The sequence below is a fragment of the Schistocerca nitens genome, chromosome 6, assembly GCF_023898315.1.
Source record: "Schistocerca nitens isolate TAMUIC-IGC-003100 chromosome 6, iqSchNite1.1, whole genome shotgun sequence".
NCBI lineage: Eukaryota > Metazoa > Arthropoda > Insecta > Orthoptera > Acrididae > Schistocerca > Schistocerca nitens.
The window spans coordinates 286,081,626-287,134,720 of NC_064619.1; the positions used below are offsets into that span (position 1 = coordinate 286,081,626).

General features: G+C 42.7%; 1 protein-coding gene, 1 non-coding gene and 1 pseudogene across 2 annotated transcripts; 2 read left to right on the forward strand and 1 right to left on the reverse strand.

Annotated features, from left to right (window-relative positions):
• The first annotated feature begins 395,592 nt into the window (after positions 1–395,592).
• On the forward strand, positions 395,593–946,148 carry LOC126263323 (serine/arginine repetitive matrix protein 1-like). The gene is made up of 17 exons (XM_049960412.1): positions 395,593–395,727; positions 562,906–563,094; positions 750,850–751,220; positions 767,403–767,748; positions 787,006–787,468; positions 813,725–813,815; positions 815,118–815,417; positions 817,850–818,091; positions 838,419–838,681; positions 845,681–845,953; positions 846,065–846,280; positions 851,650–851,911; positions 872,690–872,783; positions 872,856–872,990; positions 877,585–877,738; positions 928,218–928,350; positions 943,917–946,148. The coding sequence occupies exons 2-17, from the start codon at positions 562,917–562,919 to the stop codon at positions 943,951–943,953; spliced, it is 3,558 nt and encodes a 1,185-aa protein (XP_049816369.1). The 5' UTR covers positions 395,593–395,727; positions 562,906–562,916; the 3' UTR covers positions 943,954–946,148.
• Positions 684,652–684,769, forward strand: LOC126191776 (5S ribosomal RNA; annotated as a pseudogene).
• Positions 946,149–1,019,953: 73,805 nt separating the features above from the next.
• Positions 1,019,954–1,020,028, reverse strand: Trnal-caa (transfer RNA leucine (anticodon CAA)). Its single transcript has one exon. It is a non-coding gene; the product is annotated as a tRNA-Leu (tRNA).
• Between the last annotated feature and the right edge of the window lie 33,067 nt (positions 1,020,029–1,053,095).

Below are 1,053,095 nucleotides of genomic sequence, written 5' to 3' on the forward strand. Positions count from 1 at the left end.
ATTTGAACCAGTAATGTACCACAATAGCTCGCAGACGGAGTGGGACACATCAGTTTACTGGATCAACTTTGACTGTAACATGACAGTTCATAAGAGCCATAGATCCACTGCTGCAGACTGATATTTGCCTTCCGGTTCGTCGAACGTTTGGTCGAAGATTGATTTGCCTCTGTAAGATAGTTACACAGAAATTATTAAAAATAACTGTTGGGCTGCGAGGAAGAATACCAAGTGACAACACTGAAAGGATGGTTCATGACGTTGTGGACCTAAAGAGGTTTTGGACTCAGAGTGAAAGTAGCCATAAAATTACAGGAAGAGTAAAGGTAGTCAGAAAATTACAGGGAAGATGCTTCCAAAGTTTCCGGGGTCTTATGATATGGTGAAGGTACTTTCCGTGGTAAGCTGCATTATCCAAGACTGCGCCACTAAGAAGCAATTAAGAGCCCACCTTTGTCAGTTGCAAATATATTTTGAAAACCAACATGTATCCTTGGACTCCCTCCCCTCCTTGGAATGGTTTAATGGAGGAACATGTTGTGACGGAGTGGAGTGCATGGATTCGGTCGTTGTAAAAGTAAACTTTGATCGGTAAGTGACAGGGTGGTGGCGCTACAGTCAAGACAGACGACGAGTCAAGCGTGCTTGAAGAGTGTACATGCCTGCTCTCAGGCAGTGCAGTCAAGTAAGTGCGCTGCCGTGGGCAGTGGACACATGGCCACTTGTGTATGTGGCAGTTGGCTCGGTGACGTAGAGCGAGTGTAAGGAAATTTGAGACAGATAGATAGGGAGAAAGGCAAAGAGAGCGCGAAGTTGTTGCAGACTCAGCAAGGAGCGCGCGGTTCGTTGGTTCGTCAAAGACAACTGATTCCGGATCCCTGAAGGGGTCAGCCAGCCTTGCTTCTGGAAGTAGCCACGTGTATTGACTGGGATGTGGTACCTGGGGAGTAGAGGTTTCTGTTCCTTAGACCGGAAAGTGGCAATGTACTGAATCGTACTCTGATTTCGCTGAAGGCGGCGAAAGCTTGTAAGTCCGCCATAAATGTAGTGGAGGCGGTGCAGATTTATTTGATGTGGTAAGCACTTACTTTTTACTGATTAGATATGAAGTAGTGAACTTGGTCTGCAAGTGTAAAACGTTCGCTCTCCATCATCCAGGTTTTCTAGTGGCTAAATTGTGCCTCACAATTTTCGTGTATGGTGTGGCGTAATACAAAGGTCATACTCCTGTCGTTTAATGCTATGTACAAAGTGTAGAAGTGTGTAATTAAAATATAATTGTTTTTGGTAATAGTTATCAGTGGTGTTGAGGATCAAGAAATGAACTACTATCTAGCAGATTTTTTAATGTTTGTATGCCTGGTATGGCTGCCATTGGCAAGTTTGGATACTGTTAAGTGATTTGCCGTTAAGTGGTGTCAAATGGTAGTTGTCCAAACCCGGGTTGTTTCGATGTTGACAGTTGTGTTGCCTGAATTGTGATCACAGCCAAATTATATGTTAAACTCTTGTGTCGTTACAAGCATCCTAAGTAGTAACAATTAATCTTGGGGGTCCTTCCATGTTTGTTAATAGCATAATTTATCGTGTTGTTTTGGTTTAAAATTTTGAAACCAAGTACCGTCAATTTTAATTCATCTGTTCTTTTAATACTGTACTGCTTAAGGAGTTTGACGTGTTGCAGGATGTCTTACTGCACTTTTGTCATTTGTTATTGACTTGATGGTATGGAGAGCCTGTTGCCATGCAGGGACGTGGCTAGCTGTCGGTTGTGTAGGACCGCAATCTAACCGGTCCTTCACACGTGAAGTAGCGCCCGTCTGGGCTCAGGGCGCTGATTATAATTTGCAGAACGATTTAAAAAGTGTTTGTCTGTGGAAGGTGTTTGTATATCAGTGTACTGTAGCATGTGTCTTTTGGAGGAATGTAAGAAACTTACGCAGAAGAAATTTTAAGAACTTAATTGACGTTTGTATACCATCGTATTATATTTATGTTTTGGAAGCTCAAAAGACGTCTTGGGTACTTTATGCTATTTAAATCGGTATAAACTTTTTTAACAATTCGGTGTATCTTAAAGTGTTAAAGAAATTTTCTTCAGAATTGTAGCTCGCCGCTGTGGCCAAGCGGTTCTAGGCGCTTCAGTCCGGAACCACGCGACTGCTACGGTCGCAGGTTCGCATCCTGCCTCGAGCATGGATGTGTGTGCTGCATTTGGTTAGTTTGGTTTAAGCAGTTCTAAGTCAAGGGGACTGATGATCTCCCATAGTGCTCAGAGCCATTTGATTTAAGAGTTGTAGCTGGTTAATATTAGTTATTAGGGAGTTTCCAGAAAATAGTCTGAGCTTTTAATGTTCAATAAAGATTCAAGTGAATGTCGTTACATATTAATCATTTTCTAGCACCTTTCCTACTCCACAAATCTATCTCTACTTACAACGGTCGATAAATCCTTAAAAAAAAGCGAGTATTGACCGTATGAGAAACACGATCAACTTGAGCTATTTTAAGGAAATGAAAATACACTTGTAGGATATCAGCCCCAGTAATCGACGCCACGCGAAAATTTGCATAGTGCGCAGTTACGACCTTCTGAAAGGACAGCTTTTAAATTTCACGCGCACCAGTTGTCATTTGCTCTGCCCCACCGCAGCCACCTAATGCCTAATTGCGAAGTACCGTAGTGTGGAGAGACTAGCACAGCCCTCCTATTCGCGGGACGTTGAAGGCGAGGGATAGGAACGGGGGAGGTGGAAACGTCTGCCCAAAATGTTGTAAAATCTTGTTCGAGAACACATGTTACTCTGCGTGAAATATTGATATTCAATGTGAGTACAGAATACGTCAAACTGACACATACACTTTGAATATTATATAAAATATTCTCGTACTGATATTCTGCAGATATTCAGGTTATTCAAATAACTGTCGAATACTCTGAGAAGTGTTAGTACTCACCGAAACAAGAAAAATAAGTCCAATAAACATGGATGCTGAATGCGTACTTTCCGAGATAAACACGTTTTTATAGCAAGGGCTTCGCGATGCTTCGTTGCGGTTATTAGCACATTCGTTACATTGACGCTCTTTCAAATGGATCGACAGGTTATTATGATTTGTTACTCACAGTACTTTACCTATCATTAGATGGTCTGCAGCCAGTTGTGTGTTTGGAATCGTGTTGTAGGCTATGTTAGTTTTTGTCATTTCTGTGCATTATTATACAGTACTGACTGGTTTAAACTAATACCGGTACTTTAGTTCTGAATAATCGGTATCTTATCGATATTTGTTTCTTCTCAGTTATAACAGATTTTTTCATTTTTTATTAATAACCGGATCAAGAACCGAAATACCAATTATTCATGGCAGCAGTGCTAGAATTTTTCAATAAATTACTTCAATGAATTATTTTTACACGTAAAATTTAGCATTACATTGAAGCCTTGCTTTATTATAGAAAATGGGAAAAGTGATCAGTGCTATTTTAATAACAATGCCGACAGAAACGAGTAACAAACAAAAAAATGGTTCAAATGTCTCTGAGCACTATGGGACTTAACTTCTGACGTCATCAGTCCCCTAGAACTTAGAACTACTTAAACCTAACTAACCTAAGGACATCACACACACCCATGCCCGAGGCAGGATTCGAACCTGCAACCGTAGCGGTCGCGCGGTTCCAGATTGTAGCGCCTAGAACCGCTCGGCCACCCCGGCCGGTAGTAACAAACACATTTCATAAGAATAGGTACTGCATTGCTGAGACAATAGTGTACCTATTCTATTGGCTGGTTCGCAAGTACACGCAGTATTTAAGACTTGCCGTATCTGGTCTATATGGTAATTTCTCGCTGTTGTTGTCGGACATTAGTTGTATTACAGAATGGCACCACCCTGCCTCTGGGAATATTTTACGAATCACAATGCCAATGAAATACAGTGCTTCATTTGCTTTGAACGATTAGGAACGGTAAGAGTCACAACAAATCTGGGACATCATATAAGGAGAAAACTTGAAATTTAACAGTTCATCCATAGTTTGCAATAAAAACAGGAAGAAGCTGATCTGTTGCCTGTTTCAACATAAGATGTTTTTGTCTGCTTGTGGCCATTGAAAAGGGAAATTAACTCAAAAAATAGACTCCTCCAATCTCAGTTTTCAACCCTTAGCACTGACTCTTCGTGTACCCAAATAGTGATATGATCCTCGCTTACATGATTTTTGAGCAGAGTTTCAAAAAATTAGAATCAACAGGACAATAGTGGTGACTCTTTGTAGTATTCAAACCCTTATCACTGAACAAGGAAAGCAGCGAACTTAGGGTCGGCTAAGTTTCCTTTCTTTGTCTATTTAATTTAATATTTTGATTCCATATATCTTTGAGGGCGTCAGAGAGTCAAATCTTTTTCAGTTTTTGGTCAATTTTTATATTGATTAAAGAAAATAATAGGAATAAAAAACCAAAAATCAATTTCAGAAATCAGTTATTGAAACCGGTTTAACACTCCGTTTGAGTTGTCCATGAAAAATACCGATGTAATCGAAAACTGCTTGCTTCAGTGATAACCGCCATCCATACTTAGCGTTCCGGCATTAACTGGCTGCAAAGGGATATAGGGATGCCTCCAGCGCTGAAAAACTTATATGATGTCGCAGGTTTGTTGCAGCTCGTCCCGTTCTTTATCTTTTAAAGGAAATGTAGCACTTCATTCGTAGTGCACTTCATAAAATACTTCCAACCTAGGGATGGTGCCATTCTGTAGTACAACTCATGTCCGACAACGACAGTGCAGGACAACCATGCAGACCAGATGGGGCAAAACTCGCACACTGCTTGTACACACGTACCATGCAATAGACAATAATGTAGCAGGTATCTCATTGTCTCAGCAATGCTGTACCAGATCTTATGCCATGTGTTTGTTGCTCGTTCCTGTCGGCGTTCTTACTGAAATAGCACTGATCACAGTAATACCACATTTTTAAAAAAATTAACTGTTGCTGTAGATAATTGATATTTCGGTTTTTTACCCGGTTATTAGAAAAAATAAAAACACCTATTATAACCGCGACCAAACAAATACCGAAATGTATGGTTACTTGGAACTGAAATACTGGTATCTGTTTTAATATTTTAACACTCCTGCTAAGACTAATTGATATTTCGTATTTTTCAGCCAGTTATTAGTCAGAAATAAAAACACCTGTTATATCTGAGTCCAAACAAATACAGAAAATTATCGGTTATTCAGAACTAAAATATCGGTATCTGTTTTAACTGGTCTGCTTTTCCCATCCCTAATGGAAAGGACAAACTGACATGCATCTGGCGTAGGTGAAATATTAAAGCTGTATATTCAGAAGGACATAACTGCGTGCTATACTAATTCTGGCCCAAATTTTTGCTCGGGGTCGATTGCTGTGACTGATATCTAGCAAGTGTGCTTTTTTCTCCTTAAAATATGAGGTAAAGCTGGTGATGTTTCCTTGTTAGTCTGCAAGGAGAATTTCCGAGCAGCCTGTGCACCGCACTGCTCTACGAGAGACTCAGCGTCCAGTGAGAAACGAACACCGCCTGTGAAGCTAGACGCCACAGCTGTTGCGCAAGGCAGACGGTGCTGCGGTCGAAAGCTTAGCATAGGACGGCCGGCGGACGGCCCGTTCCAGTTCCGCTTCTGTTCGGTTCGCAAACTGAGGAATTTAATAAGCGACCGTAGGCGGCGCAGCGGGGGCGACTCGCCGGAATTTTAATCAAGCGGAATCTGCGAAGCGTCTCTGTGACGTGGCTGGCGCCGGCCGCTGCTGACGTCACCGGCACCACTGTGCGGCGACGGCTGGTGCTGCGTCTTTGCGTCGACCTTCACCTCCAAAGTAAAGTCTGCAGACCATACGGTACCGACGTCTGAACTTTTGCAACAGTCAAGACTGCATAAATATTTCTTTTCTTTCCAGTTTCGACAGGCTTTGTCATCTTCAGGTCTTAAAAAGACTTTTTGTTGTGAGGCGGCAAAGAGCGTCACGAAGTGCTACTAATGGCTTTGACCTTGACCTTGATTTTCAAGGTGATTTTAAAGTTATTTTTTAAATTGTAACCCAAATATTTGATTTAATATTTGAAAAGAGCGGCAAATTTTACGTATAACATTATGCATTATTCAAAATCGTGCAAAAGGTTCAACGAACGTCAAATAAGCAAATATGTTTTTAGTTCTAATAAAGATTAACTCCGAACAGAGAAGGGACGCAGCGGCTGTAAATGGCATCCAGAGTAATGAAAGGCGAGGGGACTCACTCAGCGACTAGTAAATCAATAATCTGCGTTTTATTTACGTTCGCTCTACGTTGCAGACGTCAAAATAGCATTTGTACGTCATGATGGCTTTAATTTTGCCAATAATCATGTTAATTAAAACGTTAAAATCTCTCTTCGCTCTTTCTAAATTCGATGGCACAAATAGGGTTTCCATGAAATAAAACTCAACTTTCGACTGACTTGATAAGTAAGTTCATGGTTATTGACAATGATATGTGATCCCTTTTGCCCCCTCCAGTTTTTATCTAAAACTGTATTTAGCTTTATCCCTCCTCTACTCCAAATTAATCCCCACTAGAAAAAAAAAATTGTTTAGTCGATCGTCATTGAACCTTTCCACGAGGTTGAATAACGTGTTATTTTATACGCAATCTTTTCGCTCTTTTCAAATCTTAAATCAAATGCTAGTGTCCCCATTCTAAAGTAATCACTGTAACTTCCAAATCATCTTGAAAACCACGTTCAAGGTCGCAGCCATTAGTAGCAACTTTTATCTAATCTATTTTACTGTATCTCGCCTCTATCCCGAGTTATTCCTCATTATGGACTAAAGTAGTCCACCTTGTATATATCGCTCACAGATGCTTATTAAATCACAAAATCACCGTATATGGTCATGACGGGACAAGGTGCTTCATGTTTGTAAATATCTTTGTTATGGTAAACCTTTTATAATGTTCTGCTTTTTACCCACATGAGACAATCTGGCCTGAGGCCTAACGTAAAGTGAACACGTTTCACAACAAAAAGATTTTTTGAGACCTGATGATGACGGCAAGGTCTGTCCAAGTCTGTTGTTTTCAATAAAGAAACGTTTAGGCTTTTGAATGTTTTTAGCAAGCAAACAAGATCGTTTCTTCACTCTTTTCAAAATAAGAAAATTTGATTTATTTTTGTTGTTGAAACTGCAGAAATGCGATTCTTTGTCCAGCACCTTTTCAGGATTCCATGCCTTACTCTGTAAAAATGGAACGCTTATAGGTCCGCTTTGTTGTCTGTCTCTCTATCTCTCCAGATGTTGGTAACCCCTTTTCTCAAAAACGAATAGACACTGCAAGCTCAGATTCAAGTCACATGTTAAGGTCTTTGGTCCTCTGGCGCTGTAAAAAATATTTAACTCGTGAGTCAGTTCGGTAAAGGTTGCGGCCATATTTTGATACTCGAAACCCACTCAAGCCCTCATCTCGTGGTCGTGTGGTAGCGTTCTCGCTTCCCACACCCGGGTTCCCGGGTTCGATTCCCGGCGGGGTCAGGAATTTTCTCTGCCTCGTGATGGATGGGTGTTGTGTGCTGTCCTTAGGTTAGTTAGGTTTAAGTAGTACTAAGTTCTAGGGGACTTATGACCACAGCAGTTGAGTCCCATAGTGCTCAGAGCCATTTGAACCATTTGAAACCCACTCATCAAAACTTATAGGGTACTTCCCGCTGACCTATAACCATGAAACTTGCGAAGAAGCAAGGTTTCACAGCACAAGTAAAAGGAAAAATTCCAGATAGATAATTCGTAATTATATCTCACTAAAAAATATTTCTTTTGGCATTTGTTATCCGACTTCAAACTTGAAATTAAAACATTCTCGAAAGTCTTGGAATCACTGTCATTTACTTGTCTATTTCATTTGTTTTAAGTGACATATTGTCACCAAACTCAACATTCATATAGAAAAACTCGAAAACTTTTGCACTGTTGCAGCAGCACTTCAGATTTCTGCCAGGGGAGTGAAGCTGTGAGCAGTTTGGCAAGATCGCAACAGGGGCCGAGAAGAATATTGTGCTTGGTATGCATTCAAGTCAGTCTGCAGTAGCAGTGCAACGGCACATTAGAACGAAGTTGAACAAAGGTTTACCAACTGCCAACTCCATCCGGCGACGGTATGCGAAGTTTAAAGCTCCAGGATGCCTCTACAAGAGGAAACCAACATGTCGGCCAGCAGTGACTGATGAAACAGTTGGTCGATTTTAGCACGTAGTCCACAGAAGTCGAAGAACAAACCAAGCAGAGAACTGACCATACCACACCCGACAGTCTGGAAGACGTTAAGGAAACGACTGAAGCTGAAGCCTTACCGCTTGCAGTTGCTACAAGCCCTGACTCGCGATGAGCCGAGTAGACGCCCTGAATTTTCGGCGCAGTTGCAACAGCTTACGGAAGGGGATGGGTTTTGTGAGAAACCCATATTCAGTAAGGAAACATACTAAAAGTACCACATCTGAACAGGAATGTCACTGGGACGGTCTTTCACGAAACCTTGTTAGTTCCTAGAGTCATTTCCATCACAGCAAGTAGTGAGATTGTGATGCAAGCTACAAATTTTGTCAGCACTGTATGGGATCTCCCATAACATTCCACTGAAAAAGCAGTTCTGCGGATGGCGTGTGGCAGAGAAACGAGTCCGCCATATTGTATTTACTTCATTTCGCCGTATTCTCTTCATTCTACTCAATGGCAGCTAAGTTATCAGCAAATCTTATCATTTAGATTTCCACTCCATTGAACTGTATCACTTCCATATCCTCTTCACGCCAACGCTTTTCCGAATACACAGGTTGGACAACGCTTATGTTTCTGATGTACTCATTTCCGTATGTAAGCCTCTCGTATTACACCATTTTTGTGCCCGATGCCTCTTCGATTTTGACAAAACTGAAATAGACTTCGACTGCCTCTGAAGTTTGGACCAATACTTTATTGACATAATCCGGTGGAATTTTCGAAGATTCTTTTGCAGATGTATAAGTACAAAAAAACAAAATGGTTTCATGCCGATCCCTAAGTCAATAACCTGCTGTACGACAGCTCATGTTCCATTTCATGGGAAAGATTGTGCCCCATAACTCTATAATCCAGGACAGAAAGAAGATCAGCATCGGTTTGTAAGTAAGATACACAGATCATCTTCGCCTGAAGATGATAGCGACGCATTCCATCGAAACGTTGCCACGTGACGACGACGCTACTCGGCTGACAACCCGTGAAGACATCATATATGAAATTCGCCGAGAAAGCCTGCATTCACATACGAGATAAAAAGATGTTTTGCATCACCCTGGTTCCCAGGAGTCATGAAGACAGACGTTGACTGTGGATATTGTATCACAGACACGGTCCCTTTGACCGAGATGTCACTAAACCCGCTCAAAGATGTAAACAACCATGCATGAGCAGTGCCCATTAGACAGAGGGGATCCGACAGCCGATCAGTTCCAGTCATTCCACCAGGAAGGAGGTACACGGCTCGTGTTGTTGTCTGCAATTCAACCATGCCTAGACTGTCAATAGCGAGGTTCTATCGCGTCCGCATTGTTACTGTGTGTCAGGAAGGGCTGTCAATAAGGGAAATGTCCAGGCGTCTCGGAGTGAGCCAAAGCGATGTTGTTCGAACATGGAGGGGATACACAGAGACAGGAACTGTCGATGAGATGCCTCTCTCAGGCTGCCCAAGGACTACTACTGCAGTGGATGACTGCTACCTAAGGATTTTGGCTCGGAAAACACTGACAACAGTGCCACTATGTTGAATAATGTTTTCCGTCGTGTTAAGACTCAAACTGTATGCAATAGGTTGCATGATGCGAAACTTCACGCCCGTCGTCAATGGCGAGATACATCTTTGCAACCACGACACCACGTAGTGTAGTACAGATGGGCCCAACAACAGGACGTATGGAGCGCTTAGGATTGGCATAAAATGCTCTTCACCGATGGGTGTTGCATTTGCCTTCAACCAGACACGCGTCGCAGACGTGTTTGGAGGCAACCCAGCCAGGCTGAAAGCCTTAGACACAGTGTCCAGCGAGTGTAGCCAGGTGCAGGTTTCTTGCTGTTTTGGGGCGGCAATAAGTGGGGCCGACGTACACCGCTGGTGGTCATGGAAGGTGCCGTAACGGCTGTGCGATACGTGAATGCCATCCTCCGACAGATAGTGCAACCATATCGGCAGCATATTGGCGAGGCATTCGTCTTCATGGACAACAATTAGTGCCCTCATCGTGCACATCTTGTGATTGACTTCCTTCAGGAAAACGGCATCGCTCGACTAGAGTGGCCAGCACGTTCTCCAGACATGAACCCTATCGAACATGCTAAAAAGGGCCGTTATGGACGACGTGACCCACCAACCACTCTGAGGGATCTACGCCGAATCACCGTTGAGGTTTGGGACAATCTGGACCAACAGTGCCTTGATGGACTTGTGGATTGTATGCCACGACGAATACAGGCTTGCAGCAATGCAAGAGGACGTGCTACCGGGTATTATAGGTACCGGTGTCTACACCTGAAGGTCTCACTGTATGGTGGTACAACATGCATTATGTGGTTTTCATGAGCAATAAAAAGGGCGAAAATGATGTTTATGTTGATTTCTATTCCAATTTTCTGTACAGGTTCCGCAACTCTCGGAACAGAGGTGACGTAAAACTTTTTTTGATGAGTGTAGCTTCATGTGTACTATACTAATCTCCAGTTAAATTTAATTCAATTTAATTTAATTTCTTCCAGTAGAAATGACTTCCATGTTACACATCACTAAGTGAGTTGGGAAGTATATATTGGACTGTGCATTTATCAAGCAGGATATCGAGTACGATTATCATTACTTCCGCTACGTGGTGGTTGTTTTACACTGAAATAGCTAATAAATTTGTTCTTTGGAAATGAGACTATTTTCCCAAACTGTAAGTTCGACGTTACAAGGGACAGTAATAATTAACTGAAATTTAATTCTGTAAGAAATCATGAACTGCGTAGCTCATTAAAGCTACCCTTGAGCCTTTTAAGCATATACACATCAATATCCCGTTAAATGTGATTTATCTTGGAATGAAGTATCAGAATTTTATGCAATCAGGGACGCTTACAGAATAAATTACTTTCGTTTTACATATATTTGTCACTGAACACACGTTTTACAGTACTTGGACTTGCAATGTTAGCATGGCGATCGCTCTCTCCAATTATCAATTAAAATATCCTCATCAATGAAATATACAGACATACAAGACGTGAGCTATAAAGTCCGATCTAAAGTTAGCATCCTTTTCAGCTGTCTCATAGTACAATTTTTTTCTACGATGATGACGGCGAGCAGCAAGGAACAGTGCACGGAACTCTAAATTACTGCACCTAAATAATGTCTTAGCGTAACTGACCAGCCGATGCAAAACTTGCGCAAATTAAGCGCTCTAACGCTAAAACACTACAAGCATTCGAATGGCTCAATGACTCAACTGTCTATGTTTTCGCCTGCTAAGGTAGCCTTACTTTTGTTTCAGCAGTGGGAAACATGTCTTTGAGCATTATTTTGAACATTGAGTCTAGCGTTGCTCGGACACTTTCTCTTTATTCTACCTCTGGTCTTGGTCTCCACCTAAGACTGTTGACATTGTACTGCCTGGCGACCACTTGTAATGTTCAGATACTTGTCTTGTGTTTTATTAATATGGGCATTTCGAAGCTATAGAGTCCAGGATAAGAGGTGATATCATTGTCTCCTTGCACTTCATTGGTGTCATTCTATATTACATGATTTTTCAGATGCATCTGAGTGACTTGCTTTTTCCATTGTATATTCGTTTGAGCAACTTTAGGTCCTTGTTTGGTTCGAGTCTTTGAACATGCAAGGACCAATATCTAATTTTCACTGAGTCATCCGGGAATCTCGGCCCATCTTTTGCATTACCGTCTCATCCTCCAAATACGAGGGCTGTCCAGAAAGTAAGTTCCGATCGGTCGCGAAATGGAAATCACTGGGAAAATCCGCTAAAGCTTTGCACAGATGTGTTGGCCAGCGTCTATAGCATGCCCATCGATAGTGTCGCGTGTCTCTTTTCAGTTCTGAGTGAACAGCGAGCACGTAAAGATGCATAGGGAATAGCGTCTCCCGCCAAGTATGAAGGCCTGGTTAGAGATTTCACCTGTGTCATGCAGCCCACATAACACAACTGTAAAGCAGTTCCTTCTTCATGCCAATTCTCGGCCACACACTGCAGGAGCAATGAAGACGCTCCTGAAGCGTTTCCGATGAGAAGTGTTTGATCACCCACAATACAGTCTGTCCCTGAGTCTCATCGCTGCTCACAAGAACCGCTGGCTATGAAGACAAATTTTTTTCACATACAGCGAACTGCAGACCAGGGCAGATAACGGGCCGAAAGCACAGGCGGCAGCTTTCTATGACGAGGATATTGGAAAGTTGATACAACACTATGACAAAACTCGAAGTTAGAGCGGCGATTATGTTGAGAAGTAGGTGAAAGGTGTACCTAACTGTTACAAATAAAAGGTTTCTGGTTTTCACTGAGGTTTCCATTTCGTGAACTTACTTTCTGGACAACCCACGTATTATTATTGTGTTTGTATAGCATATCTGATTACTTTTCTTTTTGCGGATGTGTGGTGTTGTACACTCATATGGTGCATTAAAAGATATTTGTATATATGGCTCAGGAATTATTGTGTCCACTTTCCGAATAATAAGTGAATTCAGTATCTCTCACGAATTAAAAAGGGTTTTCAGAAAAATGTCGAATACTTCGTGAGGTGGTAGTACTCATTGAAACAAGAAAAATAACTCCAATAAACATGGGATATTTCATGAACAGCTGCTGTGCCCACTTCATCTACAGTGCACTCAGGCCCTGTGGCCTACACAGGATCATCAAGGCAGACGGCTGTTCTGTCACTGGCTGTTGCAGAAGTGTGCCGCAGATCCACTGTTCACACCCAAGATTTTATTTACCGATGAGACAGGGTTCACAAGAGATTGTATTATGAGTTTCCATAACCATCATGTATGGACAGATGTAAATACACAAGCAATTCAGGAAAGAGGGCATCAGCACCGATTGTCAATCAACGTATGGGCAGGGGTACTTGATGATACATCAGTAGGGTAATACGTGCAACCATAAAGGTTACTGGGGTGCATTATTTGGACTTTCTTATTAATGGGTTGCCTACGTTGCTCGAAGCTGTGCCATTGCAGCAACGAATACAAATGTGGTTCATGCATGATGGCGCACCGACATACTTTCGTCACTATGTGTACGACATCTGGCGCAGACATTTCAGGACTGCTGAATTGGTCGGGGGGTCCCACACCTCCTCGTTCCCCAGACCTTAATCCCCTAAACTTGCTTTACGCCACACCAATCAACGACGTGCGGACACTATACGATCGCTTCTTGAATGCATACCAAAAGTAACAGGGCACACTAAAAAGAGTGCGTTCATTCCTTACGTCGGAGTGCAGAAGGGAGCATAGTAATGAATGGGCGCCACATTGAACACCTCCGTAAACACGTGTTTATCCCAGGAAGCATGCATTTCCGGACCCATGTTTATTGGACTATCATTTGCCTACGAACTCATTCAACCGTTGTTCAGACATGTGCCCCGTGAGAGTGAAACCTATTTAACATGACCTGCCTTTAGCAGAACTAATATCTCTTAAATTACCTACAGCATTTGTATTATTTCACGACGTAATGTGTGATTTGAAGCCAGTTAATGTGAGTACAAGTGATAATGAACTCTGAGACATGTGCTGCAGTAATAAAAGATTCGAGATCTTGGTTTCAATTGTCAGTGCGCAGCTACGTCTGTATTTCAAACGTTTCTCCTAGAAGGGGGGATGCATTTACATTGAGAGAGTTTAAAATCTTGGCAACGATTTATCATCATTTACTTTATTTTCAAGGCCCGTTTATTGTTCTGTTGGGCTATGAAACTTTTCTCACTTCCTCGTATTTCATTACCAAGTAGTCAAATCGCTTTTCTGTTCATTCGTGGGTGAAATTTCATACTTCTGGGAGTATTATCAGGCCATTAATACCTGAGCAATAACTGCTTATGCACTCACAAATGAAAGATTAAGCGGTAGGGCGGCTTTCCTATTGCTTATACGATTACGTCTTATTCGTGTCAATATTTTCGACTTAGGTGACTGTAGACTCACTGTGCGATATTCTTAATATTTTGAGGTGCCAAACGCTTTTTGGTAATGCGACTGAGGCACTTTTAAAAATTATTCTGTAATTTTCACGGTTTCATGTATTTCTATTATTAGTGTGAAGTTATAGTCGTCTGTTGCCTCATGAAAATCAATTCCTGCATCATTCTCAACTCAGTTCATCGCCTCATAGTACTTTATTAATGTTCGGTTAATTTAGAGCCATTGAAATACTCTTACACCCTGAAACGTAGAAAGTCTCATTTAGTCCGTACAACTGAGATGGCGGAGCGTGCGCTACATGTAGAACATGAAAATGCTGGAACCAGTGGACGACGAAATGCAGCAGCGGAAGGCATCTCAGTGTACTTGATTTCGCATCTCTCTAGCGTTTTGTCGTACACGGATCCAGCTTCTGTAGGTTCATTCAGTAGTATACGTGGATCTGCCTGCAAAATGTGTTGCAAATAGTCAGTAATAGAGAAGTAATAAAATGAAACGTTATGCCGGGTGCTGAAGTTCTACTGTGAATATAGCGGGAATTTAGAAAGCGATAAACTTTTTTTTTCCCTTTCATCATATTGTGGAGGGTGTCAGTTAGTACACGTCGGACCCGCGTGTCGCCACTATCAGTGATTGCAGACCGAGCGCCGCCACACTGCAGGTCTAGAGAAACTTCCTAGCACTCGCCCCAGTTGTACAGCCGACTTTGCTAGCAATGGTTCACTGACAAATTACGCTCTCATTTGCCGAGACGATAGTTAGCATAGCCTTCAGCTACGTCATTTGCTACGACCTAGCAAGGCGCCATTATCATTTGTTATTTATCTTGGGATGCATGTACAGTCAGACCGATGTTCACCAATTGTGGATTAAAGTTAAGTATTCCATCAGCTACGTACTTTTCTTGATAGTATAATTACTTTACCTGTTCCAGACCTCACGCCAGCCTGCGTGAGCTTTAATGCGCGCCTCTCGGCTTCCTCCAAACCCCGTGGATTGGCTCCTGCCAATTCATAATATATGGCGACGAGGATGGGATCTCATTCTGGATTTCATATTATTGTCTGAATAACAGAGCCAGTTTTACTGACTTGAGCAAAATTAAATACCAGAATACGTACCAAACCAAACAGCCATGTGCTCCAAGCTATATGTAAAATAAATACAACTTCCGCCCTCTTAATTTGTGCATTTCTTTAGATTTCGATTTTTTCCAGTGATCGATTCTCAAACTCTAAAAATGAAATTGCTTTACTTTAGTCATGTACTGAAGCCTCTATTGTACAACTGTTAATTGAAAGTAGACTGAGGCTAAAATTCTTAAAAGAGAAATTATTCATTAATAAACTGGCTGTAACTATTGAATTTGTTTCTTATGACACTCAGTTAGCATATTAGGAAAAAAGGAACAAGGATCCTGCATCGTAACAATGTCTGGGGGCAATGAGGACACAATCGCCCTGAGTTTAACTGATTATTACTTAAATAAATCTTATCAATCAAATCACATTCAGTTGTGCTGCTGGGTTAGCCATTAATACTTTATGCCAGTGAACAGTCTTACTTCAGTGCTGTGCATACGACGAAACTCGGAGCCGACGACGAAACTGTGTTGCTGAAACTGGTGCTGTTGTTGAAGACGGTAGCACATTGTGGAACCATAGCTAATTACAGGTACAGGCAATCGTTATTAACACAGTCTCTTCCCCCCGTCCACTGTCCTTACTCCTGCTACTAGACATCTGGCCGGAGCGCGTACATGATGCGTCCGAAATGCTAGACTCTACTGCGAGAGCGTTAAGATCACCCTTCTGCACACTACAAGCGCTGGAACCCGTCTCTCCCTCTCCCGCGCGCTCTGCGCTACAACCCCATACCCAAAGATTCTACAACACACAAGCACTGATATTATCGTCGCTAGTCGATGCAAGTAACAATTCCTTTGGCTTTTTCCTAGAGCTTATAAGTTTCACAGTAAAGTACAGATAAATACAATGAAACGTCAACAGACTCCTACCTAGATATACACATACAGTAAACCAATGTCCTTACTTATTAAAAGAACGCATTTAAATTATTAATATTTACATACAATTTAAAAAAAGTTATATATCGGTAGCAGGTGCCATGCATCCTGCATTTTCGGTGTTACAATACGTTGTGATGTTACTCGTCTTACCACCTTAATTAATGTAAGCAAACATGCGACCACGTAACTTTAGGTGACTTTAAGCCTACAATGAAGCGGATTTCATTCGATATTCTTCCCGTGTTATGCAAAGGTATTGGGTTGGTGCATGGGTTCGTAGCGTTTTCCACAAGTTCGTTAAACACAATAGACACAAATAACAGAGGCTTTAGTTATCAATAATATGGTCTCTTTCACTATTTACAACGGTCAGTCAAAGCTGGGGTTTCGATTCCGCGACTGTAGAAATCACGTGGTTTTGAGGAAAAGAGCCTCTCGAGCCACGGTCGGAAAGCATTTTCATCCGGAAAGGAGGTTTTTTTGAAAACTGTTCGATAGAGAGCGGGGAAGGTGAAAGTGTGAGGATATAAGATAGGGTGAATGAGGTTGGTGCGGAATGACCTCCCAACCCAACTGCTGTATAGTGTCTTTTATCAGACTAGCAAACTGCGCCGGCCGCTATGGCCGAGCGGTTCTAGGCTCTTCAGTCCGGGACCGCGCTGCTGCTACGGTCGCAGGTTCGAATCCTGCCTCGGGCATGGATATCTGTGATGTCCTTAAGTTAGTTAGGTTTAAGTAGTTCTAAGTCTAGGGGCTAAAGACCTCAAATGTTAAGTCCCATAGTGCTCAGAGGCATTTGAACCATTTTTGAGCAAACTGCGGACAAGTGTTATCGTCGCGTTGCTTTACCTCAAGCAGTGTTCCTAGTCGTTGTCCTTGGACTGCGTCTGCAAGGCTTCTCAGTTGTTGACAGTAATTTTCACCAGTGAGGATTACACCTCGGGGAAGCAATTCGCAGTACACTACAACGTCGCTGTTTCACCAGATGCGTAACGTTATCTTTTGTGGACGCGCACGTCTTTGTACGGGGAGTTACTGCTTTGTTTGGGCTCAACCATTCTTTTCTTTTCCCTGCGATAGCATAAAGACTCCAGGAACGTTACAGGATTGGAATAGTAGGTGTTGTTCACGAGCCAGTTGACGAGCAAGTAGAGATACACAAATGGCCATCCGCTCAGTTTTGTGATTTTTGCTTAGAACATGCGGTACCAATACCGATTTTTGAACCTTCCCTATTGCATCCAAATGTCACACGACGGTGGAATGATCACGGTTCATCGCATTTGCCATTTCTCGAGTACACCAACTTGGATTATTGTGTATTAATCCGTCTAAAAGATCTTGATCAAAGGCTGAAGGTTTTCTTACAAAGGGAGAGTCACTAATGTCAAAATGATCCTCATTAAAACGAGAAAACCATTTTCTTGGCGTGGACTGTTCAGTGACATTATCCCCATAAACAGCGCAAATGTTTCTGGCTGCTTCAGCTCCTTTCACGCGTCTGTTGAACCCAAACAGAAGAATATATTGGAAATGTTACGAGTTCACCACTTGGCACTCCATTTTATAGCTTCCGCGACTTCATTCACTATCTCTAAATGGAAAAATGTAAATGCATAAACTCAAGCCACAACAGTGAGCTCCAAATAAAAAAATGGCAGTCGATCAATAAACCCGTAGCAAGCGAAATACCAAAATGTCCAAAACAAGGCTACGAACGTATGCACCAACCTAGTGCAACGGCGCCTGAACACGGTCCGTCACACGTTATGGGACAAGATAGTCTTCTTCCACCACAGGAGGTGACGTGATCGCTGTCCCTGGTGTAGGTGGGAATGGAGGCCAGCGCCGCTGTGACCCATATCGCCACTCGGTTGCGCGCCACGCCGAGCGTAATCCCATCATCGCGACTGGACGCTTCGCGCGGAGAGCAAAGCGCCGCTCGGTTGGTTCTCAAGCGCAGCGTGCAGGATGCCGGCGCGGCGAGTCACGCCACACTGGCTGGTCGCAACGTACCGCCCAGAGCTGGAAATGCAACGGAATCCACAGGCTTCACGCCCACGTCTGTCCTTATCCTGTCTTCGTGGTTCACATCTGAGATGGAGTGCTGCTTGTACAATTGCGAAGGCTACCGCAGCCAGAGTCAGTTTCTGAGTAGGGTACCGCGTCGTTTTGTGTAAAACTAAACTGGAGAAACCAATGTTTCGGCCACGTTTCAGTGGCATTGTTTTGGGTCTACTGATATGATTTAGCTTGTGGAGTCGCTTATACAGAGTGCTCCATTGATCGTGACCGGGCCAAATATCTCACGAAATAAGCGTCAAACGAAAAAACTACAAAGAACTTGAAGGAGTAATCCAGATGGCGATATGGTTCGCCCGCTAGATGTCGCTGCCATAGGTCAAACGGATATCAACCGCGTTTTTTTAAAGTGGAGCCCCAATTTTTATTACAAATTCGTGTAGTACGTAAAGAAATGTGAATGTTTTAGTTGGACCACTTTTTTCACTTTGTGATAGATGGCGCTGTAATATCACAAACATATGGTTCACAATTTTAGACGAACAGTTGGTAACAGGTAGGTTTTTTAAATTAAAATACAGAACGTAGGTACGTTTGAACATTTCATTTCGGTTGTTCGAATGTGAGACATATACCTTTGTGGACTTATATTTCTGAGAACGCATGCTGCTACAGCGTGATTACCTGTAAATACCACATTAATGCAATAAATGCTCAAAATTATGTCCTCAACCTCAATGCATTGGCAATACGTGTAACGACATTCCTCTCAACAGCGGGTTGTTCGCCTTCCGTAATATTCGCACATGCATTGACAATGCGCTGACGGATGTTGTCATGCGTTGTCGGTGGATCACGATAGCAAATATCCTTCAACTTTCCCCACAGAAAGAAATCCGATGACGTCAGATCCGGCGAACGTGCGGTGCTTCGACGACAATCCACCTGTCATGAAATATGCTATTAAATACCGCTTCAACCACACTCGAGCTATGTGCCGGACATCCGTCATGTTGGAAGTACATCGCCATTCTGTCATGCAGTGAAACATCTTGTAGTAACATCGGTAGAGCATTACGTAGGAATTCACCATACATTGCACCACTTTTGATTTCCTTTGATAAAATGGGGGCCAATTATCCTTCCTTCTATAATGCCGTACCAAACATTAACCCGCCAAGGTCGCTGATGTTCCACTTGTCGCAGCCATCGTGGATTTTCCGTTGCCCAATAGTGTATATTATGCCGATTTACGTTACCGCTGTTGGTGAATGACGCTTCGTCGCTAAATAGAACGCGTGCAAAAAATCTGTCATCGTCCCGTAATTTCTCTTGTGCCCCGTGGCAGAACTGTACACGACGTTCAAAATCGTCGCCATGCAGTTCCTGGTGCATAGAAATATGGTACGGGTGTAATCGATGTTGATGTAGCATTCTCAAAACCGACGTTTTTGAGATTCCCGATTCTCGCGCAATTTGTCTGCTACTGATGTGCGGATTAGCCGCGACAGCAGCTAAAACACCTACCTGTTCATCATCATTTGTTGCAGGTCGTGGTTGACGTTTCACCTGTGGCTGAACACTTCCTGTTTCCTTAAGTAACGTAATATTGGGCGAACGGTCCGGACACTTGAATGATGTCCTCCAGGATACCCAGCAACATACATAGCACAGGCCCGTTGGGCATTTTAATCACAATAGACATACGTCTACACGATATGGACCTTTTCCGCAATTGGTAAACGGTCCATTGTAACATGGGTAATGTATCACGAAGCAAATACCGTCCGCACTGCGGAATGTTACGTGATACCATGTACTTAAACTTTTGTGACTATTAGAGCGCCACCTGTCACAAAGCGAAAAAAGTGGTCCAAATAAAACATTCCAATTTCTTTACGTACTACACGAATGTGTAGTAAAAAATGGTGGTTTCTATTTAAACGTAGTTGATATCCGTTTGACCTATGGCAGCGCCATCTAGCAGGCCAACGATAGCGTCATCTGGTTTCCCCCTTCAAGCTAGAAGAGTTTCGTTCTTTGTAGTTTTTTCGTTTGATGCTTATTTCGTGAGATATTTGCCCCGGTCACTATCAATGGACCACCCTGTATTTTGTCATTGCTGCTTTCTGAGCATGACATTACGCTACAATTTTAAAAGGTGGAACGAGCGGAAACGTTATTGCAATGGGTTTCTGCGGTAGAGGGAGAGGGAAGCTGCTTTTTATCGCTTGATGTATTGCTCGTTACGATTGGTGCCCATCGGCGAATGAGGAGTCGCCTCCTGTTTTCCTCCTGCTGAATGCAGGCTGCGCGACGGTGGTTACTGATCAGTAGCGTTCGCGTCGCGTGTTGTTGTTGCGGCTTGCTGGACTCTGAGGGCTGGTAGCCTCTATCCATTGTCTCGGTTCATGTTGTTTGTTTTATTATTTCTATGGCTTCTCTGACCTTACGTTTTGTCGAAGCCGGCTGCTTAGCTAGTACGCGGGTTTCGTTAAATTTGATTTCTTTGCCACAGTCTGGCCGGAATTCAGCCACTGCAGACTTGCTGTGGTGACCCAGCAAATATAGCGCTCGTGTCCTGAAACGCGGGTTGCTTTTGGCCGTCCGGCCGCACCGATGCATAGTCCTCCACACTGGCATTCAACCTTGTACGCAACTACAGTGTTTAGAGCATCTGTCTTGTCCATTCCGGGGCCTACACATCGTTAATCTTGCAGCTGCTGCGGTAGTCAGGCTGGACACTAACGCGGCGGAAGAGTTTACTAATTCGGTCAGCGACATTTTCCACGTAAGGTAGGCGCGTTGCAGGCTGCAGTTTGTCGATTTCTTGCCTATCTGCCTTCCTTTTGTTTCTTAGAATTGCTGTTCGGATCGATTTATAGTTGTAGGCATTGGCCACGAACGCTGTAAGCAGCTTTTTAGCTTACGTGTTACGTCGGGTGAATCGCTTTGGCGCTGCACATGGATGGCCGTAGAATGGATAACTGAGTTGTTCTGCGCTGGCTAATGGTTGCGCTGGGTGTGCAAAAACTTGTCCGTATTTGTAGGCATTCAGTATACTCTGCCTCCTAGTGTGCTGTGCTGTCCGGTGTCCTGCGTACTTCAGAAGTCCAGGAGCGTTAGCGGCGAGTACCTGCCGCCGCGAGGTCTTTGTCCAGCAGGATGAAAACACGAGCCCACTTCCCATTCACCGATGAGCACCAATCATAGCGAAAGATGCAACAAGGAACATGCAAGAGCTGATCCCCACTCCCTCCACAGTTGCAACACGTTATAACATAGTTTCCGCTCCTTCCGCCTCAAGTGACCAATCGTAACTACCTTTTAAAATTATGACGTAATGTCATGTTCAGTGAGTAACAATTGCAAAATATAAGCGACTTCACACTGCTGAAGCACACCAGAAGAAGGCCACTGTAACCGGGGATGAAACGTTACTTTCTTCAGTATAGTTTTTTACATTATGACGGTACTCGGAAAACTTTTATATAAAGGTGCTTGTATGTTTATTTCCTCAGCTGCCGTTGGATCCTGTGAACCGAAGCTGCTCGGTCAAAAGTAGGAAGCATTTTATAATGCTCAGAACGTGGACAAAATTTGAATAAACGTAAGATGATTTCCGTACGGAAAAGTAGAACGAAAACTAACCCATTACAAGATTAGTGGTTTTCAAAAGGAGCTCGTGACACGGCGTAAGAACCTAGGGATAATACTCGTAAGCGATATGAAAGGGGATAAATAGTAGCAGGGAAGGCGAATGGAAGATTTATATTCATTGAAAGGATCAGGGGAAGTGAGACGCAGCTGTAGCAAAAAAATGCGTAGAAAGCATTAATGCGACTATTTCTAGTGTACACCCATTTTCCTCAGGGTTCTCTTCAAATAGGCTCAACAGCAGACATCCATTGAGTTCCGGTAGGAACAGATGAGACCGAAACTGGACGCTACAGTCCATATGGAAGTTTGACACTGAGGCTCTCGGAACTTTAATGGGATTCTTTGGAAGAAGAGGAACATCTTGCAAGTCAGACTCTGTAAGATGAATTCAGGCAACAGAGATTCGAGCAATTCAGTTGATACCAACGCATATCTCGCGTAGAGTATGTCTCACATTGGGATTGTCAGAATAAGATGAGAGACGTGAAGCGTCGTACACAGACATATACATAGTGATTTGTCGTCTAAAAGCCTGCATCTCGAATATTTTCCTTTTCTAAACTTTCTGTCGTTGGCTGTCTTCAGGTGACGAGCCAAACCGTCTGCCACAAAGTATCTCATCGTTCACACTATGGTTAAGTTTCATGAGGCGTTAGATAAGCGCTATAGCTGTTAGTTCGTCGCTAATAAATTACAATATAGGTAATGAATTTGTAGTGACTGATAGAAATTTATCCCAAATAGTGAGTTTAACTTGCTTACTGTGAGTATCTCTCTCAATCGCAGAGGTATCTGAGCTCGCCTCCCATACTACAATTTTCAATGTCACGTTTCCACAAATGATTTCTGAACACTACTACACTCCTGGAAATGGAAAAAAGAACACATTGACACCGGTGTGTCAGACCCACCATACTTGCTCCGGACACTGCGAGAGGGCTGTACAAGCAATGATCACACGCACGGCACAGCGGACACACCAGGAACCGCGGTGTTGGCCGTCGAATGGCGCTAGCTGCGCAGCATTTGTGCACCGCCGCCGTCAGTGTCAGCCAGTTTGCCGTGGCATACGGAGCTCCATCGCAGTCTTTAACACTGGTAGCATGCCGCGACAGCGTGGACGTGCACCGTATGTGCAGTTGACGGACTTCGAGCGAGGGCGTATAGTGGGCATGCGGGAGGCCGGGTGGACGTACCGCGGAATTGCTCAACACGTGGGGCGTGAGGTCTCCACAGTACATCGATGTTGTCGCCAGTGGTCGGCGGAAGGTGCACGTGCCCGTCGACCTGGGACCGGACCGCAGCGACGCACGGATGCACGCCAAGACCGTAGGATCCTACGCAGTGCCGTAGGGGACCGCACCGCCACTTCCCAGCAAATTAGGGACACTGTTGCTCCTGGGGTATCGGCGAGGACCATTCGCAACCGTCTCCATGAAGCTGGGCTACGGTCCCGCACACCGTTAGGCCGTCTTCCGCTCACGCCCCAACATCGTGCAGCCCGCCTCCAGTGGTGTCGCGACAGGCGTGAATGGAGGGACGAATGGAGACGTGTCGTCTTCAGCGATGAGAGTCGCTTCTGCCTTGGTGCCAATGATGGTCGTATGCGTGTTTGGCGCCGTGCAGGTGAGCGCCACAATCAGGACTGCATACGACCGAGGCACACAGGGCCAACACCCGGCATCATGGTGTGGGGAGCGATCTCCTACACTGGCCGTACACCACTGGTGATCGTCGAGGGGACACTGAATAGTGCACGGTACATCCAAACTGTCATCGAACCCATCGTTCTACCATTCCTAGACCGGCAAGGGAACTTGCTGTTCCAACAGGACAATGCACGTCCGCATGTATCCCGTGCCACCCAACGTGCTCTAGAAGGTGTAAGTCAACTACCCTGGCCAGCAAGATCTCCGGATCTGTCCCCCATTGAGCATTTTTGGGACTGGATGAAGCGTCGTCTCACGCGGTCTGCACGTCCAGCACGAACGCTGGTCCAACTGAGGCGCCAGGTGGAAATGGCATGGCAAGCCGTTCCACAGGACTACATCCAGCATCTCTACGATCGTCTCCATGGGAGAATAGCAGCCTGCATTGCTGCGAAAGGTGGATATACACTGTACTAGTGCCGACATTGTGCATGCTCTGTTGCCTGTGTCTATGGGCCTGTGGTTCTGTCAGTGTGATCATGTGATGTATCTGACCCCAGGAATGTGTCAATAAAGTTTCCCCTTCCTGGGACAATGAATTCACGGTGTTCTTATTTCAATTTCCAGGAGTGTAGTTCTCCCATCGTGGACAGCACAACTATGGAAGGAGATTCGGGGGAGGATCTCGATCGTGCTCACAGGACCACAGCGCTATTCATAAATTTATATAATTCGTCTTCTGCCGTAACAGACTATCCGATCAAAAGTATCCAAAAATTCCTATGTAATGCGGAATAGAGCACTACATTCACGAGAGGGTATACTCGACATTAAAAGGAGGAGTGGAGTATAGTGTTGTCAATAGAGAAGCAGTAACAGGAGAATCGATGCGTCAGGAGAGGTCAGTGACTTCGAACGTAGGCTAGTCACTGCATGGCACCAGAAAAACAAATCCATCAGGACATTCCACCCCCGCCTAAAACTGCCCAAGTCAGTTGTTGGTGAAGTGATTGTGAAATGGAAAGGCGAAAGAACAACCACAGATTAGCAAGGACCAGTTAGACCTCATGAACAGACGTCAGGGACCGTCGACAATTGTGGAAGATGGCTACAAGAAAAATCGCTTCAAATCAGCGGAAGGAATATCTCGTGAGTTCCAAAGTGCTACCAGCAGCAGTATGGCTAGCACAATGACAGTGCGTAGCGGTTAAAAAGAGTAAGGCGCAATGATGGAACATCTCCGCGTAGGGCAAAGATTTTTGTAGTCAGTGGTAACCGACGCTTGAGTTGGTGTTAAGAAAAACGCCATTCGAAAACGGGTGTCTGGAAACGAGCGATATGGAGTGATCAATCACACTATACTTGTGACATTCCGATAGAATGGTTTGTTTGACGAATGCTTGCAGAATGTTACCTGCCATCATGTGTCCTGACAACAGTGAAATACGGACAAGATGGTGTTAAAGCGTAGGTTTATTTTTTTTTCCCCGTGATGTTCCGCGTACAGTACAGCAGCGGTTCCCAACCTTTCTGAGACCATTACCCTGAATGCAATCACATATTAAGTACTCCACCCCCCCACGACCAGTGACATTAGTGCCTAAATAAAATTTGAAACGAAAAATAACTTTATTTGAACATTTTAATTTTCAAAACAGCAAAAGATAAATGATATTGGGTGTATTATTAAACCACGAACTAGTGAGTCAGTGATAGTTGGCACTGCATATCTCAGATAACCTTTTTGATGTAATGATCCAGCACTTCTCAGTGCCTCGTGAGTGCTACCTACAGTTCCTTCTCGGCCAAGAAAGTTAACACAGAAGGTAGACACTTGTTACAAAACATGCTTCCTCTGCACCACTCCTCTTTCTCTGGTATCATTTTCTCCAAACATAAATACACACACACACACACACACACACACACACACACACACACACACACACACACACACACACACACACAACACAAATACACACCCACGCACATAAAACGCTACGCCCCCATTTAAAATTATCCCGGTCAATATACGTGCGCTACATTTAGGCCTTCTGTTTGTAAAGCGCTTGATTGGTGGGCACATTACTTCGAAACTGTCAAAGACTGGAAACTTCAGGCTACCAGTGCCTTATAGCTGACCACTGCTACTAACAACAGTAATATAGAGTTAGCCGCTACTATGAAGAATAAGATAGGGCAGTGTAAAGTATTCCAAAAGGAAATATGAAATTAACCTAGGAGATGTTAATGGAAAAATAGGGAAAGAGAATATGTACACCCCCACAATAGGAAAACAAAACAAGCACTCCACCACGAACGAAAATGGATTAAAAATGATCAACTTAACATTGTCAAAGAATATAAGAATTTGCTCCACGATGTTCTCTCACAAAGAAATTCAAGAAGATACGTGGTGTTCTCCAGATGGCAAACTGTTAATCAGATTGACCACGTTATGGCAGACCAAAGATGCAGTTCGTTCATAAGAGATGTACAGAGGAGCGGATTATAACTCAGATCGCTTCCTAATGGTAGGAAAGGTGAAAATCAAGATGATTTGGAATCAACATCAAAAATCCACGCCAACACCTAAGTTCGATGTAAAACGACTGAAGGAATTGTCTGCTAAAGAAACCTACGTGATTGAAATTAACAGCCGGTTTACAGCATTGCAAGAGGCTGGGGAGGAAAACAGCGTTGGGAAGGCTTGGGAAAGAATAACGACATTAATGACATACACAGCAAAGAAAACATTGGACAAGAAAAAGAAACTGAAGAAACGGAAATGTTTCAACGAAAAGTGGTAGAGAGCAGTGAAAAAGAGGAAACAATCCAGGATGCTGTGGCTGCATAATATGGAGTGAGGACAGGAGAGAGATCTTCAACACAGTGACAAAAGAGGCAGAGAGAACTCTATGTTAAGAGAAAATGAAATATATAACTGGAGTCTTGGAGTGTATAGAAGTGGAAAGCAGAAACAGAGACTCACTGAAGCTAGTTCAGCATACAAAGAACAGTAAGGGAGATTATCTAAGTGAAAATCTAGTCATAAAAGACTGAAATCAAAACATGCTAACACAGCTGGAAGATATTCAAGAAAGATGTAAAGATTATTTCTCAGAAATGCTGAATTACACTTCCACTCACATAATCTTCAACTACGCAATGATCGAGAGTAACAGTAGCAACACTGATGAATACAGCAACACAGAACAGGAAGTGGTACACGCCATTCAAAAGCTGAAAAACAACTAGGCTGTAGGCGAGAACCAGATACCAGCACAGATGTTAAAAGAGGGTGGAAACAAACTACAGAAAGAAATTTGAAACCTTATCACAACGATCTGGAATACTGAAACACTTTCTGTAGACTGGGAAACTGCAATAATTTGCCCCATACACATGAAAAGAAACAAAATGGAAGGCGGAAATTAGAAGAATCAGTTTTCTGAACATAACACACAAAGTTCTGTCAATGATCATTCTCGACTAAATTAAGCCTTACACAGAAAAAATTTCTCAAGAGTACCAGGGTGGATTTCGAATAAATCGTATAACAAATACTAATCTGTTTACTCTACAGCAGACCTTTGAGAAATACTGGGAATTTAACAAAAACTTTCACTAGCTGTTCATTGATTTTCAGCAAGCCTATGAAAGCATATACAGAAGCATCCTCTATAACACGCTAAGAGAATTTAGGATATCCAGTAAAATCATTAGAATGATACAGCTGTGTATGGATGGCTCTCAGGCAGTACTAAAGTTCAGTGGATCCGTATCCTCCAACTTCTCAATCAAAACAGGCTTATGGCAGGGAGATGCTCTTTCATGTGTTCTCTTCAACCTTGCATTAGAGAAAGTGTTTCGAGAGAGTAATTTACAGCTATACAGTGGTCTCCTATTCAAACACAGTGAAGTAAAACTCCTGACATCGTCTTACGCAGCGAAACAGAGGATGAGCTTAAGGCCATGCATAGATCTCTCAGGTACAGTGACAGAAACACTGGATTGTACATAAACCAAGGAAAAATAGAATACATCGAAACAGGTCGTGTCATAAAACCAAATCCATATTTTGAAATCGACCACCATTGTAGATTCAGAACAGTTCATCAGTTTAAATACCTTGGATCGCGCTTCATCAGCAATAATATCATCGCACATAAATGAGAGAATAGCCTCTTGATCAAGACGTCTGTATGCTCTAGCCAGCCCACACGAAAGTTACTTTCTCAATCACCACTGAGATGAAGATATATAACACCGTCTACTGCCCAGTAGTACTGTATGGTTCGGGAAGCTGGACGCTTACCAAGAAAGAAAGAGAGAAACTGAATATTTTAGAAAGAAAAGTGATGAGAAAAATCTGGCGACCTGTGTTGGAGAATGACACAGGGAGAGTTCTAAAGAACACTGAAATTTATCAGTTAATGAAGCAACCCACTTTCGTCAACAACTTAAAAAGTGGGAGACTGCAATGGGCTGCACATGTGGCTAGAATGGAAACCAACAGAATTCCGAAGAAGGCATTTGAGGGCACTCTCCAAGCATCAAGACCATTGGGCCGACCTGACACACCGTGGAAAGATGACATAGACAAAGACGTCGCAACATTAGGAATCCTCGCAGGCTGGAGAGATACACTGAGAGATGGAAGACGATAGAAGCAGATCTTTGATGCAGCGCGTAGTATACAAGGCCTGTAAACGTCGAAAAGAAGGAGAGGAAGAAGAGGCCGCTGCAGAAATGTAGTAGTTACTGTTGTTCTGCCCTGTCAATTAGTTCTTTTATTGCTACGAAGTGAATAATGAACCAATTTCCATTGTAGGAACTAGCTACAACTCAGACAAGGTTTTTTTCTTGACATATTGAAGCGTATGTGATGTATATGTCTCAGTTTTACTGTTATCGATGCAGTGTACAAAGTACACAATATGTGTGTAGCAGATGGACTATATGAGGAAGGTGATGGTCGTACATGCGACTGACAAGTTATTAACATCCATCACATTCTGTCATGCGTTAATGATAGTATCTGGAAAAATTAATTATTGGTAATTCAGGTAATCACCATTCATCTTACGAAATAGTGATAACAGTAATGCCCTTCAAATATAATTCAGTTTCATGAGCGAAAGGAAGTTGAACCCATTTGCTTTCACCCCTCAGAAAGTTACATTTAACCCTTCAGGGGGTAGTTACCCTCAGGTTGAGAACTGCTGCTGAGCAGAGGAACAGATCGGAGCCGTTGATTCTTTGTATTACTATGAAAATGCACTTTGTCATAAAGCAGCACTTGTAAGGCAACAGTTGGTGGACGTTAACATTTCTGTAATGGGCTGACCTGCCCAGTGCAACAGCTTTGCGATGAGCGGGAACGTCGACTTCGCTCTAGAGTACCGTGTCCAAAGTTATATCTTCTCTGGTTTCGGATCATAAGGAAGAATGGGTGTCATTCCTCCGTAGACACTGAGACACCATCATAGTTCAGCCCATCATGAAGACGAAATGTGAAACCCCCATATTAATACCCACTAATAAGTGTACGTGTAACCCCATAGCTCTAATACTCTGATGATTTACTTTGTTTTCTGTTTTGTTCAATAGTCCATCGTTGAGTTCTGCAATTATTTTATGGTTAATTCGACACCATAAGAGTGTTTACTTTTTTCTTTGTACAAACTTTGATGTCCTGGTAAAAACATATGCAATGTATTGTCTTTATTAGTTAAACACTTTGCCTCACTTGGAGGGAAACAAAACTTATTATATATAACTGAAAGTCTGTTCAAATAATTTTATGTTGAACTGTCAATATGTGCAAATCACATGTTTTGTTCAAAATGCCTTCTTACTCTGTATTTGCTGATCCTTACTTAGGGTTATTAGTTCTTTATATGTATAAAACGTGGTGTAGTTCCCTCCGGAACGGAGCTTTGTAAAGCGCGCAAAATGTGGTTGGCGTGGATAGAAAGGTGCAACCAAGAGTTAGTCATAGCCGAGCTATCAAACTGCCAAAAGTTTATGTAAAAGTCGTCTATGGTGCTGGTGCCGAGAGAGGCTTTTCGTGCCGTTTTCCGATGTCCCAAAGCCTCGGATGGATGGATAAATAACTGGCTCTATTCTGAAAATGATACTTACTAATCTGAGGATCGTCGCTACCAAGAAATGAAGATAAATCCACCCTCCAAGATGTACTCACCACCACATTGCGCAATCACTCTAAAGGAAGGAGGACATGTAGATATGTAAAGTGAAGGATCAGCTCATTGGATGTTTCAGTGTGCTCAAATATAAGGTAACTTATACCTGAATTTATGTACCTACCTTGATTTTTTCCTTATCACAACTCATTTCAGGATCCTCTCCGTTCGACCTATAACTTGCGAGAGTCCCAATCTTGAAAAATGATACTCAAAAGGAAAGGCTATTACCTTATTAAATTTCTTTAAAATTCAGTGAAGTGAATTGTCTAATATTATTGCGGATTTTGGTGAAGTCGAGGGAGGAAGTAAGTGTAGCTTTTGTGAGAGCCTCCCGGTATCTGAACTTTTTCATCATTTTTTTTTTTTTTTTTGTTTTGTGACCTTTCAAAATTTCTCACTTCTGGTTTACAAAGGTAAAGAACTATGAAACAGTTTTCTTAAGTTGGCATTTTCTAAATTGTTTATGAAAGTGTATTTAGTTTGCTTTACTACAGTAGTCAAAATTACCCCCCCCCCCCCCCCCCCAATTGAAAGTTGCCAAGATGCACAATGTCATTAATGTTAAGTTGCTATGAATATCATTATCCAGGCGAGCAATTACTCCTTTGACCTTAAAGAATAGGGTGAATCTTACTGCATGTGAATATTATTTGAATTTGTACCGTGCAGAAAATTTCTAATGAAGGAAGACTAGGCCCATGCCCAATTTCCATTTTAACAATGATTTACATGTGTAGTGTGGATGAAGTTATTCGGTTTGGCAAAGTATTTAATATTGATGAATGTAACAGTGTATTTTGTGATTGTGAGAACGTGAACATCTTACTGCTACTACTTTTACCCACTATAGCATTTTCGTATGTTTGTGACTGGGTTCATTTCACTTTCGTACCTGAAAAGTATAGGCTGTGTCTTTCCATTGAAGTTGCGTGTATTTTATTCTTTGAAAGGAGATGTTACACATTTCTATGCCTAATTAGGCTGTCGACCGTACTTTTTATCATTAGAGTAGTTTGGATAATTAAAACAGATTCCAAACAGTATCTGTTACTAGTTGTATATTTACGTAATTCTGACTTTCACGTCCGATAGGCAACCTTCTTTAGGTACATCACGGTCAATACAACAAAATTCCTTTCTGAGGGTAACACTGCTTTGCTTCTTTATACTATAATTGCCCTTACAAAAATAATTTAATTATACGAACTGCCTCCAGCTTTGAGGTTATGGTGTAACAGTAGTAGGAGTGGTAGTGTTATATACGTATACTTTTCATGTGTCATTTATGTACATTTCATCGCATTTCTGAAGGATTTAGTTACTATTCTATTGTTTAATGTCACTGTATTTTGACTGATTACATCACACTTGCCTGCGTTAATTCCATCGTAATGAACTAAATTCAACAAATACTTAGCGCTTACGGCATTATAAACCACGGTCCTCCACGGAATATTTCCTCCAATTTTCCTGTTCCACCTTAATCCGAAGGGAAACTTACCGTTGTTCGTTCAAAAGTAACAGGAGGAAACGTCAGTGACTATGGAATCTTTAGTCAGGCGTGCACACGTACTCAGACAGCATACTGATTCGTAATTGGTATTCTTGCTTTATGAAATGAGGAGGAAGTAGCTACAAAGTGTTTACAAATAGGTTAATGGCAGTGCTAATGTCAATAATATTTAACGGTGCATTAGTTGCAGTAGTTTATTTGTTAATATTATTTGAATTTCATTGTGTTTTCTGAATCTTTCCTGCCAAAGATCAAGGTAAATTATGCTATAAATGGAACTGCTTTTATTTTGTTGCTATAGTCTTTGAGTTAGCTACAACACGATTGTCTTGCTGTCTGTTTCGGAATGTTAATCCATCAGAGGAATTTACTGCTTTTCTCAGAAACACATGTAATGGTGAAAACTATTGTCTTAATTTCTTTTAACTAGGCAAAGCAAAACAGGTCAATACCTGGAACATATTACAGTGATTTTTTCGAAGAAACCCTACTCAAAACGTATCTCTTCATAATTTATGTGCCGACGAGAGTTAACCACTGAAAGTGGAACGGCAAACGCTTATGAGTCTCAGAAATAAAGTATTAGTTAGTACTACAAGAGGAATAAGTGAAACTAAGGGGGTACGAAGATTATGAAATGTTAATATAATGAAGATCGTCTTGTAAAGAATCATCTGTGCACATTTTTATGCAGTTTGTATAATCTGATTCAACTCGGAACCTTACTCAACTACAAAACTGTTCCTTTTAACAAAAAACGAGCTTTTGTCTGACAATTTGGTGATAACTGATCAGTAGTATGTGCTGCCTGCGGTGTTACATTTACCATAAGCTGTTGTACGAGTACTTACTTATAACGATGAAAAATTACGTCATGTATAATAATAGTGGTGGCGGTGAGAAATGTGCAAGATGTTTGTGAGTGGCAGTGCATCTAAAAATGTTGTGGATTTACAATATGGCCGGCTGCAGACCTTGAGCACTTCGTTGAGGAAAGGAAACAAAGGAAGATTCAAAAACGGGCACATAGATACAGTATTTGTTCATAACTTGTCCAATTATAGAAAGACTCCTTTCACAGAATACACAGACATACATCATCAACTTTCAAGCTGAGCACAAAAGAAATATACAGTAGTAGTCCAATAATTATATCAAAGAACTGAAATGGCTTGTTGTTGAATGAGAGGAGGTTTTAGTATCTAGTATGATCATGAATGGCGGTAGAATCCATGTATACTGCGTTCCGCAGGGACACACGACACAAATCCATTCACAAAGAATTAACTTCCATTTGCTATAGGAATCTAAGAGCAAATTTTTACCGTGCATAGCCATGGCACTGGAAAATAACTTTGTCGTACATGATAGCAACCACTTACATTTGCGATGTGGTGCTTAAGTCAATAGCATGTAGCCATCTCACCAATAGATTTGCAGCAGTATGTTGTAAAGCAGCAGTCTGCGACCACCAAACTACAGAGGGTAGCCAAACAAGTAGAATGATTTACATATTCAGTAAACGAGATAAAGAAGCGGTAGAGCTATTTCTCAGTGAGGAACTTGAGACTGTTAACTCAAGACAGGAGGATGTAGAGGAACTATTTCTCAAGTTTAAAAGAACAGTTCGCAGTGTACTGGACAGATATGTATCTAGCAGAACAGTACATAAAGAAAGTGACTCTCCATGGTATACATTCACTGTAAAGAAACATCTAAAGAAACAGAGACTACGCACAATACGTGTAAAAACTGTGTATGGCTATAGACAGATACTGAATGAAACGCGCTTCACTGTCAAGAGAGGAATGCGTGAAGCTTTCAATGATTGCTGCAGCAGAACATTGTCGAAAGGTCTTTTAGAAAACCTAAAGAAATTCTGTCGTATGTAAAGGCTGTTAGTGGCACCAGAGTTAGTTTACAGCCACTCATGGAAGAGACAGGAAAAGAAATTGTGGGTAACAAAGCAAAAGCAGAAATGCGTAAATCTGCTTTCAAAAGTTCGCTTACAAACTAAACGCAAGAGTATTGCCGCAATGTAATTGTCGTATCACTGAAGAGATGACTGAAATAGATGTTAGTGCCAGTGGTGTTAAGAAATCACTAAAAACTGAACGAAGATTCAGGGCCTGATGGGATACCTGTCTAATTCTACAACGAATTTGCGGAAGAATCAGTCTTCTCTCATGACCGAATCATGAACTGTTGCCGGAAAAAAGAGAGAAATCATATAAATGTGAATATTAGCTATAAGTCTTGTAATTTAAGAAGAGACGTACTGTGCAATCCACTTTCGTCAGCCCCTTAAGAGGTCACCCGCATTGAGAAAACGCTGATTTCACGCTCACTGATTGAGGACTGGAGAGAAAAAGCGAGGCAGTCACGTATCATCTACACGCAAACAACCTCAAACGCCGTATATAGAGGCCTTCAAACGCCACGCGAGCTAGAGTTCGGGAGTTCGGAAGAGTTCGATAGTTCCAGCGAACGACAGCAGCCTCGGATGAACGGGCATATAGCAGATACAACGTAAGCAAGCAGTCAGACTCACTAAGAAGGAGCTGAAAAGCTTGCCTACACATACCTCTGGGCTAGGGTTATTGGGTTCCATCGTACATATGTCCTGCGTCTGTGCCTGTACCTGTGTCTGTATATCATATTGTGAAGAGTACTTGAACCCAAAGGTTAGATTAAAGAGATAGAACCTGACATTTTCATGGTTAATGGTCTGTAGTACCATACATCACTGTGTATACCTTAATCTTAGCAAAGTAATAAACCGGGTTGGCCGCTAGTTCTAGTAACTAACTGGAGAATCTAGTAAGCGTCGTCTATGTTTTTATGAACCAGTGTCTAAGCTCTCCAGCTTGTTCATTACTAATAGGTGAAGAAGCAATAAAAGCAGAACAGTAAGCCAATCCAGGTTCACAACTTACTATCATCAGCATTTCTACCTCCTTCAGCGTTATATCAAAGTCTTCCTGTACTCTCTCCAACCACAGAGACCTGAAAAATCTCGGCTTGACCTTGTCTTCATTTCATTCCTATACAAAGATGCTCGTGTACCAAAAAACGAATGACCGCAAAATTCCGAGTCACTTCTGAGCTGAGAGTGAGCTGCTTAAGTAATTATGTAGCGACCTACGACAGGTTACAACAGCCACTTTCAACTAAAGATCTACCATAGATCACTTTAACAAATAACTGTCCCCAATAATTGGAAGAACGCACATTTCTCACCCATTTATAAGAAGTGAACCACAAAGCTACCGCCTAATATCATATACAAATATTTATTGCAGAATCTTAGAACATTTTATGATCTCGAACGTAATGAACTGTCTCGAACAGAATGATCTCCTCCGTGTAAACCAATATGGATCCCGAAAAACATCGATCATGTAAAAGCAAACTCGCAATTTTCTCACATGACGTACTGAAAGCCATGGATCAAGGCAGGCAGATAGTTGCAGTATCTCTCGATTTGCGAATAGCATTTGACTCAGTACCACATCTACGCTTGTTACCTAAATTACGACTGTATGGGGTATGAAGAGATATTTGTGATGGGGTTGATCATTTTTGGTAGGGAGGACGCGGCAAGTTCCTTTGGATGGAGAGTCATCGACAGATGTGTAAGTAGCTTTTGGTGTGCCCAGGGAAGTGTGTTGGGATCCTTGATGTTTATGTTGTATATTAATAATCTCACGGACAGTAGTAATAGTAATCTCAGAATTTTCGCAGACGATTTAGTTATCTACAATGAAATACTTTATGGAAGAAGCTGCAGAAATATTCAGTCAGATATTGATAATCTTTCTGAGTTGGGCAAAAATTGGTAATTTGCTTTAAATGTACAGAAAAGTAAACTTGTGTATTTCACGGAACAAAATATCATAGCATCCATTGATTAAATATGCGTGAGTCACAGTTGGAGCCTGTCTACTCACACAAACACCTGGGTGTAACACTTTGTAGGGATATGAAATGGAACGATCACGAGACTCAGTAGTAGGTAAAGCAGAAGGCAGACTGAGACTCACTGCTAGAATACTAGGGAAGAGTAAACAGTGAACAAAGGACACAGCATACAAAGCACTCGGCGGTCCTAGAATACTGTTCAGGTGTGTGGTACCTGTGCCAAATAGGGCCAGCAGATGACACTGAGTGGATACGAAGGAGGACAGCACAAATGGTCGTAGGTCCGTTCTACCCACGGGAGAGTGTCACGAAGATGCTGAAAGAAATGAATAGGCAGATGCTTGAAGGTAGACGGAAGCTGCTCCATGAGAAGGCACTTCGAGAGTTTCTAGAACCGCTTGAAGTAATGAATCTAGAAATATACTAAAGCCCACTACATACCACCCCCATAAGGGTTGTGAATACAAGATTAATGTAATTACAGCAAGTACGCAGGCATTTAAACAGTCACTCTTCCCGCGCTACGTCGTGAATGGAACAGGAAGGAGGTCTAATAACTGCTACAGTGGAAAGTACCCTCTGCCATGCACTTAAGATTGGTCTGCAGAATATAGACGTAGATGTAGATGTGGAAATAAGACAAGAAAAAAAGCTAACTCACGGGTACCTGGGACCGCACTAACGTTCCGAGTTCGAAGCAAAGTCTCGCTGCCACGTGGTTGGCCACTGCAATCGTAAGAGCCTTCTGTGACGCATACCACACATCTGGCTAGGCTAAGGAGCTATGCAAGATAGCACGCCATTTATACCAATGTGTCAGTTGTGTCTGTCTTCAAAATGTAGGATAGCATCATGTTAACGTATCAGTGACACCAATAGATCCAAAAAGCAAACGCGTTTCAATATTTATGTTTGTATTTATAATATCTTTTTTATGGTTTACCACATTAAATCCAAACTTTGTAGGTACATAATTCATTTCTGGGATAATGAATTAGTGAATCTTTATTCTTACTTAAACGATTAAGGAAACTTATCGCAGTATGCAAGAGTTTGAGTCATGGTCTGGTAAAAAGTTTCATTAGTCACGACATTTTCATTGCACTACTGATACTGCGTATCTGATCCATTTTTACTACAGCGTTTCATGTCATTGGATCTTAATTAAGTGTACCCCAATCAATTAGTTCATTTAATTTCAATGAATGTAATTCAGTCGATATTGGAAAGTCTTTATTGTATTTTCAAAGCTACAAATATCATAGACCCATAGCGTGCCAACTGCAGCATTTAGAGCACCCTGTCCGTAATATATGATTATATTATGTCGAGATATACCGAACGGTTGACGCTGAGACATGTAACTAGTCAGCTGCGAAGTGTATAAAACAAAAACATGCTCTAGCCTGAGCATTGTAATAAAGGTGCCAAAAAATTACAGCTTCTTTTTAATCGATCTTCAGGTTTACTTTAGAGAAAGAAGGAATGCTCTTTCCAACTTACGGTTCTTAGAGATGCGCTAATTGGGTTAGATGAGCACAGAAGGTCTGATAACGAGCTCTATCCTCTCCAGTCTTGAGCTAACGTTTTCATCTTTATGAAACTATTGTGTAATATGTTTTGCGTGTTCCAGTCTTCGTCTGTTCCTATTGTTGTTCGTTTCTATTGCTCCCATCTGCGCCAAATTAACTACTCCTGATGCCTTAACAGATGAAAATGTAACCTGCCCCCTTCTAATAAGGGTCTTCCACCGGCTTTTCCTCACCTTCAAAGGCGTCTGCTGTATGAGTCGACTCCTTCCTTAAGCCCAAGCTCGCCGAGCAGCAGTCTGTCTTGCCAAAGTATAGTCGTTCTCACAGGCAGTACTGTCTGACTGCGTGCGGCATTCATCTCTGAGTAGCCGCATATGTAATGTCTCGCAGAATCCACATACTCGACACAGCTAGAGCCGATCAGAGGCTCCACCCAAAAATTTTGTTTTGGGACAACATCATCGAAAAGGAAACCTGTAATAGCCCAGCTTCTCTGTGGTTTGGGCATATTGGCTCTCGTTTTCGGACAAGCGATATACACTCCTGGAAATTGAAATAAGAACACCGTGAATTCATTGTCCCAGGAAGGGGAAACTTTATTGACACATTCCTGGGGTCAGATACATCACATGATCACACTGACAGAACCACAGGCACATAGACACAGGCAACAGAACATGCACAATGTCGGCACTAGTACAGTGTATATCCACCTTTCGCAGCAATGCAGGCTGCTATTCTCCCATGGAGACGATCGTAGAGATGCTGGATGTAGTCCTGTGGAACGGCATGCCATGCCATTTCCACCTGGCGCCTCAGTTGGACCAGCGTTCGTGCTGGACGTGCAAACCGCGTGAGACGACGCTTCATCCAGTCCCAAACATGCTCAATGGGGGACAGATCCGGAGATCTTGCTGGCCAGGGTAGTTGACTTACACCTTCTAGAGCACGTTGGGTGGCACGGGATACATGCGGACGTGCATTGTCCTGTTGGAACAGCAAGTTCCCTTGCCGGTCTAGGAATGGTAGAACGATGGGTTCGATGACGGTTTGGATGTACCGTGCACTATTCAGTGTCCCCTCGACGATCACCAGTGGTGTACGGCCAGTGTAGGAGATCGCTCCCCACACCATGATGCCGGGTGTTGGCCCTGTGTGCCTCGGTCGTATGCAGTCCTGATTGTGGCGCTCACCTGCACGGCGCCAAACACGCATACGACCATCATTGGCACCAAGGCAGAAGCGACTCTCATCGCTGAAGACGACACGTCTCCATTCGTCCCTCCATTCACGCCTGTCGCGACACCACTGGAGGCGGGCTGCACGATGTTGGGGCGTGAGCGGAAGACGGCCTAACGGTGTGCGGGACCGTAGCCCAGCTTCATGGAGACGGTTGCGAATGGTCCTCGCCGATACCCCAGGAGCAACAGTGTCCCTAATTTGCTGGGAAGTGGCGGTGCGGTCCCCTACGGCACTGCGTAGGATCCTACGGTCTTGGCGTGCATCCGTGCGTCGCTGCGGTCCGGTCCCAGGTCGACGGGCACGTGCACCTTCCGCCGACCACTGGCGACAACATCGATGTACTGTGGAGACCTCACGCCCCACGTGTTGAGCAATTCGGCGGTACGTCTACCCGGCCTCCCGCATGCCCACTATACGCCCTCGCTCAAAGTCCGTCAACTGCACATACGGTTCACGTCCACGCTGTCGCGGCATGCTACCAGTGTTACAGACTGCGATGGAGCTCCGTATGCCACGGCAAACTGGCTGACACTGACGGCGGCGGTGCACGAATGCTGCGCAGCTAGCGCCATTCGACGGCCAACACCGCGGTTCCTGGTGTGTCCACTGTGCCGTGCGTGTGATCATTGCTTGTACAGCCCTCTCGCAGTGTCCGGAGCAAGTATGGTGGGTGTGATACACCGGTGTCAATGTGTTCTTTTTTCCATTTCCAGGAGTGTATGTATGTGGTTTTAACATGCTGTTTCATGAACGTGGCTGACGTCATTTTTGTTTCTTGTAGATCGTATTGCCTTCGAGGTACGTTTATACAGCGTGTGGCAAATAAAAGTCGACCATGCAGGTGGGTACGATTGGACATGAATTTGTGGCAACATAAACGGAGGAGGAAGATACCTACAGTTACAGAGTATGGTGCAACTGCCTGTACAGCCGAACAAACCTTAGAGCAGATTATACGTACATACTTCACGCCTGACGGATTGTTAGCAGAGGTCAGTCTGGTCGCGGCCCTAGCTGGCCACCCAGGTCGACTGATCTGTCAGAGTGCGGTTATTTTGTGTGGGAAGACCTCAAGTGTAGGGTGTGTCACCACAACCTTCATAGTCTTCAAGAGCTGCAGCAAAACATTTCAGATGAGACAGCAGCAGTTCCAGCAGTGCATCTTCGATCTGCCTTCAGCAATTGCTGACCGGAGCCCGGAAGGTCGACTGACAACCCACAGGTGCCTGAGAAAGCATCGTCCTGGCCTATTGGCAAGGAGCAAACGAGGCGACTCCTCGGTGCCAGGCCACGGTGACACGACGATGGACACAGAATTGACTTGTAGAAAGGACAGGTTAATAAAATCGCTGGGCGAAAGATGACTGAGGGACCTGAAAACGACCGTGTAGCCTCGTGTCAAGAGCGTTGACCTACGACAGGATGAGAAATTTCACAAACGAAAGGGAGTCATTGGCACAGAGTTAGTGACGTCAATGTTTTCAGTGCAGGCGCTCTTAGTTTTGGTAGTGGGAAACAATATAATTGTACCACTGTATTTGAGTAGAGCCGTGCGTTGTTTGGTGGGAAGTTTTGTCAAAGGGAAAACTCCTCACTGGCTGGAATGACGCTCTTATTACTGTTATTGGTTAGTGAACTGCGGCGCGATAATATTGTGAAGAGAGAAGAAAAGGCCGATTTTTCAGCGCATTGCTGGGGGAGATACAGTTGACGACCAGGCTGGAGTGGTTGAGACAAGTGATTCCGTGCAGTACATGAGGTGCGCAAATTTTTTGAGGGCGATTATTGGTTTTTTGATACAAGTGGTTCGATTTCTGAAGGAACACCGCAGTTAGTACATTGTGGGTGTATTTGACAGCTGAATTTAAACTAGTGGCGTTGTGCCACACTGCTCACACGCAAGGTAGAAGCATAGCTTTGTGTCGCGATCACGCACTCTTATTTCAAGGCCTGCACTCAAGTACATCATTTCAGTCAGACGCGATTCACCGTATTTTCGGCACCTATCGCCAGAGATGGAGCTGTTGCAGCGGCATACCTTTGGCAGCATCTTAAATCCAACAGATCACGGTGAAGTGTCAGCTCCATGCCAAATACTTAACGTACGAAGTTCCAGCACAATCACCTGCATATCATTTTCACCAGCTGTGGCGCTATGGCGTGACAGAGAGTGTGTTAGTTCATCTATTGTGTTCAGTCACTGATCCAAACTGTGGTTTACTTCACGGTTGGCTGATAGGTGGTCATTTTAGTGATGTAGCAGTTCACATAAACCAGCTGTAATGTAGTTATGGGCTATTTTGTTTATACTGATATTGAATACAAATGGATCTGTGTGATTTCGTTGAAAATTGTGTCAAATAAATGTGTTAGTTAAAATTCAGCTTTCTATTTTGCATTCGTATCCAGTCATTACTAGAGATAGCTATAGACAAGGAGTTCCGTTACCTTATATTTTTAAATACTTTGTACAGATATTCAAATGAGCCAAGAAACGTACAAGCAACAGCAAATGTTCAGTCTGACGCATTTCTGATAGTTATTCTGGAAGTATATCAAGCTGGTGTAATTTTTTCACCTGATAGATAATTTGGTAATCCTTTTTTCAGTATAATCTGAACCATAGATTCGAGTTCGACGCCCTGTCTGGTAAGGATTTTTACTCAGTGGGAACACTGGAACGGGGTCCACTCAACATTGTGATGCCAGCTGAGGCACTGCTTGAAAAGTAGTAGTGTCTCTAAAGGTACGTTCCCATTAAGGCAACAACAAGCAAACACGTGTGTTATTTGTTGTTAGACGTTGCTGTGCCTCTTCATCGGTCGCAAGTCGAATGTCACACAAGAATCTGTTGCTACTTGTTACCGTTGCTGGTAGCGTGAGGCAAAAGCTTCTCAAGTTGCTCAGCACCTGTTCACTAGTAGTGTGCGTCATGTTATCAGAAGCAATAGACAGCTGCTGCTTATTTGATCGTCGCAAATGCCAGTAAAAGAAGATAACGGGAGAAGCCTAGGTGGATCAGATATTTATTTGTTAAAAGTAGTGGAAACTGAAAGGAAGATTTAGAAAAACTTATATCAAAAAATGATAGTCTGTTCAAAAATTCTACACATGTGAGCAGGCAGGGTTTTGACTATCGAGTAGAAAAAGCAGACAGCAACTGTTGTTACGCGACACTATTTCCAGTGCGAGTGTGGTTGACTGAGATACCTAGCTACTGGAGACAGTTATGGTCCAGATGGCTCTGAGCACTATGGGACTTTACATCTGAGGTCATCAGTCCCCTAGAACTTAGAACTACTTAAACCTAACTAACCTAAGGACATCACACACATCCATGCCCGAGGTAGGATTCGAACCTGCGACCGTAGCAGCTGCGCGGTTCCGGACTGAGCGCCTAGAACCGATCGGCCACCACGGGCGGCGGAGACAGTTATGCATCAGTTACGTATGTCTTCAGAATTTCAATCTCAAACATTCGTCGCATAACACCAGAACTATGCTGTTTTATCAGCGTCCAGCGATATTTTGTAAAGGTGAGTTGACGAAACTTGGATCTTCATAAATAATGTTTGTACTCGTATATTTATAGAACTGAAGTAGGGTTAACGAACAGAATATAGTAATTGGTTATTTATGTATTCAAGGTAAACTTTATTTTACAAGTACACAGCCACATAGTAAACCTATGATTTGTTTATTAAAGTGTCAAATCCGCTGTAGGTGCTGTAAATTCAGAACCATTTGGTTGTTCTTCGCTGTCACTGGTAGCTCTGGAATAGAGAGAGACTGAATCTAAGGAAGACGAGATAAGTAAATGCTTGCACTTTACATCTACATAATACTCCGCAAGCCACCTAATGGTGTGTGGCGGAGGACACTTTTGTACCACTGAGCCCTTCAACCTTGTTCCACTCGCGAATCGCGCGTGGGAAGTACGATCGTCGGTAAGCATCTTTATTGACTCTAATTTCTAGAATTTTCTCAAAAATGGTTCAAATGGCTCTGAGCACTATGGGACTTAACTGCTGTGGTCATCAGTCCGCTAGAACTTAGAACTACTGAAACCTAACTAACCTAAGGACATCACACACATCCATGCCCGAGGCAGGATTCGAACCTGCGACCGTAGCGGTCACGCGGTTCCAGACTGTAGCGCCTATAACCGCACGGCCACTCCGGCCGGCTAGAATTTTCTCCTCGTTGTCATTACGCGAGACGTATGTGGGTGTTAATAATATGTTGTCCAACTCTTTTCGGGGAGTCCTCTCTCTAAATTTCAACAGTAAATCTCTCGGTGATGTACAATGCTTCTATTGTAGCGTCTGCCAATGAACACCTCCATAACGCTCTCATGTCGGCTAAACCATACCGAGACGATACTCGGCGCTCTTCGTTTGATCTTCTCTATCTCTTCCATGAGTCCTGCCTGGTAGGGATCCCAGACAGATGAACAGTTCTCAAGAATCAGTCGAACAAGCGCCTTATAAGCCACTTCCTTCGTGGATGACATATTTCTTTAACATTCTGAAAGTGGCATCTGCTTTTACCACCGTTTGGTTTATATGGTCATTGCACTTAAGGTCACTCTGGGTAGTTACTCTTGGATGTTTTACGGTAGATACTGTTTCCAAGGGTTTGTCGTCAATAGTGTAGCTGTACAGTAGTGGGTCTCTTTTCCTACGCATGAGCAATATATTATATTTATTTACGTTCAGCATCAACTGCCAGAGCCTGCACCATTCACCAATTCTCCGGAAGTCATTCTGCAAATCGTTCCTATCTTCTGACCTTGCAACTTTGTTATAGACTACCGTATCGTCTGCGAACAACATTAAAGTGCACCCGACGTTTTTTACTAGTTCATTTATATATACTGTAAACAATAACGCTCCTATCACTCTTTCTTAGTACTCCGGAAATTACCTTGAGTTCTATCTGCAAGGAAGTCTAGGATCCAGTCGCAAATCTGCTTCGATACTCGACAAGCTCTTAATGTTTTTTTTTTTTCACTACACGGCAGTGCGCGACAGGGTCAAATGCCTTCCTGAAGTCAATGAACACGCCAACAACCTGGGAGCCGTTGTGTACAGCGCTATGGACCTAATGGAGGAAGAGAGCGGGCTGAGTTCATAGGACCTCTGTTGGCGGAATCCATGTTGATTTTTATAGAGGACATTTTTATTCTGCAAAAACGTTATAATTATTGAACATGAAACATGTTCCATAATTCTACAACAGATTGACGTCAACGATATAGATCTACAATTGTGTGCATCTGTTCTACGGCCCTTCTTAAAAACTGGAATGACCTGCGCTTTCTTCCAGTCACTAGGTACTCTTCATTGCTCAAACGATCTAGATAAATTAATTCTAGAAGTGGAGCATGTTCTTTCGCTCATCTTTTCCATTACTAAGAGACTGTAATTTTTCTATACCACCATCAGTTATCTCAATATCTACCGTTTCGACGTTCTTAAGACAATTGAAAGGAGGGTCCGTGTTACGATATCTGAGGTGAAATAGTTTCGGAAGACCGAATTCAGTATTTCCGCTTTCGTTATCTTCCATTTCGATGCCAGTGTAGTCACTGAGTGAATGAATTGATGACTTTGACCTCTTACTGATTTTATATGCAGCCAAAACCTCTTAGGGTTTTTACTCAGATCGGTTGACAAAGTTTTACTTTCACTTTCATTGAATGCTTCTCTCATTGCTCTCCTTATGCTCATTTTCACTTCGTTCGGTTTTTGTTTGTAAGCTAGGTTTTTACTTTTCTTGAATCTGAGAAAAAGTTCTCTTTGTTTACGTAGCAGTTTTCTAAGACGGCTATTAAACCATGGCTGATCTTTACCATCCCTTAAGACCTTACTCGGAACATACTTGTGTAGGACATATTTCACCGATGCCTTTGAATTTTCTCCATTTCTTCTCCACATTTTGGCCCTCCTCACCGAATATTTAATGCTGACTGCTAACATATTCTGAAATTTGTTTATTGTCACTCTTGTGAGACCCGTTCTCATAGATGCTTTCACAGCTTTAGGATCACTGATATCTTCGTTAACTGATTCGATAAATTCAGGTCTGAAACTTCCTGGCAGATTAAAACTGTGTGCGCCGACCGAGACTCGAACTCGTGACCTTTGCCTTTCGCGGGCAAGTGCTCTACCATCTCATTCTGGAATTCAGGTCTGTTTGTTGCCAGGAAGTCCAAGACGTTACTCTCACGAGTCGGTTATCTAACTGTCTCCTCAATGTAATTTTCGGACAAAATATCCAAAACTATGTCACACGAATCCCTGTCTCTGGCACAAGTTTTGATAGCGTGATTCTCCCAGACTATACCATGCAAGTTGCAGTCAAACTCTATTTTAACGGCATGATTACGAACGTTGTTAACGATATTCTGCGAGTTCCGTCTGAAGCTCTCTACCACTAGAGCTGCTGATCCCGGCGGTCTATAGAAGCATCCAATTGTAATTTTTGACCGATCTTTGATACTTAACTTCACCCAGATTAATTCACAATCGGAATCCGTGCTAAGCCCACTAGATTCAATCGAATACGTTACTGCAATAAATACACCGTCACCATTGGCGACTACCGTATCCTTACGATAAATATTCCAATTTGAACTTAGGATTTTGTTGTCATTAACGTCACTTTCAATAAACTTTCTGTTCCTAATGCTGTCTGTGCATCAAAACCTTCAGCAAGCGATACTAATTCTGGAAGCTTTCCTTGGATACCCCTGCAGTTTACTAAAATTATATTAATCTTTTCTATTTCTGATCTGCGACGACTAACATTCTCTGAGGACATTGTGGCTAATTTATCAGGCAAGTCGTCTTTGATTCCAAGGGATGGGTTCTCTAACCTAAAACAGCCCCATGTGCACGCCACACGCACTCCGCTACCCTAGTAGCCGCTTCCTGCGTATAGTGCACGCCTGACCCATTAATGGGAACGCGACAATTCTGCACCTGATAACGGTGGTCGAGAAATTCGCATCTGATACCGTCGCAGAGTCGTCTGACCCTCTGATTTAGACCTTCTACTCTGCTGCAAACCAGAGGACCGCAATCAACCCTGATTACGATGCTACAAATAGACAGCTTAGCCTGCACCCCGCGTGCGATGTTAGTTGCCTTCACCAAGTCAGCCATCCACCGAAATAATCTGACAATGCCCTGAGAACCCAATCGGCAGGCGTCTTTCATGCCGACATGTGCCATTATATACAAGCCGGTTGCGCCCAGTGTAGCCGCCGCCACGGCCTCCACCACATCGCGGACGAGGCTCCCCACCAAATAATACCGAGACCACAATGGCATTCATTCCTGCCTTTTCTACTCTTTCCCTGAGGGGATCAATCCCCCGCCTAACATTGGAGCTCCCGACAACAAGCATACTGACCCTCCGCATTTGACAGCCGGCAGCGGTGGCCGTGCAGTTCTAGGCGCTGCAGTCCGGAACCGCGGGACTGCTATGGTCGGAGGTTCGAATCCTGCCTCGGGAATGGATGTGTGTGATGTCCTTAGGCTAGTTAGGTTGAAGTAGTTCTAAGTTCTAGGGGACTGATGACCTAAGATGTTAAGTCCCATAGTGCTCAGAGCCATTTGAACCTCCGCATTTGACAGGTATGGGCAGGAAAATCGGTCGCTCGCCCAACAGGAGAGCCATCCCATGCTGGCACAGAGTTACACTGGGAAGCACCTCGTACCTGTTGTTAAGGCGTAGGGAGCAAGCCGCGCAACCTGCTCCATCTTTCCCCTTCCACCCAGCGACAGGCGAACCCACCACCCACTCTCGAATGAGGACGGACCGGTCGGATGTTGCGTATCAGAAGACGCAGCGGCACCCGTGTCACCAGGTATTCTACCGGCACCAAAGGAGGTAGTCATCATATTCCCATGATATGAAGTGGATGATAAATCGCTATTGTACTTTCCCATACCTACTACCACCAGTATGTTGTTGACAAGGTGTTCCACAAAAGTCCTTGTTCTAGGCTAAAGATCACGCAGTACACTAGTGACATGTTCACCATTAAGTCGTTCATCCATCCGTCTTCATTGTTTGTTGTAATACAGCATATGCTACTTCTTCACGTTTTCAAGGTAGTGATGCTGTTGTATATCTTTAGCTCTGTTCTTGGGTAAAAGGAATCGCTTTATACATCCTTCACCACTTGATAGATTTGTAACATCATCAGGTTGTATTTCTTTTCTGGGAGTTGATGGGGTGGTAAGCTGACTCTCAGATGTATCAGACGCCGAACCGTCTTTATCCTAAAGTAAGGAAGAAATATTGTAACTCTTTTGATCTCTTTAAGCATTTATTTCTCAATAATTAGGACAAATATGCTTAATTCTCAATAATATTTTAATTCTCAATAATTAAGACAAGGATATTTAATCTGAATTACTTTTTATAAAGGTCTCCTGTGGCAACATCTCGGTAAAGCAACTTGTGAGAACGCAAATCTGTTAATCTGACATGGGGATCAACGAAGACTGATAATAAATCGCATAAGCACTGATTGATCGTATTGAAATGAATTAGTGGAGAATAGAACTTCTGAAGGCAACACATGGAATCACAAAAGATACTATCCAACACCTGTTGTGGAATTTGGAAGCAAACGATTCATGACTTGCAAGATAACGTTAGAGCGACGTTCTAAGATATCAAAGTTGTAAACTGAAATGACTCTCCCTACGTCTGAGGCAGAAGCAGCTCAAATTCAACATTGGTGGCTGCTTCAAATTGCGGTAGCGCCAGCGGCATTGCTTCTCACTTGGTGTCATAAGTTGAAGAGATCCAGGGCAGTGCGGCCGAGGCGACCATAGGAGAGGAGTGTCACAAGAAGTCTCTGGTTAAGTGTCTTATTGAACTCTCTGATGAAGCCTGACTTATGGTATGACGGCGTCCATCGCCGGAATATCGCTTTAACGCGTTTTTCGTAGCGATTAGCCCTGGTTGACTGGACTCTATTTCTAGTCAGCTCCGAAAACAAAAACTGCGCCTCTGACAGGACAATTCCCCTTCGCCCTGGACTATGTTTGACTTGGTTAAGCAGCGAAATTTTTCCTAACAGTTTCCTCGGAAAAACTCATTACTCACTCTTTGTGTCTCTTTCATCAGTCAATAAACGAGCTTGCCTCGCTTGTAGTCACTGTGGGAGAAAGTTCAATGTCAACCAATGTCCGTTCTCCTTACATTCTTGAACAAAGTCTTTACGTAAGAGCTGCTCACACAGCAATGTCCCACAGTTTCAAGGAGTCCGGGCTTTTCATCTGCACGGCCCAAATTCTAAAATTCGTTTCTACTTTCGGCAGACAGTAACGCCTTTCGCTAAGATTACTCCTCGCTCCATTTCATAAACCGTTCACAGACGGTTGCTCCAGGAAGTTCTCTCTGTAACGGAATCCTTCGAGTCACTGGCCATGTCGTCCAATTTACTTCCAAAGCTCTTTGTTACTCCCCAACAGCATGCAAATCCATTTTTATACTGCTGCAAAAAACCATCATTGGCATGTTTAAGACCAATTACTTACGCATGTTGAGGGTGGATCTCTAAATCGAAAATTGTGAATTTGCATATGTTAGGGGTTTCTTCCGCAAACCAGTCTCACAGGGACACAAACTAGAGCTAATTCGTTTTCATAAAATAAGAATGTGCTGTCTTTATGTTCGGATTCCACCAAATGAAGGTGAGTGAAAGGGTACAGCTGCTGATTTTGAGAAAAGCTGGAATCATCCACACTGAATCGAAGCCGTGGATGGAAAACACACAGCACTTCAGACCTCAAAGAAAGGTGGCAGCTTGTTCTTTAATTACAAGGGGTCCTGCAGATGATAACTGATGTCTGTTGTATGCCATTACTGGTTGTCAAGAGAGGATTTCTGACGGAGGAGGGTTTCATTAACTTATTTGTTCTTGCTCCATATACACACATCCATCCAGCAGGGTGAAACAGACCTCTACCGATAAACTTTCAAAGGTATTTGGGTACGATGGACTCTTAGTCTCCAATGGCTCTTTCAAGAGTTAATGTGTTTTGTTTTGTTTCTTGTCCCAAATAGCTTTGAATCCGTATTGCACTGAAAACTGTACACAACACTGCAAATATCGGCGGTATTCACTGCGTACAAACTTATTCCATTCACGCGTTTTCCACTTCATGTTAGGAACCACGCATACGTCCAACAGCGACGACGATGGATTGGTCGTGGGTGGCTCTATTCCATTCCTAGTTTACGACAACCCTCTTGATACTCGCATTTCTAATTTTCTGTATTGTACACTGACATACGCATTGAACACACTGTGATAAAGAGTACGTGTTTTGCTGAGTATTGTTGCGCTACTCTTTGTATTGTGTTGTCAATTTTGTTTATTGCATATTACAGGTTTCTTCTCTGTTCTGAAAGTATTTTCACAGAAACAAGGGTGACTGAGGCAACAAATCGAACAAATTCTAATTGCATTTATACTCCGAAACGAGCATCTGGAGACCATGGGTCCCCTAAACAAAATACTATGGAGGTACCCCGAACAGCTTATGCAAGTTTGTCGTTGGAATTTTGGTCCAAACTCTATATCATGGCTAGTACCGGAGTTGCCAGGCACGCCCACTGTGACGTAACAAAGTAACACCTAGAAGCGTTGTAACCTTCAGTTTACTCGCTGAAAATATAGTTCCCCACTACGAAACCCTGTCCCGAAAACTGGAAGAAAATCCAAAGAAATTCTGATCGGATGTAAAATACACCAGCGATTCATTGACAAACTACCAAGACGGATTTAGCAAATATCGATCTTGTGAAACATAACTGGCTCTTTATCTTCACGAAGTAGCGCAGACTATCGGCAGGGTATGTCAAGTTGATTCCATGTTTCTAGATTTAGAGAAGACTTTTGACACCATTCCTCACAAGCTACATCTAATCAAATTGCTTGCCTATGAAGTATTGTCTCACAACCAGTTGTGCGACTGAATTCGTGATTTTCTGTCAGAAAGTAATAACTGGCGGAAAGTCATCGAGTGAAACGGAAGCAATATCTGACGTTCCTGAAGGAAGCGTTGTAGGCCCTCTGCTGTTTTTGATATGCATGAAGAATTTAGGAGACAATCTCAGCAGCCCTCTTAGATTGTTTGCAGATGATGCTGTCGTTCACCGTCTTTTAAATCCATCACGTGGTTAGAATCAACTGAAAAATGATTTAGATAATATAAATGTATGGCGAAAAAACTACCAATGGACTCTAAATAACAAAAAATGTGAAGTTTTTCACGTTATTGCTAAAAGGAATATGGTAAATTTCGTACAAATCTAAATAAAGACTAAATTCAACTAAACACTTACGGGTTATAATTACGAATAACTTAAATTGAAACCATCACATACGAAAGCAAACCACAGACTTAGAAAATGTAACAGATTTATTAAAGAGAATGCTTATGCCACTCTTGTCCGCCCGCTTCTGGGGTACTACTGTGCGGTGTGGAATCCGCATAGTATAGGATTGACGGAGGACATCGAAAAGGTTCAGAGAAGGGCAGCTCGTTTTGTATTATCGTGAAAAAGGAGAGAGAGTACCATGGATTTGCACACGAATTGGGATGCCTGTCATTGAAACAGAGGCTTTTTTGCTGTAGCAGGACCTTCTCATGAAATTTCAGTCACAAACTTTCTCCTCAGAGTGTGAAAATATTTTGCTGGAACCCATCTACACAGGGAGAAATGATCATCATAATAAAATACGAGAAATCGTAGCTCGCACGAGAAGAATTAAGTGTTCGTTTTTCCCGCACGCTGTTCGAGAGTGGAAAGGTAGAGAAATAGCTTGTTGGTGGTTGGATGAACCCTCTGCCAGGCAGTCAATTGTGAATTTCTGGGTAATTATGTAGATGTAGATGACTAACTTTCCTTAACATTTACCTCCTGACATGACCCAGTGCAATAACAATTTACAAAAGAAGAATTGCAAAGGTTGTTCAAAATCGTTCTTCAATGTGCGTATCAAATGAGAAAAGGAAATAAATTTATTTTTCTCACAAGTGGAATTCCGAAGTTACAGGAAAACAAATACTTTTATTTGTACAAAATCAGAGGATGTTATAGAAAAGTACTGAAAAAAAGCCTAACAGATAAGTGTCATAATATTACAAAATGCTACGACGTCTACGAAACTTCTAATTCCTTTCCCGCAAATTCTTTCACGCCTTTCAGTGCTTCTTCGGCATTCAATACAGACTACAGCGGTGATGTTGACTGCAAGCTCACAACAGGCTACTTTATGCCCGTCGGGAGATGGCCATCCAGTACCAAATCCTTCTGGGTGTATCGTGACTGTTTAGTATGCGCCGGCGCACACATTAGCTTCCCACAGCAACACCGGTCGCCCTATATGAAGGCCACCGAGGACCGTGGCGGTGTGATGAGCCGCAGACAGGTAGTGAAAGCGGGCGTGAGGCCCAAGTATGTCAAGGCCGGCGACCGGACGCTGAACCCAGCGACAAGTGGGCCGCAACCGCAGCTATACAGGCCAGAAAGGCGTCACCTCCCATCTCATCTCCCTCAGGCGTGGCTGGCAAGAAATTCACGTTCTCAGCCGATTGTGGGCCGCGCCTGCTCTAGGTGGACGCAGTACGCTGGCTGCGTCTCTCTTCTTACCCGAGGCACTGTAGTACTAGAATCCCAACATATGAACAACTGGGCAACTGCCTGATTTCTTAGCAGCTCTTGCGCTTTCGGTTCTTTTCCTCCTCAGACTCACATAAAATACCTACTAACTTTATCATTTCGCAGAAACATACCGCCTTTTCTCAACAAAAATGTAAAAAGAATGACACATTGCTTACATCATTACACACACACACACACACACACACACACACACACACACACACACACACACACACACACACCTGAAACTGACGAGAAGATATAACATGCTCTAGAATTTGTTGGCAACCTCTGATATAAAGTAGATAACACTTTCAAACTCTCCCTGTTAACTTTTCTCCCGTAGTAAGTACTCTATTTTTTTCTTGTTTGGGCAATTGCTTTTCTCTTTTTGTCCGAATGTCCTTCCCGTCGTCAGTTAAACTAAGGAAAGGAAGTCATATGTACCATCTGTCTAAGATTCATGTAAACTTTGTTCTGTGTGTTATAGCATTTCAGATGTTTTTGTATCGCATTTCCTGAGCCGAAGACTGGGGGACAAGCCTACATTTGCCTAAACAAGCATAGAAAACCGCCTAAGAACACATTCACAATGGCCCTGGTGGCAATCGCATTTTTGTATGTGAAGTTCCGAATTCAAGCACCTTTCACAGAAGCAATTCGATGCGGCTCCCAAGCATTCTCGATAAAATAGAGTCACATATATTCAAAGCAAGATAGATTTTACTATCAACAGATCGTGTCGTTATGTGGCAAGATACTCACCTACCACGTGCCTTGTGTAGGTTTGATTCCCAGTGATGTGCAAAATTTTAAATAAAGGGGTTTATTCCTTGAATATTTCCCTGAAGCGTAAAATGTATAAGGATGACAAAGAATTTAATTTGTAATGTTTCTCCTAATTTAAAATATCTTTTACAAAAGGCCAGCACTTAAGAATATATGTTTCCAATGAAAACTTCGTTTTAATGTGCAATATGTAATTAGAAATAAGAAGACGTGCATTTTTTATAAAAATAGCCATCATGCATCTGTTAATTATAGTATATTTGATGAATTTTGTAGTTTGATGAGGTAGCTAATCGGACAGAACGGGAAAAATGACTAACACGAGACACAAATCAATGTGAAATAAAATCATACTTACGTTTTATAATGTGTAAATGAGAACGTTTCATGGAGACATAAACGTAAAACCTGCAAAGACGTCAACGCTACCTTCTGACGATGGAATCAGGCCCAAAACTAGTAGCGGTATAGTAAAACCATTAAAAAAACTTGCCGTGGTTGCAGCATTTTCTACAGTGTAATATTCACCTCTGTTTAAAAATTTGCTTCAGAAGGGAATCGAACCTAAAAACTCCATGAGCAAACTACAATACAGCCATAAGACCTCTCTAGAAGAACCGACCTTGCTTCAGCAAAGAAAGACGACCGGGAAACTTCAAAGTCGATCTACTCGAGGATTTTTGAGAATTGCATTGAAATGTTTAGGCGGATTAATATTTGAGTTCTGCAGTTCATGTACCATAAATTAAAAATATATATATATATATACAAAACTTCTTCCGATGTTGAACTGGCAGCTATACCAGCCCAACAGTCGTAAATCCACCGCGTGGATTTTGTACGGGTCCACCTACCTCCTTGTTAAGCAATCTAGTTCGCTGCACATTAACCCATGCATCGGGATCAACTAAATTATTCAAACAGTTCTCTATCTATGTTAGTTTGTGTACATAAATTGTCACTGTAAATACTATACAATCCAAATAACACAGACAAAATATCACTTTCTGTAGTATATATGACCCACTGTCAAAATTGGAACCATTTCTACATAGCTCAGAGTAGCAAAAGCCTTACGATCACGTTTAATGAACAAGTTGTAACTGTACTCCTTCAACAACCAACTAAATCAGCGGTAGCTGCCAGTTTTCTTGAAATTCCAACACTGTTCATAACGCTGAAACCGACCGAAGTATCCTACATAAGCAAAACAAAAACCGAAAACTGGACATCCTAGAATATTAAGAAATTTTCAGGCTAAAAGTTATGCAACCACATCGCACACTCAGTGAAAAGACGAACGGCAGATACACAGGAGTACTCATTACTTTTAACAATGTTGGCTAAAATGTATCCTACGCGCTGTAAACTTTCATTTTATTTTCTGCTCTTTCTTCATAAATCAGCTCAAATGTAAATTTTTTATTTCACTGGTAGGGATTCCATCGCTTTGTTCTATTTTTGCGATATCAGGTGCTTCTTAGCATTATTGACACGAATATACATACCACTCATCTTTACATTGGTAAGAGAATTCAACTAGAACACTACTCCTGCTACTTCCGCTGGAAGGAATAATCTGAAATGATTTGAACTGTACTGCTTTTATTTTATAATCATCAGTTTCACTTTCTGTGTCATCTATGAGTGCCCGGGCAATAATACTGACGCCTTCATATATGCCCAGAATTTCTTTTGGTTTTGCGAGAAGTCTTTCTGCCATAATAGTCACTGAAGACTTCATACATTCCCCTTTACAAAGCCAGATGTATTTACTTTACATCTTTCCATCCACAACGGAATACTTTTACACCAATTGCGTATAAGTAGCTGTTCTCCTACAAGTTTCTTTTTAGATACTCTATACCATGGAAGTCCCTCCGTCACGAAATATTCAACTATCAATATATCTCTCCATTGGCTGGTCAATTATTTTTCTAAACTTAAACCACAGTTCTTCTACGTGCACCTGCCCCGAGTTAAATGTTTCATATTCGTCCTTGGGATGCGAACTGCTGCCTCTTTAGCTAGTTTACTGAAAATTTTAATCTTTCTACTTCTGAGCATGAAACTCAGTGATATATGGACTGTGGGGCTACAGAAGCGATGAGAAGTTTCATGAAACTCAGTGCTATATGGACTGTGGTGCTGTAGAATCTATGAGAAGATTTTATCTTCGACGTACTGTAATTGATAGTTAAAAAATATTGTTTTTGCCAAGGTTTATCTCTGCCATCACGTGAAATCCAGACCACGCCCACTTTCCACAGTATTCAGGCCGCTCTTCGACGTCGACTCGTCAGTCGCTAAGACTCAGTTCAACCAGGAGCATCTCCGAAGATGTCCAACGTAGCCTTGGACGAAGTGTCAGGGATTGAAGAGTTCCATGGACCACGGCCATACAACCCGGAAACAGCTGAAACATGCGGTCGTGAGAGCCTTCATTGTACGAAGATAGCTTGCGGCTACGATGTAGAGCTGGTGGGCTCTGCCTCGTAGAGTGCATTTGTCCGAGATGCAGTAGCCCCAACCCATGCATTATAGTCTGCGGTGGTTCAAAAAAAAAAAAAAAAAAAAAACATGGTTCATATTGTGTCTAGACAAGACAGCCTAGACACAATGAGAGGAAGCCGAAAGGCACGCGCTTAAACTCACGCAGGCTGGCGTGAGATCTGAAACAGGATACGTAATGAATGCTATAAAGAAAAGTACGTAGCTTCTGGAATACTTAACTTTAATCCACATTTGTAGAACATCGCTCTTGATGATACATTAATAGAATCTCAATATCAATTGAATACGGCGCCTTGCTAGGTCGTAGTAAATGTAGCTGAAGGCTATGCTAACTATCGTCTCGGCAAATGAGAGCGTATTTGTCAGTGAACCATTGCTATGAACGTCGGCTGTACAACTGGAGCGAGTGCTAGTAAGTCTCTCTAGACCTGCCGTGTGGTGGCGCTCGGTCTGCTATCACTGACAGTGGCGACATGCGGGTCCGACGTATACTACCGGACCGCGGCCGATTTAAAGGCTACCACCTAGCAAGTGTGGTGTCTGGCGGTGACACCACAGTTCAAACGGCTGTAAGCACCATGGGTCTTAACATCTGAGGTCATCAGTCCCCTAGACTTAGAACTACTCAAACCTAACTAACCTAAGGACATCACACACATCCATGCCCGAGGCATGATTCGAACTTGCGACCGTAGCAGCAGCGTGGTTCCGGACTGAAGTGAGTCTGGGGTGCCATAAGCTGCAACTCTCGCTCACCTTTGGTGTTTCTGGAGTGGACGTTAATCAGCGCTCGGTACCTGCAGAGTGTTGTTAGACCTGTTCTTTTGGTGTTCTTGCAACAGGAAGGTGATGTGTTGTTCCAATAGAATAAGGCTCGCCCACACCCAGCCCATGAAACTCAACATGATTTGTAAGATGTGCAGCAATATCCCTGGCTAGCATGATCACCGGACTAGGCTCCAAACGACCACATATGGGATATGATGGAACTAGAAGCTACTCGCGCGACTCGACAGCCAAAATCTCTTACAGAACTACGTAAACATGTCGAGTAAGCATGGCATATCATGTCCTAGGACAGTATTCGCCATCTGCAGGATCGACTGGCTGCCAGCGTCAGAACTTGCACTACCGCTATGGAGGCTCCACCATGTACTAAGATGGGTGTTTCAGCAAGGGTCGATACCTGGTACCTCAGAACCACTTGTGATATCTATTTGTAAATGCTATCATTTCATGTGCTCCACATGCACTGTTGTAACACTAAACCTTGAATGAAGTGTGTGCTAATTCTTTTCCCGCAGTGTACGTTTTCAGGTTAATTATCTGTGACGGACGCTGGGGTCTTTAGGCTTCAATGTGAAGCGATTGATGTCGCATTGTGGCATGTGGGATTTTGCTACATTTAAGTGCTGTTAAACTGGTTTTGGAATGAGGAATCATATTGGTTATAAATCGCACCATGTGTGATCTACCATTAAGCTTTATCAGTCGGATCTTTCATTGTGCTTCAGTTAAAACTTAGCAGCCCTCTGAGACTGCTGATGTGTGTGCAAGTTGCGTTTATGTGTGTGCGTGTGTGTATGTGTGTCTACTGCTGACAAAGACCTTAATGGCCGAAAGCTTTAATTGTGTGAATCTTTTTATTGTGCCTATCGCGACTCAGCATCTCCGCTGTGTGGTGAGTAGCAACTTTCCTTCTCTGGTATTGTTACATTCCATCCGGGATTTTCCATTGTTTGATTAAAATAAATAATTTATTTTTTGAGCTAAGGATGAGAGGGTCAGCATCTATTAATATGACCCCCTTGGCGGTCGTGTTACAGTGACTGTACGTGAATGTTTTACTTAGCTGGTTTCGTAACAGTTTCTCCACTAACGTACAATAGATGGACATCGTAATGTTGGTATATCACACTAACAACGAAACTCATTGATAATAACAATTCACAACTTTTGCAAGGGGAAGTTAACTGTGATTATGGTTCCAGATGTTTCTGCAATATTGAGTGGGGGTCAGTAGTGCTACGTTTACTGTTGTCTTTGGTGTGATGACTTGCATTTGTGAAAATACTGCATCTTATTCAATAAAATGGTTCAAATGGCTCTGAGCACTATGCGACTTAACTTCTGAGGTCATCAGTCGCCTAGAACTTAGAACTAATTAAGCCTTACTAACCTAAGGACATCACACACATCCATGCCCGAGGCAGGATTCGAACCTGCGACCGTAGCGATCGCTCGGTTCCAGACTGTAGCGCCTAGAACCGCACGGCCACTCCGGCCGGCTGCATCTTATTCCAACGTTGCTATCGGTACACATCCTCAGTATCTGTTAGCACCCTACCATCTTTAACAAACTGATTTAGGATGGTGGATGTCATACTTCCTCGTGTCCTCTCTCTGGGTTTCTTTCATGTCTGTTTTCATCCAGTTAATAAGGGAAGATGTGTAAGCACTGGAGCTTTAATAATGGCACTGAAGATAATTTTTTTTTCCATTTCACTTCGACTTCACAATTGAGGAAACTCTGTTGATACAGGTACTTGTGAACATTGTTTTATTAATCAGTCGTCTTCATTGAATGAGGGTCTTCATCATCTGACTGAGGATGACGATCCGTCATAGGTCTAATTATGTTATGACCCCTCATCTCAAAGCAGATGCTTGGAACTTGCTGCCCCTTCTCGTGCATTTTCGCAGGCCAGGTCACACGCTCATGTTTCTAGGAAAATTTTCTAATGCTTTTAGGAAATGGGCCCTCCGTGTTTGTGTTGAGGCACATCCATATGTATATATGGTTTAACGTACACCTTAAGCCTTTGCTACTTCTGATGGTGAACTAAAACCTGATTTAACTGAACACGGATGAAAGGTAGTCGAATGCCAAACAGAATCATGAAGATGTCGTCAGCCTGAAATATTTCTCTATTAATCCTAATTTGCCCCTTTCTAACCAGAGCTTCAAAATCAATGAGGTGGTGCTGTTAATTTTTAGTCTTATAAATCTGCAGAATTTCAACATGCGATATGTATGGGACATAATCAAATGCTTTTTTGTCATTGTAGGTCGTATGTACTGATGGCTAGCTTCACAGAAGTGAAGGAACTGTCCACTGTAACCTTGATTATCCGATACCAAAATATTCGGAAAATATCGCTGAACCATTTTCAAAATTTTGTCAGTGGGATTCAGGTTCACGGTGTATGTATCGAATCTTGATCCGTAATAAGAGAAGACTGAATGCCATAAGCTGATCATATTACATAAATAATTAAACAAACACTGAAATAAAAGCGGCTAGTCACGAGGCATGCGCACGAGACGTGCTGCTAAACTTTGGAGCATTTTCACAAATGCAATTAATATTTTATACAAGATATTGTCAGTGAAATTAGACCAAACTAAAATTTGTTCATGGAGTAATGTGTTGCGGTAGTATGCACACACGTATCATAGTGCCTTTATTAACATTACTAAGTTCGGTAGCTTGTCGAAGGCTGTGTTATCATGTATTAGAGAGCCTGTAAACATTTCGAATAAATTATGCAGCCTGTAACATGTCATAGCACTGTGTTTAGAAAGCAGATGCTCCCGAAGAAATCACATGAAGTGTGCAGACGCAGAACAGAAAATTTGTGTGCAGGGTATTTTTTTCCACCGTGTACACACTCTAGCGGTTGATCGATGAAAGGATACGGAACAAAAAAGGTCTAATGAAGTTATGTCCGGAAAGGAATGGTTTCCATACTAGAGACCATTTATTCAATCATACTTTGCTACATAGATTGCAGTCTAATACGCGCTGTACCATGCAGCCACAGTTACAGTATGTGTTGAAAGTGGTTTCCATGTGCCTCAATGCTTGCGCCGTAGCATGTTCTGTCTCACAAGTTCATAGCCGGCATCCGAACAGTATCAAAGGCAGCATGAATACGCTGCTCTAGTGTCTCCACATCTGGAATGGGCTCTGCAAACACGATACCAGAAATGGCACGGGTTGAGGTCCGATGAACGAGCAGGCCACGCAACTGGACCTCCTCGTCCGATTTATCGATCAGGGAAGACACGATTAAGATGCGACCGGACGTTAACGGCGAAGTGGGCTGGAGCAACATAATGTAGCAGCTAGATAACCATCGAATCATCAACGGACTTTTTCCAGCGAGGAGGCCAAGTCATCCGCAAGAAACGCCGATAGTTACGGCCTGTTGGGCGAGTAGGAGGAATATTGGTCCCACAATACAGTAGCCAATTATCCCGGGCTACAAATCCCGGTTGCACCGATGCTGATAATTCGCTGTCAACCATACCATTGGGGTTCTGCATACTGTACCACAGATGACTGTTATGGAAGTTGAAGATACCATTCCACAAAAAGGTGGCCTCATCTGTAAATAAGATGGATGACACAAATCCCGAAATCGTGATTCTCTGGTGAAGAAACCAGTGACAAATCTGCTACCGATGTGGAAAGTCGTCACTAGTAAGCCCTGCACACGCTGTAGGCGATGAGGGTAGTAAAAATTGCCAAGGAGAATGTTCCATGCGGTCGTCTGGCTTAACCGGAACTGGCGGGCCAAGTGCCTGGTACTGACTCGGCGATCGCCTTCCCCAGTGTTAATCGCATTTTCCTCCAAGTCTACTGTACGAAATTTCGAGTACGTCCTTCATGATTTCCTGCTCCCTAAAACGAATCTATCTCAGACAAATGGCGAAACACTGTTGCAAATGCTGAATTCTGTGGTTGTTGTCGGGGATAGGTCTCCTGACACAACCTTGCTGCCCGCCGCCCGTTGCCATTTGCCTTTCCGTAAGTAAACACCTTGTCAGTAAGGTCTCGATTCGAATACAAAACCATTGTATACAACACTGTAGCACATCCACTACAAGGCGAGTCAGCAAGACAAGTGAATCGGACACAACAATACCAATTGCTGTGGCAGGAGAGGGCGCTGGGGCTTGGCGTATGAGGACAGTACAACCCTTTAGGACGGAACCATGCATACTGTACCTGTGGCTACGAGGTACAGAGCATATAGGACCGCAATCTCTGTAACCAAGTATGATTGAACAAATCGTCTCTAGAAAGGACACTATGCATTTTCAGACATAAGTTCACTAAACATTTTTGTTCCATATACTCTCAGTGATCAGTCCCTAGAGTTTGTGCACGGTGGAAAAAAAATCACCCTGTAGATGTGTATCGGAGTAACTATACCTAATTCTCCGATGTCTGAGCCGTGAACATAAACATTATTTATCAATAATACAGTGTCTGCAAATGATTCGTTTTCTACAAAAGCCAGTGCTGCTTACTCAGATTTAAGGTGCTTCATTTTCAGCTGTTATTCGTACCATGGAAACATTGAACTACTGGAGTTAGTTTGTGACTATAAGTCACACAGCATCTCCTGTGATACTTCTTTACTTCGTTTCAGGTATTGAAACATGTAACACGGTTTTTATACGAAAGTGCGGAAAGACAGGCTTGCTAATTAGAGAACTGTCACTGAAAGTTAAATTTTCTGCCTCCAGTACGTAACTTTTTCCGAGCACGTTTTCTACATTCACGTTTCTGTTTTCCACACACATTTTCAATGAGAATTAGAACAGAGGTTACTACAAATTTAAATAACATTAATAAAAATGTTTGCAATTTTGATTAAATTTATTTATAATTTCGTAGGAAGAATACAGTTTGTAGCATATTTGCGTGATGTGGCATTGCTAAGATTGTACTATAAATTTCACATTATGTTAGCACTTTTATTACAATATGCGGTTTCCTTGAGCCCAGTAAAAGTTCAAAACAACGCATTACTAGACACTGCTTTACTATTAAAAATGTTAAATTTCTTGCCTCCTATTATTTCAGAAAACTAGAAACAGTTATTGTGACACACATTTTACAATGTTCTACTACATTCAGAATCATTTGGACCGTAGTAAAACAAAAAACAGTCGTAAACAATGTTTCCAGTTTCCCACTCCGGATTTGAAAGGACCAACACATCATTCGGATTTTCGTATCAATCATGAATGAATATGCGAAGGTTACATATACAAGATGTTGAGGGTGTAAGAGCAGATATTTTGTTGCTCACTGAGGAATGTATTGAACAACATTGCATCAGTATTTACCTCATTTTGAGACTAATAATTATAGCTATTAGGACTAGTATATTTTTATGATAGTACTGCCAAATACATGCGGTAAGACCAAGCTATTAAAGCGTATTTTCCGTTGGGCAGCAGGTTACGTGGTGAAGTGTGGATGTTTGGACGCAAGACGGGTAGTCTATATTGGAAGCGGTAGTCCATTTAGTGGTGCAATTACGACTATGCAGTAAACAGCAAGTAGTAAGTTACGTGACCTTTTTGTGGGAAGCTTGTTTGACAAACAGAGAAAACAAAAAACACACTTAAGTGTGTATATTTTAAAGTGCCAATGATCACAATATCTGCACTTATACCCCTGGCACACTGTATTTGAAAAAAGTCGGCAATGTGACCGAGCGGTTCTAGGCGCTTCAGTCCGGAAACACGCTGCTGCTACGGTCGCAAATTGGAATCCTGCCTCGGGCATGGATGTGTGTGATGTCCTTAGGTTAGTTAGGCTTAATTAGTTCTAAGTCTAGAAGACTGATGACCTCAGATGTTAAGTTACATAGTGCTTAGAGCCATTTGAACCATGTGAAGAAAGAATACTAGCGCCATGATGCTTCCATGAAGTAGGAGACTGAGAAAACGGCAATTTTTTTGTCGTCAGTGTACTGACTGGTTTGATGCGGCCCGCCACAAATTCCTCTCCTGTGCTGATCTCATCATCTCAGAGTAGCACTTGCAACCTACGTCCTCAATTATTTGCTGGATGTATTCCAGTCTCTGTCTTCCTCTACAACTTTTGCCCTCTACAGCTCCCTTTGGTACCATGGAAGTCATTCCCTAGTGTCTTAACAGATGTCCAATCATTCTGTCCCTTCTCCTTATCAGTGTTTTCCACATATTCCTTTGGTTCAAATGGTTCAAATTGCTTTGAGCACTACGGGACTTGACTTCTGAGGTCATCAGTCCACTAGAACTTAGAACTACTTAAACCTAACCAGCCTAAGGATATCACACACATCAATGCCCGAGGCAGGATTCGAAACTGCGACCGTAGCGGTCGCGCGGTTCCAGACTGTAGCGCCTAGAACCGCTCGACTACCCCAGCTGGCCATATTCATTTCTTCTCCGATTCTGCGCAGAACCTCCTCATTCCTTTCCTTATCAGTCCACCTAATTTTGAACATTCGTCTGTAGCACCACATCTTAAATGCTTCGATTCTCTTCTTTTTCCAGGTCGAGAAATCCTATGAACGTGTCTTGATTTTTCTTTAGTCTTGCTTCCATTATTAACCACAACGTCCGAATTGCCTCTCTCGTGCCTTTACCTTTCCTAAAACCAAATTGACCGCCATCTAGCACTTCCTCAATTTTCTTTTCCATTCTTCTGTAAATTATTCATGTCAGCAACTTTGATGCATGAGCTGTTAAGCTGATTGTGCGGTGATTCTCGCACTTGACATTTGTTGCCGTCTTCGGAATTGTGTGGATGATGCTTTTCCGAAAGTCAGATGGTATGTCGCCAGAGTCTAATATTCTACAAACCAACGTGAATAGTCGTTTTGTTGGCGCTTCCCTCAATGATTTTAGAAATTCTGATGGAATGTTATCCATCTGTGCATCTTTATTGGTCCTTAAGTCATCCAGATCCCTGTTAAATTCTAATTCTAGTACTGGATTCTGTTTCTCTTCTAAACAAATTCCTGTTCTTCTTGTATCACATCACACAAATCTTCCCCCTCATACAGGCTTTCAATGTATTCTTTCCACCTTCCCGCTCTCTACTCTGCATTTAATAGGGGAATTCCCGTTGCACTCTTAATGTTACCACCCTCGCTTTTAATGTCATCGAAGGCTGTTTTGACTTTCCTCTATGCTGAATCTACACTTCCGAGAATCATTTCTTTTTCGATGTCTTCACATTTTTCCTGCAGCCATTTCGCCTTAGCTTTTCTGCACTTTATATTTAATTCATTCTTCAGCGGCTTGTTTTTCTGTATTCCTGAATTTCCCAGAACATGTTTGTACTTCCTCCTTTCATCGATCAATTCAAGTCGTTCTTCTGTTACCCATGGTTTCTTCGCAGTTACCGTTTTTTATTCATGTTTTCCTTCCCAACATCTGTGATGGCCCTTTTTAGAGATGTCCATTCCTCTTCAACTGCTCTGCCTACTTAGCTATTCCTTATTGCTGTATCTATAGCTTGGGGTGGGTTGTTTGGGGGAAGAGACCAAACAGCGAGGTCATTGGCCTCATCGGATTAGGGAAGGACGGGGAAGGAAGTCGGCCGTGCTCTTTCAAAGGAACCATCCAGGCATTTGCCTGGAGCGATTTAGGGAAATCACGGAAAACCTAAATCAGGATGCCGGACGCGGGATTGAACCGTCGTCCTCTCGAATGCGAGTCCAGTGTGCTAACCACTGCGCCACCTCGCTCGGTCTGTATCTATAGCCTTAGAGAACTTTATCCGCATCTCGTCACTCCTTACTACCACGGTATCCCACCCACTGCTTTGCATATTGGTTCTTCCTGACTAATTTCTTAAACTTCATCCTGCTCTTCATCACTACTACATTGTGAGTTGAGTCTGTGTCTGCTCCTGGGTACGCCTTACAATCCAGTATCTGATTTAGGAATCTCTGTCTGACCATGATGTAATCTAACTGAAATCATCCCTTATCACCTGGCCTTTTCCAAGTGTACCTCCTCCTCTTGTGATTCTCGAACAAAATATTTGCTATTACTAACCGAAACTTGTTCCAGAACTCAATTTGTCTTTCTCCTCTCTCATTCCTTTTCCCAAGCCCATATTCTCTTGTAACCTTTTCTTCTACTCCTTCCCCTGCAACTGCATCCCCGTCTCTCATGAGTATTAGATTTTAATATCCCTTTACATACTGTATTACCCTTTCAATATCCTCATATACTTTTTCTATCTCTTCATCTTCAGCTTGCAACGTCGGCGTGTATCTTGAACTATCGTTGTCGGTTTTGGTTTGCTGTCGATTCTGAGAAGAACAACGCTATCGCTGAACTGTTCACAGTAACACACTCTCTGCCCTACCTTCCTATTCATAACAAATCCTACTCTCGCTATACCAGTTTCTGCTGATTTTGATATTATCCTATACTCGTTTGATTAGAAATCCTTGTCTTCTTTCCACATCACTTCACTGACCCCTACTTCATCTAGACTGAGCCTTTACATTTCCCTTTTCAGATTTTCTAGTTTCCCTACCACGTTAAATCTTCAGATATTCCACGCCCCGAGTCGTAGAACGTTATCCTTCTATTGATTATTCAATCTTTTACTCCTTGTAACCTCCCCCTTGTTAGTCCCTCCCAGAGATCCGAATGGTGGACTATTCCGGAGAGATCATCATGACACTTCTTCCCCATATGTCCTGTGGATGCAAGTTACGTGTCGTTAATGCAGTGGTTTCGATTGCCCTCTGCGTCCTCATGCCGTTGATCATTGCTGATTCTTCCGCCTTTAGGGCCAGTTTCCCACTCCATGGACAAGAGAGTGCCCTGAACCTCTGTCCGCTCCTCCACCCTCTTTGACAAGGCTGTTGACAGAATGAGGGATGACCTCCTTCGCCGGAAGTCTTCCGCCGCCCATACAGATTATTAATCAAAGTTTAAGCAGCAGCGGGATTTGAACCAAGGGCCGAAGACGTTTTGATGAATCAAAGACGCTACCCCTAGACCACGGGTGCAAGCTAGAACAGTAATATTGGTTCTAAAAGTAGTGGTGAAGACACTTCGCAGGAACCCAAGACCACCAAAAATAGGGAATCTGATGATGGCTTTAATCGAAACAACAGTACAAGAGAGTGAACTAATGCGACTAAGTGACAAGTTCGACTTCAAATGCTTCTCAGTAATAAATTACTGTAAAATGTGCAAACACTCCATTTAATTTTTTTTAAAGGTTTAATTTACTTTCACTTCAACTTAACTTATTATACTGATTTCCAGGTTGATGAAATCTCTGGTGCCGGTAGCACTGTGATAAGGGGTATTCTGTCCCTCCTCGTTCCCTGGTTTGCCCACACAATTCAGTTAAAAGATACCGGTGCACTCGCGTATCAAGCGCAGTGAATTGTGCGACGGACAGAATATTATAACCATGACAGTGGCGCTTTGCGAGCCTTTCGTTCAGCAAATGTTTGCATCACAGCAGCAAAGTCTAGTTGCCTTGTCATATTCTGTTCAGCTGCAAAAATCCCCAAATCGATTGACGTTGTTGATGCAAGCTGATCCGAGACAATTTTTAACAAGAGCCAGAGTGCTGGATGACCTTTCTGCTTCAGCTACACTCACTTGAAAAGTGTAAAAGGTTAGCTTTAAATGCGCATGCGCCTTTTTCAAGAAGTCTAATGGTTCCAGACTAATGATTCAAAGTTTTAAGTATGATTTTTTCAAATATTTAATCTCTTCTTCTAAACCTATTGTGATATAATTATGTTAAATAACATGATAATAAATAACTTGCATGTCTCAGTGTCCTGATTAGCTGTCATCTTTAAGTATTACCGCACAAACCCAAATGTTTCATTTAAAATGTTCACTGTTTCCTATCGGGTTTTCAGGTTATCCTAGATCGTCAATAATGACATACTAACATTTCATAAGCAAATAATGTTCTCCTCTTAGTGCGCTCCTCTGGAAATTCTGGATCGATATTAATTGCATTGGAAACAATTTTAGATTCAGGGAGAATGATTTCTCCTTTTTCATGAGGACATAAGTCCTTTAACAAACTCTCAAAATGTGTTATCTGAACATCAATAATACCATAGTATTTAGAGCTCGTAGTAATTTGCTCGTGTAGCCAATTCTCACCAATAACTTCAACCAAGGCGATTCGGCACTTACGCAGTTTAGGGTGTACATGCGCTGATCACGAGAAAGGTACCTATTTTTGAAGGAAACGCGTATTTTCGAAGATATAAGCATGTATATGCACGGAATACAAAAAAATTTATTTAAAAAATCGTGTGTTACAGTCATATCTGATGCGCTCGTTACCAAAAAAATACTTATTTTCATATGGATGAAAAAAAGATCAATTAACTGTCTCAAAACTTTTTTATCAAAAATGATGTATTGCATATGTATGCACGGAATTTCAAAAACTTTTTTTTACGAAAAAGATGGAATTAATAACAATTTTCTCGAAAAATCATATTTGTTTATTTTGCACAGATACGCATTAAAGCTCGAATCACAGATGAGATAAAAACAGCTACCTCAAGTTAATTTGCAGCGTTAGGATAGATTTTTCGAACATGCTCAATGAAATTGTGGAATGTATTTTCCCCAAAACGTTGTTGCCAGAGAAATTCCGCCAGGTAGTTATTCAGCATAGCACGGTGAGTTCCGAAATGCTTTTCAGTTTTTTTCTTTAGCTTTTTGCCAAACTGACTCCACGTGATTTGTGGTTGCGTTTGTAAAGGGATCGACAAAATAAAGCGAATGATTAACAGTCAGATGATTGTAGCCCTAGTTACCTATGGTGTTGTAAGCTTGCCACAAATCAGAAACTACTGTGGTTCCAGGCAAAACATACTGTTGCAAAATTGGCAGAAAATGGGAGCATCACTTCGTGGCACAGCAACCATAAAGCTTTGCTTTGTCCCAACGTCATAACCACCAAAGACCCATTGCTCTCGCACCGTATGACCTCGATGGTACTTTCACTTGACGAAGCAGCTGTCGTCTATTTCAACAGTATGGCCAGGACCGCCCAAAACTATTGGCTCAATTAAGAAATATTCATTGCAGATATCCCTACAAAATTGGCACCAATCGACCACGGTGTTCCCACTACCAATTTTGAGCTCCCTCATTAAAAACTTCTGCTTATTGAGTTCGAAAGCCCACATGTAAGACAGTCGCTAAATTTTAGAAATGTGTAAATGACTGCCAGCAAAAAATGACATTTTCCTGATTGAACATTTCTTTCTACAGTCCCTACCAACGGAGCAGCGCCAAATTTCGCCATCTTTCCCTGTAGTTTTCTCCAGCTTCATATCGTTGTATCCAACACAATTCCCATTTTCACACACCATATCGTTCTTCAAAATACCTTGTTGCCTAGCCCATTGTATAGAGGTTTGGGTGTTCTCCGTAACATGGTATAAATCATTCATTACAATGTTACTCAGATCTGGAAAATTTCTCTCCATTTTGGCACACACAATAATATACGATACTTCAAAACAGACAGCGTCAACAGAAAAATATAGGTTGTTGAAACCGTAAGCATTACCTATGGATAATGAACTCTGTGAAGAAATATATTAAAGTGTCTGCAGCATATTGGCATAGCAACATGAATAAGTTGATGAAAGCAGACAGTTAATTGATCATTTTTTGCATCCATATGAATATAAGTACTTTTTGGTATTCCGTGCATATGTATGCTTATATCTTCAGAAATAAGCGTTTCCTTCAAAAATAAGTACTCTTCTCGTGATCAGCGCATGTACCCCATAAACTGCATAAGTGCCGGCGATTCCACGTTTAAACCCTTGAAAAAACTGACATTATCATAAATACGAAGTGTTTCAGTTGAAAAATTTTACTTACTGAGAGTTTCAACAGAAATGGCAATCCTGTCCAGGTGGGCTGTTGTCTGATATACAGCGTCATCCCAAGCTCTCCAACAAATAACAGTCAAGGAATATAAAAAAAAACTTCCAACACGCTGACTGATAATTTTATATAGTTGTGGACTGCATCTGACGTGTTTGAAAAGAACCTGAATCACTCCCAAAAAAAAATCTGCTTCATGAAAACCCTCGGCTCCATGTAATCAACATAAGGTTATGACACGCACTCAGAAAATTTTGGAAGAATCCACTGAAAAAATTTTTGAAAACATAGCGTTCTTAAAAGTTGTTAAACTGTCAAGACTGTTTTAAATTTTAATCCACTGAAGAAAATGTGTCTCCGCTCCTACATAAGAACCTCTCAAATTACTTCCGTTACCGTAACATTGTATGTAGCATTCATTGATAGCAACTGAGTGTTTCACAAGCACTGATCGAATTAAATGTGCAATAGGAACCTCTGTTTCCTGATTACTATTTATGAATTCTAGAAGTATTTGAAATTTTTCTGTTTATCAATTTTCTTATTGAACTAAGTACTTATAAGGCAGGATGAATGTTGTCTGGTCAACGAGATTTAAATCAGTAGTAGTATCAACAATAACTAGAAAATACTTTTAATGTTAATATGAGAAAATAAAACGAAACAAAAAGCAGACTGCGTACCGACAATATACTTGGGACAAATATTGAATAAAATACACCAATCTTAACAAAACAACCATAAAACTAGCTTTCTGAGAAAAGAACAAACTAAAAACGAGAAACCAAAATCTGTATTTTTCCAACTCAAAAATATACTAACTTTTATGTAATGACGGCGCAGAATTCTGCATCAGTCAGACAGGAAGAAATTTTAATATTAGATTCCAAGAATACATAAGAAATGGCGACAGCAATCAATCAATCTTTTACAAGCATCACGAAAACCAAAACCACAAAGAAGAAATATCTAAAATATATTACAGTTTCTGTACAAAATAGCAAAGGGACGTACCATGGACACCTTGGAAGAGTTATAAATATACACTCCTGGAAATTGAAATAAGAACACCGTGAATTCATTGTCCCAGGAAGGGGAAACTTTATTGACACATTCCTGGGGTCAGATACATCACATGATCACACTGACAGAACCACAGGCACATAGACACAGGCAACAGAGCATGCACAATGTCGGCACTAGTACAGTGTATATCCACCTTTCGCAGCAATGCAGGCTGCTATTCTCCCATGGAGACGATCGTAGAGATGCTGGATGTAGTCCTGTGGAACGGCTTGCCATGCCATTTCCACCTGGCGCCTCAGTTGGACCAGCGTTCGTGCTGGACGTGCAGACCGCGTGAGACGACGCTTCATCCAGTCCCAAACATGCTCAATGGGGGACAGATCCGGAGATCTTGCTGGCCAGGGTAGTTGACTTACACCTTCTAGAGCACGTTGGGTGGCACGGGATACATGCGGACGTGCATTGTCCTGTTGGAACAGCAAGTTCCCTTGCCGGTCTAGGAATGGTAGAACGATGGGTTCGATGACGGTTTGGATTTACCGTGCACTATTCAGTGTCCCCTCGACGATCACCAGTGGTGTACGGCCAGTGTAGGAGATCGCTCCCCACACCATGATGCCGGGTGTTGGCCCTGTGTGCCTCGGTCGTATGCAGTCCTGATTGTGGCGCTCACCTGCACGGCGCCAAACACGCATACGACCATCATTGGCACCAAGGCAGAAGCGACTCTCATCGCTGAAGACGACACGTCTCCATTCGTCCCTCCATTCACGCCTGTCGCGACACCACTGGAGGCGGGCTGCACGATGTTGGGGCGTGAGCGGAAGACGGCCTAACGGTGTGTGGGACCGTAGCCCAGCTTCATGGAGACGGTTGCGAATGGTCCTCGCCGATACCCCAGGAGCAACAGTGTCCCTAATTTGCTGGGAAGTGGCGGTGCGGTCCCCTACGGCACTGCGTAGGATCCTACGGTCTTGGCGTGCATCCGTGCGTCGCTGCGGTCCGGTCCCAGGTCGACGGGCACGTGCACCTTCCGCCGACCACTGGCGACAACATCGATGTACTGTGGCGACCTCACGCCCCACGTGTTGAGCAATTCGGCGGTACGTCCACCCGGCCTCCCGCATGCCCACTATACGCCCTCGCTCAAAGTCCGTCAACTGCACATACGGTTCACGTCCACGCTGTCGCGGCATGCTACCAGTGTTAAAGACTGCGATGGAGCTCCGTATGCCACGGCAAACTGGCTGACACTGACGGCGACGGTGCACAAATGCTGCGCAGCTAGCGCCATTCGACGGCCAACACCGCGGTTCCTGGTGTGTCCGCTGTGCCGTGCGTGTGATCATTGCTTGTACAGCCCTCTCGCAGTGTCCGGAGCAAGTATGGTGGGTCTGACACACCGGTGTCAATGTGTTCTTTTTTCCATTTCCAGGAGTGTATATCCATATAGAAAATTATCCAAACGGTATCCTTAATGAACAAATCGACCTCAGACGCAAAAATTATTTAGAATATTTTGACCTTCACTGTAAACATAAAGCATCAATTACAATAAACTGCCATTCCAACTGTCAAAGGTATTTCGAGAAAATATTCTATACAAACAAAACTTCTGTGATTATTGTGATCTAGCAACAAATACACAATTGGCAGTTTACTCACTGATGCATTATGGGTATCTGTTCCAAGCAGACGTATATATGGATGAGCATTGTCCTGCTCAAAAACAGTAGCACAACACTGTCGTATGAATGAGAACACAACACATCAGTGAGGCCCCCCTGCGGGTCCGGGGATTAGAATAGGCCTGAGGTATTCCTGCCTGTCGTAAGAGGCGACTAAAAGGAGTCCCTCCCCCTCAAGGGGGTAGTTAGCGCCTGCGTCCGGAGACGGACGGTTCCACGACCTCTATTTGCGGTCATTTTGCTTTTTCACTTCTCGTTTCTTCCTTCCTTTGGTTGGTTCCTTTCTTTGCTCTTCTCCACCTCACTCTTTCCCCTGCCAAATCTCCTTGCCCTCTCATTGCCTTCTTCTCCTTGCCTTCTCATTGCCTTCTTCTCCTTGCCTTCTCATTGCCTTCTTCTCCTTGCCTTCTCTGGTCTCCGCCTCGGCGTTTGAGACAGTCTGTCCTCTCTCTCTCTCTCTCTCTCTCTCTCTCTCTCTCTCTCTCTCTCCTTTTTCCTCTTCTTCCTTCCTCCCTGTGCGCGCCTGAAGGCCGACCCACGCGTTCGCACGCGTAGCCGGTGACGGGGTAACGCGTAATTCCCCGCCCTGGGTAGACATGCAAGGCACGCGCGTACCCCCTGGTAAAGGCCAGGCCCGGGGAGGGGTGATTGCCTGAGCTGATACCTTCTGACCATGCCGATTGGTCCCTCCGTCTGTTTCTCGGGAGGTGTGACCTGAGGTGTAAACATTCACCTAAGGCGGGAGTGCCCTCTGAGAGGGTCCCCACAAGGAAGGAGCGCGCCATCGGAGACGCTGGCAATCATGGAGGATTCCTCCGCAATGGATTCCACTCCATCTCTCTCGACTTCTGCCCAAAAACGGAAACGTGACCAGCTACCAGTGACAAAAGTACTACCGCCTGCCCCACAGTTCCCCGTCGTTTCTCGATCTGAGGACGGAAAGGATTTTTCCTCTGTCAACCCTTTCGTTATCCAGAAGGGCGTAGATGCCATAGCCGGATCTGTTAAATCTTGTACCAGGTTGCGTAACGGTACCTTATTACTCGAAACTGAGAGCGCCTTTCAGGCACAAAAACTGCTTCGGGCCACACTCCTGTACACGTTCCCTGTCCGGGTGGAGGCTCACCGAACTTTGAATTCGTCTCGTGGTGTGGTCTATACAAGATCCCTCGACGGCTTGACTGACGAGGAGATTCAATCTTTCCTCGCTGAGCAGGGCGTGACGGCTGTCCATAGGGTCATGAAAAAGGTCAACAATGACCTTGTACCGACCCGGACACTTTTCTTGACCTTTGATAGTGTTAAGCTGCCATCGCGCATCAAGGCGGGCTACGAGGTTATTTCTGTTCGCCCCTATGTCCCGACACCTACGCGCTGCTACCAGTGTCACCGTTTCAATCACACTCGACAGTCTTGTTCCAATGCGGCTAAATGTGTCACTTGTGGCAGGGATGCCCATGAGGGTGACTGTCCACCTCCGTCTCCTCGTTGTGTGAACTGTCAGGGTGACCATGCCGCATCCTCCCGCGACTGTCCTGTCTATAAGGAAGAACGCTGTATCCAAGAAATTCGGGTCAAAGAGAAAGTATCTACCTCGGCTGCTCGCAAGCTATTGGCTAGTAGGAAGCCCACGCTGCTCCCAGCGGGGAAATACAGTACTGTCCTCGCCTCTCCTCGGACTACCAGGGAGGTGGCAACCCAGACATGCGATCTGACCTTCAGCACCACGGTCGTCCGTTCGGCCAGTGCTAAGATCGCGCGGTCGACGTCTCCTCTTCCTCCCATCACCCCACAGGCACCAGCCCCTTCATCAGCTTCTGCTAAGACGAAGACCCAGAAGTCAGATGCACGGGCCTTCAAGAAGGAACCGTCCCGTGCAGACTTCCTACGTACCTCGACCTCCCAGCCTTCGACCGGTACTTCCACCAAACGACCTTCCAAGAAGGCAAATAGGAAGCATAGTTCTCCTTCTCCGCCACGGCGCATTTCTTCTCCTGCGCCACCCAGCGGTTGCCGCCCCAGGCCGTCATCCGTTTCGCCTGGCCGCACCGCTGGTAGCCGAACATCTGGCCGTTCACCGGCGGAGGAAGCTCCCCCTCCCGGCCATCTTTCCAAGATGGCCGATGAACCTATAGACCCAATGGACGATGACTGTCCGCCTACTGATAGCGGCGGCAGTGCTCGCTCGAAGCCAGGCCCTCAGCGGCCTTCGAGGTGACCCATTCTTTCATCTTCCTTTTTCTTTTCTTACGATGGCACTTATTCACTGGAATATTCGCAGCATTCGCTCCAACCGAGAGGACTTGAAGTTGCTGCTCCGCTTGCACCGTCCGCTCGTCGTCGCCCTCCAGGAAACGAAGCTACGCCCTTGCGATCAAATTGCCTTGGTACACTACACCTCTGTGCGTTTTGACCTACCCCCTGTGGTAGGTATCCCAGCTCATGGAGGGGTTATGTTGCTGGTCCGGGATGATATTTACTACGATCCCATCACGTTGCACACCGGCCTGCAGGCAGTTGCCATCCACATTACTCTCCCCACTTTTACATTTTCCATTTGTACCGTTTACACTCCATCGTCGTCTGCCGTTACTAGGGCAGACATGATGCAACTTATTGCTCAGCTACCTGCACCATTTTTGTTAACTGGAGACTTCAATGCCCACCATCCCCTTTGGGGCTCTCCAGCATCCTGCCCGAGGGGCTCCCTGTTAGCAGACCTTTTCAACCAGCTCAATCTTGTCTGCCTCAATACTGGCGCCCCTACTTTTCTTTCGGACACATCTCACACCTATTCCCATTTAGACCTCTCTATATGTACTCCCCAACTTGCACGCCGGTTCGAGTGGTATGCACTTTCTGATACATATTCGAGCGACCACTTCCCGTGTGTTATCCATCTCCTGCAGCATACCCCCTCTCCGTGCTCATCTAGTTGGAACATCTCCAAAGCAGACTGGGGGCTCTTCTCTTCCAGGGCGACCTTTCAGGATCAAACATTCACAAGCTGCGATAGTCAGGTCGCACACCTCACGGAAGTCATTCTCACTGCTGCTGAATATTCCATCCCTCACCCTACTTCTTCTCCACGTCACGTACCGGTCCCCTGGTGGACCGCGGCATGTAGAGACGCTTTACGTGCTCGTCGACGTGCTTTACGCACCTTTAAACGCCAGCCTACAGTGGCGAATTGTATCAATTATAAGCGATTACGTGCACAGTGTCGTCGTATTATTAAAGAAAGCAAGAAAGCCAGCTGGGCTGCTTTCACAAGCACCTTCAACAGTTTTACCCCTTCTTCTGTTGTCTGGGGTAGTCTGCGCCGGCTATCTGGCACTAAGGTCCACTCACCAGTTTCTGGCTTGACGGTGGCGAATGGCGTCCTTGTGGCCCCTGAGGCTGTCTCCAATGCCTTCGGCCGCTTTTTCGCAGAGGTTTCGAGCTCCGCTCATTACCACCCTGCCTTCCTCCCCCGCAAACAGGCAGAGGAGGCTAGGCCACCTAACTTCCGCTCCTCGAATCGTGAAAGTTATAATGCCCCATTCACCATGCGGGAACTCGAAAACGCACTTGGCCGATCACGGTCCTCCGCTCCAGGGCCTGATTCTATTCATATTCAGATGCTGAAGAACCTTTCTCCTGCGGGTAAAGATTTTCTTCTTCGTACTTACAATCGCATCTGGATTGAGGGACATGTTCCCGCATGCTGGCGCGAGTCTATTGTTGTCCCGATTCCTAAGCCGGGGAAGGACGAGCACTTGCCTTCCAGTTATCGACCCATCTCGCTTACCAGCTGTGTCTGTAAAGTGATGGAGCGAATGGTTAACTCTCGATTGGTTTGGCTGCTCGAGTCTCGACGACTACTTACCAATGTACAATGTGGATTTCGTAGGCGCCGCTCTGCTGTTGACCATCTGGTTACCTTGTCGACCTTCATTATGAATAACTTCTTGCGGAAGCGCCCGACCGCGGCTGTGTTCTTTGATTTGGAGAAGGCTTACGATACCTGTTGGAGGGCGGGCATTCTCCGCACCATGCATACATGGGGCCTTCGCGGTCGCCTCCCTGTTTTTATTCGTTCCTTTTTAATGGATCGACAGTTCAGGGTACGTGTGGGTTCTGTCCTGTCAGACACCTTTCGCCAGGAGAATGGGGTGCCACAGGGCTCAGTTTTGAGCGTCGCTCTCTTCGCCATAGCGATCAATCCAATAATGGATTGCCTCCCAGCTGATGTCTCAGGCTCGCTTTTCGTGGACGATTTTACCATCTATTGCAGCGCGCAGCGTACCTGTGTCCTGGAGCGCTGTCTTCAGCGTTCTCTTGACCGTCTTTACTCCTGGAGTGTCGCCAATGGCTTCCGTTTTTCTGCCGAGAAGACGGTCTGTATTAACTTCTGGCGCTACAAAGAGTTTCTCCCACCGTCCTTACGACTCGGTCCCGTTGCTCTCCCATTCGTGGAGACAACAAAATTTTTAGGTCTTACATTTGACAGGAAACTTAGTTGGTCTCCACATGTGTCATATTTGGCTGCCCGTTGTACCCGTTCTCTAAATGTCCTCCGTGTTCTCAGTGGTATGTCGTGGGGAGCGGATCGAACCGTCCTACTTCGCCTATATCGGTCGATCGTCCGCTCCAAGCTGGATTATGGGAGCTTCGTATACTCCTCTGCACGGCCATCCATCTTACGCCGCCTCAACTCCATACAACATCGGGGTTTACGACTTGCGATCGGAGCGTTTTATACTAGTCCCGTCGAGAGTCTTCATGCTGACGCTGGTGAGTTGCCACTCACCTACCGGCGCGATATACTGCTTTGTCGGTATGCCTGTCAGCTACTGGCAATGCCCGACCACCCGTCTTATCGTTCCTTTTTTGATGACTCTCTCGACAGTCAATACGGGTTGTATGTCTCTGCCCTGCTACCCCCTGGAGTTCACTTTCGTCGCCTCCTTCAACACCTTAATTTTTCACTCCCTGCAACCTTTCGAGTGGGCGAGAGCCACACGCCACCTTGGCTCCAGGCTCAGGTTCGCGTCCACCTTGACCTCTGCTCGCTCCCGAAGGAGGTTACCCCCGGTTAGGTCTACCACTCCCGTTTTGTCGAACTTCGTTCGAAGTTCATTAATATGACCTTCATTTATACAGATGGCTCTCAGACCAATGACGGGGTCGGGTGTTCTTTTATTGTCGGGGCACAAAGTTTCAAATACCGGCTCCATGGCCATTGTTCGGTCTTCACAGCTGAGCTCTTTGCCCTCTACCAGGCTGTTCTTTACATCTGCCGCCACCGACATTCTGGATATATCATCTGCTCCGATTCCCTGAGCGCTATCCAGAGCCTCAGTGATCCGTACCCGGTTCACCCTTTCGTGCACCGGATCCAACGCTCTCTTCAGCAGCTGGTGGACGTCGGTTCTCCGGTTAGCTTTATGTGGGTTCCTGGCCATGTCGGTATCCCCGGGAACGAAGCTGCAGATGCCGCGGCCAAGGCTGCGGTCCTCCAGCCTCGGGCAGCTTCTTGTTGTGTCCCTTCGTCAGATTGTAGCAGGGTAATTTGTCGGCGCATTTTATCGTTGTGGCATGCCGATTGGGCTGCACTTACAGACAACAAGCTTCGGGCCTTAAAACCTCTTCCCGTGGCTTGGACGTCCTCCTCACGCCCTTCTCGGCGGGAGGAGGTAGTTTTGGCCCGGTTACGAATTGGACACTGCCGGTTCAGCCATCGCCATCTGCTGACGGCTGCGCCGGCGCCGTTCTGCCCATGTGGGCAATTGCTGACGGTCCGCCACATTTTAACGTCCTGTCCGGATTTTAACACCCTGCGTCTTGATCTTGGCCTGCCCTGTACTGTAGAAGCCATTTTAGCGGATGACCCACGAGCAGCTGCTCGCGTTCTTCATTTTATCAATTTGACAACCCTCTCAAAGGACATTTGATTATGCTGTTTTCTTTTTTAATCCTATGCCTGTCTTTTATCGTGTTTTCCGTTTCGTTGCTGTTTTAAACTTGTGACTCGCGGTGCATTCCTAACGTAGTCTGGGCGCTAATGACCGTTGAAGTTGAGCGCCCTAAAACCACAAAAAAAAACATCAGTGAGGCACCGTTGTGCCGTTAGTTCTAACAATCACTAGCAGTCGTGACATGAAGTCATAAAGGATATCTCCCGACACCATGACACACTGTCTCACTCCGCTAAGGGACATCGTGTTCTGCTCCATGATCACTCAATATCTGACACTGTTCTAGCCGCTTATACACCTGCCGGCTGGATAACAACACTAACGCAATCTGGTGGCGATTCTACCTGTCAGAGATAATTGCAACTCTAACAAGGGAAACACCCCATCGCACCTCCCTCGGATTTAGTGGTAAGATGGCCTAATAGATAGCTCGTCAAAAACTGAACACAGATCAAGCATGAAAAGAGAAAGAAAGTGTACTTAACTGTGGACAAGGAAGCAAAACAGAAGCAGTGACCGTTCAAGCTCACGATATGTGTCATCGAATGAATCTTAGTAGTCATGGCGTCTTGGTTGTGTGGTCATGGTGTTGGACGACGGTGGGGGAGATCAGTCCTCTAATCTCCCTTGGGTTCCATGGTTTTTCAAATGGTTCAAATGGCTCTGAGCACTATGGGATTTAACATCTGAGGTCATCACTCCCCTAGAACTTAGAACTACTTAAACCTAGCTAACCTAAGGACATCACACACATCCGTGGCCGAGGCAGGATTCGAACCTGCGACCGTAGCAGCCACGTGGTTCCGGACTGAAGCGCCTAGAACCGCTCTGCCACAGCAGCCGGTTCCAAGTTTTTTAACTTATGAAGTGTCCGTCCGGCCATTGACATGTCTGTTCGCTGTGTTCACATTTGGTTTTTAATTTATGAATTGTCCGTCCGGTCATTCACATGTTTGTTCTCTGTGTTCACATTTGTGTTTGTGTCGTGGTGTAACATCCGTTTGCAACAGCGAGGTTTTAGGAAGGGACCTCCAGACGTACGTACCTACTATTTGTTCTACACAAGTACCACATGTTATGACTCTTGCCTTCCATTTTGTAAGTTCTGACTCTTGAATTCCTTTGTTATAACATAGTTCACACCCGTTTAGAACTTTTCATTTCTGTGAGAAATCTATGCAACATCTCGCCTCTTCTAACTATTCAGCAAACTTACTTGAGACGGTAATCTATTCTTACCACATGAGTCATATTCTATAACCAATGCATAGTACGACAATTGCCAAGACTAAAGAAGAAGACCAGAGACGTCAATCACCGGACGTAAAGATTATAACTGTGCGATAGAAAAAAATTGGGTGTGAGGGAGATTGGAACAGATCTCCCGCATTGCAGTCCAACACCGTGACCACAGAATCGCGTCGCCGTCGTTCTTGCAGTTCGCTCGATGTTCCACACCTGGGGCTGGGACCGTCCACTGTTTGTAATTCGGTTCCTTTTTCACCGTTCAGTACACCTTCGACCTGTTTTCATGGTTTGCGTTCACTGGGACATTTTACAACTAAATCTGAAGTGGAGGCAATGGTGAGTTTCCCTTGTAAGCATTTACACAACCGCCGATGATGTGTTCGTGTACGAATTTAGTTTGAAAACCGACAATATTTCCCGAGTGGTTAACTTTTCTACCAGGCAGTGTAGTACACTACTGGCCATTAAAATTGCTACACCAAGAAGAAAGGCAGATGATAAACGGGTATTCACTGGACAAATATATTATACTAGAACTGACATGTGATTACATTTTCATGCAATTTGGGAGCATAGATCCTGAGAAATCAGTACCCAGAACAACCACCTCTGGCCGTAATAACGGCCTTGATACGCCTGGGCATTGAGTAAAACAGAGCTTGGATGGCGTGTTCAGGTACAGCTGCCCATGCAGCTTCAACACGATACCACAGTTCATCAAGAGTAGTGACTGGCGTATTGTGACGAGTCAGTTGCTCGGCCACCATTGACCAGACGTTTTCAATTGGTGAGAGATCTGGAGAATGTGCTGGCCAGGGCAGCAGTCGAACATTTTCTGTATCCAGAAAGGCCCGTACAGGACCTGCAACATGTGGTCGTGCATTATCCTGCTGAAATGAAGGTTTTCGCAGGGATCGAATGAAGGGTAGAGCCACGGGTCGTAACACATCTGAAATGTAACGTCCACTGTTCAGAGTGCCGTCAATGCGAACTAGAGGTGACCAAGACGTGTAACCAATGGCACCCCATACCATCATGCCGGGTGATACGCTAGTATGGCGATGACGAATACACACTTCGAATGTGCGTTCACCGCGATGTCGCCAAACACGGATGCGACCATCATGATGATGTAAACAGAACCTGGATTCATCGGAAAAACTGACGTTTTGCCATTCGTGCACCCAGGTTCGTCGTTGAGTACACCATCGCAGGCGCTCCTGTCTGTGATGCAGCGTCAAGGGTAACCGCAGCCATGGTCTCCGAGCTGATAGTCCATGCTGCTGCAAACGTCGTCGAACTGTTCGTGCAGATGGTTGTTGTCTTGCAAACGTCCCCATCTGTTGACTCAGGGTTCGAGACGTGGCTGCACGATCCGTTACAGCCATGCGGATAAGATGCCTGTCATCTCGACTGCTAGTGATACGAGGCCTTTGGGATCCAGCACGGCGTTCCGTATTACCCTCCTGAAGCCACCGATTCCGTATTCTGCTAACAGTCATTGGATCTCGACCAACGCGAGCAGCAATGTGGCGATACGATAAACCGCAATCGCGATAGGCTACAATCCGACCTTTATCAAAGTCGGAAACGTGATGGTACGCATTTCTCCTCCTTACACGAGGCATCACAACAACGTTTCACCAGGCAACGCCAGTCAACTGCTATTTGTGTATCAGAAATCGGTTGGAAACTTTCCTCATGTCAGCAAGTTGTAGGTGTCGCCACCGGCGCCAACCTTGTGTGAATGGTCTGAAAAAACTAATCATTTCCATATCACAGTATCTTCTTCCTGTCGGTTAAATTTTGCGTCTGCAGCACGTCATCTTCGTGGTGTAGCAATTTCAATGGCCAGTAGTGTACAAACCGAGCCTACGCAGTTTTTTGCAAAACACGCATGATCTAGTCAGCTAAGCAGTCGGGCAGTGTACGGCACTAGTAGTCGCCGGCTTTCGTTAGTGAGACCAGAGCACCGCCGCCCTACATGGCTACCTAACATAACAGCTGCAGCTCCAGTCGCGTGCCCGCAGCTTTGAGGGCAGAGCCGGGCCGTCGCCCCACCCAGCGCGGCCGCACTCTGGCTGGCATTCCATTCCGCTCAGCTCCGCTCCGCAGCCGCACCAGGTGCGACCTCTGACCCTGACCCTGACCCGCGGCCGCTGCGTGGGCGGCCCCGACTCTCCAAATGGAGCGCAGCGGCACGCGCACCGAGTGCGGCCGCCGCTACTTGCCGACTGGAAGAGGGCGCGCTTCACGGTGCCAAAGAGCCACAGTGTGCCTATAAAGCTACGCCGTGCGTACAACAGGTGACGGGAACGTTCGCTAATCTATGACTTTGTTCCACTGCTGCCACTTCTGTCACGATACTCAGCATCCGTAAGCGTCGTAATATTTCCGCCACAGTGCGTGTAATTTCCTGTAAGTACGAGGGGTGAATGTAAAGTAATGCCTCCACCTTCGTTTCTTGGGTTTGGATGATAATATTTTAATAAATAAAACGCAGAAATAATCCTTCGAATGTGATCTTTAATTACCAATGTTAACTTCTCCACATAATTATCAGCCAATTGGATACATTTCTGCCAACGATAAACAAGTTTCCTGAAGCCGTCACCGAAGAAGTCGACACTCTGTTTCAGCAACCACAGTTCTCACGTCTGCATCAGAACCATAAAGATGTCCCGCAGATCGACTTTCATTATCGGGAACAGATGGAAGTCAAGTGGTGCTGAATCTGGTATGTATGGAGAATGCCGTACGGTGCTGAGATTCAGTCTCTGAAGCTCTGCTGTGGTGGCCCGTGAAGTGTGTGGTTTGGCATTATCATGCTACAGGAAAACATTTCCTTTTTCCTTTCGGAGCCTTGTTAGCCATCGTTTCAGAGTTGACAGCGTTGAGATGTAACGCACTAAATTTATTGTTGTTTCACGATCAAGGAAAAAAACATGGATAACACCATCTGCGTCCCAGAACATTGCGGCCATGATTTTCCCAGCTGAGGGCTGCGTCTTGAATTTCTTTTTCTGGGGCGAGTCTTTGTGTCGATATTCCATAGACTGAAGTTTCGTCTACGGGTCGTAATGGTGTACCCACCTTTCGCCTCCTGTCACAATTGAATGGAGAAAGATGTCACCTTCACTCTCGTAACGCGAGAGGAGTTCCTGGCAAATTTCAAGTCTCTGCGCTTTCATGTCAGGAGTCAGAATCCGGGGTACTCATCGTGCACAGATCTTCCGATAGCCAAGCAGAGCAATAATGTGACCCACACGTTCTTGTGTAATGCCGATTGTGCTTGCAGTGATAGGAAGATCGTCCTGAATCAATCTGTCAACAGTTTACTTGTGAAGCTTGGTGGTTGCTGTCAGAGGACGTCCAACTCTTTGTTTGTCACGCAGGTCAGATGTTCCGTCCTCAACATCTTTAAACTTACTCGTCCAACGTCGCACAGTACTTACATCAACACAATCACCTTAAACTGCTTTCATTCTCCGATGAATCTCCTGTCGGGTGACACCTTCTGCTATCAAGAATTCAATGACTGCACTTTGCTTAAATCGCAATGACCGACCGTCTACGCAGGGTTCCATTCTTTACTCTGAAACAACACAACCGTTCAATGCTAAGGCTGACCGCCAACTGGAACTGTACAGAGGGGGCTACGGAACAAGCCAGTACCTGCCGCATATCAATGCTGCCAACTGTTGAAGAGTTACGAAGGTGGAGGCATTACTTTTCGTCAACCCTCGTAGCTGCGCCTACAGGGTATATCATGCCCAATTTGTCTATTCTCCGATTAAAATTACTCTGCAGGCGACGTTTCAGTTACGGATGGGAAACGACATCCCATTAAAACCGATACCGTTAGTTTAGTTCTGCATAGCTGGGTTTTTTTCAGTGTTATAACAGGTTTTTTCGTATTTTACTTATAATCCGGTAAAAATAACCGGGACTATCAATTTGCCATAGCAGCAGTCCTAAAATTTTCAGTTTTTAAATAAAACTTTGTTAAAGCTAGCAATGTTTATTCATATATTTTCCATTGCTTTGAAGTATAGGGTTACTATACACACATCAAAAAAGTTTTGCATCACCCCCGTCCCCAGGACTACTGAAGGTAGACGTTGGCTGTGGATAATGTATCACAGTCACTGTCCCTTTGACTGTTCAGAGATGTCACTGAACCCACCAAAATGTGTAAACAACCATGCATGAGCAGTGCCTATTAGATGGAGGGGTCCAACAACTGATCAATTCCAGTCATTCCACCAGGAAGGAAGCAAACGGTCCGTATAGTCTGTAGTTCAACCATACCTAGATTGTCAATACCGCGGTTCGGTCGCGTCCGCATTGTTACTTTGTTTCAGGAAGGTCTCTCGACAAGGGAAGCGCCCAGGTGTCTCGGAGTTCAAATGGCTCTGAGCACTATGGGACTCAACTGCTCAGGTCATTAGTCCCCTAGAACTTAGAACTAGTTAAACCTAACTAACCTAAGGACATCACAAACATCCATGCCCGAGGCAGGATTCGAACCTGCGACCGTAGCGGTCTTGCGGTTCCAGACTGCAGCGCCTTTAACCGCACGGCCACTTCGGCCGGCTGTCTCGGAGTGAACAAAAGTAATGTTGTTCGGACATGGAGGAGATAGAGAGAGGTAGGAACTGTCGATGACATGCCTCGCTCAGGCCGTCCAAGGGCTACTACTGCAGTGGATGACCGCTACCTACGAATTATGGTTCGGAGAACCCTGACAGCAATGCCACCATGTTGAATAATGCTTTTCGTGCAGCCACAGGACGTCGCGTTACGACTCAAACTGTACACAATAGGCTACTTGATGCGCAACTTCACCCCGACGTCCGTGGCGAGGTCCATCTTTGCAACCACGACACCATGCAGCGGGGTACAGTTGGGCTCAACAACATGCCGCATGGGCCGCTCACGATTGGCATCACATTCTCTTCACCAATGCGTGTCGCATATGCTTTCAAACAGACAATCGTCGGAGAAGTGTCTGGAGGCAATCCGGTCAGGCTGAACGCCTTAGACACACTGTTCAGTGAGTGCAGCAAGGTGGAGATTCCCCGCTGTTTTGGGGTGCTATTACGTGGGGCCGATGTACGCCGCTGGTAGTCATGGTAGGCGCCGTAACGGCTGTACGATTCGTGAATGCCATCCTCCGACCTATAGTGCAACCATATAGACAGCATATTGGCAAGGCATTCGTCTTCATGGACGACAATTCACACCCCCATTGTGCACATCTTGTGCATGACTTCCTTCAGGATAAGACATCGTTCGACTAGAGTAGCCAACATGTTCTCCAGACATGAACACTATCGAACATACATGAGATAGACTGAAAAAGGCTGTTTATGGACGACGTGACTCACCAACCACTCAGAGGACCTACGCCAAATCTCCACTGAGGAGTGGGACAATCTGGACCAACAGTGCCTTGGTGAACTGGTGGATAGTATGCCACGACGAATACAGGCATGTATCAATTCAAAAGAATGTGCTACCGGGCATTAGAGGTACCGGTGTTTACAGAAATCTGGACCGCCACCTCTGAAGGTCTTGCTGCGTGGTGGTACAACATGCAATGTGTGGTTTTCATGAGCAGTAAACAGTGTGGAAGTGATGTTTATGCTGATCACTATTCCAATTTTCTGTGCGGGTTCCGGAACTCTCGGAACCGAGGTGATGCAAAATTGTTTTCGGTGTGTGTATAAATCAATACTAACTTAGCGACAACGCCTACAATTAGAAACTAGCAACAAACACATGGCATAAGAATCGGTACAGCGTTGCTGCGACAATATACCCGTTCTCGTGTGGCGTGGCCTTTAGACAGTACGGCAGTATCTGTAGTGCGCAAGACCTGCTCCCACCTGGTCTGCACGGTAGTTTTTCGCTGTCGTGCTCGGACAATGCCCCATTTGCTTTAAAAGGTTGAAAACCAGAGAAGACTTGCGACATGACATAAGGAGAGTACTCTCCAACGTTCTTCGGAAGTGATGATAAATTTGATCGATATACCTATAATTTTACTGGCGAATTGCCAACTTGCGATAATGTGGAAAACTGATACCATCCAAAAGTGACGATTCAGAGAAATCATAGACTTGTAACCTTCCATTATTGCCGTGGGCACGCCCGTTCCCTTCATTATCAGTCTTCCGCTGGAGATAGTGAGACCGATTTTTGCCATCGCCTCAATCCCATATCGATCACGACTCCTTCACCTTCCTTATAATTTTTCAGTCTTTATTTCAAACCTACGTTTATTACTTCAAGTAATAGTAATAAAAACAGAAAATAGGGTTTTCAGAAACTTGTTAGTTTGAGCAGTTTTAATGGTCAGGTTAAATTGGAGACGAAAAGCGGTTGTTTCAGTGATAATAGCCACCCTAGTTACAGTGAGTCGAAGAAAAGAGTCGTGGCGTCAGCCAGTCGCAACTGTTTCTCCTGCTATGCGTAGTTGCAATTTTGCTTGTTCTGTGGGCACGAAAAGCATAACAGTGCATGGCCAGCTTCCAGAGAGGGCTCGGAGGAGATCAGGCGTTGCAGGACGCAAGGGCGGGACAGGAGGGGAATGAGGGCCCAATATACAGTGATTTTTGATTTGTGCAACTATAAAAATATTTTATGAAAATAAGGTAAAGTATATCTGCTGCAGAAGTTAGTTTTTGGTAAACAGGGTCAGTTTCTGTACAAAATATTGAAAAGAAAAACGTCAGACACACAATCCTTATCACACGGTCATTAAATAAACTGTTTGGTTAGAAGCTTCGGTTCTTTCGCAAATTATAGTCTCAGATCACAGCTTTCCTTTCGCCGTCTTAGTGATTCAGATGTTTTAAAATCAAGGGACCTAAAGCAGTTAATTCAGATAGCTTGCTGTGAAAATTGTGGTAGATATACGTTCAAGGGACTTTAAAAACAAATTCGTCCGAACAGGTCTTCAATGTAGAGTAAATATCAGCTTACTGTTATTTTTCTCTAAGAAAACTATGTTCTCGTAGTAATGTGCACATAAAATGTAATGAAAAACGAAAGTAATGTCAGTGGGAAAGAAATATAAACGGATTGAGTGCCAAATAGGAGGAACAAAGTTAGAACAGGTGGACGGCTTCAAGTACTTAGGATGCATAGTCTCACAGGATGGCAACATAGTGAAAGAACTGGAAGCGAGGTGTAGCAAAGCTAATGCAGTGAGCGCTCAGCTACGATCTACTCTCTTCTGCAAGATGGAAGTCAGTACCAAGACTAAGTTATCTGTGCACCGTTCAATCTTTCGACCAACTTTGTTGTATGGGAGCGAAAGCTGGGTGGATTCAGGTTACCTTATCAACAAGGTTGAGGTTACGGATATCAAAGTAGCTAGGATGATGGCAGGTACTACTAGATGGGAACAATGGCAGGAGGGTGTCCACAATGAGGAAATCAAAGAAAAACTGGGAATAAACTCTATAGATGTAGCAGTCAGGGCGAACAGGCTTAGATGGTGGGGTCATATTACACGCATGGGAGAAGCAAGGTTACCCAAGAGACTCATGAGTTCAGCAGTAGAGGGTAGGAGGAGTCGGGGCAGACCAAGGAGAAGGTACCTGGATTCGGTTAAGAATGATTTTTAAGTAATAGGTTTAACATCAGAGGAGGCACCAATGTTAGCACTGAATAGGGGATCATGGGGAATTTTATAAGGGGGCTATGCTCCAGACTGAACGCTGAAAGGCATAATCAGTCTTAAATGATGATGATGATGACCAAACAATTTTAAAGAGGATTAATTACTGGATCTCGTGGCTCAGAACAAATTACGATAACTCTACGTGTTGTATATGAAATGGCGCCGCGTGGAGTGGCAGAGTGGTTTCAGGCGCCATGTCACGGACTGCGCGGCCTCCCCACCCGGAGGTCCGAGTCCTCCCTCGGGCATGTGTGTGTGTGTGTGTGTGTGTGTGTGTGTGTGTGTGTGTGTGTGTGTGTGTGTGGTTTTTTGCATAAGTGAGTTTGACTTGGTTTAAGTAGTGTGTAAAAATAGGGACCTATGACCTCATTAGTTTGGTCCCTTAGGAATTCACACACATTTGAACATTTTGAAATGGCAGTTAAATTTGGCCATAGGATCCTCAGACTGCCATAAATTCACTGCAGTTTCAAGTCAAATGGACTCAATTTAGGGTTATGGGGGAAGGAACAATAAAAAATGTTCGCTGACAGAATTGGGACGACTGACGAAGGATGCTACAAACCAAACATCTTTGTGGGATTGACATAATGTTGTAACACACACGAAGGAAGTAGTAATGAAAACACGGAAGAATAAATGTGTAGCAGAAAATACTACAGACCAGCTCATAATTTCAGTAAATTCTAACAGAAGTTCTAGTGACTACACAGACAATAACGTGAGTGATCCAGATGTAACTGCCATGCATCCGTTGGTGGTGTAGAGCGCTATCAAAAATTTATTTGCGATCACCTCTTAAGAGTTTCCCAGCTTATTTAAATAATTTTTTGTTCTGGAATATGTGTCTAACTTAACGCACGCCTTATTGCTGTATTTTCCTGTAGCGTGTGATTACGGTATCTTAACACATCAGCTTCGCTACAGCAGCAACGCCCCCCACCACGGCCCTCCCCATTATCTACAAAGTCGTCAACAACAGTCTGCAAGTAGACATGTAGTTTCCTTTTTGGTGCAGGTGCAACTATCGATGGCATGAGCACATACGTTACGTGATCAAAAGTATCCGGACACCCCCAAAAACATACTTTTTTTTCTTATTAAGCACATTGTGCTGCCGCCTACTGCCAGGTACTCCATATTAGCGAACTCAGTAGTCATTAGACACCGTGAGAGAGCAGAATGGGACGCTCCGCGGAAACGTGATCATGTGATTGGGCGTCACTTGTGTCACGCGTCAGTAGGCGAGATTTCCACACTCCTACACATCCCTAGGTTCACTGTTTCCTATGTGATAGTGAAATGGAAACGTGAAATGACACGTACAGCACAAAAGCGAACAGGCCGACCTCGTCTTTTGACTGACAGAGACCGCCGGCAGTTGAAGAGGGTTGTAATGTGTAATGGGCAGACATCTACCCAGACCATCATACAGGAATTCTAAACTGCATCAGGATCTACTGCAAGTACTATGACATTTAGGCGGGAGGTGAGAAAACATGGTTTTCATCGTGGAGCAGCTGCTCATAAGCCACACATCACACAGATAAATGCTAAACGAAGCCTCGCTTCGTTTAAGGAGCGTAAACATTGGACGACTTAACAGTGGAAAAATGTTGTAAGGAGCGACGAATCACGGTACACTATTTGGCGATCCGATGGCAGGGTGTGGGTATGGCGTATGCCCGGTGAACGTCATCTGCCAGAGTGTATAGTGCCAACAGAAAAATTCGGAGACGGTGGTGTTTTGGTGTGGTCGTGTTTTTCATGGATGGGGCTTGCACCTTTTGTTGTTTTCAGTGGCACTATCACAAAACAGGCCTAAATTGATGTTATAAGTACCTACTTGCTCCCCACTGTTGAAGAGCAATTCGGGGATGGCGGTTGCATCTTTCAACACGATCGAGCACCTGTTCATAATGCACGGCCTGTGGCGGAGTTGTTACACGACAATAACATCCCTGTAATGGACCTGCCTGCACAGAGTCCTGACCTGAATCCTACAGAACACCTTTGGAATGTTTTGGAGCGCCGACTTCGTGCCAGGCCTCACCGACCGACATCAATACCTCTCCTCACTGCAGCACTCTGTGAAGAATGGGCCCCGAATCCCCAAGAAACCTTCCAGCACCTGATTGAAGCTATGCCTGCTAAAGTGGAAGCTGTCATCAAGGCTAACAGTGGACCAACACCATATTGAGTTCCAGCATTACCGATGGACGCCGCCACGAACTTGTAAGTCATTTTCAGCCAGGTGTCCGGATACTTTTTATCACATAGTTTAGCTCCTCATCACTACCTTCTGTCATTCACAAAGCAATTTTAATCAGAGTATAGTGAAAATATTTAAAGAAATTCGCTTACTCTGCCATCACGATGGATTGGTTTTGGAGCACTTAATATTGCTGACGCTGGATTGTGGACTATGTACGTTTGCAGACGACACAAATTCTAGAGGTTCACAACTGGTTAACCTCTGGGGCCCGTCACATACTTGAAAGCCCTAAGTAGGGAAAGCGAATAGCGGCTCCTAAAAAAACGCACAGCCTCTCTAAAGGAAATGGCTTACAAGAACTACCAGTTGTAGAGTTCTGCGTGCAGCATTTACAGTTCTTCTCAAGTAAGCACGGCAGCAGATATCAAAGGATTTCCGAGAAGCACTGCTAAGATCGTTAACATTTCGGTATAGTTCATACGAAAGTGTAACAAGGCATCTCAATGGGAATTTTTCGAAGATATGCCGCATTGCTGTTGCGTAGATTCAGATACGACTCTGTGATAACTGCTGCCACGGTCGTAATGTCATGCAGAGTATACGGAAATACATCAAAGAGGTAATGCAAATACCGATAAACGTAGTCGGTTTCTTATTATTATTGCTATTTAAGTCAAAGAGGCTACGATATACAGCAAGGTGACTAGAAATATCGGGAAGTACTATCCACATTTCCTGTAATTCGTCCGTGTGATCCACAGCACCGTAGACAAATACGCACGGTGCATGCCGTGTTCCTCAACTTCCGGAAGCCATTCCATACAGTTCTCCATTGTCGTTCAGTTTTCGGCGGAGGGCGGGGACGGAGCAGTGGGCTGGAATGTGCTATCTAAATTTTATAATGACACAATGTTCACTATTTATTTCCAACCCAAAAATTTGACTGTATTAATCAAACAGTCAAATGCATAACACCTCTTATCACTTATCTTCCGCAATTACACTGCCTGTCAATAAAAATGAAGCACCCAGATGACTTGGTCGAATGTCAATGAAACTTCGTATACGTGCACACCATCGGCAGTTACGTAAATTAGTACAGTTGCAATTCTCTGTGGCATGTAGACCAGCCAGCAGAGTGCATTAGTATTAACGTGTTTAGTGATGTTACTAGGCTTGTTAGGTTACATCAGGGGCGTGAACAGCGTCAGATGTTATCACTGTGAGGAACACGAACATCCTGAGCATTCATGTGACGCAGTGCTATCAAAACCTGATTCATTATGAAATGGGGACTGACCGAGGGTCTCCATTTGGCCAGCTGGTCGAATTGAGCAGTATCCATATTTGAGGGGGCATTCAGAGTTGTGCACCCGGAACATGAGAGCTAGCAAACACTCCATTAACGTGCCGCTCGACCAGGTCTGCCCAGTATAATGAAGGATCGCCGTATGGTGCACAAAGCGCGTCGTAACCCCTTCAGACTTGCTTCTATTACAATGATTTTTAAATTAAATAAAGCATCTTAATAAAATACCTAAAATAATTATAAAATCAAATTTTAAAATAATTTTGGTAGGACGAAATTGTGTGGGTTTCCTAGAAGATAATGTAATTAGTAATGATGTTATTAATTCAAGTGTAATACAACCAGCAGGCCGATGTGGCCGTGCAGTCTAGGCGCTTCAGTCTGGAACCGCGTGACCGCTCCGGTCGCAGGTTCGAATCCTGCCTCGGGCATGGATGTGTGTGATGTCCTTAAGTTAGTTAGGATTAAGTAGTTCTAAGTTCTAGGGGACTGATGACCACAGCATTTAAGTCCCATAGTGCTCAGAGCCCCCGTTGTAATACAACTGCCGGCCGGAATGGCCGAGCGATACTAGGCGCTACAGTCTGGAACCACGCGACTTCTACGGTCGCAGGTTCGAATCCTGCCTCGGGCATGGATGTGTCTGATGTCCTTAGGTTAGTTAGGTTTAAGTAGTTCTAAGTAACAGATGACCCCAGAAGTTAAGTCCCATAGTGCTCAGAGCCATTTGAACCTTTTTTTTTATTTAATACAACCCAGTAATTGGGGCACCAAATATAGCATTTCCTAGAATTAATAATATAAGTTTTGGATTGCTACCACCCTCATTAAACCTCCTTCTTACATCTTCTCCAGGAACAAGTAATGCACCCCCTGCAACATTATGTGTCACATTGCTCCATTTGTTGTAGACTAGACGCAGACCAGACTAGAGAATTGTCGTCCTATTCGTAGGCTGCCGTCAACACCACACATGACTGCTTTTGGAGTGGTTTCGTGACCGCGAGAATGAACAGCTGCTGAATGGGGTTGCATTGTGTTCGGCGGTGTATCGCCGTTCTGCACTACCACGGATGACCGCCATCGTTGAGTACAGCACCAACCTGAGGAAAGCTCCCATCATTCTACCAATGTTTGGACTGATATATCTGTATTACTCCTGACGACATGGTACGGCGAGTCATTGGGTATGATTTCAGAACACCGCTGGTAGCGACTGAGGGAAACCTGATGGCGCGACGGCATGTCAACGTATATGTTACTTCTTTTTGTGCGACCTCCCGTGTGACAGTATCGCTGTGTGGTGTCATTTTTCAACAGGACAATTCTCGTCCACAATTCTCTCCATAAAATGTCTTCATGAGACTAAGGTACTCCTGAGGCCACCTAGATCCCCGAACCTGTCCCACATGAGTCGGACAAACTCGGTCGTCAGCTCCATCCCAGTGCCAGTACCCAGTACATCAGGAACCATATGGCCGCGGCGGAGGACACAAGAGCTTTGACACCATTCCCAACAGAATCAGTGCATGAATCGTGGCCAGAGCGGTGCAACGTCATACTGATCAGTGGGCTCTTACTGGCAAGCTCTTTGTAAATTCGACTCTATTTTGAAATCACTGATATAACGTCACATACGCTCTCAATCCGTGAAATTTCATTTCGTTTCCTCCTCCCGTTCTGGATGCTTCTCTTTTGTGTCAGTGTATTTATCTGTCGTCGCAGTTTATAAAAGTCATTGTTACATCATAGATTAAGGGTCGACCTGCGAGAGCAATCGCACAACTTACGTACGGGCCGCTAAAAGCCGCCGCGAGCGCTAAGAGAGCATTGCGATCGCAGGCGCGCGTGTTGCGTACGGGCCGCGACGTGCCGCCACGAGCGCAACCGTATATAAGTGCCGACGGAGTTCGGCCAGCTCTCAATTTTTTGGCACCTCATGTTTGCCTATTCTCTTATTTGCTTAGTTGCTTAGCTCTTATTCATTTATTGCTCATGTTATTGTGCTCTCTTTCAGCCATTCTGATTGTTTTGATTTACTCCTAACTGAGAAGTGCTCATTTTTGCCATTTCACTATTGCATATTTCTCATTTTGCTAATAATATGCTCCTTAGCTTTTTACAGTTGAATTGGTTAACATAGTTTGTTCATTTCAGCCTGTTCGTATTTTGATGTTCTTTACTTACTGTGATAATTATCAGAAGCATTTCTTACCTTAAACTTGTGTAAAGTATTCTCGATGTAGGATTTTTTCTGTGACACAGAAAAATATAAATTATATACGAAGCTGTGCTTTAAAAGGAATTTATTTTTTGAGTTTGTACTCCATCAGACGACAATTTTGTGATATGAGGCAGAAATTTGAGGGGCGAACCCATGGAAATAGGCTTAAGTGATCCCCTTTAAAAATAAAAATTTGTGTGACACTGAAAAACGTGACACTTTAGGCAGCGAAAATTTATAAGGATCATTTGATGAGAGCGAGCCCACTCAGTCTATTTTGATCTGTACTCTTCTTTAACAATGAAATAAAATAGGAATAGCAGGGATTACAAGGCTTAATTGATGTAGCGAAAATGTGTAGAAATCGAAAACGGAATGGTTGTCAGGAGGACTGATTCAAAAAGCATAAAAATCAAAACAGCCTCCGGTCAAATTGAAGGCAAGGAGGTCAACATCAAAATTACATATGGAACGCCAAGGTTAAACGCAGAAGAGAGAACGGATAGGAGGAAAGAGTACATACGAGGCACCTACGAGAGTGAGACTTGTATGATGTGACAGATGAAGAAATGGTAGTCGATAAGGATGACATAGGGGATCCTGTAGTACCGTCAGTTTAACATAGCTTTGGAAGACATGCTACCAAATATGACAATTTAAACTCGTCGCATAAAGCTTTCATGAAATGGCGGCAGGTAAATGAACAACGGTGTATCACAGAATCGATCTGTTCGGTTTACATGAAAATAACTGAGTGAATTCGATCTTAAAAAAGAACGTTAATCAGCATTAAGTAATTTCATGACTCTTTCTTTTTTGTCTGCGGGCCGAGTAAGATGCTCTACAATAGGTCTTATGTGGATATAGATACGTATCATAGACATGTCCTTTCACGATACCAGGTTCATCTGCAAATACTGCAGGGTATTTAAATAATAGCTCTGTCAATTGTTCAGCTTGAAATTACTTAATGTATGTTGCTTCATTTACCTTCTCCTTGATAGTGTCACTGATAGTCTTGGACTTTAGTGCATCATTATCCTGATGGGTTAGCAGAATTTCATTTGTCCATTTTCCAAGATGAGCATTTTTGGAACACCGACGGAAAAAATCAAATTCCTTATTGGCGAATGGGCTGCATCAAATTCATGGTTGAGCTCCATAGTCATCTGCTGCTGACAGTATTTAAAGGTGAAGGTCGCACGAGCAAGGTCAATTATTGCCTCCTGGGAGAAATCTAGTCCTAGTACGACCGGTACAAAAACATTCTCTGCTAAAAGGAATGTGCATGCTATGGCTCCTATTTCAGTCTGAATCTCGGCTTGAGTCTGGAACTTGATTGTTTGGGCCTTCTGTCCTAGTGCACCAACAACTTTGCAGTTTGAAACGGTTAAAACCGGTAATTTTATAATCTGCGAGACCCTTTTATAGAACTGCATGTTCATAACTGACACACTCGCTCCGGTATCAAGAAGTATAGTGGTGGTCACACCACTTACAATTGCAGTTATTCTTGCTTGAATTATTTCTTGCTTCTCTTTGTCCAAAATGGTGGGCCATTCAAATAATTCTTCACAAATGTCACTACAATTCTGGTATCTAATAATATATATTTTGTTCAGCCTATTGCCTTCATTTCCATCCTCGGTCACCTGTCAAAGGTATACAGGGACTGATTTTAGTTTGACAGTTTCTGATTATTCGGTTCCTGCTCAGGTGGCATCTCCACTATCTTTGCAATTTGTTGGTATTGGGAGATGGTGTTACTGATTGATTCCAATGTTGTGGGTAAGGATTATCCTGCATGGGTATAGCTTGCATAAAATTTATTGGCTGTGAATGCGATTCCAACCACTAGGATCTGGCTGTTGCCAGTATCTTTGCGCTGACCGCATGTTTTTCGGGTTGTCCTTATGTGAACTATTCTGAACGTCTTCGGTTCTCCTTTTACGATTAAAACGGTTATTTACATTTTCGTTATTACCCTGTCGATGACTATTATGCGATACAGATTGGTTTTGATTGCTGTTGTTACTGCTGTTTTCTACCTTTGATCCATAATTCACTTTATTATTCTTATTATAACCTCTATTATTGAACTGTTTACTTTTATTTTTTCTAGGACTGTTATCGCCCTTGTTCGATGTGTTCTCATTCCATGGCGGTTTTCTGTTATTATTATTATTATTATTATTATTATTATTATTATTATTATTATTATTATTTCTATTGGCTATTTTTCAGTAGATTTTCTTACATCCTTCTGTACTAAATTTAACGAGTCATTTATGTTAAGAAACTTTTGTATCAGTATCAGGGATGTTAAATAATTGTTGTCGAATAGTGACTGGTAGTCTTTCTTTCAGAACTCTCAACAAATCTCTAGATGCTACCAGGTCATCCCAGTGATGGGCCGTATTTATATATTTTACAAAGTATTTCCTTAGCGTACCCACTTTGGTTTGTACGTTTCGGAACTGTACACTGTTTTGCGTAATCTTTCTTGGAAAGACGCAGACCAAGATTGCTCTAAAAATTCCTTTTCTGATTCGGCAAAATTCTTGCATGTTGCAGCGGCATAAAGTACCTACAGAGAAGCATCTCCAGTAATATGAGAGACTATATGCTGTATCTTTTGTTGTTCTGTCCAGATTTTTGGTAGTATACTCTTAAAGTTTCGAATGAAACTACTGGGTAGACATTCCGTTTATTGTCTTCATTGAATACATGACATGGTTGGTATTTCATAAGGCTTTCGTCATTCATCAATGCGTTTAACTGCGCTGTACTATTATTGTTAACTTGCGCTTTACCCTCATGATAGAACGTAAAGTCGGTTTCCGAATTCGGCTTATGTTGTGGCATAACCTGTTGCATTTGTAACGCCGGAAATGCATATCCTCCTATTTCCATCTATTGCACTGCAATTTTTTTTCCTTATTTTGTTACCTGAAGATATAACATTGCTGTGTCTTTGTATATTGTAATTGTTTTACTATTTGTATATATACGCATTTATGTCGATGTATAATTGGTTTGTTTTGTGAATATTATTTTTATTTATACGCTGGGTCTGGCCTAGGGAAAACTATGCTATCGAACGAATACATCGATAGGTCGTGTGGAGAACCAAAGTGTTTAGGATCTTTGGTAGTGTTAGCTCTGTCGCGTGGAGCGCGGAGAGCAGAGAGAGTCTGGCTGGAGTAGTGCAGTGGAGCAGGTGTGTTGTGTGACGCTCCCGCGAGTTGCCGCGCTTTCGGGGTTTGGCAGCATCTAATTGCTCTCGACTTGCTATGATAGTTTCGGACACGGTGTCGCGGACGGGAAGCATTAGCTGGCGCACATTAAGAGCCCGTTTCGCCTGGTGACCGTGTCGAGAAGAAGGCGCGCCAACATCCAGCTTCTGCAACAGCGACGGCCGACAATGAGTGACTGTCACCACCTCCTCGATCGACGGCTTCAAACCTTCAATCAAGCAACAAGGAAAACTGGAAGCACGTAAAGTTCTAGAACTGTATGGCAGACCTCAGCTTTTCAAACTGTTCCATTTTCATAACTAAATTACAGCAACGTAGCATGAACCTTTGTTGCTCATTGTCCCCATTGCATTACCAAGCAGGGTCCCTTCCTTTTCCGGAATGAAACCGAATGTTGTCGAAATTCAAACGCCAGCATCATTCGATTTCACTGCTTTAATTTCAAAGTTCAGTTAAGGTATTCATAGCTGGCTACAATATTTAGATTACACAAGCACAAATTGAGAGTGCGAGTTTTGTTACCGTATTTTAGCTCACCTGTGACTGCAGCCCAGCTTGGTACGTACTAAATTTTACCATTGTTAATTGTTCAGAATCATTTAATTCAAGTTCAAAGTTAAATCTCTTATTTCTAAATTGCGTAAATTCAAGTAGCTTTTGAAATGATTGTTGAGGTAGTCCAAGACTAACCGTATTTTACTGAATTTCGATGTGCTTCAGAAAGAAAGCTCACTATTAACTTCAGTCACTAAATTAACTTTCGATTTTCGGGTTTTATTAATTCATTTGCTAAATTAAGTCAGAGTGTAGCGAAATTTATTACTTCTGACAAACTTTCAGTTTTCACACTAAACGTGTCAACCTTCAGTTGCCACGCTTCTAGTGCTAATTATATGTGTAATAACCTTTCTTTTTCAGTTACTATAGTAATTGTCCTTAGGACTGGCGACCATAATTTCCCCCAAATCTCAAATATCTAATTACCGCTGGTTAATTGTTAACGTAACGGCCGCACATTTACTTTCTTTTTAAAATTAATTTCCACCAGTTTCATTTGCATTTTTCCTTTCATTTGGATGTAACCCTTTCCTCCCTCTTTACCGACAGATTAACTTCGGTGACGATTGCTTTACCCAAATTTCCATTAGGTACACGCGGTTTAATTTTTCACTGTCATTAAGGTCGATAAGTGAGGGGGAGGTTACACATTAGAACACATTGGTTGCCGTAGCTTAATGCCTGTTGCATTACAACACATTGGTTGCCGTAGCTCCGTTCCGTAGGTGTCTCTAAATAGCTCTCAGGGGACTTTGATACACTGAATAGCTCATCAATGAGTGTTGTTTCATTACATCGCATTGCTGGCCTTTCGATATTCTAGTTTTCTAAACATAACGGTTGAGCCACTTACGAATTTGGGATTCGATATCTTTTTGCATATTGCCCTATATAGGATTCACAGTAATGGCCAAGCCCTTAAACATATCTAAGTTACTAACTTCCTGTTGCATAGTATCAATCCGCACTGGAACATCTTCCATATGTTTAATAGTGTTTTTGACAATATCAATTTCTTTGTTGAACTGTTCGACAATAGCCTTGTCCCATTCACCCAAGATTTGACTGAATTTCTCTACTAGATATTTGTCTCTCTCAACAAATGTTTTATTTATTAGATGTAGAAATATTCTTTTTTGTTCTTGCTCTTTGAGCTGACGTTGTTGTTCCGTTAGAATCTCTTCCTCCTTTCGCTTTAGCTATTTTAGGGTCCTAGCGTCCCTACGTTCTTGTTCCATAGCATGAAGTCTTTGGAACAGAAGTTTTGTTAAGTTACTATCAGACAGGGTTGGAGTTGACAAAGTAACTAGGTCTGCCCCCTGCTCTGTTACACTACTCTCAGTCATCTAGTTAACTTTGGTCTGAGGATTGTCTGTTATTTCAGACTGATCCTCGACTTCATTTTCGTTTGGCAATTCTGTTAAAATTTCGTGATTAATTCCTTACATATGTGCTAATAATTGTACTGAAGTGTGCTCTATGTGTTCGCTTTGATTCTCTGATAATCCATCAGTATCTACATTAACATCAATAAGTTCAGTTGGCTTAATCTGTTTCTTTGGCCTAACCATTTCAACAAAATTTCTTTACTCACAAGGGCAATGAGAATAAACATCGATAAAAACTTATAACCTATATATACATAAATAATGTTAGGTATAGACACTGTGTGATGCAAAGTACTTTGTGAAATTGAGAACACTAACTACTAACACACATAGGTAACTAATATCAAGTCCATTTACTCTGTGGTAAAAATTCTACTTTATGATATTGACAGTTCTGGTTTAATTATCATTTTATCTCGCTGCCGCAATGTAATGGTAGCTATTCATAAGGCTGTAGCACATACCGAATCAAGTTTTGAAAACTAAAACGCAACACGTGTTGATCACAAATTACGTGTACCATATGATGTACAAACACGCAAAAATGTCTTCACCTTAACGCTCATGCTCGTGATGATCCAATGCATGTTAAAATTTATTTTTACATTCCTGTTTGTGGCTCTCTTCCAGATAACTGCTTTCATCATTTGCACTCCAATCACTATACACGAAATAAAATAAGAAAATACATTAATATATTGCAATGGTATGATATACCTGGAAACATTTAATACATATAGCAGTTAAATATGGTCATGTTACATATTCTTTATACATATATGTTTTATATCCCGCGACGCGTTGGGCGCCAGTGTGCTGTTTTTTAAACCATGTTGTGAATACGTAAAGTATTTGAATATGTCCAGTTATTGCATTGCGGAATATGGCATGAGCATGAAAGTGAACTAAACTGAGGCATAGAACCTTTTTCATATATTGTCTGTAAAGAAGTGTGTTTGTTTAAAATTATTCCATTAGATTCGTTGACCACTTTCTTACAAACTTAGCTCACTCCTGAATATCACTTCACTTTTACAACACGGAGACACATGACACTGGAATCGGGGAATTTTACTGCAAAGATTTCTGAGATTTAGCAGAGAAAGTTTTATGCACAGACACCAGCTAAGAATGGTAGAAGTTAAAATAGTTTCTCATAGCATAGATTTTGATATACAATCAAGTTTCATTTAGGTGGATTCTTTTTGCAGTGGAAAATATATATGCCTGAATTATTCGGCAATTTAAACTCGCCGCGTAAAACTTTCATGGAACTGCGGCAGATAAATGAACGTCGGTGTATCACAGAATCTATCTGTTTCGATTACTTGAAAATAATTGACTGAATTCTATTTAAAAGAAACATTAATCAGCATTAAATAATTGTTCTCAGCATTTTCAATCTGAAATAAAATTATAACTCTAGCCAATAAAATCATACAAATATATCACCGCTAATGGCGGGGTTGCAGCTCGAATGCAGCGAAGCAAAGATGAATGCAGAGGATCGAGATTAGCAACGTTCTTACAGAAAATATGAGATCATCTTGAATAACATTATTCTCCATTTTTCTCCAATAATTTACAATAGGCATTTTACATTATAGTAATAATACCAGATCTAACCATAGGCGGCAGTTTAAAGTGCGTCTCGCTAGCATCATAGTTTCTTGAACAAGAAGAAAGAATGTAAAAAAATCAGTGATGACAATAGTTGTTCTTATAATTAAAAGATATCATTGTTTCGGTCTATTTTCTGTTGCTTCTGAAGATACAGTTACACCGTCTCTGCACTAGAAAAACCAAACTGTTTCTCTGACAACACACTTGTCTCTCACGATATCACCCATTAAAATAATAATAATAATAATAATAAACTTTTTATCGACTGTAAAATAGGGGCGTGGAAGCTGTACTGTGTAACTTGTGCCAGTGGTTGGATGAAGCGTATATAATTGTGTATGTGGCGGTCAGTCATCTGAAGATGCCAAATGTGTGTTTATTGTTGACTCTCTTTATTGTCGTATCCAAAAAATGTATTTGATTGTGTGTTTCTTTTTCCATGGTGAATTGAATATTTTCATGTGTGTTGTTTATGAAGTTTAGCAATTTTCTCTGTTGGTTCATCTACCATACAGATTATGACATCCACATATCTGTAACAGTAAACAATTTTTTACTTTCTTTGTGATGACTGTATCAAAGAGCGTGTTTTATGTGTGGTTGCTGAATATGTTTGCCAATGTTCCTGGTATTGCGATAAAATTGGTTGCCCATCTCCTTTCGAGGAAAATTCCTTTTCAAATGAGAAGTAATTTTGGGATGTGACTGCTCTGAGAGATTTCATTAATATTGTCCGCAGGTAGTTTCTTGTATGTTCTTCAATTAGTTTCATTGTGTCTATGGTGGGTATTAAGGTGTACATGTTCTCTGTGTCGAAGAGATGAGTAATGCTGTTTGTGGGATGTGTAAGCCTTTTATTTGTGTTATGAGTTAAATTGTAGTTCTCACTGTTCTGCTGTTCTTCATTTCGTAATGTTGCATTATGGTTTTGTTATGTGTTATAGCACAGGGTGTACCAGCTATAGTGCCAAGAATGTAAATCAGGGTATGACGGGTAGCAGTACGAAACTAGATATAAAGAACATATAAGGATTTGGGAATAAGAAAATAGCCATTCTGCCTTCGCCAAACACATGATAAAACATGGACATGAACCATCCAACATGGAACGTGACATGTCAATTATTGGAGTGAATAACCACAACAAACAGCTTCTGACATCGCAAGCAAACTTTCATATACAAAGAGAAATTTCAACGGAGAAGAAGGTACTCAATGACCAAATCCATATAAGCAATAATTCTCTGATCGTGTTAACCACCAAAACAATAACAAACAGAGATCTGAAATGTGGCCACAATAAATAATTAATGAATCTTCCTCCCTCCCCCCTCCCTCTCTTCGTTTCTCTCTCTCTCTCTCTCTCTCTCTCTCTCTCTCTCTCACACACACACACACACACACAGAAAATGAAAATATCAGACAACATGTAGAACATAAACAAAAGACGAAAGATAAGCACATAGCGTCAGTTGGCAACACCACATGCCGGAAACACGCACATGTTGAAGGCAGAATGCAAAGTGCAAGTGATGCATGCGATGTGTTGAATCAAATGTGGGTGAAACAACGCCAGAAACCGGCAAACTGGAGTATGGAGACTAATGAACACATGCTATTCGCATGAGGTAACTGCAGTGGAAACCGTAAGTAACACCGAACGATAATTTCTTATCACGAAATTTGTGATACAAAAGCTGATTCTAACGTAAGAAACAAGAGATAAACACGACAAAGGGTAACATAGTTCCACATGACCCCTACCACATAATACGTCTATTATATTTACAAAACGAAACATGTATTACAGGCCACTAAGTATGCTTCACAAATAAAAGAAGTGAAACGCCTATAGCACATAACAAACTGACTTCACTTCGTTGCATAGACGGAGTATACATCCACGAAGACAGAAACGTGTTGTATGCTAAGGAATACTAGTGAGATTTTGAACAAACTTCTTATTTCTTAGATCAGTCCGTACGTTTAAACTAATGTCAAGATGTTTCATTTTACGTGTAATTTTCCATTTCTTCCAAAATATTTAGTAAACTGTTGTTTCCGTTGTATGTAGACTGGCAGGCATTGTGTCATGTCATTGGCTGTGTAGTTTTGTTCTTTTATAAGAAAGCCAAATTACAAGTAATATTACACATTTTTCGTTGTTGTAAGGCTGATTGATGGCCGTTCTGATGGCATTTAACCTCTGGAGGTGTGACTAAAGGTGGATTTATTTGTCAAAACAGTCATTAAGAGGTGACATTAGTGTCTTCCAATTGTTTTAATGGTCGCTGGGCTGACTGATGATAGTTTTAAAAAGAAATTCACCAATAGGGGCGCGGTGGAGGTCTGTAGAATGTGTAGTGTAATCTCAGTTTAACTTTGTAATTTGTATAGTACAAAATATGTAAATAAACTGATGGTGGTTTTGCATCTTTACTTCATTTCTTTTTCTTTGTAACATAAGATTGGGATAAAAATTATCTGGGCAACACTGAGTGACCAAATTGGTATTAATTAATAATAAAATTTCATTCTGTGACCATTTTTATAAACATTTGCACGTCCACTGTTCGATACTGAAGACTAGTGGGGAAGGTTATCGAACGTTTTAGGTTACCAACGTAAGTCGAAAATGTGCTTTATATAAAGATCTATCGAAATACACAAGAGCGTCGAGTGGAAACGCTCGCTACCCGCACGTTCGACGCCCATCTACCTCCACCGCTTTGCCGACTGCGAGGCTTATACGTCGCCAGAGATGCAACCCTTTCGTTACACGTGGCAACGTCGTTAGGGAAGTTTGGCCAGGTCTCTCGCGAGGGACCGGAGTTCCAAGGCAGCGCCTCTGTGGGGACAATATCCTATTAGCGCTCATCGTGCAGCTGGAGTGGATGAAACCATTAGCGCAACTCGGGGTCCAGAGACTGGCGATGAGGCAGTGTGGCGCAGCCATTGTACAGCGGACGCGTTCGCCCACAATTGATGCACCACGCGACATACAAAGCCGTCATTCCCTGCAACTGACAAGGGAACCTCCCCATCGCACCCCCCTCAGATTTAGTTATAAGTTGGCACAGTGGATAGGCCTTGAAAAACTAAACACAGATCAATCGAGAAAACAGGAAGAAGTTGTGTGGAACTATGAAAAAAATTAGTAAAATATACAAACTGAGTAGTCCATGCGAAGATATGCAACATCAATGAGTATAGGACTCAAGGAGCGCCGTGGTCCCGTGGTTAGCGTGAGTAGCTGCGAAATGAGAGGTCGTAGGTTCAAGTCTTCCCTCGACTGAAAATTTTAGTACCTTTATTTTCGCAAAGTTATGATCTGTCCGTTCGTTCATTGATGTCTCTGTTCACTGTAATAAGTTTAGTGTCTGTGTTTTGCGACCGTACCGCAAAACCATGCGATTAGTAGACGAAAGGAGGTGTCTCTCCAATGGGAACAGAAAACATTTGATCGCAAGGTTATAGGTCAACCGATTCCTCCACAAGAAAACACGTCTGATATATTCTATACGACACTGGTGACGGCATGTGTGTCACATGACAGGAATATGTTGTCTACCCACCTAACTTGTACACTTGGCGAATGGCTAAAAAGATTCTTCTACCTTGCCCGATTTAGATTTTCTTGTGGATTTGATAATCACTCCCAAAAATTGATGAAAATATAAGCGTTTGTTACATAAACTGAAAATAATAAGTTAAACTTTTCACCCAAGGGTAGGTTTGAACGAAGGACCTCTCGGTCCGCAGCTGCTTACGCTAACCACGGGACCACGGCGCTCCTGGGCTCACGTGAGCCTTGTTGTTGTATATCATACGTATGGACTACTCAGTTGGTATATTTTGCTTATTTTTTCATAGTTCCACACAATTTCTTCCTGTTTTCTCGATTGATCTGTGTTCAGTTTTTCAAGGCCTATCCACTGTGCCAACTTATAACTAAATCTGAGGGGGGTGCGATGGGGAGGTTCTCTTGTGAGTAACGGAAAGGCGAGCACTCCACTGCCAGATGTCTCTGTAGTAGCTCCTATATCTGCATCCATATTTTGCAAACAAGAGCACCAGCAGTACACGACAGAGGGTATTTCCCATTTTACTATGTATTAGGGTTTTACCCGTTTCATTCGCGTGTCGTTTGCTGAGTCTGTAAACCCTGTATATTTTCGTAGGTTACTTGGCTTCTTTTTTCATATTTCTGTCAGCTCATATTTCTAGTCATTCTGTAATACTTTCCTGTAACTGAGACAAACCTGTCGCCATTCGTACTGTCCTTCTCTGTATATGTCAAATATTTGCTGTTAGCTCTATTTGTTATGCAACTTCTACACTTTAGCAGTATTCTAGGATTGGTGGTACTAGTGTTTAGTAAGCAACCTCATCTTCAGATAGGTATCATTTTCGTAGTAGGCTATCTATAAGCCAAAGTATGCCACTTATTTTACCTTCGTCTGAGCCTACAATTACATTTGAAAACCCCACGATTATATACCTTGATATGTTCGTATGAATTAACATATTCCAGTTACGACTCATTGCTATTGTAGTGATATAATGTTCTTGAATTTTATGAGTTGGTAAAGTTTACATTTCTGATTTGAAGGAGCTAGCTAATTTTTGCACCAGACTGCAGTTTTATCATGGTCAGAATTAATATTTGTATAGCTTTCTTTCATATAGTACCTCATTACAGATAACTGCAGAGGTTCCAGACTACTACTGTTATTGTCTATAAGGCCATTAATACCCAACATGAACATAAACAGAAAGGGCTCCAACACAGTTCCCTCAGAAGCCTGAAATTACTTCTATATTTCGATGACTCTTCAACACCGGTCAAATGATCATTAATCACATCTTAAATTTCCTTTGATACCACACATGATCATACTTTCGTTAATCTGAGGTGTAGTACTGCTTTTCTGAAGTCAAGAGATCACTATCCCTCTACACCTTCCACCTGACTCAAGCATCTTCTTCTGCTCTCCTATCTCTATACATTTCCACCTCCCTCAACCTGTCCTCAGCCATTCCTCATCAGTACATGTAGCCCCCAAAGTACAGTCCAATAAAGCAGGCTGTTACTACTACCACAACACCAGTCATGAAGTGCATGCTACACATCAGAGGTCTGAAAATTGTCATGTACAGACCGTTATGTAAAGCAGGTTGATGAAACAGGCTGATATTACTCAAACACAACACATCTGCAATGCAGGGCAGCCTTTATGTCAGCACGCAGATAACCATTTCATACCCCTAAGCGTAGGTTACAAAACAAAGCAGGTTCATTTGGCAAACCAATAGCCTTCCCGCAAATGTCTGTTTTGTAGAGTAATCTATACATCAGGGGCTGGTAAGCACACTTTTTTGCACATATCTCCACTCCGATTGAAGCTAGGAGGTTATGAATCCCACAATTCTGATATGAGGCCTACTTTTATGTGACAAATTTGGTTGAAATCGATTCAGGGATTTGGGAGGAGGTCAAAAATATACATTTACACACTTTGCTTTACACATACAACAGAGCGCAGCAAGCAGCTCGATCTATGTGGTGGCGACTGAAAGGTTCTCAAACAAGGAGGCTTGTTCAAGAACAACCCAAGGGGACCATTGTGTACAACAGAAAAGCTTTTCTCAGGAGTTGGGGTACCTTGTGGTATTTTCAAGGACCTGCTTGACGTATTCTGAAGTTCAAGTGAGTTAATCCCTAACGTGCAGCATTAATGGTGTCTCAGACACCAAGTACCCACTTGAGAGGTACCAGGTACCTACTGGGCGTGAAAGTCAACAAGGCTGTCCTTCTGTTCGTACGAAAGGTGAGAAATATCTTGAAATCTAACAGTATTTCTGTTCAACCCTCCTGTGAGCTACTTCTCATTCTAGACACAATGTATGCTTCGTCAAGCAATAGGAAAAGACAGTCTGAACTTGGTACCGACACAGACAGTTGTGAATATTCCTTTGTACAGCATGTCAGGGGAAACTTTTGCAGCTTTTATTTTCATGTCACACTGGTTACAAGCTTGCTGCCACCCCTCCAGAGAGAGTGGTGTGGGCTAAGAACAGAGACCTTTATAAATGATTCATTTCCTGGGTATCATTCGCATCTTGGCTGTCATTCTGTGCTGATTGTGTAGTTTGAAGACGTAAGTGTCACTCTTTGCTGTGGCATTAGGTGTTAGATTCATATCACATAGTCTGTACTCTGAGCAGTTCGCATTTATCTGGTTGACTGTGCATCTTGAATGCGAACTCATTGGATTATTTCCTTGTTTAGTTAAACTAAGTTGCGCAGATGAAGAACCCTGCTTTGTTTTCCTTTCAGTCTTCCTAAAATGTCAATCAAACGTCCACAGTGTTAGCTTCTGTTTTTCATGTTAATTTCCTAAGATTTTGTTTCCCAAGAGTAACACTGGAGTAAGATCCCTGTGACGTTTAAAGTTGACTAAGAGTACAGCAATTTACCAAATCTACTTCCATTTATGAAACCTACTTCCTGCAACTTGTCCCACGATTAGCAACACTTGTTTGCCAAATATAATCAGGAATACACTAAGGTGTTCTTTGAGTGTGATGGTGTTTCCATTGGGTGTAGCCGCCAAATTACTAATGAAGTGCTGCAGAACATGATAAGCTCTTTATAATGGTGACGAGTGGGTAGGAGTCGCACTTTTTTATTTTGGAGGTCAAATTGTTACTATTGTAGTGAGCGTCCAATTTGATTTATTCTTTCCTCCTCAATTAATGTCCTCATTTCTTACTTTATCATTTCGTATTTTATGTTTACATTTCATTTTTAACATTCTTCGATAGCAACATTTCAGATGCTTCCAGTTTCTTTTTTGAATTTGCAATAGTCCACATTTCTCCTCGATACTACTCTGCGCGCCAGACGTATACTTTCGGTAACTTTTTCTTCATTTCCGCATCATTATCTGATACGATCATACCTTTCAGGGAATCAAGCTTTCTTAAACTGTGTTAGTGTCTTTCTGATGTCTTCTTTGTTTCAGCCATCCCATGTAACCTTGCTTCTTGGATAGGATAACCCTTTAACTTTTACCACTACAGTATCGTTCACAAATTCTCTGTTAAACAAATCGTTATTCTACTTTCTTCAACTCTTCATCCCTTGGTATTTGCCCCATTTATTATTAAGCCGTACTCTGTGCTGAGTGTGCTGCCTGGTTGTCTCAGCAAGTCCTCTAAGTGTTCGTTACTTCTGGTCAGAAGAGTGAGGCTTCTAACATGGAAAAGTAAACTGAATTACATACATGAATAATCATTATCATCAAATGAACACTTAGAAGATGGAGATGATTAGCAGGTACATTCACTATCACACAAATGTACCACAGTAACTGTTTAAGATAAATCACAATGCTTGAAGATTCATGTTGACATTAATTTATGTGTGTCTAGCAAACTTGAAGTTACATTGGTTCTGTTAATTTCTGCCGGGTTTAGGTACAGCGTAAAAAACAGCTTACGTACATGGACAATATCTTGGCAGAAAACTGCTTGGAGACTGTAATATAAATAAAGATTTCGCCTGATGTATTTTGGGATAAAACAAAGGTACTCGTATAACTCACACCAAAGATGATTACATTGTCTGTAGGTCGATTATGCAGAAATGTCAATTCTGCTTTAATAATCAATATAGGAAAATAGCTGTAAATGAAATGTAAATGCCCAAGAGAAATATGCACCAAAGACTGGTGGTAGCATTATTCTTCATGCAAATGAACGATTCGCAAAAATGAACACTCTTCTCATCTACGATAAAAGTTTAGTTTCAACACGGATATTCATGTATTACTGTTTTATGAGATAATGAATCTTGGCACACATACAATGGTTCTGACTATATTTGAAACTGTGAAGCGTAGCTTATTTATGTCTGTATTTTTGTAAGTGGTTATGGCTTACTTTCGATGATATCGATTATTCTGACATATCTTTTAGTTTTCAGACCTTCGTTTTGATACAGGAACCTGAAAGTAAACACAACAACTGAAAGTTGCAAAGATTTACACAACAAACAGCTAACTAATTAAATTATGACCTTCAGGAAAACTTAACAACTGTTGATCATCGTCTACGTGACCTATTAACTTACCCTTCATTTTCATGTGAAACAAACACAAAGTGTTTCAAAACATTACCCTTTACGAGCTACACAGAACTGAAACGGAACAAAGAGAAATAAAAAGAAAGTATATTATATTTTACCATATCTGTATATATAGAAATAAATAAATAATAAGATACTTTTTCGTACAGTTAAAATGAAAGCATCAATGACACACAACGGTTTATCATACGGAATAGAGCGCAAAGGTGAAGGCCTCATTGTGCCAATTTTTCCTTCCCTACTGAGGTGATTCCACGTATCATCTAAACTCATAGTTGACAAAATTTACAGTACAAAATTGTTGAGGCTTTCGTGGCCACTTGTTGACAAACTGCCTATTGGCTTCTGTCTCGGGTTCTTCGGCCGACGTTCATCTAATGATTTTTCTGACGTTTCGCCAGCACGAATGGAGGGTGAAGCTTTGACAATGCCAGCCACTCGTGCTGGCGAAACGTCAGAAAAATCATTAGATGAACGTCGGCCGAAGAACCCGAGACAGAAGCCAATAGGCAGTTTGTCAAAATTTACAGTATTGATTATTACTCATACATTATAATCTTTAAAAATTAAATGGTATCATTAAATACCTTAAGGGGAGTCAGAACAATGAAAATGACAAAATTAACATTTTTTAGTTTTTTTCATTATAAAATTATTTGGAGTTTTCGGAATAAAACAAATCAAGTTTCACCTTTCTAAGTAAATTCTAAGTGTGTTTTTTATCGCTGCAAAGTTGGCGCACCGCGTAAACGGTTGTAGCGACATGGTGTGTCACCTCTGACAGTGCCGCTCGCTGGCTGCAAGCAGGGTATCTTTGCGGAATTAGAGAATGTTTTGTTTTCCAACGTTGTATGGCTTTATCTCTGTGACAAGTGACTGTACATATCGGTAAACATAAACGCTATTCCGTGTGTGTTGGCTTGTGGAGTTGGCTTTGTGTAGTTTAGCTGTTCAATTTTGCGTATTTGACGAATTTTGCTCGTACCTGTTTTGCGTGTTTGTTTTGTGGATATCAATATGCTCCATTTCAGGAATCTAGTGTTTAAGAAAAGGCACAATGAGTGGAAGATGAAATCTTTTGTTTTTTCGAAGGGAGATGCAGCTCAGACTGCTTCACCGACTACTCCAGATGAAAGTGACAGAACTTCTTCCAGAAAGAAAACTTTGATAACAATGAAAATTACAGTAATTATGTGAATGAAATAATTAACTTTTTATTGCTCTCTAATATTTAGAAACGTTACATATTATGCCAAGTTTGCAAAGAAAAAGAACTGGAATTGAAAATAACTTCACACATTCGTTTGGCATGTAAAATGTTATTGAAGTGTAACAAATGTGCTGCAGAAGTTTCGTCTTCTAATTCTAACAGTATTCCTCGTAGTGGTAATAGTGGAAAGAAGGTGTATGATGTAAATGTTAGGCTAGTGTATGGCTTGCGTTGTATCTTCTGCCGAAGATATTTGCTCAAGCAACAATGAAGAAAGCAGTTGAAGAAGCTGTGACAGATAATTGGAATTGTAGATATTTAACTGTTGCTTTAGATGGATCATGGCACGTAGAGGTCATAAATCTCTAAATGGAGTTCTGACAGCTACCAGTGGAAACAATAGCAACGTAATTTATGTTGCTACTCTCTCAAAACATTGTCGATGTAAGGGCAATATCAAGGACTAACATAGTGAAAGTTGTGAAGCAAATTTTCAGGCACGAGTGGAGTGATGGAAGTAGTGGGAGTGAAAGCAATTTTTTTCCAGATCACAGGAGTGGTATAATGTATGATACACTAATTATCTAGGAGATGGTGATTCTAATGGATATAAAGCTGTACAGGGACTCAAACCTTATGGAAATCAAATTCACATAAAAAACAGGAGTGCATTGGACATGTGCAGAAGCGCATGGGGGCTCGCTTGCGCAAACTAAAGCAGTTGTTAGGATCCCAGAAGCTTAGTGATGGTAAGACCCTTGGAGAAAGAGGGAGATTGACAGATGAAGCAATTGATAGATTGCAGAGGTATTGTGTGTGTGCAATTAGGCAAAATACAGGAAGCATTGAGCATATGAGAAGAGCAGTATGGGCATTATTTATTTTTATACTGCATCAACAAATTAGCACCCACAACATGCACTGTGCCCCACAGGTGATGACCCATGGTGTAAGTACCTATCAGGAAAGGAATATGCCCATAAAAATAGGTTGCCAAATTCTGTAATTGATGTAATTGAGCCCATATTCAGAGATTTAGCACAGTCAAGTTTATTTACATTAACATGGGAAAACACAAAATCCAAATCAAAGTGTAAATAAGTTAGTTTGAATTAGGATTCCCAATAGAGTGTTTGTACAGATTTAAAAAAATGCATTTTGGAGTGTATGATGCAGTGGCAACCTACAACGAAGCAAACATTATCAAATTTGATGTGATGAACCGTTTAAGTTTCCAACCAGGACACAACACTATTTCCAATGCGCCTAATTGATGAAGAAAGACTAAGAGGTGTAGGAAGAAGAGACAGAAGCCTACAAAATGCAACAAAAAGGAAGAAAAGACCAGTGAAAAGGAAACTAACACTGGAAAAAGAAGAGGATGCTGGTAATCCATCATATGGGGCAGGAACGTATTAAAAAACTTCGGAAGCTATTTCCCGTAACTTTAAAATGCTCATTTTTGAGGAACATTATCTCAAAAACCGCTAACAGTATATCAGTTAAATTTATACACAATATTGTTTACCTCTTTTCCTTCATTTTTGTAACAAATTGTAAAATAATATTGTATAATTCAAGAGTTACAGCATAAAAAATGCAAAATTTTAGAGAATAAATATGCATCTGTTTAAAAAAAATTCAAAACAAAAACCAATAAATATTTCTTAACATGGCATTATAACTGTGTAGTGAAATTTTTCATTGAACATGTAGTCCAAATTTTAGAGCAGTATGTTTAATGGCTTTAGACAAAATATTCCTTCTATTTGCTAAAATTGACATGGAGGAGATAGAACGTTCCGGCTCCCCTTAAAAATTTTCAATCATAATGTAATAGAGCTGTTACCTGAACAATTTAGAATACAAAAATACTGTCTTATGGATATGTGACTACTTTACAAAGACGATAAAAGGCTTATAATAAAAGCTTTCCATTTACAAGAAACGAACTATTTTATTGTGTGAAGAAATGTTATTTGCGGTACAGACATACAACGAAAAAGACTGCAGTATGTGTTGTATACATTCCAATCTTTTTCTACCCTTACAGTTTTTGCCCATTGTTGCTCTCTCTAGTAGTAAAACCAAGTGTGTTAACGCATGTCCTATCATTTGTCCCTGTTTCTAGTTAGTGATTTCCACTTATTTCTTTCCTTGTCTTTTGTTGCATCTATGTCTCTCCGGCCTGGCAGGCCAACTGCTGACTAAAGAATCATGCACCATCGACATTATTACATTACAGGGTGATTTGAAATTCCTGTAACAGGCTTCTGGGAGCTGAAGAGCGGATTTAGTAGATGAAGTCTTGGTTCTAGGCGCCACAGTCTGGAACCGCGCGACCGCTACGGTCGCAGGTTCGAACCCTGCCTCGGGCATGGATGTCTGTGCTGTCCTTAGGTTAGTTAGGTTTAAGTAGTTCTAAGTTCTAGGGGACTGACGACCTTAGAAGTTGAGTCCCATAGCCATTTGAACCATCTTGGTAAGGAACCCATGTCCGGAAATGTAGCGTTTGAACGTAAAATCAGTTGGAGTATTGGATAGCTTTCGAGTCCCCCACTTCACGGCCCGCACACATGCTGAGACAGTGAGCTCTGAACTGCATGCTGTAGAACTCGCGGCATGCGTAATATTTCCAGCACTTGACATGGAGTTCTCTTTTACACGTCGAAGGAGATCCTCTTCAAAGTACGAGATTGCAGCACGTCCGTGGGATACCACAGACAACCATCCTAGTTTCGAACGTATTTTGTAGCAGTCGGACGAAGATGCGATGAGGTGTCATATAGTGAGGTGACACAATTCATGTGATACCTCTTAATATAGTGTCGTACCTCCTTTTGCCCGGCGTAGTGCAGCAACTCGACGTGGCACAGACTCAATGAACTGATGGAAGTTCACTGCAGAAATATGGAGCCATGCTGCTACTATAGCCGTCCATAATAGCGATAGAGCTGCCGGTGCCGCATTTTGTGCACTAACTGATCTCTCGATTTTCTAAAACAAAAAAAAAGTCCACCAATGGCTGGAAATGGTCTCCGAGTAGCCAAACAGACCAGAACACTCAGTCCATTCCATATAACCACAGCCATTATGGAGCCACCAACAGCTTGCGCGGTGCCCTGTTGACAACTTACACTACTGGCCATTAAAATTGCTACACCACGAAGAAGACGTGCTACAGACGCGAAATTTAACCGACAGGAAGAAGATGTTGTGATATTCAAATGATTAGCTTTTCAGAGCATTCACACAAGGTTGGCGTCGGTGGCGACACCTACAACGTGCTGACATGAGGAAACTTTCCAACCGGATTCTCATACACAAACAGCAGTTGACCGGCTTTGCCTGGTGAAACGTTGTTGTGATGCCTCATGTAAGGAGGAGAAATGCGTACCATCACGTTTCCGACTTTCATAAAGGTCGAATTGTAGCCTGCTGCTCGCGTTGGTCGGGATCCAATGACTTTTACCAGAATATGGAATCGGTGGGTTCAGGAGGGTAATACGGAACGCCGTGCTGAATCCCAACTGCCTCGTATCACTAGCAGTCGAGATGACAGGCATCTTATCCGCATGGCTGTAACGGATCGTGCAGCCACGTCTCGATCCGTGAGTCATCAGATGGGGACGTTTGCAAGACAATAACCATGTGCACGAACAGTTCGACGACGCTTGCAGCAGCATGGACTATCAGCTCGGAGACCATGGCTTCGGTTACCCTTGACGCTGCATCACTGACAGGAGCGCCTGCGATGGAGTACTCAACGACGAACCTGGGTGCGCGAATGGCAAAACGTCATTTTATCGGATGAATCCAGGTTCTGTTTACAGCATCATAATGGTCGCATCCGTGTTTGGCGACATCGCTGTGAACGCACATTGGGAGCGTGTATTCGTCATCACCATTAAGGCGTATCACCCGGCCTGATGATATGGGGTGCCGGCACTTTGAACAGTGGACGTTACATTTCAGATGTGTTACGACCCGTGGCTCTACCCTTCATTCGATTCCTGCGAAACCCTACATTTCAGCAGGATAATGCACGACTGCATTTTGCAGATCCTGTACGGGCCTTCTTGGATACAGAAAATGTTCGACTGCTGCCCTGGCCAGCACATTCTCCAGATGTCTCACCAATTGAAAACGTCTGGTCAATGGTGGCCGAGCAACTCGCTCGTCACAATACGCCAGTCACTACTCTTGATGAACTGTGGTATCGTGTTGAAGCTGCATGGGCAGCTGTACCTGTACACGCCATCAAAGCTCTTTTTGACTCCATGCCCAGGCGTATCAAGGCCATTATTAGAGCCAGAGGTGGTTGTTCTGGGTACTGATTTCTCAGGATCTATGCACCCAAACTGCATAATATATTTGTCCAATGAATACCCGTTTCTTCTTGGTATAGCAATTTTAATTGCCAGTAGTGTAGGTCCATGGCTTCGAGGTGTCTACACCGCAGCCGAATCCTAGCATCAGCTCTTACCAATTGATATCGGGACACATCAGATCAGGCAACCTTTTTCCAGTCGTCTAGGATCCAATCGATATGGTCACAAACCAAGGAAGGCGCTGCAGGCTATGGCACGCTGTTGGCAAAGGCAGCCGCGTTGGTCGTCTGCTGCTACAGCTCATTAACGGCAGATTTCCCCGCATTGCCGTATCGTATACGGTCGTCGTACTTCCCACATTGATTTCTGCTGTTGTTTTGCGCAGTTTTGCTTGTCTGTTAGCATTGACAACGCTAGGCAAACGCTGTTGCTGTCGGCCGCTCCTGAAATTTGGCATTCTCGGCAAACTCTTGATTCAGTGGATCTAGGAATATTGAATTCTCTAACGTTTGCCCAAACGGAATGACCCATGCGTCTAGCTCCAAGTAGCATTCCGCGTTCGAAGACTGTTAATTCCCGTTGAGCGGCCATAATCACATCACAGCCCTTTTATACCTTGTGTACGCGATACTACCCCCATCTGTAAAAATGCATATCACTATCCCATTACGTTTGTCACCTTAGTATAATTACAATAGGGACTGACGACGGCTCCCTCTTCTCAGCTCGTTTGCGTACCGTGAAGAGGGAAATTTTAAAGTGATCCGATCTCCAAACTTATTTCATAGCAAAACGCTACATTTCCTTATTAAAATTTCTTCTACTAAATAAATCTACAATCCATAGAAGCCTCCAATAGTAATTTTGATTGCGGAGATCCTCCTTATTTGGTACTCACTAAAATCATATTTGAAACGCATGTCTCCTTTTGCACTTCTCCCACATATCAGTTCCATACAAAGCTGTGCTCCCGACGTACGAGTAAACTGTCAGATATTTCTTTCTTAATTCTGGTACTAGCAGAGTTATTTTGGCGAGGATAGCTCTCTTTGGCTGTGACAGCTCTTTTATTATGTAGTTCTTGCTTTTTCCGCGACTATTTTGTTCTGAAGGTGGCAGAGTACCTTCACTTCATCTAGTACGTGGCCCCAAGTGTTTAAACTAAGTTCATTGCTAATTTCACTTCAATTAGTCCACAATATTTCCGGCTTTCTTTCATTTACCCTCAATCCACATCGTTCTGGATAGACTGTTAATTCAATTTAACTGGTTTTGTAAATCTTCCTCACATTGAAGCTTTTAACATGGCTGCGTTGTCAGAGACCGTTACAAGGTAAAATTAAAGCAATTTCAGCCCTCGGTCGCGGAAATGAAGTCTTTTTGACCTAGGTTTCGGCCACTTTTATGAGTTACATCATCAGAAATAAAACATTTAAAACTAGCATGTCACGTATAAAATAAATATTAAGCGAAAGCGCTTTAGTCACAAAGTATTAAAATAGAAAAGATAGAGGCACGCCAGTAAGGGCTGCACCACATGTGGAGCTGCGGTAGCATCAGACTAAGAGTTTTCAAGTTAATACTTTGTGACTAAAGCGTTATCGCTTCATATTTATTTTATATGTGACATGCCAGTTTTAAATGTTTTACTTCTGATGGAGTCACTGTTAGAAGTGGCCGAAACCTAGGTCAAAAAGACTTCATTTTCGCGTCCGAGGGTTGCAATTGTTTTACTCTTCCTCACATTCACTGAAGATAGCAATGTCACAAGCTAATTTAACATCTACTTCTTTCTTTTAACTGCGAATTGGAATCTTACTTATGAATCCTCATTTAATATCCACTATTGCTTCTTCCTTTTCAATCCGGTATCTTCTCTCGCAGTATCATTCTTATTCTGCATTGTGAGTCGACAGTCATAAATTTCCAAAATGAACGCTGTATTTTCGTACTTATTTATTTAAACTTTTTCTTCGTTTCACAAAGAGTTTTGGCATTTTTAAGCATTTATACGATGTTTTGCTTCAAACAAAAAGCACGTTACGTTACCGATAATAAATAGTGTGACTGTAAATTAAAAGAGCGGTGCTTACCTAGAAAAAGATGCCATACGTATAAATTTGCGGCATATTCGCACTGTGTGTTTCCTGTCGTTTTCGTTTGTACATTTAACTGTTCATGATGTCTTCAGATTGTTTACTAAATGCGGGAAATGTGCAACGCTATACCATTGACCAAAGAATGAAAGGGCGATCGATCTAGCAAATTTCAAATGTTTACTTATGTATCTTGCCAAGGATAAGTAATACTAATAATAATAATAATAATAATAATAATAATAATAATAATAATAATAATAATGATAATAATAAAATTAGAATAATATTGCTATAAAGATATATCGACATGTAGGGCTAAATTCGATTTTTTTTAAAATTTCGCATAGTGTATGTAAAAATAGTTTCTTCTTGTGTCGATCAACAGCCTCGATGTAGTTTCTGAATGATGAATTCATTGTAAAAAATCATCAAAGGCTATCAAGTTCTAGAATGGAAGATGATCTTCATTGAACCATTTAGGAAAGAGCTGACTGTATTGTACTTGCTTCTAGGTGTACCACAGCTATAAAACTCGTAACTCTTGCGCTAACAGACATTCAGTAAGGTCACCGTGAATAATGTGCGCCTTGGAGCCATATTGTGAGCCGTCAGTCTGTGTGTTGGGGAACAGATCGTTTGAAGACAGCGTTGATTTTGTCGTAGTTTTCATCTAACTTGAGTGTACGTTGCGAAGAGGACCACTGTTACAAGATAAATGGTGACATAATTATTAGTATGTGGGTGAATTTATGCAGAGATAGTGATGAATATGTATTGGTTGAGATTCTTTTGTACGAAACTGGCAGAGAAAAAATGGCGACGATGCCTATAACGTACCGCTTTAAGTTTACGACATTTTCACATCTACATCTACATGACTACTCTGCAATTCACATTTAAGTGCTTGGCAGAGGGTTCGTCGAACCAAAATCATACTATCTCTCTACCATTCCACTCCCGAACAGCGCGCAGGAAAAACGAACACCTAAACCTTTCTGTTCGAGCTCTGATTTCTCTTATTTTATTTTGATGATCATTCCTACCTATGTAGGTTGGGCTCAACAAAATATTTGCGCATCCGGAAGAGAAAGTTGGTGACTGAAATTTCGTAAATAGATCTCGCCGCGACGAAAAACGTCTTTGCTGTAATGACTTCCATCCCATTTCGCGAATCATATCTGCCACACTCTCTCCCCTACTACGTGATAATACAAAACGAGCTGCCCTTTTTTGCACCCTTTCGATGTCCTCCGCCAATCCCACCTGGTAAGGATCCCACACCGCGCAGCAATATTCTAACAGAGGACGAACGAGTGTAATGTAAGCTGTCTCTTTAGTGGACTTGTTGCATCTTCTAAGTGTCCTGCCAATGAAACGCAACCTTTGGCTCGCCTTCCCCACAATATTATCTATGTGGTCTTTCCAACTGAAGTTGCTCGTAATTTTAACACCCAGGTACTTAGTTGAATTGACAGCCTTGAGAATTGTACTACTTATCGAGTAATCGAACTCGAACGGATTTCTTTTGGAACTCACGTGGATCACCTCACATTTTTCGTTATTTAGCGTCAACTGCCACCTGCCACACCATACAGCAATCTTTTCTAAATCGCTTTGCAACTGATACTGGTCTTAGGATTACCTTACTAGACGGTAAATTACAGCATCATCGGCGAACAACCTAAGAGGACTGCTCAGATTGTCACCCAGGTCATTTATACAGATCAGGAACATCAGGGGTCCCAGGACGCTTCCCTGGAGAACACCTGATATCACTTCAGTTTTATTAGATGATTTGCCGTCTATTACTACGAACTGCGACCTTCCTGACAGAAAATCACGAATTCAGTCGCACAACTGAGACGATACGCCATAGGCCCGCAGCTTGATTAGAAGTCGCTTGTGAGGAACGGTGACAAAAGCTTTCCGGAAATCTAGAAATACGGAATCAACTTGAGATCCCCTGTCGATAGCGGCCATTACTTATTTTAATGGTAAAATAAGAGAAACTTGCTCGTACAGTCAGCTTTAAAACATTATTAGTGCGACGTAATGTTTAGAAATAATGTGTGAATGTTCTAATATGTTACTTATACTTAGTTATTAATTAAACAACTGCTTTGTACTACGATATGCCAACAGGAAGGCTTTACAATATGGGAAGTGAAACACAGATGAATTGCATTTAGTTGTAACAGTATATCTGAATGGCTATCCTGACTTAAATGTATGTCCACATACATTTAATGTCAACAACTGAGAGGTATACTGAAGATAAAAAGTAAAATGCAACATGGATGCGAAAAATTTTGGAAGGGGGCAAAATGTTCTCTAGCGAAATGTAAAACAAGTTAGAGAACCATTTTCTTACATTTTAAGGGATGACGTTCATTTTAAAGATATCGGCGGTAAAAAAAACTTGCGTTCGACATTGCAGAAGGAAACAGACAACATTATAATTTCAATTCAGAAGAAGCCATGGCACATAGAAGGTGGAATGAAGCTGTCCATCCAAGAAATATCGGTGACGGAAATGATGAAAGCTAAAATTGAAAAGCCTCTGAGCTGAGAAGCGGTCTTCCCTTTAAAAAAAAGAAAAAGAATAAGAGAAGATAGTCGAAGCAAAAGAAAAGAAATCTAAAACTGCAGCTCCACCCGTCAACAGAAGGTCTTTTGAGGACTTTGGGTGGGAGCCATCGCAGAACCTCATTCTCACTTACTGTTTAGGCTATAATCAATAAAATCTCAGAAGTGGTACAATTTAGCTTTCCTTATATTTGTAACATTACTGCTCAGTTTCGGCCTGTGGACATTTTTCACTGAATTTGCGTCGGTGACGTGTGTGTCATGTCACTGACGCAAATAATTTGAAAATGGCCACAAGCCGAAACTGGGCAGTAATGTCACAATATACGTAGCAATAAGGATGTTTAAAATATGTTTCGTTCAGAAGGATGTAGGTTGAAGTAGGTACTGGGAGATGAAAAAGCTTGCACAGGATAGAGTAGCATGGAGAGCTGCATCAAACCAGTCTCAGGACTGAAGTCCACAACAACAACAACAACAAATATGTTTCGCACACATCACTGTCGCAAATGCATTTCAAAAATGGCCAGGAATGTCACATACATGGTACAATAAAGATCATCGTACATTATAGAATTTGATAGCTTAGGAAGGTTTCTTAGAAAGATCCTCCTTTCAGAAATATGAATAATGCTACCCACCCGTGTGGAAACTAAGAATGGAACTGCTGCTTTGATTCTGATAAGCTGTGGAACAGTAACATTTTCAAGATATCTTCTACTTTGTAGTTCAGTCTATTCGTTGGCAAGTGTATCTGGTTGATTTTTAAACGAAATAAGAACGCAATTTCTTCGCACATTTTCCCTCTTTTGTGCACCAACTAACTTCGAAACATCTAAAGCAGCTGTATTTGCAAACCAAAACGATTGAAAACACGTGTCAATATGCTGCCATTCCTTAGGTACGGCACCTTTTTGGAGGCACACAGTAACACCGTTTATCAGACCCTCATTAAAGCGGATTTTCGGTTTACCCGTATTCATTTTTTGTTCCCATTTCCTTTTTTTAAAGTGAAAATTTGCGATATATATTTGGAACGACACGGTATATGTAGAGTCGTGTATACTGACACAGCAGGTCGCATAGAGCGTACCTGCCCTAAGCTTCCAGCTGCCATTATTACAGTCAGTGTGAATCAGTTCCTTACAGAGCTAAGAAGATGTACTGGAGCTGTACTTTTCTTGTCGTGTTTTGAGTGTACGTGGGTGAAATAGCTTCGAGGCAAATGAAAGGGCTGTTGCGATGGACAAAAAGTTGGAGTCATTGAACAAATAAACATAGGATGTCCGCTTAAAAACATAGCTGCAGTATATCGTGCAGGTACAGAAACTGTGTCAGACTGAAAGTAGAATCGAAAATGAAGACTTCTGCTTTAAAATTATGACTAAAGACAGTGTGCAGAACCGTACTAAAATAAAGAAAATAAGAAAGGAAACACTGTATGAAGCGTTAATCATGTGGAACGGTATAAGAAGAGAGATTGCTGTTCCGATATCCAGTCCAATCCTGCAGGAAAACTTAAACAGAAAGATAGCTGGTGGCAATCCTAACTTTTACAGCCAGTCAAGGATAGTTGGAAAGGTGGAAAGCTCGTCATGGCATACGCCGGCTTTCAGTGAAGGGTGAAAGTTTTCCGGCGAATACAAAGACTGCAGGAAACTTAAGAAGAAAACTTGAAGTTATTTCCTCTGAGAACTTAATCCCACACCAAATTCCTAATGCAGATAGAGTAGCAGCACATTCAGATGACACAAATTCCGTTGCCTGTTGATAGGAAAATCCAAACATCCTCGTGAATTGAAACTTTTTAATTCGGACTGTTTGCCTGTTGTACACAAATCACAAAATAGTGCATAGATAGACAGAGACATTTTTAAAGAGTAGTTTTATGACGATTTTTTGCCAAATGTAAGAAGATACCTGGAGGAAAAGGGACTTCTGCAGAAGGTCATATTGGCTTGTCGCAAGGCGCTGTCTCAAAAAACCAAACCGACAAATGTTTAACACGTCGTTATCTTAGAAAATTAATTTGGGATGTGAATGTAAAATGATTCGTTCAGCATCATTGACGTTTATAGTGCAAATGATCCATGGAATATAAAACTGACCAACATCCAGGAATGGAGTAGCTCGTCGCAGTTGGCATCACAGTGAAATTCTTCGCTCTCATCGTAATGGCTGTTCTACAACCAAGGAATGGAGAAGTTCAAATATGCATACAGAAGAAAACTGCTTGTAACACCATAGCTCTAATACTCTACTGATTTATTTTGCTTTTGTTTTATTTAAAATTACATCGTTGAGCTTCTGTAAATGTGTTTGAATAGATAACACAAAATTGTATACTGCTTTCTTTATACAAACTTTGATGTCATGGTTTGGTTCTATGCAATTTAGTGTATCTGTCATTTAAATTCTTTGTCCCATTTGGAGGGAACAAAACTTACTATATATAATTGTAATTTCTGTGTGAATAATTTTTTGTAGAAATGTCAATATGTGCAAAGGTTCTGTTTTATTGAAAATGTTTGTTTACTGTTATGTAAACTGCTGATCCTCACTTAGGGCTCTTAGTTATTCTGTATGTAAAAGTTGTTGTGGTTCCCCTCGGGAACGGAACTGTGTAGCGCGCGCAAATTGTGGTTGGCCTAGGACGAAAAGGTGGAACTGATAGTCAGTTGGGGACGAGCTACGAGTCGGGGACGAGCTACCAAACTGTGCACTGCCATGTAAAAGATGCAGATTGTGCTGGTTCCGAGAGAGGCTTTTTCTGCTACTTTGCAACGCCTCGGATGGATGGATAAATAGCTGGAAATATTCTGGGATTGGTATCAATCATCGCCACCAAGAAATGACAGAGTCCAGCAATTCTACCTGCAATTCCACCTAACAACATGCAGTTGCCACCACCTTGCGCAATCATTGCATCGGAATACTACAATGATGTACAGTGAAGGATCAGCTTAATGGATGTGTTAGTGTGCTCAAATATAAGGTAATTTGTATCTGAATTTATGTACCTACCCTGATTTTTCTCCTCATCATAACACCTCTCAGGTTCCTCTCCGTTTGAACTAAAGTGATTACCGAGTGTCCTTACTGAAAGAACATTAAAGACCAGTTTTTTTTCTAATTAATGCCTCTTGATCATAGTAAAGAGAAAGTTAAAGTTAATGATGCTTGCTGAAAATAATTTTCCTAGTAAAACTGCTTATTCATGTGTTGTTGCCAACTTCAAATTAAAAATTATTAAGACTGAGGCTTATAAAGTTTTGCTTAGTAAATGATCACATTACTGCCTGTCGTAAATCGCAGAAGGTGAGTCAGTATCTTACATATATGTTAATTTTGTGTCTCACTGTAGTAAAAGTGGAAAGCTGCAGTTGTGAAACGTTATATACACATGTTTGCTAAGTGTTTGTCTCTCTTGTGTATTAGAAGTGCATATTAATAGTATAAAAGGATCCACAGTTTGTCTATTGTGCTAATGCTCGGTAACAATTAACGGAAAGACCACTAATTATAAAAACCATAATTTCTTTAAAGCCTGAAAGTAATAGGGTGTTTCGGTATCTCTTATAATTTTGCAAATAGTTTGTGCTGCACCAGTTGTTAGCTTCAATCTTAAAACATATGTATGTGTCAGAGTTCATTGCACTCGCGTGTGGCCATGTCTAGGTTGTGTTTGTCCGTTATAGTTACTTATACCTACTTTCTTAAACGAGAATGTTAATCATTCTCTTGCCTAGTTAGGCTGGCGACCGTTTTCTTTATCAGTTAAACAGTGCAGATAGGCAAAATTTTGTTCGTACTGATATTTACGTAATTGTGACTTTCATTTCCGATAAGCCACCCCCGTTAGGTACAACACGATCAACATAACAAAATTCCTCTCAGAGGGTAACACTGCTCTGTTGCTTTATACCATTATCACTCTAACAAAATAATTCTGATTTGCAAATTGCCTCCAGTTTTGAGGTTATGGTATAGCAGTAGCAGACGGAAGTGTTATATACTGGTTAATTAATCGAGTAAGAGGTGTGATTTCTGTATTGTAATTGGTAATGATCAATGATTTAGTTAACATTTCTGCATCTTCTTAAGATCGAGTTACTGAACTATCGACTCTGAAGTCTTGCAAAACAGTATAGCCTGCTGTTTGTGATTCCACCGTTGAAGTCCGTCAAGTTGTCAACAACTCTGAATTCCTAGCGAACATTCCGGTTTGTTACGATGGATACAATAATGGCGTAGATGCCTGGTTCCACAATGACAGTGATGCTGGTTACGGAATGATGATTGATAGCAAAATTTGTTTGCCATCTCTTGTACTACAGTGATGGTGAAGTGGACAGGGAAACTGGTGTTTCAGTGGACGAAGTTATGTCAGGCACGGAGGCAACGGAAAAGCGGGAAAAACTAATGGTTTACCTAGAACATCAGCCCGAAACAACTCCAGCCACTTTATGTCAGAGACACGTCTACACGATCCTGCTGCTCTCAAAAGACACACGACATTGAAATAAAAGAAATTTACACACTATTTCAGTAAATAAACATGAGTCGAGTACAGTAACGATAGAGATGAAGAGCAAAAAAAATATTTATTGTTAGTGACAAAATAAAAGTTTTTTATATTGTAGTATGAGGAGCTTTCAATAGGGAATGCAACACATTCTTCCTGCAAGGGGCTCGGTTTTTATTTAAGATTCAAATACACAATATTATTCCCCACTGTTTTGGCTATAAGACCATATTTCTCAATAAGATATCCGTTCATTGCGACGGCATTACCCGCCTTACTAGGAGGGTCTGCATGCCCGTACGGTACCACTACACTAGCCGACGTCGGAGCCAACATCTTGCTGCCTCAGTAACCTCCCAGTCATCTATGCACTTTTTCCCACGGAGAGCATCCTTCATTGGGCGCCGCGCGGAGTGGTTGCGCGGTTAGAGGCGCCATGTCACGGATTGCGCGGCCCCTCCCTCCGGAGGTTCGAGTCCTCCCTCGGGCATGGGTGTGTGTGTTGCTCTTAGAATAAGTTAGTTTAAGTATTGTGTAAGTCTATGGATCGATGACGCAGCATCTTGGTCCCTTAGGTATCCACACAAATTTGAACTTCATTGGGCCAAACACATGCTCTTTTGGTCTTCTGTTAGGCTCTGAGGAACCCAACGGGCACACACCTGTGCGTACCCCAACTGGTGGACGAATGAGCCAGCACTACCAACAGAGACGTCCAGTTGAACAGCGAGGTGTTTGATTGTGATTCGTCGAACACCTCGAACGAGAGTTCCCGCACGTTCGAACATTTTCGGAGTCACAGCGGGAGATTGGACAGGTTTGCGCGACCTTGTTGCAGGGATGACAGACGTCTAGCCCAAAGACTCAACGTGCTTTTGTTCACTGGCAGGTCTCCGTAGACATTCTGTATGCACCTATGAGTGTCTACACTCATGCTCATAAATTAAGGATAATTGCAGAATGTGGTGCCACACAAGATAGCACTACACAAGACATGCTAATAGCATAGACACATGGGGAACACACATGACAACGATCTGTAAGTCCACGGTACTAATAAGTTGAGAAAACAGTCCCGAAACACATGTGCTACAAAACGCCACTGTTTTCTGCTCGTGTTCCCCGACATCAATATGGGATATGATCACAATGCACACGTACAAAAGCCGCACAACGGCTTGGCATACTCTGGATCAGGTGGTCGAGCAGCTGCTGGGGTATAGCCTCCCGTTCTTGCACCAGTGCCTGTCTGAGCTGCTGAAGTGAGGCCGTGCGTTATCATCCATCAGGAGGAAGGTGGGACCCACTGCACCCCTGAAAAGGCGGACATACTGGTGCAAAATGGCGTCCTGAAACACCTGACCTGTTACAGTTCCTCCGTCAAAGGCATGCAGTGGTGTACGTGCACCAATCATAATCCCACCCCCACACCATCAAACCACGACCTCCATACAGGTCCCTTTCAAGGACATTAAGAAGTTGGTATCTGGTTCCTGGTTCACGCCAGATGAAAACCCGGCGAGAATCACTTTCAAACTATACCTGGACTCGTCCGTGAACATAGTCTAGGACCACTGTTTTAATGACCATATACTGTGTCCTTGACACGAGGCTTTACGGGCTCTCCTGTGAACAGGGGTCAGTGGAATGCACCTTGCAGGTTTGGGACGAATAAACCATGTCTGTTCAGTCGTCTGTCGGCTGTGTGTCTGGAGACAACTGTTCCAGTGGCTGCGGTAAGGTCCCGAGCAAGACTACCTGCAGTACTCCGTGGCCGTCTGCGGGCACTGATGGTGATATATCGGTCTTCTTGTGGTGTTGTACACCGTGGACATCCGTACTGTAGTGCCTGGACACGTTTTCTGTCTACTGGAATCGTTTCCATAATCTTGAGATCACACTTTGTTGCACACGGAGGGCATGTGCTACGACATGCGGTGTCTGACCAGCCTCCAGTCGCCCTAGCCCTCTACCCCTCATAACGTCATCAGTATGTGTTCTTTGAGCCATTTTCAACACAGTCACCATTAGCACGTCTGAAAGCGTCTGCACACTTACTCGCTGCACCGTACGCTGGCATGCAGCATCACACCTCTGTGTACGTGGACTGCTGCCAGCGCCACAACGCGACAACCTCAGGTCAAATGCACCGCATGGTCATACCCCGACGTGATTTAAGCCCGCAAACCTCCCACCAGAGCGTTATTTCACCATGTATCAGCATTATCCTTAATTTATGAGCATGAGTGTAGTTTTCCGCCTGAAGCAACTCGGTGACAGATCTCTGCTTGGAACGCACCTCCGTAACAGACGCCATTTTAAAGGTTACGTATAGCGCCGCCACTTGTCAGAACTTTATGAAACTATAAGGGCTGAAGCTGGATTATTGCACGATGTCCTACAACAAATTCCGATTTTTTTTCAATCGAAACTGACAGAGAAACGCCTTGCATTAGTTATTGAATGCTTCTCGTATACATTAGCGTTTTTACATTTAGTAGAATTTTTCCGGATTATTAGAATTTTCGGTAATCCGAATTACATCCGGTCCCACATAGCTCGGATAAGTGAGGATCTTGTGTAACTTGAAAAATGGTTCAAATGGTTCTGAGCACTATGGAACTTAACATCTGATGTCATCATTCCCCTAGAACTTAGAACTACTTAAACCTAACTAACCTACGGACATCACACACATCCATGCCCGAGGCAGGATTCGAACCTGTAACCGTAGCGGTCACGCGGTTCCAGACTGAAGCGCCTAGAACCGCTCGGCTACTCCGCCCGGCCTTGTGTAACTATATCACCATTAATTCACTTTCTCAGCAGTCTCTCCCATTTACGTATCAGTAATGTTGTGTGCTTTTTTGCCGGCCGGTGTGGCCAAACGGTTCTAGGCGCTTCAGTCTGGAACCGCGCGATCGCTACGGTCGCAGGTTCGAATCCTGCCTCGTTCATAGATGTGTGTGTTGTCTTTAGGTTAGTTAGGTTTAAGTCGTTCTAAGTTCTATGGGACTGATAACCTCAGATGTTAAGTCCCATAGTGCTCAAAGCCCTTTTAACCATTTTTGTGTGATTTTTGCACTGCTAAACACTGGATAATGGCTTGAAAAAGACTAAATTAATTACAAAACGCAGAAAAACTTTAATTGAATAACAACCGAAGTGGAAAAATGTCGCATTCATTTAACAACTCTTGTGTTCATACTCAGATACTATGCATAATGTATATTACGAAATTTTGGATAGTGTGTGGATTTATTTTCCTGAGGTTCTCAAAAATATGTTCAGATGAGTGTGAAACCTTATGGGACTCAACTGCTAAGGTCTCAGTCTCTAAGCTTTCACACTACTTAACCTAAATTATCCTAAGGACAAACACACACACACCCATGCCCGAGGGAGGACTCGAACCTCCGCCGGGACCAGTTGCACAGTCCTTGACTTCAGCGCCTCAGACCGCTCGGCTCATTCCGCGTGGCCGTGAGGTTTTCAAACATGATGTACCACCATAAAAGGTCAGGACGTAATGGTGAATAACAAAAGTAATGTCTGCAGAGAACGAGTGTTTGTGTCGGTGCGTTGCGCCATTTCGAGGCTGCTTCAGGCGGGCAAGTTGCCAGTGGGAGAGAGAAGAACCCCGCGCCACTCGTCACCGCCAAATCCCGCGGCGAGGAGCCGCTGTGGGCTGTAAGTACAAGGCGCCGTACACCGCGCCAACATACCGCTTACCTTACCTTACCTTACCTTACCTTACACCGCACCGTAGCGCCGTAATTGCCTTGGCTGGCCGTCCATTTATGGCGACGCCGCGTGCCAGACGCAGGCGCCGCCGCTCATTTGTCACCAGCACAGACCACGCGGCGCCGACTACAGCGCTTGCCTACTGGCTGGCATCACTGCCTACTAATGTCAACACGCGTATTTCCAATCTTCAGCTCACTCTTCATACCCTGCTGGTGATTGGAACTGCGATACGAGAAAGGATAACAAATAACGAAGTTTTATTTGTTGTTTTTATACAGGGTGATTCACGAAGATAAGCAAATATTTTAATATGTTATTCTACAAGTAAAACTAAGGAAAAAAGTTCATTTAAACATAGGCCTGCAAATGTTTAGTCACGGAGTTACGGCTAATAAAAGAAAAATGTTCAAATGTGTGTGAAATCTAACGGGACTTAACTGCTAAGGTCATCAGTCCCTAAGCTTACACACTGCTTAACCTAAATTATCCTAAGGACAAACACACACACACACCCATGCCCGAGGAAGGACTCGAACCTCCGCCGGGACCAGCCGCACAGGGCTAATAAAATATTTTGCCTGAAATTTAGCAAGTTCGCTAATATGAAGCCATCGCAAAACTGTACAAGGTTAAAGTAAAGCGGCACAATTTTCATTTATTTTGTTCTTATTGACATGGTGAATCTAATAAAACATGTCCCAGACGTGTATCTGCAGTAGTTTTCCAGAACATCCAGAGAAGAGAAGATTATTATACAACTAAATTTGTTTACTTTCCATTAAGAATGTAGAAACGTTGATGTCATTGTTGGCAACCGTTAGTGAGTTGTTTCAGTTGTTTCCTAACCTTGAAACGAGTTAGTTTTCTGTATTTTTCAGTGAAAGAACATAATAACAACAGTGTATTTTAGTGAAATCACTTAGTAACTGTAGTAATAGTAGTAGTAGTTGTTGTTGTTGTAGTAGAAACAGAGTAGGTAGTAGAAATAGGGATGCCTTTCAAATTTACGACAGAGGAATACACCAATATGGTGTTTATATATGGCAGGAATGGGGAAAGAAATACAGTAGAAGAGGAATGGGTAGCTTTAAGGGATGAAGTAGTAAAGGCAGCAGAGGATCAAGTAGGTAAAAAGACGAGGGCTGGTAGAAATCCTTGGGCAACAGAAGAAATATTGAATTTAATTGATGAAAGGAGAAAACATAAAAATGCAATAAATGAAGCAGGCAAAAAGGATTACAAGCGTCTCAAAAATGAGATCGACAGGAAGTGCAAAATGGCTCAGCAGGGATGGCTAGAGGACAAATGTAAGGACGTAGAGGCTTATCTCACTAGGGGTAAGATAGATACTGCCTACAGGAAAATTAAAGAGACCTTTGGAAAAAGGAGAACCACTTGTATGAATATCAAGAGCTCAGATGGAAACCCAGTTCTAAGCAAAGAAGGGAGAGCCGAAAGGTGGAAGGAGTATACAGAGGGTCTATCCAAGGGCGATGTACTTGAGGACAATATTATGGAAATGGAAGAGGATGTAGATGAAGATGAAATGGGAGATACGATACTGCGTGAAGAGTTTCACAGAGCACTGAAAGACCTGAGTCGAAACAAGGCCCCGGGAGTAGACAACACTCCATTAGAACTACTGACAGCATTGGGAGAGCCAGTCGTGACAAAACTCTACCATCTGGTGAGCAAGATGTATGAAACAGGCGAAATACCCTCAGACTTAAAGAAGAATATAATAATTCCAATCCCAAAGAAAGCAGGTGTTGACGGATGTGAAAATTACCGAACTATCAGTTTAATAAGCCACAGTTGCAAAATACTAACACGAATTCCGTACAGACGAATGGAAAAACTAGTAGAAGCCGACCTCGGGGAAGATCAGTTTGGATTCCGTAGAAATACTGCAACACGTGAGGAAATACTAACCTTACGACTTATCTTAGAAGAAAGATTAAGGAAAGGCAAACCTACGTTTCTAGCATTTGTAGACTTAGAGAAAGCTTTTGACAATGTTGACTGGAATACTCTCTTTCAAATTCTAAAGGTGGCAGGGGTAAAATACACGGAGCGAAACGCTATTTACAATTTGTACAGAAACCAGATGGCAGTTATAAGAGTCGAGGGACATGAAAGGGAAGCAGTGGTTGGGAAGGGAGTAAGACAGGGTTGTAGCCTCTCCCCGATGTTATTCAATCTGTATATTGAGCAAGCAGTAAGGGAAACAAAAGAAAAATTCGGAGTAGGTATTAAAACCCATGGAGAAGAAATAAAAACTTTGAGGTTCGCCGATGACATTGTAATTGTGTCAGAGACAGCAAAGGACTTGGAAGAGCAGTTGAATGGAATGGACAGTGTCTTGAGAGGAGTATATAAGATGAACATCAACAAAAGCAAAACGAAGATAATGGAATGAAGTAGAATTAAATCGGGTGATGCTGAGGGAATTAGATTAGGAAATGAGACACTTAAAGTAGTAACGGAGTTTTGCTATTTGGGGAGCAAAATAACTGATGTGGTCGAAGTAGAGAGGATATAAAATGTAGACTGGCAATGGCAAGGAAAGCGTTTCTGAAGAAGAGAAATTTGTTAACATCTAATATAGATTTAAGTATCAGGAAGTCGTTTCTGAAATTATTTGTATTTAGTGTAGCCATGTGTGGAAGTGAAACATGGACGATAAATAGTTTGGACAAGAAGAGAATAGAAGCTTTCGAAATGTGGTGCTACACAAGAATGCTGAAGATTATATGGGTAGATCACATAACTAATGAGGAAGTATTGAATAGGACTGGGGAGAAGAGAAGTTTGTGGTTCAACTTGACCAGAAGAAGGGATCGGTAGGTAGGACATGTTCTGAGGCATCAAGGGATCACCAATTTAGTATTGGAGGGCAGCGTGGAGGGTAAAAATCGTAGAGGGAGACCAAGAGATGAATACACTAAGCAGATTCAGAAGGATGTAGGTCGCAGTAGGTACTGGGAGATGAAGAACCTTGCACAGGATAGAGTAGCATGGAGAGCTGCATCAAACCAGTCTCAGGACTGAAGACGACAACAACATACGGCAAATGTGATGGTAATACTACGGCCGTAGTTATCGCGTACGTTATTCAACTCGGAGGATTCCGAAAGCACGACCCCTTTGTGGAGTATTTCGAATGTTACCGGAGACAGGTTCTCTACCTAGTGTTCATAATAAGAACGAGCGCTCGATACGTGAAGACGATGACGACGACATTATGGATGCTGTTCATTTTAGCCCGGCTTCCAGTACACTACGTATCTCTCAAACATTAGGCATTTCACAATCTAAGATATGGCGTAACTGAAGTGCAACAATCTGTATCCTTAACATAAACAGAAAGTGCATCATTTATCGTGGAGTTCCTGCCCTTCGCTTGGAGCTGTGCAACTAGTTAAATACTAATCGGCAGTTGCACAAACACATTTTGTTTACTGAAGAGGCATAGTTTACTCGAGATGGTATAAACAATTTACATAACGTGTATGTATGGTCTGAAGCTAACCCACATGCAACAGTGCAACGTAATTTCCAGCAGCGATTTAGCCTAAATGTGTGGTGTGGTACAATCAACACACAGTTTATTGAACCATTCATTTTCGCAGGACGTCTAACTGGAGAGACGTACTTCAAGAAGAAATGCTCCGCTTGCTCGAAGATGCTCCACTTGCTATGCGATTGCAAATGTATTTTCAACATGACGGCGCGCTTCCAAATTTCACCAACGCCGTTACTACTCATTTAAATGAACATTTTCCCCAGAAATGGATTGGTCGTGGTGCTACACGTCTGTGGCCATTCAGATTATCCGATTTAATACCAATAGATTTTTGTGTATGGGGACGGATGAAAGACATAGTTTATGAGGACAAAGACAATACGAGTACAACTGAAACGAGCTACAAAATCTATTTATACACGTGCACCTAAATGCATTGAACTTGGTGGAGACATTTTTGAACATTCATTGTGAATATATTGTGAAAATGTATGTACACAGTACAAAACTTGTCTGTAATTTAAAAAAACACAAATTATGCTAACTAGTTCATAAATTAAAAATTTTACGAAATTATTTCTTTGCTTCTCTGAATATTCTGGAAAACTACAGCAGATACACGTCTCGGACATGTTTTATTAGATTCACCACATCAATAGCAACGAAATAAATGGAAATCATGCTTTACTTTAACCTCGTATAGTTTTGCGATGCCTTCATATAAGCGAAGTTGTTAAATTTCCTGAAAAGTCTTTTATTAGCCGTAACTAAACATTTTCGGACCTATGTTTATATGAAGTTTTTTCTTTAATTTTACTTGTAGAATAACATATTAAAATATTTGCATATCTTCGTGAATCACCCTGTATAGTACAGTGTAAGACATACACGATAACTTTGTAGGTGACTTGGACGGATACAGGGCGGGAAATTTAGGACACAGAGTTAATACTCTGACTCTAATCTGGGGCCGTATAGTGTCAAACAGACCTTTTATGACAGACACATTCACGTCGTTCCACACTGGTTCAACTCTATCATCAACACTGGCGGTTTGTGCTGTGGCAGTTTCTGGGCAACCTACGACGAGATGTTATGGCCAGGGCTTTAGTCGAACAACCTCCATATCGCAGTAGATCTGGGGAGCATGTTGTTGTTGTTATTGTTGTTGTAGTCTTCAGTCCTGAGACTGCTTCGATGGAGCTCTCCATGCTACTCTATCACGTGCAAGCTTCTTCATCTCCCAGTACCTACTGCAACCTACATCCTTCTGAATCTGCTTAGTGTATTCAAAAATGGTTCAAATGGCTCTGAGCACTATGGGACTTAACATTTATGGTCATCAGTCCCCTAGAACTTAGAACTACTTAAACCTAACTAACCTAAGGACATCACACACATCCATACCCGAGGCAGGATTCGAACCTGCGACCGTAGCAGTCGCGCGGTTCCGGACTGAGCGCCTTTTAACTGTTAGACCACCGCGGCCGGCTTAGTGTATTCATCTCTTGGTCTCCCTCTACGATTTTTACCCTCCACGCTGCCCTCCAATACTAAATTGGTGATCCCTTGATGCCTCAGAACTTGTCCTACCAACCGATCGCTTCTTCTGGTCAAGTTGAACCACAAACTTCTCTTCTCCCCAATCCTATTCAATACTTTCTCATTAGTTATGTGATCTACCCATCTAATCTTCAGCATTCTTCTGTAGCACCACATGTCGAAAGCTTCTATTCTCTTCTTGTCCAAACTATTTATCGTCCATGTTTCACTTCCACACATGGCTACACTAAATACAAATAATTTCAGAAACGACTTCCTGACACTTAAATCTATATTAGATGTTAACAAATTTCTCTTCTTCAGAAACGCTTTCCTTGCCATTGCCAGTCTACATTTTATATCCTCTCTACTTCGACCATCATCAGTTATTTTGCTCCCCAAATAGCAAAACGCCTTTACTCCTTTAAGGGTCTCATTTCCTAATCTAATTCGCTCAGCATCACCCTACTTAATTCTACTACATGCCATTATCCCCTTTTTGCTTTTGTTGATGTTCATCTTATATACTCCTCTCAAGACACTGTCCATTCCATTCAACTGCTCTTCCAAGTCCTTTGCTGTCTCTGACAGAATTACAATGTCATCGGCGAACCTCAAAGTTTTTATTTCTTCTCCATGGATTTTAATACCTACTCCTAACGATTCTTTTTTTCCTTTACTGCTTGCTCAAAATACAGATTAAGAGGCATCGGGGAGAGGCTACAGCCCTGTCTCACTCCCTTCCCAACAACTACTTGCCTTTCCCCTGTCCCTCGACTCTTATAACTTGTAACACCGGAAATGCATATCCTCCTATTTCCTTATTTTGTTACATGAAGATATGACATTTCTGTGTCTTTATATATTGTAATTGATCTACTATTTGTATAATTGGTTTGTTTTGTAAATATTATTTGTATTTTTACGCTGAGTCTGGCCTAGGGAAAAATATGCTATCGAACGATTACATCGATAGGTCGTGTGGAGAACCAAAGTGTTTAGGATCTTTGGTAGTGTAAACTCTGCCGCATGGAGCGCGGGCAGAGGGAGTCTGGCGGGAGTAAGGCGGTGGAGCAGGTGTGTTGTATGACGCTCCCGCGAGTTGCCACGCTTTGGGGTTTGGCAGCATGTAATTGCGCTCGACAATCAACCAACAAGGACGACTAAAACCACGTAAAGTCTTAGAACTGTATGGCAGACATCAGCTTTTCAGCTGTTGCATCACAAAAATACAGCAGCTTAGCATGAACCTTTGTTGCTCATTCTCCCAATTGCATTACCAGGCAGGGTCCCTTCCTTTTCTGGAATGAACCCAAGTGTCGTTGAAATTCATACGCCAGCATTTAAGTAATATCATTCCATTTCACTGCTTTAATTTCAAAGTTCGGTTAAAGTATTCATATCTGGCTACAATATTTAGATTACACAAGCAGAAATTAAGAGTGAGAGTTTTGTTACCATATTTTAGCTTACCTGTGACTGCAGCTCAGCTTGGTACGTACTAAATTTTACTATTGTTAATTGTTCAGATTCATTTAATTCAAGTTCAAAGTGAAACTCTTATTTCTAAATTGCGTAGATTCAAGTAGCTTTCGAAATGATTGTTGAGGTAGCCCAAGACTATCCTTATTTTATTGAATTTCGTAGCGCTTCAGAAACAAAGTTCACTACTAATTTCAGTCACTAAATTAACTTTCAGTTTTCCGGTTTTATTAATTCTTTTGCTAAATTAAGACAGAGTGTAGCGAAATTTATTACTTCTGACAAACATTCTGTTTTCACACAACACGTGAAAACCTTCAGTTGCCACACTTTTAGTGCTAATTATATGTGCAATAACTTTTCTTTTTCAGTTATTATAGTAGCTGTCCATAGGACTGGCGACCGTAATTTTCCCCATATCTCAGATATCTAATTAAGGCCAGTTAATTGTTAACGTAACGATCGCACATTTACTTTCTTTATTTACATTACCCCTTTCCAAAATTAATTTCCACCAGTTTCATTTGCATTTTTCCTTTCATTTAGATGTAACCCTTTCCACCCTCTTTACCGACAGATTAACTTCGGTGACGATTGCTTTACCCAAATTTCCATTAGGTACACGCGGTTCACTTTTTCACTGTCATTGCGGTCGATAAGTGAGGGGGAGGTTATAAACTACCATCTGGTCTCTGTACAAATTGTAAATAGCCTTTCGCTCACTGTATTTTACCCATGCCATTTTCAGAATTTGAAAGAGAGTATTCCAGTCAACATTGTCAAAAGCATTTTCTAAGTCTACAAATGCTAGGAACGTAGGTTTGCCTTTCCTTAATCTTTCTTCTAAGATAAGTCGTAGGGTCAGTATTGCCTCACGTGTTCCAACATTTCTACGGAATCCAAACTGATCTTCCCCGAGGTCGGCTTCTACCAGTTTTTCCATTCGTCTGTAAAGAATTCGCGTTAGTATTTTGCACCTGTGACTTATTAAACTGATAGTTCGGTAATTTTCACATCTGTCAACACATGCTTTCTTTGGGATTGGAATTATTATATTCTTCTTGAAGTCTGAAGGTATTTCGCCTGTTTCATACATCTTGCTCACCAGATGGTAGAGTTTTGTCACGACTGGCTCTCACCAAGGCTGTCAGTAGTCCTAATGGAATGTTGTCTACTGCCGGGGCCTTGTTTCGACTCAGATCTTTCAGTGCTCTGTCAGACTGTTCACGCAATATCATATCTACTACTGCATCTTCATCTACATCCTCTTCCATTTCTATAATTTTGTCCTCAAGTACATTGCCCTTGTATAGACCCTCTATATACTCCTTCCACCTTTCTGCTTTCCCTTCTTTGCTTATAACTGGGTTCCCATCTGTGCTCTTGATATTCATACAAGTGGCTCTCTATTCTCCAAAGGTCTCTTTAATTTTCCTGTAAGCAGTATCTATCTTACCCCTAGTGAGATAAGCCTCTACATCCTTACACTTGTCCTCTATCCATCACTGCTTAACCATTTTGCACTTCCTGTCGATCTCATTTTTCAGACGTTTGTATTCCTTTTAGCCTGCTTCATTTAGTGCATTTTTATATTTTCTCCTTTCATCAATTAAATTCAATATTTCTTCTGTTGCCCAAGGATTTCTACCAGCCCTCGTCTTTTTACCTACTTGATCCTCTGCTGCCTTCACTACTTCATCCCTCAGAGCTACCCATTCTTCTTCTGCTGTATTTCTTTCCCACATTCCTGTCAATTGTTCCCTTATGCTCTCCCTGAAACTCTGTGCAACCTCTGGTTTAGTCAGTTTATCCAGGTCCCATCTCCTTAAATTCCCACCTTTTTGCAGTTTCTTCTGTTTCAATGTACAGCTCATAACCACTAGATTGTGGTCAGAGTCCACATCTGCCCCTGGAAATGTCTTACAATTTAAAACCTAGTTCCTAAATCTCTGTCTTACCATTATATAATCTATCTGATACCTTTTAGTATCTCCAGGATTCTTCCATGTATACAACTTCTTTTATGATTCTTGAACCAAGTTGTTAGCTATGATTAAGTTATCCTCTGTGCAAAATTCTACCAGACGGCTTCCTCTTTCATATCTTACCCCCAATCCATATTCACCTACTATGTTTCCTTCTCTCCCTTTTTCTACTCTCGAATTCCAGTCACACATAACCTTTAATTTTCGTCTCCCTTTTACTACCTGAATAATTTTATCTCATCATATATTTCATTAATTTCTACATCATCTGCAGAGCTAGTTGGCATATAAACTTGTACTACTGTAGTAGGCATGGGCTTCGTGTCTACCTTGGCCACAATAATGCGTTCACTATGTTGTTTGTAGTAGCTTACCCGTATTCCTATTTTTTATTCATTATTAAACCTACTCCTGCATTACCCCTATTTGATTTTGTATTTATAACCCTGTATTCGCCTGACCAAAAGTATTGTTCCTCCTGACACCGAACTTCACTAATTCCCACTATATCTAACTTTAACCTATCCATTTCCCTTTTTAAACTTTCTAACCTACCTGCCCGATTAAGGGATCTGACATCCCACGCTTCGATCCGTAGAACGCCAGTTTCCTTTCTCCGGATAACGACGTCCTCTTGAGTAGTTCCCGCCCGGAGATCCGAATGGGGGACTATTTTACCTCCGGAATATTTTACCCAAGAGGACGCCACGCCATACAGTAAAGCTGCATGCCCTCGGGAAAAATTACGGCTGTAGTTTCCCCTTGCTTTCAGTTCGGGAGCTGGGGAGCATAAGGAGCATTAAATCTTGCATTATCTTGTTGAAAGGTAACGTCAGAGACATCAAAAAATGGCGCAACCTCCAACCATAACAAATAACAAATATAACAACTGGCGTCCAAAGTTCTACACATTGGCACCCATACTTACACGATTGGTCCTAGGCCATATGACAATGAGGAATGCAATGTGCCAACATTTTTTGACCATGGAGACCCCAGTTACAGATACGTCCATCGTGATTCTCCTCATAGAGGAGACTCGTATGATAAGATGATGTGTTGTCGCTCTCGTAAACAGTGTTACTTTTTGACGCACTACTGTCAGCGGCTTTTCTGTGCGGCAGCACGCGGGAAACTACAACAGTAGCGGATGTGACAGTTTCTGGTGCTCTACAAGTAGTCACACTACCCGTATGAGCGCTTTTCTGGCTGCAAGTAAGGCGATTTAATGACCCAAGGTACTTGGCAATACTGTATGAACCTGCACAGCCGAGGGAACCTAATTTCTGTCAGGCCCTAGGAGCGTGGGGCCGTTCAGATCCTGCATGGGGCTGAGTATGACCTTCCCAACGCATCGGTTCCAGGGGGCTACCAACCAAAAGGTACAGCATTATAGCCGAACCTTAAACCTTAGTGCCGTGGTGCCTTAGACATCAAAAGCTGACAGCACCATTCAGAACTTATATATTGTGCAGGATGCAGCAAGGTCAGCCCCTACAGCTCAGAAGATGCGCGACGTCGCAACCCCAGTACTAGGCTGCCAGGCCAGCAGAGGGCATCAACAGCACTCTAGCTACTCGGCATACACTAAGACTGTAGGGTCGTTGACAAATCGCACCGTTTCGTGCATCCGCCGTACTCACCTGTGAGATGGCTATTTAGGCCAGCGTACGAGCTCTGGACGCCAGTTTCGTCGCAACCAGTAGCCTTTAGATCTTCACTACGCCGCGTCAGGAACTGGGCCATTGATATATGGTCATTTCGCCGCCTCCTTAGCTGGGATGTGCTCATTCAGAGTTGGTATAATTGTACTGTTGTCCCTCTAGAAAACAAGGTAGTGTCATACTGGAAGTTTCTATCCTCGTCTGACTTCATTATTATTGGCTCTCAATGCTTCTTCAGCAACGTACGTCATAAGAGATCTTAGGTGTTTATTCTTCTTGACCGTAGCTTGGATTTGGATTTTGGTTTTCGTGAGATGACAAACTTGTTTTCAGTTTTAACCTTAAATTATTAGGACTTCAAGACACTGCTCATTGAAGAGGGTGACTACAGAAATTTAACTAACGGTTTGAAAGTAAAGCTCATAAGACTTTAAGATTGTGTTCGCTGAAGCATGTATAACTCTTTTAAGTATCGCAGAACCCATTTATTTACTATGTGATTTTGGAAATCTAAGTGGTTCCGCTATTTCCCAATCATCATTTATTTTGTTCCCCTTACTGAAGGCGTAAGGTACATTACGCGTCACTTAAAGAATCATCCTTGTTGTTTTTTCATTGTGAGGAATACTTCAGTGAAAATTCTATTCAATAAATTTTTGTTTGCACCCTATACTTTGGCTGTTTACCTGTGCCCGCCAGCGGTGGACACAGTCCTTCTAAGCCACGATTTTGACGCTGTCGGTTTGCTACACGTGCTAGTGAACATTTTTCCTTGTTACATGAGTATTAATACTACTGCCTCACAATCAACGTTCAGATGCGATACGTGAGTGAGCAACACATTGAGTAATCGATCTAACATACAGAATGTAGATGATTTCTTGTGATTGTGCTTGCATATACAAGCATATAGTACACTTCATACCATTTTGACGTTCCTTGTATACCACCCTAATGGTGCCGCAGTGTCATTTTAGGGTTCATAGTGTACGTCACACAAGTTAGCAGGCTTGTACTATTTAATGTAGATTTGAGTCGCTCCCCATTTCCTTCATAGTTGACTTGATAGAACACGATCTTGAATGAACCAATGAATGAATGAACGATACGAATATTGTTCTGTATGATACATTTCAGAGTATCGACGGTTGGTTTTGTGGCCTGAAACATGTACCCGATCAGCAGTTTATATGGAGTACAAATAAATAAATAAAATAAAAAAATGTATACAGTGTCTTGCGCTAAAGGCTTATTTACTTATTAATTTTTTAATCTTTAGAGTAAGTATTTTCTTAGAACTGTAAGCCTGTTAACGTACAACGGGAACGGAGGCGAAGTCGTGGGATGAAGTTGGAAGAGAAATTCAATTAATATTTGTGACACCAAAATTATTTTGTAACAGTAGTGTTTGCTGTTGTTGAACAGACATAACGCAGACTGTTGAACACTAGAGCATCGTATTTCCACTAGCATTAACATTTGAAAAACCCTTAACTCGAAAGTTTAACATATTTCGCATTAAAATAAGCGCATATTAAATTGTTCATCGTGACTTCATTCCGCAATATAATCTATCTAGCTCGGAGGCTCGTTGGGAACTTAGTACAGACCTACTTCCAAACCTAATTCATTGTGTCCTGTTCTAGAAATTGTATTGGTGTCTGCTAAGATCCCACTCACCGTCGACAAGGGGTAAAAGTCAATTTCCGATTCAGAAGGATGAAACGTCGTATAACAAGTTTCGTTGAAATAACAGTGAAGAAGAGGATCATTGACAGGGAAGGTTGTGCCTGGGTCCTTTATTTTTCTTTCACAATTGGAGAGCTAGTATCTATTTCAATTATCCTATTGATAACCCCTCCCTGAGTTTAAGAAGAGAACTTTCTACTTCACCAAGATTTCATATTACTAGAAAATTTTACAGTGACAAAACAGTTGAGGTTGCGGGAAAGTTAGTAATCTCCAAGACGACTTTTGGTTTCCATAAATATTTGGTTGCAAAGAACATTTCTTTTCTAGGGACGTTTGATCCAGAAGAGGTTTTCTTCTCACAAAACTGTATTTTTTTTGTTTCATAATTTCAGTTTCTAGGAAAAATTTAATTACAACGAAAAATTTTAGTTTGCAAGCACACAACCATTAAGCATGCTTCGCTTCGTGCGTCAGACGATTAAGTTATGGTTATTCTGAATTCATAATGTAATCTTGCTACAAGCTGTTCGTGAACTCTTTTGAGTAAACCACTATCTCTCGACACGCTCACAAGCGAAAACTGTAGGTGGACTCTGTGAACAGGTGACTCTGTGAAAAATTTACAAGTACACTTTATACCTAACCATTCCCTTCCAAGAAACTCGATACAGCGCGAGCACAAGTTGATGTTGTATAGGGAAATCTCCGCTTATGATCGCAGGAGTATAAATTGAAGTTACTTCCCAAATACTGCAGCCTCTGACTAAGTAGCGAAGTCGAGCAGTATGGCGTAAGAGTCTGAAAGACTGACGGATGTCCTGGAAACATGAAAACCAAGCCAGAGGGAGAACTCGAACCTCCGACGGGCGAAGCCGCGCTGGCCGTGACAAGGTGCCCTAGACCACGCATTACCCCCCCCCCCCCCAAAAAAAAAAAAAAAAAGGAGAAGAAAGGGATTTAGCGTCCCATCGGCCACTTGAACGGCGCATCAGTAAGCTTTGAGTGGGGAGGTGTAATGAAAGGGAATCGCCTGTGATCTTTTGAAAGGAATGATTCTGGCCTTCTGCTAAATATCCAAGAGTAGAGGTATCTGTATCTAAAGGATTCGTATAACCATTGCAGAAATTATGGAGGACACTGAATGTTATCCACTGCAAAACCAGGTGCTACAGTCAGCATTTTTTTTATTGTTTTGAGTCATCACAAACTCCCTGGATACCTCTGTAAAATGATGGACAGGACTCTCTCTCTCTCTCTCTCTCTCTCTCACTCACACACACACACACACACACACACACACACCAGTGTAGATGTTGATGTAATTTATTTGAATGTCTGATAGAAATGAAAATACGCCGACCAGACGTTGCGGAGTGCAGTGTTTCGAGTGGATCTTGCAGGACCTACGCTCGAGTGAGCTTAATGTCTTAACAGAAACAGAATTTTCTGTCGCTGCTTGGCAGAAAATCGTAACAGTATTAAATAGGAAACACTTACTAATGCAAAATTATATTTATTTGACCAAGAACCAGCTTTCGACTCCTTGGGCTTTCGTCACACGAAATCTACTAGAAACGGCAACTAGCAAATAGTGAAATTTTGCTGGGAATTGTGCAGAAATACTCGAACAATTCTATTCCGGACACATGAATTAGTTTTCTGGTAACAACTTTTAAATCGTAATAAAACAACCGCGTTGAATAAAATGTTATAAAGAAGCGGGCAAGTTGTATAAATCATTACGTCACAGTTTTTTAGAGGAAACTTCTGTGGTCTTTAATGTACGGTAATTACCATAAAAACATGTAAAGGAAACAGGTTTCCTTTATTACACTCAGTGGACGTACGCAGGAGACAGCATAAACGCACTTGCCGTTTGTGGCTCCCTTAAATCAGCCGACACGCTTGGAAAAGATGCTTCTAACAGCGGCGTGTACCAGGGAGTTGACAACGACTTATCTCCTCTTCGAAATGCGGAGGAATGTGTAAGGATGGGCCGTAAGTCGATCTTTCTCTCACACCAGTAGTCTACTTGATCGAACAAGATGGTTACTTAGTTGTTCAAATGTGCGTGAATTCCTAAGGGACCAAACTGCAGAGGTCATCGGTCCCTAGACTTACACACTACTTAAATTTATTTATGATAAGGACAATACACACACACACACACACACACGCGCACCCGTGCCCGAGGGAGGACTCGAAACTCCGGCGGGAGCGGCCGCGCAATCCGTGACATGGCACCTCAAACCACGCGACCACTCCGCGCGGCTGTTGTGTGTGAACGATAAGGAAAGAGAATTCATTTTAATTGTTGAAACGTAACTCCGCTATTAGGTGCAGGGATTATTGTGATACTTCTGAGCACTTCATCTCTGACTTAAGAAGGCATTCGACAACAGCACTGAAACACCACACATTTTCAACATTTTTTACTCAAAGCTGCAAACAAAAATACTGTGATATATGAACGTCAAATAACATCTGAAGGAAATAGGTGTACCTCCGGATGACACACAAAACCGAGACATCGTCAGAACAGCTCTAATGATGTTCGCGACTTTCCGAAGTGATAAAAGAATAACCAGAGCCAATTGAACAGATGAAAGCCAAACACTCAGTGCACTGATGAAAACCATCTCGCTTAAGCGAGAAAATAGAAGAACAAATGAGAACAACTTATCAAAAGTAGAAATTCTGACATCCGTTTTCAAATGACCCCGCCCCCTTACAAATGAAAATCGCGCTGTAATGCCCCAATTTAATTCTCGCTCTACTGCAAAGATGAGCGACATACATATTGGTGACATTGGTGTTGAGAAAAAGCTGAAATCACAGAAACTGAACAAAACTTTAGGACTCGGCGATATTCCTGTCAAATTCTATACCGAATTAACTCCTGTTACCATTTTAGCCTCTCTTTCAACAATAACATACTGTATATCACTCGAAGAAAAAAGGTGTCCAGTAATTGGAAGGAGCACATGCCTCAGCCGACTACAATAAGCTATGGATCAAAGAAATCAGTTAGATGCAACGTCTCTCGATTTCCGAAAAGCATTTGACTTTCAAAAGCATGATCCTATCGAGAATGAAGCAAAACTGTGCACTCAGTTGAGAATTTCCTGGTAGGCAGGACACAGCAAGTTACTGTGCGTGGAGAGTCATCGATAGATGTAGGAGTATCTTAGGATGTGATCCAGCAAAGTATATTGGAACATCTGCTGTTCATGTTGTATATTAATGACCTCACGGACAACATTAGTAGTAATCTCAGACATTTCACAATAGATGCAGTTGTCTGCTACCAAATACTTTCTAAAAGACTTTGATAAGGTTTAAGAGCTGTGCAAAGATTCACAACTTCCTTTAATTGTTCAGAAAATTAGAACTGTGCACTTCATACAATAGAAGAACACGTAGTATCCCACGACTTCAGTACCAAGGTCTCAGTAGGAACCGCCTAAATCACTGGGTTTGTGGGGATATGAAATGGAAAGATCACATAGGATCAGTCACAAGTAAAGCAAGTGGCAGACTTCAGTTTATTGGTAGAATATTGAGCAAATTCATCATTCTACAGAGAAGGTTGCTCACAAATTCCACATGTGATCCTTTCCTGAATATTGCTTAACTGTGTGGGACCTGTACCAGATGAGACTAACAAGAGATATTGAACAAGCAGAGAGTAGGGTGGCACGAATGCTCACAGCAGTAGTAGGACAAAGTATGTACCACCCCACTCTCCATTGTTTCCAAATTTATTAAAGATGGCGGATCCAAGATGGCGGCGATAGATATGGCAATGTCACAATGATGTCATGGAGGAAAGTTCAAATTTTGGTGGGAAGATAGGTCAACTAACCTAACCCCCCCCCCCCATAAAATGGTGGGAAGTTCTAATTCCAGCAGAACAATGCAACACACCTTGGATACCTCCACTAACCTAAGAAAATGGCGGGAAAAAAGGTCAGTTGGGCTACCTCCTGTAATCTAAGTCATCCGAGGGACACCTCTTCCTAGGAACTGGCTGAGAAAGGACACAGCCTGTGCTGGATAGGATGGACATAAGTCTACTTTCAGTCTTCATTTAAACAATTAGAGGCAGCACCTCCATTTAGTGTGTTCACCACGAGGTCCAGAGTCTAACTGACCTAGTACACAGTACTGCCATCAGAGGGCGCTGTCATACCTCCCATGAAATAATCCAAGATGGCGGGAAAATGACTCAGCCCGCACTGGCTGCTGAACAGAGGAAGGAATGTACATTATTTACGTTTGGGGAAATTTATTTAGGGATGAATTTCACGAGGTTCATTTATTACAATCATACAAAACACTCGCTCTGAAGTGCTTGGGTTCGCGTTGCACACCCTACAGAGCTGCAAAGTACTTGTGAATCACCGAAATAATACAGTACACTGATGTACATACATGCAAACCACTTGTAAATTACAAAAATGGTTCAAATGGCTCTGAGCACTATGGGACTCAACTGCTGAGGTTATTAGTCCCCTAGAACTTAGAACTAGTTAAACCTAACTAACCTAAGGACATCACAAACATCCATGCCCGAGGCAGGATTCGAACCTGCGACCGTAGCGGCCTTGCGGTTCCAGACTGCAGCGCCTTTAACCGCACGGCCACTTCGGCCGGCCTGTAAATTACAGAAATAACGCATTGCACACCCTACAGAGCTGCAGACTACTTGTAGATCACCGAAATAATGAATGTATAAAGCTCTGCAGACATGCTCACTAATTCTAAACAGTCAAAATAATGCACTGCACAGCCCACAGATTTGCAACTACTCGTAAATCACATAAATAATGCAGTTCACTGATGTGCAGACATGCTCACTAATTACAAACTGTCGAGATAATGCATAAAATTTATTTAGGGACAGATTTCACCTACTTTATCTGTTACACTGATACAAAACACTCACCCTGGGGTGCTTGAGATCGCTGTAAATAGTCTACAGACCTTCAAACTACTCATAAATAACCGAAATAATGTAGTACACTGATACAAACGCAAACAACTCGAAAATTGTAAAATTAAAAGGCTCTGCCGACACGATTGTGCAGCCTGCACATCTGTCCACAAAAAAATGCAACAGGCATGAAAACAACTAGTAAATTGTCAAAAGATAATGAACGTGTAACGCCATGCAAACACAATCACAATGCTTAAACAGCCGAAAATAACGCAGTGCACAAACACTCATTGCACGTAAAAGCCACATTTGAACTATCGTCAACCGCAACATTTCAGCAAACTGCTCTCCTACAGAACTTCAAGGCACACATGCTGGGTGGCAGGTTCATGCCTGGTCCCATATGTGTGACGCATCTGGGCTGTGCAGACGTGTTTACTTATGCTGGCGCGATACCTCTCAACCCATGGATGCTGACGTCACAGGTCGCGCTATAGAAATCTGTTCCAATGCTTCCCAGAATAGCACAGGGTAAATTGTTCCTAGTGGTCCTAACGGGAGATCTGAAACTCCTCTAGAGGTCTAAGTGCATACCTGCCGTTCCAGTGCAGACCTAATTGCCAAGCGTGATATGTTCACAAGCAAAATTAAATGCCCTCAGTGTCATACTGATGTCTCATGTCTATTTTGTACAGATGCCATATTGCAGTGACAGTTAAACCCTGCAAAAGTGCCTTACATATCGTCAAATACAGAAAGAATCCTGCTCAATTACACTGCTCTGCCATGGAGGACTGTAGCTTGAATATTGGGGCATGAAACTCATCTCCAGTCTGGCAATATATCACTGTGTACTGTGTCGACGTGGGAAACACACAATTCGTATCCTGAACTACACAAAATCGACAATTTTGCATCATGCATATAGCTATCGACCACCAGACACTCGTACATAAACCGTGAAGACAGACAGCATAAGCACTAGATACTTCCCACAGCTAATGGTCACAAGTCATCAGCTTGCAACGAGTGACCCGAAGTCTCTCTCCAAACCGTTGTACGGGTTTATTTCCACCTGGCACACAGATGTCTCAGTTTCTGGTCCCGACCTGCTTGCTTGCTTGTTTCCTACACAACTCTCCAGACTCTGGGATTACAATAACATATGTAATTCCATATGGTTTGCCAGAATATCACGCCATTTTAGCGATACTTGTCGATATCAAGCACAAAGCAATATCGCTTGCTTAGCAGTATAATTTTGAAGATATAGACTGGAAATTATTTCTCTAGAAACCTGAAATTCTATCGAGGCGGAGAGTGATATAAACCACTAATTAGCTAGAAACTTATCCCATCTGCGAAGACCTTTACTTGATAACTCGAAACAAAATAGAGGAAACTGATATTTCCAGGCACAAATACTGCTGTTGGTGATGTTAGAGATTCCAAATCATTCTTATAATTTACAAAGTCAACTAAGGTGTATCTCATGTCTAAAGTGCCAGCAAACCGCAGGACAGGACATTTAGAATTAATTGTGGAAAGGGGCCAGAATGAGCGGCTGTCAGTTACATTCCAAACATAGCACTTTATTTAGTTGTCCAAATATTACAGCGCAACTTCTAAGCTTGACTATCGACAGAAAACGTCTTTAATTCTAAAACAGCTGAAGGCCCATGAATAAACACAATTGCTATAAATATTTTTTTTTTTAGACAGAAAGATCTAGGCTTTAACCTTAAATAGTATTTAAGGCCAAACGATGTTAGACTTGACAAGTCAGATAGATTAAGTTTTTTAAAAGTAGCTGAAGGCCGATAAATTTAAAACAACATAACTACAATAACATTTGAAAAGGCAGAAGGCCCGAGCTTTATGACCAATAAGAAACCTTACTCCAAAACGGCTGAAGGCCTTTGTTTAAAGAAAATTGCAATCACTTATCCAAGGCAGGAGTCCCAGAGCTATTAACCATAAATAGTATTTAAGCCCAAGTGATGTAAGACTTGGTAAGGAAGAATCCAAAATTTTAAAGCGCCTGAAGGCCCATTATTTTAAGAACAATACAACTACAATAAATTTTCAACAGGCAGAAGGCCTACAGTTTTATCTTGAAAGAATGTAATACTTGATAAGTAAGAACCTTAAAACTTAAAGCAGCTGAGGATCCATGCTTTTAAAAAACAATACAATTACAATAAATTTTCAACAGGCAGAAAGCCCACAGCTTTATCTTTCAAAAGGTGGTACTTGATAAGTAAGATCGTTAAAACTTAAAACGGCTAAAGGCCCATACTTTAAAAGAATACAATAAATTTTCAAGAGGCAGAAGGCCCAAGCTTTATCTTCAGACAATGTAAGACTTGCCCAATTGAGAAAAACTTACTTTTAAAACGGCTGAAGGCCTTTTATTTTAAAAACACAATTACAAGCACACAAATTCCAACCACCGGTTATGAGCCATTAAAAATACACAATTAAACGCCAACAAGAATGGCAGAGTAGTCAATGGCACTCAAAAGTTTCCAGGGGACTCGGTCTGCCTTTGAAATCTTAGTTCACATAGATGAGACTAGAAATCGGCCCAACTGTACTCTATCTGCCGGCATCACAACCAAGAGAGAGTCAGGGACCCACTGGCAAGACGAATTGCTAACGCGAATTCCAAAGCCAAAATGTTACAGACATAGCCGCCCACAACCTAAGGTACATTAAGCTGTCAAAAACTACACACCATGTTGGACAGCGACAACAGGTGAGGAAAGGACACTGCCTGAATTTACGTCAGCGAACAGGGCAGGTAACTGGAACACTAACGGCCAGAAGACAGAAAATTCCACTGGTGCACTTGAATTTAAAACCGACAAATATAGTTAATTCCACCACACAGCGGCTAAATATTCACCAACTCGAACACTCGCTGTTGCTCCCAGGAATACCGCCAACAGCGAACCACCAACCAAGGGGACAACGTGAACAGATATGACTTTCGTAATTAAATCACTATTCAACTTTCATGTCCTGGGCCGGTGAGGAACGAACCTTGTAGCACTCGGAACAGCCCCACACGCTCCGACACTGCTTAGAGACCGCCAGCGGCCCCGGCCGACTGCGCTGCATGGAGACTTGCTGATCCACTCCAAACGACCGACTCACTGCCAGTACACTGACAACATTTAAAACAAGTTTTCAGTGGAAATGACACTAACTACACACACAGTTTGACAAACACTTCCACGAAGACTTGAACAACACTCAGCAGTGGCTGTGCAATCACGAAGACAAATCGGGAGTCGGTACAAACACACAGCTTCCCCATAAACGATCGGCGCGCCAATTCACGTCGTCCAGTAGGACGACCGACCGACGATCCACAAAGACCATCCCCAGCTCAAGTGATGCATGGTGGTAATGGTCAGGCAAGGCATGGACATCCAGGCCTCACTGCTGCTCCAACCTGACTGAACAAGTGCCGCATTCCAACTCCATGAATGGCAGGTCCGAACTGCCCTCCTGGCATGTTCCAACTGGCTCCATGACAGACGACAACTGGGAAGTAATAGCAGTGGAGCAAAGATAACATGTGAGGGATATATCGATAGGCGCTGCAGCTGCCACTGATGGGCAGTTCAGTGCCAACAGAAATTGAAACTAGCGTAACGACGTGGCAACACGAAAAAATACAGGAAATAAAATAAGAGATGGCATGAGTGTGAGCCTTGCACGGTTCTGGAATAATGGTCCAGCACGAACACTTGTCTATATTGAATCTTATCAATTTCCGCGTGATCATGAAGACTGTCAAACACATACTAAATATTAGTTCCCTATTCAGCCGTCTAGAGGACGCCATGGATAAGTCAGCTACATTCATGCATCCAAACAGGCCTCTCCATTTGGACAGCTTCTACCGTTAGCCGGAAACGTGAATCATTCCTGCCACAGGCCACCACCAGTGCGCCAAGCACTGCTTGACAAAATCGTCCTACATATTTGATAGCTATACTTACAATTAAATGTTACGATTGCGGTCCCAATTGGACATTCGACATTGAGCGAAGTATTTGAATTACACCCTGCTGACGGCTGCACTCCTGGAAATAGAACTCCTCTTACCTTTGCTATAACACTATTCCACGTCAAATCCATACCTTCCTTACGACTGGACATAGTCATTTCCTTTGCACATGTCGAAACACACACACACACACACACACACACACACACACACACACACACACACATACTTTATAAGCCTGATGCTCATGACGAACCTACACACATCCCTTACTACTAAGTATAATGCTGCGCCAATAACTGATTACGGCGATAGGAAACAATACTGAGAGAAAATCAGCGATGGGTGGACGTGTCTCATTAGCTTCTCCCGTGAGTGCTACCACTGGGTGATTCATGCACGGCTCCGGTTGATGCCATTTATTGTTCGTCATTATTCCATTTACTGGCATCATTAATTTTCTGCCATACTTGTGCGTTAGCGGCAGCAGCAGCAGCAGCAGCAGCGCGTATCCATAAGGGTACTGTCATACCTTACCGAGCGAGGTGGCGCAGTGGTTAGCACACTGGACTCGCATTCGGGAGGACGACGGTTCAATCCCGTCTCCAGCCATCCTGATTTAGGTTTTCCGTGATTTCCCTAAATCGTTTCAGGCAAATGCCTTTGAAAGGGCACGGCCGATTTCCTTCTCAATCCTTCCCTAAGCCGAGCTTGCGCTCCGTCTCTAATGACCTCGTTGTCGATGGGACGTTAAACACTAACCACCACCACTGTCATACCGTCTGTGGAGCGACCGATAGTATTTCCGGGTTGTTGTGTGTCTGGCAGTCAGTTCGGGACGGACCAGCAGTGCAGTCGGGACGCAGCAGCAGTGAAATCTGGGTATGGAGCGCCGATGAGACGCCGAGAGCCAGTGCTCGCAGACCGCTGGCGACACACATCAACTGTCCGACGGAGGGAGATTGGAGCGGGACGACCGTTGGTTGGTCATTCGGTTTGTTGTCTAATCGGCCGACGTATACTTGGTCCTTTCACCGTGTCCGGGCCTGGGAGTTAGTCGGTTGGCGTGGAGCAGCAAGGAAATCTCCACAGCTCGTAGTTTGCCTGGGCCCGCTGGTGGCCTCTATGTGGTGTCAGAGTGTGTGGTGCTCTTCCCATTGCTACGAGGTTCGTAGCTCACCAATCCTCGACATGAAACTTGAGTTCTGACTTAATCTACCAGCAAGTCACGACTGTTCACATTGTGTCGTTTGGAGTTCGTGGTCGGTTGTTGGGATATTCCCACGAGCAACAACGTGTGTTTTCAAGTTGGCAAATTTTAGCCACCCTCCGGTGGAGTTTAACTGTACTTGGTTATTTGAATTGAAGTGCATCAGCGGAATCTTCTGCCTTGTGTCCGTTAACGTTCTGGTTACCTGCCCTGGCCGTTGATGTAAATTCAGGCAATGTATTTTCCTCATCGTGTTGTCACTGTTCAGCACGGTGTGTAGTCTGACAGCTCAATGTATAATTGGTTGTGGACGCCAATACCTTCCACGTTGTTCCATTGAACTCCTTGTTTTGTGTTGTTCGGGTGAAGCGGAGGTTATCTTGTCGGTGGGTCCGTTGACTGTCTGGCGGTTGGGTTGTCATCAGATCGACAATGATTGGGCCGACTACCTGTCTCACCTAAGCGAGCGTTTGTGTTTAAATTCCAGGCCGACCCTCGGAACTTATGAGCGCCCCTGGGTGTACTGCCTTTTCTTGTTTGTTCTTGATGTTTGTACTTGTATGGCTTTAGATTAAGGTTGCTTTGCCCCTAAGGCGTCAGATAGTTTGGGCCTGCAGCCTAATTTAAGAACTGTTTTATGTAAAGCCTTTGGCATTTTTAAAATTAATCTTATTGAGTCTTAAGTGTTGGGCTTTCAGCCGATTTTGAATTTAAGTTGTTTGCTCTTAGAGTGTCAGATTCTTTGGGCTTTCAGCCTATTAAGGAACTGTTTTAAGATAAGGCTTTGCCTTTCAAATTTCTGATTTTGATTGAGCTTTAAGTTATTGGCTTTGAGCCATTTTTAAATTGAAGTGGCCTTACCCGTAAGGCATGAGATTGTAAGGCGCATTTAGCCGCTAATTAAGTTCCAAAACTAAAGCTGTGTTTCTTTTAAAAAAATTCTTGGCTCTTTTAATGTTTGATCAAATATATGTTCGAGTGTCATTGACCGTCACTTATTTTGGACCATTTCCACAACTTAAACTACCTGTCCTGTCCTGCGGGTTTAGCAGGGCGTCTCACTGGGTCTCAGAATTAAAGGCGCCAGATGTAAAAGAAAACGATCGCAACGACCATATTACTATTGGAATCGGTCTTGGTTCTACAGGTGCACACAAGTATTCATGTTAAAAGCTATACTGGCTTTATAAATCGATGTATGGCATTAACTTCGACTTAATTGCTTTTCCGCAGGAGTGTATATTATCAGACCAGCAGTGTGGTTACACGTCGCCGACGGCGCAACCTTGTCATAAAACTACCGAATTTAGAAAGTGGTTCAAATGGCTCTGAGCACTATGGGACTTAACATCTGTGGTCATCAGTCCCCTAGAACTTAGAACTACTTAAACCTAACTAACCTAAGGACATCACACACAACCATGCCCGAGGCAGGATTCGAACCTGCGACCGCAGCAGTCGCGCGGTTCCGGACTGAGCGCCTAGGAATTTAGAAAGTGATTTGGCTAAGGAACGTGGTATGAAATCGGTATTTGCAACTCCCTCACTTCGCCACTAGATTTTTCTCCAGTATTTGTAATGCATTCTGTCTCAATGCCACGTCAGAATTTCGGTGATATGTCGACTGGGCTATAGGCGGTAGTTGATTGAGAAGGATCTCAAACAGTAGAGGGTGTGCTGATGGGGGCTGTAAGAAATTTACACTAGCTTTCCAGATCTCTAGTGCTACGCTTTCCGGTAGAAATGATGTCTATGATATGGAATCAAGCCTTTCCATTCAACCACGTACCTGTGTTGTATCTGATGGAGAAGTCCTTTAATGATTACAACCACTAGTGAATCATATTTATGGCACTCTCATATAGAAACGAGTCACCTTTCTCGGACCTATCTGCTACAGTAAAATTCTAGATAGGCCCTATGCCTCTTGCATCTGCTGCCATTTCTGCAGCTTTGTGCATGTGATTGTTCCAATGTAAGTCGGAACTGAATATAAGTCAGAGAAAACGATATCTACCACCTTCTTCAAGCTGAGTTAGTGCGACAGGACCGTGTTTTGACCATTCGGTGGAAATGAGAGCAAGCTGTCGTAGCTCCACCAACTATGCACAATGTGTAAGGTCAGCGCCAATCGAAGCCTGCTACTGCAACACGATTTTGTATAAAAGGCAGTATTGGAACTGGGAGAAGGACGAGGATTTTGCTACTCCATTGTGGTGCTTCTCTGAACTACATTCAGGTACTACAAATCCACGTCCCTCAGGGCTCATTCACGTCTGTCACCCCAACATTCTATCATCGTTATTCTGTACCAACCAACAGAAAAAAATTGCGAACTATAAAAGCTCCACTAACTTCATCCGATATAGAAGACGATAATATTTTTACCGCATCTCTCTCCTCCCATACATCAGAAACAAATACCACATGTGTGCCAGGATAGAGCACATGTGATGATGCTGTTAAATATACAGGTATTGGTCCACTGCACAGACCGATCTCCAGTTTCATCACCTGTACTGTAGTAGGATGGCCGTATCCCACGGACTATATTGTAAGTTACAAGAAACGCTCCGTGTGACCCTGTGTCGTCGTTTGAAACATTGTTTTTTCCTGCTGTAACACGCTTTGTACACTTCCTTACATTTTGTTTTTTGGCCACGACTTCGAGGTCTGTGTCAAGTTCTAAACTGACATTAACTCGTTCTGATCCATTGCGTCTCACAGAAAACTGGATGTCGCATGGTGTAAAGCACGTTGTTACTGCAGCTACCATAACATACCACACACACTGGATGATTTTAAATAAAAGACAGTTACAACATAAGGGAATTGGAAGAGTTTGGCAGCGTTGTGGAGAGTCTCCAAACTGCAGTCTGAAGCTGACTGACGACCTGTACATTTAAACTAATCTGTCACAGTGACGGAATAGCTGATGGCTCTGCGTTCCGTTTTGACTGATTCCTCATATTGCATTCATGTACGTGATCACTGTCTTGGTGCTATCCATCCCCAGAAGGTGTTGCCCCTCGACCAAAACTCTTTCTCCAACTCAAATAAGCGATGTCAGTCAATCAATATGTGGTAACCAACAGCGTACCAGTGTACGGTTGTGATGGAAAAGACACCGTCGATGTACTGTAATAATAAGCATCACAGTTGTCAGTGAGAACAATTTTAGCAATTTTACAGTAATTTAAACACCGAATAATGATGCGACAGTTGTTTTCCAATTTTTGAGTATCATTGCGGATGTAGATAGATGACTGTGTAGTACGTCAATTCATTATTAATTCTCAAACACATACATCATGTGTATACCAGGCAGCGCTCTACATATTTCTAGCACCTCGAGCATATTTTACTATATATCTCTATGCAGATGGGAGTCACAGCGCATTCTCGATGTCTTAGGATAAAATTTGAGTCTGCAAGCCCCCCCCTCGCACAATCTTTGACCAGCCCACCCTGCAGCACCATAAACGATTTAATCTGCAGCTGACCAGAAGTGGACCGCTACATTCCGCGTCTCGTGAATGAATGCTTAGAATATACACCAAAATGCGGGGAAATTGGGGAAATACTTGCTTGTCTTCTGGTTGGCGCAGAGCAATTTGTGCATGGGAAGAAGTATGCAACAGACAGAGGAATTCGAGAAAACGTCGACTTGGAAGCGAAGGGTCCCTGAGAAACAGCCGCTTTTTTTTCCACCGAGGCAGCATTCTACTGTATGTCTATTATACACGTGTTTTGACTATTTGACGCTCTTCAGGAAGACAGAGAACCATCTGCCACTAAACTTACTTGCATCTGAGTTAAAGGATGATATAGAGTGGACGGAGTGGTCGGTTGAGATGGGAGTTGTAATGAGGTACGATTTAATGGTACACTGATGATGCATTCTAGAGAGAGATAGGGAGAAGTTGATGCAGGTCAGGCCGCGGTGGTCTCGCGGTTCTGGGCGCGCAGTCCGGAACCGAATCCTGCCTCGGGCATGGATGTGTGTGATGTCCTTAGGTTAGTTACGTTTAAGTAGTTCTAAGTTCTAGGGGACTAATGACCACAGCAGTTGAGTCCCATAGTGCTCAGAGCCATTGATGCAGGTCATTAGACCATTTTGTCCGGATGTTTTGTCAGGGTGCTTCAGTTGTGTGACATAGCCTGCGTTCGACTCGTATACTGAGTGACACTAGTGTGATGACTTTGATTCTGTTCATCTTTGTACAGTTCTCTTTGTTCCTTCCATGTAGTCGGCAGTACTCTTGAGTTTTTCACGATTGTAAGTTTCTTGCAAGAGTGTACAGTAAATTGCTTTTATTCGCCGTATCAATATAAGCGCTGTTTTTACTGTGGTTACTTCAAATGGCTCTGAGCACTATGGGACTTAACTGCTGAGGTCATCAGTCCCCTAGAACTCAGAACTACTTAAACCTAACTAACCTAAGGACATCACACACATCCATGCCCGAAGCAGGATTCGAACCTGCGATCGTAGCGGTCGCGCGGTTCCAGACTGTAGCGCCTAGAACCTCTCGGCCACACCGGCCGGCACTGTGGTTACTAATTTCACAGACAAAACGTAAGTAAACCAAAATTATTCGAAGTGCCTGTTCGTTATTTAGACAGGTAAAAGGTCATCTCAAACATACGTATAAAGCTGTGGACTTACTTTCTGGACAACAAACGACTATAAGCTAACTACGTAACACGAATTGTGTATTTAGTTTTCTAAATTACTTGTGCTGTCCAGAGTTAATGACAATTGTAATTAATAACAAATATATCTCAACCTTCTAACGTGTAAACAGTAGTAAAGTTAGTAAAATGACAGAGAGGTTATTACTTTCGAGAAAGAACTGAGTTGTAACAGCGTAGTGAATCTGAAAAATTCGCTGAATCACCTCACAAAATAATGGAAACAAGAGTTACAAACAAAATACCTTTACTGGTTGTCAAAGTAATCACTATTAGCTACAACACACTTCCAACATCAGTTGTAAAGCTGTTGAAAACTCTCACCAAACGCGTCTTATACAGTCGCTCGAAGCACCATGATCTCGCGTTGTTGAATATCCGCAACGTCTGCAAATGTCCGTGAACAATAATGGTTACACTATCTATTTTTATTTTCAACTCTTTTACTCTCATGCTCAATGACAGCTGGCGATCATCCGCAAGCATTCTTCTGTTAACGACGACAGACAGTGGTCTTACCGTTGATTTTCATACGGTTAGTCTTTCGAAGGTTCTCACCACCATTCATGTGCCTACTGTTATACTGGCCTGTGGTTTTGAACAGCAGCATTGTCCTAAAGCAAAGGAGACGAAAAAGGCTGCGATTGGATGACAGCTTGCAAATTAGTCTGAAAATGATGACAAACAGTCGCATGTGTCTGCTGCAGAGTCTGCGAAGTTTATGATTTCATGCTGAGAATGTCTCTGGTACCAGAACCCTTCATAACGAACGGGGTAGTGCGAAAACGTATTACCAGCACGGGCTGTAAAAAAACTCACTTGATAAATGTAATGGCGTCGCAGATGAGGAATGCACCAGGTAATCTCAGCGTGTTGAGAGTTTGTCGACCACAGCTAACACGCCATTCGTCTCCACGCCGGTCGGCAGCCCGTGTTGCACCTTTGCGCAGGCGGCAGTCACATTTCTCCCGCCCCCCCCCCCCCCCCCGACCCATCCTCCAGTCTTCCTGAGAATTACTTTAAGACCTTTACTGGAAGAAAATATGCGGATTTCTCCTTACGTTCCAGGGAAAATTACACGACATACGTAAACCTGTGCGAACACTAACATCCGCTAATCACTTTTGCGTTCGTACAACAGCGATAGTCGGCCATTGTGGCTGAGCGGTTCTAGGCGCTTCAGTCTGGAACCGCGCTGCTGCTACGGTCGCAGGTTCGAATCCTGCCTCGGGCATGGGTGTGTGTGATGTCCTTAGGTTAGTTAGGATTTATTAGTTCTAAATTCTAGGGGACTGATGACCTCCAATGTTAAGTCCCATAGTGCTCAGAGCCATTTGAACAACAGCGATAAGTCTCAGCAGTCTTTTAAATGTTTGTCTGTGTGACCGAAATCTTTAGATTCCTCAACTGAATGTCCGAACAAATAGGCTAACCAACAAAAGCGAGTCAAATCCATCAACGCGTTTTATGTAAGAATCAACCAATAGAGAAAATTCAGTTAGAACGTTTGAAAACACTAACGCTATGGCACATTTTTTTAAAATTTTCTTTTATATCAAATACATTTTTTAAAAACTTTATTTTACGGTGGGGTCATTAAAGAAACGAGACGGAGGTTGTAAATTGAAAATCACTAAAGGCACAGTAACGGCATCGTCTACGGAAAAACGTGTGGTCCCTACAACAGCGCCAGGCCCCAAACTCGCCGCTAGAGGGACACGGGCGCACACCCACGCGGCGACAGAGCGAGCACGTGTACGCATCGACCGTCCACTGCACTCAACAGTGTTGAAAACAGTGAAATGGAGGCTTCGAAAGAATAGCAAAGGGGTGTACTGCGTTTCTTTACAGGGGAAAGACAGCGGAGTATGTAAATTCATCAAAGAATGGAAGTGTTGGGAGAGAATTAAATGTCCATTGCAGTTCCGGCGCTCAGTCCGACCTCTGGGAAAATGACTGCCAGTGAAACTCGCCACTCTTCAATAATGATGAAGTCCACCTGCTGGTCAATGAAATCGGTAATGTGGTGAGGCGTTACAGATCTTGGGTAATACGCCAACGACATCCCTTCTTTCTTCAGTCGCTTGTGTGGCCTTGCCCCTTGCATTGTGTAGATAAAAGCATTGTATTGTGAAGTTACACATACTGTACAAATGTAGACGTTGTAACCATCAGTGATGAGTCCACGTCTCGACGGGCTAAAATGACGTGGTAATGTTTGTCTCTCTGTTCGGGAATCACGAAATGTGCGAGCATAAGGGTTATAACTACCTGATATATGGAAGTTTCCCGGTTCTGGAGGCATGCTCGGATAACCGAAGTGGTTAAGGGAACCACTTGCTATAAGCGGGAAATCCGGGTTCGAGTCTCAGTCCGGGACAAATTTTCATGTGTCGCAAAGATATGACGTCAATTCAAAGTCGAAATATGCGAATCTATTCGTAATGTTTACTACAGTTGTAAAAGTAAGTGGAAATGTATTGTATTGAGAAGATACAGAGATTCTATAAATACAAACACAGTAACCAGGTGTCTTAAAAAGATCAGAGGTCCACTTGTGACAAGAAAGGCAGGACGCCATGAAAAACTGGATGCGTCAACAATCCAGGAGTTTTTTAAGCTGAAGCCCTACTCTCTCTTCCTACGCGCTGGTAATGGTGTACCGGTGCCAATGGCGGTTATGTATATTTGTACTGTTCCACATGAACTGTAATTATAATATTGTTATTAAAATTTCTTTACAAATAAGTGTGGTCTCATTTTCATTATAGAAACAGAACCATCTTCAAGTAGCCTCAACAGATACCTATCATTGTATACAGGGTGTTTCAAAAGTGACTATCAATAATTCACACATGGAAAGTAGGGCTAAAGACCAAAAGTACCTAAAAAGCTCCAAAAGTTTACCCACGTTCGTAACTGATTGTGAGGCAAGTACGGCACTGTGCACAGAGAGGGAAAGGGAAGTAGTTGCGCAAACAGATACTCGATCCCAAACCTAGAGACCAGCGTTAATACCGTGATCTCCAAGGCGTTTACAGTTGGTTTCCAACTCGAATTAATGCGGTTCATCGGCAACGGTTGATTTTCCGACCCCTATATATTGGAGCTTTTTAGTTACCTTTGGCCTGTACTTTCGTTTGTGAATTATTGCCCATCACTTCTGAGACACACTGTATATTATAACATTTATTGTAAAACAGGTTTAAAGTTCATGAACTTTGTATTATTACTTTATTTTTATATCAATTCTGTCAGTAGACTTTAGTGAGAGAATTGTCTAAAAGAGTGTTTGTAAAAATTTTTATATACATATGTAAACATATAGCCAGGGTAAAACTGACAATTGTTACCACAAGCATAATTTAAAACCGTGGAGTACGAACAACTATGGAGTAGCCCGTCAGATGTGCAGACAAGAAGTTTTCTCGCTGAGAGATATTGGTTCGAAAAGTCGAGTGCCTGTTCAAATGGCTCTGAGCACTATGGGACTCAACTGCTGAGGTCATTAGTCCCCTAGAACTTAGAACTAGTTAAACCTAACTAACCTAAGGACATCACAAACATCCATGCCCGAGGCAGGATTCGAACCTGCGACCGTAGCGGTCTTGCGGTTCCAGACTGCAGCGCCTTTAACCGCACGGCCACTTCGGCCGGCTGAGTGCCTGTTCAAATGGTTCAAATGGCTCTGAGTACTATGCGACTTAACTTCTGAGGTCACCAGTCGCCTAGAACTTAGAACTAATTAAACCTAACTAACCTAAGGACATCACACACATCCATGCCCGAGGCAGGATTCGAACCTGCGACCGTAGCGGTCACGCGGTTCCAGACTGAAGCGCCTTTAACCGCACGGCCACTCGGCCGGCCGAGTGCCTGTGGAAGGTCATAAAGTTTCTCCGTAAGCCCTCTACAGCTTTGGAATGCAATTACATCGCTAGCATAGATTGATCTCTTTCATGCGGCTCATAAGCATATTAACAAACTACATTCCATAGCAGTACTGACTTTGGATTAAAGTTGTGGAGAGGATAGTTCACATCTTTGCCACAAACGTCTCATGTCAGAAGCCGCTATTTTTCTTTTTTTTTCCTTTCAGGAAAAGAAACGGATGTATACGCTATTGTTTAGGTACTGTATGAGCTTTGTCGCATTACCGAACCTTTGATTTAAGGAACTATGCTGCGACGGCGTTTCAGAATATTTTCCAAGTACGCCAGTTTGAAAGTTCTTCGAAAGTATGAATTTGGAATTATGAAATGAAACAAATTAACAATTAACGCCACTTTGATATATTTTTAGGAATGAAACTGGATTCCATGTTTTTTTGACATCTTTGTAATCTTTTTTCGTCCTCATGAAAACTGATATGTTAATCGCTCATAATCTTTGACCATATTGTAGGAACTTTATGATTACTGGAAATAAACACAGTTGTTTTGAAAACTGAATAATATGAAGGAATGACTTAGACAGTCATAAATAAATCTTATCTTCAGATGAACATTGCTAGGACAGTGAAGCCCCAGCGAAACTGATGTAGGCATGCGTATTCAAATACAGAGATATGTAAATAGGCAGAATAAGCCGCTGTGGTCGTCAACGCCTACATAAGACAACCAAGAGTCAGGCGCAGTTCCTAGATCGGTTATTGCTGCTACAATGGCAGGTTATCTAGATTTAAGTGAGCTTGAATGTGGTGCTATAGTTGGCGCGCGAGCGATGTGACACAACATCTCCGAAGCAGCAAAGAAGTAGCAATTTTCCTGTATGACAATTTCACGAGTGGACCGCGAATATCAGGAATCCGGTAAAACATCAAATCTGCGACATTGCTGCGGCTGGAAAATGATCCTGCAAGAACGGGACCAACGACGACTGAAGAGAATCGTTCAACGTGACAGAAGTGCGACACTTCTGCAACTTGCTGCAGTTTTCAATGCTGGGTCATCAAAAAGTGTCAGCGTGCGAACCTTTCAAGGAAACAATCGATATGCGCTTTCGGAGCCGAAGGTCCACTCATATACCGATGATGACTGCACGACGCACAGCTTTACGCCATGCCTGGGCCTGTCAACAGCGACAAGGGAAACTGGAAACATGTTGTCTGGTTTGACGAGTCTCGTTTCAAATTGTATCGAGCGGATAGACATGTACGGGTACGGACACAACCTCATGAATCCATGGACCCTGCATGTCGGCAGGGAAATGTTCAAGCTGGTGGAGGCTTTGTAATGGTGTGGGGCGTGTGCAGTTGGAGTGATATTGGATCCGTGATACGTCAGATAAGACTCTGACAGGTGACACGTGCATCAGCATCCTGTTTGGTCATCCGTTCATGTCCATTTTGCATTCCGTCGGACTTGAGCAATTTCAGCAGGACAGTGGGATACCCCACATGTCCAGAATTGACACAGAATGGCTCCATGAACATTCTTCTGCGTTTAAACACTTTCGCTGACCACCAAACTCCCCAGATACGAACATTATTCACCATATCTGGGATGCCTTGCAACGTGATGTTCACAAGACATCTCCATTCCGTCGCACTCTCACGGATTTATGGAAGCCCTGCAGGATTCATGGTGTCAGTTCCCTCCAGCACTACTTCACACATTAGTTGGGTCCATGCCACGTCTTGTTGCGGCAGTTCTGCGTGCTCGCGGGGACCCTACACGATATTAACCATGTGTACCATTTTCTCTGGCTCTTCATCGTATATTAAACGGATTTCTAAACGGCTTCGCTGGAGAAATGACGGCGGTGTATGGGGAAGAGAATTTACGTTTTGCGACCGTATGCCTTTCCTCATTTGCCTGCAATTCCTGCACTGGTTACCCCTTTCCTCTGTAACACTGTGACTGTATGTATGCTGAAACGTTTCATTTTGTAGACGATTCAATCTGAAGGGAATGTGTGCATGCTTAAATACCAATTAAGTTGATAAAGTTCCAGTGAAATTTTCACGGTATACGCATATAGTTGCCTCTCAATGATATACTGTGGGAACGCTGCGTTTACATACAAACCTGTCACTTTCACTGACACATGCAAGGCGCAGGATCGATGGTTATTTACTTAACGCGCGGGGACGTTTTTCCTTAAGGACGTCCGCAGCTCGTGGTCTCGTGGTAGCGTTCTCGCTTCCCGAGCACGGGGTTCCGGGTTCGATTCTCGGCGGGGTCAGAGATTTTCTCTGCCTCGTGATGACTGGGTGTTGTGTGATGTCCTTAGGTTAGTTAGGTTTAAGTAGTTCTAAGTTCTAGGGGACTGATGACCATAGATGTTAAGTCCCATAGTGCTCAGAGCCAGCCTTAAGGACGCAAAGGGGCAGCCGGCGTGGCGCCTCGTCGACCTAAGTGGGTCGATCACCATCCTCAGTGAATCGTGTGCTAAAATTACATGGGGCATTTACACCAGTGATGGGATGGGGGCACTATACTGCCGTAAGATTCCAACGTCGGGTCGAGTGGGTAAGTTTGAAGTGGCGCCTCTCACTTCTGGACGGTTCCTTTAGTCCAAGCCTGGCTGTTAACTTGGAAAAGCGCTTGAAAAAAGAAGCGAACCTAAGTGGCTCGATTATTGACACACGATATCGAGCAGTGTGAAACCGCTACTCCAGGACGGACGCAGAGAAAAACATTGCTTGGACTGAACGCTAAAGCTGTCTCTACAGATCTCACTGGAAAATTCCCACTGATCATTCACTTATTGCTGCTTGCCACGGTTAATATTTCATGTGTGTGTTTATGGATTTTATTTATTGTGAATGAAGACATTTTCCTTACCTCTCTGCGTTGAGTGATATCCGTTGAATACTATATTAAATCTGTTACCCTAGCATAACTTACATCGGCCCCTCCCGCCGGAGGTTCGAGTCCTCCCTCGGGCATGGGTGTGTGTGTTGTTCTTAGCATAAGTTAGTTTAAGTAGTGTGAAAGTCTAGGGACTGATGACCTAAGCAGTTTGGTCCATTAGAAATTCACACACACACACATAACTTAGCTGGAGTCCTTTTTTTTTCTCAAGTTATGTGATAATTGCGGGAGTGCCGATGTGTAATTTAGGTTACTGCACACATAACCATAACTCTTTTGTGTATATTTGCTGTAATATTTGACATTTTTAACGTATATAATTGAGCTTTCCCGTGTTTTAGTAGCCACATTTTGTTACTTGTTTAAACTGGTGTTTTAACGTTCTAAGTGCTCGTTTTAACGATTTTTCTTTCTGTTTGTTATTAAGTCAGCATTATTTGTTATTCTAATTACAAGACTCGAATGGGCTATCTTTTTCTCTGCCAATGAGACAGAAGTATCTCTTGACTTCTGGAAGCAATAGTTGTATCATTTATTTACATACAAAGTAAAAGGTTCCTTTACGATTAAATGTGGATGTATATTCTTTAAGATACTGTATGTTTGTTATTTTGGATCGAAGACTAATCTAATAAAACTTTGTTCTAATTTCATGGTCAAAATTTATTCCTGGCACCTTATCACTTCGACACATGATGGCAAAAATCATGCTTTCCTTTGATCATCCCAAATCTCTGGCAGTAAGCCTTTCTTTAAACTGGTCACGGATATATACTGAGTGCCACCTTTCGTTTGTACTAAACATTGTGAAATTTACTAAATTAATGAATACTCTTTCACCTTTTAATCCCACTATGCGGTATCCAGCTATGCCGTTCACATCTTTGCCACCATCACGTAACTATGATGTCATTTTGCTCTCTATTTGTTTTCCTACTTCTTGTCTCACTGTTCCCAAACTACACATAAAGCGTCTATACTTTGCATGCATGTTTTCTGCTAAAAATAAAGTTACGAAACAACATCATTCAGTTTCTTCAAGTCTTTGGCATTGAAGTCAATCTGGTTGGTCAGGTCTGTTTGCACGATTCTGGCTTCTGCAAATCGTCTGTCTCTCTGTCTCCATCTTCTGTTTGCCGATCTAGATGTATTATCAGCTCTCCTATAGAGCTGTGTGCGGCTCGCGTTGATGCCGTTCATAGCTTGGCATCTTGTAATAGTGATAGTGGCGTCTCGTTTTCTTAGTGTCTTCACTGGTGCCACTACGTTTGCTCGCGTTGTCTGTCCGTGAGTGGCAGCAGCAGCGCTTATGAAGACCGCGTATTGGGGTATCATCTTTGGAGCGGTCTCTAGTATTTCCGGGTCGTCGTGTGTCGAGTGAGGGGATCTGGGACGGAGCAGCTGTGAGGTCCGGCCAGCCAATACTAGCCCGACCGCTGGCTACACACATGCACTGTCCGACGGATGGAGGTGTCGCGAGAGTGCACGACCACGTAAAGGACCGGATTCAGTGAGTTTTAGTTGAATGGACCATGATATTCGAGTAGTGCAACTTTCAGCTGTGTGTGTGTGTGTGTGTGTGTGTGTGTGTGTGTGTGTATGTGTGTGTCCGCCCGTCGAAATGACTCCATGGCAATAAGTTGTCAATCGACGATTTATACTGGGATCTTCCCCATGCCTGACTTGAGTGGGGACGGCCGTTGGTTGGTCATTCGGTCGGTCGTCGCAGAGGACGACGTGCATTTAGTCTTCCGACCACTTCTGGCTTCTCTGTGTTTGTGCCGACAAATAATTCATCCGTGAAACTTCCTGGCAGATTAAAACTGTGTGTCCGACCGAGACTCGAACTCGGGACCTTTGCCTTTAGCGGGCAAGTGCTCTACCATCTGAGCTACCGAAGCACGACTCACGCCCGGTCTCACAGCTTTACTTCTGCCAGTATCTCGTCCCCTACCTTCCACACTCGCAGAAGAGCTTCGGTAGCTCAGATGGTAGAGCACTTGCCCGCGAAAGGCAAAGGTCCCGAGTTCGAGTCTCGGTCGGGCACACAGTTTTAATCTGCCAGGAAGTTTCATATCAGCGCACACTCCGCTGCAGAGTGAAAATCTCATTCTGGAATTCATCCGTGTTCTTTCACAACGACTGGTTTTAGTATTGTGAGTTGTTGCTGGAATTGTTTTCCCGTATCTATGTATCTGCCTTTAATGCTGTCAGCGTACGGGATTTGGTTGTGAACGGACACCACGTGTCAGTTGGGGGGGGGGGGGGGGGGGTGCAGCAGCGAGCTGGTAGGTGCAGCGCGAGGCCAAGCTGGGGCCGCTGGTGGCGTGCTGCCACTGCCGGATGCCGGATCGAGGAGGGTTAGCTGCGGAGAGCAGCGACTTTGTTGCACACCATCGCCTTTGGTAGGCGGGTTGTTGCTCGCTCCCAGGGCCGCTGAACCTGGCGGCAACGAGTGAAGTGTTTCGAGGTGGTGAAATATTGCAGGCATCTTTCTCTATTTGTTATTCACCATTGAATTTAGTATTATTCTTATTAGTGAAGTGTAACCAGAGGTATTTTCTGCCTTGTGGCCGCTAACGCCCCAGTTACCTGCCCTGGAGGTTAGCGTACTTTTCCAGCAGTGTACCTTTCCTCGTCATGTTGATGCTATCCAACACGGCGTTTTGTTAAACAGCCTCTCATATTGTACGGTGCATATTTTTTTGTTTTTTTTTTTGGGGGGGGGGGAGAGCGGGGGGTGATCTACCTTAGTTCTAGTGTTTCCTTCGTCCTTGGGTGTTTTCTGAAGACGTAGTGCTGTCTGTCTCTTCGCCTGTGCCTAAAAATATTCCATCGTTGTACTAGTGATCAGACGTTAGGCGGACTGGTTAGTCGGTCGGTCGGTGCTTAAGCTGCCCCTGGTTTGAGTTACCATTCTGTTACGTGAGTACAGCTCTTGGCTGCCTTTCTCACCTAACCTTATGTTTGAGTTACCTTCCCAGGCCGACCCTTGGGACACTTGCTGAGAACCGCTTGTCCTAAATCGTTATATTGTGACGTTTATTTTAAGAATATTATTGTTGGTGTGGCATTCAGCCAAGCAATAATTTCATTCTTTGGTGATAAGGCCTTCAGCTGTGTTACAATAAGATTTTTTAACAAACTTGTTTTAAAAGCAAGGGATTTATTTTAAAGGTGCTATTTGGAATTGTTCTTCTGACTTCTAATTCAGGCCTTCAGCCGTTTGTTGTTTCAGCTTATTGTTGGTCGCCATCGACTCTAAAATTGTGGAATTTTTTTTCTGTAATAAGGCCTTCAGCCGTCACACAGTCAGTTGTGTTTCTTCAAAGAGATTGTTTTAAAACTTTAATTTCTTTAAATAAAGTTTACGTATTTGTTGTGCAACCGAGAGTAACTGATTACGGCCCAATCTACAATCGTAACCTTATCCTGCCCCATCTTGAGAAAGCAGCTCTCACCTATATCCTTCATTCATTCTTTGTCTTTTGCTTTTGCTTCGCATGCTCCAGTTTGTCATCTTGTTTTCGGTGTTTTCCGCTAAACCCTTTAAGACCTACAATGAGAGCGTCATGGATTTTCTGAACCTTTTATGCTAGTCTTGCCTAACTTTTGCTACTTTGATTAAAATCTTCCCTAGTTTGTTTAATTTCGTCTGCTAATTTTTTCTCAAGCCTTGGCTCATTCAATTATGCTTGTTTCAATTGGCCTCATTTGTACTCTTTTAAATATCTGCCCTACTGTAATTGGTATCTTCCCTGATTTGTTATCTTCCCTGCTCTGGGTGCTACATACAAAAAGCCGCTTCGTCTATTAAATGATTCTACACCCTACCCATGAAGTTCTCGTTTGACTATTCCAAAGTTGGGGAAAAAACCTGCATCCGAACATCCCATGTCATATACCACATTAGCATCACCGATACGAGTTCCAGTGAAATTTTCACTTTACTCTCGATTATTTCCTTCTGCAGACTGCGTTGTTCACATACTGCTTTCACACAGGTATCTGAGGTACTTCCACAATCAACCAATCAAGTCACTTCATAGTCTATGCAAGAGCATAATTACGTTACTGGCTACTTACACACTGATGTATGCTTATATCATGCACGATTCGTCTCAAATTTCGTGTTACACGTACTGTCAGTATCATTACGCAACATACATGCGTACACGCACTATCATTAACAATTATTTAACACAAAATCAACCTTTCTGGCGTCATGGTGCTCTCCTTGGATCAGATGAGGGGGCCAGCCACCTATGCTCTCTAACAGTGCATCCTATCTCTTCTTCTTTGCACGCCAAGACAACTACAATGGTTACGACGGCATCGCTAGCATAGGCGCGATGCACTGATCAGCCAGAGCATTATGAACACCGAATTACTATCGGTAGCAGCGTCATCTGGTGAGAAATGATTGCTAGTCAAACACACGCACGGTGCATTTAGTATCAGCATGCTGTCCATGTGTACTATGGGTAAGGCTTGCGATTTATCTGAGTTTGACCTAGGGCAGCTTGTGATGTCCAGGAGGCTCGGCACGAGCATTTCAGAAACCTCAGAAATTGTCCGGTGTTCGACGAGTACTGTGGTGAGTTTCTTGTAACATGGCGAAACTAAGGTGAAACCACGTCCAGACACTGTGGGGCTGGGTGGCTACAGTACATCGTAGACTGGGCACACTGGTAAAACAGGACAGGCAGCGAAGATTGGTGGAACTAACATCAAACATTAACGCTGGGCAGGGCACAAGTGTTCTGAACGCACAGTGCACCAAACAACGGGCCTCCGCAGCTGACGACCTACGCATGTGCCAATTTTAACTCGATGATACAGGGTGTTTCAAAAATGACCGGTATATTTGAAACGGCAATAAAAACTAAACGAGCAGCGATAGAAATACACCGTTTGTTGCAATATGCTTGCGACAACAGTACATTTTCAGGCAGACAAACTTTCGAAATTACAGTAGTTACAATTTTCAACAACAGATGGCGCTGCGGTCTGGGAAACTCTATAGTACGATATTTTCCACATATCCACCATGCGTAGCAATAATATGGCGTAGTCTCTGAATGAAATTACCAGAAACCTTTGACAACGTGTCTGGCGGAATGGCTTCACATGCAGATGAGATGTACTGCTTCAGCTGTTCAATTGTTTCTGGATTCTGGCGGTACACCTGGTCTTTCAAGTGTCCCCACAGAAAGAAGTCACAGGGGTTCATGTCTGGCGAATAGGGAGGCCAATCCACGCCGCCTCCTGTATGTTTCGGATAGCCCAAAGCAATCACACGATCATTAAAATATTCATTCAGGAAATTAAAGACGTCGGCCGTGTGATGTGGCCGGGCACCATCTTTCATAAACCACGAGGTGTTCGCAGTGTCGTCTAAGGCAGTTTGTACCGCCACAAATTCACGAAGAATGTCCAGATAGCGTGATGCAGTAATCGTTTCGGATCTGAAAAATGGGCCAATGATTACTTTGGAAGAAATGGCGGCCCAGACCGGTACTTTTTGAGGATTCAGGGACGATGGGACTGCAACGTGGGGCTTTTCGGTTACCCATATGCGCCGGTTCTGTTTATTGACGAAGCCGTCCAGGTAAAAATAAGCTTCGTCAGTAAACCAAATGCTGCCCACATGCATATCGCCGTCATCAATCCTGTGCACTATATCGTTAGCGAATGTCTCTCGTGCAGCAATGGTAGCGGCGCTGAGGGGTTGCCGCGTTTGAATTTTGTATGGATAGAGGTGTAAACTCTGGCGCATGAGACGATACGTGAACGTTGGCGTCATTTGGACCGCAGCTACAACACGGCGAACGGAAACCCGAGGCCGCTGTTGGATCACCTGCTGCACTAGCTGCGCGTTGCCCTCTGTGGTTGCCATACGCGGTCGCCCTACCTTTCCAACACGTTCATCCGTCACGTTCCCAGTCCGTTGGAATTTTTCAAACAGATCCTTTATTGTATCGCTTTTCGGTCCTTTGGTTACATTAAACCTCCGTTGAAAACTTCGTCTTGTTGCAACAACACTGTGTTCTAGGCGGTGGAATTCCAACACCAGAAAAATCCTCTGTTCTAAGGAATAAGCCATGTTGTCTACAGCACACTTGCACGTTGTGAACAGCACACGCTTACAGCAGAAAGACGACGTACAGAATGGCGCACCCACAGACTGCGTTATCTTCTATATCTTTCACATCACTTGCAGTGCCATCTGTTGTTGAAAATTGTAACTACTGTAATTTCGAAAGTTTGTCCGCCTGAAAATGTACTGTTGTCGCAAGCATATTGCAACAAACGGTGTATTTCTATCGCTGCTCGTTTAGTTTTTATTGCCGTTTCAAATATACCGGTCATTTTTGAAACACCCTGTATCAGCAAGTACAACAGAAATGGGCATGTGAGCATCAGCACTGGACGCTGGCGCAATGACACAGGGTCTGATTAAGTCCGATACCTTCATCATGTCGATGGAAAGGGGGGGGGAGGGGGGAAGAGGCGAATCCGTCGCCTTCCGAGGGAGCAGCCCCATGAAACCTGTACTACGGGACAGAGACAAGCTGGCACTGGCCCCATTATGCTCTGGGAAACATTCACGTGGGCATCCGTAGTTCCAGTAGAGCTCGTGCAAGGCACCATTACGGCCAAGGAGTATCGTAAACTGGTTGCAGACCACATGCACCACCTCATGACGATCATGTTCCCCGACGGAAGTGGCATTTTTCAACAAGATAGTTCACCGTGTCACAAGGCCAGGAGTGTGGTGGAGAGCATCGAGGAACAAAGTGGCGAGTTCCAGTTGATGTGCTGGACCCCAGCTCGACCGATCTTATCCTGATGGAACACATCTGAGGTGTGATCAAATGTGGCGTCATCGCCCCCCTCCGGGGAATTTACGGGAATTATATGACTTGTGTGTGCAGATGTGCTGCCAACTCCCTGCAGCGACCTAACAGGGCCTCACTGCTTCCATGCCACGATGCGTCGCCACTGTTAACCGTGCCAAAGCCGGCTTTTCGTTAGGTGGTCATAATGTTCTGGCTGATCAGTGTATGCAGCTTACAGGTTGACTGGCAGCTAACTCTCACGCTACGGTCTTAATCCAAAACGTATCTCACAAAACTTCTCACAAACACACAGTCGTACAAATAAGCTCCTCAGTTTTATGCTTTCAATGAAGTGTGTTCCGATATTAGTCAACATATACAACGCCTGTTACTAACATGACAACTATAATTAGATCTATGTGGAGGTACTTACCTTAGCAGTGTAACTTTTGGAACTTTTCCTCCTTCGATCAGTTTCAATTTACGCCTATAGCAGAAACAATTCGATATCGTTGCTGTTACTGAAATATAGATGTTTAAAAACAGGACGATTATATCTAAGTTTTGATCTTACGATTATCGCAAATGTAAACAGTATCATTTAGTCCGTCTGCAAACTGAAGAGCGAGCAGACCAGTCCCCACTCTGTCTACCCATTTACACTACAAGGAACAGATGTACGCTTTTCAACCAGTTTATACCGATCCTTCTGCACCTCACCTTCCGAACCAGTGGCGACACAATATGTACATGGAGTGCTTATTTTCCACTAACACTATTTTTAATGCAGAAATTAGTAATATTGTAACGCAAAAATATTCATGTACAGATTCTATGAAAATCAAATCACACTGCACTCCACGATACACTTCTAGACTAGAAACTGATTCTTAGTCATCCTGTACAGCTGTTGGAGCGTTCTTCCGAGAAGGCCGCTTCCCTCTTTACGAGCGCTGCTCGCTCATCAGTTTACGGACTGACTATTCCAACATCACGTGTCTATTTCAATGTTGGCGATATGTGCAGTATGCTGTGCTCACCCCATAGACATTCGTACTCCATGGTTGAAATCAAAGATGATCCATCGTGGCTAAGGCATATATACTAGAGCAATGACATCATTGTTGATGAGGTCTTAGTTGTTAATTGTGGCCCAGGGCAGATGGTTTTTCTAGAGTGCTCCTGGGTGAACATGGGATTTATTTTTATGGAGTAATGTTGTCCAATTCTACGAGTAGTGTGCTAATGAAGTTATTATTCTGACGTGGTCTACATCTACAGGGAGAGTCACTAATTATTGCCATCTAGAATAACTCCGAAAGTATGATAGTAGATGAAAAGTTTGTGAGACAACTGTTGCATGGGATAACGGGGCTCATAATATGACGTCGGTTTTCTGTTGCTGGGTAGGGTCGCTTCAGAGATATGAAGATCAACTTTGTTGTTTTAAATGGGATCCTATAGTTTGGTACTTATTTTCTGATAGCGGCTATCGAGACGAATCCAATGATGTGCAAGAGTAAGGTCTTTGAAGGTCAACGAAGGTCACAAAGGTGGCATGAACGTCCGTTTACAGAAGGTGTTCTAAGTGATGACCATTGGTATTAGTGCAGTGCTGCAATCTTCTTATCATGGATTGAGTGGTATTCCTTATCACTTCGGCACTTGTCGAAGCACATGCTCTGACAATTCTCAGAAAATAAGTACCAAACTATAGCATCCCATTAAAAAAAAATAACATAATTGACCTTCATATCTCTGACGCGACCCCTCCCAGCAAAAAAAAAAAAAAAAAACCAACGGCATATTATGGCCTCCGTTGTGCCATGCAACATTTGTCCCATAAATGTTTCAGCTACCATCATACTTTCGGAGTTATTCTTGCTGGCAATACTTAGTGAGTCACCCTGTGTATTCATGCGATAGTTGAAAGGGATCTAATCCGTTTACTGATTTAATATAAGACCAAAACTACTTAGGATTTTTTGTAAGATCGTTAGCTACAACTTTACTTTCGAATTCGCTGAATGTTACAAGTGCTCTCTTTACTCTCCTTTTAGCTTCGTTCAGTTTTTGTTTCACAGTAGTATTTCAGCTACATTTAAACCTGTGGTGAAGTTCTTTGAGTTTGAAGCACCTTTCCAAAATGACTGTTGAAACAGTTACCTTCCATCCCTCACCTTTTCTCTCAGCAAATGTCTAAGGCGTATTGTACAATAGTTTTGATTTTCTTAAACTGAAATAGAAACTATCAGTCTCAAACATGAATGTTAGATCATGACTGCTCAGAAAATTTAACAGTTTTCTTGTCTCACTTACTAAGAAGAACTATCTTTCTACCGTTTCTTAACACTCATATTGACACCTGTAGTCAGCTGTGCTTGAGTGGGCAATGATAATCAACTTCCTTTTCTATGTTAACTAAATCAAAACTTTCGGGCAGCCCTGATCATTTGAGTCACCCACTCTATATCTGGCAAATTATTATTACACAAAAGGACCAAGAAATTAATACACTATCTTTTCTAAGTATTCCTTGGAATATTCCACCGCTACGGATCCTGAGCCACTTGGTCTTTAATAACCCTCTCATAGTATGTTAGATCCAAATTAGTTTGAATTCAGAGTCTACACCAACCTCACTAGACATTATCATATAGTAGAATGCTATAAACACACCTCACCCGCTGCCATCCACCCATCCTTTGCGGTACACTTTCCAATCGAAATTTTATTCCTATTCACTTCTGGTTTGTCAGCTTTCTGTTACAGATTGTAAGTAAGACTGCTTCTTACTCTAATCTTAAAAGACAAATGCTACTTTCTGTATTTGATGGGGCTGGTTTTCTCTATTTTCCAAGTTTAATAGCTAATTTTTTACCCGGTCTGTAGGGGGGTTTTGTCCTTGATAAAGAATTTCATATGTGGTGCCATAGTAGTCTCTCATACATGTAATGTATGCTTGACCTGTTAAGGTAGATCCTACAACTCTCCCATAGCGGAGATCGAGAAATCCGTATCGAAGATAGTCACCGAATCAATTATTTGAATGGGTGGTGTCTGTTCCTTTGAAAGAACTGTCACCACTCCGATCCCGCAGCTGTGAAACACTATATACAAATTGAAGGGAGATCATTGCTGTCAGCTGCAGCGGGACATTAAGCGAAATCAGGGGCGATGAGCGATCTGCCTGGCGTCCGTCCTTTCAGAGGAACAGACACCACTCATTCAAATAACTGATAAGCCAGGCTGGGCAATGGATCCACTTTCTTCAGTGCGGAAGCACAAATTACTTCCGATCACCTATGGGAATCTCTAAGTAGCGAATGGGAGTACAATGGACAGGGTCTGCGGATAAGTGGCGCTCCGTGGGTGCATAGATCGGCCTTGATGTGTGCCGAGATAGTCTGTGCAGGTGGGATAACACTGTGTCCCTTCATGGTGCAGTGGTTACTGCATCTGCATAGCAAGCAGGAGATTCCGGTTTCGAACGGGGCGGCCGAGCGGTTCTAGGCTCTACAGTCTGGAACCGCGCGACCGCTACAGTCGTAGGTTCAAATCTTGCCTCGGGCATGGATGTGTGTGATGCACTTAGGTTAGTTAGGTTTAAGTAGTTCTAAGTTCTAGGGGACTGATGACATCAGAAGTTGAGTCCCATAGTGCTCAGAGCCATTTGAACCATTTGAACCGGTTTCGAATCCCTGTCCAGTACACGTTTTGTATCGTTGCCGTTGATTCCGCTTTATGTCCCGCTACAGCTGACAGCAGTGATCCCCCTTCAATTTACATACAGTCACAGAATCGTCTGAGCCTCTGGTTTAAGCTTGCCATTCGATTCCAGACCAGAGGAACCCGATCAGTTCGCTAGGTCGGGTTGCACCCTGCGTTCTAGGATAGCTGAATCTACCAAGGTAGCCACCCACCTGCAGAAATCAGGAATGGCCTCTGAGCCCAGGTGGCAGGTGTCATTTGTGCTGACTTGCAGCTGGGTGCAGCCAATGCGCTCACTGGTGGCAGAGCCTCCAAACCTCGGAGGTGACCCCTAGCTGGAGTGTACTACCTGCTACATCCATGAGGGTCTCCTACAGCTGCCTAATGTTGGCATCCCCAATGACCAGCGAACTCACACGCTTCACGTACCCACAGCTTTGAGAGACACCGGCTTCAGTCCCAACTAACGATGCGTTCCGACCTGGCTCTAACATGTTCGCAGCACTGGGAAAGACCTCAAATCTGTTTTTGATTCGTAATCGGAGAGCCATGCGACCTGTACCCACATTCGCCTTCTGTACAGAGAGGCTCCTCTTGTGAAGATAACTGATCAGAGGGTATCACAAAATGTAGCTGTATCGTCCGAAACAGCGATTTGTCAAATAACAATTGACTAGAACCTACGGTGTTCAACTATTCGGACTGAGAATTCCCCGATGTGTCTCCTCTTAATTCCTCGCGCCCGGAAATTTTAAGATCACTGAAACGAGGAATACTCTACTCTTTCCTCAATTTAACTGGACATTACAATCATGCGTGCAAGTAATTATCCAAAAACTATAACACTACAAGTGATGAACTACTAGTCCAAATTAAAAAGAATATCATTGACAAGATATTCTCCTAATCGGACTGAATGACTCGTGGCGTGCTACATCCTACTAATGTAATGGCATAGCGTACATTCTTCATCGGCAACGCACAATAATTGGCACGAGATTAAATGCAAAACAATAAAACATGCAAACGCAAAGACTGCATAAATGAAGAAACATTGGCAGTTAAGAAGCGAATCATAAGGGAACTTTAACTTTTACTTCTAGTACTAAAAGCAATTGTATGCAATAATAAAAACCGCAAATTAATGAGTTTGTAAAATTACTATGATTAAAGGGACGAATAATTCAATGAAAAACTAAGTTTTAACTACTACGCTGAATGTTATAAAAATACATCAGAATGACCAAGAAAAGTTCCTTTTTTCTCTATATAAAGAGTTTTTACATCACCGAATAGAACAATGTAATTCGTTGTGTCTCCCAACCATGCTCCTTCAAAACAGTTTCCGCTTAGCTTATGCTGCCTAGAAGTCGTAGACGTCTTGGTCGTTAGTCGAGAATCCTTGAGCGTGCTTTCTAATAATTGGTGTGGTCTTGCTGGTCTCCTAGATTGAGAGTGCCTGTTGCGAATGTAACAGCAACGCTCGATGTTTGGAGGGATATTTCCCAATTGCGCACCTGAAAGCAATGACGAAGATGAAACACTTTTCATTCCATTAACAAATGGCGTAACCTGACGTTATAATGCTGGTTACGTAGCTTAGCAACAGTTTTCAGATTTATGCTTTACTGTTCGATCGTGACGCGACATTTTTCACAGTATGTCCATCCCCACTACGAAAGTAAATCGCGTTACCTGTACGATGAATCATTAGTCCGCGGTTTATATCGAACAGTCCGTACCGCGCACGATAGCCTACGTAATCACTTCAGTCACGTAGCAGTCAGCACACCGTACATTCACTGTCAGAATTCTTCGCAACAGTGTACGATAAAAAAATGTGTTTCTATATTTTCTGTTTGATTGCACAGTCCGTGGTACGCACTAAGCACCCTGTGCTGTATGCAGTCCATAAACAGTATCATTACGGCGTTCACACAGCTTGCCGGTCTGCACATCAAAGTTTAAGCTTAAAGACTCAAACTGCAGTTCCGGCTAATAAGTAACGCGATACGTAAAGTTACTAGTTTAGTCGAGGTACACGTCGAAATCATAAAATGTGGCACATTTTTCACCGGCCACGAACACAAACTGCAGCTGTACACGAATAGCACGACAATCAGCTCCATTCTCTAAGTTCTTCTGGCTCCCATGTCCTTATTGGTGCCGCCCTCTGACGAGTTATCGATATAGTCCCGCACCACTCATACATCTTGCTTCACATAGCACTTTCCAAGATTCTAATTAAACGCATTTATAGTTTTATACAATACCTCATTTTATATTATTCTGTTCGTAGAAACTGAATTCAAACTACATTTTAGTAAACGAGAAAAAATGCAGCATCAAAACAAATGAAAATAGCAAATAAATTTATAGTAAGCACATTACATAAACAGAAACGTAACAAAATTGTAGCCAGAATTAAATTTACAGAACTATTCTGAAGTAACTTTCCAATATATGACGAAAATAAAAGGTAAAATAAACATAATAAAATATTGTGAAAAAGAAAAAAATGTTCTATATCGTTCTATAGTGTTATCTTCAGAGGCTCCACTGCTCGATGTTCTCTGCAGTTTTAATGTGAGCCGGTCAGCTCTGGTGTATCTTCACTATTCTCGATTGATCTTGACTATTCTGATTTAAATATGACTTTGGCAGAGAAAGAGGTGAATTATGCTGCCACAAAAGGATGTTGTCATTTTCCAAATAGCATTAGCAGTCTGACAGGTAGCCAACAAGTATTTAAAAACAAATTAAAAGGATTTGTGAATAACAACACATTCTACTAGTTAGATCAATTTTTAGATATGAAGTAGTAATTGAAACAAATAAATAAATAATACTAATATTCAATTATATGGTGAAAAGAAACCTTATGTTAAATTACACGTTGCTCATCATTACCAAATGTCGTACTCATATCCTAAAGTACAATTATTAAGGTGTAATGTAGAATAAGGTGCTGCGACATCATGGACACCAAGTTTCTCAAGAGGCATTCGCTAGAGGTGCCTCGGCGTCACCCCAGCCGAGGGCAGCAGCCTTAAGTTCGACGACCGCCACCGACGCAACTTCCAATAATTTAATGGACAGTGCCCAGTTCCCTCCACAGCCGTACACAATTGGTACCTACAAGCTAGGTTTCACCTGTTTTCAACTACACGAAACGAAACAATTACTAAAACAAGAATTCGCTTGACACAAAGTGATTACTGTTTCTACGATGCTCCTGGTTACCATTCATTCGTCAAACGGATCGCTAGTGATTCAGGCAACTAAGGGCACTGACAACTTGAATCTACACTAGAAAGTCGGATAACCTTTAACTCTCACAGAATACGCAGTCAGTTAGAGAAATGAAAAAGCGTTACTCAGCATAGACAGTTAATAAACAGCATTTGATCACTTCCAAGTAGAAGCACGTAATAAAACGATTAAACTTGGCGGATTGGGCAATCTGGTTACTGCTCCCGCTCCCGGTACTGTTGCTTCTGACGCAGCTAACGTCAAGGTCTAGAGCACAGCACTACAAGGTCAGCTCACACGACACACACACACACACACACACACACACACACGCACACAGACACACAGGATAAAAGTAATGTGGCCATTTTCAACACAGCCAAACACGCAGTCACTGTTCAGATCTTCAGAGAAACATGTAAGAAAACAACTAAGCGGAACACTGGGAGAGCTTCATATAGTTGCTGCTGCTAGACGTAAGGACCACTGGTTCGTCGGATTTGCCCGTGCTACTTATAGGAAATTTATATAAGCCTGTTAAATTTGTAGACGACATGGAGTTAACAGCAGAAAAAGACAAAAACTCTGTGAACCATCAGGTGCAAAATTCTATATGAACATAAAACATATCCGCACGGAAAATGAGTAGACTGTTGAAATCTGGTAGGATAGGAAAGCATAAGCTAAAGTAAACGATTTCTGATATTTGGGATTCTTCGGTTCTCCTGATGAGGGACATAGATGGCCGCAGCAGAACAGTTCACGCGTAAGAACCATTCTGTAGTATGCCTACATCTCATTAAAACACGAAAAAAATGTCGTTGCGAACTCTGTTTAGAACATGGTAACATACACTATGTGATCACAAGTGTCCGGACAAATGGCTGAAAATGACTTAAAAGTTCGTGGTGCCCTCCATCGGTAATGCTGGAATTCAATATGGTGTTTGCCCAACCTTAGCCTTGATGACAGCTTCCACTCTCGCAGCCGGCCGGGTTGGCCGAGCGGTTATAGTCGCTATAGTCGGGAACCGCGCGACTGCTACGGTCGCAGGTTCGAATCCTGCCTCGGGCATGGTTGTGTGTGATGTCCTTAGGTTAGATAGGTTTAAGTAGTTCTAGTTCTAGGGGACTGATGACCTCAGAAGTTAAGTCCCATAGTGCTCAGAGCCATTTTTGAACCACTCTCGCAGGCATACGTTCAATCAGCTGCGGGAAGGTTTCTTGGGGAATGGCTGCCCATTCTTCACGGAGTGCTCCACTGAGGAGAGGTATCGATGTCGGTCGGTGAGCTCTGGCACGAAGTCGGCGTTCCGAAACATCCCAAAGATGTTCTATAGGATTCAGGTCAGGACTCTGTGCAGGCCACTCCATTACAGGGATGTTATTGTCGTGTAACCACTCCTCCACAGTCCGTGCATTAGGAACAGGTGCTCGATCTTGTTGAAAGATGCAATACCTTTCCCCGAATTGCTCTTCAACAGTGGGGCAAGAAGGTGCTTGAAACATCAATGTAGGCCTGTGCTTTGTTAGTGCCACGTAAAACAACAAGGGGTGCAAGCCCCCTCCATGAAAAACACGACTACACCGTAACACCACCTCCGAATTTTGCCGTTGGCACAAGCTGGCAGTTTACGTTCACCGGGCGTTCGCCATACACCCACACCCTGCCATCGGATCGCCACATCATGTACCGTGATTTGTCAGTCCACACAACGTTTTTCCACTGTTCACTCGTTTACACTCCCTACACCAAGCGAAGCGTCGTTTGGCTTTTACCGGCGTGATGTGTGGCTTATCAGCAACCGCTCGATCATGAAGTCTTGTCGCCTCCCGGCTAACTGTCATAGTACTTGCAGTGGATCCTGATGCATTTTGGAATTCCTGTGTGACGGTCTGGATAGATGTCTGCCTGTTACGACCCTCTTCAACTCTCGGCAGTCTCTGTAAGTCGACAGACGAGGTCGGCTGTACGCTTTTGTGCTGTACGTGTCCCTTCACGTATCCACTTCACTATCACATCGGAAACAGTGAAATCTCGCGTACAGGCGAATGACACAAGTGACACCGAGTCACCTGATCACGTTCGACGTCCGTGAGTTCCGCGCAGCGCCCCATTCTGCTCTCTCACGATGTCTAATGACTATTGAAGTCACCGGTATGGAGTACCTGGCAGTAGGTGGCATCACAATACACCTAATATGAAAAACGTATGTTTTTTTGGCGTGTGTCTGGATATTTTTGATCACATAGTGTATGAATTAGGAGGAGGGGGGAGAGGGGAAAAAAGCACCCTGGAAGATGTAGTATTACAGTCTGACGTACCGACGGCGACCATGTTAATAGAGACTGAACACGAGCCAAAATTGAAGAAGGAAGAGGAGGGAAGCGAAGAATATTGGCCGTGTACTCTTCAAATGGGCCACCACAGCATTCGCTATAAGTGATATAAAGGAACTACGGAAAACATAGAGCTATATGATTGGATAGGGGTTTGAACCTCCGTCCTCCCGAATGCGGGTCCGGCACTTCGCTCGCTAGAAGCATTCGAGACCTGAGGCTAACGATGATTGCTGTGAGACCGACGATGAAGAAGAGGACGAATGAGCAGGAACAAAAAAGAGAAAATACTTTAATGAGAATAATTTAAAAAGGCGTAATATTTGCGTCTGATATTAGCTAAGTCACCCGTGTTGGTGGGTTGCTGAAGTATAAAGAAGACAAAACGGGAAAGGCGAAGATGACAGTTCTTAGATTCCATCAGAAGACGTCGGTCGTAACTGTGCGCATAAAAATGTCTGTATCTGCGTGTTCAGTCTCTAACGACCTCGTTGTCGACGAGACGTTAAACCCTAATCTTCATCCCTTCCTTTTGTATGTGCGTGCTTCGAGAAGTTTTAGCCAAAGTTGGTAAACACCTAACTTAGTAGCACAAGACAATTACCGTGATGGTAATACCAATGGCGTAACTGCGTCCTGGCAAACTTCGACTTCCTGCCGGCGTCCCTTCCCTCGCCACCCTCTCCCTCTACTCCGGTACCTTCTCATTTTCAATTAATCCACATCGCCATTTAATTTTTAATTATTATTTGAGATCAGCGTTACAGTGTAGTAAAGGTACACATTTCAGTAATATTTTTTGTATGATGTAATTGAAAACGTGATCGACTCTATGTTCAGAGTCAAATTTCTTTCAACAATAATGCAATTGCTTTCTCTTTGTTTCATTTCCGCTTAATGCAAGGCTGTAACATCCCATCAGCCCAACAAGTTAGAAGACCGTATTACTAACAAAAATAGATAAAAGTTAAGATGATGATTTAAGTGCTTCAGGTGTTCCGCATAGCCTCCTCCACTCACGCACCCTCACTCGTGAACAACGGAAAGAATTTTCATACAGATATGTGAAATCGTCAGAAAAGTCCTTCCTTGTTCAGTTCACTCGTCACAGCTCGGTTGCAGCACGAAAGTGTTCACCCTTCGAGTGTATTTCTGTCTTTGTCCTTTTGTGGTAGGTACATATTGATAACACTGAGTTGCTGAAATATTCTAAAGCCCAGATCGCATAAATTTCTTTACTTAAAAAACCGGTTTCGATTTTGCTGTCATCTTCAGGTCTTAAAAAATCTTTTTTGTTACGAAACGTGTTCATCTTAATTTGGACCTCAAGTCAAGCTGATATATGGATAAAAAGCAGCACAACATGAAAGGTTTTTCATAACTAGAATATTTAAAAACGAATGCAGATGTCAATGTCTATTTATACACCGCTGAAAGATGATTGTCACGTCTCAAAACCACAGCACACGTAGCACATCTGTTTACCTTAGCTGGACATACTCTGAACATTGAAAATCCACTTTGAAAGGCGTATAAGGTAAATTCGATAACAAGTCTCAAACACTTGATTTAAAGACGTTGCCCATTGTGATTTGTGACTTAGCAGCGTTGACACACCATTGTCGCACGTCCACTACTTAACACTGCCTGCTCACAATTGACTGGTCAAATGAACATTTCTTGTTTACGGTTGTAAGTTCAAGATACCTTGATGTTCTTACATTCCAGGATAAAATCAGTCTCGGAACTTTCGTTGTGTTAGCTTACGTTGAGTTCCACTGCAAAAAATGGTTCAAATGGCTCTGAGCACTATGGGACTTGAATTCTGAGGTCATCAGTCCCCTAGAACTTAGAACTACTTAAACCTAACTAACCTGAGGACATCACAGACATCCATGCCCGAAGCACGATTCGAACCTGCGACCGTAGCGGTCGCGAGGTTCCAGACTGTAGCGTCTAGAACCGCTCGGCCACCCCGGCCGGCAGTTCCTCTGCACACTTGATGAATTTGTACGAGGAACGCGGGTTGAACATCATTCGTTACAAGAACAGCACTATACGCCATTTATTTTAATATGCAGATTCACTTAAATCACAGAAACATAAATTTCAAGAAAATAATTTTTTACCTAAAGAGAACAGCAACTACTCTAATTAAAACATAACCAGTTGCATTTAAATTAAACAGTAAATCTCAAGAGCGGAAAAGGCTGAGTAGTAAACTAGTTAATCTCGGGAAGACGCACAACTGTCAAACAGGAATTGGTAATAAATACTTTGAGTAAGGCATAAAATCTCGAGAAGAGTAAATGCTTTAAGTAAGGCATCAAATCACGAGCACAGTAGATGTCGTAAAATCGGACATTAAATTCCCGAGTAACTCCGCAACTGGCGAATCTAAAGAACACAGAGACTGTTATCACCGCTAACCGGTACCCTTCATAATAGACAGGTTTGCTGCCTCTGATGCACACATAAAACACAGTTCTAAAAAAAATAAAAGATTCAGTCATGCAGCGGTTGTATGCCAACTCCAGTTCACCGCAGGTTAAGTAACAGAAATTCTCTCCCAATGATAATTCAATAAAACTGAACCGGTATGTATACAAAATAGCAGTCACAAGTAGAATACGTCACAAGTAGAATACGTCCCGTACGCGTGGCAAGTGATGACTGTTGGTAATTACTCAGTAACCCGTTCCTAAGAGAGCGGTTACAAGCAAGGAGTGAAATTCAAATGCTAGGCGCGAAGACCGTCAGTAAAACAGCTTAAATTTGTAAACTGCATTAAATAAACACACCGGAAGGACTTTCGCCATGGGAGATTGAGCATAGCCAGTAAGATGAGGACAGATTAGTCACAAAGTGAGTTTCGCACCGGGAAAGCTCACTCGGCAAATGCGGACAAGCTAGCAGACGCGCTCTAGGAAAAACCACAGCCGGAGAGGCACAGATGGAATTGCACGGTGTGAAAACAGTATTTGGAAAGACACCACATGACAGCTGAATTCTAGCGAACTATCCCTAAACTTGCTCATCCACTGCTCACTCACTGGCCAAAGATATGCTACTCGCAAGCCGGATGCGGCCTATCGACTCGCGCCACAGCTCGGCTCATTTGGCATAACGAGAGTGGCTCTATCTATTCGCCGTAAATTTAAAACACTTTCCAGTCACATTAACGTAACCAACTGACAAAGCCTGAATAACCACGTTTTGTGGCGTGGACCGCTGCGAGATGCGCACGAAGAGTTAATGACATTCTGAAATGTACCGGCAGGGATGTGGAGCAACGCTGACTCCAGTGCTCTGGCCAGCTGCGATTCGTTTTCTCGGTTGACGATCCATTGGGCGAACAGCACGACCGAGGTGGTCCCACAAATCCTCGATTGGGTTTAAATTCAGAGATTTTGGTGGCCAGGGGAGTTGAGTAAACTGATCCTGGTGCTCTTCGTACTACGCACATACATCCGCGTGACACGTTGTATTCTCCTGCAGGTTGATGCTATTGTGTCGAGGTAAAACAAACAGCATGTAGGGGTTGACATGATCCTCGGGAATAGAAACATATTTTTGCCTGTCCATTGTTCCTTCTAGAACGACGAGATCGCCCAGACGAGGCCGTGAAAACACCTTACAGACCTTAACGCTCTTTCTTCCGCCCTGGAACTTTTGATTTTAGACGGGTTCATAACATACACGTTAACAGCAATCTGTCCATTGGAGCATAACTCATGATTCATCTGAAAAGACCATCTGTCCTCACTCGGTGGACATCTAGTTGCCGTATTTACATGGAATTCCAGCCTTCGTCTGCATGACTGCATGAATCAGGAGCCTGCTGCGGAGGCCCATACACAGCAACGTTTCTGAACGGTCGTTGAGAAGATACTGTTGGTAGCCCCTTGGTTCATCTGGATGGTCAGTTGTTATGACAGTTGCACCTCTATTCACCCGTACAAATTTCCGCTGCTGTCTTCCACTCCTATCATCTATGGCTTGTTATGCACCACGGCGCTGGTTTTGGCCATGCAAACTAGCTGTTTCGGAAATTTTTTTACGTTGGTCCGAAAGCCAGTGATCATGCCATTTTGGACATCAGATAAATCGCTCCGTTTCCGAGTTATGAGAAGAACAGCACTGTTTTCCACGTTCCCCCTACACACTTCATTACCCTCCACTGCTAGTGCTGCCACCTGCCGTATATGAGTGGTTATTGCACGTTGACGTCGAACATAGGCAGTGTCACATTAGTCTGACTGGGCTGTGTATCTCCTTTCATACAGCTCAGCCGCACCCCTCACCCCCCACCCCCCGCCCATCCAATTTTAGTTCCCTCCAAGCCACTAGCCACTCATCTCATTCTCATTCTTCTTCTTCTTCATCTTGAATCTCCTTTCTTTGCCCTCATTGTCTCCTTTTCATTTACCCTTCCTCACTTTTTTCATCTATTACAAGACTGCGTCCACACAGAAACAAAGTCCAGGTTACATAATCCTACTGCCGTACCATGGTAATGCCACAGGATAAGACACTACGTTCACGGGAGTTGGGAGTTCGAAAGCGTGCACTGTGCCGAGATTACTGCCTGGGAACGTCCCCGTAATTTGCCCTGTTTAAGACGCTTAGTCACAACCTCGTCCGAACACAGGAGAAAATCGACGAAAAAAAAATTAAATAAAAAATAACTAACTTTCCTAAATACTAGTGGAGAAACGCAACAGAAACGTATCTGTTTCATCAGAAGTACTGAATTAATATAGACGTAAACAACATGTTCAGGGTGACAATTGTGGTACTATATGAAATAAAATCGTCATGACTTCGGAACGGTTTGCGTTAGGACTTTCAAACTGCTTAGGTGGCCGCGGGCATGATGCTTTGGTTTAGTGACGAAGGCCATTTTCTCTTATCTGGGTTCGTCAATAAGCAAAACTGCGGCATTTTGGGGACTGATGATTCGTATTTCGCGATCTAGAAGTCTGGTGTGCAATGTTCAGTTACGGAATAATCGGTACCGGTACGATATTTCTTGATGGCACAGTGACTAACACACCGTATGTGAAGGTTTTGGAAGATTATTTCATCCTCATTATCCAAAGTGACCCTGAGTTCGACAAGATGTGGTTCATGCAAGACGGAGCTCGTCGATGCAGGAGAGTGTTTGATGTACTGGAGGAGCACTTTCGGGACCGCAGTCTGGAATGGGCCTCGATTGGCCGCCATATTCTTCGGATCTGAACACATGAGTCTCGATTTTTTGGGGCTATATTAAAGATAAGGTGTACTGCAATAACGTCAAAACCATTTCTCAGCGCAAACAGTGATTCAGGAGGTCATCGACAACATCAATGTAGCGACACTTCAGCGGGTCATGCAGAATTTCGCTATTCGTTTGCGCCACATCGTTGCCAATGATGGCAGGCATATCGAACATGTCATAACCTAAATCCGAATATCTGTAGTAACGTATACATGTTTAATAAAGTGTGTTCACGCCTTAGTTTGTAACTAATTTACGTTTATTCTTATAGTTCAATAATTGTCACCCTATACAAGAGATGTTATCTAAAATGGCAATTGTTCCTCCCAGTACTACTGTAGACCTCCGGGTTAAATCTATGTCCACGCTTTTAATAATTAATTTTCTCTTAATCATGAACTTAAGTATTCCGAGTACCAATCAACCCGTTGGTGTGGAGAAAGCTTCGTATGCGTAGGACTCGCTAATCGTTCCAGAAAATATTTCCAAATACTTTGGCGATGTATTTATCGTACTACTAGGAATAAATGTACTCTAATGTAAATTATCTTGAACCGAGAACCTGCCCTTTTGCTTCCAGTATAATTACCAAAAATAAGTACACGATACGTAATACAACTGGCTGAGTTAATCTCCAATAAGCTGACAACAGCATCCCTAGCACCAGTCTGTACTTCAGAATACTTTTGTCATCGAAAATATCACGAATTATTAATATGAAATATTGATTTGCTTCAAAAAACAGATATTGACGGTTAATCCCGATATTATAATATGTTGTCAAGTAAGTGATAACGAACTTCGCTAAACGCAATCTCTGGTATTCAATTATCTATTTCTCCCTTACTTATTACTGTTTTAGACAGAAAAATAAGTTCAGTCCTTCTGAAAATTGTCTGAAACGTTCTCAAATAATATCTACCTTTCATTTTAACTCAAAACTTCATTGAAATCTCTTTTGGCTGGTTTAATGGCTTGTAGCGTATTAAGCTATTCTTCGCACATTAACTTCTCTCTGTAAACAACTCTCAGTTCGCAGCCTATATGTCACCCCTGACTCAACGATTTTCCGTTACATGTAAAATTGTATTTTATTAAAATCTCTCCCTTTTAAATTAGTTGCAAAATAATTCATATATTTGAATGGAAGAGAAAAGTCGTGGGACTTTAGATTTTATGTCCGATAATTTATTTTATCTTTTTTCTTGCCGTTATTTACAATAAATAAACGTTTTAATGTGAACAAGTGACGACAAAACTCTGTCCCCAGCAGAAGCGGGATGAATAATCAAAAGAAATTAACAAAAAGACAAAGAAAAACCCACACTCCACCGCTACTTCAGTTCTAAACTTATAAGCAGATGTTCAAAATTCAGCCTCTTGGCTTATCGCGTTCCCACTTAAAATACTAATTTAGTGTCACTCGTCTTGCTGAACTACTAAAATAACAGTAACAGCTTGGACTTCCGTGTCAATATTGTTCAACTATGGTACCGCTACCTCAATCGTCACGTCACTGTTACTCCGTACAGGCGAAGTACGCTAAGCATGAACTTCGATCGGTTTGTTTCTGTGCGTGGTTCACTGATCAGTTAGAACTCGAGACTATAGCTCTATTAGGCACCACTCTATAGACAACAGACGTTCCTACTGAGTAGTAAGTATCTATATAAAAATACACGTTTGGCTAACACTCAGCTACCTTATTGTGCCTTCTTCCATCATCAATAACCATTTGCAGCATCCATTCTATTGGCGTGTGCAACAAGTAAGAACACAGCAACCACAAACAGACCCCCCAGATAGCACAGTAAGCCGGTTTCAAACTTGTTTCCAGATGTAAAGTTCAAGTATATAAGCTTGATCAAAGCTGGAATATTCAGGCCTGTTAGTTGGATTCAAGCTTGAAACAAACATCAAAGTTGGCAGAGTTCAAGCTATATTTCAAGCTTGACTTATCAAGTTTGGCTCCAGCTGTATCTACACACGTGGAATACAGACTGGTATTTACAGCTTGTTTTAAGCTATATAATTATTAATCTGAATTTATTGAACCTAATTAATTAATTAAATAAATATCAGAATGGAAATGGTGCGAAAAAATTATCAAGACATTTATGTTTAAAATTTTTTATTTTCAAAGTGTTTAAAATTGTTTTATTTCAAAATTTAATTATTCTGACGCCCCTCCGGCCCCAGCACACAGACCAGAGCAGGATCAAATTACGCTGACTTCTGCTGGTATAATGATCCTGTAACAGGTAAAAGAAAATGTTAGCCACACCTAAACATAACAAATGTAAAAAGTTGAAACTGACCAACCTAAATATGAAAAGTAATATTACGCTTATTATGAATATGCTTAACTTTTGCCAAGCATGAGTCACAAGAAATTTTGTGTCCATCACCACAGAAAGAATTAACAGCTTCAACAAAATCTCTCAAGACTGATGGCGTAATAACAGACTGCAACTCTGATTTTACTGTTGCCCCAACTTTAAGTCTTCTTTGACTTGAATTTTTTGAGCATGTTTACTTTGTGCAAGAGTGTCATACTAACGGGAAGAAATTTCATATTATCGCAATTGAAGAGCAGTCAAAGCTACGTAAATATAAAAGACTGACACCTATGTAGTGACTGGTTCTTGATGTACTTTTTCCCATTCATCATGTCATTACTATTTGTATTCACAAAGAAACTTTTCGCACTTCACGATTATTCATTCATGGCGTGACAGACGCGAGTACTTTCAAGTAAACAAATGTAATAGGGCGATGTATATAAAAAGGCGAGATTATAAAAATAACATTAAGTTTTAATTTATTGGTGCCACGTACTAGAGAGCTAGTTTAAAATGATCTCTTTTTGCTGATCACTGTAATATGTATTCTTAGCTGGTAATCCATTTCACTCTCATCCAGGCTCAATTTTTCTATGTAAAAGAATATGATATTTCTTTATGTTACGTGATAGTATTTAACATTTGTGATATTAACGTACCACTAGAGAAAAATGCACCAACATACCTGTAATACAATATATATCCTCTTCAGACCCGGTGTAGCAGTAAGGCACGAGACGCCACACACTTACCGAACTATTTTCCAGTATAAAACAAACTTCACAACAGTCAACAATCATTAACGCGTGTCACAAAGGTAAAATGGCCGTAAACCTAGCAGAGTCAGTGCAAGGCTTATAAACGCTTGTGGCGCTTCCCGTGGACATCTATGGAAGCTGTGCTGCACGCGCATCTGCTGTACAGCCTTCCAGGGAAATTACAGTTTATTTCAAGTTTGGGAAAATTATTTTAATTCAAGCTAAATTTTTACAGCTTGATGTAAACTGTGTAACAGGTTGGTTTTTCAATCTTGAATTTTCAACTGAGCCTAAACTCAATATCCACCCTGAAATAAGCTGTGTAACAGGTTGATTTTTCAATCTTGAATTTTCAACTGAACCTAAACTCAATATCCACCTTGAAATAAGCTTGAGTGCTAGCTGGGCCACTTTGAAAAAATACTGAATTCAGTATTCAAAACTGTCGTACCTCACGACTCATTAAAATTCCTACCAGGTGCCAAAATCAGTGTACCAGACTCACTTGACAATGCCCGTGCACAATCTCATGTCATACAAAAAACAAAATACGAGAAACCCAACTCTGGATTAAATTTGGAATATAAATTCACTCGTAGTACCCAAAATAAGTTACTGCAACATTTCAACTCTTTCGTTTCTGAACTTTTCATCCAAGAACAACGTAAAAATTCGTGGAAATTCTCAAACCCACGAAATAATCGATACGCTTCCCATCAATTAGGTATCGATTCCGACACTTGCACATGTGTCCCAAATATCATGCAATAAAAAACATGTCGGCTTACGGACCTTAGCTACCTCTGTCTTCGACTCTCAATTGAGACTGACTCTAATCACACAGAAAACCGTAAGTGACCCATTCGTTTAGGCAAATAGAGCGCTGCCGTAATTTCTAACAATTACCATTGAACATTTCATGGCAGTCGCTTGTTCTTCTAGCAGCCATCTTGCTCAGGATGATCTCTGGCGTGCCCAATCGCTGCGGGGGCCGACGACGCAAAGATGATGCTCGGCGCCTCTTTTCGAGTACTTGCGCTGCTCGACGTTGTACTGGCTTTCGGCAACACAGATATTAACATCGATATTAGTTTCAATCGTTCATCACACTCTCCAACTTAACTTAGCACCTGGCTGCTATCACAATAGTTTGAAAACACAAAATACATCGTGACAAAACTAAAGGCGATAAAATTAATTTGGCACGTCACAGAGACTCCTCCTCGTTTCAACCTACTGCAGAGCAGCTAACAATAGAACATCTTTCTTAATTGAACAAACTGTAATTTATGACATCATCTAAAATTCGCTTAAACAATGGTTAGTTATACAATATTCTCAATGCCTTTTAAGTTGTTCTGCTTACTGTCTTCTCCCAAGCTTCATCAATTCTCATAAACGGAGTTACTATCCTAGCTTATATTTTGAAGTTCATGCTTTTCAATGATGTTTCCACCATACATGTCACATATAGACAAATAAATCCTGCACCTTTAAATAATTAAATAATTGTGTGCTAGCACTGACTCAAACAAAAACATTGTTAACTAGAGGAACAACATTATATTACCTGAAAATATGAGTATTTTCAAAATTCTATTAACTGTGACATATTAAACTAAAATAGGCAATTTCTATTTATGGTGGTGCCTTGAAGCTTCAATAAGGAACTTAATACCTCAAAGAACTATCAGAAATTTCTAACAGTTCCTTCTGGCTCTTGGCCTTCTAGCCTCTATTGAAAAGTCAGTTAAGCCAAACCTCCAGAAGTTTACGTCCATTCCAATATTTATCGTACGTCCAATTTCTTTTAATTTTACTGCCGTTATGTCTTATGATTTTTCTCCTAAATTATTTGAAATGCAGTCTTAGTTCTTGTTATTGTATTTATATGGTTATTAATGATAGTACTCGTTTCTTTTCCTTGTGACTAAAGTCATTTCCTTTTTATCTTCTTTGACATTCTTCATAGTTTCTATCGTTATGTATACAATAAATTCTCAAACCTCCTGGCAGATTAAAACTGTGTGCTGGATCGAGACTTGAACTCGGTACCTTTGCCTTTCGCGGGCAAGTGCTCTACCAACTTTTTTTTTTTTTCTTCTTAAATCTCATTTTGTTCGCTTTTGTTCGTTGCGGCTGCTCGGGGCGGACGTCGTAAGATGTCCGTTTAAGTTCGTTGATGATCGATTAACTCAGTATTTTTATTACAGAGGACACGTAATCCTCTGACCAAACACGCTGAGCTACCGTGCCGGCGCCAACTGAGCTACCCAAGCACGACTCACGCCCCGTCCTCACAGCCTTACTTCTGGCAGTACCCCGTCTCCTACCTTCCAAAACTTTACAGAAGCTCTCCTGCGAACCTTGCAGAACTAGCACTCGTGAAAGAAAGGATATTGCGCAGACGTGGCTAAAAGTTATTAGCTTTTCCCATTCCTGCTGAAAATAATTCAGGAAATTGTTTAAGCAAGCCAGCGGCACTGTAAGTTAGTGCAAAAGCTGATATGGAAAGTACATTGCCCTAGGAAGGGCCAAACAAATCAAACGCACCTAAACCGAAAATGTTCTCACTTTCTCTGGATTTAAACACAGTAAAATTCACTGTCCTAATGTGAGATTTGTAAGTGGCAGTAAAATCCATGCACTGGTATTTCCTATCCGTTGTAAGCAGTGAAATACTGTTCGTACGTGGCTCGATTGAGCAAAGTTACCGAGGCACCTGTGTCTAGTGGATAGTTCGCACGACGGCCAGCAATTCGTAATGAAACAAATACTTTATTAGAACGTCGTTGCACAGCACTAGGCCGAGAGCGAGGCACAACCTTAATCTTACTCTTGTTAGAACCTGTTGTAGGTTTACACAACGTTCACTGCATGTGCAGGAGCCTGTGTTTTTTCTGGGAACGGGCTTAATTGGCGTTTTTGTGCCGTTGAAAACAAACTGCTTGGACACGGCCTTTTTTTTTCCACACGTGTAGCACAATGCGTTACGTGAAGCGCAATCCGGTCTTTTATGGCGAGCAAATTTGTGGCTGCTTGGGGCGCTAGCGAGCAAGGGGCGACTCTCGACCCGACAAATCGGGGCCTGGTCAAACTTATTGGCCGTTAAGACATCCGAATCGCATTTCTCCAAGATTTAAAATACTTGAGGAAGCGATGGATCAGAGTACTTCAAGATCTGTTCCCATATTCTGCTACCTGGGGCACTGAATGCTACTGCATCACTAATCATTAAATCACTGCAAAAGTTGCCACAACTACATTTAAATTTACACTTCCTAGCCATGCCCGTTAATTTTATGTACCATTGGCGGTACGTCTGTTCTGGCTTTCTCTACAAGCGAAAAATCTGATATCTGGCTGCAGCTACTTGGACTTACTGGTCATAGTACTTCGTTAACACCGTCACAATATTATTAAATGAGTATGCAACAAATTACTTCTCATTAAAAACCTTAGTGCTTTATAGTCCGAATAAATTACCATTTTGTGAGCGTACAGTAAATACTTGTGCTTTTTTATTATCCATACCACTGCTAACGTTTCTTTTTCTGTGATATAACAGTTCCTTTGAAAAACAGTTAACATCCTACTAGCAAATGCTGAAGTTACATGACGTTTCAAGCCATTTCCTTCCTCATATTCCTGAAATACTTCGCATCCAAAGCCATACCCACAAGCACCAAAAGCCACACCGAATTCCTGGCTCCAGTCAGGAAGTCCCAGACTTTCGAGTTACATAATTTGTTCTTAAGAGCTTCCCACTCACTCTGGCACTTTTTATCCCTGAGCCTTCAGTTTCAGTAATGCATTAAGGTTAACACAATTCATAATATTACTAGCTATATACCTTCTATAAAATCCAATTAAATCGAGAAAAGACTTTAATTGCTTTTTATTTTCTGCCACTGGACTGTTCTGAATAGCATCTACCTTTTTCTTGTCTGCCAGAATGCCATCAGGGCATACATGTCCCAATAACATTGTTTCACTGCATCTGAAATGTGGCTGGGCAAATTTAATTGCTACTCCTCGAAAAACAAACCTCTGAATATCTGTCCTATTAGCCTGATATGTTCCTTCCATGTTATGGAGACTATTAATGTATCATCTATATAAACAAACATCCTTTGAAGCATCCCGATTCTGTCGAATAGTTAATCTCATTTTCTTCCTTACCATCTTCTTTCCTTACGTTTAAGCTTTTATGGTCCTGGACATTCCAACTATTATGACTTCCTTTACGCTAGTTCTCCTCCTTACTTTTCTTTAGTTTTAGCCACTTTAGCTCATTGCTAGCTTTTATAAATTTTTTTCTGCTTCCAAATATTAAATTGCCCTACGTGTCATTGATAAAGCCATTGCTACCAATACTGGTGCGCTAATACCAGCCACTACAAGCACTGATTGTTAGAGCACTATTCCTGAAACATTAAATTACAATTACACTTCTTGCTCAACCTTCCTTCCTTTTGTTCCTGTTAATCCTATGACCCAGATATTTGTTACCGGTAGTGATGGACATTGCCAACAAAGTTTATTCCTCTGCCAAATCTTTTTCGATAACAAACTAATTTCGCTTCCAGTCTTAATCAGAAAGTCCACCGTCTGATTTTCGACCAAGCCTTGTGCTACTAGTACAGATGTCTTCTGTAACTGACCGTCTTCGTTTTCTAAAAGTAGCGGTTCATTTAAAAGTTGTCAGTCTCTGCCCCAAAGAAAAGCACTTCTAATATCACCGTTGTTGGTTAACAGTCCTGGCACTGGAATTGCTTGGTGATAGTCAGTGACATCCTCAACTATTACACCATATGTGACTGTGTAGTGGCCACATTATTTGACTGACCATGACTAATTGCCATAGTATTTCCAACATTACCAGTATTACTTGAGTGATCCCTACCACCATTGGCATTGCAATTTCTGTTATTATCAATTGAATTTTCATTACTATTATTAAAATTCCTATTCTGGTGACAGTAATTATTATTATTAAATCCAATCCTTTCCCATCTGTTTACTGATCTTACTCCTTTCATTCGTATGCATGGATGACCTTTGGCACCTCTTTTCCAGTGCTTGTGTGGCTCGACATTGTGCTGGTCTTCCACAACATTGGTTATTAACATGAGCCCTGGTGTGGAGTTCGCAGTTTCCGTGCTTGCTGGGTTGATTATGATAGTCACAATAACATACAACCACCAGAGTTTTGTGGTGGCAGTAGGAAGGCTATACTTGTAATCATAGTTTTTGAATGGGCTGAGCAAGTTCAAACTAACTGGTTACATACATAATTCAATATCTGGAAATTATACAGTGGGATAAAGTTAATTTCAACATTCCTCTTCCTCTCTAATATTGTGATAAATAACTGATATTGTGATAACTAAATGACCAGCAAGTTGACATATTAATGGACTAGCTCAGGGAAAATTTTCATTAAACCCTGGTGCAGAACACTAACAGTAAGGCTGAGGAGGACGAGAAAGGGGGGAGGAGGAGGAGGAGGAGGAGGAGGAGGAGGAGGAGGAGGAGAAAATGAGAATATATGTACCTGCGTAATAACAGGGAGCTACAGACCAAGTATAGTGCAGATTTTCATAGGTTGTACTGTCCAAATGAACCACTATTGGGTGTTAAATTGTGTGAGCATAAATGGCATATAAGCGTTTAGAGAAAGACAAATATTGCCAAGATAGTCGTCTGAATTAATTAGTGGCATTTGTGCACTCAACGCTCGGTGAAGCGCGTCTTTAAATATACAAGAGGAACGTCCAAGGCACTCCCAGAGGGAGGCCCAAGTCACTCTCAGAGGAACGCCCTCACTATGCCGTGGGAGACGGAAAGGACTGGGTAGGACAGGAAGGGGGGACGGGGGTACGGCGTTGAAGGAGAATCAGAACCGCACGAGGACCGCCGAAATTAATTTGCAGAATTAACGATCTTAGCGAGCTGCCCGCGAGCTGTCGGGCCGAGCGCCATTTGCATAATTAGCGTGGAGAGTGAGGGAGGGGGTGTGAGCGACATCGCCCTGTGGAGGCGCGAATGGTGTGTTGGTACCGCGCCCAGCTACAGCTCGGAAGGCGCCGCCTACATGTTTACGTGCACTGAGCGTAACGGAGGTCGCTCCATACCAAAGTTATTCTGTCCCTTTTCTGTTCCATTCTCATATGGAATGAGGCAAAAGTAAAAACTACTCAGTCAGAACAGTATAACAACCTTCCTAATAGCTGATATGTCCACGTTTGTCACAGGTAACAGCCGAGGTGCGTCTTGATATGTAAGCAATGAGGTCCCGATAGATCGCTGTAAGGAGTTAGCACCACATCTACACAATTCCGGGGGGGGGGGGGGAGGGGGGGTCGGCAATGAGCTCTCAGGCCACTTTCAATCACAATCCAGATGTGTTCGATTGGGTTCAGATCTGGCAGTATGGGGGACCAGAAAATCAGTTACACTCAGCACTGTGCATCTCTAACCAGCTCATCACACTTCTTCCCTCGTGACATGACGCATTATCTTGTCGAAAAACGCCACTGACGCCGAGAAACATGATCATCATGTGGTGGTGTATCTGGTCTGCAATCAGTGTACAACACTCCTTGACCATCATGGTGCCTTTCACTAGTTCCACTGGATGTATAGTGCTTCCCAGAACATACTGGGGCCAGCACCAGCTTGACCCTGTCCCGCAGTACAGGTGTCAAGGAGCTGTTCTCCTGGAAGACTAAAGATAAGTAAATCATCCATGTAATGATAAACAAAACTTAACTTCAAATAAGAAAAAAACATAATTTAAAATTCGGGAGAGTGTGCAGCTCCGAGTGAGAGCACAAGGGAACACGATTTTATACAGCTTACAATCAGTCGTAAAGGCAGTAACTGTTTTTGACTCTTCTGATCACGGCGGTAGGGACCAGAAAAATGGGAGATGAGTATGGACACTTAGATGATTTAATTACTCATTTACTCAGAATTTCATCTGCGGCGGCCTGTAAAAGCTTCATGTACGGTGGGGATAGACAAAATCGAGGGTGCCTAACCGGAACAATCCGATGTAATTTTTTTTTCTATGCTCCCTGCAATTTAATACCCTTAGCCATTCATCGTGAACTTCCTACAAATTTTCACACAAACCTTCCAGCTGTTCCCACTGGGTAGACCCAGCTCTACCATCACTATTACTAATCGCTGTGTATGCCCCGACTTGTGCAACACGCTTACAAAATTCAATGATAGTGTGAGGCTCAAAATCAAAAGAAAATTTTACTCGCGCCAGCCAGGGACTAACCCAACAAACCGAAAAAGTCTGTGCCCAAATCATCAGTGTGGATAGTCTTTTCGTGTCCAAAATTATCGATACTGATAGACGTACAGCGACCTTGACCTTAAATGGCCATGCAGATTTATTAATACGTAACCTAACCACCAGATCCCTGGCCATACCACTTCACGTATATTAGCTACCCTACGTGATGCCCTTTTCCCAGACAGAGATTCAGATTTACAGATGCCATTATCGGCGTTAATAAAGTCCTGAAAAGTCGATGTTAAGGAACTGCCTGTATCGAGCGATGCACACACAGGTCCTTCATTAATCCCTACGGATTCAAAAGGAACCCGAGATAATGTTTGTCGCAGCGCTCGGTTTCTCTGGCGTCATCCATAGGCATCCACAACCTTGTTGGGACAGCTCCTGGCCGAGTGACCCGGGCACGTACACCCAAGACATCTTATTTTACCTTTATTATATTCCCTAATCGAAGACTGCCTATCCTCTCCCGTACCAACCTTACATTATTCTCATCCAGCTCCCTTCTAGACCAGAATTTGCGACGCAACCTTACTCCAGTTGCATAAAACTTCTTGGTCGGATACGGGACATGATTCACATCCCATACGCAGGACACATACTTTCCAATATATTATTAACTATTTCCTCCTTAGAAATGGATATACATCGAGCGCTCATTTGAATTCCATTAATTTAACCCTCGCTAATTGTTCGTGCTAATTTCTGCTACAGATCATTTCACGAAATTATGTAAATCGTAATTTTTCGCTCTATAGCTTCCCTTGACGCCTGTTGTACCAACAACTCATAAAACTTAAAGTCCTTTAATCATAACACCTCTCCCTGACCCTGTAATTCGAGAAGGAAGTGAAATGTGTGTTCAATATCCTTGCTACTTTCAACTGATAGGACCACTCGTTCACTCAGAGGATTAGGCAGATTTATAAATAATTCAGAAATAAGTGACCAGATGCTACTTCTTCTCTATTGCTGTGCCATTTCCGTAATATCTTTCACCGTCCACCAAATCTTCCGGTCTTACTCAACAGTGCTTGAATGCGACCTCGCAAACACTTCACTTGATTCTGTAACGTAGTGATAGTTTCCTTAAATTTTTCTACCTCGTTAACGATACACAGATCCTCGGTCTGTTCACATAATACAACACAATGATACCAACCTGAGAACATGACTGTTCACTGACTTTTTATATGCCTGTTACTGAAACTACATCAGCCAATGTCAACTGAATAAGGGAGACGGCCGCACTCACCTCCGCCAGCTCCAGGTCTGGTGGGACCAATGGAAGGTCGATCTCCCAAGGACGTTGCGCCATTTCGGCTGCGCTTTATGCTTCACAAACAACATAGATTCAAAGGCGGAGTCAGCTAAATACCTAGGAATTGCAAACATTGAAATTAAAACCACCACGGACCAAAGACAGTGTTTTATTGGCAGAACACTTAGATGATGCTAAAATCTACTAGAGAGATTATGAGAGGTGTCATGCCACTGTCTCACTTTAACTACACTGCGTCGTTGTGATGCTAACAGCGTTTTCCAAGCCTTTCTGGAGCAAATTTGTTTATAGGGACGTGTACGACATTTTACAGTAGGTTCCGTTTCATGGTCTTAGGCATAAATGTGTGCATTATTTGAAAAGGGTCAGATTGGAGTTGTGGCTCGTGATGAATTAGAGTCGGAATCTTTCGGAAACAGCAACTGACATGAATGCTTACGAGAAGCAAAGCTTGTGTATGTAGTGAGAAAGGCTGCGCGCAAATGTCGTCCAAAATGGAAAACGATCCAGTCATTGATGCAGAACAATATAGGGCAAAAATGTCAAATGCAGAATACTCCGATGATGAGGCTTCAGTTCACTCAGAAATAAAAGTGAAAAAGATGCCGAAGTGACAGGTAGCTTAGGTTACTGGAAGTACACAGTTACATACGATCATTCAGTAAGAGGCAGAGAAGAAACGACAACAGGAAGAAGACCAGAGACAGGAGATCCTCATTAATGAAATTAGGGAAATTCGGAAGGGACAAGACAACGAGCAAAAGAGACAGGACGAAGAAAAGTAAGAAATTAAGGAAATTCAAAGGAGGCCTGATGAGTTTGTCGAAAATGTAAATCACGTCAGGAATGAAGTTATGGGTGTAAAAACAGAGGTTGAACACATCAGGACAACGTCAGATGAGACGCAAGACGTAGCGGTAAATTCCTGACGTAAGGCTAGGACAGCCAGATTAGTAGCACAAAATGCGCTGGCGAAGGTCGAAGTGAACGCAGCCAAGAAGGTTATTTCTGCTCTTAAAAAACAGTGACAGAGAGTAGCTGAAAAGACAAAGGAAGAAATGTTAAAAATGAAAGACGAGCAAATACGTCTCACTACCCAGTTAAATGAGCTGGCGGATGAGATGAGACAAATGTGCGAACAGGTCGCAATTGTATAAATTCAGCCAGAAGCAACAGCACGTCGCCGTGAGCTCATTGGTCACCATGAATGTCAAAGACAAATTTGTGAAACCAATTCGCAGCCATATCCACGGCCGATATACGGCAGGAGGGGTCGCTTAATGGGGTACGACGCTCGGCGGAGCGCACAGTCTGACGCATAGTACACAAAGTACCGTTCCGAACACAATTGCGTGCGACCTAGACGTACGGAAACATTGCTACATGACTCTGATGACACGACACGAGGCTACAACAGCATTCAGGGATCGGTCGACCATGTAACCTCGGTCGCAATCGAGCCAGGATTTTGAGACATACCAAAGGCGCTTAACTGCGAATGTTTCGACTTAAAACATTTTCTCTCTATTCAAAATTTTCAGATTTACAAAGAGAACCACACACAATTCATTACACCTCAAGTCATGGATTGCTCAGTATGATAGGATACTTCCAAAGTCACGGCCGCTAATACACTCCTGGAAATGGAAAAAAGAACACACTGACACCGGTGTGTCAGACCCACCATACTTGCTCCGGACACTGCGAGAGGGCTGTACAAGCAATGATCACACGCACGGCACAGCGGACACACCAGGAACCGCGGTGTTGGCCGTCGAATGGTGCTAGCTGCGCAGCATTTGTGCACCGCCGCCATCAGTGTCAGCCAGTTTGCCGTGGCATACGGAGCTCCATCGCAGTCTTTAACACTGGTAGCATGCCGCGACAGCGTGGACGTGAACCGTATGTGCAGTTGACGGACTTTGAGCGAGGGCGTATAGTGGGCATGCGGGAGGCCGGGTGGACGTACCGCCGAATTGCTCAACACGTGGGGCGTGAGGTCTCCACAGTACATCGATGTTGTCGCCAGTGGTCGGCGGAAGGTGCACGTGCCCGTCGACCTGGGACCGGACCGCAGCGACGCACGGATGCACGCCAAGACCGTAGGATCCTACGCAGTGCCGTAGGGGACCGCACCGCCACTTCCCAGCAAATTAGGGACACTGTTGCTCCTGGGGTATCGGCGAGGACCATTCGCAACCGTCTCCATGAAGCTGGGCTACGGTCCCGCACACCGTTAGGCCGTCTTCCGCTCACGCCCCAACATCGTGCAGCCCGCCTCCAGTGGTGTCGCGACAGGCGTGAATGGAGGGACGAATGGAGACGTGTCGTCTTCAGCGATGAGAGTCGCTTCTGCCTTGGTGCCAATGATGGTCGTATGCGTGTTTGGCGCCGTGCAGGTGAGCGCCACAATCAGGACTGCATACGACCGAGGCACACAGGGCCAACACCCGGCATCATGGTGTGGGGAGCGATCTCCTACACTGGCCGTACACCACTGGTGATCGTCGAGGGGACACTGAATAGTGCACGGTACATCCAAACCGTCATCGAACCCATCGTTCTACCATTCCTAGACCGGCAAGGGAACTTGCTGTTCCAACAGGACAATGCACGTCCTCATGTATCCCGTGCCACCCAACGTGCTCTAGAAGGTGTAAGTCAACTACCCTGGCCAGCATGATCTCCGGATCTGTCCCCCATTGTGCATGTGACTGGATGAAGCGTCGTCTCACGCGGTCTGCACGTCCAGCACGAACGCTGGTCCAACTGAGGCGCCAGGTGGAAATGGCATGGCAAGCCGTTCCACAGGACTACATCCAGCATCTCTACGATCGTCTCCATGGGAGAATAGCAGCCTGCATTGCTGCGAAAGGTGGATATACACTGTACTAGTGCCGACATTGTGCATGCTCTGTTGCCTGTGTCTATGTGCCTGTGGTTCTGTCAGTGTGATCATGTGATGTATCTGACCCCAGGAATGTGTCAATAAAGTTTCCCCTTCCTGGGACAATGAATTCACGGTGTTCTTATTTCAATTTCCAGGAGTGTATATAAATTGGAATTTGTCTGTGAAACGTGGAAGGTTCAATATCACAGCACATGCATACCGTTGCAGCATATTGCCGCAGTTACGACGAATTCAGAAAGGGTTTCCTAAATACGTACTGGTTACAGGACACCCAAGAAAGTATTAAACAGGAGATAATGTTAGGGAAAGATTACGAAGCATCCGGCTGCCGCAGTCCGGAAAGGATTTTCGAGACGCTTGTCAACAAGACCCTATACCTGGACCAACCGTATAGTGATAACGGGATAAAGCGACACTCATACATGAAACTGCCAATGAGGTACCAGAAACTGCTCATCGACAAATGTAATAACACAACAGAGTGATTCAAAAGCGCTCAACGAGAGCTAGACTTTGTCAAGGAAGCACAGAATGCGAGGGACCGAATGAGACTTAATGAACGAAAATCGCAAGATGTATCTGGAGGAAATCATGACAGGCAAATACAAATAGAAACAGGCCAACAAGAAATCGGCATCAAGGCCAAAGATTTAATAATGAGCCTCAGTGGGATGGTAGAAGCAGACGTGGGATGTACGGCAGTAACTTTCACGTAAACGGAAGAAGCAACAGAGGGGAAATGCAAAACTCTAAACACTTCTTGCAGCCGGCGTGTAGCTCAGGGCAAACAAGGAATATTGGAGGGATTGGTAGACGAAGTCCGCAACGTGATCCCCAGAATGGTGCATTGGGAATTAGATCACCTAACCCTTCAAACAGGAACAGTAGCAAAAGTCGCCGTAGAAACTGACAGTCTGCCACTGCGGCCACGGCCTAAAACAAAGAATAAAACTTATTCTGTTAGAACACTAAATTGGCGGTGAGAATCTATTGTTCCCTATTCATTTATGTAGTCACTTAGTGTATTGTTCTTTATTTGTTTTCATTTACACTTTTTGGATGATTTGTGACTATATTTAACGGATAAGATCTTCTCCTGCGACATCTGACATCTTTTCGCTGGTGGTTTTCACTTTGATAATTTACCGGAGGTTTGGGACGTATGGGTATCCTCTCAAGTTTCATTGACAGAAACTGTTTTCGGGGAAAGGAATGTGCAGGTTTCTCGGAGAGAACGTCTCGGGTTTATGACAAAAGTGGTTGGCTCAACACTTTGCTGTATTAGTAGCCTGTCACGCCACAGCAAAGGTATGTGTTGAAAAAACTTGACAATTTTTTGGTTCAGAAATAATTGCCCAAGTGTTGGAGGCACAATTCTTTACAGTATTCAACTTGGAATGGAGTAATGGCTAGGTGTCTTCTGTTGATATTGCCGGTGGGGCGTATGCACGCTCTGTTCCACCATCCGGAGTGAGGAGGCGATAGTCGTGCCATAGAAGTTGATTTGTGATCCGATAGTGGATCTTGGCGTGATTTGGATAATGCCACAGCTACCGGTTGGCTTATCTTCGAAGAGGGACATGGGTTGCCCACGCCAGAGGCGTTTTGACGTACGAGTTTGATTATTTTTCTCGCTGTGGTGCTATTAGGGTTATCGCCAGTGGAGCAACGTATTCTTGTTAGTGGTTCTCGAGTGTCGTTACACTGATGAACCGTCGCCTATGGTGCGGTATTTTTCGCTGGTGGTACTTTTTCGTCCTTGATTATCATCACGTATGATAATCCCATTGTGGTCCATGAGCGGTGTTGGAAAACTAAAATAACACTGATGTACAGAACAGTAATGGCTTCACAACTAGCAAATGATCTGTTTAGGCACTTTTTCTTAGATAAGAGATTAGTGCGATGACGTTTGTCTTGAGATATCGACTGTGGATCGCCTGCGCCAGAGGTGCGTCATCGGTATTGTTTTGTGCGAGTCATAGTAGTACTTTTTTAGGTGGATAGGAAGGAAATGGCGAATGAGACCAGGTGAAAACGGAAGATACAAATCGTTCTGCACTAAAAAATTATTTATAGGACCTAGTATTTTTATGTCATTGCAGCAGCTGTTAAATGATATCTGTATGTTGATTTTTGAGAGTTATTGGTCAGTTTCGGAGGGGAAGGTGAATTCTTTCCGATGTCTGACCTATGCTCACAGAACAGAGAGGAATTTACAGATGACTAAGAAGTATTCGACACAGGTTCTGTGCCAATTACCCATATTAGGGTCACCATCTAATACGTTGGTATCAGGAGAAGTATCAAAGTGCAGAGTAGCCTACAGTAGAAAACTTTAAAGGTAGCTAAACTTCGTGATGGGTAGAATAATTACAAGTAGGTGTTGCATGGTGCGAGAGTGCTTGAAGTATGAATATGCAGGTCGTGCCGGCTTAGCCCATTGCGGTGCATGAGTGGTGTTGGGAAACTAACAGAAGACTGACGTACACAACAACAATGGCTTCACAACTAGGAAATGAGCTCTTTAGGTGTTTTTTTTAGAGGCTAATTATCAATGTTTAGTTCTTTATTTAAATGAAAAATAGCAGAAGCCACTTTTTCCTCCATTAATAATATTGTAAAGTTTAATGTCCATCAGTTCATATATTTGTTATTTCTATTTATGTGTTTTTGTATACATTTACTGTAAAGACATAGCACTGAAAATGTGCTAAGGATAGTGCAGAGGACTACAATGTTCCAAAAGACGACCAAGTAGAAGGCCGTGGCTGGAAGTGCCTCAGCACAGTGCAGGCAATTGTATTTCAATGCTGCTAGTGGGTCTCGGCTGCCAGCATGACATCACAGCACACACTGTCAGTCACATTAATATCCATATTTTACTTCATGATCTCTGTGTTCCCCAGTAGTATATGTGGTATATGTGGGTTATCACTTTTTTGCATGATGAAATTGTGAACAGAATGTTCATATAACTGCATATGTAGCCTGCAGAGAACTTTACCCTAGGGGCTGTAACGGAGGTGACAGAGAGCGGGAGGAAGATGAATTGAGGGTGTAAGAGGTCCGAGAAGATGTAATTTTATGTAAGAGGTCCGAGCAGATGTAATTTCGATGTATTGCTCGTGCGCTGCCTGCGATATGCAAGGTATAAGAGAATCGCTGACCAGAGAGCAGTGTTGACTGAGTAGGAACTGTGTAGCTGTAGCAGTAAGTTGTTGCTTGTCTGCGCTAGTCTGCAGTCTGCTCTGGTCTGGAATAGTGTATCGTGTTGGCTGGGCCGGTCGCGGTGCAGCGATGCCGGACCCTGAGTATTATTGTAGAAGGTAAAAAGCAGCCTCGCGCATATCTAGTAATGTATCTGAACTCCCATGTAAATGTTTTAAGAAATGTCCTAATACTAATCTGTGTGATATAAAGTAATTTTTAACAAGCATTCATTTCTATTTAAAGAATTTACTAATTTCTCCAATCCATGATCATTCCGATTGTTGCAAAAGAAAAATCAGTTGCTTCCTTTCATAAATGACAAATCTATCGGCCAGCATTGCACAGAGCTGTGTGTAAGAGCTGTGTGTAAGAGCAGATATTTGGCGACTTTATTGAGATAAGAAATTTTCCTTTTTTTTTTTCAGAATGGTCTTACAGGGCCATGACGCAGCACTGCTGTCGTCCAAAATTTACCGGGTTACTGAATTTATTTTTTTATGAGGTTTAAGAATTTTTCTGTTTCGAGCTTACATTAAATGAGAAAAGAAATTTATGGGTACATTAAATGTGAATGCATTTGTGTACGGAGATTATAAATGGGAACCAATTTTGTTCTGAGGTTACACACAAAAAAATAATTAGAATCATATTATTATTATTATTATTATTATTATTATTTATACTATTTTTGTGGGGAGGTTACACTTGGCGACAACCGGCCAGGATCGTATTTCTTTGTGAATCTCTGAGAAGTAGTCATATATCTGCTCTTATTTACTTAAATGTAGTTTGCATCTGGCGCAACGCATTTACTAATTTGTTACTCTTTCTTTCATAGATCATCGGCAATTTATTGCTCTTTGTTGTAATTGTGTTTGTTCCATTTTTGCTTCGTCTTTGTTTCATTTTGTGCTTAATTTAGATTTGTGAAAAATGCCGCGAAAAACTGTTAACAGTACATCGCGATGTGCAATGAATGAAATAGTCGACTCGAATAATTTGTCCGATAATACTTGCGACACTCAGTGTAATAATGATAATCCTCCATTTACAGACAATCAGTGCGAACCGATCACTAATATTGATTTTAATCCTAATGATGAGCAAACAAATGCAGTTATGTCCAGAGTAAATGTAACAATTGATGACGCGGCACGTTCCGTTACAATGAACGCTGTCCAGTTTGACACGCCTAATTTGCAAAATTTACGTAGTGAACAGATAATTGTTTCTAACGAAGGTGAACAATATTCACAAAACACGTCAGATTTATTTGATTCCGGTGTAGTGACCAACAGTGCACATCCGATTGGCAAACCTTTTTGTGAATCGGAGAATGACCAAATGGTTACAGAAAACGTGAGAAATGCAGATACGCCATCAAACAGCACAGAGAATAGAGTAGGTAATATTGGCATGGATCAAGTTATGGCATTATTGCTACAACTTAATGAAAATTTCGAACAACAAATTAATGAATCGAACAAATAATTAATGAAAAACTAGACAACAATTCCAAACAGTCGAAGAAAGAACAAGACAACAATTTCAAACAACTTAATGAACAGAACAAACAACTTAGTGAACAGATTACAGCCGTTGCCGCGCAATGTCATGATACTAAAGAACAATTACGTGAGGAAATTAAGGCTTGTGCTAGCATCAGTAGTGAAGAAATTAGATCTGTGGCTCAACAATTAAGTAATACATATGCAGCCACTACTAAATTACTTAGAGATGAAATTAGTGCAGTCGCTAAACAATGCTCTGAAAACGCAACACAGTTGCGCGACGAGTTTAAATCAATGTCAGCAGAATTTTCGCGCACACTGGATGCAAAAGTAGACGCGAATTTGACCAACAGAACTGCCAAATTGACGAACGTTTTGATCACCACCTACAAAAAAGTGAAACGCGTTACCGTAAATTTATACAGAAACAGAATAAAGTAAAGCAACAAGTCATGGAAACAATTACCGCACAGAGACAGGAAGATAAGCGTAAATTGTATACGAAAGCTAAAATATACGTAGACAACAATATTGCTACAGTATCAGACGAAATTAATACTATCAAACAGTTGAACACCAAATTGCATGATGAAATCTCCGATCTTAAAGCAAAAACAGACACACACACAGTAGACTTTCAGACAGTGACCGACAAACTTGAACAATTAGAACTAATTCAGGATCCCGATGCCATCAAAGCAGACGTTAAAAAGTTGAACAAAACCACACGTAAAATACAAGAACAAATTAATGCTTGCGATACTAAAAACGATGATCAGGTAAAAGTACTGACTGAAAAAGATGATGAATTGGCCAGTCGTATTGATGTTATCGAAAGTAATAATGACACCAAATCAGACGATACGTCACCAGTTTCGTTTAATCAAACACCCGAATTCCAAAATTTACAGCAGACAGTCAGTGAGATAGGTTCGTCCAATAATACATTACGTAGAAAATTGTCAACTTTACAGCAAGGAGTGACAGAGATGAAAAATGTTTCAGCCTTTAACACATCACAGCATACGCCACTTTCCGAACATTTCTCACACTCACACAGCCTGTATAATTTAGGTAATTTACAGAGAGTACGTGAGTTAGATTCCGAACAGTCACAGACAAACAGATTATCATACAATCCTGAACCTGCTCAGACATACAGAGACGATAATTTTGATTTCAAGCACTTTCTCTATGTAACAAAATTTAAAGTATTTAAAAATGACAGAACACAGATTCACGCTTTGGACAGGATACGACAATTTGCTTTTGTATTTTCATCAGTTTGGCCTGTAATGCAGAAACTAGAATTGGACTGGATACGACAATTTGTTTTTGAATTTTCACCGCCATTGCCTGTAACGCAGAAACTAAAATGTATTTGCAGCGCGTAATAGACCTCAGGTGATTCATTACGCTTCGATGAAAATGTGCCGTAACGTGCACAGAGCCCCGAGCCGTAGTAGTGCTATTTCATTTTTAGTTTTCTGCACTGCTGCCTTCTACTATCCTTTATATCTATCAAAACAGCTCTTCAACTATCGCTCTGTCTAGGATTAAGGATGAGTAAAGAAGACCTGATACTACAAGTTTTACCGAAAGTGACAGTTTTCATTAGACACTCCAGAGCTACCAGCGTAATTTTAATGAAAGATAGAAGTGTAATCATCAGTATGTACAAAATTTTCAGCTATCGCAGACGCATTTTGGCAACAATAGAGGGTTTTCCCCGCAACAGCATCAAAGATCCGGTTAGCATACCTAACCAACAATGTGGTTTGCAAGGTCAACCAAGCTTTAATGTTTCGCCGCCTACACGTATAGCGTCGGCTCCACCAAATAGTAATCGACAGCAACAAGGAAATCACTACGTACAGGAAACACACCATTTCAACTCACATCGCAATGCGCCGTATAGAAATGACTATCATGACAGACGTAAAAGTAATGAGCACAATTTTCAGCGTACGTTTAATAAAATGGTTCAAATGGCTCTGAGCACTATGAGACTTAACATCAGTGGTCATCAGTCCCCTAGAACTTAGAACTACTTAAACCTAACTAGTCTAAGGACATCACACACATCCATGTCCCAGGCAGAATTCGAACCTGCGACCGTAGCAGTCGCACGGTTCCGGACTGAGCGCCTAGAACCGCTAGACCACCGCGGCCGGCGTACGTTTAATAACAGTCGGTCTTACCAACAACAAAATCATCCGCAACAACAGATTATCATGAATGAACGAGACAGTAGATATCATCCCGAACGTAATACGTCAGGAAGAAATAACAGAACAGTACAAATAGTGGAAATGCCACAGCATACTCTCGAAAATAATAGCACGTCAGATAGAATTTGACTAGATACAGTACAGGTTGCATCTTCCAGCAACGCAAGCAATACTTTTGACACACAGAATTTTTTTCACGAAAATTTTATTACTTTTGACGACATCCGTGACACTCTTTTGCAGGAAAGACCAGTTATTCAAAAAACCATTTCACACCCTGTCACTGAAGTAAAGATTGGATCATCCAAATTTTCAGCAGTAGTAGATTCTGGATCACCTATGTCAGTTATAAATGAGGAAACTTTCAACGAATGTAACAAAGAGAATACCTATCCTACGTTACCATTAGGCAAAACCAAAGTAAAAGGAGCAGTATCTGGTAAAGGAGTAGATGTAAAATTACAGACACATTTATCATTTTGTATTGCAGGTCATACATTTCACTCAAATTTTTGGATTGTTCCATTATTGACAACAGACGTTATTTTAGGTACGAATTTTCTGGTATAACATGACGCAGTTATTGACTTTCAAAACTCCTATTTAATGTTAAAGGACGAAAATGTGCAACTGGCTTTAGAATTTCAGCACTCTTTATCTTCAGAAGAACAAACAATTAATCGTACAGAGGTCATTTCTGCACCACGTAAAATAGACTGTCATTCCACATTGTTCGCAGATACGTACGTACACAACTATAATACTCCAGACGAAGCCGACTATGACGTTATACAGATGATTTCTGATAAACAGGGCAGTACAAATACAGACGACGAACGTTCAGAGCTACGCAAAATTCTTTTACAGCAAGCTCCAGTTTTTGACAACGTCCCTGGTACTATGTCCGGTTTTATGTATGAATTTCAAGTTAAACAGCACGACACGTTTAAAGCCAAACATTATCCCATTCCGTATATTCACAGAGAACAAGTTAAGAAAGAATTGCAAGCTATGCTTGACCAAGGAATTATTGAACCGGCAGTTAGTCCGTACATAAACCCACTCCATATTGTTAAGAAAAAGGATGGTTCACTTCGCCTCGTACTTGATTCGCGTCACATCAATGACATTATTATTAATGAAACAGATCGCCCACAGACACTAGAAGAACTTCTACAGAAATTTCATGGTACTGCTATTTATTCCACATTAGATTTGAAATCTGGATTTTGGCAAATTCAGCTCCATCCGGACTGCAGAAAGTACACGGCTTTTCTCTGTTTTGGTGACTGTTATCAATTTTGTAAATTACCGTTCGGTTTAACTATTTCTTCAGCAGCATTTATTCGTGGATTGAATACTATACTTCCGACAGAACTAAAAGACAGAATCACAACGTATGTAGACGACATTCTTATTGCAGATGCTAACTGGTCTGAACACAATCTGATTCTTGAACAACTGTTACGAAGTTTTCGTGCATAAGGACTCACAGTTAATCTCAACAAATCGCACTTTGGCAAAACTTCTATAAAATTTCTTGGCCATGTAATTTCAGCAGAAGGCATTGCGCCTGACCCGGAAAAACTTCAAGCTTTACGTGACATTACTGTTCCTACGACGAAGAAACAACTACGTAGCTTTTTGGGTTTAATTAACTTTTTTCGTAAATTTATTCATTACTCTGCATTAGACACCCCTAGATTATGTCAATCGACTGGTAAAAACACTATTTGGTCCTGGGATAGCCTAGCACATTCTGAATTTGTCAATCTGAAACAAGCTTTGTTGAATGCACCACTTTTATCACATCCAGAACTTACCAGAAATTTTTCCATTGCCACCGACAGTTCTAACACCGCTTTGGGCGTACACATTTTTCAGGAAATTGAAGAAGATGGTACTACAGTAATTAAAAAAATCGCCTTTGCGAGTCGCATTCTGTCACCTGCTGAACGCAATTATTCTGTCACAGAACTTGAAGCATTATGTGTTGTATGGGCATTTACGAGATTTCGGCATTTTCTTTATGGAAGACATACGACCGTTTACACAGATCATAGAGCTATACAGTTTTTACTTTCCGCTAAATTTACACACGACAGATTAAGCAGATGGAAACTTTATTTACAGGAATTTAATTTTACAATTGTTCACATTCCCGGTACACAAAATATTGTAGCAGACGCACTATCCCGTTCTCTCAGCAACAATCAGTAAGACATCGCAACCAACTTCTGCCAAGCAAATTTTACCGTCATGTATATTCAACAAGTTGCATTTGAAAATTTCATTTCGTCGTCATTACGAGACATAGCACAAGAGCAGAGTAAAGACAACGTGTGGAAAGAAATTAAACACCTTTGGCAAGATAGGAATAATGTTACCATTAGAAACCATTACACTATACGCAATAATATTCTATTTCGCCGCTCTCACCCTGACAGCAACAATTGGTTATTATGCATTCCTGACGAGCTTGTTAACAAATTAATTTGGTATACTCATTTAAGTTACGCACATAATGGAGCCAGAAAATGTTTTCTTACACTGAGACAGAACTGTTATTTTGCCAATATGGAGAAACGTATTCGACGAGTTTTAGCGTCATGTAAAATCTGCCAGAAAGCTAAGTCAGACACGACTTCACATATTCCTCCGTTACATCCCATTGTACCTGTTAAATTGAGACACATGGCCGCTGTAGACATTTTTGGTCCGATTCCCAGAACTAATAGCGGTTTTTGCTACATCTTTGTCGTTGTTGAACTCACTTCAAAATTTGTTACCTTCACTCCGTTACGCAAAGCTACTGCTAAATCTGTTTCGAAAGCATTTATAAAACATTTTCTATTCCATGTAGGGCATGTATTGAAAGTAATTTCCGACAGTGGATCACAGTTTCGATCTGCTATATGGACACGTATGTTACGAGCTAGAAACATTTCTCCGATCTATATATCCAAGTATCATGCTTCTTCGAACCCTTGTGAACGACTAATGAAAGAAATTGGTAAACTATGTAGAATATATTGCCATAAAAGACATATTGATTGGGACACACACATACTCTCATTCCAGGATATAATTAATTCCATATCAAATGAATCTACTATGCTATCTCCGACTGTTATATTAAAAAATGTTGAACCACCTAACAAAATTAAAGAATTCGTAACCTTTCCTACGTCTCGTCGACTGCGACACCATGAAATAATTGACATTGCGCTGAACAACATCAAACGTGCCGCAGAGCGCCGGAGAAGACAGCAAAAACAGGTTTGTACACGCCGTGACTTTCACATTGGACAGAAGATATTAGTACGCACACATTATTTATCCAACAGAGGAAAGAGTAGATGTAGTAAATTTGAGCTTCTATACGCAGGTCCATATCGAATTCGCAGTATTCCTCACCCCAATGTAGTACACATCGAAACTTTGAGAACCAGAAAAAGCAAGGGCAATCACCATGTCTCCAATATTAAACCCTTTATTGAATGAACATACTTGATGATTTATCACACTGTAATGCATTTTTCTGATTTTTATATGACCAATGATGCAATTATATTTATGTGACTACTTACTGATGATTATTATATTTTTTCTTGGCAAGTGCCCGGCAAGTGCCCGGCAAGGTAAGGTTAGCAGGTCGCTTTTCTTGTCGTTACACATCAGACCGTGCACATTTTTCCAGATAAACTTACATATTTTATGACCAATTATGTAATTCTATCTAGTGACATATTAATTTTATCAAATTCTTTCTCCATTAAAGTCTTCAACTCTCGCCTCTATCAGCTACACAACATACAAGCTGAACACAAAGAAAGTCATTTCGTGTCGTTATATATCAGACCGTGCACATTTTCCATTTTTCATGTATGCATGATTGTTTTCCTGTTTTGTTTGTATGCACTACAAAATCTTTAAGATATAACAAACACCAGTTGACTTTGACATTTTGCCTTATGATATCTCAACATCATGACTATTTTACATTTTTTTGCTACCACATTATGATACTCTGTGTACATTTTTGCACCTGAACACTGTCTATGTTTTTGACATAATACGTTTTCTGTCATGCTATGCTGTATGCTTAATTATATCACTAGAAACCAGTTTTTATTTAATGGGTATATGATTTAAATGCAAGATATTAATCCTTATTCATCATTTTCAGAAAGCAATAACGTGTAAAAGAAATAAATTAAACAAACCACAGTGGATTACTATGAAATGGGAATTTCACCTTCGGAATGAACGAAAGAAGATTCAAAACCTCGTCACGAAGAGTAAATGGATCAGAATTAACAAACATTAACAAGAATATACTGTACACATCGTATGATAGCAGTCTTAACTAATTATTTTTCTTTCAGAGTACGAGGCGATTGATGCAGGCTGTCAGACAGAACTACACATCTTAGTTTTAGTGATGAAATATGCTAGAAATAAGAAACTCTGTACTATGAATAGTTGTGTGAAGTAAATGGTATTATGAATAATGAAGTGTCTATTTTTTTGCAGATGATAATGAATGATTATGAATAGTTATATGAAGAATATGATAATATGAATAATGATGTTTTTCTTTGCAGGTGATGATAGTGATGAATTTTATATGGCCACTTAACGCACCACTTTTAGGTTTTCCTTTGCAGATGAGAATAATGATGAAGTTTATATATTTACTGTTATTTAAGAAATGCTATGTAGTTATTTAAGTATTTGTTGCAGTTCGTTTTGACAGTATGTCTTATGTCGCATGGTATAATGACTGAATGTTTTGGAAAGGACAGCTAGAGTACATACATATTGAGTACACATTTCATTACCTGTTAATTCGAAGTTCACCACTTTTCAGCATACTGTGCGTTTCTCCTTTCAGCTTAATAATTCATTTTGTATTTTTTCCAGGAGAAGCTATTCATGAAATTAATGTTCTATAAGCAGTTAGTTATTAAACCTGTTCTAGTACTTGCATTTTGTTACCATTTGTGTGTGTCATTCATGAATGTGAATAGATATACTCTACTTGTTTCATATCCTTGCTACAGCTGACTCATGACGAATGACGTTACTAATCCTTATTTGCAGCAATAAGTCAAAAGCAAATATTTTTATGTACCAGCAATTAATTATCGATCCCAACGCAATGCATTGCTAGCAAAAACAAATGTATTACCAGTCCCAAATAATGCTACCAGTTTAAGAGAGTTCTGAGTAATACTGAATGATGTTTTCTAACCACAGACCTTGAGTAATAGTTACAGTGTGTTACATTTTAAATATGTCCTATATCACTTGAATGATGAGTTCTGAGTAATACTGAATGATGTTTTTGTAACAATGTATAAATGCTATGCCGATAATTTCTGTAAATATTATTTTTGTTATACTCTATAAATGCTATGCCAATAATTAACTCTCATTTTGAGTGATGACTTCTGAATAATACTGAATAATGTTTTATAAAACTATATGAATACCTTATAACTGGCCAATGAACGCCACTGTTTCTTATATTTTAAATTTGTTTTATGTCACTTACATGCTATTATATATGAATACCAGTAGCTTGATGCTACACTCATTAGCTCCTGTTTTGAATGATGACTTCTGATGGTTTGTACCTGGCCAATGAGTGCCAATGATTACTATAACTAGATGAATTATGTAAATGGTATGCCATTAATTAACTCTTGCTTTGAATGATCACTTTTGAATAATGCATAAAAATGGTTTGTAGCTGGCCAATGAGTGCCAATGTTCACTGTAATCAGATAACTTATGAATAATATTCTGTAATACTCCATACATAGTACTGAAATATTTAGTAACTAGGCAATGAGTGCCACCAATTACTCAAATTGGTTGATAGACTAGTGTAATTCTCAATGATGACTAGCATACGACTTAATGTCCTTCACCTTCTGACCTAATTACCAGAAATTACTGCAATATCCGTTTGTCCTGTCCATTCCCATGATCATGGAGCACTATACTTGGTTTTTGCACTAATTCTACGTGGGTGAAAGAGTATGGATTCTGCAAGAGTGTGGTGTTGACACATCATGCTGTCCACCACCTTGAGCGATGGAGATGTTATTATGGTCCCACTGTTTGGTGTACCTAATGTACTACCAAAATGATAACATTGAATATTAATACGACATTTCAGTGTCTTCGCTACACTGATTAATACATCAGGAAAGAGAACTTCAGATTGTCTCACTTGGTGTTGTGCTTCTGTAGAAAGAAATGGACTTTCAGTGCAGCAACGTGCAATCTGCTGTGCTACAACCATGACGCAATCCTTCCCTTTCCTATCCTAGTTCTTGTAAAATGGTAAAAAATATATACAGTGCGTGTGCACGTTATGTCATTTGTTAATATGATTTGTACTCATTGCGTATACATTTTGTCATTGCTTGATATGTTCTGTACTACAGTGTGTATGCAATTTATGTCATTTGTTAATATGATCTGTACTCATAGCGTATACATTTTGTCATTGCTTGATATATTCTGTACTACAGTGTGTATGCACTTTATATCACTTGTTAATATGTCGTACTCATTGCGTGTACATTTGTCATTGCTTGATATGTTCTGTACTCAGTGCATGTGCACTATATTTTATTTCATGTTCTGCACTTATATATATGTATATATTCTGTGACTGTAAACTTAGTTAATTAAGAAAAATTTGTTGCTCATGGCAAGTCCAATTGACTCACCATCGCTGCCAAATTTTTGCCACCCCCCCCCCCCTACCCCAGTGGAGGGTTATGTAAGAGGTCCGAGCAGATCTAATTTCATGTAAGAGGTCCGAGCAGATGTAATTTCGTTGTATTGCTCGTGCGCTGCCTCCGATATGCAAGGTATAAGAGAATCGCTGACCAGAGACCAGTGTTGACTGAGTAGGAACTGTGTAGCTGTAGCAGTAAGTTGTTGCTTGTCTGCGCTAGTCTGCAGTCTGCTCTGGTCTGGAATAGTGTATCGTGTTGGCTGGGCCGGTCGCGGTGCAGCGATGCCGGACCCTGAGTATTATTGTAGAAGGTAAAAAGCAGCCTCGCGCATATCTAGTAATGTATCTGAACTCCCATGTAAATGTTTTAAAAAATGTCCTAATACTAATCTGTGTGATATAAAGTAATTTTTAACAAGCATTCATTTCTATTTAAAGAATTTACTAATTTCTCCAATCCATGATCATTCCGATTGTTGCAAAAGAAAAATCAATTGCTTCCTTTCATAAATGACAAATCTATCGGCCAGCATTGCACAGAGCTGTGTCGGAAAAATTTATTGTAAGAGCAGATACTTGGCGACTTTATTGAGGTAAGAATTTTTCCTTTTTTTTTTTTCAGAATGGTCTTACAGGGCCATGACGCAGCACTGCTGTCGTCCAAAATTTACCGGGTTACTGAATTTATTTTTTTTATGAGGTTTAAGAATTTTTCTGTTTCGAGCTTACATTAAATGAGAAAAGAAATTTGTGGGTACATTAAACGCGAATGCATTTGTGTACGGAGATTATAAATGGGAACCGATTTTGTTCTGGGGTTGCACTAAAATTAGAATCATACTCATTATTATTATTATTATTATTATTATTATTATTTATTTTGTGGGGAGGTTACGTATTAAAAATTTGTGTGGGGAGGTTACAAGGGCCATAAATTTTGTGCCCAGCGACCTGGCTGTGCGAGTGAGTTAGAGAAGCAGCACTCTGTGAATTGTACCTACAGAGGGACGTCGGGCCATGGTACTCTTCCCACTTACGTTCAAAGTAGGAGGGCTCCAGTTCACAAAACATTTTACTTGGTCCAGGCGACATGTCACCGTGAAGGCAGCCAGGTGGTGGAAAGTGGATTGAGGAAGCCATTTAAGAGAGGCTGCTATTATCTGAGCTTCTGAGAAAATGGTGGACGGTCATAAAACTACAAGTATTCTCATGTTAGAAGCTGGGACGATATGAACAGAGCGAGTGGTGCACGTGTTTAGTAGAGGCAAGACTATGACTCCCCTGATGCCAGGACGTCGCCAGGTTCTTTTAGCGAGCAGAAAAAAAAAACATATATTTCACGGGAACGACGGCCTGGGATGCTTAAAAGGCTTCTTTCAGAAATCGGAAGTGGTCAACCTAGAAAGATTAGATCTCTACGTGAATGAGAGATTGCGGTCCTGTCTAGGCAGACGTTTTTGCCGAAACATGTACACGCTTACCATGAGAATGACGGCTCCCTAGTCTAAAATCTTTTTTCAGACAAGAGAGATTCTGAGTCATTGATTGGGTCTTCTAAGGATATGCAAAGCAGAGGTTGCTCCCCAGCGTGGGAATCTTGGTGCTGTGTCTGGATTGGCTTCCAGGCCAGCAGAACAGTCAAGAGCGGAGATTCGATGAGTAGAGGATAGTTCGATCGGTTTGTAGAATGTAGAGTCACGTTTTTTCTGCTAATTCGGCTCCCGTACCAAAGCTTGGTGGAAAGTGATTGTGATTCTTTGCCTGTTTCGTCTTCTGGTCCTCTCATCATGGAGAACTTAGGTTTCTCCCCCCAATTGGTGAGACTTGTGGTAGACTAAGAGCCTGTGGCAGTTTCCTACTCTACCGACGCTGGAACTGCATATCTTTTCAGACATACTGTGTGTCACGAGGGTGAACTTATTTGTCCTGAGTCGGCCGTCTGACGTTTGACAGTTGCAACACACACCGTCGTGCCTGTGGGTGAAGTTGGTTTGGCCAGGCCAGCAAATGGGTGCACCTCATCTGCCAGGATTTCAGGGCTCTCAGAGGGAGGGTTGCCACGTTATAATAATCAAATTTACAGACTGCGCAGTTTTCAAATTTTCATGGGGGTGTCAGAATATTATAGCTACCACAGGGCATCGCTCCTCGCCCACAGCGTGCCATTTGCTGCTGCCCCCTGAATCAAGGTGAAAGGGTAAAGTATTGATGCACCGGCGTAGGCTTGTTAAATGACATTCACAGCTCTCTGTTCTCCATTAACCATAGTTTGTGCTGTACCTGGTCGTAGTTGATTCTGTTTGAACACATTTGGGCCTCACAGTGGTTTCATGTAAACAGTCAGATTGCGTTGTAAAAGGGACAATTCGGGGAGAATTTGTATAGTTTTCACCCCAATGAATGCTTTGACTATAAAACACCATCATTTTGCTTATTTATGCTTGTCATTTTTTTGTAAGATTCATCAGCTTATTGTAAGTATAAAAGTATTAATAAAAACTTGTCATTATTTTTGAAAACTTAAATACGCTACTGTTCTCATTCATACTCCCTCAACTATCAACACGCACATACCAGAAATTCAAAATTTAAACATATTAAATTAATTTGATTATTAATTTGAGTTCTGAAAGTGACTGTAGACATAGACTACAAAAGTGCCATGAGTAAATTCACTAATTTCACATAAAAAAATTTAAGGGTGTAGCTCACGATTTCAAGATTGTTGAGAAGATAATACTTTTCTTTGTGTAAAAATAATAACATTCAGAGCCGGCCGGTGTGGCCGTGTCGTCTAGGCGCTTCAGTCTGGAACCGCGTGACCGCTCTGGTCGCAGGTTCGAATCCTGCCTCGGGCATGGATGTGTGTGATGTCCTTAGGTTAGTTAGGTTTAAGTAGTTCTAAGTTCTAGGGGACTGATGACCACAGCAGTTGAGTCCCATTGTGCTCAGAGCCAATAACATTCAGCATCATTTGGACATATAATTATGACTAAAGCAAGCGACGGCTTGCAATTTCCTGCACTAAGTATGTTCGACGACACACAATTGATTTAAGAGCACAGGCAAGCCATCTCAGCGTGTTCGATCAGAGGGCTAGCTGACCTCGGTAATAAAAGAACTCAGTGGAATACTTGAAGGGGTGTCATGTGACGTCAGTCAGGATCAATAACGAAGAAAATGAAGAGAGAAAGAAAAGGGGTTTTGTCTTTGATTAGTAACAAAAGAAGGTCCTCAACTCTGGGGTCCGAACTTCGACACTGCTTAAATTTTGACAGTGACTGAAGAGTTTGCCAGCAGCCTTCTCAAAGGGAAAAGAGGAGTGGACAGAGGTTCAGGGGTGGAAAACTGCCCCTAAAAGGCGTAAGAATCAGTAATTATCAACGGCTTGAGGATGCAGAAGGCAATGGAAACCAGTGTATTAAAGACATAACCTGTATCCACAGGAACATGGCCTGTCATTGAAAGAAGTGTCGTAATGCTTTCTGTAATGGTGAAAGATTCCGGCCTAGTTGGCCATTCTAATCGCCGGGAGGAGACTTCCAATGGGGAGGTGACCATAATAAAAAGAACAAAAAACCGACGAAACCATAACGTTCTACGACACGGGGTGTGCAATTTCAGAAGTTTGAACGTGGTAGGGAAGCTAGAAAATCTGAAAAGGGAAGTGCTAAGGCGCAACCTACATGCAGTGGTGGTCATTTAACAGAAGTGTAAATAGATAAGGGTTTCTGATGAGATGAGTATGGAATAATATCAAAAGCATCAGAAAATGGTATAACGGGAGTAGGATTCGTTACGAATAGGAAGGTAGTGCAGAAAGTGAGTTGCTGTTAACAGTTCAGTGATAGGGTTGTTCTGATCAGAATCGACAGCAAACCAACACCGACAACGATAGTCAGATGTACATGCCGATGCCACAAGCCGAAGATGAAGAGATAGAGAACGTATATCAGGATACTGAACAGGTAATTCAGTACTTACAAGAGAGATGAAAATCTAAGAGTCGTGCGGGATTGGAATGTGGTTGTAGGGAAAGGAGTAGAAGAAAACGTTATGGGAGAATGTGGGCTTGGAACAAGGAATGAGAGAGGAAAAAGACTAATTGAGTTCTGTAGTAAATTTCAGCTGGTGACAGTGAATACACTGTGTTCAAGAATCACAAGTGGAGGAGATATACTTGTAAAAGGCAGGGAGATAAGGGAAGATTCTAGTTAGATTGTAGCATGGTCAGACAGATGTTCCAAAATCAAATACTGGATTTTAAGACATATCCAAGAACAGATACCAACTCAGATGACACTTCAGTAATAACAAAGGGTATTCTGAATTTTTAGAGAATAGTCAGGAAGAATCAATGTGTAAAAAAATGAGGTACAGATGTCCTAAGAAATGAGGAGATACGCTTAAGTTCTCGGTATAGATAGTGCGATAGTGAATACCTCAATAGGCAGTCCAAAACTGGCAAGCACAGATGTTGGAAAGCAAAACGTAGGTACAAAGGAGTCAACTACGGAGAACTCGTAATAGACGAAATACTTCAGTTGATCGACAAAAGAAAAAGTACAAAAATGTTCAGGGCAGTTTAGGAATACAGATATATAAGCCACTTAAAAATGAAATAAATAGGAAGTGCAGGAATCTAAGGCGAAATGGCTGCATTAAAAATGTGAAGAAATCGAAAAGGAAATGATTGTCGGAAGGACTGACTCAGCATATATAAAAGTGAAAACAAACATCACAGTAATTAAAAACAAGGGTGGTAGCATTAGGAGTGCAATAGGGATTCCACTGTTAAATGAATAGGAGAGAGCGGATAGGTGGAAAGCGTACACTGAAGGCCTCTATGAGGGGGAGAACTTGTCTGATGACGTGATAAAAGAAGAAAAAGAAGACGACATGGAAGAGATAGAGGATTCACCATTAGAATCAGAGTTTAAAAGAACTTTAGGAAATCTAAGGTCGAATAAAGTGGAAGGGGTAGAAAATATTGCGTCGGAATTTTTAAAATCGTTGAAGGACGTGGGAGACTATTATGATGGTGTGTGTAAAATATGAGATGGGCGATATAACATCAGACTATCAGAAAAATTATTTACGCAATTCCAATGATAGCAAGTGCCTACAAATGAGCGAATTATCGCACAGTCATCTTAACAGCTCATATAACTAAGTTCCTGACAAGAATAATATACGGAAGAATGAAAAATTCAGAATCTCTTAGAATATCAGATTGGTTTTAGAAAAGATAAAGGCGCCAGAGAGGCAGCTCTCATGTTGCGGTTGATAATGGAAACAAGAATGAAATATTAAGGCACTTTTATAGTATTTGCCGAGCTGTAAAAAAGTTCAACAATTTAAAATGGGCGTAAGACGTTCGGCATTCTGAGAAAAATAGGCGTAACTTATAGGGAAAGACGGGTAATACACAATGTGTACAAGAACGAAGAAGGAACAGTAAGACTGGAAGACCAGGCGCGAAGTGCTTGGATTAAAAAGGGTGCAACACAGGAATGTACTCTTTCGCCAGTACTGTGCAATCTGTATACCAAAGAAGCAATGACGGAAATAAAAGAAAGGTGCAGAAGTGGATTTACAATTCAGGGTGAAAGGATATCGATGAGAAGTTTCGCTGTCGATATTGTTATCCTGAGCGAAAGTGAAGAAGAATTACAGGATCAGCTGAATGGAATGAACAGTATAGAGAGTACAAAATATAAAATGAGAGTAAATCCAAGAAAGACTAAAGTAATGCGACGTAGCAGAAATGAAAACAGTTAGAAACGTAATATCCAAATAGGTGATCAGGAAGTAAATGAAGTTAAGGAATTTTAATATCTAGGCAGCAAAGTAACCCATGATGGACGGAGCAGGGATGACGTAAAAAACAGCCATCACTGCCAAAAAGGGCACTTCTGGCCAAGAGAGTTCGACCAGTATCAAACATAGGTCTTCATTTGAGGAAAAAATTTCTAAGAATGTAAGTCTGGAGCACAGTGTTGTTTGGTAGTGAAATATCTACATCTTCCTTTACATCTACGTACACACTCCGTAAGCCGCAATACGGTGCGTGGCGGAGGGTACTCTGTAGCACTAGTAGTCATTTGCTGTTCTGTTGCACTCGCAAGTACAGCGAGGCAAATCGACTTTCTATGTCTCCGAACCAGCCCTAATCCCTGTAATCTTAAGTTCGTGGTCTTTATGGGAGATGTACGTTGGAAGGAGCTTACAGCTTGCATTTGGTGACAGTAGAATAGTTCTGCAGTCAGCCGCAAACGCCGGTTCTCTAAATTTCTTCAGCAGTTCTCCGCGAAATGAACGTCGCCTTCCCTAGAGGGATTCCCATTTTGAGTTGCCGAAGCATCTCCATAATACTTGGGTGTTGTTCGAACCTACCGGTAACAAAATGTAGCAGCACACCTCTGACTTACTTTGATATCTTTCTTTAAATCGACCTGGTGCGGATTCCAAACACTAGAACTCTCCTCAACAATAGGTCACGCTAGTGATCTAAATGAGATCGCCATTACAAATGAAACACACTTTCCTGAAATTCTCCCAATAAACCAAAGACGACCATTCGCCTTCCTTATGACAATCCTTACATGCTCATTCCATTTCATATTGCTTTTAAACTTTACGCCTAGATATATAATCAAGTGACTGTGTGAAACAGCACACTACTAATATAGTATTAGAATACATGGACTGAGAGAAAACCGGAGCAGAAGACAATGGAAGCATTTGAGATATGGTGTTACAGAAGAATGTTGAACATTAGCTGGACTGATGAGGTAAAGAATGAGGACGTTCTCCATAGACTCGGTGAGGAAACGAATGTATGAAAAACACTGACAAGAAGAAGGAACAGAACGTTTGTTCGTCCTGTTCTGGAGTACTGCAGCGTCGTATGCGATCATTACCAGATGAATTTGATAGAGGACATTGAAAAATTTCAAAGAAAGGCCATCCGTATTTTATTATCGTGAAATAGGGGAGAGACTATCACAGATTTTATTAGTGAGATGGAGTAGCATTCATTAAAACAAAGGCTTTTTTTGTAACGACGAGATATTTTCACGAAATTTCAATAACCAACTTTTTCGTTTTTATGCCAAAATATTTTCTTAACTCGCACCTATTTTAGCATAAATGCCCGTCATAACCAAATAAAGGAAATCAGGCCTGACATGGAAAGACTTAGGTGTTCATTTCTCCCACGTGCTATTCAAGAATGGAATGATCGAGAAATAGTCTGAAAGTTTTCCATCGTAATTATGAGTTGTAGAGTAATCATGCAGAGGTAGATGGACAGTAAACTCGTTCTTTGGAGTTTGTTACAGCTGTTTCTCCTATATTCTTTTCCTAATATCTTCCTTTACTTCCTCACTTTCTTTTCTTCCTCACTTGTTTTGTACTTATTTTTCTTGATCTCTTTATTTTTCTTGACTCTTTGGGCTGCCATTCCTGTACTCTATTTATCCTACTTTCCTCATGTGGCCACACCATTTCAGTCTGTTTTCCTCTATTTATTCAGCCGCATCCTTTTGTATACGCGGCATTATCTCATTATTCATTAGTATTCCATTGTAGTTACGATGACAATTTCTCCTCACATATTTGTTTTCCGCCATTACCAATCTTCCACGTTCCGTAGAGTAGTACACTGTGAATATTTGTTTCCATACTATCTTTCTCACCTTTGCAATTATTTCTGACTATACCTGATTATGCTTGAGATATCCTTCTTTTAATTTCTCTCTTAATTAACGCTTCTCTAGATGTTGACAAACCTAAATACCTACGTTCCTCACAAGAACTGACAGCTCCTCCGTTTACCTCAATGCCTTTGTTCTTCCACCATTCTCAGATACTTTGTTTCGTTGAAGTACTATTTATGTCCTGCCGTTTACATATTTCCAATAACTTTTTGCGTAGTTCATGCAAAAGACATGAATGGCTAAGATGCTTGATCGCCTGCAAAAAATAAAGTATGTAACATACATCATCTATTCTCTAAAAAGTCATCCAGAGTTAGCAAATTGGATGAATGATGATCTGACCGTCGGCAGAATACAGCCCGTCACTGTTGGACAGAAAGTAAGCTGCGCACTTCTCTATTCCCTGCCTCTCCGCGATGCACATTCTCATAAATCACGTATAATGGACTGGATTACTGTTGCAGAACGCTTTACTTTAACAGCCTGCAGAATACTACGAAATTTCCTAGAAGTCTACGTAGTAGCAGTTAATGTTTCTTGATTGCAATGCCTTCCTGTGTCTGTGGCACATGATCATGGAACAAGACCTTATACTGTGTTCCAGAAAACAATCTGTTCCTTTGGAGAATTGAATTGTCAATGGGCGGAAGGTAGTTCATTAACAAGAAACTTACGCTTAAAACATACTGTTCCACACCTACATATTAACAGTCTGCTACAGGGAGCAGGAAAATTTTAATGGTGAATCAGAATTTCTCCTTTTCCGTGATACTCACTCAGTATACAATTTAACACATACTTGGGTCATTCAATAATTAAAGAGACAAATTGATCTGTGGAAAAATCTGTTAGTAGGGCAAGTTTGCTACTTTTATGGCTATACGTTGTCATCACAGGGTGAGCCCTGATCATCTGACATATCAATATTGATTTGTTTATAACCTCAAAAATACATTGCAAGATGGCGAGTCCGCTTGAAACGTCCGCATTAGTTGTACAATATTCTATTATTGGTTTTTTTACTTGCTGAAAGCGTGGAACCAGTGAATATATACTGTAGAATGCCTAAAGCTTATGGTGAAGGTAGTATAAATCGTGCAAATTTTTACAAGCTGATAGAGTAGTTCAAAGATGGTCGCGACTAGTGACTGAGGAAAAACGTTGTGGCCAACCAGTTGCAGTTTCAACTCCCTCACTTTAAAGTCGAATTGATGACATTATTCGTGCCGACCGCCGTGTGACTGTGGAAATAATAGATGATAAGGTTCATAACACTATATGTAACAAGCTGAAGAACCGCAAAACATACGCAAACGGATCCCAAAGGAGTTGACGTGGCTACGCAAGGAAACAAGGTTGAGAGTGTGCACAGAGCTAAAGAAACGTTATGAAAGAGAAGGTGAGCACTTCCTCAACAAAATTTTTACTTGTGATGAAACTTAGGTTCATTGTTATGAGCCAGAATCAAAAAGACAGAGCATAGAGTGGAATCACACCAACTCACCTGTCAAGAAAAAATTCAAAAGCGTCAGCAAAAATGGTTCAAATGGCTCTGAGCACTATGCGACTTAACTTCTGAGGTCATCAGTCGCCTAGAACTTATAACTACTTAAACCTAACTAACCTAAGGACATCACAAACATCCATGCCCGAGGCAGGATTCGAACCTGCGACCGTAGCGGTCTTGCGGTTCCAGACTGCAGCGCCTTTAACCGCACGGCCACTTCGGCCGGCTTTAATATTCCATCTGAAGATAGAAAAACATTAGAGGGTGGGGCAAATAAGTGACCGAGATGAGTGGGTACGATTGGACTTGAACTTGTGGCAGCATTAACGGTGGAGAAAAAGACCTGTAGTTACTCCCAACAGGATGGAGCAACCATCCATGCAGCCGACCGGAACTTGGAGCACATTTACACGATTTTCACACGTGAAAGAACCATTAGCAGAGGTCACTCTGGTAGTGGCCCTAGCTGGCCAGACATCTCAGCTGATCGGTCAGTGTGAGATTACTTTGTGTGGAGAGCCCTCAAGTCTAAGGTGCATTGCAACAACCCTCACAGTCTTCACGAACTGGAGCAGAACACTTCGGATGACACTGCCGCACTTCCAGCAGTCCAGCTTTTATCCGCATTCATCAACTTTCTGATCAGGGCCAAAAAGCGCCAAGAAAATGATGATCACTTTGAAAGGTGGCTACACTGAGTCACAGCGCCAGAGATTGCGCCAAAGAGTATTATTTCCGCCGCCTCCACTGGCAGTGCTTGTTGAGAAGTCGTAGTGGAGAGTTCTTGTCGTGAAGGCGTCGTGGAGAGTGCTTATTGAGGAGTGGGCAGTAGGAGTTCCGATGTAGCCGTGACTAGTTGTGAGCATGTTGTATGCAGTTGTTCTGATGGGCTAGACAGCCGATGCTGTTCGATTGCGGATGTTGTGATGATCAGAGTGTATGTTGTCAATATATATGAAGGTAATAATTTTTTTTATTTTTATTTCAAATGTCTTAAACAATAAAGCCTCTTGGTCACAGGTTCAGTCAACAAAGCATCTGGCTTGTGTTCATGTATTAGAGCGTGATTCTGGTTTTTATGTGCAATTATAGTATTTTTTTTAATTACTTCATTTTAGATGGCGTTTAAAGCACCTTGTCTTATTGAGGAAGAACCGTGCCAGATGTGTACGTTGAATCACACTTCCACACACAGAACAGTTACACTTGTGTTTTGTTGTTTCGTAGGTTTTATAGTTGCTGGGGACTTAATTAATTAATTGTGTTAACGCAAGTTTTCTTTCATTCTTTGTTGTTATTCTATGCAGTCAGATTGCGTACTAATACCAGACAGGGCCAACCGGTTACGAGACTGCGTAACCGTACAGTCAGCTACGAAAATTAAAATTATTTACATATTATATAATGAAGCCCCCATGCAACTTTTAACCTCTGCTACAGTCAAGATAGTTCCGTATTTTCTTTCCTCAGCTGTGTTTCTTTGCACCCCGGAACTCTGTTCTCCATGCCACTTTAATTTGCCACACCTTTTTCAAGTATGTTACTGCTTTCCCATAAAAACTTCTTAAGAGTGCCGACTACTGGATTTTTCACCACAAATAACACACACATCGAATAATCTTGCACTATACTGATTAGACCAAGATACTTTCCAGTTCCTGATTTGGATATGTTGCGGCCAAATTTTTAATTACACTTCAGTTAAAACTTCCGGGCTGAGAGGCCGTGGTCGATGTATAAAATTTCCACCTGACGTTTCGTCTCCATCTGCGGGAGACATCTTCTGAGGTCGTCCGGCTACTGCCACTGAGGCTCCAGGTACTCTCTCATTTATAGAGCGCATAGAGGGCACCACCATTCGTCACGTGATGCCGACGGTATGGATGTCGACGTTGCGCCAGCAGAACGATAATCGATTACTCTTAATCGAGAATGATAACGCCTTCCAAAGATAGGCATACTGTGGGCATCACGTGACGAATGGTGGTGCCCTCTATGCGCTCTATAAATGCGAGAGTACCTGGAGCCTCAGTGGCAGTAGCCGGACGACCTCAGAATATGTCTCCCGCAGATGGAGACGAAACGCCAAGTGGAAATTTCATACATCGACCACGGTCTCTCAGCCCGGAAGTTTTCACTGAAGATAACACTGGCCGTGAAAGCCTACATAGTATGATTTTAATTACACTGTTAGCCATTAAATATGCAACAACATCAATGTGGTATGTAACATATATTAAATTGTCATGAAATGTTCTAAATACTTGGGTATGAAAATGATTATCATTTCAGTGTAGCCACACGAAAATCGATTCCCCTGAAGTAAGAAAGCCATCGGACTGGGGTCATGCTTGCACTAGACTTTGTTTTCTTTGATGAAGTGGGTCAGGAGACATGACGTCAGCTTCTGTCAGAGGGAACGCAGGTAAAAGCTTTACAGTGTTCGTACGAGGTAAGGAGCTTTCTCGCGCATGTTAGATGAGCTGTAAACTTCAGAGCTGGTGAGAAGACCTTTCATTATACTTAAATACTTTGGTAGAGGCCTTCAGTTTACTTCAGTTTAAGAGGAGAGCGTTAATTTTGCATTTTCCTACGATACAACATCACTCAAGATTTATTCTGGAATCTTCCCAAAAAGCACACGGGGCTACACTGTGAAATTACTGTATGTTTCAAAAAGAAAGCACACCTGCTTGCAAAATATTGATTTTTTTAATAACTGCGTTTCACCCTTTGGAGGTGTCATCAGATTATCTACAAAGAGAGGATAAGAAGAAAAGTATTAATACGAGAAGGGGCATGTCCTATCATGCAACTCTAGAAAGAGTAAATAAGTAATTTGGAAACGTCGTAAGGAAAAACGTACGTAGCATTCTGCAAAGAAGCATTCATCAAAACATGCGCGACACAGGGCATGTACCTATAAGGCAGTTTATTTTTTCTTTACTGTTAGTTCTTTCCCTCACCCTGTATGGCCGGGGGGTGGGCTGACAGTGAAACAATATCCTGCTCTTCAGTGTAGAGCATTTATAACAGTTAATGAAGAAATAACAAAACTTATAAATGAATGAAAATGTTTAAAAGATTTTAAAATATAATGTAGGGGTGGTTACAAATATGCAGAGTAATTTTCTTTGTTTAAAGTTTAAAAAGGAAAATATAGAGCCTGACAGGTAAAGATAAAAAGACAAAAATGGGTATTTAAAACTTTAAAATGAAAATGAAACGGCAACGCCCGTTAAAATGAACCACTCTCACTAAAGAGCTGAAGAACCTGCGCTGAATGAAGAAGCTGCGGGGAAATTAAACGTTTCGATGATGGTGGGTATAAATGTACAAGCAGTTGCGTGGTATCTGTAGAAACAGGGTGGGTACGAAGGTTGGTCTTGAGGAAGAAAGAAAGGAACGATGACTCTGGTGGTTCGGCAGGACCATGGTATCAGGACTAGAAGGGAGACAATGCAGTGGAGAGGGACGAGAGAGGAGCCCTGATGTGAAGTGGAAATAGGTGGCAAAAACTATAGCTGATATCCAAAATTATTTTATCGAAAATGACACTGGCGATGGAAGCCTACGAACTTAAGTAGCTGATAGGATCGACAAATATCGGAGCGGATATCATGGAATTTAAAAGAGCTTTGGAGGACTTAAGATCAAATAAGACATAGGGGATGGATAACATTCCATCAGAATTCATAAAATCACTGGGGAAAGTCGCAACAAAACGACTATTCACGTTGGTGTGTAGAATGTATGAATCTGGCGACAAACCATCTGACTTCCGGAAGAATATCATCCTCACAATTCCGAAGACTGCAAGAGCAGACAAGTGCGAGAATTATAACACCATCAGCTTAACAGCTCATGCATCCAAGTTGCTGATAAGAGTAATATACAGAAGAATTGAAAAGAGAATTGAGGATGTGTTAGATGACGATCAGTTTGGCATTAGGAAAGGCAAAGACGCCGAAGAGGCAATTCTGACGTTGCTGTTCATAAAGGAAGCAAGACTAAAGAAAAATCAAAACTAGAATTTGTCGACCCATAAAACGCGTTCGACAATGTAAAATGGTGCAAGATGTTCGAAATTCAGAGAAAAATAGGGGTAAGCTATAGGAAGAGACGGGTAATACACATCTACGAGAGCCAAGAGGGAATAATAAAGCGTGGACGGCCAAGAATGAAGTGCTCGGATTAATAAGGGTGTAAGACAGGGTGTAGTCTGTAGCCTCTACTGATCAGTCTGTACATCGAAGAAGTAATGGTGGAAATAAAAGAAAGATCCGGTACTGGGATTGAAATGAAGGTGAACATCATTGGTACGATTCGCTGACGACATTGCTATCGTAAGTGAATATAAAGAAGAATTATATGATCTGAAACTTCCTGGCAGATTAAAACTGTGTGCCGGACCGAGACTCCAACTGGGGACCTTTGCTTTACGCGGGCAAGTGCTCTACTTACTGAGCTACCCAAGCACGACTCACGCCCCGTCCTCACAGCTTTAATTCCGCCAGTACCTCGTCTTCTACCTTACAAACTTCACAGAAGCTCTCCTGCGAACCTCCATAACTAGCACTCCTGGAAGAAAGGATATGGCGGAGACATGGCTTAGCCACAGCCTGGAGTATGTTTCTAGTCTCGGTCCGGCACACAGTTTTAATCTGCCAGGTGAAAATTTCATTCTAATTATATGATCTGCTGAACGGAATGAACACTAATGAGTACAGAATATGGATTGAGGGTAACTCGAAGAAAGACGAAAGTAATGAGAAGTAGCAGGATGAGAACAGATGGAAAGTAATATCAGGATTGATTGTCACGAAATAGATTAAATTAAAGAATTATAATAATTATGTAGCAAAATAACCAATGGTGGACGGAGCAAGGACGACATCAAAACCAGACTAGCATTGGTAATGGGGGCATTCCTGGCCAAGAGAAGTCTACGAGTATGAAACGTAGGCCTTAATTTGAGGTGGAAATTTCTGTGAATGTACATTTGGAGCACAGCGTTCTATGGTAGTGAAACATGGACTGTGGAAAAACCGGAAGAGGAGAAGAATCGAAGCATCTGAGAGGCTGCCCTGCAGACGAATGTTGAAAATTAGATGGCCTGATAAGGTAAAGAATGAGGAGGTTCTGCGCATAATCGGAGAGGAAAGGAATACGTGGAAAGCACTGACAAGGGACAGGATGATAGCACATATGTTAAGACATGAGACGAGGCCTTCCGTGGTACTGGAGGGAGCTCTAGAGGTCAAAAATGTAGAGGAAGACAGAGATTAAAATACATCCAGCAAATAATTGTGGACGTAGGTTTCAAGTGTTACTCTGAGATGAAAATGTCAGAAGACTAAAAAGGTCGTGGTCTGAGAGAGAGAGAGTTTATTTAAGTACATTTTTTTATAGGATATGTGGTGTGTGTAGGGACAGAGCGACATGTTTGTGAAGGCGCAACAGTATACCACGGTTGTTGATCAGAAGGGAAACAGTATGATCATTGGAAACTAGTTTCTTTATAGTATAGGAGATGTGGGGTTGTTCGATGTTGGTGAGGAGGGGTGTCAGTGTGATGAGATAGTAGAAGATCCATGTGAGGGAAGGTAAACGGGTGTGGAAAGCGATGCGGAGTGCATGGCGTTCGAGAATTTCGACGGGCTAATATATCTCTGATGTGAGCTAAAATCTGTGCAACATTTGCTTAGCAGAGGATGGGTCGGATGAAGCTTTCGTTGGTGCAGAGAACAGTGCGGGTGTGTAATCTTCAAGTTCGGTCTGTTAGTAGTCTTAGTCTGTTATGGGTCTTTTGTTGGATGGTTAGTAGGTGAGGTTTTCACGTTAGTTTCGGGTCGAGAGTTAGTCAAAGACATTTTATCGTGTCAGTTAATTGGATAAGTCGGTCATAAATGGAAAGGTAGGCGTCATGGAGACGGAAGATGCACGTGGTTCAACCAGTTATCATAATCATGGAGGGATTGATCTTGCGGAGCCATTCGCTACACCAGGAGGTGAACTGATTAAGATAGATTTGAAGCGATCGTCGGGATTTCTGCAGTGCAGGATAGAGAGCGAGGAAAGCGGTGTCATCAGCATACTGAAGGATGTGTACTGTTGGGGTGTTTTGTGTGTATCAGCAGTTGAGACTTCTGTAGTGCGATGGAATGTACGGGAGGTGGTACTGTCAATAGTGACAAAGGATACAAGGTAAATATAGCGATAAGAAGTCTTGAAGCAACAGACAAAGGAATAAAGGGCGCAAAGAAGCCACAGCGGAAACCGAAAACTTTAACACACGAGCAACCTCAAACCTAGAAGTGCAGAAATAGGACCATACTTATAAAACTGTAGAAATGTGGCTTCATCTGTATACACACAGCAGTAGTTTTTCCAAAGCAGACATGTAAACATATATACTTGAAATGGAGGAAAACTGTACGCCACGTGAAGTTTAGCAAGGGAAACTTCACATAGGTGGCGTGGGTGGAATTAACATAGCAATTACAGCATTTAAGATATGATAAACAGTTATAATATAGAAGAACAATAAAACTACAACGTTTAAAAGCAATTACAAATAAAGGCAGAAAAGATGAGTAAATACAAAACATACTGAATTGTAGTTTTAATGTATGGAAAGAGTCCTGCTGTGTAATTAGTAGCGGACAGCGTATGTACTAACATAAACTCCAGATAAGATAAAAATATAATTTTCTGGTAGGAAAAACCTGTAAGGAGGATTACAAGCAAATAAATATATATGCTCTAAGTCCAGAATTGAAATACATAGCTCTCCAACATACTCAATCAAGTATGAATACAAAAGAAGAAACTGAAACAAAACAACCGTAGAAAACAGAACCTCATCAAAAAGTAATCGAAAGCCATGAAATGAAATGAAGAAAAATTTGGAAAGGTACAGGTAAGAGAAAATGTTACAAAAACTGATAATAATGAGTCACAGCAGGACTGACTTTAACTGATCAGCTATTATTAAGAAGCAGTTCTTTAATGGCACGCGAAATTTCCATTTCTTCAAGGAGGTTTAAGTTTCCACTTTCTGAGCATAATGTTACGGTCCGCAGATTGTTAAGCATAGTTGGTTGGTGCCCACTAACCTCAAGATGTTCAGTAAAAGCAGAGTACCGTGTAGCCAGGCATGTCTTTGTTATCAAATGCTCGTAAAATCTAGTTCGGAACACACTCCGGTTGTTCCCATGTAAATAGTCTGAGAATCATTACATTCTCGTTCACAGACACCAGAACGAGAGTATTTATCCTTATGGGGCTGCTCATTACGAAAGTTACTATGTTGGGTTCTATTTTTGGACGTGAAAGCAATTCGAATGCTTATTTGTAGAATATGGCGTTTTTAAAATACTTATTTGCTCTTTGTAGAGGTGCATGATAGGATCATGCCCCTTTTCCATTTCTTTGTAGATAATCTGATGGCCCAAAGGGATGAAACGTGTTATTAAATGATCATTATTTTGCAACCAAGAATGCTCTCTTTTTTAAATAATTCGAAACGGTTGCCGCACCAGCCAGCCAATAGAGTGGAAAGATTTAAGTGCATTTTCGTAGACTCAGAATCTTCCTTCCCATCTTTATTCTTTGCGCTAATGTTCGAGTACATCTAAAGCCAAATTTTGTCTGAATTATAACTGTATGTTTGTACTTAGTTAGTGATCGTGAAACCTGGACTTAAATCGTAATTTGAATAGTGTCCGATTGGTAACTGAATGCGTGCTCAGGACTACTTGCACATCCTTGCTTCTCGTATTCTTTTCTTAGCATCGCTTACACCATCCTATCGCTTGCCCAGTGATTTCTCCTTTCTTATTGTAACTACTTTTAATCTACAGTTTTGTGTAGTTGTCAGACATTGTATACTTTCAGCTATTGGCCATGTATATTCACGTTGTCTAGAAAAGGACAGCAGCTGATTTAGGAATTCTTTTTCGCTTTAACACACATATTCAATCAGTGTGTTGGGTAATATTACTTGCACACCCCGAACATAATTTTCTGCAACTCCTGAACGGCTTCTTGTCCTTCTTGCAATTTATTAAACCACGAACATCGAACGCACTGGGGCATACATATATTTTATTACAGTGTACGAAGTAAGTCTATTGCTGTACAAATTGTCCAGATACAGGACGTATGCGATGAAAATCCGTTGCACATAATTCGGGGACAAGAACGTGTTTCATTTTTACGGCATAAATCGCAGTTACTAGGGTCATGTCAAAACCTTTATCAATGCAATAAACTAAGTGCATTTAATCATTTTGAGTTAGAAGCTCTTCTGTCCATATTTGCTTGCAAATAGATTTCTTTTTGGAGAGGCATTAAAAAGTAGCGATCGTTATTCTACATTTGCTGAACACCTTATGTACATGAAACACAGTCCATCAGACATCAATACTGATTTGAAATTCTCAAATGCAGCAACAGCCACCGACAAAAACTTAGGATTGAAGAAAAATATGAAATACAAATAGACTTTTTGAAGGAAAACAAATGAATACACAGCTTTCTGCAACGGAACTCTGTTCTCTGATCTCAAAGAATTGTCAGACAGTATCACCCCATAAACACACCCACCCAATTACCAACTCCCTTCCCCCCCCCCCCCCCACCACACACACACAACTAAATTAATTAAACTAAACTTACAAATCGTCATCTGCTTACGTATAGAAACCCACATACATACTATTTTTTTAAAAAATAGCAACTAAATAAATAAAAGCCACGCCTGTTTACCTACTTACACACACGCACGCAAGCACGCGTACACTTTCACTCATTCACGCTCTCAAAATAACAGATAAACCTCAAAAAGATTAACAACCCCCGCCCACAACATATTCAACTGTTCAACTGTCGGCCATCTTGTTTCTGTAGTTTGTAAACAGTGACAGTGAAAGTTACTTATTGCAGTTTTAGATAGTAAAGATAATGCGGAAACCAATATAAGTAAGTGAAAAATTTTGCAAACACGTACACGCACAGACCCACCCACTCACCCCCCCCCTCCCCCCCCCCCCCCCGCCACACACACACTGAAACACACAAGCGCGCGCGCACACACACAAACACACACTCTTACACGTAGAATTAGTTAATTTTTGGCCTAACCACAACGTTCCCAGTCGTAAAATTTCTGAGGGAATAACTTTACTACATTAAGTTGTGTATGGCTGCAGATGACAAACTTTGAAAGAAACCAAGTGTAATAAAAAATTAAAGAAATAGGAAAATTGCAGCATGTTGTAATATTTTGTGTACAAAATTTTGTCTGTTCTTCAAATTTGTAAATACTGTCTTAAAAACTTAAATTTGTTCGTATGTTCAAATGTGTGTGAATTCCGAAGTGACCAAACTGATGAGGTCATCGGTCCCTAGACTTACACACCACTTAAACTGACTTATGGTAAGAACAACACAAACACCGATGCCCGAGGGAGGACTCGAACCTCCTCCGGGAGGGGCCAGGCAATCCATGACATGGCGCCACTAACCGCGCGGTCACTCCGCGCGGCACTTGGCTTCATATGTGTACAAATACTAAATAGCATTTTTCCTGTTTAACTGAAAGAAAATGAAAGTCCACTGAGCCGGCCGCTGGTGGCCGAGCGGTTCTGGCGCTACAGTCTGGAACCGCGCGACCGCTACGGTCGCAGGTTCGAATCCTGCCTCGGGCATGGATGTGTGTGTTATCCTTATGTTAGTTAGGTTTATGTAGTTCTAAGTTCTAGGGGACTTATGATCTCAGCAGTTGAGTCCCATAGTGCTCAGAGCCATTTGAACCATTTGATTTTTGAAAGTCCACTGATGATGCTGAAACTTGAGCGAAACATTTCTGGGAAGCAGAAGAAATAGTGTTTTGCTCAGGGTGAGTCCCCCTCCAAAAACAAATCTATCCTTAAATTTAGTTCAACTCAGATTGGGATTTAACTTACAAGCATTATCTTTAAGTTTCATTTGAAAGAGGGCAAGTCGATTTCACATTCTGCATGGAAGGAAAGGCCAAGCAGCGGGTTTCTCATACATAAATCACATTTCAGTGTTGATTGGTTGTGAGAATATCGCAAAATACTTCGTGTAAGATGGAGAAATGTCTATCAGCGTACTTCGAAATTCAAGAGCTGCAGAATAGTGGTCTATCAAGACTTCGATTTATCGTTCAGCGATATCACTATTCGCAATGGTCGGGATATTACGACCGTCATAAAACTGATGCGCTGAGGGAAGTTGTACTTGCCGCCGTGCAGGATATGAACGGCCTCACGCGATCACCGTCCGACAAGGAACATGGTGCACTCGCCCTTGCAGGATCCTACATGCCGTGTTGCGTATCCCCAGTCAGGAGTCAGAAGATGTTACTTTTTGCATCCACGCGGACGGTGCAACGATTTTAAGGAACACCAGGGTCGAGGCTCGTGAGAAAGACAGACCATGTCACGTGCATCACAGCGGGTCGCACTACTGGTCTTACGAGTCCCAGCCTGTGCATTTAGAATTTTCGGGAAATTCCCATAACAAATGGCGGAGCAAATGGCCAAAATTCATGAATGCCTGGGAAATTATGTATTTTAAACATTAACTGATAATCGGCATTTACAAAAAATTTAAGCTGATATTTTATATTGGAAAAGGTGGTTAGCAACACAGTTTATGTAGTGGTTGCGTAATCAAGTTGAGAAAGCTGCTTCAGAGTTAGAGGAGAGCTATTGGGGAAATAAATTGGACTGTATGCATAACTTTTTAAATCTTTAATGATGCCAATTGTTGGGGCAGTACATAATAAAATAAGAAAACAACATACAAGTTTAAAAGTAATGATTGAAACAAAGTATAGTTTATATCAAGTGGGTAGCCTGTATGTAGTATTTTTAATTATTCTATACTACTGCAAACAATTAGAGTAAAAAAGTTCATCCATAATAATTTTATTTAAGGATGTATCGTATTCCGATTCCATGATTCCTAGAATCGGCGATTCTATGGGAATCGACTAGTATCGGAATCGAACGACTCCAGCGTATTCGGCATCAATTCTTTGCTATTAAACAACTTTTTTGTTAGTGCTCTCATTTTATCTTCACGGCAGCTCAGTCATACAAAAGAAGATATAAAAAGGGGCAGAACAGAAAACTACAGTTTGTCTCAAACATCGCTGCATCTAACAATACAGCACTTTTTTTATTTTTTTTAAATTGAAAACAGTTTAACTATTAAGAATACATTAGTCATCGAGAAACACATTCCAGCTGCTTAATACATTCAATAAAAATTATGTTGTCAGTAATAATTCTTCAATAATATTCAGGGATTTAACATGAATTATAAAGCGTGTTACATTACATGGCGATGACCTAAGGACAATGACTTTTTTCTCATACCAGCGTATAATTACACAGCTGTTCAATGTTATGTATGTGTGTGTGTGTGTGTGTGTGTGTGTGTGTGTGTGTGTGTGTGAGAGAGAGAGAGAGAGAGAGAGAGAGAGACAGACAGACAGACAGATAGAAAATGAAGAGTAGAACTGGTAAAAAGAAAAAGGACATTGTAAATGATAAGCAGCTCTCATCACTCGCCCTTCCTTGGTTCAGAAAGATGGAATGCAAGTAAAAAAAATGCTTCTCTCTTCTTTTGAGCGATTTTAATTGTTTTTCTATCCCTCTGTCGTCCGTTTCGATATCTACAATTTTGTCATCTGTGCGACAATCTGGCGAAGTAACTACAGTGCAGTCTTCCTCTGTGAAACAGCTTTGGAAAAAGACATTTAGTATTTCGGCCTTTATTCTGTCATCCTCTCTTTCAGTACCATTTTGGTCACAGAGTGTCTGGACATTTTGTTTTGATCCACCTACCGCTTTGACATAAGACCAAAATTTCTTACGATTTTCTGCCAAGTCAGTACATAGAACTTTATTTTCGAATTCATCGAACGCCTCTCACATAGCCCTCCTCACACTACATTTCGCTTCGTATAAGTTTTGTTTGTCTGCAAGACTTTGTCTATGTCTGTGAAGTTCCCTTTGCTTCCGTAGCAGTTTTCTAACTCGATTGTTGTACCACGGTGGCTCTTTTCCATCTCTTACGCTGTTTCTTGGCACATACTCATCTAATGCATATTGTACGATGGTTTTGAACTTTGTCCACTGATCCTCAGCACTATCTGTACTTGAGATAAAACATTTGTGTTAAGCCGTCAAGTATTTTTAAATCTGCTTTTGATAAAAAGAAAAATCTTCCTACCTTTTTTAATATTTCTATTTACGGCTGAAATCACCGATGCTGTAACCGCTTATGATCGCTATGCCCTGTTCTGCTTTAAATGTTTCAAATACGTCGGGTGTTCGGGTCTGTTTGTCACCAGAAGATCTAATATGTTATCGCCACGAGTCGGTTCTCTGTTTAACTGCTCAAGGTAGTTGTCAGATAATGCACTTAAAAAAACTTCACTGGATTATTTGTCCCTGCCACCGGCTATAAACGTTTGACTCTCCCAGTCTATATCTGGTCAATTAAAAGCTCCACCCAAAACTATATCATGGTCGGGAAATCTAATCGAAATATTTTCCAAATTTTCCTTCAGGTGTCCTGCCAAAACAGCTGCTGAGCCAGGGGGCCTATAGAGACATCGAATTGCCATGTTTGAGCCTACTTTAATCATGACCTTCATCCAAATTATTTCACTTTTCGGATCTCCGTTAATTTCCTTCGATATTATTGCTTTATTTTCGCTATAAACACGCCTCCCCCTGCACTGTCCAGCCTGTCTCTGTTGTTGTTGTTGTTGTTGTGGTCTTCAGTCCTGAGACTGGTTTGATGCAACTCTCCATGCTACCCTATCCTGTGACCCCTTGGCGCCTCAGAACATGTCCTACCAACCGGTCCCTTCTTCTCGTCAAGTTGTGTCACAAACTCCTCCCCAATTCCATTCAATACCTCCTCATTAGTTATGTGATCTACGCATCTAACCTTCAGCATTCTTCTGTAGCACCACATTTCGAAAGCTTCTATTCTCTTCTTGTCCAAACTAGTTATCGTCCAAGTTTCACTTCCATACATGGCTACACTCCATACAAATACTTTCAGAAACGACTTCCTGACACTTAAATCTATACTCGATGTTAACAAATTTCTCTTCTTCAGAAACGCTTTCCTTGCCATTGCCAGTCTACATTTTATATCCTCTCTACTTCGAACATCATCAGTTATTTTGCTCCCCAAATAGCAAAACTCCTTTACTACTTTAAGTGTCTCATTTCCTAATCTAATCCCCTCAGCATCACCCGACTTAATTCGACAACATTCCATTATACTCGTTTTGCTTTTGTTGATTTTCATCTTATATCCTCCTTTCAAGACACTGTCCATTCCGATCAACTGCTCTTCCAAGTCCTTTTGCTCTGACAGAATTACAATGTCATCGGCGAACCTCAAAGTTTTTATTTCTTCTCCATGGATTTTAATACCTACTCCGAATTTTTCTTTTGTTTCCTTTACTTCTTGCTCAGTATACAGATTGAGTAACATCGGGGATAGGCTACAACCCTGTCTCACTCCCTTCCTAACCATTGCTTCCCTTTCATGTCCCTCGACTCTTATAACTGCTATCTGCTTTCTGTACGAATTGTAAATAGCCTGTCGCTCCCTTTATTTTGCCCCTGCCACCTTAGAATTTGAAAGAGAGTATTCCAGTCAACATTGTCAAAAGCTTTCTCTAAGTTTTCAAATGCTAGAAACGTAGGTTTGCCTTTCCTTAATCTTTCTTCTAAGATAAGTCGTAAAGTCAGTATTGCCTCACGTGTTCCAATATTTCTACGGAATCCAAACTGATCTTCCCCGAGGTCGGCTTCTACCAGTTTTTCCATTCGTCTGTAAAGAATTCGCATTAGTATTTTTCAGCTGTGACTTATTAAACTGATAGTTCGGTAATTCTCACATCCGTCAACACCTGCTTTCTTTGGGATTGGAATTATTATATTCTCCTTCCAATCTGAGTTTAGAATTTCATTACTTTTTACATCTGGTTTCAATCAGCTTTCCGTCCCTAGTACTATGTGGGCACTGTGACCGTTTATTAATGAGAGCAGTTCTCTATTTCATGGCTTAAAACCCTAACAAAAGACGGGTAGGTCGGACTTTTACACATTATTCCGGAGACGACTGTAAAAAGCCGGACGCATCCGGCTAAAGCCTCCGTGTGAGGGCGACCTGCGAGCCGCCCGCCGCCGCCGCGGTTCAGCGTCCTCCGGCCGCAGGTGCCGCCCGCGCTCGCGGCCGGTCGCGTGCGCCGCAGGTAACCCGAGCCCCCGCCAGCGAGGCTCGCGCCCGCCGCCGCCGCCGCCTCGAGGTCGCACCGTTTCGGCCGTGCCAATGCGGCTCGGCGTCGCTCAGCGTCGCTTTCCAGCGTGTGGACCAGTGCGGGCGACCTGCCGAGCTGTCGCCCGCATTAGCATGCGGCGCCGTCCGGCTGTCCCAGCGGCCGCGTGGGTGGTCGCCGGCCGGACCCCTGCTGCGCCAGCCGCGTCACATTCCGCGGCTGCGGGCCGGGAACGCCTTTAAACCACTGCCAGGTGTCACCGCGACCACGCGGCTGGGCAACGACCTGAACTTAGCATGCTCAAGAGGCACCATTAATACAAGGTGATTCAAAGAAAAAGGGAACTGAAAAATAAGGGCTGAGGAGAGAGGCATGCTCAGCTGGTCCGTGCAATTTTGCAAAGTCACTGTGCCACGATGACGTAGTGTGGTAGTGTTTAGCGCATTTGCCAAATACACTACTGGCCATTAAAATTGCTATACCAAGAAGAAATGCAGATGATAAACGGGTATTCGTTGGACAAATACAGTATATTATACTAGATCTGACATGTGATTACATTTTCACGCAATTTGGGTGCATAGATCCTGAGAAATCAGTACCCAGAACAACCACCTCTGGCCGTAATAACGGCCTTGATACGCCTGGGCATTGAGTCAAACAGAGCTTGGATGGCGTGTACAGGTATAGCTGACCATGCAGCTTCAACACGATACCACAGTTCATCAAGGGTAGTGACTAGCCTATTGAGACGAGCCAGTTGCTCGGCCACCAGTGACCAGACGTTTTCAATTGGTGAGAGATCTGGAGATTGTGCTGGCCAGGACAGCAGTCGAACATTTTCAGTATCAAGAAAGGCCCGTACAGGACCTGCAACATGCGGTCGTGCATTATCCTGCTGAAATTTAGATTTTCGCAGGGATCGGATGGAGGGTAGACCTGCGGCTCGTAACACATCTGAAATGTAACTTCCACTGTTCAAAGTGCCGTCAATGCGAACAAGAGGTGACCGAGACGTGTAACCAATGGCACCCCATACCACCACGCCCCGTGATACGCCAGTATGGCGATGACGAATACACGCTTCCAATGTGCGTTCACCGCGATCTCGCCAAACACGGATGCGACCATCATGATGCTGTAAACAGAACTTGGATTCATCCGAAAAAATGACGTTTTGCATTCGTGCAAAAACTAAGTAAAATTAAACTAAAAGAAAAATAATCAATACCAAAATAATATCTAATCATATTAAAATCTGGATATGAATAAACACAAACCATAAAAACAAAACTAGACAAAAACATTAAAGAATGAACCAACCCAGGGTCGTCTTTGCTTACACCATCGAAGGCGCTCATCTCTGATGCAGCGTCAAGGGTAACCGTAGCCATGGTCTCCGAGCTGATAGTCCATGATGCTGCAAGAGTCGTCGAACTGTTTGTACAAATTGTTGTTGTCTTGCCAACGTCGCCATCTGTTGACTCAGGGATCGAGACGTGGCTGCACGATCCGTTCCACCATGCGGATGCCTGTCATCTCGACCGCTAGTGATACGAGGCCGTTGGGATCCATCACGGCGTTCCGTATTACCCTCCTGAACCCATCGATTCCATATTGTGCTAACAGTCATTGTATCTCGACCAACGCGAGCAGCAGTGTCGCGGTACGATAAACCGCTACAATCCGACCTTTATCAAAGTCGGAAACATGATGGTACGCAATTCTCCTCCTTACACGAGGCATCACAACAACATTTCACCAGGCAACGCCGGTTAACTGCTGTTTGTGTATAAGAAATCAGTTGGAAACTGCCCGCATCTCGTGGTCGTGCGGTAGCGTTCTCGCTTCCCACGCCCAGGTTCCCGGGTTCGATTCCCGGCAGGGTCATGGATTTTCTCTGCCTCGTGATGGCTGGGTGTTGTGTGATGTCCTTAGTTAGGTTTGAGTAGTTCTAAGTTCTAGGGGACTGATGACCATAACTGTTAAGTCCCATAGTGCTCAGAGCCATTTGAACCATTTTTTTTGAAGTTGGAAACTTTCCTCATGTCAGCACGTTGTAGGTGTCGCTACCGGCGCCAACCTTGTGTGAATGCTCTGAAAAGCTAATCATTTGCATATCACAGCATCTTCTTCCTGTCGGTTAAATTTCTCGTCTGTAGCACGTCATCTTCGTGATGCAGCAATTTTAATGGGAAGTAGTGTAAACAAGAGGTCTGTGTTCAGATCCTGACGTTGGTACAAATTTTCATTTGCCGCCTCAGTCTGCACGTATACATTGTGGTTCCGGCCTGACCAAACAGTGCTACGCGTGCGCTGCCCCTCCGGCCGCACTCCTGTCTAGCGCTCGGAGCGCAGCAGCGGGCGGGTCTGAGAAACGAGGAGTGACACTAAAAGGCTGCTGCCGGACGCCGCTAGACTGACGCAGTCTGCTTGTAACATTCAGCTTACAATACCAACTGTGTCAAGTTACATTTACGTTCGGTATTAGGAACATCACGACGTCTACGCAGTTGTGAAAAAAAGGGAGAGAAAGTGAAGAAGCCGCATTATTCAATGCCGAATTTGCATTACTTCACTTTTTGTACAGTTTGAAGGCCATGCAAAGTGCTTGGTACGCCATCGCACCATTATCGGCTGGAAAAACGTTCGTTGAAACATCATTACAAAGACACCCACAATGACAATATGATGGACTTCTCTTATGTCGAACGAGTGTGTATGCTGTCTCAACTTAAAGCGGCTATTAAGGAAAAGAACTGAATTAAGAGTACTCAGAGTAGTGGGAAAGTCGTTTATGGTCGACATCACAAATTATTTCATTTCATTGTCCGCCCTTGGCAGCTGAGTGGTCAGCGCGACGGAATATCATGCTTAACGGCCCTGGTTCAATTCCCGGCTGGGTCGGAGATTTTCTCCGTTCAGAGACTGAGTGTTATGTTGTCCTTATCATCATCATTTCATCCCCATCGACACGTAAGTTCCCGAAGTGCCGTCAACTCGACAGACTTGCGATAGGCTCCACCCACACAGCATTTACTTTTCATTAATTATTTTAATGCAAGGAGAGAATAATTTCCTAACGGGCATGGCAGACGAAATTGACTGTATCAAACAAAAATTAATGCTATGGAAAAATTAGCTTTAAGTTCGTGCCGTGTGACGTTTCCCAGTGAGGCAGTCATATTGTGGACCACAGATGACTGGTTACCTTTCAATAACTGAAACATTTCATCACGAGTTCTCAAACAGGTTCCAAGACTTTGTCTGTCGAAGACCTATTTGTCAGGTAGTCCTCACTTTTGGCTGATGATGTGCCTTCTCATCACCTCCAACTTCAGTTGACAGACGTTCGGCGTAGCACCCACCTCAGTGACCTGTTTGTCCATTTCAGGAATTTGCAAGGTCTTATAAAATGTTACCCCAACAGCGATATCCTGGATTGCACAAACAAGTCACTAATGTTATTTCATTGTCTGCTTCAACTAGTGTGTGTGAAGGGTTTTTATACTAATTTTAGATTGAGAAAGTCTCGCCAAAGTTCGCGTTCAACGCCATGTTTTTGTATCACGAACCATATTTCCAGAGATATTTCACACGCCAAAATCGTAAAGTGTATAAATTTACAAACGTCATAACTTAATGTTAAAAGCATGTTTTTGTAATGTTACCCAGTATATTACATCTGTCTAATCCGCTTGTTCAATTAAGCAGTAAAGTTATTCTTTTGGAGGAAAAACGGAAAGCTGAAAATAAACTGCAGTACTGAAAGTTTCCACATTGCAGGGGGCCGGAAAATGGTAGATTATTAAAATATTGTTTTAACAGTATAAAGTTAATGTTTATATTTAAATGAATCTCTGGAACAATACAGTTTCATTTGATTAAGGCACTTATGCCTGGCCGGGCTTTGTGGCCGAGCGGTTCTAGGCGCTTCAGTCCGGAACCGCGCGACCGCTACGGACGCAGGTTCGAATCCTGCCTCGGGCATGGATGTGTGTGATGTCCTTACGTTAGTTAGGTTTAAGTAGTTCTAAGTTCTAGGGGACTGATGATCTCAGATGTTAAGTCCCATAGTCCTCAGAGCCCATTTGAACCATTTTGAACCTATGCCTGGCTTTCAGACAGGACCCCGTTTCGTTCGATGCTGAAGTGCCATTACAATACATCTGGTGAGAGTCTGCAATGCTGTTCGAGTTTAGAGAGAATGCCAGTGAGCTGTAGTGTGAATAGGAATTTGGATTGAGGTTGATAGGGTAGTCAGTGCAGTTGAGCGAAGACACTGTGCCAGGGTGGCGTAGTGGTTATCGCATATGCCAAGTGATCAGGAGATTCGGTTTCGAAACCATAGCACAAATTGTTATTCGTCACTCTAATCTGCATATACAGGGTGTGCCCACCCCTCGCAAAAAAAGGACATACTTCAGGCACAGGTTCCTTATACAGAAATAGGCAAAAAATAACTAGTGAACGTTGGCTCCAAAATGCCTTGTCGAAGAGATATGAGCACTTCTTCATCTTCAATAGTGTGGAGCAGATCTCGTCTACTGCAAGGTCTTTGCTTCTAATGCTTTCCATATTTTGGGGGAGGAAGAAACAAGGAAAAAATATCCCGTAATCATCGGGTCAAAAATGCTTGCCTTAAGGGCAATGAGCACTTGTTCATCTTCGCTAGTGTGTGGCACGTCTGTTCTACTGAACAAGCACTAACAGCTTTTAAGGTACGCATTTTGGAGCACATGCTTACTCGACATTTTCTTCTTGTTTTGGTCCATACGACATCCTCCCAAAATATGGAAAGCAGAGAGCTTGCACAAGAAGCGACGTGTATCATAGTATCGAAGATGAACTAGTGCTCATATCTCTTAAGCTAAGCACTTTAGATCCCTTGTTTACTAGACACCTTTTTTTTCTTGTTAATGTGTAATTAACCTGCCCATAAAGTTTGTCGGTGTTTCTCTTTTTTACAGCCTATATAATACGTCAGTAATATTTCAGGCTGGAAATGGTCTCTGGTACGATACTGCTTCATTTGATTAAAAACTGTTAATTAAAGAAAAGAAAATTTTAATGCAACACCTTTTTAGAACGGACTGAAAAACATAAATCAATTTTATTTTTTTCAGTTTTGACAGTTTGTTGATGCAGAACCAGCAATTATTTTTAACATTTCATGAAGTGCTTATTACCAAACCTGACACACATGCAGTAGTTTTGGTGACTAGTTTTTTGTAGCATATGTAGGTTAGGCTTGAAAATGAACCAGTTTTCAAGCCTAACCTATATATGCTACAAAAAACTGCATAGTTTTCACTGAACACTGACTACACGTGTGGAAATACAATATAAACAGTTCAAATTTAACAGAAATTAATTCTTTTATTTCAGACATACCTGCACTGAAAGTGCCTGATCTCAAGAACAAATATCAAAATGGCAATACATGCTTTATTAAAGTGATCACAATGACTGATAAAATCAATATGTGCCTACATAGCTAGTCAGAATCAAACTGGAGGCCGACACGGCCGACAGTAAAAGGAAATTTTTTATGACACTAGTGTCACGCCTCATGCACAAGCCCACATCCGTAGCCCGTGAGCGTGTCGCATTTTACGTGTGGATGCATCGAAGCACCTTTATGAATATTTTCACATTGTAGTGAATCACAATAGCAAATGTACGAGTATTGCACAAAAGCAAATAATAGTGCCATGCACACACATTTACCTACTCGAACATAAGTCAAGTGTTCCTTGTTCATGTGCCAATCCACAGCCAATTGGATCTTCGAATTAGATAGAAGGCATCGCAGCATCTTTATTAAACAGTCGCTGTTGTATCCTCCCTACTCGTGAAATATGGGGTACCTAGGAAACCTGATTTCTCGGATCGCTAGACAACAGTTAAGAAAATCGTATTAATGAAGTTTTTATTACAGAAAATAAATGACAGTACTTTGAGAAATACAGATGTGTCGCGAGTAAAGGGCGAGACACAAACAATAAATCTCTTCAGTAAATACGATTCGTAATACAAGAGAAGTAGTGTTTCTATCCAGGTCCCTGATCTTGACGCTTCCCGTAGAACTCGCAGAACTCTCCCGCGGCCAGTCGGGTGCAGCGCTTATGTTCTCTTCACGTAGAGGGCGCTGCCGTCGAGTTGTCGTTCTAGAGAGAGGCCAGTCCGCGTGCTATTGGCTGACGTCCTCTTCACAACTCTCTCTGCTCTAACGTTCCCGACTGGCGTCCCCTCGCTTGACTTTACGTCGTAATATTCCTCCCCTCCCCCCCCCCCCACCCCCACCCCAATAGCGTCGGACCGTCGTCATATAGGGAGCTCGAAAACGGGAGGGGAGGCAGGATCGTGGACTCTGCGCTGGCCTCGAAGATATGGCTGCAGGGGACGTCAGGCTCCCGGTCGTACCCCGCCATCTGGTCTTCGCTCTGGGGAAAACGTCCACCTCCCGAGGCCCATAACCAGACGTACAAGGCATCGGCTGCTGCGGCGTGGGCTCGTCCAGCTCCATCGATAGGACGAAAGGAGGTGGAGGAGGCGAGGGCTCCATCTACATGGGGTCGTCCCGCGGTGTCGTGAGGACACCCTCTGGTGGCTGCTGTGGCCTCGCTGTCCTCGAGAACCGCGAATCTGAGGGAAGAGACACAGAACGATCACCGTGCACATGACAGTGGAAAATTTGATTGTTCTGTTGGCACTGCAATCCGTATGGGCCTGAAAAGAAATACATGCATGCGCCAAGTCGACGAAGGATCTCACCTCGGGCCCACCGTCTGCTGCCGCTAAAAATCTTGTAAAAGACAATATCATGCGGCGCGAAGCGATACTTGCGGCCTTCCTTCGGCGCCGGATGCTGAGGAGGGTGGAGCAAGTGGAGCGTCTGATGGCGGCGGCCGTGAAGCAGTTCCGCCCGCGATGGTCCCTCTGTGGATGCGAACGATAGGAGGCGAGAAACAGTTGCAATGTTTGATCCCTGGTGTGTGTGGTGTGAAGTTGGCCAACTGCTGCTTGAATGTTCTGACAAAACGTTCCGCTTCGCCGTTTGATTGTGGATGGAACGGTGCACTAGTCAGATGCTGTATGCCATTGGGTTCACAGAATGTTTCAAATTCGTTTGACGTGAACTGAGGGCCGTTGTCCGACACTATGACTTCAGGCAAACCTTCGAGGCAAAAAAAAAGGACAACGCCTGAATTGTGCTACGTGACGTTGTCGAGTTCACCGGTACAGCAAAAAAACTTGCTATAAAAATCCACCACAATCAACCAACGAGTTTTCCAAAATTGTCCCGTAGTGTCGATGTGCACACGTTGCCATGGTGATTGCGACAGGCCAAGCAGAGAATTATCGTGGCAGAGCAGACTGATTTTCCGCACATGCGAGACACTTTGACGTCATCTGTTCTGTTCGGGTGTCCATACCCTGCCAAGTACAGTGTCGAAACGGTAACTGTTTCCTACGAACAATCCCTCAGTGCCCTTGGTGAAGTAACTGCAACACTTCTTTGTGCAAAGTTTTGGGGATCAACACATGTGACTGTCCATTGTCATTTTGAACAGGAATCAAACCTTTCTGTATAGTGAGGCTATGTCAACGTGCAAAGTATCGGCGCACTGCAGAGTTCTTCATGCTATGCAATGAGCGACGCCAAGATGTATTTTAGCAAAATGTTCAAATGTGAATCAGCTTCTGTGGCCTGTGCAATTTCAGAGGTAAGGATTGATGCAATTCAAAATCCTGAGCATCGATGTGACAACAAGATGCAGCCGAAGCGTCGAAGTCTGTATCAGGGCCAATCGGAAGACGTGAAAGAGCGTCAGCACTACCATCTAGAAGTGTCGGACGATACACAATCTCGTACTGGTATTGAGACAACAACAAAGCGCATCTTTGCAATTTTTCGGCAGTTCGTACGAAAACCAGCTTCGTCGAATGAAACAAGGGCTGCAATGGCTTCTGATACGTTACTAAGTAGAATTTTCGGCCATAGAAATAGTGGTGGAATTTGGTGACTCCATACACAATAGCCAATGCCTCTTTCTCTCTTTCTGAATAGGTACACTGAGCTTTTGGTAACACTTTGATGCGGAAGCAGTAATCATGTCTTTATCACCAAATCTGTGCGGAAGCACTGCACCCATTCCGTAAGAGGAAGCGTCAACTTGCAACATATCTGGGTTTTTTAGATCAAAATGAACCAAGCATCGATCACTGGGCAATGCTTCTTGGCACTCATTTGTCCAAACAAAGGTGACATTCTTGCGAGCCGGCCGCGGTGGTCTCGCGGTTCTAGGCGCGCAGTCCGGAACCGTGCGACTGCTACGGTCGCAGGTTCGAATCCTGCCTCGGGCATCGATGTGTGTGATGTCCTTAGGTTAGTTAGGTTTAAGTAGTTCTAAGTTCTAGGGGACTGATGACCACAGCAGTTGAGTCCCATAGTGCTCAGAGCCATTTGAACCATTTGACATTCTTGCGATGCAAGCGATGCAGTGGAACTTCGATTTGTTCTGCATTCGGTATGAACCGAATACAATAGTTCATTTTTCATACGATTTACTGCAATTCTGTGACATTGTGAGGAACAGGCAAGTTACATACGGCTAGCTAACGTGTCTGAAGAGGATGTACCCCTGACGGTTTATGACATGACCGGGATATTGAAACTCAGGTTTAAAAAATTACACTTGTTCAGTCTACACTTTAGTCCTGCATCAGATAATACACGAAACAAAGCACGCAAATTTGCAATGTGTTCTTCAAGTGTACGCCCGGATACGGCAATATCGTCCAAATACACTCCCGGAAATTGAAATAAGAACACCGTGAATTCATTGTCCCAGGAAGGGGAAACTTTATTCACACATTCCTGGGGTCAGATAAATCACATGATCACACTGACAGAACCACAGGCACATAGACACAGGCAACAGAGCATGCACAATGTCGGCACTAGTACAGTGTATATCCACCTTTCGCAGCAATGCAGGCTGCTATTCTCCCATGGAGACGATCGTAGAGATGCTGGATGTAGTCCTGTGGAACGGCTTGCCATGCCATTTCCACCTGGCGCCTCAGTTGGACCAGCGTTCGTGCTGGACGTGCAGACCGCGTGAGACGACGCTTCATCCAGTCCCAAACATGCTCAATGGGGGACAGATCCGGAGATCTTGCTGGCCAGGGTAGTTGACTTACACCTTCTAGAGCACGTTGGGTGGCACGGGATACATGCGGACGTGCATTGTCCTGTTGGAACAGCAAGTTCCCTTGCCGGTCTAGGAATGGTAGAACGATGGGTTCGATGACGGTTTGGATGTACCGTGCACTATTCAGTGTCCCCTCGACTATCACCAGTGGTGTACGGCCAGTGTAGGAGATCGCTCCCCACACCATGATGCCGGGTGTTGGCCCTGTGTGCCTCGGTCGTATGCAGTCCTGATTGTGGCGCTCACCTGCACGGCGCCAAACACGCATACGACCATCATTGGCACCAAGGCAGAAGCGACTCTCATCGCTGAAGACGACACGTCTCCATTCGTCCCTCCATTCACGCCTGTCGCGACACCACTGGAGGCGGGCTGCACGATGTTGGGGCGTGAGCGGAAGACGGCCTAACGGTGTGCGGGACCGTAGCCCAGCTTCATGGAGAGGGTTGCGAATGGTCCTCGCCGATACCCCAGGAGCAACAGTGTCCCTAATTTGCTGGGAAGTGGCGGTGCGGTCCCCTACGGCACTGCGTAGGCTCCTACGGTCTTGGCGTGCATCCGTGCGTCGCTGCGGTCCGGTCCCAGATCGACGGGCACGTGCACCTTCCGCCGACCACTGGCGACAACATCGATGTACTGTGGAGACCTCACGCCCCACGTGTTGAGCAATTCGGCGGTACGTCCACCCGGCCTCCCGCATGCCCACTATACGCCCTCGCTCAAAGTCCGTCAACTGCACATACGGTTCACGTCCACGCTGTCGCGGCATGCTACCAGTGTTAAAGACTGCGATGGAGCTCCGTATGCCACGGGAAACTGGCTGACACTGACGGCGGCGGTGCACAAATGCTGCGCAGCTAGCGCCATTCGACGGCCAACACCGCGGTTCCTGATGTGTCCGCTGTGCCGTGCGTGTGATCATTGCTTGTACAGCCCTCTCGCAGTGTCTGGAGCAAGTATGGTGGGTCTGACACACCGGTGTCAATGTGTTCTTTTTTCCATTTCCAGGAGTGTAGTTCGAACAGTTTGGTACTTCAGCAGTCAGCTTTCAAATACCTTTAGAAAATTTCGGGTGCGGAAGCACTGCTAAGTGGCAAAATCAAATATTTAAAGAAGCCCGCATGAGTGTTCACAACACACACTTTTTGAGGTTCTTCATCGAGTGGTATTTGAAGATATGCGTCGCGCAAATCAATTTTTGAAAAGTAGCGACCAGCACCAAATCTGTCCATGAGATCCTCTGGGCGTGGCAATGGATGAGAATCGATCACAGTTTGTATGTTGACTGTAGACTTAAAGTCAACACAGAGGATAATGCGATACGAAGGTTTGGGGAGCAAAACCAGTGGACTTGCCCACTGACTAACTCGTACTGGCGCAATAGCTGCACTATCTTGCAATTCATTAAGTTCAGCAGTGACTTTATCCCGTAATGCAATGGGAACAGTTCTGGTCTGGTAAAATTTAGGCTGAGCATTGTCTCTCGTAGTAATACGTGCAAAAAAATTGTTAGCCTTGCCTAAAACTTAAGAAAATAATTCAGGAAATTCTATCAGCAAGCTAGCTACACTGTCTTTAGCACTGAATGCAGTCACTGACAACACATGGCCCTGAATGTGAAAGCCAAACAAATCAAATGAATCAAGGTCCAATAGGTTTTCAAAATCGCGTGAGTGTAGCATAGTGAAAGTTACAGTTCGTATATGATAGTGATACATGACAGGCAAAGTACATTTTCTGAGAATGGGAATGTCTTTTCCATTATAAGCCGTAGGTGCGTGCTAGTTTTAGACAGGCGTGGGGAGCCTAGCAGTTCACATCTGTTACGATTCAGCAATGTAACAGAGGCACCTGTGTGACAACTGAAATACCACACGTTTTCCACTAATATGCAAATGTAAAAAAGCCTTGTTGGACTGACGTAGCTCTGAAGAAACTGTTTGCTTGCTAGTTTTGCTAATGCCTGCAGCAGGCTTTGAATACACTGCATTGGTCACATGGGCCTTGTGGCGAGAACTATGTGAGTGGGCAGAATTCTTATTTTAGTTCCGTAGCAAACATACGAATTGTGCATGACCTTTCTTGCCAAAAGCGTAACACTGTGCTTGTCTGGACGGGCAGTCTTGGCGTTTGAGCCATGAATTTTTCATTTTATGCAAGGTTCGGCAGACCAGCAAATGGGTCCACCTGCGCACTGGAACCCACCAGCACTTCAGAGGCTCATAGGGAAGTACCTGCATTCCGAATTAGCCGAACTCGAGACCGCATACTTGCTTATGTCGGAGCGCGCCGTTAATAACAGATTGCTGCCGTCCATGACTTCAGTCGCCGAACGCATCGCGGTGTGCCACCCTGACCAGCAGGAGGTTAAAGCATTCGCTGCTCTGCCCATTGCATCGGCGACTCCTCGGAGCTAGTCAGCCTACCTGGACCGCCGATCGACCGGTGCCATCCAATGCGTCTGCACAATGAGACCGCATAACTGGACAGTTCACAAAAGTTTTCACCCAGGTTCCGCAGAAAAAAACGCTCCCCTCAGCCCTCAGCAGCCATACACTTTTACTGCAGTCGTTTAAATTGGCACCCTATTCCATTGAACACAGATAAAGCTTACCACTATTCCTTCACTAGAGCACACAAGGGAGAGTGTTAACTACTGCCCCCCATTTCATCATAATGTATGAAATCAGATTGTATCAAGGTATTTGTTGTTGTTGTGGTCTTCAGTCCTGAGACTGGTTTGATGCAGCTCTCCATTCTACCCTATCCTGTGCAAGCTTCTTCATCTCCCAGTACCTACTGCAACCCAAATCCTTCTGAATCTGCTTAGTGTATTCATCTCTTGGTCTCCCTCTACGATTTTTACCCTCCACGCTGCCCTCCAAAGCTAAATTTGTAATCCCTTGATGCCTCAGAACATGTCCTACTAACCGATCCTTCCTTTTTGTCAAGTTGTGCCACATACTCCTCTTCTCCCCAATTCTATTCAATACTTCATCATTAGTTGTGTGATCTACCCATCTATTCTTCAGCATTCTTCTGTAGCACCACATTTCGAAAGCTTCTATTCTCTTCTTGTCCAAACTATTTATCGTCCACGTTTCACTTCCATACATGGATACACTCCATACAAATAGTTTCAGAAACGACTTCCTGACACTTAAATCTATACTCGATGTTAACAAATTTCTCTTCTTCAGAAACGCTTTCCTTGCCATTGCCAGTCTACATTTTATATCTTCTCTACTTCGACCATCATCAGTTATTTTGCTCCCCAAATAGCAAAACTCCTTTACTACTGTAAGTGTCTCATTTTCTAATCTAATTCCTTCAGCATCACCCGACTTAATTCGACCACATTCCATAATCCTCGTTTTGCTTTTGTTGATGTTCATCTTATATCCTCCTTTCAAGACACTGTCCATTCCGTTCAACTGCTCTTCCAAGTCCTTTGCTGTCTCTGATACAATTACAATGTCATCGGCGAACCTCAAAATTTTTATTTCTTCTCCATGGATTTTAATACCTACTCCGAATTTTTCTTTTGTTTCCTTTACTTCTAGCTCAGTATACAGATTGAGTAACATCGGGGATAGGCTACAACGCTGTCTCACTCTCTTCCCAACCACTGCTTCCCTTTCATGCCCCTCGACTCTTATAACTGCTATCTGGTTTCTGTACGAATTGTAAATAGCCTTTCGCTCCATGTATTTTGCCCCTACCACCTTAGAATTTGAAAGACAGTATTCCAGTCAACATTGTCAAAAGCTTTCTCTAAGTATTCAAATGCTAGAAACGTAGGTTTGCCTTTCCTTAATCTTTCTTCTAAGATAAATCGTAAAGTCAGTACTCCCTCACGTGTTCCAACATTTCTACGGAATCCTAACTGATCTTCCCCGAGGTCGGCTTCTACCAGTTTTTCCATTCGTCTGTAAAGAATTCGCGTTAGTATTTTGCGGCTGTGACTTATTAATCTGATAGTTCGGTAATTCTCACATCTGTCAACACCTGCTTTCTTTGGGATTGGAATTATGATATTCTTCTTGAAGTCTGAGGTTATTTCGCCTGTCTCATACAATTTGCTCCCCAGATGGTAGAGTTTTGTGAGGACTGGCTCTCCCAGGGCCATCAGTAGTTCTAATGGAATGTTGTCTACTCCGGGGGCCTTGTTTCGACTCAGGTCTTCCAGTCCTCTGTCAAACTCTTCACGCAGTATCAAACTCTTCACGCAGTATCGTCTCTCCCATTTCATCTTCATCTACATCCTCTACCATTTCCATAATATTGTCCTCAAGTACATCGCCCTTGTATAGACCCTCTATATACTCCTTCCGCCTTTCTGCTTTCCCTTCTTTGCCTAGAACTGGGTTTCCATTTGAGCTCTTGATATTCATACAAGTGGTTCTCTTTTCTCCAAAGGTCTCTTTAATTTTCCTGTGGGCAGTATCTATCTTACTCCTAGTGAGATAAGCCTCTACATCCTTACATTTGTCCTCTAGCCATCCCTGCTTAGCCATTTTGCACTTCCTGTCGATCTCATTTTTGAACGTCTCTATTCCTTTTTGCCTGCTTTATTTACTGCATTTTTATATTTTCTCCTTTCATCAATCAAGTTCAATATTTCTTCTGTTACCCAAGGAGTTCTACTAGCCCTCGTCTTTTTACCTACTCGATCTTCTGTTGCCTTCACTACTTCATCCCTCAGAGCTACCCATTCTTCTTCTACTGTACTTCTTTCCCCCATTCCTGTCAATTGTTCCCATATGCTCTCCCTGAATCTCTGTACAACCTCTGGTTCTTTCAGTTTATCCAGGTCCCATCTTCTTAAATTCCCACCTTTTTGCAGTTTCTTCAGTTTTAATCTACAGTTCATAACCAATAGATTGTGGTCAGAGTCCACATCTGCCCCTGGAAATGTCTTACACTTTAAAACCTGGTTCCTAAATCTCTGTCTTACCATTATATAATCTATCTGATACCTTCTAGTATCTCCAGGGTTCTTCCATGTATACAACCTTCTTTCATGGTTCTTGAACCAAGTGTTAGCTATGATTAAGTTATGCTCTGTGCAAAACTCTACCAGGCGGCTTCCTCTTTCATTTCTTAGCCCCAATCCATATTCACCTACTATGTTTCCTTCTCTCCCTTTTCCTACTCTTGAATTCTAGTCACCCATGACTACTAAATTTTCGTCTCCCTTCACTACCTGAATAATTTCTTTTATCTCATCACACATTTCTTCAATTTCCTCATCATCTGCAGAGCTAGTTGGCATATAAACTTGTACTACTGTAGTAGGCATGGGCTTCGTGTCTATCTTGGCCACAATAATGCGTTCACTATGCTGTTTGTAGTAGCTTACCCGCACTCCTATTTTTTTATTCATTATTAAACCTACTCCTGCAGTACCCCTAATTGATTTTGTATTTATAACCCTGTATTCGCTTGCTGACAAAAAGTTTTGTTCCTCCTGCCATTGAACTTTACTAATTCCCACTATATCTAACTTTAACCTATTCATTTCCCTCTTCAAATTTTCTAATCTACCTGCCCGTTTAAGGGATCTGACATTCCACGCTCCGATCCGTAGAACGCCAGTTTTCTTTTTCCTTATAACGATGTCCGCTTAAGTAGTCCCCGCCCGGAGATCCGAATGGGGGACTATTTTACCTCCGGAATATTTTACCCAATAGGACGCCATCATCATTTATCCATACAGTAAAGCTGCATGCCCTCGGGAAAAATTACGGCCGTAGTTTCCCCTTGCTTTCAGCCGTTCGCAGTACCAGCACAGCAAGGCCGTTTTGGTTAGTGTTGCAAGGCCATGTCAGTCAATCATCCAGACTGTTGCCCCTGCAACTACTGAAAAGGCTGCTGCCCCCCTTCAGGAACCACACGTTTGTCTGGCCTCTCAACAGATACCTCCCCGTTGTGGTTGCACCTACGGAACGGCCATCTGTATCGTTGAGGCACTCAAGCCTCCCCACCAACGGCAAGGTCCAGGGTTCATGGGGAAGGATCCAGGTATAGCACAGCAACGAAGTAATAAAGATCAACTTCCCTAAGAACATTATGCAGCATAACACTGTATTAGAAGCGAGAGTGCCCTGCAACCTCTCAACCGTTTCTCGAAATTAAATGTTTGTCAAACGACTGACGTCCAACAGATAATCATATTCGTGCTGTGAAGGCGTTGATAGCTGAGACTGAAACCAGCCTTTGTCAATAAGTTGTGCAGCTGTCTGTAGTTTTTGGGTAACAAATGTTTCGAGCATGTTGATGTACCGATCAGATGTGACTGTAGTCGAATCCCCATTCTTATCCTCGAAATAATGAATATTATGCCATAAGGTGACACAGCGCATCACATGGTAAATTTTCTGCTGTTCAGTGAACGCTAGTGTAGCTGATTAGAATCTTCTTGTTTCTAATAACGAAAATTTTATTAATTAACAAATTCATTAACTTGGAAACGGGCTTAAATGATATCCACAACTTCTAAACAAACTAATAATCGTCGTTTATCTTTTCAAGCAGAATTTTCGTCGCATTGAGTGAGGGTTGGGCTTCACATCCTTGACGATCTGCAAATTGTATGTGTGGTACTGCAAGTCCTATACCAGTAGATTCCATATACTTGAATTAGGAAAATGTAAAGGTGATGCATGACGACCTATTGGATAATCGAACAGTTTCCACATTATCTAGTGTACGATCGGTTTGCACAAGGTCTGGAGGTTAATTTTTCATTACTGAACCTCTTTCCTCAAAATTACATATCCACATGTTAGAGCATGTGCTGATGAAACAAAAGTGTGGTGTGTAATCCTGCCTAGTCGTGGAATATGGGGTGTCTAGGAAACGCTTTCTATGATCGCTAGACAATAATTCGAGCAAACCGTATTAATGAGTTTTATTACAAAAAAGTAAATGACAATACTTAACTTTGAGAATTACATAGATGTGCCACATGCAAAGGGCGACATGCAAAACAAGAAATCTCTTCAGTAAATACAATTCCTAAGTTTGAGCTACATAGAATGTACAAGCAAGTGATTGGTGTCGATGCTGATGCAGAACTGGGCCGCGACCAGTCGAGCGCGGCACTTATGTCCTCTTCATATAGAGGCCGCTGCTGTAGCCTTGTCGTTCTGGAGAGGGGACGGTCAACGTGCAATTGGCTGACATCTTCTTGACAGCTCTCTCTGTTCTCTCGTTGCCAAACGGGATGCCGGCGCTTGACTTACCGCCATAACATGTGGTGTCTTGAAGTGATGGCTAAAGTCCCTGCATACAGCTTCCATAGTGTCGCTGTCTTTGCAAAAAGCTTCCATGGAGAAAGCATGTGCTGATGGTCGGCATCTCAACTTGACATGATGGCAAAATTCTCTAGGTATAGCATCGATACTGTCGTTGTCTTTGCATAAAGCTTCCATCGAAAAAGCGTGTGTTGATGGAACTTAAATGTGGCGTCTTAAACTGAAGTGATGGAGAAATTCTCTAGGTACAGTCTCCATACTATTGTTGTATTTGCGAAAAGCTTTCTTAGAAAAAGCATGTGCTGATGAAACTTACCTTAGAAACTTCACAGAAGTTTTCCTGCGACACTTCGGGACAGCTTCTGGAGAAAAGGATATTGCGGATATATGGCTTAGCAACAGCCTGGGTGATGTTTCCAGAAAGAAGTAAATGTAAAAGGACAGGTAGTGGGTCGTTCTTTGGTAGCTCAATCGGTTCCCAGTACGTTAGCTCAGCTTGTTCGGTCAGAGGGTTGGCTGCCTTCTTAATAAAAAAAAACTGAGCGAAATCTACATCTACATCCCCACGGAAACTCTGCAAATCAAGTTTAAGTGCCTGGCAGAGGGTTCATCGAACCACTACAGCTTTCTATTATTCCAATATCGTAAAGAGCGCGGAAAGAACGAACGCCTACACCTTTCCGTACGACCTCTGATTTCTCTTATTTTATCGTGGTGATGGCTTCTCCATATGTAAGTCGATGTGAACTAAATATATTCGCTTCCGGAGGAGAAAGTTGGTGAGTGGAATTTCGTGAGAAGATTCCGTCGCAAGTAAAAACGCCTTTCTTTTAATGATGTCCAACCCAAATCCTGTATCATTTCCGTGACACTCTTTCCCATATTTCGCGACAATACAAAACGTGCTGCCCTTCTTTGAACTTTTTCGATATACTCCGTCATTCCTATCTGGTAAGGATCCCACATCGCGCAGCAGTATTCTAAAAGAGGACGGACAAGCGTGGTGTAGACAGTCTCCTTAGTAGATCTGTTGCATTTTCCAAGTGTCCTGCCAATAAAACGCAGTCTTTGGTGAACCTTCCCCACAATATTTTCTATGTGTTCCTTCCAGTTTAAGTTGTTCATAATTGTAATACTTAGTTGAATTGTAATATTTAGTTGAATTTACGGCCTTTAGATTTGACTGATTTATCGTGTAACAGAAGTTTAACGAATTCCTTTTAGCACTCATTTATGGTCGACTGCCAGCTTTCGCGCCATTCAGATATGCTTTTCTAAATTGTTTTGATCTTCTGACGACTTTATTAGTCGATAAACGACAACGTAATCTGCAAACAACCGAAGACGGCTGCTCAGATTGTCTCCCAAATCGTTTATATAGATAAGGAACAGCAAAGGGTCTATAATACTACCTTGGGGAACGCCAGAAATCACTTCTGACAGGAAGTCACAAATCCAGTCACATATTCCATAAACACGCAATTTCACTTCAAGCCACTTGTGTGGTACAGTGTCAAAAGCCTTCTGGAAATGCAAAAGTACAGGATCGATCTGAAATCCCTTGACAACAGCACTCAAGAATGATGTTTTCTAAACCCATGTTGATTGCGTGTCAATAGACCGTTTCCTTCGAGGTAATTCATAATGTTCGAACACAATATATATTCCAGAACCCTTCTGCATATCGACGTTAATGATATGCGCCTGTAATTAAGTGAATTACTCCTACTACCTTTCTTGAATACTGGTGTGATCTGTGCAACGTTCCAGTCTTTGGGTATCTTTCGTTAAGCGAACCGTTGTATATGATTGTTAAGTATGAAGCTAATGCATCAGCATACTCTGAAAGGAACCTAGTTGGTATACAGTCTGGACCAGAGGACTTGCTTTTATTAAGTGATTTATTAAGTTGCTTCACTAGTCCGAGGAAATTTACTTCTACGTTACTCATGTAGGCAACTGTTCTTGATTCGAATTCTGGAATATTTACTTAGTCTTCTTTTGTGAAGGCATTTCGGAAGGCTGTGTTTAATAACTATGCTTTGGAAACACTATCTTCGATAGTATCTCATTTGCTACCGCACAGAGAAGGCATTGATTATTTCTTGCAGCTAAGATATTTCACATACGACCAGAATCTCTTTGGATTTTCTGCCAGGTTTAGAGACAAAGTTTCGTTGTGGAAACTGTTATAAGCATCTCGCATTGAAATACGCGCTAAATTTCGAGCTTCTGTAAAAGATCGCCAATCTTGGGGATTTTGCGTCAGTTTAAATTTGGTATGTTTGTTTCGTTGTTTCTGCAATAGTGTTCTGACCTGTTTTGTGTTCCAAGGATGATCAGCTCCGTCATTTCGTATAAATCTCTCAATTGCTGCCGATATTATTTCTTTGAATTCAAACCACATCTGGTCTTATATTATTAATTTGGAGGGAACGGAGATTGTCTCTCAGGAAGGCGTGAAGTGAATTTTTATCTGCTTTTTGAATATTTATATTTTTTGTTCATTTTTGGAGTATTTGGGGGTTACAATATTCAATCTCGCTACGACAACCCTGTGTTCAGTAATCCCTGTATCCGTTTTGATGCTCGTTATTAACTCAGGATTATTTAAATGTTTTTTATTCCAGTCTCTGATCACAATATCAATTCTTTAGACGATCGTCACCACCACCAACTATAGTCTTATGAGTCGGGTACGTATTTGAAATAAAACTCAAGGTTTCTTTGAATCTTTCAGCAACTATATCATCTGAACTGGGAGGTCGGTAAGAGGATACAATTATTATTTTATTCCGGTTGCCAACAATGACCTCTGCCCATACTAACTCACAGGAACTACTTATTTCAATTTCGCGACAGGATAAACTACTTCTAACAGCAACAAACACGCCACCGCCAACCGTGTTTAGCTTATCCTTTCGTAACATCGTTAGGTTCTTCTCAAAAATTTCGTCTGAGCTTATCTCCGGCTTTAGCCAGCTTTCAGTGCCTACAACGATTTGAGCATCAGTGCTTTCTATTAGCGCATGGAGCTCTGGTACTTTCCCAACATAGCTACGACAATTTACAACTGTTACACCGATGGTTCCTGTATCTTCGTTCTTCCTGTGCTCGGCCTGCACCCTTTGTGACTGAAGCCCTTCTTGTGTTTTCCCGAGACCCTCTAACCTAAAAAACCGTCCATTCCACGCCACACAGCCCCTGCTACCCGTGTAGCCGCCTCCTGCGTATAGTGGGCACCTGACCTATTCAGCGGAACGCGAAACACACCCACCCTTTGGCGCAAGTCGAGGAATATGCAGGCTACACGGTCACAGAACCCTCTGAGCCTCTGATTCAGACCCTCCACTCGGCTCTGTACCAGAGGTCCGCAATCAGTCCTGTCGACTATGCTGGAAATGGTCAGCTTTGCTTTCGTCCTGCAAGCAAGACTGGCAGCCTGTACCTCTTCTGTTAGCCGCTCGAAACAAGAGAGAATATCTTCTGATCCAAAGTGACACACAGCATTGCTACCGACGTGAGCAACCCCCTGCAGCTGGCTGTACCCTGTGCTCCTCGTGGCATCCGGGAGGACCCGTTCCACATCTGGAATGACTCCACCCGGTATGCACACAGAGTGCACATTGGTTTTCTTTCCCTTCTTGCCATCCATGTCCCCATAACGCGCCTAACGTTGAAGCTCCCAGCTATCAACAATCCCACCCTCTCTGATTGTCCGGATCTTGCAGGCTGGCGATGAATTTAAAGGGGTGTCACGTGACGCCAGCCCAGACCAAATGGCCGGCCGGGGTGGCCGAGCGGTTCTAGGCGCTACAGCCTGGAACCGCGCGACCGCTACCGTCGCAGGTTCGAATCCTGCCTCGGGCATGGATGTGTGTGATGTCCTTAGGTTAGTTAGGTTTAAGTAGTTCTAAGTTCTAGGGAACTGATGACCTCAGAAGTTAAGTCCCATAGTGCTCAGAGCCAGACCAAATGCCCAGAACAATGACGAACAAACAGAGAAAAAGGAAAATATCCCAAGTCCGAGAGTCGATCCCTACACAATTTTAATCTATCAGGTAGTTTCATATCAGCGCACAGTCAGCTGCAGGGAAAAAATTTCATTCTGGAGACTTGCCCCCTGGCTGAGGCTAAGCCGTATCTTCGCAATATCCTTTCTTCCGGAAGGACAAGTCTTGCAAGTTTCGCCGAAGAGAATTTGTGAAATTTCGAATGCAGGAGATGAATTAATGGCAAAAGTAACGTTGTAAGACGGGTCCTGAGTCGTGCTTGAGTAGCCCAGTCGGCAGAGCACTTACCGCGAAAGGCACAGGCCCCGAATTCAAGTATTGATCCGGAACAGAGTTTCAATCCACAAGGAGGTTTCATGTCAGCGTACACTCCACTGCAGAGTGAAAATTGCATTCTGGATACTTTAATTATATTTTATAGTGAGTTTTAAGGCTTAGAATATGAGGAGAAAATTTACATTATTCATTTTGAGTATAATTTTGGACGTTCGCAAGTGTTTCTGATTGTTACTTGAGTTGTACTCTTTGTATAAATCGTTTGGCTGTCACGTGGGGTGATACGACAAAGGAAAAAATGTATTTAGTTATCATGTCGTTTCATCCTCAGTTCTTTAGATAAATAAATTGGGTTTATTTGGGCGTGACGCGGTTTTGGAATCCAAAATTTCGCGATTTTTAATGAACTGTGTAGTTTTAGCCACATTTTCCTGCGGTATTGTAATAGGATCGATGTACTTTACTTTTTTAGTCTTTCGTAAGTGCTTATACCTTCGGTGGCGGTCTGGAAAGTGGGTGCTTTTTCATTAAGATGTGGTTTTTGTAGCTAGTAGTCTGATTTTGTACCTCAGGTGTTAGTGTTCTGCTACATGTTCATGTTGAGGTAACTATTCGTATTCACCGTTGAATTCTTCCTTCTTAAAATGAATATCTATTGTTGTAGTTAAAGTCTATTTTACCGATTACCGATTTAATGTCTTTTGTGATTTTCTTACATGATTGGTTCCGTCTGCCAATATGCTCATCAGATTATGCTGGGGTGTGCCACAGCTATCTGTAATAGATTCCTCTCTTTATTTAACGCGTAATGATTTCCTACATGTATAGCAGTACTTTATTAATTTTTATTTTTCTCAGTGTAGCGAAATTTCTCTATTTTCTTACCTATTCTTTGTGACGACTTGCTTGTCTGGCCAGTCTGCAGCAGTTTCAGTAAATACGATAGTGTGGTAGGGTCTTTCTTGCTAAATCCAGTTTCGCATGACTGATCGAATGTGTGGCTCTACATTTAGTAATTTTCCTTATGAAACAACGTGTTTCCTTCCGTGACCTCACGTTACGACACAGTGACCTAAGCTTATATTTTCAATTAACGAGAGTTGATTCCCTCTAATTCTTTGCTGACAGTTAATCTATTATGGGCGCATAGTATTACATTATGAAATGTATTGACTGCCTTATGGCGATTTTGGTTTCGAGTGGACTTGAAAATTGATTTAATTTGTCAAATCTTAAAGAAGTCCTAGGTCCTCTGCTTTACAAATCAGGTCCCATTTCAGATCCATTCGGATGCTGTTAGTGAATAAGGTACTTGACCTTTGATGAAATAGAAAATATTGCGTTTGTGTTGCCCAAATTGATTTTATATGTTGATGAAGCTTGATTTACGGCCAGAATTAGTGAATCAAATTAAGGAACAGTTAGGGCAACTGTCATTGCGTTAGCTTGACCATGTTTCTCTTCACATAGCCTCCAATGTAAAACAACAAACAGGAATCTTTCAACCTAAGGTGTACAAAATTGTTGAGGCTATCACGACTAGTTGTTATCGCATTACGTGTTGGTTTCTGTTTTTGGAATTTTCGGCCGACGTTTGTTTGACGAATTTAATGACGTTTCCCCAGTAACAGTAGCTGGGATTGTCATATATTCATCCTGCGTTGCTGGTGACGGAATGTAGTCGATCTCTCGGCTCATGATTATACTATGTGTTCTCAGCCACTTCTTTCAAGTCGGAGCGCCTTCCAGCGTTGTTGACCAAAGCATTGCGTTCAGAGCGCAGGTGATTGTGGAGTAGTGGTATCTAATGTAACAAGTTTTGCTTTGCGACAGTCATTTTCGTCCGCTACGAAGAAATTTGAGGAAGAGCCGGAGAGACTGAAGAGAGTAGAAATGATGATGATTGAAGCTCTCCGTTTTGCGAGAAGCAGAGTTTTATTTATTTATTTATTTATTTATTTTATTTATTTTTTTTTTATTTTTTTTTTTTTTTTTTTTTTTTTTTTTTTTTTTTTTTTTTTTTTTTTTGCGGGGACGGAGAAATCCAGCTGGCTACTTACAATGCGCTCTTCTGTCATCAGTAACTTTTGCTTTGACCTTGCAAATATTATAATCCGAATCAGAATGAATACCATAGCTAAACTGGTTAGCTGAAAAGCAGTGGAAAACTGACGGCAAAGGTAGCTTTTGTGACAACTGGAGCTTGGTGCATTATAGGTCACAAACTAAATATCCCAATCTTTAGCGAACATCACATCTTACTTAAATTTTTTATATCATTTCGTTCCTTTTATTAACTTCAGCAGAGTTTTGTTTGTATGTGCTGATCATTTATCACCTGCTTGTTTTCTGCCATCGATGTGGTAAATTTCCTGCTCTGGGTTTAGGCATTTGTTCCGATTATTTCTCCTGGTTTTCATGTCTTTTTCTATGTTGATCGGTTGTGTTGTTTTAAGTGCTCTGCGACTGTGGAATGTTTCGTTACCCACTTCCATCATCTGATGTGTTCCTGCTAATGTGTTCTATACGTCATTCCTATCTATGTTGTGTCACAAATTTAGCATTCAAGTCAGTATATTCTTGGTCTTTGGAATACTTCCCTCTTAATTATTGGTTGGCTTCAGTCTGTTGTGATTAAAAAAAGTAAAGATGAAATGCGAATGGACATGATAACATTGGTTCTACGTAGACGGAAGTAATGTGCAAATTATCAACATAATACTTCACGCAACCGAAGTCGAAAGGACAGTAAAAATTTAACGATGTCTTCCGAGAATTTTTTTTTAAATCTTTATTTTTTCACTGGCTACGGATCTGTTTGTTTTGAGTTCCTTCTCAGGCACTGAAAAATCTTTGGAAACGTGAGAAGGGGTCCAGCAGTGGCAGAATCAGCTGACGGCGCGAGTCGGCCAGCGGCCCGAAAGAGAGAGTGCGCACTTGTTGCGTAACAGGTGTCCCGGGGCCCGGGCGGGAACCTGTTCCGAGGCAGGGAAGGGCAGGTTGAATGGATCGGAGCGAAGTGTCGCTGCCCCGCTGATCCACATCGCGGCCCGGAGCGCCGTCACGGTCAGCGGCAGCCGCTTCCGCCGTGCTTTCTCCGCGGCAAGTGGGTTACCCAGTCCGAGGCGGCCGAGACTGTCGCACCGACTCGCAGCCTGCCAAAATGCGGTCGGCACCGACGACAATGTCTTCTGTCCTTTATCCGGAGTTTGAAGTGCTACATTGGTGTTGCCTTCCGGTAAATATCGTCTCCATACCGACGATCTCCCTCTCTGCTCAAGTGCATGACCTCAAGATATCAATGCTGCAGTCGTAGAAACGAATTTACCGCCTGTTTTCAATCCTCTGAAAACGAAAAATCTAAGACTTGATCTAAATGTGAAGAACTTTAGGCATAGACATAACATGTATGGAGGGATATACGTAGCAACATTTCGAAACGTGTAACGGATTATTTATTTCAGTCATCCATTATCCTCCCTCTTCAGATGTACAACAAACGAAACAAAAATGTCCGTTAGGTAGAAGATGCCAAGCCATGTCGGGTGTTTATCCTATGGGTCGTCAGGCGAAATTTCTCCAGCGTTTCCTGTTCAACACGTCTCACATATGACAACCAGCGTCGACAGGAAGCTTCAGCTTGTTTCCAGCTGCAAATAAAGTGATTTTTAATGAGTAATTTCGTGCACATTGGATAGAGCGGTCTCAAATTAGTGTAGTGCATTATTCTTTTTTTGTTAATATGTATTAACAGGACCACTCTATAGAACGTGCACCTAAAATTCCAATTTAAAAATCATTTTGTTTGTAACAAAAAAGAATCCGACCCTCTACACCGACGCTGGGCGTCGTATGAAAGTCTTTGTCTGGACTGACTCCAGATACAAGTTGCAAAAACGAAATTGCAAATATCTACCGAAACAACAGACAAAATGTACCTGACGACTCCCACACCATACCGTACATAATATGGTGTGGGAAATACGATGGCATTCAGAAAATCTTTTAATCCTCTAGTCTTCTGGGTATGGATAAATACAATCCGTGCACAGTTTCCAGGGGAATATTATACCATTCTTTCTGCAAAATAGCCGGCCGCGGTGGTCTCGCGGTTCTAGGTGCGCAGTCCGGAACCGTGCGACCGCTACGGTCGCAGGTTCGAATCCTGCCCCGGGCATGGATGTGTGTGATGTCCTTAGGTTAGTTAGGTTTAAGTAGTTCTGAGTTCTAGGGGACTTATGACCACAGCAGTTGAGTCCCATAGTGCTCAGAGCCATTTGAACCATTTTTTTCTGCAAAATAGTTGTCAATTTAGGTAGGCTAACGATAAAGGAGATGGATGGCAGTCATGGGCGCTTCTCTCCAAAGTAGTCCACAAAGAATGTGTAACAGTTATTAATTGTGGGCGAGGGAAGATTTGACAATTCATCTTCGTGCTCACAAATTTTACGTTATAATCCTTGTCAAAAATGTGATTATGAACAGCAACCATTGGCTCATGTAATACGACGATATGGCTGCCCAAACCATTACTGAAGCTCCGCCATGTTTCATACTTAGCAGTAAAACAGTCTGCATCGTAAGCTTGGGTCGACTTACATCAGAGGTAAACTCGAAGTTGGAAACAGTGTGACACAAGACTCATCCGACCAAATAACTTTCTTCCATAGCTCTGCAGTCCAAGCTTCATGGCTTCGGCACCACGATTTCATATTACTGGCATTTGCATGAGTGATGAGTGGTCCTGAAGTTGCAGCTCGCCCTGCAATTTCCTGCTTAAGAGCACCTATATTCATTTCTGAAATGACTTCTGGTGCTGTTACTCTTTTATTTTTGGTCACAGTCCTCTTCGGTGACCGTCCGTCACTGTCACCCATCACACTCAACACACTTTAGTGCACGCTGTGACTTAACGGATGATGGTTTTCCATTTCGCTGTATGCGGTAGAAATCTTCGATACGGTGCCTCTGAAAACACCAAACACTTCAGCTATCTTCTACAGAGGCACCCACCATAGCAGCATCAACAATTTGCTGACTTTCGAATTCAGCTGGCTCCGACATAACGCACTCGAAACTACGCGGAACACTGTTCTGATCACAGTGGATACTTGCAACGTCTAGGATTTTCTGCGTTTATGTTTGCCGTTTTGGCCTGGTGGTAGTTTAGTATAAACTATTACATCCACATCATTGTTTCATGCTACAAGTAGTTTCAAACCATTGAACTGTACCATCAAATTTACAGTGCAAAAGTCTACATGTACATCGTACATGAAATATAGAAACAAATGCGTTGGTTCGTAATCGCAAAAACAGGCACACTTGGTATTTGTCGATTACGGCGCCAAAACAATGGTTTGAGTAATCCGCACGTATATTTTAGTGTACAGTCCGAACACGCCATGAAATGGTGCGGGAGTTCTTGTTTGAAAATATAAATTTGACCTTGTCCAAGCAGGAGATATGGTTAGGAGATAATCAGTTCTAGCACAGACAGATGTCTGCTTTACAAACGTTAGCTTTCCACCTAGAACAATTTTTCTTCGTACGATGAGTTGTTTTCACGGTATTTAATTGTCTCAGGTTAAAGCATACACCCTACATATAAGTTCGTATGTTTGTCTGACATGTCAGCTCATAAGGAACTCAAAAAACCATACTTAATGGAACGAAATCATCAGATGCAGAAATAACTTCGTTACTACTGCAACTTGAAAAAAAACGAATGATCTTATAAAATTTGCTGTAGAAAAAACAGCTGTCCGGCTGAGATTCACTGAGAGAATCCAAAGGAAACGTAACTTAAAGAAGTGGTTTACGAAATATTCGTCACTGTTTGCGGGTGAGAGCCTCTTACCAGGTAGAATTGACAGAATGAATTCAAACAAGAGCGGCGTTTTCAATAAATGGTTCACGTAACAAACATGAGATCGGTACGAAGATGCTCATGAGACTGCGGTTGCAGACGCTAAATGTGAGACGTCTCGCGCTGCGAGGAATTTCACCTTTAAATTCGGAGCTCAGATCGTGGTTCTTCCCGCACAACTTCCACGGATGGAACAGTAAAGAAGGGAAACGGCAGAAGTGACAGAAATACTTTCCATTACAGAGCTTATGATGGCCAACCGGTTGCAGAGATAGACGAAGATGTTGCAGACGTACCACCAGTCCGTCACTCAGCGGACGACGCTGAACGTTCGACGCAGACTGATTCACAAGCCCTGCATTGTTGCAGCACGGAGCCAGCACAGTGGAAGGAGATGGAATGGTCTGTTAAGGGAAATGGGGGAAACGCTGCCGTCATAACTTGCTATCGGCCACCACTATCTCATCACTCAGTTTATGTCCTTCAGTCCAACAGTTACTCACACATTCTCGTCTGTCATGAACGACCCGAGGTTACAGTTCGAGAAAGACCAATCACTCCACCCAATTCAACTCGCTCACGTAGTGATATTGCACTATCGGACATTCGCGAGCGTTTCGGTATTCGTTTTCAGGTTTCCACTTCGTACGACAAGTTTGTACTGAAGTAGACTTGGCGTAACTTTGACAATTCTGGGGTAAAAGAGAAGTCGCTGTGGCCCTGCGGTGGTTCCTTTTCCCGACAATCTTCTTAACTTACTGATCTTGGTAAATTCTTTTGTGCTGCAATATTTGTAACCTTAAAGTAAAGTGCATCCAAAAAATTTACATGTTTAAATTTTGTATTATGTCACGAGCATTTAACAAATATTCTTGTGATCTTCATCCTGAATTATTGTTTGGTGCGCCGGCCGCGGTGGTCTAGCGGTTCTGGCGCTGCAGTCCGGAACCGCGGGACTGCTACGGTCGCAGGTTCGAATCCTGCCTCGGGCATGGGTGTGTGTGATGTCCTTAGGTTAGTTAGGTTTAAGTAGTTCTAAGTTCTAGGGGACTTATGACCTAAGATGTTGAGTCCCATAGTGCTCAGAGCCATTTTATTGTTTGGTGCAGCTTTCGACGCTAGTCTGTTCAGTGCAAGTCTACGTAACTACTGCGTCCTACATCAATTTAAACCTATTTACTGCACCCAAGCATTGGTCTCTCTTTCAGTTTTAACGCTCCACACGTTCCTCCCTTGCCAAACTGACGCTTCCTTGATACCTCAGGATGGATCCTGTTAGCTGATTCCTTATTTCAGTCAAGTAGTGTCATAAATTTCTTTTTTTTTTCCTCTTTTCGATACAGGGCGTCTAAAGAGTGGTCGATTCTATTTCTGTATTTACACCCAGTCGATCGGAGTGAAGATTAAAATTTATCCCTTCTATTGACCCGGTTGCACGTGGTGTGGATTAAATTGATTACAGCTGGTTCTGAGAGAATTAGATTAGGAAATGAGTCACTTAAAGTAGTAGATGAGTTTTGCTATTTGGGCAGCAAAATAACTAATGATGGACGAAATAGAGAGGATACAAATTAAAGATTGACAATGGTAAGAAAAGCGCTTCTGAAGAACAGAAATTTGTTAACATAAGGTATACATCATCTAAGTGTCAGGAGTCTTTTCTGAAGTAATTGAGTGGAATGTAGCCATGTATGGAAGTGAAACAAAGTGAAACATGGACGACAAACAGTTTAACCCAGAGAATAGAAGCTTTTGAAATGTGATATTACAGGAGGATGCTGAATATTAGATGGATCGATCACGGAACTAATGAGGTAGTACTGAACAGAATTGGGGAAAAAAGAAATTTGTAGCACAACATAACTAGAAGAAGGGATCGCCGGCCGTTGTGGCCGAGCGATTCTAGGCGCTTCAGTCTGGAACCGCGCGACCGCTACGGTCGCAGGTTCGAATCCTGCCTCGGGCGTGGATGTGTGTGATGTCCTTAGGTTAGTTAGGTTTAAGTAGTTCTAAGTTCTAGGTGACTGATAACCACAGCAGTTGAGTCCCATAGTGCTCAGAGCCATTTGAACCATTTGAGGTGAAATTATTTTCTTTAGTCGAGTTTGATTATAGATTTCTCTGTGACGCAACCCATCTTCAAATAAAACAGATATTACGGACATGAAATAAAAAGCTAATATCTCAATGTAATGTTTTACGGAGATAGCAGTTAATCGTAAGGAAAGCAGCACATGAATAATGTGCTGGGATGAAAGAAGGGGAAGCGTTACTTGGATACGCAGTCAAGCACCTCCTGGATACATAAAAGCTTACATTCTTCAACCAAGGCGTCTGCAAGTCCGAGAGAAGAACCACTAACGGCAGGTGGCAGCACGTCTCCACTCGTGATCCTCTTCCAATCCAAAAATACATTCCGGAATTGCACAAAATAATTTTAGTAACGGTATCACTGTTCTCAGGGATTGTCGACTTCGCCGGCCGGAGTGGCCGTGCGGTTCCGGGCGCTACAGTCTGGAACCGAGCGACCGCTACGGTTGCAGGTTCGAATAATGCCTCGGACATGGATGTGTGTGATGTCCTTAGGTTAGTTAGGTATAATTAGTTCTAAGTTCTAGGCGACTGATGACCTCAGAAGTTAAGTCGTATAGTGCTCAGAGCCATTTGAACCATTTTTGATTGTCGACTACTCTCTAATGATTGCTCATGGCAGTGAATTTTAAGGACGGACAAACATAAGTTGTAATGCTTCACACCACACACACACACACACACACACACACACACACACATACCAGGTGAAATTTGTACACGATTAGGAAGTTCAAATGGCTCTGAGCACTATGGGACTTAACATCTGTGGTCATCAGTCCCCTAGAACTTAGAACTACTTATACCTAACTAAGCTAAGGACATCACACACATCCATGCCCGAGGCAGGATTCGAACCTGCGACCGTAGCAGTCGCGCGGTTCCGGACTGAGCGCCTAGAGCCGCTAGACCACCGCGGCCGGCCCGATTAGGAAGTAAATCGGAAAGAAGACATAGCTTTTGTCAGAAGTAACGTCATTTAAGGAAATGCAGCATCGGGTTGTTCAAATAAGATACCACTGATGATTGCAAGGGGTCGTCACCAAGTCGAACAAACCGAAGTAATTATCTGCATCATTAACTCGTAAGAATTAACCAAACTTGTTTCATCAAAAGTTAACATAGACTCTCGGAAACAATTAGTATACCCTTTTAGAACATATGGAGTGCAGGAAATGATTACATTTACAGATCAATAACACAAGCGATTCTAAGTTTCCACATATCGACCCATGCTGAAACACCCTTATCCATACGTGGTGTAGCCTCGATGGGTGGCAATGTAGGCGATCGTACAGGTGGCGAATAATGTCCTGGGATACCTTATTCCACGTCTGTAGGATCTGTTCAGTAATACTATAACCGTGTTGATTGAATACTCACATGAGTCACTTCTCGTCCCATCACATCCCACACGTGTTCGATTGGCGACAAGTCCGCAGATTAAGCTTGCCAGAGAAGTTGCTCCATGTCCTGCAGAACATGTTGAGTTTCCCTGGCAGTGTGTGGGCGAGCGTTATCCTGTTGGAACAGCACGTCACCTTCCTGTTCCGAGAACAGCAAAAGAACAGTTCTAACAACATTCGAGTACCGAGCGCTGGTTAGAGTCACTCCAGAAACGCCAAATGTGAACGAGACTTTTAGCTTATCGCACTCTAGATCATAAGGCCTAGGGAGGTCAGTGTGTGTTGGGCGGATGCACTCTACGAGACGCACTGACCTACGTCGTAGGCACAAGCGACTTGCATGCAGGCAGAATCTACTCTCATCGCTGAAGACCACGGAGCGCCTTTCTGTCTTCCAAACTGATGTGAAGGTCGATGGCAGCATGTCATGACCTCGTACAAATGCAGGATGGTTTTCGATCGGTACCCCTGGGATTTGTAGTGGGATGATAGGGGCTAGCACGAGTGGGGTAGTGTAGGAATCTGGAACATTCTATAATAATTAGCCGACCGGAGTGGCCGTGCGGTTATAGGCGCTACAGTCTAGAGCCGAGCGACCGCTACGGTCGCAGGTTCGAATCCTGCCTCGGATATGGATGTGTGTGATGTCCTTAGGTTAGTTTGATTTAATTAGTTCTAAGTTCCTGGCGACTGATGACCTCAGAAGTTAAGACACATAATGCTCAGAGCCATTTGAACCAGCCATATAATAATTAGTACGGGAATACTTTAGTAAATAACTTTTACTTAACTTTGTCCTGCTACTGCTCTCCAAGAACATAACTAATAACAACTATATTTCTTGAATACAAATAACTCATTAACAAACATTAACTGGATTACACAACAAGCAAGAGAACACAATTCTGGTATTACATGCGTAATACATGCACGAACTAGAGGCTATGAACCTAGCGATCTGAAGGCTATTCTGATCTGACTCCGCTCACGACCTGTAGCTGACTGGGGCGGTGCAATCTGCAAGTTCAAAATGGTTCAAATGGCTCTAAGCACTATGGGACTCAACATCTGAGGTCATCAGTCCCCTGGACGTAGAACTACTTAAACCTAAGGACATCACACACATCCATGCCCGAGGTAGGATTCGAACCTGCGACCATAGCAGCAGCGCGGCTCCGGACTGAGCGCCTAGAACCGCTCGACCACCTTGGCCGGCGCAATCTGCAAGTCTCTGTTCGTGTCGTAAGGCGGAGCTGCAAGAGACAGCGAGTCCAGAGAGGTTGCAAGTACTGGGCCGCTATCGATTATCGCAACCTCTAGCGTGGTGTCTAACGACCCTCTGACGGCCGTGCACGTCGATGATGTGGTGTGAGTGGAGGACGGGCTAGAAGCGCGCGTGCCTGAAGTCCCACTGCTAATAACCGGTTCGCAACAGTTTGTGTCGGCAAATTTGAGCTCACAATCCTTCTTATCTGTGCTGTGGAAGCTGTAAGATCTGCCACTGCTGCCCTTCAAATACGCTGATCCCGAGGCGCGTCTGTGCTGCGTGTACGTCCAGACTTTGGCTACAGAAGTGAGAATGTTCACGTGACTACTGATAGCAGTATCGTAGTACAACTGACGCAACACTTCGAACCTGTGTAGTAATTTTTCCAGAGAATCATCCCGCCATTCGGAAGGGCACAATTTGACCCCGTTCAAACTCGCTTAGTTGGCTGTAGGAAACATGAGTGCTTCTCCGTGACATGGTTGCTATACCACTACGCTAAGTGTTGGCGGACAGCGTTGAAACCCTTATCGGTACATTTACTATCGCCCAGGTGGCATACGCAATCATCAGATCAAAGTAGACGTCGTCTTTCCAGATGTAATAATTTTTGCCGGCAGTGCAACACTCTCGAACTTTATTGAAACTAATGGCAATGACTTTCATCCACTCAACTATCATTTGACCGCCCTAACTGAAATCAGCTCATCTTAAATTATGTTCCGAAGGAACAGCGCATCTTACCCATACTGCACCTCGCCCACGGCTTCGAGCTACATTAAGACGATACTGCCTCCTCTCTCAACTCCATTGATTAAAAACATGTAACGTAGCGACTGATCATTTAAGGAAGAGCATAAAAAATGGTTCAAATGGCTCTGAGCACTATGGGACTTAACATCTATGGTCATCAGTCCCCTAGAACTTAGAACTACTTAAACCTAACTAACCTAAGGACAGCACACAACACCCAGTCAAAGGAAGAGCATAATGTCGGTTCGAGTGAGAACAGTTATTGTTAGCGGATCACGAATTTTACGGTTTGTTATTCACAACACTATTCGTCTCAAACACTTTTAAATATTCACAGCTTAGTAACATTCCGCATGCCACCATACGACATGAAACTTTTCTCACTGAAACTCTAAAGCCGACAATCGCGGCGCTTGTAATCATATTCCAAAGAAATTAGGAATTTCATCCGAACAGTGCCGACCTGCGAATCGTCTCAACCCAGCTTCTAGACTCGGACCCACGAACTGTCCTCTGGTAAGATTGCCAGGCTAAGTGCTCGGTCACAGCAACAAATCGGACACACATTATTCTGAACACTGTCAACGGGCAGCTATTACTTTGGAATGCTGGCTCGCAACACCAAAGGTACCAACAACACAATCATGCGATAAAGCATACCAACAAATTTACTCTCGAATGTTACACAAAACGACAAATATCTTGACATTTGACTATGTAGGATCCTCAGGAACTGCCTAGTTCTAAAGATTGTCAGACTCGACTTTAAGCTTCTCAGATCGTTTTTCACTAGCGCTGGGAGGAGGACAATTAATAAGCTCGTTGCTAGAGAGCGACAACCTTCCTGACTGGCCGAAAGAGAACTCGGCGGAACGTTCCAGAAAAAAATGCCAATATCGACAGGCGGGAAGCGCCCTAATTTGTCGAAAAGAAAACGAGCTGGATCCCCGGCAAGAAGCTACAAAAGACTACAAAAGAACAACTCTGTTTCCTCCACCAATCGACAGAGACGCACAAAGTCTCAGACATTATCTAGCCTAAGAATTACCTGTAGAAGTGGAGAGGAGGTGGAGAAAGAGGTAGCCAGCAAAAACATGAAATAACTTTCAGACACACACATACAAGGCAGCATTCTGCTCACGAGATATTAGGACACAGGGTACGGTCCTAAGTTTGTGTCGGAATATTGATTGAAGAGGATTAATTAATAATGAAAGATGGCTTACATGGTGGCCTTTCATTTCTTATAGGTTGTCCGATCTACCCATCTAATCATCTGCATTTTCATGTAGAAGCACATTTCAAAACCTTCTATTCACTTCTTGTGTCAACTCTTTATCTTCCATGATACACTTCCGTACAAGACTACACTATAAGCAAATACCTTCGGAAATGGCACCCTAACATTTACATTTATATTCTTTATTAACAATTTCTTCTTTTTCAGAAATGATTTGCTCGCTATTGCGAATTTTTATTTTATACCTATTTTAATTCGGCTATCGTCCCTTATTTTGCTGCCGAAATAACAAAACTCGTATTCTGCTATTAGTGTCCCATTAGCCAATCAAATGCCATTAACTTCGCCTGATTAAATTCGACTACATCCCATTAACCTTATTTTGCATCTATTGATGTTAATTTTACATCCGCTTTCCTTCATGCGATACATTTAGTTCAGTTGATATTCCAAGTTTTTCGCCGTTCCTGGCAGAATTACAAAGTCATCATGAAATCCAAAATGTTAGTACTCCTAACTTTTGAACCTTAATTTCCTTTAGAAATTTCTCCTTTGATTCATTTCGCTTTGCTCAGTGTATAGACTGATTGGCATTAGGGATACGATTAGAGATAGGCTGTATCTACATCTACGTTCGCAACCTTATCTCACTTCATTTTCAACTAGTGCTTCCCTCTCACACCCCTCAATTCATACTCCTTTAATCTGGTTTTTGTACAAGTTGTGGATTCCCTTCCTCTCCCTGTATTTTATCCATGCTTCCTACAGAATTTTGAAGTGTTTATCCAGTCAAAAACTTTCTCGAAATCTGCAAAACCTTATCGTGGGTTTACCGTTCTTCACTCTATCTTCTAAGTTTAGTTGCAGTCAATGTTGCCTCCATTTTTATATGTTACCAAGAATCCAAATCGATTTGCTCTGAGGTAATATGGATTACAAGGTTACTCATGGTATGGTGCAGGATAGCGATACATCCTTGACCTGGCACATCTCTGCTTCCTAGTGTCTTTGCATGCGACGGTGGCGCCACCGAAAGGCTGTGCGGAGCCGAGTTGGCAGTCCGGGTTGAGAGGGGAGACACCAGGGATCGGTTGGTGCGCCATCAGTGTTGCCAATTTAGTGGAGTTTCCACTACAACTGGTGGCGAAATATTGCTTCTGGTGGCTGGTGGATTTTATAGTTCTTTAGGAGAATTCAGTTTCAGTTACTGAAACTGCGATCTCTCAACCACTAAGCTATTTATATATTTCGAAATATGTTTATCTTCTTTATTTGATTTCCGGAGTATTTAGATATTACTGGGAAGAGAACACTAGTGCATTATAATGTTGCATCAAGAGAACCATCACATTTGATAGACTACATTCGGGGATCCCTGTAGAATGAACAGTATTTAGTAGCACCTACTTATAGTTCATTTCACGAGTGAAGGCGGGCTTGTTGTGTAACCGATTGTTGTGCAACTGGTTGTTGTGCTACCGGTTGTTGTTTGAAGCTAGAACCCTGCTGAATGGGCGTTCTCTCTCTGCTAATATGGATGGAATGTGTAACACTTATATCGATTAGAAGTAGGTTTATATTATGTAACTGTATACCTGTAATTGCTAAGTGTGTATTCTTTATTAATTAAGGTCATGGATTTGTGACAGGAAATTTAAAGTATTGTAATTTTCATATGGAAAAAGCCAAATGATGTTTAAAATAATGACATTTTATAATATGGGTATATTTAGAAGAAAAACGTTGTATATTGGAAGCTGGTTCATGGTTAGGGCACTTCTGTTGTAAAATGTAAAACATGTAGAGAAGTCCCTCTGCAACGGAAGTGGCTAGGCGCGATGTAAAAGGTGGTTCTGACGGTCGAACTTGTCGGCTACTTCGTGGAAACGGTACGCAGTCAGTGGCTAGCAGTTGCACAGTACACATCGACGGTACCAAGGAGGCAATAGGAAGCCACTTTGCAAGGAATTTTGCCTCGGATGTGGATTTCGCTGTTGCATGATACTCTCGGCAATAAGTAATGGCTCTAACACATTAAAAATCTGTAGCCAAGAAGAAATTGTATACAGCATACAAACATCAAAAGCTGTGAGTTCAGTTAGCCGCCACGTCGCTTGCCACCATTACTTCGCCACTGCTCCACCAACTTCATGCATACAGGTATGTATCAGAGCATGGACCAGTTAATTTGTGTGAGTGATTTTAATAACAATCCAAGTGCTGTAAACCTGTGTTTAGAACCATAGCTTTCATCCTGATCATAAACCTATGCAGGATCCCCTCCTAAGTATTTTTAAAACAGAGTATCCTGTTTCAGATGCACTATTATTGCTTAATTATGTTTGTCAGTTTTTCAAGAATTATTAAAAGTGAAGCTAGTTAGAATTTTACTAAAATACTCTCAACTTATTGCAAGGCATCGTTTAGCAAAAATTCACTACCAGACTGTGTAAACGTTACTGTCTAAAATACCTGCTTCACAGGTGATGAAAGAAAGGCAAATAAGTTATACTCATTTGAAATTTAATTTAGCTTTGATTACTATCATGAACGAATTTTTGATGTTAATTGAGCTCAGTGTTGAATAATTTTCCTTGAAAAGAGTAAAAACATAAATTATTCCAAGTGAAGCTAAGAACTAAATTTAGTTGAATTGAATTTTGCTACTGAAATAATTATAGAGTTTGACTAGTGATACAATATCAGTTTATGGGTCCCAACCATATTCTTCTCATATTATAAAGATAGTAGGAATATTATTGCTACTAAGGAAATCTGATACAATTTCATAATTGGGTGTAAAAACAGTGTAATTATGGTATCATTTAATTTTATTTGTGTCAGTTAAGTTAGAACCTCCTCCTGGCCAATTATAGTTCTGCACTCCTTGCAGTAACTTTTCAGTACTGATCCAAGTAACAACCTTGAGTGTAGCTCTTATTAGAGTGAGTTTGGTACAAATTTTGCTTTCTATAATTACTAATACGTGCAGTATTGGTGACTGCTGCTACACACGGCTCAGAGTGTCCTGTGTCCGTTTACATCCTGTGTATTATTCAAAGGGAAATATTAATGAAAGTATCATCAATAACTAATATTTAGTTTTCTTAAACATATATTTCCAAATTCATGTGCATAATTGGGCTGGAGACGGTTCATTTTTTCATTCGTATACGAAACGTACTGCTTTCTTTAAACCCCAAAGTTTAAAGCCTGCTTAGTTTTTCTGTTGAATTCAGCATATTCAAAATAACTGTCCGATACCTTTATCCGTTAGACATACATGCACTGCCAAATTTATAAATCCTCTCAGAGGGTACTGTAACATTAATTTGTGTCACGACACGCTAGCGTTATAAATGGAAAACGAGTACCAGGCAGTAGTGCATGAATTCTGCAGGAAATGAAGTTGTGTTAAATTAAATCATTGTCTGAGTCGAGTTTCTGCCCTTAAACATTGCTGAATTTGCATTATACTGCAGAAGTAATTCAAATACGTCCACAGGTAGGTTTAATTGTTATGGGTAGCCACTAATTACCATTTAAGCTTTACATTAATGCGATTCTGCAATTTTAACTATCTGTTGCGGGTATTCAGTGGAGTACCATCTGTATTGTGGCTCTATTAAATTCAATGGCCGTTAAATGGCTAAATCTTGAACTGACTTTCATTATTTATCGTTTATTATTATGAATCTGTTGTAAATACTTGTGTGTTTTTACCTTTTCTACAGAAGACTGAATGTGGTATGGAAGCTAGAAAATATGAAAAGGGGAATGTAATGGCTTAATCTGCATAGGATTTGTGGTTAAGTGAGTTTACGATAACATCAACAACAGCAGAAAATGCTAAAACGGGAGTAGGGTTCGTTATAAATAGAAAGGTAGTGGAGAGAGTGTGTTACTGTGAACAGTTCAATGATAGGGCTGTTGTGATCAGAATCGACAGCAAACCGAGGCAGGTAACGATAGTTCAGGTATTTGCTCCGACATCGCAAACTGAAGACGAAAAACTAGAGAAAGTATATAAGGTTACTCAACGGGTAATGCAGTACGTATAGGAAACTGAAAATCTATTAGTCATGGGGGACAGGAAAGAGGCTGTAGTGGAAGAAATAGAAGAAAGGGTTACAAGATAGTATGGGCTTTGTACTAGGAATGAGAGAGAAGGAAGACTAATTGAGTTCTGTAATATATTTCCGCTAGTAATTACCAATACTCTGTTCAAGAATCACAATAGGAGGAGGTGTACTTGGAAAAGGTTAGAAAATATAGGAAGATTTAAATCATGGTCAGACAGAGATTATGGAATCAGATACTGGGGTAAAGCGTACCCAGGAGTTTCTTACCACATTATCTGATTTCGTAATCTCTGTCTGACCATGAAGTTTAAGAGATTAGTCAGGAAGAATCATTGCACAAAGAGGTAGGATACAGAAGTGCTAAAGAATGAAGAGTTACGTTTATACTTCTCTAAGGCTATAGATACTGCATTAATGAATAGCTTAGTAGGCAGTACAGTTGAAGAGGAGTGGACATCCCTAAAAAGCTAATTGTACTGAAATGCAGGAGGATCTGCAACGAATTGACGCATGGTGTAGGGAATGGCAATTGCATCTCAATGTAGACAAGTGTAATGTGCTGCGAATACATAGAAAGAAAGATCCTTTATCATTTAGCTACAATACAGCAGGTCAGCAACTGGAAGCAGTTAATTCCATAAATTATCTGGGAGTTGGCATGAGGAGTGATTTAAAATGGAATGACCATATAAAATTAATCGTCGGTAAAGCAGATGCCAGACAGAGATTTATTGGAAGAATCGTAAGGAAATGCAGTCCGAAAACAAAGGAAGTAGGTTACAGTACACTTGTTCGCCCACTGCTTGAATACTGCTCATCGGAGTGGGATCCGTACCAGATAGGGTTGATAGAAGAGACAGAGAAGATCTAACGGAGAGCAGGATCATTTAGTAATCGCGAAAGCGTTAAGGAGATGATAGATAAACTCCAGTGGAAGACTTTGCAGGAGAGACGCTCAGTAGCTCGGTACGGGCTTTTGTTGAAGTTTCGAGAACATACCTTCACCGAGGAGGCAAGCAGTATATTGCTCCCTCCTACTTATATCTCGCGAAGAGACCATGAGGATAAAATCAGAGAGATTAGAACCCACACAGAGGCATACCGACAATCCTTCTTTCCACGAACAATACGAGACTGGAATAGAAGGGAGAACCGATAGAGGTACTCATAGTACCCTCCGCCACACACCGTCAGGTAGCTTGCGGGGTATGGTTGTAGATGTAGAAAGCGCAATCGCAGAAGTTAGAGAGAAATAGGTGCAAAGAAGGTAATTGCGAAGAAACTATGTGTAGCAGAGGAAATACTTCAGTTGAACGATAAAAGAAGGAAGTACAAAAACGTTGAGGGAAATTCAGGAATACAAGAATACAAGTCGCTGGGGAATGAAATAAATAGGAAGTGCAGGGAAGCTAAGACGAAATGGCTGCATAGAAATTGTGAAGAAATTGAAAAAGACATGATTTTCGGAAGGAAACGCTAAGCATATAGAAAGGTCCATACAATCTTCGGTCAAATTAAAACCAAGGATGGTAACATTAAGAGTGCAACGGGAATTCCTCTGTTAAAAGCAGAGAAGAGAAAAGATAGGTGGAAAAAGTACACTGAAGGCCTCTATGAGGGGCAAGATTTATCTGATATGATAGAAGAAGAAACAAGAGTCGAGTTAGAAGAGATAGGGGATACAATATTAGAATCAGAATTTAAAAGACCTTTAGAAGATTTAAGATCAAATAAGGCAGAAGACTTACTTGACTTAATTCCTTTGGCCCCTATGAGGGCATAGGGCATCCAGGAGAACTCGCCATCCGTCTCTGTCTTTGGCCATTTGCCTCAATTCTGCCCAGGTCTTGCCAACTCTTTTTGCTTCCCCTTCCACTGTCCTCTTCCATGTGCCCCTTGGTCTTCCTCTCTTCCTTGTTCCCTGTGGATTTCATTCCAATGCTTTTTTCTCGATGGCTCCATCTGGTTTTCTCAAGGTGTGCCCCAACCAGCCCCACGTTCTCTCTCGCATCTGGTCTTCTATAGGTATCTGGTTTGTTATTCGCCAGAGCTCCTCATTACATATTTTTTCTGGCCACCAGATATTCATGATGCGTCGAAGACATCTATTTATGAAGCTTTGTAACTGGGTTGTTATCTTTTTGTCCATTTTCCAGCTTTCACTGGCGTACAGGACAGCCTTCACATTTGTATTAAAAATACGGATTTTTGTTTTGTATGTGATATTTCTATTTTTCCATATTGGATGCAATTGTATGAAGGCAGCATTTGCCTTTTTAATGCGGTTTTTCACGTCGTCATCAGCTCCACCATCTTCCGCCACTATACTACCCAGATACAGGAATGAGTTGACAGTCTCCACTCGCTGCTTGCCTATTAACAGGGGCACCTCCATGTTACCTGAATTTACTCTCATTTCCTTCGTTTTGCCTGTATTTATCTTGAGGCCAGCAGTCTCTGCTTCTTCTTTCAGCAAGCTTAATTTAGCTTGCATATCAGTCAGCCTTGGAAATAAGGCAGAAGGGACAGTTAATATTCCATCCGATTCTAAAATCATTGGGGGACGTGGTAACAAAACGACTATTTATGATGGTGTGCAGAATGTACGAGTCTGGCGATATACCATCTGACTTTTGTAAAAATATCATTCACATAATTTCGAAAACTGCAAGAGCTGACAAGTGCGGAAATTATCGCACAATGTACTTAATAGCTCATGTATCCAAGTCGCTAACAAGATCAACCTACTAAAGACTGGAAAAGAAAATTGAAGATGTGTTAGATGACGATCAGTTTGGCGTTAGGAAAGGTAAAGGCACCAGCGAGGCAATTCTGACGGTTCGGTTGATAATGGAAGCAAGACTAAAGGAAAATCAACGCACGGTCAGAGTATTTGTCGACCTGGAAAAAGCATTCGGCACTGTCAAATGGTGCAAAGTGTTCGTAATTCTGAGGAAGATAAGGATAAGCCATAGAGAGGGACGGGTAATATACAACATGTAGAAGAGCCAAGAGGGAATACTAAAAGTGGGTGAGCAAGAACGAAGTGCTCGGATTAAAAATAGTGTAAGACAGGCACACACTCTTTCGCCCCTACTGTTCAATCTATACATCGAAGAAGCAATGATGGACATAAAGGTTCAGGTGTGGAATTATAATTCAAGGTGAAAGGATATCAACGACATGATGCGCTGATGACATTGCTATCCTGAATGAAAGTGAAGAACGAGATATGCTGAATGGAATGAACAGCCTAATGGGTATAGAATATGGATTGAGAGTATTTAATAGAAGAAAGATGAGAGTGATAAGAAGCAGCGGAAATAATAAAATCGAGAAACCTAACAACAGGATTGATGGTCAAGAAGTAGATGAAGGAATTCTACTACCTAGGCAGGATAATAACCGATGGCAAACAGAGTAAGGAGAACATCAAAGCAGACTATCACTGGCAAAAATGGCATTCCTGGCCAAAAGAAGTCCACTAGTACGGAACAAAGGCTTTAATCTGAGGAAGAAATTTCTGAGAACGTACGTTCGGAGCACACCATTGTATGGTAGTGAAATTTGAGCTTTGTGAAAACCGGAACAGAAGAGAATCGAAGTATTTTATATATAGTTCTATACACGAATGTTCAAAATTAGGCGAACTGGTAAGGTAAGGAATAAGGAGATTCTGCGCAGAAACTGAGAGCAAAGGAATATGTTGAAAACACTCACAAGAAGAATGGACAGGATGATAGGACATCTGTCAAGACATCACGGAATAACTTCCGTGGTACTAGAGGGAGTTTTAGGCAGTAAAAACTGTAGATGAATACAGAGATTGAAATACATCTATCAGATAACTGAGGATGTAGGTTGTAAGTTCTACTCCGAGATGAAAGGGCTGCACAAGAGAGGAATTGTGGCAGGCTGCATCAAACCAGTCAGATTACCGATGACGAAAGAAAGATTCAGTAATGCTTTCAGCTGCACGGCCCCTCTGTATAAATTAGCTCTTTGAGATTTAATGATAAAAGATTTTGAATATTTTTAAAGAGTTGCTTTGATATATTAACAAGTCTTGACCAAGGGAGAGAATATGTAATGTTAGGTGTCGTCAGTAATGTAATGTACATTTCAGATACCTTGTTTGAAACAAAATTTGTCATAGTGTTATTCTGTACCTCATCCACTCAACCCTTGCTCCACACTCCTACGTGATACAGTACCTCCACTGTACATTCCTGAATCATCAGTCTGAGTGGGATTTGTAATTTTTGGTAACTTGCCAAAATCGCTAAAAAACGCATTGTGTTGGATGGCCGGCTTCAGCAGACCTATGCTGTCATCGTAAGATCCGATAATAACGGCATAGTTCTGTCGGAAACGGTCATCTAATAAAATGCTTTTTTGGTGATCTTGGCAACTGAAGTTTTCTTCATTTACCGTATCTCCAATGTTTCAGAAGACGAATGTGCAAAAACTACAGAATATAAAGGATAATGACACATATCAGTATCATCATCATGTCCTCCTCGCTGAGTCCGGCGACAGCGACTCCATCAGTCGTTTAGTACGTATTGTGGGAGGTTTGGATGTGGCTTTCAAAACGGAGCTTTGCTTTGAAGACCCGGTCGCACGAAGTACAATACAGTTGCCAGTGGAGTAATACGATAGATGTAATTAGGCTTGGGCTTAGATTTGCGGAGCTTTCGTGTATCGTCCAGTTTCTTTAGGCGGATATGCTCGAATTGTTCCACGCTCTTGTGTACAGTTGAGCGCCACTCTGATCGTTGCAATGCAAGCTCCTCCCAACGTTTGCTCGGAATGCCACAGGTTGTGAGGTGGCGTTTGATGGTGTCTTTATATCGCAGATGCTGGCCACCTTGCCGCCGCTTTCCACACGAGAGCTCTGAGTAGAACACCGCTTTGGGAAGTCTACTGTCGCCCATGCATATGACATGGCCACTCCATCTCAGCTGGTGTTTCTTCAAGGGAATTTCAATGCCAGGCAGTTTCACGCGACGCAAAATCTCTGTGTTTGGAACACGGTCTTCCCATTTCATGTGGAGAATTGATCCCAGACATCGATGATGGAAGGTGTCTAGCCACCTAATGTCAGCTTTATAACAGCACCAGGTTACCGAGGCGTAGAGTAAAGTTGGTAATGTTTTTGCAGTGTAGACCGCAATTTTAGATTGTAGTCTGAGATCAAGTGATTTCCATACTCGGTGACTCAGTTTACCGAAAACTGAGGCTGCATTGGCTATACAAGCTGCAATTTCTGTTGTGAAGCTGTTGTCGCCTCTAATTTGGCTACCTAGATATTTAAAGTGTGACACGTTTCCCAAATGTTTGTTGTTCAACTTAATACTGCAGTCGTCTGTATTGGAACCCCTAAGTGATTGGTGATGCTTATGACTAAACCAAATTTTCTGCAAGAGTCATTTAGCAGGTTCATGTATGTTTGGAGAGATTCAGGAGAATTAGCCATAATGCATACGTCGTCTGCGTAAAGAATTTCTAAGACAGAAATTTCATTTACGCGACTTTTGTTCTGAGGCGAGTGATGTTGAAGATACTTTTGTCTGTTCTCCAATCAAGACCCATTTGACTACTGCAGGTTTTGGTCGCGTCTCTCATAGCAGCTGCGAAATAAAGTGAGAAGAGTGTGAGCGCCAGCCTTGTTTTACACCGCATGTAACGGGAAACTGGTCTGACAGCTCGTTTTCATGGCGGATTTTTGCCATCATGTTGTCATGAAACTGTCTAATCAAGTTAATAGTTTTGTCTGGGCAGCCGTTTTTCTTTAGTATAATCCAGAGAGCTTCCCGTGGGACTCGGTCGAATGCTTTTCCCAGGTCTACAACGCACATGAACAGAGGCCGATGTTGCTCTAAGCTTTTCTCTTGACAACAAATATGGCAGCCACTGTGCCTGAGTTCGGGCGAGAGCCACACTGGGTCTCTGGTACCACGTATCAGTGTGTCTCCACGTGCCGATTCGTAATACGCGCCGTGGTTTTAGCTGCACCACGGAAAGGCCTGTCAGACCATATACACAAAGTCACATCAAATTTGTTCGCTCGTGCAAGAAGGCATTCCGATGAACAAATCTCCAACGTGCGCTGCTGTGGGCAATTCGTAGTAGCAAAGTACTGATGTTTAATACATCACAAATAGTGCGTGTATTGAGTTAAAAACTTGGCGAGGTACTCTATTCATTGATACTGTGATGAGCCAACACATGATCATCTGCTTATTAGCTTGTTTGTCCGTCTTTGGAACGCAGTTTGTCATTGATCCTGTGTATCAGGTTCAAAAATGGCTCTGAGCACTATGGGACTCAACTTCTGAGGTCATTAGTCCCCTAGAACTTAGAACTAGTTAAACCTAACTAACCTAAGGACATCACACACATCCATGCCCGAGGCAGGATTCGAACCTGCGACCGTAGCGGTCTCGCGGTTCCAGACTGCAGCGCCCAGAACCGCACGGCCACTTCGGCCGGCTGTGTATCAGGGATCAGACACTTCGTTGCCAGTTTTGAGGAGGTATGGGGCATTATATGTCTAAGCACAGGTCATATAATTCGGGTAAATAATGGGTCTCTATTTGCGTATGCGATGATGGCGCCTGATTACGACACAGGTGGGTTCCATAGGACCTACATCAGGTGAATTTGGTCGCAGAGACGTCAACATGAGTTCATTGTAATTCTCCTCAAACCACTGTAGCATGGTTCTGGCTCTGAGACATGGACGATTATACCACTGAAAGATGACACCGCCGTCGGGGAAGACATCAAGCATGTAGAGATGCAGGTGGTTCGCAGCTGTCACCGTGTCTTCGATTACTACCATAGGTCACATGCAAGCGCAGGAGAATGTCTCCCATAGCATAATACTGTTCCCACCAGACTGCCTACGCGACGCGCTGTACGTTTCAAGCCGCCGTTTACCTCAACAACGACGTTTGTGGAGACGACCATCGACTTAGTGTAGCAAAAATGTGGTCGATTCGAAGAGCCGACATTTTCCTATTCGTAGACGGTCGAATCCCGGTGGTCTTGTGCTTACTCCAAACTGTAATATTTCTGGCTTAGTCAGCCATCATATTAGGCTCCAAGAAGCTGTTCCCAGAGCGGTGGATATCCAAGAAGTATATAGATGACGAAATGTGGTGTGAGGTACCTGTGACAGATGTTAGATTCGGTACCATTCCCGTGATAAAGTCCACCTGCATAATGCTACTGCTCTGTGATTGGCTGTTGTGTTCGGAGCAAGGGCGCCAAAACGTTAAAGTACCGGTATAATTGTTATTAATAGTTAAACTACTCATTGGAATGACTTCACTTTTTAATATAAATACCTCTCAACAGCTGACTATCAATCAATCATTTTAGAATTATTAAAAAGAATTTAAATTAAAAACAAAAGACTGACGAAATTGCAGGCGAAGCGTTCGGGTCACGCCTTTTCTGGTATGGCGCGCGAAGTTTTTCGGGCTGTTCGTCACTCTGGATTAGGCAGTCGAGAAAAACAGACATGTTGTCTGTCGTAGGATGTATTTCCAATTTTTATTTAAGTTCCTGTTCGTCACTCTGGTTTAGGCAGTCGAGATGTACAGTCATGTCATCTGTGGCAGGATGTGTTTGCCAGTATTCAGTATTAAAAGATTCACTCCCGTTGTCATGAGGCACAGACACGTGCCACAAATAGTGTAAAGATACATTTTCGTAAACATTGTGTTTGATCATGTACTTTGCTGTATCAGAAGGTGTTGTATTAAGATCATGTAGTATTGTCGTGTGGCTATATTAAGATAGGCGAGTAACATCCCAAAGAAAAGATACATTATTTCAGAACAGAACCTCGCCTGAAGTCAGTTTCAGCCTCAAGATACAGAACCTACGACCTGCGTGCTGTTTTCTGCGCTGGGGATATCGACTTGAAGACAGCAGGTTAGTGAACTATAACAGAACCTTCGTATTCCACACAGTGCAGTGCAAACAACTAGGCGCCTCACGTGTACTGCATGCACAGGACAAACGTGCTCAGTGACACGTCATCTGCAGTAATGCAGAGGAGGTAAGGGAGGATGATCGTTATTAACACCAACAATCAATTCATTCTTCCTTTCTTCCCGTAAAACACAGTTCACGATCTCGTTGGGCCAACATGTGTTCATAGGAATGGTCTGCTACGGAGTTCTATGTTCAACAATATGCGATGAACGTTGTACTCCGAAACACTTGTTCGTGCAGCAACGTTGTGCTCTTTTGGCAGAGACGGTTCACAGAGCAGCCAAGTCTCCTTACCCCACGTTCTGTGAAGTGTCGGGGAGTCCAACCATCAAGCACCTAGTGGTAGCTTCACTGTTCTTCTACCTTTTTCTATAGATGCTCATGACAGTAGCACGTGAATATTCGATCAGCTTCCCAGTTTCCGAAATATCCGTTCACACGCTCTACGTAATAATAATCTACCCTTTGTCAAAGTCACTTATCTCGCTGGAAATGCGAAGTCCACATAGGCGCTGAGCGACGTGTTCATACGAAGGGCGTTCATTGAGTAATGCAACACATTTTTCTTGACCCATTTTGTTTTAAAAAACTCTGCATTGGTTGGGGAATATTTCCACTTCAGCCCCTATAGTTTCCCTAAGTTCCGATAGCTGACTGCGCTATGCGTGAGCTTCATAGTGGTGTCTGTCCTGACGTGCGTTCCGGGCACAGAGTTGTCATTGAGTTTCTTTCGACGGTAAACCAGAGCATTGCAGGTATTCATAGCCGCTTGCAGAATGTCTACGAAGACTTGGCAGTGAACGAAAGCACGGTGAATCATTGGGCGAAGAGTTTGTCATTATTGCAACAAGATCGGTAAAACTGTCCGATCTTCGTGCCGACTGGCCACACACACAGCTTTGACTCCTGAAATGTAGGACCGTGCGGACAGTGCCATTCGAGGTGATCGACGGGTCGCAATCAGACTTCTCACTGCATGACTGGACGTCTCTGTTTGCAGTGCTGACACGCTCGTCCACAGTCAAAGGTGTGTGCTCGCTGGTTTCCTATCCAGAACACCATAAGGAGCAACAAAATACCACCTGTGTAGAATAGCTTGCACGTTATGAGGCTAATCGTCGCAATACTTTTTGTCGAACATTGTCACAGGTGATGAAACATTACTTCGAACTGGAAACAAACGGGCAATCCATGGAGTGACGTCATATCCCTTCTATTCCAAAGAAAAAGTTTAAAGCCACTCCCTCAGTTTGTAAAGTCATGGCGACGGACTTCTGGGACTCTGAAAGGGTTATTCTGCTTGACTTCATACCTCACGGTGCAACGATCTACTCTGAAGTGTAATGTGCTACCCACAGGAAATTGAAGAAACTATTTCTGAGTGTTCGTCGCCATAATTTTCCATGACAACGCGAGGCCTCACGAAAGTCTGCGCACTCAGAGGAGCTCATAAAAAATCTTCCTCATCCAACCTACAGCCCGGATCTCTCACCTTACGACTTCCATCTGTTTGGCCCATTGAAGGATGCACTCCGCGAGAAACAGTACTCTGACGGAGGCGAGGTGATTTATGCAACGAGACGTTGGCTCCGATGTGAGCATTAGAGTGGTACCACATCAGCATGTTGGACTACCAGTAAGGTGAAGTAAGGCCGTCGAAATGAATGGAGATTACGTCGAAAAATAAGGTCTTGTGACCAAAAGAGTGGGGAAGAATGAGATGTTTTGAAATGCTGAAAGAAAAAGCAACCTTGCTATGAGAAAACGTGACGTTCCTTAATGAACGTCCCTCGTGTAGAACGAGAAATTTATTTTAGCCTAATGGACACAGGCGTTCTACATACGTCATTAATACGTTTCTCTGTGCACGCTGATTTAACTTGTATAAGAGATGTAAATAAAGATAGCGGACATATGTTTCTCTTTATATAAATTATGTCGTTGGGCGAAATGCAACACTTGTATTCAACCCACAATTTTTTGCAACCGTGTAGTTTAGTAGTTAGGTTCAAAAATGGTTCAAATGGCTCTGAGCACTATGGGACTTAACATCTTAGGTCATCAGTCCCCTAGAACTTAGAACTACTTAAACCTAACTAACCTAAGGACATCACACACATCCATGCTCGAGGCAGGATTCGAACCTGCGACCGTAGCAGTCCCGCGGTTCCGGACTGCAGCGCCTAGAACCGCACGGCCACCGCGGCCGGCCAGTAGTTAGGTATTAATATGGATACATTAAGTATGTTACACAGTCTTCCGTAATAAAGGACAGTGTACTCTTTTCCAAGCAAGACACTGTTCTTAAAATTTGCTCTATATTTCGATGTACTACTTAGATTTACATCATTCCCGGTATAAATCCTAAGTGCAAGTCAACATCAGTTTTAAGGTTTCTATTTTTGTAAGATAATTCATCATAAGTACCGCTCAGTTCACGTCTGCACTGAGTAACCTAGACATCGGGAGACGTATTCGATGATGTAGATAAACATCGTATTGACATGGTTAAAATTATATAAGTTTGTTACTGTTTCTTAAAGTCTATCTCGTCAGTATGGTGCGTATGGCACTGCTTTTTTAAATAAAAAAGCAAACACATTGTCTAGCTCTTATGATGAGAAAATAGAAACATAAAAATGAGCATTCTGATGTAATGACACAGATTACACTATAATATTGATATCCTTCCTTGAAGATAACTTTCTTTTAAAGTTCTTGCCCATATTAAACACACTGCGAGCGTAAGAATTTTCCCTGATGTATGTCATAAACAATTTTATGTTGCAAAATTTATAAACGTTATGTACTTTAATTATATATAAAATTTCCATATTTGTCTGATTAAAAATTACCATATTTGTCTGATTTGTATTATATATTTATGTAAATAAAAATAGTTCTTAATAATGTATTAACATTTATATAGAACTATGCACTTATGTTCTGTGCTGTATACTAGATGATAATGCAGTCAGGCGCCACAGTGCTAACTGATGAACCTAATGTGGTGGTCGTTGTGTTTACACCAAAATTTATTCTACATTTGACATAGCGATTTGTAGTGATCTTCATGTTAGTGGGACGTGTATATGCAATGCGAAAAGACAATATATCGTAACATTTTAAAGCACAAGATGTGTAACGGATCCATAGTTTGTGTTAAAACACGATTTATCGTGTTATGATATCATGATTGTAAAATATTTTTCCTGCCAATTCCTCTTCACCCTTTTGCAGATCCGACGATGACAGCATAGCTCTGTCGAAACCGGTCATCCAGTGAAATCATTTTTTACTGATCTTGGTTTGAGAAGTTTTCTTCAGCTGCCATACACTGCATACCTGCCCAGACTGGCAATGTCTGAAATATGTGAAGAATTTTATAAAAAATGTTACGATATTAATTACAAACAAGCAGGAAATATGTGATACAGGAGCTCATGAAGCTGCTAGTGATCGAAATGAAGGGTGTTCTACAGACTGAAGAAATATCGCAAGTGTGTGTCTGCAAGGCAGACCATTCTAGTGGCCGTACGGAGTGTCTGTATTGCATTGCTTCCTGTGACATCCCGTCTGGACAGCTTCTCTGTTGCCATCGCACGCTGATGGGACAACAAATGTAGAACCTTGAAAAATAACGGTCTAGTCTTTGTCGTTCGCCGTAGCTTGCAAGTGAAGGACTTGACATTGTATCCAAGCATGGCTCAAGATACACTCAGGAATCAGAATAAAATCAAGCAATAGCCATGAATGCATAAGCGATTATGTTAATAGCCTTTTCCCTGAACCAGCTTTCTCATGGTCAGGGTGGCATGTTAAAAGGATGCAAAATAAAACCAGTTTAATATGCGATCCCAAGAAATCAGTCAGAGGAGAAGGTCTCTTCTTCTCATGCAAGGAGCATCGTGTGTCTAGAACGTGATCTGTAATTGCTCAACTGAGGTTACAACGATACGTGTATGTGAAGTGTTGAGATATATCCTTGATGCTGTAATTCCAGAAACAATATGTTCCTGTGTGACTATTATTCGATTTATTAGTAACACAACCACGATTTCGGCATTTGTTCCATTATCTAGTCGGTTTACTGCAGAATTCTTCAGCATATTCTAGATTCGAATGCAATAAGTTTCCTTGAGAGAGAAAAGTTTATATCCCCAAATCAATACGGATTTAGATAACATCGAAACTCAACTTGTGTTTTTCTGGCACGATATGCTACGAGCAGTGGATGAAGGGCGACAGAAAGATTCCATAACTCTAGATTTCTGAAAAGTGTTTGATACAGTGCTACACTTTGTTGACGAAGGTCCGAGCATACATAACAGGTTTTCTATTATACGAATGAATCGAAAACATTTTATATAATAGAACCTACTACGTTTCCTGATAAACGAATGTTCATCGGAGACAAACTTATGGTCATAAATATCTCAGGAAGGTGTGACAGGAACGTTCTTGTTCTCTGTGTACGTAAATTATCTGGCGGAAAGGGAGAGCAAAAGTCCGCGACTGTGTACTGATGACTCTGTGGTGGACCAGAAAGCATCGTCTCTGAGAGAACGTAGGGCACAAAATGGCTTACACTGTCTGGATGGACAAACTTGTGGTTCCTGAAGAGGGTCAGTAATCTTTTCAGTACTTGTAGCAGCAGATGGCTGTCTGATCTGGCCTTGTAACATAAACCAAAACGGCCTTGCTGTGCTGGTACCGCGAAAGTCTGAAAGCAAGGGGAAACTACAGCTGTAATTTTCCCCGAGTTCATGCATCTCTACTCTATGGATAATTGATGATGCCACCCTCTTTGGTAAAATATTCTGGAAGTGAAACAGTCCCTCATTCGGATCTCTGGGCAGGGACTACTCAGGTGGATGTCGTTTCTGAAGAAACAAAACTGGCGTTCTACGGATCGGAGTGTGGAATGTCAGATCCCTTAGTAGGGCAGGTTGGTTAGAAAACTTAAAAAGGTAAATGGATAGGCTAAGGTTAGTTAAAGTGGGAGTTAGTGAAGTTCGGTGTCAGGAGGAACAGGACTTCTGATCAGGTGAATACAACGTTGTAAATACAGAATTAAATAGGGGTAATGCAGTAGTACATATGATATTAAATAAAAAAAACTGGAACGTGGATAACACGAAGGTGAACTCATTATTGTAGCCAAGATAGACAGGAAGCCTGTACACACCACTATAGTACACGTTTATACGCCAACTATCTCCGCAGACGATCATGAGGTTGAAGAAATGTATGATCAGATAAAATAAATTATTCAGATAGTTAAGGAAGACGAAACTTCAATAGTCAAGGGGGGCTGCAAATGGATCGTAGGAAAAGGAAGAGAAGGAAAAATAGTAGGTGAATATGGACTGAGGGAAGGAATGAAAGAGAAAGCCACCTGGTAGAATTTTGCACAGAACATAATTTAATATCAGCTAACACTTGATCGAGATGTGGAGACACTGGAAGTTTTCAGATTGATTATATAATGATTTCAGAACCACATTTTAAATTGTAAGACATTTCCAGGAGCGGATGTGGACTCTGACCACAATTTATTGGTTTTGAACTGCAGATTAAAACTGAAGAAACTCCTAAAAGGATGGAATTTAAGGAGATGGGACCTGGGTAAACTGAAGGAACCAGAGGCTGTAGAGAGATTCAGAGGCAGCATTTGGAAACGATTGACAAGAACAGCAGAAAGGAATACAGTAGAAGAAGAGTGGGTAGCTTTGGGAGAGGAAATAGTAAAAGCAGCAGAGAATCAAGTAGATAAAAAGACGAGGGCTAGTAGATATCCTTGGGTGACACAAGAGATATCTAATTTAATTGATGAAACCAGTAAATAAAAATTGTAGTAAATGAAGCAGGCGAAAGGGTATACACACGTCTAAAAAACGAGATTGACAGGAAGTGTAAAATTGCTAAGCAAGAATGGCTACAGATCAAATGTAAGTGTTTAGAATCGTTTATAACTACAGGAGAATTAAAAAGACCTTTGGCTCAAAGAGAACCACTTGTATGAATATCAAGACTTCAGATGGGAAACCAGTCCCAAGCAAAGAAGGGAAAGCAGAAAGGTGGTAGGAGTATATAGAAGGCCTGTAGAAGGGAGATGTACTTGAGGGCAAAATTATGGAAATGGAAGGCGACGTAGATGAAGAGGATATGGAAGCTATGATTTTGCGTGAAGAATTTGACAGAGCACTGAAAGACCTAAGCCGAGACAAAGTCCCAGGAGTGGACAACAATCCGCTGGAACTACTGACAGCGTTGGCAAAACTCTTCCATCTGGTGAGCAAGATGTATGAGACAGGCGAAACACCGCCAGACTTCAAGAAGAAAACAATAATTTCAGTTCCAAGGAATTCAGGTGCCAACAGGTGTGCAAATTACCGAACTCGCAGTTTAATAGGTCACGGTAGCAAAATACTAAAACGAATTCGTTACAGCAGAATAGAAAAACTGGTGGAAGCTGACCTCGCGGAACATCGGTTTGGATACCGGAGAAATGTAGGAACACGCGAGGCAATACCGACCGTGCTTCTTCTATTAGAAGACAGGTTAAAGAAAGGCATTCCTACGTTTATAGCCTTTGTATACCTCGAGAAAGCTTTTGAGAGCGTTGACTGGAACTCTCTTTCAAATTCTAAACGTGGCAGGGGTTAAATACAGGGAGCGGAAGGCGATTTACAATTTGTACGGAAACCAGACGGCAGTTATACAAGTCGAGAGGCATGACAGGGAACCAATGGTTGAGAAGGGAGTGCGACAGGTTTGCAGCCTGTCCCTGATTTTATTGAACCTGTGCATTGAACAAGCAGTAAAGAAAACCAAACAAAAGTTTAGAGTAGAAATTAAAGCCCAGAAAGAAGAAATGAAGACTTTGAGTATTGCCGATGACATTGAAATTCTGTCAGAGGCAGCAAAGGACTTGGAAGAGAGCTTAAACTGAATGACAGTGTGCCGACCGGTGTGGCCGAGCGGTTCTGGGCGCTTCAGTCTGGAGCCGCGTTACCGCTACGGTCGCAGATTCGAGTCCTGCCTCGGGCATGGATGAGTGTGATGTCCTTGGGTTAGTGAGGTTTAAGTATGTCTCAGTTCTAGGGGACCGATGACATTAGATGTTAAGTCCCATAGTGCTCAGAGCCATTTTGAATGACAGTGTCCTGAAAGAAGGATATAACATGAACAACAATAAAAGTAAAACAAAGGTAATGGAAAGTTACCTAATTAAATCAGATGATGCTGAGGGGATTAGATTAAGAAATGAGACACTTAAAGTAGCAGTTGAGTTTTGGTCTTTGAGCAGCAAAATAACTGGTGGTAGTAGCAGTAGGGAGAATACAAAATATAGACTGACAATGGCAAGAAAAGCGTTTCTGAAGAAGAGAAATTTGTTGACAGTGAATATAGATTTAAGTGTCAGGAAGTCTTTTCTGTAGGTATGGAGTGTAGCCACGAGTGAAACTGAAACATGGACGTTGCTGAAGATTAGGTGGGTAGATCACATAATTAATGAGGTGGCACTGAACAGAAATCGCGAGAAAATAAATTTGTGACATACCCTGACTGGAAGAAGGGATCGGCTGGTAGGATTAATCCTTGAGACAGCAAGGGTCCACCAGTTTAGTATTGGTGGGAAGCGTGAGGAGTAAAAATCGTGGAGTGAGACCAAGAGATAAATAGAATAAGCAGTTTCAGAGGGATGTAGGTTGCAGTAATACTCGGAGATGAATAGGCTTGCACAGGGTAGAGTAGTGTGGAGAACTGAATTAAAGGAGTCTTCGGACTGAAGACCACAACAACAACATACTGAATTACTGGTTTACTCTAAATGGGAGAAAATCTAAGTTAATCAAGATGAGTAGGAAAAACAATCTTTTTACGGTTCGAATATATTATAAGTGGTGTGCTTCTAGATACTGTCACGTCGATTAAGTTTCTAGGCGTTACGTTGCAAAGTGACATGAAATGGAACGAGCACATAAGATGTGTCGTAGGGAAGAGGAATGGTTTATTAGGAAAATTCTACGGAAATGTAGCTTATCTACAGAGGAGACGGTGTACAGACGATTTTTGCGACGCATTCTTGAGTACTGCTCGAGTGTTTGGGATCCGAACCAGGTCGAGTTAAGGGCAGACACGGAAGAGTTTGGAGGCGTACTGCTAGACTCGGTACGGTAGTTTCGTCAACACTCAAAGATTACGAAACGGCTACGTGAACTCAACTGGGAACCCCTGGAGGGATGAAGATGTTATTTTTGCAGAACATTATTGATAAAGTTTAGAGAACCGGCATTTGGGACAAATGCAGAACGATTCTACAGTCACCAACATACATCTCGCACAAGGGCCACAAAGAGAAGAGAAATTAAGGCTAATACGAAAGCATGTAGAAAATTATTTTTCCCTCGCTCCGTTCCCAAGGGGAAGAGAAAATGACTAATAATGGTATAGAGTGCCCCTCTCCATGCACCGTACCGAGTATGTATGTAGATGTAGAAGTAGACTACACATTTTATTCCACCTGGAGCACATTGTCTACGTAGGCGACAGCCGCGCTGTGTGTAGCCATCTGACGGATAGAATACCACCAACAATGAGCGTCACTTGCCTGCAATCCACAAGACACTGCAGGGACGCTCGAATTAACCAAGGCAATGGCCCAAATTCTGGTAAACGTTTAAGTCACTACGTGTCCTCCTCTCGCCGCCCAAATTAAAGGCACTGAAAATTTCCTTTACCACTAGGAGTCGAACCGGCTACGTCCGAGAGCCACTGTTAAGGCGTGAGTTAGTGTCTTCGTCCAACAAGGCGGTTTTGAAATAATAATAAAAAGAAGGAATAAACAATAAACTATCAATACATTTGGTTGCCTTGTTGACTACGGTTAGTAGTTGAAACAAAGCGACAGTTGCGATTTACTTTAAAATTAGAGTGTTTCTCTAAGCACGTCCGACGTTACCTTAATGACACCATTCCAGGACGTTATACTAGGAGAGGAGGAGCGAAAATGAACTTCATCGCCGGTGACTTATCTTTGGGATTACATAAAATACAGCGATTTCATCCCTCCTATGTCTGACGCTCTATAAAGTCTGCAGAATCACCTTGCTGAAGCTGTGAATTCGATAATGAAAGACCAGCTAGCTGCTTCGTGTGTGGCAGGAAATTAGCCACCGTTTTGATTATTTTTTCTTCGTACATCCTTAGTTGAAATGGACAGAGGGACGTCAGCCGGTATAAATTTATATTAAAAATGAAGAAATTCCTTCAGCTGTATTTAAGGTGTCGATTTTATTTTGGCAACTAGTTTCAACGTTGTAACAACGTCAACCAGTCTAAGGGCCTGAAGATGACGTTGTTATAACGTTGAAACTAGATGCCAAAATAAAATCAACACCTTAAATACAGCTGGAGGAATTTCTTCGTTTTTTAATACAAGTTTTGATATTTGTCGTGTAACACATGATGCTAATATTAAATGCATAAAAATTTGAACTTTACTTTTCTCTTTCAAGGAACGTTATTTCTACCTTGTGTAAATTGGAAGCAATAAATGTCTGAAATCTGTTCCTCCTTTTTGAATAGCCCTGTACTACTTCCACCCACTATATCTCTCAAATTAACCACGACGAGCTCTTATGCAAGCTTAACGACTACCACTCTTCCCACCCGTCATTTGAACAGGCCAAGAAGAGTAGAAAACAAGAGTGGTAGCAGGAGTAGTCTCCACCACGCGTATTAAGACGGATCACAGTGGCATACTGGATGGATCATGTGTGTGGAACCACCCTCGTAAGAAACAAGCGGATCAACAGAAATTTCAAATAAAGTAGTGCCAAATGGAAAGGGGTTCATGTGACATATTAAACAGATAGAGAACAACCTAGAAATACAGTTGCGTGTATCATTTAAGCACAGCTTCATTCATTCTCGAATTCCGCCGCATTTTGTTAATAATAACGCAACTGCTGTTGATAAACCATTAAGGCTACAGAACGTGTTTCACGTGTTGTACAGCACATATTTGTCATCCGCTTTAACAGTTCCCCATGGAATTCAATCTACACCTGTACCGGAATGCGAAGACAAGCGTAAACACTGCTCATTATTGATGTACGGCTGACCCCTGCGAGATGCGGTGAGTATTGGGCTCTGGATTCTCACTGGATAAAGCCAGAAAAACCGCTGATTTTGCTTCATCCGTAGCTGGTTTCAGTCGTCCAGCTTTCTGTTGCTCGGCGACAGAGCCAGTTTCACGGAATTCTGCGAGAACCTTCAAAACAGCGCTGTGGGTAATGGGTGGTCTGTCTGTGTGGCGTTTGTTGAGATCATCAGCGATAACACGATATCAGGAAGATCTCAGTGCATTCGTCTTGTGTAAACGTGATCAGCTGTCACATGGGAGATAGTAATCTGCTGGCTGATTTCTTGGAAGGTACGCTCAGATTAAATCTCTCCTCAATATACAACGACTGTCTTACAGTGTACGTCACCACTGTTTGATAGGACGCCTGTAAGGAATAAACGTCACTCATAACACTTGAATGATAAAAAGCTACCCTCAAATGAAAGGCGGCATTGTTTTGTTCCATCAGTTTAATATGTCATTTGACTCCCCTCCCATATGAAAATTGCGTGGTTCATTCAAGATGGAAGCTTCCAATAAATGGATGCCAAGTTGGTAACACAGCTTCACACGTTCTCCCCTCTCTCTGACCAAATACTACTTTAAATTGCTATTCATCCACCTGATTTGGTTTAGAAGAATCACCCAGCAGACATATATATATAGATTTAAAAGTAAAATTTATAGTATTACCGTACTGTTCAACGGTTTAATACTGAAGGAACTCTCCCCCTGCAAATGTTAAAACTGTGTCCACGGTACTGGTCTCATTTCTACCGAGAATTCAGTCGTTAATGAGGTCGCAGCTGGATGTTAGCGCGTCGGAAAAGACCCTAAAGTTCTCTTAACTACATTGACAAGGCATCTTCGTTCCTAGTAGTTTGTAACAGTGCAGTTAAAGGCGAGGCGATGGAACTAGCACAGGTACCATTAGCTTAAATCGATTGCTACAGTACTTCAAGAGTATTCAAGCTTACGGACATAGTTAAATGGTATAAAAATTTCACAACCGATTCTAGATACAGTAAATTTTCTACGTTGGTGATGGTCCATACGCAAAATAATCCATATCTAATACATAATACACACAATGAACAACAAATAACTTTCCTACCTCGGAACTGGTCTGCGTTGCTCACAGACTCAGCCGAAACACAAACTCACCGCTGCCGGCAAGGCGAGAACACCACGGCTAACTGCCAGTGCGTATCACTTGTTGGGGCATTATTCGTGACTATGCGACATATCACAAAGTGATTCAGGCTGTTCCTGTCTTTTATTGCACAAATATTAATCAGATTATTTTAATAAATACATCTTAAACAGTACACAAAGGAGAGACTCTTTGCTCTTTTGCCAATTCCTGTTTGACGTCTTGTTTAATTAAGAAATAGCATTGAAGTTATAGGTTGTGGCAAGCAAGTTGTACCCTACTAGCCAGTCAGGAGGTAACAGGTTCCGCTGTTTCCACGTCTGTAAGAGTTAAACAAACTGTAGTTAAAACTAAGGCTTAGTTTGTGCGGAAACAGACGCGTGGGAACTTTCCTTGGCCTCAAACACGCATCAATATCTTTTTTCTGAAGTCATTTGCCTGCTTTGGATGACAATAAACTAATCGTAGTTGGAAGAGCCAGAAATTTTATAACTAGGAACAAATGGTATTTTCCTTTTTACGAGCTGCCACATAATCGCCTTCAGATCTGCGAAAAAGCGGAAAACTTAACTTTTTTTCCACCAGTCTTCTGACTGGTTTAGTGCGGCCCGCCACGAATTCCTCTCTTGTGCCAACCTTTTCATCTCAGAGTAGCACTTGCAACATATGTCCTCAATTACTTGCTGGATGTATTCGAATCTTTGTCCTCCCCTACAGGTTTTTACCCTCTATAGCTCCCTCTGGAACTATTCCCTAATGACGTGACACATGTTCTATCATCCTGTCCATTCTTCTTGTCGGTATTTTTCATATATTCCTTTCCTCACCAATTCTGCGGAAAACCTCCTCATTCCTTACCTTATCAGTTCACCTAATTTTCGAGTTTCTTCCGCAAAACACTTCATATCAAATGCTTCCATTCTCTTCCGTTTCGGTTTTTCCCGAGTCCATGTTTCACTACCATTCATTGATGTGCTCCAAACGTACATCCTCAGAAATGTCTGTCGCAAATTAAGACCTAGGTTTGATACTAGTAGACTTCTCTTGGCCAGAAATGCCCTTTCTGCCTGTGATAGTCTGCTTTCAGTATCCTCTTTGCCCCGTAAGTCAGGGGTTATATTGGTGCCTAGGTAGCAGAATTCGTTAACTTCATCTACTTCGTGACCATCAATTCTGATGTTACGTTTCTTGCTGCTTTCATTTCTGTTACTACTCATCACTTTCGTCTTCCTTCGATTTACTCTCAAGTCACTTTTTGTACCCATCAGACTATTCATTCCAATCAACAGATCTTGTAATTATCCTTCACTTACAACGAGGATAGCAATGTCATCAGCAAATATTATCATCAATACCATTTCACCTTGAATTTTAATCCCATTCTGGAATCTTCCTTTTATTTTCGTCATTGCCTCTTCGATGTATGGATTGCACAATAGGAGCGAAAGACTACGTCCGTGTCTTACACCCTATTTAATAATATATCAGATATAATAAAATAGCGCTTCATTCTTGATCTTCCACTCTTACCGTTCACTCTTTGTTCTTATACATATTGTGTATCACCCACCTTTCCCTACGGGTTATCCCTATTTCTCTAGGAATTTCGAACATCTTGCACCATTTTACATTATAGAACGCCTTTTCCAAGTCAAAAGATCCTATGAACGAGTCAGGAATTTTCTTGTAACTCTTCAGGCTTTCCCGGCGATCTAATGACATCTTGGGTTGTCGGGTGTTCTGCCGGATATCAGCGTCGTACTTGCACGATATTTCGGTCACGTAGCTCGTAACCTTCATCAGGTGCGACCTGAGACTGCTCCTCGAGTGGACCTGGTCCAGTATTTATGCCTAAGGCCTTCCCCCCATAGGCATAAATACTGGACCAGGTCCACTCGAGGAGCAGTCTCAGGCCGCACCTGATGAAGGTTACGAGCTACGTGACCGAAATATCGTGCAAGTACGACACTGATATCCGGCAGAACACCCGACAACCCAAGATGTCAGGATTTTTCTTGTCTTGCTTCCATTATCAACAGCAACGCCAGAACTTCTTCTGTGGTGCCTTTACCTTTCCTAAAGTCAAACTGATCGCCATCTAACAGATGCTCAGTCTTCTTCTCCGTTCTTTTGTATATTATTCTTGTCAGCTACTTGGATGCATAAGCTATTAGCTGATTGTACGATAATTTTTGCACTTGTCGGCTCTTGCAATCTGTGTGAATGAAGTTTTTTCCGCAAATATGATTGTACGAGGGCTGTTCAATAAAGAATGATCATAATTTTTATGGTCATAATTTCTCGCGCTAAAATTTAATCTCATTACATTCTGTTAGCTTAGATGTGCAACAAACACGCAGTAGTAGTTTCATTGTTGAGACTCCTGGTTCCCGACTGTGAGAGGCAGGCGAGGTCAGATATGTTCAGCACCGCCTACCGCTGGAATGGAGGTAACTCGCGAGGAACAATATGCGGCTTTGAAATTCTGCTTTCGTCTCAACAGATCTTCAGCTGACCCGTATACAATGTTACAGGAGGCCTATGGAGAGTCTCTTCTTCCCTGCAGCACAGCTCGAAGGTGGTTTAAAATGTTTGAAGAGGAGAGTCAAACAATTTCAAAGGAAGGTGAACCAGTTATAGCTCTTACGGAAGAAAACATCAACACTGCTGCTGTCATTGTGAGAGAGGATCGGCGAATTACCTTCAGATCACTTTCTGAAATACTGAACATTTCATTAGGCGCCACCCACACGTTGGTGACAGAAAAATTACACATGACAAGTGTTTGTGCACAATGGGTTCCAAGACTGTCGATTCCCAAACGAAAGGACATTCGCGTACAGCCCTGCATGCAGTTAAAGTTGATGTTAGAGGATGATCCGGAGTTTCTTTCAAATGTAACCACTGCTGATGAAACTTGGCTACATCGTTTTGATTCCGAGAGCAAACAGCAAAGCTCAGTGTGGAAATCTCCTTCATCACCAATCCCCCAAAAAGCAAAAGTGGTTGCTTCTGCTGGGAAAGTTATGGTCATCTCGTTCTTTGATATTCATGGATTGGTTTATCAGCATGCTGTGCATGCACACACATCAGTAACAGGAAACTACCACAGGGATGTCCTGAAAACATTGCAAGTCCTTATCAAGCGCAAAAGACCACATTTCCGTGAAGCAGGCTGGATGCTGCACTACGATAAAGCGCGGCCGTATATTGCCAATGTTGTTGCTGAATATCTTGCAAAAATCAACGTGAAGTGCTTCCCTCACCCTTCCTATAGTCCGGATTTAGCCCCATGTGACTATTTTTTATTCCCTAAAATGAAGAAACGCCTTCGCGGAAGGCATTATCAATCATCAGAAGCGGTGGTGAAGGCTGCGGAGGCAATTTTGAAGGATCTCTGAAAAATTGGTTTCCAGCATGTATGTGAAGACTGACAGAAACGCTGAGACAAATGTATCGCATTCATTGGAGACTACTTTGAGAAGGACCATCAGAATTATGACGATGAGTAAAGGTATGTTGTCAAAAAAAATTATGACCATTCTTTATTCAACAGCCCTCGAATATCGCCAGTCTCATTCATACTACATACTAACGTGAATAGTTGTTTTGTTGACAATGCCTCAATGATTTTATAAATTCCCTTCTACTTTATTTAGTCTTAACTTTTCCAAAGCTCTTTTAAATTGTGATCCTAACACTGGGTTTCCTTTCTCTTCTGTCTCAGCTCCTGCTTCTTCTTCTTCTGTCACGTCATCAGACAAGTCCTCTCCATCATAGAAGCCCTCAGTACACTCCTTTTCTCCTCTACATTTAACAGTGACATAACCACTCCACTCTTAATGTTGCCACCCTTGCTTTTAATTTCACCGAATGTTGCTCTGAGTTTTCTGTACTGAGTCAGTCGTTTCGACCAACATTACTTTTTTCGATTTCTTCACATTTTTCGTGCAGCCATTTTGCCTCAGTCTTCCTACACTTCCTATTCAATTTATTTCTGAGTTGCTCAAATATCTGTATTCCCGAGTCTCCCTCGACATTTATGTGCTTCCAGCTCTCGTCGATCAACTGAAGTATTTCTTCTGTTATTCTTGGTTTCTTCACAGTTACCTTACCAGCACCTAAAGAGAGAATTCAGTCATGATTGCAAAAAAGATTGTTTTATTAGTTCTTTATTTGCGACGCGTGTCGCCTGTATTTAAATGCACGTTCAGACAGTCGAACTATGGGTAAATAATCATCTCAAGAAATTGGGAGTCATACTTATCATATTACATCCAAACAAAAATGTGCCAAGTGCATCCCTTTAAATACATGCGAAAAGCGTCGCAAATGACATGCTAATAAAACCAATTTTTTTGCAGCCGCGACTGAATTCTCTCTGTAACACTACCACGGTTGTTGTACCAGCGCCAAAGAATTTGAGAATGGAGTGGAAGGACTTTTGTCCTAGTACCTATTTTTTTCTTTCAAACTTCAGTTACTGCTTTGTTTAGAGATATCCATTCCTCTTCAACTGAACCGCTTACTGAGCTGTTCAGTAACATACTATCTTCATTCCTTAGGGCTTCCGTATAAAATTCCTTTGCGCAATGATTCTTCCTGCCTAGTCTCTTAACTTCAGCCTACTCTTCATCATTACTAAATTGTGATTTGAGTCTACATCTGCTCCTAGTTAAGCCTTACTACCCAGTGTGTGATTTCGGACTATCAATAACAGCCAGCTACACTGCTATGTAAATTGTTAATATGTCATCTCATTCACGATGAGTCCATTTCGGCAAATTGTCATCGTCAGGTGCTTTTTAAATACATAAATAAGCGATGGCCTAAATATAATGGTCTTGTAACTATGATCTGAAAAGCTGTAATATATCATTAGGTGTTTTATCATACATGTAACATCGTTTCTGTCATATCCTGTCTCTTTTGGAATTATTACTTTCTCCCAGATGTACACTGGAGATGTATATCGGATATTACTTGTTTTCCATATATGCTACTTTTCTGACAGCTTGGATGACAGTGGGTCAGCGATGAAATGAAATGATCGTATGGCATGTATTGGCCGGAATATCCTCTTCGAAGTTCGGCCGCCGTATTGCAAGTCTTTTTAGGTGCCACCACTTCGCCGACTTGCGTGTCAATGATAATAAAAGACACACAAAACCCAGTCTCCTGCCGGGAATCGAACCCGGGCCCCATAGCGTGGTAGGCGGTAACGCTAACGCTGCGATACGGAGGCGCAGTGGGTCAGTGATATTACATGTTTACATAGTTACCATAGTAAATAAGTCATGTGTGATATTCAGTTGTTTTTATTATTTTTTATATATGTTTTTACTTAATTATGTTTTTGCATAAAGTTTGTTTTAGTTTTATTTGAGGTTATTATTTTACGTTTTTAATTTTTTCGTAATAATTGTTGTTGTCTATGATTTATGTTGGTGTTCTGCCTCTGTTTAATACTACTCATGTTGCTATCGCTGTTACAATTCATATGTGTTTCTTATAATCTCTGATTTTATTATTTTACCGATTTTCCCGATTTATGATGTGAATAAAGTTTTCTATATACTTTTTGTGCTTTAGGTATGTTTGTTCTCTCAGTAAATTCATTGGGTTGCTGTATGCATGTGAATACATCTCTCTTTCCTCAAAGATGTTCATGAATGTTTCCTTCTGTGTAATATGGAGTATTTCTAGTGCTTTGTTTATGGGTTTTATGTCGTGTCTCTCTGAATGTAAATGTTGGAAAAATGTGTATGGGTTGTATTCACTTTCTCTGGTGTGCCCTTTATATCTAATTTTGAAGTTTCTGGCAGTTTGCCCTATATAGAATTTGTGGCATGTGTTACAAGAAATTTAGAAAACGCCGTTATTGTTGTGTATTGGAATTTTTGAGCTCCCTTTGTGAATTTTGTGTTGGAGGTTGTGTGTGTTTCGAATTGCAAATGCGATGTCAGTTTTGTTGGATAATTTTTTGATTTTATTCAAGATGTTTCCTTGATAAACAGTAGTTACGTATTTTGTTTTCTTCTTTTTCGTTGTGTGTATGTTTAGTGTTATTTCTTATGTACATTGTGCCATTCGGGTTGTATTTTATTGCGGTATAATTGTGAGACAATTTTGGGGTCATAATCGTTTTGATGGGCTATGTATTCTAAGATTTTTATTTGCCCCTGGATTGCTTCGTCTTCCAATGTTAAATTTATTAATCTGTTCAGCATCGTGTGAAACAACCCGAGTTTGCGGGCTTTCGGATGACATGACTGTGCATTGATAATACAGTCTGTTGTGGTAGGCTTTCTGTAAATTTCGAATCATAGTTTGTTGTTAGTGTTCTTAATAGTTAGATCGAGGAAGTTAATTGTTTTGTTAGTTTCGTGTTCTATGGTAAATTTCATTTTGAGGTGTAATTGATTCAGTGCTTTATGTATTTCGTCTATGCCAGTTAGGTTACCTTCTATAACCATTAAAGTGTCCTCTACATATCTGTAATAGTATATGAGTTTTTGATTAGTTGTGTTTTTTTTGCAAAAACATTTTCTTTAAAACCATTAAGGAATATGCCAGCTATGGTTCCAGCAATACTACATCCCATTGCGACTCCATCTTTTTGTGGATATATTTTTCCATCGAACTCGAAATAATTTTGGTGTAAGACAAATTTGTTAGTTGCAAAATTTATGTAGTGCCTTGTACGGAGATTTTTCTGTATTTGAGTAAGTTTTGTTCTATGATGTCCATTGTTTCCTGGATTGGGATGTTCGTGTATAGTCCAGTAGTGTCAGAAGATACAAGTCTAACATTTGGGGGTATTTTTATGTTTTTGATTGTTTTATCTAATGTATATTTGTATATTTGTTGTTGTATGTGTAAAACTTATTAAGGAGTTTGTTTACTTTGTTGCTTATGTAATATGTAAGCTGTCCCCCAAACAACAAATGTTATGAACTTAAATGTCGTACATCGATATGGGGAACTTGCTTAAATACGTGAAGATAAGAATAAAATGGTTAAAGTCATACAAAGTATGAAATTCAATTAGGGTTTGCTCAAAGAAGAAACTCATCCCAGCCTACATCAACATCAAGATTCCAGCAGAACCAGTGCTGTCACCGAGCATCAGACAGTATGGAGCAAGATGCTGAAAAGATTAATGAATTTACCATTAGAAGACGAAGCAATCCAGGGGGAAATAAAAATCTTAGAATTAATGGCCCAGCAAAACGATTATGACCCCAAAATGGTAACACAATTATACCACAATGAAACACAATCTGAAAGGCACAATTTACATATAGAAATAACACTAAACATACGCACAACGAAAAAGAAGAAAACAAAATACGTAACTACGGCTTATCAGTAGGACATCTCGAACAAAATAAACAAATTATTCAACAAAATCGACATCGCATTTGCATTTCAAAACACACACAGCCTCAAACACAAAATCCACAAAGGCAGCTCGAAAATTCCGGAAAAATTCTAGTGTCCGATTCCACTCGTCGGCTTTGAGCAATGACGTCATACGAAAGGCAAAGATGCTACGTATAGGTAATTTATGATAGCGACGGATCATACTCGGAAACAAACGAATGTAGCAGACGATAAAATTACAATCACAGACACGTAGTTATTTACCCAGTCATAAATTATATCGAGATGAACCGAAGCTAACGAAAATAATTAAGAAAAAGAATTAAAAACAAATTTTCATGTTTGGTAAGAAGTATTCCCGCAATTTATAAGACTAGAAAAGCACAGAGAACCTTTACTTTGCATTACTGTAAAGCGCAGGTTGAATTCATATTGTTATAAGTTAGCGTTAATTTTATATTAATTATTGACTTTAAAGGGAGAAACGTAGGAAAGTGAGATTTTTGGGCGGGGATAAATTAAATGTATCAGAAAAACGGGAAAATTAAATGAACGACAACAAATACGAAAAACAGCATAAAATTCTAAAAGAAAAGCCAGTGGATGACAAACAGATATTTACAAAAGTAAAGAATAGTGGAACCGATAACCAGAATTAACCAGATAACCAGATATGTAGGTAAATCCCAGTTACAGATTCCAACCGCTCCCTGATTCTTATGTAAATTATATTTTTAGTTGTAAGCACTGAAACGTAATACCATTTCTACATTTTTAATTGCTCTCTAAAACTAATGCAGTGTATAACAAAAATTGGAATCCGTTACAAGAACTGACCTTCTATATAGGTCAATTCTAGTCACCGGTTCCAATATTATTTCTGGAGTAGCTCAAAGAGCAATTACAAATGCGGAAATCATATTATCCTACATCTTAGTGCACACATGTGCCGGAAAAAGGATCTAATTAATGAATCATCGCGTGTCTGAAATCGATAACAAGAATTGCTCTATGTAGGTAAATTCTAGTTACTGATTCCAACTTTTCGATGGTTCATAATTTTGGATATAGTGGCAGTAAATCTGTAGGTTACGTTTTTGTAGGATTTCTAGATTCCTTATTGATCTCAGAGCTACCATGAAAAGCTACTAAATATTTTAGGTACAGCTTCCAAATTCTTCTCTTTTTCATAATAATGAAGATAGTAATACGACGTGTAGAAATCCTGTAACACTTCAGTGCACACACTTGCTGTAAAAACGATCTAAATGACGAACCGTTGAATGGCTGAAATAGGTAACTGGAATTAACCTATACAGGTCAGTTCCAGATACCGATTCCAGTATTTCTTAGATCCCACTTTCTGTCAATTTTCATTACTTGTTTATACGTCCCGTTAGATTCAACAATTAGTGTTGAAAGTTAACAATTATTCACAATATTGTGAATTCATCATGCGCTGTACTGTACTGTGTTGAATTTAAAGGTTCTCTGTGCTTTTCTTACACGAATAAATTACGATCATAATTTATTTCGAACATGTCTACTTCTCTCTTGCTGTTCTTATTTATTTTCGTTGCCTTTAATTCTTGTCGGTATAATTTGTGGCTAAGTAATTAATCACGTGAAGTGCGTTTGTAATTTTATTGTATGCTACATTCGTTTGTTTACGGATATATCAGTTGTTTCCGAAGACTGCATTTATGTAGCGTCTCTGCCTTAGGAATGACGTCATTGCTCACAGCCGTCGAGTGGAATCGGACCTAGAATTGACCCAAAATTCCCGTACACAACAATACCGGCGTTTTCTAAATTTCGTGTAACACATGCCACAAATTCTACATAGGGCAAACTGGCAGAAACTTCAAAATTAGATGTAAAGAGCACACCAGACAAATTGAAAACAACCCATCCACATTTCTTTCAACATTTACAAGCAGAGAAACAAGACGTACAACCCATAAACGAAGCACCAGAAATCCTCCATATTACGCAGAATGGAACATTTATGAACATCCTTGAGGAAATAGAAATATATTCACATGCATACATAACCCAACAAATTTATTGAACGAACAAACCAACCTAAAGCACAAAAAGTATGTACAAAAACTTTATTCACATTATAAATCGGGAAAATAATAAAATCACACATATGCATAGTAACAGTGATAACAACATGATCAGTATAAAACAGAGACATAACACCAACATAAATCACAGGGAACAACAATTATTACGAAAAATTAAAAACGTAAAATAAAAATCTCAAATAAAACTAAAACAAACTTTAGGCAAAAACATAATTAGAAGGAGGAGGAGGAGGAGGAGATTAGTTTTTAACGTCCCGTCGACAACGAGGTCATTAGAGACGGAGCGCAAGCTCGGGTGAGGGAAGGACGGGGGAGGAAATCGGCCGTGCCCTTTCAAAGGAACCATCCCGGCATTTGTCTGAAGCGATTTAGGGAAATCACGGAAAACCTAAATCAGAATGGCCGGAGACGGGATTGAACCGTCGTCCTCCCGAATGCGAGTCCAGTGTGCTAACCACTGCGCCACCTCGCTCGGTAACATAATTAGAAACAAACCTAAATAAAAAATAATAATATAAAATAACTGAATTTCACACATCAATTATTTATAATGGTAACTATGGGCCGGCCGGTTTGGCCGTGCGGTTCTAGGCGCTTCAGTCTGGAACCGCGTGACCGCTACGGTCGCAGGTTCCAATCCTGCTTCGGGCATGGATGTGTGTGATGTCCTTAGGTTAGTTAGGTTTAAGTAGTTCTAAGTTCTAGGGGACTGATGACCACAGATGTTAAGTCCCATAGTGCTCAGAGTCATTTGAACCATTTTTGATAACTATGTAAACATATAATATCTCTCACTCACTGTCATCCAAGCAGTCAGGGAAGCAGCATACATGGAAATCAAGTAACATCCGGTATACATCTCCAGTGTAGACCTGGCATTTATGTATTTACAGAGCACGTGACGATGGCAAATTGCCGAAATGGTCTCATTGTGAATGAGATAAAATATAAACAATGTACAAAGCAGTGTAGCTGGCGATTATTGGTAATAACGATGTAGTCTATTTGGAATCTTCTCGTATCTCTCAGCCTTTTCCGCGTATACCTCCTCTACTTGTGATTCTTCAAAGGAGTATTCGCTATTACGCTGAAATGTATTGCAGAACTAAATTAGCCTTTTCATTCTCTCTCATTCCTACAACCAACCAGTATTCTCCGTTAAGGCTTTCCTCTTTTCCTTCTCTTAAAATTCGATTTCAGTTGCCCATTAGTATTAGATTTTCATCTCCCTTTACATACTAAATTACCCATTCAGTATCTTCACATATGCTCTCTTTCTCTTCAGCTTCAGCCTGCGATATCGGCGTGTATGCCTGAAATATCGTTGTCGATGTAGGTTTGCGCCGATGCTGATGAGAAGAATCCTATCACTGAACTGTTCACAGTAACTCACTCTCTGCCCCACCTTCCTATTCATAACGAATCCAGGTCGTTATATTATTTTGTGCTGTTGTTGATATCACTATGCTCATCTGGTAATAAATCCTTGTCTTCTTCCCATTTCACTTCACTGACCGCCACTATATCCAGAGTGTGCCTTAGAATTTCCATTTCAGATTTTCTACCTTCCCTACCACATTCAGACTCCTTACATCCCACGCCCCTGCTCGTAGAACTTTACCCTTTTGTTCTGCATTTATTCTTTTCCTCATGGTCTTCTCCCCTTTGGCAGCCTCTCTAGAAGATCCGAATGGGGGACTAGTTCGGAATCTTTTGCCAATGGAGAGATAACCACGTCGCTTATTTTTCAATTAAGGCCATTAATCCTTTGTATAGACATTATGCTTTTTTATGCTGTGGTTTCCATTGCCTTCTGCATCCTTATCCAGATGATCATAGCTGATTCTGACGCCTTTTGGTGGTAATTTCCCACCCCATGGGTAAGACAGTGCCCTGAACCTCTGTCCGTTCCTCCGTCCTCTTTCACAAGGCCTCTGGCAGACACGGGTGACTGCCTACGCCGGAAGACTTTGGCCGCCACTTCTGATGATTTGTATTCAAAATTTAGGTGGTGGTGGGTCAAGTCGTTTTGATTACTAATAGAAGACGTCACCCCTAGACCACTGAAATAAAATGTAGTTCTATAAAATTTTGTTTGAGGTATTCGCGTAGCAAACACACTTTTTTGCTTAGAACTTTACCCCAGTTTGCTACGAACAGTAATGTAGTTGACATTAAGGCTTTAGATGAACTATGGCCTATTCGGACAACATTTTTAGTTCCGTTAGAAGATGCTTATGCCAGTTTGCTTAATATCAGTTGACGATGCCATTCTGGCGTTATTTTATCAAGACATGTTTTAAATAGATTGCTAAACATATGTTATAATTGCGTATACACTATGTGATCAAAAGTATCCGGACACATGGTAGAAAATGACTTAGAAGTTCGTGGCGCCCTCCGTTGGTAATGCTGGAATTCAATATGGTGTTGGCCCACCCCTAACCTTGATGGCAGTTTCCACTCTCGCAGGCATACGTTCAATCGGGTGCTGGAAGGTTTCTTGGGGAATGGCAGCCCATTCTTCATGGAGTGCTGAGCTGATGAGAGGTATCTATGTTGGCCGATGTGGCCTGGCACGAAGTCGGCGCTCCAAAACATCCCAAAGATGATCTATAGGATTCAGGTGAGGACTCTGCTCAGGCCACTCCATTGTAGGGATATTACTGTCGTGTAACCGCTCCGCCACAAGTCGTGCATTATGAATAGGTGCTCGATCGTGTTGAAAGATGCAATCGCCATCCCCGAGTTGCTCTTCAACAGTGGGAAGCAAAAAGGGGCTTAAGACATCAATGTACGTCTCTGCTGTCATAGTGCCACGCAAAACAACAAGGGGTGTAAGTCCCCTCCATGGAAAACACAACCACACCATAACACCACCGCCTTCGAATTTTACTATTGGCACTAGACACGCTGGGAGATGACGTTCGCCGGGCATTCGCCATGCCCACACCCTACCATCGGATCGCCACATTGTGTACCGTGATTCGTCACTCCACAGAACGTTTTTCCACTGTTCAATCGTCGAATGTTATACGCTCCTTACAACAAGCGAGGCGTCGCTTGGCATTTACCGGCGTGATGTTTGGATTATGAGCAGCCGCTCGACCATGATATCCAAGTTTTGTCACCTCCCGCCTGAGTGTCATAGTATTTGCAGTGGATCCTGATGCAGTCTGGAATTCCTGTGTGATGGTCTGTAGATGTCTGCTTATTACATATTACGACTCTCTTCAACTGTCGGCGGACCCTGTCAGTCAACAGACGATGTCGGCCCGTACGCTTTTGTGCTGTACGTGTCCCTTCACGTTTTCACTTCAGTAACACGTCGGCAACAGTGGACCTAGGGATGTTTAGTAGTGTGGAAATCTCGCGTACAGACGTATGACGCAAGTGACGCCCAATCACCTGACCACGTTCGAAGTCCGTGAGTTCCACGGAGCACCCCGTTCTGCTCTCTCACGAAGTCTAATGACTAATGAGGTCGCTTATATGGAGTATCTGGCGGCAGCACAATGAATCTAATATGAAAACCGTGTGTTTTGGGGGAGTCCGGATACTTTTGTTTACATAGTGTACGTACTAATCTCCTTCCCTTCCTCTGTCCCCTCTTCCTTCCCCCCTCTTTGTCTCTCCTTCCCTAAAACAACCCAACCCCCGTCTTTGTCCATCTCCTCCTCTCCACCCTGTCTTTATACATCTCCTCCTCCTCCTCCTCCTCCTCCTCCTCATCTCACAGTCCACTTCCTGCTGCCCAACAACCTTTCTCCATCTCCCCCTTACCGTTCTCTCTGTCCATCTCCTACTTCCCCCTTCTCTTTGACCATTTTTCCCCTCCCCTCTCTGTCCATGTCCTCCCACGTCTGTCCTTGAGACTCATTTGTTGTTGTTGCAAACGAAACCTCGATTGGAAGATGTTATTTAAAATGAGTGGTAAATTTGTTGCGATTATTAATATAAGGAGTATAGGAAAGACCTCTCCAGCTGCTGGATCTGTGAGGATAGTAGCTTCAATAAGAGTATTTCTCATAGTTTTAATCTGTGAATGGGTATGACTGCAAAGTTTCGGTTGATTCAGATTCCATAGCAGTATTCTAAACTTAAGATGATAAGCCATAAATACAAAATTCCTCTTTCCTCTTAAAACTCACTGCAACGAAAGGAACTAGACAGCACACTGTTTTGCATATAAGGAGAAAGAATATATGTGGAAGGAACAATCGGTCTAAAGGTTTAAATGCCCTAATATCTGAATAAAAACTGACTGTGAGAAAGATAACGAAACACCACAGTTTCAGAGAACAGCATTTTCTTTCCCGCATTCGGTTTTAACAGAAAATCTGTACATTGTTTCAAAAAAATTATAGCCTAATTCCCTCTGAAATTTAATAGAGTATCATGAAAAAATTTTAAGTAAAACGGTCAAGAACTTTTCGAGGTTTTGCTAATTGTGTTTCCCTTTTGTATTCTCATATGTCTTTGTGTATTATATATATATATAAAAAGTACAGAGCCTGTGTCTGTCCAAATGTTCATAAAAGCATTGTGCATAAATCTGAAATAGACTGGTCAAGAACTTTTCGAGATTTTTTGCTAACAACTTTTCCCCTTTGCATATTTCATATATATTTATTTACCACATACATTTTTAAAAAATCTAAACCTATGTCATTTGGAAATTTTATTAGAGTACCCTGTGAAAATTGGAAATATATCGCCCAAGAACTTTTCGAAATCTCTAATTACAACGTTTACCGTTTGTGTATTACAAACACATTTATGCACCTTATATATTTTTTAAAATGTAACCTATATCTGTCTAAACGTTTATCAGAGTATCGTGTAAAAATCTGAAGTAAATCACTCAAGAACTTTGCGAGATATTTACCAAAAAACCATTCCCCTTTGTATAGTATGCATAGAGTTATACACCATTTATAATACAAAACGTGTAGCGTATGTCAGTCCGAACTTTTTTGTGGTATCGTGTAAAAATTTGAATCAAATCGTTCAATAAAACTTCGAGAATTATGGTAACAACGTTAAACAATCACGTACTTTTATATGTAGTATAGACAGATTTTATGTTACACATATAAAGCCGTGTAGTAAGTAACCGTCTGAACGTTTATTAGAGTGTCATGTAAAAATTTGAAGTAAATCTGTCAGGAATATTTCGAGTTTTTTTGCTAACTAGCTTTCCCTTTTTATGTAGTTTATATTTATATATCGGAGATGCTGAGTCGCATTCTTTACATTCCTTCCAGATTTTCCATTGTTTGATATAGTTATATACCATGTACATTAAAAAATTATGTCGCTAGCACTCGGAAGAGCCGCAACACGACGTGGAATGGACTTGACTAATGTCGGAAGTAATGCTGGAGGGAATTTACACCTAGAATCCTGAAGACTGTTCATAAATCCGTAAGTTCTCTTCTGAACAGCAGGTTGCAAGGCATCCCAGGGGAGTTTCGAGACCAACGTAAGTTCCTAGGGCCATTCTGTAGCAATTCTGGACGTGTATGGTGTCTCATCGTCATCCTGGAATTGCCCAAGTCCGTCGGAATGCACAATGGACATGAATGGATGCAGGTGATCAGAGGATGCTTACGTGCGTGTCACCTGTCATAGTCGCATCTAGGGGTCCAACTGCACATGGCCCACTTCGTTACAGAGCCTCCACCAGCTTGAATAGTCCCCTGCTGACATGCAAGGTCGATGGAGTCATGAGGTTGTCTCCATACCCATACACGTCCATCCGCTCGGTGCAATTAGAAGCGTAACTCGTCCGACCAGTCAACTTGTTTCCAGTCATCAACAGTCCAATGTCGGTGTTGATGGACCCGGGCGAGGCGTAAAGCTTTGTGTCGTGCAGTCATCAATGGTACACCCGTGGGTCTTTGGCTCCGAAAGCCTTCAGCTCCAAAAGGCCCTATCGTTGATGTTTCGGTGAATCGTTCGCACTCTGACACTTTTTGATGGCCCAGCATTGAAATATGCAGCAGTCTGCAGAAGAGTTCCATTTCTGTCATTGTGAACGATTCTCTTCAGTCGTCGTTGGTCCGTTTTTGCAGGGTCTTTTCCCGTCGGCAGCGATGTCAGAGATTTGATGTTTTACCGGATTCCTGATATTCACGATACACTCGTGAAATGTCCTACGGGAAAATCCCCACTTCATCGCTAACTCGGAGATGCTATGTGCCGACTATAACATCACGTTCAAACCCACTTAAATCTTGATATACTGCCATTGTAGTAGCAGTAACCAGTCTAACAACTTCGACCGCAGTGCCGTATTCTGCCTGTTTACATATCTCTGGATTTGAATGTGCATGCCTATACCAGTTTTTTTGGCGCTTCAGTATATACAGGGTGTAAACGGTATAAGGCGCCAAAATTATACAGATGGCACATATCGCAATGCTTGACAAAAAAGTCTAGTAACATGTTTGCCTATTTCCTACGGTTGTACCAGAAAAAAAAAACAGTTCGTCTCAGGATAATGGTTTTGGAAAAGTAGATACTTGGCAGTGCACGTACGTAAGCAATCGGTTCCTGTTATTGCCCACTGCGCGTATTGACATCCCGAGCGTAAATCGTAAACACATAGGCAACTGCGGCTTGTGTGGCTGCGTCATTGTAAAACACCGAGCGACGACAGTAGGCGAGTAACCTGTGCAGATGTTATTGCAACTCTGTTAACTGTTAGGATGGAAAGGAGATTTACTATAGCTGAACTATGCGATATGCATTTAATTTATGGCGAGGAAATAGGTGTTGCGAGGGCAGCTGTGCGAATTTATCGAGAACGCTTCCCACAACGACGACTTCCTGCACGAAAGACATTTGCTGCTGTGCACCAAAGGTTTGTGACATTGTAATTCTCTACTTGTATGCGATTATTATGCATTTACATCTTAATAAAATACAGTAGTTATCTGCACCTTTGCAAATTTTCGTCCGTATCTTCTGCTATGCTTTCCGTTTTTGTTACATCATGACAGAATACAACTGACAAGTAGGTATTTAATTTCTGTAGATTGAGAGATACTGGCTCTTTACTGCCCCGCGCAGAAGGCAGATGCCCACAACGCACCGATCGTACATTGGAAGCTGAGGAAAGAATTCTGAACCGCATCCAGGAGGATCCTTCTCAGAGTACTAGAAGCATCGCCCACCACGTGGGTATATCGCACACTGCCGTTCATCGCACTTTGCAAGAGGAGCGTCTGCGGCCTTACCACATTCAACGCGTAAAAGCATTGGAAGAACAAGATTTCCCCCCACGACGTGAATTCTCAGAGTGGTTTTTGTTACACAGTGCACATGATTTTGTCAACAAAATACTCGTCACAGATGAAGCGTGTTTCACTCGCGACGGAATAACTAATTTCCTTAACATGCACACGTGGAGTGTACACATTTTCAGGGATGATTTTCCGTAAATGTGTGGGCGAATATGCTCGATAATTACATTATTGGGTCCTATGTTTTACCTGCACGTTTGATTGGTAACTATTACCGAACGTTTCTAGAGGAAACATTGCTACCAACGTTGTTAGAAGACATTCCGTTAGGCATACGTCATAACATATGGCTCCTTCACGATGGTGCTCCACCCCACATTGGTCATAGAGTACGCAGATTTTTGGGTAGTCGATTTCCAGGACGATGGCTCGGGCGTTCGGGTCCACGTCGATGGCCAACACGCAGCCCTGATTTAAATACACTGGATTTTTACTTTTGGGGCCATATGAAGGAACTTGTTTATGCTGAGCCAGTAAATATTGTGGACGAATTGACGCAGAAGATTTTAGATGCTGCCAATACCATAAAGGCCAATGTGCATGTGTGTGAACGAGTGCGACGAAACTGGGTTCGCCGTAATGAAGCACGTGTAGAAGCGAATGATGGTCACTTCGAACATTTATGGTAGTATTGGTGTAAGAGGAAACGAAGTAATGGGTTTTCTTTTCGTTACAATGTTGTTGTACAGAAGGAAAATAATGTGAATTTAGTATTCGTTATGGCATTGCCGTAAAAAGGTGAAACTGTTGACTGTAATTAATGCACAACTATCTACTTGGTGATTGACTGAATTTGTGCTAATGGAAATACATTGTGTTTGATATTAGCTTGTCATTACTACTACGACCTTCGTTACCGACTTGTTGAGAAACAGACGGGTTGTATTTAATTCACGTAAAGCGAATTACACATTCTTGACAACCCAAAAACAGTTTACATTCCTTCTTACGGTACCACCTGATTATCACACCACGTCGTTGTACACGTCTAATGATTTCAATCCTCTGGTCGGCTCGTTGCCTTTCTCTGGCCGCCCCGTCATTGTTGGCAATAAGCTCGGTACGCCGTGTACTGTCGGTTGACTAAGTAAACAGAAATGCGTATACTATCTATCCTACGAACATTAGGTTTTAATAATACAAAAATAAAGTACATGATACAAGAAAATGTCAGTAGACCTTTTTGTCAAGCACACCGAGATGTACCATCTGTATAATTTTGGTGCCTTATGCCGTTTACACCCTGTATATATTAGCATACCACACGTATTTAAAAAAGGTAGCATATGTTCGTCTATATGTTTATTGGATTATCGTATAATAATTTGAAGTAATTTCGACAAGAACTTTTCGAGATTGTTGCTAACGACATTAAACTACAATTTGTCTTTATATAATATAGCTATGCCTGATGTTAGTACTCTTTACTACAGCATAATTTATTGATTTACAAAACGCTGATTGATTTTCCCCTTTCTCTGCAGTTCTGAAGATGGTCACTACAGTGCTAAATCGATAGTCCGACGACAACTATAATGATCATTGACTGGAATTACAGATTTAAATGATCTTACCATTACATTGCATCACTATTTTTTATTGATTAAGCATGCTTGAGTTGTGGCAGTGACAGGTACACTAATTGAACCCACTAATTGTCGATGTGCTTGGTTTTGGAAGCATAAGAATTTATTAATAGGAGAATGAGGCTAGAACAGAAGGTGTATGGTTGCGGTCTTTTATTTACGACCGTTTGATGAACACTACGTGGCGATCGTAGTTATGGATCACGAGATATTTCAGTCTTAAGTATTGATATCGGAATTCCTGGCAGCGCACGGAGGGCAGAAGCAACCACTGTCGCCAGATACGGCTACAGGAAGTCCAAGGACGGCAAGTCAAGGCGGCGATGTTAGAGCGTCGCGTTGGAAAGTTTTAGGGAAGGCGGAGTCAGGATATGAAGGGAAAAACTTGAAGTTAGGTGCAACATTGGTAACAAACAGGTAGATGAGTCCAAGGCGTGAACGAATAGGGAATGAAAAACAGTCCGTCCGAAAAATACATTTTATATGAGTGAGAATTAAGAGAGGATTATTTCAGATAGTATTCTAGAAGAGTTGCCATTGAAGGAACCAGTATATGGTTCAAATGGCTCTGAGCACTATGGGACTTAACATCTGAGGTCATCACTCCCCTAGAACTTAGAACTACTTGAACCTAACTAACCTAAGGACATCACACACATCCATGACCGAGGCAGGATTCGAACTTGCGACCGTAGCAGTCGCGCGGTTGCAGACTGAAGCGCGAACCAGTCTAGGTCAGTACAATTTTCACAGAAAAGTATTACTAAAAGGGTTTGTGTGACGTCACAGAAGTTGAAAAAAGTTGTTGCTAGTTCGTAGTTCTCAATGGCGCTGTGTGTTTACAAAGGGATTATAGCTCGTTATTGGTGTTGTTTGAAATACAAATTTTTTTATGTAATCTTTGGTTGCTTATTTTTTATCCATTATCAAGTTCCAGAATATTGTGCAGGGAAGAACACATCGGGGCGTGACTGAGGTAGGAGCTATGCCAGGTGGCACTCCGCCTTAGTTACAGCGTAAGCTTTGTTGACTAATGTGTTGTTGACTAATGGTCAAGTCCCATAGTGCTCAGAGCCATTTTGTTGACTAAGTGTGTATACAGGGTGTTACAAAAAGTTACTGCTAAACTTTCAGGAAACATTTCTCACACACAAATAAAGAAAAGGTGTTATGTGGACATGTGTCCGGAAACGCTTAATTTCCATGTTAGAGCTCATTTTAGTTTCGTCAGTATGTACTGTACTTCTTCGATTCACCGCCATGATTTCATACGGGATACTCTACCTGTGCTGATAGAACATGTGCCTTTACAAGTACGACACAACATGTGGTTCATGCACGATGGAGCTCCTGCACATTTCAGTCGAAGTGTTCGTACGCTTCTCAACAACAGACTCGGTGACCGATGGATTGGTAGAGGCGGACCAATTCCATGGCCTCCGCGCTCTCCTGACCTCAATCCTCTTGACTTTCATTTATGGGGGCATTTGAAAGCTCTTGTCTACGCAACCCCGGTATCAAATGTAGAGACTCTTCGTGCTCGTATTGTGGACGGCTGTGATACAATACGCCATTCTCCAGGGCTGCATCAGCGCATCAGGGATTCCGTGCGACGAAGGGTGGATGCATGTATCCTCGCTAACGGAGGACATTTTGAACATTTCCTGTAACAAAGTGTTTGAAGTCACGCTGGTACGTTCTGTTGCTGTGTGTTTCCATTCCATGATTAACGTGGTTAGAAGAGAAGTAATAAAATGAGCTCTAACATGGAAAGTAAGCGTTTCCGGATACATGTCCACATAACATATTTTCTTTCTTTGTGTGTGAGGAATGTTTCCTGAAAGTTTGGCCGTACCTTTTTGTAACACCCTTTATGTACAGTCGCATAGCAGTGCTTTAACTAGTGCTTCAATGTATATTTTGATGGTGACAGTATCTACAGACTTAGAATAATTGAACAAATCTTTTGGCGTGGCATAAGTCATGGCTCAACCATATGTGGGCGAGTTTGACGATTTTCATTATCTAGCTGCGTATTGCCTCAGTTTTATGATGGGTTGACGCTGTTGGCTATCTGGTCACCCGGACTGTAGGATTAGCGTATTCTGTGTCTTTGATAAATCTTGTGACTTATTGCCGGCAAACCCAAAACTATTCTGGCCATTCGTGCCAAAGCCAGCGTGACAGGGGTACATGGTGATTGTAACGGTATGTACAGGTGGCTAATTCGGTAGGGTATAATTTGCTTGTCAGTTGGAGGTAGTCCCTGTCTCGGAATCTTGTTGAAATCTAATTAGTGCTACTGTAAGCTCTGCGCAAATGTCATAAAGTATGTATACCAAATTAATTGGATGACAAAGGGCGTCAATAATATATTTCCTTTTGTGCTTTCTTTAACGCCTTCTGTAACGGTGTACCGACTCCTTCAGGAGTGTTGTCGTATTCATGAAAAGTTCAATTTGATTTCATGTATGGGAGCGCAGTAGAAGAACAACGCATCACAGGCAAGGGCAGGCAGGTTAACAGGTCGTGAACTTATCGCTGGACGTCGGGATCAGAAAATATGTCTGTGTTAGTCTCCTGCTTACCGTGCCCGGGAGCTTGTAATTACATTGCAGAAGTGAGTTTTTGTGCCTGGTTCTACCATTGTACCGTATAATGCTTGAATAATTTATCTGTGCAGTTTTGCGTAGCGCAGGTTTTATTTATACTAGCATCAAATTGCTAAACTATATATTAATTTCACATTCTTCAGGGAGTAAACCACGTTCCAAGCTGTTGGCTGGACATTACTTTACGCAAGCGCAGATTGAATAGCCGGGAGATAGGGGGGGGGGGGGGGGGGGGGGAGGAATGGAGAAGGAGAGACGTAGCTGGACGCCGGCGGCGGATCACCTGGTCCGGACTGCGGTCGGATAGAATGTCCGCCGGGTCACGTTTCTCGGTTTTTCTTGGTCCGCAGCCCCGTTTCACGCATCGCTTGTCGCTATGCGAAGCTGCTAAAGGACACCTGGCCGCCAAAACTCGTCGCTTCCGTCTGTCGACCGCGCTATAAATATCGCCACATCGACGCCACGCGGTGTATCCAGTGCGGACGCTATTCTCCTTGCATCACGCACTAAAAACGCGAACACGTTTGTCAAACGTATTTCCTTCGGATCTGACACGTAAATTACCGAATTAGGCAGGAGCAACAGAATGTGGCCACACCGGCTGACGTTATGCTTCTACGAAGGTGGTGGAGCTACAATGCTAGGAACAGACGTTCTTCATAAAAACAAGAAAAAAAACTACTGATTCTTGTTCACCACCAGTTTTTGAACCGAAGGAACACAGCCGGCCGAAGTGGCCGTGCGGTTAAAGGCGCTGCAGTCTGGAACCGCAAGACCGCTACGGTCGCAGGTTCGAATCCTGCCTCGGGCATGGATGTTTGTGATGTCCTTAGGTTAGTTAGGTTTAACTAGTTCTAAGTTCTAGGGGACTAATGACCTCAGCAGTTGAGTCCCATAGTGCTCAGAGCCATTTGAACCGAAGGAACACAATACAGCCTATACCGCTGGTTACTGGCTGTATGCCGATGTACGATGTTGTTGTTGTGGTTTGGTTTGATGCAGCTCTCCAAGCTAATCTATCCTGTGCTGGTCTTGTCATTCAAGTAACTACAGTACTTAAACCTACACCCATTAGAATCTGCATACAGCATTCGAAGCTCCGTCTGTTCACAGTTTTAGATTTGTGTGATTTATTGTGTGTCCGAATTTAGCGGATTCTTTTTATTGATTATGTGGTTATTTCACACTTTTAATGATCTAGAATCAACTGCCACTTTTTGAACCATACAGATATTTTGTCTAAATCATATTGCAATTCGTTTTGATCATCGTATGACTTTACATGGTGGTAACACCATAATCTCCAAACAATCTAAGAGGACTGCTCAGATTGTCTTCTAAATCGTTTATGAAAATCAGGAACAACAGAGGGGCTATTAAACTTCTCTGGAGATCGCCATTGTCCATGATGTTGCATATGTGGCCCATGGACTACTCAGTTTGTATATTTTGCTTATTTTTTCACAGTTCCACATAGCTTCTTCCCGTTTTCTCAATTGATCTGTGTTCAGTTTATCAAGGCCTATCCACTGTGCCAACTTATAAATAAATCTGAGGGGGGGTGCGATGGGGAGGTTCCCCTGTCAGTAGGTGAAGACGTGGGTGACTGGAAACTAGCGGAGTTTACTAGTGTATAAGCAGTTCTGTCCACTATTTTATCAACAGTCATGGAGATATTTTTTAAAGTCCTTGATATTTTCAGTGCTTTCTCTTATAATTCATACGAATGCAGCTGCAGTGTCTGCAGTCGGTATTCGTACTGACCACTGTAACAATCACGATATAGATAATGGTAATGGTTTTTTTTTTTGAGGTTGTAGTGGTTATGACAGAACCTTGTTTCTCGTTATGATGCTAGCGTGTTTTCTGTACAGAAACAGATGGCAGTGCCGGCAATAAAAGGTGGCGACTTTATTATGACACCAAGGAAACAATAAAACGACAGCTATACGTATCACACAATGTGCGTTAGTGTTCTGTAAATTTCACCATGAAGACTGAATATTTCTTAGATTTACTCAGCCTTCAAAACTCTCTAGCTGCTCAGTGTTGTCTTTAAAATACTGCACCACGCTAGATCGCATTTCTAGTTACTGAATAGCACTTTTAATCTTCTTAGTCTTTTCAAAATATCACAAAGAATTTGTAAAGAGTACATCCCAGTCTGCTCCTGAAGGGATACTCGACCTTCTTTCCCAACTGGAACATCCCATAACTGCTTTTCACTTCCTGAAGTGAAAGCCCGCCCTTCACCGCACTGGCGAAGTTATTCCGTAAATTCCCTGATACTGCGCCTTGCGCAATGCTGGGATACGCTACATTACGGTTGAGCAATGTGAATGTGGTGGATCAAGAAACCTCAGATCACGGTCTTTCCTTGGTTGCGTTTGCAAGGCGCCTTGTGGAAACCCATACGAGGCTTGTAGCCCCCTAGCCCACACCCCCACCCCCATCCCCAAAAGAGAGAAAGTTATATCGGCATGCACAGCGCAGATACAAACACATTGAATTGCTATTGTATGTATTAACTGGCGTAGAACGTAACCTTGGAGTAATGCTTAAAACTAACAAACCACTGAACGAAACATGAAGAGTGTAGGGAAACAACTGAATTATCCACGTATGAGTACGAATTACCGCAATTTTAAGCCTAGTTAGTACACATACGACCTGCTGTTTGTAGGAAGCATCCCTAGTAACACACAGTGTGTTACTAGCTGTCGATGTGGACTTGCTTCTTGACGAAAATTATGGTTCACAGTTATTACTGTGAGAATTTTATTTACGTACTATGGTGGTCTTAAAAGAGAAAATTACTTTTGTTGAAATCATGGTTTAACTTTGCTGTTGTTTATACCAGCTAAGTTTGATAATGTTCATTGAACGAAACTAGTAGCGAATTCTGCAAAGTAAATGGCAGCTGAAGGTTTCATCATGAATTTTAACAATTACTTGGCGGCTGAATATCCCCATCAGTAAACATACATAAATATAATTCTGGAACTCTTGATACAGTTTCAAACAAACCTGGTAGACTTCTTTTATAAAGTGGCCTTTCCATGTAAACTGTTTATACTCTTTCTACATGTTAAAATCTTGGCACGGAAGTAATGTAAACGTCACCTTCTGCTGGATTTCTCAATGCATTTTAAGTACTAATTTTTAAATTTTTACTTGCACAACAGAGTTTTATATCTGTTTATATGATGCAATCTGACTGCAATGCAGTGTTCATGAAAAAATCTGGTACATGCAAACTTCAATCTGGATCACTGAAATTCTCAAGGCTGGAATCAGTTTTCTACCCACACGCATATAATGTGCTCCGTGTTACTTTAAGGTGTTGATGAACTCAATCTTGTTGATGTCGATTCGTAGATAAGTGAGTAATACACCTATATTCATTCTTTTCGGGCAACTCAATCATTTAATCTCTACACGTAAATAAACATAGGCTGCTTAACTAAGTGACTTTTCTGAACTCTTTCCAATGGTGCTTTTAGTATTTCCAGTTATTTACGCATGTTGCACCATATTTGAATTGTTGTTGTGGTCTTCAGTCCTGAGACTGGTTTGATGCAGCTCTCCATGCTACTCTATCCTGTGCAAGCTTCTTCATCTCCCAGTACCTACTGCAACCTACAATCTTCTGAATCTGCTCAGTGTATTCATCTCTTGGTCTCCCTCTACGATTTTTACCTTCCATGCTGCCCTCCAATGCTAAATTTGTGATCCCTTGATGCCTAAAAACATGTCCTACCAACCGATCCCTTCTTCTAGTCAAGTTGTGCCACAAACTTCTCTTCTCCCCAGTCCTATTCAATACCTCCTCATTAGTTACGTGATCTACCCACCTTATCTTCAGCATTCTTCTGTAGCACCACATTTCTAAAGCTTCTACACTCCTGGTCTCCCGTGCAGTGTCAATGGGAGTACAACGACAAGGGATGCCTTTGTTTTAGAGAAAGTAGGAGCTATTCTTTCCTGACCAGACGCATCAAGTGCCCTACATCGCAATGTCTTAAACTTCAATGCCAATAAGGTGAAGGATGTTAAAGATATAGCTTCGAAATACACTCCTGGAAATTGAAATAAGAACACCGTGAATTCATTGTCCCAGGAAGGGGAAACTTTATTGACACATTCCTGGGGTCAGATACATCACATGATCACACTGACAGAACCACAGGCACATAGACACAGGCAACAGAGCATGCACAATGTCGGCACTAGTACAGTGTATATCCACCTTTCGCAGCAATGCAGGCTGCTATTCTCCCATGGAGACGAGCGTAGAGATGCTGGATGTAGTCCTGTGGAACGGCTTGCCATGCCATTTCCACCTGGCGCCTCAGTTGGACCAGCGTTCGTGCTGGACGTGCAGACCGCGTGAGACGACGCTTCATCCAGTCCCAAACATGCTCAATGGGGGACAGATCCGGAGATCTTGCTGGCCAGGGTAGTTGACTTACACCTTCTAGAGCACGTTGGGTGGCACGGGATACATGCGGACGTGCATTGTCCTGTTGGAACAGCAAGTTCCCTTGCCGGTCTAGGAATGGTAGAACGATGGGTTCGATGACGGTTTGGATGTACCGTGCACTATTCAGTGTCCCCTCGACGATCACCAGTGGTGTACGGCAAGTGTAGCAGATCGCTCCCCACACCATGATGCCGGGTGTTGGCCCTGTGTGCCTCGGTCGTATGCAGTCCTGATTGTGGCGCTCACCTGCACGGCGCCAAACACGCATACGACCATCATTGGCACCAAGGCAGAAGCGACTCTCATCGCTGAAGACGACACGTCTCCATTCGTCCCTCCATTCACGCCTGTCGCGACACCACTGGAGGCGGGCTGCACGATGTTGGGGCGTGAGCGGAAGACGGCCTAACGGTGTGCGGGACCGTAGCCCAGCTTCATGGAGACGGTTGCGAATGGTCCTCGCCGATACCCCAGGAGCAACAGTGTCCCTAATTTGCTGGGAAGTGGCGGTGCGGTCCCCTACGGCACTGCGTAGGATCCTACGGTCTTGGCGTGCATCCGTGCGTCGCTGCGGTCCGGTCCCAGGTCGACGGGCACGTGCACCTTCCGCCGACCACTGGCGACAACATCGATGTACTGTGGAGACCTCACGCCCCACGTGTTGAGCAATTCGGCGGTACGTCCACGCGGCCTCCCGCATGCCCACTATACGCCCTCGCTCAAAGTCCGTCAACTGCACTTACGGTTCACGTCCACACTGTCGCGGCATGCTACCAGTGTTAAAGACTGCGATGGAGCTCCGTATGCCACGGTAAACTGGCTGACACTGACGGCGGCGGTGCACAAATGCTGCGCAGCTAGCGCCATTCGACGGCCAACACCGCGGTTCCTGGTGTGTCCGCTGTGCCGTGCGTGTGATCATTGCTTGTACAGCCCTCTGGCAGTGTCCGGAGCAAGTATGGTGGGTCTGACACACCGGTGTCAATGTTTTCTTTTTTCCATTTCCAGGAGTGTATTCTCTTGTTGTCCAAACTAGTTATCGACCATGTTTCACTTCCATACATGGCTACACTCCATACAAATACTTCCAGACATATTTGAATGCCAGTGCAATACTACTTGTACATGTTGGCGGTTCTGAGCTATGTCATATCTGCATAATTAAATTTAATCAAAACCTTCTGCAACATTAAAGAAAACATTCTGTATCCTGATCCAATTTCGTCAGTGCTAAAAAACTGACGCACTCAGCAATCATTTGTATCTCTGTTGCGACTATGGCTATATGCATCTATATGCAGTTAATTTTTAAAAGTATATTGAAAAATCATTAATTTATGTAAACTGGTTTAAGTATCTTACTGATCTTAATAGAGTCATACGGTAAACTCAGTGCTTTGGAATCCATGACGCAATCATTTTGGTGTATTTGGAGTTCTGTAGGGATAATGTGGAAATTGATTTTTGTTTTGTTGACAAAGCATTCTTTTCTTAAGAAGGTACGAGGCCTGCCATTGTGACTTCTTGTGTGCACACATATAATATGGTAGTTACCACTTTGACACTGTGGCCGGGATAGTTTGAAATCCGTCGCTTGCTTTAATCATAACTACATCTCCGAATGACGCTAAAAGTTATTGTCTTTACATAAAGAAAAGTATTATCTTCTGAATAACCTTCAAAACGTGAGCTCCAACCTTACTTTTTATGTATGATATTAGTGATTTTACTCATAGCCATTTTGTTGCCTGTGTCTGCGGTCGCATTGAGAACCCACATTAATAATCAATTAACTAATTTAATATGACTGAATTTTGAATTGCTAGCTTATCTGTTATCACCACAATAAAACAAAGACAGTGAATAGTTGAAGGAGTAGGAATGAGAAGAGTAGCGTAATTAAATTTACAAAAATAATGACAAGTTTTTATTAATCCTTTTATAACTACAACGAGATAGTAAATCTTGCGGAAAATATAACAAACACAAATCAGAAACGGGATGATGGTTGTTTGGCAAAGCATGCATTTGGGAGGAAACTACAAACTCTCTTCGAATTAATTCCTTTTACAATGCAATCTGACTTTGTTTACATGAAACCATTGTGAGGCCCAGTTCTATTCAAATGGTATCAACTACCACCAAGTACTCCACAAACTATGGTTCACTGAAGAACAGGGAGTTGTGAATATCATTTAACAACCCTACGCCAGTGCAGCAATACTTTACCCTTTCACCTTGCTTCAGGCTGCTGCAGAAAACGGCACGCTGTGGGCGAGTAGTGGCGCTCTGCAGTAGCTGTAATGTGCTGAGGTTTGCTGCTCTGCCCAAACAAATTTGACCCACAGGCACTTATGGTGTGAGCTGGAATTGTCAAATATCAGATGGCGGACTCAGGATGAATAAGTTCACCCTCATGACAAACGACATCTCCAAAATGATATGCAGTTCTACTGTTGGTACAGCTGGGAACTGCCACTGCTTCTTAGTCCACCACAAGACGCAGAGCGCAAGTCTTACCCACTAGGAAACGACATGAAGGTCTCCACCAGGGGAGGACCAAATCACAACCACTTACCACCAAGCCTCGGCACAGGAGCTGAATCATCAAAAGAAAAGCGCTGCCACATTGCACAAACTGATCAAACTATCCACTACTCATTGGGTCTCCCCTCTTGACAGTTCTGTTGGCCTGATAGCCAATCCAGACACACCACTGGGGTTCCCACACTGGGGAAGCAAGCCTCCACTTTCCATATCCTGAGAGGAGCCAGTCAGTGACTCAAAATATCTCTTGTCAGAAGAAAGAAACTTTTAGACTAGGAAGCCGTCGTTCTCACAGTAAGCATGCTCATGTTTTGGCCAATAACATCTACCTAGATGGAACCATAATCCCTCATTTACAAAGAGACCTAGATGGAACCATAGTCTCTCATTCACAATGAGATCTAATCTTTCCGTGCAGATCACTTCTAATTTCTGAAACAAGATTGCTAAGCTTCTGAGATGATCGTGTGCATGAAACATAAGTTTTTGTCGTTCTCTAAAAGAACCTGGTGACTTCCTGGCATGAGGGGGGTTACAGTCTTGCTTCCACTAAACATGTGTACCAGCTACTCTGTCCGTATTGTCCCAGCTTCTAACATGAGAATGCATGGAGTCTTAGGCCTTCCCACTATTTGCGCAAAGGCTCAGTTTACAGCAGTCTCTCTTAAATGACTTCCGCTGCCCACATCCCACCAACTGGGTGCCCTCATGATGGACTGCTGCCTGTCTCACGTAAAATGTTTTGCAAACCAGAGCCTTTCTCTCCAATACTAAGCAGAAGGAGCAGAGGGCTTCAGCCAGTAGTCCCTCTCCATGTACGATCCACTGATTGTTACTTCCCAGTATCACTCTCACAGCCAGGTCGTTTCACTCAGCATTTATGGCCCCCAGTTCGTCCCTCTCCTTGTTCTCTGTCTCCCCACTACAGCTTCTCGGGCACAAGTTCTCTACAGGTTACACATACAGTTATAATAACATTCTGCCCACAATTTCCTCATGTAAAGAAGTCTTAAACCACATCTACAACTTGTAGTACTGGGGAACGCTGAGATCATGACCTAAAATACGAATATTAATTTGGCTGACAGTGGTGTTAAAGTGAGAGAGTGGCATTCCACCTCTCAAGTTCAGGCCAATGTCTTTTTCCTTCGATAAGAAAAACTCAGACATCGTCATAGTGTTTATCGACCTAGAAAATAGTTTATATAACTCAAGAGGGTGTAAGATGTTTGGAGTACTCAGGTAAACAGGTGTAAGCTATAGAGAAACAACAGGGATACACCATATGTACAAGAACCAAGCAGGAACATTCAGAATCAAGCGCCAAGAGAGAATTACTTGGATTAAAACTGGCATAAGGCAGAGATACAGTCTTTCTCCCCTGTTGTTCAGTCTGTTCATTGAAGAAGAGATTACAAAAATAAAGGAATGTTCCAGGAGAGGGATTAAAGTTCAGAGAGAGGATGTCGATTAAATTCGCTGATGACATTGCTATCCTCTTTGGAAGTAAGGTAGTATTATAAGACCTTCTGAATGTCGTGAGCAGTGTAAATAACACAGAATTTAGATTTACAGCAAATGGATGAAAGACGAAAGTAATTAGGAGTAACAGAAATGACATTAGCGACCAATTTTACATCAGAACTGGGGTCCATGAAGCAGTCACAGAGAAGGAATTCTACTACTCTGAAACGAAGCAAGTAGGATATGAGAAGCAGACTAGCACATACAAAGAGGGCATTCTTCACTAAGAAAGGTCTGAAAGTATCAAACATAATTCTTAATTTGAAGATGAAATATTTGAGGCTGTACGTTTATGGCATGCAAGTGGATCATGAACTGTGGGAAAACAAAACAAAAAAAAATGAGACGTTTGAAATGTGGTGCTGCAGGAGCTTACTGAAGATCATGTTGACTGACAGATTCTCCGAAAAATCAGTTAGGAAAGGAATATGCAGGAAACATCGACAATCAGAAGCGATAGAGAGATAGGACTTGCATAAGACATCAGGGTGTAACTTCATTCGTACTATAGGGAACTGTAGAGATTAAAAACTACAGGAGAAGACAAAAATAATCGAGGTCGTTGGGTTTAAGCGCTGCTTTGAGATGAAGCGGTTGCCACAGGAGAAGAAGTCTTGGCAAGCGGCATCAGACAACCAGAATAATGATCATCCATAAAAAGAAATAATGAGAATCAGATGTGACCTTTAGTAGTATGAATGGTCTTATAAAACTAAACGAAACTCCTCCCGAACAGACCAAGAAGGCGCGGTATCGACCGGCCGCGGTGTCATCCTCACACAGAGGCGTCACTGGATGCGGATATGGAGGGGATGCGGTCAGCACACCGCTCTCCCGGCCGTATATCAGTTTCCGAGACCGATGAATGCTCTTATACCATATGTGAATAAAAACAGGCGCAGGATCACTTTGTAAGTGAAAATAAATGAAACGACTGGTTAAGCTTTCGGTATCCATTAATAACCGATTCTGTGTTTTCACAGAACGTAAGCCAAACGGCACCCTGTCGAATCGGAGACTTCAACGCTTCATCAGAGCAGCGACTCTTACGAGATAGACGGCAGAGTGACGGGACACTCGGTAGGCTCTCGCAACGCGATATAAATAGCTGGAGTTGTGCCGGAGCCACTGGTAAGTGGCCCCCGACTTGGGACGCAAGAGGGTGACAGATGACCCGTGTTGCGACACGCGAGGCGCTGTCCGCTGATGGAGGAGCCGGTCGCAGCCGCGCCTCGCTGACGGCGGGCTGCTCGGCACCTGCGCGCGGCCGCACGGCGGCGTGTCACGGGCTCCGTGTCCGAAGTGCGCACAGCCACACGCACCCGGCAGCCCCGAATGATACTGTGTGACGCCATTCGAGTTTGAGTCGAAGAGGAGTTTTCTCCGTCTGTGTAAACTCCTCCACCGCTATCTGTGCATTTTCTGCCACATCGTGCACAGGCTAGATTTGCTGCACTTCGTTTCTGTTTTTCCATTTCCGTCAGGAACAACTAAGGAACCCGTCTCAAGAACCAGACAACTCCAACTTTTGATCAGTTTGGTTCTTTTTGCTGTAAGCTACCACAAGTGCTCTAATGTCGGAGCAAGAACAGTAGGCACAACTCAGACAGCTCTTGGAGCTGTCTGCTTCTTGCAGCGGCAATGCTATACCAGTCATAGACGGTGTTCATCTTCAAATTGTGATAACATCCAGGCAGATCTAGGACCGTCAAATGATAGCCCGAACAAGAACACCACGCCTACTGCTAAAAGAAGGAAGTGCCACAGAAGGGAAGCACCATGGAAGAGGAGGAGGAGGAGGAGGAGAAGATTAGGATTCAAAAATGGTTCAAATGGCTCTGAGCACTATGGGACTTAACTTCTGAGGTCATCAGTCCCCTAGAAGTTAGAAATACTTAAACCTAACTAACCTAAGGACACCACACACATACATGCCCGAGGCAGGATTCGAACCTGTGACCGTAGCGGTCGCGCGGTTCCAGACTGAAGCGCCTAGAACCGCTCGGCCACTCCGGCCGGCCGAAGATTAGGGTCTAATGTCTCGTCGACAACGAGGTCATTAGAGACGGATCAGAAGCTCGGATTAGGGAAGGATGGAGAAAAATAACTTCATCTTGCAACTCTTCCATCTGGTCCGTGTTTGCGTAGAAAGAACCATTGTTATTTGTTTACTTGTTTATTTTCCCAAACTAGTTTTGACGACAAATATCACCATAATATGTGGGGTTTTTAATCTAAAACATATAGAAAATAGCATTGTTTTACAAACACCGTGACACATTATTACATTTTTACTATTCATTTTCTGAAATATAGTTTTCTATGGATTGTATTGTATTTTATTGTATGTTAACCGGGGACCTAGAAACGACGGAGAGGCTCCGTCCCTTCCGCAGCCGCAGTAGACCACAACCCCACGGCGACTACCGCAGTCCACTATACCCCTCCTCCGCCCCAAACCGAACCACTCTTTCAGTTTTACTGTGCGGTTCGGCCTCCGGCGGACCTCACCCCCGCTCCCCCTCAGGGAACGTCTCACACCAGACGAGTGTAACCCCTATGTTTGCGTGGTGTACGAGTACGTAGAGAACTTGGTTGCGCAGCAGTCGCCGACATAGCGTAGGTGAGGCGGAATAAGGGGAATCAGCCCGCATTCGCCGAGGCAGATGGAAAACCGCATAAAACCATCCACAGACTGGCCGGCTCACCGGACCTCGACACAGGTCCGCCGGGTGGATTCGTGTCGGGGACCAGGCGCTCCTGCATTAGACCGCACGGCTAACCGGACGGGATTTCTATGGATACTTTCGTATTACCTTAGATATTGTATGTTACAGCATGTTTTGGAGAAGGAAATCGGCTGGGCCCTTCTAAAGGGACCAAACCGCCATTTGCCTTAAGCGGTTTAGGGAAACAACGGAAAACCTAAATCAGGACCGCCGGACACGGGTTTGAACTGTCATACTCCCGAATGCGAGTCCAGAGTCATGGAAGAGGAATGTATTAAAAAGGCCAAGTGGTGGTCAACACATAAGTCCAGCTGGTGTTGTTATAGTTGCAGGTACTACAGATCCTGACTGTAAGTGCTAAGCGAAATGTTTTATCAAGGTGGCGGCTAATACTAAAACGTAGTTAATACAACACTTCAGTTCAGTAGGGGACAGAAACAAACAAGTTACATATTTAGGCGAACTTAAAAGTATTACTCTTATACAAAGACGCACGCCTAAAACCGGCAACGGACCAAATCGAGCTTACGCATGCAAGTATAAAATAAAGCAAGGTGACTTTAAGGCTAAGGTGTGTAAATGGGCTTTCTTTCCTTTGGGCGGTGCGGGTTAAGGGAGGACTGAACGAATAACCAAAAACCTACAAGGCATCGGCCCGTCTGCTGTGGACAACTGTGAAAAGCACAATAATAGGCCAAGCAAAATACCTGGCAATGTTTACAGACTATTGATGACAATATAACTAGCTTCACGAAACAAAGTTCTCAATACAGTCCCGAAAGAACCGAAGAGAAATGCAATATCTCACCGAAATACAATTTGGCAAAAATGCGTAGGGTGTACTTGAAAAGATATAAAGCGACCGTCTATGAAAATAGGTTAGGTTAGGTCAGGTTAGTTTAGTCATTTCTCTGAGTACCACAACGTATCCTTTGGAGTGCCAAGAAATGACAAACGCCGTTTGGACAATCAGATCAAGGGGGGAAAACGATTCTGCTACTGTCAAGAAACTCAAGACTGAACTAGAGTTGCATACGCGGAAAAGTGAGGAATTTTACTCAGATTTTCAAGATAATACAAAGCAGGCTAAGGAAATGAAAACATTGAAGCGCTCTCTTTTGGTTTTGAGCAAAATCTGCCACTGCCGGTAACACCGAGGGAGATATAGTTTATAAAAGACAGTTGTGGTTATGTAACTATTGTATACTGTCTGGAAAGACAGGTAAATTAATCGTTTTATCTACGATGAAACTAGTGGTAGGAAGAGTCAAAATGAGGTAATTAGCATACTTAATCATTTTATACAAGGTGAGGTAAGTGATAAAGTATTGTATCTAATACAGTATTGTATCTGTTCTCTGATAACTGTTCGGCACAGAATAAGAAGTATTTACTCGTCAAAAGACTTGGGAGATTCGAGCAAATAATACACCGGTATCCTCAGCTCGAACACAGTTTCCCCCCTGCGACCGGAGCTTTGATATAATCTAGAAGGAAAAATGAAAGCGAGAGAGTATATATTTGGCACAAGATTACAGATTGCGAGCAGTAAGTTCATTGCTCATGATGTAACTCGAACACACTACACAACTCACTTATAACTCATCCTCAAATCGAAGGAAGGTCAGTCTTCGTAAAGGTTCAACGTTGACTGTTTCAAAATGTGAATACGTTGAGTGTAACAGTAATGGTCTGTCGTGCAGTGTCAATGGGAGTACAACGATAAGGGATGCCTTTGTTTTAGAGAAAGCAGGAGCTATTCTTTCCTGACCAGACGCATCAAGTGCCCTACATCGCAATGTCTTAAACTTCAATGCCAATAAGGTGAAGGATGTTAAAGATATAGCTTCGAAATATTTTCAACCTGAATGTTTGTGGTTGTGCAACCACATAGTATCAATGGTGATGATGTTGGTGCTGAATAATGTCAGACTTCCTATGAACGCCGGCCGGTGTAGCCGAGCGGTTCTAGGCGCTTCAGTCTGGAACCGCGCGACCACTACGGTCGCAGGTTCGAATCCTGTCTCGGGCCTGGATGTGTGTGACGTCCTTAGGTTAGTTAGGTTTAAATAGTTCTAAGTTCTAGGGGACTGATGACCTTCGATGTTAAGTCCCATAGCGCTCAGAGCCATTTGAACCATTTTTCCTAGCCGGCCGGTGTGGCCGTGCGGTTAAAGGCGCTTCAGTCTGGAACCGCGTGACCGCTACGGTCGCAGGTTCGAATCCTGCCTCGGGCATGGGTGTGTGTGATGTCCTTAGGTTAGTTAGGTTTAATTAGTTCTAAGTTCTAGGCGACTGATGCCCTCAGAAGTTAAGTCGCATAGTGCTCAGAGCCATTTTTGAACCATTTTTCCTATGAACGTCGTTTCCTTGATTTATATATATCTTATTGCACTGTAACGATATTTAGTCTCACTGTAAGTCTGCTGTTTAATAACCTATCTCACTTTGATAACTCAGGTAAATAGTGCTGGTTATTGCCTTCTACACCGTAAACAAAACTTACTGGGGCATCAAATAGGACTGCTCTAGCGGATGTGCGAATAAACTGAGAGAAGTCCAGTAACACAACCCGTACCACTTCCACTTCAGTGTGTACGTTACTACCACTTCTAGATAGTTCACGTAGAAAATCCTTACTTTTTCAACATATAATTATTTTAGAGGCTTTTACTGCCTCCTGAAATTTTTATACTCTGGAGCTGTCTGGCTCTCCAATTGTAGTACTTTAATTTGGTCATACAACGAAAGAGACTTCCAGATCGCGTTATTTTTTAATTAATTTACTTCACTGGGATTAGAGACAATTCCCATTCTTGAGATGCCGTGCTGCCTTAAATTCCAGGCGCTTAGGTCTTGTGTGCTCGATATCCTTAAACCCTGGATGAAGGGCAACGGGAAGATTCAAAATTCCTAGATTTCCAGAAAGCCACACGGCAGTCTGTTAACAAAGGTTCGAGCACACGGAATAGGTCCTCAGATATGTGAGTGGCTCGAAGACTTGTTACATAACAGAACCCAGAAAGTTGGCGTGTGCGGTGAGCGTTCATCGGAGACAAAGGTAGAGACAATAGTGCCCCAGCAAACTATGACTGGACCACTGTTGTTCTCTACAAACACTAACGGCATGCCAGATAGAGTGAGAAGCAGCCTGCGACTGTTTGCTGGTGACGCTGCAGTGTACGGAACAGTACGTTTTAAGTGATTGAAGGTGGATACAGGATAAATTTGACAGAATTTCTGTCAGTACGATGAATGACAAATTGCTCTAAATGTGGAAACATATAAATTAATGCAGACGAATAGAATAAATAATACTATAATATTCAAATACAATATTAGTATTCCGCTTCTTGCTACAGTCGCGTCGATTAAGTGAGCTCACTGTATACCGATGCCTCTTCTTTAGTTTTTTCCTTTTTCTTGTTTACCCCGGCTTCTTGAGATCTCTTGTGAAGAGAAACGATACAACAAGTTCCGTATGGCGTAGGACAATCAATGAAGTTACACAACAGTTAATAATTTAACTTTTGAAACTGCCGGTTTATTGGCATTTATGGAAAGAAAAACACTCTCATACTCTCATGCTATCAGCAAACTTCGTGTGAAAATGGCTCTGAGCACTATGGGACTTAACAGCTATGGTCATCAGTCCCCTAGAACTTAGAACTACTTAAACCTAACTAACCTAAGGACATCACACAACACCCAGCCATCACGAGGCAGAGAAAATCCCTGACCCCGCCGGGAATCGAACCCGGGAACCCGGGCGTGGGAAGCGAGAACGCTACCGCACGACCACGAGATGCGGGCACTTCGTGTGACATTTTGTGTGGGTAATGGGCCTTATTACGTCTCAAATCGTTCTAATGAATTAATTAAGCTGCTTTATAGTGTTGCTAGGCAACTTAATTAACAAGATGATACTAGTCTCAATTAAAACTAGACCTCGATATTTTGAATAAACTTTCGGTGCATTTTTTTTGTCAATATCAGCACTTGTCTCAAAATTAATTTCCAACTTCGTACAATAAATCCAAACGCATTTGCGATTATTATACGCAATTTAATGGACAGCTCGATCACGCACTGGCGTGTAACGTATTCAAATCGAGCACGCAGATTTCGGTTTTCCCTAATGGGCTTAACGACTCTTTTGTTATAATGTGATGTGTCTATGTCACGTAAAGTGTAAATGAAATTGGATTTACTGTCCACTCGGGTCAAGATTACAAAATAAAATTCACCACACAGGTCAGCGAACTGTACACGCGCACTTTTAACACTCTAAGTGATAACTCGTCTCAGAGTAAAAATCGCACATAAATTCACACTTTTTTCTTATGCATACAAAATTCAAAACAGCTTTATATTAAACAAATAAAACATGGCATGTAGTTACTAATTAAACATTTCCGATTCTGAATAAACCCTTTTCTTCCTTTTTTTTTGTGATATGTTACAATACAGCATCACCGGTCTATTGCGGTCTAACTCTGTTGGTGAGGCAGTAAATTTATCCACAGGGCAGTGACTGCGTCACTGCAATCCACTTTGGAGGTGTGGCGGTGGGACTTGTAATCCCGTACCACCCTTTGACGGTGACAGTACTACATGAGTGAGGCAGAAAAATTTAGCCGAACGTGGGCAGGTGTGGTTGGAAAGTATTGGACGTAGAATGGGGCGCTAGTCCCGCCAAAGGATGCGTCCGTGGTGGGCGTGCCAGGCCTATCGTTAGCCATGGTCGGAATCCGATTCCTCTAGGATGGTTAGGGGAGCCGGATGTCGATGCCAGCGACGTGGAAGTGTGGTCCCAAAGTGGCGTAACCCATGGACAGTGTCCCGCAAGGCTGAGAGAAATTATTAGTTTGCTAAAACAGATTCAGATTACAGTAAACTCGTGTCTGGACGATGACGTCACGAATCGGCACTTGCTTGGAATGAACGAAATACCTATACTGAAAAATACTGTATGTTGAGTAATTTACTGAATTTTATAACAAATTTGATGCCCTTTGCATCGCCACAACTGAAAAAAAGTAATCATCCCTAGAGGAAACATGCAGGCGTCATTTAATACTGTGTAATTCCGCCTCTGGACTTAATAACCGCCTGGATTCATTTAGGAAGCGAGTCCACAAGACTGTTCGGGTACGTCGCATCTAAGTTAAGCCACTCGGTGAGGGTTTAATCGCGAAATCCACCAACTTTGCGGGTATGCTGATGTCGGCGATGTACCTGCTGCTCCAACATGTGCCACAGACTTTCTATGGGTTTTAAGTCGTGTAAAAGGGAAGGGCAAAGCCAGTCGTTATGTAAAAGGGCAGGGAAGTATTCAGAAAACCGTTCACATATTCTTCCAGGCGTATGAACTTCGCTGTTGTCTTCGTGTGCCTGTATGGGCAATGGCCTCTAACTAGGTGACCGAATCCAAATGTTCCTTGCAAGCAGCTCCCGTCGCTAGCATGCTGAAATGCACCTACATTCACTGCCCGCCAGTGAATCCTGTTGGGTGTGTAAGGGATTTTGATTCACAGGCCGTGAAACACGTCTGCAGTGCCTCTGTCAAGATCTTTTTCCGATCACATTTCTGACGTCTTTTTTTGTGACCACGCCTGTTGCACCACTGCGTGTAGTACCTCTGAACAGTCGGCCGCGAGACATCAGCAAATCCACCAACTTCACACAGCGTATGGCTATGGGCACAGCCGAACACGATTGCTCCTCTTGGCTACTCTGTCGCTTCCTTATGTATACCCATTTTTACGAACAATGTCTGCTTGAAACTAAATTGTCTGACTGATCGCTACTGCCTTACATTTACGTGCAAGCGTGAGCACGCGGTTCAGCACGTTACTCGATCGTTGCGTCACCTATAAAGACTCGGTGATTAATCTGTGCGTATGCACTGAGTTGACTAATCTTTTATTAATTAATGCTTCAGGGCTAAGAGGTGGTGTTCGAACAGTAGAAATTCTTCCTCCTGACGTTTCGTTGCCAACCGCTGACAACATCCTACTAAGTGAGCCAACGACTGGCGGCTAAGCCGTGGAGATCCCGTTTATATACAGCGGATAGAGGGCGCTACTACTCGTCACGTGCTGTCGACAGCGAAACTATCTCTGACTAACGTCATTACTCTCGATCAAAGGTAATCGATTGTCACATCATTGGTACAATGTCGACCAAAATATCTCATGTAACTTTAAGCCTTCTTGTTTCCTGTTGAAATTATTGTGTTGTTTATAAATCTCTACGGCACATATGTGCATAAAATTCGACGTCTTAGCTAGTACGCTCGTTTCTCTGAATTTTATTTCATGGTTACCGTCTTGAAAAACATGTTCTGCTGCAGCCAATTTTTCGGTGTGTCTCAGACGGCAGTTCCTTTTGTGTTCGGTTAGACGGTATTAACACTTCTTTTCGTTGTTCCAATATAAACCCTCCCACAACTACACGGAATGTTATACAAGCCAGGTTTTGCAAAATAGTGCCATACACCTTTCGCTATTCGCTAATCTTCTCGGTGGGTCTGAAGATTGTTTCAGCAAGAAACTTGGCCGGAACTTTGGCAATATGATCCGTAATATTGTGGATAGATGGAAGGAAAACTTTCCCAGCCGACGCTTACTGACTATTTTTTTTCCGGTGAGCTTATCTAGGCGTAACGTTGCAAAGCAATTTGTGTAACGATCACGTGTGGCCGGTAGTAGGGAAAGCGTGTGGTCGATTCGGTTTATCGGGAGAATTGTAGGAAAAACCTATAAAGAGGATCGCGCACAGAACATTTCAGTGACCCATTCTTGAGTACTGTTTGTCTGGGACGATTAAAAGAATACATCGAAGAAATCCACACGCCCGTTGCTAGATTTGAAACCAGTATGTCCGATGAAAGTGCGAGTATTGCTACATTCTAATTGAAGTCAAGTAGCAATTTCCGGAGGGAAGATGTTCCTTTCGCAAAACGCTATTGAGAAAGTATAGAGGACCGGCATTTGCGATGGACTGCGGAATGATACTACTGGCACCAACTACACATCTCCCGTAAGGACCGCGAAGACAAGAGAAATCAGGACTCGTACTGGTGCATATAGACAGTCGTCCTTCCTCCGCTCCATTTGCTAGTGTAACAGCAAAGGGAATTACTTGCGGTAGCACTATAAGGTGCCTTGTGCGGCGTGTGAGTGCGTAAGTATACGAGGTGTGCGGGAAAAGTAATGAGATTGACAACACTGCCAGCGATCTGACAACGCTGAGTTGTTCTACTTGTGTAGAAGATTGTGTTCATTCCTCCCAGATGCTCAGTCCGAGTTTCACCTCCGTACAGCCATCACGTGATTTTTGAGATCATCTGTTTAGTTGTGTTTTTATTGTGTGTTACGGAAAATGGAACAATGTCAAACTTGCGGAATCCACTGAAATCAGACCTACGTCAACAGTAAGGATGATAGATGACCTGTTAAATACTTCAACCCTACCTCACATTTTGGCCAAAGGTTTGCCATGCTAAATGTTTGTTGTTAAATAGTGCTGATAATCCTCACAATTGGTCAGAAGGACAATCGAAGAAATGTGTACGTTGATCTTCTTGAGAGGATTGCCACAAATGGTTCTGCTGTGTGATCACAGGTGATGAATCCTGGATTTTTGAGTATAATTCTGAGACAAAGCGAAGAAGTGAGGAGTGCCACACTGCGATGTCTCCTAGACTGATGAAAGCTCGAGTGAGCAAATCAAAGAACGAAATAGTGCTGATTTCCTTTTTCACAGTAGGTGTAAACGTACATAAAGAATTTTTTCCTCCAGGACAAACCGTCAACCAAGTGTTTTACAAAGATGTCCTTGAAAGGCGCCCTTGAAAGGCTCAGGAAAAGGATGAAACGTGCGAGACCGGACACTGCATACAAGAGGATTGTGTTTATTGTGCATTGAACCGGGGACCTAGAAACGATGAAGAGGCTTCGTCCCGCCGTAGCCAGCAGTCGTCCACAACCCCACAACAGGCTACAGCAGTCCACCCACCCCATACACCAGAGGATGCTTCTTCACGACCGTGCCCCATATCACACGCCCATTTCCACCACGGAATTTTGACCTTATAGGCATTCCTGTTGTTCCACAGACCCCTTTTTATCTGATCTGAGTCCTTGTCGCTTCTTTCTTTTCCCGAAACTGAAAAACATCTTGAAAGGACGTCATTTTCGGACATTGTAGAACATTCAAAAGAATATGACCTACATATTAAATGCCCTATCAGTTGAAGCCTTTCAGTGCTGCTACCAAGACTGGGAACGACTCCACCAGTGTATAGCTGTAGAAGGGAACAGCTTTGAAGGAGAAAAATGGTTATTTGGTAGATAAGAAAATCAGTCTCATTACATTTCTCGCACACCTTGTGTATTTAAGCTGTTTTCCTTTCTGGCATCCCAAACAAGCCTATGAGTTCGTGAGCTCTGATGCCGGTTGAAAACACAGTTGCGAAACATCGTTCAGAGTCCTCATTATAATAACCGCCTTATGCCAGTTCAGGACAAGTCCGTTACCCACAAGCAATGATGCACAGCACTAAAGGTTTCGGCTGCTGGTAGCCTTATGTGGCGAGAAATGTTCAGCGTACCACCTTCTCGCATTACATCCCGCTGCTTCTTCAGCAATGTAAATGTCGGCTGGCTTGTTGTTGGTGTACGTGTTCACTGAGGCTCCGGCGTGGTACTCCACACGACAGCAAGTGCAGATGAGCACAACAATTACAGCATTCCAGGGCAATAGCTTACCTGCACAAAACTGCGCTGCTATATACCCCCCATCATCTTCACTTACTGTACAAACTTCCGAGTACTCATCACTGATTGCTGTCTCATGGCTGTAGCTGCGCAACGGTACATTTTCGACGAAAGGTTCTTCGAAAAATTTTGCTGAATTATCAATAAAGTCCATTACCCTGCTCTGGCCTTATTATCAGGTTCTTTTTTTCTCCATCATGTATATTATGTCAAACTTTGAAAATACACTGTAAGACAAAAAAACTACGCATCATGAAGGAATTACCCGAATGGGACGCCGGCCGGTGTGGCCGAGCGGTTCTAGGCGCTTCAGTCTAGAGCCGCGCGACCGCTACGGTCGCAGGTTCGAATCCTGCCTCAGACATGGATGTGTGTGACGTCATTAGGTCAGTTAGGTTTAAGTAGTTCTAAGTTCTAGGGGACTGATGACCTGAGATGTTAAGTCCCATAATGCTCAGAGCCATTTTCAACCGGAATGGGACGGAAAATCGGTAGATGATTAAAATTTCAGAAAAATTGGATCATTTATCCAAGAGAACGAGCTTTACAAACTGGGCAAGTCAAAACGTAATGCTCCGCTTCCGGCCCTTATGGAAGCAATTTGCCCGCATCTCGTGGTCGTGCGGTAGCGTTCTCGCTTCCCACGCCCGGGTTCCCGGGTTCGATTCCCGGCGGGGTCAGGGATTTTCTCTGCCTCGTGATGACTGGGTGTTGTGTGATGTCCTTAGGTTAGTTAGGTTTAAGTAGTTCTAAGTTCTAGGGGACTGATGACCATATATGTTAAGTCCCATAGTGCTCAGAGCCATTTGAACCATTTGGAAGCAATTTTCGGTTTGGACAGAGTTGTTGTGTGTCCTCCTGAGGGATATCGTACCAAATTCTCTCCAACTGGTGCGTTTCATCGTCATAATCCCGCGCTGGTTGGAAGGACACGTCCATAATGCTCCAAACGATCTCAGCTGGGAGAGATCCGGCGCACTTGCCCGCCAGGGTAGGTTGTGGCAATCACGAAGAGAAGCACTACAAGTACATTAAATGTATTGGCTATCGAATGATTTTTATTCCAGTCTTTGATCACAACATAAAGTCCTTCGACGATGGCCGGTTTCACTCAGTAATGACCATCTGCAGATCTACAATATATATAAAAAAAAAAAAATACACCTAGTGGGAAGTCTATCTTTCAAAACAATACAGCATGTCATATCACGATATACTCTCATACAAACTGGGAAATGAACAGATAAAATAAGTAGTACTAGTTTTACACCATGTCCTAACGTCATAATGCTGTAATGGCATTGTGAAAAAACATAAATACACTCAGAAAAGCATCGTCACATAGAACTAAAATATGACACATCGTCCACACAGTCATTTTGCAACAGGCGTTACTGTACAAAACCTACTGAAGTGCAGTAGCTACCAGAAATACTTTTGCCTATATGCTTCACAGATGTCGCTACTGTGGGCTTGGATGTATTCTTCATTTACGTAAGAACCATAATCTGATAAAAACACATTAGGTAAAATACATGCAGCAGACTTTTAAATTTTCATGACTTTTATAGAAACCAGAAGTGATAAATCAAAGACAAATACAGTTAACCATATAAATTTATTAAAAGGAACTATATAAAGGTAATAGGTCTGACACGTTTATGGTGAATTTACGGTCAAAAATAAAATATACGTAATACACTGCCTATAGCAACCTATAAATTACCTGTGAAAGATAAAATGTCTGTATGACAAAATAACTGAAGAAAAGCTAGATCAATTATCAGCACCCTCTGTTGGCTCGGCCGCCCAGCTGTTACGTAGGCGTGCAGCGATCATAAGAACTTAACCACTAGAGCACTTTTCATACATCGTGATATGTCTCTTACAGAAAACGTTTATACAACATACTAACAGTCAAAATAATATTTATATAATCAGGTCGTACAATCCATGAATAGGTAGGATATAATCAGTTATAGCATTAGAGCGATGAACGTATGGAAGTAAGGCAAATGCATACTATTCTCAACATAAATCAGTAAGAAGGCTAGACATAAAAAAGCGAGGCATTAAGTGTCTTGCCTTCTGTATCCACCTTCCTTCCCCCACAAGGCTCCTGTACGACCTCATCCCCTTTCCCCTCCTCCCCCTTTCCCTCCAACATCTCTGCATCCTTTACACTGTCCGCAGGCTTGATCCCCTCCACCACCTGGTTTCCTCCTTCACTCCCCGCCCATTTCCGCGCCTCTATCGCTGTGTCCCTCCCTATCTCCACCTCCACACCCTCCATCTCCTTCATCAGGGCAATTTCCAGCACCTCCCCCTCCCGGATGTTGAACTTTGCCATGACATCTACCCATCCTTGCCACTGTAACATAACCTTGTTCCCTCCCCTCCCCAGGGTGCACCTTTTCCACTCCCCTTCTTCTCCCAGGGCGGATTTTCCTCCTTTCCCCCCGTGAGTCCCAGCACCCCCTCATCAACTGTGTCCCTCCCACGTCCTTCCCTCCCCAGCCCTCTTCGTCGCACCCCTACCCATCTTCCCCCCTCTACCCCCCTCCCTCCCTTCTTCCCTTCTCCCCCATCTCCATGGCCCTGGCAGGTCCTGTGGTTTGCTCATCGTCATCAGTGTGCTACGTCAGTGTTGTGTTCGGTACTGTTCTCCTGTGCATCGAGAGCTGTGATTTTAATTGTGTGCTGGACTTGTACATAGTGTTATGTGCTACGCCACCCATCGATACTTTTATGCTGCAGCCATACTTCGCCTTGTGTTCTTTTAATTGTCCCAGTCTGTGGTTTTTTGTGCTCAATACTTTTTAAGATTTTTGTCCCCATTTTACTGTCGCCCCCTTTTTGTCTGTTCTCGTCCATTATGTTCCACCTTTTTTTTTTATTTTTGTCCTCCATATCTTCTCCTTTGTAATTTTAAATGTCTTCTGTTGTATCATTATTGTCTTTAGGCTGAAGAGCAGTGCACATGCTGCTGCCAGCCCGCCTGGGATAGGGAACTGAAATTCAATAAAGAAAAAGAAAAAAAGAAATAGTGATTATCGTTCTACTGTCAGCCCACCCCAGAGGGGGAATAGAAATACAATAAAGGGAAAAAACTGATTATCGTAGCATTTTATCAAACAAAGTAGATGTTGGGCATAAAATCGCTTTGTCTATTGAGTGTCCTTGTGGACTCATGCTTTTCAGCTTTGTAAATCTCCAACAACTCGATAGTGCGGCCCTTCCCTGCCCTGTGTAGAATAAGCATACAAATCTCAATATTCCCTATAGTATGGCCAGTTTCTGCTAAATGCATTTCCAATGCAGTTTTGTTATGTGCCTGCAAATGCTCCCTGAATCTTATTTAAAAGAACGACGAGTTTGACCAGTTTGAAATTTGTCGCATCTGCTACAAACGCTCTTGTAAACCCTAGAACCATCAAATTAATCAAATGTTATTAACTTGAAAACCACATCTAACCTTAGAGTTCCTGAAACACTTTTCTGTTTGCTGCGACATTTTTCCGTAAAATTTCATTAGAATAGTTTTCAGTTTTTCTTTATTTCTCCTTTTTTCTGGATAATTGTGCGTCTGCTTACTATTTACTTTCTGTTCTTTTATCCTTCTGTACGGGCGCATAACATCATTTGCAGAAAAACCGTTAGCTACTGCAATTTTCTTTAATATACCAAGTTATTGGCGTATTTCATTGTTGGCCAAGGGTAATCGAAAGAGTCGGTGGATCATAGAGGTGAAAAAGGCCCTTTTATATTGTTGCAGATGGCGTGAACTGGCACCGAAAACAGTATCTGTACATGTAGGCTTTCTGAAAATCGAAAGCCGGCCGGTGTGGCCGTGCGGTTAAAGGCGCTTCAGTCTGGAACCGCGTGACCGCTGCGGTCGCAGGTTCGAATCCTGCCTCGGGCATGGATGTGTGTGATGTCCTTAGGTTAGTTCGGTTTAATTAGTTCTAAGTTCTAGGCGACTAATGACCTCAGAAGTTAAGTCGCATAGTGCTCAGAGCCATTTGAAAATCGAAAATTTATGTCTGTTATCAACCTTCTTAATAGTAAGGTCTAAATAGTTACTAGAGACCACTTCTTCTACTTCTGTAGTAAAAGCTATTGGTGCATGCTGCCCATGGCTCGAGCAAATGCGGTAACCTCATTCTCGTTACCCTCTAACAGTAGCAATATGACATCGACGTAACGTTTATAATTTATAGTCTTGTCTTTTAGTTGTGAGAACTTAGCAAAGAACGTACATTCTAAGTCGTTCATAAAAGTGTCTGCTAACGTACCAGCCAAACTGTTACCCATAGTAAGACCATCTTCTTGTTGATATATTTTGTCAATGAAGGTAAAAAAGTTTTAAGTTAACGCGTATTGTAAAAGTTCTATTAATTCTATGTATTCAGCAGTACTAATCTTGTTATTAATTTGCAGATTACGTTTAATGATATGAATCGTTTCCTTTATCGGGACACAAGTGTAGGGGTTTTTTTCATCTAGGGAAGACAGTGTCGCATTATTTGGAATATCTACATCCTTAATCGCATTAGCAAGGTCAGAAGTGTTTTTCACCCCAAAAATGGTAGTGAACGTGTACACTGCTTTAAGTTAGTTGTTAAGAAACTTATTTGGTTTACAACATGGCGATGACAAATTGCCGGCTGGTGTAGCCGAGCGGTTCTAGGCGCTTCAGTCTGGAACCGCACAACCACTACGGACGCAGGTTCGAATCCTGCCACAGGCATGGATGTGTGTGATGTCCTTAGGTTAGTTACATTTAAGTAGTTCTAAGTCTAGGGGACTGATGGCCTCAGATCTTAAGTCCCATAGTGCTCAGAGCCATTTGAACCATTTTTGAAGACAAATTGTTAACAACTGGGCTGACTGGGTTTCCCTTCTTATGTCTCTTAACTTGCGATCTCAATTGGGGGAGCTTAGGATTCATCATTTTTAGCGATTTCTTTTTGTAATCGTTAAGCAAAACTTAGGAGCTGTCTAACTTTTTCCGTAGATTTATCTGGAACATCTGCGTTGGGTCTTTGTGAACTTCTGTTATCTCATTTTCAGAAAAGAATTTCTCGGTTTTCCTAATGTAGTCGTCTTCATATGTAAGGACCGCTGTATTACCCTTATCTACGCGAATAACCATTGCTTTCTCTTTTTCTAACTTTGTATTAAGATGTTTCAAGATACGACTCTCGTGATTGACGGCAGTATAAGAGTTACACTGACTGGATAATGGTTTATTAACTTTAACGGCTGTGTCCGAAAATTCTAGTTTCGTCATCGTAGCAGCTTCACACATCCATTTTAGTTTCAACTATGACTCTTGTAAACGTCCGTTTATTAGGATTTGGAGTGACATTATGTTGTAAACCTTTATCCAGCAAAGTATTTTCATGCTCATTCAAATTCGATATGTGTCAAGTTAGCTACCCTATCATAAAAGCGATGTCGTCCAACGCCACCCTTACTTTTTACAACCTTCTGACGCTTTAGCAGTATGCCTAACTTTTTGTTATGCCCCTTTTCTATTCTTTCAACATTAATCCTTACTCCGTTAGAATTTTCTTGGCAAACAAACTGAAACTGAGTACTAGACAGTTCGTCACTTAATTGAAAATGTAAATCGAAAACTTCTTTACTTAGCAAGTCTTTATGTTTATACGATTCACGTAACTGGGTCCTAATCCAGTTAATCTCACTTTTGGGTTTAACTGACAAGGTGAGGGCTGACCGCAGTTTAATTTTCACTTTCGAATAGTTCGTTGTGACACCTGCTGCAAGACACTGTTTATTGAATCTAATATTCATTACCTCAGTACTGATTTTCTGCTTGAATTCTATCGATTACCGTCCCGTCCAGATAATTCTTCCGTGGTGTGTCGTATCTAGTGGCCTTATAATAGCTGAGACCTTCAATCCCATCTTTCTTCTTCGTTTGTAGCTTTCCATTTGAGTCATAAGCGTTTCAAATTTTCTTCCCCAAATTTCTCACGTCTTTCAGTCGGTAACCACGAAGTACTCGTAGAGAATAAGCAAAGATCAGATATAACATTAGAGGATTACTATAGATTATGTTTCAAAAGAATTTGCTAAAGGTTATCATTTTCGTGTCACATCCCAGGTGTGGGTTCCTGTAGTCATGTCCTAGTTCATGGACCACGGGCAACGTATGAGTGTCCAAGTAAGTGGTCCCGACAGTCGGGATACCAGTTACTTTGGAATAAGGCTGGGCATCTCGGACATATTCTGAGTCATGGTCACCTTTGTGCTCATACGGCAAAGACTACCAAATCCACTGGTTAGTCCCTCAACCGTTAGGGGTAAAACCCAATGGTACTCGGGGCAAGTAAGGCTAGCAACGTGCTTCCCTGGTACTTTAAATATGATGCTGGCAACAATCAGAACAAAATGCCTCGGACCTTTGGAGGTGACGGAGTCCCACCTCTAACTGACAAACCAGGGACTCCTAAGATACGACTTGGCAAACAAATGATAATGAGATGGGGGGCTGTTAATGTCAATGGGGGCTACTCTGGGAAGAAGGTAGAGTTGGCAGAGGCTGCAAGTAAGATGGGGCTGGACGTTTTAGCAGTTAGTGACATTCGAGTAAGGGGTGAGAAAGAAGAGGAAGTGGGAGAATACAAGATCTACCTGTCAGGAGTCAAAGCAGGAATAGCACAATGGGGTGTAGGGCTTTACATCAGGAAAGAAATGGAACCCAGCGTAGTTGCAACAAGGTATGAAAACGAACGACTGATGTGGATACATTTGACAGTGTCTCGCAAGAAAATTAGGATTGTGTCAGTATATTCGCATTGTGAAGGGACAGATCAAGATAAGATGGATAGTTTTTATGAAGCACTCAGTGATGTAGTTGTTAGAATAAAGGACAAGGACAGTGTTCTGCTCATGGGTGACTTTAATGCCAGGATTGGAAATCGAGCAGAAGGGTATGAAAAGGTTATGGGTGAATTTGGAGAGGATATGGAGGCCAACAGGAACGGGAAACAACTCTTGGATTTCTGTGCCAGTATGGGCTTAGTAATCACAAACTCCTTTTTTAAACATAAGAACATTCACCGGTATACTTGGGAAGGCAGGGGAACCAGATCTGCCATTGACTATATAATAACAGATCAGGAATTCAGGAAGGCTGTGAGGGACACACGTGTATTCAGGGGATTCTTTGATGATCATTGATCATTATTTAATCTGCAGTGAAATTGGGATTGTGAGGCCGAAAGTGCAGGAGGTCAGGTCCATATGTAGGAGGATAAGAGTGGAGAAACTTCAGGATAAGGAAATCAGGCACAAGTACATAACAGCGATCTCAGAAAGGTACCAGTTAGTTGAATGTAGTCAACTACAGTAATTGGAAAAGGAATGGACAAGGTACAGGGACACAGTACTAGAAGTGGCTAAAGAATGTCTTGGAACAGTAGTGTGTAAAGGTAGGATGAAGCAAACAGCTTGGTGGAATGACACAGTCAAGGCAGCCTGTAAAAGGAAAACGAAGGCGTATCAAAAATGGCTACATACTAGAACTCAGGTAGACAGAGAAAGTAATGTTGAAGAAAGAAACAAAGCCAAAAAGATAATTGCAGCATCCAAGAAGAAATCATGGGAAGACTTTGGAAACGGGTTGGAGACTATGGGTCAAGCTGCTGGAAAACCATTCTGGAGTGTAATTAGCAGTCTTAGAAAGGGAGGTAAGAAGGAAATGACAAGTATTTAGGACAGGTCAGGAAAACTGCTGGTGAATCCTGTGGATGCCTTGGGCAGATGGAGGGAATATTTTGAAGAGTTGCTCAATGTAGGTGAAAATACGATCAGTAATGTTTCAGATTTCGAGGTAGAATGGGATAGGAATGATGATGGAAATAGGATCACATTTGAGGAAGTGGAGAAAATGGTCATTAGATTGCAGTGCAATAAAGCAGCTGGGGTGGATGAAATTAAGTCGGAACTCATCAAATACAGTGGAATGTCAGGTGTTAAATGACTACACAGTATAATAGAAATGGCCTGGGAGTCGGGGCAGGTTCCATCAGACTGGACAAAAGCAGTAATCACACCAATCTTTAAACATGGAAACAGAAAAGATTGTAACAACTACAGAGGTATCTCTTTAATCAGCGTTGTGGGTAAAATCTTCTCACAAGGGAACCTCCTCATCGCACCCCCCTCAGATTTAGTTGCAACTTGGCATAGTGGATAGGCCTTGATAAACTGAACACAGATCAATTGAGAAAACAGGAAGAAGTTGTGTGGAACTGTGAAAAAATAAGCAAAATATACAAACTGAGTAGTCCATGGGACACATAGGCAACATCAAGGAGGACGTGAGCTCAGCAGTGCCGTGGTACCGTGGTAGCGTGAGCAGCTGCAGAAAGAGAGGTCCTTGGTTCAAGTCTTCCCACGAGTGAAAATTTTACTTTCTTTATTTTTGCATGGTTATTATCTGTCCGTTCGTTCATTGACGTCTCTGTTCACTGTAATAAGTTTAGTGTCTGTGTTTTGCGACCGCATCGCAAAACCGTGCGATTAGTAGACGAAAGGACGTGCCTCTCCAATCGGAACCGAAAACATTTGAGCCGGCCGAAGTGGCCATGCGGTTCTAGGCGCTGCAGTCTGGAGCCGCGAGACCGCTACGGTCGCAGGTTCGAATCCTGCCTCGGGCATGGATGTGCGTGATGTCCTTAGGTTGGTTAGGTTTAACTAGTTCTAAGTTCTAGGGGACTAATGACCTCAGAAGTTGAGTCCCATAGTGCTCAGAGCCATTTTTTTGAAAACATTTGATCGCAAGGTCATAGGTCAACCGATTCCTCCACAGGAAAACGCATCTGATATATTCTATACGACACTGGTGACGGCATGTGCGTCACATGACAGGAATATGTTGTCGACCCACCTAACTTGTACACTTGGCGAATGGGTAAAAAGATTCTTCTACCTTGCCCGATTTAGGTTTTCTTGTGGATGTGATAATCACTCCCAAAAAAGTGATGAAAACATAAGAGTTTGTCACATACTCTGAAAATAAAAAATTAAAGTTTTCACTCGATGTAAGGTTTGAACCAAGGACCTTTCGCTCCGCAACTGCTCACGTTACCACGAGACCACGGCGCTCCTGTGGTCTCTGTGTCCTTGATATTGCCTATCTTCCCGTGAACTACTCAGTTTGTATATTTTGCTTATTTTTTCACAGTTCCACACAACTTCTTCCTGTTTTCTCAATTGATCTGTGTTCGGTTTTTCAGGGCCTATCCACTGTGCCAACTTATAACTAAATCTGAGGGGGGTGCGATGGGGAGGTTCCCCTGTCAGGTATTGTTGAAAGGAAAGTGCGGGTATTAGTTGAGGACCAATTGGATGAAAATCAGTGTGGGTTTAGGCCTCTTAGAGGTTGTCAGGACCAGATCTTTAGCTTACGGCAAATAACGGATAAGTGTTGTGAATGGAACAGGGAATTGTATCTATGCTTTATAGATCTAGAAAATGCATATGACCGGGTTCCTAGGAGGAAGTTATTGTCTGTTCTACGAGATTATGGAATAGGAGGAAAACTTTTGCAAGCAATTAAAGGTCTTTACATGGATAGTCAGGCAGCAGTTAGAGTTGACGGTAAATTGAGTTCATAGTTTAGAGTAGTTTCAGGGGTAAGACAAGGCTGCAACCTGTCTCCACTGTTGTTCATATTATTTATGGATCATATGTTGAAAACAATAGACTGGCTGGGTGAGATTAAGATATATGAACACAAAATAAGCAGTCTCGCATACGCAGATGACTTAGTTGTGATGGCAGATTCGATTGAAAGTTTGCAAAGTAATATTTCAGAGCTAGATCAGAAATGTAAGGACTATGGTATGAAGATTAGCATCTCCAAAACGAAAGTAATGTCAGTGGGAAAGAGATATAAACGGATTGAGTGCCAAATAGGAGGAACAAAGTTAGAACAGGTGGACGGTTTCAAGTACTTAGGATGCATATTCTCACAGGATGGCAACATAGTGAAAGAACTGGAATCGAGGTGTACCCAAGCTAATGCAGTGAGCGCTCAGCTACGATCTACTCTCTTCTGCAAGAAAGAAGTCAGTACCAAGACTAAGTTATCTGTGCACCGTTCAATCTTTCGACCAACTTTGTTGTATGGGAGCGAAAGCTGGGTGGATTCAGGTTACCTTATCAACAAGGTTGAGGTTACGGATATTAAAGTAGCTAGGATGATTGCAGGTACTAGTAGATGGGAACAATGGCAGGAGGGTGTCCACAATGAGGAAATCAAAGAAAAACTGGGAATGAACTCTATAGATGTAGCAGTCAGGGCGAACAGGCTTAGATGGTGGGGTCATGTTACACGCATGGGAGAAGCAAGGTTACCCAAGTGTCTCATGGCTTCAGCAGTAGAGGGTAGGAGGAGTCGGGGCAGACCAAGGAGAAGGTACCTGGATTCGGTTAAGAATGATTTTGAAGTAATAGGTTTAACATCAGAAGAGGCACCAATGTTAGCACTGAATAGGGGATCGTGGAGGAATTTTATAAGGGGGCTATGCTCCAGACTGAACGCTGAAATGCATAATCAGTCTTAAATGATGATGATGATGATGATGATGATGATGATGATGATGATTATCCCAGCGATATCCCCTCGAACCTTTTATGAGATTCATGAAAAATCTGATCAATAACAAATAAATGTGGTCGTTGTCTAATACATTCAGCAAATTATCTCTCAACGCAGACATTCCTAAAAAAAGCAATAAATTGAAACGTCTCGTCTGATGCTGAAGTTCTGTCTGTTCATTTGAGCAAATTCCCCTCTTCTCATAGTGAGGAGATAGTTGATGACGTGTTATGTCCTGGTCTACTCCATTTTGCTTTAGCCACTAGAAACAGCTCATGAAGTTCCATTGCTGGCCAATACACTGCTGGCCGTTGTGCTCGCTGTCCATACTGAATGCTGTCAAATCAGCAATTAATATTCATTATGGCGCCAGTCAAATTGACAAGCGCAGAAATCTCTGCTAATTTTAATCACTTTATGCTTGCAAACCGCTATGTTTTGTTGAGAGTGCCGGGTTTGCGCATGGTAATTCAGTTTTAGATCTCTTTAACTCGTCACGTGTTGAGACATATTTGACAAGTTACTCTACATCGCATATTACCGGCACAGTAAACTGATTCTGTATATCGTAAAGAACTACTTAACGGACCATGAACAATTCTACCCATTGAAAAACAAATTTATTGGGTAAATGAAGTGTGCACCTTACTTTGATATAGGTAGTCAGCTTTTTTGACGAATATTTATCAAAATTTTCTCAAAATATACTTAAAATCAACCTCTAGGGGCAGAGAGCTGCAAATATATAGGCGTGAAGAATAATGATGTAGACTACAAATAACGTTCGTTGTATTTAAAAAGCCCTTAAAGTTTTCACTTAAAAAATTCGGTGGCATTACTTTTCAGCATGTCCTCGTATTTCTTCGACGTTGTGGACTTCTTCATCCCACTCACAGCAGACATGACCCACTGCCACCGTAGCATCAGGTGACCAGAACCATGGCAGACAGAAACAACAAGCACTTTTATTATTTCCACAGTTGTAGCTCTCTTTACAGATGGCACGAATATCACCATTCCTTTTGTTTTTTGACTTTTGTTATCCCTTAGACACTGGTTTAACTGTGCTACAATGGTTATGGATTACTCGGTTAACTTTCAGGTCGAACCTTGTTCCCCGCATTCATACTATGAAATTAACTAACTTCCAGTTCACTCTTAAGGGCAAACGATCTACCCATTTCCCAACTGTCACATTGTCTTTTCCACCATCACTGCAGTCTAGATAGTGTTTTAAAGTATTGTGTGAAGCTTTGTATATCTATCACTTTTCTTCCAAAACCTTCTGAAGTGCTCCACGAATATCATCGGTGGAATGGGATTATCTTATCTTGCCCACATAACCCATTTTTGGCTTGTTATTCGCACATTTGGTTAGAGATGGAGACATTGTTTCTGAAATGAGCAGAAAATTTGAAGGGTTGTTCTCGTTTTCCTAAGCTAATGATTCAGTAATAAGGCATTTAAATCTATCATGATGACTATGATTATAATTATGTTCCATTGGTAACACAGATGTATATTTCTGACTAATTACTTGAACAGCTTACCTTAATGAATTTGTATTGCAGGATCAGCGCAGCAAACGACGTATTTACTTCCACACAACAAACGATAAACTACCTGTACCGCGCACAGCATTTGGTCCCACCCAGAATGTATTTCCTGTGTGAAGACACTTCTATCATTTCTTGAGAACAGTTGCAACTGTGTGCAGTAGGCCGACCTTACTTAAGGACGAAGACTGTGTCTGCTATTACGAAATAAAGTATATCACAGAGTTACGTAGGTTTACCCTGTTACTGCCTACCACATGCATTTCTCGGCAAGACCACATCGATATAAATCAGAGGAACTCGATATCATACTCAGTCTTTCCGAAAGTTGTTCTTCATGCTCATCATTCGTAAAAGGTGGAGATAAAACTGTCATTAGCCAGAAGTTTGATCTGAACGCCAGACTGCTTTAGATGGCATAAGGAGTTTGTATGCTATTGGCCTCCTCCGAACTTTCAACTGAGGCGCCTGTCTCTAATAAGGAAACCCACGATATTTTTCACACTGGTGAGTGTGGCCATAAGGGAAATGAGTAAGTGGTGACAGATAAAAATTGTAGGGCTGATTCGAGACTGAACTCCAGACTTTTGGCGGTAAGCCGCTTTGCAACCGAGCACACTCTATTAGCAAAAAGAAAGCGGGGGAATGATAATATTCAAACAATAAGTCAAAAAATGCACACACAGAAATTACCCGAGTAGGAAGGAAATCAGTAGATGAATTTACATGTCCAGACAAACAAATAATTACAATTTCAGTAAAATTTGGATGATTTACTTAAGAGAGAGAGAGCTTCATAAACTGAGCATGTCCATAACGTTTTGGTCCACATACAGCCTTTAAACAAGCATTTATTTGTCTTGGCACTAATTAATATATTTGTTGGATGTCTTCCTGTGGGATATTGTGCCAAATTCTGTTCAACTGGCGCACAAGATCGTCAAAACCCGGAGATGATTGAAGAGACCTGCACATAATTCTCCAAAATTTCTCAATTGTGGAGAGATCCAATGATCTTAGTGGCCAAAGTAGGCTTTGCCAAGCACGAAGGCAAGCAGTAGAAACTGTCACCCTCTGCAGGTGGACATTATCTTGCTGGAAGCTGAGCTCAGGTTGGCTTCCCATGAAGGGCAACAGAACTGGTTGCAGCATATCGTCGGTGTACCGGTGAGCTGTAAGGGTGCCGCAGATGACGACCAGATTGGTCCTGACCATAACGTCTCCAGACAAGTCTTCGGTCGGTAATCTCTCAGACTGGGGGAGAACTGTCATCAGGAATGAGACCAGCTTCGAGCTGGTCCCCGATAATCGGCAGAGACGTGTCTGGAGACGCCACAGACAGCGCTGAAATACCAACCTGACTGTCACCCACCATAAGACCTGAAAACCAGGAGTGAAGGTCTGGAGTGCCACTTCTTTTCATCGAAGGACCCCTCTGGTTGTCATCCACGGCACCGTTACAGCACTGCGGTACTTCGACGATATTGTACACACCGTTTTGTTGCCCTACATGGCAGTTCATCTTGTGCTTATATTTCAGCAAGATTATGTCCGTCCGCACATGGCGAGAGTTTCTGATGCTTGTCTTCGTGGTTGCAATACCCAGCCTTGGCCAGCAATTGAGAATGTTTGGAATATTACAGACAGGGCCGCTCTGCCGTCTCGGGACTCTGACCGTCCAACGCGTCAATTGGACAGAATTTGGCACTGTATCCCTCGGGAGGAGATTCAACACATCAATCGGTCCCTAGCCGAATAACTGCCTTCGTAAGAGCCGGAGGTGGTCCAATTTGTGAAGCTCTTTCTCTTGAATAAAACACCCAGTTTTTATGAAATTGTAATCATTTGTTTGTCCGTACATGTACATCACATCTCCCGATTCCAGGCCCATTCCTTAGTGGAGAGTCGCATTTTTCGTTGTTTTTTTTTTTTTGTGTTAGTGTATTAATTCTGAAACATCCCCATAGAAAAATTCGTGAACTACTGTGCTGGTTAACCCCTTACGTTATTTGATTTTCAAACATCTGAGCAAAACTGAACGTACTCAGACATTTCTCTCTTTACTTATTCTGATCATCACTAAACTGACACCAAATATATATATATATACTCCTGGAAATTGAAATAAGAACACCGTGAATTCATTGTCCCAGGAAGGGGAAACTTTATTGACACATTCCTGGGGTCAGATACATCACATGATCACACTGACAGAACCACAGGCACATAGACACAGGCAACAGAGCATGCACAATGTCGGCACTAGTACAGTGTATATCCACCTTTCGCAGCAATGCAGGCTGCTATTCTCCCATGGAGACGATCGTAGAGATGCTGGATGTAGTCCTGTGGAACGTCTTGCCATGCCATTTCCACCTGGCGCCTCAGTTGGACCAGCGTTCGTGCTGGACGTGCAGACCGCGTGACACAACGCTTCATCCAGTCCCAAACATGCTCAATGGGGGACAGATCCGGAGATCTTGCTGGCCAGGGTAGTTGACTTACACCTTCTAGAGCACGTTGGGTGGCACAGGACACATGCGGACGTGCATTGTCCTGTTGGAACAGCAAGTTCCCTTGCCGGTCTAGGAATGGTAGAACGATGGGTTCGATGACGGTTTGGATGTACCGTGCACTATTCAGTGTCCCCTCGACGATCACCAGTGGTGTACGGCCAGTGTAGGAGATCGCTCCCCACACCATGATGCCGGATGTTGGCCCTGTGTGCCTCGGTCGTATGCAGTCCTGATTGTGGCGCTCACCTGCACGGCGCCAAACACGCATACGACCATCATTGGCACTAAGGCAGAAGCGACTCTCATCGCTGAAGACGACACGTCTCCATTCGTCCCTCCATTCACGCCTGTCGCGACACCACTGGAGGCGGGCTGCACGATGTTGGGGCGTGAGCGGAAGACGGCCTAACAGTGTGCGGGACCGTAGCCCAGCTTCATGGAGACGGTTGCGAATGGTCCTCGCCGATACCCCAGGAGCAACAGTGTCCCTAATTTGCTGGGAAGTGGCGGTGCGGTCCCCTACGGCACTGCGTAGGATCCTACGGTTTTGGCGTGCATCCGTGCGTCGCTGCGGTCCGGTCCCAGGTCGACGGGCACGTGCACCTTCCGCCGACCACTGGCGACAACATCGATGTACTGTGAAGACCTCACGCCCCACGTGTTGAGCAATTCGGCGGTACGTCCACCCGGCCTCCCGCATGCCCACTATACGCCCTCGCTCAAAGTCCGTCAACTGCACATACGGTTCACGTCCACGCTGTCGCGGCATGCTACCAGTGTTAAAGACTGCGATGGAGCTCCGTATGCCACGGCAAACTGGCTGACACTGACGGCGTCGGTGCACAAATACTGCGCAGCTAGCGCCATTCGACGGCCAACACCGCGGTTCCTGGTGTGTCCGCTGTGCCGTGCGTGTGATCATTGCTTGTACAGCCCTCTCGCAGTGTCCGGAGCAAGTATGGTGGATCTGACACACCGCTGTCAATGTGTTCTTTTTTCCATTTCCAGGAGTATATATATATATATATATATATATATATATATATATATATATATATATATATATATTAGCGCAACGCAATCTGACTTTCAATAATCCCTACAAAAGAATGGCCCTGACTAACAGTAACCTATACCTTTCATGAATCACACTTACCTCACAAAAATCTTCATTACTCAAACTACTGCAATACAGCGTGCGCCAATACTGCCAGCTGAATAAACGATTCTAACTACTGAAGGCACTAACTATTGATAGGCATAGTTAGCAAATGAAAGATTTTGATAGAGAACAAACAATGTATTTACCTTAATCATGTTCAAAAGTCATCATATATATATATATATATATATATATATATATATATATATATATATATATATTCATGATATCCAGTATTACAAATTTACTCTTTCTGATGGACACACGTCCAGATTGTCCGCTCTCAAAATTCTGCCATCTCTCTCCCCACATCCACCACTGCTGGCGGCTCACCTCCAACTGCGCAACGCTACGCGCTGTTCACATCCAACTGCCCAACACTACAATAGCGAATATTCTAACAATGCAAACCAGCCACATACTGCACCCAGCACAGTCAGTGATTTTCATACAGAGCACTACGTGGCGTTACCAACATAAAAACCTAAACAGCCTACTTACAATTCTACCAAAAATATCTTCCGTCACACACCGTTTACGTGCGAAGTGTAATTGTAGATGTGAGTACTGACAGATTCGTAACGGTAGCAGATTAAGTGGCTCCATCAGAAACTGATAGTCTATACAACTTCCGATCCACAGCAACAGGGGAGCAGTTCTCTTGTTGCGCATCCAGTTGGTCAGTACTACGCCACCGACACACTGAGTGCCCAGCCTCGCAATTACACAGGCCTCCTATAAGAGTTTATCGTTGTATTTATGCATTCTAAAACAGGTAGCCACAATAGCGAAGCACTGCCTATTTTGCTAGACACCGTTATCTCCTTTGAGGCATTGCTTCTCCGGCAGGACGGACGGGAGCATAACTTTCGCGTTATCGCAAATATCCAGTACTTTCCAAAAGAGGCCTGCTATCGAGTAGCACGCTAATGCGCCGTACACAGCAAAGCCTCGAAGCCTGCCTGGGCTGCGCTTCTGCATTCCTGGCGCCGTCTCATTACCGCCACGAACCTGTCTCTTTATACTCTTCCAGCGACGAACGTCGGCAGGCGGCTCTCCGCGAAGAACTATCAATATTCTCTTCATAACCGCTCCTGCAAGACTAGTTTTCCGCCTCATTATAAGGCTCGTTTGCACGCTTATTACAAGCTGAGGCTGCTTGAAATTGCCCGGTCTTCGGAGTGGCTGTATTCCCCTCGGTTCACTATCGATTTCGGATGGTTAACCGCGATACGATACACCGCATTAATTGTGGTAAGAGGACCAGCATATTAGGGATGGCATTACCACCTCATTACCGTCCATCTCAATAGAGAATTTATTGCATTCCTGGCGTCAGTGAAGAGCTTTAGCATCCCTGAAGAATAATCTCCACTATTCGTCGCTCATGTTTGCTAAGGGAAATCACTGCTTGTTAGCTTCTTCCTTTATTGTCATTTGAAAGAGTCTTTCACTGCTAGTACGTCGAAGGGGTCGATATTCTTATAGGTGTTGAGTGTGAGTGCTTAAATGATTTGACTTTTTTGAAACTCTACCTGTTAACCTGCATGTATTGCAGTCGAATCTAGATAAGAGAGACTTCAAGGAAACAGACATTTTTCATTATTCCCAATTTCACAGCTGTCATGGAACTTCACCCTCACGCAAGGCAGACTGAAGTAGTGTAGCGCAGGAATGGAAAGCTTAACTAGCACAGAACGTCCCTTAACAATAAACACAGCAAAAACTAAGGTGATAAAGGATAGCAGAAAGGAGACCAGCGATTTGCTCAACCTGAAAATTGCGACCGATACTGTATAGAAAAATGTGAAAGTATTCTTCTGTCTGAAAAGTAGGACGTGAAACAACGGCCGACGGGAGAAAGACATCAGAAGCTTATTAGAACAGGCGAAGGAAAACTTTTTCAATAAACGTACATTGTCTCAGAAACAACACGAAACACTTACAAGGGGATAAGGAAAAGAAATGGAACTTCACGGGTTGAGAGGGTATGTGTGGTTATTATAAAATCGAGTCAAGTTAATGAATCTGGCATTAGAATCCCACTTACCAGTATGACGTTGTACAGTTCTTGCCTGGGTTCATGCACTAATTCCTTTGGGGAGGGTGTCATAAAGCCACTTTATCTTTTCGTAGGACAAGTTGGCTCACAACTGTTGTAACTGGTTCTTCATGTCCTTCATACGGTCACTGGGATGGAGTTGACATCCAGCTGACCCCACACATATTCTGTCGGGGAAGATCTGCCGGACTTGCTGGCCACGGGGTGCCTCATAACCACGCAGCCACTCACAGTCCCATGCGACGTGTATGGACGAGAACTTGTAACCTCCCCCTCTCTTATCGACCTTAATGACAGTGAAAAATTAAACCGCGTGTACCTAATGGAAATTTGGGAAAAGCAATCGTCACCGAAGTTAATCTGTCGGTAAAGAGGGAGGAAAGGGTTACATCCAAATGAAAGGAAAAATGCTAATGAAACTGGTGGAAATTAATTTTGAAATAGGGGTAAAGTTAATAAAGAAAGTAAATGTGCGGCCGTTACGTTAACAATCAACTAGCGGTAATTAGACATTTGAGATTTGGGGGAAATTACGGTCGCCAGTCCTAAGGACAATTACTATAGTAACTGAAAAAGAAAGATTATTACACATATAATTAGCACTAGAAGCGTGGCACGTGTAGTGTGAAAAACTGAAAGTTTGTCAGAAGTAATAAATTTCGCTACACTCTGACTTAATTTAGCAAAAGAATTAATAAAACCGGAAAATCGGAAGTTAATTTAGTGACTGAAGTTAATAGTGAGCTTTCTTTCTGAAGCACATTGAAATTGAGTAAAATACGGTTAGTCTTGGACTACCTCAACAATCATTTCAAAAGCTACTTGAATCTACGCAATTTAGGAATAAGAGATTTAACTTTGAACTTGAATTAAATGATTCTGAACAATTAACAATAGTAAAATTTAGTACGTACCAAGCTGAGCTGCAGCCACAGGTAAGCTAAAATATGGTAACAAAACTCGCACTCTTAATTTGTGCTTGCGTAATCTAAATATTGTAGCCAGCTATGAATACCTTAACTGAACTTTGAAATTAAAGCAGTGACATCGAATGATTGTACTTTAATGCTGGCGTCTGAATTTCAACGACACTCGGGTTCATTTCGGAAAAGGAAGGAACCCTGCTTGGTAATGCAATTAGGGACAATGAGCAACAAAGGTTCATGCTAAGTTGCTGTAATTTTGCGAGGCAAATGGAACAATTTGAAAAGCTGAGGTCTGCCATACAGTTCTGAAACTTGACGTGCTTTTAGTCTTCCTTGTTGGTTGATTGAAGGTTTGAAGTCGTCGATCGAGGAGGTGGCGACAGTCACTCATTGTCGGCCGTCGCTGTTGCAGAAGCTGGATGCTGGCGCGCCTTCTTCTCGACACGGTCACCAGACGAAACGGGCTCTTGATGTGCGCCAGCTAATGCTTCCCGTCCGCGACAACATGTCGGAAACTATCATCGCAAGTCGAGCGCAATTACATGCTGCCAAACCCCGAAAGCGCGGCAACTCGCGGGAGCTTCACACCACACACCTGCTCCACTCGCTACTCCAGCCAGACTCTCCTTCGCTGCCCGCGCTCCACGCGGCAGAGTTAACACTACCAAAGATCCTACACACTTTCGTTCTTCACACGACCTATCGATGTATTCGTTCGATAGCAGTTTTCCCTAGGCAAGACCCAGCGTAAAAATACAAATAATATTTACGAAACAAACCAATTATACATCGACATAAATGAATAAATATATATATACAAATAGTAAAACAAGTACAATATGTAAAGCGTTCTCGCTTCCCGAGCACGGGGTCTCGGGTTCGATTCCCGGCGGGGTCAGGGATTTTCTCTGCCTCGTGATGACTGGGTGTTGTGTGTTGTCCTTAGGTTAGTTAGGTTTAAGTAGATCTACGTTCTAGGGGACTGATGACCATAGCTGTTAAGTCCCATAGTGCTCAGAGCCATTTGAATTTTTGAACATTATAAGAAAGGGACCCCTTTCCAAGTCGCCATGATGCCTGTCAACATACGTATCGACCATGGTCACCCGAGATAGTGCAGAACTACGATCCATTTCTGAACACAATGCGACACCATTCATCAGCAGTCCACATTTCCTAGTCACGGCACCACTCCAAAAGCAACTTCCTTTGTGTGGCGTTCACGCCAGACTACACAAGGGACAATAATTTCCTATTTCGGCTGCTGCTAGTCTAATGGTGAAGGATGACACGGAATATTTCAGGGCGTCCGTTACATGCTCTCGAATGGCAGGCTCAGATGTGAAGCAGTTACAATACGAGGGGCGCTTGAAAAGTCTGTGCAAAGTCCGAGAGATTGCACCACCGGCGCGTATCGTGGTGATGTTTAATTAGTAGCATCTTTGGAAAGAACGCACACCAGGTTTCATCCATATTGGTCTATTTCTTTGTGTTTGACATTAGTGTGAATCAACGAAGTCGAGTGATTGTCAAAAAATGGACGAAAAAGAATTTTGTGTGGTGATTAAACATTACTTTATGAAATGCAAAACGCCTCAGGAGGCTAAAGAGAAGCTTGATAAACACTATGGTGACTTTGCACCTTCGATTAGAACAGTTTATAAGTGGTTTCAAAATTTTCAGAGTGGCCATATGGGCACAAATGTTGCTGAACGTTCTGGACGCCCTGCAGAGGTTACGACTCCATAAATCATTGATAAAATCCATGAAATGGTGATGGATAGAGTTAAGGTGCGTGACATTGCTCGTGCTGTGGGCATCTCGAATGAACGGGTACATAATATTTTGCGTAAACATATGGACATGAGAAAGCTATCCGCATGATGGGATCCACGATTGCTCACGCTTGACCAAAAACGGAATCGTGTGAAGTGTTGCAAGGATTATTTGTAGCTGCTCAGGAAGAATCTGCAGGACTTTAAGCTTCGTTTTGTCCCTGTGTATGAAACACGGGTACATTACTATACTGCTGAGACCAAACAACAATCTAAACAATCGGTTACCGAGGGAGAATCTGCACCAAAAAAGGCGAAGTCCATTCCTTCGGCCGGAAAGATTACGGCGACTGTCTTTTGGGATTCGCAAGGGGTAGTCCTCATCGACTATCTGGAAAAGGGTGAAACTATTACAGGTGCATATTATTCATCGTTATTGGACCTTTTGAAAACCGAGCTGAAAGAAGAATGCCGGCGATTGGACAGCAAAAAAGTCCTTTTCCATCACGACAATGCACCAGCAGACACCTCAGCAGTTGTGGTCGCAAAATTAATGGAAATAGGATTCCAACTCGTTTCGTATCCACCTATTCGCCAGGCTTCGCTAACTCGGACTACTATTTGTTCCCCAATTTGAAGAAACGGCTGGCGGGACAAAGATTTTATTCAAACGAGGGGGTGACTGCAGCAACTAATAGCTATTTTGCAGACTTGGACAATTCCTATTATTCGGAAGAGGTCGACCAATTAGATCAGCGTTGGAAAAAGTGTATAAGTCTAAAAGGAGACTGTCGAAAAATAAAAACTAGGTTTACCCCAAACACGTAAGCAGTTTTTTTCTTATTTTTGCACGGACTTTTCAAACGCCCCACGTATGCTTGGTGCACAATACAACAGTTTTCCGTTGTGATGGTAAGACGTGGCCGACTGGAACCTGCGAACTCATTTTTATGTCCTGCAGTATAGACTACGAGGGAGTATGAACTTGCAGGTATCGAAAAGTTAAAAGTTGGTCACTAGATCAATTTTCAAGTTGATTTCATTCGAAAGAGAATGTTGGATTTTTACATGATATCGGAGTTAAATACAATTAGGTGACAAAGTCATGGGATGGCGATACGCACATATACAGATGGTGATATTATCGCGTACACAAGGTATAAAAGGGCAGTGCATTGGCAGAGCTGTCATTTGTACTGAGATGATTCATGAGAAAAGATTTTCGACGTGATTATGGCCGCACGACGGGCATTAACAGACTTTGGACGTGAAATGTTAGTTTGAGATAGACGCTTTTGACATTCCGTTTCGAAAAGCGCTAAGGAATTCAATGTTCCAACAACCACAGTATCAAGAATGTGCCGAGAACATCAAATTTCAAGCATTACATCTCACCACCTACAATGCAGTAACACTTGGCCTTCACGCAACGACCCAGAGCAGCGGCGTTGTCAGTGCTAACAGACAAGCAACAGAGCGTGAAATAAGAGCAGAAACCAATGCAGGACCTACGACGAATTTGGCGTTAATGGGCTATGGCAGCAGACGAGTGTCTTTACTCAAGGCACGACATCGCCTACAGCACCTCCCCTGGGCTTATGGCCACATCAGCTGGAACGTAGACTACTTGTTGGTAGGGTTCGAGTGTGGCACAGACCTCACGAAGCCATGGACTTAAGTTGTCAGCAAGGCACTGTGCAAGCTGGTGGTGGCTCCATAATGGTGTGGCCTGCGTTTACATGGAATGGATTGGGTCCTCTGGTCCAACTGAACCGATCAATGACTGGAAATGATTAAGTGCGGCTACTTTCAGACCATTTGTAACTTTTCATGGGCTTCATGTTCCCACACAACGACGAAATTTTTGTGGACGACAATGCGCCATGTCACCAGGTCACATCTGTTCGTGATTAGTTTGAGAAGCTTTCTGGACAATTCGAGCGAATGATGTGGCCACCGCGATCGCCCGAAATGAATCCCATCGGAAATTTATGGGACATAATCGAGACGTCAGTTCGTGCACAAAATCCTACACCCGCAACACTTCCGCAATTGTGGACGGTTATAGAGGCGCTACGGCTCAATATTTCTGCAGGGGACTTCCAAACACCTTGTTGAGCCCATGACACGTCGAATTGCTGCACTACGCTTGGAAAAATGAGGACCGACACGATATTAGGAGTTATCGGATGACTTTTCTCTCCTTGGTGTATGATTACAATTCTCAGTTTGGAACTGTAATTTTGTACTTGCAGTATGTTGAAGAACATATTGATTGTAAATGACCTGGTGAACAGTCATTTCTAATCCTTTCACCTCGTTCATTAACATTTTGCTTGAATACCAAGTACACAGGCTGCTGCCATCCTGCCAAACTTAGTTTGGAGAAATAGAGCCAGAACTAAATCAATCCGATTATTAGAACAATTTGCTATGAAATAAGGAAGGGCGCAGATAGTGTGATATGGCACAAACCTTACACTTGGTAATTAGTCAGACATCAGACAAGGTAAGGCTACATTGGCTACTCTTGGTGAACATTGGATTCCTAAATGCGATAGCATTGACTCACATTGTGGTATTTATTTTACGTACGAGCAGCGTGGTATGAGGCTGAATGATTCCTATGGATGTGCTTAATTATTTCAGTTACTGCGAAATGATGAACACAGACTACGGGAGGCGATCCCATTTAAGCGTTGGTTGCTGTTGGCGTGAAGCTAACACAGACTAGTAGCACCTACTGGTCTCATGAAGCTGTTTGCCTTCTTCATTATATTTTATAGTGAGGTCCGCTGGCCATTAATCAAACATTGTGCTTAATTGTATGAAAATGTGTGCTGTTTATTTGCTTTTAAAGTTTTTTTTTCGAATGAGACAGCCTTAATAACCTTTTCATGGTCATTATAATTTTCTTTATGCACATCTGTGTAATAACAGCTCTTCTTCTCAGAGTAATTGACGCTTAATAACAAAGACACGCACCTATTACTCTTCCCAATGGGAAGACTTCGTACACGTACATATCATTGATGGGAATGTAAATGATAAAAGCTGCAGTGCTCTGTAATAGGTAGAACAGCCACCAAAGCATATTAGTGCTGCTCGTGTTGAGTGTTGTTACCAAGTCTGGTAGGATATACAGGGGCCGCGGACAACGTCTGACGTTGAGTGATCACTGTGAAGACCACGGAGATACTGTGCACTTGTATGAGACAGCACTATCAGTATATTGTGCCTCACTATGGCCTCCTTTTGGGGGGCTGGTCGAATGGTGGAATATCCAGATTTGTGGGGTATTCAGACGTGACAATTCCCTAATGCTGGACTGCAAGGAAGCGTGAGGCCAGTCGCTCTGTCATTTACTTCACAAGGTAACACAGAATTCGTCACAGTAAATTAACTTGGAAATGTCTTAATTGTAATCTGACACGTCGTTCTGTAATTTTTCCTCATAACACTCCTTATAGTAAAGTAATGTCATCAAAGCAGTCCGTTGTTCAAATATGATTCCAGTACAAAGCAAGTCCCATGACTCCAAGATACCAATACTTCTTGAAACAGATGAATAAATAATGAGAAAGTAAAAAAGCTAACAACAGGAACATAAAACTTCAGATGTAAATAAAGGAAAATATTGTGGCTGGGTCCGACAGCACATGCTTCTCTTTCCTTCGTTTCATAATAAGACAGTACCCCACAGATCTATCTCTACAATCACTCGGATCAGACTGAGTCACGGCAGCTTCCCTTCTCATTTGTAGCACCTGGAACCAAGAAATTCGCTCTTGTGACTCCAATAATTCAGACATTGGAAAAATTAATCATTTAATCTTCTCTTGTTCCAAGTTTTCCAGCGTAATGGAGACCAATTCCTCGCAGAACTAAGAAATGGTTGCATTCTCTTTAAATATTACTCGCGCTTTGCTAAAGAAAGATGAGGCAGTTCTTAGATGTCTGATAAGATTTATTTTGGTTAGCATTTTTAAAATCTGAGCACGAACTATAGAGAAGATATAATGAGCATTTTGTTTAGTAGTCAATTATATACTTGTTTGTATGTCAAAGAGTAGTGACTGTACAAACGTAACTGCAAACGTTTTTTGTAAAGAAACATTTAATTATTACTTCTGTGCTTAGAAATTGAGAACCTTTCTTTTGCTAATAGAGAAGAAATATGTTGCAGTTTTAAAGACATATGTTTTTAAAACAGCCGCTTTTTGTTATTGTTGGTAGCTAAATATTGTAATTGTTGAAGGCTGAATGGTCTAACTATTGATGGCGACCAAAGTAACAAAAAAATCGCAGCGCCATCTCGCGTCAGTCCAAAACAGTTTCGATCCTGGATTAATAAAAAACAAATAGAGCAAAATTAAGATGGTGGTTTTAATTCTTCTCGTGTTCTACTTATTTTCCCCCCTCCCCAAAAAAAAAACAAAAATGAGTGTTCGTACAACCATATAAAACTGTCCGAAAAGTCCAATGCAGATCATGTCGTCAAACCGTTTACCAGCTACGTGAATTTCTGCATTTTGTAGTTTTGTGGTAGGTTCGCATTGACAACTCCACTTCTCGTCACCTGTGACGCTTTTTCTAGAAAAGAGTGAGTCGACGTGTATGTGACAAACTTTGCACTTAAAAACATCCTGGAGAATGTCTTGAACACTCGATTTAGAGATGTTGCTCCACTGCGATGCATGACACAACAACGTTGACACACTAAGGACGCACGTCCACTACGGGTAATTAAGACAGCCTGCTCACAACTGAGTGGCCGAATGCACATCTGTTCTTTACAGTTGCTCGTTGAAGCCTCCACCGCGGTACTATGCCACGAGTAAAACCAGTCTCGGAACTTTTTGCCAGATGGTGTAAGCAGGAGACTGCTCCTGATTACCATGCTCTCTGTTCTCTCTTCGCATTTCAACCTAAAGCCGACGGTACACTTAATGTGCTTTCGAAAGTAAACGCTGAGCGTACCGAGTTTTTGACCTGAAATGGAAAAATCATACTGGGGAGTCTTCCGAATGTGCAAAGCAATATCTGACATCAGATGGTCTGAACGCTCGTTTTAACATAGACCAATGAGATGGAAGAACGCCACCTACGTCACACAACGCCATCTCTCTTAGCAACAGAGTCGAACGATGCTTTCAGTTGAAGCCCATATTTGGTGGCTTTTATATGAATATACGCCGTTTCAAAGCACCAGAAAATTGAGGATCTCTCGAAAAACAGTCGTTAATTACACGATTTGTTGCAGAATAATTGTGGGAATCGTCATATTGGCAGGTAAAGAACGTTCGATTTGTAACCTGCGTGTTGAATTGAATTGAATTGGATTGGATTTGTTTGCCTGTGGACAACTGATGTGCTGTATAAGGCATCGTCATTTGTTACATAATTATGCAGTTGGTTATACAAATTATACAAAAGGTAGATACATAATTCTACAGATGGTTATACAAATGATTACATAACAGGTTAACATATATAGATATTATTACATAAGTACTGCATATCATGTACTTACCCATAATTAGTTTTGTTACACCAGTTGCACAGACAAATTTTGTTGTATGTCATGTTACAGTTTTGTTAGTTCACAATCACGTTTATAATAGAAGAGCATCATTTTTCGTTACATAAAAGAGTATCATATTTTTCATTATATAAAAGAACATCGTATTTTTCATCATGTATAAATTCATTTGTACTATAGAATACTTTCTCTTGCAGCCATGTCTCTCCCATCATTTTAAATTTATTTCCATGCAATTCCTTTGTTCCATATGATATAGTGTTGAAAATGTTTTGTCAGCATGTACAAAATTATTTTGGACTTCACTCAAACACATCCAAGGAATGTCTAATAAGTTCCTGTTTCTGGTTTCATATGAGTGCACATCTGACCTGCTTTCATACATGTGGGCATTCTATTTGGCTTGCATAAGTGCTTTGAGTGCGTATAATACTTTGAGTAATGTCTGCAAGAGGTTAATTAGCTCAAACCAAAAATACATCTAACGACTTTCTTCTGCCAGAGGATGACATCTATTGCCCCAAAGAAGTGTTCCATAATGGAAATGTGTATGGAAAAGGGCATAGGATGCCATAAGCATGCACTCCTTAGTGCCACAATCCTTAAGTTTCCTAAGGAGATATAAAATTATTGCCAACTTAGTTCACAGCTCTTCTGCGTGGTTATTCCAGCATAATTTAGTATCCAGATACGTGCCCAAAAATTTTAATGAATGTCTGGGTTCACTATGTGATGTGATAAAAGTTGTGTCATCAGCATACATTACAGATTTAAATGGTAACAAGTTGGACAGTTCATTCACATACACAATAAATAAACAAAGTTCCAGTACAGATACTTGTGGGATTCCCTATTTCATATTTAGGAGGCCATATTTGTTATTTGAATTTAAAACTACCATTTGGTTTCTGTTTGTCAAATATGTTTTCAGCAATAATAATTCTACATCAGTTATTCCATATTTTTCAAGTTTTTCAATTAAAATGCTATGTGGGACAGTGTCAAATGTCTTGGCTAAATCTGCCGAAGTTGCATAGGTGTGTTTTCTATTTTCAAAACCATGTAATATTGATAATACAACTTCCTGAATTGCCTTTATCATATGCCATCCCACTTTGGAGTCCATATTGGGCCCTGTTTAGGAGATTGTAAGACTAAACAAAATCATTTAATTGGTCTTTCATTAACGTTTTAATAATTTTGGATATTATCAGTACTATTGTAATGGGTCTATAATTTTGGAGTGAATTTCTGTCTTCTTTTTTGAATATGGGCAAGACAATTGTCAGTTTAAGGCAGTCTGAAAATGTTCCTTCTGTAAACATCCTATTGATGGTAAGACAGTGGATTCATATAGTGTCTCTTATTTTCTTTATGATAAAATTAGAAAAATCATCGATGCCCTCAGTTCTGGAGATGTTCAATGATTTGACTACATTCAGTATATCCCTAGGATAAATAGTCTGCTGGAAACTCTGTTTCAGACAAACTCGGAAGTCTATCTTCATTGTTCTTTAAATTTCTTTCATCTGTCATAGCTAATTCCCAAGAATTTATGAAACTATTATTTAGTTCATCTGCACTTAAAGGGACACATAAATTTTCTTCAATTAACCCTGTTTCTGCTTTAATGATTTTCCAAGCTGCTTTACATTTGTTACCGGCCCGTGAAATATAGTTGTCATTTGCTTTTTTCTTTGCTTTCTGTACAGCGTTTTTAATTTGGCATATGCATTTCTATACTCATTATTCGAGCATGATTTTTCATAGTAAATTCTTAACGGAATTCCTAAATTATTTAAGTAAGGTGTATATCAGTCAGTTACATTACTTTTCTGTTTTCTCCTTGCATTGAGTCTATTGTGTTTAATGATGAGCGGACAATATTCATTAAAGATAGTGGTAATGGATCTAAGAAATAATCAAAGGGATCACTTAAAGACTTATTCTCCATTACAAAATTCCATCAATCAATGGTCCAGTGTCTTTGTGTGAGATTTGTTACATTTGATGGATTTTTCTGCCTCACTGTCCAGGGCTCTATTTATTGAGCATGATTTTTTTCTGAACCCCATTAATTTTAGGAAAATTCTATCATGGTCAGAGAGTATTGGTTTAACAAAGATTTAAGACTACATCATCTTTGCCAATGTTTGATATAACTTTATTTAGACAGGTGTTCTGCCTTGTAGGCTTATATTTAAGGCAATTGTAACTGTATGACTCGAGGGTATCTAACAGTAATCTACTTTTAGAATTTTGCACCATCACATTTATATTAATTGCACCAAATATTAAAATTTTATGATTCTTATATCTAAATAAGTACATTAAGAGACTATCTACATATTGGACAATAACTTTGGCACCAGTTTTGGGCACACAGTACATAGATGCTACAACAATCTTGCTTTCAGGGAAGTGAATGGCAGCAATTTCAATTTCTCCTTCATGCACTAAATCCTTGAGATCTATAATCTTAACTATATGTTTGAGATCACTTTTCATTAGTATTGATAATCCTCCATTTTCCATAACTGATCTAAAATAGCCAGTTAAACATTTAAAACGAACAAGAGAATACATCTTGTATTCATGTTCTTTAAGCCAGTGCTCATTTAGGCACAGAACAATACAGTGCAAGTGTTCTAAGACAAGTTCAATCTCATATAGTATATTTCTCTTTGTGTGTATGTTTATGTGAAAGAAGGATGGATGATCACAGTTTTCTTTTGATTGTAGCACAAGTTCTCACAATCTAACTTTGTAGTTAATAGTACTGGCTGAAGGTTAATAGGCATAGACCAAGACATCTAAGAACAAGTCTTGGGCATCACTGCAAGTTTCCCTGTTGGAGATATTTATGTTCAAGACTGTGGATTGTTTTCTGGAATTTTAACTTATCACTTATAACTTTTTCAAAAGCCTGGCATAAAGTTATTTTACCAGAGTAATGAAAGTTCTGTGTATGTTTTGTCTAATAGTCCCTTTTAAAAGTGCTTGCATTTATTACTGTCGCATTATTAAAATGATCACAGATTTAGTTGTATCTAATATTAGTTTTTGATAATTCTTTGTTTACTCATGAAACTTCAATCAAGTCATGTCGATGTGGTATGTTCACCATGATGCTCTTTGTGTGTGTGTGTGCGTCTAGCTAGTGTTCTCTTGAGGGCAGAGGTTGCATCAGATGCTTGATTTTTGCTAACATCATCTGATCCTCCAATTACAACAACAAAATCTTTAGTAGACAATTGAGGGAAGTCAGTTTTATCCACAACATTGCACAGAGAGACTCTAGGTTTCGTAAAATCCTCAACTTCAAACTTGGGTGAGTCATTCAACACTGAACTTAGTATATTGGACACACCATCACCGTGGCTGTCTGAGAGAATATTTATTTTGTGTTTGTTTACATACTTTGACACACTAGTTTTTAAATTCAGCGAACTGGATTCTTTCTTTTCGTTTGTTTTGCAGTTGTTTCCATTGTCTGTTGATACTTTTGATTCGTTGTTTTCAGATTTAGTTAACGCTTCAAATCTGTTTGTTAAAGGGGGAAAGTTGCTTTCATAATCTTTTATCTTCCTTGCGAATGTTATTTTCTCAAAACATATTCCCATGGCATAACATCGTCGCATGTTTGAGCAGCTGTTTCACTGTTAAAAGTAAGTTTGTTATGCCTGATATTACAATTAGCAACATTAACCTGTTCCTTAAGTTTCGCGTTCTCTAACTGGAGAGCCTTAATATCCTCTTGTAACAATGAAAGTACGCCGTTTCAGTGGGACAGTTCAAATGTTCAAATGTATGTGAAATCTTATGGGACTTAACTGCTAAGGTCATCGGTCCCTAAGCTTACACACTACTTAACCTAAATTATCCTAAGGACAAACACACACACCCATGCCCGAGGGAGGACTGAAACCTCCGCCTGGACCAGTCGCAGTGGGACATTGAGAATGTGTCAAAAACGCGTTGTTCTTGGTAGAAGTTGTTATAATGAAATGTCAATTAATATCAGATCTACGGTTAAAGCTATCAGGAGACAGTAAGATGCAAATTATGATTGCAAATCATTCGTAGTCGGTCTACTGTAGTGGGCAGAGACGGAGAATTATAAGTTAACAAGTGATTTGTTTCTGGTTCGCATCTCAGTAGAGCCATTTTTTTTCTCTCCTTCACTTTCTGTAATAGGTTCTGATACCTTCTTATTAACTTAATAAAAGTGAATTCTGTAATATATGAATATTATGTAAATATAAAGAGTGAGTTTGTTCAGTTGGCTACATCTGCAAGACATCTTACACTACCTGCAATAAAATATTTTGTACTTTATTGTATCAAGTGTTGTATTTCACTTCTTGTAAAGATTCTGCTACGGAACTGGAAGAGTGGTCAAGTGAGACTGACGAAATTCTTATCTTACAGAAAGCACTATTATAAATTTATATCGTACTATTGGTAATGGAATTTTTGTAAACCGATGTCCTTATTGACTTAACATGGTACTTTTCTTTTTTACTTATAACTTTTACATGGATTAAAATACAGAGGAATTATAGACATTGGCAGCGAGCGGGCATTGATTTAAATCAATGGGCAAATTTGTACTGGACTGGGATTCGAATTCGGGTATCCTGCTTATTAGGCAGATGCGCTGGCCATTGCACCATCCAGACACAGGGGCCAGCGCAACTGCACGGTCTATCCTTAGATGCCACCATCAGACCCAAATCCTCAAATTATCCACACACTACTGATGTAGTGCCCCTTGCTCATTATTCTCATTAATCGTGACATTTCGCCAATTTCCGCAAGAGTTCGAGCCTGGCGTGCATCTACATTTTTCCTTTTTCTATTAGGCATATGCTTTGATCTTTTTTTTCTATTTATTTATTTTTTAGTACTGAGTACGGAAGGAAGGAACAAACACAAACAAAGACTTCTAGAACTCGTCACATGTGGCGTCGATATTCCACTAGCGCTGCAGCCTACTAACATTTTTTTTTCTTTTTTTTATGAAGGAGCACAGTCAGCGGCAGAAGGGAGGAGGCAAGACGGGCAGGGGTCGAATTCTGAGGCCTGGCCACGATGACTCACCCCTCTCACCACCATGGATGCACCGTCACAATATTTTGTTTTTATGACTGTAAAATCAACAATATAACGAAGTCATACGCCAAAAATTATGACATCATGTGAACTAAAGTAGCCGCCTTGCCTGCTGGGAACACCTTATCGAAGCAGGAACCAATAAGAGGCGGTCGTCATTTCAACTGTCATGACCAGGTGTCAGTCGTCGAAGTGTCCGGGACCGCAGCAAAAAGTCATAGACTGTTTCTGTCACCGTGTGGGGATCTTGGAAACATGACGTTTGCAATTCAGCTTGTCCTCATACCCGGCACACCCGAGATTAGCGGTGGGTCCAAGAACGACGACCCCAAATAGTTAGCAAAAAGGTTCCGGTATTGGGTTTCGTTTGTTAAGACCCTGTACTCGTTCATCATGTATTGCCACAAATCGAGCACATTCTTTTCGCCGTCGAGGTACATATAATGTATCGCCCTTCCCTTTACCTAACTGACCGCATGCATCCCGGTCATCGGGAAATAGACGGCGGCGGTATGAAGGAGGTCCATGGGCACAATCGAAACAAACGGGCGGCGTAGGAGGAAAGCCGACATCTGGAGGATGAGCCTCCAGCAATCGCGTGCAAGGCCACAGTTCAACCTTTGTTCGTCAGTGTCTATCGTCGCGCATGGGATCATCATTGAGGTGAATGGCATGGAGCCTTCGTCGGGTCGGAAATTCGCCGATCGCACAATAGTGGACAGGAAACCCGCGTCCAGTCGACTCTGGGGTATCGTCGTACAATGTCGTAGCCGGATTCCAGCGTTGGAGGACACTACAATAAAACTTTGCTGTAGGAAGCCGTGTCTCCGGTATAACTGCCAACATGTAGCTGTGATCCACGAAGAACGTTCTAATATGAGATAGCGGGGGCGACAAATGTCCATTACATACCTGTGTGGGACCATCTCTGCTATCAGGGTAACATTAAGATTACCTGTTAGTGAAAGCCGTAGTCGCCGCACTGAGCGAAGGTAGAGTGCCAGCGCTCTGTGCTTGACGTGACTGAGTCCAACATCTCCTTTGTGGAAGGGTAAAGTAGAGGAACAAAACGGATCATGAAAAAGGCACCAGCGTTCACCACGTGTCTGAACACTGCCTGTATCCTGGAAGCCATCGTGTTTGTCATGCATAATACGCGGGCGTAATGGTTAAACTGAGAAGCCATGTACACACTGACGTACCGAGCTCGTCGCATGAGATCCAACGATCTAAGTTTGTTGAGGTGAGCCTGTGTTCGGATACGTAAAATCCGCCGTTGGTTGTATTTGTTGATGGAACGATACCCCTAAATATTGGTCATTGGGATCTTTGTCAAGGGTACATCCAGTTCCGCAGGCATACTTTGTCTCACCTCCATGTAGCGTGGTTTCCGTTAGTTGATCATTCTACCCACCACTGACCCATACTGTTGGAGCCAGGAAAGTGCCGTACGCATTTCGTCATCAGTCTGTGCTAAGAACATCACATCATCGGTGCACGCCACATCGAAAGGTCACGGAGCGGAGGTTAAATCTTTTCAAGCGTCGCCGCAGTCCGTGAAGAGCTGGTTCGAGGGCAATGGCGAATAGTATGGCTGGGGCGGACCGATAGCCATTTACCACAATCCTCGCGAGCGCCCCATGCATCAAACGAAGCACAACAGATCTCATTACGTGTGAGATACCGATGTGTTCCATAACTGCACGCAGGAATCCATGATCGACGCGATCGAAAGCATGGTCAAAATCCATCACAACAAGAGCGCCTTGGTGTCGGCATGTTTGCATCAGTGCCACTACGTCTCTTTATGTGCTCTAAGTCGTAAACACATAGCATTGCCTCCGAGGCAGATTTGACAAGTGTGAATGGCCGCCGTTGCCGTAAATTTGAACCTCTCGCGGAGGATGCGTGTCAACAGGTTGTAGTCGGTGTTTAGCATAGTCAATGGGAGAAAATCAAACGGGCGACGGCCTCCGTCGGATTTGGGCACCGGAATCAAGAGGCCCTCAGAAAATTCAAATGTTCCTTGAAAAGCGGGGTTCAGGAGGTCTGTACACCCTGACCCACGTTTGGTCCATAAGATCAAAAAATCTTCTGTAAAATTGGCCTGGCGTCTCGTTGGCAGCACCACGCAGTACAACCTCTCATAGTTCTTCGAAAGTCACCTTCGACAAGAGCGTAGCATCATCTTGTGGATTCTGAGAGGCGGGAAGGTCGGATAGGACTTCCCGAACTCCATCATCCTTGTTGTAAAAAAAGAATGGTTCAAATGGCTCTGAGCACTATGGGACTTAACATCTGTGGTCATCAGTCCCCTGGAACTTAGAACTACTTAAACCTAACTAACCTAAGGACATCACACACATCCATGCCCGAGGCAGGATTCGAACCTGCGACCGTAGCGGTCGCGCGGCTCCGGACTGAGCGCCTAGAACCGCGGGACCACCGCGGCCGGCTCGGACGATATCCATTTGCGTTTCGGCGCGTCGTCAGTCCTCCGTCTCGACCTCTGTAATGAGGTGCCTCATGCGTCGTCTCCTGTCTTCAATGAATGATGGAAGGAAGGTCGTTTTTCAATGATATCATCACTTGTCCTGGCCCGTACCCGCGTACACAGGAGTCGTGCCGTGGTGATACGTAGCACGTGTGCTTTGACGTAGTCTTCTGCCGATTATCGCACCGGCGAGGACGGTTGCACAGCCATATTACGGAGCGCAATGTATTAGAAATCAGTGGTCGCGGTATACCAGCGCGTTCTATCACCTCCATAGCTTGGTAACGTTTGGCAGAAGGACAGTTTGACATACCAGTACCCACGCTGATAGCCCCGTGGTCTAGGGGCGCCGGTACGGTAGCTCAGCGCGTTAGGACAGAGTGCTAGTTGGCCTCTGTAATAAAAACTGAGTGCAAAGATCAACAAACGAACTTTAACTGATTTCATGTGACGTCCGCAACGGAAACACGACGATCAACGACGAACAAGAAAAAAAATGGGGGGGGGGGGTAGCGTCTTTGACTCATAATCAAAACGCCCTCGGTCCTAGGTTCGAAACCCACCACCGCATAAATTTTGACTAGCATTGGCGGCCGAAGACTTGCAGCATAAGAAGTCGCCCTCATTCTGCCAAGGGGGAGGTGACAGTGAGAAAAAGCATGAATAATCAACGAAAGGATAAAGTTTTACGAGTCGGGGCGTGGAATGTCAGAAGCTTGAATGTGGTAGGGAAGCTAGAAAATCTGAAAAGGAAAACGCAAAGGCTCAATCTAGGTATAGAAGGAGTTAGTGAAGTGAAATGGAAAGTAGACAAGGATTTCTAGTCAGATATCAAGAGCAGCGGAAAATGTTATAACAGGAGTAGGATTCGTTATGAACAGGAAAGTAGCAGAGAGTGTGTTACTGTGAACAGTTCAGTAATAAGGTTATTGTTATCAGAAGCGACAGCAAACCAACACGGACAACGATAGTACAGGTGTACATGCCGACGTCGCAAGAAGAATATGAAGAGATAGAGAAACTATAGGAGGACATTGAAATGGTGATACAATATTCAAAGGGAGATGAAAATCTAATAGTCATGGGGGACGGGAATGCAGTTGTAGGGGAAGGAGTAGAGGAAAAGTTTTCAGAAGAATAGGGGCTTAGGGCAAGGAATGAGAGAGCAGAAAGACTAATTGAGTTCTGTAGTAATAAAGTAGTAATAACGAATACTCTGTTCGAGAATAACAAGAGGAGGAGGTATACTTGGAAAAGGCCGGGTAATACGGGAAGATTTGATTTAGATTACATCATGGTAAGACAGAGATTCCGAAATCAGATTCTGGATTGTAAGGCGTACCCCGGAGCAGATACAGACTCAGATAACAATGCAGTAGTGATCAGGCTGCAGTTTAAGTCAATAGTGAGGAAGAATGCATACGCAAAAAAGTGGGATACGAAAGTACTAAGGAAAGACGAGATACACTTGAAGTTCTCTAAGGCTGTAGATATAGCAATAAAGAATAGTCCACTAGGCAGTACAGTTGAAGAGGGATGGCCATCTCTAAAAAGCGAAATCACAGAAGCTGGAAAGAAAAACAGGTACAAAGAAGATAACTGTAAAGAAACCATGGGTAACAGAAGAAATACTTCATCCGATCGATGAAAGAAGGAAGGGAAATTCAGGAATACAAAAATACAAGTCGCTGAGGAATGAAATAAATAGGATGTGCAGGGAAGCTAAGAAGAGAAATGGCTTCATGAAAAATGTGAAGAAATCTAAAAAGAAATGATTTTCGGAAGGACTGACTCAGCATATAGGATGTATCGTGCAAGATGTTCGAAATTCTGAGAAAAATGGGGGTAAGCTATAGGGAGGTTAAAGTACAACATGTACAAGAGTCAAGAGGGAATAATAACAATGTATGACCAAGGATGAAGTGTTTGGATTAAAGACGGAGAAAGATAGGGATGTAATCTTTCACCCCTACTGTTTAATCTAGATAGAAATAAAAGGAAGATTCAGGTGTGGAATTACAATTCATTGTGAAAGGGTATCAATGATACGGTTCATTGATGACATTGATATCCTGAGTGGAAGAATTACATGATCTACTGAACGGAATGAACGCTCTAATGCGTACATAGTATGGATTGAGAGTAAATCGAAGAAAGATGAAGGTAATGAGAAGTAGCAGAAATGAGAACTGCGAGAAACGTAACAGCACGATGGATGGTCACGAAGTAATTGAGGTTAAGGAATTCTGCTACCTAGGCAACAAAATAACCCATGACGGACGGAGCGAGAAGGACATCAAAAGCAGACTAGCACTGGCAAAAAGAGAATCCCTGGACAAGAGAAGTCGACTAGCATCAAACATAGGCTTTAGTTTGGGGAAGAAATTTCTAAGAATATACGTTTATAGCACAGCATTGTATGGCAGTTAAACATTGACTGTGAGAAAACCGGAACAGAAGAGAATCGAAGTATTTGAGATGTGGTGCTACGGATTAATGTTGAAAATTAGGTGGACTGATAAGGTAAGGAATGAGGAGGTTCTGCGTAGATTCGGAGAAAAGTAATATGTGGAAAACATTGTCAAAGAGAAGGGACAGGATGATAGGACATCTGTTAAGACATCAGGGACTGACTTCCATGGTAGTAGAAGGAGCTGTAGAGGGTAAAAACTGTAGAGGAAGACAGAGACTGGAATACATCCAGCAGGTAATTGAGAACGTAGGTTGCAAGTGCTACTCTGAGATGAAGAGGCTGGCACAGGAGAGAAATTCGTGGCGGGTCGCATCAAACCAGTCGGAAGACTGATGACCCAAAAAAAAAAAAAAAAATCACTCTGAAGTGTGGAACTGTAGGCGGGTAAACCCCGTTGGCATCTGCCCCACGTGACTCAGCTTCGCATCTGCAATTTAACTCATCAAGAAGGTCCCCATTGAGACACCACGGACCACTACCGAATGTGACGCGTTGGCAGGGAAGGGTGAAAGGACACACATACGCTAGGTAAGCCAGGTGGTCCGTGAAGGCTGTCGACCACATCACAGCGTCGACAACTGCCGACGCCAGGTCGCGTGTGACGTAAACTCCATCCGAACGGCTCGCGGTTTGGTTAGTAAAGTAGGTGTATTCATGTCGATTGCCGTGTTGTATGACCTATGTATCCAACAAAACCAAGTGCTCTACAAGCGCCTGAAGTGCCGGGCCGGTGATATAGTGCGGCATCTGGTCGGATTGTCAAGAACGCAATTGAAAAAAGGAATACAACATTCAGATCCGCAGCTCGTAACGTATCCTGCAGCAAATGGGTTTTGAGAGCAAAAGCAATGCTGTTGACAATGACCGTGACCAGGCGGTATGCTTGTTCCCTCAAGTCGCGGGGACTGGCCTTCGTAATACAGGCGGACAGTATTCGCAGTGTGGAGCACCTAGAAGGCGAAGAGATAGGAAGCGACTGGTGTAGGTTATGCCGGCCTAGGCGTCTGTCGCCGTCAACGCAGACGCGGCCAACGGCACCGGTGTATCGTCCGGGACATGAAACGCATCCTGCATCTCCATCTCCTGCGCCCAGTCCTCCAGGGAGGTCGACAACACTGGATCTCGAGAGTCAGACGTAGTCGTGAGAGAATCCCCAGGGCGAGGTTTCCTCATCCTGCATCTCCATCTCCTGCTCCCAGTCTCCCAGGGAGGTCGACAACACTGGATCTCGAGAGGCATACGTAGTCGTGAGAGTATCCCCAGGGCGAGGTTTCCTCATCCTGCATCTCCATCTCCTGCTCCCAGTCTTCCAGGGAGGTCGACAACACTGGATCTCGAGAGGCAGATGTAGTGAGAGTATTCCCAGGGCGAGATTTCCGCGCCCCGACAAGGCGCAGTCACACCGGTAGCGGTGGAAGACATCGACCCGTACGATACGTTAGAATCGGTGGATCGGCTGACACACATTATCACCATCGTCGCTTCCTCGGGCTGGTCTTCTGCCTCGGTCGTTATACTCCCTTTCGTGCGTCGCTTCGCCTCTGTGTCCAGCGCAGGGTACGGGGTGAATGCGGCGTCCTCTTCGTCAACTGCTACCTGAACGTCATCTTGTCGTTGCAGCAGTGCATGCGTGCCTCCTGGGATCGATGAGAACATAGGCATCGGCGCTAGAAGACCTGTAAGCGTACAGGTTCACCAGACGAATTGTGAATGCGACCCCAAGGGCCGAGCAGGATACATCGGTTGCAATAATCCTTTTTCTGGGCAGAATAGCCGTACCTCCTCCGCCCACATCTCAAAGTAGGGACTGTTGCACCGTCTCCAAGCCTTGTACTATCATGAAAGGGTCGTCATAGATACCTGGCGTTTCCCGTCTCGCCGCCGCAACATAGGCATAGAAGTCATTATTGATGGTCAAATCCGATTGTCAGAGGGCGTCTGCACAGGACGGTATTGCTGGCACTCCGTAAGTACATTGAAGTACATGGCCTTCCTGTACACATCCGGAGCAGGTCCTTGGTTGTCCGTCGTAAATAATTATCGCCCGGCAACCAGCCATCGTGAGATATGAAGGTTTATGGCGCTGCAGCTCAATGCTGACCAGTCGCATCCCGTTAAGGACAAGGCTAAGTTTCGATGTTCTTCCATTTTTCGGCCTTATGGCCGAGGACTGTGCCGTAGGGTGGAAGAGCATGGGTGACCAAATCCGCTGAAACTTCAAATGGTAGCTCAAACAAGCGCACATTTTGTATTCCCGGTCCCGTGCCTTCAAGTGTTACCACATCCACGTTTCCGTCAGAAAGGCAGAATCCGTAACCTGCGGCGGAGAAGTTTGTCGCAGACCTTATCGTCAGCGAACTTGAGATATGTAATGCTGTTGCGATCAATGTTTCACGTCTCGTAAAAATCTCTCAAATTCGTGGGTCTTGAGTCTGGAGTACGTTGCGTCAAACTGCGTTCCGACACGAAACAACCATCGGATGTCAGAAACGTAGCTATGACACTCGGCACTAGCGCAGTGGCACGGTAAACAACAACAGACCCGGGAGCGCGACAGGGAGCGGCCGAGACACACCGCACCGCCCTACAGCCTAAGACCGATTGAAGAAATCACTGACTGTCCAAGCCTTAATTATGTACGTGTGATATCTGTTCTTTCGGTCATGTCCGAGAGAACAGACACCATTTTCATGGATATTGAAGCTTTTATATATGCATGCGTTTCAGTAGAGCTAATGTAGGGATTAGACGCCCGTCCGTTACGTAAACAATGTGATTTGTGAGACATACGTAGCCGATAACTGCCGCTGGAGTGCGCTACGACCGCATATACCACGTTGAGGCACAAGTACCGTACGTACAAGCCCCTTCGTTTCTGAGCCGTCAGCATCCTGGCGAACTCGGCACATTCAGCGTCGACGTTCGTATACACGGTCCTTGGGCCGACGTCTTAAGCCGTGTGAAAACCTAGTACTGGTTGCCGTCCATCCTACAGTTTCTCAGAAACTATACGAAAGGTTCGTTTTCTCTGTTTAATCTCAGTGCCTATTTTAAGCTTCTCTTATGGAGTTTTTTTTTTTTCAGTACATCGAATAAGAGAATTTTAATAATTTTTAATTGCTATTGTGTAGGCATAACATAAAATTCGTGCAAAATACCGAGCACTTTGCCCTTTATCTCAGCTTAGAGTCAGAATTTCAAAATTTACTCTTGAGCCAATGGTTGGGTTTACAGAAATAAGTGAACGAAATTCATAATTCTTGTCCTCATAGATTCTGAGGAAGAAGTAAATAAACTTTATTTTCAGGAAACTCAATTTCAAGGTGAACCTAACGTTTTTTCTTATGTCACCCACCCAGAAGGACCCAGATTTGAACTCAGGGTCCGCTTTCCCTTCAAGGCGTCTCTTCTGGTTTCTTGTTACCTGTCTTCTTTGCTTTTCCAGGTCTTCAACTGACGTTTCAGCCGTAGAGGCATGAGATGTCTAGGAAGAAATTTCCTATCTTAAAGGTCTCTAATACCTTCACCCTCTCAACGTTCGTATCACTGTATACAAGAAGTGCATCCTTACTTGTTTCACAAACAAATAAGCTGGTCTGTTATTGTATCTAAGATACGGAGGAGAGTCACAAATGATCTGTAAAACCAAAGAGTATATATCACGACCTTCTAGATGCACCCCGTGCAGCCGGCCGGGGTGGCCTAGCGGTTCTAGGCGCTTCAGCCTGGAACCGCGCGACCTCTACGGTCGCAGGTTCGAATCCTGCCTCGGGCTTGGATGTGTGTGATGTCCTTAGGTTAGTTAGGTTTAAGTAGTTCTTAGTTGTAGGGGACTGATGACCTAAGATGTTAATTCGCATAGTGCTCAGAGCCGTTTGAACCACTTGAACCGCTACGGTCGCAGGTTCGATTCCTGCCTCGGGCATGGATGTGTGTGATGTCCTTAGGTTAGTTAGGTTTAAGTAGTTCTAAGTTCTAGCGGACTGATGACCTGAGCAGTTAAGTCCCGTAGTGCTCAGAGCCATTTGCCGGCCACCCCGTGCAAGTTTGCTTGAAAGTAATCCAAGGGATCGTCGCTCACCGAGCTAGTAATGTTGCTTCAAAATATGGGCGCGTAACGCATTTAATTATTTTTCAGGCACTTCGGATCCAATTTCATCATTGAAAAAAATTTTTGTGGTATGGTCTTATGGGCCAAATTGCTGAGGTCATCGGTCTCTAAGCTTACACACTAGTTAATCTAAGTTGAACTAACTTACGCTAAGGGCAACACAGACATTGCAGCTGCTCGGCTTTCTCGCCGTTAGCGTCCGCTCCCGTAAGGCGGCGTGGAGCGCCGCGTAATTGTGGGGGCCGTGTGTGGCAGCGCTACCGCCGCTGCAGCCGCTTCCTTTCACCGCCTCCGAGCGCAGGCAGCGCTCTTTTTACGAATATGGCCGTAATGCGTCACCTTAATGGAGAATATCTGTCCGTAGCGGCTGCCCGGCTGCGTGGGCCTAATGATTATTTAAAAGGGCCACCACAAGGCACGGCGTGGCGTATACTCCGGGCAGAGCGTTGCTCCCTAGCAGGGCCACACTTGGTCCAGGTGCTGGCCTGCAACTCGCAGTCTGACAAGTCGACTGCCTCCACCCCTCCCTGCCCCTCCCCGGCCACACACACACACTCTCTCTCTCTCTCAGACACACACACACACACACACACACACACACACTCAGGACGCGGGATACGGGACGGACTCACGAATCCTTAGTTTGTCTTCAGGGAAGGCAAAGCCAACGTAGGGGCGAAAAGTTCGTAATGGTTGGAAAAAGGCACACTTCACTCCCCTTTGCAAGAAGAACTGTAGAACAAAAACTCAAAACTATAACACTAGATCTCTCACGTCGGTCAGTTGTAGAATTTTGGAACATGATTTCTGCATACGTATTGTGACAGTTTTAGAGACCGAAAATCTCCACTGTAGGCTTCCGAAGATTACGATCGTGTGACACCATCTCGCTCTGTCGACAACGAGACCCAGGAAACAGCCCAGGTTGCTGCCGTGTTCCTTGGCTTCCGGAAGGCGTTCGATATGCTTCCGCACTGCCGCCTAATGAACAATGCATGCGAGCGTTCATAACGTCAGATCAACTGTGGACTGGATTTTAAGAGTTTCTAGGAAACACAAGACAGCATGAGAGAAATTTTCAGACATGAAAGTAGCTTCGGGCATACCCCAATGTAGTGTTATTGAACTATTACTTTCCACAGTATACATAAATAACCTAGTGGATAACTTTGGAAGTTCCATGAGGCTTTCCGCAGATGATGCTTTTATGTAAACACAAGTCGCAACGATATGAAATAGAAGCCAAGAAGATCTACATAGGTTGGACGCTTGCTGCTGGGATTGGCAGCTGACCCTCAGTATAAGCAAATGTAACTTTTCGCGTATAAATAAGCAGAAAGACCTATTATTGTGCGACTCTACAGTTACAGAAGAATCACTCAAAACACGCTTTCATAAAATATCTACGAGCACGCGCATGTAGCGGCTTAAAGTGTAGCAACCATATAAAACCATTCTCAAGTAACGCAGATGCCAGACTGAGATTCATTGGAAGAATCCTCATGAAATGTAATCAACCTAAGAAGGACGTACCTTACAAAACACTCGTTCGACAAATATTTAAATATTGCTCATCAGTCTGTCATACGTACCATTTACGATTGATTAGAAAACAGAGAAGACCCAAAGAAGAGCAACTAGTTTCGTTAAAGGTTCATTTGGTAAGCACGAAACTGTCACGGGCATGCCGAAATCAACATCAATGGCAGAAGCTGCAGGCGTGGCGTTGTGCATCATGGAGTGGTTACCTGTTCGAGTTTCGAGAGCATACCTTCCTACAATATCAAGAAATATATTCAAATAACTAACGGGTTTACTGTCGGGTGACTTCGTCGAACACCGCCGATATTTCGACAGGAGCACACCCCGCCATTCTCAAGGCACAAATGCGAGGAAGAAGAAATGTGCAAGCAAATTTAATACCTCGGTTCACAGAGGAGAAACAAGGAAGACACCGCACGCAGAACAAGTGTCAACACAAACAAAGATAACCAACATCAGAAATATCGATATTTACTATTAATCAACCGGTGAGGTAGCACTAATTCTGTCCCTCTGTTTTTTATGAGAGACGGAGCCGGATTCCAAGCAGCATTTAAACAAAATTCCACCACCTCTGTTAATAAGATTGCTTGATGGTCTGATTTCAACAGCTTCTGGACGTGCAAGCCAGAATCTCCGTGTTGTTGTATTCCATTGGATGACCGGTGTCAAGGCAATGTTTTGCAATAGCGGATTTGCTCGGCTGTTGTAAGCGTGTGTGACGCTTATGTTCAATACACCTGTCTTGCACAGTGCTGATTGTCTAACAACAGGACATGCCACAACTACAAGGAATACGATAGACCCCATCCTTACGCAAACCAAGATCATCTTTTACGGACGCCAACAGGGCCTTAATCTTAGAAGGTGGTCGAAAAACACATTTCACATCATATTTCCGCAAAATACGGCCAATCCTGTTGGAAATGCTTCCTGCGTAAGGCAAAAAAGCCGTAGACTTAGGTGCCACTTCGTTGCTATCGTTACTCACCCGTTGCACACAAGTCTGATGGCGCACATCTCACTATAACCATTCTGACGAAAGGTGACTTCGAGATGTGATAGCTCAGCTGCCAAACTTTCAGGGTCTGAGATAACGTGGGCCCTGTGAACCAAGGTGGGAAGTACTTCTCCACGCTGAGCTGGATAGTGACAACCATCAGCTCGCAGATACAAGTGTTCGACGACGTCACCCGGCAGCAAACCTGTAAGTTATGTGATCATTCAATTCGCCGGGAAAAGTTAAGGTCTGACAAATATATTGTTTTCTCGAACATATACCTTGCGGAGAGACAATGGAGACAAATTTAGAGACATTCGAGCGCTCACGGAGGGACATTATCAGTCGTTCTTATCGCGAACCATACGCGACTGCGACAGGAAAAGTGGAAGTGATAGTGCCACATAAAGCATCATCCTCCACACGCCGTAAGGTGGTTTCTGGAGTACAGATGTAGATGTAGTCATAGAGAGCCAGCTACGACTAGGGACAAGGTGAAAGTATGAAAACCTCTTGGTATCTATTACACTACAGGCCATTGAAATTGGTACACCCAGAAGAAATGCAGATGATAAACGGGTATTCACTGGACAAATATATTATACTAGAACTGACATGTGATTACATTTTCATGCAATTTGCGTGCATAGATCCTGAGATATCAGTACCCAGAACAACCACATAAGGCCGTAAAAACGGCCTTGATACACCTGGGCATTGAGTCAAACAGAGCTTGGATGGCGTGTACAGGTACAGCTGCCCATGCAGCTTCAACACGATACCACAGTTCATCAAGAGTAGTGACTGGCATATTGTGACGAGTCCGTTGCTCGGCCACCATTGACCAGACGTTTCCAATTGGTGAGAGATCTGGAGAATGTGCTGGCCAGGGCAGCAGTCGAACATTTTCTGTATCCGGAAAGCCTCGAACAGGACCTGCAACATGCGGTCGTGCATTATCCTGTTGAAATGTAGGGATTCGTAGGAATCGAATAAAGGGTGGAGCCACGGGTCGTAACACATCTGAAACGTAACGTCCACTGTTCAAAGTGCCGTCAATGCGAACAAGAGGTGACCGAGACGAGTAATCAATGGTACCCCATACCATCACGCCGGGTGATACGCCAGTATGGCGATGACGAATACACGCTTCCAATGTGCGTTCACCGCGATGTCGTCAAACACGGATGCGACCATCATGATGCTGTAAACAGAACCTGGATTCATCCGAAATAATGACGTTTTGCCATTCGTACACCCAGGTTCGTCGGTGAGTGCACCATCGCAGGCGCTCCTGTCTTTAATAAGGCGTCAAGGGTAACCGCAGCCGTGGTCTCCGAGCTGATAGTCCATGCTGCTGCAAACGTCGTCGAACTGTTCGTGCAGATGGTTGTTGTCTTGCAAACGTCCCCATCTGTTGACTGAGCGATCGGGACGTGGCTGCACGATCCGTTACAGCCATGCGGATAAGATGCCTGTCATCTCGACTGCTAGTGATCCGAGGTCGTTGGGATCCAACACGGCGTTCCGTATTACCCTCCTGAACCCACCGATTCCATATTCTGCTAACAGTCATTCGATCTCGACCAACGCGATCAGCAATGTCGCGATACGATAAACCGCAATCGCGATAGGCTACAATCCGACCTTTATCAAAATCGGAAACGTGGTGGTACGCATTTCTCTTCCTTACACGAGGCATCACACCAACGTTTGACCAGGCAACGCCGGTCAACTGCTGTTTGTGTATGAGAAATCGGTTGGAAACTTTCCTCATGTCAGCACGTTGTAGGTGTCGCCACCGACGCCAACGTTGTGTGAATGCTCTGAAAAGCTAATCATTTGCATATCACAGCATCTTCTTCCTGTCGGTTAAATTTCACTTCTGTAGCACGTCATCTTCGTTGTGTAGCTATTTTAATGGTCAGTAGTGTAGGTGCCTTTCTATTTCTTCCTGCAAGGTTGTAAGGCTAGTGCGACGAAGTAAAAATATTGACTGAGCCATGGAATTAAAGCAGCATGTTGGGAATTATCTTTGTATTATATTGCTTGAAAATTGCCACACCGTCCTGTTATTCAGCCAGGCAGGGAATGGAGAACCTGTTGTAAGGCCGTCAGCACACGGACCGTGCAGTCGAACGTTAACGTTGAGCACGCCGAGTTTCTGATGTCATAGCGTGGAAAAACCCCGCTGGGGAGTCTTTCTGAATGTATAGAGCAATTCACGCGTGACAGAGATTCCGAACATGCGTCTAAACGTACACCAATAAGATGGAAGGAAGCTACCTACTTCACAGGCACACCATCTCTTTTCAGCGAAAAGTCGGTAAATGCCACACTGGTATTTGGTGTGTTTCACATTATAATTTATCTCCAACGAAAATATGCCGTTTCTAAACAGTAGAGAATTGAACTCCGGAAAACCTGTGTGTTATTGGTACGATTTGTTGTGATAAAAGGAGATAAAATGGCTCTGACGCCTATGGGACTAAATATCTGTGGTCATCAGTCCCCTAGAACTTAGAAATACTTAAACCTAACTAACCCAAGGACATTACACACATCCATGCACGAGGCAGGATTCGAACCTGCGACCGTAGCGGTCGCGCGGTTCCAGACTGAAGCGCCTTGAATGTGATAAAAGGAGAGGGAACCTCGTATTGGTGTTTAAATAATTTCCGAATTGTAACTTGTGTGTTATGTAACTATCGCGCTTCAAGGCAAAGGCACAATGAAGTCCCATCAAAAACACTTTTTTCTTTGTGCAATTTGTTATAATTAAAGTCAAGATAATATGATAGAAGCCAAGGTCACATTTTGCGAAAGTTCAGTGTAGCGTCAAGAACAGACACTCAGAGTAACAAGATGTGGATGGTGTGTTGCAGGTTGCTGTCTCACTACTTCCAAATTTTCTTTACTCCGCTTTGCGTTTTCTGATGGGCTCTGAAAGTTTCTTATTAATAATACAAGTACATTTTATAGTGTATGTGTGTGTGTGTGTGTTTGTGTGATGTTTTGCATTTTTTTGTTTAGTCTTGTATTGCACATATTCTAAAGTTTCTGCTATTGAATAAAAACAGCTATCAAATAAGAATGACATTAGGATTTTGCTAAAAAGTGAGAATGATTACCTCGTGCGGAAGACTATTGTAAATTTGTTTCGTAGTTTTTGCAATGGAATTTTTGTAAGCTGATGACCTTACTCACTGCATATGGAACTTTCCTTCTTCCTTATAACATATTCATGGAAAATGAAATTTTTGTTTATGTATACTACAGAAAGAGCAACAGACTAGCACATAGACAAGGGAGGAACTGTACTTTTCAATAGACCAGAAGAAGCTGTTCTACATCTATCCATTTAATAAATAAACTCTGTGATTTGCGAACCAGATACAGCTGATCACTGCCGCTGGAAAGCGCTGTGGTCGTGTGTACCACGCTGAGATACGCGTACGATAATCACCAGTCGCATCGTTTCTTTGTGTTCAGTAGCATGATGAACCTATCACGCTCAACTTTGACGTTCGAATGCATGGTCCGTGTATCGATGACTTATGCGGCGTGAGTAGTTACGGCAATCTGACAATCAGCCGACCAGCAAATAACGTCCGGAAATCATGGCAGATTAATTGTTGACCAGTCTGATGTGGCAATAAATGATATCAAAAGAAAAGCCAAGGTTTTAAATTTCCGCATTTAAGAAGTCGTTCACACACAGCAATACAAGCCCAGGATAGCTTGTCGTGAAGGGCAACAAAACGGGGCACACAATATCGTCGGCGTACCGCTGTACTGCAAGAGTGCGGCGAATGACAACCGCCGGCCGGAGTGACCGAGTGGTTCTAGGCACTACAGTCTGGAACCGCGCGACCGCTACGGTCACAGGCTCGAATCCTGCCTCGGGCATGGATGTGTGTGACGTCCTTAAGTTAGTTAGGTTTAAATATTTCTAAGTTCTAGGGGACTGATGACCTCAGAAGTTAAGTCCCATAGTGCAACCAAAGATGGTCCGGCTACGAAATGAAATGTCAGCGCAGACAGTCGTCCTGGCAGTTGGGCTGTATGGTAGGCGACAGATAAAGTAGTATCTCACCGCTATCTACAGGTCTCCAGACGCGTTTTCCGCCTGGAATCTCACTGACTGGAGTCTAATTGTTTATGTGATGAGTCCCGCTTCGGACGGAAATGAGATAGCACCCTGACTGTCACCCACCACAAGGCCCAAAAAACAAGAGGTGATGGTCTGGAGTGCCGTTTCATTTCATTTGATAGCAGGACCTCTTTGGTTATCATCTGCACCAACCTTACGGTCCTTTTGGTGCCCTTCGTGGCAAGCCATCCAGCGCTTACATTTCATCAAGAGGCTGTAGCTTCTATTGGTTGTCTTTGTGCTTGCCAAACCCTACCTGGGCCAGCAAGGTCGCCGGATCTCTCTGTAACTGAGAATTTTTGGAGCATTATGGGCAGGGCCCTCCAACCAGCTCGGGATTTTGACGATCTGGAGCGCTAATTGGACAAAAGTTTGCACGATACCCCTCAGGAGGACATCCAACAATTCTGTCAATCAATTCCAAGCCGACTAATAGCTTGCATATGTCAGCACGAGCATTTCGGCAACTGCATGACTTGCAGGGTGTTCGAGGAGTGCTGGGGTGATTGTCTTCAACACATGGCGAAATCAAGGCGAAACTGCATCCTGACGTCGTGAGGCTGTGCAGCCACCCCTCATTAGAGATGCTGGACGACATAGACTGGGCACACTGGTAAAACTAATATCAGACTTGAATGATGGGCAGAGGACAAGTGTGCCTGAACACACAGTACACCGCTCACTCCTAACGACGGGCTTCCGCAGCTGAAGACCCAATCATGTGCCAATTTTAACATCATGACATCGGCAGCTATGACTGACGAAACATTAATACATGGTACAGTTGTGAGGTGTACTACTATCGATAGTGGTGCGCAACCCTCACGTTTTGTTGGTTCTCTGGAACTTTGGGAGCTGGACGCGCCTTTGCCTGGAAGAGAATCCAGATTGGGGATCTATTGCTCAATTTTGGGGAAGAATATTTTTTTGGGAGGACATCTGGGGAAAGGGACATGTCGATTAAATTTTTGGGGAAGAAAGATTCGGTACTGGTGATATCCGGGATGTATTTTACCTGCCTAACCTTACGATTAACGTCATCTCTGATATTTTAGTTCAAACAACACATACGTAGTTTTTTTAGATATTTACTAGATGTCACTCTCTCTTCTCATCAATCGATTTCCCATTCCCTTTGTGGGAGACGTTAGGCTCACCGCAGTCATACTTCCCCGTGACATCACTGTGACGTGTACATGCCTAGTTTCGATCATTTGGGATATCTATCGACATTCATTCTCGTATCTTGTTCTTAGGAGACGCCATATTGCATTTAGTCATTTTATTTGAAGCTTGTATTTGATGGGTTTTATATTAAAAGGTATGTCCTGTGAATATACGCTGTTTCCTGTATTGAGGATATCTCGTAAAAGCGTCGCTATTTGTATGATTTGTTATAATTAAATGTAAGGTAATGAGAGATCGGCTTTTATGAGACCTTCAGGCGTGTAACTGAAAAACACGATCACGTATTTTACGTGTTTGCAATAGGACAGAGGATAGAGATGTTGAGTTGCGAAGTGGTGTATACGAAAAGGTGGTGCGCTAATCGTGAATCAAAAGAATCAAAATGGGACGAAGAAAGAAAATGTGGCACCTCTAAAGCAAGGTTTTATTTTTATTTTTCTGATCAGGTTACATGTTTTTGTTTACAAATTAGAAATTTCAGTTTATGCACTATAACTTTTTGATATGTACGATAATTTTACGGGGCTGAACACATAATTCCACCTCTTCAAACTGACAGTTCTGGTAATAAATAGTAGTCCCTTGAAATGGTAGATTTAAAATATCTGTGTGAAAGTTGCCGAAATGGTCTCTTTTCGGGGAGTATTTCTTGTTGGTATGGGGGGTTTCAAAAACTAAATCTCGAAACGCTGATTCACAGGTCTTTCGAGCGAGGCTACATCAGTCTCTGTTCTGGTTGCTCGTGAGACGTTAGCATACGGTCGAGTCACACCAAAAAATATATGAACAGTTGGCAGATGTTGATAAAATATGAATCTGGAAGTTTTCCGTCGAATCGTAAGGCAACAGCTATTCGTTATTGGTTTCTTTCGCGGAGGGAGTGCGTAATTACATACGAAATCAGTGAAGAAATTATCCAAACAATTTTTAGGGGTACCGTGAATTGCTGTAGCGTGGTAGTTTAATTTTCAAGAGCAGTACAGCAATAGCAAACTTCGGTGTGAATGTGGAACGAAATTAAACGGCTAATATGAGCATGGTTGGGTCTAAAAATTGTTTGGAAGTGTGTTACAAACTCAATAAATGAAGCAAAAGGTATGGAGGGCTTTTAGAAGGTATGGAGTGTTTCCTTTTTAAAGCAAAGACAAGAAATGCTTTTTCTCTGTGTTAATCATCCCTTACCAATCTCCGATTGTCGCTAAGAAAACTGTTTCAATTAACAATCAGCAAAATACTGTGGAGGAAAGTTACACAATACTCGTAAATAGTTATATCCGTTGGGCATGTCAAAGTGATTCACGGGGTATAGGTTTAGATGTATATTAACGAAATGAAATGTTGAAATGTATGTGAACTCCTAAGGTACTAAACTGCTAAGGTCATCGGTCCCTAGACTTACGCACTACTTAAACTAACTTATGCTAAGAACAACACACACGCCCATGCCCGAGCAAGGACTCGAACCTCCGGCGGGAGAGGCCGCACAATCAGTGACATGACGACTCTAACCGCGCGGCCACTCCGCGCAGCGTAGATTAACGTTCAGATCGATAAAGACCATAGGTGCCTGAAGCTGCTCATGGTCGACATAGCTGTGTAAAGACAGATCACAACATTATAACCTAATTTGAAATGCTGGAAGACCGGCAAAATCGGAATTTTTAGTCATTGCCGAAATCAATCATAAACCTTTTAGTGCCTGTCCTTAGCGGCATATGGTGGAATTAAAATAGAAATCTTGTTTTGTGGAAGTGAGTAGCCAGACTGATTAACTAAAAGACTCACGTAGCAGATTAATTCATCCACGAAGGAGATCGCTTATAAAACTACTGATGACACATACCGACTTCTCATGGGAGACGATTTGTCTGGCGTTGCGGTAATTTTGTTTACTGGTAATTGCATAAAGTAAAATTCAGAACACAATATTAGGTAACTGAATACAATTACATTCATAAAACTTAGCAGTACCCCAACCGACGAAGTTCTCAGGAGACACGGATGTTATATGTTCCCTATTTAATTCGCTTTCAGAGTGAAATCGTATGTCTGTGGCGGGAGCTGCAAGCTACCATGCTGCCCAATCCACCTGACTGCAGTCGTACGTCCTACATTGGTTTCTATGGTTATTTCGCGCATTGTTGCTTGTATATCAGCAACGACAATTCTACGGTTACGTCGCTGCTCTCAGTCATTAAGAGAAGGCTGGTGGTCAGTGTGTGTCCCCTGGTGAGAGACAATACCTGATATTTAGTATTCTCGGCACACTCCTTGCACTGGAACTAGGAATACTGAATTTCCTACGTGGAATGTCCCACGTGTCTAGCTCAAATTACCATCCCGCGACCAGAGTCTGTTGATTGCCGTCGTGCGCCCACAACCATGTCGGAATCCTTTTCACGTGAATCACCTGAGTACAAAAGACATCTCTGCCAAGGCACTGTCCTTTTATACCTTGTCTATGTGATAACATCACCGCCTGTATATGCCTATATTATGTGCATATCGCTATCCCATGACTTTTGTCTTCCTCAGTGTATTTGTAATAGATAGAAGAAGACTGCTCAACTGCCTGTTAATTACTGTTAGTCAGTCTAGGATACCTGCCAGGTTGGTTAAATGAGAAGATTCAGAGATATGTGCACTTCATTGCAGATTTATTTGTCAGCTTGAGAGCGTCACAGAAGATCTGAACAATCACTACTGAAAGACATTTCGGAAAGACCTTGTGCATCAGAAACTTACGATTAAAGTTACTAGAGCGGAAACTCCCAATTGTATTCAAACACTGTGATATACAGGTGGTACAAAACGTGTTTTCAGTGTCGGTAAAGCTACGTTCCCTATCACCCCAGTATTCTACAGGAGTTTCTTCATTTGACTGACGAAATATAATGCTCTCTGAGACCTGATAAGTATTTAGTATTGTGTGCTGATCTGTATTCTTGTGACCGAGCGAGGTGGCGTGTGGTGCAAGTACTGAACGTATATTCGCAACGAGTGGACTTCAAGTTCGGGGTCGGTCATCCATATGTAGGTTTCCGTTGATTTAGAAGGTGAAATACGGTGGATGGCAGGAGGGTCACTATGGAAAGGACACGGTTCTCGTTCTCCCTATTCTTGTCCTATTTCAGCTTGTGCTCTCTCTCTATATATACACTCCTGGAAATTGAAATAAGAACACCGTGAATTCATTGTCCCAGGAAGGGGAAACTTTATTGACACATTCCTGGGGTCAGATACATCACATGATCACACTGACAGAACCACAGGCACATAGACACAGGCAACAGAGCATGCACAATGTCGGCACTAGTACAGTGTATATCCACCTTTCGCAGCAATGCAGGCTGCTATTCTCCCATGGAGACGATCGTAGAGATGCTGGATGTAGTCCTGTGGAACGGCTTGCCATGCCATTTCCACCTGGCGCCTCAGCTGGACCAGCGTTCGTGCTGGACGTGCAGACCGCGTGAGACGACGCTTCATCCAGTCCCAAACATGCTCAATGGGGGACAGATCCGGAGATCTTGCTGGCCAGGGTAGTTGACTTACACCTTCTAGAGCACGTTGCGTGGCACGGGATACATGCGGACGTGCATTGTCCTGTTGGAACAGCAAGTTCCCTTGCCGGTCTAGGAATGGTAGAACGATGGGTTCGATGACGGTTTGGATGTACCGTGCACTATTCAGTGTCCCCTCGACGATCACCAGTGGTGTACGGCCAGTGTAGGAGATCGCTCCCCACACCATGATGCCGGGTGTTGGCCCTGTGTGCCTCGGTCGTATGCAGTCCTGATTGTGGCGCTCACCTGCACGGCGCCAAACACGCATACGACCATCATTGACACCAAGGCAGAAGCGACTCTCATCGCTGAAGACGACACGTCTCCATTCGTCCCTCCATTCACGCCTGTCGCGACACCACTGGAGGCGGGCTGCACGATGTTGGGGCGTGAGCGGAAGACGGCCTAACGGTGTGCGGGACCGTAGCCCAGCTTCATGGAGACGGTTGCGAATGGTCCTCGCCGATACCCCAGGAGCAACAGTGTCCCTAATTTGCTGGGAAGTGGCGGTGCGGTCCCCTACGGCACTGCGTAGGATCCTACGGTCTTGGCATGCATCCGTGCGTCGCTGCGGTCCGGTCCCAGGTCGACGGGCACGTGCACCTTCCGCCGACCACTGGCGACAACATCGATGTACTGTGGAGATCTCACGCCCCACGTGTTGAGCAATTCGGCGGTACGGCCACCCGGCCTCCCGCATGCCCACTATACGCCCTCGCTCAAAGTCCGTCAACTGCACATACGGTTCACGTCCACGCTGTCGCGGCATGCTACCAGTGTTAAAGACTGCGATGGAGCTCCGTATGCCACGGCAAACTGGCTGACACTGACGGCGGCGGTGCACAAATGCTGCGCAGCTAGCGCCATTCGACGGCCAACACCGCGGTTCCTGGTGTGTCCGCTGTGCCGTGCGTGTGATCATTGCTTGTACAGCCCTCTCGCAGTGTCCGGAGCAAGTATGGTGGGTCTGACACACCGGTGTCAATGTGTTCTTTTTTCCATTTCCAGGAGTGTATATATATACAAACTGACCACGTCGTCGACTGGAAGTTTAGCCAGACACATCCTTCTCTCCACCCTTTTTCGCTTTTCTGACACGTCCTATTATATACATCTCTGTTAAATTCATCGAAATTTTTTTAGGGGGTTGCTCAAAGCCCTTTCTTCTCTGTTGCATATGTTGTTGCTGTTTCATTTCTTTTTTATTTTTTATTTCATAGTGAAATTTTAGAGAATTTTGTCCAAATATTTGCTGAAACTACCAGCACTGTGATATGAAAGATCTATCGTGAGTCTGACCAGGCTAAGCAGCATCCAAATCAAACCAAATACAACAGGCTCTCCACAGGGTTGAAATGTTCCCTCATTCAGCTCATGGAAAATATTCACATATTTTGCCCACATAAATAACAGGTCGCCCCCTGTCGATTTGTTTGATAGGTGCTACAATCGTATTGAGTGCACGTTTCATCTTCATCTCGTTGATATGTTGACTAGTGGGCAGCAGGTATTGGCTCAGCCTCGTCAAACGAAGTGCCTTTCCTCGCTTTCTGAGTGTCACATTTTCACGCATTCCTACACCTTTTCGGTGCGTTCCACCAAGCACAGATGTTTCCATAGCACACGCCTAAACTTTTTTCATTAGCTTTTTCACCAGATATATTTCTCTCCCTTTTTTCTAGGATACTTCGACTGAAAGCGTAAGAAAAGGGAGTATCATAAATGTTAAACATATTACGGTATGATTTGTTTGCCTTCTGTAACCGTCAGTAATTACGGTACAGCAAACAAAAGCGTTACTAAAATGGTAAAGAAAAAGATTAATTTCCAGAAATTTACATAACGATAAGGCTAAACAGATTACAGCCGACGTAAAGAAAACAGTAAGACGATGAAGCAGATAAGCGACTCATCTGGAATTCTGACTTTAAGGACAACTCTGTTTTTCTATTTGTGTGTTGCCTGACTACAACTACTAAACTAAAACGACGTATTATTAAATAATCTTCGCTGTTTTTCTGCTTCCACTTCCTTGAAAATTGACGTCTTCCCAGCAATTATTTCTTGACTATCTTATTCAGACACTGGCCGCTGTGGCCGAGCGGTTCTAGGCGCTTCAGTCTGGAACCGCGCGACCGCTACGGTCACAGGTTCGAATCCTGCTCCGGCATGGATGTGTGTGATGTCCTTAGGTTAGTTAGGTTTAAGTAGTTCTCAGTTCTAGGGGACTGATGACCTCAGATGTTAAGTCCCATAGTGCTCAGAGCCATTTTAAACATTTCTTATTCAGGCATTTCGCTACTGATGATATGGTAGTTTTCCTTTGGTTATCATCGAATACTAGAAACGTAAATCCCCTTCAAAATACGAGGTCTATTCGGAAAGTAAAGGCCGATCGGTCGAGAAATGGAAACCACACTGAAAATCAAAAATGTTGTATTTGCAACAGTTTGGTACAGATTCCAGATGCTGCTCCATACAGTCGCTGCTCCGATTTTGAAATTTGTCGTAGCCTTATACCATCTTTCCAATACCCTCGTCATAGAAGTCAACCGCCTGTGGTTCAAAATTGTTCAAATGGCTCTGAGCATTATGGGACTCAACTGCTGTGGTCATCAGTCCCCTAGAACTTAGGCCTACTTAAACCTAACTAACCTAAGGACATCACACACACCCATGCCCGAGGCAGGATTCGAACCTGCGACCGTAGCAGCAGCGCGGTTCCGGACTGGAGTGCCTAGAACCGCACGGCCACCGCGGCCGGCAACCGCCTGTGCTTTCCGCCACTTTTCTAAGTTGGCCTGCAGTTCGTTGTCTGGGCCAAAATGTTGTCTTCATAGCCACAGTTTCATGTGAGCCGAAATTAACATCAAAGGAAACCCAGTCCGCTCTGGTTTTTATCTCTGCACAGCTTAAAAAAAATTTAATCTCTATCACGAAATTGATACACAAACTAAACTGTCATCTATGTATTACTGTATTATGTTTGATCTACTATGTGAAGTTCACAAGCAATTCGCGCTTGGAAACAACTGCATGGTATGAAACTTCCTTGCAGGTTAAAACTGTGTGCCGGACCGACACTCGAACTCTGGACCTGTCTTTCGCGGACAAATGCTCTCCAGACTGAGCTGCCCAAGCACGACTCAAGACCCGGCCTCAGACCTTCACTTCCACCAGTACCTCGTCTCCTACCTTCGAAACTTCATAGAAGCCCTCTTACTTACCTTGCAAGACAACCAGAAAGAAAGGATATTGCGGCGAGATGGCTTAGCAACAGCATGGGTGATGTTTACAGAATTAAATTATTCACTCTGCAAGGGAGTACGCACTGATATGAAACTTCTTGGTAGATTGAAACCTTTATTCGAGGACTGCAAGTCTTCCAAGGTTTCGCAGGAGAGCTTCTGTGAAGTTAGGAAGGTACGAGACGAGGTGCTGGCGGAGGTGAAGCCCTGAGGACGGAGCTTGCACTTTCCCGCGTAAGGCACAAGTCTCGAGTTCGAGTGTCGGTCAAGCACGCAATTTTAATCTGTCAGGAAGTTTCACATCAGTGCACACTCGGCTGCAGACTGAAAATTTCATTCTAGAACTGCATGGCATGTGTTGCTCCCCTCCCCTCCCCCCATCCACAATCATTACATGTTTTATTTTTCCTTTTCATGTTGGATTTGTACAGTTTTATTGCTAGTGCATACACATTTATTCAAGTAAATTATGTCTTATTTTACTATTCAGATGGATTTGTTTTTCGGAGACAAATATAATCTGCTCAATCAGGTGCGAAATAGTGTCACGTAACCGAGACTCCGGCCCAGCGGCGTGGCGTTAGAAATGAGGGGCAACCGCGAAAAGGTCTTCAGAAAACCAAGATCAAGTTTTAGCGTCTGTTGTCTAGGAAGCTGTATTTCCTTGTCCAGGCGACAACCAATCAGTGAAGGAGATGTAAATTCAGCTCAAAAACTGTAACGCAGCTAACTGGCAGCAGACGGAAGAACGCTGAGTAACTGAACGGTCCGCTGCTCGTTCGCGGTTCGTCAGGGTCGAATGGCCTTTCGGTGCGCGGTTCTTCGCACGGAGGCGCATCTCAGTTAGCTATGCGAGTGAAGGGAAGGCGGTTTTGTAGGTCGCGTGCAGATGGGCGGGAACCGGAGGAGTCGTCCTGTTGTTTCGTCCGTAAGAAACGACGCAACCATGACGAAGCCCGAACGCTGCTAGGCGACCAGTAGTCTTAACCAAAGTAGACCCGTTAAGCGAAATACGCTCTTGAGAGCAGTCGCTCGTAGTACTTAAATGTTGAAGTGCTCGCACATGAAATCGACTTTTCTTTGTGCACTGTATGATCAAAATTATCCGGACACCTGGCTGAAAATATCTCACAAGTTCGTGGTGCCCTCCATCGTTAGCCTTGATGACAGCTTCCACTTTAGCAGGCACACATTCAGTCAGGTGCTGGAAGGTTTCTCGGGGAACAGCAACCCATTCTGCACGGAGTGCTACACTGAGGAGAGGTATCGATGTCGGTCGGTGAGGCCTGCCACGAAGTCTCAGTTCCAAAACATACCAATGGTGTTCGGTAGGATTCAGGTCAGGAATTGGTGTTGTCCAGTCGATTACAGGGATGTTATTGTCGTCTAACCACTGCGCCACAGGCCGTGCATTACGAACAGGCAGCCGGCCGCGGTGGTCTCGCGGTTCTAGGCGCGCAGTCCGGAACCGTGCGACTGCTACGGTCGCAGGTTCGAATCCTGCCTCGGGCATGGATGTGTGTGATGTCCTTAGGTTAGTTAGGTTTAAGTAGTTCTAAGTTCTAGGGGACTGATGACCACAGCAGTTGAGTCCCATAGTGCTCAGAGCCATTTGAACGAACAGGCACTCGATCGTGTTGAAAGATGCAATTGCCATTCCCGAATTGCTCTTCAACAGTGGGAAGAAAGAAGGTGCTTAAAACATCAATGTAGCCTGTGCTTTGATAGCGCCATGCAAAACAACAAGGGATGCAAGACCCCACCATGGAAAACACGACTACACCATAACACCACCGCCTCCTAATTTAACTGTTGGCACTACACACGCTGGCACATGACGATTACCGGGCATTCGTCATACCTACACCCCGCCATCGGTTCGCCACTTTGTGTACCGTGATTCGTCACTCTACACAACATTTTCCCACTGTTCAATCGTCCAATGTTTACGCTCCTTACACCAAGCGAGGCGTCGCTTGGTATTTATCGGCGTGATGTGTAGCTTATGAGCAACCGCTCGACCATGAAATGCAAGTTTTCTCACCTTCTACCTAACTTCCACAGTACTTGGAGTGGATCCTGATGCAGTTTGGAATTCCAGTGTGGTGGTGTGGATAGATGTCTGCCTATTACACATTACGACCCTCTTCAACTGTCAGCGGTCTCTGTCAGTCAACAGACGAGGTCGGCCTGTACGCTTTTGTGCTGTACGTGTCCCTTCACGTTTCCACTTCACTATTACAGCGGAAACAATGGACCTAGGGATGTTTAGGAGTGTGGAAATCTCGCGTACAGACATATGACACAAGTGACTCCCAATCACCTGCCCACGTTGGAAGTCCGTGAGTTCCGCGGAGCGTCCCATTCTGCTCTCTGACGATGCCTAATGGCTACTGAGGTCCCTGATACGGAGTACCTAGCAGTAGGTGGCAGCACAATGCACCTACTATGAAAAACGTATATTTTTGTGGGTGTCCGGATACTTATGATCACACAATGTATACACGCAGATATATTTTCGTACACGAAAGGCTGAATTTATTTCTTCTGGAGCACATGGCCCCAAACACGGTAGTTTAAAACTGTGTGCCGGACCTAGGCTTGAACCTAGGAACTTTGCCTTTCGCGGCAAGTGCTCTACTGACTGAACTATCCAAGCACGACTCACGATTCACCCTCACAACCTTACTTCCGGCAGTACTTTATCTCTTACTGTCCAAACTACGCAGAATTTCTTCTATACCTTGCGGGACTAGCACTCCTGAGTGAAAAGATACTGCATAAACATGGCGTAGCTACAACCTAGGAGACAGTTTCTGGAATGATTCATGCGTGGGTAGCTCAGTCGGTGAAGCACTTGCCCGCAAAAGGGCAGATCGTAGGTTCGAGTCGCGGCCAAGCTTACAGATTGAATCCCCCAGGAAGTTTCAAATCATCGCTCGCTACGCTGCAGATTGCAAGTTCATTCCTGAAATTAAAAATAGTTCGTGTATCCAGCATTAACCAAGGTTTTCGGTTCAAATGGTTCAAATGGCTCTGAGCACTATGGGACTTAACATCTGTGGTCATCAGTCCCCTAGAACTTAGAACTACTTAAACCTAACGAACCTAAGGACATCACACACATCCATGCCCGAGGCAGGATTCGAACCTGCGACCGTAGCAGTCGCGCGGTTCCGGACTGAGCGCCTAGAACCGCATGACCACCGAGGCCGGCACCAAGGTTTTCGGGACGTTTCCGTTGTTTTTAAAATAAATGCCGTAGTTCGAAATCACCTCACAACTTTTCAGAACTAAGACTCTGCTCCCGCGCCAGGTTGCTGATATTTGGCTGAATGGCCGTGTTATAAAAGCGCTATTTAAACGTAGAGCACTTCATCTCAGATTCAAGAGAAGTAAAAACCTAGCTGACAAACAAAAGCTGAACGAAGAGAAAATGAGCTTAAGAAGAGCAATGAGAGAATCGTTCAATGTTTTTGAAAGTAAGACGTTTTCAACTGACCTGAGTAAAAACCCTAAGAGATTTTTGGTCGTATGTAAAAAGCAGTAAGTGGATCAAAATCATCTATTCATTCTCTCAGAGACCACATCGACACCGAAAGGGAAGATTACAGAGAGAAGGCCGAAATACTGAATTCGGTCTTCCGAAGTTGTTTCACCGCTGAAGATCGTAACACTGTCCGTCCTTTCAATCGTCGTACGTATATCGGAATGGGACAGTTATTGAGATAACTGATCGCCGAATTGAAAAGCAGCTGCAATCGCTTAGTAGCGGAAAGGTTTCAGGACCAGTTGAGATACCTATAAGATTCCATAAGGATAATGCGAAAGAACTTGCTCCCCTTCTAGCAGTAATTTATCGTCGACCGCTTGAGCAGCGACAGGTACCTAACGAGTGGAAAAAAGCGCAGGTCATTCCCTTTTTTAAGAAAGGCCGTATGACAAATCCACGCAATTACAGAGCCATACCGCTGACATCAGTCTGTTTTAGAATTATGGAACATGTTTTATGCTCAACAATTATGACGTTTTTGGAAAATGAACGTTTCTCCTATAAAAATCAACATGTATTCCGCAAACAGAGATCCTGCGAAACACAGATCGATCTGTACCTTCATGAGATCCACAGTGCAGTGGACAACGGCGCTCAGGTTGATGCCGTGTTCCTTGATTTGAGTGAGGCATTTGACACCGCCCCGCATTGCCGTTTAATGAAAAAAATACGACCTTACCAAGTATCGGAGCAGACCTGAGATTGGATTCAAGACTTTCTTGAAAACAGAACTCAACACGTCATTCTTAACGGAACTAAATCGACAGATGTAAAGGTAGTAGCCGGACTACCATAGGCAAGTGTGATAAGACCGTTACTGCTTACAATACATATAAATGATCTTGTAGAAAGCGTCGGATGCTGTTTAAGGCTATTCGCAGATGATGCAGTTGTCTATACCAGAGTAGCAACGTCAGATGATAGTAAGAATTTGCAGAACGACCTGCAGAGAACTGATGAATGGTGCAGACTCTGGCAGTTGATCCTGAACGTAAATAAATGTAATATATTGCGCATACATAGGAAAAGAAATACCCTACTGTACATCTACACTATTGATGACAAACAGCTGGAGACAGCGTCAACCGTAAAATATCTAAGTGTAACTATCCAGAGCGACCTTAAGTGGGATGACCGTATAGAACATATAGTGGGAGAAGCAGACACTAGAATCAGATTCATCGGAAGAATCTTAAAGAAATGTAGCTCATCCACGAAAGAAGGGGCTTATAAGGAACTTGTTCGCTCGATTCTTGAGTATTGTTCACCTATCTGGGATCGCTATCAGGCAGAACTGATAGAGGACATAGAGAAGATCCAACGAAGAGCGGCGCGTTTCGTCATGAGATCGTTTAGCTGGGGAGAGAGGGTTACGGAGGTGCTAAACAAACTCCATTGTCAGACGTTACAGGAGAGGCGTTATGTATCATGGAGAGATTTAGTATTGATATTTAAGGACAGCACTCTTCAGGAGGAGTTGGACAACGTATTACTTCCCCCCAAATACATCTCGCGTATTGACCACGAGGAGAAATTTCGAGAAATCAGAGCGAATACAGACGCTTACCGACAACCATTCTTCCCACGCACTAATCGCGAGTGGAACAGGGATGGAGGGATCAGAGAGTAGTATCGAAAGTACCCTCCAACACACACCATTAGGCGGCTTGCGGAGTATGATGTAGATGAATGGTCCCAGACCTTACAAAGCCTCATTACTAGAACAGCTCACTCGTCCAAGAATGAAAAGAAAAAAATGAGACCTAGAGACAGCTAGTACTCTCGTGGATGTACGGGGCCCGGACAAAAATATGGAAACACAGAGGGAAATGCATGTTTGAACATAAACGCAGATGCTATCCAAGCCTGCCGGTCGCACTGTTGTATTTGGTCACGAACGGCAAGTGTCAGTCGCTGTCAGAAGTGTGTCGTCTGTAGCTGATACTGCGTTATGTCGTAGCGAAGTGAATTCGAACGATGGCAAATTGTTGGTGCTCTTACGGTAGGTATTTCTGTGACCAAAGTATCCGAAGTGTTTAATGTTACAAGAGGCACTGTATCGAAGATTTATACGGCATATGGGGAAAGCGGTAAAACACTATCCGTTAAGTCACAACGCACACGAATGTTGCTGAATGATCGTGATAGACGGTCATTGAAGAGAACGGTGACTAAAAATTAAGAGGACGACAGCTGGAAAAGTCACTGCAGAACTGAATGTAGCAGACGCAAACACTGTCAGCAACGAAGCAACGCGAAGGGAGTTCCCTAAGCTGGGAATTGCAGGGTGATCAGTCACGCAAATGTCTTTAAGAGGAAAAAGTGGTGCCGAAGCCATAAAACTAGAGTTAAGGAGCAATACAGGAAAATCATTTGGTCTGATGAGTCTTGCTTCACACTATTCCTGCCGAGTTTACCTCTGGCGTAGGCCGTTCCATGCCTACGATGCAGACTGATTGCTGCCAAGAATGAAACACGGCGGGCGTTTCGTGATGATATGGGCAGAAAAAATTGGTTAAATACTCAGTGTACGGGACTAATTCAAAACGTTGAAGACGCTATATCAGCAGCAACTGGAAGCGGAGGATACGATCATCGGCTGATTATAGCTCACGTCGAACAAATGAAGCCTATCACATGGTTTGTCGTATTTGCTGTCAGTGTTCCGATGGGCACTGTCTCGCTGGTACTAGAGACGACCGTGGGCGTTTGTTGTTGAGCCGAGGGGAAGGACTATACCAGTGACTTCAGTAATTCTATGACCACTTTACTACTTAGCAATGTTTCATCAAAGGGTTGCGGGTTGTAGAATCCCCCTAAATGGATCAGGGGTACACTGCACACCAGGGGCGACCATCAGTGTACTTGACTGTGTATGGAGCGCATAGAAGATATTTTTCAACAACTTATTTTTCATCCAATTTGTATAAACTTTGTTCCAGAGGGCTTCAAAATATTAATTTATCCATTTTACTGTATAGTCCTGAAAAAATATAATATTAATTACGGATGAAAGGCAATACCTGCCTGTTCTCCATTCTAACGTGAGTCCATCCGATATATGTAGTAACTCTCTAACATTTAAGTAATTTGTTCCACCTATAATCACTGTAAATCCAAGTCCAGTATGTCAGTAACTCTGACTAAATCACGTAATTCTGTTTTTATGTAAATTGCGCTGTATTATTTTTAATCATTGACTACTGCACTTGCCTGCTAACCATGCATGTCAGTAGCTAAACTAACATTTTTTAGGAAATGGGTCTGTAAAAGAACCTAGAATGACTGAGTATATTGCATGTTAAGAAATTTTATTTTTAATCAAATGGTTCAAATGGCTCTGAACACTATGGGACTTAACATCTGAGGTCATCAGTCCCCTAGAACTTAGAACTACTTAAACCTAACTAACCTAAGGACATCACACAGATCCACGCACGAGGCAGGACGGTCGCACGGTTCCAGAATGAAGCGCCTGGAACAGCTCGGTCACACCGACCAGCTATTTTTAATCGCACAGAAGCTTACATCAAATTTTGAGATCAACAATATTTAAAGTGTACACCCAATTGAATTCATCAGTGCCTTCAGAACTTGGAAAGAGGTGTAGCTTTGACGTTAGACGTAATGTCCGATGCAAACAAACATATCAGCCACCAAGACAGAGAACGCTGCTCTATTTATGTGCACTGGTCACAGAAAACTAACAGCCGAGGTTCCACAGTTATACACTCTGAAGAGCCGAATAGGACGGAAACCTGTAGATATATGTACATGTACAGGCAAACAAACAAATTACAGTTTCAGAAACACTGGATGTAAGGGTGTCACGTATGACAATCAAAAGGGTCCTGCTATGACAAGAAATGGCACTCCAAACCATCACTCATGTTTGTCGGCCAGTACAGCGGGCGACAGTCAGGTGTCTCCAGATACATCTTCGACCTGGAATCTCATTGGGGCAGAATCGTCTTCAGTGATGAGTCCCGCTTCGAACTGAGCACCGATGATCGACAAACAAGCGTCTGGAGACAGCTTGGACAGCGGTGGCTACCAATGCAGCAGACACATGCGATAACAGAACAAAGTAAGTGCAGAACGGAAAGTAAGTGTGTCTAACGAGTATTAAATTGTAAATATACAACTCGCGAAGTATAACAGCTAAACAAATGACTACTTTGCACAGGGGAGCTGCAGCATCCAAAATACAGTCGATGTGTTAATAATGTGCTAATGAAGACTGTAATATGTATTACGCCAACTGAAGATAGGCGAAAGCCCGAACCGCCTACTGGTGTACGTAAATATATATAAAAAGTGATTGGTTGCCGTATTTCTTCAAGTATTAGGCTTAAAAATCCTTATATCAGACCTTAATAGTTACTCCAGATAGCTGAGAATTTCGAGAAATTAATGATAAATGGCAGAAGCGTTAGCGAAAAAGTGCTTCAGTTTGAAGCAGTGCTGAAAATCTGTGGGATTTACGAAATAGAAAGTCAGCTAAATCTATAAATTAATAACAGTGAGAGCTTCGACGCAAACCTAAGTGATTACCGGAAATACAAGATAAGCGGGATGGTAGATAGCGTATTTGCAGCTGTAAACAAGAATCTTAAATCAAATGAGGCACAAACTGAGTCTCAGATTCAGCTACAAAGCTAACTGCTAACTTTAGAAAAAAGCTTCGTTCCCTGGTACGTATGTTTCCCAAGTACACAATAGTAACTGGAGGAAATCTTAATCACTTCACTATAGTTCTGGAGGGTTTGACAACTTAGTAAATGATGTAATCTAAAAAATCCCTCAATATTTATAAAACCCTTTCTCTTTTATATTTTTAATCAAATGTAAAGTTTCTTGCCCACTCCCTGCGCTATGATGGTTCCATTAAAAACGATGTAGTGATTTCATCAGCTACACTTCGTCTTTTAAGGAGAAGAAAGCACGCTTTTAAGATATCATCCCCAGTAATCTATTCCACACGACAATGTTGGTCATAATTCTGGCACCACTAATTTGTTACCTGAATGTACAGCTTTTTAACTTCGCGCGCATCTTTTGTTCATCACTCAATCAGTTCCATTGCAGCCGCTTAACGCCCGAGAGCAAAGCAGTTTTCAGTGAGAGTGAGTAAGAGGTTTGTGTTAACAGAGTGGGCGAACCAACAAGTGATAGGTCACACATCCAGGAGTGGTATGGCATGACGATCAAATTGCAAAGTTTAAAAGTCACAGAACGAGGGCACCAGAAAGTCGTGACTGGTAAGCATCATTACTCGTTGCTATTTGACTGTATTTTATACATTATTGATGGTTACAATGTCTATGGTTGTGTAGTGTGTGTGTCTTCTGTAAGGTTAAGACACTGTATAAACACAGACATTTTAACCATGCTTCGACGGGCAAAAATGACGATAAAATATTTGTGTGCGAGAATCACGAAATGTATGAGCATAAATACTGTGGACTCCGTCACATGTGGAAGCTCGGATCTGTCCTGGAGGCGTGCTAGGATAGCGGATGTGGCTAAGGTGAGCACTCGCGATTAGAGGAAAATATGGGTTCGAGTCCCGGTACAGCTCAAATTTTCATGTATAGCAAACAGCTAAGTCAGTCCGGATTCGCAAAATGTGAATCCTTTTGGTATAACTTTTATACAAGACAAACGAAAGCGTATAGGGTTTTCTTTGTCCTATTGTTTAAGTAATTTAATTTCTTTCCTGCTATTATATACAGTTTCAAGAATGAAAACGTGTCAGACGTGTCAGATATAGAGCAAAAAAATTCGATACTTGTTTACGTGACATTGACAACGATGATGATGAGGCTACCCTTTCATCCCAGTCAAGTTGGTCGATTAGCTTCGGTGGTACTACGGGGCACAGATGTAAAAACGAAGAAGTAAGTTATGGTGAAGCCTGCCATGAAGATGTAACATTGAATACGACTTTGCCCCTGTCCGTAAGAGGGGAGTGTAGGAAACAAGCTGTCATCTTTTGGAAATGTGAAAAGAAGAGAAAATTTTGTTTCAGGACCGTCAAGGAGAACGTTAAATTATCAAAACACGGAAAAGAAAAATCGGAGGTTCTGTAATGCCGAAACCATCAGATGGAACAAGACACTGTCAACCAGAGAATGTTTCTCGCTTCCGCATTTTCAATGGTGTTGTCAACAGGTTTGCTACTCGGCAAGACTTCCCGGCGTCGCTGTAAACTCCGCCCAGCGTGACAACATACCTGAGCTGCACTTTGTTCTTTACAGGCAGTTACATGTGCCAGTATTTCAGCGCAGCGGGTCTTCCACCACGCAGGTATCGAAGCTTCTGCACCAGTGACTGGCTAGATAACTTCCAAGAGCCAGTTAAATACTGTTTTGAAATTGGCATCGTGCTTTGTTCAGACGGGCAAATTGCGAGGTATCTAAACCGCAGCTGGTGACAGAGATGTCTTTGAATTGAACAGTTTTATGTAGCGATTCACAAATGCAATGAAAAATGAATGAAATGGATGAGTGTGTCATTAAAGAAGTAGCACAGGCCATTTAATTATTAACATCTCTGTTGTGTTTTTTTATTGTAAAGCTGACACTGTTAAACTGAAGTATATTGCAAAAGTTTCTTTTACAGAGAGTGATTCAGCATATTAAGTACTCATATCACTTACCTTTTTTCACGTAAAATAACAAGTGTTCTCGATCAAGATTTCAAAAACTTCTAGCAAAAGTGGCCTCCTGCCCCTCTACTCTTCCCTTGCCTTCATTATTCCTCGAATAGGAGAGCTCTGGCTGCCAGTCCGCTGCACAGTACTTCGCGCCCGGTCACGAGACAGCTGCACCGGGAAGAGCGAGTGAAAAAACAAAAAAAAGAAACGGTGCTCGCGAAAATTGCGTACTATCGAAACTGTGGCCCAAGCTTTCTCACGGGACTGTTTACAGGGCCGATATTCTTGCATACATATTTTTTTCTTCTTAAAATATAAGTTCAGATTGGTGATGCTTCCCTGTGAGAAGTATTCGGTCCAGTTACGTAAATGACAATATAAACAGATGATTTAGTCTAACGATTAACGTCATGAGACTCTTTGCAGACGATGTTGTTCTGTATGGCAAAGCTGCAACACTAAAAGACTGTAGAAATATACAGAATTCTCTGCCAAGGGACGGTAATTGGTGGATTTGATCCTCAACGTAATTAAACGTAACATATTTCACGTAGACAAGTGAAGAGATCCATTATTGTTCGATTTTGCTATTGGAGAAAAATCATAGGAAACATTAACAACCGGAAAATATATAGGAATAATCGTTTCGAGCTATCTGAAGTTGAATGAACTCTTACAACTACCTGCAGGAAAAGTAGATGCCAGGTTGAGGTTTACTGGATGAATCTTGAGGAAATATAATTCACGGAAGCGGTGGCTTATAAAGACTTGTTCGGCCGTTTTTGAGTACTGTTCATCAGTCTGATCAGTCTTGATCACAATTTATTTATTACGGTGACCGGTTTCGACCACTACTGTGGTCATCTTCAGACCAATGAGTAAGAACCTCCTTCTGGTGGTAAATCGGTACTGAGTAGCGATTTACCACCAGAAGGAGGTTCTTAATCATTGGTCTGAAGATGACCACAGTAGTGGTCGAAACCGGTCACCGTAATAAATAAATTGTGATCAAGACTGTTTTGATAGTAAATATTTGTAACACATTGATAACTGTTCACTCCCACAAAGTATTCAAAAGTAATTAATAAATAGTGAATATACAACAAAGTGCTGCACGGTTCTTCAAGGAATCGTTCAGTAAGCATCATAGCGTTACGAATAAGCTAGACAAACCCCAGGGGCGGTCGCTACTAGAAAGTCTTTCTGTAAGGTTACTGCTGAATCTCCGACAGCGTGCATCCGAAGAACAGTTGTGCAACATATCCGTTTATCCCACAAATCTCTCGTGAACTGACTAAAACGAAGAAATAAGAGAAATTTGAGGTCATACGGAAGTTTGTCAACAATCCAATCGTTCCTCCCACTCTCCCACGCACAGTTCGTGAAGGAAAGAACTGGGGGGGGGGGGGGGGGGGTAAGGAATGACCATAAAGTAGAGTGCGGGAATATAGACGTGGACGTACGTTGTATGTCATTGCACGAGCACGTAACAATAGAGAGGTAGATGTATCCAAGAGAAATCAAACGCATAAGATCAAAAGAACAACACAGTGATGAAAGAAAAGTGTGATTTCAAAAGATGGAGGAACATAACAAGTGAGTAGAAGCGTAAGACAATAGATTTTAGTCAATTGTCACGATTTTCTTTTCCTTTTCTTTTTACTGTATCGAGCGAACTCGAACTGAAATAAAACTGTCGAAACGATTTACTCTGATCGTCTCGTACTAGAACGCGTCTCTGTTTTGCGTTCTCCCTCGTCTTCTCCTCAACATCGTAATAAGCACAAACTCCTGCTACCATGACCCACCACCTGCGACGCTCCAGCGTCGAATGCAAGTCTCCAGCGGCACGCGGCGCTCTCGCGAGCTGAAGACGACGGCGGCGGCCGAATGGTGCCGAGATGTGCCGACGCGGGCCGAGCGGCCGGCGCCGCGGCTTCAGGCCACTTTCCCGAGCAGATCTGCGCGCTGCGCCACCGGTGCAGGACGTGTCGCCCACAGCCACTGTGCGTCGGCTGCTGCGTGTGACGTGCCGCGAAGTGACGCGACGCGCCGCGCCGCGACTTGACAGTGCCGACCGTCGGATCACAACCCAGGGGTCGCCACAGCCGCAGCTTAAAGCATTTGGTGCTTAGGGTGAGTACATCGCAGCGACTTCTCAGTTCGCCCGCCTGACCGCTTTGTTTACCTTAACGCTCTCTTAAGTGCAACGCACTTTCTCCCTCACTTAAGTGAGGTACTCAAGTTTCCCGCTGAGTTACAACAAATATCAGTGTTTCTGATGCCAGGAAGAAGTAAAACTGCGAATCATTTTTCCAGTGTAGTAGAACTACTTTCTTATTTTGACATGTGGAAGCTGTTTTGCACCTTAAGTGATGGGTTATTTAATAGGAAAGGCAGATCTAAGGACTGATTGTTTGTAAATCTGATAACTGTAATGTGCGAAAAAAATGATTGTTGATAGAAACTGTTATGGAACTACTTTCTTCCTGTGTTTTAATTATTACATTTTATCATTTACTCCCTTTCCGCAGTCTTGTTTTTGTGTTGCCTCCATCTGAAGGACAGTGATCGAACTCGAGTGAAAGTCGAGCTGTAAAAGACACCGGTATGAAAAATTTTGTTATGGTCCAGGAAGATTGAAGTGAATCAAGACTGAAACAATCCCTGCCTCCACCTGTAAGAAACTATAGAATATATTTCCGAATGTAACCAAATAAAAAGCAATGAGACAAAAATTTTCATTACTACTATTACAATTTTTAGTTGTAAACCCAATAACCAATTTTTCCCCGACGTCTTTCCATCTTCTTTCAACTCTACAGCTATCTGTATTACTTCACCACAGCTTAGAGTCACAACATTGAATACTAGATCCGCATCGCTACTTTATTTTTAACCTCTCTACTTTGCTTTTAGCATAGTGTCAAAAATGTTCAAATGTGTGTGAAATCTTATGGGACTTAACTGCTAAGGTCATCAGTCCCTAAGCTTACACACTACTTAACCTAAATTATCCTAAGGACAAACACGCACACACAGGACTCGAACCTCCGCCGGGACCAGCTGCGCAGTCTATGACTGCAGCGCCTAAGACCGCTCGGCTAATCCCACGCGGCTAGCATAGTGTCCACTGATTTACCGCACCATTACCCACACTTTCGTCTCATTAAACGCGGACAATACACTGATATAATGGCCTTATTTCTCGTTTCCTTGAGTGCGTAATTCGTGACACGCGTCATCAATTGTTACGACAGACTGCATCTTATACTACGCCATCCTACAGCAGTATGTTCTGCCGCTCAGTGCTACAGCTACTAGAGGACATTCAACGACATTCTGCTTCAGTCTGGAACAGCGCGACTGCTACGATCGCAGGTTCGAATCCTGCCTCGGGCATGGATGTGTTTCATGTCCTTAGGTTAGTTACGTTTAAGTAGTTCCAAGTTCTAGGGGACTGATGACCTCAGAAGTGAAGTCCCTTAGTGCTCAGAGCCATTTTTGAACTCTGCTTCAAAATTAATTGCTGTCATAGTTCTTCCAGTGACAAAAGAAAAACCGCAGTGTACCAGAAAGTGTTTACTCTTGGTGTCAGCCGAATTGTATTGCGCTGTTCCCATTCCGTTGTCACCCTGTGTATGCCATAGTGATGTAGCAATATCGGATCAGGATTCGGTGTACGAGTGGACTAAATGTTTCACCTGATGTCCTTTTCTGCGATACTGTCTGCTGTAATTGATAATGTGTCTGATATATTTCCCTCATTTAGTCCGTATTGTAATAGTTAACCGTCTATGCATCGCCCTTAATCGTCCTCTCATATCGTGATTTCTCCAGAACTACAAATAATTTTTAACATGGATGACAGTAAAGAACTCTAAGAAAGTGTTTTAGAATTTGTGTGTGTGATACAAGAGATCAAATATTGTGTTGAGGAATCGTAGTTCACGTCTTCGATTGTATAGTTATGTAATATGCTGCCTTGGGCAGTCAAAATGTTGCCTCTCCTCACTAGCAGAGCAGTAACGATTTAAAGAAAGAGTAAAATAACATGGGTTCTATGACGAGACCCAACTGAACGGGGACTGTGTGAAACAACGGCGACTGGTAGGAGGATTTGAGTAGGTCGCTATGAATACTAGTTTTTTTTTTGTGCTACAGGACATCTTAATATCTACTTAGAATTCACAGACATCTTTCTCCATCTTGTTGCTCATCCGATTTCAGCGCCTCTAAAAATTTCACCCTCGATCTCTGTCAACAGCGAGTAGTACAGGAAGCTGGCAGCGCTATTATTGCACATTGAGGGCAATGTTTTCGCATAAGTAACTAAATGCCAGCTTGCCACCTGGCGGTGGAACAGTTGTGGTACAGTACAAGAAGAGCGACAGGAAGCGAATATGTACCTGTTCCAATTATGAGACTTGATATCTAAGAGCTTGCGGAATCAGATGCTTCGAAAGGTGAACGACCTCATTTCGTTTCCATGATCCAGACTTACAGTCCAGTACAGTGCAGTATTCACATGTAAACAGCTCTCGCTGGACTAAGAATGCATCTTGCATTGGCTTTAGAATAGTTGCTGTACACGAAACTAATGGGGCTCACGCTGTCAAAGCGCTGTCGAAGTGTCATTGTGCTGTGGTACTGACATCATTTCAAGAGACTTCATTATTGTACGTGCCTGTGTACGTGTGATTCAAACTTTTTGACAAATTGTGTATATAAATTCCAAATACGATTAAAGGTAAACTGCATTAAAAATAGAAAAAAAGTGAGAAATGAAGCTGATATCAAGTTGCTTTATCTTCTTCAGTTTTAATGCTGATTGTGCTAACAACGAGAGGAAAAATCAGTGGTGATCAAAGTATGTGATAAGAGGTAATAAACGAGAACCATCACAAGTACTCGTTTACAAATAAAACGAAACCCATCAAGTGAAAAACTTTCTTAACTTTCAGTACGCTTAAATTTTGAAAAACCAAACGATACTGCCTAATTTATCAACTTCTGTAATTTTAGCCATTCCAGCTGAATTGCAAATGTGCGCGTGTGGTATAGCCGTTACTGCGGGTATATCGAATGATTGGAAAAACGAACTGCTCAAAGCCGTGACAACTGCTGTTAACTTAGGGCATTGTGCAGTTTAGCATGCTGAAACGTCACAACGCAGGTGGATGCCGACGAAATGATTGTCAAGCAAAAAAAAGGAATAAAATACAGTCTGTAAGTGTTGCTATTTTTGTACAAACTGATTGTGCTTTTATTCGTTGAGGTATTCTGATTCTCGCACAGATATATGTTTGTCTGTAAATGGAAACTAGTTCTGGAGAGACGCGACAGTTTTAATATGGTTGTATTTTAATGTTTTTAAATAGTATATAAATTTTGTTGAAAATTACTGTCTTAAATTATTAGCCCCTCAAAGGCTCTGTCATAGTGAAATTGCCACATCGGTACAAAATGAAAAGAAAAATGACGGAAATTATAGAATTTGTGGTGTACGTCCCGTTAGCGTACATGAAGGGTGCTGTCAAGTATCACGTCGGAGAGCTGTCATCAGCATCAGCTGCGCTGCAGTTAAGGAACAGGAAGGCGGGGCTGGAGTTGTGCGTAGTGCACGCCCACCACTGCGAGTCCGTTCCCCAACCTCCCTCCCCCGTCTGCAGTGGGTGTCGGCCGCGACTGATCGCAGCGTCGGAGACGGCTTGTGGCCGGGCGACACTGACCTAGGGCAAGCCGCCGGCGACCCGCGACAGCAGCAGCAGGGGGCGCGGCGCAGAGCGGAGCGGCTGCGAGGAGCCGGCACACCGGTGCAGAGGCAGCGGCACTACAGGCTGGTCGGAAAGTCACACGCATCAGACGTAATCAGGTGTACACAAGAATCTCGTTTATAGTGGCTACGTGAGACCGCTTGTAATCCGGATTATCGAAAATCTGGATAATCTTGAAATATTTTATGAAACGCTAAAACTCTTATATGTAGCGAAGCATATGGTTGGTTAAAACTCAGCTGAAAGCTCCCGAAAACGAATCACATACGGAAAACATACACCACTGGCCACTAAAATTGCTACACCACGAAGATGACGTGCTACAGACGCGAAATTTAACCGACAGGAATAACATGCTGTGATATGCAAATGGTTAGCTTTTCAGAGCATTCACACAAGGTTGGCGCCGGTGCCGACACCTACAACGTGCTGACATGAGGAAAGTTTCTGACCGATTTCTCATACACAAACAGCAGTTGACCGGCGTTGCCTGGTGGAACGTTGTTGTGATGCCTCGTGAAAGGAGGAGAAACGCGTACCATCACGTTTCCGACTTTGATAAAGGTCGGATTGTAGCCTATCGCGATTGCGATTTATCGTATCGCGACATTGCTGCTCGCGCTGGTCGAGATCCAAAGACTGTTAGCAGAATATCGAATTGGTGGGTTCAGGAGGGTAATACGGACGCCGTGCTGGATCGCAACGGCCTCGGAACACTAGCAGTCGAGATGACAGGCATCTTATCCGCATGGTTGTAACGGATCGTGCAGCCACGTCTCGATCCCTCAGTCAACAGATGCGGACGTTTGCAAGACAACAACCATCTGCACGAACAGTTCGACGATGTTTGCAGCAGCATGGACTATCAGCTCGGAGACCATGGCTGCGGTTACCCTTGACGCTACATCACAGACAGGAGCGCCTGCGATGGTGTACTCAACGACGAACCTGGGTGCACGAATGGCAAAACGTCATTTTTTCGGATGAATCCAGGTACTGTTTACAGCATCATGATGGTCGCATCCGTGTTTGGCGACATCGCGGTGAACGCACTATGGAAGCGTGTATTCGTCATCGCAATACTGGCGTATCACCCGGCGTGATGGTATGGGGTGCCATTGATTACTCGTCTCGGTCACCTCTTGTTCGCATTGACCGCACTTTGATCAGTGGATGTTACATTTCAGATGTGTTACGACCCGTGGCTCTACCCTTCATTCTAACTCTGTGAAACCCTAGATTTCAGCAGGATAATGCACAACCGCATGTTGCAGGTCCTTTACGGGCCTTTCTGGATACAGAAAATGTTCGACTGCTGCCCTGGCCAGCACATTCTCCAGATCTCTCACCAATTGAAAACGTCTGGTCAGTGGTGGCCGCGCACAATACGCCAGTCTCTACTCTTGATGAACTGTGGTATCGTGTTGAAACTGATTGGCAGCTGTACCTGTACACGCCATCCAAGCTCTGTTTGACTCAATGCCCAGTCGCACCAAGACCGTTTTTACGGCGAGAGGTGGTTGCTCTGGGTACTGATTTCTCAGGATCTGTGTACCCAAATTGCGTGAAAATGTAATCACATGTCAGTTCTAGTATAATATATTTGTCCAATGAATACTCGTTTATCACCTGCATTTCTTCTTGGTGTAGCAATTTTAATGGCCAGTAGTGTATGTAGCGTAAGGTACACTATTTTCGAAATCGAAGTGTATTGTTGGTTGAAACTCAGCTGAAACCTCCTGAAAACGGGTCACATACGAAAACATAATAGATTTTGGTTATATATAACTTTTTATAGCGAAAATCAACAGATGACGATTAATAATACATGTCAAAGAAACTTCTGAATTTTGGAGAGTGTACAAAAATTGTGCACAGTTTCATATAGTATGGTTCTGAATTTCGGACAGGATTATATCACAAGGAAAATTCAAGATTTCATTTGTATAGGAATTTTGTTTTATTAGAAAAAGTAATGTTGGGATATTCCATTTTGATTACAGTAATGACAACTTATGAATACATTGCGACTATCATTTGTAGTTTTCATATTTTTACGCCTTCCAGTCATGTTTCTCGGTCTCAGCACACAGTTCGCGTACCCACCGCAAACGCCTTACACACATAATAGACACATTCCTCATCTGCACTGTCTTCATCATCCGTCGAGACAAGGGAAACAGAACTTTGGAATCCTCAGTAGGAGATAACTCCCAAGTCGATTTCTTTGTCCCCTATTCATTGTAGCCATCTTTGTATTCTTCTGTCTGGCCTTTTGGGTACTTGATGTTTTCCTCTTTTTGAAGAATCTCCAAGTTCTTCATAAACTGACCTCTTGCATTTTAGCTTGTCTTGAGCTGAAGGCTCTTTCTAAAGCACATTTCTTGCTACCCTACAGCTCAGTTTCTCTTCCAAGTTTCCTGCCTTTACACAATCTGAAAGTGTAAGGCTTCCTCGTATTTGCCTCTGTCGAACATTTTTTTTCCTTCCAGCCATCTCCTGAAACGAAATAAAAAGGGGAATTTTTACGTGGGCCTATTAGTTAGATAGTCGAAATCAGGCACCCTAGGCAGTATCCGAAATTAGGCACCTGTACGACATGAGAAACGTGGCTGAACTACCGAAGCATGTAATGAATTATTGCATTTAAAAACTACTCACAAGTTTCATTAAATATGATATATCACTAATAAATAGGACTAAATCAAACAATGGAAACTTCAGGTAGAAATATCAACAAAGTATGAAAAGACACATTTTTACTTACGGTAAAGAAGACACTTTAAGTTGTAGACAGGCAAAATTAAAAGACACTTGCATAAAGCTTTTGGCCACAACCTTCATCAGCAAAAGAAAACACGCAACATTCATACACACAAGAAAGCTTACTTCATGCCCACAAGATCGCCACCTCCAACACCTTGTGTTTCACCTGCCTCGAGATGACTGGGTGTTTGTGTTGTCCTCATCATTTCATCCTCATTCATGAAAGTGGCGAGATTCGACTGAGCAAAGGTTGGGAATTTGTACGGGCGCTGATAACTGCGCAGTTGAGCGCATCACAAACCAATCACCATCACCATCATCCAACATCTTAACATCTTTTCCCTGAATGCAACTATCAAGTGGGATGCAAGCAGCAATCTAAAGGGGTTGGGGAAGGGAACCGATAATAGTGTACGACGGGGGGGGGGGGGGGGGGAGGAACGCTGTCTGGCGGAATGTGCAGGAGCTAGAATGCCCGGAAGGTGCAGCGACAGGAGGTTGTGCTTCAGGGAGGTGGGAGGGAGGAGCGAAAAGGAGAGGAGCGGGGAAAGATGGGTGGGTGCCTTGACAGAGGGCGGCAAACAAAGAGGGTGGGAGACGAGAATAGGAAGGAGATGATAGGACAGAGGGGGTGTAAACTGTTGATTGGAAGGTGTGGGGACAGTATGCCACCGTAGGTTGAGGCCGGGATAATTACGGGAAAGGATAACTCCCATCTGCGCACTTCAGAAAAGCTGGTGGTGGAGGGGAATGTCGGAGGATAGGAGGATCGGAGGATTTGATTTCAATAGCTACTTCACTGCCCCAACCATCTGGATCTGTAACTTATTCTGCAGCCACGCATGTAGACCATCATATATCGGTACAGTTAACTGAATGTACTGGAGGCTGGCTTTGGAGCTTTTGAAATAGGACGCTTTTTAAATTATTTGGATGAATGTACTGTATTCTATTTCCCCTCTCTTTAAACGAACTAAACCTCATTTTTTTCACGTTTCTTTCGCTGTAACTATGCTCAAACACGCGGAAGGAAGAAAATGACGACAGTTACCTTGCCGTGCACTGCATAACAGCTGCCGGATTAATGTGAAACAGCGGCAGCGGCGTGACGTGAACACGGTGCCGTTTAGACGGCTGCTGGACATGTGTGCTGAGCTTGGATGGCGTGATGGAGATTTAACCCACACTCCTCTCTCAGTTCAAGCTTTTGTTACTCCTTACATATCCATCCTTTTAAACGTCTAGACGAGTCCATTTACAATATTCTGAAGGGAAAGAGCATGGAAAATCCTGTAGTACTACAGCTAGAAAAGAACTGGCCACTGCCATTAGGACAGGTTCCTCTCCGATTTGGTAACTGTTCTGATATCGGAGTCATAAAATTCCATCTTTAGGCACTTGTATTGGACGCTCGGAATAGTCCAGAAGTAACAAGCTAAAATTTTATGAAGAAATCAGAAAAGATGAAGGCATCCAATTATTTGGAACAACACGCGGCATGTACCAGGACCACCACCAGTTTCTGTAATTAGTAGTTACCTTAATACCGCTGCGATCACAAGTGCTCTCTTTTCTGACGAGTGTAGCAACAAGTCTAATGATTCCGAAATCGGTACAGTTTGAGCACAGGAATAAATAACGTACTTGAGCGGAAAATATATTTCGCATAATACATATATTGGAAGCTGTCAACCCCAGAGCTTTCTCCGTAGTTGCTGGAGCAACAAAATTCAAATATAAATTCCCACGCCCGGGTTCCCGGGTTCGATTCCCGGCGGGGTCAGGGATTTTCTCTGCCTCGTGATGGCTGGGTGTTGTGTGCTGTCCTTAGGTTAGTTAGGTTTAAGTAGTTCTAAGTTCTAGGGGACTTATGACCACAGCAGTTGAGTCCCATATTGCTCAGAGCCATTTTTTTTTTTTCAAATATATTATTCTACTTGGATTTTACCAGAAAATTTCAGGCTAGTAAGTGCTAAAATGAATCTGTCAATAGTTTGAACAACGTTGACGTATCTCAACCACCAATAGTGCCTACATGTTGCATTCGGCATCCCTCGTCCTCGAAGGGTGAGCAGTGCCCGCTCATACGACTATTTTTGGAAATTTGTGGTAAGAACTATGGGACCAAACTGCTGGCTTACGCACAACTTAACCTAACTTTAACTAACTTACGCTAAGGACAGCACACACACCCATGCCCGAGGGAGGACTCGAACCTCCGACGGGGGAAGCCGCGCGAACCGTGACAAGACGCCTAAGACCGCACGGATTCCCCGTGCGGCCGTACGACTATTATAGACTGGTTCAGCCATCCCTTGTCAACCAATCAGTTGAACCGATAGCGTCGTAAAAGTTTCCAGTCTCGTAAGATCGAAAGTAATAAGTTTCTTGAATTCGACTTGAAATGTTCTCTCCCGGAAATTTAGCAGTAAGTCTTTGCATGAAGCGCAGTGTCTTTTTCTGTGGCCGTTTGTGCACGATATTGTTGAGCATTTGTGTCAGGCTCTAGTACTGATTAGATATTCCCGTCACGACTCGTTCAATTATACTTTTTACACATCCAGTCAAAGAAGTGGAGCACCCTGAAAGGGAAGAAGGAAACGTGAACTCCCGAATTGAGATGTTACATGATGTCGTTTCAGTGGCTACAAAATCGAGTCAAATTTACGAAGAACTTGGCAGTAGAGCCCACTAATCAGTATGATGTTGCACACCCTCAGACTTCCATGCTTGCTCTAACTAGGTAGAGAAGGATGCCATGAAGCCATCACATCCTCTCTTGAGAGACGAGACAAACTCGCCCACAGGTGTTCTAGCTGGTCTTCGATAACCATGGGACTGGCGCTGGGACGAAATTGACGTCCGAGCTAGTTCCACACATGTTCCATCAGGGACAAATCTGGGAAACTCGCCTGATCACGTGCGTCCCTCAACATCATGCAGACAGTTCAAATAAGCACCTGCATTTTCCTGTTGAAAAAGCTCATGATGATGCTATCACATGAGAGATAACACTTGAGGACGCAGGTGTCCGTGACGTACTGTTGTGACGTCATAGTTCCCTCAATCACCGCCAGTCGTGTCGTGATGGCATACCCGATGCCTGGCCTCACCGTGACGCCAGTCGTAATACTGCTGAGCTTCTCCAAAACTTTGGAAGAATGGGCCTCTCCCAAGGTCGCCAAAGACGGTCATCTGGGGTACTGCTGAAACTGCATAGTGCGACGACTTAGCACCACTACAAACAGAGATGTTTGTATTATGGTGTTAACGGAAACCTAAGCACTGGACGGTAATTCCTTAATCTGGCTGTTGCTACCCTCCGACCAAAGGGGGGGGGGGGGGGGGGGACGCCGCAGAATGTTGCAATGTTGCAGATGTTCGATAGCAGGCGCAAATGCGGAGGGGTTTATGACGTGCTTGGTCGGTAGAACAGTGATACTACCTTGTTTTTAGGCGTCGGCCACTGGGAGCTTGATGAGTATGTCTGTGCTCACGTTACCATGTAGTCCAACATCGCGCCGCTGTCAGGTCCGAATGCCCCATAAATCTGGGTATTGCGTGATTCGACCAATCGACCGAACGGAGACCGACAATGAGGCCCCTTTCCAACTCCGTCAATTGCTTATAACACAACTGCATATCCTTCACAGTACTCACTCAACATATCTTTCTCATGCCTTATGTCCGCTACCTGGTCTGGTAACAACAGTAAAATCTAGCAACACTATTGCAGTCTGGTGACCGTCCTACCTCTCACAGAGAACTACAACTCTGTTGATTTACATAACATCCGGTAGTTTTTAAGTGTACGAAGCTAGATTGGCATCCGACTATGCCTTGTGGTTGCTTTACTTTTTTGTGACATCTTCCAGTAATCCATTTTCGTAATGGTCACTCACTGATTAACAATAACTGTTGAATGCTTGGCTCATAATTTGAAGCACTAAATGTAGTATGCTGTACTCATTCACCCAGGCAACATGTGCCGAAAATCCATCATCCAGCAGAGCCTTCAGAGATGTGGAACGAGTTACATAATAGCACCCATTGCCGACCGCTTGGCCAAGATATACTGACAGAGAAAGCTGCTACTAGTGGAAGTCTATTCACACAAATAATTACGCAAATTTCTTATGCTTTATATTATGTATACAGAACGAGTTGCGCAACGCAACACCCTTGTTGTCTCGTCTATGTTTCTAGTGGTTCGGCAAATACGCAGAGTTCGTGTAATTTTATTATCCACAGTCAGTCACACACAAAACGCGACTGAATTTATATTCCGTAACTACCAATGACATCTGTGAACGGATGCATGAAATGATTAACGTGATATTTCGACTACCTTCCGTTTTAAATTTAACAGTGCTGGAGCACATTGCTCTTAATAACCGAAACTTTAATATTATATTTTGAACTTCGGTCGCGAAAGAAGCAATAAAGCAACGCTCGCTGTTTTGTTTTAAATAGCAACGCTCGCTGTTTTGTTTTAAATAGCGTAAAAGTGCCACAGACACTTTCGAAATGATACAATATGTTCACGGTAGTCAAGCAGTGAGTGGTGAAGACGTTTTTAAATGGTAGGCAAGGTTTTGTGATGATAGAGAGACCGTCGAAGATGATGTACCTCCAGGAACATTATTGATAGTTCGAGTCGAAGGTAATGTTCAAAAAGTGGCTGAAATTCTGGAAGTAGTCGTTGTGCATCTACCGAGCTAACTGGAATTTCTAAAACAACTGAGCATCACATTTAATTTCGGCAAAAAAATGTCGCTTTGTACATCGCTCACTCACTGATGATCAGGAAGATTGCTGTGTGGAACACATGTTATGTGAATGTATATTATTAGTTTCTAACATATACAAGAGTTAGATAGTTGTTCTTCTTTGATATTTGTTTTATGGCAGGACGTGATATATGAAATCGTTACATATGAATGTTGTCCATCCTGAATAGGTTCTTGTGGGAATTTTTCGTATATTCTGCACATGTTATCCTGATTTCCCATATGCTAGAGTAGAAGCTCGTTATGATATTCTACATACAATTCTATGTTAGGTACGTGACAATGCATCTGTTGGTTTTATCAAATGATTACTGCAAATTCACTTGTCTAGAATTGACCTTGACTCTTACTCTGTTTTTAATCTGTCTTTTGTATTTGATGATTGGTAAGTTGATGATAATCTCGTTATTGTTTATGCATTCAGGCATGAAGGTGCTGTATTGAAACACCGAAACTGACAGCTATATAATAAATAACATCGAAAGGGCGGCTGCATGTTTCCCATTTTATTACACACACGAAAAGGTCGGCCACTAGGGACTAAGGCTTCGTGCCTTCCATGGTAACAGGTGATGAAACAATGTGTTTTCAGTTCGAGACTATTACAAAGCGCTAAAGCTGTGAATGGAAAGCACCGGAATTTTTTCAGTGAGATTTCTACTTGCCGAAATATCCACGGCTGTTACTAAATATAAAGACGTCAGAAGAAAATACTTAAAACAGGTAAGGCTATCAATTTTAATAAACGATGCGAAGAAATGGGATTACTACGAAACTGCGAAAATCCTTACTCAATGTCAAGCAGTGTATGAAAGAACCAAGGAAATTTGGAAGTTCGGTTCAAAAAATTATTTCCGATAGACTCGTACATTACATAAAAAGAAAGACACATTGACTGAGGAGACAAATTGATCGTATTTAGAACTAACGGCAGTATTTTACCTGCATTTCAATTTTCAAGTAGATATGGTATGGGACTTACTACATGAATTGTTAAGTAAGTGTAAAGACGTAATTTATGAAAGGTATGAAAAGAAATTAGTTAAACTCAGGAGCATTATTCCAGTAGCAATTCATTTAAGGAGGTTGGCTTTCAAAATCTGGTCACAAATGTTAAATATAACACAGATGTTAAATAAAACACAGATATATTGTATATATTTTAGATGTTTATTTCATAACATGTTTGAATCATTATAGGTGAAATTAGCTCCAAAGAAGATACTGTCATTGGTACAGAAACCTGGTCAACATTATTATAATAAACTTGCGCAAGCGGTTCACTGTGTATTTTACTTATTGATAATGCTTTCTTCTTGTTTTTTATCCATTATAAATAGTTGGTGATATCCTACAGCTGTAAAAATGTCTTGGTTGTTTAGAAAATAACTTTTGCTGCTGCTAATCACGATTTATTTCTTGCATGATGTGTTTCGGGAAATAGTTCCCATTATCAAGTGTATTTTCCGGCCAATGGAACCTAATACTAGTATAACCTCTGTTAATTATGTTGAAGAAATATCTTCGTGACAGTCTTTTCTTATGCGTTTGCTGTTTCTAATAATTACTGTGCACGGTAAATTATGTGAGAGCTGTATAATATGTTGAGTTCCTTCGTCAGTGGCCTTCAAGAGACCATAAGTAAAATTTTTCAAAATTTATTGTGAACTATATACACTTCCTGATCAAAGGTTAGCGGATACCCCTATGTAATGCGGAGTTGACAACTAGATATCACAAGAGGTGAACTCGCCAGTACAAAAGGAGACGGAGAGCATTATGTTGCCAGTAGAGAAGCACTAACAGTCGGTCGGGGGAGCTCAAAGACTTCGAACTGGAATAGTCATTCAGTGGCACCTGAGTAACGAATCCATCAAAATTCCCCTAAAGCTGTCCAAGTTGACTGTTGGTGATGTGACTGAAGTAGAAACGCTAAGGAGCAAAAACAGCTAAAACAAATCAGGCAGATCTCATGTACTGACGGACAGGGAGCCGGCCGCTGTGGCCGAGCAGTTCTAGGCGCTTCAGTATGGAACAGCGCTGCTACTACGGTCGCAGGTTCGAATCCTGCCTCCGACATGGATGTGTGTGATGTCCTTAGGTTAGTTAGGTTTAAGTAGTTCTAAGTGTAGGGCACTGATGACCACAGATGTTAAGTTCCATAGCCCCTAGAGCCATCTGAACCATTTTTGAACCGACAGGGGCCGCCGAGCATTGCAGTCACATGGAATCAGCTGGGGGAATCACTTGCGAGATCCAAAGTGCTACCAGCAGTCCAGGTAACCCAGTGTGGGTGGGGATTTAGAAAGAATGTTCAGTGGTCAAGCAGCTCCTGACATTTCTCCAGTCAGTGCTCGGCGACGCTTCAAGTGGTGTAAATAGCGACGTCACTGGAAATTGAACGACTGAAAACGAATGATTTGAAGTGATGAATCACGTTGTACCCCGTCAGTCCAATAGATGGTCTTGGGATTAGCGAATGCCTGTAGACCTTTACCTGCCATTATGTGTAGTGTCCACAGTGAAGTATGGAAGAGGTGGTGCTAAGGTATGGGGCAAGTGTGCGGTCCCATTATTGCGCATACAAAACCGCGAACTGCGGAAGGTTTAAGAACTGTGAACTGGGAACAGCTTGTGGATAGTGGTTGAATCATTATGACAGTGCAGTCTCTTATAATGTAATATTTGTTAGGCAATGTTATGTGGATAGTAGCATTCTTGAAATGGCCTGGCCTGCCCGGAGCCCGACTTGAACCCAATGGAACACCTATTGGATGAGTCAGAACTTCGACTTTGATCCATACCGCAACGTCCAACAGCGGCTCTTGAGGATGAATCTACTACCATTCCTCCACAAGACATTGGAAGTATTCCCAGCAGAGTTGAAATCGTCACAAAGAAAAGGAGCCGTCAGGCGCATTTTCTCTAGTCTTTCGGCAGATATTTTCAATTTCATTTTTGCATTGTGCAGCTGGAGCCATCTCAAACAGTTACTGATCGTCACATCATTCCTGCGACGCCCAGTGTCAACACGAAGCGTCGGATTCTTTCCCATTACAAATAAAATTATTTTTGAATCAGAATTATACGTGCCCATTGGATAGAGTGCTCCAAAATTAGTCTTATCCAATATTCGTTTTGTCGATATGTATTACCAGGGACACCAAAATACGAAGAATAAATAACAGTCCAGCAGCGGCGCTGTAGCCCTGCTGCATGACAATAGCAGTCAGCGTGGGCCAGGATAGTGCTCACGCTTCTCGAGTACTGGCTATTCTTTCTGTTAACACATATCGATAAAATGAATATATTGCATTACACTAATTTGGGACGGCTATATCGAATGGTCAGGTAACATTCCGATTTAAAAATCATTTTTCTTGTAACTGTAAACAAATAAACACTTTCCTTCGGCACTAGGCGTCGCATGTAAGATGTAATAAGAACTTTCTTCTGCGCTGACTGCAGCTACACAATGCAAAACTAAGTTGCAGATATCTGCCGAAACAGCAGAGAAGGTGCTCCTGACGACTCTTCTGAGAGACACCATGTACCCTACTGGCCATTAAAATTACTACACCAAGAAGAAATGCAGATGATAAACGGGTATTCACTGGACATATATATTATACGAGAACTGACATGTGATTACATTTTCACGCAATTTGGGCGCAGAGATCCTCAGAAATCAATACCCACAACAACCAACTCTGGCCGTAATAACGGCCTTGATACGCCTGGGCATTGAGTCAAACAGAGCTTGGATGGCGTGTACAGGTACAGCTGCCCATGCAGCTTCAACACGATACCACAGTTCATCAAGAGTAGTGACTGGCGTAATGTGACGAGCCAGTTGCTCGGCCACCATTGACCAAACGTTTTCAGTTGGTGAGAGATCTGGATAATGTGCTGGCCAGGGCAGCAGTCGAACATTTTCTGTACCCAGAAAGGCCCGTACAGTACCTGCAACATGCGGTCGTGCATTATCCTGCTGAAATGTAGGGTTTCACAGGGATGAAATGAAGGGTAGAGCCACGGGTCGTAACACATCTGAAATGTAACGTCCACTGATCAAAGTGCCGTCAATGCGAACAAGAGGTGACCGAGACGAGTAATCAATGGTACCCCATACCATCACGCCGGGTGATACGCCAGTATGGCGATGACGAATACACGCTTCCAATGTACGTTCACTGCGATGTCGCCAAACACGGATGCGACCATCATGATACTGTAAACAGAACCTGGATTCATCCGAAAAAATTACTTTTTGCCATTCGTGCACCCAGGTTCGCCGTTGAGTACACCATCGCAGGCGCTCCTGTCTGTGATGCAGCGTCAAGGGTAACCGCAGCCATGGTCTCCGAGCTGATAGCCCATGCTGCTGCAAACGACGTTGAACTGTTCGTGCAGATGGTTGTTGTCTTGCAAACGTCCCCATTTGTTGACTCAGGGATCGAGACGTGGCTGTACGATACGATCCGTTACAGCCATGCGGATAAGATGGCTGTCATCTCGACTGCTAGTGATACGAGGCCGTTGGGACCCGGCACGGCGTTCCGTATCACCCTCCTGAACCCACCGATTCCATATTCTGCTAACAGACATTGGATCTCGACCAACGCGAGGGGCAATGTCGCGATACGATAAACCGCAATCGCGATAGGCTACAATCCGACCTTTATCAAAGTCGGAAACGTGATGGTACTCATTTCTCCTCCTTACACGAGGCATCACAAGAACGCCGGTCAACTGCTGTGTGTGTATGAGAAATCGGTCGGAAACTTTCCTCATGTCAGCACGTTGTAGGTGTCGCCACCGGCGCCAACCTTGTGTGAATGCTCTGAAAAGCTAATCATTTGCGTATCACAACATCTTCTTCCTGTCGGTTAAATTTCGCGTCTGTAGCACATCATCTTCGTGGTGTAGCAATTTTAATGGCCAGTAGTGTATATTAAAATAAAGGCAACAGAATAATTCAGCCCATCATACATCGAAAAAAAATCACACATTAATACCACAATACACGAAAAACCGGACTCGTACCGTAATACACGAAAAAACGCACTAATTTCCCGGAAAACGCCGTACAACGCTGTAACTGGGAGCAGTAAGTTATTTTATAAATAAACCCGTTTGCCATTCCAAAAATGGCATTCACTACTGCGAAATTAACGACACTGGTAGAGACGCGATCGCTAAATAACCCCGACTCAGAAATTCAACTTTGGCGCCTTCCTTTACGTGGTCCACCTCTGTTGTGGGGAAGCAACGTGCAGGTAATGAGTTTCCGGTACCCTAGGGTAATTACCTGTCGTTTGTAAGTGGAGGGCGCTTAGCCGTGTCCCGTAAGCAGTTCCGGGAATCCGCGGTCCGAAAAAGCTACAGCAACATTCCCTCCCCTCCTCTCACCCCTCCCATCACCTCCCCTAAGTACGTGGTGTCCCAACGGAAAAACTGCAGTCCCACATTACCTTGTAATTTATTCGGGCCTTAATGGTCTTGCAGCTGTGTAAAAAAGTCATTTATTCTAGAAATAAACGGGCGAGTGCGAGAGTGTTTTTCACCTGTAAGTTAGTGTAGTGACACGCACTGCGGGACAGGATTAGCTAACGCAGGCGCTCGCCCGCGGGTCTGGTTTCCTTTTATTGCCGGCCTACTGCACCGTAATACTAGCCGATGAGCGAGTGGGCACAGCGCAACGCAACTTTCTCCCGACGGCGCGGCGCGCGCACGACGTCTTCCTCACTATCCGCCGAGAAATTACATCCCAGGCAACGACGGCGGCCGAGCAGCTGTTTCCCCCTAAAGCCTCGCCTAACGCCGCTGTAATGTTGTATTCCCTCGCCGGCGCAGAACAATAAAACTTGTCAAAGGACGGGCGGGCTTTTCAGCTCGTCGCGTACAACCGCACGCTGAACGCCTCTCCGCTTAAATGCGGTGAAACCGCGTTTCTGTACTAACGGCCGAGGCAGCTCTTCTTCTAAGAGCCGTACCGTGCTGTAACTTAGTACCCCATCCTCATATTTTCAATGGACGGTGATTCACAACTGCCATAAGGAACGAGCTCTTCTATTACGTCGTCGTGGAAATGGTTTCTGCTTTGCACAAGTATTCGCATACGCGAGCTGGACACATGGGTTGTGGATGTGGTAGGAGGGCCCTAGAAGGCGAGGGAGGTAAGTGCAGTTTCTTGCGTCTTGTGAAAACGAAGTGCGCAATTTTGCGTCTGCCAGTCTCTTTGGCTGCATTTAATATGACACGTAATGGGGCTTCCACTTCACCTATACATCCAGGTCCACTGAATATTTGCCATCTAGTCCATACTTAGAGACTTCTTAAAAGAGCAGTTCACTTATACCGACGAACCAAACCATTACGACAGCTGCCTACCTCACGATGAATGCGTTCCGTTGGCACTGCGGGCACGCGACTTGGTAAGGGAAGTATAAAAGCGGAACAGAGTTGAACGGGGGATCATTCTAGCGACTATATGTCCCCCGCAAAACGGGGAAGACCAATGACGTAAGCCGCTCTCACAAAGGCAGACGCCTGAGAACGGACAACTCAGAAACGACGAAGTTAGTCGGCATTTCGTGTGCTACTATCGTCAGCATCTGTGGTAAGTGGTTGAAGGACTGTGAAACCACGAGTACCTAACAAGCTGCTGCATATCTAGGCCTCATCACAGCTTGCCTGCTCTGTATAGTAGGACAAGTGGTGATAAGTGGCTGACCTGTCGACAGAGTACGTAAGATTAATTTAATTTTAAGTTTGTGACCGGATGCCTTGTCTGTCACCACAGTCATCATTTAAACCAAGTGATCGAAATCTTGTGCTCCTTATCTCTGTGAATCGAGTAAACATTTTCTGTGTATCATCGTTTTTTAACTGTTTAAGTCTTTTATGAAGCAGGGACGTGACCATTCGCCCAAACGAGAGTGGTAAACAGTCTAAAACCCTACTCGGGCTGACCAGAACACCAGATCGTGGGTCAGTAGCACTCGCTCTGGTCGATCTGTGGCTGGTTAACCTCCCCATCTCGTTAGCTAATGAACTGTATGCAAAGCTACACGAGCTGGTGACAGTGAGCTTACATTCCAGTGGTATAATGGTCACAGGGCATGTTGCCCGTAATTGAAAAAATCTCATGACGATCTCTCAACTGGCAAAAGATTCCGAAATAATCCCCCATTCGGATCTCCTGAAGAGGACTGCCCAGGGGTAAGTGAGCATGAGAAATAAATGAACTAACCAACGAAAGGATAAAGCTCTACGAGTCGGGGCGTGGAATGTGAGAAGCTTGAGTGTGCTAGGGAAGCTAGAAAATCTCAAAAAGTGAAATGCAATGGCTCAGTCTAGATTTGGTAGGAGACAGTAACGTGAAATGCAAAGAAAACAAGGATGGTAATACCAACAGCAGAAAAAAATGGTATAAAGGGAGTAGGATTCGTTATGAATAGGAAGAGAGGACAAGTAATGTGTTACTGTGAACGGTTCACTGATAGGGTTGTTCTTATCAGAATCGACAGCAAACCAACACCGACAACGATAGTTCAGGTATGCATGCCGTCGTCGCAAGCTGAAGACATGGAAAAAGTATACGAGGATACTGAAAGAGTAATACAGTACGTAAACGGAGATGAAAATCTAATAGTCATGGGGAACTGGATTGCAGTTGTAGGGGAAAGAGTAGAAGAAAAGGTTACAGAAGAATATGGGCTTGGGACAAGGAATGAGAGAGGAGAAAGACTAATTGAGTTCTGTAATAAATTTCAGCTAGCAATAGCGAATACTCTGTTGGAGAATTACAGAAGGCGAAAGTATACTTGGAAAAGGCCGGGTGATATTGGGAGATTTCAGTTAGATTACATCTTGGTCAGACAGAGATTCCGAAATCAAATACTGGATTGTAAGGCGTATCCAGGTGCAGATATAGACTCAGGTCACAATGTAGTGGTGATGAAGAGTAGTCTGACGTTTAAAAGACTAGTCAGGAAGAATCAATACCTAAAGAAGTGGGATACGGAAGTACTAAGGAATGACGAGATACGCTTGAAGTTCTCTAAGGCTATCGATGCAGCAATAAGGAGTAGCTGAGTAGGCAGTACAGTTGAAGAGGAATCGACATTTCTAAAAAGGGCGGAATTTAAGACAGCTTTGAAGGACTTAAGATCAAATAAGGTAGAAGGGATAAATTCCACCAGAATTTCTATAATCATTGGAGGAACTGGCAATAAAACGATTACACACTTTGGTGCGCAGAATGCATGTGTCTGGCAATATACCATCTCACTTTCGAAAAGATATCCGCACAATTCCGAAGAATGGAAGTGCTGAAAAGTGCGAGAATTATCGCACAATCAGTTTAATGGTCCATGCATCCAAGTTACTGACAATAATATACAGAAGAATGGAAAAGAAAACTGAGGAGGTGTTAGATGAACATCAGTTTGGCTTTAGGGAAGGTAGAGGCACCAGAGAGGCTATTCTGAAGGTGAAGTTGATAATGGAAGCAAGGCTACAGAAAAATCAAGACACAGTCATAGGATTTGTCGACCTGGAAAAAGCATTCGACAACGTTAAATGCTGCAAGATGTTCGAAATTCTGAGAAAAATAGGGGTAAACTATAGGGAGAGAGCCGGCCGGTGTGGCCGAGCGGTTCTAGGCGCTTCAGTCTGGAACCGCGCGACCGCTACGGCCGCAGGTTTGAATCCTGCCTCGGGCATGGATGTGTGTGATGTCTTTAGGTTAGTTAGGTTTAAGTAGTTCTAAGTTCTAGGGGACTGATGACCTTAGAAGTTAAGTGCCATAGTGCTCAGAGCCATTTGAACCATAGGGAGAGAAGGGTAATACACAATATGTGCAAGAGCCAAAAGGAAATAATAAAAGTGGACGACCAAGAACGAAGAGCCCGTATTAAAAAGGGTGTAACACAGTGATGGTCCGCAGCTCGTGGTCTTGTACTAGCGTTCTCGCTTCCCGCGCTAGGGGTCCCGGGTTCGATACCCGGCGGGGCAGGGATTTTCCCTCCCTCGGGATGACTGGGTGTTGTGGTGTTGCCTTCATCATCATCATTCATCCCACAAATCCCATTCAATCACCAGTTTTCTCCTCCGAATGTGAAAATATTCTTTTGTCAACCACCTACATAAGGATAAATGATCATCAGAAAGATTTAAGTGCTCGTTTTTCATGCGTGCCATTCGAGAATGGAACGGTAGAGGGACAGCTTGAAGGTGGTTCATTGATCCTTCTGGCAGGCACTTTATTGTGAATAGTGGAGTAATAACGTAGGCGTAGATATATATGAAGAAGAATTACATGATCTGCTAAATGGAATGAACCATCTAATGAGTACAGAATAAGCACTGAGAGTAAATTAAAGCAAGGCGAAACTAACGAGAAGAAGCAGAAATGAGAACAGCAAGAAAGTTAACATCAGGATTAATGTTCACGAAGTAGATGAAGTTAAGGAAGCCTACTATCTAGGCAGTGAAATAACCAATGAAGGACGGAGGAAGGAGGACATCAGAAGCAGACTAGCTCTGGCAAAAAGGGCATTCCTGGTCAAGAGAAGTCTACTAGTATCAAACATAGGCCTTAATCTGAGGAAGAAATTTCTGAGAATGTACGTTTGGAGCACAGCATTGTATAGTAGAGAAACATGGACTGTGGGAAAACCGGAACAGAAGGGAATTGAAGCATTTGAAATGTGGTGCTATAGACGAATGTTGAGAATTAGGTGGACTGATAAGGAATGCCGAAGTTGTGTGCAGAACCTGAGAGGAAGGGAATGAGTGGAAAACTCCGACAAGGAGAAGGGCCAGGATTATAGGACATATGTTAAGACATCAGTGAATGACTCAGATGGTACTAGAGGGAGTTGTAGCGGGCAAAAACTATAGAGCAAGACAGAGATTGGAATTGAGGACGTAGGTAGTAAGAGCTACTCACGGGTGAAGAGGTTTGGCACAGAAGAGGAATTCGTAGCGTGCCGCATCAAACCAATCAGAAGACTGATGACTCAAAAAAAAAAAAAAAAAAAAAAAAAGAAAGATTAGTACTTCGTTAAGCCATCTGAATTTAAGAGTTTCCTGCAATGTCTATAAATCACGTTTTCAGGATGCGGAAACAGTTTCTTCAGTGTTCCTCCTCAGACTGAACTAGCGGTCAGCTCTGAATACCATAAATTAAATACTGATTTTTCCCAGTATTATTATAAATCATTCAGTACAGTTTCGCTTGTGGTTGCATCTGTAGTGGAAATGTGATAGCGTCATTACAGCCAAGAAACTGTCTTACCTGTACAGGTTCTCCACGTTTGATGATTCCTTCGATGACGGAGTAAGTATCGTGGTTATAGGCTCATTTACTAACCCAAATACACGAGGCTGATCAGAAGGTAAGGTAGAAAAGGGCTATCCAGGAATTCAAAGGGATACACAAAGTTACTAAGACGCTGGTACGCGTCACATTTTCACTTTGTCACCATCATTATCAAGGCATTTTTTACATCGGTACACAAATCTATCGAAATTGGCGTGGCAAAAATTATGTAAATAGAAGTTCGTCGTGAGGCCAGTTGAGGAGCTACCTGACCGAGAAGTAGCGTCACCGGTCACGAAAACTGAAAATGGCCGGGAGAACGGTGTGCTGACCAGATGCCCCTCCGTATTCGCATCCGGTGACGCCTAGGGGCTTAGGATGACAGGGCGACTAGTCGGTACCATTGGGACTTCAAGGCTTGTTCGGACGGTGTTGGTTTGTTTTATACAGACTACGAGAGGCTGGTCTAGGAGCTACTTAACAACTGCCTCTAAATCATGTAAATGTTTGACCCATGCCACGATACACCTGAATCAGTCCTTGTCATTCGAGGTGGACATGAGTGGCTGCTCTGACGTTTGCACATCTCGTTCATCTGCCCTATTTTTCCTGGTACCAAACCACACCTTGTTTTAAATAATGTTTGCTGCTATAGTCACGTTTTATTAATATTTTTTAGTAAAATGCGTTGCGGTAGCATGCTGTCGTCATCAGCTGCATTAGAATTACATGTTCGTTAATGAGAAGTGCATCAGCATTATTTGGTATGTGTGCTTGTGAGACTATGTACCAAAATTTAATCACTTTTGTTCGTAATTCATTTGTCTGGTCCACAGAACATGGTAATAAACACATCACTTATATGTTTACATTCCAAACACAACCATTTACACGAACGCTACATAAAAAAGAAATATTCAGGTAATTGTCGTAGAAACTAAAACAACCTCAGTCAGAGACGAAACTACGTTGGCCACTATACGGCAGACAACTGCAGGTACTGCATGCCCGAGATACGTGGACTACATAGAAATTAAGCCTGTTCACGGGACACAACTTTGGAAATTTGTATCAGATTGTATTTCGCAAACAAATGAAATAGCCGTCTCAACAGCCCGAATATACAATGATCTTTGTGGTTCGCAACCTATAACTACTTGGGCCCCTGCTTGTAGCTCGGTTTGTAACTAATCAGTGTCTTGACAAATAAATTGTCTGATATGCTATAAGCCACAACCTGAACAGCCTATATTATCTAAGAGTGAACAAAAAGAGTGTGACAACGCTGCTATGATTGCGCCTAACGTTCGATTGAAATCAATGGACTTGAATGAGAACCGGAAACGACCTAAAGTACATATAAAAACATAATTAAAGCTGAAATACTACTGCGAGGCGCAAGAAATGATCCAACATTTGGTTCTGTAAAAAGGATGTTTACTTCAGCCAAAATAAATAAATGTAAAATACAACGTGTTAACAATATACCTGAAGATTATGTTCTGCTTTTTACTCGTTCAGTATGTATGACCACCATTACGTCAGGTAACTTCTTCCACATGAACTCCTATGTTCTGAATTATTCGCCGATACATATCCAAGGTTATCTCGTTTCACGCCTCATTTATCAGCAATAGCAGTTCCATCACTGTGCCAGGATGTTTAGCGAAAGTCATTTATTTCCCATAGAAGAAAATCACTTGTATTAAAATCAGGACTGTTCGGGGGCCAGTTTTTTTCCACACGCAAAACTACACTACTGGAAATTGAAATAAGAACACCGTGAATTCATTGTCCCAGGAAGGGGAAACTTTATTGACACATTCCTGGGGTCAGATACATCACATGATCACACTGACAGAACCACAGGCACATAGACACAGGCAACAGAGCATGCACAATGTCGGCACTAGTGCAGTGTATATCCACCTTTCGCAGCAATGCAGGCTGCTATTCTCCCATGGAGACGATCGTAGAGATGCTGGATGTAGTCCTGTGGAACGGCTTGCCATGCCATTTCCACCTGGCGCCTCAGTTGGACCAGCGTTCGTGCTGGACGTGCAGACCGCGTGAGACGACGCTTCATCCAGTCCCAAACATGCTCAATGGGGGACAGATCCGGAGATCTTGCTGGCCAGGGTAGTTGACTTACACCTTCTAGAGCACGTTGGGTGGCACGGGATACATGCGGACGTGCATTGTCCTGTTGGAACAGCAAGTTCCCTTGCCGGTCTAGGAATGGTAGAACGATGGGTTCGATGACGGTTTGGATGTACCGTGCACTATTCAGTGTCCCCTCGACGATCACCAGTGGTGTACGGCCAGTGTAGGAGATCGCTCCCCACACCATGATGCCGGGTGTTGGCCCTGTGTGCCTCGGTCGTATGCAGTCCTGATTGTGGCGCTCACCTGCACGGCGCCAAACACGCATACGACCATCATTGGCACCAAGGCACAAGCGACTCTCATCGCTGAAGACGACACGTCTCCATTCGTCCCTCCATTCACGCCTGTCGCGACACCACTGGAGGCGGGCTGCACGATGTTGGGGCGTGAGCGGAAGACGGCCTAACGGTGTGCGGGACCGTAGCCCAGCTTCATGGAGACGGTTGCGAATGGTCCTCGCCGATACCCCAGGAGCAACAGTGTCCCTAATTTGCTGGGAAGTGGCGGTGCGGTCCCCTACGGCACTGCGTAGGATCCTACGGTCTTGGCGTGCATCCGTGCGTCGCTGCGGTCCGGTCCCAGGTCGACGGGCACGTGCACCTTCCGCCGACCACTGGCGACAACATCGATGTACTGTGGAGACCTCACGCCCCACGTGTTGAGCAGTTCGGCGGTACGTCCACCCGGCCTCCTGCATGCCCACTATACGCCCTCGCTCAAAGTCCGTCAACTGCACATACGGTTCACGTCCACGCTGTCGCGGCATGCTACCAGTGTTAAAGACTGCGATGGAGCTCCGTATGCCACGGCAAACTGGCTGACACTGACGGCGGCGGTGCACAAATGCTGCGCAGCTAGCGCCATTCGACGGCCAACACCGCGGTTCCTGGTGTGTCCGCTGTGCCGTGCGTGTGATCATTGCTTGTACAGCCCTCTCGCAGTGTCCGGAGCAAGTATGGTGGGTCTGACACACCGGTGTCAATGTGTTCTTTTTTCCATTTCCAGGAGTGTATTAGGAAATCTCTGTGATAAGACATTTGTCTTAGAAGTTTAACGCAGGAAGTCAAAGACAACATTATCTGTGTGGTTTAACTCCATCCTGCATAGTGATTTTCTAACTGAAACCCTTTTGCAATAACCCGAGGAACAAAACTATTACGCAGCATATTGAGATCGCGCTCACTATGTTAAAAAGAAAAAAAGAATGGCTCTGTTACCCGTTACTTGAGATAGCGTAACGTTCTTGGAGCGTGATGCATCTTTTCACGAAGAACTTCTGAATTCTCGAAAGCCCAATAGCGAACATTTTGCTTATTAACAACTACACCAATGTTAAAATATGCCTCATCTGAAAACCAAGCACTACTCAATAATACGCCTTGATTCACAGCCCATTCAACGAATGTCATTCCTCGATATTTTTGTCCGTCGTTAATTCAGGCAACATTTTTATTTTGTACGGATACAATTGCAAATCATTTCTTAAAAATTCGCTGTACACGTTGTCTAGAAATCCCCAGCTGTGCTGCTGTTCTCCTTGTTGATTTGCCTGAGCTTCTCAGTAAAGCTGCTCTGAAAGCTTCGCCATTCTGTGGAGGACGAACATTGGCAGGCCGTTCGCGCTTTGTCTCAAGCACTGAACCATCACTACTAAACGTTTCATGAAGTCTACACATTTTGATTTTAAATGAGGGCGGCCATCGAGTTTTAAAATATGCCCGAATCCGTCTGTGTGAAAGGCTGCGCTTTTCAGTTCATGAAAAAAATAACAGTTTTTACGCGCTGTTCAATAGCCATTCTTCTTTTGTCATCCACCTTGGAACAATACACAAACAGTGCACTCGCAAAAAAGAAAGTAATCTCCATGAGATACTCCCACTTCTGACAACATAACACACACAACCGATAACATAAAAAATGTATGCCAAAACAAATGTTTGATCATTGCGTGCACCACCCTGTACATCCCAATGACTCTTCGCGCTACTGGATTTGTATAATGACCACATTCCCCTTTTATGAGGCAGTCAAACTACTATGGTACGCAAAAGAGAACATTCGCACTTTTTTCGCTCCGAGCATGAACTGTGGAAAGCGAGAATCGGCACGTAGATTTAGACGCCGCTCTACGTACGCTGCCCGGTAAGCATATCAGTACTGCAGTTTACCTCTCATAAGGCGCTCATTTGAACTCGTCGAGTGTTTAACCCACACGGCGTTTCCGCTCTTCGATCGTAAGGACGACCAAACTTTTTTTTTTTTTTTTTTTTTTTTGCTGGCTTCAGGGGCAGCGTTCTCAAAACAGACCCTAGTTGTTACTGTTTGACTGTATACATCAGACACTTATGCTCACTTTTCATTCTGCCTCATCTATTTACCGAACGCGATGATGAAGTAGTTAAGTCACTGAAATCGCACTCTCCTGGACGGGGTTTTCTTTCCCCTATAGCTATAAAGATTTAGACTTTCTGTGGTTTTCCCTAAGTAGGTGAAGGCAAATGCCATAATGATCCGTTTGATAAGCTCATGGTTGATTCCCTTCCTCATTCCGAGCTTGTACTCCGTCTCTAATGACTTCATCGTCGGGTGTGCGTTAAAAATTTTCCTTCCTTTTTCTTCAAATTTAAATGTGAACTTCATTGTCATCTTTTTGTGGGGAAGTTGCTGATACGGTCTCGGCCACTTAGCGGAATCAGACATGGTGGACATTTCCCGGTGACTTTCTTTTCATTTAGCCATCGTTCTCATATTCTTTGTTATATGTCACACTTTTATCACACCTATCTTCTCTGCTGGCCATTATAACAAGTGAATGTCTGGGGTCTTTTTCTGTCGTAGTGGCTTCTATGAAGCGTAAAAATACAAAAATATTTAATCTGGTGGTCGTAAACCAATACTGCATTTTACGTTATCTCAGTTCTTATTTTTCAAAGAATAAACTCATATTGCTGGAAGTTTATCATTCTCTTTGTACGTAACATTACGTTGGACGTATCATCATATCACATTACTCGTTGTAAGTGGCAAAAATGAGCTCGTTTATTTCATGAGTCGGGGTTCGACGATATATGTAGACGCCAACCCTAGGTTCTGATTGTTCACTTAATATCTTTCTTCCAATAAAATTGAAATTATTTTTCAAATGGCTACTTGTCAACGTACTCGGATAGTGTACTCTGGTACGGACGAAATAAATGGAAATTATTAGAATCTTTTGAAATAAACATTTAAACTTTTGTCAAAGTAAGGAAATTCGGCAGTTGTCTTCTGATAACAACGGCTGCTCTGGCCGTATTCAAGCAAATTCCTACTGAATACCTTAATGGCGGGCAACAATCCAATAATGCGAATATGCTAAAGGCGTTATTCTTTATAACAAACAGCGTACAGCAATACAGGGCGCGAGTTGCTCTTCCACATGAATGAAAAACATTTGCGTTTAACAGAACTCAATTTATTTTCATATCAAGCTAAAGATAATATACTTTACAGACCTGTGCAGATAATAGGGACCGAGTGCGTCGCACAGTGCTCAATAGAAAAATAATGAAGCTCATACTAGACAATTAATATCGCCGTTCTTTTCTTTATAGCGTATTTGCATACTGATATTCTCTGTTAGACTGTTCGTTACCACCATTTGTCATTCGGTCTTTGACCTTGCGACACTTTGCGCTTGACGCCTTCCGACAGTCGTTTTTTTGTTGTTGTTGTTGTTGTCATTTATGGCATTCCAGGATACGGTACACCGTGGCAGAGGCGTTTAACCCCACAAAAATTTTTCCCACGTTTTAAACCACATGTGTACTGAGTGTGGTTGAAATTGTTCCAGTCGTTCCTAGGTTATCCTGTACATATCCCTTCTTCTGGCCACCACATCCATCACTAGATATTAAATGTCATCGGGACAGTCATCAATCACCCCAACAATTCCAATAACTATGGATTCCACATGAGCGCAGTCTATCGACAAGACTTTAAAAACAAATCTTCCTTCCTTCCTACATTCAAGTGTAGTTCGTTCTTAATTATTTTTGTATTGATCACCTTCACGTCCCAAACACATCTATGGGATTCTAGGAGTATCTTACTTCGATAGTGCCTTATTTCAGACGGGAAGATATGTAAGACATCTACTAAATGAGGTTTAAATTGCTCCTGACATTCAGAGCTGTTGAATCCAGGGGTGTAGCATGAGAAACCTGCACGAGATATTATTCACCCAGGTCTCCGGGCTCTAAGCGTAAGCTGTTGACGTATGTTGGTGGTTTCCGTCCAGTCACACAAAGCTATATCTTGGGCTTTCTCGGCGTTGTTAATTAATGGTGTGCTTCCGGACGTTCTGCCTCGTCGTTGTTTACATTTGTGTACAATACTTCGACAACTCACCAATCCTTTGCTCTTTAGGTACTGAGAGTTGTGCTGCTACTATACTCGCTGTCTAGTCGTCGACTAGACTGTGAACTACTGCTGGCCTCGCTTCGCTATTTATATCCGACTTCGGCTCCTGATGGTCGCTAGGCCCTCTGATGCTCTTTCGTTTTTCAGTCCGCACTGATATTCCGTAAAACGCGCATTGCTGCGACTTCTGGAACCACTCTCCATAGTTGCTGAATACCTCCTGAAACACCGGTCTGATAAGCATGGAATTCACACGAGCAGTATTCCAATACGAGCAATACATTTATTTTGTTGACAACTATAAATAATCTGCGATTTCACGGTTTCCACTTCTTTTAGGTACAGCTCCGTACCTCTACACATACTTTACATCCTTAAATGGGATACTTCCGTCTCAGAAAGCTACCGATGCATGATCCTTCTTTCTCAAGTCTTTACACAGTTGTGTAGATTGCTTTTTTGTTCATCTCATTGTGTATATTCTTTTTTGCTCATCTCATCCCTTCATTTCATTTGAAGGTGATAATTTTCTACATTTTCGTGGCCCATAACATAGTTTAGTTCTGGAACATTATTTCTTTTCAACTGCAAATTCCTTAACCTCTACTATAAAGGGAGTGGAAGGACTTGACCCATACAGTGACCATTTCATTTCAGCACATTTATGTGCATCATAGATAAACCATTAAGATAATTACAATCATGAATCAGTTAATAATTTCTTTACGAAACGCCACTAAGGCAAAATTTACAAACTGCTTATTATAAAACCACAAATGAATAAAATTGACATTAATAAAACTAATTTCATTCCTTTAAGCAGAACCACGTACTCTAATGATGCAAACGAAACTGGCTCATTAAAACCTAAGCACCACATGGGCACCTTATGTGGGCCTGTAAGGTACCACACGGCAATCTTTAGACACAGAATATAGATCGCTCGATAGGCTGCGTACATGTATCAGTTTATTTATTTATTTATCTTTTTATTTATTTATTTATTTATTTATTTATTTTTATTTATTTTTATTTTATTTTTTATTTATTTATTTATTTATTTATTTATTTATTTTTTTGCACTTGCCAGCTGAAGTAAGAACAGTACTATTAAGAAGCGAAGTACACACTTAATAAGAGGCATGAAATATCACATCACAGTCCTTGCAACACTTTGCTGCCTCAAGAGCAATCATCCTTATATTTCACTAATCGTTGGTAGGGGACTTGAATTACTTAACTTGATGCCAGCTGCTGGATCGATGTGGCGAAGACGCCAGACGTTGCTTAGTCCGATAGTAACAGCGTGTTCCTTCACGGAAGCGAGCACGTTCATAGCTTCACAAGGTTTCCAAGAAGCCACAGAGCAGGCCTGCTGTTACCGACCCCAGTACGATCGAGCGCTAACTGCCGCCCGTACTCAGGCACTCCGTGCTCGCTGCCGCCTATCCGACGTCTCGCTAATACGCGCCGTGCCCAACGTTGTTCTCCCCCCTCCACTCGGTACTGCCCGCTACATTCTGAGCCGGCCCAGGCTCCAAAGACATACTTCTGCCAGAGGGAATCGATAGTGCCTAAGCCAAAGATATCCCTGGCGCCAGTCCCGCCACGGCTCAAGTTCCTTATGACCTACACGTGTTTAGGCGTTGCTGTGGTGTCACCAATGGCTGCGCAATTTATTCTTTTGTTTTATGGTATGGAGCGTGAGACATATTGCAGAGCTGTAGATCACTAGGGTATCTGTACCAAAGGCGACAGTATTAACATAGTGTCAAACACAGGAATAATTTTATTAAGATTGTATAGCAACTCCTATACTGTATATCTTAACGATCTAGGATCAAAATTGTACATATTAACCGTGTGGAAGAGAACTTATAACAAGCTTCCAAAGATGTCTAGAACAAACTATAGAAAAAGAAAGGGAGATTTGGGCGTGACTTCCCACAGCCGATGAGATCACTAGGGAATGAGCACTGACGGTTTGCGGAAGGATAGGGAACGAAGTCGACTGTGTCTGTTTGTTCGTTTCTTTTTTTTTGGTAAGGAATTATCCCTACATTCGCCTTAAGCAATTTAGAGAAATCATAGAACCCTAAATCTGGGTGGCTGGACGGGAATATGCCAATAATAATCCATTGTCTTACCACAGCGCCACCGCGTTCAACAACAGACGATAGAGATAATACGGAAAACATTTTTATCCTCAAATGATGTCCTACTATGTAACAAAGCCTTCCACGTCATACTATTATGCAATAAAAAAACGTTAACCACTCATCTTACCGCAGCGGTATCGAATTATGTTCGGGGTAACAAGAAACCAAACTGTTTTCCGCATAAGGCCAGACTTCTCTCCAGGTACTGAGGGTGTGTCAGAAAACAAAGTTTAGGGTCACACCGTTATAACCGCAAGTAAATAATCCGTATTACTTATAGCCGGAAATCATCCGTTCTTTAATTGTCAATGGAAGACTTCTTCAACTTTTCGAGATCAAAAGCCAACAACTGTTATTTCTAAATAATAATTTAAATTAATTATATTATATAATCTACTGATACCATCGACACAGTAACCTGCTCAATGTAACCTCTGTAGCGATATGCTACTATGTAAATGGGCTCACATTTGATATTCGTGTACATCTGTGGATTTTGTGTGCTATCGTGCGAATGGTAACGCATAAAAGGCTCCACACCCGTATCATAACACTTTTCGTGAGCTATCCAGCCTTTGATGCTGCTTGCCAAGTCGTTGCTAAAATAGGATTAAATGGATCAGCTGAAGAAGCAAGAGAAAATATTAAAAACATCAATCCACAAAACTTTTAAGCAACTAGAAATAGCAGTAACATTCTGTTCTGACATTAACAGAATTCTAAAAATTCTAAAAAACAAAAGCTCATATGGTGATTATGGAATTTCAAGCATAATTCTGAAAATGTGTTCTATCTTAATAAGTAATTATCAACGCATCGTTTGCACAGGGAATTTTTCCTGGCACATGAAGATATGCAATTGTTAAACCTTTTTATAAGAAAGATGATAAGAGGGACCGAAATGACTATCGGCCAATTTCCTAAATGACTTTTTTTTTTTCAAACCATTCGAAAAAGAAATGTACTAATCCTCAAGAGTAATCTCACATTCAAGCAGAAGTAATTTAACTAGTGCATCACAGTTTGGATTCCAGAAGGCTGGTTCAGCTGAGAATATTGTTTATATCTTCAGTCACCAACAATCACAAGCGTTAAATAAGAAAATAGCGCCAATTAGTATTTTTGCGTTATTTTCGAGGTCTTTGAGTAAATCATGTTGAAAGGAAGAAGTGAGGAAGACTGTGTTTAACGCCTTGTCGACATCGAGGGCATAAGAGGGGGAGCACAAGCTCGGGTAGTGTCAAGGATGGGGAAGGAAGTCGGTCGTGTGCTATCAAAGGAACCCTCGCGGCATTTACCTGGAGCGATGTAGGGAAATCGTGAAAAAACTGAATTTGGATGGCTGAACGCCGGTTTGAACAGTCGCTCTCCCTAGAGCGAGTTGAATGTGCTAACCACTGCGCCACCTCATTCGGTATAGATCACGTTACTCTCCTAGAAAAATTTAACTTTCATGGAACTGATGACTTCATGCATGTCTGGTTTGAATCACATGGAACAAACAGAATACAAAAAGTTGGGCTGAATGATTCCATGTCGGTAGGACACTAAATTTTAGTGACATGATAGAAATCACGAGGCAAGTGATCACACGCGGCCGTCGTGTAGAACCCTTTTGAAAGTCTGAGACGTTTTAACTGGGCCAAGACAACACATGTGCTGGATAACGATGTTCCTCACACATTATGCATAAAATTTGAGAAGAATAGTCATATCCATACCTACAATACTAGATGGGAAAATTATTGCCCATTATTGAAGGTGTCAGTGCTGCAGGAGGGAGTTTGATACGAAGCAACATTATTATTATTATTATTATTATTATTATTATTATTATTATGTGCCAAATAACATAAAATGTGTGCAGATAACCAAACAAGTTTTAAATCAAACATAAAATAATTTCTCCTGGACGGCTCCGTCTATTCCATAGACGAATATTTACTTAAAAACGTCGACTTGCAGTAGGAGTTTGCAGCACATACTGTGTTCGAACTTCATAAAGTACCTAGAAGTGAGCGAATTACTGACAAACATTCAGCACGGATTCAGAAAATATCGTTCTTGTGAAACACAACTATCTCTTTATTCTCACGAAGTTATGAGTGCTATCGACGTGTGATGTCAAATTGATTCCATATTTTTAGATTTCCAGAAGGCTTTCGACACCGTTCCTCACAAGCGTCTTCCACTCAAATTGCGTGCCTTTGGAGTATCCCGCCAGCTGTGTGACTGGCTTCGTGATTTCCTGTCAAAAAGGTTACAGTTCATAGTAACTGATGGAAAGTCATCGAGTGAAACAGAAGTAGAGTTTAGCGTTCCCCAAGGAAGTGTTGTAGGTCTCTGCTGTTTCTCATCTACGTAAACGACATAGGAGACATTATGAGCAGCTCTCCTAGATTGTTTGCAGATGATGCAATGATTTACTGTCTTGCAAAGGCATTAGATGATCAAAACCAACTGCAAAATGATTTCGACAAGATAACTGTATGGTGAGGAAAGTGGCAATTGACTCTAAATAAGGAAAAATGTGAAGTAATCCACATGAGTACTGAAAGAAATCCTTTAAATTCGGTTACACAATAAATCACACAACTCTGAGGGCGGCAAATTCAACTAAATACTTAGGAATTATAAGTACGAATAACGTAAATCGGAACGATCACATAGATAATATATGTAACGCAAACCAAAAATTGCGACTTATTGGCAGAGCACTTAGAAAGGTCTACTAAAGAGATACAGGTTGCATGGGGGCTTAATTAAATATAATGCAAATAATTTTAATTTTAATAGCTGACTGTCCGGTTACGCAGTCTCGTAACCGGTTGGCCCCGACTAGTATTACTCCGCAATCTGACTGCATAGAATAACAACAAAGAATGAAACGAAATTTCCGTTAACACAATTAATTAATTAAGTCCCCAGCAACTATAAAAGCTACGAAACAACAAAGCACAAGTGTAACTGTTCTGTGTGTGGAAGTGTGATTCAACGTACACATCTGGCACGGTTCTTCCTCAATAAGACAAGATATTTTAAATACCATTTACACAGAAGTAAATAAAAAAAACTGAAATACTACAATTGCACATATAAACCCGAATTACAGTCTAATACATGAACACAAGCCAGATGCTTTGTTGACTGAACCTGTGACCAAGAGGCATTCTTAGTTAGGAAATTTAAAAAAAAATAAAAAAATGTTTTTTTACCTTCATATACACTCCTAGAAATGGAAAAAAGAACACATTGACACCGGTGTGTCAGACCCACCATACTTGCTCCGGACACTGCGAGAGGGCTGTACAAGCAATGATCACACGCACGGCACAGCGGACACACCAGGAACCGCGGTGTTGGCCGTCGAATGGCGCTAGCTGCGCAGCATTTGTGCACCGCCGCCGTCAGTGTCAGCCAGTTTGCCGTGGCATACGGAGCTCCATCGCAGTCTTTAACACTGGTAGCATGCCGCGACAGCGTGGACGTGAACCGTATGTGCAGTTGACGGACTTTGAGCGAGGGCGTATAGTGGGCATGCAGGAGGCCGGGTGGACGTACCGCCGAATTGCTCTACACGTGGGGCGTGAGGTCTCCACAGTACATCGATGTTGTCGCCAGTGGTCGGCGGAAGGTGCACGTGCCCGTCGACCTGGGACCGGACCGCAGCGACGCACGGATGCACGCCAAGACCGTAGGATCCTACGCAGTGCCGTAGGGGACCGCACCGCCACTTCCCAGCAAATTAGGGACACTGTTGCTCCTGGGGTATCGGCGAGGACCATTCGCAACCGTCTCCATGAAGCTGGGCTACGGTCCCGCACACCGTTAGGCCGTCTTCCGCTCACGCCCCAACATCGTGCAGCCCGCCTCCAGTGGTGTCGCGACAGGCGTGAATGGAGGGACGAATGGAGACGTGTCGTCTTCAGCGATGAGAGTCGCTTCTGCCTTGGTGCCAATGATGGTCGTATGCGTGTTTGGCGCCGTGCAGGTGAGCGCCACAATCAGGACTGCATACGACCGAGGCACACAGGGCCAACACCCGGTATCATGGTGTGGGGAGCGATCTCCTACACTGGCCGTACACCACTGGTGATCGTCGAGGGGACACTGAATAGTGCACGGTACATCCAAACCGTCATCGAACCCATCGTTCTACCATTCCTAGACCGGCAAGGGAACTTGCTGTTCCAACAGGACAATGCACGTCCGCATGTATCCCGTGCCACCCAACGTGCTCTAGAAGGTGTAAGTCAACTACCCTGGCCAGCAAGATCTCCGGATCTGTCCCCCATTGAGCATGTTTGGGACTGGATGAAGCGTCGTCTCACGCGGTCTGCACGTCCAGCACGAACGCTGGTCCAACTGAGGCGCCAGGTGGAGATGGCATGGCAAGCCGTTCCACAGGACTACATCCAGCATCTCTACGATCGTCTCCATGGGAGAATAGCAGCCTGCATTGCTGCGAAAGGTGGATATACACTGTACTAGTGCCGACATTGTGCATGCTCTGTTGCCTGTGTCTATGTGCCTGTGGTTCTGTCAGTGTGATCATGTGATGTATCTGACCCCAGGAATGTGTCAATAAAGTTTCCCCTTCCTGGGACAATGAATTCACGGTGTTCTTATTTCAATTTCCAGGAGTGTATATTCATAAATGGTAATATCAGTCATATATAATTACCTACACTTTTCTTCTAAAATGAATTGTTCTTCGTTATTTAGATAATAGTTCAAATTATCTATGAAACACCTAATTAACTGACAAAGATATATCGCCGTAGCGCCTGGTTTACGTCACAGAACAACGTGGACGATGCTTGGCCGTCATTTCCTGTAGCTATATCATCTTCAAAGGGTGCAAGATGTGTCACCTCCATATCAGTGGCCATGGAAGCATTTTGCCGGTGTTGTAATGAACAGACAGTAAACGCTTTAATGGTGTGCTTCCGGGTGAAGCGCCGAATTTCTGCTTCCATTTACGTGCACGAAATTTCGATGCCCGACCACGTCATCTTCTTCAGCTGCATGCTATGTTGTTATCGCACATTCTCTGGGCGTTTTACAACTCTGATCATGAAGGAAACGACCGACGAGATCATTCTGAATTCCTTCAAATAATGGCAAGTATGCAGTTTATTCGTGAGGGGACCCCATCATATTCCAGTCACACTGTTCGTGTTTGTCTCGATGATATCTATCATGACTGGAGTAAGACTTAGGTAAGTAGATAGGGAAAACAAAGTTCCATATTCAGCTCGATCCCCCGACTTCATTATTATAGTTATTATCATCATCTGCGCGGCCACCTGAAATATTAGGGTGCCGGAAAGTAATGTTTTTTATATTAAATTCAAATAGATAAATTGTTACCAAGTTTTAATTTTTTAACCAGTGATGTAATCATCCCCGTTATCAACAATCTTTTTCCCTCTAGTATGCAAATCAATAAAAGTCTGTTGGCTTTTAAGAAAAATATCAGGAGATGGCGTTTTAGACATCAACCATATTTTCACACTTTTTGCCACGCTCGAAATGTAGCGGCAAAAGTAGGATTAAATGGTTTAGCTGAAGAAGCAAGAGAAGATATCTAAATCGCCAATTCACAAAACTTCAAGCAACTAGAAGTAGCACTAATCTCCGAAATGAATAGAATTCGAAAAATTCCAAAAAACAAAAGCTCATATGGTGTTGATAGAATTTCAAGCATAGTTTTGAAAATTTGTTATAGTTTAATAGGTAATTTTCTTAGTGATACACGAAATGCATCACTGGCACAGGGAATTTTTCCTGGTACATTAAAATATGTAGTCGTCAAACATCTTTGTAAGAAAGGTGACAAGAAGGACAAATGATTAACTGCCAGTTTCCTTACTGAAAGTTTTTTTTTCCAAAACAGTCTAAAAATGAATGTACTCATACTCAAGAGCAATCTCACATTTAAATAGAATAACTTACGTACTACGTTCTAGTTTGGATTCTAAAAGGACTGCTCGAGTGAGAATTCTGTTTACAATTACTCGATCCACGTTAAGAGCGACGCGTTGGGTTACACACGCAAATAAATTCTGAATCATTGATGGACATTGCAGAACTATATCAAATGCCTGGCCACCGGTGTGTACGGCGCTCTGTATCTCAAGAACGAACAGAAGAAGCTGAGGTCCGCAAGGACTTTGTTAGCAGGATCCATGTTGATTTTTGCGAAGGAGATTTTCTTTCTCCAAAGACGTTTTAATGCTACAGGAAAAAAACACGATCCATAATTTTACAATTGACGTCAGCGATACAGGCCCCTACATTAGGCCGCTCTGGCTTAAGTCTTTTGTTTACTCTCGTTCCTGTTACGAATTTTTCAAGGACACAGTTGAATAGTAACAGGGATAGGTCATTCCTTTGTCGTACTCTTATAGCTATTTTAAATTATTTGCTCAGTTCTTCCACAAATTTTGCTTTTATTATTTTTGTGAGTGTTATCACTGTGAAGTTTGTTGTCTTCTCATGTACTCCAAATTCAGATTGTCTTTCGAATTTTCGCATATATACGTTTAAATTTTTTCTCGGACTTTATGCCACGTCTTGTCTGAGTGAAAACTCTATCTTTCGAAAATGTCCGCCATGATCTTCGTCTGGAGATGACTTACCGTCGGGCCTTGTGAACTTGGATCTGGAATGACATCATGTGGGAGCGGCATTTGCATGAACAAATTTTATACATGGATACCACTGCAAAAAAACGCAGCGGCTACGTATTTCTATTTGTTTTCTTTTTTTGTGTGAGGATACCGTACTCCAAATTTATAAACTTGTTTCTGATACATCCTGTATTCACACGCAAAAACGGCAAAAACTGAGTCTATGAGTACAACTACTGAAGATTGTTATAGATGTCGATAGTTTGAAGTTACCAGCAAACTGCGCTTTGCTCTTGACCTCTAACTATCTCCTCATCTTGTTTCTTTCCTTTCTCCGCAGTCTTGCTTTCACATGGTACATTTCTGATAAGCGACAGCGCTACCTTAATGCCAAGTTAACGCGAGCATTAACCAGGAGCGGAAAAGCTACTCTCGGAGCAAGTTCTACTCCCGCTAAGGAGTCGCCTGACGCTGAAATGCTGAAGCTGTCTGAGAAGCTGCGGCGACCTCATCCTTTACTTCTGTCGTGGGCTGCGAAAGCCAATCAGTGACGTACGAGCTCTGCGCTGCGCTGCGATAGCGCCTATCCGGGGCCATTAGCGAAGGCCATTGTATGAACAGCACCTGTTTCACGCCCCTACAAGGGCCGTAATGCAGTCGATTAGCGATTACCAGGTGTGCGCATCCGGTGACGTAATAAATGAACCAGAGGTCAGACTGCTGAACCCGGCCGGATCTAACAGCAAGAATTGAGTTGTGTGGGCTCTTAGGTAGCCTGTTCGACATCTGTTGTAGCGACGCCAGACAATAGGGCTAATTGTTGAGCGTACTAGCTGCTGATAGCTGCGTACGTGAAACATACGAAACATTTTTCGAGCGAAAATCATCGTCTTCTCTGTCTGTATTCCACTACTCTCGCCGTAGTGTGCCTACTGGACGGGACAGTCTACAGAAATCCTTAGTTCAGGACATTTCGAATGTCTTCTATCTTCCGCATTCGACTGATCGACTGCACGTACGAGGTAGGGAACTGTCTGACTGCTCCAGGTTTTATGTCATAATCTAAATTTATGTAATATTTCAGTTGGATTTCTGTGACACAGAAGTTACACTACTGGCCGTTGAAATTGCTACACCACGAAGATGACGTGCTACAGACGCGAAATTTAACCGACAGGAAGAAGATGCTGTGATATGCAAGTGATTAGCTTCTCAGAGCATTCACACAAGGTCGGCGCCGGTGGCAACACCTACAACGTGCTGAAATGAGCAAAGTTTCCAACAGATTTCTCATACACAAACAGCAGTTAACCGGCGTTGCCTGGTTGTTGTGATGTCTCGTGTAAGGAGGAGCAATGCGTACCATCACGTTTCCCACTTTGATAAAGGTAGGATTGTAGCCTATTGCGATTGCAGTTTATCGTATCGTGACATTGCTGCTCCCGTTGGTCGAGATCCAATGACTGTTAGCAGAATATGGAATCGGTGGGTTCAGGAGGGTAATACGGAACGCCGTGCCGGATCCCAACGGCCTCGTATCACTAGCAGTCGAGATGACCGTAACGGATCGTGCAGCCACGTCTCGATCCCTGAGTCAACAAATGGGGACCTTCGCAAGACATCAACCATCTGCAGGAACAGTTCGGTGACGTTTGCAGCAACATGGCCTATCAGCTCGGAGACCATGGCTGCGGTTACCCTTGACGCTGCATCACAGACAGAAGCGCCTGCGATGGTGTTCTCAGCGACGAACCTGGATGCACAGATGGCAAAACGCCATTTTTCGGATGAATACAGGTTATGTTTACAGCATCATGATGGTCACATCCGTGTTTGGCGACATCGCGGTGAACGCACATTGGAAGCGTGTATTCGTGATCGCCATACTAATGTATCACCCGGCGTGATGGTATGGGGTGCCATTGGTTACACGTCTCTGTCACCTCTTCGTCCCATTGACGGCACTTCGAACAGTGGACGTTACATTTCAGATGTGTCATGACCTGTGGCTCTACCCTTCATTCGATCCCTGCGGAACCCTACATTTCAGCAGGATAATGCACAACCGCATGTTGCAGGTCCTGTACGGGCCTTTCTGGATACAGAAAATGTTCGACTGCTGCCCTGGCCAGCAGATTCTCCAGATCTCTCACCAATTGTAAACGTCTGGTCAATGGTGGCCGAGCAACTGGCTCATCACAATACGCCAGTCACTACTCTTGATGAACTGTGGTAACGTGTTGAAGTTGCATGGACAGCTGTACCTGTACACGCCATCCAAGCTCTGTTTGACTCAATGCCCAGGCGTATCAAGCCCGTTATTACGTCCAGAGGTGGTTTTTCTGGGTACTGATTTCTGAGGATCTCTGCACCCAAATTGCGTGAAAATGTAATTACATGTCAGTTCTAGTATAATATATTTGTCCAATGAATACCCGTTTATCATCTGCATTCCTTCTTGGTGTAGCAATTTTAATGGCCAGTAGTGTACTTCTGTCGACACCTTAATTTTACTCATAATTTCTGATTAATTTAATACCAGTTAAATAAATTTACTCGTGTGGTTATTTGGATGTGAATCCAGTTACGAGTGACTGTTCAACAAATAGAGATTAATTTTAAAACTTGATGAAAAGCCCAGTGCACTTTTTCCTACAGGCTGCCTCATGTACTACTAAGTATCCTCGATTGCCATCAGGCGCCACCCTTGCGTAATCTCAATCCTTCTCCGGAAAGAATGTCTAAAATGTAGTTGTAGCTTGAGCCGTCTCTAAAATTTACAATGAGAAGTAGCTGAAGCAACGTTATGCAATTAAGTTTATTGTTTTGCTGAAGATCACTGCTTCAGAAACGCTTCAAGATCTTCGTAGAACTTATGGTGAGTCTAAAATGTCTCGTGATGCTTGTTTCAGATGCCATAAAGCTTTCAAAGAGGTAAAATAGGGCTGTGAGCTGGAAGGAAGGGCAGGAACCTTCACCACTCTCCTAACTGACATCGCAAACAACTTTGCAGCAACAATGACGCTTGAGAATTCTCGTGTAACTGTTAGACAACCCGCAAAAACGCCGGAAATTTCGGCGGGAAGTGCCCAAACCATTTTGAAGATCACTGAAGCATTCCATGAGCGTGAGCTCGTTGGACTCTCAGACTAGTTCAAAATGGGTCTGAGCACTATGCGACTTAACTTCTGAGGTCATCAGTCGCCTAGAATTTAGAACTAATTAAACCTAACTAACCTACGGACATCACACACATCCATGCCCGAGGCAGGATTCGAACCTGCGACCGTAGCGGTCGCTCGGCTCCAGACTGTAGCGCCTAGAACCGCACGGCCACTCCGGCCGGCCTCTCAGACTAGTGGTTCCTTCTCAAAAACAGAGTTGACGGTTTCAGCTTATGAAGTCAACGTGTCCAGCATGAAGGGGACAATTGATGGAAAACAATCATCAATGCCGACAAATCTTGGGTCTGTTGTTATGACCCTGAAATGTAAAGTTGGTTCAAAAGGGACGGCCTCACTCGAAAAAGTATGCGTCCAGAAACGAGCCAATAAGATCTTAGTGATCATATGTCTTGATTATCGCGGTATGGTACACACACATCAAGTTCTCAGACGTCGTACTGTAAATGCAGAGTACTACAAGAATGTCCTTCAATAACTAATGAAAGGTTATGTTTCAATGAAACGGAAGTAGCTCCGCGGAAAGTGGAAACGCACAGCCTCTTGTTGAAGCCTCTGTTAGACGCTTTTAGCCAAGTATGGAATTCCGTAAATGACGCAGTGAAGGATTCAGAGGCGATTTTGAGGCCATTGTCAAGAAATTAATTTGATGATGTCTTTCAAAAGTGGTTGAGAAGATGGGACAGGTACATTGCTGTCAATGGTGACTATTCTGAAGGGGAAAATGTTGATTTCTGATTAATTATTTCGTAAAACATTGTTTTAGTAGCATCAGTCTAAGACTTTGTTGAACGAGTCTCGCACACGTCTATCCATCGGTTTCGTGTACACGCCAAATAATAGGAATTTCGCAACAGAATGTGATTTCAGTGGATAATTTCCGCAGAATGTGTTACGAATAGAGTTAGTAGTAAAGAAGTTAAAACGCCTTGCTAGATGCTGCCGTTGTACAGCACGAACAGCGAAAATGTAGCAAGCGGTAAACTTTTTTTGCTTTCACAATTTTGTGTGTGTGTGTGTGTGTGTGTGTGTGTGTGTGTGTGTGTTGCGGGGAGGGAGGGGTGGAGAAAGATGGTGACAGCGCAGCGAGCGAGGAAGAGTTTCGTAAAGGTTTGTAATTACGTGTAAAGTTCGTTGGAAGTCTCAAAGAGCTCTCATTCCCAAATACTGGAGTAACATAGTCTGGATAATTTGCGCGCCGTGAGTTACTCTGTCTGAAGATAGTTTTCAACTGTAATATTTGGCTTATTGTGTTAAACTTTTAACGTAAGATTTAGTTCCTAATGAATATATTATATGAGAGCCTTTCATATTTTTAAATTTGGTCAAAGTAACTGTATGAAGTATTGAAAATCAAATTTTTATTGCCTCTGGAAACCGTTAGATAGGCAACCTGCAACTGAAGCTGTGCCTAGGGTTAGCCGTTTAGTAATATAGACTCTATCCTTATGATTGGATCACAACAACGAAATGGCTGACAGCTATTTATTTACAGTACAGCTGCTAAAGTAAACAACCTGAATGAGTGATCATTAACAGGGTGAAAAGCTCTTAAGGGTATTGTAGTGTAGGTTGTGCTGAAAATTAATTGTTAAAAAAAATCGATAAGGTGTGCCGTTTCCGACTTAACTGGCATTGGTGTTAGCCAATCAGCTCGTTACGCGCGCCCTAATTCAAGCAGCCTGCCAGAGACAGTGTCGCCCAACGTGTTGTTCGAATGGTTTCCTCAAATAGAAAAAAACTTAGCTTTTGCTAACCTAGCCTAAATTTACCACTTACGAAAAAGACACATTTTACTTGGTAATGACCAAGTGCTAACTCACTGACGCACTCTGTGTACTGTCGAACGCGTGCAGTTGCTTGAATTCTGCACACGCAACGACCTGTCTGGCTAACTTTAATGTAAATTTAATCGAAAACGGCGAAACGTTCCAATTTTTTTCTGAACTATTGCTTCTCAGCACAATATACACTGGAGCACCCTTACATGCTTTTCAGATTGTTTCTGACCACCCTGCATGTGATTACACCTTCTCTCCCGTGCACAGTTGTCATATCGCAGGCGTCCACCAGCAGGCCGCGGGCGACGATTACTTCCTGTAGCATATTTGTTGTGATTTGTTCTTATTTTCTGCTTTTCTCCTCTGTGCTCTATGGTTATTTTATGGAATGAACCTAACAGTGATACTGTTTAGGTAACTGGTGACACTGTTAAGATGCTGTGAAGCTGACTGTGTAGTACACGTTATCGGAGAAACTATGATTCCGTGCTCAGCTCTCAAATACTTTGTTATTCTGATCCAGGTTGCGGGACCAGGGGAGTCGCCGGGAGCGCCGCCTATCTTGAGTTTCTGTACCCTGCAACCTCTTTGACTCGGTAACGTTAATATCTTATGTGGCAGAATCTACGTCGTTATCCGTGCGGGATACCAGGACACAGGGGGTGGAAAATGGATTTTCCTTTTAATAAATTCGTTACTTTGACATCAAGAATAAAAAAACTTTAACTAGGCGTTGTTGGTTGGCACATACTATGGTCCTAATAGCAGAGGGACAAGCTCCGACCCATCATGTTCAGGGTCTGTTCAGTCAGATTCGTCCGCAGCTCGGGGTCGTGCGGTAGCGTTCTCGCTTCCCACGCCCGGGTTCCCGGGTTCCATTCCCGGCGGGCTCAGTGATTTTCTCTGCCTCGTGATGACTGGGTGTTGTGTGATGTCCTTAGGTTAGTTAGGTTTAAGTAGTTCTAAGTTCTAGGGGACTGTTGACCATAGATGTTAAGTCCCATAGTGCTCAGAGCCAGTCAGATTCCAGACAAAGCGGCTGTCAGACAGAAGAAGTCCTAGTTGGAAATAATTTGGAAGGGGACTTCCCATTCTAGTTGGCTTACTTTTCTCGTAGCGTTGACACTTCCTTATGACTGATAACATTTTAAATTTTTTCTTTGAACGTGTACAGCTAAGTGTACACCACCAGTTATTTGTACTTAATAGTTTGCAGGCTCGTCTTCTTTAGACAGAATACACACGACAGTGTTTAATCACTTCTTATTAGAGTCACTGTAGTATAGCTGATTGCCGTGTTGCTTGGACAACAAGCTGTTATGATTAATAGAGCACTCACATAATACACTGACTCTCTGGATTTTGAGCTGTTATCACAATATAAACTTTTATATATTCTACTTTTCACCCATGTAGTTATTTTAAATAAGTGAAAATGAATTAACTTTCTGTTACCTCCCTGTAGTAGATTACACTGTTCTTTACAAAGATTTATTACTCAGTTAAAATGAATTTCATTGACTTATTTCAAAACCAAAGATATCGTTTCTTGCTTTTTGTATACTTCCCCATTCAAATCCTTTTTCTTTTCAAAGTCAACAATCGTTACATTAAATATTCGTGAAGGCACAAATTCAAATAATGTTACTCATAGCACTTTCAGAAATATTCACAACTCCAGGAATATTTTCCCTTTGCAAACACTTCAACCCGATGTATTTATTGGCAAGTATTTAAAACCGTTCAGTAGTGTAAAACATATTCATATTCCAAGGTCGACCGCGACGTGCAAAACTCCACGCGAGCATGATATGCTGGCCGTGTGGGGGCTGAGGCTCAGTGTGTTTCCGCTTTGCTCTGCTCGGTCCTCCTCGCCATATTCGTTACAGCGAGCCATTTCACTTAGCGTCGCGGTGCGGCGTTTCTCGGTCGGCAACACATTCCTCAATCAAGCAGATTCGTGGTGTCAACGCTGCTTACCCTTTGCAATTTGTTGATGGAGTAAAGGAAGTTGGCAGGTCTAGTGGCTGTTTGCACAAGAAGAGGCAGTCTAGTGAACTATCGTCACATGCCTTTGAAAATGAGTAGGAATGACAGAAATGTCGGTTGTCTCTTTGTTGTGATATGATCACTTTATTAATGTCTTTACTTTTTATTTGAGTGATATTGTAAAGTTATTTTTAGACAGCTTTTTATTAATCATCTCATACATCACAGGGCGATTTTAATGTCAGAAGCAGCCTATACGCACAAAATTAAAGTGTACGACATAGCGAAAATTATTTTTACAATTTCATATTTTAGGGAAAAGGTATGTATTTTTACTTTTAAGTGTCACTGCCATTGCCTTCGTCTTAGAAATTCAGTTTAGTCAAATAACTATGAATCGTACACAAACCAAAAAACTGGCATCCTAGGGAGGAAACTTCTTAAAACTGAACTCCGTTAATATATATTTGTGGTCTTCAGTTATAAATACTATTACTCGAAATTACTTTTTTATTCTTGACTTATTATGCGGACATCGGTGTCGTTAATCAGAACCGCCTCAAGAAGACGTGGCAGTTGTTGTTGAGCTCACGTGAGAATTAGACGAGTATGTCAATAAAAGTGAATAAAATTGACAATATCTCTTTGCTTTAGTAACACAAAACCCAATAATCGAGTAACACTCCAGCGCACCTGATTATATTTGATTATGGGTAACGCTATATACCAAGTGATGAGTTCATTTACGCGCAAATGGACATAACTGCAGTGTGGCGTTACGAGATTCATCTAAACATGAAAAGGTGTCAGCCGTAAATGTCATACTCCTCTCTTCCCCACAACACACACACACACACACACACACACACACACACACACACACACACACACACACACACACACACACACATACACACCAATCCACAGATTTTACACTTTTCTTTTTCGTTCGTGTATGGAGCAGGGGAAGGAAGATTCTCCATACCCTCCTCTAGTAGTCCAGATTACGTTAGATTTACAGTCGAGCTCATTACGTGAAATGTAAGATAGAGGTTGTATTAGAAAGGGAGGAAGGAAGAGAAGAGTTTAACGTCCCGTCGACAGTGCGATTATTAGAGACGACGAACACGCTCGGGTCCGCAGCTCGTGGTCGTGCGGTAGCGTTCTCGCTTCCCACGCCCGGGTCCCCGGGTTCGATTCCCGGCGGGGTCAGGGATTTTCTCTGCCTCGTGATGACTGGGTGTTGTCTGCTGTCCTTAGGTTAGTTAGGTTTAAGTAGTTCTAAGTTCTAGGGGACTGATGACCATAGATGTTAAGTCCCATAGTGCTCAGAGCCATTTGAACCATTTGAACACGCTCGGATTACTATGGGATGGGGAAGGAAATCAGGCGTGTCCTTTCAGAAGGAACCATCCCGGAATTTTCCCCGAGTGATGTAGGAAAATCACGGAAAACTTAAATCTGTACTGCCGGACGGGCACTTGAACCATCGTCCTCCCGAATGCGAATCCAATGTAATCACCACTGCGAGAGCTCGCTCGGTACAAGCAGTATTCAGTGTCTTCACCCGCAAAAGAACGTGTATGCTAGGTATCTCGACATTGAGGCGGTGCCCTTCTAGTACCATATTCCATTGAAAATAGAGAGTCAACATTAACGGCTCATGTCGCAATATCGTTACTTTATTGATAACCGGTTTCGCTATCATAATGACAACGTCTTCAAAATCGTGTAACTGCACGTAGGAAAATACTAATTCATATCAATGAGAGTAACATGGTGTACCCTTTACAATGCATTTATACAAATGGTAACTTACTCCAGTTTCAAGTGAACGGTGGACCTTGACGCAGTGTTGTGGCTTGCGTGTATGGTGATACAAATAGACGTACCGTATGTAATATTTTGGTAATGAAATACAGAGAAAAGCAAACGAAATTGCAAAACAGACAAAATAAAGTGGGTATTAGATCTGGATAACAAGAAGCAGTTACAGATCCCGTGTATCAAAGATAGCGTTACGTAACGAATAACTGAAACAGGGGAGAGATATACAGTCTACAAGAAATGGGTAGCGAGATGAAGTAACGAAGGCAGAGGCGAGAAAATGAAATATATACAGTCAACACCATACCTTGTAAGACAAAGGAGATTATTATTTGTTGGTGGAAGGAAAAAACACAAAATGCAGAAAATCAAGCAAACATATCTGTAACACGTACAACATTTTTGAAGTGACAGTGTAAACATAACGTTCAGTAGAGAAGTACAATTAACTGTTACAAATACGTGCTCTTTAACTTTAAAAGTGCCTTTTCGTAAAATAAAAAATAAAAAATTATCATCAGCTAAAGCCGTAACATAACCTGGTGCTGTGGAAAGGCGTATGTGCTTTTGACTAACACCAGCTATGTAACTAAACAGTTCTTCACTTGAAGGTGATGATGTGATTCATCGAAACGTATAGTTGCAAAATAAATAAGTGACTGACGCTGAAAGCAGTTTTATTTGTATTTATCATATTTATCAACAGTCACAGCCCTCACGATATGAACGGACGAAATATTCGATAAAGTGATGTTTATACATAATGTAGACATACAATAGCAAGATAAGCATTTCTAAACAAAAAAAATATGTTAGCATCATAAGTTATTCGTTGGAGTTATTTTCAGAACGCATTTGTCTGGAGTGTAGTTTTATACGTAAGTGAGTCATGCACAATAAAAATTAGAGATAAAGAGAATAGAAGAAAGTGAAATGTGATGCCTGGAAAGGATTTTGAAGATTGGATGGGAAATTCTAGTACCTAATAAAGAGGTATTGAATCGAATTGGGGAGAAAAGAAATTTCCGACACAAATAGAATAACAGAAGGGATAGATTTATAGCACCCATCCTGATGTATCAAGGTATAGTCAGTTTGGTAATGAAGGTCAGTAGTGTAAGGGTTGGCGTTTGTGGAGGTAGATCAAAGTTTGACTGTATTAAGCGTGTGCAAATTAATGTTAGTTGTAGTAGTTACACCAATATGAAGAGAGTTGCACTGGAGAGACCAGCGTGGAGACGTGGTTCTGTCTTCCAACAGAAGACCACAACACAAATGACGGCCACCGGTACCTACTTATGCCTAGTCAGCTGTCCTCCAAGCCGTCAAGATGACCAATACGAGGCGTTTAGCACTGCGGCCTGAAAGCAGAAAGGTGCTGCAATTATCGGGTTTAGCACCGTGTGAACCAACGGGGCCCTGCCTATGTATGAGGAGCGGCGTAGCACAGTTCGGTCACGCGTGGGAGTCCGTTAGAGGCAGCCCGCCTGTCAGCACGTCCCCGAGACAACGGGGGCTGCCGGGCCGCTCAGCATCCTAACACACACACTAGCTTTACTTCCAGAAATCTTTCCAAATGTTATCTTCCTGTACGTGAGCGAGGTTATAACATTTGTCGTTAAGCCTCCGTTCTCTATCTTTTTCGTTGTTAGCAAAATGTTGTAGATCCTGACAATACAGGACTTGGAAGAAATAAAATCTTTTACCTTCATCATTTTGGCGACAGAAAATGGAAGCTGTGTGATCAAAGTATGGTTAATAAGTTTTGAGCGGCTGTAAGGTTAATTGACATGCAAGAAGAATTCCGGTAGAACTTACAGTGAGATTCACCAATTGTATTGTTATATGGCTGTGAATTGCGGACTGTCGAAGAGAAAGAGGAAAAATTCCTGGATAGTTTTGAAATGTGGTCGAGGATAAGAATGTTACACGTGAAATGCCCTGAAAGTATGAGGAATGAATAGGTACGTCTAAGCATAGAAGAGGAATGTTGTGGAAACCTTAAGGATGCAGAAATCATCTTGTCTGGGACAAGAAGCCTGCAACGAAGAGTCACCAAAGAAAGATTACAAGGAAGAAGACGGCTTAGGACTGTTTGATGACATTAAAAATGGACGATGGTGTCAGAAAAAGGGAGACCTACATGACACAGGAAGAGGAGAGCGTCCATCCATACCTGTCGTAAGACCGATATACCAAACAAAAAAGATTGTTCTGCATAATTGGATATGGACCCAAATTCTACAACGGACATCTTATACCAAAATGGATTCCTTAACGTGATACAATTCCATTCAGTTCCATAGCAATTTTGTATAATAATTTGCGCGACGGTACTGGTTTATACGCCAGTCCACACGCCGGCATGAATTTTAAGTACAATTTTCGAATCCAGTTGCCTTTTCGCGAAAGCAGCTACAAGTCATTGATTGGCATACCATTTCAAATTTCCATGAGTACACGCCTTGTGATTTTTCCGCCACAATTAGTACTTTAAGTATTTTACAGTTTTCATTATAGATTTTTATCTTTAGAAAAATAAACTTTTGAGAGCGGAATGGTAGGAATGTTGTTTTCAAGTGATGTCATGTAGGCCAACGAGGTGTTAATAACCTTGGAATCCGTTTGGAAGCTCTTTGGATCATATGTATGTTGTTTTTTTTTTCCTGTCAGACAGAGTAATACGTTTCAAACAAAACGTCTCCAGCTATCACACGCGAATGAACGCTATTTTTAGAGTTCGGTATATCAATCGGTAAAAATGGAACCCTTATAGGATTGCTCTGTTGTCTGTCGTCTGTCTGTCTGACCGATTGTTACGCCCCCTTTCTCTCAGGAACGGGTGGAGGCATCGGGTTGAAATTTTTGTCACATACTAAGGTACACAATCTCTCGGCGGAGTAAAACATTAAGCTTTTAAGTCAATAAAATAAAAAGATACGGCCATTTTTGGTACTCGCGGACACATTCATCAAAACCTATAGGGTAGTTCCCGTTGACCTACAGTCATGAAAGTTGGCCACACGTAAGATTTCACAGTGCAAGTAAAGCAAAAATTCGAAAATTACTAATTTGTAACTACACTCCTGGAAATAGAAAAAAGAACACATTGACACCGGTGTGTCAGACCCACCATCCTTGCTCCGGACACTGCGAGAGGGCTCTACAAGCAATGATCACACGCACGGCACAGCGGACACACCAGGAACCGCGGTGTTGGCCGTCGAATGGCGCTAGCTGCGCAGCATTTGTGCACCGCCGCCGTCAGTGTCAGCCAGTTTGCCGTGGCATACGGAGCTCCATCGCAGTCTTTAACACTGGTAGCATGCCGCGACAACGTGGACGTGAACCGTATGTGCAGTTGACGGACTTTGAGCGAGGGCGTATAGTGGGCATGCGGGAGGCCGGGTGGACGTACCGCCGAATTGCTCTACACGTGGGGCGTCAGGTCTCCACAGTACATCGATGTTGTCGCCAGTGGTCGGCGGAAGGTGCACGTGCCCGTCGACCTGGGACCGGACCGCAGCGACGCACGGATGCACGCCAAGACCGTAGGATCCTACGCAGTGCCGTAGGGGACCGCACCGCCACTTCCCAGCAAATTAGGGACACTGTTGCTCCTGGGGTATCGGCGAGGACCATTCGCAACCGTCTCCATGAAGCTGGGCTACGGTCCCGCACACCGTTAGGCCGTCTTCCGCTCACGCCCCAACATCGTGCAGCCCGCCTCCAGTGGTGTCGCGACAGGCGTGAATGGAGGGACGAATGGAGACGTGTCGTCTTCAGCGATGAGAGTCGCTTCTGCCTTGGTGCCAATGATGGTCGTATGCGTGTTTGGCGCCGTGCAGGTGAGCGCCACAATCAGGACTGCATACGACCGAGGCACACGGGGCCAACACCCGGCATCATGGTGTGGGGAGCGATCTCCTACACTGGCCGTACACCACTGGTGATCGTCGAGGGGACACTGAATAGTGCACGGTACATCCAAACCGTCATCGAACCCATCGTTCTACCATTCCTAGACCGGCAAGGGAACTTGCTGTTCCAACAGGACAATGCACCTCCGCATGTATCCCGTGCCACCCAACGTGCTCTAGAAGGTGTAAGTCAACTACCCTGGCCAGCAAGATCTCCGGATCTGTCCCCCATTGAGCATGTTTGGGACTGGATGAAGCGTCGTCTCACGCGGTCTGCACGTCCAGCACGAACGCTGGTCCAACTGAGGCGCCAGGTGGAAATGGCATGGCAAGCCGTTCCACAGGACTACATCCAGCATCTCTACGATCGTCTCCATGGGAGAATAGCAGCCTGCATTGCTGCGATAGGTGGATATACACTGTACTAGTGCCGACATTGTGCATGCTCTGTTGCCTGTGTCTATGTGCCTGTGGTTCTGTCGGTGTGATCATGTGATGTATCTGACCCCAGGAATGTGTCAATAAAGTTTCCCCTTCCTGGGACAATGAATTCACGGTGTTCTTATTTCAATTTCCAGGAGTGTATATCACATAAAGAAATGCTTTTTGCCACTACAAACTTACATTGCATTCGTAAACTGTCAAAAAACTCATGAATTGTTGTAGTGATTTTGATTGGTTTTCAGTAATAGGTAGAGAGATTCACGAGGCACGTTTGTGTATATGATTTACTGATATTTCCTGCTAGTTGGCTGATTTACGATGAAGTGCAGCCACATGCCTCTATGAAAATGATGCCTTTGCCATCCAGCAGTGATTGTCATAAAGCCAACCGATTATCGCGCCACGCCTGTGCTAACATCGCAGGTCCTTTACGACCTGCTCAATCTACACACAAACATTCATTCCCTGACAGTCTATTCCTACGATACGTATAGTATCTGTAATGTTTAAAAACAATAATAATACAGGTAATTCATGAAAGATTGTACATCCATTATTTGGGATGAAATTCCGACATCGCATAAAGTATCCGTTGAAGCAGTCTGCAGAATAAATCGACATTCGCGTAACAACAATGACCGGCTACATCATTTTCTCTTCTGGAGGTTTCTGTCAAATGTTACCACTAATCGCAACAGCGATGAGAGCAGACGACTCCAATGCATTTACAATTGTCAATTCCTCACCATAGCGCGTTAATATATCCCCAGAATTAATCAAATGAATGAGAAATTACAATAGCGATTGCAAAATTACACTAACATTTTAAACGTAAAATTAAAACTTTCTCGAAAGTATCGGAACTCCTGTGATCGATCTCTTGCCAGTTTCGATATCGACAACAGGCAAAAGTCATTGATATTCAGGATTCCCTGGATTAATGAACTGTCTACATACATAATTTTGTACTTAACCCTCGGAGTGTGAGCCTTCGTCTCACTTGCCCGGTTTTTTTCTTATAGGTTGTCAGGAGAGGTATCACTCTCATGTTTTCATTACAGAATTGACGTTTATTATTATCAATCATTATCATTTAGTTGCTCACTTTATTCTACATTACTACGTTCAGTTAAGCTGTATTTGTTACGTTATATTGCGCAGCGCTGCAGTATCTGCATGTACAGTTGTCAGGACTGCGCAGCCTGTCCATTGTTGCGGAATCAGCTTTCTTGGAGCTAACTCCGGATTCTTTTTTAATACCATTTACCACTTGCCTGGCAGAACTATGACCTTTTTCACAATCATTAGGTTTTTTGTGGCTCACTTTTTCTGGGCTATAGGAAAGCATTAAAAAACATGTTGCTTGAAGGTAAGTTATTTTCATTGACTAAGATTTCAAAACACACTAGAGTGTCCAGTGAAAATATATTATTAGACTGAACTAAAATTCACAACAAAGCAAACTAAAGCTGTGTTGGTGTGCGTTCTGTGGTCGTCAGAATACACGTGCACGAGAACGAAAAAAACATAATTACCACATATAAAAGTTTGATAGCGTTGCTGGAATCGTTGTTGCAGAATAGCTGGCGTCAGGAAAGTATAGAAACTTCACAATAATGAAGGAAGCCGTTCTAAGCAAATCTGACTTTGATTTACCCAGGATGAATCACAAGTGGTATGCTTTACTGTACTTTCGCAACGAACGGTATGCCAGCAACTGAACTGAGGACAGGATCAGCGAACTTCTATTCAGTGCAGTAGTTTGAAAAGGTGTCAACCTCACTACAGTGTACTGACGATTTGAATTAAGCAATACCAAATATAGGTTCCATGGATACAAATTAATGTTTAAATTAACACGTATAATGATGAATATCATCCGTTTTGAATTTATAAAATGCAGGTCTGTTTTTCCTTATTATCAGGCACATGAAATTCAAATGGTGTTATAGATTCACAGTTGTTTGTGTTACTGTACGTCCAGCAAATTAATAAAATAAATATCGATTGATGCTAGACTGTTACAAAGTATAATTATTGCAAAAATAAAACTGCACTTAATACACCTTATTTTATTTGAGTTTTTTTCTGGCTTCTTCTTGTAGACACATTTAGCTTCTTTCGTTTTGGAGAATTGGCAACACTGACAAACACACTCTAGCTTCCGTGTCGGTAAGACGCATGCGCACCAGTGCGCCCGTCACGGACATCGGTTATGCTCAAATTGAAATGGCAGAGGACAAAGTATTAACAGAGTCACTGCGATAACACATAGTCTATTCTGTAAAATATTTCAATAATCCGTGAAAAGTTTATGTTATTAAGTGTTGTTGTTGTTGTTGTGATCTTCAGTCCAGAGACTGGTTTGATGCAGCTCTCCATTCTACTCTATCCTGTGCAAGCTTCTTCATCTCCGAGTAAATACTGCAACCTATATCCCTCTGAATCTGTTTAGTGTATTCATCTCTTGGTCTCTAATACTAAATTTGTGATCCCTTGATGCCCCAGAATATGTCCTACCAACCGATCCCTTCTTCTAGTCAAGTTGTGCCACAAATTCCTCTTCTCCCAATTCTATTCAGTACCTGCACATTAGTTACGTGATCTACCCATCTAATCTTTAGCATCCTTCTGTAGCACCACGTTTCGAAAATTTATGTTCTCTTCGTCTCTATAGTATTTATCGTCCATGTTTCACTTACATACATAGCTACATTCCATACAAATAACTTCAGAAGGGACTTCCCTATGCTTAAGTCTATACCCGATGTTAAAAGATCTCTTCTTCAGAAACGCTTTCCTTACAATAGCCGGTCTACATTTTATATCCTCTTTACTTCTACCATCATCAGTAATTTATCTTCCCAGTATCCTCGTTTTTCTTTTGTTAATGTTCGTCTTATATTTGAAGACACTGTCCACTCCGTTCAAAGGGCTCTTCCAGGTCCTTTGCTGTCTCTGGCAGAATTACAATGTCGTCGGCAAACCTCAAAGTTTTTATTTCTTTGCTACGGTCGCAGGTTCGAATCCTGCCTCGGGCATGGATGTGTGTGATGTCCTTAGGTTAGTTAGGTTTAAGTAGATCTAAGTTCTAGGGGACTGATAACCACAGCAGTTGAGTCCCATAGTGCTCAGAGCCATTTGAACCATTTTTTTTTATTTCTTTTCCATGGATTTTAATTCCTGCTCCAAATTTTTCTTTTGTTTACTTTACTGCTTGCTCAGTATATAGATTTAATAACATCTGTGATAAGCTACAACCCTGTCTGACTCCCTTCCCAACCATTATTTCCGTTTCATGCCCCTCGACTCTTATAACTGCAATCTGGTTTCTGTACAAATTGTAAATAGCCTTTCGCTCCCTGTGTTTTACCCCTGCTACCTTCAGAATTTGATAGAGAGTATTCCAGTCAACATTGTCAAAAGCTTTCTCCAAGTCTACAAATGCTATAACCGTACGTTTCCCTTTCCTTAACCAATCCACTAAGATAAGTCGTAGGGTCAATTTTGCCTCGCGTGTTCCAACATTTCTACGGAATCCAAACTGATCTTCCCCGAGGTGGGCTTCTACCAGTTTTTCCATTCGTCTGTAAAGAATTCATGTTAGTCTTTTGCAAACGTGACTTATTAAACTGATAGTTCGATCATTTTCACTGGTGTCAGCATCTGCTTTCTTTGGGATTGGTATTCTTTCTTTGTGATTAAGTGTTATGTAACAATAAATTGAAATATATATTAGTTAATATATCTGTCATTGTCAATGGTCTTTGTACTGCATTATGGCTGCTGCCAGTCCCTGTAACCAGACGACAGAGTTCCTTTCTGCCCTGGAATACATTAACTGGATCATGTGAGTTTACCTACAGCGAACTGAGGAGAACTAACGACGAGAAAGAGGTAGCTGTATGTAGGACACCTATTACTTGATCGCTTTCTCTGATAGGAAGATTCCGATTTAACGTCCGCCGACAACGAGGTTATTAGAAATGGAGAATGTACCTAAAGGAAATGTCTCATTTTTCCACCGACATCAACAGGGTTACTTGCATAGTAAGGAGTCCAGTGTAATGCACCTTATGATGGTGAAATGCAGGAAGACCTGCACAGGATCGACAGTTGGTCCGAGGGCTGATATTCGACCCTCAACGTAAATAAATGTAACATATTCAGCATAACTATGCAGGAAGATCCATTACTGATCGATTGGTGATAAATCATTAAATGGTCAACATCGAAAAACAACTAAGAGTAACCTTTCTGAAGGACCTAAAATAGGGTAACCACATAAAACAACTTATAGGAAAAGCTAACGCCGGTCTGAGGTTCAATGGAAGAATCCTGAGATTGGAAATATAATTCATCCGTGAAATAAATGTCCTACAGAATGCACACACAACCGACTGCTAAGAATTTTTATATGGCGTCTGTTCTTTCGGACATGTCATCTCCATGACTTTCACAGCTACGTCTACAGTCCGCAAGCCACCTTGTGATATACGGTGGACGAAGCTATCATTTCGCCCCCTCCCCCCTTTCCCGTTTCCTTTCACGAAAAGGACACTGTCTGTAAACCTCCGTCTAAGCTCTAAGTTATCTGATTTTCACATCGTGCTCATAGGAAATGCCATGTTTCCTGACTCAGTCTGGAACGTACACTCACGGAATTTTAACAGCAAACTTCTCTGTGATGCACGGCGCCTTTTCTCAAACGTCTGCCAGTGGAGGTTTATGGGTATCTCCGTGACGCCCTCGCGCTTACTAAACGAAACCGTGAGGAAGGGGCCACTCTTCATCAGATCTAATATCTTCTACTAATCTTACCTGTTAAGGATCCCAGTCTGACGAGCAATACTTAATAACCGAGACACAAAGAAATTAAAGACATTAGCTGCGAGTGAGCACTGATTTATGTCATTGTCCTAATGAACAGACAGCACATATATACTTAAGGGGCCGGCCAGTGTGGCCGAGCGGTTCTAGGCTGCTGTACTTTACATGTTTACTCCATATTTATAGTGTTTCTTTAAGGCGAGGAGTTCACGTCAAACACATACTATTTAAAAGATGAAGCAAATCCATAATTATGGAGATACAGCAATGAAATTTTGTACCGTTCTTTACATGAAACTAACACATTTACTGTTAAGTTTATTGGCATACGTATATGTAACTTTTTATACAATTTAAGAATGTTGTTTTCAAAACTAGTATATCTTCCTTTTTCTCAGAAACTATTCAAGAGATTTCTACAAAATTTTCTCTGTTTAATCTGTTTGCTTTTTGCAAGATTTTCCTGTGAGGTTTTTTTGAACATATCGAAAAGCATTAACATATTTGAAATTTTATAAGTATAATATAAAATTCAAACAAATTTCCTAGCACTTTGCCCCATATGTCAGCCTATAGAGCATTTTAGGATTTACTCTTGAGGCAACATTTATTAGGTTTATGGAACAAGTGTATAAAATGTCATAATTCTAGCGTTCATAGATTCAGAAAAAAGGGTACGTAAACTCTAAAAAACGATATCCAAGAAATGCAATTTAAAGTTCAACATAACATTCTTTCTTATGTCACCTCCTCAAAAGACTCCAGATTTGTACTCAGAGTTCTCTTTCCCTTCAAGGCTTCTCTTCGCATTTCTTGTCTTCTGCCTTCTTTCGTCTATCAGGTCTTCAACTGACTTCTCAGCTGCAGAGAGGCGCTGCAAATTTATTTTTCTCAAGATTTTTTCACTGAAATTTCCTATCTTAAAGCTCATTCTCTCTAATACCGTCATCCTCCCTACTTTCGATTTTAAGTTCAAGAACTGCATCATAAGTTGCAATTCTGAGAATGCAGCAGATGAAAATGTGTTTTTAGGGCGTCGTTTCCATGTGAGTGAACTTACAGACTTATTTGGCTTCTGGGTTTTGCCTTGAACACACTTATCTAGAAGTTCAGGATTCACAGCATTCTAGATGTATTCCGTGCAAATTTCCTTGAAAGAAATCCACGGAATCGTTGTTCACGGAGCTAATATTGAAGTGTTGCTTTAAAAAGTGGGGGTGGCGGAAAGGTCGCGTCAAACATTTAATTATTTTTCTTGCATTTCGGATGTGATTTCATCATTGAAACTTTGAGAACTTATTGTCCATGAGTTCTACTAATAATTAAATAAAAATTGATATTTTCGGTCAATTTCATGAAAGACCCCACTTAGTTTCGTTGAGAATAGATATTTCGAGACTTTGCAAGTATGTACTTAATCATTCTTGAAGTTATCCTGGGTAATAGGACGATCCATCAGTTTTTATTAGAATGATCCAGCAGTGTTTCATACTGAGGCAGGGCCATCATTATCTCTGCTTCCCTATTTCAATCGTCATTCCAGATATTATAAAGGCGAGTCGGTGACTGATGCTTCAGTATCAGTCACATACTTTCTTCGGCTCTTCAAGACGTTATCTATGTTGCATTACACCAAGTATTGTATTCCCCCTTCAACTGTTCCACTATACGAAAGTTTTTCTGCCAATACAAACTTCATCTATTTCTTGTCCGAATGCTGCTGCATACTCTGTTCTACACAGATAACAACTATTCTTTATCATAACGTTTCCTAACGTTCCATCCCAACATGACGTAAGATCAACTCAGTACTTTTACGTGAGCCTACAAATCCTGTATTTAGCAAACCTGAATTCTCAATAAAGCTTTTGATTAGTCATGTAAGCTACAGCCGGCCGGGGTGATCGAGCGGTTCTAGGAGCTACAGTCTGGAGCCGCGCGACCGCTACGGTCGCAGGTTCGAATCCTGCCTGCTTAACAGACGTGGGAAAACGGCTACTACGTTTCATGACTGACACGCTGCCCCGAATCCACATTCAGTCAGAGCTCTGCATTGTAGAAGCACTTTTTTTTCAAGCATCTGGGTTATCACTTAACAGTTAACAGGAACCGAAGTTGCTCCTTCATGTGGAAGGTCAGAACAGAGAGGTCGTCAGAAGGAAGCTGTGGCGTTCAGAGGCGTCAAAGGTCAGATCAATATCCAAGTCCTCATATAATTAGTCTCCTAAACCCATATCTGGCGGTACTGAAGGGAACTAGAGCAAAGGGACGTTTCCTTCGCTGGTCGTAACTAACTGCGAGTTCTCCAATCTATTGGCAGAGCAGCCTGTGAAGCTCCACTCAGCCGGCCGCGGTGGTCTCGCGGTTCTAGGCGCGCAGTCCGGAACCGTGCGACTGCTACGGTCGCAGGTTCGAATCCTGCCTGGGGCATGGATGTGTGTGATGTCCTTAGGTTAGGTAGCTTTAAGTAGCTCTAAGTTCTAGGGGACTGATGACCTCAGAAGTTAAATCCCATAGTGCTCAGAGCCATTTGAACCATTTGTAAGCTACAGCCCCTGCGTATCGCTCCAGTACGCTATACGAAAACAAATATTTAATACAGCACGTACAGAGGAATTTATGCAGTCATTATTCCCGTACTCCATACACGAATGGAAAGAAAAGAAACTCTGATATGTGGTGCAATGGAAAGGACCGTCTGCCATATACTTCAAAGTTGTTTGGAGTGTAACGTTGTAAATGAGGACGTAAAAATCCTCTAACATTGTTAAAGAGCTATTTTTCTGCCGGATTATAGCTTCCACAGTCGATAAGCTCTCTCAATTATTGCATTTACATCGTGATTTGGTTCTCAGGTTGCTACATGCGTTCCAAAAGCATACTGGGTATTATGATTTTGTTTGTGTTAGAATCCTAATGTTGCTCTGATGTGGATCTGCGGTCCTATCACTGGTAAGCTATCTTTTTCGTTTGAGCACAACTATTGCAGACAACCTTCTTGCTCAGATTACTAGCCAGTGTTGCCAAATTAGTGGATTTTCCACTAAAACTGGTGGTTTTTACCCTCCTTTTAGTGGCGGAATATTTCTTCTAGTGGCTAGTGGATTTTATAGTTGTTTAGTACAATTCAGTTTCAGTTACTGAAAATGAAATCTCTCAACCACTAAGCTATTTATATGTTTCGAAATTTGTTATTTCTACTTTATTTTTTTGATTTCAGGAATATTTAACTTTTACTGCGAAGACAACACTGATGCATTACAATGTGACATCAAACGAACCATCACACTCGATAGTCTATATGCGGGGATTCCCTGTAGAATGGAGAGTATTTAGTAGCACCTAATTATAGTTCATTGCAAGAGCGAAGGCTACTTGCCCAGATGCAGAGAGTGCAGCAACCGGTTTCAAACAACGGGTGCTCGCTTATTTCATTCGAAAAACCACTGAGGGCTCGTTGGCTCACGCAGGGTGCGTTATGTCAGATGCGCAGAAAAAGTAACTCGACTGTTGTTCAAGGTGTGCACTATACAACTGTGATTCTCAGTGTATGGTATTATTTCACGACTTCATACGTGTATAACTATACCGAAACCACAATATACGCGAAAGTTATGGGATTCTTGGCTTCAAGACTCATATTTAAAAGATTGGCTTCAAATTATTGAAAGTACTACGGGCCAGGTAGCAAAGTTCAAATTTTGTGGCGCAGTTTTAAGGAGTCAATATGGAAGCAACCTTTTTTTGATTGATTAGTCATTCATTGATCGGTTTTACATCTATGAGCACTTTCCAAGTAAATTGTTGCAGGTTGCAGCTATGCAGCCTAAAATTGTTATTAACTCAGAGTCCATTGGGAATAAAACAAAGGAAGAAGCAAGACTTGCATTATTCACAGCCATGCCTACTAGCATATGTGCAGTTGACCATTTGGGAGAGGTAATTAATCACAGTCATGAAAAAGATATCGTAAAATTTCATATGCACCGAATTAAGTGCACTTCAGTTATAAAAACGTGTTAGCTCCGCCTTTCACTGACGTTCTAATACAAGATTGCAAAGATCACCCATTTAGCTTGTTAACTGATGAATCTACTGATATTGTTGTACATAAATACTTGGGATTGATTATAGTTTATTACAGTGAATTACACCAAGAAATAGTATCTACATACCTTGGACTTGCTGAACAGCACGAGTGCAATGCTGAGGCTACTGTCTCTGTTATAAAGAAGACTCTTCAACGATTCTATTTGCGACTTGAAAATTTACTGGGCATTGGTACAGATAATGCCTCTGTCATGGTTGGAGTAAATAACGGAGTATTTACGAAATTGAAAGAAGAGGTACCACATCCGAATTTAGTACATTGCTTGAGCCATTCCTTGCAACTGGCTGTTTCAGCTGCTGCAAAAGAATTTTTACCTAGAAATTTGGAGTTTTTCATTAAAGAGACATATGATTGGTTTAGTCGCTCCTCATCCAGACAATCTCTTTATAAGGAGCTATACAAAACCATAAACTACGGACAGAAACCCGTAAAAATAGTTCAGGCGTGCCAGACAAGGTGGTTATCGATGGAATCCACTGTATCAAGAATATACTCGCAAGGGTCAGAGCTAGAAACACGTTTTCCCGTAGCTAAAGTGCGCGAAAGGTGTCACATGGCAGAGTTATTGCACACTATGTACGTGAACGAGATTAGTTATGCATGTATTTCATTTTTATATCCAATATTGCTTGAAATAAACGGAGTCAATAACATGTTCTAGTCGAAAGGCCGGCCGCGGTGGTCTCGCGGTTCTAGGCGCGCAGTCCGGAACCGTGCGACTGCTACGGTCGCAGGTTCGAATCCTGCCTCGGGCATGGATGTTTGTGATGTCCTTAGGTTAGTTAGGTTTAAGTAGTTCTAAGTTCTAGGGGACTAATGACCACAGCAGTTGAGTCCCATAGTGCTCAGAGCCATTTGAACCATTTGAAGCCATCTAGTCGAAAGATACAGGTCACACTAAACTCTTTGATGAGTTAACCAACCTGACAGATATGCTTGTTAGCAAAGTTGCGTTACCTGCAAATAAAAATGTTATCTGGGATTCCGCTTGAAATAAGAGAACAAGGATTACCACGAGAAGAAGAGTAAATGTTGCGTAATCGGTGCATAACATTTATAGTAAGTCTGATTGAAGAAATAAAAAACAGGTTACCAGAAGATTTGAACTTGATGAAAAAAATTCCAGAATAAGTGTTGAACAAGCACTTATTCACAAAAAGGAAAATCTAACTGATATAATGGCTCAGTTCAATAAAAGTCTAGAATTTATAGCAACAGACTATGATTACTGGCGACGAATTCATTTGTTGAACTGTAACGACACCAAAGATACAAAAAAAATTTTGGAATGAAGGATTGCATTTCAAAGTTGCTCAAGGGAAATCCAGATTTGAGGAATTAGTGACTTTTGCGATTACTTTCCTAACACTGCCTCATTCCAGTGTCGATGTTGAGAGACTATTTAGCAATATGAATGTAATAAAAATCAATCAGAGGAACAGAATGAAGTTAAATCTCTTAACTGTCATATTAAGAATATGCTGTGGTTTGGTGTTGGAAGGAAAATGCTGCAACGAATATTAATTCCTAATAAATGTTGTGAAACGAATCGGTACCAAAGAATCGTATCAATCTGAAACCAACGATATTAATGATGATGACAAAAATGATTCATCTGAAGAAGACGAATTCAGTTAAATAATTAGCTGTTGTTATAGAACTTTTTGTATGTTCCTAACTTTGACTTGCTGATTTATTTATTGTATCTTCAGTTAATGATGGTGAATATTTTATTACTTATTAATAAAGAAAACTCCTTACAAATATACTTATTGTTTCCTTAAATAATAATTTTAAAAAAACTTGGTGGAAATTTTAACGATTATGAGAGTAGGGGCATTTTTGTTAGTGGTTTTCTGGTGTTTTTTTGCACTTGAAATTGGTGGAGAGCTCACAATAATTGTTGGCAACACTGTTGGTAGCTCCTATTGACATTTTTCTGTGTTTTCGATTTAAAATTTGTTTTCAAATCCGTCTTGTACAAAACACAATTTATTTCTGTTTATTCACCCAGACATGTTTTGAACCTATGTATCGTCTTCTATGAGTAAAAATTTATTACTGTAGAGTATAATACAAAATTACTGATCGTTTATCTATTGTATGCTTAAAAATTCTAACACCTATATTTTGTTTGGATTGCTACGTTTACGTTTCTAGTTAACATGTATTTGAACAGATCGATTCTTTGGAACCTTTCTTGTTGTCTTGACCACATGTCATCTGCAAATTAGTCACAAAGAAAATTTGTGCATTTCTAAGTACTTTCTCTGAGTAACAGTTGGGTATGACACTGTTCTTACATTTTGCGTCCTGTTCTGTACCTCTAATGGACATCTCTTTCTACTGATACTGTGTACACTTTCCACACCGTTTTTTTTTTTTTCATTTCGCTCTCACCTTTCCTTCACACGTATTTTCCACAAAACGTATTTGAGTAAACACTTATGCCTCCATACATATTGGGAGGTGCTATGTTATCGTCACAGCTCGCTTGTTCAACGTTTGGCTTATGTTTAGTCTCACCCTAATTTTCAGTGTTTCATGAGAATTATTGTGGTGTCTGTTTTGGAAGAGAACTGATGTGTAAATGAGTGTGTGAGTGGCTGGCTCTGAGCACTATGGGACTTAACATCTGAGGTCATCAGTCCCCTAAAACTTAGAACTACTCAAACCTACCTAACCTAACGACATCACACACATCCATGCCCGAGGCAGGATTCGAACCTGCGACCGTAGCAATCGCGCGGTTCCGGACTGAAGCGCCTAGAACCGCTCTACCAACGCGGCCGGCAGTGTGTGTCTGTGTGTGTGTGTGTGTGTGTGTGTGTGTGTCTCTGAGAGATAAAGAGAGAGAGAGAGAGAGAGAGAGAGAGAGAGAGAGATCTTCAGGATACTCTCTTATTATGTTTTATGTGGGGAGGTGTCTTTGTATAGTTCATTGAGTGATCGAAACAGTGTTTTGTTGCACAGTGGTGTTTTTTATTTTATTTTTTTTTTCAAGCCGTTCCTTCCATGATAGTTACCCTCTATTGTGAGGTTTTGATAGAGCCTACATGTTTCTCTCAGGATCTTAAGATCAGTCAGTGCTGCTTAGATGGTGGTTTCCTGGTGGAAGATGAACTGCGAAAGTCCAGTATGTACTGTCACTTCTCAATCTGAGGTGGCCAGAACATTTCCTATTGAAATATCAGGTTTGAACTATGTAAACAGAGTAACGTTAACTGTTGGTTAACATATGGCATCTTTGGAGAATTTATCTCTGGCGGTGCTCTTAGTGTTTAGATTCTTCTCTACAGTGTCGTCTGTACAGAGCGATATCTGTAGTCCTTCTTTCTTCAGCATATTCCCCATCCTGTAGACGTTTTTGTTACTGTATATTAGTATGGTAACTATTGCATTTCAGATTATCAAAAGTGCCTCTTACATACCTAGGCCTGTTCTATCGATTCTTTGTCTCTGCCACCCCTTCAACTACAGGTTTCAGCCAACCGTTCTGTCTCTTCGATTCAGTAATGTTCTTTAATAGGAATTTCATTTATCGGCGGATTGCATTCCACCCTCAATCAATCCGTCAGATTTTCAACAGTCTCTAGCATCATCACATTTCAAAGCCTTCTAATGCCTGAAATTCAATCTTACCCACTGACAGTGCTTCACATCCACATTGGGAGTGCGGCCCACATCGATCATTTTCTCCTGTGAATGTGTTAGCAACTGTTCCTTTTTCCGAAAAGCCTTTTCACCTTGTGATATCCCTGCTACTATGCCTTTTCCGCCCCACCCCCTTACGATCCAGTCGTGTTATGTATGTGTCCAGACAGCCGGCGCCGGCTGTGGCGACGCACATAATCCCTGTCTAGCGGCTCGGCGCCAGGGCTTTCACGGGCTCGTGGCTCTTATCCTTGTCTAGTCGCGGCAGGGGGTGGAGGGAGGCGGCAGTCCTGGAAACCCGCGCAAGGCGTGCCAGAGCGCTCACCTTTACACCCCCGCTGTGGCCACTTCCTGACTCGTATACCCCACGAAACCGTTTGTTTTTCAGAAAAATTAGGTCCTCAAATAGAATCCGAGCGTGGTGTAAAACCCAATGACAACACTCTGGACTCGCTTTATATGCTTGGGGTCGGTAAAAATAAAGTCTGAGCCCCCTTTCAATACACCATGCCACAAATCCAACTTGCGGATTTCATTAATGTTATGTGACGATTTAATGCCCGCAGCTGAATACAGATGTCTGGACCCAAAGTTCATATGTGCAATCGGTTTTTTGTTAATAATTATAAGTCAAAACATATACCCACAGCTCAGTATTTATTTCTTACGCAATTCACAAAGGACGGTCGTAGTCACAACTGACATCGGACATGTTTGTGTGCTGTTGCCAACCGACATTTGATTAGCATTCACGAAACTTGTAGATCACCGTGATCTACCACAGTGTTGACTCACCTTCAAGTGTCTTTTCGCATCTAGCAAAAACATATTTAAAGACGCTCTCCTCACCTGTTTAAGGGCTGTCATGTCACAAAGCGAACTACGGGGTGGTTATAATAAAACTTTCGTTACTAGAGCTACTGTTGAGATAAAACTATTTATTGTGAGGGTATCTAATTTTATGGGAATAATGTTCGGACTCTGCACTGCAGGATTTGCGTTGTTAGTAGTGGTAGTGTCATGATTTCCCGTTCGAAGTCAGTACTTGTACTTCGACCTAGGGTTGAAAAACAAGTGTCAGTGCGCATTACGTTTGATGACAGTCAAGGGCCAGCCGGGGTGGCGGAGCGGTTCTAGGCGCTACAGTCTGAAACCGCGCGACCGTTACGGTCGCAGGTTCGAATCCTGCCTCGGGCATGAATGTGTGTGATGTCCTTAGGTTAGTTAGGTTTAAGTAGTTCGAAGTTCTAGGGGACTGATGGCCTCAGATGTTAAGTCCCATAGTGCTTAGAGCCATTGAAACCAACCATGCCTTTAATAACAGAATTCAGCTTCCTGATTATATATTCCTGTTTTTATTTCATTTTAAATTTGTTTGATGTACAGGTATATTAACATGGTAGCAACCATATTTGATTCCGCTATTAGTTTCATGTCTGCCATCTTAGAAAAATAAAATGAATGAATGAAATTTAAAACGATTGGGAATTAAAACGACTGGGAACTAGTAAATTGTCTCATCTTAAAGGAATGTTCCTGCTGACACTTAAATTGTCCTTAGGGTTTCCGACTCCGCAATATTTCCGGCGTTAGGCAAAATTTAATATTGTGATTTACATTTTAGTAACATTAATTCACCTGATGCGTTTAATTTACATTTGTTTGTGTTTGTGTTCTCAGCATCTGAGAATTAATGTTACTTCCCAAAATACTCTTGAGATTGAATTTTAATAATACACAACAGCTTCCTCTGTTAAGACATGCTACAATTTTGGAAATAGTCAAATGATATGGTCCCTCATCAAACCTGTTATCTTACTGTGTTCTCATTTCGTGGCAGCAAAATATGACGTAACGTATTAAAGCCATTTCGTATTCGAAATAAGCTTTCCTTAAAGGAATCCTAAAATACAATATCAGATGGATTGTATTATATCTATGGAATAATCGGACAATCAGCAATGTTATGCTGTTGTCATTATTAAGTGTTACGTTAAGAAAAAATATAACTCACTTGGTATAAATTCAGCCTGGGGTCAAAAACATTGGTGTTATGTGCCACGATCATGTTTCCTTCGGTAATAGATTGTGAAATCATGTCACACATTTAGGTTCTGAATGGTTTCCCTAAGTCACTAAAGGGATGTGGCTGAATGGTTTCTTTGTAAAGGTCACGACCGGTAATATTCCGCCACTCCACCGATATGAAGACAGCCTCGGAGAGTGGCAGAGATAATATTTGTGTGGCCCGGAGTTCCGATTTCGGCTGCCGCAAGTCCAGAGCTCGCTCAAACACGCCGTTGGCACGCTGCAGAAAATAAATGGCCGTCGCGACGGGAGGTTCGTCAGCTTGTATAATGCCACTGAAGCCTTCGATGCGCAGATATCTCAATACAACTGTTACCTCACTTTCCTGGACTTTTTTCATGTATCTCTTACTTCTACTGTGTCAAAATATAACAAGTCATTTCCATGAACATGTTTGCATAATGTGATCTCCAAACACTCAGAACAAATAAGAAATAAAATTAGAACTGCTCATCAAATATGTTATAAATGAGTCTGGCAGTTTTTAACTTAGCGTACGTTCTTCATCTGACGCTTCAGGACGACTCTGCTGTTGTCTCTGTAAATTCAGCGGCGTGAGATATCCTCCCTGCAGGATGATTTCCAAGCTTTAGATTACAATATGAACGTGATACTTCGAAGAATATGTTACAAACGAGGTTTTCTTTCACACAGCACTTCTAATTAATATACTCCTTACAAATTTTTGACACTTCACATGTTACAATTTTCCAGTTCGTTCCAACATGTCAGAACTTCCAAACACGACTCGACATACACTGTAAAGTGTTTTCCCGCCAACTTCGAGGGAGTGAGGAGCAACAATGATAATATATACAACAAAGAGAATACTTCGATGAAAATAGAGAGAATACACCAAAGAGAAAAGTACCTGTTCTTTCGGACATGTCCGAACATGTGGGTCTCACGGGAGGCGTGCAAGGGATAAATCCCTGCAGTCACTCTATCCGCTGTGCCCTCTCTGACTCAGATTGATAGAGCGTCTGCCATGTAACCAAGAGATCCCGGGCTCGAGTCCCGGTCGGGGCACACATTTTCAACTCTACCCACTGATGTATCAACGCCTGTCTTTAGCGTAGGGTCTTAATTATCAAAGAGAAATGTAGTTACTTTACGCCAATCTTTTCTTCAGTTAATTTGAAAGTTTTAACTAACAATCGTAATGACAATATCTTCGATTGTAATTACGTACTAGAAAAATTTCGATAAGACTATGAAAAATAATTTTTTTCGAAAAATGACCAAATTAATATTATCCACATTTAGTTTCTGTTGAAATGCACATTATTTACGTAAATACACATAAACATTGTATTTGCGTGATGTACACTACAAATAACTTGTATAAACATAAACTGCAAATTGATTCTTGTTGGATTGTATGGTGAATTTATAGCATGCATCGCGTTGTTTACTAAGTGCTAACAGTGTACCACTGACTAGTTTCATTAGAACATGGACTTCAATTTGGAGTTCTGTGTGATTCTATATTGCAGTTTAAGACGAGACTAGCTTCGTTCACTGGTACTGATGCGATCTCAGCAGTAGTAACGTTCGGTCTCTAATGCGTTTTTGGCCACCGACGTAGGGTCGATCTTGGTTTGCACATAAAATGAGCGTAACTTGTGTCAGGCTGCGACATAGAGGTCCGATTTCCTTTCCATGCTTCCCAATCCGAGATTGTGCTCCGTTCTGAATGACCTCTGTGTCGATCTAATCTCCTTCCTTCTTTGAATGTTCCTGACTAATTTAAAACATCTCCTTCCATCTACAAAATGTCTGGATGTTCCTGACTAACCTAAAACATATATTCGGTAGGAGATTCTTCACAGCGGTAACAAATTTTATGAAAGCCATGTTATAAAACACACCTAGAATGTATTTTCTAACATATTTATTAGAGTATCAATTTCAGTGGCCATAAAGCATCACTTATCAACAGAAAGTCACGTGATACCTCCTAATATCGTGTCGTACCTCCTTTTGCATGGCTTACTGCAGCAACTCGACGTGGCATGGGCTTAACAAGTCGCTGGATTCTCCTGCAGAAATACTGAGCCATGCTGCCTCTATAGCCATCCATAATTACGAAAATGTTGCCAGTGCAGGATTTTGTGCACAAACTCTCTCGATTATAGCTCATAAATATTCGATCGGATTCATGTCAAGCGATATGGGTGGCCCAGTCATTCGCAAGAACTGACCAGAATGTTCCTCAAATCAGTCGCGAACAGTTGTCGCCCAGTGACATAGAGCATTGTCATCCATAAAAATTCCATCCTTATTTGGGACTTTTAAGTCCATGAATGGCCGCAAGTGGTCTTAAAATGGTCAATATAACCATTTCCAGTCAATGATCGGTTCAACTGGACCAGAGGACCCAGTCTACTCCACGTAAACAAAGCCCACGGCAACATGGAGCCACCACCAACTTGCGCAGTGTCTTCTTGACAACTTGGATCCATGGCTTCATGAGGTCTGTGTCACACTCGAACGCTACCATCAGCTCATAACAACTGAAATTGGGACTCTTCTGATCAGGCTATGTTTTTCAGTCGTCTAGGGTCCAGCCGGTAATGTCATGAGCCCAACAGAGGAGCTGAATGCAATGTCCTGTTAGCAAAGACACTCGCGTCGGTCATCTGCTGCCATAGCCCATTAACGCCAAATGTCGTAGCTCTGTCCTGACGGATACGTTCGTCGTACGTCCCACATTGATTTCTGTAGTTATTTCACGCAGTGTTGCTTGTCTGTTGGCACTGACAACTCTACGCAAACGCCGGTGCTCTCGGTCGTTAAGTGAAGGTCGCCAACCACTGCGATGTCCATCGTGAGAGGTAATGCCTGACATTCGAAATTCTCGGCACATTCTTGACTCTGTGGATCTCAGAATGTTGAATTGCCTAATGATTTCTGAAAATGAGTGGTCAATGCGTGCAGCTCCAACTCAAACTCTGTTAATTCTCGTCGTGCTGCCATAATCACGTCAGAAACGGTTTCACGTGAATCACTTGAGTACAAAGGAGAGCTCCGCCAATGCACTGTCCTTGTGTACCTTTTGTACGCGGTTCTACGACCATCTGTATATGTGCATATCGCTATCGCGTGACTTTTGTGACCTTATTATGTAGTACACCATGATTTTGATGCGACAAATATCTCTCAAGTTTACAAATGTAGGCTTAATGTCAAATTTACTTTTAAATTTCTATCTTTGAAATGATGATACAAATAAAATTAAGGGTTGAACGAATTTGATGGATTTCATTAGACAGCTTAGTTTGGAAAGACAGTACCTTCTCAAACACTGCTCTATTGCACTTATTCACTACCAGATGTAATTAACATGTTATTTGTCATCTCAAGCACAGTAAAGGAATGGGAGAACGTAAGTGTTACAGGTCCTCATCCGCTATGTTAGTAAATGCTGAATTGAACATAAATTTTAAGTATGATTTGACGTCTCATTTTTGAATTCTAAAGTGTTGAGGATACGAGAGTATGTTGCTTTCTGATCCATTTTTAAATTCAGTTTCGGCTTCCGAAAGTCAAGCTGGCTGCTGTGGCCGAGCGGTTCTAGGCGCTTCAGTCCGGAACCGCGCTGCTGCTACGGTCGCAGGTTCGAATCCTGCCTCGGGCATGGATGTGTGTGATGTCCTTAGGTTAGGTTTAAGTAGTTCTAAGTAGTTAGATTTAAGTAGTTCTAAGGCTATGGGACTGATGACCTCAGATGTTAAGTCCCATAGTGCTTAGAGCCATTTGAACCATCCAAACCATCCAAAAGTCAACACTCCACATTTTAAATGATTTTCCTTTCTCAGAATTTCTGGGCACATGAAATTAGACTGTGAAGTTAAATTGTGACTGCTTAATTCTAATCAAACGATTCCCAGCTGAAATATAAACAGACAGATATTACGTGTAGTGATCAGTATCACGCGCTACTCGTAATGCACACACACACACACACACTCTAATTCTACATACATGAAACTGATTACAACTATCGGTCCTATACACTATAATTACACTTTTGTATTTTGATGAACAGCTTTGTGTGTACTGCAACTCATCAATAACGCGTACGTAACAGTCATTTTTAGCATCGGTGCTACTTCAGTGCACCCACTGCGAGTCGCGAAGAACATGCTACAATCTTCAAACAAACTACTACGTGCTTTACATATGAAGTCGCCCTTACGGCAAGGGGATGCTGTGTGTTACTGACAGTCAGCGACATGATCAGAATTCAAGTGTATCGTGTGACGCTAATGCTAAAATACTAGCATTAAATACAGCACTGACATTTACTGCATTAAAACCGCATGTAGGTATTTCGTATCTACAAAACTGCTTACGCTCTTCAGTGTAAAGGTCAGACTGGACGGTGAAAGTTCAATGAAGACGTCAGCGCTTACTGCTGCAGCACACTCGTCTGTTCACATGACGCAAAGCTGATACAGTTGAAAGGACGTGATACTAGAGAGAACAGCATTTCAGAAGTCATGCTTTCCGAAAATGATGTTGTTCTTCTTCTTCCACTGTGTCTTTTCCCGTTTCACTACGGGGTCGCATTGTTATTTCGGTCCTGGCAGTGTCAGTGGTAGCTGGAAGCTGGATACCCTTCATGACGCCACCATCTCCCCTGCCTGCGGGGAAGGGATCTGTCTACCCTGACTCTATGTGTCTAATATAGAGATCATATTGGAACTTCTCTGAGTGTTTCGCATAGTGTAACTAAGGCAGGAAGTGGATACCAGCATGGAATTTACCTAGTTTCATGTGGAAAACAGCCCAAAAACCACAGCTACTCGAGCAGGCTCGCCATCCCTCTTAGTTAATTAGCAACGCGGATTCGATGCGGGTCTGATTCGTCTGCCTGTGTGCCGGAAGCTGCGCGTTAGCGTGCTTGGCTATCCGGACGGGTCCCAAAATAATGTAATTGGAAATTTATTGTTGCCAGCTCCTGAATATTTTGGTAGTTCCGTTGCTTTTAATTAACAATGAATGTAAACGTTCTTTGATATGTTGCAGTAATATGTGCCTACAGTCATATTTCGAAGCAGAACAAAAATTATGGTCTTTATTATTAATGGTCATTATTATTTATCAACATTTTCATTATTATTTTGCTCAAACTGTACTGCATTTGTAGTTTGTATGACTAATTTATAAAATTATCTTAGGAACGTATTTTTGGGTAACTCTGGTCTTTTCATTTTGGATATCATCCGAGGATGTACAATTGAGTGAATAAAACTGTATTTCTTCGAGCAGTTTCGTTCTCTTGCTATGTTGGCCAGGTGTAATATTTGTGGGTTTAGTGCTACGTCTGTCCGTTGATCTCCATCTAGAGCAAGATATAGGGCAAAGATGGATTTGTTAATATGCTAGACTGGTGTAGATAAGTGTGATTGTCGAAGTGATAGTGTGGTCGACACGTGACACACACTGAAGAGAAATGCTGTAAAAATACGTCTGACGATGGATGACAGACCGTCATGAGAGATGCTGTGACAATATAATGGCTGACTCAGCTGCCCCTACCTATCGGTTTTATGCAACCTGCGACGCCTTCTAAAACCACACGTGAGATTTTCATATTCTCTCGCTTACCACGTGCACTGCAGAAGCAATGAGCAGTACCTTTTTGTGGGCAATTTAATGTAATCAGATGTTATAATGGGATACTTTTTTGCTGGGGGCCACGATTTCCAAGTTATTTAAGAAAAACACATTTGAAGGTCACTTTTGTATGTTTCTCTTGAGTAATTCGAAAAGTACAGCCTCTAGCGAAAACTTATCTCAGTACGAAATTCAATCACACTAAATTTCCTGCAAAAGGAACCTGATCAGTTTTTTTTTTGTAGTTTTAGTTTGTACGTAGTACGTGAGAGGATACAAGATTCCGTGACTTACCAAACGGGAAAGCGCTGGTAGACAGACACAATAAAAAAAACACACACACAAAATTTCAAGCTTTCGCAACCCACGGTTGCTTCATCAGGAAAGAGGGAAGGAGAGGGAAAGACGAAAGGCTATGGGTTTTAAGGGAGAGGGCGAGGAGTCATTCCAGTCCCAGGAGCGGAAAGACTTACCTTAGGGGGAAAAAAGGACGGGTATACACTCGCACACACACACACACACACACACACACACACACACACACACACGCATATCCATCCACACATATACAGACACAAGCAGACATATTTAAAGGCCAAATATGTCTGCTTGTGTCTGTATATGTGTGGATGGATATGTGTGTGTGTGTGTGTTTGTGTGTGTATGCGAGAGTGTATACCTGTCCTTTTTTCGCCCTAAGGTAAGTCTTTCCGCTCCTGGGACTGGAATGACTCCTCGCCCTCTCCCTTAAAACCCATAGCCTTTCGTCTTTCCCTCTCCTTCCCTCTTTCCTGATGAAGCAACCGTGGGTTGCGAAAGCTAGAAATTTTGTGTGTGTGTTTTTTTATTGTGTCTATCTGCCAGCGCTTTCCCGTTTGGTAAGTCAGGGAATCTTTGTTTTTAATATATTTTTCCCATGTGGAATGTTTCATATATTGGTAATACCAGTTCCCATCAGATCACTGCAGTTACGCGCCGTCGGGCTGGCTTGGGTGGGTGACCATCCCATCGGCCGAGCGCTTTTGGCAAGCGGGGTGCACTCAGCCCTTGTGAGGCCAACTGAGGAGTAGCTTGATTTAGAAGTAACGTCTCCGGTCTCGTAAACTGACATACGGCCGGGAGAGCGGTGTGCTAACCACGTGCCCCTCCATATCCGCATCCAGTGACGCCTGTGAGCTAAGGATGACACGACGGTCGCACAGTACCGTTGAGCCTTCATGACCTGTTCGGGCGGAATATATATATATATATATATATATATATATATATATATATATATATATATATATTAAAACAATCTCAGTTGCAGTTCGACACAATTGATAACTCGTTTGATCATATTTAATGATCATGTTAAGATCTAGTTAATCGGAAGTTGTGAAAAATCAAATTTCTTTAAAAACTGCATGTTCATAAGTTGTAAAATGAAAGGAACAGTAGTATAGTACACTGTTGACCATAATCAATCTTTTTTTTTCTGTTGTCTTCAGCCCGTATGTATACGTGGTCGGAATGGTTGTTACCGGGTTTGACCTTGTTAGTGTTGGAGGATGACCGGATGCCGTTCCTGCTGCCACCCTTCAACGCCTGGGACGGAGTTAGCGAACCTCGAACAGTCTGCGTATAGTGGCATGCATTTGAAAATGGCGAACGTTGCCTAAATGTTTGCGAATCGTGCAACAGGCCGTACGTGTGTATCACCGCGGTATTCATCTGGATGTAGGTGGCCGTCTAAAGACCACAACCAGACTGGCTGGTACATCTGCACTCGTCGTTAAGAGGGTAAGATAGAGTATAAATTTTTTAGCCTAATATCCCTTAGAGAGTCTATTTTTAAGATTCTTTCATATAAAGTGTGTATAAATGTTGAAAATATTTTGAAACCGCAATTTACTGCATGGTGGTATGACGCATCGAAGCACTAGAATGCAGCCGGTGTAATTCTGGAATAGTTATGGGCGGAATAGTAGCCCTTTTAGTTTCGGATAGTATCAGAGAGGGTGTTAGTATCAAGTAAAATGCTATTCTCAACAAGCTGTCTCGTCTTAACAAGATTCGATTATGGTTAACAGTCTGAAATCATGTGCTTGTCTAGCGTCTGCTTAACTTGTCATTTCGATTGTTTTTTGTATGAAGTAAAATACGAGTCCTAGAAAATGACAAATAAACTTCTTTATACTGATAGAAAAGGTTCGATTGGTAAGCGGAAGTGACTTAATCGATATAATTTCGTCAAAATGAGAGTGTTTCGGCATCGGCGAAAAATTTTCACTGCAAGGTGCTCGCATTGCCATTAAAGGTTTGTTCAATTTCAGTGTTAGAAAACACAGATTGAAATTTTAAACTTTTTTTTTTCAAGACAACGTTTTTTTCGAATTGTCAGTAGCTATAAGACTTGAAATATACAAGCAGTTCCTTGTGAGTCGGCGTCTCTTCTATTGTAGTGCGGAGTATTTTTGCGAGTAATTTAATTTAGAATTTGGTGCACGTATTTATAACGAGCTTTTGTCGAAAAACGGACTTTTATCTCATAGTGCCGCCACTCTGTTGAAAGCCATTTTTAAAGTATCCATCCATTATACAATATCATCAGTTTGAAAGCAGTTTTCGAAATTTTGTTCTAAACTGAAAATTGTGACCTTCAGAGTTCCCACCAACCCTCACTCCGCGAAGGCCTTCCGTCGATTAGTGTCCTCTAGGTGCAATTCTTTTGCTCAAAATTTTAAGGCTGTGCAATAAAAGTATAAAGCTGATTTTATTTTATTGAAAAAAAATCATGAATATTGCTTCCAAAATCGACCTTCACTCAGGTCTATCCCTTTAATGCGCTGGTGCGCTAGCTCTAATTCGGCAGCGGCGTGCTAATACGCGCTACTGTCGGAGAGGGTTGTGATTATATTCAGTGGTATCTGGAAAAATAACGGATACCACGATGTGGTCACAAGTACACTATAGTGCTGTTCCTTTCATTTTACAGCTTATGACTGTCGCTTTTTAAAGAAATTTGACTTTTCACCACTCGTAATAAATCAGATCTGAAGATGACCAGCAAATGTGGTTGTAGCTAATTATCAAGTGAGAGAGATACAGTAAATATTAGGGGCTGGGAGACGAGTTGTGAGGACGGCAAGGTGGCGCCGCTGAAACGTGTAACAAAAGCAGACGGCGGGGGCGCCTCGCACTGAGGGGAGCGCCGAGACAAAAGCCGAGCGCCGGGCCACTCCAGCGGCCGCGTGTTGTAGCCGTCGCCGCAGCGCGCGGCGCGCGCCTAATTGTAGCGGCAGAGCCAGCGGCCTCGGCGGGCCTTTTAAAACAGGTCCGCCCCGCCCTGCCAGCAAGTGTTTGGCAGGCTGTCGCGCCCTAGCGGTCTGCGGCAGACCGCAGCTATGCAGACGGCCGGCTGGCGCCCCACCGATAACGGGCCGGCCAGACCCCTGCCTAGCCCCGTGTGTGTCCCACGTCTGCCTGCCTGGACGAGGCAAGCCTCTCGCCCGCTACCCTGCGCCGCTGGCTGTGGGCGTTCCAAGAGGGGCATCATTCAAAACTTGCCAGTTTTGATGTAATTGATTCGCAGAATTTAAAAGCTGATCATGCCCAAGAACTACATTTGAAAAGGTTTTCCGATACCCCCTACCAGCCGCAATTTTTTTTACTACTAAACTATTTATTTACCGACATGTGAGACCTCATCATCAGGCTATACTGACATTACAAAAACCTTTAACGTAACAATGGAAAATTGTACTGAAATGCAGGGAATCTGCAACAAATTGACGCATGGTGCAGGGAATGGCAATTGAACCTCAAAGTAGACAAGTGTAATGTGCTGCAAATACATAGAAAGAAAGAACCTTTATCATTTAGCTACAATATAGCAGGTCAGCAACTGGAAGCAGTTAATTCCATAAATTATCTGGGAACAGGCATTAGGAGTGATTTAAAATGGAATTACCATATAAAATTAATCGTCGTTAAAGAAGATGCCAGACTGAATGGTTCAAATGGCTCTGAGCACTATGGGCCTTAACATCTGAGGTCATAGTCTCCTAGGCCGGCCGGTGTGGCCGTACGGTTCTAGGCGCTTCAGTCCGGAACCGCGTGACCGCTACGGTCGCAGGTTCGAATCCTGCCTCAGGCATGGATGTGTGTGATTAGGTTCGTTAGGTTTAAGTAGTTCTAAGTTCTAGGGGACTGATGACCACAGATGTTAAGTCCCATAGTGCTCAGAGCCATTTGAACCATCAGTCTCCTAGAACTTAGAACTACTTAACCCTGACTAACCTAAGGACATTACACACATCCATGCCCGAGGCAGGATTCGAACCTGCGACCGTAGCGGTCGCGCGGTTCCAGACTGAAGCGCCTAGAACCGCTCGGCCACTACGGCCGGATGCCAGACTGAGATTCATAGGAAGAATCCTAAGGAAATGCAGTCCGGAAACAAAGGAAGTAGGTTACAGTACACTTGTTCGCCCACTGCTTGAATACTGCTCATCGGTGTGGTATCCGTATCAGATAGGGTTGATATAAGAGATAGAGAAGATCCAACGGAGAGCAGCGCGCTTCGTTACAGCATCATTTAGTAATCGCGAAAACGTTACGGAGATGATAGATAAACTCCAGTGGAAGACCCTGCAAGAGAGACGCTCAGTAGCTCGGTACAGGCTTTTCTTGAAGTGTCCAGAACATACCTTCACCGAGGAGTCAAGAGAACATGAGAATAAAATCGATTAGAGCCCACACAGATGCATACCGACAATCTTTCTTTCCACGAACAACACGAGACTGGAATAGAAGGGAGAGCCGATAGAGGTATTCAAGGTAACCTTCGCCACACACTGTCAGGTGGCTTGCGGAGTATGGATGTAGATGTAGCGTATACATATATTAGTTTCCTTACATGACTGCTGTGATAATCCTGTGGAGAAGGATACCCTAGATCTGACCAAACAGTCAGTCACCTTGCTCTTGTGGCGTGGCATTCTTCTTGTGATGTACTGAGGTATCGCTATTCCTAAGCTTTCTTGGATTTCTTCACCATTATTCACAATCTTCACAAGATTGACTTTATGACACGATAACACAAAACATATCAGCTATGCAGGAAACAAGATGGCGGTCAAAACAAGGCTAGTTTCGATTTGACTATCGATATGTCGATCCTGGTGTTGTCAGTAACAATATCTTCCGCATGACATGCTGTCGTATTACTTATGTTGGCTGGCATAATATAATACAAAATGAACTTCAGTGACAGTTTTATAATACAAATGACAGTGTACAAACATTTTTTTTAGAATTATGTAGATATTTCTAGTGTCTCTACTAATATATAACCTTAATGTCATGCACATACTGTCATTAGTGTACTGTACCGAAATTCGTAAAGAGGCACACCTCAAGAAGAATGTCACGCCACAAGAACAGAGTGAGTGACTGTTTCACAAACATTTTCATGTGAGCAACGGACCAATATACAAATACAAAGTGATATCGTCTCATAGTAGGTTAGCCTTCTCTCTCTCTCTCCACAGAATGATCACAACAGTCATATAGTGAAACTGTAATATCTGTATACGCTTATGTTAAAGACTTTTTTCAATGCCAATGTAGCTTGATGGTGAGGTATAATCTCGAAACATGTCACTAAATAAATAATTTAGCAGTCAACAAATTTTGTGACTGCTAGCGGTATCCTAAAAACTCATATTTTTTAAGCAGTGTGGCTTCAAATTGTAACAACGTTTGACGCTAAATACATAAAACTTTATCTCGAAAAGCTACCTAGTGTTTTTAACATTAACGTTGCTGGTCTCGCAGGTAGCAGCCGCTACCTTTGAACTGGCTAAAATATTTAGTTTTTAAATTAATACGTAGCTATATATTCAAAACGTTTTTAGGTTTATTACACTTTCTACTTCAAATCCACTCATATATGTATTCCTAGTATTAAATCTTGAATCATGAAGCTTCAGGTTAACACTAATCATTACAGAAAAAAATTGTAAACGAATCCAGTATTGGAGTATGTAAGCAAGCACGTGATCTTACTGCTGAAATTCCTTTTACAGCCAATGTAATCTAAAGAAACGCATCATACAGGATCAGAGCAAAATATTACATTAATAGTGGAGTACAGTGTGATGCAAACTGAAACATGGAGAGATACAACAACATTATGTTCACTGGGCTGTTACGAGGGTGGTTTGATAGATCTGGTAAATTTCCATGAAAGAATGGAATACCTTTGTTGCGCCTTCGTGGTTGGTAAATTTGATTATTCCAAGGTTCTTATAAAGAATTTCAACAATTTACAGCGTCTGAATTAGTCAGAGTGTCGACTGCGATTGAAAACGGACAAAATCGAGTTTCGTGCTGTTATTAAACATCTTCAATTGAAGGGTTGGACTGCCACACAAATTAAAACAGAATAGGATGAAGTTCACGCGGACTGATTAAGATTGAAGACCATTCACTTTTGGATAAATGAACTAAAGCATGGTCGGACAAGTACCGAAGACGAAGTGCGCTCCGGTCGTCCAACTGAGATCGCCACAAAGAAAACCACTGGCAAAATCAGCGATATGTTAATGCATGACCGCCGAATAAAAATTCGTGAGGTTGATGAGGCTGTGGCTATCTCTGCTGAGCGAGTGCATAATATCCTGCACAGAAGATTGGCTATGAAGAAGCTATGTGCGATGTTGATAGCGTGTTTGCTCACAATAGATCAGGATCGCATCCGGCACAGCATTTCAGAACAATATCTGGCGATGTTTAATCGCTGTACGCAAGACTTTTTGCGCAGATTTGTGACTGCTGATGAAACCTGGATCTATCATCACACACCAGAGACAAAAAAAAAATGGTTCAAATGGCTCTGAGCACTATGGGACTTAACATCTATGGTCATCAGTCCCCTAGAACTTGGAACTACTTAAACCTAACTAACCTAAGGACAGCACACAACACCCAGCCATCACGAGGCAGAGAAAATCCCTGACCCCGCCGGGAATCGAACCCGGGAACCCGGGCAGAGACAAATAGTAGTGAAAACAATGTACAAAGTCTGGTGAAAGTGCACTGAAGGAGTCAACGACCATTTTGTCAGCTGGTAATGTGATGGCCCCAGGTTTTTGGGATTCCCAAGGAATAATCCTTATGGGTTGTTTGGAAAAGGGCAGAATCACAATTGGACTCTGATATGCTTCGTTGTTGGATCGTTTGAAACTCGCGTGAGATGAAAAAAGACCAAAGTTGGCATACAGAGAAGTGCTCGTTCATCAGGACAATGCACCATACAACACATAAGCAATAACAATAGCGAAATTGTATGAACGGGGCTTTGAATTGGTTCCTCGTCCACCCTATTAACCAGACGTAGCCCCAAAAGACTTCTTCCGGTCCCTTAACTTAAAACTTTAGCTCACTGGGAAGAAATTTTCATCCAATGGCGAAGTGATGATTGGAGTTAACTAGTATTTTGCAGAATTTCACAGAACCTGTTTTTCCGATGTGATAGTAAAACTGGACGATCACTAGGCCAAGTATATATCCCTCAATTGAGACTACGTCGAGAAGTAAGGTGAGTTGTTGACGAAACAAAAACTTTTTTTTGCTTTTTTACGAGACGTTTCAAATCACTGTCGTATTCTCACATTCATTTCCTAATTCATCTGAAGAAGAATCCTTCATAAATGTGCAGCAACAAATCTTCAAAAAAGTATAAAATTACTACAATTTTCAGACGACGTGTAATCTGAATCATCATCAAATATTTAGTGTTCATCGTCCAGAGACTCGTCAAGGACCTCGTAAGTCATTTTCTCCAAAAGTTTCTCTTCACTGCATATTTTGAACATAACATCAACAAAAAAAAAACATGTAAAACCTACGAAACCGAGAGGAGACAATAACAAAGCTTTCAAAAGCGTTGAAATGTTCAAGTGAAACCGCTACTGTCATCTACGAAGCCTACAGACCTCACAAAGAATTCTGGAAGGCTTGGAAGTACTTTCGAAACCGCGAAAAATCATCGTAAGTGGCGTCACGTAATATTACGTCCACCGCAAATTTTCATTTCCTGCAAGCACCCTACTATTACGTCAGCCACACGTTACATGTTAAGGCAGATTACTTTGCTACATAAACGCTAAGCATATTTCAGTAGTGTATGCAAAGCTTAGCTTCTTATGTTAGTAATATGAATTTAGATATGAATGTCATATTTTTGGTTCAACGAAATTACATCCTCATACGATTAAATGTAGGGCATCGAACGAGTTGTGAAATAAAGCAAAAAATATACATAAAAATAAAAAGTAATTTACTTATATTCCCGTATTGTTACATTGAAACCGAAACTTAAAAGCCTGAAATAAGAAACAAAAGTAAGAACGGCTGAGAAAATCTCACTGGGTAGCAACAAAAAAAAAATGCCATATTAATACTCCTCGAAGTGGATAAAACCGGGAATGATCTTTTAAGAAAGGCTTATTCAATTACGATGTCATCCACAACACTTTGCCACCAGAACTTCACAGCTGTTCACGTTAATTGATTTATTGCATTACATTCATGATTTCTGTTTTTAAGTGTATACTGTCAAAATCTAAGTTCAATAAAACGTGTTTGGAAAGCTACATATATGTGGGTTGGTTAAATATAGTGTGGTCCAGGACCAGTAAACGATTAGATGAATGTTGGAATCCTCCTTAAACCATCCTCAAATTCGCTAGTAGAATCAATTTTTAGCAGCCACGACTGCACCAATATAATCATCGTCTCTCGGGTTTGTCTCATTATTGTGCTGCATGCCGACTGGAACGCAGAATTCGTAGCTTTCTGACTGCATTTGGTGCTGTATTGTACCCATAGACTTTGAGAAGTTCCCAATACTGGAAATCATACACTTTTCCTCGAAATTTCACACTTTTTCCCCTCCTTCTGGCGTAGAAGGTGGTGTTTTCTTTTTCCGGTCGACGTGTTTTGAATTAAATATACATATACACACCTGCAATATAGCTTGGCTGTGTTCTTCCGAGTGTACTTATGGTACTAATACATTAGCTCTGTCGCCTAGAACTGGATGCAAAATCTGCAAGACACCACGGGTACACCTTCTCCTCAGACAGATGGTAAGGTACTTTTGTGATTCCATTATGCATAAGGGGGAGGGGGTGTCCTTATGGGAACTGTGGTCTGATGACTGCCACGTATACATGGCTGCATGTTTGTGTGTTGGGAGTCGGCGCCCAAATCCGCGAGCCAGTGTGTCATTCCGGCTCCCTTCTCCCCGCAAAGATCTTAATGAGAAAGCGACAGAGCAGGGATTCAAATCACTATTTCGCCACGGTTCTAAAAAGGTTCACATCAATCTTGACTGCAGATCAGCGGCGAAATCGGAACCTTACCAAGATATCAGCACAATTTCCCGTGGACAGAGTGACAATTAAGAAAACCCAAGAGACCTAGTGATCTCTAATGTTGCAGTAACTCTCGTCGTGTTCGGCAATGTTAAACCCACGATTTAGTCGAGTCACAGACAGCGATTGCCAGAAATTCGATAGAATTTTGTAATCAATAAAAGCTACTGTCCAGAGACCAGCAGGGGCTCGTGCTACCCTCCCTTCCACGCACACCCCCCTTGTGAACGCCTATGATGCTGACCCGAACCGTCGTGCATACCAAAGTTCTGTCCACTCTTCGTGGTCTAGTCCTTAGCGTTGCAACGTCTAGATCCTGGGGGCCCGTATTCGATACCTGGCCGGGTCGGGGATTTTCTCCGCTAGGGGACTGGGAGTCTGTGTTATCCTCATTATTACTCATCATCATCAGCACCGTCGCGCGAGTCGCCAAAGTGGCTTCGAACAGAAAGAATTGCACTAAGTGATGAAACTATCCCACACCCTGGCCATTAATGCTGTAAGATCATCTCATCAATAAAATAACAAATATGCTGACTTTTGTGGACTTTTAAGCGCCCAGAATAGCGACAATGGATGCAACCTCGAAAGATACGTGCAACAATATAGTTCTGCAACGATGTGCAAGTAAGTAGGCGGGCGCTTGATGCCTTCCGCACACAGAGGGATAGAGGGATGGAGCACACCTTGCGGTGTCGCCATGCTCTCTGTCTTTGCCTCATGCCACAAGCCCCAGCTGATTTCCGTTCTTGTGACTGGCAACGCTGCGCTAAGCGCCACAATTGCCAACTGTTTCTGATTCTGACTAGCGCTAGATATATTTAAACGCCCAGAAAACTATCGCTGTCGCTTGTTGACGTACTACCTGTCGTGTTTGCTTTGTACAGTGGATAAGTGCCTTCACCATATCTAAACTAGGATGAATGTCAATGCTACTACGCCCATCCGTTAGTGCCTGCTGCAAAAAAAAAAAAAAAAAAAAAAAAAAAGGCTCTGAGCACTACGGGACTTAACATCTATGATCATCAGTCCACTAGAACTTAGAACTACTTAAACCTAACTAACCTAAGGACGTCACACAACACCCAGTCATCACGAGGCAGAGAAAATCCCTGACCCCGCTGGGAATCGAACACGGGAACCCGGGCGCGGGAAGCGAGAACGCTGCCACACGACCACGAGCTGCGGACAGTGCCTACTGCAGTCAAACATTATTGGCTGAGTGTCTCGTGGTGCTCTGCTCCTTAGGCCCGTATTATAATACACTGTTAGAGTTGTTACACAAATGTTTTACAAAAGCTCTAACATTGTAGAAGACTAGTTGATTACCTGAGATTTTCCAGGTAAGTGTTTATTCCAATCTTCTGTTAGTCCATCTCCTCCTTCCCCCTCTCTCTGTCCATCTCCACCACCCCTCTCTCTGTCCATCTCCTCATTCCCCTCTGTCAAAATTCTTCTCACCCCCCCCCCCCCCCCCACCTCTCACAGTCAATGTGCTCCTGCTCAATGTCCTTTTGTGCCTCCCCCTCTGTCTATCTTCTGCTCAATACTCCCCTCAGTCCAACCGCTATTTCCCTTTCTGTCCTTTTACTTCTCCCCCACTCTAATTCCATTACCACCTCCCCTCTTTAAGTCTCCACCTCCATCTCTCTCAGTCCATCTCCCTCCCCATCTGTGTACATCCTCTCCGACGTCTCTCCTTGTTCACCGCCTCCCCTTTCCTCTCTCTGCCCACTTCCTCCTCTACTCTCTCCATCCATCTTCTCCTTTTACCTTTCTGTGTCCATTTACTCCTAACCCTGTGTCTGTTCATCTCCTTCTCCCCCACATTGTCTTTTCCTCCCCTTTCCCTTCATTTCCAGTTACAGAGGAGTGCCGCGCGGGGTATCCGTTCGGTCTATGGCGTCTTGTCACGGTTCGCGCGGCTTCCCCCGTTGGAAGTTCGAGTCCTCCCTCGGGAATGGGTGTGTGTGTGTGTGTGTGTGTTAGCATCATTCAAGTGCCTGTGTGATGTTTTGTGACCCATTTTATTTATTATTTTTAGTCACACATTACACAAAATAATCGGCAGTATTTTTTTTCAAATCCTTGTTATTTCCAAGTTTTATTCAGAAAGAATTAATGTCAATCCTTATCTAATGTCATTAATAAGTATATAGATCAAGAGGAAGCAGAGAAAATTCCATTTATGCTGTGATTTGATATTTATTTTATTTTTTCTAACATGACCAAAAGAATTTCTAAGACTTTCAGGGCAATTTGTCATCATCTCGTAGAAGCGGGTGTACTACCGGTGGTCCGCATCTTCCCATCACGATATTTCGACGTCGTAGCTCGGCGTCTTCCACAGGTGTTCCCTGAGACTGGTTGACGAGCTGACCTTGTCCCATACGAGAGGCGGTGTGTGGCGCTCCCATGCCGTCCGCGCCCACTGTGGCCATTTCTGGTGGTCAGCTCGTCAACCAGTCTCAGGGAACAGCTGATGAAGACGCCCAGTTACGAAATCGAAATATCGTGATGGGAAGACGCGGACCACCACCTGATTCTACGAGATGACATGACCAAAAGAATTTTCCCTCAAACCACTAATTAAGTTTTTCTTTATTAACGCAATTGCTTTCAAGCAATTAGACCGTTTGAAAAAGTAGAGCTGTTCTCGGCCGGCCGGGTTGGCCGAGCGGTTCTAGGCGCTACAGTCTGGAACCGCGAAAACCGATACGGTCGCAGGTTCGAATTTTGCCTCGGGCATGGATGTGTGTGATGTCCTTCGGTTACTTAGGTTTAAGTAGTTCTAAGTTCTAGAGGACTGATGACCTCAGAAGTTAAGTCCCATAGTGCTCAGAGCCATTTGAACCTGTTCTGGTCTATTTCAGACTCCATCTGATATTTTCCACACTCCATTTGGCTGCGAAAATTCAGACGAAAATTTTCCATTAAATCACTCTTCTGCTTCAATCACTATCGCAAATTAAGTTTTTCTTAATCACCCTGATTTCTTTCGAGCAATTACATCTTTTCTTACAAAACTAGACTTCACGTTGGTCACTTCAGTGCCCCATTTGCCCATTTCCCACTCTTCGTTTGGCTATGAAAATTCGGAGAAAAACCAGCTGCGTAATTTCTAGGGAGTTTTGTTTTCATTCCTCTCAAACATTCCACCTCAAAAGGTGTCTACTTCACTTAAAAATACGCCTCGTATTGCACGCAATAGAATATTATTAACGATAGTGACTTACAGAAACAACGTGCAAGGTGGGAGTTTAATTAAGCAAGAGAACTGCGTACGTTACACAGAGATACAAAACTCGGTCCGTCGGATGCGAGGATAGAAGGTGGCGCGCTGTTCTCTTGGTCGTCCGGTGCCCATTGAGGCGGTCGCCGAGCTGGCAGTCGCCGCGTTCTTTCAGCCGCCGAGGACGCAGTGAGCGCTGAAGGAAATGCGAGAGCCCATTCCAGGATGCTGAAAGCGCGTCCCGCCGCGCCGCACGGACTAATGAATAGAGACAGGCATCCGAACCCGGGCGGCCGCGGTTCCGCGGGGGCGCCCCGGCGCTGAAAGAAGTGCAAACAAGATTACCGCCGCGCGGGACTGCACTATCTCTCTCTCTCTTCTCTCTCTCTCTCCCTCTCCCTCCTTCCCTCCCTCCCTCCCTCTTTGCCACTCTCTCCGGAGGGAATCTCCGCTGCGATGTCAGACCGCGCCTTGAAGCTGAGCTCTAGCTCTAACTGGAACTTTTCCTTAAAATCCAGTTCAACGGACCAGCTACCACTTCAGAATTCCTTTTCTTTCAGCTACTCACTGAGTGGAAATTCCGTCTGCTGCTGGCCTGAGAGAACTCCTCACTGCTCCGAAGTCAATTATTAATAGCCCTGCGCTATCTAAATAAAAAGTGACACATAAAGAAAGTAATTTTTAAATTGAGTTCGTCTTTTAGTTTGTTAAGTTGCTGGACCCGAAATTCAAGCGACTGTCATCTGCTGATATTGCGATTACCGATCGTCACTGTCACTTGGAATTTGTGCACATTGTTATCAGCTAAAATGGAACGATACACGAAGGATCAACGCATCCACATTTTGAAAGTGCATTTCAAGCACGATGAATGCTGTGCAGAGACCATCCGAAGACTTCGTGTAATTTTTGGTAGGCAAAATGCGCCTAATGTGTCAGTGCAGAGACTGGTAACGAAATCTGAAGAAACGGTATCGACAGAGAATATCAAATCAGCTGGACGTCCTCGTCGATCGCTAGAGTGTCGCCTTCATCAGTGAGAGCGTCACTAAGAGTCCAGTGAAGTCGATTCCCCACCGTCCTCAACGGTCAGCCGTTCCTAGAAGCAGTTCGCATCGAATTTTAACAAAAGATCTGCAGTTCCATCCTTTTACGATCCAACTAACAGATTGAAGAGCTGAGGCCGATGGATCATTTGAAGCATCGAACATTTGCCGATTGCATATTCACAAAACAAGAACTGACAGTGATTTTGGTAAGAAAATAATCTTCAGTAGCGGGGAACACTTCCAGCTTAATGGTTATGGGTGTGAATTCCTAAGGAACCGAACTGCTGAGGTCATCGGTCCCTTGACTTGCACACTTCTTAAACTAACTTATGCTAAGAACAACACAAACACCCAAGCCCGAGGGAGGACTCGAACCTCCGGCGGGAGAGCTTAATGGTTGTGCAAATAAACAAAACTGCCGTATTTGGGGCGCAGAAAATCTTGAGAAGTGTCCTTATCCAGAACGAGTCACTGTTTGGTGCGGGTTGTGGCCTGGAGGACTAACTGGGCCACGTTTCTGAAGACGAGACTGGAAAAGCAGTGACAGTGAGTGCTGATCGTTATCGCCACTTGACAACATAGCTTTTATGACCGCAGTTGCAAGAATAGGCTGTGGAACACGTTTGTTTCTAACGGTATGGGGCAAACTGCTACACTGCCGTTGAAATAATAAGGTTGCAGAGAGAAAGACTCTCTGCTCGACTCATCTCTCGTAATGGTGATCAGAACTGGCCACCGAGATCGCGTGACTTTTTTGTGGGGGTATGTTAAATCTTGTGTTTTTGCGAACAATTCACGAATCACCTCTCGACTCAAGGTAGAAATCGCACGTATCATGGCTCTAATTCAAGCAGAACTTTGCACTGGAGTCGTTGAAAATTTTGTCCACAGAGTGGATGTGTGCAGACGAGGCCGTGGAGGACATTTGATCAATATTTTGTTTCGTTTTGATCGTAGTCTTTGTGTTTCATATTGACATTATAATACAAGCAGTTTTCAAATAAATTACGGGTTTCATTATTGAATCAAAAACTGCGTTCTTTATGGTACACCTTGTACGGCGTAGGAAGATTCGGAGGTCCGAATCTAGAACTGTAACATATACTCCGCTAACAGTTCACAAGGCTTCTAATTGGTTGCTAGCGACTTACACCGATAATCTCCACAACAAGAGAATACATCAAAACAACAGGGGAAAAATCACACGAGAACACCACACACAAATTTCCACGGAAACAAATGTAATTTATTGGCTTCCTCCGCAAGTCTGTCTCGTTCATTGAACACCACCGTCTTACCTTCTTGGCTCCACAACCTAATTTGAGGTCTCTGCCCACTATACAAGCAACACTCCCCTAGGAAACTAGAATGACTCAGCCAGAAATTCACGTCCAACCAAATTCCATTGATTTTCAGTACTGCAAAACATAACACGGATAATCACGAAGCTCCTCCCGCTCTACGCAAATAGTCCCCCTACCCCCTCCCTCTCGACTTCTTCACGGCTGTCGGCCGATCCCTCGATTTCATTAGCTACAAACCACTCCACGAAACTGTTATAAAATCTAGCCCTTTCAGTCAGTCATAATCAGGAGGAGAATGTAGGCATCTTCACTGGCCAATTCTTGCTCCCACTTTCCCACCTACAGCACTTCTGAAATAGATGAGAGCGCATGATGTTACTCTGAAATTAAGAGGATGGAGCAGGAGAAGAATTCATGGCTCGCGCCGCATCAAACCAATCAGAAGGCGGATAACAAAAAGAAAGGTATTGCTTCCTGCGAGTATTTTTAAAAGTTTCCCTGCGATGTTTGTTGGCTAACACTGTTAGGGAGGTTATCTGTTGTAGTGTATTTTTACCTGTGAAGCAGACTATTCTGCATCCTAAAATTAATAAAAAGAATGCAGTAAGTATTTCTTTCAACATATTCTAGAGGCTCTAAATCGTGCAATGTACAGCTGGAACGATATCGATAGATACGTTTGCATTTCCAGATCCATTCACGTTTTCCTCTTCGAACTTCCCTATCGTTCTGTTGTCAGTACGTGAGTGGAGCTTCACAGGCTGCTCTGCCAATAGATTGGAGAACTCGCAGTTAATTACGACCAGCGAAGGAAACGTCCCTTTGCTCTAGTTCCCTTCAGTACCGCCAGATATGGGTTTAGGAGACTAATTATATGAGGACTTGGATATTGATCTGACCTTTGACGCCTCTGAACGCCACAGCTTCCTTCTGGCGACCTCTCTCTGTTCTGACCTTCCACATGAAGGAGCAACTTCGGTTCCTGTTAACTGTTAAGTGATAACCCAGATGCTTGAAAAAAAGTGCTTCTACAATGCAGAGCTCTGACTGAATGTGGATTCGCGACAGCGTGTCAGTCATGAAACGTAGTAGCCGTTTTCCCACTTCTGTTAAGCAGGCGAATTCCAACATTATAGCAATATACTGGACTCGCATTCGATGGGAGCGGGATCGAAATTCCCCTGCGACATCCATGTTACCTAAATCATATCAGACGAATTTCGAGACAGTTTCCTTGAAAAAAACACAGCCTATTTCTTACCTCCATCCTTATCCACTTGTATTCCGTCACTAATGATCTACCTACCTACCTTCCTTCCTTTCTTACTTGTTGTTACAGCACCTCAATTCGTAACACCAAATTCATGTATCGTACTTAATTACAGTGCTCATAAGTGCGGTACTTTGTAATAGGTTTACAAAGAAAATTGAGACGAGTGTTAGCTAAACCATTATATTATAAACTGGTATTTGATCTACAATGCATTCCGTATTTAGATTGGGTACGGTGGCTACTTTTGGATGTAGAAGAAAGTACGGCATTTAGGTCGTGTGGTCATGCACGGAAATAATCTTTAGTTTCGTATCACTGATACTCTGAGTCTGAATATCCGCCTAGAATAATTTCAAACCACTCTTCCACCTAGAAGAGCGAACACTTAAGAATATTGATGTTTTCGTTGCTTAGATTTCCATAAATAAAAACTTTCGAAGTTACGATATTAACTTAGCAGATATTTTCTGTGTGTTTAAAATATTTCATTTACACTACACTACTGGCCATTAAAATTGCTACACCACGAAGATGACATGCTACAGACGCGAAATTTAACCGACAGAAAGAAGATGCTGTGATATGCAAATGCCGGCCGAAGTGGCCGTGCGGTTAAAGGCGCTGCAGTCTGGAACCGCAAGACGGCTACGGTCGCAGGTTCGAATCCTGCCTCGGGCATGGATGTTTGTGATGTCCTTAGGTTAGTTAGGTTTAATTAGTTCTAAGTTCTAGGGGACTAATGACCTCAGCAGTTGAGTCCCATAGTGCTCAGAGCCATTTGAACCATTGATATGCAAATGATTAGCTTTTCAGAGCATTCACACAAGGTTGGCGCCGGTGGCGACACCTACAACGTGCTGACATGAGGAAAGTTTCCAACCGATTTCCCATACACAAACAGCAGTTGACCGACGTTGCTTGCTGAAACGTTGCTGTGATGCCTCGTGTAAGGAGGAGAAATGCGTACCATCACGTTTCCGACTTTGATAAAGATCGGATTGTAGCCTATCGCGATTGCGGTTTATCGTATCGCGATATTACTGCTCACGTTGGTCGAGATCCAATGACTGTTAGCAGAATATGGAATCGGTGGGTTCAGGAGGGTAATACGGCACGCCGTGCAGGATCCCAAAGGCCTAGTATCACTACCAGTCGAGATGACAGGCATCTTATTCGCATGGCTTTAACGGATCGTGCAGCCACGTCTCGATCCCTCAGTCAACAGATGGGGACGTTTCCAAGACAACAACCATCTGCACGAACAGCTCGACGACGTTTGCAGCAGGATGGACTATCAGCTCGGAGACCATGGTTGTGGTTACCCTTGACGCTGCATCACAGACAGGAGCGCCTGCGATGGTGTACTCAAAGACGAACGTGGTTGCACGAATGGCAAAACGTCATTTTTTCGGATGAATCCAGGTTCTGTTTACAGCATCATGATGGTCGCATCCGTGTTTGGCGACATCGCGGTGAACGCACATTGGAAGCCTGTATTCGTCATCGCCATACTGGCGTATCACCCGGCGTGATGGTATGGGGTGCCATTGGTTACACGTCTCGGTCACCTCTTGTTCGCATTGACGGCACTTTGAACAGTGGACGTTACATTTCAGATGTGTTACGACCCGTGGCTCTATCCTTCATTCCATCCCAGCGAAATCCTACATTTCAGCAGTATAATGCACGACCGCATGTTGCAGGTCCTGTACGGTCCTTTCTGGATACAGAAAATGTTCGACTGCTGCCTGGCCAGCACATTCTCCAGATCTCTCTCCAATTGAAAACGTCTGGTCAATGGTGGCCGAGCAACTGGCTCGGCACAATACGCCAGTCACTACTCTTGATGAACTGTGGTATCGTGTTAAAGCTGCATGGGCAGTGTACCTGTACACGCCATCCAAGCTCTGTTTGACTCAATACCCAGGCGTATCAAGGCCGTAATTACGGCCAGAGGAGATTGTTCTGGGTACTGATTTCTCAGGATCCATACGCCAAAATTGCATGTAAATGTAATCACATGTCAGTTCTAGTATAACACATTTGTCCACTGAATACCCGTTTATCAAATGGTTCAAATGGCTCTGAGCACTATGGGACTTAACATCTGTGGTCCTCAGACCCCTAGAACTTAGAACTACTTAAACCTAACTAACCTAGGAACATCACACACATCCATGCCAGAGGCAGGATTCGAACTTGATACCGTAGCGGTCACGCGGTTGCAGTTTGAAGCGCCTAGAACCGCACGGCCACACCGGCCGGCCCCGTTTATCATCTGCATTTCTTCTTGGTATAGTAATTTTACTGGCCTGTAGTGTATATTGATATTCTCTCCATGATTCATTTATTTTACTGTTTTTTCTGTTTGTCCCTCGCAGTATATAATCTAGTCCGGAAGATAGAACTCTCAAATCACTTTTTAGTTCCAATTTTTTCATATGCGGCCATGGGTGCGATCTTTTCAATGTTGCCTTGACTTCGTCTCTCGTCCCTCTTGAGAATACTGGAAAGATCTGACGGAGGTCTTTAGAGAATTCATATTGTTGTTATGCAAATCTCGCATTGTTTCGTATAATACTTCAACGGATGATTTATGGGACATGTAAACCTCGTCCCAAACAATCAACATGCAAATATGTATCACTTTACCAGTATTACTTGCTTAGAAGCAGTACAGGCATTGTAGGTGTCGTCATCATAAAATTTAAGGAAAGTTTGAGAGTAGAACGAGCAATTCGGCCGGCTTTTAAAAGTGTGACCAGCAGTGCCAGACGTAGCCACAGGAAGGGAAACTTTTACACTAAATTTTACTTTTTCAGGAGTTAGACCAATTTGTAATGTCCTGTCGGGGCCTCTAGACGCATCTAAAAATATAATAATTCCCTTTCGTTCTTGTTGATTGATGACATTATCAGCCGGCCCTTGTGATCGAGCGGTTCTCAGCGCTTCAGTCTAGAACCGCGCTACCGCTACCGTCGCAGGTTCGAATCCTGCCACGGTCATGGATGTGTGTGATGTCCTTAGGTTAGTTAGGTTTAAGTAGTTCTACGTTCTAGGGGACTGATGACCTCAGATGTTAAGTCCCATAGTGCTCAGTGCCATTTGACATTATCTAGTAGCCACCATTTTTTTTTCTTCTCGTGATTCAAACGACAGTCATTTTGAGCGGTGTGCAAATTTCGGTAATCATCGTATATTGTTTCTCGCAAATACTCCTTATCGGTTGATGTATTTTTATTGGAATTTATTGATAAAGGAATTCCAAAATGCGTTCCAGTATTACCTGATAGATATAGGTCTATAGCCTTAGGGATTTAACCTCTTCACTCTGCTCAATTGAAGCTTCATCAAACCTATTGCGATTGTTATCAGTATCATGTGATGACAGTTTTTGTCGTTGCAGTACGCTTTGAGATATGCTCTCGTGATGATATTGTCAAAGAATCATCGCGTCAGTAATTGCACAAAACGAAGTGGTGATACCACATAGATGTGTGAGTGATTTTACAGTCGGTATATCGCAGCCTCGGATAATGTTGTTTTCTTTTCTTTTCAGTGAGAATCGTCTTCTAGTACACCCATGGCATTACACTGTCCTTGGAAGGTATATGTAAGTTGCCTATCACAGCTAGATGGCAATTTTCATAAACTGTGGTAATAGTAATACCGTGTGGATCAATGTCCAAGTCTTTCAACTAGATGCCGCTTCAAGGACTTGGGTCTCCCTAGCTAGGAATCTAACTGGGAATAGGAACCTGTGGTTCAAAGCGGTATCTGAAACATATTTCGTTTCTGGTGAATGTCCACATCTTTCAGAAATCAATGTTAGGTTAAAGAAAAAGAGTGAAAAATTAATAGCCCGACCAGGTTTCGATTCTACAACCTTTCGGTTTTCAGGTACGCGCTTTACAGCTCCGCCACCAGGCCCGACTCGAGTTCCAGTCAAGATTCGCTCGTCTCTAGTGATGTGGCAGCTGTACCGCTAGATGGCAATTCCATCGTTTGCACAACGTTGATAGACTGAAGTTTCTCATAGTTCAGTCAATTTCCATGAAATATTTACGTAAATAATATGCACAACCTTTCTTGTGAATCAATCTTTCTATTAGTCAAAACCAGATCAAAAGCTCTGCAGTAGTTCCTGAGATTATTCCGAACATACTGACAGAAGCGAGCATGGAATTTCTATTTATGAAATCGCTAAGGCAAAAGACAAACAACGTACCATGAAGAAATTATCCTAATGGGACGGAAATCGATTGACGTGATGCACTTGTACATGTATAGACAAATAAATGATTACAATTTCAGAAAAATTGGATGATTTATTCAAGACGAAGAGCTTCACAAACTGAGAAAGTCAGTAAGCATTGGTGCACCTCTGGATCTTACGTAAGCACTTATTCGACTTGCATTAACTGATTGACTCACATAGTTGTAGGATGTCCTCCTGAGCGATATCGTGCCAAATTCTGCTCAATTGGCGAGTTAGTTCGTCAAAATCCCGAGCTCGTTGGAGTCCCGGCCGCATAATGCTCCAAACGTTCTCAATTGGGGAGAGATCAGGTGACCTTGCTGGCCAAGGTAGGGTTTGGTAAGCACGAAGACAAGCAGTCGAAGCTCTTGCCGTGTGTGGAAGGAAAGTATCTTGCTGAAATGTAAACCCAGGATGGCTTGCCACGAAGGGCAACAAAATGGGGCGTTGAATATCTTCGGCGTACCGCTATGACGCAAGAGTGCCTCAGAGGACAACCAAATAGGTCTTGTTATGAAGTGAAATAACGCCTCAGACCATCGCTCCTGGTTGTCGGACTGTATGGCGGGCAGCACTCAGATCAGATCCCTACGCTGTCCGGGGCGCACTGAAGCACCAGCTGCACGTCGTATCGATGATAACCACGAATCCGGTGCTCTGAGAGCCTCTGACGACTGCTCGGTCCCCAGATTCTGTCGTCTCTCTAGGTGGACCACTTCCTTGCGATGTGTTCTGCCATGGTTCACACATTCCTTCCAGCAGCGTCGAATTGTGTCATTGCTCCTATTCATATATTAAGCGACTCACCGATTACACCAACCGGCTTCTTTGAGCCCAACTACGCGTCCTCTCTCAAATGCTGACATCTGCGTGCGAGGCATAGTTACTGCCAGCCGAGTACACGGAATGAAATTCGCAATGACTTTATGCCCTGGTATCGACATGTCCCCTGTTTACCATCCTTGCCAGCGGCGAGGTGAAACTCCGCTACAGCGTCACACATTCAGCTATATGCCGCCAAAGCTTACTGTTTCCGCTTTCCTTCAATGCCTGTGTGAATATCATTCTGTGACAAATTTTTGTAAGTCAATAGTGGTGTTTTATTGTTTTTGCCTTAGGGTGTAGATATAGAAGAGAAGAGGACTGCATTCAAAACAGCTGTGTTCAAATCAATTTAAATCGAATTACTATCAGTGTCAGTTATGCAGCTAGAAACGCCGTACTTGTTATGGATTGATGCAACCTAGTATACGTAATTAACTTTGGTTATATGGTTGTTCTGGTAGCGAAATATTAATTTAAGTAAGGAATTCAACCGAGTAACTGTTTTTCTGCATACACAGCTCAACCCGTCTGCTAAACGACTAAGGACGAGATGTAAAGCTGCTGGTGTCACAGAGTGACAAGCTTCCTCGATGCCCTGTCGTAAGCCCTGTTTTGTTAGATGTCTTCACACTGCCGCACACAAGGCAGGTCGGTATGCACAAACAAACAAGATCCTGATTGCTATGTGTATTGACGTGAGATAAACTTAGCTTAAACGTCCAACGAGTACAATAACATGTCGCTGATGCTCGGTAAATGTCGACATGATGCCTGTAAAGTAGCCATGGCTTGTGCACTGGAATACCCTGGCCCACACGGCGTTTAGAAGGCTCATTCGGTTGCGTATTCAGGGAAATGTGCTCCCGTTCGAACATCTCAGTTAAATGAACATTCTGCCACCATAAAATCCATCTGAACACAGCAAATTATGTAGAAGACGTTTTGTAGTCGTCAGTGTTCTGAATGATTTGATGCGGTCCGCCATGAATTCCCCTCCTGCGCTATCCTCTTCATCTTAGAGTAGCATCTTCTCCTCAGTTATTTCTGGCGTGTAGTCCTATCTCCTCTTTCACCATCTGCAGATCCCTCTAGTACCGTGGAAGCTATCCCCTGATGTCTAACAAATGTCATATATTCATATTGCTTCTTCTTGCCAGTGTTTTCTATATGTTCCTTTCTTCGCCGATTATGCGGAGAACATCCTCATTCCTCACCTTGTCAATCCACATAATTTTTAACGTTCTTCTGTAGCACCACACCTCAAACGCTTCGATTCTCTATTGTTCCGGTTTTCCTACAACCCATGTCTCACTGCCGTACAAAGGTGTACTCCAAATGTACATTCTCAGGAACTTATTCCTCAAATTAAGACCTACGTTTGATACTAGTATACTTCTCTTGGCCAGGAATGGGCTCTTTGCCTGTGCTGGTCTGCTTTTTATGTCCTCCTTGCTTCTTCTGTCAAGTGTTATTTTGCTTCCAAGGTAGCAGAACTGCCTAACTTCATCTTCTTCGTGATCATCAATGTTGAAAATTTTTTTATTATGCTCATTTCAGCTACTTCTCATTACTTTCGTCTTTGTTTGGTCTATTCTGCATTAATTTTCCTCTTCGTTCTATTCAACAGATCCCGCAATTGTTTTTCATCTTCAATGAGGGTAGCAATGTCACCAGGAAATCGTGTCATTAATATCATTTCACCCTGAATCGCACTCTTGAACCTTTCTTTTATTCCCGCCATTGCTTCTTAGTTGTGTGGATTGAACAATAGGCGCAAAAGTCTGCATCCCTGTTTTATACCCTTCCAAATCGGAGTACTTCGTTCGTTGTCTTACAGTCTTATTATTCCCTCTTGATTCTTGTTCATATTGTATATTACCCATTTTTTCCTATAGCTTACTCCTATTCTCTCAGAATTTCGAATATCTGACACCATTTTCCAGGTCGACAAATCCTATGAACGTGTCTTGTTTTTTCTTCACTCTTGCTTCTAATTGCAAGCGCAACGTCAGGATTGCCTCTCCATTGCCTCTTCATGCGCTACTTGATACAAGAATATAATGTTCCATTCAAAAAGTTATGAATCGTTGCTTACCTCTATCGAAAATAAATGGACTATTTTCGAAACTCTCCAGAAACACTAACGTCTCTTACGTTTATCTGTCAACACAAATATTCATTTCCCTTATTATTTTGCAAGTTATAGAGACAAACATCTCATCTGAAGCACCTTATATATGACAGAGAGCATGAAGCCCAACAATCTTGCCCGCTGAAATAAAACCATGAACAAATAATGGCTTGATAACACGTTTCGCATCATATCGCAACAGAGGTGAGCATATCAGCCGTGATATGTGAAACGTCAGCAGTCCCATACGATGGGGATGTCGCGTCACAACCGACCCTTATTTTTCTGGTGGAGGCTACATGTTCGCGTCGCATGTCTGGCCGAGTGTGCTGAGGCGGATGCGAGCCGATCGCAGCTCGTGTGCATGCTCAGCCGGGCCAAAGAGCGAACGCATACACGCAGAAACGCTTGGTCGCTACGTGTAGCGCGCGGACATACATCAATTACGCTGCATTACAAACACTATAAAGTACAAACGCACGAAATGCTAACCACTTTTGATATCGGTATCTGACAGCAAACATATAACTGGCTTTGTTAACTCCTAAAGGTCACGCGATTTTAAACGAAAGTTTGTGGAACATTAACACAGCGTTACTGCTGAGCTCGGATTTCTGCATTTCATAAACATAACAAATTCAGCCGATGCGAGGACATCTCACTCCCAGAAGAAAGTAGTGGTGGAAGCGTTGGTTCGAAGCCAGTCGACAAAAGCGGTGATGAACTCAAGACCTTCCACAGCAGTGTTTTGGTCGAAAGGGGGAGGAAAGTTCTAATTGCCAGATCATGATACGTTGTCCAGTCAGAAATGTGATTTATGGAGGGCGTGCTAAACGTGCTGTTGGTGGCTGTTCGTCATACAGCCGGCCGCTGTGGCCGACGGTTCTAGGCGCTTCAGTCTGCAACCGCGCGACCGCTACGGTCGCAGGTTCGAATCCTGCCTCGGACATAGATGTGTGTGATGTCCTTAGGTTAGTTAGGTTTATGTAGTTCTAAGTTCTAGTGGACTGATGACCTCAGATGTTAAGTCCCATAGTACTCAGAGATATTTGAACTATTTTTTGTTCGTCATACAGATTTTTGTGTCAATTGTTATTTACTTCTCGTGTCAGAAACACTACATTACGTAGAAGAAACAAGTTATGTACGGTTTTGAGACCATTATAACTATATATTCCAAGTTCTTTTTAATACTTGTTGCTGCCATCAGCATACATGATCTGTTCTCTAGTTCGCTACAACTCGTCATACAGTAAGAACATAACTTCTGTTTACAAAGGGTGACAGCAGTCCTGTATTCAGAAATTTACTGTCTTCTTTATCGTAATACAATATCAGTAATAATGATAATAAGAAAAAACACCATGAATATTTTTTAAAAGAGGAAAGTACCGTACGTTAACAAGATAAAGATTATGCCCAAAAATAATGGTTATATAAACCTACACCAGATCACAACCAACTCTGAACTGAAACTAAACTTAGTTCTATACATATATTTCGGAGTACTGTTCAACATATGAAGCCCACTGGTTTTGTGTAACTCAATAGGAGTCGAGTTGCCGCGCCCCATGTGTGCTGCGAGTTTTCTGTTTTGTGATATGCAGTATGAACGGAAATTATTATGTACACTCAACTTATTGGGCACCCACTGAGTCTGCCTGTTGTTGTGGTCTTCAGTCGTGAGACTGGTTTGATGCAGCTCTCCATGCTACTCTATCCTGTGCAAGCTTCTTTATCTCCCAGTACTTACTGCCACCTACATCCTTCTGAATCTGTTTAGTGTATTCATCTCTTGGTCTCCCTCTACGATTTTTGCCCTCCACGCTGCCCTCCACTGCTAAATTTGTGATCCCCTGATGCCTCAGACCATGTCAGGCTGTGCCACAAACTCCTCTTCTCCCCAGTTCTATTCAATACCTCCTCATTAGTTATGTGATCTACCCATCTAATCTTCAGCATTCTTCTGTAAGTGTGAGTCTGCCTACACTAACAATAAACAGAATATCTATGTCGACACAACGTAATATAAGAAATAAAAGAAGAATTCAAGCAGCTGTCAAATGTATGTGTGTAATTCATTCAGTACCAGTAACACGAAGCGAGCGTCACAGGTACTGATAATGTTAGCAGCTTCCTGTGAGGTATTTTGTAGACAATGTATTTAAATGTGCCTAGCAATCAGAATTCAACAACACAGTGCGTGGGTACACATCTACAGCTTTGTTGCATCACAAGTTTGAAGGACAGTAGCACAACACGATGTCGTTATCGTTATTTAGGATGCACCACACAAATCTGAGGATTGCTTTCCACAATATGCGTGTTGTGTGCTAAGTAACGCTAACGATTATCTTCGCAGCCACCACCTCCAATCCTCAAGATGGATAATATTAGACAACATGACCTGGTGTTATAACCTCATTAAAATCTGGATGTACTGCCGCTCATCTTATTAAATAATTAAACCGGAAAAATTACTAAAAAAAAGACGTTTCGGCTGTATTTCAACGGCCATTCTCAAGATATAAACCCAGAAGGACTTTAATGAGATTGACAACTGCCGCGGAGTTTTACCTACTTATATTGGATTATCGATATCCCTGCATTCACGTTTGTCTAATTGTATTTTATAACATTAGAAGCCAAGATCGCTTGAAGTGAAATGGTTTATTTCATGTCCAGTTTCGACAGTAACTAGCTGTCATCCTCAGGTTCTTAGCTCTCCTCGGTTGTTGTCGAATCATCATCTTTACTAATGAACCTGTTTTTTCTCCTGTGCTCCTTACTGATGCTATGGATATTTTATTTAACATGTTTTATATATTTGAAGAACCAGTGTGCAATTGTATTATTATAACTGGAGCATATTCTCAGTATATCGACGAGACTGATGTGTAATTATATTTCTGGGATATCTGAGTATCTGAGGATTACAGCTGATTACTGTCGAAACTGCTCATCAAATAAACTATTTCACACCAGGTGATCTTAGCTTCTAATATCATAAATTATAACATCAGATCGCCCTAACAGTGTGTATAAGTCTTTTGCTGATTTTCTGCGTGTAGAGTAGGTACAGTGTATGCCCCATCATGGAATGGGTCGCGTCTCTAATTAGGTTCATACAGAACAGCTTCTTTCTTTCGCGAATGTCTGGCCTGCGTTCACGACGCAGAATTTTGTCACAATTTCGGTCCAGACGTCAGCGACCTGGAGTGCGTCTGCCGTTGGCTGGATGGGGCCTCGATTAAATTCTTCTTGCGCACGGCATTGACTCTACAGAAGTAGATGAGACATCGTTTGTGGTAAAAAAATGTTCAAATGTGTGTGAAATCTTGTGGGACTTAACTGCTAAGGTCATCAGTCCCTAAGCTTACACACTACTTAACCTAAATTATCCTAAGGACAAACACACACACACACTAATGCCCGAGGGAGGACTCGAACCTCCGCCGGGACCAGCTGCGTTTGTGGTAATCTGCAATCACACTTCGTTGACTTGAACTCCAAGCCTTACTTTTGGGCCCGTTATAACCGGGTCGCCGTGGGAAGCAATTCCTCGCTGTAAGTGCGTATCTGGAAGACTTAAATTTCACACGCTCTTTATTGGGTCGTGCTCGCTGAGATGTTTCTGTGTCTGTTGTTCTGAGGATACGTTTTTTTTTACTATAGCCTTACTGAGCAGGAGGAAAAATCAGGTTTTCGGAAGGCAAGATCATGCATAAATTATGTTTTCACGCTGAAACAGATAGTACAAAAGAAATCAGAATTTAATCTGAAAACTCACGTAGCATTTTTGGATCATGACAAAGCGTTTGACAGATAATCTACGAATAGTAATGGAAAAAAGAAGAATCTCTAGAGATCTGATGCAAGTCGCAAAAACCCTGTGAACTCCAGCCGGTTTCAGGGCTTCTTCTCACATCATCATCATCATCATCATCATCATCATTTTAGACTGATTATGCCTTTCAGCGTTCAGTCTGGAGCATAGTCCCCCTTACAAAATTCCTCCATGATCCCCTATTCAGTGCTAACATTGGTGCCTCTTCTGATGTTAAGCCTATTACTTCAAAATCATTCTTAACCGAATCCAGGTACCTTCTCCTTGGTCTGCCCCGACTCCTCCTACCCTCTACTGCGGAACTCATGAGTCTCTTGGGTAACCTTGCTTCTCCCATGCGTGTAACATGACCCCACCATCTAAACCTGTTCGCCCTGACTGCTACATCTATAGAGATCATTCATAGTTTTTCTTTGATTTCCTCATTGTGAACACCCTCCTGCCATTGTTCCCATCTATTAGTACCTGCAATCATCCTAGCTACTTTCTTCTTGCAGAAGAGAGTAGATCGTAGCTGAGCGCTCACTGCATTAGCTTGGCTACACCTCGCTTCCAGTTCTTTCACTATGTTGCCATCCTGCGAGAATATGCATCCTAAGTACTTGAAACCGTCCACCTGCTCTAACTTTGTTCCTCCTATTTGGCACTCAATCCGTTTATATCTCTTTCCCACTGACATTACTTTCGTTTTGGAGATGCTAATCTTCATACCATAGTCCTTACATTTCTGATCTAGCTCTGAAATATTACTATGCAAACTTTCAATCGAATCTGCCATCACAACTAAGTCATCTGCGTATGCGAGACTGCTTATTTTGTGTTCACATATCTTAATCTCACCCAGCCAGTCTATTGTTTTCAACATATGATCCATAAATAATATGAACAACAGTGGAGACAGGTTGCAGCCTTGTCTTACCCCTGAAACTACTCTGAACCATGAACTCAATTTACCGTCAACTCTAACTGCTGCTTGACTATCCATGTAAAGACCTTTAATTGCTTGCAAAATTTTGTCTCCTATTCCATAATCTCGTAGAACAGACAATAACTTCCTCCTAGGAACCCGGTCATATGCCTTTTCTAGACCTATAAAGCATAGATACACTTCCCCGTTCCATTCATAACACTTCTCCATTATTTGCCGTAAGCTAAAGATCTGGTCCTGACAACCTCTAAGAGGCCTAAACCCACACTGATTTTCATCCATTTGGTCCTCAACTAATACTCGCACTTTCCTTTCAACGATACCTGAGAAGATTTTACCCACGACGCTGATTAAAGAGATACCTCTGTAGTTGTTACAATCTTTTCTGTTTACATGTTTAAAGATTGGTGTGATTACTGTTTCGTCCAGTCTGGTGGAACCTGTCCTGACTCCCAGGCCATTTCAATTATCCTGTGTAGCCATTTAAGACCTGACATTCCACTGTATTTGATGAGTTCCGACTTAATTTCATCCACCCCAGCTGCTTTATTGCACTGCAATCCAATGACCATTTTCTCCACTTCCTCAAATGTGATCCTATTTCCATCATCATTCCCATCCCATTGTACCTCCAAATCTGAAACATTACTGATCTTATTTTCACCTACATTGAGCAACTCTTCAAAATATTCCCTCCATCTGCTTAAGGCATCAACAGGATTCACCATCAGTTTTCCTGACATGTCCAAAATACTTGTCATTTCCTTCTTACCTCCCTTTCGAAGACTGCTAATTACACTCCAGAATGGTTTTCCAGCAGCTTACCCAAAGTCTCCAACCTGTTTCCAAAGTCTTCCCAAGATTTCTTCTTGGATGCTGCAATTATCTGTTTGGCTTTGTTTCTTTCTTCAACATAACTTTCTCTGTCTACCTGAGTTCTAATATGTAGCCATTTTTGATACGCCTTCTTTTTCCTTTTACAGGCTGCCTTGACTGTGTCATTCCACCAAGCTGTTTGCTTCGTCCTACCTTTACACACTACTGTTCCAAGACATTCTTTAGCCACTTCTAGTACTGTGTCCCTGTAACTTGTCCATTCCTTTTCCAGTGACTGTAATTGACTACATTCAACTAACTGGTATCTTTCTGAGATCATTGTTATGTACTTGTGCCTTATTTCCCTATCCTGGAGTTTCTCCACTCTTATCCTCCTACATATGGACCTGACCGCCTGCACTTTCGGCCTCACAATCCCAATTTCACTGCAGATTAAATAATGATCAGTGTCATCAAAGAATCCCCTGAATACACGTGTGTCCCTCACAGCCTCCCTGAATTCCTGATCTGTTATTATATAGTCAATGACAGATCTGGTTCCCCTGCCTTCCCAAGTATACCGGTGAATGTTCTTATGTTTAAAAAAGGAGTTTGTGATTACTAAGCCCATGCTGGCACAGAAATCCAAGAGCTGTTTCCCGCTCCTGTTATCCTCCATATCCTCTCCAAATTTACCCATAACCTTTTCATACCCTTCTGTTCGATTTCCAATCCTGGCATTAAAATCACCCATGAGTAGAACACTGTCCTTGTCCTTTACTCTAACAACTACAATACTGAGTGTCTCATAAAAACTATCCACCTTATCTTGATCTGTCCCTTCACAATGCGAATATACAGACGCAATCCTAATTTTCTAGCTAGACACTGTCAAATCTATCCACATCAGTCGTTCGTTTACATACCTTATTGCAACTACGCTGGGTTCCATTTCTTTCCTGATGTAAAGTCCTACACCCCATTGTGCTATTCCTGCTTTGACTCCTGACAGGTAGACCTTGTATTCTCCCACTTCCTCTTCTTTCTCACCCCTTACCCGAATGTCACTAACAGCTAAAACGTCCAGCCCCATCTTACTTGCAGCCTCTGCCAGCTCTACCTTCTTCCCAGAGTAGCCCCCATTGATATTAATAGCTCCCCATCTCATTACCGTTTGTTTGCCAAGTCGTATCTTAGGAGTCCCTGGTTTGTCAGTTAGAGGTGGGACTCCGTCACCTCCAAAGGTCCGAGGCATTTTGCTCTGATTGTTGCCGGCATATATTTAAAGTACCAGGGAAGTAGGTTGCTAGCCTTACTTGCCCCGACTCCCATTGAGTTTTACCCCTAACGGTTGAGGGACTAACCGGTGGATTTGGTAGTCTTTGCCGTATGAGCACAAAGGTGACCACGACTCAGAATATGTCCGAGATGCCCAGCCTTATTCCAAAGTAACTGGTACCCCGACTGTCGGGACCACTTACTTGGCCACTCATACGTTGCCCGTGGTTCATGAACTAGGACATGACTACAGGAACCCACACCATGAACTACATCTCTATCTTATTCCCAGACTTGTTTCCATATGAGATTCTTCTTACGTCATTTACCTTCAGATTCGGTTTTTATTTGCTGGCATATCACTTGTACTGCACGCCGATTATACGAGCGGTTACGGCATAGCTTGTACCAGTGTGAAGACCTCATCTCTCTGGACTTCTTTAACACATAGTACTTAATGTATCTGGCTTTGGGGCTACGGGAACTCCTTTCGCTTGTGCCGGGCTGCAGGTAAAGACTTCAAACGGTCTTTAGGATCCAGCCGTCACTCAAAGGGCGGTTTTCGCGGTAGCAGACCACACACACAGGCAAGCGAGCCTTTCAGTGCTAACCTTGCCGGTACCGTGGACAATGTGACAGAAGGACGTTCGGAGGGGCGACCTGCGCTTTCAATAGCCCAACGGGAAACCGGTAGTTTTAGGGGTGAGAATTTCACCCGTTAGCAAACTTTTGGTGGTGCTTTCCTCTGACAATCTGAAGATATTCTGCTGTGTTGAGTCATGGGACTCTGTTCCACAACCTGGATATTGGCCGCACGTGTGTCTGTAAAATTTCTTAATCCTGCGTTTCTCTGGGAACGCAGGGCGAAGTTTACACCAAAATTTCAGGAATTTCTTATGAGTGAGTCCAGACTTCGAAATTATCTTTCAACTCCTTTCCTTAATTCTTAATCTGTTATTCGCTCTCTTCTGATTCATGCAGCTTTTTGTAATTTTATTTTATTATTATTGTAAATTTATGCTTCACCGTTTGATTTCACGTGTCTGGACACCACTTCAACTTTCATTGTGGTGGCGACCCAAATAAGAACACATTTTTCTATTCTTTTCAAGTAAAGTCACTGTAAAATTCTTGTTAACATCATCTTTAATGTATTTTGCGAATTCCTGAGTTTTCTGAATAAAACTCATGATTCCGTAACTATTAAAAAATTTAACAAACTGATTGTCTAGGTCCTCCAAACATAAGAATTTGTGTGTGTGTGCGAAATCTTATGGGACTTAACTGCTAAGGTCATCAGTCCCTAAGCTTACACACTACTTAACCTAAATTATCCTAAGGACAAACACACACCCATGACCGAGGGAGGTCTCGAACCTCCGCCGGGACCAGCCGCACAGTCCATGACTGCAGCGCCTTAGATACGAATTTGTTTCATGGCGTTTCCAGTGTGCGTGGCAGTTGATTTATGAGGTAGCCTATGTACTTCATGAGGGTACTCTACCATTTTATTCGATCTGAGGTGATAGGATTAGCATTAAATCTAATTTGCATGCCCAAGGAGCACCTGTGGAGCTAGAGGTGGTGCTCACAGCACATCCAGCTTCTGGCAACTCTGTGTATGAACACCAGAGTTGAAACTGACACGGTTAAAGAAATAACACTTGTAATACAAACAAATCAAGGAGCAAAACAAGGGTGTAGCGTGTCATCAGCATTATTCAGTATCTATGTAGATGGAAAAGAGATAGAACACAACCAGGCATAAGCACTGGGAGGAACACACATATTAACACAATGTTATTCGCGGATGATCAAGTTATCATTCAAGATAGCTAAGATAAATTACGTTTGACATTTCATAAACTAAGCAAGATCACAAGATACAATCTGACTATATGAATAAAACTAAAACAATGAAAACAATGGCCTTTTTAGGTACTCACCAGTACGAAGAAAAATAATCCTCAGCGAGAAACCAGTAACACACGTAGCCCATTTAAAATATTCGGGATGTGACATATCATTTGATCAAGATGTGGATATACAGTAAAAACTAATACTTACCAGTGAATATGTGGCACAATAAGGAGAACACTTAATGATAAAACAACGAGAGAGACACAACTGAAACTTTATGAAGTCATGGCAGTTTCCACTTCATTGTACTGACGGAAAAAATATCACAGCACCAAGAAAGGGTTGTGACACATAAACGAAAATTGGTACGCGTGTTTCTACATCCGAAAGATTATTTCTATTCAAATTTTGTGCAAGTTGCAAATCAGATTTTCTTTAACTTTCGTTAATTAATTTAAAATAGGTTCAAAATTCAAATGGCTTTGAGCACTACGGGACCTAACATCTGAGGTCGTCAGTCCTCTAGAGCTTAGAACTACTTAAACCTAACTAACCTAAGGTCATCACACACATCCATGCCCGAGGCAGGATTCGAACCTGCGACCGTAGAAGTCGCACGGCTCCCGACTGAAGCGCCTAGAACCACTCGGCCACCGAGGCCGGCTTAAAACAGGTTTTTGTTACCTTTGAGACTGGTCATGATGAGTGCCTTAAAGGCGACTTTGAACGAGATCGTGTAATAGGACTATGATAAGATGGATGTTCCTTCTGCGATACTGCAAAAAATAAATAAATAAATAAATAAAATAAAAAAATAAAAAAGACTGGGCAGGTATGTAGCAACTGTACGTGATTGCTTGAAGCCTAGGTCACGGGAATATTGTCGCAAAATACCGGGCATCGAACGGCCACATGGCATTACCGACAGGGAACACCATCGTGTACGGTGTTTGGCTCTGGCGCGTCGTACTGCATCTGCAGCTGCAATCTGAACAGCAGTTGACACCACCGTGACTCAACGAACTGTTACAAATCGGTCACTTCAGGGACAACATCGAGCCACACCCCCTGTAGAGTGCATTTCATTGACGCCAAACCACTGTCATTTACAGCTTCGGTAGTATCAAGCGAGAGCTCATTAGAGATCAGGGTGTAGGCCTGTTTTGTTTTCTGATGAAAGAAGTTTCTAACTTGGTGCTAGTGATCGCCCTGTGTTAGATGGATTCCAGTTGAGGGCTTGTAACCAACCTGTCTGTGTGCTATGTATTTGTACCTACACCTGGAGTTATGGTGTGGGATGCTATTTCGTAAGACAGCAGCAGTAGTCTCGTGGTTATCCCACGCGTTCTGACGGCACTTGTGTGTCAGTCTGGTGATTCGAGCGGCTGTGCTGCCATTCGTGAACAGCATTCAAGGTTTGTTTTCCAACAGGATAACGCTCGCCCACATACCGCTGTTGCAACCCAACATGCTCTACAAGGTGTCAGCATATTGCCCTGGCTTTTTCGATCTCCAGATCTGTCTCCAATAGAGCACATATGGGACTTCATCCGACGACAACCAGCATTAACTGTCCCTGTGTTGACCGACGAAGTGCGACAGGCATGGAACTCCAGCCCACAAACCGATAACCGGTAGCTGTACAACATAATGCATGCACATTTCCATGCTTGCATTCACCTTTCTGGCTGTTACACAGGTTGTTATCGTAGTAGCATTTCACATTTTCAAAGGCTTATCTCGCGCTTGCTTATCCTGTGATCTTGCAGTGTTAATCACTTGAATATTTATTCCCGAAATTTCATTACTCTACATTAATAAATTTTCGTGTTGCAATTTATTTTACGTCAGCTTATTTCTTAAACTTTGTATGTAGAAGCGGTCAAAGTCGCAATACTCAATTTTTCATTCACTTTACCAAGTTCAGATTGTACATAAACATACATCAGAGTCAAGTTTTTCTATGAACAGTGGTAGGACTAACATTGAAAATCAGTGATATTCTACAAAGTTTGGATAGTAGGAGACGAGGTACTGGTGGAAGTAAAGGTGAGGACGGGGCGTGAGTCGTGCTTGGGTAGCTCGGATGGTAGAGCAGTTGCCCGCGAAAGGCAAAGTTCCCGGTTCGAGTCTCGGTCCGACACACACTTTTAATCTGCCAGGAAGTTTCATATCAGCGCACACTCCGCTGCAGAGTGAAAATCTCATTCAGTAATATTCTACTTCTTACGCTGTCACGAGGAAACCACAGGTAGTGGACTGTGGCACCGTTCATAGAAAAACTTGACGCCGATATACGTGTATCTAACTTGATTTGCATGCTTTTACCGAAAATGCTGTTTTGTTTCTGTGGTATGTATATCCTGGTACGATATGCTCTCTATCCTGTAGTATGCACTCAGTTTTTGTAACAGATTGTAATTTTAACTTTCCGTCTCAAAGGATGATTTGAAAATGGATTCAGGTAACTTTACATTAGTCACATATTAAATGAAAAACTTATCTTGCATCTTTTGCTTGTTTCTAAATCAGACAGGCAAGTTGATGTCGCGTTATTAACCCACAATGCTGAAAATCATAAAATAGTTTCTATTTTCAGATTGAATCACGTATATATCTTTAGACCATCGGTTGCGTCTCAAACGGTCGTCTTGAATTCAACGCGGAGCGCAGAAGGATCACGCACTGTCGAGTACATCTTTCAGCTCGTTACGGTATCATTATAATGGAGCGCCGCAGCTGATCAAAGGAATGCCGCAGTAATGATACTGAGAGTCCTCAGCACGAGGAGGACGGCTCTGCAGTCTAGAGAGGAATACGAATGTTGCGAAGCTTACGAACTTCGTTTTGCTGCTTACGCACACTCAAATGAAATACAGCAATTGGCTACATTTGAAATGGTCTACTATAGGCGACAAAATCGATGCTGGATGAGCAGCTGGTCGGTAATTTTTCATATATTCTGCGCTTCCACCACTGTCTCTCTTTGTTCTTAGTCACGAATACGACTTTGTGCTTCACTTAGACCTAGTGCGCCATAATTATCAGGCCACTAAAGGCAACGTCTCGTTGATGTAGCCATACTTCTCTGTCTGTCACCATCCGCATCACTTTGTTGTAGTTGCTGCGGCTCGTTCCACTTTTAACACTTTGTAATATGGATGTTTTCGGCCTGTCTTTTGTTTCTTTCCCATAATTTTCCTCCCAAGATTTTTTTAATGTAATTGTTAATAATGTTCTTTTTCTTTAATTTCCTTTCAGTCCCGGAAGCTTTTAATGCTCTTCTCCATATCAACATTTCTGTAGCTTCTAATTTCATCTTTGCATGTTTTCCTACAGTTCACCCGTCTTTAGTAATCAGAGTCATTCTCTTAATTTCCATTATACATCTGTTGTCACCTGTTGTCTTACTTCCCAAGTAGTTATATTTATTTACTTGCATTAACATTTTATTTCGAATCTTAAAGTTTGTACTTATCGGTCTGTTCGATTTATTTATCACTGTTGTTTTCACTTTGTCATTGTCCAAGGCATCAGACAATATTTTAAACAAACAGTTCGTGTCTTTTTCAGAATCTACTAAGACTGCTATATTATCAGCAAATCAGTACAGTGAATTGGTTAACGTTTTTTAAATTTTTAACCCTTTAGCGCTGGTATTCATTGCTTTTATTGCACTTTCTATAAATAATTAAAGAGAGAGAGAGAGAGGGGGGGGGGAGGAGAGAGAGAGAGAGAGGTATCAATCTTCTCCGACGTCTTATACTAGCCTGTTTCTTAGTGCCATTGACATCTACTTCTATATTTTGATTTTTGTACAGACTGATTCTCAATCTTTTAAGTCTGTCTAGTTCATGATAACCCAAAAACCATTGCAGAAAATTTCTTTCAGGGTAAATAGCCTTTTGAGTATCTTGATGATGTCCGCCATCTTTTCCCCACTTTCACTAATCTTTTCATCTCTAGATAAACATTATACTCAATAGCCTCAATAACCTGTTCAGAATGTTCTGGTCTTGGTCTGCTGCTACTATATTTTCCCATCTCTTTTCCCCAGCTTAATTCTGTAGCAGATACCCCCTGATAGGTGCCTCCCATAAACTTCTTTCCCCACCTACTCTTTTGGATACTTCTTCTTTCCAAAATTTATTTTGCATCTGTTTTAAAAAATCGATATTCCCTTTCGGACGCTTTCATTTTCATGCTCTCCGTATTTACGACGGTAGTTTTCTCACTTCCATACAATGCTGTTCTCCAAACATGAAGTTTCAGGAACTTTTTCTTTATTTCCATACCAATATCTGACCGAGCGAGGTGGAAGAGTGGTCAGCCCACTGGACGCACATTCGGGACGACGACGGTTCAAACCCGTGTCCAGCCATCCTGATTCAGGTTTCCCGAGATTTCTTTTCAAATTCCGGGATGGTTCCTTTGAAAGGGCACGGTCGACTTCCTTCCCCATCCTTCCCTAATCTGATGGGACAGATGACTTCGCTATTTTCCGCCCCCCCCCCTCCCCCACGGCAAATCAACCAACCAGTGTCTGATACCAGTTGTGCTCTTTTATTGAAGAAAGTCATTTTCGCCTGTGGCAGTCTACTTTTGATATCTTCCTTTGTTATCTTACTTCATAGTAGGAGAATCACTCCGTTCCTTACATTTTTGTGTCGTTTCGAATTTTAAATATGAGCGAGTCATTATTCTCCTTTCCACTACTTTTCATTACCCTCGTCTTTGCTTTGTTGATCCTTACGTATATTGTCTGTCGCTTCCAAGATGTTTAAGTCTTCCTTACTGGCATGGTGGGAGCTGTAAGAAGTGGCAAGGTGCCGGGCTACGATTATTTCGGACATGTTTTTAAACAATTTTATCAACAACAAATTTCTACTCAACATTTGCAAAAAAACACATTACCCAATAAAAAATTAACCATTACAATGCCCTTCATTAAACAGTAACCATGATCCTTAATTGATGGCAGACTGCGGTGATACAATGATGTCAAATTTAAGCACAAGACAATTACAACGGCATCAATTAAAAGTTTCAGCTGAAACTGGGTAACTACCTGACATTAAAATTTAAATCCCCTTACCTCTCTTACAAATACATGTACTAAACCCTTAAACAAAATTTATAATGATAAAATGACATCAATTAAATTTTCAAAACAATCTTCAGATGCAATCAATTTAGCAACACAACTTAAAAGACACAACAACAATCACAGCGGGACCCCTGTCCGCAAGTTTTACCCATACCAGTTTTGCTCGTGGCACAATTTAAGATTTATTCAACCACTGTACGTAAGTGCGAGATAATTTGAAAAAGAAGCTTAGGCGCCGAATAAAGAGGCACAAGTTGTTCAGTTACAAAAGTCGATAACTTAACTCAAAGATTGATCTGCAGCATTAGAATGGCTAATTCAGTGGCTATACCTCTTTTTGGCGATACATTATACACATCATTAAACTGGACTGAAAAATCTGAAACATACCACTGGTCCCACACATACACACAACAAAAATGAGACAGACTCAAAGACAATCCTTAAACAAAAAACAAAATAAATGAGTCACCAGCTATTGAACAGTAAAACTACTCATCTTCCCACGGAGTGAACAAGTACTCGTCCATAAATGCAACCAGGCGGCAGCGACGTAGTAGTGAAGGCTGCACAGACCTTCTGGATTTGCTTTGACCGACAGTCTCTTCCGGACAACGGATACAGGATACCATAGCGCACACACCGTTCATTGCCCAAACGTTTACGAACACCAGCACAGTGCGACCAGTGAATACTTGAAAACAGAAGAGTTGGTTCTTTCTAAACAAACGGCGCCCAGCCCCAAAGAGACCGTGTTATCACTCCAGGTCCAGAGAAGACGTTTTCAGACGCAAACACGGGTCTGTTCCCAGCACCGGCCCGGCTCGGGATCACCTCGCCGCTTCTTTTATTTTCTGAGTCATCGGTCTTCTGACTGGTTTGATGCCACCCGCCACGAATTCCTCTCCTGTGCCAACCTCTTCATCGAGTAGCACTTGCGACAAACTTTCTCAACTGTTTGCTGGGTGTGTTCCAATCTGTGCCTGCCTCTACAGTTTTTACGCTCTACAGCTCCCTCTGGTACCAAGGAAGTCATTCCCTGGTGTCTTAACAAATATCCTATCATTCTGTCTCTTCTCCTTTTCAGTATTTTCCGCATAGTCCTTTCTTCTCTAATTCTGCGCAGAACCTCCTCATTCCTTACGTTATCAGGAGATTCTCCTCTGTTCTAGTTTTCCCACAGTTCGTGTTTCAATACCGTACATTGCTGTGCTCCAAAGGTACATTCTCAGAAATTTCTTCTTCAAATTCAGGCCTATGTTTGATACTAGTAGACTTCTCTTGGCCAGGAATTCCCTTTTTTCCAGTGTTAGGCTTTTTTCATGTCCTCCTTGCTCCGTCCGTCACTGATTATTTTGATACGTGGGTTGTATAATTCCTTAACTTCATCTACTTGGCGACCATCAATCCTGATGTTAAGTTTCTCGCTGTTCTCATTTCTGATACTTTTCCTTACTTTCGTCTTTCTTCGATTTACTGTCAGTCCATATTCTATACTCATTAGACTATCCATTCCATTCAGCAGATCATGTAATTCTTCTTAATCTATATCATCATCTACGTTATTACTCCGCTATTCACAATAAAGTGCTGGCAGAGGGTTCAATGAACCATCTTCAAGCTGTCCCTCTACCGTTCCACTCTCGAACGAGGTTCAAATGGCTCTGAGCACTATGGGACTTAACTTCTGATGTCATCAGTCCCCTAGAACTTAGAACTACTTAAATCCAAATAACCTAAGGACATCACACAGTTCCATGCCCGAGGCAGGATTCGAACCTGCGACCGGAGCGGTCGCACCGTTCCAGACTGTAGCGCCTAGAACCGCTCAGCTACTCTGGCAGGCCACTCTCGAACGGCGCGCAGGAAAAACGAGCACTTAATTATTACGTTGCGAGCCCTGATTTCTCTTATTTTGTCGTGATCATTTCTTCCTGTAGGTGGGTACCAACAGAATGTTTTCACAATCGGAGGAGAAAACTGGTGATTGAAATTTCATGAGAAGATCCCGTCGCAACGAAAAACGCCTTTGTTTTAATGATTGCCACTCCAGTTCGCGTATTATGTCTGTGGCGCTATCTCCCCTATTTCGCGATAATACAAAACGAGCTCCCCTTCTTTGAAGTTTTTCGATATCATCCATCAGCTCGCTCCCCACCCCCCTCGAGGCGGATCTCACACCACACAGCACTACTCCAGAATAGGGCTGACAAGCGTGATATAATCAGTCTCTGTAGTAGACCTGTTGCACCTTCTAAGTGTTGTACCATAGAATGGCAGCCTTCAGATTTGTGTGACTTATCACGTAATCGAAATTTAGCGGATTTCTTTTAGTACTCTGTTGAATAACTTCACACTTTCCTTTGTTCAGGGTCAATTCCCACTTTTCGCACCATAGAGATATCGTATGTAAATCATTTTGAAAGGCGTTTTGATCATCTGATGACTTTACAAGACGGTAAATGACAGCATCATCTGCAAATAATCCAAGACGGCTACTTAGATTGTCTCCTATGTCGTTAATACAGATCAGGAACAATAGGGGGTCTATAACACTTCCTTGGGGAACGCCGGATATTATTTCTGTTTTACTCTACGACTTTCCGTCTATTACTACGAACTGTGACCTTTCTGACAGCAAATCACGAATCTAGTCTCACAATTCAGGCGGTATTCCATACGCACGCAGTTTGGTTAGAAGACGCTTGCGAGGAACGGTGTCGAAAGCCTTCTGGAAATCTAAAAATATGGAATCTATTTGACATCCCATGCCGATAGCACTCATTACTTCAGGAGCAAAGAGCTACTTGTGTTTCACAAGAACGATAATTCCTGAATCCGTGCTGACAGGGTATCAATAAACCGTTTCCTTCGAGGTACTTCACAATGTTCGAACACAGTATTTGCTCCAAAATCCCATTGCAAATCGACGTTAGTGATATGGACCTGTAATTCAGCGGATTACTCCCTCTTATCTTTTTGGCTATTGGTGTGACTTGAGCAATTTTCCAGTCCTTAGGTACGGATCTTTCTGTGATCGATCGGTTGAATATAATTGCTAAATATGGAACTATTGTATCAGCATAATCTGAAGGGAACCTAACTGGTATACAATCTGGACCGGAGGCCTTGCCTTTATTAAGAGATTTAAGCTGCTTTACTACACCGAGAATATCTACTTCTGTCTTTCTCATCTTGGCAGTTGTTCTTGATTGGAATTCAGGAATATTTACTTCTTCTTTGGTGACGGAGTTTCGGAAAACCTTGTTTAATAACTCTGTTTTAGTGGCACTGTCAGTGACTTCACCGTTGTTATCGCGCAGTGAAGGTATTGATTCCGTCTAGCCACTGGTGTGGTTTATGTAAGACCAGAATCTCTGTGGGCTTTCTGCCGGATTCCGAGACAGACTTTTCGTTGTGGAAATTATGACAAGCATATCGCATTGAAGTACGCGCTATATTTCGAACTCTTGCAAAACTATGCCGATCTTGGGGATTTTGCGTTCATTTAAATTTGGCATGCGTTTGTCGTTGCTTCTGCAACAGAGATCTGATCCACTTTCACTCAGGAGAGCAATGCGAATAGTGTCATTGATACCCTTTCACCTGAATTGTCCTTTTTAGACATGTCCATTCCTCTTCAACTGTACTGCCTACTGAGCTATTTCTTATTGTTGTATATTTAGCCTTAGAGAACTTCAAGCGTATCTCGTCATTCCTTAGTACTTCCTTATTCCACTTCTTTGCGTATTGATTCTTCCTGACTCATCTGTTAAACTTCAGCCTACTCTTCATCGCTAGTACATTGTGATGCGAGTCTGCATCTTCTCCTGGGTACGCCTTAAAATCCAATATCCGATTTCGGAATCTCTGTCTGACCACGATGTAATCTAACTGAAATTTCCCGTATCACCCTGCCTTTCCCAACCATATCTACTCCTCTTATGATTCTTGAACAGAGTATTCGCGGTTACCAGCTGACATTTATTACAGAACTCAATTAGTCTTCTTTCTCTCTCATTCCCTGTCCCAAGGCCATATTTTTGTGCAACCTTTCCTTCTACTCCTTCCCCTACAACTGCATTCCAGTCCCCCATGACTACTAGATTTTCATCTCCTTTTACGTACTGTATTACCCTTTCAGTATCCTCATATACTTTTTCTGTCTCTTCATCTTGAGCTAGCGACATCGACATGTATATCTGAGCTACCGTTGTCGGTGTTGGTTTGCTGTCGATTCTGATAGGAACAAGCCTGTCACAGAACTGTTCACAGTAACACACTCTCTGCCCTACCTTCTTACTCATAACTCCCGTTAAACCATTTTCTGATGCTGTTGGTATTACCTTATACTCGCCTTTCTCATTGCCAGCTCCCTCTTGGTAGTCTCCTCCGGAATCTTTTGCCAATGGAGAGATCATGTTGATACTTTTTCAATTAACAGCCACATGTCCTGTGGGTTTCCATTGCCTTCCGCATCCTCAGGCCGTTGAGCATTGCTGATTCTTCCGCCTTTAGGGGCAGTTTCCCACCCCAAGGACAAGAGAGTGCCCTGAACCTCCTTCCGCTCCTCCGCCCTCCACGACAATGCCGTTGGCAGAATGGGGGTGACTTCTTATGCCGGAAGTGTTCGGCCACTGATCTGATTATTAATCAAAATTTTGGCTGTGGCGGGTTTCGAGCTCGGGGCAGAGGTTTTTTGATTACTAATTGAAGACGCTAGCCCTAGAGCACAGGTGCCACTGCTCACCCAAAAGCGCTTCGCTGACCCGCACGCACAAAAAATTACTCTGTGGCAAAGAGTATCTATACTACCATTGACTCCAACAAGGGTACAAAGTGAGGAAAATACAAAACTACTTTCGTAAGGATTGCGCTCACGATACACTTACATCTTGCTACGTGATCTATGTCGTTCAAAAAATGGTTCAAATGGCTCTGAGCACTATGGGACTTAACTTCTGAGGTTATCAGTCCCCTAGAACTTAGAACAAGTTAAACCTAACTAACCTAAGGACATCACACACATCAATGCCCCAGGCAGGATTCGAACCTGCGACCGTAGCGGTCGCGCAGTTCCAGTCTGCAGCGCCTAGAACCGCTCGGCCACTCCGGCCGGCGATATGTGTCGTCTGTGGACTGTACTACTGATGTCTTCTTCCCTTGACTTTTCTTCTTCTTCTTCTGAAATTTTCTTTCGCTATTCTCATAAGCTGCAACCCGCCTCATGCCGTTCTTAATACGAACTTGCTATTCTCAAATTTCTCTGCTTTACTTTGTAGATGTTACAGATTGCTAGCGTGTCCCCGTGATTCAACTAAAATGTTATAGAGATTGTGAACAGTTTGTCGAACCAGAAGAATAAGAACCCCATACCAGGCACTGTGTGCTTTGGCACAGTGGGGCCTCACCCACACAGATCTCATGTCCCGCTGGTCGTGCGCCACTTCGGCCTCCTCCTCAAGAGCCACCTGTAGCCTGTATCCTGAAGCCTGCAGCCTGACCTTCACGCATGGCGTCCTCCGCGCTGTCAGGCTTGACCGCTCAGCATCTTGACTGGAGCTGGGGACGTCCCAGCTGGAACGTGGGACCGAAAAGCATTTCGCTCCGTCAAGGCATCCCCATTTAGAGCAGTTTCAAATTATGGCCACACCCTTGGCGCCGTAGCGGACAACGCAGAATGTCAGCACTACTTACGTCGCAGACACCAGACGTCATAAATTGCCCGACTATCGTGTACACAGCCAAAGCCTTCTAGATACAAGGCCTACACACAGCGGCCATATTCGCACGTGACGTCACAAACTGTTGGCCATCTTATCTGTAGTCGGCAGTTCTGTTGGCGTGTATGTTGTGTTGAAAGTGTGTGCCACGCGAAAGTGATATATATTACGTTAAGTATTCGCCTACAGTTCTTCGAAGTATGGGATACAAGTGTTGCGTTCCCTTTTGCCATGGAAATTATAAATCCCAAAAAGGCATGAAAGTGCACATGTTTAGATTTCCCAAATGTGTGAAGTTGAGAAATCGCTGATTGTAGCTATTTCCAGACAGGAATTTGTGTCTACGCATCATTCAAGGGTAAGTAAATCACAAAAATTTTATAGCGTATTATTTGTTTGCATTGCACCACATTTGCCAAATGGTTTTAAAAGCAGTTATGTATCATGTACTACTGCGAGGTTAATACGAAGCAATTATTGTAACACAGAATAGTTATATTAATTAGTGTGGTTCGAAAATGGTTAGTATTCCTTATCATTCCTACCAGATTATTGAGTTTCCAGTACTTTTATTTGGAAGAGCAACAGAATGATTTTGTTCAGTTTTACATATACAGCTATTCGGAAATAATTTCAATTTGAGTAAACTACGTTAGAAAACTGCTTTAATGAATTCAGTGTTCGACACATTAAGCAGTATAGAAAGCAGAATTTCTATGTAAGTGCATTGTGATTAAATTAACAGCACTCTGTGACACGAATTTCAGTCAAGGATATAGGAGAAACAATCTTTTCATGTTTAAGGTTCTAAAGTTCTGAAGATACTGGGAAATAAAATATTTTTTCGGATTTTTTGATTTATTAAACATTACGTCAGAAGGTATCCATTTCGTCGAATGATTTGAGTTTCGTGTGAGGTCAGCAAATTTTGAAGTGGAGAGGAAAAAATGTACGAAAATAACCGGGGAAACAAATTCTTGAATTCTGTAGGAGCTCCAGCTGCTTTATTTAAAACCGAAAAAGTGTGCTTGTTATTACATATTTCCGATTTTTTTACTGCAAGAAAACGTAGCTCCCGAGGTAAAAGACAGAATTTAAAATTATAGTTTGTATTCCAGCCTAGAAACGCGTATTTAAGGCATATCGTCAAAATAATTTTAGATCTTGAAATATCATGGGGCAGTTTTGTTCAGTTACTTTACGCAATGATATAAATTTCCTTACTTTCATTACAAGGCCATGTAGAAGAGGAAAGCACGGGAATCCCTATGCGGTCTCAGCTCTAAAACTCGTAAAGTCCGTATAACTGCAGAGTGCTTAACAGGAACGTTCCGATACAGACCCAGCCATCAGTATGTGACGTCACAAGTGTGCGCGCAGGCCTGTAGTCTAGGTGGTGTTGACACAGCGGAGTTCGTAAGTTCGCTAACTGGGTGAGGCACCAGATAATTTAAAGGCCTCCAGACTATTTACTTGTAGACAGGATTCGTTTGACCCAATAAGCGGCACTCGTTTTCAGTGCCTTCATAGTTTGAGTGAAGCCTTCTTTCAGATTTTTCTTGCAATTATCGATCAGCCTTCTCGGCATTTTCGATCTACGCGTTACTGAACCGTTGAGATGCACTTTCAGGAAATCGTTCGCAGGTGACTATTCCTGCGTGTTAATTGGATGGCATCTTGCTGAGAATTGCGTTCCACTTACCAGCGAGAAACTGATGATCCATTGCTCCCGAAAGGGCCGATCAGTTTTCTATCAGTAGACGAAAGACTAGGAAAAGTGCCTGGGAGAAATCGTGGAATTAGATCTACCAAGTTTTCACTTCCACGCTTTTTGAAAACATACACTGATGGCCATTAAAATTGCTACACCACGAAGATGACGTGCTACAGACGCGAAATTTAACCGACAGGAAGAAGATGCTGTGATATGCAAATGATTAGCTTTTCAGAGCATTCACACAAGGTTGGCGCCGGTGGCAACACCTACAACGTGCTGACATGAGGAAAGTTTCCAATCGATTTCTCATACACAAACAGCAGTTGACCGGCGTTGCATGGTGGAACGTTGTTGTGATGACTCGTGTAAGGAGGGGAAATGCAAACAATCACGCCGGCCGAAGTGGCCGTGCGGTTAAAGGCACTGCAGTCTGGAACCGCAAGACCGCTACGGTCGCAGGTTCGAATCCTGCCTCGGGCATGGATGTTTGTGATGTCCTTAGGTTAGTTAGGTTTAAGTAGTTCTCAGTTCTAGGGGACTAATGACCTCAGCAGTTGAGTCCCATAGTGCTCAGAGCCATTTGAACCATTTGAGCCAAACAATCACGTTTCCGACTTTGATAAAGATCGGATTGTAGCCTATCGCGATTTTGGTCTATCGTATCGCGACATTGCTGCTCCTGTTGGTAGAGATACAACGACTGTTAGCAGAATATGGAATCGGTGGGTTCAGGATGGTAATACGGAACGCCGTGCTGGATCCCAACGGCCTCGTATCACTAGCAGTTGAGATGACAGGCATTTATCCGCATGGCTCTAACGAATCGTGCAGCCACGTCTCGGTTCCTGAGTCAACAGATGGGGACGTTTTCAAGACAACAACCATATGCACGAGCAGTTCGACGACGTTTGCAGCAGCATGGACTATCAGCTCGGAGACCATAGCTGAGGTTAGCCTTGACGCTGCATCACAGACAGGAGCGCCGGCCGGAGTGGCCGTGCGTTTCTAGGCGCTACAGTCTGGAACCGCGTGATCGCTACGGTCGCAGGTTCGAATCCTGCATCGGGCATGGATGTGTGTGATGTCCTTAGGTTAGTTAGGTTTAAGTAGTTCTAAGTTCTAGGGGACTGATAACCACAGCAGTTAAGTCCCATAGTGCTCAGAGCCATTTGAACCATTTTTGAACAGACAGGAGCGCCTGCGATGGTGTACTCAACGACGAACCTGGGTGCACGAATGGCAAAACGTCATTTTTTCTGATGAATCGAGGTTCTGTTTACAGCATCGTGATGGTCGCAGCCATGTTTGACGACATCGCGCTGAACGCACATTGGAAGCCTGTCTTCGTTATCGCCATACTGGCGTATCACCCGGCGGGATGGTATGGGGTACCATTGGTTACACGTCTCGGTCACCTCTTGTTCGCATTGACGGCACTTTGAACGTTGGACGTTACATTTTAGATGTGTTATGACCCGTCGCTCTACCCTTCATTCGATCACTGCGAAACCCTACATTTCAGCAGGATAATGCACGACCGCATGTTGCAGGTCCGGCACGGGCCTTTCTGGATACAGAAAATGTTTGACTGCTGCCTTGGCCTGCACATTCTCCATATCTCCCACCAATTGAAAGCGTCTGGTCAATTGTGGCCGAGCAACTGGCTCGTCACAATACGCCAGTCACTACTGTTGATGAACTGTGGTATCGTGTTGAAGCAGCACGGGCAGGTGTACCTGTGCACGCCATCCAAGCTCTGTTTGACTCAATGCCCGGGCGTATCAAGGCCGTTATTTGGGGCAGAGGTGGTTGTTCTGGGTACTGATTTCTCATGATCTATGCACCTAAATTGCGTGAAAATGTAATCAAATGTCAGTTCCAGTATAATATATTTGTCCAGTGAATACCCGTTTATCATCTGTATTTGTTCTTGGTGTAGCCATTTTAATGGCCAGTAGTGTATTTTATTCTTCGGACAAGGGAACCTCCCCATCGCACCCCCCTCAGATTCAGTTATAAGTTGGCACAGTCGATAGGCCTTGAAAAACTGAACAGAGATCAATCGAGAAAACAGGAAGAAATTGTGTGGAACTATGAAAAAATAAGCAAAATATACAAACTAAGCAGTCCATAGGAAACATAGGCAACATCAAGGATGCTGTGAGGACAGGAGCGCCGTGTTCCCGTGGTTAGCGTCAGCAGCTGCGGAACGAGAGATCCTTGGTTCAAGTCTTCCCTCGGGTGAAAATTTTTTATTTTCAGACAATTATCATTGTTCAGGCACTCACACATAATCAACTTCGCTGTGCAAAATTCCAGGACATGTTCAGATTTGCTTGGACATATGCAGGATTTGACGGTCTACACACGGAAAAATTTGAAAACCTTAAAAACATATGTTTTGACAGAGCACAGAGAAAACTGCGTGACTGTGAAACTGTTGCATTCATTTGTTGAAGTTTATGAGGCACGTCCTTTCGTCTACTAATCGCACGGTTTTGCGGTGCGGTCGCAAAACACAGACACTAAACTTATTACAGTGAACAGAGTCGTCAATGAACGAACGGACAGATCATAACTTTGCGAAAGTAAAGAAAGCAAAATTTTCAGTCGAGGGAAGACTTGAACCAAGGACCTCTCGCTCCGCAGCTGGTCACGCTAACCACGGGACCACGGTGCGCCTGTACTCATATTATCCTTGATGTTGCCTATGTGGCCCATGGACTACTCAGTTAGTATATTTTGCTTATTTTTTCATAGTTCCACACAACTTCTTCCTGTTTTCTCGATTGATCTGAGTTCAGTTTTTCAAGGCCTATCCACTGTGCCAAATTATAACTAAATCTGAGGGGGGTGCGATGGGGAGGTTCCCTTGTGAGTGTTTCATCGACCAGTCTGGAATTCTGAGGTTACGTTTCTTTAGTAATACTTTTATCTCAAAAGTTTATATTACGACCGATCGTAGATAACGAGTCTTGAAAAGACGACATTTAGATCGCCTGTTTACGGATTTGTTTAGCTAGCGAGAGAGTGTTGTTATTTCACACTCAATTGGCAGACACTCCAAGAAACACGAAACAAACCCTTTGACTACCCGTTTAGGGAATTTGCAGAATAGTCTTTCTTGGCAGAAAATACGAATATTCTTCAAACTGATACGACAGGTGTTGGGCAAAAATATGGAAACACCGCGAGAAAAGCATGCTTGAAGATAAATGCAAGCCTGCGGGTTGCGCTGTTGTATTTCACCACGAATGACACCTGTGCGATGTCCTCAAAGCGTTGCAAGTGTCAGTCGTGTTCAGAACAGTGTTCTGTGTAGTAGTACATTATGTCGGAACTAGGTGAATTCGAACGTGGGCAAGTTGTTGGTGCTGGTATGGTGGGTTCTTCCGTAACCAAGGTAGCAGAAGTGTTTGCTTTTTCAAGAGGCACCGCATCGAAGATTTATACCGCAGATGGGAAAATTGGAAAAACATCGGATAACACATGCGGACGCAAGTGTGTATTGAATGATCATGACGGACGATCATTGAAGATGGTTGTGAGGAAAAAGAACAGGACAACAGCTGAAAAACTCAGTGCAGAACTGAATGTTGCACTCGCGGACACCGTCAGCACCAAAACAACACGGAGGGAGCTACAGATGCAGGGAACTGTAGAGATATTTGGAATTCTAAAACCACTCCCCATATATGCAGATGACTGTATCAGGAACGCGTGGTGCCAAAGCCGTAAAACCAGTATTATGAAGCAATGGAAGATTAGCATTTGGTCGGATAAGGTTTGTTTCATTTTATTTCCAACTTCTGGCCGAGCTGATGGCCGAAGAATGAAAGATACCTGTTGCTCTGTGAAGATGTGGGTAGCGACATTCATGGGCTTCATGGTTTCTCTGCAGGGTCGCATTACTGCAAAGTTTATGTGACCATTTTGGCTGATCTGATCCATCCCATGGAACAATGTTTGTTCCAGAACAGCCATGCTGTGTTCCACGACGATAGGGCTCCCATTCTCACAGTTCGCATCGTCCGGAACTGGTTTCGTCAGCACGAGGACCAACTGTCGCATCTCCGTTGGCCAATATTATTGAGCCTCTGTGGTCTACTTTGGAGAGAAAGGTGAATGATCGCTATCCATCTCCACCATCGTTACCTGAACTCGCCACTATTTCGTAGGAAGAATGGTATAAGATTCCCATTACAACCGTATAGGGCCTACGTTTATGCATTCCGAGACTACTGGGAGCCCTTTTTCAATGCCAGTGCGTTTCATACATGATATTAGGCGTGGTAATGGTTTGTGACCTTTATCTGTATATTGCAGATAAAAGCGTACAAGCAGACATTTTCCCCACAGTCCATCCACAAATAAAACCCGAAGAAAACTTAATACGTGGTACAGTAAAAAGCACCCTTCGTCAAGCAATGCATAGTGATTCACAGAGAATAGCTGAATCTGCAGAACTTTGATTCGTTTGGACCAGTCATTGTGCCGGCCGGTGTGGCCGTGCGGTTAAAGGCGCTTCAGTCTGGAACCGCGTGGCCGCTACGGTCGCAGGTTCGAATCCTGCCTCGGGCACGGATGTGTGTGATGTCCTTAGGTTAGTTAGGTTTAATTAGTTCTAAGTTCTAGGCGACTGATGACCTCAGAAGTTAAGTCGCATAGTGCTCAGAGCCATTTGAACCATTTTGAACCAGTCATTGTAGGTGTGCCCAATGCCATAAACTTTAATGTACTTGGGCGATTAAATTGCTAACAACAGTTTATTTGCAATGCACATTCCCAGCACCTCATTCTGTTGATTTATCTTTTGGAAACAAAATTAACAGTTCATCTATAATTGTTGTTAAGACACTAGCTTTATTTCCTGCACCAAGTAATAAGGCTAGGAAGATGTAAAGAGGACTGCTGCTGAGGGGCAGAATTGAAGACCTCGGCTTTAAACAACGGTGGGAACAAGTTCGTTGGTTTGAAAAATTGCGCAGTAGATTTCAATAAATTGTCATAAGAATGATATTTCAATTACATCCGATGCGAATTTTCTTATTCAGATTAGTCATTATTTTCAAGTATTTCTACAGGAATAACTTGTTTTTAAAAGTGCGAATTCCATCCAAAATATTATTCTTAAAAACACATAATTGGGTCAGTAACGCTGTTTACTTTCAAACTGAGTGTACTTATCGTGGACTACATTTGATGTACCACTACTTACTTGCTGGGCGAGTTAACGAAACATTACTGTGAAACTCCACAAAAACACAAATTTAAAGGGATCGAATTGTTTCGGTTTATAATAACAAGAAGCAATAATAAAGCAAAAATCCTCGAAAATTAACCTATGATTCAGCATAGTATAAAATTAATAAATTGTCGCCTTATTGCAGCAAGTAAACAGTGTTAAGGGTTGGCCTTAAAACTTCTACCATCACACTGTCCCTTATATTCACGTAAACTATCGTGAGGGACACAACATTGTTTACTTGCTTAAATAATTATTCACATTCCCTTGGTTAGCAACAACGTTTGAAGCGCATTGGCTTTCAGGAGTATATTCACATCTTTATCTGAGTCGTAGTTATCCAGAGCAACCTCAGATTCGTACAAGTCATCCCTGAAAAGCAGTTTACTGCACACGTGACTGCTCCTGGTAGCCACGTCTTGGCATATAGCATTGTTTAGATGCAGACTTACTGACAAAGTTACCGTTAGTGAGAATCTCAAAACAGAGATAGAGCTGAAATTTTGTAGTTTATCGTGTAACAATCATCTAATATGAATAAAGCCAACCATACACCATGTCTTAGATGCAGTAACTCCGTTTCTCGTCGCCTGTCGCTTACCGGTGTTTACAGTTGATGTCTGCAGTTAAGCTGCAAGTGTATTAACTGTTCAGAAAACTGCTGTTAGAACAACACGCTGCCATGCAGTTCTCAGAAGCGCAGGAAATTTAAGTACCTGGCCTTAGTTCACAAATGGCTGTGAGCACTATGTGACTTAATTAATTAATTAAAATTAACAAGTTATATGAATATCGTGAAATAAATGTAAAAATAGCAGAATCTCACTAATCCAACGACATAAGCTACAACTTCTTCTTGAAGAAATACACTCGAATATATGTATAGCTGCAACTTACTCCGCTGAAAGCAAGATAATTCTGTTGTTGTGGCCTTCAGTCCGAAGACTCTCCATGCTACTATATCCTGTGTAAGCCTCTTCATCTCCAAATAACTGCGGCAGCCTACGTCCTTCTGAATCTGTGTACTGTATCTCTTGGTCTCCCCCTACGATTTTTATCCCCAACACTTCACTCCAATATTAAATTCGTGACCCATCGATGCCCCAGAATGTGTCTAATCAACCGATCCCTTACTCTAGTCAGGATGTGACAAAAATTTATTTTCTCACAATTCTGTTCAGTATCTCAACATTGGTTATGTGATCTACCTATCTGATCTTCAGCATTCTTCTATAGCACCACAAAAGACCTCTAGTCTCTTCTAGGCTAAGTTGTTTACGTCCACGTTTCATTTCCACACATCACTCCAGACAAATACCTTCAATAAAGATTTCCTAACAGTTAAATCTATATTCCATGTTAACAAATTTCTCTTCTTCAGAAACACTTTTCTTGCCATTTCCTGTCTACATTTTCTGTCCTCTATACTTTGGCCATCATCAGTCATTTCACTGCTCGAATAGAAAATCTGATCTAGTACTTTTACTGTCTCATTTCCTAATCTGATTCCCTCAGCATTGCCTGATTCAATTCGACAACGTTCCATTATCGTTGTCTTGCTTTTGTCAATGTTCATCTTATGTCCTCCTTTCAAGATACCGTTCATTCCGCTCAACTGTTCTTCCAAGCCCTTTTATGTCTCCAGTTTTATTTCTACTCAAAATTTTTCTTTGGTTTCCTTTACTGCTTGCTCAACGCACAATTTGAATAACATCGGGGATAATCTACAACCCTGTCTCACTCCCTCCTCAACCAATGCTTCCCTTTCATGCCTCTCGACTCTTGTAACTACTTTCTGGTTTCTGTGTAAGTTGCTAATAGTCTTTTGCTCCCTGTATTTTACCCCTGCTACTTTCAGAATTTCAAATAAAGTACTCCAGTCAACATTGTCAAAAGCTTTATCTAAGTCTACTAACGATGTAAATGTAAGTTTGCCTTTCCTTAACCTATCCTGTAAAGTAAGTCGTAGGGTCAGTGTTCCTACATTTCTTAGAACTCCAAACTGATCTTCCCCGAAGTCGGCTTCTACCAGTTTTTTCATTCATCAGTAAATTATTTGTGCTAGTACTTTACAAAGATGAGTTATTAAACTGATAGTTCGGAAATTTTCACATCTGTCAGCACCTGCTTTCTTTGGAATTGCAATTATTACACTCTTCTCTAAGTCTGTGGGTACTTCGCCTGTCTCATACATCTTGCATAGCAAATGGAAGAATTTTGTCACGGCTGGCTCTCCCTCGCTCTGAATGAATGTTGTCTAGTTCCGGGGCTGTTTTCGACTTAGGTCTTTCACTGCTCTGTCAAATTCTTCTTACTTTCAAGATCATATCTCTTGTACAGACCCTCTATACACCCCTTTCACCTTTCAGCTTCACTTATTTGGTTAGGACTGATTTACCATCTGAGCTCGTGACATTCATACAGCTGCTTCTCTTTCCAGCTGCTTCTCGTTTCTCCAAAGGCCTCTTTAATTTTACTGTAGGGCGTATCTATCTTCCCCCTAGTGATGTATGCTTCTAAATCCTAACGTTTGTCCTCCACCCATCCTCGCTTAGCCATTTTGAACTTCCTGTCAATTGGATATTTTAGAAGTTTGTATTCCCTTTCGCCTGCTTAATTTGTTACAGTTTTAAATTTTCTCTTTTCATCAATTAAATTCAATATCTTATGTGCTATCTAAGACTTTCTGCTAAGCCTGGTCTTTTTACCTATTTTATCCTCAGCTTCCTTCACTACATCATCTCTTTAAGTTACCCATTCGTATTGCACTGTGTTCCTTTCCCCTGTTCCAGTCATCCGTTGCCTAATGCTCCATCTGAAACTCTCAACAACCTCTGGCTATTTTAAATTATCCACGTCCCATCTCCTTAATTTCCTACCTTTCTGCAATTTCTTCAGTTCGTAACCAATACATTGTGGTCAGAGTCCACATCTGCCCCTGGAAACGTCTTGCAGATTAAAATCTGGTTCCGAAACCTCTGTCTTATGATTATACAATCAATCTGAAACCTTCCAGTGTCTCGAGATCTCTCCCACGTATATAATTGTCCTTTATAATTCTTAAACCAAGTGTTAGCGATGATTAAATTATGTTCTATACAGAATTCTAGCAGGCGGCTTCCTCTTTCATTCCTTTCCCCCAGTCCATATTCACCTTCTCTTCCTTTTCCTACTATCGAATTCCAGTCCCCCATGACTATTAAATTTTCGTCTGCCTTAACTATTTGAATGGTATGTTTAGTATTCTCGTACCCCGGGCGCTGTGGTCGAGCGGTTCTAGGCGCTTCAGTCCGGAACCACGCAGCTGCTACGGTCTCAGGTTCGAATCCTGCCTTGGGCATGGATGTGTGTGATGTCCTTAGGTTAGTTAGGTTTAAGTAGTTCTAATTCCAGTGGACGGATGACCTCAGATGTTAGGTCCCATAGTGCTTGGAGCCATTTGAACCATTTTTCCTTCTCGTACATATCTTCAATCTTTCCATCATTGCGGAGCTAGATGGCATATAAAATTGTGCTGCTGTCGTGAGTGTTGGTTTTGTGGTTCAAATGGCTCTGAGCACTATGGGACTCAACTGCTGAGGTCATTAGTCCCCTAGAACTTAGAACTAGTTAAACCTAACTAACCTAAGGACATCACAAACATCCATGCCCGAGGCAGGATTCGAACCTGCGACCGTAGCGGTCTTGCGGTTCCAGACTGCAGCGCCTTTAACCGCACGGCCACTTCGGCCGGCTGGTTTTGTGTTTATCCTGGTTACAATAATGCGTTCACTATGAGGTTCATAATAGATTACCTGCATTCCTATTTTCTTATTCATTGTTGAATCTACTCCGGCGTTATCCCTATTTGAATTTGTATGTATAACAATGTATTCACATGACGAGACGTCCTGTCCCTCCCGCCACTTCAACCTGTCCATTTCGCTTTTTAAATTTTCTAACCTACCTGCGCGATTAAGTGATCTAACATTCCTCGCTCCGGTCTGTAGAATCCCACTTGTTTCTCCTGATGATCACATCCTCCTGAGTAGTCCTCGCCCGGAGATCCGAATTGGGAATTATTTTACCTCCGGAATATTTTACCCAAGAAGATGTCATCGTCATTTAACCATAAAATAGAGCTACATGCCCTCGGGAGAAATTACGGCTGTACTTTGCTCTCGCTTTCAGCCGTTCGCAGCATCAGCACAGCAGTGCCATTTTGGTTGATGTTAGAAGGCCAGATCAGTCAATCATCCAGACTGTTGCCCCTGCAACTACTGAAAAGGCTGCTGCCCCTCTGGAGGAGCCACACGTTTGTCTGACCTCTCAACAGAAACCCATCTTTTACCGTTGAACGTACGGTACGGTTATGTGTTGGTTCAAATGGCTCTGAGGACTATGGGACTTAACATTGGAGGTCATCAGTCCCCTAGAACTTAGAACTACTTAAACCTAACTAAACTAAGGACATCACACACATCCATGCCCAAGGCAGAATTCGAACCTGCGACCCTAGCGGTCGCGCAGTTCCAGACTGAAGCGCCTAGAACCACCCGGCCACTTCGGCCGGCACGGTTATGTGTATCGCTGAGGCACACAAGCCACCCCACCGATGACAAGGTTCATGGTTCATGGAGGGAGCGAGATAATATAAACATATATTTCATGCACTACACGCACATACTTCTATTGTTATCTGGTTTTGCGACATATCTAGTATTTAAATAAAATAGGTGTTACATTCCGCCGGCCGTAGTAGCCGAGCGGTTATAGGCGCTACAGTCTGGAACCGCGCGACCGCTACGGTCGCAGGTTCGAATCCTGCCTCGGGCATGGATGTGTGTGATGTCCTTAGGTTAGTTAGGTTTAAGTAGTTCTAAGTTCTAGGGGACTGATGACCTCAGAAGTTAAGTCCCATAGTGCTCAGAGCCATTTTTTTGTTACATTCCCCATAAGTTTCGTACCTTCCACATCCACTGATCTGGCTGGAAGAATAGGTTGTTCAGTAAATATACACGGTCATTCTTCAAAAGGGCAGGTCTTCTGGTTTTTATTGGTAGTTCTTTGTTTTTAAAGGAAAACGGCACGTTTCAGTAAATATATGTACATCACAAGAGAATCGTAAATAAACAGTCTTTTAGTGTACTGTTTCATACCTCACGGAGTGCTTAGGAAACTAAGGAAAGGAAATTGTGATATCTTTTTTTTCGTTAGTTTTTTTAACACTACATACGCTCTATACTGTAAAAAAACTATGTTACAAAGCAGTGTAAACGATACTATTCGCGCTAATGCAATATCATATGCAGAAATGTAGCTTGCTGGCCGCTTGGCGCGCTGCTATCGCAGTTGGTAACAAAAACGAGACAGTGTGTCGCGAATGTTATTTTCGACTGCCGTGCAATTTTTATTTAATAAGAAGCGCATTACGAGGAATAAGTAGAACAGCTATTCCTTGGAATTTAATAATAATAATGCCTTGTGGATACGGCCTCCCGTCGGGTAAACCGTTCGCCTGGTGCAAATCTTTCGAGTTGACGCACTTCGGCGACTTGCATGTCGATGGGGATAAAATGATGATTAGGACGACACAACACCCATTCCCTGAGCGTAGAAAATCTCCGACCCAGCCGGGAATGGAACCCGGGCGGTTATGTATGACATTCCGTCGCGCTGACCACTCAGCTACTAAGGGGGGACTCGTTGGAATTGATAGAAGCTCTTATGACTCTGAACTTTAGACTCTTGACACAGAAGAACTTTATTCAACTTGCACCCAGATACGTATTTAGGCCCATATTGACACCTTCGGTTAAATATCCGTCGCTCGCAGACGAGTATTTCGCATCTTAAGCCCCTATTGACGGACGTTTCATAGGAAATGGATCATTTTTGGAGTCTCGAGGAACGGAAGTGTAGACCAGACAGGTAAACAGTTAATAATTCTAGCCTCCAGACAACAGAAGCCCCACAACGTGTAGGTCACTAACTTCTCGCCACCCGCCTACAGCTGCCATGACACAGCAGAAAACACGGCCGCAGCGCGGCGGGCGCAGCATCCAGTGGACGGGATTGTCTCCAAGTCTCCTCTCGCTGGTCAGAAGTTCCACCCGGCGCTGCTGTGAGAAGTGAGGGAACGCCAACAGCACCGAGATCTGTCCGCTAAGCCACGCCAGGCGGTCGGGCATTGTTTCTGTGCGGTGCTGTGCTTGGCGCGCAGCTGGACGGCCGGGCGCAGTGAACTCCCAAAAAGCGACCACGGAGAGCGCCTTCCGGTGGCCGTCCTCCGCTCCCAGCAGACGGGCGCACGTGGTACTGCCGACTGCCGACTGTTGCTTCTCTAGCTGCCCTGAGGGCGCTGTCGGCGGAACAAAGAAAGCACCGCGGCGTTCGACGCGGCATAACCCTCATTAGCATCACTGCAGAAAAGCTGTTTTCTCCTACATGATTCACGGCATCCTGTGTTTCTCGAACCACTCCTGGCTTTGTGACATGGCGCGTAATCTTGTTGAAAAATGCCACTACCACGGGGAAACAAAATCGTCACGAAGGCGTGCAAAAGATCTGCAATCAGTGTCCGACATTCCCTGACCATCACAGTGTCTTGTACGAGGTTCACTGGACCCATGGATGCCTATGTGAATGTTCCCCCTAGTACAATGGAGCCGCCGCCAGCTTGCCTCCATGCCGCAGTACAGGTATCAAGTAGAAGACGACGGATTCGCGCCCTCCAATTGGCATGATGATGAAGGTATCGGGATTCATCAGACCATGCAACGCTCTGCCACTGCACCAGCGTCTGGTGCCGATGGTCACGCGTCCATTTCAGTCATTGCCTCATGGATAGGTCGTCGGCTACCGAGGCCCATCGTTAGGAGTGTTCGGTGCGCTGTGTACTCAGACCCATTGTACTCTGCCCAGCGTTAAAACCTAACGTTAGTTCCGCCACAGTTCGCCGCCTGTCCTGTTTTACCAGTCTGCCCAGCCTACGACTTCCGACGTCTGTAATGAGGGGTGACCGCCCAATCCCCACGACGTCTGGATGTGATCTCCTCGGTTTCACCAAATATTGAAGACACTCACCACAGCACTCCTCGAACACCCGACAAGTAATTCAGTTTCCAAAATGCTCGTGCCGAGCCTCCGCGCCATCACAATCTGCCCTCGGCCAAGCTCAGATCGCACGCCTTCCCTAGTCTACACAATGATACCACATGCAACGTCCATGTGTCTGATTAACAGTCATTCCTCGCCACGTGAAGCTTCTATCACCTTGACGGGTTTATGTCAACAGTAGGGCCGGCCGCAGTGGCCGAGCGGCTCTAGACGATTCAGTCCGGAACAGTGCGTCTGCTACAGTCGCAGGTTCGAATCCTGCCTAGGGCGTGGATGTGTGTGATATCCTTAGGTTAGTTAGGTATAAGTAGTTACAAGTTCTAGGAGACTGATGATGGTTCAAATGGCTCTGAGTACTATGGGACTTAACTTCTGAGGTCATCAGTCTCCCAGAACTTAGAACTACTTAAACCTAACTAACCTAAGGACATCACACACATCCATGCCCGAGGCGGGATTCGAACCTGAGACCGCAGCGGTCGCGCGGTTCCAGACTGTAGCGCCTAGAACCGCTCGGCCACTCCGGCCGGCGAGACTGATGACCTCAGATGTTAAGTCCCATAGTGCTCAGAGCCATTTGAACCATTTTCAACAGTAGGTCGGTGGTCATGATATTGTGGCTCACCAGTGTATATCTCTGATAACAAGATCTTTACACTTGTCACCGAAATGGAATAAAAAGAAGATGAATGTAATCTCTCTTGGTGTATGACAATCCTGTAGAACGACGATAAATCTAGAAGTGCGTTTTTAAGTGACTGAAACAATAGACGGAAGTTATTATCATATTTGTGTTGCCTAAGTCACTGAAACTCCAAATCGTTTAAATTATATTGCATGCAGTAGCAGCAACAGTTCATTGCAGTAAGAAGCGTGTGTAACACCATAACTCTAGTGCTCTACTGATTTATTTTGCTTTTGTTTCATTTAATATTACATCGTTAAGCTTCTGTAAATGTGTTTGATTGAATAGATAACATAAAATTGTATACTCCTTTCTTTGTACAAACTTTGTGTCATGGTTTGATTCTATGCAAAGTAGTGTATCTGTCATTTAAATTCTTTGTCCCATTTGGAGTGAACAAAACTTACTATATATAATTGTAATTTCTGTGTGAATAATTTTTTGTAGAAGTGTCAATATGTGCAAACGTTCTGTTTTATTGAAAATGTTTGTTTGCTGTTATGTAAACTGCTGACCTTCACTTAGGGTTCTTAGTTATTTTGTACGTAAAAGGTGTAGTGGTTCCCCTCGGGAACGGAACTGAGTAGCGCGCGCAAATTGTGGTTGGCCTAGGTAGAAAAGGTGGAACAAGAGTCAGTCGGGGACGAGCTACCAAACTGTGCACTGCCATGTAAATGTTGCATATTGTGCTGGTTCCGAGAGAGGCTTTTTCTGCTACTTTCCAAATGCCTCGAATGGATGGATTAATAGCTGGAACGATTCTGGAATTGGTATTCATCATCGCTACCAAGAAGGGCCAGAGTCCAAAAATTCTGTCTGCAAATCCGTCTACCAACATGCAGTTGCCACCACATTGCGCAATCACTGTAAAGGAGTGCTATTATAATGTACAGTGAAGGATCAGCTTATTGGATGTGTTAGTGTGCTAAAATATAAGGTAACTTATAATTGAATTCATGTACCTACCTTGATTTTTCCCTATCACAACACCTTTCAGGTTCCTCTCCATTTAAATTATGATTACCGAGTATCCTAGTGTGTGGAAAAAATGAAAGCCTCATAACATTAAATAATGTTGTTTGATCTTTGGTAAGAAGGGAGTGTTTAGATTTACTGTGGATTTAATGAAATTGTGGGAGGTAGTAAATGTAGTCTTGTGAAAGCCTCCCAGGGATGGAAACAGTCTAATTTAAAGTTTAGTGGAGTATCAAAGTCACCTATTTAATCATTTACTTGAAAGTAGAAGGCTGTAGTAATAAAGTATAAATTAAAGTTCTTAAAATTGAGGCTTATAAAGTTTTGCTTAGTTAATGATCATAGTGCTATCTGTAGTACATTTTAAAAGGTGAGTCAGTTTCTTGAAAATTGGTCAACATTGTGTTTCACTGTAGTAAAAGTGGAAAACTGCATTAGTAGAAAATTATATGTTCATGATTGCTAAGTGTTTGTCTCTCTTGTGTATTGGAAGTGCATATTAATAGTATAACAGGATACACAGTCTGTCTGGTGTGATAATGCTAGGTAACAAGTTACGGAAAGATCACTATTTATGAAAACCATAATTTATTTATTCGAAAGACAGTGAAAAGTAACCTGTTAGTGAATTTCAACTAACTTTCATTTTAAATAGTAAAGTATTTAATTGAGAGAGACTTAACCTATGTCCAATTTATGATCCTGCAGTGAATGTTAATAGTAATGTTATAAAGACCATTCAGTTTGAACAAGCCCTGAAAGTAATAGTGTGTTTCGGTATCTGTTATAATTTTGCCAATAGTTTGTGCTGCTCTGGCTGTTAGCTTCAATCTTACCGTAAGCATATGTATGTGTCAGAGTTCATTGCACTCGCGTGTGACAAAGTATAGGTTGAGTTTATCCGTTAAAGTTACTAATAACTATATTCTCGATCAAGAATGTTAATCATTTTCTTGCCTAATTAGGCTGGCGACCGTTTCCTTTATCCATTAAACAGTGCAGATAGGCAAAAATTCTGTTTGTTACTGTTCAAATATTTACGTAATTTTGACTTTCACTTCCGATAAGCCACCTCCGTTAGGTACAGCACGGTCAACATAACAAAATTCCTCTCAGAGGGTAACTGCTCCGTTGCTTTATACCATAATTGCTTTAACAAGATAGTTTTATTTCACGACCTGCCTCCAACTTTAAGGTTATGGTATAGCAGTAGCAGACAGGAGTGTTATACGTGGAGCTACATTAGAATAGCGATTTGGAGGGAATGGAGACAGATTTGAAGCTCAGCCACCATTTTATTCATTGTGTACACAAAGCGAACAGCAAAGTAAACTAAAGGAAGTTTGGAAATGGATTGTAAAGATGTATAAAAGTCAATATAAATAATTATTGGGTTTGGCGAAGACGCTGTATTTCCGTCGGAACGGTAAAGTACTTCGAAGATCAGTTGAGATAAGCAGATAACTTCTCGTAAAGACATCATCAGGTTTATATTACTAAAACAAGGGTATTAGATTGTGGTGTAATTAAGACAGGGGATGCTGCACGAATTACATTAGGAAATGAGACGCTAAAAGTAGCGCTTTGAAACAAAGGTAGGGCACCCTCATAAGATCTGTCGACCTAGAGTAAGCCTTCGACTGGATAGACTGCTGCGAGAAAGAGTTACAGATTTTCTCCCCTACTTTTGGGCCTGTGCATCGAAGAAGTAGTGACGCAGTAAAAGAAAGATTAAGGTACAGAATTAAAATTCATTGACAAGACTGGCTGATGGCATTATGATATTCAGTGAAAGTGAGAAAGTATTACAGAAGGAAACGACGTGGCAAGCACAGAATATGGATTGAGAGTAAACCAAAGAAGAACAAACGTAAGGAGAGGTAGCGGAAATGACTTTAGCAATAAAAGTGTTATCAAAGTATGGAGCACGTAGTAGACGACTTGAAAAAAAAATTCTGCTACTTTGGAAGCAAATTAAAGAGTGACGCCCATAAGCAATGAGGATATAAGAGGCAGGCATATTAAATAAATGTCTTAATCTGAGGATTATTTTTTTGAGAATGTACGTCTGGAGCACTTCGTTGTTTGGAAGTGATTCATGGATTGTGAGAAAAAAAAAAAAAGCCGGCCGCGGTGGTCTCGCGGTTCTAGGCGCGCAGTCCGGAACCGTGCGACTGCTACGGTCGCAGGTTCGAATCCTGCCTCGGGCATGGATGTGTGTGATGTCCTTAGGTTAGTTAGGTTTAAGTAGTTCTAAGTTCTAGGGGACTAATGACCACAGCAGTTGCGACCCATAGTGCTCAGAGCTATTTTGAGAAAAAAGCAAAAGAAGGGAAATATATCGTCTAAGATTTGGTTTTACAGAAAGACACCGTAAGTGATGCGCTATTTTAGCGTTAGACGAGAGTTAACAGTGACTCTTCCAAACGTACAGAGAAGCAATTTTATGCATATAATGAAATGTTGACATACTCGGCACCATGTGGCAGGATAGTGATTTGGCGATGTGGAGTTCCAGATGTTAGGAATACTCGTTACGCAAAAGCCGGTGCAACAGCCGACCCCTGTGGCCGAGCGGTTCTGGGCGCTTCAGTCTGGAACCGCGGGACCGCTACGGTCGCAGGTTCGAATCCTGCGTCGGGCATAAATGTGTATGATGTCCTTAGGTTAGTCAGGTTTAAGTAGCTCTAATTTCTGGGGGATTGATGACCTCAAATGTTAAGTCCCTTAGTGCTCAGAGCCATTTGAACCATCCGGTGCAACATGCTTGATATTCCTTCGGAAGTGACAGCATCCTCAATCTTTAAATAATATGAACAGTATAATGTGCCATTAGGAATGAGTAAGAGATGGTAGATGTTGTGTACATAGCTCCACGTAGTCAGCGCGTACACAACATTCCCACTAGAGCGCGCCCCACTAAGCACAACAGCGCAGGCACAGCGCTCGTCCGTCTCCGCACTACGAGATGGCGCTACCTTAGAGACGGACCAAATTCTGCTTCCGCCGATCCGCGTATTAATACAGGGTGTTTCAAAAATGACCGGTATATTTGAAGCGGCAATAAAAACTAAACGAGCAGCGATAGAAATACACTGTTTGTTGCAATATGCTTGGGACAACAGTACATTTTCAGGCAGACAAACTTTCGAAATTACAGTAGTTACAATTTTCAACAACAGATGGCGCTGCGGTCTGGGAAACTCTATAGTATGATATTTTCCACATATCCACCATGTGTAGCAATAATATGGCGTAGTCTCTGAATGAAATTACCCGAAACCTTTGACAACGTGTCTGGCGGAATGGCTTCACATGCAGATGAGATGTACTGCTTCAGCTGTTCAATTGTTTCTGGATTCTGGCGGTACACCTGGTCTTTCAAGTGTCCCCACAGAAAGAAGTCACAGGGGTTCATGTCTGGCGAATAGGGAGGCCAATCCACGCCGCCTCCTGTATGTTTCGGATAGCCCAAAGCAATCACACGATCATCGAAATATTCATTCAGTAAATTAAAGACGTCGGCCGTGCGATGTGGCCGGGCACCATCTTGCATAAACCACGAGGTGTTCGCAGTGTCGTCTAAGGCAGTTTGTACCGCCACAAATTCACGAAGAATGTCCAGATAGCGTGATGCAGTAATCGTTTCGGATCTGAAAAATGGGCCAATGATTCCTTTGGAAGAAATGGCGGCCCAGACCAGTACATTTTGAGGATGCAGGGACGATGGGACTGCAACATGGGGCTTTTCAGTTTCCCATATGCGCCAGTTCTGTTTATTGACGAAGCCGTCCAGGTAAAAATAAGCTTCGTCAGTAAACCAAATGCTGCTCACATGCATATCGCCGTCATCAATCCTGTGCACTATATCGTTAGCGAATGTCTCTCGTGCAGCAATGGTAGCGGCGCTGAGGGGTTGCTGCGTTTGAATTTTGTATGGATAGAGGTGTAAACTCTGGCGCATGAGACGATACGTTGACGTTGGCGTCATTTGGACCGCAGCTGCAACACGGCGAACGGAAACCCGAGGCCGCTGTTGGATCACCTGCTGCACTAGCTGCGCGTTGCCCTCTGTGGTTGCCGTACGCGGTCGCCCTACCTTTCCAGCACGTTCATCCGTCACGTTCCCAGTCCGTTGAAATTTTTCAAACAGATCCTTTATTGTATCGCTTTTCGGTCCTTTGGTTACATTAAACCTCCGTTGAAAACTTCGTCTTGTTGCAACAACACTGTGTTCTAGGCGGTGGATTCCAACACCAGAAAAATCCTCTGTTCTAAGGAATAAACCATGTTGTCTACAGCACACGTGCACGTTGTGAACAGCACACACTTACAGCAGAAAGACGACGTACAGAATGGCGCACCCACAGACTGCGTTGTCTTCTATATCTTTCACATCACTTGCAGCGCCATCTGTTGTTGAAAATTGTAACTACTGTAATTTCGAAAGTTTGTCCGCCTGAAAATGTACTGTTGTCCCAAGCATATTGCAACAAACGGTGTATTTCTATCGCTGCTCGTTTAGGTTTTATTGCCGTTTCAAATATACCGGTCATTTTTGAAACACCCTGTATGTAACGCAGCCAATGAGATTGCTGCTAACGTAGAACCTTTTCTCCTCGCGGATCACACTCGCGCAGTGATACCTGAACGCGCGAGGTATTATAACGAATGTACAGACCTCCGATTAGTCTATCTGCATTTATCTGCACCAGTCTGTACCAGTCTGCATTTGTCTGTACCAGTCTATAGTCAAGTTTCAGTCTGCACCTAATAAGATTATCATATTCCTGTACATAGCCATGAAGATAAATGTATAGACACTTTGTCAAGTAGCAGAGATATGTGAGAATTAGATTAATGTACCAAGACCAAAGGAACTACAGATTGTCAATTGTAAATAGCATCCAGAATCAAGTTACGTAAGGTTTATGCTTGTTAGTATTTTAATAAATGTGTGTGAAAATTAATCAAGTTCTGTTTAAAGTTGGTCACCGTCAATCTGCTACTCTAAGCGTGCAAGTGGCATTTCTATCGTCTGACCTAACGGCAGAAGATAAACACGCCACAATAAGACCACGACACACATTGCTGACACTCGCCTACTTCGTTAGAGCGACGAGTCAAATAATCTGATGGTGTGTGTACCGAAGGTCTTACAGTACGCACACCACAGTAGCCAACGAACTTAACGCAGTGGTAAAACAGGTTCCCGTCAGATCACCGAAGTTAAGCGCTGTCGGGCTGGTCTTGCACTGGGACGGGTGACCATCGGGTCAGCCGAGAGCTGATGGCAAGCGAGGTGCACTCAGAACTTGTGAGGCAAACTGAGGAGTTACTTGATTGAGAGGTAGTGGCTCCGGTCACGTAAATTGACACACAGCCAGGAGAGATGGCTCTGAGCACTAAGGGACTTAACATCTTAGGTCATCAGTTCCCTCGAACTTAGAACTACTTAAACCTAAAGACAACACACATCCATGCCCGAGGCAGGATTCAAATCTGCGACCGTAGCAGTCCCGCGATTCCGGACTGCAGCGCCTAGAAACGCAAGCCACCGCACAGCCAGGAGAGCCGTGTGCTGACCACATGCGCCACCATATCCACATCCAGTGACGCCTGTGGGCTGAGGATGACACGGCAGCCGGTCGGTACCGTTGGGCCTTGCTAGCCTGTTCTGGCGAAGTTTAGTTTTATGTAAGAGGTGGTACCAGTACTTACCGTAGGATACTTAGGTTTCCTTACGTTACTAACGTGCTTGTTTTGTTTAGATGTGGCAAAATAAACGTCGACAGTTTATTCAAATTGGCTTCTTCCTTTTTTGCGAACATCAGTATCTCGAACCCAAGTTTTGTTTCTTCAGCACAGTAACGGTAGCTCGCAGATGATTAAAGTGGTTCGTTTGCTCAGTGTGTTGCAGAGGTTTCAGCAATTCGATCGGCGGAAGTGGACCGTGAATGAATTTTCCGCAGGGTTGAACTCCAGTGGAACATGATACGCGGGGCTGTAACGGCAGGCGCTGGTCGCAAAATGACGCTCGCATTCGAGTGGCTAACGTGTAAAAACCTGACTTCGGAGACCCATGAAAACACCCTGTGTAGCAATCAACAAGGATTCTCGACGACCGTTGAAAATACCCTCTATAGCAATCAAACACGGATTCCGCTAATAGAGACGTTGTAGAACTCAGCCCATTTTGTTCGCCAGTGTGATCCAGAGCGCAACAGGTAACGGGTCCCCGACGCCGTGTTCCTTGTCTTCCGTCAGGCATTTGATACGGTCACGGACTATCGCTCAATGAACAAAATAGGAGCTTACGAATAACGGACCAATTTTGTGATGTAAATGTAAAAGTAACTGCAGAAGTGCCCAAAAGAAATTTTGTGAGGCTGTTGGTGCTGGTGGGTAACGTACGAGGTTCTGTGTTTGTGGATGCTCGTGTCGCGTACAGGGAAATTGCAACCCAAAAAGTAATAATTGAAACGCGGAGAGTGACGCTGTGGTCCAGCGCGTAGTGCTGAGACTGGCAACTGGCCATCAATGGAAGACAACTCTCTCATACTATGCATGTTGTACTCACGAACCTCCTAACACAGGAAAGTACACTACTGGCCATTAAAATTGCTACACCAAGAAGAAAATGCAGATGATAAACGGGTATTCATTGGACAATATATTATACTAGAAATGACATGTGATTACATTTTCAGGCAATTTGGGTGCATAGATCCTGAGAAATCAGTACCCAGAACAACCACCTCTGGCCGTAATAACGGCCTTCATACGCCTGGGCATTGTGTCCAACAGAGCTTGGATGACGTGTACAGGTACAGCTGCCCATGCAGCTTCAACACGATATCACAGTTCATCAAGAATGGCGTTTTGTGACGAGCCAGTTCCTCGGCCACCATTGACCACACGTTTTCAGTTGGTGAGAGATCTGGAGAATGTGCTAGCCAGGGCAGCAGTCGAACATTTTCTGTATCCAGAAAGGCCCGTGCAGGACCTGCAACATGCGGTTGTGCATTATCCTGCTGAAATGTAGGGTTTCGCAAGGATCGAATGAAGGTTAGAGCCACAGGTCGTAACGCATCTGAAATGTAACGTCCACTGTTCAAGGTGCCGTCAATGCGAACAAGAGGTGACCGAGACGTGTAACCAATGGCACCCCATACCATCACGCCAGGTGATACGCCAGTATGGCGATGACGAATACACGCTCCCAATGTGCGTTCACCGCGATGTCACCAAACACGGATGTGACCATCACGATGCTGTAAACAGAATCTGGATTCATCCGAAAAAATGACGTTTTGCCATTCGTGCACCCAGGTTCGTCGTAGAGTACACCATCGCAGGCGCTCCTGTCTGTGATGCAGCGTCAAGGGTAGCCGCAGCCATGGTCTCCGAGCTGATACTCCATGCTGCTGCAAACGTCGTCGAACTGTTACTGCAGACTGTTGTTGTCTTGCAAACGTCCCCATCTGTTGACTCAGGGATCGAGACGTGGCTGCATGATCCGTTACAGCCATACGGATAAGATGCCTGTCATGTCGACTGCTAGTGATACGAGGCAGTTGGGATCCAGCACGGCGTTCCGTATTATCCTCCTGAACCCACCGATTCCATATCCTGCTAACAGTCATTGTATCCCGACCAACGCGAGCAGCAATGTCGCGATACGATAAACCGCAATCGCCATAGGCTACAATCCGACCTTTATCAAAGTCGGAAACGTGATGGTACGCACTTCTCATTACACGACGCCTCAAAACAACGTTTCACCAGGCAATGCCGGTCAACTGCTGTTTGTGTATGAGAGTTCGGTTGGAAACTTTCTTCATGTCAGCAGGTTGTGGGTGTCGCCACCGGCGGCAACCTTGAGTGAATGCTCTGAAAAGCTAATCATTTGCATATCACATCATCTTCTTCCTGCCGGTTAAATTTCACATCTGTAGCACGTCATCTTTGTGGTGCAGCAATTTTAATGGCCAGTAGTGTAATTGTCGTATTTAGGTGGCGTGCTTGCAGTATTAGAAACAGGCTTCTCAAAGGTCGATCACTATTATAACAGATACAACAGGCAACTCAATAAGTTATTAAAAATATTCAGCGTGATATCTCATTGACTGGAGTAGAATTGTCTTGAGTGATGAGTTCCAATTCGAACTGAGCCCTGATGGGTAGTGGAGATGTGTCTGGAGATGCCCCAGACAGCGTTGGGATACAGACTTGACTCCATGCAGCTCAACACCACAAATGATGGTTTGGGATGCCATTTCATTTCATAGCAGGATCCCTTTGATTGTCATCCGAGTCACCTTTACAACCCAGCGGTCCGTCGACGAATTCTACGTCCCACTCTGTTGGCCGTAGTGGCAAGCAATTCTGGGCTTACATTTCAGCATGATAATTCCCGTCCGCACACTGAGAGTATTTCTACCTTATGCTCGTGTTTGAGATACCTTAAGTCGGCCAGTTAGGCCGATGGACCACTCTCCACTTGATGACATTCGGAGCATTTTGGGCAAGGCCTTCGAATCAACTTGGCATTTTGATGATCCAACGTGCCAGATGGATAGAATTTGGCACGATATCTCTCAGGAGGACATTTAACAACTGTATCAATCAGTGGCAAGCCGAATAACTGCTTGCTTAATGACCAGATGTGGATCAGCATGTTATTGACTTGCTCAGTTTCTAAAGCTGTTTCTCTTGAATAAATCATATAACTTCTTTGTGCACGTACATCACATCTAACGGTCTCCGTTCCTTTCGACCATTCTGTCGTTTTTTGTCCTAGACTATGTAATGTTAACAAACTTCAACGTTTGAAACTGGAAAGCATTCATGCCCAATGAGGATGGGCCTCATGGAATCGGAGCTGTGAACGGCGAAAGAGAGGCCTCAGCAGTTGCCGGAACAAGAACTCGAGCTCTCTGTGGCACGTCTCGGGCGCCGGTAAGAAACTGTGCTTCCGAAGGCGCTGCCAGTGGCCTGCAGAGAAACAGAGCGTCATTGACCGGCGATGGCGTGGGGCGGGAGGACACACAGGGAGCGAGACTGGCGTCACCGAGAGCTTCCTGGGCAGCAGACCGCACCAACTGTGTCCGCTGCGTTGTTCCGCCTCTGCCCAAATACCGAGATGCTGGACCACGTTCTGCTTCAGGCAGCCCCGTCCCTCCCTAGTAATCACCTAGCTGAGCTTAGAAGCTCCTGTTGCCGTTTTCTCTCCGTATTCGCCAATTTAATAGAGTAATGGAAATGGAAAGATTTATAGTATGGACCATAAGACAGATAATATCAAATTTTTATGACAGTGTTCGACGCACAGCCGCCATTAAATGGTTAAACTTTTATTCCTCTAAAAACTGATCTCAATCGTCAACATTAGTTTAATGCACAGACGGAAAAAATCAGTAGCGTGACATAACCAAAGTTGGTACACGTCCTTCAACATCTGAATGATGATGTCTACTAAAATTTCGCGCCAGTCGCATCAAGTAGGTCTACTAGCGCCACTATGAGGATGCAAATCAGATTTGCTGTAAATACACGCTATAATGGACATGAGACTGAAGACGGTGAGTTGATGTTAGCGAAGATTGGTTGGTTGGTTTTGGGGAAGGAGACCAAACAGCGAGGTTATCGGTCTCATCGGATTAGGGAAGGACGGGGAAGGAAATCGGCCGTGCCCTTTGAAAGGAACCATCCCGGCATTTGCCTGGAGCGATTTAGGGAAATCACGGAAAACTTAAATCAGGATGGCCGGATGCGGGATTGAACCGTCGTCCTCCCGAATGCGAGTCCAGTGTCTAACCACTGCGCCACCTCGCTCGGTGTTAGCGAAGAATTCCTTTAAGTCGACAAAGACGCTATTATCGACACTTCTTGGAGTTTGATCAGAGTCGTGTAATATGGCTACGAGAAGATGAATCTTTGTTCTGCGATACTGCAGAAAGACTTAACAAGAATGCATTCACTGTACATGACTCTGGCAGCGGTAGTCATGAGAATGTGCTGTCACAAGAAGACCGGTCTACGGACGGCCAAGAGGCACTACAGACAGGGAAGGCCATCGTGTTCGGCATGCTCTGGCGCATCGTACTGCATCTGCAAGTGCAATTTGAACAGCAGTTGGCACCACCGTGAGCCAACGAACTGTTACAAATCGGTCACTTCAGGAACAACATCGATCCACACACCCTGTAGACTGCATTTCATTGACCCCAAACCACCGTCATTTGCAGCTTCGATGGGTTCAAGCGAGAGCTCATTAGAGAGCAGGGTTGAGGTCTGTTGTGTTTTCTGATGTAAGAAGGTTCTGACTCGGTGCTAGAGATGGCCCTGTGTTATTTAGATGGGTTCCAGTTGAGGGCTTGCAACCAACTTGTCTGCGTGCTACGTATTTGTGCCTACACCTGGAGTTATGGTATGGGGTGTTATTTCATAAGACAGCAGCAGTAGTCTCGTGGTTATCCCACGCGTCCTGACCGAGCGAGGTGGCGCAGTGGTTAGCACACTGGACTCACATTCGGGAGGACGACGGTTCAATCCCGCGTCCGGCCATCCTGATTTAGGTTTTCCGTGATTTCCCTAAATCGCTCCAGGCCAATGCCGGGATGGTTCCTCTGAAAGGGCACGGCCGACTTCCTTCCCCGTCCTTCCCTGATCCGGCGAGACCGATGACCTCGCAGTTTGGTCTCTTCCCACAAACAACCCAAACCCCACGCGTCCTGACGGCATTTGTATGTCAGTCTGGTGACTCGACCTGCTGTGCTGCCATTCGTGAACAGCATTCAAGGTTTGTTTTCCAACAGGATAACGCTCGCCCACATACCACTGTTGTAACCCAACAAGCTCTACAGGGTATCAGGATATTCCCTTGGCTTTTTCGATCACCAGATCTGTCTCCAATAGAGGACATATGGGTCCTCATCCGACAACAACTCCAACAGCATCATCCACAACCAGCATTAACCGTCCCTGTGTTGACCGACAAAGTGCAACAGGCATGGAACTGCAGCCCACAGACTGACTTCAAAGACAGCTCCGTGCCAGATGCCCCACAGCGCTCATTCCACTGACGCAAAACCTTCACCATTTCCAACTTCAGTCGTATCAAGCGAGAACTCACTGAAGGGCAGGGTGGAGATTTGTTGAGTTTACTGATTACAGGTGGGTCTGCGACGGTGCCAGTAATTGCTGTGTGTTGGTTATAGGATGCCAGTTGAAGGCTGTGACCGACCTGTCTGCGTGCTAGACACCTGGACCTGCACCTAGAAGTATGGTCTGGGGTGCGATTGCATATGACAGCAGAAGCAGTAGTAGTTGCGCCACACACCCTTATTGTACTTCAATCTGGCGATTCGAGACAGCATTCCAGGGGTTGTTTTCCAACAGAATAATGCTCATCCACATACCACTGTTGTAACCCAAACGCTCTACAGTGTGTCGACATTTTACCTTGGCCTGCTCAATCCGAGCACGTATGGGACATCATCGACGACAACTCCAACGTAATCCACAACAAGCATTAATCATCCCTGTATTGACCGACCAAGTGCAACAGGTATGGCACACTGACATCCGACACCTTCACAACACAATGCATGCACGTTTGCATGCGTCCATTTAAAATTGTGGCTGCATTTCACATTTGCAATGGCTTACCTCAGACCGACTTTAACCTGTGATCTCGCAATGTTAATCACTTTCATATGTTACACAGACAAATGTATTGCTAAAATTCCATATAAAGTATTTTTGGTGTTGTTATTTTTTTCCGTCTGTATATGTGGCCCTCAGTGGCACTAATACGCTTTTCTATTCATTGTGGTATGGAACCAAACAGGTTCCCAAATTATCGTATGGAATTTCGTACCATGCCTGGAACACATGCCATGCCAGTTCACGAAAATTCCCGGCTGGAGGCTACTATATGTCTTCCCATCGCATTTGGACGTTCTCTATACGTGACAAATCGAGACAGGGCAGCCCAGTCAAGTAGACATACATTCCTCGACGTATTTGCGGTGTGAACTGCAGCGTGAGTTCTTCCACTATCCTGCTGAAATATGTCATTCTTGCATTATCCTGATGAAATATACCATTTGGTCTCCTCGTCTAGAAGGGTATGCGACAACAAGGTTTGTCATTCTTGCCACATACTGCTGAGCATTCAGCCTCCTTCAGTAATTACCAGAGCAGTACTGTTATCATTTTCAGTGGCTCCTCACACCACAGTTCCAGGTATTGCTTCTTGTGGCCTTTCGTCTGGTCTTTATAAAGTTACCGTCAGGATTTACTATTTAATCACACTCTTCAGTTACGAAAAACGACCGTGAGCACGGGACCCCCAGTGCCGTGCTACAGCAGAAATTTCAAGTCCATGCAATAACAATGCATGCAATTTTACTTTTGTGTGCACAAAAATAAGAAACTGAAATCAAAAAGAAAGTTAATGTTGATAATAATTGGAACGCACCCTTAGATATTACTAGTGATGTAATATTGTATGCTACTGGCTTGCGTAGAAACAATGTGGAATAATGGTAATAAATAAGCACTCGCAGACCCATAGTTTATATAAGTGTAGTGCCGAAATAATAAGTATCTCGACATTATCCTTTCAAGTAATGACTGCTATGGTTTTGTAATGTCAGTTGTGAAATAATTATCAACCAGAAACTATTTCATTAAGTGTGTTTTAAATAAATTTATGTCGAAGTAAATACGGAAACAGTCACTGAGAAGCTGAATTTCACAAATTGTCTTTGAAGTTATGTAGTTTGGTGTTGTATACAACGTGATTCTTATTGTCATTTGGTAATCTGGTCGACAAGGTTATGTGACAACAGGGTTTTGTCATTCTTGCCACATACTGGTGAGCCTCAGCCTCCTTCAATAATTACCAAATTCAATTTTTATATGATAGAGCTTTATCTCCACATCCTGTACATAACGTTCTATTAAACTATTTATTTTGAGGTTGTTCTCACTCATTAATGTTTTAATATTTGTTGGTGAAGATATCTTCATTTTTGCAAGATTTTTACAAAGTTTATTTTTATGTGAAGCGTACTTGGAACATCCCAAAATGATTGGTCAAGATGCTTGTTGTTTTCTAAATGCTTACTGCATGTGAGAGAGTCTGTCACTCCAGACCTGTAGAAGCGTGCAGGGAAACATGCGTGTCCCAACCTTATTGTATTAACTGATGTAACGTACCTCCTTGGGAGATTTTTCTGACTACCGCTGGACTGAAGCGGTCCAAAAGTCCTTTTTTCTACTGTGATGTTTGCCATTGTTTGCTCCTATTGTTTGTTTGGTATTTGCTTTTTATTTTTTTTGCTTTTTTTTCGGGGAGAAAGTCAGAATTGGGAGACTGTGTAAATATTGACTTCCCTTCTTTGATGCTGTCTTTTGCAGGACCATCTGCTAGTTTCTTATGCCGAATACCTGAGTGCCCCTTTATGCACGTTAGATGTATGGATTTTTTTCGTTGTTGGCTTCCGTTATTAATTCCACCAAATCGCAGATACAACTGTTTTCAGTTTTCCACTTTCGATGCTCTAATTGCTCTACGGTCAGTCAGAATTAGTGTCTTGTTCCCTTTTTCGGTTCCAAGCTTAACTGCTTCTTTAATAGCTATTACTTCTGCTGTGTAAATACTTCTTAATGGTGGTAATAAAAACTTTTTAGCTATCAGCATCCTAGGGAAATAATAAACGGAACCAACTCGCTCATGAGTTTTGGACCCGTCTGTGTACATATATGCAAAAAAATCTGGTCATTCGCATTCCTGTTAATTTATTACTTCCATTTATGCTCTAAGCTCTTCACCCTATCTGCCTGGTAGATAAAAAAAATTCAGGTTGGTAAACTGTTGTTCCATATCCTTTACTAAACATTGGTAACATCCGGTCCTCCCATGTCAAAGAGAACGTAAATCTGAGACATCGGAAGCCTGTTACTAAGAGTGGTATTCTTTTGTATTCAGCTAGGTATCCTCTTTCTGCGAACCACTTAACTTTAACTATAATGAGATGACTATTTACTCTGCTCCAATACTGCTCAGTCTACGTTTTGTAAGTTATCTGAACTTTTAAAAAATATGCCACACACACATAACAAGAAGCAAAAATACAATTTTGCACATAATAAACATACAAGGGCTATTCAGGAAGTAAGGTCCGACTGGGCGCGAAATGAAAACTACATTGAAAATCCGACGAAGCTTTGGACGTACGCGTTGGCAGCGTCACTAGTTTGTCTGTCAATCGTGCCACGTTGTTCTTTTCAGTTCTGAGCGCACAGTGAGCGCATAAAGACGCCTAGAAAATAGTATCTCCCGCCAAGAATGGCTGTCTGCCGTGAAATTTCACCTGATTTCATGCAGCCCACTTAACATAACTGTCATGCATTTCCTTCTTCGTGATAATTCTCGGCAGTAGACTGCAGGGACAACGAAGACGCTCCAGCAGCGTTTTTGGTTTGAAGTCTTTGATCACTCACCATACAACCCTGACGGGGCTCCCTCTGATTTTCATCTCTGCTAGCACGAATCGCTGGCCATGAGGACAACATTTTTGGCATAGACAGCGAGCTGCAGACCGGCGTAGAGAATTGCGGGAAACAAAGGCGGCTGGCTTCTATGACAGGGCTATTGGAAAGTTGGTTCAAAGCTACGACAAATATATATTCGGAGCAGCGAGGATGTGGAGAAGTAGCTGGAAGAGGTAGTTACCAATGCAAATAAAATATTTTTTTTTTTTTTATTTTCCACAGTGGTTTCCGCTTTGCAACCAGTCGGACCTTGCTTTCCGAACAGCCCTTGTAGAGAAACCCTTACACAATTCCTCTCCAGATCCATTGTGGACCCGGGACAGCAGCTGGTCAGATATTTATCAAGGAAGATTGCCGAAGAGCCGTACGTATTTGAGAAGTTATTTTATTTTATTTTGACTACTAGTTTCGGCATTTCAGTATGCCATCTTCAGGCCCCATATGCAGTTCATATATAAATATTCAGAGGTGTCAGTACTGGCATACTGGAGCCATCACTGTTTGGAAATCGTGAATTCGTTATTCGAAAACTTGACAAGTTTTTGAAGGCAGCTCACTGATAACCAATTCACAATATCCAGTCACTTAAGGCTCCAGTATGCCAATATCAATACATCTGAATGCCTATGTATTAAGTGCAATATGGGGCCTAAAGATGGCGTACTGAAATGCCGAAACTGGTACTCAAAATAAAATAAAATACGGCTGTTTAGCTATCTTCCTTGATAAATATTCACATAACTTATTCTCTGCGCCAGTAACAGATAGCTTTATTTGTTAAATTAACGGAGCATTGTTTACATTGAAATACTTCAAACTGAGTTATAAACCATATGGACAAATAGGAGGAGGAAAATGTGTTGTGCCTTCATATTTTGAAAGAGTGTGTCTTAAATTTATGTCAATGTCTTGAATTAACTGTGAAATTACGTCATCTGCAGACATGTTGGTGATGATATGACTGCCACAAATAGAAGCGAGACTCAGCATTCAGCACTGAGCACCACAGAATGCCACTCCGTGTCTCACTTGACCCTAGCTTTACGTCGCGCAAGTTAGTGCTGTCTGGGGCATGGTGTTCCCAGTATACGATGCTCGGAAACTCGATCCTCAACCCAGCTTTCAGCAGGCCGGGTAAACAAACAGCGGCGTTTGCTAACGACACTGTGGTGCACGGCAAAGTATCGTTGTCGAGATGATTTAAAATTTCTAGTTGATGAGATGAATGGCAGCTTGTTCTAAATGTAGAAAAATATAAGTTAATGGAGATGAGAAGGGAAAAAAATCTGTAATGCTCGAATACAGTATTGGTGGTGTGCTGCTTGACGTAGTCATGTAGATCAAATATGTAGTCGCAACGTTCAGAGTGAAACGAAATGGAGCGAGCACGCAAGAGCGGTAGTCGGAAGCTGAATGGTCGAATTCGATGATGATGATATGTGGATTGGGGGTACTCAACTGCGCGGTTGTCAGCGCCTCTACAAATTCCCTATCTTTTCACTATCCAGTCTCGCCACATTCCCCAATGATGATGAAATGATGAGGAAAACACAAACATCCAATCCCCGGTAGCAGAAAATCACCGACCCGGCCAGGAAGTGGATCGAGGACCCTGTGATCCAGAGGTAGCAACGCTAGCCACTACACTACGAGCTGCGTACTAATTGGGATACTTTTAGGAAACTGTAGCTCATCTATAAGGAAATCCGCTTATGGAAGTCTAGTGCGACCAATTCTTGAGTACTGCGCGAGTGTTGGGATCCCTACTAGGTCGGATTAAAGAAAGATATCGCAGCAATTCGAAGGCATGCTGCTACGTTTGTTACTAGTAGGTTCGGTCAGCACGCGAGTATTGCGGAGATGCTTTGTGAATTCAAATGGGAATCCCTGGAGGTAAGACTACGTTCTTTTCGTGCAACACAGTTGAGAAAATTTAGAGCACCGAAATTTGAAGCCAACTGCAGAATGTTTCTGCTGTCGCCAACGTATATTTCTGTAAGGACAACGAAGATAACAGAAATCAGGGCCCACACAGAGGCAATTAGGCAGTCGTTTTTCCCTTATCCTGTTTGCGAGTGGAACAGGAGGAGAAATGCCTGTAGCGGCCGTCACGAAAATAGCCATCTCAGGGCCATCTCACCATCCTACAGCATTGCCACTTAGTGATGATTTCAGATGTTAGTAAAAATTCCGAAAAATATTAAACATCTCTATTTTAAGTTTAGAACGTGATGGAGTACTTTCCAAAAGAAAATTCTTTGCCAACTGCTACAAACACAAATAAATAGGTAAAAACCAATATTACAAGAAATTTTGGAGAAAGACATTTGTTTACTTCAACTTGTGCAAGAAACCGAAACACTGACATATTTAGACTGAAAATAATATAAGAAAATTCTCAAAGTCTTAGATGCGTGTGATACATATTTCATGGAGAAAATATGAAAGAATTCCGAGATAAAAAATAAAATACTGAAAGAGATGTGGAACTCTTCCGCCTGTGTAAAGAAAAATGCGTTGTTGATGAGTTTGTATTCTGTTGGACCTAGTAGAGACTTCCAACGAGAAAATTGTTAATAAAACTATGAAATTAATTTTGGTAACATCTGCGACATTATTACTGCATTGCGTCACGTATGAAGGCATTTTATTTGTGAGAGATTCCGTGCGTGGCTGAGGAGTACTTGTATGCCGTCACCAGGGTTTTTAGTTCCGACGGCTCGCTTTAATACGACCGAGAATATTCCCTATCTCCCGTCTTTTTTTCAGACCTTTCGGCACTGCACCCACCATCCAGATCGCCAATATACGCTATATAAAAGTAACTTTAGGTACTTTAAGGCTATGATTTCCGTTCAAGTTCTGGAAAATATATTTTTGCGTGTGTTTTTGTGAAACCCAAATCGTATCTAAGTACCCAAGACTATTGTCCTCAGAATTTTACACAAAATTTCGTTCTTACTGCTGCAATGTCTCCGCATTTCATTAAAATTTTTTGTCCACTTCTTTCTGAATCGAAAACCAAGTGAGGGAGAAGGCAAAGAACGGAGATCTCTGTGCCACAGTAATGAATTTTTTCACAGAGGTCGTTCTGTATCTTTCTAGCTGTCGGATACTCTCCTCTGCCCTAGTATCGAAGTACAGTTCTATGCACTAATTTTATGTCAAGATCGTCAAACTTCGTCATTTCCGACGAAATAAATCTCGGGTGGACAGCCTGGTAAGAGTGTGCATAGGACACAATATTTCGGCAATCGACCAAGTTGCCATCATCAGGTGCGCTGATGTAGTGACCGGCGGTGGGCCGGCGCCAGGTATGTATAGGACGATCTCCCTCCTCCCTCAGGCGCTTCCTGCGAGTCGGTGCGGTCCGCGCCCCGCGCGCGGTCCAGGTACAGCGTCCGTTCTCCCGCCGTCTGGGCGCTGCGTGCTAGGTCTTCTCGTTCAGGAGGGTCTGCCGGCACCGCTCTCGTTTATTCTTCCCTCCTCACCCGAAGTCGGTACACTCTGGGAAATATCCTTTTTCTTCTTAATCCGGGTGATCGCGGGTTCCCACGCCTTGCTAAGAATGTAATCGCTGTCACGATTTAGTTATGGCTCCCTTACTATGATCTCTATGCTTCTTTGATGACACAGTCCCAGTATTTGGAAGTCTGTGTCAGGACTTTGGTTTGGCCATAATCCACGCTGTGGAGTTCCGACAGGCAATGCTCGGTGATTGCCGACTTACTGGGATGTTGCAGTCTAGTGTGCCGTTGATGTTCTCGGCATCGGTCCTCAATGGTACGAATGGTCTCTCCTATGTATACACTCCCGCATTGGCAAGGTATCTGATAAACCCCTGATTTACGTAGACCAAGGTTGTCCTTGACACTACCAAGAAGGCTCTTGGTTTTGCTTGGAGGACGGAAGATGGTTTTCACTTGGTGTTTACGTAAAATGCGTCCACTTTTTCCGGATAAGGCCCTACAAAACGGAATAATAGCCAAGGCCGCCTCCTCCTGAGGTTCATCCTCAGTTTCCGCCGGTGCTGCAGGTGTGGGATGTAGAGCCTTCCGAATTTGCCCTTCCTTGTAACCGTTCCTCTGAAACACGGTGTTCAGATGGTCCAATTCTTGTTGGAGACTGTCCCTGTCGGAGATGGTGTGAGCTCTGTGTACAAGAGTTTTGAGCACGCCATTCTTTTGTGCCGGGTGGTGGCAGCTATCCGCATGTAGGTACAAAGCGGTGTGCGTCTTCTTCCTATACACGCTGTGGCCCGAAGTGCCGTCAGCTCGTCTTCTAATAAAAACATCTAGGAAAGGGAGCATCCCATCCGTTTCGATCTCCATGGTGAACTTAATATTCTCGTGTCTGGAGTTGAAATATCTGAGGAAGTCTGCCAGTTTATCTCTTCCAGACTGTTCACCCGAGATTTATTTCGTCACAAAATACACCTGGAGAAACTGAAGAATCACTTCGTCGTTTCCGTTTTCATTTATATTCCTGCCTTGGAGAATCAAACCACGTGCTCAGATCTAGAGATTCTGCCAATTTTACTGCAATGTTAATACGGAATAAGGTCAGTTCGGAAACATAAATTTTTGTTGTCATTTTATGAAATTGTGCAAAATTCATATTATTCTTGGCTCCACTACCGCTTGGTCTTCAGGTGCTGATATTGGGGTTTTCACTGTTGGCTTATCAGTACCTTCGATATGACAGTTTTAGATTGTTTTCGAATGTCTGTACCCCCTTTATGCACACCGACCAGAGTAGCACTACACGTAGGCCCCTGCTCCTGCTTTTCGCATACTATCAAACAGGCGTCAATGCACCGTTCCACACGTGAAATACGATATCGCTTGGAAACACAGAACATTTAGCTGGCGCTGCACTGTACACGTGGCTACAAAGCTGTTAGGCGGGAGAATCAGAGCGCTTAGCGCCGGCAGTCTGCAGGGGGCGGGTGTGACCTTGAGGTGTCTAATGCCCGTCTCACACGGAGCAAAGTTCGCCGCAAGTTTGCGAGATGGCGTGCATGCCTGCCGGCTTGCAGGGAAAGGAGCCGGCTATCGTCCATACCGAAGTTCTCCCACGGTGCAAGATCGGCTGCATGTTGTATCGAACGAAGATGGCTGCTTCAGGTACAGATGTTCAGAGCAAACTGGCGTTATTAACTGTTTTGGTGCTAAACGATGCAGAAATGTATGTTAATGAGAGAAGAAGAAAGAAAGAATGAACGAAAAACTGGATTAAGAGGAGAAACGCTGGAAAAGGTATGCTCATGCTTCATAAAGAGTTGAGGTTAGTTCGCATAACACATACTTTTGTGTGCTTTCAAGAATCGGGTGAATATTCATTGTGATATATCTAGGAAATAATCTTAAATGTGGCCGATTTTAGCAAGGAATAGGTTTCTACATTCAACACAAAATTCATAGTTTGGTACTTAGTCGTTCATCCCAGCGCCACTGCTTTTCGATGATTTTACTTTGGCGTACTCCACTTTAAACTGAGTACGTAAATTGTGCATTTTGCTATAGCACTCCTTGCTCGTCGTATATGGTCGAACAAGACACACGGCACTTGCAACTCTTTCGAGTGCTTCTGCACGCAAGTGTTTATTATAATAGTTTGCGATTTTCACGACGTTCTTCCCTATAAGTACATATCAATGCTTCAGTCGCTTCCTTGGACCACTGCGGTGCCATTAATTTAATAATTATAAGAACTTCCTACCGCACCTCACAACAGCGGAAAAGCGACTATCAACAAAGGGTTCCCGCCCAAGCTTCCCGCGTCTGACGTCACAAACGAAACGCCTCATGATTGGCCAACGCCGGTAGCACGCAGGGAACCTTGCAAGAAAAGTAGCACCGGACCTATCCTGGAAATCTTACAAGGTTCCCAGCCAAGTAGCCCGCTAGCAGACGACGGAGCCCGCAAGGTAGCCGTCGCGCGAGCCAGCAAGGAAACTTACAGCGAATCTTGCTCCGTGTGAGACGGGCTTAATTTCGTGACGGCCACTCTAGTAGAGATACAAAGTGCTTTTCGCCATGCACCATACGGTGGTTTGCGAAATGTGTATGTATATGTGGAACAATAAGGAAAAGAAAAACTTTTTTTGAAAAATTTCGCATTTCAGTAGCGCCAGGAGTTGCTGATAAAATAAATCTTAATTAACTACCGGTTTCTATCACCTATTCACATACAGCAATCATAAAATTATTTACTGTAGCTTGTATGATAGTATACAGTCAACCGTATAACACATTGATTTTTTCACCTGTATCATTGTACTTTGCCGTAGACCGTGTAGTACGTTTTACATTGACGGTAGTGATGCAGGATAGTTTTTATTTTATATGACATCACGGTAAGAACGTTGCCATACAGGCTACTGTAAATAATAGTATGGTACCTGAACTTCTTCCAAACCGGTAGTTATCAAATATTTATCATTAGCTCCTAGTGCATCTGAAATGTCACCTTTTTCTAATATTTACGAAGAGCCACCAGCTACACAAAAGGTATTGAAAACATTGTGTTTTGCAGAAGACTGAGGTTTACAACAGTCAAGCCTCTCTAGCGCATATGGTATATTGTCACCAGTGCGACTACCCCATGTTCAAACTGCTTCTAATGCCATCATATTAAACGGTGTTTAAGCCTTGCAGATTTATTTTTTCGCTAGATTTTCATTTAATTGTACATCTGCATCTGTGGTGCAAGGTCATACAATATGTCAAAACAAATCCAAAACTTATTAAAAGACAAGAGATCTTAATCTTAAAATACTAAACCTTATAATTTCAGATATAAGTTGTGATAAAAACAAGAACTATATTTATTGGTTATTATAACATCTGATATTTGTCACTTATTTGCTGGCTTCGCAGAACAACATACTGTTTAATTATTCATACAAGATTTCACAAACCTACGTGATACAGAGCGTACAGACGGTTAAGAATTTCAACAAGAAACAAAAAAAGTGATTACTGAACAGAATTGGGTGGAATATGTAATTATCGTTGAAATGAAAAAAGAGCTATCTGTTTGGGATTTGTACCCCGGTGAATGGATGCTGGATGGAACAAGGAATTTCTGTTCTACGAGGGCAGTTCAAGAAGTAACGCAACACATTTTTTTTCTGAAACAGGGGTTGTTTTACTCAGCATTGAAATACACCAGGTTATTCCCCAATCTTTTAGCTACACAACACTATTTTTCAACGTAATCTCCATTCAATGCTACGGCCTTACGCCACCTTGAAATGAGGGCCTGTATGCCTGCACGGTACCATTCCACTGGTCGATGTCGGAGCAAACGTCGTACTGCATCAATAACTTCTTCATCATCCGCGTAGTGCGTCCCACGGATTGCGTCCTTCATTGGGCCAAACATATGGAAATCCGACGGTGCGAGATCGGGGCTGTAGGGTGCATGAGGAAGAACAGTCCACTGAAGTTTTGTGAGCTCCTCTCGGGTGCGAAGACTTGTGTGAGGTCTTGCGTTGTCATGAAGAAGGAGAAGTTCGTTCTGAGTTTTGTGCCTACGAACACGCTGAAGTCGTTTCTTCAATTTCTGAAGAGTAGCACAATACACTTCAGAGTTGATCGTTTGACCATGGGGAAGGACATCGAACAGAATAAACCCTTCAGCGTCCCAGAAGACTGTAACCATGACTTTACCGGCTGAGGGTATGGCTTTAAACTTTTTCTTGGTAGGGTAGTGGGTGTGGCGCCACTCCATTGATTGCCGTTTTGTTTCAGGTTCGAAGTGATGAACCCATGTTTCATCGCCTGTAACAATCTTTGACAAGAAATTGTCACCCTCAGCCACATGACGAGCAAGCAATTCCGCACAGATGGTTCTCCTTTGCTCTTTATGGTGTTCGGTTAGACAACGAGGGACCCAGCGGGAACAAACCTTTGAATATCCCAACTGGTGAACAATTGTGACAGCACTACTAACAGAGATGTCAAGTTGAGCACTGAGTTGTTTGATGGTGATCCGTCGATCATCTCGAACGAGTGTGTTCGCACGCTCCGCCATTGCAGGAGTCACAGCTGTGCACGGCCGGCCCGCACGCGGGAGATCAGACAGTCTTGCTTGACCTTGCGGCGATGATGACACACGCTTTGCCCAACGACTCACCGTGCTTTTGTCCACTGCCAGATCACCGTAGACATTCTGCAAGCGCCTACGAATATCTGAGATGCCTGGTTTTCCGCCAAAAGCAACTCGATCACTGCCCGTTGTTTGCAACGCACATCCGTTACAGACGCCATTTTAACAGCTCCGTACAGCGCTGCCACCTGTCGGACGTCAATGAAACTATACGAGACGAAGTGGGAATGTTTGAAAATATTCCACAAGAAATTTCCGGTTTTTTCAACCAAAATTGGCCGAGAAAAAAAAAGTGTTGCATTACTTATTGAATTGCCCTCGTAGATTACAAGATATAAGGAAAGACAAAGACAAGGACCTAACAGAAGGTGCACAAGTGACATCAGAAAACTTTCGACAGTAAAATTGATGGTTTTAACTGGAGAATGTAGTGCCAGGTTGGTTCTTTTGAAGAGTTTAGTGCCGATTCCTTACCTAATATTTGTCCTATCTGAGCGTGTAATCCTTTATTCCTTCTTTCTCCCAGTATCCCATTCCGTCGAGCGGGAAGAAGACTTCCCGGGGAGCCAACAGCACAAGCGCCTACGAATATCTGAGATGCCTGGTTTTCCGCCAAAAGCAACTCGATCACTGCCCGTTGTTTGCAACGCACATCCGTTACAGACGCCATTTTAACAGCTCCGTACAGCGCTGCCACCTGTCGGACGTCAATGAAACTATACGAGACGAAGTGGGAATGTTTGAAAATATTCCACAAGAAATTTCCGGTTTTTTCAACCAAAATTGGCCGAGAAAAAAAAAGTGTTGCATTACTTATTGAATTGCCCTCGTAGATTACAAGATATAAGGAAAGACAAAGACAAGGACCTAACAGAAGGTGCACAAGTGACATCAGAAAACTTTCGACAGTAAAATTGATGGTTTTAACTGGAGAATGTAGTGCCAGGTTGGTTCTTTTGAAGAGTTTAGTGCCGATTCCTTACCTAATATTTGTCCTATCTGAGCGTGTAATCCTTTATTCCTTCTTTCTCCCAGTATCCCATTCCGTCGAGCGGGAAGAAGACTTCCCGGGGAGCCAACAGCACAACTCTTACATGGCCTTCAACCGCCGTGTGACTTTCAGTTTGCTTGGTGTACTTCATTACAGGCGATTATGCTATGCTCACATGATGAAGGGCCACATTTGCAGTGTCTACTGATGGAGCATGGGTAGTTCCGTGTGAGTGTTTATGCAACGCGTACGCTTTAACGAATGTGTAAACCCATTTCAATCATCGTAAGGGGAGTGGTTTATTGTAGCATTTGTACGGACTTAAAAGAAGCAAAATCAGTCCATGAATCGACCGAATGGACTAGAAAGAAAATCTAGGGCTCTTTCCAAATGTACCCAAAAGTGGGACTTTAATACATTGCCTATCTGAAAAGGTAATCTTCTCAGCGACATTCAGAAGCTTCGTCTAGAGTGGCTCGGAAGGAACTGTTGAACACGTAACTTCGCAGTCTGTGTTAAGCTTCTTGCCCGTCACAGTCATTCATTCCGATAAATAAAATTCAACCTCTGCTCTATTGTCCCTTCTTAAATGCCAGCAGTTTCGAATTATTAATTCTCCATTAATCAGGCATTTCAACGTGACCAATAAAACCACGTGAAAAATGGTAAGCTGCAAGTTTCCAATTTTACTTGATTAGATTATATTAATCCTTGTTCTCAGGTCATAAACACGACACTTCGTAATGATGTGTAATATATTACTTTAACGTAAGTTTTTTTACAAGTCATAATTCAACATACTTAAAATAATTGTCCAATTACTAATTTATGTCTAGAAATTCATCTATAGAATAAAGGAGTTGTCATTCAGAAATTCTTTTAATTTGTTTGTCATTAGCGGTTGATTGTCTGCCAGACTTGTGATGCCACTTGCTAAGTGACCAATGATTTTTGTGACAGCGTAATTTATCCTTTTATGTTCCATAGTTAGATTTAATCCAGAATGGGGATAATCAGCCTTTCTCCTAGTGTTTTCGGATCAGCCTTTCTCCTAGTGTTGTAGCTATGCACATTTCTATTGTTATCGAACTGGGATAGGTTTTTAATAAAAAGACTCATAACTGAATACATATGTACTGTGAAGCTACTGTGCAATGAATATTTTTTTCCTTAATGATGAATTACTCCAAAAATGATGCCATACGAAAGCTAATTTAGTAATAGTAAGCTAATTTACTATTATGTTTATCACCAAAATTTGCAATAACCCTGTAGCGTAAGTAGCTGAACTAAAATTTGCAAAAAATCGTAATAGCGTTGGTAACTGAACTCAAACGTTCCAGTAGATCATCAATATGTTTCTTCCAGTTCAATATCAAATCAGTGCATACAATAAAAAATTTGGAGTATTCTGCCTTAGCTATAGACTTCTGTTCGAACTCTATTTTTATTAATGGTGTTACGTCGTTTACTGTACAGAACTGTACACACAGTGTTTTATTAAAATTTAATGAGACATCATTTGCAGAGAACAACTTAACAATTTTCTCCAAGACATTATTTACAATTTCCTCTGCTATTTCTCGTTTGGTGGGTATGATGCAAATCGATAGTTTTGTATTTATTTGGATAATTATGTACTTTAATAGAATCACTGCCATATTTTCTTCTCGGTTTTTTTTTAGTTTCTTCAAGAACAATGCCATGGGCATTCACATTTTAATTTCTTGAATACGTAAACAAATGTTTTGTTCCTGACAGCCTGGCTGACAAAGAGTACAAATGAAAGCGATATAGCAAGAGACAATATGATAGACTACTCGTGGTGCAGAAAAAGCTGCTGCGGCTATTTCTCTATCGTGATGTCATTGTTGTTGTTGGAACGTGATGTAAGTAGAGGTGATTTCATATAGTCACGAGGCAGATATTTCCCGATGACGAGGCTGCTACGATAATTACAGAAACCAAAACAAGTCTCCTAGTTGCTTCCTCCGTTGTATGCCTCTGAGTCAAAATGATTACCACAGGTAATGTTCATTTGAAACAAGCTTTTTTTACCTTATCTGATAAAAAACGTAATAAAGAAGAAGACTCGTCTCTGCTATGTATTTCGCTACGTAAGCAGCGGTGGCAGACACAGCACTCGCATTCGGGAGGAGTGGGGTTCAATTTTGAGCCCTGACATCCATATCTAGGTTTCGTGGTGCTTCCTTAAAATGATTCACGAAACTGTATGCTGGTTTCTTCGAAAACATTTCGACTGTTTCCCTTCCCCTGCCTCGTTCAGTCTGAGTTTCAGCTAATCTTCAGTTACCATATCGTCCACGGAACTTCGAACTATAATCCTCCCTTCTTTCTCTGCAGCCATGTTGTACACGGTTAATGTATAAAGTCTTCTGTTACGCATTCTTGCTACCTGACTGACCTTAAGAAACCCGTGAACAGTTAAATAACGAAATGAAAACCAGGTCGAAAACGTTTGTGGTGCTCCAAGTAAAGTTATCCAACACAACGAAACAAAAACCGACGTTTAAAAATACAGATGGTTGAAGTTGCCAATATAGGAATTATATTGCACAAAAGATTAACAGATTCGCCAATTACACGTCTCGCAAAAACAATAACCTCTTTTTTTCACTTAAGACTTTTGCTTTTAGAAGCCCGATTAAGGTCCAGTTTGAGATATAACTCAGTGCCTAATAGTAGGACAGACACCCTGTTCCAGACTGCCAATTACTTCAACATGCAAATCAGGTTATAGTATGGTGAGTGAACCAGGTTCTTTTGGAGATATTAACAGAAGTAACATAACTGAACAAAAATTACTAAGCCTCGAAACGAGTCTAATGCCAAATCAGTGAGTGATATGGTCGAAGCTATTACTAAAATAAAAAGTACAGTCTTGGAGCATTGCATATCAGATTATATCATTTTGTCTAAACAACGCAAATCTGAAGTCGCATTTTTACTATGTAACATGTTTTTACGGACTTTTAACATATGAGAGAGACTTCAGGCATGACATTTAAAAGTAAATTGAAAGTGAATACTAGATTCATATGCTGATATCTATTTGAGTTAGTGTGCATAAAGTATATGTTATCTAAATCACCTTTACTCTGCCGGTCGTAGTGGCCGAGCGGTTCTAGGCGCTTCAGTCAGGAACCGGGCGACCGCTACGGTCGCAGGTTCGAATCCTGCCTCGGGCATGGATGTGTGTGATGTCCTTAGGTTAGTTAGGTTTCAGTAGTTCTAAGTTCTAGGGGACTGATGACCACCGATGTTAAGTCCCATAGTGCTCAGAACCATTTGAACCATTCACCTTTACTCTGTTTGGATTTAACTTAGAAAATCAAACATCTTCTAATTTGACTTACTCGAACAATTACAGATTGTGTGCCCAATATCGATCTTACAGTATGGGAATCGGTGGATGCATGGGAACCGTCACTTAAGAACATCATATACTTTCGACTGCTCTCCATCATGTGAACATTTATATGACTGTAGACCTGTCATCACTTGCTTGAAAAGATGTTTTATAGTATACATTAACACAATGTATAGTTTTACAGACAAGGAAGAGCTGTTTATTGTGTTTTATTAATTGTAATGAGATCGACAGGAAGAGAAAAATAGCTAAGGAGGGATGGCTAGAGGACAAATGTAAGGATGTAGAGGCATACATCACTAGGGATAAGACAGATACTGCCTATAGGAAAATTAAAGAGACCTTTGCAGAAAAGAGAACCATTTGTATGAATATCAAGAGCTCAGATGGAAAACCAGTCCTAAGCAAAGAAGGGAAAACAGAAAGGTGGAAGGAATATATAGCAAATGGAAAAGGACGTAGATGAAGATGAAATGGGAGATATGATACTGCGTGACGAGTTTGACAGAGCACTGAAAGGCCTGAGTCGAAACAAGGCCCCGGGAGTAGACAACAGTCCGTTAGAACTACTGATAGCCTTGGGAGAGCCAGCCCTAACAAAACTGAACCATCTGGTGAGAAAGATGTATGACACAGGTGAAATACCCTTAGACTTCAAGAAAAATATAATAATTCCAATCCCAAAGAAATCAGGTGTTGACAGGTGTGAAAATTACCGAACTATCAGTTTAATAAGTCACGGCTGCAAAATACTAATTCTATACAGACGAATGGAAAAACTGGTAGAAGTCGACCTTGGCAAAGATCAGTTTGGATTCCGTAGAAATGTTGGAACACGTGAGGCAATAGTGACCCTACTACTTAACTTCTAGATTAAGGAAAGGCAAACCTACGTTTCCATCATTTGTAGAGTTAGAGAAAGCTTTTGACAACGTTGACAGGAACAGATGGCTGTTGTAAGAGTCGAGGGGCATGAAACGGAAGAAGTGGCTGGGAAGGGAGTGAGACAGGGTTGTAACCTATCCCCGATGTTATTCAATCTGTATATTGAGCAAGCAGTAAAATAACCAAAAGAAAAAGTTGGAGTATAAAATGAAATCCATGGAAAAGAAATAAAAACTTTGAGGTTTGTCGACGACATTGTATTTCTGTCATGGACAGCAAAGGACATGGAAGAGTAGTTGAACGGAACGGACATAGTCTTGAAAGGAGGACATAAAATGAACATCAACAAAAAAGGGGAAAACGAGGATAATGCAACATAGTCGAATGAAATTAGGTGATGCTGAGGGACTAGGTTAGGAAATAAGACACTTGAAGTAGTAGATTAGTTTCGCTATTTGGGGAGCAAACTAACTGATCATGGTCGAAGTAGAGAGGATATAAAATGTAGACTGGCAATGGCAAGGAAAGCATTTCTGAAGAAAAGAAATTTGTTAACATCGAGTATAGATTTAAGTGTCAGGAAGTCTTTTCTGAAAGTAGTAGCATGGAGTGTAGCCATGTATGGAAGTGAAGCCGGCCGGAGTGGCCGAGCGGTTCTAGGCGCTACAGTCTGGAACCGCACGACCGCTACGGTCGCAGGTTCGAATCCTGCCTCGGGCATGGCTGTGTGTGATGTCCTTAGGTTAGTTAGGTTTAAGTAGTTCTAAGTTCTAGGGGACTCATGACCTCAGCAGTTAAGTCCCATAGTGCTCAGAGCCATTTGAACCATTATGGAAGTGAAACGTGGACGATAAATACACTCCTGGAAATGGAAAAAAGAACACATTGACACCGGTGTGTCAGACCCACCATACTTGCTCCGGACACTGCGAGAGGGCTGTACAAGCAATGATCACACGCACGGCACAGCGGACACACCAGGAACCGCGGTGTTGGCCGTCGAATGGCGCTAGCTGCGCAGCATTTGTGCACCGCCGCCGTCAGTGTCAGCCAGTTTGCCGTGGCATACGGAGCTCCATAGCAGTCTTTAACACTGGTAGCATGCCACGACAGCGTGTACGTGAACCGTATGTGCAGTTGACGGACTTTGAGCGAGGGCGTATAGTGGGCATGCGGGAGGCCGGGTGGACGTACCGCCGAATTGCTCAACACGTGGGGCGTCAGGTCTCCACAGTACATCGATGTTGTCGCCAGTGGTCGGCGGAAGGTGCACGTTCCCGTCGACCTGGGACCGGACCGCAGCGACGCACGGATGCACGCCAAGACCGTAGGATCCTACGCAGTGCCGTAGGGGACCGCACCGCCACTTCCCAGCAAATTAGGGACACTGTTGCTCCTGGGGTATCGGCGAGGACCATTCGCAACCGTCTCCATGAAGCTGGGCTACGGTCCCGCACACCGTTAGGCCGTCTTCCGCTCACGCCCCAACATCGTGCAGCCCGCCTCCAGTGGTGTCGCGACAGGCGTGAATGGAGGGACGAATGGAGACGTGTCGTCTTCAGCGATGAGAGTCGCTTCTGCCTTGGTGCCAATGATGGTCGTATGCGTGTTTGGCGCCGTGCAGGTGAGCGCCACAATCAGGACTGCATACGACCGAGGCACACAGGGCCAACACCCGGCATCATGGTGTGGGGAGCGATCTCCTACACTGGCCGTACACTACTGGTGATCGTCGAGGGGACACTGAATAGTGCACGGTACATCCAAACCGTCATCGAACCCATCGTTCTACCATTCCTAGACCGGCAAGGGAACTTGCTGTTCCAACAGGACAATGCACGTCCGCATGTATCCCGTGCCACCCAACGTGCTCTAGAAGGTGTAAGTCAACTACCCTGGCCAGCAAGATCTCCGGATCTGTCCACCATTGAGCATGTTTGGGACTGGATGAAGCGTCGTCTCACGCGGTCTGCACGTCCAGCACGAACGCTGGTCCAACTGAGGCGCCAGGTGGAAATGGCATGGCAAGCCGTTCCACAGGACTACATCCAGCATCTCTACGATCGTCTCCATGGGAGAATAGAAGCCTGCATTGCTGCGAAAGGTGGATATACACTGTACTAGTGCCGACATTGTGCATGCTCTGTTGCCTGTGTCTATGTGCCTGTAGTTCTGTCAGTGTGATCATGTGATGTATCTGACCCCAGGAATGTGTCAATAAAGTTTCCCCTTCCTGGGACAATGAATTCACGGTGTTCTTATTTCAATTTCCAGGAGTGTAGTTTAGACAAGAAGAGAGTAGAGGCTTCCGAAATGTGGTGCTACAGAAGAATTCTGAAGATTAGATGGATAGACCACGTAACTAATCAGGAGGTTCTGAACGGAATCGGAGAGAAGAAGAATTTGTGGCACAACTTTACTAGAAGGGATCCTTTGGTAGGACATGTCCTGAGGCATCAAGGGATCACCAATTTAGTATTGGAGTGCATCGTGGAGGATAAAAGTCGTAGAGGGAGACCAAGATATGAGATGAAGAAGCTTTCACAGGACAGGGTACCATGGAGAGCTGCATCAAAGCAGTCTCTGGACTGAAGACCGCAACAACAACAATTATTAATTATGCTGCTTTATTATGTCCTGACAGACTTTCAAGTGTATGAACTCGATTTCGATGCAATATGGAAGAAGATAAAGACCTTTGTGATTCGGAATTGATCCCAAATTACCAAAATCAGTTAGTACAACTGGCTGTAGATGCAATAACGATAAACTGAGAGTTAGTTACCTTCCTGTCCCATGGATCATCTTGCACGATAAATCTTCATGCTGTGGACTGAGTCATTTTATATTCATATTTCAAATTAATTTGTACATCTATTTGAACTCTAAACATCGTCATGTGTATATTTTTCTTCCCCCGAAGATTGAGTTGGAAATTCCTACCCTCCACCTTTTACACATTACAAACAAAAAATTCTGCTATGGAATAGGAGTTTCAAGGAGAAACTGTTTTAATTTAAAAATTTTTATTCTCCGTTATAATATATGTAGCAACTTTCTTCTCCATTTTTTCCAGCACTACGGAAGCAACAAGATATGCAGTCTCAGTAAAGTATTCGGACATCCGTATGTAATGTGGAGGTAGGATCACCAGTAGAAAACGAAATGGGGAGCAATAAGTTGCCAGAAGGAAAGCTGTAATAGCAGGATGGATGGGTCAGAATAATTCAGAGACTTCGAACGTGGACTACTCGTTGTGTATCACCTGAGTACAAATCCATCAGTGACATTTCAATCCTTCTAAATCCGCCCATATCGACTGTGGACGATGTGACTGCGAAGTGGACGCGCGAAGGAACAGCCACAGCTAAACCAGACCAATTAGACCTCACGTTCTGACGGATGGTGGTTGTAAGAAATCGTATGAAACCAGTGGGAGGAATCTCTCGCGAGTTTCAAATAGCTACCATCGGATCAGCAATGGCTGTGCATAGGGAGTTAATGTAGTACGACGGTCGAGCAGCTCCTCATAAGCCACGCACCTCTTTAGTCAGTGCTAAGCGACGCTTGAGGTGGTGTAAAGGGCGACGCCACAGTACAGTGGGTGACTGAAAATGAGTAATTTGGAGCGCTGAATCACGCTATACCTTGTGGCGATTCAACGGAAAGGTTTAGATTTGGCGAATGCCTGGAGAATGCTACCTGCCATCAGGTAAAGTGGCAACATCGAAGTGCGGAGGGGACGGCCGTGTGGCAAGCGGTTCTAGGCGCTACAGTTTGGAACCGCGCGACCGCTACGGTCGCAGGTTCGAATCCTGCCTCGGGCATGGATGTATGTGATGTCCTTAGGTTAGTTAGGTTTAAGCAGTTCTAAGTTCTAGGGACTGATGACCTGAGAAGTTAAGTCCCATAGTGCTCAGCGCCATTTGGACCATTTTTGAAGTGCGTAGGAAGTGGTTGGAGTTATACGGTATGTGGATATTTTTCGTTGGTTAGAGTTTTGTCCCTTGTTGTGCTTACGAAAAAACTAAACGCGGAAGGATTTTACAGCACTGTGTACTGTGTGCAGTAGAGGAACAGTTCGGAGACGATGGTTGTGTCAGGAGTTCAAAGCAACCTGTCGTAAAGCAGGCATGGTTAGGCAATGGTTTGTGGACAACAACATTCCTGAAATGGACTGGTCTGCCCAACCTGGACGCTGTGGAACACTTAGGGATGTGTTAGGGCGTCGCATTCGTTTCATAGCCCGGCACCCAACGTCACTACCTTCTCTGGTTTCGGATCTTGAGTGAGAATGGGCTCTCATTCCTCCAGACATTCGGACACTTCGTTGAAAGTCTCCCCAGCTGACTTCAATCTGTCATAAAGACGAACGGTTGACATTACTCATATTAATGTCCACTAACTTGTGTCCCGGTACTTCAACAAAGGAATTAGGAATAACTTACTGAATTACAGACCCGTATCATTGACCTCAATTTGCAGCAGGATTTTGGTGCATATACTGTACTCGAACATTATGAATCACCTTGAACAAAATGACTTATTGATACATTAACCAACACGGAATCAGAAAATATCGTTCTTGAAGTAATGAGTGCTGTCGACAAGGGATCTCAGATCGATTCCATATTCCTAGATTTCCAGAAGGCTTTTGATACCGTTCCTCACAAGCGGCTATTAATCAAATTGCGTGCACATGGAGTATCGTCTTAGTTGTGTGACCGTATTCGTGATTTCCTCTCAGAGACGTCACAGTTTGTAGTGACAGACGGTAAATCATCGAGTAGAACAGAAGTGATACCTGGCGTTCCGCAAGGTGGTGTCATAGGCTCTCTGCTGTTCCTAATTTACGTAAATGATCTAGGTGATAATCTGAGCAGCCCGCTTAGATGACGCTGTAATTTACCGTCTAGTAAAATCATCACGCGATCAGTTCCAATTAGAAATTGATCCAGAGAGAATTTCTGTGTGGTGTGAAAAGTGGCAATTGGCACTAAACAAAGAAAAGTGCGACGTCATCCACATGGGTACTAAAAGCAATCCGATAAATTTTTGGTATACGATAAATCGCACAAATCTAAGGGCTGTCAGTTCGACTACATACCTACGAATTACAATTACGAGCAACTTAAATTGGAAAGATCACATAGATAATACTGTAGGGAAGGCGAAAAAAAGACTGCACTTCCTTGGCAATACACTTAGAAGATGCGACAAACCCACTAAAGAGACAGCCTACATCACACTTGTCCGTTCTGCTGGAATATTGCTGCGCGGTATGGGATCCTTACCAGGTAGGATTGACGGAGGACATCGAAAAAGTGCAAAGAAAGACAGCTCGTTTCGTGTTATCGCGCAGTAGGGGGTTACTGATATGATACTTGTGTTGGGGTGGCTGTCACTGAAACAAAGGTGGTTTTCTTTGCGGCGAGATCTATTTACGAAATTTCAATCGCCAACTTTCTCTTCCGAAAGCGAAAATATTTTGTTGACACCCACTTACGTAGGGAGAAATGATCATCAATGATCATCATAATAACATAAGAGAAATCAGAGGTCGAACGGAAAGATTTAGGTGTTGCTTTTTCCCACGCGTCATTAGAAAGTGTAATGATAGAGAAGTAGTATGAGAATGGTTCGATGAACCCTTTGCCAGGCACTTAAGTGTGAACTGCAGGGTAACCATGTAGATGTAGATGTAGATATTGATCAGATAGCGTAGATTATGTGTTCCATTTGTCGTGTTTGTAAAGCTCGCTAACGTCTCTTTGTCCACAGGGCAAAAATTGTACATGTAGTGGAGGATGCTGAACTCAGTATTTTGAGGTAAGGGATTGATGAAAATAAGTATTTTTTGATTTATGCAACTTATTCCTTATAGTAGCCGGTCGAAGTGACCCTTCGTCAAAGTGACGCATAAAATTTTAACACTGTGTCTCAAATACCTCTGCTGTCTGTTGTACAACGGGGAAATAAACTCTCACTCTACCAGACAGTTTCCCTTCCGTCACTGATGGAGTTGCACACACTAACGACCTCTTGTAACCCATACAAAGAAATTTACCATGGACACAAGACAGACGATTCTGTATTTTTACGAATTTAACTCTACCAAAGCCGATGCAGAAACATCAACAGTTTACTGACACGGCATCACACAGATTACTGCTTCGAGACTTCGTGCGTTGCTTCGTCATTTAAAAAAGACAAAAGTACAGTTTAGGACTGTACACGCCCTGTATAATTATGGCGTTAAGTGTCGACTGGAGGGACAGTCAAGTGCCCTACGAGAAAATAAACCCCCTCCCTGAACAAGATGATGACAAATGATATCTTGGTTGGTATCATCCCTATCGCCGTTTTTCGATTTTACTGTTCTGGTCCGTTACAGTGCGTTACAAATTGCCTCTCCATGCATTCTGCTGTATGTTCTGATCGCTCTGTTTTGCTGAGAAATATACTAACTAGTGCTGGGGTTCTTCAACATTTGTATCGATACATTTATAACGTAACATTTATATCTCGTTATTGTGTTTTCATTGGTACTACATCACTTATAAAATCATGAAAGCATTGTAAAGTGTTACAGGAATAATGAGGCAATCGTTTCAAAGCATTCTTCCGCGGTTTTTTCCTGTTTTTCTAAGTGAGAACATGTTCATAGAGTGAGTCAGCTTATACTGCGTCAATGAAACTAGGCTGCATTCACTGAGCTCAAAGAACTGATGCAGAAACAAGTAAAAGCAGACATGAGTGCATAGGTATGTCGAAAAATGAACGCGAATCTCTGCCGACAAAGGAATTTTTGATTTGGTGAAATTCACCGCACGTAACCGAAGTACTGGCTCGCGGCACCGAAACAAAAGAACGATGCAATATGCAACGCGAGCCACGACTCACGATGCAGGCAGCGCTTGTGGTTCACTTAACGTTGTATACGGAAAGTGGACTGAAAACAAATCGTCGTTGTGTTAAATTAACAAATAATCATTGATTGGCAGTTACTTGCAGTTTGGAGAATATTTATACACATAACTTTTTCGTGTTCCACGTAGAAAATTTGGAACGAGTGTAAATAGGAACCGTGACGTTTGTACATTTAATATGTGGACCTTATCACTTCGTTTGATTCTCAGTATTCTCACGTACCGTTCACATTACTGTTGCCACTAAAAACTTCCTTATTCTACAATTCAGCCACGAGTTCCTAATCTAAAAAGTGCGAGGACTGTTTCCAATCATTTTAACCTCATAGACTAACAAGTATCATCCTGTAGGGCTACAGTAGGTGAACCAGTCGACTGCTGAAAACTCAGAGGCCGTTTTCGCTAACGTGACAAATGTGGCGCGAAAAAGAGAACTGATCGCTAGTCGACGGAGCTGAGCAACACGTTGTAGGTATTCGCCTGATACTTGTTATCATCGATGGCCTTCGTTTCGTTTCTCCGTTTGATTAAGGACGCTTTCCCTCGGTACTCCAGTTAGCATGTTTTTCCTCAATCCTCACTGCCACAAGGAGTTTATTCCACCTCATCACGCAAGTAGAAATGTGGTTTGTATTCTACTCTAGGTGAATACTACTTTCATAAACATTTTCGTTCGCAGTTTATTCGACAGCCATTCCTTGTCTTTAGATGATGCTATCATTGGGTCGTGATTGTCTCTCATATTCTTACCTGAAAAATACATTCTTGATGGCAAGCGATATAAAAATATTCGAGCTTTAGGGGAAGTAACACAAAAGCATCGACCACATAATAGTTTCATCTTTCCTACCTTCGTACTCTGCTGCACATCCTTCCAACGTAACACATACACACGCTACTCCGGGATAACTTTAATACGCTGCTCCTACGGGAACATTCTGTTGGGTTGTTTGGGGGAGGAGACCAGACAGCGAGGTCATCGGTCTCATCGGATTAGGGAAGGATGGGGAAGAAAGTCGGCCGTGCCCTTTCAAAGGAACTATCCCGGCATTTGCCTGGAGCGATGTAGGAAAATCACGTATGCGAACATTAAAACGATTACCACATAACTTCAAACTTAACAAAATCCTCCTTTTCGAATCCATGTCAGAGTTTCTCATCTCCCTTCGTATTTCTTTCCCAGGTCTTAATTTGGAGTCATCTCCCCATCATACTCATCCCACTTCCTTTCCCAAACACACTCCAACGAAAAGCAAACATTTGTCAAATCCGAATGTAGGCTTCACTTCATCGTTTTAAGATGGCTCACTAGTTTAAACTGAACTATCCCCTGAAGATTCAGAATTTACTACCCAAGAAAAGATGACAGCCAGACTCCACTTACAATACGACAGCCCCTTGTAGATTGAGAACAGGGATCTCTACACGTAGTGACGCGATCGTGATATGTGGTTAGACAAATACTACTACGAAAAAACCCAGGCTTTGGAAAATTTTCTCCTCTGCGCAAATTTAGACGATGTTGTAAGTCAACGAAATATGATTGAACTAAAAGACACAACCTAAGGAGCCGTTGAATATTGGAAAGCAGAAATTTAGTGCACTTTAAAGTAACTACTTGTCTTCCATCCCTACTCTTTGATAGACTCGAAACCTTCATCATGAAGAATGCTAAAAACTGGATGTAAAAAGTGTGAGTCAACGAGATATGATTGAACTAAAAGACACAATCTAAGGAGCCGTTGAATATTGGAAAGCAAAAATTTTGTGCACACTAAAGTAGCTACTTGTCTTCCATCCCTAATCTTTGATTGACTCTAAAACTTCATCATGAAGAATGCTAAAAACTGGATGTAAAAATTAGGATTTATTTATGCAGTCACCAAGGCTCCTGGGTTTGTCTTTCAAAAAAAGACTTTTGTCGACTGAAAAGTGTAGCTAGCCATTACTACTGAACATTATCCACTATGTGGGAGGAGTGAGAGGGATGAAATAATAATTAAGGGAAAAAATCTGCTAACATCACAAATATTTCAATTTTTCTTTTTTTTAGTCAACAGTCTTTTGAGTGGATTGATATGGCACGCCCCGGATTCCAGTTTAACTCAAGAATAATATCCCGCGGTGCACTGCTGTGGATCCCTTCTTCCCACTGCTCTGGAGACTGTTGCTACATGGCGGAGTGCTAAGAATTTTCATATTATGGAGAATTTGTGAGCTGTGGAGAATTTGGAGACTTTTGCAGGATTTGTGTACAGTGGAAAATTTGTAGACTCTTATGGATTTTTGAACAGTTATGCTTTTGTGGACTGTTGTGAATTTGTGGACTGTTGTGAATTTGTGGACTGTTGTGAATTTGTGGACTGTTGTGAATTTGTGGACTGTTGTGAATTTGTGGACTGTGGTGAATTTGTGGACTGTGGTGAATTTGTGGACTGTGGTGAATTTGTGGACTGTGGATAATTTGTGGACTGTGGAGAATTTGTGGACTGTGGAGAATTTGTGGACTGTGGAGAATTTGTGGACTGTGGAGAATTTGTGGACTGTGGAGAATTTGTGGACTGTGGAGAATTTGTGGACTGTGGAGAATTTGTGGACTGTGGAGAATTTGTGGACTGTGGAGAATTTGTGGACTGTGGAGAATTTGTGGACTGTGGAGAATTTGTGGACTGCGGAGACTTTGGAGAATGTGGAGACTTTTGAGAGTCTGTTGAGTGTTTGGGGAGTCTGTGGAATGTTTGGGGAGTCCGCGGAGTGTTTGGGGAGTTTGTGGAGTGTTTGGGGAGTTTGTGAAGTGTTTGGGGAGTCTGTGGAGTGTTTGGGGAGTCTGTGGAGTGTTTGGGGAGTCTGTGGAGTGTTTGGGGAGTCTGTGGAGTGTTTGGGGAGTCTTTGGAGTGTTCGGGGAGTCTGTGGAGTGTTTGGGGAACTTGTCGAGTGTTCGGGTAGTCTGTGGAGAGTTTGGGGATGTATGGAGACTTTGAGAAATATATGGGGAGTTTGGGGGGTGTGTGGAGAGTTCGAGGAGTGTGTGGAGTGTTTGAAGAGTGTGTGGAGAGTTCGAGGAGTGTTGGATGGTATGCATGATGGAGGGGGGACTTCGGGGAGTATAGGGAGAGTTTTTTGGTGGTGTATGAGGCGAGTGTGGAGAGTTTGTGGACTTACAGAAGACCGTCATATGTTGCAGGCGGGTGCAGCATGCGCCTGTTCCGCGGCCGGCGCAGCTCGGAGACGCCGTCGCCGCAGCCGCAGCCGCACCCAGCCGGAGGGCAGCAGAATGGCGCCGACAGCCCGCCCCCAGGCACCGACTTACAGACCGTCAAGGCGGTGCCCGCGCTCGTTCTCGAGGAAGCGGGCCCCCGCGAGGTCAAGAAGAGTGAGTACACTTGAATAAATGTCCTTCTTTTTGCAATCACTGCATATATTGATAAGTTATACGAATATTTTACAATAATTTTTTACGGGAGCAATTAATGGATTATTAAGGTACCAAATATATATATTTTTTTCGAGTTGTTAGCGGAAGACGGCGAAAATTTATTTTTGAAGTTAGTGTTATCGCTTCCTAACCGAGGGTGACAGGTTTTGTACTTGCTGAAAGGTATGGCTTGGCCACTCATAGCTCACACGTAGCCAGTTGTGACAGCTATTTAAGATCCGCTACTGTGAAAAACAACGATGATTTCATAATTCCCCGACAGAAATTGTCACTGTAGAGTTAACAAATATCTCCTATAACCATAAAGGAATAGTTGGAAGTTTTGACAGTAAGTAATGTGCACACTGCACTGCAATAACAGAATCAATTACCGCTGGTTATATCTCTGTTGTCGTTTGCATACCACAGTATCATCAGTGATTGTCAGATAGACTACTGCATTTCATTTAACCCATCAGCTCGCTTTCTCAGCAACAAGAAAATTTAAACTCTTATTCTTTTTAAATATTCGATAAGAGAATGTATAACCTATTAATAGTTACAAGACTTCATGTGTTAAGACGTGCGGAATTATTACAGTTATATCCCTTTAAGAAATTTGAGAAGTACTTTTAAACAAATGTTTTACTTCCTCTTTTTCGCCGTTCGAGCCCAACATTCTACCACTTGTATTACTGTGGGTCGGTATGGGTGTACGTTATTACTCGTAATGTAGTTCGTTAGCCACTGTCCATTACAGTGATAACTGTGCACTAATTTACCAGTCTATACCCTGAATAGCACATTCAACTTGTGCAGTAGCATTTCCACTAACAGTAAATTTCAGTGTAACTTCGTTAACATTCTCCAGTAAGTTCTTTTTGCAAAGTCACAGCTCACATGACTAGACACGTTGGCGAGCACAGTTTGAACTATGATCAACAGTTACATTACTATAAAACCATTTCATAAATTCACTCCAGGATGTTTACCACTTTTTATTCGCCAGAGTCAAGAGACAAGTTCACTACGCAAAACTTTGGATATACGCTTCCTTCACAACCCACTTGCAAAAACACACTGGGTGTCCCTCCTAAGAGTCGTCAGGTCCATTTTCTCTAGTGTTTTGAGAGATAGTTGCAATGTGGTTTTTGTAATGTGTAGCTGGAGTTGTCCCGAACAAACTCTGCTCTTCACGTCTTTTCTTCGACATCCAACGTCGACGGAAAGCGTCGATTTGTTTCCCCTTAAGAACAAAATTATTTTTAAAGCGGAATTTTACATGCACATACGATAGACCAGTTTCAGATTAGTTAGCGCAATATTCGTCTCATCGGCGTATATTAACGCGACCTTAAATACGAAGAATTATCTGCACTCAAGCAACAACTCAAGTGCTGCTCTAGCCCACTCTGTATGCTACCGCCATGCAGAAGCGCTGCTCAGTCGCTGCTGGAGTACTGGCTATTCTTCCTGTCTTAATGCGCATCTCAATACATTTCGATAAAATGATTATCACACTTCACTAAGTTGGGATCGCTCTATCAAATGGGCACGTAAAATTCTACTTTAAAAATAATTTTTTTTCATAATGGGAAACAAAACAGCGCTTTCGTCGACACTGGGCTTCACATGAAAGTACTGATTACCGTATTAGTTTGGGGTGCCTCCAGCTACACATTACAAAAACTAAATTGCAAATACCTGCCAAAACACAAGGTAAAATGCGTCCGACGATTCTTAGAAAGTGTGCAGATAAGTGTGCAGAATACACAAACAAGGGGCAACGAGATTCAACAAATCCACGTCTCTCAAATAATACAAAAGTAAACGGAATTAAAGTATACAGAATATTGTCTCGAATCATTTGACAACTAGTTGGTTACACAAACTAATGATTTTACATGTATTAATTTCATAGTAGTGGAATTACAATCAGGAACGATTTGGTAATGTTATCGGTTAGTCAACAAGTGTCTCTGGTTTGCCTCCTAACAATCCACAGAAACAAAGTTTGATCACAAGATTTTACAAACATCCAACATGTCTTGTGTTCATCACTACGAAGTTTAAAACCGTTCTGTCCGCCCTTCGTGGTCTCGCGGTAGCGTTCTCGCTTCCCGAGCACGGGGTGCCGGGTTCGATTCCCGGCGGGGTCAGGGATTTTTCCTGCCTCGAGATGACTGGGTGTTGTTGTGTCGTCTTCATCATCATCATTCATCGCCATTACGGTCGGAGGAAGGCAACGGCAAACCACCTCCATTAGGACCTTGCCTAGTGAGGCGGTGCGGGTTTCCCGCATCGTTCCCCTACGCTCTGTAAAGAAGCATGGGACTTCATTTCCATTTTCCTTTTTCATGTGAAAATAGGTAAAAAGAGCTCCAAAGGTATCTTCGTTACAGTGTGGTTGGCAATATACCAAAACAATAATGGGAACAATTAAGACATACTTCTAATCAGCGACGCATCAGAAATAATAATTCAAACCAGGCCAACAATAACTCCATAAAGTCTTACTTAAGTAGTGCTCGACAGCTATGATTTATATATATATATATATATATATATATATATATATATATATATATATATATATATCGCTGCAACTAATTGTGCTGTTGAAACAAATGGAGTCGGTGTATGGCACGACGTCATCTGTCAGCTAGCATCAAAACACGCAGCTAATATCAGTAGCATAACGAACGAATACACAACCATATCAAATTATTGAAAGAACAAACTGCAGATGTTAGGTCAACTACAGACGTCAGAGAGAATGTTCTACAATAGTAATCTCATATTACTTTAACACTTCCACAAGGTTATTGCGAACTTGGATTTTATTCACGAGAATTCAGGTACAGCGAAACAGATAAATAGATACGTATCTAAATAAACATGGGAGTCTGGAAATGTGAGACAAAATCGCTCCACATTTACAAGTCGATAGGACGACATAATCACAACCATACGTCTTGAGAAGGTGTCATGAAAGTAATCACAATAATGAATAACAACAAATTTAAAGTGAGAAGAAAATTATTCAATATGCAAAACACCAAAGAAGAAAATAAGACCCTTTTAAATGGATAAGAAAACACGGAAAACAGCTCACTGTTTGCATTAACATAAAAATTAGTAAAACAGCATTCCAATGGGTAACCATCAAAATAGTACAACACTATCTCCTTGCCCCTTAAACTAATCTGACCCTATCAAATAACGTACAATCATCATCCACTTGTGCCATCACTTAATACCCCTCTTCCCTCTTTATCCACTGCCTCATACATATTCTAGCCGTATCCAACATATTGTGGCCGGCCGGTGTGGCCGTGCGGTTCTAGGCGCGTCAGTCTGGAACCGCGAGACCGCTACGGTCGCAGGTTCGAATCCTGCCTCGGGCATGGATGTGTGTGATGTCCTTAGGTTAGTTAGGTTTAAGTAGTTCTAAGTTCTAGCGGACTGATGACCTCAGCTGTTAAGTCCCATAGTGCTCAGAAGTCATTTGAAGTCAACATATTGTAACTCCTTACCACTATCACTGTAAAACAACTCTCCAACCGTCTTAACAAGTGGCCCAGTAGTTAGCACATTGGACTTGCATTCGGGAGGACGACGGTTCAAACCCGCGTCCGGATATCCTGATTTAGGTTTTCCGTGATTTCCCTAAATCACTTCAGGCAAATGCTGGGATAGTTCCTTTTAAAAGACACGGCCGACTTCTTTCCACATGCTTCCCTAATGTTTGGTCTCTTCCCCTGAATCAATCAACCGTCTAAACATCGTGTTTAATAATACGCAGTGTTTCATAAATAAGCTAGTCTGTCTCCCCCCTCCATTCATTGAGGAGAACAAAACTGAAATGTATCAGACAACGGGTTGGCAACACTTCTATATACAAACGAGGTAACTGACGTAAAGTAAACTAACGCGACTTCAATCAAAACCGCTTCAGTTTACGTGATGACCATTTGAACTAACTGCTTGGAGTATTAATGAAATGTTGGCATCATATGATATTCATAAAACTAGGTCTGCAAAGTATGGAAAATGAAAAATGTCGATGCTAGTACACGTCGAATTTTCGTAAGTGAAACAGAACTAGGTGTTTCAACCTGTGGCTACATATCAGTAAGCACAGTGGTCGTCAATATGGACAAAACAGCTGAGATTGCTATTTTATTAGTGCAAAATGATGAGAACTTGAAATACACTGAGATGAAGAAAGTCATGGGGTAGTGATATGCACAGTTACATATGGCGGTAGTATCGCGTACACGTGGTATAAAAGGGCAGTACATCGGCGGAGCTGTCATTTGTGCTCGGGTTATTCATGTGACGTGGTTATGGCCGCACGATGGGAATTAACAAGTAGGAACGTGGAATGGTGGCTGGAGTTAGACACCTGAGACATTCCATTTCGGAAATCGTTAGAGAAATCAGTATTCCGCAATCCACAACCTCAAGATTGTGCCGTGAATACCAGATTTCACGCATTACCTCTCATCACGGACAACGCAGTGACCGACGACCTTCACCTAAAGACTGAGTGTACCGCCGTTTGCGTAGAGTTGTCAGTGCTAACAGACAAGCAACATTGCATGCAAGAATCGTAGAAACCAGTACTGGACGTGCGATGAATGTTTCCGTTTGGACAGTGCGGTGAAAAGTGGCGTTAATGGGCTACGGTAACAGTCGACGGACGCGAGTGCCTTTGCTAACAGCACGACATCGCCTGCAGCGCCTATATTGGGCTCGTGTCCAAATCAGCTGGACCCTAGATGATTGAAAAGTGGTGGCCTGGTTAGGTTAGTCCCGTTTTCAGTTGCTAAGAGCTGATGATAGTGTTCGAGTGTGGTTCAGACCCTATGAAGCCAAGAACCCAACTTCTCAACAATGCACTGTGCAAGCTGGTGGTAGCTCCATAATAGTGTGGACTGGGTTTACATAGAATGGACTGGATCCCTTGGTCCAATTGAACAGATCGTTGACTGGAAATGGTTATGTTCGGCCGCTTGGATACACCATTCATGGACTTCATGTTCCCAAGCAACGATGTCATGTCACTAGGGCACCATTGTTCGTGATTTGTTTGAAGGGCATCTTGGACAATGCGAGGAATCATTTGGCCACCCAGGACGCCCGACATGAACCCTTTCGAAAATTTATGTGACGTAATCGAGAGGTCAGTTCGTGCACAACATCCTGCACCTGAAACAATTTCGCAGTTACGGACGGCTGTAGAGGCTGCATGGCTCATAATTCTGGAGGGGATTTCCAACGACTTGTTGAGTCTATGCCTCATTGAGTTGCTACACTACGCAGGGCAAAAGGTGATCGACACTATATTAGAAGGTATCCAATGATTTCTGTCTCCTCACTGTATTTACAATTTATAGTAATCCACTGAAGGAGTACTTTATGTAAAAGGCGAAACGAGTCTTGAATAGCAGACATCAAAATTGTATCAAGAGAGGTTCTCTAATTTGTAAACACCTGTTTTACTTGAAAATTGCGAAGTATACAGGGTGTTACAAAAAGGTACGCCCGAACTTTCAGGAAACATTCCTCACACACAAAGAAAGAAAATATGTTATGTGGACATGTGTCCGGAAACGCTTACTTTCCTTGTTAGAGCTCATATTATTACTTCTCTTCAAATCACATTAATCATGGAATGGAAACACAGCAACAGAACGTACCAGCGTGACTTCAAACACTTTGTTACAGGACATGTTCAAAGTGTCCTCCGTTAGCGAGGATACATGCATCCACCCTCCGTCGCATGGAATCCCTGATGCGCTGACGCAGCCCTGGGGAATGGCGCATTGTATCACAGCCGTCCACAATACGAGCACGAAGAGTCTCTACATTTGGTACCGGGGTTGCGTAGACAAGAGCTTTCAAATGCCCCCATAAATGAAAGTCAAGAGGGTTGAGGTCAGGAGAGCGTGGAGGCCATGGAACTGGTCCGCCTCTACCAATCCATCGGTCACCGAATCTGTTGTTGAGAAGCGTACGAACACTTCGACTGAAATGTGCAGGAGCTCCATCGTGCATGAACCACATGTTGTGTCGTACTTGTAAAGGCACATGTTCTAGCAGTACAGGTAGAGTATCCCGTATGAAATCATAATAACGTGCTCCATTGAGCATAGGTGGAAGAACATGGAGCCCAGTCAAGACATCACCAACAATGCCTGCCCAAACGTTCACAGAAAGTCTGTGTTGATGACGTGATTGCACAACTGCGTGCGAATTCTCGTCAGCCCACACATGTTGATTGTGAAAATTTACAATTTGATCACGTTGGAATGAAGCCTCATCCGTAAAGAGAACATTTGCACTGAAATGAGGACTGACACATTGTTGGATGAACCATTCGCAGAAGTGTACCCGTGGAGGCCAATCAGCTGCTGATAGTGCCTGCACACGCTGTACATGGTACGGAAACAACTGGTTCTCCCGTAGCACTCTCCATACAGTGACGTGGTCAACGTTACCTTGTACAGCAGGAACTTCTCTGACGCTGACATTAGGGTTAATGTCAACTGCAGGAAGAATTGCTTCGTCCATTGCAGGTGTCCTCGTCGTTCTAGGTCTTCCCCAGTCGCGAGTCATAGGCTGGAATGTTCCGTGCTCCCTAAGATGCCGATCAATTGCTTCGAACGTCTTCCTGTCGGGACACCTTCGTTCTGGAAATCTGTCTCGATACAAACGTACCGCGCCACGGCTATTGCCCCGTGCTAATCCATACATCAAATGGGCATCTGCCAACTCCGCATTTGTAAACATTGCACTGACTGCAAAACCACGTTCGTGATGAACACTAACCTGTTGATGTTACGTACTGATGTGCTTGATGCTAGTACTGTAGAGCAATGAGTCGCATGTCAACACAATCACCGAAGTCAACATTACCTTCCTTCGTTTGGGCCAACTGGCGGTGAATCGAGGAAGTACAGTACATACTGACGAAACTAAAATGAGCTCTAACATGGAAATCAAGCGTTTCCGGACACATGACCACATAACATCTTTTCTTTATTTGTGTGTGAGGTATGTTTCCTGAAAGTTTGGCCGTACCTTTTTGTAACACCCTGTATATCAGTCTACGTACGGATGTGTGTGTGTGTGTGTGTGTGTAAGTAACTCGATGGCCGTTTGCGAGGAATAACTGAGCACGGACAATTTCAATGTCAGTAGCGCTGGAGGAGATGACTGCAGCAGAGCAAAGTGACGCTGCTTTAAAGACCGCTTTAAAGGCCGCGAGTCTCGCTTGGCTTGGCCTCCAGCAAGGTCAGCCGGTGCGGACGGTAGCGGCTGGACTGGCACACACTGCACACAGCAGACGGTAGACAGAAGTCGCTAGGTGGCACTTTGCCATCCCTCCCAGCGCACCGGGACATGAATAATTCGCAGGGAGCGCTCAGACATCGTGCTCGCACGCACCACGCCCTCTCGGACATCATCGGCGTCGTGCCAGCTGCCGCCACACTTTGTCCTCGGCTCGCCTGACGTCGCTCTGACAGCGGTGCCGCTGCTTTGTTGTCTGAGAGGCCACCTCCACAGCGTGGCGTAATCACCGCCACACCTCGGCTCCTCAGGAAACTATGCTTGGATTCGTAACCGCGTGAGGTGCGGGGGTGTGGAAGGGGGTTGTGGGTGGTGGCCGCATTGTTGTGAAGAGCAATCTATCAGTAATTTAGTCACGCTGGTCAGCGATCAATTCTCTCGATGGACCTAATTAGTGCTACATCATTTCTGCTGAGGTCCTTCTGTTCGTCGTCGCTACTGCTGTCACCCTACAGACATACTTTACTACTTCGGCGTATCACTTCGGAACAAAGTGCCATAGGCAATTTATTTTTAGTTTTGAGACATTCTCTAACTATTTCCAGTCGTACGTCTTCCAATTTCTGAATTTACCATCATTCTTTTTCCTTTGTGTCGCCCTCTCATATCAAATAAGTTACTGCCTCATATCGTTATAAATCTACACGCGTATTCCGAAGGACACTGTACAACGCATGGTGGAGGGTACATTTAACCAGTACTACCGAATCTACGCTGAGGTTTCATTACGTCAGTCAACATGTCGACCCATGCATCGACCATTGCGCAACACGGTCAGCACATTGTGACTTTCTACGCTTTCCCGGCGTCTCCTCGGGTTTGTTGTTGGATCCTAAAGTCAACTTGGTTCAATATTTCGACGATCCATTGATGCGTAACGCCGTATAACGATCCTGCCTTGGAGGCGGTTAAGTGGGAGATGTGTCTTAGAGTCGGATAGTGACGGATGCTGACGCGAGACTGGACGCGCACGTAGTTTATGTATCAGCCGATAGAGGACAATATTAGATAGGGGACTGATTTAGTTTCGATTGTGCCCACTAGAGTGCACTAAAGTAATACAATGTTTTTTATGAACTGTTCTAGTATTTTCATAAAGTGTTATTATGTCTTTTATGTATGTAAAATGTTATAAATGTGTTTTAGCAGTATGAATGATGCGTCACTGTGGTTTAAGGTTAATATGAAGATAATTGTTTAACGAGTTATGTAGTGAGATTTAGAGTGGGAACATTTCGAAGAAGTATGGATATGAACAAAGGGGATTTTTGTAAAATAGATTTGTAAAGTAAGTTTATGGTAAAGGGAAAGTTAATTCTGGTATAAATAACAATATTAAATAACTTTATGCATAAACAAAACTTCAGCATATTAGATAATTACGTCGGTAAAAAGTGTAGTCGTTAGGTTTACTATTTTGCGATTGGTTATTGATAAAAAGCGCGGATTGACGCGGGAGAATGTTGTTTTGCTATTGGCTGTTGAGTAAACTGACCAGTCGTAAAGCAATATTCTTCGCGCGCCTTTCTCAGCTGATAAAGAAGACTTCGAGTATTCTAGAGAAGAGTCGAAGCCTAACCATGAAACAGATCGGACGTGAAGTTCCGATGGAAATTATAAGTTGCCGGTTGTAGCAGTGTTTCATACATTAAAAGGGTGGTAAAGTGACGGCATAAATATTCCGATGTGTGTGTGTAGAAATTTCGGAATTTTTAAGTGAATCTTGTGACGAGAAAAGACATATATATTCTGCGTGCAGTATTGAGCAGGTCGGTGGCAAAACACTGTGACTGCATTTGGTACTGACAGACTTAATATTTGGCGAACATTCAAAATGAAAAACAATCAGTATTTTGTAGCTAGTAAGTTTTCGGGAAATGCAACACCATAAACTTGCTAACGTGAGTGAAAGCGATTGTGAGTGATTGTGTTAAGACTAGCACGGGCTTGGCATTGATACTTGTTCACCTAAGTTTCAGAATATATTAATTGAGGACAAAATTTCCAACATTTCATTTCGTGCTTCTCACGAAACGTAGATTAGTGACTTTAATTGCAGCCTCGTTCACGTCGAAGTACAGTAGGTTTTACTCGGCTCCCCTACTGATGATATGCTGAGACAAGACAGGAACGGAAAGAACCGCGCCGCCGCACCATCTGTCCGCCATCTTCAGGAGCATGTTGCTGCTGCTGAGTCTCGCTAAAAACTGGTGCCAAGGCTGCAAATCGCCCTCTATAGGCCTCTATAAGTTTCACAGTTGCTGCCCTCCAAGCCTAGGCTGACGGCGCCTCTCAAAGTTTTGATGCGGGATAGTAAAGGGTTCCACGTCCTGCTAACAGAAAAACCATTGCCTCTATTAATCAAATTGTCTACCAACCTAATTTCAATTGCCTCTTCGTACCAAAAATCGGAAGTGTTGGCAAGTATCACAGTCTCTTTAAAATTCGTACCGTGCCCCTCGTTAAAGCAGTGTTCTACTACCGCCGATTTTTCCGGCTGTTGTAGCTCCTTATCACGGCGGTGTTCCACGTACCTAACCCGAACTGTGTGAGTCGAACGGCCAGTGTAAACCTTGCCTCTTTGACATGGAATTTTTTATATATGCGAGGCTTCTTAAGTCCCAAATCATCTTTCACAGAGCCGAGTAGTGTTCTAATCTTAGAAGGTGGTTGGAAAATATCCTGATTTAAAAAATAAAAAAAAAATTCAAATGTGTGTGAAATCTTATGGGACATAACTGCTAAGGTCATCAGTCCCTAAGCTTACACACTACTTAACCTAAATTATCCTAAGGACAAACACACTCATGCCCGAGGGAGGACTCGAACCTTCGCCGGGATCAGCCGCACAGTCCATGACTGCAGCGCCTTAGACCGCTAGGCTAATCCCGCGCGGCCTGATTTTAAAAGTCTTTAAAATTCTTCCAGGCTTAAACGATACGACGTAAGAAATAAATGCCACAGATCCATTCTTCTCTTCCTGCATCTCTGGATATGAACTAAACTCCATAGCCTGACGAATCTGCTTCTCACAGTATCTATTTTCCTTAAAAACAGCCACAAAATATGCAAGTTCTTTGGTTAAACTGCCTACGTCGGAAATGGCAGATTCTCTGCTCACCGAGTTGGTATAGTGGATGGAAAGTATTAGCATGTAGAAACCGATCGATGTGTGTCAACTTTCGGTGAATTCTATGTATGTTTATTGTTGTAATGAAGTCAATAAAAGCGCTCCATAAATCTGTTAAGAGCATCACGTTCATGAAGCCAAACGAAAAAGGTATCATCTACGTACATCCAGAAGTGTCTGAAAATAGTCTTTGAGTGTAATATATCGTTACCGCGGATGTTCTACACTACTGATCATTAAAATTGCTACACCACGAAGATGACCTGCTACAGACGCGAAATTTAATCGACAGAAAGAAGATGTTGTGATATGCAAATGATTAGCTTTTCAGAGCATTCACACAAGGTTGGCGCCGGTGGCGACACCTAAAACGTGCTAACATGAGGAAAGTTTCCAACTGATTTCTCATACACAAACAGCAGTAGGCCGGCGTTGCCTGATGAAACGTTGTTGTGATGCCCCGTGTAAGGAGGAGAAATGCTTACCTGGGTAGGCAACGGCTGGTGCGCATTATGAGAGGTACAGGCAGAGAGGAGGAAGCCGAAAATTATTCTCCGTCTGTCTCTGTGCAGAATGCATCAAGCACCCACCTTTTTACTTGTAAATCACGTACAACACAAGACTTCTTCCAAAACCGACACGCTACTCGTTGATGCGCTTGGGAGTTGTCGTCGTCCAACATGGCAACGCATTCCTAATTGAAACAGCAAAGTCCATGTAGATTAGCGGAAATGTTGGTACGATTCGATTACTTCTTATGCCTGTCGTTACAGGTATCCCTACACAGGGACGAAGGTATCACTTATTTGAATCATTGGACCACGGATCTCGTTCATATGCTTCTGGTAATCTCGCTTTTTGAAAAACCCACTTGCGAAAAAGACCAAATGTTGTGTGACCTAGGAAGCAGGGAATTGGTCCAACACTAACCAATACAATGTTCTGGAAACTGCAAGTCCTTATATGCAGGGCTATTCCGTGGTGATATTTATATCAATCTGAGCAAAGGGACCCCAGTCCGGAAACAGAGCGCTTAAACTAAGGGCCCCAGCTGCCGATCCCTGATTATGACGTACGAAATTCGCACTAAATATTCCCCCAATACCACCACATACTTTTCTCTGTTGATGGACTGGTAACGCATTTAGCTTGGTGTCAGAGAGACCGAAAGTTATCTCTGATACAATAATAATGAAATCCATTTGTAACCTCCCCCTGACTTATCGACCTTAATGACAGTGAAAAATTAAACCGCTTGTACCTGACAGAAATTTGGGAAAAATAATCGTCACCGAAGTTAATCTGTCGGTAAAGGTGGAGGAAGGGTTACATCTAAATGAAAGGAAAAATGCAAATATAACTGGTGGAAATTAATTTTGAAAAAGTGTAAAGTTAATAAAGAAAGAAAATGTGCAGTCGTTACGTTAACAATTAACTGGCGTTAATTAGATATTTGAGATTTGGGGAAAATTACGGTCGCCTGTCCTATGGACAACTACTATAACAACTGAAAAACAAAAGTTAATGCACATATAATTAGCACTAAAAGCGTGGCAACTGAAGGTTGACACGTGTTGTGTGAAAACTGAATGTTTGTCAGAAGTAATAAATTTCGCTACACTCTGACTTAATTTAGCAAAAGAATTAATAAAACCGGGAAATTGAAAGTTAATTTAGTGACTGAAATTAATAGTGAACTTTGTTTCTGAAGTACTACGAAATTAAATAAAATAAGGTTAGTCTTGGCTACCTCAACAATAATCTCAAAAGCTACTTGAATCTACGCAATTTACAAATAAAAGATTTAACTTGGAACTTGAATTAAATGATTTTGAACAATTAACGATAGTAAAATTTAGTACGTACCAAGATGAGCTGCAGTCACAGGTAAGCTAAAATATGGTAACAAAACTCGCACTCTTAATTTGTGCTTGTGTAATCTAAATATACTTCTGTTTGGTTATTGTAGCCGGCCGCGGTGGTGTCGCGGTTCTAGGCGCTCAGTCCGGAGCCGCGCAACTGCTACGGTCGCAGGTTCAAATCCTGCCTCGGGCATGGATGTATGTGATGTCCTTAGGTTAGTTAGGTTTAAGTAGTTCTAATTTCTAGGGGACTAATGACCACAGATGTTAAGTCCCATAGTGCTCAGAGCCATTTGAGCCATTTGGTTATTGTAGCCAGCTATGAATACTTTAACTAAACGTTGAAATTAAAGCAGTGAAATGGAATGACATTACTTTAATGTTGGCGTTTGAATTTCAACGACACTCGGGTTCATTTCGGGAAAGGAAGGGACCCCACTTGGTAACGCAATTGGGACAATGACCAACAAGGGTTCATGCTAAGTTGCTGTATTTTAGTGATGCAAATGGAACAGTTGGAAAAGCTGAGGTCTGCCATACAGTTCTAAAACTTTACGTGCTTGCAGTCTTCCTTGTTGGTTGATTGAAGATTTGAAGTCGTCGATCGAGGAGGTGGCGACTATCACTTACTTATTGTCGGCCGTCGCTGTTGCAGAAGCTGGATGTTGGCGCGCCTTCTCCTCGACACGGTCACCAGGCGAAACGGGCTCTTGATGTGTACCAGCTAATGTTTCCCGTCCGCGACACCGTGGCAGAAACTATCATAGCAAGTCGAGCGCAATTACGTGCTGCCAAACCCCGAAAGCGCGGCAACACGAGGGAGCGTCACTCAAGATATCTGCCCCATCGCTCTACTCCAGCCAGACTCCCCTCTGCCCGCGCTCCACGCGGCCGAGTTAACACTACCCAAGATCCTAAACACTTTGGTTCTCCACACGACCTATCGATGTAATCGTTCGATGACATAGTTCTCCCTAGGGAAGAGACAGCGTTAAAATACAAATAATACTTACAAAACAAATCAATTATACATCGACATAAATTGTAAAACAATTACAATATATAAAGACACAGAAATGTCATTTCTTCTGATAACAAAATAAAGAAAAAATTTGTAGTACAATAGATGGAAATAGGAGATATGCATTTCCGGCGTTACACATTTACCTGCAAAAGTTCCACAAGAGTTTTTCAAAATGGCATCTCCCAGCGTTAATGCACGCATGGCATCGTCACACAAAGCTCTGTGGTATCCGTTCTAATATTCTTGGTGCCGTTTGAACAATGTCACGGAAGTCTTGTCAGGCGATCATCTTCAGTCTCGACAGGCGTCATGTACACAAGACTTTTTGCATGGCCCCACAAGAAACTGATCCAGGTGTCCACGAACCATCAGTCCAAAGTGAGGCAGGGGCCCATCATGTTAGAAACTAAGTGCTCGTCAGGAGCCCTCAGTCCAAAGTGAGGCGGGGCTTCATCACGTTGTAATCGAAGCGCTCGCCAGGATTGTCCATCCTACAATCTTATCTACAACGATACCGGAGAGGCACTGCAAGACGTCGTCATGTGTTGGCAAAGGTACCCGCATCGGTCTTCTGCTGCCATAGCCCATTAACGTCACGCCGCACTTCCCTAATGGGTTGGGCTCTGAGCACTATGGGACTTAACTGCAGTGGTCATCAGTCCCCTAGAACTTAGAACTACGTAAACCTAACTAACCTAAGGACATCACACACATCCATGCCCGTGGCAGGATTCGAACCTACGACCGTAGCGGTCGCGCGGTTCCGGACTGTAGCGCCTAGAGCCGCTCGGCCACTCCGGGCGGCCCCTAATGGGTACGTTCGTCGTATGTCCCACACTGCTTTCTGCGTTTATTTCACGCAGTGTTGCTTGTCTGTTGGCACTGACAACTCTAAACCAACGCCGCTGCTCTCAGCCGTTAAGTGAAGGCCGTCTGTCACTGCGTTGTCCGTGGTGGGAGGTAACGCCTGGTATTTGATATTCTCGGCACATTGTTGACACTGTGAGTCTCAGAATATTGAATTCCCTAACGATTTCCGAAATACGTCTAGCTCCAAAAGTCCGCGTTCAAAATTTGTTAATTTCCGTCGTACGGCCATAATCACGTCGGATACCTTATCATACAAATCACCTGAGCACAAATGACAGCTTCGTCAGCGCACTACCCTTTTACACCTCGTGTACGCGATACTATCGCTACCATCTATATATGTGCCTATCACTATTCCACGACTTTTGCCACCTCAGTGAATATTTTACGTATGAATGTTCTAAATATTGTTCGTTAGTGATACTCCTGGCATGAATAAATAAAAAAACTAGCGTGGAAAACTTACCATATAAACAATGTAGTACATTTGTTATGCATTTGTTTTGGCCTTTGATAAAGTTTACGATCATCCTTCAGAGATGGCCGCGTCATCTCCGTAGATCTTTACATTCTGACTTTCCATATGGGTTCGGTGTGAGATGTGATAAAATGATGACGCTCTGTGCGGTCTGAACACACGTCCCTACTGTTCCGTTGCCGCCTGATGTGAATCTGCTCTAACGCTGGAAACTGACCCGATGAACTTAGGCGGCGCTGTTGCCATCGACGTAATGAGCAGCCAGACGGTAGCTGACTCCTTGCAGGCGCCGCGGCACAGTAGCAACAAGAATGAAACAAAACCGAGGGCAGGCGTCGCCCCGTCCGATTAATCTCGCCGTCGCGGCGGCCACTTCATAACTTTTCGTCTCCCCTTTTTTATCCCGCGGCGGCAAAACATACATAATCCGTGGCCGTAATTAATATCGGCTGCGCGGCTCGGTATTTCAGACCGCGTAATTGGCCACCGGGCGTGCTCCGCGGGGCGGTGCCCCCCTCCCCCTCCCCCTACTACTGTCGCCTTACTGCCGTCGCTTGTTCCGTCGACAGCCGGGAGGTCGGACAAGTTAAAATGACGGAGAAACCTGTGGCACGGCGTCTTGTGCATGGGAGGACTTGGGAGCATTTTTCCTGGAATTTGTTCAAAAATGGCTCTGAGAACTATGGGACTTAACATCTGAGGTCATCAGTCCCCTAGAACTTAGAACTACTTAAACCTAACTAACCTAAGGACATCACACACATCCATGCCCGAGGCAGGATTCGAACCTGCGGCCGTAGCGGTCGCGAGGTTCCAGAGTGTAGCGCCTAGAACCGCTGGGCTACCCCGGCCGGCCAGGAATTCGTATTTCGACAGTATATGTGTGGTAAGTCCGGAAGAGACGGACCGCTGGGTGAGACACACCAGCGATGTTTTTCACAAATGCGCCGCCCCTGTCATATGTGAGGAAAATCCTTTTGTGAGTGAACTTGGTGCAAAGTGTTGCTGTTATTTTCGTGTTATTTCTGGAGAGAAATCAAATTCTTGTTCTGGTAAGCCGAAATGTTTTCTCGTGTAGTTATGTTATGTTAATATTAAGGCTTAGTTTGCACAGTGTCGATGTAGGTCTTTTGCTGTGAGTTTGACAAATGTGTAGGCATGAAACTAACCTAAAATCCCCAGTGAGAATCCCCAGTGAGTTAGCTACCTGCAGATAGAGTCGGTGTGTCCTGTTTCTCTCGGACAGTCGGGAGAGGTAGACCAATGTGATGGACCACTTGTTTTAATGTAGTCTCCCGAATGTGGCGGCAGCACCCGGCTATGCTTATTTGCCGGAAGATAAGTTCAAAAATGGTTCAAATAGCTCTGAGCACTATGGGACTTAACTTCTGAGGTCCTCAGTCCCCTAGAACTTAGAACTACTTAAACCAAACTAACCTAAGGACATCACATACATCCATGCTCGAGGCAGGATTCGAACCTGCGACCGTAGCGGTCGCCGGAAAATAAGTCTGCGCTAGCAAATGGAACCGTAGAATCTCATACACAGGCTAACCAGCAACTTCAGAGCTTAACAGAAGAAGTGATCCCAAGCACATTAAAAGAGCAGAGCTAGCAGCAAACGTCAAATTCTTTCACTAGCATAACTTCGTACTCCACTCCTATTAAACATAAAATTTCCAAAATTATCACTTCAATACTTATTAGGCCTAAGCCAAAACAGACAAAACTTTTGAAAGAAATATCATCTGTGCCGCTGGGTACAAGGGGCCCTCTGGCGGTCACGTTCCTCTAACCACTTCTCGCCTATGCATAATTCTGGGGTTAGCGCTAACAGAGGGCGCTGATTACGTGTAGCAGTATGTTTTCTCTCATTGTGACTTCTTTAGCTATTTGCTTTATAGTTTTTATATTATTCCGTGCACCATGAAAGCTGTTTATGTTAATTACTGTTCTCTTAACTCGTTCTCTTTTTAACAATCTAAGTTTTGTCGTGTTCTGTTTCTCCCTTTTTATTACTATAATGCCTCTTTCACCTTCTAAGCCCATTACAGACTGTACCGATTGTATCCCTCCTTTATTTTACGCTGTTCAATTAATCATTGAAGACTTGCGTATGCCTGCAGTAGCTACATCTGATGAACCCGAAGTGCTCATGTTACGGTTACTCCTGAGGCTAAAAGAATAGCTGTATTAAGTAATGGAATTTGTATGGGATTGAAAGGTTGAATTCCTATTGGAGTTCATAGTATTCCTAATTCAATTGTTGGTGCTAGTCTTCTTCTAAAGAAGGCTCAGAAGAATGATACAAAGAATAACAGTTCTGATGCAGTAAATACCATTATTCCTCATCGTAATCCCATAACCACTTCTCTACTATATATAAATAAAGCTAGATATAGAAACACATATACCAATAAGTGTATTGTATTCTTTCTTATTTAATCTTTCTTTCCACTAATAATAAAGAAAGAGTAAATAATATAATAAATATATTTGATACAATTATGTAAATTAGTGTAATATGTTGTTAATATTAAGTTGACTTAAATATTTATTAACTAAATAATCTAATTATTGATAAAGTTTCGATTATATTATTATAATTAATATAATTATTTATATTAATATAAAATATTGTATTTAATATAATTAATCTTATTTATTATATCCAATAATAATAATATTTAATATTCACTTACATATTATTACATGATACAACACAAATATCTTGTGGCTACTGGACGCCAGTTTGATTTGAACATTAGTGCTGCTGACAACATGATTCGTGCATATGCTGTTATTTATATACATTTGACGATGCTGGAGCTGATTTTGCATTTAATATCTGACGAAGCCACTATGGCTGAAATACATTAGGACACTGTTTTTATAAAACAGGTATGCCTCTTCATACTTAAAGCGTACAAATGTATATATAAGCCAGTAGTACTTTTCATTATAGTCTATTTTATTGTTTTAAGCTGTAGAAAATCTGCTAGTGTATTTATGTTTTTCCATATTTTTCTGCAGATCTGAAGAGGGTCATTAAAGACCGAAACCAGTAATCTGTTGACGAAAAGTTTGTGACCATTGACGTAAAGTAAAGGAAATCTATTCCTTATATTGATAAAACCATGAATTTTCAGAGTAAGTCAGCAACTGTATCCAAATAGCTAAACTCTGCTGAATATATTGACTTTGTAAAGGGAAAGAGAGTGAAGAAAAGAAAGGAACCAGGAAAAAAGGCACAAAAAGAGCAGCAGAGGGAAATACTAGTGAAGAGAGAAATAAGCTGAGGAAGCTACAAGGAAAAATACTGCGACTATCTCACCGTGTTCATCAGATGCATACATTATAGCAGATTATGAAAATAACTTCGACATACGGGGTGAAGATGAATGTGTTGGGTGTTTTGAAATCTATTGCGAAACTAATAAAAATGACGAATGGATTCAGTGCATTTCCCATTCACGGGGGTAATATGAATGCCCTTCATTGTTCCTAATTCTTGTGGCGAGAAAAAGATACGCTAATGCTTGAAGTAAACCAATAACTCATCAGAAAAGCCAATGTTTCATCAAGATTTACAATGAACTGATGATATTATTTTGGACTAAGATATTTAATATGTATTCTGAATATCAAGAGCTCAGACGGAAACACAATTTTAAGCAAAGAAGGGAGAGCAGAAAGGTGGAAGGAGTATATAGAGGGTCTATACAAGGGCCATTTACTTGAGGGCAATATTATGGAAATGGAAGAAGATGTAGATGAAGATGAAATGGGAGATATGATACTGCGTGAAGAGTTTGATAGAGCACTGAAAGACCTCTGTTGGAACAAGGCCCCGGGAGTAGACAACATTCCATTAGAACTACTGCTAGCCTTGGGAGAGCCAGCTCTGACAAAACTCTACCATCTTGTGAGCAAAATGTATGAAGCAGGTGAAATGCCCTCAGGCTTCAAGAAGAATATAATAATTCCAATCCCAAAGAAAGCAGGTGTTGACAGATGTGAAAATTACCGAACTATCAGTTCAGTCACGCCTGCAAATACTAACACGAATTCTACACAGGTGAATGGAAAAGCTGGTAGAGGCCGACCTCGAGGAAGAACAGTTTGGATTCCGTAGAAATGTTGGAACACTTGAGGCAATACTGACCCTACGACTTATTTTAGAAGACAGATTAAGGAAAGGCAAACCTACGTTTCTAGCATTTGCAGACTTAGAGAAAGCTTTTGGCAATGTTTACTGTAATACTCTCTTTCAAATTCTGAAGGTGGCAGGGTTAAAATACAGGGAGCGAAAGGCTATTTACTATTTGTACACAAACCAGATGGCAGTTATAAGAGTCGATGGACATGAAAGAGAAGCAGTGGTTGGGAAGGGAGTAAGACACAGTTGTAGCCTATCCCCGATGTTATTCAATCTGTATACTGAGCAACCAGTAAAGGAAACAGAAGAAAAAATCGCAGTAGGAATTAAAATCCGTGGAGAAGAAATAAAATCTTTGAGGTTCGCCGATGACATTGCAATTCTGTCAGAAACAGCAAGGGACCTGGAAGAGCAGTTGAATGGAATGGACAGTGTCTTGAAAGGAGGATATAAGATGAACATCAACAAAAGCAAAACGAGGATAAGGGAATGTAGTCAATTAAATTGGGTGAATCTGAGGGAATTATATTAGGAAATAAGACACTTAAAGTAGTAAAGGAGTTTTGCTATTTGGGGAGCAAACTAACTGATGATGGTCGAAATAGAGAGGATATAAAATGTAGACTGGCAATGGCAAGGAAAGTGTTTGTGAAGACGAGAAATTTGTTAACATCGAGTATAGATTTAAGTGCCAGGAAGTCTTTTCTGAAAATATTTGTATGGAGTGTAGCCATGTATGGAAGTGAAACATGGATGATAAATAGTTTAGACAAGAAGAGAATAGAAGCTTTAAAATGTGGTGCTACAGAAGAATGCTGATGATTAGGTGGGTAGATTACATAACTAATGAGGAGGTACTGAATAGAATCGGGGAGAAGAGGAATTTGTGACACAACTGGACTAGAAGAAGGGATCGGTTGGTAGGACATGTTCTGAGGCATGAAGGGATCACCAATTTAGTATTGGAGGGCACCGTGGAGGGTAAAAATCGTAGAGGCAGACCAAGAGATGAATACACTAAGCAGATGCAGAAGGATGCAGGTTGCAGTAGGTACTCGGAGATGAAGAAGCTTGCACAGGATACAGTAGCATGGAGAGCTGCATCAAACCAGTCTCTGGACTGAAGACCACAACAACAACATATTCCAAATAGAATACGTAATTTTAATTTGCTCTTTTCTTCTTGTATAAACTTTTAGTGTGGTCCATCTCTCCCAGTGCACCGGTCCGTATCACCCATTCACCTACACAGCTTTGTATATTTTCACTTTATAATATCTCTTGTATTTCAAGTGGCAGTACCTCAGTAATATACTATAGTTAATTTTATATGACTGTCAATACAAAGACGCTGGCAGACTTTTAAAAAAGTTTAACACACTAACTTTATAGTGAAGAAAAAAATGCGGTCCCCCGGAGCTACCCTATTGTATAGGCATTCTATTTTTCTTGCATGTAGTTACAAGGCGGCCCAGAGCTCGCGATCGACCTCAAGACAGACTTGTTTCAAAAACTTGGAAATTTTACGAGTTTCTGGCAGTTGACTATCAATGGAAATAAATTCGAAGTTTCTAGCAAAAATTGGCAAAGGGAATTGACTCACGCATATTTATTTTACACCACTGACTACCTTTTCATATATTAACTGGGTTCCATACCATTCTTCCAGTTCCTCCTTACTTGTGTTTCGTATCGTTATGAATGATGTTGTTTAAGTAACCTATTTCACTTTGCTACTTTATTGTGATGACGACACAGTGTTATGCAAACGTACGTCCTTTCCACCTTTCCCACCCTTCACTATTTATAAACAATGGAATCATACCTTACATATGTGTGATTTGCAATGCATATTTTCCTTCCTGTTAGTCAAATTGTGCACACAAAGAAGGATTTAGGGATTATTATTCGCTTTTAACGCAATTTTAGTACTGTTTCTTACCTATATTATTATCTCTAAGAGTAATGGTTTGTCACCTAGACTTATATATACCCTCATTTTGTACAAATGTCTGCTATTGATCTATAATGTAAATAACCGTGTATATATAACCACATTTGTGCTTGTTTGTACCATATAAATTGCTAGTGTGTCACATTGTTTGTTTTATGCATGGTGTGTTATAGAGGACCTGAAGATGGCGTTGACGCAACGTCTAAAATAGTAGCCAAATAAATATGAAATCTTAAGTACAGCTGGAGGAGATTCATTTTTAATAAAAATTGTACCAGTTGATGTCCCACAATCATCCAAATTAAATATGGATGTACGAAGATAGTCATAATAATAGTTGCAGACTTTTTTTCGGATGAGGAGAGTTAAGGAGGTGTGGGAGAGAGGGGGGGGGGGGGGATTTAGTGCGTTTTCTAAATGGTTTAACGCGGCCCAACACGATTTACTCTCCTTTTCCGATTTCTTCACCTCAGAATAGCAGTCATGTCAAATTCAACTTGGTTGAATCCGAGATAAAATCATCAGAATTCTATGTCCTCGTAATCCTCAAATGCTTAAAGAAGTGACCCGATTAAGCTTATTCCCGCATCAGGACTACCGATGGAGACAACACACTGGACCCGCATTTACGTTTTCCGGGGTATAGTTAAATCGATGAATGAGAATGCTGGCCTGGTTTCCTTAAAAAGTGTAAGGATAATTTCTATTCCCAATCTCATCATATCAGAGCTTGTTTTCCTACGTCAGTGACTTTGTCATGAAGTTAAACTGAACTCATTTGAATCAGAAAGCAGTGCAAAATTGAAAGAAATTATGTCAGTCGTCACGTCATAAGAGCACTACGTATCATAAGTCCCTTGGAGCTCTACAGATGCCGAGACACATCGTCTCTTTGGGCTGGAGCGAGCAGCCACCAAACGGCGCCTTCATTCGCCTCTCCAGAGGAGTTTCGAGGTCGATGAACCGTGTACGGCACGACAAAACCACAGGCACGCCTTTCGTCTGTGGCGAACACACAACTCCTAGCCATCGCTACACTACCTGTCAACAGCCATTCCGCTACCTCACCGTATTCCTGCGCTTAAAACACGTAGCGAACCAGTCAACGCCGACCTGACACCATTCTTAACGCGAAATTATCACGTCGTCGTCATCGTTGACAATACGGATTAAATCTACGGCCTGTTCCACCGCCGAATTGTTCACACCATCTAAGATTGGATACGCTGGGGTTCTTATATTGTCTAGTGCTTCCTATACTAATTTTCTTTTCATCCTGTAGTCAGTGGGTAAATTAAACTCGTTCTGTTAACAGGTATTTGTGCAAGAGTAAAAATAGTCTGAACATAGTCATCCTTTCTGACGCCATGTTTGATGTCTGACATACTGTGCATCGACAATAGTGCCTAATCTTTTATTAACTACGTTGGCATGATCTTTGCAACAAGGCTTTGGGATAATTATTTCTCTGTAATTTGTACAAAGTGGTATCACATTTCTTATACAGTGCGTATATTGCAGCTCCGTTCTAATCTTCTGGTACATAAACCGCCTGCCAAGACGCTTAGAAGCCTCGGTAACAAGCTGTGTGACGCATATTTGTTTTGTTTCATACTGATAATAGTGTGCGGTGATTACTTATTTTTCGCATCTTTAATGGAATTCTTTTATTGATATCATTTATACGTACTTTCATTTCGGTGTGTTCTTCGTTACTGGTCCATAAGGATTCAAAATAATTTGGCATTTTGTACAGGAGTTACACCGAAGAGTGAAGTCCACGACGGTTACTACGGCCTTTTCGTCCCGTAAAACCATAGTTTGTACGCTGACGTCGCTCATACGCCAGGAATAAAATCAGTCTTGCAACTGTTTGTTCAGACGGCGCATGTGTAGGATTTTTAGTGTTAGTGCGTCTCTCTATCAAAAAAATGTTCAAATGTGTGTGATATCTTACGGGACGTAACTGCTAAGGTCATTAGTCCCTAAGCTTACACACTACTCAACCTAAATTATCCTAAGAACAAACACACATCCATACCCGAGGGAGGACTCGAACCTCCGCCGGGACCAGCCGCACAGTGCATGACTGCAGCGCCTTAGACCGCTCGGCTAATCCCGCACGGCCGTCTCTCTATCAGTGGCCACATAAGAAAAATGTAAAATTTATCATTGATGATACTTTACTCATAAAAAGCGGAACGTGTCTGGGAAGTTAAATAGTAATACTGGAGTAAGAAATTTAACAAATGTTTCAACCCCATGCTCCAGCCTATCGCAGTTGTCACATCAGCCCACACGTAACAATTCGTCTGCGCAGGGAGCTGCGGAGGCAAAACGTAACGTGTGGACCGTTCTCACTGCACTGGCGTTGAACCGGGTATATGCTAGCGATAGCGGTTATCGCCGAAACTACCGGTTTTAGGTTATATCGGTTTTTGCACTCCAGTTTAACCTTACTGTTAAAACCTCTCAAAATAACGGGTTTCAGAAATAACCGATTTTCGGCTTTTTTTATTCTTATTAATTCCTGTAACAAACGCAAAAATCGGAGAGAGATTGAAAAACTTTTACTCTCTCAGTTCCAAGATACATAGAATCAAAATATTAAATTAAACAGGCAAATAAAAGAAAACTTTGTCCAATGTTCGCTGGTTTTCTCGAAAATTGGTAAGTGGTTGAATGTTAGAAACAATCGCCAGTGTTGTGCTGTAGGGATGGTGCCGTTCTGTAATAGAATTAACGTCTGACGATAACAGATAAAAACTACCATATAGACCAGACAGGGCAAGTCGCGCACACCGCGTGAACACGCGTACATTCCAGTAAGCTACGCCACATGGTAACAGGTACATTATTGTCGCGGCAATACTGTACCAAGTCTTATGTGATAAGTTTATCGCTCGTTTCTGTCGGCGTTGTTATTAAAACAACACTGACTGCTTTTCCCATTTTCTATAATAACGCAAAATTTGAATGCAATGTAAACTTTACGAATAAATCTACAGTATGTACTCCTTCTTTTAAAAAAAAGATTCATTTAGAAACGAAAGCTTTTAGCACTGCTACTATGGCTAGACGATATTTCGGTTACTTTACTCGTTAGGAGCAAAAAAAAAAAAGTAAAACATAACCGAGACCAAAGACAAATAACGGTTATTTGCAACTACGTTAAGCTGCCCGGGTGTCAGACTGCTGAACAGAGATGCTAGAGAGCCCGCATTCGGCGTGCTGTGGGAGAAGTCTGGAGGTTCGCAAACCGGAAGCCGAGCTGGGCCGCCCTTCCCACGGGCCACGAGCCACAGGTTCACGGCCGTCCCTCGCGGAAACGTCACTTCCAGAACGAAGCGCGGGAGCATCCCACGACGGAACAACTTAGCAGCGTGCTTCGCGCGAAACCGAGTTCTAAAATCTCGGACCATTTCCACGCCCTCACAAATTTATCTGCTCTCTTGAACGCCTTGTTCATCTCTTATGATCTTATCAATACTCCAGGGACATCACAATTTCTCCAACAGCAGTAGTGTTTTTCAGTAGCCTGGAAGGCGCTCGGAAAAATCTCTACCGACACACATTTAAAAAAAATGGCTCTGAGCACTATGGGACTCAACATCTTAGGTCATAAGTCCCCTAGAACTTAGAACTACTTAAACCTAACTAACCTAAGGACATCACACACACCCATGCCCGAGGCAGGATTCGAACCTGCGACGTAGCAGTCCCGCGGTTCCGGACTGCAGCGCCAGAACCGCTAGACCACCGCGGTCGGCGACACACATTTAATCCCTGGTTTGTGTATATCCACACTATTGATTGTTAACACGTCGTCTCCCACGACGCCCCGGCGGACACAGCAAGTCTCACGCTCTACTCTGTTTAGTACAGTATATGGTGCACAAGTGTACATCAATTTGTATTTATTGACTGTGATGACGCCGTTGTACAAGGAATCAGGTGCAACAACTTGATCAACGCTTTGGAATTCGTTCTTTCGCGCCATTATTTCCAACAGAGTTTTAGTTATTAATTTCTACGAAATTTCAGCTTCTCTCAACGTCTCAAGTTGAGTACTAATTCATATTTTGATGTGAACAGTGAGGTCTGCTTTTTTATATACACTGACGGAAAAAGTCGCGACAGCAAAAAATAATTAAGGTAGAGTAATGAAATTTTGGCAATACATTTGTCTAGATAACATATGCAAGTGATACATTCCAAGATCACAGTTTGATGTAAGTGCGAGATAAGCCATTGCAAATGTAAAATGCTGATACATTAATAACCGGTGTAACCGCCAGAATGTTGACTGCAAACATGCATCCATTGTGTTATGCAGGTACCGGATGTCACTTTGTGGCATGGAGTTCCATGCCTGTTCCATTCGCTCAATACAGGGACGCTTACTGCTTGTTGTGGATGGCGATGGAGCTGTCGTCTGATGATATCCCATAAATGCTCGATTGGAGACAGATATGGTGATCGAGTAGGCCAATGCAGCATGTCGACACTCTGTAGAGGATGTTGGGCTATAACAGAGGTACGTAGGCGAGCGTTATCCTATTGGAGAACACGCCATGGAATGACGTTCATGAATAGCAGTACAACAGCTCAGTCTCCAGATTGTCGTACAAATTTGCAGTGTCCTTAGGTAACTACGAGAGTGTTCCTGTTGTCATACGAAATCACCTGTCCCCCCTCCCGCAAGTCATAACTCCAGGTGCAGGTCCAGTATGTTTACTATGCAGACAGGTTGGTTGCAGGCCCTCAACTGTCCGCCTTCTAACAAACACACGGTCATCACTGCCACACAGGCAAAACCAGCTTTCATCATAAAACACAACAGACCTTCAGCCTGCCCTCCAATGAGCTCTCGCTTGGCACCATTGAAGCCGCAAATGGCTGTGGACTGTGGTCAGTGCAAGGCACGCTACAGGGCGTCTGGCTCGGAGCTGCCCTTCAAGTAACCTGCTTTTAACAGTTTGTTGTGCCACTGTGGTTCCAACTGCTTCTCAAATTGCTGATGCTCATTCAGTACTATGCGCCAGAACCATAAGCCGAACACAGTGATCCTCCCTCTCGGTAGTACCATGTGGCTGTCCGGAGCCCAATCTACTTGTTGTCCATGCATCAGCACGGCTTTAGAAACGCAACTCGCCCTTTTTTCATATGATACCTTGCGAACCATGGATGAAGGGTATCAGGCGGATACCATATTCCTTGACCTCCGGAAAGCGTTTGACTCGGTGCCCCACTGCAGACTCCTAACTAAGGTACGAGCATATGGGACTGGTTCCCAAATAAGTGAGTGGCTCGAAGACTTCTTAAGTAATAGAACCCAGTACGTTGTCCTCGATGGTGAGTGTTCATCGGAGGTGAGGGTATCATCTGGAGTGCCCCAGGGAAGTGTGGTAGGTCCACTGTTGTTTTCTATCTACATAAATGATCTTTTGGATAGGGTGGACAGCAATGTGCGGCTGTTTGCTGATGATGCTGTGGTGTACGGGAAGGTGTCGTCGTTGAGTGACTGAAGGAGGATACAAGATGACTTGGACAGGATTTGTGATTGGTGTAAAGAATGGCAGATAACTTTAAATATAGATAAATGTAAATTAATGCAGATGAATAGGAAAAAGAATCCTGTAATGTTTGAATACTCCATTAGTAGTGTAGCGCTTGACACAGTCACGTCGATTAAATATTTGGGCGTAACATTGCAGAGCGATATGAAGTGGGACAAGCATGTAATGGCAGTTGTGGGGAAGGCGGATAGTCGTCTTCGGTTCATTGGTAGAATTTTGGGAGGATGTTGTTCATCTGTAAGGGAGGCCGCTTATAAAACACTAATACGACCTATTCTTGAGTACTGCTCGAGCGTTTGGGATCCCTATCAGGTCGGATTGAGGGAGGATATAGAAGCAATTCAGAGGCAGGCTGCTAGATTTGTTACTGGTAGGTTTGATCATCACGCGAGTGTTACGGAAATGCTTCAGGAACTCGGGTGGGAGTCTCTAGAGGAAAGGAGGCGTTCTTTTCGTGAATCGCTACTGAGGAAATTTAGAGAACCAGCATTTGAGGCTGACTGCAGTACAATTTTACTGCCGCCAACTTACATTTCGCGGAAAGACCACAAAGATAAGAGAGATTAGGGCTCGTACCTCGTTCTGTTTGGGAGTGGAAGAGAGAGAGAAGATGCTAGTTGTGGTACGAGGTACCCTCCGCCACGCACCGTATGGTGGATTGCGGAGTATGTATGTAGATGTAGATGTAGATGTAGATGTAGATGTAGATGTACTTGCGGCTGTACATTCTCGTGACCAATGCTGACAGCAGTAATGTACAGTGCCTACATTCCTGCCAAGTCTTTCTGCAGTATAACAGAAGGAATATCTTCTCGTAGCCCTATTACACGACCTCGTTCAAACTAAGAGAGGTGTTGATAATGGCGATTCTCTCGCCATAAAGGCACTCTTGACTGATATCAACTCACCATGTTCAATTTGAAAGGTAACTAATGCTCACGACCGTTACAGCGTCTATTTACAGCAGACCTGCTTTGCATCCTCCCTACCAACTATAGTTTACGTTTCACAACTTCTTTTTTCCGTCAGTGTAATACGAGTGTAAATTGAAATCAGGAACTACCATCCTCAGGGAAATGACAGGGAAGGACTAGGCCCCTTTAACTGCCGTCATTTATTCTTGGACAACAATGTACATACTGGCAACAACAGGTCCCATTTGAAAAACAGGCAGGAAAATTGAAATTCATTTGCCGTTACAGACATAAATGCGTTCAAAATGATGAATGAGACAGCTGTTGGATTAAAATAATAATAATAACCTCAAACAAATTCAATAAATAAGATCCTAACAATATTGGCCCTTAAAAATTTTTTAAACTAAACAGTTTGAAATAAACAGCCAATTATAATAATTAAAACAACTCTAGATAAATTCCTTCAAGCCAATTCAAATCCAAGATATTAGGCGGACTCCAAAAAGACAAATATTAACTAAAATCTCTCTTGGCCTTTAGGGGCTACTGAAAAAATTTACAATAAAACTTAGAACAAGGATACAATGTGTATTAAACATAGAAGTGAACATTTCCTGTGTGAAGCCAGTTAATTAAAGGCCCCTTGGCCGACAGCAAAATTTCGTTTACAGTGCAAGTCAGGTAACAGAAGATAGCTTGAGCGCAGGCGGCCAGGACGCGCGACTGGAATCAAAAGCAATGAAATTACAATTAAATCAATACAATGAAATGAATACCCTTAGCTGTATACAGGCGTTGATATACGTCTACGGGGACAGTTGAAAATGTGTGCTCTGAGCGGGACTCGAACTCGGGATCTCCTGCTTACATGGCAGACGCTCTAGCCATCTTTTCTTTCCGTTGTTGATCGTTGTGTTAGGTCGTTGCAGACGTCACATGACATCATTCGTTTGTTGAACCTTCCACTCAGTTTTTTATTACAGAGGCACAGGGTCTCCCAAATGTAGAAACAAGCTTACTGGCAATACCATTACTCTTATTATCACCAGTGCTATGAGTCCGAACAAAAACTTATCCCCAACTCAGCCCCAAAAGGGTATCCTTCCCTGATTATACCGTCTCCGTTGACCGCGATGGGCTAGATTGATGTTTTTCCTAGCTCTATCCCAGTATTCCTCAATCAGAAAAGTGGTAATCCCCTTAGGTAACAGATCGTTTGCACTCCACAAATTAGCCGGGAACATCAAAGCAGCAGGAATTACTTTAGTAGCCCTGTGCTGTGCCAAATTGAAGGTACATTAATCAAAAGGATAGAAACGACCGATTTGGTCTGATTCTTATCATCGTAAATAATTAAGGGGACTTTAAGATTATAATTAACTCTCTTCGAAAAGGAAGGCAGAGATTTATAGAGGGTGGTCGCAATGTGCTTAATGGTATTACCAAAACAAAAATGCTTAAATTCTCGTGACGCGAAGGCGCGGGCATTGGCACTGACAAGATCCTTTGTCGGACCGAACCAGGAACATATTCGAGTTAAATGATGAATAGTTAGACAGACTATAATCCCAATAATTGGCGCAAAAGCGACACAAAACAAGAAAAGGCGTCCACGACAACTAATATATAACGGTTCGCAGCTCTTGTTTGAGGCAGGGGACCCACATAATCAATTAACTATCATAGGGCTTTGCTCCCGTTCGGAATGTAATAAGCCTTTATGTGAATTGGGCTCCACCATTTTGCAGGCTTCACACTCCTGAACCAATCGGCGGATATCCTTATACACGAACGGCCATGTAAGATAAGCACGGATCTTAGCAAGCGTTTTATAGACGTCAGATGCCCATCTAATCAGGAACTATAAAAATAAAAAAATACGGATGGCACCAATTCAACTAGTAAACAAATTTTAGGATCGGTGGATTTCACCACAAATAACACCTTTCTCAAGGAATAACCGGGAAATTGCTCATTCGCTAACAACCGCCTCTTATAGGACCTAAATAAATGTCTCGGTCCCGCTTTTTCCTGAGATCAGAAAATAATTGAGGTATCTCAGTTAAGGGGAGCCGGAGGTGCCTATGCTGCCCATGTTAAAATCACTAAGTTTGAGAAACATTTATGAATAAACTACCAAATAGAAAAATTTGAATTTTTTTTACATATAGAGTGGTTTAGTATTGCAGTTATGACAGAGAGATTTTGGAGTATCTTTTCTAGTTTCCTTCCTATTACTTTTTTTTATTAATGACCCAATTTTTTTTACAAATAATTGCTTTATAATTAAACTGAATTGAAACTACTGAACATATTGCCAAATGGCTGTGTTACATTGTAAGTTTGACCACTAGGAGTGCTGTATAAAAATTTCATCTCTCTAGCTTGAGTGGATTTTGAGAAAATGTTCCTTATATTCGAAAAATTCTAATTTACGGGAAATGGCTATCAAAGTTTCTCAATACTTTCCTGCACTATAGGATGGATTATCAGGGTCTTCTTCTTCATCCTCCAAAAGCTTCCTCTTCTGTCTTCATTTCTGGCCTGTTGTTCCATCATACTTCATATGCGTTTCTCTTCTTTCTGCTCCTCTTATCCTTTCTCTTTCAATATTTCTTAGTGCTCGTACAGTGTTCACCCCAGCTGTAAATCCTAATTACTTCAGAACTTCACACTTCACACTCTTTCCTTGGTTGTAGGTTGCTATTGCATCATAAATGCCAAAGTGCAGTGTTTTTATGCTTACAAACACCGTTTTAGGAATCACTTTCCAAATAAAATTGTTTACGCTTTTGCATTATATTTGCACCAGGAATCATTTGGGCACAGGCTGTGTTTAGGGTATTCATTGGAAGAGGCAGTATGAAGGAACAATGCCCACACTGCTTTTCGCATGTCACTAACATTACTAGTATTTTGCCTTATAGCATACCCATAGTATCTCTGTAGACGTTCAATCACCTCATCAGGAAGCCTGCCTCTCCCTCCTATTGTCTTTCCATCACTGAGCTTACTTGAACCCAAAGTTTGTTTGAGCCTTCGAAGCCGAAACGGTAAACAGCAAAGAGACGGTGTTCCGCGCTCTTAGCGCTTCATTTGTCACAGAAAACAATGTAGCCAACCCTTGCACACTCGCTGTATGCGTAACATAAGGCGCTGTATGCGTAACAGGCCGAGAAAATCCCAAGCAGTTCGCCAGAAAGTCACGAGAGAGTGTTAGATGCATTCAGCGGCCGCCCATTTCCTCTGCAGGCGTGGGGGAAAATGGTAATAACTCCACTTCTAGGGCGAGTAGAACAATAATTCAAAGTTTACTTTAAAGAGGAATGTTCCAATTAATTTTCAGTAGCAAAAAAAATCGTAATTTTTTGGATTTGACCACCTCCGGCTCCCCTTAAGACGGAAGAGCTGATGGCAACAACTTTCCCCTTATTCGTGGGCACCCTCCTCAAACATGTGGCTGATAGCATCGGCCATCTAGTTATCTCAACCGCTGATATGACGAACCTTGAAACGAAAAGCAGATATTCATATCGCTCATCTCGCAAACCTGCCTGTCTTCTTGAGAGAGCCAAAACCCAACTTATGCCCTGGTTGTCAGCCTCCACGTCAAATTCTCTGTATTAAAGATAAACGTTTCAAGTTCGAACAGAATATCCAGTGCCTCACCCTGATACACTGAATACTTAATTTCAGCCGGCCGGTGTGGCCGAACGGTTATAGGCGCTACAGTCTGGAACCGCGCGACCGCTACGGTCGCAGGTTTGTATCCTGCCTCGGGCATGGATGTGTGTGATGTCCTTAGGTTAGTTAGGTTTAAGTAGTTCTAAGTCCTAGGGGACTAATGACCTCAGAAGTTAAGTCCCATAGTGCTCAGAGCCATTTGAACTTAAATTAAGGTCCCGCGAAGCTTCGCGAGGCAAAGGCTGTCTCTCACCTGAGTCTTCCTGTAAAAGGACTGCGGCCACCCTAGAATTCCACGCGTTAGCCTGGAGAATGAATACCTTTTCAAAACTAGGAACCGCTAATACTGGCGGGTTACTTAGGGCCATCATAATCCCCTCAAATGCGGCCTGCTGGCTCTCAGCCAGACAAATTCCCGTCTCTTCTTAAGAATATCGCTAAAACAGGCTGCTGAGTCATGCGTGGATACCAGTTTTACAGCAAACAAGCCCCTTTTCAGACTAAAGTATCGCGACGTGGCCTGTACAATCTTGCTCGGCCGAGTGAACAATGTGTTTGTTCTCTTGAGGGTTCCATCGATTTCACATTCGCGTGACTATCATGAGACCCCGCCCAGTGAGAGGATCTCTGGTAATCCATCAAGGAAAGGGGGACAGCAGCCGGACTGAAGTACTTGAATAATGATAACAAAACCAACAGCTGTACTGGAATACAACCCTGTTTATTCTTTTTAACATATGCTACAGTTTCGGCACCAAATTGTGTCATCTTCAGGCCCCAAGCGCAACCTGCTGTCCACAACCACAATAACAAGAACTAAGGAAGTCTTGAAATGGTAACAGCTATGAATAATGTACGCCAGCATGTACATCGAGCCGAGTCGTATGCAGCGAGGCCAAAATTAAGTGGATTCCGTACCTTGGTAGCTGTAACTATCCCCGAATGGTCAGACGACAACTGTCACGATCGTGCCACAAGGCTTTCTGACAGTTGCCGGCGACGTTTCTCCTTCTTCCTCGCGGACAAAACGATTTTCTCACAAAGAACCAACATTAAAATGTAATTTGTGAATGAGAAACCTGCTGCGTAATCTTTCCTTGAACACAGAATGAAGATGGCGTTACTCGTATCTACCTTGTGTGGTTCTGTCGAAATGGTAATCAGATACACATGCAAATATGCATTGCAATTAATACTAATGTGATATTTGTTACATCCCATCTTCATATGCTGTAATTTCATGGCCAGCTGTATTTTGTCCAACATTTTCTACGTTATTTCGAACTTTTTTTTTTTTGCCAACCGTGCATTCAAATTTTATTCAGACGTTTCATGAGTTTTTCACAAGACATCATACGAACAACTAATTTTCGTAGTTTTATGTTTTTCCTTTTTTTGTTTTTACACTATGTTGCTCAACTTACCAGCTCCAGTGACGATCCAGACATCACTTTGGTAGGGTTTGGGTTCCAAGAAATCACTTTATTTGTTTACCCTTTCGGAATCAACTTAACTTATGACGGCCAGGAACTTGGCCCCTGAGGTACCCCCTGCAATTTGTTCATTTTCTGAGTGTTATAGTGCTACGGAACGTGGTATCTTGTACATATGCCACGCAAGACTTGCCGACAGTTTGGACATTATGGAGGACTCCTTCAAATCGTCTATTCTCCGATGGAGTTTCGCCGTTCTTTTCCCAATACCTTCAATAATGGTGTCCACGTGCAGTTCAGCGTGGAGGTCGGCAATGGACGTGAGCCTACTGGCACCAAGTACCGAGAGAAGTACACTGACGGAGAAAAATCTCAACACCAAGAAGCAATGATGCGACGCAAACGACAGTTGGTAGGCGTGTTTCTACACTTTAAAGATGGCGTCTACTAAAAATACGCGCCGGTCGCATAAGACTGACACAAGTAGCGCAACTGTGGGGATGAAAATCAGGTTTGCTTTAAATATACGCTGTAATGGTCTTGAGCGTTAGTTACCTTTGAGATTGGACGTCCTGAGTTGACGTTAGTCGTGAATGCCTTTGAGGCGACGAAGACGCCGTTATCATCAATCACTTCACTGAATTTAGCTAAGGTCGTGTAACAGAGCTACGGAAGTTGGATGTTCCTTCTGCGAAACTGCAGAAAGACTTGGCAGGAATGTAACCGCTGTAGATTACTGCTGGCACGGAAGGTCACGAGAATGTACAGTCTCAAGAAGACCGATCTCCGGGCGGCCACGTGGCACAACCGAGACGGAAGACCATCGCGTTCCGCTAATGGCGCTGGCACATCGTACTCCTTGTGCAGCAGTAATTTGAGCACCAGTTGGCACCACTGTGACACAACGAACTGTTGCGAGTAGGTTACTTCAAGAACAACGCCGAGCCAGACGCCGTGAAGCGCGCATTCCTCTGAGCCCAAACCACCGCCATTTGCGACTTCAGTGGTGGCAAGCGAGAGCTCATTGGATGGCAGGGTGGAGGTCTGTTGTAGCATTCTCGCTACATACCGCTATTGTAACCCAACAAGCTCTACAGAGTGTCGACATGTGGCCTTGGCCTACTCGATCACCAGACCTGTCTCCGATCGAGCACACATGGAACATCATCGGACAACTCCAGCGGCGTCCAGAACCAGCATTAACCGTCCTTGTACTGACCGACCTACTGCAACAGGAACGGAACTCCATCCCACAAACTAGCATCCGGCACCTGTACAACACAATTCATGCACATTTGCAAGCTTGCATTCTACATTCTGGCGGTTACAGCATTTCACATTTGGAATGGCTTATCTCGCGTTTACATTAACCTGTGATCTTGCAATGTTAATCACTGAAATACGTTACCTAGACAGATGTATTCCCGAAATTTCATTAGTCTACAATAATTATTTTTTGGCGTTGCACTTTTTTCTGTCAGTGTATATTGTTTTGGAGTATATGAATGCATTTGTTTTCAAAGGTCTAAATCCCATACTGAGCTGACATATACCAGGGTCACTCCAAAAGAAATGCACACTATTTTTTTTAATCCATCTTTTATTCTACATGTTTGAAAGTTTTACAGTGTGTAGATACATCCTTTAGGAACAATATTTTCATTTTTAATTTCCATCCCTCTCAACTGCCTTACACCATCTTGGAACCAGAGCCTGTATACCCGCACGCTAAAATTCTGGACCAACCTGTTGGAGCCACTGTTTGGCAGCGTGCACAAGGGAGTCATCATCTTCCATCCTTGTTCCACGAAGAGAGTCTTTCAGTTTCCCAAAGAGATGATAGTCACATGGAGCCAGGTCAGTACTGTAAGGTGGGTGTTTCAGTGTTGTCCATCCGAGTTTTGTGATCGCTTCCATGGTTTTTTGACTGTCGTGTGGGCCGTGCATTGTCGTGCAACAGCAAAACATCCTGCGTTTGCCGATGTGGTCGAACACGACTCAGTCGAACTTGAAGTTTCTTCAGTGTCATCACATGTGCATCAGAATTTATGGTGGTTCCACTTGGCATGATGTTCACAAGCAAGAGTCCTGCGGAATCGAAAACACGGTAGCCATAACTTTTCCAGCGGAAGGTGTGGTTTTGAATTTTTTTTCTTGGATTAATTTGCATGATGCCACTCCATTGATTGCCTCTTCGTCTCTGGTGAAAAATGATAGAGCCATGTTTCATCACCTGTCACAATTCATCACCTGTCAAGAAACTCATCTCCACCATTCTCGTACTGTTCCAAAAGTTCGCTGCATACCGTTTTTCTTGTTTCTTTGTGAGCCACTGTCAACATCCTGGGAACCCACCTGGCACAAACCTTTTTTAACGCCAACACTTTCAGTATTCTGCAAACACTTCCTTCCCCTATCCCATCGTAGCGTGACAATTCGTTCACTGTGATGCGTCTGTCAGCAGTCACCAATTCGTTAACTCTCTGCACATTGTCTGGAGTGTGTGCAGTACGAGGCCTGCCGCTGTGAGGACAATCCTCGATATTCCGTGCCCGCTTTCATCACGTAACCTGCTTGCCCATCGACTAAATGTACTGCGATCCACAGCAGCATCTCCGTACATCTTTTTCAACCTCTTGTGGATGTTTCCCGCTGTCTCGTTTTCACAGCACAGGAATTCTATGACAGCACGTTGCTTCTAACGAACGTCAAGTGTAGCAGCCATCTTGAAGCCATGCTGTGACGGCGCCACTCACGGGAACAGGTTGAACTAAGTTTGAAAACAAGCGGAAAGGATGTATCTACACACTGTAAAACTTTCACACATGCAGAATGAAAACTGTATTTTTACAAAAATAGTGTGCATTTTTTTGGAGTGACCCTCGTAAAATCTTTGAAATTATTGTTGCTTGTAGAATCACAGTAGGGCCAATGTATTTAAATGCGGCCGTCCGGGGTGACCGAGCGGTTCTAGGCGCTACAGTCTGGAACCGCACGACCGCTACGGTCGCAGGTTCGAATCCTGCCTCAGGCATGGATGTGTGTGATGTCCTTAGGTTAGTTCTAAGTTCTAGGGGACTGATGACCTCAGAAGTTAAGTCCCATAGTGCTCAGAGCCATTTGAACCATATTTAAATGCGTGTTGACAAAAAATGGCTCTAGCTGCTTCGCCATACCACACGCCTTGTTCTTGAAAGACTCAAAGTGCCTATGGGGGAAGGAATGTCTGGTTGCTCTTATCCCAGATAGATAACTGTTCTACTCCAAGAAAGTCTTGTCTATGCAATCTCAAGTTGATAGTAAACTGAGGTCGTTTTTTTCTTAAATAAATCGACCGCGTCTTCGCCAGGTTTAATTGGACCTTGTCAGTTTTGCACCAAACTGTCGCATACATTTGGACCTGCCAGGTTAGCCGAGAGCGCTAATGCACTGCTTCCTGGACTCGGGTAGGCGCGCCGGCCCCGGATCGAATCCGCCCGCCGGATTAGCAACGAGGGACGGTGTGCTGGGCAGCCTGGTTGTGGTTTTTAGGCGGTTTTCAACATCCCTCTAGATGAATACCGGGCTGGTCCCCACGTCACACCTCAGTTACACGACTCACAGTAAATTTGAAACACATCCGCACTTTTCCATGATTTACACTAGATGCAAACAGATGGCGTACTCTGATTCCGTCCTGGGGGGTACGGGGTGGTGGCAGAAAGGGCATCCGGCCACCCCTTCACATTAAGATGCCAAATCCGATTTAGCCACGCCAACCCTGCGCAAAATGCGGGACAAAGGCGCAAGCGATAGATAGAACTGTCGCATCCATTTGGGTTGTAATTGGCAAATGTTGACCTGTATATGACGCCCAACAGTGATGAAGACCGTTATCATCGGCAAATTGTGCAATATGAGCCTCTTCGACTATTCTGATGACGTTCGTATAAATACTGAAAATACTGTGGACGGTGTGGACACTTGGAGAAGTCCTTCTCTGGTCAGTCTTTCGTAAGATAACTGGCGCTTAATGGTAACTTGTTTTTGTGATTTCTTTATTTATTTATAGAATGCAGTGCACCCTTGAAACGGTCCAGAACTTAATAACGCGGTCGGAGGAAGCGCGTCCTCACTTTGTTTACGTCCGCGCCATCTGGCGGCCGATGAGATGCGAGATAGGGCCGCGGCACGGCCGGCAGCTGCCGCCTGCGTGTGGTCCCAAGGCCTTCATCACCACCACCAGCCAGCCGAGTTCCCACCCTGGACCCGTCTGCCGCTACCTGGACGCCCGCCGCCGACCGCTGCTCCGTCTCCGCTTTTTAGCGAGCACACATCTGTACTGTGCTCATCGCAAGAATAAACCTAATGTATACATTATACCAGGTATTATTCGTCGTTTGCTGGAAGCTCATTGGATTTCATTCCACGTGGAGCGGAAGCTAAGCTGTCTCGAATGCAGTTCAGTACGATACTAAGAATGCGTTTTTTGGTGTGCGTTGCGCGCACATCGCCTGAAGAATAATGCGAGGCAACAGCTTTACCGGCACTTTTAACCTGGACAGCACTGGCTAGACAGCTGGTCCACCTAACTTTGAGTGATGTCAGCAGTTGCAGTTACGACGTAAAAAGACAGGACCATAGAAACAATAGAGCGTGAGTCAAACAGAACTTTACAGCTTCGGTATGATACGGAAATTTACTGAGATAACTTGGAGAATCGGTAGTTGTGTCATTTTGTAGCAAACAACCACAACTTTCACAAACAAGTTCAAGTGTCATGTTGGTTTGATGTGACTACCATTTGTGATGCGGCAAACATCCTACCGGCAGAATGAGATTTTCACTCTGCAGCGGACTGTAAGCTGATATGAAACTTCCTGGCAGATTAAAACTGTGTGCCAGACCGAGACTCGAACTCGGGACCTTTACCTTTCGCGGGCAAGTGTTCTACCATCTGAGCTACCCAAGCACGACCCACACCCCGTCCTCACAGCTTTACTTGTGCCAATACATCGTCTCCTACCTTCCAAACTTTACAGAAGCTCTCCTGCGAACCTTGTAGAACTAGCACTCCTGAAAGAAAGGATGCTGCGGAAACATGGATTAGCCAGAGCCTGGCGGATGTTTCCATAAGGTTCGCAGGAGACCTTCTGTAAAGTTTGGAAGGTAGGAGACGAGGTACTGGCAGAAGTAAAGCTGTGAGGACGGGGTGTGAGTCGTGCTAGGGTAGCTCAGATGGTAGAGCACTCGCCCGCGAAAGGCAAAGGTCCCGACTTCGAGTCCGGCACACAGTTTTAGTCTGCCAGGAAGTTTCATCCTACCGGCAGTCAGTTTCTTCCCACACTCGTTACGGCAAATCGGGCGTAGCTTGTGCAACAGCAGCGTAGAATTGATTTTTCAGGTCGGCTAAATTGGTGGCAGGGGAAGAACATACACACGGTATCTAATGAAACCCCAGAGAGAGAAATCCAGTGGTTTCAAGTCTGGGGAGAGAGGTGGTCATGCAATTGGCTCTTCACGGCCAGTTCACCGACCTGGCAAGCGATTATTGAGAAACCTCGAACTTCCGTGAGGAAATGAGGTGGCACGCCTTCTTTCTGGTAGAAAAACCATTCCACTCGGCCATCTTCATCGATCTGTGGAATTAAAAATTCATAAAATCAAAACAATCGGCGAACACGCTCCGCACCAGTGAAATAGCTATTTCAACTGTGCCCTATTCCAGCGCTGCTAGTGGCGTAATGTGTATTGATGCTCTACATGATTCAATCTTGAGGTTGTTTACTGCAAAAGGGTACATCAACCGATTCTGTAAGTTATCTCAATAAATTTCTACATCATTCAAAAAGTTGTAAAGTCATTTTTAACTGACCCTGTACAGCTTCGGGTATAATTTAACTTTTCAAGAAAATGAAATAATAAACAGCAAAACTCTAATACCGGACGCTTCTTAGGCGACCAGACGGATAGCATAACTTGTGTTACGGCGTAAAGTCAAGCGCTGGCACGCCAGTCGAGAACGAGAGAGCAGAGATAGCTGTGAGAAGACGTCAGCCAATTGCACGCTGACCGACCCCTCGCCAGGACGACAACGCGACAGCAGCGGCCTCTAAGCGAAGAGGACATAAGCGCCGCGTCCGACTGGTCGCGGCCTAGTCGAATAGCAGTTTCAGGAATAGGTATTTGTATAGCACCGACTTAGGATTGTTTATACTGAATGAGATTGCTTATTTTGTGTGGCGCCTTTTGCATGCGACACGTAAGTGTAACTGACAAAGTTAACTATTGTCTCCAGAATGAGATTTTCACTCTGCAGCGGAGTGTGCGCTGATATGAAACTTCCTGGCAGATTAAAGGTGTGTGCCGGACCGAGACTCGAAATCGGGACCTTTGCCTTTCGTGGGCAAGTGCTCTACCAACTGAGCTACCCGAGCACGACTCATGCCCCGTCCTCACAGCTTTACTTCTGCCAGTACCTCGTCTCCTACCTTCCAAACTTTAAAGAAGCACTTGCCCGCGAAAGGCAAAGGTCCCGAGTTCGAGTCTCGGTCCGGTACACAGTTTTAATCTGTCAGGAAGTTTAACTATTGTCTCTTTTCATTTTGTAATAAAACTCATTACTACGATTTGTTTGAATTTTTTATCTAGCGAACCGAGTACGTAGGATTCCTAGACTCCACATACTTGACAACGAGCATAGACACATAATATTTGGTGACTGGGGTGGATTTAACAACATTCTTTGCTTCTTAGCTAAAATAGTATTGTACTTAAAAACAAGAGTGATGAAAAGTCCTAACTTAAACCCGGTGTAACTTTTCTGCGCGTGATTCGTGTGACGCAAAAGCATATTGCATGGCTTTCACCGTATAGTTAAATATTGAAGCCACTGAACGTATTATTTATAGTCAGTCGTCTGGTAATCTCTGACCTACTTCCGTATCCAAATCCTAGAAATACATTTCAGTACTGAAACTGTCATGTGCTACATTGATAACGAGTGGATCAAGAACGTAAACGACAGAGCCATCCAAGTGCCACATTTTCTCGACTTCTTTTACTACGTTCCGTTCTGACCCTGACAGCGTTCGGCAGTGATGTATGACAAATGCTTCGTTTATTAGTTCCATTGCGTTTGGCAGCTTAAATGTCTTGTTATTTCTCGGGACAGATCTCTTAACTTGGTTCTTGATCAGCTGTGTTCTGTTAAGTTCATATTGGAGTGGGACTGTAATTCTGTGTGAAATATGTTATTAGGAACAAGGAGATGTGCCTTTTTCATCGGAATGATGGTACATACGTGTTAATTAGCATATACTTGATGAATTTTACATTTGAAAGATTTAGGTATCCCAGACAGGACGAAAAAAGGGAAGACCAAAGCAAGATTACTCAGGAAACTTCAAAACCGATTCTTTCTGCAAATCAGTAAAACCCATTAAAAACAACCTGATCCTCGCCAATTTTTAATAGTGTTGCAGGCATGTGTTTCTCACTACGAATCAGGAAGCAGTGTCAGCCATTTTCTCAGTATGTGTTAACAGCAAGTCTATCAGAACACAACAGTACAGGGACTGATATTGCACACGATTTTTGAAATTGAAACTACATATCCAAAGTATGATTAAAGAAAACGTTGACGGCTCTTAATAAATTAGAATGTCTTAAAGTTTCATTTACTGTAGTATAGTGAGGAGCTGTTCAATAAAAACGTAGGACCTACTTCCAAGAGCGTAAAAACACCATTGTGCGTGTGCTACGACTGCTGGCCATCGCGTTTGTATTTGTTTACATCAAGTTTATTCTTATGATGAGCAAAGTTTAGGCAGTCGGTTCCTAATACGCTTGTTTAAACCAATATTACCTCCTGAAGGATGTAAGCAACAATGGTGTCACTTGTTTCTCAGCTGAGTAAGAATCATGTGTATTCAATTATTATCGATTTTCTGCCTTAAGCTTACTGCAGTTAAGGGGTATTGTATTGTTTTTTAACTTCTTGCAACATGTCTCCAAAGCCTGTGCGAATTGTTGAAAAGGATGTCGTATTCAGATGATAGCTATAGAAATTTATTTTAATGTCTCTATTGCAGTTTAGGAATTGCGGCATTGTCGAGCAGAAATAATAGGTACCACGCCAGTTTCAAATACAAAAAGGGCTGTGCAGAGTAGAGTGCATGAGAAATACTACAAGCGAAGTAATTGTGTTACTAACGTCAGGGGTCATAGCTGTTGCCTCCATTGTTGTAAAATATGACGCAACTCAACAGGGTTACAGTTATTTATATCGGTGCCGCAGTGATGTCGAATTTGCAGTAGCAAAATAAAATAAAAACTTCGACAGTCATAAGCGACGTATGAAGTTCAAAACTGAGTCTGAAAAAGGTTAGAAAGCTGGTTCAAGAATATAAAGAATTACGATGTAAGTGACAGGCTGCATCTGTCTGTAGTTGGTATTTCATTTAATGTTAGTCTATAGTATCCATGATGCATAATCTTAATTTAGCATGTTCCTTTCTTGGCCTGCAAACTTCAAACTCTGGCTTTTCAGATCTGATTACCAGACACCGTCCACGCTTTTTCAGATAAATGAAATGTTTGTTCTACATTCCGTTCCGGCACACGCTCATCTTGTTCACAATGGCCATAACATCCCCACAAAACACCTATTTCTTTCTGAGATCATAAGGCCGCAGTTTCCACGTATGAAGACTGATGATAGCTGTATCCAGTTGTAAGGTGAACATATCGTCGGAAACCTGCAAATTTTTATTAACTGAAACATTTGTATAGGTAAATGAATAGTTAAATTCATACTGAACTCAGTCCTAATTTTATGTAGAAGTTTGTCAAGAAAAATGAAAATATTTGGAGGAATATTGGAATTACCGGGAATTCATGTGAAACCATGTGCTGCAATCTATGAAAAGCATATCGTGCGGCGCAGGAACGCTAAGCACAACACAGAGGGTCCTAGGACGCCCAAACAGGTAGAAGTAAGAGTGAACGACGGCGAAGAGACAGAAGAGCACTAGGCATTTGATATGATTAACAGTTTTTAGACAGAATACGAATGACATAAGATCGGTTTGACTATTGAGTAAGAAAATTATCGAACTAGTTTTAGTTTTACGAAGTGGTGAATACAGTGAGCCGGCCGCTGTGACCCAGCGGTTCTAGGCGCTTTAATCTGGAACCACGCGACCGCTACGGTGGCAGGTTCGAATCCTGCCTCGGGCATGGATGTGTGTGATGCCCTGAGGTTAGTTAGGTTTAAGTAGTTCTAAATTGTAGGGGACTGATGACCGCAGATGTTAAGTCCCATAGTGCTCAGAGCCATTTGAACCATTTTAATACAGCGAAATAATGTATCGCGTTCAGTAGTAATGTATAGTTACAGTTGTAAACAGTCAGTGATAAGTCAGAAGGGATAATCGTTTATTTCATAAACTAACTTACCTAGAGATCAGTGGCAAGAAACCATTGACTCACTCAAGTAGAGCTTATCATAATATAGACGGTAACACAACGGAGATTCTACGCATGTATGGCAGAATACTTCTTCAAAGCAGAATATCCCTCACAACAATATTTCAAGATAAAGATTCGGGAATTTTAAATGATAAGATTAAAGTTTGCATCTCGCAGATTCTCACAATACTTCGTTTCCGTCGTATTACATCAAATGAACAGATATAAAAGCCATTATGCAAATAAATAATTTAAAACTATCACCCGAAACAGTAAAAACACAAGAGTAGACTATTATACTTGGCTTGTTAAGACAGAATTTTAACAGACAAAACCAGTATAAACAGTTGTAAGGAATGGGCACGTTATAAAGTTTACCGTAATGATCTCTGCAGATTCCCTTACAAAATTAATCGAACTGTTTCGTCCTTCCCTTAAATCAGTCTTTAAAGCCGAAAAAAACAGCCACGCACTTAATACGTCATGACGAATCGGTCGTTGGTATTGGGATCTGCTTATTCCTTTGGTGTTGAGCTAGTAGAAATAAGCTAAAGCCGTCCCAGCCCCGAAGCACAACTCAACCACCACCGACTTGTTGGTTTTGCAGTTCTGCAGTTCCTTTCTGTTAGGATCTACTTACGACCACTGTTCTTAAGCCGCATACAAGGCTCAGAGATATACACCATTCCTAGCATACACGTTGTACAGTACGCGTTGATAAACCAATATAAAAAATGGTTCAAATGGCTCTGAGCACTATGCGACTTAACTTCTGAGGTCATCAGTCGCCTAGAACTTAGAACTAATTAAACCTAACTAACCTAAGGACATTACACACATCCATGCCCGAGGCAGGATTCGAACCTGCGATCGTAGCGGTCGCTCGGTTCCAGACTGTAGCGCCCAGAACCGCGCGGCCACTCCGGCCGGCTAAGCCAACATATCAGGGAAGTTCATTCACGGTATGGTGATAGGCACGTCCAAGCACATTAACTCCCTCTGCCAACCTGTCAATTCTCCACTTCGAACCATCTTACTCGACAGATTCCGAACAACTACATCACCGCCGTGACTATCGTCAGCGGTGGAGAGCCAGATGACGGACTGGCATACCATCTACAGCACACCAGACGGATTAGTTCAATTGATTCACATGGCTCTAAGCACTATGGGACTTAACATCTGTGGTCATCAGTTCCCTAGCTTTGAACTTCTCAAACCTAACTAACCGAAGGACATTACACACATCCATGCCCGAGGCAGGATTCGAACCTGCGATCGTAGCGGTCGCTCGGTTCCAGACTGTAGCGCCCAGAACCGCGCGGCCACTCCGGCCGGCTAAGCCAACATATCAGGGAAGTTCATTCACGGTATGGTGATAGGCACGTCCAAGCACATTAACTCCCTCTGCCAACCTGTCAATTCTCCACTTCGAACCATCTTACTCGACAGATTCCGAACAACTACATCACCGCCGTGACTATCGTCAGCGGTGGAGAGCCAGATGACGGACTGGCATACCATCTACAGCACACCAGACGGATTAGTTCAATTGATTCACATGGCTCTAAGCACTATGGGACTTAACATCTGTGGTCATCAGTTCCCTAGCTTTGAACTTCTCAAACCTAACTAACCGAAGGACATTACACACATCCATGCCCGAGGCAGGATTCGAACCTGCGATCGTAGCGGTCGCTCGGTTCCAGACTGTAGCGCCCAGAACCGCGCGGCCACTCCGGCCGGCTAAGCCAACATATCAGGGAAGTTCATTCACGGTATGGTGATAGGCACGTCCAAGCACATTAACTCCCTCTGCCAACCTGTCAATTCTCCACTTCGAACCATCTTACTCGACAGATTCCGAACAACTACATCACCGCCGTGACTATCGTCAGCGGTGGAGAGCCAGATGACGGACTGGCATACCATCTACAGCACACCAGACGGATTAGTTCAATTGATTCACATGGCTCTAAGCACTATGGGACTTAACATCTGTGGTCATCAGTTCCCTAGCTTTGAACTTCTCAAACCTAACTGAAGGACATTACACACATCCATGCCCGAGGCAGGCTTCGAACCTGCGACCGTGGCAGCAGCGCGGTTCCAGACTGAAGCGCCTAGAACCGCTCGGTCACATGGGCCGGCAAACGGACTAGTGCACTCATTGTAAAGTGGTGACTAATACGCTGTCCGTTGAGCTTACGTTGAGCTACGACGTGCAGCGTGCGGATGTCGTTAACGTAGCCGTGAACGCCACGAAGCGGACACACACGTTACGTGCCTCCTTGGTCTGCTGAGACTTGGGCGCTGTGGAGACGAGACTGGGCTGCTTCCGGCCCGCGGGCTCGTTGTGGGCTCGTTTGTCGGCGCCACAGACGAGGTGGAAGCGGCAGGTAGCTGCGCCGCGCGCCGCAGCGCTCATTACGGCGAATTGAGGGCGCGGGCCCGCCCCCACCACCCCCACACCACACCACACCCCACCACACCCCTCCCAGCTCGGCAATTACGGCGGGGGGCGCGGCCGCTACCGCGGTGCGCTACGGACCGGCAAAAAACCCCCACAGGAATCCCGACTCCTGTCGCGGCCGATTCACTCCTCTCGCAGTCCACCAGCTGGCGCTTCTTCACACTTGTCCAAGACGTGGGGTACGTACATGCCTTGCTTGTCATAGCTGGAATGGCGTGCAAAGTAAAAAGCAGTTACACACTGGGGTGACGAAAGTCATGCGATAGCGATATGCACATATACAGATGGCGGTAGTTTCGCTTACACAAGGTATAAAAGGGCACCGCATTGGCGGAGCTGTCATTTGTGATTCATGTGAAAAGATTTCGGGCGTGATTATGGCAACATGACGGGAATTAACTGACTCTGAAACGGAATGGTAGTTGTACGCATGAGACATTCCATTTCGGAAGTCGTTAGAGATTTCAATATTCTGAGATACACAATATCAAGACGGTGCCGACAATACAAAACATCAGGCATTATCTCTCTCCACGGGCAAGCAGTGACCGACGGCCATCACTAAACGACCGAGAGAAGCGCAGTTTGTCTAGAGTTGTCAGTGTTAACAGAGAACCAACAGTGCACGAAACAACCGCAGGTATCAATGTGAGAGGTACGACGACCGTATTCCTTAGGACAGTACGGCGAAATCTGGCTTAAATGGGCTATGGCAGCAGATGAGCGACCCGAGTGCCTTTGCAAACAGCGCGATCTGGCTTCCAGCGCCTCAGCGCCTCTTCTGGGCTCTTGACCATATCGGTTGGACCCTATACGGCTGGGAAACTGGTCAGATGAGTCCCGGCATCAGTTGTTAAGAACTGATGGTAGGATTCAAGTGTGGCGCAAACCGCACGAAGCTATGGACCCAGCTTGTCAACAGGGCACTGTTCTAGCTAATGGTGACTCTATGATGGTGTGGGTTGTGTTTACATGGAATGGACTGGGTACTCTGATCCAACTGAACCATTCATTGTTTATAAATGTTTATGTATGGCTACTTCGAGACGGTTTGCAGCCATTTATGGACGTCACGTCCTCAAACAACGATGTCGTGTCATTGAGCCACAATTGTTCACAGTTGGTTTGAAGAACATTCTGGACAATTCGAGCTAATGATTTCACCAACCAGGTGGCCCGACATCAATCTCAACGAACATTTATGCGACGTAATCGAGAGGTCAATTCGTGCACAACATCCTGCTCGAAGTTATGGATGAATATAGAGGCAGCATCGCTCAATATTTCTGCAGGGAACTTCCAACGACTTGTTGAGCCCACGCCACGCCTAGCTGCTGAACTACTCCTGGGCAAAAGGAAATCCAACCGATATAAGGAAGTATCCCACGACTTTTGTGAGCTCAGTGTAAGTCATGTTTTCTGCGAGTAGAGAGGTAACTTTGTGCGCGTGTTCGGTACGACACTATTTTGCGTAGGAAATACCGTCATTTGCAGAACGATTTTAGGTTCTTTTTTTTGAGGGGGGGGGGGGGGGGGTAGGAGGTCAAACTGGCCGACTTTGAGCAGGAGAGGTACCATAGGACATTTTAATTTCCACTGTCTATACTTTTACAAATAAATTCATAAAACTTTGTCAGCATGACCAGGAAGGGTTCAGGATTCACGCTCATAGCAGTGGAAGTTCAAAAATACAACAATTTTTTTTTACATGTGAAATGTCATCATTTTCTCACTTACTATTGGCTGCATTCGTTGCTATAGGTACACTTTTCTTCATAAGTAAGGGAGATTCTTCTATGAATTTTGCACAGCATACAAACCATACTTACAGGTGTATGAAACTCTAGACTTTTCCAAACCTATTAAAAACTGTTCTAAAAATTGAGATAATTAACCATAAAATTTGAGTTTTTTCTATACATGAAGTTTAAAATGTAACAGCTCATTCATTTTTCATTAATTAAATAAATTCTAGAGTTTCATACACCTGTAAGTATGGTTTCTATGCTGTGCAAAATTCATCGAAGAATCTCTCTTACTTGTAAAGAAAAGTGTACCTGTAGCAACAAATGCAACCAATAGTAAGTGAAAAATTGATGATATTTCACACGTAAAAAATTTATTTTGTTATACTTTTGAACTTACAATACTATGAGTTTGAATTCTGAATCTTTCCTGGTCGTGTTGACAAAGTTTTATGAATTTATTTGTAAAAGTATAGACAGTGAAAAATTAAAATGTCTTGTGGTGCCTCTCCTGCTCCAAGTCGGCCCGTTTGACGTCCTACCCCCCTTAAAAAAAGCAAGTTTCGTAAGTAATCTGCGTGTATCTTGCCAGTAAGTGAGCTAGCTATCTTCTTAGTACACACACGAAATCATAGCGTAGGTTACGTTTGTAAAAATGAGGCGCGTGAAATTTCTTTTTTTTTTTTTTTCCTCGTGGCAAAAAAAAATTTTTATCGTACACTCTTGACGAAGAGACGCTCAGTGGTAGGCCATGCGAGTGCCATCTGACTGTGATACGTGAAAACTAGAAAGAGAAACAGTGACTGATGAGACGACTGCCATCTGGCTGTGAATCACGAAAACTTGGAATAGGATCAGCGGCAGACGATGCGAGTGCCGCTGCCATCTGGCTGTGAGTGAGAAAACTTGAAAAAGACTCTGCGACAGTTTTAATTATACAAAATCTGTGACGTTATTTAAAAAATGCGATGTTCTTTGCTTTAGATATGTAACAACGTTATCTATATATTTTCTTTGATTTTTTAAAGATATGAGAATGTTTCAGACTACAATACAGTGTATATTATTGGAAGGAGCTGATTCTTAGTATCCAGACTGTCGCCTGCTCAATTTTCAAAAACATTCAGCTCCATATTGCACTTACGTGGCGCTGATTATGACTTTCTTTACGGAGAGCAATACAATTTGCAGTTTTCCACCGTATTTCAATGTAAGTAAAGATAAAATCAGTTTCATGAGTTTGACTGAATCTATAACTAATAGTAGAGCAGCGATGATATGATATTCTTCTATTCTTATGAAATTACAGAAGAGAAAGAGGTCCTAGCTGGATGTTTTCTGTTAGACAGGCATCCACGATTATTGTTTCAGTGTGGTGATTGCCTCCTAATGTGTGTGACGCGGGAGATGTGACAACATTTTTCAAATTGAATATTTCCTTTTTTTTTTGCCGACTGCAGCTTGTTACTCTCAAAACCCCCCACATTAGTATTACAAAACAAGAAAGATATTTCTCGTGAAACACGGATCGTAAATCGTAAGATGTACTAGCTTCACTGATCATTAACTTTCTAACATCAAACTTGCTTTTATTTGCGGATACAGATCTATCGGCCATTAATATGTTGGCTACCAAGTTCTCCATACATTTTAGTTAAAACCATGCACTGTTCACCTCACAGATGAAGTTTGATTTGTATGGATACCATTGTGCTACTGGCGTAGTGGCCTATTATAGGTTTGTTGTGATGAATTGAATTTGGAGAAATGTAATAAAATGTCTACAGCAAAGAGACTTTGTTATAAGTTGAATGCTGAAAATCTTGAGCACATTCATTATATAATACTAAGAAGTGACATGAAATGCAACATCACATACAATCAGCATTAGGAAAGGTGATTGAAGGATTCAAATAAATTTGTTGGATAGATTCTCGGAACATGCAACTCATCTCGCAAGGAAATCGTACGCAAGACTCCAGTGTGACAAATCGTAAAGTATTGTTCCAGTGTTTGGAGTCTTTATCAAGTATGCATGACAAAAAATAGCGAGTGGATTCATTAACGGAGCACAAGGACTGTAACAGGTCAGTGTGGCCCACATTAAAATACTCGTGGAGCAAAAATAGTAATACTTGAGGAAAGACGAAGCAGTCATCGTCAAAATTTGTCGGCTAAATCTGGAGAATCCATACTTGAAGGAAACTGTGCGACCATCATACATCTCGCGAAGCAGTCATGAGAATAAAGCAAGAGAGATTATTGGGACGTACAGAGGTACATAGACTGCCATATTTCCCTCACTCAGTACGCGAATGTAATAAGAAAGGAAACTGATAATATTGGTACGATAGTACCCTACGCCATGCAGCATACAATGGCTTGAAGAATACACACATACTGCGGGAAAAAGTTAGTACAGCGGGAAATATGACGCTGATTTTAAACCGATGACGGCATAAGTCACCTAGGGGATAGTAAATGTACTGATAATGGTTTCAACATCGTCCGCCAACAGATAGCGTGTCTACCACTTAATAGGGAATGCTCACAATCAGAAGGTTGAATATGGTGCAAATATGTGGAGCAAACAGACAAGCATGCCACGCAGATGTTCTCGTGTTTCCTACAGCCAACTGAACGACTTCGGAAGGAGTCAAATTGTGGCTTTCCAAATGACGGTATGGTCCTTTCGGAGAATTGCCACACACATTGGACGTGCTGCGCCAGTTGTGCAACGATGCTGGTATCAGCGGCCACGTGAACATTCTCACACCCATAGACAAGGTTCCGGACGTCCATACTTCACAGATGCCCGGTAGGATCGTCGTATTGCAAGGTCAGCAGTGGCAGTTCGTACAGTTACCACAACGCATATAGGAGGGCTTGTGAGCCCAGACATGTCAACACGAATTAAAGAGGGCTTGTGAGCCCAGACACGTCAACACGAATTGTTGTGAACAGATTGTTGGCAGTGAGACTACAGGCACGCTCACCTCCAACCAGTCTTCCACTCAAGCCACAGCTTCACCGTGCATGGCTCGACTGGTGCTGCCAGAGGATCACTTGCAAGATGGACTGGTGCGCCGTGGCCTACAGCGATGAAACCACATTCTGCCTGCACGCAAGTAATGTCTGTTTGAGCGTACGACGTAGACCTGATGAGCACTGTCTCCAAGAGCACATTCGTCCAAGACACACAGGCACCACACCAAGCCTTATGGTCGGAGATGAAGGCCTGGGGTGCGATAAGCTACAACTGTCGTTCACTCTTGGTGTTTTTGGAAGAAACATTAACCAGCACTCGGTAGACGCAGAATGTTGTTAGACCAGTTCTTTTTCCATTTGCACGACAGGAAGATGAACTGTTATTGTTCCAACAGGATAATGCTCGTCGACATGATGCCCGTGACACTCAAACGTGCTCTGCAAGATGTCCAGCCATTTCCCTGTCGGAGTCGTACATAGACGCATCAGGGGTCCCATATCGCTCCAACTGCACACACCCCTAGCCATAACAGAGCCTCCACCAGCTTGAACAGTCCCCTGCTGACATGCAGGGTCATGGCTTTCTGAGGTTGTCTCCATACCCGTACACGTCCGTCCGCTCGATACAATAGTCCAGTTCGGTGCTGACGGGCCCAAGTGAGGCGTAAAGCTTTGTATCGTGCAGTGATCAAGGGTACACGGGTGGGCCTTCGGCTCCGAAAGCTCATATCGATGATGTTTCGTTGAATGGTTCGCACGCTGACACTTGTTGATGGCCCAGCATTGAAATCTGCAGCGCCGCTGCGACCGAGCGGTTCTAGGCGCTTCAGTCCGGAACCTCGCTGCTGCTAAAGTCGGAGGTTCGAATCCTGCCTTGGGCATGGATGTGTATGATGTCCTTAGGCTAGTTAGGTTTAAGTAGTTCTAAGGTTGGTTGGTTGGTTTGGGGAAGGAGACCAGACAGCGAGGTCATCGGTCTCATCGGATTAGGGAAGGATGGGGAAGGAAGTCGGCCGTGCCCTTTGAAAGGAACCATCCCGGCATTTGCCTGGAGCGATTTAGGGAAATCACGGAAAACCTAAATCAGGATGGCCGGACGCGGGATTGAACCGTCGTCCTCCCGAGTGCGAGTCCAGTGTCTAACCACTGCGCCACCTCGTTCGGTAAGTAGTTCTAAGTTCTAGGGGACTGATGACCTCAGATGTTAAGTCCCATAGTACTTAGAACCATTTTTGAAATCTGCAGCAGTTTGCGGAAGGGTTGCCCTTCTGTCACGTTGAGCGATTCTCTTCAGTCGTCGTTGATTCCGTTCTTGCACGATCTTTCTCCGGCTGCAGCAATGTCGGAGATTTGATGTCTTACCGGATTCTTGATATGCACGGTCCACTGGTGAAATGGTCGTCCGGGAAAATCCCCACTTCATCGCTACCTCGGAGATACTGTGTACCATCGCTCGTGCGCAGACTATAACACTACGTTCATACTCACTTAAATCTTGATACTCTGATATTATAGTAGCTGTATCCGATCTAACAACTGCGCCAGACACTTGTCGTCTTATATAGGCGTTGCTAACCGCAGGGCCGTCTTCTGTCTGATTACATATCTCTGTATTTGAATACGCATGCCTATACCATTTTTTTTGCTATTATGTATACAGAATGCACATTATTAATGAATATGTGGAATCCATTTAAGGAAACAATAATATGTAGTGATCTAAAGGACAAGGGTAACGAATGTGGTCCGGGACATATTTCAACACGGAACGTTTTGGCGAGAATCTGTCTATAATCCAATAAACGGAAATATTTGTAAAAGGTGAAGCTAATGGATTGTTAGAAGAAAACTTAGTCTCCTTGAGGCAAAAAACTTACACATTTGCTCGCGTTTCCTCTCGTAAATTCAACTCCATTCTCATACCCGTAATAATGCTCACAATTCGTTCACAAAACAACAATACTGACAAAATTTGGGGCGAAGACCTTCAACAAGCTCCCACCGGGCCTAACACCATAAACTAAAAATGCATGATGAAAATCTAATACTGTCTCGCACTGAATCGATGAAATTGTTAATGAATACCTTGCACATTGCGGTTATGAGTATACAGACGTTAGATTGCGTTTTTCTATTTCTGTATCCGTTCTTTACAAGTAGAACATTAACAGAGTTATTTGTTATGAAGCCATCGTACAGCTGTCTCATGAAATAGTACTGCCGGCCGCGGTGGCAGTGCGGTTCTAGGCGCTTCAGTCCGGAACCGCGCTGCTGCTACGGTCGCAGGTTCGAATTCTGCCGCTGGCATGGATGTGTGTGATGTCCTTAGGTTAGTTAGGTTTAAGTAGTTCTAAGTTCTAGGGGACTGATCACCTCCGACATTAAGTCCCGTAGTGCTCAAAGGATCATTTGAAATAGTAGTGAGAAAGTTACGCACGACTTTTGACAACATCAGTACTGATTTATAGCATTGTTCGTTGTGTGTGGGCTTTCTCGTTCCGCAAACATTATGTCAACAATTTTGCAAACTTGTATATTACTCGTATTCAGGCTTCAGGCAATGTAAATTCTATCATCTCCATGCACAGAAGTTCTTCCTTTTTTCACACCTCGAATGTCTCTACGCACTTTATCTGGCACTTCTTCCAGATTTCGTTATCAGGTTTCGCTATCAGCTGTTTGTGTTTCTGATTTATTCCTGAACTACACAATCATTTATAGAAATCTTGAACCAGTCTTCAATATCCTGCGCATTTTTAGTGAATACGCCGTCTGTCATCTTAAGCGATGAAATGTAGAATCTCTCCCCTTCCCACTCTGTTTCTGTTGGTTTCTTAAGTTATTTCTGTAGTATCTTCTCATTTCCTCTGTACATGCTACATTATTTACATTAACCGTATGTGAAATGCGAGATAAAATGGAAGCCTTCTTAACTAGCTCCAGAACGAGTCTTTGACTCTGCAGAGGAGAGTGCATTTTTGTGAAATTTCATGGAAGATTGATACTCTTGTGTTGAAGCGGGTCTCGAACTCGGTAACTTGACATTAGGTGCCCCAACCGAATTACCTTTTCTGTTTTCTTTGGAATTTTTGTAGTTTGTTTTTCTGTTGATGGATTAAACTAATGAAATATTCTTATGATAAGGATTTTCTTGAAGAGCAACAGTTTTAAAACTAAATTCTACTTGTGACACGCAATGACTTCGAGAAAAATAAAGTCTTCTTGAAAGTTAAGGACAAATCGTAGTGCCATCTACTATAATAGCTAAAGATATTCTTTACTGGTGATGACAATAACACGGCGATTAATTTATAGAGAAAGTTTAAGAGAACAGTCCCTTTTGTTTGTCCATTAGTAAAGAAAATAAGACATCAACTTCTTGCTTCCCCTTCTTGATTGCTGGGCTGAACGAATGATACTGTTCCTATGGGAAAGCTTCACCTCCTCGTGGCTGAAGCACTTGTCGGTAGCAGGAGTGTGTAGCTTCCCTGTATTGAATTTGTATAGTCCTTGCTTCTTACGCGACGTTCCTGTGAATAGCACTGGATTTCGGTAAGTAGCTTTCACGGTGGCGACAGCTCACGTGCTCCTTAGCTTCAGTAGTTATCTTGTGGCGTTCAAAGGGCTCTGATGCCATTGGCTGCAGGAGTATCTCTCCCTTTTTTCTGGTTTAAGTAATTGCCTTCGGTTTGTTTCCAGAGGTTCCAGAGCAGTAGGCGTAAGGACTCAAGTTATTACTGTAAAAGGTTTTTTTTTTAATTATAAATTTCGGCTTCAAACTGACAAGAAGGTCACTGTGTTTTCCTGAAGCACTATGACTGGTCTGTGGTACCCTTCTGCACCTGCGCTCCTCAACGTAATTGCACTAAACATCCGACTTTCTGTCAGTGAGACGTAAGGGTTAAGCTCTTCAATGGGGAAAGGTGTACAATCTGATCGCCAGATATTGTCGTTGTCGATTTGTGCGTTGCGGTCGACAAGATGAACACAGCTTTTTACGGGTCCAATCCCAAATGGTGATGGTTTGCTTGCGTAGAAAAAAGTGGGCAACGATTTTCGATAAATGGCACCTATCGCGAATCGATTTTGGGAACAGACTGATTAGTTTTCAAAACTAAATATAACCAGATTATTCGTAACTCGCCCTCAGAACTCTAATTCTGGCTACATGTCTCTCCTAATTCCAAACGTCACGGAAGCTCTCCAGCGTACCTCGCTCGAATGAGCTGCCACAGTAACAAAAAGTGTTATAAGCGTGAGGTTTACGGTTACTCTGCGGCTGTAAAGTCAGCTTAATGCGGTGTGAAAGCGCAACCCCTGGATCGCCCACAGCAGGCTGCGGCTGAGAGAGCGTCCAGCGTCCAGCGGTCCAGCCGCCGGCCCTTCCTTCGCCTCCCGTCACCCTCGGTCCCCCCCCTCCCCCACCCATCTCCTCACCATAAATTATTCATCCCCGGCCGCCTGCCGCCCGCTGAGCGCCACAAATGAAAGGTTTAGCCGCCGCAGACACTCCTCTACACTCCACTGGCCCCATAGCAGGCTCGAGCGTCTGGTGTCTACCAGCCGATAGTGAAGAGACAATTCACCACCGTGGCGTCACCAGAGATTTGCAAAATACGAGGGTCATTCAGTAATTAAAGAGACAAATTGGTCTGGGGAAAAAACTGCTAGTAGGGTAAGTTTGGTACTTTTATGACTTGAAGTTGGCATCACTGGGATGAGAACTGATTAGGTTATGTATCAACATTGTTTTGTGTATAACCTCAAAAATACTTTTCAAGATGGCAAGTCTGCTTGAAACGTCCACATTAGTTGAACAATATTCTGTTATTCGTTTTTTTCTTGGTGAAGGCGAGAAACCAGTATGTATATACAGTGGAATGTCTAAGGTTTATGGTGAAGATTATAGGAATCGTGCAAATTTTCACAAGTGGGAAGAGCAGTTCAAAAATGTTCGCGACTCAGTGACTGACGAACACCATTCTGGCCGACCAGTTGCAGTTTCCTCACTTGAAAGTCGAATTGATGACATCACTCGTGCCCACCGCCGTGTGACTGTGGAAATGATAGTCGATAAGGTTCAATTTAGTACTGGTTCAGTTCTTAACATTACCTGTAACAAGTTGAAGTACCGCAAAACATGTGCCAGATGGGTCCCAAAGGATTTGACGCGGCTACACAAGGAAACAAAGTTCAGAGTGTGTGCACAGAGCTAAAGGGATGCTACGAAATAGAAGGTGAGCACTTCCTCAAGAAAATTTTAACTTGTGATGAAACTTGGGTTCACTATTATGAGCCAGAATCAAAAAAACAACGCATGGAGTGGAAGCACACAAACTCATCTGTAAACAAAAAATTCAGAACCCAAGCATCAGCAGGAAAAGTCATGTAGACGGTGTTTTGGGATGCTGAAGGTCCATTTTTTGTGATTAGCTCGAAGAGCAGCGTACAATGAAAAGCCAATACTACTCGGATTTGCTTTTAAACAAGGTGAAGCCAGCCATGAGAGAGAGTCGCTGTGGATCTCAGAGGAGAAATGTGATTCTCCAGCAAGACAACGCACGTCCTCATATTGTTCAACTAAACTGTGAAACATCGACAAAATGGGCTGGGAAGTACTGCCTCATCCCACTTACAGGCATTATTTAGCACCTAGTGATTTCCATTTGTTTGGTGCACTGAAGGAGGCATTACGTGGGAAGAGGTTCCAGGACAACGAGGACGTGAAAAAGTTTGTGGAAAATTGGTTCAAACATCAACATAAAGAGTTCTTTGTTGCCGGCAAAAAAGCTTGTAACTTGTTGAAACAAGTTCATAAATGTTCAAGGGGATTATGTTGAAAAGTAGGAAAAGTATTGTTTTGTAAAAATAAACGTTTTTTTCTCCAGACCAATATGTCTCTTTAATTACTGAGTGACCCTCGTAGTTTATCATAAGTATTTAAATCCAAAATACAAATACCACATTTTTTTTCTAGTTCAAATGTAAATACAAAATGGTTTTAAATAAAAATATTTAAATATAAAATATCAGCACTGTATTTTCAAAATATTTTATTCAAATAAAGTACCTCTAATTACTGAATACTCTACACGCCATTTATTTCACTGATTTTAACACCAGTAATTGTTCAAATACTTAATCAAATTGGTTCAAATGGCTCTGAGCACTATGGGACTCAACTGCTGTGGTCATCAGTCCCCTAGAACTTAGAACTACCTAAACCTAACTAACCTAAGGACATCACACACATCCATGCCCGAGGCAGGATTCGAACCTGCGACTGTAGCAGTCCCACGGTTCCGGACTGCGCGCCTAGAACCGCGAGACCACCGCGGCCGGCAATACTTAATCTTTCATGTTCCGTTTACGTGGCCTCATTATTATACTACCAGAGGCAAAAATAGTCATTTAGCAGAAGAATAACTTGAAAAACTGTTACTATTTTTAGGAAACACATTTTTACAGCTGGATATCTCGTGAAAGAATCTAAACTATTTACATTGTCTTTTAAACACTGTAGTGTTTCCAGATGTATCGTAGTGTCACCACCATCACTGCCTACGGAAGGATCAGAGTCCTCAACAAACGTATAATGAGATTGAACTTTTTTTTATCAGAATGTTGCAAGTTCTTGTCATGTTCTTCTTCTTGTTTCCTCTTCCGCACTTCTGAACTAAGCAGTCCTTTAAGGTATTCTCTAACAGCCTTCGGTACCAATTGCAGTTCGGAAAGAGGGTAAAATACGGATGCTAATATCCCATCCTTTGCTTTTAGTTCCTATAATTTACAGAATCTCTCAAAACGCCTATTAAGACATTCTTCAATGACTTCTATCAGCACACCACAGTACAAAGATTTATCCATTGGCAAGCTGCTTGTATTCTCGTTAGTGCTGGTAGAAGACATCCATAGTAGTTATTTTTGTTCTCTAATAAACTTCTGATGCCATCAGCAAAAGGTTTTGAAAAGGTTCTGTACTCATTTAGAAATTAAATATTTCAGTTCCTTAAAAGATACTAATCCAAGTTTCCTTGAAGTGTCGTTTAGAGTATCCTTAACTGTGAGTAGGTCTTGAATAGAATATAGTAAGAATTCCATCGTGTTGGACATGGATAAGTAGGGGATTTTCCACTTGATTCTAACAGGTTTCAGGCTTTAGGAGACCTTGAACGCAAATTCCAAAATGCTTGACATTTTGATATGGCTGCGTCATAAACGATTTTTGTATGAATTACTTTGACATCTGGCCATGTACATATCGCCTGAAGCTAACAAATACAATGTGTATGACCTCGCTCCCTCCTTCAATCCGTTTCTTTGGCGTATCAGATGATTTAGCTACGTTTTATATTAAACAAACAATAATGACAAACGTATAACGTGCCTTTCCTAATAATTAGGCTCATCCTCACATTCACTTGACAGATATTTCTTTGAAAATTATGGCACCATCCATATCCATCATAGAATTACTTTTGTTGGAAAAAATGGCTCATTAAATAAATGAAAACTACTAAGTATGGAATAAGAGAAGTCAAGAGAAGCATTTTGCATTTTACAAGTAAAAAACATCTGTATTTTAAGTATTTTAAATAAAATAGAAAGAGCTTTATGAAAAAAATGTATTTGAAATACAAAATCAAAATATGTACTCGTATTTCGCATTTCATATTTGCATTTGAAGTACATGTATTTCACATAATTCGCATCTCTGGACCATACAAGTTGGTTGTATTCTTCTGCTGGACCTAGGAAGGTGTTCTGGAAGCCAGATGTGAAGTTGCTTGTAACCTGTTCCTCTCGTTTGTTGTCCATTCGTAAACCCATCTACAAAAGACTATTTTCGATAACTGTCTTGGGGTTAATCGTATGAATCGTGCTCTCGTGTTATGCAAAGCCTAACTTCTGTTGTGAAACTTGGATCACCCACAGGAGCTACGCTACTTGCTTCTAGAAAGAAACGGGTTTCAAAGAGACGCTTCAGACTTTACAACGTTATCCACTGAGTCGAAAAAAAGTCGTGAGATAGAGATGTGCACAGATACAGAAGGCAGTAGTATCGCGTACACGAGGCATAAAAGGGCACTGCATTGGCAGAACTGTCATTTGTACAATGGTGATTCGTATGAGTAGGTTTTCGACGTGATTATGGAAGCACAATGGGAATTAACAAACTTTGAACGCTGAATGGTAGTTAGAGCTAGACACATGGGACATTCTATTTCGGAAATCGTTAGGGAATTCAATATTCCGAGATCCATGGTGACAAGAGTGCGCCGAGAATACCATATTTCAGGCATTACCTCTCACCACGGACAACGCAGTGGCCGACGGCCTCCACTTAACTACTGAGAGCAGCGGCGTCTGCGTAGTCAGTGCTAACAGACAAGCAACACTCCCTGAAATATCCGCAGAAATCAATGTGGGACGTACGTGGAATGTGTCCATTAGGACAGTGCGGTGAAATTTGCCGTCAATGGGCTGTGGGAGCAGACGACAAAAGCGAGTGCCTTTTCAAACAGCACATCACCTGGAACGCCTCTCCTGGCCTCGTGAGCGTATCGGTTGGATCCTAGACGACTGGAAAATCGTGATCTGGTCAGATGAGTCCCGCTTTCAATCGGTAAAAGTTGATGGTAGGGTTCAAGTGTGGTGTAAACCCCACGAAGTTATGGACCCAATTTGTCAACAAGGCACTGTGCAAGCTCCATAATGGTGTGGGCTGTGTGTACATGGAATGGACTTGTTCCTCTGGTCGAACTGAACTGGTTATTGACTGGAAACGGTTATGTTAGGCTACTTGCAGACCATTTGCGGCTATTGAAGAACTTCATGTTCCCAAACAACGAAGGTATTTTTATGAATGACAGTGCTCCATGTTACCGGGCCACAATTGATCGCGATTGGTTTGTACAATATTCTGGCCATTTCGAGCGAATGATTTAGCCACCCAGGTCGCCCTGCATGAATCTCATCTAACATTTATGGTACATAATCGAGAGTTCAGTTCGTACACAAAATTCTACACCAGCAACACTTTCGCAATGATGGGCGGCTATAGAGGCAGCAGGGCTCAATATTTCTGCAGGGGACTTCTAGCCGACTTGTTGAACCCATGCCACGTCGAGTTGCTGCACTAAGCCGGGCCATAGGAGATCCGACACAATATTAGAATTTATCCGCCACCTTTTGTCAACTCAGTGTATCTTCTATTCTCATTAGGATAGGAATTTGAGGCGAATTTTAACTTACGCATAGGACTACAAAACTTTTATGAAAGTGTGTACAATTTTTCTAACTCGTTATATAACGTGTAGTCGTTTAAGCCACAATTCGTCATTCGGGCACAATCTTGTACCTTTGAACGGAAGGTCTATTTACCACGAACACGTGATAGTCGCAAATGAATTCAGTTTCATTAATACCTTAACAATTTTCCCTGTCTCGAAAATGGGCATTTGTGTTATTTGCCAAGAGCTTCGATTTCAAAACCTTTTTAACTTGTAAGTGGTTCTTCATTATACTTTTTTTTGATCTGATTTCATTTGTTGGTTGTTGGTATGTAATGTAACAACAATGTAACACATAGGGTATTAAATACAATATTGACAAGATTTTATCGTTTACAATACTTTTCCCGTCGATATGCGACGACGGGCGACCTTATTTTCTTTTCTATGCAGTAGCTGTCAGTACCAAACGTAGCAGTAATTCCGCGCAGAGCGTCTTGTTTGTTCAAATGGCTCTGAGCTCTGTGGGACTTAACATCTTAGGTCATCAGTCCCCTAGAACTTAGAACTACTTAAACCTAACTAACTTAAGGACATCACACACATCCATGCCCGAGGCAGGATTCGAACCTGCGACCGTAGCAGTCGCGCGGTTCCGGACTGCAGCGCCTAGAACCGCACGACCACCGCGGCCGGCGTCTTGTTTGTTACTACTGTTCTTGTACTGCTTCCTTCGTATATTCCACAAACAGTTCTCAGCCTGGTGCAGCAGTAACAACTTGGCAGAAACAGCAACTAGCATGCGGAAAGACAACACGTAACACTTTTATACTATAGACGAAACAACTCCAGATACAAACATACGCTTCCGCCGTGCAGCGATGACATGTGGTAGTTGGTCGAAAACATGTTTCAAGCTCAGTGTGTACACGACTTAACATGCAGGTGGAAGTGGGTTGGTGCCCTTCCCTGTTCAGAAAACTTTCGGTGTGTTCTCGTAACGGCGAAAAATGGCTCATCTCAAACATACCCACGTACGTGGTTTTTTGTTGCTATGTTCCCCGTATTCTTGGATTATGACGGTCCCCTTTTCCAGTCAAACGAAACTTAGCCTCATCACAAAACATAATTTATGAAAGAAAACAGATATTTTCCAACTTCATACTCAGAATTAAGCCGAAAAGCTCTACAAGTTGTTGTTTTTCATCACCATGAAACGCTTGTGCCGGCTGAATTCTATATCGTTTGGAACGCATATATTGCCAAAAAACAAACCACATGGGTTGGTTGGCTGCCAAGTAATGAGTATCGAAAATTAAACTTTCTCACGGGAGCGAAATGTTTGTTCCTCATTATTAAGACGAGATAATAACTTCTGAATGTAAACTTTCTATCATAATATACAAATCTGCAAATGAAAGATTTTGAAGAACTCATAATTGAAATACACAAAATCTTTGTTTGGAAAGGGGAATCAGCTTAAATAAAAGTTGACGAACTACTCCAAAAACAGAACTAATATTGTGTTTACTGTCAAAAGATACTAAAACATAGGAAAGTATAAAAACACGAAATGAAATCTAGACAATGTCATTATTTTGATGTTTTCGTGGTATCACGAAACATTGTTATTGTTGGAAAAGTCGACACGGCCACATTGTAAATCTTGAGAGAAATGATATTGGTTAGGATGTATAACGTTTAATAAAATTGTCATATGTTTTCTTTTACGTCTGTGCCATCACGGGAAGCTGTCTAAAACTGAGCCGTGCAAAGCTCATTGACAGCCGCCCAAGCAGAAGCGCGCTCTTTTCTCAAATCAGCCCGCTGAAATTCACCCCTGTAATTCAGGGTTTGTCTACAAAAAGTAGATGTGCCTTGTGCTTGATATGAGGCATTTCCAGCCAACTGATTTCATTTCCAGCAACATTTTTCAAGTTTTCCTCTCTTCGTGACACACTCTTGAAGCTCTCTGTCAGAAAATGTGAACGTTGCATTACATAAACCTCAAACTTATTCATCATCAGGCCATGGTAGCAGACCTGAGTGTCACGAGCATTTGGACGTACGTCACTCGATAGACAAGATGCTCAGCAGTTTCGTTCAGTGTGAGCGAACTACTGAATTAGGACCCATGCCACTTGTCGGATATAAAGATCTGCCCATATAATAATAATATTAAATGGCTCGACACATTTTCCAACTTTTTTATCGTACACCACATGGCACCAATGTGGACTGTCTCTCGTCTGGGACTACGAGCAAACTTCTGTGGATTAAGTGCAAAACTCTGCTGAATGCAGTCTCCTTGAATGAACGCACGGGACGACCTGTGCATTTCCTCTTACATAAACAACGAGTGTATCCAAAGTGCTGGAGCCATCGGCGAATACTCAGAGCTGTAGGAGGTTCAGTGCCGTACTTTCGATGAAAATCGCACAGTACAGTTGTAACTGAACGTTAACTGTTAAAACGAAGAACGTAAAACGCCTTTTGTATCTCTGTTATCGTCATTCATTGGTTAATGAACCAGCGAGCGAAAGCGCTACCTGCACCACGCAGAATACCAGCGACCACACGAACAGACAACAATATACAGCTGGCGCCAAAGTGAAGTATGAGATTCAATGAAATCGGATGAATCTTTTTAAAAGACACTGTATCACCAGTGTTGTCTGAAGAGAACCCCCAGAACAAATGGCCAGACCAGAGTACTGACACTAGTGTCTTATAAAAGCCAATATTACTAGCATCATGGTGACAACATCAGCTTCGGTGCACTGGTTATGTGGATCATATGAGCGATTTTCGTCTCCCCAAACGAATCATGTAGGCTCAGCTTAAGAAGGGGCAGTTTACGCCGGGGAATACAGCGTAAAACGTATAAAGATTATCTGAAACCCAGTGTGCAGACCTACTTGAACAGCCTATACACGAAGGCTCACATACGTATTAATGGTTGTAAATGATGAATGAATACTACTCGAAGAAAAAATCTTCATTACGTTATGACTGACGTAGACATTTGTGACACTGTGGAAGAGTATACGGCTAAGAAGTCGTCACTAGAATAAGTAGACCCAAAAGAAGACATCATTATAGTTAGAATGCTACTGTGTTGGAACTTGTTGTTTTGTGCTTAACTAGGACACGTCGAGGGCCGACATTAATTCAGACAACCGAAAATAACGAGAAGCAAGGACGATTCTTTCACTCTATCCAATCTTCACATTTAATGACAGGAAAATAGTGTTGCATTAACATTGTTGTTTTGGATCTTAAATACGTGATGAGGCAACAGGACACGCCATCCAGTAACAGTTAATGTATGGAGATGCTGTGTTCTCTAAGATATACCTGTAATGAACATTGTAGTCAAGTTTCTGAAGTTTATAGCTGCCGAATAATGACAACGATCCTGTTTCTTTTTTATAGAACCACCTACATTTGGGAGTACGAGATTTTAAAGCGTTTACAAACACGGGACACGCCTACTTACTGTAACATGTCAAAAATGGAACCACCCCTGTCGAAATTACCGGCTATGCGAACGAGAGGTCGTCATGTTGGATACCCAGTGCGCTCCCTATAATCCCGCCAACTGCTGGACGGTGGCACTCCTGTGACCTGTGGTTAATGTTGTCGTTGGGTACAGAACAATTACTGGGTCTTTCTATGCTGCCACGTTGAGGGAACCCACAACAATTGTCACCATAATGACAGTCCTTCCAGACGTGGTCGCACTGTCCATGTGGATAGTTAATATATTCTCCCCTCGGGCGCTACTTGCGTGAACCTGTAGAGCTCCAGCATTGAGTTAGGGCGCTCCTAAAAAGATGACGTAGTAACACTCCTGTGTCTAGTGTTGTCGTTGGGCGATCACTAACAGTGGGCCTACCTATGCTGCCGCTGCAAGGGAAGCCACAACTACGGTCTCCATGACGACATTCTTCCCAGGTGCTGTCGTACTGTCGTTGTGGATATATAATAAATTTCTCCTCGTGTTCGCTAGCAGCATGGGCCGGCCGAGATCTGCATGGATCTGTAATGCTCCTGAACAGACGACATAGTGGCACTCCTGTATCCCTGTGTCCAGTGATGTCACTGGAGGCACCACTGTCAGTTTGTCTTTCATGCTGCCACGTCGAAAAAAGCCACAACTATGGCAGTCCATCCATACGTCGTCGTACTGTCAATGTGGATACTTAATATACTTCTCTTCTGGTGCGCTAGTCACGTTGGCCTGCCGAAGTTCAGCATGGAGTTATGGTGCTCCTGAAACGACAATGCAGTGACTCTCATGTGTTATCGTTGGGTACATCTCTATCACTGGGTCTTACGATGCTGCCACAACTTTGGTCGCTGTGATGACAGTACATCGACATGTCGTAGCACAGTCCATGTGGATAATTAACAGTTTTTTTCCATTCGGGAACTAGTCACGTGGGCCCGCCGAGGTTCTGCATGGAATTACGGCGCTCCTGAAAAGACGACGCAGTGGCACTCCTGTGTCCAGTGTTGCCATTGGGCAACCACTGTCATTGGGCCATTATATGATACCGTGACAAGGGAAGCCACAAATAAAGTCTCCGTGATAACACTCCGCCCAAGTGTTATTGCACTATCCACGTGACTACTTAATATATTTCTCTTCTTGGGCACGAGTTAGGTGGTCCTGCCGAGGTTCTGCAAGGAGCTATGGTGCAACTGAAAATACGACGCAGTGGCACTCCTGTGTCATGAGCTCAATGTTGTCGTTGGGAGACTACTGTCACTGGGTCTTTCTATGCTTCGACGTCAATGGAAGCCACAACTATGGTCGACCTGTTGACACTGTACCGCGCGACCGCTACAGTCGCAGGTTCGAATCCTGCCTCGGGCATAGATTTGTATGATGTCCTTAGGTTCGTTAGGTTTAAGTAGTTCTAAGTTCTAGGGGACTGATGACCTCAGAAGTTGAGTCCCATAGTGCTCCGAGCCATTTGAATTTTTTTTGTTGATACTCTTCCAGGTGTCGTCGCACAGTCCGTGTGGAATTCACTACATCTCTTCCTCCTAAGCACCAGTTGCGTGGGCCTGCCGAAGTCCTTCACCCAACTATGGCGCTAATGAACCCATCGATTCCATATTTTCATTATAACCGTGGAATATCCGCCAACATGGGCAGCAGTATAACGCAACGATAAACTGCTGCCTCGATAGGTCAGATTAAGCCGCTTTCGAATTGCGACATGTGTTGATAAACGTTCCTCCTCCTTAACCGAGGCGTAACACAATCTTCTAGAAACAAACAACTTTCAAATGGGATTCCTGAATGAGAAACTCACTGCATAATTTTTCTTTTTACACAAAGTACAGATAGCATTATACCCACTTTCTATGATTGCACTTTTAATGCTATTCATCTGTGTATCCAAACGTGTAGTACATTTCATCTCAATTCGACGTTCTTTGCATGCCACTTTCATTCTGTCACTATTTTCATAGCAGAAAGAGCATTATACGATTGCCCGTATTAACTAAATTATTACGAAATGCTGTGAATAATATGTCCTTTATTTGTAAGACTTGAAATCGTCTAGTGATAGAACCACAGCGATCTGTGTTATTTATTACAAATTTTAGTAGTCTTGATCGCAATAAAGTGCAGTGTGTATTCCTCATAGAAGTTGTGAACACAGAAATGATCTGAGGATGCTTGCTCGTTATCCGAAACAGGTAATCATCAAGTTTTATTTCATTTTATTGCGAGAAAGACTTAAAATTAGTAATCTGTTATTATTAGCGAGTTAAATATTACTGACAGTTACAAGTTAAATAACTTTAGTGAAGTGAAATTATAAATTAAATGTGCCTACAATAAAGACGTGGTTAATGATTAAGTCGGCTGCATTATTTATCTAGATCGCTCTTATAGTGCTCACCAGTTATTGTGAAGTGACAGGACTGCAGACTGTTACAATCCTAATGGAAATCAGTTTGTCGCTGTTACCCCTCTGAGCATATCACGAAGGAAATTAGGCATTTCTTTCGTTCTCCACGCTTCTAGATTCATTAGTGCAATTAAAATTCCGTAACAGTACCGAAACCTTCATTCAAACAAACTCATGCCTAACTCCCAAATGCTTATTTCACAGACTATTTGCTTTAAAATGATAGAACATATTTATGACGAAGGCTTTACAATGAAGGCTTTACAATGCAGTAATACAACATTATGGTTTAATTTTACTTCATGATACGCATATGTTCGTGTAGTTGAGCACTGAACATAAATTGAAAAAAATTAATAAACACATGAAGTTGTCCCACTGCTTTTTGATTTTATGAAGCGTACACGGCCCTATAGACAGTCGTTTATCCTCCGTCCTATGCGTGCAAGGAAATAGATAGAAAATCTCTTCCATTCATACGAAGTGCCCTCCACAGCTAACAGTAGATTGCAGAGTATATTTGTAGATGCAGAAAGGACGTACGCGTCATTCTGATGCAGAAATGTTCAAGACTAACTTACCATTATGAAGTGCACTCATTACGCTTTATGTAACGCATGATGCAACACACTACGCGGAGACAGTAAGATTTCAAGAGATCCTCTCTTTGCTACTTTCTCTACTATTTCATTTCCCTCGATCCCCATTCAATTAGAATACCATCTCTCATTCCTTCATTTGCAAGAGAAGGATGCTGTTTAGTATCATTTGGAAAAACGCATCTGCTTTATACATGTGCTGAATTCCTTGTAAGGTATTAAGTATATTGCAGAAGAGGAGGAACCTCCAACCACTTTGAAACTTTTTCGACTGTCCATAGCCTAGAAAAGTACGCCAAGTAGTGTATCGGTACGAAGACTCTGATGACTAAATGAGAGTAAAAGACAGATTACCCAATTTTATGCACCCTTCTTGTAATGAAAGTACATGTAAAGAAGGAATACTAGGTGGAATGTTTGGGGATAATCAGGAAAAATTAATAAATATTCACCCTACGAGAAAACTAGACTATGATTTCAGGCTATAGAGGTTTACTGCCGTCCTGGAATCAGGTTTCAGGTTTTAACGTTCCGAGGTCATTAGAGGCTGAGCACAGGCTCGGAAGTAACTGGAACAGAGTGAGCTCCTCCACGCCAACCAGTATCTATTCTGAAAATATCGATCACGTGAAACGCAAATTGTGCTTTTCTCGTAAGACGTCATCAAATCCATGGATCAAGGAACCGAGGTGGAAGTATTATTCTCTGAGTTCCGAAAAGCATTAGACTCGGTACTACGCCAACGTTTATTACAAACTTAAGATTATATAGGGTATAAAAAGCTGTGACTGGCTTGAGGATTTTTAGTAGGAAGGTCGCAGAGCGTTACCCCGGATGAAGTCATCGACAGAAGCTGAAGTATCTTCAGAGGTGCTTCAGGGAAGTATTTTCGGACCCTTGTTGTTCAAAATGTACATTAATGAGCTAGCAGACACTGTTACTAGTAAAAATCAGACTTTCTGCAGAGGAATCAGTTATCTATGATGTCGTGTTATCTGCAAAGAACTGCAGAAGTATCCAGTCAGAACTTTATAACATTTCAAAATGGTACAAAGACTGGCAACTTGTTTTCAGTGTTCAGGGACGTAGAACAGTGAGTTTCACAAAAGTAAAGAAAACGTAGTTGCCCTTGGTCAACGGCGCTAACGCAGTGGTAACATCGGTTCTCGTCAGATCACCGAAGTTAAGATCTGTCGGGCTTGGCTAGCACTTGGAATGGTGACCGTTCCAACTGCCGAGCGCTGTTGGCAAGAGGGGTCCACTCAGTCCCCGTGAGACCAATCGAGAATCTACTTGACTGATAAGTAGTGGCTCCGGTCACGAAAATTGTCAACGGCGGGGAGAGCCATTTGCTGACGGCATGCCCCTGCTTATCCGAATAAGTGACACCTATCGGCAGAACATCACATGGCGGACAGTCTGTACCGTTTGACCTTCCGAGGCCTGTTTGGACATAATTTTTTTAGTTCGGTATGACTACAACATCAATTAGTCTCAAATGAACCAGTCAACTCATACAAATACCTGTATTTTTAACCACTGGTCAATTGTGTGGGATCAGTACCAAATAGGGCTAACAGAAGATATCGAATGTGTACAAAGAAGGGAGCACAATTGATAACAGATTTGTTAAACCTACGCTAGAGAAACACGAAAATGCTGAAAAACCGTAACTGGAAGACGCTTTGAGATACAGGGAGTGAACAACATTATGGAAGTAAAGTCACAGCACATAACCGAGCCTAGTATGGTTTACGAAAACAGTTGGCGATCAAAACAGTTTCAATTCGTTTAGAATAGGATAAACACAGGTCAGGTGTGGTTTTCAAGGGAATGTTATACCATTATTCCTACAAAATAGTGGCAAGTTCAGGCAACGGTGATAGAGGAGGACAGTGATCAGGCACCTTTCTCTCCAGAGGAGACAACAAAGGTTGAATAATACTGAGAACTGGTGATTGTCATGGTCAAGCGAGATGCGAGAATTCATCTTTGTGCTCACAAAATCAGTCTTGGACGAAGCGAGGTGTATGAACAGGACCCCTGTCGTCTTGTAACACAGTATCACTTCTAGGGAACGTTATACCATGGAATCGACCCGATCAGCGGAAATGGCCCCATAATCCTTGGCAGTAATGCGAACTTGCAAGGAACCACGGGGGCCACGGAACAGCACGATGTGCTCTCCAGATCTTCACCAAACGGTCGTCATGTTTCAAATGGTTCAAATGGCTCTGAGCACTATGGGACTTGACTTCTGATGTCATCAGTCCCCTAGAACTTAGAACTACTTAAACCTAACTAACCTAAGGACATCACACACATCCATGCCCGAGGCAGGATTCGAACCTGCGACTGCAGCGGTCGCGCGGCATGTTTGGATGTGAACTCGGCCAGACATAGGAAACAGGGTGAAAGAAGATTAGTCCGACCGAATGATTAGCTTCCATTGCTGCATAGTCCACGTTTCATGGCTTCGGCACCACGTTATACTGTTACGGACATTGGCATCACTGGTGAGTGGTTTGCAATTCCAGTTCGCCCGTGAGATCCCTGCCTATGGAGATCGCTTCGTGCTGTTTTGCTACTTACAAAGTTCGCGAGTGCGGCATCTAGGTCTGCAGTGACGTTTGCAGTTGTCACCCCATTTTTCGTCACAGTCCTCTTCAATGACCGTCTGTCACGACCATTCAACGCACACTTTCGTCACGTTGTGACTTAGCGGCTGATGTTTCTCCGCTTTCCCTGTATGCGTTACAAATCTTCGATACGGTGCCTTGGTTACGCAGGCGTCCACGTACGAGCACCAACAATTTGCCCATGTTCGAATTCACTTTGCTCCGACGTAAAATACTTATAACAACACAGAACGCTTTTCTGAGCATTGCTGTCGCTTGCAACGTATTGAGGACATTCCACAGGTGCCGTTCGTAGTCAGATACTTGAGTGCAACCTGCAGGTTTGTCTTGAATCTGCGTTTAAGTTCAAGAATACATTTTTCGTGGTGTTTCCACACTTTTGTCCAGCCCTTGTAGACCTCAATTGTCCCACGAAAGCCTGCTTACAGAGTTTCAACAACTAGTGTTAAATGAAGAATCTAGAAATCTTCTTCAGTCCTTTAGTTAGATTGTGAAGACTACAGCATACACAGAGGCATTCATCAGTCTTTTTTGTGCGCGACTGGAACGCGATGGAACTGCAACATGTGGCACCACGCTTAGTTGCCTCTGCCAAGCATTTCACAGGTGCAGATACAAACTGGGGAATCACGGGAAAGGAAACGGCTGTGTATTTTTTAAAGAAACCACTTCAGTGTTTGTCTTAAAGGATCTAGTTAAAGAATGAAAAACAGAAATCTGAATAGCCCGTTGGTGACATGAACCACCGTTCTCCCAAATGCGAGTCCAATGTTCTAACCACTGCGCCCATTATCCCGCTTTTAGAGGTGTACGTAGAAGGTGGAACGTACTGCGAGTGGCTGCCTAAAGGCACAGTGGCCGTGAGACGGCCAGGCTCAGGTGGAAAGCGAGTCTCTCCGAAGGACGAGGAGAGCGTCCAAGCGTCCAACTGCGACCAATTTATTACCATTTACGCGGAAACGCACAGTAGCTGCAAACTGGCTGCTGGCTGTCGGCGGTGCTTTTAACGCTGAACACGTCACGAGGCTACTGAACAAGACTGTTCGGGAGAGGCAGAGGGAAAGAGGAGAAGAGAGAGAGACAGGGTGAGAGAAAGAGGGAGAAAGAGAGAGAGAGAGAGGTCTTGATAGCTGGCAGAAGGCGCACGATTTCTCCGCAGTCAAGGGCGGCCGTTGGCGCATCTGTTAGCGTCCATTAGCGACCTAGCGGAGAAAAGCCACTGCACTTGCGAGTAAGACTCTGTCTGGTGCGGGTATGTTATCTCGCCTGAACCCTCCTCAAATAACGGTGCCGTTCTGAGGGCTGTATAGGAAGAAAAAGAGTAAATTCTTGCGTTTTATTTGCTGACCAAATAGTCAGGTGTATAGACGAATTTTGGTGCACTGCATCTTGCGTAGCGAAGTAGATGTGCATTTGAGAGATACGCATCCCAGATGTTGACTGTACGCTCCCGTCAGTATAGACGACAATCCTATTGTGCAGTATCTCTTTCCAGTCTTTAAGAGGAAGGAAACAGACCTCACCTGTCATCCTATTGTTACAGCAATAAGTGGACGCTGTGACCAAGCTAAACCATACAGACCAAGCTGTGGTCAAGTACTTCTGTTTCTAAACTCTTACAGTTATGATATGAAATCTTCACAGGTTATCAGCCAAGTGGCGTCATCTTCGCCTGAAGATGATGAATACATAATCCATTGGAACGTTGCTACTAGAAGACGACGCCACTCGGCTGATAACCCGTGAAGATTTCACAGTTGAAATACGCCGAGAAAGCCTTACAGTTATATTTTTGTTTTTCGGAAACGTTATGAACAAAATTTATACGCTACGTAGCTACAGTGGCCGCATGTTCCGGCGCCCAACGGTCCTGATAGAAGTTGCTGATCTGTGTGGTTTCGACAAGACAAAATTTAGAAATAAGGAAATCACATAACCAGTAACTAAATTAGTTTCGGAAGTCACCATCAGCTACAGATGTTCACAAATTTAGACAGCATAACCTATGGACAGCAGCGACCCGATGCTATATATCAGTTAAAATGAACATTATAAAATAGAGATTATTGCGATCTCGACTGTTCATTTTAACTTAGCTGCGGATATTCCTGTGTTGTGTTAATGAACAGGAAAAAATGGCGTAAAAGGGAAAGAGTATCGTTCGAAAATGGTTCAAATGGCTCTGAGCACTATGGGACTTAACTGCTGAGGTCATCAGTCCCCTAGAACTTAGAACTACTTAAACCTAACAAAACTAAGGACATCACACACATCCATGCCCGAGGCAGGATTCGAACCTGCGACCGTAGCGGTCACGCAGTTCCAGACTGAAGCCCCTAGAACCGCACGGCCACACCGGCCGGCCCAAAGAGTATCGTCACGAAATATCAAAACATGTGACGTTGACGGCCGCTTGTGTCCTCATCTAATTCAGTTCTTTACCATAACCTACATCTATACCCGCAATTCGCAATCAAGCTTACGGTGTATGGCAGAGGGTACTTCTAGTACGATTACTTTTTTCCCTTTCCCATTCCATTCACGAATGGTACAAACAACGAGTGACCTTCGACGTATCTACGTAATAGATCTAATTTCTCTGATTTTTCCGTCGTCGTCGTTTCTTAAGATTTTTGATGTAGGAAGTAATAAGTAGCGCTACTATCCTTGGAACGTACGCTCTCCGAATTTCAGTAGTTAAGCCTTCGGTACACGGGACGAGTTAGCTAACGTTGAGATGGTGCTTTAAGAGTTTTGTGACATCATTTCCTGCTAGTTCACGTTGAGAAGCCTTTTCCTCACGTGTAACACAAAATAAGATCTACGGTATTTCAGCAGCGTGCCACGTAAAGTAGAACCAATAGGTAGCAATAACGCTCCCTATGTCACAAACAGAAAGCAAGATGACGTACCGTATTGACCGTGTTCGATAGAAGCCCCTATACGATGGGTTTTTGTGTCATACTCTACGCCTTGTGAATATATACGCTGTTTCTAATCACCAGCATGTTGAATTTCTAGCAAATAAATCGTTATTGGTATGATTTGTTATAATAAAATAACGGGAAACGTGGTTAAAGAATATTCGTATTTAACTATTTTCACGTTATAGATCGCGTATTTTGAGAGTAGGCAACGACCCTTTGAAGATCGATGTAAAAGTGTCGTTCGTTTTAGGATTTGTTATAATTAAGAATTAACGAAACAATATTTTGTCGATTAAAGATGAATCAAGAGATCGCTTGCAGTAGTTTCAGCGTAGCATAGTTGGTTGAGACGCCGAGAAATGGAACCGAGGGTAGATCGGTAAAGGACTCGCATCCTACGGTATACATTTTTTTTCATCTTCACGTTTTATAAAAGGTTTTGGTCGCTTCCTATGAAATTAATAGAAATAATTTCTGTACTATTTGATGTTATGTAAATACACTACTGGCCATTAAAATTGCTACACCAAGAAGAAATGCAGATGATAAACGGGTATTCATTGGACAAATATATTATACTAGAACTGACATGCGATTACATTTTCACGCAATTTGGGTGCATAGATCCTGAGAAATCAGTACCCAGAAAAATCTACTTTGAGGCCGCAATAACGGCCTTGATACGCCTGGGCATTGAGTCAAACAGACCTTGGATGGCGTATACAGGTATAGCTGACCATGCAGCTTCAACACGATACCACAGTTCATCAAGAGTAGTGACTGGCGTATTGTGACGAGCCAGTTACTCGGCCACCATTGACCAGACGTTTTCAATTGGTGAGAGACCTGGAGAATGTGCTGGCCAGGGCAGCAGTCGAGCATTTTCTGTATCCAGAAAGGCCCGTACAGGACCTGCAACATGCGGTCGTGCATTATCCTGCTGAAGTGTAGGGTTTCGCAGGGATCGAATGAAGGGTAGAGCCACGAGTCGTAACAAATCTGAAATGTAACGTCCACTGTTCAAAGTGCCGTCATGCGAACAAGAGGTGGCCGAGACGTGTAACCAATGGCACCCCATACCATCATGCCGGTTGATACGCCAGTATGGCAATGACGAATACACGCTTCCAATGTGCTCACCGCGATGTCGCCATACACGGTTGCGACCATCATGATGCTGTAAACAGAAGCTGGATTCATCCGAAAAAAATGACGTTTTGTCATTCGTGCACCAATGTTCGTCGTTGAATACACCATCGCAGGCGCTCCTTTCTGGGATGCAGCGTCAAGGGTAACTGCAGCCATGGTCTCCGAGCTGATAGTCCATACTGCTGCAAACGCCGTCGAACTGCTCGTGCAGATGGTTGTTGTCTTGCAAACGTCGCCATCTGTTGACTCGTGGATTGAGAAGTGCCTGCACGATCCGTTACAGCCATGCGGATAAGATGCCTGCCATCTCGACTGCTAGTGATACGAGTCCGTTGGGATCCAGCAAGGAGTTCCGTATTACCCTCCTGAGCCCACCGATTCCATATTCCCATATCCTGCTAACAGTCATGGGATCTCGACCAATGCGCGCTGCAGTGTCGCGATACGATAAACCGTAATCGCGATACGCTACAATCCGACCTTTATCGAAGTCGGAAAATTGATGGTACGCATTTCTCCTCCTTACACGAGGCACCACAACAGCGTTTCACCAGGCAACGCCGGTCAACTGCAGTTTGTGTATGAGAAATCGGTTGGAAACTTTCCTCATGCCAGCACGTTGTAGGTGTCGCCACCGGTGCCAACGTTGTGTGAATGCTCTGAATAGCTAATCATTTGCATATCACAGCATCTTCTTCCTGTCGGTTAAATTTCGCGTCTGTAGCACGTCATCTTCGTGATGTAGCAATTTTAATGGCCAGTAGTGTATAAGTTTGTTGTCTTTGGTGAACATTCACAGGCTGATGTCCTAACTGAGTAGACACGTATTTTTTAATTTTATCTGATTGTACGTTCATGAAAATTGAAGGTTTTATTTCTGTGTTGCACAGACAGAACATTAATAGAACTTACGTTCGAATTCTACGTGCGTCCATTTTCGTGAACAAACTGTATGGTTTGCAAACCAAGCAAAGCCGACAACTGCTGCTGGACAGCCCCGAGAGCGAAAAATCACGTTAACCGGCTCGTCCCGTGCGCCGACGCTTCTGTGTCTCGTGACGCTGGATATCTCGTTCGCATGCGCGTTAGCGTTAGCTGCCTCGTCCCGCGTGCCGACGGCTCAACCCTCAACGTAATGTACATCGCCTCTCTTGTAGCGTCTGCCAATGTGTTTTGGTGAACAAACCCGTAACGCTCTTCCGACGACTAAACAAGCCCGTGACGAATCGCGCCGCTCTTCGTTACATCTTCTTTACCTCTTGCATTAATCCAACTTCATAATACCAAATGGGTACATGTAAGTCACCAAAGTAATACGTTATGTTTACTGCCTTCGACGATAAAAGTGATGAAAATTAGAAAAGGAACGTCGTTTTGCTTTGGTGCTCGGGGTTTTTAGTTCGGAAGAACAACTATACACAAAAGACAAAAGTCTGTGCAGCCTGCCTACAGGATCCGTCTTTTCGGAGCTGTTCGCACAAATATTCCAGGACATCGCCGGAGAGTCAGAATTTCTCTTTTAGTTTCCGGGCGCAATGTAGGTCGCCAGGCGCGCCGACTATAGTGAATGTTTGCCTCGTGCTACTAAACAGGTGTTCGCGTTCGGGGCCCAGTATTGATTCGTGTATGCTATTAAGCGCGAGGTTTTTCATTAGCCGGTAGAGTCGCATGATGGCTCGCATTACGGTAGCTGGCGGCGGCAATTCTCGTCAGCGGATAAATTGCGGACTCCCGCGTAACTCACATCACGTTTACGACGAACCCCTCTCATTCATTTTCCAAGCGTCAGCAGAAGAGTCCAGCGTTCAGGTCCACCCACCCCACCCCTCCCTCTCATCTATACTAAAAGCACCACTTTTCTCTTTCCGCCTACATCTGGTGCGGCAGACAAAGCGCAGAGTTCAAACCTGGAAAACGTTTATTTACTCTGAGTCTTCCAGGCGAACCACAAATTAGTTTTCTTCTATTTGTTGATTCGTTACTAATCCATTAACTTGGGAGGTTGCGTATACAATACCAAGGAAACTAAAGTAATCTCTTCAATTACATCGAATTTTAAAATTTGGAAAAAACAAATTATTGTTTCTAATGAATTCTACTACCTCATTTCGTAGATGTTTTAAACTTAACCCAAAAATTTAAGTCTCACACATAGATGTCAACTCCCTATTGAACGTTATATTCAAAGTATTCAGGTTCAGCGCCTTACTTACACATCAGTATCTCTTTAAAAAGTATATTGTGAGTAAAATTCAACAGTTAACGAAACTTGCATGTTTTAAACTTTTTTAGGTTGGGCATAAAGTTCCCCCCCCCCCCCCCCTTTCCCGGCCCACTTGGTAGTACGCGTTACTGAAAATGTGTTAATGTTGCTAACAGCGTTCTAAAACATATTTTCGTATTCTCGATCATAGTAACATATCAGTATCTCTCTTTAAAAAGTATGTTCTTAATATAAGTCAACAACAATTAACGAATCTAGTTTCTTTTAATTTTTCTTAGGGTTGGCATAAAGTAGCCCTCTCCCTCAGTGCAATACGCGTGATGAATAATGCGTTGGTACCGCTAGGGTTAAAGCGTACGTTTACAGACCACATTCACAGCTTTACACCAAAGAAATATGGTTACATTCTTAACTTCTTTTTATGTGGCCTGCCACGAATTCCACTAGAGTTCCTTCTAGTACATGGAAATTCTTTCCCCATGTCTTAATGGGACTAGTATTTGAGAAAAGTGTCAAAAGATACGTAGAATTTTTTATTTTTGTGTTAAAAAATTCTCTGTAGTTTTCTGAACAAGAAAAAGTTTACTTCGAGGAAACTGCAACAAAGAATGCCCCAAAATTAGAGGAATTCAAAAGTGCTCCACACATGACGACCCGCCATGTCAAACAGACAGCCCTGTTAAAAACAGAATTCTGATCTCACTTGAAACTTCCTGGCAGATTTTCGAGTCTCGGTCTGGCACACAGTTTTAATCTGCCAGTAACTTTCATAATAGCGCACACTCCGCTACAAAGTGAAAATTCCATTTTCATCTCACTTGTTTGTTTTCATCGACTTAATTTTCTAACGTCTTATTGACATAAGATTATTAGAGAAGTAATTAAATGGTGTGAATCAAAATCCGAATGAGTGTTTTAAAATGGTTCAAATGGCTCTGAGCACTATGGGACTAAACATCTGTGGTCATCAGTCCCCTAGAACTTAGAACTACTTCAACCTAACTAACCCAAGGACATCACACACATCCATGCCCGAGGCAGGATTCGAACCTGCGACCGTAGCAGTCGCGCGGTTCCGGACTGAGCGCCTAGAACCGCTATACCACCGATTGAGTGTTTTAACAACTGTATATGGGGATGTATGCCAAAAACTGTTCTTATAAGACTAAATACTTCGAAAATATGTGTGCTGTATTCATTGCTATGTTTCAATAATGGAGCAGCATCAAGGTTTAAGGTTATGGAATTGATGGGAGTGCCTCGTGGACTAAATACGCAAAGAACTTTTAATTGCCGAGGACCACAGGGGCTCCGTCGAAGGAGAGAAATCAATATTCGAAGAAACCAAAGAAGTAATAATAAGACGAAGAAGTCTGAAAAATAAAAGGGAGGGAGGAAAGACCAGAAACAAGACGGATATGGATCTGGGATGCATCACTGTTATGCAGAGTAAGTAGAGAAACAGGCTTTAACTTTAAATTAAATTTTTCGGAAGTTTACTTTTTCCACTTTCTGATACACATTGGTTAAAAACTATTAATGATGTAGGCTTGAAATTTTGCATACTATCTTAAAACATACTTAACTAGAAAGTAGACTATTCTTATGACATAAATTTGAAAATTAAAGAATTTTTTAAAGAAAAACTATGAGCTAGTTACTGAAATTTTTGGTAATCATTAAATTAAAAATTTTGAAACATAATGTATGACGCAACTCCTTTTTAAAAATCTAAAAATAATAGCGTAAAGAACTTTCAGAAAAATCAAATTTCTACTTCGTTTTTATTTAGAGATATGTGTATGTATGCTGTACATAAATAATTAACATGCTTTATTTCACTTGTAACACAAAATACAATTCAGAAAAAAGTGTGCATTGCATTGCATATATCAAATTGTTCGCAAAAGACCTGTTAAGATATGGTAAGCATAACATGGCCTTACAACTCTTATTCTTTGAACTACGCTATATGTACCCCTGGTCTAGGGGTAGCGTCTTTGATTCATAATCAAAACGTCTTCGGTCCCGGTTCGATCCCCGCCACTGCCTAAATTTTGATAAATAATCAGCATTGCCGGCCAAAGACTTCCGGCAGAAGAAGTCAGCCTCATTCTGCCAACGGCCTTGTCAAAGAGGGCGGAGGAGCGGATAGAGGTTCAGGGCACTCTCTTGTCCTAGGGGTGGGAAATTGCCCCTAAAGGCGGAAGAATCAGCAATGATCAACGACATGAGGATGCAGAAGGCAATGGAAACCACTGCATTAAAGACACGTAACGTGTGTCCACAGGACATCTGGCCTGTAATTGAAGAAATATCATGATGATCTCTCCATTGGCAAAAGATTCCGGAATAGTCCCCCATTCGGATCTCCGGGAGGGGACTGCCAAGGGGGAGGTTACCATGACAAAAAGATTGAATAATCAACGAAAGGATAACGTTCTACGAGTCGGGGCGTGGAATGTCAGAAGCTTGAACGTGGTAGGGAAACTAGAAAATCTGAAAAGGGAAATGCAAAGGCTCAATCTAGATATAGTAGGGGTCAGTGAAGTGAAGTGGAAGGAAGACAAGGATTTCTGGTCAGATGAGTATCGGGAAATATCAACAGCAGCAGGAAATGGTATAACAGGTGTAGGATTCGTTATGAATAGGAAGGTAGGGCAGAGGGTGTGTTACTGTGAACAGTTCAGTGACCGGGTTGTTCTAATCAGAATCGACAGCAGACCAACACCGACAACGATAGTTCAGGTATACATGCCGACGTCGCAACCTGAAGATGAACAGATAGAGAAAGTGTATGAGGATATTGAAAGGGTAATGCAGTATGTAAAGGGGGACGAAAATCTAATAGTCATGGGCGACTGGAATGCAGTTGTAGGGGAAGGAGTAGAAGAAAAGGTTACAGGAGAATATGGGCTTGGGACAAGGAATGAAAGAGGAGAAAGACTAATTGAGTTCTGTAACAAGTTTCAGCTAGTAATAGCGAATACCCTGTTCAATAATCACAAGAGGAGGAGGTATACTTGGAAAAGGCCGGGAGATACGGGAAGATTTCAATTAGATTACATCATGGTCAGACATAGATTCCGAAATCAGATACTGGATTGTAAGGCGTGCCCAGGAGCAGATATAGACTCAGATCACAATATAGTAGTGATGAAGAGTAGGCTGAAGTTCAAGACATTAGTCAGGAAGAATCAATACGCAAAGAAGTGGGATACGGAAGTACTAAGGAATGACGAGATACGTTTGAAGTTCTCTAACGCTATAGATACAGCAATAAGGAATAGCACAGTAGGCGGTACAGTTGAAGAGGAATGGACATCTCTAAAAAGGGCCATCACAGAAGTTGGGAAGAAAAACATAGGTACAAAGAAGGTAGCTGCGAAGAAACCATGGGTAACAGAAGAAATACTTCAGTTGATTGATGAAAGGAGGAAGTACATACATGCTCCGGGAAAATCAGGAATACAGAAATACAAGTCGCTGAGGAATGAAACAAATAGGAAGTGCAGGGAAGCTAAGACGAAATGGCTGCAGGAAAAATGTGAAGGACAGACTCAGCATACAGGAAAGTCAAAACAACCTTTGGTGACATTAAAAGCAACAATGGTAACATTAAGAGTGCAAAGGGAATTCCACTGTTAAATGCAGAGGAGAGAGCAGATAGGTGGAAAGAATACATTGAAAGCCTCGATGTGGGTGAATATTTGTCTGATGTGATAGAAGAAGAAACAGGAGTCGATTTAGAAGAGATAGGGGATCCAGTATTAGAATCGGAATTTAAAAGAGCTTTGGAGGACTTACGGTCAAATAAGGCAGAAGGGATAGATAACATTCCATCAGAATTTCTAAAATCATTGGGGGAAGTGGCAACAAAACGACTACTCACGTTGGTGTGTAGAATATATGAGTCTGGCGACATACCATCTGACTTTCGGAAAAGCATCATCCACACAATTCCGAAGACGGCAAGAGGGGACAAGTGCGAGAATTATCGCACAATCAGCTTAACAGCTCATGCATCGAAGCTGCTTACAAGAATAATATACAGAAGAATGGAAAAGAAAATTGAGAATGCGCTAGGTGACGATCAGTTTGGCTCTAGGAAAAATAAAGGGACGAGAGAGGCAATTCTGACGTTACGGCTAATAATGGAAGCAAGGCTAAAGAAAAATCAAGACACTTTCATAGGATTTGTCGACCTGGAAAAAGCGTTCGACAATATAAAATGGTGCAAGCTGTTCGAGATTCTCAAAAAAGTAGGGGTAAGCTACAGGGAGAGACGGGTCATATACAATATGTACAACAACCAAGAGGGAATAATAAGAGTGGACGATCAAGTACGAAGTGCTCGTATTAAGAAGGGTGTAAGACAAGGCTGTAGCCTTTCGCCCCTACTCTTCTATCTGTACGTCGAGGAAGCAATGATGGAAATAAAAGAAAGGTTTAGGAGTGGAATTAAAATACAAGGTGAAAGGATATCAATGATACGATTCGCTGATGACATTGCTATCCTGAGTGAAAGTGAAGAAGAATTAAATGATCTGCTGAACGGAATGAACAGTCTAATGAGTACACAGTATGGTTTGAGAGTAAATCGGAGAAAGACGAAGGTAATGAGAAATAGTAGAAATGAGAACAGCAAGAAACTTAACATCGGGATTGATGGTCACGAAGTCAATGAAGTTAAGGAATTCTGCTACCTAGGCAGTAAAATAACCAATGACGGACGGAGCAAGGAGGACATCAAAAGCAGACTCGCTATGGCAAAAAAGGCATTTCTGGCCAAGAGAAGTCTACTAATATCAAATACCGGCCTTAATTTGAGGAAGAAATTTCTGAGGATGTACGTCTGGAGTACAGCATTGTATGGTAGTGAAACATGGACTGTGGGAAAACCGGAACAGAAGAGAATCGAAGCATTTGAGATGTGGTGCTATAGACGAATGTTGAAAATTAGGTGGACTGATAAGGTAAGGAATGAGGAGGTTCTACGCAGAATCGGAGACGAAAGGGATATGTGGAAAACACTGATAAGGAAAAGGGACAGGATGATAGGACATCTGATAAGACATGAGGGAATGACTTCCATGGTACTAGAGGGGGCTGTAGAGGGCAAAAACTGGAGAGGTAGACAGAGATTGGAATAAGTCAAGCAAATAATTGAGGACGTAGGTTGCAAGTGCTACTGACCAAAAAAAAAAAATAGAAGAGTGACAAATTTTCCAAGATTTCCCCTTAAGTCCACTAATCAGTCCCCTTAACCAACTTTCCATCATTCTATCCCTTATTGTCGTTGGCCCTCAATGTCAGTTCTTTATTTGTTTATGCACTTATTCTACCTGACAACATTAGGTCCTTCGGGCCTTCTCTTATGTCTACCTAGACGTTCTCACTGAATAAACATTACAGTTCGTATGGTACATGATTAGCACATAAAAGCAACAACAATAATAATAATAATTATTATTATTATTATAGTAATAATAAGTACGGAATATGTATAGTAATGCATATGTGGAATTTAGGTAATTTCAGTGTTATTAACATATGTGATGTGCTGCTTCCGCTAAGTTATGTCACTATTAACGACTGTGAAACTGTAGCGTTCTGGAACCACTTCACAAATAAATTAGCCCAAGTAAAATAAACCTTATTCATTATAACACACAGAGTATCTTCACATGAACTTTAGTGCACAAATATTCCAGTATGACATCTCTCGGTAGTCTATCGCACATGCGGGTAACTTTTTAACTGTACCTATTGGCTGTAGAACGCGACTGTTCACTGTAGGTTGTGACTCCAGAATATGACGGGCCCTGCAGGCGTATCACCGCGCGGATGGCTACGTTAGATCCGCATCATTGACTGTCGATGTTATAGATTGGCTCTCCTGGCCTGATGATGCCATCGTCGCCCGTGGTAGGTGCGGCAATTCAATTCTTCCGTCGAGGGTGACCTCCGCTGAACAGACGCCGAGACTTTAGTTGCTCACCGCCTTGAATGAGGAGCGGGCAACCCGGAACACAGCGATGCTGGAAGGGCTGTATCCAGCAGGGATAGCCAGATAATCCAGCATACGTTAAACAATTTCCTGATTATGGTCTTGTTGAATTTGAGTAGTGCCATCTAACAGAAAAGTATGAAAATAGTACAGGAGGAAACAATGTGAAGAAGTGAACTGATCAGAGGAACAGCGAGAAATAGTAGGATAAGATTAGCGGATGCTAAGGAAAGAAGAGAACAGAAATACAGGAGGGAGGAGAGTACAGACAATTTATAATGTCACAGTTTATAATGTTGGGCAGAAAAAAATCGGCTGGGGTACAGCATGAAAGACGCTTCGCTGACGAAAAAAGATAATACTCTAGTCTCCTCTTGAATGCAGAATGGTTTTGAATATGACGCAAATTACAGGATAATGTCTCCCACAGCCGTATGGCTGAAATGTGGGGGTAGACACAAAAAAAATTTAGTGTTACGCGAAAGTATAGCCAAGATGCTGGACCTATCCGACATGACATTGCAGTTAATCAATGATGAAATTTATCTGATATGTGAGATCAGATACTGAGGACATAAGAAGCAGATGAAGTAAACAGAGCCGCGCGGGGTAGTCGCGCAGTCGTAGGTGACACTTGCCACGGTTCGCGCTGCTGCCCCCGTCGGAGGTTCGTGTCCTCCCTCGGGCATGGGTGTGTGTGTTGTTCTTCGAATCAGTTAGTTTAAGTTGGATTAAGTAGTGTGTAAGTCTAGGGACCGATGACCTCAGCAGTTTGGTCCCGTAGGAACTTACCACAAATTTCCAAGTAAACAGAGCGTGTGATAATCAGACTGCCCATTCGGTTGCTTCCTAGTGCAAGAAGGGCAGATATGATCAAACAGTGGACTGTTGCACATACAACCTTCCCTCCCTGATCCTGCAGAGAACCTCTTCATTCCTTATCAGTAAACCAAAATTTTCGTCTCTTGCTTTCTCTTCTTTTCCGCTTTTACCTCTGCCGCAACTGTATTGTTACTGTCATTACAGTATCTCTACTCTCTCTAGCATATTCTTCTGCCCTTCATTTCCACTTAGTGTCAGTTTTCTACTATTACCGGCTGATGCATCTGCCCCAGTACCAGTTTGTACCTATTAAATAGTACACAGTTTCGTTTGCACAGCAAAATTTATCGAACAGCTGGTTTGGTGTGTCAAGTACTCATTTTGAACTCGTTTTTATTAGGTTGCTTTCTCGTCTGTTTGTCTGTACGGTACAAATTTTGCAGTTCAATTTGAACTAACTTCCCTATGAGCTAGAGACTTGAAATTTTCAACAAAGCTCAGAAGTGAATGACAATGCACTATCAACCGGTTTTCCCGTCTGGCGTGTAGCGGAGGGTACTTTGTTTTCCGTCTGTCTGCCAGTTCGATGTAAATTTTGCAGTTGATTTTAAACTAAATTTCCGATGAACTAGAGACTAAAACCTTTCAATGTACGTCGGAACTGGATGACAACGTAGAATGAACTCGCTGTCTTCTGTAGAATGTGGAGGTAGGTACTTTGTTTCTCTTTCTGTTTCCTTGGTACAAATTTTCCAGTTAATTTGAAGTTAACTTGGCGATGAGCTAGAGACCTGAAACTTTCAACATAGCTCACAATTAGATGACAACGCAATATTAACTCACTTTCTTGTCTGGTGTGTGACTGAGGGTACTCTGTGTGCTACTGCTGTTTTCCATTTTCCTGTTCGGTCACGAATGTTCGCGGTAAGAATGTTTCTACATCTACATCTACATACATACTCCGCAATCCACCATACGGTGCGTGGTGGTGGGGACCTAGTACCACAACTAGCATCTTCTCTCCCTGTTCCACTCCCAAACAGAACGAGGGAAAAATGACTGCCTATATGCCTCTGTACGAGCCCTAATCTCTCTTATCTTATCTTTGTGGTCTTTCCGCGAAATGTAAGTTGGCGGCAGTAAAATTGTACTGCAGTCAGCCTCAAATGCTGGTTCTCCATATTTCCTCAGTAGCGATTCACGAAAAGAACGCCTCCTTTCCTCTAGAGACTCCCACCCTAGTTCCTGAAGCATTTCCGTAACACTCGTGTGATGATCAAACCTACCAGCAACAAATCTAGCAGCCTGCCTCTGAATTGCTTCTATGTCTTCCCTCAATCCGACCTGATAGGGATCCCAAACGCTCGAGCAGTACTTAAGAATAGTTCGTATTAGTGTTTTATAAGCGGCCTCCCTTACAGATGAACCATATCCTCCCAAAATTCTACCAATGAACCGAAGACGACTATCCGCCTTCCCCACAACTGCCATTACATGCTTGTCCCACTTCATATCGCTCTGCAGTGTTACGCCCAAATATTTAATCGACGTTACTGTGTCAAGCGCTACACTACTAATGGAGTATTCAAACATTACGGGATTCTTTTTCCTATTCATATGCATTAATTTACATTTATCTATATTTAGAGTTAGCTGCCATTCTTTACACCAATCACAAATCCTGTCCAAGATATCTTGTATCCTCCTACAGTCACTCAACGAAGACACCTTCCCGTACACCACAGATCATCAGCAAACAGCAGCACATTGCTATCCACCATATCCAAAAGATCATTTATGTAGATAGAAAACAACAGCGGACCTACCACACTTCCCTGGGGCACTCCAGATGATACCCTAACCTCCGTTGAACACTCACCATCGAGGACAACGTACTGGGTTCTATTACTTAAGAAGTCTTCGAGCCACTCACATACTTGGGAACCAATCCCAATTGCTCGTACCTTAGTTAGGAGTCTGCAGTGGGGCACCGAGTCAAACGCTTTCTGGAAGTCAAGGAATATGGCATCCGTCTGATTCCCTTCATCCATGGTTCGCAAGATGTCATGCGAAAAAAGGGCGAGTTGCGTTTCGCAGGAGCGATGCTTTCTAAAGCCGTGCTGATAGATGGACAGCAACTACTCTGTCTCAAGGAAATTCATTATATTCGAACTGAGAATATGTTCGAGAATCCTGCAACAAACCGATGTTAAGGATATTGGTCTGTAATTTTGAGGATCCGTCCTTCTACCCTTCTTATATACAGGCGTCACCTGCGCTTTTTTCCAGTCGCTAGGGACTTTACGTTGGGCAAGAGATTCGCGATAAATGCAAGCTAAGCAAGGAGCCAATGTTTGCTAGTAAGCCTGCTTGTGAGCTCTACTCCCTCTAATTTTTACCTTCGCGCTCTTTTCGCGAGATGTACGTAGAAGAAAGCAGTATGTTGGCTGACTCAGGTGAAGAGAGACAGAAATAAACATGAGAGTTAGCACTTGTCCCTGTTGGCATCTCACCAACATATTTGAAATTGTTTGAACAGTGTTGCACCCACAAGACTAAAAAGCAGAAAATAATTTTTTTAAATAAAAGGCTTTTCAGTAGAACACGTTTATACAAGTATAATTTCTCCTCGCCCCATACAGATTCCTAACCCCAGCTTAAAAATTTGTGCTTGTTAATTTTTAGTAGCTACGACAATACTTGTAAAATTAAAAACGAAAAATGTGTGGGACATCCAATACAAAATAGTAAGGAGTGTAGAGAATAGCTGCCGTTGGGAAAAGTCACTCAACACGTGATATCATTTGCTGTACAAAAAATTGTTTATGAATTAGGTGAACTATACATGCATCAGTTACCTACTGCCGGAGGCCTACGTCTTTCGTTTTACATTTTACAAGTACTGTCATAGCTATTAAAAATTCACAATAACAGATTTTCAGTATCGTTTGTAAAAAGTTAGAGATTATTTTATGCTTTGAGCTCCGTTTAAAATACGTGTTATATGATAAAGGTTTTTCTTTAAATAATTGTTCTTTCAAGTCTCTAAAACTACCATTTTGTCACGTACATTTTACTTTCAAAGAGTCCTTTACAAAGCATTACTACATAAATGGCGCACAACAGGGGACTGACAAACTGATCAGTTTAACACATATAAACCCACAATGATCCATTGTTTTGCATGAGAGGCTAAGCGGAGACACTTCATTGTTAAATGAACTGAATGATTGAGCTGAAACGTAAAAGCTTTGCAGTTTCAGCCCGACTCAAATATTCGCTTGTTAAAGGTGTGCGTGCAATTAATAAGTTGTGGGTATTTCCCAATAGGCGCTCATATGTATGCTTGCTTCTAACACTATGATTAACAGAAAAGCACTCGCGTGTGCACTGATCTACAGTCGAATCTGAATAAGTGAGAAAATTCTATACGTGAGGCTAATTCCCATGCCCCGTCATTTTCATCCCCTAAAACCTGTAAATGAGATTGTGAACTAGTTTGTAAAAGCCTTTTTTCACGTTTCATCTATAGGTGAAAATGCATTAAAAAAACGAGAGTGATTTGGTAAGTCTGGTAAACAAGTAATAAAAATATGTGTTTCGTAAACAATTCATGTTGCTTCTCCACGTAGTCCAGCAATCATCCAGTTTTGTTTTTTTTTTTTATCCTGTCGGAAAAATAGGTTCTGTCAAACTCTGAAAAACACTCTTTGGCTGCAACTATCACTTCCTCGTTTGATGAAAATTACTTCCAGCAAGCCAAACTTGCAAGTTAGAGAACAGGAAGAAGTCACTTGGGCTAAGACTGGTGGACAGGGTGATGAGGAACCAGTTCAAAGTCCAATTCACGCACTTTCACCATTGTTAACGCTAGTGTGTGGGATGATGCATTATCCTGGCGAAAGAGCAGTTTTTTGTGTATTACCCTTGGTCTTTTTTTCAGCCAACGAAAGTTTCGAACGATCAAAATTAAGTATAATGGGGTCCAATTATGGTTCTACATTTTTCCAAGTAATCTTTGAAGATTATTCCTTGGGAATCCCAAAAAACAGTGGCCATGACAACAGTGACTATCACCTTACCAGCTGGAAAAATATTCCTTACCTCAACGGTGCACTTTCACCGGCTTTTGTCCTTGTTTCGACTATCGTTTTGACTCAGGTGTGTAATGATGGATCCAGGTTTCATCAACAGTCACAAATCACTGTAAAATTTATAGTGGATTGCGATTAAACTTCGACAGACATTGTGTTGAAATGTGCCGAATGCGCTTTTGGTCGACTGTGAGAAATCGCTGCACCAACCACGCACACAGCTTCTTCATAGCCAATTATCTGTGCAGTATATTATACACTCGGTCAGTTGATATGCCTGCAGTCTCAGCAATCTCACGAATTTTTATTCGGCGGTCTTGCGTTACCGTATCATTGATTTTGCCAGTAGGTTCCTTTGTGATAGACGGCTGCAGCACGCTTCGCCTTCGGTGCTTGTCCGACCATGTTTAAATCGATTAATCCAAAAGCAAATGGTGTGCAATGACGGTGCTGAGTCCGCGTGAACTTCATCCAATTCTGTTTTGATTTGTGCTGCAGTCCAACGCTTCAAAATAAAATGTTTAACAACAGCATGAAACTCTGTTTTCTCTATTTTCTGAGTAATTCAGACAGCTGTCAACAACGAACTGCGCACTGTGTGGTGTTGAAATTATTTATAAGATCCTTGGAATAATCAAGTTTACCAACCATGAAGGCACAACAAATATCTTGCGTTCTTTCATGGAAATTTACCAGACTTACCAAACAGCCCTCGTAGTGTGGTTTAGTTTTCAGTTCAAGATTAACTCTACTTTGTATACTTATTCAAATAATTACGAACTTGTAGGTGCCCTCCTCAGTGTTTATTTCACGCTTTTTCATTAGAGCAGAATGATGGTAAGCTACTTCAGAAAGGTCAGTTATAAACGTCGATGTCAGAGTCATTAAGAACGGAAAACTACACTCCTGGAAATGAAAAAAAGAACACATTGACACCGGTGTGTCAGACCCACCATACTTGCCCCGGACACTGCGAGAGGGCTGTACAAGCAATGATCACACGCACGGCACAGCGGACACACCAGGAACCGCGGTGTTGGCCGTCGAATGGCGCTAGCTGCGCAGCATTTGTGCACCGCCGCCGTCAGTGTCAGCCAGTTTGCCGTGGCATACGGAGCTCCATCGCAGTCTTTAACACTGGTAGCATGCCGCGACAGCGTGGACGTGAACCGTATGTGCAGTTGACGGACTTTGAGCGAGGGCGTATAGTGGGCATGCGGGAGGCCGGGTGGACGTACCGCCGAATTGCTCAACACGTGGGGCGTGAGGTCTCCACAGTACATCGATGTTGTCGCCAGTGGTCGGCGGAAGGTGCACGTGTCCGTCGACCTGGGACCGGACCGCAGCGACGCACGGATGCACGCCAAGACCGTAGGATCCTACGCAGTGCCGTAGGGGACCGCACCGCCACTTCCCAGCAAATTAGGGGCACTGTTGCTCCTGGGGTATCGGCGAGGACCATTCGCAACCGTCTCCATGAAGCTGGGCTACGGTCCCGCACACCGTTAGGCCGTCTTCCGCTCACGCCCCAACATCGTGCAGCCCGCCTCCAGTGGTGTCGCGACAGGCGTGAATGGAGGGACGAATGGAGACGTGTCGTCTTCAGCGATGAGAGTCGCTTCTGCCTTGGTGCCAATGATGGTCGTATGCGTGTTTGGCGCCGTGCAGGTGAGCGCCACAATCGGGACTGCATACGACCGAGGCACACAGGGCCAACACCCGGCATCATGGTGTGGGGAGCGATCTCCTACACTGGCCGTACACCACTGGTGATCGTCGAGGGGACACTGAATAGTGCACGGTACATCCAAACCGTCATCGAACCCATCGTTCTACCATTCCTAGACCGGCAAGGGAACTTGCTGTTCCAACAGGACAATGCACGTCCGCATGTATCCCGTGCCACCCAACGTGCTCTAGAAGGTGTAAGTCAACTACCCTGGCCAGCAAGATCTCCGGATCTGTCCCCCATTGAGCATGTTTGGGACTGGATGAAGCGTCGTCTCACGCGGTCTGCACGTCCAGCACGAACGCTGGTCCAACTGAGGCGCCAGGTGGAAATGGCATGGCAAGCCGTTCCACAGGACTACATCCAGCATCTCTACGATCGTCTCCATGGGAGAATAGCAGCCTGCATTGCTGCGAAAGGTGGATATACACTGTACTAGTGCCGACATTGTGCATGCTCTGTTGCCTGTGTCTATGTGCCTGTGGTTCTGTCAGTGTGATCATGTGATGTATCTGACCCCAGGAATGTGTCAATAAAGTTTCCCCTTCCTGGGACAATGAATTCACGGTGTTCTTATTTCAGTTTCCAGGAGTGTATTTGGACGAACGATGAAAATCAGCTTCCGCCTATTTGAAGGAATTCAATTCCAAGAAATTTCGAACTCCATCGAAAAACGAAATTAGATTTCCTCGATGGAGTCCGGGACCCCGCACCTTGCGAATAAGGGTGCAGTAGTATGCCAGCTGATTCAGTAATGGCATACGCATAGATCAGAAAGAATGGACGCATATATGCACGCCTTCGCAACTATGTTAGTGTGGACAAGAGAGGAAAATAAGAAATGGCTCACAGGTGAAAACGCTGACGTGAAAATGTGCAGTAAAGCCAGGAGAAAGTAGCAGTTTGCTCTTCCATTGAATCCTTTTGTGAGACAGTTGCAGGCTTCAGACCTTCGCTCAAACAAGACGAGCCTGAACCTGGGAAGTCTGCTTCTCACGATTTGCAGACCATCAGATGTAAGCGAATTCCGATGTGCCTGCTTTTTGGATGCGGCGATTATTGTGACGTGCTGCCTCTCGTGACAGCGGTGGATGGGCTGTGTAACTGACCGTCGGCAAGTTGGCGACATATAAGGGCCGCAGTGTCGCCTGCACGGCAGCTTGCCTCGGCTCAGCTCAGATCGCAGCTTATCGCAGCATCTGCTGCAGCCGCGTCAGCACGCCGTCAGCCCACGCCGCTGGCTGGAGACCACTCCCATAAAGGTGACGGCACTCTGCAGACTGCGTGCCTCCCTTCCACATGTTGCCACATAGCAGGAATGCCGCGAGAACATAGAAACAATGGCGGACGAATGTAATTTGTCGTCAAGTATCGCGCAGATTCGACCACGATCGCCGAGCATACTTTCCATTCAAATAAGAGTTGATACTTACAAGCCCTTGTTGGAACAGAAACGATTTCGAGTTAAGACAAAATTCCGAAATGGTTGGGGATCCCACGCCACAATTCCCAAACCTCTCAATTGTGCGGAGATCCGTAGTAGTCTTGTGTAGTTCGCGAACGAACTAGTTCGGAAGAGCACTCCCACAGGCGAACTAAGCTAACTAGTTCACGGATAACCTCACTACTTAGTTCGTTCGCTCTTTTCCGAAGACCGACGGACAATAGAAAGACGGAGCGAGAGCCCGGAGTAGGCTTTAAAAAAATCACGTGATCAGATAACCAACTTGCTGCTGGTATTCGCGGTCTCGATAAATACCTCAGTGAAGAGTATTTAGATCGAAAAAAATATCCGCTGGAGTGGTGGCACGAGCGTCGTCGGTTATATCCTCATGTATATGCATGTGTGTTGAAGATATTTTGCATAGTAGCGACATCAGTGCCCTACGAACGCGGTTTTTCGGCGACGAGACAAATCCTTAATGAACGAAGGACACTGTTATCAACGAACAAAGTTTCCAAATTCATGTTTTTACATAATAATATGTAAATTTTTGTAATATTTCACTTAAAAATTAGGAGACTGATTATTTAAAGAATGATAATGCAAAGCACAAAAAGTATGCATTAGAATACGATCTCACTCAGGGGTCATAGTTATTTTTTCTATGTCTAATTGTTTGGTAACAAAAAAAAATGGTTCAAATGGTTCTGAGCACTATGGGAGTTAACATCTGTGGCCATCAGTCCCCCAGAACTTAGAACTACTTAAACCTAACTAACCTAAGGACATCACACACATCCATGCCCGAGGCAGGATTCGAACCTGCGACTGTAGCGGTCACGCGGTTCCAGACTGAAACGCCTAGAACCGCACGGCTACACCGGCCGGCTGTTTGGTAACAAATTATAACTGTTAGTGTTTCTTCTGTTAATGATAAAGGTATTATTGTTTGTGCCATATAGTACTTAACCTGTATCTAAAGCAGAAGTATTTTTTGTTGGTTATTTCCAAAACATTAAAAAAGTCGATTATGTATGAAAGTGTATTTTTATTCACAAAAAAACGCATTTAGCATATTTTGTAAGTAACATTCCTACAATGAACTAATAAATAAATAAACAAATATATTTCAAAATTAAAACATTACGAGTGCACTGTATGTAAAGTGAAGTAGTTGTCTACCCCATTTTACCCATTTGTGTAAATAACTGTTTTATTTGCCCTTTCGAAGTCTAATTACTCGACATAAAACTGTAATAATACAGGCATTGGCAACACGGGTCATTATTTAAAAGACTAGCATAACGAATAAAAGAGCGTCTGCAGTAGCGGTAGCAAAGCGAGCGAACTGTCTTTTTGGAAATCGAGATGGGAGCCGACGAACTAAAAGAGCGACCTAGTTCGCGACGGAACCGCGAACTAAACTGAGCGTTCCCAGTCGCGAACTATTATGCGCAAGACTAATCCGTCGACCTTGCTGGCCAAGACAGTGTTTGGCAAGCACAAAGACAAGCAGTAAAAACTCTCGCCCTGTCCGGGCGGCAACTGTGTTGCTGAAATGTAAGTGGAGGATGGCTTGCCATTAAGGTCAACAAAACAGGGCTTAGAATATCTTTGACGTACCGCTCATCTACAAGGGTGCCGCGGACGACATCCAAACGGGCTGCCATGAAAAGAAATGACACGCCAGACCGTCACTCCTGGTTGTCAGGCCGTTTATTGGGCAACAGTCAGGTTGGTACCCCACCGCTGTCTAGGGCGTCTCCAGATACCTCTTCGCTGATCATCAGGACTCAGTTCGAGGCAGGACTCATATCTGAAGATAATTCTACTCCAGTCTGCCGAATGTGCCCGACACGACTGCAAACGGGCTTCTAGGTGTACAGAAGTAAATGGTAGTCGGCGCAAGGGGCACCACGAGCTTAGTCCCTCTCTGTTACCTACCTGTTATTGGTCTTTGAGATCATTGAAGCACCAGCTGCAAGTCGGGTCGATGACAATGGCGAATCTGGGACTCTTGAGTGCCTGCCTCCCTCTGACATCACGTTCTGTCGTCTCTCTAGGTCACCCATTCGTGCCAAAATCGTCGGACAGTGGCATCGTTCCTATTCAGATTTCAAATGACGAGCGGTTCACCAATTACTCCAACAGCCTTCTTTGTGCCCAACTACGCGTCATCTGTCAAATGCGGACATCTGCGTATATTGTTCATGCGCCTGTCTACGAGGCATAGTTATTGTTCAGCTGAGTACACGCAATGAAATTTACAAAGACTTTATGTCTTGGTAGCTACATGTCCCATGTTTCCTATCCTTGGCAGCTGTACGGTACAAAGGCGCTACAGCGCCACACATTCATCCATCGGCCACCAAATTTCACTCTCTTGCATTTTCCGTCGACACCTGTATGAATACCAGATTGCGACCAATTTGCCTAACTCCTTCGTGGTGGGGTGTTTTTTAGTCTTAGTATATGCATCATTACAGGGAAAAAAATGCAGCATCTTCAGGGACAAGGTCGTTTTACTGACAAGTGATGAGCTAGGTAGTTCATCATAGTAGGAGAATATGATGAAACACGCATGACACAACAATGAATTCCCAGGAAGTCTCATCAGTATACAATATTCTTGCGTAAAGGCAGAACCTGCTCTCATCACTGACGACGACAGAGCGCCATCCCACCTCCCAGTTGACTTTTTCATCACACCAAATAGCCATGCGTCGTGACCGGCCGGCCACCGCTGCTAGCATAATGCATCAATTTTGACATGCGCCTACACTACGCGGATGTCCAGAACCTGACCTACGGGCTTGAGAATGTTCCACAGACCACAGTTGCAAGCAGCGACGCACTACATACACATTGTATATGAAGTCGGTATCTGTTCTTTCGGACATGTCGATCACAGCGGCCGGTGGTATGGTTTTCCTATGCTCCGTAGTTCTGGTGTTACTTTAGATTACAGTTAACGCATATTCTACTGGACGACAGCACACAGCACGAACTACATCGGTGTTTCCTTTGATACTCTATCGTCATACAAAGTTTGGTAACGATCTGTGTGTCTGTCATCAGGAGGTTTCGATGAAGGTTACAAGTGATTACCAGACCAAGGAACAAAGCCGGTCGTGACACAATAAATGTGTATTTACCCAGCTGTGCTGGATTCTCTTTCTTCTTTTTTTTTTTTTTTTTATTTGTTCGTTCGACTGAGCCCGCAGCGTTGTGCACGTCATAATATGACATTTTGAAAAGGAGGGGTCTTCACTAGCTGCAATTATTTCAACATTCTTTATTACGATAGCTGTTTCGATTTTATTTCCATTCTCAAGCAACCTACGAATACAACATTGGTGAAATTATCTACACATACAGTGGTTGTTAATGTAAATTATTATACACTAGAAACTTACATTGGTTCTTATCGACGTCCGTATTGCATCTTTAGTAATCATCAATTACTCCAACAGCCTTCTTTGTGCCCAATTACGCGTCATCTGTCAAATGCGGACATCTCTAATTCGTAGAGATTAAGTGACATGTAGTAATTTTATACGTGTGGAATACATTTTGTCAGTAGATAGTTCGTTTACTATAAAGTACGATTTGACATGTATTTGATAGTTAGTTCACTCCGATACTATATGTTTACAAAGTATAGTTAGCTAAGCTACGATAATGTTATACATAACTAACTGGATTTTGCTGTGAATTATATTTTTCTTCTGAGTATCTTTTTCTATCCATGTGCACTACCATTTTCGTGTTTCAGTATTAATAAAGTTTTCTAGATAATATTTATGTTTAAAGTGTGTGTGTTGGTCTAGTATTTCGTCTGGATAGCCTTATTATATATCCAGTTCTTCAAGAATATTCGTAGTGAGTCGTTTCGGTATTCTGTCGAATATTTGTAATGCAGTTTCAGTTTTCTCAGCTGTGTGATATTAGTGTTTCTTGTATAAGAAGAAGCTACATTTGTTACTGTCTCTGTTTCTGGTGTGTTCTTTGAATCTAATACTGAAATTTCGACCTGTTTGGCCGATATAGAAATTATTGCAATTAACACATGCGATTTTGTATGTTCTGGGATCCGAACTTTCTGAGATTCTGGTCTTGCCTGAATGCAATTTCGTTACGAGATTGTTATTGGTAACGGAAGGTAGTTGGATGTGCGTGGTTTTGAATAGTGCATTTACTTTGTTTGATGTGTGTCCTCTCTAAATTGTAGGCACGTACATTGTTCTTTGTTTAACTGAGGTTCCTCTGGCTACACTTAAATTTACCCACGTTATATGGATGTTATTTGATGTGTGCGACTGTACAATAAGGTTTTTATGAAATAATATATACTGCAACAGTCACTTGTTACTACACTACTGGTCATTAAAATTGCTAGACCACGAAGATGACGTGTTGCAGACGCGAAATTTAACAGGCAGGAAGAAGATGCTGTGATATGCAAATGATTAGCTTTTCAGAGCATTCACACAACGTTGGAGCCGATGGTGACACCTGCAACGTGCTGACATGAGGAAAGTTTCCAACCGATTTCTCATACAAAAAGAGCAGTTGACCGGCGTTTCCTGGTGAAACGTTGTTGTGATGCCTCGTGTACGGAGGAGAAATGCGTACAATCACGTTTCCGACTTTGATAAAGGTCGGATTGTATCCTATCGCGATTGCGGTTTATCGTATCGCGACATTGCTGCTCGCGTTGGTCGAGATCCAATGACTGTTAGCAGAATATAGAATCGGTGGGTTCAGGAGGGTAATACGGAACGCCGTGCTGATCCCAATGGCCTCGTGTCACTAGCAGTCGAGATGACAGGCATCTTATCCGTATGGCTGTAACGGATCGTGCAGCCACGTCTCGATCCCTGAGTCAACAGATGGGGACGTTTGCAAGACAACAAACATCTGCACGAACAGTTCGACGACGTTTGCAGCAGCATGGACTATCAGCTCGGAGACCACGGCTGCGGTTACCCTTGACGCTGCATCACAGACAGTAGCGCCTGCGATGGTGTACTCAATGACGAACCTGGGTTCACGAATGGCAAAACGTCATTTTTTCGGACGAATCCAGGTTCTGTTCACAGTATCATGATGGTTGCGTACGTGTTTGGCGACATCGCGGTGAACGCACATTGGAAGCGTGTATTCGTCATCGCCATTCGGCCATATCACCCGGCGTGATGGTATGGGGTGCCATTGGTTACATGTCTCTGTCACCTCTTGTTCATATTGACGGCACTTTGAACAGTGGACGTTACATTTTAGATGTGCTACGACCCGTGGCCCTACCCTCCATTCGATCCCTGCGAAACCCTACATTTCAGCAGGATAATGCACGACTGCATATTGCAGGTCCTGTACAGGTCTTTCTGGACACAGAAAATGTTCGACTGCTGCCCTGGCCAGCACATTCTTCATGTCTCTCACCAATTGAAAGCATCTGGTCAATGGTGGCCGAGCAACTGGCTCGTCACAATACACCAGTCACTACTCTTGATGAACTGTGATATCGTGTTGAAGCTGCACGGGCAGCTGTACCGGTATACGCCATCCAAGCTCTGTTTGACTCAATGCCCAGGCGTATCAAGGCCGTTATTACGGCCAGAGGTGGTTGCTCTGGGTACTGATTTCTCAGGATGTATGCACCCAAATTGCGTGAAAATGTAATCACATCTCAGTTCTAGTATAATATATTTGTCCAATGAATACCCGTTCATCATCTGCATTTCTTCTTGGAGTAGCAATTTTCATGGCCAGTAGTGTAATCTTTTATTAGTATGAATCGTTCCAGCAGCATGCTGCCATCATCAGATGCATTTGTAGTTACTTTTTACATTGTAATTATTGTAATTAATTTGAAGTGAGGTTAGATTCCGTCGCTGTGTGTACGACAGTGAAATTATGTGCCGAAAAAGAGCCTATTCGGGAAGATAAATATGTTATAGTGTGTACATTATGTAATCGGCATGATCTGTCATTACGTTAGCGCATTTATTTACATTTTGGTCAGTAATTTCGTTGTCTGGCACACAGAGCACAGAAACAAGTACATTATAACTTAACACTTTCATAATCGTTTATTTACATCAAGCCAAAGAATATGCAAAGCTAAGATAAGCTAGTTTCTGTTGCTAAGACAGTAGCATACAGTTAAGATGAATCATTTATATCGATTTATTTATGCCATGGCAAATATTAGGTGAGTAGTTAGTAAAGATATTATGTTTTCTTTTTTTCAATGGAACAGGCGTTCAGCTTTGTAGAAGTTTTTAAAGAAGTTAATATTATTACTTTCAAGTTTATCAATTAGTAACTTATCCCCGTGTACTGTGCTACGAATGACTATTTCCGATTCTTCATATATTTCCATTTGGTGTACCTTGTCCATTTTATGTAACATATGAAGATTGTGCGCAATATCATGGAACGATTATGAAAGTGTTAAGTTATGAAGTATTTGTTATACGCTCTGTGTACCAGACAACAGGTGCCTCTTTCAACACATAAACTCATTAGCATACACAGCAAAGGAAACCAACGTCACTTCATATTACTTACAGTGTAAAAAGTAACTGTGAAATGCACCTAATGATGGCAGAATGCTGCCGAAGCAAGTAATAAGTGAGTGTTGCTGTATATATTATTTCATAAAAATGTATCCCTAGTTAAAGTGGTATTGTATTGTGTCGTGTTTGGGTTTCGTGTGTATTTTACATGTATGTAACGGAGAATTTCAAGCTCTTTTTGTATTTTTGGTTTTCCAAGGAATGAAATGATTATCTATTGATCTTTGAGTGGAAGTACGTGTGCTTTTGTGATTTCGGATGACATGAGCTGGCGTTTGTTTGTTGCTAATCATTAAAATATTACTTTTCGGAAATGCGTCCCTTTTGAGCGAGCTACAGACTCCCTCTGCTCACCCACTGATTGATCTCCGCCTAACGCCTCCCCTCCCCCACCCCCTCCTCCCACTCCCCCAATCTGACCTTGTGAGGTCCTGACGCTGCGACAGCCTTGTACGTAGCGGGGCCACGCGTCCTTTGAGCCAGCCACACAGTGAGCCAGCGGGCTCGTGTTTTCACAAATTGCTTGCACGCCGTTGTGGCAGCGTTGCTGGCTCACACAGACCCAGAGAGGGGGTCTGAGCGGAGGCTGTGGTGCGGGCCTGCCGAGCTCCGCATGCAATATTCAGGCAGCCAGATTGCAGGGACGACAGCTATAGCGCCTTAAGCTCCAGGCGCGCGCCCCACTGACGTGACGATCTGACTAGATCTGACAGTCTCTTTTTGGGTGGCAGTAACTTTGCTTTGTGATGAGTGTACTTCACGTCAAAGCCGAATGCAGAGCCTCAGATTAATAATCTTCGAGAAAATACACAACAAAGCAACGTCTTTAAATTGTGGGGAATAATCACGACGTGTGTGCAGCAGGGCTCTATTACTTCTGCAACACGTAAAATTGCTCTCATTGTGCATCAAAGAAGCTGAAATGGTTCTCTGCCCTCTCACTGCAAGTATCAGATCCAGCCTAAAGGTGAAACATGAATACTTGGAAATGTACATAAAATTTACTTCAAAATTACAACGGCCGCTCAGTAAATAATGTAACACATTTTGTTTCTGAAAGGAGATTGGTTTTACCACGTTTGTTTGTGTGGCCATATTCCGCAGCAAGCATATAAATACTTGTTTTGCAAATCAAACTGCCTTTTCCTGCTGCTACTTATTTTATTTAATCCATACGCGTTTCGCGTTTTGTTAGTTATAGATTATCAAACAATTCACTTCGCGATTCTTTGTAAAAAATATACTTACTTACGATTTGCTGATTTGCGTTTCCTCACATCTGGTCTGGAGGTCGCACTACCACTTTTATCACTGTTCTATGTTCACCTCTTCGTGTTTTCGCCATCCACACACTGTTCAACATTTTTGTCACTCTTTTTTGTGGTGGACTATCGTTCTTCTGTCATTCGATACAACTATTTAGTCGTACACATCTTTTCACAGCGTAAATATTGCGACTCCATTACGTGTTTCATCGTCTTTGGTATGTTTACCTATGTGTCGTCAAACGAACGAAGTATATGTTCGTTACTAACTTCTGTTTATGCTGTTTATACCGTCTGTGTGCGTATAAGTGTGTGTGTGTGTGAGAGAGAGAGAGGAGGGGGTGGGATAAAGCCGATTTTTTGGGGGGGTGGGAGGGGGTGGCGGTTGTACTAGCTGTTAGCGAGTGGCTGAAACTTTGGAGACAGCTGTTTTGACTTTCCGTTTCAATATTCTGGGGAGGGGTCGTGGATGAGTGAGTGTAAAGATGTTGGGTTCTATTATTATTACATTGAATACGGTTTTTATATTTATCCTTTTTGCAAACATTACTCTATTATTTTTTCTATTAGTTTAAATAATGAATTGTTTGGCATGTGTACTTGATCATTCAACAGGATTTTCCCCTCTGCTTTGGTTTTATGTACGTGGTAATTTTCTTGCATGGTCAGAAGGTGCTTTTTATTGTCGATTCTAATTATTCTCGTGTCATCTTCTCTAGGGGTTGGTTTGTGGTTATTTTCTCTCAGGTGTTCTGTAAATGTGGAGTGGTTTGTCCCATATTTCCAGGCCTTCATGTGTCCCTTGTATCTGACATCAAATGTTCTCCCTGTTTTCCCTATGTATGTGCCTTCACAAGTGCTACATTGTAACTGGTATATACCAGCTTTCTGGTATATGTCTCTGTTTTTTTGTCAGTTTTGGGGTGTATTTTTTGTATAGAATTGTCTGTTGTGTGTGCTATGTTTATTCCTTGTCTTTTGAAAATGTTGGTGATTTTATGGGTGAGTTTGTGTTTGTATGTCATTGTGTCCCATCTTGTGTTTTCTTTCATTTTTTTCTGGTTATCCTGTGTAGTTGTTATGAGACTGCGTGTTTGTGTTTGGTTCTGTTATGTTGTTATCTGTGGTTTGGAGCTTTCTGCTTTTATTTTACTTTTAATTTTGTTGTTTAGCTTTGTGACTGTGTTATTATTGTAACCATTATTTTGTGCTATCTGCATTATTATGTCCAGTTCTTTTTGGTAGCTTTCTTTGGTGAGTGGTACTGTGTTGAGTCTATGGAGCATGTGTCAGAGTGCTGCTTGCTTTTGTGCGTGTGGGTGGTTCGAGGATTGGGGAATGATAATATCCGTTGCTGTGGGTTTACAGTAAATGTCAAACATATGCTTATTGTTTTATTTTTTGATTGTTATATCCAGAAAGTTAATTTGGTTGTTCTGTTCTCTTTAAAATGTGAATTTTATATTTTTATGTATTTTGTTGATGTCAGTATGTAGTTTTTCAATTCACAACTCGCGGACACCATAAATAATCTGACAGTTTTCTCCGAGTAACGAACATATACTTCGTTAGTTTGGCGACACATAGGTAAACATACCAAAGACGATGAAACACGTAATGGAGTCGCAATATTTGCGCTGTGAAAAGAAGTGTACGACTAAATAGTTGTATCGAATGACAGAAGAACGATAGTACACCACAAGAAAGAGTGACAGACATGCTGAACGGTGTGTGGATGGCGAAAACACGAAGAGGTGAACATAGAACAGTGATAAAAGTGGTAGTGCGACCTCCAGACCAGATGTGAGGAAACGCAAATCAGCAAATCGTAAGTAAGTACATTTTTTACAAACAATCGCGAAGTGAATTGTTTGATAATCTATAACTAACAAAACTATATCATTATAGATCCCATTGATGATGCCTTAAAACAGTAGAAGGCGAAACGAGTATGGATTAAATGATATAAATAGCAGCAAGAAAAGGCAGTTTGCTTTGCAAAACAAGAGATTGGTTTTATTCAGGATTCCAGTACACCATACTACTCTCCGCTCTTTTGGCTTTTCAACATAACCTTAGTTCATTGCGACAGTCTTGCACCACCTTACCAGGAGGGCCTGAATGCCTGCATTGCAGTACTTTATTGGTAGAGGTCGGAGCCAACGTCTTGTGACATCGATAACTTCCCCGTCATCCACGTGCTGCTTCCCGCGGAATGCATCCTTTCTTGGGCCAAGTAGATGGAAGTCGCAAGATACAAGATTCAGGCTGAGTGGTAATTGAAGAAGAACAGTCCAATGAAGTTTTGTGGGCTCGTCTGGGGTGCGCAGACTTGTGTGAGGCCTTGCGTTGCAATGAAGACTGAGAAGTTCGTTTGAATTTTTTTGGCGTCGAACACGCTGTAGTCACCTCTTCAGTTTCACAGGTATGTGTAGCTGGCCGGCACGCTGGAGATGGGACAGGTTTGCACAACCTTGCTGTGAAGATGACAGGCGCCTCGCCCAACGACTCACCAGTCTTTTGTTCTCTGCCGGGTCTTCGTAAACATTCTGCAAGCACCTGTGAATGTCTGCGATGTTCTGGTTTCCCGCCGAAAGAAACTCCATGACAGGTCTCTCCTTGGAATGTTCCTCCGTTCGAGATGTCATATTGAAGACTACGCACAGCGCCGCCACCTATCGTAAAATCGTGAAATTAATAAGTCTGAGAAGAGAATATGCCACGATGTCCCAGAATAAAGTCCGGATTTATTCAACCGAAATTTGTTGCAATACTTATTGAACGGTCCTTCTATTACCTATTTTTCGTAAATGGATTGCTACTCATTAGAGACCAAAACAATAAATGGTTCAAATGGCTCCGAGCACTATGGGACTTAATTTCTGAGGTCATCAGTCCCCTAGAACTTAGAACTACTAAAACCTAACTAACCTAAGGACATCACACACATCCATGCCCGAGGCAGGATTCGAACCTGCGACCGTAGTGGTCGCGCGGTTCCAAACTGTAGCGCCTAGAAACGCACGGCCGCATCGGCTGGCAAAACAATAAATGCGCATAATTACTTGCCAACGCCTGAGAATACTATTTGAATTAATTCACTAGGAAAATTTAATAAACCAAACGGAATAATGTAAATTATTGGGTGTTTTTACTAATAAGAACTTTAATTACATGGAATGTGGTACAGATATTTTAACGCTGAGCTCTGCAAATTTTAGATTACGTATAATAGCAGACTTTGGAGATGCAGATGCCAAAATATTGACTTAATTTTCCGTTTTTTACTTACTAATGCTTATGGTTTCAAATTTTGTAACAACTCTTCGATGATGAAAAAAAAATGGTTCAAATGGATCTGAGCACTATGGGACTTAACATCTGATGCCATCAGTCCCCTAGAACTTAGAACTACTTAAACGTAACCAACCTAAGGACATCACACACATCCATGCCCGAGGCAGGATTCGAACCGGCGACCATAGCGGTCGCGCGGTTCCAAACTGTAGCGCCTAGAATTGCTCGGCCATCCCGGCCAGCCTTCGATGATGAATAAAGTATTCGTTTCAGGGAAGTATGTAAAATGGATAATATATGACATCCACCGAGAACGGCTTGTAAATGGTTGTTTGAGCAGCTAGATATGCTAACAACTAATTCACAGTTAAATTATTGCGTTAGCCGTCAACACTCATTCACGGTAAAATTCGTTAACATAATTATAGAAGGAGAAAGGTGTTAAAGTATCTATTACTCAGCATTCGTGTGGCGCATAAAGGACTGAGGTATTCAGCCCTATATGTCATGTCTTTGGCCGCTCAAAAAAAAAAAAAAAAGATAGATTCAAATCGCTCTGAGCACTATGGGACTTAACTTCCAAGGTCATCAGTCGCCTAGAACTTCGAACTATTTAAACCTAACTAACCTAAAGACATCACACACATCCATGCTCGAGGCAGGATTTGAACCTGCGACCGTAGCGGTCACGCGGTTCCAGACTGTAGCGCCTAGAACCGCTAGGCCACGCCGGCCGGCTTGGCCGCTCACCCGTTGACGTAAATAATCGAACAGGTGACAAAGCTAACCTCAATTACAATTTGAAATTATATCTGCTTGACAACCCCTACTCCATAAAGGCTTTTTTAGTGTGTAGCAGCGTGGTCTTGGGCGTGTTGTTGCGGTTCGCGCGGCTCCCATCGTCGGAAGTTCGAGTCCTCCCTCGGGCATGGGTGTGTGTGTGTTGTTCTTAGCGTAAGTTAGGTTAAGTTAGATTAATTAGTGAGTAAGCCTAGGGACCTTTGACCTCAGCAGTTTGGTCTCATAGTCCTTATCACAGATTTCCAATTTCAGTGTGTAACATTATAACGGGGCCGCGCTGTGTGTGTGTGTGTGTGTGTGTGTGTGTGTGTGTGTGTGTGTGGTAAAGAGAGAAAGAGATAGAGAAAGGTTAATGTAGAAGGGAAGGTAATCATGCAAACTATTACCACTGGTGCCATATTTGTCCCGTTTTACACTATATTACATTTGTAAACTAACTGACACTTTTCACATCATAGCGATCAACCATAGAACATAGAACTGACGCAGTTGCTTCTGCTAGCACACTCCACAGGCCACCTTCCGATAAGCGTACTGTGTGTAGCTGTCTTCAGACGACTTGCTGAAATGAATTCCTACAGGAAATAGTCTGATTCCAGCATCGCTCTCAGTCAAAACGCAGACAGCGCTTCTTAGCTCGAACACACATGTTTGTTAAAGACAATTTTGCTGTGCTGCCGGGCGATGATGTGCAGATGCAACGTTTCAAAACGACGAAAGCGGCACTCGTTGCGCGATGGGTCTAGATAGCAAGTACTCAACGTGAAGCCAAAACAGCGAGGGCGCATTTTTCCTACGAGAGAAACCAATTGTGAGCCTGGAAAGAATACATTGCAGCGTTCTACGTCCAGTTTACTCAATGCGTCTTTGTTAATCATTCTGGTGTTTATTTCCTGCAATTAACTGAACTATTATAGATTTAAAGCTGTACCCTCAGCCATTCGAAATCCATTGCAGAGTAAAAGCCTACCTAGACTTCTCGATGCGTTTCAGTATGGAGATATACCTATAACTTTTACTCTTGCATATTTTAATAGTGTCTATCTAATTTCCATTAGGTCGTCGAATCTGTCTTTTATTATCTCTCGACGTTCAACAAAGAACTTTCATGGTCTATCTACTATCAGTGCCCCTGGCTACATTTTCTGTCCTTTTCATTTTCTTGGAAATTGTAATTACGTTTCACATTTCGGTCTCTTCGCTGATTTTACGTAACATAATGTTATATTTATTGTATCTTTATACAGCTTGGTAAGGAGAGAAAATTCAGAGAAATAACAGGCCCATACTCAGCACATATTCGCACGAACAGAAATGGGGAACACCTCATAAAATATTGTCAAAACTTTAACCTCAAAATCATGTCAACACAATTTCAAAAACCAAGACGAAAACTTACAACATGGAAAGCACCCAACACAGTGTGGGGAGAATTTCAGATTGATCATGTGGCCATATCCAAGAAAAATTCGCGGGAAATTCTAAATGTCAGAACACGTAAAGGAGTCTTCGAGTCTGATCATTATTTGCTACAAGTTAAGATTAGGCCAATCCCAAGACTGAAACAGACAGCGCAAAACAAAATAGTCAAACCTGATCCGGAATACTTGAAGATAAACAGGTATAAAATCGTTGAAGAAATTAATAGGCATTCAATAGACACATGGACAGATCTGGCGAAGGCAGTTCAGAAGACTATGTGCTGGGGACAACCACCTAGAAAACGCAAACATAGGTGGTGGAACGCAAATTGTGATGAAGCCATTGAGAGAAGAAAGCAAGCATGGGACAAGTTCAGTAGCTACAGAAATTCAGAAACATGGAAAGAATTTCACGAAGTTCAGAAACTAGCATCGAAGGAAATCAGAAGGGAAAAACGAGCATATGACAATAACAGACTAAAAGAAATTGAGGAAGATTTCAAAAGAAATAACACAAGAAATTTTTACAGAACTTTCAAAGAAAATATTAAGGGCTATCAACCCCCTAGCCTCTGCTTCCGAAGAACAGATGGATCCCTGGAAACAAACACAAAAGAAAACTGTAAAATTCTCAAACATTACTTTGATAAACTTCTTAATTGCAAAAAACCTACAGGAAAATTAACATTCCAAAAGACCACATCTAATGCCGATTCTGATCCACCCACAATAGAAGAGATAGAGGAAATCATAAAACAAATGAAAAATAACAGAGCTGCCGGAGAAGATGGTATTATCGCCGAGATCTGGAAACTCCAAGATGAAAACATCACCAAAAAAATCCATAAGATTATCTCCGAAATTTGGATCACAGAGAAAGTGTCAGAGGAATGGAAATGTGCATTGATCCATCCGTTACATAAAAAGGGTGATAAGTCAGATCCAAACAATTACAGAGGCATTTCGCTAGTACCAGTTACATACAAAATTTTCTCTAAGTTGCTATTAAACAGACTAGAACCACAAGCAGATCTGCAAATTGGGGAATACCAGGCGGGCTTCAGAAAAGGGAGATCATGCATCGAACAGATCTGGAACTTGAGAACACTTTTGAAAGTCAGACAGGCAAGAAACACTGTAGTTACCTTTGTGGACTTTAAAAAAGCATATGATTCCATAGACAGACAGACACTCTTTGACGTACTGGAAGAATATGGTATCGACAGAAAAACCAGGACACTTATACAACAGACGCTTACAGACACTACCTCCAAGATTAAGTTCATGGGAGAAATTTCGGAACCCTTCCACATACACACAGGTGTCCGACAAGGAGACGGGCTCTCACCAATCCTGTTCAACATGGTGTTAGACAAAATTATCAGGCAGTGGGAGGAACAAGTTAAAGGAATACAGCTGGGAAGAACACGTGAAACCAAAACAATCATAAAATGTCTGGCATTTGCAGATGATATAGCCATACTCAGCAATAATACACAGGAGGCAAAGGAAGCACTGGAATGCTTGCATGAAATAGCTGCCAAAACAGGTCTGCAGGTATCTTACGAGAAGACACAATATATGGAACGACAGACCAACAATGTACACACCATGCATACTGTATATGGATCCGCAGAAAGAGTCGAAAAATTTAAGTATTTAGGGGAGTACATACAAATGGGAGGATCAAACAAGGCGGCTAACATGGAACGAACGAAGAAACTCCAGAAGGCATACAAACTCACATGGTCACATTATAATAAGAAAAGCATATCGAGGCAGGCCAAACTTAGGCACTACAAAACAGTTGTATTACCAGAAGCATTGTACGCGTCAGAAACAACCACAATTGGAGCATCAGGCATCATAGACACAGAAAAAATAGAACGCAAAATTCTCAGAAAAATATTTGAACCAATTCACAGAGATGGCATATGGATGAAGCGACCTACCAAAGAGCTGTACCAGCACACTGACAGACTAACAGACGCGATCAGAAAATGCAGATTAACTTTCTATGGGCACATACAGAGAATGGACAACAACCGACTTACAAAGAAAATTTTTGATGTAGTAAACAGCTCAAGCAAGAAAACAAATTGGTATCATGAAATAGACGAAGACTTAAGGCAGATAGGGATCAACAGGCAAATGATAGGAGACAGGAAATACTTCAGAAACAAAGTTAGGAGTGCAAAATTTATTGTAAAGGAGAGAAAGAAGACAGGAACATTATGGACAGAGCAAAGGAAACAGGAGCACAGCCAAAGGATGAAGAGATTTTGGCAAGAGAAGAGGAAGAGAGGAAAGAAGTGAAAATTGTGTCATCATGTGATTTTCGAGTTCAAACACTGTCCATAAGGGCAACAATGAAATGAATGAATGAATGAATGAATGTATCTTTATACAACGTGCGTTTATGTATCGAACAAAACTTATATCATAAACGTGGAACAGTCTACGTATGTCTAATAACTACCATTTAGTAAACTATAACTATGTAAATCTTTTATTCTATGCCTATGCCTGCATGAACCGCTTTTCTGGACAAAATTCAAATATATTCACGATATTCTAGATATCGAGACACACGATAACCGTGCCACAAGGAAACAGAACTTCTTCCACGAGCCCGGACACCATACAAGCACATCTTATGCAGGACTAAATATCCTAGTAAAAGCCACTTCGAACTTGAGTGACATAAATGCTTAAAAGATTTTCAAAAAATCTCTCAAGACCTTTTTGAAACAAAAATTTTTATATGATTTTTGAGAAGTTTGGTCGTGGAGAGCAGTGGTCTAGCAAAAAGTGCATTAAAAATGAAAAAAAGTCTCGACCTAAAAAAAACATCTGTTACGTTGGGTTTCTGACAACTTTTGACCATCTTCAGACCCTCATACCATGATGGTAGGCGGTGCCTCAGTTCGGCATTTGACGTTCGTCGAGTTATAACACCCACTCCTTTCACAGAGATTGCCTACCATTATGGTAGGCCCGTAGGTACAAGGACTTTACGCGGAGCAAGATAAAATAGCACAAAACATTCGCCTCTAAAAACTAAAGAGAGCCTATGGAAAAACCTACAAAGTGTACAATAAGGAATGCTTGTCCAAAAAACACTACAACTAGGCCGGTCGGAGTGGCCCTGCGGTTCTAGGCGCCACAGTCTGGAACCACGTGACCGCTACGGTCGCAGGTTCGAGTCCTGCCTCGGGCATGGATGTGTGTGATGTCCTTAGGTTAGTTAAGTTTAAGTAGTTCTAAGTTCTAGGGGACTGATGACCACAGCAGTTAAGTCCCTTAGTGCTCAGAGTCATTTGAACCATTTGAACCACTACAACTAGGTGCTATAATAGATTATTAAAACCTGATGACCTGTATGCCAATGAAACCTTGACAGTCCACATAAAAGGTGATCTATAAAACTTATTAAAGGAAGAACGTAAAATCATCAGAAAGATACTAGGACCAAAGAAAGCAGATGAGGGCTATGGATTACAATCTCTTCAAACAACTGAGAAGTTGTCCAACCTTGCAGCAGACATTAGAAAACGGCGATTAAAATTTCATGGGCACGTCTGTAGGCTTCCCAAAACAAGACTTACAGATAAAATTCTTGAATATATAGAAGGACTTAAAACTATACCCTGCGTACAATAGGTCACAAGGACGTACAAAAAGCTCGGATAAGTTATTCAGATATTTTGGACAGAAATGTATTTAAACAGAAAGTAGACAGATGGAAAGTTAAATCAGAGAATGAAGCTCCGAAGAAAGCAGGGACAAAATGGACAGAGGAAAGGAAGAGAGCCCATGCAGAAAAACTGAGAGCTGTTTGGAAAAAAAGAATCAAGAAGCTTTGCGTGACCCAACAGGGTCTAATCACGCATAATTGCAGAGAGAGAGAAAGAGAGGAAAATCCTTTTACCATTTATCTCTTAAGCTCGAAGGGAATTGTACTAGATCTTTTATTCCAGCATAGCGTGTCTTTGATTTGAAATTTATGGTGTCTGGGCTCATGGAAGAAGTTCTGTTACATTGTGGCGAGGTTGTGTTGTGTCTCGATATTTAAAATTCGGTAATAATTTGAATTTCATCCAGCATAGGAATTCATACAGGCATAGAGTTGGCAGTGTCATTATGTCAAAAGCTTTAAAAGCTAGGCTACATATCTCTCCATTTCAGGTGAGCTAACATTCTTACTGTTTTTATACGTTTTCAAAACTCTATTAGTAAACGTTTTGGAGGTGCCTCCCCCATAAAATTTTGTCATAACTTAAAGTAGAATAAATTAGTTCATAATATGTCGTCTTCGTAATATTTGTGTCTTTTAAGTAACTCAGTCTCTTCAGGACAAGTCAGTTTACTTTTACACCGGTTATTATCTTAACGAATTCTGAATATGTTGAGTTTTCGTATGTGCACTCATCTATGCAATCTTCGTGTTGTTTTTTTTTTTTCTAAAATTTAAACAAAACGTTTTATGTGTGTTATTATGCAAATTTATTTCAGAAAACCTTCGGATATCATATTTGATTCCACTCTGGCTTTTATTTCTAGATTTTCTGTATCATTATCCTTGAATAGTAGAGTTTTATCACCGGAGTAAGTAACAATACTGCCACAATTAAAATTTTCGCGACGTGATTTGTCGGTAAAATAATGAGCAATGGGCCAAGTTTCGATCCCTGTTGCACAGAAAAATGTTGAACTGTCAATTCTCGCTTCAGCTATTGGCTTTTCTCTCTGCTGTCACTGACAACATTCATCCTTCCATTGCTCCATGAGCAACCCTCAGCATTGATTTTCGAATTGAAAGTTAATGTCTCACTGCCATAAGTCAAAACTGGTAGTTACTCCTGTTCAAGTTATTCGGTATTGACTGTTATACTTGTACGGCATATCGACAATCTCCTGGTTCGTTTCACACCATCTGGCGGCGTCCGCGAATGGATATACAGGTGTTACGGAAAGTGCCTTTCTATATAACAGCATAAATTATACAAGACAGATCGTATATACCTACACCTAAATCTCGTGTACGGGATTGATATTAGCATCAAACTGGTTAATACTGGAATCCGTACACCAGTTCTTTAACCTTTCAATTTACAAAGATTCTTTCAAGCAATACTGATTTCCTGTAGCTATTTTACTTGACAGTGCCCTGATGCATTTTAACTGGCACTGTAGCTCTGTGTCATCCATTGAAAGCGCACAGTTGGCAGCGCTGATTTTTTAAGCGCGCGTTTCGTCATCAGAGGGCTCTATGCGTCGGGTTTCACGAGAAATTATGAGCTACCACACTACGGCCGCTTATGTTTTTAGTTGGATTGATAGCAAATGACAGAAAATTTCCATGCTGGCTTTGTTCGTTCACTTTAACAAAATATATTCAGGTATGTTTTTATTTATATGACAATAAAGTATTGTTTTAAGCAATAGAAATGGATTTAATAGCTTCCCTATATGAAACTTGGTGGCAGATTAAAACTGTGTGGCATTCGGATCTCAAAGCCAGAACATAGAAAGGTTCTGGGTTAGAGTACTAGCCTGTCACATAATTTTAATCTGGAAGAAAATTTCAAACCATCCTGCAACAGAGTGAAATATTCATTCGGGAAATATCTCGTGCTTCTTAAAATAAATAAAGTAAATTTACATAAATCCTTCATTACATGTCGGCGAGAAATATAATTAATACTAGTGTCATTCCAAATTTCTTCCTGTAATTGTAACTCACAATTCATTTTGATGTTCAGTTTAAGTGTAATAAGTGTTCAGGACCATATAGTGTAGAAAGAAAGGGTCGTATGGGACTGTTGACTGGGAGATCTCGAGGGTCAAGTTTAACCGACTAATCAGAAAGTGTTTCCTTCCCCCGAAGACAATGTCCCTTTTCCTTGCGGTGTGTGGAAACTGTGTCTCTAGTGCGAATTGTAGGTAATACTAAAGGATTTACATTGTCATATCATACACATGCAGAAACTTATTAGTGGACATTAATATGGGATTTGTCCACCCTTCGCCTCCTGACGACTCGAACACTGATGGAGACACATTCATTGAGGTGTCTGAATGTCTGCGGAAGAATGACAATCCATTCTTCTTCAGGAGTGGGTACGAGGGTAGGTAGTGATGTTGGGCCCTGGGTCTCGAGCGAAGCTCACTTTCTAACTACTCTCAAATTTTTTCCACTGGCTTCAGATCGGGCATCTGAGCAGTCAGTCCATCTCAGAAATGACGTTGTCCGGAAATCGCAGCTTCACAGACGCTGCTTATGACAGGTTGCAGTGTCGTGCTAATACAATCATTATCTCCAAACTGTTCCTCTTCTGTATGAAGTACAGAATTCTGTAAAATATGTTCATGTCGTTCCGCATTAATCATTTCCTTAATCCCAATCAGGGGACCACACCATAACCACGAAAAACATCCACACGCCGTAACACCACTTCCTCCGCACTTCACCGTTGACAGTATACATTCTGGTAGCTAACGTTTTCCATCGGATTACCACAGAGTATAGTGTGATTCTTCACCTCAGGTCACACGCTTCCAGACATCCAAAGTTCAAAGCCGTCGCTATTTACACCACCTCAAACGTCGCTTGGCTTTGACGTCAGAAATGCTCGACAAGTCTACCCCATTCTTTATAACCCTCTACACACAGTCATTGCACTACCTGGTATGCTGGTAGCACCGTGGAACTCACGAATGATTTCTTCAGATGATTTCAAATGGTTTCGTACAAGCACCGTCTGCAACGCTCGGTGGTCACTGTCCGTCAGTACGTTAGGTCTGCCATTTCTTGGCCCTTCGCGTTTCCACTTCACTATCACACCACCAATAGCCAACTTGGACACCTTTAGAAGGACTGTGAAATGTTCCTGATAGATCTGTTACTTATGTGGCATCAGATGACTAGTATATGTTCGAAGCCACTGAACTCTCATGACTCTCCGACTCTGTCGTTACTGCTTCTCCACTCTCAACACAATACACCTCGCCTCCTTTTATACTAGTGGGTCCGCTACTCCTGACATCTAGTGACCACTTGCCCTTTACGGAGGTGTGTCCGCATAGTTTCGATCAGATAGTGTATGTATACTACAGAGTGATGTTTCCGTTATGTGATGATGACAGAAGGGAAAGAGTGATGTGGGGTGCCGATACAAATCCTACGCCTCTTGAATGGCAACGAGGGGGGGGGGGGGGAGCAGCCGATCTTAACGCCTGCATCCAATAGAGGGACCACTGTTAACAGTGTCACATGAGACACTGCAGAGGGATTTCAAATATAATCGAGGACACAGGCGCAAAATCTAGTAACAACGAAATTTACGCTACCATCATCTCCCTTTGCCTGCCAAATATTGCTGCTGAAAATTTCTTCGAACACTAGGACTCGAACTGGCTACCTATGTCAAGCGTCACCGCGACGGGCCTGCGTTAGCAATCCCAGCTATAAAGCCGAGCACAATCTCGAAAATGAATGAGCGTAACATCATAACAGTGTACTACAGGTGCATGGGGAAATTTTCGCTGCTGCTGGAACAAATCAAACAACAGGGTAGAAAACGCTCATTATGGATGCCTTATCAACAATGGAGTCATTGGAGGAGAAAAAATGAAAGTGATATGATACACTGACGGGAAACCTTGCAACACCAAGGTGTTGTATGATATAAAAGATAATTGATAGGCATGTTTCTACATCTGAAAGATGATGTCTATTGAGATTTCGCACCAGTCGTATTACAGTGGCGCTCGTAGACGCCATTACGAAGATGCAAATCAGGTTTGCTTTAAATAAACGCTGTAACGGCCGTAATCGTTAGTTACCTTTGAAATTGGACATGGTGAGTTGTTGTTAGTAAAGAAATGTTTTAAGGCGACAAAGACGCCATTTTCAGCACCTCACTGTGTTTAAAGGGATCGCGTAATAGGGCTACGAGAAGCTGAATATTCCTTCTGCGATATTGCAGAAAGTTTGCCATGAATATAGCCATTGTACATAATTGCTGGCGGCGATGATGGCGAGAATGTACGGCCGCAAGAACACCGGGCTCCGAAAGACCGCATGGCACTGGCGAGAGGGAAGACCGTCGTTTTCGACGTATGTCTCTGACGCATCGTACTGCATCTACAGCAGCAATTTGAGCAGCAGTTGGCACCACAGTGACACAACGAAGTATAACAAATCGGTTACTTCAAGGATAGCTCCGACCCAGACGACCTGAAGCGTGCATTCCATTCATCCCAAACTATCACCATTTGCGATTTCAGAAGTGTAAAGCAATAGCTCATTGGAAGGCAGGGTGCAACTCTGCTGTGGTTCCTGACTACAGCTGGTTCTGCCTTGGTGGCAGTGACGGCCCTGTGCTGGTTTGAAGGAGGCAAGTTGAGGGTCTGCAACCAACCCGTCTGCGAGCTAAATACCTGGACCTACACCTGGAGTTGTGGTCTGGGATTCTATTTCGTATCACAGCAGGAGCACTCTCGTGGTTATCTCACGCACCCAAACTGCAGAACTGTATGTTAATCTCGTGATTCGACCTGTCGTGTTTATATTCATGAGCAGCATTCCAGGGGATGGTTTCCAACAGGATAACGCTCACCCACATACCTCTGTTGTAAACCAAGATACTCCAAAGAGTGTAGATATGTTGCCTTGCGCTGCTTAATCACCAGATTTGTCTCCAGGTGAGCCGGCCGGAGTGGCCGTGCGGTTCTAGGCGCTACAGTCTGAAACCGAGCGACCGCTACGGTCGCAGGTTCGAATCCTGCCTCGGGCATGGATGTGTGTGATGTCCTTAGGTTAGTTAGGTTTAATTAGTTCTAAGTTGTAGGCGACTGATGACGTCAGAAATTAAGTCGCATAGTGCTCAGAACCATTTGAACCATTTTGCTCCAGTTGAGCACATATGGGACGTCATCGGACGGCAATTCCAGCGTCATCCATAAACAGCATTAAGCGCCCCTGTATTGACCGAGCAAGTGCAACAGGAGTGGAACTCTACCCCACAAACTGACATCTGGCACCCATACAACAGAATGCAAAGACGCTTGCATGCTCGCGTTCCACATTCTTGTGTTTGCACCGATTGTTAATGTACGAGTATTTCAACTTTGCAATGGCTTATCTCGCGCTTACATTAAACTGTAATCTTGTAATGTTAATCATTTAAATATGTTCCCTTGACAAATGTATTCCCGAATTCTCTCCATTAATTATTTTTTGAGTTTGCGATTTCTTTCTCACCAGTATATTTTATCAGCTTTAAACCAGAGCCAAACAAAGGGTCCAATCTAATGAAGCGTTCAAAACTACGCAGAGTCCACGAAAAGAGCTGAGACAATAAGAAACTGACGTCGAAGAACGACAGTGCAGTTTCTTGATTGACTATAAGCAGGAAGGGAGGCGTCTGGATCTAGTGCGCAGTATTCCCGTCCTGACCTGGACGGTGCGTAGGCGGCAGCTGCGGGGGTGGAGTGCTGCCTGCTATCGCTTCGCAACAGACAGTACGGCCTGGCTGCTGCTGCCGTCACCTCACGTGCTTGCTCACGCGGCTGCTTCCTCACGCCTCGCTTCCCACGCAGCACATTATAAGCAGTCTTGCGCACAGACAAGCGCGTACGCAGGAAACTCAACCATGCGAGTTACTGCTGGCTTGCTTTATGAAGGCAGGTCCTATAACGAAGAGTCTCTGATTTTATGACTTCATTTCGAAATGAGTCACTAGCTATAAACGGAACCATCATTCATTAATGCAACTGAAACGTTAAATCTTAGTTTAGAAGGGCATCCGCAACAGAACTTCATATTAGAGTCAGGTAATTAACCGCTCCATTTGTAAATACACTACTGTTGGAGAAAGGGAAACACTGAGACCGAGAGATGTGAACACAATGAAGTTTGTCCCACCTAATAGGGACATGACACTACACAAATGATTAGATTTACAAACCTTTACATGCACTGCGACTGTGGAAGTAGCTCCAACACGTGCTGCAATCAGAGCGTGCTGACGTCGTTATATGGAATCAAAGAGCGCCTGAATATGCTGCTGGGGAACACTCTGTCACGCGATTTGTAGGCGCGTCCACACAGCATCAACTGTGGGTGCAGGAGATTCTGAACGAGCAATTTGTCGACAAACCATATCACAGGCATGTTCGGTGGGCGACGTATCAAGCGAAAGGGAAGGACAGGGAAGCAATGGTACCCGTCTTTGTGCGAAGATTGTTTGCACATCCCTCGCCACATGCGGCTGGGTGTTGTCCTGCTGAAATGGCATATGGACCGGCCTGCAGGGTGGGCAGTGTCTCAGACTATAAGACATCCCTCATTTAGTGGTGATGATGATGAGGTCCCATACTCCGAGGAGCGTAGGGGACGATGCAGGAAACCCGCACCGCCGTACTAGGCAAGGTCCTAGTGGAGGTGGTTTGCCATTGCGTTCCTCCGCTCGTAATGGGGATGAATGGTGATGAGGAAGATGACACAACAACACCCAGTCATCTCGAGGCAGCAAAAATCCCTGAGCCCACCTGGAATCGAACCTGGGACCCCGTGTGCGGGAAGCGAGAATGCTACCGCAAGAGCAAGAGCTGTGGACCATGTAGTGGTAGTTGCTCGAATGGTCCTCAAGAAGTAGAAAGCGAGATCGCGTGTTACAGGCAATGACACCCCATACCATCATACTTGGCTTTTGTCCGCTATGCTACTAACATTACAGTCCACCCAACTGCATTCGGCAAGGTGGTGTCGAACGCGTATACGAGATCCACTGTCGGAGAAGCTGAAGCTGGACTCGTTTTAAAACACTACATTTTGACGCCCAGCGCGCCAGTGTCGCTGTTCATGTACCCATTGCAGTTTGTGGCGTTGGTGCTATCTGATCCGTTGAAGCCAGCGCAATGGCATGTGTGCCACCTGTCCAGCCCACAGAAGACAGCGTCGAACCATCGACGTACGCTTGTCCACACCCGTTGCAGTGCTCCAACATCTCGCCAACTCTGTGGACAAAGCTGTTCTGTCCGTCATGGCCAAGCGGACAAGATGGCGGTCATCTCGCCCTGTGGTCACAGTTTATCGTCCGGTACCCTGTCGGCGGTGTGGACGCCCCTCTCCTCTCCACTGGTTCCACAAGCGCCTCGCTGTTGAAGCAGCATGCCTCGTACGAGCTGCAACGTCGCAGAACACAGACCAGCCTACTGATGGCCATCATTCTACCCCATTAGAACGCACTACCACTCCGACATTCCACCCTGCAAGGTCGGCGAGGCATAGCGGCACTTGGTTACGCTTTTCCACTTCGTATGAGGGCTCCGCACCGACTGAGCGCTGAGCAACACTGACCTGTCTGGTCACACAAAAGACGGTGCTGCTGGGCCTACGTGCACGCCGCCTCTCTGCAATTTAAATAACTTATTACATTTCCGCTGTTCTACACGTCCTCTTATCGTGGTGCATTGCAGACCGTTTCCATTTTTTCACTTTTATAGAAACAGTAGTGTAGTTTTATTGGCTAAAAATCATGGCCGGTTTCGGGCGATTATAAGCCAATCTTTAGGTGTACAGGACTGCAAAAGGGAAAATGAACAAATTATAATAAGAAACTGTACAAGACTTAACATCTACACATTCCGTGTAATCCATAAAGTAACATACACCTATTCAGGTAATGAGCTGATGGCTCAAAAAAAGCTGGTGTCACAGCGGGATTTTGTATATCAAACACGATATGTCTTCAATAGTTTTTATACCAAACATTATTGGTCTACACCATGAAGCTAGGATCTACGACCGCCACATGGGCTCAGGCATTTATCAAACTAAATTTAATGATTGTTAATGCCTCTACATCACTCAGTTGGGGATGCACTTTTAAAATCCAATTCAAGGAACATCAGCACCTTAACAATTCTAAGTCCACTTTACCTAGTCTTTTGAAAACTAATGGTCACTCTGTTGGAGACATAAGTACCAATTTCGGTATCCTCCATCGTCACCATAAAGACGTGTCCTTCATTTGTTAGGGGAAATAGAAATTATGCACAGCTTAAACAAGCATCTTTCAACTATCCTTAATGTGCAAACCACCCTAAAGCAAAACTTCTAAATAATTATTCAGTTTTGACATAGCGCTCAAACCTCACCAATATCCCCTCAGACTTTCCTCTCAGTGGAATTGTATTTTTATTTTATCCCTTCAATTTTAGTCGCCTAATTGATATTACTTTTTTTATGGTTAATTGATGTCGTTACGTTTATTTTATTTTTGTACAACTTTCCACTGCTGGTTCGTTTGTGTCTTTTTTATATTTTATCTTGTATATCATTTTTAACACTATTTATGCCCAAGTGCATAATTGTCACCTTACTTTTATAAAGCCGGCCGGTGTGGCCGTGCGGTTCCAGGCGCTTCAGTCTGGAACCGCGTGACCGCTACGGTCGAAGGTTCGAATCCTGCCTCAGGCATGGATGTGTGTGATGTCCTTAGGTTAGTTAGGTTTAAGTAGTTCTATGTTCTAGGGGACTGATGACCACAGATGTTAAGTCCCATAGTGCTCAGAGCCATTTGACCCATTTTGTACTTTTATAATTTGATGATGAACATTTAACTCTCTTATGTTCACTTCTGTATTCACTGGTTGTTAACGTTCGGGCTAGACGGTCACCTCTTACACTGTTCGCCACTAGATGGCTTCACTGTCCTTCGTCATATGACGGTCGCCAGTCTTTGTGCGCTGCTGCATTCTACCACTATGTCATTCCATATCTCGGCTTCATGTGCCGTCGTCACCTGCCTGCAGCCTGGTGCTCACAGTGTGCGTAAACCATATGTCTCATGGTCCAAGGTATCTTACATTGTTCGGTGTAATCTCTCAGTATTTCTCTCCCTTTTTTCTTCCTCTGACCGCTCACTTTTCTTAGGTCATTTTGTGACTATCTGGTTCCACCAATATTTTCATGCTGACTAACCCGACTGTATCAAATTCTTATTTATAGTTGAATAGTGAATCCACGTTACTATGATAACAAATAAGTGTTAAGTGTTATAGAATCTCTTATTACGGTTTCTTCATTTTCCTTTTCATTGTCTTACGCACCTGAAGACAGGCTTGTAATTGTCTGAAACCGGCCTTGATTTTGAACCAATAAAACTATTTACAACTGAAGTGTTTAATTATACGACTCGGAGACGCTATGCACGAGAATGTAGACTTATCGGTAAATTTCGCTGTTGAAATCTTCTTAGATTATCGGCTGAGTCGCAGCGGCGTCTTGACGATGTGTTTCAACTAGTTTCCCAGTCGTCATCTTAAGGTGTGGGTCTGAAGATGACGAGTAGGACACACGTTCAAGACGACGCTGCCACTCAGCTTATAACCCTAGGTATTTTTATGATAAAAAGATGTTTCTAGAAACAATCTCCCCAGGTTGTGGCTAAGCCATGTCTCCGCAATGTTCTTACTTCCAAAAGCACTAATTCTTTAAATTTCGTGGGAGAACTGTGAAGGTTGGAAGGCAGGGGATGTGATACTGACGAAAGTAAAGCAGTGAGGATGAGTCGTGAGTCATGCTGTGGTAGCACAGTCGACCGACACGGTAGCTCAGCATGTTTGGTCAGGGGATCGCCCACCCTCTGTAACAAATACTGAGTGAAGATCTCGATGCAGGAATTTGAAAGATATCCTGCGACATCAGCACAGAAGTACTGACGAAAAAACGACGAGGAAATGTATCTAAAAAAAGACAAGAACAAATAAATCTCAGTAGAGCAGTTGCCTGCAAAAGACGAAGATCTCCTGTTCGAGTCCTGGCCCAGCACACTGTTTTAATCTGCCAGTAAGTTTCGTACCAGAGCACACTCCACTCATCATCATCACCATCATTTTCGCGGGCCTTTGTCCCACTTCCAACCGGGATCGGCGTTATTACTATGGACTTGGCGATGTTAGTGTCAGAGGGTGGCCGGATGCCCTTCCTGTCGTCACCCCGTACCCCCCGGGACGGAATTAGTGTACCCCAGTCTCGTGCAAGCCATGAAATAGTGCGAACGTTTTCATATGTATGCAAGTCGTGTAACTGAGGCGGGACGTGGGGACCAGCCCGGTATTCACCTAGTGGAATGTGGAAAACCGCCTAAAAACCACATCCAGGCTGGCGAGCACACCGGCCCTCGTCGTTAATCCGCCTGAGTCCAGGAAGCAGCACGTTACCCCCCTCGGCTAACCTGGCGGGTGACAGTGCACACTCCACTGCAGAGTGAAAAACACATTCCGCATGCAGCCCTTTGAATCTGTTGTATCTCTTGCATTAATCGAACTTGATAATGACCCTAACTGACTAACGACACTGCACAATTAATTGAAAGATGATTTTGCAAGCGACTTTTATTGTCCGTTAATTTCATTTTGATATGTTCCTTTCCATAAATATGAGTCTGGCTCCTGCATTCCCAGCTCTAGATTCATGCGGTCGTTCGACTGTAAATCGCTCTGCGTGGATTCCCCTAGCTATCTGAAAGTTGGGTTGAGACTGATTTCATTGCTTCCATTGACTGATGCTCAGTGACATAGTAAAACAACGTTATGCCCTTTTACTACTACTTGAATACATTACATTTATTAATATCTAAGAGTCAGTTTTTGATATAGCTACATCTACATCTGTTTTCCACGAGCTACCTTAACGTGTGTGGTGGTGGTGGTGGTGGTGGGGGTGGGGGGTATTTTCTGGTACCACTATAATTTCATCTGCTTCCCATTCCTCCATGAAACGTGCATGTGAAGAACGGCTATGAAGTCATATCACTTTTTATTTTCTGTTTTCCCATTGTAGTCATTTCATTAGATGTGCAGTGCAGTGGCAGCTCTACAAAAATAAACAGAAAACAATTTTACAAACAATGTAGTAAAATAAAAAAGCTGTGCTCAGTCCACAGGCCGCTGCCTTCAGCTGCAAAATTTATCTATAATTTTGGATTTGAGACCCTCAACGTCGGTAACCATATTCTTCTTAATTCTTCTGCGTAACCACACACTCAGAATACATGACCTATTCGGATAAAACGGCCAAATATTTATGACAATGAAAGATACAAGAGTGTTTGCTGATGCCAAACTCTGCTACAAACGCAAAGAAGGAAAAAAAGTAATGTTAGCATGCAACAGGATGTGACTCTACTTCCTTAGGTTCTGTAATTTGACATCTTTGTCCACATGGACTTAAAACACACACAATATTTGATAATGTTGTTATTTATGTTAGGATCTCTTGAAGGTTTATACCGCTAATGTGTCATTAATTGACATTTAATTATAAGAATTCATACTAAGGGCGGTATATTTGTGCTAAATCTTCAATGCATCAAACACCACGTCAGTAATGTAAACGTAACCGCAGATGAAACACAGCGCTTTTTGATTGGTCTCCAGTTCTGACTTTTCATTGGTCGCTTGCTTAGTGCTCAGATGGTGTTATTTTCGTGGTGCTACACGGACTGTAGTACCGTCAACGCCGGCGGGGATGGCGGCACATGAGAGCATGCACAGATGCACACATACAGCTGCATTTTTCCCTCTGAGTGTATCATAGCGGGACTGAAATCATTTCAGCACGCGACACTGTTGTTTCAGGTGAGAAAGTGTTACAAAACATGTTTTTGTCCATTTCTTTAGCATACCAGCATTCATTCGAAGAGAAATGGCGTAATTTTAGTGAAATTTCTGTTTCGTATTTGAACAGAAACGGCATAATTGTAAAGCGATATTTATAGTCTCCTGTAGCACATTAAAAAATGATCATCTGATGCCACTGTTGCAGGGTCTTTCAAAAATACGAAGAGCTTAAAAAAATGTTACACATCCCTACAGGAGGTAATATTGTTCAAAACTAGTAGGTAAGTCCCTGTAACGATGTGTCTGGAAACAAATACTTATGAGATATGGGCCACTGAAGATCCACAGTCCACAGCCTGCTTTTTTTCCATATGAGGCAAGATTCACAAGAGATGACATAGTAAATTACCACGATATCCATGTGTGGGCACATGCTAACTCTTGAACAGTCATAGAAATGAGGCATCATGATCGCTTCAGTAACAAGGTATGGTCAGAAATTTTCACTGACAGACTCATAAGGCCATACATGTTACTAAACAGGTTAGTATATGCTGTATATCACCAATTTACGAGTGCTACTGCACACATTACCCTTGCAATATGCGAATGTGTTTTTTATACGATGGGGCACCACCTCATTTTCTACGGATCATGCGACAGTACCTCACTGCAACACTTCCTGGGCGAAGCATTTCTCGAGGAGATCCTGTAGTATGGCCTTCCCATTCACGAGACCTTAATCCGTTGAATTCCTGGCTTTAGGACATTTAAAGGCACTGGTGTACATCCAACCAATTAACAATGTGTAGAAGTTACAGGAGCATGTCACCAATGCATGTGACTCAATCCTAATGGATCAAGGTGTATTTCAATGAGTGCGTGATTAACTGCTAAGAATGGCTGAAGGAAGTGACAGGGCTACATACAGCACTGCCCGTAGTGATACTTCCATGTAACAGACAGATGGGAATGAGAGGACACATTGGCCCATATCTCATTATCCTCCGTCTTCCAACGTTCAGGAGATATAATAATGTGGTAGTCTTTCCATTTTCTTTCCACATCGCAGTATCATGGCCGAAGAACCAGACTCTGGTTGGTTCCGCCCATGAGTCTTCGATCTTGATCCGTCTGAAGCATCATTTGCTCTGTGCATCAATTCGATACTGGTGCCCGCTGCTGCCCGGTAGCAGAGGAAGTATAGGATTGGGAAAAGAAAGACCCCTAGCTCTCGAAACCTAATACCGTCAGGGTCGGAAAAACAAGAGTTGGCCGAGGTTGGCCAGATAGGAAAGATAAAAGTGAGGAGCCTGGTATACGTAAGTGGAAGCAACGCCAGGACTCAGCTCAGAGCCCGTGGTTGCCAGCCACGTACTCACCAGGTGCGAGTCCCCTGTAGTCATATCTCATTAGGTACTGGTTTCTGGACGTATTATTATAGGAACATATCTTTCAGCTTTGACCAAACCATTACTACCTCCTGTAGGGATATGTGACGGTTTCTTTTAAACTCCACGTATTCATCTGTTTTCACACGACTATATCGTCTACATCAACGAAGATAGGAATGGTAGCTAACTTCAGCTTGCCCATGGAGCTACAAAGATTTTCATCTACAGACGAGACATACGATTTTACTAGGATATATGTTTTACGTATGTGCACACACAAACAAAATTGAGCCACCTTTTACAATTACTTTTAGGATCATTATTTGTATTTACCCTCCACAAATGAGCAAGATGCTCTCACCTGATGCACGGCAAACATAAAGACGATAGTCAAACTTCTCCCGTAATTTCGTGAGCACGTTTGGAGCGGCTACGTTCTCTTCTGTTGCTATGCGACGTCACAGTTCACTCGAAGTTGTTGGAAGAGAAAGCTCATCGACAAGAGTCATACAAAACTCGTCACAAAAAGGCACATACTGTGATATCGAGCGACCTTGGATGCCAGTGTTTCAATACAAGGTCCATGCGCTTCTTAAGCAGTAAGATGTGCAGTGGCGCGCTCTAGATGAAAATAATGAAGCTCATTTGTAAGTGAACTGCACCTGTTGAAGAGGAAACCGGAAATGGTCTTCTGTTGCTGTGTTATCGGCGTCTGGACTCGACTCTCGTTGGACAAAAAACGAACGAGTCAGCGAGCTAGTTGCTCAGGAAGACTCCTGTCATCAAACAGGAGAACTGTCGACTAACAACTGCCATCACGGTAAACTTCCAGTTTCAATGCGAATGTTGGTAATTTTTAAGAACGCTTGCAAGCGATGTATGTCATACGCCTGACTGTCGCGGAGCAAGATATCGATTTTGTTTTCAGCGATCGGAACTACTAAAACGAAAGATGAACGATGTGGATTTCGGTTATGGCGTTGCCAACAACAAAAACAATACATGAAAATTGTCCAGTGACGACATTAAATGTAATTTCACTTACCTTACTCGGCGGTATCCTCGTCCTGGCCAATTCCGCATAGTACTTATGCTGCCGGTAGAAGTCCTTCCTTTCCATGCCGCGGCACACTTTATCAATGTCTCTTAAGAAAATTGTCAAAGTCTCGCAGGGAGGTTTTATACCACGTAAGCGCAAATTGTGGAAGTAGATATGTTTGAAAATATGCAGTTCATCTCGGCCTCCCGGTCGTCCTTCTCTTTTGATGGGTGATTTCAGGGATATCCATAATTGCTTCATCTTCTGTGTGTGCACAGGTGGATCATCAGAAGACACGAATTCGACAGAATGGTTTACAGACACTTGGTGAAATCCCTCTTCCTTCAAAAAGTTGTACGATTTCCATCCAGCTGTAACGACTTTGGTACCGGGCAAGATGAAGTTTTTAATAAGAGGCACTAAAGTTTGCTTAGTCCTAGAATACACTTTCACAGTGAAACATTTTCTTGCGTCTTTTTCTACACCTCCGCATACCAAAATCTATTCATTTTCGTTCTTGAGGAGTCGTCCTTTCCCGTATTTTCGAGTTATGTGCGACTCATCTATTTCCACAGTCTTTTTGACACCACCTATTGGACACCTCTCATTAGTTACAATTACGTAACACACTGCTCGATAAAGAGCGGTAATACTCACAAAGAGTATTAATCGACGGTCCAGTTTCGGATGCTGTGTTTTCCAGTACGTAATCTTCACTCCAGCAAGAAATCAAGATAATGCTCTGCTGTTTTGTCATTGTATGGTTCTCAAACCATGTGTTTTTCCTTATACTTGTCCTTTTCCGACATTTGCTACAATGGGAACTCACAATCGCTACTATTTGAACCAAGTTTGGCGCAGTTCTCACCATAAGAAACCACGCAATTTCTGGTGTCGTGATTCGGCAGCAAATGACACTCCCAACAGAAGTCTAAACAATTTTCAGCGGTACTCAACCTACGAGTAGGAGTGAAATCACGTCGCGTAAGACTAACACTACTGGAAACTGTAGCTGCTTCAGTCGTCCCTACGGGACTTCTGAAAATAAATATACTTTCCCCCTTATCATGTGTCAGTGCTGTCGCCCGAAGCGAGATTCTTTGTCGCTGATTATGTTTCATCGCTGCAAACAAAATCGATATCTTGCTCCGCGACAGTCGCGCATTCGATATCGCTTGCAAGCGTTCTTGGAAATTACCCGTTAGTTAAAAATTCAACCCAAGTCTCTGTCCTCATTCGCGTGGAAGAAATAGTGTTTTGAAATAGGATGAATCTTTTTCAAACGCACTACACATAGGAGGGAATAACATACACTGTTATTTGCAAGCACCCCTGTGGTTCTATGTGTCGATTGCGCGAGAACTGCAAGACATATAAAAAAAAAACGGCACATGTCAGTGTCAGAGCATCTCGCCAAGTTTCGATTCGTAATAGACCCCTTGCGTAGCTGTACTACAGGGCAGAAGTGTCAGTACGTGTAGACAAAATACCCTCCCCATAATGTCACATCCAGTTAATTCCCCCTCGCAGATAGGCAACCGAGTGAACGGATTTTGAAAGGACACTGTTTTCACGCATTCGAGGCTATTTGTGTAAGCGACGTCAATGAATTCCACGTAAGTACTGACGTTTACTGCATCACAATCAGTGCCAAAGTGAGTTAAGAATTTGGAGAGGTACTCTATCCACAGACGTATGTCTGTGTTGTGCATATTTTGTAGTTTTTCCCCAGTTTTGTTATGAAACCCCACAGAATGACTCTGAGTTATCCGACACTAAACCTCTCCGTGAAGCCGGCCGGGATGGCCGAGCGGTTCTAGGCGCTACAGTCTGGAACCGCGCGACCGCTACGGTCGCAGGTTCGAATCCTGTCTCGGGCATGAATGTGTGTGATGTCCTTAGCTTAGTTAGGTATAAGTAGTTCTAAGTTCTAGGGAACTGATGACCACAGCAGTTAAGTCCCATAGTGCTCAGAGCGTCTCCGTGAAGGAGGATGGCTCTCCTATAGCGTCTGCCTCTGGTGTTCTGGAGAGCACTTCCGTAACGATCTCGTAATTAATGGAAAACGCCTTTCTTCCTTGAATCTTCTCTAGCTCGAACTTTAAGTCCACGTCGTAAGGTGTCAAATTGAAGAACGGCTCTCGAAAATCTGTCAAACTATCACTTTATGGCCAACGGCCTTACCGCAGTGGTTACACCGGTTCCCGTCAGATCACTGAAGTTAAGCGCTGTCAGGTTGGGCTAGTACTTGGACGGGTGACCATCCGGTGTGCCGATCGCTGTTGTCAAGCGGAGTAGACTCAGCCCTTGTGAGGCAAACTGAGGACCTACTTGACTGAGAAGTAGCTGCTCCGGTCACGGAAATTGACATAAGGCCGGGAGAGCGGTGTGCTGACCACATGCCCCTCCATATCCGTATCCACTGACCCCTGTGGGCTAAGGATGACATAGCGGACGGTTGGTACCGTTGGGCCATCATGACTTGTTCGCGAGGGAGTTCAGTATTTTTTATCACTTTCATCTGAGTAGGTCATTTTCTTCGACTCCTATTTCATGTGATCATTCCACTTTAGGTCGCTCCAGGCTCTCAATCTCACATATTGCACGGTTGTTGCTGTTTGCAAAAGGTTTACCATCGGTAGAATAATAGAACAGTAAGTTGTCTTTCCGGTTAAGACGAATTACGTAACACTGATGTTCGCTGAACGTTACTGCCAGTCCCAACACCAACGGTCGATTCTCTGCAGGTATTCCTGCATTTCACCGCCGTTTTCTGGCTAGCGACATTCTTATATATGAGAGCATCAGCCGAGAACAACTTCATAGAACTTCAGACGTTATTCGGTACGACATTTACACCGGGTGGCTTCACAATTCCTGTCATAGGCTTCCTGGGGTCGTAGCGAGGGCTTAGAGACAAATTTTCAATATATTCTTAGTGGGACATCTACAGCTGTTACTTTTTCATGGTCAATGAAATCCGCTTATTTTGTAATTTCAAATTTCCTTTATTTATATAATGTCACGTACTTTACCCGGATTTCAGCACACTAATCCCACCGTCAGTTGCTATTGTAACAATTAATGAAGACTAAGTAGGATCGTAAACAAAATAAATTAACATTAGAAGTTCCATTAAGGCTGCAATCCACCAGTAGAATATACCTTAATTGGTTACAACAAAACCGTACAACTCACGCAGAAAAATTAACAAATTTATCCAGTAGTATGAGAAAGCCTGCCCAAGTGATTCATGGAAAATCTGGGGACAACCAATAAAACTTGAGGTACGCAGGGTCAGCCCGAAAAGCCAGGAACAAAAACGCACTGCAGTTCGACAGTTGGTGTTTTGGTTATTTGTAAAGGCATTTACGCCCCGAAGTTGACTTCCTCAAGTCTATGCCATATCTCTGACAGTTAGTAATAGGACGTAAGGTTATATATTTCCGTGAATTTTTACGGATTTACTCCTGTTCTTTTTTCGGGATGACCCTGTTTACGCCGAGTTTTACCTGTCGACTTTCCATTTTCCGCGTCTTATTCTCACAGGCTTTCGTAGGCGGACGAAAATGGTGTGTGATATCATAATTACAAAGGGGCCTAAGGATGGCGCCTTTGCCTCAGTGTGTATATTGTAGAGCAGGAGATCTGAAAGTGATTCGGCCTCCGAATTAATTTTGTATTCAAACGGTACATTTCCAGATAGAGGTTCCTGATCAGATCCCCTCTACAGCCCCTAGAAGCTCATATAAAGCATTGTGAAACTACCTGTATATACTGTGAACAACTCCCGTTCCATACTGCCAAAGTTATTACACGGCTCAAAGAAAGCAAAAGTAATTGTCTCCAACTACAACGTATAAGAGTGAACCCCTTCTTCGGCACCCTTTAGGTGGGGTTGCCTGCTTCGGGCTCTAAAGCAGCAGCGAGACAGCAATCAGCTGAAGGGCTGTCGAAGTGTGTGACAGATACACCTTTAATGTGCTCAACAAAGGTGTATGGGTGCCATCTGAGAATGTTGCTGAAGCGAGGGGTCTTAGAGGGACCCTTTACCGTTTTATTGACGCTCGTGTCAATGTTGCATCCCTTCGTGATCGTGCCACAGGAGGGTGCGAAACAGGAGGGCTGAAAAAGCGTAAACTACGTTTGTTACTTCGGATCACGTAAATATTTCGTCGAATGGTTTTGAACGCTCCCTAGTGATTCCACGATGTATATCAGAGCAAAAATTGGGGTGAGATTACGTTCAGTGCGTTTATAGCTCCATTGTGTCGTTCGATTAGGGCTAAATGGTCTGGCGGCTGTCAGCAGTGTCGAACGTTTTCAAGAAAGTCGTCCAGTTGTTCATCACATGGTGAACTTTCGTTCTCGACGGGGAAAGTGTGGGAATCAACGTCCTAAGGTAAAGGGTGGTTTCATTGTCGCCATTTAAGCTACATACTGAGGGCTTTTCCTGTCAGTTGTGACTGCCTATGTGGCTGATATGTTTTCGTCTTCCACCCATAGGAAAATAGCATGATTTCAAATCCTAGTGTAGCGGTTATGACCTCCATCGTGGAGGCGTCAAGAGAGGGGGTGGAATCTGCGTAAGAAGGGGGTGTAACGACCTTCGAATCGTGAGATACGTCCGCGATGGCGATGGGCAGAATTTCGGTGAAGTTTGGTGCAAGAGTGACATCATTAATACACCTTGCACCTCAATGAACTTCTTTGCTGTGGTCCTTTTTTTCACATGTGTCGACATCATGCTGTTCAAATTCAAGTGGTTCAAATGGCTCTAAGCACTATGGGACTTTACATCTGAGGTCATCAGTCCGCTAGACTTCGAACTACTTAAACTTAACTAACCTAAGGACATCACACACATCAATGCCCGAGGCAGGTTTCTAGCCTGCGACCGTAGCAGCAGCGCGGTTCCAGACTGAAGCGCCTAGAACCACTCGGCCACAGCGGACGGCTCATCATGCTGTTCGAAGCATCGCCGTGCCCGAGAATGACGTCGGAGGGCGCCACGTTTCTATATCATTAGAGGAATGTTGTAGACACCTTTGAGCTACTTTTCATTTCCGATACTCTGCAATGGGGACTATTAGGGGTTTTCGAAACGATTATACTTTTTTGTGTAGTGTATTACAGTTGGCGATTTCTTCCCTTTAGGAACGATGCGTTAGTTTCTGTCCATCAGGAAGTCTCGAAACCAGTCATATAGCTTGGCTGACATTCCGAAAGCTCCTATCTTCTTGAGATAAGTAGAAGGCAGCAATTTAGTGTCGTACACTGAACTGCTGGTTTTCTTTTTTTTTTGTTTTTCAGAGGAATATGGCCGTCGATTGGAGGATGTAACCTAAGCTCCCACAATGAATACTACACTCTGTTACGGAGAAAGTGCTGTTCTGTAACTTTTTAGCAGATTAAAGCTGTGTGCAAGACCGGAATTCGAACCTGGAATCTTTCCTTTCGGCGGGCAATGCTCTTACCCACTGAGCTATCCTGAAGTAAAGATACCAGTGCGGGCCGTGGGTGTGGCTTGAATAAATAATAGTAAAGAAGAAAGCTGAATCGCTAAATAACCCTATTGCGGGCCGTGGGGGATATACTTCCCACTAAATGTATTTCATTACAGCTCCTGGCATCTAGTGGCAGTTGGTTGCACCAGCATTAATTTCTGTTTGTTGTGAAATTCAACCTTCAGGACTGCGGGAAGTATATATCCCACCAAACAATGGTGCTTTAAAGGTTCTTGGGAAGTATGGTTGCTACCAAAGTAGTTTCTGGAAGGGGCTTGGGAAGTATACTTACCACAAAGTTAATCTGTCACTTGTGGTCCTTGGGAAGCATACATACCACCAACTTAGGGGTATCCGAAAGCTTTTGGGAATACGTCCTACCATCTCTATCTATGCCTGACATCTTTTGGTGTAGTACACTGCACCAGGTGTACGAAAACTGCTACAACATCAGTTTCTGTTTGTCGTGAGTACAATTGTTATCGGATCACATTGTTTCGCTTCTGCATATACATTATTGTGACCTGCATCAGATCATACCTTTGTTGCGTGATAAAGTTTCTAGGACTCTTTTTCACGTTGCAGTAAGTAAACTAACATTGGTAAATAAATATTTTTTTAAATTAAGTAAAAAAATATAAAATGAAACAGAAAACGCTGTTCATTATTTTTTACGTGTAATGGCAACACACAGCACCTCACAAAAGGGAAGTGGGAAATCCACTTACCACCATAGTTTTAATACCTCATAATGGTGCCGTGGTGATATATTTACCACCATTGTTTTTCGTCCTAAATCACAAAAATAAAATGATCAAAAAATAAATATAGTAAGTTGATCACAATTATAATAGGATAGCAAAAAGTTATCTTCGCCGAGTCGCTACAAAAAAATGCGCCAGCGAAAAGATTAGATCGAAATAATGTTTTGATTGCCATGTTGTTTCTACTTCACAATAGAGCTGATTGTGATGCCGTGTTTTAAGGGTCCTCTGAAAACTTATGAACAGCGATTAACAAGGTTTTTGGTTTATTTATTCGGGTTAGGAGCCGTTACAAACTCAACGTCACAAGACAGTTTTGTGGGACACTACTAAAACAACACTTTATATAATTTACATAATGAACTAAAAGATCTTCGCGCAGAACTGAGCAACAGCAACTGCGCCGCCTTCAGCCTTCATCAGCTTTTCATCATTGCGTAACTCAGAACAGCATGGACAGTGGTACAGGTTATCCATTGTCTGTTCTCCGCATTCCTAATGTGTCGATCCTCTTGAAAGTTCCCATTTCACTAGGCTGCCCATGAGTTTACCAACATCTGATCTTAGCCTGTCCAGTGAGCTCCATGTTGACCAGTCGACAGTACCCGCAAACGGTAGACACTCAGCAGGTTTCATCCACGCTTGAAGCTGGTCACATATAGCTGCCTACAGCTGTTCTCTAGCAACTCGTGGAGACGTAGTGGAATGAAATGATCGTATGGCACTGAGGGCCGGTAGTTCCCACTTGAGGAAATTCGGCCTCGAGTTGCAGGTTTTTTCAGTCAACGCCTCAATGGGCGATTTGGGAGTCGATGATGATGAAATGATGATGAGGACAACACAACACCCAGTCCCCGAGCGGAGTAAGTTTCCGACCCTGCCGGGAATCGAACCCGGGCCCGCCGCATGGCACTCAGACGCCTCACCACTCAGCTTAGGCGGCGAACATATAGTTAGTGCTAACGCCGAATTAACGAAACTGCTTATGGATTTCAACCTAGATATAGGTGGTTGATGGCCTTTGAACATCTCAAGCTACTTTACGACGTATATTTACGTAATTTACGTTTCACAAAACAAGGGATGAGTAACGACGCAGAAAACCGTAAGCGGGTGATAATTCGGAATTATAACACCATTATGGCGTGACACGCGTAATGCCGATGTTGCCCGAGGCCGCGGTCGCGATACATTGTAGCCAGCCACCTGCCGGAGACCGCGCTCTCGGCAGTCGACAGTGGCAGTCGGTGAGCCCGAAAACGCCGCAGCGGTTCTCATTACGCATTCCCGCGGCAAGCATTGCAGTAATCGAATTACCCGCTAGGCGGCAGTCGTGAATTAAGACCGGCGACCCCGCTAATGCTAAAGCAACAAGCGGCCGGGCAGTCCTCTTTTTCTGGTCGCCGGCGCAGCACTCTTCTGAGAAGCGTGGCGAATGTTTGACGAATGGAAGCCGAGCGCACGGGGCCAGGCCCCAGATTCGCTTTGTCATTTGTCAGGCAGGGAATTAAATTACCGGGGCCTCTTAGTGTCCATTACGGGCACGCTCTATATTGAGATAATCCGGCTCACGGCGATTTAATGAGGACATCGCTCCAGAAGGCGCCGTTGGAATAAGCGGAGCCCAGAGGCTCCCTCGGGAGGGAGGTGGGACGGCAGTGAGGAGGATGACGTAGTGAAGTAGGACGAGGAAGAGAGAGGATGAAAGGCGAAAAAGCAAATTGCCACCTTGCCCGCGCAAAGCGAAACACTCTGGAGTACTTCCCACTAGGCGAAGCGTTTGGAACACCCCGCTGTTCCCGCGACAACACTGAAATTAGCCGCCGTGGCACATAATAGATAGTACCAAAATAAGGCCATAATGAACAAAGTCATTCACTGACTACAGTAGAACCTCGCTGATCCGTCCCCTACGGAAGCAGGAGCATGGTCGGAACGCGAAAGATCGTATTACCAGAGAAACACTTTTATTGACCCATAACACAACTTTAATTTTCAACTGGATCACCATCTGAAACATTTTTCCTTGTTATAACAGAAACAAAACGAAAAGAAAACGGTAACTAATTAAAAAATCTTCCACGAATGTGTAATGTATAGTAGTTAGTGCCTGTACTATGAAATATGTCGGTATCGTATAGAGTTACCTTGAGTAAAAGTTTAACGTCTGTACAGACCTTATTACAGCACTGCATTGGCACACAACTGATTTGCACTTAACTGTTTAAAACATGAGAAATCACACGGTAAAAAATGTTCTGTCCTTAAGCAGAACGAATTTTTTTTTTTTTTTTTTAGCTGACGACGACTTTCATTTTGCAGCAATGTTCCGGCGTTTCTTAATCCACAAAATGTCTATTGGGCTACACGTAGAGCTTGGTTCAATGTACTGAAGAGCTATACCAAATGTATTTGTAGCATCTGTGTGTGATAATCGAGCCGTAGGTTCGTTGTCTTCGTTGTCGTTCCCATCGTTTGTTCGGGTTACAGCGACAATGATTCGGTCGTCAGTTAATACTGCTTCCGTTCTACAGTCAACGTCAGCTGTTCCGACCCACTCACTCACCCCCACTGGACTCAATATACGGTTGTAAAGACAGGATCACATGTTTACGTTTAGTTTGTGTCTTAATTTAGTTTTACACAGTTTAATATGTAAAATGAACATTGTCACTCATTTATAAAACAAATACGTGCACAGTAGCACCTATTGAGCGAGTTATAAACAATCTATTTCTTACTAAAACTAACCGATTCATAGCATCTGGCAGTGGTCGACTGCCTAGTGACCCATTTCGCTGACGATTAGTCCCCGACATGTCCAGGCCTGACTGTAGAAGCGGCATGTGTACGTAAATAAACATCAGAAATGGGATGGCCGGACTAAGCAGGGAGTAAGACTATCTGAGGTTCAACTGTACATCGAAATCATTACACTACGAGTAAATCTTTCAGAGACTGTTACTAGACACAAAGTTTGTTGGCTCACTTAAATTATTTAATGAAGCAGCTGTTTCGAGGTACAAACCTCCTCTCCAGGCTGCAATGACAATACAGAAATATCTAATTAAAAATTATCATAGATATTTAAGTTGTTCTTTCTGGGTTTGGCATGTGCTTTGTTTATCTTGTGGAGAAACAGGAGGATAAAATTACATGAAGGAAGATTAACTTCGTTTGTTGATCTAATGTTAACGTAAACGTGTTTTAGATTATCTCAAATCAAATTGTTCAAATGGCTCTGAGCACCATGGGACTTAACTTCTGAGGTCATCAGTCTCCTAGAACTTAGAACTACTTAAACCTAACTAACCTAAGGACATCACACACACACACCCATGTGCGAGGCAAGATTCGAACCTGCGACCGTAGCGGTCGCGCAGGTCCAGACTGTAGCGCCTAGAACCGCTCGGCCACCCCGACCGGCAGATTATCTCATTTTATTCATATAAAATACTGTCATCTTCTGGGGCATATTACCCAGGACAGCTGTTTTATGGCTCTTGCACTGTCGAATTCTTTAATAATCGCTTGCGACGGAAGCAGATCTCCCCCCCCCCCCCAAAAAAAAAAAAAAAAGAAAGTAGTTGTCACCTCGAAAACTGAGTAAGAACCGCCCAATCCCAAAAAGTTAGCGACCTATTTCACTCCTATGCTGTGGCTTCTTGGATCTTGTTAATCACTGTTCATAAATTTGCAGAGCACCTTTAAAACACGACATCGCAACCAAGTCTGCTGTGCCGTACAAACAACAAGGCGGTCAAAACAAAGTTTGTTTCGATGTAACTATCAATTTTTCGACCTTTGTGTTATCATTCACGTGTACGTCTCTGATATTGGTTGACGAAACATACTATAGTCAGACAGATTGCGATAATGTTAAAAATGACAGTATATAATTATTTTAATGAATTACAAAAATACATAGACTCAAGGAGTCACTGCAATAGAGGTAACTAAAGTTACGATGAGAAGACATTTCACATGAACCAAGTCAGTGATAATCTAAAAAAGTCTTATGTGAACAGCAGATCACCAAACGAAATGAAAGTTCCCTCATATTACATTGCCCTCTCTCTTCGTAGGATGACCACAACATGTGCCGGAACTGGAAAGAACAACTTAAGCATCTACGTAAACTTTTTTTAAATGTTTTTGTATTGCCATTGTAGTCTGAAGATGAGGCTTGTACCGCGAAACATGTTGCTTCTTTAAGTCAGTAAATGTCGTGACAGGTAGCTGTCCATGAAAATACTTCTCATATTGTTAAAACAGTCACGAATGATTAACGGTCAATATGACTTTAATCGGCAGTATACAGAGTCAACCCGAATTTGACCGACAACATTTCGAAGGTTTTTAGGGAGATTTTTTGAATATTTTTGTTTAAGGGATCCACGGTGTCCGGTAGTTCGTTACAAAGTAATTGCATTACTTTCATTTTTTTATCTTTGTATTTGTGCGGCAATGAAAATATCTGCAAACCTGTGTAAAAGTCGATGATCAGCGTTGTGTGTCTTGTTTGAAAACAATCTTGTTCCCTTCACTCATGGTATTTGCTGCTAACAACAGTATCGCCCACTTCACTTTTCGACCTCAAGGCTTCTTTCAAGTACTGCTGGGTGCTGCCTCTGATGTGTTTCTCTGGTATTGTTAGTTTCACATTAACAGTGATGCACTGAGTATGGGTAGGTTTACCAGTGAAGAGCAGGCCGAAATGTAACTCGTGCAATGGTTCGATGGAAGAGCCGTACAACCGAGATGTTTCCTCAGCGACAGCAGCCACATCATAGTTTCGTTTGAGAATTGTTATACTGAATTGTTTTTTGTGTTTCACGTATATTTGATTGTTCAATACTTTCATTTTCACTCTCGTGAAATCATTTTCAGAGAAATAAAGGTAAATGGGTTAAAAACCTAATAAATTGTGATGTCACTATTTATCCGTGACGAACCAACGGATACCACTGACCCCTCACACACAAATACTTGGAAAGTATCCCTGAACAACTTCCGAGATTTTGTCGTTGTAGTTGAGATTCATCCTCTAGACCAGGGGCGTGCAGGCGTCGACCGGGGCTGTGGCGACAGCCGGCAGGTTGCGGTAGTGTAGTGCCAGGCTAAGCTGCGGACGTTGATGCGAAGCGAGCACTATCTAGTGAACGTTGTATTTCAAGAAACGGAGAAGTGGAGATTTGCTATCTTTTAAAAAGTAATGGGAGAATCATTCTTTCTTTGTGCAAAAACGTGAAAATTCGAAATGTTTAATATGTGGCAGTATTCTCGCTGGTCAACGGAAGTTTAGTATTGAAGGCCATTATAATAAATTTCACAAGGACGAGTACAATTTATTGTCGGATTCTGAGCGGATGGGGAATTGACTGATCTTAAGAAGAGCGAACTGACGATACCAGATGAATCTGTCGTAGTTGGCCGGCCGGAGTTGCCGAGCGGTTCTAGGCACTACAGTCTGGAACCGCGCGACCGCTATGGTCGCAGGTTCGAATCCTGCCTCGGGCATGGATGTGTGTGATGTCCTTAGGTGAGTTAGGTTTAAGTAGTTCTAAGTTCTAGGGGACTGATGACCACAGCAGTTAAGTCCCATAGTGCTCAGAGCCATTTGAATTTATCGTAGTTTCTGTTGTCACGAGAGATCTGCGACTTTCTCTCGTCATGTCTCTCATCTAACTGATTTAACATTTTATGGAGCACTGTTTTCAAGTTTTCAGGACGACAACAATAATAGCCCAGCGGTATGTGCAAGTTATAAGACTGCGCTTAATATAGCGAGAGCTGGAAAACCATTTGCTGAATTAATAAGTCTCGGTTAAGAGCAAACATCACTGATGAAAATTTACGTAACTGTTTGTGTTTGTCTGTATGTAGAAATTTTGTTCCAGATATTAAACGTATTGTAAACTCCACCTGTGATAATTAAATAAAACGTATCGTAGGTAATAGGTACTCTTTCAAACCATGATTTCTTTCAAGCACTCCTACTAACCTTATTCATTCACTCAATAAAGCAAGCTAGGAAACAAAACGCATTACAGAGGAAGGAGCGGACAGAAGGTATGGTGGGGATGGGAGATAAGCGGGTGGCCAGCTTGCCCCTGTGTGCACGCGGAACACCTGTTAACTGCACGCGTGCAAGTGCACCGCACATGTGCAGGATTCCTGCCCGCCCCTGCTCTAGACTGAACAGTAAAGACAGAAATCAGTCACATGTGATGAATAGAATTTACTTCGTTATACCATAAACTGTTTCACGCATTTCTTTCTCCACCAATTTCCCATCCTGGTACGCGGATGGCCCTTGGCCAACATATCCCACTTCTTACAGCTTCACCCTTTCCCTCGATGCAACACATGAACATATTCCTACACACACTTCACATCCTCTCCCGCACAATTTTAACATACCACCAATCCCAGTAACCTTCTTCACCGGCTATTCCTCTTACCAGACTCGTTTATTCCAAGTTACCACACTATCCTACCACCCATTGTCACTAACTGCTTCAACACAGATAATGATGGTGACAACGTATAAGGAACTTAAGTATGGCCTTTTCCTTTTCTTTAACGTCCACAACCATTGCCTGCCTCCTGCCTTCTTACGCATACCACAGGTTGTAAGCCATTCTACCATAAACTCTTGTACATTACACTATCCGCAACGCCTCTGCCTCCTTTCTCTATCAGTATTCCGCGTACTACACTGACACAAAACCACTCATCTTTTCCTGTACCAAAATTCCCCTGTCGGGTCTTCCGTACCCACTCAAGTGCATAGCTTCCCTCTTTCTCTTCTATGTCCTGTGGTAACAGCCTTCGTTTTTTATGTATATCATGTACATTTTAATAATTTTGCAACACACGTAAATATTTCGTCTTCTTTGTGTGCTTAGTGACTGTCTTTATATTTAAAAACCGTGAAATGCGTCAGCCGAGTTTTAGGAGGGACAATTGGTATAGTTAAAGTTGAACATTCCCAGATAGCCGAGCGCGTTGACAGACTGCTTTCGGGATTCATCGAGACGAGCCTGAGCTTTAACGACGATGGCTGGTGAGCCGGCCAGTCTGGATATGGTTTTTAGGTGGTTTCCCACATCAAACTATATAAATACCGGTCTAGTATCCACGTTGCGCCTTGGATACATATTATACAGACATTAGGAAAACGTTCTCACACTTGAACATAGATTTGCTCCAGCTGCACACTGAAAGGGTTCGTAGATTCCATACCTGGGGGAGTGGTGGCATCAGGAAGGGCATCCTACCACCCACTGTCACTAACTGCTTCAACACAGATAATGATGGTGACAACGTATAAGGAACTTAAGTATGTGTAAGCAGAGACTCATTTGTGTGGCACATCATACTGCTCCTAGTGACAGCTGTTTATTCGCCATCGAAATTTTAACAGCAGCTCTGTACTTAATGAATAACGTCTCTATTACAGTGTCTGCTACAGGGGTTTGATGAGCACAGCCATAACTGGCTCGCGCTTATTAGACGATCCCCTAATGAAAAGAGCCGCTCTTCTTAGAGTCTTCTAACTTTTATAAATTATGTTTGGCATAGGTCTCAGATTTACGAACAACACCAAAGATTCCGTGGAAGAACTGTTTTCTAAACTACATCTTTCGTGGGTGAGTCGCATTTCCTTACGATTTTTCCAAACAATCTGATTTTGACATTACTTTTCCTGCAAAGAGTTTTATGTATAAGGAGCAATCAAAAAGAAACTACCCGGAAACTGTAAATTTAAATCCGCTGTAGGGACTGTAATTTCCTACGGAAGAAGTTGTGATGAGGCCCCAAACTCGGCTTTAGAGAGACACAGGCGCACTCATACGTTAAGTTAGTAGTTCTAAGTTCTAGGGGACTGATGACCTCAGAAGTTAAGTCCCATAGTGTTCAGAGCCAGTTGAAATCCACGGTGGACACATCAAAAGCCGTAGTACCGACGGCTATAAAGACGTGCATGCTCATTCAGAACTTTGTAACAATTAAAATAGTCATTACCAGTCGTTATTTACTGCTATCAAAATACTCATTTTGGAATCTGATATCATCTGCGTGGTTCAAAATGGCTCTGAGCACTATGGGACTTAACATAAGTGGTCATCAGTCCCCTAGAACTAAGAACTACTTAAAGCTAACTAACCTAAGGACATCACACACATCCATGCACGAGGCAGGATTCGAACCTGCGACCGTAGCGGTCACGCGGTTCCAGACTGAAGCGCCTAGAACCGCACAGCCACACCGGCCGGCCATCTGCGTGGTTTTGGCTCTGTGGCTTTGAGACACCCTATATTATCGTTTCATCCAGCGTCTGTATAGACAAAGGAAAAGTTTGGAACTGTGAAGCAAGTTAATTTCGCGCCTCCTACGTGCATTTTAGAGTGCGCCACTCAGCCACGGACAAACAGCCTGACAGAGTGTAAACGCCGGCAGCGGCGGCGGCGCCTTGCATCAGTAATTTGCTCTGCGGCGGCCGACGTGTCGCGGAGCGTCGTCTTCCGCCTGACGAAAGCCCGCGTCAGCGCGCGGAATTAATTAGGCCGCAGACAGCCCGTAGTCACGGCGATTTGCGGCTCGCGGAGACGAGCGAAGAGAGAAAGAGCAGATGTCGCGACGCCGAGAGGGAAAGCAGATGCGGTTTCAGCAGCCCTGCAACTTGCTGGGCGTGCCGGGGCACTCCTCAGGCGCACTCACTGTCTACCCAATCTGCTGCGTCCTGCCTACTGTCGGTCGTAACTGTCTACCTCCCGAGTTCAGTATCTGACCCAGTCATAAGTAGAAGATAATACACTACTGGCCATTAAAATTACTACACCACGAAGATGACGTGCTACAGACGCGAAATTTAACCGACAGGTAGAAGATGCTGTGACATGTAAATGATTAGTTTTTTAGAGCATTCACACTAGGTTCGTGCCGGTGGCAACACCTACAACGTACTGACATGAGGAAAGTTTCCAACCGATTTCTCATACACAAATAACAGTTGACCGGCGTTGCCTGGTGAAACGTTGTTGTGATCTCTCGTGTAAGGAAGAGAAATAAAGGTCGGATTGTATCCTATCGCGATTGCGGTTTATCGTATCGCGACATTGCATCTCGCGTTGGTCGAGATCCAATGAATGTTAGCAGAATATGGAATCGGTGGGTTCAGGAGGGTAATACGGAACGCCGTGCTGGATCCCAACGGCCTCGTATCACTAGCAATCGAGATGAGAGGCATCTTAACCGCATGGCTGTAACAGATCGTGTAGCCACGTCTCGATCCCTAAGTCAACAGATGGGGACGTTTACAAGACAACAACCATCTGCACGAACAGTTCGACGACGTTTGCAGCAGCATGAACTATCAGCTCGGAGACCATGACTGTGGTTGCCCTTGACGCTGCATCACAAACAGGAGCGCCTGCGATGGTGTACTCAACGACGAACATGGGTGCACGATTGGAAAAAGGTCATTTTTTTTTCGGATGAATCCAGGTTCTGTTTACAGAATCATGATGGTCGCATCCGTGTTTGGCGACATCGCGGTGAACGCACATTGGATGCATGTATTCGTCATCGCCATACTGGCGTATCACCCTGCATGGTGGTATGGAGTGGCAATTTTTTACACGTCTCGGTCACCTCTTGTTCGCATGGACGTTACATTTCAGATGTGTTCAGACCCCTGGCTCTACCCTTCATTCGATCCCTACGAAACCCTACATTTCAGCAGGATAATGCACGACCGCATGTTGCAAGTCCTGTACGGGCCTTTCTGGATACAGAAAAAATGTTCGACTGCCGCCCTGGCCAGCACATTCTCCAGATCTCTCACCAATTGAAAACGTCTGGCCAGTGGTGGCCGAGCTACTGGCTCGTCACAATACTCCAGTCACTACTCTTGATGAACTGTGGTATCGTGTAGAAGCTGCATGGGCAGCTGTACCTGTACACGCCATCCAAACTCTGTTTGACTCAATGCCCAGGCGTATCAAGGCCGTAATGCGGCCAGAGGTGGTTGTTCTGGGTGCTGATTTCTCAGGATCTATGCACCCAACTGCGTGAAAATGAAATCACGTGTCAGTTCTAGTATAATATATTTGTCCAATGAATACCCGTTTACCATCTGCATTTCTTCTTGGTGTAGCAATTTTAATGGCTAGTAGTGTAATTAAAACAACGGTCTGTGAGAGAAATACGCTCGAACAGAGAAAAGGAAACGACGCACCACGAAACAGTTACGCAAATAGGTCACAAATTGATATCAATACAGCTATCGACAGATAGTGCAAAATTGTTAATTTTGGCAGACGATTGGATGAATGTCTAACGCTCTAGCACAATTTCACAGCGCAGCTGGCGGGGATAGTAATCAGGTGATATGCCGATACCAGTGTATGAAGTGTTTGCGAATTTCGTTCCATGTACTAAATTCGAGAATAACTGTGCCTCGCAGACTGGCCCTTGAACAAGACATATGTCAGCATTTGAGAGAGGACGTGTAGCTGGGCTCATAGAAGCAAGCAGGAATAATCAGCGAAACTTTCGAAATTTGAATAGCAGCGATGTTGGCGGGAATGGGTAAACCATGGCCGAATACATCATCAAGAAGGAAGCGGCCGACCTAGAGAGACGATAGAACGTGAGGACCCTACAATTGTCAGGGAGGCAGCCAGAGCACCGGATTCATTCAATAAAATTTTTTTCGGTTTGTGAGTACTGGCGCGCCTCGACCGGCGCTAGAAAGCAGGAAAACAACGCCACGTCATAGCTGCCACCTGGTTTTCCATTCGCCAATTTCCACCAATCGCAAGCAGTAGTGCAAACACCAATCAAAACGTTGGGTATCCACCAATGAAAACAAATAATAAAAAAAAAAAAACAATAAAGACTTCTAACATCTTTCCCCTTCATCCTCAACAGCCCATCAGAATTACATAACAGCCTTCTTCAGGGTGTTTTTGTTTACTGTTGAATGAAAAAGCTTTATTTCTTATACAGGGTGGTCAATTGAATGTGACCGGGCCAAATATCTGCGTCAAACGAAAAAAACTACAAAGAGCGAAAAACTACAAAGAACGAAACTTGTATAACTTGAAGGGGGAAACCAGATGGCGCTGTGGTTGGCCCGCTAGATGGTACTGCCATAGGTCAAAGGATATCAACTGCGGTTTTTTCCTTAATAGGAACCACCATTTTTATTACATATTCGTGTAGTATGTAAAGAAATATGTATGTTTTAGTTGGACCACTTTTTCCGCTTTCTGATAGATGGCGCTGTAATAGTCACCAACACATGGCTCACAATTTTAGACGAACAGTTGGTAACAGGTAGGTTTTTTAAATTGAAATACAGAACGTAGGTACGTTTGAACATTATATTTCGGTTGTTCCAATGTGATACATGTATCTTTGTGAACTTATCATTTCTGAGAACACATGCTGTGACAGCGTGATTACCTGTAAATACCACATTAATGCAATAAATGATCAAAATTATGTCCGTCAACCTCAATGCATTTGGCAATACGTGTAACAACATTCCTCTTAACAGCGAGTAGTTCGCCTTCCGTAATGTTCGCAAATACATTGACAAAGCGATGACGCATGTTTTCAGGCTTTGTCGGTGGATCACGATAGCAAATATCCTTCAACTATCCCCTCAGAAAGAAATCCGGGGACGTCAGATCCGTAGAACGACCAATCCACTTGTCATGAAATATGCTATTCAATACCGCTTCAACCGCACGCGAGTTATGTGCCGGACATCCATCATGTTGGAAGTACATCGCCATTCTGTCATGCAGTGAAACATCTTGTAGTAACATCGGTAGAACATTACGTAGGAAATCAGCATACATTGCACCATTTAGATTGCCATCGATAAAGTGGGGGCCAATTTTCCTTCCTCCCATAATGCCACACCATAAATTAACCCGCCAAGGTCGCTGTTGTTCCACTTGTCGCAGCCATCGTGGATTTTCCGTTGCCCAATAGTGCATATTATGCCGGTTTACGTTACCGCTGTTGGTGAATGACGCTTCGTCGCTAAATAGAACGCGTGCAAAAAATCTGTCATCGTCCCGTAATTTCTCTTGTGCCCAGTGGCAGAACTGTATACGACGTTCACAGTTGTCACCATGCAATTCCTGGTGCATAGAAATATGGTACTGGTGCAATCGATTCTCAACACCGACGTTTTTGAGATTCCCGATTCTCGCGTAATTTGTCTGCTACTGATGTGCGGATTAGCCGCGACAGCAGCTAAAACACCTACTTGGGCATCATCATTTGTTGCAGGTCGTGGTTTCACAAGTGGCTGAACACTTCCTGTTTCCTTAAATAACGTAACTATCCGGCGAACGGTACGTACACTTGGATGATGTCGTCCAAGATACCGAGCAGCATACATATCACACGCCCGTTGGGCATTTTGATCACAATAGCCAGGCATCAACACGATATCGACCTTTTCCGCAATTGGTAAGCGGTCCATTTTAACACGGGTAATGTATCACGAAGCAAATACGGTCCGCACTAGCGGAATGTTACGTGATACCACGTACTTACACGTTTGTGACTATTACAGCGCCATCTATCACAAAGCGAAAAAAGTGGTCCAACTAAATAAAACATTCATATTTCTTTACGTACTACACGAATGTGTAATAAAAAATGTGGGTTCCTATTTTAAAATTTGCAGTTGATATCCGTTTGACCTATGGCAGCGCCATCTAGCGGGCCAACCATAGCGCCATCGGGTTTCCCCCTTCAAGCTGGACGAGTTCCTTTCTTTTTAGTTTTTTCATTTGATGCTTATTTCGTGAGATATTTGGCCCGGTCACTATCAATGGACCACCCTGTATAAGAAACAAAGTTTTCTCATTCAGCAGTAAACAAAAACACCCTGAAGAAGGTCGCTTGTAACAGGGACCGAAACGTCGATTCCAATGCGGTCACAAACCCAGAAAAAAATTATTGTATGTGACAATGGCTGCGGAAGCCTACGTTTGTACTTCACCGGTTTCATTATTATCATAGATTCGAAGTGCAATTGGTGTTACAGCAATACGAGGACCATTAATAGGCGGCTTACAGAAAGCGGGCTGAGCTCGCGGCATCTCTAGCGCCCAGTACGACTGACCTCTGTATACCAATAAGCAGTTTGCACTGGTATCGGGCACATTCGGCCTGGAATCTCTTTGACTGGAGTAGATCTCTCTTCAGTGATGAGACCCGCTTCGAACTGAGCCGTGACGACCAGCGAAGACATGCCTGGAGATGCCCCAGACAGCAGTGGGCTGTCAACCTCACTGTCGCTTGGTATACGGCCCAACAACCAGGAATAGGACCCCTTTGGTTGTCATCCGCAACACCCTTACAGCACAGCGGTACATCAACGATATTCTACGCCTGGTTTTTCGGACTTAAGGGCAGACCTTCCTGGGCACACATTTCTGCAAGACAGTGCCTACCCTCACCCGGCGAGAGTTTCTACTGTTTGTCTTCGAGCCCTGTAAACCCTACCATGGCCAACAAGGTCGCTTCATCTCTCCGCAATGGAGAACGTTTGGAGCTTTATGGGCAGGGCCCTCCAGCATACTCCCTGGTGTTCAATAGGTTTCAGCCCAGCTATACCTACCGATTTGTAGATCATCGCTCCCAAGAATACGGTACTAGTCGGTGTGATTCCGCTCACCTTGAGAGGTGGCATGAGCCCCCTCTCATATTTCTATCTTACGATTCTCCTCTCTAGTTGCATGCGGTGGAGGGTTGCTTTTCCTTAACACGCGTACTTCCCACGCAGCGTCTCTCGTCACCCGGGTGGGCCGGTGACAGGCGGGCTCTGTGGAACGGGAGAGAGTTAAGCCGACGTGTGTGAGGCAGTCGAGTGAATGCTTTTCAGACGCCGACATTGTCAAGAGACACGCCCGCTGGGGTGTGAAGTAGCGGCTGGGCTAGAGGTTCCGTTACTTCAGAGAAACTTTGCGAAAACACTTTCTGGCGGGCTACCAGCGAGGCGTGGGAATGACTTGTGTACCCACGCAGTTGTGGCGGGAAAATTCCCGCACTTTCTGCAAAATCAGCACAGAAATTGGCGCCAAGAATCTCCATTGGTGGAATGGTAGTGCTCCGGCAATGGAGTGGAATTTCCGCCGGTTTTCGAGTTGCTGATTGGAACGTAACCACGGCCACTGTCGTGGGGGCGGGAATGTTCGGTGTTCGGCCTGTACGGGTGCTCTGAGTAGTCGGCAGTCGCCTTTCGGTCGAGGACGTCGAAGCAGCCAGCCCTCGCCTGCGGTACGCCAGATCGTGTTCTGGGAGATAAGAAGACTGTTGGTAATGTACGTCCGCAGCACCGGCAGATAGGGATTTTTCCTAGGTGATAATCAGAGCTCAGCAGAGCGCGCCTGTTCATCCTTTTCTAACTGTGTTCAGTTTCGAGTAACAGCAATTACTATTGGGTTAGCTGTGTGTCTCTCTTGAGATTTGAGTGGAAAGGAATTGGCTCCACATACCACTTCGTCTTAAACCTCAGGATCTAAGTTAGGGACAACTTCACCTTTATAGTGTTTGTATGAATCTCCAATTTTAGCCAATTTGATGATTTATAAATTTCCTGTGTTTCTTTTACTATTCTGTGTTTAAGCTTAATAAATCATATTGTTATTTTGAACAGAACTTTCATTCTGTTAATCGATAGAGCAACCCTATCATTCCTCACTATGCTAATGAAACCTTTGTTTATTTAACTTATGTATCAAATTAAATTATTGCAGGTGCCAAACTCTCTTCTACTCCACTAGCAGGGTTGATTAGAGTCAGTTCGCGTATTTTTTTTATCCTTGTGCAACAGCAAAAGTCGGAGTTAGAATAGGGGGGGCTTAGAGCATGATTTACACATGTGGATTCTAGTAGAATTTAGTGATAAATACACTACTAGCCCCGGCACCTCGCATAATATGGCGACCCTTGGCCTCGGATCTTTCCTGTGAATCTCTGATAAACAAACAGGATTCTTAGTAGGAACATTCAATTTTTTTCTCTCTATTTTTTTTAATGATTAATACCCAAGTTTTTTTGGTAGTTCCGCGTTTAGTTTTAAGTAGCGGCGCATGACTACAGTTTTGTTTTCAGTGTATATATTTTTTGTTCATTGTTTTTTTGTGTTTCGCTGATGTGGTGTCTGTACCGCATCGCACTTTGTCGGATTTGTGTGCGGTTTCTGTACCACATCAAATTGTGTTTGTGATTACAGCGTTGGAACAGCGTTGTTGAAATTTTATGTTTATGTGTAAAAAATATATGGAGTAGATTAATTTTACTGTGCATTTTAGATGAATTTGTTTTTATGAATGATAACGAGAAGTAAGGCACGACTATTATCGGGCGAAGCTAAAACAAAAGAGGATAGCATAATGGATAAGGGGCAGTTTACTGACGGGAATAGGTTCGGAGATGAGATGGGCACATTTTTAGCAGGACAGGACGCCAGGGGCATTGATGAGGAAGGTGATTTGGACGCGATCTCAGAGCAGCGTTGCGGCCGTGATTATGATAGTGAAGTAGAGGATGAAACAGAGACAGGCACACAGGTCGAGACGGTAGCAGAAGTTTATAGTCAAACGAACGAGTGCAAACAGAGGCCAGCTCGGTCACGTCAGAGCTCTAGCGCCCAGGTGTCCAGAGTTACATCGCCCATGTTTGAAGAGGATCAAGAAGATGACGTAAACCCAATACTGAGCTTCCTACGATCAATGAAAGAAGAAGCTGACGAACAGCGTAAGAAGCAGGAAGAAGCTGACGAACAACGTAAGAAGGAGAAGGAAGAAGAGGAGAAACAACGTAAGAAGGAGAAGGAAGAAGAGGAGAAACAACGTAAGAAGGAGAAGGAAGAAGCTGACGAACAGCGTAAGAAGGACACGGAGGCAATAATTTCGCATATAGGGGAAATTCGTGGGGAATTATTAACAATAAAGAAAGAATGTGGAGAAGCAAAACAAATGTCAATGGTAGCACAAAAAGTAGCAGGCCTAGCCAAAACTGCAGCAACAGGGGCAATGAAAGTCGCGGAAGCAACTTCTAAACTCGCAGGGCGCTTGCGACGTACAACACAATCCCACTCAAAATCCCTAGCATTCTTAAAAACTCAAGGTAATATCGCGGTTGCGAACTCCACGAAACGAATGGAAGAAGTAGAGAGTCGGATAGCAAAACTAGAGCAAAACGGGCACACGAGCACTGCGCGTTCGGATACCCATGATGGAGTACACAGAATTGTGTCTCCGAGGAAAAGCCCGCCGTGCTCTAGCCCAGTGACAGAGTGCGGAACTAATAATGCACACGCAGAAACAGCAAGTAATAGCTCCAATAATTATAGCCCACTTAGGAGAGTGAATTCTGAGTGCCACTTCCACTGTGATACAGAGGTTGCACATCACAGTTATCAGCAAGATAGAACAGGACACTCAGCAGACGTGCAAGTATCGGAAACGAGTGACAACACCAGTGCGAGGATCAGACAGGATTTTGATCACAATCACTTCCTGTCGATACTGAAATTCCAGAAGTTCAAAGAAAATGGAGGGTCGATGCATCCGAAGAGCTGGGTGATGCAGTTTACAAATTCATTACCGGCATCATGGCCAACCCAGGCAAAATTAGAATTCATGTGTGGACACATCGAAGGCCAAGCCGCGGAAAAGATGCGGGGTGTGGCAGTGACGTGTCGGACTTATCAGGAATTTGTTGGTGCATTCCTGCGGACCTACTGGTCAAAGGAAACGCAAGATAGGATTAAAGAGGAAATAATATTTTGTCCTGAACTGGAAGTGTCCGGGCATAGGAGCGCAACCAAATTTCTTGATGATTTACTCAAGAAGAATCAATTTTTAGATAGTCCATATAGTAACGGAGAAATCATTAAATTTTGCTTTTCCAAATTGCCAGTTAGGTACCAACAGACACTTGTCGGCAAGTGTGGAGCTGACATAGAAGCATTCAAGATTCTATTGCGCGAACTCGAAGTAGTCTTTGATAAACAAGACGCAAAGGACAGGAAGAAGGGGCAAAGTAACAAATACCACCGGCCAGGAACAGAAGACGACAGCAGATTGCATAATCGCACTGGTCAGTTAGGAAACCAGGGTTACGGAAGTCAAGGTTACGCTATTCAAGGTTATGGAAACCAAAGACACGGAAACCAGAACGTCAGGGAGCAGGGTCAATCTAGACAAGGAATCTGGGATAGAAGGAATAACGAACGGCAAAGCGACCGTAATTGGAGAGAGCGAAACCAAGGACAACGGTGGAACCAGGAGATTGAAACCAGACCCGCAAATCCTAATGCACGTCAGAGGAGGGGGAGCCTAACTAGGGATTGACGCCAGACTAGTGCGAACACAGGCCGCCGGAATTTCGCACGTAATCTCGGACCTGGCCAACTACGGATGATACATTACGAAGATTTATCAGAAATCCTGCTCGAGGAACATAAAGCAACTCCTCGACATGATCGGCAGCCTCTTATCACAGTAGCAATAGCTGAAAAGAGTCTGAATGCGATAATAGATAGTGGAAGCTACATAACAGCAATATCTGAGGCAGCATACAAGAGGTGCTCTCAGGAGATGGACTGGCCTGTCCTATCGGTTAAGAAAACCAAAATAAAAGGGGCATTAGCGGGTAAATGTACGGAGGTCACCCAACAAACAAGACTGGAATTCTCCTGCCAAGGACACAAAATAGAGTCTAACTTCTGGATCGTGCCAAATCTGGCGATCGACATGATAATAGGAACGGACTTCCTAAATGAACATGAAGCGATAGTTGATCTAGGACGAGGTGAAGTGGTTTTGAGGAAAGGGAATCCCGTCCACATTAAGTTCGACGATCAGCTGATCCCAGCTCAACTACCGTCTAACTGTGTTCGGATAAACTATGCGTGTCTGAAAGACAGAAAGGAAGAACAGGACGACGTTGCGGATAGGGGAGAGGACACGGATGAGAATGAAGTCGGAATAATGGGAGAAATAAAGGAGAAAATAGGAGAAAAAGTGGAAGCAATAAAGAATATAAGGGGCGAACACCGCAAAGAACTTCATAAATTACTAGTAGAACATGCGGAGGTCTTCCTTCCCAAGACAGGATCAATAAAGAACTTCCAATATGAATTTCGTGTACGTCCGCACAACCAGTTTCGTGTGCCACCCTATCCAATCCCCTTGGCATATCGACAGAAAGTAGCAGCTGAAATTACGCGAATGCTGAGTGAAGGAATAATAGAACCTACGGCTTCAGCCTATAATAACCCGTTAAGAGTAGTCGAGAAGGCAGATGGTAGTATTCGTTTAGTCTTGGACTCGCGACAAATTAATACCATAATAGAACCCGAAACAGACAGACCGGAACGATTAGAGGAACTCTTACAAAACTTCCATGGAATATCAATCTTCTCATCAGTTGATCTAAAATCGAGTTTCTGGCAGATCGAGCTCCATCCAAATTGCAGACAGTACACAGCCTTTTTAGCATTTGGAAGATGTTACCGGTTTCGTCGTCTACCATTTGGTTTGAACGTTTCATCTGCCGCATTCATTCGGGGGCTGGACGGCATACTAAGCGATAATTTGAAACGTCATGTCACCAGCTATGTGGACGATTTGCTGATCGCGGAGAAATCTTGGGGAGAGCACAATGCGGTCCTCGGTGAACTCCTAGCGACATTCAAGGAATACGGTGTGACTATCAATATCGAAAAATCGAATTTTGGGACGTCCTCTGTGAAATTTCTAGGACATATCATCACGGGTGAGGGCATTGCGCCAAATCCCGAAAAGATCGAAGCGATTGAAAAGTTTCCCATTCCTACGACAAAGAAGCAGTTAAGGGGGTTCTTGGGGATCATAAATTTTTACAACCGCTTTATACATGTCAAAACTCAGAGCAGTCCTCGGTTGCATCAACTTACAGGAAAGAAGATTCCTTGGGAATGGGATGAGGCGGCCGAATCCGAATGGAAAACATTAAAATTCGCATTATTACAAGCACCCATCCTATCACACCCTAATTTAGCTGAAGAGCTTTGCATAGTAACGGACAGTTCATACTCCGGTCTGGGTGTCATGGTGTTCCAAGACTATGTACATGAAGGAAACAGGGTGTGGAAGACAATTGCGTTTGCTAGCAGAGTACTAGCCAAGAGTGAGAGGAATTACTCAGTAACCGAGTTAGAGGCGCTGGCTATTGTATGGGCGTTTGAAAAATTCAGATACCTTCTGTTTGGTCGCAAGACGAGGGTCTACACAGACCACAAGGCACTCGAGTTCTTGATGACTGCAAAGCTTAATCACAGGCGGCTCATTAGGTGGGCATCATATCTACAGCAGTACAACTTTTCGATAGAATATATCCCCGGCAGTCAGAACATTATTGCAGACGCCTTATCACGGTCACCGATCGGATTTGAGCACAACATGGAAGAAGATCTGGAGGAAAATCACTACTGCCTTTACTATATGCAGAAAGTAGCCTTTGAAAATTTTATTACCTGTAGTATGCAGGACATCAAGAAGGAGCAAGACAAGGACCCTGCCCTAGTGTTATTGAAACAGAAATGGATAGGCAGAAGACACGCCACCGTCAGGCAGTTCTACCTCTTGCGGAAAGGCATAATTTTCCACCGAAATTATGCCAATGACACTGAATGGGGGGTATGCATCCCTGAACACCTAATAAACAAGGTTATATGGCATACTCACCTCAGCTATGGACACTTCGGACCACGCAAGTGCAATCTCAAACTAAGGACCATGTGTTACTTTCGAAACATGGAGCGTCGAATTCGGAGGGTACTGTCGGTGTGTAAAGACTGCCAAAAGGCTAAGCACACCACTGTGAGCATGCAGGCACCATTATACCCAATCGTACCGACCAAATTAAGACAATTAGCAGCAACAGATTTAATGGGACCTTTGCCAAGAACAAGAAGAGGATATACTTACGTATTAGTGTTTGTTGAACTAACGTCCAAATACGTTACCTTTACGCCACTGAAGAGGGCGACAGGACGAACTGTATCACGAGCCCTAATCCGGGATTTCCTACCACAGGTTGGTCATGTGAGTAGAATCATTTCTGATAACGGGCCACAGTTTAAGTCAAAAACATGGAAGGAGACGTTGCGTCGATGTAAAATTGATCCCATTTTTATATCTTCACACCATCCGAGCTCGAATGCTGCAGAACGGGTTATTAAAGAACTCGGAAACTTGTGCCGGTTGTACTGTAACAAACAGCACACGACATGGGACGTTTTCCTTAAAGACTTCCAGGAGGTGATCAATGAGGCACCCCATGGGATAACAAGATTGGCACCCATTACAGTACTGAAAAACCGGATTCCTAAGGACTTGATAACCAAGGTCGTAAACTTCCCACCAAGGGCGCGAACGCAGCACCAAGCCATAGTGGATTTGGCTCTCAAGAGGATACGGGCTGCAGCAGAGGTCAGGAAGAGACGTGCCGACAGGGGAGCTCGTCTACGACACTTCCAAATTGGACAAAAGGTGCTCGTTAAGTCTTTCCGACTTTCGAACAAACAAAAAATGAAATGCCAAAAATTCTATTCTGTTTACAACGGCCCGTACCGTATAAGGAGAGCAGCTCACCACAATGCTTATGAATTGGAGACGCTGAAAGGAAAGAAGTCCATAGGACTCCACCACATATCTCACATAAAGGAGTTCGTAGAATAGTAGTAGTGTAAGAAATGTACATAGTAGAATAGGCAAATATATGAACCTTTGTTCGGGGAACAATAATCGTTACATTAATAGATTAAGATTGCTAAAGTATTAACACGCTGCGTTGTCTTGCATAAGAATTTACTGCTGCTATCCTCTTTTTGTTTATGTTTGCGATCTCCAATGTCGATGGAGTAGGAGACACTACCTTTTCATGAGCAATGTTTTTGTCCTTTCCTATCTGGTGTCCATGTTAAGGGATAAGGATGAGTGACGAGACGTCGCACAAACGGGCGCATACAAGAACGTGCTCTTAGAAGCGTTCTGAGAGGTCGTGATACGCTCCATAGCGGCCACAACCAGTTCGTGAGACGTTCATACCAATGCTTGCAGGCACGCGTCAGTGCACTGCACGATTGTGGTATATTGCGCGATTTCGAGGGTGAATATGGGCAGTATAGTTTTTGCAGAGCTGCGCCGGTATCGTTGTCTTGCAAGTCGGGGTGAACCTGTGAGCATTTGACTCTAATGGTGCCCTAGACGAGAGAAATGAGGGCATAAAAGCCTACCATGCTAATGTGCTGGTTGGGGATTTAGCGTGCTGCTCGTTTTTGTCACAGATGAATCACCAAGGAATTGTACTTGGATATTCGTGACATACTGTGTAGCTGGCGTGTGTTGGGTGTCTGAATCCTCAACAGGAACCAGTCCTGGCTTGGTCATATTACATTGCTTCTGGAAAGGTGTACTTCGATCGCGAAAACCGCTTCACATAGAGAAGGAAGTTGCAACTATAAATTTATTGTCGTGTATAGCCATGGCTAACCCAGTCTCTGGAGTTTCAGTGAGGCGTAATGAAAACTCGGAGGTCATGTCGTACGGCGCGCACATCACTGTCGTCAATAGCGGCGAGCAGCAAGACATCTCAGCGTAACAGGAACTATGTAAGGGTATTGTATAAGGTAAAAAAAAAAAAAAAAAAATAAATAAATAAATAAATAAATAAATAAAAGGGAAAGTACGATACTAGGATAAGTTAAACTGTAGGATTTAGCAATAACTAGATTAATATTGTGGGGGTTTTCTACCACAAGTGTGGCGCGCGCCTGTTGAGTTGCTATTTTTCAGGTCACCAAACCACAAACCCGAGATGGAGGGACGACGGGCGAGCGAAAGTAGCGTAGTTGCATGTTCTTTATAGCACAGTAAAACTTAGACCTGCATAACAACATAATTTAATTAAAAGACGTAGAATGTAGATCGTTGGGATATGGTAGTTAATTCTTGAAGCATGTCTACTGTCGATCTATATAATTAATAGTAATATTAGTGCGGGCCCGCACATTTAGTTGTTCATCCACTACAAAGCATCAGTTATCACACACCATGTACTTACTGAGATCGGTCTCTACACGTATATCAAAATAAATTATTTCCATGTCTAGATTAGATGTTATAATGATTGCCATAGATTAATAACTATAAAAGTAAAATAAGAGTGTCTGAAATGACAGACCATCAATGTTTCATTAGGTAAATTTATTATAACATAGAAGGTCATGGGAAAAAGTTAGGCATAAGACTTTTGTAAGAATTGTACAGATGACGAGGAACGTGGCAATGCAGAGGCCAGCCAGCGCAAAAAAAACAAGAGGTCTTCGGCTACCTGCTAGAGGGCGAGCGTCCCGTCCTACACGCTGACAGTCACCCGGCTGCTTACCTGAGGGATTACACGGGACCCTCGCCCCGCCACAAGCGAAAGTGGGGCTGGCCGTTGACCCTGACACGCGACAGCCTGCTAGCTCTCCGGACGCGGCAGCCGCTTGGAGGGATTCCCTGCGGCAGACCACGTTGTCGTGAGTACACGAAGAACATCACATATCGTGTCAGAACCTGCGCCTCATGTGCCTCAGGACAGAAAGGGACGCTCTATACTCACCTGTTTGGGTTTTTACAACTCACTAGCATTGGCCGATCTGCATACACAAAGCAGTATCGTGCCACACTAACAAATGTATGGTCTCATGTCTTACTTCTCCTCTCTATTAGAGAGCAGTTTTTAACAATAGTCGCTCCTAGTTCGATCCTGTATGGATGACCTCACACACTTGTGGAGTCACTCCACGTGCCATCATCCCTCGTCGAACTGCAATATTGGGAAACATAAAGTTCTGTCCAGCGAGAGAAGAGACCTAGACTAGTGATGTATCCCAACGAGTAGACCTCAGAGACAATTAATCGACGTGAGGAGAGCCTATCACTGTGTCTTCCTACCATACGGCCGTGATCATATGCGTGGGTCTGACTACAATCTCAACAGCGTACTGCAGACACTCCAGAACTCCCTATTGCTGTTGCCACAACGTAGCAACTACAACCGACGTTTAGCCTTATGTGATGTCAGTACAGTGGAATCAGTGAAGTGCCACGGATATTTCTAACAATGTGATTTAGTGCCTCATTCTCAGCACAGTCGTGAACTTTGTGCAATGTGCACGCACAATTTGATGCCCCATGAACCTTGTTTTTTTTGTTTTTCTTAAATTTCTTTCTCTTATGTTGTTTCTGTAATGTATGTTATACCTTGTATGCGTTTGTGTTTTACACTGTAATTCTTATTACAGATTACTGTATTGTTCTCCACATCATGTTTTTTTTGTATTTTGTGTTTATTGTTGTGTGTATGCTAACAGTGTGCCTGAAGTCCCCATAAACTGAAGCAGATACCACCACTGTCATTGTGAATGGACCATCAGTTCAGGGAACATTTTGTAAAGGTTATTCTTGCTGCAGGGAGACAGAATGAATCGGAGGTTGTAACTAGATTCTGAAAACTCACAAAGAGATTGTTAACTTAAATATTATCATGTGTGAGTGAGGTCAGGTTAGTTTAATGATTAAAATTGTTGTAACATCTTGGGCATTTAATTGCGGAGCACTCCAACTCTGATTGTAAAGAATAAACTGCTCCATATTTGGCTCAGATGCCCGGGCCATGTTTAGAGCGTGAATGTCTGCGTGAATCGGTGTTTGGAAGGGGCTCCCTGGGTATGGATGTGTGATGTGAGTGTTAGTGTTCCATATTAAGAAGGTGAAGTTGGCTACATCATAAATAATCCTCCCTCTATGAGTTGCATTTTTCAGTTGCAATGATCTTTTTTATAGAGTGCGGTATGTGGAGTCACTTTGTAAGATTGTTCTTGGGCGATTGACTCACTACCTTGCTCCTAAGTGAGCCAACCGCTCACCAATTACAATCTAAAATGGCGTAGGGGCAATGAGAGGTGGCATGAGCCCCCTCTCATATTTCTATCTTACGATTCTCCTCTCTAGTTGCATGCGGTGGAGGGTTGCTTTTCCTTAACACGCGTACTTCCCACGCAGCGTCTCTCGTCACCCGGGTGGGCCGGTGACAGGCGGGCTCTGTGGAACGGGAGAGAGTTAAGCCGACGTGTGTGAGGCAGTCGAGTGAATGCTTTTCAGACGCCGACATTGTCAAGAGACACGCCCGCTGGGGTGTGAAGTAGCGGCTGGGCTAGAGGTTCCGTTACTTCAGAGAAACTTTGCGAAAACACTTTCTGGCGGGCTACCAGCGAGGCGTGGGAATGACTTGTGTACCCACGCAGTTGTGGCGGGAAAATTCCCGCACTTTCTGCAAAATCAGCACAGAAATTGGCGCCAAGAATCTCCATTGGTGGAATGGTAGTGCTCCGGCAATGGAGTGGAATTTCCGCCGGTTTTCGAGTTGCTGATTGGAACGTAACCACGGCCACTGTCGTGGGGGCGGGAATGTTCGGTGTTCGGCCTGTACGGGTGCTCTGAGTAGTCGGCAGTCGCCTTTCGGTCGAGGACGTCGAAGCAGCCAGCCCTCGCCTGCGGTACGCCAGATCGTGTTCTGGGAGATAAGAAGACTGTTGGTAATGTACGTCCGCAGCACCGGCAGATAGGGATTTTTCCTAGGTGATAATCAGAGCTCAGCAGAGCGCGCCTGTTCATCCTTTTCTAACTGTGTTCAGTTTCGAGTAACAGCAATTACTATTGGGTTAGCTGTGTGTCTCTCTTGAGATTTGAGTGGAAAGGAATTGGCTCCACATACCACTTCGTCTTAAACCTCAGGATCTAAGTTAGGGACAACTTCACCTTTATAGTGTTTGTATGAATCTCCAATTTTAGCCAATTTGATGATTTATAAATTTCCTGTGTTTCTTTTACTATTCTGTGTTTAAGCTTAATAAATCATATTGTTATTTTGAACAGAACTTTCATTCTGTTAATCGATAGAGCAACCCTATCATTCCTCACTATGCTAATGAAACCTTTGTTTATTTAACTTATGTATCAAATTAAATTATTGCAGGTGCCAAACTCTCTTCTACTCCACTAGCAGGGTTGATTAGAGTCAGTTCGCGTATTTTTTTTATCCTTGTGCAACAGCAAAAGTCGGAGTTAGAATAGGGGGGGCTTAGAGCATGATTTACACATGTGGATTCTAGTAGAATTTAGTGATAAATACACTACTAGCCCCGGCACCTCGCAACCTCTGTCGACGAGATACCGCCGAGGACGCCTGCGTGTTACCTCCAGCGAACATATCGAATTGCCTGAAAACTCCCGTTACCCTACGACGATAGGAGCAGGGATAGAGTAGTTTTCCAGGATGGTTGCTGTAGCGTCGCCCGCATGCGTCAGCGAGTCACGCTATCACCTGCCCCAGAAGCCACCTGCCGCCTCCATCCAGTGACACACGCACTGGGCGTTACTTTTACCAACCGGATTCCGCGTCTGGGGTTTGGAATAAACAGTACGAGCACTCACCCAAAACGGCGCAGGGAGCCGGGCACTGCAAACAGCTTGAATTTTTCCAGGGCAATCAGAAGGCGCAAAACATGGAGATATGTGACGTATTGGAACAAATAATATTTCAGGTCCCTCAGTTCCCCCATTCCCCAAAGTTTCTATGTGGCCTAGCGTATTATCCTGATGAAAAATACAGGGTGCGACTAAAATGATCTTACGGTTATTAGTTAATAATACCTCACTGAATAATTCTGCGAATGCCGGTGTTCACTTTAGCCAAAACTTCCGGACTGAAAGGCCGTGGTCTACTAATAAAGTAGATGCTAACGATTCATCCTCCACCTGCGAACGTGACTTTCACAAGTCTAACAGGTAACTTCGGTAACTTCTTCGAAAGACCATAGGGCCCTGATTTATAGGTGCATTATGAGGTATACAGAGGGCACCACCACTCGTCGTGATTGCCTCTGACCGGTGACCACGCTCAATTAATACTCATCAGTTGTTTGTCTCTTGCTGCAAAATCGGCATCCATATTTTAGTAAATTCAATTCCTCCTTCCTTTCCGTTAAAATTGTTACACTGTTTATGAATTTCTATTGCCTCTCTATATATGAGCGCATGATAACGCGTTGTCTCAATTAAAACACTAATTTTACACTGTATTGTATGTTCCACTACCGACGACTAATCTCTTTGACCAAAGCGACGGTTTCTCTTACGATCTTCTAAGCGAGTGTTAATTCTTCTTTTTCTGGTTCCAGTGTTACCGTACTCTTAGTCACAAATGCAAAGAACTTTATACACGGCAGCTATAGTGTTCATACAACATATTGGGGTACATAAGCCATTTAAAAATGATAAAAAATAAGGCTATAAACAAAGTCTTAGGATTTGGAAAATACGTCATCTAAGTGGTGTCAACTTTTCGCTGCGCTCTCCTCAAGTCTGCTGTCAGAAACAAACGCGAAGTACTTAGTATGACAGAAATTTCTTGGCGAATGGGCCGGCCGGGGTGGCCGAGCGGTTCTAGGCGCTACAGTCTGGAACCGCGCGACCGCTACGGTCGCAGGTTCGAATCCTACCTCGGGCATGGATGTGTGTGATGTCCTTAGGTTAGTTAGGTTTAAGCAGTTCTAAGTTCTAGGGGACTGATGACCTCAGAAGTTAAGTCGCATAGTGCTCAGAGTCATTTGAACCATTTGATTTGGCGAATGATTTTTGTACGTTCGATCAGTGTATAATGCTTGTTTACGTACTCCCTCAATGTAGGATATTATTTTTATGCAATATTCTGCCTATTGGCAGGTACGTGCCTTCGTAAGGAAAATTTCTATCCCAAATGTACCCTGTCTTCAGCTTCTTCCTTTAGTCTGCTGTATCTCCCTCCATCTTTCATGTTATCCAGATGCTGAGTTCTTCTTCTTCCTCGTCCTGTTGTTTCTTTTATCGTCCCTTAGATGACTTCGTGTATGCGCCTCTCTTGTCTAAGTATGTCTGTGATGTTGTTGGCCTTTCTCTGAAGAACTGTATTCAGAACAGTTTTCTTCCTTCCTACTCTTCCCAGTACATCCGCGTTTGTCACCCGATCTGTCCATTTCATCTACTCTATTCTTCATTTTCCTCATGATCCAGTCTCTGCTCCGTACAGTGCAATGCTCCAGATGTAGCATTTCACCAGTTTCCCCCTTAATTCCAATACCGAGCGAGATGGCGCAGTGGCTAGCACACTCGACTCGCATTCGGGAGGACGGCGGTTCAATCCCGCGTCCGGCCATTTTGATTTAAGTTTTCCGTGATTTCCCTAAATCGCTACAGGCAAATGCTGGGATGGTTCCTTTGACAGGGCACGGCCGACCTTCTTGCCCCGTCCTTCCCTAATCCGATGAAATCGATGACCTCGCTGTCTGGTCTCCTTCCCCAAAACAATTCAACCAACCCCAACCTTAATTCCAAGCTCAACTTACTGATCAACTCTCTTGCTGAATGCGGCTTTGGCCATGGCGATTCTTGCTCGAATTTCGTTTGTGCAGTGGGCATCCTTTGTCAGCAGGCTTCCCAAGTACCTGAACTACATCACATTCTCCATTTCTCGGCTGTCAATTTCCCGATGCTTATTTCCATTCCCACCAAAAGGCTCATGGATATAATACGTGAACTGGGGTGGCAACCATTAATACAAAGGCATTTTTCGTTCCCGCAGGATCTTCTCATGAAGTTTCAATCAGCAGCTTTCTTCTCAGTGTGCGAAAATGTTTTTTTTGGCACCCAACTACTAGGGACGAATCATCATCATAAATAAATAAGAGATGTCAGAGCTCGTACAGAAAGATGTAAGTATTCGTTTTTCCCGAATTGTTCGAGAGTGGAGCGGTAGATAAATAGGTGGTTCGATGAGCCCTCCGCCATGCACTTAATTGTTAACTGCGGAGTAATCACGATGCTGTAGATGTAGATCATATGTTAAAGCTTCTGTGATTTTTGGCGAACACTACAAGGTCATATAGGCAAAACCCATAAATTTAAACAATTAAAGAAATTACATACACTGAAATCTGAGGAACGTGAAGGTCAGACATCATCATTATTAGAAATTATGCTACCGGAAAATTTATTCCCCCATTAATTCATCACAAATGTTAACTGTGCGAGCAGTTTCCTCATTTTGTTAGATCCACATCTGATTGCGGTTTAAGCTTATTGTTCTTAATAGGATATCAGCAAATTTTAAAGTATTGTTAAGTAAGTTTTTGTAGTCACCGTAACAGTTTGTTCACCATTTTTCTCTCTCTCTCTATCTCTGCCTAAAAGAAGTATGACTCAATTACTTCATAGCTCCAGATCACATTCTCACTTCGTCGCAGTGAAGGGGGCGTCCATACATGTCTTTGTATTTATCTCACCGACAGCGGAGGTTTTGACTTTTAACAGCACCAAATAATTAAAAAAGCGCTTCGTAGTCCATTATGAAAACCAAGTCGTCAGCCATCACTTCAAGCATTTGTTCTGGAAATATTACGCTTAGCGTAAGTCTTTAGTTGCTGAACAATGGCCGTTTTCTAAGGTTAAGAGCGTAAAGTATAATGAAATATTCGCCTCACGCGATGTACTCCTCTCGTATAGCAGCAAGGGTGATCGCCGAACTTAACATCCCCATTCGACTTACTAACTGCTATCAACAGAGTCTATGTGAGACACTACGAAGAGATTTGGAATTTAATCCAAGACCCGGACATAAAGTCTGGCAACAAGAAACTTTAGGTTGCCATTTATCCTCCCCTTACCAGCCATATATTTCTGACGAAACTTCCTCCCTCTGCCAGTATTCAAAATGGCTATCTCTTCTCGTAAAACGTACGGTAGTCTGTTATGCCTGTGACGTCAACTACTTTACGCACCTTTCATTTCAATCGCCCATTATGACGTTTAAATTTCCTGATGTTTCTGTCCTTGTTTCTAGTATTCAGACGTGCTTCCCGAGAAACATCCTATAGAGAAGTTCTGTCCCGTCTGAGCTCAGCCGTCCATTTCTTGACTGCTGAAATGAAGAAGGGAGTAGACTCTCCACAATTCTTCACTTTCTATGAAGTTCCGTTAGCGATAAAACTGCCAAAACAAAGAATATTATAACTATGGTATCCAGGTTTATCTGTTTCAAAGAAACGCAAAACGACTAATTCGGACATCCACATAACCAAAATTATTCATTATGTCAAGTTTAAAGTTTCATGACAAACCAAAAAAATTCCTGGTATTGTCACCAGCTTAGTGACAAGCAGAATAATTTCTACCTTGTGCTCATGCCTGGGTAGCCGCTGTCTGTCTGCGTCATAAGAACTTAAAGAGAAAGAAAAGAAAAGGAAAAACTACAGTTGCAGTAAACCAGATAAAATTCTCAGTGCTATCGTAAAATGCTTGTAAATGAAGCAATAATGAAGTTACTTTCTTTAGTAGTTCTTTCCTTTTTAGAAACAAATGATTTTTGCAGCTGTAGCGGATTTTATGATTGACAATAAATAACAGTTATGAATGTCACGTGAAGAGAAACGTGTTTTTTTTTTTTTTTTTTTTTTTTTTTTTGTGCCTGTTTATCCTGCGATCACTTTTACAGCGTGATCCTTTAGAAATTCACGTAATGCGATAGCTTCTTTGTTTAATCAGTTTTCCAGTTTGAAGAAACATTAATAGACGCTTTTGTAAGAAAAACAAGAACATAATGAGAGTAAAAGAGGCTTTCGTCGCACAGTATTACGTGGTCGTTTTATGAGAAAACCAGAGCTGGATCTAGACAGACCCACGTGGCGAAACCGTGCGCTGCTACCCATCGGCCCCTCAACTTGAGTCGGAGTTTAATGGTGCTTTGTAAAGTTCCGCTTTCTTCAGCCACCGCGGGGGCGGTAAACTCGCTTAATTAAGCACAATCAACTCAAAAATTTAGCTCCATTAATATGAACATACTTCGTTTCAATTGGTTATTCATTGAGATTAATACCGCATCTACTTCCCACTGTAATCCAGACTCACAATGTGTAATAATCTAATGTACTTAAATTAGCTATATCGTGGCGGATCATCATTAAATATCAGATTTATTTTCACAGCCGAAAACTAAGTTTACAGCTATCACCAGTTTCGACGTTTGTCATCTTTAGATGGTGGATTCCACAGCGGCTCTTGATCCTCACTGACCTTCCGCAGCAGACGTCCATCCGATGGTTAGCTCAAGCTGGACTCGACCAGCAGGAGCGAAAAATTACTGAAGACGACGTCCCCAGACGGATCAGGATCAACCATAGTACCGACTATCTCAAGACGACAAATGTCAAATCCGCTAATAGTTGTAATAGTTGTTTGCGGCTTTTACTTGAAACAATACTGTTGTTAAAGTAATAAGCTCGACCTTGTATCCTGTTCCTCTACTTTTTTATATCGTTTCAAACCAACCAAGGACAACATGAATATAACTCTTTATTTCTCTTTTCCTTCATTCTTCATCTTTCATTTTCTCAGAATGAGCTCCTTATCCCTAATCTGACCTTTTGACTCCAGTTGTTTTTCTGTTTCTTTAATCTTTCTGAAAACCTGCTAATTTCTTTACTTCTAGTCTGAATTTATTTCTGTTAAACACGATGTCCTGTTCCATGTGCATTTCTTCTAAGTTCTTTTTTGTTAAATTTCTGTGTCGGTTTTTTTTGTCTTCTTTTCTGTTTTGCAACAATGTATGTATCTTCTATGTCAATCTGTCTCACTTCATTCTCTCTAGACGTCTATAAAATGTAACACGTCTTTTCTAATGTTATGTATTATTTCAGGGTACAACGAATATATTTGCTTATTTGGTCTCAAAATCAAATGGCCATCTTTGTTCTTGGATGGACCTAATATTTTTCGCAAAATCCTCCTTTCTTCCTCTTCTATATCTTCTAATGTCATTTGACATCCAGACAAAAGTAATGTTTCCGACCCATAGAGAACTTCCGGTTTTACGACTGTGTTGTGATCCTTTACTTTGACATATGTGTTGAAAAATCTGTTATTACTCCCCCCTCCCACTCCTAAAAGGAGTGCAAGCAGACGTTTGGACCCTTGAATATTTCCAACATCACGCAAGGAACAGTTGGGGAATCTTGAAAACCTTTATAACTTGTTGCTCTATTATTATTATAACAGCTTCTTTTCATCTGGAATCCGATTTCACCAATGACCGAGACAGTGCTGGATGTTGCTCCTGTCGGAAGCATGACAATGGAATGCAAGAGGGGCAAGGAGAGCGGTATCAACGCGTTTCATTGCAACCAGATCATGTATGCTCGTCCCACGGTGTATGTATCCCCAAGGAGGTTCAGGCTCTAGGCTTTTTACTTGCTACCTTTTCAAGAGTTTTCCTCCAGTGTCTCGATTTTGGGAGAACAGTCGGTGTCACTGCCAGCTGCTGTGGTCACTAACAATGGTTAGAGGGGACACGAGGAAACAGATCATACTAAGTCTCGTTGCTGAACAACAACAGCCAGTGAGTAGGTAAACCATTCAGTTGCTCACAGGAGCCACACTTGATACCAAACTGAAAATAAACGGTGGCTTGGCAGACTTAGCCAATCTCTAAGCGAGAATGTTTCGATGGTTAGAAAGGTTCATAAGCTCCAACCGAATGATGGTAAGCACCATACACTAAAGCGCATGCAGCTCTCACGAGGATTAATACAGTCATTGGTAGTTTAAGGACCATTACCACTTATTTACGCATCGTATTTGATGAGCGCGAAATCGTCTGATATAAAAGTAACTTTCGGAGTAGTCCAAGGGTACGTTATATGTCTGTTACTATTCTCAGTTTCATCAACACAATTTCGTAGATAGCAAGGACACATTAGTACGAGAATTATAGCACAATCAGCTTAACAGCTGATGCACCCAAGCTGCTGGCAAGAATAATGTACAGAAGAATGGAAAAGAAAATTGGGAATCTGTTAAACGATGATCAGTTTAGCTTTATGAAAGGTAAAGACAGCAGTGAGGTAGTTCTGACGTTTCGTTTGATAATGGTAGCAGGACTGAAGATAAATCAAGACACTTTCATAGGATTTGTCACCTGGAAAAAGCGGTAGACAATGTAAAATGGCACAAGATGTTCGAAATTCCGAGAAAAATAGGAGTAAGCTTCAAGGAAAGACGGGTTCTATACAATAAGTACAAGGCCCAAAAGGGAACAGTGATGAAGAACCAAGAACGAAGTGTTTGAATTAACAACGGTGTTAGACAACGATGCAGTCTTTCGCCCCTACTATTCAATCTAAACATCAAGACATAATTAAGGAAATAAAACAAAGGTACATGAGTAGGAATTCGCTGATGGCATTGCCATCCTGAGTGAAAGTGAAGAAGAATTACAGGATGTGGTGAATGGAGTGAGCAGTCTAAGGAGTAAAGATTATAGATTGAGAGTAAACGAGAAACAGACAAAAGTAAAGAGAAGTGGCATAAATGACAACAGAAAAAAGCTTAACATCAAAATTTGTGATCATGCATTAGATGAAGGAATTCTGCTGCCTTGCAAACAAAATAATCCATGACGGGAGAAGGAAGGACATAAAAAAAGAGAGTAGCACAGCGAAAGAGTACATTCCTAGCCAAGAGAAGCCTATTTGTATCAAACTTTAGCTTTTGTTTGAGGAAGAAATTTCTGAGAATGTATGGGATACTGCATTGTATGGTAGTGAGTCATGGACTGTGTGAAAATCGGAAGACAATCGAAGCGTTCGAGATGTAGTGCTACAGGAGGAAGTTGAAAGTTAGATGGACCGAGAAGAAAATGAGTGAGGACGCTCTCAGCAGAATCAGCGAAGAAAGAAACTTATGGAGAACTCTGACAAGAAGAAGGGGTAGACTGTTAGGACACGCGTTAAGACATCAGGGAATAACCTCCGAGCTACTAGAGGGAGCTGTGGAGGGTAGTGGTACTGGAACAGACGACCGAGCTGCTCCCAAACGTTCTGTAAGAGTCAAATTTGAGGATCTTGCTAGCCACAGGCGTATCTGATCATTTCCTCATCACGCAGACAGTTCACAGACACACTCGTCATGTGTGGACGAGCATTGTCCTGTTGAAAAATGTTACCACGATACTGTCGCATGAGAAGTAACATATGAGAAGGCAGGTTGTCTGCTCCCTGTCGTTGCGCAGTCGGAGTTCCCAGAGTCACTTCCAACCGTCACCTGATGTCATACGCAATGGTACACCACACACTGACACCAGGAGAAGATTGGGGCCTCTTCCCAGGGCACCGCCATATTCACCCCCGACACCGGTCATCCGAAATTCAAACACAGTGTGGCCAGTTCATCAGTACACTTCCCGGTCACAGTACCATTACAAACGCAACCATTTATGGTGTGGTGTTAGCGGCAGCCTACACGTGGGCTCGTAATACCAGTCTGGCTGCTGCCAGTCTCAGACTATCGGTGCGGGATGAGACAGAATGTTGGAGGACGGTTCACGCCCCTTATATGTTTTACCAGGCCTTTGGCATCAACACTAAAAACGAATAAAACTGGTGCACTCTGGTGATATTTTTACCTGCTAAAATCATTTACTTGACCCGATAGTGTGCACGTGTATGAAGTTACACTGACATCCGATCCTGTCTTCTGGGCGTTTCATTTTCTTTGTGAAGCAATACAGGGTGTAAATGATCTGGTGGAGAATTTCGGAAACCCTGAAAGGTTGTTCCGAGATGGAGCTATTCTAGGAGTGAAAGGTACAGCGCTAGATATAATAATAATTCCGTGCTGTTCAACGGCCTTTCGCATGTTTTTCAATTGGACACCATTTAGAAGACTTTCGTGTCCTTAACCCCAGCAATTATTCCCAGATATACAGTTCAAAATGGAGTCTAAATCATCGTTACGAACAAGTCTTCATATCCTTGAGAGACTAAGGTTAGGTTAAAGGCAGACTGAAAATTCAGCGGTCCGAACGCAATTCGATCCCACGACTTTCCGGTTTCGAGGACCGCGCATTACCACGAGAACGCTAGAAAACTATAGCGTAATGAAAGAAGACCTGCAGAGGATTTACCACTGCTGGGACTGGTAGTTGACGCTGAACGTAACAAAAGAAAAAAGTGACGTACTGTGCATAAACATATATAGTGACTCATTAAATTATATTACACTATTGGCCATAAATCGCTGGAAGTTCATAAAATATGTAGGAGTAATCGTTCGGATTTTCGTGAAGTGGAACGAACACACAAAACAAATTTTGGGACTAGCAGAGGAGATAGAAGAGATCTAAAGAATAGCGGCGTGTTTCGTTCACGACTTCGTTTCGTAGTACGAGAGCATTACGTAGATGCTCATAAAATTCCAGAGTCTGGCACAGAAAAAAAAAGGAAGTTGTTAGGTATCACGGAGTTATTTAGTGCTAAAATTCCGAGAGCGTATGTCCCATGAAGAGTCAGACATCTCACGAAATCGCAAAGACGAGGAAATCTGATAAATTATTGCTCATACGGAAGCTAATAGACAAAGTTCTTCGGGTGCATAATTCGCGAAAGCAGCTGGAAAAGGGGAGACCATAGTGTACCGTCCACCACATAACTTAAGGTGGCCTACATCTACTTCTACACCCCGCAATACCTTTTGGTATGTGAGGGAGGGTACTTTGTGTACAAACTTCACTTTTCTTTTGTAGTCGAAATTGATGCGCGGAAAAAAACAGTTGTTGTTAAGCCTCCGTGTGAGCTCAAATCCCTGTAGTTTTACCTTCATGGTGTTTTAGAGAGATATACGTAGAAGGAAGTATTATATTAGCAGACTCTTCTAGGAGAGTACCCCCTCGAAATTTTATCAGTAAACCATACGAGATGCACAATGCCTTTCTTGTAGCGTCTGCCAGTGCAGTTTGATGAACATTTCCATGAGTGTTTCACGCTTACTGAATGAAACTACGACAAAACATGTACCTCTTCTTCGGATATCCTCTTCATTCTCTATTAATCCCATTTGGTACGTGCCACAATCTCAATAGTAATATTAAAGTATGTGTCGAACAAGGGTTTCTTAAGCTATCTTCTTCGTGGGTTCTTCCAGTGATCCTCAGTGTGGCATCTATCTTTCGTAGAACTAGTTTAAAGTGTCCATTTCACTCTAAATCGCTCCATACGCATAATCATAGATACTCCATGGATTTGACTTCTTCCAGTGATAGTTCGCCAGTTACGTAATCATACAACAAAGGGATTATTTCTATGCAACACGTTACTTTAGTTTATGCTGCATAGATGTAGACTAGGGAATCACACAATACACACTGCCTGGTAAATTTATTCTGACAGCTGTTAGTGAACGTTAATATGAGGTGTTTCTACAATTCGCCTTTATGACGGTCTGAATTCTGCTGGGACACTTTCAGTGAGGTGTCTGAATGTCTGTGGAGGAATAGCGTCCCATCTTCATGGACGGACCAGATGAAAGAAGGTAGCAATGTTAGCCGCTGAGGTCTGGAGCGAAATGTCGTTCTGACTCATACCATAGTTGTTCCATTGTTTACGTCGGATCTCTTGGCAGGGTTCTACATTTCAGGAATGTTACTCTCCACAAAACATTGCCCCACAGACGCTGCTTTATGACAACGTGCATTATCATACTGATGCAATCATCGTCACCAGATTTTTCCTCCACTACATGCAGCACACAGTGTTCTAAATTGTTTACACATCCTTCCGAATTTAGTGTTTTATTAAGCACAATAAGGGGACCACAACCTAACCACGGAAAATACTTTCGCACCGTACCGCCACACGCATGATGTGCATGGTGTTCTCCAGGCATTCGCGGAATCCATACCTTTCCATCGGATTTCCACAGCATATAGCTTGATTTAGCACTCCAAATCACGCATTTTCAGTCATCCATTTTCCATTGGCATCGCTCTTGACACCACCTCAAGCTTCGCTCAGCATTGGCTACAGAAATGAACGGCTCATGAGAAGCTACTCGACCATTGTGGCTCAAATGGTTCAAATGGCTCTGAGCACTATGCGACTTAACTTCTGAGGTCATCAGTCGCCTAGAACTTAGAACTAATTAAACCTAACTAACCTAAGGACATCACACACATCCATGCCCGAAGCAGGATACGAACCTGCGACCGTAGCGGTCATTCGGTTCCAGGCTGTAGCGCCTAGAACCGCACGGCCACTCTGGCCGGCCCGACCATTGTGTCCCATTCTTTTTAACTCCCTACGCACAGCCATTGTGCTACCTGGACTGCTGGTACCACTTTGAAACTTACGAGTGACTCCTTCCGCTGATTCTGTGCGATTTTTTACAACCATCCTCCACAATTCTCGATACTGTCGGTCAGTGTACGAGGTATGCTTGGTCATGGTATTACTGTGATGCTTCCACCGCGTTTCCACTTCACAATCGCACCACCAACAGTCGATTTGGGCAGCTTTAAAAGGATTGAAATTTCCCTGATAGATCCAGTGACTAGACCACGTTCAGAGTTACTGATCTCTCCTGACCGACCCACTTTGCTGTTACTGCTTCTCTACTAACAGCACAATACTCCTCGTCTCCTCTTATATGGGTGGGTCTGCTCTTCGTGACATCTAATGACCAAACTACATTACGAGGGGTGTTCAGTAAGTAATACTTTTTTTCTGGATGCAAATTGACTTTATTGAGGATTCCATTACATCACATTATTCCCCGTTATTTTGGCTACGAAACCTCATTTTTCAACAAAGTCTCCATTCAAAGTGATGGTGTTACGCAACCTTATTGGGGAGACCTGTCTTGCTCGCATGGTCTCACTGTACTAGTCGATGTCGAAGCCAACGTCTTGAAGCATCAATATCTTCTCCATCATCCACGTATTGCTTCACGCGATGCATCCTTCATTAGGACAAACAGAGGAAAGTCGGAAAGCGAGAGTTCCGGGCTGTAGGATGGACGGGGAAGAGCAGTCCAATTAACTTTTGTGATCTCCTCTCGGATGCCCAGACGTGTGCGGCCTTGGGTTGTCATGTAGAAGGAAAAGTTCGTTAGCAGTTTTGTGGCGACCAACACGCTGAAGTTGTTTCTTTAGCTTCCTGAAGGTGGCACATTACTCTTCAGAGTTGATCGTTGCACCATGATGGAGGACATCAAACAGAATAACCCCTACAGAGTCCCACAAGACGGTCGCCATGACTTTACCAGTAGAGGGTGCTGTTTCGAACTTTTCCTTCGGAGGAGACTTGGTGTGGTGCCACTCCATGGATTTATTTATTTTATTTATTGCCAAATTATAGACCTGTTTCCTGATGTTTAAAATAGGTCGTACATCTTACAATTTTCGTTTTTCATCTTTTTACAGTTTCCTTTTCTTTTGTTTTATCTACAACATTTACAAAGAATGATACTTTTCAAAATAACAATAATTTAAGGTTCAAATATAAATAAAATTTTGTTGTTTTTTAAGAAGAATATAAAAAGAAGATAGGATAGAGGAGAGATTTGTTAATACCATCACCAAATGTGACTGACGGTGAATACCTCGGAATGGTTTCTTCGAGCCATTGACCGCCAGTCTCTTTCTCTCTCTCTCTCTCTCTCTCTCTCTCACACACACACACACACACACACACACACACACACACAAATGGTTATTAGTAGAGAAATAATGTTGCTTATCCTTTTTATTACTAATCCTATGTGTTATCTACTGTAGGTGCCCATCCATGTACAGCATTTGGTGTTTTCTTGGTTAGATCGCCAGCACTTTTGCTTACTTACTGTCACATCTCAGCTTCCTTCTCCTGTTCCTCCTCATTGTCACTATTTTCGCTGTCATTGTGGGTATCGCTGTCTTTCCTGTGGAGATTGTTGTTACGCTGCACATAGGCATGTCTGTAATGTCGTGTCCGCATGTATTCTTCATGTGCTGTTTTTGAAATACTGCTTGTCAGTGCGTTTAATTGTGCCCATTGTTCTTCGTCTCTTATTGCTGTATATATACCTATGTCTGTATCTGTGTAGCCTAAGTGTAGTGTATGTCTATTGTTCGCGTATTGCCCGCAGAAAATGTGTGTTCTGGGGAACCTTTCTCCCCGCATGTGCATGTAGGTGTCTGCCTCAGACACACACGGTTTAAGTGCATAGGATAACGTCCGTGTCCGGGTAAGAAATGTATCATACCGCGGCTGGGATCGATATGTCTCATTCTCAACCGCTCCCTTATGTCAGGGAGACAATCATACAGTCTACGTCCCTTATCACTTACATCCCACTCACCTTTCCATGTTTCCAAATGTCAACTTTTAAAGTGACGTATCGTCTCTATCGGCACACTGGTTATTGTGTGTACCCTATCTAGTCTCCCCACCTTTAACCACTACCTTGCAGCTCTGTATTTGATCGTGATATCTATGGGGCATATTCCGAGCACCACACACAATGCATCCGCTGAGGTGGTACCGAAGGCTCCAGATAGCCTAAGTAGGACACTTCTCTGCCCTCGTCTGACGGATGCTTTGTTGGTGACCACGTTCAGTCTATGTTCCCACGTGCTAGCTGCGAAGATGAGTACTGATTCAAAGAGCGCACAGTGGTATGTACGTATGACTGGTAGAGGTAGTCTGTACTGTTTTGAATTTAGCCTCACCAGTTTGTGTAGTATTTTTCTGCTTTGGCTGTTGTTAGCCTTATGTGTTCGCGGAAATTCAAGATACCGCGTAATGTGTGCTCGTTTGATGTTTATGTCCTCAATTTTAACCGAAGGATTCCTTTGGAGTGTTCCTTTCAGTAAAGTGTATGTTGCCCACTCCATGGATTGCCGTTTCTGGTTCGAAATGACGAGCCCATGTTTCACCGCCTGTGACGACGTTCGACAAAAAATTGTCACTATTAGTCCCGTAAGGCGCAAGCAATTCTGCAGAGAGTTCCTCGTTGCTCTGTATGGTCGTCTGTTAGGTGACGACGACCCCATCGGGCACACACTTTTGAGTAGTCCAACTGGTGGACGAGTGTGTCGGCACTACCAATAGAGACGTCCAGTTGAGCAGCGAGGTGTTTGATAGTGATCCATCAATCACCTCGAATGAGAGTGTCCACACGTTTCAACACGGCACGAGTCACAGATATGTGCGGGCGACCAGCACACGAGGAAGTCACACATGTTTGGACGACCTTGTTGCGATGATGACAGAAGCCTCGACCAACTAAAAGTGCTTTTGTTCATTTCCAGGTCTTCGTAAAGATTCTGCAAGCGCCTATGAATATGTGCGATTCTCTAGTTTACCGCCAAAAGAAACTCAATGACAGAGGTCTTCTTGGATCTCAGACGTCATTTTGAAGGCTACGTATAGCGACACCACATATTGGAACGTCATGAGACTATAGGGACTGAAGTGGGAATATGCCACGATGTCTACGACAAATTCCGCATTTTTTCAACCGAAATTGCCCCTCGTACATAGGGTAGTCCGAATACTTTTGACGACGAGCCGCTCATTGTGGCTGCCCTTGAAACGTCCCCTTTTGAAAAGTTATACACGACTGTGCTTAAACTGACACACAATATTTTGTTAGCGCAACGCAATCTGACTTTCAGAATTCCCTACAAAAGAATGGCCCTGACTAACATTAAACTATACCTTTCACAAATCACTTACCTCACAAAAATCTTCGCTACTCAAGCTACTGCAATACAGCGAGCGCCACAACTGCCAGCTAAATAAAAGATTCAAACTATGGAAGGCACTAACTACTGATAGGGATAGTTAGCAAATGAAAGATATTAATAGAGAACAAACAATGTATTTACCTTGATATCATCATATGTATATATATAGCAGTTCATAATAAAATTTCAAAACTCCGCCATCTCTCTCCCCACATCCACCACTGCTGGCGGCTCACCTCCAACTGCGCAACGCTACGCGCTGTTCACAGCCAGCTGCCTAACACTACAATGGCGAGTATTACAACAATGCAAAGCAGCCACAGACTGCACACAGCACAGCCAGTGATTTTCATACAGAGGTGGCGTTACCAATAAAAAAACCTAAACAGCCTACTTACATAGCCCCCATGCTCCCCACAAAAAATTTTACAAATTGGTTTGGGCAGTGGCCAATACAGATTTGAAAAAATTTTTCATAATTACAATAACAAAGAAATCAAATGCACACACTTATTGATACAATGTTGGTCAAAAGCTAAACTTTCTCACAGTCCATAAAGACAGTCCTAATCGTTCATCACAGTAAAATATCAGTGTTTTTCTCAAAGTCTGAGCAGTAAAAGAAAATGCACACGGAAGTAGTGGATTTCCATGCAGTCTTGAAGAAGTAGCGTTGTCCTTCCAACGGAAAGACAGTGCTGACTCTCGACATGCAGACAGGTCATGGGCCACAACAGAGCAAACCCACAGCGGAGTCAGTCGAAGTTTTGAAGAGTATTGGTGGGTAGGTCATCACAGAGCAGACCCACTGTAGTCCTGGTAGAAATTACGGTATTGGTGGGCCACCAGAGGTGCAGACCCACTGCAGTCCTTGTAGAAATAATGGTATTGGTGGGCCATCAAAGATGCAGACCCACTGTAGTCCTTGTAGAAATGATGGTACTGGTGGGCCACCAGAGGTGCAGACCCACTGCAGTCCTTGTAGAGATGGCCAGCAGCCATCTGTTGTGACTGTGCAGGTGCACAATCACCATTGAAGAGTCTTGTGGATAATATGGCAAGTCCATAACCACCACTTGTGCACTCACAAAGTTTTTGAAATTGTCCTTAGAACCAGCAATGCTGTTATCCAGTCCCTTGCTGAATTATTAACACACGTGCAAACACTAACAGTCCCTACTTCTCACATATTGTCCATATACTATGACCAACAGAAACGTGTGCAGTGAAATGGAACTTACAAGTTACTTAATTTGATGACCTGGTGTCAATTACAATTTTATAACATAAGAATACAATTACAAAGGTACAAAATACATCATTAAAGAACATAACAATACAGATAACATTTGTAGTACAGGCTTTACAAACGAATCAAAATAACATATACAACAGTGTTACAGGAATTATGACATAAGTAAATATATAAAAGATCAGAATAACTTTTGAAACATCAACTTTACACATGAGCATTAAAACAAAACAGAATAAATAATGTCTAAACATCTTTACAAAGAAAATAACATATTATCAGAAAAATTCTACAACATAACTCTTATTAGCTAAACACACTAAGACAGGAAAAACACAAATACACATAGTGTAATAACACAAAAATACAGGACAGGGTTTGTTTTCAGTGTGATATTTGGTGCTGCAGTCCAACCCAAAACTTCATTCCATAGATCTTTCATCTTATTTCCACATTCGTTTCCACCAAAAAAATCCTATTCAAGCATGCTTTCTGTATATATATGTTCACATATTTCTTACCTCATTATTTATTTTCCATTATCTTACTTCATCATTTATTTCCAAGAAAATCCTACCTAAACCTGTTGTCCCTAAACCCTACTTTTTTTTTGTTCATATCCTCTTTCAAAATACTGTTTTGGCCAAACCATTTTCTTATAGATTTTCAATGTATTTCTTCCAATTCATCACAACTTGTTCTCTTATATAGTCTACCCCCTCTTAAGCTAACTTAAATCTACTGAGCTCAGATGCTAAACTAAGGAACGAGGCAATGCAGCAGCAGAAAACAATTAACACAAACAGCACTGACAAAAAAATGGAAATTTGCAAAGCAAGCTACAGTAAATCTAAATTACGAAGCAATTCACATTACAACTAATATGAGGCAATGCGCAGCAAAGAAGAAAAATAAATCTGGCTTAGCAGAGTAACAAAAATTCAAATTAAACAACACTATGCCTGGCAAACAGCAGCAGAAAATGAAATACCTAAACATGACATAGCTCAAGCAAAAAAAATACTACACTAAAGATAACAATGCAGATAAGGGAAATGTATAATCACATCTTAATGTCTAAGTAATTAAAGTGGTGCACCACAACATCTTATTGTAAAAAAAATATTACCATGTACTTGAAAAGAATATTATGTATGCATTTACTGTTACTAGTCCCTTCTTATTGTTCTTTCCTTTCCAAGTGCTCCTTTTTTGAAGAATGTGGATCACAAAATTATTATTTAATAGATCTGTTGACAGAAAGTGTTCGCATTAGCAAATGCATTTAATTTTATTTTATGAAACCAATGCTGCAAGACAGCTGGAAACCAGATATCAAATGAAATAAGCAATTACGCCAACCAAAGCATAAAAATATCATTCAATAGTCATGTGACATTTCATAAGTTAGTAGAAATTCTCTCAACTCTCGTAGAAAGACGCTTGTCAGAATCAGGTGTGCAGATGTAAAAATATTTCTTGTCATTTCATTAGGTATTTCTGTAAATATCATAAATTAAGAGCTCCACAGTGTAATCATATGTTTTCAAGTTCGACCGTGTCGTTTTTGCGAGGCTCTCTACAAAGAAACATCAATAGCGAGGATAATGGCCTCCCTTTTTTTTTTCTACCTGTGCCGCTGAAAGGGCTCGCAATAATGGCTTTTTCTCCAGGCGTCTGACAGTTGGGTGCCCGCGACGCATTATGTGCAGGTGGTCACTGAACTTTCTTACCAAAATATTTATGACACCAGTTTCCACTACAGTGACAGTCTCACATAAAAATATTTCACAGGTCAAGAATTAGCGTTGCAAATCTGTAGAAACAAAATCCTATAAATATAAGAGCGTCCAAAAAATTTTCGCCACCATTGTGATACAGTCACGCATATACACACATTTCATAACTCTTAAAGTACGATTCTTGGTTTCCAACAACCTTCTTCACAAACCATAGTCCCTAACTTCTATTCATTATTCATATACATATAAACACGTAATCACATTCCTTATATAGCATCAGCTTATTGATCATAAACATACCTCAACAGCATAATACACATCGTCGTCGTAAAAATAACATCATAACACCTAAGTCAAATCTCAAAAACGTCGTAGCTTTCTGCAATAATTTCAAACCCTAAAAAATATTCTCTGCTCATTTCAATAGTGTCATCTACCTCAAACGTACCTTAAAAATCATGATCTCATACCAAATACATCATTCAAAGCTCTCATAGTATCACAATGGTTCTGAAAAAATATGAACAGTTCACAAAGTACAAACAACATACAATTTCGTAAGTGTGAAGTTCTCCAATGGTGTAATTACGTAAACGTCTGTCACTGATGTAGTAAAATAAATGTTTGTCTCTCTCAGGTAAATAATCAGATAGCTGTGTAATTCTGTGTTAGAGAAATATGGTACCGATGTGTAAAGTTGTACAAGCAACTACCATATTAGCTAGGGCTCCTTGTGCTTGCCACACACATGGTACACAAAGTAGGCGTGTACCCCCCTGAGGATTAATGTAATTATACCCTCAGGTGTTACAGATTACAGCAATGGAATGAAATATATCACGGAAAGCCCTTGTATCATTGTACTTCAAATATCTTAAAAAAAATAAATGTTTTAAGTGCGAAATTAATCACTCAAATACGTGTACTGTAGCGCTAAACTGTGTGTCATGTTGTAAGATAACCTCTGTGAAAGTCTCGTAGTTATTGTCCTCCGAAAGTTAAGTTCTGCAGAAGTCAATGTACTTACCTCATGATAAACAAAAGTGAAATGCTTTATGTATAGATATCTTAGTTATTACACTTATTGCTGTGATGAAGAAAGTACTGTACTGTAACGTATTGTTGTGCCACGAAAAAGGCTGTCTCATTGTTGCTATACCACAAAAGTTACTACTAAAACATGTTTTTCTTTCCAGAAGAATTCAGAAAAATGTGCAGATATAAAACAGATACACCGCAAAAGCAACATTGTAAATTGTCACTCATTAGTAGCGTCGTGATAAAATCGTGTAGCTGTCACATAAACTAACCTCTGTGTCATCTGGTATCTCTCAGAAAACACTTTAATTTCAGAATGTATTTTCAAATAAACCAAAATGTTGCATTAAAATCTCATTAACAGTACTGGTAAATGTTCTAAGTATGTGAGCCTTATAGTCGTTACGTAATCGTGCAACAAACAAGCAAGAATGCACACACACAATAACACTGTGTCGTCTGTTCACAATAACAATGCATTCGTAATTTCTGTTTAAATAAGTTCTCTTGGTTCTTGATTGGATATTTAACTTCAAACATTGTTGCATGTTAACAGATTCTAAATCTGACAAGCATACTAGTAATGTAAAGTGAAAAATTTTATGGCAAAGACTAAGTTAAAAAGCAGATCATCTCTCAATAAACGGTTTTACATGTGAAATGTGGTGTAAACCTTTACTCTTCCTAGTACGCAGAGTTTCAACTTCAACGCAATTATCATGTGGTATACGTCGGATTCTGTAAGGTCCATTGTAAACTAGAAAGAATTTGTGACTCAAGTGTTTCTTCTTATGTGACAATGAATGAGCTTTAATGAGAACTTTCTGACCAATATACAATTTCTTTGCATTTGCTTTACCGTGTAGTTTTCTCCTTTTGTCTGCTGCAGATTTTATATTTTTAAGAGCCAAATCAATTATGTCTTTGTGTCGAAGTTTACGTGTATTCGGGAAAGGTACAAGCTCTCTGATTCTGTTCGGTGGTTTTTCATTCTTCAGTACAATAGTAGGTGGTAAAGCAGTGGAGTCATGAGGCCTTTCATTCAGCACGTTTTGAAATAGGTGTAAATATCTGTTCCAATGCTGATGCTTTCTGTGACAATAAAGTCTGCAAAGCTTATTGATTTCTTTCATAATCCGTTCGGAGGGGTTACAATGTGGTGAGTACAATGAAATAAAAACAGGTTTGATTTTATGGTTGCGAAGCATGCGTGACCAAACAGCAGATCTGAATTGCGGTCCGTTATCTGAAATGACTTTACTAACGTGTCCAACTTCACGTAAGAAATTTTTAACAAAGGCGTTGGATACAGACCGTCCCGTGGCTTTACGTAACGGTGTGAAAGAAACAAATTTTGAAGGAAGTTCAACAGCGACTAGAACGTACGAAAATCCATTAGATGTTCTGACAAGCGGTCCCAAGAGATCAACAGCAGCAAATTCTTTTAATTTAGAAGGAATGATAGGAAACAGCGGAGCACGATGGGAGATAGTAGATGGTTTCGCCTTTTGACAAAGTTTACAAATAGACAAGACTCTTCGAATTCTCTTTTCCATATTGTTAAAATAACAAGTCGTTCGAAGTATATGATAACATTTTCGTGGACCAAAATGTGCGTAGCTGAAATGAATGTACCAAATGAGCTTATTAACAAAATCGTCTGGAATGCAAAGTACCCATAGCTTGTCATCAACAGTGCAGCGTTTGAAGAGTATGTTGTTTCTAACCAGGTAATAATGCCGAATCTGAGTGTGTGTCTTTTCATGCCATTTACTTTTGATGTCTTTCCAAATCGGATCTTTATCTTGTTCATGAGCAATGTCCTTTAAAGATGTGGTGATGAAGTTTTCAAAGGCGACTTTCTGAATGTAAAGAATACTGAAATTTTTCTCAATGTTGCCTTCTGCGTTACTTTTCTCAAGCCCAGCCGGTGCGCGTGACAGCGCGTCCGCAACAATGTTCTCCTTGCCGGGAATGTAGACTATTGTGAAGCGGAATTCTTGCAGAAACAATGCCCAACGTTTTAACCTGTCATGATTTAATTTTGAAGATATAAGAAATTGTAATGCACGATGATCACTGTATACTTTTACGTGCTTACCAGAAAGAAAGAAACGGAATTTGTTAAATGCCCAAACGATAGCTAAAGCTTCTAATTCAGTACGGAATAATTTTTTTCAGATTTTGTTAGCACTCGGCTAGCAAAAGCAATGGTTTTCTGAACAGTAATGTCATTTTCTATGGCTTCTTGAAATAAATGGGCACCAAGACCGACTTTAGAAGAATCCGTGCTAAGGCAGAAATCTTGTGACAGATCTGGATGAGCTAGTATTGGCGCGTTAAGTAGCGATTCTTTCAAAGAATTGAATTCCAACTGTGCTTCTTCGTCCCAGTTCCAAATAGTATTTTTTCCAGTGAGAAAACAAAGTTTTGGTGTAACAAGAATTTGCATATTCAGAAAACGACGGTAAAAATTTACGAGACCTAGAAAACTGCGGACTGTCTTTTTGTGGATGGAACTGGAATGGCTCTGATTGCTTCTAACTTTTCAGGATCCGGCTGAATGCCTTCAGAAGAAGTAATATGTCCCAAGAACCTCATCTTTGACCTACCGAATTCAGACTTTTCCAAGTTAACTGTAATTCCAGATTCTGCAAAAATACGTAACAAACTGTTGAGGATGCGATTATGTTGTTCCCATGAAGCTTCTGCTATTAGAATATCGTCCACATATAAGGTGATGTGACGTTTTAAGAACTCAGGTAATATGGAATTTAGCCCGCGAATGAATGCTGCTGAAGAAATGTTCAAACCAAAAGGAAGTTTCCGAAACTGATAACAAACGCCGAAACAAAGGAAAGCTGTGTATTTTCTACATTCTGGATGAAGTTCGATCTGATAAAAGCTGGATCTGAGATCAATGGAAGACAACACGTTTACACCATTAAAATTTTGAAGAAGTTCTTCCAACGTTTGCGGCCTGTCTGTTTCAGGAATAATGTCTCGAATCTAAGACAAGCCTGATCGATCCATTTTTCTTCTGAACAACATGTAATGGATTGTTGTATGAGCTTACTGCAGGCTCAATAATGCCCTCGTCAAGCATAGATTGTATTTCTGTTCTAACACGGTCCCTATAATGCGCCGGAATTACGTATGGTCTAACACAAAATTTAGTATGCTCACGAACACGAAATTGGTATTGAAATCCCTTGATTGTTCCTGTTTTGTGAGTAAAAACTGTGGAATGTGCTTGTAAAATCTCAAAAAGGTCCTGCCTATCAGTGTCATTACAATTCTCAATTGTTTGAATTTTATTCTGAATTAACTCATTAGTATCAAATGCGCTGTCGATATCACCCCTGTCAGTACTTGCAGAGTGATTGTTAGTGTCAAGTTCCGTCGAAAATTCCGAACTGTTGTCTAACAGGAGGTAAAGCCGATTAATTTCTTCGTCATGGTTTGAGAGCCAATCTTCAAATTTCAAAGCTACTGACTTACCTTCTTTTTCTAAACTTATTTCAGCATCGTGAAAGCTTAAGATTGCTTTGTATTCATTCAAAAAGTCTACTCCCAGTATAATTTCCGTCGACAATAATGGAACAATAAGAAAGTTCATAGAGAAACTGTGGCTTTGACAAAAGAATTCTAAGTTGGTTTGTTGGCGTACATCTACACTTTTTCCAAAGATTGCACCTTGTAATTTAATCTTACGTAACGGAAGTGTGGGGCAATCGTTCGATTTGTTGCATTTGCTAAAGACTGTTTCACTAATTACTGAAATGGGACTGCCAGAGTCAAGTACTGCCGTAAATTTTACATTTACTGTAATGTGAATCACAGGATATGCAATGTTGTTATGTTTTACGTCGTGTTCTTGGAGTAAGATGTCCCTAATGTCTTCCATTTTTACGTAATTACTAGCTACGGCAGCTGCGTCGTTAGTTTCATACGTACGTTTTGTGGCGGCCTGCGGTATGAGTCATTGCCTATTGTCTCTTTGTTGGCGCGCGTCGTTATTGGGATTTGGAGACCTAACTTCTACAAATTCACCGTGACGAGAGGGCCCTGCCCTGTTTAAATCCCGCCAGTTCTGATGCAATTCAGGTCTGTCGTTACGATCACATCGTCTGTCGTCATGTTGGTAGTTCCTGTAGTTTCTTTCTTGTCGGTTAAGTGGTGGAGAATTTCTCCCTGAATCGTAACTGCGCGCTGGACCGTTGCGTCTAAAGTTATTCTGTCTCCCGTAATAATAATTATTTTGGTTCCCATATTGTCTGTTTCTCTGATTGTCTCTGTAATAGTCATTACCGCGGAGAGGTGATCTTTCCCTGTAATTATTACTACTCTGCCAACGGTTGTCATACGGTTGGTGTCAGTTTTGGTCACGATTTACGTTATAAGAATAGCCTTGTCGTGTATTATTTCTGTCATCGCGGAATTGTGACAGATGTGACCTGTAATTGTTGTGCTCCTGTTCTCGCGTTCCGCGATTGTCAGTGTCAATTTCCAGTTCTTGTAACAGTCCCTGAAAAGCTTCAATGTCGTCTTTGCAACGTCCTGCTAAAATAATATGCCGTAAATGTTCAGGTAATTTGATTAAGCAAATGCGGATGAGTTCTGAGGGGCTGTATGGGTTTGAAAGATACTAATTCTTATGCAACATGTCTTCAAAATATTTCATAAGACTGGAAAATTCAGATTGTTCGAAACGTTTCATCATTATGATGCTATGTTTTACTCGGTCTTGTGTAGCTTGAGACCAATACGCTGAGAGGAAGGCATGATAAAATTCTCCTTCACTGTGACAATCGTGAATGACCGATCGCATTCTTACAGCTGGTTCATTCTCCAAGTAGCCACACAAATTCTAACCTGTGCTCCAATGACCAGTTGGGAGGAAAACAATGAGAGAATTGATGGAGCCACGCTTGTGGATGAATGTCGTTGGCAGAATTCTTAAACGTTTTGAATTTACGTCTAGTAATGAACAGCTTATAGTCAAAATCATCGTGTCGGCGAGTAGCATATCGGTCATTGTTACGTCGTGTCGGCGGTTCCATCTCAAAATCCAATGCGCCTTCCCAATTTCTTTCATAATTTCCGAAATGTCCTGTGTTATTATTTTGTGGTTGTTCCGTATTTCTATGTCCCTCTTCCCGTACTGGAGCGCGAGTGTCCTCTGAAATATGTAATTCTTGTATTACCTGCGTCAACTGATCTTGTACTTCCCGGATTTCTCTTTTGTACTGTGTATTGATTTGATTTTGATTTTGTTTGAATTTTCTAATTTGTTCATACTCTTCTGTGTCAGTGAAGGCTACAGGTCTTGTGTCATTCAGATCATCATCTACCTTTGTAGATAAGTTAGTGACCTGATCCGAAAGTTCGGATACTTTCTCCGATAGTGAACACATTTCCTCAGTGTGTTTTTCTGAACCAAGTTTCAGAGTGTCCATTTGTGTTGAAATCGAATCTACTGTGTCCTTCAAGTTTTCCTGAGTTTTTGCAAGTTGCGTAACCGAATCGGTAGATGCAACTGAGTCAAATTTAGCTTGCAAGGTCTCATGATTTTCATGAACAGTAGTCTGCAGTTCTTTTATGGCTGCTTCGTGATTCTGTAGTGCATTTTCATGACGCGAAAAAATAGGTTGGAAATGCTCACAAATTTGTGTTTTTACGTCATTACAGACTTTTTGACATTCCGATTCAATGTGATGTAACTCAGTAGTTAAATCCTCACGTGTTTGTTCAAGAGTTTGCTCCAATGAGTCTAACTTTTGAAGATTTTGTTCCATTGCGTCTAACTGTTGCTGTGTTTGTCTCTGGTGTTGTTCCATTGTGTCTAACTGTTGCTGTGTTTGTCTCTGATTTTGATCCATTGTGTCTAACTTTTTAAGATTTTGTTCCACTGTGTCTAACTTTTTAAGATTTTGTTCCACTGTGTCTAACTTTTTAAGATTTTGTTCCATTGTGTCTAACTTTTGAAGCTTTTGTTTGTGTTTGTCCCATTTGTTGTATTAATTGTAATAACAATGCACTGGTGTCTGGAACATGTTCCTCAGTGCTTTTCGGCAGTGAATTTGCACCGGAAACATTCACATTTTGACAAGCAGAAAATGTGTCTTGACTTATTTGAGAAAACGGTGAGGATCCAAAACCTGAATCTACAGTATTTGCGAGATCGTGTCGTGTCATTTCGGATTCCTGAGCCGAGCTATTGCCGACCGATCGATCGATAATGCTTCCCTGCTCACTAATTGTTTCACTGCCTACGCCATTGTTTGCCGCCCGCTCCATTTCCCTATGCACAATTACCAAGTTACTATGTTGAACATTAGTTAATTCATTACACAGTGGCGCTAACACACTGCTTTCGTCTTCGCTGTCATTTCTCAGTTTACTTTGGAGCCTAGTGTTACGTTTTTCACACGCCATTATTGTCACAATATTTCACACGATAACACAGAAAAGCACAATTTGAAGAGCAAAAATAAGAGAACACATTAACATAGCACTGAATATAATATGTAGTTAATTGCAGCTGCGAAATACTTGGTGCAAATCTACATGCATGCCACAACTGTTTTACTGTACAACAATGAAAAACTACAACTACAAAGGAAATTCTCTCTATGATTACGCGCTAGCAATAAGCAATAGCTACACTAACTACACAAACTACAAGAAAAAGATCAGAAGATTCCAGTGAGGTATCCTAGGCTAAGGGTCGACATATGAAACGTCCCCTTTTGAAAAGTTATACACGACTGTGCTTAAACTGACACACAATATTTTGTTAGCGCAACGCAATCTGACTTTCAGAATTCCCTACAAAAGAATGGCCCTGACTAACATTAAACTATACCTTTCACAAATCACTTACCTCACAAAAATCTTCGCTACTCAGGCTACTGCAATACAGCGAGCGCCACAACTGCCAGCTAAATAAAAGATTCAAACTATGGAAGGCACTAACTACTGATAGGGATAGTTAGCAAATGAAAGATATTAATAGAGAACAAACAATGTATTTACCTTGATATCATCATATGTATATATATAGCAGTTCATAATAAAATTTCAAAACTCCGCCATCTCTCTCCCCACATCCACCACTGCTGGCGGCTCACCTCCAACTGCGCAACGCTACGCGCTGTTCACAGCCAGCTGCCTAACACTACAATGGCGAGTATTACAACAATGCAAAGCAGCCACAGACTGCACACAGCACAGCCAGTGATTTTCATACAGAGGTGGCGTTACCAATAAAAAAAACCTAAACAGCCTACTTACACCCTGTAACAAGCACTGTCCCGGGTTTCATAGACTTCCGCTGCCATTTGTGGTGGCAGGCAGAGAACTGATGACGGAGGAAGAAACCAATTCAGGCCGGTTAATGAAGGACCGTGGAAGAGGAACTGCCTGCCGCGCCTGTTGAAGGCCGGGAGACGCGGCTCGCCGCGGTCGTGCTTGCGTTTCGCCGGCCTGCCATTAGGAAGCGCCGCGGTCCATTTGCAGACGGGACACACCCGCGGGCTGGCGCTGGAGGGCCGCTAAGTGCCGCCGGAAGATGAGATGAGAGGCCGGCGCGGCCGCCGCATTAGCGGGAACGCACAGTCACGCCGGTGGCTGGAGGAGACGGGCCACACGCTAAGACACCTGCTGGGCGCCCAGGGCGCCGGTTGTTGGCCCTCCCAGGCAGCTCCTCGCTTCGTCGCTGAGAGTCAGCTCCTTAAGCCGTTCCCTTAAGGCTGGCCATGGAATACATCTTCATGGTCTTTTCGCAGGATGTAGGTGAGCGGAAGCAACATGTAGAATACGATATTGCAGTGCCTGTTTTGTTTATAGCCAGCGGCCTTGCCGCAGTGGTAACAACGGTTCCAGTTAGATTACCAAAGTTAAGCGCTGTTGGGCTTGGCTAATAAATGGATGGGTGACCGCCCGCGTCTACCGAGCGCTGTTGGCAAGTGGGGTGCACTCAGCCCTTGTGAAGTCAATTGAGCAGCTACTTGATTGAAAAGTAGCAGCTCCACTTACGACAACTGACAACGGCCGGAAGAGCGGTGTGCTGATCACATGCCCCTCCATATCTGCGTCCAGTGTCGTCTATGACCTGAGATGACACGGCGGCCGGTCGATACCGTTGGGCCTCTCGAGACCTGTTCGGACGGAGGATTGTTATTCAGAAGTACGACCAATGTGGAAAGGGCGCTGTAGCGATTACAGCCGTTACTTGTATTCGTATTTGCGAATATGGACTACCATCAGCTGTATGATGGAGCGACGACAGTGAAAACTTGCGCAGGACCGGGACTCGAACCCGGATTTGCCGCTTATCACGAGCGGTCGCCTTGCCACTAACCTATCCGAGCACCCCTCACGGCCAGACCCAAACACACGTGACTGAATGACATAAGTCACTTAGACTCTGAAGGTGAGGGGTGCTCGTTTAACCTCATGGTAAGGCGACCGCTCGCAATAAGCGGGAAATCCGGGTTCAGGTCCTTGTCAGGCACAAATTTTCGTTGTCGTCATTCCATTATACAGCTGATGTAGTCCATATTCGCAACCGCGAATACATTTCATGTACAATATGTGGAGGCTGATTCTGTGACAATGGAACAAAATTTCAGTGATGATGGAAAAGGGCAATGTATCAATTTGAGATAACGGACGCCCTGGTCCGGAAACGACCGAATCGAAACTTATAAGCGAAAGTCGTTCTTATACCTTCTTCTATTGCATGCTTTTTGCTTTCCACACTTTGGGAGAAGGTAGTATATAACGGAACATATCCAGTAAACACAGGTTCTACAACACGTATGTTAAGAGGTATGAGCACTTGTTCAGTAGGAAAGGTGTGTTTCGCACTAACAAAGATAAATAAGTGCTCATAGCTCATAAGGTATGCATTTTAGAGTCCACCTTTACTGAACTTTTATTTTCCTTGCCATCTCGTCTTTAGATAAGGAAAGCAAAGAGCTTGCAGTATAAAAGATCCTCCGTTACAGACATCAGATAGATTTTCGGTTATAAATTTCGACTCGGTCATTTCTGGGCTTTGGTCCCTTACCTCAAACTGACGCTGAAACTTTGTTACATCAACACGTAATGACCCCGTATTGGTTGCCGGTAGCGGAAGCAATGGAGAGTGTACCTTTCACAACGCCAGCCACTCGTGTTAGTGAGGTCAAAGTCAACGTGGTCCGGCGCTATGGGCAGGACTCCTGCATCGCCATTCTAGGCAAGGTCGTAATCGATATTGTTTGTCGTTGCCTTGCTACGGCCTGTTGCGTGTGGATGACTGTGATGCGTGCTTGTATGGTGTAGTGTTGGATTGGTGGTGTTATGGATGGAGTGAATGGTTATGGTGGAACACGGCATCAGGCCGTAACGTTCTCCTCTCGAACAGCACCAAGGGGTCACTGAATCTAATGTCCCCATCTGACTGGCGGATATTCATCGAAAGTGTAACATACCCCCACTTCATGAGATTTGAAATTAAATTCATGACATTGGCGCAAAGACTTTTGATCGGGTACTTTACGTCTGACATTTCGTGGGGAGCAGGGTATTTTTCTTAATTCATGGCCAATTTTGAGTTTGATAACAGTTAAGTGTTCTGGAACATATGTTGAAGATATAAAAGGCCGAAATCTGAGTTGCGCTTAAATAAACAATAAAACAGTCAAATGGTGGTGTGTTCCTATAAAAATTCTGTATGACTTACTCACCAACATCAGTGCGGTATAGTTTACGGCAATGTTGTTCCTGAATGATTTGTAATATCGTCTACGCGTCTTCCATAATGTCGGCTTCTCGTTCAGTTCTTATCTCTTGGCATCTCTTGGCATCTCTTGGCAAACAGCAGCGGAGGATATTCTTGGTTCATCTACCATTCATTCTCCTGGGAAAAGTGCATCGCCCACATCAAAGGCATTTTCATTACAGTTATATCACTACCATTGCAGTCTCTTCCCCGATGAGATAAAAAGAAAAATGTGATTGTAATAACCAAAGGAACTTGTAATAGGTCCACGGGGGCCGAAAGGTTAGATTTTTTTTTGACGTTTTAATCAGCCCAGTCACGATGATAAAATTAAATTCACTGAGAAATGAAGTTGCTCGCACAAAAATGTGAGTCAAAGCATCGACGTACGAGGTGTATGAGTAAAACAGTGAGACTGATTTTTTATCTGATAAGCTTTAATTTTTTTAAAAAGAATGTTGTTTCTCCAAAGCAATTCCCTTCAGCAGCTATTCACCGTAGGAGTCGTTGTTCCCAGCCTTGGTGGCAGCCCTGAAAGGTGTTCTCCAGAGTAGCAATATGACGTCCATTTAGGACATCCTTCAATTTCGGAAAAAGGAAAATACCACAAGGAGTCAAGTCAGGTGAACAGGAGGGTTGTGGAACAACAGGAAAGCCCTTTGAGGTAAAAAATATCTTGATGGAAGTGGCCGTGTGACGGGGGACTTTGCCGGCCGGGGTGGCCGAGCGGTTCTAGGCGCTACGGTCTGGAACCGCGCGACCGCTACGGTCGCAGGTTCGAATCCTGCCTCGAGCATGCGTGTGTGTAATGTCCTTAGGTTAGTTAGGTTTAAGTAGTTCTAAGTTCTAGGGGACGGATGACCTCAGAAGTTAAGTCCCATAGTGCTCAGAGCCATTTGAACCATTTTTTTGACAGGGGACTTTGTCCTGATGCAGCATCAACTTGTCTGCAATGTCCGGTCTCACTCGGTTTACCCTTTTCCTGAGGACGTCTTTCTCGAACATTTGGTTGACAGTTTGTTCTGGGGGAACAGTCTCACAGAAACACGCGCACTTTCGACCTTCTCGTAAGTTTTTGAAGATGAAGATCTACCTGAGCGAGGTTCACCTTCAACTTGTTGTCAGCCTTCCAAAAATGATTTGTGCCAGCGAAAAATTTGTGCCCTTGACAAGGAATGTTTTCCATGGGCTTGTTTTAACTTTCCAAAGGTCACATTCAGGTAATCCCTAAGTTTAACACAAAACTGATGGCTTAACTTGGCCCCAAATTCTTCTGTTACATTTTCGTAACATACAACAAAAATACATCTTCACTGATGGCGCTCTCAAAAATTACGTGAAGGCTGAAGGGAGCTGGAAGGTATGAATGCCCCGGTCTACACAAAAATAACAACATAGCATTGCCAGATCGTTCACATTGTTGTCAGTCTCCCATACTTTTCTCACACATCTCATCATCATAGCTGCAAATTTGTGAAGTTGTGGAACTCTATGTCGAAGAAAATATTTGTACGAGTCTACAACATTTATTTAATTATGAAATTTATCTCTTAGCTGCTGGTCTATAGATACTAATTGTAGTTAGGTATCATACACTAACGTGTAATAAATTGGTACTAGTGTGGAAGTGTATGCCGGACAGAGACTCGAACTCGGGACCCTTGCCTTTCGTTGGCAAGTGCTCTACCGACTGAGCTACTCAAGCACGACTCACGACCCCTCGTCACAGCTTCAATTATGCCAGTGCCTCGTCTCCTACCTTCCAAACTTCACAGAAGCTCTTGTGCGAACCTTGCAGAACTTATACTCCTGGAAGAAAGGGTACTGCGGAGAGATGGCTTAGCCACAGCCTGGGAGATGATTCCTGAATTAGATTTTCACTCTGCAGCGGAATGTACGCTGTTTCATAACAGCGCATACTCCGCAGCAGGGTGAAAATCTCATTCTAGTCCTGGTGTGTCTGACCTTCGTTTTGAAGTTCCTAACCCGGCCATTAAGCTGCTTTTTATCGATTTTAAAAGAGCTACTCTCCACTTTAAGCGCTGCGCCATTAAGTACATCCGCTTGCGTTTGAAACTACGGCGAACTTAACGTGTTGTCATTCCTCAGATGACAGTTCTCAGTTTGTACTTCCCCTGCGCTACATAATGACAACTGACAGCAACATTTTACCGCAAGCGCTCACTGCTCAGGCGGTGAAGAAGCGTGAGCGCACGTGCTCGCTTAGACGCCTCCTGAACACGCCTGGCATAGAGTAATGTGGCGACGTACCACGCCTAGCCCATCACAGGTGATAGCGTCACAACTCACTCTAGCGAATGACGGTCCCGGCGAGTTCGACCGATCCGCTTAGTCGACGTTCTCGCTAGTTAAGAAACGGTACATAGGCATGTAATATCGCGCATTAGCACAGGTCAGTTTGATCGGCCAGATCAGATTCGTTGTCTCTTCTCGTCTAGATTCATTTCATACTCGTTAGATACCCTGGATTTGATCACATGTCTTTTTTATAATTTCATGTAGTTCAGTGGCATCTACATTCGTATTAATAACATAAAAATACGTGCTTTGGATAGAGCAATGAAATATGCTTACGGATTAGACACCAAAGATATTTAAAAATACTAAGCAGGTAACTATCAAACTTTTCTTGGCAAGTTTAGTTCCTGGGGCATGGCATGTTTCAAACTAACGAATCAGTTACGCCAAAACTTGCAAGTTACTTTACCTGTTGTTGAATAAAACATTCTTTTCCCACACTAAAGTAAATACATACTCGCTAAGAATGTTCCTTTCTACAATTATTCTAAAATGAAATTAGAATTATATTAATACCTCCAGCTGCTGATGGGCGTTGATACGTATCAACGGGGACAAGTTAAAACGGGACTCGAACCCTGGATCCCGTGCTTACATGGCAGACGCTCTATCCCTTTTTTTGTGTTTGGTCGTTGCGGATGTCACATGACATCCATTAAAGTTCGTTTGTTGACCCTTCCACTCAGTTTTTTATTACAGAGGCCAACCAGCTCTCTGACCGAACACGCTGAGCTACCGTGCCGGCTATCCGTCTGAGCCACCGAGGGAAAAGAGGATACTGCGATTGCAGGGACTATCTCGCGCACGCCTCCCGCGAGACCCACATTCTCACCTTGTATGTCCACACACTACATTCGTAGTGTCCCACCACAACACACTCATTACTCGTGGAAGACATTCTTACCAATTCCCGTAAGAGTTCGGGCAATATGTGTGCATCCGCACAGAAGAAGAAGGTCATGGCCGGAATTGCCAGAACTACATACTTACGAACAGACACCATATCCATATAAGTATACAATTATTCTATGTGGTATCTTGAGCGAGGTGTTGTTTCTCTGATATTTTCAATCTTCATGACTTGTTGAGTAGTAAATATTTTCTGCTTCTTTTATTTCCTCCATTTTCGTGTTGACATTGTGTCCTGCATGCAAAAACACACACTGGGTGCCCTTATGGTGTCTCCAACTGCTCCAACAGCATCGAGAAGTGTCATTGTCTGGCGAACCCTAGGCATTTCCTTTGTGTATGAAAGTGGCGTGGTGTCCACTCATCCACCATCCCAGATTAACAAAATAAAAATAAAAAATTACGAGCCTATGACAGGACTTGCCAGCACCCAAAGCCATTAAGAGGAACAAAGGCGACAATATAAAATATTATATATGGTAATCGCAACACTATCACATGTATTTACTGGTTTTATTCATACACAACATGTTTTGATGTTGAAGTGCCGGAAAACCATTAATACACTTCGTGTAGAAGGTCCAAAATATCGGAAACCGCTAAAATGAAGCTTCTTATCGTCTATAGAATGTACGGTGGCAGGACATCAACCCATCTCACATTCTACTTATACTATGTGCTCGTTGCATTTCAAATAGTGTCGCACCTCTATGCCTAATATTTAATCGGCGTGCACATTAAAACTAAGTTGTTATTCATCGAACTTTATAGATATTGCTGAAATAATAAAAATGTTTGTTTTCGACAGTACTTATTGTTACTAGCTTTTTGCCCGTAGCTTCCCACGCTTGCTTACAATACATTGTAATGTCCTCCCCTCACTAATCGATTACTGGGAAATTTGATCGTATTACACATGTGCCCAACAGAGATGATAAAATTTTGAATAAGTCTACCGTTTCCGAAGAAATCTAACACAGATCAGAGGCAAGATGTGCACACCAAGCTGTTCTGAAAAATAGATTGTTCCTTTCCTATTACTCTGCTGGTATTATACTTAATGTTGTCTTAGTTGATACTTAGTGCAGTGGCTCACATAAAGTACTAAAAAATGGAGTACCACAAGAATCGACTAGGCCGTAACATCGCAAGTAAAATGATTTAAGATGTTTAATTATTACGGTCGCTAGTAGTTGCTTGGTATAATATTGAAATAATCACTGTCAGCAGAAGCCGTACACACACGTTGTTAAAACTATAAGCAAAATAAGAATAAATGAATATTGCAATAAATAACTTTAGATAATATAATGCAGTTGAATGAAGTAGTAATGTGCTTTGAAATACACGACACTGAATTTAGTGGAACCAAAGCTCACTGTTGTTACGGCGAAACTTACGTAACCTTAAATTACTGTTTATTCGATACTTGCAGTTTTCGAGAAAACACAAATTATTTGAAGTTTAATGAAATAGTTTGTAATACTATTCTTTATCAATTTGAGAATTGATTTAACTGGAAACCAATCATGTACTTAATTATGAGAATTTCAACACATTATTGATAATGAACTTTGAACCAAGCCAATACATTAAAGGATAATGATATTCAGAAATTTTATGTATAACTGCCATTTAAATATATTTGGCTGTAATTTACATTTACTTTTATTCTCAAATTAAAAGTGAACAGTACCTCCTCTAATTGTTATGCAAGACAAACAGATAACTATATGGGGCGTTACTAAGCGTTGCATTTAATACATTTTCAAATGGCAAAGCAAACTGCAGACTTTTAATTAACTAATTCAGTTCTTTTCTTTCACAGACGACGTTCGGTTTAGCACACAAAGGAAAGATCTGACCTTGTCTAGGTTACAAAGACTTAGGTTAAAGAATATAAAACGTTATTGACTCACTTATTATTTGAAAAATAATCAAACTCAAGTGACTGGGTAGTGCCTATAAGTTTTTATACAGTATGAATTATTTCATACATTCTTACAGGTTTTTGTAGTCGTAGAGATGCTGAAGTCAGCGTAGGCGACAATCCTCCAACAACTCCAGCTTTGGCGAGCGTTCTTGCATTAACCACAGCAGATTCTGGGGCAGGATCTTGATGTAATAGGCGTTTCCGTTATCTGCCCAAACTTGCCATGCAATAATGTCTCTCTCTCTCTCTCTCTCTCTCTCTCTCTCTCTCTCTCTCTCTCTGTGGCTTCGCGTAACTACAGCCACACAGAGCACACTACATTCGCGTACAAGTACTTTCATCACTCACCTCTCAGTGAATCTTTCCTACCTCGCTCGCTCTCTGACGTCGCGTCCCACTGACGAGAGAGCTACGCTCTCTACCTAGCTGTTTCCCTTTTATCACCGGCAATTACAAGTATCATTACAATGTTCAACATTAATAATTTTAGGTTAGGTGACACAAAATTTGACCTATTTACATCACAAATAAATAGAAACACGTTTCAGTTTTACAGAATATCGATTACACAGAACATAAAATTGACGGCAAAATTAGATGGCACTCTATATTACAGCCGACACAACATGTCACATACATTTCGCCCATATACATTGTCCAGTCACATTGATGTGACCATTTGGGATAAACTTGAATAATCACCTTTTGCAGCTCAGACCGTTGCGAGACGTGCACGAGGAGAGTGAGTGGGGTTCTGGAAGGTACCGACAGGGATGTGGAGCCATACAGGCTCTAGTTCCACGGTGAGGTTTCTGGGCTGAGGACCCGTAGCGCGAACAGCCCGATATAAGTTGCCGCACATATTTCCCATTAGGTTTAAATCCGAGGAATTTGGTGGTCGTGGCAGTACCGTAAACTCATCTTGTTGCTGTTCAAACCACGCACGTACATTGAAAGCTGTGTGCCACGTTGCGTTGCCTCCTGATAGATGCCATCGTGCGGAAAGAAAACCAGACTGCGTGTAGGGGTGAACATGGTCCCCAAGGATAGATGTATACTTGTGTTGACCCATTGTGCCCTTCAGAATGACGAGATCACCTACGGAATGCCACGAAAACATTTCTCAGACCGTAACGCTCCGACGGTTGTTGTAGGGTGATTGAAACTTTCACACCGTACGTGCAGATGTAGCATAAGGCGTGATTCATCTGCCAAGGCCATCTGTCGCCACTGAGTGCTCGTCCAGATGCGGTATTGGCGTACAAATTCCAGCCTTCGTCGCCGATGGACAGCAATGAGCATGGGTGCATGAACCAGGCGCCTCCTGTGGAAGCCCATATGCAGCAACGTTCGCTGAATGGTCGCCGAGGAGACACTGTCGGTAGCGCTTTGGTTCATCTGGGCTGTCAGCTGCGTGACAGTTTTACGTCTCTTCATCTGGACATATCTCGGCAGCCGCGGGTCACTTCTATCGTGTATACACCATTGTGCGCCACAGCTGCCTCGGTGCCGGTTTTGGACGGTGTCATTGTGCCATGCTCGGTATACTTTAACCGCGGCGGCACGTGAACAGTTCACCAATTTAGCCGTTTCGGAAATGCTTCCACCCTTGGCCCGAAAGCCAATGATTACGCTCGTTTGAGCGTCAGATAAATCGCTCCGTTTCCGCATTAACACGAATGCCCGTTTTCCAAGTCCCCCCAACGAGCTTTATATGCCCTCCACTGCTAGTACTGCCCCGTGCCGTCTGTGAGTGGTTATTGCAAGCTGACATTGAACACATGCTGTGATCACATTAATGTGAGTGGGGTGTATACATTATACACACATCTAATACATTTCACGCATATTTATACATGTATTTCATCCGTATCTCTAGCGAGTTTCTCCCCGCAGTTTCACCTAAATTCTGAGCAAGCCTGTAATTCTGCCAGTAACTGATAGCAGTTTCGAAAAAAAAGTACTGTCGCTGGCAACTGTTTGATTCTCCGCTGAATTACACCATGTGACACTAGAGAGAACGTCAAATTTATCAGTGGCGTTGAGCGGTGGGCATGATCTTTGGTCCCAAAACACTACATGTCACCTCTGCTCGTCGCCATTCCCATCCCTAGCGCTAGTGGAACATGTTAACCCATAGCACTTTTATGCAAATAATGGGTCATGTGTAGAACAGTTTTGGTTGAAATTGCTCCAGCCATTCCTGGCTTACGCGTGGGTGCAGTGCTGTCCCTGTAAATTTTTCCACACAGCAAGTGATACGTGTGGCGATTTCTGTATAAATTTTTCCAGGCGTTGCAGAAATATGCTGACAGGTAGCGCTTTAGCAGCGTCGTCCCCCCCCCCCCCCCCCCTCCCGGCCTTATCCACGACTCTAGGTCTGAAGTCATCGTAACTGTCACCAATATTGCACCCAGTGAGTCCGGAAACTATGGATTTAATACTAATATCGGTCAGTCATTATATCATACTTTTACCTGTCACGTCTTCTCAGCCTCACCTCCAGTGCTAGGTGTGGTCGGGGTACATTACTCCACAATATTTTTTTAGGAAGTTCTGTCCAAACAGTGACGCAGGTATGTGAAAAATTTTGCTTGAAATTGTTCCAAACGTATCTGAGTTAAGCATGTTACCCTTTTTTCGCCCCCACCCCTACTTGTTCTAAGTGGCTCTTATCCCCATAGAAGCCTTTGCGGACATGTACGTAACGATTCACCAAAATTTTATCGTAATGGGATGAGTGGTGTAGGAACGCATAGCCGGCCGCGGTGGTCTCGCGGTTCTAGGCGCGCAGTCCGGAACCGCGCGACTGCTACGGTCGCAGGTTCGAATCCTGCCTCGGGCATGGATGTGTGTGATGTCCTTAGGTTAGTTAGGTTTAAGTAGTTCTAAGTTCTAGGGGACTGATGACCACAGCTGTTAAGTCCCATAGTGCTCAGAGCCATTTGAACCATTTGAAGGAACGCATAGAAGACAAATAAGCAAGTAGACTGTTCGTCTTTATAAATTGGAATTTCCTTTATTACCTCATACTCAACTTGTAGCTGAAAAACTACAGCTTGAAAATGGCATAATACCTGACCATTCCTAGAAACTAAATATTAATTGTCTAAGGCGAACAATATTGTCATTTCATGAATTGTGTACGACTGTAGCACTCTCCCGAAGAAAGATATTCAAATAGAAATTCTGTTCGGATCAACTTCTGAATCCCTCCCACTGTAACACAACGATGACAGTTTCCAGTACAAAAAGGCATCATCAGCTAACAGTTTCAGATTCCGTAGTATTGCCGTGCGAATCGTCTCACCTTGTTGCTAACAAAATCTGTGTACAAGGAGACCGGGAGCTATTCCGTGGCACTACCTCGCATTACCTGTGCTCTGCCGTGTTGTTGCAGTGCTGTCGACGTGGGGGCGGCGTATGGGCCGCAAGCTGGAGGCGATGCGGCGCCAGAGCGACGGCGGCGCCCCCGCCTCCGCGGACCGCGAGCCCAGCGTGCGCAGGAGGCCGGGTTGGCGCCTGGGCCGCGCCTCCGCCCCCGAGGTGTCACCGCGCCGCCCCCTGCTGCCGCCCGCCTCCGGATCCACCCCCTCTCCCACCCACGCACCTTCCGCCGGTCCGCCGGTACCCGCCCACGTGGCGGTGTCGCTGTCTGCGTCGTCGACGCCGCAGCCGTCACCGCGGCACGAGCTGCTGCACGCCGCGCCCTCGCCCCTGCGCAACTTCTTCACTCGCATCGGCTCCACCGGCATGCTGTCTAGGAACCAGGTACCTTTATCAACACGCTCTTTAGGAACCAGGTACATCCACCGACATGTTCTCCGGAAATCAGGTACATCTACTGATATGCTCCCCAGGAACCAGGTATCTACATCAGCATGCTCTCCAGGAACCAGGTACATGTGCCAACATGCTCTCCAGAAATCAGGTACATTTACTGATACGCTCTACGGGAAGCAGATACCTATATCAGCATCCTATCCAGAAACCAGGTATTTTTATTGGCATGCTCACGAAGAACCAGGTACATCTTCCAGCATCTTCTCCAGGAAACAAGTACCTCCACTTGCAACTCTCCAGGAACCAGGTACCTCTCAGGTACCTCTGCCAGCATGCTCTCCAGAAGCTAGGTACCTCTGTCAGCATGCTCATCAGGTAAATCTACTGACATACTCTCTAGAAAATATGTACTTCTACGAGTATGCTCTCTAGGAACCAGGTATCTCTATGAGCAGGCACTCCAAGAAATAGGTACACCTATAGACATGCTCCACAGGAACCAGGTGCCTCCATCGGAATGCTCTCCAGTAATCAGGTACTTCTACTCGCATGCTCTCCAAAAACTAGGTACATATACCGGCATGCTCTCCAGGACCAAGATACCTCTACCAGCAAGCTCTCCAGGAACCAGTGCGCAGTTACACCTAAACCATCTGGTATTGTGCTTGTAATTCCAAGTCACGTAAGTGAAAAGAAATTGCTCCAGTTTGTAGACGAGATAAATGTCAACACGCTGCTGGGATTTCAGATTCATTTTCAACCCAGTATCAGACTGTGGAAGGTATGGACTATGTCCCTGCTTGCATGAACCGTTAATTTGTGTGGATACAAGAGAAACGTAGTACGATTTTCAAGACTAATATAAAAAAGATTTATTTTTGTTGTGGTCTTCAGTACAGAAACTGGTTTGATGCAGCTCTCCATGCTACTCTATCCCGTGCAAGCTTCTTCATTTCCAAGTAACTACTGCATCCTACATCCTTCTGAATCTGTTTAGTGTATTCAACTCTTGGTCTCCTTCTATGATTTTTACCCTCCACGCTGCCCTCCAATACCAAATTGGTGATCCCTTGATGCCTCAGAACATGTCCTAACAACCGATTCCTTCTTCCAGTCCCCTTGTCCCCAATTATATTCAGCACCTCCTCATTAGTTATATGATCTACCCAGCTAATCTTCAGCATTATTCTGTAGTATCACATTTCGAAAGCTTCTATTCTCTTCTTGCCTAAATAATTTATCGTCCACGTTTCACATCCATACATGGCTACACTCCAAACGAATATTTTGAGAAAAGACTTCCTGACACTTAAATTTATACTCGATGTTAACAAATTTCTCTTTTCAGAATCGTTTTCTTTCCATTTCAGTCTACATTTTATATCCTCCCTACTTCGACCATCATCAGTTATTTTGCTCCCCATATAGCAAAACTCATCTACTACTTTAAGTGTCTCATTTCCTAATTTAATTCCATCATCATCACCTGATTTAATTCGACTACATTTCATTATCCTCGTTTTGATTTTGTTGATGTTCATCTTATAGTCTGCTTTCAAGACACTGTCCATTCCGTTCAACTGCTCTTCCAAGTCCTTTGCTGTCTCTGACAGAATTACAATGTCATTGGCAAACCTCAAAGATTTTATTTCTTCTCCATGGATTTTAATTCCTACTCCAAATTTTTCTTTTGTTTCCTTTGCTACTCGCTCAGTGTGTAGATTTAATAACATCGGGGATAGGCTACAATCCTGTCTCACTCCATTCCCAACCACTGCTTCCCTTTCTTGTCCCTCGACTCTTATAACTACCATCTGGTTTCTGCATCAGTTGTAAATAGCCTTTCGCTCCCTGCATTTGACCCCTGCCACCTTCAGAATTAGAAAGAAAGTATTCCAGTCAACATTGTCAAAAGCTTTCTCTAAGTCTACAAATGCTAGAAACGTAGATTTGCCATTCTTTTATCTATACTCTAGGATAAGTCGTAGGGTCAGTATTGCCTCACGTGTTCCAACATTTCTACGGAATCCAAACTTATCTTCCCCAAGGTCGACTTCTAACAGTTTTTCTGTATCGAATTGGTGTCAGTGTTTTGCAGCCGTGACTTTTTAAACTGACAGTTCGGTAATTTTAACAGCTGTGTGCACCTGCTTTCTTTGGGGTTGGAATTATTATATTCTTCTTGAAGTATGATGGTATTTCGCCTGTCTCATACATTTTGCTCACCAGGTGGCAGAGTTTTGTCATGGCTGGCTTTCCCAAGGCTTTCAATAGTTCTAATGGAATGTTGTCTACTCCCGCGGCCTTGCTTCGACTTAGGTCTTCCAGTACTCTGTCAAATTCTTCACGCAGTACCATATCTCCCACTTCATCTTCACCTACGTCCTCTTCCACTTCCATAATATTGGCCTCAAGTACAATGACCTTGTATAGACCCTCTATGTACTCTTGCCGCTTTTCTGCTTTCCCTTCTTTGCTTAGAACTGGTTTTTCCTCTGAGATCTTGATATTCATACAAGTGGTTCTCTTTTCTCCAAAGGTCTCTTTAATTTTCCTGTAGGCAGTATCTATCTTACGCCTAGTGATATCACTAGGGTTAAGAAAAGATACAGAAGTAATAAAAATATAATTCTAAAATTCGAATAGAATAGGATGCTGTTTACCTGAGGGCAGCCTTCACTGCCATTACACAAATACAAAAAGAAATAGAAGCCAATTATTGGACTATAGCCACACGCATACAGCTCAGAACCCATCAGAGAGAAAATTCTGAACGATGAGAAGCAGATATAGGCTACAAAAGTGGAGAAGATTTATACGAATCTTACTGCATGGCTGGCGCTGGTCCCCTGCCATTATAACGCGAAATACCCGCGATCGCCAAGCAGACGAAACGACGATCGAGATTGAGAGACATTGCTAAGCTGAACTGCAGTAAACTATAGCAAGACGAGGTAACTGCTGGTACTTTCACGAAGATTTCAGAGAATGGGCTGATATGAAGATGGCTAGACCTTTTAAAAGCAGACCACTGCCAAACACTGGTACTCCTATTCCTGTGTTCCTTCTCATCTCACTAACAAGAAGACGCATCTTTCAAACTTGAATCGCTGTTAATACTCACTGCCGTCTTGAGTAAATTGTTAACTTAACTCAGAATGATGGCAGTCGAAATCTAATTCCAGATTTTGGTTCCTCTGTAGGCCTGAAATTATTATTATAAAGCTTATTTCTTCTGTGAAATTTCTTTCATACTTTAATTTTCCGTTGAATTTCTGAACACTTAGCAAGTGGAGTTATTCCAGGTACCTCTGCTTGCACTTATAGTGAGTATACTGCTATTATGGTAGCACTATTTGCAGAAATAGCATCATCATGGAAGGCTCCTGTCCCATTACCTCACATCGTTTGTACAAGGTGGTGCAAATAAAAGTGAATTTGTGGCAGCATTAACGGAGGTGGAATAGACCTACAGCTACTTCCGAAAAGATGGGGCAACTGCCCATACAGCCGACCGAACCTTGGAGCACATTTATACACTCTGCACCCTTGACAGAGTCGTTAACACAAGTTAACCGGCCGCCCAAGTCACTTGATCTCTCAGTGTGCAGTTACTTTGTGTGAATAGCCCGCGGTCTAAGGTGTATCGCAACAACCGTCATAGTCTTCAAGAACTGCAGCAGAACAGTTCGGATGAGAGCAGTTCCAGCAGTCCAGCTTCCATCCTCCTTCAGAAACCTCCCGACCAGGGCCAAAAATTGGCAAGAGACAACAGGTGGTCACATTCAATATCTGCTATAGTCAGATTCGTAGCGTATTTTCACAGTCACCATCTGTTATATAGTCAGGTTAGTAGTATATTTCCTTTCTTCTGCTGTGTAGCTTTCTACTGCGGAACGCTGTTCTTCGGGCCAGTTTTATTAGTCCCGCCCTGTAATTATCCTTTACTGTGTCGATGATGGATTGTTTCATCAGGAGTACTCTTTAATAACAGGTTGGATAAAGTTCATAAAGAGTAATAAATTGAGGTGCGCCTATTCGTTTATTATATCCTTTGTTGTAAGGTATTATTGAATCAAAGTTATAAAATCATTCCACGAGATTCGAATAAAACTTTGACAAAATGAATGTTTCAGTATGACCTATATTCTCTACCTGCGAATTATTGTTCAATATTCTTTCTACACGCCGCATTAAAATCTATTACACAACTTAGCCTTCTCCAACCGCTAATTCGCGACCGACCAAATCTGAAGACTCCTTATTAATGAGTACGGCGCGGGCGTGTGCTCCAAGACAAGCAATCCTGAAACTCATTGCTGAGCACTGAGGTGCTTAACAGTGCGTTGTCGCAACTCAAAAAGGTTTTTTTTGTTCTCATATCGATTGACTTGCAACAATCGTGACCTTACAAGCATACTGTCCAATCACATTGCCCATTTATTTATTTCTTACGGCGCAATGGGCTTGCGCAAGTCTTTTATTTGGACGCCACTTTGGCGACTTACGTGTCCCTCGTTTATCCCAGTCATTCAACCTGGGAAAGGGGACCTACATCTTAACGTGGAATCCATCGTTCCTGGCGGCTCCTCACATCGTTGAGAGGTAAAGGCTAGATTAAAGAACGACTAAAAGTTTCCGTGGTGCGGATGGGTTTGATTCCATTCGGTTTCTAGGCAACGCTACCGACTAAACGACCACATGCTAGTAGCCAAACTAGCCGATAAGTAGTACTTCAGACGAAACAGACTGCGGACCTTGGACTACGGATAGCACCGATGGATGTCTTACAGTCAGTGTATAAAGATCCTACGCAACTTTGTTCTCGGAATCTACATGAGTAAACAAGTTCTTCATTAGCAAACGATTGTATGCGTATGATTAACTGGAAGTACCTGAGGGGTTTTGTGAATCAGTCAGTAAATACTGGACTACTATCCAATAGGTGTGTGATTTGGGATTTTTTTTCATTTATCGCATCTTTCACATAGCAATTTGTTAAAATAAAAAATTCCAATTTGCAGCAAGTTACATCGAAGCTAAACTAGATAAGCCAGTTCTATTGTAATATCAGTATCCCCCGTTACTCCTATTTGTTATATATCCCATATGTATGAGAAATTTTCAAAGATGTTAAGTACGAGTGTTTTATATACAGTGTCTTTTGCACACTCCCTCCTAAAAAGTTCTTGGTCGTGCTGCTTTACAAATATTTAATTAGTTTACATCTCAGTTTGGATCTTCCATTTTTTCGAGGACTGGACTGTCTAATCTCAATGTCATATAGTAATCATATGTCATGTCATATGTCAATGTCATATAGTAATGTCATATAGTCATCCCATGTTACTGGCAATGATAAGGAGTGTTTTCATTATTTAATTAGCAGCCACAAACTGAGCACAATTCAATTCCTTCTCAGACCCTGTTCCTATTGTACACTTAAAAAACATGACGCATCAAACAAATTACATCGTGTAAACTTTTACGGCGAACCATGCCCTGGGAGCAACGAGAGGTTTCGTGTATTCGTTTAATATGCACTTGTTTGAAAAAATTACAACAGTACCGTACAAAATCCATTACCGTGCTCAGACTGCAGACATCTGACGTTCATACTTGACGACCAAGATAGCTTTCTTACGTCGTTAGAAGGATAGCCAAACAGCACTAAATTACAGGGCTCAAGTTAGCAGATTAAGCACTGCACTGTTCGTCATTCGGCTACCCTGTGCAAGACGGAGACAGAATAAACTTCGCATAGCTTGGTGGAACTTGCCGACTATGACCGATACTACCTCGCCTACTGAGGTAGCAGCCTGACCATACATATTTCATTTTGCACATAGGCTGAGTAGTTGCAATGTGTGCAGGCTCGAAGTGCTGTAATAAAACCGCCTTCTTTCCCTATTTCCTAGGAAGAGCCATGCGCCATTCGGGTCGCTCTCGGCAAGTGCTCGCCCACGTGAAAGTGAGGAATTGCCGCTTGAAGCGAGGTTACGTGGAAAGCAAGTGGTGAGAAACTAGTGCCCTTCAGTCGGCTTCCTCACGCAGATACAGTGGTCTGTCAGTTGACATTTGCAGAACGTACAGTGACTCATTGAACTAAAGATACACCTGCTCTGTACAGTTTGCAAGCCATGTGCTTCTATGCAAGCACGATAATTGCGTGTGAACACAGTTTTGAAATTCACTTGCTGCGTGTCTTCAGTGATGTGGTGCCGCTGGTGTCGACACCTACAAATACACCCATGCGGATTTGATTTCACTGACACACGTTAATAAAAAAGATCAGCGAGAAACATAGTGGTGGGGACTGAAAGAAAGTACTCCGGAACTCAGTTACGCATGGTATTTTGCAGTTCCTATTAAAGGCTTCTTGGGGATAAAGTTTTCATGATGAACTAATTTCCGTAATTTACTGTTGGATATAAAATAAATTTGAAGATCATATCACCTTTAAATCTCCCCTACGTCAATTCCTGTTGTAATTATGACATCACACATCGTTTGAAGAAGACGTACTTCCTTTCGTAGAGGAGAAACTCACGACGATTTCTCGAAACATTGCCCATGCCAAGGGCACGTTTAAAACATAGATCAGAACTCACTCTCCCCGCTATGTACATATGACGACACAGAAGATTTGAAGTGATCCGATCGTCAAGCTTATTTTACATCCAACGGTACATTTCTTAACATGGGTCCCTTATCTAAACCTTATCTACAAAACTGTCTCTACAGCATCTAAAAGCCTGTAATAGGAATTGTGAAAAATCTTGTACATAAAGAGCATTTTCTTACGAAGCTGCAAAATACATTATGTGTTGACGACGTGGTGTGACGGACACCAATACGTCCGTAAAGGACATTTTGTCGACAAAAAACTTTATGCCTCGGATTATTAACAAAAAATTCTTTTTTAGCCATAACCTATCTGGAACAAACTACCTAAACATGACGGTGTAAAGGAAAAGAGTTGTGAAATGATCGATAGCATTTCCCCACTCCTGCCCACCTAAAACCAGTCTGGACTCCTGCCAAAAAGAGTCTCTCACAAATTTACATACTAGTTACGACGGTAATATACACTACTGGCCATTAAAATTGCTGCACTACGAAGATGACGTGATACAGACGCCAAATTTAACCGACAGGAAGAAGATGCTGTGATATGCAAATGATTAGCGTTTCAGAGCATTCACACAACGTTGGCGCCGGTGGCGACACCTACAACGTGCTGACATGAGGAAAGTTTCCAACCGATTTATCATACACAAACAGCAGTTGACCGGCGTTGCCTGGTGAAACGTTGTTGTAATGCCTCCTGTAAGGAGGAGAAATGCGTACCAGCACGTTTCTGATTTTGATAAAGGTCGGATTGTAGCCTATCGCGATTGCGGTTTATAGTATCGCGACATTGCTGGTCGCATTGGTCGAGATCCAATGACTGTTAGCAGAATATTGAATCGGTGGGTTCAGTAGGGTAAAACGGAACGCCGTGCTGGATCCCAACGGCCTCGTATCACTAGCAGTCGACATGACAGGCATCTTATCCGCATGGCTGTAACGGATCTTGCAGCCACATCTCTATCCCTGAGTCTAACAGATGGGGACGTTTGCAAGACGACAACCATCTGCACGAACAGTTCGACGACGTTTGCATGGACCATGAGCTCGGAGACCATGGCTGCGGTTATCCTTGACGCTGCATCTCAGACAGGAGCACCTGCGATCGTGTACTGGGTGCACGAATGGGTGCACAAATGACAAAACGTCATTTTTTTCGGATGAATCCAGCTTCTGTTTACAGCATCATGATGGTCGCAACCGTGTTTGGCGACATCGCAGTGAACGCACATTGGAAGCGTGTATTCGTCATCGCCATACTGGCGTATCACCCGGCGTGATGGTATGGGTTGCCATTGGTTACACGTCTCGATCACCTCTTGTTCGCATTGACGGCACTTTGAACAGCGGGCGTTACATTTCAGATGTGTTACGACCCGTGGCTCTACCCTTCATTCAATCCCTGTGAAACCCTACATTTCAGCAGGATAATGCACGTCCGCATGTTGCAGGTCCTGTACGGGCCTTTCTGGACACAGAAAATGTTCGACTGCTGCCCTGGGCAGCACATTCTTCAGGTCTCTCACCAATTGAAAGCATCTGGTCAATGATGGCCGAGCAACTGGATCGTCACAATACGCCAGTCACTACTCTTGATGAACTGTGGTATCGTGTTGAAGCTGCATGGGCAGCTGTACCTGTACACGCCATCCAAGCTCTGTTTGACTCAATACCCAGGCGTATCAAGGTCGTTATTACTGCCACAGGTGGTTGTTCTGGGTACTGATTTCCCAGGATCTATGCACCCAAACTGCGTGAAAATGTAATCACACGTCAGTTCTAGTATAATATATTTGTCCAAGGAATACCCGTTTATCATCTGCATTTCTTCTTGGTGTAGCAATTTTAGTGGCCAGTAGTGTAATAAGGTAATTACATTATTGTTACCAACAAACGTCTTTATCATGTCGTACGAAACCATAAGATGGCACGGATTTTAAGAGTGCTTGGGGGATAATACACGCAGTATAGATGACGATCAAACTGATTCCTAATATCCAGTTAGGTACAGATATGGCGAATTTTTAGGTCAAGGAAATACGGTAAAACTTTTATAGTAGAGGTCAAAGAGAATTCCATTCGCACTGTGACACTTTTCGCGTCATCTTATTTTCATCCAGCAATTCTAGACAGTGTTTGTCGTTTTTTGCCACACAAATGTGATGATACCTCACAAAACAGCATTCTGAAGATTTCATATTTTACTAAACTCCATCAAATATTCGCATAGAGTTGATCTGTAACTTCTTTACGCGTTCATGAACTTAATGAAATGTTTCTAGCGTCTGTAAATTTCTTCGAACTATGAAATTCGAAAGAAATCCCTCTGGATCGAGCGCAGTTGAACAAGCGAGGGTACAGAGATGGTGTCGCCATGACTTTGCTTGAGGAATAATATGAGCACCTGCTTTCGTGAAGAATTTTGTCAGTGCTACGGAAAGTTATATAGATCTCGAGTTTCAACGAAGGCCAGTCACCTAAAGGGTACTCATCTCAACCACTCTTGTAAGTTGTAGAAACATCTCAAGTATGTTCTTTGAGCCCAAAAATAGACAAGTAAAAATCAATCCTTAAAATTAATTATCTAGTCATAGTAGCCCGAGGTAACGGAAAATTAAAGATGATTGCCTTACTTTTCCAAATGAACTTGCATTCTTGACTGGTAGTAACACAACAGCCCAGAAACAATTGAGCTCCTAAAACAAATTGAAGAAACAGAATTTATTCAAAAAGACAGAACACATTATTTGCAACAAACACGAATATAGAAACAAAACAGCACCAAACCATGCAAGTCCAAGAACTTAATATCTACGTCAAATAATTCACGAAAATGGAACCAAAAGAAAGCTAATGGTTTTAGATCAAAAACAGGGAAACCGCATTCCGTTTTACTAGAAGTTTCTAAAACAAGAATTTAGTCTCGAAATGCGCAAAAGGGGAATATTACAATTTCGTCATTGAATCAATATGTCTCTTTTTTCCCCAGAAACACTACTTTTGAATGGGAATGGATATGTCTAAAAGATTGAAAAAGGAGAAAAGAGAATGAAAGGTAATATGAAAAATTCATGACCAAATTCACAGGTAATCAGCTCAGGGTAAGTGCAACCAAGAGATCGAATAGTACACAAACAGTAGCAGCTGCATTAGAAGATGCAGATTAAAACTTTGTTCCTGACAATATTCTCCCATTTTTTTAAATGTGCAAATGCTGGTCGCTTTCATCAACTTCATTTACTATCTTACACTTACATTACCCTGCGCATGCATGACTTTACTATATGATTAATTCAGTCATGTTACTGTGCTAGCCTTTGCAAACGCTAGTAGAAGAGTCATTGACTTCCGTTTAAAGATAGATTAGAGCTACGCATGTCTATTAGTAATGACCTATGGTGCTTATCCACTGCTCAAAATGTTTTACCAACTACGACCAATTGTTTAAGGTATGTTCACATTTTATTATTGCATAATCCAGACACCTTGTGTATTAGACAGATTATGACTAAGAATTTTGCCTTCTATCCTTTCTAGATCTGAAGTTATTTGTCTAAAAGTCTATCCCTGTAAAACAAATAATAATTTGCGATCAAAATAAATAAAACTTATATTGAACAATCACATCACATACTCCCCAGCTTGGCTATGGCAAACTTCATTTCTGTATAATGTGTGTTCAGTTTGGAACAGCTGTCTTCTGTTCTTCTCGTGCTGACGTAACAGTTTCTTCATTTGGTCCAACGGAAGCACTTTCCAGTGCTTCCGTCTCTGAAGTATTTTCGTAATAAGTATTATCTCCCGCCTGATGAACTCGCCTCCTGCAGTGTACAAAGCACGAGCGGTTGGCATATGGGCCTCCCCCCCCCCCCATCCTCCACACACACACACACTGCACAAACGACGAGGGTGTTGCATGTAAAAATCAGGAGTAACTATAGTACTTACGGGTGATAATCATACTGGCCCAGTCCGTAAATAACTCATCATCATCATCTTGTTCATCATCATCATCTCCTCCAATGATTAGGCCATAAGCCATAAAAGATGTGGTTTGTTTCCACTTTTAATAATATTTTTTAATGAATAATCCTACATTTAATATACTTTTTTGTGTATCAGAATGTGCAGTGATGAAGAGATAAACAAGGTATTCAGCGAAAAATGAACAGCCCCAGTGTAAATTTGTGAGTTTTCGTGTAACAAGAAAGTTTATGAATTTAAATTGGAGAATAAACAGAAACCAAATGAAATTCTAGGAAAAGTGCTCCTGAAAACTGGAAAATGTGTCCAGTTAATGTGCTGTGCAAGTATAGACTTAACCTCTTCTGACAACGAAAGGAAAAGCCAGTTGTCATTATAATATGTGAAGGAGAAACAAGCAGTGCACGGTAATTACCCCATAGGCTGCTTTACCAATAAGGCAAAATACCTCTCCTGATTTATTTTTCAATTTCTAGTACTCTGAGGACAGAAAATAAACGTATACAAATTCGTAATTTTGTTTATTTTTTCAAACACAACGTTAGCTATTTGTCTAAACGAACTGTTGAGAATCCCTGTTCTGCAGCTGTGAAAAACAATCAACATTGATGTGGAGTGAACTCGTAAGTGGCCATAATCAGTAACTGGTTACTATTCCCATTTTTGCGTCGTCTCACTAAAGTCGCTCAGCGTACACACTGCCACTTCGTTAAAAGACATTCCATTTGATGGTCAGAAACACGTGTGGTTCCAACATAGTGGAACCCAGCCCACTGCGCACATCTTGCTCTCAGACACGTGCAGTAGATGTTCCATGATAGGGAAGGGAGGCCACCGTTCGTGGCTAGCACGTTCACCAGTTGAGAGCCCACGTGTTTGGTTCTTGTCGAGTCATGGCAACAAGTCTTTTGCATGAGACACCTACCCATACTGTAGAAGATCTCGTGACGAAAATTACCGCTACCTGTGACGTTATTGGAACGGCACTGAGTTTATACTAACTGGTATGATAAATATGGTGCCCAGTGTAATGACTCATAGAAGCTGGGAGACGCCACTTTCAACAACTATTATAGTGTAGCGTCTTATGCTAGTTGTACAGATAAATAAAATTCCAGTAGACCATCAATTATCTCTAAGCACTGGGGTTAGAGGTGGCGGGGCACGGTGGAGATGGAATAATAGTTCTATTCCCTTTATTTGAACAAAACCACTAGTTACCAGTTTAGTCCAGAAAACGTTATAATATGAGAAACCACAGCCACGTCATGTCATCTTGAGAAATAAATCCGCTTCATCTGTAAAATCCCTTTATTCTTAGACACTAGTGGTTTCGCAGCACTTACTGCTGCATCTTCATGTGCAAATTGGAACCAAATGATGATGTATGTAACATGTTATAGGAACATCCAGAATTCATAGTCAGTCCCATGGAATACATTATCCGCAAAAAAGACGAATATCCTAAAGTAACAAAATGTGTATCACGTGGTATTTAAGCGAAAGTTCAACTGCTAAAAGCCTTTTGGCACCATAATAGAGGGATGTCGGAAACGGACTGCAGCGGAGGGGCTCTCTTTTAAATCAGAAACATAGGTAGGCACCGATGCGGAAAGTGAAGACCAGAATGCCAGGGCATTACTGAGTAGCCCTGAAGTAGTGCCGTGAACTTCTGGTCTTCACTTTCCGAGTCGGTGCCTATCTCTGTTTCTGGTTTTAATGGGAACCCCCCCACAGCAGTCCGTTTCCGACACACCTCCGTTACGGAGGCAATATATTTTAAGCAGGTGGAGTGTCACTTACATACCACGTGACAATGGCTGTACGCCCCTACAAGTTGACGTTCGGTCTTACTAGCGAGAGTTCTTCACCATATTTTACTACCTTAGGACATTCACCTTTTCTTGCGGATAATCTATTGCATAGGGCTGACTATGAATTTGGGTCTTCACGTAAAATGTATGTCATGACTTGACTGCAGTTTGCACCTGAAGATACAGCTGTAAGTGCACTGAAACCGGTAGTGCCCAAGAACAAAGAACGATTTCGAAGCTGAAGCGGTTTATTTCTAAACATTTCGGTATAGGAAGCAAACTCGGCGCACAGTACCACATGAGGTGAGGTGCCGGTGGACGGCATGTCTCCGGCCCCTTGAGTTGTGCTCACTGTCACTGGCGGCTGAGGGAGCAAGTAAACAGTCGCACTATCTCAGTCGCTGGCTACAGTAGAGATAATTGATATTTTTGAATAACCGGTCATTTACGGAAGCGTGTCGTACCAGTGTTCATGGGAATATGAAACAAAGAGACACTCAACCCAACACGAAACAGTTATTTTGACCATCCTAAATAACTTCTTTTTTCCAAAAGCAAAATAAAAAATGTATTAAGCACATGTTGTATGTTTGACAGGGGAACATAAAAGGGCATGGCAGATTTTCTTGCTCATCTTTCCCCAACACGGGCTAGTGCCCATCTTCAATTAGCAAAGCACGATCTTCCTTTTCCTTTTCTTTTTAATCATCAGTTTTCTGGCTGGTTTCATACTACTCGCCACAATTCCCTTCCATGTGCCAACGTTTTCATGTCAGCACAGCACTTATATTCAATATCTTCAATTATGTTGAACATATTGCAATATCTGTTTTTCCATACACTTTTTGGATTCTACAGCTCCATCTAGCATCACAGAATACGTTCTCTGGTTTTTGGTTTTTTAACGGATATCCAACAGCTGTGAGCATGGGGATGGGATGTGGAACGTGCTGGAGTCAGCGTGGGCAAGTAACACTTTACAAAAATTATTAATAGCAACCAGATCTAGAGTTTTACACCTAGTTCCAAAAAGACATCTTACAGTAACAAAGATAGAACAACAAACCAGAGTAATTAAACAAGTAAATGACAGTTAAATTAATCTGAGACACATGCTGCCACTTCGTTAAAAGATATTCCATTTGATGGTCAGAAACACGTGTGGTTGCAACATAGTGGAACCCAGCCCACTGCGCACGTCTTGCTCTGAGACACGAGCAGTAGATGTCCCACGACAGGGAAAGGAGGACAAAAAAATTAAGCCTCAATAACACTTTTCAATTACATACTTTACGTTCTTAAATATATAATTATCCTGACACAGCACATGAATAAAAGGACATTTCAACTGAATTAATATGCGGCGCCAACTGCACTCTAAATGCTTTGACAGAACAGTAATGTGTGGTCACCTTTGATGAACTAGTTTAAATATGCACTAAAATACATACGCATCAACGTGCATAACCAATAAAATAAAAGTGTTAACGCTACACTGCCGACAACAAGAACAGGGAAAAAAGTGTTACTCTTAGACAATCAGACAGACAGTCAACTTACACCAAAACGAAATTTAATGATCAGAAACAATAGGGACACAATATTCTGTTCTAGGTCGTAACCTAGTACCGTTTGACTCGATAGGGAACGCGGGTCGGAACCTTAGATAAGAAACTCAATTTTGTGACAAAACCAAAATATCTGCGAGACAGCGCCATCCAGACACTGCTTCAGTACACTCCTGGTCTCGCAAAAAAAGACCACCTTAAATATTCACTCGCAAGAAAGTTCACGTCAGCCACTGCCAGAGGTTATACCCTCTTCAGTGCGCTGCCACGACAGCGGGCCGAAAACCAGTCACTTCCACATACAACCTTATCGAAAGTGACCACAGTAGCTCACGACAGTGCGCTGTCCTCGCTACACATCTCACCGGGTGGGAGAGAGAGAAAGAGAGAAAGAGGAAGGGTGGAGGGTCGGACAGCACTGTATAGCAGGCACATGGTATCTCCAGATCTAGCACGGAGACCTCTCTGGGATCGATAGCCGCAGACGTTGCAGTAATGGCTCACAATCATCCAGTTTCTTCTTCCAGTCAGTATTTTCCAGTTATTTCTTTCCTCACTGATTCTGCAGAGAACCGCTTCATTTCGTATCTTACTTTAATTTTTAAAATCCTTCTTTAGTGCCACTCCTCAGTCGATTCGATTGTGTTCTATTCCGGTTTCTCTAATGTCCACAATTCGCTTCCGTAAAGTGTTGTGTTCCAAACGTACATTCTCGGATACTTCTTTCTCAAATTAGGTTCTTTGTTTGATACAAAAACACTGACGGAAAAAACCGCAACACCAAGGAGTTGTGCGGCATCAGCAAAGCTGATCGGCGTGTTTTTACATCTGATAGATGATATCTATTCAGATTTCGCACCAGACGCATTAGAGTGGCGCTAGTAGCCCCACTATGAGGATGAAAATCAGGTTCGATTTAAATAAACGCTGTAAAGGTCGTCAGCGTTAGTTACCTTTCACGGTCGACGTTGTGAGCTGATGTTATTCTAGAACGCCTTTAAAGTCGAGGAAGATGCCGTTATCAGCACGTCATTGAGAGCGAGGCCCTGTAATATGGCTACGAGAAGGTGGCTGTTTGTTTTTTCTGCGATACTGCAGAAAGGCTTGGCAGGATTGTAGTAACTATACATGACAGTTGGCAGTGGTAGTCATGAGGATATGCGGTCATAAGAAGACCAGTCTCCGGATGGCCGCGTGGGACTACAGAGAGGACCATCGTGTGCGGCGTATGGCTCTGACACATCGTACTGCATCTGCAGCAGCAATTTGGTTAGTATTTGGTACTGCAGTGAGGCATTGGTTACTTCAAGGACAGCTCAGCTAGACGCTCTGCAGCGTGCGTTCCACTGACCCCAAACCACCGCCACTTGCGACTTCGGTGGTACCAAGCCAGATATCATTGGAGGGCAGGTTGGAGATCTATTGTGATTTCTGATGAAATCTGGTTCTGCCTCGGAGCCAGTGAAGGCCGTGTGTTGGTTAGAAGGAACCCAACTGGGGAGTGGCCGTGCGATTCTAGGCGCTACAGTCTGGAACCGAGCGACCACAACGGACGCACGTTCGAATCCTGCCTCGGGCATGGATGTATGTGATGTCCTTAGGTTAGTTAGGTTTAATTAGTTCTAATTCTAGGCGACTGATGACCTCAGAAGTTAAGTCCCATAGTGCTCAGAGCCATTTCAACCATTTTGTCTTCTTGGCCAGATCTGTCTCCAGCCGAACAAATATGGCAGATCATCCGCAAACAGCATTCGTCAGCCCTGCCTTGACCGACCAAGTGCAAAAGGCATGGAACTCTATCCCAGAAACTGACATGTAACACCAGTACAGTACAATGCACGCACGTTCGCTTGCTTGCAGTCACCATTCTGGCGGTCGCACTGGTTATTAATGTACCAGCATTTCGGAATTTCACAATTGCAATGGCTTGCCTCGCGTTTACATTAATCTGAGATCTTTCAATGTTTATCGGTTAAATATCTTACCAGACAAACGCATTTTTTGGTGTTGCGATTCTTTTTTCTGTTAGTGTAGATTTCTCTCAGCCTCGCCATCTGTGAGTAGTTAAACCTCAGTTTCCAAGATTCATAAAGAACTTAAATGAATGGCACAGTTCTGCATACGCGTGAGGCTTCGTGGCGGCGTTTCGCTGACAGCTGCGCGTCCATCCTCAGGTGAGCCCGTTCCGCGGCGGCTCGGCATGCAGCAGTGCGGCCGGCTCGGCGTCGGACGTGAGCGCGGCGGCGCTGTACAAGAGCTGCAGCACCTCGCACCTGGTGCGCGACGACGGCCTGCGCTCGCTGGCCGCCTCCGTGGTGGGGGTGGCGGCGGGAGCGGCGTCGGACGCGGAGGATGCCGCCTCCACGGCGTCGGGCTGCACGGAGGCCGACCTGAGCGGCGGGGGCAGCAGCGCCGGCGGCAGCCCCGCCAGAGACGCCTCCTCCGCCCCCACCGCCAGCAATGGCTACGTGCCCACCAAGGCCGTCTCCTGCGACAACATCAACTCCATAGGCACCGCCGGTGAGTCCCACCGCGGCGAAAGATTAGCTTACAATAGACACCCTGTTCTATTCATTCTACATATTCCGAATGACGAGCCCGAAAGTGTGGAGATGGAAAAAAATAAAACCAGGTAAACAATCATCATTTTCAATCTTGATTTGCTCATTCGTGCTTTTTCAGCGCTCAGTGAAGCTGTGCCCTTCCACTGCATGGGATGGCGCTTACAGTGAGTCCAAAAAGTATTCGTATAGTCGTAATTTTTTTTTGAAAAAACTAAGTGTATGTCACGTGAAAGGAAGGGAACATAAAACGTGAACATCCAGTCATACGCAACGAACCTTGGAAGTCATTTTTATTGATGGATAAGAAAATAACTACCTCCATAGCGATAACAAATTTGACAAAATGGTGAATTTATTCAAGGGCTACTTCAAAAAGTATTCGCCACGCATATTTTTTTTTTAAATTTACAACCTGAAAATATTATTTCAGTTACAAAAATTAATATTTAGTGCGGTTTCCCTTTGCAGCTATTACTGCTTGTAATCGTCTGGGCATCGACTTGACCAAATGTGCCGTCGGAGAGGCTGGAATTTTGTCCCATTCGTCTTGAAGTGCTTCTTTTAGGTCTCTCTTTTTAGAAATGTGTCTTCTCCTCAGGCTATCTTCCAGTACTTTCCAAAGGTGTTCAATAGGATTAATGTCTGGGCTCTGAGGAGAGGTGTTAAGTCGTTTTGGGGTATTGTACAGGAGCCACAGCCTTGTATTTAGAGCCATATGCTTTGGGTCGTTATCTTGTAGAAAAATGTAACTTCCTTGCAGACCCAATTTTTCGGCGCTAGAATTCAGATTGTCCTTTAAAATGTTGACATACATATGATGATCCATTGTACCTTCTATGAAATGTAATTTTCCAACACCCGCAGCACTCATACAGCCCCACAGCATCAGGGAGCCACCACTGTGTTTAACCGTTGGCACAAGATTGCGTGGCAACATCTCCGCATTCTTCTTCGCCTACCATCCGACACGAATACGTTATATTTACTCTCATTAGAAAATGTTAATCTATTTCAGAAGTCTTCTTTTTTGAATCTATGTTGCATCGCAAAATGAAGACGTTTCTTTCGATTCTGTTCATTGACCCCAAATTTCTTGCGCGCTACCCGGTCGTGATACCTATACGTTTTGAAGGTATTTCTGATTGTGTTGGCACATACCTTCTTTCCCCTAGACTAACTCACCAGCCAACTCAGGAGCGCTGATTTTAGGTTTCTTCTTCATTTAAATCTCACGTCTGCATCAGTCAGTGTGTGAGGGCATCCGGTACGTGGTTAGTTTCTTAGTGATTTTGTTGCGCAAAATAGATCTATTATCGACTGAACCGTCGATCTAGGTGTACCGACTACTTTAGCAATCTCGTAAGAAGATTTTCACTCTTTATGTAAGCGCAGAATAAGTTTCCTTTCGATCAGCGTCGTCTCACTACCCTTACGGCCGATGGTGCTAATTGCACTGTATCGGCGCCTTTCAGAACCACACACAAGCGATAGAGTGGGGCTGCGCTCGGCTGACTCTAGTGTGTGCCGTGGGCCAGCGTCATAGTTTAATCACTGGGCGCAGACTCGGCATGTTCAGATGGTGGACGAACACTTTATGAACTAGCTCTTCTATTACATTTTCTATTTTGTTAACCTTGCTGTCGATTTGGATGCTTTTCTTTCCTTGCTTTTCAACAAAAAGAACTTACGCGGTACCTCTTACATGACTGGCTCTTTAGATTTTGCATACATTTATTTTCATGTTACACAGACTTTGTTTTCTAAAAGACATGCAGCTAGAGGAATACTTTTTGGACTCACTGTAGTTTCTGGATGACAAGTGAAAAACCAATGTTATGACCCTTTCCAAGAAATTATAATTATTTTCAGTCGTATTCATAGCTTCAGTACAAACATTTACACGACCTTATTTTTGTTCGATCGTCAGAAGTTTCGCCACCAGTTTTGCACACACTTTAATCTTGTTAAATTGGTGGTGTAAGATTTCTCACACTCACTCTTTGTCAATTGCTTCAGTTTCCTTCGCTCGATTGCTCAACCGACGGTCCGATCGAATCAACTTACTTCCCTTTATCGACATTTTCATCCGTTTTTGACGTTGAAAGGCGGCCTGGATGTGAATCTGCCTCAACGGCTTCTCTTCTATCTTGGAAATGCTTGAAACACTCAAAAACTCGCGTACTGTACGTGGTAAACAGTTTTCGCCAGACACTTATCTTAGTAAAAGATAGGTTTCAGTAGCAGTTTTTCCAAGTCCCATGTGGAACTTCACGGCAGTTCGTTGATCTATTATTACACTTATCATTTTTGCGGCAAAATAAAACAACAGCTCTTAAACAAACGGAGGAGGCCATAACCATAATGATTTCTCTGCAGACATCAGAGATGCCACATTCGACTGTTTAGGATTCACGTTTCGCAGCAACTGGTCGTTCATCTTTGGCGCATGCGTGCTTACTCGGTGAAAGCATCAGTTCTGTTATTTTGTAGCCACACGTTGTATTTTTTCATTTATTTCAAAATCTTACGACAGACATACTAAACTGCGTTAGATAATTAGTACGCTCTGCAATACCCGGATGATAACAACAAATGATTGACAGCGAGCGCGGTTGAGCGTGGATGGTGGCAATATTGTCGGTTCGCCGGTTCGTGTCCCCCATTATGGCCGTAGCAGCAAAAGCTGTGCAGTTCCATACTGAATACCTTCTCACGCCGCCTTTCAACGTGCGGTATTGAGTTCGCTTTACAGGAGCGTAATATACTCGCCGCTTAATTAACGCACTCCTGTGTATAAAATGATACGGTGTTTCTATTAGTTGTAAATCTCATCAAAAGCAACAGGAAGAGCACTGTCTTTTGCAGTAATCGGAACGAATCACGTTCGGCCGTCGTATTCGATACGAAAGGGGTGCTAAGATAGGTCTGAATCGACCATGTAAATACAATAACAAACAATACCAAAATAAGTATTTAAAAGTAAAATTAGCACTTACACATTTTCAATGTGTTCTTCAGCACTTAGTCACTATAGTGTGCATACTTGTGCGGAGGAGTATTACTTAATAATGAGATGAAATTTATTACATATCATTCAGTCAAAAAGTATGAAGCACAAACACAAAAATAAAGACGAATTACGGCAAAGATGAAACAGCACTTATTTTAGAATCACTGTCTTCCTCGACTCTGTCGTTATCTGAGCTCTGGTCCCTGGAAGAGTCACTTGAATCGCCTAAGAACATAACTGTATTTTTATTATTACTTTCTACGCTCATTCCACCTTTGCATGCTCCCTCAAAATCTGTGTGGCCTACAACATTACTCCTCTTCTCTGGCGTTATTTGTGCTACTGGCTACTCTAACAATTTTTGAATTTTTGGTACAGTGAAGCTGTTATTTGTTACCACATAATGTTTGACCTCCGCCCAAACATTTTCGATGGTGTTGAGGTAGCGGTAGTGGTGGAAGTCTAAGGACTCTGTGGCCATGTTCTTTAGCTACCTCGTCCACAACAACTGTTGAAACTGTGGCTTTTTACCAAAGTTTCAAAACATGGTTCAAATGGCTCTGAGCACTATGGGACTTAACATCTATCGTCATCAGTCCCCTAGAACTTAGAACAACTTAAACCTAACTAACCTAAGTACATCACACAACACCCAGTCATCACGAGGCAGAGAAAATCTCTGATCCCCCCGGGAATCTAACCCGGGAACCCGGGCGTGGGAAGCGAGAACGCTACCGCACGACCACGAGCTGCGGACCCCGCAGTTTCCATGAGCTTCGCGTTACATAAAACACCCAGAATTTTCACACTGTGGTTTTTGTACCTTTCAACAAAGTCGGCTGTGTACGTTGCCATCGTCTAAGCTTCATCTTTAGTATCTCAATGCTATGATTTCAGTAAACTGTCGTGGTCCATCTCCTCGTGGTAGTCGGTTGTTTTCCTCGATTTTTACACGAGGATACAGTTAAGTACGAAATCAGATGCATTTCCAGCATTAAAGACAATAATCCTTACGCCCTTTCCAATGGGAACAGCAGAACTTCAACATATGCTATCATATATCCAGTCTTTTCTGACGGAATGACCGGCGTTTATCCAGGTCTCTTAAAAATCGACAACGCCACGCTATGATGCCACTTCTCCACATTATTATTTTTAGTCCATTAACCTTTCTTGTATCACAAACCGAGGGCTCTGACAACCGTTAAAAAAGAAAACTTGCTGCTGCTGAATAACTCCACCACGCCAGGAGCAACGCTCAGTTTTTCTATACTTGGATACTCTTTTCTCTCGTAATATTAATGTACACGCATCAAAAAAAGTTTTGCATCACGTCGGCTCCTATAATTCCGGAAACTGTACAGAAAATTGGCATAGATATCAACATAAGTATCATTTCCGCCGTTTTATTGTTCACGAAAACCACACATTGATGTTGCACCACCATACAGCGAGACCTTCAGAGGTGGTGGTCCAGAATGCTGTACACACCGGTACCTCTAATACCCATTAGCACGTCCTCTTGCATTGATGCATGCCTGTATTCGTCGTGGCATACTATCCACAAGTTCATCAAGGCACTGTTGGTCCAGATTGTCCCATTGCTCAACGGCTATTCGGCGTAGATCCCCCAGAGTGGTTGGCGGGTCACGTCGTCCATAAACAGCCCTTTTCAATACATCCCAGGCATGTTCGGTAGGGTTCATGTCTGGAGAACATGCTGGCCACTCTGGTCGAGCGATGTCGTTATCCTGAAGGAAGTCATTCACAAGATGTGCGCAATGGCGGCGCGAATTGTCGTGCATGAAGACGAATGCCTCGCCAGTATGCTGCCGATATGGTCGGAGGATGGCATTCACGTATCGTACAGTCGTTACGGCGCCTTCCATGACCACCAGCGGCGTAAGTTGGCCCCACATAAAGCCTCCCAAAAACAGCAGGAAACCTCCACCTTGCTGCACTCGCTGGACAGTGTGTCTAAGGCGTTCAGCCTGACCGGGTTGCCTCCAAACACGTCTCCGACGATTGTCTAGTTGAAGGCATATGCGACACTCATCGGTGAAGGGAACTGAAACCTGGGAGAAAAGGGAAGACAGGTTTCGGTACGATTGTGGACGGTGTCGTAATCAGTTACTATTGTTTGCCTTTTACAGTTACACACAATTTATTAACCAATAATTCCAGACTCAAAAAAATGGTTCAAATGTCTCTGAGCACTATGGGACTTAACATCTGAGATCATCAGTCCCCTAGAACTTAGAGCTACTTAAACCTAACTAACCTAAGGACATCACACACAACCATGCCCGAGGCAGAATTCGAACCTGCAGCCGTAGAGGTCGCGCGGTTCCAGACTGAAGCGCCTAGAACAGCTCGGCCACAGCGGCCGGCTAATTGCAGACTCAGCAATAAATAAAAAAATACCACACATAATTAATGAAGGAATAAACAACTGTGTAAATAATAGTGTTCTCAGTGAGCTACGATTTAACAAATCACCATTAAACACAGATACAACAGATAATGTTTTAAAAGCAAGCCACTGTGATCCGGGCAGAGGGTCTTACACGCCAGGAACGGCAATAAATTAAGAATTGTTTACAACTCGCTGCAACTACAAATTATAGATATTGAAATATTAAAGGTAAGTTGCCACAAACACAGCAGACGAGATCAGACGCCAGGAATGGCAGTAAACAAGGTTTTAAAGGCTTACTGCGTTAATACAGTACCAAATTAGAATTTTAAGGCAAGCGACGACAATCACGGCTGAAGGCCTTACACTCCAAGCATGACAATAAATTAAAAAAATTTGAAACCTGCTGTAAAACAGCAAATGCAATAGCAAAGTTAATTAAAAAAATAAGCAACTGATCCAGACAGTGCACCAGGAATCGACCTCTGAGAACTTCTGGCAACAAACACTTTCGCGAGTAATGAGATAGGCAGCCAAGAGTTGCATTCACTTCACAAGATGCAAACTCAGACTAGTGGCAGTCTAACGAATGACTAATAATACTCTTGGTGAAGCTACCTGACGTCCAATAAACCAAATGCAACGATGGAACAATACGCCAAAGCCGGAACCGGCGGTCTGCATTAGGTCCCCAGAATACTGTGTTTAGAGCGCCCAGAACGAGAAAGTAACCACTACCACCAGAGTAGAAAGCACTCCACTCGCTGCTCTTCGCCTCGGCGATCCTACGAGCAGCAACACATAAAGCTTTCTGAATCCAGTTTACGACGAGGTCGTGCAACCTCGTGACCACATCTCTTCCATTCGGCAATCCATGAGTGCCGCAACCGGTCCCGGCGTGTTCTCGCGCTGCGTGGACCTGGCTCCTCCTGAGTCCCCAATCGAACTCGCACACTCACACGCACACGACCCGGCAAAACAGCGACGTCGCCCCAAAGATAGGACAACAGTTACTACACTGCTGCCACTAGTGGACAGATAACGCTTGCGAAACCGAGTGGCGCCAGTCAACACAAGAAGAAGACAAACAACCGCAATCATGCCGAATAAACGATACCGTCTGGTCTCCAACAGAGGACGGAAACTTACAAACAGCACCAACGCGAGCTGCAGCACGGCTCAAGAGCGTGATGCCAATCCTGAGCGGTCCATTCGGCATGTTGTTGGGCCCATCCGTACCGTGCTGCATGGTGTGCTTGCAAAGACGGACCTCGCCATGGACGTCGGTAGTGAAGTTGCACATAATGCAGCCTATTGCGCACAGTTTCAGTTACAACCCCGCCGGAGGTTCGAGTCCTCCCTCGGGCATGGGTGTGTGTGTTGTTCTTAGCATAAGTTAGTTTAAGGTTAGTTTAAGTTAGCTTAAGTAGTGTGTGAGTCTAGGGACCGATGACCTAAGCAGTTTGGTCCCTTAGGAATTTACACACATTTGAACATTTTGAGTCGTAACACTACGTCCTGTGGTTGCACGAAATGTATTATTCAACATGGTTGCATTACTGTCAGGGTTCCTCTGAGTCATAATCCGTAGGTAGCGGTCATCCACTGCAGTAGTAGCCCTTGGGCGGCCTGAGCGGGGCTTGCCATCGACAGTTCCTGTATCTCTGTATTTCCTCCATGTCAGAATAACATCACTTTGGTTCACTCCGAGACGTCTGGAACTTCTTTTGTTGAGAGCTCTTCCTGGCACAAAGTAACAATGCGGACGCGATCGATCAGCGGTATTGACCGTCTAGGCATGGTTGAACTACAGACAACACGAGCCGTGTACCTGCTTCGTGGTGGAATGACTGGAACTGATCGGCTGTCGGATCCCCTTCGTCTAATAGGCGCTGCTCATGTATGGTTGTTAACATCTTTGGGCGGTTTCAGTGACATGTCTGAACATTCAAAAGGACTGTGTTTGTGATAAAATATCCACAATCAACGTCTATCTTCAGACTCGCCCCCTTCCGCACAGTATCTTCCTTACAAACTTTGACGACAGCGTTTTCATGTATCTTCGAAGCGGTTGCAGTTCTGTCGACTGCGTTCGTAAGAGGCTCGCACGGAGCACACAGACTCACATGTCTGACGATGCAAAACATGAGCTGGTTGCTGAACTTTCCGTTTAGCGATCACAGTTTTTTGAATACTTCCGCTGCAAGCTTCAGACATTCTGCTGCGCAAAATAAGTTCGGTGCACAGTAAAACAAAGCACTCCGCGATACGTACCACAACTGTCTATGTCATCGGCCGCGAGCATCATCTACAACTGATTACAGTAGCCACTACCCGCAGTAGCAGACAGATTTAACAACAGTGAACGGAACAGAAGGTGCGACCAAGCGCGTTCTCTCATTGGCTTTTGCTATGGTAGCAGTCCTCTAAACACTTTGTTATTCTGATATCGTCAAAAACAAAAACATTTTTTAAATCTTACCCACACGGATCACTTTACTGTACTGAAACTTTGCCAAAGTCAGATATTATGGAGCACTCAAATCTTGTGATGTACTTTATAATTAGCACTTCATTGGTTCTGCTATGAAATTCATCAGTGACGTAGAAGGAATTGGCCACCAATAAATGCTTTATGCTCCTCCTCCTAAAATGTACTTTAATAGTAGCTTAACGTCTTGTGTTTGCTGACAAGCTGTTTTCAATACACGATCAGATCAGTAGTATCCAGATACCTGTACGTAATGCACAATTGACCACTAGATTTCATGGGACGCGGATCAGCAGGTATAAAAGGAGGCGGGGAGTATTGAGTTGACAGCAGATAAGCAGGAATAGCAGAAAGGGTCGATCAGGAGGGCCCGCTGGCTTCGAACGTAGACTAGTGACTGTAAAGCTGCCCAAGTCGATTGTTGATGATGGTTGGTTGGTTGTTTTTGGGGAAGGAGACCAGACAGCGAGGTCATCGGTCTCATCGGATTAGGGAAGGACGGGGAATGAAGTCGGCCGTGCCCTTTGAAAGGAACCATCCCGGCATTTGCCTGGAGCGATTTAGGGAAATCACGGAAAACCTAAATCAGGATGGCCGGACGCGGGATTGAACCGTCGTCCTCCCGAATGCGAGTCCAGTGTCTAACCACTGCGCCACCTCGCTCGGTGTTGATGACTTGATTCTGAAGTGGAGCCGTAGAAGAACAACAATATCTAAAACCAAGATCAGGCAGACCTCACGTAATGAATGACAGAGACGTCGAGCATTGCCGAGGTTGGTTGTAAAAAATCTCATGAAATCTGTAAAAGGAATTACTCGTGAGTTACAAAGTGACACCATCAGTCTAGCTACCACAACGTTGTGCGCTGGTAGTTAAAACTAATAGAGTACAATGGTCGAGCAGCTTCTCATAAGGCACGCATTCCTGTAGTCAATTCTAAGCTTGAGGGGGTGTAAAGAGCGAGGCCAGAGAACGGTTGATGAACCACGCTGTACCCTGTGGTAAATCCGATGGAAGGATTTGGGCTAGGAAAATTGGTGGAGGGAGTTACCTGCAATCATGTGTGGTGCAAACAGGACACGTACAGTACAAATTCGGAAGAGCCGTTTTTACGCTTTGGGGACATTTTTCGTGGTTACTGTATGGTATCCTTATTGCGGTTAAGATAACGTCAAATGCGTAAGGATGTGAACCTGTTTTGCAGCATTGTGTATTGCTTACAGCAGAAGAACTGTTTAGAGATGATTATTGTTACTGTCAGCATTACAATGCACCCTATCATAAAGTAGCGTCTATGAGCCAATGGTTTGTGGATAGTAACATTCCTTAAATGGATTGGCCTTCCCAGAGTCCCGACCTGAACACTCTGGGAGATCTTTGGAATGAGTTAGAACACAGAGTTCGCTCCAGGCCTCAGTGTCCACAATCACTAACGTCTCTGTTTCGGGTCCTCAGGGAGAATGGGCTGCCATTCCTCCATAGACATTCACACATCTCTTTAGGAGAATTTATGTAGTGAAATCTCGGATTAACCAACCAAGTGACATCATTATTCTCAACTGATAATCCAAGATTTGAGCCCTGAAATAATCCAAGAATGCCTCATTCTGGCTTTAGGAAAGGCAGTTCTGGCATTAATCTTGACAGTGGAAGAACGTTTCAAGGAACATTAGGACAGTTTCATACGATATGTCGACCTAGAAAAATTGGTGAACAGTATAGAGTATTAAAAGAAGTCTGAACTGCACGGAAAAGTAAATATACACTAAAGGTAAATCGGGTAGTAGTAAAATATCTGCTACAGCCAACAATAAGAATGGATTAAAAGAGACCTCATGGAGATCCATGGGTTCATCGGATATTGTGGATTCAAGAGATCATTCCTGCATCTAGAGAAAGTCTGAAAACGATGGCTCAAACTTTTAGTAATTTGTGTAAAGCAGTTTACAGCTGGAACCTGCGAGGCTAGATTAAGGACTAGTAAGTTTTCCATGAAGGCAGGTGTATTCCTGCAGCTGTAGGAAATAAAATTCTGAAATATCTAGGCATGAAACAGCACACTGCAGAGCACTGCTATTAGTGGGAGAACGAAATGAAAGCTCTTGAATATTGCTCCATAGTCTGAGTGGTTGAAAAGTCACCACGTTGAAAACAATTTCTTGGAGCTCCTCGGAGCTTCCCAAATTGAGGCAACTGCTGGCAGTTGTCGTAAGTGTAGAAGGCGATTTGCGGACGTTATGGCCGTAGTGGGTGATGTTTTAATTGTGTTGTACGTACCTTATTGAGATTGAGCTAATCTTCATGTTCCATAAGGTTAATGCTTCAATACAGGTAACTTTTGTGTGCAGGTACAGACTTCAAATTAATCTTTTTCCGGTTATCTAGGCGGATGTTGTCCGTTAGTGAGCATGCATGTGCTCCGAAGGAAGAAGCTTCATATCAGATTATGGAAGCAGTGCCTTGATGGAGGTGGTGTATCATGAACAAGATGAACTTGGAACGATCTAATGAAATTATATTTTTTTCTATAAGAAACTTTGTGGGGCGGCTGGTGGAATAAGAATTATTGCTCGCTGCCTTGTATTATTGCCTGAAAACTATTTTGGCGGTCAGCCAGAAAGCGATGGAGAACATACTGACCACAGTTTCCAAAAAAATGGTTCAAATGGCTCTGAGCACTATGGGACTCAACTGCTGAGGTCATTAGTCCCCTAGAACTTAGAACTAGTTAAACCTAACTAACCTAAGGACATCACAAACATCCATGCCCGAGGCAGGATTCGAACCTGCGACCGTAGCGGTCTTGCGGTTCCAGACTGCAGCGCCTTTAACCGCACGGCCACTTCGGCCGGCTCACAGTTTCCAATCTGCGAGTTGACATCCTTCTTGTGGTCACTGGAAGAAATGCTTCTACTCTCTGTTTATTCAGTGGGATCAGGTATTATGATTGTAAATAAAAGTTTTGAGCTGTAACTGATTCATATATTCAATAAAACTTCATACGCGGAACATAATAAAATTCCTGATAATAATAATAATTAATAATAATAATAATAACAATAACAATAATAATAATAAACCCCGTGGAGGCCCAGGAAAAGAATAGGCCTTCGGTATGTTCTGCCAGTCGTAAAAGGCGACGAAAAGAACAAACCACTAATAGGGCTAACCCCCCTTTTAGTGTGATTAGTTGGTTCAGGACAGAACTAATGAAGCCTCGGACAAGCGCTGTCATGGTCGGGGACGACGCTTGAACCATATGCCTGTCCACAATAGTAACGACACTGCTAGCCACACGGAAAATGATTTAAATCCAAATAGAGGTGTTTTGCAGGACATGCTTCTTGCAACCACTCTAGAAGGAAAACAAAGACAGAGGATGAGATGGTCAGATGAAGTTAACCGACACCTCATGTTCTGTTATTACCAAGCAACAAACTTAGGAACAAACACAACTGGATACAGATCACAAGTATACACAACATTTATTACGAGATACCTAGAATTAAAATTTTTAACAGAACAACGACTAACTGATCAGATCCGTGTAATAATCAAAAATAACAGGATACCCGAGTCAGAATTAGAAAACATCAAACAACAAGTACAACAAATACTGGAACAAAATAATGTGCAATCAGAGCAGACAAGCAAAGAACAACACGCATCAATTAAACAATCAGAGGAAAACGAAATCTTAAGATGGCCACCAGAACAAGCACAAATAGAACATGATGTGACACACATGTTAGATATAGAAGAAAAATTTCAGCTGACATATATAGAATACAAAGACACAGTTACAGACATTAGACCATTCTTGCGTAGACCACCAAATAACCCACAAGTCGAAACAACAATAACAACTATCAACACAGTCATAATAACAAAATAAATAAATATGGAAGAGTTACAACTACTGATTTATATAGGAGCACTCACTACACTAAATATGTACACTAGGCAGAGATCAGAACCAACCAACACACAGAAGAAACCCACAAAACCAGCATGGCAACACAGGCTACAGATCAGAATAGAAAAACTGAGAAAAGACATCGGACAGCTAACACAATTTGTAAGAAATGAAATATCAGACAAAAAACGAAAAAGGTTAGGTAAAATCTCACAACAAGAAGTGATAGAGCAGTTAGAGGAAAAGAAGCAGAAATTACAAGCATTGGCCAAACGACTTAGAAGATACAAAAAAAGTGAAAATAGAAGGAAACAAAACCAAACATTCAACACAAACCAAAAGAAATTTTACCAGACAATAGATAACGCACACATTAAAATAGACAATCCACCAAACATAACAGACATGGAACACTTCTGGAGCAACATATGGTCAAACCCAGTACAACATAACAGGCATGCACGGTGGATACAAGCAGAAACAGACACATACAAGATGATACCACAAATGCCTGAAGTGATAATTTTGCAACATGAAGTCACCCAAGCAATTAATTCTACTCACAATTGGAAAGCCCCTGGAAAAGATAAAATAGCATATTTCTGGCTAAAGAAGTTCACCTCAACACATTCACATCTAACTAAATTATTTAACAGTTACATTGCAGACCCATACACATTCCCTGATACACGTACACATGGAATAACTTACCTGAAACCTAAAGATCAAGCAGACACAGCAAACCCAGCTAAATATCGCCCCATAACATGCCTACCAACAATATACAAAATATTAACTTCAGTCATTACACAGAAATTAATGTCACATACAACACAGAACAAAATTATAAATGAAGAACAAAAAGCCTGTTGCAAAGGAGCATGAGGATGTAAAGAGCAACTGATAATAGATGCAGAGGTGACATATCAAGCTAAAACTAAACAAAAGTCGCTACACTACGCATACATTGATTACCAAAAAGCTTTTGATAGCGTACCCCACTCATGGTTACTACACATATTGGAAATATAAAAGTAGATCCTAAATTGATACAGTTCCTAAACATAGTAATGAAAAACTGGAAAACCACACTTAATATCCAAACAAATTCAAATAATATCACATCACAGCCAATACAGATTAAGCGTGGAATATACCAAGGAGACTCATTAAGTCCTTTCTGGTTCTGCCTTGCTCTGAACCCACTATCCAACATGTTAAATAATACAAATTATGGATACAATATTACTGGAACATACCCACACAAAATCACACATTTGCTATACATGGATGATCTAAAACTACTGGCAGCAACAAATCAACAACTCAACCAATTACTAAAGATAACAGAAGTATTCAGCAATGATATAAATATGGCTTTTGGAACAGACAAATGTAAGAAAAATAGCATAGTCAAGGGAAAACACACTAAATAAGAAGATTACATATTGGATAATCACAGCGACTGCATAGAAGCGATGGAAAAAACAGATGCGTATAAATATCTAGGATACAGACAAAAAATAGGAATAGATAATACAAATATTAAAGAACTAAAAGAAAAATATAGACAAAGACTAACAAAAATACTGAAAACAGAATTGACAGCAAGAAACAAGACAAAAGCTATAAATACTTATGCCATACCAATATTGACCTACTCATTTGGAGTAGTGAAATGGAGTAACACAGACCTAGAGGCACTCAACACACTTACACGATCACAATGCCACAAATATAGAATACATCACATACATTCAGCAACAGAAAGATTCACATTAAGCAGAAAGGAAGGAGGAAGGGTATTTATCGACATAAAAAACCTACATTATGAACAGGTAGACAATTTAAGAAAATTCTTTATAGAACGAGCAGAAACTAGCAAAATACACAAAGCAATCACTCATATAAATACATCGGCTACACCACTACAATTTCATAACCACCTCTACAACCCTTTACATCACATAACATCAACAGATACGAAGAAAGTAAATTGGAAAAAGAAAACACTACATGGCAAGCACCCGTATCATCTAATACAGCCACACATCGATCAAGACGCATCCAACAGATGGCTAAGAAAAGGCAATATATACTGTGAGACGGAAGGATTCATGATTGCAATACAGGATCAAACAGTAAACACCAGATATTAAAGCAAGCATATTATTAAAGATCCCAATACCACAACAGATAAATGCAGACTTTGCAAACAACAAATAGAAACAGTAGATCACATCACAAGCGGATGTACAATACTAGCAAATACAGAATACCACAGAAGACATGATAATGCAGCAAAAATAAGACATCAACAGCTTGCCTTACAACATAAACTTATAAAACAACACGTTCCCACATACAAGCATGCACCACAAAATGTACTGGAGAATGATGAATACAAATTATACTGGAACAGAACCATTATAACAGATAAAACAACACCACATAACAAACCTGTCATCATACTCACCAATAAAAAGAAGAAATTAACACAACTAATTGAAATATCCATACCCAATACAACAAATATACAAAAGAAAACAGGAGAAAAAATTTAAAAATACTTCCAACTGGCTGAGGAAGTCAAGGACATGTGGCATCAGGATAAAGTTGACATTATACCAATTATACTATCAACTACAGGAGTCATACCACACAATATCCACCAGTACATCAATGCAATACAGCTACATCCAAACTTCTATATACAACTACAGAAATCCGTAATTATTGATACATGTTCAATTACCCGAAAGTTCCTAAATGCAATATAACATATACCGTACAGTTAAAAGGAAGTCACGCTTCATCAAGGTCCGCGTCACTTTCCATTTTTGACCAGACATAACGTCTGAGAAAAGAAAGAAATAATAATAATATCTCCATCATAAACAGCACTATAAGCAGTTCAGAGGCGACCTCTTCGGTAAGTTTCCATTAAATGGTCTTTCGCCCTGACCACTAATAATCAAAATTAATTGCTCGCCACAAAAGAGGAAAATAATATCACCAATAGCCACGAGGTTTATTTAACATTACGGGCAGCACACAAACAGTTACTTCCGGGAAATCTACAGGATCCAGGAAGATGTACAGTCCTCGCGAGTTCACTTCCTATGTGTACCGAAAACATGCGTTTAGCAGCAGGCCGGCTGTGACGTCATCCGAGGCAGCGCGTAATCCGGTGTTTTGATTCACGCGGACCGATTGGAAGTTGAGTGCAAAGTGTGTGTGTGTGTCATTACTACTCAGGCCGTATTTGTCTTTGGGCGCAGCGGACGACCAAAGAGAACACCTGCCGTCATCTGCTGTATGCCCATGGTAGCAACATCTAAATGGATACTTTCTCAGATACATATATTTTAGTAACTCTATCATAAGTCAATTCATAAAATTCATATTTTTTATATGAGTGGAGTTAAGTTGGTTTTAATTACAGAAAAAGTTTGAGCTCGACTGCATTTAAACTTTGCCAACTAAAATTGTAGACGGAACTGACAATAGAACATGAACTCTGAGATACTTCTTTAAGAGGCCTTTATTTACATTAAGTTCTTGAAACTTGCTATCACTTTACCATTTAATGGATGTAATCAAGTGCTGTGAACAGGACTTTCTATCATTAATATAACTGATACTTACTCTGTTATAAATAAGGACGTTTTTGTTCCAGATTTAGTTTTTAGTAAATTACTTGAAAGCTGTTAGAGGTAGCTTAATGATGTCACAGTGTTAATTTTTTTTTATCAAACTGAAGCTTCATAGGAATTTTCAAATTTCTGAGTCTAATATTTAGCGCCTTCTATATTTCGTAAAAACGCCGATTTTGACCAAAATATTGCTCCTATCAAGTTGAGACTTGTTGATTGCGACATACATATGCATATTCTGGACAATCTTTAGCTTTCTGTCTTTATTATTTAGCGCCACTTGTTTTTTATTTAAAACGTTGTATTTAGGGAAACATATTCATCTGATCACCCAGAGTTTTGACAATTTTAACATTAATACATTGAAGAGTATGTTGACAAAGTTTGTAAAATCAACCTGAATTTTTAATTTCATTCTTAGATTATGGCGCAATACTTTATATGTTACGCACATTCACGTTATGAACAGCAGTGAATTGGAATAATTCCCGGCACACTCGCTCACCCCTGTATCTCTCAAATGATACAGCGCGTGTTTCGCCGCACGTTGAACTCTGTTAGTGTTGTGTGTCTTTTGACCAATTAATTTTGATCTGTATTCCAGTTTTTGTCTTTGTGGGTATAATTATAAGAATCCGCCTGATTAACTGGCTGGTAACGTGCTTGCCTCCCGTGCAACGGGCTTGGGTTCGATTCCCTGCAATGTTGCAGATTTTCTCCGGTCGTGGACTGTCTGTTGTGTTGTCCTCATCATCATTTCATCCTCATCACCGGCGTGAAGTCGCCCAATGTAGCGTCGATTGAAATAAAACCTGCACTTAGCCGCCGAACTTCTCAACGATGCCACACACTCATTTCATTTTTTATCACAAGAAGTTGATAGGAAACAGCGGAATCTGATGAACTGCTAGCAGTATACGTTTTTCAGTCCGCTGGTTGTATCCCGAATACTCCTGAATGCAGCTGTATAGTTACAGGACACCGATCACTAGTTTTTTAGTAGTGACGAGTTTGATCGTGTCTGCTGGTTCAAAACATTTTCTTTTTGAGTTGTAATAGTCCTGAGCATTAAAATCCATTCCGCCAGTAAATTTTTCTCCACTTAATGGGGGGATACATTTTCTTATTGAGTTATAGTAGCGCTGAGAATTAAAATCCGATCCGCCAGTAAACGTTTCCCCACCTAATCTTGAGATTCGTCTCGAACGCCCAGAACAACGGGATTCCGACCGCAGCTGCGACTGAACCTTATTGCGACGCGGCGGAAACGACGAGGACGACACGAAAGAAATGTTTCAATGTAGCTATAATCAACGACTTTAATGTCCGTGAAAATGAAGAATGAAGCCTCCGCAATTGGCAGCATTTAATAACGTGCATTGTGTCAGAGGCAGAACTTCGTTTACTTCTTTCAATGATTCAGCATCTCCAAATCACTCATTTCCAGTCATTCACCGTCCAGTAGCGTCAATCTGGCTTAGCACTCTCTACGCTAATCTGTAGCACGTGAGGAGCTGCTACTGCCCGACCATCTTATCCCATTCTTTTTTATTCCCTGCGCACAGTCATTACGCCAGCTGGACTGCTGGCAGCACTTTTCAACTCACGAGTAATTCCTTCAATTGCGCTCATGCGATTTTTTAGAGTAATCCTCTGACTGTAATGCTTGACGGTCCCTGCTCAAATGGTTCAAATGGCTCTGAGCACTATGGGACTTAACATCTAAGGTCATCAGTCCTCTAGAACTTAGAACTACTTAAACCTAAATAACCTAAGGACATTACACACATCCATGCCGAGGAAGGATTCGAACCTGCGACCGTAGTAGTCGCGCGGTTCCGGACGGAAGCGCCTAGAACGGTTCGGGCACCACGGCCGGCCGGTCCCTGTTATCAGTACATGAGCCCTGCCTGGTCTTGTTCCAGCTGTGGTTGTTTTTTCGCGTTTCCACTTCACAGTCCCATCACGAACAGTCGACTTGGGCGGCTTTTGAAATGTCTCTGCTGAATATAGGGTAGAGTGGGGCTTTCCTAAACATGGGAATATGTGGACAGAAATAAGAAAATATTATATTGCTCAGCCCATGTGCGTAGGTTGGATGCCATTATGTTTCCGGGACCATCGCTAGAGAAGTCGCGCACTTAAGCAAGAATCTTTTTCAAGATATATTTAATCTAGACAGCAGTCAAACAGAAAGGATTAAAAGAAGTAATACAATACCATTTACAACAATCCGCAATACAACATTAAACCTGTTTATAATAACGTCTGTTGTTAAAGTTCATGAATGCTGGTCATAAATTTTTCCGCTGCCAGTTACATAGGATCCACCAGGTCGGCAGCAGTACAACTAGCGACGTCTGTAATAAACTTGAGTAATTGCGCACACCTAAAAATAGTAAGGAAATGGGGTGTGCGTCAGTCTTCGTGAATCGGAATATGTTATGTATTATATCTTCTTTATGAATGTATTCATGTAGCCTAGTTATACAAAATAATCCCTCAGCGTTCCATACAGAATTCGTTTTTGCTGAAATTTTCGACGTCACCTGGACACGTGGAGCTAATGTAGGAAATGCCGTAAAGGGATTTGAGAGCACGGGAATTTCCCCCTCCAGTCCCAACAATATACCAACAAACAAATTCTTTCCCTCAACCACATTCCTGAACGTGAGTCTTGTTCAGTTACCACAGAATCTGAAATAAACCCAGAGCCTGCTGCTCCTTCTAACTCTACAATAAATTCGGAAAGTCAGAGCTCAGAACCATCATCTTCATCACTTTTTTTCTATTTTGCCAGCCGCTACGAAAACCATCGGTACCGTATGGTGGAGAGAAAAATTCCCGTCTCCATCTGATTTCACCATCCCATCTGACTGTTCAAAGAAGGAAGAGAAAATTGCACTTTGAAAACTCTCAAAGAAAGGACGTCAAGGACTGCAGAAATGCACTGGACGTCAAGAGAACAAATCCGGAAGAGAATTCATCTTCAGCATTACCTGAAGCTGAATCGAAGGAAGAAGACGTATCTCTAGGTTTTTTCAACACCAAATATTACGAACATAGATCTGTGAAGAAAGGGGAATGGATCAGGTATGATAAGAGCAAGGAGTCATTTCACGAAATTTGTGTGGGGGCTGCTGCTCGTAAACATATCAGCTGTAGAAAATGCATGCAACAGCTACTGGAACAGCTAAGAAGTGAATACTGCCATATTAAGTAGCCCCACAAATTTTTAATTTTTTCGTTGTTTCAACATTTTAAATTTTGCTGTTTACAATGAAGAAAAATAGATCTCGAAGAAAACTACCTTTATTATACAAAACTTATAAATGTTATCTATTGACGATAACAGTTTAACGTGTGTAATAAAATATATTGGGGGGGGCAAAAAGTTGAAATGATTAATTGAAACCCACCTTATCCTATTACTCAACGGGCATCTGTACAAATAATGCAGTACGCCCCCTCCCCACCCTGCCTCATTTTACACTGGCGATCCGCCTCTTGTGACATCTATTGATCAATTCTGCATTACATAGAGATGTCTGTATACCTCTGATTGGACAGTGTATACGGCTCCTAGTTAACTCTACGGAGAATTCAAACTGTCAGTGTGACATGGTTTTATTGCCGGTGCCACTAAGATTTCTTTCCTTCTTCTCTAGCAGTCAGTGCATGCTTCAGTTGGGCAGACGGCTATCAGGTCTTCCTGCGTCGCAGGTGGCGCGGCGGCGCAGGGCGCTGGCGGTGCGAGGCGGACGTCGCACTTCCCGTACGCCTTCCTGCGTTCCAAGCTTTCGGTGCTGCCAGAGGAGAACGGCGCCGGGGGCGGAGGCCGAGGGGCGGCGTTCCGAGCTGCCATGGCCGCGGCGGCCGGCAGGGCCAGCGTCGGAGGCGGCGACGTGACGGCGGCGACGCTGCAGCCGCCCTCGGTGGGCGACGCCCGCTGCGGGCTACGCGCGCGCGCCAGCTCCGAGGAGTGCGTGACGCGGCTGGCGGAGCGCGCGCGCAGCGCTAGTGACGCGGACGTGGAAGCCGCGCGGCGCCAGCTGCAGCTGTGCGGCACTCTGGGCCGTCCCGGCGCGGGGGCGGCGGCGGCGGCGGCAGCGGGGGTTGGCAGCAGGGAGCAGCGTCGCAGCTTCCCGCCCAACGTGGCTGCCGCCGCCGCCGCCTCTGTCTACCAGTAAGTTTCGCCAGCTGCACTCTGTCGTAGTCTCAATGTATATACGGTCTGTCCAGAAGAAGAACGAATTCTGAAAGGGGCGCGGGTAGTGGAGGAAGCAAGCTCCACCATTAGAGATATGCGTGTTTATTGCGGTGAGAAAACTTACCTTAAATAGCCAAGCAGTACTAGTAGAACGAAAGCGATACAATATACATTACTTCATTATTGCAGCAATTATATTCTAAACAGTAATATTGACACTGATCAGCCATAACATTATGACTACGCCTTACTATTGATAAGAAAACCCGTCCAGGAGATAGCAGCGTCACCTGGCGAGGAATGACTGCTAGTCAGACACAAGCACGGTGCATGTAGTATAAGTGAGTGTGCTGTCCGTTGTAGAGCGGGAAACGCGAGCGGTGTATCTAAATTTGACCGTGGGCAGATTATGATGGCCTTTCTGAAACTGCACATGTCAGGTGTTCGAGGAACACTGTAGTGAGTGTCTTCAGTAAGTGGCAAAACCAAGGTGAAACCACGTCCAGACGTTGTAGGGTTGGGCGAACACCCCTCTTTACAGATGTCGGACGTCGTGGGCTGGGCAGACTGATAAAGTGGCGAACTGTGGCGGAACTAACATCAGACTTTAATGCTGGGCAGATACGAGGGGCGTTTGAAAAGTCCGTGCAAAGTCCGAGACATGGCACCACCGGCGCGTATCCAGGTTAGTAGCATCTTTGGAAAGAACGCACACGAAGTTTCAGCCATATTGGTCTATTTCTTTGTGTTTGGCATTCGTGTGAATCAAGGAAGTCGAGTGATTGTCAAAAAATGGACGAAAAAGTATTTCGTGTGGTGATTAAACATTACTTTATGAAAGGCAAAACGCCTGAGGAGTCTAAAGAGAAGCTTGATAAACATTTCGGCGACTCTGCATCTTCGATTAGAACAGTTTATAAGTGGTTTCAATATCTTCAGAGTGCACAAGTGATGCTGAACGTTCTGGACGGCCTGTGGAGGTTACGACTCCCGAAATCATTGATAAAATCCATGATATGGTGGTGGATGGCAGAAGAGTTAAGGTGCGTGAGATTGCTAGTGCTGTGGGCATCTCGAATGAACGGGTACATAATATTTTGCGTAAACATTTGGACATGAGAAAGCTATCGGTAAGATGCGTTCCGCGATTGCTCACGCTTGACCAAAAACGGAATCGTGTAAAGTGTTGCAAGGGTGGTTTGTAGCTGTTCAAGAAGAATCCGTCGGACGTTAAGTGTCGCTTCGTCACTATGGATGAAACATGGATACATTATTATACTCCTGAGACCAAACAGCAATCTAAACAATGGCTTACCAAGGGAGAATCTGCACCAAAATAAGGAAGACCATTCCTGTGGCTGGAAAGGTTATGGCGACTGTCTTTCGGGATTCGCAAGGGATAATCCTCATCGACAATCTGGAGAAGGGTAAAAATATTTCAGGCGCGTATTATATCGTTATTGGACTGTTTGAAAACCGAACTGCAAGAAAAACACTGGCGATTGGACTGCAAAAAAGTCCTTTTCAAACACGGCAATGGACCAGCACACACCCCAGCACTTGCGATCGCAAAATTATTGGAAATAGGATTCCAACACGTTTCACATCCCCCCTATTCTCCAGACTAGGCTCCCTCGGACTACTATTTGTTCCCCAATTTGAGGAAATGGCTGGCGGAACGAATTTTTATTCAAACGATCAAACGAGGAGGTGATTGCAGCGACTAACAGCTATTTTGCAGACTTGGACAATTCCTATTATTCGGAGGGGATCAACAAATTAGAACAGTGTTGGACGAAGTGTATAAGTCTAAAAGGAGACGGTGTCGATACATAAAAAAAGGTTTACCCCAAACACGTATGTAGTTTTTATTTTTGCATGGACTTTTCAAACGCCCCTCGTACAAGTGTTTCTGAACACATAACGCACCGAACACTCCTAAGGACGGACCTCCACAGCGGACGACGCATGCACGAGCCATTGTTAACACTACGGCATTGGTAACGATGACTGAAATGGACACATGACCAACGGCACTGGACGTTGGCGAAGTGACAGAATCTCTAATGAATCCCGATACTTACTTCTACTGCGGAATGGAGGCAAGCTGGCAGCGGCTCCATTATGCTCTGGAGAACAATCACGTGGGCATCCATGGGTCCAGTGGAGATCGTGCAAGCATCATGACGACCAACGAGTATCGTACACTGGTTGCAGACCACGTACACCCCTTCATGGCGATCATGTTTCCCAAAAGCAGTGCCATTTTTCAATAAGATAATGCACCATCTCACAAGGCCAGTAGTGTGATGGAGTGATTCGAGGAACACAGTGGCGAGTTAGAATTGATGTGTTGGCCCTCCAGTTCGCCAGAGCTGGGCTCGATCGAATACATCTAGGATATGATTGAACATGGCGTCAAAGTTCATGGTCCCTCCCTGGAATTTTCGGGAATTAGGTGACTTGTGTATGCAGATTTGTTGCCAACTTCCTCTAGCGACTTACCAAGGCCCCATTGCTTCCACGCCACGAGGCATCGCCGCCGATATCAGTGCCAAAAGTGAACATACCGGCTATTAGGTAGGTGGTTCGTAATTTTCCGGCTGATAAGTGAATTGTATGTAATACGGACTACATTCCTCATACGAACTTCATTTGGAGTTAGTTGCGGATAAGGAATTCTTATTAAAATGTCAAAAGTTACGAAGGTATAATTTTGTTACGTAGTTACTTACCATTGTAAATAGTGCACTTGAAACATGCAAGTGAATCCGCCTATATTTCATTTACATCGTAATAGTGGGAAAAACTCCCACTGACACCACTCACGCCACTATGACAGATGCGTGAAGTGTCTCTGTAACTGTCACTGTTGTTACGAAATGAAATAATTATCTCTTCCATTGATGCTCTGATGTTTGTCGACCTTCTTCCCGTCTTCAGACACGTCCCTAACAACTTGTTCGTGAGTGTTTAGACTGCAGAAAAGATAAATTTATTTACATTTCTGGCAACGTAGCCTTTTAATTCGGGCCCATTTCAACTGTTTGGTCGAAATGGTAGCGGTAAAGTGGTAGCCCAATTATTGCATGCTCGTATGTTTTGGCCGGCTCGTAGATTTCATACACGAGGAGCTTTGTTTTATGGAGAGATGTTCGTTCCATAAACTCCACCTCTCTGAAATTATCACTTCCATCCCCGTTACGACACTGAAGCCAAATCAATCATTCCTTCCTTTTGGTTTGTCTGGTAGGTTCCTTTTCAATGATAGCCGAATGGTAAGTAGCATTATCTAGAACTGCTGTTGATGTTTTTCCCAAATTCTGAATTAGTGATTCTACGAAGCGCTTTGTTAAAGCAGCGGCGTTCGTTTCTTCATCACAATCTCCTGCCTCCTTTGATTTAAAAATCGGGAGAAGGTTCGTGAGAAAATCTTCCGCGGTGCCTGAATGACAAAGAATACCTCTCCCCTAGCCAGAAGGCATTGCCATATTCTCATTATTCGTTTACTTGCCTCATCTGTTCAGTCCTGCTTGACGACGTGACCGGAACTGACCCACGTCTCATCAAATCACACAACTTCATCGATATTCTTACTACGGATCTGTTTTAAAAATCGGCGTCGCTATGCAGCTACATCGTTCCTCTCCATCAACAGGTTACAGGCACAGAAACATCCATAGAAAAATCCTTTGCCGTGCCATACTATGCGACTGCCTTGAAAAAGACCAGATTCCTTAAAGGGGACAATAACTCGCAGAGTGTCGGATTTTCTTTCTACGATAGTAATAATGATAAAGATGATTACGAATTGCATTATCAGTAAATGAATCTATATTGGTAAACCGCTTATCCGTAGTGTCTCAAACTTCTACTTTTTCCAGCTTCCTCTTATTTCTCGAACATTCATTGCCAATCTTCACTATAGTGTTTTTGATGATATTCAGAGCCACAGCAGTTCTACCGATTACATTGTTGATGGAGAACAGCTCGCGCACATTAAGGTTTTCAACAGCTATGTGTGTTTTAGGGCTATTTTAATATAAGACGTTTCGCCGATTACCTGGGGTTTACGACTATTTTTTTTAAACTGAAGAAATTGGAAAAAGGTAGGAAATTAAGGAGATTGGATCTGGATAAGGTGAAAAAAAAAGAAGTTATTGGGAGTTTCAGAAGGAGCAGTAGGCAAAAATTGACTAGAACAGAGAAAAGGAATACAGTAGAAGACGAATGGATAGCCTTACGAAATGAACTACCGAAGGCAGCAGAGGATCGAGTAGGTAAAAAGACGAGGGTTAGTAGAAATCCTTCGATAAGATAATAGATATTGAATTTAACTGATAAAAGGAGAAAATTTTAAAATGCAACAAATGAAGCAGATTAAAAGGAATAGAAATACCTAAAAAACGAGATTGACAGCAAGGGCAAAATGCCTAAGCAGGAATGGCTAGAGGACAAATGTAAGGACTTAGAAGCATATTTTACTAGGGAAAAGACCTGCTGGCTACAGGAAAATTGAAGAGCCCTTTGGGAAAAGGAGAAGCAGCTGTTGAATATCAAGAGCTCAGATGGTAATCCAGTGCTAAGCCAAAAAGGGAAAGCTGAAAGATGAAAGGAGTGTATAAAGGGTCTATACAAGGGATATGAACTTGAAATCAATATTATAGATAGGGAAGTGGACGTGGATGAAAATGAGATGTGAAATATGATGCTGCGAGAATAATTTGACTGAGCTCTGAAGGATCTAAGTCGAAACAAGACCCCAGGGTTAGCCGACATTCCGTCAGAACTAATGATATCCTTGGGAGAGTCAGCCACGCCAAAATTCTTCCATCTCGTGTACAAAATGTATGCGACAGGTGAATACCATCAGACTACAAGAAGAATGAAGTAATTACAATTTCAAAGAAAGCATTAGCTGACAGTTCTGAAAATTACCGAACTATCAGTTTAATAAGTCTTGAATGCAAAATACTGACACGAGTTCTTTACAGAAGAATGGAAGAACTGGTGAAAGCCGACCTCGAGGAAGATCGGTTTTGACTCTGGAGAAATCTAGGAATTCGCGAGGCAATGCTGACCCTACGACTTATCTTAAAAGATAGGTTAAGGAAAGACAAAACCTACGTTTGTATACTTAGATAAAGCTTTTGACAATGTTGACTGAAATACTCTCCTTGAAATTCTGAAGGTATCACGGATAAAATATAGGGAATGAAAGGCTATTTACAACCAGACAGCAGTCATAGAGTCGAGGGGCCTGAAAGAGAAGCAGTGGTTGAGAAGGGAGTGAGACAAGATTGTAGCCTATCCCCGATGTTATCCAAACTGTACTCTGAAGAAGTAGTAAATGAAACCAAAGAAAAATTTGGAGCAGGAATTAAAGTTCAGGGAGAGGAAATAAATACTGTAAGGTTTTCCGCCGACATCGTTATTGTGTCAGAGACAGCAATGGACTAGGTAGAACAGTTGAACGGATTTGACAGTGTCTTCAAAGGAAAATATAAGATGAACATTAACAAAGGTAAAACAAGTATAATAGAATGTAGTCGAATTAAATCAGTTGATGCTAAGGGAATTACATTAGGAAACGAGACACTTAAAGGAGTAGATGAGTTTTGCTCTTTGGGCAGCAGAATATCTGATGATGGCCGAAGTACAGAGGATTTAAAACAGAGACTGGCAATGGCAAGAAAAGCATTTCTGAAGAATAATAATTTGTTAATATCGAATAGATGTTTAAGTGTTAGGAAGCTTTTTCTGAAGGTATTTGTAAGAAGTATTCTCATGTATGGAAGTGAAACGTGGACGATAAACAGTTTAGACAAAAGAGAACAGAAGCTTTCGAGATGAGATACTATAGATGAATGTTGAATATTAGATGGGTAGACAGCATAAAAAATGAGGAGGTACTGAATAGAATTGGGAATACAAGATATTTGTGGCACAGCTTGACCAAAAGAAGGGTGACATGGCCCCGCAGGCGTTAGCTGGGATACCGGGGAAAACAATAGACTACGCCCGAAGTCCAATACCTGGAATACGTGGAGGTTCTGGGGAGTAAGGGCAGGCATCGTTTCCCTAATAAAAGTTTTTTTTACCTTTAAAGTTTTACAATTTTATTAACTTCATTTTAAAATAGTAGGTGAACATTGGTTATCATGAACAGCAAGATCCTCAATATAGTTTCTTAATGAAAGTTCCTGAAGTATTATTTAATCAACAGTCTCTTCAATAATAACAGATCAAAAAACAGCTCTCAGAATAAATTTGCACCTCTTAAAACTCAAAATCCCTTTTTAAACAAGGAAAAATAATACAAATTGCGTAATGCAAGGTTAAATAAAAGATTCTAACGCCACATGGCAATACCAAAATTTTCCTAGATATCACCTGTGATCTCTAGAGGCAATAAAGCATTGATCACAAAATTTTAATAGAAACAACAAATTAAATGCAATAAAATCTCATTACTGTCAACGTACACTCAAACCCTGTAGCCTCTACGATGGGCACCGTATCACAAAATATTTTCCTTCCCTTTAAACACGTTACACCATAAACCTCCCTACATGTGATGCATGCTACAGCCAACAAATTATGACAAATAATTAAGCATAAATGTTTTAATTAACCAGGTATGCAAATCTTTTCCTTTCAAAATAAGTTAAGAAAGACACACAAATCAACTCTTAATCAGTGGTGACATCCATTAAAAAAATATTATACAATACATATCTTTTGATTTCGTCGTGGTCATGCGCTGTTGGGAACCGTGCCGTCCTTCAGGATCACATACGGCACGGGAAGATTTTCCACGATGTACAAAACGTCAACAGAGTGCAACCAACTTACACAAATTGCATACTGGGTTTATACGTCGATATGGATGCGCCTCGCAAATCTTAAAACGGGCGACGGAGTAGATGCAGTACTACTGTACACTTCGACTATACCGCACCGCACCAAACAGCAGTACGGTGGGGTAGACAAGAGACAAATCAACAACTGTTGCAAGGCAACCTCGGCAAAGGCTGTAAGAAAATATTTGGGGCTTTAAACTCTTGGGAGGTCCACACCAAACCACAGAATGACGTCACAAGCTAAATTATGAAAGTGCTATCGGGAATTTCGCCACGACAAGTTGAACCGTAAAATACCTTAAGAAGTGAACTGCAATTAATACGATTCGTAAATGTCCGACTGAAAAACTTCATAGTCAATCTTTCCATTACTACAAACACTTAACAGTACCTCCAAAGTTCACTCGTGGACTCTACCTTAGTATCAAATTACTCGTTATAACTGTAGATAACAGTTTAACACGTTGGGAGCCTACTTAGGTTTCTTAATCAGACAAGCAATGATTCGATGCCTCACTTGGATCCACCCTCGACCCAGAACAGTCATTTACTTTAAAACAGCTAAATAGATGACAACGCCGATATCAACGCTCTCCTCCCAAGCAGCGCTCTAACTGGAGACTGCAGTACCGAAGCAAAGCTTACACCACTCACAAGTCTAATATACGCGCCACCAACGTGCACCTTTTGAGAATTCTTACGTTCACCTCACACACCAGACTTGCCGTAATTCTTCGTCGGAACCCAAGGGTAGAACCAAGAAATCACTTTTCAGCCCTTGAATGACCACACGATGATCGCCATCGGGACAGCACCGGCCCTCCACACTGGGATCTTCGAGCCCACGGCGTTCCGTCCCCAACCGACTGCTTCCGTGTGACCCACCGACCAAGCGGCCTCGCCCTCCAACACCGACGTCGCTCCTCACGCACAGTCCAGAACTAACTCACAGTAAGCTCCTTCTTCCTCGTTCTGCCGCCTTGCGGCGCGTGGGAAGCCAACTCGCCGCCAAAGATATGCGGCGACCAGAGACTCCAATCCGATCTCGATATTGACATCGCAGGGAGTACTGAGAAGGCGGGTGATTTCAAAAACCAAAAAAAATTTAAATAGCGAGCCGTACCGACTCAAAAGGATCGGTTGATGGGACCCATTCGGAGACATCAAGGGATCACCAATTTAGTATTGGAGGGAAGTGTTGGAGAAAGGGGGGAGGGGGGGGGGGGGAATCGTAGAGGGAGACCAAGAGATGAATACAGTAAGCAAATTCAGTAGTATGTAGGCTGCAGCAGTTATTCGGAAATGAAGAGGCTTACACGGGATAGAGAAGCGTGGTCAGGTGCATCAAATCAGTCTTCCGAGCGAAGACCACAACAAAACCAGGGCTATTTTATTTTGACAGCGATTTAGGGAAATTTGGGTTGAAATCAAACTTAAGGTGGTAACCCTATTTTTCATAGCAGAATTTGTGGCCGCCACGATGTATTAAAGGGGATTCACACCCAGTCTTATTGAATGTAGTCCTTCTAATTGTAGCTTACTATATTAACTGAGCTGTTACCGTCGTTGAGGGCGTCATCAGAACTTCGACGTATTATACCTACAGTAATCGCACGAAAAGTTGACCAATTACACCGGAACTTATTTAGTATAGATGAAAATCAGATGTTCCGTCGCGTGGTGTCGGGACGCGAATAGGTAAACCTTTTCGTGTTTGTCTTTCTCCACTCCTCAAGTAGCACACAATTTGGAGAAGGTCTTTGAAAGATATGTTTAGTCATTTTTACTTTCTGGTGACAAAAATAAACATGCAACAAGCAACAATGATTGGCGACATCAAGCTATCATCGAAGCCAAGAATTTTGAAGTGAGTAAGAAGCAGAAAAAGTTCCAGCTGAAATATATTTGAATAAATTAGTAAGCTTGAAAGATAATCATGCCTATTTTATTTATAAAAACCACGAATTGGTCATTTCACTTTTATCAGCAGTTCCGTCGTCAAACAGATAGATTATTCAGTGTCCCCAAAATGTAAAACCAGACAAATGAAACAGACTTAACATCGAAACCGTTAACAGGTTCTTTCATACAAAACTGGAATGCTAGCAGTTTCAGAACCAACAGATCTATGCTGAAGGCAGCAAAAGGTGTAAAAGTAATGCTTCATCTTCTGACCCTGTACATCTATCAATGCTTTGTGTAATATACTATAGTTACTTTATGTTATTAAATACTTGAAGTAATATATTCTTCTTTATTATAATTAAGGGACCCAAACATACATTTTTTTAAAGTTTTCAGGATATTTTAGAGATAATTTCGAAAGAAAGTAGGAAAAAGCTTAAATCGTAAGTGGAAACACTAGTTTTAAGTCTCTCATGTAGGCACGTAACGCACAAATCACTTACCTCGACTGACCTCGTACGGCGGTACCCTGGCCAAGACGAACTTCTTTCGGACATTTTTCACTACCGTACAATAAATAAAGTAATAGTAAATGCAGTAACAATTCCTGAAAGAAAGAGTAAAAATGATAACAAACAAAAAGTCACGGTGTGCAAAGATAACACAGGACAGCAAGCTGCCTGAAACTCATATAGCCGGAAGTGTTCTGGTGGTGGGCTGAAGGTTTGGCAATTTCGGGTGGTTGCTACGGCAACAGGTATCGTGGAATTGGCCGGATGTGATCCGTGCCTCCCGCGTGAGCTCTCCCTCTAGAACTGCGATCTACCAAGACGATGGTCCGGTAGTTTTGGTGCACTACATAAATGACATAGTAAATGGTAAGATTACCGACAGTATTGGTAGAATTGGTAGGGAAATAAATATGTATGAAAATGTGAGACAGAAACTGGGAGCCAACAACTTCTCTTTACTTTTTTGTTTGTTTTGCACATAATTAGAATTGCACATCATTCAGCGTTGGTACAGTGTGTAGCCGGTTGCTGTGGCTGTGCGGTTCTAGGCGCTTCAATCCGGAACTGCGCTGCTGCTACGGTCGCAGGTTCGAATCCTGCCTCGGGCATGGGTCTGTGTGATGTCCTTAGATTAGTTAGGTTTAAGTAGTTCTAAGTCTAGGGGTCTGATGACCTCAGATGTTAAGTCCCACAATGCTTAGAGCCATTTTAACCAATTTTACACTGTATACTTCATAACAAATACTCAACAGAACGTTCTTCATCATAGTCAATGGCAAGAGTTTCTTGTTATTATTGATAAATGTAAAAGTTATTTATGAATAACAGAAACATGTTTTATGTAAGTTCGTCGAAGCATTGAAGTGATGTTTGATATATTTTTGTTTTGCAGTTTATTTTATTCTACCTTTTTAAAATTTTGTAGGATGAAATATTCTTGTAGAAACAATAAACAGCCAATCAGTAGCGAAATGGTTTCAACACTTATGAAAACGTCTTCTTCAGACGACGTACCACAATGACCTTTTTTAGAGGGTAACTTACTACTTGTTGTCATTTTATTAATCTTAAATATGTGTTCAGCTAATCATGATCTGTTTTTTAATATCATAATTTTAATTTTAACTTTTAAGCAACTTTAGCTTGAGAGAGTTTCATTCACTGTTGTGCACCCTCCTTGCGTATATTAATAATGCCCTCTCTTGCCAAAAGCTTTTCTTAGCCCAAGCGTTGCGTACGTGACTCTAGTGCACCAGCTGTACACTGGTGAAGAAGTATCAAATGACAACAACCATGTTGTGCACGTCTTAGTTATTATGGAGGTGAAATTTCATGTTTGACTGACGCCTTTCGGGTATATTTTAACGTACCTCTGTCATAACATGTAATCCAGTGAGTCCGAATAGCTTTTTGCATTCGTAACGAGAGATTATTGTACCTGTATGTATATCTTAATGTATTTTCACTGTAAACGCCGCCCATCACGTGGCTATTTTAACCGTTCTGCGACTTGTTACGCTTCTGCCATACTTGGACTTGTGTCTTTTAATTCTCACAGTGCGTGATTCTTTTTGTGTAAAATACTTTTTTATTATCTCCATTTTACAGTCACCCCTTTCTTGTATACTTACTTCCATTATGTTCCCCCTTGTTTATATCTCCGTTCACCCACGTTCCTCCTTTTCATAATTTTAAATGTCCTTCTGTGCAATTGTACCATCTCTAGGCTGAAGAGCAGCGCCTATGCTGCTGCCAGCCCGCCCCGGCAGAGAAATTCAAAATACAATAAAGGGGAAAAAAATCACTGTAAAGTTGCTTAGGTTGTCAACATTTCCTGCCGAAGACGACGTTCTTTAAAACATTGAAACCATAGTAAAGAGGTTTCAGTAAACCTTCCTCTTTACAGCTGATTGGCTGTTTAATATTCCTACAAGAAGATTTTTTTATTTTTTTTATTTTTTATTGTTGCGGAAATTAGATTTTCTGGCGCTTTATGGTAAATCTACAATATTTCTCTGTTTCATGTTACGAATCAACCATTCTAGAATAAAACCTGAATTAATGATTCGCAGTTTCAGTTTTGTTATAAATACTGTTTATTCTTAACTAACAGCAGGATAGTTATGTAGAACGATACTGTTCCGTCAGTTAGCCTCCCCTTTATACATCGTCACGCTGTTTCTAGATAGTTCACCGCTTCCGGTTTTTAGGGGACGCTACTAAGACACTGTTCGTATAAAGTGAATCGGGGAAGGTAGTATTCTGGTTATGATGCTTATTTGCTCGTGTTATTTCACTGTATCACGGGAGTACGGCACTCATCCGTCCACTGCTTCCTTGAGTCGAAGTCTCGAGCGGCACGCGGCAGGTGCAGTCGCAATGGGAACTTTTCCTATCTGAGAGAAAAAAAAAAAACAAAAAAACAAAAAAAAAAAACCGGTGGTACGTATTAAATTACACGTTTTCAATCGCTGATGTATTTAAAACAATGACAATTATTTCTATACGTTTTTATCGCTTCTAATAATCTGTTTATACGTATTCCGTATATTGTGGTGCGTGTTCGTCCAGTTACTTTCAATTTTCTGTCACATGAGAACACGGATTTCAGCTAGCATCTCTCAGTGATACCTGGGAAAGACGACATATTTTCTTTGGGGTAGGATGGACACTCGTAAGAACTTTTTACCTTTATTCGCCGACGCTGCCTAGAAATGATGAAACAGCTGCAAACAGAGATCAGTCGAGTGAGGAAAGCCGGCCGAAGTGGCCGTGCGGTTAAAGGCGCTGCAGTCTGGAACCACAAGACCGCTACGGTCGCAGGTTCGAATCCTGCCTCGGGCATGGATGTTTGTGATGTCCTTCGGTTAGTTAGGTTTAACTAGTTCTAAGTTCTAGGGGACTAATGACCTCAGCAGTTGAGTCCCATAGTGCTCAGAGCCATTTGAACCATTTGAGTGAGGAAAGTCTCCAACTAGCAATAGTGCACGTAAAACTGGTGGCATGAACTGTTTTCTAGTTTCTCACGGTACGGGACTTCATAACGGGTGTATAATGACTGTGCAGTAAAACAGTAAATATCAACCAACGAATGGTCAGTAACCGCTACCAGAAATTTCATTTTCTAGTACTTGACAGTAAAATGTACAATCAAACTAGAGATGTACCACATTTATTTTGTCATCTTCCCTCGATCTTCGCGATGAGATGCCTAATATTGCAACCTGTAAAAATCAGTTACACTAGGTCGTAAAATGTGTGATTCTGTCTTATACATCGCTTTTTAATTTGAAGAAACCATGCCAAACATGTGTGCTTAAGCTTGTTTTGAAAATCTCATAATTGCTCACTAAAATTTCATGAATAAACAAGAAGTATGACATCTTCCCCCGATGCACTATATGTAAAGAAGTAGATCGTTCTGAGGTAATGGTCGATAGGTGTGATGTCGTCAGTGATACGACCACACCGCCGCCTGAGAGATCGATCCGCAGGATGCGATTCTCTCGATAAACGGAACAGAAGAACGGCTGTGCTAGCCAAAGAGTACACAGACAGTCGCAGTACTTACGCTCGCCGCGAGGCCACTTCAGGAGTGTAGTGGAGTTGTGCCAATCTACAGTTCGTAGCCGCACTCAGCGGTCAGCCAGCGCCGATGTTGGTCAGTCATCATCTGCTGCTCAATCATTGCTGCTATCAAGTCTTTGTAGCCCAGTTGTAAAGTTCCGTAATACACTCCTGAAAATTGAAATAAGAACACCGTGAATTCATTGTCCCAGGAAGGGGAAACTTTCTTGACACATTCCTGGGGTCAGATACATCACATGATCACACTGACAGAACCACAGGCACATAGACACAGGCAACAGAGCATGCACAATGTCGGCACTAGTACAGTGTATATCCACCTTTCGCAGCAATGCAGGCTGCTATTCTCCCATGGAGACGATCGTAGAGATGCTGGATGTAGCCCTGTGGAACGGCTTGCCATGCCATTTCCACCTGGCGCCTCAGTTGGACCAGCGTTCGTGCTGGACGTGCAGAGCGCGTGAGACGACGCTTCATCCAGTCCCAAACATGCTCAATGGGGGACAGATCCGGAGATCTTGCTGGCCAGGGTAGTTGACTTACACCTTCTAGAGCACGTTGGGTGGCACGGGATACATGCGGACGTGCATTGTCCTGTTGGAACAGCAAGTTCCCTTGCCGGTCTAGGAATGGTACAACGATGGGTTCGATGACGGTTTGGATGTACCGTGCACTATTCAGTGTCCCCTCGACGATCACCAGTGGTGTACGGCCAGTGTAGGAGATCGCTCCCCACACCATGATGCCGGGTGTTGGCCCTGTGTGCCTCGGTCGTATGCAGTCCTGATTGTGGCGCTCACCTGCACGGCGCAAAACACGCATACGACCATCATTGGCACCAAGGCAGAAGCGACTCTCATCGCTGAAGACGACACGTCTCCATTCGTCCCTCCATTCACGCCTGTCGCGACACCACTGGAGGCGGGCTGCACGATGTTGGGGCGTGAGCGGAAGACGGCCTAACGGTGTGCGGGACCGTAGCCCAGCTTCATGGAGACGGTTGCGAATGGTCCTCGCTGATACCCCAGGAGCAACAGTGTCCCTAATTTGCTGGGAAGTGGCGGTGCGGTCCCCTACGGCACTGCGTAGGATCCTACGGTCTTGGCGTGCATCCGTGCGTCGCTGCGGTCCGGTCCCAGATCGACGGGCACGTGCACCTTCCGCCGACCACTGGCGACAACATCGATGTACTGTGGAGACCTCACGCCCCACGTGTTGAGCAATTCGGCGGTACGTCCACCCGGCCTCCCGCATGCCCACTATATGCCCTCGCTCAAAGTCCGTCAACTGCACATACGGTTCACGTCCACGCTGTCGCGGCATGCTACCAGTGTTAAAGACTGCGATGGAGCTCCGTATGCCACGGCAAACTGGCTGACACTGACGGCGGCGGTGCACAAATGCTGCGCAGCTAGCGCCATTCGACGGCCAACACCGCGGTTCCTGGTGTGTCCGCTGTGCCGTGCGTGTGATCATTGCTTGTACAGCCCTCTCGCAGTGTCCGGAGCAAGTATGGTGGGTCTGACACACCGGTGTCAATGTGTTCTTTTTTCCATTTCCAGGAGTGTAGTACTACAGTAAAGTCAACAGTACTAAGTTGGCGGTTATAAACAATTCTACGGTCTGTCATGTCGACAGCCAAGTTAGTCTTCAAATTGACCGTATTAGACATTCAAGATTACGAGAGATTAATTCGTCACTGCTAGATTTGTGACTTGTAAATTATGTCATTCTAGAGACGCTTAGTCTTGTCGCATCTTCTGTAATTGTCAACCAACAGACCATGACTACAACAAAGTTTAGTAATAAATACGTTCTTATTTTGTACTACTGCGAATTAACTGTGTTTTCCTGTTGTAGCTACGGAGTATCTTGGCATAGTAGAAACCACGTTTCCACCTCCTTGGCTACCTCATATTTGCTACCTCTTGTTGATGGACTCGGTTATGGTGGAAGGTCGAGAAGCATCAATAGGTATGCAACACACGCAATGTACCAGGTGATCAAAAAGTCAGTATAAATTTGAAAACTTTATAAACCACGGAATAATGTAGATAGAGAGGTAAAAATTGACACACATGCTTGAAATGACATGGGGTTTTATTAGAACCACCCCATATTGCTAGACGCGTGAAAGATCTCTTCCACGCGTCGTTTGGTGATGATCGTGTGCTCAGCCGCCACTTTCGTCATGCTTGACCTCCCAGGTCCCCAGACCTCAGTCCGTGAGATTTTTGGCTTTGGGGTTACTTGATGTCGCAAGTGTATCGTGATAGACCAACATCACTAGGGATGCTGAAAGACAACATCCGACGCCAATGCCTCCCCATAATTACGGACATGCTTTACAGTGCTTATTCCTCGACTACAGCTATTGTTGAGGAATGAGGGTGGACATATTGAGCGTTTCCTGTAAAGGACATCATCTTTGCTTTGTCTTACTTTGTTATGCTAATTATTGCTGTTCTGATCAGAGGAAGCGGCATCTGTCGGACGTTTTTGAACTTTTGTATGTTTTTGGTTCTAATAAAACCCTATGTCATTCCAAGCATGTGTGTCAATTTGCACCTCTCTATCTACCATATTCCGAGATTTATTCAGTTTTCAAATTTATACTGAGTTTTTGATCACCCGTGTACACCCATAACTGACTAGGAAAGTCACCGTAGTCTACGCTAACTTACGGTAGTCTTTGGCAGCCTACGGTAGTTTTACAACTCCAGCTTCCTCGCCTACTTCCGTCGTAGCCGTCCATCCTAAAGTAATTTTGAATAGGATGTAACTGTCTACACAGTCGTGGCCACATTCACGGCAAGTGGTGGTTGTTCGCAGCGGGGAGAAGACGACGCTGCTGCTGCCGGGAAGCTGCGTGGGCGGCGGCGGCGTCAGCTCCAACGAGTCGGGCTACGACAGCGACGGCGCGGGCCGCGGCAGCGGCGCCACCGAGAGCTCCGACTCGGGCAGCCTGCACGAGGCGGACCCCTACGGCGGCGGCATGGGAGCCCTGGGCTCCACGCCGCCCCCACCGCCCCCGCCGGTGCCCGCGCGCTCCGCCGCCCACGCCCCCATCCACGCCCCAGCCGCTCCCGGTGAGGAGACGCACACGGCCTGGCCGCGGCGCGGACGCTGGGCCAGGTCGTCTTCGGCCAGCCTCCTACTGCCCTCCGCCAGCAGGTAGGCCTACGCCCGTTCCTCTCAGAGAACACTAGGTCAGTAACAAAAGATTATGTAAGCAATAAAATGAAACGACTGCAGCGATCGTTTTGATATTACTTTGTTGTTGTTGTTGTGGTCTTCGGTCCTAAGACTGGTTTGATGCAGCTCTCCATGCTACTCTACCCTGTGCAAGCTAATTCATCTCCCAGTACCTACTGCAACCTACATCCTTCTGAATCTGCTTAGTGTATTCATCTCTTGGTCTCCCTCTACGATTTTTACCCTCCACGCTTCCCTCTAATGCTAAATTTGTGATCCCTTGATGCCTCAGAACATGTCCTATCAACCGATCCCTTCTTCTAGTCAAGTTGTGCCACAAACGTCTCTTCTCCCCAATCCTATTCAATACCTCCTCATTAGTTATGTGATCTACCCATCTAATCTTCAGCATTCTTCTGTAGCACCACATTTCGAAAGCTTCTATTCTCTTCCTGTCCGAACTAGTTATCGTCCATATTTCACTTCCATACATGGCTACACTCCATACAAATACTTTCAGAAACGACTTCCTCACACTTAAATCTACATTCGATGTTAACAAATTTCTCTTCTTCAGAAACGCTTTCCTTGCCATTGCCAGTCTCCATTTTATATCCTCTCTACTTCGACCATCATCAGTTCTCCCTAAATAGCATAACTCCTTTACTACTTTAAGTGTCTCATTTCCTAATTTAATTCCCTCAGCATCACCCGGCTTAATTCGTCTACATTCCATTATCCTCGTTTTGCTTTTGTTGATGTTCATCTTATATCCTCCTTTCAAGACACTGTTCATTCCGTTCAACTGCTCTTTCAAGTCCTTTGCTGTCTCCGACAAAATTACAATGTTATCGGCAAACCTCGAAGTTTATATCCCTTCTCCATGGATTTTAATTCTTACTCCGAATCTTTCTTTTGTTTCCTTCACTGCTTGCTCAATATACAGATTGAATAACATCGGGGAGAAGCTACAACCCTGTCTCACTCCCTTCCCAACCACTGCTTCCCTTTCATGTCCCTCGACTCTTATAACTGCATCTGGTTTCTGTACAAATTGTAAATAGCCTTTCGCTCCCTGTATTTTACCCCTGCCACCTTCAGAATTTGAAATTACTTTATTATATTGCAACCAGTTACGTGACTCAATACTACATCTTCAGTCACGACATCGATTTTACAGTATTCTGCGGAAGGCATTTCATAGATGTTGGCCACTGATGGCATCGTGCATACGAGTGGCGTTCACCCCGTCAGCGTCAGTTAAGGCCCGCAGATGATGTACTTAGTCACCGGAAATTGTTGCAATATAATAAACTAACATCAAAATGACGGCTGTAGGTGTTTCATTTTATTACGTGTGTGAACGGCTGAACTCCCGCAGACCATCAGTCAGAAGGATAAAAAAAAATTACAGAACAACACTGCCGTTACGTTATGTCACCACTTATGCTTGGTACCTGGATAAAAAACTAGAAGTACCGGGTGATCAAAAAGTCAGAATAAATTTGAAAACTTAATAAACCATTTAATAATGTAGGTAGAGAGGTAAAAATTGACACACATGCTTGGAATGAGATGGGGTTTTATTAGAACCAAAAAAACCAAAGTATTGCTACACGCGTGAAAGATCTCTTGCGCGCGTCGTTTGGTGACGATCGTGTGATCAGCCGCTACTTTCGTCGTGCTTGGCCTCCCAGATCCCCAGACCTCAGTCCGTGCGATTATTGGCTTTGGGGTTACCTGAAGTCGCAAGTGTATCGTGATCGACCGACAGGGATGCTGAAAGACAACTTCCGACGCCAATGCCTCACCATAACTCCGGACATGCTGTACAGTGCTGTTCACAACATTATTCCTCGACTACAGCTATTGTTGAGGAATGATGGTGGACATATTGAGCATTTCCTGTAAAGAACATCATCTTTGTTTGTCTTACTTTGTTATGCTTATTATTGCAATACTGATCAGATGAATCGCCATCTGTAGGACATTTTTTGAACGTTTCTATTTTTTGGTTGTAATAAAACCCCACGTCATTTCAAGCAAATGTGTCAATTTGTACCTCTCTATCTACATTATTCCGTGATTTATTCGTTTTTCAAATTTATACTGACTTTTTGATCACTCGATACTTACAAATAAAAGTCTTCATTGTGCTCAGAGTAAACCTGCCTTACAACAAGACCATACGTCAAGTCGATTTTTGCATTTCATTTTTTTTTTTTGTTAATTCTTATTGTATGTGAAGCTCAGAACTCAAATATCAGCCCCGCAAAACAGTTCGATGCACCTCTCAAAAATTCTAGAGAAAATCGACTCTGAAGTTTACCGGGCGTAATTAATACCCTAAACCATGGACGATTCTTTCGATGGGAGGTATGAACCGTGGTAGAACGTTCATGTACCAAATTCGATTGCTGGCCGATGCAAATTTTTAAACAAAGGTGCACGTTCAAGCAGTATTTCCGTGAAGGGTAAAGACACATGAAGATGAAAACAAAATATTTGCAGTGTCTTTTATTTAAATAATCTTTATTAATAACTTTTTACAAATAGTCGATAATTTAGAAGTTACACTGACGTGACAAAAATCGTGGGATACATCCTAATCACGTGTCGGCCCTACTTTTGCCCGGCGTGGTGCAGAAACTCGTGCGGCATAGACGCAACAAGTTGCCGGAAGACGCCTGCATAAATACTGAGCCATGCTTGCCTCTACAGCCTTCCATAATTGCGAAGGTGTTGCCGGTGCAGGATTTTGTGCACGACCTGACCTCTCGATTACGTCCCATAAATGTTCGATGGGGTTCTTGTCGGGCGATCTGGGTGGCCAAATCATTCGCTCAAACAGTCCAGAATATTCTTCAAACCCATGGCGAACAGTTGTGGCCCGTGACAAGGCGCATTGCCATCCATAAAAATTCCATCGCAGTTTGGAAACTTGAAGTTCATGAATGGCTCCAACTGTTCTCCAAGTAGCCAAACATAAAAATTTCTTCTCATATAAACACAGCCCACCCGCTTGCAGAGTGCCTTGTTGACAACTTGGGTCCACGGCTGTGTCACACCGGGTGTGACCCTACCATCTGCTCTTACCAAATTAAATCGGGTCTCATGTGACCAGGACACAGTTTCCCAGTCGTCTAGGGCCCAACCGATTTGATTAAGAACCCAGGAGAGGCGCTGGCGTCGATGTCACGCTGTTACCAAAGGCATTCGCTTCGGTCGTCTGCCGCAATAGCCCATTAACGCCAGATTTCGCCGCAGTCTCTTCACGCGTACATTCGTCGTACGTCACGCATTGATTTCTACGGCCATTTGAGGCAGTGCTGCTTGTCTGTTAGCACTGACAACTCTACGCTGCTCTCGGTCGTTAAATGAAGGCCGTCGGCCAAAGCGTTGAAATTTGGTTTTCTCGGCACACTCTTGACAGTGTGGATATCAGAATACTGAATTACCTAACGTTTTCCGAAATGGAATGTCCCATACGTCTAGCTCCAACCACCATTCCGCGTTCAAAGTCTGTTAATTCCCGTCGTGCGGCCATAATCACGTTGGGAAACTCTCCACATGAATCACCTGAATACAAATAACAGCTAAGCCAAAGCGCTGCCCTTTTATTCCTTGTGTACGCGATACTACCGCCATCTGTATATGTGCGTATTGTTTGACCACGACTTCTGTCGCTTTAGTGTATGACACGCCGATTTTGGTATTTTATTTTTGTATTTTTATGGTAAGTGCAGTTAAGAACTCAAACATCAACTCCACAAAGCAGTTCGATGCAACTCTCAAAAATTCTCTACTTCGAAGTTTAACTACCATAATTAATACACTAAATCAACAACTATTCTTCCGATCTGATGTGTGAGTCTATGGCAGAATTTTCACGTGCCAGGTGGAGATCAACCAGGATCTATTGGTGACTGATGCACATCTTTAAACAAACAACGAGCATTTAAATAATGATTATTAACAATTTCTTATACGAGATCGATAATTTAAAATTTATATTTGAAATGAAAACTGAATCCTTAATGTGTGATAAGTATATAAAAATAAGAATTGCTTTTTTCATACAAAAGACAGATATTTATGTGTTAATTAGCACTCATTTGATGAATTTTATATTTAAATTATCTAGGTATTCTAGCTGGACAGGAAAAACAATAAAAGAAAGATCGAAACAAAGCTCGACTCAGCGATTTCGAGGGATACCGACCTTTTTTTGCATTCTTAGGTGTTTTACGCTTCACGGAAATCCTCGTACAACATGCACATTTTTTAAAAAAATTATATTGGGCGGAAATGGGACCCATGCCTCCACGCAGCACATAAGCATTCTACGACAGACCGACACTGCCTGCCGACAAATCGATCTTAGTTTACGGTATTAAATAGGGTCGAAAAACTTAAAAGTCGATTTTCTCGAGAATTTTTGAAAGTTTCAACGAACTGCTCGGACTATTATTTGATCTCTGAACATCACACATCATAAATATAAAAAAACCACAAAAATCCGAATGCCATGTGGGCTCCTTGTTATACAAGAAATTCGACAATAATAATAAATAATAATTTTTTGAAGACATGGGTGGTGACAAGATACTTGGAGTCACATGCAGAAAAACAAAATTTTCGTATACGTATTGAAATTGTATGCCAGCGTGCTCTTAGTCGTGTGAACAAAATTGCAACGGTTGGCCAAAGTAAGTTCAATTATCCCTACACGCCACGAGACTGTACCGTGATGCAGTACTTATCTTAGTTGTAGGTTATGCTGCATATATGTGGGACTATAGGGGGAGAGTAGCTACACCTAATCAGGCCCTACACAAAATGCAGAGGAGCATACTAGTGATATTTATATCTATATAAAGGATCACTTTTGTGGAAGCCATTTTTATAGTTTGTGGAATATGTCTGTTAGAAGTGTGCTGTATTGATTACGAAGACGAGATGCAAAAAAGTGACAAATAGTAGTACTAGGGCAAAGAGCAAACTCGAAGCAGAAAAGCTCTTCGTTTGTAATGAGACAAAGCCATTAAGAACCGAGCGAGGTGGCGCAGTGGTTAGACACTGGACTCGCATTCGGGAGGACGACGGTTCAATCCCGCGTCCGGCCATCCTGATTTAGGTTTTCCGTGATTTCCCTAAATCTCTCCAGGCAAATGCCGGGATGGTTCCTTTCAAAGGGCACGGCCGACTTCCTTCCCCGTCCTTCCATAATCCGATGAGACCGATGACCTCGCTGTCTGGTATCCTTCCCCAAAACAACCAACCAACAACCAACCAAGCCATTAAGACGTCGGGTCGAAAAGATCTTTCTCAGTGTGACGGAAAGACCTCAGAACAAGTACATGCCACAGTCGAGACGTGTGAAACATTTCCTAAAAGGACATGGGATTACCCCACGTTTCTGAACAAAGTAGGACGACTATTAAGCGATAACTGTGATTGTGGAGGAATGGAACGCCGGTAAATGTCGTTCGTCACTACAGTTACTTCAGACAAATCATCAGATGCTAAAAAGCTGAACTATGGGTTGAAACATTACGCAACAGGGTATCGGACGAATCATTAAATCATCGTTTAAATGAAATAGGTGAGAAAGTATCCAGAATAGAGACGAAGATTTTCCTTCAAGTAGAAGACAGGAGCATGTCCGAGTCACCACAAAAACTGATTATATAAATAAGTATCACAGAAGATCGTGGCGAAGACACGTGTCCAGCTGCATGTTCTGCGGTGGTAGGAGTTGGGGAGTGCCAAAAGTTACAACGTCTGTGGATTCCGAGGCTTTCCTCCGCGACACGTTGCAGTACTGTGATCAGGGCCATGAGAAGAATGAATGACTGGACGATCGACGTGGTACAGCGTGTGTCCTTCGTAGAGTCAGGGAAGACACCTACGTGCCAGAGGACGTACGGCGCTGATAGCAGTCGAAACTGAAACTGTTAAAAAGAAAAATAAGGCTGCAAAGCCATTGTTTATCAGTGAAAACTTTAATGAAAATGTTGAAATTGCGAGAGTTGTACTGCTTAGGCTGGTCAAAATCCTCTGGTTTCCAGGAACACTGTGCTACTGTCAGAGCTGCAAAAATGGCGGAATCTATTTTTAAACTACAATCCAATTAAAATATTTTAAATTGGCTATGCAGAAGGTAATATTAATATTATAATTACCATCGGACATATATAGTCATGTGTAACCTTGTCCGCCCCGATAACTGAATGGTCAGCGTGACGGACTGCCGTCCTAAGGGGACCGGGTTAGATTTTTGGCTGGGCCGGAGATTTTCACCGTTCAGGGACTGGGTGTTGTGTTGTCTTCGTCATCATTTCATCCCCATCCGGCGCGCAGGTCGCCTAATGTGGCGTCGAATGTAATAAGACCCAAGTTGGCCGGACCTGCCCTGTAAGGAGCCTCCCGGCCAATGACGCCAAACGCTCATTTCCATTTCCATGTGTAACCTAGAATACAAGAAAAAAATTAAACGACCAAGATCTTAGTTAGTAGTTAGTTAAAGTAGTATCTAGTCTAAATTTAGCTAGTAATTGGTCTCGTAAAGGTCATTAGGGAATTAACCGGAAAATATAATTCTCTGAAAACTCTTACTAAATAAAATCATACCATAATACTTACGATAAACAATTAAAATTTACGACCTACTGTACTATATAGGAACAGACCCATGTGTGTACCACTAATAAATAAATAAGCATATATTGATACTACAGCAGACTCGCTAATGGAATCACAGTGACGGTAAACTGTCTCGACGAGTTACTTGGAGACGAAGAAGTTTGCTCAGGATAGAGTAGCATGGAGAGCTGCATCAAACCAGTCTCTGGACTGAAGACCACAACAACAACGCTCAAAAAGTAACCGGGACGTTCCGATGGTAGGCAATAAAATTCTCTTAACTCCATTTTGTTAAATTTTACAGGAGAAGCAAGATGGTTTCTTAAAAAATATACACTCCTGGAAATGGAAAAAAGAACACATTGACACCGGTGTGTCAGACCCACCATACTTGCTCCGGACACTGCGAGAGGGCTGTACAAGCAATGATCACACGCACGGCACAGCGGACACACCAGGAACCGCGGTGTTGGCCGTCGAATGGCGCTAGCTGCGCAGCATTTGTGCACCGCCGCCGTCAGTGTCAGCCAGTTTGCCGTGGCATACGGAGCTCCATCGCAGTCTTTAACACTGGTAGCATGCCGCGACAGCGTGGACGTGAACCGTATGTGCAGTTGACGGACTTTGAGCGAGGGCGTATAGTGGGCATGCGGGAGGCCGGGTGGACGTACCGCCGAATTGCTCAACACGTGGGGCGTGAGGTCTCCACAGTACATCGATGTTGTCGCCAGTGGTCGGCGGAAGGTGCACGTGCCCGTCGACCTGGGACCGGACCGCAGCGACGCACGGATGCACGCCAAGACCGTGGATCCTATGCAGTGCCGTAGGGGACCGCACCGCCACTTCCCAGCAAATTAGGGACACTGTTGCTCCTGGGGTATCGGCGAGGACCATTCGCAACCGTCTCCATGAAGCTGGGCTACGGTCCCGCACACCGTTAGGCCGTCTTCCGCTCACGCCCCAACATCGTGCAGCCCGCCTCCAGTGGTGTCGCGACAGGCGTGAATGGAGGGACGAATGGAGACGTGTCGTCTTCAGCGATGAGAGTCGCTTCTGCCTTGGTGCCAATCATGGTCGTATGCGTGTTTGGCGCCGTGCAGGTGAGCGCCACAATCAGGACTGCATACGACCGAGGCACACAGGGCCAACACCCGGCATCATGGTGTGGGGAGCGATCTCCTACACTGGCCGTACACCACTGGTGATCGTCGAGGGGACACTGAATATTGCACGGTACATCCAAACCGTCATCGAACCCATCGTTCTACCATTCCTAGACCGGCAAGGGAACTTGCTGTTCCAACAGGACAATGCACGTCCGCATGTATCCCGTGCCACCCAACGTGCTCTAGAAGGTGTAAGTCAGCTACCCTGGCCAGCAAGATCCCCGGATCTGTCCGCCATTGAGCATGTTTGGGACTGGATGAAGCGTCGTCTCACGCGGTCTGCACGTCCAGCACGAACGCTGGTCCAACTGAGGCGCCAGGTGGAAATGGCATGGCAAGCCGTTCCACAGGACTACATCCAGCATTTCTACGATCGTCTCCATGGGAGAATAGCAGCCTGCATTGCTGCGAAAGGTGGATATACACTGTACTAGTGCCGACATTGTGCATGCTCTGTTGCCTGTGTCTATGTGCCTGTGGTTCTGTCAGTGTGATCATGTGATGTATCTGACCCCAGGAATGTGTCAATAAAGTTTCCCCTTCCTGGGACAATCAATGAATTCACGGTGTTCTTATTTTTTTTATTTCCAGGAGTGTATAATGTGATACAGACATTGATGGTACATGTATAATTATATAGTGGAAGCCTACTTATTCACAGATTAGTGAAATCAGAACACTTCCGTGTACCTCTTCCATGATGGACTTACTGGTTACGACAGTTAAGAGTTTTCACAAACACATGGATTTACGAGGTTTTCAACGTCCACCGTCATTCTGTTTTTCTTAAAGTATCTTTATTTATTCACTAACATCAATTTTGTCTCCTTCTAAACAACCCCCCTCAGATACAACATGCCTGTGACAGAGCTTTTTCTCGTTTTGGAAGCACTTGCAGAATTCACTTTTCGTTACGGCGTTCAGTTCCTTCAGCCATTCTGCTTTTATATCATCAGAGGTGGTAAAACGGTGTCCTTTCACGGTTCTCTTCAGCCTAGGGAATAGAAAGAAGTCGCCGGGGGAGGGGGGGGGGGACATGTACGATGAATACGATGGCTCAGGCGGCATAACGGTTTCGGTTTTTTGCCAAAATATCACGAACGAGCATTGAGATGTGAACGGGAGCATTATCGTGATGAAGTTTCCCGAGGGGTTTTGCCACAGTTCTGGCCGTTTCCTTCGGATTTCTTCACGTAAAACGCGTATAGCTTCCAGGCAGGATTCTTTACTGATCTTACCACCACAAGGCAAGAACTCATGATGACATATCCAATTTAAATCGAAGGAAACAGTTAGAAGAACCTTCACATGTGATCGAACTTGCCGACTTTTGCGGTCTAAGCTCTTCAGGTAGTTTCGATTGGGACGTTTCGACCTTGGTTTCGACGTCATACCCGTATACCCATGTTTGATCACCTGTTAAAACCTTCTTTAAAAGTTCTAGATAGCTATCGACTTCATACAGCAATCCCGGAGCCACATCTAAGCAAAGTCGTTTTTGGTCGAAATTCAACAATTTCGGAACAATCATTCCTGCTTCACATTTCACGCATAAAACATCCGAAAAACTGCATTCGTGAGCCAAAGGATATGCCGACATCATCAGCAACCTCTCAGATGGTGATTAGCTGATTTTCCAGAACTATTTTCTTTACTTCTTACACATTGTCGCCAGTAATTGATGTGCTAGGGCGTCTAGGGCGGTCGTCGTCTTCGGCGTCTTCTCGATCCTCTTCGAAATATTTATACCATTCGCAATCTCTTGTCTTACTCACAATAGATTCGCCAAAAGCCACAGTCAACATTTCAAATGCGGTGCTGCACTTTATTCTATTCTCTAGCAAACTTTAACGCAAATTCTTTGATGCATCTTTTTCGAAAGTAAAAGTTCCCCGTTCATTCGCAAACACGTATAATCGTTTCGACTGTTGACAACGAACTAAATATTCAAAACAGCTGAAGTTGCAAAGATATGTCAGGAACATGTGTACCAACGAGATAAAAAAAGTTTTGAAATCCGGATGCATAAAGCCCGCGAAATTAAAAAAAGAAAAACCCGTTACTTTTTTTATCACACCTTGTACATCTCATTCCTACCCGTTCCCTGATGTTGTGAAGTAAGGTATAGACTCCCCTCTCCTTATAACAGCTATTCCATTCCCGTTGCCAGCTATCTGTCCGTTTGTCTCTGTTAAGCCCCCTGATATGGTAGTGATCTTGTCCAGCCTTCCCATCTTGAGCCAGTAAATTGCGGCCCGTTGTCCGTTGGTGCAGTTACCGCGTGGATTCCAAGATTTGAACTCACAAAGCGTGGCTGAGCGACACCCAGCATGACCTGACCCACTCATTTCACTACAGGCCAGCAGCGCCCACACCGGAAGGGACGCCGCCGACGCTGCGCAAGGCGTCCGCCCCCGCGGCTGCCCCAGCCTTCGTCGTTCGGAGACTGGTGCAACAGTCTCCGCCTCCACCGCCGCCGAGGAGAGGCTCCACTCCGCCGCCCACCACCCCGCCGCCCCCACCACCGCCCCCGCTTCCGCCTCCGCCTCCGCCGCCGCAGCGTTACTACCACCAGCAGCAGCAGCTGAGCCCGCTGCTAGAAGCCGCGCCTGCCCCCGGCCCGAGCATCCACCGGCCGCCACCGCCGCCCCCACAGCCGCCATCCGGTGGACACCACCAGCACCACCATACGCCGACGCCCATTCCATCACCCGTAAGTCTCGTGCCCCAGTAACCTACACACGAAGTCGGAGTACCTAATGATTAGCTTAGTGGTTTATGTAAATTGACAACGTTAATCACCAATCAATGTTGTTACAGTTCTCATTTTGCTACACATGTGAGCACTGTAACAACGTTATGTTAGTGGTTAAAGTTGTCAGTTTACATGACCAACTGTAGGATTTGTTATTTAACTAGGGCGAGTTAGCTCAAAAAAATATGAAAATGTGTAATGAGTATCACACACTGAACAACATTTTAGAGTGATCTGAAGAAGCTGAAACCGGTAATAAGTAAAGGAAATATACGATCTTGACGTAGGTTTTTTATCCACATACGTTTTAAATCAACAGTTCGCATATCTCCACCCTTTGACAATGTCGGAAAAAAGCCCTGGTTTTTGCTGTTAATGTAGCCAGTAGCCTCTACCGTTAAGCGTTTCTTGACAATTATGTCAACAGTTGTGGTACTTATATTAGGCTACTAGTTTCAAATCTTACAGTTTCATTTTCAAACATGGCCTACTGAGGCTGCATTGACAGCGCTTGGTCTTTATAATAAATGACAACACGTGCTCTATAAGTGTTTGCAGAATGAATGTCACAAACTACACGTACCTCTTGGTAAGATGTTTATTAATAACATCAGGTACTGTCAGAGCAGCCTCAGTGGGCGAGGTCTGAAAATGAACCTGTAACGTTTGAAACTAGTTGTCGAATGTAAGTTCTGCAACTGTTGACAGGATCTTTAGCAAACGATTTAAGACATTTGATAGAGTTGCTGGTTCCACGTCAGCAAAATGTGCAACTGAAAGATTTCTCTTAGTTTTTTGGTACAGCCGGCGGCCCGTCCTATTAGTGTATACCTTAGCTCTTAGTGTATCTCTGACTTTTACTATTTGTGTAACCATCGACCTTTCCTGTTGGTGTATCGCGCGGACTTTATTGTTAGAGCGCCCTTAGGCCTGCGCTACTAGCACAGCTACTAGCATTGCTGTCAGTCCAGCCCCTGGCCCTTGCTGTTTGTGCAGGTCCACCCACTGCCACCCGCGCCTTCACCTTCGCCGTCGCCGACGCCGCTGAGCTACTCGCGGACTCTGCAACCATCCCCTCCACCGCCAGTGACCCCCCGCAGTTCGACGCCTCCGGCGCTGCCCCCACGCCCCCACACGCCTCCCACGCCGCCCCCTCGCGGCCAGACTGACGCCCGCCGCCAGCAGTTCCTTACGTCGCAGCTGCAGGGCACAAAATCTCACACCACCACCGCCACTACCACTACCGCTGCCGCTGCAGACGACGAAGAGGCAGCGGAGGCCAGGGACACCTTCCAGGTGCGTCTCTTCGTGCAGTGTTGTTACTTCATTATTTTGACAGTTATTATTGTTTTATTTGTCCTGTATTCATAGACGAGAGTCGCATACAACCTTCAGTTCCATTTCTTTATTCATTGCGGTATATTCAAATTTCTTCCATGTTCTCTGATTTTCTTTATTGCGTCCATCCTGTTCCTGGTCTTAGTTTTCCTTTATTTGCATCAGTATCGTAAAATTATTATTTAATTCGTAATATCGTTTTAATCTGTCAGTTACTATTCTTAAGTATTGTTTCTTTCTAGACCTTTTATTACTCAAACCATAGGTGGTTTCTTTCTCTAGAAATACTGAGATACGTATTTTGTTACTCCACTGTTAATCATTCACGAAAGGAAACTAAATGACAAGGCGATCTTGCACAGAGAATTTGCAGCGGAAGATACGTCGTATCAAAGATGTGCAAGAGTAATGTTTCTTTCATGAAATCAACGCAACACACGCTAAAGAGTCCGAGTCCTTTTGTGGATGAGGACCTGATGCGTCTAGGTTGCCGTCTGCTATAAGCCAAATGAACCGTTGAGGGACGACATCCTCTTATCGTGGACGGAAACAATCATTCAATGTGGTTTTTAATTCTACATACTAAGATCTGTATACATTATCTTGGGTTTATAATTATGCTTCCAGAACTTTGTTTCCCTTCTGGATATACATGTCTGTAGTGCTATAAAACATTTTACACGTCGCTGCCTCTCAGGCAGAAAACCACTGGTAAAGAAATGGTGACAGAGACCGAGCAACTAATCTTAACTGACTTGACGAGAGAATTCAGACGCCATCAGAAACCAGAAGATCTTTGGAAGCGCTGGACGAAAGAGTATCTCATGATCATGCACAGTTTCCACCAAGTGAGGATGCAAGATCGGTGAAAATCCATGTTGGTGGCGTCGTCCTTCCGCAAGAAGTACTTCTCCCACAGCACATACGGAAGAAGGCAGAGATGGACTCCCATGCACAGCCATCCTTGTCACTGCCGGTGGAAGACTCCTTGCCATGCCCGTCCAGATGGTCATACCCTAAAGGAAGACCAAGGCGGGGAGAATGTGGCGGCATCATTAAATGACAACTCTGCATTTGGATCTGTATTCAGCATTTGTAACTGAAAGTATTATGTAACATCGATGATCTGCAATTTATGTGCAAATAAGTTCGGATGTCAACATAAAATCACTCTCTTATTGCTCCCCCAGGCGATTTCCCAGGAAAAATCTCGGGGCTTTTCGATTACTTTCCTTGGCATTTGTAAGTTTTAAATGGAAGTCGAAGATTCGACACCTTACGATTTTTCAAAGATAGAGATGAGTTAATGATTTACAGCATCGTAATAGTAATCGTTGTACTGATACGCGCTACGTAGCTCATTTCAGACAAGACATCCTTGTATTTACTATCAAAAACTGTCTTGATCGCAATTTATTTATTATGGTGACCGGTTTCGATCACTACTGTGGTCATCTTCAGACCAATGAGTAAGAACCTCCTTCTGCTAGTGATTCTCCAGCAGAAAGAGGTTCTTACTCATTGGTCTGAAGATGACCACAGTAGTGGTCGAAACCGTCAACATAATAAATAAATTGTGATCAAGACTGTTTTTGATAGTAAATATTTTTAACACATTGATCACTGTCACTCCCATAATGTATTCAAAAGTAATATCATCGATGGTTCTGCCAATTCCACTAACGTTGCACCGAGCGAGGTGGCGCAGTGGTTAGCACACTGGACTCGCATTCGGGAGGACGACGGTTCAATCCCGACTCCAACCATCCTGATTTAGGTTTTCCATGATTTCCCTAAATCGTTTCAGGCAAATGCCGGGATGGTTCCTTTGGAAGGGCACGGCCGATTTCCTTCCCAAGCCTTCCCTAACCCGAGCTTGCGCTCCGTCTCTAATGACCTCGTTGTCGACGGGATGTTAAACACTAACCACCACCACCACCACCACCACTAACGTTGCAGTGCTCATCAACAAGTCTTGAGACACCTTGCGCAGGATGAGACAGCGAGAGATGAGTGGACAATAGACGAGATTATGGATGCGTGATTGAGAGAGCTACAGGCAAGCATGGGAGAGAGACGGCAGAAACATTCCATGATGTTAAGCATTATAAGGTGTTACTGTGCAGAACAACAAACAAAAAAACTATTTCGCCACTGATGAATGGGCCACCTACAGTCTGGAGACGAGTTTTGCCATTCAGCGTTATTCTAGTAAGACATAGGGAAGAAGTCTAACTCTCGTTGGCCATCAGCGGTTCATAGAGGTGAACGCGGAGGACGGTACAGAAGTGAACTGGCTTCGCTGAGACGCCTGCTGTAGTGTACCGGCCACCGCCTACTGTTTAGACTATTTGCCGTGCGCTGGTGACGGTTGGGTTGCCTGCTCGCAGGAGGACCCGACGCGCTGTCCGTCGCCGCGGAGGCAATCGCAACAGGTGCAGCAGCAGCTGCAGCTGCAGGCGCAGCAGCAGGCGGCGAGCCGGCGGCGTTTCCGACTGGTGCGGCTACTGCGCGAGACGGCGCCCGGCCGCGCCGCGGAGCTTGGCATCTCGCTGCGACAGCTGATCGAGCCACCGTCGGCAACGCCGCGCTACCTCGTAACGCACATCGCTCCCGGCAGCGTGGCCGACAGGTACCTGCAGAGAGCCACCTAGTGTATCCGTTTTTTCCAAAACATATACCAATTACGGCGTAGCACTACCTAAACAGGGAACGCTTTCGTCATTTACAATGGTACACATATCAATATTTGAACATTTAGAAAATTTTTGATAATGTTGACTGGAATACTCATCGAAATTCTGCATCTAGCAGGGAGGAAATAAAGGGAATGAAATGTTATCTACAACCTGTATCGAAATAACAGTGCTCAAAGGACGTGAAAGTGAGGTAGTGCTTGAGAAGGAATAGAGGCTGGGTTTATATTATCCCCAGTGTTATTCAACCTGATCAATGAGCAAGCTATGAAGCAAAGTTTAGGGCGAAGAAATTCAAACTTTGACGTTTGCCGACGACATTGTAAACTGTCAGAGTTGGCAAATGACTTTTAAGAGCAGTTCAACGGTATTTTGAGTGTAAAAAATGAACGTCAACGAAATTAACTGTGGTAATGACGAGCAGTCGAAATAAATCAGGTGAAGCTAAAGGAATTATGTTAGGAAATGAGACACTAAAAGTAGCAGATGTCTTTTGCAATTTGCACAGTAAAATAACACGATGGCCAAATCAGGGAGCTTATGAAATGCAGACTGGCGTTAGAAATAAAAGTGTTTCTGAGAAAGAGAAATTTCTAATATAAATTTAAATGTTAGGAACTCTCTTCTGAAGGCATCGGTCCAGATTGTTGCGTTCTGTGAAAGTGGTACATGTATGATAAATAGTTCAGACTAGGAAATAATAGAAGCTTTTGAAATATTGTGCCACATAGGATCGCTAAAGAATAGACCAGAAAAAAAAACTGGGAAACTGATCTGCTGGATCGAACTGGGGAGAAAAGCATTCATGGCACAACTTGGCCAAAAGAAGGGCCCGGTTGATAAGACACATCTTAAGGCATCAAGGAATCACCAGTTCATGATCTTTTGGTTAACGTTGCTGACTGGATCACGGGGGCACAAGTTCGATTCTTGGCCGGGTCTAGGACCTTCTCCGCTCGGAACAGGGGGTGTGAGTATTTTTGGGAAGAAGTGTGTGCGCGCTGGGGGGGATGGGGGGGGGATAAAACTATTGTTGTCTTGTGACAGCCAGAGCGAGAGCACCAGCAGCAGCGAGTACTGTTTGTATAAAGCGTCTATTTTGCATTTTGTTTACGACCTTCCACTAAGGGAGGGATTCTATTTGTGTTTATCTGCTCTGCATAGTAACTAACAGTTCTTGATAAAACTTTACGTAGTTTTCGTGTTAGATTTCTTAGTGTTTTCTTGATCGTTTAGAACAGAAAGCGCCCTAAAACCGTCTTTTGTTTGTTTCGCGGCCGTTAGCCACTAGTCACTTGAATCAGCAGTTGTCTTGTGACAGCCAGAGCGAGAGCACCAGCAGCAGCGAGTACTGTTTGTATAAAGCGTTTATTTTGCATTTTGTTTACGACCTTCCACTAAGGAAGGGATTCTACTTGTGTTTATCTGCTCTGCATAGTAACTAACAGTTCTTGATAAAACTTTACGTAGTTTTCGTGTTAGATTTCTTAGTGTTTTCTTGATCGTTTAGAACAGAAAGCGCCCTAAAACCGTCTTTTGTTTGTTTCGCGGCCGTTAGCCACTAGTCACTTGAATCAGCAGTTGTCTTGTGACAGCCAGAGCGAGAGCACCAGCAGCAGCGAGTACTGTTTGTATAAAGCGTTTTTGTACTTATTTGCTGCGCTTAGCTTTTAAATAGTTTTTCTGGGAAAACCTAGCGTAGTTTTCGCGTCTCGTATTTCAGTGAGTGTTTCTTGATTATCAGAGTAGCTCATCAGAAGATTATCTTGGGAATTTGTCACCGTATAGAGTAGGGTAAACATAGTCATGTGTAGGGACTGTGGTTGTTGTGAGCGGACGCAAGGAGAATTGGCCACTCTTCGGGGGCAGGTGGAGGCTTTGTCTGTTAGGCTCATCGAGCTCGAGGCGCAGGCGTCGGCTCGTAGTGGCGTTGGGGCAACTGTGGTGAGACCTGTGCCTACTTCGGTGGCCTTGGAATCACATGGAACCCCTGATGTCGCTGCGTCTTCCGGCAGTGAGCATCTTACCGGTCAGCCATCACTCCAGGGTGAATGGCGGACAGTGGTGGGCTCGCGCGTGCCTGGCCGAAAGGCGAAGGTGGGATCTGGCCGCGTGGCAGCTGCCTTACCCCTTTCCAACAGGTACGGGGTGCTTCCTAGTGGTGATGACATCGTTTCCGAGCCACCACAGGATGCCTCGCCTGTTGGGCCAGTGGCCGATTCTCCGGCAAGGTCCCGACAGTCACAGAGGGCGGGCCTATTAGTTATAGGGAGCTCCAACGTTAGGCGGGTTATGGAGCCCCTCAGGAAAATAGCGGGTAGGTCGGGGAAGAATGCCAGTGTGCACTCGGTGTGCTTGCCGGGGGGTCTCGTCTGTAATGTGGAGGAGGCCCTTCCGGCAGCTATTGAACGCACTGGGTGTGACCGGCTGCAGATAGTAGCACATGTCGGAACGAATGACGCCTGCCGCTTGGGTTCTGAGGCCATCCTTGGTTCCTTCCGGCGGCTGGCTGATTTGGTGAAGACAACCAGCATCGCACGCGGAGTGCAAGCTGAGCTTAATATCTGCAGCATAGTGCCCAGAGTCGATCGCGGTCCTCTGGTTTGGAGCCGTGTGGAGGGTCTAAACCAGAGGCTCAGACGACTCTGCGACTATAATGGTTGCAAATTCATCGACCTCCGTTATTGGGTGGAGAACTGTAGGGCCCCCCTAGACAGGTCAGGCGTGCACTACACACCGGAAGCAGCTACTAGGGTAGCAGAGTACGTGTGGCGTGCACACGGGGGTTTTTTAGGTTAGAGGGACCCCCCCTTGGGCGAAACGATAAAATACCTGACGGCTTACCAGAGAGAACATTATCATCGTTGATAAAGAACGTCCGTCCTCAGAGACCAAAAACAGGAAAAGTTAACGTAATATTGGTAAACTGCAGGAGTATCCAGGGCAAGGTTCCTGAATTAGTATCTCTTATTGAAGGAAATAGTGCGCATATAGTATTAGGAACGGAAAGTTGGTTAAAACCGGAAGTGAACAGTAACGAAATCCTAGACACAGAATGGAATATATACTGCAAGGATAGGATAAACGCCAATGGTGGAGGAGTATTTATAGCAGTAAAGAATTCAATAATATCCAGTGAAGTTATTAGCGAATGCGAATGTGAAATAATCTGGGTTAAGTTAAGTATCAAAGGTGGGTCAGATATGATAGTCGGATGCTTCTATAGACCACCTGCATCAGCAATCGTAGTAGTTGAGCGCCTCAGAGAGAACCTGCAGAACGTCGTGAAGAAGTTTCGTGATCATACTATTGTAATAGGGGGAGACTTCAATCTACCAGGTATAGAATGGGATAGTCACACAATCAGAACTGGAGCCAGGGACAGAGACTCTTGTGACATTATCCTGACTGCCTTGTCCGAGAATTACTTCGAGCAGATAGTTAGAGAACCAACTCGTGAAGCTAACGTTTTAGACCTCATAGCAACAAATAGACCGGAACTTTTCGACTCCGTGAATGTAGAAGAGGGTATCAGTGATCATAAGTCAGTGGTTGCATCAATGACTACAAGTGTAATAAGAAATGCCAAGAAAGGAAGGAAAATATATTTGCTTAACAAGAGTGATAGGGCACAAATCGCAGAATATCTGAGTGACCACCATCAAACGTTCATTTCTGAGGAAGAGGATGTGGAACAAAAATGGAAAAAATTCAGAAACATCGTCCAGTACGCCTTAGATAAGTTCGTACCGACTAAGGTCCAAAGCGAGGGGAAAGATCCACCGTGGTATAACAATCATGTACGAAAGGTACTACGGAAACAAAGAAAGCTTCATCATAGGTTTAAGAGTAGTCGAATCATAGCTGATAAGGAAAAGCTGAACGAAGCGAAAAAGAGCGTAAAGAGAGCAATGAGAGAAGCATTCAACGAATTCGAACATAAAACATTGGCAAACAATCTAAACAAGAACCCTAAAAAGTTTTGGTCATATGTAAAATCGGTAAGCGGATCTAAATCCCCTATTCAGTCACTCGTTGACCACGATGGCACCGAAACAGAGGACGACCGAAGAAAGGCAGAAATACTGAATTCAGTGTTCCGAAACTGTTTCACTGCGGAAAATCGTAACACGGTCCCTGACTTCAGCCGTCGCACGGACGCCAAAATGGAAAATATTGAAATAAACGATATCGGAATTGAAAAACAACTGCTATCACTTAGTAGCGGAAAAGCATCCGGACCAGACGAGATACCCTTAAGATTCTACAGTGATTATGCTAAAGAACTTGCCCCCTTTCTATCAGCAATTTATCGTAGATCTCTGGAAGAACGTAAAGTACCTAGCGACTGGAAGAAAGCGCAGGTCGTTCCCATTTTCAAGAAGGGTCATAAATCAGATGCGAATAATTATAGGCCTATTTCGCTTACGTCAATCTGTTGTAGAATAATGGAACATGTTTTGTGTTCTCGTATTATGACGTTCTTAGATAATACAAATCTCCTTCATCATAACCAACATGGATTCCGCAAACAGAGATCATGTGAAACTCAGCTCGCCCTATTTGCCCAAGAAATTCACAGTGCCGTAGACACTGGCGAGCAGATTGATGCCGTATTCCTGGACTTCAGGAAGGCATTTGATACGGTTCCGCACTTACGTTTAGTGAAAAAAATACGAGCTTACGGAATATCGGACCAGGTTTGTGATTGGATTCAGGATTTCCTAGAAGAAAGAACACAACATGTCATTCTTAACGGTTCAAAATCTGCAGATGTAGAGGTAATTTCGGGAGTACCGCAAGGAAGCGTGATAGGACCTTTATTGTTTACAATATACATAAATGACTTAGTTGACAACATCGGTAGCTCCGTGAGGCTATTTGCAGATGACACGGTTGTCTACAAGAAAGTAGCAACATCAGAAGACTCGTACGTACTCCAGGAAGACCTGCAGAGGATTAATGAATGGTGCGACAGCTGGCAGCTTTCCCTAAACGTAGATAAATGTAATATAATGCGCATACATAGGGGCAGAAATCCATTCCAGTACGATTATGCCATAGGTGGTAAATCATTGGAAGCGGTAACGACCGTAAAATACTTAGGAGTTACTATCCGGAGCGATCTGAAGTGGAATGATCACATAAAACAAATAGTGGGAAAAGCAGGCGCCAGGTTGAGATTCATAGGAAGAATTCTAAGAAAATGTGACTCATCGACGAAAGAAGTAGCTTACAAAACGCTTGTTCGTCCGATTCTTGAGTATTGCTCATCAGTATGGGACCCTTACCAGGTTGGATTAATAGAAGAGATAGACATGATCCAGCGAAAAGCAGCGCGATTCGTCATGGGGACATTTAGTCAGCGCGAGAGCGTTACGGAGATGCTGAACAAGCTCCAGTGGCGGACACTTCAAGAAAGGCGTTACGCAATACGGAGAGGTTTATTATCGAAATTACGAGAGAGCACATTCCGGGAAGAGATGGGCAACATATTACTACCGCCCACATATATCTCGCGTAATGATCACAACGAAAAGATCCGAGAAATTAGAGCAAATACGGAGACTTACAAGCAGTCGTTCTTCCCACGCACAATTCGTGAATGGAACAGGGAAGGGGGGATCAGATAGTGGTACAATAAGTACCCTCCGCCACACACCGTAAGGTGGCTCGCAGAGTATAGATGTAGATGTAGATGTAGATTGTAGCGGGAACCCACGGCTCAAATACCCTAAGCAAGTTCAAATGGGTGTAGGATGGAGTAGTTACACAGAGATGAAGAGGCTTACACGGAATAGACTAGTGTGGAAAACAGCTTCAAACCAGTCCTCGGACTGTAACTCACATAACACATAATTCTGACCTGCTAAGCATAACCAATAGCTAACAAATTACGATGTTAGTTAATGTACCTCGATATAGTTTTTCAACTAGAGAAGTAAATAGGATTTAAATGCATGTCCATGTGTATCTGGATTTGCAGGAGCGGAGGTCTCAATTTAATCAAGCGAAGTACCTTATAAGTAAATGTGTTAGATTCGAAATCGGTCTTCTGTATGATTGTTAAAATATAAATGGAGTTGAAGGGAACGTTATCATAATGAACGATAAGTAAGAGTCTACCATGGAACAGTGTACGCAGAAGGTATCACATATCAAAGAATGAAATAAAGCACAAGGGAGCAATTTCACTTAGGAAAATGCATAGGAAACGTCTTTCCTTTTCTATATTTTAGTATCAGCACTCACAATTGCTGTCATTACCTGTTTACGGACCGAGCGAGGTGGCGCAGTGGTTAGACACAGGACTTGCATTCGGGAGGACGACGGTCCAATCCCGCGTACGGCCATCCTGATTTAGGTTTTCCGTGATTTCCCTAAATCACTCTAGGCAAATGCCGGGATGGTTCCTCTGAAAGGGCACGGCCGAATTCCTTCCCCATCCTTCCCTAATCCGATGAGACCGATGACGTCGCTGTCTGGTCTCCTTCCCCGAAACCAACCAACCAACCAACCTGTTTACGAGTATGCCTCCGTATTTCCCTAAGGCGGTCTGCCTAATCTGTGTTCTCACCAAACCATACTCACCAAACAATTAGTAAGGGTAAATACAGGAATTAGTGTTGATTCAATGAACAAAACGCTTTATCAGAAAATTCGAATTAACCTCTTCTCACTGACAACACTGTCCATAGATCGTCTGATGATACCTCATTAAGAAGTTGAAAACGGTTATGATATAGTTTGTATGATCCGAGACTGAAAAATTAAATAAAACAATCTGCTTTTCTTTTAAGGCATCTGCAGTAAATACCATAGCAGATGTCTCACTTACCTTTCCTTTCTTCTGGTTCTTAGAGTTCCATGTGCTTCTTTCTACGACGTTTTATGCTTCTGTAACACCATATTTATAATGCAACTAAAATGAACAGCAATTAATAATTCCGCATATTATACATTTTTAGTTATTGTCTGAGAGAGCGTACGGTTTTGGGAATGTCACATACGATTTAGTTCCAACTGTTACATTTGTTTGGCATCCTGCTGCCGGGATCTGTTAGTCTATGTGACATGTATTCCATAGGTCGGTTAATACCGTTAATCTCAGCAGCACTGGACCAGTGTTTGTATGAGAGACATAGACACTTTGAGACACGAGTAAAAGATGAAGTCTTTTTTTTCAGCGAGCTCACACCATGTACGCATGTGCGTTACAGGGTGGCTATTCCGTGTTATTTTCATTACAATACCTTTCGCTTTATACAGGGCAGTACAAGAAACATTATTATTCAACAGAGTTACAGAAACAGAATTTGGATCAAACACCTGTATACACGCATATACTTCCTTCCGACGGATTTCAGAGATAGACCGCGTTTGCCGTACAATGGATAGTGGCCTTCCATCTCTCCTTTAAAGCACTGTGCTTTGAACATCTTTGCTGCCTCGAAAGGGTACCACTGAATTATCGATTGTCTGCTGTCAGTTACGAGTCTCTTGAGCGTTTGTGATTACAGTGCATCACAGGGAAACATAAATCCATTTTGCACCGAGTAAGATTCGCTGTAAACTTGCTTGCTGGTTCACGTAACAGCTCCCAAGCGGGCTTCCATCGATGATGAAACTACTTCCCTGCAGAGAGCTTCATCTACTTGCGCGTGAGAGCTCCGGTGCTTGGGAGATTCTGTGAATGCTACCTGTTCTGGCAGTCAGTAGTACTGTCTACGTCTGGAAGGCGCGGCCTCATCGCAAGTGCATCCACGCTAGGGAGGCACTCATCTGGGAAATAACCTCAAAGTGCGTCTTAGTTACCATAGATATCACCACAGTGGAAGATAAAAAGTTTTGTTGTTTTGAACGATACATATAGGGGAGAGTCTTTACATTTTGAGAAACCTCCCAGTTCTAACAAACAACAGTAATTGAAGCGAACATTTTACAGCAAAACTATTTTCATTAGGCCTTACATAATGAGTCTCCTTTGCCATACGAGCTGGCCGTCGCAGCTTACTACTAGACAACAATCAAGCACGTCAACTTGAAAACTTACGGCGAATCTCACTCAATGTGAGACGGGTTCTAGGCTACTGTTTCATAGTGTGAAAGGAAAGATAGGAGGAAGGAAGGTTATGGCTGAATGTCATTGACGGGACGTATTACACTATTCTACGTAGTACCTCTCTTCTTCCTCTTTTTTTTCTTTCGTTCCTTCCTTTCTTCTTACAGTACACAGAAGACCAACTGATCCATAATTGTATCTCTCACTAGCGCAGTCCGGATTGTAATTAATAATACAATAGTAATAAAAGAGAGTGAAGCATCTGGAAGGGGAGGAGGAAGGGATATAAATCTTCATTGCTTTAGAGAGTACGTGATGTTATTCCGGTGATTACAATATCGAGTCAAATTTACGAAACACTCGGCATTACGAAACCATTTATCAGTGTGACGTAAAGTCGTTGTATGCTCTCCTGAGGCTGACATACCCAACTGCTTTAATTGGTTTTTGATGTCCTAGATACTGGCACTGGGGTAGAGTCGATGTGCGAGCTCGTCCCACAAATGTTCTAATGTGGACCGATCTGCGGACCTTGCAAGTCACGGGAGTACCCCAACATCACGCAGACAGCTTATAGAGACACTTGCCATTTGTCGATGACCACAGTCCTTTTGGCAACACGATACTGTCTCATGAGAGGTAGCACATTGCGACGCAAGATGCACGTGAAGTACAGTTGTGCTCTCAGTTTTCCCTAAATCACTATCAGCCATGACGTGAAGTCATATTCGATGGCTCCCTCCCTACAACATAACGGCAGGATTAACACAGATGCACATCTCCAGAACATGGGAAGAATATGATATCTCCCCATATAGCTGTCGTACTAGTCGACGATAGTATTCGGATTAACACAGAACCGCCATGTATCGCTGAACACAATGCGACGATATTCATCAGCATTCCATGATTACCAGTCCACGGCACCACTCCAAATGCAATAATTTGTGTTTTGGTGTTAACAACAGCCTTCGCATGGGACTGTAATTCCCTAGTCCTGCTGCTGCTAGTCTCTGACCAAGGGTGAGGGATGATGCAAAATGTTGCAGGAGTCAATTACTTGTTCTTGGATGACAGACGCCGATGTTAGAGGGTTACGACGTCCTTGGTACATGATACAGCGATCCTACCTCGTGGCAGTCAGACATAGTCGACTGGAACACTGACGATGAGTATGTCTGCCCTCACGTTCCCAGAGAGTCACACGTCAGGCCACTGGCACAACCAAACTCCACACAAAACTGAATTTTTTTGTTTTTTGTTTTGGGGCGCAAAACTTCTATGGTCATTAGCGCCGGTCCGTGACTTAGGAAACAGTAAAAAACTGAAATTTAAAACCAGCAGCAATGAGAACGAAAGTCATAAAATTGGAGAAACTAAAAGCAGAAGGAAGGCTTAAAAATCCACTACAGAAAGGGGTTGGTTGTCCCCAAAAAAAAGCTTCAAATGACTGACGTCATTTCACTGGCACTAATAAACTTGAGAACGCGGTCGGCGGAGCGCGTGTCATCTGCTAAAATCGACGATATATCAGGCGATAGCTGTAGACGGGAGCGTAACGGATTAAAATAGGGGCACTCAATTAAAAGGTGTCTTACCGTCCACAGCTGAGAGCAGTGGGGACATAGTGGGGGAGGATCGCCGCTTAAAAGATGTCGATGGCTAAAAAGACAGTGCCCTATCCGGAGTCTAGTTAAAATTACCTCCTCCCTACGACGCGTTCGGGAGGAAGAGGTCCAAGCACAAGGAAGAGCTTTCACGTCCCGCAATTTATTATGGGTAAGTGTCGACCAATGCGTGTCCCATAAATGAACAACACGACGACATAGAACGCTCCGTAGATCGGCGAAGGGAAGCGATTGAATAGCTGGCCGAGGAAGTGAGACTGCAGCCTTGGCTGCAATATCGGCCGCCTCATTTCCACAGATACCAACGTGTCCCGGGAGCCAGAGGAACGCCACCGAGACGCCCCCCAGGTGGAGCAAGCGCAGACAGTCCTGAATCCGGTGGATCAGAGGGTGCACAGGATAAAGAGCGTGGAGACTGAGGAGAGAGCTGAGAGAATCTGAGCAGATAACGTACTGTATCCGCTGATGGCGGCGGATGTAGTGGACAGCCTGGAGAACAGCGTAAAGCTCCGCAGGATAAACCGAACACTGGTCGGGAAGCCGAAAGTGATTTGAGGTGTCGCCAACAATATAGGCACTCCCTACACCTAACGATGTTTTCGAGCCGTCGGTGTAAATAAATGTGGCGTCCGTCATTTGTGCACATAGAGCAGCAAATGCCCAACGATAAACAAGTGAAGGGGTACCATCCTTGGGAAATCGACAAAGGTCACGGAGCAGGCAGATCCGGGAACGGAGCCAAGGCGGTGCTGTACCCCAAGTTGTCAAGAAGGTTTTAGGAAAGCGGAAGGAAAGAGAACGGAGTAGTTGACGGAAGCGGACTCCCGGTGGTAGTAGGGAAGAGGGGCGGCCTGCATACACTACATCAAAGGAGGCGTCGAAAAAAAGGTCATGGGCCGGATTAGCAGGCATGGAAGACAGATGGCTAGCATAACGACTCAGAAGAACTGCTCGCCGATTGGACAGCGGAGGTTCAGCAGTCTCAGCATAAAGGCTTTCTACAGGGCTGGTGTAAAAAGCTCCAGGCACTAAATGTAATCCACGGTGGTGGATAGAGTCGAGACGCCGAAGAATAGACGGCCGAGCAGAGGAGTAGACTATGCTTCCATAGTCCAATTTCGAGCGCACAAAGGCGCGATAGAGGCGGAGAAGGACCACTCGGTCCGCTCCCCAGGAGGTACCATTCAGGACACGGAGGGTTTTAAGGGATCGCAGACAGCGAGCCGAAAGATAGGAAACGTGGGAGGACCAGCACAGTTTTCTGTCAAACATAAGACCCAAGAATTTAGCGACGTTGGAAAACGGAAGGTTGACAGGACCTAGATGTAAGGAGGGCGGAAGAAACTCCTTACGTCGCCAAAAATTAACGCAAACGGTCTTACTGGGAGAAAAACGGAAGCCGGTGTCGATGCTCCAAGAGTGGAGGCGATCGAGACATCCTTGAAGACGTCGTTCAAGAAGGCTGGTCCGTTGAGAGCTGTAGTAGATCGCAAAATCGTCCACAAAGAGGGAGCCCGAGACATCAGGAAGGAGACAATCCGTAATTGGATTGATGGCAATGGCAAACAGTACAACACTCAGCACGGAGCCCTGGGGTACCCCGTTTTCTTGGGAGAAAGTACGGGAGAGAGTAGTGTTCACCCGCACCCTAAATGTGCGCTCTGCCATAAATACGCGAAGAAAAAGGGGCAGCCGACCTCGAAAGCCCCAAGAGAACAGTGTGCAGAGGATGCCTGTCCTCCAACAGATATCGTATGCTCTCTCCAGATCAAAAAATATTGCTACTGTTTGGCGTTTCCGGAGAAAATTGTTCATGATATAAGTGGAGAGAGCAACAAGATGGTCAACTGCAGAACGATGCTTTCGGAATCCGCATTGGGCAGGTGTTAAAAGACTGCGGGATTCCAGCCACCACGCTAAACGGTAATTCACCATACGCTCCAAAACCTTACAGACACTACTCGTGAGAGAAATGGGGCGATAGCTAGAGGGGAGATGTTTGTCCTTTCCAGGTTTCGGAACAGGAACGACGATAGCGTCCCGCCATCGTCTGGGAAAAGTACTGTCGGTCCAAATTCGATTATAAAGGCGAAGGAGGTAACGCAGACTATGGGTTGATAAATGTAGCAACATTTGGACGTGGATACCATCCGGTCCTGGGGCGGAGGAGCGAGAAGAAGAGAGTGCATGTTGGAGTTCCCGCATGGAGAAAACAGTATTGTAGCTTTCGCGATTCTGAGAGGAGAAAGCAAGAGGTCACACTTCCGCTGCACGTTTCTTCGGGAGAAACGCTGGCGGGTAATTTGAAGAGCTCGAAATATCAGCAAAGTGCTGACCCAGAGAGTTAGAAATTGCGACGGGGTCCACTAATGTGTCATGCGCGACAGTGAGCCCAGAGACCGGGGAGAAACTAGGCGCGCCTGAGAACCGTCGAAGCCGACTCCAAACTTCCGAGGAGGGAGTGAAGGCGTTAAATGAGCTAATAAAGAATTTCCAGCTTGCCTTCTTGCTATCGCGGATGACACGACGGCATCGCGCTCGGAGCTGCTTATAGCGGATACAGTTGGCCAAAGTAGGATGGTGGCGGAAAACGCGGAGAGCACGTCGCCGCTCACGTAGTGCATCACGGCGTGCCTCGTTCCACCAAGGAACTGGGGGGGCGCCGGGGCAATTCGGGGGTGCGTGGTATTGAATGTTCCGCAGCTGTAAGAATAACGTCGGTAATATGTGTGACCTCATCGTCGACGCTGGGAAAGTGACGGTCATCGAATGTCGCTAGAGACGAAAAAAGTGTCCAATCGGCTTGGGCAAACTTCCAGCGTCGCGGGCGCATGTAGGGCAGTTGAGGCTGCAGTCTAAGGACACATGGAAAGTGGTCACTCGAGTGTGTATCATCAAGGGCGAACCATTCGAAGCGCCGAGCTAGCGGAACAGTACCGACCGCAAGATCCAAATGAGATAAATTTGTCGTGGAGGCAGACAAAAATGTAGGGACCCCAGTGTTGAGGCAAACTAGATCTGCTTGGTGGAAGACGTCTAGCAATAGTGAGCCACGTGGACAAGGATGTGGAGATCCCCAAAGCGTGTGGTGGGCATTGAAGTCCCCAACCAGCAAATATGGGGGTGGAAGCTGACCAAGAAGATGAAGGAGATCAGCTCGTGCCATTGGTGTGGACGATGGAATGTATACAGTACAAAGAGAGAACGTGTATCCGGAAAGGGAAAGACGGACGGCGACAGCTTGGAAGGAAGTGTTTAAATGGATTGGGTGATAATGGAGAGTTTCATGGAGAAGAATCATGAGTCCTCCATGTGCTGGAGTGCCTTCAACAGAGGGGAGATCATATCGGACGGACTGAAAATGAGGGAGAACAAAGCGGTCATGGGGACGCATCTTTGTTTCCTGAAGACAGAAGATGACCGGCGAGTAGGATTGTAAGAGGATCGACAATTCATCCCGATTGGCTCGAATACCGCGGATATTCCAGTGGATAATGGACATAGGGTGAACAGAAAATGGAGGAATGTGATCAAGGTCGCTGTCAACTCAACGACTGCTCTGAGCTTGCGACCGACAGCATGGAATGGCATTCAGCCGAAGGCAGAAGATCCTGATCCATAGGTTGGTCAGGAGCAGCTCCTGCCACCAGCGACCGGCCGGTTGATCGGCCGCCAGCAGTGCGCCTCGGCGACACAGAAGACGGCCGAGGGCGATTTCCGCCAGGTGGTGCTGTAGATGGGACACGCCTTGGCGGAGAAGGAGAGGAACTGGGTTTCTCTGTAGCCTTCTTGGAAGTATGATGTTTAGAGGAAGGAGGAACCGATGGTTGGGAAGTTGCCGTACGTAAAAACTCTTCACGAGTATGCTCTTTTTTCGAAGTCTTGGTGTCTGACTTTTGGGCTCGAGATTTAGCAGAACTCGACGAAGGGTGAGCCAGAGAATGGGCAGGCGAAAGTGGTGAGGTTGAACGTGCGATCTTTGCGCTGGCCGATCTGACGACCGTGTCACTAAAGGTGAGGTCGCAAGTCTGCGTGGCCGCCTCCTTTGTTGGCCGATGAGAAGCAAGGACAGTGCTGTATTTTCCTTTCTGAGGCACGGTGGGCTGTCGTCTGGCGAATAATTTTCGAGCAGCAAAGGTCGACACCTTTTCCTTTACTCTAATTTCCTGGATGAGCTTTTCGTCCTTAAAAACGGGACAATCTCGAGAGGAAGCAGCGTGGTCACCCATACAGTTGATGCAGCGAGGGGATGGAGGTGGACAAGCACCCTCATGGGCATCCCTGCCACACGTAACACATTTGGCCGGATTGGAACAGGACTGGCTGGTGTGATTGAACCGCTGACATCGATAGCAACGCGTAGGGTTTGGGAGGTAAGGGCGAACGGAAATTATCTCATAGCCTGCTTTGATTTTCGATGGGAGTTGAACTTTGTCAAATGTCAAGAAGACAGTGCGGGTTGGAATGATGTTCGTGTCAACCCTTTTCATAACCCTATGAACAGCCGTTACGCCCTGGTCAGACAGGTAGTGCTGAATTTCTTCTCCTCAGACAGTCCATCGAGGGAGCGTGTATAAACGACTCCACGCGAGGAATTTAAGGTACGGTGCGGTTCCACCCGGACAGGGAAAGTGTGTAGTAGTGAGGTCCGCAGCAATTTTTGGGCCTGGAGGGCACTGACTGTTTCTAACAACAGGGTGCCATTCCGTAATCTGGAACAAGACTTTACTGGACCTGCAATTGCGTCGACACCTTTCTGAATAATGAAACGGTTGACCGTGGAGAAGTCGTGACCTTCGTCAGACCGAGAAACAACAAGGAACTGTGGCAACGATGGAAGAACTGACTGTGGCTGAGACTCAGTGAACTTACGTTTGTGAGCAGACATAGTGGAAGGTGAGGAAACCATTGCGGAAGAATCCCCCATGATTACCGGCGTCTCCGATGGCGCGCTCCTCCCTTGTGGGGGCCCTCTCTGAGGGCACTCCCGCCTTAGGTGATTGTTCACACCTCAGGTCACACCTCCCGACAAACGGACGGAGGGACCAATCGGCACTTTCGGAAGGTATCAGCTCGAGTAATCACCCCTCCCTGGGCCTGGCCGTTACCAGGGGGTAGGTACGTGTCCTACCTGTCTACCCGGGGCGGGGAATTACGCGTTACCCCGTCACCGGCTACGCATGGAAATGCGTGGGTCGGCCTTCAGACACGCACAGGGAGGAAGAAAGAGAAAGGGAAAGGAAAGAAGAGAGGTCTCAAACGCCGCAGTGGAGAAAAGGGTAGAGAGAAGAGGTAAGGAAAAGAGAAGGACAAAGGAAGGATGAAGACTTACAAGCAAGGAAGGCGAAGAATGTGGTATATTTACAAGCGTCCGTCTCCAGACGTAGGCACAAACCATAACCCCAGAAGGGGATAAAGGGAAAGAAAGAGCCAGAGGTGAGGGGGGGGGGCGAAGATGGGGGATGGGGAAGGATGTGGAAAGGGAAGGTATGCAGCCCGGAAAGGAAGGGAGGCCACATCAGCTCGGGGTCCCGTGCTCGCTACGCACGTATCCACAAAAGAGTTGTGGATCCCGTGGGGGTGGGGGGGGCGTGGGGGGGGGGGGTGGGAGGGGTCACACAAAACTGAATGCTGCACGATTCGATCTGCCCTCCAAATGGAGACCCACAGTAAGGCTCCTTCAAACTCTGTCATCTGCTGATAACGCTGCCTCACCCGCGTAGGGGGCATAGTCGTGTCCTTGAAAGTGATTACTCAACATCTGATGTCTTCACGCTAGTTATACAATGTGAGTCATTAGCTATTGTCACCTAGAATAACTCCGAAAGTATGATAGCACCTAAAAAGTTTGTGGGACAAACGTTGCATGGGATAACGGGGTTCATAATATGATGTCGGTTTTTTGTTGTTGGGTGGGGTCGCATCAGAGATATGAAGGTCAACTTTGTCTTTTTAAATTGGATGCTGTAGTTTGGTGCTTATTTTCTGATAGCTGCTATCGAGACGAATCCAATGATGCGTAACAGTAAGATCTTTGAAGGTCAACGAAGTTCAAAAAGGTGGCATGAACGTCCGTTTACAGAAAGTGTTCGAAGTGATGACCACTAGTATGAATGCAGTGCTGCAATCTTCGGTTCATGGATTAAGTGGTATTCCTTATCAGTTCAGCACTTATCGAAGTACATGCTCTGACAATTCTCTCTCGTATATCATGCAAATAGTAAATATTCTCCTAATACGGCGTATCCATCTCACACCACTGACATGTAAACACCATTCGACGGTGTCACAGCACAACACTAATAGGAACGGTGAGACTAGTGTCGTCGAATCAACCGAATGTGAATGATGTATTCCCTCGAAGAACAAGTCGATATGATTCTCATTTTCGGAGAATGCCAACGAAATTCAGTGAGAGCTAGAGTCTTATACGCTGAAAGATATCCTCGGCGTACTCACCCTGCAAGTCGTGCAATTAAATATGTGTATGATATATAGAAAACAACTGGATCTTTAACGCATCGGAAACATATCCGGCAAAGGAAAGTTACTGAAGAGGAAACGGAAATTGGTACTCTTGCCACTGGTTCGAGATCCTTGTGATAGTTCTCGTCAAATCGCAAAGGTATCTAGCATGAGCCTGAGTAGTATTGTTCGTGTTCTGCATCACCATAAATATCATCCTATCATATCAGTCTCCACCAAGAATTAACTGTTACGGATTGTATGCATCGCATTGAATTCAGCCGATGAGCTCAACTTCAGATTCAGAGAGATGACACATTTATTAATTTGATTTTATTTACTGACGAGTCTATATCACGAACCATGTAAATGTTAATATGCATAACATGCATTATTGGGCAACTGAAAATCCATTTCGGCTGCGGCAAGTTGCACACCAAAAACCGTGGTCGGTGAGTATATGGTGTGGTATTCTGGAGGACAGAATTATAGGCCCCTATTTCATCGAAGGAAATGTTAATGGTAGGAAGTACACCACATTCCTGCAAGAAACATTAGGTCTCTTATTGGAAGAAATACCTTTAAGAACAGCGAACAGAATGTAGTATAAATAAAATGTTCAAATGTGTGTGAATTCCCAAGGGACCAAACTGCTGAGGTTATCGGTCCCTACACTTACACATTACTTAAATTAACTTGCGCTAAGAACAACACACACACCGATGCCCGAGGGAGGACTTGCAGAGACAATTCCCAGATCGTTGGATTGGACGCGGAAGAGATGTGTCGTGGCCGGCTCGTTCGCAAAACTTGACAAATGGCTCTGAGCACTATGGGACTCAACTTCTGAGGTCATTAGTCCCCTAGAACTTAGAACTAGTTAAACCTAACTAACCTAAGGACATCACAAACATCCATGCCCGAGGCAGGATTCGAACCTGCGACCGTAGCGGTCTTGCGGTTCCAGACTGCAGCGCCTTTAACCGCACGGCCACTTCGGCCGGCGCAAAACTTGACGTCTCTGGATTTTTTCTTGTGGGGATTCCTAAAAGACATTGTTTATAAAGACGTTCCAACTACACCTTAAGATATGCGAGATAGAATTGTCAGATCATGTGCTTCGATAAGTGCCGATGTGATAAGGAATAGTACTCAATCCATCATAAGAAGGTTGCAGCACTGCATTGATACCAATGGTCATCACTTCGAACACCTTCTGCAAATGGACATTCATGCCACCTTTGTGACCCTCAAAAACCTTGTTGTTACACATCATTGGATTCGGCTCGATAGATCAGAAAATAAGCACCAAACTATAGCATCCCATTAAAAAAAATTGACCTTCATATCTCTGAAACGACCGCACTTAGCACCAAAAAACGAACGTCGTATTATGAACCCCGCTGTCCCATGCAACTTTTGTCCCACAAACTTTTCAACTCCTGTCATACTTTAGGAGTTATTCTGGCTGGCAATGATCTGTTCATTTTTACCGGAGGACCCGTCCATTCCATGTGTAGTTGTTGTTGTTGTTGTGGTCTTCAGTCTTGAGACTGGTTTGATGCAGCTCTCCCTACTCTATCCTGTGCAAGCTTCTTCATCTCCCAGTACCTACTGCAACCTACATCCTTCTGAATCTGCTTAGTGTATTCATCTCTTGGTCTCCCTCTACGATTTTTACCCTCCACGCTGCCCTCCAATACTAAATTGGTGATCCCCCGATGTCTCAGGACATGTCCTACCAACCGATCCCTTCTTCTAGTCAAGTTGTGCCAAAAGCTCTTCTTCTCCCCAATTCTATTCAATACCTCCTCAGTAGTTATGGGATCTACCCACCTAATCTTCAGCATTCTTCTGTAGCCCCACATTTCGAAAGCTTCTATTCTCTTCTTGTCTAAACTATTTATCGTCCACGTTTCACTTCCATGCATGGCTACACTCCATACAAATACTTACAGAAACGACCTCCTCACACTTAAATCTACACTCGATGTTAACAAATTTCTCTTCTCCAGAAACGCTTTCCTTGCCATTGCCAGTGTACAATTTATATCCTCTCTACTTCGACCATCATCGGTTATTTTGCTCCCCAAATAGCAAAACTCCTTTACTACTTTAAGTGTCTCATTTCCTAATCTAATTCCCTCAACATCACCCGACTTCATTCGTCTACATTCCATTATCCTCGTTTTGCTTTTGTTGATGTTCATCTTATATCCTCCTTTCAAGACACTGTCCATTCCGTTCAACTGCTCTTCCAAGTCCTTTGCTGTCTCTGACAGAATTACAATGTCATCGGCGAACCTCAAAATTTTTTTTTCTTTTCCGTGGATTTTAATACCTACTCCGAACTTTTCTTTTCTTTCCTTTATTGCTTGCTCAATATACAGATTGAATAACATCGGGGACAGGCTATAACCCTGTCTCACTCCCTTCCCAACCACTGCTTCCCTTTCATGCCCCTCGACTCTTATAAATGCCACCTGCTTTCTGTACAAATTGTAAATAACCTTTCGCTCCCTGTATTTTACCCCTGCCACCTTCAGAATTTGAAAGAGAGTATTCCAGTCAACATTGTCAAAAGCTTTCTCTAAGTCTACAAATGCTAGAAACGTAGGTTTGCCTTTCCTTAATCTTTCTTCTAAGATAAGTCGTAGGGTCAATATTGCCTCACGTGTTCCAACATTTCTACGGAATCCAAACTGATCTTCCCCGAGGTCGGCTTCTATCAGTTTTTCCATTCGTCTGTAAAGAATTCGCGTTAGTATTTTGCAGCTGTGACTTAATAAACTGATAGTTCGGTAATTTTCACATCTGTCAACACCTGCTTTCTTTGGGATTGGACTTATTATATTCTTCTTGAAGTCTGAGGGTATTTCGCCTGTCTCATACATCTTGCTCACCAGATGGTAGAGTTTTGTCAGGACTGGCTCTCCCAAGGCTGTCAGCGGTTCTAATGGAATGTTGTCTACTCCGGGGGCCTTGTTTAGACTCAGGTCTTTCAGTGCTCTGTCAAACTCTTCACGCAGTATCATATCTCCCATTTCATCTTCATCTACATCCTCTTCCATTTCCATAATATTGTCCTCAAGTACTTCGCCCTTGTATAGACCCTCTATATACTCCTTCCACCTTTCTGCTTTCCCTTCTTTACTCAGAACTGGGTTTCCATCCATTCCATGTAAACACCATTATGGAGCCATCACCAGCCTGCATAGTGCTTTGTTGACAACTTGGATCCATGGCTTCGTGGGGTCTGTGTCACACTCGAACCCTACCATCAGCTCTTACCAACTGAAACCAGGATTCATCTGACCAGGCCAAGGTTTTCGAGTCGTCTAGGGCCCAATCGATATGGTCACGAGCCCGGGAGAAGCACTGCAGGTGATGTCGTGCTGTTTGAAAAAGCACCCGCGTAGGTTGTCTGCTGCCATAGCCCATTATCGCCATATTTCTCAACACTGTCCTAAAGGGTACGTTCGTCGTACTTCCCAAATTGATTTCTGCAATTATTTCAAGCAGTTTACTTGTCTGTTACCACTGACAACTCATCGCAAACGCCACTGCTATCGGTTGTTTACTGAAATCCGTCGGCCACTGCGTTATGCGTGGTGAGACATAACGCCTGAAATGCCGTGTTCTCAGCACATTTTTGACACTTTGGATCTCGTAATACTGAATTCCCTAATCATTTTCGAAATGGAATGTCCCATGTATCTAGCTCCAACTACCATCCAAATTCTGTTAAATCCACTCTTGCAGCCATATTCACGTCGGAGACCTTTTCATATGGGTCAGTTGTGCACAAACGACTGATTTTACACCTTGTGTTCAAGATACTACCGCCGTCTGCATATCGCTATTACGTGATTCCGCCATCTCAGTGTAGTAAAAGATATCCAGTGATGTAATGAGGATCTAAGGAATGTATCAGTAAAAGATAGTCGTGAGGTATTTTACTCACTCTCTGAAGAAGGTGTGCTTCGTATTGGTTATATATCTATATATAGACATTAAACAGCATGGCAAGGGATACAGTGGCTGCTTGACTGGTGAGGCAGTGACGTTCACCAGACACAGAGACGTGCACGTTCGCCACTTTGTGTAGGGACGGCCGGCTGCGCGTGGACGACGAGGTGGTGAACGTGGACGGACGGCTGGTGCGCGGCCTCGCCACGCTGTCCGAGGCGCGGGCGCTGCTGGCGGACGCACGCCTGCCGGAGGTGGAGCTGGTGGTGGCGCGCGACGAGCAGCCGCCCCCGCCGCCCCCACCCGCCCCCGGGCAGCCGCCCAGCCCGCCCCCTCGCGCCGCCAGTCCTTGTCCCAGCGGGCGCATCAGCCCGGCGCACTCTGAACACCACAGGGCACCTGGTGAGTACAGCCACACAGTCTCCTCGCAGGAGGACGGAACCTCAATACAGACACTGTACAGAGATAAATCGTAACGATATGGAATGAGTCATTTTACGTTCACATTGCGAATTAATTTGTACATAACGTTACAATCTGAAAACATATTTATATTTTTAAAGAAGAATGGAAAGATGATGTACATACGTGAGTTAGTAATACCTACACGCCACCTTTTACGCATTACAATAATAGAAATTCTTCAACGGAATAGAAGTTGTCCAGGAGAAACGTTCTCAGTTTGTTTTCAAATTTCACTTTCCTGCCAGACATTTTATATCACTGGGCAAATCATCAAAAATTTTTGTTTCAGCAACGTGCACCTCTTTTTGTGCTAAAGTTAACCTTAATGTAATCAATGTCATTTTTCCTTCTTGTATTGTAACAGTATACAGCATTACTTCATTTGAACTGTATTGGATTACTGACAACAAACTTCATGAGGGAATAAATATATTGTGAAGCAGCAGTCAAAATGCCGAACTCCTTGAACAGATGTCTACAAGATGTTAGTGGATGAGTACCATATAATTTTCTTACAGCACATTTTTGAGCAACGAAGACTCTTTTTTAAAGATGATTTACCCCAGAACATTATTGAATGAAAATAAGCAAAATTTGTTAACCTACTGCTTTGCCTCTCCCCAAGATATGCAATGATCCTAAGAACAAATGTGGCTGAAATAAGTTGTTTTATGAGTTCCAAAATGTGCATTTTCCATATTAAATTCTCATCACGATAAACACCTAAGAATTTTGAAGTTTCCACCCTGTCAGTTATTTTCTCAGCATGTGCTACACACATTACTGGTGTAGTACCTCTAGATGTTCAAAACTGAATGTGCTGAGTCCTTTTTAAAATTGAGGGTGATACCATTCGCAGGCAGTGATACTTTTAAGAACTTTGTTTACCATTACTTCTGTTTCTAAGTATATGCTTGGGTCGATTCAATACTAGTGTCATCTGCAAAAAGAACTATTTCTGCTCGTCGTATATAAGACGGAGGTTCCTTTACAGCTATGACGAATAATAGTGGACCCAAGACTGAGCCTTGAGGAACACCGTACGTGATTTCTCACCAGTCAGGCTTATGTCCCCTAACAATATTGGTCGAATAACTATGTACACTTTTCTACGTTCTAATGGTTAGATATGACGACCATATGCATCCATGACAGTCTGAACCGAACTAGAGATACCATTTGACGATTGTTATTAGCACTTTTCGAACATGGAATGTTCAGCTATTGTGCACAATCTCTTCAGTATTCTCAGCCCTGGAAACAGTAACTTCTTCAACTATTTGTGGTGCAGTCGGCCTTTCCCAGAAGCAACTCCCAAATCGTCAGTTGATTCGAATTTCGATATATGTTCTGCAATTCCAGTGTGGAAAGAGGACCTCTCCATATTCCTTTAATGCGCGAAGAGCAGTAGCACTATTACCCCCATTACCTCCCAGGCCCCGCCCCCGTCGAGCGTTTGAGAAGTGACGTCAAAAATTTTGAAAAATTAATTTTTCAAAAATATGTTCATTTTGTAGCGCACATCTTTTTGAAAAGTTTGATACCTAAAACATATATGTTCGAGGATATATAATACATGTTATTTGGTCTTAAGTGTGCCAAAATCCCACACCTATTCTCACAGCATTCTTCTATCGCACGTCATTGTATTTCGCTCTGTGGAATTCAAACGTGTATATTTTGTAATTGAAAGCATGAAACCTATATTCAGGACAGTGGAGAATGGAAATATCCTGCGGTACCTCTTGTGCTCCTATTTGGCCTGTTTGACCACCCTTTAAAAAAACTCACCATTAATACTGGCTGGTATTATTTGTAAGCAGGAGAATAAGCACTCTTCAGAAAAGTTGCACTCTTTATTGCGTATTAGCTAATAACTTTCTCTTTTGTGTGGCGTAAAATTAGATATAGGAAACAAAAAAACAGTAAAAACAAGAGACAAGCAAGACAGTACATATTTCTTCAATTTTTTCCCTCCAATGTTGCTATAGCTTCACAAGGCATGCTTTCATTTCTGCGAAAGTATCTATTACCTTATCAAAATTCGTTTTGCTACATAAAATTCAAAAAGTCGTTGTCTAATACTGAAAAAGCTGTTAATACGAATTGATTACGTCTATTTTGTCACTGTCTGCTAGATAAAACGAAATTGGATTTTTTTTAAAAAAACAAACAAATGTGTGTGAAATCTTATGGGACTTAACTGCTAAGGTTATCAGTCCCTAAGCTTACACACTACTTAACCTAAATTATCCTAAGGACAAACACACACACCTATGCCCGAGGGAGGACTCGAACCTCCGCCGGGACCAGCCGCATGGCCTTTATAATATTGCAGCAATTGTAACACGTGCCAAATAAGCGAGACTCTTTTTGGACAAATGGCCATTTTTATCTAGCTCATACATTAATAATACGATAGCATATAATTCATGAAGTACCAATATCAAATGCCTATTGGGCCTACTTCAAGCAAAAAGTTTTATGTTAGGAAATAGTTTCACATTTCATTCATATGCTCCAGTTTCTCAAGCACGAGATCGAAAAGTAGTACCACGAAATTCATATATAAATATGTAATCGTCTTATTCTTCCATATAATTTGTGTGCTGTCCTTCATCGTTATAACAAACAGTCTTGTTATCATTAATTCTCTAACTTTTTCTGCCATTCTCAAAACACCGAGCGAGGTGGCACAGTGGTTAGCACACTGGTCTCGCATTCGGGATGACGATGGTTCAAACCCGCGTCCGACAATCCTGGTTTAGGTCTCGAGTGATTTCCCTAAATCGCTTCAGTCAAATGCCGGGATGGTTCCTTTGAAAGAGCACGGCCTACTTCCCTCCCCACCCTTCCCTAATTCGATGGGACCGATTACCTTGCTGTCTGGTCCGCTCCCCTAAATCAACCAGTCAATTCTCAAAACTTATTCTCCGGTTAACTTCACTAAACTTGCCACAATCATTATTATAGTTATCCCGTATTTATTCTCCGGTTATGCATTATTATGTGTTCATACAACGCGTTTTCCGCGCTATTCCGAGGATAGAACTTCAGCGGCTGCTAACCAGGGACTGTACAACAGGCTCTTAGTGGTGTAGAGATATGGAAAAAATTTCTGCCAAAATTTCATTTTCTTAGATACACAGAGAAGTTTAATACGTAATCTTTCTTACCGATTATTCCTGTTCGTTGTTTATTAATTCTGGTAGTCTGAATCTACGGATTTCGCTAATAATTATAACAGAGCTGATCATTCGCACACCCAATCAACCACGTAAACAAACAGCTATTGACATTTACTAGTTGGGATTTATCCGTCTCAGCTCGTAAAGCCCCGCCCCCCTTTTGTCTGCAGGAATGTTTTTGGTTTCTAGATGCGACGGGGATTCCCCTGGCAGATGCATAACGTACACTGTACACGCATTCAAAAATCAACTTAAGATTCGTACAGAAATCAACTTACAATGTATTCAAAAATGTTCTAAATCATATGGATAATCCATGGATCAACGTGCGCTTGATGCTAGGTGCTTTGTGAAACAAGGTTTTCTTCTTCAAGAGTATGAATTTGGCGCCCCCTGAAAGTACTGTCCGGGGCAGATACCCCGGTTCGCTGCCCCCTAGATCCGGGCCTGTTCAAGTGTAGTGCAGCCACACGCTACACGTCTGTACACGCCACTGAATGAAGTGCCCAACTAGAACTTGAACAGAAACAGAACTTATGGTATAGGTCGCACTGGCTGCTCACGGCGCCTCACTAACAGTCGCCATTTCCGTCGTTTGCTGCTTTAGCCACAAATGATGATTACCGCCTGATTTGTTTCCCCGTCCGTCAAAGTATGTCGCTCCAATCATCATCAAACACATTTTTTGGTGTGATACTTGGCCTTTCTAGTTTCCTAATGTTACCTCATTGAAACGTAATATCACGCCAATAAAATAAACCCCACTGTATTGTCTAGTGATTAGCGGTTTTTGCTAGTAGCATCAAGGTCCAGGCTCAACTCCCGGAGACATTCTCTCCGGTGGAAAGGCCTGGGAGGGGTCTCTCAGCCATTTGAGGCTAACTGAAAAGCTGTTTTAACAGAGAAGCAGCGAAAGTTATGCTCAAGTCGCCGAAGTAGTGTTTTACGTGGAAGAATTTCCACCAGGCTGGGTGACACACGAGGTAGTAAGAGAAAAAGCATCAGCCTTTTTTCGGGTTAGAGAACGAGGTTCCTGACATATTGTGACTATTGATGTTATTCTTAGCAAGATTCCAGGCTATAGGAATTTAGGTCCAGACTGTACGGCGCAAACAGGAAGAGAACAATTTTCTTCGTAAATTTTGTCAGTGGAATAAGCAGAAGAGGGTTGATGCTCCTTAATGCCAAAGTTCCGCTTTCCTTCCCTTTACGAATTTTAATTCCTTTTCTCTCCATTTCGACGCCATAGTCTGACTTTTTTTTTTATAGCCACTGAAGAGAAGTGAACACAAACCGAAACTCAGCTTTCAAAACAATGAAACGTTGACCGGCACTTTTTTTTATTGACAGTACTCTTCATAGTCTGTCACTTCGCAACATTTATTCACAGTGTAGTCTGCATTAATCCTAGGTTCCTCTAAATAAACTTCTGGCCGTTTTTTGTTCATTTCTTGTGAAAAATGTAATGTACTATGCTCATTTTCTTTCGCACAAAATGACGTATTCACTCTGACATCTTTTAATATCAGATCATCAAGGTTTCTTTGCTAGCATTAATTACAGTTCTGAGCGACAAAACCTGCGAAGTTTTTACAATGATGGTATTTGTTTGTATTGTTCATAATATCGCAGATATTACTGTCTAATAACAAATGGTTCAAATGGCTCTGAGCACTATGGGACTTAACATCTGAGGTCATCAGTCCCCTAGAACTTAGAACTACTTAAACTTAACTAACCTAAGGACATCACACACATCCACGCCCGAGGCAGGATTCGAACCTGCGACCGTAGCAGTCGCGCGGTTCCGGACTGAGCGCCTAGAACCGCTAGACCACCGGGGCCGGCCTTCGAATCCTGCCTCGGGTATGGATGTGTATGTGATGTCCTTAGGTTAATTAAGTTTAAGTAGTTCTACGTTCTAGGGGACTGATGACCTCAGATGTTAAGTCCCATTGTGCTCAAAGCCATTTGAACTTATGTATATCAATAATGTCCAATCGTTCCTAAACACATGATACAGACTTACGCATGTTAAAAGCAAACGAATCAAAGAGATTTATATTTTACAGCTTGAGCTACTCGCTTACTGGCCAATTATTACGATTAGAACTTAACTGAAGTAATTTAATTGATTGCTGGGAACCAGAGATAGGTGTGCGCTGTCAATACTTAAGAATCTTCTGAAATAACAAATAGACACAGACAAAACTACTGGATGTTTGGGAACGATTTAATTCAGTCGACCAGTGAATTTTTTTAGGAATTAACTCTCGCGATGCAATGACTTAACTGTAATTCAAAGAACTATGAAACCCAACTCTCGAAGGACGTTTTACAGGAGATTATCCTTGAGTGAGTTTAAAGGGTTGAACTGTAATGTGGTTATAAGTCATCTCTAGCTACAGGCAGACGTCCCTGGCATCAGACACACGGTGTCTCATGTTTATAAAATGTCTAGAGAGGCATCTCAGAAAATGATGACACAGTTCTTACAGCGCGAATTCAGTGAACCGAATTCTGTACGTTTTTGCCACAATAACTTGTATCTTGAAATTCGTTCAAAATGGTTCAAATGGCTCTGAGCACTATGGGACTTAACATCTGAGGTCATCAGTCCCCTAGAACTTAGAACTACTTAAACCTAACTAACTTAAGGACATCACATACATCTATGCCTGAGGCAGGATTCGAACCTGCGACCGTAGCGGTCGCGCGGTTCTAGACTGAAGCGCCTAGAAGCGCTCGGCCACTTGAAATTCGTCAACAACAAATGCATTTTTATAAGGCTTCCTGTGTCCATTAAATTCTTCAGTATGGCCATTTCAAATAGTGGACAGTGTGTTTCTCTGACCACCCGTGTTTCAGTCCATGGATCTACCTACAGTCTCTGCAAGTAGGATCTAACTGATTTCTTTTGATCCATAGTATATCTGTGAATACTGTTTCGGTAAATTTGAGCTATTACTCTTTCGACATCGTCGTCTAAGATTAATGAACCATGTGCTGTTAATTAATCTCAGCTAGATACTGACAGGGATGCTAACGCAACCAGAGAACTTCCCATCTTCTACTTCTGACTGGTAATAGTTGTAGGTCTTTACCATTTCTAGGCATATTAGATAAAACACAGGTGGTACTGTCTTTGAGTTTCATCCATTATCAAATTTAAAAAAGGAAAAGAAGGTTAGCGTTTAATATTATGTCAGTGAAAATCAGTGCAGAAGTAAGACTGGACGAGAGGGAGTGGGAAGCAGATTGCGTGTCAATTTTAAAGGAAAGCATTTGTTAATTTCAGACCTGTGGTACACAAGCAGGATGATGAGTCATTACAGAATGCTAGGGAACCAGGAAAGTGTTACTATCAGTGGTGACAGTACATCTGAAGGAGTGCACACCATAGCCTGCACACGTGACAAAAATTAGGGAAACCAGGGGAAACGCAAATGTTGGCGTTTCGGCAGGCAACTGAACGCTGATGCTCCCAGATATAAGCCCAGGGCCTAATCATCGTACTACTTCACCGTGTCAAACAGAAAAGGATTATTAAAAAGAAGTCTTCATTTTGTCGAGCCCATGTTATAATTTTTTTGACACAAAACTTTCGTTTGAAGCAATGCTTTATTACGGCCTGTTATTGACGGAACACCACTGAACACTGGACTCAGTTGGTGGCATTTTGTTTGTATGTCAGTACGTAAGGCAAAACGTGTCAGGGAGATTGAGCGAGGGCTGTCTGCGCTTACAGGTGGCAGCCCTGAACACCGCGTGGCTGTCGCGGCTGCAGCTGCTGCGCCGGTGAGCCGGCGCGACAGCGACGTGGTGGTACCGTCGCCGTTCGGCAGCCCGGAGCACCGCGGCAGTCTGGCCGCGCGGCGGGACAGCATGGGGCTGTCGCGGCGAGACAGCAGCGGCAGCACCGGCAGCCCAGCGCTGGGGCGGCGAGACAGCACGACGAGTCAGCGCAGGCTCGGCCACCGGGATAGCGTCTCGAGCTCGCGTCGCGACAGCACGGCTCAAGGTGCGTGCACCAAAGCTGCTGCTTGTCGCTACTACATAGCTCAACGATCGTACGTTCCAGATACAGCATAGGTCAAGGTGCACACAGTGTAAATTTTGCATATCGTGACAGTGGCTCAAGCTGTGGACACTATTGTTAGCGCATGTCTTGAAGGCACCGCGAAAGGTGTACATATTGGAACGGGACCGCACTGTGACAACACGGTTCGAGGTGTGCACGGCGACAGTACATCTCAAGATGCGCACACTTCATCTAGCATGCGTTTTGACAGCAGAGTTCAAGGTACATATCCTGCAAACAGCATGCATCCTGGTGGCACAGCTCAAGGTGCGCTGACTGCAGCTGCATTAATTCTGACGACCTGGCTCAAGATGCAATGCATATACGGCAGCTAGCGCTCATTGTTGCAGAGCAACTAACTCAATATGTTGGCATTGGGCTGCAGTAGGAGGAGGAGAAGATTAGTGTTTAACATCCCTTCGACAACGAGGTCATTAGAGACGGAGCACAAGCTCGGATTACGGAAAGTTGGGGAAGGAAATCCGCTGTCCCCTTTCAAAGGAACCATCCCGGCATTTGCCTGAAACCACTGTACACTGACCACTCACAATTATTTAAATAAAAACACATCTTTAAAATAACACGTTTTTAAATACGACTTAAAAAATCATAAATTTTTCCTACCTGCATGCAGATTTCTAACCACGTACTGATAGTGCTGAAGATTTATGCTTGTGAGTTTTTAATAGCTATTACAGTACTTGTAATATTTACAACGGAAAACGTGGACCCCATGCATTTCACGACTGATGCATGCATAGTTCACCTTACAACTACTATCTATTGCATGCACCTCACTTTTATCATTAATAATACTACAGGTTTTGGTACAGCTATTAAGAATTCACAAGCATAGATTTCCCGGACTATCTGTATGGTTTTAGGAATCTTTAAAGAGGTAGGAAAATTTATTTTCTACGCTTGTACATTTAGTTAAATCCAAAAATGCGTTAAATTAAAAATTTATTTGTATTTAAGTAATTACTTGCTGGATTTTAGTCTTGCATGTGTGAATTTTCTCAGTTGATTTTAAACATTTTAATGAGATTATATTTTTAATATAATCGAGTATAGATTTAAGTGTCAGGAAGTCGTTTCTGAAAGTATTTGTATGGAGTGTAGCCATGTATGGAAGTAAAACATGGACGATAACCAGTTTGGACAAGAAGAGAGTAGAAGCTTTCGAAATGTGGTGCTACAGAAGAATGCTGAAGATAAGGTGGGTAGATCACGTAACTAATGAGGCGGTATTGAATAGGATTGGGGAGAAGAGAAGTTTGTGGCACAACTTGACTAGAAGAAGGGATCGGTTGGTAGGACATGTTTTGAGGCATCAAGGGATCACAAATTTAGCATTGGAGGGCAGCGTGGAGGGTAAAAATCGTAGAGGGAGGCCAAGAGATGAATACAGTAAGCAGATTCAGAAGGATGTAGGTTGCAGTAGGTACTGGGAGATGAAGAAGCTTGCACAGGATAGAGTAGCATGGAGAGCTGCATCAAACCAGTCTCAGGACTGAAGACCACAACAACAACAACAACATATTTTTAGTTAATTATTTATTTGTGCAAATGTGAACCGTAAATTACTTTCAAAATCTGTTCTTAAAGAATTACCTTTATTTACTAACGATTCATCAAGAACATTAACACATTTAATCACACAATGTGAGCGTGGAAGTAGTTACCAGTGGGTAACTGATGTAAACAAATCACATTTCTTTCAAAAAATCGAGATTTTATTCCTAAAAACCCTTTATTTTTTTGGAAAACAGATTTAAAATTATAATCAGAAAGCAGCCTGTAAATATGAAGTTACAATTTATTCAGAGGCAGAAACAACAAATTTTTTCCTTTTTGACAGCTTTCGGGCTGAGAACCTTGCCACTCCCTTTTAACACGGCCGTAGTCACGACCGCTCACAACAACCTCTGAAAGACTATACTGGTGCAAATCTGCAAAACACCTGATTACTTTAAACTAAAAATTTTAACAACTCACACAAATACATAAACTATGCACCCCGTAAGAGGGATAGAAATGGTACAAAACACTCACATCAAAATTTATTTGCCACCGAAAGTGCATCTTGTTTTTAAAAGAACTGTTACGGTGGAAGGGTGACACTTTATATACTAAAATGACCATTTAAATAAAAACCCATGAAAAGCAGTCTTACATAAAATGTACAAACATGCTCTACATTACACATGTACCACTTCTCAAGATGATAGGCAAGATAAAAACATATTTCAGGAATTCGGCCTTTACACCTTAAGCAATAAATTCGTTAACACCGAATCCGACAAACATGACAGAGGCAGCTATTAATGTATGGCAGACGATAGACAGACAGACAGACAGACACTAACTGCCCAACAAATGCGGACGAGAGACAAACGAGCAAGCTGGCGACGAGAGACTGACCAAGGAAACAAGTAGAATTTAGCAAGTAAATGAAACAACATATCTCCAATCACTTAACTTCTAATAAACTGCGATTTCTGGCGAAGACCTGGCGCAGCACCCCCAACGCTCTCCCGAACCGTCCGCTGCCAGCCGCTTCAACGGACGCAGGAAGGTGCGCCGATCTCCCGTCTCACGACGTCGCAGCTCGCTCCGGCCAGCCCGATGTCATGGTTTCGCTCCTGTTGCTGTCGTGTGAACCGTGAAGCCACGGCGCGGCCCACTGGACTGACGTGGCGACCTCACATGCCCCAACTCTCAAGACAGACAAGTCATCTTGTGTCCCAGTGCGCGACCGACCAACCGATCGATCCAACCGGCAATGACCGTTGACCGAGCAACTCGAGCAGACTGGCGGCCTAATACATACTAGCACTCCGGACGACAGAGAGACAGACACTGACTGCCCCACACTGATCCGGCTGACCAACTCATCAGACTCGCCGAGACTGACAGACTGACCAACTGCCGAGCTCATAGCGCCCCTTAAATGAACGTGAACAGGCAACTTTTCCCCTTTCCCACCAGAGGGAGACACCAAAGCTGCGATTGCCACAGCGGCGCCACCGCCAGAAACGGAGGACGACTACTTCACACCATGCGCTGCGGCGCGCTCTTCAAAACAGCAAATTTTCCACGGCTCAAAATGTACTAGTTTTCTACCCATATCTTCGCCTGTGTATGCATAAGTCACATGAATTGCAAACATTTCCTTCTCCCCCTCTCTCCATCCCTCTCTTCTAACCCACTCTCTCTGCTCAGCGATGCCCATCGACTCACATACTACCTGCAACGTACATTCCTACATGGCAGCTGAGATGTCAGGCGCTAAGAAACTTCTTCACTCCCACCCCCACCCTTACTGCACAGAGAGCGAATTAATACTGCATTGTCATCCAGTTCTGAACTATGTTTAAAATTTTAAAGTCAGTTGCTCAATGGGAAGTTATTTTAAGGTCAATTTTAAAATTTATGCAGAACAGATTGACAGACAAGAAAAAGACCTAATAAAAATATATAAGAAATATGAGATACGTGCGACCATCAGATAAGTCCGAGAGAATGTACAGCCCAATTAAACTGTCTCCGACCTCTCGTGGCGTTTGCGACCCCCAGTTTCTATGTGATTATTGATCCTTGTTGTATTCCCGATATGCCATGCCAATTTGTAGCTTTTTTTAAATCGCTCTGTATAATAAAAACATGTTAAAATGGCCCATATCTCAACAAATATTTCTTACCAGACTTACTTCTATAGCTCTTTGTACTAGCTTCCACCTGTACTATCCCGTATAATACGAGGCGTGTTTTTTAAGTAAGTACCGTTTTAAAATTAAAAAAGACGAGCTAAGATATCTGAATAATTTTATTTTTACTTGAAAGCCTGTACCTTAATCTACTTTTCTACATAATTTCCGTCAATATTGAGGCACTTGTCATAACGTTGTGCCAGTTTTTGAATACCCTCCTCATAGAAGTCTGCTGCCTGACTTGTTAACCACTGCATCACCACTGTTTTGACTTTGCCATCGTCGTGAAGACGCTGACCGCCCAGGTGTTTCTTCAAGTGCAGGAACAGGTGGTAGTCACTGGGCGCAAGATCGGGGCTGTACGGAGGATGATCTAGAGTTTCCCATCGAAAAGATGTGAAGAGATCTTTGGTCTGATTCGCCACATGCGGACGGGCATTGTCTTGTAGCAAAACGATGCCCTTGCTCAACTTCCATGGACTGTTGCTTTGATTCTGGTGTGACGTAGGCCACCCATGTTTCATCGCCCGTGACAGTTTGGCTTAAGAAATTATCACCGTCGTTGTGGTACCGCTCAAGGAAAGTCAATGCACTGTCTAAACGTTTGGTTTTGTGCACATCCGCTGGCCGGAGTGGCCGAGCGGTTCTAGGCGCTACAAAAAAATGGTTCAAATGGCTCTGAGCAATATGGGACTCCACTGCTGAGGTCATAAGTCCCCTAGAACTTAGAACTACTTAAACCTAACTAACCTAAGGACAACACACACATCCATGCCCGAGGCAGGATTCGAACCTGCGACCGTAGCGGTCGCGCGGTTCCAGACTGTAGCGCCAGAACCGCTCGGCCACCAGCGGCCGGCCTAGGCGCTGCAGTCCCATAGTGCTCAGAGCCATTTGAACCATTTTTTTTCTGCACATCAGTCAACATTTTCGGTACCCAGCGTGCGCACAATTTTCGGTAATTCATGTGCTCGGTCACAATGCCATACAAAACACTACGAGAAATATTAGGAAAGTCATCCCGCAAGGAGGAAATCGTAAAGCGTCTGTTTTGTCTCATCTTATTGTCCAGTTCCTGCATCAAACTTTCATTAACGACCGAAGGACGCCCACTCCGTTGTGCATCATGCACATTTGTGCGGCCATCTTTAAATGATCTCACCCACTTTCTTACCTTTCCATCACTCATAATGTTTTCTCCGTAAACTGCACAGATCTTACGATGAATATCGATCGCTTTTAGGCCTTTAGCACTAAGAAGTATTATAATACCCCGCACTTCACAGTCGGAGGGACTCACAATTATCGGAGCCATCTTAAACACTCAATACACAACGTAAACCAGGAAATATGGCGTCAGTGCGTAGATTAAGGTACAGGCTTTCATGTAAAAATAAAATTGAAACTTCCTGACAGATTAGAACTGTGTGCCGGACCGAGACTCGAACTCGGGACCTTTGCCTTTCGCGGGCAAGTGCTCTACCAACTGAGCTACCCAAGCACGACTCACACCCCGTCCTCACAGCTTTACGTCTGCCAGTACTTCGCCTCCTACCTTGGCAGAAGTAAAGCTGTGAGGACGGGGCGGGAGTCGTGCTTTGGTAGCTCAGATGGTAGAGCACTTGCCCGCGAAAGGCAAAGGTCCCGAGTTCGAGTCTCGGTCCAGCATACAGTTTCAATCTGCCAGGGAGTTTCATATCAGCGCACACTCCGCTGCAGAGTGAAAATCTCATTCTGAAAAATAAAATTATTGAGATATCTTAGCACGTCTTTTTTTTAATTTCAAAACGGTACTACTTAAAAAACACGCCTCGTAATATAGGACACTTCCTTTTAAAGAAAACTGTAATATCTTAGTCAACAAATATCGGTGAGTTGGCCGTGCTCGGCCTGTGACGACGTGCGGCCTGTGCAATGTGGCAGGCCTGGGCCACCGCGACAGCCTGGCGGCGCCGGTGGTGCCGGAGCCGTGGCGGCGCCACAGCGACAACCTGTGCCTGCTGAACCACCGCGCGCGCCTCTTCGTCACGTCGCGCAACGTCGCCTCCTGCGACGAGGCGACGACCATCGTGCCGGTGCTGGCCGCCGTGACGCCGCCGCTGCTGCGCGAGCGCACCGAGAGCCACGACCTCGACTCCTCGCAGGAGGACGTCTCCGGGGAACCCCCGCCGCCGCCGGCGCCAAGGTCAGCACCTGCGTCTCCTTATCTTCTCTGCATTCACGCCCATACCGCTGGAAAGTGCATAGCAGAGGGTACTTCCCACTGTACCAGTTATTATGGCTCCCTTACGTTCCATTCTTCAGTTTGGATTCCGTAGAAATGTTGGAACACGTGAGGCAATACTGACCCTACGACTTATCTTAGAACAAAGATTAAGGAAAGGAAACCTACGTTTCTAGCATTTGTAGACTTAGAGAAAGCTTTTGACAATGTTGACTGGAATACTCTCTTTCAAATTCTGAAGGTGGCAGGGGTAAAATACAGGGAGCGAAAGGTTATTTACAATCTGTACAGAAACCAGATGGCAGTTATAAGAGTCGAGGGACATGAAAGGGAAGCAGTGGTTGGGAGCGGAGTGAGACAGGGTTGTAGCCTCTCCCCGATGCTATTCAATCTGCATATTGAGCAAGCAGCAAAGAAAACAAAAGAAAAGTTCGGGGTAGGTATTAAAATCCATGCAGAAGAAATAAAAACTTTGAGGTTCGCCGATGACATAGTAATTCTGTCAGAGGCAGCAAAGGACTTGGAAAAGCAGTTGAACGTAATGGACAGTGTCTTGAAAGGAGGGTATAAGATGAACATCAACAAAAGCAAAACGAGGATAATGGAATGTAGTCGAATTAAGTCGGGTGATGCTGAGGGAATTAGATTAGGAAATGAGACACTTAAAGTAGTAAAGGAGTTTTGCTATTTGGGGAGCAAAATAACTGATGATGGTCGAAGTAGAGAAGATATAAAATGTAGACTGGCAATGGCAAGGAAAGCGTTTCTGAAGAAGAGAAATTTGTTAGCATCGAGTATAGATTTAAGTGTTAGGAAGTCCTTTCTGAAAGTATTTGTATGGAGCGTAGCCATGTATGGAAGTGAAACGTGGCCGATAAATAGTTTGGACAAGAAGAGAATACAAGCTTTCGAAATGTGGTACTACAGAAGAATGCTGAAGATTAGATGGGTAGATCACATAACTAATGTGGAGGTATTGAATAGAATTGGGGAGAAGAGGAGTTTGCGGCACAACTTGACTAGAACAATGCATCGGTTGGTAGGACATGTTCTGAGGCATCAAGGGATCATCAATTTAGTACTTGAGGGCAGCGTGGAGGGTAAAAATCGTAGAGGGAGACCAAGAGATGAATACACTAAGCAGATTCAGAAGGATGTAGGCTGCAGTAGGTACTGGGAGGTGAAGAGGCTTGCACAGGATAGAGTAGCATGGAGAGCTGCATCATACCAGTCTCAGGACTGAAGACCACAACAACAACAACGTTCCATTCAAGAATGTAGCGCGAGAAGAATGACTGCTTAAATGCTAATTTACACGTTGTAATTAATCTAACCTTGTGAGACCTGAGTTTCTCCTGGCGTACCCAACTTTCAAATAACTTCCGGGAATTCAGCCAGGTAACACTTTCAGCGAACCTCCGATATTTCGGCGGGGTTCTCCCGCCATTTTCAAGGCAAACTGCAACGGACAGGCGACGTACATGCAAATTTAAAACCTCGGTTCTCGGACTGATGCAGGAAAGATAACACACACATAATGAACACTACTGCCACCGAAGATGACCAAAGTCAGAGCTATCGATAGTGAGACTACGAACTCGCAGTTGACGTAGCATTCACTCTGTCCCTCTGTCTTTTTGACAAAGGGAGAGAGCCCGGTGCCAACAGAGTTTAAACAAAAACCTCCATCCCTATTAACGAGATTGCTCGCTAATTTAATCTCAACTGCCTCCTTAATAACACTGTCCCAATAGCTAGACGCACATGCCAATATATCGGTGTGTGACTAGTATCCAAGCAATGTTCGGCAATAGCAGATCTACTTGGCTTCTGTAATCGTGTGTGCCGTTTATGCTCAGTACATTGGTGCTCCACGGTCCTGATAGTTTGACCAATATATGCCATGCCGCAGCTACAAAGAATGCGATATACACCCGCCTTACGCACGCCGAGATCATCCTTTAAAAAAAAAAAAAAAAAAAAAAATGTTCAAATGGCTCTGAGCACTATGGGACTTAACACCTGAGGTCATCAGTCCCCTAGAACATAGAACTACTTAAACCTAACTAACCTAAGGACATCACACACATCCATGCCCGAGGCGGGATTCGATCTTGCAACCGTAGCGGTCGTGCGGTTCCAGACTGAAGTGCCTAGAACCGCTCGGTCACACCGGCCGGCCAGAACTCAAAAACGCTCTAATTTTAGATGGAGGTCGGAAAACACATTTCACATCGTATTTCCGTAAAATCTTGTTGGAAGTGTTTTCTACGTAAGGCAAAAAGGCAGTAGACTTAGATGTCGACTCAGAATTATCCTCAATCACTCAGTTGGTAGATAGCGCAACGGAGTCTCCAGGAAACGTACTCACACCGACTTGTACTTACAGGCTAATAGTTGTCACCATCCGGCTCAGCATGAAGGGGTACTTTGTATCTTGATACACAGGGCACATGTCGTTTATGACTTTGCCAGCTGAGCTGTCCCATGTTGAAGTTACACTTCGTCAAAATGGTTATAGTGATAGACAGATTGAACGTGCGTTGCGCTGTCGATCAACTGTACAGCGGGTGATTAATCATAATTCTGAGTCAACACCTAAGTCTACTGCCTTTTTGCCTTACGTAGGAAACACTTCCAACAAGATCGGTCGTATTTTACGGAAATACGATGTGAAATGTCTTTTCCGACCTCCATGTAAAATTAGAGCGCTTTTGAGTTCTGTTAAGGATGATCTTGGTCAGCGTAAGGCGTATGTATATCGCATTCCTTGTAGCTGCGGCATGGCATTATTGGTCAAACTATCAGGACCTTAGAGGACTGATGTACTGAGAATAAACGGCACACACGATTACAGCAGGCATGTAGATCTCCTATTGCCGAACATTGCTTGGATACTGGTCACCCCATGTTATATAATAGCACCGAGATATTGGCATGCACGTCCAGCTATCGGGACAGTGTTATTAAGGAGGCAGTTTAGATTAAATTAGCGAGCAACCTCGTTAACAGGAATGGAGGATTTTGTTTAAACTCTGTTTGGAATCCGGCTCTCTCCCTTGTCAAAAAAACGGAGGGACAGAATCAATGCTACTAGATTTGCGAGTATGTAGTCTCACTATCGATAGGTATGACAGTGGTCATCTTTGGTGGCACTAGTGTTCAGTGTGTGGCGTTATCTTTCCTGCATTAGTCCTAGAACATAAGTTTTAAATTTGCATGTATGTCGCCTGTCCATTGCAGTTCGCCTTGAAAATGGCAGGGTGTTCTCCCTCCGAAATATCGGCGGTCGCTAAAAGTGTTACCTTGCCGAATTCCTGGAAGTTATTTGAAATCTAACCTAGTCCGCGCGATCCGTAACGGAGCAATATCTACGGGGTCATAGTATATTCCTATAGCCATCATTTAAAACCGGTACTTGAATCTAAGTGGTCTTTTGCGGGATCTTCAAATTTTTGCCAGTAAAGTTTCTGTAGTATCTCTGTGACACTCTTGCTGCCTCTGGATCACATGGACCCGGGTTCTATTCCTGGCAAGGCTGGGGTTTTTCTCTGCCTAGGTCTGGGTGTTTGTGTTGTCCTCATCATTTTATCATCATCATTCGTGACAATGGCTAGATTGGATTGTGTATAAATTGGGACGATTTACGGATGCTGATGACAGCGCAGTTGAGCGCCCCACAAACCAAACATCATCATCATGTGTCACACTCTTCTGCAGGTCAAACAAACCTAGGACTATTCGTGATGCCCTTCTCTGTTTATCTACAATACCCCCCTATTAGCCTTACCTGGTACAGGTCCCACACACTTGAAAAATATTCTAGGCTGAGTCGCGTGAGTGATTTGTTAGCAATCTTCTTTGTAGACTGATTTCATTTCCCTAGTATTTCGCCAATAAGCCGAAGTCTGCCACTTGCTTTACCTGCAACTGAGCCCATGTGATCTTCCCATTTCATATCCCTACAAAGTGTTACATTCAGATACTTGTATGAGTTGATCTACTCCAACTGTGGATCGTTGATGCTGTAGTCATCGGATACAACTTTCTTCATTTTTTGAAGTGCACAATTTTACGTTTTTGAATATTTCAAGGGAGTTAACGCCAGAAAGAATGGACAGAGGAGGGGTGGAAGGAAACTGTGGGTAGTAAAGCAAAAGTAAAAACGCTGATCGCAGTTTTCAAATACTCATTTACAAATGAAAACCCAGTGGTATTGCCTCTACTTAATTCTCGTACCTCTCGAAAAAGAGTATTGAGAAACAGCTGAAATCCTTAAAAGTGAACAAAGCTCCAGGGGCCGATGGAATCCCTATGAGATTCTGTACCGAATTTACGGCTCAGCTAGCCCTGTTTTAACTATAATCTACCGTAGATCCCTCAAATAATACACCATACCTAGTAATTGGAAGAAAACGCAAGTCACACCTGTCAAAAGAAGGGTAACAGAAGTGATTCACAAAACTACAGCCCAGTATTCTTGACATTCATTAATCTTAGAACATGTTCTGAGCTCTAACATAATGAGTTATCTTGAACAGAATGACTTCCTCCATACCAACCAGAATGGACGCCCAAATCATCGATGATGTGAAACCGAAATTGCACTTTTCTCAGATGATATCCTCAAAGCCATCGATCAAGGCACGCAGTAACTGCAATATTTCTCGATTTCCGGAAAGTCTTTGACTCAGTACCACTTCTATGCTTATCATCAAAAGCATACTCGTATTGGTTATCAAGCTAAATCTTCGACTCCGTTTAGGATTTTTTTTTTTTTTATATATAGAGGACGCAGCATGTCATCTCAGACAGAGAGTCATCGAGAGGTGTACAAGTAACTTCCGATGTGTTCCAGGGAAGTACGTTAGGACCCCTTCTGTTCATGTTGTGTATTAATGACCTTGCGGACAATATCAATTATAATGTTAGATTTTTTGTAGATATGGAGTTATCTATAACGAAGTACTGTCTGAAAAAAGTTGCAAATTATTTTGTCGGATATGAAAAAATTTTCAAAGTGGGCTGTAGTTTTGTGAATCACTTCTGTTACCCTTCTTTTGACAGGTGTGACTTGCGTTTTCTTCCAATTACTAGTTATGGTGTATTATTTGAGGGATCTACGGTAGATTATAGTTAAAACAGGGCTAGCTGAGCCGTAAATTCGGTACAGAATCTCATAGGGATTCCATCGGCCCCTGGAGCTTTGTTCACTTTTAAGGATTTCAGCTGTTTCTCAATCTCTTTTCGAGAGGTACGAGAACTAAGTAGAGGCAATACCACTGTGTTTTCATTTGTAAATGAGTATTTGAAAACTGCGATCAGCGTTTTTACTTTTGCTTTACTACCCACAGTTTCCTCCCACCCCTCCTCTGTCCGTTCTTTCTGGCCTTAAGGCTCGTTTATTGTTATTGCAAACGAGACCTTGCTGGAGAATTTAATGAATGAGTAAATCAGCTGGGATCATTTGTATACGAGATGTGAGAGAAACCTCATCAGCTGCGGTCTGTGAGGCTATTACCTTCTATGATGGAATAGTTTGAATGTGTCAAAGGGTAGGATTACAAAGTTCTTGACGGTTCAGATACCGTAGTAGTGTTATAATCATAAGCCGGTAAGTCATAAACCAAATTTCCTGTTTCCTGTTAAAACTGAATAATAGGAATAGAACGAAACAGTACATTATATGCGAGTGCAGGATTTCTCGGAGAATTTCATATATGAAGTCTTCACGGGTTGTCAGCCGCGTAGCATCGTCGTCTCGTAGCAACGTTTCGATGGAATGCGTCTCCATCATCTTCAGGCGCCTGAAGATGATGGAGACGCATTCCATCGAAACGTTGCTACGAGACGACGATGCTACTCGGCTGACAACTCGTGAAGACTTCATATATGAAACAGTACATTGTTGTGCATATAATTATAAATAAGAGGAAAGAATGTACATGGGAGAAACAATTTTTCTAATGGTTCAAATTTCCTGCCGTAATATTTAAAACTGGGCGTGAGAAAGAAAACGAAACCATACATTTTCACAGAGCAGTATTTCCTTCCTCGCATTCAGTTTTAAAAGAAAATCTGTACATTGTCGTTTAAAAAATGTGTATCCTATGTCTGTCTGAGTACTTATTAGAGTACCATGTGAAAATTTGAAGTAAACCAGTCAAAAACTTTTCGAGAGTTTTGCTAACAACGTTTCCCCTTCGTACACTGACGGATAAAAGTAACAACACCAAGGAAGACTTGTGCGACATAAACGGAAGTTGGTGAGCGTGTTCGTATGTCTGAAAGAAGATATGTATTCGAATTTCACGCCAATCGCTTGAGAGTGGTGCTAGTAGCGCCACTATGAGGAAGAAAATCAGATTTGCTTTAAACACAAGCTGTAAAGGTCAAGAGTTTTGGTTACTTTTGAGACTGCACGTGGTGGGTTGATGTAGTCAAGAATACCTTAAAGGCGACAAAGACTACTTTATCAACACCTCACTGAGCTTGGCGAAATCGTGTAATAGCGATGCACGAAGCTGGATGTTCCTTCTGCGATTTTGCAGAAAGACTTGGCAAGAATGTAGCCGCTGAATACATGATTGCTGGCAGAGGTAGTCATGAGATTCTACGGTCGTAAGAAGAACGGGCTCCGGACGGCCAAGGAGCACTATCGTGTTCGTCTTATGGCCCTGGCGTATCATCGTACTGCACATACAGCAGAAATTTGAGCAGCACAGTGTGTACAGTTCATTGTGTCACTGTGGTGCCAACTGCTACTGGCACCACTGTGACGCAACGAACTGTACACTTCGGTTTACTCCAAGGGCAGCTCCCTGCCACACATCCTGTAGCGTGCATTCCACTGACTCCAAACCACCGCTTTAGTGCTGTCAAGCGTGAGCTTGTTGGACAACGTGGTGGAGGTCTGTTGTGTTTTCTGATAAAGGCTACTTCTGCTTCGGTGCCAGTGATGGCCGCGAGTTGGTTAGGAAGAGGCCAGCTGGAGGCCAGCAGAAGTCCTGACTACGTGCTAGACACACTGGACTTACAACTGGAGTTATGGTCTGAGATGCGATTGCGTGTGACAGTAGGAACACTCTCGTTGTCATCCCACGCTCTCTGACTGCAAATTGCTTCGTCAATCTGAGCTGCTGTCATTCGTGAACAACATTCCAGGGGATGTTTCCCAACAGGATAACAGTCGCCCACATACAGCTGTTGTAGCTCAACATGCTCTACGGAGTGTCGACATGTTGCCATGGTCTGCTCGATCACAGTATCTGTCCCACTGGAACATCATCGGAGACAACTCAAGCTTCTTCTACAAACAGCACTAACTGTTCCTGTATTAACCGACATGTGAAACAGGCATGGAACTCCATCCTACAAACTGACATCAGGCATCTGTACAACACAATGCATGCACGTTGAATGCTTGCATTCAACATTCTGGCGGTTACACCAGTTATTAATATACCAATATTTCGCATTTGCAGAGACTTATCTGGTCCTTACGTGAACCTGTGATATTGCGATATTTTTTATTTAGTAATCAGTCTTCGGACTGGTTTGATGTGGTCCGCCACGAATTCCTTTCGTGTGCCAAACTCTTCATCTCGGAGTAGCACTTGCAAAGCTACGTCCTCAGTTATTTGCTGGAAGTGTTCTAATGTCTTCTTCTACAAGTCTTATCCTCAACAGTTGCCTCTAGTACCAAGGAAGTTATTCCGTGATCTCTTAAGTGATGGACTGCCATCCTGTCCTTGCTTCTTGTTAGTGTTTTCCACATATTACTGTCCTTTCCGATTCTGCGCAGAAAATCCTCGTTCCTTACCTTATCAGTCCACCTAATTTTTAACATTCGTGTGTAACATCATATCTCAAATGCTTTAATATTCTTCTGTTTTGGTTTTCCCACAGTCCATGTTTCATTACCATACAATGCTGTACTCCAAACATATATTCCCGGAAATTTCTTCTACAAATTAAGGTCTATGTTTGATACTAGAAGCAGTCTCTTGCCCAGGAATAACGTTTTTGCCACTGCTACTCTGCTTTTTACGTCCTCCTTGCTCCATCCGTCATGGGTTGTTTTCTTGCCTAGGTAGCAGAATTCCTTACCTTCATCTACTTCGTGATCACCGATCCTGATGTTACGTTTCTCGCTGTTCTTATTTCTGCTACTTTTCATTATTTTAGTCTTTCTTCGATTTACTGTCAATCCATATTCTGTACTCATTAGAATGTTCATTCCATTCAGCAGATCATGTAATTCTTCTTCACTTTCATCAGGGTAGCAATGTCATCAGCGAATCGTATCACTGATATCCTTTCACCTTGAATTTTAATTCCACTCCTAAACCTCTCTTTTATTTCCATCACTGCTTCTTCGATTTATAGATTGAGCAGTACGGGCGAAAGACCGCATCCCTGTCTTACACCCTTTTTAATCCCGACACTTCGTTCTTGGACGTTTACTCTTATTAATCCCTCTTGTCTCTTGTACATATTGTATTTACCTATCTATCCCTGAAGTTTATACCTATTTTTCTCAAAATTTCAAAAATCTTGCAGCCATTTCTCCTTACCTTCCCAGCACTTCCTATTTATTACATTTCTTAGAGATTTGTATGTCTGTATTCCTGAATTTTCTTGAACATTTTTGAACTTCCTTCTTTCATCTATCAACTGAAGTATTTCTTCTGTTACCGATGGTTTCTTCGCAGTTAGCTTCTTTGTACCAACGGTTTTCTTTCGTACTTCTGTGATTGCCCTTTTTAGAGACGCCCATTCCTCTTCAACTGAACCGCCTACTGAGCTGATCGTAGTATCTATAGCCTCAGAGAAATTCAAGCGTATCTTTTCATTCCTTACGTTAGTACTTCCATATCCCACTTCTTTGCGTACTGATTCTTTGTGACCAATCTCTCAGACTTCAGTCTACTCTTCATCATTACTACCTTTTGATCTGAGTCTATATCTACTCCTGGGTATGCCTTACAATCCAGTATCTGATTTCGGAATATCTGCCAGACCATCATGTAATCTACATCTGAATCTACATGTATACTCTGCAAATCACATTTAAGTGGCTGGCAGAGGGTTCATCGAACCACCTTCACAATTCTCTATTGTTCCAATCTCGTATAGCGCGCGGAAAGAACGAACACGTATATCTTTCCGTAGGAGTTCCGATTTCAATTATTTTACGGTGGTGATCGTTTCTCCCTATGTAGATCGGTGCCAACGAAATATTTTCGCATTCGGAGGAGAAATTTGATGATAGGAATTTCGTGAGAAGATTCCGCCGCACGAAAAACGACTTTCTTTTAAAGATGTCCAGCTCAATTCCTGTATCATTTCAGTGACACTCTCTCCCATATTTCCCGATAACACAAAACGTGCTGCCCTTCTTTAAACTTTTTCGATGTACTCCGTCAGTCCTATCTGGTAAGGACCCCACAGCAGTATTCTAAAAGTGGACGGACAAGCGTAGTGTAGGCAGTCTCCTTAGTAGGTCTGTTACATTTTCTAAGTGTCCTGCCAATAAAACGCAGCCTTTGGTTTGTCTTCCCCACAACATTTTCTATGTGTTCCTTCCAATTTAAGTTGTTCGTAATTGTAATTCCTAGGTATTTAGTTGAATTTACGGCCTTTAGATTTGACTGATTTGACGTGTAACCGAAGTGTAACGAATTCCTTTTAGCTCTCATGTGGATGACCTCACACTTTTCGTTGTTTAGGGTCAACTGACAATTTTGGCACCATTCAGATATCTTTTGTAAATCGTTTTGCAATTTGTTTTGATCTTCTGATGACTTTATTCGTCGATAAATGACAGCGTCATCTGCAAACAACCTAAGTCGGCTACTCAGATTGTCCCCTAAATCGTTTATATACATAAGTAACAACAAAAGGCCTATAACACTACCTTGGGGAACGCCAGTAATCACTTCTGATATACTCGATGACTTTCCGTAAGTTACTACGAACTTTGACCTCTCTGATTGGAAATCACAAATCCAGTCACACAACTGAGACGATAATCCATAAGAACGCAATTTCACTACAAGCCGCTTGTGTGGTACAGTGTCAAAAGCCTTCCGGAAATCAGGAAATACGAAATCGATCTGAAAGCCCTCGTCAATAGCACTCAACACATCATGCGAATAAAGACCTAGTTGTGTGCTGTGTGTCAATAGAGCGTTTTCTTCAAGGTAATTCATAATGTTCGAAACCAATATGTGTTCCAGAACCCTGCTGCATATCAACGTTAACGATATGGGCCTGTAATTAAGTGGATTACTCCTACTACCTTTTTTAAAAATTTGTGTGACCTGTGCAACTTTCCAGTCTGTGGGTACGGATCTTTCGTCGAGCGAACGGTTGTAAATGATTGTTAAGTATGGAGCCAATGCGTCAGCATACTCTGAAAGGAACTTAATTGGTATATAGTCTGGACCAGGAGACTTGCTTTTAATAAGTGATTTAAGTTGCCTCACTACTCCGAGGATATTTACGTCTCGTTACTCATGCTGGCAGCTGTTCTTGATTCGAATTCTGGAATATTTACTTCGTCTTCCTTTGTGAAGGCATTCCGGAAGGCTGTTTTTGCAACTCTGCTTTGGCAGCATTGTCTTCGATAGTATCTCCATTGCTGTCCCCCAGAGAAGGCATTTATTGAAACTTTGCCTTGCAAAGGTCCCGAGTTCGAGTCTCGGTCCGGCACACAGTTTTAATCTCCCAGGAAGTTTCATATCAGTACACACTACGCTGCAGAGTGAAAATCTCATTCAAGTCATTTATTGTTTCTTGCAGCTAACATACTTCACATACGACCAGAATCTCTTTGGATTTTCTGCCAGGTTTAGAAACAAAGTTTGGTTGTGGAAACTGTTATAAGCATCTCGCATTGACGTCCGAGTTAAATTTCGAGCTTCTGTAAAAGATCGCCAATCTTGGAGATTTTGCGTCTGATTAAATTTGGCATGTTTGTTTCGTTGTTTCTGCAACACTGTTCTGGCCCGTTTTGTATACCAAGGAGGACCAGCACCGTCGTTTGTTAATTTATTTGGTGTAAATCTCTCAACTGCTGCCGATATTATTTCTTTGAATTCAAGCCACATCTGGTCTACACTTACCAGTATATTATTGATTTGGAAGGAGTGGAGACTGTCTCTCAGGAATGTGTCAAGTGAATTTTTATCTGCTTTTTTGAATAGGTATATTTTTCGCTTATTCTTCGAGGATTTGGGGATTACAATATTCAATCATGCTACGACAGCCCTGTGTTCACTAATCCCTGTATCTGTTTTGATACTCGTTATTAACTCAGGATTATTTATTGCTAAGAGATCAAGTTTGTTTTCACAACCGCTTACTATTCGCGTGGGCTCATGAACCAACTGTTCGAAATAATTTTCAGAGAATGCGTTTAGCACAATTTCGGATGATGTTTTATGCGTACCTCCGGAATTAAACACGTATTTTCGCCAACATATCGAGGGTAAATTAAAGTCGCCACGAACTATAACTGCATGATTCAGGTACGTGTTTGAAATCAAACTTAAGTTTTCTTTGAACCTTTTAGCAACTGTATCATCTGAACTGGGAGGTCGGTAAAAGGATCCAATTATTATTTTATTCCGGTTGCCAACAGTGACCTCTGCCGATACTAACTCACAGGAACTATCTGCTTCAATTTCGCGACAACATAAACTACTTTTAACAGCAACGAACACGCCACCGCCAACCGTGTTTGGCCTATCCTTTCCGAACACCGTTAGGTTCTTCGCAAAAATTTCGGCTGAGCTTATATACGGCTTTAGCCAGCTTTCAGTGCCTATAATAATTTGAGGATCAGTGCTTTCTATTAGCTTTTGGAGCTCTGGTACTTTCCCAACACAGCTACGACAACTTACAACTGTTATACCAATGGTTCCTGTATCCATGTTCTTCCTGTGTTGGGCCTGCACCCTTTGTGACTGAAGCCCTTCTTGTGTTTACCCGAGATCCTCTAACCTAAAAAACAGCCCAGTCCACGGCACACAGCCATTGCTACCCGTGTAGCCGCCTCTTGCGTATAGTGGACACCTGACCTAATCAGCGGAAACCGAAACCCAACCACCCTTTCGCGCAAGTCGAGGAATATGCACTCTTCGCGGTCGCAGAACCGTCTGAGCCTCTGATTCAGACCCCTCACGTGGATCCAGAGGTCCGCAATCGATCCTGTCGACTATGCTGCAAATGGTCAGCTTTGCTTTCATCTTGCAAGCAAGACTGCCAGCTTTTACCACTCCTGTTATCCGCTCGAAACCAGAGAGAATCTGTTCTGATCCAAAGTGACACACATCATTGGTACCGTAGTGAGCAACCACCTGCAGTTGGCTGCACTCTGTGCTCCTCATGGCATCCGAGAGAACCCGTTCCACATCTGGAATGACTCCACCCAGTGTGCACCACACGGAGTGATCATTCGTTTTCTTTCCCTTCTTGGCAGCCATGTCCCTAAGAGACCCCATAATGTGCCTAACGTTGAGGCTCCCAACTATCAATAATCCCACCCTCTGTAATTGTCCGGATCTTGCAGGCTGAGATTTCCTCTGAAACAGGACAGGCGACAGCATCTAGCTCAGCCACAGTGTCAGCCACAGACAGTACGTGGAACCTGTTTGACAGACAAACTGGGGAGGCCTTACGTGCGGCCACCTGGGAAGTCTTTCACCGTCTGCTACGCCCCTGGGCGACCTCCCACTCGACCACAGGTGAGGGATCAGCCTCAGTGCGAGCAGTAACTGGGCAGGCCACCGGTGAGGACCAGTCAGAGGACTCTGACGTGCTGAACGCCCATTGGATTCCCACGGCCGGCCCACAACAGTGGTACCCATCCACTGCAGCCTCAAGCTGTGTAACCGAAGCCATCACAGCCTGCAGCTGAGAGCGAAATGTCACCAACTCAGCTCGGCTTGCAGTCCCTGTCCATATTAAAGACCATGGAAAACTAAATTATGCAGATAAACGGATTATCCAGCACGTGCTGCACTACTCTACTGTAGACCCTGACGAAAACGCAATAACTGTGTCTCATAAATTAGATTAATCCGCAAAGATTCAAAAACCCAACTACTGAAGCACTCAGGTGAAAGTAAATAATTCGCCCCTGATATACACTCCTGGAAATTGAAATAAGAACACCGTGAATTCATTGTCCCAGAAAGGGGAAACTTTATTGACACATTCCTGGGGTCAGATACATCACATGATCACACTGACAGAACCACAGGCACATAGACACAGGCAACAGAGCATGCACAATGTCGGCACTAGTACAGTGTATATCCACCTTTCGCAGCAATGCAGGCTGCTATTCTCCCATGGAGACGATCGTAGAGATGCTGGATGTAGTCCTGTGGAACGGCTTGCCATGCCATTTCCACCTGGCGCCTCAGTTGGACCAGCGTTCGTGCTGGACGTGCAGACCGCGTGAGACGACGCTTCATCCAGTCCCAAACATGCTCAATGGGGGACAGATCCGGAGATCTTGCTGGCCAGGGTAGTTGACTTACACCTTCTAGAGCACGTTGGGTGGCACGGGATACATGCGGACGTGCATTGTCCTGTTGGAACAGCAAGTTCCCTTGCCGGTCTAGGAATGGTAGAACGATGGGTTCGATGACGGTTTGGATGTACCGTGCACTATTCAGTGTCCCCTCGACGATCACCAGTGGTGTACGGCCAGTGTAGGAGATCGCTCCCCACACCATGATGCCGGGTGTTGGCCCTGTGTGCCTCGGTCGTATGCAGTCCTGATTGTGGCGCTCACCTGCACGGCGCCAAACACGCATACGACCATCATTGGCACCAAGGCAGAAGCGACTCTCATCGCTGAAGACGACACGTCTCCATTCGTCCCTCCATTCATGCCTGTCGCGACACCACTGGAGGCGGGCTGCACGATGTTGGGGCGTGAGCGGAAGACGGCCTAACGGTGTGCGGAACCGTAGCCCAGCTTCATGGAGACGGTTGCGAATGGTCCTCGCCGATACCCCAGGAGGAACAGTGTCCCTAATTTGCTGGGAAGTGGCGGTGCGGTCCCCTACGGCACTGCGTAGGATCCTACGGTCTTGGCGTGCATCCGTGCGTCGCTGCGGTCCGGTCCCAGGTCGACGGGCACGTGCACCTTCCGCCGACCACTGGCGACAACATCGATGTACTGTGGAGACCTCACGCCCCACGTGTTGAGCAATTCGGCGGTACGTCCACCCGGCCTCCCGCATGCCCACTATACGCCCTCGCTCAAAGTCCGTCAACTGCACATACGGTTCACGTCCACGCTGTCGCGGCATGCTACCAGTGTTAAAGACTGCGATGGAGCTCCGTATGCCACGGCAAACTGGCTGACACTGACGTCGGCGGTGCACAAATACTGCGCAGCTAGCGCCATTCGACGGCCAACACCGCGGTTCCTGGTGTGTCCGCTGTGCCGTGCGTGTGATCATTGCTTGTACAGCCCTCTCGCAGTGTCCGGAGCAAGTATGGTGGGTCTGACACACCGGTGTCAATGTGTTCTTTTTTCCATTTCCAGGAGTGTAGAACTTGTAATATAGCACATAAACGGTTTACTTTCCTACGCAAACGGAAACGAGAGAACTGTGGCTGTTACATATTAAATGAAAACGCAGAACTCAATAAATTAAACTATTAAAGCACGCAGATGATATTATAAAATTCGCTCCTGGTTACGAACTCGTGAAAGTCACATAATCGGTTACTTCCCTGTTGCTGCTTGTGTCTCGGCCAGCTGCTACTGCCTAACTGAAATCTTGCCGTATCTCCCGGCCTTTCACAAGTATACCTCTTTCTCTTGCGAGTCTTCAACACAGTATTCCCTATTACTAATGAAATTTATTGCAGAACTCAATCTTTCTTCTCTCTAATTCCTAGTACAAAGCCCATATTCTCCCGCGACCTTTCTTCTACGCCTTTCCCTACAGTCACATTGAAATATGTCATCACCCTTGACGTTCTAAATTGCCCATTCAATATCCTCATATACTGTCTCTATCTCTTCTTCTTCCGCTTGCGTCGTCGGCAGGTATAACTGCCAGGTGTTGGTTTTTTGTAGATTCTGACGAGGACCACCCTATCACTGAGCTGTTCACAGTAACTTCTTCTCTGCCCTGCCTTCCTATTCATAACGAATCCTACTCCCGTTATACCATTTTCTGCCGCTGTTCAAAAAATGGTTCAAATAGCTCTAAGCCCTATGGGACTTAACATCTGAGGTCATCAGTCCCCAAGACTTAGAACTACTTAAACCTAACGAACCTAAGGACATCATACACATCCATGCCCGAGGCAGGATTCGAACCTACGACTGTAGCAGCAGCGCGGTTCCGCACTGAAGCGCCTAGAACCGCTCGGCCACAGCGACCGGCTCTGCCGCTGTTGATATTACCCTACATTCATCTTACCAGAAATCGTTGTCTTCTTTCCATTTCACTTCAGTGACCCGCACAATACTGTATCTAGATCGAGCCTTAACATTTCCCTTCTGAGATGTTCTAGCTTCCCTACCACATTCAAGCTTCTGACATTCTAGACTCGCCGAGCATTATCCTTTCGTTTGTTATTCAATTTTCTTCTCATGGTCACCTTCGCATTGGAAGTTCTCTTCCCTAGATCCGAATCGGGGACTAGCCCGGAATCTTTTGCCAATAGAGAGATCATCATGATATTTTTCAACTACAGACCACGTGTCCTGTGGGAACACATTGTGTGTCATTAATGCAGTGGTCTTCATTGCCTTTGGTTCCTCATGTCGTTGATCATTGCTGATTCTTCCACCTTTAGAAGCAGTTTCCCACCCCAAGGACAAGAGAGTGCCTTGAACCTCTGTCCGTTCCTCCGCCCTCTTTGAAAAAGCCAGTGGCTGAATGAGGCGTGACTTTTTATGCCGGAAGTTTTCGGCAGCCACTGCTGATGATTTTTCTTCAAAATTTAAGCGATTGCGGGGTTCAAACACAGAACGGAGGACATTTTGATTACTTCTCAAACATGCTACCCGTGGACCACGGTTGAGTTGCAATATTAACCACTAAAATGTGTTACCTAGAAAAAAATACATCCCGAAATTTCACAACACTACATTTATTATCTTCTAGTGTTTCAATTTTTTCGGATCAGAGTATATTACATACCTACTTATACATTTAAATATATACAGCATACGTCTGTCCGAATTCTTATTAAAGTAAGATGTAACGATTTGAAGTGGGTCGGTCAAGAACGTTTGGAGATGTTTGCTAAGAAGATTGCTACGTTATACAGGGTGTTTCATTGATCGAGACCAGGCCAAATATCTCACGAAATAAGCGTCAAACGAAAAAACTACAAAGAACGAAACTTGTCTAGCTTGAAGGGGAAAACCAGATGGCTTTGCCATAGGTCAAACGGATATCAACTGCGTTTTTTTTTTAAATAGGAACCCCCATTTTTTATTACATATTCGTGTAGTACGTAAAGAAATATGAATGTTTTAGTTGGACCACTTTTTTCGCTTTGTGATATAGGGCGCTGTAATTGTCACAAACATATGGCTCACAATTTTAGACGAATAGTTGGTAACAGGTAAGTTTTTTAAATTAAAATACAGAACGTAGGTACATTTGAACATTTTATTTCGGTTGTTCCAATGTGATGCATGTATCTTTGTGAAGTTATCATTTCTGAGAACGCATGCTGTTACAGCGTGATTACCTGTAAATAGCACATTAATGCAATAAATGCTCAAAATGATGTCCGTGCGCCTCAATGCATTTGGCAATAAGTGTAACGACATTCCTCTCAACAGCGAGTAGTTCGCCTTCCGTAATGTTCGCACATGCATTGTCAATGCGCTGACGCATGTTGTCAGGCGTTGTCGGTGGATCACGACAGCAAATATCCTTCAACTTTTCCCACAGAAAGAAATCCGAGGATGTCAGATCTGGTGAACGTGCGGGCCATGGTATGGTGCTTCGACGAACAATCCATCTGTCATGAAATATGCTATTCAATACCGCTTCAACCACAGGCGAGCTATGTGCCGCACATCCATCATGTTGGAAGTACATCGCCATTCTGTCGTGCAGTAAAACATCTTGTCGTAACATCGGTAGAACATTACATGGGAAATCAGCATACATTGCACCATTTAGATTGCCAACGATAACATGGGGGCCAATTATCCTTCCTCCCATAATGCCGCACCATACATTAACCTGCCAAGGTCGTTGATGTTCCAGTTGTCGCAGCCATCGTGGATTTTCCGTTGCAGTGCATATTATGCCGGTTTACGTTACCGCTGTTGGTGAATGACGCTTCGTCGCTAAATACAACGCGTGCAAAAAACCTGTCATCGTCCCGTAATTTCTCTTGTGCCCAGTGGCAAAACTGTATACGACGTTCAAAGCCGTCGCCATGCAATTCCTGGTGCATAGAAATATGGTACGGGTGCAATCGATGCTGATCTAGCATTCTCAACACCGACGCTTTTGAGATTCTCAATTCTCGCGCAATTTGTCTGCTACTGATGTGCGGATTAGCTGCGACAGCAGCTAAAACACCTACTTGGATATTACCATTTGTTGCAGGTCGCGATTGACGTTTCACATGTGGCTGAACACTTCCTGTTTCCTTAAATAACGTAACGGTCCGGACACTTGGATAATGTCGTCCAGGATACCGAGCAGCATACATAGCACACGCCCATTGGGCATTTTGATCTCAGTAGCCATACATCAACACGATATCGACCTTTTCCGCAATTGGTAAACGGTCCATTTTAACACGGGTAATGTATCACGAAGCAAATACCGTCCGCACTGGTGGAATTTTACGTGACACCACGTACTTATACGTTTGTGACTATTACAGTGCCATCTATCACAAAGCGAAAAAAGTGGTCCAACTAAAACATTCATATTTCTTTACATACTACACGAATATGTAATAAAAATGGGGGGTCCTATTTAAAAAAAAAAACGCAGTTGATATCCGTTTGACCTATGGCAGCGCCATCTAGCGGGCCAAGCATAGCGCCATCTGGTTTCCCCGTTCAAGCTAGACGAGTTTCGTTCACTGTAGTTTTTTCGTTTGATGCTTATTTCGTGAGAATTTTGGACCCGTTACTATCAATGGACCACCCTGTATATTACATACATATTTATATATTATATACATTTAAAAATTATATAACCTACGTCCGTCCGAATGTTTATATAGAAACTGGTGTAAAAATCTGAAGTAAATCTATCAAAAAGTGTGCGAGATTTCTGTGAACGGCGTTGCCTCTTTATACAGGGTGTTACAAAAAGGTACGGCCAAACTTTCAGGAAACATTCCTCACACAAAAAGAGAGAAAATATGTTATGTGGACATGTGTCCGGAAACGCTTACTTTCCATGTTAGAGCTCATTTTATTACTTCTCTTCAAATCACATTAATCATGGAATGGAAACACACAGCAACAGAACGTACCAGCGTGACTTCAAACACTTCGTTACAGGAAATGTTCAAAATGTCCTCCGTTAGCGTGGATACATGCATCCACCCTCCGTCGCATGGAATCCCTGATGCGCTGATGGAGCCCTGGAGAATGGCGTATTGTATCACAGCCGTCCACAATACGAGCACGAAGAGTCTCTACTTTTGGTACCGGGGTTGCGTAGACAAGAGCTTTCAAATGCCCCCATAAATGAAACAACTGGTTCTCCCGTAGCAGTCTCCATACAGTGACGTGGTCAACGTTACCTTGTACAGAAGCAACTTCTCTGACGCTGACATTAGGGTTATCGTCAATTGCACGAAGAATTGCCTCGTCCATTGTAGGTGTCCTCGTCGTTCTAGGTCTTCCCCAGTCGCGAGTCATAGGCTGGAATGTCCCGTGCTCCCTAAGACGCCGATCAATTGCTTCGAACGTCTTCCTGTCGGGACACCTTCGTTCTGGAAATCTGTCTCGATACAAACGTACCGCGCCACGGCTATTGCCCCGTGCTAATCCATACATCAAATGGGCATCTGCCAACTCCGCATTTGTAAACATTACACTGACTGCAAAACCACGTTCGTGATGAACACTAACCTGTTGATGCTACGTACTGATGTGCTTGATGCTAGTACTGTAGAGCAATGAGTCGCATGTCAACACAAGCACCGAAGTCAACATTACCTTCCTTCAATTGGGCCAACTGGCGGTGAATCGGGGAAGTACAGTACATACTGACGAAACTAAAATGAGCTCTAACATGGAAATTAAGCGTTCCCGGACACATGTCCACATAACATCTTTTCTTTATTTGTGTGTGAGGAATGTTTCCTGAAGGTTTGGCCGTACCTTTTTGTAACACCCTGTATACCCGTGTGGAAATATATCTTACTGAAGAATTCTTGAATCACTATAATTACTATCCCAGTCTCATGTTCCCTGTGTCAGTTCCTCAAACTATAGCAAAAAAAGGTTCAAATGGCTCTGAGCACTATGGGACTTAACACTTGAGGTCATCAGTCCCCTAGAACATAGAACTACTTAAACCTAACTAACCTAAGGACATCACACAAATCCATGCCAGAGGAAGGATTCGAACCTGCGACCGTAGCGGTCGCGTGGTGCCAGACTGAAGCGCCTAGAACGGCTCGGCCACACCGGCCGGTAGACTATAGCAAGTCCATGAATAATTCCATTAGTAGTGAGTGAGGACCAAGGCAAGTATCACGACACAAATAAGTCGTATGCGTCTTTTAATAAAACATCATCTTTAACACACCCCACTCGATATGCAGAAAAATTTTTCTATGAAGTACATTTTGTCTGTATAGCATACTTCACAGTGATAGATGTAACTGGCTATGATGAGGGGGATTAAATACTGGATCCGCAGCCCAAGTAAAATTAACGGCTAGTACCTTATAATTTATCATGTTGTAACATATTATTCCTGGCAGCGCCAGTGTGTTCGTCCTGTTGGATATTGTTAACGTCAGAGGCGGTTTCCGGTACCCAGTGGTATGGACTTTGTGGTTGAATGGTTGAAATAGCTCTGAGCACTATGGGACTTAACATCTGAGGTCATCAGTCCCCTAGAACTTAGAACTACTTAAACCTAACCAACCTAAGGACATCACACACATCCATGCCCGAGGCAGTACTCGAACCTGCGAGCGTAGCGGTCGCGGGGTTCCAGACTGAAGAGCCTAGAACCTCTCGGCCACACAGGCCGCCTCTGTGGGTGAGTTTTTCCGTAATTTTTCTAAGCGCGTTGTGGCTGGGGCTGTCCAATAACAGCAGGTGTTTTCCATCAGTCGTTGAAACCGCACCTTCCACTGAAGTTCTGCTAGAGGGAGCAGAAAACGACGGATGAAATGCCTGCAATTTAGGTCCCTAGTTTTGACTGGGCCGGCGTGGGCGGCCGAGCGGTTCTAGGGGCTACAGTCTGGAACCACGCGACCCCTACGGTCGCAGGTTCGAATCCTGCCTCGGGCATGCATGTGTGTGATGTCCTTAGGTTAGGTTTAAGTAGTTCTATGTTCTAGGGGACTGATGACCTCAGAAGTTAAGTCCCATAGTGCTCATAGTCATTTGAACCATTTTTAGTTCTGACTGGTGGGAAGTATTTTAAAATTATTTGTATTCGGGTTTTGTTGTTGAAGGTGAGTATTTTCCTTGTAAGAGGGCTGCACCACTAGGTGGTTACGGGTTCCCCTTGCCGGCAGGCCGATCATCCCGCCGGTGTCGCTGACGAACCGGCGCGACCCGTACCTGGCGACGCGGCGGGCTTCTCGCGCGGCGCTGCACGTGGCGGCCGTGGCGAGCGCCGGCGGCGTCGGCGTCTGCAACAGCGCCAGCGGGCTGCTCTCCGCCGGCGGCGACGCCGCGCAGAAGCGCACCCTCAGCGACAGCACGGGCGCCCGCTCGCCGCTCGCAGAGATGGTCGACGACGTCTTCGTGTCGACGCCCGCGCTGCGCGGCGCCTCCCCCGAGACCAAGCAGCGCCAGCAGCAGCACCCCATGACGGTGAGTCGCGCCTCGCCAGTCTTAGCACCGAGAACTATTTTTGGCAAGTAAACGAACCACCATCTTCTCCCTCTTCTTTTTTATTCTGTTACGACCTCTGTACGACAAGGGTAGCCCCTTAATGGGTTCTGTTTTCTTCTTCTCCTGCCACAACCTCTTCATCCAACCTTTGTTCTTCCGAGACCTTCAGCATCCTCTTGTCTCATCCACTGGTGACTCTCTCTCTCTCTCTCTCTCTCTCTCTCTCTCTCTCTCTGTCTCCATTTCCTGTATCCTTCTCTTTTGTTGCTCTCTAACGTATTGGTAGGTGTGCACTTTCTTCTCTAGTCCTCCTTGTTCGCCAATTCCGACCAATCCTTTCAGAGTTAAACAAATCACTTGGTTGCCCCTACCCATTGTTTCTCAGAGTCTTTTGATCATTCTGTCTGAACCGTGGATTTAATTCTCAAAGAATATTCTTAAAAATTTATTTTATTTACTAGCGATTAATCAAGAACATTTACTCATTTAATCACACTATGTGAGCGTGGAAGTAGTTGCCAGGAAGTAACTGATGAAATCAAAATCAAATTGCTTTTAACAAATGGGAATTTTATTCCTAAAAGCTTTTTTTTAAGAAACAGATTTTAAACTATAAGCAGAAAGCACCCTCTAAATATCAAGTTACAATTTATTCAGAGGCAGAAAGAAACAAATTTTTGAGTGTATGAGCTTTTGGGCTGAGAACATTGTCACTCCCTTTTGACACGGCCATAGTCACGACTGCTCACAACAACCTCTGAAAGACTACACTGGTGCAAATCTGCAACACACCAGATTACCTTAAAGTAAAAGTTTTAACAATTCACACAAACACACAAACTATGCTTCCCGTAGGAGGGATAGAAATGGTACAAAACACTAAAATTAAAAGATTAACTTGGCACCGAAGGTGCAACTTGGTTTTAACTTCTAACAAAAGTCTTACGGTGAAAGGGTGGCAACTTTATATACTAAAATGACCATTTAAACAAAAGCCCATGAAATGCAATCTTATATAAAATTACATAAGGTTGGCCAAACGAGTTACCATGCTCTACAGTACACGTATACCACCTCTCAAGATGATAGGCACGATAAAAACATATTTCAGGAATTAGGCCGTTACACTCCAAGCAATAAATTCGCTAACACACCAAATCCGACAAACATGACAGAGGCAGCTCCGAACGACAGACATACTAGCACGCCGACCGACAGTCTGACCGATTTCCAACCGTCAGATCCAACCGCACAAGCAACAGAGAATATCGGCCGATGTCTAGTAAACCAAGATACCTACACCTTCTAACTCGCCCTCACCAAGATCAAGGCATCAAACACCACTTAAGACAGTTTTAAAAGAATACAGAAAACACAAGTCACAACTGTCAAATCACTACGGAATAAGACTGGGGGTTCTAGACAACAACACACACCACTTCTTATCACACGCGTGAACGGCTGAGGAAACAACAATCCACAAATAACGAACAAATCGTAACAGTCGAGATTCAAAAGGAAGTAACTAATTACCCAACTTGAGGATCCTGCTTCGGAGGAAAGCGAAAAGTCGCTCTCGCAGCTAGTGCCTCTAAATGCAACAGCGCGTGCCCGCCGCCAAAAGCCCCGGCCTGGCTTCGCGCTGTGGAGACTACGTCGCTGCTCAGTTCCAACGAACCAACAAGGTCCAACCACATCCCGACTCGGAAAATGGTGTTCATTCTGAGAATCCAAGACGTCGTTGACTAAGACGACCGGACGAGCAAACGACCAACGGCAGCCCGCTTTCGCCGACAGCGGTCCCTGTGAATACCAACACCATACGGACCCGACTGTTGCTGGCTGCCAACTCTTCCCGACTGATCCTGGTGTCAGTGCTCAGCAGACCACATGTCGCCATCCGACGACCAGCCGACCGATCGACCAACTGCCTTCCGTCTGCTTCGATCACGGTCCCGGCGCGTACTTGCACCGTGCGGACCTGCCTGCTGCTGACTGCCAACTCGTCCAACAGCGGAGTAACGACACACCCGACTCAGCCCACAACCCAACAGCGACTGAGACTTAGGGCCGACTGACTAACATGCGAGTGTCTGCCTTCCTACTGACTCTGTCGACTCACTGCACCGACTCCCAGACTCACCGACTAGCGAGCTCATAGCGCCCCTTAAATGCACGTGAACAGGCAACCTTTTCCCTTTCCCACCAGAGGGGGACATCAAAAATGCCATTGCCACAGCGGCGCCACCGCCAGAAGCGGAGGGCGACTGCTTCACACTACGCGCTGCGGCGCGCTCTTTAAAACAGCGATTTTTACCATGGCTCATTATCCATATTCATTCTGATCAAATAACCCATGACCTCTTACCAATAATCAACTGAAATGTCAGAATGTTGTGTAATATTTGATTATTTTTACCACTCATACGTAAAAAAAACAGGCTGGAAACTCAAGACACGTGAAATTTATGTTGGAACTACAAATTTATGTCACACCAGTACCCTGGTCTAAGATGTGTGACATATATTGCGTTTCAACTATCTTTTTACATTGGCTTCCAAGCAATGCGCATCTCCACTCTTTCTACTCGGGCAGCTTCTTTTAACATAGTGGCTAGTGATGCCCTTGTTAGAGCTATACACGGAGGCGACAAAAGTCATGGGAGCTGGCTCTGAGCACTATGGGACTCAACTTCTGAGGTCATTAGTCCCCTAGAACTTAGAACTAGTTAAACCTAACTAACCTAAGGACATCACAAACATCCATGCCCGAGGCAGGATTCGAACCTGCGACCGTAGCGGTCTTGCGGTTCCAGACTGCAGCGCCTTTAACCGCACGGCCACTTCGGCCGGCTGTCATGCGAGCTCCTAGTATCGTGTCGGACCTCATTTTCCCCGGAGTAGTCATCAACTCGACGTGGCATGGACCCAACAAGTCATTGGAAGTCCCCTACGAAAATACTGACCCATGCTTCCTCTAAAGCCGTCTATAATTGCAAAGCGTTGTCAGTACAAGATTTTGTGCATAAACTGACCACTCGATTATGTCCATAAATGCTCGGTGGGATTCATGTCGCGCGATCTTCATTCTCTCGGACTGGCCAAAATATTCTTCAAACCAATAATGAATAACGTGGCCCGGTGACATATGACATTGTCATCCATAAAAATTCCATCATTGTTTGAGAACATGAAGCTCATGAATGACTGAAAGTGGTCTCCAGGTAGCCGAACATACCCATTTCCTGTCAGTGATCGGTGCAGTTGGACCAAAAGACCCAGTCCATTCCATGTAAACACAGCCCACGCCGTTATGGAGCCACCACCAGCTTGCGCAGAGCCTTATGACAACATGGCTCCGCCGGCCCTGGTGGCCGACCGGTTCTAGGCGCTACAGTCTGGAACCGCGCAACCGCTACGGTCGCAGGCTCGAATCCTGCCTCGGGCATGGATGTGTGTGATGTCTTTACGTTAGTTAGGTTTAAGTAGTTTTAAGTCCTAGGGGACTGATGACCTGAGAAATTAAGTCCCATAGTGCTCAGAGCCATTTGAACCATTTGCACCATCATGGCTCCATTGCTTCTTGGGGTCTGCGACACACTCGAACTCTACCATCAGCTCTTACCGACTGAGATCGGGATCCATCTAACAGGCCACAGCTTTCCAGTAGTCTAGGGTCCAACCAATATGGTAACGAGCCCAGGAGAGGCGCTGCATGGCATGGCGTGCTGTTAGCAATGGCACTTGCGTCGGTCGTTTACTGTCGTAGCCCATTAACCTGAAATTTCGCCGCTTTCCTAACTCATACGTTCGTCGTATGTCCCACACTGATTTCTGATATTATTTCACACAGTGTTGCTTGTCTGTTAGGAATGACAACTCTACGCAAACGCCTCTGCTCTCAGCGGCCGTTAAGTGGAGCAAGTCGGCCCCTGCGTTATCCATGGTGAGAGGTCATGCCTGATAATTTGGTATTCTCGCCACACGCTTTACACTGCGGATCTCGCAATACTGAATTCGCTAACTATTTCTGAAATGGAATGTCCCATACGTCTATCTCTAACTCAGTCTGTTAATTCCCGTCGTTCAGCTGTGATTACGTGGGGACAGCTCCGACACTGCACTGCCCTTTTATACCTGTGGACCTGGTACTACCGCCATCTGTATGAGTGTATGTGCATATCACTATCCCATGACTTTCGACAGCTCTGTGTGTGACATAATAACGACTTTACTTCGAATTCAAGTGATATTTTGTATATTGTTTGAGGCTAAAGGTTAATTTTGTGTGTAACTCAACAGAAATGGCTGCCCGCCACGCAGTTTCTAGACACTGCGAGAATTACCGTGCCTATGGAGTTCTGTCAAAAGTTAATGACAACCCATTTGCCTTGACGTACATGCTGCTATTTAAATGTATTTCGGTAACTACTCAAGGAGATTAGTCCATACATCTTGGTTCCTGTGTGGGTATGACTGTGGCATTAGAGGAGAGTGATGGTATTGACCTAGGGGTTCCTTTTCCAGTTGTGATGTGGTCGTCAGTGTCAGAGTATCCCGTCGGTGTGTGCAGGTTCACACCGTGCTGTTCGAGAAGGGCCCAGGCAAGAAGTCTCTGGGCTTCAGCATCGTGGGCGGCCGCGACTCGCCCAGGGGCCACATGGGCATCTACGTGAAGACCATCTTTCCCACGGGACAGGCCGCCGAGACCAAGACACTCCAGGAAGGTGAGCACACTCCAACGTTCAGCGCTTTGTAAACGAGTTCCTCCAGTATCTTTGTTTGTGTTGCCACTTATCGGAGTCACTGTTGGTAATGGTGTTGCAGAATTGTAAAACATATCTACATGTAATTTCTGACAGTGCTCTTTTTTTGAACATCGAGATCTTCTGTATTCTACTTTTAAGACCATCATCAGTGATGTTTCTCTCTGTTATTCTAAATGTACATACAATGATCAGCCAAAACATTTTGACCAACTGCTTAATAGCTTCTTTTTGCGTCTTTGGTTCCAAATACATCGCTCATTCTGCGTATCAGGGATCCGATAGTTTGTTGGTAGGTTTGTGGAGGTATGTGGCATTAGATGTCTACGCTGATTTGCGTACGAGGTGATGGCGCCCGATAGCGTCGCAGATGGGATCTGTTGGATTTGCCATCACGTGAATTCGTCGCCGAGACATCACAATGAGCCCACCACAATGCTCCTCAAACGACTGTGGCACGGATTCGGTTCCGAGGAACGGACAGCGCTATGCTGCTGAAAGATGACACCGCAGTTGAGGAAGACATCAAGCATGAAGGGATGCAGGTGGTTCGTAGCTGTCAGCGTGTCTTCAGTTACTGCCACAGGTACCATGCAAGCGTAGGAGAATATCTCTCATAACTTAATATTCGTCCCACCAGCCTGCGTCCGTGGTGCGCTACACGGCTGGTCCCGGCGGAAGTTTGAGTCCTCCCTCGGGCATGTGTGTGTGTGTGTGTGTGTGTTTGTCCTTAGGATAATTTAGGTTAAGTAGTGTGTGTAAGCTTAGGGACTGATGACCTTAGTAGTTAAGTCCCATAACATTTCACACACATTTGAACATTTTTTGCGCTACACGTTTCGAGCCGCCGTTCACCTTGATGACGGTATCTGTGGAGACGACCATCGACCTAGTGTGGCAAAAATGTGATTCACCCGAAGAGCCGACACGTTTCAAATGGCTCTGAGCACTATGGGACTTAACTTCTGAGGTCATCAGTCCCCTAGAACTTAGAACTACTTAAACTTAACTAACCTAAGGACATCACACGCATCCATGCCCGTGGCAGGATTCGAACCTGCGACGCCTAGCGGTCGCGCGGTTCCAGACTGTAGCGCCTAGAACCGCTTGGCCGCCCCGGCCGGCGACACGTTTCCATTGACCGTTGGTCGAATCGCGACGGTCCCGTGCCTACTCAAATCGTAATTGACGATGTCTTTGGGTCAAGACATCGTCAGTTATGACGTGTGGACTCTTTGGGTGAATCACATTTTTACGTTTCCATTGATCGCCGATAGAATCCCGATGCTCCCGTGCCTACTGCAGTTGTAATTGACGATCTCTTTGGGTCAACATGTGAACACGTAGGGATGGTCTGCTGCAGTGCTCCATGTTCCACAATGTATGATGAACGGTGCGCTACGAAACATTTGTGCGTGCGCCAGCACTTTTCTCTTTCGGAAGAGATGCCACAAATCACCATCTATCCTACATTATACACCAGAGAATCCTGCGAACGCTACGTTCTGTGAAGAGTCGTGGACGTCCAATCATTTAGCGGCTAATGGTAGTCTCATTGACCTTCTACCTGTTTCCGTAGATGCTCACAACAGTAGCGCTTGAACATTCAACCAGCTTCACCGTTTTAGAGATACTCGTTCAAGGGCGCAGCGTAATAATAATCTGCCCTTTGTCGAAGTCGCTTATGTCAATGGATTTCTCCAGTTGGACCCCGTATCTTCGCTAGGGTAATCCCCCATCCGTGTGTGCACCGCTTGCATACTTTAGTTACCGCGTCACGTGTCGCAACGCCACCAAGTGGCATGCAACGTCGTGGTAGGCAGTGGTCATAATGTTTTGGCTGAACAGTGTATGTATTATGCAAGCCACCTTACGACCTACCTCTGGTACCACTGTTTCCATTGTGGGAGGAACGGTTTTCGATGAGCTCCTGCGTGAGATCTAATTTCTTTGGTTTTCTCGTCATGGTTATTTCATGAGACATACGCTGTACGGTCTAAAGTATCTGGACACTCCAATGTAATGGGGAATTTGCTACTAGATGTCACTAGAGGCGAACCCGCAGTTAAAAGGAGGCGGTGAGTATTGTGTTGTCAGTAGAGAAGCGGTAACAGCGGAATGGACCAGTCAGTATAGCTCAGTCTCTTCAAATGAGGCCTAGTCGTTGGATGTGACATGAGTATCCTATCCATCACTGGCATTTCAATCCTCTTAGAGCTACCCAAGTCGACTCATGGTGGTATGACTCTGGAGGGAAAACGCGAAGGAAGGACCGCAGCTAAACCAAGACAGACCTTAAGTACTGACGGACACGGACCGTCGAACATCGGAAGGATGGCTGTAAAAAATCGCATAAAATGAGCAGAAAGAGTCACTCGTCAGTTCCAAAATGCTACTAGCAGTCCAGGTAGCACAGTAATTGTTGATAGGGAGTTAGAAAGAATGAGATAAATTGGTCGAGCAGCTCCTCGTAAGCCACAAATTTTCATTATCAACGCTATGTGACAATTGAGGTGGTGCAAAAAGCGACGCAACTGAACAGTGAATGACGAGCAACGAATGATCTGGCTAGATGAATCACGCTATACCATGTATCTATCCGATAGAAGTATTTGGATAAGCCCCCCCCCCCCCCCCCCCCCGAAGTATTTGGGTTTGGCGAAAGTGTGGAGAGCATAATTATATGTATCTATCTGCTACGAGATTTTAGTATACAAAATGAAAATGCCACCGGAATTAAGGTAAAACAGAAAAACAGTAGTCTACTTAAATCAAGCCGCCGAATAATTCGAAGAAAGCTTTTCCTCGTAAATCCGCCTGTTCATACAACAGGGTTAACGGATTATTTTTGAAATACACAGATATTTCTATTTTTTCCAGAGTGTTCACGAGTAAACCTTTTGTAATAGTATGCAGAATTTTGAGGTTATTCATGATATCTCCTTCTGAATAATTATTACAATAAAAATGGCTCTGAGCACTATGGGACTTAACATCTGAGTCATCAGTCCCCTAGAACTTAGAACTACTTAAACCTAACTAACCTAAGGACATCATACACATCCATGCCCAAGGCAGGATTCGAACCCGCGACCGTAGCGGTCGCGCGGTTACAGAATGTAGCGCCTAGAACCGCTCGGCCACTCCGGCCGGCTGATTATTACAACTCAGATGTTGTCCAAAGACTGATTTTTTTACCTGCTGTTTCCGGGATATGTTCTTTGAACCGTGTCGTAAAACTACGCCCATTTTGACGAATATATGTTTTGTCACAATCACTGCACATTAATTTATAAACTCCTGATCTACAATGGCGATTATTAATACTGCCAGTCACATTATAGAGTAAAGAACCGTTATGAATTAGCAAACAAAAATTCATAGCAAAAATATTCCGCCAGGGGCTAGATTAGCCTTACTTGATATAAAAAAACTTATAAACCAACATTCCAATAGGAGAAACTATAGATATTATTAAAAACAATTTTGTAACACCTAAAATGTTAGCCCTAAGTACATGTTAATCCGTTTATTACGTCGTACGAACGACAATTCATTCATCCCTGCATTTCTCTGGTAGAGCTCCCGCACAGCACATTTCTCTTATTACTATCCGAATCACCCATTTCGGGAGCTGGGTTCTTCATCTTCGTTGACTTTCAAAGACGGCATAGCCGACGGACGTTTCAGAAGAACAGTCTCCCTCATGGAAGAGTACTGGCGTCAATCCCGTTCAGTATACACTCCTGGAAATGGAAAAAAGAACACATTGACACCGGTGTGTCAGACCCACCATACTTGCTCCGGACACTGCGAGAGGGCTGTACAAGCAATGATCACACGCACGGCACAGCGGACACACCAGGAACCGCGGTGTTGGCCGTCGAATGGCGCTAGCTGCGCAGCATTTGTGCACCGCCGCCGTCAGTGTCAGCCAGTTTGCCGTGGCATACGGAGCTCCATCGCAGTCTTTAACACTGGTAGCATGCCGCGACAGCGTGGACGTGAACCGTATGTGCAGTTGACGGACTTTGAGCAAGGGCGTATAGTGGGCATTCGGGAGGCCGGGTGGACGTACCGCCGAATTGCTCAACACGTGGGGCGTGAGGTCTCCACAGTACATCGATGTTGTCGCCAGTGGTCGGCGGAAGGTGCACGTGCCCGTCGGCCTGGGACCGGACCGCAGCGACGCACGGATGCACGCCAAGACCGTAGGATCCTACGCAGTGCCGTAGGGGACCGCACCGCCACTTCCCAGCAAATTAGGGACACTGTTGCTCCTGGGGTATCGGCGAGGACCATTCGCAACCGTCTCCATGAAGCTGGGCTACGGTCCCGCACACCGTTAGGCCGTCTTCCGCTCACGCCCCAACATCGTGCAGCCCGCCTCCAGTGGTGTCGCGACAGGCGTGAATGGAGGGACGAATGGAGACGTGTCGTCTTCAGCGATGAGAGTCGCTTCTGCCTTGGTGCCAATGATGGTCGTATGCGTGTTTGGCGCCGTGCAGGTGAGCGCCACAATCAGGACTGCATACGACCGAGGCACACAGGGCCAACACCCGGCATCATGGTGTGGGGAGCGATCTCCTACACTGGCCGTACACCACTGGTGATCGTCGAGGGGACACTGAATAGTGCACGGTACATCCAAACCGTCATCGAACCCATCGTTCTACCATTCCTAGACCGGCAAGGGAACTTGCTGTTCCAACAAGACAATGCACGTCCGCATGTATCCCGTGCCACCCAACGTGCTCTAGAAGGTGTAAGTCAACTACCCTGGCCAGCAAGATCTCCGGATCTGTCCCCCATTGAGCATGTTTGGAACTGGATGAAGCGTCGTCTCACGCGGTCTGCACGTCCAGCACGAACGCTGGTCCAACTGAGGCGCCAGGTGGAAATGGCATGGCAAGCCGTTCCACAGGACTACATCCAGCATCTCTACGATCGTCTCCATGGGAGAATAGCAGCCTGCATTGCTGCGAAAGGTGGATATACACTGTACTAGTGCCGACATTGTGCATGCTCTGTTGCCTGTGTCTATGTGCCTGTGGTTCTGTCAGTGTGATCATGTGATGTATCTGACCACAGGAATGTGTCAATAAAGTTTCCCCTTCCTGGGACAATGAATTCACGGTGTTCTTATTTCAATTTCCAGGAGTATATTTACGGATGACCAACTTCTGGCCTCCAGTACCAGTGTTCCTTGTATACCGATGATCTCGCCCTAGCCATACTGAGCAAACACTTTGAATCGGTAGAAAACATACTCACTAATGCTCTTGAAAGGAGTGTCAAGAGATTACAGTGCAAATCAACTTAAACCAAATCCATCGAAGACACAGGTATGTGCTTTCCATTTAAGAAACCGGGAATTCACTCGCAAATTAAAGGTTGTCAGGTCAGGGGTTGAATTTAAACAACGTGATACTGCAGAATACCTAGGAACGACACTCAAAATGTCTCTTACATACAAGAACCATTACATGAACACCAAGCTAAGAGTTTCTGTCAGGAACAGTCTCCTCAGAAAACTGATTCACTATGGCGTAGTGAAGCCGAAACAGTTCTGCGGTATTTTGCTGCAGAGTGTGCGGTTCTGTTTGGTATAAATGAAGTCATACATTTGAATGTAGAGGTCAACAACAAATGCAGACTTATTACAATATCTTCAAAACCCACTCCAGTCGTGTGACTTTAGCAGCTAATTTTCGAAGAAAAATAGCTGCGAACAAGAAAAGGAAGAAATTGGAGCCGGAGGTAACACATCCATTACGTGACATGAATGTATGCGTAAAGAGTGAAATCTGGGAGTAGCTTTCTGAGAACATCAGATGAACTCAGAACCAGAGATCAAAGCTAAAGACCCCTTCGCACTGGCTGGAAAAGTATATCTGAAATTCTTCCATCAGGTTATGGCAAGGGATGGCTGACATAGAAGTCCTTGACTAGATTGATTTCAGCATTGGGTAGGTTCAGGGTTAATACGGCAAGACCAGTCGACGACAAAGAAGACAACCTCAAGGGCGACGGTGGAGAAGATAAGACAGTTACACAGATGTTTCGGTGTCGACTGTGTCCGATCTCTTGCATGGAAGATGACTTGTATCAAGCCTCGGAGAATGCACTAAATATAGCCAAGTTTTGATCAAATGTAATGTTTGTTAAGTGTATAAATCTGCATATTTCTGACACGAGAATAATAACAAAGTCAAACCGATACATTTTCCGTTTTCTGTCAGTCCTGAAAATTTGCATCGTCAGGTAAACATTCAGTGGGTAGGGGAGGGAAGCTGTTGATGTTTAGATCCTCCATTTCCTCGGCTGCTCATTTTGGTGACATGGAGAATCCGCCACATCGCACACTGAGGTCTTACTTCCTTAATATGCCAAGACTGAAACATGAGATACGAAGTGGAACTTAAGATATTTATTTGTAGAGTGACAGACGCCAATGAGACGGGTCTAATCGCAGAAACACTAGTTACTGTTGCAGCAGAACCGGCAGACATTCCCAAACACAGAAACTCCACATGAGCGCCGTTTGTTCGACGTTATGCTACTCTTAAAAAAGAAAATAGAGAGAGAGAGAGAGAAAACACCATTCGCTTTTGGGTGCGTCGTGCTCTGTTTTGCCTGTGGCAATTAGCTGTACTTCAAAGTTCAACTGAAATTGGATTCTAAAACTGAATGCTGGTCCAACAAGTTATTCTTGTGTCGTCAGAGCACAGCCCGCCGTCAGGCAATCACCGTGTTGCGTGTGTGTGTGTGTGTGTGTGTGTGTGTGTGTGTGTGTGTGTGTGTGTGTTGGAGGAGGGGGTAGAGGTGTGGATGGGTGGCTCCCCCACCCCCAGGCCTGAGTAATAAATTGGACAGCGACGGGCGACGCCGCTAGGGAGCCAGGGGCGCCGAAATGGAGTAAAGTTTGTTGATCGACAGGCCACACCTCAGGTATTAGCGCTTCATTCATCACCGACGCATTCCTGTAAAACGTGATGGCGGAAACCCTCTACCCCGTCGTTGTTTGACTCATGCCCACACTTCTCGGCTTATTGTAGCTGTATTTCTCCAAATACTGTTAATGGTTCACTGTATTCGACAAGTTTTGGTCATTTGCAGTTGTTTGCAGATCGCAGTCTAGCCGTCCGCATCCTCTCTCTACTTGCAGACGGGAGTAACTTGAAACGAAATGATCAGCGTAACCTTCCTCTAGACATTCACATGTTGACGTGTTACTACATCCCACTCGGTGTAGGTGCTTGGGATATGGACCCTTACCTGTTAATATGAGTACCATGCCCCGAGTTGGAGAGTTGTCGCGCTTTGTGAAAGTGTTTCTCTTTACTTTTTAAAAATTTCCTTTTGTTTCTGAATTACAGACTTTTGTTTAACAGTATTCAGATTATGTTATGATACAGGTGGTAGGATACTACCAGGAGGAAACTTACAGTGCAGCTACTCACAGAGGTCCAGTGTGGGCTGCAATTATCGTATGGCAGCGACAGTTAGTGCATATTCTAATACGTTAATGCGGAACCGATTCAAGCTGGGAAAAAAATTGGTTCCAACGTTGACCACCATTTGCAAACCCGACGCTTGAATGCAAGAAACGCCTCTAGAAATGTTTCCATATGTAATTGATTATTAATAGGAATGGGCAGAAAACGCCAAACAAGGGAGAAAGACATAACGCCCATTTTATAACCACTACTTTCAGAGTTTGTTCGGTATGACCACCGGAAATGTCGAAGAGATGCTGCATACGTAAAACAAGGCGAACAACAGTTGCTCCCAACTGTTCTGGTGGAATCTAATACCGTGTTCGTGAACATTGGTCTTCAAATAATGTAGAGTCTGAACGCGTCCCTAGTATCTTTTAGATATCCGTAGAGTCACATGGATTCAGATCACGTAATCTTGTAGGCCATACATCTGGAAAACCTCCGGAAATAACACATTCGCGGGCGAGCGACATGAAGTGCTGCCACATCTTGCATGAAAACAGAGTTCCATACAGTTGCGCTCTTTCAAAGCAGCAATCACATGTTGTACAAAGAGGTCTCGATAACGTGCAGACATCACTGTACACTGACAGACGCTCTGCGTATATTCTTTTAAAAGAAGAACAGACCAAGAATAAATGTGCTTGTGAATTCACACCACACAGTGACATACGGTGAGTACAGTGGCTCTTTGTGTACAACATGTGGTTTGACAATACCTCAAATTCGGCAGTTCTGTGTATTCTAGCGAAAAATGCGCCTCGTCAGTCTGTAGAATATTTCCCAGCCACATGTCCTCAACTTCTATCCCTGTCAGAAACCAAAGAGCAGATTCAGAACTTTGCTGCGAATAATGAGGCTTCAGTTGTTGCGTGGTCTGGATCTTGTACGGGTAACAGTATAATATAGGCTCCAAAACCTTCCGTACTATTGACCAGGGGATGGACAAGTGTCGCGACACTGCACCAACACTACTTCTATCCGGGGCACGTTCTGCATGGTCAGTTACAGCAACAGCAACCTCGTCAATAGTTTCCACCAGGATAGGACGTCGTCCTCTTCCAGGTGACACATCAGGCTCACCCGTGTTTTTGAATTCCATTATCATCTTCTTTAAACCATTTAATGACACTGGGCCTCTCCTCAGATGTTTCACTCGGCGATACTTGCTCAATGCAACACTGTAAATGCTGCCGGTCACATAAAACATCTACATCTACATCTACATGGATACTCTGCAAATCACATGTAAGTGCGTGGCAGAGGGTCCATCGAACCACCTTCACAATTCTCTATTATTCCAATCTCGTATAGTGCGCGGAAAGAATGAACACCTATACCTTTCCATACGAGCTCTGATTTCCCTTATTTTATCGTGGTGATCGTTCCGCCCTGTGTAGGTCGGTGTCAACAAAATATTTTCGCATTCGGAGGAGAAAGTTGGTGATTGGAATTTCGTGAGCAGATTCCGTCGCAACGAAAAACGCCCCTCTTTTAATGATTTCCAGCCCAACTCTTGTATCATTTCTGTGACACTCTCTCCCATATTTCGCGATAATACAAAACGTGCTGCCTTTCTTTGAACTTTTTCGATGTACTCCGTCAGTCCTATCTGGTAAGTATCCTACACCGCGCAGGAGTATTGTAAAAGAGGACAGACAATCGTAGTGTAGGTAGTCTCCTTAGTAGGTCTGTTACATTTTCTAAGTGTCCTGCCAATAAAACACAGCCTTTGGTTAGCCTTCCCCACAACATTTTCTATGAGTTCTTTCCGATGTAAGTTTCACTAACCATGCACGGACTCTCTTGTCGATAGAAATACTGTTCACTCACATGATAGCTAAAATGATAATTAAATTAATACCTTAAGCTGTCAACAGGCGTTGATGGACATCAACGGGGACAGTTGAAAATGTGTGCCCCGACCGGGACTCGAACCCGAAATCTCCTGCTTAAATGGCAGACGCTCTATCCATTTTTTTTTTTCATTTTGTTCGTTGTTGATCGTTGTGTTTGGTCGTTGCGGACGTCACGTGACATCCGCTCAAGTTCGTTAATTGATTCTTCTAATCAGTTTTTTTTTTTTATTATAGAGGCCAACCAGCTCTCTGACCGAATACGCTGAGCCACCGGGCCGGTGCCTATTTGAGCCACCGAGGACACAGAAGATTGTGCGACTGCAGGGATTTATCCCTCGCACGCTCCCCGTGAGAGCCACATTCCCAACTTAATGTTCACACACTACATTCTTAGTGCCCCTGCGCACTACACTCATTACTCGGGGCAGACAATCTTACCGAGTCCCGTAAGAGTTTGGGCAATGCGTGTGCATCCGCACGGAAGAAGAAGGTTAATGATCGGTTAGCCTTAACTATATGGAGATGATATCTGTTCTTTCGGGCCTGTCCGAAAGAACAGATACCACCTCCATACAAATTATAGCTTGTCAAATGCGAATTTCCTACCGTCATACAAACTGTACAGCGCTAGATTTGCACCTGGTGGCCAGAACTGAAACTACTTTTCGTTCCAGTCTAAATCGGATCCACATGACCGCATCAGCATATCTACCAAGTTGCACTGGCATATGAAAATTACAGCCCAAACAAGACCTAATTGATTAGCTGCAACCACTCGGTACATCGCTAACACCTAGAAATTGTTATAGTAATAGTACGCAGTTCCGTATATCAAAACATGTGCAAATGAGTAGTAATCACGGGTTCCAAGCTGCAATTTGCAGATCTTTACTGCCACTTCATAGCTTTCCCATATGTTCGTAGTTAGAAGAAAGGTTCATAATGAAACGTTATATTTTTTCTGGTCAAGTCTACTGTTTTTCCTTCATGTTAAATATAATTGTACTGTGAAAACTACGTTGCTTTTTGATGAAATATACTTCTTTTCAGTATAAAGATTCTTAATATCCATTAAACTGCCTTGGCGAGGAAGTTGTTGCTCCACTTCTTATTTTTTCATTATTCTGCATACTTCTGTGTTGTCGAGTGATGTAATACATATATTCTTGGAGTGACAGATTTTTTTTTGTTAGAATGTACTACACGCAATTCCCGTTGAGCCAAATGCAACTGTTGTTTTTCGTTTCTGACAATAATCCAATCCAATCGTGTTTTGTGATTTATAGCGCTGTTATGGCGTTCTGTTTAGTTCTGCAGATAACTGATAATTTTTTCCTGGTCCATGTGCAAATCTGAGTCTGGTTCCGACAAGTAAATATATGTTGCAGGGTACCAATTAATTTGTATGACGTACACTGCGGTGAAGGTCGTAGTTTTAATTTGTGTGCCTTTCCTCTGTTGGTACGAGATTGTTTACTATGGCATACCATACAGCCCTGACTGCTATGAAGAATTTGATTATTTATGTTGAGTCAGACATTCCACAATTTACCTGTGGATACTTGCGGTTGATTGGGTTTCGTGTAAGTCCCACTGTGGGCTCAGTGTATAGTTTGGCCGTGCTGACAGGACACGGATCGGAATTCATCGCTTGTAGATAACTCAATCATAATCTGATCTCGCGTACAAGACTAATCATTTATAGTGGCGACATTTTTTGGAATTGCCTTATCTGGCGGCTCGGGCAGGTAAACAATTTGCCCGTGACTGCTGTTGAGTTGTTATGTACTACATACTCTAGTCACATTAATGTGACCACCGTCTATGTTAGCTGTCAACATGCGGTAACCACACATAGACATCAGTTGGCAGTGAAGGGTCTATAAACCAGGTCGGGAGGAAGCAGAAAACAGCACAGTCGTTGTCGTAATAGGGCAATGGAGCGATTTATCTGACGGCCAAAAGGGCATCGCGATTAGCTTTAGGACCAAGGATGGAAGCATTTCATGACAGGCCATAGATGACAGGAGGTCAACGATGGCTGCGGAAATGCGTACAGGTGAATAGACATGCAATCTTTGAGGAACTAACTGCCCAGATGAACCAAGGAGCTGCCAGCCATACCTCCTTATTGACCATTCAGTGAACATAGTTTCGTATGGCTCTCCGCACCAGGCGCCTGTTTCATGCACCCATGCCGAGTGATGATCATTGGCGACGAAGGCTAGAATTTGCACGACAATACTGGACGCAACTGGACGTCCACTGAATGGCGACAGGTGACCTTTTCCGATGAATCACGTTCTATACTCCATCGGACAGGTGGCCAGTGGCTTGTACGGCGTTAAACGTCTGAAACCAAAGACCCTACAAACAGGAGGGAGCGTTGTGATCTGGGGGATGTCTTAGTGGCATGCTCTGGGGGATCTCGCCATCGTGGATGGCACAATAAATCAACACAACTATGCATCTATCCTTGGGGACCATATCCACAACTACATGCATTTTGTTTTTCCTTGGCACAGTGGCAACTACAAGCAGGACAATGCAACGTGTGACACAGCTCGCAGTGTATATATGTGGTTCACAAAGCATCAGGATGAGTTTACCATACCCCCCGGCTCAACAAAACCACTGGATTTTAACCCAGTCGAGAATTGGGACTACTTATATCGGTCTCTTCATGCCATAATCCTCGACCGAGAAACCTAGCACATATGACCATGACACTGGGGCTCCACACCTCTGTTGGTACCTTGCAGAATCTCATTAACTCTCTTTCTGCCCGTCTCGCACTGCAAAAGGTGATAAATCAGAATTCTCACAAGTGTCACATTAATGTGACTGGACAGTGTATTTTTGTGGGTCTGCTGGCGAATAAAGCTTTGCATAGCTGTTGGATATTTTTAAGCTCAGTCCTTCTTGTGGACATCATTTTGAAAGCACCATAAGAATATATTACCTTCCTAGAAATACCGACTAGCGCAACCTAGGAACGTCGTGCCATATTGTATGGGAGCGGTACGGTGGATGCAATGAAATATAATGTGCTATACATGTAAGCGTAGGTCACTGCAGTTTTCTGTACACGGTTCAGGCTACTGGTGGTATGTTCTTTGAAGGTTGTCCTTGTTATATTGAACTTCTCATTCCAGTTCGCGTTCGTCATTTCTTTGGGGTCTGCAGTGATCAGGAACATGCTGCATGCCCGCCTTCCAGTGGTTCTACTGTCCCAGTCAGACTGCCATTCATCTAAATTCCAGGCTCGTAAGTGTCTTTTATTACTAATATGAGCTGCCGCGTGCTCGTACACACGATCATATTGTTCATGTCCCAGTAATACGCAGTTGCCCCGTAACATGCCACGGCTCATTGGCCATATCACGAGGATCACCAGTGAACCTTCGACAGATGTACTGCGAAACGCACCTCTAAATCCGTCGCAGTATTTCTCTGTAGGTCTCCAGACGAAGGCGATGCGCCCGGAAGCTGGCTGCGAAGCCCACAATCATGTTGAAAATAACCTCGCGATATGACCGCGCCACATGCAATGACAGTTTATAGTCACTAGTAACAGTACGGGCAATCTGAGCCATAATTTTAGCCGCTTTGCTTATCGAACATCTAGGAAGCAACTGCTCAGGTTTCAACCTTTGAGATTCAGTTGATGCTCTGAATATCAAGTTCAAAAGAAGTGTATCTGTTGTGTTTATTTACCTTACGGGAAAACGTTACGAACTTATGCACCAAATCAATATTATGAAAATACGAAGTTCACAGAAAAAAATCCGTGTTTTCCAGGAATTTTCCTAAAGTAAATTATATCGCTTCTATATCGGCAAGATTTTATTCGTGAGTCTACTAGAGAAAGCTTTTGACAATATTGACTAGAATACTCTCTTTCAAATTCTAAAGGTGGCAGGGGTAAAATACAGGGAGCGAAAGGCTGTTTACAATTTGTACGAAAACCAGATGGCAGTTATAAGAGTCGAGGGGCATGAAACGGAAGCAATGGTTGGGAAGGGAGTGAGACAGGGTTGTAGCCTCTCCCCGATGTTATTCAATCTATATATTGAGCAAGCAGTAAAGGAAACAAAAGAAAAATTCGGAGTAGGTATTAAAATCGATGGAGAAGAAATAAAAACTTTAAGGTTCGCCGATGACATTGTAATTCTGTCAGAGACAGCAAAGGACTTGGAAGAGATGGCTCTGAGCACTATGGGACTTAACATCTATGGTCATCAGTCCCCTAGAACTTAGAACTACTTAAACCTAACTAACCTAAGGACATCACACAACACCCAGCCATCACGAGGCAGAGAAAATCCCTGACCCCGCCGGGAATCGAACCCGGGAACCCGGGCGTGGAAGCGAGAACGCTACCGCACGACCACGAGATGCGGGCAACTTGGAAGAGCAGTTGAACGGAATGGACAGTGTTTTGAAAGGAGGATATAAGATGAACATCAACAAAAGCAAAATGAGGATCATGGAATGTAGTCGAATTAAGTCGGGTGATGCTGAGGGAATTAGTTTAGGAAATGAGACACTTAAAGTAGTAAAGGAGTTTTGCTATTTGGGGAGCAAAATAACTGATGATGGTCGAAGTAGAGAAGATATAAAATGTAGACTGGCAATGGCAAGGAAAGCGTTTCTGAAGAAGAGAAATTTGTTAGCATCGAGTATAGATTTAAGTGTCAGGAAGCCGTTTCTGAAAGTATTTGTATGGAGTGTAGGCATGTATGGAAGTGAAACATGGACGATAAATAGTTTGGACAAGAAGAGGTGGTTCAAATGGCTCTGAGCACTATGGGACTTAACTTCTGACGTCATCAGTCCCCTAGAACTTAGAACTACTGAAACCTAACTAACCTAAGGACATCACACACATCCATGCCCGAGGCAGGATTCGAACCTGCGACCGTGGCGGTCGCGCTGTTCCAGACTGAAGCGCCTAGAACCGCACGGTCACACTGGCCGGCTGACAAGAAGAGAATAGAATCTTTCGAAATGTTGTGCTACAGAAGAATGCTGAAGATTAGATGGGTAGATCACATAACTAATGAGGAGATATTTAATAGAATTGGGGAGAAGAGGTGTTTGTGGCACAACTTGACAAGAAGAAGGGGCCGGTTGGTAGGGCATATTCTGAGGCATCAAGGGATCACAAATTTAGCATTGGAGGGCAGCGTGGAGGGTAAAAATCGTATAGGGAGACCAAGAGATGAATACACTAAGCAGATTGAGAAGGATGTAGGTTTCAGTAAGTACTGGGAGCTGAAGAAGCTTGCACAGGATAGAGTAGCATGGAGAGCTGCATCAAACCAGTCTCAGGACTGAAGACCATAACAACAACACTCACATCCAAATAACCTTTGTTGCCACCCTTCATGTATAGTTCTGTAAACGGAAAGAGAGAGACGCACTGTAATGTTTACCTAGCTCACCCCAACTCTACACTCGTTTCTCTTGGTTTTTCTTGGCCAGTGTATCCGGTGAAGACTTCCGTCAGAGTTTTGCTGACTGATGTAATCAAAAGTCATTCGGACTCATTCCCATATACAGAAACTGCCGTCAAGGCCAAGGTTGCCGGTCCTTCCTTCAGTCTGTTACGAAATTTCATTTGCGCATCTCTGCCTTAGAAATGATTGCGATGAGTACTTATACATTGTAGTGTTATGTTTCTGTTGCTATGGTGAAGGGAGTGAGAGGTTTGGAATTCATCTGAACGTTTTTGTACAAAGCCTTGTTATTAGGAGCATTCCGCTGCCCCTTCTTTTTGCCAGCCAAATGCTGGAGATGAAAATTTATTCCATCAGCAGTATTCGGAGCGACAACAGCCGAATCGAGCACCCCACTCAGGTTTATTTAGTCGTGGAAAAATGCGAGATAATGACTGTAACAAGAAGAGAGATCCGGACTGCATACGATTACAAGATTACTACTATACATATAAATTAAATATGAAGTAGTTATAAAATGTAAAGATATCAAATGGAAAGATCTCACTAAATAAGTAGCAGCAAGAACGAATGGAAGAAAGATTCAGAAAGTGCAGTTCACCTGTATAGGAAATCGCAGTTCCAGAAAGTTGCTCACATTATTTTAAAATAATACTAACAGGCGATATAAATGAAATGAACACAGTCTGTAGAAGGGAAGCAAATTGGAAGATTTAGATTCTGGGAAGAAGCAGTGCATCACTTAAAAAATCGCTTACAAGAGGCTAATGCGACCAGTTCTAGGACACTGCTCCACGCTTTGGAGTTCTTATGAAGGAGGTATGACAGAAGACATCTAAAGAACTGGGATACACGCTGCAACGATCGTAACAAGTCGGTTTAGGCCATACGACAGTGCGACAAAGATACTCGGAGAACTTAAAAGATTTTTGTGGAAGAAAGGTAACGTTGTTCTCAGGTAACGTTGTTCTCGCGAAACCCTGATGAATATATGTAAACAATCTGTTACCGAGGAAAACTGTGCAGTAGTCCAACGGCCATCAACGTGTATCCCGTGTAACCATCATTGTAATAATAAGAGAGAGGTTAAGTTGCATACAGAACAATAAACAGTTACTTTTCCCTCATGCAATTCGTCAATGTAATAGAACATAAAATCGCTAATACTGATGCGAAGTATCTTCCCCCACGTTCTCCACACTAACTTGGTAGTATGTGCAGACATAGGAGCGTACGTTGTGACATCACTCACGGACGCTAACACTTTTTATCCAGAATCCAAAAAAAAAAAAAAAAAAAAAAAATTGTTGAGTTTGACAATGCATGAACATTTCCGAGTGAAATGCCAGCTGTAGGATCTGATGATGGTCATTGTGAGCCGAACCGATTATGATTGTCTGAAAAAGTGATCGTGTCAGTAATAAACAGGACTTCATAATAAGTCAGTCACCCTCTCCATAAACGAAATGTTTTTTTTTTTTTTTTCCAAAGGCAGTCATGCTCGTTAATGCCTCTCTGGTCGCTAAACAACATCTTCTTGATACATTTTGTACTTTCTTTCTGGATAAAAATTGTTTGGGGGAGCGGTGACACCTTCCATACGATACAAATTGAAGAATAATTTGCAGCTGAAGAGAATAGCGCCTGTCTTATATGTGTCTATGGTGTTTTTAGTTTGCCACATAACTGATGTGGTAGAGTATAGGCGCCAGCTGCGTTGCCACAATGGTAACACCGATTCCTGTCAAATCACCGGAGTTAAGCGCTGTCTGACTTGGCAAGTACTTAGATGGGTGACTGTCCGGGTCTGCCGAGTGCTGGTGGCAAGTCGCGTGCATTCAGCCCTTATGAGACCAGTTGAGGAGCTACCTGAATGAGAAGTAGTGGCTCTGGAGACGAAAACTGCCACCGGCCAGGAGAGCGGTGTGCTGACCACATGCCACTCCATATTCACATCCAGTGACGCCTATCGTCTGAGGGTGACACGGCGGTCGGTCGGTACCGTTTGGCCTTGCGAGGCTAGTTCGGACGGAGTTTGGTTTTAGAGCCTAGGTATTTTATAGAAATTGGATGGCCATATACTTCGAAAGATCAGTTGGCTGTATTCGTGTAAGATTCTCTGTGCATCTCAGGTTATTTCTCGTCTCGAAAAAAAAAATGGTTCAAATGGCTCTGAGCACTATGGGACTTAACATCGGAGGTCATCAGTCCCCTAGAACTTAGAACTACTTAAACCTAACTAACATAAGGACACCACATAAACATCGGAGGTCATCAGTCCCCTAGAACTTAGAACTACTTAAACCTAACTAACCTAAGGACATCACATACATCCATGCCCGAGACAGGATTCGAACCTGCGACTGTAGCAGTAGCGCGGTTCCGGACTGAAGCGCCTAGAACCGCTCGGCCATCGCGGCCGGCTTTCTCGTCTCAATCCACTGATATTTATGCATCGCTTATCAACTTCTGTTTCTTCATTTCTGATTAAATATACTTGTAGAACTTTATGGTCTTCGTTGGGTAGTGTCAGTAACGATCCCATGTTGTGATGGATTTGTCCTTGGATGGAAAAACCATAATCATCTCCGTTAGTGCTGATCCAATTGACATCGAAAGAAGTCATTTGGAAGCAAGCGTCGTAGGCTTTTATATATTGAAGAAAGTGTTTTGATTCTGGAGTTTCCCCGATCATGTATTGTAAAAATTCCCGCAGAGGTAATTCTAGTGGTGGTAACCGAATTTTTCCATTCATGCAACAGAGTCCTTGTGTTTCTCTACTGAATTTTTCCGCTTTGAAAAATTGGCAGATGTTATCCATTTTTCCGATTACGATGTTTTTGTGTTTGTTATATTCTTTCATCGGGTTGTAGTGGAACCCTTCATTTGTTACGTTGCACTGTTTACTTGTCCGCGTTCGCACTTCTCGTAGGCTTCAGTTCGCAGTCTTTTATTATAATCTTTTATTATATGAGTCTGTAGCAATTCTTGATTCTTCAGTCCGTTCATTTCGTTGTTCTTCGATTTCTTTGCTTCTCACGGTGCTCATTCTCGTTCGTTGGGAACTTAAACGTGCTTCACGCTCTTCGTCTGTTTCGTTTACTCGCTGTTCTCTTTATATTCGTCGTTTTGTTTCAGAAGTGGCAAGCGCTCCTACTCTTTTACGTTTTGGCTTTGTCTAGAATATAAATCACTTCAACTTTTTACTAACAAATACACTTTACACTCTTTTCACACTTTCTTTTCGACTTGTTTTCAGTCACCTTATCTCTTTTATTCGTGAATGTTCTGGAACGTTCTACAATGATCTGGGATGTTACTGGATGTTCCCAAACATTCTGGAATCTTCTCGAATGTTCCAGATTATTCCAGAACATTCCAGAACATCCTGGATCATTGTGGAATATTCCGGAACATTGTGAAGTGTTGTGGAATGCTCTCGAATACTCTCGAATGTTCTGGAATGATCTCGAACACTCTGAATTGTTCCAGAAATTTCTAGAGGGCGAAACTTCCCAGGTCTTATATTTTCAAAAGCACGCCCTTCAGGTAAAAACGGGAACCTCCTTCGTGGATGAAGGATAGAGGGCTATATAACTCTCCCGATCGTACCGGGACTTGTTTCTGAGTTTTATCTGCACGCACTTTTTACATTTATTTTGATGATATATATTGATTTAAAAGCTACGTAATCAAAAAAATAAAAAAGTTTTCCTTTCTCATCCTTCACTCTCTCGCTCTGTCTCACTCATCTTTGCCGCCTCCCTGCCCTCTCCACAACTGCGCCCCCCCCCCCCCCCCATCCGCCCCATCCTACCTACTCACTATTTAGATCTTCAACTCCTACTCCTTCAATTTTCGTACACATTAAGTAAATGCATTGTAACTTATTCAAACGACGTAACACACATGTGAAAATCGCAGAGGAAGAGCACATTTTTAGATCAAACGAAAAGCTAACGGTTAAGTTGGTAACACTACTCACACAAACGCATAAAGAAAAGTCAGAAAAATGCAAACAAACAGTAGCTGTGCTACATTGTGTTGTTCAAAAATGGTTCAAATGGCTCTGAGCTCTATGGGACTTAACATCTGAGGTCCTCAGTCCCCTAGAACTTAGAACTACTTAAACCTAACTAACCCCAGGACTTCACACACATCCATGCCCGAGGCAGGATTCGAACCTGCGACTGTAGCGGTCGCGCGGTTCCAGAGTGAAGCGCCTAGAACCGCTCGGCCACACCGGCCGGCCATTGTGTTGTGTTTGATATTAATAAAGGCATAGTTCTCCAAACCAATACGCGATTAAGCGGTAAAAAACAGTGCCAGCATGTCAAGAAAGTGCTAGCAGACGGCGTTTCATGATGTGAGCGAAAATCACGCACATAATATCGTATTTAAAGGTTACATCTTTTGCAGCGAACTGTTTTTCGATCAATAAAGCAAACCAAATTGTAAGTATCTTCCATAACAGACCTCTGATGAAGTTTTATTTCAATGAAACGAAACTTCTTTAGTGACAAAAATATGCCTTTTCGTGTAGTTGCAAAATAGATTTAAAATATCTTCGATAAAGAAATACGTTATGTTCTATTTAGAATACGATCTCAAATATAATAAGCGTATGTAACACCATGTTCAATTTATAGTACAGCGGAAGGTGAAAGGAGAGTATTATGCACTGGTACACCATGTCCCACACGATGAAGAGTGTGGTGGCTTTCAGAAAATGACGTAGAAGTAAAGGACGTCCGAGCAGCTAATAGCAATGCAGCGCGCAGTGGCACGCACGTGTTGAAGCAGCGTCGTTTAAGCGACAAGTCAAATCAATTAAGAGGGGTCGCGAGACCTCAAGGTCGTGCAGCCGACTGCCGCGGACACGCGTCCCATGAGAAGCTGGCCGCCGCCTCTGGTGTGTCCGCAGCCCGGCCACTGACATTCCGATGCAGCCCCGGCCACCGCCGCATTCTCGGCACGCGCCCGGCGCCCGCCGTGTCCTCATGCCTACGCAAGGAAGCACGCAGCACGCAGCCGCCACGCATCGCCGTGTGTCCTCTACCCCCCCCCCCTCACCACTCATTGACTTTTCATGAAGGAATCCACGCAAGGCCGCCCAACATCCTTTACGATCTTCCGATAACAACCCTAACATGGCAACGAACTTCACGTGATACAACGTGGATACTAACTGACACCATCACCAACTGCATAGGCAGAAATAATTCATTTTAAACAGGCAAAGGAACATGCCGATTTTAAAAGTGTAAAAATTTCCACGTCGCGAATCGGATTATAAGCTCACCGGATAAAATATTAGCCACTTGCTTATAAAGGCTTACTGGTCACTGTGGAGCCTAGTAGATGGCTTAGAACTGGTACCGGGCGCTTCACGTGACCTCCTGCCGCTGACGTAAGTCCAAGCAGTGAAATGGTATATATGTGCCACTTGGTTCTATGGAATCAGCACAGTAATACACTGACCAAAAAAGCGAAGCACCCAGAAAACATTCTCAGTGATAAGTAGAACTGCTACCAGAGAGCGTTAGCGTTGTTCATGTATAGTGAAGTTATCAGGACTGGTAGTGTATATAAGAGGTGTGAGCCATGTCAGATGTTAAGTGATACCTAGGAAGATCACAGAGATGTCGTGTACTCGTGTGAGACAGCGTTATCAGCTACTGATAAAGAGCGATAGGGACCTCACTGTGGGTCCCGTTTGGCTGTCTGGGCGAGTCATGCAACATCCAGATTTGTGGGGCATTTGGATGCGACACTGGCCCGGTATTGGACTGTATGTGAATGTGAGGACAGGTATACTCATCGCCAAGATTCTGGTCGACCACATTTGACCACCGCAAGAGAAGGTCGCTATAATGCACACTAAGCACATCATAGCCCCCTCGAATCCACACTTGCCATCCGAGAACGAGTAATGGCCTCCCTGAAATTTTCTGTGTCATCCCAGAGGACTGGTCGGAGACTTGCTGTCCCATGTGGGAATTAACGTCCCATGCATAGGTCGTGGTTAGCACTACAAAACAAATGGCTGCATTTGGATTGGTGCATAACTGAGAGGCTTGGACTGCTGATGCATGGCAATGTCTTCAGCCGGCCGGCCGGAGTGGCCGAGCGGCTCTAGGCGCTACAGTCTGGAACCACGCGACCGCTACGGTCACAGGTTCGAATCCTGCCTCGGGCATGGATGTGTGTGATGTCCTTAGGTTAGTTAGGTTTACGTAGTTCTAAGTTCTAGGGGACTGATGACCTCAGCAGTTAATTCCCATAGTGCTCAGAGCCATTTGAACCATTTTTTGTCTTCAGCAGTGAATCGCAGTTCTGCACTCCCCCAGATGACAAACGTCCCAGATTACGCTGGCGACCTGGGGAGAGGTCACATTCTTCCATTATTTTGGAGAGGCACACCAGTGTTCCTTCTGGTGTCCATCGGATATGACTTCAAGTCACGGTGGTATTGATTGAGGGAACTCTCAAGACACAACGGTATGTCATGAACATCCTATGTCCACATTTGTTTCCTCTCATACGACAATATAGTGGTGCCATTTTTCAAAATCCTTGTACACACATGACACATGTCTCTATGAACTGTCAGTGATTTTGAGGCAATCTTGTGGCCAGCAAGATCCCCAGCTCTAGCCCTATTGAACATATGGGGAGCCAGCTCGGATGTCAACTCTGTCCCAATGTCAGTATCTAGGATATTTAGGACCACATCAGTAGCGGGCCAGCTTGGCTCATAAGACGACTCAACGGCTTTATGATACCGTTCTCACACGAAACAGCGCATGCATCCTGATCAGAGGGTGTGCGACGTCAAACAGATAACTGGACTTACACTGCCAAGTTGTTTGTAAATTTGATTCGAATATACAAGCCTTTTTTCGAGACAGTGTAGTAACAATTCCGTCTGATTCAACGGCCTGGTACAAATCCTTCAGTTGGTTACCATTGTAGTGACTTGCTTATCCCTAACCTATCCCAGTAAAGGGTACCTACTGTTTACTGTGAAATCCGAAACAGTGTCGTTCCTAAAGAGTCACTGAGACATGTAGGCTAGGTCAAAGGCAGACTGAAATACTGCCAGTACGACCGGGATTCGATACTGCGAACTTCCAGTTTCCTGGTACGCGTTTGGCCACAGGACCACCAGGCCCAAGGAACAGTACAGTGATACGAGTCGATGTGGAGATGTGATAAAATGTTACAAACAAGGTATTGTGTTTCGACGAGTCATAACCACACCGTGAATTAAGTTTCGCGATTTGTTGGTTTACCAACGCACATTGTCCAACACGTCAACATGAAACGGCGTACCACCTGCAGCCATGTTACACAGCATAACTACGGTGATCGTAAAATGATTCTGGCATTAAGAGACCAGAGACGAATGTCACGTGTTCTCAGGGGTAATCCGTTTCCAGCCTAACAGGAATTCGATGAATACGAAATACTAGTGCCTGCGTTACTAACAAATACAATGCAATGTTCCTTCGAACATGCATGCATCTCCAAAGGACAATTGTATCGTACTTCTTAAAAACACAGGCACTGCCATTTCGTGTTTACTCGTCTATATCAGGCCCTCGACTTTCAACAAGTATGTCCTTCCAGGACGGAAATAGGCGTTACGTAAGAGTACAGGTTGTGACACATGTGCGACGACATATGGAAGTTTGGGTCTGATTCGTGCACAGATAGCCGAAGCGCTCAAGGCGGCCGTTCTCGTAAAGCGAATTCGGACCTCTGCGCGGCACAGATTTTCATTGCTGTCATTCTCATCTGCAGCCGATGATGGATCATATTCGAAAATTGCGAAATACATTTTCTATAACAGAATTGTTGTTGTCAGTGAATGCTAGCCCATCAAAACTAGTTCAGAACGAACACTGCAAAGAGAATTGTGTACAATGGACATTTAGAGTGTGGTACCTCACAAAACACCGTTGTTCACCGTGTCACATAGAGCAGCCTATCCTGAAATGGCCAAACAATCCAGAAACTGAACTGTAAATGAGGGAAGGCGTGTAGTTTGGTCTGAGGAGTCACGATTTCGTCTTTTTTAAAATGTAGGGCGTGTAGTGCACTGACGGCAGAATCGGATGTCCAATCCGCAGTGTGTGGAGTGTGTAGTGCAGGCTGGAGATAGTTCTGTGATGTTTTGGGGCGATTTTGGTACCATGACTTGAGTCCAAGCATTCATTTTACCGTGAACGTGAAACAATATTTTTATTTTAGCATTCTCGGTGACCAGCTGTTGATCTTTCTCCCACGTGTTCACATTGAACATGTTGTGGACGCTCGAGGGCTGCAAACATTAGGGTGTTCCAAAAAATCGAAGTCGTTTTTTCGAACGCATACACTCTTACTTACTTTTTACGATGTCGAAACAATTGCAGACAAAATTTTAGAAACGGGGACATTGGCAACCCGTGCCGACTTGTATTGAAACATGTCAGGGAGCAATACTTCCTAAGTAAGCTGAACACGCGTTCCCGCGTCGAAGTGTGTGTAACACTGTTAGTAAACGTATTGTTGTCAGTCTGTGAACATTCCAGTGGAATTAAACAGTAGTTCTAAAATGTGAACATTTTCATAGGTGCCGTACAAATCTCACTATTCGCGAATGTATTATCTTTTGGGAGAAGGCACATGTCCATAAAAAATCTTTGCCTAATTGTATGAGGAAATTAGTAACCCTACATCAAGGCTGAAGGTAGGTACAAAAAAATGCACAAAAACCCAAATCGTATTTGAACAGCGTCGAAAAGAGTTTGTCAACAAGTCTGATGATTTGTTTGACATTTCACACGCCAATGCACTTCAATTAATTAAAATAAATGAAGATAGAATTTTCTTACAGCGACAGAGAGAACCAGATCGGTCCGGTCACTTAGTTGAAGAGGACAAACAACTGGCTAATAAAGGGGAAAGGTCGCGCCTCAGAACTATTGAGGAAGAATAGCGAGAAATATTTTTGCAATTCACCTCCTACGACATCATCTTATGAGCCGTTACAAAACGACTCATCTTCTTATTCTAATTAAAATGAGGTGCATTTACAAGAAGATTTCCCAGCTGTGATCGGGAACATACAACCAACAACCACTAAAACAGCTATGCAGAAAAATTTCATTACTCCAAAATTCGTAGCAGCGCTAGGTATGTGGCATTTAAGTATGAGAGATTCAGCATTTATTCTTGAAGCTACCACTGAGGCACTAGGACTTCATTCTGATGAATTTCCTAAAAGTAAGTCCTCAATTCAAAGAGTTCGCAAGAAAAATGGAAAGAGTGAGCGGAAGCTATAAAAGCTAATTTTTAAAATGAGGTACGAGATGTTGTGACTCTTCACTGGAATGTCAAAATGTTGCTTGCTTTGCATGATCGAAAACCAAAAGAAGAACATCTTCCGATAGTTATTTCATATGAAAATAAAGAGCAACTTATTGCTGCGCCAAGGTTGGAAAGCTCTTCAGAAGGCCAACAGGAGAAGGCTGTTTGGCAAGTGATTGTAGATTAGAATCTTGAAGATAAAGTGCAGTTTCTTTGTTGTGATTCTATGGCTTCAAATACAGGTCATATCAATGGTGACTGTTTGCTCCTCGATCAAAAAGTTAATAGAAATACGATTATTTTTGCTTGCCGCCATCAAGTGTACGAAATTGTGTTAAAAAGCGTGTTCGGAGTAAAAATCAGTCAAGTGACAACAAATCCTGATATTCCACTCTTCAAAAAGTTCCGAGATAACGGGAAAAGTGTCGAGCCAAATAAAATACAGTGCTATAAAGAAAAGCTCACATTGCACCTGCCTGTTTCCGAAATTAATAATCTGCTTGAATTTTACCGGACTGACCTGACCAAAGAAAGTCAGAGATGACTATCGAAAGTTGAGGGAGCTTTCTGTGATTTTTTAGGCGAAGATACAATCAGAAAATTTGACATTCGACCTCCATGTGCCATGCACCAATCTCGATGGACGTTGAGTCCATATATTCCCTAAAAATATCACACCTTTGTGCTCAATTTAATATTATGAGTAAGGATAATAAAGTGCTGTTCATCGTGACATCCTATGTCAAGCCATGGATCCAGTGTAATTTTGCAGCAAAAGCTCGCTACCATCCTTTACGCCTTTTGAAGTTCTCGGAGGATTACGAAAAAAATGAGAAAGGCACCTCACAAGCAGCTTTACAGAAGATAAGCCAGCTTTTATGATATTTGACTAATGAAATTTATATCTTGCCACAGTTTGACGATGATGTGGATCTAGGGATTAAAGTAAAAATGGTTTAATACTTAACGAAAGACAATTTACCATCTCATGGTAAACATTACATTCCTTTGAAGGAAGAATCTTGTCGTCCATCGTATGATAAGTTAAATAAGTAAATACAGAAGTTGTTTCTTTAGTTTACCGTTCGAATCACAATTTTGTTATTGTACGATCGTCTTAGAATCAATGACATCTTTTTTCCTCGAATGTCCTACCATATGGTCAAATAATGCTTCATTTCAAGAATCCAGGAAGAAGAGTTCAACGCACAGTAGAATGGGCGGTCAATTTGATGGAAGACTTTCATGGTTTAGTCACTGTTTTGTTACATTGCGTCCAAGACTACAGAAACATTTATCCTGAATGCAGAAAGCAAACTATAAAAAGAAAATTTAAACACCAACTTTTTTACACGTTAAACAGTATATGAACGCGATTTGGGCGTATTGGTGTTTTATATACCACATAAACATTAAGTTCCAAAATTCTTCAATACTCACTCAGTACATATTTTCGTCTCTCATGTTTAGCATCGATTCGGCACAAGTTGCCATAATTTAATCGTAATAATATTTAGTATGTGAGTTATTAAGGTCAAACAGAAAAAATAGAGGGTATGAGTTTTTTATTTCGCGAAAAAAAGTCTCCTTTATGTGTTGGGACATGCTATCATGCATACAGTCCTGATCTAAAAAACATTCAAGTACCGTATAGCACCCTAGTGGACCGCTCACACTGTCTCAATCCCATTTAAAGTATCTAAGGTTATTTGGTACAACGATATACATGGAGCAACCAACTTCGCCACAATTTAGTGACCCCACGAGATGCAGTCATCAATCAAAGACTTCTCCTTAATATGGCATACCTGAAGAAACTCGTGGACCCTCTTCCTTGCTGAATTGAGGCTATTATCAAGGCGGTGTTCCAAGGTATTAGCATGGTTTCTCCAGGGAGGCCGTGGGGGGGTGGGGGGGGGGGTATATTTTGACCAACGCGCTTAGAAAGGAGCAGTGAATATGGAGTACCAATTTGCCTGGGAATTGTAGATTTTAAGAAAGCTCTTGAAATTTTTCTTGTTGTAGAGATGAGTGATGCTGCAACATGACTATCAATAAACACACAAAGAAACGTTTCGGCCACTGTTCCCGTGTCGCCCCACCGGACCTATTAATTATGGACTGCTGATTTAAAACTGAGTTCCCTGTGATCGTGGCAGAAATGCCGGTTTTATCCACCTTTTTACTGTCATTTTACAACATTCCACGGATTCCACCCAATAATTATTTTATGTCAGCTGACTCCAGCCACGGAAACCTGTACACATACTTCTGATCCTGTTACAACAAAAACTGTACTGACAAGTTTTTTGAAGCAGGGTATTGGTTTAACATATGTTACTACAGGGTGAAAAGTATTTAAACCGACAAACTCTGGGAGGTTGTAGGGGACATCAAAATAAATATTTTTCCCTAATGTCATTTTTTCCTATGAGGATTATTTAAACCGGTGGAGGCCGTATTACACTCTTCAGTTGTTAGAGGCCGTATTATGATGTTCAGTTGTTGAAGGGCGTATTACCCTCTTCATTTGTAGGCCACTGCTGTCCACCAGTGTAGTAGTGCATTGTCCCTGTTTACTAATGGAGCGATACACCTGGAGTGAGTACACTGATATGGTTTGTGCGTACTACTTAGTGCACCACAACGGACGATCTCCACAGCGGGTTTATCAACAACAATATCCTAATCGCCGTATCCCGCATCATACGACCTTTGCTGCTGTGTACCAACGTCTGCGTGAGACCGGATCATTTAGCAGATTACCTGGACAGGGACGCCGTCGCACGGTAAGAACGCCGCAATTTGAGGAAGCAGTCTTGCAGCATGCAGCATGTGGAGCGGGATCCTTCAATCAGCACTCGTGCAATTGCACGTAACATGGGGACGAATCAGACGAATGTAAGAACAGTCCTTCGAGAGCAGTTGTTACGTCCATTTCATTTACAGCGTGTCCACAACCTGAAACCAGTTGATTATCCACCCAGAGCATTGCCAGAATTGCTGGAAGACGTCCCGCTCTCTATAAGACAACGCATGTGGTTCGAACATGACGGGGCGCCGGCACATTTCAGTCGTCGTGTGCGTCGATTCCTGGACCGACGGTTCCCAGTAACGTGGAGTGGCAGAGGTGGTCCTGTACCATAGCCTGCTCAGTCACCAGATATGTCCCCTCTGGACTTTTTTATGTGAGGAGAGATGTGCAACCTTGTTTACGCAACTCCTGTTACATCAGAAGAGGATCTGTTTGTCCGGATAGTAGCAGCAGCAGGAACAATTCAGGATACTCCTGGGGTTTTTGCCCTTGTCAGACAGAACATGATCCGACGGTCTAACCTTTGTTTACGTGTCAATGCCCGCATCTCGTGGTCGTGCGGTAGCGTTCTCGCTTCCCACGCCCGGGTTCCCGGGTTCGATTCCCGGCGGGGTCAGGGATTTTCTCTGCCTCGTGATGGCTGGGTGTTGTGTGCTGTCCTTAGGTTAGTTAGGTTTAAGTAGTTCTAAGTTCTAGGGGACTTATGACCACAGCAGTTGAGTCCCATAGTGCTCAGAGCCATTCTTTACGTGTCAATGGAGGCATTTTTGAAAATGTACTGTAATTGAAATTGGGTTGTGTTAATGTGTTGTCTCTTGGTCTTAAAAAAAATGGAAAAGTGTTTGTTGGTTTAATTAATTTGCCGCCAGAGAATCTTCCTCTACCGGTTTAAATACTCCTCATAGGAAAAAATGACATTACGGATAATATTTGTTTTTATGTCCCCTACAGCCTCCACAGTTTGTTGGTTTAAATACTTTTCACCCTGTATAGTCAACAATATGAACAATGGTGTGCAGAAGCTAAAGCGTACTGATTTGAAAAAAATGTCGGCCTTTTTCGGCCGATGTCGGTGCTATTGTGACCGCAGCCTTACTAAATAAACCCGTGATGAAATGCGCTTCTTTTCTTTAGATATTCTCTAACTCCTCCGTTAATCCTACCTGCACATCAGACTGACGAGCAATACTCATTGGTATGCGAACGACAGCTTTTGTAGGTCACCTCTTTTTTTTTTGGGGGGGGGGGGGGGGGGTAGGCTGCTTTTCCTTAGCATTCTTCAGTGAACCTGTTTGCACCTGTTTCATGTACGTATTGTATCGCTATTGCGTTCCACTTCAGATCACTCCGGACGAATAGTTCCACGTCCTTTACAGTTGTACTACAACGTAATCTACAAAGAACTGCACAGAGCTTTCTGCGTCACCCTCCAAATCATTTATATATTGTGGACAGTAGCAGCTTGTAACATAAAGGAAGAAAGAAAGATTTAAATGTTCTTTCGACGAAGTGACGGTCGTAGGCGAGACATAACATTCGCCTGGGGCACTGCCGAAGTTGCTTTTACATCTAACAATTTCGCCTCTTTAAGAATGACGAAGTGAGTTCCAGCTGACTGGAATTTCTGAGTCGTCAGATGGATGACACGCCTTGCCGTAAGCTAGTAATTTGTGTGCTAGACTTCGCTGAGGAACTGAATTATAGATATAAGCGGTGTGTGTTCTGTTGGACATATCCGATGATGATGATTTGTGGCGGAGTGCGCTAAACAGCAAAGTCATCAGCGCCCTTGCATTAATGATATACTGACGAAGATTGTGGAAATCCATGGAAAAGGATCGATAACCTGGAAAACTAAGTTTCATCCCACCACAAAATCGTAAAGCAACCCTAAGAAGGTGAGCTTAAGAAAAGTGCGTAATAAAATCCCAACGAGACACAACAGAATAACTAAATAAAATCATGTATTAAACACCTGTATTGACACTGTTAAAAAAAGGGACAGGTAACAGTGGCTGTATGTCGACTTAGAAATAATATGTGACCCAGCCACTTTGTGACACATTAAGATCTCACACCCAGTATTTTTGGAAGAATTCCGCACACCACGTAATCCGACAGAACAAACAACTCAAATCTGTGCTTCTATGGGTGCGGCAGCAGTTTGATGAAAAGGTTTCAGTGTAGATGCACAACCAACGTCCGAATTCCTACGGGAGTTAGAAATCTGCGAGTAGTGAGTTAATGTGAAAGGGGGGGAGGGCGTCTTTGCGGTGCAGCGAGCGAGAAGTTGGCAATTTGGGTCTGACCGGGAGCCCCCACTGCCACCACCCAGCAGCGTCAGATAAGCAATTACAGGCTGTTTCATAGGTTATACCAACCCTTAAGTAACTCGCGTTTTAAGTCAGTGTTCAGGCGCGCAGTAAGTTTGTTTACTTGCCACTAAATGCCATAACAATGCACGGAACACAAATCAGTAACTAATATTACTAACGCAATAAACGCTCATGAACAGGATCTACGTAAATCAGCACAGACTGTACTACACAGCCAGAAGAGAACCTAATACGATAGTTATATCTTTTTCCAGGGAAGGTCACATCCCCAGCGATTGTTCACAGACAGACATACATGTCTTGTCCTCTGGAAGTGATAAAACAACACAGCAAGAGCCGTTCAACAAGATCACTGTTTCCTGAACACTTGTTTTCTTATAGAGGAGATTTTCGAACCTCAAAAAATTCATTTTACATGAAAATTACAGCGTAGTAGATAGGTATTTTTAGTAGAAGATACTACAAACAATTGTGTTTAGTGATTTTGTTTGCGTGTTGTCTTTCCTTGCCTCTCAGCTTCAACACAATGAGGTCTAAAGACACGTGCAGAATGATTTTTTCCCATTTTGTAACTGTTTATTACAAAAAAACTGAAGGATATCTAAACATAGCAGTGATCTGGTGAAATTCCATACAAATAGAAGCTCCACACAAATTTAATTTTACTGCATAAGCTCTATCAGCTTGTAACGACGGGAACTTGTTTAAGCTTTCATTACACAACAGCTAAATTTCTCATTTATTTTGTATTTCGTACGTTTATGCTGATGAAACTAAATCTCTGCAAATTTCGATTCGTTATAATTTTATTTTATTATCTTCACGTTCTTTTTATGTCAGAAACGGACTGAAATGCGCACTTAATCACGATGGAAACGCGAAACCCATGTCTGTGTCAGATATAAAACTACTTGACGTCCTACTAACTTCTAGCTTTTCATTAAACCTGTGTCCCGCGCACAAAACAGTGGTTTCGTAATATAAAGCTCCTGTGCGTGTAAGGATCAGACGTTAGTTCAGTTAACGAGACCCGTATCATAAAAGCGGGTTCATTACTGTAGCGGCTAATGAGGCGAAAGGCGCTGCAGTAAAGACATTCTCAAATTAGCAGCAGTAAAATGTATAGAAAGCCACTTAACAACGGGTTTATTTATTTATTTATTTATCTACTTACCTGTCGGGTTCTGTGGGACCAAGCAACCAATCGGTGTGGTGCAGTAGTCACCATACTAGATTGGCATTCGAGAGGACGACGGTTCCAATCCGTTTCCGGCCATCAGGGTTCAGGGTTTCAGTGATTTCCGTAAATCGCTACAGGCAGATGCCGGGATGGTTTGTTTGAAACGGCGCTGCGGAGTTGTTTCCCCATTCTTGACGCAATCCGAGCCTGTGCTCCGCCTGTGATAGCCTCGATGACGACGTGACGGTTAAACTCTTATCTTCCTTCCTCGGGATCAAGCTGCCAGTCAGTTTACAATTCTGATTACAAAATCTATAAGCAGAAGAATTCAATAATTAATAAAACGAGAAAAAATTGTGAAAGACTATACGAATAAATAGCACATTCTACATCCACATGTACATACATACTCCGCCAGCCTCCATACGGTGCGTGACCCTGGATACCCACACACTACTAGTCCTTTCCTATTCCACTCGCAAACAGAGCGAGGGAAAAAGGCAAATGGATTGTCTATATGCCTCAGTACAAGCCCTAATTTCCCAAATCTTATTTTCTTGCTCCTTACGCTAAACGTACATTGGTAGCAGTAGAATCGTTCTGCAGTCAGCTTCGAATGCCGGTTCTCCAAACTTTCTCAGTAGTGTTCCTCGAAACGAACGTGTCTTGCATCCAGGGATTCCCATCTGAGTTTCCGAAGCATCCCTGCAATACTTGCGTGTTGTTCGAACCTATCGCTAGCAAATCTAGCAGAATTATAGAGAAAATGTCTCTACTGTTTCGAGGAACTTCTGTAGAGAATAGAAGGCGTGTGTCACAAGGAACCCTTTCAACTTGGATTAAAATTCTCGGAGTTTATTATTCATCTTTTTTTCCAGTTCTTCAGCAAGACTATTGAAAACGAAACCTGCTGAAAAACCATACATTTCTGTGCACTGCTTAAGGAAGTTTTATCCCAATTCGTATCGTTTTCCCGCCTAGCTGTTGCCGTTTCTTCAGAATGAGTCAATATTGTCAACATGATGGAATATACAGGCTGATTCAGCTCCCTCTATAGATAGGTTTTATGCGCCCCCGCAACATTTTCAAAAACTCCATGCAAGTTTTTCATACTCTCTCACTCCTACGTGCAAAGTAGTAGTCCTACAAAAAAAAAAAAAAATGAACGGGGGCTTTTTGTAGGGAATTTAATTTAGTTACAGTTTTTACTGAGATAGGTTTTTGCTGGAGGCCACGGTTTTCGAGTTATTCAAGGAAAAAGTGTTTGAAAGTCACTTTTGTACGTTCTCATTGAATAATTCGATAACTTGATACGACCCCTTAGAAAAATTAAGAATGACTGTGCTGGTAATATATACCATCATCATATATACCACTGCTGGCGGCTCAACTCCAACTGCCCAACGCTACGCGCTGTTCACATCCAACTGCCCAACCCTACACAAGCGAATATGCCAACAATGAGTCCAACCAGCCACAGACTGCGCACAGCGCAGTCAGCCATTTTCATACAAAGCACTATGTGGCGTTACCAACATAAAAACCTAAACAGCCTTCTTACAAACTATATCTAGCGAAAACATATTCCAGTACTAAACTGAACTACATTAAATTTCCTACAGGAAGGTACTGTTCATTTTTTTCTGTAGGGCTAATAGCTTGCACTTAGCGAACGCGAGGATATGAAAATCTTGGACATGGTGTGTGAAGTTGTTGCAGCTTGCACAAAGCCCATCGTCTGGGTAGCTGAATCCCGCTGCATGTACAGCGATGCAGAGCTAGAATTCTGAGATACCTAAACAATGGCCCTCAGTACCTTACTAGACATGGTCTTATTGGAGTGGGTTTATACACAGGGTGAGGAAAAGATTATACGCCATAGTAACGCCATGTTGGAATCACCCAACTCTTACAAATACCTGGGTGCAACACTTTGTAGGGATATAAAATGGAATGATCGCCTAGGTTCGGTCGTGGATAAAGCAGGTGGTAGACTTCGGTTTATTGGTAGAATACTGGGAAAGTGCAATCGTCTACAGAAGAGATCTACATCTACATGTATACTATGCAAATCACATTTAAGTGCCTGGCAGAGGGTTCATCGAACCACCTTCACAATTCTCTATTATTCCAATCTCGTATAGCGCGCGGAAATACCGAACACGTATATCTTTCCGTACGAGCTCTGATTTCCCTTATTTTATCGTGGTGATCGTTCATTCCTATGTAGGTCGGTGTCAACAAAATATTTTCGCATTCGGAGGAGAAAGTTGGTGATTGGAATTTCGTGAGAAGATTCCGTCGCAACGAAAAACGCCTTTCTTTTAATGATGTCCAGGCCAATACTCCGTCAGTCCTATCTGGTAAGGATCCCACACCGCGCAGTAGTATTCTATAAGAGGACGGACAAGCGTAGTGTAGGCAGTCTCCTTAGTAGAACTGTTACATTTTCTAAGTGTCCTGCCAATAAAATGCAGTCTTTGTTTAGCCTTCCCCACAACATTTTCTATGTGTTCCTTCCAATTTAAGTTGTTCGTAATTGTAATACCTAGGTATTTAGTTGAATTTACCGCTTTTAGATTAGACTGATTTATCGTGTAACCGAAGTTTAACGAATTCCTTTTAGCCCTCATGTGGATGACCTCACATTTTTCGTTATTTAGCCGGCCGAAGTGGCCGTGCGGTTAAAGGCGCTGCAGTCTGGAACCGCAAGACCGCTACGGTCGCAGGTTCGAATCCTGCCTCGGGCATGGTTGTTTGTGATGTCCGTAGGTTAGTTAGGTTTAACTAGTTCTAAGTTCGAGGGGACTAATGACCTCAGCAATTGCGTCCCATAGTGCTCAGAGCCATTTTTTCGTTATTTAGGGTCAACTGCCACTTTTCGCACCAATCAAATATCTTTTCTAAATCGTTTTGCAGTTTGTTTTGGTCTTCTGATGACTTTATTAGTCGATAAACGTCAGCGTCAACTCCAAACAACCGATGACGGCTGCTCAAATTGTCTCCCAAATCGTTTGTATAGATGAGGAACAGCAAAGAGCCTATAACATTACCTTGGGGAAAGCCGGAAATCACTTCTGTTTTACTAGATGACTTTGCGTCAATTAATACGTACTGTGACCTCTCTGACAGGAAATCACAAATCCAGTCACACAACTGAGTCGATATTCCATAAGCACGCAATTTCACTACGAGCCGCTTGTGTGGTACAGTGTCAAAAATGCTTGCAAAAGTGCTTGCAAATCACTCGTGCGACCGGTTATAGAATATTGCTCAAGTGTGTGGGATCCGAAGCAGATAGGACTAGCAAGGGATACTGAATGTATACAGAGAAGGACAGCACGAATGGTCACATGTTTGTTTAATCCGTGGGAGAGTGTCACAAAGATAATGAAGGAACTGAATGGGTACACCCTTGAAGACAGATGTAAACTATTCCGAGAAAGTCTATAAACAAAGCTTCAAGAATTGGCTTTAAATGATTACCGTAGGGATACACTACATCTCCCTACATATCGCTCACATAGGGGTCGTGAGGTTAAGACTAGAATAATTACTGCACGCACAGACGCATTCAAACAATTGTTCTTCCATCGCTCCATACATGACTGGACCAGGAAGAAACCTTAATAACTGGTACAATGGACGTACCCTCTACCATTCACGTCACGGTGTTTGGCAGAATATACACTCCTGGAAATTGAAATAAGAACACCGTGAATTCATTGTCCCAGGAAGGGGAAACTTTATTGACACATTCCTGGGGTCAGATACATCACATGATCACACTGACAGAACCACAGGCACATAGACACAGGCAACAGAGCATGCACAATGTCGGCACTAGTACAGTGTATATCCACCTTTCGCAGCAATGCAGGCTGCTATTCTCCCATGGAGACGATCGTAGAGATGCTGGATGTAGTCCTGTGGAACGGCTTGCCATGCCATTTTCACCTGGCGCCTCAGTTGGACCAGCGTTCGTGCTGGACGTGCAGACCGCGTGAGACGACGCTTCATCCAGTCCCAAACATGCTCAATGGGGGACAGATCCGGAGATCTTGCTGGCCAGGGTAGTTGACTTACACCTTCTAGAGCACGTTGGGTGGCACGGGATACATGCGGACGTGCATTGTCCTGTTGGAACAGCAAGTTCCCTTGCCGGTCTAGGAATGATAGAACGATGGGTTCGATGACGGTGTGGATGTACCGTGCACTATTCAGTGTCCCCTCGACGATCACCAGTGGTGTACGGCCAGTGTAGGAGATCGCTCCCCACACCATGATGCCGGGTGTTGGCCCTGTGTGCCTCGGTCGTATGCAGTCCTGATTGTGGCGCTCACCTGCACGGCGCCAAACACGTATACGACCATCATTGGCACCAAGGCAGAAGCGACTCTCATCGCTGAAGACGACACGTCTCCATTCGTCCCTCCATTCACGCCTGTCGCGACACCACTGGAGGCGGGCTGCACGATGTTGGGGCGTGAGCGGAAGACGGCCTAACGGTGTGCGGGACCGTAGCCCAGCTTCATGGAGACGGTTGCGAATGGTCCTCGCCGATACCCCAGGAGCAACAGTGTCCCTAATTTGCTGGGAAGTGGCGGTGCGGTCCCCTACGGCACTGCGTAGGAGCCTACGGTCTTGGCGTGCATCCGTGCGTCGCTGCGGTCCGGTCCCAGATCGACGGGCACGTGCACCTTCCGCCGACCACTGGCGACAACATCGATGTACTGTGGAGACCTCACGCCCCACGTGTTGAGCAATTCGGCGGTACGTCCACCCGGCCTCCCGCATGCTCACTATACGCCCTCGCTCAAAGTCCGTCAACTGCACATACGGTTCACGTTCACGCTGTCGCGGCATGCTACCAGTGTTAAAGACTGCGATGGAGCTCCGTATGCCACGGCAAACTGGCTGACACTGACGGCGGCGGTGCACAAATGCTGCGCAGCTAGCGCCATTCGACGGCCAACACCGCGGTTCCTGGTGTTTCCGCTGTGCCGTGCGTGTGATCATTGCTTGTACAGCCCTCTCGCAGTGTACGGAGCAAGTATGGTGGGTCTGACACACCGGTGTCAATGTGTTCTTTTTTCCATTTCCAGGAGTGTAGATGTAGATGAAGTAAGCCCGCTAAGCTCTCCTATTTTCACAGACCTGTGGGAAATATACAACGGAGGCAAAATACGTGTTTCACAGCCCATCTCGAATATATATTCTTTAAATTTCAGGGGAGTAGCACCGCCTTCCCTCCAAAGATTATTCACTCCCGTGTGGGTTGTGCCAACCTATTGTGATCCAAGTAACTCTGAGTTCATGTCATGCCTGCTGTTGTAATGCTTCCAAATGGTGTAGCAATATTTTAAAGCTGGTTACACTAGCGCCTTGTAGTAAGCTTTACTTCACAGATGCACAGCATTTTCTCAAATATCTTCCAACAACTCTAAGCCTTCTGTTTGCTTTCTCCAAAATCGATTTCATCTGAGAAAGAAGTTTGTCGCTAAAGCATTCTTGTATTAAATAGTCATTGTTTTCTTGCCGCATCAAATCTAAATAAAAGCCCAGTCCTTTGACACTTACCTCCATCTCCGTTTGGAGCTTTTAGGAGTTATGATCAGAAGTGATCGTCGAAAGACTGGAGGTTCACGCAGGTTTTACGTGCCAAGAAAACCAATATGTTTTATACTTGAATTTTACGAGTTCATCTGATTCCCTCCAGTTTTATAGCGATACTCGAGGTAACGATGTGTCATCCTAAAAAAGGTTTCACAATTTATCTTATAATGGCTTCTTTATGTTTGTTATGAACATTATCTTCAGTTATTCCATATTTCAAGTGAGCTGCTGTTCATAGCACCAAAAGGAAACACTGTCAAACTCGTCTTATGTTTCCTTGTGATCATCCAAACTGGTACTCTCCTGTAATAGCAGCATCTTCAGTGACTAATCTGAGACTGATGCTAATCTTTTCTGATAAGTCGTTTACCTGTATTGGGAAAATTAGTGGTAATATAAAGCTTCCCTCTATCATATCTGATATTACTACTGTCTCTTCTTTTGAACATTCGTTGTCCGGTATAACGTATATCGTTCAGTCACTCAAAAATTCTTCGACCAGTTATGTATTTGTGAAAATAGCAAAACTGTATCTTAGTTAACAATCGACACTCATCAAATGCCTTTTGGAAATTAGGAATCTACCTTTTCATGTACATCTGCTATTTGCAAGATATAGTGTGTGAAAAAAGGAATATGTTTTTCACAATAGTGTTTTTCCTTGAACGCGATCTGATTCTTTGATAGAAAGTCCTTTTTCCCCAGGAATCTCAAAATGTCGGAGCCTAGGACACGCTCGGGTCCTGCAAGAGACGGAAGTTAGCGATATTGTTCCGCAATCCTAGTCATCCGTTTTCAATCCTTTTGTAATCAGAAGTGACCTACGGTCTATTTTCACAGTCATCTGGAACTTCTAGCTGTGTGAAAAATTCTCAATAGATATGAGCTGGAAAAAAATGCTAATTCTGCGGCATAGGCCTATTCAATGTATATTTTAATAGAAATATCGTCACGGCCTGATACCTTGTTCATTTCGAGTAATTTCAGTTGTATTTCAACCTCACGAGTATTAATTTCAGTGCCTTAGACTTTTGAGTTTGTGAGAGTGCAATAAAACTCACAGTAGCAACACCTATACCGAGAAAACTTCCAAGTGGGAAACCTCGTCTCCCGATCTTCTAGAGAGACCGCTCTTTAAACGTTTCCTTCAGACGTTCTTGTGCATCCAGTAGTAGTGGCTTCTCTTCGTGGTTGTCATTTCTGTCCTGTCTGTATCGATCTGAAACACACGAGAAAAACCGAGCAAGGTAGAGCAGTGGTTAGCACACGGGACTCCCATTTGTGTGGGCGAAGGTTCAATCCTGCGTCCGGCCATCGTGATTTAGGTTTTCCGTGATTTTCCTAAATCGCTGGATGGTTCCTTTGAAAGGGCACGTCCGACTTCCTTCCCCATCCTTCCCTAATCTGATGAAATCGATGACCTCACTGTTTGGTCTCCTCCACCAACTCAACCCCCCCCCCCCCCCCCCCCACACACACAGGAGAAAAGTTACATCAGAATCCTGGAAGAAACAATGATACTCCATCAGCAGGTGCGACCACCTAGAAGCGTTGTAGCACAGCAGCCTGGTGCCCAGGTTGCGGATCAGTCGGTCTTGCGACTTTTACACATCTCTTAGTAGTCACCAGCCGATCGTAAACCTAGCCCGGAGATAAGGTATCCCAGCTACCTGATGGGATGCCACTGTCGGGAAATGCCGTAGTACTTGCTACGGGAAACCGATATATGTATCGGATGAGTTTCCCCCGCCATCTGCCACATTCTCTAAAATGAGGCATAGCAGCGTCTTCTACAGGACAAATCCATGGTCCTGTGAGAGAGATGACATCGAGTTTAGCAGTGGGCAGACTTAGCACTTCTTTCCCGTCATTTTGGTCCCCATTTCTTTGGCATAATGGCACAACGCTGGCGCCTGTCTAGTGACGCCAAGGTACTTGTCAGTGCTTCTTCAATGCACAACTGCACCTGTGGTGTCCACCCGCCGCAAATCCATGGAGACTGGGCGTCACGCAACGACGAGTGCTTGGCTCTTCTTCGCATTGAAGGCCAATCGTCATTACGCTGCACGTGACACAAGGGTTCCGTAGCAGTTTGCAGTTTGCGCTGCATGAGCTGGGCGTCCATGCTACGCATTTTAAAGCCATATCGCCCTCGTAAAGTGCAAGCTAAACGCGTGGGCATGGTGACAAATTCGCTGCATACAGAGTGTATGACATGGGACCAAGAACCTAACCTAGTGGGACTCTCGCTAGAATGCGGCGCTGTGAGATCAGGCCATCCTGTACCCTGACAGAATCTCCCAAATAGGTTTTCCCGAGACGTTCTGGTATCTCCTGCACAAAGAGTTCGTGCAAGAGACCCTGCGCCACGCGGAGTTGAATACATGTAATTCGTGTAGGAACACCGCCCCTAAGTCTTCCCAACGAGAGAGTTGGTGCAGTGGTTAAGACACTGGATTCATGTTTGGGAGGACGATGATTCAAAATCCATTCAGATTTTGATTTTTCGTGGCTACCCTAAATCACTTAAAACGAGTTCCGGCAGGGTTCCTTTCAGAAGGCAAGGCCTTTGCTAACCCATCCTACCTGAACCTGAGCTTGTCCTCCGTCGGTAATGGCTTCGTCGTACCGATGTGCAGTTACCTCCATTGCTTCTTCGTCAAGTAACAGTTGTTCAGACCACGCACGGATGCGAGGGAGAGGCGAAGCGTCAAGGGGGCCAGAGCACCTGTGAGAGAGAGAACTCGACAGTGCGTTATTACAAAATTAGTTGTGGACAACTATGTTATACGTATTTAGTGGTAATACCAAGAAGCTTTATGAGATGTACAGATACGAATGGCGTTCAGTAAATAATGCAACGCTTTTCTTTCTCGGCCAATTTCTGTTGAAAAAATTGGGAATTTTTGTGGGTCGTAGTGGAATATTTCCGCGTCAGCCCCTCTATTTCATGAAGTTCCGATAGGTGGCAGCGCTATAAGTAGCTTTCAAAATGTCGTCTGTAGCAGAGGTGTGTTTCAGGCAGAGAGCTGTTATTGGGTTTCTTTTTGCGAAAACCAGAGCATCGCTGATATTCATAGGCACTTGCAGAATTTCTACGGAGATCTGGCAGTGAAGAAAAGCACGGTGAGTTGTTGTGCGAGGAGTCTGTCATCATCGCAACAAGGTCGCGGAAACCCGTCCGATCTCCCGCGTGCCGGCCGATAGCACACAGCTATGACTCCTGCAATGTTGGAAAGTGCGCACACTCTCATTTGAGATGATCGACGGATCGCAAACACCTTGCCCCACAACTGAACGTCCCTGTTGCGCTGACACATTCGCCCACCAGTAGGGTACTCCAAGCTGTGTGCCTGCTGGCTTCCTCGTCGTCTAACAGAACACCATAGAGAACAACGAACGGCCATCTGTGAGCAATTGCTCGAGCTTTACGAGGCGGATGGTGACAATTTTTTGTCGAAGATCGTCACAGGTGACGAAAGACGGGTTTTTCGATCCCAACCGGAAACAAAGCGGTAATCCATGAAGTGGCACTAAACCACCTCTCCTCCGAATGTTCAAAGCTGCGTCCTCAGCCGGTAAAGTCATGGCGACGGACTTCTGGGATTCTGAAGGGGCTGTTCTGTTTTATATCCTCCTTCATGGTGCAACAATCAACTCTGAAGAGTACTATGTTACCCTCGGGAAACTGAAGAAACTACTTCATTGTGTTGTTGCCAAAAAGTGCACATTAACTTCTCCTTCACCATGACAACGCGAGGCCTCACACATGTCTTGCCCACCTGAGAGCAGCTCAGATAACTTTGTTGGACTATTTTTCCTCAGCATTCCTACACCCCGGATCTGTACAGTCCGACTTTCATCTCTTTGACCCAATGAAGGATGCACTCCGCGGGAAGCAGTACTTGGATGACAGGAAGGTTATTGATTCAGCAAGAAGTTGGTCCTGACCTCGAATAGTAGAGTGGTACCATGAGGGCATATAAACCCTCCCAGAAAGGTGGCGTAAGACCGTCACATTGAACGGAGATTATGTTGAAAAATGGGGTTTTGTAAACAAATTGTGTAATGGAATCCTGAAAAAACCTGCTTTCAGAAAAAAAAAATGTGTTGCATTCCTTATTGAACGCCCCTCGTAAAATCAGATGTAGAGAAACTGAAAGGAAGACATAGGTTAGTTTGGATGACTTTGAACAAATATACTGCATCTATAGGGGAAATCGCATACAAGACACTTGTACGATTAATTAAAGAGCATGGTTCCAGTGTTTGAAGTTTTTATCAAGTAGATATGACTCAAGAATTCGGATACTCACTGCCAGGATCGTAACAGGTTCCAGAATGAGATTTTCACTCTGCAGCGGAGTGTGCGCTGATATGAAACTTCCTGGCAGATTAAAACTGTGTGCCGGACCGAGACTCGAACTCGGGACCTTCGCGTTTCGCGGTCAGGTGCAAGTCTTCCAGAGCGCTTTTAAATTCTGAGTCTAATTCTGCATCACCTATCTCTTGCATATCAACTCCAGTTTCTTCTTCTACCACCTCATCAGACAATTCCTCCCCCTCATGTACTCTTTCCACTGACCCGCTCTCTCCTATGCTTTTAAATGTGGAATTCCCATTGCAGTCTTATTGGTATCACCCTTACCAACTTTTCTGTATACCGAGTGAGACCTTTCATCCATCGCTTCTTTTTCGATTTCTTCACATCTTCCGTGTAGCTATTTCGTCCTGGCTGCTCTGAAGTTACTATTAATTTCACTCCTAAGTGGTTTACGTGGCTGTATTCTTGTCTTTCCATAATAATTTTTGGTATTTATTTCATCGATCAACTGAAGTATTACTTCTGTTACCCAAGGTTTCTTAGCTGTTACTTCCCCAGAACCTATGTTTATCTGTCCAACACCTGCAACTGCCGTTTTTAGAGGTCTTCCTCTCCTCTCTACTCTTCAACGTAACTGCCCACTCCACATCCTTTGTGAACCTCAAATGCGTCTCATCATTCCTCAGTACTTGGTATCCCACTTTCTTCAAGATTGATTTTTCTGTACGATTATCTTAACCTTCAGTCTACTCTTCTTCATTTTTTCAATATCTGATTTCGGAATCTACGTCTGAGCATGATGCAATCCAACTGGAATCTTTCCCTATCTCCAGACTTTTTGCAAGTATACCTCCTCCTCTTGCGATACTTGAACAGAGTATTTACTATTGCCACTTTAAATTTACTGCAGAACTCAATTACACTTTTTCTGTCTCATTCCTAGTGCAAATCCCACATTCTCCTGTAACCCTGCTATTCCTTCCCCTACAACCGCGCTCTGGTCTCCCGTGATTATTAGATTTCATCTCCCTTTACTTACTTAGTTGCCCGTTCAAATTCCTCATACACTTTCTCTATCTCTTCATCTTGTGCTTGCAATGCTAGCATGTATACCTGAACTATCACTGTCGGCGTTGGTTTGTTGTCAAATATGATGAAAAAACAACTATAACTGAACTATTCACAGTTGCTCACTCTCTGCCCTAATTTCCTGTTCATACCGAATTCTACTTCCATTATACCATTTCGTCTTCATCTACATACTGTTACGGCGCAAAGTCAAGCGCCGGCACGCCAGTCGAGAATGACAGAGCAGTAAGGGTAGTGAGAAGACGCCAACCAATTTCACGGTGACCGATCCCTCTCCAGGACGACAACGCGACGGCAGAGGCCTCTATGCGAAGAGGACGTAGGCACCGCGCCCGACTGGTCGCAGCCCAGTTGAAGAGCAGCTTCAAGATTAGACGCTTGTATCGCAGCGACTTGGAATTGTTATACGAGAGAAACTTGATTATTTCGTATGTCACCCTTTGTTTGCGACACATCTGTGTAACACAAAGACTTTTAATTGCTCATTTTGTAATAAAACTCATTAATACGATTTGTTTGAATGTCGTCTAGCGATCCGAGGAAGCAGGTTTCCTAGACACCCCACTTTTGACGACTAGGCTGGATTCAGCACATACATACTACATGAGGCACCGTACAGTGCGTGGCGGAATGTACCCTGTACCTCTACTAGTCGCTTCCTTTCCTGTTCCACTAGCAGATAGAGCGCGGAAAAAACGACTGTCTACATGCCTCCGTATGGGCCTTAATTTCTCGTATCTTATTTCCGTGGTCCTTACGTGAAATGTATGTTGGCGACAGTAGGATCGTTCTGTAGTCAGCTTGAAATGCCAGTTCTATGAGTTTCCTCAACAGTGTTCCTCCAGGATTCCCATGAGAGTTCCTGAAGCATCTCCATAACACTTGCCTGTTGTTGGAACCTACTGGTTAACAAATCTTGCAGCCCATCCCTGCATTACTTCGATGTCTGTCTGTAATCAGACGTGGTGTCAATCACAGGTACTCGAACAGTACTCGATAATAGGTTGCACTAGCATCCTACATAAGATCTCCTTTATAAATGAAGCACACTTTCCCAAGATTCTTTCAATAAACCGAAGTCGACAATTCGCCTTCGCTACCACGATCCTCACATGCTCATTCCATTTCATAAGCTTTTCAGCATTACATCCAAATACTTAAACGATGTGACTGTGTCAAGCAGGACACCAGTAATGCTGTACCCAAATATTATGGGTTTATTCTTCCTACTCCATACACATTGACTTACATTTTTGTACATTTAGAGCCATAATATTAAGAGAGATAAGAGCATGTACAGAAGCATAAAGCCATTTTCCCCTTGCTCAGTACACAAATGGAATAGGAACGGAAATGGACAATACTGGTGAGATGTAGAAGGTGTGACAAAGTAATGAGACTGATTTACTTTGCAAGATGTGGCAACCCTGCAGGCTTGCGTAGGCACAATATCTTTGACCTTGGTCTATAAGCTGCTTCTAGTCCAAGCGGCACATCTATGCAACTGCTCAGTCGGGAGGTGTGCTGTAATAAGTTAACATGTTTTTGTGTCTCTCGTCACGGAAATAGAACCACATAATGTTGCGCAACAGTATGCCATTTCTTTTTGCTTTAAATTGGGTGGAAAAGAGACGACAACTTACGGTAAGCTTCAGAAGGCTTTGGAGAGGAGGTTATGTCAAGAGCTCAAGTTTTTTATTGGCATAGAATGTTTACTGAAGGCAGAACAAATGTTGAAGATGAGGACCACAGTGGACGACCATCAACCTCACGGATGGATGTCAACTTGACCAGGGTGCATGAACTCATATGATATGATCGAAGATTATCCATGAAAATGATTGCAGAAGAACTGAACATCAATCGAGAAACGGTTCGTCTAATAATAACTGAATATCTTGGCATGAGAAAGATTTGTGCAAAAATGGTCCCCATACTGCTCTGTCAGTACAGCAATCTTTAACCTCAAAACAAATATCAGTACTACCACAGTCACCTTATTCGCCAGATATCGCTGTGTGCAACTTTTTTCTATTTCCAAGAGTCAAAACGGCGGTCAAGGGACACCATTTTCAAACAACACAAGATGTCCAGAAAGCTGTGACGAGGGTCTTGGAGGATATTACAGAAGATGAGTTCCAGAAATGTTACCACCAATGGCAGAAGCGCTGGAAATAGCGTGTGCAGTCACAAGGGAAACTACTTTGAAGGAGACAACACGAAACTTGACTAAAACGGTAAGCAACTTTTTTTTTTTCACAAGAGTCTCGTTACTTTATTGTCACACCTCGTACCCTCTGCCATTCATTGTAGTCACTTGAGGAGTTGTGTAGGTGGAAATGCGGTAGCCGGACCCACATTTCCAGAATAGATGTTCAAATGTTTACGTAGCCAATAAAAAGCAGTATCGACATTGGGATATTTGTTTACGAAAACTGGGTTTTGGGGGACCCTATGTAAACGTAGTGAACGAGGTACATGGGTAAAGAAGGTGGGAAACCGTGTACTCGCTCTACTGTTGCCGACAGACCGCAAATGCGTGCCGTACTCGTGCAGTACACAGCCATCATACGAATCACTGAGACAGTCCGCGTGGCCGGAAGGCGTAGCCGCGGAGGCACAAACCACAGCACAGCCGGCGAGTCTGCGGGGGCAGCACCGCTGAGTTCCAGCGCGTCCGCAATGTCGCCGCGAGGCCGCAGACCCCCATCCCTTACCCCCACCCCCGAACCTCCCACCACTACATGCCGACGCCCAGGCATCCGCCGGACGCGCTGGTACCCCGTGCGCCCCCGCACCAGGCGGCTGGGCTCGACAAAGAAACAAATGCCAGCCACCTGCGTGTATTACGTGAAGCGACGAGTGTCGAGGTCCGATATTGCTTGCCTCCACATATGGGCCCCCAAATACGGTTTCCCAATACTGTGTGTTGCCGGTCGTGTAAACACTCCAAATGCTGATTTGGCTGCCAGATTTCAGCACACACATTCGATTTCCGCTGCATGTAAATTCTGTACGGTACAGTATTTGAGTCGTGACTAGGTCATCAGGTTCTTACTTGCTTTCCAAAATGTTGGTTGATGCGGACGAAGTGACTGTGTGTGCAAAAAAGATATTTAAGTGAATCAGTCTACATGTCATCTTTAGTACGTACAACGAGATACATAAATTTAGCGAGCGCAGGCATTCCCTGCGTGGGAATAGCGACCATCAGAAATTAAAACTGTAGAGCAGCCACAAATCGCATGATTTTTTATTTTGACATGTTTCACTCTACGAACGTGGACATCTTGCGAACTGTGGAAATAAAATGTATTACAACAACATACATTGAAGCAAAATCATACATTCAGATTACAACTTGATAACGTACATTATGTAGCCGAGGGCCACATGTTAAAAATACCGTGAAATGTATTCGCAGTTGCGACTACGGACAACGATCAACTATACAATGGTATGACGACAATGAAAATTTGTGTCGGACCAGGAGCCAGACGTTTTACTCTTTGGTTATCCGTGTACGACTCAATGCCAGATTCAAACTTACATATGTCGTCGTTCATGCGCCATAACTTGCACTCGTGTAATATTACATATTATGTAATTCTCGTACAGGAGTGCTGGTTGTGACACATGAACGTCAACATATGCGATGATGTGCAACCAAATTTGATTATGTGGTCCCGAGTTCTGAGTTTTTTGTGTAAGCGTGCAGTGTCAAGATTTATTTTGGATTCTTATCAAATCTTACGCGTCGGAAACGGTTCTTGAGTTTGTTCAAAGTCTGCACATATGCCTCTGAAGTAACAGTTGACCCTTTTGGCAACACATCTATCTGAATGACACCATCACTATCCCAAAAGGCCCTCATCGTGACTTTGCCAGTAAAGGGAACCGCCTGGAATTTCTTTATTTTAAGTTGTAACGAGTGTCTTGCAATGACGCCATTTTGATGGTCACTCCGGCTCTGCCATCTGTCGGAATTATTCAGAAATTCACACATGTGCAAAAGAAAATTTGAAGGTGTATACAGACGTATGTATAAAACTGTATGCAGTGCTGCTATGTAGATACATAATGAATGTATTGTTTTGCTGTATGTAGAATCTGAAAGCATGCATTATGTTTTCTAATGATATTTTTAAAAAATACCTAGATTCATTTTATTCGTGCAAGAGTAGAGTTTTTAGCGATTTCTCTGGCATACCTAGTACTGTTTGTGAGATTCTGCCACCAGAGCAACGCTTACGAACCGTTTCTCCCTTACATTTTAATGCCTTATGGTGCCTACATTTTTGGTACTTTCCCCTACGACAAATAATTTATGATTAACATAGTTAATATATCATAATCAAATGCATGCTCATCAGAAGCCTCCCATGTTCCACATGTAAAGGTATAACACTCTGCATGTCGTACAGCCTTTAAATACCACCGTCGTTGTGAGTCTTCAAGAGTCTTGGAAGGTGTAAGAGACGCGTGACGCACAGCGTCCAAAATGCGTCGGGCTAATGTCTCTAAAGCTCTTACGGACGCTTGACGTTCCGCATCCAAGTTCTGGAGGGAATGAGATTGCTCTGAGGTTTGCTGGTTTGGAGAAGCTTTCGCAGCTCGAGTTCTCTTAGAACTGTGCGCTAAGTCAGACTTACGTTTACGTTGCTTATAGTAATAGTTTTAAGTATAGTTCTTTGGCTTACCATCTGATTTTATTGTTCTATTCCCACCAAAACTCTCCAGCTATGGCAGGTTGTGAAGGAACTCAATAGCATATACCGTGTGCACAATAACAATGGATTTTAACTGTCATGAAATAATCTACAGACACAAAGAGTCGCCGACCATCGTGCCAGGGTCGTCTGCATGCCACACACGTATATCATATTCAAAAATGTTAATAATACACAAGAAGGTACAACTTTCTAGTAGCCTATGGTCTTCCGCAGGGTTCAAGCTATCCCCATACCAAATACCATCGGAATCAAAATCAAATGGCTCTGAGCACTATGGGACTCAACTGCTGAGGTCATTAGTCCCCTAGAACTTAGAACTAGTTAAACCTAACTAACCTAAGGACATCACACACATCCATGCCCGAGGCAGGATTCGAACCTGCGACCGTAGCGGTCTTGCGGTTCCAGACTGCAGCGCCTTTAACCGCACGGCCACTTCGGCCGGCACCATCGGAATCGATTGAGTGATGCCGGCCGGGGTGGCTGAGCGGTTCTAGGCGCTACAGTCTGGAGCCGCGCGACCGCTATGGTCGCAGGTTCGAATCCTGCCTTGGGCATGGATGTGTGTGATTTCCGTAGGTTAGTTAGGCTTAAGTAGTTGTAAGGGACTGATGACCTCAGAAGTTAAGTCCCATAGTGCTCAGAGCCATTTGAACCATTTTTTTTTTTTTTTTGCAATTAATAATACTGGTTTAGCATGGAGTAAACACGTTAAGAACTGAATAAGCATTGTATTGATTACGTGAATCATGTTACGTAGAAAATATTAACCAATAATAGCGTTTTTACAAATATGATAAAGTTCAAAAGTGAAAGAGTAAATAGCTTTTTCAAAGAGTAAATTTTTTCCATAATCTGCGTAATATTCTTCAAATTAATAAATATCTTGAACTACACACTTGGTAAAGCAGCCTATCTTCTTCTTTGGGGTTCAAGCTATATCATGATAAACTTCATGGATACCAGTTCAGCGGTTAGATCATGAAAATGTAGCAGAAACGGTTACTTTCGCATTTATAATATTATTATGAAAGTATACATTGGCACGAGCTAAAAACGTTGATGACTATAACACTATGTGATCGAAAGTATCCGGACACCCCCAAAACATACGTTTTTCATATTACGTGCATTGTGCTGCCACCTATTGCCAGGTACTCCATATCAGCGACCTCAGTAGTTATTAGATATCGTGAGAGAACAGAATGGGGCGTTCCGCGAAACTCACGAACGTTGAACGTGGTGATGATGATGTATGGTTCGTGGGGCGCTCAACTTTCGCGGTCATCAGCGCCCGTACAAAGTCCCAACTGTTACACAGTCCAATTTTTTTACACAGTCCAATCTAGCCACTGCCACGAATGATGATGATGATGATGATGATGATGATGATAAAATGATTGGGACAACACGAACACCCAGTCTCCGGACAGAGAAAATACCCAACCCGGGCGGGAATCGAACCCTGGACCCCCGTGATCCAGAGGCAGCAACGCTAGCCACTTTTTTTCATTTTGTTCGTTGTTGATCGTTGTGTTTGGTCGTTGCGGCCGTCACATGACATCCGGTCAAGTTTGCTTGTTGATCCTTCCACTCAGTTTTTTTATTAGAGGCCAACCAACTCTCTGACCGAGCACGCTGAGTTACCATGCCGGCACCACTAGACGACGAAGTGCGGACGACTTCGAAAGTGGTCAGGTGATTGGCTGTCAATTCTGTCATACGTCTGTAGCGAGATTTCCACACTCCTGAACATCCCTAGGTGTGATACTGAACCGGAAACGTGAAGGGACACATACAGCACAAAAGCGTACAGGCCGACCTCGTCTGTTGGCTGACAGAGACCGCCGAGAGTTGAAGAGTGTCGTAATGTGTAATAGGCAGACATCTATCCAGATCATCACTCAAGAATTCCAAACTGCATCAGGATCCACTGCAAGTACTATGACAGTTAGGCGGGTGATGAAAAAAACTTGGATTTAATGGTCGAGCGGCTCCTCATATGCCACACATCACGCCGGTAAATGCCAAACGACGTCTCGCTAGGTATAAAGAGCGTAAAAATTGGACAGTTGAACAGTGGAAAAACGTTGTCCAGAGTGACAAACCACGGTACGCAATGCGGCGATCCGATGACAAGGTGTGGGTATGGCGAATGACCAGTGAACGCCATCTGCCACAGTGTGTAATGCCAACAGTAAAACTCGGAGGCGGAGGTGTTATGGTGTGGTCGTGTTTTTCATGGAGAGGGCTTGCACCCCTTGCTGTGTTGCATGGGACTACTACAACAGAAGAGCAATTCGGGGATGGCGATTGCATCTTACAACACTATCGTGCACCTGTTCATATGCACGGGCTGTGGTGATGTGGTTACACGACAATAACATCCCTGTAATGGACTGGCCTATACAGAGCCCTGACCTGAATACTGTAGAACACCTTTGGGATGTATTGGAACGCAAACTTCGTGCCAGGCTTCACCGACCGACATCGATAGCTCTCCTCAGTGCAGCCCTCCGTGGAGAATAGGCTGCCATTCCCCAACAAATCTTCCAGCACCAGATTGAACGTATGCCTGCGAGAGTGGAAGCTGTCATCAAGGCTAAGGGTGGGTCAACACCATACTGAATTCGAGCATTATCGATGGAGGGCGCCACGAAGCTGTAAGTCATTTTCAGCCACGTGTCCGGATACTTTTGATCACATAGTGTAAACATTGGCTTCTTGCTGTTACCCACGGCTGTACTCGGGTACCAGTAAAATAAAATTACATGAAATACGCGTTTGGCTTTATTGGCCAGAAGACTGCTGTTGGGATGTCTATCTCGGTGCAAGTCTTTTTATTTGACGCCACTTCGGTGTCTTGGACTCGACGATGCTAAAATGGTGATGAGAACAACGCACACGTCCGTCGCGAGCAGAAAACGGACCGGGGCAGGAATTGAATTCACGTACCCACGTTCATAAAACGGCAACGCAAACCGTATGACCACGAGCTGTACAGGTAAGTATGGGTGCAACTAATGAGTTATAAGAGACGCATGACGCTCAGCGGCTAAATTGTGACGTGTTTGTATGATATTAGAATTGAAACGTGGATGAAAAACTAAGAGCATTGTTTAAACATTTTATTCATCACAATGAATCGTATTATGCAAAACATATCAAACAATAAAAGTATTTTCACAAATATAAAATCCAAAAGTCAAAGAGTAAATAGCTTTTCAAAAACTAAGTAGTGTTTCATGTTTCGTGTTGTACTCTTCAAATCAATAAATATGCAGTACTACGCACTTTATAGAGTCGTCTATGTTCTTCCTCAGCTTTCAGTCTACCTCCACACTAAATTTTATCAGAATCGATTGAGTCGCGGAAGTGTAACACGTAGTGTTACTTTCGCATTTATAATACTAGTATGGATTGGGGAGATGCGTACAAGTCGCACGCTCTTTAAGTGAACCAAGGCCCAAACAACTCGTTGTACAACTTATATATAGAAGAGATGCCCAGTTAATGGGGTGCTAAGGTAATAAACGGAAATTAAATCAAAGTAAAATAGATATATTCACACGCCATTGTTTGCTGATTATCATGTTATTTACGAAAGAGAAATTGACGTCAAGGTGAAACCATCTTCTACTCGCTATGGTGAAACATACATTGTGTTTGTGTGGTTTGTGGACAATTATTCTGAGGTTGTGTCCGTTGACTATTATGCCATGTACAACTGTGGCTGGTACGCTATTTCTGTTGCATGCATACTGCTTACGAGTACGATGTGTCCACATCCACAGTGTACTTGAAAATGAGCACAAACTCGAAACCAGCTACTAGTGCTGAATAAAATACTCATTTCAACTGGCAGCCTCGTAGAAATGATGATGTTCTTTAAGTTATAGTATTGTTTCAGTCTTAATTGTCTGCCTCTTCAGACATCCTGTAAACAATTTTGCACATTTCTTACGTATTACTTTACTATCAGCCTCAATTATTTTTACAACAGCATCATCTCCAATATCACCTGTATAGACACTATATTATTTTGCGAAGCATAAATTATTCTCTGGCTACTAAATTAGATGCCCGTGTAGAGCAAGGAGTGGTGAACAAGAGTCTTGTATGAACTGCTCGTACAAGAGCGGTTATTCCAAATGGCTGTTTCCTTTGTAGGTGACGAGATACTGGCGCTGAATGGAGAGCTGATGACGAGCTTGTCACACGCGGAAGCCATCGCAGCTTTCAAGAGGATCCGCTCGGGTCCCGTGGCACTGCGCGTCGCCCGCCGTACTGGACACGGCGCCAGGTGAGAAGGCCTCAGCCATGTCATAACACCACAGAACACCAAATTACAAGAAGGGGAAGTTCCATGTTAGATATGGAAGCAGAGCACGAGAGCAGCGCTCCTAGTGGCCTGGCAGTGAACTCTAACTTCAGAAAATATGAGGCAACATTCACATTTTTAATACGAAATACGCGATTTAGATGACAATATGTTTTATTTATACTTTATGGGTGGGCCTCGTAGACCAGGAGTAAAGTGTGTGCCTAGAAACTGAAAGGTATTTTCTTGTGGTCTTGCAGAGTAGCATATTTGTAGAAATCTCAGTCGAGACTAAGATTAAGTTCTCGTAGCTGGGGTACACAGCCATGCAAAATTATGTAAATGATGTTGTGGTCGTCTTTTGACCGTAAAATTGTTTATTTGTAAAACCCAATATCGCAGTTTCGATCGTGTGGCCATTATCAAGTGGAATAATTGCGTCTTAGCAGATATCAAAACATTCTGACATGACATGATACGCAAGCTGGTTCCATCGCATTTTGTTCCTGATTATGGCTTCTTGAGTGCATTACACTCTTTGAGGAGCATTCTGAATATGTTGCTCGTAATCTGCTTTGTTTTTGCATGCATCTACAACACTGTGTGTGGAGTAAATGATTCCATATTTGTTTTTCTTTCGTATGAAACAGAAGCTAGTATCGGGACATAGTGTTGTGTGGGCTCATATACACTTGTTCCTGCTTGCAAATCCGTGCGTGAACTGCTCGATTTAAATATTTTGAAGAATATTGTTGTCTGCCCCCGGTAGCTGAGTGGTCAGCGCGACAGAATGTCAATCCTAAGGGCTCGGGTTCGATTCCCGGCTGGGTCGGAGATTTCTCCCACTCAGGGACTAGGTGTTGTGTTGTCCTAATCCTCATCATTTCATCCCCATCGACGCGCAAGTCGCCGAAGTCGCGTGAAATCGAAAGACTTGCACCCGGCGAACGGTCTACCCGACGGGAGGCCCTAGTCACACGACATTTACATTTAGTATATTGTTAGTATTCTACTTTATATTTAGTTTACATTTATTTTTCATAATTTTCCGCATTTAATGGAGATCCCCATACTAGCTGCTTTCGACAGAATTGTCGTTCAGATTTCTTAGATCCTGTCACGAAATGAGTATGTATTTCTTCTTTGGACGGTGTTGCTTCTTGCCACTGAGTATAGTTTGCAGTATTAATGACTAAGGCATTCATTCTTCCTTGAGAAAGCTAAAACTGCAACAGTAGTCACGCGAATGTGTTCATACGTTAGAGTGGTACTGCAAACAATACGTTTTAGCAGAAGTCAGAGTACTACAGTAATCCTCCCACTCCAATGGAAATTGGAAAACAAATAATGCACATTATCATACTTTCATCACTGGATCTTCTAGTATTGTTTACTAAAGGCAGTTGCATTAAGTACGGCGGAAATACAGGGTGTATCAAAAAGAATCATCCGATTTGGCACGTCTGTATTTCTGAAACTAATAAACGTATACAATGAATTTGTTTATTGATGAACGAGAAACTCAATAAGTTTTATTTCATAGCTTTTCATAGGTGTTCAACACGCCCCCTTGAGATGCACGGTATATGTCAATGCGGTATTCAAATTGTTCCTACACTGCAGCGAGCTTGTCTTGAGTTACAGCTTTCACAGCTGCTGTTATGCGATGTCTCATCTCAATCGTTGTTGGTAACTGAGGCACATAAAAAGAGTCTTCTATAAACCCCCCACAAGAAATAACCACATACAGTCAGATCTGGTGACCTTGGAGGCCAGTAATAGAAGGCTAAATCATTTTTTCCAGTGCGACCGATCCATCGTTCAGTAATCCCTTGATTTAAAAATTCCCGCACTTCAAGGTGCTGCTACCTAGTGGGAACCATGTAAAACTTGAGAGTTTGCTCTTTCTAACAGTACGTTATTCCACGCACATATCTCAAATAACATAACAGTTATTATTTTCATTAAATCGAATGATTATTTTTGATACACCCTGTACTCGTACTTTCACGCAATACCACACAATCCCATGTACAATAATATGCAGATGTAGACTATTTTTGCTGCATAATAACACCTGGCACAATAACTACATAATCTGTCACTAATACTACAAAGAATACTCAGCGGGACCGAGCGAGGTGGCGCAGTGATAGCACACTGGACTCGCATTCGGGAGGACGACGGTTCAATCCCGCGTCCGGCCATCCTGATTTAGGTTTTCCGTGATTTCCCTAAATCGCTCCAGGCAAATGCTGGGATGGTTCCTTTGAAAGGGCACGGCCGACTTCCTACCCCATCCTTCCCTAATCCGATGAGACCGATGACCTCGCTGTTTGGTCTCGTCCCCCAAACAACCCAACACATACTCAGCGGCAAGAGGCAATACCATTCAAAGCAGAAATACATACTCATTCCGTAGCAAGAGTTATAAAGATGAATATAGTTATGTCAAATGATGCTAACATGGAATTTTCAACTAAATATGGGAAAGTAAAAAAACAGACGGGAACAAAAATAAGGTAGAATATGAGCAATATACCTACAATGCATTTAAATCAAGAATTTCACACACAGATCTGTAAGCAGGAACAAATGACCTCAGAGCACCATGTCACAAAACCAAATTGTTTCACACTGTCCAGTCACATTGATGTCACCACTTGTGAAAAGTCTGAGTAACCACTTTTGCAGTAAGGACCACAACGAAACGTGCAGGAAGAGTTTCAGTGAGGTTCTGGGGAGTACCTACAGGGATATGGAGCCATGCTGCCTCCAGTTCTGTGGCCAGCTGCAACAGCTTTCTCGATTATGAATCCATGAGTCACACAGGTCCAGTCGAGGTGGACCCACAAATTCTCGATTGGTTTTAAGACCAGCGAGTTTGGTGACCAAGGGAGTACGGTAAACTCATCCTGGTACTCTTCAAACCATGCACATACACTGTGAGCTGTGTAACAAATTGCACTGTCCTGGTAGTAGATGCCATTGAACTAAAGCAAAACAAACAGCGTGTAGGAGTAGACATGATCCACAAGGAAATGTGAATATTTGCGTTGACAGATTGTGCCATCCAGAATGACGAGATTATCCAGGGAACGCCATGAAAATATTCCACAGACCATAACGCTCCCGCCTCCAGCCTGGACCCTTCCAAGGGTTGTTGCGGCGTATCTGCTTTCAGATGTTTCACACCATGCATGCCAACAGCCATCTGTCCGATGGAGCATAAAACGTGATGCATCTACAAAGGCCACCTGTCACCACTCAGTGGATGTCCAGTTGCAGTATTGGTTTGCAAATTACAGATTTCGTCACCATTGAACAGCAATCAGCATGGTTGCATTAACCAGGTGCCTGCTCCAGAGGCCCATACACAGCAACATTCGCTGAATGGTCGTTGAGGAGATACTGTTGATAGCCCCTTGGTTTATCTGGGTGATCAGTTGCTCAACAGCTGCACGTATGTCGCCCATACATATCTCTACAGCCGTCATTCACCCCTGTCATTTATGGCCCGTGATGTAACACATTTAACTTGGCACCAGTTTTGGATAGCGACATTTCACCATGAACGGTACACTTTAACCATGGTGGCATGCAAACTGTTCATAAACTTACCCGTTTTGAAAATACTTCCACACTTTGCCCGGATGCCAATTACCCTGCCGTTTTGGACTCTGTTTATGCACTGCGACGATTGCACTTTTTCCCGCGTCTCTACAACACACTTCATATACCTTCTGCCGCTAATGCTGGCATCTTATTGCACGTTGGCATAGGCAGTAGTCACATTAACGGGACTGGATTATGTATGGGAAACAAAAACAGGCATGGAAGCATTTACTGCACACAGTATTACGGATTTGAGAAGAATTCAAGCAAAATAGGAGTAATATATTCACACTGAAATACACACACTAAATCGTAACAAGGAACACAATACTATGACTCCACTTCTGTTCTGAATGATACCAAAACAAATATGGAAGATTTTAAACCACCCTATAAGAAACTGAGATGAGGCATTGATACACTTGCAGTGCTCCAAGGGTCTAGCATGAACTAAGGCTTTGTTACTGGAAGTCCCTGTATGAGCTTCACCTCTTGCATAGCATGCTACCATCACTCTTGCTGTCTCTCCAAACATCTATAGGCCTCACTAGTGTTCTCCGTAGTGATGGCAGCCACATAACTTTGGTAAAGTCTAGGAACTCCATTTGTTACTGTGGATTTTACCCCGAGATGGGGAAAGGTAACGTGTAGTAATGACACACATACATATAATATGCATTTTATCGCTCCATCCACATGGGGGACGGTCGCAATGATGTCGATCCCACTCCATGGCATATAAAAGGTATTCGTTGAGGTGAGGTGGATGTCGGCCATAACGAGAATGAACGATGACGAATGTCGACAGTGCGGGGCTAGAGTGTGAATGCAAGAAAGCAGCGGAGGTAGTGAGGGCAGGATCTGCAGTATTGGTTGCAGGCCATTGTGATATCCTGGGGCCAGGACGATGATGACGAAGCCCTCAGACAAAAGTTGTGAAATGATTGCGACTTTGTCCAAATTGCTCAGAAGTTTGTATTTATGAGATAAATGTCAAGTCATAAATTACTTCTCGTCTTTACATTCCTCACGCCACTCCTGAACCATGTAATGATGTCTGACTCGTGTGAAGAGGGTGGGGAGTTCTGAAGTATCCATCGATAGTACTTGTAGCTTAAAGTCTGCAGGCAGAGCGAGCAATTCACTGTAGAGAACTTCTACGAGGTAGTTATGGAGATCATTTTTTTGAGTGGTGTGTATATGTAATAGCACAATACGTAATGCTTCTGTCCAGTGACTTCCTTCAGACATAAGAATGGCTTTAAGTATACAGTGCTATCATTCCTTTGTGGATGGTAGTTCACTGTGTGCGAACATTGTACACTGCAAAGATCACACAGTTTGCTAAATAGGAGCAACTCAAACAGTCTCATCCTTGGTCAGTGGTTATAGAGATCGGGCACACAAAACAAGATATTCATATATTAAGAAATATTCTCGTTGTCGTTTCTGCCATAATGTCCTTGAGGGGAATGGCTTCCACCCAGTATGTCAGATTTTCAATGACAGAGTATATAACAACACATTTCAGATTCAGGGAGAGGACCTACCTGGTCAAGGTGGGCATGTTGAAATCGACCTTTTGGAATCCCAAAACGACTGAATGGCGGCTGCGCATGACAACCCACTTTGCTGTGCTGGCAAACTGTGCTCATATATGTCCACTCTCAGCAATCATTTTTGACGTTAGACCAAGCAAAACAGTCCACGATGAGTCATGCAAATGGACATTTTGTGGAGTTAGTTAAATATGATCTTCCACACTTATTTGATCATGAGGTCAAATTCGATTTTGTGGAACTTCATGCATCACTTGCTTGGTTGATCCAGGGAAGGGATGACGTTATATACTTAAATTGATTGTAGGATCTTGAAGGAAGTCCATAATTTGTTGGTCTTGAAACTGTGCTTCTGCTAAGTTATTATAGTTGACATGTGTGGAGAGAGTGTTCATTCTTAACAGACAGTCTGCGATGACACTGTCTGCTCCGTGGAGACGTCTAACATCAGCTGTGAATCGTGCTGTATAGTTTAGGTGACGGAACCGTGGAGGGTAGAAAGCTTTCAAAGGCTGCACATCAAGCCCACCAAAGCTCAGTGCTCTGTATAAATGATGAAAATCTGCTCTCTACATCATCTTTAAACTGGTGGACTGCCTCACACACCGCCAAGATTCACGATTGTGGGCAGGCCACTTGCACAGAGAATCCGTCACTTTATGAGAAAATGGGCGGTAGCTGTTGTTTGCCCATCACTTCTTGCTGCAGTACTGCCCTGATGGCAAAGTCACTCGTGTCCAACATAATCTTTAGTTGGGCATTAGGTAGTGGTTGCACTTAAGTCATGGCTTGTGCAAGACACACTTTTATTATGTCAACGTGGAGTCTACTCAATCTTGCATCTCCTGTTCGTGCTTTTGCCAGTTAGAACTTCTGCGAGCGGTGCCTGAATGGTGGCAGCGTTAAGGAGGTGTCTACGATAGCAGTTAATCATGCAGAGTCAACGACGTATTTCAGGGAAATGTTGCAGTCGACTTAGTTGTTTGACAAACTCTGTTGGTTGTAGCTTAGGATGGATTGCAATGGCATTAACTAGGTGGCCGCAAAAGACTACTTCTTGCTGATGAAGATGTCGTTAATGACGAACTGTTATCAGAAAGTGCATCGAGAACTTGTTTGAGATGTAACTCGTGCTCTTCTCATGAAGTGGGGACAATTAGAATGCCCAAAAAAATGGTTCAAATGGCTCTGAGCACTATGGGACTTAACATCTGAGGTCATCAGTCCCCTAGAACTTAGAACTACTTAAACCTAACTAACCTAAGGACATAACACACATCCATGCACGAGGCAGGATTCGAACCTGCGACCGTAGCCGTCGCGCGGTTCCGGACTGATGCGCCTAGAACCGCTCGACCGCCGCGGCCGGCAATTAGAATGTCGTCCAAATACACAGAGCAGAAAAGGAACTTAAACAGTGCACTATCAGTAGATTGCTGCGAGTTCTGAGCCGCGATTTCGAGACCGTAATGCATGTGCAGAAATTCATATAAACTGATGATGACCATCTTTGGCATGTCCCCCTCACTCACTGGTATCTGCAGGCATGCCTCTTTGCAATCTAAGTCACTGAGAACCGATGCTCACGCAAGGTAGTGGGTGAAGTCCACAATGTCAGGGGTCAGGTAGCCATCAGTGACTATTGTGGCGTGGGACAGATTCCAGCGGCATTAACCAGATGGCAGAGGAAGACTATTTCAGGCTGGTGAAGATGACGTTGTCATCATCAATGACGTACCCTAATGGTACCATCTTTCTTGGGCACAAATTTGATAGAGATGAACTATCTGAAAGTTACAAAATTCTGGTTTGTAGTAGCCATTATGGCTGCATAGAGATCGCCTGGCAGTAACCACCATAGTCTGTGGCAGACAGGATAGCCCAGGATGGTGATAATATTGTGAACCCTCCCACTGCAAATAGCAAAAAAATGGTTCAAATGGCTCTGAGCACTATGGGACTCAACTGCTGTGGTCATAAGTCCCCTAGAACTTAGAACTACTTAAACCTAACTAACCTAAGGACAGCACACAACACCCAGCCATCACGAGGCAGAGAAAATCCCTGACCCCGCCGGGAATCGAACCCGGGAACCCGGACGTGGGAAGCGAGAACTCGTGGTCACGAGATGCGGGCTGCAAATAGCAATTCACATAAACTAAACTCACAGCTGTGTGATGGGCGTGGTAATACACTGAGTCGAAACAAAGATCATGAAAAGGATGCACATTACTAACCTGGGTTGTATGTACAGGTACTGTTGTCACGCATACTGCAGTGGTAGGTGTCCCATTTGTGCAGAGTTCTGGCTGAGATGCCACGTTGGAGTCCATGGGAGCAGACGGATGAGATTATTGTGTCAGAGTAGAGACCAGATGGACTCATGAGGTAGCAAATTCAACCAAAACTGCGCAATTGGTTTTTCATATGGTTTCATTTCCATCCCACAGGCACAATGAATGTTACGTTGTGTCGAAGTAACTTTGTTGCAGTTGGGCCAGTGATGTGAAGCAGTTGTGCAAGTATCGTTGACGTTCATCAATCATGTCATGATACTGCATGCGTTTCGAGAGAGCAGTAGTAGAAGTCTGCCGTGGCAGTGGGGACCTGCAACTGACGACACCAGTAATGAAGTGATTGTTGTCTTGATGTTTTAGTGTGATGCATGCTAAATCTGGTGATACATGGAAGTGTCTGAGCAAGTCAGCCCCGAGCACTAGTTCAGCGACATCTGCAACGAGACCAAAGGCACGAGATGCGTATTTGTATATGGTAATAGAGAAGCCATTTGCCATGTGGAGCTGGATGGCAGGTAATCGCTCATCGCTGGAGAATGTCCAGGGGGTGGGGTACGCATGTCCAAACCCAAGTCAATGAGAAAATATCGTCTATGTATGCAGCCAAACGTGTACTGTCTGCCACTTTGCTGAAGGGGTGACGTATTGGTATGTTGCAATGTGAGGTAACTTGAATTGCCCGTTGTACTTACTCTAGATCATGCTTCTCTTTTCGGCAGTCACATGATGGCTGAAAATTGTGCACCACATCGCCAAACAGTGTTTGTAACCAGCAGAGCTGTCCCCATACAGTAATGTGAACGCACATGGCATGTTTGCCTCGCGAATTTTTGTTGTGGTAGGCTGAAGGTCACCATCCCCTATGGTGGAGATGACGTCACACTTGGCTTCTTTTGGGCATGATTAGTCTGGTTCAACTGTGTCTAGGCAGTTGGCACAGCATAGTACCTGCGATTCAAAGTGAGGGGCATTGATATCTGTGACGTTTATGCATTCTCGTTGTTGTAAAAAAGTAAAAATCCTGTCTGCCAGTATGAATTTGGTTTCCAGTGATTCACAGTCGTGTGAACTCATAGCCAGTTGTACCTGAGGCAGGAGCTCAACGATCCACAGAGACCATTGTGTATGATCAGACATGAGGTTAATATCCACCAGTGTACATAAGCGGCGCCAAAGTTGTGAAGGCATCCTGTTCCCCAGGCATTCATCTTAGGTGATTTGTTTTAATGGCTGCCCCAAACATCTGTGAAATAAGTTGGAGCAGTGCAGACTTTGTAGCATTGTATTTATTTCTATCTGGGGGAGGGAGAAGGGGAGGCATAATAATATCATTGATTACGTCAACATGTCCACCGAGGTGCCTGAGCAAAGTGACGAATTGTGTACTGTCCTCCAAGAGGCTTTGTGTGGCCAGAATGCACTCAGTGACCGCAATTGCTGACCCATGATTACTGTGTCTCAGCTCATCTGAATGCTCCTACGTTCCCAGTTTGGATACTGTGTGTTGACAATGGAGCCATATTGCAACATCACTGAACTAGTGCACGTTGGTTTGAATGGAAATGAGCAAGGTTAAGTTGTCAACCAAAACAGGTGGTAGATTCATTGGTGCATGGTTGTGCTGATAGCCAAGATGACATCTGGAGAGGCACAACACACATGTTCACAGTACCTGTACATAACGTGGATGTATGTTCAGTAGCAACATCTGAAAACTGTCCAACCAGTTAGACCACTTGATGCAGTACGAATGGGTTGATAGAGGTTGGATGTGGCGAGGCCGCACATCAACATCAGCAAACATTCGAGAATTTGCTTGTCCATGAAGCTGGTGCACGGTATTGGAAATGCATACATGCAAAATAAAGTCGGGAATGAAAGTACCAATAGATTGTCTGTAGGAATACATTATTGGTACCATAGGTAGCATTGTCAGACTGGTGACACTTTATTGAGAGTGATCATTTTCCTGCCTGAACAGAAACAGTTGCCGAGTATTCCACTGTGAAGCACTAAGCACATTTGTCCAAAAGTCATTGTCTTGTAAGAAATTCAGTACTCTACAGATGCAAGATGGCTTGATTGTCAACTCACAGTATCCAAACTGGGAATGTAGGAGCATTCAAATGAGCTGTTCACAGTCATAGATCACAAATGTGAATTTTACCCCAAGATGAGATAGAGATAACGTATATAAATAATGGAGTTTGTTATAATATGCAGATTGTTCCATAATCAACACAGGACAAACACACGTTGAAATACACGGCACGTCTAAAGCACATCGAATCATAGTCCCTCAGTCATTCCATACCAGGCCATTGTCATTTGTCAGAAAGTTCCCCCTCTGCAGCAGCTGCTGTCACTTATGGAGTGCCCACATTACTATATCATACCTTGCCTAAATAAAAATGTCCCTGCATCAATAAAACAAACATTCAGACATAGAAAAACATTGGTTTACTTCAGATCACAAAACAATTTTAAAAATACAATAATTCAAATATTGTAGCATATAACGAAAATGATTGCTCTGTGCCTCTATGTAGTTTTGTGTTCATGAAATCGCATTCAAATTAACTTTAAGCACAACTGTTACATCGACTGTTTCAGTAGTCTGGCTGAACAATTCCTTCACTTGGGCTACCATCTCAGTGTCACAATCATACTTTTCCTTTTAAATTACCCCGTGAATAAAAAAACAAGCAGATGAGGCAACCACAACTTTTGTATATTTCTCTGTGAATTTTCGATGAATAGGAGATGGCAATTTATGAGACATGTGGCACATTGTTCCATCTTGCTGGGAAAAAAAGGTTAGTGCCCTTCATTTTCTTTTTACTGATAATGGCAGTTCATGAAAATCTGCAGATAAACTTCTATATCAGAAGTGGTCTCAAAGAACGTCAGGCTGATAACTTGACTACCAGAAACAGCACAACAAACTTCATGTTATTTATCATGTAGAGGTATCTGATGAACAATGTGAAGGTTTTGGACCAGTAGAGATTAGTCTGTCTGTCTATCTGGAGTAATCAGAAAGGTGGAGTCAAGATTTTCACTCTTAAAATACCGTGTCAGGTCAAGTTCGTCATCCACAACTCTTTTAAGTAACCACTCACAATTCTTAACCTTCTTTTCCTTGTCAGCTAGCAAGCATACATGAATGCACTGAATGCCATAAGATTTCAGGTGTATGGATGTAAGTACAGATGACAAGATATATATTTAACAGCTGTCTGTCGTGAAAGCTGCCTGACTCACTTTTTTGGGTAGGCAGTAATTTTCTACAAAATGCTTGCACCTACTTCCATAAATCAAACTCAAGACTTACATTTATGATTACAATTAGAGATAATGCCATGGTGCCACCATTTTGTTGTCAACTTCTGAACATTATTATTTGCAAGAATACTACAGATAAGAATCTGCAAGTGAAAATTTTCAGTGGTTTTTTTGAATGGACCAGTATGTTTGTGAGATTCAACCATACAAACCCTTTCATTCAGAGAATATGGCATACTTTACTTGAACAACTCTATCAGCAAAGAAAAGTGCAAAAGACACTTACAGCACTTTTGAACAACAACCAACAACTAAATCTGTGATAGTGATTCCTGCCTGTCACTTGATTAGATCAGGAAATAGAGAAAATTGAAATCACATTTTGTTTCTTATGGTACTACAGTGTTTGAAGTTTGTAAGAGGCTTTCCACTAAGTTCTCATGTGCTGAAGGTTGAATTTGTATCCATTTATCCTGGAACTTGGCCAACAATTGGATCCCTATTATCATTTTAACATCTCCTAACCTCCTACATTACTGCAGAAACCTTCAGTCAGCTGGAAGTTACCATCTGCCAGTAACTTTCCCACTCAATGTTTCCTACACAAATTCATTCTGCAGATACAATTTTCCAGTGTCTATCTATAAAATATCCAGGACTATTCCCACATAAGCACCTACAGTAACTCCATTAATACCTGAATATAAGCCACCCCATGATCACTCTGATCATATCCCTTACACTGCATCATTTCTGCAGCAGAGTTTTGTGAAGATTTATCTGCCACCACCCCCAAAAAATCCATCCATCCTTACTGACTCACACTTTGTCCATGATCTCTATCCTACTCCTCCTCCACAACTTCCAACAGCTATACCACCACCATTTGTATACTTCTGACCAGTTACATTCATACACCACTAACAAATACAGAGACATACTGTGAAACTATTCAGTGTGACATTATGCCAGGACTGGCCCAGACATGTACCAACCTGAAGTCTCTAAGTATAGGATTGCTTTCTGTTGTCTCACAGGTAAAAACTACTTCCAGTACTCGTTTCTGCACAATAATTCTCTTTTGCTTGTTAACTGAGCATTGCTACCCTACCTTGTTGTTACCTCTATAAGTCCTGTACACCCTCATTTTGATTATTATTATTTTTTCCTGACTGTCGATGAACTCATTTGTAACTTTGCCCCTGTCTTGTTCCCCTTTCCAGTACATAGATACATCATAAAAATATGAATTCTCTTGATCATGACTATAGACATGTGAACGAATCTTCTTCTTTCTCCCTATCCTGATCTCTGGAAAATCTATAGAACTGTACTTTTCCTTATATGCAAAAACCCCTTCCTCTCCCCCCCCCCCCCAAGTGGCACCTCCTCCTCCTACTACTACTGACCCATCAGTCTCATTTTGTGATTCAGTAAGGCCTTGTTCAACAGTTGGCCTATGTTTCAACCTTTCTCCTGAAGAAAAATTCCTGTACCACTCATACCTCTTGTGCCATCAACCTAATAATAAAAAACCCATCCTTTAAATGAACCTTCAATTGAGAGAGAGCCTTTAACCCTGCATGACATCCAGTTACCTCTTCATGCTCTAGAACACATCTGCAAACTATGTCTGCCTAATTGCTTCCTTTCTGTTGAATTACTAATCCCTTGTCACCATTAGCAACAGCAATTGCTGTGCTGTTCATGCCTTTTGCAGTTGGGTGAAAGGGCTTTGTCCTCTCTCCTCTTGCATATACATTTTTTACACTGCCAACATGCCAAAATCACTTTATTCTGTTCATCTCAAATAGTACACCAATGTCACCACTTTCCTAGCTCTCTATCTGTGCTCCATAGCTCTTCACAGTCACTCTGGCTCAATTTTGAACAGTATGCCTCCTGGCAAAACTGATGGCTGCTTAAAAGATATCCTTATAAAACCCAAGCAATAATTATTTGACATACAAGCCAGCTGGCATCCCCACGAGTTCTATTTAATCAACCTTCCACCAGTTTCCACACTTACAAAGCCTTGATCTGACAAAAGTGCTGAAGTCACCCGAATATCCATTCTAACCATATTCTGTCAGGTCCTCTAATTCTCTGAATATCTTTGCCAAGTTTTACAATGGTAAATCGAGGATGGAATGTAACAATATTAGAGAAGGAAAGTGTGTGTGTGTGTGTGTGTGTGTGTGTGTGTGTGTGTGTGTGTGTGTGTGTGTGTGTGTGTGTGTGTGTGCGTGCGTCTATTGCTGACAAAGGCCTTAATGGCCAAAAGCTATAATTGTGTGAATCTTTTTGTTGTGCCTATCACGACTCAGCATCTCCACTATATAGTGTTTACCAAGTCGTCTTTTATTTGTGAGTAATGTGTCTTGAAAATCTGGATGTAACCTTTTTATGCTGTGCTCTTTATATAACAATAATTTGTCATAATATTATGATATTTACAATTTAGTGCCTGTCTCTTTATCCCTCCTATTAACAGAAAATTTTTGTTACCCTGAGTACTACTGGGGTGAATATGACTCCAAGCAGTTACCATGGGATATATTGGCAATATTGAAAACAGGTAAACTATGTATATAAGCACTTATAGATCTTGTCATAATCCTTGATCTTATAGATCCTTACATCTAAAACAAAGCAACTCTTTACATTTAAAACAAAGAATCTCTTAATATTGTTTACAGACAAAAGAAAAGCATCTTCTTCATGTTTCTGAATGTTTTTTATCCATTGAAGGTTCACATAGAGAGCACCATCCATGTTTTCCCCTGTATGCACTTCTGCTGAAGGAGGAGGATAAGGAAGAGAAGCTCTGCTGTGCCAAATTATGAAAGCATTTAGGGCACTAACATCCAAAATTTTATAAAAATAACCATGGGCCATCTTCTTGTCATACATTTTGTGGTGTAGGTCGTGACTAACTTGTCAATTGTGTCTACACATGATTTAGTTGCATTATTGTCTAGGATTATAAAAGGTTTTTCTGCTTTGCCATCACCTATTTCCTCTCTGAAATGCATGGTATTCAGCAATGTCACTATCTTACCCTTTTTTTGGCAATAGGAGACTATTGTAGCTGATTCCTGGAATCTGAAGCGACATGAAGCTGCATTTCTTCCCCTTGCTTCGATAAATTCTGCAGTTAGTTCACAATGACTTTTTCTTAGTGTTACTAGAAGAGTCATTTGTTTTCATTGTAGTTCCTTTGCCAACTCCAACTTTTAAAGAAATTATCTGTTGTGATATTTCTACGACCCCAGGATAAATGTTCTGTCAATCCTAACACTACTCTTTTTCCCTGCTTTATTTCTTTAGGCTGGCCTTCCCCCTTTCCTGTGTACACCTGCAGGTGTGTGACACAGTAATTAGTGCTGCCACATGCAGCCCATATCTTTATATCAAACTTTCCAGGTTTTGAGGGGATGTAATGGTGAAATGGACACCTACCTCTAAAAGTTACCAGTTGTTCATCAACTGTAATATTCTCATGTGGTTCATGTGCATAATGTAATGTGCTTACCCACTGTTCAAATAAATCCCTTGTAGGAGCCAATTTATCAGGGCTACGATTCTGTCGCCAATGCTGAGTGTCATCAAACCAAATACAGCGTGATATTTCTGTAAAATGGTTCCTAGTCATAGAATTATTGAAAATAGGTCAGCCATGCCCTTCGTTCCATAAATTCACTATGCCCTCATTGTGACCTTTTCATGCTCCTGCAAGAATAAACAGGCCAAAAAAGCATTCAAATCCTTCTCTATCGAGATCTGTCCATTTGTTACCAAAAGTAATGTTACCTTCTCTGTTGGTCCACTTCAAAATTATCTGGAAAATCCTGGGTTTCATAAATATTTCAAATGCTGACTGCACATTATTTATGTTCCTTACAGTATGCCTTATGGGACCTGGAGCCATCTTCAAAATATTTCATGCTGGCTGCTTCCCATGTAATCTAACAGGATTTTGTCCCCATGTTTAATTTCCATTTCTCAACCTGAAAAAAATGGGATTACTATTTTACATTTTATTATTATTAGTACTATCACTAAAGTTTTTGCAAACATATAGTAGATTATATATATTTACTTGAAAACATTCTGATTTGAGATGTCAGCAACTTCAGGAAATAGAGTTTCCAAATCTACATCATCTTCATCAGAATCTTCAGTTGATTCACTAACTCCAGAAATAATAGCATTAATCTCTTCATCGTCATCAGGAGGTGTATTTCCTAATTCCTCCTCTTCTTTTAAAACTGCTTGTATTTTAGCACTACTCAAACGTTTTCTAGTCACAACGCATTTCTTGCACACAGCAGGTGAGACTAGAAACAGCAACAATGGGTATAAATAATAAGTGGGAAATGTTAGTTTAATTATTGCAGGTGTTACATATAACATCTGTTCAATGTAGCATTTGTCATTCTGTTTTCATAATGTTACATTCAAGAAACAAAACAAAAATTTAGATTGGTTTCATGCTGACCCCAGTGGTACTCAGTGCATAGCCCTTGAATAAATTTTACTACATTGTAAAGGTAAAACTGAACAATATGTCATTGCATACTAGCAACTTCGAGAGACAAAGTCATAAATTTTTAAAATAATCATTTTGAAAACAAGGGAGATATATATTTCAAATGTGCTTATGGGGTCTTATTGATCCCAGTGGTACTAGGAGGGTACTTTATGGATGTTCTCTCTTGTCATGATTGTACATGTTATTTAAAGTGTTTCAAATTATTACACCAAATTGCAAATTTTGTCCTGTTTCTAGATCCAGCAAGTCCAAATCTTGTGAAAACCTGGAGTGAATAATACACTACTGCTGAAGCAGGAAATGAAACTTCCACATTACTTGCACGTCAGCATGGTGTTTGCAAGAAGAAAAGTCCCACTAGTCACAGATCAGAACAACAATATACTGGGAAGTGGTATCAAATTCTTCATCTGGCAACTGTAATCTCTTTTGAACATTTCAAGTACAGGTTATTCATTCTTCAATAAGAAGACAGTCTGTTATTTACAACATATGCAAAATTATTTGAAATTTCACTTCTGGGATTGTTTACCTGTTGTTGAAAGGAAGACACTTTATATTCATATCTCCCTATTAGTTGTAACTGTTTATGCCTTGTCACATACTATGCACATTTCCTAGTTTTAACTGTTGATATGGCTTGATGATGAAAGAATTATTTTCCATTTTGAATAAAATACTACAATGAAAGGCAGATATGCTTGTCAAATACTCAGTTATGGCACCAGTAGTACAAAATTGGTGGAAACATAGAAACAAGTTCTTCATCCAGGCCCTGAAGGCCCATGGGATGTCAATCAGCTGCTGTGTCATCTGCTGCCATGTGGCATCAAGAAGATGCAGTATGAAGTGGCATGTGGTCAGTACACCACTCTCCCAGCCATTTTGCCAACTTTTCAGACCTTGGAGCTTCTGCTTCTCACTTCTCAATCAGGTAACTCCTCAATTGGCTCCACAAGGCTGAGCGTAACCTATACCAATCCTCCCACCAAGGGAAAATCCTCTACAGTAGTGGGAATCAAATCCAGATCCTCCACATGGCAGCCATCTACACAGATCACTCAGCTAAGGTGGATGTAAACCTATAATGGAAGGAATAAATGTAATGACTTGATGCATAGTTGAGGCTTTTTGGGTGGTCAGCAGATACATAAAAAAATCCTAGAAATTCTGCTAAGTTTTTGGACAGGATCTTTCCCCAGAGCTCTGTAGTGTGAGGACAATATAGGCAGTCAGAAAAGTCACCTTATGAATGTATTTGTGTGTATATTTTTGCTAATCATTTAACTCTGAAGAAGCAGTCCAAAAGCTAAGCAACAGTTTCAACATTTTTGTGTGCCTATTAAGTGTTCACTGCCTCAACTGTATGATGTGAGGCTTCCTGAACTCCTTCCATCATTTATAGAACCATTTGTTCACTGCATTTCACAGAGCAACCATGAAGAACTTTCAAGAAAATGAAACAAATCATGGTACATGAGTGGACTCAATGAGGGCCATTGACATGTGGTTGCCTTTGCCTCCCCACGCCCACCCCACCCCTCCACCAAGAAAAAAAGAAATTCAGTATCAGTTTGAAGAAAGATGGAAAAATTAAAGGATAGTGATTGGTAGCAAGTGTACTCAGAGCCATTTGCAATAAAATCTCAAAACCATTTATCATTCACTGTGATACCACCATGAATTGTCTGCTCATCTTAGCTGACATCTGGGTATACACTTGTCAAGGTATGTCTTTACTAAGAAACCACTTTTATCAAACAGAATATAATTCTTTCCAAAAAATGTTAGAAACTAAATTAGCAATTATATAATGTCCAACTGCTACAAACTAGCTGTACATGCTGATACTAAATTAAGTTCTAGGTTAAATTTTTATATTCAATCTTTAAGTAAATGATCCATTCTCAACATTAACACATATGAAATGTGCATTGTGCTTGTGTTATTACCATACCACTAAAATTGAAAATTATTCAAATTGTCACTGTAGTTATGGAGTTTGTCATAAACTATATAAGAATTTTGACTACAGATATCTTCAAAGTTGTATACAATTTCCCTGAGACCACTTCTCCTCTTGCATTCTACATTTGCTGTCTGATTACAAAATGTGCTTGTGTGTCATGTGCCAAAGTTTGATAAGCATTTTTCATTTTTTAAATGTGCTATTTGACATAACACGATAAAACTGACAATTTGGTTGGAATTGTGTAAACCTTTAACAAATTTCTAAGCTGGTATTATCCCCAGTAGAGTTTTAATTAAGTATTATTTTCACATGTTAGTATGTATTTGTTTATATACTGGATGTTTTTCCTTCATATTTATGATCACTGAAAAAACAGTGATGATAATACTGTTACATATATCTCTCTCCCATATTCATATTCAAACTATTATACTGTACAAAATACCCATGTTGGTGTAAATAATAGTTTACATTCCAAAGATATTACTGCTGTTGCTGTCAGTGTCATGTTGTTTGCATATATGTATGTCATATTATTTAATTTTTGTGTAATTTAATGAGATATATGAATTGAAGTCTTGTGTCATAATGACATGGAAAAACAAAATTTTGAAATAAAAGAGAAAGGAATATGTGGACTCAAAAGAACAACATATATTTATCAGTGTCATTAAAGTGAAAGTGTTTGTTGTAAATAAAATTACTGGTTACAGCTCAAAACTGCTTTCATCAAAAATTGCCTCATAGCTTCGCTGCTTCTGCCTATTTTTCATATGGCAAAATTCTCTGTTTTCATTTACAATATAAAATGAACCACAAAAAATTTCTTACACTTCATATTTATGAAAAACTTGGTTTATTTAAATAATTTGGTTTGTTTATTAAAAAATATTGTCACTGCATTAGGCTTCTATAACATGCACAATTGCTACGAGTGGTTTCTCTTACTTCTGAAAAGTTGGTACACACTATCTTAGAAGCAAAATATGGATTTTTAAGAGATTGACATAACAAATCACATGAATGTTTATCCTACTGGAAAGAATATTCACTTGAGAACATTATTAAATCACAAAAAGACTGAATGACTTGTCAGTACTTGCCATCAAAAAGCAAAATTCTAGAATTGATGAGACACAAATTTAAAGTGGAAAAAACTGTTTCTGGCTTTCAGAACTCTTAGTTCATTTGTCAGGGGAAAATGAAAAGTGGGTTGGAAAAAGTGAGAATGGAGGGCAGGTAGCTCAGACCCTCAACTGAGAGTGCCTCACTTGTCGTGAGTGAGGGGAAACTTGTTACTATGTGATCAACCAGTATATATCTGAAGATAGCATGCAGTGGCTGAAGCTGAATGGCTTATTTATTTGTTCCTTATTGACAAATAAAGACTTAGTTAGGGATTGTGCACATGTTTTATGCTTCTTGTCATTGCTTTTTGGGAACAATTACAAACCACACGAAAACACTTTATATCCTGATTACTGGTATTTATGAGTACTATTGGCACCATTGAAAGAAAATACCTCAATACTGTCAAAACAATTATTGATAAGAAGCTCCTTCAGAGGCATTTCTGTATGATCTTCATTTGAGCTTTATAAATTTTTTTGAAGTCTGTTATAAAATTTGCTTCTCAAGTAAATGGACTACTGTCTTCACTTTTTGTGGTATGCCTTTCCAAATGACAATCATGGTCTCTCCTAGCATTTAAAAGGTGTACATCTTTATTTACATTATGTACTGGCTGTATTTTAAAATTATTTGAACAGTTTTATAAAAATAAATTGATAACAATGCTGTAAATTCTTACTTTTGAACATCCTGTTGCAAGACTCAATATAACTAAGCTTGCACAGAGTCTTACTGCCTTTTTTTATGGGTGAATACTCTGCTTATATGTTTGTCTGTAGCACATGAGCACATGCCCATATTTCAGTTTCTTATGTGAGGCATGGATACACTATGACATAGTATATCACACTCATCAGCTCATCGTTCTGAACTTGTGACACTGTTCTCATAGCATAAATTGATTTTCTTAATTTTTGGTATAAAAGACCAGTGCTATGTTCACAACAAAGAAGCTTGTCTAACAGTACACTATAGGAGGCAGTTGTATCGTCCAATTTTCTTTTTGTACCATAATCATCCATAACATTCCAATGCATGCCATCAGGTTAGTAGTGTATTCCAAAGTTCATTACACATGTTTTACTAAGGTTTAAGCTACTACAATTATTTTGGAAGTAAGTCTTCAAGGAAAATAAGACACAAGAGCAGTTCAGGGCAAGAGCATTCTAGTTGAGTCTCCAGTTAAGAACTGTTGTGTCATATGCCTAGTTAAGTACCTTGCTATTGTGCACTGTGGGTATATCATTAATATAAAAGGTGGTTTTGTTAATGGGCACAATCTGAAGGGGATAACATAAGAGATGCACTGTATTACAAAAATCCTTCAAGTATAAACTGTTGTGGGAGGCGTTCTATTTCTCCGTGAGTGGTTGTGATACTACCTCCGCTCTGTTTGGACAGGGTAAAACTAAATTTTGTGCCACACGTCAGACTGATGCTTCCCACAGTAAAAGTGTTTGTATTTTCAAAGACCCAGCTACAGTGAAAACAGAAGATCATGGAAGCGACTGAAGGTTTTCTTGTGGTACTTCATGGAGTTGTCTCAAACACTTCTATAGATGAGTTGTGATATCTTCACTTTTCTAAAGCTGCTTCAGACACAAAATTCGATTTGGCACAACTTCCTCCAACAAGGATTGCAGTTCAGTATCATTTATATAGAACTTGTCCACATGCAGTTTGTAGTAATAGACAGCAAATCATCGAGTAAAACTGAATTGATTGGGTGACAATCTGAGCAGTTCTCTTAGGTTGTTCGCAGATGATGCTGTAATTTATCGTCTAGTAAGGTCATACGAAGACCAGTATCAGTTGCAAAGCGATTTAGAAAAGATTGCTGTATGGTGTGGCAGGTGGCAGTTGATGCTAAATAACGAAAAGTGTGAGGTGATCCACATGAGTTCCAAAAGAAATCCATTGGAATTCGATTACTCGATAAATAGCACAATTCTCAAGGCTGTCAATTCAACTAAGTACCTGGGTGTCAAAACTACGAACAACTTCAGTTGGAAAGACCACATAGGTAATATTGTGGGGAAGGCGAGCCAAAGGTTGAGTTTCATTGGCAGGACACTTAGAAGATGCAACAAGTCCACTAAAGAGACAGCGTAAACTACACTCGTTCGTCCTCTGTTAGAATATTGCTGCGCGGTGTGGGATCCTTACCAAGTGGGATTGACGGAGGACATCGAAAGGGTGCAAAAAAGGGCAGCTCGTTTTGTATTATCACGTCATAGGGGAGAGAGTGTGGCAGATATGATACGCGAGTTGGGATGGAAGTCATTAAAGCAAAGATGTTTTTCGTCGCGGCGAGATCTATTTACAAAATTTCAGTCACCAACTTTCTCTTCGAATGCGAAAATATTTTGTTGAGCCCAACCTACATAGGTAGGAATGATCATCAAAATAAAATAACAGAAATCAGAGCTCGAACAGAAAGGTTTAGGTGTTCGTTTTTCCCGCGCGTTGTTCAGGAGTGGAATGGGAGAGAGATAGTATGATTGTGGTTCGATGCATCCTCTGCCAAGCACTTAAACGTGAATTGCAGAGAAGTCATGTAGATGTAGGTGAACTAATGTGGATTGCATATGAAAAAGACACCCTCAAGTGGGATTGGAAGCAATATTGGTTGTCTAACTGTAGTGCCAATGAATAAATAACCAGCTCCACAGGCATTGTTGAACACGATTTCGTGCCAATCCAAAAAGACTTGTGGCAATAGATGCAGCTACAAAAAATCAGGACTTTGATGCTCCAGTGTCTACTCGAATCATGCGGAAATGCACCACAGGCTGAACTCAACATGGAAGAAGATGGGCCAGACGATCCATTGCCTATTGGTCAAAGTGATGAATTGTACACATCAACCATATCTGAACCAAAATAACAGAAATTGATGAACTTGTCGCCTAAAATTTTGTAAATACCGTTAAAATAATATTTAAGACATTTCTAAACTCTATTTTGTTGAAATATAAGTATGTGGGAAAGTGGTGAAAATTTATGTTTTCCTTTTTCAAAAGTACTTATACCCAAGAAATTATATTAGTCGCATGAATTACATGTATATATATATTTAATACATAAAGGCTTAAAAATGATAGTGCATTAGAACACTTCTACTGTCTGACGATTGTATTTTTACTTTCGAGACAACTTTCTCTAAGATTATAGTCTTGAGATTGAAGCTCTTCTGTCTATATTTGCTTGCAAATAGATCTGTTTTTGGAGAGGGTCCACCTTCAGTAAAACACATTTTTTGTTTTTATTTTCCTGACATATTTCACTGAAGTTTCAGGATCATCAGCGCTTTTTTTATTACCTTCCCTAAAAACAGGAAAAATGCTTTTTCCTACTTGTACACATATAAATATGAGTTTTTAAGACAGTATTTACATATTTTAGGAACAGACAAAATTTTGTATACATACACTTTGTGATCAAAAGTATCCGGACACCCCCAAAAACATGTTTTTCATATTAGGTGCATTGTGCTGCCACCTACTGCCAGGTACTCCATATCAGTGACCTCAGTACTCATTAGACATCGTGAGAGAGCAGAATGGGATACTCTGCAGAACTCATGGACTTTGAAAGTGATCTGGTGATTGGGTGTCATTTGTGTCATATGTCTGTATGCGAGATTTCCAAACTCCTAAACATCCCCAGTCCACTGTTTCTGATGCGATAGTGCAGTGGAAATGTGAAGGGACATGTACACCATAAAAGCGTACAGGCCGACCTCGACTGTTGACTGACACAGACCGCCGACAGTTGAGGAGAGTTGTATTGTGTAATAGGCAGACATCTATCCAGACCATCACACAGGAATTCCAAACTGCACCAGGATCCACTGCAAGTACTATGACAGTTAGGCAGGAGGAGAGAAAACTTGGATGTCATGGTCGAGTGGCTGCTCATAAACCACACATCACAGTGGCAAATGACAATGATGTCTTGCTTGGTGTAAGGAGCATAAACATTGGATGATTGAACAGTGGAAAAACTTTGTGTGGAGTGACAGTACACAATGTGGCAATCCGATGGCAGACTGTGGGTATGGTGAATGCCTGGTGAATGTCGTCTGCCGGCATGTGTAGTGCCAACAGCAAATTTCAGAGGAGTTGGTGTTATGGTGTGTTCGTGTTTTTCATGGAGGGGGCTTGCACCCTTTGTTGTTTTATGTGGCAATATCACAGCACAGGCCTACACTGATGTTTTAAACAACTTCTTGCTTCCCACAGTTGAAGAGCAGTACGGGGATGGCGACTGCATCTTTCAACACAATCGAGCACCTTTTCATAATGCATGGCCTGTGGCAGAGTAGTTACACAGCAATAACATCTCAGTAATGGATTGGCCTGCACAGAGTCCTGACCTGAATCCTATAGAACACCTTTGGGATGTTATGGAACGCCAAATTCATGCCCAGGCCTCATCGACCAATATCGGTACCTCTCCTCAGTGCAGCACTCCTTTAAGACTGGGCAGCCATTCCCCAATAAACTTTCCAGCATCTGACGGAACATATGTCATCAAGGCTAAGGGTGGGCCAACACTATATTGAATTCCAGCATTACCTATGGAGGGTGCCACGAACTTTTAAGTCATTTTGAGCCAGGTGTCTAGATACTTTTAAACACATAGTGTACCTTGTTACCACATAGTGTGGGCTTCCTGGATTTTATATTATTTAATGCAGTTGTTTTGTTTCACAAATTGTCACATGCTGTAATACATAACTTAATGTAGAACAGTTATTTACTTCGATACTTCGCAACTGGGCATGTTTTGTTATGCCTACCATAAACTAGTAGTGTATGACAGATCTTTTTGTGTGTGTGTGTGTGTGTGTGTGTGTGTGTGTGTGTGTTTGTTTGGAAGGGGGTATGGGTTGTTTATGTTCTTGTGTTACCTGGTAGTTCTTTGGGGACAGAGAACAGAGATCCATTGATGAAAACTATGTATTCATTTATTACTTGTTTTTCTTTAATTATGTTTTTTTGTATTTGATAGTTTCTTCAATTATTAGGTTTTGTGAGGGGCTGTAGCTGTATTTGAGAATTTTCAGGGCAGTGTTGACGTTTGTAAGATTGTGCTTCATGTTCATAAGATGTTCAGCAAATGTGGGATGACAGCTGTTACTTTTTAATGCTCATCTGTGTTCTGTGTATCTGGTACTAAAGTTTCTGCTTTTCTGTACTGCACAAATTGATTTGCAGTCTTGGCATGTCAGTTCATAAATAACAGATGTCTTGTGCTTATATGTGCTTGTGTTGGTTGCTCTTAGTTTTCACTGTGGAAATGAAATGAGTGTTTGGCATCATTGGCCAGGAGGCCCCTTACGGGGCAGGTCTGGCTGCCTTGGTGCGGGGCTTATTACATTCGATGCCACATTGGGGGACCTGCGTGGGGATGAAATGATGATGAAGACAACAAACACCCAGTCCGTGAGTGAAGAAAATCTCCAACCCAGCCAGGAACCAAACCCGGATCCCTGCAGTCCATCACACTGACCACTCAGCTATCGGGATGGACAGTATTCTCTGTATTGAGTTTTCTGTCTTGTACACTATTTTTAGTCTTATTTTTAATATGTTGCCTTTTCTATGGGCTGCTTTGTTGTTGTAAGGGTGGGTATATCATTTGCTTGTTGTTACAGGTGTTTCATGTACATGTGTGGTTGTGTCCGAGTTCTGTGTTTTTGTGTTATGTGTGTTTATGTTCTGTGTGCATGTTTGTAAACTGGTGACAGGTTGTTTGGTTTTATATGCTAGGTGTACCTTTTAATTTTGTTTCACATTTGTGACTTAGTTCCACTATAACGTGTGTATCATGACCATTCTCTATAGCCATTTGTTTAATTGTCTATAATTAATTTCTGTAGCTATCATCACTGAGGGGAATTTTGTTCAATCCGTGCAGCATATCCTGGAAATCAGCTAGTTTATGTGCAGTCAGATGATTAGATTATTTGTGTATGGCCTTGTTGGTGGTGGTGACTTTCTTGAATATGGAGAACTGGTGTTGGCTATTGTATCTGTATGTGACTGAGGAAGTCGGGATGAGGGGTACACTTAGCATGGCATGTCAAGGCCCCTATAATGTCACTCCTTAAACACAACAAATTAACGATTTATTCAAAGACAATATTTATAAAACAGCTAAGAGACAATCAACACGTGGCCTTCTTTAAGACAACACCAAAATATCACAGATAATGTTCTTCTTAAGCAAGGCAGCAAATTACAATTACGAAAACTGACTTAAAGAGATGAGCCACAAAAATTTCAATACTTAAAGGAACAATAAATTACATTCTGGAGGTGATTTAAAGAAATGTGGCACAGATAATTTTTTTTAAAGAGCAATAATTTGCAATATGAAAGTGATTTATGAAACACACACCAGTTCATTAAGAACCCAACTAACACAATCAGCACAACAACTTACAAATTAATACAATTCATTCCAAAGAAAAAAAAAATTATTTTCTTAAAATATACACGAAACACATTAAATGTTTACCAAACAGGCAGTGACGCCAGGCTGCACGGGCCAAAAGGTGACTTAACTTAAAATGCTGAAAGCAGCAGACAAGCCATCCAAAACACCTAAACGCCGGGGCCCAACCGAGATTCACTTCCTATTAGACGTCACGTCACAGCTTCTGTTTACCAAAGCAAAACATGGAGCTGTTCCCACACACCCTTACTCCAGAAAACTGGAACACAAACAGACCACAGAAGACATGGCAAACACCAACCAAACATTAATTAATATAAGAGATCAAAAAAATAACAATATAAATGAAGAAGCAATTACTCTTTTACTAATACTGAGTGAGTGCATTCAAATAAATGCATGTAAATAAAGGAACTATGTATAAATGACTAGCTTTACAGAATACCAGTCTTTACTAATAACTGACTGAGTGCTTTCAAATAAAAGCATGTATATAAGTGACCCAAATTTTACAGCAATATACAAGGGACATCGATTTCATGGCAATCAAAATACACTGAAAATCTGTTACATACAATACACAAACTTCTGGATACTGTTCCAAAAACCCAAAATATAACACACACACACACACACCACACACACACACACACACACCTTCGTGCTTATCAGCTTCCTAATAGTAATCCAACCTGCGGATTTTTAAAAAGTAGTAACTGCTGGTCTCCATGCGGTCACACACTTTGCCGGCTGCTCTTACTTCAACAACGCGTATATTAGGGGAACCAAGCAACAAGTACACTCGCTGCAACGCAAATGGTTCAACGAGATGAAGGCACCAAAATAACTTACACCTTCAATGGAGAGCTTTGTTCAAGATGCTCTCCAGGGATGGGTCTCACCGAGAAAACACTCACCAAGGCAATGCGACGAACAGCGCCCGGAGTTGACATCAGGGAGGTCCACAACAAACTCGTGACCGTCTTACGAGGTAGACCCGCTGTGCAGCTGCTGGCCGAGCACGCGTTTTCCTCTTTCGACCATGCAAGCACGTCCTTGTGCCTCATAGCGAGTCCAACACCAACTGCCGCGAGCATGGAACACCCGCGAAATCACAACAGGGGCAAAGATCCTCTACAGCCAGGCAATCGATAATGTCGTGCCGAAGAGCTGGTGTGCCAGAAAATGAGCACCACGGCTCAGTGAGGCCAAGGAAATTTAGCGTTTTGTCATTTTCTCTTTCTATGGTGAATTTTATTTTGGTGTGAAAGTGTTTATATCATTGTGTTGTTGGCTGCGACTGGGTGTTTCATCTAGAAGATGTATGAAGTCATCTATATAGTGATAGCCTGAGCAGTAGTGTCAGGAGTCAGTCAGAAGTTTCTAGGACCTATTCTACCTTCATAATAACCTCCAAGCTTTTTGACGTGACAAACACGTAATGTGTTGAGCTCAAACCATTTAGTTTACTGCCTGCTAAGCATTTCTGCTACACATCTCCGACAGAGGATTTAGCTGAAACAGAGAATGACATTCACATAACACAACATTACTTCCTTCCAGGAACATAATTTACGTGCCATCCACACACTGTGGCTTTCAAGGTGGAGTGATCATACAGAACTATTATTTATCGCCTTCACACGAGATCTTAGTCTGCTGCAGCAGAAATTAAATTTTCTTCCTATTTAACAAATTGTTCAGTGATACTCAGTAATTAATGGAATCATGGAATTACATGGATGTAATGTCGAATGATCGAGTATGGCTGTTGGGGGTATGTTGATGTCTTTCATTTTTCGCACCATCTCTTCAGTGTTGTGTCTGCTTCTGTTGTCTGCGCATACACAAAATTGCTGTACGTATGTGTGTGTTTCTCTTGCTAGGTGATATGTGGGTGAAATTTAGCACTCGGCGTATCGGAATTTCGTTAATCTAACATTTCTTGGCTTGTATAGGGAGTAATTACAAATGTTTTTTTTAATCTTAAATGAAATTAAATCCTTTACAACACTGGTCGTTACGCACTGTGCACAAAACTCCACTAAAAAAGTTATTTAGCCCAAACCACTGACATGTCAAACTTTTTGCGATTTCTCGACATTTTTGTGGATTTTCACAGCCTCGTATTTCAGTAGTTGTTCCGAATTTTACAAATGTCACATTTTTGTCTAAAATGCGCTGAAAGCGAGTTACTGAGGGAAAATTGAAAATTGTACCATTTCTTAGAGATTTTTTCAAGATAGCAGATAACGCGCAAGGGGAAGAAGGTCAAAAACTTGGATTTTTCATGATAGGACCGATACATACAACATATGTGAAAAATAAAATTACTCCAACTTTTTCAACCCAACGCCTTTTGCAAAGCTATCTCTACTGCGCTATATAGAGCTTTTGTAGGACTAATCCGAGGTTAGCCCTTAATACTTACGCTACAGAAAATCGGACGGAAGGTTCACCTTGACGAGTCAGCAACACTGCCGAGAACTGACACGATATTTTTCTAAATTCCTCAGATTCCCCGAACGCCTCTCAAGATTCCTTGAGGAAATCCCCACTTAACACCCACACCGAAACCCTACCACCATCACAAAAAGACATTCACAGGAACGTCCTCAAATACAAAAATTGCACAGCTTCAGGAGCAGACGATGTCATCCAGAGGCCGTCTACGTCCGTCAGAAGCCCGGGCGCAGAAACCAAATGAGGCTCCTGGGATGATGTATTTGTAGTGCACATTTTCTAAAAAATGATTAATGTAGATGCAAGGGCTGACAAAAAAAAACAATTAGCTATTTATAATGTGTGTACTCTACGCTCTAGCAACTGTAATATACTCGTACACACTTAAAGATATAGGTGAGAAATTCAGAATACGAATCAGCATTTAGCACACCAACCATCAGGTAGCAGACAAAACAAATTGTTGTATTTTTATTTCACCTGCTTCGAAATGAAGATTGTACAATTATAATATCAGTCAGTTTCGTAAACTGACTACGAGGTAGTAGTTATTATTGATATTATTGTAGCCCGCATCTCGTGGTCGTGCGGTAGCGTTCTCGCTTCTCACGCCCGGATTCCCGGGTTCGATTCCCGGTGGGGTCAGGGATTTTCTCTGCCTCGTGATGGCTGGGTGTTGTGTGATGTCCTTAGGTTAGTTAGGTTTAAGTAGTTCTAAGTTCTATGGGACTGATGACCATAGATGTTAAGTCCCATAGTGCTCAGAGCCATTTGAACCATTTGATATTATTGTAGTATATTTCATGTTTTCGTGCCTTTATTTTAATGAAATTCTCAAGAAAGTCGTTGAAATCTGTTTCATCTCAAATTTTTCTTTTAGTAGATAAAGTACACATACTGGCTAGCATTCTTGATTCATCGTAGAGTCAAGAAAATTTATTATTAATCTCAGTTTAGAAAAATTTCTGTGGAATGATGCGGCTGATACACAGAGGTCAAGAAGTATTGGTTGTAAGTGATGTACAGAGCAATGATTCGCTGCAGTCCCGTTTACTTATGAATTGAAGAATTTCTTGGATGTCCAACCAGCAGCAATGGTCACACCTTTTCCGGGCGCACGTGGATGCCTACAATACGATTTTATGTCTTGCGTCACCTGCTCATCATCAAATTCCATATCGTAAATTTCTACCAGATTCACCAGTGATACAGCCAGAGCGTCATTGGAAGGTTCAAGCACAAATTTTGTTTCATCAGTGTGGAAAATTTTGGTGATCTCCTTACGGCCGTGTGTGTTCATAACAGTCTCTACACCTAAAAGGAAATATCCTGACTGATTCATTGACTCGTCATAGCCCAGACTAAACGCTGAGGAAAATAAAATTTGAAGAAGGTGTTGATCTTATGGTGTAGGCATCGTTTAGGAAGGGATTTTTCGGTATTCCACCCCTACGGGGGTGATACAGGAGACTGAAGGTTTTTTGAAAATACGTCGCTATTAAGACCGAAAACTGGTATTTGGTTTCCCTGACAGAAATTTAAAGAATACGTGTTTCAGCAGTTTTGGAAAACAGGGTGAAGTACTGGATAAATGTTTTGATAAATCATTGTCAAAGAACTACTGAAGCATTTTTAAAGCTACGTCTATGAAAAGTGGTACTTGACTTCTCGGTTACAAATGAAAAAAAAAAAAAAAACATACGTTTCAGTGTTTTTGGAACTTTAACGCTTAAAGAGGTCAATTTTTTAGCTCGCTGTATGAAATAACATTAAACCCATTGGGACACTTTAATTATGCAAAGACTGGCAGTCATGTAAAGGGTCACTAACGCTTTTATAATGTGCAGATTTACGTATGAGCCATGAGAGTAACTAACAAGTATAATTAAAGAAAACAAAAAGATTCTGCGCAGACCATAAAGTCTATGAGAGCGAGCAGTAAGCTAGGTCTTGTATAAATCGGTCTATGCATTAAAAACATTGATCGACGAACTTCGCCTTGAATCAATAAGGCAGCGTCATGAGAAGTCCACTCAGCATTGTTTTATTTATCCTTCTTTCTCACTGGTCAATGTTAGTGTCCGTATCATAGCATTTTCTTAGTGCGAAAACCAATAGCACAGTCAATAATTGTTTTTCGTTTCATCATTAAAATCTCATTATTAATTTGGTGAGTCCTTTATCCAAAGCCATTTTAGGAGACCACAGACACTGTTAGACTGAGTTAACTTTTTCCAGTATCGTGTGCCAAAAGATGATGTAGGTCAAAAAGGTAAAATCACATATAGCTGGAAGGACCAAGCTTGCTGCAGATCAAATATGAAGATTTGACTTGGAAGGGTTTTGCTCATATTCCAAAGCGCTCACAATTGTGTTCACATTTTCTTTTATGTCTTTAACTGAATTGTAAAGAGCTTTCCAGCGAGTATCAATCATTTCAAACTTTCTACTGCTTTTTCTACAAGTAATGGCCATCTATACGAAGGAGACAAGTAGAGTGAATATAACTCTTCTACAATTTCAAAACGGGTGATGCTTGAGGGGACTCAAGAGGGTGCACGAACTGCACAAACATTTAAGGAATGATTAGCACAGAACTTTTGGACTGAATTCGCGCTTTCTTCATTGTACTTCTCTGTGAGTACCTGACTTTGACACTGCATTGACATACCCTTGAGCCTTGTAAAACATAATCTCCATTCCAGCCTACCTCTTCCCAGATGTTTTGACACATCCTCTGCGGTGTTTTTCGACATACAAAAACGTTACAAAACGTTTTTCTGTGGTTATTTCAAGCGAACAAACCCTAGGCGATTCTAGTGTTTATCTTGATATCTAGAGCTGGTAACAACTGTTGTTTAAATCTAGATCACTCTACTCTGTTTCATCTAGTTGGATTTTCGTATTCGTATAATGAGCTTTACTATAATTAGGTATAACCTTCGAAAAAGTAGAGCTCTTCACTGCACTTATGCGAGTATTTTTAACCCAGGAATACTACCTGGTGTACACCTGTACACCAGAGGGAGAATACAATTTCACCATTGCCACTAGGTAGTGTCGCCGGTTTGTCCATCACAGTAGTTCCATATGACAGATGGACAGTCTTGTTTCCGTCTAGGATGCTTGGATTTGCTGCATGTATTTCACGTGCAGACTGGGGTATATCTACACATTAGAGTAGCTGAATCGCCTGGTTATTTCCACTATTGTCTATCACGTGGCAATTATGTTCTCAATGAAACTCTGTTCTTTGCTTACCGTTAACTTTTCGATTTTCATGTTTACTTTTTATCCTCATTTCAGACAGAAGCTTTAGTTTCAAACAGATTTTCGATTTGACGAAGGGAGCGGATATAGCAGAAATTCATATGATACTTCTCAGTTCAGATTCTGTAGAAACAGACGTTGAGTCCGATGAAGATGCAGATATCACCGATTTTAGAGAGGATTCTGCAAACGCACACAAAATACCCAATACTTCGTCAACTACGCTTCACATTCATAGTACTTTATCTCGAACTTCCGATTCTAGTCGAGGATGACACATCTCAAAATAGCATGAGTTGCATGGTTCAAACGAAGATAAACTAGTAGGTGTGAATGCACCTCCTAAACTGTTTGGCAAGGATCGCTTCAAATGTTGTGGCAAGAAAGGAAAGCTTCATAAAATACCGAAGAAAAATTTGATCTTTCATTTGACAGGCAACAGGAAAGAGGCATAGGTTGTAAAATCAGCTGTAGAAGCATGGAAATTATGTTTTACTCAAGAAAATTTAAACTTAACTACACAATTTACAAAGAGATAGCTGTACAGCCTGGATATAAAAGTGCCCAACATGTGGAAGACGATGTTGAAAATGAAACTTCAAGCCATCGTTTGCCCAGACAACTAATAGGAGAGAAATATTAGCCTTAAATGGGTTATTATATTATGCTGGTGTAATGAAAATGCACGGAATGTTCACTAAGGAATTATTTTATAAGAACTCGGGGATACCAATATTTCGGTCAACGATGCTTCAGACTCGCTTTCGATTTTTACTGAATTGTCTCAGATTTGATGATAAAGACACTAGAAATAAGAGTAAACAAAACGATAAATGAGCGGCCTTCCGAGAAGTGTTTCAGAGATAATTTTTTACAATGAAAGAATTACACGTTCCATCAGAATGCACCACAACGGATGAGAACCTGGTGGGATTGAGGGACCGCTGCCCATTCGAGGTGTATATTTCATCAAAGCCGGGCAACTACAGTATCAAGGTCCAGTAGCTCAGTACTACTGTGAAAAACGGACCGCTTCTTTCCATCGGACGTATAGAAATGTAACCACAGTTAACTAGTATATGCCAGTGAAAACAACACAACAGTTGCTAGAAGAGAATAACTGTTGTTGGAATTATGAGGAAAAAGAAAAGATTCCTCCAACGTTTCACGAAATAAAAACTAAACAGATGAATTCTGCAAAGCGTATAGTGATAAGCTCACTCTTTTGTCTTACAGTCCATCGAAGAAGAGGAAAAATATACTGTTTATGCTTTACACTACACACCAGAAAGAAGATGACCCAAATGAAAATAAGACATTGCCAGATATTGTAGAATTTTGCAACCTGACCAGAGGGGGCACTGACACTTTTGACCAGTTGTGTCATACATATTCTACATCCAGAGGAACTAGACACTGGTCATTATGTTTGTCCTGTCACTTGCTAGATGTTATTGGAGTCAACAGTGCGATCCTTTTGAGACGTCCGGCTGCAATGGGGAAGGAAACGATCGAGAGATGGCGTTCATACTTGTAAAAAACCTTGCCATGGTCATAGTAAGGCTGCAAATCAAGGGCCGACTGAATATTCGAACACTGTCTCTCCAGCTCCGTTGGACCAAATGTGTTGAAAATAAACAATGAAATTCAAACACCCTATGGATCACAATCACAACAGGAAGACGTGCATTCTATACTATACCATGTGATCAAAAGCACCCAGACATATGACTCAAAATGACTAACATTTTCGTGGCGCCCTCCATCAGTAATGCTGAAATTCAGTATGGTGTTGGCGCACCCTTAGCCTTGATGACAGCTTCCACTCTCGCAGGCATACATTCAATCAGGTGCTGCAAGTTTTGTTGAGGAATGGCTGCCAATTCTTCACGGAGTGCTGCACTGAGGAAAGGTATCGATGTCGGTCAGTGAGGCCTGGCATGAAGTCGGCATTCCAAAACATCCCAAAGGTGTTCTATAGGATTCAGGTCAGGACTCCGTGCAGGCCAGTCCATAACAGGGATTTTATTGTCATGTAACCACTCCGCCACAGGCCGGGCATTATGAAAAGGTAAATTGGAAATTCGTGGTAAGGTCTTACGGGACCAAACTACTGAGGTCATCGGTCCCTAAGCCTAAACACTACTTAACCTAACTTAAACTGACCTACGCTATGGACAAAACACACAATCATGCCCGAGGGAGGACTCGAACCTCCGACAGGGGAAGTCGTATGGACCGTGATAAGGCGCCCCGGACCGCGTGGCTACCCCGCGCGACTGTGAAAAGGCGCTTGATCCTGTTGAAAGATGCAATCGCCATTCCCGAATTGCTCTTCAACAGTGGGAAGCAAGAAGGTGTTTAAAACATCAATGTAGGCCTGTACTGTGATAGTGCCACGCAAAACAATCAGGGCTGCAAGCCCTCTCCATGAAAAACATGACCACACCACAACACCACCGGCTCCAAATTTCCTCTTGGCACTACAAACGCTGGCACATGATGTTCACTGGGCATTCGCCATTCCCACAACTTGCTATCGGATCGCCACATTATGTACCGTGATACGTCACTCCACACAACATTTTTCCACTGTTCAGTCGTCCATTGTTTACGCTCCTTACACAAAGCGAGGCGTCTTTGTCATTTACCAGTGTGATGTGTGGCCTATGAGCAGCCGCTCGACCATGCCATCCAAGTTTTCTCACCTCCCACCTAACTGTCATAGTACTTGCAGTGGATCCTGATGTAGTTTGAAATTCCTGTGTGATGGTCTGCATAGATGTCTGCTATTACACATTACGACCCTCTTCAACTGTCGGCGGTCTCTGTCAGTCAACAGACGAGGTCGGTCTGTACGCTTTTGTGCCGTACGTGTCCCTTCACGTTTCCATTTCACTATCACATCTGAAACAGTGGACCTAGGGATGTTTAGGAGTGTGGAAATCTCGCGTACAGACGCATGACACAAGTGACACCTAATCACCTGACGACGTTTGAAGTCCGCGGGTTCTGCAGAGCGTCCCATTCTGCTCACTCGCGATGTCTAATGACAACTAAGGTCGCTGAAAATGCACCTAATGTGAAAAATGTATGTTTTGGAGGTGTCCGGATACTTATTTGATCACATAGTTTTCTCTGCCTCGTGATGACTGGGTGTTGTGTGCTGTCCTTAGGTTAGTTAGGTTTAAGTAGTTCTAAGTTCTAGGGGACTGATGACCATAGATGTTAAGTCCCATAGTGCTCAGAGCCATTTGAACCATTTTGATCACATAGTGTAGGTCCCAAGACAGAAAATCCAAGGTTAAATGCACCATAAGTTCGTCTCTTTGACACACCAAATGAAAATTTTTTTTTTTTTTCCTGTTAAGATTGGTCTGTCTGATCACGATGCACAGCTAGTTACAGTATATGATATAGCTCCATACAGTAATGCAAAACAGTCCTCCAAAGTAGTGCGTTCCATTAACGAATTAACACTTCAAAATTTCAGGGAAAGCTTGCAACAGTTAGACTGGGATGAGGTGTACAGGGAACATGATGCTAATTTAAAATTTAACCTATTTCATGATACCTTTGTGAGTATATTTGAAAACAGTGTCCCTAAGATAACAGTGAAATGTAATTGTAAGAAACGATGAAAAAAGCCATGGCTTACTAAAGGGATAAAAATGTCCTGTAAACAGGAAAGGGAAATGTATCTTATTGGTAGGAGGAGTAATGATCCCGAAATAATGAAACATTATAAAAACTACTGCACCGTATTACAAAAAGTTATTAAAAAGTCCAGAAGTATTTGCATTATGTATGAGATTACCACATCTGACAATAAAATTAAAACAAGGCAGATTCAAAGCAATGTCGAACTGAAAAATTTGAACTGAAATTTACTTTTTTTAGCTGGAAGTTTCTGGTGATTTTCCAGGGTTATCTTTAGAAAATCTACGTATTCTTTTCACGGAACTGACGCTCACCCCTGTATAAGTAACTGTTCGTGTTATTGGCTACGAAAGAGGGTGGTGCAATTTTTTATATTTGCTCTCTTCTTCGCAGCGTTTAGCGACATTACTAATTATTTTTCTTTCTCGACTCCGTAGTGTGCTATCCTTTGCTCTTCTCTGAGGAGTGGATGGAGTATTTGACGTTGCCCGCGATGGTCCAGGAACCTCTTCGTCATTCATAATGCAGTGTAAAACTTCACTAAGGAACGTAGCGAAGCTCAACAGTCATTTTACAATGGCTAAGCACAGTTCAGTATTACATCACTGAGGTTGGCAGCGGCCGGACGCTAAACACGATTGAATCGAAGTGGATCGAATTTGAACGACTCAGAACTAGAGAGGCCTGGCTCTACTTTTTGTGAACAAGCAGTAGTCGTAGGTCGACAGTAGAATGACTCGTGCTAATGCAATCTAGTGAAGTAAGTCAGCAATTCTGCACCCTGCTACAGCTGCTCTTGGTTCTGAAACGGGCACTTATAATTGTAAAAATCTGAACTATCCTTCTAGAGTCACTTTATCGCAAAATAAAGATTAAGTCACTGTAATTGATAGTATTCAGAATATTGTTATCCCACAGTCATTGTATGGGCCTGAATTGTTGCTGGATTGAAAGTTTTTATAGCAGTAGGATCAATGTCTAACAATAACTTTATAAAAGAATAGTTAACGACACCGCGTCATTCCAAAAATTAGTGATTATTTTAGTAATTTTACAGATTCTTATTGTTTTTTATTGTATACGCAGTCAGTGTTCTTAACGCCATTGTTTTGTCGTCTAGTGGTAACGGGTGCACACTCCATCATGCTCCACAATCCACATTATCCCGCAGTGATAGTTCTGCAATCACCGAAACGAAATTTAGATTCACCGAACGGCGAAATTAGTAATTACCATGTTTCTGCATTTTGGATGAAGCGTTTGGAGACATACAGCGTGATTAATATGTACCAGCGTGTCATGATTACGACGAACAGGTAGGGTTTTCTTAGGTCGCAACTATATTTTTCCCAGATGTAAGTATGCAATCAACCATTTTGGGTTACAAGATCCTGCCCATTCACATCTTTCATCAAGTGAAGTCACTAATATTTTCGATTTGACCTTTTTTTGTTCCGTGCGTATTAGATTCTGTACTATAATTGCCTGTGTGTGAAACTGCAATTCTTGACACAAATTGTGTAACTTTTTATGAGTGTAGCTTGATGCTGTATGTTTCATGTTATGTGGTTGTCTTTAGCCTACAGAACATAAAATGCGCTTTCTCTAAATGAACACCTACATTTAGTGCTTCATGATGTGTTACGCAGAAACGCTAGTTATTTTCACAAAACGAGCAGAGACGAATTTATCGTAGAAAGTTTTTTTTTATTGCAACAGTATGATTTTTAACATACGTCTTTCTGTGCAAAAGATGCTATTTGAAAACTTCAACAATGCACTGCGGTATGGATCGTTGCCAAGCATTCGTCTGAACGAGTCTCTGCTCGCTTAACTTGAAGTGTATGAGCCTCTCAGAGAAGTGCGCATTGTGTGAATATTGCAGCATGAAGAGATTCAGACGCAAGGTAAGATAGCAGCAGATAATATAAGTAAATAATTGTGGTACGTCTGAACCCAGTAATATCGATTTATAGAAAAAGTGCCTGAAAAGAGGGATGTTTATTATAGGGACTGTGAAATAAATGAATTGCAGTCTAGATCATAACTGAATATGAGACCAAAAAACTTAAGCCAACTTACCGCAAAAATGATTATTCTCTCGTCGAAAGTATTCGTGATTTCAGAATTAATACTGAATTTATTTTCCATTGTTGATGTGTCAGTTGTATTTAATGTGAAAATGCTACTTGATAGAAGGTTTGACCGTAAATTTACCATCGGGTTTTTACATTCATTGGGTGTTATCAGAGAATTTTACAACTGTAATATTTGTGGCAATTGTAATGTGTGAACATAAATTTCTGCTTCAACACGTGGAGGCGCAGAAGACAAAATATATGGAGGTCCATTATGTGAGAGACTGGTTCGAAAGAGCGAGGCTGCTTTTTGTGATAGTGATGCCAACCAATTATTTTTGCTATGAACATTCTACTAATTGTGCCATGCACAAAACAGGGGTTGTGTGTAGTATTTGGGGAAGTTTGTGGGTTGTTGACAATGTAGTTCTTATTCAGTTATTGTTGTCAGTTGGGTTGGTACCTTTGCGGTTTCTTTGGAGGATGTTTTTCTGTTGTTTCATTATTTTTTGGGTAGGAGGGTGGGGCGAAGGGTTTGTTGTTGTGTCTTGTGCGCGATCGTTTGTGTGTTTGGTGTGTGATTTTCTTTGTGTTTTTTATTTAACAATTTGCTGGGCGGGGGTGGCTGGTTGGGAGGGAGAATTGAGTTGGGTGGTATCTGTTTTGTGCTTGACATTTATTACTTTTCAGTAATTTATTCATTAATCACTCTCGTTTTGTTAAGTGTTAGCATTCTTATTGCATTTTCTGTCCATATTTTTTTTCTTCCTGACATTCTTGATGTTTCATTTCTCTGGTAGTTCTTGCGTGAGTTTACTTACATTCCCGAAGCACAAATTTGATGTTTGTCGTTCTTCGAGCTGGTGTGTGTCACATGAATTCTAGTTACCGATTCCAAGGTTTGTCATTTCTGTATTTCCGTACTTGCGGTGATGTTTTTAAAAATTCTCATTTTTTAAATGTTGTTTGTACTTCTTTGGAAAATATATGTCCTTCGAAAGATAGTAGTAAATTTGCCCTGGTAGGTGAATTCTACTTGTGGATTCCAAAATATTGCAAGTTGTGCCTTTTGCCAACGTGTGCTTGCAGTGGTATTTTCGGCATTTCCGTTGTTTTTTCCGTCTGCGTTTCTGCGACAGACAACCAATTTATAGCAGTAGTACAGAAATAACAGCAAAACTACGGTGGTTTAAAGTCATCTACAAACTGCGTGTTTTGAGATGAAGGCGAAAGAAATTTTGCAACAATAGAGTTATCACTGCTACCACCAAATTCACATTGCTGATAATTGTGATATCTCGTGAATCTTTAAGTGCGTTAACATTCATTCAACAATTTCCAGCTTTAACATAGTGATGAAGCATATATGTCAAAATGGCCAATTTTGCAGATACCAATAAGTTGTTATGATTTTAAACCCTCGAATGGAAACCCTACAACATATCACGACACATACATACATGAACTGTAAAAATAATGAATTTTACTGTTGGTAACTAGAGTTGACCTCTATAGATTAAAAATTTACCATGGAATGATTGGAATCAATAAACAGAATTTAATTCTACAAGGTGTTTGGGGAGAAAAGGTCAATATTTTACACAGTGGTTGTATAAGTAATTCTGAACAAAAAATGTTAATTGAACATGGGTCCCCAAATGCTTCGTTAGGGAGGTATAGGTATGAACTTCAATTCTGCAAAATTGATGTGCACAACGTGAATGTAAACGCAATACAACTGGACCGTATTGTGATTTTCTTGAAAAAAATATTACAGAGAAGTACAGTTACGTTACACATTTTTACATAATGTTTATTTACTTTTCATTTAGTACATAATGCATTACAACATGCATGTTACATGTATTCAATTGAAAAAGACATACTACGTCTTTTATAAACGTCTTTAACACATACCGTACAGATGTTGTACAGCTCATAGAACAGATTCGAATATCCCACCACGAACGCTCTAGTGATAACATATTGTGTTGCTTGTTCAATTGCCTGTGGTTGGTTCCTAATGAATTCATCAGCATCTGTGATGCTACGTAGCAGTTCATCTCGCGTATTTGCCTTCACTTTGTGCACCGCTGATTTCATCCTACACCATAAACAGAAATCTAAAGGTGTAAGGTCAGGTGATCTTGGAGGCTAGTTAATAGCACTACCACGGCCAATACAGCGATTAGGGTAGGTGCGTTTGAGATGGTCCCTCACACACAAGGTAACGTGTGGAGGGGCACCGTCATGTTGCAAGTACGTTCCAGTCTGATTGGCTAAGGGAACATCTCTCAACAGTTCCACTCAAATGAATTTTCCAGAAAATGCAGGTACCTCTCTCCCGTCAAATGCTGATTGATAGTAAATGCACCTATCAAAATGTTACCGATCATCCTCCACCAAACATTTATGGCAAAACGAACTTGGAAATTGCTATCCACTGAAGTGCGTGTATTCTCCCCTGATCATCAATGATTATTGCATGTGTTGTTTATGTTGTGAAAACTGGGCTTCCTCTGTGAATAGTATGTGCGGAAGCAAATGACTATTCTCAATTACCCAGTGACAGAATTAAAGTTGTTGGGCAATGTCGCCAACATGGAGATGTTTGACACGCTGTATGTGAAATGGATACCGGTTTTCCACATGTAATGTTTCCCATACACGTGTCTGTGAGACGTTCATACGCAGGGACTCTTCGTATGCTCGTACTGGGACTTTGCTCAACACTTGCGATAATTTCTTCCTGTTCTTGCAAAGTTTGTTGACGTGCGCACTCGGTCGAAAAATGCCTACTTCGAAGTGAGTCTGTTGCACGCAAAGTGAGAAACACTTTGGTAAACATCCTACGATCAAGTAATCATCGAGTCGGAAAGTGCCTGTTCTTCTCTTTACAGCGGTAGGAGTACTGTCGCAGAAGCCATAAACATACACCATATCTACGTATTCCTTATTACTGTAGACGTGTGGCATTGTTAGCAGCACTTGTACGAGCACATTTAACACCATACACTATACAGCTAACCGATCCGTGGCCGGTACACTACACAATGCGGCTTACACGGCACAACTGCTCAAACAACGGATGATTGTACTACGTACGTCACATGACCATAATACGTGGTAGGTTGCACAGTGTAAACATGGCATGTACCCGTGCCTTGTCTGCAAGAAAATCACGTTATGGTCCAGCTGTATTGTGTATACGTTCATGTTGTGCACATCAGTTTTGCAGAATTAAAGTTCCTTTCAATACCCATACCTCCTAACGAAGCATTTGCGGACCTATGTTCATATAACATTTTTTGTTCAGAAGCACTCATACTGTCGCTGTTTAAAATATTGACCTTTCCTCCTCAAACACCCCGTATAGCTCAATTCTACTTACCAATTCTAGCCATTCCATGGTTCGTTATGTCGATCATTTTCCCAGCAGATGTGTCCGCTGAAATGTAAGGAGTTGAGCTATGTAGGTTACTTCAAGTATTGATTCCACTAATTTCGCAGTTTGACAAATAGAGCTTTTCTGCAGCAAGTGTGTGCATTAAAGTGTTACAGAATTTCTACATACTACTGCATGCGAAAAAGTAAAAAAGCTTGTAATTGGTACCTAGAGTATTTTTTACTTTTTCGCAGTAGTTCAGATATCAATGAGAACTCGAGAAATCATACAGAAACCCAGCCCACGGACTTCAGCAAAAACCGCCAAAACTAAATATCAAATGGTTGGAATTGGTAACTGGAACTGACCTGTGTAGTTTAATTCCACTTCCAGTATTTCATGTTTTTATTCCGCTGTGGTTTAAAGATCAGTTACAAATGCAGTCGTCCTATTACATTTCAGTGTACATCTCTTGGTAAAACGGTGTACATAATGAACCATGAAATGGTTGGAATCAGTAACTGGGTTTGGGCTATATAGCTTCATTTTAATTACTGGTTTCAATATTAGTTATTTTTTCGCAGTAATGCAGAGAGTAATTACAAATGCAGTGCCATGGTACTAATGAAACATCATTCAACTAGCAATCACTTACTGGTGAGTGAATACAACTCCTGCAAAATTGATTTAATGATTCCTCGACTTGCGCCATAGGGTGGTGGGGTTTCGGGTTCCGCTGGATAGGTCAGGAGTCCACTACACACACCAGGCGACTGCACAGGTAGCAGGGGTTGTGTGGCGTGGACTGGGCGTTTTTTTTTTTTTTTTTTTTTTAGGTTAAATGGCCTCGGGCAAATACAGAAAGGGCAACAGCCTCAAAGGGTGCGGGGCAAAGTCAGGACATGCGGGGACCAAGCAGCAATCGGTATTGTAATTGTAAACTGTCGAAGCTGCGTTGGTCAAGTTCCGGAACTTAAAGCGTTGATAGAAAGCACCGAAACTGAAATCGTTATAGGTACGAAAAGCTGACTGAAGCCAGAGATAAATTCTGCCGAAATTTTTACAAAGGCACAGACGGTGTTTAGAAAGGATAGATTGCATGCAACTGGTGGTGGCGTGTTTGTCACTGTTAATAGTAGTTTATCCTGTAGTAAAATAGAAGTGGATAGTTCTTGTGAATTATTATGGGTGGAGGTTAAACTCAACAACCGAGTTAGGCTAATAATTGGCTCCTTTTACCGACCTCCGACTCAGCAGCGTTAGTGGCAGAACAACTGAGAGAAAATCTGGAATACATTTCACATAAATTTCCTCAGCATGTTATAGTCTTAGGTGGAGATTTCAATTTACCAGATATAGACTGGGACACTCAGATGTTTAGGACAGGTGGTAGGGACAGAGCATCGAGTGACTTTATACTGAGTGCACTATCCGAAAATTACCTCGAGCAATTAAACAGAGAACCGACTCTTGGAGATAACATCTTGGTCCTACTGATAACAAACAGACCCGAACTTTTCGACTCTTAAGCGCAGAACAGGGAATCAGTGATCATAAGGCCGTTGCAGCATCCCTGAATATGGAAGTAAATAGGAATATAAAAAAGGGAGGAAGGTTTATCACTTTAGCAAGAGCAATAGGAGGCAGATTTAAGACTACCTAACAGATCAAAACGAAAATTTCTGTTCTGACACTGACAATGTTGAGTATAAAGTTCAAGGCAGTCGCAAAATGCGTTTTAGACAGGTACATGCCGATTAAAACTGCGAGGGACGGGAAAAACCCACCGTGATTCAACAACAAAGCTAGGAAACTACTGCGAAAGCAAAGAGAGCTTCACTGCAAATTTAAACGCAGCCAAAATCTCTCAGACAAACAAAAGCTAAACGACGTCGTAGTTAGCGTAAGGAGGGCTATGCGTGAAGCGTTAAGTGAACTCGAAAGAAAAATTCTATGTACCGACTTGACAGAAAATCCCAGGAAGTTCTGGTCTTTCGTTAAATCAGTAAGTGGATCGAAACAGCATATCCAGACCCTCTGGGATGACAATGGCGCCGGTCAGTGTGGCCGAGCAGTTCTAGGCGCTACAGTCTGGAACCGCGCGACAGCTCCGGTCGCAGGTTCGAATCCTGCCTCGGGCATGGATGTGTGTGATGTCCATAGGTTAGTTAGGTTTCAGTAGTTCTAAGTTCTATGGGACTGATGACCTCAGCAGCTAAGTCCCATAGTGCTCGGAGCCATTTGAACCATTTTTTGCTCACTCTCTGCCCCAATGTCCTATACATAATGAATCCTACTTCCGTTGTACCATTTGTTGATAATGGCATTGAAACAGAGGATGACACGCGTAAAGCTGAAATACTAAACACCTTTTTCCAAAGCTGTTTCACAGAGGAAGACCGCAAAGCAGTTCCTTCTCTAAATCCTCGCACAAACGAAAAAATGGCTGACATCGAAATAAGTGTCCAAGGAATAGAAAAGCAACTGAAATCACTCAACAGAGGGAAGTCCACTGGACCTGACGGGATACCAATTCAATTCTACACAGAGTACGCGAAAGAACTTGCCCCCCTTATAACAGCCGTGTTCCGCAAGTCTCTAGAGGAACGGAAGGTTCCAAATGATTGCAAAAGAGCACAGGTACTTCCAGTTTTCAAGAAGGGTCGTCGAGCAGATGCGCAAAACTATAGGCCTATATCTCTGACATCGATCTGTTGTAGAATTTTAGAACATATTTTTTGCTCGTGTATCATGTCATTTCTGGAAACCCAGGATCTACTCTGTAGCCGGCCGGGGTGGCCGATCGGTTCTAGGGGCTACAGTCTGGAACCGCGTGACCGCTACGGTCGCAGGTTCGAATCCTGCCTCGGGCATGGATGTGTGTGATGTCCTTAGGTTAGTTAGGTTTAAGTAGTTCTAAGTTCTAGGGGACATCACCTCAGAAGTTAAGTTCAATAGTGCTCAGAGCCGTTTTTCTACTCTGTAGGAATCAACATGGAATCCGGAAACAGCGATCGTGTGAGACCCAACTCGCTATATTTGTTCATGTGACCCAGAAAATATTAGACACAGGCTCCCAGGTAGATGACATATTCCTTGACTTCCGGAGGGCGTTCGATGCGGTTCCGCAGTTTCGCCTGATAAACAAAGAGCCTACGGAATATCAGACCAGCTGTGTGGCTGGATTGAAGAGTTTTTAGCAAACAGAACACAGCATGTTGTTCTCAATGGAGAGACGTCTACAGACGTTAAAGTAACCTCTGGCGTGCCACAGCGGAGTGTTGTGGTGCCATTGCTTTTCACAAATATATAAATGACGTAGTAGATAGTGTCGGAAGTTCCATGCGGCTTTTCGCGGATGATGCTGTAGTATACAGAGAAGTTGCAGCATTAGAAAATTGCAGCGAAATGCAGAAATATCTGCAGCGAATAGGCACTTGGTGCAGGGAGTGGCAACTGACCCTTGACATAGACAAATGTAATGAACAATGGAGGTGACTTACAAAACACTCGTTCGACCTATACTTGAGTATTGCTCATCAGTGTGGGATCCGTACCAGGTCGGGTGGACCAAGGAGATATTGTGATTGTAATTTTACTGCAGGCTACACTGATTTGTTTACGAGTATAATCAATGCCACACACCTCCTACAGGCAGCGACACTGACCACACACAACACCAGGATCTGCACTCAGTAAGTTCCTCGCCAGGCACTAATGTGCCACCTCATACTTTCAAGCAGTCCAGACTCAGCATGATAACTGCTAGGCAGCGGTGGGAAGAAGGCATAATAACTGTGAAACACTCACCAATAAGTGACTGCTAATTGAATGATGTTTCATTAGTACCCTGGCACTCAACATGATTACTCATCCCTGCTCTTCACTCAACCTCGTGATAACAACACAACCCCTCGTAATTCTTCATGCTTTCCCGGCAATCTGTTGACATCTTGGATATTCGGGAATCCAGCCGGATGTTCGCGTCGTTCTCGCACGATATTTCAACAGCGTGCCTCGCTGTCTTCTTCAGGTGCTACCTGAGACTGGTGCTTGGGTCGATCGAGTCCAGTATTTATGCCTGGAAGGAGCTGGGCGTTCTCTAATCGGTCCGCGGCGTTCTCTAATCGGTCCGCGCCGAGTCGAGTGTTCCGTCGGTGGCCCGCGCCCGCCAGACTCCGAGCAACTACCAACCTTCCGCGCCGCAAGGGAGGAAGGCGACGTTACCGAGCCGATAACGGAGGAGGAAGTTGCTGTGCAGCTTCGCTCACTGAACCCCAAGAAGGCTGTAGGCATCGATGGCGTCACAAACCTCCTGCTGAAGAACCTTCCGCCGGGTCTACACCGGCAACTTGCCGATGTTTTCAACGAGATTCTCCGATCAGGTGACTACCCCTCTGCGTGGAAACACGCGGAGGTCGTGGCCATCCTGAAATCCGGCAAGGACCCACGCCAGGCATCGAGCTACCGACCCATCAGCCTACTCCCGTCCCTCTCGAAAGTTTTCGAGAGGCTGTACGCGAGAAGACTGATGCTACACGTCACCCAGGAGGGCATCATCCCGGACGAGCAGTTCGGATTCCGAGAAGAGCATGCCACTTCCCACCAGCTTTTGCGGGTGGTAGAACCGGCCATGAGGGCACTGGAAACAAGGGAATTCTTTGGCGCAGTGTTCCTCGACGTCTCCCGAGCGTTTGACTCGGTGTGGCACAACGGTCTCGAGTTCAAACTTTTTGAACAAGGGATACCGACGTCCCACATGACGCTGCTGCGGTCGTACCTGTCCGAACGAACCTTCCACGTGAGAGCTGACGACGGTACGTCCACAGACCGGCAGATACGTGCAGGGGTGCAGCAGGGGTCGGTTCTCGGCCCCTCGCTGTACTCCCTGTAAACTGCAGACGCGCCGAAAGTGGCAGGAGTCGAACTGGCGCTGTACGCTGATGATACAGCCCTGTTCACCCGCAGCATGAACGCCCAAGTGCTGAGAAACCGCCTCCAACTCGGGTCCGACGCCTTGGGCTCATGGGCAACAAAGTGGCGGTTGAAATTCAACGCTACAAAGAGCCAGGCAGTCGTCTTCACTCGAAGACTTCTGCCGTCAGGGCTTACGCCGCTCGAAATCCTGGGAGAACCTATCCCATGGAGTGGGACGGCGAAATACCTAGGGGTTACCCTAGACCGCAGGCTCACCTGGAAGCATCACATCCGTGATGTGAAAGGGAGAGCAATTGGACGCCTCCGCGCCCTGTATCCGCTGCTAAACCCGCAGTCGCCATTGCCACCGCAACACGGCATCACGCTTTACCTAACATTGGTTCGCCCACTGTTAGAGTATGCGGCCGTGGTCAGGGGAAAGCCGCAGATGCTCACATTGTGACTCTGCAACGGATACAGAACCGCGCCCTGAAGACTGCTTGTGACTCTGCAACGGATACAGAACCGCGCCCTGAAGACTGCTATGCATCTTCCGAGGCGCTTTTCGACGCGCCAACTCCACGAGGACACCGGGATCCTGCCTCTCCGAGACAGGTTCCACGCCATCGCCAGGAAGTTCTACGAGAAGACGGGACGCTCCCGCAACCGGCTCATCCGTGGACTGGGCCAACAACCTCATCACAGGCCAACCACGCATTGGCCTGACCTGCTGAGGGATTAAGTTTTACTAGTCCCTCAACAGAGTGTGTCTTTCTCTTTTTCAGGTTAAACCAGATAGGACCAATCGACAAGAGTGGTAATATATATTTCTCTCTCTTACAGGAACCGCAGGAATGACAAAATTTTGTCTAAACTGCACCACCACGAGCCAAGGACAGGCTCGTCATTCCAGCGTCAGCGCCCGCCAGACTCGGCTTCAATGGACCCCTCCAGTTGCGGAAGTTCCGACTGCCATCCGCTCCCAGTTTGGCCGTCCTCGCACGATATGTCAACAGCGTGGCTCGCTGTCTTCTTCAGGTGCTACCTGAGACGGCCAAAACGGGCTTGGACGGCAGTCGGAACATCCGCGACTGGAGGGGTCCATTGAAGCTGAGTCTGGCGGGCGCGGACCAAAGACGGAACACTCGACTCGGCGCGGACCGATTAGGGAACGCCCAGATCCTTCCAGGCATAAATACTGGACTCGATCGACCCAAGGACCAGTCTCAGGTAGCACTTGAAGAGGACAGCGAGGCACGCTATTGAAATATCATGCCAGAACGATGCGAACATCCGGCTGGATTCCCGAATGTCCAAGATGTCAACACAACCCCTGCTTGGTTTTAACAATGTGCAGACTAGTGACTGTAAGTTTTCTTTGCTCAGTAATGTATTGTCTTCAAGAAATTAAGTTACTTAAACCAACATGGCATCAGATGGTTTTGCTCTGTTATGGGAAAATTTCTTTTGCTCCACCCGAAGTTTCCCAAAGTAGTATTCCATAGTGCGTGTATGGGAAAAGGTATAGCATGCTATAAAAATTAGCTCCTTAGTCACACAATCATTCAGTATCCTTAGCAGATTTAATACTCTTGTGAATTTAATGCAGATCTCTGTTCTGTGGATCTTTCAGTATAATTTATTATCTAGGTAAATGTATTAGAGTTCTTAAGTTAATTTTTTCATTATCAGGATTTTTAAGGGCATGGGCAAGTGATTTGCAGTATTGTCATTTAATGACAACCTATTTTTCTGAAACAACTGATCTACTATTTTCATCATGGAGTTGCTCGTTTGCTTGACATCCACTGATCTATTTCCATCATGGAGTTGCTCATTTGCTTGACATCCACTGATCTGCTATTTCCATCATGGAGTTGCTCATTTGCTTGACATCCACAGTAATTATCTGATGTCATGTAATTTGTGCTATCAGCATTTTATGGTAACCAATGAACACAGCAATGCTTCACACTTGCTAAATATGTATGGGAATTGAATACATGTCCTAGTCTCCTTCTCCTCCCTCTTCTCTCCCTCTTCTCTCTCTCTCTCTCTCCCCCTCCCTCTCTCTCTCTAGCTCTCTACCCTCCCCTTTCCTTTTGTCTGTCTCCTCTGCTTCCCACCTATCTCTCCCCATCCCATCACTTTCCCCCAATCTGTGTACATCTTTTACCCTACTCTCTGTCTCCTCCCCCCTCATCTCTTTGTCCATATCATCATTCCCCTTCTGTTTATCCATCATTTCTTCCCACCTTCTCTGTCCAACTTCTCCTGCCCCCTCCCTCTGACCTTATTTATTTTGATTAATACTTGTCAGGCATTGAAATGCGGAATGTCCTATCCACTTCCCTTCCACAGTGATATTCCACTGCCTGCAGAGCCTATACAATATCCATGGCCATCCCTTTTCAGTCCCTGCTTCCAATCCTCTGCCTCATGGCTTGTATCCCATCAATAGGCCTAGATGTTCAAAGGTGCAGATGTACAAAGTTTGCTGGGCTTTTTAAAAGTTCCAGCAAATGTTTGGTCATTTCCTGTCCCACACATCTACTGCCATCTATTCTGTTCCAGTCACATGCATCACCTATACATCAAAGACAAGGCTACCTGTGAAATCAGTCAAGTGATATACAAGCTGAGCTGCAACCACTGTGTTGCATTCTATGTGGGCATCACAACCAACAAACTGTCTGCACTCATCAATGGACACTAACAACCTGGCCAAGAAGCAACTGGACTGCCAAGTTGTTGAGCACACAGCCAAACACAATATTGTTCATTTCAGTGACTACTTCACAGACTGTGCCATCAGGATCCTTCCTACTAACACGTGCTTTTCTGTACTGTGCAGGTAGGAACTTTCTCTTTGCTTGCAGTCTGGCCTCGGCAGCCAGACAGCGGTCGTGTGTGTGTGTGTGTGTGTGTGTGTGTGTGTGTGTGTGTGTGTGTGTGCATCATGTTCAAAGGTGCAAATGTACAAAATTTGCTGTGATTTTTAAAAGTTCCAGCAAATATTTGGTCATTTCCTTTAATACACATAGACAACTTTGTTTGTGAATCAAACCATGGCAAAAATTTTGGATTTAACCACACCTAAATATAAATATAGGCCTCTAAATTGGCTGAAAAATTTGTTGTGCTATTTTGAGAGCCAGTGTTTGACTGACCAATGCTACTTTTCATATGAACCAATCACTTGAAAACTTCAGGGGGTTATTCCTACTTATGATGTCTATATATGGATCAAATTTAATTAACATTGGATGCCTAGATGAAATGATATGCATCTGCAAAGTTGACCAAAATTTTCTAAAAAGCAAATTTTCGGGCCTTTTTGGGGGTCAATATCTCAACTGTGTCTTGTTAAGCCTGTTTTTCTAGCAACAGATCGAAAGAGCATGCTTTCAAAGCTATATTGTTTAATTTCTGGATCTTGCATTTTGATGAATAAAACTGCCTATCAAAAGTACGGAAAATACATTATTGACAAATACAAAAATTAATATAATTTGAACCTGTAAATCAAAATATGCTTGATTGTAGTGTCGTTTAACAGTATGAGATTTGCCTGTGGTTTAGGAAATGTAACTGTGCTAATAAGTGTTTACATTATTTTACAGTATACAATATAAAAACAATAAAACCTCAGAAAATGCTCTTAAGCTTATAAAATCTAGAAGATCATAATGAAATGCTATGTTGTTTTAGAACATTTGAACCCTCCTACAATGCATGGTGGTGCATATATGCGTTGTCACTAAGTTAACTTTGGCATTGTAAAGCAGAAATAGTTTTTTAAGCTTCATCCTCACAACAGTGATACACTGTTGAATCACCTATTTCACCTGTTGCTTCCATTATTGGCAATTTTCCCAGTGACAGTCTTCTGTGTGTTGTTATCTTGGTGTTGACATTGTACAATCTTAGCTTTGAGTACTGAGTGTTTGAATAATCAATAACCATTGTTTTAGCTTAAGGTAAGCACTAAAACAGTGTCTTTTGATAACCTAATTTGTATATTTTATACACAAAACAGCCTGTTACAAGTAATTTACGAAAACTGTGAGATTTTAAGTGAATATTTGATTTGCATCAGCATCTGTAACAGCATCTTTCATTGTGCTTCAAACCAGAATATTCATGAGCTCTCAAAATTGCGTGTTATAGGTTAATAAACTGTTGTATAAAATGAACTAAGAGATAATTGCACTCTTCTACTTTGTTGGATCAGATGGAGCTGACTGTCGTAAGTAATCACCATTCTATTATGGCAAAAGTCAACTACAGTTTGGTAAGGAAATGTCATCAATGGACATGGAGCCTCTACGATGTAGGTCTGGGTTGATTTTACTGAAGATGCTCAAATATGTTCATACATTAAGCCTTGTTGACAACAAAATTTCAGTTCCTGCAGAAGACTTGCTGTAACCGATTTGGTACAGAAAAACACATAACCAAGAAGGCTTTAACACCAGTAACCATTGTAGTTTATGATAGGTTGAGGTTACTGACTAATGTAGCTTTTAAACCTGGTCAGAAAATTTGTGCCAAATGTAGACATGAAGTGGTCCAAAAAGAATCACCCCACCAGGATAAGCAAGAATCACCATCCAATGAAGACATGGATGTTGTCGACACTTGCTGTACTGCTAATACTTCATTATCACTTGGAGAGTCCCCATTAAAGCTTCAATGGATCAGCAAAATGGATTCAATGTGATACATAAGGCTTAAAGTTCAGAAAGCCCAAGGCAGCATTACTAAAGTAACTGCCATGGCCGCTGGTGTGACCCAAGTAGATACTGCTCAGATACAAATGGAAGAGTGCCAAAAATATAAAGATATGGACATCTTAATTGAAGAACTTAAGATTATGCTTCAGATTTCAAGCAATTGCAGTAAAGTTCAAATTTTGAGTGTGGCCACAAATAGGTGGCCTATTGAAAAAACAGCTAAAGAAGTTGCTGTTTCAACTAAAACGGTGAAGAAGGCTAGAAAACTAAAGATGAAAGATGGGATTTTGGCAACACCTGCACCCCAAATAGGGAAAAAGCTCAATGATGAAGTAAAAAAAATGTATTAAAAAACTAAAAACCCGCCTCGATTGCGAAAAAAACACCTAGTGTTAAGTGTTAACCCAGGTTTCGGTGTAGATAACTACACCTTCTTCAGAACAACAATAAAACCCACAAGTGCCTACGACGACCTTTGTCAATGATTAAAAGAACACCATAGCCATACATTTATAAATGAAAAAGAAAAGGAAAACACAAACAGTACATATGTACGAAGTCAAAACCACTACTTAACTTAATGGCGTATGCTCCACCTCACACCGGCCTATGTTCGATGGGCCATGACCCGCCATAAACTGCAGCTACAAACGGTTGCTCACAAGCCTGACCCGCTATGTATGCACATGCACAAGACAAGGGAAGTTACTTGAATGCACATGCACATACGAATACGAGAAAGTTTATCCATGGGTTGGGCTAAATAGCCCATATATTCCCAACCGTGAATCAACGTATATCAAAAAATGAATTGGATAGAACAAGAGACGAGCTAAATAGGAAATTAAACGTAAAAATAACCACACATGGTTGCTTATGCTAGTAAAGAAACTTATATATGAAGCTACCTATGACAACAGGAGGAACTCTTAAAAACTATGCCTAAAGTCAGTACTTAGTACTTAGCCTTGGGGAAGGGGGAGGGGGGGGGCATGCCTGAGGAGATTCCTCCTGTTGTCATAGGTAGCTTCATTAGCATTTGTATGATCCGCGACTGTCTACATCACAATACCATTGCTGTCCATTCCTTTCAATAAAGTTAATAGCATTTATAAAGACAAAGATTGAAAACATTATGGACATTTATTACTTTAGTGATGGTTCAGCTACTCAATATAAGAATCTCAAAAACTTCATTAGTTTATGTCTGCATGAAAAGCATATGTCTGCATTTTGGCATCCCTTCCCAAATGGAATTGTTTTTTGGAACAAGCCACAGTAAATTGCCTTGTGATTGCATTTGGGGAACAGCAAAAAGACTTAACACCCCGTGCCAGTCTGTAGAGACCCTTAAATAATCAAATATTGACTCCTTATGATTTGTTCAAGTTCTGTGGTGATAAAGGTTTTTATGTACCAAAAAAGGCATAAAGCTTTCTATGTACCATAAGAAAAATTGAAAAAATTTGGACTGATGAAGAAACAAGGTTTCTCAGGGGACATACAATTTCTGGAACAAGAGAAAATCGCTCATAGTAAACAAGAGTTTTCAATGATGCTACAGCATTTCTGTAGATGAAAATTCTAGCAATCTCAATTGCAAATTTACAACCAGGTCAGTATGTTGCATGGGTGTACGACAATTTTTGTTTGGTTGGAAATGTGTGTGAAGTTTCACATGAACAACAAGATGTCCTCATCAGCTTTATGCACTCACATGATTCTGCTTGTACCTTCCACTGGCCAACTGCTAAAGACACCTGTTGGATTCCTGAGCAACATATTTTCATGACTTTAGAAGCACCCCCATCATCATCATCAATACAGTCATCTGCAGTCTGCCCTTGAAAAAACTGTAGAAATTGGAACTGACTTTCTAGTATTTTCGTTTTGCAAATTTGCGTTGTTATGTATTATACTTGTTTTTATGTCATGTGTTAAAGTAATATTTAAAACTGATTTATTTAAGTAAATAAAAAATTAATTGTGAGACTTAATGAGGAGAAATTTCTCTTTTCAATCTTCTCAAAGTGCTAAAATAGTAACTTTTGAAATGTATTCTTGTTCATCAAAATGCAGGATCCAGAAATTAAATGATGTAGCGTTGAAACATTAAAGCGTGCTCCTTCCAGCTGTGGCAAGGAAAAAAAAATTGAACATTATACAGTTGAGAAATTGCCTCCCAAAAATACCCTAAAATTTGCATATATAAAATTTTGGCCAACTTTGCAGATGCATATCATTTCATCTAGTCATCCAATGTTAATTAGATTTGATCCATGTGTAGACATTGTAAGTAGTAATAACTCCCTGAAGTTTTGACGTGATTGGTTCATATTGAAAGTAGCAGTGGTCAGTCAAATCTTGGCTCTCAGAATAGTGCAACAAATATTTTTATCTCCTTCCGATGCCTATTCTGTATTTACGCATGGATAAATCCAAAATTTTTGCCATGGTGTGATTCAGCATAAAAAGTTGTCTATGCATATTAAAGCAAATAACCAAATGTTTGCTAGAACTTTTAAGAAAGCCTAGCAAACTTTGCACATTTGCACCTTTGTAAATGATGCAAAGGTGAGTAGCCTCAGTTTAAAAGCTCCTAAAAATTTAACTACTGGAGATACTGAACTGAAATTTTGTATATAACCATCAAAGACCACATAGAACCTTCACACTAAATTTCATTAGATTTGGAGATAATCAACATTTCCACTATATGGTGAGTAGCAATCTAGCCATTTCATAATATTGTCATTATTCCATCCTGAATTTTCCATTGTTTGACCTTATTTATTGTTATTGCAAACAGAACCTTAATTGGGAATAAAGTCAAAATGAACAAATAAATTGCTTGGAACATTAGTACCTGGGATCAGTCTTCTGGCTGGTTTGATGCGACCCACCACAATTTCCTCTCCTGTGCCAACCTCTTCATCTCATTCATCTCAGAGTAACACTTGCAACCTAAATTCTCAATTATTTGCTGGATCTATTCCAGTCTCTGTTTTCCTCTACAGTTTTTGCCCTCCACAGCTTCCTCTAGCGCTACGGAAGTCTTGCCTGATGTCTTTAATGGATGTCCTACCATCCTGTCCCTTTTCCTTGTCAATGTTTCTCAAATATTCCTTTCCTCTCCAATTCTGTGCAGAACTTCCTCATTCATTTACGTTATCAGTCCACCTAATTTTCAACATTTGTCTGTAGCACCATATCTTAAATGCTTTGATTCTCTTCTCTTCCAATTTTCCCCACAGTCCTTGTTTCATTACCATACAGTTCTCTGCTCCAAACATGCATTCTCAGAAATTGTTTCCTCAAATTAAGGCCTATGTTTGGTACTAGTAGACTTCTCTTGGCCAGGAATGGCCTTTTTGCCATTGCTAGTCTGATTTGATGTTCTTCTTGCTCCATCCATCATTGGTTATTTTGCTGCCTAGGTAGAGAATTCTACTTTGTGTGACCATCAAACCTGATATTAAGTTCCTTGCTTTCTCATTTCTGCTACTTCTCATTACTTTCATATTTCTGAGATTTACTCTCAACCATGTTCTGTACTCATTTAACTGTTGATTCCATCCAGCAGATCATGTAATTCTTCTTCAGTTTCACTCAGGGTAGCAACATCATCAAAGAACCTTATCATTTTTATCTTTTCTCCCAGACTTTTAATCCATCTTATGAACCTCTCTTTTATTTCCATCATTGCTTCTTCGATGTACAGATTGAACGGTAGAGGTGAAAGACTACACCCTTGTCTTACACCCTTTTTAATCTGAGCACTTTGTTCTTGAGCATCCACTCTTTATTATTTCCTATTGGTTCTTGTACATACAGTACATTACCCATCTCTTCCTGTAGCTTACTCCTATTTTTCTCAGATTTTCGAATGTCTTGCACCATTTTACATTATCAAGCACTTTTTCTGTGTTGACAAAACCTACAGATGTGCCTTGATTTTTCTTCAGTGTTACTTCCATTATCAACCGCAACATCAAGTTTGCTTCTATGGTTCCTTTAGCTTTCCTAAAGCCAAACTGATCATCATGTAACACATACTCAATTTTCTTTTTCATTCTTCTGTATATTATTCTTGTCAGCAATTTGGATGCATGAGCTGTTAAACTGATTGTGCTATAATTCTTGCGCTTGTCAACTCTTGCAATCTCAGGATTGTGTAGATAATATTTTTCTGAAAGTCAGATAATATGCCACCAGACTCATACATTATGCACACCAACATGAACAGTCATTTTGTTGCCACTTCCCCCAATGATTTTTAGAATTCTGATGGAATGCTTCTGCTTATTTGATCTTTAGTCCTCTAAAGCCCTTTTAAATTCTGGTTCTAGTAATGGATCCCCTATTTTGGCTCCTGATTCTTTTTCTATCAGAACAGACAAATTTTTCACCTCATAAGGCCTTTAATGTGCTCTTCTCAGCTATGTGTTCTCTCCTCTGCATTTATCAGTGGGATTCCCATTGCACTTTCAATGTTACCATCCTTGCTTTTAATTTCAATGAATGTTGTTTTGACTTTCCTATTGGCTGAGTCAGTCCTTGCAACAATCATTTCTTTTTCAATTTCTACACACTTTTCATGCAGCCATTTCATCTTAACTTCCCTGCACCACCTCTGTACTTCATTCCTCAGTGACATGAATTCCTGTATTCCTAAATTTCCCTGAACATTTTTGTACTTTCTTGTTTCATTGATCGACTGAAGTATTTCTTCAGTTACCCATGGTTTCTTCACAGTTACCTCCTTTGTACCTAAGATTTTCTTTCCAACTTCAGTGATTGCCCTTTTTAGAGATATCCATTCCTCTTCAAATGTACTGCCTACTGAGCTAGTCCTTATTACTGTATCTATAGCCACAGAGAACTTCAAGCATATCTTATCATTCCTTATACTTCTGTATTCCACTTCTTTGTGTGTTGATTCTTCCTGACTAATATCTTAAACTTCAGCCTACTCTTCATCACTACTATATTGTGATCTAAGTCTAATTACAGATCTCGAGTCCCATGGATACACATTATCTGGTTTCCATTGCCTTCTGCATCCTCATGCCACTGATCATTGCTGATTCTTCTGCCTTTAGAACCATTTTTCCATCCCAAGGACAAGAGAGTGCCCTGAATTTCTGTCCACTCCTCCACCCTCTTTGCCAAGGCCATTAGCAGAATGAAGGTGACTTCTTATGCCAGATTATTAATCATAATTTAAGCAAGGCAAGTTTCAAACCCAGGACTGAGGATGTTTGATTACTAATCAAAGACAGTACCACTAGACCAGAGGTTAGGATAGTAGCTTTAATGCCAGTATGGTACATGTTTTTAATCTACGAACAGGGAGGATTATAAAGTTAGCCATAAATGCAGCTTTCCTGTTTTCTGTTAAAAGTGATTGTGAAAAATAAAACAAAAATGCGTTTTCACAGGATAATGTGTTCTTTCCTGCAGCTGGTTTGCCACTGTTTATTGTGTAACATGCCTATGTCTCTAGTTGTTTAGGCTGTGCATTGTCTGTCAGTCAGTCAGTCGGTTGGTCCCGACTTGATTCATCCAATCAAATCTTTCCTTGAATTGTAACAATACCAGAGAAGGAAAGTTGCTTCTCACGATATAGCAGAGATACTGAGTCACAATAGGCACAACAAAAAGATCACACAATTAAGCTTTCGGCCATTAAGGCCCTGGATTTTCCATTGTTTGACTCTTTCCTTGAATTGTGTGGATTTAATGCAGTTGGCTTGCATTGGGCATATGCTGACCAATATTTTGATACCACACTGGTGGCATTTTTTCTAAAGAAATAAACCACAAACTGAAACCAATTGAAAGTCTGCAACATACCAAATTAGTGTAGCAGTTCAATCTTTGCAACACACCAAAGATATGATCAGTTTTGTTGATGTCCAAATTATTTTGTGTGTAAGATCCAACTAAGTTTATTCAACTTTATCCATTGTTCTGGAATCATAATGGATTGCACTTGAGAAATTCTTATTTGATTTGCCTTCAAATGTTGTCTAGACTCTTCATCAGTCTCATTCATTCAATGGTCATGTAGTTGGCTTGGGTTGCGCGTACACTGACCAGTATTTCAATGCCTCACTGGTGGCATTTTTGCCAAAAAAATAAACTATGAACAGAAATCAATTGAATGTTTGCAACACACCAAATTACCATGAACTGACGTCAATTCAGTCTATGGAACACACCAGAGATATTATCACCACTGATAACATACTGAAATATTGGTTTCAGTTGTATTCTTTTTTGCAAGATATCAATATTCATTGCAGAATTTGTTGTTGTTATGAAAAGATGTGACAACAGAGCTATCAAACTGAAGGTCTCAATTATAATATATATTTATGTATGAATGAAAACGTGACAGCAGAACTATCAAACTGACAGTCACATTTCTTTCATTGAGGTTTTCATGTAAAAATGACATCCAAATTTCCAACTTCTCAAGTGATGATCTTTCATACAAGCAGCAATTGATTTTATTTACATAGATAAGTTGGCTAGATCATTCACGTAGACAATAAATAAGAAACGTCTCCTGGGGCCCATGTATTACATTGAGAAGCTCAGATATTTTATTTAAATTAACAGGCACCATTTTGTTCCTATTTGCCAATTATGATTTCACATCTTGTTTACTGTGTAAGACCATGGAATACACATTGTACTTTTTTCTTTAGAGAAGCAGTGGATTTCTTCTGTTCTGGAGATACTCAGAGATCTGACTGCATCAATTGCAACTGTAGGACAGACAGCTCTCCACCCAAAATTTTTGAAGTCTACCTTTAGCTCTGTTGCAAATAGGTAAGTCTATCAACATTGCCTGATAAATTATTTTCATTTAACATAGCTAATTTACTAGAATTTATGGAACTATTATTGAAATCATTTGTGAGTAGAGGATTTATTTATGTTTTCATTCTTAAACCATTCAGCAGAAGAGTATCAGACATGTCAGATACAATACAGAAGAAATATGTACATATTTAAAACATGTACAAAGCAGCATAGGATTAATCAAGTTTGGTGGCAGGGATGTGGCAGAAATCTGGCCATGGTCTTGTCATTGGAACCATTGCAACATTCATCTGAGCTACTTGAAGAATCCAAGACAGGATGATTGGACAGGATAGAACTCTGCTTCTCACAAATGCTGGTCCAGTGGCCTAATACTTGCTTAGCCACTTCACTTAGTACATGATTAGGAAAGTGTGTTGGGGAGCATACTATCCAGTGGCTAGCTTGCGGCGATGGTGTCCTACGTCATCCTGCACCCACATCTTGTTCATCTTGGTTGTCCCGGAGTTGGCATCGGCCAAGATCGGTCTGCTGTCTTCTGGCTCAGGCGTCATCAAATATCTGCCACCTTTCTCAACAATAGTGCACCCCATGTCCCAGTCGTCCACAGGGGAAATGTACTGGTTGGTTATCCTGGGTCCTCGAGACGTCAGTCTTCCTTGGTGCCCAAACAGATTCCTCATGTGGTGTTGTAGGAACGTAACTCCATCTAGATCTCGACTTTTTCACCATTTTAAAGGGAAATGAAGGATGAGAGACTGGGTTCAATGTCTGTTCCACTTTCTCCCTTATGACCTCTTGCAGCATCTCAGTTTTTTGCTCGCCGAGCACTCCAAGTGCCTTCTGAACTTCCTCTCTCACTATCTAATGAAGAACACTTGTGAAATCAGTTGCTTCCTCCATCACAGACATCGATACGATGTTTGAAAGCCATTCAAACTTCTTGCGTGTAATTCTTTTTTGATGCATTGTCTCGATATACTGGCACCCTTTTATGAAGTCGTCTGCTGTCAAAACCTCCTTCAGGAGTAGGGCTTGATACATGTCCTCAGCAACACCCTTCATGAGATGTGCAACCTTATCTTCCTCCTTCATTCTAGGATCCACTATTTTACACAGCTCTAAGATGTCTTGAATGTAGGATGCTGTAGTTTCTCCTGGATGCTGTGCTGTGCACTTTTAATTTATCTTCAGCCTTGCACTTCTGTCGCGCGGTTCCACCTGGAATACTTCCCAGCTTGTGAACTTCTCCTCGTTGTTCTCATACCATTTGCTTAGCAGTGCCCTCCAAGTAGAAAAATACATTAGCCAAACACACGATGTCATCCCATTTGTTAAATTTGGCTATACGCTCATATACCTTCAGCCACTTGTTCGGATCTTGGCCATCGTCATCAGAGAATCCGGAAAGATGTCTCATGTGGTGGCATACAGTTGCTGTCATCAGAACATTCTCCTGTTCTCTCTCAGATAGATTGCGATCTGTTGAATATGGCTCGAACTCGGGGTTTCTCGCCATGTAAACGGCGACTCTGTCATGGCCTGATGGGAGCCACTGTGCCATTGATAATGTGCGCTATCACAAGTTCCGATAGCCAGCGTCTCCACCAGAATAATGTCACGTAGAAGAAGGTGTAATTAGTTCAATGACAGAACACTAACTTCACTTAATGAAGGTTTATTCAGCACTTGCACATACAAGAGTGTGGAGCAAACTGCCTCTGGCTAGAACACATACAGTATATATACAGCTACAGAACATTCCAGTACAGTGATTCTTGGCAGTTGTGGATACTTCTAGAATGTACTTGAACCAAATATAGAAATTAAAATTGTACAGTCCAGGTGAATTTTGGACTCGCGACTCTCCATGCAATAGTTTAGTATCATAACAACTACACGATGGTGCTACTCAGCGTCTTCTGCGACAATATAGTCAGACATGTTTCTTTTCTGTTTTTTCTTGGCATCTCATTAGTAACCTTTTAAACCTGATATTTTAATCTGCTATACTAACCTGTTCCTTCAGTTCATATTTTCTACTGCAGAACTTAATCAGGGATTCACAGATTGGGGCTGCATGAGGCTTGCCATTGGTCAGATTGTGGATCAACCCTCACTATTCATTCTTGTAAAATTTATTCACTGATCCTTCATACACTTCCAGGAAGGGGAGGGTGGGCTGTTGTTCTTTTGAGCCATGCTGATCTACCCCCGAATTGGGGCATGGGGATCTCAGTTCAGAATAACTAGTAAATGTAGTGTTGTAGTTAGGGGCTGGCTGGGTAGGTAGTTCCTGGAGGGGGAGGGGGATGGGCAACCTTCACCTTACACTTTGCAGATGCTCAATCTGCAGATAGCTGGGGCACAGGAAAAACAAAATTTAAGCACAGTGTTAACTCATTTCAACAGTGAGCATAGCATAACACTTTATGGGAATTCCCACTTTTCTTCCATTTGTAAATAAACCTCCTGTGCAATACAGTAGTTTTCCTTGTGCAAAACATTTACATTGCTTGGATAAAAATACTCTTTTGCACACTGAAAATGTATTATTTTGTTTAATGTCACATGAAAAAGTATGACAGTCATTAGTCAGTAGAAAAAGTAGATAACTAGGGTCGAAGTAAGTTATAATTTCAGTTTAAAGTTATATTATTTTAATTGTTTTTTGTTATTTAGAATGACAACTCCAGAAAAATCTTTTGGTTCTGAATTCTGAAAGATCACAAGTGCAGAGAAAGAGGAACAGAAGTTGATGCCTTGCTGGATAGACACTAAAAAATAACAGTAATGACTCTGACAATGAAGCATCTCCAGATGAAAAAGAAAAGTATGGTATGCATTGATTAATGTATTATATTTAGTATTATGTTATATACTTAGTTTATATGCAGTTGCCCTCTCGTTAGTTACCTGATTCCCCTGTTTCTCAAATTTTCTTCTTTTCTTCCTACTCTCAAGCCAAGCATATAATTTTCACAAAAGTACTTAGTGTTTGCTTAAGAGTATTAGCATTTGTTTTCTTTTTTAGAAAAGATAAACACTTGTGTATGAGCTGCTTGGTATTGTTATCTATATAATATGTAAAAGTGAACTGGACAGTATGCAATCATAGACAAAGTCATCTGATAGCAACAAAACATTTTGCGCATGCCTGCAAACATTCTGAGTTAGCACAATCATTTTACAGTAGATAGTAGAGCAAGAATGGCTGTGGCCAAAACTTTTATTTTTTACAATTGTGTCAAGTGACATTCATAGTCCTACAATTACATTTTGTTCTACAGGCATTGCAGAGATACTGTGTTTTTTTTATTTGGAAGATGCTATTTTTAATAAGCCAAAGTGCATAAATTATAATGATCTTAGAGGAAGTGTTTCATTTACAGTGCAGGACACCAAATCTGTTTTTTTGTTTTCTCTTATTATTCAGTATGAAAGGAAACGTTTTTTAAACATTATTGTGATTGGAAGCATTTAAATTCATGAATAGAAGAACACTGTAGAACACACAAATTTTATGTAACATGGAAAGAAATGGAACTGTCGCTGATAAGAGGTAAGAGTTTAGATATCTAGTTACAGTGTGGTATGTTTGCAGAAAAAGAAAGTGGAGGTACTTTCCAAGGGGGGCGATTGATCTGGATAATCTGAAATTCTCAGGGAATTACATTTTGTGTGAAAAATTGGGGAAATCACAAGGAATTTCATAAATTCAGGGAATTTTATTGAGTTTATAACTCGCAAATTTCAAAATACATCATATTTTATGGTGTGTTAATTACATGAATATTATTCCATGTAAATTATCAATGTGTAAAAACAGTCGTCAAACTACGTCTTATAGGTAGTAGCTAGTATATTTCAGTCACGAGGAAAGAAAAGTAATTATTGTGAGAACTTAATCACACCTTCTTGCTCCTCATACCTGGAATTTTCAGTCCCCCCCCCCTGAGTTCGAGTAGCCTCCCTGATTCTAAGGTACCAGTAGTAACAGACGTAGTAGTGTTTTGTGCCAAAAACAAATTGGTACTGAGAGGCAGACTCGAATAAACTGGACTCATAAATCTGGTACAGCACATATTTTTAGTATTGTAGAAAAAACTGGCAGTGGACTTACAAACAAAATTGTAAATAAATTAAGCCAAGATGGTCAGACTGTAGGGGATTGTCATATGACAGTGGTGCTAATATGGCAGGTAAATATTAAGGTGTTCAAACATGAATCTTAGTCCTCACTCACTAAGTTCTGTGGAGTTCATTTGTCTTCTATATATTTTGGCATAGTGTAAAACATTTTTAATTGTTTTTCCAGGTCAGTTGAACATTGGCAACCTTTGTCACATGTAAAACTGACTTTCAAGGGTCATTTTGATATGGAATTGTCATGAAATATAATTAAATTCACATATATACACTGAGCTACTGAAAATAACGAAAACCTTACATACTATTGCAGCAGGAATTGATAAAAGCTCATTTTGTACCTCCAGCTAAAATTGTTTTAAAAATGATTACTTTTTAATTCACGGGTTATTGGCCATGTGTGATTATCTTCGTAGAACTGTTGACACAATTAATCACATTCTATGGGAAATGATTGCCTGAAAACGTTTGCCCAGACTTGTGGATTTTTTGAACGTGTCCAGAGAAAAAAGAAAAAATGGAGTTCTTGTTGATGCAAAAAATTTAACAAAGAGCTATTGGAATTTCCTGAAAAGCATAAACTAAAGATTAAAAAAAAAATTTAACGAAAGAGCCAAGGATGACGCAATCATAATGACTTCCTTTACTGTGCATTAGACACACTTATTCGGCAAATGGAATGGAGATTTCAAAGTTCAGATGTTGTAGCTTCAGATTTTGGTTTTGAGTTGTGTTTAGAGATTAAAAGCTACAAATCCCTGGTTTAAAAAAAGTAAAATAGTTTGTACTTCTTAATTGCACTGAAGAATATCGCTTAGTGACTTATTATCCCAATATAGGAATTCCCCTTTCTCTAGCATTGATGCAACCTGTGACTTCTGTCAGCTCTGAAAGACCATTCAAAAAATTAAAATTAATAAAAAAATTATTTATGATCACAGATTGTCAGCAATGTTTTGAGTATCTCACTAGTCTATCGATTGGGTATGACAATGCAATAAGTGTTAATGCAGTCTGTATTACCGATAAATTGGCCTCAGAATACGCCAAAAAAGTAAACTTGTAAAAGAGATTTGATAAAGCCTAAATGAATGAACTAGTATTGTTTCTCTTCCTACAAATTTTAAGTAAGAACTAATGTATACATGATTTGCATTAGACTTTCAAAGTTATTGTGTTGTTTCTCTTCCTACAAAATAAGCTCTCTTTTGGGGATGGGGTGTGCAAAATTCAAATCTTGCCAGGGGTGCACATGACCCTAGCTATGACACAGGCATAATATGAAACACCAGACAAATATCCTGTGGGTAATTTGCATTCCATGTTCTCAGGTAAAGGGAGAAAAAATAGCGTAGCCAGGTGTTTTTCTTGCAAGAAAATTATTTAAAAGTCAGTATTATGTAAGTTTTTAACAGAGTCACAACTGGAACTTTCTTATGGCTACTTACAAGTCACCATTTGTCTTCCAAAACAATAAAAATACTCCATACACCAGGTCTTGACTACCCACTTCAAACTATCATATGGGCTTCTTTGTTATACAATGATATAAATTTGCAGATACATTGAGTGGCTTGTGCAAACAGTATTGCAGATAGTATTAATAGCAAAGAAGTGTCAGTAATACATTCCAGGACCTGTGCAGAATGAGCCACTAACCTGATATTGGGGGGGGGGGGGGGGGTGTTCAGAAGAAAGGAACAAAGCAACACTAAGAGTATAATTGAAGTCTTTATTCAAAAGTAATCAAAAGAGGCCTCAGCACAACTATCCCACTACTTCATGAGTTGAACAATTCCCTGTTCACAGAATTCCTGAGCCTGTGACAGGAGACAGTCCTCCACTATGTCCTTCAGTTCATTGTCTTGAGTTGAAGTCGTCCTTCATGATGTTTTTCAGTGGACAACACATAGAAGTCACGGGGTGACTTGTCCAGGCTGTAGAGCGGATGCTCAAGCTGATCCCACTTTATTTTGACTGTCACACTTTGTGTAACCTTGGAGATGTGTGGACATGCATTATCATGGAGCAGAATCATTCCCTATGTGAGCATCCCAGGCCGTTTGCTCTTGACAGACTTGTGTAAGCTACAGAGTGTCTTACAGTACACATTACTGTTAATGTTTTCTATATGTTTGAGGAATTCCATGAGTATCATACATCTAAATAGACAAAGAGCATCTCCTTGCCTTCTGAAGGCACAGCTTTGAGTTTTTAGGAGGAGATGGAGTCACTATATTCGGGTTCCCAAATGTCTATGTTATCCCAAAGTGGCATATGCAAATTTCATCTGGTTTGGTTGTTTCAACATTTCATACCTTTTCATCTGAACACTCCTTACGTAAACTCTGAATAATTTTGTACTGCTCTTAAATCTAACCAACATACATGTGGGCATCAGATCACAAAGCTGTACAAAACCAGACTGCTTAAACTCTAAATACGTCACACATGTCTCTACTATTTTTTTCTTTTACTCTCAGTCATATATATCAATACTCTTTCATCATTCCATTGCATCTTGCTGTGGGAAAGTCCCACAGAGCCCTCTCCCACCCAACCCCCCATGATGCGAAGCACTGGGGAAGGCAAAACCATGACTAAGGATCCAGTTGTGTTGAATACAAGTCTTCACATTCGGAAATTAGCTACCCTTCAAGATATACTGAACTATAGAACTCTGGTCATGACATTGGAACTAAGTAAACAGTTGAAACTGGAAATTTGCAGTTTGTGTGGAATGTTTAGTATATCTGAATTTTATGGGAGGATGAGAATGATGGCAGCTTTTGTTCTATACACCATGTGTAGCGGATCTCATGAGAAATTTTCTTTGATGACGAGACGTTATGTGTTGAATCACAGTCCACCTTTCTTAGCAGCCTCAGCAATACGGAAACTTTATTACATAGCTAGTGCAAAAACTAGACAGCTTTGGTATTGAAACCAGGATTGTGGATGATGTTGCAGATGCTGAAATTGTTGTAAAAGCAATAAATGCCTCAAAATTTTACCAGAAAGTGATTATAGTGGGTCAAGATGTAGATCTTATTGTGCTACTTATCGCTTTTACTGCAGACGACACAGGCATGATCCTGGTAAAGGAAGGTAAGGTGTTACAGTTCTAAAAATATAAGTAACTCATCACTTATTCATGAATGTAAGAATTCAGTGCTGTTTCTTCATGCAGTAAGTGGTTGCAATAGAACGTCAGCCTCGTCTGTTCAACTGGTATCCCCAGTTTAATAATATTCCATAGATGTTCAACAAACCTGCTTTCTCTCCTGATACCATTGCAAAAGCAGGAGAGAAATTTATACTCTCTCTCTACACAAAAACAGTAGTGTGTCCTCATGATAACTTAAATGTCATTCGATTTAAATGTTTTAATGTACTTGTGGGCCAGGCAAACAATGTTGTCATACTCACTCGTTTGTCACCTGCTACTGGTGCAGGACGCCTCCACACTTACTGTGTTTCTATACAAGTCCAGCTCTGGCTGGGGAACAACTTGGATCCCAGAAACTGGGGCTGGAGGGAGTAAAAATTCATCCCTATCCACAATTCACATGAAACAACCACCTGCTCCATAGAAAGTACTGCTACTGATTTCATAAGGCTGCACTCAAAGCTGCAGAAGAAAGTGCAGATGTGTGAAGCCTGTCCAGTATTGCACTACAATGTGCAAAAATTGTAGTGGGCAAAGCTGCACTAATGTCCCTCACAGTGATTTGACTTAAGATTTGATTGATGGTTTTATGAAAAATGCTTTTCACTCCAATAATTTAAGTTGCATAAATCTGAAGTAAAAGACTATGAAACAAAATTGTTCCATGTAAATAAAAGTCTGTTTTAAAAGAATTTTTCACTTTTTTTACCTTCAAATTTTTGCAATCATAAACTAACTACCTTGTTTCAACATGCATTTGACCTTCTCTGAGTAGAATTTCACCAGAAATATTTTCTGTTATACAGATAACTTCATTAAATGAACTTTTTTTTGTAGAGATTGAAAAAAGGAAAATAAATTATATTAAGGACTGGGGGAGGGGGAAGGTCCCTCAAGAGGGGAAGGAACTTTTTTGTTTTTTGCTTCTACATCCCATAAGAGTATTTTCTGAGTATTTCAAATCTGTATAAATATTTCCCCCATTTTTCCTGATTTGCATGGACTATAGGGTTTATTCTATAATTCCATGATAGTCCACAGGAGTGTCATTTAATGCACATAGTAGTAACTTCCATATTTTAAGGTGTTCATCGCCAACCCTGAGTTGATAAGGAAATAATGAACTGCATAACCGTCAAGAACATAATAGTCTCTCATCCATTCCTTGAAGCTGTGCTACACTTGTTTGTGACAGTGTCAATACATTGCATCATGATACCATTTTCATGTTTTATTTCCATCTGATTACGGTCATTGGGAACAAGAATGTTCTGAGAAGCACTAGTCATTGCACAGTTCTGCATGAGTTGTTGGGAAAACGGATGTTCCTGAAGTGTATCCATCATTAAAGTAGCACACAAGTGTCAGCAGATCCAAAATGGATGAACAAACTGCTGCATGGAAACAGCGTTACCACTGTAAGTAATCCTTTGCAGAACTTGCATGGAATGAGTCACTAACTGACACAAACTGTGAATAATGTTTTTATTGCTCAAAAATCAAACCACACACACCTGAGCATCTGCTCACAGGAGCAGGGACACACACACACACACACACACACACACACACACACACACACACACACACACACACACACACACATTGTAATTCCCCATAGAAGTAATAAATTAAAAAGCCGTCTGTAATGTTGATGTTTCAATGCATTCTATTTTAAGTAGGTATCAGGTACATTCCATGCTATATGTGAATATTGCCTACAAACTGTGTTACAAATAAAGTCAGTAGTAAAGAAGTACTAAATTAAAACATAATGTCTGATGCTGAAGTTTTACTGCATGAATGATGAAAATGTAGTACCTTTTTGTTTTGTTTTGGGGGTGGAGGGCATGCATGTAGTAGAGGAGGGGGGTGGCTATCGGCAAGAAAATTTTTTTGTAAAGGTTTGGAATTGTGCGTAAAGTTTACTGGATGTCAGCAAACGCACTTATTCTCAAGTACTAGATGAGTGAAGTCTGAGTATTTGTGTGTTATCAATTAAGCTGCTTCAAGACAAACAAACAGTTTGTAACTGTAAGACTTGTCTTATTGTGTTAAGCTTTTAACCTAGGAGTTCTCTTAATGAATAGATTATGACAGCATTTTCAGTGCATAATTTTTGTCAATAACTTTCCCTGGAACCTGCAGCTGGTTCCAGCTTTCAGAATACTTGCTTGGTAATATAGATAACTTGTCTCATGGCATCTTATTTTCTGAACTTGCACAAGAGTTTGCAGCTTCACCAGCCAACTCATTATTTTGTTGAACTTTTTGTGATGAAGGTAGGTATTGCTCCAGGATGTTACAATAAACAATGTACTGTGATGATGCCACACCAGAGACATCATGCCCAGAAATTTATATTGTCTGCACTGTGCACTACCTAAATACAGTAAGTAGCCCGTAAATATGAAACACAAATTAAGGAAAATTCGTAGGTAATGTTGTACCAAAGTAGCTTAACTGAAAAGCCAATAGAAATTGGTTACAACTCATCTCACAAGGCTCCAGCTAAGATGTTAATAACTGCCATATCTGATGCAGTGAGAGAGTATGTGCTTTCGGTTGTTGTCACAGGATCTAGTCTTGTGAGAATATCTCATCTTCTGATAACACGTCTTGTTTGATAGGAAACGCAAATGATGGGGATGGTCCATATCAATGTGAGGAGCTGGTCTGTGCCCCATCAGTTTCTTCAGAAGTTTGAAAGACATATGGAGCCCATCAGTGAGTGCCATACGTACAGGCAACAAATGCATGTACGTCTGTTGTTGTTGTGGTCTTAACTTGATACAGCTCTCCACACTACTCTATCCTGTGCAAGCCTCTCCCTTTCCAAGTAGCTACTACACCCTATGTCCTTCTGAATCTGCTTAATGTATTCATCTCTTGGTCTCCCTGTACGATTTTTACCCTCCGTGCTTCCCTCCAATACTAAATTTGTGAGTCCTTGATGATTCAGAACGTGTCCTACCAACCAATTCCTTCTACTATTCAAGTTGTGCCACAAAGTCCTCTTCTTCCCAATTCTTTTCAGTACTTCCTCATTAATTATATGATCTATCCATCTATTTTCATTATTATTCTGTAGCACCGCATTTCAAAAGCTTGTATTCTCTTCTTGTCGAAACTGTTTATTGTCGATGTTTCAGTTCCATACATGGCTACACCCCATACAAATACTTTCAGAAAAGACTTCCTGACACTGAAATCTATGCTCACAATGTTAACAAATTTCTTTTCTTCAGAAACGCTTTCTTTGTCATCACTAGTCTACATTTTATATTCTCTCTTCTTGGCCATCATCAGTTATTTTGCTGCCTAAATAGCAAAACTCATATACTACTACTACTAGTGTCTCATTTCCTAACCTAATTCCCTCAGCATCACCGGATTTAATTTTTGTAGCAGAACATTATCTTCACAGCCAATGACCGTGTTCTTGGACGACCACTTTTATTGTGAATCTTGTGTTCAGAGATGTTGGACTGTTATCATTAATGCAGAACCAACACAAAACACTCATTCACAACACTTGACTGTAGAACACTTCAACACCAGAAAATGTCACTTTAAAGCATGACACCCCATGATACTGTTTATCCACGGCTTGGCAACAGGGGTGCTTTACCAAGCAAACTGCTGGTGGCATGGTAGGGAAAGCAGGCTCACCATTGGTGTTACCTGGGCAACAGCGCCTTGTCCCCACCGGTGAGCCAAAGATGAGAAGTCACAACTAATTTTAAACATACTATAAATTTTTGCCTACATTAACTATCTAAATAATTTCTTTTATTTCATCATAAATTACTTCAATCACTTCTTCATTTGCAGAGCTAGTTGGCATATAAAGTTGTACTACTGTGATAGGCACGGGCTTCATGTCTATCTTGGTTACAATAACGCATTCACAATGCTGTTTGTAGTAGCTTATCTATGTTCTACTTTTTTATTCATTATGAAACCAACCCATGCATTACCCCTACTTGATTTTGTATTTATAACTCTGTATCCACCTGACCGGGAGTCCTTTTCCTTCTGCCACTGAACTTCACTAATTCCCACTATATCTAACTTTAACCTACCCATTTCCCTTTTTAAATTTTCTAACCTATCTGCCTGATTAAGGGATCTGACACTCCATGCTCCGGTCCATAGTATGCCAGTTTTGTTTCTTCTGATGTCTGTTAACAGCATTTTATTCACAATATCCATCACTGACTCTTCTCTGCTCACTAATGAAGTGGAATATACATTTGTCTTTTTTGTACCTTTGTTGGTAGATATTAAACAGTGGACGAACCAATACCTGGAACCAGTCTTATATTCTTGAAATGTTGTTTCAGCTTAGGAGAGTCCTCAACACTAGAGGAAACCTGTGGCTATTGGAAGATGGATGAAGGAATATTTTATTTGCACCACTGAAACAACTGTTGTGGAGTCAAAATATGGTTTTCATGACCTACCTTGAGGCTGAGAAGTGTGGCTAATATCTTTATATGTCTGCAACCTCATCACAGGATCCTTCACCATGCCCTGTAGCAAAAAAAAATTACATTCTGATATAACATAAAGGTATTCCTGTCAGGACAGATTGAGGAAATTTTTGTGGTTTTTGTACTGGGCAGCACATCAATCACAAAATGAATAAATACACTTTGGAGTTGGAAATGGGTGTTTTAAGAAATTGAAATTGTGATAGAAAGGGAAAACACACTCTACGGTGACCAAAGTGGAACCATGTTCACACAATAGCAGATTCCCAGATACTGCAGTGTACTAAGCACTTTATTAAAGCAGGACAAGAAATCAGTAACGATTGTCCTTCAGCGGAAGAAAGTCCAGGTATGTCTGGAAGATACACAAATAATAGAACTTGGATAAATTTCTGTAAACATAGATAGCCATTTGGTAAACAAGTGAATGGGTTGAGATGAACAAACACAGAATTTCAAAGTACTGCAGGGCATAAGTCTTTGATGGCAACTACTTGAAGTCTGATTTAGTAAGTTCACCAATTGGGATGATTCAATACAGATATTCCATATCTGGGAGGGGGGGGGGGGAGATTTTATAGTCACTGACTTAAATGACTTTCTGTTAGAATTGAAGACCTCTCAGAAAGAAGGGGTTAAGTCCATTTTATAGATTTTTCAAGAGAGCAATCTTAAAGTTTAAAATGTTGTTACAGTTCCATTGGTTATTGAAATTGCTTTTGTAATTTATACAGTATATTCAACGACCTTTTCTTTAGGATTTCTTAAAAGTGGAAAAAAGTATTATTGGAAATTAGACCCTGAATGTCTATTTTTTAATTTCTTTGTGTAATGCACTAATTAGACTGTAAAAGTCAGAATGTAATGTGATATTAGGATGATACTTCACTATAAAACTTCCCTGCAATTCCCTTGACAAAGATCTATTCATTTTTGAGTCTAGTCATTATCTTACAGGATGTTCGTGACTAATCAGGCTTTAGGAACAATATTCTGCTTTTATTTTTATTGAACTCATGTAAATTATAATGATTAATAAGCCCATGTCTCAACTTTTGTATCTTTAAGTCACCTGATATACAACTACCAACAATTACTGAATAAATGTGGTTACAACACATACATTAAAAATATAGTTAATAGGACGTAATTTCAGTTGTCAGCATAAATCACAGTTTTTATAAACCACAGTCTTCATTTCTAACTTTTTACAAATAAATAATGCAAAACATGTTTATAAATTCACTGCCAGAAAGGAATATTTGTATAGTACTCTTGGACCCCTGTGTCACACAACACCTTCAGTTTTTGCAGATCTGATACTTTCCTTGGTGATAGGTAGCAGTGCTGAAACACTGGACATGTGACCTCTTATTAGCATGGTATCTAGGTTTGTTTTAATAAAGCAGGACCCGCTATTTCAATCACTGATATGATCTAGTTCCATTTAATTACTGTTACTAAAGTCTTTACCAGCCTGTCATCATAACAGGGGGAAGGGGAAAAAATCTCTCCTTCTGAAAGTTCTGGTTTTTCTTCCATTCATCCAGCAGGAGCAGTAACAACTGATGTGATCCATGATCCATTGTAAGTGTCATGATGTATGATAAGCCTTGGATGATGATGTTCTGTCTTCATCTCCTTAATAATTCGTGATGGGAATGTACATTTTGGTCAGTATCTTGGTTGCAAGAAATCAGTCAGTGATGTATCATTGAGACATCAACTTCAACAACCTGAAAAGGAGTGGGTTTTGCACACACATCTTTAATTGTGTCTGTCCAGTCCTTTGGAAGCTCAGCTTTTGTTTTACATCTGATGAGGCCCAACCCAAAGAAAACAGGTGCTGACAGATGTGAAAATTACCGAACTATCAGTTTAATAAGCCACAGCTGCAAAATACTAACATGAATTCTTTACAGACGAATGGAAAAACTGGTAGAAGCAGACCTTGGGGAAGATCAGATTGGATTCGGCAGAAATTTTGGAACACGTGAGGCAATACTGACCTTACGGCGTATCTTAGAAAATAGATTAAGGAAAGGCAAACCTACATTTCTAGCATTTGTAGACTTAAGAGAAAGCTTTTGACAATGTTGAGTGGAATACTCTCAATTCTGAAGGTGGCAGGGGTAAAACACAGGGAGCAAAGGGTTTTTACAATTTGTACAGGAACCAGATGACAGTTATAAGAGTCGAGGAGCATGAAAGGGAAGCAGTGGTTGGGTAGGGAGTGAGACAGGGTTGTAGCCTATCCTCGCTGTTATTCAATCTGTATGTTGAGCAAATTAGTAAAGGAAACAAAAGAAAAATACAAAGTAGGTATTAAAATCCATGGAGAAGAAATAAAAGCTTTGAGGTTCGCTGATGACATTGTAATTCTGTCAGAAACAGCAAAGGAACTGGAAGAGCAGTTGAACGGAATGGACATTGTCTTGAAAGGAGGATATAAGATGAACATCAACAAAAGCAAAACGAGGATAATGGAATGTAGTCAAATTAAATCAGGTGATGCTGCCGGAATTAGATTAGGAAATGAGACACTTAAAGTAATAAAGGAGTTTTACTATTTGGGGAGCAAAATAACTGATGATGGTCAAAGTAGAGAGGATATAAAATGTAGACTGGCAATGGCGAGGAAAGTGTTTCTGAAGAAGAGAAATTTGTTAACATCTAGTTTAGATTTAGATGTCAGGAAGTCGTTTCTGAAAGTATTTGTATGGGGTGTAGCCATGTATGGAAGTGAAACATGGGCGATGAATAGTTTGGACAAGAAGAGAATAGAAGCTTTTGAAATCTGGTGCTACAGAAGAATGCTAAAGATTAGATGGGTAGATCACATAACTAAAGAGGAGGTATTGAATAGAATTGGAGATAAGAGAAATTTGTGGCACGACTTGACTAGAAGAAGGGATCAGTTGGTAGGGCATATTCTGAGTATTGGAGGGCAGCGTAGAGGGTAAAAATCATAGAGGGAGACCAAGGGATGAGTTCACTAAACAGATTCAGAAGGTTGCAGTAGGTTCTGGGAGATGAAGAAGCTTGCACAGGATAGAGTAGCATGGAGAGCTGCATCAAACCAGTCTCTGGACTGAAGACCACAATAACAACAACGAGGCCTATGTCTTTGTCACTATCCAGAGATGAATGTCCTCTTACTGGGAATGTCACACAAATTGATTCAAATCCCTTTGCATGATGGATAAGATAATGGATGAACCTGAAAAGGGTGTAGTTTTTGTTTTGGCCACCACATGAGTTACAGATGATTTCCAAATTTTTAACCTCTGGATCCAGAAATGCAGTAACATAACAATGCAGGAAAGAAACTCCTCCATTTGAACTTTTCTTCCCTATAGTTTCAGGACAAACTCCAATGTTGGTGCTGATATTTGGACATGGAAGTTTTCGTTGAAAATCCATATATATCAATCCTGTGTTTGTAAACTTTCTGCTTATCTGTCGGAATTGTCTTTTACGCTGATAGAATGCATCAGCTTTGCGGCGGTGCAGTTTATATTTAGTCTTCTTCCTCTTAATATTACTTTGAACGCCTGATCATTCCTTTCCATATGTTGTGTGTGTGAGTTGTGCCTCTAGAGCTTTGAAAGTTGCAGAAAACTTGTCACAAGTACTGCATGGATCACTTTGAGGGAAACCAAGTAAGATATTAAATTTTTTATTAAATATTTTATGATATACAATTTCTGTGTTTTATTTATGCTGTTTCTGTTGAAAGCTTATGGACTTGGTTTCCGTGTTTCCCTTGTTTATCAACTGGCATCATGTCTTCATTTTTTGTGGAATTCCTGATAGTTTCTAATGTTTTCTTTGAAATACCATGCCATGATATAAAGGCCTTTTGACAAACAGAAAATTCTGTCACAGTATTGTCTTTCATTATTCTGACCTTATAATGAAATATATAATCATGCAAAGTAGCTACTGTCTCATCTCTGTGAGGCCTTCAGCATTGTACATTGTCAGCAGAAATCAGTCCTGTCAGGTGACAACTTTCCTCATTCCCATCCTTCAGCAAATTGAAATTAGATATTAGTGTAGACTTCTCTGCGTAAGTTAGCAAATCAGTACAATTCTTCTAGCAGTTACAATGCTCTCCTATTTCATGCAACATTGTTCTTAGCTTTTTAGATACTTCAGGTTGCCTACCATAGTTCTGTCTTTTTTTAGACTTACCACTGCAGCTTGACTCTGGATATTCCATCACCAGTTAAAACACTGACCTCAGAACACTAAATTCAATTCTGTCTACCACACCACAAAACGGTGAAGTGATTGTCAAGGCTGCACTGTGTTAGCACAAATTATGGCACAAAATTCAGTTTCATCCCAGCACAAAACAAAGAAACTAATGCCAAATCTGCCCCATGTTAGCTTCAACAGTATATATGAAAGATCAACAATAACATAGCATTTAACAATGTCAACAATGAGACTTCCATAAAATCAATACAGCTCAGTAACCCGCATCTGCCGGACTTCACTTTTTCTGTCCATATATTGGATGGACTTGACCCATTTTCTCCATGTATACCATATTTTAATCAGGCTACAACTCCATGACTATACCCATCACATTAATTTAAGTTCACCCAACTGAAAGTACATCTGATGAACTTCATAATGATACCATTAACCCATTTTTTTGATATTTGGACTCAACCCCTTCTTTACATGTAGTCTTCAATTGATTCTAATTTTAACTGTTGTTATAAGTCCCTGAATCACAGTCCATCTGAAACCTTGGTCTGTGGAGAGCAATGGCTTCTGGTTACTGCTGAACTGCTTATTGTTGGTGCCTTAGTGTTGATCCTCTGGGATGGTAGCTGTGGCTGAAACTTCCATGGACCGCACAAAGAGTAGATCCTGGAATGGCTCTACAAACAGAACTGCTTTACTGCTGGCCAAATGGCATCACTGGACATGCGATCTGTGTAGGTAAGATGGTGCCACAAATGCATTGCTGTTGGTGGTGATTCAAGTACTGTGGATGGTGATGCTTGTGCCACTCATTTCTGTGGAGTCTACTTTAGGCTCACTTGTAAACACTTTGGATGGTTGCTGTGTGCACACTGATTGTTCCATTGATTTACATTCAGTGCATGCCAGCCAGTATTGTGATTGATCAGCTGTGCCTGCCAACCCATGTGGATTGAGCACGGCAACCCCCTGGTCTCATCTGCATTGCTGAGTAGTAGTAGAGAAGGCAGTCAGATATTTCACACACATTAAGGAGTATTTCATTAGTATTTGCGTGCCTGGAGTATACTGTAAGGGGTGATTAAAAAGCTTTGTTTGATGGACGTACAGTCCAGAATCAGTACGCCTATGAGGCAAAATCACCACAAGCCCACTGATGCAACATGTTGAAGATGCCTGCTTGGCAAAACAGTGTGTCCTGCTGTGTGAAGAAGTCCATAATTGCCTGCTGCATATCCTCATCCAACAGGAGCTGTTGACCCTTGAAGACCTTTTTCAAGGAATGACTATAGGTCTGGTGCTCAAGTGTCTTCCACTTGAGTTGGTATGACTTCTGCCTCTTGTGTCAAACTGTCCCCAGCGTGAGACATTGCACACCATTGTGCAACAGTGTTTTTTGACAGACATGCTGCCCCATACACATTCTTCTTTCTGGATGGATACCTACCAGTGTTTGACCTCTGGCAACCAAGAGAAGAACAGCAGCGTGTTGGCCCTGTTTGGATGCATCTGGTAACAGTGTCACCTTAGTATATATTTCCACTTTCATGTAGCTGCCAAGCTTCAGAAGTGACTGTCAGTAATAACATGGCAAATATGGAAGCAGTTTTGGAAGGGGAGGGGGGTCCTTAGATTTTAATGTCCCATTGCATCGATGTCATTGAGAGATGGAGCCAAAGCTCGTATTGCGTCAAGGATGGGCAAGGAAATTGGCTATGCCCTTTCGAATGAACCATCTTGGCATTTGCCTGGAGTGATTTAGTCAGTAAATTCTAATAATTAGAACCGTGTTTTAGGCCTGTAACCACTGTATTATAGACACTTTCTGGATCCAAGTAAAGATTTTCCTGCAATTAAAACAACAGTATATCAAAAACCTAAAAATCACTTAAGTAAGCTTTAGGAACTTAAATAAGTACTTAAGTAAGCTTTAGAAACATTCCTGTAATTTACAAATACTGCAAAATCAATACACTTATGTCTATCAAACTATTAACAAAATCCTCTTACATCATGAATGTGGCTTGTCTTCAGTGTTCTATACAAAAATATTAGACTTTCTCATCCACTACCACTTCTTGCTGGATCAGCTGCATCTACTTGTATAATACAGGTGGCTGATGACAATTTTCTCTTGAGTGATAATCTTTTTGCACCCTTTGCACCCTAAATCGGATCCTTTAAAAATTATTTTGGTAACATGCTCTTCCTGAAGATAAATAATTAATTTTACTGATGATCAAGGCACTCAAGGTTCCTGTATTCACACTAGATCAAAATTCAGTACTGTTTTTCCTAACAATACTAAAAAATCTCTCACACGCAGCATTACTATGAAGGACAAGCAATAATGCAAGCATACTTTTTAATATCTGATGCATCACACAGAGCACATATTTTGCACCAAGCAGTATCAGTTCTCTCTTCTTCCACCAGTCCAAAGTGACCAAACTGGTATCTTGAAAATGACTCATTGACCTTTACAACTGATGATAAAGATTTTCTTTTCCTAGGTCTGATATCTGTAACTTTTAAGTTTTTTGAGAAGTCATCATACAGTGGAAATTTTTCTTTGATGTAACTAAATGAGTTGATGAAAAATCTTCTGACATCTTCATACAATTTTGTAATTACAGATTTTTCAAGCTTGGTGTGGTGAATGTAACCCCTTTGTGATATTTATTTTTCAGAAATTTCATTTCCAGCAGACTACTGGAAGTAGATACTTCTGAAGGGAGGATAAACCTCACAATCAAATCTGCAAATAAGTTATTTAGGATGCTATGACGTCTGAATTACTGGCTCTTCTTTCTGAATGAATACATTTGCTTTGGTAAGTAACAAAATGATATTGTGCAAGAAAAGAAGATACAGCATAGTTACTAGATCATTTAGAACAGGGTGCACTCTAGATAGGCGAGTTCTTTATGATTTTGAAGCTTCCTTACTGAAAAATTTTTAGAAGAGATTCCTACTATTCAGTTATTATTTATATTGATTGGGGCAGAGAGAGTCATCTTGTATGAACATACTTCAGTATTTTATGGGGTTTAGTGCCATATATATTTAGACTAAGTTTAAAAGTAGACTGTCTTTTTGAACTCTACAACAAAGTATAAAATGTCATTTACAAATTCTTCAGAATCAAAATATTGCTAAGCTTTTTACACCTTTTGTGCAGCTAAATGAAAGAGGTGGCAGGAAGAAGATTGAATTCTGATTTGTGGTTGAACTTTCTTCAGAAAAGCAGAAACTTGTTTTATAAGTCCCGCCATTGTATTTACATTATCACATTCAAATGAAATGCAATTTTTCCAAGGAATTCCTTTTCTTAACAGTTCATCACTCAAGAGATCAAAAATTCCTTCACCAGTATTTAAACTTGATTCTAGCAAGGACAGTATTGTAGTACACATCTTTGCCTGTTTAACATCAGAGTAAGTAACAACAGTTGGATATAGTTTCACATCTTTAATATCTGTGTCACTATCTGTTGCAGGAGAAAAGAGATTTTCTTTTAAGTATTGTACTACATCATTGTGTGTTACAGATGACAAAGAATTCATAACTACAGTTCTTTTAGCTCTTCCACAAATGTATTTTTTTTAGCAATCTCAGAATTAGGAAACATTTTTTTGAGCAGCTGTGAATTATGATTGCACAAGGAATTTGCGGGCAGTTTTCAATAATAAATGAACTAAAAAGCAACTCAGCTTTGGTGACCAGAGTCTTCCTTATCCGATTTTATTCAAAATGATGACATTGATGCATTTTAAGGCTTAAGGTTTGTTAAATCTACATGTACTTTAGACAGAACATGATGATGGCAATCATCATGTTTTATAGAAATGCCTCATGAACACTTGTACAAAACACATTTGGTCTGATGTATTGGATCTTACCAAATATGGCCATTCTTTACTGTACTGTTTCTGAAATTTGTGTCCAGTTTTACATTTTTTCATTACACTGCCATCCACTGTACTAACACTTTCATATTCAACAATATTTGATTTGATTTGAGTTTGGTACAGTATTTTTCTCACTTTCACCTGGGATACCTTTTCACACTGTTTAATTTTGCATTATTTTTGTCAGGCTTTTCTTTGTGGACACTATTAACAGTTGCTGAAGAAACAAGAAAAAAAGTCTAATTCCTTGTGTTTTCAACAAACACCTAAAGCTTTCCTTAGCTGCTGACATAGTGTTTTCAAATTCTATATTGACAAATATTACCAACAAACACGATGTAATGATTACCAAAAATATCTGGTCTATACACAATGCACGCGGTATAGTCTCAGTGAGTTTCCACGCATGCATCATTCAGAATGATAAAGGAGTAATTCTCTGTAGAGTCACAAACAACAAGACGTTCACTTACTTTGAGCTCTTCTCAAGTGATTTTCAAAAAATGTCACTGTCACTGTTACTGTTTGGTAAAATGAATGTGGTAGGAGCTGTTGTAAACTCGATGCAAACACCTCAAAGAAATTGTCTTTTGAGTTTCTTATAGTCTGTAGAACTGTCCTGGCCATTGTTATTCAACACGTATATGTAATTTCACTAACACAGTTCATTCCAAATAGTTCAAACAGTCTTTTCACACATGGACAGTAGGGACACACACCTAAGAATTGTGCAGGAAGAGCAGGTTGCATGTAAAAGACAGTGCTTGTGTGATGGTAGTGTATGTTGTTCACACTTCGTTAGTTCTTTAAATTTACACCCGTTGACCACCAACTTAAAATTCTGATGTGAGGCACATACACAAATAGCATGGGTACTACTGCCATTAACAAGAACACAGTACCTTTGCTGCAACTCAAAAAATTTTGAGAATCTGATTTCTCCATCTGGGTATGTGTCTTTGAAATATGCATACAATTCCTTAAGATTGTGCAGCACTAGGTGCAGCTTTACTGTATGATTAAATGATGATGGTGTCCTCTTGGGTAAAATATTCCGGAGGTAAAATAGTCCCCCATTCGGATCTCCGGGCGGGGACTTCTCAGGAGGACGTCGTTATCAGGCGAAAGAAAACTGGCATTCTACGATTCGGAGCATGGAATGTCAGATCCCTTAATCGGGCAGGTAGGTTAGAAAATTTAAAACGGGAAATGGATAGGTTAAAGTTAGATACAGTGGGAATTAGTGAAGTTCGGTGGCAGGAGGAACAAGACTTTTGGTCAGGTGATTACAGGGTTATAAATACAAAATCAAATAGGGGTAATGCAGGAGTAGGTTTAATAATGAATAAAAAAATAGGAGTGCGGGTTAGCTACTAAAAACAGCATAGTGAATGCATTATTGTGGCCAAGATAGACACAAAGCCCATGCCTACTACAGTAGTACAAGTTTATATGCCAACTAGCTCTGCATATGACGAAGAAATTGATGAAATGTATGACGAGATAAAAGAAATTATTCAGGTAGTGAAGGGAGACGAAAATTTAATAGTCATGGGTGACTGGAATTCGTCAGTAGGAAAAGGGAGAGAAGGAAACATAGTAGGTGAATATGGATTGGAGGGAAGAAATGAAAGAGGAAGCCGCCTGGTAGAATTTTGCACAGAGCATAACTTAATCATAGCTAACACTTGGTTCAGGAATCATAAAAGAAGGTTGTATACCTGGAAGAATCCTGGAGATACTAATAGGTATCAGATAGATTATATAATGGTAAGACAGAGATTTAGGAACCAGGTTTTAAATTGTAAGACATTTCCAGGGGTAGATGTGGATTCTGACCACAATCTATTGGTTATGAACTGCAGATTAAACTGAAGAAACTGCAAAAAGGTGGGAATTTAAGGAGATGGGACCTGGATAAACTGAAAGAACCAGAGGTTGTAGAGAGTTTCAGGGAGAGCATAAGGGAACAATTGACGGGAATGGGGGAAAGAAATACAGTAGAAGAAGAATGGGTAGCTCTGAGGGATGAAGTAGTGAAGGCAGCAGAGGACCAAGTAGGTAAAAAGACGAGGGCTAATAGAAATCCTTGGGTAACAGAAGAAATATTGAATTTAATTGATGAAACGAGAAAATACAAAAATGCAAGAAATGAAGCAGGCAAAAGGGAATACAAACGTCTCAAAAATGAGATCAACAGAAAGTGCAAAATGGCTAAGCAGGGATGGCTAGAGGACAAATGTAAGGATGTAGAGCCTTGTCTCACTAGGGGTAAGATAGATACTGCCTACAGGAAAATTAAAGATACCTTTGGAGAGAAGAGAACCACTTGTATGAATATCAAGAGCTCAAATGGCAACCCAGTTCTAATCAAAGAAGGGAAGGCAGAAAGGTGGAAGGAGTATATAGAGGGTTTATACAAGGGCGGTGTACTTGAGGACAGTACTATGGAAATTGAAGAGGATGTAGATGAAGATGAAATGGGAGACAAGATACTGCGTGAAGAGTTTGACAGAGCACTGAAAGACCTGAGTCGAATCAAGGCCCCGGGAGTAGACAACATTCCATTAGAACTACTGATGGCCTTGGGAGAGCCAGTCATGACAAAACTCTACCATCTGGTGAGCAAGATGTATGAGACAGGCGAAATACCCACAGACTTCAAGAAGAATATAATAATTCCAATACCAAAGAAAGCAGGTGTTGACAGATGTGAAAATTACCGAACTATCAGTTTAATAAGTCACAGCTGCAAAATACTAACGCGAATTCTTTACAGACGAATGGAAAAACTGGTAGAAGCAGACCTCGGGGAAGATCAGTTTGGATTCCGTAGAAATGTTGGAACATGTGAGGCAATACTAACCTTATGACTTATCTTAGAAGAAAGATTAAGAAAAGGCAAACCTACGTTTCTAGCATTTGTAGACTTAGAGAAAGCTTTTGACAACGTTAACTGGAATACTCTCTTTCAAATTCTGAAGGTGGCAGGGGTAAAATACAGGGAGCAAAAGGCTATTTACAATTTGTACAGAAACCAGATGGCAGTTATAAGAGTCGAGGGGCATGAAAGGGAAGCAGTGGTTGGGAAAGGAGTGAGACAGGGTTGTAGCCTCTCTCCGATGTTATTCAATCTGTATATTGAGCAAGCAGTAAAGGAAACAAAAGAAAAATTCGGAGTTGGTGTTAAAATTCATGGAGAAGAAGTAAAAACTTTGAGGTTCGCCGATGACATTGTAATTCTGTCAGAGACAGCAAAGGACTTGGAAGAGCAGTTGAACGGAATGGACAGTGTCTTGAAAGGAGGATATAAGATGAACATCAACAAAAGCAAAACGAGGATAATGGAATGTAGTCAAATTAAATCGGGTGATGCTGAGGGGATTAGATTAGGAAATGAGACACTTAAAGTAGTAAAGGAGTTTTGCTATTTAGGGAGTAAAATAACTGATGATGGTCGAAGTAGAGAGGATATAAAATGTAGACTGGCAATGGCAAGGAAATCGTTTCTGAAGAAGAGAAATTTGTTAACATCGAGTATAGATTTAAGTGTCAGGAAGTCGTTTCTGAAAGTATTTGTATGGGGTGTAGCCATGTATGGAAGTGAAACATGGACGATATCCAGTTTGGACAAGAAGAGAATAGAAGCTTTCGAAATGTGGTGCTACAGAAGAATGCTGAAGATAAGGTGGGTAGATCACGTAACTAATGAGGAGGTATTGAATAGGATTGGGGAGAAGAGAAGTTTGTGGCACAACTTGACTAGAGGAAGGGATCGGTTTGGTAGGACATGTTTTGAGGCATCAAGGGATCACAAATTTAGCATTGGAGGGCAGCGTGGAGGGTAAAAATAGTAGAGGGAGACCAAGAGATCAATACACTAAGCAGATTCAGAAGGATGTAGGTTGCAGTAGGTACTGGGAGATGAAGAAGCTTGCACAGGATAGAGTAGCATGGAGAGCTGCATCAAACCAGTCTCAGGACTGAAGACCACAACAACAGGTGCTTCTGCTTATGTACTCCAACTCCCCACTTCTTTCACAGACACACAGTCTTTCCTTCTTTGAATTACACAGCTTGTATTATGATCAAAGTAAAAGTCACATATCCCTTGAATTATTTTCTCACACAGTGTTGTACTAATATACATTGCTCTGCTACTACCAGTTTTTTTTCTCTGAACCAATCTGAAACAGTGTGTTCCTTCATGGTTTTCTTATACTCCAGCTCTTTGGAAGTGCAGTCTAGACATGAATTTTTGTCACACACAATTTCTGTATTATGAACTTACCTTTTAGCTCAGCTATAATTTTGATTTCTGGATTTTTTCATACACTCGAGTTGTGCCACATGAGTATTATCCAACACTGGTAACATTTTTCAGTTTTTGCTTGGTATACTTTTTCCGTGTGGAAGCCTCTTTTTCTTCACAAGAGATTGACCTAAATATGAAGGCTAGTGCTTAAAGAATACAGTGCCATATCAGATGCTGTTTCATCTTCACATACATCTTCTTTGGAAATACCTAGCATAACTGAGGCTATATCTGCAGGCTCATTGTGATGTTCGGCCTATACATTCACTGCAAATTTTTCCACCTCTAGTAGTACATTACACACTTGTTTACTATTCACTTCTGAACATTCGTCAACATCTTCTTTACTCTTGCTTGACATTTCCCTTTAAATGGGTTGTTTGCTGCAATGCAATTTTAATTTAAATCTATTTTTTACAAAGTAACACTGAATATTTGTCTGATTCCGTTGCTCACAATTAGTGGTTAGCATGTCTGGCTGCTGTGCACAGGACCCAGGTTTGATTACCAGTACTTCCAAGGATTTTTCATTAGTGCAAGGACTGGCATGCAGTGCACTTAGCCTTAGGATGCCAGTTGAAGAACTACCTCATTTAGAAATCAAGAAGCCCGATAACGACCATTCCCTGTGTTGACCCCAAGTCTACCCTCCCCTCCCCCCCACAGCGCAGCCAAATGATGCCATTGGTGGAAAATGACAAAGCGATCATATGGTCCCAATTAGCCCATCTTGGCAAAAGTGCAGAGCTTTGGTGTCTGTTTTTTTTTCCCCTTCTAAATACTACTTCAACTTAAAAGTACATAGCAGTTTGGGTAAACAAGTGACATATGAAACAAGCTAATGATGACTGGTTGAAAAAAGGGTGTGTCTGATAGGCTGTTCACAGCAAGAAATGTTCACTGATTGGTCAGAATAATTGACTGCTGTTCTCAGGCTTCATTCGAATATGCAATAATCAAACTTGAGAAGATTGCCAGATATTTGACTTGATATCTACATTTTGTTAGTGCAGTGATCTAGAAGAGATTAAAATTTTTGTGCATGATGCCTTTGGTGCTGATGAAAGGTTTGTATTCCTATGAGTGTAATATTAATGGGTCACTGTTGGAATCAGCCAACTCACGTAAATTCCCGTATGTAACACTTTGTAGAGATATGGAAAGGAATGATCACATAGATTCAGATGTGGGTAAAGTAGGTGGTAGACTTAGGTTTGTTGGTATAATACTGGGGAAGTTCAATCAGTTAACAGAAGAGATTGCTTACAAATCACTTGTGTAACCCATCCTAGAATATTGCTCAAGTGTGAGGGACCCATACCAGATACAAATAACAGGAAATATTGAATGTATAGAGAAAAGGGCAGCACGATGTATAGAGAAGAGGGCAGCATGAACAGTCACAGGTTTGTTTAATATGTAGGAGAGTGTCAGAGACACTGAATGAACTGAACTGGTAGACTCTTGAAGGCAGATGTAAAGAATCCTGAGAAAGTCTATTAGCAGAGTTTCAAGAACCAGCTTTATAATGATTACTCTAGATATATATTACAAACCCCTACATATCGCTCACATAAGGATGATGAGAGACACAAGGGCAAACAAACAATTGGTCTTCCCACACTCTGTACATGAATGGAAGAGGAAAATACCCTAATATTGGGTACAATGCGACGTGCCCTCATTCATACACCTCATGACGGTTTGCAGAGTGTAGATGTAGATGTAGATGTAGATATAGATGTAGAAGTAGAAGAGACTAAACATTCCAAGGTCAACAATCTCTTATTCCCCCCCCCCCCCCCCCTGCATGGATAGAATCTGTCGTCCCACAGCCCTTCACAAATTGACGTTGTTTGATGGAGAGACTGATAATTTGTCAGATCCTTTTATTGATGATGTGCTAGAATACTCTCATGGTGTGTGACATAAGGAGTATTGGATGGTAGTTGTTACATTCAGCTGGACTTCCCTTCTGCTCCCAAACTGGACCTGTTGTGCAACATGTCCAGTCAGCTGGAATCTTTTCCTCCTCAATGCTCTTATTAAAGTAGTCTGTCAACTGTTCAGCTGAATCATAGAGTTTTGATTTTCACAAGTCTGCAGGAAGATCATCTGGTCCCGTTGACTTTCCATTTTTAATTTTCCATAATGCTTTGACAATCTCATCTTACTGAAATTGGAGCATGCGGAAACTCATCACTGCAAACTTCCTCAAAGTATTTCTTCCATCGCTCTGCTACTTTCTATCTGTTGGTGATAAGTTTGCCTTCTTCATCATTGATTCCACAGAATTGTTCAATGTCTGCAGTTTGTTTATGGCACTGCTTCACTAGTTGATAAATTTCTCGTTCTCCAGTAGGTGTTTCTAGTTTATCGCAGACTTGCTGAAGTGGGCTGATATGGCTGCCGCAACTGCATTCTTTGCTACATTCCTAGCTTCATGGTAATCCTTCCAGTTCTATCTTAGAGGTGAGGAACTTTTTGTATAGTCCAGATCCATGTTTGGCGATCAATTATATGTCAGCCTGGTTTTGTGGTGCCTAATTTTTCCTGGGCCGCTGTTACGATCTCGTTTTTCAGGGTATTCCATGTTGTTCCTTTGTCAGTAATAGGGGGAAGAGAGATGGATGAAATAATTTCTCTTTCTGCTCCTTTGAGTGGCCACCATTTGGTACATGCTGGGCCATTGCATCCTCTCTTCCTTTGATTTGGAGATTTGAAGCGCAATTTGACAACTAGCGGGCGGTGTTGTGTAACAACTGTTTCAGATGGAATAGTTTTTGTATCCAAAATGAAGTTTAGGTCATGTCACTGTACAAGAATGAAATCTATCTGGCTCATTTTGTTACCACTGTAGTAAGTCAAAAGATTGGACATCCTCTTCTTGAAGTAGATGTTTGTGATGACTGGTTCATGTGTTTCTGCAAAGTTCAATATTCTCTCCCCATCTACATTTACAAGTCCAGCCCCATTACTACCATCAAATCAGTATCCATCTGCATTTGAACCAACATGACCATTTAGATCGTCAGATACAATGAGAATATCTTCAGGTGAGACTTCTACGATCTTATCATCAAGCAACATCCAAAAGTGATCTTTTGTCTTTTGCGAGCAGCCTGTTTGTGGAGCATAACATAAGACAACTTTCATCAAATCGCTCTACTTGTGGTACAGTGTCCTGAAATTTCAAGCTAACAATTATCTCAACTCCTTTGACTGATTTTGGGCTGCCATTATAGATGGTTTTATATCCATCACCAATATTTTGTGATTTTGCTCCACTCCACCTGGTCTCCTGCACTGTGCAGATGTCAATTTTCTGCCTTTTTAATGCTGCTGCTACTTCACGTGCTCTTTCTGTCATAGAGCCGACATTAGGAGTGGCAAATTTTGTTACTAGAGCTTGCTTGTTTAGCCGACCTTGCTCTGAAAAAGTTGGTAACCCTTTCTCATTTCACATGCCATTTGGGCCTGGATGATGCGCGTCGCCTGCAAGGGCTTTATATTTTGACATTGAGCCATGATGATGTGACAGAAGTGTACCAGCTGGCCTGTCATAATGGTCTGTTACCAATCCACAGTTTTAAGCTGTGGGCCTAGTCCTTGATGAGCCAACATCTGACTGCAAGATGGCAATTTTCATGTTGGTCCATGGGAGGTATTTCATTTCCCTCCTACCACCCATATCTGGGAGGCATTCCCCTACCCGTCAACTGGGGACGTGCCCTCCAGGGGTTACAGACCACCTGAGGGAACTTCTGCATCTAAATGGCATTAATATATGCTCTTTGTGAATTTGAAGTGCTTGTAGATGCACATTTTCGGTGTGTTGTTATTGAAAGTAGGGAAAGGTGGTCTTCAGTGCATGGTTGAACCATTTGGTTTCTTGAAGTTGTAATCTTCTATGCATTTGTGGTTTGTGATCTGTCTGTCTCTGGTCATTAGTTTGCAAAACTATAGCGCTTTTCAAGAATTCATAAACTCACAAAATTTAGCTCCATCTAGCTGCTTTGCATCACTCATATAAACCTTCACTCTCGGAAATAAATCCCTGACATCACAATCTGGGGAAGAAAGGCCTTTGTATAGACATAAATAGGAACAAATTTAACATGATCCTCAAATAGAAATATGATCGATTTAATCGTATCCAATTTCTTATGTTCACTTGTAATTTTCTTATGCTACCCTCCAAAGTATAAGAACAGACATAAGTCTGTTACCTAGATCTGATGTGCCATGAGTCATTTGTGAGAAAATGGCAAGCGGCTATAAGGGCCAAGTGCTTGATGGCAGAAAAAAATCTGAAAGGACATACAGAGAGTAATTCAAAACTTGAAAACCAAGAATTGTCAGCAGTATGCAAACAAAGCCACCATGGCAAATAAGAGTGAAGTACCAAGAGCAAGCAAGTAACTTTGTGTGAAACTAATGTCGGTGATCAGGAAGCTTTGGTAACATCAGCACATCCAGATTAGGAAAGCACATACACTTTCCTCCTTGCTTACATTATCAGAGGGTCTTGCCAATTGGTGCAAGGGCTGTGCATATGTGTAGTTTAACAACTCTAGATTACACTGGTGCATCTATCTTGATCTTCATGTCTGCATCTGGTGAGGACACTAAATCCCCCCCCTTTACTAAGTGTATAGTATCGAGAGTGACCAGACCAGAGTTTTGCCTATGGGAGGCAAGGGGGAGTGTTGTCCATTGGTTTCAGCAGCATTTTAAATTATGTGTTTTCTAACCTTGTGGCATCCTGTACATGCGGTGACTGGTCCACTTGCTACAGTTGCTGTTAACATGTTAAGTATGTTGATGATTGCAGTATTGGAGGATGTGACTCAACATCTATTGGTTGCCAGTCCTGTATTGTTAGCTATTACTGCTGCTGCTGTTGTTAGTGATAGTGTGGGTGCCAGTTGTGGCAGTGGCTGGGGTGTGAGCCTAGGAGCACCAACTGTCTGTGAGGGAGGTCTAAAAGTGTTTTTGCTGAGAGTGGTAGCGCTAGAGTCCTCTGCTTTGGCTCAAGTAGTAGGGACAGCTTCGTGGGCACAGCTGATTGCTGTTAAGGATCAGGTGATCCTTTATAATTTCACAACACTGGGTCTGATCCTTTGGGAGACACTCTTGCCAACTACTTTGCACTGCTGATTGACTACACAGAGGTTGTCCTGACTAGCTGCTGCTGCTGCTGCTCTTAAACAGTGATCAGAAAAACTTACAAGGTGTGGTGCATACTCTCATCCACTTTACGGTGCTCAAACTCAACATTGGTGACAATGGGGTGGTGTGAGAAAGTGTTGGCGTTTGTATTCTGTGCAGTGGTACAAAAATGAATGTTAATGATAATTGCTCAAGAACTATACTCAACTTTTCAAAAGTTGCACAATTTTGTCTAGAAGGTGAGGACAAAGACCAAAATGAGGAATGAGGGGTTTGCAATTTGTTGGTAACTAGAACTTGTTCCCATATAGGAAAATGTGAATTTTTTTAACACTGTACACAATTGCCAATCACTCCTTCTCAATTTGTGAATAATTCTGTTGAGCATGTGAGATTGTCTTGGACTGGAAAGCTATTGGCTGCTTTGTGCCATCAGCAGTCTTACGCTATGGGATGCATTGGTTGCGAGGGTCAGATGCTTGCCCATTACGAATGTTGCTGAGTGCAGGGTCAATCACAGCTGATTTTTCAGCTGCAAGAATGCTTTGTAACACTTGTGAGATCGACAGTCAGAATGTCGTTCTTTCTCAAACGGTTCAGTGGATGCGTGAGGTGAACTGACCAAGGAATGAGCTATTTGTAGTAGTTCATGTTCACCAGAAAAAACTCCATTTCCTTTAAGGTTTTGAAGCTGACAGTTTCTCAATAGTATCAACATGCCCTGTCATCAGTGTGAATGCTTTGCTGCTTAACTTACACCCCAAATTTGGTGAAAACTGTGCAAAGAATTTTCATTCCATCAGGTTAGAATAAAGACCACACACTAGCAGCTACCAAAATAGTGTTTGTTTGTTTTGCATGTGTTCTTCCCTTGTAGCATCTGTCACCCAAATGTCATACTCATAGTTTATACAACTGCTTTGGAACACCTTGAGTTAGTTGTTGTGTATCTTTCGAAAATTCTCAGTGCTGATGTAATCCCATGTGGTAATCTTTTGTATTGAGGTGATCTTAAATGGTAGTTTTTGTATTGGTAAATTCCAAATATGTGTTTATTTCCAAGGTTTTGTGTGTGTCACATATCAAGGTAGCTGCAAGAATGCATGCTTCAAGTCACTCTTTGGAATATTTTGTACCCATACAAACCTTGAGTTAGTTGTTGTGTATCATTCGAAACTTCTCAGTGCTGATGTAATCCCATATGGTAATCTTTTGTATTGAGGTGATCACAAATGATAGCTTTTGTATTGGTAATTTCCAAACAGTGTGTTTATTTACAAGGTTTTCTGTGTGTCGCTTATCAAGGTAACTGCAAGAATGCATGCTTCGAGTCAGTCTTTGAAAAAGTTTGTACCCCTACAAAATTTGCTAAAAGCTCCTCTGGTCAAGTAATTGTGTAAATGTCAACCTCACTTTGTGTGTTAAAAGTGGCCTAAAGCACTGCATTGTGGTGAACCGATTTACTTTCTTTATTACTATTGTGGGTGTCACTCTCTGACTAGTGAGATTGACACAATCACTCCGAATTCACTTAACCTGTCTACTTCAGCCTTCACTATATTCTGCATTGCGAATGGGATTGGCCATGCATGACAAAATTTAGGCACAGTGGACTCATTGGGTGATATATGAGTTTTAAACCTGTTGACCTAACCTAGTGTTGGCTGGAATAACTGCTGATAGTTCTGTAACAATGTCTAAATCCTGGAATGATACTGAGCTTGACACAAGATTCATCTCATCCAAATCTGAGGAATTAAATGTGACAAACTCATCTTAACATCAAAAAATGTGTAAAGTTAACAGAAAACTTATGACCAACGAGGTGACAAGTCGTTCTATGTTCTGTATTTTCCCTCAGAAGAACCTTTTGGTAGGTATATGAAATAACCTACTACTGTATGCTAAATAACTTACTTCTGTGATGGCTGTAGAAGCACAAATGATAATAAGTTTTTGGGTAATGATATTATAAACTACTGCCTCTGTGTCACCTTGAAGTTAGACCATAATAATATTGATATCCAATTTAATTAGGAGTTCATTTGGTGGTTGGCCAGATCTGTCAACACCAATTAAAGTGAACACCAATGTGTGGTTAGGTTCTGCTGCTCATAGTGTATTGAAGTGGTCACTGGTGACACCCATGGTGTGTCCAACAGTCTGTACAGGACTGAAAACATCAATGGGTGTGAATCTGACGTTGAGATGGGGCGACATTGGAGGTGAATCTGACACTGATGTGGCGATCTCTGAGATCCGCTACAGTTATGAATAGGTAACACTGTCTGTCTGTATGCCTCTTTCCAGGTGAAAATTCTTATGCAGTGGAGGAACCTAAGAAATGTAAGCTACTTCTTGATGCTAGGTTGTGTGTCTGTACCAGGTCTACTGAAAATTATTTGAGAGTAAGAAATTCTTCCTTGCTCTGGAGTCACTCCCTGATTCCTGATTGTCATCTGGGGGACTAACTTTTCGACATCAGGCAAAGAGCTGAGCTATTTGTCAACTGTCTGAAAACTCATTTTGAGTGTTGCAGACACCTCAGATGTTCTGGCAAGTTTTACTATTGTGTTTAACATGGGACAGGATGGTACCAATGCTCTAATCTGGACTTCCTTGTTAGGTGCTAAGTTTGACAATAAGTGCTCTGATAAAAGAATAAGCACATGAGACACCAAAATTAGTACATACTTTTTCCAGGCCCTTTCAAGTCTTATACCGGGGACTGGTTAAACTGCAGCTAGGCTGTAACTTTAGTGTCAGAAATGCCCACTCAGCAAATTGCTCAGTTCATTAAATTCTAAAGCATGAAGGTCCATGTGCAGGGACACAGTTTTCGCACAGTCTTTATTAACTTTTACTGCTGCTCAATGGCAGAGCACTCTGGACTTCAGCTCCTGCATCTGCTCCTGTTGTAATCATTGCAGACACATTTTTTCCTGCTGTTTTTGTCATTGCACCTCCAATGTTCCTGCTGTTCTTCCTGCGCAAGCTCCTGAAATTTGTGTTCCATCATTATGAGCTTGTTTCCACATGAGAGTCAGATTTGCCACTCCTTTATTAATGCACTAACCAGGTGCGGGAGTGTCACAAGTCAGTCTCTGAGAAAATGGCAAGTAGTCAATAAGACCAAGCAGTGAAAGCAAAAATCGTACACAAATCCAAAATGGGAAACATATAGTAATCCAAACATGAAAGTTCACACACTTTCCTCATATCTTATGCCACCAGATAATATTGCCAACTGATGTGAATTCCATACTATCTGCATTGTGGACATGAAGCCAAACAATTCTGGATGGCCAACACTGGTTTGCCCATCTTGTCCTTGATGTCCAAGTTTGATGAGGATACTAAAGTGTGCACAAATTTAAAATACGAGGAAAATGATCCAATTGTAATAACTATAATCCAAATAGATGTAGATTACACATATTTAAAAAAATTACTGGATTCTTCTTTTTTAATTTTCACGCGATGTAGGATCTGTTATTTCAATAATTTTGATTTCCCAAGGATTAGCATTCTGCATGCTCTCACCTTTTCCATGCTTTGTCCCAAAGTTCTTCTGATGATATTTCCTTGATAAGTGCTGTATTTCTCATTGTTTCATCATCTACTAACATATAACCAGCTAATTATTATTTTAGATAATCAGTGCTATACCCCTTTATCTGATGCTTTCTCTGTTATTAAATGATGAATTTCCAATCCTCAGTCCATTCATTTCACAAAAGTTCAGTTGTATTTCATTGTCTTTCTTTCTGCTTCCCAAGACACTTGCTCCAAATACATTTTCAAATTCACATATCTTTACACAAACAGGTGCATTTAGATATCTCATTACAATTGTGTTCTGTCCAGTTATCTGAATCTGTAATTCATCTTCTAACTACCCTTTTTCCTCTGATGCATATCCCATCACTGTTTTCCTATTAAATGATATTTTTGTCCTTATTATTCTCTCATTTATTCCAGCTACTTATTCTTCCTTTCTGCCTCTCAAAACTTATGTGCATCCCATCACTGTTTTCCTATGCAACGATTTTTTTGTCTTTATTATGCTCTCATTTATTCCAGCAACTTATTCTGTCACACCGCATCTCAAAACTTCAGTTTTTGTGTCCTCTGCACTGTCTACAAAGGGGTACCCAAAAAAGGAATTATTTTTAAAAACTACATATTTTAAAATTGCTTACAAAACAGCCTTATCCCCTTCAAAATACTCTACATTACAACTAATACATTTGTCCTGCTGCTGCTTCCATTGTTTGAAGCATTTTTTTTTTGTAGTTGTCTTTAGAAATTGCTGACTGCTTCTTCCTCATTTTTTTCTTGACTTCTTCAGTGTTTCCAGAATGAGATTTTCACTCTGCAGCGGAGTGTGCGCTGATATGAAACTTCCTGGCAGATTAAAACTGTGTGCCCGACCGAGACTCGAACTCGGGACCTTTGCCTTTCGCGGGCAAGTGCTCTACCAACTGAGCTACCGAAGCACGACTCACGGCCGATACTCACAGCTTTACTTCTGCCAGTACCTCGTCTCCTACCTTCCAAACTTTACAGAAGCTCTCCTGCGAACCTTGCAGAACTAGCACTCCTGAAAGAAAGGATATTGCGGAGACATGGCTTAGCCACAGCCTGGGGGATGTTTCCAGAATGAGATTTTCACTCTGCAGCGGAGTGTGCGCTGATATGAAACTTCCTGGCAGATTAAAACTGTGTGCCCAACCGAGACTCGAACTCGGGACCTTTGCCTTTCGCGGGCAAGTGCTCTACCAACTGAGCTACCGAAGCACGACTCACGGCTGGTACTCACAGCTTTACTTCTGCCAGTACCTCGTCTCCTACCTTCCAAACTTTACAGAAGCTCTCCTGCGAACCTTGCAGAACTAGCACTCCTGAAAGAAAGGATATTGCGGAGACATGGCTTAGCCACAGCCTGGGGTATGTTTCCAGAATGAGATTTTCACTCTGCAGCGGAGTGTGCGCCGATATGAAACTTCCTGGCAGATTAAAACTGTGTGCCCGACCGAGACTCGAACTCGGGACCTTTGCCTTTCGCGGGCAAGTGCTCTACCAACTGAGCCACCGAAGCACGACTCACGGCCGGTACTCACAGCTTTACTTCTGCCAGTACCTCGTCTCCTACCTTCCAAACTTTACAGAAGCTCTCCTGCGAACCTTGCAGAACTAGCACTCCTGAAAGAAAGGATATTGCGGAGACATGGCTTAGCCACAGCCTGGGGGATGTTTCCAGAATGAGATTTTCACTCTGCAGCGGAGTGTGCGCTGATATGAAACTTCCTGGCAGATTAAAACTGTGTGCCCGACCGAGACTCGAACTCGGGACCTTTGCCTTTCGCGGGCAAGTGCTCTACCAACTGAGTTACCGAAGCACGACTCACGGCCGGTACTCACAGCTTTACTTCTGCCAGTACCTCGTCTCCTACCTTCCAAACTTTACAGAAGCTCTCCTGCGAACCTTGCAGAACTAGCACTCCTGAAAGAAAGGATATTGCGGAGACATGGCTTAGCCACAGCCTGGGGGATGTTTCCAGAATGAGATTTTCACTCTGCAGCGGAGTGTGCGCTGATATGAAACTTCCTGGCAGATTAAAACTGTGTGCCCGACCGAGACTCGAACTCGGGACCTTTGCCTTTCGCGGGCAAGTGCTCTACCAACTGAGCCACCGAAGCACGACTCACGTCCGGTACTCACATTTTTACTTCTGCCAGTACCTCGTCTCCTACCTTCCAAACTTTACAGAAGCTCTCCTGCGAACCTTGCAGAACTAGCACTCCTGAAAGAAAGGATATTGCGGAGACATGGCTTAGCCACAGCCTGGGGGATGTTTCCAGAATGAGATTTTCACTCTGCAGCGGAGTGTGCGCTGATATGAAACTTCCTGGCAGATTAAAACTGTGTGCCCGACCGAGACTCGAACTCGGGACCTTTGCCTTTTGCGGGCAACTGCTCTACCAACTGAGCTACCGAAGCACGACTCACGGCCGGTACTCACAGCTTTACTTCTGCCAGTACCTCGTCTCCTACCTTCCAAACTTTACAGAAGCTCTCCTGCGAACCTTGCAGAACTAGCACTCCTGAAAGAAAGGATATTGCGGAGACATGGCTTAGCCACAGCCCGGAGGATGTTTCCAGAATGAGATTTTCACTCTGCAGCGGAGTGTGCGCTGATATGAAACTTCCTGGCAGATTAAAACTGTGTGCCCGACCGAGACTCGAACTCGGGACCTTTGCCTTTCGCGGGCAAGTGCTCTACCAACTGAGCTACCGAAGCACGACTCATGGCCGGTACTCACAGCTTTACTTCTGCCAGTACCTCGTCTCCTACCTTCCAAACTTTACAGAAGCTCTCCTGCGAACCTTGCAGAACTAGCACTCCTGAAAGAAAGGATATTGCGGAGACATGGCTTAGCCACAGCCTGGGGTATGTTTCCAGAATGAGATTTTCACTCTGCAGCGGAGTGTGCGCTGATATGAAACTTCCTGGCAGATTAAAACTGTGTGCCCGACCGAGACTCGAACTCGGGACCTTTGCCTTTCGCGGGCAAGTGCTCTACCAACTGAGCTACCGAAGCACGACTCACGGCCGGTACTCACAGCTTTACTTCTGCCAGTACCTCGTCTCCTACCTTCCAAACTTTACAGAAGCTCTCCTGCGAACCTTGCAGAACTAGCACTCCTGAAAGAAAGGATATTGCGGAGACATGGCTTAGCCACAGCCTGGGGGATGTTTCCAGAATGAGATTTTCACTCTGCAGCGGAGTGTGCGCTGATATGAAACTTCCTGGCAGATTAAAACTGTGTGCCCGACCGAGACTCGAACTCGGGACCTTTGCCTTTCGCGGGCAAGTGCTCTACCAACTGAGCTACCGAAGCACGACTCACGGCCGGTACTCACAGCTTTACTTCTGCCAGTACCTCGTCTCCTACCTTCCAAACTTTACAGAAGCTCTCCTGCGAACCTTGCAGAACTAGCACTCCTGAAAGAAAGGATATTGCGGAGACATGGCTTAGCCACAGCCTGGGGGATGTTTCCAGAATGAGATTTTCACTCTGCAGCGGAGTGTGCGCTGATATGAAACTTCCTGGCAGATTAAAACTGTGTGCCCAACCGAGACTCGAACTCGGGACCTTTGCCTTTCGCGGGCAAGTGCTCTACCAACTGAGCTACCGAATCACGACTCACGGCCGGTACTCACAGCTTTACTTCTGCCAGTACCTCGTCTCCTACCTTCCAAACTTTACAGAAGCTCTCCTGCGAACCTTGCAGAACTAGCACTCCTGAAAGAAAGGATATTGCGGAGACATGGCTTAGCCACAGCCTGGGAGATGTTTCCAGAATGAGATTTTCACTCTGCAGCGGAGTGTGCGCTGATATGAAACTTCCTGGCAGATTAAAACTGTGTGCCCGACCGAGACTCGAACTCGGGACCTTTGCCTTTCGCGGGCAAGTGCTCTACCAACTGAGCTACCGAAGCACGACTCACGGCCGGTACTCACAGCTTTACTTCTGCCAGTACCTCGTCTCCTACCTTCCAAACTTTACAGAAGCTCTCCTGCGAACCTTGCAGAACTAGCACTCCTGAAAGAAAGGATATTGCGGAGACATGGCTTAGCCACAGCCTGGGGTATGTTTCCAGAATGAGATTTTCACTCTGCAGCGGAGTGTGCGCTGATATGAAACTTCCTGGCAGATTAAAACTGTGTGCCCGACCGAGACTCGAACTCGAACTCGGTCGGGCACGCAGTTTTAATCTGCCATGAAGTTTCATATCAGCGCACACTCTGCTGCAGAGTGAAAATCTCATTCTGGAAACATCCCCCAGGCTGTGGCTAAGCCATGTCTCCGCAATATCCTTTCTTTCAGGAGTGCTAGTTCTGCAAGGTTCGCAGGAGAGCTTCTGTAAAGTTTGGAAGGTAGGAGACGAGGTACTGGCAGAAGTAAAGCTGTGAGTACCGGCCGTGAGTCGTGCTTCGGTAGCTCAGTTGGTAGAGCACTTGCCCGCGAAAGGCAAAGGTCCCGAGTTCGAGTCTCGGTCGGGCACACAGTTTTAATCTGCCAGGAAGTTTCTTCAGTGTTGTCAAATCAGTGTCCTTCCGTGCCCCTTTTCATGCATGGAAATAAGAAAAAGTCACACAGAGGCTGTTCAAGTGAGTAAGATGTGTGGGGCAGTGGAAGCATTCCGTTTTTTTAGCCAAAAACTGTCTAACAGAGGTGGCTGTGTGTGCCGATGCATTGTCGTGGTGGAAGAATTGGTCTCCTGTCTGCCACAAATTGTGTCTTTTTTTATGAACACTGTTGCACAATATTCTTAAAACTTCCAAATAAAAGGTCTGATTGACAGTCTCACCTGAGGGAACAAACTCTGAATGAACTATGCCCTTGGCATCAAAAAAGCGAATCAGCATTGTTTTGTTGTTTGATTTGACTTGTGACAACATTTTTTTTGGTGGGGTAACTGTGATAGCTTCCATTGGCTTTGTTTCTGCATTTTAACCATAGCACCATTACTCATCACCTGACCTTTGACGGAAAATCTGGATCAGTCTCAAGTTGTTTCAATGCACGATATGTTTCAACTTAACTTTCCTTAATCTCTGACAGTTGATCAGTTGTCTGTTGATGGTCCGTAAGCACAAGCTCTCGAATTTTTTGAATATTTTCTTCGTTTTGGGCTTTGTCATCAATTACATGTCACCATTTTTAAATCGAGCAAACCACTTGTTTACTTGAGTTTTTCCTATAGCATCTCTTGTTAAGCATTTATCTACATTGAAACAGTTTCAGCAGCCTTTTTACTGAGTAGGGAACAAAATTTCACAGCTTCACATTGTTCACTTAAACTTGCCGTCATAAAAAATGAAACAAGAACAAAATAGAGCTAACTACAGGTGAACAGAACAAGCCAGGTCAACAACACAGGTGGCACTGAACTGGCAATGAGTTGCATACTACACAAGCACCACCCACAACAATGTTATTCCAATTTTTTTGGATACCCTCTCCTATGCAAAAGTGCTAAACTACGGTCCACTCTTTCATTCACCTCTGCACCTTTTTTCTCCCATCTGTAAAACACCCAATTTTTTTCTTTATATCATGTCAGTGACTTCTTCTGCTTGCCCTTTCAAAGTTCAGATATTTAATGTTCCAAATCAAAATCCACAGACAGTCCTCTGTCATCTTCCTTTAGACCCACTATTTGTTTGGAGGCTTGTTTCATTTTAAAAATCTCTTCCTTTATCCACTATGGGCTATCTGGGCCTTCCACAGTTACTTCTGATACATAATTTGCAAGCGCATTGAAACGTAACTAGTAGGAACTCACCGTCTGTCATGTTTTCTACTCCCATGACTTACTAAATTTTTTCCTGAGTTTTCACTCTGTTATCAATAGAGTAGCTCACGAAATATACAAAATGTACAGGAATATGTTAAAGTGTTTTTAGGCAACATTTCATTTAAATTTATTGTTCAGCTGATTGATTCTGCTGATCCTCCTGATTACAATGATGCATTTAGTTTAACAAGAAGCTCACTTAATTAAAAGTCATAGCTAATTGAAAATCCTACTACTGCACAAAATGGATAAACATTGTGAGCTAATCCATAGAATCCAAGGTATTGTTACATCTCATTCAGTAGCAGATATTCTACTCTTTCTGAAAATATGCTTCGAATTAGCTGAAATTATTTAACTTACAGAATAATTGACATTGAAAGTTCAGATCAGCATGATTTCCATAGCTTATGTTGCCTTTGTATTTACAGATTCTGAACTACTGACACTGTATTTTTGTTAATATAATTTTTCCAATTCATATAATAGCCATTTTTAATATGTTATCCAGTCTTGTAAACTGACAGCAGCCAGGAGGGTTGTGTGCTGACCACATGCTTCTCCATCTCCACATCCAGTAACACCTATGCACTGAGGATGACACAGTGGCTGGTCAATACCATTGGCCTTTCAAGGCTTGATTGGAGAGAGTTTAGTTTTTGCTAATTGATTAGGGCACTAATTAAGATTTTGCATAATTTTTCACAATGAGAAATTATTTTCAAGATGTTTGCCATACTCATGGTATTCCCAATTTGAAATTATAACACGATTCTGTATACTTCTATAATCTACTAACCTTCAGCATTTCTATTAGACCAGGAAACAGTTGCGTCTTAGCTGTGGTTCGCACTGAGGTGACACAATATGCGATATGATACGTGATGTGACACATGATACGATGCAGAAGCCACCTGCATGGGCAGAGTACATAGAAACATAATGGAAGTGACTTCACTGGTATGGCATCAATACAAACTATTAGCACCTCTGTCAATTTCCCGGTGCAACAAAGCATGCTGGTGAATCCACACAACTTGTATTTCAAGTCATCCCATATGCCTTGTTTTATGTAGATGGAATCGAAGCTACATTCATCTCAGCAATTAATTTCTCAGCAAAACTATTACTTTTGGAATAAGAAATCAAAAACTGCTGTTTTATGTTTCTCATGGTGTTCTCCATAATGGAATCTTTCTCATTCGATTTTGAGGGAACTGTTTGCTAAAAAAGTTGATTTTTTGTGTCTTATAGTGTGATGTCAGAACTTGATAATGAACTGGTTTCCTTTTCACTATTGTACATAGTTGTTGTGATACTTTGGAGTGAAGTAAAACACAATACATATTTTGTAAGGTTTGCAATGAAAAATGTAATTAGAGACCAGTTTAAATTTTGTGTATTTTAGGGCATATACTTATGTGTGATAAATGCAGCTAATGTATCATGTTGAAGCTGTAAGGAGAGCTGGGACACTATCCAGCCTTAAGTAAACATATGATATATTTTGACATTTGGGTGTGATGACCAGTAATGTGCCACAGTCAACACCAAGGCCACGTGCCGTGCTGTGTGCAACCTCCTTGTATTTCTTTTTTTCGTATTCTGCCAATACAACTCAAGAATTCACATAATGTGTGCTTCTAGGTTGTAAGACATTCGATCTGTACATTTCGTACTGTTCTGTCTATAGTCAGCTTGTCCTTAACACCAGAGGATGTTCCAAGATGATATTTTTTGTCCAGCCTGTTGTAAAAATCTCTTAGTCTGTGAAATTGCACAATTAAATGACATTCAAAGGAAGATGTGACCAGCTTAGTGTGGACAAAGACAGCAGCAGAAATGAAAAAAACTGTAAAGAACTTGCTTTGGAATGCATACTGTCACTCCTTATTTTCATTGTTGCTTTTGCTTACTCAGATAACGTATGTTGGGCTTTTGGCTATGATTGTGAGATGTTAATCTTATTCTAAAAATTAATTCATTCGAAACTGAAATGAAGGAACCACTATTTAAGTTCTGAAAACATTAATTGTAGGTATAAAAATGGAGCAGTCCCCAGTTTCAGTACATTTAATTGTGCAGTTTAAAATAAAATTCGTGTACAGTCACGAATCCATATTATTTGGCTCACACCTTTCATTTCTTTACCCATACATGAAGGGGACTCCGTCATCTGGGCATGTATCACCACTGAGGAAAATGAAGGCCAAATGGCAAATGTTATGCAATGCTGTCTGCCACAGACCCTCATGTAGCGGAAAGTTGTCAGACATCAGAAGAATCAAGCAATGTGCTTAAATGTTATGTAGAAGTACAACCAACTTCCCCAGAACAAAGCTATAGCCAGCAAGAGCAATGCAAAGAAAGCATTTGTGGACTGGCTGGCAATTAGAACCAATGTAATGGAAAGACTCTCAACTTATGATGCCGACCGAATGTTTTTGCAGTCCATGCTCCCCGATTTCAAGAAACTTAGTGACAGGTATAGAAGGGCTCTAAATGCAAAATTCCTGTTACTTTTGAATGAGCAGTTGGTTAAAGTCAAGAATGAGACACTGGAATTTTTGTCTTCATCATAGACTTCTTCTGTTTCAAACACATTGTTTCCCCTACACACACTTCACCAGTCACTGCTACAACTTCAAATCCAGCAACATTCTGTGAATGCATCTGAAGCTGAATCACATTCTATCTTAAGATAATGAGTAGTTGTAACTTTTTAACTCGCACTGGTAACAATTATTTATATATGTACATCACAGAATGAAATACCACACTAGGTGGTGGTCTTACTAAAAATAAACTTTTGACGTTTTTAACCATCATTCCCACACTTGCACCAACTTACCTTCCCAGCAGGAGAAATAGGAGCTCGAAAATTTGTGTCCTGCTTTGTCAGAGTAGCTTATACTAGTGACTCCAGAAAGTAGAAACTGTCCGGACTCATTCTGTAGAATTTTTATTCATACCGAGAGGGCTGACGTATCACCACAACCAAACCATGTTTGATACAGAGTTGTATGGATGCACCCAGTACGCTTCCTTTTCTTTTTCAGTTGATGGAGCTTAATGATATGACAGAATAACATCCTCTTCAGAAGAGCTCGTAACTGCAACCAAGCCAGTAACATGATTTTTGGTGCCTTGTTGCTTGTTGTAATGCAGGTCACATTGTGTATCATCAGGTCACATTGTGTATCATATCACATATTGTATCATGCCAGTAGGCACACATGTTTTGCACCAACAAGCATCCATTGTGCGAACTTTAATACAACATATATTGCACATTGTACCAGTATCCATGCTGAAATGAAACACATATCATCAGTATAATGTAGTTGCGAAATTCTGCTCGAACTGCATAGTTGCTATGCATCTTAAAGTCCCAAGTGTGATAGTAAATACCTGACATTTGAGTACAACTGTGCTGTAACAAACTGTCATTATCTAATTTAATTATGATTTTTTGCATTACAGTAACACGTGCACTGTGTTTCTTACAGGTCTTGCCACTATGTCAGATTTTCACTTTGATATTCAATAATTAATGCCACTGATGAATGACTGGATTATTTCTCTCCTGCATGTGTTGACACACAAAGAGATATGATTCTCTTTACCTGTTTGATCTGTGAACAGTAAGACTGGAACTGGCTATCAAAAACCCTATAGTGCCAATGAAATGGAAAAAGTCAATTATGAGTAAAATTCAACTACTGTGTGGTCTACATCATCCTTTCTTGAATCAGTTTTCAGAATGTTATTTCAGGATAAGATATGAGACTTTGTAGTAAATGAATCTGAGTGCAAAACAAGCAAGGGGAGCATTGCAACTTTACAAAATTTTTATAGAGCCTTCCCAGGTATCACAGCTGTTGGGAAACAGGTTCCCACTATACTTTGCCTTTACAAGTAGTCTCCTGCTTCATAATTTTGCCATTACCCACAGCTTGGATAGTGCATTAGGCCTTGATTGTCATGTGCAATTCATCAGCTCCTTTTGTTATCCACTGTTTGATAACTGTAGCTACTTCAGCTTCACTAGAACCTGACTTGCCAGCACTTTTCAGGGTAGCTGTAGGGTCTTCACAGCTCGTAATGTTCACTGGGCACAGATCCTCACTGTATTATGCCTCTCAAGCAGTCCCCTCCTTAATGACATTGCTCATATCACTTGACTTGTACATTTGTACAAGAGATTAAATTTGATTGCACATCTAATTGGTCACCTCATTTTGTTATCCCCTGTTGGCTAACTGCAGCTATCACATATTCACCAAAGCTAATACTTGCCCACTATTCTCTGTGTTCCTGTAAGAACTTCATGGCATCCAAACAACTAAGGCTACACAAGTCCCTGCCACTGCATTTCACTCCTCCAGTCAGTCCCCTGCAACGTGATGCTGCCTGTCTTCCACAACTTGATCGTAGGTTGGGAATTTTATTGTTAAATGCAAAATGTCTATTCTTTTAACTGTCCACTGTTTGCTGTTGCAGCTTCCCCAAGACCATGATTTGCTAGATCCTTTCTGTGTTCTTGTAGGGACTTAATGGCAGCTATAGACGCAACGGGGACACTGTCTCCACTGCTCTTCATCCCTCCTATCAGTCCTCTGCTTCATGACATTGCCTATCTCCCACTAGTTGGACAAATTGTTGGACATTGATAACTACATGTAACTGGTCACCTTTCTTTATTAACCACCGTTGACTTACTGCAGCTTCGCCAGAGCCAGATTTTTTGGGCACTTTGCACTTTTCAGGGTTCCAATAGGATATTCACAGTTACTACAGAAGTCATGAACCACATGTTCCCCTTAATTTCACCCATAAAAGAAGTATCCTACTTGATGAGGTTACCTGTCTCCCAAGACTTGGGCAATGAGTTGGAGTTTGACTGCAACAGGTAAATCATTGGCTCTTTTCATTAAACAGTCTTGACTTGGCCTATCACAGCTTCATCAGAGCCCGATTTGCTAGCACGATTTGAATATGGGGCTGGAATTTGATTGTAACATGTAAGTGGTCAGCTCTTAATTACTATATACTGTTGGCTTGCTGACTTCATCCCAGATTCACCTGAGCCACAATTTTTGGGTCCTGGCTACAGTAGAATTAATGGGACACAGGTACCCACTGCACTTCATCACTCCAAAGTGCATTGCTCTAGGATCTTATTGACAACTCTAGGAGTAAAGGGACACAGGCCCCCACTGTACTTTGCCCCCCCCCCCCCCCCCCAAGCAATCCCTTACTTCATGACAATGTTTGTTTCCCACAGCTTGCACATGGCATAATTTGGTTTCCACATGTACATAAAAGGTCAGCTCTTTCCACTGTCCACTATTTTTTCACTAGAGCCATAATTTTGCCACAATCTTTGAGGATTTCTGTAGCTCCATAATGCTTGTAGCAGTTGTTGGAGACATTTCCCCACCACTAAACCCCTCCAAATAGTCCAACAAAATTCAAATGATAGATTGCTGCTCATCACATGGAAAAGATACTGAGGTGCAGACAGTCAAACAAAAAAGAATGCTAGAGATGTTCAGCTTGTGGATCACATTTTCAATCAGAAGTAGGAAACACACATTCACACAAGCAAAACTCACACATGACCAGTGTGTGTCTGGGTGCTAAGGCCCATTCCTGGACATCCCATTGTTTGATTCTTGCAGTAATTCCCAAGTTCATGACATTGTCCATCACCCACTACTTTAGCAGTTGGTTGTACTTTGACTGCCATGTGTAATTAGTCACCTTTCTTTATTATCTACCATTGGCTAATCTCATACAGCTCCACCAGAGCTTGATTTGCCAGCACATTTTAGGGTTCATGTAGAGACTTCTCAGCTACCATAGCAATTGAGGGACAAAGGCCCCACTGTACTTCACCCCTCCAAGCACTCTGCTGCATCACGATGTTGCTCATCTCCCGTGAATTGGACAAGGTGCTGGAATTTGATTGCCACATGTAAAATCTCATGTTACTACCCAGTGTTGGCTAGTGTAGTTTATAAGCATCATCAGATGCACGATTTGCTTGCACTTCTCAGAGTTCCTGTAGTTTCTTAATGACAATGTAGGAGTAGTAGACAAAGGTCTCCACTGCACTTCGCCCCTTCAATCAGACCTTGCACCAAGATGTTACCCATCTCCCACAACTTGGTTGAAAGGTCATGTTTTGAATGCCATTTGTAACTGGTCAGCTCTTGTAACTAATCACCGTTTGCTAGCTGGGTTTAACTGACCTTCACTATAGCCATGGTTTACTCATACGTCTTAAGGTTGCTGTGGGTTCTTAATGATAACTGTGGAAGTAATTGTTCATATAGGCCTCCGCTGAATTTTGGCTCTCTGTGATACCTGAGCATTGATTGTGACATTGCTTGTTTCCTAGGACTTGGATGAATTGATGGACTCTGATTTAGTTGGGCAGCTTGTTTTATCATCCACTGTTGGACATATTTGGGGTGACGTGAGAAGATCCTTGACAGCTAGCAGTGCTGTTGCCAGCTTTGAAATGTGAAGCACAAATGACTGCAGGCAAGAACAATAGATGGCTATAGATCTGTGACAACACTGGTGTATTGTTACAGAGATAGACTTTATGTTTGATTGAGGTAGTCATGCAAAGCTGCTGCACCCAGCCTACTGCATCTTTGTGTGCTCATCTTATATCGACTCAGCTATAGCTGGGCTTATCGTAACTTTGCCAAAGCCATTGTTTGGTTGCACTTCTCCAGAGTTTCCTGTAGGGTCTTAATAGCATCTGTAGGAGGAGTAATGGAATGCAAGTTCACACTACACTTCCTCATCCCTTGCCCCACTCCCCTCCTGTCTAGTCAGTCCATTGCTTGGTAAATGTAACTGGTCAGCTCTTTTTGACTGCAGATATTATCTGTCAATGGTCACAGACATCATTTGTTCCCTAAACTGGTTTGGCAGTTACATCTGTTTTAATAGCACTTATAACTTCTTATCCAATCCATGTATCAGTGTGTAGTGTGAGTATTCATATCCTCGTGTCTCCTGTCTTCTTTGTTCCCTTGCTTTTATAGCCCCAGCTTCCTTTTTTTGGCAGTCCCCACATAGGAAGGATGTTCCATCTCATTGATTCTACTTTTTAAAATGGAATTTCTAGTTTGTCCCATCATTTTCTTCCTTACAATCTTGCCTTTGAATATCATGTCTAATTACAAGTCCAATGAGATTTGCTTTGCGTTGGCCTATAACTGTGAGTAGTTCTTTCTTTCTTAGTTCTTGTAGAACTATGTCAGTTGTTTTTCTGTCAGTTCAGTGAGTTGTTGCAATTTTATTTCAGAATAAGATTTATGCAGGTCAGCTTTGTTCAGCTTCACTAATGTCCAAGTTTAGCATCCATATGACAGGACACTGTATAAAGGCCTTTGCAGATCTTTTCTTAGTGTGGGTGCTTATGTGCTTGTTCAGTAGAAGGTAATTGGTCCTAGTCAATGCTATTCTTCTCTTGATTTGCTTAAGACATCTATTGTTTTCTTGCACGCTACTAGCAAGCTAGAGAAATTTGATTATTTCCTCAAGTTGTTGACTGGCCTGTTCTATCATTCTTACCACCAGCTCCTCTCTTATCTATAGCCATTGCTTTTGACTTCTTGGTATTTATTTTTAGTTTTAATTTCATTATCTGTTCATTTAGGACCTTAAGCATTTTATGTTGTTCCTACCCTGAGTCCGCCACTTTTAAAACATCATAGGCAAATCTGATGCAATGAATATGCATACCATTAATTTTGATTCCAGTTGTGTTTTCTTAATGTGTTAATGCCTCCTCAATGAATGCCTGTCTCACTCCCTTTCTCATTTTTCTTCTTTCCTGCTATGGCTAGTACCCAGTTCAGTACTGTATGCATGAACTCAAAATTAGTCACCTGTCCTTCCAGTCAAATCCTATTTCACACTTTACATTCAATATGTATGTACGAATCATGTGTTGTAGTGAGAAAATAGGTTGCAACATCATTGTACGTCATAGCTAAGTTAGTAATATTTAGTTTTATGAAAATATCAGTAAATTTGTGCAATTCTTGTTATCATATAACTTCAGTATTTTAGTAAACTCTTGGTTGAGTGTAATCTAAGTGATTGTTGTTACAATTCATTTTGATTGTGTAGTGCCTTTGAAATAATCTCCATTTATTTGGTATTAGCACCTGTTGTAAAATATTCACTAATCAGTACTTAAGATCAAATAAATTGCTTTTGCTTATGATGTGACTGTATTATCTTGTAAATAATTTTAATTCATTTTTCTGAAGGAAGTTATCATTTGGGAATACTTTCCATTTTATTTTGTATGTAAATTTCACTATGCAAGATGTATGTGATGGAAAGGTATGGTAACTTTAAATTATCTGACACAGTTGTCACTAAATAATTCCCATTTTTAGCCATTTGATCAAATAATCTGTCTTAGAATTCCCTTAGGTGCTATTTTTCATTGAACAAATTTTTTTAACTAAACATCTTGACTGTCACAATGGACTAGTACACAGACTGCCGCAGAATCATCAAGACTGGTAGTCAGTGTGAGGAATGTCTGCATTAATTTCATGTGAGTTGTTGTAAAATAACCTACAAATATAATGTAGTGATTGTCATAACTGCTATACAGTACTAAGAAAAGAGCGGCTTCAGGTTTTGACTTGGTCTGAATATGGCACAATAAAAGTTGGCTCTCTTGCATACTGTAGTAATTACATTAATTCTATATCAGAAGACTTGGTTAGTCAAGCCTCCCAAATCAGTAGAAAGACCCAGGAGATCCTGTAAGTTTGATAGTTTTCACTGTCCAATAGCTTCAGTGCTTTGGAGACTGAAGACAAAATCATTCAGAAAACCCAAGTTGCTGCAAAGCAATCTGACAGTTCAGAGCCTAAGGTGCAAAGTAAGATCAGGAGAGAAACTTTTAAGAAGACCAGAAAGATCATGTTGTTGGGTAGTAATCATGGGAGAAGAATGTCGAAAATGATTCAGAATTCCTTGGGAAGTGATTGCCAAGTAACTAGTATTTTTATGCCAAGTGCAGGACTAAGTGACTACCCAGGAGACTTTTTGATGATGGATCATGGAAAGGTGGATAATGTAATGATTGTAGGGGTGCTGGTGACAGGAGTCTGGAACTTTAATTGTACAATATCAGATTTCTTTGCAAGTTTATGGGTTTTCCTGTTACTTGCCTCTTTTCATCGATAGTTTTAGGACATTGTACCAGACTGTTATAATTAAACTGATGGTGTTCCAAGTGCCGCAGTGTGGGCTGTATACATTGTAGAATACTGAAATATTGTACGTATGTTCATTAATCAGTGCACTTGCAAGTATGGCAAAAAAATAACTGTTCCACTCTCTGCCACCAGGTGAAAATATGGCACTGTAAACAGTCAGAATGTGAAATGACTCTTGTTTTATCATCAGTATGCTGTTTGTCAGTTGGTGGCACATGTTGATTTCTTTTATGTAAATGGTTAAGAAGATTGAAATTTTCTATATGAAATTAAACACAATGCCTGTTGAGAAGAAAGACTGTGTGCTACTGGTAAAGTTCTCTTATCAGAACAGCAGTGCTGCATTTCAGGAATATCATTGACAGAAACAGCTGCCAAGAGGCCCCATGTCAATAAATGGGCTTAAGAATATGATAAATTAATTTGAAGAAACAACTGAGTTATGTTGTGCAGCAAGGAGAAGGTGGCCCATTCCCATGGCATTAGTAGAAGAAGTTGCTGTAGCTGTAGCATACCTCATGTTATGCAGCCAGTGTTCATACTGTGTTCTCTCCCAGGTCAACAGTTCAAAAGATCTTGAAACACATTTTACTATGGTATCCCTACAAGGTTCACAACGTGCACCAAATGAAGCACAAAGATAGGCTACAATACCATGATTTTGCTCTTAATTTTTTGGCATGCATGGAAATGGATGATGTGCCAGGGAAATATTCTTTGGGCAGATGAGGCACATTTTAGTCTGCACAGTGCCAAGAATGAACAGAATTGTCACATATGGGTTCTACTCCACCACATGTGCTTGTGTGAGTGTGTGGTGTGGTTTCACACGCTCCTTCATTCTCAACCATTTTTCTTTGAGGAGATGACACCTCATGGGCGTTTTAGTTGTGGTGTGACATCTGCATGTTTAATGGACTTTCTTGTGCGTTACCTGATTCCAGGTTTGTGTCCACACCACTGTTTTCATGCAATGTGAGGTGACATCACATGTTGCTTGCCTGGTGAAAAATTTGTTTCTAGAAACCTTGGGTAACAACCACATCATTTCTAGGTAGTTTCAGGATACTATACAATGACATATCACTCTTATTACACCAGATATTGTGTAAGCAACTGGTGGCTATGCCATGTTATGGATGCAGCATCTTGCCTATTCAGGAGACCATACTGAACACATATCATAATTTGTGACCATATCCTAACAAATGTGCTAGAACCAATTTTATCAGATGTTTACAGTTCCTCCTATTGCCCTGCATGCACACCACATCACCACATTTTTGTGCCTACAGTGCCAATGGCAGAAAGTGGAAGAGGTATCTTTTCAGTATCCTCTGCGAGCACACCGAATAATGAGAATACCTACAATATTTCAGCATCCTGCGATGTATACAGCCTGCACTGCAGCACTTAGAACACTGTCAGTTTAATTACAACCATCCAGTATATACTGGTCAAATAGTAATCTCTGAATACATTCAAGTACCCTTGAAAACCTTGAAATGAAAGTGATTGGGCAGCAATTACATACATTATCTTTCTCTTCCACTTGATGAATGAGTTTGATTTTGGATCTATTTAGAATGTCTGGAACAGTCCTGACTGGAATGAGCTATTGCACAAGTGTATTAGATGTTCAGTTAATATTTCTGACATTTATTTATGATCAGGTTAGGTGTACCATAAAAACCAGCCAAGTTAATATTTTTCAGTTCCTCAATGATGAAGTGATGAGATAAAGTCTCACTGCCAAAATTATTGTGCGTCCCATTGCGACGGTACGTGAGTTTCAGAAGCTGAAATCCAAAAAATGAGAGAACACAATCACTGTGAGAAATATAGTGATATACTAATTTGGTACAATGAATACTCATCAAAATTCTTACATGAGTCCTTGGACAATGCTGAGACAAGTTAAAACAGCTTTCAGTTCACAGAATAAAACATAAGGCAAGTCTTGAGGCCAGTTGTGTTGTATTACACTTGTACAGAAAGTTGCGACTGCCACTTTTACGATACTTGACTGCTCCTAGACTAGAACTACTCAACCTGGGAAAGCTGCTGTCGAGTGGCCTCTTTAAGCACATGAACTGTGGTGCCTCAGCTTGGGCAGCCAGAGGTTGATCAGCACCAGTCGCTGCCTCTGTCAGACAACAGTGAAACCTGTAGTGCCAGCCTCTGTACCCAGAATGATAGCCCCTTGTGTGGTATCAACAGGCTACAATGCCACAGATAGCTTTTATTATGTCTTTGATTATGATTGTAAACATTGTGATCATGTACTCTGTTGGTTGCATGTTTCTAGCAAAATAATTTTATTGCAAATCTTCAGTTTGAAGAGGATGCTGTTTTTGTTAAATCAACTATTTTCTTATTGTTATGTGTAATACTAGTATTTTCCCCCTGAGGAGGTCCCACACAGCTTTTACTTTATTTGTATGTTTATAGATATTATCATCATCATATATTCCTTTAAGCTGTTTAATAACTTTTCATGATATATTTTTGAAGTATGTGTGTATATCTGTTGGAGGAGCACATCTCTTACACATTTCATGCAATTTTCTTAATATTTACTGGGCATGAAGAAAAGTATGATTAAAAAAGCATTATGTATAAAACTAGGTGTACTTACAATCTACACAGGCAACCAGAGGGAAGTGATAATTCTCATTCATAATTCATGAAAGTTATTTAAGTTAACCACATTGAAGTATCATTTCATATTTAGCCTAGTATTTTTGAAGATTGTTTTTTTAATATCCTTTCTGATGATTAACAACTTAGGGTCACGGAAGTGTGAAGTGAATACATGGAAGTGTGAAGTGAACACTTTCACTTGTTAATTATTATTTTGTCTAAAGCTTTCTGGGTGCTAAATGTGTCTCTAGTTGAGACATCTACTGTTGTTTCTATATTTTGGTTGCTTCACAGTTTCTTGCACTTATACTGTTTGTATCGTTTTGCTCGGCTTTCCGTAGTAGAAATGTAATGCCAACATTTGAACTAGGAATACTTGTGGGGAAACTGCATGTACAAGGCTAATGGAGTAGATCCATCAATCTACAAATGATGTGTTGAAGTACCACTTAGGTGAAGAATGGTAAACAAAGGAAACATTTGTTACTCATTGTTATTAAAGTATGTTACTAACAGTTTTGTTATATGTTTGTAATGTTGTAGGTAGTTAAAATGGTGTAAGACAGAGTGAGGATGTTATGTAAATAGGTGAGGAGAAAAGGTAGTGTTAATCTTCCAGTAATATCTTATAGAAAATGCATTTTCACACACGAGATGGTAAAACTGAATGAACACAATATTAGTTAGATAACATAGATGTAAAATTGAAAGTGGGGCAGCCAGGTAAACCTCATAAAAATGGTCATAAAATAAACTAAAATGTACTCTGAATCTGACGTATCAAAATCAGAAGTGAGGCAGGCAGTGTATAAGGTTAGAGAGGTTTGGGGGGGGGGCATACTTTTACTGAAAGGAGATAGTCTCAGATAGCTAATGCCACCCTACTGCTTATAACTAATATCTGCTGAATGTAAATATGTGCCTGAAATATTGAAAAAGATTCATGACGCATTAAACACTCCACTTTACAATAGCAAAAAGGAAATTGGTATTAAATATTGGCAATGACAGTAAAAATGTTATAAAAGAATCATTAAACTTGTAAATAGTAGAAAGTGTAGTCAATGATGACCTGTTGGTGCCAAAATGTGAAACTGATTGTAACTTTGAAAACTCTGGTGATGTTGCTGTTGTTGTGGTCTTCAGTACTGAGACTGGTTTGATGCAGCTCTCCATGCTACCCTATCCTGTGCAAGCTTCTTCATCTCCCAGTACTTACTGCAACCCACATCCTTCTGAATCTGCTTTGTGTATTCATCTCTTGGTCTCCCTCTACGATTTTTACCCTCCACGCTGCCCTCCAATGCTAAATTTGTGATCCCATGATGCCTCAGAACATGTCCTACTAACCGGTCCCTTCTTTTTGTCACGTTGTGCCACATACTCCTCTTCTCCCCAATTCTATTCAATACTTCCTCATTAGTTATGTGATCTACCCATCTAATCTTCAGCATTCTTCTGTAGCACCACATTTCGAAAGCTTCTATTCTCTCGTTGTCCAAACTATTTATCGTCCATGTTTCACTTACATACATGGCTACACTCCATAAAATACTTTCAGAAACGACTTCCTGACACTTAAATCTATACTCGATGTTAACAAATTTCTCTCCTTCAGAAACGCTTTCCTTCACATTGCCAGTCTACATTTTATATCATCTCTACTTCAACCATCATCAGTTATTTTGCTCCCCAAATAGCAAAACTCCTTTACTACTTTAAGTGTCTCATTTCCTAATCTAATTCCCTCAGCATCACTCGACTTAATTCGACTACATTCCATTATCCTCGTTTTGCTTTTGTTGATGTTCATCTTATATCCTCCTTTCAAGACACTGTCCATTCCGTTCAGCTGCTCTTCCAAGTCCTTTGCTGTCTCTGATAGAATTACAATGTCATCGGCGAACCTCAAAGTTTTTATTTCTTCTCCATGGATTTTAATACCTACTCCGAATTTTGTTTCCTTTACTGCTTGCTCAATATACAGATTGAATAACATCGGGGAGAGGCTACAACCCTGTCTCACTCCCTTTCAAACCACTGCTTCCCTTTCATGTCCCTCAACTCGTATAACTGCCATCTGGTTTCTGTACAAATTGTAAATAGCCTTTCGCTCCCTGTATTTTGCCCCTGCCACCTTCAGAATTTGAAAGAGAGTATTCCAGTCAACATTGTCAAAAGCTTTCTCTAAGTCTACAAATGCTAGAAATGTAGGTTTGCCTTCCCTTAATCTTTCTTCTAAGATAAGTCGTAGGGTCAGTATTGCCTCACGTGTTCCAATATTTCTACGGAATCCAAACTGATCTTCCCCGAGGTCGCCTTCTACCAGTTTTTCCACTCATCTGTAAAGAATTCGCGTTAGTATTTTGCAGCTGTGACTTATTAAACTGATAGTTCGGTAATTTTCACATCTGTCAACACCTGCTTCCTTTGGGATTGGAATTATTATATTCTTCTTGAAGTCTGTGGGTATTTCGCCTGTCTCATACATCTCGCTCATCAGATGGTAGAGTTTTGTCAGGACTGGCTCTCCCAAGCCCATCAGTAGTTCTAATGGAATGTTGTCTACTCCCGGGGCCTTGTTTCGACTCAGGTCTTTCAGTGCTCTGTCAAACTCTTCATGCAGTATCGTATCTCCCATTTCATCTTCATCTACATCCTCTTCAATTTCCATAGTATTGTCCTCAAGTACATCGCCCTTGTACAGACCCTCTATATACTCCTGCCATCTTTCTGCTTTCCCTTCTTTGCTTAGAACTGGGTTTCCATCTGAGCTCTTGATATTCATACAAGTTGTTCTCTTTTCTCCAAAGGTCTCTCTAATTATCCTGTAGGCAGTATCTATCTTACCCCTAGTGAGATAAGCCTCTACATCCTTACATTTGTCCTCTAGCCATCCCTGCTTAGCCATTTTGCACTTCCTGTCGATCTCATTTTTGAGGTGTCTGTATTCCTTTTTGCCTGCTTCATTTACTGCATTTTTATATTTTTCCCTTTCTTCAATTAAGTTCAATATTTCTTCTGTTACCCAAGGAGTTCTACTAGCCCTCGTCTTTTTAACTACTTGATCCTCTGCTGCCTTCACTACTTCATCCCTCAGAGCTACCCATTCTTCTACTACTGTACTTCTTTCCCCCATTCCTGTCAATTGTCCCCTTATGATCTCCCTGAAACTCTGTACAACCTCTGGTTCTTTCAGTTTATCCAGGTCCCATCTTCTTAAATTCCCACCTTTTTGCAGTTTCTTCAGTTTTAATCTTTAGTTCATAACCAATAGATTGTGGTCAGAGTCCACATCTGCCCCTGGAAGTGTCTTACAATTTAAAACCTGGTTCCTAAATCTCTGTCTTACCATTATATAATCTATCTGATACCTTCTAGTATCTCCAGGATTCTTCCATATATACAACCTTCTTTCATGATTCTTGAACCAAGTGTTAGCTATGATTAAGTTATGCTCTGTGCAAAATTCTACCAGGCGGCTTCCTCTTTCATTTCTTACCCCCAATCCATATTCACCTACTATGTTTCCTTCTCTCCCTTTTCCTACTCTCGAATTCCAGTCACCCATGACTATTAAATTTTCTTCTCCCTTCACTACCTGAATAATTTCTTTTATCTCATCATACATTTCTTCAATGTCTTCATCATCTGCAGAGCTAGTTGGCATATAAACTTGTACTACTGTAGTAGGCGTGGGCTTCGTGTCTATCTTGGCCACAATAATGCGTTCACTATGCTCTTTGTAGTAGCTTACCCGCATTCCTATTTTTTTATTCATTATTAAACCTCCTCCTGCATTACCCCTATTTGATTTTGTGTTTATAACCCTGTATTCAGCTGACCAAAAGTCTTGTTCCTCCTGCCACCGAACTTCACTAATTCCCACTATATCTAACTTTAACCTATCCATTTCCCTTTTTAAATTTTCTAACCTACCTGCCCGATTAAGGGATCTGACATTCCACGCTCTGATCTGGAGAACGCCAGTTTTCTTTCTCCTGATAACGACATCCTCTTGAGTAGTCCCCGCCCAGAGATCTGAATGAGGGACTATTTTACCTCCGGAATATTTTACCCAAGAGGACGCCATCATCATTTAACCATATAGTAATGCTGCATGCCCTCGGGAAAAATTACGGCCGTAGTTTCCCTTTGCTTTCAGCCGTTCGCAGTACCAGCACAGCAAGGCCGTTTTGGTTAATGTTGCAAGGCCAGGTCAGTCAATCATCCAGACTGTTGCCCCTGCAACTACTGAAAAGGCTGCTGCCCGTCTTCAGGAACCACACGTTTGTCTGGCCTCTCAACAGATACCCCTCCGTTTTGGTTGCATCTACGGTACGGCCATCTGTATCGCTGAGGCACGCAAGCCTCTCCACCAACAGCAAGGTCCATGGTTCATGGGGAAGCTGGTGATGTAACAGTTGATAAAAGTGTTGTAAGGAAAGTAATCATTGATATTCATGGTGTATGTGGTAATGTTGTGCTAAAAATGAATAATGAGAGGTAGCAAAGGATACGTCAATGTTGTTGAGGGTGGTTCTGGCAGCAAAATTAAAACTGCTCCAGTTTGAGAATGTGATGGTGTTTGCATAGTCAACCTTGCACTGTCTCTAGATATTCAGCAAAAATATGCTGATAAATTCTGTCCGTTATTGGAATTGGGTCAGGCTACTGCTACTTTTCAGAGGAGGCTAACTATGTGTGTACTGCATTTCATTGTGACAGCTCAAAAAATTACAGCTTTTGTGAAGTTGTAAGCACACATTTGTTTTATTTATCTTGACTAGGTGATAATGTTGCTTACTACTTTTAGTTTTATATTTAGAGAAAGGAGTTTACCAGAAATTCTATTCAGGTAATGCATACTGGTGCTGTGGGGATCACCTGCTACTTTCATGCCTCTTAGCACTTTGCATGGAGTAGTCACACACACACACACACACACACACACACACACACACACACACACACAAACACACACACACACACTCCCCAATACAAATACATACACCTTCAAGACATGTAGTATAGAGACCAGTTAGCTACATCATGACACTGTATTTGACTACTATATCGGAAGTTCCAATCACATCCTCTCTGAAGAGTTCCCTAATAGAATGTAACAAAGGAAAAATAAAAGCTCTTAATTCAGCAGGAGATTTCTCATATGAGAGGATTCTTTGAAGTGCACTTTTTCACTTTTGTAATGGGCAATTTTAAAAATAAACAAAGAAAATCCGCTTGTAGTATGTGAGTTCACTGCTATAACCTTAACAAACAAGCAAATGCAATCATTACTCAAAGACCTGTCCTTTCGTAACTTAAGTCAATGTAATGTGTTAACACCTATATACATATTGATGTAGTTCATTAATAATTAAGTGAAAAAATTTTTACACCTGGACATTGGTCTATCACTGTTACATTATTAAATGAAATATTTTGACATTTTCCTGGTATGGTTTAAAGAAATGATGGAACACTCTTATCACAAGTGCGTGTTAGTGTTTTTAACAATCTTTGTCGCTGAAAATAGAGTTTTTAAATTTTAATGCCATTTATTCCAACATAGCAGGGGGTGAGGGAGGGAAAGTGTAGCGCAGAGTGCAATTTGTAAGATAGCAGGGTAGGGCTGCTCTGGGAACAGACGCGAGGTTTGGGGGGGGGGGGTTAGAGAGACGGAACTGCTGCTGCAGTCCAGAAAAGCAGGTGGTGGTAGCAAGAACCCAGTTGGTGCAGGCTGTGGAGCATCCATTGGAGTGAAGCAGTCATTGAAGTGAAGCACATTGTGTTTAGTAGCATGTTCAGCAGCTGGGTGGTCGAGATGTCCCCTGGACAAAGCTTGTTGGTGGCCATTCATGTGGACAGAGAGGTTTTCGGTTATTATGCCCATCTAGAAAGCAGCACAGTGGTCACAGTGTAGTTTCTAGATCACATGATTGTTTTCACATGAAGCTCTGTCTTTTAGGGCATAGCAAATGGCTGTGACCAGACTGTCATGTGAGTGACAGTGGGAGGATGTAGGGAACAGTTTGTGGAGTAGATCACCATAAATATCGATATTTGTTCGGTGTATAAGTGTGCTATCTTTTAGGAGGAGAGGTCTGTGGGGCAGGATGTTGGCCGCTAACGGCAGTTAGCCTCCGGACTTGTATCTGTGTAGAAGCGAAGTGCTAATAAATCTGTATCTGAGACAATTCTAGTTGTTTAGCTACAACTATACCTTATTCTCTCACTGGTGACCCCGTTTTTTGTGTAATACGCGTCCGAGTTACCGCCCGAAGGTTATTTACGTGCCTACCGCGTCAGGTTTCTTCACGATCGTGAGGGCCTTTGTTCAGCTCCATACAATGGCCCTTCAGCACTCACCGCCGCCCAGATTTCAGTAACATCTCTCCAGCACTCCTGCCGTCATACTGGACATGCCGCAAGACTCTTCGGAATCCTTCAGCCCGAACACGCAGCGGAATTCATCGAGTGCCGCCAGTTTCTTCCAACCGCCAACGGTCGCAGACTCTGGCTTTGTTAGCGTAGACCTTTCCACGTGTTCTCCACAGTGTGTTGTTTGTAACATTCCTACTCCTGTGTCAAACGCAGAATTCAATACAGTTTGTGGCATCGAGTGAAGTTTTGCTACTTTGGAAAATGCATTAGTAAATTCAAACTCGAATCAATTCCCACCACGTGTGCATCCTTCCACGCCGGCTAGTCAACAGGTGCTCAATGCTCGCCAAACAGCAAATATCACACCGAGTGTGCATCCTAGTGGACATGTGTGGGATCCTTGTGTTGCTTCTAATCAAGTCAACAATTCTGTGCTGGACAGTAATTACTCGGACATCTACAACCAGCCCCACCACTCACGGTTGAGTGAATACAGTGTGCATAACGGACATTCACCGGCGTGCTTAAGTACTTGTAGCTTCTCTCTGAGCTACCACGTCAATGAGAATGCACATTTTGACTACGATCCTCACACTGTTCGAGCGTCCGTCGCTTCTCAGCCGCCCCCCCGGCGTCAAGAGAATTTCGCGATACCCGCATTACGGGATGCCAATAATTCGGACTCGCTATCTTCTGCATGCTCTACTTCCGTCCGAAGAAATAGGCGCACCTCCGCAGTGACTGCAGTACTGAATCTGCCGAAACTACCACACTTTAAACCCGCTCACCCAGAGTTCTGGTTTAACCTGGTTGAGCAAACATTCAATGTCTGTGCTTTGGACGACGACGCATGCTTCGCCTGCCTCATGAACCATCTTCACGACCGCACCGATTTAATTTATGATCTGGTCAAAGCACCTCCCCTAGCAGGAAGTATGCTGTGGCGAAACAGATGATATTGGAGCGCGTCTCGAAAAACCAGGATAGAAAATGTGCGACAGCTCATGTACGAAGAGCGTCTCGGCGACAGGTCTCCGTCCCAGCTCTGGCGGTGCATCCGTCTTCTCTTTGATGAGCAAGTTATGCCTGATGACACACTCACAGAAATCTGGACAGAAAAGCTGCCTTTGCCTGTCCAGACTGCAATCTGTGCGTATGAAGATAGGCCAGTAAATGAACATTTACGCGCCGCCGACAGAGCATACTCCGCCAAACAACGTGAGCTCCGTGCACTGCATTCTGGACGTGACTGCACTAAGATGCTTTCTGACACCACGCCCTTGTCTGGCGCTTCTAATAACAAGTTTGCTAAACTAGCCGCCCTGCCTGCACCTTCAACTCCCTGCAACGACAGTGCATCGGCCTCTGTGGAAGACTCAGGGTCACATACTCCGTCACCTAGCAACTACCCACTGGAGCACAAGCCCACCCAACCTTACTGTTTCTTCCACGCAAGATTCAGGGAGCAAGCTCGCAAATGCCAGTCACCGTGTTCTTACCCAAACTCCAACCGCAGGTAGGCTACGGTGCCACCTCCTGCAATGTAAACAACGGGCACCATCCAACGTTGCATTCCGTTTCGGACAAGAACAGTAAGTGTGGTTGAGTCTATGTTCGCAATTTACAATCAGGCATACATTTTCTGGTAGATACTGGCACAGACGTCTCTTTGCTGCCGGTTCGCTTAGCAATCAATATAGTGCAACCACAGAAAACAGTACTTCGTGCAGTGAACTTGTCTACCCTACAGTGTTCGGGTTCTACTTTGTATGCAGTGAAACTTTCGTCCGAGTGCAAGCTGGAGTGGACGTTTTTAGTGTCAACAATTGAAGAACCTATTCTCGGAATTGATTTCCTCAAGCACTATCAGTTGTCACTAGATTTTGTGGAAAATACCATGTTTTACCCCCCCCCCCCCCCTTAACAAACATATTCCTTTTGCTCTGCCGAGTGACAGTTCAGCTAACACCAAACATGTGTGCTGTGCTAAGAAGTGTTTAAACCTATCCTTGGAGCTGCAGTCTTGGACAAACAAGTGGCTAGTGAGAGTGCCAAGTCTTCGAAGTTGCGGATAGAACGTATGGAAATGCTGCTGCATCTCCGCAAGATACACCACGAATTGGCCTCCACGCAACAACGCCTCGCGACTCTACAAGGAGATGACTCGTTGGCTACAGACAAGGTCAGTCCGTGCCAATCTGGTGTTCCTGTGCCTGCACACGTTAACGACAGTATGCCCGAGTGCTCATGCTCCTTGCGTTCCGAATGGACAATTAACTTCCCAAGCTCGTGGCAATGAACTACGGCCATCTGCTGTTCGGCCACACCTACTCGTGCCTACAGCGCTTGTAGCGGCATGGCCCGCTACCAAGAACCAGTGTACCAACCTCGCCCATGTTAACACGCGTGCAGCCTTTACGCAGCCTACGAGCAGTTGGCACACCTGTACTTCCATGCCCTCAGCGCTACAGCTTTACCCATCCGCCACTGCCTGCTCCGCTTCATGGACATCTGACTGTCGTGCTGCGCCACATATTGCAGTAGTCACTAATGGCACAGTTCATCGGTTACGTCTAACCAATGGGCCGCCCATATCGCAACGCCCACGCCGCCTCAAGCCGGAATTTATGAAAATTGCAAAATAACAATTAGATGATATATTACTAAAGGGAGTAATTGAACCTTCTTCCGGTTGCTGGGCTAGTCCTATCCTGTTTGACCAAAAGAAAGACGGTACTTGGCGTATGTTCGGAGACTATAGGCATTTAAATGCCCGCACCATCATTGATAAATACCCAGTCCCACACATCGCGGACTCCAATCATGCGCTCGCAGGTGCAAAGTACTTCTCTGTTTTGGACTGTAAGCACGCATTTCATCAGATTCCTATGGCTCCGGAGGATATTGAAAAGACTGCCATAACCACTCCCTTCGGGCTGTTTCAATACAAATTTATGCTGTTTGGGTTGAAAAACGCCCCCCAAACGTGGCAGCGTTGCATCAATCAAATTTTATCCCATCTAGACTTTTGTTTTGTATACATGGATGACATACTGGTTTTTGCTTCTACTTTGGAACAGAGTGAGGAGCGTGTTCAAGTCATGACAGATATTTTAGCAGCTGCTGGATTGAACTGAACAATAAAAAGACTCAATTGCACCAGTCATCCGTCACATTCCTAAGTTATGTTGTGTCGTCGGATGGTCTGACACCACCGCAGGACAAGATCAAGCCTGTTCTCGAGATGCCACACCCCCAGATCTATAGGAAATTTCGCAGGTTCATCGGAACAGTTAATTATTACCGTAAACATTTGCCAGCTGCTTCTGCGGTGGAGGCTCCTCTCACAGATGCTCTTGCTGGCCCACAAACTTCTGACACCCGCCAAGTCCCATGGACACCAGACATGGACAAGGCATTTAACGAACTCAAACAGCTGTTGGCCTCCGCTGCCACTATTGCTCACCCATGTGCGGACGCCACAATGTTTATCACTACTGACGCTAGTGACAATGCTGTCGGCGTAGTACTGAGTCAGACATACAATGATGTTACGACCCCCTGCAGTTTTTCTCAAAAAAGCTAAACAATGCGCAGAAGAAATACTCAGCATTCGACAGAGAATTACTTGCATTTTATGAGGCCATAAGACACTTCAGAACTGATGTTGAGGGACGAGATACCCTGCAGTTAATTTCGGACCACAGCTCCTCTCTCCAACCAGTACGCTCTACTTTCCTAGCATATCTGACTTAGTGTGGTGTGATGAGTCAACTGGTACGTTGCGGCCATTCATTCCTAAGCCCCTTCAACGCCAGGTCTTTGACAAATTACACACATTAGCACACCCCGGTGTCAAAGCTTCCACCCGTCTGGTAGTTGAACAGTTTGTCTGGAGAGACATGCGACACGACTGTCAGTCTTGGGCCAGGGCATGCGTGTTGTGTCAACAAAACAAAGTTTCCAGGCACACTTCGCCACCCCTTGGCTGTTTTGCCCAACTGCCGGGCCGGTTTCACCATGTTCATGTTGACCTTGTAGGCCCTTTGACCCCTCCGAGGGTTTCCGTTACTTGTTTACAGCTATTGACAGGATGACTCTGTGGGCTGAGGCTGTGCCTATTCCGAACATTACCTCTGAGACAGTAAGTCGAGCATTCTTAGATTCATGGATCTCTATATTTGGCTCACCTGTTTACCTCACCACTGACCAGGGACGACAATTCGAGTCTTCAGTTTTCTCTGACTTATGTAAAATGTGTGGTATTGTCAAAATTCATACTTCTGCATACCACCCTCAAAGCAATGGGCTTGTCGAGTGATGGCATCGCACCCTAAAGTCTGCCTTGCGTTGCCATGGCTCACTATGGACAGAAGCACTGTCCTTCGTGCTTCTTGGCCTTCGTGCGACTTTCAAGGAAGACCTCAAGGGTTCCATAGCCGAGTTTGTGTATGGCCAACCTCTGGTTTTGCCTGGAGAATTAGTCACTCCCACCCCGCTTCCACGGCCCTCTGAACTCCCTTCACTTCTCGAGCGGGTGCACTTGCACTGCAGCAAAATTCAGCCGCCACCTCCGGCTACTCATACACCTCCGCGCGTGTACGTACCACGCACACTAGACTCTTGTGAGTACGTGTTTCTCAGATATGACTCAATCAAAGTCCGGCTTCAGTTGCCCTTACAAGGTCCTTACAAGGTTGTCAAACGCTCCGAGAATAACATGGATCACCTCATAAAAGACACTGTAACCACAGTCTCACTCAACCGAGTGAAACCAGCTTTCATTGAGCCTCAGGTGAACCTCCCTGATTCTGCCCCTATTTCTCCCACTCCTGCTTCGAGCGGCCATCCATCTTCTCATACCACGCATTCGGGTATTGATTCTCCACAGCATGCTTCTCTGCCGAGCACTGCTTCTTCTCCACGTTCATCTAATTCGAGTGGCCAATCTTTTCGGGGTTTCGCTCCTCACAGCCCTCGCAGTCGAACTGCCAACCACTCGGATTCTACCATTGTGTTACCATCTTCGTGTGACAGCTCTTTGACATGCCGTTCAATCCACGCTGGCTCCTCGTTGCCTTCGGTCACGCTCTCTTGTCCATCAGCTGATCACCCGAGGTTGTCGCCTGCGCAGTCCAGTGCACCTGCCACCCCCCTCTTAGCAGATGCTTCCCCCTGCCATGGCTTTCCCACACCTCCCTGCCTTTCTACCATTGCTCATACAGGTGCCACCCAAGAATTCAGAACACATGTACACCCTGATGACATACATAAATTATCTGTTGTCGTAGATGGCGATACGGTGTGTGTGGTAATCGCGATCGACAATGTAGAGGGAGGAAGTGCAGAAACTCGTGTGGTGCACCGTTTTAAATTGGGCAGAAGTACTGCGTATGGCAATTTACATGCCTTTGTTAAGCCTTCTGTCAAGGTGATTCTCCGCCTGCCTGCTGACGAAGTGCTACACATCCACTCCAGGACAGGACGTCGTCTTCAGCTGCCGGCGTCGCTTGCTTTGCTGACTTCACCGTCGATGTACCGGGTTTCACCCCCCGGTCTCCTACCAGTCGACCGCTTCCGCCTGACGCCGAAGAACTGTATGTTACCTTCCTAACTTCCCCCCCCCCCCCCCATTCACAGGGACGTACTCCATACTGTGCAAGAACCCAGATGGTGCAGGCTGTGGAGCATCCATTGGAGTGAAGCAGTCATTGAAGTGAAGCACATTGTGTTATGTTCAGCAGCTGGGTGGTCGAGATGTCCTCTGGACAAAGCTTGTTGGTGGCCATTCATGTGGACAGAGAGGTTTTCGGTTATTATGCCCATCTAGAAAGCAGCACAGTGGTCACAGTGTAGTTTCTAGATCACATGATTGTTTTCACATGAAGCTCTGTCTTTTAGGGCATAGCAAATGGCTGTGACCAGACTGTCATGTGAGTGGCAGTGGGAGGATGTAGGGAACAGTTTGTGGAGTAGAGCGCCATAAATATCGATATTTGTTTGGTGTATAAGTGTGCTATCTTTGAGGAGAGGGCTGTGGGGCAGGATGTTGGCTGCTAACGGCAGTTAGCCTCCGGACTTGTATCTGTGTAGAAGTGAAGTGCTAATAAATCTGTATCTGAGACAATTCTAGTTGTTTACCTACAACTATACCTTATTCCCTCAAGTTCTTGCATCTTTGACTACTTCAAGCATATGAGCCTGAGGCTAGAGGTTGGCAGAAGGGGTGGGGTAAGGATGCACAAGGATATGTAGGTTGGTGAGTGAAACAATGCGACTGTAGGAAGGATACTGAATAGGATATTCTTCATTTCAGGGCTGATGATAAGCAGTTGAATTTCTGATGGAGAATGTGATTCTGTTGATCCCGTAATGAGGGGAGCGCTCCTTTGTGACTGTAGAGTGGGAAGTGGTAGGTGACTACAAGTTGGCTGGCTAATTTTGGTCTGTGAAGGGCTCAGTGAGGCCATTGGTATATTTGGAGAGGACTGCTTGTCGCTGCAGGTGCAGCAACCACAGGTGGCTAGGCTGTATCGAAGGGACTTCTTGGTATGGAATGGGCGGCAGCTGTCAAAGTGGAGGTATTGCTGGTACAGCCTCCCACCACTACCTACTCAAGTCTGGTCACAGGCATTTCCTATCCCATCGTAGGGCTAGGTGAGAAAACAGTCAGAGGATCCACAAACTAAGCTGCAACTGGTGTGCCACTATCTTAAGTGGGCATGACGACTAACAACCTGCCTGTCCGCCTGAATAGGCACCAACAACTGAGGCCAAGAGACATCTGGACCACCCAGTTGCTGAACACGCTGCCCAAAAAGCAATGTGCTTCAATTCAGTGACTGCTTCACAGCCTGCACAGTCTGGGTCCTTGCTACCAACACCAGCTTTTCTGAATTGTGTAGGTGGTAACTCTCCCTGCAATATATGCTAAGTTCCTGTTACCACTCCATCCTCAACCTTCACTAGTCCCTGTCCTCCACCTATGTATTCTCTTCGCATTTCTACTCACAATCTTCCATTTCACCAATGCACCCATTTGTCCTTTTCCCTTTCTCGGCTTCTTTTTTTCCTGCTCCCCCCCCCCCCCCCCAAACCTCCAGACTGTATCTACAACCCCACCCTTCCACTCCCCCCTTCTTGCCCCATCCCTCCTCGTCCTTACTACCACCACCACTGAATTGCTGCTTTCATCATGCGCAGTTGCAACTCAGTCCAGCTGCAGCAGCTAGAGACAGCACCCAATGTTTATGAGTTGTGCTTGTATTAATGTGTGTGTGTTTTCTTCATCAGAAGAAGGCATTTTGGCTGAAAGTATAAGTAAGGGTATGCCTGTCTGTAACTCCAGATCTCTCTATATGGTGAGTAGCAATCTATCTTTTTCATTGTGTTGTTGTCATTTCATTCTGGACTTTCCATTGTTTTATTCCAACTAAATTATTTTTTTCTTCACCAGCCAGTAAGGTCAAGTTGTTCATAGAATGGGACACGAAACCAGTATCACCAGGAAGTAGTATGTTCATCAAACAACTTGATGATGTATAATTGAACTGAACTTAAAAAAAGAGTCAAAGAAAATACAAACAGTGTTAGTAATTATTTTCTGTTGAAATCATTATTAAAATAAATTTATTTAGGTTTAACATATAATAACAGCATTAAAAAACTTAAACAATGTCACATTCAAGAATGTGTAACCTACCTGATCATCACTCATAGAAGATGTAGACCCTGTGACCCCACTCTATCCTAATATACAGTCATGTATAAAATCTGGAAATCAGATGCATAAAGAAGGTACTCCTCCAAACTAACAGATGGGAAATTATTCTCGCCATGTGCATATCATTTAACCTATGCTGTGTTTCCTGCAATAGGGAACTATGGCTATTGGTTGTTTATAAAATGATGAGCTACATTGTGCAATATAACTTTTTGTTTATTGTAATTCTTGAAATGAAATAAGTAATTGGGCTTGTTTCACTCCATGCATTTCAAGAGCTGATTTTCATTTGAATCAGCTACTTAGATGAATTCTTACAATGTTCTCAGTGCTAACTTTGACAAGTTATGCCATATTAATTCACCTTCAGAAAGCAGAAAATATTCTGATAAAATACTATGAATCTTTTTATGGTACTTGACACCAAAAATAATCCACCAAAATTAGTTTTGTTCATCACTGTGCACACAACCCTCTGCAATATCCCATACCTAACTCTCTCCTTGTAGGCCAAACCCTATGACAATTCTCAAATGCACTCTCAGTGGCTTCTAACATGGCTGTCGAGAACATCCTAGAAAAGGCTACAATATTTACAACACTTTTTGAAAAGAAGTGAATATATTTTATGACAATAATCATTTATGAAACTTCTTGGCAGATTAAAACTGTGTGCCAGGCTGAACCTCAGATTGTCACTGTCTAGTGAATGGTCTAACTGACTGTATTATACATGCTTGATCACTGAGAGTGCATTTGAGAATTGTCATAGGGTTTGGCCTACAAGGAGAGGGTTAGGTATGGGATATTGCAGAGGGTTGTGTGCACAGTGATGAACAAAACTAATTTTGGTGGATTATTTTTGGTGTCAAGTACCATAAAAAGATTCATAGTATTTTATCAGAATATTTTCTGCTTTCTGAAGGTGAATTAATATGGCATAACTTGTCAAAGTTAGCACTGAGAACATTGTAAGAATTCATCTAAGTAGCTGATTCAAATGAAAATCAGCTCTTGAAATGCATGGAGTGAAACAAGCCCGATTACTTATTTCATTTCAAGAATTACAATAAACAAAAAGCAGTACTCTGGCAGTACCTCTCCCCTACTTTCCGAAGTTGGGAGAATGGTAGAGTGTTACTGGTGAAAGTAAGGTTATGAGGGTAGGTGTGTCATGCCTGGATATTGATTGGAGCATTGTCTGCAAGAAGTAAATCTGCAGGTTTGAGTTCCTGTCTGGTTCACTTTGCTGCAAATTAATTATGGAAAGTCTTGTACTTTTTTAAATTCAATATCATACAAACTTCAATGTTACTATAAACTTGTTCAGGTGGCAAAGCCCTCATATATATCTTTTGACAATTACCACTATTGGCCATAAATGAACTTGTGGTCACTCATGATGGCTTTGAATCTGAGCAACAGAAGGTTTCCATATTAAATATGAGACAAAAATTGTTATAAATTAACACAAAACTAATATTAGCTGTTTTTCATACCCTTCACTCTAACAAATAATAATTTGGGTGAGGAGACCAGTCTACGTTTGACTAATAAGTCATCAATACCTGTTGTTTAAACAACCTACTATCTTTACCTTTTGTGCTCCTTTTAATGATTCCTTACAGAACATTGATTACTTTCTGTGGCTCAGAGCTCTACTGGCCATATTCCAAATCAGCAGTATCTCTTTTCCCCTTGTTATTATGTTGTGGTGCTAATTTGTATTCATCACCAATTGACCTATCATGATATCTAGGCATCAGAACCATACATATTATTTCAGAAAGCTCATATTATGTCAGTGAAACAGTTCTTGTTATAGCCAATGAAAAAAATTGATACCTTCATAAACTATATCTTCCAGAGTGTAGAAAAGTTATAATTTTGTCTCTCATGCTAAAATGGTTTTAATATTTCTTGAGTAGTAAGAACAAAATAATCTTAGATCTGTTTCACAGAACCTCTCTGTGAAATATGTAACTTTGCCACTCTCATATATTACTCAGTGAAAACAACAAGGCTAGTATTAGCTGTGAAAAAGTATTGAAACTCTTAATTATAGAAGATGCCCATAAGAAATGATTATTTTTACTAGTAACAGCAAGACTTACCATTCTTAAGAAGGATGAATTTTGGGCTCATAATCTGTTGTTATCGAAGAATGAGATAAAAAAGGCTAGTATTAGCTTTGAAAAAGTATTGAAACTATTAATTATAGAAGATGCCCATAAGAAATAATTATTTTTACTAGTAACAGCAAGACTCACCATTCTTAAGAAGGATGAATTTTGGGCTCATAATCTGTTGTTATCGAAGAATGAGATAAAAATGTTACAATTTATTGATAAATATCAACAGTGTTCTCACAGAATTGCACATTAAATATTGCACTTGGTTTCATATACATTACTGTTACTGTCAGTCCATTGTCCAACAGACAAACTTTTCAATAAGTCCTCCTTTGTGCTTAAGTTTTATTGCACTTCACCAAATATAAAATGAATATGGCTTGGAACTCTCCAAGGACAGTACCAGGTCTGTATAACAATATTATACGTCTTCTTTTGTGTTTAAAATGTTATTGCACTTCACCCAATATACAATGAATATGGACTGGAGCTCTTTAAGGACAGTGTCAGCACTACATGCAAATATAACTATGTCCTCTTTTGTGATTAAATGTTATTGTACTTCACCCAATGTACAATGAATATGGCTTGCAACTCTCCAAGGACAGTGGCAGGTCTGTATATCAATATTTCAGCATCAAGTACTACAAGTCACAAGTATCAATACAGTAACAGTCAGGGGATCCCATAGCAGCAGTAACAGTGCTAGATTTCAGTCCAGCACGTCAATAAACAGAAAATTATGAAATTCTTCATTGACCATTAAGGTGGGAGGCACAGATTTCATATGGAATTTTCCTGGAGAAATATAAATTCGAAGGGACCAAAATGTTTCAAACTCTGTGCCATTTTATTTCACCCAGTAAATTGTGATCCCCACTCTATCACAATTGTACATAATCCCCAACAATTTTAGCTGTGGAATTTATGGATGGCTACCTTCTGAGTCCTACATTAGAGTTAACACTAGGCCAGTAATTTAGTCCATTATTGATTGACTAAGTAATTAAATATATTAATCAATTAGCTTAGTAAAATGAAGCTAATTGTAGACAATTGAGTAACTTCCCACATCCCAACTCAGTTACCAGTGGTGCACCATTGAACATACCTGAACAGTGTCTGTGCATAATCATTAGTCAACTGCATGTTTCATTCCTCTCTCTCTTATCAGTCATCTCTTGTTTCTTGATTGATTATTTTGTAAAACAGATATTTCAGTATGGTGATCTTACAGGGGGTGTTTTTGAAATGTAGACTTACTAAAATATTATTTTAATGCTTTCCTGAACATTTTAAAAGTGTGAATATAACATTGGTTTTACATCATTTCAACTTAAGCAAAATTTCTATCACACCACAATTCAAAATCTGTGGTACTGATTCCTTTTCTTCAGAACTACCAGTATGGCATACTGGTGTGTATCATTACAAGTCAGGCACTGACATGGCTTGTTGGGATGATAAAACAACATATTTTTGCAGTGTTAGGAGGGGACAGAAGTACATTAGGAATTTAAAATGCCCACTTGTATAGTTATCC

Excerpts from the sequence above, each read along its gene's own strand:
- LOC126263323 (XM_049960412.1), top strand. The coding sequence starts at position 562,917 with ATGCGCCTGTTCCGCGGCCGGCGCAGCTCGGAGACGCCGTCGCCGCAG. Across the intron at positions 813,816-815,117 it reads CCTTCGTCGTTCGGAGACTG|GTCCACCCACTGCCACCCGC; the intron begins GTGCAACAGTCT and ends CTGTTTGTGCAG. Across the intron at positions 928,351-943,916 it reads CGTACTGGACACGGCGCCAG|ATCCAGCAAGTCCAAATCTT; the intron begins GTGAGAAGGCCT and ends TCCTGTTTCTAG.